Source organism: Artibeus jamaicensis, unplaced genomic scaffold, assembly GCF_021234435.1.
Source record: "Artibeus jamaicensis isolate MK-2021 breed Jamaican fruit bat unplaced genomic scaffold, CSHL_Jam_final contig_432, whole genome shotgun sequence".
In the NCBI taxonomy this organism is placed as follows: Eukaryota; Metazoa; Chordata; class Mammalia; order Chiroptera; family Phyllostomidae; genus Artibeus; species Artibeus jamaicensis.
This window is the reverse complement of record NW_026521828.1, coordinates 7,888,556-9,041,988: the sequence shown is the minus strand read 5'-3', so window position 1 is coordinate 9,041,988 and position 1,153,433 is coordinate 7,888,556. Positions and strand designations below refer to the sequence as shown.

Genomic DNA, 1,153,433 nt, shown 5'->3' with positions numbered 1-1,153,433 from the left:
ACATTAGCTGGCATTTAAAGAAAATTATATAACCATGTAACTTCTATACAATAAATTGGCTTACAGCTGGTGCTGCATGTTTCATATCTTTTTAAAAACTAGAGAAATATGTTGGCAGAGTGAACACAGCTGTGCGTTATCACATGAAGATTGAGACCAGCAGTAAAATGCCTGGTTTCCTGTCGTGTGCACCGGTAGGAGATATTGGGGTCATTGCTACTGGTCACAGCACTACATGTTGCTACCGAAAGAGACAGTCGTGTGTCTTAAAACATCATGTATTTTTAGCTTCTCTGTATGGCAGTAGTTTCTGATACATTTTATTTATCTATAACATTGCAATTTGGTATCCGTAGGCACGTATCTTGCTCACCACCAAAAGTGCAGTTTTTGTATGCCAGCGTAGGTTTCATCCACCTGCCCATTTTACCAGTCTCTTTACCAGCTAAACCTTCCAGGTTCACCAGACACGAAAACATGAAACAAAGAAGCAGAAGAAAGAACGCAAGGGAGAACGGAGACATGACAGAGAACAAAAGACTTAGGCAAACCAAGCCGTAGCTAAAATTCTTAGAGAAGAGATCACAGCCATGAGACAAACAAACAACAACGACAACTAAAGAACATTCAAAACATGAAACACTCTGGTAAACCTAGAATATAATAGTGGAAATTATTGTTTCCATAGAAGATTTTGCAGATCAAACCATGGGATTTTTACATATAACAAAAGAAAAGAGAGAGAAAATATGACAAAGGATTTGCAAGTTGGAGAATTTGTGTAAGAGGACTAGCATCTGACACCAACACACTCAGAATGGGAGGAGAGATAAACCGAAGGAAGGGAATCAGAAAAGAGATATAGGAAGATTCCCAGAAGAGATGTGTGTATGACATTTCATATTAAGAGTTACCCTGAGTGCCAGGCATTACAGTGCAACCTTAGGGTAAAGAGATCTCACAGCTTCCAGAGAGAAGTGGCAACGATTGGTTTAAAGCTGCTTCCTGTCATAATCGATGGATGACAATGGGTTCACACTTCTCAATTTGTCATTAGAAGTAGTTGACAACCTAGGATGATATACCTAATGAGACTATAAATGAAAATGTAAACTAACAATACATTTAGTGAAGCAATGTCTCAAAAAAAATGATCTTCCAAGCATTCTTTGGCAGGAGTCTATTGGAGAGCATGTGCCCCCAACTGAGAGAGTAAACGGAGAGAAAGAAGAACAGAGCAGGGATTCCAACGGGGGAGTGAGGAATTCCTGGGTGATGGAGAAGAAAAAGCTCAGGGCAACTTCTGTGCAGCAGGCTCAGAAAGTAGCCAGAACTGGGTGGTGGAAGGTTTCTGGAAGGATATCTGTGAGAGGAAAAAAAGGAATTGGATAGATCTACTGATGGGTTTGACTGTATTGAGGACCAGAAATTTGGGGGTAAGGTTGTATATACTTACATGGAAAGCTAAGCAGACAAATCAAAGAGTTAATTATTAACTCCTGGAAACATACATATTGTATCAGAAAAGAGTTAGAATGATTAAACACTGTGGGGTGCAGCTGTTCAGAAATAACCAGTCATAACATTGTGAACACTGCAGCGGATACCGAAAAAGTAGGATCCCACTGGGAGGGCGAGAGGAGGGAAGCTGGTGGAAAAAGAAAGGATTTCGAGGGTGAAGTCACCATCTCACCTAGTGGGAAGTCAGTAAGTCATAGTAACCCAGACAATGGCAGGATGAGCGTGTTGTGTAGAAATACAGAAGGTAAGTAACAGAAGAAGCCTCCAAGGGGTTCGGAAGGGGCTGCAGGTAGGGAGCTGATATTGGAGGAGGGCAGGGCCGGAGCAGCAGACGGCCCTTCCCATGTATAAGCCTTGTAGCATTCTGCCCTTTCTAAACTATATTGAAAAATACTTTGATAGAAATTAAAAAAATAAATGTTATAAAAGGCATGGATTAGAATATGGGGAGAGAGATATCCTTCCCTGCCACAAAGGATTTTGGGGGTGAAATTTTTCAACTTCCTCATCCCTTTAATTCATCTTCTGATGTGCTCTGGGGAAGACAGTAAAACAGATGCTTTCAAGATCAAAAGTTCTGAATTTAGCTTCTTTGCTTTGTTTCTAAAACCCATGAAACTTTTGTTCACTGCTTGATTTTTTTTTTTTGAGAAAAATCTTTCAGTTTTTGGTAAAAATCAATGATCACAATCATAAAAATGGAAGTGCTGATTCTTAGTCTTTTCCTTTGTATGCAAATAACCCTCTGGTAATACAATAAAAAGAGATCCAGTAAGTCAATAAAATATGAATGCAGAAAGGCAAGGCTATTAAGGTCTTTCTGTGAAGCAGACACGGAGTCAAATACTTTCCACGCATGGACCCATTTAACCCTTACGACAACTTCAGAAGTAGGCACAGTCATCTTCATTTTCGGGGCTTTGCAGGCCTAGCAGCATCTAATTCCACATCTCCCCTCTTCAAAACGCTCTGTGGCCTCCTGGTTCCTGTGGTAGGCGTGGCCGAAAGAGGCACATCCCCTCGCTTTAATTACATCTCACTATCACATTTGACCCTCACAGCAACTTTGGAATGAATGAATGCAGGGTAGGCATTAGTCACTCCAGTTTACAGACGAGAAAAAGGAAGCTTAGGTAAAGTGGAAGGACTGGTTCACATCTCCAGGGCACTAGGTGACGTTGCTGGAAGAGCCTCAGTCTGTGAGAGCCCAAAGAGAGTTTATCAGTTAAAGAGAGAGACTTCCTACCTTTGTTGTGGTGGGTAGATACATGAGAGAGATGTATTTTTCTCTTGTAACATGGTGTCCAGCTTTATTGAAGTCACAATTATTCCACCCAGCTCGGGCTCATTTCTGGGAATGCATACCCTTCCACATCCAAATGTCACATCTCCAGCAGGAGCCAGGGAATGACAACCTTACCTAGAACCAGGATGCTCTCCAGGCCCTTGTGTGTGACTGGAGAGGAGGGAGCTTCACGTGGGAGCTCTGAACTGCAGAGCAAGACAATCATTAGCTGTAATAGGACCCAGCGCAACTTCATGGCCATAATTCTCAGCAGGAAAAACACTTATGTTGCTGCCATATAACTAGATAGACATGCTGTAAATACAAAACATTCTCTGGAAATGTATGCTCTGTATTTCTAATCCACGGAAAATGAAGTTGGACACTTCTTTGCTAATTGCAATTCAATGCAGTATTTATTACTCTCTATCTTGCCCAGCTTTAGATTTTTCATTTTAATGTATATGTGGTTAAGAAAGGCATAACTCACTTCGGACATATACTAAAATAAACAGTGACGAATTTAAAATAAGGTGTGTTCTAGGAAGGCAGTCTAGGGCAAAAAGGGCCCTGGTCTACAACCTGGGAGATTTTTTTTTTTCATTGAGATGTAATTGACATATAGCATTGTGTTAGTTTTAGGTGTACCTCATAATTACATTATTATGCATATACATTTTGAAATTATTACCATAGCCTAGTTAACCTCTGTCATCTCACATGGTTGGAACTTTTCTTTTCTTGTGAGGAGAGCTTGTCAGATCTACCCTCTCAGCAGCGTGCAGTGTTGTGTGTGGTTACCATGATGCACACTCCGTCCCCGGGCCCATCTGCTCATGGCCGGAATGGCCAGGAGTTTGTGCCTCTGCCCATCGTTGCCCATGTCACCTGCCCCGCCACCGCCTGTTTCTGGCAACCACCAAATCCATTTTGTCTACGAGTTTGTTTGTTTTTAGATTTCACACGTAAGTAAGATCACATGGTATTTGTCTTCCTCTGTCTGACTTATCTCGCTTAGCGTAGTGCCCTCAGGTCCATGCACGTTTCACAAAAGTAGGGTTTCCTTCTTTTTTCTTAGCTGGATAATATTCTGTTATATGTGTATTTTTTATTGTTGTTCAAGTACAGTTGTCTCCGTTGTCACCTCACCATGCCTCCCCACCCCCATTATATATGTAATCATATATATATGTTTTTTGTGCATTCGTCCATGTATGAACTCTTGTTTCCAAGTCTTAGCTACTGTAGACAATACTTCAGTGAACATCTAAGGGTGTAGATAACTTTTTGAATTGGTATTTTTTTTCCTTCAAATACAAATTCCCAGAAGAGGAATTGCTGGGTCATGTGGTAGTTCTGTTTTAAAATTTTTTTGAGGAACCTCCATACTGTTTTCACATAGTGGCAGCTCCAATTTCCATTCCCACCAGCAGGGTACAAGGGTTCCCTTTTCTCCACATCCAACATGTGTTACTTCTTATATTTTTGATAGTAGCCATTCTGACAGGTGTAAGGTGATAGCTGGTTGTGGTTTTGATTTGCATTTGCCTGATGATTAGCCATGTTCAGCATCTTTTCATGAGTGTATTGGCCATTGGAGAGACTGGATTCTTTCTTTACCTCTACTCCTAACTGTGCCCATTGTTTGATCTCAAAGCCATAAAATTGCATGTTACATACCAGGTCTAACAAATAATGAACGGATATTCTTGTTAAAGCCAATGCAGTATTTGTGGGAAAAATTCAATCGGTATTTACAAATCAAAGTATTCATATAAAAATCTGGATTCCTTGCATCTCATAAAAGGATCAGAAAATGTAGCCCCACTGGGTTCCTTCTTGCAACCGTCAGCAGTAGTGGGCAGCTGCTGCTTCCCTTGGTGGGGGCAGGTACTCTCTAGGTTGCCACAGAGTTCACCTGTCCATTTGCTCCTTTAGGATGTCCACTGTGTGATCAGTTTCCTCACCTGTAGAAGAGAGATCTTGGACTGAGTGTTTGCAAGTTGGATGGCCTAAGTATTTGTTCATCTTTTAAGATCTACGATTCTGTAGCATTATTGACTAAAGGACTGATTTAGAATTATATTAAATGATTTAAATGATGTAAGGACCAACAAAGAAAAAAACCTATGTTATTTTTTTCTCCTTTCTGTTTGTTTTCTTTTATGGCTGATAGTCTGTTCTTACCCCTGGGAGGAAATGATAAATCACAGGCATCTGCAGACACTGTAGTCTCCCTTTGCATGGGAGTTTACACCAAGTCAAATGGGTAGTTATTTACACACAAAGCTGTTTAAGCATTTGGAAATCTCTGTGTTTAGTGCGGTTATAGCAGAACCTTGACATCATTTTAACACAATTTTATTTTCCTATGACCTCAATGGCTCCAATATAATCCTACAATCATAGCTGTTCCAAAGGAATCATTTCCTCTTGCGTTCTGCTCTGCAAAGACTGTGCAGCAGAGAGCTAGCTCCACAGGCACCAAAGAGGGAGAGAACAGGTTCCTGAGTTCAGAGGTATGTGATTCTGTCCCACTCACAAAGGCCCAGTGCCCTTGACCCCACCTTGGCCCCACTCATGACTCCATGCAGAGAAAAGGACCAGTGAAAGATGCAATGAGATTTCACTGTCATAAAAGTTACAGTTTCAGGGCTCTGAGAATACCAGTTCCTACCCTGGAGCAGCTTGTCTGCGGAATAGGTAAGGCACAAGGCTTTCACAAATGGCCAGCATTGTGTGGGCATCTTTGGTTTAATTATCAAGTGGGATTCCTGGTGTCCAGAGTTCTTTGCTCGGCTTGTTGAGTGAAAAGTTGGCCTTCCAGGGTAAGATTTGGGTAAAATACATTACTCTAGAATTAATCAGAGTAGTTCACCTGTAGATTATTTGGGGTGTTCTCAATAGACAATAATATTTTGAAGTAACGATTATTTTGTTTTTTTCTTTTTCAATTTTCATACTTTTATATACCTCCTGTGATTCTTTAGCACCTTAGTACAGAGGGTAGAATCTCTAGTACATTTTGAATAGAAGTGGTGTTGCCTAAGATATGGTCTTAAATAAAACACTTTAATGTTTTACCATTACCTTAAATCTTTGTTGTGAGTTGTTTTGCTTTTTTATTTTTTGATATGTATTATTTCTTAGTATGTGGCAATATCTCTAATATACTACCTTTCATCAGTAGTATCTCTAATGTACTACCTATACTAAGTTTTCATCACCTTTTATATCACCTTGGTAGGGGTAGAATCTCTAGTACATTTTAAGTGGAAGTGGTGATGGCTAAGATATATTCTTAAATGAAATACTTTAACATTTTACCATTATCTTAAATCTTTGTTGTGAGTTTTTTTGCTTGCTTGTTTGTTTTTTTGATTTATCGGGCTAAGGAAAGTTCCTTCTATGTATGCTAACAGTGTTTAACATGAGTGAATGTTAAATTTCATTTAATCTTTTTCTCCTGTGTATATTAAGATGAGTCACATGATTTTTCTCTTTGAATTGGTTAATATAATCAAATACATTAGTCAAAGTTCTAATGTTGTTAGCTTTGAGGTCCCAACTTAGTCATGATTTAATTTTCTTAATTAAACTGGGTGTGTTTATTTCTCAAATATGTTTTTATGGCTAGTTTTATATTTCACTATATATGTTGCTCTCACCATGCCCTATAAGTTTTGAAATGTAATATTTTTAAAAATTAAAAACAAGTTTTTTTGTTGTTCTATTACAGTTGTCCCAATTTCCTCCCATTGCTCTCCCCTGACCCATCAATCCCCACCCTCTTGTCCCCTGACTCCCACAGTCAATCCCCGCCCTCTTATCCATGTCCAGGGGTCATTTACACATGTTCTTTGTCTAGTCCCTTCTCCTTTCTGTTGGGAGCTGCTCTGTCAGGTTTCAGAAGCTGTAACCTGCACCACCATTCCCCTCCCCCCATGGCTAAGGCTGAGTGAGGGACCTTCAGACCAAAAGCCACTAAGGAGACAGAGCTTATCTGCCTGGCAGGACTGCCATTTATGCTCCTTTTACTTCACCCTGCCTGGCCCCCAATGCATGATTGGTTTGCCAATGACAGGTAAGATTTCTCAAGGGAGGAATGACCTAAGACCAGTATGAGTACAGGGAGCCCCCAGAGAAGGACTTGGGGGGCTATAGCAAAAGGGGGTGATGGACCCTCACCCCTCGGCTTTGACAAAGCCTGAATCCTCATTCTGTCTGGGAGAAGTCTCCTAATCTCTTGGCTGCTCTACTTCCCCCGCCTGATTTAAGCCTGAAACAATGACAGAGGGTGGTGCAGACCTGTGCTGGAAGGGTGGGTTCCCTGGCTGATCAGGCCTAAAAAAGAATACATAAAATCCTGTGGAACCTGCTCCACTAAGAATGCTCTCAATTAAATGATAAGGGTCTGATCAGGAAATGAGTTTGTTTCTCAAAGTTTTGTAGCCCTTTGGCTGACAGACCCTGACTTAGAATAAGCCCTCTAGTTCTTTGTATACTATCTATTGTTTGATCCTTACTGCCTAACAATGATTAATGAGCTTTACCTGTATTCCTGTGCAAATTGAAAGCCAATAAAAGCTTGTCAAGGCAAGGGTCAGGGAGCTCTCCTCTTGAGAGAGTAGCCATGCCATCCCTTTTCCTCCACAGGACTCCATAGTCCATGTGAATTTATCTCATCTCATCCATAATGCCAGGGACACTGCGGGCCAGTGTCCAGGTCACTTTCCACCATTATCCTCCTCCCTCCTCCCCTCTAGTCACCATCAGTCTGTTCCATGTCTCTGGTTTTATTTTGTTTATTAGTTTATTTTGTTCATTAGGTTTCTCTTATAGATGAGATCACATGGTATTTGTCTTTTACTGCCTGACTTATTTCACTTAGCATAATGCTCTTCAGTTCCATCCATGCTGTCACAAAAGGTAGGAGTTCCTTTTTTCTTTCTGCTGCATAGTGTTCCATTGTGTAAATGTACCACAGGTTTTTGATCCACTCATTTACTGATGGGCACTTAGGCTGTTTCCAGCACTTCAGTATTGTAAATAGTGCTGCTATGAACATTAGGGTGCATATGTTCTTTTGAACTGGCTATTCAGGATTCTTAGGCTATATCCCCAGCAGCAAAATCTCTGGGTCAAAAGACAGTTAAGATTTTTAATTTTATGAGGAAATTCCATGCTGTTTTCCACAGTGAATGCATGAGTCTGCATTCCCACAAACAGTGTAGTAGGGTTCCCTTTTCTCTTCATCCTTGCTAGCACTTGTTGTTTGTAGATTTATTAATGATGGCCCTTCTGACAGGTGTGAGGTGATAATTTCATTGTAGTTTAAATTTGCATCTCTGATAACCAGTGATGTTGAGCATCTTTTCATATGTCTATGGGCCCTCTGTATTTCCTCCTTTGAGAAATGTCTATTCAGGTCCTTTGCCCATTTTTAAATTGGATTGTCTTCCTGGTGTTGAGTTATGTGAGTTCTTTATGTATTTTGGAGATCAAACTTTTGTCCTATGTGTCATTGACAAATATGTTCTCCCATATGGTTGGTTTCCTTTTCATTTTGATGATGGTTTCTTTAGCCATGCAGAAACTTTTTAATTTGATGTAGAACCTTTCATTTATTTTTTTCTTTATTTCCCTTGCCTAGGAGATATATTGGCAAAAATATTGCTATGTGGAACATCTGGAACTTAATGGCCTAGTTTTCCTCTAGGACTTCTATGGTGGCACGACTTATATTTAAGTCTTTTATCCATTTTGAGTTTATTCTGGTATATGGTATAAGCTGGTGGTCTAGTTTCATTTTTTTTGCATGTAGTTGTCCACTTCTCCCAACATCGTTTATTGAGGAGGGTATTTTTTACTCCATTGTATGCTCGTGCCCCCTTTGTTGAATATTAACTGACCACAGTTAATCTCTGGGCCCTCTGTTCTGTCCCGTCCCACTGGTCTATGGGTCTGTTCTTATGCCGGTGCCAGGCTGTCTTGATGACAGTGGCCCTTGTTGTGCAGTTGGACATCAGGTGTTGTGATCCCCCTACTCTGTTCTTCTTTCTCAGGACTGCTGAGGCTTTTTGGGGTCTTTTTTTGTTCCATATAAATTTTTGGAGTATTTGTTCTAGATCTGTGAACTATACCACTGGTATTTTAATAGGAATTGTGTTGAATCTATTGATTGCTTTGGGTGATATGGACATTCTAATGTTAATTCTTTCAATCCATGAACACAGTGTATTCTTCTATTCATTTGTATCTTCCTTAATTTCTTTCTTTATTGTTCTATAATTTTCCAAGTACAGGTCTTTTACCTCCTTGGTTAAATTTATTCCTAGGTACTTTATTATTATTTTTTTGTTGTTGCTGTAGTAAATGGGATTTTTTCCCTAGTTTCTCTTTTTTCTAATTTTGCTTACAATTTTCTAGGTGTCATTAATTCTTTAATGTACTTGTGAATTTTTAAATGTCTGGAAATTTTTAATTTTTCTTTTTTGAGATAGTTGAAATTCTAACTCAGTTGCATTATGGTCAGAGAATTTTTTTTGGTAGCAAAGTAGTCCTTTTAATTTGTTGAGACTTGCTTATTAACTGTGATTATTAAATCTTCCAATTTTTTTGGTGTTCTTGATTTACCAATTACAGAGAATGTTCCTTAGTATCATCATAGATTTATCAAAGTCTGTTTTGCTTTCTACATTTTGAAATTACTAGTTAGGTTCATATCAGTTTACAGTTGTTATCTATCTCTGTTCATTGAACCACTTATCCTTAGTAACCCTTTTATCTTTATTAACACTTTTGGCCAAAAGTCTAATTTGTGTGTTATTAATAGAGGTGTCATAGTTTCCTTTCATTATTCCTTACTGCATACCTTTTTATACCCTTACTTTTTGTATTTAACTTCTTTCATGTTATTAAACATAACTTATGTTAGAAAGAGAGCTGCTACATAGTTGCAAAGAGGTCATATGGCAGGGATAACCCTTCAGAGATGTCCCAAATTGGGATAAACCCATGATTTTGCATCTCCTGGGCCATGGTGCTCACGTTGGGTGTCACATACCTGAGCCAAGGGGGATTCCTGGGAAGGGATACTGCTCTGAGTCGTCAGAAGGATGCTGATGGGTGCTGATGCAATGGCTGGCCTGGTATTAAAGAGCGACTATGTTTGTTGCACCACAGTGCCCACTACAATTAATTGCATGCACTGTTCAGACCTGCTTGGCCTCAGATAATAAGTCCCTCAGATTTGGGGCCAGTGTCTGCAGGATTCTTTGCTCTTTCTCCTGGAGAGATTCACAAGAGCAAGATTAGTAGAGTGGACTATAGCGCCTGATCCTTTATCTGGTCTCCAGGCCACCATGGCTGATTCCCTCCCTCCCTTCACTCTCAGGTTGGACATGTTGTGCTCGTATGTGTACCCAATGACCGACTGAGACTCACTTTGATGAGTTTGAGCCTCTCCTCACCATTTTCAGGCTGTGGCAGCTCTGCTTGTCCATTTGTCTTCATAATTGGCAAGGGAATACAAAGAGATGCCAAATATACCTGGATTCAAAATACCCCTCCTGTGGATGACTACTTCCAAAATGGTGACACTTTCTTGCTTTTTGGTTTATTGGTAGAAGAAGCTTAAAGTGACAGACTTGCAAGGATATAGTCTAATGGAATATTTGTTGAGTTTTCTAGTGAAAGCATTGCACTGTTAGAACCAGGACTCCCAGATCTACAGAGTGCAGTCTTGATCATGGTCCCTCATTGATCATTGGGAGTGATAGCAAGCAGAGCCACTGCTACTTCATTTCTGAGCTCCTAGACCCACATATTCTACCTTGTTAGACACAGCACCATATAATGATCATTGGTTTAGGGTGTATTTCCCATATGCACAGTGTATCATCTCCAAGCCGGTCCTGCGAGCATGCCTTTAAGGGCCATTCTATTACTTCTCAGGCCATCATCTTCTAAGAGTAAGGAGTGTCACAATACCATGGTTATGTGCCCACTGGCTTTCTCTCTTGGTCCAGGGAAATGTTCCATGGGACCCCCTGCCAGGGCATCGCACACTCTGTGAGTCCTCGTGTAGTAGTGGGTCCTCATACAGTGGTGCTGCTTGAGGCCCTATAGGAAGGAAAGGCCAATCCACATGGAGTAATTGTTAGTTAACCCTAAGGCGAACTGCTGCCCCTTCCAGGAAGGGAAGTATCTAATATAATCAACTTGTCACCAAATAGTTGGCTGATGTCCTTAAATGGTAGCTGGATTCAGGGCTCAGTGTGGTCTCTTCTGCTGGGAGGTGGCGCCCTTGTTACTGGAAGTAGCTATCTGCCTTCTCGAGTGGCTGCCCTTACCAGTGGGATTATGCCTACCCTTCATCAAGCCACCATGGCTGCTCCACTTGTGGGCACATGGTGCCAGCTCTGGGTGGCAGAGGTTGTGAGATTGCAATTTGCCAAGTCATTCAGTCCATTTGGTTGGCAGTGCCTCTTCTGTTGTTGATGTTCTCTGGTAGTTATTAACATGCCAGTCAAAGGTCTTTACTGTTTGTTCTCACTCCCGTAGTTTATCCACATACCTCTTCCTCAGACCTCCTTGCTCCTGACCTCCCAGTGTTTCACTTTGCAGGCCACTCTCTTCTCACACAAAGTGATAACTGTAAGTGTCACCTAAAGCTCTGCTCATTGAGGGCATGTCCTCTACTCACTGCCATTCTGGGACATTTCTGAGTGAAATGGTAATACTTTTTCAGTACATTTTCAGCTTCTGTCCACATGGTGAGCTGCTGTCTAGCCTGTCAACCAAGCTTGACGTTTCTCTCCTCTGCTAGCTCATCACAAGGGACTTCCCTGCAATGTAGCATCCATGTGAGTAGATGAAGAAACACCAGTGCAACACATGTGGGTGCCATAGGAGTCTAAGTTACCAGCTCGTGCTTCTTACGCAGGCCCTTTGACCCTCTTATGCTGATCCAGCATGTGTTTGAACTTATGATGCCTTGTTTCAGGACCTTCCTGAACTTGTGACTTGGTGGGTCTGAAGGAACCCAGCTCGAGATGGACAGTTTTGTCCCCACAGTTGCTTGATGTCCCAGCTGGGCTGTCTCCACCAGGTCCAGCTGCATGTCAGGACAAGCTTATCTAATGGTGTGTGGTTCTCTTGGGAAAATGGCCTTGCTGCGTAATCCTATGTTGACAATGTGACTCTTCACTGGGATTTATTATAATTCCATACAGTGTCTTTACCCACTCAAAGGTCTTTAATTCTCTAACACTGCTAGGATACATGGCCTGTGGATCAGTAAGGCTGCTAGCACCACATCCTGGACCAGTGGGAACCCTCCTTGCTCCGAGCCCCACTCAGTGGAAGCAACTTTCACTGAGTTCATTGATAAATGGTTCGAAGCCACATTCCTAAATGTGGCCGTTATCATTGTATTGCCTCCCAGCTCCAAATCTACTCTCATTACCCTGCTTATGGTCCAGGGGCTGTGTGTTATGGAGTTTTTCTTTTGCCAGATTGTGTGTGGCGATGCTTTGGTAGTAGGGGGCACTGGAAGGAGATTTTTCTTCTATTTCTGGTGTGCTTTCCTTGTTTCTTGCTCCTGTGGCTCTCAGAGACTGGTGGGGTGTCCGAGGTATGCGATGATTTCCATGGGGATGATGGTATTCATGACTAGCAGAGGCCAAGTGACAGCAGCTCTAAAACCAAGGTGGTCACACCTTGCTACCATACAGAGCAACGGGGGCATAGTGGTATTAGAATGCCTTGGCCTACGAAGCCCTGTGTCTGTGGTTAGCTGATTGTGTTTTCCCAGTGACAAAATTTATGACAACCTACTAGTTTACTGCTTGATCTAAATACAAGGTCTGGCATAAATAACACCCCTTTTTATTACAAAACCTTTTATTACAAAATCATAAGCATGTAATTTTATAACATAACAATATCATACTCACGTACACCATATGACATTTTAGGTGAAATGTTCAAATTAAAACTATAAATTGTTACACTCATATTATTACCCTACCAACTACACTGAAGCTGGTGTTACTGCTGCTGGGCCCTGTGTATAACCCAGGAGCCCTCCAGCTCTGGGAACAGGAGATCTGACTTGTGTCCCCACAGTGGTCAGTTAGAGCCCTGTTTCTGGACCTGTGCCAATTCACAGGCTCCTGCTCCTGTGAGGGAATTCTGGAGGGAAAGCCCTTGAGGAAGGGCCCTGTAACTTCTCCATAAGCACATGCTATAAATCCTCCTCCAAGCCTTCTGCAAGAGATCAGGGGCAACACTAGAGTGACCAGGCATTGGAAGGAAAGGAAATGCACAGACCTCCCAGAGGTTACTGGACAGTGGACTTGAGTCAGTGCAAATTCCTGGGGACTCAAAGGAAGAGGCTTACCGCAGTTCAGTAATAGATATGGTCTTCATCCTGAGGTCTTGCTCCCCCAGACTGATTCTGGGGTGATTTGCTCCAGTCTGTGAATGAGCAATTTGAAAAGATATACTGGGAAATAGGTGGAAGGTCCACACGTCCCTCTGGCACACTGAATGACAGCTGCTGTGGCTGGAAGGGCCAGGCCAGGTGGAAGCCCTGAGAACTTCTCTTCACTGCCAGGCTGGTTCAGCAGAACCAACAATGCACCCCCAGGGCAGTTTCAGAGACTGGTGACACCATCCAACATTTGAAGGGTGTGTGGTACATATCATACCTCTGCTTAACCCATAGTTTGACCTGTGTGAAAGTTGCGTGGGCCTTAGAGGAAGACTGTGGATTATCATAAATCTCACCCAGGTATTGACTCCAGTTGCAGCTGCTGTTTCAGATAGAGTCTTATTTGCTGCAGCAAAGTGACAGGGCCCTTGCCATTTGGAATGCAGCTGTTGATCTGGGTAATGGTGTTTTCTCTATACCAGTTTTTAACAACCACCAGAAGTGGTGTGTTTCTATTTGGCAGAGCCAGCGGTACACCTTTGCATTTTGCCTCAGGGTTGTGTCACTTCTGCTCTCTGCCATGATACAGTCTGCAGTGATCTTGACCAACTTGACTTTCTATAGGATACCACACTGGCCTACTACATGGATGATGTTATGCTATTTTATCTAATGAGCACAGAGTAGCAAGTATTTTAATGCCTTGGAAAAAACACATGAACTAGAGGGTGGGGAGACAGAACACATACAATTGCAGGGATCCACCCCTTCAGCATGTCAAGATACTCTCTTCAAGGTGAAATGCAAGTTGTTGAACCTTCTGCCACATACCATGAAAAGAGGTATGGTGCTCAGCGAAGCTTTCCAGGCTCAGGAGTCAATATAGACCACATTTAAGTATACTGCTTTGACCCATCTACGAAGTCATCTTGTAAGGTTGCCACTTTCAACTGGGGGACAGAGAGGAAAAGGCTCTGGAGCAATTCCAGGTTGCATTACAAGCTGCTCCATCACTTGGGTCTTATGGTCCTGCAGACGCAATGATATTTGGAGTCTCTGTGGCCAGTAGGAATCCTGTAGAGCCTCTGATAAGCATCAGTAGATGACAGCATAGACCTGTAGGATATTGAAGCAGACCTCTTTGCTGATAACTATTATCATTCTGAGAAACAGCTTCCCTTCTGGTTTGTTGCTGGGCCTTGATGGAGACTTAATGGCTAATTATGGTACATCACATGACCATGTGGCCTGAGCTTCTCAGCATAGACTAGGTGTATCTGACACACTCAGCTGTAAGGTTGGGTGTGCACACCATCAATCTATTATTGGTGGCATGGCATACAGGAGACTGAGCTCAGGCAGGTGCAGAGGGTGCTAGTTAGTTGTGATCAGAAGGCTCTTTCTCCTGCAATAATGATTCCCAGCATATTGCTTCCTCTCCCACAACCCATGTCTGTGGCCTTTAGCGGAGTTCTCTATGGTCAGTTGACTGAGGAATAAAAGAATATATTGAATCTGGCTTACAGATGGGTATCGTGATATGCTCGTGCCATCTGACTTTGGACAGTTATAGTGATACAGATGCACAAAAGGATGGCCCTGAAAGACAGTGGTCAAGGAAAATTCTCCTATTGGGTGAAACTTTGAGTGGTGCATTCAGTTGTCTAGTTTGTCTGGAGTGAGTGGTGGATGAGAAGTATGGATCAACAGTGATTTGTATGCAGCTGGGAACAGTGTGGCGGGGTGGTCAGGTCTTGAAAGGAACAGCAGTAGACAATTGGCAACAAGGTAGACTGGGGGAGAGGTATGTGGATAAACCTTTCAGAATGGGCAAGGGCTTTGAAGATATTCGTGTCTCCTGTGAGTACCCCACAAAGTGTAGTCACTGCAAAAAAGGCTCATGATGACCAGGTGAACAAAATAACATGCTCTGTGGGTGTCAGTTAGTCTTATTCTCCAGCCACTCGAGCGATTGCTCATTGAGCCCATGAACAGAGTAGCATGGATGAAGCTACCTGCAGGCTCAGCAGTGTGGACTTCCCCTAGCAAGCTGACCTGGCTAACACCGCTGCTGAGCGCCCACTGACAGTAGATATCAATACTGACCTGATATGTAGCTGTTCTGTGGAGGGATCAGCCAGACACCAGGTTGATGATAGGTTCTTTTCCATGTGGAAAGGGCAAAGATTTCTCCACATAGACATAGACATAGACATAGACATAGACATAGACATAGACATAGACATAGACATATTCTGCATGTGAATTTGCCTTCCTCATCCATGTTTCCATCATAACCACTGTCTGTGGACATCCCGAACGCCCTGTCCACCCTTATGGCCTCCCACATAGCATTTCTTCTGATAAAGGAACTCATTTTATAGCAAAGGGATTGGATAAATGAGCTGATGCCCCTGGAAGTAATCAGTCTGACCACATGGTTCATAACCTGGAAGTGACTGGCCTAAGTGCAAGGCAAGCTCATTGAAGGCTTAGTTCTAGCAGCAGTTAGGAGGCAGTGCCAGGAAGGATGGGGTTCTGTCTTAGAGGATGTTGCTCTGAATTGGGTTCCGTTGTGGGGTGTCTTGTGCCCCATAGCCAGACCACATAGGTTCCTGAATCAAGGTGAAGGGGTGGGCGTGGCTCCTGTCGTTACAAAACCCAGTAACCCATCTGCAGAATTAAAAAAAATTTTTGTTGCAGTAAAATATACATAATGTAAAATTTACCATATTAAGCATTTTAAGTGTGCTCTTCAGTGGTACTAAGTGCATTCATGTTGTTGCACAGCCGTCACCACCATCCCTCTCCAGAACTCCTTCATCTTGTGAAACTGAAACCCCACGTCCATTAAACAGCAGCTCCCAGGCCCTCCTCCCCTCCGCCCTGGCCACCACCATCCTACTTTCTGTCTCTGTGATTGCGACTCTTCTAAGTGCCTCACAGAAGTGCAATCACACAGTATTGGTCTTCTTCGTGACTGGCCTATTTCACTTAACCCCACCTTCCCAGGGATTCATCCATGCCATAGTGCATTGCAAAAACTGCTGCCTTTTTGAGGCTGAATGGAATTGGAAGATGAGATTGCCCCCCAGCCTTTGGGGCCCCTGATATGGTGGAACCAATGGGAGCTTGGGTGACTGATTCTGGTCACCAAGCAGTAACCAGGCTGCTAGGTAATGGGGGCAAAGAAGTCTGTGTTTACAGGTTTTCTAGGGTTGCTTCTTAATACTCCCCTGCCCCTTTGCAAAGGTTAGTGAAAAACTCGAGAACCAAAGAAAGGCAGGAATACTTAGAGGTTTGTTCACGCCATCAGGCAAAAACTCAGACCAGCCGAGGTTCTAGCTGAGCATCAGCAAATTATCAAATGGGTGGTGGGAGAAGGAAGTCACAGATGTCAAATGCAGCCTGTGGACACTTCCAGAAACAAAGGCCATTTTCTCTCTGTTACATGCATGCGTTTATTTGTGTATGCGAACCACTTTTCTTCTTTCTTCTTTCCGTGTTACTATTGCTCATCTGAGTGTTTGAGGACAACTTTACTGTTTAGCCTCCAGGTAACAGGATCTTCACCAGGACTCAGACTTCGAAGAGTCAGTAATACAGTCTGACATGGACGCAAAGATTATGGGACTTGGTGTTTCTTAGGGAAGAGTGAGAACTTCACATGCACAAAGGATAGCTGTATCTCAGAAGGTAAAACATATGTGGTTCACTGTATGGCAGTTCAAATGTGTTTAGAAAAGTGCATAGAGATGCAGAATATTCAAAGGGGTGGACTGTGCCTGATACCAAGTTACTGCCTCTCAGCTCCAAATCTACTCGTCATCACCCTGCTGGCTTGGATGTCACTGAAGAGCATAATGCTAAACTTTGCCAGTAGAGGGCACTGGAGGGTCACTGCAAGGGAAAGGGGCTTCTTTTCCTGATTCTGGTGTGCTTTCCTTGTTACTACACCTTGTTTCTGGTGTTCAGTAGATTCTGGCGTTCTGAGCACCCAGCCGAGCTTGTGTTTTAGCCAAATCTTAAGAAACTGCTGGGGAATTCCCCAGGCTCCCCCTGACTTCCCAGTGAGTTCAACAGCAACCCTTCCTGGCAGCTTCTCGGGAAGTTTCTTGGTCAGTCTCAGCAGGCAGCATCTCGGAGGGGGATCTCTGCCATCAGTGGGTTACAGCCACTCCTGCTCCGTGGAGGTCAGCAATGCAGCCTTGGGGGAGTGCTCCTCCCAGTCCTCGGGTCCGTGCCTCCGGTCTAGTCGAGCAGTGGCTGCTTCTGTATCCGCGACTCCTGTATTCTTCCAAGTTCCCTTTAGCCAATCCCCTGTTACCAGTTCTTTATATTAAACTTAACCTGAATGTTCCCCGATGTACCAGGTTTAGAACTGATGCCTCCCCACTCTGTTTCCTCTTCAGCAGTAGAAGGTTCACGATGAAAGAATGCATCCCTTACTTTGGAGGGAATGTCTTGAGATGTCCCAGTCCCATGGGCACCTAAAATTTTCACTGATGTAGTGGGGACCTGCATCGTTGTAGGGTTTAATCTTCTACCCTGTGCCTGATATGTGTCTTATCAAGTTCCCAAATATACTCACCACTTCTTGCCAATCTGGTCCAACTGATATGGTGTCATCCATGTAGTGGATCAGTGCAGTAGTCTGCAGAGTGTTCAAATGGTTGAGATGCAGTGGTGGGCAGAAGGGTTAACGTAGCTCTGAGGCGAGGCCACAAGTTTACAGCACTGCTCATCCTGCTGGAGTGTGAAGTCGTGCTGACCTTCCTTCCTGACAGGAACCGGAACGGACGCATGGGCCAGACCACTGGCTCTGGAATGTGTGCCTGAGCCTGTCTTTGTCTGTCCCTTCAAGGTGGACACCTTAGACACAGCAGCCGCCATCCAGGCCAGTGTTTGTTGGAGCTTGTGATGGTCCACTATTATTCTCTAGGATCCATATGGTTTTTGTAGGGGCCAAACTTAAGAATTAAGCAGAGGAAATAATCAGTGTACTATCGCTGCCTACTTAGATCCTAAGTCTGGCACTGATTTTTGCTTTAATGCATAACACACTCTTTGCGGGTTTCAGAAGCTTTCACTTGACTTTGCCTGCTGTGACTGGACAGGAACCGATGTGGGGTTCTCCCAGCTCCCAATTGTGCCCGTGCCAACGATACAGTCAGGGACAAGGAACTGTCTCGGGTAGGTCTGTGGACTGACAGGATCCACTGGCCAGTACTCCTCGCATTGCCTGCCCCCCCACCCAGTGTGCCTTCACGCTGCAAGTGGCCGTGATGACCCCTCAAGTCCCCGGGGAACAGTGCCAGCTCAGTCCCTGAGCACTCACAGACAGTATGCAAATGAGCAAGCATGGCTGTGTTCCAATAAAGCCTTGTTTGTGGACACTGAATTTGAATCATGTAATTTTCACATCATGAAATATTCTTCTGTGGGCTTTTTTCAGCCATTAAAAGGTGTGAAAACTATTCTTACCCCATGAACTGTACAAAAACAGGTGGCAGGCTGGAGTGGACTTGGAGGTCCCTGTTTGCCGACCTCTGTTTCTGGCAGTGCCCTCGTCAGCTGCCCATCAGTCTCGTTCCCAGGGAGGCTGTGCTCTTTTAATTGTTTCTGCAACTCTCTGCAGTCAGGCCTCCTGGCCGCCATGGTAGCTGTAATCACAGTGAGGACGATAGTGACTTGATTCTTATAGTTAAGCACTGGCCCTTGGGTTTTCTCTCAATAATCTGTCATCCTCACTGCTGTTAGGGGGCCTAGTTAGAAACAGCATTTCCTGTTAATTTTGGTCTAAAAAAGGACAGTCACCACTGAGCTTCTTAGTGGTCGCTGCCCTGCTCGCTGGTGTGTTCCCCACTGCGTTGTCCATGCTCGCTCTGTCCTCCCACAGAATGTCGTTGGCTGTTGATTACATCATGGGTATGCCTGAAGCACGTCCACTCTTTTGATTTCTCCTTTGATCATCTGCCATGACAGTGCTTGCCTTTCTACTGTACCTGGTTTTGGGGCCACTGCTTTCTCCAAGCTTCTAGGAGTCCTCCTAGCTCAGGTTATCATCGACTCCTTGCGTCTTTGCCAGCATCCGCAACTGCTCTCATGGGAGAGGGCTTCTGAGACAACACACTCCCCTTTATCTAATTCAGATTCCACCTCCCTCATCAACAGCCACGGGACCCACCTCCCCATATATTCATTCTGGTGCAGGTGAAAGCTGAAATGGTTTCACCAAGCTACTATTACTGGTACAGGCTGTGTCTGGAATCCATATCTTCTCTCAGCCTGATGCATTTTTTCCTACATTTTTTTCTGGAATAAACTATTTGTTTCGTGTAATTGAGCAGAGGTGCAAACTTTTTCCTCCAGGCTTTGCTACACTGAATTGATCAGAACATTCCATAAGTTGGTTCGCCCTTAACAAACTCACATTTATTTATCATTTTGTTTAATTATGGGCAGGCTTTCCTTTTTCATTTCAAATGGATACATACCAGTTATAGACGAATGTGGAGGCTGGGATTTCTGTCTCACTCCTCTTTGGTCCCCTTCAGTGTCCAGTGGAGTGCCTCGTACCTCACTAGGTGACCAGCAGACGTAGCTTCGTTTGACAGCCATGGTTGTGCACCTGGCCTGGCCTTCCAGTGCCTCATCCAGAACCCAGCACATGGCAGTTCTCGATATGTATGTCCTGAGTGAAACGGAAGAGTAGTATGTATTGAGTGGTTACTGTGTGCCGCTCGCACTATTTTCTCACTCACAACTTATAGCAGTCCCCTGATGGAGGTGTAATTATTATCTCTGGTTTTGGGGTGTGGTTTGAAGAGGTTCTATTACTTGTAAGTGTCACGCAGCTAATAAGTGATGGAGCTAACATGTGAACCTGGGCTGCCTGAATGAACAGCTGTTGTACCCTGCGGAGCAGCTTCAGTTGGTCCAGTGACTCTACCAGCGTAGAGATACTTAGCTTTCAAAACTGTGAGTGGTTCCTGGGCCTGGATTTCCTGGTCACCCCGAGTATCATGCCTCAGCAGCAGGACTCGTGTGACTGTGGGGGGATTGGTTCCTGTGATACAGGCCTCCTTGAGAAAACTGAAAATAGTTCTTAAAAACTTTCAGTGAAGGAGAACTTTAGGGCAGAATGTACAGAAATCAAAGTTAACCTTTAATTCTTACTCTGGTTTCCTTGGTCAGGCACCATCTGATCTGGCAGCTGATTCGCACGGCAGTTGGAGTGGCAGGCTTTGGTCATGAGTTAGTTACCTTGGGCGTTGTGGAATACGACTCTGCTACGGTTGAAAGTGAGAGAGGGAATTTCCTCATTCAAAACATTTTTTTGAGGATCTCACTGTGAGAAGATACAGTGTGAGGGTGAGCAACGATTACAAAATGGGATCATGTGTAGTCACTGCCTTCCAAGAGTTTGAGATCTTAGGAAACCACTGACAGGAAAATTCAACGTGATATGCAAGCTGGTATTTTACGGGCACCCTCTGTGTGTCGGACCCACTGTGTGAGGTGGGGACAGAGCCAGGGCGAGGCCAGTTAGGGGCTCACTGAGGGTGCAAAATGTACAGGGGGTGCAGAAAACTCCGTGTTAAAGAGAAATTATATTTTTATGCTGTGTTTAAAAAAAATCAAAATAAATGCCAGCAAATCCACCACAAAAAAGCTGCCAAAGTTAAATAAAGGCAGGACCAGTATTTGGATTTTCCCATCAGCCACAGGCCCAGCGTGGCACTGAGCTAAGCACTTGGCTGGCGGGCATGGCCAATGCTTGGTTTCTGCCGTCCAGACCGCTTGCCTCCAGTTGGTTTCCCGGCTGACGCCTGGACATTTGGAGTGTTTCTGAGTGCTGTAGTTAGTTAAGAGCATAGGTTTCCAGCTCGGGCACACCTGAGTTTCAAACTCATCTCTGAGACTTATCCCTTGTACCAGTGGGTGATGGATTTTATCATCCTGGTGCTAATAGGTCTCAGCTCATAGCAGTGTTATATTAATGACCTAATACATGCAAAATGCATAGCTAATGTATTTGATAAATGCTACCTACTATTATATCATAAACGAGAGCATGTAGTAAGCTACAGAGATACGAGTATTCTGTGTTGAGATTACAATGTTATGAGGCATTTGTACTGTGGTGCAGGGTATTATTAAAGGTATAACAGAGGCAGTTCTCTTTTCCCCCCAGTTTTATTAAAAAATAATGGACATACATCACTGTGTAAGTTTATGGTATACAACATGATTTACATATATTGTGAAATGATTACCATAATAGGTTTAGTTAACAGCCACCATCTCCTATAGATACAATACAAAAAAAAGAAAAAATTCTCCTTGTGATGAGACCTCTGAGGGTCCACTCTCTTAACAATTTTATAAGTCATTCAGTAGTGTCAATGACGGTCACCAAGTTGTACCTTACATCCCTAGTACATATTTATCTTACACCTGGAGGTTTGTACCTTCTAACCACCTTCCTCAAATTCCTTCTCCCTCTGGTAACCACAGATTTGTTCTCCGTTCCTATGATTTAGTGTTTTTGAAAAAAATTAGGTTCTACATACAAGTGATACCATGCAGTGTTTTGTCTTTGTCTGACTTACTTCATTTAGCATAATGGCTTCAAGGTCCATTCATATTATTGCAAATGGTAGGCTTTCCTTTGTATTTATTTTGTGGCTGGTTTTGTGTTGTCTTCACTGGTTAGCTGCTGGGTCTTTCAAAGTTGTTTTGCATGTTTCCTCACAGTCAGACTGGTATTTTTTTAAAGTATATTTTATTGATTATGCTGTTACAGTTGTCCCATTTTCCCCCCTTTACCCCCTGTCTGCCATGCACTGCCCCTCCCACCAGCAATTCCTCCCTCTAGTTGATGTCCATGGGTCGTACATGTAAGTTCCTCGGCTTCTCCATTTTCTATACTATTCTCAACCTCCCCCAGTCATTTTGTACCTACCATTTATGCTTCTTATTCCCTGTACCTTTTACCCCCCCTCCTCCCTCCCCCTCCCCACAGATAACCCTCTATGTGATCTCCATTTCTGTGATTCTGTTCCTGTTCTAGGTTTTGTTTTGTTTTTAGGTTCAGTTGTTGATAGTTGTGAGTTTGTTGTCATTTTACTGTTCATAGTTTTGATCTTCTCCTTTTTCTTGGATAAGTCCCTTTAACATTTCATATAATAAGGGCTTGGTGGTGATGAACTCCTTTAACTTAACTTTATCTGGGAAGCACTTTATCTGCCCTTCCATTCTAAATGATAGCTTTGCTGGATAAAGTAACTAGCATTATAGGTCAAGGGCCCACTGGCTGCACCCCCAAATCCTCCTGCTAATGTAGCCGTTGTTGAAGGTAGCTCCATGATTGCAAGAGGCTTTCAAACACCAGTGGGGTGACCAGCTAGATGTGAGACGTTGAGAGAGTTCTCTGACTTGGCCAAGCCCTGGTTTCCTCAGGTCCTTGTAGAATGGGGATAATGACCACGTTGAGGCTGAATCATGAGTATTATTAAATGAGGTAACCCTGTGATGCTCATAGCTCCAACCTGGCCCATAGTTAGGATTAAGCAAGTGGAAACTGCTTTTATAATCAGTATTGATGTTGTACCTCCATGAATTACCATGGGTTTCACCTCATTCATGCACTTCTCTGACTCATGAAATGCTAGTGCCCTGAGACATAATTATGGATGTTCTACAACTGCCAACTCCCCACCACCACCAACACCAACAACAACAAAAAAGAAACCTGAGGCCAAACGTGTTTGGCAAATGTTACTTTAACTTGACTTCTTTCTGATCTGCTGTTTATACCCTGTGTCCTCTCACATGTTCACATTTCTTTGCCGTTGATCCACCTGTCCACCACCCCCTCCACCCAAGGTTTTGTATGCTTGGGTCTGCTACACAACCCTGTCTAGTGTGTGGCCAGGCCTGCGTTGCCTTTGCAGACCATGCTGGATACTCAGATGCGTTTTTCAGAGGCCACACATGGCGCATGTCCAGTGTTCCACCCACTGTGGCCTCTTTCCTGGCCTGACTGACCATCTCAGTTTCACCTGCTCCTCTGCCCACAGGGAGCTTGTTTTAAAGCTCCTGCTTTTGATGCTTTAGTAGAAAAGAACAGCTGGACAGAGCGTCAGTAGGGAGTTGATAACCCTGGTAATAAGCAGCTTTTTAAAAAAATGTTTTCCTCATTGTTCTTCATCCTTGGAAGTGTCTGCCTGCCCTGTTTGCTTCTCCTCCACTTTGCACATGGACACTCTGTGTGGTTACAGTTAGCCCGGGCTCGGGGCTCACTGTGTAGGTGCTTCCCAACATCTGCCCTCCTGGCTTACATATATATATATTTTTATATGGATATGAAATTCAAATGTAAAGCCAAGATTTCAACCATTTTGGAGTTAATGGCTTTTGGTTTATTCACAATATCAAGCAACCATCCGCATTATCTAGTTCCCCAATATTCTCATCAAACCCCAGGAAGGAGTCACTTCCCATTCCCACATCCACCATTTTTTTCACAGCCTCTAACCTGCCTTTTGTCTCTATGAATTTGCCTATTCTGGATATTGTGTGAATGCAGTCCTACACTGTGCCATGTTTTGTGCCTGCCTTCTTTCACTTAGTATTCTGTTTTCAAGGTCCATCCGTGCTACAGCATCTACCATTCCTCTTTTGGCTGAAAAATATTCCGCATTTTGCTTGTGTATTCATCAGTGAATAGACATCTGGGTTATGTCTACATTTGGGATATTGTGAATAGTTCTGCTGTGAATACTCAAATGAATGGTTTGGTCGTAACATCAGTTTGGGGCATGTATCCAGGAATGGAATTTCTGGGTCATAGTTCATAATAACTTAATTTTGTACTTTCTATCCATTCATTTTGCTACATTCACAAAATTCAAGTCTTGCAGAAGTAGTTTAATCTCATGAGATTCCAGAGTGCTAACAAATGTTTGGTTCCATTGGTGTGTTGACTGTCAAGGTTTTGTTCTGGACGAACGTTCTGGGATAACACATATTTTGCCTTGAAGTAATATTTGTGCAACTGAAAGCTACAACAGCAACAAAAGGAACTCAGGTAAAGCGTGCTCTCCAAAGAAAATAGTGTACTGAGAAAGTATTGGTGGGAAACTTATACAGTTTTAGAAGTCCAGAAGAAGAGTTCTCTTCTGCCCGGTTTGCCAGAGTGTATGTGTGATATAGTGTGTCAGACCCTTTTTGTAGTTCCGAGCTGGCCGGCTGTCCAACAAGCCAGTGGACCCATGAGGGAAGTGGTGGAAATCGGAACTCGACTCACCTCCTAATTGTTTTACTCAGGTCAAATGGCCACAGTGAGCACACACATATTTTTCTGCATTAAGTAATCTCCAGGTCATGAAACCCAGGCACCTTTTTAAAGGATTCCCTCTGTTTTTCCTCCCAGAAATAAGCGGGCACATGATCGCGTACATCCACACTTTCATTGTGCTCTTGGTTCTATACCTAAGCTGGCCTCTCTTCATGAATTATGACTTCATCCGCTTGGTTGGGACTGAATCTAACAGCCACTGAACCCTTGCTGTTGGTGAGACGGCATTAAAGTGCATGGAGGCAGATGTCTGTGCTGAGGGGACATTTGAGCAGTGGCCTGCTGAGTCGTCAATTCCACTTTAAGGCATAGATCAATGTTATCTGTAAGATGTCTAAGTAGCCATTAAATATGAACAGAGCAGGTCTAGCAAGCAGAAAAATGAGGAAGAAGATTGTTCTTGACCACAACATGAAGCTGCTAATGATTTCAAATTTGGAACATTGACCTATCTGGAAAATTGAGTAGTTTTTTTTTTTTGGTCATTGATGAGCCGAAATTAGTTAAGTTTTGTTTTCATTTTTAGTTTAGTTGTTTGTTTTATGTATTTTGTTATTTGAGGGAAATATGATGCATTTCTCTTGGGGTAATTGTTTTATGGGTAATTGCTATTGTTATATTTTTCAAAATAGTGTTTATTTTTGAGTGGTTTTAGATTTACAGAAAATTTACCGAGCTAGTAAAGAGAGTCCCTGTATACCTCACACTCAGTTTCTCCTATTATTAACATCTTAAATTACTGTGGTACATTTGTCAAAATTAATGAACCCAGATTAATACATTATTGTCACTAAAATACATTTTATTCAGATGTATTAGTTTTTAATCAAGTGTCTTTTTTCTATTCTGAGATTCCATGAGGACACCGCATCACATTTAGTCATTATGTCTCCTTAGGTACCTCTTGGCTGTGGTAGCTTCTCAGAAGTTGTTTTTATGATTTTGACAGTGTGGTGGAGTGCTGCTCAGATATTTTGTAGAAAAATCTCTCATCTGGGTTTTTTTTTGATGTTTTCCTCATTGCTGACTATAGTTATGAGTTCCCATGGGTTACGGAGAGGATGACCACAGGGGCAAAATGCTGTTCTCATCACATGTGTGATATCAAGAGTACATGCTACCAACGTGACATCACTGCCGACATTAACCTTGATCACCAGTTGATGTTTTTTTAGCTTTCTTCATTTTGAAGTTCTTCTTTCTTCCCTCTTTACATACTGTGCTCTTTGCAAGGGAGGGACCATGCCCAGCCCACATTTATGGGGTGGAGAGTTTTGCTTTATCTCCTTGAGGGAGAAGTATCTACATACATTATTTGTAATTCTCCTGCTTCAGAAATTTGTCTCTTATTCCCCTATTTGTTTATTTATTCAATCATTTCTGTATATCAGTGTGGACACATGAATATTTATGTTATACTTTGGATTGTAATCCAATTCTACTTTAATTTGTTGTTTAACTTGCTCCTGTTTTGGCCACTGGGAGGGTTTTTAGTTGATTCCTTTGTCTATTTTGACATGCCCCAAATTATGTGTGTGTGTGTGTGCGTGTGTGTGGTATATTTTTAGCACTTACTCACTTTCTAGCAGTACAAGATGCTTCAGAAAAATTTTGTACATTATCCTGCCACCATTCTAGACTCAGCCATTTCTCCCAAGGGGCTCTGGTTCCTTTGCGGGAAAATGGCATTAGAAACGAAGCTCTGGATGCTAGGTGTGCACACTGTTACTGGGCTGGCACTGCTTCCAAGCCTCCTCAGATGACAGAGCAAGGAAGTGTCAGTGTGTATGAGCCTGTGATGTTCACATATTTATAGTTATTTTGACATGTATTTGTCTGTATTGGTATTAGACTAAAGTCATGTTTAATTTCCAGCTCTAATCCACACATGGATCATTCTAGTTTTCTCCCACTTCTCATTTGAAACCTCCCACTCCAAGAGTGAGACACCTGACTCCCAGCATCTACCACTCATTTTGGTTTTGTACATGTTGACTTGTATCCCCCACGAGAAACAACTTCATCAATTAGAGTGCAGTTCTATGTACAGTTTTTTTTGCCTCTGGTCTGATAGACTTCATTCATTGCTAGTTACTTAAGTCAGCACCTTTTCACTCTACTTCCTTCAGTGACGATGCTTCCTCTATTTGTAATGAATTATAGTTAGATTCTCTTCTCACAGTCTTCCTTCCTGGGAGTGCCCAACCTTTTAGATGATTTTTAAATTTGCATACATCATTTCTGTGTTGTAATGATCTATGAGTTTTGACAAATGTGCAGTGCTATTTACCTACCAATAAAGTACCCTGAAGAGTAGTTTCACTGCCCGAAAAATCCCCTACTGAAGCCCCCGGCAACCGCTGATCTGTTTCCCATCTCTATGGCTTTGCTTTTTCCCAAATGTTACTTACATGGACTCACATAGCAGGTAGTCCTTTTAAGTTCACTTTTTTTTCACTTATCAATATGCATTTAAGGTTGATTATGTCTTTACACAGCTTGATAGTTCATTTCTTCTGATCGTTGAAAACTGTTGTATTCTACATATCGTATGAGTTTGCTACAATTTGTTCGTCCATTTACCTATTCGAGGACATCTTGGTGACTTCTAGTTTTGGGCAATGAATAAAGCTGTGGTAAATATTTGCCTGCAGGTTTTTGTGTGGCAATCTCTTTGAATAAATGGGGTAAATAGCTAAAAGAGTGCAGTTTCTCAGTTGCATGGTAAAACTATGTTTAGCTTTTGAGAAACTACCAAACTGCCTTCTAATTGGCTGTGCCATTTGGTATTTCCATTAGCCATGAATGACCATTCTTGTCACTCAGCATCTTCACCAATAATTGGTGTTATCATTCTTCAGGCCATTTTAATAGGTGTGTAGTGATTAAATTCATTTTTTTATTCAGTGATTATATTCAGTGAAAAAAATGATGCATCAAAAATATGTGGATTTATGGCCAAATAGTTTTTATTGCTAGATTCTTTCCTTTACATAACACATTTTTTTCACCACCAAAACTTGGCATCTCTCGCATATTTTTTCTACAGATTATAAATATGGAGTGGTTTATTGGTTGTTTACTTTCGCTTTGGATTGAAGTAAACTGAGGTTTAATCTAGACTCTACCACTTGTCACCTTGAGACGGTGGGCACACTACTAACTTGCCTCCCTGTCGCTTCTTCATCTTTAAAGCAGAGGTGGTGACGGGAGCCAGACGAGAAGGTTTCGAGGACTCCATGGGCAGCTTCCTGGAACATGGCAACCACACGGTGCTGCTGTCGTTGCCCTGTCCCTGCTGCTGCTGCTGCTGCAACTTCCGCTGGGACTCCTGCTGCTGAAGGCTCATGTTACTTCTTGAACACTGTGCACTTTCAGCCCTTCTTGCTGAAGCTGCGCCGATCTTTTTCACCCAAGTTTGCCTCATAAAGATAGATAAACACATTTCAGATTCATTATGTTTCTCGCAACACAGTTTTTTCCCTACTCCAGAGAGCACGGTGGAATAGATATTTGCAAAGGTAGCTGATGTGTTACAACTCATTGGCTTCCTGTTATTTCTTGTATTACTAAGAAGCTCTTCCATTTGCTCAGCGCTTTGGCTTTCACATAGTTCCAGCTTTACAGGTGTTACTGCGTTCGCCTTTTAAAACATCTTTCTGATGCGGGCAGGACATGCTTACTAGCTCCCGATTTGGGGAGGTAAGGAAACTTGCCTGTAGTTGTGTGATGGGTAAAGGCAGAGCCAGGGGCTGTACTGAGTTTTCTGAATCCCAAATGGAGTTCTCTCCAGGAAAGAACATACCGAGGCATACGATGAATGTTCAGATAAACGTGCCTGGGACATTCGTTAGTTCTCACTGTATCTGGCTCATCTGTCTGTGCAGGGATATTTAAAAGGGGCTGTCACACCTCATGTTTTTAAACCAGTTGTGATGTCACGAATCCTCATAGTCCCCCATGACCTCGGTCTCTTCTATGCAAACTACCGTGTGCATACTGAGGGCATCAATACCACTTCCAGAGCATTCAATTGCTCACGTTCAGGAGCATGGTAGCCACATGTCTGCACTCTCTCTGGGACTCACCATCAGCAGCCTCTCCACTTCCTATCTCATTCACAGGGATAAACTCCCAGCAGCTTCACTGGTACTGTGACCACACTGTCCTGGTTGTGTCTGATGGTTCAGGGGTGGACATTTAATCAATATGATACCCTTTCCTGGTAAAAAGACTCGAAGCCAGAGACAGCAAATGAAGTGGATGTGAAATGCATGGGATGGACATTATCTGCCATGGGAGCGAAAGAACAGAGAGGTCTTTTACAGCAAGAAAGGAAAGAAGTGGAAGGGTTGCCAGACAATGAGATGAAAGAGCAGTACAAAGAGACAGAAGGAAAGCATATGAAGTCTAGCACAATTCCATTTCTATCTCCTAGTCTCTTCCAGAGGCCTTGCTGCATTACTCTCCAGGTGTTTGAGTCCCTGGATTATTAAATATCAACTTCCTGCCCAGTCCCCCAAACCAGTTTAGGTTGGTGTCAGTTACTCTGGCAAACAGAGGAACCCTAATTTACATAGGGAGTGAAATTCTTCTGGTGCAGAATTGGCTTGTGAGCTTCAGCCAGTGCAGCTTTCAAGGGCAGCATTAGTGTTCAAGAGTAATGGGCCACCCTTGAGTCCGTCTGCTGATTCTGCGCAGGAAGGGGCACTCAGAGTGCTTAGTATTTCCACCTTGATGTGAACAGCACTTCACAGCATCCCCGATCTCAGCACAAGGACGCACTTGTCAAGTCAGCTATTTCAATCCTCTGCTCCAATCAGGATTCTGTCCTTCTATCTTCCACCCAGTTTTTGCTTGAAATCTTCGATGGCTGGAAGCAAAGCATGATAAGAAGACTATGGAATTAGGAGTAAAACAGGCTTTTGTTGAAAACCTGCTTTGGAACTTTCTAGCCTTACAATCTTGGACAAATTATTAACCTCTTTGTGGGCCTTCCTTTTCTTATTTGCAAAACGGAGATTGACTTCTTTTACTTCATTTTTAAAGTGAGGGTTTTATGAAATAAAGCATACAAAACACCTGCTGTGGGGCCTAGCCCGTAGTAGGTACTCAACAATTTCACCCACTCTCTGCCTTTTCAGGCCATTCGTCAGTCATTCTCTGCAACGAGTAAGGAGTCCTCGCTGAGGCTGTAGCATTCCTAACCTGAAGCGTGCCAGGCGGTCACAGTGACTGAGCCCAAGCGCCTGAGCCCCAGCCCTAGGCCTGCAGCTCTCTTGTTCCTCCTGCAGTAGCTTCCACGGGCTCCTTTAAAATGAGGGTTTGTACCAGTGGACCTTTGAGCTCTCTTGGCAGTATGAAATATTGTGACTCTAGTATTCACACTTCGGGTTTTGACTTTATGTTAAATAAATCATAATGCTTTCCACTCTCGAGTGTTGGTTGGTGAACAACAGCACTTTTGCATTGTTTGTGTTATGTATCTTCTGGCAGGGAAATTATTACCTCCAAAAGGAGTCATTTGGAATTTTGGAGAGATATAATTGCCAAGTATCTCTGTGTATTCAGGAAAAAAACCTGCCTCAAACTAAGTGATCCTCGTCCTTCCCTCCCTTTGGTCAGTGGCCCTAGTGCTGGGAGGGCAAGGCTAAGAGGAGCTGTGTTTTCTTCATCGCAGGGTTAAACAGACTTGTCTTAGTCATTTCGTCACTTCTTTTCCTTTGTCCAAGATTGTAAGGCTAGAAAGTTCCAAAGCAGGTTTTCAACAAAAACCTGTTTTACTCCTAATTCCAGAGTCTCCTACTCATACTTTGCTTCCAGCCATTGAAGATTTCAAGCAAAAACTGGGTGGAAGGTAGAAGAACAGAATCCTGATTGGAGCAGAGGATTGAAATAGCTGACTTGACAAGTGCGTCCTTGTGCTGTAATGACCCATGGTAACTATTCAGCTGCTTTCCTTCACACTCGAGCCCCCAAAGTTTGGATTTGGTGAAATAATAAAGGTGAACTCTGTTGGAAGATAAGATTCTGGCTGATGGTGGAACATTTAGGATGCCTGATCATTTACAAAAAGAAGTTTTCTGCTCATAGTCCATTGATATTGCTTCAGGGGATTGGAGTTTTGGCTACCTATTTTCTTGGCTTATTCTCTTCCTACACTCCAAATTTCTTTTCCTTCTTTCCCAGCCTGCCCTCCATTTATTCATTCATTGATTGATTTGTCCCAGGAATACTTATTGAGTTACTACTATGTACAAAACCCTCTGTTAAATTCTGACCTGTATTTCAATGCTAAGAAAACCTCACGGAATTCACAGTGTAGTACAAGTCGTAAGATACATATATGCAACCAAACCCCCAAACAGAAACACATAACAGCACAACTAACTGAGTAGTTTTTAAACCATAAACCTCAGCCCATTAGCAGGTCATGGAATCAATTAGTAGGTAATGACCAGTACTTTTTTAAAATAAAGTAAATTAAATAGAAAATATTGAAGTCAATCACAGATAAGGGTATGTGTTGTTTTGTGAAACTTAAGTTATAACTAGTGTGTGTGGCAATGATGTAATATATACATTTTTTTGTTTTTTACTGTGTATCATGATACTAAAAAGTTTGATGAACACTAGTTTAGGACAGGAACAGATAGAGAAATGCTTCTGAGTCTTGTTAAGGTGAGAGTTGTGGTTCAGTTGGGGCACGAGGCACCTCCGATTCTGTCTCCAGAGAGCTCCCTGTGATTCTGTTCCTGTAGGTCCACATCGGGAGACAGAGTGTTTCCAGTGGGGGACCCGAGGAATCCCCTGAAGGCATTTATTTGTGACTTCAAGAGTCTTCAGGAACTAAAAAACATTTTTCTTTCCCTTTCTGGTTTTTGCTTTTGGTTGATTGCTAAAAATCCTCACCTACCCCAGCTTTCTCCAGAGGCTGCTGCTGTCCAGCTACCAGGTGCTGAATGTTGAAAGCAAGGGTCCAGACGCGATTCAGAACGGTTACTGGGAAAAGCTCCACCGTCCTTTCTGAGTGTTAGCTTCCAATTTCCCACTGTATCTCAGACACACACACCTTTCCTTAGAGTGCCCCCTGCAATTAATGGCAGAGCACTCCCTATGAAGCAGACTTTTAAGAACAGGGACAGAAGAGTTTAATTTATTTCAGCTTTACCTGCCAGCACACTTCATCAGACTTCCATCACAGGCACCTGGGTAGCTGCCTTGACCTAATGGTTTTTTTCACCTGCACTTTTTGCCCTCCCCTCCCCCCGCCTTTCCTTTTTCTAATCCATCCTGTACTGGTACATAGTGGTCATCCTAAAATGAGCCTTTCATTACTTTTCTTTTACTGCTTAACACACTTTGGTGGCTCCCCAGTGTCCAGGCCAGCCCTCTGCCCCTGCCAGATGTCCGCTGTCCCCTGTAACATGTCCTGCATCTTTCATTTGGACCCCTCTCCTTGGGTCATCAGGCTTTTCCGGGTATCTGTATCTTGCCTCCTTGTTAGCATTTAGCTTAAATCCCACTTACTTCATGAAGCCTTGTGTGGAAATCCCAGAGGGAGGGAGCTTCTCCCCGCCTTTGCCAGTGGCTCACGGCAATAATGCCGAGCATAATTCATGTGCTGGGCTGCGGCAGAAAGGGCACAGCGCAGGCCGTGGGAGGATGGACGGACCCACACTGGGAATGTCTGACCAAACTGGAGGTGCGGCCTTGGCAGCCATTTGTCTCCTTTGGGCCTCAGTTTCCCAATTAAGGCAATGACGAGATTAGAGACAGAATCTCTAAGTGACTGCACAGGGTGCCCATAGTGACTTTTGCTAGCTGACAAGTTTTCTTAGGAATCTCATTTCCTGTTATTAAAATTAAAAAAAAATAATCACATTTTTTGTTAGTATTGCCCTGTTACCCATCTTCTGAAGTGTTTTCTAATTGTAAAATTCTCACGTGTGTTTATTTTGTCTGTCTAATTCCTACCAGGAAGGAGCCCCGGTTTACGGTGGAAGCCAGGAGACCCGGGGAGGGCCTCCGGAGCGCACGCAGAGCGAGCGGAGAGCGCCACTCCTCTCCAGGGAGGGCCGGCCGATCCGGACAGTGCCTGGCAGCCCCCAGAGCGAGCGCTCACTATTTGCTTGCCTAGTGACTGGAGGCTGTCAGGCCTGTCCTGCAAGACAACTAACTCATTTTTCCCTGGAAGGAGGAGCCCCTCGGAGTCTGTCGGTTAACGGGAAAAGTGCTTACTGTGGAGGAAGGCGGGGCAAGCTGGAACCAGCCGTCGCTGGAAATCTGCATATTCCTTCCCCACTGCGCCCTGGGGAGAGGTGAGGGGGTTCAAGGATACTTGGAAGCTGTCCCTTTGGTGGAGACACGTAGCCGCCACGGGGCCGTGCTCTGGACTGATCCTGTGGAGTGGAGTGCCCCCACCCCCATCCCCGCTTCTCTCAGGCTCGCACCTCTCTGCAAAGGGAGGGGAAGCTGGGGGAGCCTTGCACACTCGTCTTCCCGGAGCTGCAGACAGCAACTCTGCGCCCTCCGGAAGCCTCTCCGTGGCTTCCCCTCGGCAGCCCGGGCGTGCGGGTTCTCCCTGCCACCCCCGTCTGCAGCTCGCCCTAGCTCCCTCCCTCAGCCCGGCTGGCCAGAGCGCGCACACAGGGGCTCCGGCACGTGGGCGCGTGGGCGCGCGGGAGGCGGCGGCCGCTCCTGCCGCTGCCGGAGCCCAAGCCCCAGCCAGCAAGATCGCCCTCCATGCTGCGGGCTCTGCAGCCGCCTTCCGCTCAGCTTGTAGCCCAAGCCCAGCCCAGAGAGCCAGCGAAGCAGCGGAGGGGAGGAAGACACTGTCAGGAGGAGGGGCGCGGCAGACAGGGGCGAGCCGGACTCTGAGCAAGGGGCGTCCGCAATCGGGAGGAGGCAGCCCTGCTCTCTCTCGGTCTCTGCTCCAGCCGCTGCCGGAGGTTCCGGCAGCGCGATGCCCCTGCGCTTCTAGGCGGCAGCCAGCGGAGGCTTCCCGCAGCCTCTTGGCCCACACCAGCTTCAATTTCGTGAGCAAGTCCCTTGTCTATCCCAACGCTCCCGGCCACTCGAGCCTGAGCGAGCGCGAAGTCCAAAGTCCGCCCCCAGCGCCTCCAACTTCCCTGGGAGCCCCTCTCCCCGCAGCAGCCTGCGCCAGCCTTGGGAGCAATGCGCCCCCAGCCGGGCGGTACGCCCTCTGCCAACTCGCCACCCATGGGATTGACTGCCCTCGGCTGCCCTGCTTGGAGCGCGTAGCCTTCGCCGCGTGGCCAGGGAGAGGAGCAAGACATCCAAGACGGTTCGAGGATCCCTCGCGGGTCAGTCTGCTGGGGTCCCCTGCGGGGGGCGGGGGCAGCGGCAGCGTCAATACCCAGGGGTGAGTAGCCTGGTTGGAAGAGTCCTTTACCCCGCCCTCTCCCAGGCTAAGAGCTTGCAGAGGTGGCTGGGAAATAGAAAGTTGAGTCTCCTTGCACCTATCCTGGGGTTTGGCAGCTGAACGTAGTATTTGTTCCTCCTAAGCCAGTTGCCTTTGGGGCTTCCCCGAATGCCTCTAATTCCAAACCAGGGAGAGCGATCTCTATTGCTAGGGCAGACCACTGACGGTACCCCACCAACATACCATTTGGGGCTTGTCAGCCACCCCCACGTTAAGCAGGCACCCAGCTTAAGCGCTTGGAGATCCGCAGCCACCTGGGCGCGCACGGAGATCATGGGCAGCCTGGGACCCTAGGGGAGGCCAAGTGCGCTTCATTGAAGATAAGTGACTGGTGAAATATTAAGGAAGCGTGTACGTGTCAGAGTGCGAGCACGAAAGGTAGCCGTAGGAGGAGGCGCGAGTGAAATTTATCTGTTGCTGATGGATCAGGTGCCCCTGGGTGCCCAGCTTCAAGGTGCAGGTTTGGGGACGCATGATCTAGGGCTGCCGGACAGAGTCCAACAGGTGGCCTGCTCTGGCTTCCTGTGGCGGGCATGGGGACAGGAACCACTCTCTCTCCCGGGCCCAGGCTGCTGCTGCCTTCTAGGGGCGTATCTGAACACGGGTAAGAAAATGCGCTCTCTGCTCTCAGGCCTGATTTGGGGTGAGTGTGTGAGGCATCCAAATGCCTCCTGTCGGTAAACAGTGGCCTCATTGTGTATCTGACTAAGGTTTCAACTTGCAGGCAACTGAGGGGCCATTCAGCTGCAGCGACGTGGACTTGGCTGGTCCTCAGATGCAAGCTCTAGCCTTCTTCAAGGTCCCTGGTGGCGGGTATTCCAGCTCCCTGGGCCGGGCTCCTAGCCAGACCTCAGCCTTTTGCCTCTCTGTATTCCACTGAGGGGCGGGGGAGTTGCTGGAGTACCAGGCAGGCACTGTGGCCTGAGTTTATTCTTCTTTACGTGCTGCTTGCACTTTTATCCTGAGACTCAGATGCAGGGGTGAGTGTTCGCATGTGGGAAGCATGTGCACACGTATGTGCTCACGTGAGTGTGGGGACTGGTGGAGTTTGAGAGCTGGGCTGAGAGAGACCAGAGAGACAAAGTTCTGCATCTGCCTGCAGAGATTCGAATTGGGAGAGGGAGTGGCTGCACTCTGAAAAAGTTTTTTCTGAACTCGCCATCCTTAGGTAATTTTGAGTGTGCAGAATCCCCTGGGCCCTGAGTGCAGTGGCACTGCAGAGTGGCACCCTCCAAGGTCTGCTGCATAATGTCCCCATCCCTGGGTTCGCCCACCTGTGGACTTGGGGACAGCCACCCCTGCTCAGGCAGAAGCTCCCGTATCTCTGTAAAGAAGGTGCTGAGAGACGGTGTCAGGTTGGAAGACAGAGCAGCAGCTGGGGGTGTGTGTGTGTGGGGGGAGTTATCTGGAAGCTGCATGCATAGAAGACAGTCTGCCTTTACTTAGATGCCATGTTTCAAGGGCGTTTATGGCTTTGACAAGATAGATGAAGATTTTGAGATACTAAATCTGTCCCAACACCGCCTTGGTGCCGCCACGCCACTGCCTCCCCTTGGTGCAGCGAGCAGTTTGTACTCAGGAAACAAGTGATGGACACTCTGAAATGCAGAAGACCCTCCACTTCCAGGGCTTGGCCCAGCTGCTTCACCCCCACGGGAGGCTCTGGGTGCTAGAGCTGCTTGGCTTTGATCTTTCCAGTGTATAATTTGCTGCTGTGACTTTCCAGCCCTGGTTTAGTTTCCTCCCCACCATGGACCTGCAGCCCTAGGGTCCTCTGGCAGCCGATCACCAAGAAAGTGGGAGTAGTGTGTGGGTCTTGACTTGTAGAGGCCGCTGGCTGATACAGCAGGGGCCACGCACATGCCTGGTTAGAAGCGTGCCCCTTGGAAGCTCCTTGTTGGGAGGAGAGCCAGGAGCTGGGGTTCCAGGGGAGAAATAGGCAGTAAGGTCTTGTGGATGAGAGACAGACAGACAGATGTACAGATTGAGACAAAGAAGCAAAGCAGTGAGGGTGGGGTAAGTTGCAGAGAGACAGACACACAGAGTTGGGGGGGATCAGAGAGACATGCACACAGAAACTAAAGGGGGGAGGGTGAGAGTCAGATAAGACTAGGGAAGCTGTAGGGTGGAGGAGGGAAGAAGGAGAGGAAGAGGCATGGGAGAGAGAAGTGGAAGGGAGGGGACAGAAATCTGGAGAGTGTGAGAGAAGAAAGCAAAGGGAGAGGAGTGGGAACGGGGTGGAGAAGTGCCGGGTGCGGGGGAAGGGGAGGAGAGGCAAGGTGGGAGAAGGAGGAGGCAGAGGAAGCTGAGTGTGTTTAATCTTTATCAACCACATTGTCGTTCTGAGGAAGTTGATAGAATCCACATCCTTTAAGTAGCCAGCCCCTGGATAGTGTGCAGTTTCTCTGAGGAGTCATGAATTATGCAGAAATGGGACACCCGCTTGGAGCCCAGCTGCACTGGAGATGACAAGAATGTAAGAAGTTCGGATTTTTGGTAACTACGCAGATGTATAAGTTTATTGCCATCTCTGTTTCTTTTCGGGTAAACACAGGACCTGGAAATTGTGAGGGAGGTTGTTTTATTAACCATATTTGTCAGCGATTCTCTAAACCCCGTTTCGGGATGTGTCTGCTGGGTAGCTTCTGAGAAAAGCAAATCACTGGACCCACTCCCCTGGGAGTCCGATCCAATCGGGACAGGAAGGTGTTACTTTGGGAATCCCAGTAGATTCTAAAGCAGATAGTCTCTGAACCGCACTTGGATACAACGAAATAGACAGCGTAACACCCTTCTTAATTCGTTCCTGTATTTCCCCCAAGAGATATGGTTTAATGCCTCCTCTGGTATTCCGTCTGCCCCAGAAAAGCTCATTTCTTGCAAATTTCTCTTGATAAAAGCAAAGCCCCAATGACTGCTCAGCTAGGGTTACCTTTTCGTGAACCTCGTTAATCACTGTAGCTCCCAGGGGCAGCAGACAGCTCTCCTGGATGACCTTGTAGGGGTATCCACAACCAACAGGTATTGAGCTCTCGGCAGGGCACTGTCCTGGGCTTTCTTTATTCTTGGGCCTATTTAACACTCACAAAAACTATGCCATAGGCACTATTATTGTCATGTGCATTTTATAATTTAGGAAACTGAGACTTAGAGGAATGATGATTCTTCTCCCAGAGAAATTTTATTAGTTGTCCACGGTCCAGCAAGCAGGGGAGCTGAAATTCGAGCCCAGATTTGGTCGATGACAGGGTCTAAGGCCCTAAGTCCACACCACGCTGGCTCCTAATCCTAACAGTCCTTTCTAGGCTGCTGGAGCCGAAGGTCCTTGGAGATCTTCCCCAGGCACCCTCTCGTCCCACTCTGTCAACGGAGGGAAATGAGAAGCCGCTGAAGAAACTGAGAAGTGACTTGCCAGAGGTCCTTCAGCCAGTAGGTGCCAGAACTGGGACACGCGCCCTGATAGCCCGAGTCTCCGTCCAGCCTTGTCCCCGTCACACCAGTGATTATCATGCCTGGCTGATCATCAAGGTCACATGAGCATCTTACTCAAGTTCTTGGACCCCACTAGAGGCTTACTGAATCTTGGGGCACACAGCCCAGAAGTCCGTATTTTTAGTCCCTGCCCTGAGTCTGCATCTGCACATTATCATTTGCCCCAGTTTTCTGTAGCTCCTGGCATGTGGTGCTGTGGATCCCTTCCCGACCGCCTCGGGAGAGCAGCGCCAAGCCCTCCTGCTTCCAGCAGCATAAACACACACAAGGTAGTGCACTCTGTAGCCTCGGCCCATGCTGATGGAGCACAGGTGAGGGAACAAGATGCTAACCCCGAGGTGGGGGGGGGGGGGTCTGAAGGCTCTCAGAGAGGTGTGTTATCACACTGATGCTCCTTACACTCGGTGTTCCCTGGGCCCAGTCGGAGAGCATCTAAGGCAACACCAAATGCTCCTTCAGTGCGTCCGCATCAGTATTGGTACTGACACTTGACACAGAGTCACACCATGAGGCAGATCGGTGTGCTGCTGCGTCACAAGTGTCAAGCTCCCTCTGCCAATTTAGTGGATCTGGCTGTGGTATAAGAAAGACCCCTGTCCTCCCCTTCATTATCATGCTGTTGACCCCCTCGGACTATGCCAGCGCCTCCTTCTGCAGGTGCGAAGGGGCTGTCCCTCACACTCTGTCTCTCTCTGGCCCACGTAAATGATTTTCCCGGTGGCTTCAACATCTTTTCCCTTCTATTTCCTTGAATACTGGCCAAAGGGGCCAGACATCTTGTCCGGCAGACTGTTTTGTCATCTTCGCCTTTTCAGATCCAAATTTATTTTCTGAATCTGTTGCGTTTAACCCTGACCTCTTTGTCAAAGATGGTAATTGAGCCTTAGGTAGATTTGATAAGCAACTGTGATAGCATGTGTTTTAAATAATGACAGTTGGTGAATAGATTGCCAAATCAAGGACTAACTTACAATGTTTGCATGTTTACTAGGCTGGGGACCTTCTGTCCTTTCAGCTAGTTTTCTGGCATTGGGGTGGGGGCAGGTTAAGACTTGGGCTCTGAGTGCAGACAACTAGGGGTCACTGCCAGCCTCCACCTTGGTAGCTAGTGTAATCTGGTTATTGAATGTCCCCAGGTCTCCCTTTCTTCCCCTGAACACCGAAGAGAGGGCCAGGGTGCCCCTTCTGTGTGTACTGACCGATGGCTGAGCACAGTGTCTGTCTGGTACGTGGTAGGGACCCACCGGTTCACTGGTACAGCATGTTTGTGAAACATTGGCCATGTGCCCTGCTCCATTTGACTCAGGATAAAGCTGACGGCATGAAGTTAGGAGATTATATGCCTTACCCACATCAGCCAGATCCTAAGTAACTGACTGAGACCTGAGATCCAGATCTGCCCTTTTCATGTCTCCCTGACTCTCACTGTGGCGTTTGGTATCACTGTTCCTTCCTTTTACATTAAGACAGTGTTACGTACGATACCTCTTCTGGATTGTATTTTCATTGAATGCATGCATTGCTAGTATGTCAAATAGAATTCTTCTACTGAGGGTCTTTTGAATTTGGAGGGATAGTTTTTAGTTGGCCAAGTCACTGCCAAATACTCACTTGTGCTTGTTCAGCAGCTGGGGAGTTTTCCTGGGTCCATTCCCTGCTGATTTCGCCTGGTTAGCTGTTGCCTGTTTTTAGGGCCCAGTACAGGCATTGCTTCTGGAAGATCCCCCTCGGCCCCTCTGGGGCTGAGTTAGAAGTGTTTAGTGTGTTCCTCCACTGTAGTACACAACTCCGTTTACCTCTCTGTGTTTGCTACTCAGTCTATATATAAAAGCTCCTGGAGTTTCGGAACATGGTCTTAGTCGAGGTCATTTCTGCAGCACTGAGGACAATATGTGACAGACAGGAAACTCACAAAACACTTCCAAGGGACTAGGTAAAACTTGGGGCTCATTCTAGGTGGTTAAGAAGAAGTGGTCATTCAGACATTGGAGTTGAAGACCCTGTGGTGTGATGTGTCCCCAGAGGCACCAGGTCCTCATGGGAGAGGAGCCTCCTGGTATCAGCAGTTGTTGATTAACTACGTGGGTAGCTCTGGGCAAGTCCCACTGTGATGCTGCCTAAGATGTAATTAGAAGGGATGTTCTGATGTTTAAGTTAATGTGATTTTATCTGTACATTTAATTAGTTGCTCAGAAAGACACTTTTGTTTCTCAGCCCACAAGTTTTCAAAATTAATAGGCTTCTGAAGTTAGAACCAAGGTTAGAGATAAACTAGTTCTACCAGCTTGTATGAGAGATGAGAAAACAGGCTCAGAGAAGGAAAGAGACTTACCTGAGGTCACCCAGCAAGTTAATGCCAGAGCCAGTGTGCAGGCCAGAGGTTTCTGGCTGCTAGCCCAGGACTCTTAACGCACAGCTGAGAGTGATTAACACATCCATGGTGAGCTACTTGTTGCTTTGAAGGCATGTTTGCAAGCCTTCTGCATGTGCACAGCCTGCACTCCGCAAAATTCCGAGATAAAACTCATGCTGAAGAGTAGGGAAGCGAGGCTGAAACGCTTTGCTGGTGGGGCAGGCCCACGTGTCAGAGGAGTTGGTGAGAGATCATCCTGGCAGGTCCTGTGCTGGTTGGCAAGGTCTAGCGGGCTTCTGAGGTTCCCAGTCTGCTTTTCAAACAAGGAGACATGGCCAGACAGGTGTCTGCCTTTGATGTTCTTGAGTGAGATTTTTCAAGGAGATTCAGAGATAGATGGAAGTTCATTGCCAAGCCCTTGGCACAGGTTGTTTGGCAGAATAGTGGTTCTGCTAACATTTTCCTTCTTTTAAAATAGAACTTATTTATTTATTTTTAGAGAGACGAGGAGAGGGAGGGAGAAAGGGAGAAAAACTTGATGTTAGAAACATAAATTGGTTGCCTCTCACATGTGCCCCGACTGGGGACCAAACCCCCACCTAGGCCTGTGCCCTGATTGGGAATTGAACCAGGGACTTTTGCTTTGCGGGATGACGCCAAATCTACTGAGCCACACTGGTCAGAGCAACTCCCCCTTCTTCTTAACGCCTTTTTAGATGGAAAGTGGTCTACTTCAGGACCACTTTTTCTGTCTCTGGGTGCGTCAGAGTCTGGCTAAATGGCTCAGCCTAAGTGCCCCTCAGACACAGAAATGTGTGCAGGGTACTCTGATGTCGTTAACACAGATTTTTATCACGTGGTGTCAGTGTTATAGGGACAGCAAGGCACGGGTCATTGGTGTGATATGTTGTGGACGATCCTTTGGGAACACTATAATCAGTGCTGGTGAGGCAGCAGAAGTGTCTCAGCATCCCAGCATCCCAGAAGCCTTGCCAGACCAACCCAGAGTAACAGGACTGTGGTTATTCAAGGCAAGAAGGCACAGATAAGAATGCTCTTTGCTTTTCAACCGTAACCAGTCTGAGATTATTGGTGCTTGCTATTTTTGATTTGGTGTGTAAGAGTACAAGAGAGAGGAACCTGTCTTTTTACCCCAACCACTGGGACAAGTGGCTTGCTTCCCTAGCTTGTCTGTGTGCCCCAAATCCCTGCACTGAAGAGTGAGTCCTTTGGGCTTCACATAATTGGAGGTTTTCTCTAAGTCCTCTATTTAAGATGCAAAACCTCCCAAGTAGGCTATCGTTCAGCTGCTGTAGCTGTCTAGACCTGACACCTCACCTCTTACTTCTCATCTTACAGTGGCGTTTTGATGCACATCCAGGGTAAACATCACCAGCATCAGCACCACACTACCTGCTACTGCTAATACCGCCATTCATGGAGGACGTACTTCCTGTGCAACATCATGGTTCTGAGTTCTCGGTGCATGTTTTCTCATCACACAGGCCCAGTCACCCAGTGTTACAGTGAGGACTTGGGGAATCATGCTGAAAAGTGGAGGCAGGAAAAAACCAGATTAGTAAAAAAAAATGTGGTGGTCTGTGCAGGAAAATAGTGAGAAGCAATGCAGAAAGCCAGGGGGAAAGGTGGCGTCTCCTCCTTTTCTGTTCCTAGACAGCCAGGTCTACAAATAGCATCTTCCAAGAAGGCTAGGGAAACTGAGAAGTGAGAGCTCATTGTACTAAAGCCCCCTGTTGTGCATGGCAGAGCAGGGGTTGGAACAAAGACTGTTCTTAATTGCAAACTTCTCTAGGTAATACCGTCTCCACTTCACTTGTAAACCTCCACGCTGGGCAGGCACTTGGAGAACTCGTCCTGTGGCTTTCACGTCACTGTGGTGTATCTTAAGGAGCATATTTTACCTCCTCATCCAATACATAACCACACACGCAATGGACACAAGGGTTTCTCAAAAACAGCACTTTCACTCTGGGTCATTCATAAATATCTCCTATTTGCTGTACCCTGTTACCCACTGCACCCAGGTCTATGTACAGGCAGAACATATTCACTCGTGTAATTGAAACAAAACTTTCAAAAATAATATTTGCCCTTACTGTGGGTGATGTTCTCTGGTATTTTTCTCACTGGGCCACTTCCCTTTTCCCAACCCAGAGGGCATTACTCTGGGGTTTAAAGGCACTACTATGAGCTCCGAAAAGAGAGCTTGATTTCCCCATACTGGGTGGCCCTTTCTGGGAACTCTGAGGACTGATAGGACGGGGAGGCAGGCACAGGGTTTTTAAAATAAGTTTTCCAACTTACTTAGCATCACATATGAAGGGTAGAAACTAAACAGTACATTGCAAAAAAGCAAGTATTCTTCCATTCCTGACCCCCAAGTCCCCAGTTTGCCCATTTTTCATAAAACTCTGTTGCCAGGGTCTTCTGCATTTCTCCTGCCAGACAGGGGGACAGGAAGCATACTCCCGTATAAATGACAGCATATGAAATGCCTTGTTTCTTAAGATTTAAATGATACATCTTGGGGATAGTTAACACAAGTTTATATTTAGTTGCCTCTATTTTTCTGAGCTGTGTAATGTGCCCTTATGTAGACATGCTGGGGTTTATGTAGCTGTGGAAAAATGCAGGTTCTGAACTCTGGAACTAACCTGCTTGTGTACATGTGTGAGAGAGAGGGAGGAAGAGAGAGAGGGAGAGAGAAAGGGAGAGAGGGGGAGAGAGAAGCTGAAGTTGTGCGAGCTTTCAATAATTCATTGTTTATCATTGCATGAATTTTTTTCACACCAAGAAACTACCCACAATTATTTTTTGAGGATCTTTTGTCTTTGGGATCCTGGGAAGATAAGGGACAAGTTAAGACAATGGTTTTCATTCTTGAGGAATCTAGAGGACACGATTTACTCAGGCTGGGAATGATAAACAGTCAGGTGTTTTTGATACTAAACACCATCATTCCATGCAGAAAAGAGAGCAGGTATGAAGGCCCTCAGGTGGGACTGTGAGTTTCACATTTGAGAACCAGCATGGAAGTCAGTGGTGCTTGACAGAGGGAAATGCAGTAGTGCACACTTCCCAGGAAAGAGCTGCTCGTAATAAAAATAAAATATCCCATCTAAGTTGCCTCGGCTAGGGTTCTGTAGAATATTTAAAGAAGTCTATATGGCTATTTCTAAATTAGGAGAAAATAAATTTCACTTTGCAGAGGTCAGGATTTTCAGTGACCCTGTCTCGCATATAATGCTGGTGAATCGAACAGAAGCAGAGAAGTGTGCCCAGGGTGCAATTGCTCACTTGTTTGAATTGAGCAGTCTTAGCTTCAGTCCCATTGTTGCAGTAGCTTTGGTTCAACAATTGTTCAAGAGCAGATACTTGAGTAGATGAACTGGTTAGGAAGTGAAGTCACTGGTTCAGTTAGTGTAAAACTGAGACGGAGGCGGCTCTGTCCTGACAGTGGACAGAAAACTATGTGACATTTCTCGAAGAAGCAAGTTTTCAGTTATCAGCCAGGAAACTCCATACCAGCCAAAACAAGAGGAAGTTTTACACTGAATGCAAAGATATAGGTTGGCGGTTGTTGTTTGCTTGTTTGTTTGTTTGAAAAGTTCGTTGTTTCGTTGGAAGTAGAATGAAATCACAGCACGCAGAATTACAGGCAGTTGATTCTGCCTCCTCCCCCTACTTACAGAAGCTGTCATGCAGCTGGTGTTCCCTGCACAGGCTCAGAGCGGGAAGGAACGGGAGTCTGGATCCAGATGCTTGAAATGTATTAATGCATTTCCATCGGATGACATGGATTCTTAACAACAAAAGTGTCTCTGAGCTCATCGCAAGATTTTTATTTTCATGCACCATAGTGAAGAGAGACATACAGCTAGGATCACTTGATTTTGAGAAAGTATGTATATTGCCTGTTTTCTGTGCATTAACTTCTGTTAAGAAAAATATATAGCCATGAAAAACATTTTCAGTCTGGGCGGTTCTCTTTCAGATGCAAAATCACACCAACTGGAATCCTTTCTGTGCTCAAATCGGGCCTGCCAGGTTTAAAAGAGGGCAGTTGGGACGATATGATAAACTGGCCCGTGTGTTCAGTCTTAGCTCATCAAAGCTGTGCCAGGATTGACATTTTCGTACAATATGGCTTGATGCTCTGATTACAAATTGGTCGTGAGCAGCTAGACTCTTCATAATGTTATTCACTAAGGGATAGTGCTGGTATCATCAAATCCGTTTGGTTTTGAAACCTGGAGGAGGAAATATATTCTGGTTCTCATCTCTTGTTAAAGAATGTGGTGCAGAGGGAGATTCATACAGAAACAAATACATTTTATTCTAGGCAAAATTAAGAGTTTCATCTTCCTTCAAGTCATCGATGATAGCATTTCTCTCCCACTTAGTCCTGGAAGTTCTGCAGAGAAGCTTAAATTGTAGTTTTAAGAAGGATGTTGAGTATTTATACTTCTCATGGTTGATTTTACTTGTGATAAATGGATGAATTATTTGGAAAAGAGATGATCTATAATTGTATGTCTTTTGGGCTTGTTTTCAAGAATTCTATTTTTAATTCAATTGTTTAAACTTCTTTATGCAATGAAATTACCAACAATTATATCTTGGTCAAGGACCTTTTGTCCTTGGGGTCTTGGGAGAACAAAAGACAAGTAAAGACAATGCTTCTGTCCTTGGAAAACCTAGAGATGGCGTGTACTTACCCAGAGCAGACTGAGAGGGATAAGCTGTTGCATATAATTAAGACTTAAATTGAATGCTGTGGACAATGAATGCACTAGGATTCAGAGAAAGATGTAATCAGCTAGGAGCAACATAATTAGGTGATATTTCCAATGTGTCATAGGTTAGTGAACAGTTTTATATGATCCTGATTATATCAACTGAACACTTATAATAGTGATTAAAAATAATTGTTTTATACTTTCATTTGGTAGACTGCCTCAGAAGGCCCACATGCTAGAAAGCACCAAGGTCATGGATAGACAGACAGGCCTTGGTTTCAGCTCATTGTTAAGCTTGGGGTAAGTAGGGGAAACCTTCAGTACTCCAGGTACCCAACCACTGCCCCCCAAAGAAAACAGAAACAAACCTGAAACCGAAACCTGAGTGAACGCTACTGAGCAAGGCGCAAATGGGAAGGACCAGAATTATTCTGGTGCAAATAGCTCCAAGGCTCTGTACCTGAGGATCAGCCTGGAGTGAGCCAGTTGTGAACTGGGAGGTGAGGAAGCTGAACCTGACTCCGTCCTGCTATCGGAACCCAGAAGGGGGTCCAGGTTGTCCTAGCTTGGTAGCCTCTGGTGGCTTCCAGCAAGAACAACCACAGTTCCTCTTTAGAGGAAAGCTCACCCTAGTTGGGGCCACAGGAATTCTATAGGGGAGGACTTTAAAAAATGGCCCCACAATCAAGGATGACAAAAATATTCAAGAAAACCAGCCATTACCAGTCAGAGATTCCAGGAAGAAAACAGAGCAGAAAGTGGACTTCAGCGCCTGAGGTTGTCAAGTACTGGAATTATCACATATAGAATAGAAAATTATTAGGTATGAATCTTTAAAGGAATAAAAGGCAGTTATTTAAAATCTGAGCATGCTGCGAAAGATTCTAAGAAGTGACTGGGAAATTTTTACCAAGAACTCAATAGAACTTAAAAGAAAAAAGAATTGATAGAATAAACAACTAATGGGCAGATAAAATGGCATCGCAGGCATGGCTGACAGTTAAGGAAGATAGATTTAAAAAATATTACCCCAGATGCAGTACAGAGAGACAAGGAAATGAAAAGCCTGAGAAAGAAGGTAAGAAATATGAAGGATAAATGGAAAAGTTTGTTCTATGTTTAATCAGAGTCCTGGAAAGGGAGCAAATGGAGGAGCATGAGATTTGAGGAGATAATGTCTGAGAATTTTCTAAAACTGATGAATTATGTAAATCACAGGTATAGGAAGGACAAAGATAGCCACACCTCAACACATTGCAGTGAAGTTGCAAATACAAAACATAAAGAGAAGGTCCCAGAAACATCTGGAGAGCGAAGACAGATCACAATTAATACTGACAGCAGGCTGAGAAAATGAGTGAGTTATAACTATATACACTAACTGAGAGATGAATATAAACATGTAGAATACTTATTTATGATACCATATCAACATTTTTGCATTTTGCTGAAAAGATAAGCCACACTAAACTTTTTGTTGTGTGTGTGTGTGTGTGTGTGTGTGTGTGTAATTTTTTTAAAAAGGAAGGAATGTAAACAAAGTTTAAGGTGGTGGGCTATAAGAAGTTTCTTCTTGAGAGCAAGGCAGGGGAGTGGAAAAGGAAAGAGCACAAGAAGTGGGCTTCCGGGGCTGCCTGATTTGAAAGCAGAGGCTTTAGGGACCTGGCTGCCCTTGACCTGGGGAGGTGGGGTTAGTGGAATTGAGTGGGTGGCTTTCAGAAGGAGGGGCTCTCAGTGAGTAGCTGTTCCTGTGCTGGTGCACAGCCCCCATCGATCCATTTGTGTGGGTTTGACACCCATTCCTCCTGACAATGGCTGCGGTCCGTCTTCTCCGTGGAAAGTAAGAAGTTGGGACCTTTCGTTTTCACTTGTGAAGTGAGTCTTATTATTTCTATGGTAAAGATGAGATGGTTAGCTGCTGGTTCAAGCACTGACAGCTACAAAATTGTCGATCTGTGGTTTGAACCTTAGCGTTCTGGCTTCGTATCGACCATTAGCACAGAGTCACCATAGCTGAATTACAGCGCGTATCACATTTCCTGTTGTGAGGTTATAAGATTATAACTCGATAGTTCTTATCAGAAGCCATAGTGTTTTCCCCTGGCTTACTGGTGCTACTCTTGCCACTTCTCTGTCTTGATAGCATGGCACCCAGTGTGCAGACCAGATGCTTGGAATTACCTGTGACATTTCTAAATATTTTGGCTTATCTCTAATCAGAGTCTTCTTTAAAAAGTTTGATCTCTATTGTATTTTTTCCAATTACCATTTAGACTTCTTATACACCCTCCCCCCAGCAGTCACCACCCTGTTGTCCATGAGTCCTTTCTCCTTTTTGCTCAATTCCTCCACCCTCTAAACGCCCCCCCCAACAGTAGTTGTCTTCTGCGAGTCTATTTCTGTTTCTCTGTTAGTTTAGTTTGTTCATTAGATTCCACACATGAGTGAAATCTCTGGTATTTGTCTTTTACCACCTGGCTTACTTCACTTAGCATCATGTTCTTTAGGTCTATCCATACTGTTGCAACGGTAAAATTTTCTTCATTTTTATGGCTGAGGAGTATCCTAGTGTGCACATGTCCCATAGTTATTTTTATCCACTCACCTACTGGTAGACGTCTGGGCTGCTGCCATATCTTGGAATGGGCTTCACAGTTTACTCCTGGACTACTATTATTTTCATCAGGTATGTATGGTTTCATCTGTCCTCTTTCAAAATGTGCAACAAATCTGTTTTTACTTTTAAGAAAATATTTGAAGCCATGTCATTGTATCCTTGCAATGAATAAATAAACCACCTTTTGTTTTTGCTGGTAACATCTTAATTTTGTTGTTTACAGGAATAATTTCACATTGTCCTTCATTGCAACCCTATGGGATGATAGAAAAACCATTGTTTCCTTCTCAGAAAACAGAGAACCAGAGAACTGGGGCGCTTTGCCCAAGGACACAAACTCAAGCAACTGGGACTCATTTCTGGAGCCTCTTCTGCCTCATAACCCAGAATTCTCCCCTTTGGGTTAGAGAATCTTGGTGGTTTGAACAAACTCCTGAGGCTGCTTAACTTGGGAGTCCCAGGGGAGGAGGGAAGCAAATGGTGTCAGCCGTACAAGGTCAGAGGCGTCCAAATCAGGCTCTGGCGGGTGGTCAGCGTACGGCTGTGAGTGTCGCCCTAGGTTCTGATTTTTAAGGGAAACTGAAAATATGGAGATTTAATGATATCTTTCAAATTTGAAAATATTTACAAAACTCGGAGTAGAAGGAAGACACTCTGTCTGCAGGGCCAAGCCGGGCTTATCTGAGTTGTCCGTGGGGCACTAGTTTGAAACCTGCGATCTCAAACTACAGTGCAGGTGGGAGGCATTCCTCCGTAACAATCCCAGAATCTGGTAGTTTGGCCCTTGGTTAACCACTTCTAGCGATGCAGTGTAGAGCTTCCTGTGATGGAATGTGGCTCCACTCTTGGCATCTCAATGCTCTTGGGTTATTTATCCTTAGCACCTTCGTTTTGTTTACATCCTGTAACTATTCATGACTCCACAGGGCATCCTCAAACATTTCAGGAGAGCATCCTTTTTTTTTTTTTTTAAATCATCCTCATTTCTAATCTTCTTTACATGCTACATGTTCATTGTCTTTTGACTATTAACCTTAAAGCGTGGTTTTTACAGCCTTTATAATCCCAACTACCTTCTTCTGGATGTTCTCAAATCTGTTCAGTTTCTCCTAGAATAGTCCACAGCATTCAGTGAAAGCATCTCATTTAACAGGTGTTATAAACATTTTTAAAAAAATGTATTGAGATATAGTTAGCATAATATTATTTTAGTTTCAGGTGTGTGCAACATGATGATTTGATTTGATTTACTGTCACAACATCACTCAAAATCAGGTAGATCGATTTTTAACCCATTTTGAAGATACGTTTGGAGTGTTGCGACACAAAATAGAGCCTGTGTTACAGTTGTTCAACTCATTCTTCAAAGTGGCTCCAGTCAGGAAAGGTCCAGAGGCACAGGTGACCGTCCACTGAGAAAAACTTTCCACACATCTCGAGACCTCCTGAACAGAGAAAAACAGATCGCTATTTTAAAGAGGAGACTTATGTCGAAAATTCGTGAATTACAGACATGACTTGTGGCAGAACTGGTCCTCAAAAGGACAGGTGTCTACATGGCATGCAGCAGGCACTAGAGTCCATAGCAAGGAAGTTTTGATTAAACGTTTGTGAGCGAGCCTTCTAGATAGTGCCAGGAGGTCAGCTAGTTAATGACACACACTGCAGTTTATTAGAAACCTACTATGTGCCAGACACTGTGGTGGAATGCAGAAGGGCATGGTGAATGTAGAATACTCAACACAGTATTAGCAGTTAATGATTCCAATAAGGAATAAATGTTACTATCATTATTAATACTGTTATTATATTTGATATGTACTTAGTCTTGTTACTGTTTAAGAGGTAATTATTACTGTCATTTTTAGGGGCAGTTTCTAGGACTTAGGCTGGGTTACGAGATCACGCAGCTCGCGAACACAGAGCAGTAAACCACTGTCAGGCAGCAAGTCCCTTGCCGTTCCTTCTCCCACGCGCTTCTTCCTCCTTCGCAATCTGAGATGAACTTGGGTTCAGGGTATAACCCTTTATTCCTCCTGAAGATTTGTTGAATTTTCTCTCTATCTTATGATTACGCAGGGGATTTAACTTTAAACTGAGATGTAGAATTACATGTTTATCCTCGTCAAGCAGTATTTATGGTGTTGGCACTGTATTCTAGTCCATGAGTTCATTCTGAAACTCAAGAATTTCAGTCAGTTTATTAAACTTGTGACATATGCATATTTGACAAGCAAGAATGACTTCCAGGACTTTGTACTCGTTTTTCATTACAAGATATTTAAAGGGGACACAGAGAAGGGGGGCAGCAAAACAGAGCCTTGGACATACTCCAGGAGATGTTTTCATTCATTTAACCTAGCAAGTTTAGTATCAACCATGCTTTGAAAGTCTTTGTACATTATATGGTGACCTGACCGGATGCGGATTTACTATCCTATGCATATTGTAGTCCATCTCACATAGTTTCATACACGAGTAAACTCCTGTACATGAGTTTATCAGGAAATACACTGGCAGATTTATTTTTGCCCAAACCAATATATCCCACAATTATGAAATTCTATCTCTCTGCAAGCCTAGTGAGCTTATTTAAAATTCAGATGAGCTTGGTATGAATTATTTTTGTTGAACCTATAATGACTTGAATTATCACTGCTTTCTGATATTGATTCATTCTTGTTGGTATGAACAACATAACATTGATTTCACTTAGAGATTCTAAAATGAGTTTAACTTTTATTAAAGTAATTTTGGGGAGGAGCAGAGTCCTAGGAACCTAAAAAGCAAGTTATGAAGCAAACCAGGATTATTACAATCAGAATCTTGGCACTCATAACAATTCTGTTTAACCAAAACCAATGTATTGATATATCAGAAATGGAAAAGATATTGTACATGATTTAGAAACATAATAGTTTTGGTGTGGGAAGGTTTTTCTAAGAATGTACAGAAAGTTAATGCATTACTTCTTTGCATCTTGCCCCTCACAAGGCCGGGAGTTTATTCAAACAGAGACCAGTAGCATAGTCCACATACGATTTTCCTCTGCCTTATGAGGAGTAAGGGGAAGCCGCCCCGGAGAGATGTGTGAAAGGCTGCATTTAACTGGGAGGGGAACAAATAACCTGTTCCTGTCTTTTTAAATCAGTGTACAAAGAGCCATATTTCTCTCAAGATTCCCTTTCTAGTCTATATTCATAGAGTAGCATCTTAAAAATGGCATTTTTCTTGAAGAATCAGAACTTAGAAAAAAGCCTTTATACTTTCATTATAAAATGGATTTTTAAGAGATACTGCACTTAGTAATTTGAGAACAGTCGGGGATCTTTCTCTATGTGGCAACCAACAGTGAAGGCCTCTCTGGTTGGTTTTGGCCCTTGGCCAAGTGCAGGTGAGTCCCTTCCGCCCTTGGCCATGGCAGCGCATTGTTGAGCCTGTTGAGCGGAGGCGTGCTTGAGTGACACCTGCTTTCCCTGGGGCCCTGCTTGTCGGCCCCGCCTCCTCCAGGCAGCTCTGTGCACCTCTCTCCGAGCCTGGCGTCTGCAGGCATTTGAGGTGAGAGGAGGAGGGTGGTCTTGCAGATGGCGGAAGAGATTTAGGAGAGATGATCATACGTCCTTGAAATAACTGCAAATCCCCTCAGGTTCTATATTCACAATTCACTGTTTGTTTGTTTTTTGTTTTGTTTTTTTGTTTTACAAAAGGTGGTTCTTTGATAATTTCAGATCTGGTTAGCACCTATGTATGTAACTAGAAGTACAAAGTGTTTTTGATTAAATATACATAAACTTCAGGAATAGATACACATATTTGCAATGAAGATGGTGGTAAGAAGAGACTGTCGTAGAGCTTAGCCTTAGGCAAGGGGATGATAAGAATGTTTGCCAACAGGAGTTCTACGTTTTTGAGTTGGACAGATTATCAGCAGATACGAGGGCACAGTTTTTTACGTTCTTTGATCTGTGTATTTCAGCTCCCTGACCGCCTCTTCCTCAAAGTTACCACGTCACTTTGCAGTGACTATATTTGTTTGCAGTATAGATGTAATATCAAGGTTCCAGAATTTTTTTCAAAAGGAAAACATTCTTTTGCTCAAACAAGAGCCAGGGTTTAACCCTTTTATGTGCAATTTTTTTGTAGCTCCCTTGGTGCCCTCTTTGAAAGAATTACTAGCTTTATCGTGGAGCCCGATTGCTCAAAGGCAACGTGGCCTGATGCAAGGTGGGCTGCAGTGAGATGGTGGCCAGCCACCTGACCCAGGGCGGACCGCACGGCTCCTCCAAAGCCGTGTTCTCCGCAGGCGCAAGGAGGCAAGCGGCCGGCCCCACTGAGGTTTTATGAGGATTAAAGGAGGTAAAGGTGTGGTATCTGTGACAGTAATAATAACAACAGTTACTTACCGCACATTTACAAAGCGCCATCCTCCCACTTTCCTGCACCTCAGCTGCCACAACCTTGGCCTCAGTGACCACCTGGGTCTTTTCTGGTGGAACATAACATCCATGTAACTGCCCCTGAGCACTGTCTCGTTCTCCACATGGTGTGCAGCTGGAGTAGTATGTTTGAAAAGCAAATCCGATCTGATCAGTCCACGCTAAAGCCCCTCTAAGGCTCCCCTGCTCGTAGAACACAATATGAAAATTCCTTCCTGGCGTGGCCCCGGTCGCCTGAGCCCCGTCACTGTCATGCTTCCCATAGCCCTCCTCACTGGAGGCGTCCTGCTTTCCTTTTGATTCCTGCACATGTCCCTGTGCCTCACTGTCCCCTTCTTCATGGGACACTTTCTCAGGCCCACTTTTCTGCTCAGGTTTTTCCTCCTGTTCCTTGCATTGCACACATACTTCTTTCTCATTGCAACATGTGCAGAGGAGCCCAGGGAAACTACCAGAAAGACTGCCTTCCTCCGTTCGAGAGCAAGAGTCGGTGGGAGGCTTCACAGTAGACGGTGAGGCCCTCAGGACCACGCTTCCTTTGGGGACATATTTCCCAGTCATGGAAGGATGTGGTTCACAGGTGTGCCCCCCGTGTGTGGGGCTTCTGTTGTTCCTTAGATACACACTGACCAGTGTGTATACTGCTGGGGTTACCACCACCACCCCAGCATCCAAATGTACTGCTTCCCCCAGCCTATTCCCAGATGTTTGGGGTTTTTTGGCCCATGTCACATTTAAAATAATTTTGAATTGACATGGTTTTAGGCAAAGTTTCCCTAACATGCCTGCCACTTTGCCATCCTCCGAATCATTCCCTGTTGTCTTGCCTTGACTCCACTCACTCACGGATTATGCTTACTCACCCCTTCTGAGTTTGCAAACTGGAGTGCAATAGCAGGGAGAAAATCACTTTTGAATTGGGAAGCCAGCCACATAATCTGCAAAGAGAACTGTGCTACCATTTGAAGTCCTGAGCTTGCTCTTGACCCAATGGGGACCTGTGCCCTTGTGTGGTGCTTTGACCCTCTGTTTCCTCATCTGTGCACTAGGAATAGTGATCCCTGCTCTCACTCTCACACAGATACTGTGAGAATCAAATGAGGTAATGGCTGTGGGGATATTTAGTGAATGGAGAGATGTTGAAGTCGAAGGGACTATAATTATGAGTGAGTTTGGCTTCAGAGAGCAAGCTGGCCATGAGCAGCCTGCCCTATGATTTCTGACACCTGCTACCACAGAAAGAGAGAACTAATTGAAAGGGCAAGAGTTGCAGAGTCCCGACACAGAGCCACAGAGGGAGAAGATCCCTGCTTACCATCAGGAGCGTGAGGAAGCAGGAGAACAGAGACACCATCGGTTCGAACGGAGGCCCCGGGAACTCTACGACAACCACACACGTGACTGCGTTACATTGCGTAGCCCTGGGCTGCAGCAGCATTACAGCATCAGTTGTAAAGTGGAACATTACGTATCCTATTTTTAAACTGCTTCGTGGTGTTCAAAACTTCATTCATCAGGAGGGAGGAAATATAGTTTATCCAGCCTTATATATAATTGAAAGTTTATCGATAATACATTTTACTTCATCAGGCTTAATTTCATGCTTAGTAGTTGCAGAGTCGTCTGGTGATGATTTAGTCATCTGTAATTGTTTCTAACCTCTGCCTGTAATTCCTCCTCCACTTTCTGTGTGTGGTGTATTCCCAGATACTGTTTTCAGTTTACAGGCAGTGCTGTGGCCCAGCCACGAACGCTGGGTGGGATCCAGAGCAGCCGGCGACATGCAGCCTCAATCTCTGACCTGCGATGAGAACACACATTAGCCTTTGCCTCATCCTAGTCAAGAGACCGCCAGGGCCCAAGAGGCCCCTGTGGCTGCATTTCCACACAACTTGGTGCCTTTTCTTCTTGATTCACCGTAAGATGTTATCATAGCTCATGGAGAAATGGTATTAACTTTAATTTAACAAAATTGAGTGTTCTATGAGATATTGACTCATGCTGCTTTCTCCTAGTCGGTAAACACATTTATTAAAAGAAGCAGATTACTGACTTGCTGTGTCCTACCTGGGCTGATTCACATAAACCATGACAATAACACTGTTATTACCCGGGACTTGGTGCTGTATTTCCTTCCCATTGTTCTGTACTGCTCTGAGACCTGTGCCGTGTGACTGATAGAACTATCAGACCTCTTGGATCTGGCATCACAGAGCAATTTATTGTGGAGTCTTGTCTTTGTGGGGAAAACACACTTGGCCCTTCACCATAAGTCAGAAGACCAGGAAGCACGTTGTCAGTGCAGGGCTTTCCGTCCTATGCACAGTGAAGGGCAAATTAAAAAGGACTGTTTCTTAGGATTCTCTCCTTTACGGTGAGAACTGCTGCAGTCTCCTTTACCTCACGGGTTTCCGAATGTGGGCGTGGCGTAGGCCAGTCCCTTTCTGTCCTTGTATCCTTGACAGTATTTCTGAGGACACACTTACTTCCATTTTATATCTCTTCTTTTCTTACAGAGATTTCTCTGTCTCTAAATGGTGAGTTACTCAGTTTGTTAATGTTTATGGTCCTACCGTAAGCAGAGTGATGAGTATGTAGTAGATACGCAACTATGGTGGTTAACACATGGGTGGTTTTTGTTTTTTTCCTGTTCAAAGTGGTAGGGGAAAAAAACTGATAGAACTACAGTGTGGAGACTTAAGTTTAGGAACACCTTGCATCACCTGGCAGGTACTGATCTGTCAAGTCACCAAGTGTGTATATCATGGTTAAGAGCTTGAGTTCTGGAGTCTACCACACCTGGGTTCTGGCTTCTTCTGGCACGTAGCTGCTGACTTTGTGAACAAAACCGCCTCAGCTTTTTATCTATAAAGTGGGGCAGCAATAACAGCACTGATCTCATTTTCGTAAACTAACCTCGATCAGTCGTAGGTCAGCAGGCACACGTGTAAGTGGTTTGAGAAATTATGACATGGAACCACGGGGCACGGTTTCCAACACATGGGGAAGTTACTTGGAAGCCCGGAAAGGCGCAGGGGAGGAATGCAGGTTGGACTTGTAACGATACGTATTTTCGTATTAAAAAGCTCTCTGCCTCGTTGCTGAATGAGTCTTTCCTTGCCCAGGTTGATCTTTCCTCCTCTTCCCATGCCCTCCCATTTCCCGCCCCCTCCAAAATGGGCGATGTGTTGGCCAATGAGAGATGTGCTCTGAATGTCCCACGAAGCCTGGTTACCTTCAGCAGCCGCCCTCCAGAGCTGCTGTACGGACGGACTGCTGTACGGACGGTTACAGTTACAAATGTACTCCAGCCACAGTTACAAATGTACATGACTACAGTTGGCATAAAAACACTGCTGCTTCATGAGAAACACAGCGTTTTTTAGCTATGGCTCATGAACATGAACCACTTCCTTGAGCAGCTGATGTCCAAGGAATGGCATTCACCTTTACCTCAAATGGTAACTGGAGGGTTTGCTGAGAGGGGTGTGAACTGCACACACCGTGTGGGGAGATGTCAACCACAGAGATGACACAGGTTTAGCATCACACCAACCCTTTCTCCATGCATCTCAGACCTCGATTATGTCTCAGTTTTCTGGGATAAAAGCCGAAGCTGGATGTGTGTGTCCTTGTCAGTCGCCTGTACAGTAAGTGGTGCTCAATGCCAGGGCTGTCAGCTGTGGACCGCAGGCTGGCACGGAAGGCTGTGTGCCGGGAGAGGCTGGGAGCTGGTGCTGACCTCCTCGCTGGAGCTCCTGTCTGGGGGCTGAGTATTCCGATCCCATTTCTGAGCAGGGTGGTAGCTGACATTGTGGGCTGGGAGACAGGAGACCTGAGTTGAAGTTTGTTACAAGAGAAAGAGGTCATGGAATCATGTACGGCTTAGAGCTGGAGGGGACCTCACTGCTTATCTTGTCTATAATAACAACAAGCTAGTATTTATTGAGTATAAACTGCATGGCAGGCACTGCACTAGGTGATTTTCATATATTATAACTTATTTAATTCTTGCAATAGCCCTGCCAATTAAACAATGTTTTCCCCAATATATACATGCCAGATCCATGCAAAAGGTTTTGCATATGTGACCTTGTTCAAACTTTGTAACTGTCATTGGGGCGGCTGATACCATGCCTGGAAATGGGAAGGCTGAACCTTGGAGAGCTTAAGTGACCTGTTCAGCCACAAATAGTTCCTAAGGAGCAGAGCCAGGTAGCAAGCCCGTGTGTCTGAGAGCAGAACACCAGCAGCCCTGGGCTGCTCTTTCCTGCTTCATCTTCTGCTTCCTGTGGTTGAGGCCAAGAGTTGTAAGGAATGCACCCCACCACGGTGACAAGCACGTTGGAGCCTCTCCTTCAGGACCAGAGCTCTTTCCAGGCTCTTAAGCTGTCTGTGTGGACTCGCGTGACCTCGAGAGTCCCTCCAGCTCTGGGCTGGTGCCATGTGTCTGCTCTCAGTCTAGCCTGTTCAGTCTCCCAAGTGAACACCTGGAAGTGAAGTTCCTCCTAATGTTTAGTTTTGTTCTGAGTTGTGACAGAATGGCCTCCCTGATGGGTGGTCACCTCCATTGTGACCACACCACCTCAGTCCTGCTGTCACTGTTTCCTTGCACTATTGTAGGCAAAGAACAGTTTCCTTATTCAAGTCATTGATGATCGAAGTCATTCAGGATGTTATCATTACAGGAGTGAAATTTGCCAAAAGATAGTCTGCAAGTGTTCAGGGTCTGGCACAAATAACGTCCCCCCCCCCTTTTTTTTTTATTCCAAACTCTTTTATTACAAAATCATAAGCATGTCATTCTGTAACATAACAATATCACACTCAAGCACACCAATTGTTATTTTAGGTGAAATGTTCAAATTAAAATGATAACTTACAACACCCATATTATTGCCCTACCAGACACTCGGCAGGTGTCACTTCTGCCAGACTCGTTTCACGTGACTTAGGTGGATCGTGGCTTTCTCTCTCTTTTGTCATAGACATGATCAATTCTGGAAGATTAACGCTTCTTTGTCTTCGGGGAACTTTGTGGTCCATTTACTGTGGTATTTGATCGTGGAACTGGTCCATTTTCCTTTTGTTGAAAACCTTTTTAAGATCTGATGAAGCTTTTGGTTTGTCCAAAACTGTGTGATACTGAACCTGCCTTGTACTCTTTAGATATTAGCCTTGCTTGAGAAAATACTTTCAGGACCACAGCCAGAAAGCTGCAATGAATATTTTAGCTGCATGTAGTGCAGAACATGACTGTGCTACAAGTGAATCGGATTCTCTCTCGTCTTCCATCTCCTGCCTCTTTTCCTCGCTGTTGATTTTTTATTTTACTTTTCTCATCTTCCTTCCACCATTCAACACATTATTGACAAGTTATAATGAGGCACAATAACCATTTTTATTTATTATTCTTTAGGACTTTCAGAGTATCAGTGCTTACCTAGTACTTACGTACAAGAGGGCTTGTAGACAATGGTGTTATATTCTTTGAATCCACAGGTCAGCAGTGTGCATATTTCACCGACAAGAGTAAATATGGTAAAGCGTGCACCATCAGGAAGTAAATGACCAAATTGATTACTAATTAGGGAAGTGCTATATTTTCACATGCATTCTTTTTTCTCATCTTTCCTAAACCCAAGGGAGAGGTCATCTGGTTTCAGCCCCCTGCCCTCCAACTAGTAGTTACTGGCAGTTGCTCCCTAGCTGCTCAGAGCCACAGGGTCCCAGTGCTTCTACGCCACTGGTTTTGCTGCCAGTACCCGAGAAAACTTTTCCATGATGCAACTCCTGTCCTTTCTCTGCCCGTAAGTTTCATCAGTCTGACTCAAGTGAAAGCCCCTTCTGGGAACTGACCTACCAGAAGTTTCTGTCATCCTCGCCATCATCCTGCCCGTCATCATCACCTTCATCATCATCATCATCATCATGATGTGGCCATTGATTAAACTCTGTGTGCCATACATTGTGCTAAACACCCTCCTACCTATTTCCTATCAACCCAAGCAGCAAGTGTCAGTGTACCCACTTTATAGGTGGAGTGCCAGAATCTCAGGAGAGTGACATTTCTGGGGCGCATTCAAACCCGAACTAAACGGCTGAGCCAGGAGGGTGCATCTCTTGTGTCTGAATCTGAGGCCTTTGTCTGGTAGGTGTTCTAATTGTATCATACTCTTCCTGACAGCCCCCGACCCTTTCCCGGGCACACTTGGGCTTGTGTGGGGAGGGACCGAGCAAATGCAGGGCCTGACAGTTCATGAAAGAATGCTGTCCAGCTAAAGCGCTGACTGGCTGGCGATGGTGCAGGTCACATCTGTAGTTGAGGTTCCCTCTCTGTAACTGAAAGACGTCTGACTGGAATGATACTTCATGTCCCCTCTAGCAAAATTTTCTATTATTTTTTCTGACCACTCTGGTAACTACTGTGAAAACAACAGCATCTTTGACTTTCACAAAATTGCTCTCTGGTAATAGTATGATCTGTGGTGCTTTATAGTTCTCATTGTGCCTTTGCCTATTTTAATCATAGTCATAATCATAGGTATCACTCATTAAATCTTCATGGCAGTTCTAAAGCTTTGCCTTCACCTGCATTACTTTGTTGAAACAAACAATTCACTGTATTACAGTTCATTGTATGACAGCAGTTTCCCCCAATATTAGTTCTTTACTTCCTGTATTTGCAACTTGGCAGCAGCGATGTGTTTTTGCTAAGGCTTGGGAGTATCTTGAGGAGTCAAATTACTGGGAAGCCCCTATTGTCGAGAGCACAGCAAAGTCAGGGTGACATTGCTCATCTGGGGTTTTCCCCTTCTTCACCTTCCTGCAGACACTCTTGGCAGGTAAGCTGAACTGGCCCGGGGCTTGGTCACTGCTGCCGAAGACGCAAAGCTGGCAGGGGAAGTCTCCCGCCTCTGAGAGGTGCCTCATGTTTCTTTCAGAATCATGCAGTTGATTCTTGTTCCTTTCCTCGAGTTGTGTTTTGCGGTCATTTAATTCTTCAATTAGACTCCCTTGTTGTGGGATTAAAAGCATCATATCCTGCTCTAGTGTTTGATCGTCTTGCTCTTTGAAGACATGATAGGACTGAGCCTTCTAATCTCAGGGCTGAAGGAACTGCACTGCAACCTGATGTGTTAGACCAGGGGTTCTCAGTCAGGGATGCTGGCCCCTTACACGGCCTGTTACCAGGACCTGGAAGTGTGAAGTGAGAGGAAAAAGGGGCTGCCAAGTGATGAAACAATCAGCATTTAAAAATAATGTTATAATTAAGAAATGAAAAAAAACCAATGAATATTGTTTTAGTAACAAAGCTATACAGAATTAAGCTTTCTAAAGTCTCCTTGACTGGGAGGGCCTACACATAGGGCACTCCCTGCAAGGTGAGTGTTTCTTTCTCCAGGTTGGAGTGAGTGTTTCAGAGTGGGAATCACAGTGGCTGTGACGTGGGAGGCCGTGTGCCAGGGAAGCATGTGAGGCTGTTCTCAGGAGCGTCATTCGTAATAGCAAAGCCAAACAGAACTGGAAAACAGCTAAAGGCCTGTCGGAGGGAGAGTGGCTGAGTAAGGTCGTATCGCGTAGTGAGGCTTTACTGAGCCGCGATGGGAAGAAACAGATGTGCTGATGCGGGAAGATCTGCATCGCACATTTCAAGTTAAAACCACAACTGGAAAGGAATAATGGGTAGTGCTATCCCTTTAGTAGGACAACAGCCCCCAAACCTACAAAAATTATAAACACCTCTCTCTCTCAGTCATTAACCTCTCTCTCTCTCTCTCTCTACCTTCCCCTCCCTCCCTCTCTTCTGCCACACACCCACCAGATGGGGTGTCCAGCCTTTTGCCATCTTTGGGCCGCGCTGGAAGAAGAGTTGTCTTGAGCCACACATTAACTACACAAACACTAACAAAAACTGATTGTTACCGAACAACAAGAGGTCCGAGGGAGGGGCAATACAATATTTGGCCCACCTAGGGATGCCCCAAACTGCTATACAACAGGGGCCCCTCCCAAAAACAAAATACTAAAATCTACTGGGCCCTTCTGTCCGCCGCCAATTGGAAAGACATCTCTTAATGCCAGAGATTTGTGAAAAGGAAACAAAATGTTTATTTAATGCTACTCAGGCCTAATGCCTCCACTAAAATATCAAAGTCCTTTGGGGTATACACCTACACCCACACAGTGCTCCCTTCTCCCACTGTCCCAACTCCGGGTACCGTAAATCAGGAAAAGAGCACATGTCTGTGTTGCAGGCCGCTGGCACCGTCAGCTGTGTCACTGTGCAGGATCTTGAGTTAATCCAAAGTACTCTGGTACCCTCTCATGGTCCACTGGCAAGAGTCCTTTGTACCCAGTTCCAGTCAAAGTCTCTGTTGCTTTTCAGGCCCTGCGGCCAAAGGGGGCACCCCAAAGCCGTGTGGGCCTCTTCTACCAAAGCTGCAGGAGTCCGCACTCCACCAAAAGCATGTGGCTTTCTTCTTCACCTGGCTGCAGGGATCTCCATTCTGGCAAAGCTGCGTGGTGCTTCCCTTTCACCTGGGAAAGAGGGGGTCCGCACCCTGCCAAAACCACGTGACTCCCTCTTTCACCTCACCAAGAGGGGGTCCTCACTCTGCTGGAACCGCGTGGCTCTCTCCTTCATCTGGCCAAGCGGGGGCCCTTCATGTCTTGGAGCCAGTCTTCTCCAAGCTCTCACCCAGGCCTTCTCACTCAGGAGTCCCTTGTTACCTTCTGAGTCCAAACCCTTCTCACTCAGGAGAGCAGCCCTTAGTTCCCATCTTGAGTCCCTGCCACAACCTTCTCCCTCCTCAGGAGCGTCGACCCTAGTTACATTCTCCTGAGTCCCAGTCCACTCACTCAGGAGAGCAGCCCCTAGTTTCCATCCTGAGTCCCTGCTAGTTCCATCTTGAGTCCCCATCCACTACCTTCTCCTTGGCTCCAAACGTGGCCACTGCTATTTAACATATCTATGAAACCAGTTAAAGGTTATAGATATGTTAAATAATCATTCCTCCCGAGGTTAGCTCCAAAACTGTTGCTATGCAAAATAGCTCTCAATGGCCCTGGCTCCATTCTTTCTTCCCCCTGTGGGGTGGGGGGGGCGGGTGTGAGGACATCTTATATGTCTCTCCAATATTCCTATACACTTTGAATTCTGGACACCATTCCAAATCTTTTTTTGGGGGGCCCCCCTGGCTGCACCCTGTATCATGATGAGCAAAAAAAAAGTTTTTAAGGAAATTTACTATTTTGTGTTGGGCTGCATTCATAGCCATCCTGGGCCACATGCAGCCCGTGAGTCTTGGGTTGGGCACCCCAAAGATATGTAAGAATTATGCTAAGAGGGTTGCTACCTTTGGGGAGCAAGACTATGGGGAGGTAAACTTAAAATTTTCACTCTGTACGTCTTTGCTTTTTAAAATTGATTAACCAGTCACCCAATAATTTACTCAGCATATATTTGTTGAATGGCTACTATGTGCCAGGCAATATAATACTCTCTGTAATAGTGGCAAGATCCCAACATTCAGAAAGCTAAGTCTAGACAGTAATAAGAAAACATAGAAAAGACAGTTCAGCAGAGCTGTAAAAGGTAGGAAGAATAGAAAGCTCATTGAAGATGAACAGTGGAAAGAGGGCTTGAGGTAACATAGCAGTGTTGCTCCTTACATGCTCCATGGGACAAATAAAATGAAACAAAACACCCCCACATGTACCGCCTCACGTCAGGTCTCTGTCCTCTTGCTCAGTCAGCCCTGCGGGTCAGCTGTGGCGCAGCTGATCTTGGCTGGAAAGCGGCAGGTCATCTGGATGTGCAGGCTGCAGGCTGAGCTCATGGCTGCGGTGTATTTGTTCATCCTGGGGCCCAGCGTGAAAACACAGCCCCAACTCAGGGGGCTCTTCTCATGACAGGTCACCAGAGTACGAAAGGGCCAAGCCACCTGTGAAAGCCCTTTGAAGGCCTTTGTTTGCTGATGTCTGATTGGCCAGAGCAAGTCATGTGGCCAAGTCCAGGGACAGCAGGGTAGGGAATTATACTCCACTGATGGGGGCCGTGCATGGAAGTGAATGTTTGCTGCAAAATAATTGACACTGTTAAGGCCTCTCTGATAGTTGAGCTGGAAGCTGAACAGCAGCGGGCCAGTCATGCTAAGACCATCTGACACATGAGGGCCTGTGTCAGGTGAGGGAGTCTTCCCAGGCAGAGAAAACAATAAGTGTATAGAAGAATTATCTACACTGTCAATGAGACTTGGTCGATCAGTTTGTAGACCATTTTTTCTTTAAACTTTTATAATAATTCCTTATAAATGTTCTTTCAAAATAAGTAGAATGTCTTAAAAAAACTCTAGGAAATACTGACTGAATCTGGAGCCCTATGCTAATATAATTTCTGACACAGAAGAACATTTATGATCATCGGTGTAACAGGACATGAGATTCAACAATTCTGAGGCACTAAGAGGCAACAGATGCTGTGTTCTGAAGGAGGCGCTTGGCCAAATGCACTACTTCAAAGTAGATAACCAAAATTCAGTTGGATGGCCATTAAACCCCCACTCATGTGGAGGATTAACTAAAAAACAAAAAGAAAAACAAACAAAAGAAAACAACGGAAGGATGGTTTTGCAAGGATTTTCTTGAAAATTCCGCACTGAGATTCCCAGCTCCGCCCCACTGCCAAGGAGGGCAGGCTATAGAGAATGCTTTCTCCCCATCCCCCCCTCCAGTGGGAAGGTCATCAGTGGTAAGATCTGGGGAGAAGTTGAAGGTCATGGTTGGCTGGGCCTGGACTCACACCTGAGAAAACTCGAGCAGCCTATAAAAGAGGAGGCTTCTCCTGGGTGTGGCTGCATTCCTGTCTCATGGGGCCAAAAACGAGTAAGACCTGGGGTTAGATATTGAACCTGTGCTCTGCCTGTCAGCCAGGAAGGCTGTGTGCCAGGGGGAGGGGACCAAGAGGCTGATGTCCCCCTGGAGGCAGGAGCTGTGGGAGGAGTGCTCAGCTGGCCAAGGGAAGCTATAGTGCAGACGCCTGGCAGGGGAAACCCGCAGCCCTGCCAGTTCCATGGGGGGTTGGGAGGGGGGTGGGCATGGAAACCATCGGAGAGAGGGCAGTACCATCTATACACAAGGTTCGATTTCTCTTCTCCAGCCTCTGTCACATAGACTTGAGGAGGCCACACACATAATAGCCACCGGAAGGACAAGGGGATAAGCCAGAGGGGAAAAGGCAAAGGCATCCACTGCCCTTCCTCAGTGGCGGAAGGCCAGGGACAGCTGTCTGTAGATGGTGGGAAGAGGGAGAGACGCTGTCTTTGACAGGAGATTGAAGTGTGTCTTCACCTACTAGGCTAGACTCTAATTTCTCAGTCAAGATTGATGTGGAGTCAGGGTGTGATAAAGCTTTCTAAGAACCTGGCTGGGTGGCTTGTTTGGTTGGAGTGTTGCCCTGTCAATCAAAAGGTTGTGGGTTTGATTCCAGGTCAGGTCACACACATACCTAGGTCGCAGGTTTGAGCCCCGGTTGGGGAGTGTATGGGAGGCAACTATTCCATGTTTCTCTCTCACATGGGTGTTTTTTTCTCTCTTCCTTCCTCTCTCTAAAATCAATAAAACATATCCTCAGGTGAGGGTTAAAAAAAAAAGCTTTCTTAGAGTGATCAGAAATGTTGGACTGCTTACCTTTCTCTCCAGGGTAACACTTCTGCTGAACCACAGAAGGTAATCAAAAATAAATTTGCTTGTGTGATTACACCCCTTGAATCTTGTCTAACCTACTAGATACATTAAGATTTATTAAAAGACAGTAACTGAAGCATTGCATTGAGGGCTGCATAGATATTATCCCATTCCCAAGAAACTATAAGGTGATTTCTCTTATCCCCATTTTACGGACGAACACATCGAAGCCAAGGGGAGTTAAGTGGGTGTCTAAGTCACAGAAAAGGAATGTCATCGCTGGCTTCCAAAGCATATCCAGTCCATGTGGCCCCAGTCTTAGTCTCTGGCAGATCGGATTTCTTTTCCTCGGGCAGCTCCTGCTGTTTGTGGGGAGTGGCCACGCTCTCCCCCAGCTCCTGCTCCATCCCCCCAGGCCAAGCGCGCCCAGCTGTTTCAGCCGCTCTAGGCATCCCCCTCCTGTTCCATCCCCTGACCTTGTCCTCGCTGCTCCTGGGTGGCTCCTGCGCACTTGTGAGTGTTAAAAATGATGTTTGATCAGGTAAGTGTGTGACTTAGCAGACACTCGGGAACCTCCCTCCCTGACTTAGCAGCCCCGTGGAGGTGGGCTCTTTTCCCTGTGGTGATTTTCACCAGGGCGCTGAGGAGCACCCTCCCTGTGGTCTCCTGGGGGAGGCTTGCCCTTGCCTCTTCCCTCCCCAGGGTCCGTTCTGCTCGTGCACACAGGGAAAAATCATCGCCTCTGCGTCACACCCAGCAGGGCCTGTATTGGCAGTGGCACCTTGTTAAAACGAAGGACTGTCTATTGCATTATAGATAGTGCGTGACAAACTCCATTTCCTGCTTCCTGACAGTACCCTTTACTGAAGATAAGGTCCAGGGAGAGTTCTCGGTAGGTTTACCCTGATTTGAATCCTGTTTTTCAGGAACAGCAGTTGTAAAGATTGCTTCTAGTAAGGGAAGGGGCGGGAGGAGTTGCTTTTTTTTTTTTTAAGCAGGAAGTACCTTGGATCAAGCGCAAACTGTTAGACACATGTGAAGACTGTTGACAGGCTATAAGGTTGTCCTTATAAGTTGTATCCATCTGTAGCTGATGGTCTAGTTACCAACCGTTGTTAGTTTGGTTCATACTTGAAGGTGGTCCTGCTAATCCATGTGGCAGAGTTTCCAAAATGTCAGGCGTTCAAGTCCTACCTTCATAGTTAATGCTGTTCCTTGATATTTTCCTCTAGCTGACTTTTTTACCTACTCTAAGGAAGGATACCTGTGACATTACGGTGGCGATGTGCCTGTCCTGGACGTTGTATATGGAATTATTTGTGTAGGGAGAACTTTGTGTAAGTAGAATAGAATATTTTACACAGTGGGAATGTGGGCCCACGTCCCTAGCAAAACCCTCTGGGGTCCCCCAGGGGTGGCTGCTGTCATCAGGTGATATCCACTGAGTTCCACGTGCAGAAGAAAAGGTAGGTGAAGGTGGCAGAGGAAGGAAAAGGGATGGACGGGGGGGAATGACATTTGTTTTAGGAATCTTTCATAGAGAGCTCCCACTCATTGAATGTTGTGAAATGAAATGAGAATTGATAGTGGCTGAACATTTTAAAAAGTCTCTCAGAAAACTTGCTAGTGAAAGTGGAGATGGTGGTGGTGTCCAGGCCTCCCCTGCATCTGCTCATTTGCATACTCGTCATTCATTGGACATTCATTCAAGTGCTTGCTGGGACGCCCCTTGCAGGAGACACTGACGTCCTATAATGCCTGGGGTGGGGGGAGTTCCCTGTCCGGGGGTGCTCAGAGCCTTGACTGGGAAATGGGCAAGCAAATCCATTGTCGTGCTCTGGTGGGAAGGGTGCTCGACTGAGGTGTGAACCCACGCCGCCAGACCACGCAGAAGCAGGGAACTGCAAGTGTTCAGGAATGTCACACCGTGTTCGTCACGGAGCTGGGACTAAATCGGAAAACCCAGAACTCCCCCAAACCATGGGAATCCTTCATTTCCAGTTCGGCCTTTATTTTACAGAAAGTCATTTATCTCTTGAAGGGCCAGAGGAGATGAATGCTTTCTTTCATGTAGAAAGACATATTTGACCTTGCAGTGAATGACCTTGGAAATTCCTCTATTTGCCTGTTCTTTACATAAAGAGAGACATGAGTGTCTGGGCCAGAGGGCATGCCCCCGGTGCCCCTTCTTAGCCCCGCCCACCCTGCTGCACTGCCCTCGGGAGAGGTCAGCCCATGCACTTGGCCACGTGCTTGAAGAAGTAAACAGCAAGCTGCATGGCGATCTGTATTCAAGGACGTCCATCAAGGTTTTTCGTGCAGCAGTGGAAACTATGTTAAATATCCATCAAAAGGGGACTGATTAATAACACACTGTTGGACACGCCTTAGTGTGATACCAAACTGTCCTTTAAAAAGATAATCAGGATCTCTATATATTAACCAGAAAGAGTTTTCATGATACATAGAGTAAAAGAAAAAAATAAAAAGCAGCTTGTAGAACTGCATGTGTAATATTATGTTGTTTGTTTCTTACAAATGTGAGTCAGGATATGCATAAAAAGTCTGCTGGGATGTTTTCCAGACCGTGAGCTGAGGCTGCTGTGGGGGAGGCGGCGTTCGAAGTGCCTGGAAGGAGTCTCGCTTTCTCCTTAAGCACATCTGCATTTTGTGCATGTTTCATTGTTTTATAAACAGCCCCAAAACGAAAGGCACATTCAATTGTCGGAAAGAAAAAAAAGGAAACCTGGGAAGGGAGGCTTGTGCAGGGGCAGGAGGACGTGACCGCAGGTGACAGGCTCACAGGGTCCCTTCCCTTCGGTTTGGTTTTGAATGGCGGGCTGGCAGCCCGGGCCTCCCTTCCGCAGCCCCAGACCCTGGCGCTCAGCCTGTCCTCCAGTTCTCAGCCTTGCCGTAGCCCCAGGAGGGTCTTGTTTTCTTCAGTCTCTCACCTCCCACCTCCAACCAGTTGCAAAGTCTTCTGTGCATTGTCATTCTCACCCTTGACTCCTACCCCTTTGTGGTTCCGTGGCCTGTCGGCGCCACCGTCTTCCAGTCTCCATCTATGGCATTTTTGTTCTGGCAGCGGAGCAGCCCTCCTGCAGCACAGAGGTCATAACTTTACTCTCTTGACTAGGAAGTTTAAGTGAGTCCCCATGGCTCGTGGTATAAACACACGTTTCATTGTTTAGCTCTCAAGACCCTGCATGGTCGGGACTCGCCCAGTCCTGTCCTTGCATACATGTGACAGGAAGTCCTTCCCTCCTCAGACCTTGCTCTGCACTTTTTCTCTTCCAGGGTTTTGCTTCTTACACTTGCTTCTTATTTCATCCCTACTATGTAAACTCTCAACATACACTGCCTTATGTGATAGCTACAGTAGTTATGGGAATCTCCTTTTTTCATTCATTCGTTCACTCATTCACCTTCATAGCGTGACTTCTGTGTACTTAGCATTGTGCCGGGTGCTGGAGATACAGCAGCAGAGGACACCACAGAGCACCACGTCCCTGTCCCGCTCCAGACCCTAGCAAAGCCCAAGGAGGCAAGCAAGTAACATAGTTACAACCTGGGAGAAGCACTGAGAAGGGAACTGTCAGGGGCTGAGAGAGAGGCTCGTGGTGATGGTGGAGGGGCTGGTGGAGAAAGCAGGATGTGGTTTAGAAAAGTCTGGCTAAGGAGGCTGCATTTAAGGCGGACAGAACAGGAAGGAGCTGGTCGGCGGGTGTGAGTGGGGGTAGGACATGCGGGCAGATGGAATCTCCAGCAGGAGTAAATCACAGACCCTGAAGCAAGAACATGCTCGGCTGAACACGGATGGGAGAGAGGGCTGTGGCTGGAGGAGGGAGCGTGTGGTGGCGAGTCACAGGGGATGTGGGTCTTCAAAGCCATGTGGTGGGTGTGGGTGTCAGTCCGGGAGTCCTGGCACAGCACTGGAGGGTGTGAAGCAGGAGAGAGATGAGAAATCCAGCTTCATCCCTGTGTCCCCCTGAGTGCCTCTCTCAATGGCCCCACGGAGTGGCTGCTCAGGGGGCACTTGTGGCCTCATTGGGTGCTGTGGCTCTGATCGATGTGGACTCAGGCACACTTCAGCAGGGGATGAAGTTAGTCCTCTTTATCAGCTTTTATCCGGCAAGCTAGATAAATTCATAAAAAGGCAACTTTGCTGGTAATCTCCTGTGTTCAGTTCATTAGTTACATACCGAATGACGGCTCTGGTTTTGCTTTAGAAAACTCAGAAATGATCTGCCTCCTGTTCTGGGTATTTGAACTGTAATTTAAACCCCATTGAGAGGTTCTGGATTCTTTCTTTACCAAAAGAAGCTAAAACTTTTCACGTCAGAGATCATGGACGTACTGCTGTAATCCAAACCACAAAACATATGTATTTTAAGTGGCTTAGGACATGGATGGACCCTGGCAACTTGCACGTGAGAAAAACGGGGTGCAGAGAGTCGGCATCCTTTGTCCATACTCCCCAGGCAACGCGCAGGTTCCTTGGTCCGCCGCCCAGCCCTGCTCAGTTCTGCCACATCACTAGTTATTCTGCAGAAGTGTTTCTGTCTCTGGATCCTTCCTTAAGGCAGGGTGATGCTGGTAAACAGAGGGACTGATAAATGTTTGCATTATGCTCTTTCCAAAAAAGTAGCTTATAAAACCTATTCATTTAAAGAAGTAATGGAGAAATTTGCTTATGTTCCCTTTTCGGTTAACAGCATGGATTAGTCAGGAATCTCTCTGTTACAAGGGACAGCAACTGAATCCAAAACGGGAAATATACTGGGGTCCGTAGGAAATCCCTTGGAGGGGGAGACCTGGCTTCAGGTACTACTGCCGCAGGGTCCCAGCAGGCTTTGATGGGCTGTTGCTGCCACCTGGAAAGAGGCCTCCCCTTCTGTTTGCCTGGATCAGTGGATGGGGGAGGGGGGAGCAGTTCACAGCCCCAGAAGAGGGTGTTGCTTCCAGAAGGAAGAGACATGGATGGACAGAACCATACATGTTGCGTATTTCGTACTGCAAATGCTAGTCATTTGGACATGCAATCATAACAGCAAATACAGGGTCTGGCAGAAGTAAGGTCTGCATGAGTGTGGTTGGTAGGGTAATAATATGGGTGTAATAATGTATAGGTTTAATTTGAACATTTCGCCTAACATGTCATATGGTGTGCTTGAGTGTGATATTCTTATGTCATAGAATTACACACTTATGATTTTGCAATAAAAAATTTTATCATCAAAAAGGGGCCTTATTTGTGCCCAACCCTGTATGGGTCCCACTTGCACATTTTCAAATGCTTTCATGTCTGTTGTTTCATTGTATCTTCACAAAACCCACCGAGTTGCCAGGAGGGACAAGAGGGACAACAACTTGGCTGGAAACAAGTGAGTAAAGGAAAGAGTAGTAGGAGATAACACAGGGGGAAGAGCCAGACTGCTGGGCAGCCGTAGAGGTGGACCGAAGCATAGGTCTCACTAAGTCCAGAATGCGTGCCTCTATTCACACACTGCTCTGCAGGTCCTCTGTTGCAGCTACTTTTTCCACCACCACCTCCCAAATGCATATTAGGTTTTAGAAATAAGTGTTTTTTTGGAGTCAGATCTTCAAATACAGCAGAGAACCGAGACAGGTGGCATGCTATTGATGCTGGTTTTCTGAAGTGGTGGCATTTATGCATCAACTTCTTTAACAAGCAGTTTTAATGCTGATTGTGTTCCAGGCATGGTAGCGAGCCTGTGGGATTCAGGAAAGAATAAGGCTCAGTGACGATGCGGGAAAGACCTCCAGGGAGCTAGGGACACAGACATGTAAATAAGTAATTCTAATGATGGGTTAACTGCTAATGAAACTCCATTCCAAGGTGGCACAGGGTGAAGAATCAGGGAGCTTGTCTAGGGTTAGTCGAAGAAAACTTACTGAAGGTTATGGCATTTGAATAGAGTCGTGAAGAATTTAAGATGTAATGTCTTCTTCTGGGCCTTTGCCCTGCCAGATGGAAGAAGCATGCCACAAGCAAGGGACCAGCGCGTGCAACGGTGGGTGGCAGGAGAGGTGCTCCTGCGACCAGAGAATGGGCGGTGGGTGGAGAGGTGGTGGTGGTGTAAGGTGTTGTTATGAAGTGTGTGCGCCTGCCTCTTCACTCCAGTCTACTTCTAAAATCCCACTGCGAGTTTCGATGTTTGAGTTCTAGAATGCTTGATAAAAATTAGACTCTTTTGTAATTATGCCTCACCTCTCCAGTTCTCACCTTATGTTTGGAATGAATCATCCTGTAAAGGTAACAGGTATGGATGAGGACTATTTATTTATTTACTCATTTATCCCCCCACCCTGCCCCCACCACCACTCCCCTCCCACCCCAGCCATTCCCAGAGGAACTCTCTTAAACTTCAGGGTGTCGGGTTTTAACTTGCCTCAGAATCCTGAATCACTTCAAGATATTCTGAGCTTTTGCAAGGTTAGCCTTTTAGCTTCATCTCAGGATTATTAGGATGCACAGCTTTCTTCACAGTTTCAGGCACTTTCCACCCATCTGTGCATGAACTCTCAATTGGGGGTCATCAGGGTGATTTGTCAATCTTTCTCATTAGAAATCACAGCAGAAACCCTTTTCCTCTGTCTCTGTTTTAGTTTCCTCGGGCTATTTAAAAAAGTCACCACAAACTCAGTGGGTTTAACAACACGAATTTATTCTCTACTGTTCTGGAGGGCAGAAGTCCAAAATCAATTTCATGGAGCAAAGTCAGGGTGTCCTTCTTGACTTTGAAGGTGCCCTTTTTGACAGCAGGGCTGGTTCCTTCTGCACACTCAAGAGGGGAGTTCGATTCCATGTGTTTTTCAGCTTCTAGTGCCCACCTAGTTTCCTTGGCTTATGGCCCCTTCCTTCGTTCTCTGCTTCCACCACCGTCTGTCCTTCTCATCTGGCTCCTTCAGTGTGCCTCTCATAAGGGCCCCTTTATTTACATCAGGTCCACCCGGATGATCCAGGATGATCTCCCCCTCTCAAAATCTGTAGCTTTATCACATCTGCAAACTGTCTTTTGCCATACAGGGCGACATGCACAGATTCCAGAGATGTGATGGAGGGTAGTTTGGGCGGCTGTCATTCAGCCTGCCACAGTCTCTTACCAGCTCACGAGCCCTTTGATGGCAGTGGTTTCCCTGATGACACACATCTTTCTGTGGTTGAAGGTTGGCAGACTTTTTTTGTAACTCATCTAAATAAATGCCTTTGAATTTACCCAGAGAATGATGCAAACAAGAGATTCAGCGATCTAAATATCATTATTTGTAAGAGTTTCTTAGGACTTGCTTGACAAGGACAGTGATTCTTGGCATAAAGATATCTTAGTAACATTAGAGAAAGAAAATGTCTTAAAGACCTGGAGTGACTGACCTCAAGTGATCTCTTGTGACGTCTTATGCCACTTCATACCGACGCCGTCTTACATTCAGGCTGCTTATACACATGATTTAGCTTCTTACTGGACTGTAAGCTTCTTGGAGATAGAACCCTTTTCTGATTGATGAGGGTATCTGGTAGAGCACATAGCACACCTGAAATATGAACAGGTGCTTTACATGTATTAACGTTTTGGATGCTCAGAGAAACCTGAGGCAGAGGGTCAGAGAAGATTGCGGATGAGGTCCAGTTGCTGACACTCACACCCCCCGACCCCTGCACCCAGGCTTTTATCCGCTCCCTCATGCCCCTCGTCCCTGCTGCAGGGAAGCACATGCTGAGTGAATAATCATTATCGCTTTGGAGGTAGCACAGCACCTTCACGTACATCATCTCATTAGATCCCCATACAAATGGCAGGCAACTGTCAGCTACCTCTGTGTCTCAGAGATGAGCAAACAGGCTTGGAATGGTTAGCTGGACTCATTTATTCACCCGTTCACCCTTCGGTCATTGTACAGACCTTCTCTGAGCCTCCACGAGCTGTCGAGCCTGGACTGGTACTTGGGAAGCAGCGGTAGGCACAGAGAAAGGTCTGCATCCTTACAGGGCTTAGGGTGCTGTGGGGAACACAGCATGACCTGGGCTGTGACAGCCCCAGGGGAGAGTGTTTTGTAGGAACAGACAACAGGGGACCATTGAAATCTGGGGCATCACCAAACGCTTCTCTGATCTGGGTATATTAATCAATGTACTTTTGGTTCCTAGTCATAGCAACTGTATTCAAAATAGCTAAACCTTTCAGGCATCTGTTGGCTAACATTGCTGTGAAAAGAAATCTGTGCGTGTTAGTTAGCTTCTAGACTAGATGGCCAGAAGTTTATATGATGTTACTAGAACTCTGTACTGGATTCATTCTTCCTAGATTGTTGTCCCTGGTTATAAAGATGGCTACACAAGGCAGTGAGATGTTTTTATTCTTCTTACTGTTAGAGACCCAGGAGAAAAGAGGACAACTCTTTCCTCATAGCTCCAGGGAACATAGTTCCCGGGAGGATGCAGTTTGGCTCTGTTTGGACAATATAACTGTGGCCCATGTTCAGGGTGCTGTGATTGGCTAGATGGGGTCATGTGGCTCCTCTACCCTCAGTAGAGGAAGTAGGCTTCATGTTCAGGGAGGGACAGTTTTCTGAAAGGCAGATTTGCTGAGTAGATCACATTAACAAATATTCCCTGTAGGGTTGTGTAATTACTACACTCAGTTAACGTGTTGGTAAAAGTCACCACTCTCTGCCAAGTCAAGCCATGAAAACACAAGGCTTTTGGGGAAAGCGGGGTTACAGGCATCACAATCAAACTTTGTTTGTGACATATAAATCAAAAGGGAAGAACTTGGTGAATAACAACTTCATCCATAAATAAATGTGGGAATTGACCTTGAGGAAGATCTGAAGTTTGCTCTAGGAGATGACCAAGAACAGGTTTCCTGCTCGCCAGTTACTGTGACATGGTGGAAGGGGGTCATAAAAGTCTGCTATCCTTTGCAGCCTTAAGTTCTGGAGCATGTTTTTCTGCCTTTGAAAATAGGTCCTTTGAGACGTGTGTTTATCATCAATACTTATTTTATCAAAGTTGAAAATTTGATCCGATGTATAGCCTGTTTCAATTACTTTCAATAGCACTGCTGGAAGTTCTTTTTCAGCATTCCCATCTGTATTTGTGGCTTCGCCCCACAGCCAAAGGCTTCGGGAATTTATAGAGATGTCTGAAACGGCCAAGCCTGCCACTGTGAGGACTGAAAGGGCCGCCAACGCAGGGTTTGGCAGGACTTCTGATACAGATCATGCTTCCTCTTTGATCACGAGAAAGGCTGTTCCTGACTTATTTTGCTGTTTGCTATTAAATGTTTGTGCTCAAGATCTCTCCATTTATTCTCTTTCTCTTGAATGCGTTCTTCCTGAATTCACAACAGTTGAAGTTGTTGCAGCCACAGACATTTCTCTCACTCTCTTACCTTGTCTTACCTGACTGTTGGCAGCATTGATGTCTTTTGTCCGTTGTCTCGGAGAGGGTCATGTTCTCTTGTTTCTTTCCAAATGCTCATTTCAGGCTTTTTTGTCAGGACTTAAAATTTTCCTCTTGCATGCACTTCCTGACACTTTAAATAATCTAGGTACTTCAACATAAATAGAATGTTAAATGTTTTCTTTTTCATACAGGCAAGTTCATAAATGTGAAAGAATAGCAAAACACAGCATTGTTGGATAATGTACTTGGGGAACTGCTTGCTGGTGGATGGGTGAGGTGTGTGTGTTTTGTATCTTTCCGCCGTGGCTGGGTTCCCCTGGAGGCAGTGTTTGCCTTTGGTGGTCCAATTGTGCGTTTGCAACTGGTAAGTTTATGTTATAAAATGTTATAATTTGTTTCCTAATATGTCGATTGCATTATAACACCTCTACCTCTTCAACATAAGCATTCTAGAAAAAGTGACTGTAATTGGAAGGGAAGGGAATAAAACCCAGACCCTCTCACTTTGCCACATTTTATCCTACACAGCGGCGCTAACAAGGCTGGCAGTCGTGTGAACACTCAGAGTGTTTAAAATATAAGAAATGTATTTTTAACACCGAAATGCTAGAGCCCAACCATCTAATCTTGTTACCTGGGGAGGTTATAAGGCTATACATTTATTTTAGGCTATTGCAGCCATTGTTTAAAATGTATTTGGAACAGTTTGGTTTGGTTGATAGATCTATTTCATGGCATATTTAAAAATCACTTGCACTGTTTTGTAACCAAGTCTCTAACAGGTTTTCCTCCCTGAGCATTAGTTCTTTAAAAAAAAAAACTCTATTCTGAAACATACTGCCAAGAGAACTAAAATTTATGAACATACTTTATAGCCCCTTAAGAATTACACTAATAGAAGTTGTTAATTCAGACTTTGGCAATAGTCACTCAAAAATGAACTGCATATTTTAAATATAAACTCTGCTGCTATTGAGAATTTCCAAAATAAAGTGCCAAAGAGTTTGAAGGCAGTTCCAAAGGAAGAGCTCTTAAAATGAATTGAACTTTTTATGGGAAAAGTTGTATGGCAAGCTTTGTTGGAACACACTTCTGTGATGTCTTTTGGAATGTATGTTTATTCTCAGCATTTTATTATTTTCATGTGTACTTCTACAACTTTATTCCTGCCTGATAAAACAACCCAAAGTGGTAACACGTGAGTGGTGGTTTCATATTTTAATCTTTTTTTTTGACATTTAGCCATGTCCAGCCTGGTGTTTGGTATGCAATGAGTACTTGACTGATGATTTGGTGATTGGTTGGTGCCTTCCTAGTGGTGTCTTATACTTAGAAGTTGCTCAGTGAAGGTTTGATGCTATGAATCTTTGGTTTTACCCTTATTGTTGAATGTTTACTCATTGTTGAATATGATATTTTGCAAGTAGGTAGAATTCTATTTAAGTGAAGCAATCCTTACTGGGATAAGATAATTTCTTTCTTTTATTCCTTTTTTTCTTTTGAGTCTTGGTTGCAGAAACGTGAGCTTTATCACACACGTCAGTACATAGTAGATTTCCATGACTATTCCTGACACTTCCTGTCTCTCATTTTACTTTATTATTTTCTTTTTATCTCCAAATTCCAGGACATTTCTACTCCCACCAAAGATACTCTACAATGCCTTCTCTGTGCTTTTACATTTGCATGTATTCTTACAAAATATATAGTATTAGTTTTGAGGATATGGGTCTTGATTTATATAAAAGAATTGGCTATTATTTATCCTGTTTTTGTTCTTTTTTAATCAATACTGACTTTGTGACCTACCCACATTATTGTTACAAAGCTGGCATGTGGTTTCTGCACTGTTCTCCATCATAAGCATGCCATGTTTTAGCTTACTCATTTTCTTACTGACGGACATCCAGGTTGTCTCCAAATCACCATTGCCACAAAAGCACTGTGTTTATTGACTGTCCTTGTGCGTGTCCCCTTATGAACTTTCTAGGGACCTATGTGAGAGATTCTATGGGCCATATAATCAAATGTGAGACTTTGGAGTCATAGTGAATATTAATAACCACTTTATAAAATGGCCAGATTGACTCTTGGAATAACTGTACCAGTTTACACTTCCAGTTTTAATGCTGTTCTCTCACACGTTCACCAGCATTTGGTATGATGGGATTTTCCATACTTGCCTTTACAGTGGGTATGAGGGGTTATTATAGTATTATTTTAACTTCTTTTTTTTTCTGATTCAGAGTAAGTCTGAGTACTTTCCCATATTTAATGGGCACACAGGTTTCCCCCTTTGTGAATTACCTATTTGTATACTTATAGTGAATTTTTAAGAATTCCTAAAGGACATGTTAATTCACTGGGGAAAAAAAGCTATTTTTAGACTTGGAGGAATTCAGACACTAAAATAAATGCAGGTAATCTCTTGGGTCATTATGTCTAATTTTCTGTGCAGCAACGATGTAGAAAATATTCTGAGCTCCTGGTCCCTCTATCTGATTATTGCATGGATGGGTACTCATTACACATGCCCACTTATTTCCCCTAAACAACTGGACACTGTCCCTCATTGAAAAGACACTTGGGAAGCTTTGTGGCATTCATAGTCATATGGTGTTGTCTGCATAGCTGAGTAAACTTCATGCATTCTGGCATGATTTGATTTCAAATGCTTGGAAAATGTTCTGTTTGTGGAGCCAATTAAAATAGTGACATGGGTAGTGTGTTATTTTCCTTCCTCTGTACTGGAACCGATGTCAGAGTCTTTGTATCTTAATTGGCTCCATTTGAAAGAAAATTTTGAAATCGCCCACTGCAGACTCAATGTACTTATCTATCTCTTGAATTTCCATCTGGTGCCTTTGCCATGACTGCTGAGAATTACTTGTCCTGCTGCTCTTTGGGAAATGAGGTACAGTGGCATTTGAATTGATGAGAGCAATACCACTTCAGATGAGGTGGCATTTTGTAATGGTAGGAGGTGTAATGTAGCTCCATTGGGTACAAAGGTACAAACATGATTTCTAGAAATGCACAGATCAGTATGAATGGTTTCCTCATTAGCAATGATTTATAGCTGTGATTCCTAAACTTTGTGTTCATGAGACACTTTGCAATATAGAGATTATTTCTTGACCTGTCATTTGAAGGCATTAAAAGACCCCAAATGAGTCTGAGCAAGATAACACTATATGATAGAATCAGCTTGACTTAGTGAAATGTCTCAGAGACTTTATAAAAGCACTTGTAATTATCACACTACTGACTCGGTCATTCTTCAACCCAGTGAGTGCTATAGTTAGAGTGTTAAGGTTCACTATTTTATCTTGTCTTCCTGTCTGTGTATTTCAAATAAAATCATGGAATGACTTTTAGCTTTTGTTTTGTATTCAGCTTCCTTGAGAGGTAAGATGACACTTTCAATTCAATTAAATGATGGAATGTAAGACTTAGAAGTGGACCTAAATATTATCTACCTTGGTCTTTTAGAGATGAGGAAACACTCAGAAAAACTAGGTTTCCTAAAAGTGAAGAATTAGTTTTGGTCAGTTTCTTAAGTTTTAGAAAACTCTCAAGTGAGAATATATCTTCTTGATGTAAACAGGTCATGGCATCATTTGGGTCTTCTTTTTATTTTTTTAATTTTGTATTGAATTTATTGGGGGTGACATTGGTTAATAAATCGAATAGGTTTCAGGTGTACAATTGTGTAATACGTCATCTATAGATTTTATTATGTGTTCACCACTCAAATATGTCTTCTTATATCAGGGTTTTTATTTTTTTATTTTTAATTCCCATCTGTCACACAGCCTAGCAAACCTTCAAATGAAAGGACATGGAAATAAGTGGCTCTTTGGTGTGATTCTTAGTCTTTGTCCAGATAGTTTATAAAATAAATTATAAACTAATAGATATTTTCAATGAATTATTCTAAATCTTTGTATTCCATGGACTACTTGATCATTAAGGTCAGACCAGCATATCATCCTAAATAAAGAAGGACCAAGAGATAATGTAGTTAGTGGCTTACTTTGCATAGCATGATGCCCTGAGATTCCCTAATGGCTCACCTGAAAGGGAGATGCTTTAGAGAGGAAGGGTTCAGTGGATGGACAGGTAGGGGTCTAAGTGTAGTAACTCCAGGTTGTCCACATTCATTTGAATCAGAGCTACGCCTTGTTATCTTTTTCCCAAATATGCATTTAATTTTCACAAAAGATATTGTTTTACAAAGAGCTTGGCTACCAAAGATTTGAAAAACTACTGCTAACACTCATGTAGGGAGAAGGCGAGTTGAACAAGCAGAGACTAGTCATTATTATAAATATTATATTTATATATACATATTATAAATAAGTAGTGGTTTTAGCAACTGCCTCAGAACAGTGAAAGTAGAACTTTACATGGCAACAGCTGTTATATGCAAGAATATCTTAGCCTTCAATGTCCTGAGGGCTAGAAGGAGGCCTTAAGTTTCACCTTTTGGAGAAGTGATGCACAGGGAAATAGATGCCAGCTCCTTGCAAGTAAGAATTGTCTGAAAATGGAGGATTCAGCTCCGAGCAAGAAAAAGAGGTTGGAGAGTGTGAGAGGGAAGAAGATGGACCTTGGCAGCTCTCTGAGCTTAATTTTTGTCATCTGAAAATTGGGATATGTGTATCTGAAGTATCTATTTCTCTGAGGCATTTTGAAGATTAAATGATACAGTACATGTGAGTCATGTATATAACTGCCCCTCGTTGTGAAAAGAAAAGTACCACTCCCCAGTCTATTAAGGTGTGAAGAGGCAAAGTAGGATGAATGAAAAAAGTTTCAACACAACCTAAAGGACTTTTCAAGGTTCGGAGGGACCCGAACCTGAGTTGAAGGGTGGTTGACGTGCCTTCAGAGATGACTCCTTCGTTTGGAGCTGTTACGGAGACGGAGAGCCATTCTCCCCGTCAGGTGGCCTTTGGGGTGGCTCTTGGGGACAGATGATCTAGGTGCTCGGTCACTGATTAGGATTAGTACAGAATTCCTATATTCTTAAAAGTTAGGATCTAGAAAGGAGTTTTCATTGTCTCTGGAAACACAGCCACTGTGAAAATATTCTGTGCTCATTACGGTGGGAATTAGTGGAACGTGATGAAACTAAGCAACCTAGAATAAGATAAATTTTTTTTCAGATTAATAATAGTAATGCTTTCATTATACAATTAATTCATACTGAAAGTAACATTGTGGCCATATCAAATGTTTTCCTCTCAGCTTTCAGGAAAGTAAAAGCTAGACTAAAACGTTCTGTCCCTTGTGTGGAAATGAAAAGTATTAATAACAATATTTTGAACAAAATGTGTGATAGTGACAAAGCTACAGGAAGCATCTAAAGCCATAGATATGACATAGACAGAAGAAACAAGAAAAGTAGAACATGAAAGAGAATCGATGTAGTGTCATCTTTTGGTCTTGCCTCTTCATGATGTTCTGGGGCTGCAGGCTTTGCTACAACATGCTACTGATCTTTGAGATATTTGCTGATCTCAAGTATTGGCCACTGTGCTAGGGGAACCAACCTCATTTCCTGCTCTGGAAAGACCCCCCCAGTCCGGTGGGGGAAACATGACAGTGTGCCATGTAGGGACTAGGCGCTATGCTGGCAGAAATGCAGGGTCCCCTGGGAGCCTTTGACACCCCCAGGGCTTGGGAGTTGCACTTGGTTTCCTGCAGGGAGTCACATCCAAGCTGTTACCTCAGAAAGGAATAGGAGTTAGCCTGGAGCAAGCGGTGGGCTGGAAGTGGACAGGGCAGCATTTCCATGCATGTCCAAACACCTGGGGTAGGAAGAGAGGGGGAAGGACCGGAAGCTGCGGAACAGTGTCGCAGGGCCGGGGCCAGAGAAGTTGCACAGGCGAGCATGGTGGGCTGGCGGTGTTGCTAATGTTGAAGAGTTTTGGAGTCGAGGTGTTTGAGGCATGGAGAGTCACGGTCAGTCTGGACTTTGGAAGGTCCGCTGGGGCTGCAGGTGGGACAGACCAGCCAGAAGGCCGTTGTGGTAGTTGTGACGTGACCGTGTCTCTGTTAGGGCAGTGTTTAGAGTTTTATGTTAAAAGTGGTTTGACAGTTAGAAAGGTATACACGAATATCAGCACTAGCAAGATAGCAGGATGAAATGAGTGAAATTATACCTATTACTTTTTTTAAATGTTTTTTAAAGATTTTATTTATTTATTTTTAGAGAGAGGGGAAGAGAAGGAGAGAGAGGGAGAGAAATATCCCCGTGTGGTTGCCTCTCGTGCATCCCCTGCTGGGAACTGGCCTGCAACCCAGGCGAGTGCCCTGACTGGGAATCGAACCACGGTTGCTTGGTTCACAGGCCCGCGCTCAATCCACTGAGCTATACCAGCTAGGGCTATACCTATTACTTTTAAGTCAGGTATTTTTAGTTCTCTCACTATTGTGATATTTTTCACATGAATTCATTTTTTACTTAATTTAGGAATCCGTTTTTCTCGATAATATTCAAGAGATTTAAGTTGCTGACTGGAATGGGAAAGGGTATATCCACTTTGGAGACTGATTTATTAGGACATAGTGAACTTGACCTTGTGTATACCCCACGTCCCCTGTGTCTACTTCTGGCCACCTCCTCAGAGAAGCTGTCACATGGTTTGCATAAGAGATACAGTACTGGGGCATTCACAGTGACTCTGTTTGTGCTAATGGATGAAAGATTCAGGGTGGGAACCACCTATCAGGCCGTGATGGAGAAATGGGTAAATGTGATTTAGTCCCACTCGAAAATACTGAACAACCTGGAAATGAATGAAACGTAAGTAAAGATATAGATACCTATCCATGTGAACCAATGGAAAAAAACATAAATTTAAACCAAAAAGGGAATTATCAAAAGAATATACTATGATACCAGGAATGTACATCTTCAGCCCCGTATACCAGGATACTCTGTCACTTACAGGCAAGCCTCCGGTAAGTGCACCCACGAGTGGGAATGACTCAGGACAACTTCTTGACCAATCTCTTTAAAAACATATCAACCTGTAAGTGGGAAGATAAATTCTGCCCGAGGATAAATGGAGCTGTAAATTTAGGCCTTTTCAGTGTAAAAAACCTGTATGTTGCAGATATTACCATGTCTGCTGCTAGTTTCCGTTTATTTTGTGCTCGCCATATACTTCCCATTTATGTGCTGGGTGGGTCCTTTGGGAGTTAGCAAATGTCACCTTGGGGTATGTGAGAGCCGTATTCGTCACGGAGGCAACATGTGTTCCAGTGTGTGATCATATCTTCTCTTTGTCTAGAACTGTGCTACTTAGGGCATGTTCAGTAAAGGAGAAGGAGCGTGACTTAGTGTTGCTTTTCTGCACAAAATGCAGTGTTCTGTCTGCAGTATCGTCTCTCCGTGGTCTGGACTCATTCTGTGACAGAAACGGAAGTTTCACTAGTTTAGGACAAAATGAAGATTTAGCAGCTTGGCTCCTGGAACTTGGATGATGTTGTGTTGGGCGTGGCTAGCGCCAACCTCTGATGCTCTGTTTTTAGATCTGTCTCCCTGTTTGGTGTCACTCCCAGGCAGAAGGAGCCCCAGACCAGCTTGGCCACCCAAGCACCCAGAGGCCGCCTCTCTTGCATGAACATCCTGTCCCGTTGGAATTGGCCTTTGAAATTGGGTTGCCGTGGGTCCCAAACCCATTCCTGAAACAGTCCCTATGATGCATAGGTTACTTGGGGTCTTTGCTCAGGAAAAAGAGTGTAAATGAGGGAGGAACATTCTATTACAGCGGAAGTGGAGTGGTGGTAGAAGGGGCCAGGTCGAGGGGCCGCCATGACTTCTGTTGTTGTCTTTCTGCTTCACACACCTAAAGAGAGAGTGTAAGGAGGAGGCGATGCACGCCCTAAGCATCCCTGACTTTTCCCGAAGCATAGTTGACTCCTAGAAACAAATGACCTTTCCCTGCGGGAGACTTTTCTTTCCCACACTAACACTCATCACCAGTAGCGTTTGGCTGAATGAGAATTAGGGACACCCCTCCAAGAAAAGTATCTGAAATTGCCTTATTCAACGACGGGCTGAAAGATGAAACCCCTGCTTTCTCACGTGCTTGGAGAACATGAGCTATCTGAGCTAGTTCAGTAGCTGCCTTCATTTGCACAGATACTGATGGAAGATGGGAGGACCCATTTTCATCAGAAAGCTGCCACCAGTGTGTGGCCCGAGTTTGAGTGGGCTTTGCCGTTCAAATCCTGGAAGTAACTTGTGCCGGTTCATGCAGGTTTGCATTGCTTGGGTATTCTGTGCCCGACTCTTGACAAGGCCTGGATAACATTTAAATCAGGCACTAAGTGTAATTAAGTACTATCCTCAGCACATCTCTCCTTTTAGGACATTTTTATTCACCGTGATTTAGAGCATGACAATTGGGTGCGATTAAAGCAACAAATTGTGCCTATAAAACAAATCCCTGAAAATAGCAAGGGACTATAAAATTTTATAAAGGGAATATTGCACATGCCTCCAGTCCGATAAAACTTTTGTGAGCTGGGAGATGAACTGTGAAATAAAAGGAAGCAGATACTGTATGTGGCACATCCAAACTATAAATTGCATATTATTGTTTAGTATACCCTTTATGTCTCTCCTCCCCAAATGACTCCTTCACACCTTGAGAATACCCCGTGCAGCTTGCAATTAATTACCTGGGGCCACTCTGTCAGTGGAAGGAATTTGGGAGACAGCATTGTCATGCCCTAGTATGAGGTCCTCAGGGGGAGTTCTGTGGTTCTTGCCGTTGCCACTTTGGCTTCCTTATTTACTTGGTTCATGTTTATGTCCTGTCCGTTGTGAAGGATGAAACCGATTTCCAAGGCTCTTGAAAGCTATCTGCTTTTTGCTTCAAGTTTCAGGGTTTTACAGTTACATGGCACTTTAATGCTCCTCTACTCCAGGACTTCCTTTTAAAAATAAGCCAGTGGAGGTTGTGAGTGTTAAGTGGCTTGCTTCGGTTCACTAGTGAAGTCAGGACACACCGGATTCCCCTTCAGGGTTAAGCTTGCCTCATTTATCCCTTTGTCCGAAAATTTTAACGTTCCTTCTCCTGTTAAAACTGAAGTAATATATAGATGTTTCCCCTGATTAAAATAACAAGAGATGCTCTTCTAGAACATTTAGGCAATTCAAAAAGTATTTTGAATTAAATAAAAAATTTTACCTATACTCTCACCAACCAAAGATTACTACTTTTAACATTACATATACACACACACATATCCTTCTAGCCTTTTACCTTCATTTATGAAGAAAGGAATGTAGGTAGAGCTATTTACTCTGAAAATTAAAGAATATTCTGTTTTATTCACTTAATACATTTGTTGGGAAGATTTCTTTACATGATGAAATGCTTTCTCAAAAGCATGATTTTTAATAATTTTGTGTTAGTTCAAAATAATATGACTGCTTAATAACTTGATTATTTCACTATTGTTTTATTACTGGTCCCTTTTTTCCCTGGGTCTGTATACTTAAGACTATTAAAAGTAAAAAATGACTTGGAGAGACATGCAAAGTGACAGAATATTGATAGAACATAAATCTTTTTAATGTTTCATATCTAGGGTTCTTTTATGTGAACAGTTGAATCAAGTTTTATGTGATAATATCCAAGTTTCTCACATTAGATAAGGTTTGATAATATTATTTCTAGGTCAGTATGGATTTATAAGTTAAGTAGATTTTTAAAAATAATTTGAATTTGCTCTCCTGCTACATATATGCTAGCTTATAGATAATCAGCCTGCACAACTTTAAAATACTGTCCATCACTAGGTCTTCTATAGCATCTATTCATTCATTTGTTTATTCTTTCATTCAAATCCTTACCTGCTAAGCATACCCCATGTTCCACAGTGCTGAGAGAATAGCGAGATGAATATGGCATAGTCCTTGTCTTCAAGGGGCTTTCACTGCAGTTGAAGAGGCAGGTAAGTGAGCCATTCACCCACTGGAAGGCAGAGCATCCTGTGGGATAATGAGAAGGCACGGTTTCAGAGCCGGAAGATGAAAGGGCATTTAAAATTCTTCATTAAATTTATTGGGGTGATATTGGTTAGTAAAATTATATAAATTTCAACTGTATAATTTTGTGATACATGATCTGCATATTGTACCGTGTGCACACGATTTCCAACCCGTGAAATCTCCTTTCATCAGCACACATCTAACCTTCCACCCTTACCCTCCGACCACCTCCCATTCCCTCTGATGATTGCCCGATTATTGTCTGTCTGCGAGCTTCTGTTCGTTTGTCTTTGTCTGTTCATCTCTTGCTTTTAGTTTTATATCCCACATATGAGTGAAGTCATATGGTTCTTGATTTTTTCTGTCAGACTTATTTCACTTAGTGTGATATTCTCAGGACCCATCTATGTGGTCACATAATGGCCGTATTTCACCTTTTCTTATGGCCGAGTCACATTGCATTGTATACAATGAGCAGAGAACAGCCCAGGCCAATTGACCAGCACAAACTCCAAGGAGTAGAAATACCTGCAATGCTGGAGGAATGCTGGTGCGATTAGAGAGAGGAGAGTGCAGATAAAGGGAAAAAGAAGAGATGTAGGATTACAAAGGGGGACATGCTACTTTTATTTGCTGTAGCTAAAGAGATAAACATCTTTTTTTTCCTGATTCTGCTGGTGTCAATAATTCGGTTGAGCAACTAGAGATTATCAAGGCTGTAAAATGAGCTGGATAGGAGGGAACATTAAGTTCTGGTCTCTTCATGTTACTTAATGTTATATAATAATGTCTCTGGATCTTCATTTTTTGAATGTAGGCACTATTTCTCAAAGGCGAAATGAAAGTAGCAGAATAAAAGATGGAGCCTGTGCACAGTAGTTAGATATTGCTGCTGAACAGAGTCTTAGCACTGGTTGGAGTTTGTGGACACATGTTGCAATTTTAGGCTTCCTTCTCTCACATTTAGACAGCATAAAAGTTTTCTGTAGTATGCTTAATGTTTTTGATTGCTGTTCAGGTGCAGTTGTCTCCATTTTCCCGCCGCCACATCCCCCCGCCCCACCCCTTCCCCACTCCCACCCGCAATCCTTCCCCCCATTTAGAGTAATACTTAGTTAGATTAATGGAGACTCTCTGAAATTATTATCCATAGAGAAATGCATCTTTATTTACTTTCATATACATAATTTGAATTATGCTAATAAGGGATTGCCTAATAGGCGCCCTCATGAACCTGCTTTAGTAAATACATGAAAGTAATTAGTAATTAGTATAATGATTTTATGCAAATGAAGGCTGACAAAGTTTTCAAGTGCCTGAAGATAGTTTGTTTTCTGGATAAAAATGCCTCTTAAAGTTATTTGTATACATTCTGACCCTTGTATTTGCATAGTGCTTTCTCATTTTTCAAAGTATAATATTTCAGAAAACATCTCATTTGGTCCTCACAATAACCTTATGAAGTATGTTAAGATTTTCTGGTCCTATTTTATATAGACATAACAAATCAGAGCTGCATGGAAGTTACGCGATTTGCCATCGTCGCAAAGTCAGGGCCCTTGGTTACAGTCTGTTGTTCTGTACCCAAGGTTGTGCCATCAGTTCTTCGTATGTCCTCTTTTTCCTGTTCGTTGTCCTGTAGGTGACCTTCAGTATCATGTGTTTTGGACTTTGTGTAAATCTAGGGAACAATAAAAAGCAAGGGAACAATTAGATTTCTGAAACCAGCATTGCATTATGATTGTCACAATAAACCCATAATATGCAAATGCTGAAAATACAGCTTTATTACATTTCTAGGATTATAGTGAAATTGTCCAGTTTTAGAAGGTATCACCAGAGGTAGTTATTAGTAAGATGAGAACTCTTTAATTACAGAAAGAAAATCACATAATTGAAAAATTTTGGAAGTCTTCCAAAATAATTATGTTTGCTAAGAAGGGACCCCAGAAAGAAAGAGACGATTTATATTCTAATTCTTCATTGGCAGCTTTCATATAAATGAATGTGGAAAAGTTCAACTTTCAGTGGATCGCAACAGTTTTTGGCTTTTCAATAGATACTAGCATGGAGGTTATGACCAGATCCATTATTGCAAAGTTAAGCAATTTTGAGAGACTCTTAAAATTACTGTTTTAAAATCATTTTTGTAACTATAATGACACATGTGTATCAAAGCCATTATATATATTCTAGTAAAAATATCTGTCTCATTCTGAATATATAGGCCTGAAAAAAAGAAAAAAATAAAGAAACCCTGAACCCTCAGAACAGGAGCAACTTGGAAGTCCACTGTGTTATTTCCTCATTACATTATGGAATTGGGGTGAAAGTCCGCTGCTCCCACTACTTGCTGGCAATAATCAGTATACCTTCTTGTTTCTCTGTGTCTTTTATATAAAAGCCCAGGACATGCATACTCCATGCAACATTATATTTAGGCTGCAATAGATTGATTTTACAGTATTTTATGTAGTGTTATAAATTCCTTTGCATTGCACGTAGCTCTTCCCAGCACTTAACATAAGACATTTCCATCTATGCGCCTTTCCTGACAACTTTAGAAGGGACTGATGGCACTTACTATGTTTTACAATGAGCAAAAATATAATGAGGGTCCTGGATAGGATGGAGTGACTCGTGGTGGAATAATGCTCCTGAAGAGAACAACTACAACACATGGAGAATCATTTCAAAAGTTCTGTTTAAATGCATGAGGAATTGTTGATGTAATGAGAACTAGACTGGTTAAATTTTTACAGACTGGAAATCCATGGAAAGCCGCACTGAAGATCCATCTCTCTTTTTTTTCCCTGGGACCTTTGCTACTTCTGGGCATGGGTAGAAAGTAGAGAAGGGGGCACTGCCCGGGCAGAGAGTCACTGTTAAGAGAAAGAGAAACCAGCACATTAGGTAGTCTCGTGGAGAGGACTGAAAAAAAATTGTGGTTTGAAGAATGTCAAAACAGGTTGTTCTTTCCTCGAGACATTTGCTGAATTTTAAGTGAATAAAGTGGGAGGGGGGAAAAAGAAAGAAAAAGCTAGATTAAAACTTCCAGAAAGTAGTGTTAAAGAAACTGGTATGAGCATTCAGGAAATGCTAGGATAGTATGCCTGGTGACTGTAGTAGACATTCAGTGGGAAGCAGTGTGAGACAACATCCCCAGGGTAGGGGGAGAGCGGGGTGGGGGGTTGACTTCTAGAGGTAGACTGTACCTCCCTTAGACCACAGTGCAGCTTCCAAGCCCATGAGCATTTGCCCGGGTACAGGGGACCAACTGCGACTCATTCTGCCTGGCAGGAGAAAAGGTTAAAGTGGTTTGGAGGGAGATAATATATTCTGGAACCTCTACAATTTTTTAACACAATACCTGATGTTAAATATTACTGATGGAAGAAACTGTCAGTAGAATATATTCACAGGTGATCTGGAAATTGGAGTTAAAAGACAATGATTTTAAAATGGCTGTGATTAAGAATGTAGAGTTACTGAATAGCCGTGGATAAGACATGGCTATTCCACCACAGAAGCAAAGCCTATAAGAAGAATCAAATAGAAACTGCGGAATCAAACAATACAATATCTTAAGTTAATTACTCCGTAAATACATTTGACAGCAGAAGTCAGGAACAATAAACTGATAGCTTAATAGAACCTATCCAACTGAAGCACAGAGAGGAAATAAAAGAATGCAAAGTAGGTAAAGAAGGATAACCAATTTGGGATATAATGTACATGTCTAACATATAAGTAATTGGAATTTCAGAAGACAAACAGTTCGTAGAAGAGCTGATATTCAAATAAATAATGCCTGTTAATATTCTAAATATGATAAAAGATATTAACCCACAAAGTCCGTAAGCTCTGTGAAAACAAGTAGAATAATTACAAAGAAAGTAAAGTGTAGGCACATAAGAGTAAAACTGATAAGAACCAAATACAAGAACATTTTAAAAGTAGCTGGAGGTAGGACAAAAACCAGACTGAGTAAAATAAGATTTATTTTAAAAGTAGCAACAATAATACAGCTGACTTCTGAACAAGAACAATAGAAGATAATAGAATTACATCTTAAAAGTAATGAAGGAAAGTAACTACCAACCTGGAATTCTGTACCCAGTGCAAATGAGAAGAAAACAAGACATTTTTCCAAAAGGAATAAATAAACCTGTCTTTTTTACAAGTGACACAATGATCTGCATAAAAAAAGGTGGGACATTTTAGACAAAAACTGAAAGAATATATCACTGGCAGACTGTACTAAAAATAATCTCAAGTGTGTGCTCTTCATAATAGACATTTTAAATATTCAGGTATAGAGATATTAAAAGGATGGGAAAAGAACCATGCAAACAGTGAGCAAAGTAAAGCTGCTGGAGTTTTTTACTAACCAGAAACGTAGATTCTAAGGCCACAGGCATAATCAGTTAACGAGGAGTGATACATAAATATAAAGAAGATTTCACAGTCCTAAACTTGAATGCACCAGGTACCATTGTTTTAAAGGATTTAAAGCAATCAATAACAAAAACATAAAGACAAACGTCACTTGGACACATCTTTTCTATAATTGATAGAACAAGCCTACTCAAATCAACACAGATAGGAAAATCTGAACAATGTATTTGACAAATATGACCTAATTAATAGATGTAGGACACTGCAGTCAACCATGGCAGAAATCATACTTTTCCAAGTGCATATGAATCGTTATCAAAACTGACCATAGGGATGTTTATAAAGTCTCATCAAATATCAAAAGATTAAAATCATTTATATTATATTATCTGACTATAAAGAATTAAGGACAAATAAAAGCCCAAAAGATAAATACCAAAACACAAATTGCTTATTATAAATTAATATTAAAAGATCTGTGTGTTAGAGAAGATATCTTATGGGTAATTAAAAAGCCGTTGATCTGAATTTTGGAGAAGCCATGACTTATCAAATGTGTGGGATGCTGTGTCACCGTGATTCTTAAACCATGGCTATGACACATGTGTTACACACATGTTCATTTCAGAGGACTAAGAAGTGTTTTGTAGAGGAAACCTAAGGGAGAAATTTATTCAAGTACTGCATTTAAACATTAGCTTATCTTAGATAGCTAAACAGAGTTAGCTATCTAACTCCGTTTTCTAGGTAGTTTTCTGAATGAATTTTAGATATTGCTTTACTTTTCATAGTTAAGATACTTCTTAATGTTCATTCGGTGGACAAGTTACGAGTTCAGTTTTTTATACTTCATTCAAGGAACTCAGAACTCTTTTTTTTGCCCAAATATCTTTCCACATACTGCCTCTTTTCATATATAAAATGAGCATCAAATGATTCACATATCACTCACTTTGATCCATTTTTACAATAAAAGGTTTAATATTGAGATTTGAACAATTGTCGTAGTATCAATGCTTTGCTTTCCAGTATTGCAGACGAGAAGTCTGATGCCTCCTGGTTTTTATTTCTTTTGTAGTTAAATTTGCTCTTTTGCCTGACTGCTTATAACTTTTTTTTATATCCTAAAATGTCATGAATTTTTTCCCCAATATGCCGGGTACAGTGTCTGTCTCTGTCTGTCTGTCTTCTAGTTAATGTCTATTTTTTTTTAAATCAGGAACTCACAAGTTCTTTCAATATTCAAATTCAGATTTTTTCTCAGCTCAGGGGAGTTTTTTCCCTCTAGTGTTGTTTCCTAGGCAACATATTATTGCCTTTTCTCTGTGTTTCTTTTACTCCTTTTATATTATGTTGAGTCTGTCAGCTTAGTCTCTTAGTGTTTTCCTTCATGATTTCTATGTTTTTCTTTTTGTTTTATGCTTTGAGATACTGACTGTGTTTGATCTTTCATATCACTAACTGCAACCTTAATTGTGAACTCATTCCCATTTTTAATTCACTTACTGAGTTTTATAGTTCAAAAATTATGTCTTTAAGTTCCAGAGTGTTTTGAGAATTGCTTTTTAAATTTTGTCATTCGGTTGCCCACTTCTGTCTTGCAGGAGTGTGGGTGCACCAGGCCCAGTCCTCTGGCTGCTTGGCCTCCCAAGAAAGGAAAGTATTTTTCTCTGTTGACTCACTGAGACTCAAGTTTATTTGTTGAAATATTCTTAAATATAGAAGTCCTGGACTTGGTGAAAGTCAAAGAGATTTCTCACGTTGTGCATTTGGAACTTAGGTCAGGCTGTTAAACCTTTCTTCCCACAATGATGGGAAGCCACTTTCCAATCTATCTGGTCTCCCTCCATGTTCCAAACCATGGGAGTGGAGAGGACATGACATTCATTCAGCTCCCTCCTGGACAGAGCTCCGGGAGACTCAGCATTCTCAAAAAGAATTGAGTTGAATTCCTCTCCACCTGCTCTGCTGGGCTCTGTAGATCTGGAATTACCACACCTTATATAGGGTTCAGACTCTATGGCCCCTGTACAGAATTCATTTCAAGTTCCATCCACATGGACTTGAGTATATTCTGAGTCCTTCTAGACATTACATAGTGGCTGCCAACTTTGGGAAGGCAGATGGCTGAGCTGACGGAAGAGGACAAATATTATAGGTCATGTTTTCAGAAAACTTTCTCAGTTCATTTATAATAATTATAGCAGCAGCAGCAGTAGCAGTGATAATAATAATATTTAATTGGTTCTAAGTTATCACATTTTGCCTGCCACAGATTTCCATTACTTGGGTGATAACTTAGAAATGAGGAGAAAGAATTCTGGAGGCTTGGATTAAGTAGTGACTCTGATATTAATTATCACTGACATAATGGACAGGTGATTTAACCCCTCCATGTCCATTCCTTGTATAGATAATCAGAATAATTGTAATAATGCCCTTTTGCAATCCTTTACCAAGAGGGCTGGTCAAGGCATCCCTGCTTATACTATTTGACCTTGTTTCCCCAGGTACAGGGAACCTGTAGGGCTCAGGGGTAGATAGTTGACCCAGACTGGGTCAAATGCAAGGGCTTTGCTCAGAACTGGGGGTTTAGAGAATCTTTTCAGTCCCAGCAGGCTACATGAACTGAGGGCAGGCTCACAGAGATGCTAAGGATCTATTGTGGGTTGGTTAGCCATGTCAGCCTTATGCAAAGAGAAGCCAGAGTGCCCATTGACATAGAGAAGAGAGCAGCAGGTGAGTCCCAGATGGAGAGAGTGATGGTGGGGGGGGGAGACTCCTTGGGTTTCTGATGGTTTTCCAGTCTTCCTCCATAGATTTGACTGAGTTTTCGCTCCTCTGGATTCAAGAGTTTCCTTCTAGATTAGTAACAAATTTTGCTTATTTCTTCTGTGCTTTAGTTAGTTTGGGTGAGTTTCTGTTGTAAACAACTATAGAGGATTCCTAAAACACTCATCTTCATTGCTGGTTAGGTTAAGTATATATAGAAAATGAGGATGGAAAAATGTATTGGAAAATGAACAGCACCATTCAGACAGAGCTTTGTGTTACTTTACTGGCTGAAGACATACACACATATGTCTTTAATTTAGGTGTGTGCTTTGTGTGTATTTAATTCATTACTAACTAACTAAATTTTCCATGCATGCATTTTAACAGCTTCTGTACTTGAAACCAGGGCTCTTACTCTTGTATCTGAGACAGTCTAGTCAGAAGTTAGAACAATTTTAAGCAAATAACTGAGATGGACTTTGGCTGCATTTTGGAACCAGTCCACTCTTTTTCTTTCCCATGTTTCTCGACTTAGAGCTAAAGTAGGGAAGGAAATAAGCCCACATGTCAGCCCTGCAAAGTCTCGCCTCTGTCTTCTGCTTCTCACAGGTATTTTCTGTCTGAGAAATCTGTTTCCATTAGGGGATCACTGCGTTTTTCCATAAAGACAACATGTCGTAGGGAAATAAGTAGTTACAGCTTTGACAGTTTCTTCTAAACTCATATCTAGGAAAGCAAACATCACAAAATTTGTTTCCTCAAAAGTCGCTACATTAGGGCCCACAGGCAATGAAACAGCCAGAAATAATCCCTTCTTCTTGCTACTCCTTCCAGTCATTCATCCAATATGAAGGCAGGAAAAATCATCATGTCTCAAGTTGAGTCTGTCAGCGTCCAATCAGGAAAACTGAGACTGCTTGATGCATTTCAGCAGAAGGGCTTTAGTGATACAGAGAACTCAGTACGTAGGTGACAGAAAAGCTGACAGAGCAACTGGTGGTGTGAGGCCATCCAGGGATTGATAGGAATTGTGGGGAGACAACAGGAGGGTGTTATCACATCCTGGAGCCATCAGACTCGGTGGGCTGCCCGGCGGGAGTTTGGATTGTGGAGGGGAGGGCTCTCCGGCCTGTGAAGGACGTGCGCCTCTGCCAGCAAAGAGATGCTGCCCAAGGCAGAGTGGGGAAGATATGAGCGCTCTGACTTCTTTCCCTTCTCCCATGCTCCAGTGCCTCTCACTGAATAAGCCTGCCCCAAAGGCAGTCGGCGAAGGAGCCCAGGAGATGTAATTCCCAGAGCAGGGGTGGGAAACAGATCTGACAGCTAGCAGGCCGACTGTCCATATGGCTCATGGAATTTTTGAACTCTCCATCATCTCTGAGCATTCCTATTTACATTTTATCAAGCTCAACTAGGGAGGAGAATTTTAGCTTGGGCAGTGGTTTGTAGCAGGTGATGGGGATACAGAAAATACGAAGGTCTGTCCAAAAAGCATCCGGCCCTGTAATATAAAAAACAGAGGCATTTATTGAAAAATACATGTTTCTTTTTTTTTTTCTGAGACTTAAAAGTTTATTGGAATGGAAAACAGCTTTCCCTGACTTAATTCCTGTCACTTGGCCATTGGTCCTGGTGGTCTAGCTCTTAACTCCATCCTATCTTGTCCATTTAAATCCCTGCAAAAGTAAACCATAGACAGTGTACAGCAGTACACAAAAAACTGCATTTGGGATTATTATAACCTTTAGTTGGTTTTGCTTCCGCAGTAAGACAGTAAGCTCTTTGAAGTCAGGGGCAGTCTCCAGTATGTTCGTGAGCTTTCTAGAAAAATAGTGGGATCCACTCACATTTTAATTCCTCTAATGCTCCAGCTGTGGTTAACATGCTTGAATCTTGGATCGGCCAGTAGGTTTTGTGTGTAAAAACTACAACAAACCCAAATTGCCAGGCTGGCAGTGAATCGTGTTTCTTATAATAGAACCATTATCCAATGCTTGAGATAAATCCATGCATCCCGTAGAACACTCCCTTTGAATTTCTCAGATTATTTTTCCAAGAACAGCCTATAAAATATTTCTTGGTCATTTCAAGCATTTTTTTTCCCAAATGAAAGGTTCCATTATTTTATGATACAAGGCATTTTGGTGTATTCCTAGGAGAGTCAGTTTCTTGTCTATTTGTTGGTGGTGGAAGAGGTTGGTTTAGAGCCTTTGTAATACTATGTGCCACTCAAAAAGACCCTGTGAATGGAAAGAAGATCGTTTTCTCTTCTCCCCCTTTAGGCTTGTGTGGGGGTTGGTGTGGGGAGGGCATCATGTAGCAAAGACAGGTCATTAAGAAAAGAAGCTGCACTTGTTATTAGAGACAAAAACAGTATCTGTGGTAGTGGTAGGCTGGCTCTTAGGAAGTATATGAACTGAACTTGCTGTGTCAGCAACCTGATAACAAATAAACTTCAGATTAAATGAACCTGCCTTTGGCACTTGGGGAGCCCTTAGGGTTGCCAAGGGTTCTGTCCTGCTTTACACTTCTCTTTTCTTGCCTTGTTTAGTCAGACTGAATTACCCGCGGGCTTCATTGTTTCCATTCAGAGAGAGGATTGTTGGCATTTTGGCTTTGTGAATTATCCTCCCCCCGTCTTGTTTTGGCATTTAAATTTTTAAAAAATTCTTATATTTCACAGTTCCAGAGGCTGGGAAACTTAAGATCCAGGTGCTGTGAAAGCTGATGTCTGGTGAGGGCCTGCTCCTGGTTCACACGTGGCAGAGGGGTGAGGAGCTCCCGGGGTCTCTCATACAGGCACTGGCCCCATTCATGACGGCTCCACCTGCATGACCTAGTTATCATCCCCTGGAGGCCTCCACCTCCAAATACTATCCCCATGGGAATTAGGTTTAACATGAATTTTGGGGGAATAGACATTAGTCTACTGTGTACTATTAACTGTAAGAGGGGAAGGTCAGAAACAATCCTGTCTGTGTGTTTAAAATTGTTGTGATGAGCCAAGAGATGATCAGTGTAGTGAGTTAATAAGGAAGCTAGTCTGTTTGGAGATGTCCCTCACTAAGCTGAGGCCACCAGCCTTTTTCAACAGGAGTCTTAGTGTCACTGATTCTTGGCGTAAGTGAACAATCTCACTGACTTCCTCACCTTTCTACCGCCTGCATGGATGATCGTGAGGTCTAGATCGACAGACAGTGAGGAAGAAAGAAAACAGTGAGGAGTGGGAGATAACAGGGGATGGAGGTGAGAGAAGAAAAGTGAAGAGGAAGGAGGAAGGTGCGGGAAAGGACCCACCATTCTTAGGAAGGGTAAGTGTCTTAAAAATGAGCAAGAGATTGGAGAAATGAATGGAAGTCTTGGGCTGAATGACTATCAAGTATGTGTAAACGTGGTAACCAGTATTTATGATCCCTTCATAGAAGCATTGTCTTTAATTCCTGAAGACTTGATAAATGAAAATATAACTCTGTAATAGTCATCTGGTGGAAGGCTTTCTGGAATGTGTGACCCTGTCGAGTCAGAGGACATCTTGGTCCTCAGTTGTCTCTTCTGTAAAGTGAAAGAGGGCAGGAAAATGAATCTCTTTCTTTCTCCAGTGTTGAAATTCTCTTCTCATTTGTTTTCTTCTTATTGGCTTAAAGGTCGCTCATTTATTGCCATAACCATAATTTATTCAGGCTTATTACTTTCACTAGATGTAATTAAGAAAGAATACATAAGCTTTGATGTTTTTATTTTTGCTAAATATAATGGGGATGTTAATTTAGGATTGTACATCTCCAATAGAATAAGCCATTAAAATTTTATTGTTGCTTTAAACTAACTAAACCATGTGTATTTGTACTTTTTTTTGGTCAGATGGTCTTTATTCATGTTCCTTTATTCCTATGAAGAATCCAGTACACCTTTGAATAGTTTGGGCTTTCATTTTGCTCTTTAAAAATAAAACAGAAGCTTTGCAAGATGTTTTACTTTTAAAAGACTGGTTATGTTATTTCAATGTTGTTTTCCCCTTTTTATAAATGTCATGCCTGTTTATTAGAGCAGCTTAAAGGCATATAGATTTTATTTATATTTATTTATTTAATAATAGCACAGGCATCTTCATTTTATTGCATCAATTTGTTAGTTGTTACAATTAATCTTCCTCAGTTAAATAAAGATAAGTTTAAGAACTAAATGTTGATAAATTCCATCAGAAATGTTTTGCGTGAAGACATTTACCTGATAACAGTAGATGTCTAAAAAAATTTGCAGTAAAGAGTAGATAAAACAGATTTGGCTTAAAAAATATCAATCGTGATTTTGTGGGGCAGAGAGGTTTTCTCTGAGTAATTTTCCTTTAATGTCTGCTTTTTACTGATAAACTCCATTCACTTGTAGCTTGCAGTTCTCAGGCAACTACCAATAAATCATTATGTTTTTCAAAAATGCTCTTTCCTGTTTGTCACTTAACTGATGCTGGATATAATCATCGTACGTAAAAGTATGCTTAGCTTAGGGTGTTTAATTTGCAGACCTGAAAAACAGTGCTGGCGTTTGAAACCCAGCACCCAGTTTCATGCCTGGAAATTTGCAGACACTTGGAAGGTATTTGTGGAATACCCCCAGATTCTTATGTAGAAACCTGTTCCTTAGAGAATAAATTAGACCAAGGAAGGAGTACTAACTGATCATGGTCCATCATTCCTAACACTGTACCAGTTTCAGTCTGACCTCACCATAATAATTTCTTAGTGAAGGCATTAAGCTGAGGGTGAGCATCCTCAGGCCATGAAAATCCAAATGAACCACCATATATTTATGCTCTAGTGTTATGGTCATTTCTTAATTTCCTCAGAAAGTTTCCAGTCATCAAAAACAGGTATGCAGCTGAGTTCTGTTTTTAGCATGTTGGTAGGGAAATATGATTAATTAGAAGAGCAGTGTGTTTGAAATATAGAAAGTCCACATCCATACTGCAGACCAGTGTTTCTCAAAGTATCACCTTTGGACCATTTAAATCCGAACTAGGTGTGATGCTGATTATAAATGTAGATGCTTAGGTCCCGCTGACTATTCCAACACATTTGGGAGCACACTCAGAAATGTACATTTTTACCTGGTTCTCCCAGGACTACTGCAGTTGCATGCAGTTAAATAAGCATCCCCATCCAGTACTATCACTGAGGTTTCAGGTATGCAGCTGTCCCAGGAACAAGGGGTATTTGCCTAGATTTTCATGATCTTCAAGCATCTTGAGCTTAGTTGTGGAGGTAGCTGATGGTAGGATGGAAAACAAAAGGAAGAAAAAAGGAATACCTGAGTACACAACCCTGGTTGTCACTGTATCTGAGAAGCAGAACAAGGGCTTGATCACAGTGAAGGTACACGATGAACACAGGGCTGCAGATGTTCTTTCAAAGCACTGTTTTAGGTTTCTTCAGATATATTCCCGGAAGTGGAATGGCTGGGTGTTTGTTACAAAGCAGTTCTCTTGTGAGTTTTTGAGGAAACTCCATATTGTTTTCCATGGTGGCTGCACTAATCTGCACTCCCACCAACAATGCACAAGGAAAGAGTCCCTTTTCTCCACATCCTCACCAGCAATTGTTGTGTGTTCATTTATTGATGGTAGCCGTTCTGACACATGTGAGGTGATATCTCCTCATGGTTTTAATTTGCATTTCTCTGATGATTAATGACTTTGAGCATCTTTTCATATGTCTATTGTCTATCTGTACTCTTTGGAAAAGTGTCCATTAATGTCCATTGCCCGTTTTTTAATTGGATTCTTTGGGCTTTATTTATTTGTTTATTGGTGTTGAGCTTTTACAACTTCTTTATCAATTTTGGGTATTAACCCCTCATTGGAAGTTTGTAGTTCACTCTCAAGGCAGTGGTGAGCCATTAAAGGGGCTCACCACTGCCTGGAGAGTTAGATGATCAGAGCTTGTTTTCAAAAAGTAAAGAAAGAAAGGGATGAAGGACTTCTGCCAAGATGGAGGCATAGGTGGAAACACTGTGCCTTCTTGCACAACCGTGTTTAAAAACAACAAAGTTTTAGCAACAAAAATGCAGCTAAACCACAGAAAATTGAACTATACAGAAGTCTGACAACAACGAACCCTTCAGCCAAACCGGTAAGAGGGGCAGAGCCAGCAGCAGAGCGAGGTCAGGCAGGAAAGATCCACCTGAACGACCCAGGGTATGACCCAGGTGCGCAGGCAGCCATGGGCAGATCCCAGGTGTGGGGTAGCAGTGGGTGGACCCAGTGAGGGCTGACCATAGTCACACATTCGCACACAGATAAACTGGTGAAGGAGTGAGCAGTGAGACTGACCACACAGGCCCCAGTGGTGGGAAGCAGCAGAGGGGACTGCTATTGTCCCTCTCTGACCCCATCCCCACATACAGCGTTACAAACCAGCAACCTGGGTGGCCCCGCCCTGGTGAACATCTAAGGCTCGGCTCCTCATCCGTAACAGGTGTGAACAGAGCAAGAAATTATGGCTCAAGAACTCAAAGCCCCAGAGCCCATAACTGTAAGCAACGAAGAAATAGCCAAACTTTCAGATGCACAGTTCAAAACACTGGTGATCAGGATGCTCACAGAACTGGTTGATTTTAGTTACAAATTAGAGGAACATATGAAGGCTAAACTAATTGAAATGAAGGGAAATACACAGGGAACCAATAGTATTGGAAAGGAAACTGGGACTCAAATCAAAGGAGTGGACCAGAAGGAGGAAAAAAATGACTAAACAGAAAAGGATGAAGAAACAAGAATTCAAAAAAATGAGGAGAGGCTTAGGAACCTCCAGGACATTTTTAAACATTCCAACAGCCAAATTATAGGGGTACCAGAAGGGGAAAAGGAACAGCCACAAGTGGAAAACTCATTTGAAGAAATAATAAAGGAGAACTTCCCCAATCTGGCAAAGGATATAGAATTCCAGGAAGTCCAGGAAGCTCAGAGAGTCCCAAAGAAGTTGGACCCAAGAAGGAACACACCAAGGCACATCATAATTACATTAGCCAAGATGAAAATGAAGGAGAGAATCCTAGAAGCAGCAAGAGCTAAGGGGACAGACACCTACAAAGGAGTTCCCATCAGACTGTCAGCTGATTTCTCAAAAGAGACCTTACAGGCAAGAAGGGGCTGGAAAGAAGTACTCCAGGTCATGAAATCCAAAGACCTACATCCAAGATTGATCTTTCCAGCAAAGTTTTCATTTAGAATGGAAGGACAGATAAAGTGCTTCTCCGATAAGGTCAAATTCAAGGAATTCATCATCACCAAGCCCTTATTATATGAAATGTTAAAGGGACTTATGTAAGAAAAAGAAGATAAAAAACACAAAGAGTTGAAAGGACAGCAAACTCACAGTTATTAACAACCACACCTAAAACAAAAGCAAACTAAGAGGACAGCTAGATCAGGAGCAAACCATAGAAATTGATATCACATGGAGGTTTAGCAACAGGGGAGTGGGAGAAGGAGAAGGGGGGAGAAGGTACAAAAAATAAGTAGCATAGATGGTAGGTAGAAAATAGATAGGGGGGAGGGCAAGAATAGTATGGGAAATATAGAATCTAAAGAACTTGAGACACATGGTCATAAACTAAAGGGGGGGAATGGTGGGCGAGGGGGTGTGCAGGGTAGAGGGGAATGAAGGGGGGAAATAGAACAACTGTAATGGCATAATCAATAAAATATATTTTAAGAAAAAAGAAAGAAAGGGAGAACTACCAAATGAGTTACAAAGGAGAGGGCGATATGTTTGCAACCACACAATATTTTTTTGCAAGCTTCAAAGTAAGAGGCTTGTGCATGCCTGACTTCCACCAAGAGCAAAGGGCTAGCTAGAGAATTAAAAACAAAACACCCCCTGATGAGAAAAGCACCCCATGAGCGCATCTTAATCAAAGCCCTGCATTTGATCCCTTCACATCACACTTCTAGGTCGCTGCTGGAGGACAGCCCTTTCCTCCCAGGTATTTTCTGTGTGGTTGAGCTGGCATGTGGCTGGGGATTCTTTTGAAGCCTTGTTGGTTGACTCTGTCACCTCAGAACATTCTCTTGTGATTTGATAGTTTTCCAGGGAGACTTTGTTGCCATCCTGGCTGGCCAGGCTTCTGCTTTGATTATGGAAAAATTCACTGGTCTGGGAGCCTCTTGATATGTTCCTTTGGGCATCAGTTGCAATATATGTATTTTCAAATGCCATTATAAAAATGGGTAGTAAAGTAGTAGTGTCTGGAATCTTCTTTGTCCTATCCCATTTAATCAGAGTTCAGTAACTCAAAATCTCTTTATTTTTTTGATGGAGTGATGAGGGATAATTTACTCATTCCTGTGCCAGTCACCCAGCAAACACTGAGCCCTCATTATGTGTCAGATGCTCCCCAAGATGTTGGGATTTATGGGGTCATGAAACAAGAATATTCACTCTAAAATGTGGAGGGACAGGCATCTACATGGCTCATTAATGGTTACCTTTTCTCTTAGGACAAAAGCACAATTCTCCCCCTGACCTCTCAGGCTCCGTGTTCTAGCCTCTCCATCATTTCCAGCCTCATCTTCACTCTTTTTATGTTAAACATGCCAGCCACACTGCTCTTGTTTTTGTGCTTACCAAGATCCTCCCCATCTGAAGAGTTTTTTCTGTTTTTTCTTTCTGCTGCTAGGAATATCCTTCTGTCTGCAGTTTGTTTGGCTAGCTTCCAGTGACTGTTTACCATTCACCTTAAATTCACACTTCTTTAGGGATGCCTTCTTTGTCTTCTGGGATTAGATTTTTCCTTCTTGCTGTGTATTCTCATCACTTCTTGTGTTTTTCCCTTCGTAGCACTTATCAGTAGTATAATTGATTATTTTTAATAAATGTTACTTAAAATCTATTTCTAGACCCTAAGCTGCATGGGAATAGGGATAGAGGCTGAGTCATTCATTGTGGTGACCTAAACACACCATCCAGCTCATAAATGGTACTCAGTGTAAATTGTTTGGATTATTGAATAAATGAATATAAGATGGTAAGGGCAGTCACTGAGGGCAGGGAACATAGGAGGGGAATACCAAACTCAGTTTGGAACCATCAGGAAAGGTCCTGACACCAGTCCTTTAAACCTAGTACCTTTTTACTGCACAAAATAATGCCCTGTATCTCTTCATAATCCCAAATCATCAACAGAAACTAAACCCTATTGATTCCATTTATGAAGATGATAAAAGCTACTACTATTTTAGAATGAGTGTCAATGAAAGTTAACAGTTTTGTCCTTAAATCTTAGAAGAAAATAAAATAGCCAAAAGGTTTTCAATGGACATTTTCCTAGAGAGTTCCCAAAAGGGTCAGTGTTTATTTCTTTTGTTTCATCAATTTACATGTAATCCTTTTTTCCTTTTTGATATTAAGTAAACCTTCTACTACCCGATTTAATAGCATTAACACAAATCTTAGGGACCAGTGTTATTATTTGCTTCATTTAGTCTTAGTTGTGTATTACTATACCTGCTGTAAGTTATCTCATTTATTTTTATTTGTTTTGAACATCTCAGTGTTATTGTCTATCAACTCAAATCACATTCTAACCAGGCTATATATTTAAGGCTTTCATATTCTATTAACTTGGATGATGAGGTTTTGCTTGCTTGTTATATATCCTTTAAGATAGTTCACAGAGAAAATTGTTATCCAAATTCAGGAAGTTGAGACATATTTGCTACTTTCAACATAAAGTTAGAATCCAAAAGATATACCTGGAATCTGGGTTGGACCATGTAGACAACTATGTACATGGTGCATAGGAAAAGAAAGTTCATTTGAACATTACTCCAGATTATCAGAGACATGCTAGTAATTAATGAAAAGTTGGTAGTAAATAAAGAATGGGAAGCAAAAGACAAGCCAAATGTAGACAGATGTAGCACATGAGGAACATTATTGGTGACTGCATTTACAAGTAAAGTAATTAGATATTTCGAAGTAAGCAAATTTAGGGTTTAGCCCATTGAGTCAGTTTATGGAGTGTTCCCTGTGTGGAAACCTTTGTGCTTTGGATGAAGACAGGGTCTTTTTTTTGGGGGGGGGGTGGATTTGAAACTTAGAAAGATGAAAACATGCATAATCTAGGAATGAAGAATGCTTATAGTGATGTGGTAACTAATAGACACGATTAGTTATCCAGCAGATGGCGAATGAATGAGCCTGTGAGAATCGCTGAAGGGGAGCTTTCTAGAGGAGATTTTTGAGCAAAATCTTGAAACTGTAAGAAGTTATGGATGTATAGGGACAAGGCAGGGCTGTGACTTACTTCAGCTTAATTTTAATAGAATGAGTCAGTCATACCTAGGTCCCAATAAGCATATTAGGTTAGCTAATAAGGTAATAGTAGAAGTATACTGGGAAATTATGTGGTCTTGTCAGCAAATGGCTGATGTAAAGATAGCATCAGTCCCTTAGTAGCTTGATGCCTGAACACAACTTCTGCCCAGCTGTTTTTGTTTTCATGTATTGCTCCACAAATCTCACTGCATATGTACATTTTACATTGTCTCAATCCTAGAGTATGTAGCATTTTGTGTTTTGCATTTCTCATTTAACTGTACATCATAAACATTTCCTACATTTCTATGTAGTAGTTACAATAATTTTAACAGTATAAAATTCCATCTTGTTGATACATTGCAATTTACTAAATCATTGCCTTATTGCTGCATATTTAGATTACTTCTTGCTTTTATTTTCTTCTTAGTAATGCTGCAATAAATAATGTGTTCATATACTATTTTCCTTCCATTCAATTATTTTTAGAGTACACATTCACAAAATAAATTCATTGAATCTAAGGGTAGGAACATTTTTATAGTTCTTGCCGTTTGCCATTCTCAGTCTAGAAGGAGTCTGCCAATTCAGTCTGCCGGTAGCAAGTTATGTGGTAGTTGCTTTTCTCATAACTGTACCAGTGATAGGTTTAATCATTAGAATTTTTTGTTAATTTTATAGGCTTAGAATGACACTAAGATTGATTTAATTAGGGCTTATTTCTTCCTTGCAAGGATGATAATTTCCTTAATTTGCTTATTATTTGTGTTCTCATTCAAGTAAATTATGTAGCCTTATCATTTGGCTTTATAGCTTAATAATTCTTTTCTTCCCAAATATAGTAATTATTTAAAGGGCACAAAATTTTAGGTAGGGCCAAAGGAAAGTATTAGCTGAGAGCAAAAGAGGAGAACTTTTTTGCCATTCCCAGATGAAACCTGAGTATATTTTAATACATAAAAAATAGATAAGGGTGCTGCTGCCTTGTCTGGTTGAAGGGCAGGCAGTGAGCCCACTTACTTGGACTCCTTGCTCCCTGGGATGCAAATGCCTCTCAGAACATGAGCATTAACATTATTTGGCAGTGGAAGATCCACATACTTGAAAAAATAGCCAATGACTGACATTCAGATCATAAGTTACAGTAAAGCAAAGATGTCGCAGCATGGAGACACTATAAAGAGAGTTTCACTGTAGATTTTCTGAAGGATCAGCCATGCAAAAATATTTTCCTTTATTCAGTTCAGTACACTCTTTATAAAGACAACATGTGGATTACTAAGAAGGATATGAAAATGAACCTGAACAAGCTTTCAATATAGCAGGGGAGATAAGAAAAGTAAACAAATAGCAACAAGATATGGAATTATGAGAAAATTCTCTAACTGGAGAACAAATCATTTTATTGACATATAGAAGAGCAAGAACATTACTTTATTGGGTGTGGGGGCAGAAATCATCATCTCAGAGTATTAATGTGAATCCAACAGATAAAATTTGGAGTTGGGAGAGGGTATTTATTCTGAGAAGAAAGAGGCAAGGGGGGGTCATGGCAGCAGGTATGACAAGGGGAGATGGAAGGACAAGCGGAGTTCAGATCAAGTGAGAAGGACAGGCTGGGGTAGTCACGGGGGGAAGAGGGAGAGGTGTGGCTTGGGAAGGTGATAGCTCCTTGCTTTGGGAATGGAGCCGTTTGAGGAGGATGGTGTCAACATCAAAGCTGTCTTTATACCATTTCCAGCATATTTTTAATTGAATTTATTGGGGCGACATTGGTTAATGAAATGATATAGATCAAGTGTGCAATTCTGTGATACATCATCTAAATATTGCATCGTGTGCTTACCACCCATAGTCAAATCTTCCATTGCCATGTATCTGGCCCCCTTTGCCCTTTTCAATCCCTCTAACTCCTTTTGCCTTTGGTGACCACCACACTCTTGTCTCTGAGTTTTGTTTGTCTTGTTTGTTCATTTGTTGCTTTTTGTTTTATATCTCACATATGAGTGAACTCATATGGTTCTTGACTTTTTCTGTCTGACTTATTTTGCTTAGTGTGATATTCTGAATATCCATCCATGTTGTCACAAATGGCAGTATCATTTTTTTGTGTGTGTGGCTGAGTACTCTTCCATTGTATATATCTACGGCATGTTCTTTAGCCAATCACGTTTTCATGAGGTAGTGAACTTTCCTTTTGCAGCTTCTACCTTTCCATGGTTTTTCAAGAATATTCTGTAAATCGTAGACATGAGAAAGAATAACGTGTTACAGTGGAAAGGGAACTAGACCGAGAGTCATGAAATTGGATTGTAGTCACAACATGCTGCCAATGAAAGGGAAAGGAAAAGACAATGTAAGCCTTTCCCTTACCTGAAGTGTATTTTAAACAAGGAGTTTTGGTCATACACCTGTAGCCTGCACTGATTTCACGTAGAGGAATTTGCGAGTGGGTGGACTTAGTGGTTATTTTGAGTGAGACCAGAATGTCTGAGCATCATGGCTGTATGAGCAACATGATTTGGTTTCCAGAGCCTGGGTCGTGTGTTCAGGAGCCAGTGCTCCTTTCTGCATTTCCCGGGCCTGCTTGGTGGAAGGTCAAAGTGAGTCGTGGTCTTTTCCCATAGAATTCCTTAGGAACACTACTTTGCTTTTGTTTTCTTTGAGTTTGGCTCTTTGACCTATTGCAGACAGGCAATGATGGAAAAATAGAGCTAGTCCCAAATGTAGAGGAGATGTGGTGATCAATGAAAATAATGCAAATGGATGTGCTTTTTTCCCCAAAAAATGTACACAAAAAAGGGTTATAGTCTTAGTGGCCTTAGCATTTTTACTCCAAGTGACCCCGGCTTGAGAGTGGCTGTTTGGGTGGCCTAAATCAGAGCTTTTGACCAAAGCAGACGAGGCTTTAATTACTAGCTTTATTTTTAACATTTGTATGTTGTGGATAAAATGGCATTAACTTCTGCCGACCCCAGAGGCTTGTCGTACAGCTTCCGTGGGACAGTGCACTCAGATCTCCAAGCCCAGCCTCGCAGTGAGTGTGTGATCAACATGAGCTTCAGTGATGGTGGCAGTGATGCTGACATCAATATCATTTTGAAGCAAAAGCCAGAGAAAGCCACAAAACAACCCACTGTTCCTTTGACGATGCACCTCTCTCTGTCATTTTTAGCAGGAAATCTAACCATATCACTCTGAGCAGGAAAAAACATGAAATATAAATTTTCAAACAACAAATGCTGTCCTGAATCTTCAGAAGCTCCTTCTCGTTGACATAGTTTTTTTCACATCTAGGAATCTCTTCTAAGGTAATTACCACAGATTAAGGCAAATGCTTATGTACCAAAAATAGTCATCGGCACTTATTTTTAACAGTGGCAGTTAGTGAGTCCACATGTCCAGCCACAGGAGAACACTTTAATACATTCGATTAACACTTAGATGAGATGGTGTTTACTTTGCAGGAAAATAACAAAGTTATGGTTCAAAAGACTTTTTGGTGATAGACCACATGCCAGGACGATGGAAGTGACCACGTGGAGCCTCTGAGGGTGTCAGGCTCACAGGCCAGTGAGCAGAGAGAGGTGCGTCATTAAAGGAACAGTGGACTTCAATCTAACCGTTTAAACCCAGAGTCAGCTCCTAAAGTGGCCACTCCTCCAGCTGAATCAGCTAAACGGTAGGGAATGGTTTGCGTTTTAGCCTGTGACTCTCTCAGCCTGGCATGTGTGTGCTGGATTCAACCTGGTCGGGTTCACGCAGAGATCTCGAAAATACCCTTGAGATGTCCTGAAATTGACGATGAAGCACACTAAATAAGATTTGTTGTCTGTATGCAGGACAATGATTATTTTGCACACTGAGGTTTGAGAAATACTGAACCAGATTAGATAATGGAACACAAGGAAAATCTATAGGCAGTTGTCAGGATAATCCCCAGCATCGAAGGAGGGATGGGTGGAGAATTCTGAAGTGTCTCTGTTCCACTGCCAGGCTTTCTCCACTGTGTTTTGATATTGTCTCTGTAACTTGGATGTATGTCGATAATTTTATTTGTTCTTGTGAGCGTTGCCTAAGACAATTTATAGGAAAGCATTCAGCCCAGGGCCTGGCATATAGTAGATATTTAATACCTATTAACTGACCCACAGTTCAGCCTTGCTCGGTCCTGTCCACAGAGACATTGTGCTGGGCAGAGGTACAGCCAAGGGCTCCCCTCCTGTGTCCTGTCTTTCCTCACTGAAGTGCTGCTAAGTAACTCAGAAGCTGTTGCTCCCAAGTGCTTGGCCATCTGTCTCCTCTTGGGAATCAGCCCATGAGCTTAATGGCGTATCATGTGGCTTCAGTGGGAGACCGCGAATGTTAGCATTGGGTTCTGGACAAAGCTGTAAGGTGCCCAGAGGAGAGGCAGACTCGTTTCTGGAAGCTAGCAGCACATTTGGGGTTTTTTGCTATAAATTGAAAACTGTGAGCCATGGCCATACACACTGGCTTCAGTACTTAAAGCCAGAGAGAGCCTCCCCTGACCCTTCGTCTCTGAGGTGTCACTGTTTCTAGCTTGCTGGCGCCCCCACGCTGTCCAGGAGCTCAGGACTCTTCAGTGGCAAATCCCTATTTGAGGGTCCTGTTGCAATCCCAGATTACTGACCGAAGGAGGGGAACTGGTGGGGGAAGGAGATCATTAGCCTGTCTTGAGTCACTGGGACCTGATGGAAAGTCAGATTAGGAAGGGCTTAAACCGATTGGAGAGCCGGTGTTAATCTTAAGTATTTCCACTCTGCTGAACTTGCCTGGAAGTGTTTAACATTCTCCAGAGATAGGCATCCCCTCTCCAAGAAATGATACCTTTCTGTAAAAAGAATAATGAATTATGTGAGGATTGATTTTCAGGATGGACTCTGGCCCCGCGTAGTAATTAAATATGCGGAGTGGTGAGCGAGGCTGTCTGGAGTCGCAGCCAAGTGTTTCAGGTAAGTTGCCTCACCTCTGTGCCCCTGTTTCCTCATCTGTAAAAACAGGGACCATGATAACACCACTTCCTGCGTTTTTTGTTTGCTTGTTTCTTTGTTCCGAGAATTAATGAGCTAGTGCTTTAGACAGACTCTGGCAAAGACTAAGCACTGAATCAGCGTGAGATACTATTATTATTGTGATTATTATTATGACAGGTACAAGTTGGTAGATATTGGTTTATGTGATCATTATTCATTCTCTTACGATTAAAATCTTTTTATTATTAAATATTTGAGAAAATACTTATTTTTAAAAGACAAGTTGCTTTATAAGAAAATAAATAAATTTTATCTTTTATGTACCATACTTGCTTGTTGAAATTTGTTTTTTAAATTTTAGCGAGTTATCACAAAATGTGACATTTCATAGAAGGCCTTCACATTCATTGCTCCCTCCAAGCCCCACAAGAAGGGGAGGTGGAGGCCCTGGGAGATTAGGTTATGTACTCCAGCTTCCCTGGTGAGTGGTTGAGTTGAGACTTGAACCTGTATCTTCAGGCTACACGTTCATCATCTAACTGGTACGCTGAGTTAGATGAGCCCAGTATGCTGAGTGAGGGGAGCTCAGTGTTGCACAGGCGTTAGAGTTGCCAGGATCCTGATATGAATGGCAGTACTGCCACTCACTGTATGCCATGGCTGACAAATTGCCTGCCATCCCTAAGCCCGAATTTCCTGATCTGTGAAAGTTAGAAGGGGATGCCTTTTCTAGACTTGCTGTGCAGTCAGAAACCAGCCAGATCACAGGTAGGGAAAATGCTAGTCCAGCTCCAGGTTCATGGCTATTACTCAGCTAAAGATAGTTTCTTCCTTCATTTCTTCAGCATTGATAACATGCCTGGTTCAGTGCCAAATTCATTTTTTCCCCAAACTAGTATTTCTTCACTGAAATCCTATATCAGAGTGTGATTCCAGTTGCACCAAGACCTACTGTAATCCACACGATTCCATTCCCAGCCACCCAGGATGATTCATGTACTTCTGTGAAAAAGGAGAAGAGATGAGGAAGGGAAGGGCAGCAGGGAGAACTCAGAGACAAAGCCAGCCTCCTCCAGACGTGGAGAACTTGCCCACTTCCTCAGCAGCTGAGCGGTGAGGGGAAAGGTTCCCAAACAATGACTTCATCTGTTTGCTCCTGCGAAGTGGGTGTTCCAGACATAAAAATAGAGGGAAGGCGAGAACATGGGCTCTGTGGGTAAATGGTGATGTTTTCTAATTTATTCAGCATTAACATTTTGATTGTGAAACGACTACTTAGTCTAGGGGGTCTTTGCATTAGAATGTGTGTTCCCAGTGCTTCACTAACATATGGTGTTGGGATTTTAAGGTGAAGTGATGGAAAACGCAGGAGAATGTTTAAGTTGCTAGAAACATGTCAGAGAGGTGCAAATATTTCACCCGTTTACACAGTTGGGATTATTTTGTACATTGATGCATTTTGTTGTTGTTCTTTTCGTAAGTCCAGGATCAAAGAATGCAAGTAAGATATTTCTCAGCCCCTTGGCTTTTAAAATAGCATAGTGAGCTTTAGAGGAAGCTTCATGGAAAAGGTGAATCCTATTGCAATCTATTAGGAAGTCAAGTGACTCTTAATGATGAGGTCTGTCTGGAAAAAGTCCAGCCATTGTTAATATAATGAGAACAGTTTGTTAATCATCAATGTAACCTGGCAGCCAAGGAGAGTGGACTGGAATGCACATGTATGAACAATGAGAACTTCACTGTACTAATCAGTAGGCACAGTAGATACCTTTGAGCATGTGTACTGGGTGACTGTACCTTCAAAATGACTGAGTGAACAGAGCAATGAATCTGCATCTAAGTTTCCCTTAAGCTTGAACATTCCTCTGTGGAAACTATTTGGATGATTCAGAAGGTATTGCAATGCATTGAGCCAGTGCATTGAGTGCAACACAAATAGTGTGGTACAAATGCTTCAAAGATGGCTGAGAATCTGTTGAAAGTGGTGCACATTCTGGAAGGCCTGCAACAAGCAGAACACCTGAGAATGCTGGATGTGCACAGGCTGCAGTCAACAAAGATCCGCAACTGACAGTGTGAGAACTAGAAGCTGATCTGAGGATTCCAAAACCTACTGTGTCGGAGATTTTGATGCAGGATCTTGGCATGAAATGTATCGTGGCAAAATTTGTTTTGTGGCTTCTGCTACGAGAGCAGAAGGAATATCATACTGCAGTTGCAAATGACTTGATTCAAACTGCTACCAATGAACCAGATTTTCTCAAGAAGGTTGTAACTGGAGATGAATTGTGAGTCTATGGCCATGATCTGGAAACAAAGGCTCAGTCATCTCAATGGAAGTCTCCAGGGTCTCCACACCTGAAGAAGGCACAGCAAAGTCGCAGCAAGATCAAGCCATGTTGACTGTGTTTTTGGATTGGGAAGGTGCTGTCCATCATGAGCACACCCCTCTAGGCCAAACAGTCAATATCAAAACTACCTCAATGTTCTTCATCTGTTGAGAGATGCAATAGGACGAAATGACTGCAGCTATGGGCAACTGGTGATTGGCAGCTTCATCACAACATCACACCCACTCATGCATTACTGTCTCGTGCAGAATTTTTTGGCAAAACATCAAGTCACCCAGGTGACTCAACCCTTTATAGCCTAGATTTGGTACCCTGCGACTTGTAGCTTTTCATAAAACTACACCTTTGAAAGGGAAGAGATTTCAGACCATCAGTGAGATTCAGGGAAATTCGTTGGGGCACCTGATGGGGATTCCAACAAAGGGTTTGACAGAGTGTTCCGAATGGTGGAAGAGACACTGGGAAAGCTGTGTGAGGCACCAAGGTGCCTACTTTGAAGGGGACTGAGGTACCATTGTCCTATGTAGAATGCCCCTTGTATCTTGTATCTTCTTCAATAAATGTCTCTCTTTTTCATTGTATAGGGCTGGATGCTTTCTAGACACGCCCAGACCTGCCTATTGCTCTGTAGGTGCAAGGCTTCCTCTGCAGGCCAGCCACCTTTGTTCCCTACCAGGACTGCAGCCTTGGGCTCCCAGCTGGGCTCCCCGTGTCCTCTCTTTCCACCTCAGAATTTATTTTCTCCTCTGCAGCTTGCATAATCTTTTAAAAGCACAATCCAGACCTTCTCTGCTTAGAATCTTTCAGTGGCTTCCTATTTTACTCACTGTACTTGCAATAAAATCTAAATATACTGTGATGGTCCATGTGGGGCCTGACCCTTCTGTTCCTCTAATTTCTTTCTTACTGTCCCCACCCTTGACCATATATTCTACTTGCTTTTAGTTTTCTTTCTGATCCTGGAGTTGGCCAGACTTCCTTCCAGTTCACATCTATAGCATTGGCCATTCTCTCTGCCTAACCAAAAACCCACCCTAAATGCAACCTCAGCCCCCAAAACCCAACCCTTAAACTTCTGGCATTGGGAAACTCTCCCAGCTAGGCATTCTCCTGTTAGTTTGACAGTTTTGTCTTCTTTTTTTTGTTCTGTCTCCAGTGAGGAGCTGAAAGACCTGCCTCTGATTTTTGAAATGGCACTTGAAGGTAATGGTCAAATTATTTCTCACACTTTTCTCTGACTAGGTAATTTAGAGGGGAAAAAGTCTCTTTTGAATCATTGAAAGGAAATGCAGATTCCCTCGTACCGAGGAGAGGATGCACTACCCACTGGCCTTGGCATTGGCAATAAACATCTAGGTAACTCATTACGTGGGCATTTGCTCTCTGAGCCTGGAGCGTGGCAAACAGCCCCCACATCGCTCCATGTTCAGGGGGTCAGTTGTTTAGAAAACCCATGAACTTTAAAAATATCTCCTTTCCTGAGACTCTCCTAGGCAGTATTCTCCCTAGTACACATGGTAAGTGGCTGATGTCTGACTCCCATAGTGAGCGATAGACTTTTCTCTTGTCCGGAAGCCTTCGTAAGAGATTAAACTCTCTTTTTTAAAAGAAAGCAGTGGCTGTGTTTGTCAATATTTCCAGGGTAGAAAGAATAAGAAGAAAGCTGGGAGAATATTTATCACATCCTCGGGCCTCGAAGGAGGCTGCTAAGAGCCGAGTTTGGGACACCTGGTTTGTGAATGAGGACTCACAGCCTGTTCCGGGGTCTGTACCTCGAAGGCAATGGAACAGCCAACCAGGAAACCAGTGTAGTCATTTCTTTATCTGTGTGTGGACCATCATGTTCTTTTTTAAAAACGTTTTTGGTTTGGGAAAGCCGTCGATGATATGTAATTTAAAGGATAGCATTTCACACAAGAATATTAGAGGGTTTCCTAAGACGAGCCCCGGGGCGCAGAGCCTCAGGCTGTGGTAAGGATTCAGTGTCATAAAGATCATACTTACAGTTAACACTCACCAAGAGCCTGCAGTGTGCCTGACACTCTGCTAAGATCTTTAAATACAGCCTCTGACTTAAATTCACCGAAAACTCAAAATGGTGATGGTGACATCATCTATTCATAGACAGGGGAACGGAGGCCCAAAGTGGCCTGATATTCTCCCCCAAGTCACTCCACCAGCAAGTGGTTGAGGTCAGATTTACAGCCAGTGTGTCTGCCAGGGAGTCCCAGGGTGTGAATCTGCTGGGACTGTCGTCACAGAAGGTCACGGAAATCAATTTTCTCACAGTTCTGGAGGCTGGGAGTCCAAGATCAAGGTACTGGCAGAGCGGGTTTCTCCTGAGACCTCTTTCCTTGACTTGCACATGGCCACTTTCTCTCTGCCTCCTCCTGTGCTCTTTACTCTGTGCCTGTTACTCCTGGTGTTGGTCTTTTTTAAGAACAGCAGAGCTATTAGATTAGGACATCGCTGTTATGACCTCACATAACCTTAATCACGTCTTTAAAGGCCCTGTCTCCAAACACAGCCGCAGTGCGGGCCTGGGGCTTCAACACATGGATCTGGGTGGGAGACACATGATTCAGTCTGTAACGGGAGCCAGTGCTCTTAACCAGTGTACTCAGCTCTTGCTCCGATATTAAGACTTTGATTAAAATCATTATAACTTCTCTGGCTCTAAGTCTGCCATGGAAAAAAAATTAAATAACTTTATTGATGTATTATTGATAAGCAATAAAAACTACACTGATTAGTTTTAAAGACTTCTCTCACTCTAGAAAACTTACAGTGATGAAATAGAGACTGCATAGTTCACCAGCAAGTGTACTCATTATTGGTCTGTAATTAAAACGGGGTTATTGTAACGCTGCCTCCTATGACGGCATTCCCTCCGGGGCCCCGTCAGAGCTGCACTCTGTGATCGCCAGTCTCCCATGGCTATTGGAAGCTCTGATTTCCAAACACAAGAGAAGGCAGTTCTGTTTCTTGCTTCTTTATGACTTTCCCCAACAATTACTGCTTATTTGATGTATGCCAGGCATTTATTTTTCAAGTTTAAATGCTTGTTATGTACGAGCCATTTTGTGAAGGCCATGTATTCGGTGTATGGTTTAGCCCTTCAGTAAGATACAGGATTGTGCGGAATGGACGGTGTAACTTCTCTGTCGTTACATAATTGGCCAGAGGCCCACCAGCTGGTACTTGACGTCGAGTCTGTCTGACTCCTAAGCCTGGGTCCTTGGTCCTTAAGCCACCGAGATAAACTGTTACTTTTCTCTTGCAGACTCTTGTATGTCATCTTCTGCTCGTGGCGTTTTGATTTTTGCTCCCATTGGCTGCCTCTCCTGGGTGTCTGTGCCTCTCTTTCCCCCCCCTCACTTTCCACTCCAAGTTCATTTCATCTTGTACAATACACACAATACCAAAGAGGGAGGTCTGCCTCTGTTTTTACTTGGAGGTTTAATTGCATTGCCTCCTTGACCCTCTTGCTGATTAAATAGTGGCAAACATAGGAATTATTGTCAGAAGGCTAGGAGTAAACAGGTTGAGAAGGGCGTGTGTGTATTGAAGGATGCTTTCTTTTTCTCACTGACATTACCTGGACTTCTGTATGCCTTGCTTTGTGCTTTTCATTATTTTTAATTCCAGTTTACAATTAGAGCTTGCAAATTGAATTGCTTTCTCTGAGGAGCTACGATTTCTCTATTTGGCAAGTACCACTGCCCTGCTTCCCGCCCTGCTCGGCAGAAATTAACACCGTGGGTTTTGTTCCCTTGTATTGCAAACTCAACTGATCGATAGAATCATGGCCATACTCACTCTAGAAAACTTACAATTATGAAATAGAGACTGCATAGTTCGCCAACAAGTTTATTCATTATTGGCCTGTAATTAAAACAGGGATATTGTAATGCTGCCTCCTGTGAAGGCATTTCTCTAGGGCCCCATCAGAGCTGCACTCTGTGGTCACCAGTTTCCCATGGTGCTATTGGCAGCTCTGTTTTTCAGACACAAAAGAAGGAAGTTCTTCTTGGTGCTTCCACAGAGTCTGTAGGGAGAGTGGCTGTGAGTGGTGCTCTGCTTAGTGAGGAGAATGCAGGTTCTCCAGGGAAGGACACAGGAGCTTAGGCAATGACCTTGGGGATTAAAGAGCCTGCCCTCTTCCCTTGCACTCAGAAGTCTTGGGATGTGCACAGAAGCGTTATGGGCCTCTTTGGAGTCAAGGTAAACTCAAAGATTTGGTTATTTATTTTAGCTCATAGATGCTGCAAAGGGAACCTTACTAACCCTGGATATTCTAGCCCAACACCAGCTCAGTTTTGATTATTTTTACTAGTGAAAAACTTCATAGTCAGTTCTTTAGGACTTCAGTTCCAAGTTACATCTAAAAAAAAAAACAACTGAATGGATTTTAGTTTCATACACAAAAAAGGGATTAGTCTCCTATGGAGAGACCCCAGGGTGCAGGATGAGAGCCAGCGTAGCTGTATGGGTGGTAGGTTCAGGTCCCAGGACATGTTCAGGAATCCAGACTGAGATGGCCTCTGACATCCGTTCTGTTCCTGAGCTCCGTGGCCCTCTGCACTTCCAGCCTCACCCTCTACACTCCCCATATGGGAGTACTCTACCTCTCTGTAATGTTGCCAAACCTGGTGGTCCCTCAACATCCCAGTTGCTTTTATGTATCTCTGTCTTTGTATCTTCTCTGACCTATTCCTGGGAAAGTATCCTCTGGTCTTCTCTCTGATGGTGTCCCTGCTCACCTTCAGGATGCAACCCAAGCATCACTACCTTCCTATATAGCAGTCCCTATCCCGATACTGAGTTAGGGGCTCTACTCTGCTCCCAACACATACCTTTACTATAGTACCTGTCACACTGCATCGTAACTGTTGGCTGCCTTGACCCTTCCTCCTTATGTGAGGTTCCTGCCAATGCCATTTTTATTTTTAAATCACACGTAGAGGTTGTAAGTCCCATATAGAGCATCTGTTATTGAATATATCAAGGTAAGAAAACAGCACAATTCATTTTGTGTTTAGAGCTATAGGTTTTGGAAAAATATTTTGATCAGCATTTAAAACTTTAGTAAGACTATATATTTTTAGCTCTACAGTAAGTACCTAGTTTTCTCTCTTTTTATAAAATTATATTTTATTGATTATGCCATTACAGTTGTCCCATTTCACCCCCTCCTATCCACATTCCCCCCTTTAGTTCATGTTCATGTCCATGTGTCATAAGTTCTTTAGCTTCTACATTTCCCACACTACTCTTGCCCTCCCCTTGTCTACTTTCTCCCCACTGTCTATGCTACTTATTCTCTGTACCTTCTCCCCTCCCCCTCCTCCCACTCCCTTGTTGCTAACCTTCCATGTGATCTCCATTTCTGTGGCTCTGCTCCTGTTTTAGGTGTCCACTTAGTTGGCTTCTGTTTTAGGTGTGGTTGTTAATATCTGCAATTTTGCTGTCTTTTTACTGTTCATATTTTTTATCTTCTTTTTCTTAGATAAGTCCCTCTAACATATCATATAATGAGGGCTTGGTGATGATGAACTCCTTGAATTTGACCTTATCTGAGAAGCACTTTATCTGCCATTCCATTCTAAATGAAAGCTTGGCTGGATAGATCAATCTTGGCATGTGGGTCTTTGGATTTCATGACTTGGAATCCTTCTTTCCAGCCCCTTCTTGCCTGTAAGGTCTCTTTTGAGAAATCCACTGACAGTCTGATGGGAACTCCTTTGTAGGTGACTGTCCCCTTATCTCTTGCTGATTCTAGAATTCCCTCCTTAATTTTAATCTTGGGTAATGTAATTATGATGTGCCTTGGGGTGTTCCTCCTTGGGTCCAACTTTTTTTGGACTCTCTGAGCTTCCTGGACTTCCTGGAAGTCTATTTCCTTTGCCAGATTGGGGAAATTCTCCTTTATTATTTGTTCAAATAAGTTTTCCACTGGTGGCTGTTTGTTTCCCTCTTCTGGTGCCCCTATAATTCGGATGTTGGAACATTTAAAGATGTCCTGGAGGTTTCTAAGCCTCTCCTCAATTTTTTGGATTCTCGTTTCTTCATTCTTTTCTGTTTGTTTGGTTGTTTCTTCCTTTTGGTCCACTCCATTGATTTGAGTCCCAGTTTTCTTTCTATCACTATTGGTTCCCTGTGCATTTTGCTTCATTTCACTTAGTGTAGCCTTCATTTTTTAAAATCTAATTTGCGACCAAAATCAACCAGTTCTGTGAGCATCCTAATCACCAGTGTTTTGAACTGTACATCTGATAGGTTGGCTATCTCTTGGTTGCTTAAAAGTATTGGCTCTGGGGCTTTGATCTGTTCTTCTGTTTGAGCTATTTTTGGTCTGGTTGCACCTGTTATGTATGACGGACAGAGCCTTAGGTGTTCACCAGGGCAGGGCAACCGAATCTCTGGGTTGTGATGCTCTATGTGGGGGCAGGGTCAGAGAGGGAGCAATGGCATTTGTTCTGCTCTCAGATTTCAGTCCCCTCTGCTGCTTCCCACAAGCAAATTGGGCCCTTCTGGTGCTGGTGCCTGGGTGGGTGGGCTTGTGTACATTCTAGGACCCTGTGGGTCTCTCCAACTAACTCTCCTGTGAGGCTGGGAGTCTCCCCTGGCACCCTTTCAATCGATGCTTTTAGGCTTTATTTCCTGGGGTCGCTGGGGCCCCGGGTTGCACAGTCTGTCTCACTGCCCATTTTTGCTTGGTTTATCTATGCATGAATGTGTGACCACGGTCAGCTCTGGGCTGCCTGCGCCCCCAGGTCTGGCAGCCACCACCTTTTCCTGCCAGGATCCCTCTCAGCTGGCCACTGACTCTGCCCCTCTTACCAGTCTGGTTGAATGGTTGTCGGACTTCCATACAGTTCAATTTTCTGTGTGTTCTGGTTGTGTTTTTGTTTCTAAATCTTTGTTGTCCTTAATTTTGGTTGTGCGAGGAGGCACAGTATTTCCACCTATTCCTCCATCTTGGCCAGAAGTGAATTTTCTTTCTTACATAATTTCTCAGCTATGCTTTTTCTAAGAATCATACATACTTTTCATATTACCAATAAACATATTCATTAGTTTTTAAGAAACACAGTATTGCACTAAAGTTTACAGTTAATACACAAAGGAATGATTATACAATGCTTACTTTTGTAAAAAATACAATGGATAGGGAACTCTATTATATAAATGGTTTGTTGAATCCTATAGAGTGACTGTGCCTTTTATTTGTAAATTTAAAGGTTTTTTTCTGGTAGTAATAGCTATTCAAGAAACCTCCTTTCCAATGGAGGGTGCTGCTACTCCACCAGCTGTGATGGACCCCAGCAGATGAAGACATCAAAAGAGTTGTTCTAAATGCATCCCAGCTGGCTACTTGCAATTATGATTTATGTTCAGCTGGAGCTCAATTTGAAGAATCTTAAACCACGGGGGAAAAGGCTGCCAGACTTGTTACATGCTACATTTCAGCACTTTTCAGGCGAGCTGGGTCTCCAGAGCTGTGTTCAGAGAGCCTCCCGAGTTGCCCATGCATGGGGTATGAGTGCCTTCGCCTCCGAGGAAGCCACTTGTGTAAGTGCGTTTCTATTTCACTTCCTCTTCCTAGTAATTTTAGACTAAGTCTACCTACTTGGCCTCTAGCTACATTAGAAAAGTGAATATGGAATGTAAAATAATAGTTTCAGTGAATGGTGTAGAGAATGTGTTTTCTTTGGGACCTGATGCTGAGGTGTGGATGGAGCTCAGCCTTCTTTTCATGCTTCCTTGCTTGTGTTCATGGTCTTTGCTCGGCCTTGACCACCCTTGCCATTTCTCTGCCTGTTTACTCTCATCATTACCTAAAAGTCAGCCCAGATGCCCATGAAGAATTAAATACTCATTTCTATTTGCTCCCCTAGCTACTTTCTTAATTATTAATGGCACTTGCTTTATATTGTATTATATCATTATTAGCTGTTGACATACTTGTCCACCCTCAAAGACTGAAAATACCCCAGGGCAGGAACTGGGTCCTGTTCACCTGTACATTCATGTATGCAGATGAATAGACTGCATATAAAACATGCCCAATAAGCATTGATTGGTTTGGAAGGAGAATTGTACTACAAGTAAATTTTGAGCCTAGAGTAGCTGAACAATTACAGCTGAATGGACCCTGTAGAAATGTAGTTGTCTCTATGTAATTAGAAAGATTAAAAAGGATACAAAATATATGATGGGGGACATCTAACTAATTTTGCGGTGGGCACAGCAGACGTGCTCCAGTTCTGGAGAGGGTGTTTTGCTGACGTTGCCATCCGGTGGCACTCAGAGGTTTTACTGGTTAATGTTTTTTCCTCCTTGCTGAGACGTTCGTGTTTAGATGGTGGCAGACAGGGCAGTGCCTTGTTTCACTCCCTGTCCGGCTTATGGTAGGTGCCTTGGACAGTCCTTTAATGTTTTTTCAGTTACACCTTTTCTTCTTCGTGACGAGGTCCAGCAGGGTTCGGTTTCTGGTGAGAGCTCTTTCTGGCAGGCAGCTGCCTTCTCCCTGTACCCTCTCACGAGGCTTTCCTCCAAGTGCACATAGGGAGGGAACACTGGTGTCTCTTCTTATAAGGATATGAAATATTGAACCCACTGGACCAAGGCCCCACCCTTATAACCACATATAGTATTACCTCCTTGCAGGCCCTATTTTCAAATCCAGTCACACTGTGGTTATATCTTCAACACACGAAGTTTAGGAGGATGCAATTCAGTCCATAGCGCTTAGTTTGGAAAATGATATATGTCTTTTAAAATAGAATATCAACCCTTTATTATAGATGTTTTAATGCTGCTTTTAATATGTCACTGGATGGAAAAATATTTATAGTGCATTTCCTTGCATAGATTTTTAAATATGTAATTTCTGATTTGGCAGGGACATCATAAAATATATGTATAACTCAGTGCTTTCCAAAACTGACACAAAGGGTCATAGGTCACGGCACCCAGCGCCCTACTCTCTGCATGTATCTCTCACACCCACTGCGCCCAAGCCCTCGCCCGTATTGCAAGTGCAGAGCAGAAAAGCTCAGAAGGCCAATTGTCATAAAAACAATCAGAGTAAAAGCTCCTCTAATGTAATTCAGCCTCCTTTCCTCATGTAGGAATCAGCCAAAAGCCTTTGAAGTCATTTCAAGTTGGTGGCTATGCTGTCCAGTGTGGAACTGGCTTCGGCTCCTGTTCAGTGTGCATTTGGGGACTTTAGAAGGGTGTTAGGTCTGTCAAGCTCCAAGTTCTAGGGGACATATCTGGAGACTTCCTCTTGTTTGGTTTTCTACTTCCCTTTTCTTATTATGAAAAATTGAAACATATACACAATTAAAGAAAATAACGTTATGAAATCTGTGAACTCATCCCCCAACCTCACCTCCTACCCACGTTCTCTCCTCCGTTCCAATGGACTGTTTCGAAGTCAGTCCTTTATATTGTACCATTTTATTGGTAATTATTTCCACAACTATCTCTAAAATATAAGCATTTTTGGCTAGTATAACCAGAATATCAATACCCCACTCACAGATTTCAACCATTTTTATATATTATCAAATACATTTACAGTGTTTAAATTTCACCTGTTATCGCATAAATCCCTTTTAAAAAATTGTTCCAATCAGAGAGCTTCACACTGCATTTGGAAGCTATGTCTCTTAAGTTTGTTTTAGTTTATAATTTTTCTGTTTTCTCTTTTATTATAATTTCTTTGTTGAGGAAACGAGGGCATTGTCCTGTATTTCCCCATATTCTGTGTTTTGCGGCTAGTCTCCCTGTGGTGTCAATTAATATGGTTACTCTCTGTGCTATGAAGTTCTGTGGGTTTCAACAAATGGATGCTGTGTGGCCACCATCACGGTGTAATGCAGAACAGCCGTACTACCCGAAAGCCCTGTGCTTCACTTGCTCGGCATTTTCCCTGTTTAATAGATGCATAGTGTTCAAATATTTTCTCCAAGCCTGTGGCCTGACTTTTGATTTTTTAAGTTTCTTTCAAAGGGAAGATTTTAATGTTAATAAACTCTTAAGTTATCAGTTTTTTCTTTCATGAATTATGCTTTTTGATATGTCAAAAAACCTATTGCCAAACCTAAGATTGCATAGAATTCCCCCAATGTTTTCTTTTAGAAGTTTTACACTATTGCATTTATACTTAGGTCTATGATTCATTTTGAGCTAATGACTTGTGAAAGGTATAAGGTCCTAGTATAGATTCCAATCTGCAGGTGTTCACATGTGCACATCCAGTCATTCCGGTGCTGTGGGAAAGACGGTCTGTCCCTGTTATTTCGTCCTTGTTCCTTTGTTGTAGATCAGTTGCCTTTGTGTGTGTCTGTTTCTGGGCTGTCATTTCTGTTCCACTGGTGTGTGTGCCTATCCCTGCACCAATACCATGCTGTCTTGACTACTGCAGTTTTATAGTAAGTTGTGGAGTTGGGTAAGTCAGTCTTCTGACTTTGTGTTATCCATTCTGGGCTTTTGCCTTTCCATATAAACTTCAGAATCAATTTGTTGATATTCACAAAATAGCCTATAATTAAAAAATCATAAATTTGTAAAAACATTTATGTGTTTCAAAAGTCAAATCTATGAAACGCTCCCTTTTGTCTCCTCCATTCTTTCTTCTCTATCCCCTGAGAAGATATATTTAAACACAAACAAACACACATCTGCATACTATTCTGGCGTGGTGGCCCAAACTAAGATGAGTAATACGAGTGTGTTGAACTCTCGGATTCTCTCCTTCAGCCCAGCATGAGGGTAGACTGGAACAGGAGGCATGCTCTCCGATTGTGAGTTAAGAAGATGCTGAGTGGGGTGCTCCAGCTAGGACATGATGTAGCCCGAAGGGTAGGCCTGCACATTGGACTCTCAGTGGCTTTCTAAATCTTGGTCCCTGCCTCTCACAAAGAACAGAAACACTTTCCTTGACTTAGTCCCACTGGACACCTGTAATTCTGGCAAATCGTGCATCCCCCACCTCACCATGCACAGTACATGTCAAGCTAACGTGAAGTGAGTTGCTGGTACATGCAAAAGACCTTGATTAATGTACTGTTTTACTTTGAGCAAACACAACTAACTATTCTTACAGTGATATCATCTAGTAAAACTGATATTTTGAAACCCAAGATTAATTTTCTCTTCCATTTTGAATAAATGTCAAATTTTAAGGGGAAAAAACACACTCAGCTCATGAAGGCTTTGCATTTATCTTGGGTTTGCATTGTTCCTCTTGAGTTTGTATTCCTTCTTTGCACAGAGCCCTGCTATATTTCCCCTCTTCATTGCAGATGCTCCATTTTCCTTAATTAAGTTTCTCTGCTTAGTGAGTAAAAACTAATCTTAAGCAAGTTTGTTAATTGCCAGGGGGTGTTGCTAAGGCTTAATGCGTGGTTTTATTTTTATAGACAAGGCTGTGTATATAACATCTTAGAAGAGTGTTGTGACTGAGGGGTACTGAGAAGAGGTGTAATTCATTAACGAACACCTCTTACTATGACGGAAGGGGAGTAGATTCAGTAGCAGATGGGGGCGAGAGGAGAAAATGGTCTTAGAGCATTGTCATCCTGATTGCTTTCTACCAGGACTTCCATGGGGAAGGGCAGTGCCTTCCTCCTAACCGTGTGGTGCTGGCAAGAACACCAGGAGATGAGGAGCAGTGGGTCACCCCAGTTCACATGTGCAGTTGCGCAATCTGTGCCAGTTAATGTCTGGATGACATTGATTACTTTATTTTTCTGTCTTTTGTTCATCTTTAAAAGGGGACTAATTTGCCTTGGCTTCAGTGAGGTGATGCATGCGAAGTACTTGGCATAGTCTTTTCAATTTATAATAACTTTTATCACATTTTAAGCCACAAATCCCATGCAGCTGCTGTCTTTCACATCATGTTTGTGGCTTAGTAGTTTGGTTGTTATGGTAGAAAAGTAGAAGTCACTTGACATCTTGTCAATGGATTTTGAACAAAAATTAAGGGGTCAAGTTTAAGGCCCATGACTGGTTTTACAAATTACCAATGAACAATTTCATTACTACCCCTTTTCTCCATAAATGTGTAACCTCTTCGGCCACTTACCCATCAGTGGGAACAGAGCTGGGAAGTATTTCATGGTTGTAACCATAGTGGTGACAAGAGGGAACGCTTTTAGGAAGATGTCAAATGGCTTTTTGTGTTTCATATAACCTAATAGTGGGCAAAGGCTAGGAGTACCTGCCAGAGCAAATTCACTACCTCCCAACCCATTTTTCATGCCAGGCAGGGCTCACAGAGCACCAGGAAAGACTCCTGCCTGGATTCTGCCCATTGGGACATGGCACTCTCTTATCTCTGAGGTTCTTTTATCTCACGTGTGCACTTTTCTTGGCCTCTTGCCTGTGTGTTTTGGTCTGAATAGGTTTGCTTTTTTTTTTTTTTTTTTTAAAATTTACATATAATCCTGAGAAGAATGGAATTGGAGTTTTCTTGGTTGGCAAAGTAAATGAACTCTGCTGCTGCCCATGAAAGATAATGTTGGGTGAAACCAGCATGTTCGGGTATCTGCAGTGTGAAGTAATGACTACGACTCCGAAAACTACCTTAAGAAACTTACTGAAAATAACTTGAGGAAAACATATTTAACCATATCATGGCACTTTTCATGAAGACAGCAATTTGATGTTAATTTCATTATCATGTCTAATTCAATTACGTACTAGATAATCTTTTGATGTCTCTTGTCCTATTCTATTGATCTGTGCTGTCCACATACCTCAGGTCAGTCTAGGAATCAAAAATCAGTCAGTTTGTAGTAATTTCCTTTAGATTTTTGATAATAGAGATTTTAAGGAGTTAGGAAACTTTTTTAAATGAAGGACATTCTTTTCTCCCTCTTTGAGTCTGTAGGTTGGGTAGGACTTTTTCTGTTCCACCTTCTCTGTGAGTCATCCATCATCACTTGTGGTGAGTGAAGGGCTTTAATCCATGTTGTCATCTTTTGAGTCCCTGTAAAACTTGAAGGTGATTTTTACAAGCCATTAATCTGGTCCACCAGATGTCTCTTGGTCTAAGAGTTTACACCGATTTTGCCCCTGCCTGCCCTCGCTATCCAATCATGCCATCTCTTTATCTCTAAGAAAATTCACTCAGAATTCTCTGTGTAACACAGAGTAAAGAGATAAGGAAAATAATGCTACTGTCTGCTTACAGATCTGTTTTATTTTTTTAGGACTCTATCTTGTAGGCTACTCATTATTTTATTGTGTCATTTTTTTTTCTTTTCAATTGACCCTGTAACCTCTTTTTCTTGAGGTACTGGTAACTGAGTTTGATTTTTTCCAAAAATAATTTTCATAGTTTACAGTCATCTTTGTAGAGGGGATTACTTATTTGAAAATCTGAAGCATAAAATTATGGAGACATGAAAAGTTGTATTTAGTTTTTTTATACTATTCTTAAAGAGAACAGCAACTAACATTCTGTGAGTGCTTACCATGACCCATTGTTTGGGCCAAGGGTGTGCTGTATGGGTGTGCACACTCCCGTGTGGGTGGCTGTGCATGTATGTTCACAAGTGCATTTCTTTGTGTGTGTGAGGGAAACCTCATGTAATCACAAAACAGCTCCATAAAGTTGGGCATAATTATTATCCCCTTTTACATATGAAAAAATGAAAATCTGGAGTGGTTAAGAAACTTACTCAGTAACACATACCTACTATGCAGCAGAATCAGGGCTCAAAATCATGCCTGTCAGATGCCACCAAATCTTGCTCTTAATAACAATACTGCTCTCTTATTGATTCTTTTTGTTTTGCCTCATGGCAGTTATCTGGGGATGGGTTTAGCTCTCTCTAGTGGATCGAAGACACTGCAAATTCTTTGACACTCTTCCAATTGGAAGATGGGGTCTGTTTCTTCTTTGCTCCCCCAGACTTGCCTGTGACTGCTTCAACAAATGCACTATGATGCAGGGGGTCCTGGGCAAAAGCTCTGGTACTCACTCTGGAAAGGAGTTTCAGCTTCCCCTTTGACCTCCTGGAGCTCTGAGCCTGAGGGGCCCTTGTTGTGTGGAGGCTCCAACTCACCACATGGAAAGGCCGCGTGGAGACAGAGAGAGCTGCCTGACCTGTTCTCGGTTGTTCAGATCCTGGCTGTACAAGCCGTTTCAGCTTTGACCCCAGCCTTCAGGTAATGGCAGTGACCTTGTCCCACCATGGTCTCTTCTGATTTCTGAGCAGTAGACTCATCAAATACAATAATACATTCTTGTATCAGACCACTCAGTTTTGGCATAGATTGTTAGAAAGAAACAGATCACCCAATTTTGTGAATACAATCTCCAAAACCAGGAATTTTTGTTTCTTTCTCATTTGCCTTCATTTTTCTAGCTTCTAGCTCAGTAGCATTCATATAGTTGCAGCACAATTAACTTAGTCAACTGAGCGAGTAAATGAATGAATAGAAGGAATAAAGCTACTGGGAAGACAAGTACACTGGTCTCACAGAGCATCTGTTCCAGATTGTTGTGGGTGAGGCAGACAACAAACACTTCCAGGCAGTGGTGAGGGCTGTGTGGGGCAATAAGACAGGACAGGAAGACGTCTGTGCAGACAGTGAAGGGGGTTAACTGAGTGAGTCATGCAATCTGTACCTGTATGCTACCTGGACTGTGGCTTTGCTGCCTAACAACTAAGCCTTTGCCATCTTTGTCCCCCGTTTCCATACACACCAGATCAACAGCAATAGCACATCTGAGGGGATGAAAAGGGGATGGTGCTCAAGCAAAAAGGAAGTCTGGGTAGAAAAGGCCTTGGTTAAAATATCACTCAACAAAACTGCTCCCTGCATGTGTGTGTTCATTCTCACCCTTTCAGGATCCTGCAGTACTGTCCCCTGTGCATGGAATGTTGTTTGCTCCTGAAAGTCCACTCATCTTTTTCTTGTCAAGCTAAATGCTCTGTTCTCAGACATATAAATCTCTTCCTCTATGGCACTATAGCTCTTTGCTTTAAAAGCACCTTTCTTGAATGCTTGCTCATCCTCTCCAATTACAGCACCGCACCAGCTCTCTGAGAAATCAGTGAGAGTCAGGGATGTGTGTCTTATCATCATTTTCCTGTAGAACTTACTGTAGTATTTGGCAGTAGAAGATGCTCAGTACGTGCTTATTCAAAGGAAGCAGCAGAGGAAGAAGTAAGGAAGGAGAAGACTATGCCTCTTCTACAACTTTATTTATGTAGGTCTGGCACGTAGGACATATTTGATAAATAATTGACGAATGAGTGAATGAGTTAATTAATGCATGGCTAGCATTGCACTATTTTCAGTATTTTTAATCTTGAACAAGTTCATTTTTTATTATAAAGTCTCCCTCATTAAATTCCTAAGGGCAAATATATTTCTGCAAGTAGTGAGTCGACCCCATTAAAAATCTGGGCATCATATTTTTCATAATGTACAAAAATGACCAGATTACCCAGTGTTGTAAAAAATGGTCACCAGAGCGTGTCCACAAGTTCTGTACATTTAATTAATGTTGTAATACAAATCAGATTCTCCCAGTGTGAAAGTTGCTTCTGGGTAGTCATTTAGGGATTATTAGAAGCTAATATTCTCTCTCTCTCTCTAGGTCTGTCTGCCTGCATATCTATGTCTCTGTCTATCTATCCATCCTATTTAGGTATACAAATAAAAATGGCAAAAATACATTTCTATTACATGTGTCTGTAGTCTCTTTACAGTTAACAGCTGTACTTAAAACTTTGCATCCTTACATACATTTCTGGAAAGTTATTCATTAATTAGGACAAGGTAATGATGCTGACTATGCACAATTTTTGTTTGAGGAGCGATTTGGACTACAGAGCATGAGGTGTCAAGTGTGTGAAGATGGCATCAGGTATGACGTCTTCACCCTAAAATGGAAATGGATTCTGTTTCTGTCATACCATTATGTCAGCACTGAGTAGTTTAGATATTAATAGACATCCCAAATGCCACCCTTTCCTTTTAAATATCATAACTGGCAGAAGTACAAATGTTAGTGAAGGTACAAAGCTAATTCTGATTCAGTGGGAGAAAATGACCTTGAATGAATTGACACAGTTAAAAAAATTTAATGATTCTGATTCAGTACATTTGAAGAATTAAGCCAAAAACTTTAAACTGGGACATGAGGGTGAATGACCATATGATTTGCTATATAAATATCAGGAATTGAATGCTTGTTTGTTATTTGCTGTTTTAATTGGTTGGTTTCTGGCTGTAAAGAGAACATTGGGCTCAGCCTAATTGATTAAGTACCTTGTTCCCCCATATTCTTTAATTTTGGATTCAAGGCTTGTATATAATTCGATGGTTTTATTTGCTTTTTTTTTTTTCTGTTGTGCAACTTTGCCGACTAGGAATTGGTTTACTCTTTCATGTCTGGAGGCTCTGATAAATGGAGGAGCTGCAAGGCACTTTTATCCACGGGCCCTTACTGGGCTGGTCATATCACGGAAACCTGCCTAGACTCAGAAAAAAAAGGAGGAGGGCACTCAGGGAGGGATAAGAATCCTGCAGGGAGGAAGAAACTAAGGAAATTTTTTGCAATGACCTCAAGAAAAAAAAGTGAATTCACTCACATAGAAGTCTGTGCCAAAATAAGAGGATGAGAGTAGGCTGGTTCTGCTTCAGCTGATGAAAGGATGGTGAATTGAAGAAATGATCAAAAGTGACATTGTGGGCCAACTAAGAAATATCCAAGGAGACTGTACTGCCAATCAGTCACGGAAGTCAGCGTCCACTGGGGAGCAGCTCCACAAATGTTTGCTGAGTGGCTACGTAGAAACCATAGTAAGTGGTGTGGCAAATGCAGTGACAACACTTGGTAGGTACATCTTCCCCTTGCTGTTCTCTTGCCTTTTCTCTGGACTTTGCCCTTGACCTTGCTCTTCTCCTTTCTTTTACCTGGATGGAGCTATTCAAGCACCTTCTAGGGGATACAAAAACGCATGAGACACAATTCCTGCTTTCAATCTAATGGAATTTTGAGACAAGTGAACTGGAAATGTTTATCTCTATTTCTTATTTTGCCTGAAAACCAATTATTATAAAATTGCAGGAAATAACTGGGGTAGGGAGACCCCATTGCATTAATACATGAGGTGTGACTTTTATTGTTGTCAAAGAATATCTGTTGTATTGCATTTCTTCTATTTTTATATTTCATTTTTAAAAGAAATGCTTATTTTTATTCTTAATTTTTTTATGTTGATGAAATGACTTTTTTTCTTTTTTTTATTGTTGTTCAATTACAGTTGTCCCCATCATTCCCCCATTACTCTCCTCCTCCCTACCCCCCTCCACCTCCCACATTCAGTCCTACCCCTGTGGGTATTTGGGGTAGATACCATCCCCCCCATTGTCTTTGTGCGTGGGTCCTTTATACATGTTCCTTGGGTCCTTTATACATGTTCCTTGACGATCCTTTCTCTTTTTTCTCCTATGATCCCTCTAAAGCCCCAGTTCATTTTAAGCTTTACTAATTACTTTTCCAAGTGGTTGGTATCTTTCTCTTCCTGAGAAACTCATTTTGCTTTGGGTCTTTTGTCTAGTCACACATATGGACTTAAGACTTTGACTTACAAAGCTGACATGGATCTGGAAAGACACAATGTGTTTTTGGGGATTAATCTGCAATATTTTCGAGATCCATATTGGTGGAATGATGTGAGCTTATGAAAAGACTGTATCTTCCAGCTTTCTGTAGGGACAGAAGAGTTCTTGGGAGTTCGTTACATTTTTGGATGAAAGAGAAGAGTTTGTTGTGGGGAAGAGCAAAGGCAGTTTTAATTGTGAATTGACATCTTGCTTTTTCCTTTTTTTCCTGGCCACTTTGAGCAATTCATTATTAAAAGTCCAGCAGTGTTTTTGGTTTTCATGTGTTAAGACATAGACACCAGTGGAGAGATACAAGGTTAATGACCAATGGTGATGGTCAGTGGTGACTCGGGAAGTTGCAGGGTTCTGGTGCCAGCAGCCTACCTGCCTGCCGTGGAGAGAAGCCTGATGCTTGGGTACAGGCAGCAATTCATTTTAAAGTGCTGTCTGTTTGCTCCAAAAGCTCTTCACTACCTTTCCCACCTGAATGAATCGTTGTGACTTCATGTACGTCTGCTGATTTGGCCTGCCTTGAATCCATCCCTCCTTCTTCCTGCACTACCATCCTGATTTTGCTTAGAAGAGCCACTCCTCCCTCAATGTGGATCTATGGGAGACAGTGTCACTCAGTATTGAAGTAGGTGGTGTCCAGAGCCAGACTTCCTGCATTTCAGTCCTAGCCCCACCAATGCTACTTCTGTGGCATCCTGTACACACACCCATCAGCAGTAGTGGTCACAGTCATTTGTTCTTACTTATCTCCCTGTACTGACTCCCAGCTGATGGGGCTTCTTGGGACTTTCCTGAGTTGACATTGCACTTGGGCAGCCACAGCTGCAGCATCGTGGGAGCTGCAGAGCATTGAGTGTGCCCCTGCTCTGACAGTGACACAGCTTGCCACAGAGCAGGTGTGGCATTGTTCATGTTCCCTCGGCACTCCTCACAGTGGACTGAAAAAATATTGTCACTGTAGGGTGTTTTCAGAACTGTCTCCTTCCACCTAAAACTAACCCTATTATTTCTCCAGCTGCTTTTTCCTTGTATGGCATCTCCTTGTAATGCCATACCATATTTTCCCCTCAAATGTGCTATGACATCGTGTTCAGATCACTGAGTGAATGGAGAGTGTTTAAGGTCATTCAGACCTTTGAAAAGTACTAATGGACTTGAAACTGTGCTGATATTGCCTTATTATTAATGATTTATTTTTTATTTGTGTCAATAAAGTCTTTTTGACAAGTTGAAAATTTGGGAACTCATATGCTTCATGTTTTTTTGGCATATGTACTTGTGATGGGACTTTTTGAAGGTAATAGCAGAACTTTTACAATTTCTTCTCTCATGTAAGATTATGGTAAAGAAGAGTTACTTTCTTTTCTCAATAAAGTACTAATGTCAAAAAAAATGGAAGACAAATGGAATGAATTTGGATACGATTTTTTTCCCTTCAGTAGACAAGTTAAAATACAGCTCATTGAAATCTGTCCCAATCAAATGAAATGAATATTGACTTGGAGTAAAAACAAAACAAAACAAAAAAAAGGAGTGAAGAAAAAAGTAATGTAGAAAAATTAAAGTCCACCTCTTTAAGATGGTGGGTTAATAAACTTTCTGCACGCTTCTTTTCATAGTTATAGATCTTGATGTACCAGTGTTTTACATAACAGACACTGAGTCACATCTCAGTGCGTTTTTAAGTGCTGGAGGCTGGGTTGTCCACATAACAGAGCAAGAGTGACCGCTCATAGGGTCTGAATCTCGATTTCAGAATGACAGTTGTCTTCTCACTGTAATTTATATTTTGTATGAATTGACAGATGCACGAATACTTTCTTCTCTGAGTCTGTTGATTTCATTTTGGGTTTTGATATATTAAATGTTCAAGCCTTCAGACTGGAAGGATTCCAGCTATAGTATAATGGATAGAAACATCAGGGAAATGAAAACAATATTAACGCTGTTATTTAAGAGTTGATAATTAGCATGCATTAATAGTATTTAATAAATCAGGAATTCCATGCTTAGATGCTTGGGTCTCATCTTATTTAGCTTGTTTAGAGAAGAAAATGTTTTTTGAGCTCTTCAGTCTTGCTACAACTGGGCTGTAACAAAGCAATTTTAGTAGAAAAAATGGATTTGGATCCCAGTTTCTTGTTGAGTTGTGTAGAATTTGTTGGTTAGAGAAAAACAATGCCTTCCTGAAAATGAGTTTTGCTTCTCTGCTTACAAGTTCTAATCTTGGTTCTGATGTCATTTGAACAATTGTCGACATGCTTCTTTTCTTTCTAATAGTTGGAGTAAAAACGTTCATGCTCAATTTTTATCTTGTGCCTGTGCCTTTAAAACCTGATGAAAAGTCATCTGGCTGCTCAGAGTTCTATGTGTGTAGACATTGTCATTAGTGCTTTGATGATGTTCTCTGTGTTCCATAAACCAAGTAATCAAGTTTAGCTTGTACTTGTTGTATCCAAGTTCCCAGAGGGTTTACTAATGAAAACAAAAAGGCAATATATGTCATTGTAATAAACCAGCATTTTGCTTGAAATAATTTGAAAATGAAAATTTTAGCCCCATGTGCCACAGTTCTGACCTTAGCATCCCTGGGTCCCTCTTTGTCATCATTTCAGCGATTACACGTCAGGGTGAATTAACCAAGGTCATGTCTATACCAAGACTTTAATTACCTGGCTTTGCTGATGGCTTGTTGAAATTGCTTTCATCTGGCAGGTTGGAACACAGATTTGTAGAAGGGGTAGCTGCCCAATATTCAAAGTCTTCCTGATGCACACTTCTTGTAAAATGACTACTTTTTTTCTAACATTTAAAAAAAACTATATTTTGTGATTTAAAGAAAAACTCTTGTACATCAGAAGGTGTTTTTAGAAACTCCAGCAGTTAATGGCACGATAACATGTACAATAAATGAGGGTTCCTCGGTTGTGGGGGCTTTCTGTGCATTGTAGGATGTTTAACAGCAACCGTGGTCTTCACTCACTTCATGCTGGTAACACATGCTCCCCCCACCCAGCGCCCCAATTGCGACAGTCAAAAAGGCCTCCAGACATTGCGAATGTCCCCTGTGCAGAAGGGAGAAGCACCCCACAGTGCTAACCATGGCTCACAGTTATTATTTTATCCAGATTTTATTTCACCTTTTTCTTTCATTTTTGTTTCCTTTGGTATATTTTGATGACTCAGACAGTCATGTTTCCCCCTAAGAAGTCATTCTTTGTCTTGCATACGAAAATAAAGTTTTAATCTGTACTGGTAGTTTGCCTAGTGGCACAGCTTGCTGTATTTTATTTAAGCTGGTTTGATACAGGCGTATTATGCTGATTCAACTTTTGGACAGAATGTTTCAGCTGTTAAGAACAAGGCCATAAATTCTTTCTGCATGCTGAAAATTTCCGTGTAGCACGTTTGGTACTGTCAGAACTGGGACCCAGAACAAAGGTGTCCTGGTGTGAATTGTCCCATATGGATGCATTCCTGTCTCCTGATCTGAATGTCACGCATCACAAAACTCTCACAGTGTTAAATACAGTAATAATATGGATTATTATAATGATGGCTGAGATTCACCAAGGACTGGTTGTCCCAGGCAAAGTAGCAAAGCTTTACTCACATCTAGTCATTTGATGCTTCCGAGTGCCTTGAGGCAAGTGGTGCTGCTGTCATTACTTTTATACAGTGAGAATAAGGAAGCCGTAGTAAAGTTCAGTCCTTTACCCCAGACCCACTGTAGTTTAAGGTCGGCTCCAGGGCCTAAACCAAGGGGTTTGGATTCTTAAAGACACCCAGTATATCCACTGTATGATGTCATTCAGCTTTTTCATGTTTACTGAGAGAACATAAAGACATGTGTTCACAGAAAGGGTTGTACACAGACCTTCATGGCTGCTCTATCATTACAGACAAAAATTGAAAACACCTCCAACGTTGATCAGCAGATGACTAGATTAACAAAGTGTGGTCTGTTTATGCAGTGGAACAGTTATCAGGAATAAAAGGAATGACCTATTAGAAAGCAGATGAATCAAAATAGTTCTGCTAAGTGAAAGAAGTCAGAAAAAAGAATATATAAATAAAATTTTTATTTATTAAAAAAACTTATGCCCTGGTTGGTGTGGCTTAGTGAATTGAGTGCCGGTATGGAAACCACAAGGTTGCCAGTTTGAATCCCAGTCAGGGCACATGCCTGGGTTTTGGGCCAGGTCCCCAGTAGGGGGTGCATGAGAGGCAACCGCACATTGATGTTTCTCTCCCTCCCTTTCTCCCTCTCTCTAAAAATAAATAAATAAAAATCTTTAAAAAAACTAGAAGGTGCAATCTGTAGTGATTGACAGCAACCCTCTGGATTGCTAGGAAGTGGAAGAGGTGAGGACGGGTCCTGGGAGGCGGAGGCAGGAAGGAGGGGGAGTCACAGAAGAACACAGGAAACATTAGAGGGTGATGGATAGATTCATTCTGTGGGTCGTGGTGATGGCTTCATGCACATGTCAGACTTACCAAGTTGTGCTATTTAAATAGCTGTAGTTTATTTTATGTTAATTATACCTCACTAAATCTCCCGTACAATACATTTTGAAGCAATCTCTGTGCAGAAACCTAAATTTACACAATCTTTTCTAGTCGTCTTGTCTGTGTCAAATTCAGTGTGCCAGTTTTATAAAGTCACCTTGCTTGAGTTGTTACAAAATATTCAACTTAGTTTTCAGCAAATCGCCGCCTTTTCACACTCAAAATGCAGTGTTTCATGTAATATTTATTTAAATTATGTAATTAAGATAGCAACACTGGCATAATCTGAGCCGGGAGCCAGCACGATCAATGCATGGCAAGTAGTCAAGCTTCTGATGGAGGGAGGAGCTGAGGGTCTAACAGAGCCTTGCCCCGCATCGCCTGTGGACCAGCCCCATCAGCGTCCCCTGGGTGCTCTTCGGAAATTTAGAGCCTCAGGCCCCGCCCCAGACCCACTGAATCAACCTCCCCAGCCGGTTCCTAGGCACCTGAGAATAACATGCTAGCTTGCAGAAACTGACATGTTAGGGCCCACCAGGCAACACGTTTCTTTTTCTCTTGGAAATGGAGGATTTTAATTCTAAGTCTCAGTTAAATAGGGAGCTCTTCACTCATTTTCTACCGTCACACTTTCTTCAGATCATGCCTTATTGAGGTATGATTTATATTTATTACTGGCCACCAGTTTAATGTGTTCCTGTCGATGAGTTCTGAAAAGTACAGATAGAGTCCTGTAACTGCCATTTTCATAATCAGGATTAGAATATTTCCACTTCCTCAAGATGTTCTCTTGTGACCCTTGAAGTCAATCCCTCTCTCTTAATTTCTGGTGTTTTTTTTTTAAAGTTAAAAAATTTTTTTAAATTATTTTTAGAGAGAGGAGATGGGAAGGAGAAAGAGAGGGAGAGAAACATCATTGAGACAGAGAAACACTGACTGGTTGCCTTCCATGTGCCCCCCATATGAGCCCCCTGTGGGAACGCAACCTGCAACCCCAGCACGTGCCCTGTCAGGAATTGAGCCGGAGACTTTCACTTTGTGGGATGATGTCCAACCAACGGAGCCACAGTGCCTGGGGCTCTTTGGTTTCTTCAATCACTGATCTGCTTTCTACTACCATAGTTTTGCCTTTTCTAGAATTTCATATAGGTGGAATTACCTAATGTATGGTATATATTAACTCAGCCCATGCTTTTTGAGATTCATCTGTGCTGTTGGATCGGTAGTTTGTGTCTTTATGGCTGACCAGTCTTCCACTGGCTCTGTCTGAGAAATGGGAGGGGGGTGGGCAGACCCGAGGCTGGCGTTCAGGGCACCCAGCTACAGCCACGGGACCCTGTGTGGCTGCAGAGACTATCTTCTCTTGGTCATGACCTTAAAATGAACCAAAGTGCTAGAAACATGGATTCTAGTGGTGGATGTAAATATTTGCCCCTATTCCCAAAATCCAGGTGATAGTCACACTTTAGGACAGGAGCTGACCATGTCATTCATTTGTCCCAGGGCCTTGACAATCCAGATGGCCCCTTGAAACTTTCAAAATCTCCTTGTTGCTGGCCATGACGAGGTCACCAGAGGCACAGCTCCTCCTCCCACACACCCAGCTCTGTTGGGGAGGAGGATGGGGAGGGAGAGATGGACGGTTGGCTCGGAATGCTGAGTGTTCACCCAGAGGCCTTTTAATATTATCGCGTGGGGCAAAGCCAGCGGTTCCCCCTTCTCCCTCATGCCTTGTGCATTGAGGTGCATGAGGGAGATAGGCCCATCAGTGGAAATTTTTTAAAAAAGGTGGCATTTTCTAAGGAACCTTGTCACACAAGGTAAATTTTGAACCAACTTGCTTCTAACAGAACTTACCTGAGAAGGTTATCTGAAACCTCCAAATGGCTATTTCCTGCTTTTAACTGACAATGCTGACATTTAAATTTTTTTTAACCCGTTGGTACATTTCATCATTTTAGAAAGGCTGTCTCTTGGTTTTCTCACATTTTCAGTTAAGAACCTGAGCTAAACCTCAATTCAGATTTGACGACAGTCTTACGTATCGTTACTTTCCCTAAATATGCTCTTGCAGTGATGGTAATTAGTCACTGGACAACCGTATCAGAACTAAGACGGGACGAAAATGTCAGAGGATTTGCACATGATTAAGATCCTGAATTTCATAGGTGTCTTTGAAAGGCTCATTCCCTTTCTGCAAGCTGTTAAAATCTCATCTCACTAGATACATTGTAAAGTATTCTTAATGAGATGCAGGCTTCATGGGGATCAATTTTCCTTGTATTTGGGTTTATTTACTTGGAGGCTCTCAGGAGAGTCACTTAAAATTTTTTCAGATTTCTGCATTAGATGTTTTTAAAGAGTAACATAAAACCCAGGGAACATGGCTTTTGAAGTGGAAAGTCTGAAACAAAAACATTTAATGACTGTCACAGACAAAGCAGCCAGAGCCCCGAAGTATGCAATTCAAGGTTTTTATAAACTCCAAGTTGTAGGCTACTTTTCGGCAAATAAAAAATGATTTAAGAGACTAGGAGTGGTTTTATTTGAAAGCTTCAGTTGAGGAAAAGAGCAGAGAATCTGAAGGGGTAGAGCAGCTAATAGAGGTATACCTCTTTCAGTGTGTGTGTGCTCACACACATGCACACACAGCAGTCCACACTTACCTGTCATCTCTTTCAGTGTGTGTGTGCTCACACACATGCACACACAGCAGTCCACACTTACCTGTCATCTCTTTCAGTGTGTGTGTGCTCACACACATGCACACACAGCAGCCCACACTTACCTGTAGTTTAGCTTCCCATGGTTTCAGTCACCTGAGGTCACCTGTGGTCTGCAAATACTCCATGAAAAACTCTCAGAATTAAACAGTTTATGTTTTAACTTGCACGCTGTTTTGAGAAACAGGAGGAAATCTCACAATACTCTGCTGCATCCCCGAGTTTCTCCTTATATAAGCTCCCCGCCCAGCTGGGCACTTAGTAGCCACCTTGGTCATCAGGTGACTATCGTGGTGACTGGTGCTTGTGCTCACACCCCTCTCACAGTCGCCTAGCACAGCATTGCAATGCCGACGCCAGTCACCTCCTTCCAGCTCCTCACTCCAGCTCGTCATGTGGACATTTTATCATCTCACACCGACACGAGGAGAAGGGCGAGTCTCGCACAGTAAGATATCGTGAGAGGAGAGACCACAGTCACATGACTTTTACTACAGTATATCGTTATAATTGCTCCCTTTTATTATTAGTTATTGTTGTTAATGTCTTACTGTGCCTAATTTCCAAGGAAACTTTATCAGAGGTATGTGTATTCAGGAAAAAACAGTGTATGTAGAGTTTGGTACTGTCTGCAGTCTCAGGCATGCTCCAGGGGCCTGGGAATGCATTTCCTGTAGAGAAGGGGGGGGGGATGACTATGTGGAGCCCCTCTGTGAGCACCCACACCCTGGCACGCAGGCCCGAGCACACACGTGGCTGGCCATGTCTGCATGTACTCGGCCACAAACCTTTTTCCGAATAAGTCCTTTTGGTGATGGAAAAAGAGACTACCCATGTATCATTTATCCAACAAATACTTACCCAGTACCTATAATGTGCCAAACCTAGTCCTTGCCCTTATTGAACATACAGGGTAGTGGGGAAGACTTACAATAAACAGGTAATTAAAACAAGCATGATATGTTTCATGATTGGGAGTGGTGCGTGCTGGTACAGGAACAAGCATCAGGAAGAAGTAGCTTTGTTTAGGGGGTCAAAGAAGATCCCCTGAAGAAATGCAGTTTAAATATGTCGTTCCTGCACAACATCTTCCTCTTCTTTAACTTCCAGCCCCTCGGACAGCTGTGGGGAGGGTAATGCAGGACTGTTTTCTGTTCCTGCAGAATCTGTAGGCCACGTGGAAGTCACAAGCCCGCTCTGTGTCCCGGCCTCTGTGGCTTACTTTAAGTTCTGTGCAAAACAGATCTGAGACCCAGAGGATTTCAGCAGCAGGCGGGGGTATATTGTTTACGTTCCCTGACAGAAATCATGATATCCTCCTCTTTCCCGGATGTCTCCTGGTCATTGTTTTCCCACCAGAAAGAGTCGCTTCCAGGCTCCCACAGATTTGGTAAGTCCTCTGGCACCCTTCCCAGCTGCGTGTTACCTGGTTAAAGAACCAGAAGCAATAATTAATAACCATGGCCAACATACATGGCATGTTTGCCATGCATGGCACACTCTGCAGTGTGATTCACAGAGCAGCCCCATCATATATGCCTTTAACTGCAGGTACTTGCTGCCCCGTCCCCTCCCCGTCCCAGAAAGGAGATGAGAGAAATAAAAAGGTAAGTGGCCTGGGTGGTGCTGCTGGCAGGTCCGTGTGTGAACCTTGGCCCAAGACGGGCATGTCTTAAGAGACTCGACACATTTCTTGTGGCACTTGCACAGTCCAAGCATCTTGCTGAGAACTGCGTGTGATGGATTAGTAGGATGCGATATGGTAGTTTGACCTCATGCACGTTCCCGCTTTATCAGCTAATTTCTGAACCCAGCCCTTGATGTTCACATCTTGAGTACTTGACTTATTTCAGTTAATTCTTCCAGCAGTTCTGTACGACAGACCCGTATGACCTTTCTTTTAAGGGCCCAAGAGCTCACATGACTTGCCCATTACCTAGTCCGTGGCAGAGGGAAGATCTGCACTCCCTGGACCCCCGGGGTGCGCGCAGGGCGGTACTGCCTTCTGACTGTGAGCAGCTGGTTGGGCACTGGAGATTTCTGGTTGGAACCCTGATGCTTCTTCTGACACTGGCAGAGAGAGAAAATCCAGAGGGGAGATGCCCACTGGTACATTTCAGAAAATGTTCCAAGAGAAGCAGTGAGCTCAAAGTCTGTGGAAAAGAAGCTTCAAGACCAACTCGGAGCGATCTGACTCAATTTGAAGTGGACAGCTCAGGTACTCTGGCTTGGCGGAACCTGGGAGTTGTCAGCAGAAGCCTGAAGCCAGATGAATTGTGTCAGTTCTGAGCTGGAGTCCTTCCCCAGGGCATGGGGCTGGTCCAGGTGCAGAGCTGGTGTGTGCCTCCCTGCCCCACCCCCCCACCCCCACTCCCGGCCGCCAGCCTGCAGCCCGGCTTCCCACCTGGCTGCAGTTCCAGGCAGCAGGTTCTCATTATGCTTTAGTCTTTTTTTTTATATATAATGTTTTCTTGATACTGAATTAAATTTGCCTCCTTCCTGGCATGTGTTGATTTTTAAATGACTTCCTGGTGGCTTTTCTTCAAGATCTTTAGCCATAGTGCAGTGGTTCTCAGGGTAAAATGAGGGATTCAACCCTACAAGCAAACGATGTATTATTTTCTTACCTTCAGATTTAACTGGAAGATGCTGTGTTTCGACCAATCACGGTCTTTATTTCCCCAAGTGATTTCGTTTTCCCTGCTGGGATGGTCTAAGCCAATTACCCTTCTCTCCCTGGGCAGTTGCTAGTCTTCATTCCCAGACGGAAAAATTTCATACGCTGCTCCAACAGAATTGCCAATTTTCTTCAAACTATTGCGTTTTCCATGGATACTGCAATGCACTCTCCATGGGAGATTTGGAGGTGAGGTGCTCCAAATGTATTCCAGGATGGTGCTCAGAAAAATGCCTTCTTCCCATAAATGCTTGAGAGGGGATCTGGATTGGTAAGGTGTTAGTTCATTAGTTTATTCATTCATGTACATAGCACCTACCATGAAATTACACTTCAGTGTGGGAGAGAGACAACGAAAAATACTCAGGGAGCATGTTAGATAGTGGTAACCCCGAAAGATAATGCGTGGACAGAGATTGGGGATGTGTATGAATGGGGGGTGGGGGTCAGGTGGTACGTGGGTGCTTGGGAAAGTGATACTTTTACGTAGGTCTCCAGGGAATGTTTCCCTCCTGATTCTGAAAGAAGTGAGGGCTTTCTGGTGGGAGGTCTTTCAGAGATTAGAAGAATAAATGCAAAAGGGTCACTGTGTTCTGGAGAATAGCGTGGAGATCAGGTGGCTGGCGAGAGTGGCCCAGGAGGGAGAATAATAAGAGGTGAGTTCAGAGGTGATGGCAGGGCATCGGCTCTGCTGTGAGCTAAGTACCAGGTCCTGGGAAGGTTTCGAGCCAGGTAGAGATATGATGTCCTTTATGTTTCACCAGGATGGCTCTGGCTGCTGTGTTGAGAGCAGGCTGGGGGGCGGTGGCAAGGGTTGAAGCAGGGAGGTGATTCAGGAGACTGCTGACGTAACCCAGGGAACAGATGGTATTGGCTTAGGTTGAAAGTACGAGGAAGCCAGCTCCAGGGAGATCGCTGGAGTGGTTTGAAGTATTACCTTTAAAGTGAAATGACAATGTCTCAGTGTTTGAAATTTACTGTCGCAGTCTTGACATCTGAAGCTTTTAAAAATGGAATTTGTATCTAGATTAAACTACATAAAACATGAATTAGGCACCTACTAAATAAACACCCAGCTAAATGGTGGGGTTTTAGATCTTCTGAATAAGTTATTTTAATCTCATTGGATAAACTACAAAAATAACTATATATGTGCTCATAATACACGCACATTAATTTAGAAAACTTATGAATATGTAGTGGGCTACAGATTAGGCTTAAATACTTGTAAGAAACCTAATATTTACTGAGCAGTGGAACTTGTGCTGGGCATCTTACATACGAAAGCGTGTTTAACCCTCAGAACAACTCTGTGACAGCAGCTTCCATAATTTTTGGTTTTAGGAACCCTTTAGACTTACAAATATCAAAGCACTGTTGGCTATGTGGGTTCTGTATACTAATATTCACTATATTAAGAATTGAAATAAAAACATTGAAAATTTATTAATTAAAGTAATAACCTATCATATGTTAAAAATAACATGTTTCATGAAAATTCTGTAATTAAATTTTTCAGATGCAGTAAGAATAGCACCAATTTACATTTCTGTACTTCTCTTTAATGCCTGGCTTAATGATGAAATCCGGATTCTCATATTTGCTTCTATATTCAATCCATTGAGATGTATTGCTGTAGCTGAAGTAAATGTGGAAAATCTGACCTTGTACAGCTATGTAGTGAAAAGCTAGGAGTATTGTAATGTCCTTTTCAGATCATTGTGGTTATCGTTCTTTGATACTAAACTAAAACCCAAGGAGTGGAAGTTCCTGGAAAGTTAGTTGTAATATGGAATGTGAGATGCATTGATGAACTTTCTACTCTATTAACTTAAAATCCGTCAGTCACATTGCACGCTACCCGTGCCTGATGTGCAGCATCATATGTCGGTCACGAGGACAGCACTGGCCCACTGAATCTTGCAGGCCTCCACATGCTGGAACGTCTCATGAAATAACATTGTAAAAAGTGTTCCTCATGTGGTACCATCGCCACCGGTCTCGTCAGAGTTCCCTTGTGTCGGGAAGCTCACAGGGGCAGACGCCAGTGTTCTAAAACCCTAATTTCCACTCGCTAGATCAATTTTTATCATGGGTAAGGCACGTTGACAATCGTTTTTCTTGAAGGGACAGGCTGGCTTCTTTCATGTCCAAGAGAACGTCTACCAGATGTCCAAGTCCCCATAACCCTGGTTTCCCTCAGTTGCTTTTTCAAGAAGTGACACTCCATGAAAAGACTGCTGGTTCAGTTCACACCTCAGTCGCAGACACGCTTTTCCTGGGGACAGCCGTTGTATCCAGCGAGCAGGAGTGCTTTACGTGTACCGCCCGTGCATGTAAAGGGTCAAAGGCCAAGGTTCACTGTTGATCACGTTTGCTGCTCAAGTCCTTGTGTGATACAGACTTTCCCCTCCCCACCTGCCTGTCTGCACGGAGTAGCAAGGAGCACACTGAGCGCTAGGACGGTTCAGAGCCACCGCCTCGGTTCATGCTGGGGCACCGGCAGTTTTACCCTCTGTCAGTTTGCACCGTTGGTGCCGATGTCAACACAGGGACAGGCAGGTGGCATCTCAGTGATACCATCAAATATTTTTTTCACTGCAGGCTCTCTGATGGCACCTGAGGTTACTGTGCCCACTGCCACCCCCAGCCTCCTGGTCTGTGGACCACTGAGGACTGGTGCTCAGGAAAGTGTGTTTTATAGTGAGGACCCTGAGCCTTGGAGCGGGCAGGCAGCTTGTCTAGGTCACATGGTGCAAGAAGCAAAACCAGGCCGGTCAGGCCCAACGCTAGTCCGGGATGTTGGTCTCTCGTTCCTGCCCCCCTTCACACCTTCGCAGTGGCGGACTTTATGTAGACTCTTGGAGGAAGTGTAGGGTTTATGGTCCAAAAGCGCATGGGGATCTGAGTGAGAAAAGTAAAATAAACTCAACAACCGTGAGGACTAAATGGGTCACAGTTTACATGAGGGATAAAGAAAAGACAGATGAAGCAGAGTAACCTTTCGGCCATTTCTGGAGACAGTGTTGGGTAGGAGCATGAGGTGGTGAGGATTCTGACCTTAATTCAAAAAGGAACTTCTCTGAGTTATTAAATAGAACACAGGTGATAAAAGTAGCATTAAACCGGCATTAGTGGTGGTTGTGTCAACAAAGAGAACGGGATCAGAGACAGGCTCGCAGGGCACTGTGAACATTGTAGTGATTGCTGGGACGTAGAGAAAGGGACAGAAGACTGGGTAAAATAAAGTGACATTGAAGCACCTGGGTAATTGATGGGGCAGTTCAAAGGGAACTACCCTGCAGGACTCCCCACTTCCAAGTGTGAGACTCCAAGGGAGGCTTGATATTTACCAGAGATTGCCGTACCCGGGGGAGGGTGTGATGACGGTTACTGTGAACTGGTGGAAATAGCAACATCAGCAACTGAAGATGAATGTAGCGTTGCATCGAGGTCCTCATAGACGTAAAGGTGGATTTCCATGAGAGAGGGCGGCTGGGGCTTATCACGGGCACTGTCTACTGTCAGGAGGGCGCGAGGAAGCAGCACGGGTTGAGGGGAAAGAGGAGTGATTGAAGAGCCAGTGCGCATCAGCAGCATCGGTACTTGTAGCGCAGTCGTCATGATAGCAGTAGTCATAGTAACAATGATGATGGCCGGTGCCGTTGCGATTGTATCCGCCAAGCTTGACATGCAGTGTGTCACTGGATTCTCAGAACAATGTTATTAATGAGAACAGGTTTCAGTCCCCGTTGTTTGAGATGAAGAAAATACGGTTCAGAAAAATTAAATAGTTGTTCCCAGATCATATAGTTAGGAAATTGCTGGAGTCAGTCCTGGGCCCTCAGCGTGTAGAGTGGTTATAAACCACATAACACAAAACCGGACACAACGTATACACTCAGGGAGAGTGTGCGGACTGGGCAGAGCACAGACTCCAGAACCAGACAGACTGCGTTTGAACCTTAGCTCTTGTACTTGCTTCTGAGTGAACTTGGACAAGCTGCTAACCTTTCTGTGCCTCCGTTTCCTTATCTGTAGAATGTGGGGGATGATAGCATTTACTTACACAGTTGTTAGGAATTAAGTTAGCATCTGTAAAATGTTTATATTGGTGTCTGGTATATGTGAGTGCTGGAGTGTTTGTTCAAAAATGACACCCATTACTTTTATCAGGGCCCACGCTATCAGTGAATGGCCTCCTGCATTTCTTCTTGAACCTCATTCATAAATCACCAGTTAACCAAGCCCCCCTATCTTTCTTACATTATTGCTTGTGCCTCATCCCTCACCAATTGTTTTTATAGGAATCGGTATCTGATAAATGTGACTTGCATGTCCCTTTCTCTCGTTTTGTTTACCAGAAGGAGTCCCTGAATGTTTAGCAATGGGCAGAAATGATTATGTCATCTGTCCGTCCTTATAAAGGATACCTTGAAATAAATACTTCTGATGTATTGGTCTGGATGCATAGCTTAGTGGTTAGAAGATCATGTATTTTATTTTACAGACTGGTCCCCCTGTGTTTCAACACAGAATAGTATTGAATCTAAACTGTTATTGAAAACTAAAAATGTTACATTAGTAAACTGAAAGTAAGAGCCAAGAAATACGAATATTTCCCCTAAAGAGTGCTCCTTCAGACTGCGCCTCCGCCCGTTCTGAATACTAAGAAACCTGCCGCGTGGACATCGCGCTTCCATGTCAGAAATGAAAACACGAAAGTGGTTTTAGGGTGGACATGAAAAGTCCTGTTGAAACGCCCTCAAGATGACGGCTTTTTGCAGCGAACCCTTGTTGCATCTCTGCTGTCGGACTCAGAGGTCACGGCGCTCGATTATTTTGGCCTGTCACTAACAGAATAAACAGCGCCCATTTGCACAATTGTTGCTTTCCGGGCCAGTTATTCAGGACTAAAATCTGTGCAGGGTCAGAAAACAGACAAACCTTCTCAGCAGGGAGTGAAGGTGGGGACGGGTTTCCCGCACTGTTGGTTGGGCCCCGTCTGTACTTCTCTGGAGGAACTTGGAAGGAGAAGGCCTGGAGTCGGGGAGGGGGCCCCACAGGGGCATTTGTTGTGAACTCCCGCTGTGTGGCATGCGGGGCTCTGCGCAGCAACTCCTGTTAGATTGGGGGCCCTTGTTTACAGAATTAAGACATTTTGAAGCAAAAGACGGTGATGAATGAGTCTCCCCGGCGTTGCTGAGATGCCCATTGTTTAAAACCATTGCTGAGACTGCTGGGCTCTACAGGTACTTCCAGAATGTGGCCCAAGAACTCCAGGGCCTGCCTCTGTCTATGACTTTAGGATGCGCTTCCTCTCTACCATAGTCCTTCTTTATTCAGAAAACCTTTTTCGGGTCTGGGATGGGGTAGACATTATACCAGGCCACGACACTATCGGAAATGCCTGATGGGGTTTCCCTGTTTCTGGGGAGTCAGGTGAGTGAACAGCTGTGATTCAGAGGCAGGTCAGTGAAAGGTTTTCTTAGGCTCCTCAGAGGCCTGCTCAGCCACATCAGCCAAAAGAAATGCCAATCAGCCACAAAATTAGGCAGTGTAGAGCTTTATTGGGGTTTGCGCACCTGGGCGAGGTTCCCCAGCCCGCAGAGTGGGGCCAGGGAAGTTGCACTCAAGCAGGGAATGTGGCAGGGTTTTGTTTTGGTTGGCTCTCTTTGTGGGAGCTGGGGATTGGTCCCCTTTGAACAAAGCGGCAATATATTATTGGTGGTTCTCCTCGGGCTCAGGTTGCTATGCGAATAAAGCCCGCCCTTTCGGCTCTCTGGTTTGACATCAGCCGTCTTTTTCGGATTGTAGTTCAGCTGTTGTTTTACCCTACCCCGCCCATTCTAACATTCCGACCCCTTTGATAGGATAAGGGGTGCTGTGTTCCATCAGGCTATTTCCTGCTGTCAGGGGGGCGTAGAAGGGAGGGGCTAGAGGTTGGCTGTTTCTGGTCTAGGAGGCGAGGTGGGTGATGATAGGCTGTAATTCTTTTAAGTTTGTGTGGGAGATAGGAAATTGGGGTCGGGATGGGGAAACATCAGGCTGTTTTAGGTGGATGATGACCAGGGGGTGATGAGAAGCCACGGTTGGGATAGAAGTGTCCCATACTTGTGGGTTGACCAGGGAAGGGGAAGTGGGCAGAGCTGGAGGAGCAATTGGGTTTTCCAACAGTGGGAGGATGTGGGAGGATAAGGGAGGAGGAAGGGGTCGGGTTTTCTGTGATCTGAAGAGTGGCGCTTAATAATTGGAGAACATCCTGTGCTAGAAGCAGAATAGGGCAGGAGGGTATGCCAAGGAATGAATGGGAAAAGGGAAAGCCCTCCAGACTGCAGCTAAGCAGGAGGGTTCACCATGGACGAGACGGGGTCCCATCAAACTTCATGACTGAGATTCAGGAAGGAGTAAGAGGTCCTGAAAAAGATGGTAAAACAGAGTAGGTAGCCCCCGTGTCCACTAGGAAAGAGATGGACTTACCCGCTACCTGCAGCGTTACCCTGGGCTCGGCGAGGGTGATGGGGGTCTTAGAGTCCGGGCCGCTTCAATCGCCTGGGATTCAGAGAAGTTCCGGCGCGGCCAGGAAAGAGTCCACACCTTGATCGGCTGGTCCCCAGAGTGGAGGCGCCGGGGACGAGCCTCTAAGGGGACAGGCATCCCTCGAGTGGCCAAGCTGTCGGCAGTCTGGGCAAGGCTTCATTGGTGGCCAAGGTTGAGGACACTGGCAGGCCCAGTGCCCTTCTTTGCCGTAGTTGAAACAGACCCCTGCTGGGGTGTTCTTTGGCCCAGACTTAAGCTTTGTCCCCATGCCAGTGTTTGCTGCCAGCTGCAGGGCCGCTAGCATGGCTTGAGTTTGCGGGGCTACCATTTTCTGTAGGTGAGCCTGGCGGGCAGCCTCAGCCTCTGCTTCTCGGTTATTGAAAACCTTAAATACCATATTTACCAGATCTCGGATGGGGGTTTGGGGGCCATTCTCAGACTTTTTCAGTTTCCTTCTAATGTCTTTGGCCGAATGGGAGATAAAGTGAGTAAGACAGTGGCCCCAGTGTTAGAAGCCGGGTCAAGGTGGGTATGGAGCACCATTGCCTCGGTTAGTGAGACTAACCAAGGGATTTTCTCAGGGCCTTGGGTGACCTCTGAGCTTATCGTAAGTGACTGCTTTCTGGGCAGATTGCTGCATACCTGCTATCAGGCACTCGACCATTTGGTCACAGTGTCTCCGACCTGCCTGCCCTACCTGGTAGTCCCAGTCTGGTTCTGCCTCTGACAAGGCTTCAGCCCCCGCTGGCATGAGGGGATTGGTGGCATGGGTTTGGTCTGCATGAGCCATAGCTGCAGTCCGGACGCAGTCATGTGTCTGGAGTCATGGTGGAAGTTAAAATGATGTGCAGGTCATGCCATATGAGGTCATAAGCCTGGACTAGGTACTGGAATTCCCTGATAAAATGTGTAGGGTTAGTGGAGAACGAGCCTAGGTGTTTTTCAATGGAAGAGAGGTCGGTTAGTGAAAAAGAGACATAGATCCAAACGACACCTTCTGCTCCTGCCACTTCCTGGAGGGGCAAATACGGGAGTCTAGGGGCTCTAGATTCAGGCGGGAGCAGGTGTCTGCGCTGACCCAGGAAGAAAGGTCTTCAGAGGGAGGGGGAGAATCCAGTTGAGAGGGGAGGGCGGAGGGCTGAGGAGGAGGAGGAGAAGCAAGATCTTCAGGGGAATCAGAGAAGAAGGGAGGTTCTGGGGCAGTAGTAGGCTTAGAAGACTGGATGGGGTCAGGGTTCCCTTGGGCGAGGAGAACTTGGGCTGTGGAGTGTTGGGTGCACAGATCTGGGCAGGAGCGCAAGGCCCAAAAGCCCTGAATGTAGGGGACCTCAGAGCATTTGCCAGTCTGTCTGTAAACACTATCTAGGTCAGTAAGGGTAACGAAATCGAAAGTGCCTTCAGGAGGCCAGGTTTCACGATTATGGAGCTGGTATAATGGCCAGGCCGTAGCGGATAGAAAAATCAGCTGTTTTTGCTTGAGGCCAGGGTCAATTGTTGGCAAACTTTTCAGGAGGCACCCTAGAGGTGACTTAGGGTCTGGTTTGGACTCCTGCCCCCCCATTCCTGGTCCCACGAGGAGCAGCAGATGGGAATCGGCCTCCCTCAACCCTGCTGATCCAGTCGGGTGAAAATGGGGGTCTGGTTCCAGGGACGTCTCCTCCGTTGCCTAGAGCCTCTCAGCGGAGCGAGAGCAGCCTCCCCAGAAGGGTCACCCTGACACAGTGCTGCAATTTGGTGGAGAGCTGCCTCTCCCAGCAGACTGGCGGGGGTGGGGGTGGGGGGCGGAATCAGTATTCTGGGACCAGAAACTTAAGGGCAATGGCACTTACCTGGTTCTTTGTCAGGACTGGTGGGGTGGCCTTGAGGCCTTTTCAGAGAGTAGGGAGAGGAGCGGTCTTTAGCAGACAACAACTCCTCCCAGGTTTCAGCACCAAATGAAAGGTTTTCTTAAGCTCCGCCTAAGAAGAAATGCCAATCAGCCACAAAGTTAGGCAGTATAGAGCTTTATTAAGGTTTGCACGCCTGGGTGAGGTTCCCCAGCCCGCAGAGTGGGGCCCTGGAAGTCACACCCAAGCAGGGAATGTGGCGGGGTTTTATTTTGGTTGCTCTCTTCATGGGAGCTGGGGATTGGTCCCCTTTGAACAAAGCGGCGATACATCATTGGTGGTTCTCCTTGGGCTCAGGTTGTTATGCGGATAAAGCCCGCCCTTTCGGCTCTCTGGTTTGACGTCAGCCGTCTTTTCCGGTTGTAGTTCAGCCGCCATTTTGTCCTACCCTGCCCATCCAAACAGTCAGTGCCATGCACAAAGTGCTGTAGGACCACAGCAAGTCGGGTAAAAAGGAAGAAGAGAACTTGCTGTTTTTGAGCATCTTCTGTGAGCCAGGCACTGTGCTATGAAGCGGGCAGCTGAGAGGAAAGGAAGAAAGAAGAGCATCAAGCATGTGGCAGGTAGTTTGTGATGGAAATGTCACACCTGGAAGTGAACATGTCTAAAGAACGGTCTGAGCAGAGACTGCCCAGGGAGTGGTAGCAGCAAAGGGCTGGAGGTGAAGCTGAAGGGGATTTGGTCATTATTCTGCCCATAAGTGGGACCCACCCAAGTCTCAAATGCAGAACTGCGTCACTAGGTTTGCGATGTTCAGACTCGGAGGCCAGTGTGGAGGATGAACTGCAGGGGGGGGAAGCAGGAAGGTTAGAAAGTCTCATCAGGAGAAAATGACAGTTGCCAAAGCAAGAAGTAATGAGAGCCTGACAGTTGTGTTAGGGGACAGACGGAGTGATGGGCGGACAGCTGATTGAAGCCAGGGGACTGGATAACAGCGTCACGGTAGCCCCGGGGGAGGGTGGAGGGCAGGCTGCCATTTCCATTCAGCACCAGCAGCACTGGGCCTGTGAGGACGCAGCCAGGTAGGAAACATGAGGCCAGGGAAGGAGAGGGGGAGTTAAGGAGCTGTTCTTTCCTGCAGCCCGCCCTTGCGAGAATGAGAACCTCTGCAGCTAGGGCGGTTGGGAGGGTTAAATGAGATAATTTATTTGAAATCCCCAGTATAATACCCAGGACTTAATACCTCAAAATAACATTGTCTTCTCTTCAAATACACACACACACACACACACACACACAGAAAACTCTATAGCCTATTAACATCTTTAAAATCCTGCCCCAATTTTAATCATATTTTTAATGAGTGGAACATAATTGTAAAAGTCTGATAATGCTGCTGTTAAAATAGAGAGGCAGCCAACAGACAAATGAATTTCAATAAAAACCTTTCCCAGAATAGTGGGTGAAAGTTACAGGATGCTATGTCTCTGCAAGGAAGTGGTGTGTACATCATGCACATTTCTTTTGCCACTATCGAGTAGTCTGGCTATGCTCCTGTTCTAAGTTTTTATTAAGTACCTCTCTGAGGGCCGTGTAACTCCAGATGCAGTACCAGGAGAGTGAACTGCTGTGGCTGTGAAATCCTTTTCCTGGTCTGGTAGTGGACCACCGTTAACGTGGAAAACGTGGGAGATTTGTTGTGGGCAGGATTGAGGTTTATGATGTAGCCCAGGAAAATGCTGAGATCCAGCATTTGTGGTTATTTAAAATGTTCTTACAATTGAAGTAACAAATCTGTATCAACATGTTATGGGTAAAAAAAAAAATTGTTGTGAAAAGACCTTGAGCAACTTTTTTTGAAACAAAGTAGCTATCCCGTTCACAGAAGCTAGTCTCTGGGCAGATCTCCATGAGCTTGTAGCTTCATCAGAGCCTGTCTTTACCCTGGACAAGGGGACAGTGTACTGAATGCTTGAGGTGCCTGAGCAAAGGCTGCTGGGCCTCTCGGGCATCTTCTGAGCTTGCGGCCGTTGGAGGGTGCACCCTTTCTCCCCCACAGAATTCTGAGCTTCACTTGGTGGATGTCCAGCCCAGTTACCACCATTCCAGCATGCCTCAGGTAGCCAAGATTTCCATGAGCAATCTTGCGTCTACACTCTTCCCCGGGACTGCTCTCTCAACACCCCATATCCTCTGGGTAATCGGGCTTTTGTGGAGATGAAGCTTGGAGTGCTATCATGGTAAAAAAAATTCTTTAAAAGTCATAAACCTGAATTCTAACGAGATTTACTAGCTCTATGACCTTGGGAAAGGCAGACTCCTCAGAGTTTCAGTTTTTATTATCTCTGCAATGTGGATAATGATGCCTGGTGCTTAAGGCTGTTTGGAGAATTTAAATGAGATACTGTATCTGGGGCTCCTAGAACAATGACTTGCACGTACAGTTGCTGAACAGTGTTGGTTCACAAAGTTTCAAAAATCCCCGTCTGAGGGTTGCGTGTTGGAGAATCGAGGGGAAGACCCTCTCTGAGCCTGCCACGTTACGAGTGTCCTGTTTCTTTGGAAAAAAGCCTGACTTCAGAGTTAACTGATTATTTGAGTCGGAGACTTAGAACTTTTCATTCACTGTTGTCCTTCGGGCTTCAAGAATTTTAGCTTTGCAAAATGCATTGGTAGTGAGGCAGAATACCTTATTATGATAACAAATTCAGTGATGGGAATACCTTGCTGATTTTTGGCAGTTTATCCATCAATAAATGTTCTTAAAAATAACCCGCACAAGAGTTACAGCAGCTGCCAGTTTTGAGAGCTCTTTCTGTGCCAGGTGCAGTGCTGAACTCGTTGTGCACAACTTCTCACTTATCATTCTCTGCACCTCGGGGAGAGGGGTGTTCCTCTCCCAGTTTTACAGATAAGGGCCCTGAGGCTCAGTGAGACTGAGTAAAAGACTCAAGGTCACTTGGATACCCAAAGTAAGACCTGAACATGCAAATGTGTGATTATTTCCTAGCTGTCGACCCTCTGTGTTATCCCCAAAGCTATAGAGAGAGGTACCCACAGGACATGGGGTACTCAGAGTGCAGTTTCAGCCTGGGTAAGGTTGTAGGTGCTGTCGGGGTCAGGGTAATGCCTTCGTGGAAGGGGGTGCTATACGGGGTTTGGGAAGGAGAGCTAAGTGGAAGAACACATCTGGGCAGCTATTACTCCTAAGGCCTCTGTGGAGCCTCGCATTAACTCTGCCCAGGGGCATCTGCTTGGGGGTGGGCTGAGGGTGGGAGGTGTGGGGCCCTGCTCTTACTCTGTGCCCTAGGCCGAGTGCCTTCAGGGCCTCGACTGCCTTCAGGGTGGGCGCCGTTCCCTAGTTTGCACAGAAACACTGTACCAGCTGACAAGAGCTCGGCATTCTGTCTTTCTCAACCACACCAGCCCAGCTCCATCAGCACAGAGAGCCTGCAGTCACGGGGGTGGGAGGGAAGAACCCCCTGGAGGAGAGTCAGACCCATTCCTTAGCAAGTGCAGTTCAAAGGAGGGTCACCATAAAACAAAATATTTGGGAAGAGAGAATTAAAGGCAATTAGGTGCCTTGAAGGACTAAAGATCCACCAAATAGAATATTGATCTTTTTGAAAGGGCCATGACAAAGCTAGGGAAAAGTTGCCCTTACCGTAGAAACATGCTTAGATGCCCAGTAAGCAGCCACCAGCATGAGAGAAACTGTAAATATTAATGAACTGGCAGGGCAAGCACTTTAAAAGGAGCTTTTTTCTCTGAGCATCTTTTGTAGAGGGGAAGAAAATCTTTAAACTTTAAAAAGATGTTTTTTCTCTACTGCATACTGGATTTTTTTTTTTTAAAGCTCTGCCTCCTGCCAGACTCTTTACAATGGACTTTATGTTCTTTTGGGGAGAGAGAGGCACGTGAGTGTCTGTGGAGGCAGGTCAAGTGTACGGTGTTAGGAATGTACGATAATAAAGGAAAGAAAGAGAGGCAGAGACACACTGAGACAATAGGAGGAGATGAATGAAGCCTCCCTAGTTCTGCGACGTGATAGAATTATCAGGGAGATGGAAGAGGAGAGCTGACTGAGCTGTGGGTGCAAAGTGTGAGCTTGTAGATGAGGAGATGCTTAAAACGAAAATGCGAATTATGTTTGGGCTTCTAGTGCTTGTTGAAAATAACCTGCCCATAAGTGATTTTGGTTTTTTAAAAGAATTGTTAAGGAAACATTCTAGATAATAGTGAAGTGAGTATTTATAGCTTCATTTATTTCTGTATCTCTGAAAAATGTTTGTGTTCCTTGACATTTATTTTGACCTCCATGTTACTTATCTGTAATCATAAAATCATCCAGAAATTAACTTGTAGTATAGAAACGCATGATGTCCTTTTATCTGTTGGCTAAATATTGAATATATGGTCCAAGTTTTGGAGCTTCAGAAAAATGTCATTCAAATGAAGACGTTGAACAGCAACAATTGCATAATGGTACATGCCTGCTTTCTCCATCAAACTGTGGTGAGATCAAACAGCACCGTGAACTCGTGGCATTTCAGAGCTGGAACTGACCTTTCTGTTCTGAGTTCTGTTCGTGCAGTGAGCATGCCGCATCTGAGAGGTTGAGCAGGTCCGCAGTTAACTTTGTTTTGTTCAGCGTCGTTTTCTTTTAACGTTGAGGACTTACTGCACTCTTACTTATCTCTATCTCCATGCATGGCCATGCTTTCTACATGTTGGCAAATCAAAATAGTAAGTCATCAGTTGTTTTCAGCCGGGCTCACCAAGCCATGAAGAAATTGGCACTTGTTTCTGAACTCTGTTCTTTGGGCATTTCCTGGTAAGTGGTTCTTTACAAAACTTACCACTTGAAGATGATTGAAAACAGGCAAATCTACCTAATGATATAGGTCCCAGTGGGGGGACTAAAAAACGAACATTTCCTGATAAGAATGTTTGATTACTGTAAAAGATATAGAATGGTTTAAGATAGAATTCATATACCTAGTATAGTTTATTCATTTAAAAAGCATACAATTCACTGATATTTGGTTTCCTTACAGTTGTACAACCATCACAACAATTTTACATTTTCATTACCCCCAAAAGAAACCATATTCATTAAAGATCACACCCCTTGTTTTCCTCTTCCTCTCAGGCCCTGGCAACCAGTAATACACTTTATGTCTCTATAGATTTGCCTATTCTGGACATTTTGTATAAATGGAATCATATAATATGTGGTCTCCTGTGAATAACTTCTTTCACTTAACCTGGTGTTTTCAAGGTTCCTGTGTGTTTTAATAGGTATCACTATTTCACTCACTTTCATAGCCAAATCGTGTTCAATTGTATAGACATGCCACATTTTACTCACCCATCCATGAACTGATTGACATTGGAGTCGTTCCTATTTTTGCCTATTGTAAATAATGCTGTTATGGACATTGATGTATAAGCTTTCGTGTGGACGTAAGTTTTCATTCCTCCTGGATGAACACCTGGCAGTGCAGGTGCGGGATCACATGATAAGTCTGTGCTCCTGCACGTATAGGAATTCCTGTTGTAAGGAACTGCCGTTCTGTGTTACAGAGTGGCCACACACCATGCTGTTTCCTCGACAGCAGTATTGGGCCCCAGTCTCCACATCCCTGCCAATGCTTGTTATGATCACGTGTTGCCTTTGTTTTAACATAACCATCCTAGTGGATGAGAAGTAGTATCTCACTGTAGTTTCCTTGGCATCTCCCTGGTGACTAATGTGGTTGAACGTGTTTTCATGTGCTTATTGGCCATTGGATGGCTTTTAAGTGTTCATAGCTTGGTAAGAGAATATCAGGAGTTTTCAGAAATACATTTATAGTTTGCTAAGACTTGCTGAAAAAAAATGACAAGAAAGATTCGGAAAGAGAAACAGGGAAGTAAAAATCTGGTAGAGTTACAGAAGTGCATCATTAATGCAGTCGTATGTCAAGAAGGATGGAAAAGAGTTATGTTCTTCTCTTTAAAAGTATAGGAAGTATATCTGTAAGGGTTCATTTAGCCGCAAATGCAAGAACGGCTGACTGTCAGTGAAGTAAACATTGGAGTTTCAGTTTTTGTCATATTAGAAACCCAGAGAGGGGTAGGTGGTGGCCGCCATGGGCTTGGGTGCTTGTCAGAGCCCCAAGGTGGCTGCTGGGTCACCACACATTATACATGCTTTCAAAATAGAAGGCAAGGCAAAATGAGGGACTGTCCTAGTTGAATGTATTTTATTTTTGTGTGGGAGGTAAAAGCTTGTCTTGGAACCCTAGCAGAGACTTCTGCTTACATCTCATTAGCTGTAACTGCTTCACATGGTCACATGGATTCTATAGAGGAAAAGGTTTTCTGTGGACTTGATGTTCTAGTTGGAACAAAGGCATGACCTATCCTATAATCCATCTGAGACCTTTATTAGGACACTGATTCTTTTAAAAATCTTTACTGAGGCATAATTGATACACAACCAATTATATGTATTTAAGGTGCATAATGGGTGAGTTCTGATATGTATCTGTATGTGCTCAAGAAACCATCATCACAGTCAAGATGATAAACATAGCCATCATCCCCAAATCCCTTCCTTCCAGACAACTGCTTACCACTTCTGGTAGATTTATTTTTTGTAGATTCCATAGGATTTTCTGTGTAGATGATTATGTCATCTTCACCTAAAGATTACAATTCTTCTTCTTTCTAATGTACATGCTTTCAATTTATTTTTCATGAATTACTGGTGTTGCTGGAATCTCAACGGCAATATTAAATAGACATATTCAATATCTGTAGAATTTGTTGTGATGTCACTTCTCTCAATTGTGAAATTGGTAATTTGTTGCTCTTTTCTTTTTTTCTGATCAATCTGGCTAGAGATTTTTAATTTTAGTAATCTTAATGAGCAGGTTATGATTTTGTTGTTTTTCTCTATTTTCTGCTTTATTAATTTCTGCCCCTTTAAACTCTATTTTTTATCTGCTTCCTTTACATATTATTAATTGTTATTTTTTTAGTTCCTTATGAATGAAGGTGAGGTCATTGACTTGAGAAATTTCTTGTTTTCTAATATGGGGGTTTGGTGCTATGGATTTGTCAGTACTGCTTTATTTTAGATGCTGCCCACAAATTTTGATTCATGTGTTTTCACTTGCATCCAGTTAAAATTACTTAATACATTTTTAAAATTTTTTCTTTTAAGCAAAGGTTACTTAAATGTGTATTATTTAATTTCCAAGTATTTAGGAGAATTTTCAGTTATCCGTCTGTTATTCATTTATAGTTGAATTGTGTATTGGTCAGAAAGTATACTCTGTTTGACTTGAATCCCTTTAAGTTTATCCAGACATTTATGGCTCATACACATATAGTCTATCTTAAAGCATATTTTGTGTGTACTTGAGAATATATATCACCTGGTTTTGGAGGGTGTGCTCTGTAAATACTAGTGAGCTCAGGTCAGACTGGTTGGTAGTGTTATTCATGTCTTCCGTAGCATGACTAATTTTCTGTCTGCCTGTCATTAATAGAGGAGTGTTGAATTCTCTGGCTATGCCTGCTCACTGAACAATAGAGTTCCCAAGGTTCGTATGATGCTCATTTATTTATTCATTACTCCATAGTGCTAATTGCGGGGGTGTGCAGATGAAGAAGGAAAATGCAGCTCCCGTAAGCATGTGGCACAGAGTACATTGTCACAATAACTCTGGCCCACCTTCTAAAAAATTCCCACTGGTCCTCCCTAATCTGGGCTCCCCCCATTCTATACCCAAGTTTCTGCAAATATATTTTTGCTTAATTCCTTTCGCTCACTGAGCTTTTCTTTATACTAGTGTCCGGCCAGTCTTCTAAGGATAATTTTCATTACATTCCTTCACGCTTGGCCATCTAGGCTGTGGTGCATGATTCACGGAGTTGTCATGCGTATTTGTCACTGACGCCTTGCATCTCATGAACCAGAAGAGCTCTTCACTTAGTTTCGTAAGCACTTCCTGTCCACGCTTCTCTTAGTTCCTTTTAGAGATAACAGCCATGTTGTATATTAATCCTGACCTTCCACCCCGTCTGGATGTAAAAGACTCGCCTGTCCCCTCCAGGTTCAGATCATCTCCTCACTTCCTGACCTTTGCATTAGGTACAGTTACGTTGGGTTAAACATGTTTTCGACTCATGGGCCACTTGTAAGAAGTGAGTATTTTGAAGGGCGGAGATAATTTGTTGTTTCTACCTTTTCATCAGCTGGTTATACCCATCATAGGAAACCAGTAACATCTTTCATTGAAGTTAGTTAGTATTCTTATTTTTAAATCGGTAGCCATCATTCCTTTCCGAAAAGGCATTACCAAAAATATACATGTAGTATTTATATTTCAGTAAGAGAATATCTCTTAAAGAGTTTTAGAAAACCCACATTTCTCTGCAGTTATAATTTTATGGCTTGCCAGGGGAAAAGGGACTTCTGAAAGGTAGGAAGGAAGCAACTTATCCTGAGCTTTAAATTATTCAGTGTCCAGAAGCTTTAACATGGCACCTCTTTTTAATCTTTGAAATCTTCCTTCTTTTTAGCCAGGATCAATTTTTATGAAGTCCCAAAACACTACAAAGGAACAGTTCACTATACCCTATACTACAGGTTTTCAACTGGAATTTCCTATGTGACACAGGAATTTTGAAAACAGGTAACACCTGACTGTTTAGTCCGGGGCACTGACCTCCTTCCCCTTAGGTTGTCAACTTGAACATGGACAACAGCCAGCACAATAACAGCCATCCAGTGTGAATGAATCAGACTTAAACCTTTTTGTGTGTGTGTCAGATCGGCAAAAAATATATTTTCAGTGTGCCACAGAATATTAGTAATTAGCGGATGTGTATGACATGAAAGAAAAAATTTTGAAAATCACTGCCTTGCACTTCTCTGAACATTTACACCATTGCTCATATCAGCAGGAGTCTTCTTGGACTTGAACAGCAGTTTTTAGGACCATCTGTGTTTTACACAATGTTGCATGTTGGTTTCTTGTTATTCTGGGTTAGTTTTTCAGAAGAAGGGGATAGGAGCACTCCTCATCTCATAGAGAGTGAACATCACCCTGTGGCCTAACTCAGGTGCAGGAAACAAGTTTTCACAAAGAAATGAAGGACAGTCAAGTGCATTTTTTACAGTTTCCTACAGTGTGAGTGCAGATATATGTTAAAAATAACAGCAGCAACAACAAAGACTGTTTGAGTTTTAGTTGGAAAATAGGAAAAAAAAACCTTAACAATCTGAGTTTGTAAAAGATTTTTTGTATGACACAAAGAACACAAAAGTATAAAAGAAAAATATTTTTGCTCTTTTAAAAGCACAGTGAAGAAAATGAAAGGCCGGGAGAAAATATTTGTAAAACAGATATCAAACAGAGGACTTACATCGGGACCCTAGAAAGAACCTTTATAATTCAGTAATAAGAAGAAAAACAACCCATTGAAAATAGGGCAGAGATTTAAACAAATGTTTCAATAAGAACATACACAACTGGATGATAAGCACAGGAATAAATGCTCAACAGCATTAGTTATTGGGGAGAAGTGCACATTTAAATCACAAGGGGATACCTTGGCAGACCCCTGTTCCAGCTAAAGTTAAATTGAAACACCTGAAAATACCAAGTGTCTGAGCATGCGGAACAACTGGAAGTCTCATACTTAACTGGTGGGAATGCAAAATGGTGCTGCTGCTTTGGAAAGGTTTAGCAGGTGCCTAAGAAGTTAGACATACATTTGCTTAACCTGTGGCCCAGCCAATGCACTCCTAGGTATTTATCCAAGAGTAAAGGAAACATATGTCCACTCAGAAAAATGATACATGAATGTTCACTGGAGCTTTCTTTGTAATAGCCCAAACCTGGAGACAACAAAAATGTCCAGCCACAGATGAATGGCTAGACAAACTGTGATGGAGCCACACAGTGGGAAAGTACTTGGCCGTGAAACAAGCTGCTGATGCATGCAGCGCCCTGGGTGAATCTACAATTTCTGTGCTGAGTGAAAGGAGCCAGGCAAAAAATGAATACATACTGTGTGATTCTCTTTATATAAGATCCCAGCAAACGTGAGCTAACTTATGACAGCCTGTAATCTGTATCAGCGGTTTGCCGGGGTTGGAGGCGGGGGATTGAGGAGGTGTAACAGGGAGAGCGTACAGCGTGATACGGGGAAAACGGTTTGTTCCTCAGCCTCATTGTGGAGATAGTTCCATAGGTGTGAGCATATGTCAAAAATGATCAAAACCTGCCCTTGAATGTATGCAGTTGAGTACATGTCAAGAGAAACTCAATAGATCTTTCAAAATAATAGTCAAAAGGATAGAGAAATAAGCACTTTGCAGAGCACTTCACTCAAGAAACTTACATCAAAGTTAACAACCTGGTACATTTGCTGCGAAAGACTCTTGTGAAACTCGTTGATATTTTCCTGGGTTTCCACTGGTTTCTACCAACCTGGGACAATGTAAAGGCATTTCTAAATCCTCAGGAATCCAGTGTGTTGTCTTTAACCAGAATTCCGATTTTCAAGATGACTTCACTCTTGAAAGAGTTGTTCTGGAAGTTTTAACTTTCTTCCGAAGTCCTGGCAACTGCCCAGCACAAAGGCAAAGACGTCTGGTGGCCCCGTGACAGTTTTGTCCTAGCTGTCAGAGGGTGGGCAGGCTCTCCTAACACCCGCTGCTGTGAGCAGAATTTCTGTTATACACTGAGGACACGTCGTGGGGAGAAGCTTGTTAAGGTTGTAGAAATGTGGCTGGGAAAGGCCCATTGTTACAGTGTTTCCAGGAATGGTGAGCAAGTGTGAAGACGTATGGAACATCATACGCAAATTGGATCTGATACCTCTGCCCCTCCCCCAGCCCCCAGCTTAATTTTGAGAGAAATTTTGTGGCCTGCATAGCTAGGAACATTGTATCTCCCTCTATATTTGGAATGACATCAGCACAAGAACATCTGTATACCTTTCCATTTTAGGAACATCATCATGCTTTCTAAACGTTTAAGAAAACCATTGAAAAGCACCACATGTAAGTGATTGTTATATTTATGTACAATTTACCCCCTACCCTGCCTCTACAGTGCAAAACACAACACTTATGTGGAGAACACTGACTTTAATTTGAAAAGTTGCAACTTTCTCAAGCCAAACCTTTTGATGTGAGAAGCCAATTTATATGCTGGTTTGTAAGAGTTACAGTCATAGTTTCTTCACCTAAAACAGCTGTCTTTCATCGTTAATGACCCGTATTTATGATAACATAAGCGCTTGGGCAAATACCCCTCTGCATCTCGGTGCTTGGCTATGTGGGTTTGCTTCAGATATTAAAGTGACCTTTCACCCCTGACTGCCAGCCGAGTGACAAGAGGCTATTAACACTATTTCAGGGCATTATAAGGACAGAGATATTCTGCATTTATTTGATGACCTTTCTTGTGTTTAAGTAAAATGCACTTCCACACAGCAATTAGGTGAAAATACTAGTGAACGATGCCCTAGTCAGACTGATAAAACCATAGCACAGTAGCAACAACTGATGAATAGTTATTTTTATGCCCACTGTATACTGAGGATTTGGGAATATTTTCCCCATCTTCAAGAAACTGGTGGTTGTACTTAGCTGCTTAGACAATTTTTAAACTTCAATTATCTTTCATTTATGAAAGATCTGCAAAGCAACGTGTTACAGGCTGTAAAAAAAAAAGTGAAAGCCTGAACAGTCCTAAAGGATTTCTACAAATGCAAATGCTGTTTAGAGTAAGGCTGTGGCTGCTTGTGCCACAGTCACACTAAATCCAACCGTGTATATAATGAAAAGTGTCTCCAGACCCTGCCAACCCTGCCACATCCTGAAGCCATCCGCCCCGGTTCTAAGATGCTGCTTGACACTGAGTTCCCATGTGGTACCCTGATAGGGTTTGCCGAGTTACTTACGGTCAGTTTCTATCAAGTGCAAGGAATGCACGTCTAGCAATAGAATTTGGCTCTTAGTTTTAAGGGCAAGATCAAGTTTCCTCCTTTTCAGGCCTCTGAAGACTGTGAGTGATATTAGTCCCAGCATTATAGGTGGGGCCTGTTGTCTTTCTGTTCCTTGTCCCTGTGGGTTAAAGGAGGTCGTAACAGGATCTGCAGGTGGTGAGGTAAAGTGGATCCAACAATCCTCGGTCCAGATTAAGCCTAATTGTTATTCTCATTTTAAAGCATTTTACTATAAATAGGTAGTAAAAAGCTTTAATGGTGATGTTTCTTCAACATGTTTTGTTCCATTGTACGTAACTAAAAATTCTTAGTGTAAGTTAATGCCTTTTACTTTGCGTTTTGAAGGGCATCTGTCCTCTGGATCGATTCATATATATTATGTAAAAAGGGGTTCTGTGATTAAATATGGTTGGGAAACAAACCTCTGATTAACTACAATAAAGTTAATTATGTTTTATTGCTGTAAGACTTCTTAGAACCTTGGATAAAATAATATTCATTATGATTATACAGCAGGGTTATTAAGCAGAACTTATGTGTTAAGGTCAAACTCTTTTTTGATGCCGTTTGTCTTTTCTGATATATTAAGGAGATTTCATCTTTTGTTTCTCAGACAAGGTAAAATTTGTAAAAGCACTGTATTTCCTGTGGCCCAATCCTCCCAACCTTAACCGTCTAACATGAAGGAAGCTATTAGTATGGGTGACTCTGAATTATTTTAAGACTATATATGTCCATCACTGGCTTATGGCAGAACTGAAATTTTTTGCTTAGGGTAGAAGTTCATAATAGTTTAGGTGCTTATGGCTTCAAGTAACAGAAAAAAAATTCAAAAAGGGACAACCGAGAAAATATCTCATTTTATAAGAATTCTAGAGATAGATTCCAAAGTGGGTTTGACCCATCAATTAGGTGACTGGTTGCAGATTCGTGTTCTTTCCACGTTTCCTCTCTGTGAGCCGTCGCATGTTGGCTTGTCCTCTGTGCCAACTATGAAGTTCAAGGCATCACCCCCCCCCCCAAACAGTGAACAGTTAGGAAATTGGAGCACCCAGTATTTTTCCTTTAGTCAGAATAGGAAGATATTTCTAGCATTCCCCACACAAATGTGTTTTTTAATTTTATTAGCCAGATTGGGCCATAAGCCCATGCCTGTACCTGTTCCTTTGCAAAGAGAAAAAGCTCACCCTGATTGGCTTAGAATAATCAAGTCTCCCCCTATCCCACCCCCAGCTGAAGAGTAGTCCAGCCCCCCCTGAAGGATGTCACCCTCTCAGGCAGGGGAAACAAACTGGGGTTCTTTTAGCAAGAAAGAAAGTGAGAAATTGCTATTAAATATTTCAACCAGTGGTGTCTGTTTACAGTGTCACATTGGACTCAGATTTTGTTAACCCACGTAACATTGTGGGTGCTATTTCTGAGTCCCCGTAACATTAAAATTGCCACATGAGTGTAACTAACACCCAATTCTCACCTCCGGGGAAGTAAGAAGCAAGTTCAGCACTGAGCCTCATCTGATACTTGAAACTGAAGAACAGGTTGTTACTTTTAGCAGGTCTGACTTGGTTTTGATTTATTGGTGACCACCAACAACCCTGAGTCTGCATTTCTATAGTTCTGCATTTCACACCACAAAGCCAAACTCAGTCCGTATTTGAAAGGAAATAGCTGTGAGCAGGCATTACATTCATAAAATTGTGCAAAAGTATTTGGGACAGGAGGCCAGACAGATTGGAATTACTAATCTCTCCCCTCCCACTACACAAATTTTCTGGCTTTTAGCTCCTCAAACTGTATATGTTCCATTTTAAGCATCATGTGTCCTATGATGTGTAAACTCCAAACTTAAGACTCATGGGTGCGGCATGTATTTAAGTCAATATATAAAACAGCAAACTGTATTTGTGAAGCTGTAAATGGCTCATTTTGTACACTAGTGGCTTCTCTTGTCCTGTGGTCAGATTCTTCGCGCTTCCCACCAGCTGAGTGGGTGCTAATGCTTGCCGCCTTGTGAATTAGGCACTGCTGGTTGCCAGTGTCAGGGTCAAAATGAAGTCGATGGGAAACATTCTTGACAGCTTCTGCTGATAGTGTTGTTCTCTCCAAATTTACCCCTCAGAGCTCAGTGATTGGAACCATTGGGTAGCCACGGAATTTCCTTTGGATGCAAATGTTCCTCCTTGCAGAAAATAATCCTGCAAGCCCCTTAAGTCTCTTATCAAATGAGATGCAATTTTGAATGAAGGTATTTTTAAAATAAGATATAAGGAGTAAAGGAACTATTCCCCTTCTTAATTACCGGAACTATCTTGTATAATATTATATTCAAGTGATGAAAATAACGAAAACATTATATACAGCTTTTCAATTTTACAGAGAATTTTCACACTTAGAAAAGTTTCATCTTCACCCAAACTTTGTAAAATAAGGTAGTTGTTTTAATGAGTTGATAGATTAGAAAATGCAGGCACGAGAATGGAAACTGGTTAGCCTCTACTTTCATGAGCATTGCGTAGTTTGATTTAACTTAAATGTTTGTATCTTATATTGTCCTTTACAGCAATGAGAACTTTATTCTCATTGTTTCCATTTTCGAGGTGGAAATCCTGGATTTGGGGAATTTTGTAGTAACTCATCCACTTTTGTGTAGTAACTACATAGCACAAGTACAGGGACTCCTAGCAACTCCAGAACTGCAGCTCTGTAGGATTCAAGAGCTTTGAGACTCGCCACGCCTCCATCCCAAAGCCAGCCCTGCTGCTGAAACTCTGTGTGATCCGGAGCAAAGAACTTAACCTCTAGGTTTCATTTTGCTCCCCCTTAAACGTGGGAATAAGGTCGTATCTCTTCTCTCAATGGCTGTGAAGATTGAAGGAGATCCTACGTAAAACGCTCTGTACACGGCATGGCCCACGAAACTCTCTGTCAATGCAGGGGTGCCTCTGATGTTCCCAGTGACAATGACTACTTTAAAAATGTTTAGAAAGATCATCTGGGAAATCAGAGTTGTTTTAGCTACACCTGGTAGTCTAACTGCACTCCTGAATGGAGTTTAGCACAGATGTGAAGAGGGCGGTATGTGCTTAAATCAAATTTGCTGTTTTTAATAGACTTATCTGAAAATTCACTTTGATCCTTGAACACGTATCTCCCTTGGTGTGCATCACTGAGCACTGCCAAAGCCTGTCGGTCAGAGCTGGCTGGGTGAGCGTGAAACACATTAGTGCACACACACACTTCCCAGGCACCATGCTATGGGAGACCAGGTGGTAGAATAAAGAAATGGTGTGGTTTTCATTGTCATCATGCCTGAGTTTGCACCCACGCAGCTCTGACCTTGGGACTCTACACAACTGGACTTCAGCCAGCAAACCCGCATTTGCATTTGTATTTTCACTAGGAATGTTTCAGAAATGTTCTGTGTCTGCTTGTAAAAATCCAGCTCGGGCCTTTCCCTGTGGTGGCCAAGGTCGTAGATTTGTTAGTAGTGTCAGCCCCTGATCTATCCTGCTGTTTTTATTTCAGAATTTTGCTTGCATTTGATTCCTGGGTGAGCAGGAAAGATTCTTTCCTCTTAGAGGCCAAACAATCACCCACTTCGTCTCCTAAAGTTAATATCGTGAGATTAAGGAAATACAGATTCAAAGACCTCTACGGCTAAATGAGGCTCTGGGGACCATTTCATCAAATGTCTTTGTTTTAGAGGCAGGGAAATCAAGGCACAGAGAGGGGAGAGGGGATTTCTCAACTGGGCAGTCCAGACTAGTACCCAGTTCTCCCGACTTTCAATCCTTCACAGTTTCCACAAGTAGCATGCTTCCACTTGTAACTAATACCTATGAAAAAAAAATTAAGAACTAAAGGGCTCATCAGTCAACCACTTATTTGATAAACAGGGAGATGAAGGCTCAGAGTATTTTAGCAAAGTCCTATAAGGACAGATAATGGCAAAAGTAGGATTAGAATTCAGGTTTCTAGGCTCCCCATTCAGTGTTCTGTCCAATCACATCGCTTATGCAAACAGGTCTGTAAAGGGAATTCACTCTCACCGATAGTTTTTGGATGATGTTATTGCCCCATTCTTCTTGGATTCTTCCTTTTGTGTTTCTGACATAAGCCATCTTGCACACAACTTAATGCCTCTGTTATGACCCAGGGGACACCTAAAGATGACAAATCCTTTACCAAGGTGATTCATAGCTCTCTTGTGCAAGAAGAGCGAGCTGGAGAGACTCTGCTTTCGTTTACTTTCAAGCCACTTGTTTGTCTTTCTGTGTATCTAGAAGAGTCAACAGTAATCACCCCGCTGATGCATGATCTGATTAGTGGTGCTGGGGCTGCTGCTTTCCTTGGAACAATAAATCCCACACCGGGCCTGCCCCATCCTCTGCCACAAGGCCTGGGAGCCTGCTGATTTAACCTTCGGCAGTAAATCTGGCTCATCGTCAAGCTTTCAACTACAATAGAAACTCTTCTGTACCGTTACTTAAGGGCTTTTCTTAAGAGGAATTACTTCAAACTGCTGTAATTTCACACTATACGCCTATGTGCGAGTAAGGGTGCTCAGGTTGATACACTCTGAGACGTATCGGGTTTCCCCCGCCCCCACACTGCATTGCTCTTTTTCTTCTCTGTCCTCTTAGTACACTTCTAATTGATACAGCTCTCCCTGACTGACAGTTAAGTGTTAACTCTACACATAGGCAGACTTGAGTTTGAAATTTTGTTCTGCCACTTATTAGCCATGTGATCTGGAGAAAATTACAGAAAACTTTGTGAGCCTCAGTTTCTTAATCTTTAAAGTGGGAATAGGAATAGAGCTTGTTATAAGTAAATGAAGTAATTCATGTAAAGAACTTAACACAATGCCTGTCTATAATAAGTGTTCAATAAATAGGCTAGTGATGATAACGATGATAAAAGTTATAGCATGTTTCTAAGGGTACACACTTTTATTGTAGTGGTGAGATATGGAATAACTTCTGGAGACCTAATGTACAGCATGGTGGCTGTTGAGAATAATAATGAATACTTGAAATTTGCTATTATAGTAGGTGTCAAGTGTTCTCACCACATACACGCACACAAAAAAGAGTAACTGTGAGGTGAGGATATGTTAACTAGATTGATTGTGGTAATCATTTCACTATACATATGTATATCAAAACACTGTTTTATACATTTATATATATACACACAGTCATTTTTGTCAATCATATTTCAATACATCTGGAAAAATCGTTGTAACATTTTTGTGTAAGTACTTCCTCTGTAAGCTTCATCAAAGTGAGAACAATATTTCGCGCTTTCTTTTCCATTCTTCTCCCCATAGCATTTAGTATCAGTGCATATCATGAATGAAAGAGCATGTACTTAGTAAATAAACATGAATTGATATGCACCAAGTGTAAAGTGACAAGTATAGTTTATTTGGGTGAATAAAAATGCCTGCTTTTTTATCATACAGCAAACAGTTATCAATTGCTTATGTACTAGACGTTGTAATAGGTGCTGATAATGCAGAGATAAAAGATATCCTGCCCTCAACAAGTTTCTAGCCTAGTGTAGTTAAAAAGATGTTAATGCAGTATATTTGTTCACATAGAAGCAAGTGTCAAAAACAGGTGTTTTGAAAGCCCAGAGGAGAAAGGTGAGAGATGGGGAGGAGAGGGCGTTTGGTAGGTGGCCAGAAATACCTTAAAAATGATAGATACTGAGTTGGAATGTACAACATTATGTCTAGAAATAATCAAAGTAAAAAAAAGTAGTGATACAAGGATGCATCCATTCTTGTGCTCCCCCAAATATGTAATGAACGGAATGCTTATTTTTCATACTTTCGGGTTTTTACAGCCAGTAATCTTGTATCTTACATTCCAGCTTCGGTGTTTGACAGCATGAACAACTGCTTTCCAAAATGAAAACTGGAATCTATGTTATTTTCACTGTAAGCAGTTTCAGAAGGATTTAGATGTCTTATACTTTCAAAAAAAAAAGATAAAGTGATGATTAACTTTCATAATCAGCGGTCTCCCCATCTCAAATATCTGTCTCAAATAACATCGTACATCTTCAAACCCATTATTCCAAACATGACTAACTACACAGAAGGCCCCAGAAGGCCGCAGAATTGGGATGGATGCGGGCATTTTTCTGTGATGCAGTTTCCTGGTCTCCTAGCAGGGTCCGAAATGCCAACCAACAGCCCTGATTAAATGACCTAAACCAGGAGACACACTTTGAAAAGTAAAAAATATAAACAACTCTATCATCATTATTGTTATTTTTGCCTGAAAAATTATTACAGAGAGAAACTACTCACTCACTTCTGCCTTATCTTGGGCTTCTGGAGAATGAAATTTCCAGCCATATTTGCATTTATATAAAATTCCTTTACTGCATGTCTTAGCGGAGGCTGGTTAGGTTACAAGTGACAGATATTGATTCTATTTAAGCCGAAAAGAGGTAATTTATTGGGAAACAAACAGGGGCATTTCATAGAATGTGCAAGCAGGAAGTTCAGTGAGGCTATGGAAGGGACTGGAGTGGGATCTGGAGCTCTCTGTGTGTCTGCTTTTGTCAGCCACAAGTGGTGTCCTCCGCTCCTGGCTCACGTTAGCTCACACCATCAGAGATGCCAAAGTCCCAGATGAGAGAGTCTGACTGATGGGTCTCGGGTCCTGTGTCTATCCTGGTCCAGTCTGAGCCAGAAAGATGGGTTTATTAGGCACAAACTTGACTACAGAGGGGTGTGCGTTAGAGTATTTGCCCATGTGTGTCCACTGCCTTAGAAAAGGTACATCATGGGCCAGGCAGATGACCCAGAGGTTGTGCGCTCTAGAGGAAAACATTTTAGATACCAGGGGCAGTAATAAAGATGTTCCTGTGCTGAATATGGAAGGAAAATGCTTGGGCGCTAAAGGACAGAGACAGGTTCAGGGTGTGGAGAGGTGTATCAGGTACATCTCCGTGACTAGCTGCTGAGACTCCCACTTGGCTACAGCCCTCTGCCAGTGCTTTGTCAGGGAAGGTGCCCAGGGGCAAAATCGCTGAGTAGGAAGGCTCCCTGATTAGGACGTTCCCCTCAGAAGTGGCTGCCAAGTGAGCTCTGTCATTCAGAATCAGATTAGGCATGCTAGCTACAGATTTCCCAGAAGCCTCTGGTGCAGCCATTGGCAGGGACAGCTCGTGCTTTCTCTGCCATCTGAAATCTCCTGATCGGCAGCCCCGCAGGAGAATTCCTGGTCGCTCCTTTCATTGAGATGGCCCTGCTCAAGAGTAGCGCTGGAGCTCTGGCCAAGCACCTCAGGTTGACGCTGGGGATGGGAATGGTGGGAGAGTGGCATCAGACAGGGGCCTCTTTCCTTCACGTGTGTGTCGCTTCCTCAGGGTGCATGGAAATCAAACTCGTGTTATTTCAGTCACATCTTCTCTCCGCCTTACAAAGTATTTTTTGAGACACTTCTGCATTTCCTGATTAATTGTCTGCTAGCAATAGCTCTTCATGCTTTGCTATCTCAGGTTCTCTGTTCTTTTTTTTTTCTAGTAGAAAAAGGATTTATGAACATACTTGCATTTCCAGCTTTACTGCCACATTACTCCATGCTAGTGTCTCTGACTAGCTAATGATAGCTCCCAACCCTCACCCAGGTCCCTTTCGCTCATTGCAGAACTTCCCTTGCCTTCTCCCTCCGTGCAGAGAGGTGGGGGAGGTGAAGACCTAGTGGATCAAAGTGTCTGTGTTCCTTCACTTATTCGCTGTGTGACTCAAGCTACTAAGGCTCTCTTTGCTTCCATGTTTTCCTCTGTACACGGGATAATACCTGGAATGGTTAATAAGGATTAAAAGGGATCCCGTATGTGAACCTCCTAGAACACTGTCTGGCATGGGGTAAACTTAGTAAGTGCCAGCTGGCTGTGCAGGTCATCACCCATCTCCATTAAGGGCGCCATCGTTTGCTAGATTCCCAAGTCAGACAGCTATTGCTGATTTCCCCCTCTGCTACCTCTCCAGCAGTTACTCAGTGCAATACAGTTAGCTTATTTAATTCTCTCAATAACACTCTCTTCATTTTATTTTTTTTATTTTCATGTCATTTCTTGACCTTCACTGTAGGACACACTTTTACTGAGTTTAGAGAGAGAGGAAGGAGGGCAGTGAGAGAGAGAGAAACATCGATGTGAGAGAGAAACAGTTGGTCACCTCCCATACACACCCCAGCTGGGGCCTGAATGCACAGTGTAGGTACGCGCCCTGACTGGGAACCCACAACCCGTTGGTGTAAGGGTGGCCACTCCAACCAGCCGAGTCACCCAGCCAGGACAATACTCTCTCCATTTTAAAGAAAAGGGAAGCTTGGAGAGGTGAGAGAGAACTTGTGCAACGTTGTACAGTTAGTGAATGGCAGAGTCCCAGTTTGTGTTCAGGTTCCTCTGACTCCAAAGCCCATGCTGTTCACAACTGTGAGATTGTAATCAAATTCAGTCCAGTTAGTCCCTGGACTCCCTCTGGAACAACATTCCCCCCGCATCCCAGCTTCTACAGATCTCTCTTTTGGTCTGAAGGCAATTTTCTATCTGGTGTTCTTCCCAACCCCCACCAGCTTCTCCTTAACCCCTTCTCCAACCTCCTCTTGAAGTTATTTTCCTAAAACATTCAGTAGATCACACGCTTTCACTGGTTTGCCATGAATGAAACATATTGGTTCTTCACAATAAATTTTCCCAATTCCACCCCGTTGTCCAGTCTTACCACATGGTCATTGATTCTTCAATGCCTGAGCTCTCCTGCACCTCTCTGCCTTTGCACAGACTAGTGAGTCTGTCTTAGCCTCTGTTCTTCCAACCTGGTTAACTTGCTGGTCCTCTCAGACCCTGTTCAGACTCCTGCCTGTTTTCTTTCTCAACTCCTCTAGTCTTAGAGTGACTGATTTATTTTCTCGGTTCTCCTTACTCTGCATTCATACACGTGCACATCGATGCACACTTACTCCTTTTCCATATCTGTCTCCACCACTAGACTGTGAGATCTTGAAGGCAAGGAGCATAGCTCAGTCATCTCCTGGCCTGAGCCATGTCCCCAGCCCATAGTAGGCCTCCATTGGCATTGCCAGGAGGAAGAAATGGATGAGTTCTCCTACACAGGACTGTTTAAGTAGCCTCCCAAGATCAATTTGACCTATACTGTGTCCAGACACAAGACCTAATATTTTCCATTAAAACAACAAAACAAAACCCCTTTCACTTATTCTGTGGACTGGTAAATTTGATATTGATTCTTAGGGATTCCAGCCAGGGGTCGCACGCATTTTCCTATTTCTCTTCCTCTTTCTTGCTGTCCATCTCATCCACCTTCTGAAGTCCTTGCTCCGTCCCCTGGGTTCCCCCCAGCATGTGCAGGTGCAGACAAGCAGCGTCCCGACTCCCCTTCTGTTTCCTACCCAGGAGGCGCCTACTGTCAGTCTGCCTTCCTTGGCTCCTCTGAACTCTGGCGGTGACAGTGTTTCTCCATCTGGCCCTCACCAACTTCCCATCTACACGGTCTCCTTGCCCCACATTCCCACGTCTTGGAATTGATGACTAATGGGATCTCTGATGGCTTCCTTTTTCTGAGCCCTGCTGGGTGTTTTGCTCCCTCTCTTAGTGATATCGTCAGTCTTACAGGTCTACATGCCTACAATGCCCTGGTTTGATCTCTAGGCTGTACTCACCTCCTGAACTCCATGGTGCTTGTTCAGCATTTCCCTCTGGATGTTTACTCAGGTACATGTGAAATGTTATATGGCCAAGGTCGAAGTAAACTTGTGATCTTCCCCTTTAGCTCCCTCCCAGTGTTTTCAGTAAGGCAACGTGTCAGTTAGTGTCAAGTGCTATCGATAGCTCAAGTTGTACGATGACTGACAATCCACTGTTGAGTTTCCCATTGCGGGAGGTATTAATCAATGGAGAAAGAATTGAAAGCTTGATTGGATTTAAGAGAAAGTAGTAGGAGAAGAATTGGAGGCAACAGTAAAAACAGCTTTTAAGAGTTTTGCAATAAATGGGTACTTGACTTATGGGGTGATTATTTCGTAAGTTACATCAATGTCTAATCACTGTCGTATACCTGAAACTAATATTGTCAACTATATATACCAACTATAATTGAAAAATTAAAAAAAAATGAGGCAAGTCCTGCAGTGAAGGGAAGTAGTAGCAGGAGAGGGAAGTGGACTCAAGCAATTTTTTTAAAGATTGCTGACACAGCATTTTGTTGGTGTGCTGATAGAACTGACCCAATAGAGAGGCAGGAATTGAAGAGGGCGGAGAGAACAGTTGGAGTCGTCACCTTGAGTAGGTGAGAGGCGATTGGCTCTGGGACACATGTGAGGTGCATTGGCATAGAAGCCAAAGCACTTGATCTGTGGAGACACGAGGGCAGGTGGAGTAAAGGATATGAGTGAGTGAGTGCGGTGTGAGGATAGAGTTAGATGGGAAAGCGAGGTGGCTCTCTGGACATTCTCTTCCAGTTGCCTTAGGTGTTTTTTGTTTTTTGGGTTTTTTTTTTTTTTTTTTTTGTATTTCAGGGTACTAGGAGGCGAGGTCTATTAGCTGAGAGTGAGGATGCAGGGGAGGTGTTGAGGGATTGGAGAGAGAGTGGTGTTGAAAAACAAGTAGTTGTCTGGGAGGGTTAGGAAGTAGTCAAGTAGGGAAATAGAGAGGGCTCGCCTGGCCACGTGGAAGGCCCCTTGAGTCCTCTGCACAGGGATTTAGCAAGACCGTGGTTGTGTGCTTTTCTTCATCCACGAAACCGGGCATATGTGATCACATTGTTTATGGTGATTAGAATGTAGCCCTGGCTGGTGTAGCTCAGTGGATTGAGCGCGGGCCTGTGAACCAGAGGATTGCAGTTCAATTCCCAGTCAGGCCACACGCCTGGGTTGCAGGCCAGTTCCCAGTGGGGGGACACGAGAGGCAACCCTACATTGACATTTTTCTTCCTTTCTCCTTCCCTTCCCTTCTAAAGATAAATAAATAAGAAATAAAAAAAAAAGAATGCAGGAGATTAGCGGAGACCTGGGACTGTAGGACTTCTTGTGGTAACAGATGGGAACAGTGGTGAAAGGCATACTGAGATTCATGCTGCTGGACTTGGGGTGCATGGAGGTAGAGGGAAGTATGTGCGTGGGGAATGGGAAGGTGGAGGCAGGGCAGCCTGGGGAGGCTCCTGGAGTTAAGGGGCTGCTTCATTGCTCCTGCTGAGGGTGTAAAAGGCCTGGGAAGCACGATCTCAGGCACTGAGGTCACCAGATGGAGGCAAGAGTCAGAGTGGTTGAACTGTATCCAGACTCTCGGAGGCCGCCTCACCTCTGCCAGTGGAAGAGTGGAGGGACTCCAAGGCCTTTGGTGCTTTACAGGAAAATGGTCCTCTCACGCCTCCAAAACAAGGCGCCAGAGCCCCGTGTCCACGTGGGTTTGCACTTTCCTCAAGTAGGATTGACGTGTTGTCTTCAGGTCTCAGGTAGGCAGCGCTCTGAGGGAGGGCTTGAGATTTGATTAATTAAGCGCTGCCTGATTGGGTCCTTTGTCTTCACATATATTTCAAAGTGGTTCCTAGCAAAAGTGTCTCTTTCACTCTGTGATTTAATTGCTAAGTAAAATGAAATGGAGCTCTCCGAATAACTGGAGGGAGAGATAGTGGTTGAAAGTTCTCTTTAATCGGTTTGTTATTTGAATTTAAAATACTCGAGTTTGCCTAGTCACTGTCAGGAGTTCATGAACAAACACTAGTGCAGACAGACATCACAATCTGCTGTCATCTTTCCATCCTCACAAATGTCCTGGTGGTAAGTGAAACCTTGCATTTAAATAAATACATTTGGACCTAATTTCTGCCTTTCACGCTGTGAAAGAGCTGTCAGATTTCAAGTGTAATGACTGTATGATTTCTTGTAATGGCACCAAAAAGCCCCCTGAAAAACGGATTTGAATGTCATCTAAGCAAGTTCTCCGTGGGATGCAGACCCATTTAGAGATTACTTTCCCTTTTGGCTTTTGTACAACAAAGCGGGAGCGCAGTGCACGAGCCCAACATGAGGTTTCATCCAAGGGAGTCATGGGCGGACTGATGCCTCACAGAGCCCAGAGAATGAAAAATGTTGACATTATTTTAGCTAAACTTCCTTATTTCTATGAGAGAATTGACCTGCAACCGCTGTCTGAGATGTATGGGCTTTGACTTCAGCACATTCTCTCCCTGAGACTTGGATGTGTCTGGTAAGATGACCAGACAGCCTCGGTTTTGCCAGATGGGTTGGTTTCCTATATTCCACTCCATTTTTTTTCCCTGTGAGATATGAATATGCTCCAGAAATTCTAATATTTTACCATCCATGCAAGATCCTCAGTCCTTCATCAGATCTGTTGATGATCAGTTGGAGTAAGCCAATTGATCATGGAATAAAAGGAAAAGTGTTAGAACGAAGAAGCCAAGAATCTGGGTTCGGGCTTTCGCTCTGCCACCCGTCAGGGTTGGTAACTTGAACACCTTGCACTTCTGGACTTTCCTGTCAGTCCTCTCAAAGTGAAGGAGTTGAAATAAATGAGTCATCTTCCAGCCGTGCCTCCTGGGGTCCCAGGGTTCGGAGAAGCCTTGGGGGCCACTGCAGGGTTTCCCAGCCCAGGAGGCAGGGCCTTTCCCCACCCATCACATATATTTGTGTTTGGGGAAAAATAACCCCAAAAACCAAAGTTCAAAAATCAGTATTCTTGATCATCTAAAGATTTTTTTCTAACTTTAATATCCTGTCATGTTGTGATCCTTTGTCTCTTCATAAAAGCATCAAAAATTTTCAGCAAAGCTGCATATTGATTCATTTATGTATTTGAGGAAAATGCTGGTGATATTGGTGCATATCCTAGAAGTGATCAGATGCTTGTAGTGAATTGTCCCCTCTCCACTGTAAGTTCCTCGGGGGCAGGGATCCCGTCGCTCTGAACCATGCTGAGTCGTTAGCACCTGTCCCATAGTGTGATACACAGAAGATGCTCAACAAATTCTGGATGGAGGAATAGATAGGTGGATAAGTGAGCACATGGAATGCATCCTGCTACTTTAGATTTGAACTCTTAAATGCAGCTCTGAAGCCTCGTCTGTTGATACTTTGTATCAGCCCCCTTTCCTCTGTTCTTGTCTCAGTTGGTAACTTCTATGATGGACATGTTTGAGCAGTTAACGTCTGGGTCATTGTCCTTGATATCCCAGATGACTATCAGAAGGCTCTGGAACCGCTTCAAGCTGTAACTTAGAGAACATTTTTCCTTAATAGCAGACATGGGAACATTGAATGGAGTGGTAAAATGATAGGAGCAGCAACCTGGTACTTCTTTTGTGCCTCTGCATTTGCTTATTAATTCATCGATTCACTTGTCCATTCATTTACTCATTCAACAGACTTCGATTTTCTTCTCTGTGCTTGATCCTATACTAGGGAATGAGTATTCACAGTCTATGTAAATTTAATTCACAGATATATAATTGACATCCATTGTATAAGCTTAAGGTGTGTAACACATTGATTTCATACACGTATATGTGATAATATGATTACCACCGCTGTCCTGTTAGCTGCCACCTCCAACATATCACATAAGTATCATTCATTTCTTTCTTTTTTTTTTTTAAGATTTTATTTATTTATTTATCTTTAGAGGGGAAGGGAAAGAGAGAGGGAGAGAAATATCAATGTATGGTTGCCTCTCATGTATCCCCTGCTGGGAAATGGCCTGCAACCCAGGCATGTGCCCTGACTGGGAATTGAACCGCAATCCTTTGGTTCACAGGCCCGCGCTCAATCCACTGAGCTACGCCAGCCAGGGCTCATTTCTTTCTTATGGTGGGAACAACCAAGCTATGGTCTCTGAGGAACTTTGAAGTTTGCGATACAGTGTTGTTGTCTGCACCCACCATGCTGCGTGAGCTCTCCGCCACTGAGTCACCTACCAGTTGCCAGTGGGCACCCTTAAACAGCCTCTCCCGAATTGCCCCAGCCCCTGCTAACCACCATTCTCCTCCCTACTGCTATAAGTTTGGCTATTTTAGATTCTATATGTAGGTGATATCATACAATATTTTTCATTTTCTACAGTATCTCAGCATAGTGCCCTCAAGGTTCATCTCTGTTGTCACTAGTGGCAGGATTTCCTTTTTTTCCCCTGGGTGAATATATTCCATCGTGGGTGTACGTGTCTGGCAGTGTGATAACCACCATCGTAGTGTTAGCTAACACTGAAACACACACGCACACACATACAACTTCTGTGTCCATTCATCTGTTGACGGACACCTAGGTTGTTTTTAGACCTCGACTATCACGGGTAGCACTGCATAAACGTGGGTGGGCAGCTAGCTTTTCAATGCCCTGTTTTTGTTTTCTTCGGCTATAGACCCACAAGTGGAATTACAGGGTCATATGGTAGTTTTGTTTTTACTGTTTTTGGGAAACTCCATACTGTTTTCCAAAGTGGCTGAACAATTTGCAATCCCACCAATAGTACACAAGGGTTCCCTTATTTCCACATCTTTGCCAACTCTTGTTATCTTTTTACAGTCCTTTCAATGAGGCACACATTGGAAAAGATATTATAACAAAGCAATATACATAGATGCCGTGAGAGAGATGTAAGGATGCTCTGAGAGCCACATCAGTGAGTGTTCCTCCAGCTAAGAGAATCCGTTAGATACACGCTCGCCAGCACAGTTAAACAGTAATGCCTAAACAATTCAGACTAATGGGTGGGTGATCCCAGGGCTGGCGCAGTGTCCCACGGGATGTCGTAAATACACGCCCTCCCCAAACCTCCCCTCTGCCACTGTCACCATTTCAGCAGTCTGTCCTTCCCCGGAGCACAAAAATCACAGGACCACACGGCTGCTTTTGAAGAAGACAGACGTTATCAGCCAGGAGCTTCTCTCAACACCCCTCCCCTGGGAATGGAAATCACTCCTAGATGGCCGGGGCCCTACCTGGCTCCCTCTCACATCTCACTGGCTAGAGCAGGGTTCCATGGCTACCTCAGGCTACAGAGGAAACTGGGAAATAGAGTATTTTGGGATTTTCAGTGGGAGGTCAGCAAGGAAGAGGCAGGTTGGAAATGCCTACTGAGCAGACACCCACTGGAATCTAGCAAATGAGGCAAGTCAGGAAAGGTGGTGTTTGCTCTGTGTTTTGAAGGACTTGCTAGCGTTTGCCCTGGGGGAGAGTTGAAGGAACACTTTGGACAGAGAGACGAGATAGGGGAGATAAGCAGCAACGTGAGGTTATGGAAAGCTCCACGTAGCTGAGGATTGAAAGAAAGTTCAGTGGGCTGTGTGATGAGTTCTAGGGGGAACATGGCGTCAAACAATCCCGAAAAAAGGGAGGGGCGTAGATTTGTGTGCTGTGTTAATGATTCGGTAAGTCATTATGACTTCTGAGTGAAATAGGCTCCTGTTGATAACCCCAGGGAAAATTAGGTGAAAGAGAAAAGCCGTCAGAGCTTGGCCCTTAGAAATTCATTTTCATGGGAAATAAACAATTGAATTAGTTGAAAGGTAAATGATGTGTAAATATCTGGAACAGGTGATTTTTATTAAAGCAATCAATGCATCTTCACACTAATCCTAAAGCTTTGAGAAACTTAAAACATGAAAGAACTTTGTTTCAGAAATCATCTATTTTTAGAAATGCTATTAGTGGAAGCATCAGCTCTAACCTTTTCCTTGTTCTCTCTGTGTCATGCACATTAATTAACACTTCCACCCTGAAAGAATGTGTTTCTTCCCATGAGCTGGGGATGATGTTTTAGAAGCATGCTTTAGATTAGAAATTTTAAGAAGAACAAATCAGGATGATTTAAAAAGGCTCTTTGCGGCACCTAATTTCCAGTTTGGACTTTTTTTCCTCCCTGATCACAACTAGTTAGAATTGATGATGTGCTTTATGAAGGATAATGAGGTTGGAACCTGTGCCGGATCTTGAGAACAAATTTGATAACCAATTAAATGATACACGGAGACTGGAGGGGAACTCTCGTCAGTGCTGAAGAGAATCAAGTTTTAAACTCTGTGGAAATTTCCTTTGCAGGCAGTTGCATGGTATTTGGAAAGAATTCTTAACTATCCATTAAGTTAGGAGTATAAAAACAAAAACAAAACCAAAAAACCCTGACAAGGAAAACTGCTATCCATACTTGGATTGATGAAACTGTCCTTGTTCGTAGCACTTACGATTTACCTGTTAGTAGTTTAGATTGGCTTTGCCTCCTTGTCAAAAAAGGTTCTGTCTCCTCGGTTACCCTCATCACCTACTAGAATTGTGTGTGCGTTGTTCATTTGGAGTGTTCCATGAAAACAGACATTTTTATTTGGTGTTTACATTTCAGGATCATCAATTACTGTTAAGTCTTCCCCAATCTTTGAAAGCCAGTAATTAAACTTTTCTCGAAGATTCTTGTGCTTGGGACTTGTGGACACGCCCTTTTCATACCTATTAATAAAGCATCATAAGATAAAGTTCAGAGAAAGCTGATTAAAACAATAGTAGCAGAAAGATAACTATTGCTTTCCCACCACCACCACAAGCAATTGATTGATTGATTGATTAATTGATTTGCAGTTGCCTTTGATAGAGATGTTGGAACCTGTGTTAGTAATAATTCTAGTCCAAAATGTAGAGATAAGATTTTTAATAGGGCATTGTACATGAGTATACTGAACCCTTGGAAAATAAAGTAAATTATGTTTCACTGTTCAATATAGGGCTTGGGAAAGTATTTTAAATTGTTTTATCACCAAATCCTGTTGTTTTGGGATACATCCCATGCTTTAAAAGTTTGTATAAAGTGTGGTACATTTACACAAGGGAACACTATGCAGCAGAGAGAAAGAAGGAGCTCCTACCCTGCACAACAGCATGGATGGAACCAAAGAACACTGTGCTAAGTGAAATAAGCCAGGAGGTGAAAGACAAATACCATACGATCTCAGCTATGAGTAGAACCTAATCAACAAAACAAACAAGTGAGCAAAATAGAACCAGAGACACGGAAGTAAAGAACAAACTGACTGTGACCAGAGGGGCACGGGGAGAGGGATAATGGGGGAAAATAGGGGAAGGGCCATCAAGGAACCTGTAAAAGGGACACATGGACAAAGTCAAAGGGTGTAGGTTTGAGGGTGGGAAGTGGGGATGGGTGGGATGGGGGCCATGGTTTCGGGGAAATGGAGACAACTGTACTTGAACAGCAATAAAATAACATTATTTAAAAAGTTGGTATAAGATACAAAGGAAACATAAAAATTGAATCATTTCTAAATGGCTAGCTGGACATGACAATCAAAAAGTGGCAATGCAAATTAAAGTGTTAACGTTTGCGGGATGTCTGACGTTAAGACTCAGAAACTGAGTTAGAAAAGGTGGGCGTGAAGGAGACTAGGAGTCAGCTCCAGCCTGGGAGGTGGAGCCTGGGGAAGCTCAGTGATTCGCTGGGGTTCCTCGAATAGTAAGTGGCAAATGCAGATTGTGGACAGAGCACTTCTGAATTCCGTCCAGTGCTCTTTTTATACAGCCACCTGGTAAGGGAATAAACTCACGTTTGGGTTTTGAAACAGGCCTCACCTCACATGTCTGAAAGCTTCAGGAGTCTCTCATTTGTCATCTAGCTGGAAAGGTAAGGCTTGTAAAGTGTTCAAAAGAAACCTTTGCATTGGGATTTCACTCTGCCCCTCAGACGGTTTCCGTGTCTACGTTAGCACTTAACCTTCTTACTTGTGAACCTCGTTACCTACGTGCAAGCTGATGGGCTGTCCCAGCTTTATGGATCAGGGACAGAAATGAGACTGTAATGCTTTTGTGGGGTTTTCCTCCAAGTGACAGGTTTCTCATTTGTAACTATTTGTAGATTTTCTGGAATCTGTCTCACCTCTCTATTTGTCCATGGGTTGCTTGAAAAAATGAAGCACTCCAGTACCAAAGATTTAAGCACCTAGGAGTTGTAGACTCCTGCAGGTTTCTGTCTTTTCCAGGTCTAACGCTTTGATTTGAGACTTCTTATGTTCAAGCTGTTTCCATCAATTGCTGTATGGATTTTACTGATTTTATTTTTTGCTTGTTTTTTAAAGAATATTTTTTAATTTATTGTGGTTATCCTGGTTAATAAAATTATATAGGTTTCAAGAGTACATAACTCAATGATACATCATCTGCATATTACATTGTGTATTCACCACCCACTGTCAAGTCTCCTTTTGTCACCATTTGTCCCCCCCTTTACCAGCTTCTGCCTGCCCCACCCCCTTCCCTCTGGCAATCACTATACTGTTGTCTGTGGATGGACCTAGAGCATACAGAGAAAGACAAGTACCATATGATTTCACTTACATGTGGCATCTAATGAACAAAATAACCAAACTGTGTACATAGTTGCAGAGGACAGACTGACAGCTGTCAGAGGGGAGGGAGGCTGAAGGCTGGGTGAAATACACAAAGGGATTAAACAAAAAAAACCCTCATAGACACTGTGTAAATGTTAAATGAGTCATTTTCCTCTCTAAGGTTCAATTTCTGCATTTGTGCAAAGGGAACAGTAGTGGTAACTAAGTTGTAAGAGCTGTGAATAAGATGATGTGCTTAATAAGGCTAGCCTATTTGTTTTACTTATTCATCTGATATTTATCACCCACTATATGTATGCACAGTGAGGGCTCACATAAATATTAGTTGGTGTTGTTAATAATGTTTTGTCTTCAAACTCAAAAGTTATTTATCCACACTTTGAATGATAGTATTTTTAAACTGGAAGCAATTACAGTCATCATCTTTGCCAATACTCTTACCTTACAGCTCAGAAAGCACAGGTGGGTTAATTTTTTTCTCAGGCTCATACAACCAGTTTATCTGTAATGACCATAACCATTGAATTATGGTCCTTATAGATATAAAAACCAGGTCAGGATCTTCAACTTGGCCCCTTAGTTGCTCTGTGACCTAGACTGTGGACTTGACCTCTTGACCCTTGGTATCTTTATATGCCTTTTGGAGATAATAGTACCCAGTGGGATTATTATTGCAATTAAATTTAGTAATTTAGCGCAGTGCTTGGAATATAGTATTAGCTCAATAAACATTATTATTCTGCTATTCCTTTGTTTTCTCAAAGTTTAAGATATTACAAGTATGCATTCATAAAAAAGTGTAGCATAAGAATTCTCAAAATAGGTGCCAGAGTCTGTTCTCCATGCCCAACCCACAGTGAAGCACTGCTTAATGTGGGGCTAGTAGCCAGCATTTTGTTGAACAGAACCATATACAGACCATCTTATTTCTCCTGAGCTCTGCATCTGCGATCTAAGTGTTTTCAACTGAGACTTTGAGCTATGATTATGTATGTAGTTGAACTAGCTAAGCATTACTGGGCTATGGGAAATGAAGATTAGAATTTTTCTCACAACACAAATTTTTTTTGCTGTGTGAGTTCATGCATTCTTTGTTGCAAGAAACAGAGAAGGGTTTCTGCAAGGGTGTCACTCCGACACTTCCCAAGTGGGCCACGGTCTGTGTTTCCATGTGGTTCCCATGGGCTGTGCTGGGTTCTCAGCCCACATCTCTCTCTCTCTTCCTAATTTATCCAGTTTCTCCTTTCTCTTTTTATTAATGTCTGGCTGGTTTTCCCATATATTCCTGTATATACTTGAAAGAATAGAAATTTTTTGGACCAGCTAATTAATGCTATTCTTATGGGACAGGTTTTTGTTGTTGTTATTTGTTTATTTTGCTTTGTTTTCTTTTTTGACAAGTTCTCTTCATGGGTCTTTAAACTACCTCTCCACTGCTTGACCTTGAGCGAGTGAAGCTCCTCCGGTTCACCCAGGGCCACCCACTGTTCAAGGAGAAGCCTCGCTGCTGCTTTACTAAACGGGAGCCTCTGGGTGAATGAAGCACCTTCCCACTCCAGGGGAAATGGATAAAGTAGGTGCTCAATGGGCATGGATTACACGTTAAAACAAAACTTTTTTGACTAGCCAATCAATCATGAATTAATCCCTAATTGTTGGTAATGGTGGTATGCAATTTAATTAAGAATTAATAAAACACCTACCTACCATGTGAAGTTTGGGACTATAAAGAAGGTATGGAGCTATATAAATCCCAGGCAGAGTGCATTTCTTTCTCTCACTTAATTCAGCTTCAGTCAAATATCCAGTTTGTGTCTGGTTGGAATAGGAAACAGCTTTCAACTCAGGATGGATGTTCTCTTAGGAGCAAAGGCCTTTGGGAGCTCAGAGTCCCGAGCAGGACTTTGGTGCTTCAGATTGGTGTCCGATGCTCTTTTGCAGTTGACTTCATGTCAGCTTTGGCTCATCAGCTGTCAGAGAGATGGCCCGAGTGTTTGTGCTAGCGTGTGACCCGGCATGTGTGGGAAAGGGTGCAAATGTGTAGATGTACGTGCTTTTGGAAAGGATGTCTTTCTTTGTCTCTCATGCCTGACTGAACTCCCGAGAAGAAAATGTTGTGAGACATGCATGATATATTTCTGTAGCAGTTGCACATCTTCTTACAAGAAGGAGGTGGTTTCCCTGGCAACCATGTTGTAAGTCACTCCTCATGGCCTTGCCCAGTCTCCATAGAATAGAACTCACCACTAAGTCGTGCAATAGGTTTCTTGGCAGAATCTCAACCTTCTGTTTTTATTGTGGTAAAATTCACATGACATAAAGTTAGCCATTTTAACCATTTGAAAATGTGCAATTTGCTGACATTTAGTGAATTTGCTATGTTGTACAACCATCATCACTATAACCTCTTCTTAATGGTTACGGCAACCACACTGTATTTTTATTTTTATTAATTTGCTTATGTGGTGTATTTTTATATGTATAATACAGTATTTTAAACAGAGTAATTACCTTCTACATGCTCATGTAGGATGTAGATGAAGCTAATTTCCAGGGAACTTTTTAACAGAAAGGATTATACGCAGGACCCACCAAGCTGAGAGAGTGAGAGAGGGGGGCGCACAAGAGCTGCCGACTCTGGCCTCGCTTTCTGACTTGGGGTTTGTATAATGATCGTCTTTTGACAAAACCATACTCTCAAAGAACTAGGATAAAGTAGCATGTTATCTTTTGACTTAATATGTTCCACTTATGTGTTAAACATCCTCCTGTACTGTAATTAGTGGCCATACCATGTTTATTCTTGTGCAGATAGCACCTGCCAACAGGTCAGGACACGCCACCACTTACTGATCGGACAGCCTTGAGCACGACAATCTCCTTCTCAGGGTCTCAGTTTTTTCATCTGTGAAATGAATGGAATTTACTCTTCAACATAGGTTCAAGTGTGTGCCTGGTACAGCGTCACACAGTGCAGATTCTGTAAAAACAGCAAAAACACGGCATCTTTGCTTTCTTGAAGGGTTGTGGGGAAAATTGTATGTCAATGGTGAAAGAATTTCTTTATGATATAACATTGTGCCAATCAAAAGTATAGTGATGATGATTATTATTCCCTCTGTATGTTTCAAGGTGGAAAAGAAAAAAAATCCTTGTGCCCAGACAGTGGAGATGGCGCTCTTCACTCTGGACACATAGGATCTTTGATAAAGAGGATGGACATGGTTAGATGGCCTTCACACCCACTCGGGTGACTGTATTTGACTTGGGGTGGTGGGGACACAATGCAGTATACAGATGATGTATCATAGAATTATGTAGGTGAGACCTATATAATTTTATTAACTGAAATTGTTACAGAACACGGGGACCAAGGAGGGACAATTATCGGCCCACCCAGGGATGTCAAAACTGTTACAGAACAGACACACACAGGGCCAAGGGGATACAATGTATCATCATTGAAAGGACCCCCCCCCAATAGATTTATTTGTCCGCTGCCTTAGGAAAGATGTCTCTCAATGCCAGAGATTTGTGAAAAGGAAAGGAAATGTTTATTTAAAGCTATACAGACTTAAAGTAGTGGCCTAATGTCTTCATTAAAATATCAAAGTCCTTCAGACACACACAGTCCTTCCTTCTCCCTCTGCCCTAATTTGGGGTACCATAACTCAGGAAGAGGAGTAGGCGTCTATGATTCAGGTTGCCGGCACCATCAGCTGTGTCATCATCCAGGCAGGATCTCTAATTAATCCAAAGCCATGTGGCACCTTCTCATGGCCTACTGCCAAGAGTTCTTTCACCCTTCTTCCAGGCAAAGTCTCTCCTGCTTCCCAGGCCACACAGCCAAAGGGAGCACCCCAAAGCTGCATGGTCCTCTTCTACCAAAGCTGCAGGGGTCCCTACTCTGGCCAAACCTGCATGGTTCTCTTTCCACTAAAGCTGCGGGGAGTGGGGTCGCCACTCTGCCAAAACCAAGTGGTGGTTCTCTGCTAAAACTGCATGGTGATTCTCTCCACCCAAGCTGCAGGAGTCTCCACTCTGGCAAAGCCGCATGGTTTCCTCACATGGCTGTGGGGGTCCCCATTCTGCCAGAAGCCTGTGGCTCTCCCCCTGTACTGCCACAGCTATGTGGTCCTGTCCCCTACCAAAGCTGTGTGTGGCTTTGTGGCTCTCTCCCCAATGGCTGCCGAGTCTGGGTTTAAATCAGCGTGCCCATCCTCCTCTGCACCCCCATTTCTGACTCCTCCCACAATCAGCTACACTTGCCAGCTCTCCTATATCCTTCCAGCTTTACTGGGCTGCCATCGTGGGTCTGGGCAGGTGTGGCCCCATGGTGTGGAGCCAGTCATCTCCAAGCTCTCACACAGGCACTGTAACTTGGGGGAACTGCTCCCCAGTTACATCTTGGGTAGAAGTCACTCCCTTTTACCTGACTCAGAGCCTGGCCACAGCTATTTAACATATCTATGAAACAAGTTAAAGGCTATAGATATGTTAAATGACCAGGCCCTGGATGAGCTGCAAGGCTGTGACTACAAAACAGCCCTGCAAGTTCCTGCTCTGTGTGTCCCTTCCATCAACTCACACCTGTGTGGGGGAAAGGGTGAGGACATCTTATATGTCTTTCTAATATTTCCCAGATACTTTGAGTTCTAGACTCCATTCCAAATCCCTATTTGAAGCCCCCCTCTTGGCTGCACCCTGTTACAATATCACCACAATAAATTTAATAATAAAAGGGGGAAAAGACAGATAACAGAAGATGTGGAGATATTGGAACTCTTAAGTACTGGTGGCAGACACGTAAAATGGTGCAGCCACATTGGGAAATGGTTTGGTAGTCTCTCTGTGTGTGAAGCATCGTGTTACTGTGTTACCAGCAATTTCACTTCTGGGCCTAGGCACTCAAGAGAATTGCAAACATACCTTCTTAGAGACACTGGTACATGAATGCTCATGGCAGCATTATTCACAATGGCCAAGCATCGAAGATAGCCCCATTGACCATCATTTGATGAGTAGCTTAGTAAGAGGTGGTGTGTCCATATGTCGGAACATGATTCAGCAATGAAAACAAGTGAAGCACTGGCACCTGCTATGGCAAGGACGAACCTTGAAGCATTAGGGTGCAAGAAGGCAGACATAGGAGGTCATGTACTATTTCACTTATATAAAATGTTCAGAATAGGCAAATTGATAGAGACAGAAAGCAGGTTGGTGGTAGCCATGGGCTAAGGGGAGGGAGAAATGGGATACAGGGTTTTTGGGGGGTTGATGAAAATATTCTGGATTTAGTGGTGACGGTTGCAGAACTTTGTGAATATACTAAACACCACTGAGTTGTATACTTTAAAAGGATGATTTTGTGGTGTGTGAAGTATATCTCAATTTTTTTTAATTTAAAAAATAACAACACAATAGAGATTCACCACTGTGGCTTTTACTCTTCATCTGTGTTCCTCGGAGCCTGGAAAGGAGGGCAGCTGCCCTAAGAGAAGTCATTGAAATGAACACTTTTCGTCAGGGTTCAGTTAGAAAAGCAGAAACCCGATGTGACATATATAGGATTTAGTGTTTATATAGATTCGACTTGCGCAGAGGCGAGAGCTGGTCAGATAGTAGGTGGGAGGCTCTGGTGTCTTCTGTGAGAGTGTAGAGTTGGCCAAGCAGGCAGTCAGGAATGGAAGGTGGATTTGGAACGTGTGAAGCAAGGACAAACTGGAACCTGGGAGGAAGGACCACAGCCCACGAGGACAGATAGACCCACATAGATCTCCCATTGCTTCCATGCCTACAATTTTGATGTTAGGGGTGACTGGCGGGAGAAGCTGGTACCCTTCATGCAGCAACTAAACGCACACAAGCTGCCACTGGCAGTGCCTCGTGCCCTGCACCTACCTTCCCAGCATGACAAGGTGGCTACTGTTTCACCTTTGTCTTCCAGGTGCCAGGTGACATGTCTGGTGGCCGGTGCAGCAGGGATGGGAATTCTGGGAATCATAGCTTCTGTTTAGCTAACTTGGCACATTAACTAATATGCCATGAACACTAACTGGATCATTAAAAAGATGCAGAAATCATGTTAGAGAGGAACAGATTCCTAGCCAGAGTAAAATATTTTTATGTTGCACATAGTATGTGCTTGGTAGTCATTAGCTAGTATTAGCTTTTTGGATATGTGTGTTGAGTGCAGCTGTCTGTCATAAGGGACATCGTGCAACAAGGAGGCATAGAAGAAGGAGTCACAGAGAGAGCTGTGGCAGGACCCCATCTGTTTTCTTGACAGGTAGTGCTGGCTCGGAGCACAACCGGCTCTGGAAAGCGTGCAGGTGACTCTCCGTGTACCGGTGGAGAGTTGACCTTCTCTTTATTTCACTCAGCTGTTTCTAGAAGCCCTTGGAGATGTTATTTGATTCATTCACTGCTATGTCCCCAGTATTTAGCATGATATTTAGTATATACTGTGTGTTTAATAATATTTATTGAATTAATGAATGACAAACACCATTTAATAGTTACAATTTTTCAGAGTAAGTTCTGATTGCCATTCTACAGAGGGGGACCTTGAGGAGCTAAAGATCTTGCTGGACTTGCAGAGAATCAGACACCAAGTGAGAGATTCTGGACAGTGTTTCTACGGAACTTGAAAGAACATGTTGGTTGGGTCACACTTTGTGAATCCCTGGTCCACACAGTTGTTTTTCTCACCGGTTTATACTCAGGTCCTTGGGAGCCTTGTTTCTGTTACTTAGCATCGGTCAGTGCAGGTGAACCTAGAAATCAGGCAGCAGCATTTCTGAACTCCTTTGGGCCGAGAGCCAGACCCCAGGCTGTGACACATTCACCAGGTTAATTACCATGTGGCTGTCTCTCTGCCCTGTCAGGTGGCAGTTCTCTGTCTTCAGATTTCAAAAGATGCAATTTACCTGCCACCATTGTAGGAACCCAATAAGTGCTTGTGAAGTGAAGGGAGGAATGGATAGGTAACTTACTTCCCAAATGCATTACAATAGAACACATGTCCTACTGGGGCTAAGTCATTAGTAGCGTCTTCATTCATGAAGGACACCGGAAGAACAATTTCATGTTTTAAATCATTGATTAGCTTGAGGCTAATCATCCGGTGACAGTCAGGCTCTGGAAGGTGGAGGATAATCTGTCTTCAGTTCTCCTCCAGATGCTCCGAACAGCTCCCCTGCTGAACCCTTTTAAGGAGCAAAGTGTATCTTTCTTCTCGCCTTCTAAGTGGAAGTCTAGTTTCAGCCTGAGAATCATTACATGCCAATGATGCCCATAGCTATGTTATCCCAACAGAATTTAAAAAGAGCTGGTTTGCTTAGTGTGCACTCAGCAGTTGGTGTGATTTGCCAAGGCAGTCTTCCTTCATGCTTGGTGGTAGGTGGGTTCCCCTGGGACAGCACTGTAAATGCCTCTGTAAATAACCACCCTTTGCTTGTCCTTCATGCCCCGGCCATTCCACAGTGCCTGTGTGCAGTGAATGTCCTCATGTCATCGAAGGAGAGCTTTAGCTGGTGGTTAAATGTCTGTCCGCAGATCAGCAGAATGCTGCTTCTAGAATGGTGTGCATTTGAAAAATAAGATTATAGGAACTAAAGCAGGGAATATGGAGGTTGTAGACTGGGATAAAGAAATAATAGCAGTTGCTTCCAAGGGCAGGAAAGGAGAGTCTCTTTATAGAGTGCTCACAAACTCTTCAGCTTCTGAGAATCACTGCATAGTTCTTCCACGGTTGTCCAGGCTCTTGAAGTGAGAGGCACTTAAATGTCGCCTTACGTTTCTTATAGTAGACCTTAGCCAAAAATATTACACTTTTTACCAGTATTGGGCTTATAAAGTTCTTACACAGCTTCGCAGATGAAGGCAATATTGTTCTAAAATGTAGAATTTTTTTCAGGGAATTCAAGATAAAATCTTATCATTTACGAGTCATTCCTAGAGAATGAACCATGTTGGCATTAAATCATAATAAAATGTTTTAATAGTTTGAGAACAAAAGGCAGATGATAGCCACATTTAGAGCAGGTTGATGATCTTGTATATGCTCATTTTTTTTTCAAATGGGAAATATTTAACTAAATACCTTTAAAACGGGAGATACAATACTATGGATCAGTGGTCTTCAGGTTTCATAGTGTGGAAGGTACAGAGGGTGAGAGTGGTGTGAGGTGGGGAAATGCGATTTATATGTATGTACCAAATGTGGGTGGCATTCTGGCTCCCTCCCCCTGCCTCTCAGCCCTGACCCCAGCACCTGTGGCTGACATGGGGTCTCTTCCCACCCTCTTAGAGATTGGGCTTCTGCCTAACGTGTCACGAAAAAATAAAGTGCTCTCCACTAATAAAGAAGTTCAAAAGTCAGTGATTGAGAGAAAATGCAAAAACACTTAAATCTTTCCTTTTTTAAGAAAATAATTTTCTAGGATTCTAGTGGCAGGTTTTAGTAAAATGAAGCAGTGCAAGAGACTCTGGGATGAGAAGTTAAGATGACTTGACAGGTAGAGTTAGGGAAGAAAGCCTGTCTTGGGCTTTGGTCCCAAGAAGGTCATTAGATCCCTGGGTGCAAGGACTTTTGCCAAGATAGTAGCTTGGTGGTTGTCGATCCTGGTGGTAAAAATATTCACAAAGTGCCACAAAAAAGCACAACACTGAGATGACAAATTTGACTGAGTTTGGCGCAAAAGAACAGACTGAAAAGACTACCAATGGAATTATGTTTCCTCCTTGAGGCTAAAATGAATAATGATCACTAGTCTGTCACTCGGTAATAGTAGGAGATGAGAACGTGACTCATGGACACACCAGGTTCCCACGGTTAGGGGCATGTGGTCCAAGAGGAGGTAGCCTCAGCCCGATGCTTCATTTGTGTTCTGTTTCCTCAATTGCTTTGTAACCTGCTGCATAAATATTTGGGCTTTGTTGCTTAGAAAGGGGAGCTGTGCACCTTCTGCATGAGAATTGCAGGAGGAGGCTGTCAGAGCCTCATTTGGTATTTAGCTCCTTGTTTCACCTGGGCCAGCTTCAGTGGCTCTCCTTTCATAGATGAGTAGGAAGAATGTCGGCTGAATAGCAATGCATTGTAAGTAATTACCTGTATGGTTGCCATCGTGACGTTGCCTCTCTAGAAGGACCATGGCCCATTATCAGTCTATAAAGTCTGGGATTTATAGGCTCTTGAGTTTTGACCACCATCATCAAATATGGCTTATTGCAGGCAAATGTCCAAGTCTTTTCCAACAGCTTCATTTCTGTATTTTATTTTTTTAATTTGCAGAACATAATTGAAGATATATGCATGACAGTTATATTTATATGTATGTACCAAATGTGGCTTCCCAGAAGAATCCTGTACCAGGGCCTACCTAAGATTACCAAATCATATGCAAAGAAAAGTGGAGGGGAATCTGAACATCCTCTTGACTTCAGTCGCTTCTGGGTGCAAAGAAGTTCACAATGGTGTTTCACACTCTGATTCTTGCTCATACCTAGTTGTGTTCATCATCTCCCTGCCCCCACTGCAAAATCCCTGAAAGCACCTGAGGGACCTCCCTGTCATCCACATTCCCAGGCAGTAGCCACCGTGTCCTGCTCCTCTTCCAGTGACAGTGTCCTCTGCTTATGAGTGCATTTGTTGGGGCCTCTGTCCTTCAGGGTACTCAGCACCCAGCACCCGCCATGAAAACTCTAAATGTTACAAAGTGACAGTTTTGATACCCGGGCTACCCAGGTGTGTTGTGCGCCACCTCTCACAGGGTCTCATGCCACAGCATCCTCTTCCACTACTGCCTGCAGCCTGCTCTCTAAGTGGGGCGGCCCCAATTTTGGGGTCCAGACAGCCTTCACCGTGCTGCCCGCTCACCCCTGAGGGTTTTGGGCATAAAACCTTCCTCTTTCCACATGCCTTTCCTATTTGGGAATTAGACTAAGATGTAAAATATGGTCAGTGACTCAACTTACTCACTCTTAGCTTTAATGGAACTCTCTCTTGTTTCTGGAAGTGCACAATGAATGTGTGATCTGGGGGCTCCTGAGGGCTCTCTTCTCAGGGAGATGGTATAACTCCATGCCTGGGTTAAAGCATGTCACCTCTCCAACATGCCTTGGAAAGGAATTGGAAGAGACTTGGGAAGCTTGAGGCCAGGTAGATGCTGTGACAGGTACCATGAGTGTCCGTACCACGTGCACGATGAGCTTCTCACTGCAGAGCGCGCCTCGTGCTGGTAGCACTGAGAAATTACCCATGACACACAAACTACTTTCGGCAATTTCCTTCCTCCTGTTGGGGCATGAACACCTAGGGTTCCGTCAGGACACATTTCTTCGAGCCAGAGAGAGGCAGGGTAGCCTGCTTGAAGGCGGTCACTGCCTGTTCACTTCTTGTGGTTGGGGTGGCAGCACTTTAAGCACAACTTGGAAGCCAGATTTTGGTGTTGAATTGTATCTTTTCCTAATTTTATGGACTGCATTTGTTCACACTCATTGTTTTTCTGTTTATTTATTTTTTTCTGGACGCCTGTGTTCACCTTGACTGGCCTGCTTCCCTCCCTGCCTCCTTTTCTTTCCTTGTTGTCCCTTCTTTCTAATCAGTGTCCTTGTGTCCTGGCTTTTTTCTGTCCCAGTTCCCTTCTAAACATTTTCATTTCTAACACCCTTACTCCCTAATTACTCTCTTTCTTCCTAAAGTCTTCACTTCTTAACTTCATTCCTTCCACCCTCCTTTTGTTCTTGACACTTACGTATGTGAAAGATGATTCACTAACAGTTTCCTTCTCGGGAAGGGCCCTTCCATATCTGAGTCTAGACTTTGAGTCTTGGATTCCTCCCTCATACCATTGTGCTGTTTTTCTGCAGTGACGTGGTAAATGGCTTTCTGAACTTGTCTGTTGAAGAAGATTTCTGGCCATCTTCTGTACTCTTAGATTATTCACCTTTTGGTTACCTGAGCCAAGGAGGCTTAGAAAAGAGGGCTACCTTTTGAGCAGGGACAAGGGTGGGGAGGGGCGTGAGATGGGGGCAGAGCAGACACATTCATGTGAGAGAAATGGTTGAAGGAGCCGGGACTGCTGGGCCCAGTGAAAAGGCAGTTTAGGGATTAGCCCTGTCTGTAAATGACTGAAGAGATGTCATTTGGGAGAGGGATCCCACTCTATCTGCGGGATTCCAGAGAGCAGGCTAGGAAATGGGAGAGCAGAAGAAAACAGAGAACAGGTAACTTCAGTCCACATAACGCAGACTTGGTATTAATAGGGGCAGGTTGAGAAGGAAAGGCACTGTCTAGCGAAATGTCGGCTTCTTCATCATTAACAGCATGAACTAGCAGCTGGGTGATATAGAGCGGTGAAACGCTGTAGGCGGAATGGTTTGTGTTACCTCCGGGGCCCCTGGCTGAACAGGACGCCACCGCCTTCGCTGAACCTTGTGGTGATCCTGCCGACAGTGACCTTGACCCGGCCTGACCACTCTCAGCACTGATGAGCTAACTGCACACTGCATCTTTGCTGTTGAATATACTCAATTAAAACGTTTGATTCCTTTTATTTCTTCTTGTTATTCAGTTGCTTTATATGCCTAGTTTTTGTTTCTTTAATAATTATAAGCACCTTGAGAGTCAAGATGTTGTCATTCCTTTCTTTAGGCAAAGCTTGTACCTGTTATACTGAATTACATTTAAAGTGGGGATGACTTTTATTTTTAAAAACTGATGTAAAACCATGTTACTGTGACACGCAGCTGACTTCAGCAGTCCCAAGCTAATCTGACCGGCGGATTTCTGCAGTCTGAGCTCACGAGGCAGATGCAGAAGCAGAGATCTTAAAGACTCTGGAAAGTTTCTTTGATGTTAACCTGTATTGTGGTGCACAGGCTAGAAATTGAAATCCAGGACTGATTGTGATGAATTGTTGATAAGCGGTTATTTAACATGGAACTCATAAAATGTTACAGTTAAAATGCTGGCCCTTTGGGATCACTTCTCCAAAGCCCTCATTTTATTAGTGAGGAAATGAAGGACCAGAGACATGAGTGATTTGCCTGAAGCCTCAGTGTTAGTGAGTGGAGAAAAGCCCTGACTTTGGGTCTGCTCTTCCTTTCCCGGTGCCATGCCTTGTTATTACTGGTGTGGTTTCAGTGGTTTGCTGGGAGCCCTCCACAGGTTTGCTCTCAGCTTACTTATTTGTAAGTGTTCATGCTATGACCATTGCTCGGGCCTTCTGCCCTTTTCCCACCTCCATCCAGCCCCACCCAGTCAGTGAAGAACAAATGCCACATGATCTCACTTACACGTGGAATCTAATGAACATAGTAAACTGATGAACAAAGCAGAAACAGAAGCACGGATACATGGAGCAGACTGACAGCTGGCATCAGACGCTGATGAAACTGTAAATGTTTGCCTGGAACAAATGGGGGGTATATGGTCTTCACAGGAGGTATCTTGTGCTGCTTCTCAGCATCCAGTGCTACTGCAGCGCTCCGACCAGGGTCTCCCATCCATTTAACAAACAATTCGTTTTCATCCCTCCTTCGGGCCGGGCACTAGGCCAGGTGCTTCAAGCCTAGGGTTCTAGAGGGTGTTAAGGTCTTCTTTTGGCTCTTACTTCTTTTGATTGTTTCCAGTGCTAGATGTCTCATAAAGTCTGTTCAAATCAATATTTCATATGCCAGCCCTGCCACATAATATCATATCTTTAATCACGGGCAGTAAAGAAAAGTGAACATCAACATGCTGTGACCAAAATACATTCTGTTGTATAACTTCATTATGATAGTTAAACAGATGTTTTCAAACATCTCCAAATAGATATAGATATGTTGTATGTATGTATCAACTGTATATATAGTGTGTGTAAATGTCTATATACATGTGTGTGTATATATATATATAGCTAATAGTTCTATATTAAGTTCCTGAAAGTGTGCTTCAAAGACTCTAGTCTAGTGCAGTTTATTTTATTGGAGAGAAGTGTGCCTAGGACTCCGCATAGCTTGTTCCCTATAAAAGATGGAAGGAACTTCTATGCCTGTGATGCTACCAACTGGCAGCAAGTACAATGAACAATTCGGTTGGCTCACCAGCTTTGAAACCAGGCAATTTGTGGCAAATTTTTAGTTTGAAGGAATTTGCACTATTTCCCATTTTGAACCCTGGGTACATATTGTGACATTCTTTCAGGTTTGTGTACTTCAAGGGTCCCTAAAATTAGACCACGGGGTGTTCCCAGGAGGCTGGAAGAGGCAGAAGGTTGGGGTCCATGAGCAGGAGGGGTGGGCATTCAGGAGAAGGAGAAGCTGTAATCCTTGCTCTTAAACAGCTTCGATTCTGTTAAGAAAATTGTATACATGTAAAGCCTATGAAAACTATCTAAGGTGTTTCTCAGCACTGATACCATTACGGCCCCCCCAAGAGCCTTGTAGACAGTTTTTCTAATTGTATGCCCACCCCATGAAAATTTTATACAGAAGTATACTGCATATTGGTTTATATACTGTATGAATATCTGTGTTTCATATACAATTGGAGTAAAAGTTTCCATCCCCTGAGGAGCATTATTTCTTCCATTGAGAAAGCATGATTAAGATAATCCATGATTTAAGATAATAAAATAAAAGACAGATTAACTATGTATAAGGCTCCCACAGATCAGAGTAGTAGACAGAAGGCCTGTAAGAAAACATATAAATCAGTGACTACAGAACCTAAGACAAAAGCTGCAAAATCAAAATTACTAATGTTTGGTTAAATGTCAGCAAAACATAATATTGTATCAGTATCAGTTATTGTTCAGCTTTAAGCACTAAAAAGTGGATGGCACTTGGGAACAATTTCTAGGTTCGATCTTACCACTTGGAATAACCCCTGAGCCCGCATCAACTTCTCAAGCAGTTGTGGGCAGTCGTATGTCAAGTGAGTTACACATCACCAAAAAAGCTCAACAGCTAAATTATTTTAAACATTCCAAATATTTTATAGCCAAAAAATTAGAAGGGTGTATGGGCACATTGAATATGTGTGATGTAATATTGGTGGCTGTTACAAAAATAGGCTTGGGAAGGTTTCCTGATGAGAGTGAAATCTGAGTCCCATCTTGACTGCCCAATGGGTGTGATGTGAGAGAGAGAGAGAGATGAAAAAGCAAAAAGGTGGCAGTCCCCTTTGAGGCTTAAGTTGTTGGAAGCTTTGCATCTATGTAAAAGAGAAGTACTTGGCAGAATTAACCCTCTTCAGCTAAGAAGCCCATTTTATGCACCCCCTAGGACACGTGCTTAGGACTGAATTGTCCAAATTCAGTTCCTGGCAAGTGGGAAGCATATGTGAGGCGCACACAGACCCACCATGTCAGCAAAGGAACTGAGCGATGCCCCTGTTTCACAACAGAATCCTGTTACTTCCTATGAGCCCTGTTTATGGATGTTTTTCATTTGGAGAGTTTGGGGGGATGTGGAAAAATCTAATGATCTATAAGAAAAGATAAAACAGATGTAGGATGCAACATAATTTCTTTCAGAAATAACTCTTGGGTTTATTCTGCTTATATTTTAGTGGGTCAGTTTAGTGTTTCTTTTCAAAGTTTCTAAAAATCGTAAGCTGTTATTTCCAGTACAGTTTGCTCGGAGGCCTTGGGTCCTGAGTTCTCACTCTGGCTTGGCCCCGGCCGGGGTCACCCTGGTCTGTGGTGGCAGTCTCTCTGAGAGACGCGGTGTGGGTGGCATCCCAGATCCAGCCGGGTTTTCGTGTGGACAGCAGGTCGGTATTGATCTCCACTGTGGCCTCATTTCTTGTTTCTTTCAAGGAGGACTGTAACATTGGAACTCAGGTGCCAAGGATGTGTTGTTTATGAGAAAGATCTGCAGAGTTTGCTGTGGTTGTTTTTCAAGGTTATATGCACAGAATTTCACGGAAGTAAAATGGAATTGAATTACAGGGATGGTAGCATTTGAACTTTAAACAGATTCTGTCAGTGTTGTCACTGGGTATGCTTCTTACAATCGTCCACACGAAGGGAAGGGCAGGAGGACTGAGTGTGTTCTAGACCCAGTGACAGGCAAGCCCAGGGGTGCGGGGAGGGGCCCTGAACTACCTTGCAAGGCTATCTCTTGGCTTCTTTCTATTTGTTGTTGCTGAAACTGTCACATTCTTGCTCTCTCAGAATTTCTTTGTCCTGTTTAAATATGTGTGTGTGTGTCCATACACACATTTCTAAGCCCCCTATTATGAACTTGAGCTCAGTCATTATACCTCAAAAGCTGCTTGCATTTGAATTTGACATTTTGGCCCTTTCTCTTCTGACCCTAGACGTGCACTGTTTTCTAGTTTTCAGTGCTCACTGGTTGTACTTCTTACCTTTGAGTCCTTTTTGGTCAGGGCTGAGTGGAGAACTTTTCGAGTGATACTACCTGGGAGGGATTACCTTGACTCCCTGCAGGTGAATAGTCTGTGTATGAGGGTCTGCCCAGACTGTCCCTGGGCTAAGTGAGGTTGATGGTGGTGGACACTGACCTAGTAGGACTGAGGTGAGGAGTAAGTGGAAAGTTGAAACATCTCACATGGGGTAGGTAAGCAATTTAATGCTAGTTATTCTCACTTAGAAATGACGGTTCTTGAACTAGTGTTATGGAGGAAAGTTGAGAACTGAGGATTGAGAATTAAAGAATGAGCTTTTCATGGACACATCACCTACACTCTCACCAACTGGAAGGCAAACTTTTCTAGATAGCATGCAGAATGTCCCTGAAAATACTAAGTGAGCAGACTGAAAGACAGCTGGTTAGGAGAGGACACACTTGCTCTTATGGTGAAGAACCAGCTCCTCTTGAAAGGTGGCCAAGGGGGCATCCTTCTGCAAAGGACAGCTGTGAAAGGTATCAGGGCTGTTCTAATGGGGGCACTGATAGGACTTTTTCAAGGAACCCTAGGCTTCTTTCAGTGGGTCTAGTTGCAGAGAATCCCTTGAAGTAGGAAATAGTTTCATTTACGTCATTAGGAACAGCCTGTTTGTCTTACGGTTTTCAACTACATTTATCTTGTTGTCCAACTCGCACTTTGCCTTGTGACATCGAATGCCTTGGGGAATTTGCTGGATGGCCAAATGTTACAAATGGTTTGATTTTTTATTCACGTGATTCTCTTTTGCCCTCCTCAAAAGAATAGGAAATGTACCAGTCCATGAGATTAAAGTTTTGTTATCCTTTCTGTTCTGTTCTCCTTTAAACAAGAGAAAAAGAAAATGGTAATAACAGTCTTCTGAAAACTATCTGACAAGTGAAGATCGCCAGAGCAGAGTTTATAAGTGGGTAAAGTGATATGTAATACATCCAGGAAATCGTGGAACTGCATATTTTTAGAACACCCAACTTGCCTTTCCTATTCTCAACATATATTTAGTTTTTTTTCCTTCCAACTGGAGCAAGCTGGTGGGAAGGAAAGACAAAACATCGGGTGCCTCCAAGTAGTGTCTGCCAATAGACAGCAGATTTCCATTTCTGATCCGGTTTCTCTGTTAGACTTCTGTGCAGTCCCGAGCAGTCAACAGCTGCCTAAATCCTCGTCTTTTGTGTTCTCCCTCGTGCTACATAGGTCCATTTAGAAATAAGTATGTGTGTCCACTCATCATCTCTTTCCTGGTTGGAGCAGATGCTTTAAGAGTTGAAGAGGGAGGCTAAGAATGGTGGCTTTAAAAAGCTTCTGGTTTTCTGACAGGCATTCCTTCCACAGAGCAGCTTCCAGGTCCTGGTTTTAAAGTGTATTTTTAGCTAACTCTAATAAAACACTAGCCAGTTTGAATTCATTTTCAGTTTGCAGAAAACATGGGATTGACAGGCGTGGAGAAAACTAAAAATAACGCAGGACAGAAGAGAGGAGAATTTCAGAGCCAGAAGTGGGCTGGAACATCAGCTACTCTGATTCTTCTTTCAGGCTGAGACATCCAAGTTCAAAGGAGTTAAGTGCCTCCCCCAGGATCACATTCCTCTTATGTGACTGAGCAGGGGCATGAATATCTTTTTTTCCCCCTACTTATTGACCAGTGTTTTCCACTATCAAAAAGAATTATAATGCAACAAGCAGGGTCAACAATATAGAACTTCCATTCAAGAGAGAGAGATTTGCATCAGTAGGAGCGTACTTAATCATTCTAGTTCTGTCTTCCACCTATGTATTTCTCCTTAATTATTTTCATGAATTAACATTTATTGATTCCTCTCTGTTGGGTAAACTACTGCACAGACTTGTATTAGAAGCCATTTTGGAGATTACAAACTTGAAGAGACAAAAGGAGAAAATGTGGCCGTAATTTAAAACTTTATTCTTCAGAACTGTACCAACACTCCTCTCATCTTTTGAAATAGATTATTCATTGCGGCAATCAATTTAACACCAGGGACAAGACTCTTAGAAGGATGAGAAAGTGGTTTATTATCCTTTCCCTTTCTTCTTTCCATTATTGCTTCCCTTCCTTTCATCCTTTGATTCATTACTTCTTTTGAAGGATTAACTGGGTACTTTACTGATTTATTCAGTAAATATTTGGTGAATGCCTACTATATGCCAGTCATAGGCTAAACACTTGGAATGAGAAAGACAGAAAATGCAGAGTCCTTTTCTTCAAGGGACTTGTCACCTGGGATAAGGAAGGAGCACGCTTGGCAGTGCGACCAATTAGAACCTGGTGACAGCAGCAATGTTTCCAGTCTTTTTTCTAGTATGACATACACAGAAAGTGTTATTATTCTCTACAGTAAGACACATTGCAGGGCTCTGGTGGTGATTTTGAAGTTGAATGTATGAGACTCAGAAAGTGGCAGATATGTAGAGAACTCCAGGATGATTCCTTGGATCGGACCTGAAAAACTGGGTGGGTGGTGATGTCACTGAGTGTGGGGGTGTGCATTAGGGGAGGATGACATTTTTTGGGCATGTGATGAGTTTTCTTTTGGCGTTGACTGTGGTTCCCTGAGAAGGAGACTCCGAGAGGGAGAGCCGAGTGCAGCAGATGTGTGGGAGAGTTCTCAGAGGTGGTGAATCCTGTAGGGAAGTGAGGAAGGGTGGGATGGGTGAAGAGAAAAGCAGATGTGACAAGCAGTTGAAACTGAGATATAAGCCAGTTCTACTAGGAACCCCGAATGGCCTGCAGATGGCTAAACATTGAGGCAAGAGCACCTGGCCTTTTATCAACCCATTAACCCGTCACTTATGTGGGCTCTCTCTGCTGGAAGAGGGTATAGATTCAGACACTGAGGTTCTCAGGAGAGGAGAGCAGTTTCCAGTGAGAGCCTCAGCTTTGAGCATTCCCTTCTGCAGCTGACATTCCAGGCAGCTGGGAAAGAGGCAGATGAGTAGACCAGCCTTGAGGAAGGGATCTGGGTGGAGGGCTGAAGTTCCTGCCACTCGGGTGAGTGCAGATGTCTGGGAGGCAGGCCACTGATGAGTCTGGAGGTAAGAAGAGAAGTCTGGGTGGAAGAGGTGAATTTGGCATTGATGATGGTGTAGAAAATAGTTGAAGTCATGGCTGGGATAACAGTGAAAAAAAAAAAGAAGGAATAGAACAGAATCTTGGGCAATATCACATCTTAATGGTCAAGATGGGGACAAGGAGCCCGGGACATGAAGAATGAGTGTCTAAGGAGGTTGGAAACTCAAGGCAGATACATAACAGGAGCCAGGGAAGGAAAGCATCCAGTCGTACAGGAGAGCCTCGGAAACCTCAGCTGGGTTCAACAACCAAGAGCTTATTGTGATTTGTTGGAGGATAGATTCCGAGGCTCTCTGGAGGCCAAGGCCGGATTGCAGTGGGTGAAGGGAAGAGCTGAAAATAAGAATAGATGACACCATGTGAGGCATACTCTACTGCAAAGTTTAGCTTTTCAATCAAGGAAATGGGATAGAAGTGCACTTCTTCTACTGTAGAGGAAACTAGAAGAAAGGAAGACAGTATGCCTTGTTTAACTTTTTATTAAGAAGGGAAAGACTTAAACATGTGTGAGCAGTGATGGGGGACGGGGGGAGCAGGCAGCAAATCTTAGAAGACGTGCTGGTGAGAGGAGGCTGAGGTGGCAGTTGGGCTCAGATTCAAATCACAGGTGGAATGTGAAGCCTCTGAGGATTTTAGCTGCTTAAAAGTAGAAAGAAATCTGAACTCACATAAGCAGCACTTCTGAGGACTGCATAATAAGCATTGGGCACATCAACAGATGGAGTCTGGTTCAGAATCTCCATAATCAGGCAGTGCTGAAAAATGCCCACGCGTGTGCGTGCGTGCGCACACACACACACACACACACACACACACACACACACACACAGACACTGGGAAATACTTAGAAAATGTATTAATGTATATAAAAATGTATGAGTACAGGCTATAGTGGCTTCTAAAAGTCGTCCTGCAGGTAGAATAATTCAGTTTATCCTAACAAGCATGCTTTAAGCACCTACTATGTGCAAGAACTATAGGTACATACTGTGGAGAGGGCAGTGCACTTGTACTTGGGGCACAAGGTTCAACTCTTGACATATTGAAGACTTTCAAGGAAAAGTAGTTTCTTTGGTGAAGCATTTTTTTCTTCTCAAATCAAAAACCATCATTCCTGGTGCCTGAAAATACTAGCTCTGTGAGTTTGGCAAGCAGTCGACCTTTCTGGCCATCTACTTTCTCATCTTTTAAATGTGTGGTGGTCCCGAGGCCTCCTTTTGGGTTCTCAGGCTCTGGATTTACAGGGTGAGCTCTTCGAGGTGGGGCCTAGAAAAGAGAGTGTGGTTGGTGGACGTTAGTTTCCCCAATTCCCATGATGTGAGTTTCTTTCATTAGATGAGGTTTAGAGAAGTTACGTGACTTCCGAGAGTCCTGTGGGTGGACAGTGAGCAGTATGCAAGGAGGGGGGTGGTGTGTAGCTGTATCCTCACCCCCCCAGCTGAACCCTTATTACCTTCCTGGGTGAGCAACCCACAGTAATGGTGGAAGCATGGGCCATCTCACTGAAGACCCTCAGTTATGTGTTGTTCATGATTTTAAAACATTATTTTTTTATTTTATTTTTCAATTACAGTTTATCTTCAGTATTACTTTTATTTTCAGTTATATAGCATAGTGGTTACAGTTATGTACTCTGCAAAGTGATCCTCTCGATATTTCCAGTACCCACCCGGCACCATGCATAGTTATCACACTATTGACTGTACTTCCTATGCTACACTGTATGTCCCCATGATTATTCCGTAACTACCAATTTGTGCCTCTTAATTTACCTTTTCCACCCAGCCTCCCCACCCCTCTCCATTCTAGCGACCATTGGTGTTAAAACATCATTTTTGTATTGATACTAAAAATGGCTTAATAAAGGACAGAATATAATATTCAAGTAAAAATTAAACTTCGAAGTAATTTTTTAGTTTAAATAATGACGTTTGGTAAGTGTTTTCTAAAGCATTGGAGGTGGTTTGTGTGTGGGGGCATCTTCCATCCCTTTACACTTCCAGCTGCAGGGACATGTGCTTTCCTTCCCCTGCTGGTGCCCATGCTTGTGAGGACTTTCTCTGACCTGCAGTATTTTCAGCCCCCAGAGGAAAGTCGGTTGTAGAGAAAGAGGTTGTGTGACGTCGACTGCATCACATGGGAAGACCAGTCAGTCATCGGCGGCTCCTGCCCAGTCATGCCCACTGGATCATTTGGGCATCAGTGACAGCCCCTTGCTCCAGTGGGGAGTGATCGAATGTGTGCAATAGGGAATATACAGATTTCTTGATGAGACCCACTAGCGTAACCGCACAGCATGAAATATAGTTATTGTTTTGGATAGGACAAGGCACAAGGGGATGGCTCTCGCCACTCTGGATGTGTCTCTCTGATACGACAGGATTGTAGTGTCCAGTGTGGGTGGGGTCCTCATGCGACACAAAGGTCAGTAAGACTGTTCAGTCATTCAGGTGCTGGAGAAAAACATGGAGAGCTTTGTATTGATATATTTTTATTTCATCTTTTTAACTTTTTGTGTGTTTTCCGAAATGTATAACATGTAAATACAATAATGCATGTGTAGTTTATCCCCAAAATTCATACATCTGGGGCATATGCTCAAATTTATTTTATTAATAAAGTAACTTATCCAAAGGTTCAGAGATGAATCTCTGAAATACTTTTCTGGGCTTTGACAAGAAGTGAGTGGAGCCGCAACTGTTTGTCCAAACTAATGGTTAGGATCAAAACTTATCAGACTCTAAACCATGAAAACTGATGTCTTCCTTCAGCAAAAAGAGCTGGAAAGAGGCAAAGATGAACATTCGTAATTACGTATTTCATGCTCTTTACATAATAGGCTCCCTGTGGATGGGCATTTCCACACGAGGCCCTTGGAGAAAACCATCACTTGATCAATATGTTAATGTGACAGACGGTGCAGACTGAGCAGCGTCTTTGCATTTTTGGTTACAATTACGAGAAGCAAGGAAAGGAATCGAGGAAACTGGATAAACAGATTCAGCTAATACAAGCACTACTTTTTTTTATCAGGAGTGCTTAGTGTTTGTTTGGTGCCTTTTATTGTAGCATTTTGCTTTGTTTCTCCCCAGTAGGGAGTTATTTACCTGTTTTAATTACTAAGCAGATGACTTTTTTTTCATATAGCATCTTATCGTCTATAGAACACTTTTGTGATATTTGAACCTCACAAAAACCTTTTTAAGGTAAGTAGAATCAATTTAGAATTCCCACACTGTGAGAGTGAAAACAGTCTCAGAGAAATTAAGGCCCTCATTTAAATTTAAATATGGGTCCTCAGAGCCCTGGACCAGGCTGTCCCCCAGTGTAACATATTTCAGGGAAAACTCAGTCCAGGGTAGGTTAAAAAAGTTGCTCTAGAGTATGCTGGGAAGATGGTGACAGAGTAGGACGGAGCTGATTCTAGCTCCTGTACTCATGGGTGAAAATCCTGGCATATCTATAGAGAAACAGTACAATAAACCATCGGTTACCCAGCATTTATGAAATTAAAAGATCAGAGATTGTGACCGACGCTGAAACACCAGACAGCGGCAGAGTCAGCTACTGGAGCTGGGACACACATGGCCCGTGTGCTGCTGCCATAGCTACAGGCCTGGGCAACAGAAGAGTCAGTTGCAGGAGGTGGGACACTGGAGGCCCTTGTGCTGCCACCATAGAGATGGGCCTGGGGGCCGGGGAGCCAGCTATGGGAGCCGGGACATTCTCAGCCCCTGTGCCACTGCCATAGCGACGGGTATGGGCACTGGGGAGTCAGCTACAGGAGCTGGGACACTAGAGGCCCCTGTGCTGATGCCATAGAGAGGGGCCTGGGTGCCAAGGAGTCAGCTACCGGAGCCAGACACTTCAAACCCTTGTGACAGGCCTGGGCGCCAGAGGAGTTAGCCACCGGAGCCAGGACATTCTTGGCCCCTGTGCTGCTGCCGTAGTAACGGGCCGGGGTGCTGGAGGAGTCGGCTATTAGAGCCGGGACATTCAGCAGTGGTAGGCAACCAGCACGGGGACCAGCACAAGGACCAGCGTGAGAGTAGGTGGAGATGGAGAACATCAAGAAACTTGAAGGAGACTGCACCACTGAACTTCACAGGTATCATACCATAGAACTTCACACCATAAACCCAGGGTGTCAGAACAGATCAATTTTAGAAGCTGAGAGTAACAGGAAGAGTCTCAAACAATGGGAAGACAAAGAAACAATCCCCAAATGAAAGAAAAAGCAGAAACTTCAGAAAGAATGTTAGATGAAATAGAGGCTAATTAACTATCAGATAGTGAATTCAAAGCACTGGTTATTACGACATTCAAAGAGCTCACAGTGAACTACCAGAAACTACAGGGGAACTACAATGATCTCTATGCAAACTACATCAACATGAAAAAGGAAATAGAAAATATCAGCAAGGGACAAGAGGAAATGAAGAATACAATATCCGAATTGAAGAACACAGTAGAAAGTTTCAAAAGTAGGATAGATGAGGCGGAGGATAGGATTAGTGAGTTGGAGGACAAGGTAGAAAGCATTTCACAGAAAGACAAGAAAATGAAAAGAGGCTCAGAAAGAATGAAGAGGGATTAAGAGAAATGCAACACAATATGAAATGTGATAATATCGGAATAATAGGAATACCAGAAGGAGAAGAAGAAGAACAAGGGATAGAAAACGTATTTGAACGAGTAATGAGAGAAAATTTCCCTAATTTGATAAGAGAAAAAGTCACACAAATCCAGGAATCACAGAGAGTCCCAATCAAGAGGAACCCAAGGAGGCCCACTTCAAGACACATCATCATCAAAATGGCAAAATTCCAAGACAAAGAGAGAATCTTAAAGGCAGCAAGGGAGAAAAAAGAAGTAACATACAAGGTAGCCCCAATAAGGTTCTCAATGGAAACACTCCAAGCAAGAAGAGAATGGCAAGAAATATTCCAAGAATGAGAACCAGAGGCCTACAACCGAGGCTACTTTACCCAGCAAGGCTCTCAATCAAGATAGAAAGCCAAATAAAGAGCTTCCAAGACAAAAGAAGCCTGAAAGACTATACCTCCACCAAACCAGCTCTACAAGAAATACTAAAAGGACTGCTTTAAGGGAAGGAAGGAAAAGAGGGAGATGGAGAGGAACACAGGTACAAAAATGGCAATGAATAAGTACCTATCAATAATAACCTTAAAGGTAAATGGATTAAATGCTCCAATCAAAAGACACAGAATAGCTCAATGGATAAGAAAGCATGACCCACACATATGCTGCCTACAAGAGACCCACCTCAGGACAAAAGACCATCACAGACTAAAAGTGAAAGGCTGGAAACAAGTTTTCCAAGCAAACGGACAAGAAAAAAAAGCTGGGATAGCAATTCTCATATCAGACAAAATAGACTTCAAAAAAAGGGCCATAAAGAGAGACCCTTCATTATACTTAAGGGAAGAATCCACCAAGAAGACATTAACATTGTAAACATATATGCACCAAACATAGGGGCAACCCAAATATATCAAGAAAATCTTAGAGGACTTCAAGAAAGATATTGACAGCAACACAATTATAGTAGGGGATTTTAACACCCCACTATCAAAAATGGAAAGATCTTCCAAACAAAATATCAACAAAGATATTGTGGCATTAAACAACACCCTAGATGAAATGGACTTAACTGATATATATATATAGAGTCCTTCATCCCAAAGAAGCTAAATACACATTCTTTTCAAATGCACATGGAACATTTTCAAAGATAGACCACATGATAGGACACAAAAGGAGCCTCAAAGAATTCAAGAATATTGAAATCATACCAATCATCTTCTCTGACCACAAGGGACTGAAATTGGAAACCAATCCCAAAGAAAAAACCCAAAGCACCCAAAATCATGGAGACTGAATGGTATGCTATTAAACAATGAATGGGTCAAGAATGAAATTAGGGAAGAAATCAAAAAGTTTCTGGAAACAAATGAAAATGATCTCACAACAACCCCAAACTTATGGGACACAGCGAAGGCAGTCCTGAGAGGGAAGTTTATAGCAATACAGGCCTACCTAAAGAAACATTTCAAACAAACAACCTAACCCTACACCTGCAAGAACTCGAGGAACAACAACAAAGACAGCTCAGAGCAAGCAGAAGGAAGGAAATAACCAAGATTAGAGCAGAATTAAATGACATAGAAAGTAAAAGCACAATTCTAAGGATCGATGAATCCAGGAGTTGGTTCTTTGAGAAGACAAACAAAATTGACAAGCCTTTAAGTAGGCTCATCAAAAAAAGAAGAGAGAGGACACAAATAAACACAATCAGAAATGAAAGAGGAGAGATTACAACTGATACCACAGAAATAGAAGGGATTGTAAGAAAGTACTATGAAGAACTGTATGCCAAGAAATTTGAGAACCTAGGGAAAATGGACACGTTTCTAGGAAAATATAATCTCCCAAAACTCAATGAAAAAGAAGTAGAAAACCTGAATAGACCAATAACAGCAAAAGAAATTGAAGCAGTGATCAAAAAACACCCATCACACAAAAGCCCTGGACCAGATGGTTTCACAGGAGAATTCTACAAAGCATTTAAGGAAGAGCTAACCCCTATTCTCCACAGACTATTCCAAAAAATCCAGAAGGATGGAAAACTCCCAAATTCTTTTTATGAAGCCAGCATCATCTTAATTCTAAAACCAGATAGAGACACAACAAAGAAAGAAAATTTCAGGCTAATATCGCTGATGAACATAGATGCTAAAATCCTCAACAAAATATTGGCAAATTGCATCCAACAATATATCAAAAAGATCATACACCAAGACCAAGTGGAATTCATCCCAGGTATGCAAGGATGGTTCAATATTCGTAAATCAGTAAATGTAATACATCACATAAACAAAAGCAAAGACAAAAACCACATGATCATATCAATAGATGCGGAAAAAGCTTTCGATAAGGTACAACACCCATTTATGATAAAAACACTCAGCAAAGTGGGAATACAGGGAGCATTTCTCAATATAATAAAGGCCATATATGAGAGACCTACAGCCAGTATCATACTCAATGGGAAAAAACTAAAAGCTTTTCCACTAAGATCAGGAACAAGACAAGGATGTCCACTTTCACCATTTCTATTCAATATAGTATTGGAAGTTTTAGCCACAGCGATCAGGCAAGAAAAGGAAATAAAAGGCATCCAAACTGGAAAGGAGGAAACAAAACTGTCACTGTTTGCAGATGACATGATAGTGTACATGGAAAATCCTATAGACTCTACCCAAAAAACTGCTGGAACTAATTAATGAATTTGGCAAAACAGCTGGTTACAAAGTCAGTATCCAGAAATCAAAGGCATTTTTGTATACCAACAATGAATCAGCAGAAGCAGAAATCAAGGAAAAAATCCCATTTGATATAGCAAAAACAAAAATAAAATATCTGGGAATAAACCTAACTAAGGAGGTAAAAGACCTGTATGCAGAGAACTACACAACCCTGAAGAAAGAAATCAAGGAAGACACAAACAAATGGAAACATATACCTTGTTCATGGATTGGAAGAATTAACATCATCAAAATGTCCATACTACCCAAAGCAATATACACATTCAATGCAATACCTATTAAAGTACCAATGGCATATTTCACAGACATAGAACAAAACACTTCAAAAATTTATATGGAACCATAAACGAGCCCGAATAGCAGCTGCTCTTTTGAGAAAGAAGAACAAAGTAGGAGGGATCTCAATACCTGATATCAAACTGTATTACAAGGCCACTGTAATCAAAGCAGCCTGGTACTGGCATAAAAACAGGCACATAGACCAATGGAACAGAACAGAGAGCCCAGAAATCAAACCACCTCTCTACAGTCAATTAATATTTGACAAAGGGGGCAGTAACATCAAATGCAGTAAAGATAGCCTCTTCAACAAATGGTGCTGAGAGAACTGGACAGCTCCGTGCAAAAAAATGAAACTTGAGCACCAACTTACACCATATACTAAAATAAATTCAAGATGGATAAAAGACTTAAATATAAGCCATGACACCATTAAAGTCCTAGAGGAGAACATTGGCAAGAAAATCTCAGATATTTCACGCAGCAACTTTTTTACTGATATGTCCCCTAGAGCAAGGAATATAAAGGAAAGAATAAACAAATGGGATCTCATCAAAATAAAAAGCTTCTGCATTGCTAAAGAATACAGTGTTGAATTAGCAAGACAACCAACTGTATGGGAAAACATATTTGCCAATGATACCTCAGACAAAGGTTTGATCTCCAAAATATACAAAGAACTTACAGGACTCCACTCTAAGAAGACACCCAACCCAATTAAAAAATGGGAAAAGGACTCGAACAGACACTTCTCCAAGAAGGACATACAGAACATCCAGAGACACATGAAGAGATGCTCACTATCGTTAGCTATCAGAGAGATGCAAATTAAAACCACAATGAGATACCACTTTACACCAGTCAGGATGGCTATCATAAACAAAGCAACAAACAACAAATGTTGGAGAGGTTGTGGGGAAAAGGGGTCCTTAGTTCACTGTTGGTGGGATTGCAGACTGGTACAACCATTATGGAAAACAGTATGGAATTTTCTCAGAAAAATAAAAACTGACCTGCCTTTTGACCCAGCAATTCCACTGCTAGGATTATACCCCAAGAATCCTAAAACATCAATTTCAAAGAACCTATGCACCACAATGTTCATAGCAGCACAATTTACAATAGCCAAGAGTTGGAAGCAACCTAGGTGCCCATCAGTAAACGAATGGATCAAAAAATTGTGGTACATATACACAATGGAATTCTATGCAGCAGAGAGAAAGAAGGAGCTACTACCCTTTGCAACAACATGGATGGAACTGGAAAGCATTATGCTGAATGAAATAGGCCAGATGTTGAAAGACAAATACTATATGATCTCACTTTTAACAGGAAGCTAAACAACAAAACAAACAAGCAAGCAGAAAACAAAAACAAAAACAAAGACACTGAAATAGAGAACAAGGGGACAGCGACCAGAGGGGAGAGGGAAGGGAAGTTAAGGGGAAAAAGGGGGAGGGATTTGGAGGAACAAATAGGAAGGACACAGGGACGAGAACTAAGGGGGGTGGAAATGGGAGGGAGGTGGGGAGCAAGGGGCGGGGGAGGCTGGGATGGGAGAAATAGACAAAAAACTGTACTTGAAAAATAATTAAATAAAATTTTTTAAAAAGTTGCTCTCAGGTGAGACAAAAAATAAATATCTTAACATTTATCTCGTAGCCCATTTCATCTCTTGTCCTCACCCTTCTGGCATCTTGCCTTCCTTTTGGTTATTGAAAGAAAACATTATAGTTTACAGAGATCCAGAACAACCTTAGCCACATGTCAAGCATCACAGCCCTGAGAGGAAATGCTGTCCACTATGCAGAAAGGAAGGTAAAAGGAGAGGGAGGCTGGTGACAGAGGAGAGGGAGGAGAAAGCCTGGGGTTGGGGGCAGGGCCCTGATTTACTTAGACATTACTGGGAAGACGAAGGAAGGGACTTCTGTACTTGCAGCCGAAGAACTTTCATCACGATTGATTATCAGGTTTTTTGTGCTTGTTTCTTCTTTTCTTCATCTGTTAAACAGATAGGCACTGACTAACCAGCTAGCAAAGGCCCCTGGGAAGGGTACTCAGGAAGTGGCCTTGGACCTTAAAGAGCTTAGCATTCATTTGGGAAGATCAAACATGAAAAATGTAAAGCAGGCAGAAAACCAACAAATGCACAGTTGAGTAGTGGAGGAAAGAATGGTAAGATGGGAGTGAAGATGGATGATTTCAAACAGTACCAGCCATGCCACAGACTAGTTGAGTAGCCAGACAAAAGTTCATCTGCTCTCTGGGTCTAAGTATCTCTTTAGGATAAAGGAACAGATTGAACTGGGGTCTCCAGAATGTATATTAGTTACAAATTCTCATAATTTATTCTTTAATAAATCTAACTCAATTTTACAGTGAGAGTATTGAGAAAATGCAAGAGAGTGATTTCTCGGAGAGGGCTTTTGACATGCTGGTGTGTCTCATGTGTCCCCCTCCCCACCCCCCACCCCCCCGCCCCGTGTCCGTGGCAATGACTCCCTGTAGGAAGACGTGGAGGATGGTTGAATTTGTGCATAGGCTGCAGGGAGCAAGGACTTACTGAACCAGGGATAGCATTGTGCTAAATCCTGATTGTTTCTAGTCCTAAAAAAGATGAGGACATTAAGAAATCATGAAAATTATACTTAAATTCTGAGATTATTGCCCACCTACACTGGTGTGAAAATACCCGTTCCTCTATAAAATGATGGTGTCGTAAACACCCACAAACACACACAGGATTATTCTTTCCTAGAAAATAAATAAGACATCCCTTTCTCCTTGTGCCTCGCCTTCAGGTTACTGAGTCCTCTTTTCTTAGACTACTAACAACTTTCTGATGAACTTCCTTTGTTGCTTTTTATTGTTGCTTAATTTTTGTCTCCCGGGACATGTGTGAGGTCTGGAGACACTTCCAGTTATTACAGCTAGGGTTGGGGGCCTGTGCTTCTCTCAGGTGGGGGTAAAGGTCAGGGTGCTGCGGATCAACCTGTGGTGTGCATGACAACTCTCCATAGCTAAATACCATCTAGTCCCCAACGTCAAGATTTCCATGGTGGAGAATCCTTGACTTAGAATATATGACAGCTTTATTTTTACATTTCCGTTTCTCCTCCCTCACACAGAAATAATATCTGCTTCGGGGGGCTGTGGTGAGAATTAAATTAGGTAATATAAGTAAAGCACCCAGAACGGTGATGGGAGCATAACCATTGGATGAGCAGTCGTTATCATGGGCTACGACCTGTCACAGTGCACAGGCGGAGACGGAATACAGAAGAGCATTACAGCGGTAACATTCCAGGGGCTGCCAGGGCCCTTCAGCAAAGACCATTGAGGACACATATGTAGTAAAGTCATAGCCAACAAGGACACCCACCATGGGCAGTTGTGGGTGTGTTGGCTAGAGGGTGTTAGAAGGACCTATAGTAGGGGTTGGGTTTTCATTGGGTGACTCATGAAATGGCCGAAGGAAGTGAGGGATTCACTCTAGGTGGGTTGCTTTCACAGAGTGGGGGAAGCGCTGTGACCGGGCATCTTCCTACGTGTCACCCACGGGGCGGGCACACTGGGGTGAGGAGAGCACTGTGATTGGGGAAGCAGCAGCAGCCACACATTCTGCCTGAGAGAAGGACTGTTTGATATTTAGTGGGAAGCACACTGACCTGTCAACATCTGTGCTTAGACAAGACTCTGAAGTGGCATCGCTTTGTCTCATTTTGTCACAGTCTCAGAGTCACCTCCTCTGAGGCTGGCGTTCTGTAAGATGGTTCGTTTCCAGGGGGAGAAGAGTGTGGCTAGCCGTGAGTGGCAGCAGCTTCCCAGTGGCAGCAGCCGCTGGCCCTCCCTCCCTCCCTCCCTCCCTTTCTCATCACTTTAATTTTTCTCAACAATTAAAACCATTTTCTGGGGTAGGATTGAGGATGGGAGGTGAGGATGGCTGGGGTCGGGGGGAGCAGGGGGGAAATGGAGACAAGTATAAAAAATTAATAAATGAAAGTATTTGCTAATATTTCTACTTTGAACTTGCATTCCTTTTATAATTAGAACAAATACATGCTAAGTAAAAAGCAATAAAAGGCACCGTCGTGGGAAGAGGGGTCAGGGCTACAGGATGATAGAGTGAACTCTCGAACAGTAGCCTTCCCTCCCCCTTGTCCACGGTTTCGCTTTCTGTGGTTTCAGTTACTGGCAGCAACACTCTCCTGAAAATATTACGTAGAATATTCTGGAAGTAAGCAATTCATGAGCTTTAAGTTATGTACCATCTGAGCAGTGTGATGAAGTGTTGCGCCATCGCTGTCCTACAACCGGAGGATGTGGGTCCCCCTTGTTCATTGTGTCTGTGCTGCATGTATAGTATTGGTACGGTAAGATATTTGAGAAAGAGAGACCATATTCATACAGCTTTTATTACAGTATATTGCTATATGTGTCCTATTTTACTGTTAGTTGTTGTTGTTCATCTCTTACTGTGTGTAAAGCACCCACTAAGCACCATCATAGCTATGTACATCTAGAAGGAAGCATGGTACATCCAGGGTTTGTGCTACCTGTGATTTCAGGCTTCTGTTGAGGCTTTGGAACATAGTCCCCTCTGGATAAGAAGGGAACTGCTGTATCTGTAAAGCAGGAATAAGAAGAAAATGTGACTATTTCATGACCCTTGTTATTGAGGGTCCAGGGAAAAAGAAGGCATGGAACTATCTTTCGGTGCCTCATTCCCTAGGTGGCTCCCTTTACGGCATGGACAAGCTACAGGGCAAGGTTCTTCATAGCGATGGCTTTTTAAGTGAACTACACACACAAGGATTGAGTTGCTTCTTCAAAGGAGGCCACCAGATTTGGATAGTGTTATGTATCAATCAATTGAATCTTGATTTATAGAAAGCAAAATGTATTTTGTCTTTGTTCTTTTAAGAAAAAAAAAGCAAAGAGTGCATGTGAAAAAAGAAAATGTGAATGTCTTCAGGGTCTCACACTGCATAAATAACAAACAAAGAAAAAATAAAATAACCAAAAAATTGGATTTTCTCTCTTTCAAATTTTCCAGTAACATTCAGGACAAATAAATTAAATTAAGCATATTTTATGCAACAACTGAGAAGCAAGCATCTTCAAGGACATGTTTAAAATATACATGAATTCTCTTTCTATTCTAAATCCTTTTGAAATTGTGTTTTTTGGGGGGAGAGCGTTGAATTTTGAATATATATTTAGTTATTTTTTAATCCTTATTGAATTTTCAAATGTTAAAAAATAATATCTCCTTACTTTAATAATTTGAAGGCAATACAGAAGGGTATAAAGTAAACAGTAAAATCTTTTTCTTTTCTAATTCTAGGCCCCAAGTCTCAGCCTTCCAATGTAACCTAATTCTAAATTTGTTACAGGTTTTATTTTTATTTTTTTCTGTTTTTAGTCAGTGTGAATGCATTTGCTTTGGGACTTGATGCAACGAACAGTGTGTTCTAGGCGGCTGGGTCTGTGCAGGCTCTCCTCCCCTCTCAGCACCTAATGCTGCACGTGCTCGCCTGCGTGAACAGAAGCAGGGGTTCCTGACCTCAGTGAGTGCTTTTGTGCAACCCAGTGACTCGGAAAAGAGCGCATTTTCATTCTTTCTTTTTACATCTTCCATATCCTTTCACAGAGATTTCACAGCTTAACCTTGTAATTCAAGATTCCCTTCATCACATTTAGTGTCAACTCTCTCTCACTAATCTCTTCTCCCCCACCCACTCCCACTTTTTTTTTTTTTTTACCCTAAGTCATCTTTCTAAAACTTACACTGGGTTTTTCTTTTCTCCAAATGTTCTGAGGACTCCCATTGCTTCCCAAATGGAGGCCTTGCTTTGTAGCACAAACTTGAAAGCTCTTTTCTGTACACTCTCAACCTCTTTTCCTGGTTTTATTGATCATCTGTATACAGTATAGTGTTATGCACCAGAATCAGGAAGCCAGTGAGCACACTGGGAAGCCGAGAGGAAGTGTGCTGCTGAAGGGGGCGTGCAAGGCTGAACCATCGCATGTCGCAGGTTGCAGCTTGGGGAAGTGGGAGGTACAGGAGGCTGGGGTACGTACAGGAGAAGGGAAGAGGGGTCATCTATTAACATGTCATCCTCCTCTGAATCCACTGGCACAGGCAGACCACCAACATCAACCACCCCTGTGTTTGCCTGCCCCGATGCCGAAGGCTGAGGTGCCTTGTGTGATGTGGTGGCTGTGGTTGAGGTGCTGGTCTTGCAATGGGACAGTGTTGTGACTGCTTAGCATCTACAATGAGTTGCTGCCAAATGAACACCAAATGCTCTTTTCACTTTTCCCCTTAGTTTGTCAAATCAAAAATCTTTTTTGGTTTTCTTTGGGTTAGCGGAAACAGGAATTAATGTATGTTTTTAGTAAAAGCAAGTTGACTTAAAGCAAACTTTCAGACAGCAGGGAAAACCTGACCCTGGAAAGTCCTCTTTACAACTCAAGGATTCTTTTGCACAAAAAAGTGGCGAAAATTTTTTGAGTCAGTTGGAAGTGCTTAGAGAATGCACAAGACATGCTGAAGGTCTGGGATGAGTGAACTGAACAGTTCAGCTGAGGTAAAAGTTGTTTGTCTAACCCATTGGGCATATGTGGGGGGAACTTTGCCCACAAGTACCCCCCCCATCCACCACGGATGAAAATAAAAATGCCAAGACATGATCTGCTTTGGGAGGAAAGGTGGTCAATCTCTCACAGGAGAAGGACCAAGAGCTTCTTCCTCAAGGGCTTTTATTAGGTTTGTAACACACAGAAATACAGGTAAAGCTCATCAATCAATGTCAGGTGGCAAGGATTAAACAATAGATAACATTTCAAAGACATCTAAGAGCTTAATCTGAGTCAGTGTTTGTCAGGTAAGGGGGTTGCAAGAACTTTGGGAGACATACTCATTTCCTGCTCGGACCCTTTCATATGAATGAAAGTACTCTTAGCAAAGCAGGCTTCACAGGACTTTAGGAATTCTTTCTTATGCCCAATCACCCTGGAACCTGCCCTAGGAGGCAAAGGGCTGCACTGCCTTTCCAGTCATATGTTTTCAGGCTTAAGTGGATTACAGCCAGGAAGTGCTTCTCCCGAATGGAAATGGGGACTCAGACTATATCAGAATAGCTGGGGGACAAGGGTCCATCACCCCCTCTTTGCTGCAGCCCCCAAGTCCTTCCTTGAGGGCCTCCCAAGTGATCGTGTCTGGCTTAGGTTGTCCCTCCTCTGAGGAGTCTTACCTGTCATTGACTAACTGACCAAGCATTGGGGGCAGAGATGGATGAAGCAGAAGCAGCACTCCTGCCAGGGAGATAAGCTTTGTCTCCTTAGTGGCTCACAGTCCAAAGGTCACTCACTCAGCCTTATCCACGGGGGGCGGTTACTACTCCTGAAACCAGGCAGAGTGGTTCCCAACAAGCATACAGTAGAGTCAGAGGGCACTTTCTATGGCTACAGGACAGAGAGGATGAAGAATGAACACAGAACAGTGAAACACGCAGTAGGTTCTGTGGTGTTGTTGGGCCATGGTGGCCAGTGCAAATGGTCTTTTGAACACTCCCTTCCATGAGTCCATGAGCCTGATTCTTGAAGAATGACATAGATGCAGGTGTTGAGGCATCTGTGGGTGGCTAGAAGCAGTGTGGTCTCACTGGCTACCGTGATTACAGGGGGCGAGGGGAGTGGAAGAGAGTAAGGGGGGGGATAAATGATGACAGAAGGAGGTTAGGCTTTGGGTGGCGAGCACACAGCGCAATACACAGATGACGCATTGCAGAATCGTACACTTAAAACCTGTAAATTTTATTTACCAGTATAACCCCAATAAATTCAATAAAATTTGCTTCAACACCTTAATGGGTTTTTCTACTTTTATTGTAATATTGTAAACACTTATATGTAAATATATTTTAGCCTAAATAGGCTGAGTTTCATATGTACCAAAAATAGTCCAAATCCTTTGTAGTTATCTTCATTTCATGCCATTTATATAATTTTTTATGTGGTATAAAAGTTGTGGGGTGTTTCTCTAATTATGTAGGCACCATTAAAGAGAAAAGCAAGAGGATCCAGTTGTGTAGAGCAGGTTTTTCTGGTATTTAACTAAATAATGCGTTTTCTTAATTAACATAAACAAGTATTGTTAGCATTTTGCCACTGAATAGATTCCAGCTTAATGTTGATCCCCGGGTATGTTAGCTCTTCTCAGTATTTCATCTGACGAGGTGATGCATAGCCCGCAAATCGGAAAACCTGGTTCTGATTTGCTTCCAAGCACGGACTGTCCCCAGGCAGTTTGCTTTCTCCCTGGGTTCCTGCGTGGTGAGGTAGTTCTGTCAGGCTGGCGTGGGCTCCCACAGCGCCACTCTGTTTGATGGTAGCACTTCTCACACTTCTCATTTATATATTTCATCAGGTAACCATTTCCTGATCATTGGTTTCTCTAGAATGTAAGCTTCTTGAGGAAGAGAATAGTTTTTTTTTAATGAAAAAAAATTTCCGTTACAGTTGACATACAATGTTGTTTCAGTTTCAGGTGTACAACACAGTGATAGACCTTTAGGAAATGATTATCCCGATAAGCTTCGTTCCCATCTAGCACTGTGCGTAGTTATTGTGACATTATTGATGATATTCTGTGCTCGGCGACTTTTTTTGTCAAAGTACCATTTTTTAAAGATTTTATTTCATTTATCTTTAGAGGGAAAGGGAAGGAGAGAGGGAGAAAAATACAATGCATGGTTGCCTCTCGTGCATCCCCTGCTGGGAACTGGCCTGCAACCCAGGCATGTGCCCTGACTGGGAATTGAACCATGGTTTTTTGGTTCCCAGGCCCGTGCTCAATCCACTGAGCCACACCAGCCAGGGCTTGGTGACTTTTATATTTGGCAATTTATACTCTTTAATCCCTTCACCCTTTTTCACCCAGCCCACAACCCCTCTCATTTGACAACCATTGCTAAGTGAAGTAAGTCAGACAGAGAAAGGCAAATAACAATATGATTTTTCTTGTACATAGAATCTAAAAAACAAAATAAACAAATAAGAAAAACAGAAGCAAACTCATATACAGGGAACGGAGGAATAGATTTTCTTGAACTTGGGCACACTGTTTAGCAAGCCTCACTTCAGACATGACCTATGTCTTTACTTATCAGGTAGTTGCCACCCAAAGGTATTCTAGGCAAATTTTCTACCACCAGAGATAATTCAAAGAAATAGGTTAGATTTATATTCTGCATGTGACAAAATTTCATGTATTATTTTGACTCATTTTAGTTCAAAGATGTTTTGACCTACTTACCTCCAAAAGAGCTGGTTCTAGGAGCTATATTTTTCTGGGACAATTCAGTACAATAGAAGCGTTCAGTAAATATCTCATAGTGGACCTTCATAAGAACATAATGTGCATTGGAGTAGACAGGCATTTTACTGATTTTCAAAATGTCTTTAATTTTCTTGATTTAAGTATCAGGGCACTTGGCTTATCTCCTTGCATTTAATGAATCATGAAATAAACATGCTTATCAGATGGACCTGCATTATTTGGAAAGAGCAGTTTTATTTATAAACCCTCACATTGACTCATAGGCAAAAAAATAAATAAATAAAGGAGGCATTCAAGGTGACCACTGTGAGAGGTTGGATTCATTATTCAGTGTTTACTTTTCCCCTGTCATCCATCGTATTCTCCTTCCACTACCAAATGTCAAGGCTAGGACGGACCGTTCAGGTCCCTTCTCCTCCTCCTTCTACATTCTCATCTTACAAATGCGGAAGGAGCCCATGGAGGCTGAGTGAGTTTCCTGAGGTCAGGCTACTGATGGAGACAGGTCTACAATGGGAAGCCGGACTCCCAAATCTCCGTATGGTGGGCCCAACTCTGGTTTCCACATTTGTAAATTCTCTTGCGCGCTGGCCACACAGGTCTCCGTGTGTCTCAGACACACCAGGCTCACCCCTGCCCCAGGTATGATAATACCTGACATTCATATGTGTCAAGTGCTCCGTCCCGGATGTGTGCACACCTCCTGACCATTGTACCAAACATCAGTGCCACCCCACCCCACTCTGTTCCTTTAGCTTTTAGTTTCCTGCTTCATACTTGTTATCAGAACCTATGCTGTACATTTATTTGTTGTTTAATTATTATTATTAACCTTTCTTTTGCATGATAAATTGTTTTTTGTTAGAGAAAAATTCTCAGAGGCTGTCTCTTCAAAAATTAGATTTACAAGTTTATTTTTTCCTATTTTATTTCTTCTACAAACTTTTTCTTATTTATTTGTTTATCTTCTTTATTTACTTTCCATCACCATTTATTCCCGCTATACCCTCTTCTACCTCCACCCACCCCTCTCACCACCCACAATTACCACACTGTTGTCCATGTCCATGAGTTCTTTCTCCTTTTTCCCTCTTTGCTAAATAAATTTTCAGTCACCCACATGGAAGAAAATATCTCCCATGTTTTCTATATAATCCCAAGCTCAAACTGTGGTTGCTTTTATCACTGCTGCCAAGTGTTTAAAAGCATCAAATATGTGATTATGTACTACATTTACAATATTATGACAGCTTAATACATACGAGGTTTCAGTCTATACTTAAATTCCTTATGTTGAAAAGAATAGGGCTTCTTTCTGAAACTTTCAAAGACAAGAAAGTTGAGTTCTGAATCCATGTGCTGTAGTTGCTGGGCAGCCTGCCCTTGTCGGAGTCAGAAAGGGGGACGTGTTCTGTGGTGACCAGAATGGACGGTGAAACACACGGTTCCCTCTTTTGTAACAGACCCACCGAGTGTGCGCACTTAAGTCTAGTCATTCAGTACGCCACAGACAAGGAAATGCCCAAATTAAAACTATTTCAGTCAAAGGGGGGAAATAGAACAACTATAATGGCATAATTAATAAAATATATTAAAAAAACATGATGAAAGAGTTTTGTGTATTCAAAAGTCACTTCCTTTGAAGGACCATTAAGCTTAATGGAAATAATACTTTAATATTAAAAAACAATTTGTAAGCTTTTGTGAATATGTCTTTCAAATAAGCTGTGCCCCAAAGGCCTTATTAAATAAAATGAAAAAAATAATTAAATAATATATGGGTAATCATATAAATTATGTGATGTAGTGCATTTATCTTAACCGTGAGAATATAACTCTACAAGCATAGATAACCTTATTTAACTTTCACCCTCGTTTTTAGAACAGAGCCTAGCATATTATACGTCCAGTCAATAATTATGAAATGAATGAATGAGTGAGTGAAAGATACCATCCTTACAATCCAGCGTACTGTGGTCAAGTGCATGGACTTGGGCTTACGATGGAACGGGCAGCTTTGCCACATCCGTGAGTGCATCCCTGGGTGTACAACTGACCATTCTAAGCTTCAACTTCCTCTGCTGAAAAATGGATATAAAATAGGTTTTGATGATTTTTGTGAAGGCTAAAATGATATGATGCCTATAAACCATCTGCCCCCAAGCCTGTGATATAATAAATGCTTAGCAAAAGCAATCCAAGACTGCACACAGTGAAGAGGGTAAGAGGAACAGTTTCACTTTATCCTTGTCTCCCTCAGGGTGGCATGACTCAGTGCCAAGAGACACCTTCTCTCACAGGTTTTCCCATGGGTAGAAGTGAGAGTGTGTGAACGTGTGCCTGGCTCCCAGGCTGTGTGAGATGCTGCCACAGAGGAGTGCTTTATTCTCACCTCATTCAGAATACTGAGGTGTGCTGTGCAATTGGGGAGCAGAGAGGGCCTGAGGCAACAGAAGCTAGGGCTCTCTGAGGGCATGGAAGGAATGTGGGTCCTACTAGAATGCCACACATGAGCCTCTGGGGGTGCCTCGCCTATGGATCACCCCAGATGGTGCACAGGCATGCCCACTCTGCTCTTTATATCTCACCCATACAGGCCTCACCCCCTGGCCAGCTGTCTGTGTGTCCTCAAGGGTGGCAAGTTCTAGTCTTTGCAGACTACTGGTCAACACACAGAAAGATGGCTGGACTCTGTGGGACTGGGAGAAAATGTACCAACCTGAGCATTTGCACCGCCCTAGGGAAAGCAAACAGGAGGTTGTCTGCACCCAGCCCGGTTTTGCAGGCTAGAGAGAAGGCAAAAAAGATCTTAAAAATTATGACCTAAAAGGGAAGAAGAAGTATGGGACAGGTGTGTTCACAAGAAGAGATCTGAGAAATCCTCAGAATTCCTTGCAGGACTGACAGAAGATATTTGTATCCTGAGGCTTACATTAAGAAGAAAAATTTAAAGCTCTTAAATAAGCAACCTAACTTTATACCTTAAGGAGCTCCAAAAAGAACAAACAAACCAAAGTTAGTAGAAGGAAGAAGATAAATAGCACAGTAGAAATATATGAAATAGAGAGTAGGAAAACAATAGAAAAGATCAGTGAAAGTAAGAGTTTGCTTTTAAATGGACAAATCTTTAGTTTTACTAAAAAAACAAAAAACAGAGGGAAGACTTAAATAAAATTATAAATGAAAGAGGAGACATTACAGGTGATGCCATACCAACACAAAGGATTATTAAGAGAGTGCTATGAACAATTATACACCGACAGACTGGATAACCTAAGAGACATGGATAAATTCCTAGAATCATACAACCTCTTGGGACTGATTATGAAGAAATAGAAAATCTGAACAGACCATTAATGACCAGGCAGATTAAATTAGTAATAATAACCTCCCAACACAGAAAAGCCCCAAACCAGATGGCTTTACCAATGAATTCTACCAAACATTTAAAGAAGAATTAACATCAGTCCTCCTCAGACTCTTCCAAAAAATTGAAAACAGGGAATACTTCCAAGCTCATTTTATGAGGCCAACATTACCCTGATACCAAAGCCAGATAAAGGCACTACAAGAAAAACTACAGGCTAATATCCCTGGTGAATACAGATGCAAAAATTCTCAAGAAAATACTAGCACACTGAATTCAAAAACACATTAAACTGATCATGTACTATGGTAAAGTGAGATTTATTCCCAAGGGTAGTTCAGCATCCACAAATCAGTGAATGTGATAAACCATGTTAATAGAATGAAGGATAAAAGTCATATGAGCATCCCAACAGTTGCAGAAAAAGTATTTGAAAAAAATTTAACATTTTTTCACGATAAAAACTCAGCAGGTTGGTGTAGAAGTAACGTGCTGTGATACAAAAAAGGCCATATTTGACAAGCTCACAGCTAACATACTCAGAGGGCAAAGGTTGAAAGCATTCTTGCTAAGGTCAAGAACAAGGTAAAGATGCACCTCACCACTCTTACTCAACACAGTACTAGAATTTCTAGCCAGAGCAAGTAGGCAAGAAAAATAAACAAAAAGCATAAAATTCAGAAAGAAAGCAGTTAAAGTATTTTTATTTGTAGATGATATGATCTTATATATAGAAATTCCTAAGGACTCTACTAAGGCACTGTTAGAACTAATGAAGGAATTAAGTAAAACTGCAGAATATTAAACCAACATACAAAAATCAGTTTAATCTTTACACGTTAACAGTAAATTAGCTGAAAAAAAATCCCACTTACAATAGCATCAAACAAATACTTAGGAACAATTGTTTCATTTGTTTCACCAAGGAGGTCAAAGATCTGTACAATGAAAACTATAAGATTGATGAAAGAAATTGAAGATACAAATAAGTGTAACTTTATCCTCTGTTCACAGACTGGAAAAAATAATATTGTTAAAAATGTTCATAATTCTCAAGGCCATGGATGGATTCAGTGCAATCCCCATCAAAATTCCAGATGCATTTAGCACAGAAGCAGAAAAAGAAGCCTACAATTTGTATGGAACCATGAAAGTCATGGAATAAGCAAGGCACTCCAGAGAAAGAAAACTAAAACTGGAGGTATCACAGGTCCTGATTTCAAAATATATTACAAAGCCACAATAATCAAAACAGTATGGTACTGGCATAAAAACAGACCAGTGGAAGAGAATTGAGAGCCTAGAAATAAACTAAACTTTGATAAGGGAGCCAAAGGTGTGAGAAAAAATAGTCTTTTTAAATAAATGGTGTTGGCAAAACTGACTATTTGTATGTAAATGGATAAAATTAGACTGCTTTCTTAAAACACACACACAAACATCAATCAGAAATGGATTAAAAACTAAAGACTTGAAACCTAAAACTCCTGGAAGAAAACTGGAATAAAGTTCTTGGCATTGGTATTGGCAATAATTTTTTACAATATCACACTAAAAGCATAAGCAACAAATGCAAAATGAACTAATGGAACTATCTCAAAGTTTCTGCACAGTAAAAGAAGCCACCTAAATGAAGACAACTTACAGAATGGGAAAAAATAAAGCTCATTATTTGACAGAGTATGATTCTATGTGAAAAGAATTAAGGAAATAGTAAGAATCAAATTAAAAAAAAAAGAATGGGAATTAGAGTAATAAGTAATACCATGATCTAGGTATCAGCAACTTCAGGGAAAGCATTTTTTTTTCTTTCTTTCTTTGACATCTGTCAAGATTCAAATTCCAGAGAGAGTGGCTGAGACTGATCAAGTTCATAATCACGTCAGGTCTGTATCAGACAGGCCTGGGTGGGTGCCCAACCAAATTGCCAGTCCGTGCCAGGGAATGTTGCAGAGTGCAGAGCCTGTTCTGTCAGCAGCTGTCTCAGTAAAAAGGATTGGACACTGCATTTTCGGAAAGCAGTTGAGGATTTCTTTTCCTTGGTGAGCAGCAAGTTGGGAAGATGGTCTGGCTCCTCTGGCTGCCAGCTTCTGTCCCCAGAGCTGTGTCGGCAAGAAACCTCTTTAACGATCTCTTCTTGTGCAGCTTGGAAGGATGCAGGACAAGAGTTTCCTCAAATCAATACTCAAACGCATTTAATACCCAGCTGGTTGACAAACTGAATAACTCATGGAAAAGTTATAAAATGTGTTTCCCACTTGGTACAGCTTTGAAGGAGTTCATCATCACCAAGCCCTGATTATATAAAATGTTAAAGGGACTTATCTAAGAAATTGAAGAAGATTAAAAACTATGAACAGTAAAATGACAACAAACTCATAGCTGTCCACAGCTGAACCTAAAACAACAACAATGAAAACAAATACTAAGAAAACAACTAGAACAGGAACAGAATCAGAGAAGTTGAGGTCACGTGGAGGGTTTTCAGTGAGGAGGGGGAGGGAAAGACTAGCAGGGGAAAGGTACAGGGAATAAGAAGCATAATTGGTAGGCATTATTTTATGCAGAGAGAGGTTAAGAATGGTATAGGAAACAGAGAAGTCAAAGAACTTACATGTACAACCCATGAACTAAGGGGGGCAATGCTAGAGGATTGGGGGGGCCAGGTGGAGGGGGGATAGAGGAGGAAATTTGGGAAAACTGTAATAGCATAATCACTAAAATGTACTTTAAAAAGAAGCAGTAGCTTTTGTTTGTAACTTCTTTTTTCAAAACGACTGTTGGCTGTTTGGAAAAGAAAGGATCTTGGGACGTAGACTGTTCAGCGGTTGAGCATTGTAGTGGGAATGTGTCATTGTTTCTGGCTCTTCTGCATCTGAGCCTTATTGTCACCTGTGGAAAACTCCTCCCACTGGGAGTCGAGGTAGGCAACACAAACCTTCTTCCATTGCAGAAGCTAAAGCTTTAGCTGCTTGCTTTGTCTATATCCAACAGTGAGGGGGACACCAGGCCCGCAGTCTGCTGGTGGCTTGTGCCTGCCGCAGACTGGGACTGTGAGCGAAGGACGCAATGAAGCTAGGTCCCTGGGAACTGTCTCGGGGCAGGATTCCTGTTATGTTGGTAGGATTCCTGGAACAGCAGCAGCAGCTGCAGCACCCAGAGTTCACTGTTGCCACCAAGTGTCCCAAGCATTAGACATGGTAGTGCAAGTGCCCTATCTAATGCTTGGAGACCCTCCTAGATGTGATATCCTCACCACATTATTCTGTAACTGGATTTGGGTCATTAATATACTGAATCCTAAGCCCCTGGCAGGGTTTGAATCTTCCTAGGAATTCTTTGAGTTACCTGATACCCTTTGATGGTGTTCTCTTTGTGCATAAATCAGCTAGAATTGGTGTCTGTTGCTTGCAACTAAATATTCTGGCTGACATAAGGCATTTTTATATGTTTTTTTCCTATGTAATGTTTACCATACCCTAGTGATTTTGTTGATTGATTCATTTACTCAGTGAATGAGTTTGTTATTTAATTCATTTAGTCTGAGCATACTTGTAGAAAGGACGTCCCTGCCAGGCGCTATCCTCGGGGCCAGGCTGCCGTGGTCAACAAGATGGAAGAGGTGACTGTGCTCAGGGAACTTCCTTGTTGTGGGAGGACACTGGCACCGACTCCGTGAGCAGGTGCAATAATAGCCGGCAGTAAATGCAAAGGAAGTACCTCAAGAGAGTAATGAGATAGAACATGGTGGGTGTGCGCTCAGGGAAAGCCATTTGGAGGAGTGTGTTTGATGGGAATCTCCAGGGGACTGCCGGGAAGGAATTCAGGTGGGGAGCAGCGTTCAGGCCCAGGCACAGCAAGTGCAAACTGGCTCAGCTCCAGGATGAGTGAGAGGTTCCCTATGTCCCTTGCTCAGGTCGAATATCCAGGAAGTGCTGCAGCCCAGGTGTGTATCCAGGTAATCCGCCACCAAGGTCTGTTTTCTCAAAAGCTACAGTTTGGAAAATAAACAGAACGAGGGACATGAAAAGGTTAAACCAATTTACAGAGAAGGGGTGGGGAAAAAGGGGCTGGAGAAGAGCCTGGGTGTGCAGAGAAGGTGAGAGAGAAAGGGAAAGCCCGGGAAGGGGTGAATTTTGCAGACAGGTCTTCAGGGAATCTAAAGCACTTGAAATGAGGTGTTTGGGGGTAAGCACTTGGGGAAGATGCATGTGCAGGGCAGTAGGGATCATCTGTGATGAGAAAGATGTGCTCTCAGCCCTGATGGTGTTTACGGTTTAGTGGGGAAGACGTGAAGTTGATAGGTAACTGATACTTATCTAGTTACAAATACAGTATGAATCGATTGTATTATAGAGGGGTGGAAACTTGTTTGGGGAAAAAGGGCAGTCAGGGAAGGGTTTTCTGAAGAAGTGGCATTTAACTGCTGAGAATGTAGCAAGGAGATGAGAAGGAAGCAAGCGGAGATTCACGAGCTTAATGACCTACCCTTGGCCCGGTGGCCTGTTAATGACCAAGTGGGGATCTGAACTCAGCTGTTCTGTTTGTTCTTCAGATCCAGTGCTCTCTCTGTGAGCCACAGTGATGGAACTGCCTCTGCTCACACACATCTGTGGACACAGACACTCAAGGGCTATGTTTTCCATCCATTGCCTTCGTGGCTTGCCGGGTGCTTTCTGCAGGGAAGCAGTGATTGCTAATGACGTTCTCTGGTGCCTCTGATACTTAGATCACTTTATCAATCAAACGTGGCATTTGGTGGCAGCCCTGCCACCTGTCTCTTTCCATCAGTGTCAGAGTATTTCACTGCAGGCCACAGGTGCCAGCTGTCAGCCTGAAATAAACCGGGGTCTGCCCAGGATAAGTGTGCCTAGGGAACCGCTTCAGTGTGCATTTCTCATCTGACAGCCCCTTCAGAGTTTGGGACTCAAAAAAGAAAAATAAACAAATTATAGATGAGTAAGCAAACATGTGGCTGTTGATGAGGTGTCAGGCTGGCTGTTACTGGGGTTTCATTAATCACTCTGCCTTTTTCTTCTCCTCCATTAGCCAGGGTGTCATGTACTGTCTATTGAAATATGCGTGAATTTAATAGGCATTTACTTAATTGGGCCACTAACCAAAGTGCTGATACCATGGCAGGGACTTTCCCTAAAAGGCAGTGGCTGTTTCCCACAGGGGAAGTTTTGACTTGAGAGTTAGAGGAGGAAGGAAAAGAAGGGCACAGTTTCTGATCCCCCAAATGTGCGATGCTGTGCTAGGTGCTTTCTACATCCACGTAGTCTTCCGGTTCATCCTGCTGCTGCGCCGGTGAGGTGGACATTCTTTCCATTTCACAGACAAGACGCCTGTCACACTGAAAGTTCAAATAATTTGCCTAAGGACCCAGCTAGTGTCAGAGTTGGGATTTAAATGCCAGTGACCGTCATTAGCAGTCTTCCACTCAGCATCACCATTGTCACCCAGCCAAAGCTGCACTGTTTGAGAGCCAAACAACATCAATATTTAGTGAGACAAAAATATCCATGTCCCCATATGGAAAAGCATTAAAATTTGTATCTCAAAAAATAGGAAAATAAACAAAACGAAGCTAACACACACATACACAAAAAAAAAGAAAGAGAGAAAAAAAAAACTATCTCAGGTCTGGAAACATGCCTACAGGGAGAGCTGAGCATGCTGCGCAACAGCATATTCTAAGAGAGGTTTTCCATCCATCTCTCCCAGGTCTGCTCATCCCAAGTTCTCATCTGAAGTTCTCCAGACCACTGGAGATTTTCCCCCCAAATTTAACCCCTTCTGGACTTTCTCCCTCTTCTGCCAGGTTTTTCCCCATCAAGTAGCCCCTTGCCTCTTTTAGTGGCAGTAATGTCAGCCTTTTCCTCTGCCAGCTCTGTTCCTCCAGCTTCTCCATGACCGTGGTCGAGGAGGCAGACCGTGGTAGTGCCGTCCCTGGACTTGACCCAGGGCTCCAGTCCTCCCTGGCTGCACCATCTAGGCCAGTTGCTCCGCCTGTGTGTCTCAGTTTGCTCTGTGGCAAACAAGACAATGATGTCTGTATCTTGGGCTGATTTGGAGATGAAATAAGTTTGTACATATCCAGTGCTTAGAGCAACAGTAGCTGATACAGCAAAGACCTAGGCCGATAACTAGCCTTAGTACCGTTCTCATTGCTGTTACCTCGATTGGTTCCTGAGCACCCAAGTCCAGGCACACTCTCCTTCCAAGGTGGAGGGAGGGGAAACAGTGAATAGTCTCACGTAAATTGGGGTGGGGGCTCCTATCACAGCTATAGTACCTTTAATAATTAATCATTGTTATTATTTAAATTAACATTGACGTGAATAGCTGTTAGTAATTTAAAAATCAACAATATTAGTATAATATTAAGCTTTGTTCTGAGTGCCTTTGGGTTCAGTGTCTCACACACTAGCTGCCTTTTCCTGTTATCCTACTTAATCCTGACAGTAACCCTTTGAGATGGATAACATTATCGCCCCTATTGACTGATAGAATGGGGCTGTGGAAGAGGGGAAGTGGCTTGGTTTAACACAGTGTTTCTCAACATTTTCCACATTATGGCACACTTAGAAAATAAGAATATTGTACTTTGGGGCAACCTGTGGTAGAGAGAACAGGCCTTAGGGGGTAAAATGTCACTCGTAACCATTGTCACCATGATGACTAGAATGCTCTGGTCAGAGGACACTCGGGGCAGGGGCTCAAGTCCACCTTGTTTCAGTTGATGGACAGTGACCCAAAGCAGACAGAAACTGGAGGGGAGCTTATGTTGGAAGGCAGAAAGTGCCACTGGGTGAGTTTTCTGTTGAAAGTTCTGGAAAAGAAAGCACATAAGGGGGACCCCCCCACCCCCGTCTCCATGGGTGAGCTCTTCCCTGTCTCCGTGTGAGCCTGAACTATGCAAATGTAAAGTTGAAAGAGTTGATCTGAGGTTTTGGGTGATGCCCACTGTGGTGGAGGCAGATTTGGAGCCAAGTTAAATAAGCAGATGACAGCAGTGGCAAACACGCCTGTTCAGAGGAACATAACAGAGCCCAGACACACACTATTGCGTACAGTATCTGGGATACTACCCAAAACGACTAGTTTTATACATGTGAGGAAACAGGAAAATGTGCACGCACTCAGGGCACTGGAGAGAGGGGACCCAAATGTTAGAAGTGGCGGACAAGGATGTTAGGATGGGGTTGCAGTTAGGTTCGAACCCGCAGAGTGAAGCATGCCGGGGAGGAAAAGGCGCAGGCCGCACACGTCATCAGGCCGCACACGTCATCAGGCCGCGCGGCCGCCCAGGGTCTCGCAACACCCTTTTCTACACGGTGGAGCTGAGAGGTAGAGGGCAGAGGAGCACCCTGCGTGAATTCTTCACGCAGTCACGGTCACGGTTTGGACCAGACCCCAGCTAACTGTACGCTTTCAGTAGAATGTTCCCCGGAAGTGCCCATAGAGTAGTTGATCCGCCTTGGTTTGAAGCACTTCCTAGGCATGTCACCTGGATGAATTATTTCATCCCCGTTTTTGTTATGTGTGTGCTGTAAGTGTGTCACTCATGCTGTTACAAATGAAGTGTGCAACATAGCGCCTGGCACGTGACATGTGGTAAGTGCTGAATAACATTTTGATTTTTATCCTCACAGCTGTCTTTAGCACGGTGCCACCACCAAGACCTCTGTGAAATTCTGCTCTGCTGGTGTAATTATGACATTGGGCGGGAGGAGGGGGACTCCACCATAGGAGTTTGTCCATTATTGCTGCATGTAGCATTCAACATTGACTAAGCCCCCACTCTGTGCAAGAAGCTGTGTTCGATAGAGAGGACATATAGCCATGCATTGGACATAGTCCTTGCCCTCAACTAACTGTAATAACTAATTTTTTAAATTAAATACTTTGCATAGAGGCAGAACCAAGGAACTCCAGGACTGTATATTTTTCTAATTTTTAATGCTTCGTATTGATGAGATGATTGAAATGTCAAGAGCGTGTAACTCCCCTTGACGTCAGGAATGATAAGCAGTCAGTCAGTCTCTGTTAGTCCCCCTTTATTTGGGGGTCACCGATCCTACGGGAAGGTGAATTGCAGAGCCACTCTTCTGAAAAACATGCATACCAACACAGTTTTAACTGCTTTGTAGGGGCTTACTGACCCCTGAAATCTATTCACAGACTCTCTGAGCCAGAAACCTCTTCTTCTGGTGATGTCAAGTTGTCTACTTCAAAGTGGCCCATTTTACTGTTGAATAATAAATAGCTCAAAAGTGGGTAAGAATATTTAGTTCCTCACTTAGAGCTGAAGGGTGCGTACTTGCGCCTTCCACTGGTTCAGCAGCAGTCCTCATCCTGCCCTGCAGAGGGCAGCCTGCGCCCTTCTGCGTGGCAACCGCCCTGAGCCTTGAAGACACTGCACTGTGTCTGCCTCGGCCCTCTCTAGGCTGCAGGTCTTTATTGTTTGCATGGTTATTCATTTCCCACAGGACCCAGGGCCCTCATTAACCTCGTGTAGTGGCTCTGTAAGTCGTTTCCTTGAGTCACAGAAGTAATGTGTACTTATTAGAAATTAAGATAAAATCAAGTCAGCACTTGAACAAACAGAAAGCTAGTTCTGTGTGAGGTGAAGAGTCGGGGTGACTGTGTGCCCCACTGGGGCAGGCGACCTTTCTGTGAGCTGCTGCTCAGGGTCTGTGGGTGCCTTCGCGTGCGGCAGGTAGAGGTGCTGTGCCACTTACCTGTGTACACTTACAGTTTTTTCCCTATGCAAATGGAATCTCACTCTGTGTACTGGGTTACAACTTTTAAAAACCAAATCTAGTATAGACGTGTTCTGTCTCATACTATTGATTACCTCATTTAACCACATGGCTTCAAAAAGTAGAGTCCAGAATAGAAGACAGCGTTTCCAGTTTACAACGTAGAGTCAGGGCTCCGGTTAACAGTCATCATGGTTTCATTTGTTCAGCGAGTGTGTATTAAAGGCTTACTGTGCTGAGTGCTGGGATGAAGACATAACTATGGCCCTGGCTGGTGTGGCTCCGTGGACTGAGCACTGGACTGTGAAACAAGGGGTCCCAGGTTTGATTCCCAGTCAGTGCACATGCCTGATTTGCAGGCCTGGTCCCTGGTTGTGGGCACCTGAGAGGCAATGACACGTTGATGATTCTCTCCCTCTCTTTCTCCCTTTCTTCCCCTCTCTTTAAAAATGAATAAATAAAATCTTTTTTTTAAAGACATATACTATGAAGATTTGAACTTACCATCAAGAAACTCATGGTCCAGGGGCAAAGAGAGATAATCTGACCCCCCCCCAAAAAAAAAACCTATAAGAGTGGGATGAATGCATGATGGCACTAAAATCTGTTTCTAAATTTCAGTTATATTTTCCTCTTCTTTTCTCCCATCTTTGTAAACTAATACTGAACATATCTTTTTTAAGTTGGGTAAATTTTTAAATAGATTGCCTTTTGTCTGCCCTTGCCATGCTATTGAAGATTCAGGAACCATGTAAACTGAGTACAAATTTTACCAAATACATTGTAGCCCAAGTAACCAAACAGATAACAAGAGTTTTTGTAAATATCAGTGGTTTTGTCCTCTCTGATTTTTAGTGCGGAGCAGAAGGTGCCTATGAGCGGATAGAAGTAACATACAGATAAATTCCATACCCCCCCCCCCCACCAAACCTCTTGTTTTAAAAAAGAACTAATGTCAGAACTTTCTGTGAATGAAGAATTTCAGAAGCGATGAGGTCTGTGTTTCTGAAAATGTTCAAGCAGAGTTTGGAAAAGAATGTTACTGCTATCAAATGCAGTAACTGGTATTAAGTAGACACTTGATAAATTTGTGGAAGGGAGAGAGGGAACACAAAGAACTTTTATTCATTCATTCAAAAACATTCATTGAAGATGTGCTCTGGTCCTAGCTCTTTGTTAGTTCCCGGGAAACAACAGTAAGCGTGACAGAAATGATCCCACCTTCCCATAGAACATACAGTACAGTGAAGGACACAATCATGAAGCAAAGAATCATGCAAACATTAGACTACGGGTGACCATAGGCTCCAAAGGAAAAGCCTAAGAGGCAGTGAAAGCATGTGGAGGGGCGGCACTAGCCCGTGGTGTCAGCAATGACCACTCTTAAGATTTGAGGAATATGTGGGTGCTGCTGAAGTATAGAGTGTGTGGCTGGAGAGGACCAGGGACCCTGAAGGCATGGAAGAACGGCCAGTATTACTGAAACCTGGAGAGCAAAGTGGAGCTGAAGAAATGGCCAGGGGACAGCTTGGGCAAAAGCCTTGAAGGCCAAGTGAGGAATTTAGTCCCGACCTGGGAGGATGAGGGAGCCCAGAAAGGCCTAAAGACAAGGGGCGTGGGGCCACACGGAAGTGTGCTGTGCGGACAGTCTCCTGCAGAAGAGACAGGAGTGGATGTGAAGAGGCCAGTCCTGCTGGGAGGGAACAGTTCAGATCCGAGAGTGTGGGGCATGAAGGGGGATGGTGACATTGGAGGTGAAGTGAGGGGGAGGGATTGATTTCAGAGGAAAACGAGGGTGTCGTGATGGAGTGGATGAGAAGGGGGAGGACGGTGACTCTTAGGTTCTGGTTGGTGCAGCTGGGTGACTGATGGTGTCCACTGAGTCAGGAAACACAGGGTTGCAAGCAGGTTTGTGGGAGAAAAATCCTGATTCCTGTTGAGGATATATTTCTTTTCAGGTGCTTTGGGTCATAGGCACTGTTAGAAGCTCTGCAAATTTTCTTTCATTAATTCTCGCAATCATGTTACAAGTTATTGTAGATAACATTTTACTCATGTTCTAGATGATATCAAAGTACTAAAACTAGACTAATACCCTAAAGTCATATAGCTGGTTAGGGCAGAGCCTGGATTTGAAACTAGATCTAGGCAACTTCTAAGTTGGCTCTAAAGCAATAGGCTTTACTCATTTTCTTTTTTAGCTGAGAGTTTAATCAAATGTCTCCATCACCAAGTAGTTATCCTGTTGATAAATACAAATGCCCTTTTCCTAATGGTGTTTTGAAACCTTAAAAAAAAAAACCCCAGTATTTTAATTCAAATAGGGTCATGCCCTCCCTTCTTTCTTTTTTCTTAATCTCACTAAGATTTAAGTAGTCAGAGATTGATATTCCTAGTTTAATCAAAGCAGGTTTTCATGCCAAAACAACATATTCACAGTAGTTTGAAAGTGACTGTTTATATAACCACAATAAAATCATCTTGTGAAATTCATCAGCCACTGCACAGACTAGTACAGCTTTCTCCAAAATGCAAGGCCAGCCAGACCAGCTGGATCATTAAGACAGAACTGAACATAATTTCATCCTCTTGTTGATTGCTCTGGGAAACTGAGTGTAGTTGTCACACTGGGGGGTGGTGTGCTGTAAAGATGATGAGCCTATAGGGATTCTGAAAATATTGAGTATCTTGGAGGTGGTCCAGCAGAGCCCCTCATTTTATAGATGGGGTCACAGAACCTGGCAGAGAAGAAGGCTAGCACGGTAGAGCTGATAACAGAGTTGGGCCAGGAACCTAGGTTTCTAGACCACCATTCCTTTCTGCCACCAAACATACATGATGGACTGATAGATGGACAGGTAGCTATGTGGAGGGACAGATGGACATAGGTGGAAAGATAGGTAGTAAATGTCTTCCCCTTAATAGTTACTTGTATTTTCTTATTTAATTCTTATAAAAATCTAGTGATATTGGTATTAGCCACATTTAACAGATGAAGAAGAGGCTAAAATTATTAGCCTAATATTAGCATAAATGATATATATGTGTTATATGTGTATAATTTTTAAGGATCTTGGAAATTACTCATTACTTATGTTTGTTGTTAGGAAATTATCTCAAGAAAAGATGGAACTTACTATATAAAAGTGGGTACTGTAGACTTCCAGCCAAGATGGAGGCGTAGGTAGATACACTGTGCCTCTTGGCACAACCAAAATAAGGACAACAAAAAATTAGAAACAAAAACAACCAGGGATGACAGAAAATTGAACTGTATGGAAGTCCAGCAACCAAGGAGTTAAAGAAGACACATTCATCCAGACCGGTAGGAGGGGCGGAGTCAGGCAGCTGGGAGGAGAGGACTTGCAGCAAAACAGTGGTGGCTGGCAGACCCAGCAAGGCGCACAAGGTGGCCAGTGGACTGGGTGGTCCCACATTCACATGCACAGATAAACCAGGCAAAAACTGGGGAGTGAGACAGACTGAGCAACCTAGGGCCCCAGTGCAGGGAAATAAAGCCTCAAAACACCGATTGAAAACACCTTTGGGGGTTGAGGTTCTGGGAGAGACTCCCAGTCTCACAGGAGAGTTTTGTTGGAGAGACCCATGGGGTCCTAGAATGCACATGAGCCCACCCACTTGGGAACCAGCACCAGAAGGGCCCAGCAGAGAGGAGAGCAAGTGCCATTGTTCCCTCTCAGACCCATCCCCCACAAACATTGTCACAATGCAGCTACATGGGTTGCTCCACCCCGGCGAACACCTAAGGCTCCACCCCTCATGCATAACAGGCATGTCAAGACAAAAAAAAAAAAGTGGCCCAATGAAAGAACAGATCAAAGCTCCAGAACAAATACAATTAAGCAACAAAGAGATAGCCAGCCTATCAAGTGCACAGTTCAAAACACTGGTAATCAGGATGCTCGCAGAACTGGTTGAATTTGGTCACAAATTAGATGAACAAATGAAGGCTATGCTAAGTGAAATAAAGGAAAATGTACAGAGAACCAATAGTGATGGGAAGGAAATCAGGCACTCAAATCAATGGAGTTGACCAGAGGGAAGAAAGAAACCAAACAGAACAGAAGGAAGAAACAAGAATTCAGAAAAATGAAGAGAGGCTTAGGAACCTCCAGGACATCTCTAAACATTCCAACATCTGAATTATAGGGGTACCAGAAAGAGAAGAGGAATACCAACAAGTGGAAAACTTATTTGAACAAATACTGAAGGAGAACTTCCCCAATCTGGCAAAGGAAATAGACTTCCAGGAAGTCCAGGAAGCTCAGAGAGTCCCAAAGAAGGTGGGCCCAAGAAGGAACACACCAGGGCACATCATAACTTCATTAGCCAACATTAAAGATAAGGAGAGAATCTTCAAAGCAGCAAGACAAAATGAGAGAGTTACCTCAGAGGAGTGCCCATAAGACTTAGCTGGTTTCTTAAAAGAGACTTTACAGGCAAGAGGGGCTGGAAAAAAATATTCCAAGTCATGAAAGGCAAGGACCTACATCCAAGATTGCTCTATGCAGCCAAGCTTTCATTTAGAATGGAAGGACAGATAAAGTGCTTCTCAGATAAGGTCAAGTTCAAAAAGTTCATCATCACGAAGCCCTTATTATATGAAATGTTAAAGGGACTTTTCTAAGAAAAAAGATAAAAAGCATGCACAGCAAATTCAAAATTATTAAAGCAAAAACCTAAAAAATACAAAAACAAACTAAGCAAACAACTAGTACAGGAACAAAAACACAGAAATGGAGATCACATGGAGGGTTACCAACAGGGAGTGGGAGGGGGAGAGAGGGGGAACAGGTGCAGAGAATAAGTAGTATAGATGGTAGGTAGAAGATAGACAGGGGGAGGGTAAGAATAGTATGGGAAATGTAGAAGCTAAAGAACTTGTAAGTATGACACATGGACATGAACTAAAGTGGGGGAATGTGGGTGGGAGGGGGTGTGCAGGGTGGAGGGGAGTGAAGGGGGGAATGGGACAACTGTAATAGCATAATCAATAAACCATATTAAAAATGTGGGGACTATAGAGGAAGCCTTAATGATTTTGCTCAAAGTCTCGGAAGTACTTAGAAGTACTGTGACCTTTGGACCCAAATTTAGATACAAATAGGCTTATCCATGCCCTCATTTTGGACTCAAAGCAAGTTATTTCACTTCTCCTAGGCTTCATTTCTTCATCTGTAAAATGGGTAGAGTTTTCTCCCAGAGGGAAATACTAATTTTGGAAATTTATGCAGTTGAGATTAAGTTAAAGAACCAGCATGGCGATGACATGTGGGTGCCCAGCCAGGAGTGCCCCACTGCAGAGCCTGCTCAGTGAGTGGCAGTGCCCTTCTCCTGGGGGGAGAGGGAGGCCTGTGTGTGAGGGCTTGCAAGCCCCGTGGACCCAGGTGAGAGCACGATCTCTCTGAGCCTCACCTTTCTCATCCATGCAGCTGGGCAAATGGGACCTGCTTTGTAGGGTCGGTGGAAGGATTTTGTAAGGTGATGCATTTAAAGTTCTTCATGCAGTGCCTGGCACACGGTAGATACCCAGCAAGTACATGTTGTTCGCTGGGCGACTGCTTAAGTCAGAGGCAGTTGTTGGAGAGAAACACACGTCTCCCATTGCCTGTGTTTATTGCTGTTAATGTGAACACCAGTCTCTCACCTTAACAGGTTTAATCAACCAAATTATACTGTTTTGTTATTTGTTTGCGTGATTCAAGAAATATTAAACTTTAATTGGTTTCCCTGCAGCGTGGACCAGAGAAATTAAACTATCTTGGGGCCCTCTTGTACACTGAGCTGCAACCCTCTTCTAAAGCCATCTTGTTAGCGCCCCTGTGATATTTATGAAGGCCGGGATTTGCTTATGATCTTAAATGGGGTTGGGATCTTCAGTGTGGGGCAGTTGGGGGTGGGGAAGAGAATCCGATGACCACCTTAAATACAAGTCTTTCCACACCTTAAATACAAGTCTTTTTTTAAAAATAACTTTTAAAAAATATTTTATTTAGTTAGTTTTAGAGATGGGGGAGGGAAAGAGAAAGAGAGTGAAAGAAACATCAATGTGTGGATTGCCTCTTGCACACCCTGTCTATACAGGGGACCTGCAACCCAGACATGTGCCCTGACTGGAAATCAAACCGGTGACCCTTTGGTTCACAGGCCCACACTCAACCTACTGAGCTATTCCAGCCAGGGCTAAGTACAGGTCTTTACTGAACCATTCTTTGCTTATCAGTTACCCAGTGGGGTGTCTGACAAATACAGTGTGGGGTCTTATTCCCCATTATCTGTGTGATGGGTACCATCTGGGCTCATAGAAAGAGACACAGTCTATCAGGTTTGGCTGAACTAATTAGTCTACGAATACATTATTGAAACTGACAAATGTGATTCAAATCACAAGTGACCGTGGGTTTTTAAAAATCGTTAGATGAGACTGTGAAATATTTTGTTTTTAAAGAAGTGTTACATAAGACTACAAGGATGGTGCCTCCCTGCTCCCTGTCCTCGTGGGGAGCAGGGAGGGAAAAGTAAAATATCGAGACCCAAACGACCCTGACTCCTCTTCCGCTCCTCCTCCTCCTCCCCCACCTCATTCTCTGCCCCTCCCCCTTCTTCTCCTTTAAGGTGAATGCTGCCCTGAAATGAAAAGCAGAGACACTAGTAAACCTCTGAGTTTCCTAAACTAGGTAGATGGCACACATCACGGCAGTTTAAACAGGCATTGCTTTTCCAGTGTGTCCTTCTGACAGACACCTTCGTAAGCTTCTGAAGGCACCGCTCTTCAGAGATTTAAATTTTCTGCTCAAAAGTGTAATTTTTCTGCTCAGAACATATTGATGGCTTTCTATTATTATTAAGATGCATAGCCTGGTGTGAAGGGGCCTTCATAATCAATCATAAGAAAGATGGCCAGTCTTCACTGGGGACCATGTATCAGACACTGTGTTAAACATTTCTTTATGGATTCGATTATTTGATTCTTAGAACGAAATTACAAGTTAGCTGCTATAACAACCCCTATTCTATCAATGATGTTACAGCTTTAAAGAGATTAAGCAATTTGTCCAATGTCACGTAGCTAGAATATGGTGGAAGAAGAACATGAATATAGATATTTTGTGTTCACTCTACCTTAAGGGTCAGCAAGTGATGGCCCACAAACTGAGAATGACTTTTACACTTTTAAATGATTGCAAAAACAAAAATGAGGACACTATTTTGAGGTAAGTGGTAATTTTATGAAATTGAAATCTCAGTGTCCATAAATGAGGCTTTATTGGAACATGATCATTTGTTGATATATCATATATGGCTGATTGCATATTACAGTGGGCAGAGGTGAGTAGTTGGGACAGAAATCATCTACCTAGAAAATTGAAAGTATTTGCTATCTGGTCCTTTACAAAATTAAAAAAGCTTTGCTGACCTCTGATCTGTCCTAACCTGTGTGCAGTACTGCCCCCCTGCTCTGCCGTCATGCTCTTCCCGGCCTGGGGGCTTGTCCACAGACCCCCCTTTTCCATCCTCCACTCCTACCCTGCTTGTTCCCAAAACAAAACTTACATGTCAGTTCTACCTGTCGAATGCCTCACAGATTGAGCATCCCATTTCACTTTCGCAAGTTTTGGTTGGCAGCAAACAGAAAACCCAATTCAATTTGTGTTCTTTAAAAACAGAAGGCATTAACTTGTTGTATAAGAAGTACCCAGAAATTTGTCTCGCATCAGGCGCAGTTTCATCTAGGACAAAAATGATATCATCAGAGCACACTTCATGCCTTTTCTGCCATATCTAGCTTTTCTCACCAAAGCTTCTGTTTCCCATCACCTAGATCGAAATGGACACGTACAGAGCATGTGTGTTTCATCCTTCACGAAGAAGGACTGAGATTGACAGTGACTGAACTGGCTTAGGTCACATGTCTGCATGTCCTCAAGGTAATGCCTGTGATCAAGAGAAGGGATTGTGTACTGATGACTCACCAGTGGATGAAACCCCTCCCCCAAATCAATCGTCATAGCCACAGAGAAGGGATGGGGTAGGCTGGTTGGATTAAGTAAGTCAGTGTGTCCACTCCCACAGCCAGGGGTTGGGTCAGCACCCCACTGCAATTACATACATGGGGGGGATCTGAGGTATGATTAAGAAGGAGGAGCCAAAGAACCATTGCTAGGAAGTCCCCAACAGATGCCCATGATGTCACCCTGACCCAGAGCCCTCCACACTTCTGTCTGCTAGAGTCTCTTCCTGGCAGGCAGTTTATCTTCTCTTCCTCTCTGTGCCTAGAGCTTTTCCCATCTGAAGGCTTAAATTCTAGTGAGTTGTATATAGTCTCTCTTTCAACAATTGCTACCACTTGATACTCTTCAAATAGAGTGTGTTATAATTATTGATTTTTGTGCTGGAGGCAGGAAACCCTCTCCTAGAAATTCTCCTTGAAGGAAGTCTTACGTGGTTGCAAAAGCACAGTTTGTTGTTCCTTTGAGGAGGGTGATTAATACTGCATGTGAGCTGCCAGCCTCCTTTCGTGTCTGTTTATTTCTCCCCCATCTCAGCCTCTTGAGCTACACAGGATGGTAAGGGACAGGGGAGGGGACAGCATGGGAATCAGGAGTGCCTCCCTCATCCATTACTCCAAACCGGCGATGGGATTTCACATGTTCACATGACAGATTTGACACAGCCATGTCAGAATGTTTGACATACCCACATGTACTCTGGCCACAAGTCAGGACAGCCTGTGACCTTGAACTTTGTTGAGACTCTCAACCTGACCATGGATGCTGCTGCTTCAGCTGCTGGTGTTTCTTTCACAGGGTAACAGGGTTTATGGGACATCCTGAAGCTTGCCTTCTTTCCTTGACGGTGAAGAATGAATGAACAGGTGCCCATTTTACATCACTCTCTACCCTTCGGACTATTTGCTTCTCACTGTGGGGTCAGTGAATTCATAAAATTTGCGCTGCAGTTTCATATTTCAAGGTGAAAGCCATTAGTAATTGGGATGCAGTGCTTCCGAGAGTTTCCATGAATCGAGGAGGAAGATGCTGATTTCTATGGTCAAGGTCACTTCCATCCCATTATTGTGAATCCCACCAACATGCATTATGCTGCCTCAGAGTGAATATTTTCTTACTGCTGAGAATTTTTTTTGAATGTTCTTGAGTTTGCCTATTAATGCGTCATGTTTTAGCCTTTAGGCGTCCTAGTTTGAACAGGTCAGTTTGTCCTAGCTTTGCATCCTTTTCTTGGCCACACTATAAATGTCCTCTATTTATCAATGCCTGCTTTGGTCTTGCTGGTCCAAAGGGTGCATCTTGTTTCAAAATGGGGTGTTGATGGTGCTGCAAAAGGAGACAGGGGAGGGTTGTTGGTGCTCTGGTGTTTGCTGTTTTGCTTCCGCTGCACACTGGTGCAGTAATGCATTGCCATGTCGAGTTCCTGTAGAACTGATAGGCCACCCTCAGCCCCCCCAGACAGCTCTGCCCGTGCCTTCCTGCTTTCCAAGAAAATCCCTGTCATTATGCACAATGTGATGCATTTCCTTTCAAACCTAGTCATTTGCATTTTTCGCCTTTGAAAAAACAAATTTGCTTTGAAAAGTGTAATGAAATGTGCCCAAATGAAAAATGGGCCCTGAGGATGGCTGGTGCCAGCAGGGGCTTTAATTAAATGATTAGATGGCAATTTGATATGACTGGCTTTGGAACTGCACTCGTTGTCATTTAGTTTTGGGAGGGGAAACGCAGCTCGACCTTTAGAAATATTGGAAGATAGTATGACCTTTGCTTCCAACCACCACGGAGCTATGTACAGAGAGCTTTTTCAAATTGTCTGTTCACTCTTCTCTGACCCCAGTCTCTCAGTTGTCAGGATGCCTGAGTCTTCTTGAGCAAGCTGTGTTTCAATGCTTTGGTGACGTTGCTCTGTCAGTCCCTGCTGCCCGTCGAACTTTGACTTCGTGACATTTTTTAGGGAGCCAGTTATTTCTTCAAAGCACAGCTCACGTAGCACCACCTTCCTTTTATTCTCTATTCCCCTTGACGGGAATTAGTTGCTTCTTGCACTGTCTCAGATCTGCACACTACACTGGCCTGTCCCTTGCTTCCGAAGGTAAAGTTTACTGGGACACAACCCTGCTCATTCATCGCCGTATTGTCTAGGGCTGCCTTGTGCTACCAGGGCAGGCAGAGACCACTGCCTGTGAAGTCTCCGGTGCTTACTGTCTCGCCCTGTACAGAAAATGTTTGCCCAGATGAGCATTTCTTTCAATCAGTTAATCGCTACCCACTTAGTGACTATAAACTCCATGAGGCGGGGAACTCCCAGTTTTACTCACCACTGACTCCCTGACACCAAAACAAGCCGGACACACAGAAGCCCCTAGAAAATAGCCTCTGTGCACTGCAGCCGTGAGAAGTCACTGAGGTACCTGCCTGAGCTATGCTGTTCTCTCAGTGCGGGGTACAAACTGGGCACCTTGTAAACACTCCCCCGCCGCACCCCTGGGCAGCCAGGTCATCATGGATCTCCCCAGCACATTCATAGTTTCCCTTTTTTCTGTCTGCTAGACTTAATACTAATTTTTCAGTCATGCATTCAAACATGAAATTGATGCTGAAGTTTAACCTAAATATCTCTTTGTGTTATTTTTACCTAATACCAGTGAGTACTTAATCTAGCCCAGGCACTGTGCTCAGAGTGTTAGTCCGCTGCTTCACTGAACAGCTTGTACCGCCCTTTGGAGGCAGATACTTCCAGGTCCACATTTTCCAGGTCAGAAATGGAAGCACAGTGAGGGTCAGCAAGGAAGCCAATTTCACAGGTTCGGTCAAACTATTTCCTGGAACCATGTCTGCTGACTTCTTAACCTCAGCTGTTCCCCTCCATATAGACTAAAGACCTGCATTTTTCTACTAGTGAAAAAACAAAGGATTCCTTCAAAGCGATTTTGGAAGTTCTTCAGCATCTCTCTTGTCAGGAATTGTAGGCGTGCTTTATGGAAATTCATTGCTTCTTAACTTTGACACCTGATGAAAGGCGCACTTCTGCTTCCCACTTCATAGGCCAGCATTCAGCCAAACTAGTTGCAGAAGGATGCACATCTCGCCGACACACATGTGTGCACACATGCACACACATGCAGGGGGCGTGTAGTTGCTAAACTGATGAGCTGTGAATTAATAACATCAACACTGCTGAAGTGTCCTAGACTTATGAGTAGTGACCTCTGAGTAGTCAGTCCCTTTGAGTGATGACCCAGGTCTAGGGTTAAAGAAATTCTTAGTGGCCTATGTGTAAACTAGGGATAAGAAGATATTAGTAGGAGTATTAATGATGGTTTTATTTTCAGATTAAATGACTAGAATTTAAACCTTTGAGACCTGCCTTTTTGGTTCCTTGTGTTTACGAGGTAAGCCCTGGTGGCACCCTCACCAGGTTTGTTCTCTGTGTTAGTGAGGGTTCTCCAGATAATCAGAGCAATGGGATGTGCACATGTATACATACATGTGTGTGTACATATACATATGCATGCACACCGTGGAGGCTGTGTCCCAAGGTCTGTATCAGCAAGCTGAAGACCCAGGGGAGCCCATGTGCGGCTTCGTTCTAGGACTGAAGGCCCGAGAACCTGGAGCCGTGAGCTTCCACGTTCTGGTCTACAAGCCAGCAGGCTCCGTTCCCACTGAGAGCCGGTGCTTCTGTCTGAGTCCAAGGACCGGAAAGGGTCAGCGTCCCAGCTCCAGCAGTCAGGCAGGCGAAGTTACCTCTTACTCAGTTTTTGTCCTAGTCAGGTCTTCAGCTGGTTGGATAAAGCCCACCCACACAAGAGAGGGCACTGTGCTTTACTCAGTCTGCCAATTCAAGCAACGGGATCCAGAAATACCCTCCCAGACACACCAGAGTAATGCTGGACCAGATGTCTGGGCACTCATGGTCCAGCCAAGTTGATGCATAAAAGTAACCCTCACACACATCATAAGTATTTGATGAATAAATAACTAGGTGACTTCAATAAAGCATTTAGAACAGTGGCTTGACCAGAACAAGTACTAAATTAATATCATTATGTATTTTTCCAAGAGTATTGGAGGTATTTTTGAACTAGGGTTGGCTTATAGCTAATCATGTATAACCCAACATGTAACCTTTCAAAGCTGGCCATTTAACAGGAACCTTATAGTCTATATGATGATGTATGCAAACACTACATTGTGGGCTGTATTGAAGATATTTTTGTTGTTTGGTCCTACTTTGTAGAAAATAATAATAATAATAATAGCTATCTGACACATTATTAGAATTCTCACATGTGATGATAGATAGTTGTTGCCAAAATTGATTTAGGGTCGGATATTTCTACTGCGTCACTGTGCACCTGGGCCGTAAGGCCGCACATGAATGAGCACGCTGCCTCTGGATGCCCTACCTCTGTTCGTTCCTCACACCTGTGCTTCGCTGTTCGTTAGTCCAACACAGTCAACATATTAGAGTAGGAGCTTATGAACAGGGATGCAACACTAAGCCAATTATTCATTATCTCTTCATGGTTTACCCTTCACTCAGCCCTGGTAAGAAACTGAAGGTAGAAGAAAAAAATGTGACATAGTCCCTGCCCTCCAATGACTGAGGTAGTTCTCGATAAAGACAGTCACGTAACGATGAACTGGCAGTGCAGGACTGTAGGGAGGTAAGTGTACCACGTGTAAAGTGGATGATGGGCACAAATGAATGCAAAGGAGGACAGGGCATCCATAGTCCTTGTAACAGGTGGAGGAGGCAAACGCTGCAGTAATTGCATTCACATGGTACACATTTAGCGTGCGGTTTTCACATGCCTCCTTGATGTTTTTTCTAACTTTGAAAAAATTTAAATCTATTGGTGTCACCTTGGTTGATAAGATTGTATAGACTTCAAGTGTGCATTTTCATGATACACGATCGGTGTGAAGCGAAGTAACTCCTTGCTACTTTTGCGTCATGTCTTCCACCTTCCACAGACTCAGCATTCCCTGTGGGTCACCCCGGCTGGGCGTGCCGTGGGCCAAAGTATTCCTGCTCGTGATTTAGCGTCCTTGCTGTTTCTTGTAAATCTATCACGATGTTACTGTCTTGCAAGAGGTGGTTTTATTGATGTGGCAGCTGCCTTGTTGGAAATGAGATTATTTTTGGAGTTGGGAGTGTTTATGACCAATACAATACTGAGTTTTTAAAAATTCAGACTAGATTTAATCAATTTTGAGGAGAAGAAATCAGAACTGCAAATGCTGGGAGATTCTTCTCTGACAGTTGGTAACTTGCTCATTCCTTCAGCTAGGACAGAAGATAATGGCGGTGCTGGTGTTTTCTTTTTATCACCCCAGGAACACTTGCAACATTAGTTGGTCTAAGGCTGCCAGAGCAAATCACTGCAAACTGGGTGGTTTAAAACAGCACAAGTTTACCCTTGCATGTTCCGGAGATCAGAAACCCAAAGTCAAGGTGTCCCCAGGGCCACTCTGTGTAACGGCTCTAGAGGAGAACCCCTCCTTGTTTCTTACAACTCCTGCTGGCCCAGACATTTCTGGGCTTGTGGCAGCGTCACTCACATGGCTTTCTCTGTGTGTCAGTGTGCGTCTTTCGCTCTGGGCCTGCTCTACTGTTAAGGACCTTTGTCACTGGATTTAGGTTTCAACTTGTTAATGCTGAGGATGATCTCATCTCAAGGTCTTTCCCTCAGTTATGTCTTTAAAGACCCTTTTTCCAAATTACAGTCACATTCACAGGTACCAGGGGTCAGAATTCGCACACATCTCATGGCAGTGGTGTTGGGGGCGGGGGGAGCTGCAGTCGACCCAGCTCACTCACAGCCTCGTTCGGACTGTGGAAGGTGCTGCGGTGTTGCTGGCACCACACTGTCCAGAGCCTGACATTAAAGGGCATATTTGGGATGAAAGGTGAGTGATTCGACGGAATAATTTTTGAAGTTTGTTTAAAATGTTTTATGTTAGTTGCTTCTTTCTTGCCGGAGAAGCCTCCATGTAATGGCCACATTAAACATGAAAAGCAAAAGCATTTTCTGGTGTTTATAATTAAAATCACTTCTATTGAAGTAATGTTTTATCAAGGTATTAAGTGATTTTGTACTTTTGCAAAAATACCAGGTCTTTTCAGGTACCAGTTGTGAAATATGTACTTTTTTCTTCATTAGTAGGAAGAGGAAGTTTGATTTCTGATGAACTGCGTTTTTTTCCATTTTAGCACACATACGTCCTACTGCCTAAATATGCGTTACAGGATGAGACTTCCAGAAGCACAGGGGTCACAGACATGTCTGCCTTGTTTCAAGAGCTCTATCCCCAGAGTCCAGTGCTGTGCCTGGCATATAATAGATACTGAGTATTTTTGCTGAATGAATAATCTATGAAGATATTTTCAAGTGGATTAAATGATATATTTTGAGTCAGAATATGGCCACTCATTATGGAGTATAATCCACTATTGTCTCCCCCTTCCTGCCTAATTCTCTCTTCCTTGGGAAATCAGCAGTGCCATTTTGATTACTTCCTCCCGCTCCCTCCCTCCCCACCCCCTCTCCCCACCTCCCCCTTGTGGTTCCACTGCAACCTACGGTGACAGCCTCCCTTTTTTTCGCGGCAAGGGCAGCATCTGCCACTCTGTTGACCTGCTTGGCCAAGGGAGGCACACACAGGTGCTGCCGGGATGCCTGCTTGACTCTGAGCTGCCCACTCACATCAGGCGTAGGAGAGACACGGCTGGTACTGGCCCTGGCCCTGGCCCAGCTCCAAGCCCAGACCAGGTGGGTTTTGCGACCTTCCCCTCGTAGCAGGAGGCAAAGGGTGAGTGTACCTGTCTCCTGACATGTTCCAGCCTGTGATCTCCTCTGAGAAGATCCCCTGGCAGAACCAGTGGAAGCTTACACACATCCCCCCCCCCACCATTCTCTACACAATAATTTTCAAGATAGTCCAATGAAAATTCATATTCAGAAAAATTTAAATGCAGCCAAAAGGGGAAATTCCTGATTAACATGAACCCATTTTACCTCGCTAAGCCCAAACCTAACATCTCAAAGCATTTTGGTCGCTGCATAGATTTAAGACTTCTTCCACTAGAACAGTAAGTGGGCATTAGCTTTATATTTGCATATTTAAGTGGATTTATATAAGGCAGTCCCTACAGGAAGCTGGGCTTCTCTCCTAGGATGCTGACATTGAACCACACACCGAGTCGTCCTTTTTACCTTCCGCTCCAGGCCCTGAGGTCCTCACTACTTCCTTTATGGTAAAAGGAAACGCCACATCTCACTTTGAGGAGCTCAAGGACTTTGAGTGTGTGACGATGGCAGAATGATGATGGGGGCCAAGGATGGCTTGGCAGAAAAGCTAAAGATGAATTCGATGAGTTAGAATTTTGAGCCCGGGCTGGGTGGCCCTGACGGTTGGAGCGTTGTCCTGCACACTGAAAGGTGGCGGGTTCAGTCCTCCGTCCAAGCACCAACGGGAGGCAGCCGATGGGTGTTTCTTTCTCTCTGTCTTTAAAATCAATGAACATATGTTTCAGTGAGAATTTTTAAAAATATTTAAAAAACAATTAAAACCTTCAGGAACACAATTATTCATTATAATCTTTACCCATCAGTTTCACGAACTGAAATTCCTGATGTTCTCTCATTGTTTCAGGGCATCAGACATTCAGGGCATCCTGAATGTCTTTCCTTTCACTTCTTTAGATGCCTCCCTCTAGTTGCCGCTGTTGTTCAGTAGGTAACATTTGGACCTTCAGGCCTTACTTAACAGATGCAAGTAAATACACTCCCTTTCATTTGCTTTGAAATTTATCTTCGTTTTAGATTTTATTATTCTGTATACTTTATTTGAATTTTTTAGCAATTACATCTCAATTAGTCTTTAATCTTCCTGGGCTGATGAGTATTTACATTTCTCATTTTAATTCACTGCAGGTCTAATTTGTATACTCTGTATGGAAAATAATTAAAAAATGTTTTCTTGAAAACAGTATGAATCATTATAGATATCCAGGTAACTGGTTGCTGCCATTGGCATTTAATTGGCTGGCAATTTAACATTGTAGCCAAAAAATCATTGGTGAGTATGGGTTGCTACAGAATAGTGAAGATTAAAAATCCAATTAGCTGTGCCCTGTGTTGCTCACCCCACTATGGCCTTCACAAGGCTTAGTCTCCATGGGCCAAAGTTAAGACGGAGAGTTACCAGTTACTTCGGAGTAGAAAAGTGAGGCATTTGTTGCGTTGAACCATTGCAACATCTAATGAGCTGGGAACTAGGAGGATCTTTACACTACTGATGAAAGCAGGCTTCTCGGGGTTGTGTTGTCTGTGCCTGGTCACGGAGCAGTCAGGGGCCGGAGCGAGAGCTTAAACCCAAGTTGAAGACCTTGTTGTCTTAATCAGTACATTTTCCTGACTCCACACCCACGTTGCCTTCCTGAGCTTTAACAAATCATTCTGCCAGGCATGTGCGAGAGCCTTTCAAGTACGTATTTACCCTCGGAAATGGTTCTGAGCCTTGCCCTCCACAGCTCTCACCTTAATTGCTGGTCTAGTGTGTGTTGGGTGTAGGCACTCGGGTGTCACTGACTGGACCGTTCCTGTCCTTCCCCTGAACTGCGCCATGGGGAGGACTCCCAGGGCCCTCAACTAGACACTGTTCTTGTGGTTTCTTTGCAACAACCGAGCTTCCTTGGAGCCCTGCAAGCACCAATGCTCGGAAGCCTGGGGAGGTGGTAGCAAGAATAGCAGGAAATACAATTATAGCAGAAAGCAGTGGGTTCTGCTTCATTTGAGTGTGGCAAGACTGAAATAAGAAAGGGGCCTGAACCACCCGGAGAAATTAGTGGGGCTAAGGCACAGGTCACCACCTGGGAGCATCTGTCACAGTCGGTATAGTAGGTGCTTGCACTGTGTGCAAAACTCTCCTGAGTGGCGTGGGAAGACACAGAGGAACCAGAGGATCCGGGCAGTGCCGTCAGGGGATGCTTTCAGAGACTGGCTCCTGGAACGTTGAAGTCAGTGCTTTTCCAAGGAGTCACTTCAGCGATCCACACACTGTTTTCAACAGCCTGCCAGCTCTCATTTACAAAGGCATTTGAGAATTACTCTCAGAATGATTTTTGAGGCATACAAGGAAATCTGCCTTTATTCAGAGCAGGCCTTAGTTTTATTTTCCAGCGTAGTCAGCTGCCCACGCTTGGCCCTGGACCAGTTTCAACTATTTTCAATAATCAGTGCTAATATTCAAGGTCAGAAGTTTCCTATCATCATAGATATTATTAAAAAGAGGACACCAATAAGGCATTTCCTACACTTGTCTTTGTATCCTACGTGGTAACCGGTTCATCATACATGTTTAACAAAGTCTATTGAGTTTAATTGAAAAAAAAAAAAGGAATTAAAAGAAGTTCCAAACACTGACAGTATCTCTGAATAGTATAGCATCTTAATGCAAATACTTTTCATCAACAAGCTTTGAACTTTGTATTCATAGTTTTATTGGATGAATTATTTGATATCTCTCTGAAACACTTATCCAGTTATAACATTATCTGATTGAAATTATCAAAAAGTCATTAAATACCCCCTACTGTGTATCAGTCTCCCTGAGTCTTCCTGTTTTACTTGAAAGTTGGCTCACTGGGCCACAGAATGATCTAGAACAGTAACAGTGGTGGTGATAATATTTCTTGAGCACTCACTTTGTCGTAGGCATGGCTTTATTTCACGTATTGTCTGAGTTAATCCTCACAACCACCCTGTAAGGGAAAAAAATCATTATTCCCATTAATCTTGGAGATAAGAAAGCTGAGGCTCGGGAGTGGTTTGTATAAAATCCTGTGACTAATACAGTTGATTGAACTTGGGAAGGACACTGCCATCTTTATTCCCCTCTCTGTGGTTACAAGGGTGTATTCATTCAGTGCACTGTTGAAAACATAAAACTTTAGGGTTTTACTGTATTTCACAAAAAAAGTTATCTTCTTCATACTAAGTAAAAATGAGCCTCCAAAAGTCCGGGAAATAAAGCCGCCTGAGATTGAAGCAGAGAAAAGCCGAGTGTTGGTGCTCGTCCTTTCAGATGCTCAGTTCTGTGCATGTTACGTGGCCCCTACTTGAGTGGTGAACCCGATTTCCATGGAAATGGTGAAGATACCTGCAAAAGTGGATTCCTGCTTTTTTTTTGTTTGTTTTTACAGTTACATAGTGCTATATAGTCAGAGAAAACCATCTGTTATACATTCTAGGTCTGCTTTACTTTTCTATGATTTTATAATCAGGGTGATATTTCCCTTAAGACAGATGGGTCCGTCCTTCTGGCCTCAACATGTTTCATTGTCTACTTTTCTGCCATGAAGGTGGGAACAGGAGAAAAGAAGGGAAAACACACTTTCTAGGCTGTCTATGATGGGCTAGCCTTTGTATTCAGCAATGAATATAGATTTGTTAGATCTCTATAAATGTTCTATTAAAGCTCCTCCTTGCATGGCTAAGGGAGAGCGAGCACAGCCACAAGGTGACAGAGGCGGGGACACATGCCAAAGCTGTAACACACCCTGTGGGTGCAACTCCCCTCACCCCGTGGCCAGAACTCCTCTATGTCCACTGAAGGGACAGCAGTTGGGATATTTGCCCAACTCTGTGAAGTAAAGGCCATTCAACCCCTGCCTATATGCTCAGCTTACCCCAGCTACTCATGCAGGTGAATGTCAGTGCCGATTCAGAATTCCTCCTGGGCTCCAGGATACCCTCCCGGTACCCAGGATAACCGTCAGGATACCCAGACGGTTCTGGAATTGTTCATGCCTGCCTCAGTGCAAGGGAGTGAAGGTCCCCACCACCGTCCCTCACAGTGTTCAGTCTCCGCGGCGCATCTCTGTCCTGTGCAGAGGAGAAAGGGGAGTGTGGTAGACCTAAGCATCCTCCCTCATCCCTGCAAACCTGAGGGTAGATCTTGCTTCAGAATCCTCTCGGTCTTCAGTAGACCTCCATGGTACACAATGCTGCCCTCTACTCTCTATCTCAAAGCCCTCTCCTCTGATGTATCCTAGCCCTCAGCCTATTTCACCAGTGTCAGAAACACTTGGTCCCTTCCAAGTAGAAGAGGGGTCACTGTCTTTTTTGTCTTCACCTCTGTGCCTATTCAGATCCACCCGTGGCTAATGCTGCACAATTGAGAATATCCCCAGCCATCTGAACAGGGAAGGCTCTATTAAATGATAGAACTTTAATTCTCTTTCTACATCTCTTAGCTAATTTTAATCAGTGCGGGTAGGACTTGAAGAAAAGGGATTTTCCCTGCCTGGTACTCTCCTCATGAAATGATAGATTTGCTTCTTTGAGGTGACCAGTATTTGAAGTCTTATTTATATGTTTGCAAATCTGATAAACCTTTTAAATGAATATGCATTCCTTTAAGACAAACCTCAAAAAATGTCTCGATGCCCAGAGGAGAATCTGGAAGTCCTGCATTCTGTGTCCTCTTGTCAAATCCAAACAGAATCACCACCCCTTTAAGAAATGTCCACCGAGTTGATGTGAGTCCCCACCAACTTGATTCCAGCATCGTGAATGTCAACGTGCATTTCAATCTCAGGGCGACAGAGAAAGAAATTTTGCTGTAAGGCTCTGTGTTCAAGTCCTGTATGTTACCTTGTCAGTTGTGAAACCTTGGGCAAGGCCCTTCCTTGGCTTATTTGTGTCTCAGCATCCTTGTCCAGGAAATGAAGATAATACTCTTTCCTACTCTTAGGGGTGATACAAGAATAAGTTGGTGTGTGGGATAGCACTTTGTGTTAGGCAGAAGTCAAAAGTTTTCACAACCACATTTTGTAAACATTCCCATGAGCTATATCAACAAGTTGCAGGAGACTGGGATGCAACAAGCTCTGCATCACTCTGCCAGGGTTCGCATTGCCTGCTCAGCCTCCTGCCAGCTGTGTGACTTTGGGTGAGGCCGAAACCTCTCTGAGCCTCCTTTCTCTCATTTCTAAAATGAGAGTGACAATAATGTCCTAAATTCTTGGAGTTGTGGGAATGCACTGAAGTTGGTTAGCACAAGGATAAATCTTCAGAGTTTCTCAGTATTAATATTAATACTGGTGTTTCCCAATGTTAATGTTAACATTAATGTTAATGTTAATACTGGTTTGCATCAGATAGCAGATAGTCACCGGATGTTAATTTACTTGTGTGGTTTCATTTCACCTATCTCAGTTTATGTTTTACTTATTATTTTTTATTCATGTGTTCCAACTCTATTGAGACATGGTTGACAAATAATTGTATATGTTTAAGGGGTACAATGTGATGTTTTAATATACATATGCAGTATGAAATGATTATATTACAATCAAGTTAAATAACCCATCATCACCTTAGAGAACTTAAATATTTATTCAAGTTGCTAGTTACAGCCGTCATGGTAAGTGAGGATGTCGGTGTCTGTGGCTTACGCGTCACTCTCCGTGAATCTGACCGACCAGAGTCAGTGCACTTCGGTCCAGCCCCACATGTGGGTAAGATCGGTGTCCGTGCTTGCCAAGTTAAAGGCCGCAGACCATGACTTTTCACTCTGAGGGGCCTAGACCCTTTCCTTTCTGATGTCTTGCTCTCCACTACCCCCAAGTGCAACTAGATCCAGATTGAGAAGCTTAGCAAATAGCAGGCAATAGAGTGATACATTTTATTAAGCCATTCAGTTATATCTTCTCCAATCATATTTTAGCCAGCTATTGTTATCGGCAGGGGTCTTATACACTCAGTTCTTGTACAAAGAACACTTTAGGTTTTCTAAATATACACACAAACCCCTACATATACACAGATGCACACATGGACACACACATGCATATACATGCATACACATATGTATATGTACAATAGCTCTTCATGGTTTTTCTTCTTTAAGATTTGTGGTGACGGTTAGTTGATGGGCATTTTTTCCAGGTGCATTTCTTTCTTCTCCAGTCCTTCCCTGCTTCCCACTCAGAGCTGAGCGAGGTTAGCAAGTCCTTGCTAGCCTGGGCTCCGAGAGAATGTTGAGCTGCCGGGGAACTGAGGCTGAGTGGTGCCTTGGCTGCGATGATCCTCTCTGTGCTGTTAAGGTCCACTTATCTGGAGCCCTCAGCTTAGCGAGAGAAGAGTCATTACACTTGGAGGGAAGTTTCCCGTGTCATAAATGGAGGTAGAGGAGCATGTTGTGAAAGCAGCTGCCATGAAATTGAATTACGGGTGCCGTATTCTTCCAGCCTTAAATTGCTCCGTTTTACCGTGGGCCTTTCTGTTTGTTTGGAACAAATAACTGCAATTTACTAGGATGCTCAGAGATGAGGGCGTAAGCAGTCAGAGGTGGTTTAAGGTTTCCATAATGATGGAAAATTACTCCTATCCATTTCAGGTGCGCATTCTCTCCTGCGCCTCCACATTTGAATGTGAAGAGAGGAAAGGCCTCACTCTTTAATACTCTTCTCTCGGCACTGCGCTCTTTAAAGGCACTCCAGGCTTCTCTAATGTCCTCGGCCGCACACTCAGTCCGTTTTATTTATGAGCCCGTGGAATGTGTTCAGTAATGACTTCTTAGGCGGCCGGGAGTGAATGGACAATTTGCTGTCAGCGCCTCCACCTCCTCAACCCATTTCCTCTTAATTCGGTGGAGGTGGCGTGAGCTTCTAGAAACAGGAGCCACAGAGACACGTTAGGGAGGAAAGCTCCAAGACATCCTTCCCCTGGGTCTTAATTGAATGTTACTGGAAGCGACTCTTGTACTTCGCTTTCTTCCTTCCATACAGGTCAGCTTTCCAAGGCACCTTATTTTCTTTTCAAGAAGGAACGTCAATGGCTGTTTTTGGTTTTGTTTTTTCCTGGGACTGTCCACACATGAGAAGCTGCCTCAACATTACGGGGTGGTTGGGAGGAGGGGGTGACGGTGATCATTTTTATGTGAAACAGGCATGAAAGTGATCATCTCTTCTTTCTCAGAGCCAAATGAAAGCAGTGGGGGAGGGGGATCAAAACCCAGTATGTGTAGTTTTTGTGGATGATCTCAATTCAAAACCAAAAGGCTGAGTTTCCTAAATGCTAACTGTCTATCCATAGTATTTGAGACATTTCTCATGGAAAGAAACTTGGAAGTAGGTGGGGGGTTTGCTTGAAGCTTATGGCACGTTGGTGCTTTGGACTTTTTCTGAGATGCTTATGGTTTTAACCATTTTTTGACTATGGAAATATAAAGGGGTTCATTCTTTTTGTAAAATTCCCATAATGAAGAACAGAGGGATATTATACTTGCATCCCCACCCTTTGACCTGTTCACGATCCCATTGGTAACAACTGGGTGTGTGCCTGTTTTCCAGATGCTTTTGCGTGAGGTCATATTTTATTTTTTCTGTAGCTTGTTTTTTTTTCACGTAACTCTCACAGTGATATATATAAGTCTAGTTCATTATTTTTAAGAGCTGAATATTATTTCATAATATGGGTGTACCGCAGCTTGTTTAACATAGATGGGCATCTAAATTGCATGGTTTTGCTTTTACAGAAAAAGTGCTGATGTGAACATCTGTGTGTGTGTCTTGTTGTGCGTGAGTGTGGTAGGTCTCCAGGGTAGACATCTCGTTTTTACAGCCACTCTGCATTATGGGAACCCACGGACTGGCATCCTGACTAAAGATGTGCTAACCACATCTTCTGTGCTACAGAAGTGCTAACCAGTACAAATTTGCAAGCTTTTGTGAATTTGGGCCCATGGGATTGTGTCAGGCAAAGGTGTTCAATTGGAATTAAAATATACCAGTGATTTGTAAGTGTTTGCCTGTTAGAAACCCTGTAGAGCTTAACATGCACATTGCAAGGTGTGAGAAAATTGTGAATTTTTTTTTAAAAAAGCAAATAGAATTCATGATAATCAGTGTTTGGATAGTTTTCCATAAAAGTGAAAATGAGTGTGTGTTTGAGTAGGTTGCAAATGTTGAACAGAAGTGTTTCTCCATGTTTGGTGGGGGCCATGTGGCCCGAGGGTCACACACGCACTGCGTGGAACGATGTTTGGAGTCAGGCAGTGGGTCTGAACCCTGTGCCTCCGGTGTGGGGCGTGTCTGGTCTTTGGTAGCTCCTTGTTTCCAAGTTTTCTTACAACAGGGTGAACCACAATGTGCCTCTTGTAACAGTCAAGAGGGTGAAATGGGCTGGTGTGTATGGAGTGCCTAGCACAGTGCCTGCCTCCCCATCTCCGTTGTTCAGAATCATTATCATTCTCCCTCCTTATGACGTTCGCCAAGTGACCTTAACCTCACCGAGTCTTTTTGCTTGATGAAGAGGAAGCCAGATTGGATAATGTCAAAGGTCCTTCACAGTTCTACCATTTTTGACAAGTTGTTCTTCTTTTTGAAAAACAAAGGTTGTGTTCATTGTCTTTGTAAGCCTTTTGGGAACAGAACACACACACACAGGCAGCGCAGGTTAGGTTTGTACCACCAGAGGCTCAGGCCCTTCCGAGGCCGAGGCACAGACAGGTGGGGACGGACGGTCCTAATCTAGCCCCCTGGGGTGTGAGACCCCTGCGGCCTAGAGGGTCCGAGAAACGGCCTCCCCCTCCTCCCCTCCCAGCACGTGCCCCATTCTGCCCATCAGCACCCCTCACCTCTGTCAGAATGACCGCTTTGCTCCTCAGTATGGATGAGCCACACTTTACTTAACTCACCGATAGACATTTTGGTTGCGTTGTTTTGCTCTTCCCAGAAAGGTGCCTGTGGACAGCTGTGTGCATGTGTTCCTCTGCACCCGTGGGCGGGAGGGGGGGCAGGGCAGCTACTGTGACCGCCCCTTCTGGGGCTCCGCCTCTCCCCGTGCTGTGCAGTGGTCTCGTTCCCTGCTTTATTGTAACTGACCCTCTACACTCATGAACATTTTACAGACATTAATTGGTTAATTCGTTGGTTGAGAAGTAGGGATAGAATGTGAGTTATGTGCCAAACACCATTCTAAGTGCTGTAAACACAGCAGTAAACACAAGGAAGTTTCTGGCCTCAGGAAGGAGTCATTTCAGTGGAGTCCCAGGAGACACCCAGGTAGATGACTAACTGACATATGCTAATTACATAGGGGTGTCAGGTAGAACTTCTTTGAGGACTGTCATCTCAGCAAGTGTTTGAATGATATGAAGGTACAGACTTTTATATGTGTATCCAAGTCACGTGTGTGTGTGTGTGTGTACATCACCTGCAAGGTCCTCCTTACTGCCCCCATTTTACACATTGGTGACCTGTTGTTCAGGGAGGTTAGATATGTCCTGACAATGCTTTTTCTGGAGCACGTAATGGAGAGTCCCTTCAACAGTGACCTAAACAGACAGGCATGGCAGGAACTCTGGGAGGCAGCTGCTGGCTCCGATGCAGGCCACCCAGAGGTGTCACGGCCAGCGTGTCTGTGACACTCTCAGCCGTCTGCTCTGGGACGTCACACGGCCTCCGCAGTCGGCATGTCTGCATTCCAGGCCGTGGCGAGGAAGGGAAGAGAACACCTGCTCAGTCTGTCTGTCCCATCGGGAAAGAAAGCAGGCTCAGCAGAGTTCCTCTGTAGAGTTGTGGGCCAGGGCAAGGTCCCCTGGCTGCTCCTTGCTGTGGGGAAGGCAGAGGCAGTGAGTATTTCATTCTTATAATTTCTTTTATTGAAGGAAGGTAAGGGGGGAGGTGGGAGTGAGTACTGGGTTCGTGTTCGCTTTGCCATGAATTACCACCTAGCAGTCCACATCTGGTGAGCCAGGTCTGCCTGGCAGCGAAGCTGCGCTTCTGACCTGTCTTTATCTGACTCATTCGGGGCAGTCACCGTCCCTCACAGGGTCTGGAGGAGGCAACCAATGTCAGTGACAGCTCCTACTAAAATGCTAGCAGCAGGACCAGGTAGGAGGTGACCACACAGTTTTGGTTGCTGTGTGGCTTATACTGGTGACACCACTCTCTCTTCCTTGGTTTCCAGGCATTGAAATTTGTCTGGAGAAAATTTTCCTGGGATTGGTCCATCATTTCATGAGAGTTTGTCTATGATTAATGCAGAACCCTAGGACTGATTTGTTGCTAGTCCTGTTACCACAAACTGGCCTGCAGGTGGGATTTAGATATGGAGTCTCAGGAAGAGTACTGAAATAAACACTGTATCTTCTGAAGAAATGCCAACATAGTATCACTGGGGAGTTGTCCAGAGTCACAGGCTCCTTCATATCTGTTGAGTGTCCTTCTGTTTACAGTTGTTTTTACCTGTGTTGACTCTTTTGCTTTGTGTAGTTGTCCTCGGAAATAACACAGGGATAGCATGGCTGAAGTGATACCTAGAAAAATCTAAGTGACTTAAAGTAGTAAAGCAAATTTAACGTCTTCTGATCCTGTGTTCCTCAGTCTTATTTTTTTAAAAAACCAAACCTGTTAAAGCAGATCCAATTACTCCACTTCAAATTGGTGGCTGTCCCTGATTCCCTCGTAGAAATACTGTTCTGTCATTGGTTAGATACCCAGTGACCATTTCTGGAATGCGGTGTATCAGTCTGCTCACTCTAGCATGTTCGAAAGCCTTTCGAAATATGCCTTTCGAAATGAAATGATTAAATCATCAAGCTTTTGCAAAATGTTTTCTGGACATTTTTTTTTTTTTGGAAGGAAAGAACAATACATGCTAATTGTCAGGCAGACAAACAATACAAAAATGTCACACGGCACGGTGACATTTCTCTGGAGTCCCAGCTGGTAAAGATAACCACCGTTAGCAGATGTTTCATTTTTTGATAACTATTTGCAGTGGTTATTTTTGTAATAATTATTATGTCAACATTATTAATGGATTGTGATACTGGTTTATAACATTTTCTATCTAACCCTGTAGTATGAACAATACGTTGTGATTTCTCTTTGCCAGTGTAACTACCTAATTGTGTTTTAATACATGGTATTATTTTATTTAGGAGTGAATTATAACTCTTATGCCAGTCAGTGCCTGTTGACACTGACAGAGCCTAATGACAATTTAGTTTCTTTCCCCCCAGATGTTTGGTATTGTTATAAGTATTCCTGAATCTTTAAGCAGAGGTTTAGTATTTCTGTAGGAAAAACACCTAGATGTGGTCTTGGTAAGTTAGAACATAGGCGCATTGAAAATTTTACAGATATTACCCTCCATCGGCAGTGTACTGGGCATTGTGTGTTTTTAGTCCCTGCGAGTCCATAAGACAAAACAGTTCTTGGTCCACGTCCATCTGCGTTTCTTAGATTTAACCATGACTTTTAAGCAGCTTTCGCATGCCTGCTGGTCCCCTCTTCTTTAGCCATCTTTGTGTCCTTTGCCCAGTTTTCGATTCAGTTGTTTTTGCTTTTTGATGACACTCTTCAGATGTTAGGGTAACCGCACAAGTGTGGCCTGTCTTGCCAATTTGTCCCCCTTGCTTTGTTTTTTTAACAGTGTTTATGGCATATTTTGCCATATCAATTATAAATTTTTTTATGGTCAGATGTGTCGATTTTTCTCTGTCTTAGTTTCAGGTCTTGTGTCAATAAAAAGTCCGAGCAGTCTGATTATACAGTACCTCAGACTGGAAATCCGCTCTGAGTGGGGCTTGGGCGCCCAAGGAGCTCGTGGGCTGGGGTAATTATCTTCCCGAGGCTGATATTTGCCCACATCCATTTGCAGTGCGGTCCGCACCAGGATTTAATAACCCACAGCATATTTGCACAGACTTTCTCATTTTCTAACCATTTAAAATTAGTTCTGAGAGACGAATGAGTCATTTTTTAATGCGGTCCCCTTTGCATCCAGCTCTATCCTGAGGAGGCTTTTGGAGACAGTCGGCAGCTTGGCTCCAGCACCAGTGACGTGACTTCCTGGGAAGTGTCGTGCTTCCGTTTGGCCCGGACGTCCCCTCTAACGAATCATAAACCAACGCAAACTTGTCAATGGTGATCGGTTTTCTAAAGGAAAGGAACCTCGCCCTGGCTGGTGTAGCTCAGTGGATTGAGCACGGGCCTGTGAACCAAAAGATAGCGGTTTGATTCCCAGTCAGGGCACATGCCTGGGTTGCAGGTCAGTTCCCAGCAGGGGCCAGTTCCCAGCAGGGGATGCACCAGAAGCAACCATACATTGATATTTCTCTCCTCTCCTTCCCTTCCCTTACTAAAGATAAAGAAATAAAATTTAAAAAAATTTGAAAAAAATAAAGGAAGGGAACCGAATAAAAATGATCAGGTGAGAGAGAAAAGAAATGACCATTTAATTAAATCCACAAGTTAGTGAGGTGATATGAATGTAAACGCCATATAGCATGAAACAGAGAGAATCTATACCTGGGTACTCTTTGATTATGAGGGTGGAAATCTTATGGGCCTGGCCCTGAATTCTGGCTTGTCCACTTAATAACCACGTGAAACAAGTTAGTTACCTTTTCAAAGCCTCTGTTTCCTTGTTTTTAAAGCAGGGTAATGGCTGCCATTGCCGAAAGATCCCTTATTTAGTCATTTCTGGCCTCCATGTTAGTGTTGATTGTGAAGGTCTGGGTGATCTCTTTGGTCATGGGCGTGCTCTGGCCTCCAGGGCAGGCACTATTTAAAAATCATGGCAGGTAAGAGTGAAGAAGGTGAATAAAAACGGAGTCAAACTGCCATTAATTTGGCGTCTTATAAGCAAGTTCTCTCTGGCAGTCAATTCATGCTGTCCGTTAAAGTAGCCCAACTTTTCATTTTTATTTTATTTTTTACATCTCAATCTTTCGTGACTTAAAAATGATGACATCTGAATATTTCTCAAGCAGGCACTGCATATTTATGAAGAGCGGTTAATCTGGCAAAGTAGAGAGAGAGCGAAATCATAAAATTTTAGAGCTGAGAGACTTTCAGGCTCATGTGCAGTGGAGGAAATTGAGATGCAGGAGAGTGAGGTTGCTTGCCCAGCATCTGAGAGTAGTAAGAACGATGAGAAGCGGCTGCTGAGGAATTGCAGTGCTTCACGGGGGCCCTGAGCTCGTTTTACCAGGTCTTACCTAAGGGGGAGGAGTAAGTGTAAAGTGACTTTCTCTTCCACACGCTTTCTCTCTTCATGTGGCAAGCGACATCTGGATGTCCAGAGAGGGTGTTCCCTCAGGCCACGATGCACAGGGGACCCAATGATGTCCAGGCTACTGCCCTGCAGCTCCCACTGGACAGCCCGGTCCTGAGTGCAGTGTGCTGGCCGTGGGTATGGCATCCCTGCTGAGCACGTCTGGAAGCTCAGCTACCGGAGGCCGCAGTGAGAGGGTAAGAACAGCTCACCTAAAGGGAGCAGATGGGGTGACTGAGCACGCCTGGTTCCTACAGGGGTGGGGGACAGACAGTGGAGCCCAAGTAGGGTACCCCACAAATGTGATGGGAGGCCTCCAGAGCGGGGCTCGTGTCCCTTTGGCACGGTCCCTCCAGCTCTGGTCTCCTGCAGTCCCTCCGACCTCTGGTCCCCCTAGCAGCACCCCGCCTCTCCTTTGCATCCCAGGACACTTATTTTAGACGAGGGCGGAAAATTTTTCCACATCACTCAGCTCATCCACCCTCTGTCTCAGTGAAACCACTCTTCTCTGGGGCTGGGAATTGGCGCCTCCTTGTGGCCTCCGCGCCTCCCTGCTGCGCCGCCCCTCCTGGAGGACATGGCTGCTGGACAGCTCCGCTGCGTGATGGGGCCCAGAGAGCCGGGAATCCTGGTGACACGGACACATTTGAGTGTATTTCAACAGCAGCATCCTGCCCCATCCACACTGACGTGGCCCTCCTCACCATCACCACAGCCACCAAGTGCGAGTGCATCTGTCCAGGGCTTATTGTGAAATTGTCAGCAATGATCAGAAATACATTATAGCATTTTACTGTACAGACTCCCTGGAGGGTTGGTCCTATAATTTTCTCACTTTTGTGAGTGAGAAAACCAAGTCTTGGAGGAGTAAATAACTTGCCTACACAGAGGTTCTCAATCAAGGGCTCTTTTGTCCCGGGGGACTTTTGGCAGCGTCTGGAAGCACTTTTGGTCATCGTGAGTGGGGGCTGCTGAAGGCTAAACATCCTACAATACACATGAGCCCCCCCACCCCAGTAAATAATTGTTTCAGCCCCAAATGTCAATGATGTCCAGGTTAAGGAACCCTGGGCTGACATGATGCATTAGTAAGCTGAAGAGAGTTCTTTCATGAATGGGGATCGCATGTTTATTAAATGCTCATGCCATAGCCAGTGAATCATGTGTTATTTCCATATTAGTCTGTTTATGTGGCAAATTCTAGCAATGGCTTTTCCAGTGTTAAAACCATTCTTTCATTCCTGGGGTAAAGTCTACTCAGTCCCAGTATGGTGTCATTTATTGGAAAATTTTAAGCATACAAAACTATACCATATATTATTATGGACATTTATATATGCAGTAAAAATATTTTTAAAACCTCTAGGAGACAGTACACACTGACTTCAGAATAATAGTTACTCAAAACAATGGCTACAAAATAATGGAAAAGAGTGAGAATCAGTGGGGAGAGCCCCATTAGCTGGGACTTGACTTCTTTAAAATTGATCCGAAGCACAATGTAGACAATTTGTGAAATCTGGCAGTGTGCTCCTGCTGCCTGATACATTATTTTTTATATTTTCAACGTTTTGAAATACTTTATATTTGGAAAACAGAAATGAATGAACATAGAGCTAAAAAGAAAAAAATTAAAATAAAGCTAAAAGGATATACAAGGCTAAATAATATACAGTGATGCCCTGGCTGGTGTAGCTCAGTGGATTGAGCCCCTGGGAACCAAAGGGTCACTGGTTCAATCCCTAGTCAGGGCATGTGCCTGAGTTGCAGGCCAGGTCCCCAGTGAGGGGCGCGCATGAGGCAACTACACATTGATGTTTCTCTCCCTCTCTTTCTTTCTCCCTTCCCCTCTCCCTAAAAATAAATAAATAAAGCCTTAAAAATAAATGAATAATACACAGTAACTAAATGTTCGATCCGGGGTTGGAGGAGAGGTGTAACTGTCTCCAGAGCCTGTGCCCTTGCCCAGGGACCGCAGGAGCCAGGTGCACTAGGGTTGTTCTCGGTGGCTGGTGTGTATTAACCCACTTAATCTCCCAGTAATCCTAGGTAGTAGGCACTCTTACTTTCTTCACATTGGAGATGTAGACACAGACCCATGGAGAGGGCATATGCCATTTGGAATATGTGCCCTTAGTGTCCTTTGCTCTTCCTCCTCCCCAGAGGAGCGGCCACGAATCAGGATTCAAAGGGACCGAGGGAAGAGCGATGCGTCCATTCTCTAAGCATTGCCCTTGACACTGGCCTGTGCCGCATCCCAAATCCCTATCCATCACCAGATCCTCCTAAATCCTCACATTGCCCTCTTCTCTCAGCCTCCAAGGTCACCGTCATCTCAGTCACCACTGTCTTTCACTTGCAACAGCCTTTTGACAACTCCCTCTGTGGCCTCATCCTCTTTGAGCCCCACACCCAAGTAGGGCCATTGAAATGCAGGTTGGATCCCTCAACTCCCTTCCCCAGGGCTTCCTATGGTTCTTAGATTAAGGAGAAAAAGTCTTTAGTGTAGTTGAAGATTAAGCATAATTTAGGGTATCAGCCTCCTCTCTTGCCAGTCAGTCTCTTAGCTTTTCCCACCACTGGGCCAAGCACCTTTGCACCACAAGATCTTGGAACACGCTGCCTTCTGTGCAAGAAAACACCTTGGCCTGGACCCACGTCCATGGCCAAGTTGTTGATTGCTGCCCAGTGTTCAGTGTTCATGTCGAACATCGTTTCCCCATTCCCTCAGGTGTTTTGCTGGTTCTTCCAAATCCCTCATAGAACTCCGTAAATCACTCTTTATAGTACCAACACATTCAAACAACAGTGTAATTAGTTTGCTCAGTTATAAACATCACGAGTCCCAAGTCTAGTGTCTTTATTGCTGTGTCCTCAGGGCATAGTACAATTCCTGGCATAATGCATGTTCAATTCACACATATTGAATAAGTAAAGGAATAAATAAGTGAATGAATGAATGTATTTTTCTATTGATGTGGTAATTGGTCAAGAAGAGGACTCAGCTCTTTTATCCCCTGTGGCCTAAGTTTGTCTCTTACCTAAGTCTGTCTCTTACCTAAGTCACGGGTGCATGGGTTTTAAAGGTTGAAAAGCTAGCCCAGAGTAGTCATTAATCAGGAAAGGGGCATTAGGTTACTATTAAAAGACAAAGGGTGGGGCCTAGGAAGTGAAAGAGTGGGGAACTGAAGGTCAGAGTGGATGTTTCCATGGGTGGGGGAGCCCTGTATCAGGTGGTGGAGATGTACACATTCGTGAAAAGACCAGAACGTGGTGTAGTTCATGTGTGTTTGGGGGGGGGGTCTGTTTGTGATTTTGCTTGTCAAGATGATTAGGTCCAAACATTATCATACATAACCATCACACTGTGCTTGCTAAAAATGCAGATTCCAGAGCGTCCTTAGAGTGTGATTCTGAATCGGTGGGTTCACAGGAGCCCAAGTGGGCCCAAGGCAAGCATGGGCACTGTCAGAGTGAAGGAGATAGGGGTCGGTGTGGGGCAGTGGAGAAAAGGGAAAACAATTTAAAATACCTGGCCGACTGGAACCTTTTGAACTAATAGAGACACAAGTCATGGTGAACATCTTAATGACATTGTGGTGACTGTGTCTATGGGATCCCTTTAAACAAGAAGGACAAAGCAGAGTTATTACACCATTGAAGTGTGCTGGCTCATCTGTTGTGCATGGTGGCTTCTGCTTTTAACTCATTCATGGTGAAGATTAATGCTGATTTTTCTTCACTTGTCTGGACTCAGCCCTCACCAGGTATAGCTATGAACCCTGGCCTTTCATACTGACTCCTTAATTAAGCTCTAAAACAATGGAACTTGTCAGTCCCTAAATCTATAAATAAAAGCACTTTATGTTATTTTCACGAAATTATTCTTCAGGAGCAGAACTGTTTCTTTGGAGAGAATGTGGAACAAAAATGTTGGAGTTTGAAAAGAAAAAGAGTTTAGGTGGAAAAAATGGAGCTACAAAGATGCCTTAAAAAGACAGTGTATTTTCAGCAAGAAAACCCCTGTTTAAAGAACTGGTTAAAAAAACTGGCTCCTCAAATGACCAGTCAGATCTTAAAGCTGGACTCATCCTGATTCATTAGCATGTGGTACCAGGTATCTCCTAGGGGACTTGTATTTTCTCAGTCTTGAAGCACTTCACAGCTGGGCTGAAAATACCGCTGCTTTATTTTTGAACACAAGGAACTTGCGATTCCAAACTCTCCCAGGGTTTTAACTCTGGCTTGAACAGAATGAACAGCAATAGGCGCTCCACCTTGGGTCATCAGTGTGTTGGATATTAACGATCAGAACTGTTGGAATCGCAGCTGGTGCATTAGGCTTTGTAGACGCCTATGAGAAAGACTCTGCATTCTCCAGCAGGGCTGTGCGACTCTGAAGGGAACACGATACCTGGCACACAGCCGTGCACCTGGCACATAGCTCGGTGTGTGCCTGAGCTATGAGGTGGATTCCTTGAGAGAAGAAGTGACACCGCTGCCCCCCAGTTTCTGGTCGAGGTAGGTCAGGTTCCCCAGGACGGGGCTCCGGGGCAGAGATCCCCATGGAGGGTTTTACTAAGGAGGGCTGTTGGGATGGATCAGTGTCTGTGTAGGGAAAGGGAAGGAAGGATGGAGCAGATGGAGAAGTGGGGGTGCAATGCATTTTGAAAGAAGCCTCTGCCCTACCCATGTAGATAGAAATGGTTCTCTACATTTGTCTCTAGTTGAGGTGAAAAAACTGGGCCTTTATAACCCTGCCTGGACCAGTCGTGGGATGTAGGCTGGCTCACTGGGGCAGTTCTCAGAGAGGATGTGTAGCTGAGGGTTATCTGCTGGCAGCCCTCCTGGCAGCTGAGGGAATAAATCTTTCATTCCTAAAAAGATGTCTGGTCCAGGTAACACATTACTCCATGGTCTGTGCTGGGGCTTGGTTACCCACTGGGACTGGCCCCAAGGAGCACTTAGGAAGAAGAGTGGTCATTTGCAGGGAACCAATGATCAAGGATGGCACCGTGTGGGAAACTAGTTGTCCAAATCACAGCATCCAAAGGGGGATAGCAAACTTAGGCTCAATATGGACTCCCGTCTATCCCCAGAGGGTTTTATCTGGCTCATGAGAGAAGAGTGACAGCAACAGGAGGTGAGCTCAATAGTCTAGGGGATGGGGGAGAGGAAACCCAGCTGGGAAGCCCCAGCCTGCCCAGCTGGAATTATGGACTCTGCTCCAAATTCTTCGTCTCTCACAGAACCTCATTCTTCTCCTTTACAGCACCCACCATAATTTATGAAGATCCATTTTTTGTGGGTGCTTCTGTTTGGTTTCTGTTGCTCTGTAGACTGTTGGTGGCATGAGGGTAGGGTATCATGTCCCATAGGTGTTCATTCTCGATAAATGTTTACATGAATGAATGAAATGCAAACAAACTATAAAGAACTTTCTCTGTTGGTCAGTAAAGCACTAGACAATTCTCAGTTGCTGGTTTTGTAGTATATTTCAGCTTTCTGTGAATGAACCCAGCACAAATCTGTTCGGACCAGGAGACACTCTTCTCCAGTTTCAGCAGACTGGTCTTTACTTGCAGGGCTGGAAGGGTTTTGCATTTGCAGAGCCCAGTCTGAACGCAGCCTCTCACTGCCCTTCCTCTGGCCCCCTTTCCTCAGGTTACCATTTGTCTTCAGGGGTTCTGCTCTGTCATTTTATGTGTCATTAACACTGCCCATGATAAGGATTTTTTTGGACAGGATTCCTCACCACTGGAACAGACGTAGAGACCTAGTTACCGCATGCCTGAACTCTGGGCTTGGCTTGGAGGGCTCTGCTCTGACGCTGCAGATGAGCGACTTGGTCTGCTCTGCGTTCTAGGGGTTAGGCACATCTGACGTCATGATGACTCCCATCTCCAAAGTACTTCAAATGCCAGAGGTTGAGATCGGGCCCTGAAATAAGAATGCACTGTTTTCCGAATGGCACACAACCCAGCGGTTTGCTGTTGAATGCTGCCTTGCACACATAACCCCCAGAGAAGACAAATAGCTCAGCTAGGAAATATTGTGTAGGCAGACTTTAATTTAATTTTTTTCTTATTTAATATTGGGGAGGAAAGAAATAAGCTGCTGAACAATTACTGAGTTATGGCTTATGCTTTCTAAATATTCTTTCTGTCTTAAAGTAATTCAGGCTTTCAGGTTCCCCCAGACAATGGGGATCAATAGTGGTAATAGTATTTCCCAAGTATTTTTTATGCACCCAGTACCACAAAAAGCACAAAGACCGTGTTGGCATGGTCTTCTTATTATTCCTATTTTACTGATGAATAAATGAAGTCTTAGCTACTAAGTAATCTTCCTACGAGTGACTCAAACAGTTTGTTGGACTCCAAAGCTCATGCTTTTAACACTATGCTATTCTCTCTGAGATAGGAAACCACTTAAATTCTTGGCCAGAGTTAAGATCTTAGAAAGAGCCCCCATGGAAACAATTTTCTTTGGTTTTCAAGGGAGGCCTTGGGCTACCATACAAAAACTATGTTTTAAAGAACTTCAAATTTTTACTTATTGCAATTTTTGGCAGGTTTTAACTCTGATGATAATCCTGTGTAGGATTCATAACCCCCTGAATTATTGGGGCTGTTGTATTGTTGTAGTTAGAGCAAGTTTACATAGAAATCCATAGCTCAAGACCCCTTGTCTAGTCTCACTCCTCGTCCTTCTCCTGATGTCACCTAATCCGTCCGTGGTGGGTGGCTGATGTTCCAGGCATAAGCATGTCCATGGGTTCTGAAAGTCCCAGAACCTTCTTCACTGCTCTGTTCACATCCATATAGCAGTATCATTGGCAGGGCTCTTACCTCACTCTGTCCTTAGAATCATTACAGAATCTCGACCTGAATGAAGATATTGTTAGCTTAATAATAGCAATAATTATTCACATTTGTAAAACATTTTCTACTTTGCAAAGCACATCCATATACTTGGTTCTCATCTGATTCTGAATCAAGCAGGGAAGGAATTTATTTACTTATTTACTCAGCAAGTATTTGTTGTGTCTCTTTGTTACATGAAAATATTTCCACTTTGCAGATGTAAACGAAGTCTCAGAGAGAATAAATCACTTCTTTTGACTCTCTAAGTTTTGTAATGATGAGTTTAAGGTTTTTTCTAAACCTGGGAATGATCAGATGTTTGAAGGGCGGGGCTTGTTCATTTCCTGAAGTGACAGGAAATTAGTTAATTAATTAATTAATCCTTTAATTCCATGGATTGAAACTTTGAAAGTCCACAGCCCACAGGGAAAGCCTGCATGTCATTCATGTGCGTAACAGTTTCTGTAATCATTAATCGAAAACCAAGTTATTTGTGTCAATCAACAGCTAATTCCTTTTCTTATGAAGTGTGTTTTTATTTTCTTTGTGAAAACCCCTTCGAATGGTTCACAAAGCCTCATGATCTAGCTGCTGCCTCCCTCTGCAGCCTAACTGGGCTATCCCGGCATCTCACACTCATTATGTGCCCTCTTGCATCAAAGTCTTTGCTGATCTTTCTTCCCCCAAATCTCTGCACCCTCACATCCTTCCCACCTCTATTGCAGCTCTCACCTCATCTGTCAGTACTGAAGGGAAGTCTTGGTCATCATCCCCACACCAGAACCTCTGATACAGACTCTCTGAGCTCCATTCACCTCCCCTCCATTTTATCGATCACAGTCTACTATTCTGTATATTCATGGAAATGTTCTTTTGGGGCATTTCTGTTCCTAATTGTAAGCAGTGCTTTCTAACAGAAAGCCCTGGGGCGGGGTCGGGTAGGGGGCGGTGCTTACTTCTGCTCATCACTATATGCTTTGTTCTTTTAAAGGCTCCCACCAGAGTAGGTAAGGTGTTCCAAAAATACATATTGGATGGATGAATTAAACTAAGGTTAACCAGTGTTGGCACTTGAATGTTCCTGGGTTAATCAAACAAGTCTCATAGTAGTTTTGATTGCTGCAGTAGCAAGTTACAGTAAATTTCATGGCTTAAAACAGCATCCGTTTATTATCTCGCTGTTTCCATGGATCAGAAGTCTGGGCATGGGGAGTCTCAGTTGGGTTCTATGCTTAGGATCTCATAAGGCCAATGTCAAGGTATTGGCAGCCTTGGGCTATTATCTGGGGGAGTATCTGCTTCTTATCTTGTTCAGGTTGTTGGTAGAATTTGGTTCTGTGTGATAGCTGGCTGCCTGTTGGCCAGGGGCCAGACCTAGCTCCTAGAACCATCATTCCTTAGCCCATAGCTGTGAATTCTCTCTGAGTTTATCATCTTTTGCCTCCCTTTTCTACATCATTTCTCTGACTTCATCTTCCTTTCTCTTCTGCTTTTTAGAGTTGATGTGATTGCATTGGGTGTACCAGGGCACTCTAGCTCATCATATCCCACCCATTCCTAGGAAACAGGATATGAACATATGTAGGGGACCGTTTCTCTGCCTGCCATAAACCCCAAGTGCCTATGTATTTGTATGTGATTTACCTTAATCATATATGAAAAGACAATGGCATTTGTAATAGACTGGTATGTGTGTGTATTTCTCCCCACTTCTGCAGATGCCATAGTCTTTGGTAGAAAAGTTTCCCAGAAATGGGGCTGACAAAATTGGGGACTGCACGGACTCAAACAATTGAAAATAATGTCATTCTCCCTTCATTACTTTCCAGTGGTAGCAGTTCTCTCTGACATGCTGGTTCCTTGCAGAGTAGGAGTGCTGATTGAATCAAGTTCACAGAATGGACAGAAGGGAGGAGTGAGTTTCCTAGCAGACAGCTGTCGGCCTGAATTGATGGTTGCATCTTTGGAGTTGTCCCTTATTTACCTGTAAGTGCTTTGTGTCTCTCATAGGAACTCCTCCTCTGGGGTGTTTGCCCAAGGCAATAGTCTTTCTCTGAAAGGGCATCTCCTTACTTTGGACACTTAAGGATTTCTTTCTTGTGTTTTCAAACCTCTGGTGTGTTTCCTCTCCTCTCAATGTAGTCAGGAGTAGAGTGTAACTGCACCTTGGGGTGATACTTATTTCAGAGAAAATGTATGGGTAATTCTGTGTTCATTCCATTGACTTTGTTCATTTCATTTATTCATTGATTCATTCCATGAAGATTTACTCAATCTTTATGATCAAAGATTTGAAAATACCATTCAGCTTACTGTTTTGTTTGACCTTCCTGGAGAGCTACACTCACTTAAAACACCCATTATCAGGCCAGTGTGGGAAGTATTGTGAAGGTTCTTCTGGTGCCGAACATCTTCAGTGCATAGGAAAAGGACCCGTTATTTACCAAATTCCCTTTGCTCTGACCACACTGCTCCCGCCTGTGTGACTTCTGAATAATATGCGTGGACCTAGGGCTGCAAGGGGAGCATGAGAAATGGCGGGTCAGGTTCAGGGTGCTAAAAAGTACAGGAGGGTTCCTGGAGGCTTGAGACTAACATGTCATCGAGACTGGCAGGATTCACGCATGGAGCATGTGCTCTGGACCAGCGTGCATCACACGTGCCCAATTTTGAGGGGTGGGAGGGATGCAAATTGTGAAGAGCATGCAAAGCTGGTTAAAGGTTGTGCACTGGTCATGGGCAAAGGGGGTGGAGAGAGTGCCATACCTCAGGCCACGCACCACCGTATTTTATCTCTACCAAGATGCGGATAAGTCACTGAGGGCCTGGGTTTGTGCAGATAGCTCCCTGCCCTCTCTTCCCAACACCTCCTACCATGATTGTCTCTTCAGAGCTTATACAATGATCATTGGAGACTTTAGAGTTGACCCTTAAGAAAGGTGATTTTTTATCATAGTCACAACCCATTGTGGAGCACTTATCATTTGCAAGGCTGAACATGAGGCATGGTCCAGCAGGATGGATAGTAATCAGGTGAAGCATGTTTTTTTCTTACTGCAAAACCCTTGTACAGCTATTGGTAAAGGGGCGGGAAATCACATTTCTCACTAAGGTGCATTCACAAGTGTTCGTAATCATTTGTTAAGAAAGGTTTGCAGCCAGTCCTGAACTGATGTCTCGGGAGAAAGCAATCTTGGGTGGCGTTCAGGGAGCATCAGGTGAGACTCCAGTCAGGGTTTGTCAGACATAGCTAACTTCAAAAAACGGCTGCATTATTATAATTTGAACTTCTGCTTATTAATACTGTTCTTGAGCTTATCTCTCATAATAGCACTTATGGCCCCTCAACTTCTTCATCAAGACAACTTAGTCTATGTTGAGGCTTCAATTTTCTTAACCTTCCAAAGCCTGCTGGCCTCTAAAGTTGATTTTTCTGCCTCCAAATTATGTCTAAAACCTACCCTTGTCCACCTGCTCCAGTATCACTGTCTTGGTGTGATTGCTAATTACTCTTTGGCTATAGAAATAACCTCCTGAGGGTTTGTTCTTGTTACTCACATTTCCATCCACTCCAACCCATCTCCCATTCTGCTGCTGATTATCCATCTAAAACAGAGACCCGATGATGTCAGTTCTTGCTTACAGTCCTTACAACCATTAGGACTTCTTGTGGGTGGGATGAAGCACCAGGTTCAGCCTGTCTCTGGTAGGCGCTGCACGTCCCAGCCTGGCCTCTGTTTCATTGCCCGCCCCCTCTGACGGCTCGCCCAGTCTCGACCTCGTTTGCCATCTCTGCTGAACACTTGCCACTAAGGCAGTTGTCTGGGCTCACAGTGTTCCACTCTCCCTCTCATTCTCCCTCCAGCAAAGCTTCTATTTGTCTCTCTGTTTCTAGCCCAAACGTTCCTCTCTCCAGACAGCCTTCCCTGATTCTCACCTGCCTTTTCCCACCTCACTCATTTCCTCATTGGTATTTAAATGTATGTTGTTCATATCCTGCTGTGTTGATAAAAATATTAATGGCAACTTCCCTTAACTGACTGAGTCAGGCTCTGCCAGGCACCACAGTTGCACTGTCTCAGTCACTCATCTCCCTTATAAGTAAATATTATAACTTACATATTATAAGTAAATATTCCCAGCTTACAGATGATAAGACAGACTCAGAGGAAGACTCTCATAAATTCCCAAGTTGGTAAGGGGCAGAACATGAGCTCAAACTCGGATCTTTTTTGACTCAAGAGACTTGTATTATTCATAGGACTTTGTATGGACTTCCACAGAATATAATAGTATGATTCCTTGTAATCAGACTTTCTGAGGCAAACACCTCCCTCTCGCTCTCTGAGTTCTAAGGCCTCTTTTCCTCAAATATCTCTAACAGTGCCTGATCTGTAGAAATAGATTCTTAACAGGTAACCTTTGAGTGAGCAAATGAAAGAACAAATGCATGCCTGTTTCATCTTAATAAAGGCTTACCTAGGTTAAGTATAGAGTGTACATATTTATTATTATGAAATATCATAAGAGTTTGAAGCTTTTTATGTCAGGAACAATTGATCCTGGAAATAGGAAGGGTAGAATACAGAGATAAGTTAAGTTTTTTATTGCTTTGTTCTGTTTCTATGTCAGTTATGAATGGTCGCAAGTAACCATCAAAATGAAGAAATTTGAAGAAGACATTTTGTCATTGCTTCAGAAGCAGCATCTTTGCAATTCTTTGTTTTACCCTGTGTGTGTTGCCGCTTGGTCACAAGATGACTGCTGTACCTCCAGACATTACATGCACTTTTAAAGCATAGAGAAGAAAACAGGAATGATTTCAGCTATATCTTTTCCTCTTATTAGGAAAAGAATGTTTTCCAAGGTCCCCCAACAGACCCCACCTGCATCTCCATGGCCAGACCCAAGTCTTAGGATCACTGTAGCTGTCAGGGAGGTCTGGAACGTGTACCTCTCACCGAGGATCTGCTAGTTGCAGATCCTTCTTGAAGACAGCTTCCAGTGCCAGCCACGGCCTGTGTGCTGTTCTTCTTAATTCATCAGCCCGACTTTATGCTTCAGTCTCCATCATGTTTTGCTTCCAAATTTTTTGTTGCCCAACAAGAAAGGTAGATATTCAAAATTATAAGATTACACATTAAGTTAAAAATATAAGAGATGGAGTGAGCAATTGTTCAAGATTAAATGACGTTTGTAGGGAGTTAAAATGAGCCCTAATCATTAACCAGGCAAGTTTTTAAAACTGTTTAAACTTTAGTTTTCTCCTCTGTCAAATGAAAATAATAATAATGTCATCACAAGATGAATGTGAGGATTAGCAAAATAATGCACATTTGCCTAGAACAGCGGAAGCAGTTATTGTTCCTGTACTTATTACAGTTTTTGAAGAGCGCATGTTTCTTTCCACTTGATTGTGGAATTTTAACAATGAAAGATGAATCCAGTAGACCTATCCCCGCCTTCCTGTGACTGAAGATATAAGAATGTTTACCTGTCGATTGTCTGCCATGATGCCCATTCCCTTCTTCCAATGGGATTTGGAACCTGTGTCAGTGCTGTTGGCTCGCAAATCCATGTGGGCACTTGTGGTGTGAGTGAAGCCCACTCACATCCATTGCCATTCATTTCACTCTTGCTGTTCATTTAACTGGGGGTTGGCAAAGGTTTTCTGCAGAGAGCCAAGTAGTGAATATTTGAGACTGTCAGCTATCCCATCTCTCATTGTAATATCAAAGAAAGGAGCCACAGACAATATACATTCATTCCCCAGGAAACCTTATTGACGCTGAAGTGTAAATTTTATGCAATTTTCATGAGTTGTGAAATGTTGTTCTTAGATTTTTTTCAATCACTTAATAATATGAAAACTACTCTTAGCTCATGGGCAATACAAAAATAGGTGGCTGGCTTGATTCAGCCTGTGAGCTCTTGTTTGTCGATTTCTGGTTTGACTTGATGCTTGATGATATTGTTCTATTTTCTATCATACGAGGTTATAGTTAACCATTCACTACCTCACCGTTGGAATCTACTTCCTCATTAAATACGGTAGGTTTTAATATTGCCAAGTGGAAATTATTAAACTCTTACTATTGGAGTGATCACACTGGGTTCAAAAGCAATGAAATTTTTGTTGTATTCTGTAAGTAGATAATGTAGCTTTAAGTAAATATAAGTAAGTAGAATTAGAATGTCCTTAGGTTCTGAAGAAGCAAGAAACAACATCATACCTTCAACAGGTGGTGAGCAAGATTCATCTGATCAGCCAACCCTGCGTGCCCCCTGTCTCTCTCTGTGTTGTTAGGCGGAGACACGTAATACAGGACTAAATTGCCCCTGCATATTTTACCGCATGAAGAGCGATGATTTTACTGTTAGGACCCCTCCAGGAGTAAATAAATTCCAGGGTGATAGCTGGAGAATAAAAAGGAGACCATGTTTTTTCCTCCCTGTTGTTCAGTTTCTTCACTCTTCCAGAGCAGTTCCTCGGGCTCCACCTCCGCTCTGGGCAGCAGGCTTGACGTCTTGAAACTCATTATGTCAGGCTGAAAATGAGAGACAGCAGCTGTCAGGGCCAGCGTTGGGTACCTCTGACTTGTTTCCATGTAGCGAGAAAAGCACGCTCTCAAGCTGTACAGTTGCGAGGACTCATCGTTTCTTAAATGCAGGGTTCTGAGCAGCCCTTAAGGGAGCGTGGCTTGCTCCTACTGGGTTCTGCACAAAAACATGCCTGTTTTATTTGTCCTACAGCCACAGCAGGGTGTTTAATGCCAACAACAGCATCGAGACAGGACAGCTATAGGATTTCTAAGGATAGGGAAACTAGGAAAGTAGCAGTGTTTTATAAAGAGTTATCAATCTTTGCATATTTTCCTCCATCTGTATTACAGAAGGAAAGCACATACGGCATCTTATGTGCTCCCGTTCAGACAGTTTTGGTGTTTCTGCAGCAGAGTGGGGTTTCTGCTAGAGTCAAATATGAAAATGGCTGAGCGTGGCAGTGAAGGTGGGCAATTGTCACTTTATTTGTGTGTTGGCTTCTACCCTCTTTTACTCAGATATAATCTTAGCATTTTTCTAGCCACTTAACTCCAAGGCCTGGTCCTTTCTGGTCTCTGTATTTAGTGGGCATGACCTGTTTAACACTTGCTAACATGTACTGAGTGCTCAATCCAGCACCGCATGCATCTCATCATTTAATTCTTACAGCTGCCCTCTGCGATAAGTGGTATCATTGTCCCCCTGTTGGGGACGGGGAACTGAGACGATGCCAGTGAGCAGCTTCCTGGAGTCAAAGGGGAAGCCAGGTTCCAACCCCAGGACATAGGGGTTGGAGCACATCTACGCTGTTCACCACCACCGTACTCAGTCTGCTCGGCTTCTTTCTCTGAGCCAGCACTACTCAAACTTGAGCACATCTCAGGTGGAAGACTTGTAAACCCATCTCCAAAGTCTGTAATTCAGTAGTTTGGGGGTAGATCCCAGGAATCTGCAGTGGTGACAAGTTCCAAGGTGATGCCAGTGCTCCAAGTTCTGGGCCCACACTTTGAGAAGCACATTTGAAGGCATCTCTCTAGTCAGAGAGATTATACCCTTTGTCTGATTGTTTAATATCTGTGCAAAGGCTTTGCAGGCATACAGTGCTACTTAAATGTAGAGTGCTATACCGCTTCGATGTCCCTCATACTGGTTAGTGTGGACATCATCAGCAAGAGGATAACAGATGGGGGGTGGGCACTGTTGCTGGGGAGTTCAGGTGGTGCATCCCCTATGGAAAACAGTATGGCAGTCCCAGAAAAATGAAAAATGGACCTACCATGTGATCTAGCAGTTCCACTTCTGGGTGTTTATCTGAAAGAGATACAATCACTCTCCTGAAAAGATGTAAGCACCTCCGTATTCATGGCAGCATTATTTATCATAGTCAAGACATGGAAACAATGCAAGTGTCCATCAACAGATTAATGGATAAAGAAAATGAGATATATATGTGTGTATATGTATATGTGTGTGTATATACACACACACACACATACATGCCATTGAATATAATTCAGCCACTAGAAAAAATAGGAAATCCTATGTGAGACACCATGGATGGACCTTGAGGGCATTATACTAAACTAAGCAAAAATGAATTGGGTAGAGAAAGATGAAAAACAATGTGTGATCTCACTGATATGTGAAAACCAAAAGCCAAACAAAAACTGGATTCATAGACACAGAAAATAGGTTGACGGTTGCCAAAGGCAAGTGGGGGTGGAGGGTAAAAGGGATGAATGGGGTCCGAAGGCACAGACCTTCAGGCATAAGACACACCAGCTCTGGGGGTGTAAAATGTATGGCATGGTGACTATAATTAATGATGCCGTACTGGATATTTGTAAGTTTGTAAGAGAGTAAATCTTAAAAGTTCTCATCATGGGAACAAGACTTGTGACTATGCATGGTGGTGGGTGTTAACTAAACTTGTAGTGATGATCATTTCATAGTGGATACATGCCTCAAATCACTGTGCTGTGCATTTAAACTAATCAGTGTGATATGTCAATTATATCTCAGTTTTGAAAATGTGTTGAGCAGTCCCTTCCTGTAGGAAGTGGTCTCTCGCCTCCTTGAAGAGGGTGATGTTTCAGGATTGATTGTCACATTTCTCCTCCACGTTCCTCTGGTCCCAAATACTTTGAACATTTCTACTCGTCATAGCCTGTTTTAATGCATGTATTTAAGATCTGATTAAGTCGTGAGATCATTGACTCTAGGGTCTCACTTCCTGTTTAGTGGCATATGTGGGTTTAAAAGGGCCATAGACTTCATTGTGGCTGTTCGTTTCCCAGCTGTTATATGAACGACAGACACCAAAAGAAAACCTGTCAAAAGCACCTGGAAGCCCCTTGCAAAGCATCCACACGTGCACAGAACCATGTGGAGAGCCGTACAAAGCTGGCTGAAAGCCGAAACCGAAGTGCAGTGACCTGATCCCGTCCCATTCAATTGTGTGAACAGATTTTTTTTACTATCACGATGAAGACAGGCTCAGGTGTTAAAGAATGGTATCTGCTAATTTTCCAGCCAACATCTGGCTTGCAGTGCTTGGCCGGCAGAGGGTACATGGCAGACACCAAAAGTTTTATAATCAAGTGGCATCCATTTATCATCCAGATGATTCGAAATATGGAGGAAAGGCACCTCAGTAATACAAAGCACTTTTCACCAACAGATTTTGGCAACAACTTACAATGTTAGTCCATTACCAGAAAAAAACAAAGCCAATAACAAAAAACACAACAATAAGACAAAAACAACTACTCTCTTTGCAACATTCAAGAGAGTAATCCAGTATTATTAGCTATAATTATCATGTTAGAAAGTTCTGTTTTTTCATCTGGATTTTTGGATGCTATTATTTTTACTATTGCTGCTCTTGTTTTTACTATTACTTCCTCTTTCCAGTGAAGAAAAATGCTTTTGAAAATAACAGTTTGTCTGTCTGCACTGAGGACAACCAGCACCTTTGTACTGACCCCTTTCAGTGGGATGTCCTGATGATCCAGATGATCAAGCAGAGTTTGAGAACTGCTGGATCTGAATAGCTTTGGCACATAGCAGAGCCTCAGTTCAAGTTTATGAAGGAATAAATCCATGGGTTGTTTTGGATTGAGCTGTCCCCACCTTAGTTCAAGGGAGTAGCATGCACTCTGAGAAGATTGTCTACGTTGGTTGAAGTGATCTTCATATCATTGTGCCCTGCACATAGTAGGTGCACAATGAATATCTGCTGAGGGGCTCTTTTATATGAGCAGAGTAACAAATAACAAACACTTAGCAGTCCTGTTTGGCTCATATGTTTTTATTCTGAACCCATAACAACTTAAGCATAAACTAATATATTATTGGGAAAAAAGAGAAATTCTCATTTATTTACATACCTAGTTACTGCTTTCTGACTAGAGCCTTGATAACCTGTGACTGTTATTACTTAGAGTTAAGTTCATAAAGACTTCTTTTTTCCTATTTGGTAAAATTGCCCTCTCAAATGAGAATTGAATTCTGAGCTCTATTTTTTTTTTAAAGGTTGGAGGATAAGAATTCAACATTCTCCCTTACTTTTGTGCTTTTCCCCATATCTTACTATTTATTAGCACAGAGATTGTTGTGGCAATTTTCCACCTCCCTTGTGGTTGAATCTTCAAAGCTCTCAGATTCTCTTTTCAAATTGGCATATGCCTTTGAATTTTAATTTTCATCATTTTCCCACAAAATAAACATTTTTCTTCTTTTTCTGGGTTGGATGCTACTTTCACGTTAAGGCCAGAGTTTTGTCATGAAAAGCAAGCTGAATCAGAGAGAAATTGACCCCTTGAAGCCCTGCTTCCTCCTTTGTTACTGTTCTGGGCAGACTCTGGGGGGTTTGCCCCCTGGTTTGGTACACATACAAATGCCTGCAACTCTGTCCTTTTTGCTGAGGAAAGCTGGGATCCATGTTGTTCAGTAGGTCTGCTTTGGGTAGGGCAGATATAGAAATTGCTGCTGTGTATTCTCTTTTTAATAAGGAAAAATTTTATGAGAATGCCAAAAAATTAGCATCACTATTCTTCGAGAACCTTTCCTGCAGGCAGAGGGAAAAATAAGCTAAACGCATTTTCACATCATTCACAAGCGCTAATTGTTTAAAATGCAAGGCCAAGAAAAAGGGTGTGATCACAAATTCCTCCTTCCATGAGGTTGGACGAACTAGAGCTGATTGGAATTATAGTCACTCCCACCAAAGCTTTAGTGGTTTATCCACCGCCACATAAAAAAGCTCTCCAAAACAGAGCCCCTGAAGCAACCAGCAAACGCATTAGAATAGTGGTTGGTCAGGAATTCAGACCGGGCCCAGCAAGGAGAGATCTTCTTAGCCATAATGCCTCTGGAACCTCAGGTGGGAAGACTGGAAGGGTGGAATTAAGTTGCTGGCTAGGGCTGGAATCATCTGTGGAATTATGCCTTTTGTTATCTTCGGAATTTCTGTGTTATCTGGGACTTTCCTGATATGCAGGGACTGCCCCTCCCAGGGTGAACTAATTCCTAGAGATGGCAGACACTTGCCCTGCTCAAGAGCTTCCCTTTTACATACAAACTAACCCACCGGAGACCATGCTGCAGCCCTTCCTTTGTTGGACCTGCACATCCCTGGCCACTATTTTCCTGCTCTAATTACCCCAGGGGCAGGGACCAGCTAAGTAGAGAGAGCCCCTGTCCTCTAGAGCCTGCAGAAACCTCAATACAGGCTGTTTCTTGCTCACAGTTGCCCCTCCCTCCCTCTGCCTTAGGAGGCACCAGCCCTGGTGCCCCCCCTCATGTGCCCCCCTTGTGCCCTCACTCCTTGTTGTATGGCCATGCCTGGTTCAAGGGGTTTTCTTCCTTTATGACAATCATTTCCACGTTTGCATGTCTCACCACCCCTGATTAAAACACATTCTGCATACATTTAAAAAACTGTATAGCGAAAGAGGTAGCTATTGATCTACCAAATGCTGAGAGTTAGGAATATTCTGGATGTGAGTGTTAAGCTTGGGACTTTGATGTGCTCAGTTTTTTATAATACGCCAGTTTGGGGATACAGGGAGTTAGAACAATGGTCCTGGAAGGAGTTTTTCATTGTGGAGCATACGGTTCAGTCGACTGCACTTGAGTCACAACCAAAAGTACAATGTACGGGAACTTGTTCTCCTCTTTATTTCACATGAGCCCTGGGCTCTCACCAGAGAATTTATTCTTTCTGCCTGAAAGGTGATCGTCTGTATTTCATAAAGAGGTCTTAACATTCCTCGAGCTCGTTTTCACTTACAAGTGTACCGCGGTGCGAAAGATAGAAGGCATTTGCTAGTATCTCAGAAGGCATCTCCCCTTGGGGAGAGCGTTATAGTTTCTAATCGGAGTGTCAAGAATACACCCACCTTCCACAGTGGCATCCACGGACACCAAGGGCAAGTGCTCTTCAAAACTGCCAACCCCGTTGAGTTTTTAAAAAATTAGTTCCTTTTTTGGTGACTATTCTAATTTTGTTTTTAAATTTATTGGGGTGACATTAGTTAGTAAGATTATATAGGTTTCAAGTGTACGTTTATGTGATTCATGATATGTATGTTACACACACAATAAATTTTATTTTTCAGTTACAGTTTATATTCAATATTATTTTTACTAGTTTCAAATGTACAGCATAGTGGTTATATAATCATATACTTTTACAAAGAGTTCCCCTCAATATTTCTAGTACACACCTGGCACCATACATAGTTAGTACAATATTATTGACTGTATTCCTTATGCCGTACTCTATGTCCCTGTGATTGATGGATTTTTTTAAAAAAACTTTATTCATTTATTTTTAGAGAGAGGGGAATGGGGGGGACAAAGAGAGGGAGAGAAACATTGATGAGAGAGAATCACCGATTGGTTGCCTCTCATTTGTGCACCAACCAGGACTGAACTGCAGTCCGGGCTTGTGCTGTGACCAGGAATCAAACTGGTGTCCGTCTGCCTCGTGGCACAGTGCTTAACCAAGGAGCCGCACGAGTCCGGGTGGCGTGTGGATCTTTTTTCGAGTTTTGTTACAAGGAGCCCCCTTTCTTAGGCCGAGCATGGCGTCGCATCTTACACTAAGTTTGAGCTTTCCCATCGTCTACACACAGTGTAGGTTGCAGATTAGTTTACAGTGCAGGGCTTTTGGAAACGAGTCTGGAAGGGAGCTTGCAGGGACTGGGCGTGCGTGTGGCAGGCGCTGCCTCTGGGTGGGACGTGACTGTCTTGTGTATGGCCATGACAGACATCGCCTCAGGCACCGAAGATGCTGGATGGTTTTCATAAATAGGAAGATCTGTGTGGCATAATAATTTTACAAAGTGATGAAGCTGTTGCCGTTAAACAGAATAATCAAACTTCACGAACACAATTTCCTCCATGTTAAAAAAATAAAAGTTTTTTTGGCCCAAGGCAGAATTCAAAGGTTAGCTTATCAGCTATGTGAGCTGGTGTGACAAACCTGGTCGTGTTACCCACATGCAGTGTGGTTTTAAAAATAATTTTTAAAATATCTTTTATCATCAGTCACAGAAGAAAAATTTAGGAAAAGGCAATTTTTAGTTCAATTGAAAGCTTATTTAAACTTCTGCGTGGGTGTTTTTTTTTTTTTTTTTTGAGAAAATTGCTGACTAGTGCAATTTTCCTCTGCTTGCTGGGTTCTTCTATTAGTTACATTGTAATCAGAAAAGTGTGAAGAATTTTCATTGATGACATCGCCATAAAACATGCTCCACTTATTTCATTGTCCATCAGTGGCACAACTTCCTCTGTGGTGTAGATCTGTCTTATCAACCTTAAATTGCAAGTCTGGCCTTTCAAATAGCTGCCCTGTGCAGGGTTTCATGCAGAAAAATAGCTGTGATGTATAAACCAGTGTATATAAAATGTCTTTCTTCCCTAGAAGGCTTGTTAAGTCCTGGAATTTTGCAGAAAGTCTGGTAGAAACACCTGCTGACACTGTTCACACCTTACCTGGTGGGATCCCCCGTGACAGGCCAGACAGAAGAGGTTGTTTAGTGGACAAAGTGCAGGCATTCTTTGTTCGTTTTTCTTTGTGGTCTCATTAGGAGGAACTGTTTGAGCAGTTTGACCGTGTCTTATTTGCAGCCGTGGGCTCACACTGCTGTAAGCACTTCCTAGCTACAGGAGAAGCTGGATAAGTCCTGCACCGGCATGTGGTGTCTCTGCTTTTATGATGCCTTCAGCTGCAGCTCACACCTGCCGCCCTCCTACTCCCAGCCCACGTGCAGAATGAACAAGTGAGCCCAGACTTCTGCTGGATAAAGAGAAATGTTAGGGCCCTTAGACTCTTCTGCCAACTTTTGGGGCCTTCAAAAGGTTACCCCAGGGTTTTGAGTAAATCTTAAAGATGGAGGCTCTGATACACAGTTACCTTGAACAGACAAGATGAATAGCTGTGCTTTCATCAGCTCCTATGGACCACATCGGGGCATGCATCTCTCCCCCACCAAACAGTAAGTGCCTCACATACAGGTTTGCTGTCTGCTCCACCCTGCCCAGCACACAGCAGGAGGTTGATAAATGATTGTTAAGGTGGACGTTATGTGATTTGGGAAATTTGATCCTTTTAAGTTGCTTCCTTCAATTATTTTTCTTTCACTTGTTTAACAAGTATTCATAAAGAAATTCACTAAGTATTGGGTACAAAAACTTGTGTATGCATATTTACACAATGGAGTACTACTTGGCCATAAAAAAGAAGGCAATCTTACCTTTTGCAGCAGCACGGGAGGACCTGGAGAACACTATGCTAAGTGAAATAAGCCAGTCAGAGAAAGACAAATACCATATGATTTCACATACATGTGGAACCCAATGAACAAAATAACCAAACAGGCCAAACAGAAGCAGACTTACAGATAAGGGAACAGACTGACAGCTGTCAGAAGGGATGGAGATTGTGGGACTGGGTATAAAAGGTGAAAGGATTAAGGGGAAAAAAAACCCCTCCTAGACACAGACAACAGTATTGTGATGACCATAGGAAAAGGTGACTAGGGGAAGGTGGAACTGGGTAAAGGGCTAAATGGTGACTGAAGGAGACTTGACTTAGGAGAGTGAATACACCACACAATATACAGATGATGTATTATAGGATTGTACACACGAAACATATAATTTTATTAACCAATGTCTCCCCAATAAGTTAAAAATAAAAAAAATCACTAATTGCAGGGGATTGCAAATCAAAACCACAGTAAGCTATCACCTCATACCTGGTAGGGGAAGTATTAAAAATTAAGAGATAATAAGTGTTGACAAAAGGAGCCCTGGTACAGTGTTGGTAGAATGTGACATGATACCTCCATATGGAAAACAGTGTGGTGGGTCCACGAAAAAATTAAAAACAGAACTGCCACGTGATCCAGCAATGCCGTTTCTGGGAGTATATTCAAAAGAATCGAAACCAGGATCTTGAAGAGATACCATGTTTATTATAGCTTTATTCACATTCTCCAAGATATGGAAACAACCTAAACCTCATTGCTGGATAAAGAGATAAAGAAAAAGTTGGCATACGCATATAATGGAATATTAATAAGCCTTAAACAAGAAGAAATTACTGCCATTTGCAACAACCCAGATGGACCTGGAGAACATTATGCTAAGTGAAGTAAACCAGGGACAGAAAGACAATGCGTATGATTTCATATAAAAAGACTTGAAAGTTGTCAAACTTGCCAGACTTCATAGGAACAAAGAGTAGAAGGGTGGCTGTCGGGACTCGAGTTGCGGGGGGATGTTGGGAGATGATGGCCAGAGTGTACAAAGTTGTGTGTGTACGCAGTACATACATTTTCCAGATCCACTACACAGCATGCCTGTTGCTAACACTATTGTCTTGTGTACTTAAAATCTGCTAAGATGGTAAATCTTATGTCGTGTTCTTGCCATGTGACGTAAATGGTAATAATAATAATTATAGTGTGAGGTGGTAGGAGGAAATTTTGGGACGCGATGGATGTGCTTATGGCCTGGGTGGTAGTATTGGATTTATGGATGTCTGCTTATCTCAAAACTCGTGGAGTCGTATACCTTCAACATTTGCAGCTCATTTACATGTTAATGATATCTGAGTAGTAGTTTAAAAATAATATAAGGGAATAAGCCCTGACTGGTGTGGCTCAGTGGATTGGGTGTTGCTACGCAAAGCCACAGGTTGCTTCTTTGATTCCCGGTCGGGGCACAAGTGAGGGTTGTAGGCCAGGTCCCTGGCTGGGGGCATGTGAAAAGCAATCAGTCGATGTTTCTCTCCCACTCTTTCTTCTTCTCATCCCCTTCCTGTAAAAACTAACTAAATAAAATCTTTAGAAAATAATAATATAAAGTAATAGCAGTAGAAAAGCAAAATAAAACCCCCAAACCAAGAACTTACTCTGCGCCAGGTTCTTGGCGAGGCTCCGAGGGTGTCGTGAGAAGCCAGACAGAGCCCCTGCCTCTGTGCTGGAGGTCCACAGCCCCTCTGCAAGTGAGCACCTCGTCGGAACATGACTTGGAGTCCTCCGTGACACTAAAGTGTTTTTATCCTTCCTAAAAGTCCTTCGGCAGAGGTAGAATGCAGAAATGCTTTTATTTCTTTTAGAAATTCATCCTTCCTGAAGACAGATGGGTGAACTTCTTTTGACTGCATAAAGTAATAAATCAAATTAAATGACACCACACACAACCAACCAAACCTCATTGACTTTTCCTCCCCTGTAACCAGGCTCTCTCCTAGCCTTTGTGCTCCCTGAAGCAAAATGCACAGGATGACTCACCTTCTAGGTGTGTAAAGATTCGAGAGTTATGACAGGTAGTGAACTGTGAGAGTATGTTTGACTCCTACCTTGACAAATGTGCCTTCACAACAACTCGAAGGGCCAGGTGTCAGTGTAGGGCTCTCAGACCCCCTGAGTTTGGAGTCTGGATGTACAGGTGCATGTTTCTGCAGCCCCGGCCACAGCTGCTCTTCCCACCTGGCACATCCCACACTGTGAGGGGCCTTGTGTACCTACGGCAGAAGAAGTTCATATGCTCTCGGGTCCCAGAGAGAGGTCACTGCATGCCTTGCAGCGTCACCAGGCAAAACACCGTGGTGGTCGGGAGGCGGAGGGCAGGAGTGATAACTACAGGCCACAGCCTTTCACAGGGCTTTCCTCCGGAGAGAGGAGGTAGGATGGGGTAACAGTACTGGCTACTCTGAATCGTTTCCCAGGCCTGTGAGGTATGGGAGTGGCCTCAGTTGCCTGGTTGCTGACCCTGCGGCGATTTAGGGCATTGTGCTAAGAGTCAGATGAGGACGTGTTTGGGTTATAAACTCAGGACTGGCTGGTTTGCATGTCGAAAACAGACCCCTGGCTGGCCCTTTGCAATCGATAAGAATTCACTAGCCCCAAGAGAGACAGTCTTTCCAGCCAGAAAGTTTTTTTGAAGAGGTTAAGACTTCGTAATCTATAGAATACTAAAAAAACCAAAATACAGATTGTGTGCATCTTGAGCCTACATTTACACAGGTAGCGTGGTCCACCGCTGAGGAGAGGCCCCTGGACAAGAGGCCAGCAGCAGTGCTGGCCTGGGAGGCGGACATGGGCACGTTTGGTCAGACAGTCCTGGGACCCCAGACCCAGAGCAGAGGCCCAAAGGTGCTGGGCCTCAGGGGGACACGCAAGTCCAGGTCCCTACAGGAAGCGGCGTGGTCAGAAGAGGGCCAAGCAGAGGCACCTCTTGCCCTGCTGTAAGGGAAGTGCTGCGTGTGTACCAGTGGTTTTTAAATTTTAAAACTTGTCATGAAATGATGGTTTTCAATAAAGCCATATATGAAGTCTTACTATATGAGACAGATAAAGTAACGTACTGAGGTTGATGTCTGTACCAGAAGCTTACACTGTGCCCTGATTGGTTTTACTCCCTGGCCCACATTTACCTTCCTCTTCCCTTTCTACATCGCCCCCCGGCCCTTCCTCCCACGCCATCACCCCATCCCATGCTCCAGGCCCACCCACATGCCTCTGAGGCACCTCCAAGCTCTGGCTTTGCTGGAGCAGCCAGCGGTTCTGAAACTTCAGCGGGAGCCAGGATCTGCTGGAGGGCTTCTGAGAGCACAGATGGCTGCCCTCCGCACCACTAGAGTTTCCATTTCAGATGGAGCCTGAGAATTTGCATTTCTAATAAGGTCCCAGGCGCTGCTGCTGCTGCTGCTGCACCAGAGAGCGGGCTTGGAGGACCACTGGGTCCCATGCGATGCCTCCGAATCCAGCCAGTGCCCGCCCCTGCGCAGACTCTTGGAGCTTGTTGACTGCGGGTGGAACCCTCCCAGTGATGCGTCAAACGGAAATGCCACGCAGAAACAGCAAGATAGGAAAGGGCTTGGTTGCTTGGGCTGTAGTTCTACCACCTGCCTGGCATTTGACCCAATCTCCGATTTCCTTCTCATCACCTTGTTTCTGGGTGCCGGTGGCATGCCCTGGAAGCTGATGTGTATGGGTGTTGTGTGTGTATGGGTGATGTGTTGTGCATGGCTGTAGGGGAGACTGCTGTGCTCTCCTGTGTTCTGCATTTAAACCTGAAACAGCTGCTTAAACGAATTATTTTTAAGTTAGGAAAAAAGTCTTCAAGACAAAATGCAGTTGAAGGGGTGGAAAGGTTTCTGTCACTACTTTTTGAGTCTAAAAATAGAGTCTAATTTGTTTATGGGGAACTGGCTGGATTTCAAAGCTTTGTCTATGATTCATTACAATTTTATTTTTAGAAAGAAGGTTTTTATATTCTATTGATTCATTGAAAAACACGAACATACTTTACTCTTGTATTGTTGAGAAAAACTTCGGGTCTGAATCGCGTATCTCTCCTACATAGTCTCAGTTCTGAACTGTTAATGTTTTCCCTTTAGACGATATCCATGTTAATTAACAATCCAATTTCCAAATACTTACATTTTGTAAGGAGTATTACGGAGTCTAATTTGCTTCAGCTGAACATTAGTTTTTGATTAGCAAATGCATTACATTTTAAATGAAATATATTAAGGTGAAGAGTAGATGATTATGACTAAAGAAATAGCTGGTTTAACTGACTTATTTGAACTAAAAAAATACATAAATGTAACATGCCAGGACCCAGGCAGAGCCCACCCTCATGGCTGACCCAGGGGATGTTGGAACTGGCGAAAGAGCACCAGGCCCCCTGCCAGGCTGCCTGTCAGCCCCCTAAAAACGTGTGCTGCTCAGGAACCCGGGAGCGAGGTTAGAAGTGAGGGTGGGTTCACTTGACGGTGAGACCCAGAACTGACAGGGGTGGAGGGTGACTCTCCCGCCCTACTGCGCTGACACAGGTGGGTGTCCCCAGGTTGTGTGGTGAGGATGCTGTGTCCTGGGGCAGGCTCCTTCCAGGCTCCCTGAGGGTGGGCGCACCTTCCCCACGCTGCTCCACTTGTGGGATTTGTCTGCCTACGTCACGTAATCCCTGTGGGGCCAGCCTGCCCTGCTTCCAGGTGACGTTCCTGTGTGTACCCCACAGGACACCTGCTGAGCTGTGCTGTTGACAGCAGGCTGGGGTCACTCTGAGTGCTCCTGCAGAAAGCCGGTCCCCAGACTGTGCCCAGAGGTTCCGATTCAGCAGGTGTGCAGTGGGGGGTCTGCATTTCCGACAACTGCCTCGGCTAGGTCAGTGGCAGGAGACTTAGGGGAACCGCCCTTGATCCAAAAATGCCTTAAACCATCCGGTGAGAAGAAAAGCCACCTAGAGACTGTCCAGGGAAACAGAAGTCAAAGGGAGCCACCTTGTTGTCCCTGTTGGACTTTTGTTGTCTGTGTCCCTCATGCCGCCTCCCTGCTTAAAATCGTGGCTGCTGTGCTTAGAACGAGCTTCACAGGCTGTGCTGCCTCCAAGGATGCTCTGCAGCTGGTTCTGGCCCAGACACCCTCATCCTGGGAAGATGTCATGCAGGGAGTTGCTCCTGCCACCCTCTTCTGACTTCCGGTTTCCCGACACAAGGGTTCCCTCTGCCTGGAGTGCTCCTCCTTTCTGGCCGAGCCCCGCTTACTCTTTCTCTTGTCTTAAATGTTACCTCCTCTGCAGAGCCCAGCCCCACCTCCTCGGTTTTCCCACCCCCGCCTCAGAGCGCCCTGTTATTATTTTCCTCCAGAGTAGGGGTCGTAACTTCATTACACATTCATCTGCGCAATCATTTCCTTTCCCTCTGCCCCCATAGCCCATAAGTGCCTTAAGAGCTTATTTTTATGTGGGTTTATCGCTGTCATCATGGCACGGGGCAGTGTGCCTGGAACAAGAGGAGGACTAGTATTGGTCAAATGAGGAAAGAAGAAGGCATGTGTTGATAAGCCTTGGAAGTGTGAATAAAGATTTTAGAGTTCATCGCATCATTTGCAAGGAATATAATTCCCGTCTCACCCCACCCCCATCTTGAAAGGTCCTTCTCATCAGTTCTAATGATGCGTATTTTCAAATGTTCTTTCTCTTCTCCTCGGAGCTGTCTGACCTGGGCTGAGGCTGCCTCAGAGTTGGTGGGGAGTCAGTTACCCAGTGGAAGTGGGAACCAGAAGTAGCCCTGTTCAGTGTTTGATACTTCTGGGCACATCGCCGAGATTTTTGACAAGACAAATGACTTAATGATTTCTACCAATCCTTATTCCAGGTCGGGAGGACTGATATAGCGGTGTTCAGACCAGCTTTTGAATTGAAATCGACATTATTTAATATCTAAATTTCATTTCTAAATGCGACTAAGGATAAGCGAGTGGAGTTTTGTTCGTGGTAGAATCATTTTTAAAGTGATGGTCCTCAGGGAGCCATAGGTTTTCCCATCACTGTTGTAAGGGGAGCGGGTCCTACTTAATGATCCCACAAGCTTCTGCCTTGATTTGTATATTAAAGATGTGAGATTTTTCAAGTGGCAGATCAAAGTGTTAGGGTTCCATTAGTCACTATATTAGGAACAAAGATGGAAACAGAGATTTTGTTTTAATTTGAAAGCAAGTGGCCTTATCTTATATTTCAAGCTATTAGGGTTTCAGGGAAGTCTGTTTATGTTTTGCATGCTTAAATAGATTAAGAAAGAAGATTAAGCAATTCTCTTGAATTAGTATCTTCAAAGAATAAATAACTAGAGAGCATCTTAATTAGTTATGCCAGTCCTTACTTCAGGGTAAGATGCTATTTGATATTCAAAGCTAGAGGCAAAGCCTATTTTAAAAATACACACATATGTGTGGTTCTTAAACATAATATTTGTGTTTTGGAGGTAACTTATTCAAAATGTGTGCAGCCCTTGGTGTTGCGGTTTCTGCTGGTGATGACGAGTCCTTCAACTTACCGAATGACTGCAGGGTCTGTTTCACGTCAGGTGCCTGTCACAGGTCATCTCCTTGTAATGGCACAAGGACCTGTGTGACACAAGCACTAGTATTGCCCCTGTCGCACACTAGGAAAAGGGCAGAAAGCTCCCCCAGCCAGTTAGCAGCGCAGCCTGATCGCAAGCCCAGGCGGCTTCACCGGCACCCCCGTGCTCTGTGGACTTCTCCTTGTCTTGTCTTGGACGGGACAGAAAAACAGCAGGCAGAGCGAAGGCTGGTGCTGGATCTTCTTCCTTAGTTTCCTGTTGTGCTGTCTTTTCAAATGGTGTGAAACTGCTCTGATGTAGTGCCAATGCTCTCTCAGTCGAGTGAGCCAGCAGACCTCTTACACACATCAGCTCCCCTGAAATCCCGTTAATCCTCGTTTCCCAGATTGTCGCCATTTTCGCGTCTGGTTCTACGAGCACATGGGGCTGGCTGGGAGGACAGTCATGGCACAGACTTAAAGTCGATAAAAACGACTGCTTTCCTGCTGGGGGGTGACTGGGGAGTTGGGGCATCGCACTCGTGGTGGGCACTGAGTGGCCTGGAGCCTGGGGAGCCCGAAGTAGTCTAGGTAGGGACCAGGGCCCTCTGAGCACAGATCAGCAGGGCGGGGGGTCCCAGGTGGATAATGGGAAATGCACCCTGGAGCTGCAGCGTTTCAGGAAGCTGCTGTCACTGAAGACACCTGAAACCCTCGAGAAGCTTCCGGCAGTCTCCGGGCATGGGCCGCATCCCGCACTTCCCCTTCATCCTTCTCTAATAGGCTACTGATTGATCTTGCTTTTCAGCTTCCATTAGGACAGTTTGGGCCAGGTCTGTATTTTACTGAAGGTATTTTAACAGAATTAAGAAAGATCTCAAGGAAGGAAATCAAATCACACTAAAATGAAAATTAGGTAGCTTTCAAGAGTAGTCAAGTAGTCTTTTTGTGTGTGTATGGGGAGGCAGCTTCTCCACCTCTCCACCTCACTGTCTCTTGGACTCACAGTCCAGGATGCACCATTAGGTGGCGCTCGTGCCCCCCACACATTTTTTTCTGGTCTCTTGAGTGATGTGAGGATAGCGTTTAAGATCCTGGGTTCTTAGTATTATCAGATAGGCCTGGGCCTGAACTCCAGCTTCTCCACTTACTAGTGGTAAGTGCTGTGACCTCTGGGAACCTGCACTTCTCTCATCTGTGAAACCAGGGTAAAAGTAAGTCCTTCAGGTCGCTGTTGCCAAGATGGAGTGAGAGGATGCAGACTTGACCCTCAGCACAGTCTGGCGCAGAGCAAACATTCAATCAGTGTGAGCTCCTATTATTGTTACCACTACATTGGTGGTGTTTTATCAGGTGTGGGGCCCCGAGTGCCTGCAGTGACTGCTAATATCTGACCCCGCTTTCTGAAGAAGGTCGCCGACAGCGTCCAGATGCACATTTTCCGTCTTGGCATTGATTTTTAAATTCAGAACCAAAGTCAAAATGACAAATCCCTTTAATTTTTTTTCACTTGAGGTCAAAAGCCTTTCTTTCATTCACTGACTTGTCCAAGCAGGGTGGATAGTTATTGCATTCTCCCAGCGCTTGTAAGCTTGTTACAAATGAGTTGTCTGGTGGATTCAAAGCTCTCTTCCTCCCAGAAAATGAAGCTGCGCCTCTCCACTGAGCCACAGCGTGGATCTATCTAATCATTTACTGTGGCTGAGAGCCAGAAAAATTTGGTTCTGTTTTGACACTAGAAAGGAGAAATCATTCCCCCCAACATCTACCACCTCAAGATAAATATAAATATGTATTCCTACATTTTCTTTTCACCTTTCAGTGTGGGCTGCTTTGCCTGGTTGGGGGGAATTCTGTTTTATTTTAAGCTCTAACGTGAGAATCAGTGCTAGGGTGTCATTTAACATTTTTCCAGCTGAGGGCTTCTCTCACTCATGCTGTCCAACCACTGGAAGATGTGGGTCAAGGGGGTTCCAGCCCCTTCCCCCGAAGAGCCAAGGGTCCTAGTCCACTTCTCTCGTATTTTTGGTTGTCCTGGGGGAACCCAGGATTGCTGCCTTTTTTATGCCTTAGTTTGACTGTATCATTTTCTTTTTTGTTTCTGCTCAGTCTTGGTCTTTGTCAAGGCTGACGCCAGCAGGTGCATGCTGATGCAGCTGGACATGTCAGTCATCTAGTGCAGTATTTTCATAGTGGTTGGGTGATCAGTAGGCTATTCTAGAACCCCTCCCCACCCAGTGCCCATTTAGCTGCCTGCCCTGGCCTATTTTCCAGGAACCCCAGAGTTCCCCCACCCAGTTCTCTAACTGGAGTGGTGACCAGGGCATGGCCGGGGACCTCCAGTCTGCCACCTGGCAGCACCAGCCTCCACACTTCTTGGTTAGCCATCCCACAACCCTGGGTGGTAAATATGGGGAGCATATCCCACCCAATTCTTCTTCTTTCACAACAGACCTTGCTGGCCTGTGGAACCTTGAGTCCAAGTCCTTTGCAAGCTGGGACCTCTGTCTCCTTTCCTGGAAGGCTGGGTGGGTTCAATCTTGAAACCCTCCTGGGAGGCGAGGGCAGATACTTCATTTCTCCTTCCTGGTGCATCAGCAAAAAACAAAGCGGGTGCGTTTTTACATGAGCGTTGTCTGAAATCCCAGCTTCTGTCCCAGGGCCTTGTAGTCTCATGTGGCCTCCAGTCTGGCTGAGTGACGGAGCAGGGTGGTTAAAGAGCTATATGCTTGAAGTGGGAGGAGCGTGATCACAGTGAGGGCTGGGACAAGAGTTCACTTCTGGGGGTGCCGTACAGGGTGATGACATCATTCGCAAACAGCAAGCAGGTGGGGGTGGCTGGGTTAGCATGCTAGATAGCAGAACCCAAATTCAGGTGGGACAGGCATGTGAATACAGGAATTGTTTAAAAAACCCCCACAAAACTTGGTACAAGTTTTGGGAATAAGGCAACAGGCTGTGAGGGAGGAAGTCCTTCTAACGTCATGTTGGAGCATTGCTGAATGGGCTTATCCGTGGTTTTTAATTATCTGAGGGAATGTACTTTTGCTTGGCTTGCCACACACAATTATTAAAGGCTGAGGCTCAGTGAAACCGACCTGTGGACGTGCGGGCATTCATCCAGGAGAGAGCTTCCCGTGCCCGGTGTAACGATGCTGTGCCCTCCAGGACATAAACCAGTTTTGTGTCTTTAACAATGTTATGCCAAGATTCTTTTCCCAAAATGACAGTAAATACCCAGTTTCTCCAATACTTTTTGGGCCAGCTTTACTTAGTGTATTAGTTTCTAAGGGCTGGCATCAATGATCAAAAATCAGGTGTCATAACACAATACTGCCTTATTGTTTCACAGTTCTGGAGCCCAGAATTACATTCTCACAGTCCAGTACCGGGGTCTTGCCTGGACTGTGTGTGCTCTCTCTGAAACCTGGGTGAGGCCCTCCTTAGCTCTGCCCAGCTTCTGCTGGTGGCCTGATGGCAGATCAGTGGCTCACCCTACTCCAGCGTGACCTCACTTTAACCAATTACACCTGCAGTGACCTTCTTTCCAAGTGATGTCACATTCTGGGGGCACTTGGACTTCACCATGTATTGTGGGGGACATAGTTCAACCCATGACAGACCATCTTACCCGTTTGCTCGTTGGTGAGTTCAGTACAATCTTCAGTATATGTTCACTTCATATTTGTGAGTCATGTTTCCAACATTTTGGAAATTATACTGTGTTTAGAGATACCCGACATCAATAAGAAAGTTGGAATGGGGACCAGGTGTGAGCCCAGCCTGTGGCTGTCATGGACATTTGGATCTTCAGACAAAAGAGAGGGGAGCGGCGCCTCTAATCCCACCGACAGGTCAGTGTAGCAGGAGGTGGAAGGTGTGTCCCCTGGGGTCACACGTCCCTCCCCTTCTGTAAAACACTTATGGGCACAGGGGGGGATCTTTAACACTGTCACTAGGTCATTATGTGATATTCTTCATAGGAAATGGATGTTTGGGGACCTTTGCACAGGCAGAATGACCCTGTGGGTTCAGACCAGGGAAGCTAAGTCGTTACGCCTTGCCCGGTGTCCTGCCTGCCACCCCTCCAAACCCACAGCTGGGGAGGCTCGGTCAGCTTGGTCTCTGTCATGCCTGTACCCTGGTGGGGCCTCGGCCTGGTGGTTCAGTTTATTTCCTTGTCCCGGTCTGCACTTCTCATGGCTGTGAGTTCTGCCCTTGGCCTGCTGGCTCTGGTCTTTGGGGGCAGTCACCTGGGTTCTTAGCTCCCATGGCTTGGTCCCCATGTTCCGCCTTCACAGACCCACAGATATTCACTGCTCACCGGTGCTCTGCAAGAGGCAAGTTACGGCTGGTCCAGATGCTGCTAACAATGCATTATCTTTAGAGGGAAAGGGAAGGAGAGAGGGAGAGAAACATCAATGTATGGTTGCCTTTCGTGCATCCCCTGCTGGGAATTGGCCTGCAGGGAACTGGCCTGCAACCCAGGAATGTGCCCTGACCGGGAATCGAACCGCGATTGTCTGGTTCGCAGGCCCGTGCTCAATCCACTGAGCTACACCAGCCAGGGCTTTCTTGTTAATCTACCAACTTTGAAACGAACCTCCTAAGGCTTCTCTACATAGGTATGTATGTTTACAGGAAGCCAAGAATCAGTATGGACAAAAACGCCAGTTTTCCGTATAGATGCAAAGGTTTGACAAATTTTCCTCTATCAAGATCTTTCTTTGCTCAAATTCAAATATTTTACTCTTTGCTCCACTTAGAAGCTTGATGAGTTAGTTAATTAGACCCACATATAATATTATAGACTCTGGGAGATTTAATTAAAATGTGCTTATGTGCAAAATCAAATGTGCATCAATGGTTTCTTAATTTTTCCCAAGTTTAGATGGAGTTAATAAATGGTACTTACAACAACTTTGGGGTTCTTGTAGAGATTCTGCACAAAGTAGCAATTAGATTCTGTTTATTATATATTATCTTAATCTTCAGGTTATGATTTAACAGCTGGAAGTCTAATACCATAATTATTTTATGGCTTTTGACAGAGTAAATATTTACAACATTATCATTTAGTGTGATAGTGCCCAATAGCTGTTGTTAGCACATCCAAGTGCATCAGACAGCTCTGACAACTTGTTCGTTAGTGTCATAACCCAATTAGTGTGTGAATTAACTGTATAAACATGTGTTTTACTCAATGCAGAGTCAAATGTGAAACTGAAATAATTTTTCAGGCAGTTGATGTCTAAGGAATCTGGATGATTATGGTATCAGGTCATCTGTATCCTTAATCTGTGGTAGCAGCAGCTTTGACTGTTACTCCTGTTACTGCGTAGCGATTCGACAGGCATCGTGCTAAGTGCGCTGCACACCTCAGCTCGTCATTGGCACAAATTTACAATGGATGTGTGCTGTTAAATGCCTATTTTATAGTTTGGAAAACTGAGGCTCAGTGAAATTAATTTACTCATCTAAGTAACTTACTAGCTCTCATGCAGATGGTCAGAAGCAAAGGCTGGACTTGAACCTTGAGATGCCTGATGACAAAGCTCATGTTCTCTGCTACTTGTTGCCATTTCCACAAAATGCTGTTAGCAGTAGGTATTGTGATGGCTTGTTTTATGCTTATAGCTCATTCACATAGCTGCATTATTCTCTGTTTCATTTCTTTACCAAACAGAATTTTGATCACCCTGCATATCTCAGAGAAAGACATTAAAAGTTTAATGAGTAAGAGGCTTTTTTCATGTTAAAGTAGAAGATTTAAAGTAGGGGATTAAAAAAAGAGAGGAGGAAATTAATTTACTTTGGGCTTCTACACTATTCTAGACATTGAACTAGACCCTTCACATACTCAATTCTTACAACGGTTTGCAACGTTTCGCTTCCCTGTTGGCTCTTGCTGGCTAAAACCCCCAGGCTGTGTTCAATTCCGTCCACTCCTCCCTGCTGGGTAGAGCAGGCATGTCGCTTGCCGTGTCAGTGTTCATTTCATTGCACATGCGTGTGTTTTCATTTGTTTATGCCCATTTACTTGCACCTGAAATATGTTTTGGTTATTTTCTGAGGTAAGGATATACTTTGATATAAAGGACCTGGCAGAAGTAAGGCTGCTTGAGTGTGGTTGGCAGGGTAATTATATGTTATAGTGTTATAGTTTATAGTTTTAATTTGAATATTTCACCTAACATGTCATATGGTGTGCTTGAGTGTGATATTGTTATGTTACAGAGTTGCATCCTTATGATTTTGTAATGAAAAGGAACCATTATTTGTGCTGGATCCTGTATTTTCTCCAATAGTTATAAAACCATTGAAGTTTTACTTATTGACAGTATGAATTCTATGCCAAGAGACAGAAATTCCAAAATTAACACATGTAATTATGGTGTCTCTTTGGGGGCCTTTCATTCTCTTTCTTTGATCTGTTCATCAGTCCTTGAAGTAGTACAACACTGTGCTTTTTAAAGACTTCCTAATGAGATTCAGTGTCTGGTAGAATATGACTCGACTCTATTCTTTCAGTCTTTCCCTGGATTGTCTTACTGTTTATGTCCTCCATGAAATACAAAATCCTTTTCTCAAACTTCATTTAAAATAATTTGAAATCTACAGAAAGCTGTAAGAATAGAAAGAACTCCTGTATATTCTTTATTAGGACTCAATTTTCTTTAATATTCGCTTTATCACCCACATGTATATATTATTATTTATCTTTTATTTGAGAAAATGTTATGATTTACCTTCATTATTATGTATATTTTTCATTTAAGAGTACATTGCATATATCACATACCTTAATAGATCAACATTTACTTCTAAGAGCAAGAATTGTCTTACATAATCATAGTGTACAGCTTATAACCAGAAAATTCATAGTCAAGACATTTTTATCTAACCAACGATTGTACTTCGGTTCTTTTCCAATGTGTCTACTATTGTCCTGTTGACATTCTTTACAGCATCCAGTGGAGGGTCTGGTCTGAGATCCTGTTTTTGTCCTCTGTAGTCTCTAGTCTGTAACAGCTCCTCCATGTTCCTTTGGTGTTTGTGGTATTGACCTTTTCAACCAGTACAAGCCAGTTATTTTCTACAACATTCTGCATTTGGGGTTTGAAGATGGCTCCTCGTCACAAAGATTCCGGTGTTGCATTTCTGGTGAGAGTACTATGTGATTAACAACTTCTTCAAGTGTGTCCCATGGGTGGGGGGCACACAGCATCTCCCAGCCCTTCATGGGTAACCTGAGCTGCGGCACCAGTCGGGGTGCTGCCCAGTTGCTCCCCAGAGAGTCAGTGTTTCTTCCCTCGCGGTGAGGACACCATTCTCCTGGATGATTCTGGTCTGAACCAGGCTTCACATGGTTGCAAAATGGTGATTTTCTAGCTCTCCCACTCTGTACGTACCAGTTGGTACTCCAAGTTAAAGAAGAGGTGTATTATTTGAGCTACTCATTTTTTACTATGAACCCATGGGTTATTAGTTATTCAGTAGGTTAACCACCTTAGAGATCTTACTCAATGGCAAATTTGTCAGTAGGAGTGAGTTGAAGGTGATTCTTGTGTCCTGTTGATATTTATGCCACCGTCATCCTCTGAGCATGTATTTTCTCCCTGTTTTGGCTATCTCCTTTAAAATGATTATGTTTCAGTTACAGTTTGCACTCAATGTTATTTTGTATTAGTTTCAGGTGTACAGCATAGTCGTCAGACAATTACACACGTTAGAAAGTGTCCCCCTGGTGTGTCCAGTACCCCCCTGGCACCATACATAGTTACTGCAGTATTGCTGAATCTACTTCCCGGGCTGGACTTCACATCCCCAGGACTCTTTTCTGACTCCCGGTTTGTAGTTCTTAAAGAGCATGTGTTTTCTGACTTTCTTGAACAAGATGTTACAGCTCTGGAGACTGACTTCTTTTTTTTTCAAAAAGCCCTGTTTTTTAATAAGTGAGGAATGGTATTTAACAACCACAAGTTGGCTTCCTTATTGATGGGCATTATGGCTTCTAAACCTGTTTAGCAGACAGAAAAAGCAAATATCAATATTTCAAAACTAATTCAGTCCCAAAGATTTGTTACTTTGACAAGTCACCGATGCCTTCTGGTGCAATAACTTGATTTTTGAAACAAAACAGAGAACTCATAACACTTTTATATTTTGTGCATTTCAACCCACCTTCTCGCACAGTGCCAGCCTTGCTCCCAGCGCCCATACATTTCATCATTTGCTCTGTTCTGCAATGCATGTGGAATAGTTTCACAACTGCCCTTCTGTACGTACTGTGTTTAAAAGTTACCTGGATTGTTTTCTTTGTTCCTTTCAGTGTTGTTGTTATTCATTTAAAATGAGGTTGGGTTATTTTTTTTTCTTTCTGTATATATTTTGTTTTATTTTTAATTTAATCTTTACTGTATTTTTCATTACCATTTAATGCCCTTATACCCCCCTCCCCCAGCAGTCGGCGTCCTGCTGTCCACCTCCTTGAGTCTTTTCGAGTTTTTGCTCAATTCTGCCACCCCCTTCACCTGCCCCCGCCAGCTGCCAGCCTGCTCTCTGTCTACGAGCCTGTCTCTATTTTGCTTGTTAGTTCGGTTTGTTCATCAGATTTCACACATGAGTGAAACCATATTGTATTTGTCTTTCTCTGCTGCCTTATTTCATTCAACATAATGTCCTCCAGTTCTATTCATACTGTTGCAGAGGGTAAATTTTTCTTTTTTCATGACCAAGTAGTATTCCATTGTAGAAATGTCTCATGGTTGTTTTATCTACTCATCTACTGATGGACACTTGGGCTATTTCCATATCTTGGTGATTATAAATAAAGCTGCAACAAACATAAAGGTACTTATGTTCTTCCGAATTAGTGTTTTGGGTTCTGTTGGATATATTCCCAGAAGTGGGGTTGCTGGGTCAAAAGGCAGATCCATTTTTAATTTTTTGAAGTCTCTCCATACGGTTTTCCACAGTGGCTGCAGCAGCCTGCATTCCCACCAGCAGTGCCTAAGGGTTCCCCTTTCTCCACATCCTCTCCAGCACTTGTTTGCTGATTTATTGATGATGGCCATTCTGACAAGTGTGAGATGATATCTCATTGTGGTTTTAATTAGCGTTTCTCTGATGATTAGTGATATTGAACATCTTTTCTACTGGCCTCTTTGGAGAAGTGTCTCTTCGGGTCCTTTGCCCATTTTTTAATTGGTGGTTTCTCTTTTTTTGGTGTTCAGATTTGTAAGTTCTTTGTAAATTTTGGATATTAACCTCTTATCAGGTATATCAGTGAATGTGTTCTCCTATTTCTCGGGTTGTGTCTTTATTATTGTTGGTGATTTCTTTTGCTGTGCAAAAACTTTTTAGTTTGATGTAGTCCCATTTGTTTATTTTTTCATTTGTTTCCCTTGTTTATGGAGATACATCCAGTAAAATATTGCCATGAGCAATGTCCAAAATTTTGCTGCCTGTGTTTACTTCTAGGATTTTTATGGTTTGGGATATAACATGAAAGTCTCTGATCCAGTTTGAATTTATTCTTGCGTGTGGTGTAAGAAGGTAATCTAGTTTCTTTTTCTGCATGTATCTGTTCAATTTTCCCAACACCGTTTGTTGAATATACTACCTTTTTTTGTCTGTATGTAATTTTAGGTTTTATGTCCACTCTTGCTGACTTGGATTTATTTTTGCATATATAGAATATTAACATGATTCTAAAAAGGTGTTTGAAGGGTCACTGCATTCCTTACCCATTCTAATGTGCATACCCTCTGCAGCCCTCTCCAAATTCATTAGTTTTTGATTTACTCTTTTTACATTTCTTTTTGCAAAAACAAGCATATATATACATTTAAATTTACGTTTGTTTCTTACAAAAAAGTAAATCATAATCTTTTCCCTTGCCATCCATGTTGATTTTTAAGTTAATGTTAAGATCCTAATTATGACATTGCATTGGAAATTTTCATCTTTTTCCTGACTTTAAAGAGAATGCCTATATTATTCCATCACTAAGAACACCATTATTTGCTAATGTTTATTAAAATTAAAGATAAATATATTCTTAAAACATGATGCCTAATTCAGTTTTTAAAAAGATAAATATAGAAATGGTGATGTCTGAAGGTGTTTTAGTATTTGGTGTATAAAGATAGATGATAGATAGATACATAGGTAATAGATGATAGATGATGATAGATGATAGAGAGATAGATGATAGATGATGATAGATGATAGATAGATGATAGATAGATGATGATAGATGATAGAGAGATAGATGATAGACGATAGAGAGATAGATGATAGATGATAGATAGATGATAGATAGATAGATGATGATAGATGATAGACGATAGAGAGATGATAGACGATAGAGAGATAGATGATGATAGATGATAGATGATAGAGAGATAGATGATAGACGATAGATAGAGAGATAGATGATGATAGATGATAGAGAGATAGATGATAGATAGACGATAGATAGAGAGGTACAAATGTCATGTGGCTCTGACAGACACTGTGTCATAAACATGCTACATTGGTGAATTCTTTTTAATGGGGATTGAGACCACGGAGTGGAGCAGTACGTGTCGCTCCATCTACCCATCCACTCAGCAGTGTCTCCCATTAACCAGTGAGTGTTAGCACTGAGCTAAGTTCTGGGAGGCAAAGATTTTTAAACCGTGACCCCAGAAAGGCTGGAATAGGTGTAATTTTGCCTCTCATCCCAAACCCCTTGTGTGGGCCGACATCCACACTCAACCCCAGACACTGGCGTTTTCCTCACCAGAGCCCTAACAGCAGTTTCTCCAGGTGCAAACAGAAGTAGGAACCTTAAATCTTACTTAAAGATTTAAAGTAAGTGCTGCACCGCTTTTTTCAAGAGCTTCATCAAGTTCCAACCATGTAATTTCATTTACCTATAATTCAGAAGGTTTATTGGCCTTGCGTGTGGAAGAAGGGCCGTCAGACAGGGAAATGCAGAACGTCCGGGCAGAGACATTAAATTTGTCACTGTAAAGACGAAATTGCCACGTGGAAACCCATTATGTATTTCCCTGGCTCACCCTCATTTGGCACATTTAGTGAAATCTATGATGACTCCCCACCATACTGAGCAAATCTCTAAAATAAAACAGGGAAGTTATGATGCTTGCATATTTCACATTGAAAGAGTGATGGAAATGTCAGGAGACACCTGTACGGTCATTTCCAGGAACACAGTAGCCAGTATAGCCAGGGATCAGCACATCACCGTCTGCTCCGTAACTTGCAGGCTTGGACTCACGGCCTGGAGTGTTGATAACAAGCTAATTGGAGCTTTCCCTGGATGTTTCAGTTTAACGATTGATATTTTTTCCCCAAGACTGAAGAACGCTTTTCATTTAAAATGCATTTCTTAGGAAACCATTTTAATGATATCACTCCCTTTCACTTAGCAGGCAAAATAATATTTCTTTGAAAAATGATACTACCAGGAATTTCATTATAGTGGAGATCAGTAACGTTTGGACCTGTGGGATATGTTTCAGGAGTTTGGGAAAGGGATTGCCAGCTCCGTTCATGTGACTCAGTTCATGTGAAAGCGGCAGAGGTCTCCGTCATAAAACGGAAGCAGTGTATCAACATGGTAGTCACAAGATGTGGAGAGAAAACTGGGCAGCCAGCAGGACCATCCTCCCTGCCCTGCACCTGCCTTTGCTCCCTCCACTCCTCTCTGCATACCCTCCACATGACCCACCCTAATGCACAACTCAGATCACGCTATTTCTTTCCTCAGAAATGTTCCCAGTGCCTACCAGGTGCATTGAGTCCGCACAACCAGCCTGACCCTTGACTCGAATCTCAGATCCTGCTGCCTGTGCACCTTCCTTGACCCTTCGCCTCTGGAAGCTGCAGCCTCCTGCCTCTCCCCTGTGCATGTCCACCTCCACACAAGCCCTCGTGCCTGCTCTCTCCTAACCCTGCACCTCCTTTCTCAAGCTTTCCGTCTCCAATTGCCCAGACCCACTGTGAGGCAGTCCCTGATTCTTCCAGCCAGATGTGACCTAATGTCTGTGCTTAGGTGTGTGCATGTGCATGTGTGTATTTCATACACACGAGTGGATTTATGTTGCACATCCTATTTTATTATTTACTTTTCCCACTTAATAATCTATCTGAAAGATCTTTACATATCAGCTGAGCGCATGTACCTCCTCTCTATTTTTAATATAAATGTCTTCATTGAACTGTTTTGAAGAACACATGAGAAATGCTAGTGCTTCTTACATGAATTAGAGGTGAGACTGGAAGCCTCCGACAAAGGTTGAGGGTGCTGAGGACAGGGCTGCACCATCCCACAGCTTTTAAATGGCTCACATCGTGTTTGAACAGCTGTGTTCACACCCCATGAGCACGCCGTGATTTATCACTTAATCAGCCAGTCCTGTCTTGCTGGACATTTCAGCTGCTTCTATTTGTTGATTTAAAAAAAAAATGTTTGTGCTGGAGAACTTGTGCAGGGTTATCGGTATTGTTCATTCTGAGCAATGAGATTGTTTTTGCTCTTAAATTATAATTATAATGGTGCCTCTTCACCACCACCCGCCCCCTCTCCAAAGGCCTGCTGACCCCTTGATAGGTCTGTGAGTCATCCTCTTCCCTGCAGTGGTTGTCCTCACCACCACCACCACCATCATCATCATCTTGTATTGATTGGGCTCTGGGCCACATGCTTACAGATCCATCTCACTGAGTCCTCAGAACAGTCCTGAAGAGTTGGTATCATTATTTTTGTTCTATAAATGAGAAAACGAAAGCTTAAAGAAGTCAAGTAACTTGCAAAAGAAGGAGGTTGTAGTTGCATCTGGTTTGGAGGCTGCATTTGAGCTGAAAGTAAACACGGTGCTCTTCTGTGCACGGCCAGCCCTCTGGAGACACTTACTGAGTGACGATGTCTGGAGCTCAGGAAAGCAAAAGGCAGACTGGCGTAGAAATCAAAGCAAAACAGACATGGTTCCTATATAGAAAAGGCATTTCTTCCCTTAGCTACTAATAGTCCCAGCAATTCTACTGCTTATTTTCCTCAAGGGCAATTATCTTCTGGAAGAAATCATAGAGGGTAAAAAAAATAAAGGAGATCTGTTTCGTGTTTGGTTAACACCCATCATTCCATTAGTACATCTCTGAAGAAGCAGCTCGTTTTCAAGTTTGTAAAAGACATTCTAACTGTCATTTGACAGGTAAACAGACAGGAGGAGAGGGAAGCCTCTTAGCATAAAAAGAAATTAGACTGAGATTTAATTTATTTCTGAAATATTTACTGAGCATATACGTCCAGCGTTGTGCCAGTTGGAGGGACAAGCAAGAACAGAAATACCTTAAGAACAAAAAGCCACATCACACGCGCTGGTGCCCCAGGTGATCTTGGGAGCCCCACAGGGACTCCTGGAAAGGTCTGGAAAGGCTTCCTCTGGTCACAGAAGGGCCGCAGTCTGATGTTTAGGGGTCCGAGTTTGCCCAGGTGTTGGCAGCGTGTGGGGGTTAGAGGCCCAAAGAGGTGGAGGGGTGGCGTCGGAGCCATGGGGACGGCCTGTACGAAACACCTGACGTGAGTGGGCCCTGGCGCCCCTGGGAGCGGAGGGAAGGCTCGTGGTCGCAGTACCAAAGATGAGAATCGAGGAGGGACTGCTGCCGGGTGCTGCTGACAGTGATTTTCACCCTGAAAGCTTTATTGATATGTAATTCACATGCTGTACTGTTCACTTATTTCAAGTATACATTTCATACATTTCAGGGGGTTTTAGTATGTTCACAGAGTCGTGCAACCATCACCCCAATAAACTGCAATATTTTTATTACCCCCAAAGGAAACCCACCACCCACTTCCTGCCATCGCTCAGTCCCAACTGCTCACCGCCCGATTCTTTCTCATCTACTATCATACTTCCTGTCCCTGTGCGTTCGCCCCGCCCAGACAGGTCATGTAAGTGGACTCATGCGAGACGGCCCCTTGTTCTGGCTCCCTTCACGCAGCATAAAGTTATCAGCACCGTCCCTGGGGCGGCTTGCATCAGTACTTCTCTCCTCTTTATTGCCAAGCAATCGCTGAATTTTATTGCCAAGTAAATGCTGTGATATTTTTTATCTTTCTTGTTCTATAGTGATTTCAACAGCTTCCAAAAATACCTCAGAGATGTTAATTCCAAAACAAATTCACCATTAAGACAGTAGAAACATGAAATTTTATCCTGGTTATTGTTATTCTTAAATATTATGCAATAGGATTATTGTAAATAGCCAACTGTGAACTCTAAAATAGGATTTTACACACACACACACACACACTTTTTCCTTGGAAGAAATAATAACTCCAGCATTTTTCAGAGTGTAATTTCTTGCAACATTATCAGAGCACATAAACATGACACATTTTGTAACTTCTAACCAAGGGCCAAGCATGCGTGTTCCCATGGGTACGTCACACTTTTTCCAGTAATGGTTAGAAATTGGTTTGGGGGCAGACGTTTTTGTGGCAAACATCTGACCTGTTTCTACTGAATGAAATACATGAAAAGTACCTTTCAGTAAGTATTTTTAATTGTTTTAAAACCTAGTGTTCAGGGTAATATTGCCTTTTTAATTGTTTTAAAACCTAGTGTTCAGGGTAATATTGCCTTTTTACTTGTTCCTTTTCTTTGTCCTGCCAAAATATAAAGATAGAGGTAGATCAGATAGTAATTTCCTTGTTCTGTGAGAAGCTCATTCTGGAAAATAACCTTCTGCTGTCAACTCACGATGAATTGCATGGTAAAAATGCACAGTGAGCTTTCCAGTCCCGGCTGGCATGTCTGTGTCCCTGGCTAAATGCTCCTCTTCCTCCCTAAGTGTGACGCTGTGGAAGGAGCCCCACCTTAGAATGAGAATGAGCCAGGGAAAAACAGAACTTGAACTGTGGCTCTGTGACCCACACGCCAGGAGGCTTTGGGCAAGTTAGCGAAACTCTTGGAGCCTCCATTCCCTTCCCTAAGAAGTAGGAATGATGACATCTTTATCCTGGGACTCTTGGAAGGATGAAATGGATGAGCACACACCTAGTAGTGTGCCTGACACACAGTAGGAGCTCAGGGCATGGTAGTTATTGGCAAGGAAGGCAGATCTGGCTTCACGTGGCACAAATGATTCTTTAGTTGTTTTACGTTTGGTCTTCCATGTGTAAACAGCGTCCCTGTGTTGCCAAGAACTGTACTTCCTCTTCCTCTCACCCAGCCAATCAAGTGTTCAAGTTAGGATGGGCTATGCTGTGCTGACAGATTAATTCCTGAACATCAGAGGCTGACATGGAAACGGTGTGTTTCTTGCTTGGGCCAAGTGCCAAGGCACCAGGAGCACTCTCCAGGACAGCTGGCTTCCTTGCAGTGGCGTGGAGCTGACCGCCACGGCCACCAGAGGGCCGCACCTCAGGAGCTGCGGGGTGTGTGCGGTCTCCCCACGGGACCCGAGAGAGCTGGAGCTGCACAACGGAGTGTGCTCCTCCTCAGCCCGAAGAGGTGCACGGGCCCGTACTCACATTCATCGGTGGGGGCCAGTCAGGGCCGCTGCCTAAGGGCAAGGGGTGAGGCTCTTGCTACGCCCAGGAGGGACAGGGGAACTCGGATATGAATGGGCACTATCGATTGCCACTGACCTCAGTCAATTTGTGTCATTTTTTTAACTGCAGGAATTTCTTTTGGAGCTTTAATGTGGTAGGGAACATACCATATTTTCCTATGTATAATACACACCCACACTTTTGGCCCAAACTTTCAGGGAAAAAAAGCTCTTGTTTTAATTTTTTAATTCATTCATTCATTCATTTATATTTAGATACTTGTTTTTTTCTGATAAAGAATTTTAACATTTATTTTTGAAAATATTATGGTTCAAGAAATTCTATGTGACAAATAGTTAGAAAACACAAGAACAGAACAAGGTACAAGCAATTTTAGGAACCAGTAACAAATACGTACTACCCACGTATAATGCACATCCTCATTTTCCCCCTCAACAATGTGGGGGAAAAGGTGTCCACTATACGTGACAGAATAGAGTATTTTGCCCATCTTTAAGATGGGCCCATTTTTCGCAGTTATCCCCAAATTCATTGGCTCATACCACTCTCCCGTGGCGGAGCCCCTGGTGGCACTACTGTTCCTTAGAATGAACACATTGTGAAGGACTCCGAGACAGATCATTTCTACATTTTCTTTCTCACTGCTCCTGTAAGCATCAGTTCTCCCCATGCTCACTGTGTTTCTTGTTTGCACACCTTTCTTACCCTGGCAGTTGCAGTAAGTGTGCCACGCCCCCCTACGCTCCCAGCCTCATCTCAGCGTCAGCGGAGATCACGGGCAGAAAGGCGGAGCCGAGCACCACGTGGGGATGTGGCAGAAGCGGTTACCGGGTGACAAGGAACGGATTGCCGTCTGCTGGTCATTTGGTTCGTGCTGTCTTAACAGTCCAGTGGCCCTTTATTTAGAAAGATGGGGGATGGACATCGTATCATTCATGAGGTAGAAGAGCCGTCACCCAGATTTTTTGAACTGCTGGGTGGCATCCTCATCTATAAAGTAAGTAGCCGAGATGGTGACTCCAGTCAGCTGTTGTTAGATCAGGCTTGGTGGGACTTCTCAGTTCCTCCAAGGAACAAGCACTGAATTCCTAATAAACAAAGGCTCCGTTGCTGAGCTCTGAGAAGGTTACAGAGAAATATGCAACTTTGTGAGGTGCCTGGTAAGCAACCAAAAAGTGCTCGTTGCTAGATAGACAGTAAACATCACTCAGCGGATGTTTATTGAGAATCCGCCGTGTGCCCCAGACTATAGTAAGCTCTAGGAGTATGTCACAGAGAAAGAAATGGCCGTGGTGACAGTTCTCAGTAAGGGTTACGGTTTATCAGAGATAACTATTAATCAAATAAGCACAGTTACAAGTGTACAAAAATAACTTGAGATAAATGTTCTGCGTGAAAGGGAGGTATGGAGTCCTAAAACAAGGAGCCCGAGACCCCAGGACGAGGGGGGGCCAGCAGTCTTAGAGGTGGGAGGGGCAGAGCCAGAATTCAAACAGGTGGGGCGAATTACACCAGTGCATCTTTCCATGTGCAAGAGTTCTTGGAGCCAAATTTATTCCAGGACTTTGCTCTTCAGAAGACCTATATGAAGTCAGTTAAGGTCCATCAGCAGCAGCCTTCTGGTGGTATGAAGACCAAATCACAGCGAATCCCAAGGATAACTTAGCACCTGGGCTCTATTCCAGCCCCCAAGGTAACCTGTCCAGGGGCAGTTGAAGACAGTCTGTGCTGGTGAAATGCAAGTCTTTAGGGAGCATCTGACGGACGGCTTAGTCCACGGTTTGGCAACCATTTTTTTAAAGACCAAGTAGTAAATGTTTCAGACTCTGCCTGCCATACGGTCCCTGCCGTGACTCAGCTCTGCCAGTGTAGCGTGGAAACAGTGACAGACACTACGTGAATGAGTTGGTGTGGCTGTGTCCCCGTAATATGTATTTATAAAATCGAGTGGCAGCTGCTTTTGGCCCAGGGGTCAGAGCGAGCAGCTCCTTGGCCCAGTTCTCAGTCCCCGCGTACCTGATTTTCTCCGCACTCAGCGAGCAGGGTTTTCGTCTCAAATCAAGAAAGACATTTTGGTGGCATCCCTTTGGTATTTCAAACCATGTCAGCAAATGCAGTGCAATTTCAGGAATATCAGAAAAAGCTTTTTGGCAACCTTTTCTTTGAAGATAATCCTTTTGGTGAATTGTCTATTTTAAGTATTTAAATCCACATTGGGCAACACGTTTTCTAGAAAGGGAGGTAGTTTAAGATAGTTCACCTTCAGTATGAAGAAACCTTGGTTTGAAGACAAAGGAGAGGACTTGGTGGACATCCCTCCTTTGTAAAGGTCTCCGAGGGTCAGAGTTGATTCAGCAGCACGTGATACACGAAGAAAGGCTTTCTGGGGAGGCTGGAATGTACACAAAGGCTCTCCGAGGGCCTGTCCACCTGGGAGCCAGTGGGTGGAATGGCGCCATCAGGAGCTTGGCTCCTGCTCTGCACCTATTAGGGGCCAGAGAGCGATTCCAGTTTTAGGGAATAATAGGACCACGGCTGAACAGCAAATGTCATGACGGTAGTCGTTTCCCCCTTACACGGGAAGATCACAGTTTAAATGGCATGCATTCCCCGTTAAAAACTCACATGTGGCAGGCACTCAGTATGCTAGATATTTATTTAAAAAATGAATGAATGAATGAACAGTAAGGGTGAAGACTGTGCTACTTCTGGGAGGTCAATATCAGTCACCTGAAAAACACAGGTGAAAAGAAACAGTTATCCTGATGACTAACATTAACATATGGACAACTACTGACTTGACCATGGATGAACTTAGCCGTGCTGGCTAAGCCATGGCTGGCTACGAAGATAATGTATTTTCACTTCAGTTCCTCTGAGTCCTCCATGCTCTGGACTCAGTGGCTGACTGGTGGCTGGGTTGGCAGTGCTGATCATGTGTGCTCAGTCCAGAAATAGCACTCAGCCGCTGCTCTGTGACTGTTTTTTTCAAAATCGGCTGATTTTTATGGTTTATCTTTTTCTCTGTTAAAAAAAAGTGAGTTCAAAATGACTTAGTAAATAGCACATACATTCTAGAGTTAGCCAGAAGTGAATTGCTATCTGATTTTTTTAATTACCAGCTGTTTGACCTTGGACTAGTCACTCATTCTCTAATATCTGTTTCTTCCTTTGTAAAATGATGAGAATCATATTTTTTTTAGCTCATAACATTACGATGATTATTAAATTAGAGAACTTAATGCCTTGCATTAATGAACACTACAAACTCTGCCCACCATGTATGTAGGGTTGGCTCAGCAAATATTCGCTATGATGATAAGGATGGTAAGTTCTAGCAATCAACATATTATTTCTGATTTTCTTAAGCTTCTATATATAATGAAGAAAGTGGTATGAGATGAATCATTCAAATGCAAGCACCACATATTATGAGATCTGAGAAAGTTACAGAGAATGTTTTTCTTTGAAAGATTTAATATTTCATCTGAATCAGTATAAAAATTTAATATCCTCTTTCACAAGGAAGAGAATAAAGCATAATGTTCTTCCACACCTATCATTGCTCATCATGGAAAGGCCATCACGCTTAATGTGACCAATTAGAAGGACATGACCACTCAGCACAAAATCACAAGACATATATACTGCTTGCTTAATGCATGTTAGGTATGTGTCCACTGGGGGGAATTTGGGCAGAAACTATGAAAAAAAATGTTTTCATTTAGCTTTTAGGCTTCTCTGATCTTGTTTGACACTACAATTGAATAATTAATTTTTTAAGATCACCATTTTCCCCTGTTTGAAATTTGAATACAAGCAGATTCTGCATTAGTATTGTTTGGTCTATTTAATGTTGACAGAGCAAAGTGCTATGTTGAACTAAATATAAAACAGAGCAAAGCACAGGTCCCATCTAATAGGCTAATAACACAAACAAGGTTGGGGACCAGACAACAAAAGGTGGAGTCAGATGACCAGTTTCCACTGTGCAGGACCCCAAGGTCAACAGCTGAATGGTTATCTGCAGTGGTCAGGAAGCTAAAGTTCATGGAATGTAGTAACTGCTGATACAGTCATACATACGTGCAGAGGTACATGCATGTTGTCTGTTGCCATTCTTCATCCATTCGCAATATCTTTGTTGAGCCTGTTTTTCATGGCAAACACTGGAGACACTACAGTCACCAAAACAGGTGTGGTCTTCATGCTCACTCTCCAGCTTACTCTCAGGCGTGGGAAGATCACTTGTGCTGGGAGAACAAAGCCCAGGCACTATTGGCACCCTTAGCTGCCCACTCAGTTGTCTTCTCTCAGGAGTGAATTTAGAAGCCAGTGAGGGAATAATAAACGTGCAGGAGAAATAGAGAAGAGACCCAAGAATGCTCACTGGACTAGCAAGAAGACGAGCGATGTATTGTATCCATTTCTGTCTAGTATCTGCTTTCCATTCCGGAACTGCTTCTAGGGCTCTGGTTCTACTCTCACAAATATGTAACCATTTTCCTCTAGTCGAACATGTAGCAGTAAGTCCTGGCACTGAGACTCATCCTGTCTGTGGAGGGGTTCTCAACCTGAAGTGTGCACTTCAAAGTGTAGAACTCTGAACATTGCAGGGAGGGGCGGAAGTCAAGCCCTTACATTCTCTCATTTAATAGACGAGAAACCCAGAGCCTGGAGAGGTATGCAGTAGATGTACCACATCCACAGATGGGACATGAGGACCACTACCTCCTCATCCTTCCATCCATCTGTTCGTCCAGTAAGTGTAAGTGTCTACTGCGTGCTGGGTGCTGTTCTTGGTACAGGGAGCCCAGCAGCGACCAACCGAAACAGACCCAAGGCCCTGCCACCTTGGGACCTATCACGTGCTGGGGGTTTTCTAACCCAGTGTTTTATTGCCCCCTGTTGCCAGTTTTCAAGACTGCTTGGTTTTGTATCTCATATCAAAGAGGCCAGATAAATAAAGCCACTCATTGCAAGACATGGCCCTCCCTCACTGTGTCCATGAAGGGAAACTGCATCTCCCAATCGAAACGAGCTGGTGCCGTGCGCTGGAACGCCCTTCGGGGGCAGTCCTTGTCGGCTGCCAGAAGGGGTTTAGGTGTCCCTGCCAGCGTTTACTGGTCCTCCTCTGCTACCCGACCCCTCACTGATGAAGAAACATCCCCCCCCCCAAAAAAAAAAGACTGCAGTCAAGCTAGAAAATGCTTTCTTTTCTTTGTCCATCAGCCACCCTGTCCGGCAGATGGGGATGGCAGAGGATGTGTGTGTGTGTGTTTGTTTTCATGCATCTCCCGCAGGAATAGAGTTGCACCCAGGATCCGCACCCCAGGAATCTTTCTTTCCTTGTCCCAGTGAACACTCCTCCCCCAAACCTACGGGGAGCGTTTCATCAGTAGATGCAAGTCCAGATTTGTACTCTGACTATAAAGGACCAGAAGACATCTTAGTGACGCATCCCTGGCATCAGGCCGTGTAATTGGAAGTCAGAACAGCTGGCTTCAGACCCCTGCCCGACCACAAGGGAACATCACCTTGTTTAAGGCTCCATTTCTTCTTCCATTAAAAAGGGCTAGTCACACGGAGTTCATATAACGCTGCGCTTCTTTGTAGTAGCACTTCCTACATTTAATTATGTCTTGCGGCATTTTGCCAAGTGTCCAACTGGCTGCCTGTGCCCAGAACTGAGGGGATGTTCCCAGGATGTGAAACTTTCATTGGTGAAACCAGCCAGGTCCCAGCTAAGCCTGGGTAAGTTGGTTTCCCCAAGTTGTACAGGAAACATTAAGAAACTGTTTAAAATATGTCTCCCCAGCTAGACTGCACTCTTCTTGGGCCTGGGGCAGGGTTCTTGTCCATCTTGCTCTAAACATAGTGCCCGTTGTGCTGTAAACACTTGGTAAATATTTGTTAATAAATGTATCATAGATGTATTAGAAATTAAATGAGTTAAAATGTCTAGCTCAGAGCATAGTCCATTGTGAATGCTTAAAATGCACACAGGTTTCCTTATTTTCTGTCTGTGAGCTCTCCTTATTTTCATGTATTTTATTGGCAATTTTTATTTTTTGTGACTGCCTTTTGTAAGCTTCCAGTGTACATTTCATGAGGCAATTAGTAGGACATAATGGATACCATTAGATAATCATTCTGTTATTTTGGGAATTGAGGCACTTCAAAGTAATTTTATCCTAAGGTGTTTATTGTATTTTCCCTTTGTCAGTGTTTCTGTTTGCTTTCCTACTTTGAGATGCTAATATCATAGCTCTCTTCTGTCTGGAGCGCCTTTTAATTTGGGATTCAATTCTCCATCTTCTAGGGCAACCTCCGCCTGCTGCCAAGGCAGGGTGGGGGAGGCAGTCAAGTCCGTGAGCCGAAGGAGTAGAACAGGGTGACTGTTGGGGCAGTTCAGCGAGCGCAGGACAGAAATGCAGCTTGGACCTGCAGTAGTCCCTCAAAGGGAATATAAAATGCTTATTTCTTGCTGATTTCCATTGGACGTGTATTCCCCCAAATATTACAAAACCCATCTTCATTTTTAAAATAACATCATAGAAAGAACCTGAAGTGATTAACCTGAAGCATAGCAGTTTGGTGAGCAAAGTGGCCTGGTGGTGTCTACGAATACTGATAGACCAGGGAGGGAGGGGAACTGCCCGAAGAACTGTTAGACCACTAAGAGATACATTTTTTAAATAGGGAAGCTGCTATTTATTGAGCACTTAATGCATGGTGAGGACGATACTTTCACCTATATTATCTCATTTCATTCCATTTAAGTTTTCTGTGGTGGTGATTTTGTGTGGTAATTCCGTTAAATTAAAATTAAATTTTAATTAAAAACATTAAATGTTTAATATTTAATAAAGTTATTTTTATTAAATAAAAATAAAGATTCATTATTTCAGAAAGATAAGACTTAAAGAAGCGAAATTAGTTGTTTAAGTTAAGAGCTAGCCAGTCACTGAACAGAGATTAGAACCCAGGTGTGTCTGACCCCGAAGTGTGTGTTCCTTCCTGCTACCTAACACCGTAGGCATTTGTTTAGTACGTATGCACCGTACAGCTGCCCGGAGCGCCAGACATTACTCCAGTTGTGCCACAGCCTCCTCAGAGTTCTGTTCTGAGTCAGAGACAGTGCTTGGCATACAGCACGTGGTAATTGTTAGTGGACGTGATTGTTGTCACTTTGTAGCACAAATAGGAAATTTGAAATTTTGTCAAATGCTGTGAAGGGGAATTACATGGAACTGTGAATGTGTATGAAAGAGGACCTGATTTAGCCTGGAAGGTGGGTGAGAAGGTGGGGAGGGGGATCATCTAGGCAGAAGGGGCAGCACGTGCAAAGGCCCCGAGGCAGGAGAAGCACCTTGTGTTCAAGGAAAGGAGAGCCAGTGTGATGGAGCTTGTAAAACAGTAACTGCAATCACTTTCTCCTCAATATCTCCCCCAACACCAGGTTCTTCTCTGTCCCTGAGCTCCCCCAATGGCCCCTTCGTCATCTCGGATCCTAATTCCCTAACTCAGTAAGAAGGCAATTTTTCCCATCACATTTATCTGAAATGAAAGTGGGCTATGCAGACTTTGAGACTTATCTCAGAACAAATCTTGCTTCGAGTGTGTTCTACCTTTGCAGATGCCATTCGGAGATTAGGCAGCATGTTGATGGCTGTGGCTCAACTCAGGGAGGCAGCTCTGTCTTCATGAGAAAAGATAATTGGGGATGAATCTTTGTCTTTTTAAATAGCAAATAGCGAGGTCTAGAAAATTTGCAGACACGGGTCGTGCATGTTCTAATTCTCTGCCAGTGTGGATGGGCTGAGACTGTGTGAAAGAGATTCCCTGGGGGTATTAGAGACCCAAAATAATCATGTTAAAAAAACACGAAACTCTTCTAAGGAACATAATACTTACCTTGTCACCATAGACACATTGCATCTGTGGTGGCTGCAGGGAACAGAGAGAAGGGAAACATCCAGAAAATGAATAGAACACACAATATTTAAGGAGGGATAAAGATTAACGGGGCGCTGAGAAAGACAACTAGGTGGGACATGGGACTCCCTGTGGCTGTCATATCTTAAGCATCTTTCATTCCTGGTGTGCAGATTATACAGGGCCTGGGGGAATGAACAAGAGGAGAGAAACCAGGGAAACCAACTTCCTTATAAAGGTTGGAGCTAGTGGGGGACTCAAAGTCTTAGGGGCAATGCGAGGGCACCTACCCCCTAAATCTATACCCTCAGTCTAACCACACGAAAGTATTCGAAGCCCTGTGTGCAGAGACACTCTACATACTACCTTACTGCTACTGCTCAGAAGTGGTGATGTCACAAAAGACAAAGGCAGAGAAATTGCCATAGATTGGGGCAGACGACAGAGCTAGGACAGTAAAATGCAGGACTCCTGGGTTAGTCTTGATGTAGAGAAGAGGTATCAGTGAAGAAAGCCGATGAGCTCTGAATAAAGTCTGTAGTTTAGTAAATAGTGTTATACCCATGTTGATTTTCCCATTTTTTTACAAATATAACATGGTTACGTTGATGTTCGGGGAAGCAGAGTAAAGTACATAGGGGAACTCTGCACTGTCCTTACAACTTCACTATGAATTGGAAACTAGTTTTTGAAAAAGGGAAAGAGGCAGCACCATGCACAGAAAGCCACAGGGCCAAAGCTCTCACTTCACAGATGAGGAGGTCGGAATGAACAGAGGCAGCCCGCCAACCTGGGGCCAGACGTAGTGACTTAGTTCATAGCTTGGAGCGCATGGAGTTAAGAAACATTTCCAACCTATGGGATCTTTTCTTGGGGTTCCTACAAAGGCTCAGAGGATCCTGAGAAGGGCTCTTTCCACCGTGCCACACATCGAGGCGGTATGAATTTTTACAGATGTGCAAAATGGTGTATGTTCGGGAAAGGCTAAATCCTCAGTGTGGTCTTTGAATGTCTGCACGGTTTGGCCTCCAACCCCCTCTGCAGGCTCCCCTCTCTCTGCAGCACAGCCATCCTCCTCTGCCCCTGAATACCTCATGAGTTTTTTGTTTACTTGCTTTTTTTTTTTGCATTTGAACCCCTTTATCTGCCTAGAGTGTCATCCCTGCCCCATCCACACAGAGACACTGTGGCACCATCTTTAGGTCACACCCTCCCCTAGGAAGTCATCCATCTGGTCTACCCTAGCGCTTACCACCAGGAACCAATCAGCCCACGCATTGTCTTGCTGCAGCGGTACCTTTGCCTTTTCAGTGAAACAGTGTGTGCGCTTGGTCCTGCCTGCTCATTCCCCCCTGTACACAGCCTACTATTAATGTACACTTTTATAACTCACAATCTTTGTTCCAAAGGAGCATCTCAAATACTATTGGTTGTTGTCTTTAATCCCTGAATGCCCTCATCCCTACCCCTCAGCATCCTGACACCGAAAGGAGATGTGGTGTGCCTTTCGATGCGGTCGGTAGTGTGTTTCTTGGGCAGTTTTCTTTTTTGCATGATGACATTTAGGCATGTGCCATCTCTCACGAATTCATGGATACGTTCCCAGGTTTAACAGAACGTAGCCACATAGTAGACAATAAAACCATCCATTGAGTAAGTATTTCACAGGATGAAAACTAGGCCATGGAAATACTTGTCTGAAACCCAACTGGGCAGTTAAGGAAAAGTAACGTTTGGGAATCCAACTTAACTAGACTGAAATAATTGTATCTTTTCTCCTGTCAGCCTTTACACCTTGTAGGGCATCCACCCACGGGACCTCTTTACTGCAGAGAAAATAGTTTCCCTTTTTCTGTTTCACAGCCATGAAAGAAAAAGAGAAGTAACATATCACGGGAGATCTATTGGAAGAAAAGCTTCAGTTGGCTTTTGTCATGACTCCTGTATATATATAAAAAGTTCCCTAAACTACTCTAGAAAGGAAAGAGATTGATGTGCATGCCGTGCCTTCAGATTCTTCTGATGGCGCACAATGAAGACAAGTTACAGTGAGAGTCGGACCGTTTGTCGGAGCAGCAGGTTTCAGACAAGAGAGGTTATATGGGCGAGAGAGAAGCAGAGCAGACGTACGAGAGACGGAGTTAGGAGAGAGCTCTCATCCAGGCTTCTGATCCGGGTTTCCGCTGGCTGGTCGCAACAGTGTGAAGTGATACGGAGGTACGCTCTGGAAACCTCCTCCCTCTTCGCTTTCTTTCCCTTCCTCTTCATCACGGGCTCATCATCATTGTCATGATCATTTCTGTTTCATCGCTTACATAGTCTTTTGGCAAACACTGAACTAGATTTTATTGAGACAAGCACTGCTGTGCTAGAACCAGAGGAGGATTTACTGAAAAGCTGATGAATCTTAATCCTCAGTGCCCCTGGCTTGCAAGAACCCCTTCCAAGAAAATTCAAGAACTTGATTTTGTGTTTATACATTTGTCTCCTTTTTCTGATAGAGCAAACCCCCACATTGTGTAAGCTTCAGGCCCCACAAAATCTCGATCTGCTCCTGACTGTAACTCCCCAGTAGAGGAACACTAACAGAAATATGAGTGTTGACTATACATCAAGCTTGATGACACGCATTTTTATGCCTCTGGAGAGCCTGCTCTGCAGCAAACTGCGCACCAAGTGGGGACTCAGTAGATCCTTGTGGAATCAAAGTCAGTGACTGTGAAAAGCCACCAGTGTGCACTCCTGCATTTGCTATCAGGGTGAACGGATTTGCTGGTCTAGATGGTGTGGTGTTGCCTTCAGGGTCCAGCTGTTTGTGGCCGTCCCTTGAGGGTGATCCATTATTTCCATTTACATGACATTTTTAAAATCTATTATAGTGTGGAGTCTTCTGTTAAGTTTTACCTCAGGTGGTTTTAGAGCTTTTAACATCCTCTGTTAATCGGGCACCATCCTGGCGCAGCTCGTGGCAGTGATGTGTAAGCTCCCAATTTAGGGATGCACTAGCTGGGGTCCTGTTTTGGTTTCTTAGTAGCCTATTAATAAAATAGCATCAGATTCACAGAATCAATTCAAAGAAGGCTTATAGCTTCTTGGGCTTTTTCTCTCATATCTCTGATATAGAAGCTGTAGATTGTTCTGCATTTCCTTTTGAAGTATCGTACTTTAAAGCATTGGTTTCTTCCCTGGTTTTCTTCCCAGCATCAGCTCAACATTAGGACTTGTATAATGTTATGGGATGTGTATATGGGGGCAGGCCACACCCACTATCCCTCTGTACGTATCCACCAATTATAAAGGCTGTTCAGGGAAATCAGGAGAACAGCAGCCTAGACCAACAGTGCCTCTGACTCTGGCTGACTTACCACGTGGAGGTTGGCTCAGCCTCTAGAGCGAGTCGGTCACCTTGTCCTTGGGTCTTGTTCTTACTTACTGGTGAGATTATCCCATCCTCCTTTGGGGCCATGGTGAGTGAGGAGTGTGGGAGAACAGGCAGAAGTTTTCTTACCAGTGTTCCTGAAAGGGTGATGTTGCTGTTTTATGATGCAAGGTAACTACGAGAGAAGAGGGGTGGTGGAAATGAGGGGCAGGAGGAGGGTATTCCGTATGTAGTGTCCATCCAGTTCTTGAACTGATTCAAGGACAGGCTTGAAGCTGTTGGGTTTTTTGTTGTTGTTGGTTTATTATGTATTCATCAACCATTTAATGAGTCCTTGTTGTATAAGATGCGTTAGACCTGTGTATCTTTTCACACTTTCTAGGTGTGAAAGATACACATTTGAAGAAGGTGTTCTCTCTGTAAAAATATATATATATCCTTGAGAAATGAGGTATTTGCTACTGGGGCTGCAGAAGGTTGCCAATAAAACGGATGATCATAATGCACAGTAAACTGAAATAAGCTCAAAAGGGAGGTGATCTCCAGGGACCACAGAGGTTTCGGGGCAGAAGAGGTAGCCTCTGCCTGTGGGTTCTGCACTTCCGGAGACCCAGACCTTCGGAGTAACCCGCGAAGAGCCATGGGATTCACCCGCATTGGGAATGGCAGCCAAGGGCACACTAGGAAGAGGGAATGAACAGGTGATGAGGTGGAAGTAGAAAGGGCTGGATCAAAATGAGGAATAGCAGCCAGTCTGGGGCACTCGGAGAATTGCGCTGAGGCCATGCCAAGAGCCTCGGATGCAACCATACCAATCATTTTAATGTGCCCCAGTCTTTCGAACAGCTGCCCCAAGTGGACCATTTCCTCCAAAGCCAAAAGTGAGATGGGCTCAGAAGTTTGAATTTGTTAAGTAATGAAGAGGTTCCTTGGTGGTAGTAGAAAATAACAATAGAAACTTTGGTTTTTGAGAAGCATGTGCCCTGGAGAAGCAACGTTGCCTGCCTTAGTCCATCATTATGATGTGTGTGTGTGTGTGTGTGTGTGTGTGTGTGTGTGTGCGATGTAACCACTATTACAGTGTCCACGTCACAGATGAAGACACTGAGGACCAGAGAAGAAGCAATGCTCGTCCAAGGCCATGTTGCCAACAAACGCCAACAAATGTTGAATTCCCTCCATGTGAATCCACAGCCCGCGTCCTAACCGACCACTGCTGTGGCACAGTAGCATAGGTCAAAAGTTAACATACTCTAAGCATCTTTCTGGGAGAACAAGAGACAAGACATGAAGCTTCCCGTGTTTCTAATTGCACCCCCAGCCTGTGGAATGGAGCCATCTCGTTGCTAAGATCCATCGCTTTAAGAAAATGAAATTGGATGGCACCCACCTCTAGCTCAGTCACACAAATTGGGGCCCAACTGTTTCACCTTGATTTTTTTTCTTGTCAACCAGATGCAAAATTGGGCAATTCTTCAATTAAATGTCACCAGTCTCCTTGCATCCCCAGCAGCCAATGAGTCATTTCTCAGGGGGTTGGCAAAACTTCACCCTTCCAGTATCTCATTTTCCTGGCTCGGCACTGGAAACGTGGGGACAAAGACGCAACTTTCAGCCTGGCTGTTTTCTTGTTTCCTAAGATGCACTCTGAGCAGAGAAAGAGCAGTTTTACTCCTTTGGAAAAGCTTCTTTCTGTATCATCTGGTGCATGACTGGAAACCTCCAGTTCTCATACAGTATTTCAACCATCTGTCACAGACTGGAAGGGAGAGGCTTCTTCTTTGTATTGTAAGGTAGCAAACCGGCCCTATTCCTTGGAGGGCCAAGGTGAAATCTAAGACTCTTTAGAAAGGGGTCATTACCATGTTTAGGGACCAAGATTTGGCATCCGTTTCACTAAATATTGATTGTACTCTAGCAATTTTGTAGTTTGGTTTTGGACTAAGAGAAAAGCAAACCCCACATCTGTCAGTCAATCAACAAACATGTATTCAGTGTCTTCAGCTCTAAGACACTGTGGAAAATACTGAAGGCTTTTTAAAAAGGCCTTGACCCCCATGGGGCCCTGCAGTTTAGGGAGAGAAGTTCTGCGTGTTTCAGTGACAGGGACACAGTATTCACACGTGCTCAGTCACATTGTGATACTCTGCACCCTGCACATGCAGACAGAGCGGATATTTGCTCTGACTTAGAGAAATCAGGTCAGACTAATTGGAGACATTGAAGTGAAGTTTTTCAGAAAAGGTAAAATTCAAAAAACTGGCTGAGGAAGAAAGAATAGAACGTGTCAGGTGAGATGCTCAGTAAACGCCATTGAATGGAATAAAATTAAAACTTCATGTTTCAGTTATGTCCCTTTATTGCCATGTTGAATGGCTTCCTAAATACTTTCATGTTAGATCAGAAGTTGGTATTATATTCTTTTTAGTATTTAGAGAAATACTTGTGTAAGGAGAATAGATGGATTCACCCCGCAGCTTTATTTGAAGCAGATTGAACCATGAATTCCTTCAACCACAAATGAAAGGACGTTTGGGGCCCGACATACAGGAGCTGCTCGCTGTGTCCCTCTTTCCGGAGGCAGAGCCCCTGTTGGGTCCTGTCCCCACCAACAGCTGTCCTGGCTGAGGTGGGTTCCTGGAGAGGAGGACGGCCATGGAAGTGGCTCCGCATAAGGTATGGCAAAAGAGCAGAGTCACTCCATATATCGACAGGATTTTTCCTAAAGAAGGACTTGGCATTAATTCGTTAAGATGGTGTTTTATTGTTATGGAGCCAGTACATGCATGCAGAAAATTAGTGGATACAGACAAACAAAATTAAAAATGAATCACATTCTCACCACTGAAAGATCCAAATCGGAATAATACTTTACTGTATAGCTTTCCATACACACACACACACACACACACACACACACACTCACACATACATTTACACACACATTTTTGTAGCTTTTCACAAGAGATAATACTGATACCTATTGTTTTATAATCTGTGCATTTTCAGTTCATTGTCTTCACTTTGCCATTTCAATCAATTTTCCTACCATCTCATGCCCGGGTGACTTTCAAACTTCCCCAGTTGACTCAGAACTTTCCTCTAAGGCTGGTCAGCCCTGGTCAGCGTCCAGTACAGGACCGCACATGCATCAGGGCCATCATGGTCCTGTCTTACTCGGCTCAGGCCGGCATTACACAGTATCAGAGATGGGGGTCGGGGGGGCGGTAGCTTAAAGGACAGAACTTCACTTTCTCACAGTTCTGGAGGCTGGAAGCCCCAGGTAAAGGCCTGGCAAGGTCAGTTCCTGGCGATAGTTCTCCCTTCCTGGCTCGCAGACGGTCACCTTCTCGCTGTGCTCTTGTGTAGCCTCTCCGTGTGCTGTGCCCCACTGGGGACTGGGAGATCCATCTCCCTTTCACACAGGCCCACTGCTTCAACAGCCATGGGGAGGCAGCCCCCAGGGTCACTGCAGCCTCTGCACCAGGGCTCACTTAGTTCCTGGGGGGGTCTGGGCAAGAAGCTTCCACTGCCAGGTAGCCCAGGGGTGCATTATGGCACTGCCACCCCAGGGCAGTCACACCACCACCACACACTGCTGAGGCACCACAGGACACGTGCACTCCACCTTCACCCTCCAGGGACCTGCACTCAGGTCTTCACCAAGGGTGAAAGGAGCCTGCCTACCACCACCATGATCTGGTCTCCATTCCAGGCAGGGAGCAGCAGCTGCCACTAGGCAGTGCCAGGGAAGCGTAGGCTGAGGGAGGCTCAAGATGCCAGGAGACAGGAAGGCTGAGGACCTGCCCTGGGAGACAGAGGTGGTGGAAGGCAGGACCGCATTGGAGCTGAAGCAGCAAATCCTAGCTCGCTCCATTGTTCCAGGGGACTTGATTATAAGACACATATGAGAAGGTCACATTGAGAAACTGAAGATGACAACTACAGAGCAGTAAACTCCGAGAGCAGGACCATTCTAAGCATGGGCCTCCGTGTGACCACATCGGTCACACTCCATGAAGCTGACCCTGACACCCGAGTTTCTGACTTAAGCATCAGGGCCATTAGCTATCCGAGTCATTTGCTGAGAGGAGGGGAGAGTGAAAACCATTCAGTTTGCGAGAGGAAATCACATCTCTGGCTTGGTTTTCCCTCACAGGCCTTTGATGTCTTGCAAGTCTATAGACATTCTGGAGGCTTCAGAGTGTTGAAGGCTCTAATCTGATAATCCAATCACTACCTTCTCAGGAACCTAAATGTTACTGCAAACATCTGGGTGTTTGGATTCCAGATAAACACACATTTCCTGTATTTGAATATCTCAAACACCTTCTGACAAACCTTTATATTTATTTGACCACGACATGAACACATTTTCAAAGGTCTCACTCTTTTTTTGCACCTGCCTGTGTTCATTCCTCCATATCTCCTCTCAATTGTCTGATTTCCAAACAGTATTTTGCTCCTCAGGTGAATATTAACTCTTGAATCATTCTGACTTCCGGCGCATGGGATTCTATATTATGTTACGGACATACAAAGAAGAACACTGGACTTTTCCTTTTTCTTAAAATAGAATCCAAATGGGCATCTGGGCCAGATCCTCTTCCTCAAATACAGTTTAAATTAGAAAACACAGGCCAACGTGCCTGTAGTCTCCCCTCCTGCCACACTCCGTTCGTAAGGGCATTTCAGGATGGAGTTGTTGGCACCCCTTCCCCTACCCTGTTGTCCGTGAGAGGGAGTCGAGAATGACTCCCCCAGGGGTTCTGTGCTTGGAGGAGTGACCAGGTGTTCTCCTTCCGGTGACCTGTGAGGGAAACTGCTCCAGCGCTTTGCCCATGGCCCTGCCAGCTTCCAGTGATCTGTTCTCACCATAAAAGGACTCAGTCCCTAGGCTGTTTATTCCTTCTTCTTTCTTTCTTACTGTATGGGAGAATAACAAAAGGTAGAGTCTGCTAGACTGTGCAGAGATGTATTAGAAAGATGACTCCTCATTCAGGTGTGACTTGTATCTGTGACATCTGTCCAGGCCACTTCTAAATTTGGTCTCTTCCAAATGACATTGGAGAAAACTAGAAACAAGTTTATTGAAGGCCCTGGATTATTATTCTGCCTCCCCCTCCAGTTCATGCTGCAGGGAGTCCACCGATAAAAAGGGGCCTCACTTGGAATGAAGTTAAAGATAATCTGTTCGCGTAGACGGATATGAATTTGAAGATTGTTACCTGTGTTCAACCAGTCATGGAGGCCTAGTTTTAAATAAAAGCGCCTCTCCTGTACATCTAGTATTCTTCGATGGTGAAGAAAGAAAGGATGTTTCAGGGCATAATTTCTAGACTTTATATTTTATAGGGAATTTACTGCTGTAACAAACCTAATTTATCAAAAAATTAGATTTGAACCAGCATGATGCTTGTAAATAAGAGGCAGTCAGTAAACATCTGTTGGACTTCAATTGGGCATGGATCTCTTCTGTACTTAGAGCCAGTCTATTCAATAGCCGGGAAGGAGCCTGCAACGTGAACTCAGCATGCAGGCCATAAAGCTCGCCCTGAAAAGCATGACATTAGATGCTTAGTGGAATACAGAAAAGCACAAACAGGTAGAATAGTGTAGCTCCAACTTCTAAGAACTTAGGGGTTGCAAAAGCATGCAAACTCATTAGAATTACATTCCTTTTTGAAGCTGGAAGAAAATCTATAAATCATTTTATCCAAGGCTTCAACTTCTATAAATGACAGTGTGGACTAGACTCATCAGTCAGAATTAGTGACAATGTCAGGGTCAGATGCTGTTTTTCATCCAGTATTTATTTCAAATATATAAACTGGGCTTTCTTTGAAAGTAGGTTGGAGAGTTCTCTTGTTGCAGAATCCATGGAATGTGATGACTGATGCTTACTTAGTGTGGGAGGTTGTTTAAACAGTTTCATTAATTGAGGGTGGAAACTTAGCCCGTAATCAAGTATGTTCAAAACAGGACAAGTGGGTTATCTACCTGGGTAATCATTAGAGTGATTGATACTGTAATCTGTTGAAAACAGGGTGGGTGCCCAGTAGTCAGTGAATGATTGGATGGACTACCTCATAGCCATCAAAAAAGAATATTCAACAGCAACCAAGAAAAATGTTTGTGACTTATTATTACATTGAAGTATATCCTACATTATAATAGCATCCCTTTAATATATGTATTGCTTATCACTTGCTATATCAATTACTTTTTCAAAACTGTCCTAAAGCTAAACTTGCAAAACAAGGAAAAGACACAAACAAAGTGCTGTTTATTGCGACAGAATTTGTAACAGCAAAAGACTGGAAATAAGCACAGAGTTTATCATTAGGGACAAATGAGGAGTTTTGTCAGTGGCATTGAGATTCAGGGCATTTTGTGTACGAGGAGGGGAAAATGGCTATAAGACAGGCAGGTTTCAGTAAAATCACATTGTTCTGAATTTGATTGGTGAGTATCAGTCTGAAGTTAGCATGCCTTTCTCTGGAAACAAACACCGAACATATTTGGTAGGCTTGTCCTCTGGAAAGGGCAGGAAAAAAACGACCAGCACTAAGTGAGTCAGGCTTCTTGAAGATGTGACTGGTCCAGGTTTGAGGCAGAAAGTGTCTGAACTGAAGGGAGCTCTTGTCCCAGCAGAAAACAGGCCGACTCTGTCAGGGCTGCTGAGAATATGTCAGGAAGGCAAGGGAGCAAGTTACATAGGCTCCTGCCAGCCGATGATGGAAGGATTTTAGCTTTAATGGTATAACGGTTGGAGTGATTGGGGTTTTGTTTCTGTTTTGGGGAAGCAGCAAATATTACCCTCAGAGACTGAGTCATCTTTGCTAGCAACCTGTTTAGTACAGGTTTGCTCTGGGAATTATGATTTTATAGGCCGCAAGCGTACAGGATAATATCTCTCAATTAACCAAATAAAGAAATAACACACTCCAAATAAGTGATTAATCACACTTGCTCCAGGCAAGAGGAGGTGAAGGAATAAGGTCCAAATTTAATATGAGCTGTACCTTTGTACAGTAGGAGGCACTGGGGAGAGTCAGTGACCGATCAAGAGCGGATTTCCAGTTGCCAGCACCAGTGTAAAAGTCCCCTCTTGCTAGAGCACAAAGACGCCAGTGTTGATAGGCCTTTTTTCTTTTTTTCTCCTGAGGAGAAGGGGGGAGAAAGAGAAGGAGAGAAACATCAATCAGTGTGTGGTTGTCTTTCGTGTGTTCCCTACTGGGGACCTGGCCCACAACTGCAAGCGTTTCCTGACTGGGAATCAAACCAGCGACCCTGTGGTTCGTAGGCCTGCGCTCAATCCACTGAGCCACCCCAGCCAGCCAGAGCTCTTACTGGTCAAGCTAACACACATGACAGCTCAGAGGAATCAGATAGTTGATATGGAAAAGATGCTCCTATTAGAAACCCCAAAACAATACATGAGGAAGGAAGATAGACTATTACCATTTTATTATGCCTAACAAAATAATAGGTGTACAGAATTATTACTGAGGTTGCTAACAAAAAGGGATACCCAGACTTTTATGTGACTCTTGAGCTATCACCACCCGGGATGTATTCCTGAGCCCCAAATCGAACCTGTTCTGACCCCAGCCTTTAGGTAGAAATCCCTGTGTATTAAATACAGAAAACAGAGGAGCATATTAAGCAAAGCCATGAAGATACAATGAGTGATAGACACACTGTGCAAAACTCCGGGAGAGGAACTACCTACTGCAGTTTACTGTGTGTAATGCACACCCTTTTCTGCAAGCATTACACACGGGCTCATTATATCCATGTATAATGAGCATCCTTAATTTTTTTCTTAAAAATTTGGGCAAAAAGTGTGCAATACACTTGGCAAAATATGGGTAGTTTCTTCTAAGAAGATTTATGAAGGAAAAAGCTGAAGAGAGGGAGAATGGAAACTGTAGATTAGAAGAGACTGAAAGGCAATGAGCCTCAGACTTTAATTAATGTGCATGCAAATCACCTGGGACCTTGTTACAATCCAGATCCTGCTTCTGGGGTTCTGGGTGGGGCGGGGCGAGGTCTGATTCTGTGCTTCCAGCTGGCTCCCAGGTGAGGCCGGTGTGCTGCTGCTCCCTTGGCTGTACTTTGAGGAGGTAACAGTAGGAGACACGTATCCATAGCAATGTGGAGACCTACATTTTATCCTGATTCAAATAATTACCCTAAAAATAGTTCATGAGAAATTGGGAGTAGGAACATTTAATATGAATGAACTATTATTAAATTTATGGGTGAAATAATGGCATTACAGTGCAATTCATGAAAAGCACATTCATTTTATAAAATACACGGTGAAATATTTTTAGTTGTGGTAATAGGATGTCTGGGACAGCTTCACAGGAACCTGTGGGACGGGGGACAGTGGGCGGAAGGGTGGATGAGATGAGGTTGGCCGCGCATCACCCATTGTGCTTAGTGATGGGTGAGCAGAGTTTTTTACACTAGTCGTTCTACTTCTGTGCCTTTTTGAAATTTTCCAGAAGAAAAGTTATTCTATAAATATCTATTGCCTATGCATGGCAAAGAGAAGTACCGGTGCATATATACTGCAAAATGTACAGTGGTTGTAGTTGAGTTTCATTTTCTTTGTGGTGCTCCATGTTTTCCAAATTTCTACAAGTATGTTCACTGTTTTTAAAATCAAGATTTTTTTTGAGGGCGAGTGGACTGATTATTGGCCCAGCTGAAAATGACTACGCTTAACAAAGCGAAGCCAAGCCCTAGCACGTGTTAATTAAATTATGGTCGTTTTCCAGCGGAGAGACAGAGAGCAAGAGTGAAACTGGAAAGGGAAGGCAAAATCATCCAGCTTCTTCTCTGCTCAGGAAATTTGCACTGGGAAAACAGACTTTGAGGTCCAAGGTGAGGATGCGGCCCTTCAAAACTAAAGACTTGAGAGCGGGAGAAAGGTCTGGGGATTCTGAGTCAAGTTATTTGAAACTTTGGCCAGAAAAAGTGCCTTAGAAATCCAAACCTGCAGCCAACACCAGACTGCTAGAGGTGAGCATCACCCAGACTTGGCCGTCTTCGTGTGTGTGTGGGCAGTGGCTCTGGGACCTGGGTGAGGTAAGAGAGGGTGATGTTTTTAAACCCCAAAGCTATGAAGGCAGTGCCCTTTGGGCTCAAATCCTGCAGTGTAACTGCTAAATTGTAGTGACAGTGATTTGCCTTCTTACAGCCTGAACTTCTCCATTGTGAAACACGAATTCCACTTCACAGGCTTAGGAGCGCGGTGTCTGAAAACAGCACACATGCACCAAACAGACGTCGTTTTTGTGGTTACCGTCCCAGAAAATAAAATGTCCACACCAATGTCCACACCAACCTATGAATGCTTCCCGCTTCACTAGCTTTTTGTCTTTATTCATCTTTCTCCTTTTTAGCTGTTAACGGACCTCAGATTTGACTCCTCTCCAAACAAGTGCTGACCTGTTCTCAGAGCATCAGCTACCAGTGTGCATATAGGTGTCACAAAACCGTTTGGGTCATATGTTTGCCCAGGCTGCTCCCAAGTTAGTGTACAAAACTCAATATAAAATAGAAAGTCTGTTACAGAATAATTACCCTGAAATGATAGAGTGGGCTTTATGTTTAAGTGATTTTCAAAGTTAGATTTTTGGAGCATCAAGCAATCTAATTGCCTTCCTAAAGAAACTTCTGGAATGCATATAAAATGGGTAGGAATAGCAGTGGAAAAGGAGGGTTTGTGGGAATCTAGGGTCAAATTCTAGAAATTCATGAATACCATGCTAACTGATGTGGCTTTAAATCACTAGGCAGTGAGGCACCTATTGGAAATATTTTAGTAGGGATATATTTTGATAAAAAACTGAAATCCAGCAAGATTTCCTTAAAAGTTTTTTTTAGGGTGACAGGGTTGTAGAGGTGATTTGAAATGGCTCAAAGCATATTCCTGTTTTTGAGGCCAAAGGACAGTAGACCCACAGTGAGATGGTAGAATAAAAGATTCTTCGGAAGGTCCTTCAAATATTTAGGGTTTTTTAAATGAAGTTTTATGTAAGAGGCTTTCTGGGAGCTGAACTGATAAGGGCTGGATATACAGAGTGCTGGTAAGGAAAATTATAGAGCCTTGTTAGTAAATAGGGAGTAAGACCAAGAAGTTTGTTTGAGGTTGGGGTGATGTGATGAATTTAGGGTGGATTCACGTATAGCCTGAAAGCCCTGTTTGAATCTTAGTAGGTATGATCTGGGCGTTTTAAGTATAAAGACTGGGGTAGGGAACATTTTTTTTGTATTAAAAATAAAAGACTGCCATATAAGAATTTTGTTTATAAAGTGCATTTAATTGAAGTAGTAGACATTAATGTCACTCTGTTTTTCTGAAAGCAAAACTAAGCCCTAAGAAAGGGCCAGTGGGTCGCATGCTTGCTCTGGGCCACTTGGGTGTGGGTACCCAGAGGACGTCATTAAAGCCTGTTCCTTCCAAGCCTTTATTCTCACCCAAATCAAAACACTAGTCTGGTGGATGCATTGTACTTTTTCTGCTTGTTGTCAGTAGAAAATAAAATACCTTATAAATTGTGAATATAAGAATTATAATCACTGCAAAAAAAATTACACCTTTTTTGCTAAAATTTTCTAGGGGTTCACGTATATTTTCCAAACTAGAAAGACCGTGTCTGATCTCTATTATCCTTTAAGGCTAGTGAACACCATTAGCTGAGAACCCTAAAGTTAAAAATCACAAAGCAAAATAAACAAAAAAATTCAACTAGAAAAAGAGAGACACAGATAGGGAATTGTGTTAGTTTCTATGTCTACTTCCTATAAACTTGTTTCCTTATTTCTTTTAATATTTACATTTTTTATGCTTGAACCTAGAAGGTTGAACTTAATCTTTATTCAGAATAGCAGTGCAACAGACATGATTTTCTCACATTCAAACTCAAGTGCTATTATGTGAACTTATTGTTTTCAGCATACGTACAGAAGAAGGAAAAGAGAAAAGGGTCTTATTTTCACGGAAAGTTCTTGAACCTATTAATTGAGGCAAGGTGGAGCCTACACCACTTGTGTTATGTTTGGCAGCTTACGGGAGCTCTACCACTGCATCTTCTTACCCCATACACTGCCCTGCTGCTACTGGGGATCAGCGAGACCCGGCACAGCTGGCCAAGGGATGTACTTGAAATTCATAGAATAGAACTGATATTCTGAGAACCAGGATTCCCCACAGCTTTGATGTCTGCCTGAAAGATTGGGAAGAACAGATCTAGAAATGAACCCATTGCATGAATGTTAATGAATTGAACCCCTGACTAGGAATAAAGGAATTTTCAGCAGGTTGCATTAAAGTGTAGGAGTTAGAGCCACACCATGTGGTTACAACAACATATAACTGAATTGCTGTTAAATGATTGGTTAGAAATAGGAAACTGGGAGCAGGAGAAATTTATTTTAAAGTAAAGGAAAAGTCCAAACCAAAAGCAAGAAATATCTAGTGGTTTATCTGGATCATTTCGTACCCTATCTGATACATTTGGGGGACATGTTTTAGGGTGCTTTTCCAACTTCGGTATAGAATAACTTAATACAGAAATGTGCAGCTGAAAGATATTTGATTAATATCTATGCAGGGGTGTTCAGTTTTTATTAACTCGTGGAACTATTGTAAGTTTTTGTTTATTGATTTTGGAGAGAAAGAGAAAGAGATTGATTTGTTGTTTCTCTTTATGCATTGGTTAGATGATTCTTGTATGTGCCCTGACCGGAAACCAAACCCATAACCTTGGGATATCGGGATGATGCTCTAACCAACTGAGCTACCTGGCCAAGGCTAGAATTCTTTCTGTGGTAATCTCATTGACATGCAGTTATTAAGTCATTATGTTATACATGTGAAACTAATGTGATATATATCAGTTTTGCCTCTATAAAAAGTATTTCATTGTAATTCCAAAAAGTATGGCCATAATGCCCCATGTTCCCCTTTTTTTCTAATCTTGAAATGGAACTCAAGAGCCTGCCTGGTGGAGAATTACAGAAGGGAGTAGATGGCTAAGTCAGGATCAGGGCGCCTGGCTCCCACTTCTCATCACCCGATGTCCCCTCCATTACGTGTTCTCGGTCTGTCTTTTCTGATTTTAGACAGAGTAACTGGGTGGAAGCAGTGGAGACCCAGTTCCTAGTGCTGTGGGAAACACAAGAGAATGAGACGTGTTCTCAGCCCTTGAAGAGCATATTATCTAAATCACTTGGCAAGATAAGATACAGAAACACGAGGAAAGACAGTTTCCTGTGTGCTTTTAGCCACAACTGTTTCCTTCATGTAACTTCTTACCTGAAAATCTCGTATGTTCAGTGAAAAGAGTTGTTCAGAGGGTCTTCAGAGCATGGCTTGAGAAGTCAAATACCTCAGAGGAAAAAGAGAGAAGTTACTAAGGACTGGGGTGGAGAAGGGCAAGATTCCAGGAAACGTTTCATGGAAGAAGAAACTCAGCTCAGGCCGAAGGGTGAGTGGGATTCGGGTGGATGGAGAGGAGGGAGGAGACTGCGTTAACAGAGCCCACGAGGGAAATGAGGAGGGGGGCAGGAGAGCAAACTTGCTGATTTTCTAGATGGCCTTGGCTGTCTGAAATTATCTGATTTATGTAATGATTTACTTATTCTTTGTCTCCTCCAACCACAATGTAAATTGCGTGAGGTGCAGTTACTTAAGTATCTCAAATGTAGCCCAAGCGCCCAGCACTGTGTACACAGGGTATGTGGTAGGATCAAAAGGCTGAATATAGGGAGATGACGGAGTTTAGAATGGACTGGTATCTCGGGGTCAGATTGAGGGACCAGGAACACCAGGACTCAGGGCTTGAAACTGACCTTTCGAAGGGTTCTTGAATGAAGAGATGAACAAATTCTACCGATACTTTACAATTATAATAGGGCAGTGGAATTTCTAATGGATTTTGGTACAGGTAGAAATGATAATCAAGTAAGACTTATTAAGAGCCCTTTGTAATGTTCCAAGTCTGAAGTGATTAAGGTGGGTATTAAGGTGATAGTGTTGAGAACAGTGCAAAACGTTTGATGGAGAAAAATCTCACAGAGCCAGCATCCGAGGGATCTCGTGCTGGCCAGAATAATGTGACCCGGTCATTAGACTGTCTTACTTTTCCTCATTTCAACCCGCAACTCCTCTCCAGAGTTAAACTGCTGGGAGGATGGCAGGCTGAGCAGCAACTCAGAAGCTCTGCAGGCTTTGGGGCTTCCAAACAGAATGAATCCCATACTGATCCGTTTCAGGGTTTCAAACCCTGGGACCTTCTCCAGATTTGTTCATTTGAGGTGCAGAATATCACAGACCAGTAGACTTTAGTTGTGCTGTGGGAGCTTGTTTTAGGTAAACTCCAGGAATAGGCAGGGCTGCGTTTTTAGGTGGTCAGGAATAGGTGGTCAGCACGCTGATGAAGCCGGGAGAGAGTCAGGTCGCTTGGGGAATTGGAGAGGTAATTCTCTCTTGTTTCTGCCTTGTTAGGGTTGCTTCAAACCCCACAGGTTTATCTCGTGTGCTTTCTTCCTTCCTCATGTCTCCTCCTTGACAAAACAGGAGGGTTTTTCCCTCCCTTTCACTGCTATTTTTGTTACTGTTTTCATTTCTCTTTCCAAGAGCTTCTGAGGATAAATCTTCATTTTCACTCTTCCAAATGAGTGCTTTCTTTCCCATAATTTTATGTGATGTAGAGTATAAGACCACACCACTTCGTTCAGTTTGAAATTAAATCTCTCAGTACAGTTGGAGGCTTTAAAAGAAATTTCTAAGAAACATGGGGAGAATGGAAATGAAATAGAAATCATCGTGAAGCGAAGCCAAGCCCCATGCCCAGCCCCCAGTAATTTTCTTAAAATTACTAGCTGGCTCTGTGATAAAGTTTGGTACTTGGCATTTGTCTTTTTCCCCCCCTTTTTTAAAGATTAAACTTGTTGGGGTCACAATGGTTAATAAGATTATATAGGTTTCAAGAGCAGAGCTCTATGATGTACCCTCTGTGTATTGCATTGTGCACCACCACACAAATTCAAATCCTCTGCCACCATGTACTTGACCCCCTTTACCCCCCACCTTTACCCTGCTTCCCTTTGGTAATCACTATAATGTTGTCCTTGTGTGAGTTTTTGTTTTCTTGTGGGTCCATTTGTTGCTTTCAGTTTTATAGCTCTTAATGATTTAATGTAGGCATTGCATGAGCAGTAGATAATCTTAGTCCTCCCCAACTCCTTCTCACCTCCCAGCTATTTTCATTGTCATTTAAATTTTTGTAGGAATGGAGCACAGTGATGGAGCACCTGAACTTGGGCATTATGTTTCCGGGTAGTAAGCAGCAAGAGAGTTAGACAAATGCTTACATTGTGTTGTAGCTCTCATTTGCGTATTTGTGGAGACACCACGATTAAGTTTGGGGCTTCTGTACCAGATGTCCAGTGACTTTGCAGAGAAACTGTAAATAAAATACTGCTATTTATTCCGTGTTCACCATGGGCTCAAGACTGGGCTGGAAGCTTTACATACAATATGTCTTTCAATGTTTTCAAGACTGTGGGGAAAAGTCGTTATTGATACCATTTTGTGTTTGGGGGAAATATGTTCTCGGTGGTGAGGTAAGTTGCTGGAGTCACACAGCTAGTTTGTTGGCCTGGGCTGTCCCACAAGCAGCACCAGAGGCCAGGGCCATTTCCCGGGAAAGGGGTCCCTGGTGCGGGAATGGAGTGGGAATGGGGGAAGAGGAGCATCGGCATGGGCTACGGAGTCGGACGCTTCTGGGAAGTCTGCTGCTTGATCTTCCCGGAAGGAAGGCTGTTTTGAGGAGCTTTTAGGAAATGTATGTTGAAACCATCCACCTTGGGAATGAAAGGAAAGTGTTTGTTTACTGTCTGTTACCTGCACTGACTGACTTCTCTTGACCGTATGTTTCTGAGTGCCCGGCAGTTTCCTGCTGGGGTCTCCCACCTTGGCCTCAGAGAAGTGCTGGGACAGGCACCTGGGAAAGGTGTGTGTCCAGGGCCCCAGGCCACATGCTGTCCGTTCACACCTCTGCAAAGCTGACTGGAGCTGATTGCCATAGCGGCTGCTGGAGGGGAAGGGGTGGGGGTCCCGCGAAGAGGCAGAGTGGGGGCTCGCAGGAGGAGCCCAGTGCAGCTGGTTCCCAAAGGAACCATGTTTTAAACCCAAGCCTGTCTGATTCCCAGCCCTGTTCACTTCACCATCATCCATCATTATCCTCAAAAGCGATAATTAGGTTCAATAGATTTGCTCTTCTTGCATTTGTTTTAAGGATTCGATCATCAGCCTTGACAGAAGGAATGCCTGGCTGAAACATAGCACAGGTGAAGTTCGTCTTCAGCAATGCGCAGTGTCCACCCCCTACTCCCGTCTGCTGCGCTCGGGGCCCTGGTGCTGCGCTGCCTTTCAGCACCCGTGTGGCCCACTCTGGTTGAGTAATGTGCATCCCACGTGGGACCTACACTCCCTGAAATAACTGATCTGTGGCAATCGCAGTACAATATGCGATGATGGCAGAAAAATGTGGAGTCTGACCTGGGTTTCAAATATGTTTGTAACTCAGGTGGCGCAGACTCGGGCAAGCCATTTCCCATTATGCTGAATGAAAGAAGCCAGTCCCAGGGGTGATATATGGTAGAATTCCACTTATATGGGATTCCCAGAGTAGAGTAATCAATCTGTGGACACAGGGAGTTTAGCTGTTGCCTGGGACTTGGGAGAATGGGGATTTGGGGCAATAAGAGCCAGGCGGTCCAGAGTTTTCTTTTAGGGGTAGTGAGTATGGTGATTTTAAAATTGGTTTTCAGATGGCTATACTACTGAGTGTACTAATGTCATGATTGTGTACTTTAAAATGGTAAAATTGAAGGTATGTATATTACATCTTAATAAAGCATATGCATTGAAAAATGTATAGAAACTTTCAAAAACTAGTGCATTAATACTTGTCATTAAGCATTAATGACTTAATGCTTAATGTCATTTTATTACCTGCTTTTCATTTTTCCCTTACGTTTCTTTTTTCTTACCTTCCTACAGCTTAGCCGAACTTCTTTTTTCGATATTTTACCTTGGTTTATTTGTAGTGTGTTTGAGTGCGTGTTTCTGCAGTGGTCGCTCTGTGTGTTGCCACACACAGAGGAAAGGAAGGGTGACAGGCTGCCATTCTCAAAAGTTTACCACTTCAAGTGAAGGGGGGAAATTTCACTGCTATTTTGCTTCTTTTAACTTTCCCACTTTTAACCAGCATTATCCTGGGGCTGTATGTTAAAAGCCAAGGAGAAATGGAGAATTTTGAAAAGATGTGTCCTAGGAAAGTAAATATACAAAGTAAATACATTTTACTTGGCTATGCAAAGGAATAAAGCAGTTCTGTCTAAACCAGAACGGAATGTCGGCCATGATACAGTAAGTGATTGAATCAGAGTCGCCAATGTGTGTATTGAAAGTGGACTTCCATATTTGTTTGCATACCCACCACTAAGATGGCACCTAATGACCCCACCTCCTGCTGTCCCCATCCTGCATGCAGTTCCTTTCCCTCAATTATGGGCTGGCTTGGTGACTTGCTTCTAACCAATAGTATATGTCTAAGGTGGTGGATGCCACTATGGTGATTAAAATATAAGAGATTATAACTTCTATCTTGTGAGCAGACTTACTCTGCCAACTCTGCCTTTGATGGCCTTGCTAAAGCGAGGCTGTAGATGGGCACCTGGCAGGGAGGTCTGATAGCCTGCAAGGAATTGACCCTGCCAATGGCTGTATGACCTTGGAAGTGGATCCTTCCCTAGTTGAGTCTCAGATGGACCCCAACTCTGGGGTGGGGGTTAGCTGTAGCTAACATGGACCCCCACATGTCAGCTACAGCCTTATAAGAGATGCTGATCAGAGGACCCAGTTAAGCTTTGATCCCTAACTCATAAAAATTGTGAGATTTTAAACAAGAAATTCTTTGAATACTTATGTTCTATCAAAGCACCCTGACAATCCCCCTTGATTGTCAGAGGTAAAGCACTGAAAATCCAATTGTATGCAGATGGTGGGCTGACCTGTTGAGGATTCAGTTGAACATTTTTCTGTGACCCAGCATGTCTCATTTCTGGCTGATCAGTTTGGAGTACACCGGATGAAGCCTATATAGGCCCATGTAGTGAAATCTTTGATTTCATGTGGGCTCTTTGTGGGTGTGTCATGAGTGGAATAGGAAAGGTGAGAAGCCAGGGAAAGCCTTTAGCAAGTCTGCAGGTGGGAATCCTGGGTTCAGTGCAGAAATGATGCTCAGAGTGTAAGCATGTACCTCGGGCTTAGCTGGAGAAGCTCTCCTCTGATGAAGCCCATTTCTTCTTTGAGTTACTTATAAATATCCATAGCTTTTGTATTAGAAAATTACAGCTTTTGAAATCTGCCATGGTGCCATTTTGGTAAATGCACTTTAATTTTTAAATTACACAGAAGTACTGTGTATAGGTTTTTAAAAATTCCTCCCTTTGGTATATTTACTCTAAGGCATTGTAGTTTCTGGTTGAAACTCAGAACTGTAGAGAAATCCTTTATTTTAGAGACTTTTTGAAAATGAGATAAAAGTGTTATGGATAAAAAAGATTCAAGGATAATCTCAGAGTAGAAGCATACTTTTTTTTTCATTTTTATTGTTTAGAGAAAGAGGGAGGGAGAAATGTCAACGTGAGAGAGAGAGACATCGATTGGTTGCTTCCCATATGCTCCCTGCACCCAGACCAGGGATCAAACCCACGGCCTTTTGGTCTACAGGACAAGGCTCCAACCAACTGAGCCACAGTGGCCAAACATGAATTTTTGATTTAATTATTATAATTTGTACATGTTTTTCATCCACTTGTGTCTCTAAATTTCTGCGTCTTTCTTTTTCTGTCTCTCTCCCCAATGAATGAAAAACTATATGAGTTAGTGTTGCCTGCAGTGCAAACAGAGTAAGCTTACAGGCTCATAGCATTTTTATTTCTCTTCATCATAGTCATAGGCCTGTTACTACTAAGTATTTGACTAGTCCTAGCCCATGTTCAGTAAATGTTTTTGAAATAAATGTTATGGAAATGGGAGAGTTTATAACCTTTAAAAAAATTTTTATGACCAGAATTAAGAAAAAAGTATTTGGTGACTTTCCTTGGTAGCTTAAGGTAGAAGAAAATTAAAGGGTTCCAACTTCCAGCCAAGATGGAGGCATAAGTGGAAATACTGTACCTCCTTGCACAACCAAATTTAAGAACAACAAAGATTTAGAAACATAAACACAACCAAAACAGACAGAAAGTTGAACTGTACTGAAGTCTGACAACCCATTCATTCAGACTGGTGAGAGGGGCGGAGTCGGCACCCTGCAGAGAGGGGTTTTGGCAGGAAAAGGCAGTGGTTGGAGACCTGGGTGAAGGGAGGAAATGAGCAAACCCAATAAGGTGCACAAGACGGCTGGCTGACTGTGGACACACATTTGCACGCAGATAAACAACGCAGATAAATGGGCAGTGAGACAGATTGTGTAACTCAGGGCCCCAGCGCTGAGAAATAAAGCTAAAAGCATCAATTGAAAAAACTTGCAGGGGTTGAGGTGCCAGGAGTGGCTCCCAGCCTCACAGGAGAGTTCATTGGAGAGACCCACAGGGTCCTAGAATGTACACAAACCCACACACCAGGAACCAGCACTGGAAGGGCCCAATTTGCTTGTGGAAAGCAGCAGAGGGGAACAAAACCCAAGAGAGAGCATGAAGCAAGTGCCATTGCTCCCTCTCTGACCCCACCCCCACATACTGCATCACAACCCAGCCACGTGGGTTGCCCCTGGTGGTGAACACTTAAGGTTCTGCCCCTCATACAAAACAGGTACAACCTGACCAAAAATGGCTCAATCAAAAGAACAAATCAAAGCTCCAGAGCCAATACTTCTAAGTGACCAAGAGATCACTATCAGATGTAAGTATTTGGTGACAATCAACCTATCAGATGTATAGTTCAAAACACTGGTAATCAGGATGCTCACAGAACTGGTTGATTTTGGTTGAAAATTAGATGAACAAATGAAGGCTACACTAAGTGAAATGAAGGAATATGCACAGGGAACCAATAGTGATAGAAAGAAAACTGGGATTCAAATCAATGAAGTGGACCAGAAGGAAGAAAGAAACAACCAAACAGAAAAGAATGAAGAAACAAGAATTCAAAAAAAAAAAAAAGAGGCTTAGGAACCTCCAGGACATCTTTAAACATTCCAACATCCAAATTATAGGGGTACCAGAAGGGGAAGAAGAAGAGCAACAAGTGGAAACTTATTTGAACAAATAATAAAGGAGAATTTCCCCAATCTGGCAAAGGAAATAGACTTCCAGGAAATCCAGGAAGCTCAGAGAGTTCCAAGGAAGTTGGACCCAAGGAAGAACACACCAAGACATATCATAATTATACTACCTAAGATAAAAATGAAGCAGAGAATCCTAGAAGCCACAAGAGATAAGGGGACAGTCACCTACATAGGAGTTCCCATCAGACTGTCAGCAGATTTCTCAAAAGACACCTTATAGGCAAGAAGGGGCTGGAAAGAAGTATTCCAAGTCACGAAAACCAAAGACCTACATCCAAGATTGCTCTATCCAGCAAAGTTTTCATTTAGAATGGAAGGACAGATAAAGTACTTCTCAGATAAGGTCAAGTTCAAGGAGTTCATCATCACCAAGCCCTTACTATATGAAATGTTAAAGGGTCTTATCTAAGAAAAAGAAGATAAAAAAGATGAACAGTGAAAGGACAGCAAACTCACAGTTATTAACAATCACACCTAAAACAAAAGCAAACTAAGCAGATACCTAAAACAGGAGTGAAGCCACAGAAATGGCTATCACATGGAAGGTTAGCAACAGGGGAGTGGGAGGAGAGGGTGAAAGAAGGTACAGAGAATAAGTAGCATAGATGGTGGGGAGAAAATAGACAGGGGGAGGGCAAGAGCAGTGTGGGAAATGCAGAAGCCAGAGAACTTGTGACACATGGACATGAACTAAAGGCAGGGAATGTGGGGGTAGGGAGTATGCAGGGTGGAGGGGAATAAAGGGGGGAAATTGGACAACTGTAATGGCGTAATCAATAAAATATATATATATATATATTTAAATGATTCCTAATATATCAAAATGTTCACCCTACTTTCCATTTTATCCCAGCATTCTTATTTTATAATATTTCATTGAGTAATAATTAAACACTGCTTGGTAATTATCCCTGGTTAAAGTATATTATTAAAATTTTTCTCTGGGCAACATAATGGCTAAACTTAGAGAAATTTTATAAGCCTTTCTGGTTATCTGAGAATATAGCTGAATTGTAGTCTCTGCATCAACTCAGAGTGAATTCTGTGGAAAATATTTAGGTGCAAAACAGTCTTATACTAATTTTACTAATGTAGATTTGCATAATGCTTCATGTTTTTCAAAGCTCTTTCTTGCCCCAGTTTACATTTGCTTTTATACTATGCCCAGGAGGGTGGCTATATAGGTATTATAGTCTTCAATTTGTAAGTCCCCTTGTTGAGTTGCAGTCTGTGAGGAACATGTTTAATATTGAATTTCACTGTACAGGTAAGGTTCAAGTGTGTTCTTTGGACTTCTTACTAGTGTTATTCTGGTTTAGGTCACTGGGGTGTGTGTGTGTGTATGACTTCTGTACTTTTGATTGTGGTCTCTGGTTATTTTTTATGCCAATATCCAAATAGGGTTATGAATACATTTTTCATTAAATAATTTGATTTGGACATTAAAATCCTTAGGGAGTCATATTGTATCAGCAAGCATCCAGTCTGCTGTGATTGGCAGGTATTAAAATAGGATAGCTAAATGGTAAGGTCTTAGTGGTTTCCAGAGCCAGTCCTGGATTTGATTGTGTTGCTTCTGGTCTTGGCAAAATTTTAAAAATCTTTGTGAACCTTTGTTTCTTCATCTTCAAAATGTACATAATGCTTCTTAGTACTTTATTCAGTTCTGGGATTAAATGAGATGATGTATGTAAAGTATGATGTAGAATATGCACTGAATAAATGGTAGTCACCTCTATTACTTCCTTTCTCTTTAAAATGTGTTTTATCCCTGGAAGGAAGAAGAAATGGGGAATATTGTTTAGATAAAGTATTTTACACATATTTTCATGTTAATCCAATAAAACACAAGTAATCTGCTGAGAATATGTGTACCTTTCTCATATAAATCAGTGAATAAACTTGTTTTTAATTTTTTGGCAGACTTATGAAACCAATTAGCTCGGTAATATATATGCAGCTTTAATGGGCAAGTAAATAATTAATGTTATTGCCTTTGTAAATTTAGCTTTTCAGTTAGAAAGTAACGTAATTAAAAGAGTAATGTTTCAGTATGCATTCTACCAGCCAAATTTAAATCAAGCAATTAAACTGTAGGTTTTCCACACCAAATGAGCTCAGCTTATAATGAAACAGAAAACAGACGTAAATTTGTTTTTCCATGATCAGGTTCATTACAAAAACATGAAGGAAAATACTTGCAGTACCTGTAGTCAAATAAATTATTCCAGGCACCACTTATATATTTTAAATTCTTTTTTTCTGGGTCCTCTCCCTTTAATGGAGAGCTCAGACACATTTTGTTTCTATTTCTCCTTGCAAAGGCTCACTTAGAATTTGGTCAGAGGGTTATTGTGTGGGGAGCTATGTGCAGTGAACCAGATCTGCAGATAATCTGCTTATGTGGAGGGACAGGACCTCAAGTCCTGAGTGGAGATCATTTAAAGGAAAGGTTAGCCATTTTTGCATGACATGATTGGGAAGGTTGGCTGTCTGAAGACCGAGCTAGTGTGGGAGCAGTGATGGAGAAAAGGGGCTCTGAGGAAGGTCACGGGTGTGGTCTGGAATATGCACGCACGTAGGAGGAGACACAGCAGTAGGCTGTGCGCTCCCTGCGGGAAGCAGGTGTGGGTTCCCCTTCGAAATCAGCTCCGTGGAGTACTCTCAAACAGATTTTAATCCATGACGATGCATTTTGCTCCTGCATTGTTTCAAGCTGAATGAGGAGAAAAGGGGACCTGCTATGTGGGGATAATTGGATTGCAGACATTTTTAATCTTCAAGCAACACTGGTGTGTGATTAAACATACACTACCTAATGATCTGTATTTAACTGCTCGCCATGTCGAAGCATGCTACTAAAAGGAAAATTCTGGAGCGCGTTAGAACGGGCACGTGGATCACATACATTTTTTGGGAGACAGATGCAACTGCTCCTCTTTCTTGTCCACTGATACGTCCGTGAAGTTAACCGCCCCCCCCTTTAGTGATGCCGAGTATATGAAAACGTGTTTTGACATTTAGCTTTAATTATTTCAGTGTTTATTATGCATTATTTTGGTGTATCCAATATCTTGAGGATAAAAGATATCTTGAGAACTTACATTTGTGGGGATTTTTTTGAAAATGTGTATCCTGCTGCCTGTGCTTCCGTTTGGCTAGGGAATGCATTTCTTCCGTGTGACGTCTGATCTCCCTGTTAAAGGGCCCTTATTAGCTTAGGGACAATGAAGAGTCTTTCTACATGTGTGGTCACTTCACTTCATTTTTCTACACAGCATTATTTTCCTTCTTTCCAAAGTCAGTGCCAAATACTTCGAATGTCTGTTATGAATCCTTAAAAGCAAATACAACTTACTTATAATTCCAATCTAGAAGACAGGCAGTAGCTGCCTCAGTTAGCCCACCAATTTACTTCGGAGTAAGTCTGTAAGTCAGTGGTTCTAAATCTTATTTTCGATCAGAAGCTGTGGGCCCTCTCCTTAGGAAACTGCAAATACCAACACATTTTGCCTAAATTACAGGGATTCATGGAACCCCTAGCAGCTCCTCCACAGCTTCAGGTTAAATTGCCTGTATAATTAGTTGGCAAGACTGGTAACTCCCAATTGTATTTACTTTTAGGATGTTGAGGGCTTTGATATGATCTACAGATGAAATTTCTCTCAAGTCTTTTTGCCTTTTCTAAGCACATGTCTTGCTTTTATCTAACACATTTTGAAGATTGTGTATCTAAAAAAGTGAATAGGAACTCATGAATATGAGGGTTGATAAAGTTCAGCATTAGCTTCACCCTGACTGGGTTAGGCCAACTCAGGGGCGAACAAAGTGTACCGTGTGGTTTATTATTTCAGGTTTGTGTACCATGTGGTTTATTATTTCAGGAGCCTTTCCGATACATAAAGAACCCATAGAGAAATGGGAAGTTTCAATAGTGGCTTCTTTGTATTGTTGTAGCTATTTCCTTTTAACAATGGCAATGACACCAAATCCTACTGGGTGTAGACAGTGGTGTACTGGTCAACCAGCTTTCCCAAAGAAAAGCCTTGTTTTTAGCAATTGCCAGTGTTCAGAGTGTAATACTCCCAGCACAGCTGATTTCAACAACCAGCCCACAACGTTCCTGAAAATTTAACATGCATCCACTAGCTGGCTTCAGTGTCCCATCTTGTGAAACAACCTCCTCTTCTTTTGGACACATTCTTTCTTCCCTCTTCTGCCCTCAGATCTTGGCTGGCCGGCTTCATCCTCCTCCTTTCAGCCCCTGTGCTGCTCCCAGTCATTCAGTTTTGTGTGGTTCTTCTCTGAGTTCTCTCTGGGAGGGGCAGCACGGTGGAGTGGGAGGCAGAAGGTGTGGGGGAGCTATGTCAGCTACAAGTCTTGCTCTTCATTTAACTTCAAAAAATAGCTCAATCTGTTTAAACTCCTTAATGTAGCCTGCATGGTACTGTGTAGTCTCATCCCAGTTTATTTTCCATTCTGATTGGTTGTAATGCTTTACCCTGAAAATGGGTAACTCATCCACCTATGCAGGACTTTTTAAGTTTCTTGAAAGGATTTTTTTTCTTCCAGGCTCTTCTGCATATAGTTTCTTCTGCCTAGAAAGGTCTCCCCATCTCTTTCCCTCTTCTTTTTTTTTCTTAAAGATTTTATTTATTTTCAGAAAGTGGGCAAGGAGGGAAAAAGAGAAGGAAAGAAACATCAGTGTGTGAGAAAAACATCAGTCGGTTGCCTCTTGTGTGCCCCCAACTGGGGACCTGGCCCTCAACCCACACATGTACCCTGACAGGGAATCAAACCAGTGACCTTTCTGTTCACAGGCCGCTTCTCAGTCTACTGAGCCACACAAGCCAGGGCTCTTTCCCTCTCGTATGTTTTTATTCTGATAAGCACTCTTCAGCTTCAGATCTCATGAAAGCTCCTCTCTCTGGGGAGCCCAGGGTGAGGGTTGTCTCTTGGTGACCCCACAAGGCCTTGCACTTCCTCTGCTAAGGCATTTGTTGCCCGCTGTCAACACAGTGACAAGTCTTTCAAAGTCACTCCACATAGATTTGCCAAATGAGAAACCATCAATTTGCGGACACCTAGAGATGAGGGATCAGCAGAGCTTGCATCGTTTGGGACACGTCTGCCAATCCTCAGACTTAGTTTCCTTCACTTATGCAATATTCTGAGTTTCTGTTCCTGCATTATCAGGAGGTACTGCTCATCTATGTTTGGGGATCGATGGCAAAGTGTGGTATTTAACATACATCTTTGTGTCTGACATCACGACCCGAGAAGCAGCGTGGTGCCGTGGTTATGAGTGGGGGGGACTCTGGAGCCAAATGGTGTGGATTCAAATCCCAGCACTGCTGCTTGGGGCCAGCTGCTTGTTTTCCCCATGGTAGGGATTGTAATAGAGGCTGCTTATTAATAAGTTAGTTGGGGGGACAAAATGAGTCAGTATGTATGAATGGGGCTTAGATTTAACTCCTATTACTGATGATTTTTTCTGTTCATTGACATCCTTAAGGTTTTATTTTACTTCGTTTGCACTTGAAATAACCATATTTCTACTTCAGCTTATATGTATTAAGTTTCTCCTCAAATAATTCCCCAATTTCATACCCTAAAATATTAAGAAAATATTTTTTTACTCACCTATGTTTTTTCCTTCCTCTCCTTTCGACACACTTTGTGTGACTCTTGCCAAGCGTTCTGGGAGACAGCGCAGCGCTGGGCTGGTTATTAGCATTAGCATAATGAATGTCAGGAAACATGGAGCAGTTTCTGGTTCTCCTATTTCCTCTCAGAAATGAGCTTTTTCATGTACATTGGCAATTTTGTTCTTCAAATAAGTACTCTCTCCCCCACATCCAAGATAAGTTTTCAAATTAATATAATGATTCGTTCCATTCTAAGGGGTAATTGTCTGTAATGTTTTATTTTTAGAGTAATATCCAGTAATTTTCAGAAGCTGGAGCTTGTCATAAAATCACTGAAATACAAGTAACATTATAACTACTTCAGGAGAGTCGCTCAGTCGGTTCCAGCCTTGCCGGAGAAGCACGTCTGTCACCCAGGTTGCTAGATTATGTACGGCTGTGAGGATAAATACGGCGAGAATGTCCAAGGCTTGGGATGGGGAGGGAATAATGAGAGAAAATATATTTACATGAGAAAACCTACTAAACATATGGTTCCAGCAAATAGGATGTACTCCCACTATTAAAGGAAGGAAGAAAATTACTTAATATCTCTGGAACTTATCTGGGCCAATGACCCAACCTTCTCTGAGTGAGCAGAATGGTTCCGTGTCATGGACAATCATCATCAAATGTTTTCCTCTCTCTCTCTCTCTTTTTAGATGTTATTCATTTAATTTTGGAGGGAAGGGATGGGAGAGAGAGAGGGAGAGAAACATCGATGTGCAAGAGAAATATCAGTTGTTTGCTTCTCGCACCTCCCCAACCAGGCGCCTGGCCTGCAACCAGATTGAACCTGCTGCCATTTGGTTTGCAGGACAACGCCCGGCCCATGGAGCCACACCAGTCAGGGCTGTTTTCATTTCTCTTTTTGAGTGTATTTGGGGCAAAAATTGCACTTTCTATTTCTAAAACCTTAAGGTCCTTGAAGCCAGAAGGGGCATGGCACTTCACCATAATGAAAAGGTGGCCACTACGGCTGGCGCACCTGAAGCAGGTAGAAGTGTAGGGTACAAGGGGAGACCAATGAAGCAGAAGCCAGGTCTCGGAAGATCTTCTAAACCGTGGTACGGATTTGGGATTTTAGAATTCTAAGGGAAATGTGAAGCCATTGAATGGTGCGGGCTGAGGGGTGGAAATGGTTTATTTGTAGAAATTCATCCCTGCTGTAGAATGCAAAATGGGCTGGGTTCAGCCAGCGGTGAGTTGATTAGAGATGGGTTGGAAGGCTAGGTGATGATCCATCCAGCAATGGAAGATTGCTTGTCAGGGCTGGGAGAGGGGAGAGGGGACCCCGGGGAGCAGGGAGAGTGGCCTGCAGTCGAAGGAGAACTCTCGTTCATGAGAGGGCGTTGCAGGTACGGTTTTGGTGTCAGGGTTGCTTGCTTCTTGGCAAGACATGTTTTTGTTCATGTGGAAGAACTTAGGGGGAAGAAAGCAACCACAGTCAGTCCTTTACAGTATGTATTATGTGTGCATACCTGTGTGTGTGCACAAGTGTTGGCCAGGTGAAGTGTGTGTTGGCCAGGTACAGTGTGAAGTTTAATAAGGTAAAATGGGATGCTAGAGGTGGAATTTTCTTTAGGCTTTTTCTATGTGATCGTGAATGAATTCCAGGATTTTCTATTAGTTTTTCTTTCTAATCAACCATTTTCTCCTCTTAGAAAATTTTCAACTCAGAACTTTCAGTAAGTGAGATGTAAAACGAAGCTAGACAGTTTTGGATTCTTACCAAGCGGTTCATGTAAGTTCATAAGCATTACTTGGTGCCAGATGGCTAAGAACAATTATCGGGCCGTTCTTTCAACGTTAATGTTTTCAGAGAACTTTATGATAAGTGACTAATTTAGCTTCACATTTGTCTGGTAGGAAGGGTGAGGGAAAGATAATAGCCGGCCATCTAAGGCACATTTATGTAATTCATAGGGCTCCGTGGATTCTTAATCAACATTAAATGGAAACTTAGCTTGTGCTGTGTGGGAAGCAGACAGTTTGGCTTAGGATAGGAAACCCTGTATTTCCCAGGACTGCACACCTAGGCTTAAGGAGTTGTTCTTATGGTTTAGTTTGGGTTTGTTTGTGTGTTTGTTTTGAAAATCGAAAAGCAGGGTGCTAGACCCGTGGTAAATAGTCTTTCCTCTCAACAACCACAGCTATTCCTGCTTCTTTCCTGACAATGAGAATCTGAGGCCCGAGGAGTTTGCAGAGCAGGGTTGGGTTCAAAGGTTTGAATGACTCCAGTCTGGGAGGTTAAAGGACAGCTCTTCTGTCCTGGTCCAGGTGATGAGGCTGTCCCTTTTCTAGCCAGGCTGTCTGCTGGCCTGCAGTGTGTATCTCTGCTGTTTTACAAACTCTTTGTAATCTACCTCTTAATGGGGCTAAATATGTTTCTAATTTAATCTTTCTGGTTTATAATGTGATTTCAATGAAAGTTTATTTCCAATGCAGTGGTTTCACAATTATAGTGGATTCTCAGTTTATGTGCATTTAATTTATGTAAATTCAACAGTATGTGCATGGTGAATAAAGAGAGAACAATTTAAATGGCTAAGAGGATTCTGTGCCTGCATTCCATGCAGTGAACTCAAGCTCCGGAGTAAGAGAAGAGGCTGGATTCTATTTTTCTGGGTGTCCCAGCCCTTCAGACCTCTTACTGGGTAAAGATTGGGTCCAACTGAGCGATATTCTACTGTTTAGAAACACTTTTTATACCACAAGGCTCATTCGATGAGTCTTCACTTTTTTTTCCTTTTGTGCTATTCCCTAGCAGTTCAGTTGTTTGCTGTACAGATTAAGAATAAGTAGGCAAGCTTGTTCATTAATATTGTGCCAGAGGGTTGTGATTCCAGTTACGGATGAGCACCAGGGTCCCCCTCCCTAGTTCTCATGTCAAGGGCCCAGCATCCTTTCAGTGATGTCACCTGGGAGAAGACGGAATTAGTATTTTACACACCAAGACCCAGCACAACAGCAGTGGAACCTCAGCCACTGTCTCAGCTGCTCAGGAAGCAGCCGCTCTAGTGTTGGGCGTGGTCTCCTCTGGGGCTTTGGAAGAAACATGTCCTCTCCTGTCTGGGTGCTTGTGCTCTTCTTGGCTGAGGCCGCGCTGGGCCAGTTTTCAGTTACATTCTCAGAAGACTGAATTGGGCCTTGGAGTTCAGACTGGGGCATTTCCAAGCTTCAGAACTGCATTCGATCAGAAGCAGAACCCAGGAGAGAGTCTGTGTGGTGTTCAACATGGTCAGGGAGTGTCAATGAGCTCCATGGTCAGTTCTGAGTTTCAATCATGACTCACTTTCCAGTTTTGTGATTTCAAGCAAAGTACTTAATGTCTCCCAACTTCCAGGTCCTCATATGCGAGTGGATATAATATGTGTACTGTAAAGTGTTGCTGGTTCTGTGAATGCCCTGTTAGGTGTATGAGGCACGACCTGTACATGTGGTCTGAGCATACCTGTAATCACAGTGCACCTTGAAATGCACATCCTTGTGGTAGCGTTTCTCCAATTCCCAGTGGGCAACCTGTGGGCACTGTTTGATTTAACTCGCAGTTCACCTGTCCCTTCTGGAATACTTTCAAAATCTTAGTCAAGATCCCTTTAGAGTTCCTAGTTCCTTTATGCCCCTCTCCGATCTTCCCCACCCTGCCCTTTCTGGCCGTGCCTCTCTTGGGAGTGTGTGTGGGTACATTTGTGGGTTGGTGCCTGTGGTCTTGGCACTTGGGAATCATTTTCGGAGCAGCCCAGTCATTAGAGAGGTATGGGCTCACTGTCTGCCATCAGGGCAGCCACTGATTGATACCTCTTGAAAAAATAACATACTCCCTGGTGCACGTGAAGCCACCCAACAGGCAAGACACCACCCTCTTATGGGATCAGCACTCTACTGTGCAGGCACTGGGGTTTAAGACATGCGTTGTCCTTTCTTGACATTATTCCTTTGGACAATGTTTCTAGTATATACTTCCTCAGTTTATTTTGCCACATAACTGCATTCATCGCAATCCAGTTTCCAAAGATTTCAAGATAAGCCAGTTTGTGAAGCTGTGTCCTCTGAATGCAGTGCCCTTTGTGCCCTGCCATTCATGTGGCATCTCATCAATGCATAGAATATTTGTGGGTTTGGTGAATACTTTTCACTTCTTTGCTGAAGGAGGGGAAGAAACCAGGATCATCAACTCAGAAGAGCTGTGTGTGGGGAACACCTCAAGAAAACAAGCATGTCTTCCAAGAAAACCAAGAATTACAGAATTTTTTCTCTAGATGGAACAGAAATTAGGCTATTTATACTGGCATGACCTGTATCGCCAGTCAGCTGAGTGGACAACCTTGTTGGAGTTTGTCATGTCTTCTCATGTCTGGGCAGTGGTTAGGAAATTGCAGAGGACAGAGAAGTGCTGGAATGAGAGCTTCATGCAGGTACAAATAAAGTCCTTAATATTCCCTGCCATATCCTTTTTCTTTAACAAATTCATGGCAAATATGTACTCAATAAACATGTATTAGCAAACGCATTCTGAGCAAGTCCTTTGGTGACTTAATGGATTACAGGTTGTCCCTGATGCATGTTAACTTTTTGTTAGGTTGTACTATAACGAAACCTGAAAGGTAGGTGACATGTTTTTATGTTGCTACTACCACCTTAGACTGTTTATTAGTTAGGGGGAAAAAAAGATGCATTCAGATAGACCGGAGAGCTGAATTCTCAAAGGAGCATACTTTCTTTGACAACTTCGTGCACCATCGCACTGAATTATAGCATTGTTTGCTTCCCAACTTGTATTTCTTGGCCGTGGAATGCAGGAATAATTGTAGACCGTGGCCTGACAATTATAATGTGAAGGCCAAAATCATCCTCAAATTGCCGGGCTTCAGCAAGAGAACAAGGAATGAACCAGAAAGCCTTAGTGTCTCATGTTACAAAGTTCTGCCATCTGCCTCCAGAATGTGGGGGCAGTTGGGGTAATGAGACTTGTCTGAGCCTGGAAATGCTCCACAGAAAGTTGTCCAAAGTCACTGAGCGCTGTCATGCCATGGGGTGCAAGGCAGAGCAGACTCAGATCCTGGCAGGGAGTGAGATGCAGGTAGAATAAATCATGTAATGCCATGAAGAATGTAAGTCTGCAGCAAGACAAATAAAAAAATTAAGAGCAGCAAATGTTTGTTTAGTACTTATAGGTACGCATTGGAATGAAGGATTTCACTATGTTGCCTCATTTCACTTTCATAAGCATCCTAAAGGGATGGGTACGTCTGTCGTCTCATTTTCATAGAGAAATCTGTGGCCTAGGGAGGTAGTGTCTTGGTCAGGGTTTCACAGTGGTGGAACCAGGTGAGAATACTGGGATTTATCCCCAAGCCTTCTTCTGAAACAGTGCCCCCTGTTTCCTAACCCTTGTTCGGTTGTGCAGACCAAGGGAGCCTGTGTCACTGAACAGGTCTCCTTGGAACACAGATTTGAAACAGGAAGGGAAAAAGAATACCCCAGGTAAAGGAAACTGCTAGGGCTCCAGCCTCTGGCAGAGTTAGAGGCACGTCAGAGGAACAGCTGGGTCAGTGCAGCTTGGGAGGAGCAGGCGAGGGGACAGCGGTGGGAGGCGAAGACCGTGGACCAGAGCTGCATTGCTGTGGGTCTATGGGGCCATTACAGTGACTGGGATTTGATTCTGAGTGGCATGGAAGGTTTTGAGGGTCTGGTTAAGAATGCCAGCCATGACCTGAGCATGCCTGCGGCATAGCTATGCAGGTCTGTAATGACATGGGGTAGCAGTAACGGAGGAGGTAAGAGTGACCAGCTGCTGGATGTAGTCTGACAGAAGTGCCACCAGGATTTGCTGGTGTCTTGGAGGTTCTGGGGCGTGTATGAGACAGAGGGGTCAAGGCTGACTGGAAGAGTTTGGGCTGACCCACAGGGTGAACAGAATTGCCCTTGACTAAGAAGGAATAAACCTGGAAGACTAACCGAAGTGGCCAAGACAGAGTGGCCAGTGATAAAAGGCAAGTTTGGTGTCTTAGAAGCCAAGTAAAGGAAATGTTTTGAGATGGAGAAGTGATGCATTGTCCCCTCACCTCATTTTATCACAGGCCATAGTGTTAAGTACCGTGTTTGTGTTTACTGAAGACTTACTCGAAATACACCACAGGTAATGGGTCATCCTGGGGAAGTCGCTTTTCCTCCCCCATCTTCAGTTTCCTTGTAAGTTAAATAAGCAAATTTGGCTATATGTGTCCTAAAAAACCTTGATTTACTATGTTTTTTTCCCCCTGATTTTGTATGATTCCTTGATTCTCAACAAGACTGAATCCATTTAGTTATTACTCATTTTTATGCCAGATTTAATGTATCTTCTGTTTTAGTTTCTTCAAACCAATTCATCTTGAATTGAATATTACAGTCGTTAATTTAGTTTATGTTTTTCTTTATTAATGTCTTCTTTTTGCTATGACTTTGCAGACGTGGAAGAGACCTCCACCCTCTGGTACTAGGAAAGTTGGCGGTGGCCTGGGGAAAGCATCTCAACCCCAATGTTGCCCTGAATTCTGTCTCTAAGATTCAAGAAGATCAAGACTGCTAAGGTATGGACTTGCGATTATGATATCTTATTGGTTTAAGGCAAATACATTTAAAAACATTTATCATTTTCACAGACTTTCCTCCTCCTCCTCCCTTTTTCTTTTCCTCCTTTCTTTCTCCCTTCCTCCCTTTAAGAAATGACATATTTTGTACTTTTGCTACCAGCTTGTGGGCTGTGGTGGGATGAAGGCACAGTGGGAGCAACTGCAGGCTGCATTGTCTCAATTATAAAGAGCTGGCCAGAGGGCAGGGAGAAAAAGCAAGGGGAGCGCCGGGTGGGTGTCTGATCTGAAGGAAAGAGAAATCAAGGTCGGTGCCTATGTGGTAAGACTTCAGGACCAGATACAAGTAAAGAAGTGATGCTGTGTAATACATGACTAATTCCCATATTTAACATCCACAGGAAACTTTGGCTCAGCTTTGTGTTACATCTTAAGGTCTTCTGGAGAGCTGCCTTTATGTTTCTTTTGGATACATACCCATGCTGGCAGACTTGAAGTTCTAGTCCAGAGGTCCCACATTTTTCTGGTTGCAATAAGTGTGTATGTGCACACACACACATATGTATAATTAATATATATATATATATATATATATATATATATATACATAATTTGAATAGCAGCTAATTATTCTCTCAGGCATGTGCACGTGGAAGGAAGGGGTGGAGGCAGGTCATTCCCAGACTTGTTAGAGTATAGTTTCCTGGGTGCTACTATATGGAATACATACATTGGACTGCATACATTGCTGGTTAAAAGCACCAGGGGCATGCAGTTTAACAGCCTGGGACCACAAGGCATGTCCAAGGGAAACTATATAATGTTTCTGTCAATTCCATTGATAAATCATTTGCTATCATTTTAATTTCCTTTAAAAAGAAAAACTCCTTTGTAACCCAAAGGCTTCTGGGAACTGGGAGGACAGTGCAGCCAAGGTTTTAGGTTGGCTTCCTTCTCATGGCACCCAAGCCTCCCTTCTGTCGTTACTTGTACAAGGCCAAAGTCCAGCGCTGATGAAAATCAAATTAGTTCTAGCACAGGCTGGCTTCAATTTTATGTCTCAGTTTCTCACTGCTGGAACAGGGGTGGTGTATACTTCCAGCTGGTCATCAGTAGACCTTCCTTTGAGGAGGAAGCCCGGTATGTAATTTCTGTCTAATTTTTGTCAAATCCTCCTAAGTCCTTGCAGAGTTATTGAGCTCTGGCATTCACATTGCTCATAGTACCTCTGAAAGGGTGCTAAGAGGCTGGTGAAAATGTGAGAGTGGTATTTGAAACATATTCTTCTCTCCTTTTTATTCAGGGGAGTATTTTTCTGTAAAGAAGGTAAATTATTTTCTCCCTTTGAATCATAGTGCATCTGTATTGCAGTTTAAGTATAAATGCTATTTATGAATTCATTTTCCATTAACATGCTTCCAAAGGCTAAATAGATAATTTAATAATCAGAAAGAAGAAAATATACAGGGTACCTTTCGGAGTCCTTGCACAGGTATAAACATTGTACATAATAGATGTCTAGCTGCTGTGTGGTTCTCTGCCCACATCCTTGATCTTTTGGAAAGGAAAGCTGAAAAGCTCTTCTCTGCTCATCCTGAAAACCTGGAGAAGCTTAGGGGTTTGGGTTGGGGTTTTGATGACTGACTTATTTGCTTTGAGAGTGTTGATCTTTAATTCAGAATGCCGGCGTGCTGTCAGGAATATTCACCCAGATGCGAACTACTTAAAACATAAATTCAGCAGAGAAAGTTTTAAAGGAGTTGGCCATAAAAATGTTCCTGGTTTGGAGACCAGTCAGCCTGTTAGGGAAGAATGAAGCTCCCTCTGATCGTTGACGGAGGGTCCAGGGCATGTTCCTAACAGGGCTGGATACAGCCGTAGTGCACGGAGACCTGTACGCATCTCCGCTCACGGGCCAGAACCCAATTTCCAGGAAGGAAGCAGGAAATGAGGCGGTGTCGGTCCATCAATCTACCGTAATGCTTCCTGGCTCCTGTGCCGCAGTGCCCAGAGCAGATATTTCAGATGTCTTTTCAAGTGAAGACAGTCTAAATTAGTGGCTGTGGCTCAGACTTTGGAAAAAGCAAACAAGCTTCTCCATGAACATTAGAAGAGCCATTTAATTTTTCAAAGCCAGTGCTGTTTGAAGGGTGGCTCGTAAGCATCAGCGGCTGTAAGCTTATTAGGCATGCAGATTCTCAGGCCCTGCCCCAGGCAGTGGGAGCCAGGACCCCTTGGAGGGAGGGGCAGGAGTCTGTTTTGAAAATGGCCGTCCAGATAATTCACATGCTTTACTGAAATTCAAGCACTCTGTGAGACCTGTCCCCTGATCTCTGATAAACCAGGGTGGTTTTTTAAAAAAAAAGAAATTGCATGTCTAAGAACCAGGAAGGTTTAAAATATTAATGATTGGTACACTTAAGTATGGGTGAAGTTTCTTCTAGTGGACATGCAAAGCACAAACCATAGAGGGGAAAAAGTAAAGTGAACTTCATGAAAATTAAAAGCGTCTAGTCATCAAAAAATAAGATATTAAATGGCCAATAAACATAAGCGATGGTGTGTAACATAATTTGTCATCAGGGATATGCAACTTAAAAGCACAAAATGATACCACTGTACGCTTATAAGAATGGCTAAAATTTAAAGGACCAAAATTCCAAAAGTTAAGAGGACATGGAGTGACTGGAGCCCTCAGACAGTACTGGCAGGAGTATAAAACGCTCCAACCAATTCAGAAAATGACCTGGCACTTTCCTATAAAATCACACAGCTGTCTGTGCTGAGATCCACAACCCCAGCCCCGGGTATCTGTCCAAGGGGATTGAAAATGCTTACTTACCACTCTATTCATAGTGGTTTTTATCAATACCCAATGCTGAAAACAGCTCAGAAGTCCGAGTCAGGAAAATGGACGAACTCCGGTCCTTCCATAAAGTGGAACACTAGTCAGCAAAAAAAAAAAAAAAAAAAAATTTTTTTTGAGCAACATAACATAGATGAATCTGAAAAAACAGTGTCATGAGTAAAATAAGCCAAACACCAAAAATTTTTTAAGATCTGTTTTCATTTGCAGGGTGGGGATGATTCTCATGACTGCTTGATATACTTCAAGTGAGGTTTACATAAAACCATGCTTGTATACTGCAGTTGTGTGCTGGTCCTTTATAACCCCTGGATCAATACTACGCTGCTGTTTTCGGTTTCAGAGATCACAGGAGTGATGGCACTCCCAAGCAAGAGAAGAACTGCCCTGTTTTATGCAGCCTCTGCCTCACTGTGGATCCCGGGCATTCACTTCAGCTGAAAGTGAAAGGCTGGAGTTTTTTTAAAAAGTGTATCCATTTAATTACAAGAATTTGGAAACCCTGAAAGAGGTTGACCTTGTGGCCAAAAAATAAAAAATAAAAATGCATTTAATTAATATGTTGGAAATTGTGTTGAGGAAAAACTACCATTGAATGTAGATGTTACATTTTATCTGCCCAGAGTTACCCAGAAGGAGCCCGAAACCATTTCACACGTTTAACGGATACCAACAAGGTTAATTGTCTCGGGAAGGAGCGCTGGAGAGCTGAATTCCTTTACACACGTCTCCAATTTGTGATGCTGTCTGTCATATTAATTTCCTGAGACTTGGGCATACGTTTTTATTTTAGCTGTTCTTTTTCAACTTTCATTTTCCGTAGTAAAAGATAAAAACCAGAGATATGGCAGACATGTGCAAGCTAACAGTGCTTTTTCTGTAAAGTCTAAATTAGCAACCTGCTCTGTAAGTAGAGAATCTCTTCTTACCTGCAAGCACTGTTAAGAAAACGAAGCTGCTTTTGAGGATGGTTTTCATCATTGTCTGTGGTTGTGACCACTAAGTGTGAGAAGGCGGGCAGCAGGAGAAGAGCCCTTCAGGCATTGTCAGAGGGGTGTGCGCATGTGTGTGCAGATGTGGTTTATCTGCTTTGGGGTCTTTCTCATCCGTCAAGCCTTAGGCTGGTTTTATGCAAGTGCTAGTGTTGTGCAGATCGCCTTGGTGCTTGTCTCTTTCCTCTGGACTTGGAAAATGATGGTTTTTATATTTTCTGCGCCTCTCAACCCATCAGCAGAACTGTGGCTAACTTATCAAGTCTCATGACAGTCCTTCTTCTGTGGGTTTCTTCATCCTTCACTGAGTTTCCTCTGAAATTCATCATGCATTGAAATTTCATCTCAGATAATAAATATCTAAGTGTCAAACATGAAAACATCAGCAGAACCACTATCTTGTGAAAGGAGAAGCATCTTGCTGGGCAAACCAGAGGGTCACTTTCCATAGCTGGCTCATTTGTGTCTTTATTCAGCCAACACTCGCTGAGCAGCTGCCCCGAGCTGGGGGCTGGGCCAGGTCTGCTGCCCGACCTCTGCCTCACCCCAGTGACTTTTGGGTGTCAACTCCCTGGTATGTAAAATGGGAGTTTGGGTCAGGTAAGCCTGAGAATATCTCAGATTTTACCAAAATACCAAGTTTTATTTAATTTTTAATGAACTAGAGATTAATGGCAATGGAACAATACTCTCTAGGCATGTGTGACCCTGATCTGTAAGCATCAATTCAAATACGGACTACGAAGGTCCAGGCAGATTGAGCTGATGAAATTATAAAACTTCTGTATGACTGCTTATTCGATTTTAATACCTACTCTATACCGCGTGATGGTCAAATATGATTCATTCAGAAAGCTTATTTAAGAGATAGTCTGATTTTCCCATTGATGTAGTCTAGAGGTATTCTTTTTTTTTTTCTACTTAAAATAGTGGCTCTTCCAAGGCTATCTCATTTTACAGGTGGGGAAACTGAGGAAGGGAAAGGTTAAGTAACTTTCTTAAAACCACCTTAGTGGAATAAGAAACCCAGGTTTGGGGATTTGGCCCTTAAAATGAATGTCAAGGGCCCAACTCTATTCACAGAATTTTCCACCCTGTGCTAAAGCATGCCCACTAGGATGCCTGCCTGAGTGTCCTTTGATACTGAGCTGCTTCTAAATGTGGCAGCAACTCTTTTGTCTTTATATTTTCTTTCTGATTCAAATAGCTACCATTTCAAAAATAGTCTCCTTTCCACTGCAACAGAAGAGAAAGTCTGTGTCACTCCCCTCCAGGGCTGTGTTTGCATTCTCTGGGTTTCACCACCTGACGTTTCACCCAACGCCTTTGCAACCGACACAGTCTGAGTTGTGTCCAGAACCTTGTGCACATTTAGCTCTGATGTGCCCAGTTAAAACACACACATGTTTCCCATCACTGCCACTGTCGGTGACGATGACACAATGGCCAGTCTAACTTTTCCTGAAATTTGACATTTGTTGTTTTTGTAACTAGACAAGTATAACATAGCTTAAAATATATCCACTGAGAATTTATATCTACAAGTAACGTAAGACTTTCTCTTCACCTTGCTTATGTGTCTCCTTTGCTGTGAAACACAGCTGCACTTTCTCACTGTGTGTGTGTGTGTGTGTGTGTGTGTGTGTGTGTGTGTGTGTGTGTAACACTCTCAAATGTTCACACCAGCATTTTCCTCATATTTGGCCTGGACTGCAGAGTTGGTCTATGTCTGTGTCATATATTTTGGGAAGTTTTGTGAGCATTAAATAGGAATAGATATGAAAAACACTTTGAAAACTCTAACCCCCCCTTGCTTAAAGAATTGTCCAAACACCTTACTCTACAACACACAATACTGCAGCGTTCAGCAACCTATAAGACAAATAATATAAACCAGTTAACCAAATGTTGTAAACCTTGACAGTGAAAGGGGGGTAGACACATATGGTAAATGCAGAGTTAGAAAGAGAGCTGAAGGGATGGTAGAGGCATGAATATCTTTAAGAAAATGGAAAAATGAGATCCCGCCATACCCCCCACAAGGTTAAGGACACAAAGGTGGAGATGTATTACTTTATCATTACAAAGATAACTGCAGAAGAATAAAATGAAGTTGGAGAAGAGAGGAGTAAGCTAAATCCTTATTCAGAGAAAGAGTTCATGAATATTATCATGAAAAGGCAAATTAGGAGAGTAATATAAGTCTAAAAAGGAGAATTAGTGTGATTACCTCTATAGAGATAAACACAGAGGCAGTTAAACATGATTGGTTGCTTCTGGGAAGCCCAGGTGGGGAGAGTGAGGAAGTGGACAATATTATTTTATTCTTTTGCTCTGCACTTGCGTTTTTTGGAGGAAAACACTTAAAAGAAGCAATCTGCTGTGACTTCCAGGTCAGTGCCCGCTGATCCTGAAAGACTCACTTTGTCAAAGTATAAGGTTAAAAAAGTATAAACATGACTTCTCCAAATGCATGAGGAGTGTATGTCAAAGGTTTTACTCAACTCATTAATGAATAAGAAAAACAGAAAGAGAGAAAAGCCGAATCAAAGAACTTTTAAAGGAACAGAGTATCTCTAGATACCACCGTGAAAGGTGTTTGGAAATGAATTTGAATTAGAGACAAAACCAATTATTCCCATGGAGAAATCAAATTATAACTTCGAGTTGATCTTTCTACAGGCCTCAAGTCTTAGCAAGTACCTTCTCAAAGTGAACTCTGATGAAATAGAAAACAGCAAAGTCAGACACTGGAGAATCCTCCTGGAGGGGTAAGTGATCCTTCAGTGGGCTCGTGTATCAATGTGCAGGTCTATTTTTGGACACCTTTCATTCTCTCGACTGCCAAGTTTTGGATAACTTTTATTTCAAAAAAGAAAGAAAAAGTTCACATATTATCTCATGAAAGTTTTCCATATCCTGCCAACAGGATTTTCTGGCACATCTTGTCTGTTTCCGTAGCGTACATCTGTTAGAGCAGTAACTACAGTTTCCAATGATTTCATTGTTAGTTGATGTCTTTAAATTGTTAATTGCTTGCTGTACTTCCCCACTAGAAAGTGAGCTTTCTGTACACAGGCCTATTACGTAGTACATTCTCAAGGTATTTGTTGAATGAGTGATTTAACTCTCAGAAGTTATTGGTGGCTTTTATAATGCAGAGGCAGGACAGTAGAGATGAGAACACAGGCAGAGAAAGATCAGTAAGAGGATAGCTACAAGGGAAAGACTTAAATCTGCAAAATCTGTTGATGTGGGAGTTTGTAAGTTGTCCAATAAATAGCTGGGTGAAATTCTGCTGTTTGTTAATGCTGCTACGTTCAGATGTTAAAGGAAATAGAATTCCCGTAGAAGTTCGGCCAGGTTAAATGATTTACAGAAGCTTGGTGTCTCAGATCTTTTGTAAATCTTTCTTCTTAATGCCAAACACACTTCTGAATGAAACAAAAGGGAAGCTTTCAAGGAGAAAACACCCTCCTGTTTATTTCACACCCGGGGCTAGGAAATGGTGCCTCTTGCGTTTTGTTAAAAGCTGTAATCATGAACCCCCTTTTTCTGCTGCTCGAAGGGCCCTCTCCCACACACAGACCGTTTGCAAACACAGTACCTGGAAGCTGGGACGGCTTTTGATCTGGCTTCTTTAGAAGAATGCTCATCATTCTGTCCAGCTTTAAACGCCTAAAAGGTTCTGACCAGACAGGAGAAGCTTAGTAGTCCTGACAGCTGTTTGACATCTGCATTTTTATCTGTCCAACTAGTACATGTCGCCCCCACCCACCCACCCAAATCAAAGGTCTTTATTTGAAGCAGTTTAAAATAGACTCCTGTTGATACAACTGGAACACAGTCTTTCAGGTGAAACTTAGAGTACACTCAGATAAACACACTGAGTGATATTTTGGCGGTTACTGTTCGGATGCTTTCAAGATGCCAGAGCCTGTGATGGGCCCCTCTGTGATGTTTCCTTTTCCAGCCTGGGGCAGCCCTCCATCAGTTTCATCCTTGAGTTCAGTCCTTGAAGCACAGGCCCTTGAACTCCTCCCCATCTTGAGTTTAACCACTAAACAGTTCTGCACTAGGGGTCCAAGTACTACAGTTTCTGCAGGAACCAGGAAGGGGCAGGAAACAGAAGGGGCGAGACAGGACAGGGACCTTGAGGCTGGGGAGGACCAAGTGTCCTGCCTGGAAGAGGCTAGCACTACTCAGCTGCTGCCGGTCGTCTTTGGATACTGAAGTGAGCCTGCAGTTCTCAAGGTTGTCTTTTATGAGAGGCCGGAAAGGCAGATTTTCATATACAGTTGCCTGATTTTCAGATTGGCCTGCGGACTGAATGCGATCATCGGCAGGCCCCATTCACATGGGAGCCAGCCTGCCACCCAAGCTGAGGCCTTGAAATCATGGGCCATATTTACAGTTTCCTAATTGGTCTCCCTGCTGCTATCCCTGTGCTTGTCTGTCCACACTGCAGCTGGAGTGATCTTTTTTAAATGCAGAACTAATCACATGTTCTCTCTGTTTAAAACCCTTCAGTAGCTCCCTATTGGAGTTAAAGACCAAAGGCCGTATTAACATTGATGAGGCCCTTCCGGTCTTCAGGGTCATACCCCGGCCACACATTCTTTCTGTGCCATGTCTCTGGGACTCCCTCGGCTCCTCTAAACCCCAGCACTGGTACCTCCAGCCTCTGTGGAGGATGCTAACCCAGCACCAGGGATGCTTTTCAACCCCCCACCCCCACACTTGTTCTTCATTTAGGGAACTTTTGTGTGTCCTCAGGGTTCAGCTGTGCTATGGGAGGACTTCATTAACCCTCTGCTCTGGCCTGGTTTCATCCTATTCACATGCAACCCATGTGCCTCAAACCCTACATTTGGGTCATAATTTTCAATTGGATTACGGTTTTCCTTAATGGACAGTATAATTCATCTCTTTTTTGTTGTTGTTCCAGACAGTGGGTGGTGGATTCTTTTTGCATTGTTGATGGGCTTTGTTTTGTTTTGCTGTGCAGAAGCTTTTTCATTTCATGTAGTCCCTTTGTTTATTTTTCCTTTGTTCTCCTTGCCCTAGGAAACACATCAGCAAAAATACTGCTATGAGAGGTGTCTGGGATTTTACTGCCTAGCTTTTCTTCTTGGTTTGTCCTGGTTTCACAACTTACATTTAAGTCTTTTATCCATTTTGAGTTTATTCTTGTGTATGGTATAAGTTGATGGTGTAGTTTCATTTTTTTTTGCATGTACCAGCCCAGTTTTCCCAACACTGTTTATTAAAGAGACTGTCTTTACTCCTTTGCATGCTCTTGCTCCTTTGGCAAATAGTAACTGATCATATTGGCACTATGGGTTGGTTTCTGGGCTTTCTGTTCTGTTCTCTTATCTATATGTCTGTTCATATGCCAGTACCATGCTATTTTGATTACAGTGGCCCTGTGACATAGTTTGATATCAGGTGTTGTGAATGCCATTTGGCTGGTTGATGCTTTACCTTCAGCACCTGTACAGTGCCGCGTGAGTAGCACAGAGCTTAATCCATAGGCACTGATTTGGCGTTGACCTCTCCTTGCCTGTGGTAAGTGTGGAGCACTGTGAGGGCAGAGACTGCAGAAGGGGGAAATTGTGGCTTCTCTGCGGTGATCTTTGGACTGGTGTTTTCTCTGTCCCAGTCTGTTAAAATCCCAGAATTTGAGAGGAAGCAGTTTCATACAGTGAATTTGCTTTTTCTGTTAATAAGCTTGTTTTGCTTTCTGAAAAATGGGTTATTACTTGTCCTCTATTTTTTCTGAAAAGCACTCACTGGTCTTTTAAGTTTTGTGTATGTGTGTGTGACGTAGTGAAGAAGAACTGAAAAGACTCTCAGAAACACAAATACGTCGTCTAATTTCCTGTAGCCTAGTGTCTGAAACCTGGGTACCTCAAAAGCTCTTAACAGGAATAGAAAATATGATGCCTTCAGTAGGTAAACATTTTTCGAAAAGAAAACCATAAAACATTTCATTACTCTGCACTTAAGCTAAGAACACAGAAGAACATAAATGACTGAGTAACACAATAATATGAATCTAGATACATCGGGGGCAGCCAGTGGGGATGGGTGGTAAAAGAGAAAGCAGGGGACCCTGGGAGGCTGAGAAGTAGATGCAAGAATTCCTATTTTCTTCTTTTTTATTTCCTTCTTTCCACGAGTGACACAGAAGATGGAGAGTAAGTCCTGACAACCTCAAATATTGTTCACTGAGCGTGTCATGGGATAGAGAGGTGAACTAAAGAGGAGGTAGCTCAGGTGCACACGGTGGTCCCCCTGAGTAAATCGTGACTACACACATGAACCAATGAAATCACAGCACAGTAGCCGCTGGCCACAGGTGGCTCTCAGACTCTTGGATGTGACAAGTCCAACTGGAGATGCTAAGTGTGACATACACATGAGATTTTTAAGACTTAGTAAAATATATATATGATAAAATATTTCTAATAATTTTAACAGCTTTCTTGAGATATAATTCAATTGTATAATTCACCTACTTCTAATATGTTAAATATTGGTTATATTTTGAAATGGTAATATTTTTGATATATCAGGTTAAAATGTTTTTAAAACAAGTTTCACTTTTTATTATAATTTAACGTGGCTGCCTGAAAACTTCAGATAAAATATGTCTCATATATATGTTTCTGTTGGACAGCTTAGACTTAGATAATGGCTTCCAAATACCTAATTTCCTGCAGAAAATGCAATCAAAACACCCTTCGACCAGCTGATACATATCCTTTCAAAGTTAGAAATCCTGTAGCTCTGCTTCTCTCATTCTGCGGGCACCTCAAATATGTCAGGATGTAGCCCTCTCTGAGACAGAAGATGACCTTGGTGCATTTTGACTAGCAAAAAGTGTGGAAGGAAGATGGTATAACCTCCATTTTCCAGAGATGAGAGGAGTCTCACTTGGTATAATCACGACTGTTTATATCAGTTAATTATTCCTAGGCGATTGTAGCTAAGTGGCTATACGATCTTGTTCAGATGTTGCAAACTCTGCCCTGGTAGCTCTTGCTGGACTCTGGGAACTGACGTGTTTTATTCTTGCCACAGTCAAACATCAGTAACTTCTCAAAGGAATGGGCACAGTCAAGTGAGTCAAACACAACTATTTTTTTTCTGGCAAAAGCAGGACATCAGTTTCCTTACCAACAAGACTGTGGATGGGAATTGAGTCTTCTCTGTGGACCTAGGTTTGACATAGCTCTTTTAAAACTGCATTTACATTTTCTTTTGCTGTCCCTGCGAAGGAAAGTAATTAGGAACCCAGTCTTCAGGCAAATAAGAAAACACCACTGCGTTTTTTAATGATCTGAACTCTCCTTGTTCAGCTCCTTATGGGTCCGAATTTTTTATTTCCTTATGCTTCATGGTGTCTTTGCATTGAATACGCCAAAGGCAGACTAGTGGATGACCTTGACCTTGTCTTGGCTGATATTTTCAGCAGTCACCTCAAAGGAGGCTGCACCTACGGCCACGTGAACATATTTCTGAGCTAAGCCCCATGCGTCAGCATTTTCTTAGCTCCTTGGAGTGAGTCCAGTGTACAGTCAAGTAGGAGAAACACCACTTCTCAGATTATCCAGCCTCATCGTTTCAAATACTTGGGAAGCAGCAAAACACGTTTTCCATGTGAAGTGTTATGTGAAACTTCAATAAAAGCTGTGCTGCTCTCTAAAGCAAGGCCGGATCTGAGCCACCCATTGGCCTGCCCCTGGGCCCTGCCCCTGAGCGGCCCTTGTGGGGCTTCGCTGAAATCACAGGGCTTCTTGAAGCACTGACAGGAAGCCACTGCCCCGATCTCAAGTCCCCACTTGCTAGGCTCACACCTGTTCAGTGACTTGCCTGAGGACACTTTCTTTTGCCTCCTTATTTTCCCTCTTCCGCCTCCACACTTGTTTTCTTGCCTCTGAGAATCGTGGCTAGTGTAGGTGCCCATATGTCTTGAATTGGAGTAGTTTGCCTCTCCTCACCCTCTTTGCCTTAGATCCCGCCCCCTTCGGAAGCCCTTGGAGGCAGCAAGAACACAGAACTCCCTAAGCACCAAGTATTGTTGGGGACTGAATAAATAATGTCTGACAAATATGTATGTGCTGCTGTTTTTCATAGGCATGCAGATGCCACTGTGATTAATGGGAAATAAATTCAATTCAATGTGGATAATGTATACATACCAGCTTTTTGCTTTTATGCATTTTATCAATCAATAACAGCAATAGTAGCAGCCCTTATTGAGCATTTACTAGGTACCAGATGCTGCATTTAGTGCTTTATGTGAGTATTTTATTCAAGTGTCATAAGCACTCTAAGACGCAAGGATCATTAATCATCTCCATGTGAGAAATAGAAAAGCAAAAGTGTTAAGTAACTGGATCATTTTTACATAACTCAGGCCGTTCTGACTCTAAAACTTTGCCCTGAACCACCCCACATGGCTGCCTCTCAACAGATAACCAACAGAAATATTTTTTTCCAACAATCATGTTTTCTTTGTTAAGGGATCTTCATTTCCTGAGGGCTACACACCACTGCTCCACAACATGCTGCTCCTTAACGCTGTCCCCTGCTCAGCCCATGAGCTCTGGCTCAGCGCAGCCCTCCTGTTAGTGCAGGGGTTACAGATCCAGTGTCTGCAGGGACGGGAGGTGGCGGGGAAGTGACGCTCACGAGTGAAATGGCTCAGTTTGCACTGTCAGCACTTATGAAAGATCTGTATCATCATCTTATCTTTCTGATACCAGCCTGTCATCCTCCAACCCTTTTAGTAGAAATGCAGCTACCAGAGCCCCTCTCTACTATGTAAACACAGCAAAAGAAAGATTCCAAGAGCAAGGTATTAAGTGGTTGCAGGTCATAGACATCAGACTTCATTGTTAGCGGGACTGTAGGGAGCGGTGGGGTCTGGGGTAGCCTGAAGTTTACACATTTCCTCTAAATGGGGTGTCCAATAATTCATCTCCCAAAGATCTTGGTGGTCTTGTGTTTATAGAATTTTCTGTTTTCCAGGAGAATCTATAAAATAGGATTTTATGTGAAATATTGTGATTTTTCCAAGTTGACTTAAATGATATGAAAACACCGTAGAGGCCAAATTATGTTTTCAATCTAGTTCTGGCTTGGGGCCTCCCAGTCACAACCTTTGGGAGAAATGAACAAAAACAAAATTGTGGGAGGTAGGGCAAACCTTAGTAATTTGTAAGCTAGGCCTCAAACCAAAGGCACACAGGTTTTATTCATGAACAATTGCTCTAATTTCTAGTTTATCAGCTTGTCAGCTGCTCTGTGTCAGTGACAACAGGTAGTGATGGAGCCAAGTGGTTGTAGTGCCTTTTTGCAGACTGGCTTGTGCTCTCCTGCCATTGACCAGGAGAGCCGAGGTAGCAGCAGACTTCCTGCCACGGCTCAGTTTCTCATGAACTTGAACTGGATGAGCACTTCCGTATGCAGAGAGAGGTTTGCCACGGAGACAGCACACCTCCCAGATAAGAGGAAACAGGAGGCTGTGGGTAATGTTTGTGCTTCATGTGGCGGGAAAGCCTTCCAAGGAGCTGTCAAAAAAAATTACTTGGCCTGCCAAAATTCCACCTGAATGGCCAAATGCAAACTGATCTTTTCTACATTTGCCAGGATATTTCCTCTTTCTAGCTATTTCAAGTGACTTTTAGCGCTGATTTTAGCAGACTCTAGAAGAGATCTTAAAAGATACTTGTAATGCAACTCTTTTGCCGGAGAGAAAATTTGCAAAGGGCACAGTGCAAAGTTAGCCAGAGGAGAACCGAGTCTTCCTTATTCATATTCATTTTCTAGTGATTCCCACATATGTCTGTGCAACAGAATATCATGAATAGCATTAGATTTCCACGTCTGGCTATGCAGTTCACCCGGACCTACTGAATTGATTCCAGGGATGAGGACAAGGAATGTGTAATTTTTCAGGTCCCTGGATCACTCCAACGTAATCTTTCCAAGGACAGGTACTTGGGAGTCATTGACTTCAACCTGTGAGTCCATACCCAGAGACACCACTGAATTCTAATGTAGACATCTTTAGGAAAATTCCCGTCACATTTCTCAGTAATATTTGAGGATTTGAAGGCAAAATGGTTTACTTTAGCCTTGGAGACAAACTCAAGAAAGTAGAAGTTGTTATACTCTGGGAAGAAATGGTTTGTTGTCATGGCTTTCTGATGCTTGACAAATTTTAGTTAAAGCATCTCAAGGATTCACTGCACTCGACATTCCAAATGTTTATGTGAGTAGTATTCCCAGGATCTCTCTCTGAGGCCAGCAGGATGTGAAATACCCAGACTCACTGGAGAGCTGGGTTTTGATAAAATGCGAAGCTGGAGCCACTGAGGTTTTCAGTGTTTTCTCTGGCCACGAATGAATGGCCATCATCAGCATAGTGTAGGGGAGGAAAACCTCTCTCCCTTCTCCCTTCCAGGATCTTGGGTTTGCCTCATAATGAAATCAGCATGAAATAGATTAATAGAAAAACAAATGTAATTTCACATATATGGGAGCCTGTAAAAATATTAGAATCAAAAGTAGTGACCAAAGCAGGCAGATACTATACCTTTTAGGCATTTTAAATTTGTGAAAAATTAACACTACAAAGGCATTTGGGATGGTAAGTTAGTAAGAAATAACCAAGTTTGTTTATACAGCCTTTTCAGCCCTAAAGTCCCTTTCTCTGGTGATAAAGATGTCTCCTTGCCTCCTGGTGTAGGGAGGGAACCTGTCACATGCAAGATTTATGTCTTGGTGTCTGGGGCACAGAGGAGGTCATAGTGTCCTTCTTGTACTGGCTGTTTTTTAGCTAATTTAATGCAAAATCATCAAAGTAGCATATTTTGATGTGGCATATTCTGTTCCCCTTCAATGATAGTAATTAAATAGCCAATATGTTTGAGTCCATAGTGAACCATATGGACTAAATGCTCTTACAAGTATTATCTCTTTTAGTTCCACATGTACTATGGGGTGTCAGTATTGTTTTCTCCATTTTATAGATGAGAAGACTAAGACTTGGATGATGAAATTTGCTGTGAAACACAGGTCGGAATAAGCAGAGCCAGGAGTGAAAGTCTAAAGTGGGCCCCTCAGTCTTATGTGTAGGTCTGGTGGGTGACTGGCCCATTGAGCTTCCTCTAAAAAGACCTTCAATCTCACCTGCTCAGAAGCTCCATCTATCACTATTCCCTCACCTCTACTTGGCCCTGGACTCTGAAAGTACTAGAACGCAGGGTTGGGTCAGGGGAAAACATTGTCCCATGTGCACAAGATGAGAAAGACAAACTGCTATGTCTTCTCTCGCGGGAGCGGAGCGTTGCTCTGTAGCTCGGTTTTGCCAGCGTAGCCCTAACACTGATCATTCACACTGCAACACAGTGGATTTTGAAAATGGGACTTTTTATTCAGGATGTATTAATAGGAGCCGACTTAGTATTGCCTCAACATACCAATTAAATGCTTTGATGGGTTTGCTTGTGTAACCTCCTATTTGATGGAAATGTGGTCCACACATCATAGGTTTTTGAGCATTTGAATTTGAGGATCTTAAAACAGTGTATAGTCAAAGCATTCACTTCATGAATATATATTCAAATTTTGAGATGATGTGGATCACCAAAATTAATATTCTTCAAGAAGTGGATAATTTCAAAGTTGATTATTCAAATGAACAGGGTTGGGGTATTATTTCTGCATCATGGTGTTGGTTTAACCAGTAAACCAAAAAGAAAAAAAAGTCTTGTCATTATTTGTGATGGTTGGCATTCAGTTACTTGAGTTTGAATTACTTGCATGCTCCAGGTGGGTATTTTTCTTTGAACACTTCATTCTATATAGAAACTCTGAGTTGATTTAGGTTGACTATGCATTGGGTACTAGAGTTTCAGACACTAAAGCTACTGTTTTTTACTGAGTTACACTCTGGCCCACCACTTCCACATCTGTAGAACAAGGGTGTTGTATTTTATTGGGTAGTCTCCAACAGTATTCCCTTCTCTGTCCACCCACAAATCCCCACAGATATTGGGTACTGTTTGGGAATACCCCATTTGGATAAGAATGACATTTTTTTTCCTGTGGAGAAAATTGGCCAGAGAAAGAAGGTTTCTTATTTTTCTCATATTTCCAATCAGGACATAGAAGGAAGCTGCAACTGCTTCCGGTCCTGAAGGAGCAAGGGGAGAAAGCCAGGGGAATCGGTAACCTACCCCCTCTCCTCCAGGCTCCCTGATCTCTGGCCGTGGTCCTTACTGACCAAACCTATCCAGTAGCTTTGGGGACCAGGGAGTGCATGGAAGAAGCCCATGCAGACCAGTTCCCTTGGGCACCAGACCTGGTAGAGAAGGCAAGAGTCCATCTCCAAGGGTAAATGGAAGAAATTCATTATTCTATGTACTTAACATGAATTTGTTTAGCAGGCACTTGGAATCAGGAATCTGGAGGGCATTGCACAAACCTAGGCTTAGAACATTTTAAAAATCACACAGCATGGAATGATGGGAAAGACTTGAAATGAGGTGTCCTAGCTCTGAAAATCACACAGCATGGAATGATGGGAAAGACTTGAAATGAGGTGTCCTAGCTCTGACGGCAGGTCTCAATCTGCACGGCCGCTGCTGTCGCTGAACTCCACGTCATCTTTATTAAATGCGTGGATGTGAGGGACACATTAGCCATTCTTCAATGCTGAATACTTCTCATTAGCATTTCCAGAATCAGCATGCCCTCTCAGAAAGGGAGTGGGAATGGGAGGTTCCATCCCGGTTCTGCAGTTTCTGGTGGCTCAAGCGAGGAGCACTCTTGAGCCTTTTTCCTGCCATCACAGAAGGGCACTGTCTGTCCTCCTGTTTCACCAGATTATTTGGAAGATCAAATGAAATCATCAAAGAGCTGTATAAGACGTCGTACACTACAAAAATTTATGGTTGTTAATCATCAGAATAGAATCCTAAGTAAAGAATAAAAAATCATCTCTGTTAAAGAATAAAATGTGTACATTTCACTCATTTTTGATGCTTTAAATACCTACTCAATACTTGAGTTATTTAACCCTTAAATTTTAAAAAGGTGATTAATTTTTAATGACCAATTCTTAGAGATTAGATTTCAGGCAAATAAAAAAAAATTAGCCACAAAAAATTAGAATCCCAACCACTATATATATATATATACTTCTGTTAATTTCAGATGAAATGAACATTAAATAAATAAAATTTATAAAGTACACAGAGTATAGAAAGGAAAGTAGAAGTCACTAATAGTCTCCAAACTCCAGGAAGAATCACTCGTGTGGTTATGTACAGAAATGTTTTTCTTAAACAAATGGAAATCCATTGTTGTAACATTCTCGTATAATATACTATAAACATATTTTCCATGTCATTTAATATTTAAATATTTGTAATGAGTATATGAGAATAACTTAATTTCACACTAGTTTTATATTGCTAAATATGTAAAGTTTGAAAAGTGTTTTTGATTATCAAAACAGTGACATTTTTCCTTTATTAAGTATCATGGAAGACTGGAGTTTGAGAGACAATAGGCAGTTGTATTTTTTTTGACAAAGAAATGTATTCTTCATCAAATGAATCTTCAGTAAATATTCGAATCAGTGTGATTTATTACATTAAATCAGTTTACACATTTTTAAATCATTAAGTCCAATTTCTCACCATGGCTTCAAAATAAGGTACAACAATTACATAATGTATAAATCTACCTCAAAAAAGGAAATGAATCGTTATCTCAAATAAGTTAAATTTTTTTAAATGAGAAGTTAATAAAATCTCTTTTTAAGCAGTATTGTATTGATGTTCAGATAAAGATTATTCCTGTATCCATCTTCCATCTTCTAACTTGAAATTCTTAAATAATTGATTTATTTATTTTTAGCTAGAAAAGCTTTTCTTCTGGTATTCATTTCTGTCAACCTCTTAATGAACAATAAAGTAAAAATGTAGAATTACATTTATTTGACAGTATTCTTTATAGTCTCAAAGATGTTTGTATAATAATCATATAAATCAACAACCATAACAAATTAAATCCAATTACTGTTGCCTTCAGTTCATACAAGAGGCTCTCTCTTGACTCTGTGTACTTTCTTTAACTATATTTCCTAAGATGACTCACTTTAATTTACATCTTTGGGGAGAAATACATGAGCATTCTTGGTTTCATCATTTAGTGTTAAGTAGCAGGTATGTCCTTCGCCTTAGTTTACCAACACTGAACTTGATTTAAGGTTATTGTTTCTTTGCCTTGTCTCCATTTGTACCCATCCTCATAGAGCAGATAGCGCCTCACCATCGGAAGCCCTCCCACTTGATATTTTCTCAATCTGCCCTTCCATCTGTCTCTCCTAGTCTTGCTTCTTCCCTCAGTTTCTTTTCTGAGACCAGAGGTGAGCAAACTTTTCTTTACAGAGCCAGAGTGTAAATATTTTGGACTTTGTGGACCATAAGCTTTCTTTTCACGTGAGAGAACAGCCATGGAAAATATGTGAACGAATGGGTGTGGCTGTGTTCCAATAAAACTTTATTTGCAAAGACAGACACCCCATCGGATTTACCCAGGGTCTTTGCCTTAGATGTTGGCAAAATACATTTCTTCAACATGTGTACTTTTACTTATGAATATTTATGTCTTTCTTTCTAGATGAATATTTTTGAAACTACAGGGAATCAGTGATCAAACATGTCAAAAATTGGAGTTTCTATTTTATCTTGAAAACATCCTCTTGAGTATTTCACCACAGGGAGGATTGAAAAGCTCGTAAGAAGGATAGAGAATGATACAAACTTGAGTTTTGCTTCTAATTCTCTAATGAATATCCGCCTGCGTATCACTGAGGGTTGTTCTTTTTGATCAGTTAGTTGGTGAATTTCTCAAATTCCACTCAACCAACACCTTGATAATAATAATACCACACTTTTATTAAGTGCTTACTGTTTTCCAGACACAGTGCTAGGAAGGGTAGTTCACACTCCCAGCGATTTCGGAGGCATGACTCTGTCGTTGTTTTATGGGTCAGGAGACTGAGCGAACACTCAGTTGCCCAAGGGCACAAAGCTGATGAATTGAAGAAATGATACTAAAACTCAATATCTTTGACACAAACCCATGCTCTTCCACGTTACCTTGTTAGACACAGATTATTCTTCCCACTCTATTGTAACACAAGGCATGAGTGACGTGGAAAAGGTGGGGAAGCCCCCTTTATACGTGTGTAGCACAGACAGGAATACTTCCCTCTTTTCCTTTTTCCTCAATGCTTTTTAATTTTGAATCACAACTGTGAGTTTCAAGCCCTTAGGCAAAGGATTTTTTCATGAAGTTAGAATTTTTTGGATGTTTCCGAGTATAGCAACTATTTAATTCATAAGCTGTAAAGTCAGAAGTATGAAGCTGTAACTTGTAAAAATTATTATTCCAGTCTAGTACTGCTTGCTAAATTCCTTCAGATCTCCCCATTTGTTGTTAATTTCAGGTTAAGTTTAGTGTTTCCCCCTTTCTTTTATTCCTCCCTGGAATTAGTTTTAAGTGCCAGATGCTTTTGCCTACATCCTCCAGGAAATGTTCCTGATGAGCCCAGTGGGTGGTCTCAGGGTGGTAAAAGTGAGGGGAAAAGAAGAGTGAGCCAAGGAAGGAGGTAAGCGAATAAAAGTTGGTAGAGTACAGAACTGGGTGCAGTCTGGCAAATACACACAGATGGCTCCCTCCCTTATCACAGGTCTGTCCACCCTCCTGTGTGTTGTCAGATAGCCCCTCTGGGCAACTCCGGGGAAGCTACAGTCACGTCCAATGAGCAGTGTTTCACTGGAGTCTGGAAGGGGGGAAGCAGAGCCCCTGTGGTCTAATGGCATTAGGCCTGAGATGCAAGGAAGTGGAGTTGCCTTTAAAGGGGATGTAATGGAGGCTGGACCCTGTGCAGGGGGAGATGGGGAGTCGGCAGAGGAACTGTGAAGCTATCAGCCGCAGCACTCCACTGAGAAAATGGCCAAGGACCAGGGAGGCAGGTGAGGCTGAGTATGTCTTATCAGGAGCATGCATCAAGTTCAACAGATAGGACTTTCGATATATCTTAGCATTTGCAGGGAAGTGGCCAGACTGTTTCTGGATTTGATTCTTTTTTAAATTCTGGTTCCTGCTGAGATGTACCATCATCCTCTCCAGTCCTGTCATGGTCTCTGAAGAATTGCCTGTGACCCATTTCTATTCCCCCTGCATTTTGAGGACCACGTGGCCCTGCAGCTCATTCTCTCAGCCGATGCTCTCTCCCTGCTGAGGGGATGGGATGGTATAGGATGATGTCCTCACTTTCCCTCAAGCTGCCCTGGGTCTCTGGGACGTGACTCAAATGCACACCAAAACACTGACTTGGGCAGATCTAAGCCACTCTGCCTGCCTACTTCCACGCAGGGTGTGGACCAGTTGCCTTCTGTTCTGAAAGCCTTAAAACTAAATTTGGTTCTCTAAGCTCCACACACCAAGTCTGTGGGGAGGAGGCAAGGCAGTTTGTTATCATATCAGCATCTGATTGTCTTAGACTTTTCTCAAACTGCCCTCCTCTCCTCAAGACAGTTCCTCTTCTAGGTTTGGACAGTGGGGTTTGGGGCGGGAGTGTAACTAAGCTTCTCCATATGGTTTTTCTGCCATAAGGTAGATTTCAGAGACTTTTAAACTTAGCCCATCATTTCAATGCCTTGTTTCTCTCTGATTGTGCTACGCTCCCTCTCACCTGGAAAATGCTGGGTTCCACCTTCCTGAATGACAATCGTAAGGAAATGCCAAGGCAGTAGGAGCTAGTAGATGGTTCAGATAATCATATCGTCCCCCAACTTGTGTATGCGAATCGCGTGGTGAGGCAAGTGGGAGTGGAAGGCACTCTTCTGGAGAATCAAGTCTTGGGGAACCAGGCTGGGGCTCATGCTCTTCTTGGGGTCCCTGTCAGACCTCATGGAGGAGTCCGTGACCGTGGCAGTGTTCTTGACTTCCTCTTTCTCAAAGACCATAATGGGCACTGTCATTAACCACAATGATTGTCTCCAAATGGAGCTGTGTTCACTCGTCACCGACACTCACTGTGCTTTCTCCACCCAGCGTACAAGGTCTGTTGGGTCTGAGGCACCATATGGTTCCAGTGTAAAGGCTTTTTTTTTTTTTCTTGTTTTACCTCAGGTCCTACTTTCTATTGGCTCCTTGTGCTGAAATTACTTCTTTAACATCACTCAACAAGCTCTCCAAAGTCAGCAGGAACTGATTTCTGAGTTGGGAATCTACCCATGCAGTTATCAAAAGAAACCATTTACATTTTCTGCACGTATGAACATTTTCTGCCTCGGAGAAAGGCAAGGAAGGAAAGCTAATAGAATTTGATAAAATAGCTAAAATGAGTCTATTTAAAGTCCTGCTGCTTTTAGAGCTGAGATTTAAATATGGCTACACCGTCACCCATAAATGTAAATGTATGTGTATTTGAGCAGAGAATGGGGGCTGAGAGTTGTTTTTGGACTTGAGGTTCAATTTTCCAGTTGGAGTAAATATTGAAGCTCAGGCTGACTGTCTTGACAATTCTTTCCACTGTTGCATTGGCTTCTTATTCTCCTTCTGTTGGATTTTTAATCCACGGGATGTGAATGTCTGGGATGTTTTCCCTTTTGTCGTTTTCCTTCTGCCTTTCCAACATCGTTCCCCACTCCTGCCCCTGCAGCTCCCTCCATGAAATGGTGCTGAACCCCAATGTCAGCGTCACTGTTTCACTGGAGAGGCAGAGGGGTGGGGACTGCTGTTCTGGGGGGTCCCCACCCTGCTGGTGCTGCAAATACCAAAAGACAGGCAGGCACGGAAATGCCTCCCATTTATATTCATTTGGTATTTGGTTCCAGTACCGAATATAAATGGGTCTTGAATTTTATTTCCAAGTCAATATTGAACTCAAATGTCATTTATAGGGGGTACGTTTTTAAGCAAGCATTACCGTCCTGGTCTTTTCAATATCAAACCGGAACACAGTGGCTTATGCCAGAACGAGTGTGTGTTGTGTACAGACAGCGGCTAGGGTTTCTGGGTGACGCAGACCCCCACAGGCCCCAGCTCTCCAGGTTCTCGTAAACTATTTGGAGGGGCAAGACGCGTACAGTCGTCCTTACAAGTTCTTAAAGAACTCAAAGATTGGAATGACTGATAAATTCTTTTCCTCAGTTTTGTTCTCTGGAATATAGATGTGATAATGTTTTCCGTTAGAGTTGCTGTGTTGAGTAAATGAATTAACATAGGTGAGGATATTTGATCATATAGTAATTGCTCAGTATATTTTGTGTGTGTTATATATGTACTTGTGTACATGTATATACACATACATATATAAATATGGTTTATGATGGTAAAATGTAAATTTATAATTTGTATAATTATAATGTATGTATAGCTCTGTGTGTTAACATATATATTTATTTACTTATTTTATTTATTTTTAGAGAGAGGAGAAAGGAGGGGGAAAGAGTGGGAGAGAAACATCAGTGTGAGAGAAAAACTATCAGTTGGTTGCCTCTCACACTTGCCCCAGTCAGGGACCAAACCTGCAACCCAGGCCTGTGCCCTGACCAGGGATCGAACCAGTGACCTTTCGCTTTGCAGGATCACACCCACACATCTGAGCCACAGCGGTCAGGGCTAAACAGATGTTTTTAATTCAAGAGACCTCACTAGACAGGATATGCTGAAGAATCAGACTGTAATGATTGCAAGGGGTTCAGCAGTTCCCAAGGAAAGGAGTCTTGAGGGCTACACTTTCCTGTGTTCATGGCAGTAACAGGAACTGAGTGGGGCCATGGAGGATGATTTGTAACGAGGAGCAGAAGACAGGCTTGCCTGGGACTTCCTAAGTGATACTGCAGCGTCCCTTTGGGTCGTCTCTGCCCTTCTGTCTCGTTTTCAACACAGTGTGAAACAAAAACTCTTTGAAAAGAAAAGGACTAAGATGGAATCTGTTTCAGAGGTACCTGTTTTAGCAAAGGAACAGTTCAGCCTGGATCCTTTAAGAAAGGTAGATGGATCCGATTAGTTGAACACTCCATTTAAACTTTAGGATGCTATTTTTCGTGTCACCATGCACGTAGATGGAGACGTACACCAGGTGCTTCTGCAGCGTGCTGCCTGGAGCCTGCCGGCCTCTCTGGCCGAACACTCAAGCTTGGGGGCCAACACCCTGTGAAGAGCTCCCCGAACATGGGGCACAGTGACAGCTGCGCTTGGCTTGGGCGTGCGGGTTTAGATGCCTCTCACTTACTGGTACCTGAGTGTAAATGCTTCCAACGGGGAGCTGCAGACAGGCTGCTTTCGGCGGTGCCATTATGTTGTCTGGTTTACATACTGTTTTTGTCATAAGTATCTCGTGACTGTGAAAATTTAGAAATAGACATTTTTAATTTTTAAGCTTTTAAAAATTGTATTTTTTTCCATGACCATTTATCCCCCTATAACGTCTTCCACCTTCTCCAGCCCCCTCCCCTTGCAGTCACCACACTGTTGTCCGTGTCCGTGAGTTCAATCCCTGCTTCTTCTTCCCAGGCTCTCCCTGAGCTGTCAGTCTGCTGTCATCCAAGCCAGTCAGAGAAAGACAAGTACCTATGATTTCACTCATGCGGAATCCAGCGAACAAGCCAAACTAACAAGAGAAACATTGAAAAGAAGCAAGAAGTAAAAAATAGTAGCTGTGTCTGAAGAATTTTAGACCAGTGCACCTTGCAAAGATTTTCTAGAAGATTTTAGGAAATAATCAAACATTTTTTAGGGAGATGCTTAAAGTCTGACAAGACAGCGTTTTTGTTCCTCTTGGACTTAGCTTCATGTGAAATACATACATCTTAGCAATCTACCCTCGGCAGTGTCTGAATCTCTGAGATTCTAACTTCTTTCTCTTCCTGTGTCTGTTGTTTGCGTTGCCTTTTTGGGATTATCAGAGGGCTTTTGAGTTTAACTGATGTTTTCTTATTACGTGCCCTTTGTTTCCATGACTATGTCAGTGCGGTGTATCACTTTCATGTGCCATTAAGAACAGTGCTAATTGTTGCTTTATAGGGACGCATCGTAAACCATTCAGGAGAGACCTCAGTGCCTGTAGCTTCCAGGGTGTGGGGATGGGGCTGCGTTCAGCCAAGGCCAGGTTACAGCAGGGCTCTGTCTCACTCACCTGAATGGGCCACGGACCAGTGTGGCTCTGAGTCAGGACACAAGGCCTAGGTGAAGTTTCGGGAACAAATTGTTGGACAGCTTCTGGATTTTCTCTGTACTTAATGCTTCTGTAATCCTTCCCACTGTATCCTTTCCACTTTGCTCAAATCCTTTCCACTGAAAAGCGAACTCAGCGAGACCTGCACAACAGCGTTCCTCCTTGTCTTGGCAGCTGTCTTCCTGACAGGTGAGCTGTTCTCACACCTGCGCAGTGAAGACAACCACACCCCATAGTAGTAATGCAGCAGTGTTTAAGCTTTTCTTTAGCAGTCTCTCTCTCTGCCCCTCTCTCTCTGCCCCTCTCTCTCTCCCCCCCTCTCTCTCTCTCTGCCCCTCTCTCTCTCTGCCCCCCTCTCTCTCTGCCTCTCTCTCTCTGCCTGCCTCTCTCTCTTTCATTCTCAGGCCCAGTTCTTTCCCCCCCCTCGGCATCTCCATAGACACGTGGCTCTAACCAAACACACACCCTTCGCCCCAACAGTCCAGCCACCGTCACTGCTTCGTTTTCTCTGTGTTCTCACCGCAGATTCATTTCAGAGGACCCTTCCTGACCTCCTCTCCCACAGCCGACCACCTGTCTCTGCCCCCTGCCTCTCTCTGTGGTGTTCAGTACTCTTCCTTCCCTGTAGCTTTCCTTCCCATGACTTACAGTAATTTTTATTCTGCGCGTATTTGTTTGATTGCTTGTTTAATGTTGTTATTCTACACTGGACTTCAAGCTCCATGATGGCTGAGCTGTCCATTTTCTCCTTGTCGTATCCCCAGCAACTGCACTAGGCCTTCTCTGCGGCAGGTGCCCGTAAACCTTTGTTGGCTTCATGGATGGACTGATGCATGGATGGGTGGGCACATGGATGGATGGGTGGCTGCGTGGATGGGTAGGTATGGGCAGTGCGTTTTGGTCACTTTTAGGGAGGCGGTGTGGTGACACGCTTGTCACCATGTGGGGGCTTCATTACCAGTTCCATTTCCTACCTGTGTGACCTGGAGCAAGCGGCTTCATCACTGTCTCAGAAAACATACACGATGGGGCGATTTCTGAGGAACAAATGAGATCATCCATATAAAGCATTTAACCAAGTGCATAGCACAAAGTATCAAATGGTAAGTAGGGTAAAATAAAACCATTGATTTGTCCTGATGATCTGGTTAGAACAAGTAAATACTCTTACGTATTAGACTAATGCAGTGCAACTTTATTATTTCAATTTGCAATATAATGGCAGGGGGCTTAGATTGAGCAAATTAGAATATTTATTAACTCCTCAGGTGAATGTTCAACTTAATTTCCTCCCTCATTAAGCTTCGCCACCCAGAATGAATAACGTAGCTCCCGTTCCACCCCGAACTCTTCCCTCACTACAACCGCATCCCATGGCACGTGAGCTGCTGCCATACCTCCTATAGGGCGCACGGCATACTCGTCTCACTGTTTACAGTTAAAACCAATACATGCCATCTGTGTGCTAAGAAAAAAATTCGCTTGATTTTATTTGTTCAACCTAATGGTCCTGGTAGGGAGCTTCAGTCTCCCCATTTGACAGCTAAGAAAACCAGGCCTGAGCTGATTAAATGAACTGCCAATTGACTACAACAAATGCATTGAACACTTGCTCTGTGCCAGGTGCTCTGGGAGCTACAAAGAAAAGCAAGGCTGGGGATGGGCTCTCACAGAGGCAGGTTCAGCAGGAAGAAGGAAATACACATGAGCCCCCAGCAGGCACTGGGAGCCTGTCCCACCAGCTTCTGCAGTTCCAGAGGTTGATGGAGAAAGTGAGGCTAGGACTTCTGTCCTTATAAGTAGGAATCAAAACGGCTGACAGGAGAGACACCTGACCTCGAGGCCCAATAAAGATCTTCCCAAGCATGACAGCCATTCCTGAAATGCTGAGGCTTTCCCACTTGTTCACTGTCACAACAGGAAAACTAATTGCCCCTAGGCTCCTTGATTATCTGCAGCCCAGCTGCTGCTTCAACCACTTGAAAAATGAACAGGCCTCCTCACAGGAGGTTTGTTTGCAGGAATCAGTGGAATTATTGCCGTGTATCTGCTGGCCAACTGCCTGCACTGGGCTGGCCTCCCCTTGGGCCCCTGGTGCTGCGGGGTCGTAGGTATTGCTACTGATCTTCTTGTCTCATATCCCCCTTTATTGTAACCACCATACACTTTGTATACTTTTGTTCTTCACTGGGGTAGAAAGGCAACACTTTTCATTATTTAAGCTTCTGCAGATCAAATCCACTGAACCTAATTTCTTCATCTGCAAAATGGAAGTGAAAGCCATCTTAAAACCTACCTTAAAGGGTTGTTAACAATTAGTTGAAAATGGGGAACTGCTTAACTTTTTTCTCTCAATTTATATTGTAATTGGAGGGGGACAAACTATACACAAGCAAATAACTGTATAAAATGTCAGGTGGCAGAAAGAGCTGTGAAGAGAAACAAAGCACAGGCTGGCAAGAACAGGAGTGGGGAGCTAGCTCCCGGAAAACAGAAGGTTGCCTGACATAGCAAGGAGTCGGCATGTGAGTTCCGGAGGGAAATGTGCAATGTGTACTCAGTGGCATGAGACCTGTGCAAAGGCCCTGAGGCCGGGCCATGTTTGGCTTGTTAGAAGAGTAAAGAGGAAGCCAGTGACCAAAAGGGAGCTGAGTGAGCAAAGGGCAGTTGGTGCGCTAGTCATCAAGGGAGGTCAGGAGGGTGGTGGTGTTTCAGACTTTAGAGAAGCTTCTGGCCACAGTAAGAACTGTGGGATTTCTTCTGAGTGAAGTGGACAGCCACAGAGGTCTGTGGGCAGCAGTCTGACATCGTGACCTGATTGATGCTCAGAAAGAAGCTCTCTGCCTGCTGAGAGGTAAGTGTGCTGAGAGGAGGCAGAAGAGAATCAGGAGAGTGGTTGGGAGCCGTGAGTCTGAGCAGTGGTGGGCGTGCTGTTTCTGAGATGCTAAACTGTGAGGGCTAGTGGGATCTGGAGTTTCCAAGGGTCTCAGAGAGCTGAGGTGGACACGGGGGTTGGCTAGTAAGCTCCCCAAAGGTGGATGGTCAGGACCTTCTCTTCCGGGCCCCAGGCAGCTAGTGCAAATGAGGACCAAAGGGAAGTAGAGTCTCACAGGAGAAGTCGCCAGGCCCTGAGCCTGTGAGTGAGCCATCGTGCATGACCCTGTCAGAGGCACCGGGGGTCCGAGAAGACCCCGAGAGGTGGCAGCCTCCTCTCAGCCACAGTATCAAGTAAGGGTTTCTTTCGGGGTCACTGCGCAAGTAAGGAAAGTCACTGAAATATAGTGTAATTGCTTGCAGAAAACAAAGTTTCAGACCGGAAGAGAGATTCATTTCTCTCACAAAACAAAGATATTACACCATTTTTGGGAGCAGAGACTGAATTCAGGATCATAGAAAATCAAGACTAGAATTTTTCTTTTGCCAACCTGAGCTGTAGTGGGTACATGTTGACCCTCGTGCACATCACAAGCCTTCGGCAGAGTGTCAGAGCACAGTAAGGACTCGGTAGGTGTCACCACGTGGGTTCACGGTGCAGGAGTGACAGAATGGGATGGCAGCGAGATGGCACCACTTCTCAGCACTTCCTCCCAGAGCCAGGGCTTGTTGGAGTCAGAACTTCCAGAATTAGGCCTCATCAGTGTCCTCCCTCTGACAGTCGGGTGGTGCCAGGAAGTCTGTTTGGAAGCCTCCTTGCTTCTCTGTAGCCGCCGTGCCAGGTAAGACAGATTAGGAGGAGGGGTGCTGGGACATCAGTCGCACCAGGAAAGTCATTTGTTAAGACCAGCAGGACCATCACCTCGTCATCCTCCTGCCCCGGCTGAGCTCCAGGCTGTAATCACATTCAATCCCCCCATAAATCCCCACGTGGCTTTTTCAGAAGCAAGTGCTGCTTTTCCATAGTTCTCCACAATAGCTTTTTCTTTGCGGTGCTTGGAATTAGTGTGGGAAGGAAGTGGACATTTGTAAAATGTTGCCAGACATCATCTATTAGGTGTGCTCTTAGGTCGTTTCCAAGCCGGGAATAACCTTCTCCTTCTCTGTGAATGAGAGGCGTGTCTTAGGGCCTGGTTTCTGCCGCTGGGACTTTTTTCTTAACTTAAAGGTTATGTGTTTGTGGCTTGGTCATTAGGGACAGAAATGTGTAGTTCTCCGAGGTGGAAAATAGGAATGCCACAGCATGTTAATCAAAGGTGCCCGTATCTGCTGGTTTTCACTTGTTCCTTCAGGATTTAATTTAAAAAACAGACAGAGCATAACGTCTGTGCCTTGCTAAGTGGGTCCACGAAGAACTACAGGGGCTTCAGTCTCCATGGCTGGTGGGCTGGTGGGTGCAAGGCTGTGGCGCCCACTGTAATGTGCGGAGTGGATCCATCGATTCTGATGAATTGATCTAAACAGTACATTCTTAATCAGATTAAGAGAAGGTGTCATTTAAGGCCCACAATGTACTAAATACAGTGTGCTATCCCGGATTGAATAGTGGAAAAGAGGAAAGATGATAGTAGGTACATTGAGGAAATCCAAATAAATTCTGTAGTTAATGGTAATCTTCCAAATAAGAAGTATTGTGCCAATGTTAATATTGTAGTTTGATTGATTGTCATATGATTATGTATTAGAAAAAGCTGTGTGACAGGTATAGCGAATACACTGTTATCTACACAACTCTACCATAAACATAAAATTATTTCAAAATAACAAGTTACATGAAAGCAGGCATACTGTCGAGGGAGATGATCTGTGGGGGTCTCCTGAGCCTTTGGGGTCCTGCCCTGGAGGCGATGAGCCAGGGCACAGGAGTGCAGCTCAGTGAGGAACGTCCACGGGAGGCCAAGGCCGAGGCCACTGTCTGAGCAGTGAGCAGTCAGCAGCCCACGAGGTGGGTGCAGGACGACCTGCACCGTGCGAGTGAGGGCACAAAGGCCCAGCCTGGGGAGAAAACTCCTCCAAGATCAGCGGTTAGCAAAGGTGTGCTCAGAATGCCTGTGCTTATCCAGGGAGCCGGCTCATTGCTCTCAGTCCGGGTGGGGCGGGTCGTTCGGTCGCTCTGATCTCCGAACATTTCCTGTGCTTCCCTGGTTCCCTGGTTCCCTGGTTCTCTGCTTTCTTGTTTATACAATAAGAAGAAAGTTGGATTTGATGGGTTTGATGACCCTTGAGGCTTCTTCCAGCTCCAAAATACCCTGACTTGCTGCCCTACCTATAAAGTACTTTTTAAAAACTGTTGTTCAAGTACAGTTTTCTGCCCTTTACCCCATACCAGATCACACCCCGCAGCCCCCCCCACCTCCCTCCCATCTCAGCCCCCACCCCTTGTTACTGTCCACGTGTCCTTTATACTAGTTCCTTCAAACCCTTCCCCGCTTCCCCTGAAATTCCCTCCCCTCTCCTCTCTGGTCACTGTCAGTGTATTCTCAATTTCGGTGTCTTTGGTTATATTTTGCTTGTTTTGTTGATTAGATTTGTGTTAAAGGTAAGATCATATAAATACCATGTAAGGTACTTTTTAATGCAAATGTTACCATTCACTTTCTCTATCTGGCGGAATGCTTCCAAGACTTATAGAAATAACCTTTTGATTTTGGGCTTACATGACGTTTGTGTTCTCATCCCCATTCATTTCTTGTCCTGAATAATCCTGCCGACTCCTTGTTTCTGGTGCAACATTTACCAATTCCACAAAGTGTGAGTGGTTGTAAGAGAAATTCTATTATAAACAATTTATTATATGTTTCTCAGGAGTGATTTTAGCGTGTATTTATATATACTTATTTATAAATTTTCATCCTGGTAGTACAGGAGTGAAGAGAGATTGACAAGGACAAGCTCTTCTAGAAGTTGTTACACATCATTGGTTTGTAAGTGAAAAATGGTCTCTTACCAAATTTTCTGTAATCGTCAGAAAAAAATCTTTCTAATTCATGGATGAACATGAATTTGATTCTGTTAAAATTTAAGTATCACTATAATGCCTCATTAGCTACTTTTAAAATATTTTATTTATTTATTTTTAGAGAGAGAGGATGGGAAGGAAAAAGAATGGGAGAGAAACATCAGTGTGTGGTTGTCTCTCCTGTGACCCCTACTGGGGACTTGGCCTGCAACCCAGGCATGTGCCCTGACTGGGAATTGAACTGGCAACCCTTTACTTCACAGGCTCGTGCTCAGTCCCCTGAGCTACACCAACCAGAACTTAATTTTTTTTTAATATTTTTCATTAGCTATTTTTAAAACCGGTGACAGGAAAACATTAGAAAGCTAAATAAAATAGAGGAAAACATATTAGCACACAAAATAGAATAGCCTAGTGATAAAAATTGAAATTTATGAATCCTGGAAGAAATTGAGCTAACATGAATAGATTTTTTAAATGTTGATGCTGTTTGATTATAACCCATTTTATTATATAAAACCAAATAAAGGACAGAAAGATAATTGGACACTTGCCAAAAAGACTTCCCGGTATGGGGTCTAAAATTATTTTTAAGTGGTTTTTGCCAACCTTCTTTACAAGGTCTTGATGATAGCTAATAGTGCGTCCATGCATTGGTGCGTACACACAAATACCCAAATACCCAAATTAATGCCTCTTCATTCTAGACAAAAATAAACCAGAGAGGCAAATGAGCAGTTATTCAGCTGAAAGGAATAAAATTGAAAGGGAAGATAATTGTCAGTGCTGTTATATCCAGAAAAAAGAGGGTGTGTCAACTCAGTAAATACATAGGCATTTGCCTTTGTTTCAGCAAACAGATTAAATTGATGTCTTTATACATTATTGCCTTCATGCATAGAATCATTTTGGTTTCCCCCATTCCAATGCCCTTTTAACTAATCTTGATGCTGAAAAATCTTAGCAAAATCCTAAAATTCCCCAAACCATATTAAATATCTGAATTTATTTCCTTTTCTTTAAAATAATGAAGCAATAACTTTGTTTATAGTTAACTTGACCTTTCATTGTTATTCCTTTGATAGTAAATTGAAAACAACACTAGTTTTTTACTGGTGATCAATCATACAGAAAATTAGGTTCATTTTATTGCACCTGCTATCACTAGTTATATGACTTCACAAAGCCAGAAAGCCTGTTGAGTCCCAGTTTCCTTATGCATACAAGGAGCCTAATTACTCATGTTGAATTTACATCAGGGGTGTAATTGAGTGCTTACTGTAAGCTGGGCACTGCATTCACGGTGCAACTGTGAGCAAGGCAAAAAAAAAAAAAAGATACCTGTAGCCAGAGGTCGAAATTCTAATTATGGGAGACAACCAGTGGGAAATCAATAACATACTTGCAAATAGAGATCCAAATTATAAAATAAATTGTAGAGGGTAATGGGTTGACAGAGGTGAGGCTCGCTTCAGATGAGAGGTTGCAGAAAGCCCTTGAGAAGATAACCTTTGAGTTAAGAGCCAGCGGTAAGGGAATGTAAGGAAAGGGCATTCCAGTGGAGGGACCAGCTGAGGTGAAGGAACCAACAGGAGGTCAGTGCACCTGGACCCTGGGGAGCTATGGGGAAGAGGGACCCAAGACACAGCAGGGGCCGGATATACTGGGACATTTATGCCATGCTCTTCCGGAGTCCTGGATAAGCTTTGTGATTGTTTTAAGAATTAAAGCTATTCCTTACAAGTTTCCAAGAGCCAAGTACAGAGGCAGCTGCTGCTCTTGGTTTGTTCAACAGTTATTATAACACTGTCTTTCACAACAACCCCAAAGTTAGAGAATCTGAAGATGAAAGCAGAATATTGCAAGATAAACATTTGCTCTCTTCCTAGGTTCCTCCTTCATAACTCATCGTCATTCAATGGTCTCAATCATTACTTCTACCTCCTAAATAGCTCTTTCGTCTATTCCATTGTCTTTCTTCCTCCTGCCAGTATTGTGGTTCAGGACATCATCATTTATCTTTTGGACTAGGAGAGAAAACTCCATTGTTGCCCTGTGAAATCTCTTCCAAACGGTTTCTGAAAGTGCTTGGTTCTGGAGTCAAATCCGATCCTGCTTTTGCCTTCCTTTTCATCCATGTCCACCCCATCCCCAGCTGCTGAAACCCTTCTGTGTTTTCCCCTCACGCATCAACATGCGAATGCCTTTGTATGGGACATGAGACGCTTCCCTTTTTTCATCTTAGCTCCTCTTCACCGCTGATTCCTGGGCGTTCCTTGTGCGATCTCCCCATGTGCTTCACTAAGCTTCCTGCCTGCTGTACCTCTGCAAGGGCTCTTCCAGCACATAGAGGCTTTGGGAGGGTGTCTGCTTATCTCTCCACACTTGGCTCCTCTGTGTGTCCATAACATCAGCCATCTCATGTGACAGAAGTCAAAATACTGCCATTACTGGGCTGAATTTCATGTTGCCAACACCATAAACCTCTCAAGGTCAGAGACCATGTCCTACCACTCTCTGTAGCTGCAGTACCTGCACCATGCTGTCATGAAACAGGCTATTTAAAAAAGCTTGGCAATGCCTTTCAGACCATGCTAGTATGTCTTTGGCTCTGGCTAGGCTACAGAACTAAATTTTAAAAGCATGCAAGCACCTGTTCTGTGCACCCCTTTCTCTTTCATGACTCGTTCTGCCTTTGTCTTCTTACCTTTGAAGGGAAAGCATTACCTCCCGTAGTGTTTGCCTGTATAAACGACTGGTAAAATGTATTAAAAACAAGACGCACAGGGCCTAATGTAAACATAGTAGTCATTGAATAAATGGTGAAAGTGTTGTTACTAACAACACTAATAATATAATTATTAGGAGGAAGAACAAAAAATTGAGAATGCAGTTTGTGCCCTTAAAATTTTGATTCTAACTGGCAAAGCAAGATCTGTACACAAAAATTAACTAGCAGCCACCTAATTTTAGATGAATGGATACCATAATATTTTGAAATTTTGACGTATTACGGCAATTCATAGAAGTAAAGTGACAATAGCAACAACAGCACTCAGGGACGGGAGGGGAGCAACAGTGCCAGTGGTAGTGGGTGATGCGTAGGAACTCACATTTTGTGCCAGGCTGAGTGCTCAGCTTGTCACATGGACCATCTCCCTGAATGCCTAGAGTGATCCTATGGGCTGGGTGCTTCTTGGGACTCTCTTTTATAGATGAAGCTCAGAAGCTCAGAGAGGTTCCATAATCTGCCCAACACCACAGTGTAGGACGGAGGGGAGCCAAGTTTGGGACTCAGTCATCTGGCTGCACAGCCCCAGCTTATCACCTTTTTGATACTTTCGTTGCTTTTGAGAAAGTATCCCAGAGGAGGTTAAGGTTTAACAAAGGCCACGAGAAGATGTAAGAATGAAGTTGATTAAATAAACCACCCCCAAAAAAGCTAGAAAAGAGGAAAGGTTTTTCACGTGGGTAGGGGCACCAATAAAGGCGGTGACTGGGCTGGTAGAATCAGACATCCATTTGAGTTGGGAAAAGCAATAAAGAAATAATGAAAACAAGTGTATTGAACACTGTTGCCCGGAATCTTCCCATACTCCACCTAGATTCCTCTAGTAGTCTGGCTTTTCTTTAAACTCAGAAAGCTATATTTTCCAGTGATATCATTCTCAAAATATTGAAGCCTTGCAAAAACCCAAAACCAAACAAAACCCAAAACCTGAAACCTACTGCCACAATGGCTTCCTCCTGCCTTTCTGATCAAATCACAGGCTTTACTCCGTGATTAGACGGATGTACATTTTGATCCACTGATACTTTGCTATTGGTTTTTTTAGGCATGACATTTGTGACAATTTAGGCATGAGATACAAACTGAGACATAGAATGCAAAGTCTGAAATTTCTGAATTTCTAGAGTATTTTTAGTTTCAGAGGGTTGTACAGTATAGCTTATGGTACATAAGGTGGGGGGTGGGGCATGGGAAGAGCAAGATCACACCAGTGTTTGGAAGGACCCACCAAGGGCACTCTGCAGTACAGACCCGAGTAGTTGGGAGAAAATGTGGAAAACCTCATGGTTCCTCCTCTGAAGTTCCAGAAGGACATGGATAAGAGTTGAGGTTGTAAGAACAGAATTGCTTTCATAGAGAGTGAATGTAGACAGAGGGTGAGTCATGGCATAAAATTGACTCTTAGGAGATGCCTATTGTCAGGGGTTTGGAGTAAGGCTTGGAAAGGTCAAAAAGTGATGCAGTGAGCAAGAACAGTAAACCTGCTGGGAAGGATTAATTAGTGAAGGAAAGGAATCAGATTTAGTTATGAGAGGATGTACAATTCAAAGTGAAACAACAATATAAAAACAGTTTAAGAGGGGTTAGTACCTTTCCGTAATACTAACACGATTGGTAGCTTACAAGAACTTCCATGGGTGAGCAGAAGAAAGACACTGTAAAAATAACCAAGAATCCTTAAGGTAAACTGTAATTAGGTCTAATGACTAAGTATTTATTAGGCATATAATTCTAAATTTTCCTAAACTACAGGCACTCTTTTATGGACTTACTATGCGTGTCAGTCACTGTCGAATGTGGAGAAAAACAGTAATACAGTAAGTACGTAGTGTAAAATCAACTGAAGAACAGAAAAATAAGTGCATATGGCTTTACTTTTTGAGGACTTTCTATTCAGAAAAAATATCCTGTGCATATGAATGTCTAGCAAATCACCAACTAGATTTTTACCTCCAAGACAGTCCCATTTCTGTCCTCCACGTAGAGCCAGTGCTCGGTCGCCTCCCTGTCCCCTGCACAGATGGCCCGGAGGTGGAGGAAGTAACCTAGGAAGATGCATCATTCCAGGGGAGGGTGACTCAGGGGAATGTAGGGTGCAACAAGGAGTTTCTGGTTTTGATTTATCTTTCAAAAAAATTAAAAGGGAGTCAAGTAACTACCTACGCGTGGAAGAGAAATGGAAATATGCTCCAGATAAATTCACTAGGAAGTTATGGACTCAGAAAGATACGCTGTTATTTAGGCTTCCTATGAAGATCAATTAATATAATTTTAATGGTACTAATCAATAATGAGGAAGGTAAATTATGTTATAGTTTAAGGATACAAAATTACTGTGCTTTCATTTGGAAGAGTAAAATATATTTTAAGTATATGAAATTACTGTGCTTTCAGTCAAAAGTGTAAAGATTTGTGCTCATCTCAAATGAACACATTCTTACCTAAATAAGCACTCTGTGGCTGTTTTTCAGTGGATCACTTGCATTATTTTTGAAGTAAAAGAACTTACTTGGCTAGAGTCAAATAAATAGAATTACTGTCACATGCCAAATTAACCACTTAGAGAAAGTTGGTCACAGACTTTGATTTCTCTTGGTTTTACTTAGAGGGGTGGACTATGGAATTCATTGGAATTCAGTTAATAACCTTCCTTTTGGAGGCAGTGTGGCCAAATGTACTGAATTTACAGACTTGGAATGTCACCGTGCACGCTCCTGTTTTATTACCTCCAACTAGTACTTCTATTTTAATATGCTAGAGTCAGTGCCAAGGAAAAGGTACACAGAGTTATTTACATAGAGGCTTTGTTCAAGTAGCAATATATATGCTATAGATATGAGGAATAGAAAGAAATACAGGTTAGGAACATTTCTAAGGGAACCTTACGCCATTTTTTTCATACGCCAGGAGAAGGAATCTTGAAAAAAATCTCTATATATTTTTTCCACTCCCTATCAAGCTGTGCTCCAATTTGAAATCCTAAATTCAGTCTAGGCCTAGTGTTTTAGTCATTTGTGAGTACTGTTTAAAGGTACTGACAAATGTACCTTTAAATAGGTATTACGCATTCTATTCTGCTCCCTTTGTGGGAGAGTTGAAGTGCTCCAGGTGATTATTCTTTGAGACTCAGGACGACTTACCTGCAACATAAAGTAATGATTATTCTGACTGATGCACAGGCCTGTAGGAGCCTGAGGGCTGGCTTTATCCTGTGTGGTAGGCCACAGAACATTCTAGCAACATCTTTCCTAACTTTATGTGACAAAATATTTGTTAAGTGTGGTTTTTTTTTTCAGCCTAAATATTTCAGCCTCCAAAAACCACTTTGTCTTTCAATACTCACTCCCTTTTTTCTTTATTTGCCTTTAGCTTGGCATAATTATAAGGTGATAAATAGTCAAGGATGGGGCTTAAAGAAAAAGACACTGGAACTCTTTGTATTTTCTCTACACAATGATATGTACATACTACAAACAGATGTTCGAATGCCAGCTTGAAAACAAGCCAAAATGAGTAAATTCTAGATAATCTTTTATAAATGAAGGAGGCATTTAAAATGGAATACACCTTGAGAGTTTGGAAAGGGGCTTTTGGGCCTGTCTTCCTGGGCCAGAGAAATCGCACATCTCAGCTTCAGAAAACATGGAAAGGGAAAGAGGGTTGCTGCTCGTCATTAAACTCTCCTGAGGACATGATACACCAGTTATGAAGGGAGTTTATTTCATCACCTTTGTTAAGTGCAGTTTAGGTACAATGTCCTGCTTCTCTGTCAGTGTATAAATTCAGATTTGACAGGTATATATATGCAGGAAATCCCCACCACCACCACCATCAAGAGAAGGAATATTTCCATCACCCCAGAAAGAACCCTTTGGCAGTCCAACTGCTCCCCCCTACACTCTTCTAATAGGGTCGCCTTTTTGTCAGAGCACAATCTTTTAAATGCACAATATTTGTTCAGTGCAGGACACTGGCAACTTTGATAAGAGATGGAGAAAAGCTGTGGTGTTAAGGGTGAGGAGGGCTTAATGTGAATCATATTCCCTTGTCTATATAGCGGCTAAAGCAAATGCTATTTCGATAATCTTCCAGGACCAACATGGATAGAGAAGACTTATAATGGGAGTACTGTAATGTGAGTTCATCACTGGCATGTCAAAAGCATAGTTCTTTGAGTATACTTTCAAAACAATACACAAATATGAAGGCAGTCACAGCAACCCCCTTTCACAAATTAGAGAGGTTGGGTCTCTTTATATATACACACTTCAGGTTAATGTTCTTGTACTTGCTATATACATACTACAAATGCTATCAGTGAATTTATTAGTGTAATTTTATCTGTTTGGTAAGTAGTTAATGTTACCCATCAGAATTTTAGTTTTCCTCTTGTACAGAATGCTAAGGGCAGCTGATATGTCCAAATAGTTATCAAATGTCATTACCACGGCAATTTGGTGATATAACAGAAGTCAGAGTCCACACTTACTTGTTGAATGTGTTAACAATTGTCAGCATATGTTTGAGTTTTTAGCAGTGTGTAAAATTTTAAAACTACTAACATTTTCCCAAAGGTCCAATGCCCAGTCACTGTTTTTAAAAAAGGGAAAAGGACTCATGGACATGGACAACAGTGTGGTGACTTCTTGGAGGTGAGGGGTATCAGGGGACTAAATAATAATAGAAAAAATACAATAAAAATTAAATTAAAAAATGAAAACTTTAATCAAGGCCAAAGCTCAACCTTAGGCTAATAAAGGACAATTTTAAAATCAAAGTAGAAAGTCTGTTAAAGTGAATGACCATATTGTTTCTTCCTATCACCGTCATTTCCTGTTGGTGCTATTTTTAACACACGTATAATAACCATATACTATAGTCATTTTGTGCAGTTTATTAACAATTAACTCCTAACACTTTATATATTTTTTACACTTTAAATATACCTATATATACAAATAGGCTTTTTAACAAAAATTATTTTTATACCATATGTGGAGTCTTTTATTTAATATACTAATGCCATATTTGGGGACAAATGCTAGTTATATTTATTCATTCCTCTATTGTTAGGTATTTCAATTATTTCTATTGGTTATAGCCAGTGCAATAAAGCAATAATGCAAAATAGAAAACATAAGAACTAGAAAAAAATGAGTTTGTCACTCTTCATAGGATGATTATATATATTAAAAATAAAAGTAACCCATGGACAAACTCTTATAATTAATAAATGATTTTAGGCTACTAGATTCCTGATCAATATATACTTTATCCATAAACATTTAGAGAATGAATTTTTAAAATGCCATTTACAGTAGTATCAGAAAACATCTCCTAATTAGGGATGCACCTAAGGAAACGGAGGTATGTTCTCAAAGTGGAAAAGTGCCCAACATGTTCATGGACTAGAACACTTGACGCTCTAGGGATACTAATTCTCCTCAGTGCAACCCACAGGTTCATCAAGTAAAAACAAATCCACGTTTAGGTAAGGAGAGACTTTATTCAAAGACTTTATTAAATTAAAAAAGGAAACAATTGCAATAGGGCAAGAGGTACTATTGCAGTGGGTGGTGTCACCTCAAACATACCATCTGCAAGCAGCTCAAAGCTCAGGCAGAAATGCTTTTTCTTTTGTAGTGAGGAGTAAACAAGACAAGAAAGGACCAGATGTGAGGGAGGAGGCCAGGCAGGTAATGTAAACAAGGGTCAGGTAGTTGTTCAGGCAGTGTGTTTCAGTGAGGTCAATTGAATCTTGGGAGGGCTTCTTTGTTCTACATTCAAATGTTTGCTTAAGCTTAGGGGCAAATCAAAGTTCAGGAGCCCCAGGGGGAGGGAGTACAGAGATACCAGGTAGGGAACCGGAGGGTGTGTGTCTCAACTGAGTCCTACCCCGTTTATTATCTGTCTTAAATAAACGGGGTATAGGACTCAGTTCTTTGCCCTTAACTCTTTCCTGGAACAGAAAAGGATGGGGAGATTGCTGCTTTCCAGTAGCACAGTGCTCAGGTCAAGTTCAACATTGCCAGTTCATTTTGCAATCCCAACTAAAATCCCAACAGATTTTTTTTGTGGAAATTGAAAAACTGATTCTAAAATTTATACGGGAATGCAAAAAAGCCAAAAGTATTGAAGGTAATCATGAACAACAATAAACTGCAAGATTTAATGTTATAGAATATCAAGACCAATAGGCTTTGTTCAATAATAATATAATATAGAACTAAGACAGTAGATTATTGGCACAAGAGTAGAACAAAGAAAACAAGCTAAGAGAATCCAGAAGCAGATCCATTCATACTCCTACATGGTAACCTGATTATTGACTGTGATAAACTGATTAAATGAAGGTTCCCGATTCTTCATCCCTTCCTGTTCCTACCTGCAATGTGACTTGGCAGTTTCTTCCCCCATAGGTTAGAGTGTATTTCCTTGTACCTTCGGTTTGGGTTTGGCCATATGACTTGCCTTGGCCAATAAGATGTTAATAAATGTAATATATGCGAGACTAGAAAAATCTCTTGCATGTGTCTGCTTCTGCCTTTTTCTCTGGGCCGGTGCAGTGGGCCTGGGACATACCCAGGCCCGTGGAAGGCAGATGGGGTGCGTGGAGCATGAGGCTTTACTCCTGTTGTCCCAGCTCAGGCCGTCCCCCTGGAGGTGAAGAACTGAAGTGTCTGGAAAGAGCCCAGTTTCAGAAAAGGGAAATATCTAAAGAATAAAAGAGGCAATTAACTCCAGGGAAAAAGGAAAACTTGAAATAGGATGAAATTGCAGTGACTCTTGGCTTAGCAGTGATCCATGTTTAGAGTCAGGAGAGTGATTTTGAACAGCATGTGTGGGTTTCATTAAAATTGTGATGAAATTGTATCAGGGGGAGGAGGAAATAGAAGTGAGTGGGGTGGGGGCGGGGAATGTCAGCGTTAAACCCTCATCTTCTATAGCAGCAAATCACTGGGGGTTGACCAACTATAAAAAAATCAATGCCTGTGGTGTAATCAAGTTAATTGGAAACACGCAGGTGAATTCTAACAGGAACAAGTAAAAGAGTTGAAAATACTGTCTCTGGCATCTGAGAAGCTGGGAAAGCTGATGAGGGGACAGATGTCTTTCATTTTAAGTCATCTTACTGGTTGTTTGATTTTTAAATGACATACAAATAGTACTTTGATAAAATATTCCTTCAGAAGTTTGGATACAAAGCTATTTCAGTCTACCCTCCCCTGAAGCCCCTGGTAATTACCCTGTACCCCTCACATTGTTATTGGTTTCCCTTGCCCTCCCCCACCTAAAATTTATGAGATTTACCTAAAATGTGAAGTGTCTTGTTAATGAGGCTTGAATTGATTCAATTCAAGTAAAAAGAAGATCACACTCCCTCCCCTAATGTCTTGAGTCCCCCTACCCCTGCTGGTTTACTACAGGGGAGCCTTTGTTTGTGATGTCTGCAAAGCAGAGGACAGGGACTGCCAGCAAGGACACAGTTGCCAGAGGACCACAGGCACATAGTGGGGCCACTTGTGTCCAACACAGCAGAGTGATCCAGAGCTGCCTCGGTTGCTCAGAGACTGAGATGGGGTTCTAAATCTTTTTTTTTTTTTTTCCAAAAAGACTAATTATAAAAACAAATTTACAAAGTAAACTGGGTTTTGGATGAATATTCCAGTATTTTTATGTCTTATTACAAACCTTCAAACACCTATCAAGAAACAACTATTCCTCATGGATGCTCACTTTTTTATATCTTATTTTTAAAAATGATTCTCTATGAATTTTTTCAATTGTAAAATAATTGAACTCTAAGTCTCTGGGTTTAAGATGCTTCTGTAGTAGCAGTTTTCAGATAGTAAAATGATCTTCCTTTCACGCAGTCTTCAGCTCTGTATTCCCATTTTTCAAAAAATTGTGCATTGATCTTCTTTTTTGCCCTTGATCAAAAATGAAGGCCTGCAGTTGTCTGATATGTGCAAATTAACTTGAAGTTAAGGATAACCCAGCATCTGAATTTCCCCAAGGAAAACTTGCCGGAAAGAGTGATTCATTTTTTATTCAGTAACAAATTCACAAAGGCCCTCTCTGGCAGGACCTCAACAAATGTCACCTCTTTTGTGAGTCTTTTAAGAGCTCAGTGGACTATGATTTTTACAAACCAAAGTAAAACAGCCATATTTCCCATGTACTTTTTTTATTGTGTTCATTATATTGTGTTCCAGAACTCACTCAGGACTTGGGATTTTTTGATCTGCACCCAGTAATCTGTGATTAGACAGGGAATAATGAGCTATGATAGCAACACCCGCTTCTGAAGTCTTCTAAATTGGCCACTCTGTTGAGTACGAGGGTTAGAAGGTTTTCCTGGCAAAAATATCCATTTCCAGATTTGTGAGATTTACTCTACTTTTTTCATTCATTTACAAATACTTACTGAGCACTTCCTATGCCAGGCCTTGACCTGAGGAGTGGCTCGGAATCAAGGGGAACGTTCTGATGTGGGGTGAAGGGAAGATACATACAGGGGTAACCGAGAGTTCTAAGGTATTGGGATCATGGCTGGTGGGGGGTGAAAATGGACTGGTCATGATGGGTCTGTGCTGATACACGCATGATGCCCTTGAGGCCAGGTGGTCTGTCGTCTATTCAGGACACTGCTGGGTCACACTGGATCCCATCAGTTGCAGTACAACTTTCTCTGAGTTCTTCCAGAACTGCTTTGGGGCATGTGAGATCATCCTGCAGCTCAAATGCAGTATTAGTCTGAGAAAGTAGCGGCGGTGGTCTCTAATATGTTCTCTGGCTTTATGTCATTTTTGGGCAAATTGGTGGTTTTGTTGCCCCAGAGTCATTCTCTGATTGGCTACATGCCTTCTCTGCCTGCATTGTTTTTCTTCTGCAGCCACCAGTTTTTCTTCAGAGTTCTCTTGCTTTCTTGTGGTCTAGCCTGGGATTATTACACACCTACTGTAATCTCTCCTGTGTCTCCCAGAACTAATATGCATTTGTCACATCTGCATTTGTCACATCTGCATTCGTTGCACGGCTCCCCCTTTTACATGAACCTAAAATCTCTGTTCACTCCTTGTCTCCCCTGCGGTCCTCATCCCAGTTGGGGATTTTTATCCAACTTGGTATAAATTGGAATTGGTAGGTGGAATGGGGAGTTAACCAGGTATCTTTGATCTTTAGTCATCTGAAGTTTTCCCAAACCAACAGCCTTTGTCCATGAGTCATCTCTGTTGTCTCCTAGGAGAATGTGCTAGACTTTGGAAACTCGAAAGCCAAAAATTAACTTCTTTTTTCTCTTCTTGATTTTTTTTCTTCTCAGAAGCAATGAGTATAGAATGGCATGGCTATGTCAGTGCTTTAATGAGGGAAAGGGACAATGGGTAAAAGGAAGTAAGGCTTAAAAAGGGTTAGTATTCCAAAATATGCAATCATATCTGCTTAGTTCTCCACCCAAACCCAATGTAGACAGAGCCCTAGAGACACCAAGTTAAATGAACCCAAGGGAGGGCAGGGCGCCCCCCAGTGGGGCATTTGAAGAAGGCTTCATGGGAACTAGAACTCTGCTTGGATACTGGAGTGGGTGTGATTTCAGTATGAAGGTTTTTGGTAGAGAAGTGACTGGAAAAGGTTTCTCAGTAAAGAGAATGGCCAATCAAAGGGAAGGAGAAACCTGGGAGGATCTGGGACTTGGATGGAAAGTTTTCTTTTTTGCTAAAAAGTTGAGAGCATTCTGTTTAGAGCATAAGCTGTGTCGGTTGGAATCCTGAGTCTGCCTTTTACTCGCTTTGTGATCATAGATGAGGCACGGAACCTGTGCCAGTCTCCTCGTTTGTAAATGGAATTAATGAAGGTGCCTGTCACATGGCGATGAAGGGCAATTAGGTGTGTTTCACACAATAAGTGTGAGCAGTGCCTGGAGCCTAGAAAGCAATGTGTATGTGAAATATAATAGTGACCATTAGAATTTTGTTAGGAAAAAGAGGGGACCAATAAGTTCTAGAAAGGCCAGGAAGGGACTTAAATGAGATGAAGAAGGAACTGTCCAGAGATGGAAAAATTTATCTTGGCAATGCTACTTAAGTCAAAGCAATGCTCCTCAAATAAAATTGTGCATTATAATGACCAAATAGCTCATTAGAAACAAAATTCCCAGGCCACTACCCACGCGCCTGCCCCAGTGACTATGCTTCAGTAGGTTATAGGGTGTGATGAGAAACCTGTATTTTTAACAATGATGACACTCAAAGCTGGGATTGGGATGGGCAGATGAGGTGCCCAGGATGCACAGTTTAAAGAGGCCTTCTCACCTCCTTATGGGTGTTCTAGTGCTGTGTTGCCCCTGAGAGTCGGTGCCTCCTTAAACCGTCCATCCTAGTTTCCTGACTTCACCCTGACCTGCCCCCTGAGATTCTGATACTAGTGGAGGCAGAAATCATTCATCCCTTCATTAGACATAGTTTGTGGGCACCTGCCCTGTGCCTGAAATTATTCTGGATGCTTGGCATACATCAGTGAACATGACGGACAAGGATCCCTGCCCTTGTGAAGCTTAAATTTAGCAGAAAAGACAAAAATGAGTAACAGAAGAACCAAGTTATATATTATGTTAGAATGGGGCATGTTCCATAAAGCAGGGTACAGGGCATTGATCACACATGTAGATGGTCTGTGTTAAAGCGGTAGCCAGGCCAGTTCTCAGGTTCCGTTTCCAGTACCCTGCTCAGAGCTATCAGAAAGAAGTTTCCAGAACCTCCTCATGGTAAAAGGATTCTGCAAGAAGCGTGTTCTCCAAGCTACCGGCACTGTCTGCCGTGGGGTCAGGCAGGAAGAAGGGGCTGTCGTTTCCACCCATTTGCCTCCTTTAATACACAACACACCAAAAGCTTGAGCTCTTTCAGCCCCTGCCATTAAGGTGGTTATGCAGTGAACTTGCCAGTGACACAGATGTTCCATTTTAGGGACTAAAAATCCTTCGGTTCTTAGAAATGATTCTGCGAGGAAAATCTAAAGGCAAATTGACTGTAAAATACCACTGAAATGAAAAAGCAGGCTGTAATGCTAAAAAATTTACAGGAGAGTGATGAATTCTATGATCTCCTTAGCATTTGCCATTGCTCAAGTGTCACAGAATTTACGCACTAGAAGGGGACCTAGGCGATCATCTAGTAAAGCAGATATGAAATGAGGAGTTTGGAAATGATGAGTGCAAAGATCACTTAATTAAGAACATCTCCTTTGTAAAAAGAGTGATAAAGGGAAAGAGCTTCTATTACTTAATACGGGAGACCACAACCAAGGGCTTATGCACCAGAACACATGGCAGTTAGATCTTTGAAGACTAAAACAGATGAGACTAAGAGCAACAAGGACAAAAATAAATCAGAAAAGTAAATGAGACCCCGCTCCCAAGACATGAAGCACTGAAGTTTGAAAATGTGTTAGATTCCGTTTTATGCCATTGCCCAATGGACAAACAGGAGAGTGTGGTATTGGGTGCCAGGTTTCTTAAAGCTCCTTATGACAGCAATTTCTTTGAATACTATATTAAGTGAATGAACTATAAGTAAAGGCCACAGAGTCTGTGGTCAGGAGCTTTGGGGAAAAGCATTGGAAGAGGGTTCTCATTTGTACCATGGTTATTCATTAGGCAGTAGCTAGGTTTCCTTTGAAAGACAGTAACAAAAAATAGAACCATCTCTGCAATCTGGGTAAGTCTGGGCAGGGCTGATTGTCACTCTGGTAGTTACGAGAGACCTGCGTGTGGGCATTTCACTGCATTCCATCACCAGGAGTGAAACTGGGCTAGGGCAGCATTATGTGGTCTGACCAATTATCTTATCCAGATGGTCTTGTGGATTTGGGAAGTTTTGTTCAGTAATATAAATCTGTTCCATTAGTAGTAGTAGCCCATGATTCCATAGTTAGACCCAGGCAGAGAGAATACCATCAAGGGAATCCTCTAGAAGTGTGCTTAGTACATAATAGGTGCTTAATAAATATTTGATAAGTAATTAAAGAACTAGTGATCCATATAGTATGTATTTCAGAAAGATCCTTCCCCCCAAATAGTCTGCCTGGAAATAACTTAAAAAATTTTTTTATTTTTAAATATATTTTATTGATTATGCCATTACAGTTCCATTCCCCTCCTTTATTTCCCTCCACCCTGCACACCCCATTCCCCACCATTCCCCCCCTTTAGTTTATGACCACGTGTCTCAAGTTCTTTAGCTTCTATATTTCCCCTACTATTCTTGCCCTCCTCCTATCTATTTTCTACCTACTGTCTATGCTACTTATTTTCTGTACCTTCTCCCCCCTTCTCCTCCTCCCACTCCCTTGTTGCTAACCCTCCATGTGATCTTCATTTCTATGTTTCTGCTCCTGATCTAGCTGTCCTCTTAGTTTGCTTTTGTTTTAGGTGTAGTTGTTAATAACTGTGAGTTTGCTGTCCTTTCACTGTTCATGTTTTTTTAACTTCTTTTTCTGAGATAAGTCCCTTTAACATTTCATAGAATAAGGGCTTGGTGATGATGAACTCCTTGAATTTGGTCTTATCTGAGAAGTGCTTTATCTGTCCTTCCATTCTAAATGACAGCTTTGCTGGATAGAGCAATCTTGGATGTAGGTCTTTGGATTTCATGACTTGGAATCCTTCTTTCCAGCCCCTTCTTGCCTGTAAGGTATCTTTTGAGAAATCTGCTGACAGTCTGATGGGAACTCCTTTGTAGGTGACTGTCCCCTTATCTCTTGCTGCTTCTAGGATTCTCTCCTTCATTTTAATCTTGGCTAATATATTGATGATGTGCTTTGGTGTGTTCCTTCTTGAGTCCAACTTCTTTGGGACTCTCTGAGCTTCCTGGACTTCCAGGAAGTCTATTTCCTTTGCCAGATTGGGGAAATTCTCTTTTATTATTTGTTCAAATAAGTTTTCCACTCGTCTGTTCCTCTTCCCCTTCTGGTACCCCTATAATTCGGATGTTGGAGCATTTAAAGATGTCCTGGAGGTCCCTAAGTCTCTCCTCATTTTTCTGAATTCTTGTTTCTTCGTATTTTTCTGTTTGGTCGTTTTTTTCTTCCTTCTGGTCCACTCCCTTGATTTGATTCCCAGTTTCCTTTCCATCACTATTGGTTTCCTGTGCATTTCCATTTCAATTAGTTTAGCCTTCATTTGTTCCTCTAATTTGTGACTAAAATCAACCAGTTCTGTGAGCATCCTGATCAGCAGTGTTTTGAACTGTGCATCTGAAAGTTTGGCTATTTCTTGGTCACTTAGAGTTATGGACTGTGGGGCTTTGAGTTCTTCTTTAGCCATGTTTTGGTCTGTTCACGCCCGTTACATATGAGGAGCAGAGTTAGGTGTTCACCAGGGCGGGGCTACCTAAGCCGCTGGGTTGTGACGCTATATGTGGGGGCAGGGTCAAAGGGGGGCAATAGCGGTCCCCTCTGCTGCTTCCTGCTGCTGGGGCCTGTACGGTCTGTCTCACTGCTCGCTCCTTCACCGGTTTATCTGCGTGAGAATGTGTGACCGAGATCAATCTGCCTGTTTGCACCCTCTCTGGGTCCGCCCGTTGCTACTCCACACCTGGGATCTGCCCATTGCTGCATGCCTGGGTCGTGTGCCTGGGTTGGTCTGGTGGATTTTTCCTACCCGACCCTGTTCTGCTGCTGGCTTCGCCCCTCTTACCTGTCTGGCTGAAAGGTTTGTTGTCATCAGATTTCCATATAGTTCAATTTTCTGTGTTTTGGCTGCATATTTTGTTACTAAAACTTTGTTGTCTTTAAACTTGGTTGTGCGAGAAGGCACAGTGTTTTCACCTACACCTCCATCTTGGCGGAAGTTGGAAATAACTTTTTAAAAGGAAATAGGATTATGAGGGGCTTGAATGAAGGGGAACGTTCATGTGTTACCTTGTGTAACTTATTGATATATCTACTTGGGGTAGATAAAAATTGTCCAGATCAATAATATCTGCCATTATACCTGTTTTCTGCCTGGCATTATTCCAGGGATTTGGCTTATATCAGTGAACGTAGTGGGTATCTACCCTTGTGCAGCTTACTAAGTAAATTGTATGTGTTAGAAGGCAATACGCATTGTGTGGAGAAAGGTAGCACAGGGTACGGGTGGTAGTTCACACTTCCCTGTTTTAAAGGAGGAGCTGGGCCAGCTCTAAGAATTTACCAAATCAAATTCATCAGGTGCTATCAAATCATGAAAGGTGGATGAATAGGTGTAACAACTTATTAGTTCATAATATTAATATATGTATGCAGTTTCCAAAATGCATGTATTTAAAATGCCAGACATCTTCTTCCTGCGATTCTAAGTTATAATGCACAATATGTTACATATGTTATTGGGTTGGGTCTAACACTCGAAGTTTGCAAGCCATTAATTTCATTGGCTCAGAGCTTTGTTTGGCATGTCTAGTTCCCTTCTTATTGCCAGGGGTTCCCTTGCTCTTTGCACTTATTTCTTTGACAGAACACAGAAGAAACATAACTTGGGGATGTGGCTCATGGCTCTTTCTTTTATTAAGTCTATACAGGTGCATTACTAAAGGCAAGAAATCAAAGGCAGAGCTTAAAGACAGAGGCCGTGAAGGTGTCAGTCAGGACCCTGCTCAGTGGGAAGCAACCAATGGGTCTTGGGGCTTGATGGGAACCAGCCAATCACTTTCACAGCTCAGCAGCAGGAGAGCCTGGCTGGCTCTGTGCAGCCAACAGAAGCGTCTAGGGTTTCCTGGTTAAGTCCCATCTGTCTCTCTCTGAGGAGACTAAAAGTAGACAACATGATAGACGTGAATACAATTCAAAAGTGAATCATGATGATTGAGGAAGTTGTCAGATTACATAAATTATAGAAAGTGACTTGTAAGGTCCAAGAAGGAAGTAACCATTTCCCTTTTCCTTCCTTTCCAGTGGGTTTCTATCTTATTAGAAAGTGTAGTGAGGGTCTGTATTTGATCACCCTGGGCCTGTTCCTGCAAAATGGAGTGACCTTATAATCTGTTGGTGACACATTTGTATGCTGAACAGAAGTCCCAGCAGTGATATATTTGTGAAAGTCTATATTTGTGTTATTTATTTATTAGGAAGTCTATTTATTGGAATTTAAGCTGTTTTACAAAAATGAACTACAGATGGAGTAACTCCAATGACAAAATAAATCATTAGAATTCAAAATAATGTATTACCTTGAAGTGCTTAATATCCTAATAGATTTAGATGTGTTAGTACTGTACCACCTTAAACTGATTAATATTAAATATTATAGTAATGTATTACCCTGAAGAAATTAAGCTCCTCTGGATTCCTGGCTTTGTTTCTACTACCTGCATGATCTTGGGAAAGATCGTTAAAAACATCTGTGGCTCTCCTTCCTGATCTCAAAAGTGAAAATGGCGCACGAAGTGTCATTTTCATTGGCACTACTTCACAGTGCTGCTGGGAGGAGTGGAATTGGGAACCACACAGCAGAGAGCGAGTGTGTAGTAAGTGCTGGATAAACAGTGGCTGTGGTGGTGGTGGTGGGGTGACGGGGGTGATACCAAGCACTGCAATCACCAGTCACAGGGGAAACTGAGCTGTGCTGCCCGGGGAGCCTGAGATAGCGTCCATGATTGTTGAACTTGAATGCTTCGTGGGGAATGCTTATTCCTATAATAATTATGTTACCTTATTTTCATTGTAAATAGTGCTGCCAGAATTATTAACCAGTTGATTAATACTTGGTTTTCATCTAGTAACCTCATTTACACTCTGTGCTAGCCTATTTCAAAAATACCATTACAATGTTTAAACAGAGAAAACTATTCATTACTCTTACTGTACGCTTCCATATGCTTAGCATTAATCATTGTTTAGCTGGGTAAACAGGAGCTTGCATTTTATTCCTGATGCCATTTGGGAAATTAGTCTAAATGAGAAATGTCATTCTAAAAAGCCCCACATATACCAGATACTTCATATCCAAATGTTACATGATAACACTTAATGATCTTTAAGTGTTATCAGAAGTCAGCTTTCTTGTATAATTTTAGAACCTTGTTATGACTTATTTTTTGTAGTAGAATTAGAAAATAAAGCATCAAGAGAATGAAATTATTCATAAATTTTTCACTTTCTCATAACTACGTAACATGTTGATATTTTTTTCTGATTAAAGTACATGTATCTTTGTGTATGCAATGTATGTGTGTGTATGAGCTGAAGTAACAAAGGATTGAAGTTGCAATTATCAAAAATTGTCTCTCTCTATATATAGCTTTTATAAAAAGATTTTATTTATCCTTAGAGGGGAAGGGAAGGAGAGGGGGAGAGAAATATCAATGTATGGTTGCCTCTCATGCGTCCCCTGCTGGGAACTGGCCTGCAACCCAGGCATGTGCCGTGACTGGGAATTGAACTGTGGTTGTTTGGTTCGCAGGCCCATGCTCAATCCACTGAGCTACACCAACCAGGGCTCTCTCTCTATATATATATATATAGCTTTTAATATGTTAGTCTCACCCAACCCCAAACCTCCTCTTCTATGCCTGCTTTGCGATGCTGAGGCTGGGACTAGGTGAGCCATAATCATTCTTTGGTTCCCTGGGAGGTCTTGCCAAGTGGGAGAGGAAAGGGAAACTGGGAAATGGCAGGCCAGCAAAGGGAATCGATTAATCATCTTTTCTTGTCTCGCCCAAGGCTCTAGTAGCAAAGGAAGTAGTAGATTTCTGTCCGTTGGTGTCGGAGCCCATGTTCTTCCCACAATTCGTCCCAGGAAGAAGTTCACATACCCTGTCCTGAGGGCTGTGCGTTTCAGCTCTGTGCACTCTAAGTCCAGATCTCTGGGGCATCCTGGGAGCGTCTCCGTTCTGAAAATTACAGTTTTACTCCTTTGCTACTCCAGCCCTGAGGGCCGCAGCTGCTTGGTGTAGTCGTTAGCATTGTAATGACGGGATGCTGCTTTCAGTCTCTCTGGTGCTCCTGAATTTCCGAACTAGTTCCATGTATTAAATTCTGTCTGTTAAAAACACCGATGGCCACTGACGAGTGTGCTCAATGTAGAGATGACTCTGTGCTTTCTCATTCAACTTGAACTGTCCGTGTGAAGGAGCATCATTCACAAGTCCCCACACCGCCTCTCACACAGCAGGTGCAGACTGGGTGTCTGTGCCGATGGACGGGCCATTGAGACCATGGTTTCAGGATGCCGCCTGCCAGCCCGCCAGTCAGCTCACCAGGGTTGCAGTCTTTGTATGCTATGTACTCTTATAGATACCTGTTCTTCATTCTATAAAAAAGTAGGAAAGAAGGAAAGGTAAAAGTGCAGATGTTGACCATACACCTTGTTGATTATGAATTTAATATAACTTGGAAGAAACTTGAAGCTCTGAAAAATTTAAGGAGTTGTATTAATATATTCACCACTAATGGATGAAAGCCCTAAGCCAGTTGATGCTTGTGTTATATTATGAGGGAAAATAACAAATATTAGTAATGTGTCCCAAATGCCAAAAATACACTTTAAAAGATTTTGTCGAAGGACTAGATGGAGTTAGAAATGGAATACGTATCTCAGCTCTCTGGGAATAGAACCTGCCTTAGCACAGTGAACTGTGGCCACATTGGGCTCTCATGCTAAGACTCACATACATATTGCATTTTCAAAGAAGGAGCCTTCCAGAACTTTTTTGTTAAAACAGCATATGGAGTGTGTGGTGCTTCATAATCTGCCCATGAATCACTCTCCTAATAAATGGTCCTAAGGAATAATCTTTCTTTGTCAGATATTTATTTACGTTGTTTCTAATTTTCCAATATAAAAATAAAAGCCTTTTAAAACCTTCTTGTAGATAAATAATTGCATAAATTCTTAACGATTCCCTTAATAAAATTTACCCTAAAAGGCGAATTGAGGGGTCAAAGGGTAGAGACCTTTGCTGAGCCTTTGGTGCCCTCGGCGGAGTCGCCCTCCCCAGACGGGGCCGCTGGTTCACGCCGGCAGCAGCGAGCGGCTGTACTTCCCAGGCCACACTGAATAGCTTGTCACGGCAACATAAAGGGTTGAAAACATTTTATCACCTAATTTATAGCACTAGCTTGGCTAATATTTTTTTAATCATCTGTTGAATTACTATTTGTTCCCCCATTAAAAATTCTATTCATTATTTAGAATCAAGCTAAGTCATTTTCATTTCCTTTTTTTTTTTTTTTTGTAAATGGCCTGGCTGTTCACTGTGGTAGGGTTGAAGGAGAGCCGAAGGAGTAAGAGTGATTGATTAGAAAGGGAAAGTGGAAAATCAGGGCTGAGTGAAGCATGAAGCACTGTATCGTTCAATGAATTTTGCAACACCTATGAGAAGTTGTGGCTTATATTTTTTCCATTGTTCGCAAATGTTAATCATATGTGATTGTTGTGCCCATTTACTTGTGCATGTTGACTCATCTCTCCTGGGTTCTCTTTCTCTTTGATTTATTCTGAAATAGTCAGCCTAGATTACCTCCAGCCTCAGTCAAGAAAGAAGAAGGAGGGGGTGTCATAGTCCCAGTCCATCTGAACTGCTGTAGTAAGTTACCGTAGGCTGAGTAGCTTACAAACAACAAAAATGTATACCTCACATTTCTGGAAGCTGGAAGTCCAAGATCAGGGCACCAGCATGGTTGTATTCTCTGGCGAGAGCCCTCTTCCTGGTCCACAGCCAAATGGTTTTTGACCAAGGTACTCAGGCTACACATGGGGAAGGGCAGTCTGTTCAACATACGGTGCTGGATAATTGGGGACCCGTATGCAGAAAAATGAAACTGGACCTTTACCTTACAGCACATACAAATATTAAGTCAAGTGTATTCAAGGCCTAGGCATATCACCTAAAACTATAAACTCCTAGAAGAAAACATAGGAAACATTTTCATGACATTGGATTTGGCAGTGATTTCCTGGAGATGATGTCAAAAGCACAGGCAACAAAAGCAGAAATAAACAAATGGAACTGCAGGAAACTTAAAACCTTGGTGCATCAAAGGAAATATCAGGAGAGTAAAAGCAATCTATATAGTGCGATAAAATTGTCAAATTACATATCTCATAGGATTTAACATCCATTATATATAAACAGCATCTACAACTCAACAACAAAAATATGCTGATTAAAAAATGGGCAAAGAACTTAAATAGAAACTTCTTCAAAGAAATACATAAATGACCAAAAAACATGTGAAAAGTTGTTCAACGTATCTAATCATAAGATACATGAAAATCAAAAGCACAGTGAGATAGAACCTCACAGCCATCAGGATGTTCACACTCGAGACCGGAGAATGAGGATGTATAGGTAATGAGTGTACCGTGCACTGTGGGTGGGAGTGTCAAATGAGGCAGTCAGTGTAGAAAACAGTGTGAAGTTTCCTCAAAATCTAAAAACAGAAGTACCACATGATCTAGCAATGTCATGTGTGGGTGTGTCTGTGTGTGTGTGTATCTAGAAGGATCCAAAGTAGGGTCTTGAAGAGATATTTGCACAATTATTTTAATTGAAGCGCTGTTCATAGTAGCTTCAAGGTGGGAACAACTCAGTAGTACATATGTATGTATGTATGTGCATGTGAAAGATTCATGCAAAAGGAAACCATGATATATACGTACAAAAATATTTTGCAGTCTTTAAAAAGAAGGAAATTCTGTCACATTCTACAACAGAGATGAATGTCAAGGACAATATGCCAAGTGAAATAAGGCAGTCACAAAAAGCCAAATACTGTATTATTCCATTCAGATGACATATCTGAAGTCACCCAAGTTATAGAAACAAAAAGTAAAAGGTGGTTGCCAAGGGCTGGGCATGGCAGGAGAGATAATTAGTGATTAATGGGAGTAGATCAAGTTTTTCGAGATTAAAATGTTACAGAGATCTGTCAAACAACAATGTGAAGATGCTATATTACTGAGTCGTGCACGAAAGTGTTTATGTTAAGATGGTAAATTTAATGTGTTTTTTTACCACAGTGGAAGAGCGATATGATGGAGCATGACACACAGGTACACAATACATTTCAGCTGTTAACAGTTATTTTTAAAGTGGCAGGTTTGAAAAGCTGGAAAACCCCAAGTATCATCTTGGTGCCAGCAGTAGCCCAGATCGTGGTTTCTGTGAACATGGTGGTACGCCTTCTCTCACCATGGCAACAGGCAAGGCTTGGTACCAATGCACAATGCCAAGGTGCCTCACGTTGACCTTGCAGTATAAGCACAGGAGGTTTGGGTTGGAGGGCTACTGTTTACCAAGGAAGCCGCTGTCTACTGGCCCATTGGCCAACATCATGGGACCACGGTGATTACAAATGAGTCCAGTTTGGGAGGTAATGCAATGAGCGTTTTCTAAGTGGAAAATCATCAAAATCCCATAAATGCCTTGTGCTCCAGGAGGGGGAAGGATAAACCCGTAATTTCCCCCCCTTTTTTTTACTCTAATGCATGCTTTATCACTTTCAGTTTTCTTAGCTCAAGCCAGGGCTGTTTGGGAGTTATGAGATTTGAAAGAATGTGGAGTTTTTGATCTTGGCAGTGCTGAAAGTGCTTTATAAATGTCAGAGTTGGCGAGTGGGAATCTAGGCCACTGCTCCAGTGTGTGCCTTGTGAGAGTCAGCTAATGAGGCCACAGGAGAGCAGCCATCTGAGCCCATCCTGGAGTGGTCCTGACTTCGAAAACAGCTCTTTGGGTTTGCTCAGGGAAAGAATTTTGCATTCTTGCACTGTTGTTGTGTTGCAAACAAGTATCCAGGTTTAAATTTAATTCATCCTGAGTACCACTCATTTATAACCTTAAACACATCGCTGATACTCTGCCACCTCCTGGCTTCAGGGAAGACATCTCATAGAGCTTTTTTGACCCTTACCTGGCAAATCATCTCTTGATCAAGTGTGACTGCGCTCCATACTGATCTCCTTCTGGATAGTTTCCTTCTACTGGATTATGTATTATTCTGTGACTCCCTGGAATTTAGTACTACTGTTCTCACTTTAATTCACAGCACATAGTAGGGTTAAAATAAACCCTACTATGCCAAGTGAAATAAGGCAGTTACAAAAAGCCAAATACTGTATTATTCCATTCAGATGACATATCTGAAGTCACCCAAGTTATAGAAACAAGAAGTAAAAGGTGGTTGCCAAGGGCTGGGCATGGCAACCTGCCACTTGTTCAGTGGATGAATGAAAGGCAAACTGGCTTGCAGTTTGAGTTTACCACCATTATTCAGTTGTTTATATGCCGTCTGATTTTTAAATGACTCTGAGCTTTATTATGGCCCTTGAGTTAGTTGAAAGAGGCACAAGGCTAATGATAAACTGTTGCAGTTGAGTTTGTCTTCAGTGTTGAGATCCATTGACCCTCGATAACCAAACTAAGACCACAGAGAAGCATTAAAATTGGAAGAGTCCTTCAAAGTCTCTTCTAAAGCATTTCATTGAGAGGAGAGGCTTGTGAATTCAAATAGTAAGGTCACAGCTCCTGGGTTTTGAAGACGCCGATCAACTGGCTGTTTCCCGTAGGGTGTCTCGGGGTGTCAGGATCAAGTCTCGGTGGGGAACGGTGATGCGTCCATGGCTACTTCAGTGGAGTAGCAGGGCTTCTGTTGTTTGTTGCATCACGTGTGGGAACAAACCGAGAGTGAGGTTCTCGTCCTTTGCAGATGAGCTTGGTGAACAAGGGCAGGTGTTTAAACTTCTTTGGACATCTGTCTCCTCATTCATTCTGGGAAGGTGACCTGTCCTGCTCCATTTTCATGAGTTTTTGTGGGTCTCACAAAAGGCAGTGCATGAAACTTTCTCAAAAACCATAAAGACCTGTGTATGTGTGTGTATATACACGTGCGTAAATACAGTGCCAGACAGAGAGTATAATTATAAGGTAATTATGGTAAATGTTTTAGAATTTCTCAGTGTGGTTGAATTATCTTAGAACACTTAATCGTGTGACTCAGAAACTACAGAATGTGCTATGTTATTCAAATACTTAATTCCATTTTTTAACCAGAATAAAACAACATAACAATAGCAACAAAACACCTACCATTCAGTTACTGTTCACAACCTATGAGATGTGTGGTGATTTTTATTTTAAAATTAAATTATGCCTTCTATGTTAGGAATGATGTGTGCATACTTTTTGTCTGAAACATCTTATTTTAGAGTAATTTTAGGTTTACAGCATTTTGAATATAGTACAGAGGATTTCCACATACCCCACATCCGCTTTTTCTTATTTGGTACATGTGTTTTCATGCAATTCTCAGACCAAGTCTGTGAGGTGGGTATTGTGATCTTCTTGTTGAAGATAATGCACTAAGTGATTTGGAAGGTACTGTTGCAGTTCTTTTTGTCTTTCGAATCTTTTTCAGCAGGAGAGTTACTGTGTTATCAATTTGGAACAGCGTTCACTTTCTTTCCTCTTCGTCTTTTATATTAAGTTTGGCTTTTTATCCTTTTTAATTTAACTTTTGGAAAATATAAAATATTTATATGTTTGAAATTAAAACTGTATAAAAAGTTCACTCAGAAAAGTCTCAATTTCATCTTTATTTTTCTACCTTGTTCCTAAATTCCCGTAGGTAACCATTTTATTATTTTCAGATTTACCAGTAGTGTTGATTTTAAAACACACATGCTACACATATACGCACATCATGTACAGGTATTTATGTACATACATACACATGAATACATGTATGTATGTACCTTAATTTGTATATTTACCCTTATCTTTTACTCAGATGATAGACATGGTAGATATTCCTTCACACCTTAATATTTTCACACCTTAGTATTTCTTGGAAATCACTCTATATTTGTGTATAAAGATTTTATTTTGTATAGCTGTATAATACTTCACTGTGTGTAGGTATTACAGTGTATTCAGCTAATCTTCTATGGCTAGACATTTCAATTTTCCTAATACTTTACTGTCACAATTAACATGAATATGGTACAAAGTGTTGTGCATATGTTGCTGAACTCTTGTGGAAGTATGTTCTTCAGATACATTTCTAGACTGTGGGGTCAGAAGGTGAATGAATACACATGCAGTCTGTGAGCCATTCAAAACTCTTCTCCGCAGAGGCTTCATTGTTATGCACTGTAACCGTGCGTGAGACCATCGGGGTCCCTGCAGCCTCGGCAACATAGTTTTGGGGTAGGCTCTTAAATGTAGCCGGTCTGATACGTAAGAAATACAAAATGTGTTTTTAATTAATACCAGGTGAGTGTGGCCAAATGGTTTTATGCAGCATTGTAGAAATTAAGTTTTGCCAAGCCAAATATAGGACAACTTTGCGTTTCACCAGAAGACTGATCGTTATTATGTGCTGTAGCTTTGAAAATGTAAAATACTGTTCACTTCAAGAAAGGCTTTTCCTCTGTGTCTTACTCTTCTCTCTTGGAGTACTTGTATAGCATGTAGCACACAGATAGATGTCCAAAGGGAACAGGTAATTTTTTACATGAAAATGCATCATGGTGTTCAAAGGCGACTCCCCAGGCTCTTGCAAAGACTAATAACTTTCCCACGCACTCAGCCGCACGTTCACAGGTTCCATTATCAGGCTGACTGAATGATAAGACCTAAACTGAAATATCAAAATATTTTAATAAAATACACTTTTCTTGGGGAACATATCCCCTGGAGCTTGCCAGCTGTGTTTCACTTGACATATTTTTAGAAAGGAAGATTTAGATCAGAAAAGCACCTGCCTGCGGATGTCCCTGGGGAGGTTTAGTTCCCGCCATTCTGAAAAAGGCAGAAACCTACTGAGTGGGTGGGTGGGTGTGAGCCCTTGCTCTTCAGAGATCGTTGTACCCACATTCCAGCATTTTAGATGCCTGTGACTCAGTCCATATGTATGCATTTTTAACATATATTTTATATATGTTATGGCAACACATTCTAGTAGGACAAAAGTCAGTAAAATAGCAAGGAAGGTGCATGATTTTTGGTTCTAGCACTGTTCTTAATAACCAAAAGCAAGTCATTTAAGATTTCTGGACCTGTTTTCCCCATTTCTGACATGTGAGCAGTTTGGATGAGTTGCTCTTTAATGTCTTTTATTGTTTAAAAATGTCTCCTTGAGAGACTTCCAGTCGAGATGGCAGCATAGGTAAACATGACTTGCCTCCTTGCACAACCACATCACAATTACAACTAAATTATGGAACAACCGTCACTCAGAAAAGTTGAATGGAAGTCTGGGTGCTATGGAATTAGAGACATCACCTCCATCCCGACTGGTGGGAGGGGCTGTGGGACAGGCTGGTCCCACGTCCACATGTGCTTGATGACACCTTGGGAGGGGTGCCTCGGGAGCAGGGAGTCCCAGCCACACACAGGGAATGTGAGGTGCTGGGTGGAGGTGGGCACAGGAGGAAAAATTGGGACAACTTAATGGCATAATAAAATACATTTAAAAAATGTCTTTTGATTCTACTTATGCTATTAACCTTTCCTGTCTACCTTTAACCCATGGCACTTCCTAGGAAATATATAGGTGTACATTAACATGGGTTATTCTTGAGCTTTTTTCATCTTTCCTAAAATTTTATTTTAATCCCAATGCATATACAAATAAGACCTCACTTAGTGTCATTAATAGGCTTTACAGCTTCAAGTGAAACAATGTGTAATGAAATCAACCATAGGCTAATTGATATAAATAAGAGTCAAGTTCCTACAGTATATTATCAACAGTATAATGGAAGGATGTATCTTTTTTTTAAGTTTTCATTTGTAGAACCATTGTTTTTTTTAAGATTTTATTTATTTATCTTTAGAGGGGAAGGGAAGGAGAGAGGGAGAGAAATATCAATGTATGGTTGCTTCTTGTGGGTCCCCTGATGGGAACTGGCCCACAACCCAGGCATGTGCCCTGACTGGTAATCAAACCACGATCCTGTGGTTCAGAGGCCTGCACTCAATCCCCTGAGCTACACCAGCCAGGGCAGGATGTATCTTTTCTTTAAAAAGATTTTATTCACTTATTTTTAGAGAGAGGGGAAGGGAGGGAGAAAGAGAGGAAGAGAAACATCAGTGTGTGGCTGCCTCTCACACACTCCCTGCTGGGGACCTTGCCCACAACCCAGGTATGTGCCCGGACTGGGAATCAAACCAGTAACCCTGTGGTTTGCAGGCTGGCACTCAACTCACTGAGCCACACCAGCCAGGGAGAATGAAAAGATGTCGAACAAAACATTACTTGAGGACCTATTGATTTTTAGGTACCATAGAAGATTGAAAATTGTGAGTCAGAGAGGCTACCATTTACCTAAAATTATAGACAGAAACCAGATATAGGGACAGAAAAAAAATAAAACAAAACGAACTGTGTGTATTGATCTATTTACATTTGTGATTGTGCTTATCACTATAGCAACTGGTCACCTTGATAGACTTGTTTTTTCAGTTAGAGAAGTCAAAAAGTGAGGTGAGAGGCAGAAGTGACTGAGGGGTTTATGTATGTATGTGTGTATATATATATATATGTATATGTATGATTTTTATATATTAAAGCATTATTTTGAGAATGCTGTATGTAAAGCCATGTTTTTAGATATTAAAAATTAGACACAAATCTTGACAATATCAATAAGCATGGATTTAACTTGGGAGAAATACACTACAAATACATGACAGGAATTACCAGCACAAATTCTAAAAATATGCACTATAATTACTGTGTAAGAGAATATTTAGAATTGATGGAATTAACCTAAGAAGGCTTCTTGCATGAGAACAGCTTTGGTGTGAGAATTGAGGAGAATCAGTCTGCTTTGTGCTGCAGACTGAAGCTCTTTCCTCTCTTCAAGATTCTGTCTGTAATAGAAAGCAAGTGCAATAAACCTCAGGTCTATGCCAGATTTTTGTTATTATGTGTTGACAAGATACTTGAAATAAGGTCATCTGTGTTAGGTGACTCTCAAGGCCCTGTAATTTTCTGTTTTCTGCGTTTAGGAGTTGATTGACAGACATCAATCACTCTGACTAGTTCCTGGGAGTGATTAGGACTTACATTTCCAAACCTTGGAGAGCTACCAGGGGAGGGAGGCTTATCTCTCCACAGGATTTGGGGCTGCTTAGTTTCATTGAGACTGTTCCCCCTACCCACAAATCTGTTTTGGAAAGTTAAAACACTTTTTATTGTTTATGCTATTACCGTTGTCCCAATTTTCCTCCTTTGTCCTTCTTTCCATACTCTGCCCCTCATTCCCACAGTCAATTCCCACACTGTTGTTCATGTCCATGGGTTAAGCACATATGTTCTTTGTTTAATGCCTTCACCTTCTTTCAACCAGTTCACAGCTAACTCCTTTCCTACAACAGCTGTCAGTCTGTTCCACATTTCTGTGTCTCTGGTTCTATTGTGTTCATTAGTTTATTTTGTTTATTACATTCCAGTTATAAGTGAGGTTATATGGTATTTATCTTTCATTGACTGGCTTATTTCACTTAGCACAGTAGTCTCCAGTTCCATCCATGCTGTCTCAAAAAGTAAGAATGCCTTTTTTACTGCTGCATAGTATTCCACTGTGTAAATGTACCACAGCTTTTTAATCCACTCATCTACTTAGGCTGTTCCCAAGTCTTGGCTAATGTAAATAATGCCACTGTGAACATAGAAGTGCGTATATTCTCTTGAATTAGTGTTTCAGAATTCCTTGGATATATTCACAGAAGTGGAATCACTGGGTCAAAAAGAAGTTCCATTTTCCATTTTTCAGGAAACTCCCTATTGTTTTCCAGAGTGGTTGCGTCAATCTGCGTTCCCGCCCACAGTGTACTAGGGTTGACTGGACTATTTAAGAGGGCAGTCTGTTCTGACTCTCTTCCCAACAGCTATAGGTGTGCCTTAGAATATCTAACAGTATCTCCATTGATAAATATTGTGCTGATTGCTTGGGCTCTTACAATTACAGTGCTAGTCATTTTTGTAAAAATAGTCTTCTGTCCTGGTGCTTGTACTTTTGTATAGATAAACTTCTAAGTCTGAAATACTGGATTGGTTTGTTTATGTAAGCCTTTTTATAAAAGAAAGGCAATAGTTAGTTTATTCCCAGCTGTCTCCTGTGCCACCACTCATGAGTCCCCTGTGTCTTATGTAGCACCTCTGAAATGTAATATGAGCTTTTTTGAAAGATGGTGGAGGCATGGATTTAACAGACTTGTGTAATTTGTATTCTGTTTTACTAATCTCAGGCATCTTAAAAACATTTTGTCATGGAGATGAGGTGAAAACATTTTGAGTAATTTCAGGAAAAAATACTTCAATAGCATTTGTTTTGAAAAATACTGAAGTATAAGAAAATGAACAAAATATATTAATATTAAGTGTTCTGTGGCCAAAAAAGCAGTAGCATGTTTGGAAACATGTTGCATGGCTCTTTAAACAATGGCACATATGAAAATAGCATGCTGCTATTAGCATACTTCTGTTAAGTGACTTGATGTCAGCCTTTATTTACCCAATCACAAAAAAATTTAATTTGATTCTCAACACTGGTATGAAGCATATTTTGGTTTTAAGAATTACCTTAAAATCAAAATTTAATAATTTAAAAAACCATAATACTACTATAACATTTTCCAGGATGGATCATATGGTAAACCACAAAACAAATCTCAATATATTTAAGAAGTTTGAAATTATAACAAGTATCTTCTCAGACTACAAAGGTATGAAACTGGTAATCAGCCTCAAAAAGGAAACAGGATAAATCACAAATATGTAAAGACTAAAAAATAACCCATGCTACTCAGCAGCCAATGTGTTGACAAGGAAATCAAGGGGGAAATCAAAACGCACCTCAAGATGATGAAAACGCAGTTATAACATTTCGGGGTTTGTGGGATGAAGCAGACACTGTTATAAGAGGAAGGTCATAGTGATACAGGACTGTCTAGAGAAATGAGAAAAAAATCAAATAAATAATTTAACATTTTTCCTGAAGGAAGTAGAGAAGGAACGAGCAACACCCAGAGACAGTGCAAGAAAGGAAATAATAAAGATTGAGACTGAAAAACAATGAAATCTTTGATCAATGAAACCAAGAGTTGGTTCTTTGAAAAGATAAGCAAAATTGAAAAACTTTCAACTACACTTGCCAAGAAAAAAAAAAAGAGGTCTCCACAAAGAAAATCAGGGATAAAAGTGAACTTAAAACTGATATTACTGAAATACAGATGATTGTAAAGACTACTACTACACTTTAACAAATTGGACAGCCTACAGAAAATGGTTAAATTCCTAGAAACACACAATCTTCTAAGAATGAATCATGATGAACAAAGTAACAATAAATCTCAATACTGTGAAGGAAAATCAATCAGTAATACAAAAAATGCACCCAGCAAACCAAAAGTCTAGGACCACATGGCTTCATGGGGAAATTCTACCAAATATCCACAGAAAATTTAACACCTATCTTTCTCAAACTCTTCCAAAAACTTGAAAAAGAGAGAATTTTTCAAACTCATTTTACAAGGCCAGAGTTACCCTTATACCAAAACCAGACAAGGATACCACATCAAAAGAAAATTATACAGGCCAATGTAGCTGATGAACATAGATGCAAATACCCTGAAAAAGATTAGCAAACCAAATTCAACAATACATTAAAAGATTATACATTGTAATTAAATGGGATTTATTTCAGAACTGCAAGAATGGTTCAGCATTCACAAGTCAGTCAGTGCAGTGACCACATTAGCAGAATGAATGATAAAAATCATATTTTCATCTCATAGATGCAGAAAAAGCAACTTCTGCTTATGATTAGAAACATTCAATGGAGAGTATATCGAAGGAACAGTTCTTAACAAAACAAAGGTCATATGTGACAAACCCTCAGCTAATGTGATATAAAAATAGGGAAATGCTGGAAGCTTTACTTCCAAGATCTGGAATAAGGTGGCCATGCCCACTCTCACCCCTGTGATTCAACATAGTGTTGGAAGTGCTAGCCAGAGTAACTGGGGGAGAAAATGAAACAAAGGGCATCCAAATTGGGAGGGAAGAAGTAAAACTATCACTGTTTGCCGATGATATAGTGATATGAAAAACCCTAAAGATACTATAAAACATTGGGACTAGTAAGTAAATTTAGTTTCAAAGGTCCATATTTTACCCATATTGCCTACACTACTCAGCCATTAAAAAAAAAAAAAAAGAAGAAGTCTTGCTATTAGCAACAGCAGAGATAGACCTTGAGGGTGTTATGCTAAATGAAATAAATCACATATAAAAAGACAACTTCTGGATACAGAAAACAGGGAACCCCCAGGGGGAAGGACTTGGGGGAGGGTGAAAGGGCTGGAGGGGATCAGTTGTGCGGTGAGGAATGGTAACTAGACTTTGAGCAGTGACAGCTGGGGAGGGTACACAAATACCGAGTAACGTTAATTCTTGGAACATCTGAGATGTATGTAACCCCGTGTACCAGTTTCAACACAATGAAATAAAGGGATGCTAGATAAAAACTAAGGCAATGTGAATAAAGTATGGGCTTTAAATAATAAAAATAAAGTGTAATATTACCATACCTTCACAGATCAGCAAGGAATAATGCTAGCCAGGAGTTTTGTAAGCTAACATGAAGTCGTTTTTTTTTTTTTTTCTTAATTTTTTCTTTTGGCTTTCTTATACTACTGAATTTAAATGTAAATTGTATTATTTTTACACAGAAATTAGTGTTTGGTTTTCTTTTTGCTTAGGTAAACAGCTTAGATAAACAGCTAAGAAATCATTAAACCAGAGGTCCTTTACCTTCTGCATTCTACAAAATTTTTTAACAGGCTCAAATTTGTTTTTAATGAGGCAAGATATAAATCAATTAAAAAGTAAAGGTGTTAATTTTTTGGCCCATACATATTAAGCCCCAGAGATAATAGTAGCTACCTTAAGAAAGTAAGAATAATTGAGTATGTATCTCTGTGTATATGTTAGAATTTTAATTAATTATTAAAATATTTTATTAATTTGATTTATTCATCATAAAAATAATGCCTGAAATCTTAATGATTAGCTAAATGAAAGAAAGGATCTGTTTAATAGAGGTTAACATTAATAATTTAGTTATTAAAATGATGTTTTGATGTTGTTTTTGAAGCCAAATGAAAGATATTACATAAATTACTCTCTCAAACATAGAGACAAGATGATTCACATTTAATTAAAGATTGGTCACAAAGAAAATTGTCATAGATTTGCTAGCAACTGACTATTTTATAAGATGGTAACAGCTTATAGAATTAACCTCATCAAACTTAATGTAACCAACTTCAATTCTCTAAATTTTGGTTTTGCTGATAATGGCTGTTGTTTCGTGAACCTTTTCTTTAGGCCCTGGGGAGGTTGGTCTGAATCTTTTGTGAGCAAGGCCAGTCATGGGTTGGATACCATTCTTACTGTATTTCTTGGTCATTTTTGTACAGTCACCCACAACTATTTCTTTGCAATCTTTAAAACTCTAATAGAGGGGGAAATAAGTCTTAGTTTCCCTTCACTGTATGTGTGGTGTGTGTGTCTTCGTCCTGACAATACAAATAATAAGTGCAGCAACATAGTTTACATGGTTTTCATCATATCTGTCAGTAAATTTCCCCCCAAATAGAACTATGCCCTGTTTTTCTCCAGCTCTGTCAAGACTTAATTGACACATAATGTTGTATGAATTTAAGGTGCACAACATGTTGATTTAAATCACATATATTGCAAAACAATTACTACCACAATGTTAGCTTATGCTATAGTCACATCACATCTTCTCCTTTGTGGTGAGAACCATGAAGATCTATTCTCCCAGCAACTTTTCAGGTAGATAATAGAGTATTATTAACTACAACCACCCTGCTGTACATTAGATCCCCAGAAGTCATTTATCTTATACTGAGAGTTGATACCCTTTGACCGAGATCCCCCACTTCCCCATTCCCCAGTCCCTGGTAACTGGCAGTCTACTGTGTTTTATGAATTCAGCCTGTTTTAGCTTTTACATATAAATGATATATACTTTGTCTTTCTCGGACTAATTTCACCTAGCATGGTGCCCTTAAGGAAGGTACATCCATGTTGCCACAATGCTATGCATTCTTTATGTTTAACTGTCTCTGATTTCCATTCTCATTCCACAGAACCTAGCAGGTGTTTTGCATGTGGCCAGTCAGTCCATCTGCTCACTGGTATACTTCCTCACTGCCCTAAACCTGAAATTTAGCCTAATGGTGGATAGTGCGTCAAAATGAATGAGAGGGTCAGAAGGAAAAAATGTACTTTAATCGTGTAAGTTTTTCAAGGTAGTATTTGACTCTATTTTTTTGTAGCACTATGTAGCTGAAATTTCCAAAGCCAAAGGTCAAGAGACCTGCATTTTCCCTTCATAACCTCATGAAATTCATTGATCCTTATTTTCCTCAATTTCTCCATCTTTCCTATAATTTTTACACAGTGAATCTCATACATGTTTAATTTTTCCTATAGGAGCATTGTAAGGCTAAAATTAGGAAACAGTTGTGAAATAATGTGAAAAAAAGATTTTTATAAATGTTTATTTAATTTGATATAATTTAAAAAACACATTGATCACTGACATATAAACAATTATACATGTATATATGTGTTTGTGTACATATGTGTGTATATTAATACAAATGCATACAGCATGTTTTAATTTAAAATTGTTCATTCTTATAATTGCAAGTTATATTAATTCACTGCGCTACAAAAGCATTTGAAATATTTTTTTACATAACTCCTGCATTGAGAAAAAAATATTTTCACTTGCTTTAAGATGCTAAGTCTGTTAAATGAAACCTTGTGGTTTGCATAGCTCAACCTTCACTGAGAAGTTGCTGTAATTCTGTAATACTTTATTGAGGTCAGACTAAAAATAGAAGCCAAAATCTTATTTATGTTGTTACCTCCTAGTGACATAGCTACTAGGAACCGTTTCTGCCTTCTAGGCCCTGGTTGGTTGAGTGACACCAGGGGCCAGCCATACAATGTAGTGATGGTAGAAATAGCTGATAATCTGGTCCACATCTGTAGCTTCCAAAGTTTTAGCCCTATGCAAGAGAAGTGTTTTAGATTAAAGCATACAGAGGTACAATTCACAGAAACACCACGGCAACAAATGCACATTTTGCGGTGGCGGCAACAGTGCCAATTTAGAATGTGATTTGTGTATTGAAATTCCCAAGGGTAGGCTTACCATGTCTGAGGTCTTAGGCTGGTTCAGCCTCTCTCTAGATTTTCATAAATGCTGGAGGCAGAATATAGGGAAAATAAATGTGCATGTATTGCTACTTTCAGTTAAAATCTGGTATCATTTTTGTCAGTATTTGAGAATTCACACATGCTGAAGCCGTCATGGTGATTCAAGGTAGGGGGAAGAAACATTTCCAGTTTTATTTGTTATTTGCTTTGCAAAGCTCGGTCTTTATGAGCACACACTTCTGGAGTTTTATTGCTATAGAACTGCTACTCCTTGGGTTTTCAATTCACACTTCAGAGTCCTGGTAAGGTATGGGGGGTTGTTGCATTTTGATATCGTGTGTGCGTGCATGCACTTAAATCTGAACATGTCCTGATGCTATGAAGAATTCACTCATGTATCCAACAGTCAATTAAGTTGACCAGCTTTTCTAACTTTTACCCCTTTAAATCAACAGCTTCAGGTACAGGCATGAAATATCTATTGAAAATAATGAGAAAACAGAATTTTATCTTCATAAAGCACTAGTAAATGCTGGTGTGAGTGGCAGTTAGGAATGCACCAGTCGTGTGGATGAGCACAGACAGTTAGTGTAGACAGTTAGCATAACCATGACCATGATGATAGTAATCTCCTCATGTTCATTATCTCTTTCTTACCCTTGAAGATTTGTCAGATTATTGGGAATGGCATTCCTAGAGGTAATGGTAAAACACACCTATTGTGGTAACAGCAAATGTTTTAAAAAAAATTTTATGTGCACTTTCAGCAATTTACATACAGTATCTACTGATCCTTAAAACAAAATTGTGAATTAATCAGCATTATTCAGAAGTGAAAAGTTAAGTTTCGTAGAGGTTATGCAGCTTGCCCAAGGACCTGCAGCCTGATGCAGGGCACAGCAGGCACTGTGCGCTAGACCAGTCTGACTCCCAAGTTCAGGAGTTCACCTCCCCTCAGTGGTCTAAAAAGAATGGCCAGAACGACTGGCAGCCTAGAGAATGGAAGACTTGGGAGTCTGGGTGAACTGGAAAGATTCGAGGACCTATCTCATTGAAATGGTTAAGCTTTTTCGGTGTGGCTCCATCTGTCATAAGTAGGACTAATTTGTAGATGTTGCAAGCAGGAAACTTTCAGTTCTGCTCTTTTTATTTAAAAAAAAAATCAGAAGCTTTTTCTAGAAGGAATGAGCTCCCTGTCTCAAGACCACAGATGAAAGTCAAATAGGAAAGGTGCTTGTGGAAATTCAAATATTGGGCTAGAGGACTGCTAAATGTTGTCCACTGCTAAGATTCCACTGGTTAGATTTCAGTTATTTTGCAAGCGTTGATTGGGGGAGGCAAAGTGGAAAACCCTAATAATTCCTACCATTTGGGATTCCTGCGTATGGAAATTCCACTTTATGCTAGTTACTGTATTGAATTTGCTAATATTTTCTTTTGGAGGGAGGGAAGGGCAAGTACTGACAAATTCTTACACTCAACATCTTCCATGAGTTCTTATTGGATGTTACAGTGTGGTTAGAGAGGTTCATTTGCTCTTTTTGGTGATGAAAAATTTTAGATAGAAGTTAATATTTTAAAGAGCCCTTGAATGCAGTAAAGTGGTTAACTTTTGGGATGCAATTCATTCTAGACTTGTTCTTCTGAAAGTTTTACAAGTCCCACATCTTTTTGGGGAGTGTAAAAGTTGAATGCTCTCCTTTTACATGGTTTGAAATTTCAAAGTAAATAACATATTTTTAAATGCATACTAAAATCAAGAAGTAGATATAGATCTTTTACTTTTAAGGATGTGTAATTTAAAAAATTTTTAGATCATTGGAAATTGTTAGGTCCATCTCCTTGCCTAAAATATTTTTTCTACCTAGTATGAATAGTGTGAAATATGAAGTGCCATTCAGGTTATGTTTCTTATGAATCATATTTTGCTTTTTTTAATGGACTTCCTCCACCTTGATGATTCTAATATGTCTCCCTGGTCTACACCCCTCCCCCCAAATACTACTGTTGAGATTCACTGCTCTCAATGTAAATAATCAAATATGTATGATACATACCTTACACTTGGAAGAATGCAAAGGGGAGTGAGTGGTTGGCAATGGGCAGTTTCTCCCCTACCTTGATTGTATTAACTTATCAGATAAGGGAGAACGAGTTGATACATTTCATAATAAGGAACTGTGACTCTTTGAATGAATTGAAAGTAATAGAATTCATGGTACAGGATTGTGAACACTCAGTTGAGTAGATTGACTAAAGAAGTTGAAATCTCTCAAATAATCAGTGGAGACTGGTGGGTAGCCAGAGTGATAAGAGTATCTAGATACTAGGTGCTGTGATAAATCTATGATATAGTGTAGAAAACACCCTCTTCAAATTTAAAAAAAAAAACCTGCTATGATATAAGCAAACTGAGCAACGCCTGGCATGACAAGAAAGCATGGCACAGAGAATTCCAAAACGAGACTGTTAGGGGATGTGAGTGCACATTTTCTATTGCTTGTGGTTTGGGTCAGAGTGCTTGGGGCAGGATTCCAGAAATTGGACATGATATGTGACATTGCTGATTTCTTAAGAAAACAATGGACACTAATGAGGTGGAATGATAGGAAGTAGGCCAGAATGATCTTGGATGTGTGCTGACAAGGGCTGGAATGCCATTTACAGGAGTGGAGAACCTGGGGCTGGCATTGGCGGTGCCATTGAAGAGTAAGCCGCAGGATGTGGTGACAGACTGAATGCAGAGCGGGAACCTAAATGACATGACTGGCTTGTGGGTAATGTGACAACAAAACAGCAGGATGTGGATTGTGTGACAAGTGCTTTCTGTCCAAAGACAAGCACAAATGGAACAGCAGTCGCATCCAGGCGTGTCTCAAAATAAATCAGCAGGTGTTAGAGATAAGGTATGCATCGATGATGGTAAAAGTAAAATTGTCCCATAAATGAAGGAATCCAATTGTGATCTCCATCTTCTTTTACTTATGCATAGCTTTTGTAACAAACATTAGCGTAGAGAAATTCTGCATTTGTGTAACAGGTCTTATTTATTGATGGCTCATTTACTGCCTAACAGGCACTGTGGGGTTTCATATGCATAATTTTATTCACCATACTGGTCCAGTTCTCACCCCTGGTGTATAGGTGGTGACATCAAGGTCTGTAAAGGTGGGGACCCTTGCCCCCAGGCTCAGTCTTCGTCTCTCAGACCCAGGCCCGTTCTCTTCAGAATTTGGCAGGCAACCTCATAGTCAACTTTCTGATCATGACTGACCCTAAAGGCAAAAGCATTGTTCCTCAGTTAGCCTTTTTTAAAAAAATATATTTGATTGATTATGCTATTACAATTGTCCCATTTCCTCCTCTTCATTTCCCTCCACCCTGCACACCTTCTCCCACCCACATTCCCCCCCCTTTAGTTCATGTCCATGTGTCACAAGTTCTTTAGCTTCTACATTTCCCATACTTGCCCTCCCCCTATCTATTTTCTCCCCACCGTCTATGCTACTTATTCTCTGTACCTTTCCCCCCCTCTCTTCTGCCCACTCCTCTGTTGCTAACCCTCCACGTGATCTCCATTTCTGTGGTTCTGTTCCTATTTTAGTTGTTTGCTTAGTATGTTTCTGTTTTTGTTTTAGGTGTGGTTGTTAATAACTGTGATTTTTCTGTCTTTTCACTGTTCATATTGTTCATCTTTTTTAATCTTTTTTTCCTTAAATAAGTCCCTTTAACATTTCATATAATAAGGGCTTGGTGATAATGAACTCCTTGAACTTGACCTTACCTGAGAAGTGCTTTATCTGCCCTTCCATTCTAAATGAAAGCTTTGCTGGATAGAGCAATCTTGGATAGAGGTCCTTGCCTTTCATGACTTGGAATACTTCTTTCCAGCCCCTTCTTGCCTGTAAGGTCTCTTTTGAGAAATCTGCTGACAGTCCGATGGGAACTCCTTTGTAGGTGACTGTCCCCTTATCTCTTGCTGCTTCTAGAATTCTCTTCTTCATTTCAATCTTGGGTAATGTAATTATGATGTGCCTTGGGTAATGTAATTATGATGTGTTCCTCTTTGGGTCTACCTTCTTTGGGACTCTCTGAGCTTCCTGGACTTCCTGGAAGTTTATTTCTTTTGCCAGATTGGGGAAGTTCTCCTCTGTTATTTGTTCAAATAAGTTTTCCACTTGTTGCTCTTCCTCTTCCCCTTCTGGTACCCCTATAATTTGGATGTTGGAACGTTTAAAGATGTCCTGGAGGTTCCTAAGCCTCTCCTCAATTTTTTGAATTCTTGTTTCTTTATTATCTTCTGTTTGTTTGGTTGTTTCTTCCTTCTGGTCCACTCCATTGATTTGAGTCTCAGTTTTCTTTCCATCACTATTGGTTCCCTGTGCATTTTGCTTCATTTCACTTAGTTTAGCCTTCATTTTTTCATCTAATTTGCAACCAAAATCAGCCAGTTTTGTGAGCATCCTGATCACCAGTGCTTTGAACTGTGCATCTGATAGGTTGGCTATCTGTTCATCGCTTAGTTGTATTTGCTATGGAGCTTTGACCTGTTCTTCTGTTTGGGCCATTTTTGTTTTGTCTTGTCATGCCTGTTGTGTATGAGGGGCAGAGCCTTAGGTGTTCACCAGGGTGGGGCAACCCAGTCTCTGTGTTGTGAGGCTGTATGTGGGGGCAGGGTCCAAGAGGGAACAGTGGCACTTGCTCCACATTCTGTCGGATCTCAGTCCCTTATGCCACTTCCCCCAAGCAAATTGGGCCCTTCTTATGCTGGTTCCTGAGTGGGTGGGCTTGTGTACATTTTAGGGCCCTTTGGATCTCTCCGTGAACTCTCCTGTGAGGATGGGAGTCTCTCCCTGTGCATCAACCCCCACAGCTGTTTTCAATTGGTGTTTTGAGGCTTTATTTCCTGTCTCTCAAGCCCTGGGTTGCTTGGTCTGTCTCATTCTCCACTTTCACTTGGTTTATCTGTGTGCAAAGGTGGGAGCACCTGCTCAGGTGCCTTGTGTTCAGTGCCTCACTTCATAATTGATGCCTTGCTGGGTCTGCCCATTGCCACCCTGTGCCTGGAGCCTGCCAGCCACCACCTGTGGGCCCACAGTCCACCTGCTGCCGTCTTGCGTGACCAGGGTGCTTTTTGCATCCGGTGCTTCTGCTTTTTGTGCTGTGACCCCTCTCTGTCCAGCTTCCTGAATCCACCCCACTTACTGGTCTAGATGAATGTGTCTATTTTATTTCCTTGCTTGTCCGACTTCCATATAGTTCAATTATCTGTCAGTTCTGGTTGTTATTTTGTTTCTAAATTTTTGCTGTCCTTATATTAGTTGTGCCATGAGGCACAGTGTGTCTACCTACACCTCCATCTTGTCTGGAAGTCCCTTAGTTAGCCTTTCAAGTGGTCAAAGCATGAAGGCAGATGGACCAGATAAAAGGGGAAGGATGTTTGAACCAAAAAGCAAGCATACAGACAAAGAGAAAGATAGTGTTTTGTGTGTCCAACCTAGCATCATCATAATCACTATTAATAACCACTGTATTCCAATGAGATTTATTTGCAAATTATTTTTTAGTTCTGATTGGCTACACTTTCATTTTATGGAATGGCAGTTTTATAAGTACCAGGAGGTCTTGATATAATTAGTCCATCTCCCATGAACCAGAGAGCTCTGGGGAAAAAGTTATGAAGGAAAAACAAAATGAGGAGCAAAATAGCGTCCTTACTTCAGCCCTTTGCAGAAATCTCTTGATGGATTATCATTCATCGCAGAACAGAAGGATAGTAAGGATCAGGTATATTTTGTGTTAGATGTTTTCATTTATAATGGGAGAGGCACCTCACCTCTTTGCATCCATGTTACCGTCTCTGAGTTAGGAACAAAACATTTTCATCACTGGTCACCTTTGGAGAACCTCCAATGCAAGGCTAGCCACCAGCAACCAGGGTATCCTACCCAGGTGAGAAAAGGGCCTTTAGTCAAAAAATTTTCTTTTTTCCCTTGGTGTTTCAGAGTTCACAGTTAGTAAAACTTCAGTATCCATTACACGACCTGCTTCCTAAGTGTAACTCTTTCTTGGTGGTAAAAAAAAATCTAGCTTTTAGCTACCTTGCTATATTAATTCCTTAATATATATAAAAACAATTGGTGTGCTATGAAGACTAATAGGATATTTGCCAGACACATGAAACTACTTACAGGAAATCTTCTATGAGAACAATCTGTTGAAAAGACTGATTATTATTTTTATTATTATTATAACTCTAATCGTTTATCCCAGTGAGATATGAAAGAATGTACACTGCCATTTGAAGAATATGCAGTACAATGAAATGGCATTTTGCATCTTCCTCAATTCTGTCCTTAGGACACTTATTCACCATTCTGAGTGCTTGCTGCTGTTGCTAGTTCAGAAATAAACAGCTGTTAAGAGAATGAATGCCACATTCTCCCATAATTGTAGAGCCACAATTTGACTTTTGACCCTTACAACAGTATCCTTAAAATGTCTACTGAATTAAGGGGTTGAGTGTAATCAGTATTTATGGAAGTAGTTATTGGAATTGACAGAAGAGAATTTTTTATTGAGGCCCCAAAACAGGGAGATAAGGACACAGGACATAAGGAAAGCCACAAAGCTGGGAGAGACCCCTACCCCTTGTTGTTTTACTCAAGAGTTTGCCTCAGTTTTGCAGAAGAGCAGCAGCATTTATACCACATGATGATTTACACAGTTGCATGATTTCTGTTTTTATAAGAGAAAGAAATGAAAAGCTGTTGAACATACAGAACATTTATTTGAAGTCACTTTGTATACAAGTACTGAAATCAGAGTATAAGCAGTAACATTCACTTTTTTTTTTTTACCCCCACTGCCTTGCATAGTTCTGTGCATGCATTGTGCGCTTAGTAAAGGTTTACTGGTCACACAAATGAGTTCTGTAAGCCCAGCACAGATATTGTCACCTGTGTCATTAGTGTTCCTAATGATCATACAAGATATTTGGATATGCAAACATACGCTAAAGTGTATGTGTCATCTTCTCAGTATCCATTACAGAAAAGTAATCAGTTGTGTACAGTTTTCCCCCTCTCAACAAGGGATGAGAAAAACAAAAGTTAAGCTAAGTTTGAGTTTGAGTGGGATTGAAATAAGAGGGTTGTTTTAATAGGGAAAGCATAATTAAAAATTAAGGGAAGGAAGGAAGATAAATTTGGTGTGGGGCGTAAAGGATTTGAGATGCTACCATGATATCCAAAGAGAAAAATTAAGTAGGTGGTTGTTGATGGTCAGAATTAGCAGTAGCTGCTGTATCCTGACGTCCTTCCATGGCAATGGCCCTCACATGCCTTGCTGAAAGGTGGGTCCTGGCAACCTGTTATTAGAGTTGAACACAAGGTAACCCTGGAAAAGTTTACTGAACCAGAGGGTTTACTCTATGACCCAAGGAAAGCCTCTCAGACTATCTTGATAATTTAGACTAAGTATTAAAAACTGGAGCCATAGGATAGAATATTGGGATTGTAGATTTATAGAATTGGGAAGAAGGTTGGTACCATGATAACCCAAACTAGAGGCTTACTTCTGCTGGGCGGGAACAGGACTCACAAAGCACATAGACATGCCAGTCAGAAGGATGGAAATGTGGCTTTAGAAGTTGACTCTTCTCCTCTTCCCAGTTCTAGTTCTCATGAATTCCCTGCCTCATGCCCCCCCCACAGCGCTCCATCCAACACACGCACTCATCCTGAAGTTTCTGTCCTTGTGGTCTCTAAGGTGTTCCTGTCCTTTCTTGACACAGATTGATTAAGACAGCGTGAGGTATAGCTTCAGTAAGGATTCTCAGAGGCACTATTGGGAGCTTTAAGAATGTTCCTGAGAGGCAATATCAGTAGCCATTAGAGCAATAGATTGGGTAACGGGAAAAGTAAGTCCCCCAATCTTGGCTAATAAAAATGGGCTAAGTAATTCAAGAGATTCTATCAAGGAAAATAAAAACCACCAATGGAGACAATGCAGTCTACATCTAAAGTAGTTGGATGTGCCCAGAAATCTCCTTTAAAACCTCCATAAGCTTCCATTTAACCCACTCTTGCCTTTGCCAGAGTGAGCTTAAGTGTTTATGACATTTTAAAGTGAATAGTAACATGGGTTAGAACTCTCTTGGAAAAAAACACCTATCTAATGAGTGAAAAACTTCACTTAGACACTTCTAATGCCTGCTTCTAACAGCTGTTTTACCCTCGGTGCCAACTCTTGTACAGCTGCCTAATACTGAGGCAAATCCCATCACTGTAAAAATACCCAGGAGTTCTTTCTACCTGTCTCAGGGACACGAGCAGTCTAAAAGCTTGTCTTACATTGGTGAGACTGGTGAGCCTTTCACATTGCGTCTGATGATGTAATGCCATTAACTCTGCTTCCCTGAGAAACCAGTGGCAACAGACTATTTCTTTAATTTGCACAAGCTGTGTTATGACTGACATATACAATATGTATCATTAATACTCTACTTACTTCCAACTTGCAGTGATTTGGCTGACCATGGAGTCTCAGTGGAACTGTGGCCCCTTCCACTGAGGGGGCCACAGTTCCACTGAGCCCGCCTATTACTATGCCCTGTGATGAACACATCACATCTCCTTTCAGGCAGTTCAGGACTCTGCCTGCCCTGATCCACAGTGCGCTCCACGTGTTATTCCCTGAGTAGTATTGTCTGGAGTCCTTCCTGTACATTCCCCTTGCTCTCCCGTGTTTTGCCTCCCATTAAAAGGACCATTTATCCCATCAGAAAAGAATGGAGACAAAGCTACAGAAATTCTGTTTTTCTATAAACAAAACAAATGCCTTTTAACTTATCTCAAATGTATGGTTGCTGGAGATAAAGAGCTGATGTGGGATTGGCTGAAAGGATTTTTTGATGCCTGGTTTTCCCTCTTTGGAGGATAATATGTATATTTTCTTGACAAGAGTAAACTGGAGAAAGCTTGTTAAATTACAATTTATTTTACCTATCCTAATAGAACCATGATAAAATTTGTAGCGAATAGAAACATACAACATGAGAAAAATGAATATAAGCTCTATCTGCTGCCTGTGTAAAATGCCAGATTTTCCCCAGAGAAAGGCAGTGCCTTTGCAGTGAAGTGTAATAAAACTGAGTCATAAATGTGCTGTTTGAAAGCTCCTCTACCTTCCTGTAATTAAACATCACGATGGAGGGGCCCTGACTGCAGCCGCCTCTCTATTATTCTGCATGTGGACTTCCGCTCACCTGGGCTGAGCCAGTTGATGGACAAAGTTGTATTCTAGAGGCCATCACAGACACGGCATCTCAGTCTGTTTGCCTCAGTGAGTGGCCCCCAGATGGATATATGGTGAGTCACAGACAATCACAAGATTCTTGCTAGAGAACTGATAAGAACTCACACTTTCTGCTGCATTTAGATCTGGGCAAATACTACTGTGGTGCTTCTGGAAGCCATGATGCTATCACGTGGAAATGGAGCATCCTGCCATTTGGAAAGAAACAAAGTGCAGAGATGGAGGAACAGATAGGGTTATCATTATATGATCCCCCTGGGTCAACACCTGTCCCTTGGCTTTATGGCACTTGCAACCAAAAGAGCCCTTATACCGGAGTAGATGGGTATGTTCTGCCTGTGTGTAATTCATCTCTGGTAAAGGAGATTTACACATCTGGAGAGATTTTCCTATACTACCAGTGAAAATTACTTGTAAATCGAAGCCTATAACCTGGTAACATAGGGTCTTTCCCCTTCCTTCACTCTCCCTGTTGGGATTTACATAGAGAAGAAAACACAGTGTCGGTAGGAAGAGGAGCTATCCCCAGGAATGAGGACAGCATGGACAAATAATGTAAGCCTGTCACTGCAGGTCAGATTTCGGTGACCGTGCATGACCTCGTTGACCCGGGCTTTGTCATTCCGTTTGGTGCTCAGCTCTGTGCTCGGGCGGGCGATCAGTCACTGCACCACAGGACTTTTAGATAATTTATATCAGCACAACAAAAATGAACAAGCAAGGGAACTTTGTTGTCCATCCTTAGAAAATGTGTTTTAGCCCTTTGGTTTGACTTGTCACCTCTACGAGCTACTTGCCAGCAGGGAAGTAAGGAAAAGGGATCAGGGAAATATGCAGACCTTGGTGTGTTTGCAGAGGCCAAGGGTGAACGTGCATTTGCTGAGCGCCAGTGTAGCTCAGAGCCTTGTCAGAGACAGAGTTGTTCTCCTATTGATTATGAATTAACTTCCTTTCTTAATGAAAAAGGCAGCTCTTTTCTTCTTGTTTCCTCCAAGGGGCAATTTAGGTTAAAAACACAGCATGGTCTGTCTTTCAGTTAAAACCACCATAATTAAATAATTTAGTCTTAAGGATTTTGATTAACATGAATCTATTAAGTAAAAATTCATTAGAAAGCTGGATGTACTTCAAATAACAAGGATGTAATTGAATACTGTTTTATTTTATGCGAGGTATTTTATTTTCCTATTTTTTCCTCAAAATGCACTAGGGAATGAGACAAGATTGCAGTGTGTCCACTATTGTACCCTCAAGACAAACTTTATGTAGTTTGTAATACCATCCCTTTGGGTTCAGTGAAGGCACAGGAATTGTAGCTCTAGTGACTTTTCAGTCTGCGGCTCTTAACTTAGCTACCACCTAAAGTTAGTAAGATCAATTGATTATTTTACACACACACTTCAGTTTCAAGTGTATACTGCAAATTCTACATACATTTGTTTTTAATGCTCCTAGTTTCAACACAGAAAGACAAGGTCAGAACCAGTAGGGCCATGCAAACCTATGCCAGAATTTTAAACACACATTTAAAAAAATCTGGACATTTTCTCTCTGAAGGGAGCACTTGAACTGTTAGAGCAAATGTCAGACATATGAGAAAAGTATGTCTGACATACCAATCGCCTTCGGCTGCCCCATCATATTTTCTTGAATCTCATCTATGGTCTGAAATCTTTTCCCTTTCAAAGATGATTTTAGTTGGGGGGTGGGGAGAAGTCACAGGGTACCAAATCTGGGCTGTAGGGGGTGCTGAGTCACCTGAGTGATTTGATGTTTTGCCGAAAAATTCTGCACTGGACGTGATAGGTTAGTGAGTGTGTTGTGATAAAGCTGCCAGCCACCAGTTGTCCGTGGCTGTGACCTTCTGAATCATCCAAATAGTTTTAATCTTGATGCAGAATTTGATGCAGGTTCATCACTCGCTCAGTCATTTTGAATGCAATGGCCACACAGTGCACATGCTCACTTAATGGCGTCTGCCATCCCCACTGACTAGTACAGTGTAGTTGTCATTGTTCACGCATGTGCATTCCAGTCCACTCTCCTTGGCTGCCAGGGTACATAGATGTAGCGCAAACTGTTCTCGTTATATTAATAATGGTTGGACTTTTGTGGGGATAGGTCTTGTATGCATATGCTGAAGGAGCTCACTGAAGTAGCTATTAAAGTCACTTAACCATTTTTTATTTTTCCCCTGGTACCTTGACTATATACATGTCCTTTAAGCTAGAGTGACCATATCATTTATAAAACAAACTGGGATGCTCCGGCCCTCGGAGCAATCAACTGGGGCTCGACCACCTACCTAGAACAAATGAGTTGGGGGGACAAGAGGCGCAAAGAATGGCAGCAAGACAAAAGATTCTGATCAAGCTGCAAACTTTATTTTTCCGAACTGGGTATATATATAGGGGAGGAGGGAGAGATTAGGTTGCTTGCTATTGGCTAGCTTGAGACAAAGAAGGGCCCGCTTATTGGATACTTGGGTGCAACTGGTACTCATGGACACCTCATGTGCCTGTAGCTGATTGGCTTGTGGAGCGCACAGGTTCCTGCAATCAACGCAATGTTTTTAGCTAGAAGCCAGGTGTAAGGTTCCCAACACTGGGACACTTTTGAAAGGAAGGGAGGATTCTATTAATAAATATGTTAGAGCAACTGGCATAAACTAGAATAAAGGTGGCAAAACAGGATCTGTGTTCACCTTAATTATAACACTTAAAAATAATAGCTACAGTCAACATTCGTTCCATACTCACTGAACACCTAGTACATGCCAGACACTAGAGATTCAATGTACAAAAAGAGTCATAGCTTCTGCCTTGGCCTGGTGGCTCACTTGGTTGGAGCATCGTCCCATGCACCAGAAAACTGCTGGTTAAATTCCCAGTCAAGGCACCTACCTGGGTTGCAAGTCAAGGCACGACTGATGTTTCTCTCTCTTTCTCTTCCTCCTTCTTCATCTCTCTAAAATCAATAAACATATCCTTGTTGAGGATTGTTTTTAAAGTCCTAGCTTCTAATTTCAAGGAGATTATAGGCAGGTGAGAACCAATAAACTTCCCAAAGGGACAAGAAAAGGCTAATAAAGAGTGAGATGAATGGTTTTATCTGCTCAATTTTGTATTTGTCATTTGGGTTTTTTGTTGGGTTTTATTTGGTGAAGTAATACAACCCACAGCCTTCTGAAGTGGATAGTACTGGAGCCTACATTCTCTTCATCGGTTGGGCCATCCATCTCCCAGCCATGCCAGCAGTTCCTGGCTCACAGCTGCCCCAATCTCTGCACAGCTGTTTTTGACCCTTGGACTTGCACTCTACCTCCCCTGGGATTACATATAGCTGGCCTCCGTGACTCAGGCCCTCTTCTGTGGGTCAGGCCAAGCTAGACTTGATGGGATATTACCTGGCAGCTAGTGAGTGTTTGCAATGTGGCTTGGAATTGAATTTTGTAAAGTTGCCTAATTTTAATCAATTTAAACTTAAATAGCCACATGTGGCTACTGTATTGAATGGCACACTTCTATCTTTAAAAAAGAAAAATTGTGTAGAGCCAGGTGTCTCCCCAGCTAGAACGACCGTCAGGGTCACAGAAAGCCAACAGCCCTCATGTGGGTTTGCTCGTCTGTGCATTGTGATCCCAGGGCACAGTTCTGGGATCCTTAAAGGGAGTTTGGACTTGCTTCTTTTGCTGTGACTTCAGGCTTACGGAAGAATTGCTAGTCAGTCTTCTCCTGGCGCTTCTGAGGGAGGTACTGGAGTTCGGCTTGTAAGGAAGCTGACATTTCTGTCCAGCTTCTGAATGGTCTAGAAATGAAAGTGTGAGGCCTCCATTCCTGGAACCATTTCAGTTTGGGTCTTGGCTCATTGGAGTGTCTTTGATTTGGAAATAAAGGATCAGATTTGGTCAGTGCAGAGGGGAACAGCACAGAGCAAACTAGGACATGAGGAAAACAAAAAGACTATTAGTGTGAACCTTAAAAAAAACTCTCCTATCAAAAATGTACTGTGAAGTGTGAGCAAAGGAATATGAAAATATATTTTCTGCATTAGAGAAAATAAATGTTGGTTTTCATTGTCTTGTGTGTAGAAAATGCTTAGGAAAGAAAACCATTGAACTAGTGGGTCGATGTACAGTATCCTGTTGCATAGCGTTGCTGGCTTTGGGTCCAGACTACTGCTTACTTTAGGTGGAGTCTAAAGAAAGCTATGCTGTGAGTTTTCTTGCCTATAAATGGGAATACTGAGATTTACATGGGGTAACAAAATGTCTTGGCTCTAGCCTTGGCAAGGAGCCTCAACTGGTTAGAGCATTGTCCTGTCCACCAAAAGTTTGAAGGTTTGATTCCCAGTTGGGGCTCATACAGGAAGAAGCTGAAACTGCTGGATCTTTTTCTCTCACATTGATGTCTCTGTCTGTCTGTCTCTCTCTCTCCTTTCTTTCTCTCTCCCTCTTCTTCCTCCCTCCCTCCCTCCCTCTCTAAAAAATAAATCAATAAACATTCCTTAAGTGAGGATTTAAAAAAATGTTTTGGACCCGTACATTGTTAGAGAAACATACGCATAAGCTCCCGTGATAGTGTGTTGGGCTCCTTTGTCTTCTGTGGGGTTTATTGACCTTGATCATGTCAATCTAGGTTAGTGCTTGTAATTTTTAAAGTCTAAATGTTCCAAGCAGGTAATTTAAACAGTGAATCAACCAAATAAAGACTGTGGGGAACCGAGAGCTCACCTATCTGGAGGCGCAGCCCTACTCAGTGCTGTGCTGTTGCTGCACATAAATGTGGGCTCAGTGTTGCCACTTCTGTAAAATAAGTGAAAGGCAGACTTTTAATAGAGTCTGTGGAACAAACAAATCTCATTTGTTGTCCACATCCAGCCTGTAGGCCGCTTGTGTGCAACTTGCATCCCCTTCCAAAGAGGATGTAAAATGAATGATGTTCAAATATAGGATTGAGTAGGGGAGAAAAACAGGAAAGAATGAAAGGAATAGAAGAGGCTGTTTTCTGTTGATCAGTAAGAATTTATTATACTCTATCAGGTTGAACGCTGTAGGAAATGCTAACAAAATAGAAAACATTCTTATTGACCTCCAAGAGCATGGAAGATCCCTAGAGAGAGGTGCAAATGTATGGAGTCTTAGGGAACAAGAAAGAGTCAAGACGTGATTTGTGTGAGATCAGTGCAGACCAGTGCCTCTCTGAGTGTAGTCTGTCCACAGGCCAGTACCAGGCTGCACTGCTTGTCAGTCAGCTGTGATGCGCTAAGAACCAAAATGGACAGTTCATGCTTAGGAACTTCCAGATGGGTTGGACAGGGTGCTTTTGTTTGTTTCAATCTACTGAAAAACTGAGGTTTCTATTTTGTAGGTCTTTATTTTGTCTTACTTTAAAATTTTTATTTTTCTAATCATTTATATTTATTATTTCTTACAAAATATTAATCAGCTCAGGTTGGCTACACAAAAACCAAACAAACAATAAATCATGCTTTCTTCGCCACAGATATGTTGAGAAGCACTGGAAGAGTTGGCGAGCAAATAATTTGCTATTAGATGCTGGTTATTAGCTCTAGATTAATTAACTCTGTGATTGATTCTATAAAAACTATCAGGAAGGTCATCTTAAAATGGGTTTATGACAGTTCGCCAAAGCCGTTCTCATTTTTTAATTGAATTTGCTGGGGTGACACTGGTTCACAAAATTATATGGGTCTGAAGTGGACAAGTCAACAAAACATCATCCGAGCTCTGCACTGTGTGCCCACTGCCCCAGGCAAAGCTGTTTTGTTGTGGGAAGCAAGGCAGTTGCGGGGCGGGGCAAAGTAGGTTTATAGCTGTTCGTGTGGAACATAAGACGGTCATTAATCAGTAACAACATAAGGATGAACTCTGTTTTGTATACTCACAACTCTAAACTTACTTCGGCCCCACCCTGTATATAGAAGACAGGCAACTATATTTAAGGGAAAACTTAACCAATTACTTATAAACTATTGGGAAATTGAGATTGGCTGAAATTTGGAAATTTGAAACATGAAAAATTGACATTCAGCTCAGCCACTAATAATTCACAACTAACTGGCCCTTGCAGATTCAGAGTGAAATCAAAGCATTGCGGAGGCAGGGGAGTCCTTAATTATTTAGCTAATAGATTGATTGAAAAGTTAATCACTCAGCAACTTGATATCCACTGATTCAACTTAATTCCAGGATTGGAGAAAACTTTGTTGAGGAGGTAAGGTAGGTAGGTCACACGTTTCTCTCCTTACCGTGTTGGCAGGAAGGGTGGACAACTCCATGAGCTGAGAGGGTTCACGTGGGCGTGCAATGTGAGGTAGACACAGAGGAAGAAGTACTTGGGATAGAACCATGGGTCAGGTCCATGCTGCTGGCCATTCCAACCTTTTCTTCTTTGAGGACTTTGCCGATGTTTTCTTCTGTCCCTTTCTCTTTCATGGCATCATTTTTTTCTTCTAATCTAAGGACTTACCATTTATCAGTTACTAAATTAATAAATAACAGCTTTGTCTGTTGAGGAAGCAAATTCCCAAATGAGCCTTTCCTCTTTCACACACGTTCACTGAGTTACTTGGTACCAGTCACTATACTAGTAGATGCTGGAAATCTGTTCTCTGAAGTCACCTTCCAGGGGTGTCCAGCCCACAGGCTACATGAGGCCCAGGATGGTTAAGAATACGCCCCAACACAAAATCATAAATTTACTTAAAACCTTTTTTGTGTGTATTTAATGTGTGGTCCAAAACAACTAACACTTCTTCCAGTGTGGCGCAGAGATGCCAGAAGTTCAGACACTCCTACAGTTGCCTCATTCAAAATAATTAAGCTCCACACATTGTATTTAGTTAATGTATTACTTAGTTATAATTTAATCTGTAACACTTTCCGGTTTCTTTTTCTATCAAAAAAAATTAGTATTGTGTTCTAGAGTTTCTCACCCCTTGAATTTTTGTGGTTTGCATCCCCATTGTGTTTCTTTTTCTTTTTTAAAAATTTAATTATTTTTCAAGTACAGTTTTCTGCATCCCCATCGTGTTTCCTAATGTGCTCAGTTATCTTCTTTATTTCTCATAAACTGTCATTTCAACTAAAGGCTTTATCAGATTGAGGTTTAGGAATTTGGCTTATTTTGAAGGTGATTCATGTATTTCTTATTGCTCTACATTAGAGAATGCATCATGTCTGGTGTCTGTCTTTTTGTTAAGATTGATCATCATACTTTTATGTTATCAGTTCATCCATTATAAAATGCCCCACGAGGTTTTCTTACCTCACGGTATTATAAGCACTTGATTATTATTGCCTGGATCCATTATTCCAATAGGGAATGCACAATGGTATTATTCATGCTCTTATCATTCTTCATTCATTTATTAGCTGGGTTTTTTTTTTCCTAAAGAATAGCTTTCCCTAAACAAGTATTTGATTACCCTGAGGTGCTATTCAAACAGGAAAGAATACATGTTTGACTTTCCCTTTATGTATCATCACCAAAAATTTTAAAGAGGATGACAGGAAAATTGTTCAGATCAATGAAAATATATGAGAGGAAGCCATGTGAAGTAAATGCCAGACAGAAGACTGTGAAAGGGTGCTTGGTGTCTTTTTGAATGCAGTCCTTATTGTCTCGCTAGCTAGTAAGACATGTCCCTCCCACTGTCCCCACTCCTGATGTCAGCAACTGGCCATCGCTCTCTGTGGGGATATAGTAGTGAACCAGATGTGTATTTCCCATCAGTTTTTAAGAAAAGAGTTCCTACACGTATTCTCTAAGTTAAATGTTTAGAGGTTTTGTTAATATGACACAAAATAGATACTGATCCACTGGGTTTGGGGAAAAATGCAAACCGCCGTGACAGGATTCAGAATTATATTATGTTATGTTATATTATATTATATTATCAATCTAACATTTAAATGGTGGCTGACTTTCCAACATGCCTGATTTCTATGTTTTTATTCTGAACTGTGGTTTATTTCTGTTGCCTGTAAGAGCATTGGAGATTATTAGCTCCCTGCTGTTACATACATGACCCACCCTCTAAACAGAATTTATGCCCATCACCAAAGTTGCTCTTAATGTCCCTGCGATCTAAGTGTTTTATGTTACATTTGTTTGCTCTACTTCTGTGGAACACTCTCCAGTCAGCTTGCATACAATCAGCACTTTTTCATCCCTGCCACACAGATCATGGCAGGAGACTGATGTTTTAGAGTGAAAACAAGTCTTAAGACAGTAAAGTTTTATTTAAAAAAACCATAGCTTGTCTTCTATTTGGAAAAAATAGAATTATAGATCCCCCAACACACAATATTGATGAGTTCCAGTAAAGCCCATGAGAAATTTAATTTTAATGAAGTTGTTCTTTCACGTATGCTGAGCAGATTGATTTAGTAAGCTGTTATTCATGCCACTTGAAGGCAAGTGTAGAAACTACTTCATAGAAACAAAGATAAATGGTGATGAGAAGGGACTTGACTTCTTAGGGCGGTGAACACACAGTGCAGTGTACAGATGCTGTGTTGTGGAATTGTGTACCTGAAACCTGTGTAATTTTGTTAACTAGCATTACCCCAGTAAATCCAATAAAATGCTTTAAATAAATAATAAGGATGTGTTAAAGCTAAGAGGAGTTTCTCAAACCCATGGGCAAAGGATGGAGTTTCACTATATTCCAATACATTGAAATATATACAAATAAATTAAAGAATTTTATTTTAAAAGTGTCCTTTTTATTGCTCAGTTTAAGCCAGTAGGTAGCGAATCATCACAATTTGATTTCCAATTTGATTTGATCACCCATCTTTCCATAAATGGCTTTGCATGTTCCAAGAGTCTTATCACGCCAGACCCCAGAAACACTAATAATAGCCTGCAATCCATGTATATCGTCTGCTCACATCTTCATAATGACCATTTTAGGCCTAAAACATATAATTAAGCTCCCAGCACTGAGCATTTCAATGAAGGATATTGCTAAGTAACCAGTCTGCAACCTACTTAATTAGCATAAACAAAAAACTACCACTTAGACTCGCCGTCCTGGGCACCAGTGGTCTCTTTATGTTCCAAGCATCCAGTGAGTGATTTTGAAAAGAGGAAGAGATAATGAAGATTATTACCCTGTTGCCCTGTTAGCCACACTTGCTGTTAGGACTGGAAAGAGTAAGAAATTAGAGGATCACATTAGGCTTCTTTCATAAGAATTCTCAAAGTCATGAATTGTTAAGTAGATTTTATTCAAGCTATAATAAACATTCTGTGGGGACCTAATCATTAGAAAACATTTCTTGTCTGCTTCTTGTGTTTTCTGGTTTGGAAGTTCAGGGTAAAAGGAGGCCCCGACTTTATTCAACAAGCCAGCTCTTCAAAACGTTTCTGGAAGAGCGCTTTGGCAGAAGAGCCTGCAGTCACCATGCGTTCAGTAATTGCACAGCAGCGTTAGCCCTGACTGCGTGCCCGGTGTGGTGGGTGTGCATAGCCGATGTTCCCTGTGCGTCGTTCTCATCCTCGTCGGTCAGAACTGGGAAGGATCACTCAGACGCTGCCTCGTGATCACGAGAGGAATAAAACGGTGACGCAACGGAGAATAATGGTGTCAAAAGAGATTTTTTTAAATAGTAAAGATTTTTAATCAGCAAATTGATTTGATGTACTCATTTTCCATAATCATTCTAACTTCTGAGTGAAGAAATCATTTTAGGAGAACAGAGAGGGAAAAGTGGAAAGACTGAAGGGCATTGCAATCATCCCAGCAAAACATATAGTACCTTAGAGTGGGCGATTTCAGTGACGCTAGAGAGGAGGGACCCTGGGTGGGGACTGGAGTTAAACGCAGCAGCAGCAGCTGGCACAGAGAAAGAGAGAAATCAAAATGATTTTTAGGCTTCTGACATAGACAACTTAGTAGATACGATACTACTAGTGTGATAAAAATACCCAAAGGGAGGTTAGTTATTTAAAATTATAGTTTTGGAAGCAATTAACCCTTTCATTTTTAGCACTGTATTTTCTTTCAGGTTCTTGTATTAATATCATTTTTTAAAGCAGAAATTGATTCATTCATTTATATTTATGAATACCTACTACGCCATGTGCTTCAGCAGGCCCTGGGGATCACGAAGGGAATGGCTATTAAACAAATAGCCACACTAATGAAACTGTAATTATGAACCGAAGTCTCTGGTAGTAGATAACCAGTGAACCTGCCAGAGGCAAGGATGGGATGGGGGTGTTGAAAAAGGTTTCCCTGAACTCTCTCTTGAGATCAGTTTTAAAGGGTAAGAGTTAAGGAAAATCAAGTGTGTGTAGTTGGTGTGTGTGCATGCATGTGTACGTATCTGTGAGAGAGATGGAGGTTTGGAGGTAGGGAGGAGAGAGAGAAATTAAAACAGGAAGGGGAGGAAGGAGGAAGGGAGGGAGGGAGGAAACGAATTTGAGTGAATGTGGTGTGAAGGAATGGGATATTCCAAGTAGAGGGAACAGAATCTGCTAAAACCCTTTGGCCAAAAAGAAGGAAGCGTGGCTTCTAGACATCAAAACCCAGGTCAGTGGAATACAGAGAGCAAGGGGAGAGAACTGCAAGAGGAACTTCAATAGGCAAGTAGAAGCTAGCTCATGCTGAGCTTTGTAATACGACAATAAGGATTTAGGACCTGAGATAAGTAAGAGCAAGCCACTGGAGTCTGAAAAAACAACTGATTGAGGTGTGAATGATTGGGGATATTGTTGGGAGATCAGTTAGGAGGCAATGGAAGTCCCTGGGCAAGAGATGAGGATAGATTAGATCAGGGAGGTAGCAGTGGGGAGAGCAGCTGTGTTTGATGGTGGTTGGTGTGGGTAGGATATTAGGGCTGGGGGCTTGGCAAGCTGGCATTCAAAGTGATTCCGGGATTCTTGTGTGACCGAGTGGGGTGCAGCTGCTGCTTATCAAATTTGTTAAGCCTGGAAAGAGACTGGTTTTGGAGAGACAGTGACATTTTTGAGACTTCCTGAACTTCGGGGTACCTTTGAGACATCAAATTGAAGATTTAAAGGTGACTTCGAATCTGTATGTTCAAGTATAAGAGCTCCTGGATGTTGACAGACAGAAATCAAAGTTTTTGGTGTGGGTGGTCAGGTATGGAGTGGCAGGCGGAGAGGTACTAGGACTCAGCCTCCAGGGGCCTTCACAGTCAGGACTTGATGAAGAAATGGGAACTGAATGGGAGTGAGATGTCAAGGAGCAGGGAGATGGGTATTTCAATGAGCAGAGGAGGCAGGTGTAGAAGAGAGGCATCAGCACTACTGAGAGGAGGTCAGGTCAGGTGAGGACTGAAAGATATGTTAGACTAGCGACAAATAAATGACAGTTTTGATAGGAGCAGATGCCAAGTTGGAGTGCAGTACTAATCCCACTGAATTTTGTGGTCAGCATTGTGCAAATTTCTAGAACCTTAGATCTTTTAATGTTCTGAGACAAGTTCCAAGATAAGGAGATGATACCAGGCAAAAAAGCTTTGGACCTAAGATTAGAAGACTTAAATTCAAGTCCTGGTGTCTCTGCTCATCAGTCCTGTGACCTTACATAAGTCATTACCCCCTTTCACCTCAGTTCTGCAGTTCTGCAGGAATTCAGTGGGGTTCCTGTGACTAACAAAGTAATGTATGTGTATTACCCAATAATCTGTGCCCGGAACTTACAAAGAACACGTCTCAATTGTGTGTGTTGATACATGTGTGTACACATACATACATATGTACTCCATTTTCCCAAATTTTGTAAAAAGCATATTCTTCTTCTTTAGAGAATAACCAAAATCATAAACTATTTCAAATAAGGAAATGTTTAAAAATATATCTTTGAAAAATCTGACTGTATATTTGGTAAGAAAAATTCCCTGGCCCAGTGTTCACACAGATTTTAAATTACATGTCTGTAGATCTTACATATTAAAAAATGATAAGATTAAGAATTGTTTTTTGTGATGTGGCTGTCTCCAGGCTCTCCTAGAATTTTATAACTGTAATGAATGTTGAAACTTTGATGCATTCTCCTGGTTGGATATTCTTCCTTGTCCATGAAAATCAACACTGTCAATTTTGATTTCCTCCTTTTTGGCATTTACTATAAAGTCAGACATAATTTATAAAGAAACACTGGGCTGCCTTTGTCACCACTGCTATTTCCAGAGATAGTGAGATGCCTTTATAAAACTGAAATTTGATGTTCATACAAAGGAGAAGTGATAGTTACTCTTCACATGATCAATTCGGGAAAGGGGTGAGACCCACAAGGACCTCTGAGAAAATTAATGAGGCTTAAGCTTACAAATGTCAGAATCCAACATATAAAACACCAAGTAATTTTCTTTACCTGGAGGCAGGGCAGCGTAGAAAGAACATTCTAGATTGGGAATTGGTGTCCAGATCCTGCCCTACCGCTAATGTGCTGTGAGACCATGAGCTAGGCCCTTGGTTTCCTCTATAAACAGAGAGATAAATAAAGTAAATGAAAAAGAAGAAGAAAGAGGTTAAACCAGTGTTCATTTTGTCTGTGAAATCCACCAACTCTACGATTGATTCTCCAGCAGAACACAGAAATCCCTCCAAGGAAGACTGGGGTGGTATGTTTTAGTGTTTGTTCAAAGATTATTTACTATTTGACACAAAATTAGAGGTTGGCAGTTAGTGAGCAGAGGACATTAAAACTTTTTTCTTTGGAGTCAGTGCCAATAGAAAATGATTCCAGAATGAAAATAAAGTATATCTGAAATTACCAAGTAAATCAACACGGAAGGAATGGTAATAAAGAGACAACTAAGTATCTTGTTGGTCTTTTTATAGAAATTTAACCAAGAGCTTGAAAACAGGCATTGCTCTGTAGACAGTTTAATGATGTCTTTTCCTTTGGTTTATTGAATTTAGCTCAGTTTTATGGTTTACAAAATTACTCTTATCTTAGGAAACTTAGGCTAAAACATTATTAAAATATAAGCATATTTTACACTAATAAACTTTTAGTGGAAATTGGAAAAGCAGATCATTAAAGGATCTATTCATGTTTGTAAAAAGCAACCAAATAATCACATCTTTTTTGTGTGTGTGTTTTCACGTGTGTGTTATAGGTGGCAACACTAGAGATTTCTCTCTCTCCTTCCCCTCCTCCTTCCCTCCTCTCTGTCTCTTGAGTACCCAAAGCAGACTGAAAACACTGTGACTGAACCAGATTTGCTTTTAGGAGGAAAAACCATGTTTGCATGCAAAAGAATGCGAATACAATGTTAATAGATCCTCTGATTTTCCCCTTGACATGTTCTCTCAAAGATAAGTGCTCTTACTAGTTTGCAGTGGATCTTTCCAGACCTTTTGCTATGGAGTTTACACTCATAAGTAAATACTGGTGGAAACTGTATAGAATCAGTTAGTGTTTTGTGTGCATTTGTTTTGAAATTGATTTTACATGACTTACACTGTGACTTTATTTCTCGATTTTTAAACTCAGTGCTATGTATGGAACCTATACCATTAACATTTACTTTATTTTATTAAACTATAGTTTATTTAACCTCCTGTGCAAGTAAAATCTTCATTAGAAAATTCCTTTAAGTTTAGATATAAAATTAATGACTTTGTTTTTAGACTTCAAAATTCTAGTTCGAATTGTTTACATCCATTAGTGTTATATTCATTTTGATATTAATATCTTGGACCCAGTAATATGGGAAATGGGAGTGGACCAAATAATGCTGAACTTTGCCCAGACACTACCATGGACTTCCAGATAATTTTTCTCTTTTCTTGAATGATAATAGGAAGAAAATGAGAGGTTTGATTGTGTAGACGATCAGAGACTACATTATACATGCTGGCAAATGGAATTAATTGCTCTTTGGGCTGCTCTGACTATTGTTGTTATGGCACATGCGCACTGTTCAAACTTGTCTTCTCAAGAACCCCTAATGGCTGGGCAAAGCAGTGGGGGACCCCAGGAGGCTCCAACTTAGCCTCCAACTTAGCCTCAGGCAGTCTGCCAACAAGCAGGAAACTTCTTTGAAGTCTGATATTTTATCTTAAATATTCATGCAAAGTCTTACTTTAATTTCTTTAAGCACTTTAAATGACATAATACCTAGTAAATCTGAACTTCAGGAAGATGTGGCATGTCTGTCCGCTGGCTTTGCCCATCCTCTGCTGTACTGGTGGACGCCCTTGGAGTCCCCAGGGCCCCAGGCAGACAAAGACACAAAAGGCAGCCTTGCAAGGTGCTGCTGTTGGGAAGTATCTGTCAAAGTCAATAATTTTTAAAATAGAGTATCTCTTTAATGCATCAAGACCTGATTATTCTACCCGTGTCTTTGTCAGACTCTGTGCTTTAAAGTAGAAGCCCACACCACTACTTGAATTGCTAATGCCGTGTGTGCTTCGATGGGGTGTCTGTTTCGTGGAGACAAGGGTTGGTGTCATGTAGCACAAAGAGCTGAAGCTGCGACCAGGAAAGGGGACAGAGCCCAGATGATTGGGTTCTGTGTCCCTCTGGGCCTGATTCCTCTCTTCTCCTGACTCTCCAGTGAGCACCTGAGCCACAGTTTGAAGTCCATGACCCACCTGGTGGGGCTGCCCCACTGCACTGGCAGTAAGGAGCTGTCTGTTCTGATGATGCAAAAGGCAAACTAACTCTTTTCACTTCCAACTCCATGTTCTCAAGGAAGGGACTGTGTGCTCCAGTCAGTCCCCGAACTGGGTATTCTTTAGTCGGGATGAGAATTTAAGACTAAGGAAGAAAATCACCAAGATGAAGAATGTATTAGGAGCATATTCCTGCTTTCCTGTCATTGATCCCCTTGCCTTTAAGTTGTCAGGAGGTGCTTTGAGTTGCTATATGACTTTCACTCAAAACACTTATTTTGAGCACTTTTACAATGTATGACACCCAGTAAATCAGTTCATCAAAAATATGTCTGGTCTGTGTGCTATTTACTCAGGTCCCTCAGGTAACAAAAACTAAAGTTAAAGTCAGGTAACCTCAGTTAAAGAAGGGACAATGGCATAATTTAACTGTTGTCTAGTTGAAAGTCAGGTTCAGGGCGGTACACTAAACACAGTTCTGCAATAATTACCATTTACACTCGAACAGCTTCCTTCAGGGAGACAAGCAATGTTTTCCCTAACTGCAAGAGAATCTAGATTTGCTTTGAGTGGTCAGTCTGAGCGTAGCAGTATCATTGAAGTCATACTCAGTGAGGAAAAGAATAAGCCATCTCACTGAACTCTTCCGTCATTTTTATCGCATTGTTTATGTACTCCAGGGAAGAGAGGTCTGTGTAAACTATTACAATATCTGCAAATAATGCCAGCTTTAATATTCCTTTTCATTCTCTCATATCTACTTCTATTGTGGCTAGAACATTGTTTTATTGAGATATAATCAACCTACAGTAAAATGCACAAACCTTAAGCATTTCATTTATTAAGGCTTGAAAATTGTACATATCCAAAATGAGATGTAGAACATTTCCCCACAAAAAATCTCCCTTCAGGCCCTTTCCAGTCCCCAGACACTGTGGTTTCTACCACAGAGACCAATTTTCCCTGTATTCACATTTTATGTAAATGAAGCCAGGCAGCAGATTTTCATTTGTCTGTTGCTTCTCTCACATAACGCAGTGTTTTAGACAAAAACATTCCATTGTTAGATCAATCGGTTGTTCCTTTCTCTCTATTGTGTAATATTATTCATTTCTAAAGAAATACAACAATTTGTTTATCCTCTTTTGTTGATAGATATTTGGTCTGTTTACAGTTCTGAGTGATTTTGAATGAGGTGGTATAAACTTCCTTGACAGTATTTTGGTCAACATACATTTTCATTTCTTTTGTGTAAATATGTAGGAATGAAGTGACTGGGTCGTAGGGTAAGATATATGTTTAAATTTTAAACAGTGGTTCTCAGAATGTGGTCCATGGACCCGTGGGGATCATAAGACCATTGTAGGGGTTTCACAAGGTCAAAACCAATTTCATCATAATATGAACACGGTATTTCCCTTTTCACTGAGTTGACATTTACAGTAATGGTGCAGAAGCAATGTTGGGTAAAAGAATGAATGAGGCCTTACAAGCAGTGATGGTATTACTTTATTATTCTCCACCACACACCTTCACTGCACCACATTAAATTCAGAGTGTCCTTGATGAAACCAGTAGCAATTATTAATTCTGTTAAATATTGACTCTTGAGTACTCATTTTTCCAGTGATCCGTATGGAGAGATGGGAGGTACACACAGCACTTCTGCTGCACACGGAAGCATGCTGCTTGCCCCCAGGAAAAGCCAGTGTGCAATTGTGTGAGTTACAAGCTGAACTAGCTGATTTTTGCACGGGGCACCAGTCTTTATTGGCAGGCAGAGTGGTTTTTCAGACTTGCGTGTTTCCCAGGCACTTTCCTGTAAGTAAACAAAGTGAGCCTGTCTCTTCCAGGGACGTGACTCACTGTATCTGTTGTCAGTGATCAAATTTGAACTTTGAAGCAAAAGTTAGAATTTCAGCAAACATGCATTAACTACCATGAGCTCAACAGCTTTTGAGTATTGATGCTCTTTTCAGCTGAGATGGTTGATGATATTATTATGTAATGAAATGGGCCGCTATTTGGATGATACACATAACTCAGAGAACCAATATTTCCCAGTGGTCACTGCCTGGCGTAAGGTAAAGGTCAATCGATAGTGCAAGGTGCACTGATGGATTTTGATGTAATTGTGTGCAAAAAGTTTATTGATAGGATTTGATTCTATACTGAAACTAACTTTTGAGAATCTACCACTGAGTTCTGGTTCAGTGTCAACAAAAATACCCATAATTACCAGGAAAAGGCAAGATTTTCTTCATCTACTTCAATGTAAACAATATTAAGAGTGAATGCAATGGAAGGACAGATAACGTGCTTCTCAGATAAGACCAAATTCAAGGAGTTCATCATCACCAAGCCCTTATATAAAATGTTAAAGGGACTTATCTAAGAAAAAGAAGATAAAACATATGAACAGTGAAAGAACAGCAAACTCACAGTTATTAACAACCACACCTAACACAAAAGCAAACTAAGAGGACAGCTAGATCAGGAGCAGAACCATAGAAATGAAGATCACATGGAGGGTTAGCAACAGGGGAGTGGGAGGAGGAGAAGGGGGGAGAAGGTACAGAAAATAAGTAGCATGGATGGTAGGTAGAAAATAGGTAGAGGGGAGGGCAAGAATAGTATGGGAAATACAGAATCTAAAGAACTTGAGACACGTGCTCATAAACTAAAGGGGGGAATGGTGGGGGAGGGGATGTGCAAGGTGGAGGGGACTGAAGGGGGGAAATGGGACAACTGTAATGGCATAATCAATAAAATATATTTTAAAAAAAGAGTGAATGCAGAGAAAGATGTAAGAATCCAGCTGTCTTTTTTAAAGCCAGATTTTAAAGGGATTTATAATAATGACTTTTTTGGTTTTAGAAATGTTTCTCATTACAATATTATAGTGTCATTTTAGAGTGTATTATGAAAATATTTAAAATTTTCTCAATTTCAACCTCAAATATGTTAAATATTGATAAATAATAACCATACAGACAAAAGCTCCTCAGGTTCCTTAATAAGTAAAAGAATTAAAGGTGTTCACTTGAGAGCCACTGTTTTATAAGAAATTGCCAAATAAATCTTCAGTGGAATTGTAGCATTTTGCATTCTTACCACCCATCTATAAGCATTTCAGTTTCTCTACACTTTCTTCAACATTTGCTGTTTTTTTTTAAATGTAACCATTCTAGTGGTATGAAGTCATAGCCAATTGTAGTTTCAGTTTGCTTTTCTCTGATAGCTAATGATGTTGAACATCTTTTCATGCCTCTAATGGCCATGCCTATATCTTTTGTGATTTGTGTGCTTGAGTTTGTGCCCTTGTTTTATTGGATTATGTATTATTTTATTGGTTTGTAGAGTTCTGTGTCTATTCTGTATACAAATTTTTATTATATAGATATCCCACAAATTTTTCCCACTCTGTAGCTTATCTACTTATTTTCTTAATGTTTCTTGTGTGATGAGAACATTTAAATTTGAATGAAATTTTAAATTTGAATGAAAAGTCTACTTTATCATTCTTTCGCTTTATGGTGTACTTGTTTGCCTACACATTGCAAAGGTATTCTTCCTTATTTTTCCTAAAAGCTTTATTGTTCTGAATTTTAACTTTGTATTTCTGATCAATATCAAATTAATTTGGGGGTATGGAATAAAAAAGAATTATTTTTTCATATGGCTGTACAGTTCTAGCAAAAGATTAAAAAAACAACTTTCCTCACTGCATTGACGGCAGTTCGTGTGGCTTCCCTCCATTCTCTGTTGTTCTGTGCATCTCACGCCTCTAACACCTTCAGTCGACTCTGTTTCATTGTTTGTGTTTCTGTGCTTAAATTTCTCCTCTCTTCAGATATTTATCTTTTTCATTATAACTTTTGATGATTTTAACATACTGATTTTAAAGTTCCTGTTTGATAATTTCAACATCTTAGGCCTCAAGGAAAACATCTTTAAAACTACCAGAGAGAAAAGACAGATGACATGGGAATTAAATTGTTGGTTTACTTCAGCAAATTCTCTGGAAAGCATAGAAATTGCCTTTGCTGGGGGGAATATCAACAAAGTTTTCATAGTGGTCTTGGAATACAGCTCTCCTTTTATCAAAGTCTTTGGAATTACACAGGCCCCTGGGTTTAAATTCCAGTGCTGTCTCTCTCTATCTGCTGAGACCTTGAATGAGTTATTTTCTATTTTAAGCATTCCCTTTCCTCTTTGGAAAAAATAGGCAAATTAATAGTGTCCGGCTCAGAGTTTCTGTGAGATTTACTAGATAAGATGTAAAAAGTATAGTGTGTCAACTGGGAGTCATTGAAATGCTTCCACTACAGAGACTAAGCCTTGTAGACCACAAGACCGAGCAGTTATTCAAGCTCAGAGAGCAGCCCAGGCTTCTGAACTCCATAAGGCAGGGAATTTTGTCAGTTTTGTTCATTATTTTCCCTTGCACTTAAAATAGTGGCTGGAATACAGTAGACATCAAGTATACATTTGGTGAATGAATGAATGAATGAATGAATGAGTGAGTGAATATATTCTTTATGTGAGCCTGCAGCTGGAGAGCTGGAGGGGGAACAAAGAAAATTAGAATGGAGATTACTTGCTATTAGTATCTGATCACCATCATCATTTGGGGGATTAGACAAGTGGGGAGAAGTGAGCAACTCAATAACCACAGAGCTAGAGAACCCAAAGAGGATTAGAACCCAAGTGTAGAACCCAGGCTTGGCTGACAAACTTTATACTTTATCACAGAAGGCAAATAGATTAAAAAAAAAACAAAACTTTGCACCAATCTGGGAATTCCAGCCTCAGCCTTCATTCATTGTAATGACTAGGGTTTCTTCTTTTTTTTTTTCTAGTTTTTTTCTTTATTTAATTATTGTTCAAGTACAGTTTTATGTCTTTTGCTCCCATCCCAGCCCACCCCCCCAGTGCTCCCCACCTCCCTCCCATTCCCCACCCCCCGCCTTAGTTTTTGTCTATGTGTCCTTTATACTTGTTCCTGTAAACCCTTCCCCTTTTCCCCTGAAATTCCCTCTCCTCTCCCCGCTGGTCCCTGTCAGCCTGTTCTATATTTCAGTGTCTTTGGTTATATTTTGCTTGCTTGTTTGTTTTGTTGTTTAGGTTCCTGTTAAAGGTGAGATCATATGGTATTTGTCTTTCACCACCTGGTTTATTTCACTCAGCATAATGCTTTCCAGTTCCATCCATGTTTTTGCAAAGGGTAGGAGCTCCTTCTTTCTTTCTTTCTGCTGCATAGAATTTCATTGTGTAAATGTACCATAGGTTTTGGATCCATTTATTTATTGAGGGGTACCTAGGTTGCTTCCAACTCTTGGCTATTATAAATTGTGCTGCTATAAACATTAGGGTGTATAGGTTCTATTAGATTGGTGTTTCAGGGTTCTTAGGACATAATCCTAGCAGTGGAATTGCTGAGTCAAAAGGTATATTCATTTTTAGTGTTCTTAGAAAATTCCATACTGTTTTCCATAGTGGTGGTTGTACCAGTCTGCAATCCCACCAACAGTGAACTAGGGTCCCCTTTTCCCCACAGCCTCTCCAACACTTGTTGTTTGTTGCTTTTTTTATGATGGCCATTCTGACCAGTGTAAAGTGATATCTCATTGTGGTTTTAATTTGCATTCTCTGATAGCTAGCGATATTGAGCGTCTTTTCATGTGTCTCTAAATCCTCTGTACGTCCTCCTTGAAGAGGTGTTTGTTCAAGTCCTTTGCCCACTTTTTAATTGGGTTGCTTGTCTTCTTTACTTATTTTAAATATATGGGTTAATCTGTTTCTAAAGCTCATACTCCATATAGCTAAGCCAGACTCTTAATCTTTGTGGAGGACAAACAACAATAAAAAGGTCCCAAAATGAAATCAATGCATAATATCAGTGATGGGTATGAAGAAGTCGTAAGCAATTTTGCTTCCTAATCACTGAATGAGGAAGGTGTGCAGTTTGTTGAGAAGCTGACTATGTTAAGTATAATTGATTCCGTTCACATGTTCTGCCAGAAACACGCAAATGGTTTACGTAGGCCCTAAATGTGAAGTGTCCAATTGCTTCTTTAGGTTGCCAGCTGACTCTTTGAACCAAAATAAATTGATATTTGAGCTCAATTCCTAATGAAAAAAATTCCAGATAGTTAAATATATTTCTTTCTCCCTTTTATTAAAGTTAAGAAAGCTTATTACTTATTATGTATTTCTCAAAGACAGTGTAAGTGACCTCCGTGTTTTTATCCCAGCATTTTTTCTTTCCTTCACAAATCACCGACTGCGCAGGCAGGATGGTTTCAGAAGTACACAGTAGAGCAGGGTAAGGGACCCAAAAGATTAAGTTTTGACAAGAGCGAAATCCTGGATTGTCCAAGCACAATTGCTCCCAATTCTCTTATAAATCAGCTAGTACATACATATAAGCAAACTCTCAGGCATTTATCTATTAACCAATGAGTATCATTGATAGGTACAATTATCAAGGAGTAGCATTAACCAAGACTCCCTGGCGTGAGATAACATTTAGATCTGCAAAATTTTCACCCAGGAAAATTGTATTTGAGGGAAACATTGGAAATCAAAATAAAACTCAAAGTTAACATTTGCTCTGGTCAAAATGTTTATTAAACTCCTCCATGAAGTTTACACACAAAAGGCTGGATCCTGGTGAAAATGTTTTGACAACAAGAAAAGAAATCATAAAAATAACTATTTTATAGCATTGGGTAGAATATTGCTTGACAAATTAAACTGGCCTAATGTAGTTCACTCCAAGACATTTTCTCAATAGAATATCCATTGCTGTTGGTATGATGCTAATAGTAGTTTCATAAGCGTGGAGTTGGAACATCCTCAGAACCAAATGGCAGGGCCCGAATAGGGGGGTCAAGTTGTCCTGGACTTGTATGGAACATTCTAATAGGCAACACGAACTGTAAAATTACGTTGTCATGAAACACTGCATACCACGTCTCTCTGACATTTTTAAATGTTATTGAAAGTATTAATCCTCTTTGTGTGCCCAGCTGTTCCTTTCAGTGGAACCTTTGCAAATCAGTCATGGGCTCTCTCATGCTCCATTTCCTCCTGAGTAAGATGGGAATATCATATCTCAGTGAGTTATTGTGCAGAGCGAATTTATCAGCAGGTAACTTGGCACTTTAGTCACTTAATAAATGATAATTTCCTTAATAATGGTAACTTCATCCCATGTAAGTATTGAGGTGGTGGCATTCTTATGGTTCCTCCATTTCATACCCTCTTTTAAAAATCCCTTCATCACTTGATTTTATTCCTTATTATGTTTCAAAATTGTTTCTCTGCAGCTTTCATCCCTATTCTAATTATCTGAAGAAATGTATAAAGTCACTCCCAGAAAGGGGCAAACCGAGACGCACAACTCACTACCAGATGGACTGACCTCTGTACTGAGTACTTCTTACCCCCCCGTTGCCAGGTTTTCCAGCAGGTCGGCAGAGGCCTTTGGAGGCAATGCCCTGGTTCCCCTCCCTGGGCACAAAGAGGGCCACCTGCACAGTGAGGCTGGGCCTTTCCATACCTTTTTCCCTCTGCCTTCTCCAGCCCCATTGAAACCGCCAGCTGCAGACACCGTACCTGATACAAACCTGTGCAAGAATAGAACTAAGGTTTAAGTCTACTGACAGATACTGTCTTTACCCAGTAGATTGAGAAACCGTAATGACAAGTGATAAAATTTAGATCTGAAAAATTTGACCAAAGCAAATTTGAAAGTCAGATTAGCATTCCACCCTTCAGTCTGTCTTTTCTTTGTTGTTGGTTTTTACTTGTGAATTATTGAAATAGACAATAATATGAAAAGAAAACTAAGGCAATAGTGCTGTTAAGGTAATCAAAGTTATATTTATGAGTTAGCTGATAAGTACAGTTAAGGTTTTCTACTCCTGACTTTTTTTAATTTAAGTATAGTTGGTATATAGTCTTGTATTGGTTATATTTATTTCAGGTGTACAATAGAGTGATTCGACACATTTGTACCTTACAATGAGATTACCCCACTAATCGTGGTAATCATCCATCTTTGTGTGAATTTATCACAGTATTACTGTATTATTCTCTTTATCTACCTCATCACCTCCTCCCTTCTGGTAACCATCCCTTCGGTCTCTATCTCTATGACTGTTTTTGTTTTGTTTGTTTGTTTGTTTGTTTGTTGAGATTCCACATATAAGTGAAACCACATACTATTTGTCTTTCTCTGACTTAGTTCACTTAGCATAATACCTTCTAGATCCATCCCTATTGTTATAGATGCCCAGGGTGCATTCTTTAGTTATTCTGTTCTGTGTGTGTATGTACCAACTTTTAATTTAAGAGTTGAACCTCCCCAAATGGAGGAACCTGTCCATGGCTACTTAGCATTATGGGCAGGGAGGTAGACTCAGGGTGTGACTTAGAAAGCTCAGGTACATGGGGCTGGCCTTCCCAGGGTGGGAAAAGGACCTGCAGGCTGCCTCCTGCCTGGAGGGATCCTGGAGCTTCTGGGGAAAAGTGGATTAGACTAGACCTTGGCCCTGTTCTTACCTGAGGCTAGGCAAACTCATAATGGCTCTGAGGCAGGAGTTTCTAATCCTGGAATGCAGGAATAGGCCTGTGTGTGTATTTCTGTGTATATGATGGAGTGAGGTATTTTAAGCTTTTTAAAATTATATATAAACATGTATGTATTTGTTTTTCACTGGCATAGCATATAGGTTTCATCAAATACTTGAAGTAATCCCAGATCCCCAAATGTTAAAGACTTTGGAGTACCTTTTAGTTTAAGGATGAAAGAGGGGAATGTGTGACTTTTCTTTTGCCAGGGAGAGCGGTCCTTAGAAGCTATTTCTGTAAAGAGACGTGATCCATGCGGCATGTCCCAGAGAACATGATGGATTCCTGCTCCCCCTTTGCTCACAGTCTAAAGTTAGCTTGCTAAGTGCTGCAGTTGCCCAGGCAAATTTTTGCAACAGGTGCAGTGAGTAAGCCCACGAGTTGCAGTTTTTTCCAGACAGTTGATGCCTAGCAAGAACACCATCACTGTGGTAACAACACATCTGGCAACTTTTGACTTGAAGCTTATGTCTAAAAGAGGAAGAATGAAATCCAGTGTAAAAGGCTTGCTTTCCTTTCTGAGCAGGCGCAAAACTCTACTTGTCTTTGAATTTTTGGTTCAGTCAGAGTCCCATGGAGATCCGAAGATAAATTCCCATTATAACAGCATCTGTAAGAGAAAAGCACATGCAACGTCGTTCCAAAGTTTAGGGATGCATTTTGTTCTTGCCGAGAAATAAGCCTTCTTGCTTTCTGCTAAAGAATGTCTGTTTCTGTTTATTGGCAGCAGGGTGCTTCCTTGTTTGCTTGCTTGTTTGTTTTCAATGTTCAAGGGTCAAGGGGGATTTCATGACAGTTACCATTCGGAACATGGGAAGGCCAGCTATGGCTCACAGTTTTTATACAGTTTTGTTTTAAGCCCAGCCACACACATTGGTTCATGTATTTAGGGTCTCTGGCTGCTTTTGAGTGCTGCATAGCAAACTTCAGTAGTTGCAAAGAGATGATGATATGGTCTGCAAAGCCCAATTTTTAACATGTGACCCTTTAGAGAAAAAGGTCTGCCGGTCTCTGCTTTTAAGAGGGTGAAAATTGCCCTGGAGAAATTTGACTCTTTCTTTCTTTATACCTCTTCTAGGATGAGTTTCTCTCCCTAGAAGAGGGAAAGAGTAGAACCGGGGTCAGTGAGGAGGGTGGGGGTGGGGTTGGGGCAGGAAGCTGCGCAGGACAGCAGGACACATTGAGGATAATTCCCTTCTTTTTACCCACATGCTGCCATCCAGGGTGACAAGTCTCAGACTGCCTTCTTTCCTCAGAATTCTCTTGCAAGAAGCAAATCCAAAATAATTGCTATGCTTGTATTTATTTATAGTATGTCTTTCCTCACATACAGAGGAAAAAAACAGAAGCCCAATGGGCTGATTTGAACTCATTTTCCTTGCAAGTCAGTGAGAAGCAATGCCAAGAGGAGCAAAGGGAAAGGTTTTGACAACACGGGAATCTTGCTCCCAGCACACTGTCAGCCCTGTGCTGATTGGGCGGATTGAGAGAGACGCCCTACCACCCGCACAACCCTTTCACTGGCCCTGGTCTCACTCAGTGATGGGGTCTCTCCGTGCTGCTGCCTGCACTAACTCCACTTCTCCTCGGGCCTTTCAGAGAGTTGACCTTTTTAGCACCCCGTCTGCCATGGGAGAAGGGGAATCATGGTTATTTGCCATGTAGGATACTTGGAAAACTTGGCTTTGGAGTATTTTAAAAATGGGAAAGTAGTCACAGCTGATGAATGGAGATGCGTCCCTTGGGGGTTATCGCTGGATCTCGGAAAAGTGAGAAAAATTGACAAAAACTTAAAAAAAATACCCAAAGGTCCCTGCAGTTATAATTAGTAGCTTGAGCACTGCTGCTGCTGCAGCATTTGTAAGGTTGTCATGTTCTCACTGGGAGCGCAGACAAATGAGGAGACCCAGTTCTGTCCTCAGTGCAGGTGGAACTGAATTCCAAGGCGACCGATGACATGGGCCAGTCCTGTCATGCTGCCCTTCCTTGGGCATCCCTGGGGGGTTTCAAGGGCCTGAGTGTGGGTGGAGGCTGCCGGCCGGCCTTAGGTAAGATGGAAAACCCAGTCTCAGCCCTGGGACCCATAACGTGAGCAGGAGGTGTGGTCCCTGGGCCAGGCTGGGGCCACAGGCAGGGCATGAGACGCTCTATGCAGGCACACCATTTCAGGAATGCCAAAGACCTCAGGAATCCAAAGATATTCTCTCAATGCTATTTTTTAAATCAAAATTAATGCAAGAACTATGATTAAGTGATATATCACCATTTTAAATAACTACAGGTTGCTGCTATTTGCTTTGTGATTTTGCATCACAGGGGAATCAGTCCTTCTATGGTCCTCAGCCTGGGTGGCCGTCATCCCCCAACACACAGGTGCACCAATGGTTGTCACAAGGTCAGGCAGCACCGGGCTTTACATGCAGTCATGTTGTTTGTTTCTTTTGGATTATAGAGCATTTATTAACTTTTTGCACTTGGTTCAAACTATGGGAGGTTAGCAGTTTAGAGAGTTGTTCATGCACCAAAAGGTTGCCAGTTGGGTTCCTGGTCAGGGCACAGGCCTGGGTGGTGAATTTGAGGGTGTGTGCAGGAGGCAGCCAATCACTGTCTCTCTCTCTCCTCCTCCCTCCTCCTCTGTCCACTCCCTCTCTCTCTCCCCCACTTTCTCCCTCCATCCCTCTTTTCCATCCTTCCTCTCTCTCTAAAATGCAGTAGAAACATGTCCTAAGGTGAGAAATATATATATATATATATGAATGACAGAGTCTGTCCAGAAAGTATCCAGCCATGTACTATGAAAAATAGAGACATTTATTGAAGAAGTACAAGAAACATTCCACATAGGACAATGATACACCTCAGTCTCCTTCAAGGTGGGCACCTTAGGACCTCACACATTTCTCCCACTCATCATCAGCTGCTCTGTCATATTTTCCTGTATGTTATCGACATCCTGAAGTCTCATCCCTTTCAAAGGTGATTTTAGTGTTAGGAAAAGCCAGGAGTTGCAGGGCGCCAAATCTGGACTGTAGTTGTAGTGGGGAGGAGGGCTGAGTCCTGGGTGACTTGATGTTTCCCCAAGAAACTCTGCACCAGATGTGATGCATGAGCCGGCGCCTTGTTGTGATGAAGTTGCCAATCAGCAATTGCCCATAGCTGTGGCCTTCTGAATCATTCAAATAGTTTCCATGGAGGAATGTTCAAGCTTAATGCAAAATTTGTTGCGTTTGATGCTCTACTCAATCATTTTGAAAGCAGCAACCATACAGTACACATGCTCACTCAATGGCATCTATGGCCCCCACCGACTTGTACAGTGAAGTCCTCATTGTCCGTGCATGTGCATTCCACTCCACTCTCCTTGGCTGCCAGGTTACATTGATGTTGCACAAACCGCTCTCATTATATTAATAATGGCTCAACTTCTCCTGGACAGACCTCAGTTATATTGGTAAGTGCTTAGAGGAATGCACAATAGCTTCTGAGTACTGTATAATGCTGTTCTAACAAACTGGTCTTGCTCTTAGTTGGACAAACACAAACATTAGATTTAAAAATTTCAAATAGTCTTTTCTTGTGGATTTCAGTGGGAGAGTAAAATTTACAGAAATTGCACAGTTGATGGCCCAGGATAGCTTCTACACTCCGGCTCCGCCGTGTGTCTGCTGCTTCAGCGTGTGCGGGGTCTTGGTGGTCCAGGGATTGCTCCCAGTAGAAACTCATCCATCCAGTTTTCTTGTGTCCCTGGGGCCCTGCAGTCTAGGGGGCATTAAAAACTCAGATAGCCACAGAGTTAGAGTTGGTTTTGCAAAAGAGAGAAGCACGTTTGGGAAGGACTGTTTCTAAGGATAGTGTACGATTGCCTCTAAGGCTCAACAAACTGGAAGTGGACATAGGGACCTGGTATTTTTGAACTTGTTAAACCATTTAGGCAAAAAGAAATGTCCTGAGTAGAATGTTGACACTAAAGCAAACAAACAGAAAAAAACTTAAGCCAAATAAAAACACAGAAGGGGAGACTCAACATCTTGTTCTAACTCCTTGCTCCCCTAGGTCAGCCCCACCCCTAGTTAGGCAAAGATGGGGAAAGAGAGATGCTCTTCATCAAGGTTGGAAGGCCTCAGAGAGGACGACATCAAACTGTTCATTATTGTGATACTCAATAAGCAGATGAGGACTGGGAGGTACAAAATACTCAATCCTAGGTGGCATGCTTTGAATTACTTTTCAGGAATGCAAACCAGTGTGTAAGAATCACTCCAGCCCTCACTCGTGTTAGCCCCTTCTGTGTGAACTATGTCATTACTGAGGTGCCGTGTTGGTTGGGTAGGTGGCTCGAAAATGTAACAATACTAAGTGGACCCTTAGAATGTAAAACTCCTTGTCTAAACCTCAAAGAAAACCACATAACGATCATTTGTTCAACACCGACCATGTGCTGGCTGTCCTAGATTCCTTATGCAGACAGCCATTTCTTAAAATGATTTTGTGTCAGTTTGAGGTATTATGCCCATTCTTCAAGATGGTGGCACTGAGCCTCAGAGGGAATAAGTGATATGCCCAAGGTCCTTGCATTCCAGCAGGTGGTTTCAACCCATGTTGATCAGAATGTCAAACCTACTCTCAGAACCATTTCATTCTGGAGTGTTCTGTGTCCCAACCCCAGCCCAGAGTACCAGACATACTCCCATACTTTCCCTCTCTCTCCCTCCCTCCCTCTCCCCCTCCCCACCCTCCTCCTGCAAGTTTACATGGAGTCTTTCTGTTTATAGGAAGGCTCAACACCTACTAAATTTGTCCATTTAATTCTAAAACATATTGTGTGTCATTACCAGGAAGCAAACAGCTCACTCAGGTGCAAGTCAAAATTATGAAAGGATACTATGACAATATTTACTTGATTTTATAAAAGGCTTTGAATATCAACACTTCCTCCAAGGTTTGTAGCTTTCCATCAGGCTAAATCAGCTTCTGCTTTGAAGGATGTGGTAGCTGGGCACTCGGCCTCAATTTCCCCCCCCTTCCTAGTAGGCCCAACATTGCTGCAGGGGCAGGGGAGTTAAAAATTATAGGTCCCGGATCCTCATGTACAACACATGCCCTGTATTTTTTTAAGCAAATAAAAGCAGTTTTTAAATTGTCTCTGTGTTTGTTCATGTGCATTTACTGTACTCTGTGAATAGTGACATACTTTGTGCATTCAACAAACATTTGTCATGTAACTGTTATGCACCCCATACTGTTTTGGGTACAAGGTCTCTGCCTCATGGGCTTACATTTTGGCATTGAAAATAGAAGATAAGCCCGCTTGAAATGTATAATAGGTATGTATAAATAATGATAAAATGTATGTAATGTCAGGAAGCAATCATTGATGTGTAAAATTAATTTTAGCGAGGTAATATCATTCCAGTGGCTGACTTGCCAAAAATCCACAGGGCGTTCCTCTGCGGTAAGCATTTAGATTGTTTCCAGATTTTATTATTAATCCACAAAGCTGCATATCCTTATGGATGCCTCTCTTCCCCCATTTGCAAATACTTTGTTGTGGGAAAACTTTGTAAAGTTTCAGAATAATGGGTTGTATTATTTTAAAGAAGTAAACCCCTTATAGTTGTTTGGCCTAAAGAAATGTATGGCCCTACCAGGCTGTGAGAATTCTCTAATTTTAAGAGTTACTGTGTTGAAGGTTTTCAGAAGGTAAAGGGATGGAGAGTGAGGTCGGTACCACTGCTGGGTGGGCCAGGTAACCTTATCTGACCAGCTCCCCCAGGACAGTGTTTTGACTGGGTTCCAAGGAGCGTCCGTTCCCTCCTGACACCCTTCCCTGACTCTCCCTTGCTCCCTCTTCCTGCTGTTATTAATGGCAAGCTGGCTGCAGTACAAGCAATGCTATTGTTACCTTGGTTGGCCCTTGTCATATTTTATTCCAAGCCTGAGGTTTTGCCAATTGTTAGCAGCTAACAGGTATAAAAATAGCCCACTTGTTGTAATGAAGGACATAAAAATGCAAAGAGGGTCGTGGGCCTCTCCGAGGGGGCCTGTTTACCTTTGCGGGAGTTGCTGCAGAGTATTGATTGACCACAGCATAATAAAACTTGGGTGAGTAACAGGAGGACAGGAGAGAACGCTTGGGTGACAAATGATAGATCAGTTTCACCCTTTGAAGAGGCGGGGACCGGAGTGGGTTTGCAATCAAGCTCTCCTTTATTCCCCTGCCTCTTCCTTGAGAAATAGCATGCTGGATTTTTTTCTTTCTTTTCTTTGGGGTAATTAGGTTGCTTCATCCTCAGCGAGGGATGTTTAGATTTCTTGGCAAGCCAGCTTTTTTCTATTATGCTGAAGAGATATAAGGATGACTGAGGAGCTGTTGATCATTCATATCCCCAGTCCCCTGCGTCTCACCTGTGCCATGGGAGGGGCACTGTGCCATCAGCAGACACAAGCAAGACCATGTGTCCCCGGCCTCATGGGACTTAGAGTCAGAGCTGAGAACTAGACATTATGTGTGTAATTGTTTAAGCAGTAGATGAAGCATTGGACCGGGGTGTGTGTTCTGAAGGAAGATCGCAGGTTGGTGTAAGAGAGTTGAAAGAAAGCAGGGAAGTATCAGATTAGAATTTCAGGGGAGGTGACGTTGAAGCTGAAACTTGAAGATGAGCAACTAGTCATGTGAAGAGGGGGCATAAAAACATCTGGCAGAAGGAAAAAGCGTATGTCACGGGCCTGTGATGGGAGAGGAACTTAAAGAAGGTCATCATGACCGAGGCTTAGTGAGCAAGAAATGAATGTGGTAGGAAATAACATGGCGGGGTGAGGTGGGTAACTCATTCTGTAGGGGTCTTGGACCTGAGGTAAGAGCCGTGGGCTCATTCGGAAGCACTGGGGGGTTACAGAGGAATTTTAGGCACAAACAGGCCTACTGTGGCTGAAACGACACGATTTCAAGGCTGCTCTTGCTTGTGTTGACCGGAGTGGGACAAGGGCAGGCATGAGGAAGCCACTTTGGAAGCCCCCACCACGCACTAGATGGCCAGGGATCAGTCTGGTAGGATGTTGAAGGGCGTGAGAACACAGACGATCAACATGAGTTCCAACATAAGAATAAACTGTTTCACATACTCACAACTGTAAACCTGTTTTTCCCCAGCCCTGAATAAATAAAAATTACATCTAGGAAATCAAATATAGAGTTGTAGACTCTATTAATGAAAATGTAAATATTCAATGGATAGCTTCTGTTTCAAAATTAGGTCATGTTTTTAGCAGACCTAATGGTTAGAGCGTATGCTCAACATATTTCTTCAAGCTTCTCCCAAGTTAGATCTCTGCTCCTTCCATACTTGTTAACACGACAGAACAAATACTTCCCCAGATAACTCAATGATTAAATGGACAAAATATATAAACAGTTAGTAAAAAAAGAAATGAAAAAACCAACAACATGAAAAATTTATTCAAGAGCTTTAATAATAAATGCAAAATCAACCAGTTTTTGCATGTCAAATTTACCTACATTTTTTAAAATAAAAACAAAAGTATCTGGGGACTTGTGAAGGATGCGGAGGGGGTTGCTTCTTAAAACCACCAAAATTCATCCATCTTTGTTTGAAGAACAGTGGTAGTGAAAAGCGTTGGAAAAGTGCAAGTATCCTTGAGCTTTTTCCATAAAGAAGACTATTCCACGTTATTTCAATTCATCTTCTTACTGGGGAAGTGTAAACAAAAGTGGGGGGAGTGGAGAGGGGCCCTTCCTGTATTACTTCCCCTGCAGGTGGGGATCTCCAAGAAGCTGCAAAGAGGAGGGTGTGGCTACACATTTAGGCAAAAATGATGTCCCCGATGTGACTATGTCATCATGGCCATTCCAGGCTCGATCCACATAGGAACCCGTTGCTCTGTGACATGATCGGAGCCTAGGTTACATACTAACCAACACTACTGAGTAGCGTGCATAGGAAGGATTTCTTCCTCTTTAAAAGAGTATTTTAGCGCTGGAGTATTCTCTAATACATCACTTAGTCTGTCCTTTCTCCCAGAAACCACGAAATGCCACACTGACCAGTACGTACCACCATCAGCACTATGCATTTTTGTTCCTGCTTTAATGAGAAAGGGGAAAAAAAACCACATTGGCTAACAACTGGCGACAGCGTTGTGCCCCCGGTTTGTGATTCTGAGAACTGCTCTTCTAGCAGATTGGTTTTCCCACAGCATTGTATTAATAGGCATCTGATGCCATTATCATGGAAACCCGCAGAGTGTGTTTGATTTGGGAATGAGAGCACACGCATAGCAATGTGCAATTAGAGTGGAAACTCTTAAAACCTTCATTTGCAGGCTCAAGCTGGAAAGTGCTAGGCAGTTTCAGGAGTTCTTCCTGAGCTGCAGGGATTTCTGAATATTTTATATTTCGGAAGACCTCATAATGGCATTTTTTTGTTTCCTGGTTTTCGAGTTGACATTTATTCAATTTAATGGGAAGCCAGATTTGGGGAACTGGTCCTTCTCTCTGGGTTGTGCAGCTTCGTGGGGCAGAGAAGAAACAATTGTGATGCTCCACTGGATATTTACAGTTGGGTGATATTTTTCTTGTTCAGAGGCTGAATATGCCCTGGTGTGCTGTTTTAAAAATCAATCACAGATACATTTACATAGTTAGTACAAGCACAGGCAATCCACAGAAGGGGCACATTTCACCGCTGGGGAAAATGAATTAAGAATACAGGTGCTGCCGGTTGCATTTTTGACTCCATCTGCTCCGCCCTTTTTTCCTTTAACGCAGACAAATTTTTACAGTGGATGTTTCCCTGCTGCATTGTATTAATTGAAATCAAGCGTCATTATTAGAGCAAACCCACAGAGCGAGGTTGTTTAATTAGGAGGCAGTGTCCGGAATTAAAGACATAGGCATTAGTGAAAACTCAATATGGTGTCACACAGTGAAATTTTAACCAATTAACTTACGTCTACTCAACATTCAACAGAAAGATTGTGCGTATATACAGAAGACAGTCCATCTGGATGTAAGGAGCTGCCGATAGCAATACAACTGCAGGGGAGAAGGAGAGCAGCTGACATGTTGGTATTTTGGAAAGTGCTACATTAAGAAGTATAAATGTTGAATTCTAATTCCAGCATATCCATTTAGGGGGTGGTTTATTGTTTAATTTATTTTTAATATTTTTCAATTATAGTTGGTGTCCAATATTATGTTAATTTCAGGTATACAGCATAGTGTACAGTGATCTGATAATTCTAGTACCCACCTGGCACCAAATATAATTGTTACAATTAGGATCACATTGCCTATGCTGTACTTCACATCCTGTGACTATTTTGTATCTACCATTTTGTAATTAATCTCTTCAACTTTTTCACCCAGCCCTCCAGTCCCCTCCCATCTGGAAACCCCAGTTTGTTCTCTGTATGTATAAGTCTGTTTCTATTTTGTTTATTCATTTATTTTGTTCCTTATATTTCATATATAAGTAAGATCACATAGTATTTGTCTTTGCCTGACTTATTTCAGTTAGGATAATAGCCTTAAATCCATCTATGGTGTCACAGATGGTAAGACACGATTCTTTTTCATGGCTGAGTAATATTCCAGTAAATACATGTACCACTTCTTTTTCAATTACTCATCTGTTGATGGCACTTGGGTTGCTCCCATAGCTACTTTTATTGTTGATGACTACTGTAAATAACACTGCAGTGGACATAGGATGCATATTTCTTTTTAAGTAAGTGTTTTAGATTTCTTTGACTATATACCCCAAAGTGGAATTACTGGGTCATGAGGTAGTTCTGTTGTTTTAAATTTTTTTGAGGAGCCTTCATGCTGTCTTCCATAGTGGCTGCACCAATTTGCAGTCCCAACAACAGTGCACACCCTGGCCCACACTTCTTTGTTGATTTATTGATAACAGCCATTCTGACAGGTGTGAGATGATATCTTATTATGGTTTTTTTTTTTAAGATTTTATTTTTATTTATTTATCTTTAGAGAGGAAGGAGAGAGGGAGAGAAACATCAATGTATGGTTGCCTCTAGTGCATCCCCTGCAGGGAACTGGCCTGCAGGGAACCTGCCTGCAACCCAGGCATGTGCCCTGATTGGGAATCGAACCGTGATCTTCTGGTTCACAGGTTCGTGCTCAATCCACTTAGCTACACCAGCCAGGGGATTATTATGGTTTTAATTTGCAGTTCTCTGAGGATTAGTGACACTGAGCATCTTTTCATATGTCTATTGGCCATTTGTATGTCTTTCTTGGAGAATTGTCTTTTCAGGTCCTCTGCCCATTTTTTAATTACACTAAATTTTTCTTATTTAATTATATGAGTTCTTTATAAATTTTGGATATCAACCCCTTATCAGATGTTCCATTGGCCAATATTTTCTTCTGGGAATGGGTTTTTATTATAACTATTATAAGCCTGGTTTTTCTGATACTGTGCCCCCCCCAAAAAAAAAATCTGGCCAATTTTTCATATCTCTTTGTGATAATTAAGGTCAAGAAAAATGTGAAAATTTTATACATTGAGTGCCAGGAAGGATGACCCTGGGATGGTTCAGGGCACTGTTGCGGAGTCAGAGAGTGTGAACCCGCCTGCATGTGTGTGAAGGGGGTGGTGACAGCCGTGAGTGGGGTGGGGACCAAGGGGCTCCCATTTATTCTCTGAGAAGTAAGTACTGAGTGACTGCATACAGAGATGAGAGAGTGAGCAAAACAGACCTTCCCTGGAAAGTAAAAGGTCTCCATGGACCTTATATTTTGTGGGGGTGGAGGAGAAGGGTCCCGACAGGAAATAGATATGTAAAGCATGTAGACAGATAAAAAAACAGTAAGGCAGTAAGAATGATTTGGAATGTGTCTATGTGCCTTCTAATTTAAATCTTGAGGTAAGTTCTAGATGCAGGCATGGCTAGATCCAAGAAAATGATCAAGTGATGTCATCCACACTTTGGATTTTTCTGTCTCATGCTTGAGTTCTTCCTTCCACCATAGACTCTCTCACTATGGTAACTGCAAGGGGTCCAAGCTTGCATCTTCAAAAACCTAGCAATTTCAACAGATAAAGCTTCTGTTTCTCAGTACTTCTAATAAGAATCCTACACATATGTCTTATTAGCACGATTCAGGTCAGATCCCCAGTATGAACCAGTCTTTTAGGAAGAGAACAGGCTGATAGACTCCCTGGGCATGTGACCATTTCTGGAACCAAGGGGTGGAGTCAGCTCCAGGTAAATTGGAAACACAGAAGGGCTGGGTCTGCAAGTACAATGAAGGATTCTCCTCTAAGAGGAAGGCGGAAGGAATGCTTGGAAGGCAAACGCAGCAGGCGTCCAACACACTTTGACTTTTCTGTCATGACTTTGCTTTCTGAACAGTGCAAAACAGAGCAATGGTGGTGTTTGTACTGTCTGTGGGGGAAGGGCTACGCATGTTCTTATAGAAGTTTATATCCCCCGTTGTCCTTGGGTAGGGTGGGACTCAAAACTTTTGCTAAGTGAACAAGTGAAAAAATGAATGGCTTAGATACTCGGTTATGGCTGCCGTAGTTAAGTAAAATCCTCTACCCTTCCGAGCACAAGGCAAATTGTAAAGCAGCTGTGTGTATTTAAGTGACTCAACAGAATGAGCAAAGAAAAGTGACTCAATTAGTTGTAATATGGTTGGGTACTATTAGCTATGTAATTGAATAATTACTGGTTTGGGCCAAGGGATGTTTTTATCCTTTGCTATAATCCTCTATGTCTTGTTCGTATGCACTCTTTAAAAACCCCCTTCTTTTGAAGAGGGAAATAGGTACACTTTGTATCTGTCCACCCTGAGACACTCAGTCGAATGTTTACAATTAAAAATACATACTGTTAATAAAACTATAGTATCCAACTGGTAAATATCTTAAGGGAAATAGATTATTTTTGAAGATTTCTGTACAGGATATTATTGTCTGAAATTCTTAGCCCACTCAGTGCACTTCAAAGATTATTCTGGGTGATTAAATTGATGTTGCTAGAGAAATTAAAAGGAGCACTTTACATTATGCCCAACAGTAGACTCCGCAGACTTATGTTCCTTAAATTATTCCCTAGAGGACGTTGTCTATAACAGGGATATTGTGCTAATTAGGAGCATATTCACACATGGCGGCTGTGTGTGTGTGTGGGGGGGCAGGCACCGTATGTCCTTGATGATGTGACCCATTGGAGAGAAGGTGGTCAGTCTTGCTCCTGAGGAAAGAGCCACACAAGCACTTTATTTCTAAATGGTGTTTGGAATTGAGATACTGAGTCCTATTTCTTGGCCCCAAATTGACCTCTTTCCTGAGGTCAATTATGCAGCATAATGAACAAACAGTTCAATCTCAGCCAGAAGCTTCTCCTGTGCTTTTCTTTAACATTTGTTGATACTTTCTTGTTCTCTTATCCATTCTTCCTAGTTTATTTTTCCATTGCTGTTAGAGAGGAAGGGAGAGAGAGAAACATCAATCTGTTGCCTCCGGTACGTGCCGGCCCCTGGGATTGTTCACACCCAGACCAAGGATGAAGCACGCAGCCTAGGTGTTTGCCCTGACTGGGAATTGAACCCACAGCTTTTGGTTGTGAGATGATGCTCCAACTTACTGGGCCACCCAGCCAGGGCCCTTGTGGGCTTTTTTTTTTAAGCACTTACCATGAAACAGAAATTGTCCAAGTGTTTTAGTACATCATGTCCTACTACTGTGATATCTGCCAATCCTATGAAGTTCTTTTCCTGTGCTGATTATGAATAACAATTGCTCAGTGCATTTTTTCTTAGAAGTGACTTTTCCATTTTAGCAGTGGTTTATTGTCCTAGCTCAGTGATTCTCAAACTTGAGCATGCACCAGAATCATGTGGAGGGTTGGTTAAAACGAGTTGTTGGGTCCCTCCCCAGAGTTTCGGACTCAGTAGGTCTAGGATCCTGTGTAAATATTTAGGTGCCTAACACATTCCTGAGCGATGCTGCTGATGGAGAACCACACTGGAAAAATAGAGCTGAGCCTCAGAGGATTTGGCTGTGGTGAAAATCTGCTTGGGGTTGTGAGGACAGAGTTAGATGTGGAATGAGTTCCACCCCAGTTCTCCCACTTAGGGGAGAGATTGTTAATTTAACTATTATGAGCTTTTGGTTTCCCGAATTGCTAATTTGTGTGTATGCATGCGTAACTTCTTAGGGCGTTTTGCAAGGACGAAAGTCAAGAAAGGGTGTGAAATACTTTTGAGCTGATAGTATTTCAGTTCAAACAATTGAATGAGCATTAGGTTGGTGCCCAGACCGGTCAGTGGGTGTCAGTTAGAGGAGGTTAAACATAGAATGCTCCTCTTTCTTTGATTTACTCATTCAACACATAGTTACTGATCTCCCAATAGGGGCTAGTGGAGAGAGACAGCAGTGAAAAAAGGGATAGAATCCAGGCTTTTGTGGAGTTTGCATTCTAGAAGGAAAATACAGCAGAGAAGGTAAAAACACAGTGCACTTGGTGAGGTAAAAATGAAACATAAGATAGAAGGGGTGTGTGTGGTCATAAGTATATAAAGAAAAGCAATTTTAATTTCTATGTAGTACTTCAGCTCTTGTAACAACCATAATAGCAGCTTTAGAGCTTTGCTGTGCAGAACAGTCTTTTGGGGAGCTTGATCAAAATACAGATGCCGCACTTCACCCCCAGATACTCCTGTTCCACAAGCCTGGGCTGGAGTCCACGTAGCCCCATGTGACCAGAAGGGGGTTCTAATGCAAACGAACTTCCAGGTTTCACTAAGAATCAGTGAACTAGAGGGCAGCAACAAGGTTTAGACATATTGCTAGGAGTTAGAAAGAAGTGTGGGAAAGGGCTGACAAACATAGAAATGGAGAAAGGTGAAGAGGTGGGAGAAAAGTTGAGGCACACTGGCAGGGTGGAAAGACTATAGGTGATGGGGTCCAGGGTTCCCGGGTGTGATTTTGGATTGTGTCTTTCTTACCAGCGAGGTGGCCTTAACATGTTACTTAGCTTCTTGGACCCTTGGTTGCACATTTGGATAATGAATGTACACACCGGGAAAGAGGATCTGTGGATGTGTGCATGTTGTATGTGCACCCTCTTTGGTGGTATTCTTTTAAAGGGTAAAGATTATTTATCTAAGACTATTTATCTATGTATGCTAAGCTCCAAGCACTGCATGCCCTGGACCATATGTGGTGGTGGTAGTCTTGATTTGCAGGCCTATGACATTCAGTTAGAGTAAATTCTCAAAACATTACATGAGGATTAAAAACCCAAAAGCGTAAAGTCTATGCAAGGCGCATCTTGACACTCCGTTGTGTGCCTCGGAACGTCCTTCCAACACAGACATGGAGCAGGGAAGTTGGCACAATAGGAAACAGTTTGGCCACAGTCAGTGGGTTAGAGCTCCGGGGAGTTTTGAGCCCCTCAGTTCCCTTTCTCTGAGTTTTCTGAGTAGCTGTCAAAGACCTAAGGAAACCAATGGTTCTGAGTCCATTACTCAGCCCATAAAATATCTAACACAGTGGAACTAAAAGTTCTTACAGGGTTCCATTTCTACCATCAGGTTTGCTTTCTGTTCCCAACTGAATCCCAGGATGTTAAAGAACCATTTCTTTGCCTGCCTGAAATTAACTTTACTCGGCAGCCTCACTGCTTTCTGTGGCCCATTCTGAGTGTTGATTTTTCACAGGACGTGGTATGTGGTACCCTGAAGACTGTTGTCATGTTCAGTGTTTGTCCAAAGGAGAACCAGCAAGGCCTGCTGTTCCTGAGTCTCACGGCATCTCCAACACAGGAAAAGACAGAGAATGGTCATCTGGGTGTGCTAGTGATTTCATGGGACTGAGGAGCAAAAGAAGCGCTCTTCACTCTTTCCCACAGATAAGGAAAGATACATTTGGGTTTGAAAATAAACATGGCTTTAGCCTCCTTTTTTTTCTTGGCATTTTTCAGATATCTAGCATTTGCTCCAGGAAGTTTGTTTCTTGCTTGGATTCTGACTGTAAGAATGTCACTCCCTGATTGAGTCTGTTAAATCTAGAAACTAGCCCCTTGAATTTCACTTTCTGATTATATACCATACTTCCCTTACATGATGGTTCCTTTTCTTTTTCTTCTGTATTGGAAGCCTTGCTGGAAGGCGTGGCCAACTAGCACAGGATTGGACACAGTATAGGTGTTAGGTAATTACTTCATTAGATTGCACAAATTAAAACAAGGAATTGGAGTTCTCATTGACTCACCTTATTTCCTCTGCAGTAGAAATTTCCAAAATATGTTTTATGGAACATTAGTCCTATTCAGTGATCTATTATGAAAGAGTCTATGGCCATAGAGGCCTAGGAAATGCTGTTTGGTAGTCCCGTTTTAGAGATTTGCAATTCACATTGGATATGAAGCTCAGAAAAATCCAGGATTGAGGGTCCCACTTAACACCTTAGACTTACTTAGCTTCAGAAAAGATTTTGACTAAGGACCCCCTTTCTGTTGCATCATTCTTTTTGCTGTGAGAACTCTTTGGTAAACCCAACTCCACTCACTCCTTCAAAGAGTCTTTGACTGCACTTCAAACTTTTCAACATCAGCTCACATAAATGATTGAAGAACACTGACCCAATCCCACTGTTGGACTCAGCGGTTTGCTAGAATGACCTCGTACTCATCAACACATCTCTTCTCAACTTCATGGTGGCATCACACACAAAGTACCGACCCTTCCTTCCCAGCCAGCTGATCAACCTGTGGCTGCAAATGGATGTCATGTTTCAGTACCATGTCACAGCTGACTAAGGGCATGGTTCAGAGCCCAGGTCTCTGAACTCTGATTCAGGGTGTTTTCCTCCAGTTTTACTGATGCATTATTGACAATGAATTTTGTATCTCTTTAACATGTACAATATGATGATTAGATATGCCTTTACCCAGGGGTTTTGCTGGGGCATCCAGTATTATAGGCAGATAAAGAAAGTTTGTATTTGTTGCGTGCCTGTATTTGTCAAAGGCACTCATGTAGGTTAAATGAGTCCCACCATAAATGTAGGTTAAATACATTTATGGTGGGAAAGACCTGAAAATTCCATCCATATTTTTCAGATGTAGACACTGAAGTCAGAAAGCGTTTACTTGTGCAAAAACTTTCATTTAGAACCTGTAGAGTTCCCAGATAAAGAGATAGAGCCAGCTCTGTCCCTTCGACCACATCAACATTTTCCAGCCCTGTGACCTTGAACAAGTCGCTTCTTTAAATACAAATTTCCTCACTGATATACTTAGAAGATAATCCTAAACTATGATGCAGAGATGATGCGAAACTCCAGTGAAACGTGTGCATGAATGCATTTTATAAATTATAAACTGCTATTAAATTACATTAGTCTATTACTCATATAAAATATTAAATTGTGACACCACTCTAATTTCATATTCATTAATAGGAATGAGAAGCAGTTTAGCATAGCAATTAAGGACACAGTCTTCATCATTAGGCAGGCCTGACTTAATCCTATCCACTACATGATTTTGGAGCAGTTACTAAACTTCTCTGTACCTTAGTTTCCTCATTTCTAAAATGGAGGTAATTCCAGCACCTAACTCATAGAGATTGTCCTGAAGATTACCGTATTTTTCAGCAATATTTTGGGGAGAAAAGTGCATCTTATAGCACCCCCCCCTGAATTTGGGAGGAATAATGGTTGTTAATATTGCTGTTGAGTTCTGTTTACATGTACATTGGTGAAATATTATTATGTCATTAAGTATTTTACCACAATTTTTGCTTCAAATTTTTTTCCCTATTTTCCTCCTCTAATACCTAGGTGCATCTTATGGTCTGAAAAATACAGGTAAATTATGTCAGACAAACACTTGACAAACTACCAAGTGAAGATTTAACTCTTAACGAAAGTAACTGGGATCATCATTATCTTATTTGGCTCCACTGGTCCTGTAAGAGAAATGTCTAAGTTCCCTTTGCCACAGACTCTGGTTAGAGGGCCGCTCTTTCATTGTCTAACCCACTTCAAGCTCGATTACTTTTTTTTGTTAAGTAGAGGTATAACTGACATAATGTTTCATTAGTTTCAGGTATACAACAGAACGATTTGATATTTGTATATCTTCTGAAATTACCACCACAATAAGTGTAGTTAACATCCATTACCATACATAGTTACAAATTTTCTTTCCGAAGCTTTACAAGGTGAGCTACTGTTCAAAGCCCTTGATAGCTCCCCTCTCCCAGCCCAGACTGTTTGCATATTTCTGACTTCCTTTTTCCTCTCACCTCATCAAAGTAGCGTGTTCCCGATCCCCCATCCCCACGTAGCTAAGTTAGCCACTGGTGGCTGAGGCATCCTTTTCTTCTTCTCCTCTTCCTCCTTCACTTTTCCTCTTTTTCTTGTCTCTGAAAACATATTGACTGATTTCATGCCCATTTAACAAATAATGATTAATTATTGATCTCTGATGCTGGAAGCTTCTGATTTAAAAAAACATAGCTTTTATTATGAAAGCTGTAAATACATTGCTCTTCAATTTTTAAAGACCCAAAATTAAAAGTGAATTTTAAAATGGAACATAATTTATAGTTGACTTCTCACGTCTTTTCTTCTTTATTTTCCCCCTCTTTCTCTAGAAGTAGACCTCAACATTTTCTTGAGCTTTTAACCAACAAAAAAGTGGTTTACAATTCTGGAATATATCAATGAAATCTATAGTAATCAGGAAACTAACTTGGTTTTATTGTAAGGACTGATGAGCAAAGGCAAGCATGATTTACCAGTTCTGACTTGCCAGAACCACTCTCTTCCAAATGAGCTCCACTGAAGATGATAGTCATTGGCCGATTTCATCACTCAAAGAAGAAGCATATCAACTCACTTGTCAGTCACTTTAAGAGCTTGCCTAGAGGGAGATTTTAGCCTTTGTATTGCATATACACCATAACATAGACCAGAGAGGCACAGGAATCGAAAGGAGAAGGGCCTTCGAGTTAGAATTGTCTCTGTGTGTGCTTCTTACTAGCAGCTCTGTCTCTCTGAGCGTCAGTTCCCAGCCCCGAAACTTTTAGATAGCAGAGCTTGGCAACCTGTGTCTCCCGGGGCCAGATCTGGCCCACCACCCGTTTTTACAAGGCTCGTGAGTTTAAGAATGGTTTAAATAATCAAAAGAAAAGTAACGTTTCAGGATGTACAAAAAAATGTATGAAGTTGAAATGCCGGTGTTTGTAAAGAGATGAACAAGACATGCCCATTCATTTCTGCATTGTCTGCACTCCTTTCACGCTGTCACCGCTGAGCTGAGAAACTACAACACGGAGAGCAAAGCCTGATGTATTCACCGTCTGGCCCTTTACAGGGAAGGTCTGCCGACACCTGAGACTGTACTGATCATGCAGGGTCTCTGTGCCATAAAGAGAGAAACTAAAGCACCTGGCACATGGTAGACATTCAATGAATTAGCGTTATATTTAAATATTATGTTAATAAAAGAGCCTGTGCATCTTCTCCAATCTTAGTTATAAAACATACTGTCTTGTAAGGTCAAATTTCCTGAAATAAGTCCAAGTACCTCAGAATGGCTGTAAGAAATCAAGTGTGAGTTAGAGAAGTTGAGTCTTTAAGGCTGATGGGTGTTTTTATTTAAATAGTTCATACAACCTTGAAATCTTAGTCAAAGGCTAAGCGTTTCAGGAATGAAACGCTTTGGAGACTGCAGTTGTATAAGCATTGAATTGATGATGAGATGTCTCAAGTGCCTGATAATTGGGTACAACCAAGGGCTCGTAGGGGAAAATCCAGTTTAGTGAAAACTAGGAAAATTAAACATAAACAAAGGCTACATCTAGAAAAGGATCACTGTGTTGGTGAGGAGTTTATTCCAGCTGGACTTCAAGGATGTGGTTTAAGGTGTTAATTAATGTAGCAGTTTAAACGTGTTTGTTCTGTCCTTTGAAACTTAGTCTATGAAGACCACATCAGAGAATAAAGTTTAGAGGGAACTTGCACCAGGTCAGTAAGCACTTTAGGTACACAGGCAGAGCACAGAGTGAATCAGCATTTTAAGATTCACCTTTATGAATAAAAACTAACTGCATTATGACTATCGTTTGGTATTAAGCTCTCCAATTTGTCAGGACTCTTTCTACACTCCACCTTTCTGGGCACAGTTTTCAGCTCCTCTCTGCCCCCCCCCCTTTCTTTCATCCAACAATTACTGTAGCATCTCCTCCAGCCCAGACAGTGTGGTGGCAGCCCTGGTGACAACTGATGAACAAGACAGATATAATGCACGTCCTCATGAGCTGACAATCTAGTTGAAGTTTTAGACAATTAACTGGACAGTAACAGTAAATAAAAATGCTGATAGTATGATAGGAAGAATTCGAGGAATTTTGCGGAACATGTAACTGAGGACTTAAGATATGGTTGGTTGTAGAAAGAGAAGAAGGAAGGGCTTCCCACAAGAAGTGACCTGTCAGCTGTTGTTTACTGGATGTCACACGGGAGGTGCAAGGTCCAGGTCATCCAGTGCCTTGTAATCTATGATAGGACTTTCACACTGTATCCTAAGAGAAACAAAAAGCTTTGAACTGTTGGTGCTCAGAGTGAGACTAGCAATGTCTTAAACGTTAAAGAAGGCATTATTGTCAAAGGGCTAATGAATGCCAGAGACTGAAGACCATGGCCAAAGCCAGATGAGTGATGTTGGAGGTCTGGGTCCAACTGGCACTGAGAGAGGATCTATAGATGAATTGGTATCAAATACTGTCTTCTTAATAAGTAAACTAGTTCTGCTTTATATAGTTAGAACAGTAAGCTTACACCTGAAAAGGTACCTGCTAAATCATGATGGAATGAAAGTATTATAATTAAGTCACTAGGAAATTAGCACACATAATGTTAGACTGGTTCACTTTGAAAGCAGTCTTTTGCTACCAAAGCATACCTATGTTTTGAGTATATTTGAATACCAAATAATGGAGTGGCTAAAAAAATCCTTGTAGAATTTAACCATATCTGCTAATATTGGAGCACTTGCTATGTAAGAGCCCTGTAAGCACTCCATTCGCATTAGTTATTGCTATGCATGTTAAAGCCACTTTCACTGAGATTATTTTGTTAAGTCCTTGTATAGATTTTGAGATAGATGCTATTATTCACACTTCACACACAAGGGCTCAAGGATTAGAGAGTTTAAGTAATTTACCATCTTTTCCTGGCTAAGAGATAACAGCACCAGGATGATAACTGAAGTCTGTCGAATTCCATCCCAGAGCAAAGAAAGTCTAACTCCTGCAAATCACAAACATGACAGCAGGTATGAAAATTTTCCCTCATTCACTATCACATACCTGGTCATAAAGAATACTTTGGGGTTCATGGCATTAAAATTAAAAGGCTCCTATTTCAAAATCAAGTGAAGTACTAATGTGAAGTCTTGAAATGTCACTTTAACATCTTTCCAGAACCCCAAATACATTTACTCGATGTGGAAATATTTTATATTTTGACTTAAACTCCTAAAAAGTGGAGATTTTATTATACTAATTATTTCGCTACAGACTCAAGTTTTACTTCACCCTTTACACTGAGCTATTGCTGTAGTTCATCTAATAATAGAATCTTTAAGTGTTTCTTTAAAATAAAATATTGATATATGGTAATATCTTAGTGAGAGAGAATTAAATGAAGTGGCTCAGCTCCCATGATCTCTTATAAATTTGTTAAATGAAGTGGTTAAAGAATTGACCCACTTCTCTAGCTATAACCCTTGCCAATTCATTATTCTACATCCTCAGTCTGGAAATTAATAGATATTATAGTAACTACTTATGGGCAAGTCTCTTTCCATGGAGTCATCGCAGGATGTCTTTCTTCACTTCCGTCTCAGGAAGCTGATTCTATCAGTGCAGCATTAGTTTTTCTCTCTCCATGGCGGACTCACACCAACCAACCTCATAAGGTTGCTATCTATATTAGCAATATTAGTTTTTTATCTACAATGAAAAATAAGTGTTGCATGGATAGAGATAGCTGCATCTTCTCTCCCTCTAGAAAGATCTACATAAGAAGAAGGAATGTAATATGAAAGATCATTCATGTACTTAAAATTAAAGCAAAGGGACTTAAAGGCGTGTCCAACCTTCGGGCCTCTCTGGGCCACACTGGAAGGAGAAGAGTTGTCTTGGGCTACACATTAAATACATTACGGCATGTAATCACATACACACATAAAAAAAAAAAAACCCTCAGGTTTTGAGTAAATTACGATTTTGTGTGGGGCTGCATTCACACCCATCCTGGGCTGGGTGCAGCACATGGCCGTGGGTTAGACACCCCTGAAAGGATCCCTTAGTTATCATTAAGGTATCATGCTAAGTCAGCCCCACAGGGACAGTCTTGTAGGTGGTCACAAAGGACACTTGAAATTGTCCCAACAAAGACCATAAATGTCTTGAGGTTAAGGACCCCACCTGTCCTATATGTAGCAAATCTCCAGTACCTGGAATAGAACAGCTCGCTACTCGTGAAGTAGGTGTGCAGAGGTCTTTGGCTAAGGCTCTACTTCAGTGTTTGAATGAGCTTTGCCGACTCTTTCCCTTTTGTGGTTCCTCCTCATTCTGTACATCCGTGGATGATCGTTGAAAGCCACAGTCTTTCATTAGATATTCTGGCATAGTATAGTTAGAGGTGAATCTGCTGGTCCGGTAGCCGGTCTGTCTTTTTATGCTGATTTTGCATTTCTGTTCTCATCCTGTTGGTGTCTGTGCTTCTTCCTGCATCCTGCTTTTGGTAGAGGAGCAAGATATGTCACTGCGGCCACTTAGTACCTTGTACAAGAAGCTTATTTTCGTGAGCCAATATCTCACCAGCACTCCATGCGCTTCTCTAAGATGGGATAGTAATGCCGTTCAGCCATATTGGCCCAGTCTGTTGCTCCTAACGGTTTCAGCAATTTATGAGATGTGAGGCTCAGAATATTAAAGGACTGTTGAACTTCATAAAGATGGAAGCCTTGAGGAAAATCACCTTGTCATTGAACTCTGCAGTCCACTCAAGTTACAGAAGTGTCTTATTTTCATCCATTCCACAAGGAATTTAATAAGCCCTTCCCTTTTTTTGGTAGTATGTTTTTATATATGTAAATACAACTGATTTTTGTATATTGAGTTAGAATACCGCAGTTGTTCTGAATTATTAGTTCTAAAATTTTTTGTTGGAATTCTTAGTGTTTACAAGATCATGTCATCTTTACACAGATAACTTCTTCCTTTTCAGTTTGGCTGTGCTTTATTCCACTTTCTTAATTAATTACTCCAGCTAGGGCTTTCAGTAGTATGTTTAATCATACTTAATAGGAGTAGGTATTTAGTAGGAGTGGGCATCCTTGTCTTGTTCCTGATCTTGTTCCTATTCCTTGTTGAGTGTGAGCTTGTCATATATGGCCTTTATTATGTGGGGGCACCTTTCATTTTTTTGTGATTTGTTGAGAATTTTTATTATGAAAACATGTTGAATTTTTATCAAGTGCTTTTCCTACATCTATTGAGATGATCACATGAGTTATGAGATAATCACATAAACTCATACGATATACTACATTCATTTTGTTAATGTAGTATATCACATTCATTTGTTAATGTGTGTTGAACCATCCTTGAATCTCAGGAGTGAATTCCATTCGATTATAGTATATATTTTTAATGTGCTGTTCAGTTCAGTTAGATACTAAATTTTGTTGAGGACTTTTACATATGTATTTATCAGTGATATTGGCTTGTAAATTTCTTTTCATGCCTTATCTGTCCTTCATATGAAGGTAATGTTGGCATTGTAAATGAGCTCAGAAGTGTTTCCTCTTCTTCAATGATTTTGGAAAAGCTTAAAAAGAATTGTCATTAATTCTTCTTTAAATGTTTGGTTCACCTGTGATGCCACCTGGTCCTGGGCTTTTTTGTTGTTAATGGTTTTTGATTGCTGCTTCACTCTCCTTACTAGCAGTTACTCTATTCAGAATCTCTCCTTCATGCTTCAATCTTGGTAGGTTGTATGTTTCTAGAAACTTATCCAGTTCTTCTAGATTGTCCAATTTGTTGGTGCCTAATTGTTCATAATAGTATCTTATATTCCTTCATGTTTCTGTACAACTGATATAGTTGTAATACTTTCTTTTATTATAGTTTTATTTGAGTTCTCTTTATTTTGTTTTTCGGTCCAACTAAAGGTTTGTCAGTTTTTATTAACATTTTCAAAAAACGAACCCTTAGTTTTGTTCTTTTGTATTATTTCTCTGGTCTCTTATTTCTGTTCTAATCTTCATTATTCCTTCCTTCTGCTAACTTTGGGCTAAGTTTGCTCTCTTATCTAGTCTCTTGAGATGTTAAAGTAAGGTTGTTTATTTGAGGTGTTTTTTCTTCTAATATAAACATTTATCGCTATAAACTTCCCTTTTGAAACTGCTTTGCTTCACCTTATAAGTTTCAGTATGCCGGGTTTCCATTTTGGTTTGTCTCAAGATACTTTTTGGTTTCCCTTTTGATTTCTTCTTTGACCTATTGGTTCAGGAGCATACTGTTTAATCTCCACACATTTGTGACTTTTTTAGCTTTTCTCCTATTAATGATTTCTAGTTTAATGCCCTTATGGCCAGAAAAGATACTTGGTATGATTTCAGTTTTCTTAAGTGTATTAAGATTTGTTTGTGGCCCCACATATGATCTGTCCTGGAGAAATGTCCTGTGTGCACTTGAAGAGAATGTTTATTCTGCTGCCGTTGGATGGAATGCTCTGTATACTTATGTTAGGTCCATTTTGTCTATCATGTTTTTCAAAACTGCTGTTTCCTTATTGAGTTTCTGTCTGAATGATTTATCCAGTGTTGAAGGTGAGGTATTGAAGTCCCCTATCATTATTGTATTGCTGTCTTCTTCTCCTTTTGGTTTTGTTAATACTAGCTGTATGTTTTAGGTGCTTCAGTGTTGGGTGCATATGTATTTACAACTATTATATCTGGTTGAAGAATAGGCCTCTTTTTTCATTATATATCAACCTCTTTTGTCTCCTGTGACAGGTTTTGACTGAAGGTCTATTTTGCCTGATATGAGTATAGCTACTCCTTCTGTCTTTGATTATTTTTACATGAAATATCTTTTACCATCCCTTCCTTTCTGGCCAGGGTGTGTCCTTAAGACTAAAATGAGTTTCTTATATGTAGCATATTATTGAATCTTCTTTTCTGTTTAATCGCCGCATGTCTTCTGATTAGAATATTTAATTCATGGGCTTTTCAAGGGATTTTTGATAGGTAATGACTTACTATTACCTTTTTCTTAATTGTTTTCTGTTTATAGTTTTTATGTTATTTTCTTTCTTTTTTGTGATCTGTTGGTTTTTGAGGGTAGTATCAGGCTTTGATTTTTTTTCTCTTCATCTTTTGCATCTGTACTAGAGCTTTTTTCCTATTGTTATCACAAAACGCACATCAAACATTTTATAACAGTCTATCTACTTTAAGCTGATACCTACTTAACTTACATACAAAATCACTCTACATTTTTACATCTGTCACTCCTATTTTATGCTTCTGATGTCACTGTATACTTTGCATTATCCATCGTTTGTTAGCAAATTATTGTAGTTATAGTTATTTGTTTTTAGTTTTTCTTGAATTTATTGAACAAATGGTGATGGAAGGAGATTTGATGTGGGGTAATTGTAGTTTAATATTTGATCATTAATTTTGAAACTAGAGTTAAAAGGTATTTCCATACCACCATTATGATATTACAGTATTCTGAATTTGAGTATTTATTTACTTTACCAATGGTATTGTTTTTAATTTATTAATTCACATGCATTTAATGAACATGGATTTTGGTGTTGGACATAAACTATTGAGCAAGACAGATTAAGTTCCTGTACACAGTTGAACACTGTAAAGTTGCTTAAATTTAAGAATTTTTTAAATTATTTTTTATTTTTTAAATGTATTTAGTTATTTTTCAAGTACAGTTTTTTTTTGTCAATTTCTCCCATCCCAGCCCCCCCCCCGCCCGGTCTCTCCACCTCCCTCCCATTCCCCCCCCCCCCAGTCCTCATCTCTGTGTCTCTCATATTTGTTCCTCAAAATCCCTCCCCGTTTTTCCCCTTAAATTCCCTTCCCTCTCCCCTCTGGTCGCTGCCCACTTGTTCTCTATTTCAGTGTCTTTGTTTTTATTCTGTTTGCTTGTTTGTTTTGTTGTTTAACTTCCTGTTAATGGTGAGATCATATGGTATTTGTCCTTCAATGCCTGGCCTATTTCACTCAGCATAATGCTTTCCAGTTCCATCCATGTTGTTGCAAAGGGTAGTAGCTCCTTCTTTCTCTCTGCAGCATAGAATTCCATTGTGTATATGTACCACAATTTTTTGATCCATTCATTTACTGATGGGCACCTAGGTTGCTTCCAACTCTTGGCTATTGTAAATTGTGCTGCTATGAACATTGTGGTGCATAGGTTCTTTGAAATTGATGTTTTAGGATTCTTAGGATATAATCCTAGCAGTGGAATTGCTGGGTCAAAAGGCAGGTCAATTTTTATTTTTCTGAGAAAATTTCATACTGTTTTCCATAATGGTTGTACCAGTCTGCAATGGTATTTTTTTATACTTTTGTATTTCATGTCATTACTTAGGATCCTTTTGTTTAAACTTGAATCCCTCTGTCATTTGTTATAAGGCAGATCTGGTGGTGATAATTTCCTTCAGCTCTTGTTTGGCCGTGTCAGAATATTTTTATTACTAACAATTTTTATTAAACACTAAGCATTTATGAAGCAACTATTCTGTGTCAGACACAGTTGCTAGTTGTGGATTTGCCCAACTGTATTTCTGTCAAATATATAAATGAATTACATGTCAAGATCAAATAATTTGACGTGTATAACATTAAACGTTCTCTCCTTGACAGCTCTTGCTATGTTTTGGTCTATGATTGCCGGGTGTGGGTGCGGAACGTGCAGCGCTGGCCTTGGTTTCCAGCAGCACTCCTTGCACAGGGCCTTAAATTGTCTGCGAATCCCCGCACCCAGCAGCCAGACTTCATACCACCGAGCACTGAGCATTGCTGTTGCGTTCAAAGCCAGGTCTCATTTATTTCCGCCTGGCGTGGAGTCCCTGTAGTGGAGTCTGGCCCATTTTTATTGATCAATAAATTTTATTTCCAAATAAAAATGTGATATTACAGGAGTTTTACCTTCAGCAAGATCCAATACAATGAGAAATTATGGACAGAAAAAATTTTAAAAGAAGTGTTTTGCGCTGAAAAGAAAAAAAGAATGCATGTAACCATCTGCGTAACTATACCAGTGTTTGCTTTCCATGGTTTAGTTCATCTTTTATAAAAGATACATTTGCAGTGTATTTCATTACCAGTCAGTCACACTGATGATCAAATGTGTCAAAGTCACATTCTTCCTCAAAGTCATGACTTCGTTTGAGAAGCCTTCATTGTGCATCATGCATGTATGTGAATATCCGGAACAGAAAGTGACTTCAGCTGAGACACTGTGTTTGGCCAGTGGAGATAGTCTCAAAACTATGGGTCATCGATTTGTCACTGAGCCACCTTCCTGGTCCAGATTTCCTCCAAAAGGAAAAAAAAGTCTTTTCAAAGTCAAGCAGATAATTTTGCCCTTGGCCATTGAAAAGTGGGCTTGGATTTGCCCCGTCTGTTTTGACGAGCCAGAGCAGGGCGAGTGTCATTTCCCATCAGGTAGTATTTGTGAGATGAAGCCATAAATGAAAGGCTGGCAAAATGTTACTGTTCTAAGTATCTGCCATTAGTTTAACTCTAGCTCAACTCTTTTGGCCATGTATATGGTAAATCCTCTTTCTATCATGTAATTAAATATCACTCCATCATATTCCTTACTGAGGAGCCTTCCCTGGGCAGCATCGGGAGTGTGTCCTGGGAGCCCCGTCATCTGTGGCTCTCGTGGGAGCTCTGTCTGCCCCCGACTTCTCAGTCCCTTCATCAGCCTTGTCAGTCGTGTGGTGCAGGTGGTGCTGGTTGTCTCTTCAGTCTCCGGGGTTGTCATACAAGCCACACGTGGCCAACACAAGGGCCCATCCCTCTGATCGTAGAGATCTGTTAAGGAATAATCATGTGGCTCAATCGGGCGACCCAGAGTCCTTCCCAGAAAAGATTCTTTATTTTCCCTGTGACAGTGAGCTTGGGAACACCTGTGGATGCCTCGCTGCCCAACAGATAGAGAACCGTGGAGAATGAAGCCCAGGGAAACCTAGAGAGGAAGACTGAGCCTTGATTGTGTTTTAACGTCTCACCTTAAAATCTACCACTTGCTTAGAGTTATATGGCTTAGACCTCCCCTCCCTCCCTTTCCTTTTCCTTAGGCTAACTTGAATGCATTCTAACTGCCATTACCAAAAGGGTCATGACAAATGCCTGTTTTCAACTTTGTGCCATAAATACCTCGGCCCCCATGTGAGCCCACAGTATTGTCTCAGCTTAGCCTGCCCACCCAGGTGAGTGGTACAGCGAACATTCTTGTCTAGAACCTACCTACCTTATGTCTCAGGCCTTAAGCACTTTGCCAAGTACCTGACTTGGTAATTTGGTACCAAGTCATTTAAATAAACATGTAAAATGGTTTACTGCTTTTTGGGAATATTTACACCTTATAAGAGAACTCAGTATCTTATATAATACCATATTTTAACATGCAAGAAAGATTAAATCTCAAAGTAAAGAAAGTGGGGTTATTATATTAGTATGTTCCTATAATTAGGTTTAAAAAGATGAGAAAAAGTTCATTTACTCACTTAAAAATACCTAAAGTTGCTTCCTTTGAGCCAGACAAGGAGCGAGCACACAATAGCAAGCAGGCCTGATTTCTGTCCTCAAGGAAAATATTTCTTTCCTATCAGGCAAGAGTGATAGGAATCAAATAAAACTACAATTAAACATAGAGTGAGGGTGAGGAGTTGTCTTTACCCTCACTCTAGGAAGAAGAGAATTCTTTCCAGAAGGAGAGGACGGCTTTTTTGAAAGTTCTCAAGTGGACAGATAGGTGATGTCTTCGAAGGACTAGACAGAAGCAGCGTGGCAGCAGACGAGGCTGCAGAGGTAGACGAGGGACCAGACCAAGCCAGGCCTTCGAAGTCACAGCGAGGGTGATTAAGTGTATGTTCTAAAAGGCCCGGTTATCACTGTGACTTCGAGATTCTTAGGTCTGGCTCTTGTTATAATGAATCACTGAGGCAGCGGGTCTGAAAACGAGATGCAGTTCTCTGGCTCCTACTCGGGTCCAGCGGAGTCATGGCTGCTGGGGTCGGGCCCTGGCTCCCATCATCTTTCGAGCACCCTCCAGGGTCTAACGGAGAGCTAGGCCTGGGAACCCCAGATGTGAACCGTAGAGGAGACGCACCTTAATAAGAGCGCCTGTGACACAGGCACTGGAGCTGGCTTTCCTGTGGGACTCAAGGTCACTGCCCCCAAAGCTAGTATATCAAGAACCACATTAATAGAAGCAAGCAGCCTACATGAGAGAGGGAGGTGTTCCGCTGCCCCCCAGGCAGACCCCGCACACCTGCGGAGTTGATTCACCTCTCAGCACCAAGTTTTATGAGGAAGTTCACAGAACTGAAACATTCCTGGAAGAAAGCAAAGCAGATGACGAAAGGAATCTAAGCCATAATGAGAAGAAATGACCTAATAGTTCCAGACATGTTTAAACTGTAAGACAAAATAATTTTAAACAGACTGTGTTAGACCCCCTGTTTTTAAGTAAATCAAAGGCTGTTACTTATTGAAATGGTAAATATGAAGGCCAACTGCGTACCAGTCCTGGACGGTGGGAATATGGCAGGAGATGAGGCAGACAAACATCCCTGTCCTTGTGGACTTTTGTTCTAGTTTAGAATGATACTTGGTCATCCACGTGCCCCTTAGATCAGAAGTTTTAACTGAACTTTATGATTAGCAGCTATAGAGTCTGTATGTGTTATAGGGAGATCTATTTCAGGGATTAATTTTAGAACATTAAAAGTAGAAATATCTGAAAAGCAAAGTTAACATCTGTGGGAAAATTCCAGTAGGTGTGGTCACCACAGAGGGTGCTCAGAATCCAAGGGCGAGAACTGAAAGGCGTGATAGGAAAGAGACCGATGAGTGATCCAGCCCCGTGAGCTCTAGAGGCCTTTGCAGAAATGAACACCAGATACTAGAGCATTAAATAATGGAAGCATTTCCATAGTTTCAGCATTTGCTATGTGCTATACACTTTGCTAAGTGCTTTATTATGCATTATGTCACATAAGGCTTAAAACACTCAACATCCAGATGTGGAAAATGAAATTGTATCCAGCCATAACTTTTGAAAATTAAAAACATTACTCCTACAAATATGAACTGAAATACATCAAAGATTTGATTTGATGCATTAATTGATGAGGGAGTAGGTATGATAGTAAGGCTGGTGCCTACGTCATTTGAGGAGCTTCTTGTTTTAGGTGCATCAGTAAATGAATGTTAGCACAGGCTGCTAGATTAGATACAAAACTGGTTAGTGTCTTACAGTGCAATACACCATTACATGTGGCATTATGTTTTTTTCTGCTGGAGAGAAATAATTTGTATCTTTAACAGACAGAAGTCTCCAAGGTAACATGTAGCTTTACTAACTTTGGCATCTTTATTCAGTAGTAAATTGAATTTTACTCTGAACAAAAGCACATTTCCCTTAAGTAATTCTTGAAATGGACTGTTAAAGCATTGCCCAGTGTGCCTTTAAATGAACATGCGAACCCTTTGGTATCATTTTCAAGTTTTGGATAATTTTTCTGAACATTAGAAGAGTTAAGTAACTTTTCAGGATTTTTCCAGCTAGTCAGTCATATTGAAGCTGGATCTCAAGCTGGGTCTCAAACATCCACACTGAATGAGCCACGTAGCAAGTATTTGGGGAGCCGCTGGGGCAGCGTCTGATGGATCACATCACCATTGTTCTGCCCTTCTATAAGCCTGGGCTGAGTTTTTCCAGTTGTATGTTTGTTTGCTTGTTTTAATTGATCACAGAGATCATTCTGTAAACCATTCAAAACTAATTGTTCTGCCTCTTTGGTCTCCCCCAAAGTAGCCGGGCACACTAAACATGATTAATAAGAAGTGAGTGGTTCTTTAAGCACTTGCTGGTTTTGACTCTGAGACGAAGGCTCTGGAATCTGGAACCCCAGATGGAAATATGATTCGTTAGAATTGGTAGCAGCTACCTTCTCAGTAAGATTTCTTCCTCTGCTTACAGGATGTTGCATTGTTGTTGTTGTTCATTTAGGACGTTGCAATGACCAAATGTGGGCATTGCAAATTGTTAATGGCCTCCGATTGTTAGAATGGTGACCTTGAGCTCCTAAGGTTTGGAGAGAGAGCTGAGTTCTCTGCAAGTGGCCCTTTGTTCTGCCTCCTGCCCTGGACTGCAGGTCAGATATCACTCTTTTCCCTCCCTGTGAGTTAGTCTTGAGGAAAGGCTTCGGTGTTAGGTTTAGGGAATGAATGAGAAGTGTAGCTGTGTGGTCAGCTCCATGTTCCCCTGAGGCATTAGGGCTCATGCCTGTGTCTAAGGTGATAGGCCCCTGTTATGTTAAGGGGGCAGAAAACCAGCCCATTCAATGGTTTATTCTAGAAGCTCAGACTAGGTGTAAGAGGGCAGCTTAGCTTTTAGGTAAAAGAAAGGGTCTGGTTTTTGCTCCATTAAAAGGAAACTAAACTGAAATTTATTTATAGGCACTTTAATAACTGCTTTATAAATGGATTATCTCTGCATATCCCCAACAATTCCATGAGTTAGATCCTATTATTGTCCCCATTTTGCAGACAAAGATACTAAGTTCAGAAGGCTAAGCAAGCTGACTAGAATTCACAGACGAAGCTAAAATTAAACCTAGGCCAATTATAAGCCTGCTCTTGTGAAGGTGACATGATACCTCCTCTCCCAAATGCTGTCAGGATAATGAAAGCACATAGAAAATTAGCCCCAATCCCATGTTCTGGCCTCAGCTCTGCCAGTAACTGTCTTTGCAACTCCAGGCGAGCCCTCGAATCTGGCAGGGCCTCCGATTTCTTCTGTAACATGAGGGTAGAAACAATTTGGGCTGGACGCTCCCTGGGGTTCCTTCCGGCTCTGAAGTTCTCTGATTCTGTAATTGCATTCTGACCTGAGAGTTGCACACGGTCTCTCTCTCTCTCTCTCTCTCTCTCTCTCTCTCTCTCTCTCTCTCTCTCTCTCTCTGTCTCTGCTTCCCAAGGCAAAAATCTAATCCTGCTGCAAGTGCCCATTGCAACTGGATGCTAGACTCAAGCCCCCACCAAGCCCTATTAACTACAACACCCCCTTGGGAACACACAGCACTGTGACAAGCCAGCAAGCCAGTCCTTTAAAATAAGTTGCTAATGGGGTATAATATTAGGAAGTAAAATGTTAATACCAAAAACCCCCCCTCAAAACAGAGGAGGCTCTCTCTTTAAATCATCTCTTTTCTACAGTGTTACCTTGACAACTTAGCTTTGGCTCTTAAGGTACTGGGTTTCGGTGTGGGAAAAGGAGAGGGGTGTCCTCTTCGTATCTTTATAGCTTTCCTCTTGTTCCACGGAAAAGAGAAATGTCAAAGGTAGACCACAAACCCCAGCAGAATGTACACGGGACATCCCGATGGAGCGTCGTCCAGAAATAATCACAGGTGCACTGAATGAGGGCACGTTCTGATTAAAGGTGCATCGTCTCACCTGTTTCCTATAACCATAACACGCGTTGCCAGAGCCTGTAAAATGTTCCGTGGTTGGACCCGCACAGCTATGGAGCGGAGAGCAACAAAAGTGCCTAAGAGATAATTGCACTACTTTTAGTTGCCGCAGTCATGGATGCACGCACATCAGGACGAAGGCACCGCTCTGAAGTCCTGAACCAGTCTGGAAATGCTAAAAATACTGTTCCCCCTCCAGCAACTGGGATGCTGGGTGAAGACTGAGGCGACGCAGGTAAGGAGATCAAATTAGAATTCACATCCTCAGCTGTAATAGGTTTGTTATCAGGGCAGGGGAGAGCTGGGCTGGGGGGCTCCCAGGAGCCAGCCAGGAATGTGGACCGGAGCAGCAAGTTAAAAGGGGGCAATCTTGAGCAGAAGAAAGAGAAGGCTTATCCCCAGCATCTAGCACCACAGCGCAGAGCCCGTGTGGAGAATGGCTGCGAAATCCGAATTGGTTCTAGAGGCCGTTTCCTTTGTGGTCGTGAATGGGAGCCCGGCAGGCGCCGTGGGTGCTGTGGCAGGGGAGCGGGTCCGTGCTCGCACATGTGTTTCCCATTGATAGCTGGAGACAGCCCAGTAGCTCCGAGCTGGCCTGACAAAGCCGTATTGAAGCACAGAGAGAGTACGGTTTCAAAGCAGTCAGACAGAGAACGGGAATGCTGTTCAGGAAATTCTTCAGGCATGGGCAGGGACTTGGCTGCAGTTCCACTTTTGGAAAATCTGACTGGGGCGGCTTCTGAGCGCAGGCTGGGCCTGCTCACGCTGCTCGGCCCGAGGCCGCCTCCTTCCCGGCCTCTCAGCACACTCCCGGACCGAGGCTGGTTTCATCGGCTGCCTGGGGAAGCGACGAGAGGTAGGGGCTGTGGCGTTCTTCTGTTTCCACGCGTCCCTTCACTTTCTAAGCCGCCGTTTGCTTGCATGAACTCTGAGTTTCCGGGGTGGGGTGCGTGTGCATGTGTGTGTGAGTGTTTATAGGTCAGAACTCCATCACTCAAACATTTGGTGTGTACTTGTAATCTCTCTGTCTCCCATTCCCTTCAAGATCTGACTTTCACAGGGCGGAGATACTTTGGAAAGCTAGGATTTAGCTGGCAGCACAATTTGAAAAAAAGTAGGTGAGTTCATGTGTTGTCACTGGCTCCAACCTTCTGGAACTTTTCTGTGAGGAAGGACAATTCATTGGCAAGAAAGATCATTTTAAGTGAAACTGTCTGTGTTCTTTGCTTCAGGAGAGTTTTGAGAGGAGTGTGTGCAACAGAAAATGGCTCTTGTTTTGGGAGAGAATTAGTTTGAAGTTTCTAGTCTGGACGACACTTTCTACCTGTAGGAGCAGATGTGTGTGTATCAGTTCCTGGCACCTTTTATTGTTCTGTGATATTATGATGGTCCTTCAAGGAGCCCAGTGACATATTTGTATAGAAATATGCTGGATCAACATTTGTAATTCTGTTTCTGTAATTAAAAGTTTTTCTGAGTTGAAGAAATAACTGGCTGCTATACTCTCAAAAACATGAAATATAGATGACTAAAGAGTAATAGAAAACAGTAATTTACTCAAAGTCACTGTTAAAAGATAGAGACATAATGGCGTGAATGTTATTTTATTGATTGATTGATTTGATTTTACACCTTACTGAAGAGTGCATTTTTCAAAAAGCAAATTTTAAATAATCTTTCTCACACATATCAGCTGTAATGCAACATAGATTTTTCCTCCCCATAGGAAAGCTATACCTCTGTTTCTGCTTAGTGATTATAAAATACACAAAATATTGCAATTACATTTAAGAAACCGGGTTAGCTCAGAGAGGGGTGAACTAAATATCACTACAACTTTGTGATTTCTGGCAGAGCAACCGGTGACAGCAATGGTGTTTTCCACGGGGGTTTGGCTAAGAGTCCAGTTGAGGAAATAGATGAATGAGTAGATTCTTGGATACTTCTTGAATAGCAGCAGAGTGGTAGCTAGCCCCGTTAGGGCGGACTGCTATAAAAACAGGTGTGTATTTACTTTGGTTCTAAACTCTCTCAACAAGTAGCTGATGGTGGAGAGTAAGATTAATGGGTGAACGAAGTGTGGGGGCTATACTTTTCCCCATCTGTCTCTGTGTACAGGCTGGGAGGAGTGGACAGACACCGTGTCCTACTGGTGGAATTTGGTTTCTAGCCAGCAGTTCTGTGTTCTCCACAGTTTTGTACTTGGAGTAGGGAATGAGGCAACAGGATTTCTTGTTCTTCGTCACCCTCCTGCTTGTGGTGTTGGGCAGGGATGGGGAGTCTCTGAACCTGGGACACAGGACAAGGAGGGGATGCAGTGGGACGTCAGGGCTGACAGTGACTGCACTGTGTGTGTTTCTCCGGTGCCTCCTGAGTGAGCAAATGCCAAGACAGATTAGGAGGCGACACGCACCGTAGCCCAGCCCACTGCCGGTGAAAAAGGAGCCTCCACTGAGCTCTAATGTCATCCTCTTCTAAATTTAGTCCGCGTCAAGGGCTCAGCAGAACAGGCGTGAAATAGCAACTCCGGGCTGCAGGATTACGAGCAGCAGTGCCTGAAACTTGGAAGAAACTCTGTAGCTTCCCTCTGCTAGAAGTATAGGAGGGAAGGAAATCCAGCTCCCCTGACCTCCGAAAAGAAATAAACAGGGCAGAGGGCAGAGAAGAAATCCAGGGCAGAGGGGCGGGCGACAAGGAGAGAGGAGTGACCACAGCCTGGCCTTGGCCACGAGACAGGCGGAGGCGTCTGTGCCCAGGGACCAAACACATTCGGGAAATGGCGAGAAGCCTCGGGCGCTGATTTGCTTGACTTGAAGTGTGTGAATCAGCCACGGCCCCCATGGGGAAAATTGTTTTGCCCTCTTCACAACAGGAGACCCCATGGGCAGTCTGCCCTGCCTTGCCTTCTGGAAGCAATCAGAGAGCACATTTTGTGAGACTGGCATCGTCCGAGGGTTCAGATTTCCTAAGCAAGGCGGGGCCAGGCTCCCCAGGCCTTATTTTTAACCCATGTGTGTTCTATCAGTGATGTTCCTACTGGGGTGTTGAGTGAAGGGACCAGCTGGAGGCAGGTGAACGGTTGCAGTGGTCAGAGCTCGCTCAGGGAGCCACTCCTGGGGACATTAGTGCCCAGGCTGACTCCCGAAAGGAAATACAGAACGTATGTGCCTTATTGTGGGGGCGACTTTGCCCTCAAGTCCCCCGTCCACAACGGGTGAAAGTAAACACTACCAAGACATGATTTGCTTGGGGAGGAGAGGTGGCCAGTTTCTCAGTGGAAAAAGGCCAGGAGCCCCTTCCTCCAGGAGCTTTTATTGGGTTGTAATACACAGGAATACAAGGTGGCAAGGATCAAACAGGAGAGAACATTTCAAAGAAATCTGAGGGCTTGGTCTGCATCAATGTCTGTCAGGAAAGGGGGTTGCAGAAACTTTGGGAGACATACTCATTTCCTGCTTGGACACTTAACATATGAATGAAAATACTCTGAGCAAAGCAGGTTGCGCAGGACTTTTAGGAATTCTTTCTTATGCCAGATTTACCCCAGATACTACTCTAGCAAGGCAAGGAGCTGCACCGCCTTCCCATCACAGGTTTTCAGGCTTAAGTGGATTAGAGTCAGGAAGCGCTTCTCCCGGAGAACATGGGGACTTGGGCTATGTCACATAGCTGGGGGGCAAGTGTCCATTGCTCCCTCTTGGTCACAGCCCCCCGAGTCCTTCCACAATGGCCTCCCACGTGGTCAAGTCTGGCTTAAGTTGCCCCTCTCTCTGTGAGGGGTCTTACCTGTCATTGACTTCCGACCATGCCTTGGGAGCAGGGAGAGGAAGCTGAGGCAGCGTTTGCTACCAGAGACAAGCCTTGTCTCCTGTGGCTCGCATTCCAGAGGTCGCTCACTCAGCCTTAGCCATGGGGGGCAGTTACAATTCCTGAAACCAGGCAGAGCAGTTCCCAACACCTTATTTTTAATGCATTTCTTTAACCTTAATTTCATTTTCAAAACCACCTCAAAGGGCCTATACAACAGTGTCAGTGAAAGTGTACTGTATTTGTTTCATCAGATAAGGAAGTTCCTGGAGTCATGGATTTCATCATCTGGAAGGGGTTTGGCTACCAAGTGGTTCAGAATTTCTTGAATTTGAGTGATATAGCAACCCCTTTTTAACAGGACTGGAAAAAAGATCTCTTCCTCCATTGTTGATTTAATTTTTTTTCATGATATTGTTATTTAAATATGTACAAACCCCAAATACCCACCTGGATATTATCTCTCGAAATAGAAATATTTACCTGTTTTAATCATTGTTGAACAGCTATAATATGAAAACAAATTTATGAATTAAATACAGAGAAAGCTATGTAATGTAATATTCAGATTATCAAAATGGGTGCCTTTCGCAGAGAATTTTACTGAAATTTAACGAGGCTGGCATCACAAGCAGGAGACCAGCAGCTGTCTAGAGACTGTAGATTTCAGTGCATTCAGGTTTCTGCATCCTGGGCAGATTCTTGATTCCTCCATAACTTTTTCTCTTCACGTCTCCTTTCACGTGCACACCCTGGTGGCCTCTGACCTGCACCTGCAGGGACCGTGCCATGTGGGGTTCTGTCACACTCGGCACCTCCCTCATTGGTCACGGCAGCATGGACCTGCTCGTCACCAACATGATCCTACAGCAAATACAAACTCAGACACCAACCCTGCACAGTGGGAGCCATGGGCTATGAATCAGATTGCCATCTTCTAGATCAGAATTTGCATAAACAAAATAAGCAGGTAAAAAGCAAAGAAAAACAGACACAAGAACAAATGTTGTCGAGAACTCTCAGATCCCTGAGGAGATCTGAGGATCCCTGGTGACTAGAGGTCTCAACCTTAAAAGATGCTGACACGGGCCACTGCCGGGCACTCCAGGGTAGGAGCCGAAGTTAAACAGTTTCTCCAAGGATCGGAACTTCCTTTCTGCTCCACCATCCTCAGCTCTTCATGCTCATCCCTATGTGCCACATTTAAGTCAGGACAATGGTGGCAGGACGTGAAGGTGATAAGTATTTCTCCTCATGAGCTTTTCCCCATTTAGTCACAGAGGGCTCACCACCCCAACCCTGCGTAGACTTTGCCTAGTGTCTCAGGACGCACGGCACAAACTGGTCACAGGCCTGCTGGCCCCGTGGAATGACGTTACCAGGATAGTGCGAGGGAGGTTTCGCCCTCTAGGTGTGAGCAGGAGCCCGCACATTGAGATCAAGGGCTTTCGGCCTCATAATGAGCACAGCAGTGACCAGCAGGGAGGATGTCTGGGGATCGGCAGGATAGCTTTGGCCACAGATGCTTAATGAAAAAAAGTGAATAAGGAAATCCATATTCTCCTGTATGTTTTTCAGCTTTGTTAGGTATTATTGATAAATTGTGGAATTCACCCGTAAGAATATCATGCTTTTTTAGTACGTTTATACAGTGGTGCAGTGGGCAGTTTTAGAACACATGAGCTCAGTGAGTTTCCTGTGCCCACTGAGTCAGCTCTTGGTCACACTCCCAGTCTCAGGTAACCACTGATCTGCCTCCTGACTCCACAGGTTTTCCCATTCTAGCCATTGTGTGAAGGAGACATTACAAGTTCAGAATGTGGTTTGTCGTGAGGGTTCTGAGTACTCTGGAAAACAATATGTCTCTTCCATTTTCAAGTGGACACTGCTCCTCACTGGTGTGGCTCAGTGGATTGACCATTGTCCTGCAAACCGAAAGGTCACCAGTTCAATTCCCATTCAGGGCACATGCTTGGGTTGCAGGCCAGGTCTCCGGTTGGGGGCAGGCAACTGATCGGTGTTTCCCTAGCACATTGATGTTCCCTTCTTCTCTCTCTCTCCCTCCATTCCCTTATCTCTAAAAATAATTAAATAAAATCTTTTAAAAAATCATTAAAGAAAAGAGTGGACACTGAGAGCAGAAAAGACAGAAAAGACACGTCACCTCCCGAGAGCCACGGGCAGTCTGAGGCAGCAGCACCTCCCGGTCCGCGCCTCCGGGTCTGCCGTGGACCAGGCGCCACACGTGCCAGCTCGGTGCTGGCTGGAGCCACGCTAGAGAGAGTAACATGGTGATGGAATCTCACTGTCAGGAGGTCCCTCAGAAGTTACCTGGTTCCAGGGTTCCTCAAAACCCCCTGAATCGGAATTTCTGAGATTGGAATTTCGGAGTTGGGGAATCCCTGTCTTCTTAAGCGCTGCCGAGAGAGTCTTTCGAAGCCAGCCAGGCAGGGTCCACAGAACTGAGTTTGTTTAACACCGTCCCGGCTAACTCGTCACTCACTGCAGGGACGCCATGGGGAGCACTGCTAACAGATGCCAGCCAGATGCGATCACCAGGCCCTCCCTGTACTGTGAGGCAGCTTGGGGCCTTGCTTCTGAAACCAGGCCTCCTGGGATGGAGCCCAATGTGCGTCTCTGTGCTCTCCCCGTAACCCATGGCCATTGTCATAGTCTCTTAAGCCACGTGTGAAGGCAGTAGTGGTCCCTGGTGCAGAAGTGGGGTGAAGAGAAGGGAGTCAAGGTAGAGGGGTCAGAAGCATTGGGGTAGGTCCTGACTCCACAGAAAGCTGGACCTCAGTTTTCTCATCTGTGAAATGGGGTCACGTGCTTCTAATGTCTTTTCTGCTTCTCACAATGCGTGGTTTTTGTAATGCTAAAACTCTTCCATCTCCTTATGTCTCAGTTGCTCTTTCCTGAGGCTGGGCATTTTGAATTATTTTATCCTCTCTCACCTTTTCCCGCACTTTCCTCTTTTCTGAACACATTCCAGTTAACCTCTTCCTGAGAAAAAAGTAGTTTTCTGAACTCAGTTCCAGTCATCTGACAAGCACATATTCTGTGAGGAAGATGCCGGACACCTATTAACCTGAGGCGAAGGGGGTGGTCCTGAGGGAGAGAGCAGAGCGAACACGAAGAGTGGAGTGCTCTTGTTGCGGAAGGCACGGGGTTCCGCTGTGAGCTGAGCCCAAGCTCTGAGGCCGTGATCCCGGCCGTGCGACCCTGGGCAAGTCCCTTCCTCCCGTGAGCCGCGGCATCTTCCTAAAAATGGACACGGCAGTGCCTGCCCCCGAGTGCGCTGTGAGGTAGTGCGTGCAATACTCGTAGCACGGTGCCCTGCGCACGGCAAGAGTTTAAGTGGTTCAACTTTCCGTACTTAAATATTAACAGAGATGGCATGAGACAAACTGGCAAGGAATGAAATAGGCAGGTAAGATCAAATGAAGAGCCGAGACAGTCAGCAGAGGAGGGGAGGTTTAACATGGCATCATCCCGGCTGCTTCTCCTTTCTGTGCTGCCCGGATTTCTCCGCAGCTTCCGCTCTCCTCTGTCTTTCACCTATGCTGCTACACAGAAAGGTGATGCTCTTCATTACTGCTTCAGATTCCTGTGGCCAAGTGTGAGCCGCCTCATATAAAGGAAGCCATGTAAGCGGCGGCCCCTGGCCTGCCTGTCAGACAGGTCTGCAGGTCCGGGGGAGGAATGTGTCACCACGGTTCACTAAGTGCGTAAATCTGGGGAGATTGGTTTGCTTGGAAATCTTCGCTGCTGGCCGTTCTAATGGAGCTCCGGGTGTGTGGGTGGACGTGGAGGCGATGGCTTTATTCTTGTTTTTAACCGATCGTGCAGTGGCACCTATTAAAGCAAGCACAGTTTCCTGATAAGAGACTATATTGTCGGGGTTAGAAACTCTCCCCTTGTTAGAACCACTTTCCCTGGCCAGGGTGATAGGATCAGACTATTTTGCAAGGACCCTGACTTCCAAATAATACATTTCTGATTTCCTGGAAACCCTGCAGTCACTTGCTGGGGTCAAAGTATTCAGCCACCGCAATTGCTCTCATTGAGCTCAAGCAAATAAATACCAGGCTTAGCCCCCTTCTCCAAGCACACCGCTCAGCACCACTCTGCTCCCCCTGCTCAGACTGGGCTCGCGGTCCTGGGTGTGGCCTGGGCAGTGAGGGCCAGCTGCTTACAGCGTACAGACAGCCCAGGAGCAACAAACAGCCCACTGCATTCCTTCCTTTCTTGCCTTCCATCATCCCTCTCATTCTATACTCTTTCTAGCTCTCCTCCTTTTATTTCTTTTTTATTCTGCTTTAGCTTCCTGTTGCCAGCTTTTCTCTCTGGTGTTTGTTTGGTAACTGTATACAGCAGGTGTCTGCTTGTCTCAGTGATCAGGAGTGTTGGTCACAGACCCGAGCCTGGACTGCATAACTTTTGCTATGTAATGACAAACATTGCTCCTAAAGTTGGCCGTGACTGTCAAAGGTTCATGGCTTCACTTCTGTCACTGAAGAAGCCATTCCTGGTGTTTCACAGGCTGAGAGGCCCACAGCTGGTTGGTCACAAACTGTCAATCTGCGGACTGGCCTCTTTGTGTTTATAATGTGTCTTTTTATTGGACTTAGTTACAGAGTATTTAGACCTGCTGAGATATTTTGTCCAAATCTAACTTACGTAGAAAAAGCCGAGGACAAGCATCCCTGGTCCGATTTCTGGCTGCGCAGCAGTCGGCGGGAATGGGCAGCTCCTTTCCCTTTGGCAGTTGCATCCACGGCGCTGACGCCCACCTTCCCTGTCTGTGGGCGTTTACCTTAGTGAGCTCGCAGCAGCGTTCCTCGTCTGAACCACAGAAGGTGCAACGTGATCTCTGGGACTGGTTTTCCATCCTCCGAGGGTGGCGTGTAGAGCACCACTGTCCACGCCTGAGAGAGAAGGCAGGCCATCATGGCCCGCTCCTCTCGGAGGGCCCTGCTGAGGTGAGCTGAGTGTCTGTCCAGAGGAGACGCAGCAGGGCCGCATGGCAGCCAAGAGTGCAGGTGTCGGAGTTAGATATTTATTGCAACAATCCCATCATACAATGGTACACACAGTCCAAAAATTTAAATGTGATAGAATCCAGAACAGTCATTGCCTCTGGGAGAGGGGATTGATTAGGATGGGGCATGAGGGGGCTTTCTGGGGTGATGGAAACGTACCCTGTCTTGACTGGATATTGCTTACCCAGGTGTACCCCTTTGTAAACCTCCAGCAGGGTGGTTCGTGTCTGTGTATGTCACTGGAAGTTCTGCTTCAGGAAGTACAATACGTGTGTGTGTGTGTACATATACACACACACACATATGTATGTGTATAACTACAGATGTATGTGAAGGCATACTAGGTGCTTAGCAAAGTGCATCCTAACTTTTAGGAATCATTATTGTCATGCTTGTTTCCAGACACTTTCATTTAAAGAAAAGACAAATAATGTGACTAAAAATGAGATGAAGAACATTTCCTTTCTGACTGCAGATTTCTTTGCAAGTATTTGAGAGCTTAGATAATAGCTAAAGAGCCTTACCAAACACAGTTGTCACAGCAGAATGTATAGATCGATGCTAATTTTATGGAACTATTGAGTCACTATAAAAGGATGTATCTAATTTGTTGTAGCTGTTTTTCATGAGGTTGTAAAAGCTTATGGGTTTTAGAGACACATCCGGGGTAGTTTATTGGGTGGGGGAAATCGGCCGTGGAGTGATACGCACCCTGGCTGGAATTCAGTGGTCGCTCAATAAGTGTTTGATGAATCTACTGAAAATAAATATTCATGGTGAGAAATTTTAGCCAACAGCGTTACAAAAACATTTTGAAATTAGCAATCGTACTGTTCTGACCACATACATCTATATCTGGAAGCATTTAACAGGAGAATTGAGAGAACGGATTCTTCAGCTAGGCACTCCGGGCTCAACTGCGTTATCAGGCTGAGTTCGTTCAGGCAGATTACTTAACCTCTCTGTTCCTCAGTTCCCTCCCCTGTACAACGCGAATAGTGATAATACCCAGCTCATCACTGTATGTGGGTGAAGGCTAAACAAGTTCAGTGAAGCGTTTAGAACAGTGTCTGGCACACAGCAGAGCTTCCCAAGTGTTTGTCATCGGTGTCACACGCTGTCTTTGTTTTAGGAAACGGATGGTTCTGTTGCGCTTTGCCGCTGGGTATTGTTCAGAAGGCATCTGTGTGGTGGTGGACAACAGCGATGTCTAATAGGAGTAGGAGTTCAAGTTGGAAAGATGGCAGCCTGGAGTTTGTGGGGAACAGGCTGGTTTTAAGTTGAGCTGACGTTGGTCTTGTCGCTGATTTACTCGGTGACTTTGTCACTTCACCTCCCTGAACCTGGCTTTCTCAACTGTTAAATAATGTTTAACAGTTGAAAATGGATTTGAACTTTGTATTGTCCATGCTTCCTTCAAGCTGCGGGTCTCATTCCCTGATCTTAAGTGTTTGAGTCATGCTTGTTATTATTTTATTGCACAGCTTGGTCCCCAGATCACAGAAGAGCTGTGGTGGCTTGTCTGTGATTTTTATTACCTGCTTCTGGACCGAATCATTTGTGGGGATGGAAGCAGCCTGGGCCTTTACAACACAGGGTAGCAGTTAGTTGAAAGGATCCGTCGCTCCTGTTCAGAAAGCTGACCATGGACGAGGCCACGATGGGTGGATGTGGTGTCCTTTGCATGTGAAAATGACACTGTTAACTTTGCAGTTGGGTGTTTGAATTTTTACTTCCTTTTCAGGGGTGTTTAGCTTATACATTCTCTTCTGGTCCTCAGCTTGCAACATCAAGCCCTATGTTTAGAATGATGTATGAGTTTTATGCACAGTGTAATCTTGAACAGCTCTAAGATTCCTTCAAGTCTTGGCTCAGAAATTACTGTCTCTGTGAGCTTGGTCTTTCTCATGCCTTTAAATTTTGATCCTGCTCTGCTCCTTAACCCGCCACACTACTCCGCCTATTTACTCTCCTCCCCCCCCTCCCCCTCCCTCCTCCCCCCTCCCTCCTTCTTGTTTTTGGTCTTTGCCCCACAGCACTCATTCTCTGTGACCTCAGTTCCAAGCATGTTTTTTTCCTTCGTCTATCTCTCCCATTCCTGCCTCCACCACTGCCAGGGGATTGGGGGTCTGTGCTTTTCTCACTGATGCCTCCCAAATGCCCAGGACAGAGCCGCAGGTGGGCCTGAAAGAAAAGGAGGATTTGTCAGGTGGGGGCAGTGCTTACGCATCCCACACTAAATACACATCTGGATGGTAATTCTGCACGCCCGGTGTCTTATCCAGGGGAATCCAAGCAGTCGCCTCATTCTGAGTTCAGACCCTAACCAACTTACTGGTTCAGAGTCCTTCAGAACATTCTTTCATTCCCAAGGACCTCAGTATCTTAATTTATGAGATAATATTAATCATATTCATCTCCTAGAATGTTGTCATAATGTATGAGCTCACATATCTGATAATTCCTAGTACAAATATGTATGCGTGTTTCAGAACTGTATTTCTATCTGAAACTACTTCAGCTGACACCCCAAAGGTCTAAATCTTTAGAACAGTAAGAATTAATAGTCATAATTATACTGAAATAGCTTCTAATTCATCCAAGATAAATACTATAAATTTAAGTGGAAGGGATATTGTACTTTGGAAAGGAACCCTAACAATAGCACGTACAACACAGTACATGTGCACACACACCGCACATACACACACACACACACGGCTAGAAGTTCTCTTTCTCAGAGCATCTCTGAGAGGTTTACGTGGACATTTGTGAAAGATGCATGTTCCATCCCTGCGGCTCTAAATGACACTCCTCCACAGGAGACCTAGGCATTTACCTTCAAGCCCAGTCTTTCTCCTGAATTCCAGCTCATTTGGAAGTGGCACCACCTCATGGACTCTTCTACTCCTTTCAAAGTCCCTGTGTCGAAACCCAGCTCTCTGTCTTCCCTGCGCACACTCTGTTTGCTTCCTGCCCCGCAAGCCCACTGCTGTAATGTTCCCCATCCTGATGAAGGGCCCCATCCTCATGGCAGAGCCTTGGCTTTCTCCTTGACTCCTTTCCTTCGCACGCGTGCGCTATCTCAGAAAGCAGCGATGCCTGTCAGCTCTGCCTTCCAGATAGATTTCAAATACAGCCGCTCAACACCTCACTCACCTCTAATCGGGTCTGGGCTATGCTCTCTGGGCAAGAGTGGTACCCACAGGCCCCTGGGTTCTCCATGTGCCTTCTCGTCTGTGCCTCAGAGCAGTTGGAGTGGCCCCAGAGTGAAAATCCAGGCATCTCCCCCCTGCGCCCAAGTCCTGGGAATGTCTCTGTCACAGTCAGTGCCACCCCCCAGGTTTTCACTGTAGCTTATGAGACCAAATGTGCAGCCCTCCTGCCTGTGCTTCCCAGCCTGTTTGCACACACTGCCCCCCCCCATTCACTCCAATCTGGCCACCCTGCCCTTTAAACCTGCCCTTGAGCCCCCACCCCAGGGCCTTTGCACTTGCTAGTACTGTTTCTTCAGACTGGCGTGCTCTCTCTGGATGCCCTCCTGCTTTTCTCTGTTGTCTGTTTATGTTTTGTTCTGTTTTTCCTCAAATCTCTCCACTGCACAGAGGCCTCCCTGTGGGCGGGAGCCTCTCAGTCACTGTCTGTGTCTCTTTCTGGCTTTACTCCCACACATAAGTATGAAAAGTTACATATGTGCTTGTTTATCTGTTTTTCATCTCCTCTGCTTGAATATAAGGTCCAAGAGTTTTTTACTGCTGCCTTCTTTTACTGTCTTTCATCTGTCTTCTAACTGCTGAACACCAAGTGCCAGCACATGGTGATGCCCTGTAAGTATCAATTTGTTTGGCTAAACATTGGCAACAGAAAATTACTGGAAACAAATCAGTATTCATCACTAAGGGGTTGGTTAGGTTGAATATTGTAGATCCACACAATTTCAATCCAACTTAAAAATATATTTCTGTATGTTTTTATGGGATTACCACTGAACTATGTTATTAAGGGAATCAAGTGTGTATGAATTAAATGCATATATTGAATAAAGCCTGTATATGTATTCAACTTTCTATAAGGATAAGAAAAAATGTGGCAATAGTTCCCTGCAAGGAGGAAGGCTGAATGTGTGAATGGAAAGGAAATGTTCTTAACTGTATGTTCTTTGGTTCTTTTAAATACACACACTTGTCTAATTATTTTTTAGTAAGATTGCTCAACACTTGTAACAAATCTTAGGAAACTAAAATATGGAATACCTAACTTTTAAATCTGAATATTTCTTTAAATATAACATGGCATTTCTGGATTATTTCACACAAACTCGCATTTATTTTTCTGTATGACTTTTACAAGAAAAAAAGGTTGATTATCATATCACAACTGAAAGGGATGAGTCTGTTGCAATTGTATAAATTGGGCCAAACATTAGCAATCCAAGACTAATGGCTTATACCGATGGGAGAGGAAAACGGCCCTGAAAGCAGGTCCTTCTAAATCAAGGACCTTACAGTTAACATGGCTAGTGGAAAACTATTTACATGCCGAGAGAATCCAAAATGACTCAGATTCCACAACCCACTCTAGAAACTGTAATGAGCCAGCGAGGGAACTTATGCCTGCTGTTTATGCGAACTGGTTACAGTCCTAAACAGTGATGTAAATCATGTTTACTCTTAAATGCACTGGAAATTGTAACATACAGCATCGTCATCAACAAACCCTAGCTTACTCGATTGGTATCACATGTCTTATTTCTAAATAAAATCATGTAGTTATTAGTCTGGCTGTACGAATTCTTTACTCCCTCCCGTAACCTACACAGTTGAGTTTGGTGCAGAGCCCGTCTCTGCAGACCCGTCCCCTGCCCTGTCCTCTGAGCTCATGCCAAGTCAGCCCCACCAGCCCTTCTGCTGCACGTCTGTCCTCTGCTGGGAGACTTCTCCCACCTCCAGGCCTCACCTTAATTGTCATTCGGTCAGAATGGCCTTCTGTGACCAGAGCGGGTCACCCTCCGTTCTCTGTCGCAGAGCTTTGTTTCTCTTCTCCCTGACACCTAACTTTGGTTCTGATAGTTTCCTCCATTTATGTGTTTGTGTTCCTGTCCCCCACTAAGCACGGGCTCTAGGACAGTAGAAACGTCACACTCATCCACGAGAAGACCTGTATGTCTCCAGGACTTACTCTGGTACCTACACATGGTAGATGTCAAAAATACCTTCTTTCTGTTGAAAAAATGGGCTTGAAATTTCCTTGAAGGGCAGGCCTGTGCTTGGCCACATTCCTTTCCTCACAATATGTAACTGTGTATGGAATTACACTCATTGGCACTGCTGTTCAGTTCCCTTAAGGAACAAGATTATGATGCCTAGGGGGTAGCAGAGTCCAGCCAAGGTCAGAGAAATGCTCATCAGTGCTTCCTTTTCTCTGCTCTGCCCTATTAGCAGAGCAGACCGTGGCCCCTAAAATGTTACAGGCCCCAAAGAAAAATCATCCGGAAACTTGAGGGCGTTCTTGTGCCCTTAGAAGTTTACTGGTTGTTTTTTAATCGTCCCTCGAAACATAATGCATTCTTGCAGAACAGGTTGGTAAAGCAGGAATGGTAACGTTCTCCAGATATCTCTTATTTAGGAGGAAGGAAAGGAAAGCAGTCGTTCTCCTGGAGAAGAACCCTGCTGAAACGTAAGACTGCATGACGCCCTGGCTTCTAACAGGACTATTCCAGCATGTGTGCCCGGCCCCACAAAGTCTGCCAGCTGCCTCTGTTTCTGGCCCAAGACCTTCCCTCGTTCCATCATTCCATCATTCTGGTACCAGCTGCTGAAACATAGGAAATAAAGCAATGCAAGATTTTCTATTAGCAATTTGGCACTGACCAGATTTAGGAAGGGAAGTCAACACGGTATAAAAATTGATGTGCTTGCTTGAGTATGATCAGGGCAGTTTCTTCATGAAGATTTCAAAGGCTTGTCAGAGGAGTGGTACTGGTCACTTTGGAGCTCGGTGTAGGTGAGCCTCAAGCTAGACATGTAGTGCAGTTTCCTGAATCACACAAGCAGCAGCCACAGAGTCGAGGAACCACTTAGGCTGTCCTGACCCGAGGACGCTTGTGATGACTTCACGTGATGATGAGATTTGTGTGGGTCCCTCCTGGGGCTCCTGTGACTGATGTGGGGCATTTGAGCAGCCACTGGGAAAACCTGCCCTAGTGTCAGAGAGTCACTAGGGGCTTGGCAGGGGCTGCAGGGATAGAAGTGAAACAAAGTCGCACAGCCTAAGGGGAGGTTCTTCACAAGTCCACCACTTAGAAATGGATCTTCTCTTTGAGATTGTCACGTTAAATCAGCACCCAGCCTTGATTCTGTAATGCATTGCAGGCATGAATGTTTGAATGAGTTTACAAGTCTCAAAATCATGTTTTAGTAACACACCACTCTAGAATGGCTTTCTTTGGAAACCCCATGTCTATTCTATTGGCAGTTATTTAACTAGCCCGTTGTTATGAGTGGTTATTATATCATAACATTGCCTTGACTGTTGACAGTTCCTCACTACCTAAGGGCAAAGCAACAGGAAATTTCACTACATTCACTCTTTGGGAAGCATAATCTTATTGCAGTGTGTGTGTGAGAAACAGATTATCTTGAAGTCACCCTTATTTGTTTCTAAACAGGTGAATACTGAAAATAGCCTCGTGAAAGTGTAGAGTAATGCTTTGAATTTAAGGCTACTTAACATCATTACAATTGCAGTGTGCCTTTGCAATTCCAGTGCAGTTGCAATGTGCCTTTGTGGAACTTTTCGTTCCTTTGTTTCTGATTTTACAGCTGTTGACTTGTTGCTGGAGTATATGCATTGCTATTTAGCATTGGCTTGATTTTTATTCATTCATTGGACAAATGTATGCTCAGATAGATAGATAGATAGATAGATAGGATAGATAGATAGGAAGAAGAAGAAAAAGAAAAGGAAGGAAGGATTGCATCAAATACAAATGCATATACACCATTGTTTAGGTGCTCCTGAAGTTCAGACAAGTTTTAAAAACTTAGAGTTTTGAATATATCCAGGGAGCTTACATATGTGACTATAAAACATGTTCTGTAACAATGTAAAATTGTTCCCAGAGTCTGATGGAACACACTTCTCTCCTACAATTCTCAAGAAGAGGGTATATTTAGATAGAAGGGCTCCTATGGAAAATTCACAGGTCTGGTATACTCCCACAGATACAAGTAAGCTTCCTAAGAAGATACGTTATAGTGCTTGAGGTTTATTTTGCTGAAGTTCTCAACTTTTGGGAGTGTTTTGATGTTTGATCAGTGTAGAGGAAGGGAAAAAAGTTTGTTAAACACCATCATTCACATGGAAGTGTCTGCAAACCTTATCTAATAAATATATACCACCGCACCCAAACTATGAACTTCTAATTTAACTTCTAGTAATTTAACTTCCAAAGTTAAAGTAATTTTGCAATTTAACTTCCAAAATGCATGTAATTCGTCCAAAGCCACCAACTTAAAGGGACATTGACTAAGACAGGGTCTTAGCTAGTTGCAATGAAAACGTCTTTCTTAAGCCAATCTTATAAAAATGGATGATGCTGGTAATGCATTGCTGTGGTCCCTCCTGGGACAAAGGGGTGGGCTTGGGCAAGGGAGGACCTGCAACTCCAACTTCATTCCCTGGACAACAAATGTCATTTGGGAAGAATCAAAGAGAAACACAGATTGGAGATTCTTTCCTCTTTTGTTTTCATCATTTCAACATGTTTTGATGTTTTACTAGAAACATTAATGTACTCAGCGTTACCCAAATTTCCCCTTTCCAGGCAGGGTTATTGACCACAGACGTATCCATTCCATTACATCTGGCTGGCAAGACTTCCTATTTCAGTCATCTGGAGAAAATGGCTCACTCCCTTCCCTGTTCCTTACTTATCATCTATGGATCAGCCTGCCGATCTATCAGTGTACCTTTCTTTATGACCAAGTTTCAGATTGACGTATGCTGTTTCCTGTAGCTCATGACATTAGGTGGGGACATAGGAATCCTCATGACATGTAGAAAAGGCCACTACACCAAGCATCTGCACTCTGATCCCTGCTCAGCTTCTAATTCACTATGTGCCTGGAAAGGGAGCTACTCTCCCTTCTGGGCTTTGAGTAACTCACTCAGCTAGTTGGTGCACGTGTCAGGATGAGTCAGTGCTCTCTGGGAGTCCACAGGTTCTGCAGAGGTGCCGCGAGAGTAGTTAATCCCTCCTTCTTGCTTTAAGCAGAGGACCTCTGCTTTCTTGCTGTATTATATGCTAGATTAGAGTCTGTTTCAGGATTGTTGTCTTGACATTGTTATACTGTGAAAAAAAAATGAAGGCAATTTTTAAATAAAAGTTGTCCCAAATCTTTTGGAATCTTTTGCGATGACCTGGGAATTTTTTAAATAGTTCTGTTGTGTTGGCCAAAACGTTCATGACCTTTTTCCCATAAGAAGGCTCTAATAGCACTTAGTTGTCTTTAACTCCATTCAAAACAATTTTGTTGGATCCTATTGTGACAGCTGTCATAGTAGCATGCATTTAAAAAAACATCAAAATTGGTGAATTTGGGGGTAACCATTTCAATATTGAAATGGAAGAAAATATGCAACATTTTTGGTATATGTGTTACTATTTTAAGAAAGGTAAAAACATAATAAAAAAATATTTGGGCAGTGTGTGCAGAAGGCACTGTAACTGATCAAAATTGTCAAAAGTGGATTGTGAAGTTTCTGGTGTTGAAGATTTCCTGCTGGATGATGTTCCACAGTTGGGTAGAACAGTTCGTCGATAGCGTTGAAAGAGAGACCTGAATTGAGAACAATCAATGTTCTACCACTTGGGAGGTAGCTGACATACTCAAAATATTCAAATCAATAAAGATATTGGCAAAAATGAAAAATGTGTCTATTTTATGGATAAAACCTAAACAGACTTTTTGGCCACCCAATAATTCCATCACAGAGCTCAGAACTTGAATTTGTATTTGTTCAAAGTTTGTTTTGAATTTGCTGGGTTGGGAGACATTATTCTACACCAGTGGTAGGCAACCTTGTCTACACTTTAGGGTCATGTGGGGAACTTTAAAAATGCTGATGCCTGGGTGCTAGCCTTGTGACCATTATTTCAGGGACCTGAGCGGAGATGTTTTGCATAGCTCCGCAGGTGCCTCTGAGGGCATCAGGGTTGAGAACTCCCAGCAGAAGTAATCACTGAATTCTGGCCAGTTCTAACAATCTGTGTATGAAAAAAATCACACACGTGATATCCATTTCCCTAGTCCCTTGGTGATGCTGATTGGACCTGGTGTTTCTGTTTTACAGCTGAGATTATAAGTCTCCCATTAGTCGGGATGAATGTCGTAGGAAAGACGGTTGGTATGACGGCCATATCTGTAGCTTTCACACACTCACGTGGGAGGAACACCCTGCAGTTCAACCTACCTGCAAGAGCCAAAGACTTAACGCTTGTCCTTACCCTGCAGCCCTGTAGCCACTCACAAAAGGGTCAAGTTCACTCATCTTAAATCAGGTCATTCATAAAATTCGTTGATCAGAATCAAAGAACATTTCAGATATGATTATAAGACTCTGTGATCATTTCCTTATTTTAGAGAATATGATTTAATAGAAAATTAAGGCCTAATTTCCTTCAGATTTATAAGGCATTTTTTCCCTGCTGATTAATCTTTGTAAAAAGGCCAGTGAGCAATGACTTTGTAATGTTCCCATGTAGTTACAGCTCTGACCTACAGAATTATAAGGAGCTGAGTAATAAAATAGAGATTTTCTTATACCATAAACCTCACTGCTTCATTGAGGACACAGAGCTTTGGGAGCCTCAAAAGGAAATTTGCAAAGATTCAAATAGAACTTCCCATGGTGTTTGGCTTGAACTTTTGTACACCTCCAGACTGCAGCCAATTTCATAGTGGATGGGGAACCACTCATTCATTCATCACTTACACGTGCATTTCTTCACTTACTCATTCCGTACACATGTATTTAAGTATACGCTAGGGCCTGTTGTCAAGGTCAGGGTCAGGGTCGTGTTCAGGATGAGACAGATGTTGTGGAGGCCTCTTACTGAGCATTTCTGTTGACTGTAAATAACAGTTCGCTTGGTTTCTCAAGTGGAATTTCACTGATGCCTAAAAGCCATGAGCTCTCTTGGGGGATCTTTAGAGTTTAGGCATACACTTGAATGATTACCAAAAAGCTATAAAATAATATTCTGAGCTATCTGGAAGATGACCCAATAACCAAGGATGTGATTTGGGGGCCCACATTTTTTCTCACCATGGTCACTTTGGCACCACATGTCACTGATTTAATTGCTACTGAATGAGACGAGGATAAACAGAAGCAGGCGTTGTTCTAAGGGAATGAAGTGTGCCTCCGCGAGGGCCACATGGAGGGGAAGCCTCATGGAAAGGCTCTGCAGCACTTTGAATGGAGCAAGGCAGTCAGGGCCCCGTTGGCCCGTGGCCCGTGGCCCGTGGCCCGTGGCAGAATAGGGATGACATACTCAGGAGAGGCTGCGCCAAAGCCCTGGCTACCACGGTATGCAGTTTGGTTTTAGCAGGTCATCTTCGTTCATACTAGTCAGTGACTTCCCATTTTGAATGATTCATGTGGGTAGCTTTGTTTGCATTTAATTTTTAAATTTGGCATGGTTTTATAATTTTCTGGAAGTGATGAGTTTACTTACCTTTGTGTTGGTGCCTAATTAGTAGTGCTGCTATAAAGATAATTGGTGTCAACAGGAGGGATTTGGGAAAGCAGTCTGACCTTAAAGGGCAGCAGCATATTAGTGAACATTGACAAACATTTTTCTGACATGTCTTACTCTACCGAAATCACTGTCTAACTAGCTCACTCCTCCCCTTAGCCTGCAAGACCCTGAAAGGCCTGTGTATCCCCTACTTGACTTGGGGGCTCCTTTATGTTTATTAAATAAAGGAGCTGACTGATACCAATCAGAATTGTCTCCTACATAAGGAACAACTTTAAGGGTAGTGAGTTCTCTGTCGAGGGAAGCATGTAAGCACAGTCTGTGTGCCCTTCAGCTCCCCTGTGAACTTGGGAATAGAGAGAAGATCAAAATGCTACTTTTGCCATTGGCTTTCTAGCAATTAAGAATGATTGCACTTGAGGTCATTACCCCTCCCTTCCCCCCCCAAAATTGTCTGAATAGTATTAGAACACCAGTGAACTATCGGGCTGATTTTATTTTCCCCCACGAATTCCACATTTTACCCTCAGGACTTTGACAGATCCAAAGTGCCTCCCTCAAACAGGCGTTGGGGTCTGCGAGATGTTTGGAAAGCGGCTTCCTAGGCGTCTCTCTCCTCCTATGACATGTGTGTATGTAGATGTCCTGACACACGTGATGAGACATGGCTGAGTAAACAGATAGGACTAAAGCAGGCGTCAGGAGGAGCCGCTTTGTCCAGAGGAAATGGGTTTTCAGAGGCTTCGGGAGGGTGGGAATGTACAGACAGCAGCCAGCCATGTCTCTTCATCAGCTGAATTGTTTCCTTCCTTTCCTCCCGCCCCTCTCTCAGCAGTTTCATGCGAGTGCCTCTCTCTCGCCTCGTTTATTTCAGATGCCCCAGGAACAGTACGCGCACCACCGGAGCGCCATGCCTGGCTCCGAGGGGCCACAGGTGTACAAAGTGGGGATTTATGGCTGGCGGAAAAGATGCCTGTATTTTTTTGTCCTGCTCCTGATGATTTTAATCCTGGTGAACTTGGCCATGACCATCTGGATTCTCAAAGTCATGAACTTCACAATTGTAAGTAAAACAACCCAAGTTTCTGTAGCTCTTCTTGGGGGAAGGGAACATGTGTGTGGAAAGACCACTGCAAAAAGGAATGTAGAAAAACCGCAGTTGTGCGATTCAAAATATCCTGCAACCTGGTGTTCTGGTTTTAAAAAAAAACAACTATTCACATTACACGTGAGGATGGACTTCTATCTGATCTCAATTCCTCAGAGGCTGGTTACCCAGTTTAGAGCCATTTCTCCCTACACCATCTCGTGCATGCGTCCCCTTCATTGGGACAATGGCGGTCTGTATCCTGTAGTTTACAAGCACTTTGGGTAAATAATGCAGCAGGAAATAGGGGTGAAATCAAAGTATTGAGTGATTTAGCAGTGATTTTAGCAGTGATCATGAAAGGTTTTGTGAAATGTTGGGGATTATCTAAGAATTTTAATTGTCTACTTGTACCTGGTAGCTCTTTGCCATGGTTAATGGGCATCTCCATGATTAGGGGCCGGCGCTGTCTTTGTCACCACCTGGGTGAGATGCAAGTAGCGGGCGTGGAGGTGTGCTTCCTCATTAAAGAATTGGTGTTTGTGCTGCTTTGACAAAATTTTTGCTATTGGTGCCACTATACTGTTTGAATATTTACTTATCGAAGTTCAGATGAAAAGAAAATCTTGGCAAAATGATTTCTGGAGTTACTCTGAGGTTTCTTTCATTTTTTTTTCTCAGAGATTTCTAGCAATTTTAGCAAGATAAGTGATTGTAGCTATTAGTGAGTGCTCAGAGGGCACCAATCGGCTGCCCTTGGAATGCCGTGTGCTCTGGGGATGTCAAAAGTCAGTAGTTACAGTGGCAAAAAACATACCTTGTTTGATAAAGAAAAGTGACCATAACACAGTGAACAGAAAGGTTTTCATGTGACACTCTCAGACAGGGTATGGATATTTACCTTTTCTAAATTATAATGTTCATTTCTTATTCTTAACACTCTGCATCAGCACAGCCCCTTGCTGGGGTAGTATTGTGTGCTTCACCTGCCCTACCTGGCAGAAACTCTCCTGATGCTCCTCTAGCTCCTTTTGTGTAGCTCTTATGATGCTTATCTTTCCCGGCAATAGTTTTTACATGTCTTTTTTCTGTGCACCTTCATGTGTCACTGATGGGAGGTGCTTCATTAGGACTTACCTAGGACTCCAAAGCCCAGGTTAGAGACATTGTCGTAGGTGTCAGAATGGCTCATTTCTTGATGCTTGTAGTTAAAGCTAGGAAACTAATCCAAAAATGACCTTAATTTTACAGATTTTTTTTCTTGAGGAAAAAAAAAGTTCCATTCTTAGGAAAATATAGACAGCCTTTGGAATTACAACATTAAGTTTGGAAGAGGATACAGGTCGATCTCCAGGGGACTGTAGGGGTTCCAGGTGAAATGCTCTCTCCCCACCAGTGACTTTCAACCTCTTTTATCTCGTGGCACACACAAAGTAATTGCTAAAGTTCTGCACTTACCAAAGAATATATTTTTATGGATATGGTAAAAAATATTTCTTACTGATATGATGAAAAATATAATTTTGATTCATGCACACCAGACAGGTACTGTTGTCTGTTGTCATTATTTTCATTTGGCAATCTAAGGGGGAACAGGTCAGTGCCCCTGACTAAAGAGTCGGGGACTGCATGTTTTAAAAAGTTCTTGCAGCAGATAGTTTGGAAATTGTTACTCTAAACTAGTAGAGCACATTAGCTTATTTCTGAGTTGGACTCTAGACTCTTTTTGGACTTGGACTTAACTTTTTTTTTTAAGACAAAATTCAGAGAAGTGTTTGAAGCAGGTGAGAAAGATGTAGTCATATTTGTGGTCTAAATGCTTGCTCAGGTGAGGATGCAGTATAATGGGAAAACTTTCTCAGCGTTTAGGGCTCTAACGGGTGTCCTGGGTCCAAGTGCCTGCCCCTAATCACCATTTGTTAATGTCCATGTTCTGTGATGTTTTGTTTTGTGTTTCACAAACTTGGAAAGTGGAAAACTTCTGCACTGCAATATTTAATAAGGAAAGACTGAAGGTGGGGTGATAGAATAGAGAATAAAGATTCAAAAGACTTTCAAAAGATGGAATGGGCACATCAAACCACCTGCTGGTTGGAGGTGGCAGCTGAGATGTTAGAAGACCCCCTGGAGCTCTGGTGCCCACGTTCTGGATGGCGAGATGGTTGGAGCAGGGGCCAGGAAGCAAGACAGAATTCCTTACTTTCCTACAGGAGCGGCACCAAAACTCCTGTATCCCCTGAACCCCCTGTTGGGGGCATTTTTGTTGCTTTTACCTAGTTGTCATGAAGTTAATTTATGGAACCTGAAAGATGTACGAGTGTGCTGAATATGAACTCAAACATGGATAACTCTGATATTATACAAAGGTGGCTTCTGGAGTGTGTTTAATCTGGCACGCTTAATATTGAGAGGTATATTTAAATGTATACTGAGTGACAGTTCATACTGAGCGTGTGTGAGTTTAGGAAGCAACACGACATTGAAGTAATAATCTATGTGAATTAGGCTATTTCCCATTGTTAACTCAATTGGTTGCCAAAGTTGAAAGTCTTCAAGGCTTTACTGAACCAAGTACTTACTGAGGTGAGAATAATGCCATTATTTGCCATAATTGGTGCTTTATAACAGTAATGCATTTGAGCAAATAGGGCTAAAGTGTCAGAAAATTGGTCTTTCCCTGTAAGTTCAGAGCATATTTTCCCATCAGTCACAGTGTAAAACATATTTTTAAGAATTATAATTCTCTTCCACAAATAATAACTTACTGACAGTGAAGATCTTGAAAATGAGTGCAGTATTAACCAGCATTTTATTGGAGAAAGTTGGGACGAAAGTGCAAAGGAAATCAGCGAGATGCCAGTTGAGCATTTTCTTCAGGGATTCAAAAAGACTGCCAGTAGGAAAGAGGGATTATTTTGTACACCTGGAATATTCAATAATTTTGACATTGGGAGAGCTCACACTATAATCCAACCCTCCGAGTGATCACCAACCAAGAGAACGATGTCATCCGAGAGTGTTTCTGAGGACTTGGCAGTTTATCCAAGATTCCATATCCAGAATCTGCTGCCGTCAGCTTGCATTCTGTGCCCTCCCTGGGAATGGTGCTGGAGGAGTGCTTCCATGACAACTGTCTGCACAAACGTCCAACCAAGTTTTCTGTGTCCCAGATGTAAATCAGAAGGAAAATGACTCTGCTCTCCTTTGCCCCTATCAGAATATTCATGTGTTCGTGACTAGGTGGGGCGGCAAGTTTCCCCCTCTCCCCACAGCTTCCCCCTGAGTGGAGGAGCGTGTGGTTACTTACACTGCAAAGACCCATGAGTCAACCTGCCCTAGTTTATTGCTCGCCGTGCTGTGCAAAGGAACTAATTTTTCTCACACATCCGTGGTGTGCTAGTCCCAGTGCTAGGCACGTAAAACATCTCATTTAATTTTTAAAACAACTCTATTTTAGATAAAGAAAACCCAAGGATCAGAGAAGTGGAGTGACTTCCTGAAAGATGCACAGCTAGTATGTAAAACGGTGCTTACTTTCTAAGCCCAACCCCTTCCACTACACCGTGCCTCCTCCCCTAATTGCCACAATGATCCAGCTCTTCAACAAAACTCTGAGGCTGGCAAAACAGTGCCTTGGCTTTGTTGCTCACCTGAGTCATCTTATCACAAATTTCTCTCCCACCTAAGGTGTCCACTGATATTTTCTGCCTAGAGTACTTTCCTGGTGATGCTGAATGCTCAGCCCTTGTCCGTAGCTGATGCCTCTGCCCCTCCACGCTCTCCATCTTGTGTTTTAGCTCCCTGTTGTGTTCATGGAAACACTAAATATAAACTTATTGATAATATCTGTGTCATAGGCTGGTGTGAAAACTCAGTGTCTCAATTGACATTAAGCATTTGTAGTGGCGTCCAAGCCATATGAAGACTCGACCTTGGCCACGGAAAGTCATGAGCGACCCCACACTGCAGTATAGTAGTTAAGGGCTCAGACTCTGGAGATGGCTGCTCTAGGGACAGATTTGTGTTTTGTTACTTACTTTGGCAAAGTTTCTCAGTCTCTCTGTGCTGCAGTTTCCTGGGGGTAGCCACCTACTCACGGGATGGTTGTGAAGAACAAATGAGGTGATAAATGTAAGGTGCTGAGAATGGAGCTTGGTGGATAGTAGGTGCTTTATGTGAGTGTTTGCTACCACCATCATCGTCATTCACTGGGTTCATTTTGTGCCAGACACTCTGCTGTTGTGATTAGTAAGTGTTACCTAACTGAACCCTTCGGCCGGTGGTCAGTGCTTTGATGAGAGCAACTTCACAAGGGAGGAGGCAGGCTCAGTAACTTGATCTCATGGCTCTACAGTGGGAGAGCAGAACTGGAATCTAACTCTGCAGCCTGGTCTGTCAGCTGGTTCGATGCCATGTAGGCAGAGCAGAAAGCCCCAGTGTAAGGGTCAGGGAACTGGATGCCTGGCCAGCCAGGGACTGCGTCGCCTTGTTCCTGGGGCGCAGCCTAGAGGAGAATGTGCTGACATAGGTGTCCTTGAAGTCTGTAGGGCATCATCCTGTTTGGACACTCGGATTTTGTCTTCCAGGCTTCGCCTTGACTGGGCGAGACCTTGCTCTGTAAAGGGTTTCTGCTTCTGCCAATGCGTTCTAGCAGCCAGTCCAAAGAACTTGGCCTCAAAGACCTCCCAAAATACTTTAGTATTGATCATCTACATGATCATTTAGCACAGGTTGTTAAGAAGTGGCAAAAATTAGAAGGCACATGAATTATCAATAGGTGGCCTGATCTTTTAGCCCGCTGTGACTGTGAAGTCATTCGTTGTTAGATGAAATAGGGACTTGGGTGTCACCTCACTGGATGTGCCCATCTTGCCAACGATTGAACCAAAGCAGACGGCAAGGCTGCCTGACACGGCCTCGGCCCCCCAACCGTGCTGGAACTTCCCAGGGGCAGGGTTTGTGGTCTCTTCACTCGCAGCCTCTGTCTAGTGCCCAGTATACAGTTGGCTTTCAATATGTGTTTGTTCATGGTCAGCTGCCTTGATGCGGACCACTCACATGAAATAATCGGTGTCAAGTTCATGGCCAGTGTCGGGCACACGGTACTACATCTCCTAACTTCTGTTTTTCTTCCTATCATCAAAATTACATAATTCAAACCATTGAATTTGGGATTATGTAAGAAATGAATGTCCCCCCATTTAATAAAAACTTCTACAGAACTTACTTTATAATTTCCCCAGAGAATCCTCATAAAAATCCTACAAGGCAGGCACTCCGGTGACCCACATTTTACAGGTGGGAAGTGGAGGCTCAGAGAAGTGCAGTCACTTACACAGGTTGCTCCATCAGTGAGCGGTGAAGGTGGACTCTGGTCAACAGGAGTCTGACTCACGAGCTCAGGTTCTCGATCGGGACACTGTGCTGCCCACTTTCCAAGGGCTGCTTTTTATGAAGACAAATTGAATTTGTTCAGTGCAATGTCTACAGCATGATTGATTTGCCCTACAGTAAGATAAAGAGCCACAGAGGGTCAGAGGAAGGCTTTCTAATGCTTGTGAATTGGACACCTTGTAACAGAGTAAAAACCAGAGAGAATGTCCAGTGTGTTCCATCACTCAGGACACCAACACACCATCCATTTGGGGGAGATTCCAGGAATTGTGGCCCAGTCCCACTAACTCAAGTGGAGAGGAGCGAGGGCACCCATGCCATGGACAGGGAGAGGGATCCCTTAGGACTGTGAGGACACAGAAGCATGAGTGAGCCCCACAGCAGTGGGACCTGGAGCATGTCAGCAACCAAGGCTCCTCTGGGAATGTCCATCCTCTGGCTTTGCTGGACCACAAGGCATTAATTTTGCCCTGGAATGTTCTCTTGTCTTTGCTGGCCTGGTCCCTATACCCTTACTGTGCTATTGATTAGCTTCCTGTATTTGCTCAGATATTCTTCCTCTCAGCCTGAGTGTGACTGTCTGCGCCTTTGACCTTCCCTGTACCATGGCCTCTCCATTTCAGCTCTTCCCTCTGCCAGGCCCAGTGTCTTATTACCCAGGTGAAAGCCCAGAGAGGGAACCGCCTTAAATCAGCAGACTTTCTACCTCACACTGGCACTCCCTCAATGGCCCGCAGACCCATTGAGATGCCCCAGCAGCTATGGCCATGGCCATGGCCATGGCTGGGAGGACATAGCTGAACACCTCTCAGAGGCCAGCTCCTTGAGCGGCCAGGCCAGGTTCTCCCTCCCATTAACGAGGTCAGGATTAACACGCAAATAGTATCCACATTTGATCTTCTTTGTTCTTAAGCTTTTCTCATTTATTCTCTGAAGTCCTCCAATTTAGCTCACATTTTGTGTTTCATGGTCAGGGGTGGCGGGGTAGAGAGGGGGCATGGGCAGCCAGTACTTTATTTAGTATTTTCCTGGCTGCTTTTAGTCAGCTGTGAGCTCCAGAAGACACTAACCTTATATTACTCATCTTTGTATCTATAGCTTTAAGCACCTTACTTATTAGCACCTATAAGATACTTAGAATATTTATTGAATAAATGAGTGACAAAAATACAAATAGGCAATCAGTTTAAATTAAAATGTATGAAGATGTGTTACTAGAGCCTTATATTGCTTTTAAAATGAAGTATTAGTAGATTTATTAAGGGAAACAGGTTATAAATGAGATGAGTGCTTGAATTTGATGATGAAAAGGTATTTTCAACATAGACACTCCCTCCTTTGTATCAGCTACCAGCTACATTTTAATTACATGGGAAGAAAAAGGTAATAGTAGAGTGTGAAACAGCATAGAAGCAGGAGACATCATCTCAGTTAATGCAGATTTGCTTAGCCAATGAGAGAAAGTGATATGACTGACTGGCTGTAGGATACTTTCCCTTCCACGCTGTTCATGAATGGATCACATGTGAGAGTAGCACCCCCTTCAGTGCAGATGCCAGCTTCACTTGGGAGCTTGCAAAGGCTTTCCATGTGAAGAACATCATGCTTCCATCCCTCCCTGCTTAGACTCCTGTGGTCTCTTCCAACCCATTAGCTCAAATACATCAACCTGAACAATGGCCACAGTGTTATTTTTTGAGGTGGCATGAAAATTGCAGGAAAACAAAAAACAAAAATTGATTCTGTCCCATGAGCAATCCTGGGATATGGCTCCACCATGTACTGTTTTGTTTGAGGCTCACTGTATTTTATACCTTTGCACAAAAGGAAATCATTTTGGTCATTATAATTGCTGCAAAATGCTATAAACCAGGCTTGCTACAAATTTATACAATTTGCTGGACAAATTGGCTTCAGTCCAGTCAGTACTTCTCAAGCACACTATTTGTGCAGGACACTGTTCTGTGTGGAAACTAAAGATTATAATCAAGAAAATCCTGTACTTTAATAGATCATAACTACTGGGAAGAAAAACATGTAAATTTAATGCATTCTAAAAAATGACGTATATTTTAAGGGAGTATGGAGAAGAAATCAGCTAAAGCTAGAAGGCCCTGGAATACTTCTTCAGTGTGGAAGGGTGCTGAGGCCTTTTGCCTGGCGTTCAGTGCAGAGGAAGCACCGTGACTGTGGCCTGAAAGTGGGATTCAAACTTGGTCACAAAGCCTCAGATGCTGTGGTTCCAGGATTGAGAGCTCAGGGCTCTGGGGAGAAAGTGAGGGGGCGGGGGTAGTGACACGGTCAAGTCCAACAGGACGCAGATTATACTCTGGAGAGGTCACACTGAGAAGCTGAAGAGCCAATTATAAATGAATTGCTGTGCAATGCTAGCCTGTTATTTGGATCCTATCCATGACCTCTGCCACTGATAGAGTTTTCATACGCTCAAAATTTGTCTTTATGCATGTAGAACTGAAAAAAATAAAGTCAGAAAATCTCTCTGGAAATACTGCTGTCTTCAGGGTATCACATACAGCCTCTCACCTGTGGAATTGTTGGGTTTACTCAGCTGCGTGGCTGTGAACTCTGAATAACTCTCAGAAGTGGAAGTTGCGACCATGTCTGGTGAATCCCATCCCTCTTACTGAGGCATTAAGCAATTGTAGGAGAGAATGTCCAAATTTCAAGGGTTGTGTTACTGTGAGGGTCAGTCTTTCCACAGCAGACGGGATTTCTTCAGGCTGTAAAAAGAAACCCAGTAACTATGAGGAGGCTTCAGGCCAGTTGGGTTGCATGTGAGTCGTTGGTTAGAATTTCTATGTCAAGGTGGCTCTGCATGAGCATCCAAATACATAAAGAAAATCTTAGAGGACTTCAAGAAACATATTGATGGCAATACAATTATAGTAGGAGATTTTAACACCCCACTGTCAAAAATGGACAGATCTTCCAAACAAAATATCAACAAAGATATTGCGGCATTGAACAAAGCCCTAGATAAAATGGACTTAACTGATATCTATAGAGCCCTTCATCCCAAAGAAGCTAAATACACATTCTTTTCAAATGCATATGGGACATTTGCATGATTGGACATAAAACAAGTCTCAACAAATTCAAGAAAATGGAAATCACATCAAGCATTTTCTCCAACCACAAGGGGCTGAAACTAGAAACCAACCCCAAAAGAAAAAAACCCAAAACACCCAAAATCATGGAGACTGAATGGTATGCTATTAAACAATGAATGGGTCAAGAATGAGATTAGGGAAGAAATAAAGAAGTTTCTGGAAACAAAAGAAAATGACCCCACAACAATCCAAAACTTATGGGACACAGCAAAGGCAGTCCTGAGAGAGAAGTTCATAGCGATACAGGCCTACTTAAAAAGGATAGAAATATTTCAAATAAACAGCCTAACCCTACACCTACAAGAACTCGAGGAACAACAACAAAGACAGCCCAGAGCAAGTAGAAGGAAGGAAATGACACCAAGGTCAGAGCAGAATTAAATGACATAGAGATGAAAAGCACAATTCTAAGAATCAGTGAATCCAGGACTGGTTCTTTGAAAAGATAAAATCAACAAGCCTTTAAGCAGGCTCATAAAGAAAAAAAGAGAGAGGACCCAAATAAACACAAACAGAAATGAAAGAGGAGAGATTACACCTGACACCACAGAAATACAAAGGATTGTTAGAAATTACTATGGAGAACTGTATGCCAAGAAATTTGAAAACCTAGGTGAAATGGACAAATTTCTAGACAAATATAATCTTCCAAAACTCAATGAAGAAGCAGAAAGCCTGAACAGACCAATAACAGCAGATGAAATTGAAGCAGTAATCAAAAAACTCCCATCACACAAAAGCCCCGGACCAGATGGTTTCACAGGAGAATTCTACAATGCATTTAAGGATGAGCTAACCCCTATTCTTCACAGACTATTCCAAAAAATCCAAAATGATGGAAGACTCCCAAACTCTTTTTATGAAGCCAGTATCATCCTAATCCCAAAACCAGATAGAGATACAACAAAAAAAGAAAACTTCAGGCTAATATTGCTGATGAACATAGACACCAAAATCCTCAAAAAATATTGGCAAACTACATCCAACAATACATTAAAAAGATCATACACCATGACCAAGTGGGATTCATCCCAGTGGTGCAAAGATGGTTCAATATTTGCAAATCAGTAAATGTAATAAAACAAAAGCAAAATCACATAAACAAAAGCAAAGAAAAAATCACATGATCATTCAGTAGATACAGAGAAAGCATTTGATAAGGTACAACACCCATTTATGATAAAAACATTCAGCAAAGTGGGAATAGAGGGAGCATTCCTCAACATAATAAAGGCCATATATGAGAGACCTATAGCCAACATCATACTCAATGGGCAAAAACTAAAATCTTTTCCACTAAGATCAGGAACAAGATGAGGTTGTCTAGTTTTCACCACTTCTATTCAATATAATATTAGAAGTTTTAGCCACAGTGATCAGACAAGAAAAGGAAATAAAAGGCATCCAAATCAGGAAGGAGGAAACAAAACTGTCATTGTTTTTCAGATGGCATGATAGTACACATAGAAAATCCTATAGACATGGCAAAAAAACTGTTTGATTTAAGAAATGAATTTGGCAAAACAGCAGGATACAAAGTCAACATCCAGAAATCAAAGGCATTTTTGTCTACCAACAGCGAAACAGCAGAAGCAGTAGTCAAGAAAAAATCCCATTCGATATAGCAAAAAGAAAAATAAAATACCTAGGAATAAACTTAGCCAAAGAGGTAAAAGGCCTATACTCAGAAAAATACACAATACTGAAGAAAGAAATCAAGGAAGACACAAACAAATGGAAACATATACCCTATTCATGGATCAAAGGAATTGACATCATGAAAATGTCCATATTACCCAAAGCAATTTACATATTCAATACAATACCTATTAAAATAGCAATGGCATATTTCACAGATATAGAATAAATACTTCAAAAATTTATATGAAACCATAAACAACCTCGAATAGCAGCTGCAATTTTGAGAAAGAAGAGCAAAGTAGGAGGGATCACAATACCTGATACCAAACTGTATTACAAGGCTACTGTAATCAAAACAGTCTGGTACTGGCATAAAAACAGGCATATGAACCAGTGGAACAGAACAGAAAGCCCAGAAATAAACCCAAGTCTCTGTGGTCAATTAATATTTGACAAAGGGGGCAGCAACATAAAATAGAGTAAAGATAGCCTCTTCAACAAATGGTGTTGGGAGAACTGGACAGCTACATGCAAAAAAAATGAAACTCAAGCACCAACTTACACCATAAAGAAAAATAAATTTGAGGTGGGTAAAATATTTAAATATAAGCCATGATACCATTAAAGTCCTGGAGGAGAACATAGGCAGGAAATCTCAGATATTTTATGCAGCAACATTTTTACTGATATGTCCCCTAAAGCAGGGGACACAAAGTAAAGAATAAACAAATGGGATCTCATCAAAATAAAAAGCTTCTGCATGGCTAAAGAAAACAATATTAAAATAGAAAGAGAACGAACTATATGGGAAAATATATTTGCCAATGATACCTCAGACAAGGGTTTAATCTCCAAAATATATAAAGAACTTACATGACTTCACTTTAAGAAGACAAGCAACTCAATTAAAAAGTGGGCAAATAACTTGAACACACACTTCTCCAACGAGGACATATAGAGGATCCAGAGACACTTGAAAAGATTCTCCATATTGCTAGCTATCAGAAAGATGCAAATTAAAACCACAATGAGATACCACTTTACACTGGTCAGAATGGCCATCATAAACAAAGCAACAAACAACAAGTGTTGGAGAGGTTGTGGGGAAAAGGGGACCCTAGTTCACTGTTGGTGGGATTGTAGACTGGTACAGTCACTATGGAAAGCATAGTGATTTAATTTTCTTAGGAAACTAAAAATAGATCTGCCTTTTGACTCAGCAATTCCACCACTAGAATTATATCCTAAGAGCCCTGAAACACCAATCCAAAAGAACCTATGCACCGCAATGTTCATAGCAGCACAATTTACAATAGCCAAGAGTTGGAGGCAACCTAGGTGCCCATCAGTAAATGAATGGACCCAAAAAAACTATGGTACATTTACACAATAGAATTCTATCCAGCAGAAAGAAAGAAGGAGCTCCTACCCTTTGCAACAGCATGGATGGAACTGGAAAGTATTATGCTGAGTGAAATAAGCCAGGTGGTGAAAGACAAATACCATATGATCTCACCTTTAACAGGAACCTAAACAACGAAACAAACAAGCAAGCAAAATATAACCAAAGACACTGAAATAGAGAATAGGCTGACAGTGACCAGAGGAGAGAGGGGAGGGAATTTTAGGGGGAAAGAGGAAGGGTTTACAGGAACAAGTATAAAGGACACATTGACAAAAACTAGGGGGAGTGGAAATAGGAGGGAGGTGGGGAGGGATGGGTGGGTGGGCTGTGATGGGAGTAAAAGTCAGAAACTGTACTTGAACAACAATTAAAATTAAAAAAACAAAAATAAAAAGGTGGCTCTGCAAATCATTTGTTAGAACTTTGCTGTCCAGTGTGGAGATGAACATAAATAGCACAAAAACACAGCACCTCAGTGTCATCGGGTGCACCACCAACATTCAACAGTTCCCTGGGGTTACTAGTACCATTATTGGCAGAGCAGATATAAAATATTCCCATCACTGCAGACAGTTCTTGGTTATAAAACAGGCCTGCAGTCAACTGGCCTGTCTCTTAGAGAGGCCTTGAAGGGCGAGCTAACACCTTGAACAAGGAAGCTTTCTGTTCCTCTCCTTATAACAGTGTTTGCCTTTCCTCTGTGTGCTCCAGGCACTGTGTAAGACCTGGAGCCATGGGGTTGAGGTAGGAAAGAAAAGGAAGGCAGCTATGCTCACCACTATACCACCAACGCCAACAAAAAAGGTGCAAAATAGCTCAATTTAACAGCAAGAAAAGAAGGTCTCGTAATCTGATGAGCATTTGGCCCAAAATAACTGCGTGAGAATAGGAAAGATTTTTTGTCTTGCCGTGAGGAGGAAGGCGGACCTTTGTTTGGTAAGGACCTGTGTGGAGGGGGAGACTCAGGGGCCATTTCTGAGTCTTACTCTCTGAATATGTAAACTACGCGGTTTGGAACAGGTGGTACATGATGCCCTCCGTAGCTCAAATAGTTTCTATGTCTACTTGTTGTGCCCTTACATCACTCCAATGCCCACTGAGAGAAATCGAATCACTTTTTCATTTAGAAGTATGTTTGTTTGCTTGTACTATATTTAGTTAATCAATCCAAGATGCTAAATGCCAGGAAATACATCTCATGTGCCTTTCTTAATTCCTAATTTTAATCTATTCAATTATTAAATGAGTCATTGGTCTCATTATCTATTGCTACACAACAAAGCACCCTAGAAGTTAGTGGCTTAGCAGAAAAGCGATGCTTTGTCTTGCTCAGGAATCTCCAGTTGGGGCAGAGCTCAGTGGGAATAGCTTCTCTGAGCTCCCTAATATCCATCTAGCACTTGAGCTGGGGAGTCTCCAAGGCTGAGGTTGTCTCAACAGCTGGAGCTGGAGTCATCTGGAGGCCTGTTTACTTACCTGTGTGCGTGGTTGGTGGTGGCCATGAGCTGGGAACCTTAGCAAGCCAGAACACCTGCACATGGCCCCTCCTCTGTGGGCCGACTGGGGCTTCCTGTCCACATGGGAGCCGGGTTCCAGAACATGTTCTTCTTAAATGGTGGGAGTGCATGATGCTGTTAGGGCCCAGACTCCGAAATCAGGTAGCCTTCCTTCTGCTTTACTCTGCTGGTCTAGGCAGACCCAGAATCCTGACAAATTTACGGGGATGACACATAGACTCCCCCTGTACAGGGGACATTGCAAAGTTCTAGAAAAGAATGTGGGATGAGGCATTATAGTGGGTCGAATGGTAGCTGCCCTCCCCGCCCCCCCAAGAAGAAGGTAAGTCCTTGGCTTAATCCCTGGGACCTATGAAAAGTAACCTCATATACATTAAGGATCTTGAAGTGAAGAGCTCATCCTGGATTATCTAGTAGTGACTCCAGTGGCCACCGTTTTTATGAGTCAGGCAGAGGAAGATGTGACACGGCAGGGAGCAGGCAGTATGACCGTAGAGGCAGAGGTTGCAGAAATGCCACCCTAAGGACTGCCGGCTGCCCCTGGAAGGCAGAAGGCAGAGAGTGGACTCTCCTCTAGAGCCTGCAGAGGAGGCGCGGCTCTGCTGACACCTTCGGTTCAGACCTCTGGCTTCCAGAACTGGGAGAGAATAAGATCTGTTGTCTTAAGCCATCAGTTTTGTAGTAATTTGTTATGGAAGCCACAGGGAACTACGACAGAGATGGTGTCAGTAGTCTTTGGAAAGTACAATCTACCCCAACAATCCAACAGCTGCTATCAACCATATAAACACCACACCTTATGTTGAGAACAGTGCCATGTCCCTACCTGTGTTCACTCTCTTGCCCCTCACAATGACACTGTGAGGGGCAGGTTGTCATTGCCCCTTTATTTATGAGGAGACTAATGTACAGAGAATGTGCTCAACCTCCCCGACTGCTTCAGCTAGTAAGCAAAGGGATCAGTATGTAGATCCAGAAATGTCTAACTTGGACGTTCATGCTTTTAACTTCAGAAATGTTTACTCTAAGAAAGTAAAATATGTCATAACTGGTAATAGGCTTATTGCATAACATTTGATGGCAGCGATTGGCAGGCTGCAACTAGGAGTCATAAGGAGTGGGCATTTTAAAATGACTTTTGTACTGGGGACCCTCGAGCCGTTTCAGCCTTACAAACACTTTAAAGGAGCCATAACTACATGACCGGCCCCCGTGTTATCAAAGCCAGGCTTTCGTTGCCTTTCGAATTTCTTTTCTGCCTCTTCCAAACCATGGTAAATGGCCTACTTATTGCTTTGACAGGTGAGTTAAAGAATAGGAAGAAATCTCTAGGCAGGAGCTTAGCCTTCCTATTCAGGAAGAAACTTCCTAACTATAATGCTTGTGTAGATGAAACTATGGATTTTGGTCAGCTTTTAGTTACCAACCCAATTTGTTATGTGGAGAACTTAGCATTTCTGAAAACTTTACTTTCTCACAGTAGATGCTTTGTCAATAAGCGCTTGTTGATAAAGAATGAATAAGAAAGAGCGCAGGTCGATGGGAGCCTCTCCGGTGGGAAATAACACTGTGTCATAGAAGCCAACTCACTTCGTACCACCTGTCAGCTACCTGGAACCACAGGACGCGGCGCTGCAGCCCTGAGGGGCGACTCCCTCCTCAAACACTACAGTGAAAAGCTCCACAAAATCATTATCACCATGTTGACATAACCACTGCAACAGTATTTTTAGGTGCCTACCATGTTCCAAGAAACACCCTTAAACAAACAAACTTCTATTCTACCCTCCTAAAATATCCTTACACTTGTAATGGTTCTTCACACCTTAGAAAGCCTGTGCACATCTATTGCACTATGTGATTCTTCACAAACACCCCAACGGCAGACATAAGACAGGGATAATTTAGTTTTACCCTTTTGATTGAAGGAGCCTCTGAGGCTCAGAAATCAGCTTCAGGTCTCCTGCCTAGTAAGTACTACTGTGGACCTCCCAACTCTAGAATAAACAAAAAGTAGAGCTTGGAAACAATTGTGTTTTGCAGACTCAAGCAAGTTAGGAAGTCAGCGTGTTATCAGGTATAGGGTGACCACAGCACATTCTTGTCCCTTACTTGGCCACTAAATCTGAGTGGACCAGTATCAGGGAGTTTTGACCATAAATACATAAGACTGTTCAGCCAGGTTAATAAGCAAGCATCTTTTCTCTTTGACAAATCTCTTAATTCCAAGATAAGAAAGGAAGTACTATATCTAAATTCCAAAGATAGAGAAAAATGATCATTTGGGACATGCATTCTCTGACTGAATTAAACCATCTCACACCATACATAGTTGCTATTTTGGAAATGAAAGCCTCATAGGTCACGTAAGAAATGTCTGATATTGCTCACTGAAGCCTGCCCTGCATTTCCTCGTGAGGAGGGTGCATGAGAGCAGGGATAACATGTGCCTTGCTCTTTCCTGGTGGACAACGTTGTGCTTCTTTCTGACTTTTGTGGTTTTCTTTGATAAATAATTTTCTGGTCCCAATTAGGTGAATAATTCTTATGTGAAAGTCTCAACTCATCAAATCTTCCATTACTCTCTCCTACTGTCTGGTGGCAACCTAATGAATGAATTACAGCTGTTTGCTCAACACGTTTGTCTCGCGCTCCCCGTGAGCCAAGTACTGCTAGGTGCTGGAGGCACAATAGTGAGCAAAAGTAAATGCACTCCTTACCTGGTGCAGCTTGCTCTACAGGCAGGAAGCAGAAAATATTCATACGATGAAACAAATAAATGTACAAATGCCACTAGGACAAATGGAGGCTGTAAGAAGGTACGAAGGGGCAATTTGGCATGATCAAAATGGAGACTTGCAAGACAAGATGATTGCGTAGTTACAGAAAGTGAAACTGAACAGAGGAAGACAAAGGAAAAAGAGATAATGGCAATCTAGAAAATGTTGTATGTGGATTCCCAGAAAATCTGATAATGATTTCCTCTGGGGGTGCCATTAGATGTTCTGGGAGTGAGGGTGGGGGTGGCAAGTGGAGGGTCACTTTCCCTTGTTACCACATTCTAGACAACATTTTGTGAAGAGGATGTACTCATGTGATACTCGTGGGACTCAAAAATTAAAAATAAAAAAGGTAAGAGGAAAAAGAGAAGGAAAATCACAAGCAGAAAAAAGTAAGGATGTGTCATGATAGTTGGACCATTTGGCTACGTGTGGCTAAGGGACTTCACCTATAATAAGTACAAATTGTAATTCCCCACACTTAACAAAATACGTTCTGCATTAGAAAAGGAAGCTTGTTTATAGTAAGCCTTTTGCATTCTTCATTGGCATGAAACAGTATGTGGCCACTTTCAGGTACATTAACTGCAGGATTTGCCAGGAGATTGTCATTAGTAGGATGATAAGTATCGAGAGCTTATTCTGTGCTGGGCATGGTACTGAACACTTAACATCGGGTATAATATTTAATCCCTATAACCGCCCTAGGGGATGGGTCCTGTAATTATCCCCTTTTTTCAAATGAGGAAATTGAGGCTTAGAAGAGAGCTCAAGTCCCTTTCCCAGGGCTGCAATCAGTGACGGAGCTGGGATGGGATGCCTGTTTGAACCCAGAACTTTTAACAAGTGCGCCATCATCCTCCCATGGTACTCTGCAGGCTGAAATGTCATTGTCTGTATTCCTGAGAGCTCCCAGTCCTCATGCTTATGACATCATTGGGATGGTGCCAATAGTCCACAACAGGGCTCACAAAGAATGCTGAGAGTCTGCAGTGTCCCTACGATGCGGTGATTTCCAGAACTTTTGAAATGCCCACATATTAGGATGAATACTTCTCAACCCCAGCTGGTGGTATGCCTCCCACACAACTTATTGAGAAATTGTCTTTGTGTTTTCTAATGGACCTTATTGAATTGATTCTCTTATAGAGGGCAAAACACTTATTGAACTTATAGAGGTTAAGAGAACGCACAACCAGCAGACTTAATTATGTTGGAGCAGATCCTCTAAGTCCAGGTTTCCCAGCTTCTTGGCTCATTTTTCATCCCACTCTCATTGTCCGGAGTTTGTCTTGCAGCCATGATTCAACTGATGCTTTGGGAGGATTCTGATGTGTGATAGAATGTGATGCTAGAGGGGGGCAGGGTGCTCTAATGGGCTTTATAGATAACAGAACTGGGTTTAGACCTCAGCTCTGCTTATGATGAGCCAGATGATATTGGCAAAGTAGCTTAACTTTCCTGAGCCTTGCTTACTCATTTGTAGTAAAGGGATTCGTAATACCTACTTTGCTGAGTCGTGATGGAGATTAAAGATAACCAGAAAGTACAGCATGGCAGACACCCAGTAAATGCTCGTGATTATTGTTGTCAACTTGAGCTCTTGGAGAGTTGCCTTACAAAGAAGGGAAAGATGATTCACTTGCTAAAATTCAGCATGGAGTCATAAGCTCACTTTTAAAGAATGACTAATGGAGTCTTAAAAGCATATATCATGTGGGTGTGGCTAGAATATCATCCTCATTGCTCACAGGAGTATAGTCACTATGATATTTTATACATGCATGTTATTGCTGATTCAACTTAAAACAGTGTGAAACAGGAAACCATGTATAACCATCCTGGTGAAAGAGATAGCCTATACAGACACAAAGTACTAAATAAACAAAGTAACTCTGTACTGTTTTGTGTCCTCAGAAGGAAACAGAGTGATGTGGCAATGGCTTGCTTTAGACATAGGCCAGCATATGCATCACCGGAGAGGAGAATTCTGTAAAAGCCAGAAGAACGAGACAGAGATAACCAAGCAAAGAGCTGAGGGAGATTCCAGGCAAAGGGAGAGGCAAGTTCAAAGGCCCCACTGGGGAAAAGCATGGAGTAGGCAGTCTTTGTAGAGTGGGAAGAAGAGGGGCTTGCCATTCAGTCTTCACTGCAGGAAGGCACACCCCCACTAAGAGGGAGTGAAGGAACAACATGCTTGCACCAGGTCCCTGCTGTGTTCTGTGTCCTTTATAAGAGGCTATTTGACCTCGATGGCATGTTCCTGATTTGTATCATGTGATGCTTACATAGGTTGTTAGAATATCTTGCCTTCTTGGAAGCCCTGTGCCTGTTGCTGGTCTATTCAAAGTCAATATCCCTATCCATCAAGGGAGACTGATTGTCTAAATGTCCTAGACGTAGTGGTGATGGTGTGATGCCTGCTAATCTCAGGGCTAGCCTCTGAGGTGGCACCATTGTGGAAAGCTTTCAGGAATGAATACATTGCAGAGAAGTTCATGCATATGCGCTCCTTTGGGTTTTTCAGAGTCCATAGCAGCCCGAGGTATCATAAATGGACTCCACTATCTAATCAGGGAATTATAGCAATTTATTAATTGCTATTTCTGATTATTTGCATTTAATTAAGGGACACTCTTGAGGAAATGGAGGACAGCATAACCCCAAAATATGGCTTTACATCTTGGATAATTGACTATCATTTCTTTCTTTGCAGCCTTCCTAAATTGTTTATTTCTCTAGATGGTTCTTGAAAGCTGTCACTTTACCGCTTTCCTTTCAATGGGTGAGCAGGGGTTTCTCATAAAAGCGTGTATGGTTTAGTTTTCTAAATTAAATTAAAGCTTAACTAGTCCAGAATTCAGATCTGTGCTATGTTTATAAACTTTATACAAGCATAATTAATTTTAGTTAATTGCATAAATAGCTTTTTCATGCAAACAGTAACCTTTTCTCTGATGACCTCTAAATGCCCCACTTTATGTTATCTACATTTCTAGCTTTCCCTGGTAATGCTAAATCAACTCACACAATTCTACAAGTATTACTCTTTCCTTTGATTTATGACTTTTATCATGGAAGTCAGTGATTACCTTGGCAACCCATGTTTCATGTTTTGAAAATGCAATGAAAAAGTATCCTAGAATAGCATTGCTTTTGTTTTGATGGAAGCCAACAAAAAAATAGAAATATGATTTTGATATATTCTCCTAAGCCTACTACTTCTCATAAAGTTACCTAGAGTTTTTTAGTCTATTTGAATGACAGTTCAAATTACATTGATCAGCTAAATGTCAAAAAGAATAGCTATTATTTTTTTAAACCTCCTGATAATTCCAGGATTTCTCTTCCTGAGAAGAATGATAACTTTGCTATATGCTGAGCCCAATTCACACGCTGAGGGAGCTATTTCCTTTGCAGAGGTCTTTAGGACACCATATTCAATCCTAAGAAATTATTCTCCAAAAACCTGCCTTCTTACTTGATTGGCAATTAAACTTTATTATTAGTTCCCTCATCATTTCTCTAATAAGTCTTGCATATAAATTAAGGATGGTGAAATCCTCCCTTTTTCTCTCCTCCTTGTTCATTTTCTGGAAGGAGGTGAGTGTTGCTTTTCCCAAGAGCACCCAGCAAAAGTCACCACCTGTCTAGCTGACCTGAAGGGCGCATCATGACCATCTATGGACTAGTCAGTGTGGCCAGGAGTGAGATTATGAACTTTGGCCTGGGCCTGAGGCACAAGTACCCCCCTGGTACCCAAGACCCATGGGCTATGTGGGGGTGGGGGTATGGGAGCAGAATGAAAATGAGGGTCATCCTAAAGGAAGCAGTGGGGATGCTGGGGAGACCATCACAGGTGCATCGCACAGAGCTAATGTGCTGTGCTTTCCCGGGGTCGTAATAGCCAATGCCTCTTGACTTTACAGTGACTTCTGCTCAAGACGGTCAGTGTATGCGAATATTGAATCTGTAGAGTGCTCTTCCTTGTTATATTTCTCCAAGGTTCATTAACAACCAGTATTATAGAATCAATTCAAAAGGAATGTGTTTTCAGTGCCTATCTTTTAGCTTCAGGGCTACATTTTTCAAAATGCATAATGAAATCCATGGAATATTTAGAAAGAATCTGGCGCTTTGCAAAATTGGCTCTGGGGGCTGTGTATGGCTTGCATTTGAAAGGAAAAGTTTCTGGCCGTTGCAGGAATTGAAAAACCTTTGGTCCATCTTTAGGTTGCAGTTAGCCATAAGCAGTTGAAAAAAAGAGAAATCAGCTACGTGTGTGACTTTCAAAGACTCTGTAGAGGTTCAGTACCTTTTTAGTCTTGCACACACATGATAGGAAGGTCGTTTTTCTCTGTGCATATGAAGTCAGCCTCCATGCTTTTGTGGGGTTTTTGCTCATTTCCGAAGATAGGAAATTGGAACTAACTATTGTTAGTGACAGGACAGTGCTTCAAGAATAATGAGAGTGACTCCTCCTCTTTCCCTGGGGATTGGCAAAGCAAAAATGCACACAGACTTGGTAGCTTTTTCTAAATGGCTCTCATTACCATTTTCTCTCCAGGCCCGTGTAGAGTCCTGCCATCATTAAAGTCAGGACACTGAGTTATAGGCTGGGCTTTGTCCCCAGCTCTGGGACCTGGGACGCACCGCTTGTCCCCTCTGGGTACCGTGGTTCTTGTTGATAAACGGAGAGTCAGAGGCATGAAGAACAGAGTTATATCTCAGGCAGCCTTTATCTTTAAAGCTGTAAACACCTGGGACAGGGAGACGTGGAAAAGAGACTCCGGGCTTTAAAATCTTACTTACCTTCTCTTAACCATCTACTGAAATGTCTAAGGTACACAAAGAATGAGGAGTTATTTTATTATCAAAAACTAGGGATGGTAGTCAGTCTCTAAGCAAACTCTTGGGGGAATTTTCATAGACTTTCAAGGTTTATGAAACTGCATTGAAGGACACAATTAAAGCTACTGCACACTATGGCATTGGAGATAGAGAATTCCTCCCCTTACCAGTAGTTCCCTAAGAGGTACTTTATCTTTGGGCCCATATTTATGCACTAGATGCAAAATCCAGCATCAGTAGCAACTGGGAAGACAAACGTGTCCATTTGTTTTTTTCTTCATGGGATCTGTTTTTTGAGTCAATCTGCTCTTCAGTTAACACATGCATATATATACAAACATACAAATGCACACGTGCGCACAAATTCACACATTATAGACACACAGAAACACATGATATATACCTGCACACATGTATGTCCACATACACTCGTGTGCATGCATCTACATATGCATAAATATATGTCCACATGTACATGTACACAAACTAGTGAGAGGCTCCAATATTGTATTTTGGGGGAAATACAATAGCCAGAGATAGAACAGAGCCAAGAAATGTTGTGTCTTGGTAGATGCAGTTCCTATTATGCAAGAGAAACTACAGGGGACCTGAGTAGCCACACAGACTGGAGGATGTGACCCTTCATAATTTCCTGTGCAGACTGGGAGAGACAAGAGCCTCCTGACACCTGGAGGACACCTGGAGCCACAGGTACAAGAAGGGGCTCCAGCCAGGGCCTGGGGGACAGAATGTGCACCCGGCAGCAGGCAGGTCTTCCTCCTCCTGGGAATGGAGACAGCGCAGAGCCTCTGAACAAAACTGTGAGGAACAGGGACGTTATCCTGAAGATGTGGAGGAAAAGCGTGCAGTGAGCATGATTTAATGTACAAACTAGAAGGAAGATTTAGAAAACTACAGAGCACGCAGGGGCAGAAAAGGGAATGGCCGTTACGGTTTCTGTCTGGAAGAAGAGCAGAGCCCTGTAGGGACAGTTTGGGCAGAGACAGAAAGGCCATAGGGTCAGGGGAGGTGACACAGGAAACATCATAAGGCGCTAAAAAGGCAGCAGTGGAATGAAAAGCCGACTTTGGTGTTAGCAAAGAATTCATACTGAGAAAAAAATAAATCAGCTAAGTGAAGAATTAAAATGAAGTGCTTTTCAAGAATGTATAACGAAGAAAAATGAGAAAGCAGAAGAAAATAAAGATTAGATGATAAGAGAATGAGTTACAGAAATTTCTAAAACCTATCGAAATTCTTCAGGAAGAGGCTAGAACTGAGACTATCACTTTGAAGACACCGTCGAACATTTTTCTGAGCTGGACACACACATTGTAAGGTTTTGCTGAGAACCAGATGAAAGAGATGGCAACCACACCCAGATACATCCAAACACAATAGATGTCTCCATGTAAAAACAACAAAGTCATACAAAAGTGGTGCCCATCCGGGGGGCCTTCTTCAGAGGAGAGCGGTGGGGAGTCTAGACGCTTCTGCAGAGAACACCTCGCCCCAAGGATATTGCAGTCGGAGAAGTCGTTTACCTTGAGAGACAGAAGCTGAGATGCTTTTCGTGCATCCCAAACCTCGCAAAGCGTATGTTCCCTGTTTGCTTCAGCCAAGTGAAAACTAAATACAAATTAAAAGTCCCAAAATGAGAGGGTTGTGGTATAAAATGGCTTGTGGGTAAACTTTGGGACCATTTCTATACGAAAGATTTTTAAATGTCTTCTGAAAGTTATGAAATGCAATTATAAATGTGTAAAAAAGATGTACTATGTAAAATATTCTACACACTGCTATCCAAGATGCCAGATTGCATCTATGAAGCCCCAAGAGGGGTCGAGAGGGGATGCGGGGAGGGAAGCGTTAAGACATAAATTTGTGCAAAAGTCTATGTGTGCCACAGGAACCACTTAAAAACTACAATTCTGTCTTCACTTTCGTAGTTAGTGAAATGTGAACTGGGGAACTGAAAACATTAAGACCCTATTTCTTCAAATCCTGGGGGCGAGGAGGAAGAAATTGTAATTCAAAAGCAGCAGAGCAAAAGCACTACACAGACATGCAAGAAGGGTATTCGGATCCATTTCAAAGACTCGATCTAATTCTTTGCTAACTCTGACGTGGAAACAGTCATGTAGCCCCACGGCATCTCTGAAGATGCAGAACCTCCTCTAGTCATCAGTCTTTGAGGAGGAAGGGATACCAGGACATCTCTCACTGCTCCCTCATAACATTGGTGCAGAAGGTCCCCTCCAGACTTGTCCCCGCAGCAGCTGTGGTGACTGGTCCTAACCACAGACAAGCAGGGCGCCGAGGGGCAGGCTCTGCGGTGGTGGAGCCACCCTGGTGTTTTCCACTCCACTGTGGTTGCTGCTGTAAACAAAACAGCTTCTGGCGGTGCCATCTGGGCTCGATGACGCAGCAGGAATGTTGTGCCAGGGATAAATAGCACGACTTATCTGAGCTAAGTTTGACCTTCAGAAATGATGTGGAATCTGTATCCTTCTGTGAAAACCATTGTTCATAGTTCTTTGGCACCTCAGACACTTTCTTCCCCCTCAAGGGAGTGGATTCCCGAGAAGCCTGAAGACCCGTTGCAGCTTTTGCAGACCAGAAACTGGGACGTCTCTTCAATGCGTTCAGTGTGGATGGAGCCTGGACTGCGTGCTTCAGCACATAATCATCTTACTATTATTTTATCTCACAATACAAAATGTCTCCTCCAAAGAAAACCTTTATTCTAAAAAGCAAGAAGACAGGCTTCTTTGCTACTTCGTGAATTTATTTTTTAAATGCTTCATTTTTTTTTTGTAAGTGGCAGTAACATTTTATTTGCCTGCAGGTGGTGGGGTAGACCAAATGACTGCCTGAGATTCCTTCCCGGTCAAAGCTTTTTTTGTGTTAGTGGGTGACTGTGTGTATGAGAGAGGGTTTAGGTTTAATTAAAAGCAGTAACAGAGTATTAACCTCTTCAGGAGAAGTGCTGCCAATAGATGATTTCTTTACCCGCCACAGCACTTAGAACTCAGCTCTGAACATAGTTGATAAAACGTGGAGACTTGGTTTATGGTGCTGCATTTCCTCATGTCCCCTAAGGATGCAGAAGTAAGTTTAAGAGGAAGTTGGGAGTTTTGGATTAGGTGTCAAGCAATCCCACTGGCAGATCTGCACCTAACAGGGCCTGAGATAATCCACTTAGAGTTCTCTGGGTTAAATTTCCATTTCTGAAATGAAAGGTTTGGATTTGATGGGGAATGATGGACTGGTAGTTGGCCAAAACTGGCTAGCAGAGTGTGTCATTGGACCTTCAGGGTGTTGACAATTTTTATTGCAGCTGTTGGTTAATATGGAAAACCTTTAGAGGAAATGCATGTGCCCTCCATTTTACCACAGTCCTTACCACTCTCTATTGCCTGTTCTATCCATACCACTCATTTATGCTTACCTTATTAGCTTTTGTCAGCATTTAATAGAAATCTAAAAGGGGGGAGGGGATTAGATTGTCAGTTTCTAACATTAGCTTTTCTGCTCTGCAAACTCTGGACCGTCAGTGTGCACAGCTATTTTTAAAAAGACTTTGGAGGTTAAAAACTATTTGACTAATTAGAATGAATTGATGTGGAAAAAAAATGTCAGCCTAGGAAGACATACCAGAGAAATTCCAAATGGGTTTGAAAATGGCAATAGAAAAGCTGAATCAGTCTGCTTGTTTTCAGGTGCCTTCTTTTCACAGTCATTAGTTTGGTCTGAACTACACCCAAATGGTCCTCCTGGCCCCGGTCACACAAGCTATTACAGGCTGTCTAACTTGGTTAAATTCTTTTCTGCTTTCCATTGTTAACGATTCAGCCTTTCACAGCTTGAGTCAGGTGTTCTCGGAGGGCGCCCTCCTCAAAGGTCAGTCCCTCTCCAGAAATCATCCAAGATTAAGATTGCAGATTCTGCTCGGTGACCTTGGGGAATAATCATGAGACCAGGATTTTGGAGGCACAGCTGTACAGCAGCAGAGCCCTGCTTGGCCACAAGGAGCCAAGCAGCTGGTGAGACCAGGAGCTCTGGCAGGGTGGGGTCTGTGGGCTGAGGGTGGCTCTCTGGGTGCGTGTGGCTAATGATGGGGGTGGGACATTCCTTCCGAGCCAAAGGCAGTAAGAGCTTCACGTTCTTTACCTCATTCCAGCCTCACAAGAGCCTCAGGAAGGCAACACTGTTATTACAAGGTAACAGATGAGGAAACTGAGGCTTGGAGAGGTGAGGTCACCTGCCTGTGTAACAGTGCTTTCAGAGTTAGCTCAGTATTTCACAAGGGGCGTATAACTCTGCACTTCAGTGCTTGGTGCATGATGTATGCATTTTATTCACTTAGGAAGATGTTATTGTATCTGAAAATAAGTTTCCAATAAATAAATGTCAACATGTGAACCCCTCTGTCACCCGACAGGATTGTCAGTGTGAAATCTATTGTCCAAGGCTGCTGCACACATATTTTCAAGACAGTTCAGATGAACGCATGGTACTTTGGGGGAGATTTTTTTGAAGAGAGATCATTTTATGACATTAGTTGAAACTAAAAAGGGGGGCAGGGATGACGTTGTGAACCAACAGAACGAGAGTGATGAGAAGTGGAATATTAATGTAGTCAGCAAAGCAGTATGCATTTAAAAATAACCGGACCCTAATTACTAACATTCCGTGGGAGGCCAGTAGAGGGTTTATTGTATTTCTCCCCCCACTGGCTAAACAGCAAGTAGATGATTCGTGCACTGGAGGAGGAGGGAAGAAAAAAGAAAAACAGTGATTTTTTTTATAACGATATGCAGTTGCCAGCTTAGGTTTCTATTTTTACCCTACCCTACTCCCTGAGCCTGTTTTTCCCTTATTTAGGAAACCCGCAACTACAAATATGTTAATTCACTTTTTTTACCTTTCTGCTTACTTTTCTAGCTTTCTACAGAGAACATTGCATGTATGGCCACGCCTGGAGATTATTTTCAGCAGGGTTGAGAGCAAGTCAGGCAGGCGGTCTTCTGCCGTTAGCATCATGCAAAAACAGATTTTTTTTACTTGCCCTTGAAGGTGTTTATTTTTAGGAATAATTGTTTATATTGTAAATTGAGGGGTGAAATAATCTTTAGGATTATTCATCCTGAGACCAGTAGTTTTGGGATTGAGGTAGGGAACATTGCTAATTCTTTCAGAAGGCTATAAGGAATGCAACACAAGGAGGAGAGTAGTAAATTAAGAACATGAAGGACAGGAGTTAAGGTTTCCTCTTGGAGGCTGTGTGTAAACGGATGAGAGCCAGGGACAGGAGAGAGGAGGTGGGTGGCATCCCTGATGCTGGGATTGTGCCTTCAGAGAAGTGGGGTGAGGATCCCGGGTCCAAAATGCAAGCCTCCTCCTCGGTCTCTCTCACAAGCTGCCAGGTGAACCCAAGGTTTGCGTCTCCGACTCTGAGTTAGCATTTTGTCTCTCAGAGCCCTGGGGAAGTTCAGCTCCTGGTGAATGTTTCCTGGTCCTCCTTGCCTTCCTCCTCAACGTTCATGGCCTGCTTTATCTCATCTCACTCCTCCTGGCTGCTGCAGGCCTGGCCAAGCTGTGTGTCACTTCCCATCCTCAGAGTGGTTGTCAGCTCCTGGTTGCCCTCTCTGTGATGACGAAATTCCTCTCACTTAGAAGTGCCCCAAGTCAGGCAGCCCCGCTGACTGTCCACTGGACTTTTTGTACGCTTTTCAGGGAATGTCCTCTCATTGTCCTCTCATTGTGCCCAGGCAAAACTGGGCATGTTTGGGGGGGGCTGACACTGGTGAATTTGTAATCTCACCTGGGCTCCTTTGAACAGATGCTCGCTGGGAAATTATAACAGGAAAGAACAAAATTAAAGAATGTGGTGAAATGTAGGAAATGTATCACTGAAGCTCTTCAAAAGGTATACATAATGGGATTTATGTTTTGTAGTATCTTCCTCCTGTGTCAGTCTATTATTTTAATTGCATGATTTACTTTGACACACCTTTCAACAGATATGTGATGCTATAAGAAGAGATGGTTGAAGTGTCAACAATCAATAGCTTTCACTTTTGCTCTCACCTCTAATCTCTCAGCTCCCTTCAACCAGGCTCATTTCATTTACCTTCCCCAAGAAGTTATCTTCGATTGTATTCATTCATTCATTCATTCATTCATTTGTTTTATTTAATTTCTTGGTGGGAATGCACCAATAAATTAGTACAGCCACTATGGAAAACGGTATGAAGGTTCCTCAAAAAATTAGGACTAGAGCTACCATTATGACCCAGCAACCCCTCTTCTCAGTACCCCCAAAGTTGAAAATAATTATTCATGAATGCATGTTACCCCTGTGTTCATTGCAGCATTATTCACAAAAGCCAAGACATAGAAACCACCTAAGTGTTCTTTTTTTAAAATTTATTGTTGTTCAAGTACAGTTGTCTATATTTACCCCCACCTCTCCCTCCAACCCCAGCCATCCCCACATCCCTCCTCTGCTTCCACCCACACCCCTTGGTTTTGTCCTTGTGTCCTTTACAGTTGTTACTGAAAACCCTTCATCCCTTCCTCCTCCCATTATCCCCTCCCACCTCCCTTCTTGTTACTGTCAGATTATTCTTAATTTCAATGTCTCTGGTTATATTTTACTTGCTTGTTTGCTTTGTTGATTAGGTTCCACTCATAGGTGAGATCATGTGGTATTTGTCTTTCACTGCCTGGCTTATTTCACTTAGCATAATGCTCTCCAGTTCCATCCATGCTGTCGCAAAGGGTAAGAGCTCCTTCTTTCTTTCTGCTGCATAGTATTCTATTGTGTAAATGTACCACAGTTTTTTTATCCACTTATTTACTGATGGGCCCTCAACCTAAGTGTTCTTTGACAGATGATTAAATAAAGAAGATGTGGTACATACATACAATAGAATGCTATTTAATTACTTTTAGATTTCACCACCTTTTTTCTTTGGGCTGCTCATAAATTAAAACAATATACATCACCACAATTAATCTTCATTTACTATGTTGTATATATTCTTGGCATCCATGTATACACATCAACCAATATATGATTCCTTGAAGGCAAGAGTGACAGTTTCCCAGGAAAAGATGCGTGCTTTGAGGGAACAAGGGTATTTTAGCTAGTTACCTTAGAACTGTGGGGCTTAACGTTCCCTCCTATGAGTTAATTATTTTGAGGCTTTTAAAACAGTGTTCCATGTTTTGTCAGGGTACTGAATACCTGCAGTTTACTACCCAATGGATATTAAATTTTACTTTCTTCCTTCTAAATGCATCTCTTTTGAGCTTAAAGAGCTTTGAATGGGAATTTTGCATTTCCCTATTCTATTGTCTTTCTAGAATTCAATCATGTATCACTCTTATGCCCTTGTATTTTCAGCCTGAGATGTCCTAGTCCTAATAAAGGTGGCATTTTTTAAAATGCAGAGGAATGTAGTGATTTTCATTTCCTTTTGTACCATCCCACAGGAATGAAATAGAGGCTCTTGATCATTTGATGTATTTGGTGTTTAAATACACAGTAAACAATCATAATTAGCTGTCCAGATCTTCAAGAAGGTTTCATTTATGTTGGTGTTAGTGTTCATAGCCTTTAAATAATTTGCTAGAGAAGAGTATAATTTCCTCTAAAAGACATCTGTAAGGGAAGACACTTGCCAATCCAATTACATTTCCAGTTTTTTATTCCTTTTTCTTTAATCTTCAATAATTTTGCTGGAACTTTAAAGAAAACTTGATCTCATATCTTTTTAATATCTATCCTCCGTCAGTGCTGATTTTAGTATATCTTCTATTGATTTGGTAGAAATAATCTTTAATCACTTAAAAGTAAGTAATGCATTAAGACTGCCCAAGGCTAGCCTATATTTAGAAAATTCACTCCATTTAAGAATTAATTTAACAAGAGCCTATTATACATTTTACTTTGGAAATTCACCAGGATTCTTTCCATCTCTGTGAAAGCATTTATTATCCAAAAGAAATTAGGCCTAATTTTAGAGAATGCCACAGTGAGCAAAACTTAAATTTCTAGAAATCACCATGACTCCAACTATAACGATAATGTTTAATCTCCGCAGAATTTTAGCAGCACGTGAAATTGAACGGATGGCACTTGTAATTGGAATACTTTTGCCTTCAGATACCTTAAAGCCATTTACACAGTAAAATGAGGCATAGCAGTGGGGGTGCTATTGTTAACTCAGACCGAAAGGTGCTGTCACCCGTTTCTGGGTGTTTTCGTTGGGATCTGTGTGACGCTTGTGGGTGGCAGGAGCAGCGTGGCTGCCCGCTGTTCTCATGGGGGGTGGCTGTTGGAAGCCCAGTCAGCCTGTGTTGCATCATTGAAAGGGTAGCAACCAAGACCTTCCCGTCTCTTGAAAGACATTTTGCTGAGAAGGGGACTAGAGAAATTCAGAAGCTGGAGGGGAAGTGAGGCAGGGATTTTATCTTTATCTTTGAGAGGCAGTAACTATGGGGAAAATAGGCAGTGAGAGTGACCATGTGGAAGGAGAGAGAGAGCCATGATGCAGGAGATAGTGGGAACAAATATGGGAGGTGGGAGGAAAGGGTTCAAAATGCAAGTGTGCAATCCGTGTTCTTGGTATTCAGATTATTCATTGAACAACCCAGCCTAAAATGTGTTCTTGACTCAAGGAGGCTTGCTTCCCAGAAACTGCATCACTGATGTCGGTTTAAAAGTCCATCCACGCCTGCCTCGATGGCAGGATCTGGCATTGGGGATCTTCAGAGCTACAGAGAAAGGAACAAAGGACCAACCACAGTGCAACACAGAAATAGTGGGGTAATCACGGCCAATCAGGTTGAGTTGGTGGCAAAATAGCAGTAGTTTTCCTGATCAGCAGCAGCTGAGTTTGTAGTCATTCTCCTCGAAGAACATACCAAACCTGAAGCTCAAAAGGTGTTTCACCAAAATTAACCAGTTATTTACCTTTCACGTTATTCACTTTCCATTCTACCCTTTTTTCTCCTCTCCTCTCTCACCCTTTTAATTTCTCCCTCCTTCTCTCTCCTTTCTTCTCCCTCTGTCTTTGTAGCTCCATATGCGGTTTTATTTTTAAAAATTTTTTGAGAGTTTGTTAGAGATATTACACGTTTCAGCTTTTAAGTACTTTACTATACATTTTCTAAGAAAAAGGGTATTCTCTTACATAAGTGTAGTAAAATAAACAGAACACTTAAGTTTCCTATATTATCCAATCCACAGTCTGTGTTCAAACTTCACCCCTTGCCCCAGTAATATCCTTCATATTTTTTGAGCACTTCTTAAAACATTGGAATGTTACCTGCGGTCCCCCAGTCTGGCTTCTTGTGACGTCGCAGAAACACTGAGTGAGAGCAGGTGGCCGCTCTTCTCTAACAGTCACTGCCAGCCTCGTGGCGTACCGTGCCAGTATTCTCCAAAGTGTGTTCCATACGGTGCTCATTCCCGCAAGTGCTATGGAAAAAGATTTTGAGTTCAAATGGGAAAAAGCTTAAACGGTACTCAGCCCACGCCCATCTTGTTCACTCCCTGGAGACTTACAGCACGCATTGGCTTCTATGAGGCTGAGTACTTACGTATTCGTGCTATCAGGAGACCTCATTATTTGTTGAACCCAGAATTTCTCCAACTTAGTGATCATAGCCCATCCAACTTTCTACACTGTTCAGTTTGGAAAATGCTGTTTCTATGTTTTCACAATATCAATTTCACTCTAAAAATTCACTCCTCTTTTACTTTTTCTAGTTGTAAGCAACCAATCTTCTTTTGAACACTGAAAAGGATTATAATATTTTATAACAAAAAGATCTGTGTCTAAAATATCCCTGATTTCCCCTGTATATGCAGAAGTAGTTATCAGATCCATGACCTCACGGAAGCGCCTTACTGCTTGAGGCAAAATCTAGAATCCCCGCCAGGTAAACCCTGTACCACTGTCTTAACAGAGTGTGTGTTTCCCACTCAGCTGGAATCCCGTGGTGGGCTGTTTTCTTTGCAGTCATTCAAGACCCCAGGCTACAGGAGGTTTTGCCATTTTTATTGTACTGGCTCCCCGAATCACCTTGGGTGTCATCATCCAGCCAGCAAAAGAGGAGCAAGAGAACACAGAGAATTTGAGGGACATGTGTATGGGCCTGGTCTCTCGCATCTCCACGCACATCCACTCTGTTGGCAAGAGTTCAGCCCCACGGCCATGACCGGGGGGCGAGGGCTGAGGTCGGCTGTTTGTGTGGGCAGCTGTTTCTGAGACGTAAGTTCAGAATATGAGAGGAGAACGTACGTCTTCGGTGAGTGGCCAGCGTCTCTAGAAGTCTGTATTTGTGCATATGCAATGTACAGGTTTGATTTCGTCATTTATTAATTAGACTTTTATTTGATTCTACTGTTTGGGTCAGAATGGCAGGCAGGCTCCCTTTTATAAATGGAGCAACTGGGTCCCCACTGATGGGACTGGAGTTGTATTAAATAGTTTATGTCAGATTTGTTCTGGGCAGTTTCTGATTGAATATTTTTGAATTTTTACCCCCAATTATGCTTTGTAGGAGAAATTAATACTTTTAGAAAAGTGGTTGTTGAACTTACTACTCTATCCTTTGATTTACTGAGGAATTATCATCAAAGGTGCCCCAAGGGGCTCTTGGTTGAAATAGTTGAATAAAAAAAAAAATAGAAGTTTTGTCTTTAATGTTTAAGTAATTTCCATGTGTCGTCAGAGGGTGGTGAAAGTAGAAAATGTGCGGCCTTTGAATCTCCAGTTTCAGTTTGGCCACATGTTGACCGGGCAGCAGATGAACACTGAAGCCCAGAAACGAAGGACCAAGGGATGACAAGGTGGAGACACCTCTCCAACAGCTTCTCAGAGGACGCACATCTCTTTCAGCCTCTGAAATAGAAAATAAGACATTACAGATGGAAATCATTATGTGTAAAATCTCAAACTATTCTTTTTACACCTCACGCTGTAAAAAATAAATCAGTGGTGTAGGGATAATGAACTTAATACCTACTAATTAATTAAACTTTAAACTAATTAGTCTAAATAATTCATCTGATGAGCATCTGAATATTGCCAACCCTATTCTGAATCTTTGGAGTATGCTTTTGAAATTTGAAGAGAGTAATCTAACGAGGCTCAAATTGGTTGTTTACACTGCAAAACAAATTTGATGTTTTAATGGGTGCCTAATTCCTGTTTACACTCTGAAACATCCTGATTCTTGCCGAGGGCCCCTAGGCCCTGACTCCTGGGGGGCAGGCCTCTTCAGTGTTCTCCTAGCCCACTGGGTTTCCTCACAGTTACAAAGTAATGATTTATTCTGATGTCTGCACTACGGGTCTGTCTTTGCTAAGTGATGGCGAGCTCTGTGAAAGTAAGCAGTATTTCTGTCTTGGTCACTATCCCCCAATCTACAGCACAGGTGGCCACCACAAGGCCCGCGGGCCGAATCCAGCCCTCCACCTGGTTTTATCCAGCCCGGCACCTTGTTTCTACCTGGTGGCAGTGCCAAGCTCTGGCTTAACTGTTGAGGCGTAGTTACATTTACACAGTCCCAAAATTACGTTTGGCCCTTTGAAGGAAACCATGAGGTTGATGTGGCCCCCAGTGAAAATGAGTTCGACACCCCTGTTCTACAGCATGGAAAGTATTCAGGAAACGATGGAATACATGAATGGATATTCTCACTGAAAATAAAGCCTGAAATACATTTTGGGATGGGAATGGTGTGTATTGGTGTGTTCTTGTGTTCAAGCCAAGTAAAGTGTGGGCTTAAGTACCTGTTCTCTACCAATCATGTGTTTTAGGTGCCCCCGTTTGTTATAAAAATTAGTTTGAATTACCATACGATCCATCAAGCTCACCTCTGGGTATATACCCAGAAGAAGTGCCAGCCAGCACTCCAGCAGATACTTGTATACCAGTGTTCATGGCAGCATTATTCACAATGGCCAAAAGGTGGAAGGAGCCCAAGTGTCCATCCACAGGTAAACAGATTAACAAAATGTTGTCTGCACATATCCAGGTATACAGTGGGATATTACTCAGCCTTCAAAGGGAGGAAATTCTGGCCCATGCTGAAACGTGGATGAACCTTGAAGACATTATATACCGAGTGAAATAAGTCAGTTGCAAAAGGACAAATATGTGTGATGCTACTTTTATACAAGATACCTAGTGTGGTTGAATTTAAGAAGACAAGCAGAACGGTGGTGGCGAAAGTAGGCAACAGGGAGTTAGTGTTTCCTGGAAACAGAGTCTCAGTTCTGCGTGATGAAGAGGAGAACTGCAGAGAGAGGTGGTGGTGACGACCACACAGCAGTGTGAATGTGCTCAGTCCAACTGGACTGTCTCCGTAGAGAGATTAGGGTGGTGTGTTTCATGTCCTGTGTGTTTCTACCCCCTTTTAAGGGTTTTTTTTTTTTTTTCGGTTTTATGTGCAGCATATATAAATCCGAACCCTGACCTCATCACCATCAGTGAGCTCCTAGTGTGCAGAAATCCTGATAGGAGCCTACCCTTGTTTATTTTTTAAAAAAAGAAAGACTCTTTCTTTTAGTTTTCTATCACTTTACACAAACAAAGGAATCAATCCCATCTCGTTTTTTCCATCTTCGTCACTTCCTACCTGTGAGCTCTTGGATAATCAGTTTATTTTCTCTTTTCCTTAGTTCCTCACATGTAAAAAGGGAATATAATCTTATTCAGTGCACCACCCGGAGGACAAAATAAGATGTGATATGTGGGAAGTTTATAAACTAAAGTTCTATACAGATGGTAAAATAATTTAAAAACTTGTGTCTCATATATACATGATAAAATATAGATAAGCCTAAAGAATAAAGTAAAATCACCTATAATGTCACTAGCCCTGATAAGTACCATTTTATGATTCACTTATTTTTTTATCCACAAAGCCACTGTCAACTTTGTGCCAAGTATTTGTATCTACTTCTGTGCCCACAAACCTATGCATTATTTTATTCCGTTATTCTTTTAATAATTAATTATGAAGAGTACCTATAATGTGCCAGGCACTACTTTAGGTTCTGAAGATGAGAAAAGAACATCCCCCCAAAGCCAGCCCTAAATAGTTAGTTTGCATTCTAATGTGGAATCTGACATTAAGCAAGATAAAAACAAGGGCATAGTACTTTAGATACTGGTAATTGCTAAGAAGGAAAAATAAATCATAAATGAAGGTTAGGCACTCTCATTGGAGGGATGGAGTTAAAAGTTTAGATAGTTCAGGAAAAGCCTTATTTGGGTGACTTTTAGTGAAGACCTGTAAGAACTAGAGGAATTGTGCGTGCAGACGTCTGGACAAGCAGCGTTACGTCAGAAGGACCAGCACGTGCCAAGGCCCTGAGGTGGAGTGTGGGCAGCATGTGTAAGAAACAGAAAAGAGTGTCCCTCCGCATGGCCAAAGCAGGTGATCTCAGATGGAACAGTGTGGACAAGGTCCGAGGGTGAGCGGGGGCCAAGTCTTGGAAATCAGAACAAGCTCTGAACTTTTCTCCTGAGTGACAAAGAAAGCGACTTCTTAAGCAAGAGAGAAGTGACCAAGATTCTTCTTTAATTTTAATACAGTTTATTGATTATGCTATTACAGTCATCCCATTTCCCCCCTTCACTCCTCTCCTCCCTGCACACCACCTCCACCCACATTCCCCCCCTTTAGTTCATGTCCGTGTGTCCCAAGTTCTTTAGCGTCTACATGTCCTATACTAATCTTGCCCTCCCCCCGTCTATTTTCTACCTACCGTCTATGCTACTTATTCTCAGGCGTTTTATTTACACGCACGGCTGAGGCTGCAGTGATGAGAATGAGCTACAGGAGGGCAGGGAAGAAATGGATGAAGCGGGAGGCCAGTACAGTTGTCCACATGTGAGTCGGCAGTGATGCGGACCGAAGTGATGGCGGGGTGGGGGTGGGGTTTAGTGGAGTCGGCAGGGTTTGCTGCTGGATAGTGTGCTGTTGGTGAGAAAAAAGGGCAATGCAGAATGACACATTATTGTTTTACTTCGACAGTTTCTTCAGAATAGTCGAGAACATTCTCTTAGGTTGAAGATAAAGGCACAGTCTGAGTGTGACTGATGAAGGGCCCACTGTAAGAGCTTGTTTGAGATGTGCTTCCCTGTGTCTGGGCAAAAGCAAAGGGCTCTAAGGCAGGGCTCTCCCAGGTCTAGAGCCCATTCCAGGAGCCACATTTGTGGCCACATGGTGGCTGCAGCTCTTGGTTCCTGGGCGATGAACTCTTCCCTTTAACTTTCCATTCTCCATGGAAATCACCAGGGCAAACATCCACTTTAGACTGTGTTTCTAGGGCCCTGTGGGCTCATCAGTGCTCCCTCTGGCTCTCCAAGAGGATTTCTGCGATAATGAAGAAGTTGATGCACTGCAGAAACTTCAGACGTCAAATCCAGACATCGAAAGAGCTGTCCTGCTTACCTGAATCTTAGAGAACTCTAAATTGGCCAGTGCATACTTTGTATTTTATATTTATTTGTCTTACTAAAAACATATTACATGGCTTTAACCAGGTAGTTCACTTGGTTGGAGCATCATCCAGGTTTGATCCCTGATGCATCCCTGGTCAGGGCACATGCAGGGGTCAACCAATGAATGCACAAATAGATGGAACAATGGGACGATCTCTGTCTCTTCTCTCTCTCTTCCCCCCTCCCTCTCTCTCTCCCTCTCCCCCATCCCTTCATCCCCTATTTCCCCCACCTTCTTTCTCCCTCCCCACCCCTCCCTCTCTTCCCTTTCTCTGCCTCTCTCAGATCAATACAGTTTTTAAAACATGTGCCACAACCTTCTTCTTTCGGCCTACAGCGGAAGGGGTTGACCAGGCTGTGTCAGCAACAGCTGGAAGAGCGTGCTTTTCAGCCATTCAGTCATTCTTTCAGAGAAAAATCTTACCGAGCAACTTCTCTGAAACACTGTGAATTTTAAGACTAGAAGGTTAATTTTTTTAAGTTTGTGTTTAGTAGTGGTGGTACCCAAGGAGCAGACTTTTGGAATATGGCTGAGAGATTAAGACTGATGTGGGTTCGACACTCACTCAGTTTTTCATAGCCTTGTAAATTTTTAAAAAATGTCTCAACTTCTCTGAACTTCAGTTTCCTCAACTATAAAATGACAATAGTGACGCTAATGTCACAAGATTTTTGTGCAAAGCAAAGGGATTAATTATTATGAAGAAAGTATGTAGTACAGCTCCTGGAATTGTTTGTAGAGAGGTTTTGGTCTTTGTTCCCATCTTCAATTTTGAGCAAGCCTCTGAGGGCAAAGGGTAGGGAAGTCACGCTTTTCCGGAGTCACTGCAGGAGCTCCGGCGTCAGCCTCGCTGGTGATAGCGTGTTAAGCAGCTTAGGTAACAGAACGCTTTGAGAGTAAATAATAACATTTTGCAGTCTCTCTGCTTCCATTCCCATGACATCAGCTGAACAGTCATGGCAATCGAAAAACCACAGACCCGGACATCTCAGGAAGAATTGAGGGGGAGATACCCAAAAAGGCGGGTGGCTGGTGGGAGGAGGCCAAGGGAGTTGGGCTTGCAGTGAGGGTCTCTGCAGAAAAGCTGCCAAGCAGAGCTGGCTTGAGTATGCCTCCTCCTTAAGTGGCTCCGAAAAGAAGGTAAAGAAAAGCGCACACACACATCCCCACAAGGATAAAAAGAAACTTGAGTCGCCTGGTCAAGATGGAGTCTCATTTTTCACGTGTGGGGCAAGGAAAATAAAATCTGTGTTCAGCTGTCACACAGAATGCAAGTATCCATGTCTACCCCAGGGTGGTAGTTTGGGGGGCTGGGCACTGGGGCGTGGCACAAATGTTTCATTACAACTCACCCACAGGCATCAGGTTCCGATAGGAGTGTAGTTCCTTGCTCAGACTGGTATATACCTTCTTGTAAACATGCATGTGTACATTTATGATCACTGCATATGTTTAACATACTGTACTGCTATATGTCGCAACTGGTGAAGTTGCCAGTGTCTGTGTCCAAAGTGTGCCTTTGCACACAGAGAGAAGTCGGACAGTCGCAGCATTTTGCAAATGAAGGGGACCTGTGAAGAGTTTGGTGCTGAACAGCGAGAACGTGCAGTTAGCCGTTTTCATTGTGACTCTAGAGTCAGTCTGCTCAGGAGGGCGCCCCAGCTGCCGCATCGAAGCCTCTGTGACCTTGGCTAAGTCACTGGCATCCTCCATGTCTTGGTTTTCTCATCCATAAAGCAGGATAACAAGAGATTGTAAACATTATTTTTACATTGTCTCCTTTAGCTCTTACCACTTGTTAAAGTATCCACCTTTTTTTATCCTTACCGCACAACTGCTAACCAGAAGGCTCAGAGATGTTAAAGTTTGTAAGTAAATAGCAGTGCAGGCAGGAGTCAAGCCCAGATTCCAGAACCTATGCTCTTCAGCAACCCGGTGCTCATCTGTGGGTGTTTAAATCGGTGCTTCTTAGGTATTCATCTGGCACACATCCGCGCCCTTCTCTGTCCTCAACTTTCTCTGCCAAAAGAAACTGGCAAAACGGCTTTGCAGGCTTTGGAGACTCCCCGGAGCCCACTCATGTTGCTATACATCAGAAACAGAGTATAAACCTCTCAAGGTATGCAAACCTGAGGATGGAGAAAAGGCTGAGGACCAGGTTGCACGCAGTAACGGAAGGGTCACTTTTGGGCCCTAATTCACTTGCACATCAAGGCTAAATTTTACTAAGTGTTTCTATCTCATTTTCACTCAGATGCCAATAGGTTGTTACTCGGAACCTAAAAATTGTGGGTTTTCAGAGCTGCAGTTGGACTTTAAAACAAAAAAAATAATGAAAACCAGGAACACCAGCTTGACTTGTAACACCGTAATCGGAGGAGTAGAGCATTTTCTAAATCCCGTTGAGGATGTATTGGCATGGGCATTTAGCTTGTCAGTCTTCGGAATTTGGTTCGCTGAAACATGTCAGCAAAGCAAATTTTTCTCCTCTAATTTGAGGTTGCCAGAACTGGTGATTCACATAGGAAATTTTATGGACTTTCAAAGGTTATAGGACAATTTTAAGAGGAAAAAACATCTATTAGATTTTAATCTAGTTGATAAGGACCTTCAGTAACTAAAACTAAGGTGCTACATTCTTGGCAAGCAGCTATCTTGAGTATAATGGATTGTATTCATAGTGATGGCCAAGTTCATTGCTGTTAGTGAGAAGCCCACCGGCCATTTTTATTAGGGTTGTTACAGAATAAGCGTTCTGAGTGACACCTGGCTCGAAGACTGATGCCGTTGTGAAAGGAAGACATGCAGTCTGCAAGACCGAAAGGTTGACTACAATACGACCTCAAAACCTGACCCAGGACTTGGAGAGAGGGACAGGATTCCTGAGACCATGGCGTCTGCCCTGCTGTGGCGCTCGGGCAAGTCCCTGATCCTCTGGGCAACCTCAGTTCTCATGTCTCAAGAAGGAGAACCTTCACTGGAGTCTGAAGTGAAGTTAACCCAGGGCCCGTGAAGCAAAACACGGATGTGCTCACAATGGCCCTTGGATTATCCTTCACATTAGAAACTTTCATGCCACTTCTCCTGAAGCCTGAGACACCTGGTTTACTTCTCCAGCATTGGGACGGATCACGGTTTATTGGATTAAGCATCCGATGCCAGAGCCAGTAACTGGCTTGCATTTGGGGGCGATCATATGAAAAAATAAAATGTATCATTAAATGCCAGAGTCGTACAAATGCAGCAGGAGACTCAGTGTGTCGGAAAGGTATGGGACTGTGATCAAATCTCCTGTCTCGTGCTCATTCCACAGTGCATGCCGTTGGGGGCATGCGTGTGTAAACAGTTATATGCCTGTCTGTGTGTGCGTATGTGGTGCTGAGGGTGTGTTATTTGGGTCACATACATGCTGTTAAATATGTCCATCTGCAGAGACCTCCGAAAGAGGCAAAGAAGAGAGACCAAAGGAGTGGAGTAGATGCTTCCAGTGCCCAAAAGGGCCATGCTCTTCCTTCCCTCGAAGTCTTTGAGCACGTGTTCTGTCTTCTGGGAACACTGGCTGTCTTGACTCTTTACTTCCTTTGCTCCTATTCTTCCACTAGCTGTTAGCATAGGGGTCCCTTCTTCCAGGAAGCCTTCCTTGACTTCTTACGTGTAAGTTAGATGCCCCTCCTAAATGCTTCTATATCATCATAGAGGTTTCCTATCCTGGCTGTTCTCACACTCTAGTGTGATTCCTCGGGGAACTGGTCCTTTGCCACTAGGATAGGAATTCCCCAAGAAAAGAACCCTATCTGTCTCATTTATAAAGCTTTTCTTGTCATGCCAGATGCTGTTCTGGGCAGTGAGGATGGAACAGTAAATTTTTGTTTAGTAACTACACAAATAGATTTTTTTTTAAAGTTAAATGCCAGGAGACAATGAAATCTTTTAGTTTTAATTACAGAGAACACTTACAGGGATTGCTTAATAAAGGCAATTTTTTAAACATCACCTCTTGAAAAACTGTCCGGGGTTTTGTTTGCTCTAGGGTCAGTGGCATTCGATGCACTTTGGGGAGAAGAATGTAAGAATTCTAGATTTCAGGCTAAAGTTCTCTAACCTAAGACTATAAAGACAAGTGCTGTGTTGATGTGCACACCACGATCGTCACTTCAAGCCTTGGGTAGCTAGAGAAGGGACCTGGCCTGGACAACAAGTCAGCCTGGAGTAAACAAGTGTGTAGGTGTTGAGACCCAGTGACCCAGGGGTGGCCCTGGGGTCGTCCGGTGAGAGAGGGGGGGACTCGGGGTGTGGCTCCAGGCGGGGGAGAACCAGGTCAGGGTGGCTGGGAGAGAAAGCGCACGGTGACCCTGGGGTCAGCAGAGTGCGTTAGGCTACATGTGGAAGGATGTGGAATCCAGCCAGAAGTGCAGCCTGTCGAAGGACTGGGAGCCCGCCCCACAGTCTGGGTCACCAGGGATCGGCGCTCAGGCAGTGACGTGCAGTGGAAAGAGCAACAGCCCAGGAGTTTGAGGACAGTGTTCTAGTTCCACCATGGCTAGTTTCCTGTCCTTTCTAGCTCCAGTTCTTCACTTGTAAAATAAAGGGATCGGACCTCCTGGTCAATTTGAAGTCTCGGTTTCTGTCTGGGCAACAGGCCGTGGGAGTCTGTGGGAGCTCCTTGGGCAGTGGAGGCTTTGAAGCAGGGATTCCCTGCGTACCCATTGTTTGCTTACCGCCCACGCCGGTCTCAGGTGTGGGGAGCGTGGAGCCTAGGGAAGGGGAGGACGCACCAAAGGGAGCGGGGAAAGGGGGGGCCGTACAGTAACGGTTCCTCTGAGGGATGTGCCATGTTGAAGTCAAAATTAAAACCAGTGGGAGGAAAGGCTACTGTAAATTGAACAATCACTATTGCTGTCTCCTTTTGACAGTATATTTGGGCCAGAACCTGGAAGGGTGTTGAGAAAGCAAGTGGGAATATCAGTGGGAGAAATGGGCCGACTCGGCTGTCTGAGGACCACCTCCAGGGGAGGTCAGGTCTTACCCGGTCTGCACAGATAGGGACTTTGACCAGCCAGGTGGGAATACAAGTAGACTGGGTCTCCCTGTCTGAGGGCACGCCTTGAGCAGAGAATCGGAGTGATGGGTTTATTTTATTTTATTTATTTTTTATTTTATTTTTATTTTTTTAATATTAAATTTTATTTAGTTACTTTTCAAGTACATTGTTTTTCATCTATTTCTCCCATCCCACCCCACCCCCCCGCCCGGTCTCCCCCCTCCCTTCCATTCCCCCCCCCCCCAGTCCTCATCCCTGTGTCTTTCATACTTGTTCCTCAAAATCCCTCCCCCCTTTTTCCCCTTAAGTTCCCTTCCCTCTCCCCTCTGGTCGCTGCCCACTTGTTCTCTATTTCAGTGTCTTTGTTTTTATTCTGTTTGCTTGTTTGTTTTATTCTTTAGCTTCCTGTCAAAGGTGAGATCATATGGTATTTGTCCTTCAATGCCTGGCCTATTTCACTCAGCATGCTTTCCAGTTCCATCCATGTTGTTGCAAAAGGTAGTAGCTCCTTCTTTCTCTCTGCTACATAGAATTCCATGGTGTATATGTACCACAATTTTTTGATCCATTCGTTTACTGATGGGCACCTAGGTTGCTTCCAACTCTTGGCTATTGTAAATTGTGCTGCTATGAACATTGTGGTGCATAGGTTCTTTGAAATTGATGTTTTAGGATTCTTGGGGTATAATCCTAGCAGTGGAATTGCTGGGTCAAAAGGCAGGTCAATTTTTATTTTTCTGAGAAAGTTCCATACTGTTTTCCATAATGGTTGTACCAGTCTGCAATCCCACCAACAGTGAACTAAGGTCCCCTTTTCCCCACACCCTCTCCAACATTTGTTGTTTGTTGCTTTGTCTATTATAGCCATCCTATGGGTTTAAATAAACCATTGAACTTAAGAATTAGAGATGTTCCCGCGTGTGTAGCACCTGACAGTTGCCAGGCACTGCACTGAGTGGTTTGCCCGTATGATCTGACACCGTGTCCAAACTGGGCTCCGGGTCTTTTCCTTTACTGCCTGCCTTGCATGGATGAGGGGAAATGGAGATTTGGGGAGAATAAGTGATTTGCCCAAGAGCATGCAGCTAATTTCAGTCAAGAGTGTGAGCTCTGAATCCTTAAATCCATTGGGTGAGGGTGACTAAAATGTTTCTTCCTCCATTAGGTATAAAATTGAGCTCTCTGACCCGTGTTAGTGATACTACAGTTACTTGACCCTCCTCAGGTTACACATTCTTGAGTATTTCACTAAAGGCCCCGAGCGAAATCCGGTCGTCTAGGGGGCTCTGTGGTGTGTTCTGGTGAAGAGGGTGGGCTCTACTGCCCGGCTGATGGGGGCCTAGCTCCTGGCTTCTGACCGTGAGCCTCAGAGAAAGTGCTCTGTCCTCTTGTCTAGATTTTCCCATCCATAACCTGGAGTGGTGAGGATTTAAATGAGTTACTGTGTTTAAGAGTTGAATAGAGATGTTACACAGAACATAGTAAAAATACAATCCACGTGACCAGTTGTCATAATCATCATCCACATTGTCGTATTGGTGGACTTAAGTCTAAATCTCTGAGTTTGACTCAACTTTCTAAATGTGCATTGTTTAAAAGGTCAGATGAAGTTCAGGAAATTAAGGGTCTCATCTATAAATGAGGGTCATCGTAACCCCTTACAATGTTGTCGTGTGCCTAAATGAAATGAAGAACGTGGAAGTGTTTTCTGAAACACAGAGTCGACCCAGTGCTGGTGGTATGTCACTGATGATAAACTGCTGAAGACACCATCACTGTCCATAACCTGGGGGTTCTCTGGACAGCGGAAGGGGAGGGGCACTCAGTGTGGGGTGGACATTACTTTGGGATCAGCCAAAACATCTCAGGGCTTCCTAATATTTAAAAAAATTTAGTACTCCCCCAAAGTATTCCAGAATGGTTGACCAAGTTAAATGCATATGTTTATCCATGGTGGTTTCTTTTTTTTTTAAATTAAGATTTTATTTATTTTTAGAGAGAGGGGAAGGGAGGGAGAAAGAGGGAGAAAGAAACATCAGTGTGTGAGAAAAACATTTATTGGTTGCCTCTCACACCCACCCCAACTGGGTACTAGGCCCACAACCCAGGCATGTGTCTTCGCCAGGAATAGAACCAGTGATCTTTTGCTTTGCGGGATGATGCCCAACCAACTGAGCCATACCAGCCAGGGCTGTTGTTTCTTGTTTTATTATGTTGGTCTAGAAAATTACACAGCAGTTAAAAGTTCAAAGAATGCTATTTATAAGCAATCATAAGAGGAATGAACATTCCAGAATGTCTGATTCTGGGATCATATAGCCGTGGAGAACTGTCTATCGTAAACTTTCAACTCCAGCAGGACTTTGGGAATGAGCTTGCCTCTCCCTTTCCCCTTGTTGCTGCTCAGTAGTGAATGGTCTTCCTGTGTAAGTGGGAAAGCATGTGAGCCTCATGCGTTTGGGGATGTGACAACTCCAAGTGGTGGCGTTTGAAAAAAGAGCATGTCGTGTAAGTCTAATCAGTGGGTGGAAATTCCAATTCCATTTCTGTGTTCCTTATTAAACACTGGGCACAGAAACAACTGCTGTCTCCACTGGACTCCACCCTGCCGGATGATGAATGCGCTTCTAGCTTTAGTAATTGGGAGGGGCGGCGCCTGAGGGAATGCTAAACATATTTTTAATTGCTATATAAACATGTCATTTCCTTGCTAATTCAAGTTATGCATGGGAGGTTATATAATAGCCAGAAGGCCTCCAGGTATGATGTATTGTCCCTCTGAGCTGCGTTGAAGGACTAACAGGGCCCAGCAGAAGATAAAATATTCCTTGCTAGTTCTGTCTTAGAAGATGAAGAATTAATGTTGAAGCATGACATTGCTTTATAAAAGCAGAATTATTGTTTGGCATCAAGTACGGTCTCTAAATAACTTTCTGAGATGTTGGAAAGAAAATGCATTTTCGATAAGAAAAAAGTTCACCAAAACAATCCCAAGAAAATGTTCCTTATGTAGGAGAATGGACATTCTGAAGTAGAAATGAATATTGTCTTTGGCATGTGCAAAATATAAAGATGGTGGAGGACATTAGTTCCCCATTGCCCATTCACATTCTGAAACTGACCTCATCAATTCTGATATCTCTGAAAGCAAAGATTCCTTTAACTCCAGTTCTTGTGCTCAGTCCTTTCCATTCTAACTCTCCCTCTTACAAGAGAGAGGGAGAAGGCAGAGAAATTCTAAGACTCAGTGGGCACAAACTCATGTTAAGTCATCACTTCAGGATCAGTGGGTACCAATGGATTGTCTACCAGAGCAGCCGCACAAGTTGGATTTCACATTCTGAGTCTGCAGAGAAGTCATATGGAAATTTTGCAGTGAATTTATTCATTTTCTTGGTTGACAGCACCACCAATCTGTGATTCTGAATTACCATCAGAATCAATTGTGCCATAGAAGGGTGAGGTGGCTATTGAGAAATTCAAGATGTGAATACAGAAACTGTTTGCTCTTTGAAAAGGCCCCCTGGCATTTCCTTGCACCTCCATTTGTGCCAGGAACCCTTGCTCATCAACAAAAGTACAGTTGTCATATTAAATTCGGAAGGCAGATGTGTTCACTGACCAGGTGCCAAGCAAATGGCAGTCTTTGGCACACCCAGTAGTCCGATGTGGACAGCAATCAGCTTGCTACCCGATATGCCCAATCATGGATCGTTTTTGTATTTGCAAAGTCCAGGGGGTGTCCTTGAATTTAAAGTTGAATGGAATCAGAAATCAGTTAATGACTGATTGCTGTTTCTCCCTCAAATTGATTTTGAATCTGGCAGCCTGAAGACCTGCTGTCCCAGAACCCACTCATGGGCTGCCTCAAAACACAGCTGGGCACTTGGGTCGGGTAATCAGGTTGGTTCCTCCAACTTCTTCAGAAAAGCTCTACTTTTTTTCTTAATGAAATAAGTTTAACTTCTAAATTTTCCTTCTTCCCACTCTTGCTAAACTTCCATGATCATAGTAACCTATATTTTTACCAACGGGAAAGGAATAATGAGAACTTATTTTTATTTTAAACAGTGTCTTAAACACTTCTGGGGGTGAAAAGCTAATACAGATATTATTTTGAAATAGAAAATATAGAAGCCCGAAGGTCCTCATGCCAGTCTCCTAAAAGTCAGCTATCTGTACAGCCTACGCAAATCTCATCCCTCATACATACCTGGTGTTGATTTTCCTTTGTAATGGGCATGGAAGAGGAAAGGAGATAATATTCTTTATCTAGAAGGTAGTAAGATCCGTACCTGGACCAAACGTGTCACAATACTGTTAAGTTTCCTCCATTACTCTCCCCTAGGTGCATGCATACAAACACTCAAATATTGGAAGAGGCGCACATATCTGAAGTTTTCTCTCCCCAGGATTCTTTGGAGATGAGCTTCCCTATGTCTTATTTCCTAGGCCCTTCTGTTGGCTGTCTCAGCTGAGCAAGCGAATAGAGGCTTAGCAGATTCTTCCTCCTGCAAGACGCATCTGCATTTGAAACGATGTCCTGAAGGGCTTGCCCCAAGGTGGGAAGATGGTAGGAATTCCTGGTCCTTGTGCCATTGATTAGGAGAGATGTCCATATGTCCCCAAACTAGGCTGATCCTCATCTCCTCCAGAGATGGGATGCCTGCCCCGGAGATCTCCGACAAAGAGTAAAACTCTTGCTGTGACAGCTCAGACTAACTCTAGAGGAACAAAGCTCCAGGAACATTCTGGACATTGTTTTTGTCACCTGAGTGTAGAATACGGATTAAGACCAGACTCTGGAAGCAGACTGCCGTTACTTTCTAACTGTGTGTCCCTGGGCAAGTTATTTAATGTCCTTGTGCCTCAGTTTCCTCATGACAAGAGCAGTCCACACAGCAGAGGGCTGATGTCGGACTGAACTGATGAACAGAGCCTGGCAGATAATAGTACTAAACATACCCTTACCACTATTGCCGTAGTTCTGAAATTGCACAGGGCAAAAAATATCCAAGTTTGTGATGTTCTCTCTTGTCGACACTTTCCTAGATTATAAATAAGAATGAGGCAGTGATTTGTGTAATACTTCCATATCAGCTTATTAGGTTACTGGCCAAGTTGCCTTTCAACTCACAGCTAATGGCTAGTGCTTTGTGGAAACTGTTAGAAAAGGTATGGCAGCTGGGCCACTGGCAGCCTTGCGGTCACAGCACTCATCTGCCACGCACATTCTCAGGCACTTCTCACGTGCCAGCAACGTTAGGTCACCTGGGTGAAAACTCCCCCTCTTCTGGTTCCTGTTTCAAACCCTTTGTCATTTGATATCTCTCTTGCAGAATAAAAGTAGTAGAGTGGCAACAAGACACTCACATATCTACTCGATCTACTTCTTCAACAAACATTTATTGAGGTCCTGACACCAGAGATGCAGCGATGAGGAATAGACAGGGTCTGGCACTGTGCACAGCCTGTGGTCTGGAGAGACAGGTGGGGCCTGAGCACAGACGGTGAAAGGGAAGCACGTCGTAGAGAAGCAGAGGACAGGCAAAGCCTGCCTGTGCCTTCCCTGTGGTGTTGATCTCAACCCTCAAGTGTCCTGTAAGCTACATGCGAGCAAGCTTCATGCTGGGATGACTTGTGCTGGGTCGAGAGAGCCAATAGCTAAGCTTTCAGGAATTTTTCCAATTGAGTCAGTTACTAAACTCATTTCATTTTGAAAATTAAAATTTGTATATATGTATGCTTGGCTAAATCAATTAAAGATAACAAATTCTAAAAAAATCATCATTGCTTATTTTACTACTTTTCATAGTTATTTATGACCTTGAGGTTATTTAGACTATGGCATCTGGGTGGTGGAAATAATAATACCTACTGGGGTGGCCTGTGTATCATTTCTCACCTCTGTGTTCAATAAGCCATGTCATAGTCGATAGCTTGAAATTGGCTGTGGTGGGATTATTTACATCACAGCAGTTGGCAAACTCTATACATTGGGGGTGCGGGGTGTTTTTGTTTTGTTTTCTCTTGGAAATCCTGTTGTAAAGTCTCCACTAGCCCTGCATCGTTTTACCTCAATGCTTGATACCCAGCGCATCCGCCTGCCTCCCTGGTCCAACTGACTACTATTACAAAGATGCTGTGCGTTGAGTTAGAAAGAGGCAAAACCAGGAGCCTGGTGAGTTAACTTCTAGCACCAACTTTGCTGCTGGTAAGACTTGCATTCTGGGCAGGTCACCGAATAAATGTCAGTTTTTGGCAATCCAAAAAAAGATGGATAAGATCTGATCCCTGCCCTCAGAGAGGCTGTATTCTAAGTGCTGTAGAAGACAGACATATCTAACTAATTACTGTCACCTCACATCTGGTGGTGCTTTAAGAGTAAGATGTGGAAACAGCCCTGCATCTTACTCCTGGGAGGAGTTTATTGAGAACGTGGCATGTGAAGCAGCTCCTGAGCAGAACGCAGTGGCTCCTGGAAGGTGGAGGAGTGCCAGGAGATGTAATGTAGTCTGCCTGGACTGGGGGTGGGGACTTCAGGGGAGAGGTGTGATGTGGTCTGTCTGGACTGGGGGTGGGGACTTCAGGGGAGAGGTGTGATGTGGTCTGTCTGGACTGGGGGTGGGGACTTCAGGGGAGAGGTGTGATGTGGTCTGTCTGGACTGGGGGTGGGGACTTCAGGGGAGAGGTGTGATGTGGTCTGCCTGGACTGGGGGTGGGGACTTCAGGGGAGAGGTGTGATGTGGTCTGTCTGGACTGGGGGTGGGGACTTCAGGGGAGAGGTGTGATGTGGTCTGTCTGGACCGGGGTGGGGATTAGGGAGAGGTGGTGTGGTCTGGGAGGGGTGGGGACTTCAGGGGAGAGGTGTGATGTGCGGGGTGGGGCTTAGGGGAGAGGTGTGATGTGGTCTGTCTGGACTGGGGGTGGGGACTCGGGAGGGTGTGATGTGGTCTGCCTGGACTGGGGGTGGGGACTTCAGGGGAGAGGTGTGATGTGGTCTGCCTGGACTGGGGGTGGGGACTTCAGGGGAGAGGTGTGATGTAGTCTGTCTGGACTGGGGCTAGGGGACTTCAGGGGTGGCAGTGGTGAGTAAAGCAAGGTTTTAAGTTAGGATCAGATTATAATCCTACTAGTAGTAGGTGCCAGCCAAGCTTCTGAATGATTAACGGGTTGGCTAATGATATCTTCTGTATTTTGAACATGCCATTTCCAATAACTGCAGAAGGGTTGAATTGAAAACCAGTGGAAGAGCATTTGAGAGTCACCAGAACATAGAAGAGAAAGTATGGGTGGGCCGAAAGCCTGATAAATAGATAAGCGATAGTGGCCCTTACTTTACTCACCCACAAAAAAGACAAATATGATGTCCTCGGACGAAAGCCATACTATAACTTCAAGAAGACCCTATGCAGCTTTACTTTTGTGGTCTACTCCCCCACAAAAATTATTAACATAAAAATTTACAACTGTGTAGATTTCAGAACCAATATGCTATTAGTATATACAAATTATTTTCTTCAGTATAAAAGTTTATTTCTTTTTTTCTGATTTAAAAAAAATTCAGTAAGTTTTTGGGCCCCTAAATGTGTCGTGGGCTCTTGACTTCACACCTACTGTACTTATTAGAGAAGCCAGCTCGGCCTCTGCCCTGTTCATGAAGTTGATGAGAAAATGAGGGAACCATTGAGTAAGCTCTTAGAAGATCAAACACCATACAAAATTACAGTGTTTTTAGAATTTTGGGTGGCTAAAACAAGCTTGAGTATTATACCATGGTGATTACTTCCCTTCTTAACTAGCTTTTACCAGTGGATTGAGAATTTATGTCACTGGCTCTCAAGAGGTGTATCTGTTCTGTATTGTCTGTATGACACTGTGTGTGTCAGTGTGCAGGCAAAGTGCAAGCTCGGTGTGCACTGTGGAGGGAGGCCACCTGAGGGGGAGTGAGCAAAGGCCACTGGGTCAGCCGCCAGCACAACTGGTGTTTGGGCCGAGACTGGGCATCAGGCAGAAAAGTAGGGGAGCTTTATAGTGGGAAGGGGGCAGGGGTGGGGGAAGCTTCAGGCACACCCTGAACAGGGGCTGTTGGCTTAGGGAGGTTGTAGGCAGGCTAACTAGGAGCAGGGCATCGGCATGATTGGTTAGAGAGCATATTTGCTTGTCACCGGTTTGTTCTTAGAGTCGGGGACATATTTAGGGAAGCTGTCAGTTAAACATCCAAGTTCTGGCCATTTGGGGCTGATCATTACAGAGGCTATTGTTTAGCCTCCTGGATTGTCACTGGAAATAGCAATTCGGACTTGCTGCAAATCTGGCACAGCCAGCTGGCTTTCTGATTTGTTTATTGTAAATAAGAGGCTGGTTTCCTGAGCAGGTTGCTGCAGATGGTGGGTCCAAGTTGCAATTTTATATGGAGTGGCGATTGTCTGCTCGTTTGTATATTTGCTCTCTCTCTACGCACCAAGCCCTGGGCCCTGCTGTATCTTCGATCCTCCTAAGAACTCTGTGAAGAGGGCATGCGGGCGTTTGTGGAGAGGAGCTGGGTCATCGAGAGGTTAGGTGATTTGTTCCAAGAGGCAGAGTATGCGTGTCTGTGTACCTCCAAAGCCTGTGGGTTTACAGGTTCCTCACTTACAAAATTAGGAGTGTCGGATAACCTCTAGAGTCTCTTCTAGGTCAGATTTTCAGATTCAAACACTGATCATGAGAGTCTCTCTTCTTAGCCATGACCTTAGTCAGTCCCCCAAAGCAACCATTTCCTCCTGTCAACCCCATGGCACCATGAGTTTCATTTAGGCGTATGCACAAGACCTGGGTAGGGTCAGACTCTTCACTTAGAATCTGGGAAACTCAGAAGCACTGAGGCCAATTGAACCCTTTCCACAAGGCAGGAGTGAGCGCTGGAGGAAGTGGGCCCCCACACCTTCCCCACCACAGCAAGCCACGCTCCCCCGGAACGATTTAATTTCATGCACAGAGAGAGCTTCGGCGTGGGCGAAGAGAATGCTCTGTCATGTCATTCAGTCTCGTCTGCGATTTCTCAGCTGCTCCCCAGTGCTGTAGAAATGACTAAGTCCTTGGGAAGGAAGCCAAGAAAATCATAAAAAATAGCAGAAATATTTCGACTGCAATGGTAGAGCACATAAACTTGTCACTGGAGTGATGAGAAAACTGCTGGGTTGCCTCTCATTAGCAGCCAAATATTTTATTTATATATGTGGTGTTGTGTGCATTTTTATTATTATAATGCAAGATGGTATCTGGAGGGCTTTGGGATTAGGTAAGAAGGGTTTTGGGGAGAGATTCCGGGAAAACAGTTCATGTCTTTGCTGGGCTTCTCAGCTCAGGAATGCCACGCCCTTTGCCAGCAGTATTGATCGGTTAGTGTGAGTGTCTGCGGGCTGGAGTGTGGTGGAGTACTTCACAATGACGACAATGTGACGTGGCCCTTGTTGACCTTTGGATGGTATTGTTGAAGCTTTTCCAAGAGGCAGGCATGTGTGAGAGACAGAAAAAGAGCGTGTTCTCACAATAATAATGATAGCTTCCACTAATTGATCTCTTAACATGTCGCCAGGCCTTCTGCGAAATGCTGTTCCTGTGTCATTCCATTTAACCTTTGCTGCAACCCTAGGACTAGGTTACTATTGTGCTTTCTACTTTTTTGATAATTGAGGTTTGGAGAGGTTAAGTAATGTATCAACACCAAAAGTAGTCAGATAAAACTAGGACTCGGCCTAAACACCCCTGACTCCCAAACTTAAGCAAGCACTAACCACAAAGATTTATTGCCTCTCTAAAACAAATGTCAGGGCCAAAAAGAAAAAAAAAGCTGTACTGATCATTTTGTCCAAGGCTTTCAAACTGCACTGCAGGAGCCTGGGTGGGCTTGCCCGGCAGGAAAGGGACTCCTCAGTTCCCACCCCTGCGTCTGCTGCCCCCTCGTCAGCCGGAGCAGCTGACAATAGCTGGGCACAGGAGCTGCACGTTCACTCCCTGGACTCCACGTTCTGTACAGAGACGGTTCCGTCTGAGCTCGAGGAAAGGATGAAGTTTAAAAGAAGAAAAACATATTTTCTAGTTTATTGTCTTCATTTCAGAGCAGAACTTTTGGCTCTGAAAAGTTTTGGCAAACTTTTTCTGCGAAGGGCCAATAAAATGTTCAGGCTCTGAAACCCACACAAAGTTTTAGTTGCAGATTCTTCTCTTTTTTTTAAATGCCTTTAAAAATATATTTTAAAAAACATTCTTAGCTCATAAACTGTACAAAAACAGACCGCAAACTGGATTTGGCCTACAGACAGTAGTTGGTTAAGCTCTATTTTAGATGTTAACTCCGAAGTTCAGAGAGGGAAAGTGATTTGCCTGAGGCCACACAGCCAGGACAGGAACTCTGGCTGTGTAGCATGGCTTTATGGGCCCCGCGGACCAGACTGAGCAGGCGTATGTTCACTGTGTGATGTGGCTCACCAGGCACAGTGTTTAGGGGATTCATGTATATAGAACGAGGCCCTTGCTTCTCCAAGAAGCATGGAGTCTATGGAGAGGCAAGACTCAAATGCACAGTGGGTTAAGCAGCAAGACAAACCCTCCCCAGAGCAGTGCAGGAGTCGTGGCCAGGAAAGAGAGTGATGCTGTAATGCAGCAGGGCAGAGCGATTGCCAAGGGCTCCCCACCAGAGTCAGGCACCCCGCTGAAAAGTTTCTGTGTGGAAGGATCTGGTATTCTCCTTCCCTCCTGCCTTTTGCAAAATGGTTCTGAATCTCTCCTGAGGCTGGCAGAGGAAGGATTTATTAACAAAGGGCCCTGTGCTTTTGGGTGCCCATCCAGACCTTTTTAACCCCCTTTTATGGGTGTTCCAGGAAACTCTCGGGCTAACTCTACTGATTGGATAAGCCTCTCCCCAGCACCCAGCCTGGCATTCCCGATGGTCATTCCTTCTCCTTGGGCAGTGAAGTCCTTAGTTCAGTGTGCAGCTGAGTCATCTGGAGACTGGACAGTATCCAGTGACAGGATTGTGGGGGGTTCTGCTTCCCAGGCGAGTGTTAATCAGATTAGTACCGTCATCCAGGCTGATTCTGAGAGACGGTGCAGTTGAGTCTGACTTGAAGGGAAGGGGGCATAGAAAAGCTGGAATGCACAGTGTGATGTGGAGAGCAGACCTCCTGCCTGTCACAGAGAATGTTCTAGGATGGACCGCCTGGACACCTGATGGACAGCTGAATGAAGTGATGTATGAGTTTGTCTCTAACTCTAATATTCACTGGCTGGGGTTGATAGGAGAGGAGCAGATCATAGAGGGTCCTAGAAATTCTTTCCTCATAGTCACTGTGTGGTAGAGTCACAGTTGTCCTATCGGACAACACAAATAGAGGACTTTTCCTTTATCGCAGTAAGTTCTGTTGGGTAGTCATCCTCTGTCATCGCTGACCTTCTGTATATGTCAGCATTTACTCTTCTAACAAGGGCTCTTCTAGCCCATTCTTGCCAATGCACAAGTCAAAACAAGATTGATAGATGGTCTGCCAACTTATAAAAAGCAAATATTTGAAGTGCCTGCCATGTGTCATGCACCGTCCCATAGTCTAGGAGTATATTATTCAACCTAAAAGACAAAATGCCCTGCCTTAAAGGAGATCATTGTCGTAGGGTGGTGTGACTTGGCCATAGATCCCTTTAGGCGCAAGTGCAGCCTCTGGTTGTCTCTGTAGCAGCAGTATCACCCTCTCTCACCAGTCTCCCGAACCTCAGCTGCACGCTAGGCAGCAGGCCTGCCTTCGGAGGCTCAGGAGATCCGATGGGGAAGAGCCACCAGACCTATGTGTGAGTGAGAGTGGCCCCTTCACTGGCCAGCAGTCCCAGCCTGTTCCGGCTGCTGTAACAAAACACCACAGAGAGGGCAGCTGATGAACAACAGACATTTACTTCTCACAGTTCTAGAGGCTGGCAAGCCCAAGATCAAGGTGCTGGCAGATTTAGCATCTGGTGGAGGCCTTCTTCCAGGGTGCACACTGGAACTTCTCACTGTGTCCTCACGTGGCAGAAGAGACGAGGGATCTCTGCGGAGTGTCTTTCATAGGGCACTAAGTCCACTCATGAGGGTTTCACGCCTCCTGACTACAGTACCCCCCCAAAGCCCCACATACTAATACCATCACTTTGGGGGGTTAGGATTGTAACATATGAATGGCAGTGGGGAGACCACATTCAAACCACATCACCAGGCTTCTTGGCGACCTTGTCCTAACAAAAGCCCTTCTCCTTGGGACTTCCTAAAAATGCATCCGGAGAAGTAGTCCGATTCTATCTGCTAGAGGCAGGTGCTTGAGCTGCCTGGGCCAAAGCTCTGAAGACAAGAGAAGGATGAGAATGGCTCACAAAGGAAACTCACAACCCAAGCAACGTTGAACTGTCCAGGGTTCCTTCAGTGTGCCCTCACACCTTCCTACACTACGTGCACTGCATACCTTACATCTTCCCCATGTTCCCTGTTCATCCGTCCTACTACTAGGTATGCCTTACTCCCTACTGTGTGTCCTGGACAGGAGGGGATTATGTCTGTTAGCTCTACCACAGTATTTCCAGGGTCCGCCACCAGTGCAATGCAATAAATATTTGTTCTTCTCATTAGATGTCTCCAATGGTGCAATGAATGCATTTTGCTTTGTCATCACTGATGCAGTGCTATTTCTCATATGTATCTCATCAACCACCAAGTCCATGGAAGTCAACAGAGGTTACATGAAAAGGGGGTGTGGAGGCAAAGGCACTTGAATAACGCTGTTCCAGATGAGCCTGCTTCATTACCGCAAGCCTTCTCACACCGTAAACATGCCGGCACAGTGGTTCTCAGACATGAGTAAACATCGGGCTCACCTGGAGGACTTTAGACCCCAGATCACTGGGCTCCACACCCAGAGTTTCTGACTCAGGAGGCCTGACAACCTGCATCGTGAACACATTCTTACGTCGTGCCGATGTGACTGGTTTAGTGGCCAAACTCTGCAAACCACCGCAGAGGTGTGTTTTGGGCTCTCAGAGAAAAGACATTTTTACCATTTCCCAAAAGTGTTTAGCTAAAGATCTCCTCAAAGCTAGAGTTCTGTCTGGCTTCAGGAGATGCTGACCTAATTCACAACGGCGAATTATAAATTCATTATAAGTGAATTATAAATTAATGCCTCCACATTGTAAAAGGGACACCTGGGCAGAGAACTATTTGAAGCACAGATAACCTGTTGCTGCTGGGAGAATTTAGACTTCATTCTAAGATAATATGGACAAAATTTTGCCATGGAGTATCAAAACAACAAACAATCACCAACTCCTCCTAGTTATAAAATGGGGTTGATCAAAACCTGCATTGCTTGGGAAAGAACTGTTTATAACTCAAATCACTGACATTGTTATTGTTTAAAGTTACGCCGATACGTTACAGCTGCAGCTGTTCTAGTTTAAACACACATTGCCTGGCCCTGACAACATGCAGCTTCTTGCCTCTCGGACTCTCCTGTGGTTTGCAATGTGCTACTCATCATTCTGCCGAATTCCAAGTGTCTGAGAGAACAGATGTGGACCTAAAGGAATAATCAGCTCTCACAGATACTGCTTCCAAAGGAAACGTATTTGCATGTATTTCTACTTAGATATTTTGGCACATCAGAAGGAAATGCCGCATTTGGGTCTTTCGGGCTGAGACGCTGGAGTGGCAGCCTGGGCCCCGGGAGAGCCTCGTGCTGTCTGTGCTTACCGGGTTTTAACCGTGCAGCGCAGTGCGGCTCCGGCTCATCTCCTAGACCATACAGAACGTAGGGGACACATTTCTTGCCCTCCCAGAGCTTATAATCTGGGAAGCAAGGCATACTCGTAAAATGCCTAGAGCAGAAGTTTCCAAACTTATTTGCACTGCAGCTTGAGCAAACATGCAAACAAATGTTCAGGTCCCCAGTGCCTGTCCTAGACCAATTGCTGAGATAGCAAGAGGATGACACCTGAGAATATGTGTTTTTAACAAGTCCCCTGGTCGAAGCTGGTAACCAGGCAGAACTGGACTCCACTGGATATCTTTAAAATTCTTAAACATTAAGAGATGCCCTGTGGTACACACTGTGGTAAGTTCTTAATCCAGGCAACATGTTCTATGTTCATTCAGTGATGCAGAGTCTGTACTGTCCAATCTTGTTCTTTTATTATTGTTGATAGGGCTGAACCGTGGGAGAGCTGGACAGGGCTGTTCTGAGCCCAGCCGCACAGGGCTGCCCTAGCTGAGGAGGGCCGTCTGCAGATGGCCAGGACATGGACCGAAGCATCTTTTAGAAGCAAGGCCCTGAGACAGAGGAAGTCCCGGGTGCTGTCACTCCACACCAGTGGGCCAGGGTGGCTTCCACTTATCTAAACGATTGTTGTCTAGAACTTCCTGTGTGCCGGGCATCGTGCAGGACACTGGGGACACAGAGAATAAGCAAATCACGCGGCTGCTGCCTTCAGAAGACCGCGTCTGGTGGAGGGTCACAGAGGGAATAAGTTGTCAGGGTCTTTATTTCTCCTTTAAACAATGGGCTACAGTGTGCCTCACATAAAGTTTGCCATTTTAGCCATTTCCAAGTATACGGTTCAGCGGTATTGAGTAAATTCACCATCATCAGCACCCGTCTCTAGAACTTTTCATCGTCTCGAACTGAAACGCTGCACCTTATGAAATAACAGCTCCCTACTGCCCCTCCCCCCAGCCCCGGACACCCAGCATGCTGCTGCTGTCTCTCTAAATTTGACTGCTCTCAGAACTGCATGGAAGTGAAATCATGTAGTATTTACCCTTCTGTGTCTGGCTTATTTCACATAGCATAGTGTCTTCAACGTTTATTCATGTTGTAGCATATCAGAGTTTCATCCGTTTTTAAGGCTGAATAATATTCCAATGGGTGGCCCTGGCTGGTGTGGCTCAGTGGGCTGAGCACAGGCCTGTGAACCAAAGGGTCGTCAGTTCCAATCCCAGTCAGGGCGCATGGCCAGGTTGTAGGCCAGGTCCCCAGTAGGGGATGTGTGACAGGCAACCACACAGTGATGTTTCTCTTCATCTCTTTCTCCCTCCCTTCCCCTCTCTAAACACTGAATAAATGAAATCTTTAAAAAGAAACTCCACTGTGTGTATATACCACATTTTGCTTATCCATTCATCCACCAGTGGGCCCTGGGGTTACCCCCCTTGTTTGTCACTGCACATAAGGCCACTATGAACATTTGTGTGAAGTACCTGCTTGAACCCGGTTTTCCGTTCTTTTGAGTCTATCTCTAGACGCGGAACGGCTGGGTCATAAGGTGATTCTGTGTTTAATTGAGGACATTTGCCCCCCTTTCCCCAGCTCACTGCCCACTGACCCCAGTGAAGAAAAGCCTCATCGCCACACCTCAGCTTTCAGAGTAAGAAATGGAGGCAAGAGGCTGTGTGCCTGGGCTCAGGTGGCCTCTAAGTGTGTCCCTTCGATCACAGATCGCCCATCCCTGGTACAAGCTTCCGCAATCCTGCCGCTATGGCGCAGAGGAAAAGCTGCTGGTTTGAGAGAGCTGCTCCGGGTGAGCCAAAGCCTGGGGCTGAGGCTCGGGGTGCGGGGTGGGGGGGGGAGTTCTGTTCTCAGCTTCCCCCCATAGTGTGCGCGAGCTCCAGGCAGGTCCTTTAGCCTCCACAAGGCCCCGTGTTTTCTGACTCACTGACTTGACCGTGACGACCTCAGTTTGCAAAGCCCTTTGTTGGATATTCACGTAGCTGTGAAAGAGGGGCTTTCTTGCTCCCCTGCCTTTGAGTCCAGATCCAGAACTGCAGTCCCCAAATGCATAGATCTCAGCTGAATTCCTCCCTGCTTCCGTGAGATTGATCTAGCCCTTGATGTTCACTACAGCCCTTGTACTTGCCTAGTCTTGGCTGGTTTTTCCTTCCAGATCTTTGGGGAGCAGATGGAAGGGCACCGGGAGGAGAAGGGCTTAAGGTTTCCTGCCATGTCTTATTTTCCCAGAATATTCAAAATGAAAGCACAAATAGTATCGACCATGTCCCTTCCGTTCTCCCCACCTTACCTGTGTGTGCAGTTTGCTGCCTTCATGTGCAATCTCTCTGTTTGTCCCGCTCCATCTTGGATGCAGCACTTAGCACTTTGTGCTTTGTCAGTGGGACTGCACAACACAGAGAGCATTAGAGGGGAATGTAGGTTCTGCTGAAGACTTCACAGGGCAGCCAGAGCAAGGAGCATCTTCTGTAGCAAAGACAGTGACGTTTTCATCAGCTGCATCTTCCCTCCTAAGTCTGTTCATCCCTCCAGATCACATCAGGGCTTCCCTCCCCCTCTGCCTTTGTCCCTTGGTGCTTTTGGGATCTCTCTTCTAATTTCCTACCTCCTGCATTTCATCTCTTTAATCTCAAACCCCGCCTTGGCCCCAGTCCCCACAGCTCAGTCGTGCCTGCTCCTGTCTCAAAAGGCTTTTCCACCTATATCCTCTCAAACAGGCGGTCCTTTTTGTTTTACTCACGTTTAAAAAAAGAAAACATTTTATACACCAATTGGGATGATTGCTCTGTGTGCAAGAATTTTTAGAGATCTCCCCTATAACATCTTGATAGAAGTTTGTTGCTTCCTTGGGAAGAAATATACAGAGACAAATCGAAGGCACCCCTAAGATCCTCTCCCCTCTGGCATGCCTGCCTCACATGATTTTCTCCCTTTCGGGGAATCGGGTGGGGGTGAGACTAGTAAATGTGATGAGATAGCATCCCTGCAACTGTGTCATATTATGTTATATGACCTAAGGAAACTTGCAGATGTAATTCAGGTTAATAAGTGGTTAGCTCCAAGTTCATCAAAAGGGCGATGATTTGGGTTGGCCTGACCTAACCACACGGGGCCTTTAAAGCAGGTGTGGAAGTCGAGACTGAGGAAGGCAGAGACTGGGAGCCTGAAAGGCGTTGGAGGGGTTGCTCTGAAAAGGAACCGAGGGAGTTTCGAGGGCCTGAGAGTGGCCCCCAGCCAACGAGAGTGCAGGAGCCTCAGCCCTACAGTTCCGAAGGCCTGAATTCTGCCCACAACGGTGCAAACTTGAAAATGATCTGAGTTCCAGCAAAGGAGGCCACCCAGCCGAAACTTGGACTTCACCCTGGGCAGTGAACCCAATTCTGGACCTGGATTTCTGACCTCCACGAACCGTGAGATAATAAATGGGTCCTGATACAGGCCACTAAATGTGGGGGAATCCACCACTCAGCCCCGAGAAGTGCGGTGTGCACGTCCGTCATTCTGGGCTCTTTTCCCTTCATTGTGCGTGTCACGGCAGTGGTGCGTTTTGGAAAGGATGGCACTTCGTAGAGGATATGTTTTTCTACTTTTAATAAAATGGTCTTGCTTTGGAAAAACAGAAGATTTACAAATCCATGCCAGCTCTCACTGCCATATGTAGTTTGGGAATTTTCGTAAACAATGAAATTGTCAAGTCCAGAAATCCCAGATGGAAACCGACCCATCTCCCCTCACCTCTAGTCAACTTCTTCACAAGGGCTTCTAGGTATTTCCTGCCCCTGAGGAATCTCCTTCCTCTTGACAGCGACTTCTTAAAACTTGTGCCTGAGTAACAACGTTCATTTTGTTGTCAGGGTGGTTTTACATCCTCTGTAAAACAGAGGCCCACGCTCCTCACTTTTTGTCTCGTCTCCCCAGCTAGAGGCCTGGAGGCAGGGCCCCGAGGTCCGGCTTCTGCGCCCCCACTGAGCCCAGCCGGGTGTGTGGAGCCCGGGGGCTGCTCCCACGTGCTCTCGGACTTAATGATCATGCAAGTCAGGGACCAACACTCCCTACTAAGTCAGGTCGATCAGCTCACCTTTTGATTCTTCATCCACCTTTGTGTTCAGATATCACCTGCTGTGTTTGGGGCTCCATCTTTACTTCTGGGGGAAAAAAGGAAAGAAAAGAAAGACCTCTGGGCATAAATCCCTCTTCAGAAAGAGAAATCATTTGAGCAGCAGCTTGTTCGTGGCATTAAAGATTGAAAGACTGTAATGTGTCCAGACTGTGGTCGGCTTGTTAAGAGTTCTTTGTACGGCAGGAAAGAAGCTGAGTGCCGGAGACCTGGCAGATGGTGGGGAAGAGGATTGGCAGGGCCGTGTCCTTCCTTGAGGTGTCCTGTTATGATTCCTGGCCATTAGCACAGACAGCCTTCAGTGGCTTCTCACAGAGCACAGGAAAGCATGAGACCCACTATGGCACACTGGGACCTCCGCCCCCTGCAGCCTCACCCCTGCCTCGTCCCCCTGTGCAGGCTTCTGATCTGGCTGTACTCGCCTACTCGCATGTCTGGCCCCATGGTTCTCGTCTCCTTCAAGTTCAGTGTGTGATGTTGCCTGTTCTGGAGTGAATGTTCCTAAAGCCTCTTCCTCAACCCTATTCGTCCCATGATTTGTACACTTATACTTCAAAACTTCATTCAAATATCACCTGCAAGCAGCCTTCCCTGACCTGCCAGGCACCGGACTCTTTCGCAGATGTTTATTGGCTACTCTCCCTGTGCTGAGCCCTCTACCTGCGTTCATGCACCTAGTGCTTGAAGCAGCGGGAGGAGGTGGGTGTTATCCCTGTTTTTACAGAGGATGCAGCCAAGGCTTAAGGGGGTTAAGTTACCTGCCCAAGTTTTTATAGCTCTTGAGCCAGGACTTGAGCTTGGGACTCTTTTACTCCAAAGCCTGTATTCACAACGTTAAGACCTTTCTCTTTGTCTCCATGCTCTGCTGCTGCCTGGCCCCCGTCCTGATGCATGGACTTTGGCCACTCTCCTTCCTTCTTGCCACCGCTGCTCAAGTCTGTCTCCCTCGTTGGTCTGCAAACCTCAGTTGGGTAAAGACTGTGGTCTCTTCATCTTAACACATATCCCCACCACTTCATAAAACGTTTGACACGCCTGAACTTATTAAATGAGCAATAAAGTGAAAATAGCAAAGGGAGACAAGGATCAAAGGAAAGAAACATCTAAGGGAAATTCTAATCTACTCAGAATTAAATTAAATGTGGTAAAGCCAGGGAAGGCCTCTCTCCGGAGGCCTGATTTTGGCTTTTGCTCATTCACGGGAGACGGAGAATGGCAAGAAGGAAAAAAGAGAGAAGGGAAGAAGTAAGGAGGGAGGAGAGCAAGCTGCAAGCTCATTTCCTTCTCAGGCACATGGTTTTCTTGTATCACCGATGTTCAATTCCACTTGCAGAATGAAGGACAGATGAAGACTGCCACATGCCATTGGCCAGAGAAATGGTCTTAGGATGTTCCATTCCCAAAGTTCATTTCACACGCTTTGCACCTTGAGGCATTGTATCTAACACATGTGGAGGACAGAGACCTTTTCCTCAAAGCCAAGGATAATGATATTTTTGTAAATTTTTTTATTTAGTTATTTTTCAAGTACAGTTTTCTGTCTGTTTCTTTTATCCCAGCCCCCCCTGCCCCGTGCTCCCCATCTCCCTCCCATTCCCACCCCCCCAGTCCTCATCCCTGTGTCTTTCATACTTGTTCCTCAAAATCCCTCCCCATTTTTCCCCTTAAATTCCCTTCCCTCTCCCCTCTGGTCACTGCCCACTTGTTCTCTATTTCAGTGTCTTTATTTTTATTCTGTTTGCTTGTTTGTTTTGTTGTTTAGCTTCCTGTTAAAGGTGAGATCATATGGTATTTGTCTTTCAATGCCTGGCCTATTTCACTCAGTGTAATGCTTTCCAGTTCCATCCATGTTGTTGCAAAGGGTAGTAGCTCCTTCTTTCTCTCTGCTGCATAGAATTCCATTGTGTATATGTACCACAATTTTTTGATCCATTCATTTACTGATGGGCACCTAGGTTGCTTCCAACTCTTGGCTATTGTAAATTGTCCTGCTATGAACGTTGTGGTGCATAGGTTCTTTGAAATTGATGTTTTAGGATTCTTGGGATATAATCCTAGCAGTGGAATTGCTGGGTCAAAAGGCAGGTCAATTTTTATTTTTCTGAGAAAATTCCATACTGTTTTCCATAATGGTTGTACCAGTCTGCAATCCCACCAACAGTGAACTAAGGTCCCCTTTTCCCCACAACCTCTCCAACATTTGTTGTTTGTTGCTTTGTCTATTATAGCCATCCTGACTGGTGTAAAGTGGTATCTCATTGTGGTTTTAATTTGCATCTCTCTGATAGCTAACGATATTGAGCATCTCTTCATGTGTCTCTGGATATTCTGTATGTCCTCCTTGGAGAAGTGTCTGTTCAAGTCCTTTTCCCATTTTTTTATTGGGTTAGATGTCTTCTTAGAGTGGAGTCTCGTAAGTTCTTTGTATATTTTGGAGATTAAACCTTTGTCTGAGGTATCATTGGCAAATATGTTTTCCCATACAGTTGGTTGTCTTTTTAATTTAGTACTGTTTTCTTTAGCCATGCAGAAGCTTTTTATTTTGATGAGATCCCATTTGTTTGTTCTTTCCTTTATATTTCTTGCTCTAGGGGACATATCGGTAAAAATGTTGAAATATCTGAGATTTTCTTGCCAATGTTCTCCTCTAGGACTTTAATGGTGTCATGGCTTATATTTAAGTCTTTTATCCACCTTGAATTTATTTTGGTGTATGGTGTAAGTTGGTGCTCAAGTTTCATTTTTTTGCACGTAGCTGTCCAGTTCTCCCAACACCATTTGTTGAAGAGGCTATTTTACTCCATTTTATGTTACTGCCCCCTTTGTAGAATATCAATTGACTGTAGAGAGTTGGGTTGATTTCTGGGCTCTCTGTTCTGTTCCATTGGTCTGTGTGCCTGTTTTTATGCCAGTACCAGGCTGTTTTGATTACAGTGGCCTTGTAATACAGTTTGATATCAGGTATTGTGATCCCTCCTACTTTGTTCTTCTTTCTCAAAAGTGCAGCTGCAATTCGGGCTCATTTATGGTTCCATATAAATTTTTGAAGTGTTTGTTCTATGTCTGTGAAATATGGCATTGGTACTTTAATAGGTATTGCATTGAATCTGTATATTGCTTTGGGTAGTATGGACATTTTGATGATGTTAATTCTTCCAATCCATGAACAAGGTATATGTTTCCATTTGTTTGTGTCTTCCCTGATTTCTTTCTTCAGGGCTGTGTAGTTTTCTGCATACAGGTCTTTTACCTCCTTGGTTAGGTTTATTCCCAGAGATTTTATTTTTCTTTTTGCTATATCAAATGGAATTTTTTCCTTGATTTCTGCTTCTGCTGATTCATTGTTAGTATACAAAAATGCCTTTGATTTCTGGATATTGACTTTGTATCCTGCTGTTTTGCCAAATTCATTAATTAGTTCCAGCAGTTTCTTGGTAGAGTCTATAAGATTTTCCATGTACACTATCATGTCATCTGCAAACAGTGACAGTTTTGTTTCCTCCTTTCCTATTTGGATGCCTTTTATTTCCTTTTCCTGCCTGATCGCTGTGACCAAAATTTCCAAAATTATATTGAATAGAAGTGGTGAAAGTGGACATCCTTGTCTTGTTCCTGATTTTAGTGGAAAAGCTTTTAGTTTTTTCCCATTGGGTATGATATTGGCTGTAGATCTCTCATATATGGCCTTTATTATATTGAGGAATGCTCCCTCTATTCCTACTTTGCTGAGTGTTTTTATCATAAATGGGTGTTGTACCTTATCGAAAGCTTTTTCCGCGTCTATTGATATGATCATGTGGTTTTTGTCTTTGCTTTTGTTTATGTGATGAATTACATTTACTGATTTGCGAATGTTGAACCATCTTTGCACCCCTGGGATGAATCCCACTTGGTCATGGTGTCTAATCTTTTGGATATATTGTTGGATGTGATTTGCCAATATTTTGTTGAGGATAAGGGTATTTAATACTTGGTTTGGGGAACATGCTTGTCCACCACAGGAATGGTAGTGCAGGGCAAGTGGGCTGTGCAAGGTAGTATTTACACATCCACTTTATGTTACCATGGCCTCTGCAGGGTGAGACTGTGAAGTCACACCACAACCTGATGTAAATTCACCACTGCCCCTTAATATCCTTTCATCTTTGCATGTGAACGTTTCTCAGTGACTTAAGCATTGTACAAGGCATAAGAGGCATCCACTAAAAAATGAAAGGCTACAACCACCCCTGTGTTCTCTGGCCTTGTCTGTGCAGGACTTACAGTGGACACACCTGGGAAGCTGCATCCCTCCTCCACATCCTGGTCAGGAGTCCTTGTTGGTTTTCATTTGTTCAGCATCCTCTCGGTTCCCTTTCTTCCTCCATCATCTCTGTCTCTTGACATCCTCAGAGCGTCTCTCTGTTTTTAGTTAGTCTTTCCCTCTTTCTCCAGTTCAGAGGAGGCTGAGCCCTTCGTTTCTGAGGCCAACAGCTCTGAGTCAGGGAAGAAGTACAGGATGAAGACTGAGAGCCCCAAGGTCAGATTCACTACCTGCAAATGGTGATTTCAGGTGCGTCCCTGTGCCTGTGCTTCTCTAGTCCCAGTGTCCACATCCATGGAAAAGAAACAATGGCCTCTGTGGCTTACATCTCCAGTCTCTGCAGTTGTACATGTTTCCCCAACAAATGGAACTTGTGTCCTCTTGGCAGTGGGATGACATACACTAAACAGCACCATAATAACAAAGTACCTAAAATGTATATGTAGGATTTCTTTGTCCTTTAGAAAGAAAAGGACTCTCTGACACTGTTCTAAAGCCATGCTCACTTTCTCTTTCTGCTTCGTCTACCTGGCAACAGAACACCCTGTTCTCTGTCTCCACCGCCTCACCACCTTGATTCAACCCGTAACCAATTTCAAACTCCCTTCTTTCTACTTCTTTCAAAATCCCTCTCTTGAGGGTAACCGTGACCCAATATCCAAATCATTTTTTCTTCTCATTGATGTCTCACTAGTATTTTACACTTCAGTGCTTAAATTCTTCTCTTTTGAAGCGACTCAAAACATTTTTCTTCCTGTTCTGTTCAGTTGAGGGTCTCCTCCCTGTTTTTGTGAAGGATAACACACTTCTGGTCTCCCAAGCCTCAGACCACAGAAACTTTGAGTCACTGTCATTTTTATCTGCTCACTCCCAGCCAGTCACCAGGCCCTGCTGAGTCTTCATCTGCAGTGTTTTCCTGGCCTCATCCTCCTCCTTTCCTTCTCCTTCTGTACACGGATCAGTTGGGTTGGTCTAATGCCCAGCTCTTAATAGTTTTATGGACTGTAACAAACTACCGAACTTGTCTTAGCCTTGGTTTAATCTCTTATCAATCCATGCGACTCTAACCTCAGGTTAGGCTTTGTTTGTTTAACTGGAACAAGAGGGAGTCATCTCCTTTTTTACACTATCGGTAAGCCTTCCTCCATCTAATACTCTAGAGCCCATTCACACATACTAGCTCAGTGTTACTCTTGTGCAGTTGTGAGGGTTTAGGGAGCAACGTGTTAGAACAAAAGCATAGGCTTTCAAGTTGGCAGAACTTAGCTTGAATCCTTATTCTGCTACTTATTAGCTAGGTAACTTTGGTCTGACTTGTAAACCTCTCTTGAGTTTCAGTTGCCTCAGTTTAAAAATCAAACTAGTCATAGCGATCATTCAGGCCTGGAGCAGGAGTTAGAAACGTCAAGCTCCTAGCATAGTACCTACTGCACAGTTCAGACTCACTAAGGGTAGCAGCACCCTGTGCTACTTAACCCAAAGAATGAACCCCTAAGTGCTTTGATGGACAGTCAACCTCATCCACAGTTTAGTTTCAGCCCCCTTCCAGCTGCCATTGCTGTCTTAGTCCCTGAAGTCCCCTCCCCTTCATAAGCTTTTTGACCCATGTAAGGGGCTTCATTTTCTTAGCCTCTGTCCTAGTGTTTTTCCAACTCCTCCTTTCTGGAATCCCATTTTTCTCTCTCTCCATGTTTTCCAAACCATCTTGTTCACCCAGTACCATATCAAGTCTAACTTCATGAAATAAAAATGTAGGGATTTTCAGATTGTTACACATCTAGAATCTTACTATGCCAGTTTTTAATGGGAACTCTGCCACATTCACTGTATAAGCACATCATATTAGCAAATGATGTTACAGTCTTTAGCATCATTTTTAAATGCTATTTTGAGTGTGTATTTTTTTGCAGGGGAGATGACTTCTTTACTGCCCATGTTTCATTTCTAATGCTGAGACAGGATGGGTTTTGAATAGTTATACAATGAGAGCTCACTAAACTCTCACCGATGACCTTCTATGTTAATTTTCATGGAATCTGCAGCTCATGCACCTTCTGATCCTTAGATGGCACTCCATTTCTTGGCCCCTATCCAGAACCTTTTTTTTCCCAACAAGTTCCATCTGCTTTTAAGAAATTTGCTCATGAGTCATTTCCTTCCCCACCCACCTTGTAAACTGCAAATGGGGAAGGGCAGCCCCTCCGGGGAGAGGGGAAGTAGGGGTCACATGGGACACCAGGGGGTTGAAAGTAGGTTCGAGGCTGCCAAACCCCAGTTCAGGTTATTACTCTCCAAGGCCGGTCATTCAGTGGAAAGAACAAGGTGCTTTGGGGCCAGAGGTGACAGGGCTCAGGTCCTGGCTCTGCCTGTTGTGTGTTTTGAGACCTGTGGTAAATCAGTTCACCTCTCCTGATCTTTTCTTCATCCACAATGTGGGAATTACAGCACATGCCTGCCAGGGCCCTTGCAAGATCAGAAAGACTGGTCTGTATGAACAGATGGTGTGGACCCCTAGCTCTGTTCCTGGCACAGAGTTGACATTTAATTCTGTCACCCTGCTGCCCCAGAGGTGGCTGGATATCTTTCAGAGAGGACACTGAAGAAATTATCAATTCATGTGCCAGAAAATATGCAAATAACTTCTCAACCACACTCAGGCCTGTTGTAAAACCCTTCTTTAAAGGTGATTATTTGCTCTTCTTGCTTAACAGGAGGAAAAGGTGGTAAAATACACCCGTGAGTTAGGGCTGTTGTTGTTATTACCTACCTGACAGCCAGGAAGAAGAGTCTGAAAATTTACCTTTCTCTCTTTCCTTTGAATTTTCAAGCTCTGATCAATTTTTATGTTCCCTAAAGAGGAGAATTCAGTAAGGCAGCGTGGCATTTGGCTAATATTTTTTAGTCGTGATTCAAGGGTAGACCTTGATCAAATGTTTATTTCACCTTTGTGTTTTGCATGACTTAGGAAATCAGAACGTTGAGCAGTTGGACTGGATGGGGTCAGTAGCCGGCAACTTGGCAACACCTTACCTGGGTGAGACACACCTATGTGGAAGCCTTTTGTTTCCTCCTTATTTCCACTCAGAATGATTGGCAGGACCCTTAAAATTTACAAGAATTCCTTAAGTATAAGATGAGTCTAGGTATGCCCTAACTGGTGTGGCTTTGTTGGTTGGCGCGTTGTCTTGTTCACCAAGAGGTTGTGGGTTCGATCCTCAACCAGAGCACGTACAAAGGCAACCAATCGATGCTCCTCTCTCCCACCAATGTTTCTCATTCTCTTCCTCTCTCTCTCAAAAATCAATAAATGTGTTTTAAATTTTTAAAAAATTAGTCTAGGTATATAAAAGTGCTTTAAAAAACTATGCATGTCCATGAATACAAACAATATGATAGCTGTTTTTTCTACCCATGTTTATAAGTTGGGAAATAACACAGTACTGGATTAGGAGCTAAGAACAGACATAAAATATTTGGGTAACCATTTAAGGGTTTCCTTTGAGTGTTTGGAAACTGTTTAATACTGAGGATTACTTTAAGTATTTTAAATATTCTCCCAGAAAATCCTGGGAGCAGAGATGAACACAGCTCAGTAGATGCTGTGGCTAGAACCAGTAGATGCTGATTCAGAGACTGAAGGGTTGGGGAGGCCCATCTTAGAATGGGCAGATCTAGGAAGGCTTGTTGGAAGGAGTGACAGTTAAGCAGATACCCAAGAGATGAGAAGCAGATAAACTGACACATCTGTGACACCAGCTTAGCTATTGGTTAGGGACACAGAACAGGGGAGACAAACCTAACACATTACTTTAGACTAAGGAGGCATTTCACACATGAAACCCAACAAGGCATGCAGGGCACTGGGCAGAGGCGGAGGGTTCTTTCTCGCAGCTGAAACCTTGAACTTCTTACAGCAGCTGCTCAGTCATATTGCTCTCATTTACCTCCTTCTTGAGCCTTCTCAGCATGTAAAGCAAACTGTCTTAGCTGGAACATTCAAATGGATGTCTTATCCATTAACCTTCTAGAATGAAGGCTAGACTATTGGGGAACAAAAGGATATTTTTCAGGTGACACTGGCAGAGAATAAAGGTTATACTGAGGGAGTTGGCACACTTTTTCTGTAAAAAAACAGAGAGTAAATACTTCAGTTTTTGCAGGCCATATGGTTTCTGTCACAACTCCCATCTGTCCTGTTTTGGTGTGAAAGCAGCCCCAGACAATGCGTGAACAAATGAGGGTGGCTGTGTCCCAACGCAGTATTTGTTTACATAAGCAGGCAGTGGTGCTGCAGGCTGTAGTTTGCAGACCTTCTTATAAACCATGTGGAGTCTGTTATGCAACAGTTAAATAAGGCTGTACATCAAACTGTTTAATGCTGATTATATTTTAGAAATGGAATAATGGAGTGTTTTTACTAACATTTATATGGTAAAATACACAGTGATTGCCTTATTATCAGTGAAAACAATGAAGATACTTCCATTTTAAAAAATTAGACTTTGAACTAATTCTGGGTGTCTGAGTCCAAATAAATAATGTTTAACTATTTTTATAGCTGCTGGTACTGTATTCTTTAGAGGAAGCAACCGGAAGTATAGGATCGAACTAACTCCATTTACACAAGAACAGAGTATAAGCACTCTCCTGACCAGCTCCTAGATAGAGGGGGGAGATCTGGCTTTAGTCACTCTGATCTCACATGCTAGAAGGAGCTGAACCTTGATGTAAACCCTTAGCAAATGCCAATTTTAAAACTTATTAAAACCTCAGGACCGGAGCATGAATTTTGTGTTATCAGAGCTTGGCCTTCTTTTGCATGATGTTGCCCTAGATTAGAAGGTGTCCTTCCTTTTTTCTCTTCTGTGGCATTAATCAACACAACTGAAAGGAGAAAGTGGCAATCTGAGTGTGGATTCCACATGGTTCTCTCTCCTGCCTGCTGCCCATGCTGAAGGCCGGGTTTGCACATGGCATCAGTGGTTGGAACAGATAGGCTGGGGGTCTCTGTGATCCTGACGTTCTCTGATTTCAGGATTCGACTGTTGATCGCACTGAGTGCTTCATACGCGTTAAATGCTTGACTGGCCTTAAGATGAAATGAATGAACATAATCCACGTTTGAGACTCAATGTCCAGGTTCAGTTCACGGATCAAGAAAATTAATGTGTAGCCCAGGTCAAGCTTTATTTTAATGAAAATGAGAGCAGAAACTCAACTATGAGGTGTCTACTTGACTCTAGAATACCAAGCCAAACACTTCTCTCACCTCGTAATATTTCTGTATCAGTGAAGTCTGCTGTCAGTGGATTTCAAAAAGCAGTTAAATGAAGTGAAGTTATGGTTTCTAACTTACTCCTAACTGGAGAAAAGTCTCTTTAAGTTTCAACTAAAATAGGCTTTGCATTTTCAAGTACAGAGGCATGGGTTGGCAGATATATATTTAGTGAGCATATGTCCAATGGTTCATCAGGTTGCTAGGAAAAATTTATTAAACCATTTTTCTACTTTGGAGAAATTAGAATTATTCCATTGTATCTTCACAGTTAGGATGAACTCCCCAGTAAACATCACTGGGCATGCAAAGTGTTTCCTCCTCTTAACTAATCTGGAGAAATGTCTAGGAAGGAAATAATGTACTTTAGCACCTACATTAACTTACTCATTTATTCACACATTTAATAGGGTCCCACAATATTGTGAGCCCTGTGCTATGTGCTGGGAATATAAAAGTCACCAACTTGTCGTGTGATCTTGGGCAAGCTGCTTCATGTCTCTGGTCTCCCTTGTCCAGTTCGCCTCAAGAGAAATCATTTAAAGGACATTCTGAGCCTCTGGCAGGTCCTAGAAATCCATATTGTCAAGTTGCTTTCCAAAAGCCGTAAGCCAATTTGCAAGGCTCTTTGCAGTCTTAGGTAGCATCACTGATGGCACCACTGTCTCCCCAGCCAGAGCTTTGGGTCTCTTTTAAAATTGTAGTCACTTCAGTGAGTAAAAAAAACAAAACAAAAAAAAAAAACAAAGCATGTTGTTTGTTTTTTTTTCTTCTTAATAGTACCAGTGAGTTTGAAGAATGCACAGTTTTGGCTCTAAGTCAAATGCACTTTCAATTCCATCTCATGTTCTCAGATTTTCTTTGCTAAGAAAATTATTTTGTAGTGGCAGGAAGTAGAAGAAAGGGCAGGAGAGAACAATGCTTTTTTAGAAACTCATTTTAGGGGAGAAAACTATTTGAGAAAACTGCTTGTACAACACATCGCACATTGATAGTGCAGCAAACACTTGAAATGTCTCAATTGAGTTACTGCATCTCATTCCCCAAGGAGAACCCTCAATTTCTCTGTTTCTACCCTTGTTCCAAATGGCCCGTGTTTACTTCTATCCCTGTTTCACTCTTGGAGCTATTATGCCAAGCCACAATTCTCTAACATACCTCTTCTAGTCATTAGCAAATGATCATAAGCACTTCAAAATGCAGAACACTATATAAATACATTGGGATAATGGCGACGAGAATACCTCACAGGGAAATGGGGAAAGCCAATGAATTATTTGAAGTTTGCTTAATATTGCAAACAATTTTCAGAGAACGCCTGGAGTACTGTCTTCCTCCATTTGGGTGCCATGACAAAACATTACTTATGGGGTGACTGAAGCAACAGAAATTTATTTCCCATAGTTCTGGAAGCTGGAAGTCCAAGATCAAGGTCCAGCAGGATTTGGTTTCTTGTGAGGACTCAGTTCCCAGCTTGTAGACGGCAGGCAGCCTTCTCACTTTCTCCTCACATCCTGGGGGAGGGGCAGAGAGCCCTGGTCCTTTTTTTAACTTCTCCCCATGGGTACCAGTTTATAGGATCAGAGCTTCATGCTTATGACCTCATATAATCTTCGTCACCTTTTCCAATACCCTCTCTCCAATGCAGTCACATGGCAGTGGGGGGGAGAGCTGGGCTACAGCACGTAAATTTGGGAGGGACATGATTGGTTTCATGGCACTGTATACTCAGAAACTGAACGATTGCTGGTCCAGGGCTCCCTTGTCGCTTTCACAATATACTTACTTGCTCTCACCTTTTGTCACAGTTGTCCCACAAGCATCAGAAGTGCTACTGACTTTCTTTCTTCTGTGAAGCATGAGATGGAAGGAAAAATACAAGCCAGGATTTGGGAGACTTCCTTCTATTGACGCGTCAACATAATAAAACTCAGTTACGAGGGTCAAACAAGATGGTATACTCACACATCTCAGAAACCAGCCAGACCAAACCTTAAACCTGGGTTTTCAGGTGGAGAAACTCAGATTCAAACAGATAAAAAGTGTTCTGGTAATCAGTCACTGGTGTGATCCTGGAGGTCTTCTGACACCCATCATGGTGCTCAGTGTGGTCGTGGATGTGACTGTACCTTCAAATGAGTTGCAACTTCATGGGATACATCTATTCCAGTTAGGATATTTGCAGTTGCAAAATACATAAATTTGACTCTGATCCTAATCAAAAGAATATCAGGTGTTCACAGGATCAGCGAGAGTGTTGGAGTTGGTTTAGTGACTGGACAGAGTCCTACATGACATTAACAGCCACAGAGTGGGAAGTGATGGGGTCATTTACAGGACACCATCACTGCTGCTGGGGCATGGCCTCTCCCACCACCACCTGGAGTGAATTAGAACAAGTGTGTTGTCTGTGGGGACTGCACAACACATCAGGGTGCCAGGAGGGAGGTCTCCAGTCATCCTGCTGTAGACCACGCCCTTATGCCTCTCCTACCTGGGACTGAAAAGGCAGGCTCTGGCCTCCACGTCTTCCACAAGGGAACATGAGCCCCACCTCTACATATAGAATAGATGGTAAAGACTCCAAAATAGAAAGTGCTTAGGTGCAGGGTGGTCAAGAAAACAAAGCAAAGCAAAAACTGCTATCTGCTGGAGCCCAAGACCTCCTACCATTGAACACAGTTTGTGCTGGGGGGGGAGGGGGGCGGTTCATGTTTCAGCTTTCCAGGGACCCCTCCAGTCTACTGCTACAATAATGTGTGCTTAGCATTGCCATTTAGGTTGCATTCATCTCCATTCAGAATGAAACCTAGTACTGAATTCTCATTTTTTATATAGGCTGATACCAGCTTTCTGTTCTCATTGTGGTTGCAGAGATGCATAGCAACTTGGGTGTCTCTGTGAACTTCCTCATCCTACTTCATTAGCTTCCTACAAGGAAGTGGCCTAGCTCAGTGCATTCTCGGGAGTGTTTTCCAAACCATCTACAGAATTCAAGCCAATTTATCATGCAGGATCTGACTACCAAGAAATGATGAACCCATCTGAGTATTTCACCACTTTGGCTCACTTGTGGATTTGACTAAAATAGAACTAACAGTCTCAGCTACTTGCCACTTAAACAGCAAGAGATGTATTTATCATGACAAAAGAAATGAGGGTTTATTAACAGCAACATTATAGTCCCAGATTGTGTGTCTGCAGAGAATTCACAGCATCATTCCTCTGCTGTGTAGCCTGCGGCTATCGTCTGTCCCCCAGAACATGGTCACAAAGGGAGGTTCAGCAACTGATGTTCTGTTGGTGAGAAAACATGTGGCTCTTTATTGAGTCCCTGATACCAGCACCTCCATCTCTTTCTTTTTTTAGGATCAGAAATACCATTTTTGTGAGACAGCAATGCTGCCACTCAGAATGGCATCTGACCACTATCCACCCATAAGTCTGTGATAAAAACTCTCCTTTGAAGTCACTGGCAAGCACTGAGGGCGATGTAGGGGTAGTCAGCACCTGGCTGGTCCTCGATAGGCAAGGGGAGGTGGGGATTTGTGGCTGTTGTTTGCAATATTTATTCATTTTATAAGAGGACAAGAGAAAACAGAGGACTGTCATGGTCTGTGTTCTTGATATTTTACTGAAACATTGTTTGAACATGTTTCTGGAAAACACCTAGACCCGTTTCCATGGGCACACACAGAATAGTATCCAGCCATGTAATATGAAAAATAGAGATATTTATTGAGAAGATACAAGAAACACTGTACATAGGACAGTGATGCCTCAGTCCTCTTCAAAGTAGGCACCTTGGGACCTCACACAGTTCTCCCAGTCACCATCAGCTGCCCTGTCATATTTTCCTGAATCTTATCAATGATCTGAAATCTTTTCCCTTTCTATGGTGATTTCAGTTTCGGGAAAAGGCAGAAATCACAAGGCACCAAACCTAGGCTCTAGAGAGGGGCTTAGTCACCTGGGTGATTTGATGTTTTGCAAAAAAAAAAACAAAAAAAAACTCTGCATGAGACATGATGCATGAGCAGGCGTGTTGTTCTGATGAAGCAGCCAATCACCAGTTGCCCGTAGCTGTGGCCATTTTCATCGTATAGCATCTCTATGCAGAGGGATGTTCAAGCTTCACATAAAATTTGATGCAGATTTGTCACTCTACCCACTCAGTCATTTAGAATGCAGTGGCCACACAGTGCACATGCTCACTCAATGGCATCTACCACCCCCACTGACAAGAGCAGTGAAGTCGTCACTGTTCACACATGATCATTCTGGTCCACCCTCCTTGGTTGCCAGGTTGCATTGATGTGACATAAACTGTTCTCATTGTTTTAACAATGACTCGACTTATTCTAGACAGACCTTGTAAATGATAGTTACCCAAGTGAGTGTATGTTTGTTGAGTGTGCACTAAGCAATGACAATAAACTTGTATGTTAATACAGTGAGATGTTTTTCTTTATTCTTGCCCAGAGCAACTTCGTACCAGTGGAGAGCAGAACTCTGGGTTCTATCAAGATAGTAGAACTCTTAGGACTTGTCTTTACCCCTATCCTCTACCTCACTCTGCACCTACCGAAAACTTGCCTACAACCCATTGGCCCTGGTGTATCTTGCTTTGGCTTTCTCAACCTTCTCCCACAGTAACCTTGCAAAAATATTTACTTTGACTTTGCCCTCAACTTTACCATCTTTGTTCTTCACAACACCCATGTCTTTCTTCTGTAAGTGTTCTTATACACTATTTCAGTTTGAGTCCAGGGTACTAATGGACCAATCATTATGGTTTGAATACAGTCTGATTAAAAATGCCCGTTTGATTCATACTGTGTGATTTTGCACATGAAAATGCTTTAGTGTGTCATGAATGCAACAGAAGCTGTTTCAGAGATGAAGCATGTAATCCATATGCACAAAGCATGAGGGAATTACCAAATGAATTTTTTCCTGGGCATTTTCACTAAGCTCATACTGTTAGAAGCTTAGAGAACATTGGGAGAATGCTCTATAATGCACCAAAGAACTCAAGTTACTAACTTTGGGTGAATTTCACAAGGCTGTGAATTTCTTGGCCTGATATTTCTCTACAATTTACATAAAAATCCATCAACACTAAAACCAGTTTCTAATTTTTAATTTCTTACAAAGGAATGTACCCTGCCTCTTCTCACTGTGTTCAGGTTTTTGCAGAGATGAGAGATCAGCGTGGTATTTTCATCATGGCTTTTTACAAAGGCGTTCTTTGCTGTGTAATTGCTAAGACAATTAGCTGCAAGCTATAGTAACTATCTCTTAGAGACGACTGCTCCTTCCCACGTAAGAATGATGTCACTCCTCAGTAGTGTTGACAAGATGAAGAGCTATTTTGGATGTTATGATTCCGAAATGGCCATCTGTTGGTGATCCATGCTTCAAAGTGGCTCTGCTTTGATGCTAGTCAACTGACATTTGGGGCTTTTTAGAAACTAGACCGAGGCTTTCAATTCAGCTCAATCAGGTGTCTGTAAACAAGCATCTGTTATGTTTAAGTTTCCAGACATCTTTCTTTCAAACCTGTTATTTCCCCTAAATCAAATGCTTAGGTCAGCAGAGCCCCCCCCAAAAAAAAGGAAAAAGAAAAAAAAACCCTTAACTCCAAATGGTCCCAATGAGACACATAACAGAAAACTGTTATAAAAGGCACAAAGACAGTACATACGCAGGGGATGGGGGTTACAAGGGAAATGGCCTAACTTCTCTTATGCCTTCTAAACTGTTACTAACAAAGAGGGTACTCGTGCAGAGTAAATTACATAGCTTATTCAAGAGATTTCTACTGGATCCGCTCATTAAAGCATCCTACCCATCAGGTTGCACATCTTTTGGTTGTTTGGCAGAAAGGGCAACACTATGACCGCATGGATCTGCATCCTGACTCCGAAATGATAAATTCTGTGACACAGCTAAGTTGCTGATCTCATATTAGCATTGTGGGTGTTTTTGTTTTATTTATTAATTTTTCTGGTCTGTAAACTGGGGGCAGTGCTGTTAGATTAAGGAAGGTTTTCATCTCTTTTTACTGAGTCTCCGCTTTGTGTCCGACACTGCATAAATCATTGGGGATTCAGGTGAAAAAAACGAAACAACTAAATCAGGCCATGTCCTTGCCCTGGTGAAACGTATATTCTAATGAGACTTAACCACAGTCTGATGTTGTATCCCAGGTGTCTGTCTGCTGAGGCCAACTGCTGGTTAACTCATTTACATAAGTTAAGTAAATGTAAACCTCTTAGGACGTATTCATGGAGTAATTCAGCATTTCTCTTGGTATCTTCAGGAGTTTTGGAGGAAAGGGACTTTATTTTTTTCCACTTCTGGCTCTGAATTCTAGCTTTTGCTATATCAGTGTGATTTATAGATCTTCTTTCTCACTAATAAACCCGCCCAGTCCTTGTCCTGTATACTAGGTACATTTCAGACCATAAGTCCCCAAGTTTTTACCAACACAAGGCTATGGGTTGAGCAAACCGTTTTGTGTGACTTGGGATAGCAGAAGTAGTTTACAGCATGAATTGTTTAAAATTTACACGTCTATCTTTTCTTGTGAGAAGCCCTTTGGCTGTAGCCCACCAGAAATTTCTGTCTGGCTTTGTTTCTCTGCAGGGTCCGCCCAAGTGGTTGAGCCCTTCTCTCTCTCAGCCCAAGTGCAGGGGCCCTTACCTACCACCCCCAGCAGCCTGCCGAGCGTGTACTACAGCCATCTGTCTTGTTGAGAGGCATTCTGGTACCTGTTGTTAGAGCAATATTTCACTCCCTTCCCCGTTTATTGCTCTGAGTGTCTGGCACTCTGGACCATTGAGTTATCTCTGTTTTACACCACCAGCGCTGACGGCTTTCTTCACAGCAGCCAGCACATTTCACGAACACGGGCCAGCAGGACGGTCCCCGCAACAAAGGAAACAGCTGCATGTGCCATGTTGTAGTCCCTGCACATCATCTTCCCGCCGCTATAATAGCCTCTTAAGTGTAGAGGTAGTAGAAAGGACGTAACTTGAAACGGGAGAATTGGTGACGACAAGAGTAGGCAGATAGGTCACATCTGGATAGCCATCGAGTTTGAATCACTACAGTGGCGCTTGAGTAAATGAGGGCCTTCAGTAGTCCTCGAGCTTCTCAGCTGTGGCCTGCGGAGACCCCTCGCAGGACCACAGACGCTATTCATAAAGCCTGGGAAACTGCTTTACCTACTCCTTTCAGCCTTTGGAAAGTTTTCTTTCCAAAGAAAACTGATTCAGGGCCCTGATTTCAGGGCAACTCCTAATACCCAATAAGTGAGCCTTCACAGGCCCCACACTCGGGATAAATGTGAAATGACAGCACGTGCCCTCTGGAAATGAAAGATAACTGCAGCCTCATATTATGCTGGGCCAGGGAGTCCACGAAGTGCTTTTGGAAACATCCACCTTCCACCCACCAGCTCAAAGTGTGTTGTCAGCACTTCCCCAGTGTGGTGTCTGATGAAGGTCAGAGAGTTAAACTTATCAGCCGGTAGCGGGGGTTGATAGTTCATATGTTGATTGTATCACTCAGCCTGTTTTTCCCATTCTGAATGCTTTCGCAGGACTTAGAACTGCTCACTTGAGGGGACACTTTGCCGGGAGCAGGAACCTAAGTGAAAGTGAAAATCCAGCTGTGGAACGAAGGCAGACATAAATGTTCCAGAACAACATCGCAGTTTGCCCCCCGAGTGTGGAACCCGACCCTCCATTTCGGTTACAACAATGTGGTGCAACAACAAAGCGCATATTTTCTCCTTCTGTCTTTGATTCCTCTTTCTTAGGCATCAAAGGAAAGCCTGTTTTTGAACGAGCATCCGCCAAGCATATTCTCTTTCGCTTTGCCCGCCTCCCACTCAAATGTAACAGGTGACAGCAGCCTTCTGGAGGACTCTACACTTGAAATAGAAAGGGGTCACTGAGTGAACATGCAGCTCAGTCCCCGGTACTCATGAGCAAGACAGCCTGATAACATTCTCAACTCCCAAATTCACGAATACCGTAGTACACAATGTCTTCAATTTTTCTCGTGCGGAAAGCAGAGTATGTCCACAGCAGTGTTCCTGACGCTTGGGGCCGGGTAATTCTTTCCTGTAAGGACTGACCTGGGCCTCGCAGGATGTGAGCAGCACCCTGAGCTTCCACCCAGTTTAAAGTCAGGAACACACCACCTACCCAACTCTGGTAACCAAAATTATGTTCAGACTCTGCCAGATGTCCCCAAATGACACACTCCTCCCTCACCCAGCTTGAGAACAAGTGATGTGAAGTGAGGCTTATATGTCCCTCTGTAGGTTGCTGGGAGGATTAAAGGAGAGTGTGTGCAAGGTGAGACCAAGAAACCTGCAGGCTGTGAGTGCTGGGAGGCCGGCAGTGTTTGCTCACAAACTGATTGATTTATTCAGACACCAAGCTCACAACGTGGGATTAGTCTTAACAGAAGTACACAAGTCCATTTCACAAGGGTCCTTAGAAACAGTTGAACCAGAAAGTATTAAATTGGTAGAGTACAGGTTTGTTAGAGTCCCAGGCACCTTGAATGTGAAGTTGTACATAGTCTTACATCATTTTTTTAATGTAACAATTTGGATTATGATAATTTTATCTCCGTCTTTGTGGAATAATGCCTGGCACTTAGTATGTGCTAAAAAAAATGTTACTAGGAAGGAAATGGAGGAAGGACAATCTCTCAAAACTAGCTCCAAGGCCAGCGGTCACATAGGCGCAGGCTGCATCTCAGCATCCTTGTGTGAACTCCTTGGCTCTGCTCCGGGCTTGGTGCGTGTCTACCAGCTGTGTAGCGTGGCGAGTTGCTTTACTGTTCTGGGCCTCAGCTTCCTCATCTGTAAAGTGGGGCCATGAACAGTACATGCATCAGAGAATTTTGTTGAGGAATAAATATTATATGAGAAATAGGTACATGGTACCTGATGTTCAGTTACTGTTAGTTAATAGGATTATAGTTGTCATCCTTATCACTGTCATTACAGTTGAAGTGTGAAATAGGTGTATTTTGGATCCCAAGTTGAATTGATCATGCTCTTCTGGTCATAACACATTTTTATTAAGAATTGTGGCAAGGTACTGCTCTTCAGCTTTTACGTATTTGCTTCTTTGCTTTTTCATACTCCACATTCATCCCTTCCTCCCCTCAGCCCCCGTTATGGGAGGTCATTCCAATGCAGTCCAATATATTAATTTTTGCATGTGTTCTTACATAATGCATATTGTTTTGCACGCACTGGTAATTTCCATAAGTGATATTGTGCTGTACTATGTGAGTTTTTCTTCCTCCTGTTCACTCAGCCCATCGCTGCTCCTTCCTGTCCTGCTTTGCAGGCATGTGATGGTGGATGATACACATCAACACATTCCCCCTTCATACCCTCACGGTGATGAGAACCCAGTGACCTCCAAGTCTCCATAGTAACACAGCCATGACTGTCCTTAAGATGTGTGAGGATGCACTGGGCATATACACTGTTCACACATGTCTGTCAGACGGAAGCAGAAATAGGAGAGTGCTCGCTCCAGACTTCAGTCTTGCGCCCTGGGCATCACTGCAACCTGTGGTTTCAGTCACAGCAGTGGCGTCAACATAGGGAGAGGATACAGTGGTTAAAGATGCATCTGTTCACCACATGGTTTTCATGCCCTAGATACTACACTAGATGTTTTATGTGGTGGTGTCCCCAGGACCACCCCCAGGTTTTGTAGGAGATCTCACAGGACTCAGTATGTCCTCACAGTGACAGCTGTTTTACCTCCGTAAAAGGCTGAGCGCAATCAGCAGAGGAGAATGTGCAAGGGGGCCACGTCCGGAGGGAACCAGAACAAGTGCCCAGTGCCCCGGGTCCTCTCTGTGCGGTGGGACCAAGCACACTTCCTTCTCCCAGCAGTGAGCCATGACTCCTGTCTGCTGTTGCCAAGCAGGGACACTTATTAGAGGTTAAGGGTCCAGGGCTTTTACTGGGGCTGGTCATGAGGGCAGCCTGTGCCTGGGTCGAACCACAACTGCAGGAGGAAAGCAGACGTTCAGCGTAAACCATAACGTCTGTGCAAACAGGGAAGAAGCAGTGTGCCATGGGCATGGTTGGGGACACTGCCCATATTCGGGTCCCCAGATGCCAACCAAGGGCCACCTTATCAGCTGTCCTTTCAGAGGGCGGCAGTCGGGACCACGGTACGGTGTTCCTTTGTTCCTGCACGTTCGTTTTCATTGTCTCAGAGCACACAGTAGCAGGAAAGTGGACGATACTATTCTGTCTTTACAGTGAGGACATGGGGGCTTAGAGAAGTTAAGGAGTTTGCCCAGGTTGCAGAACTCGAAGGAGAAAGAGCCAGGATGCCCCCCTCATGCTTCCTAGAAAGTGGTCTCTTTCTTAAAAGCGCCTTCTAAAATTGACATTCTCTCTGCTGGCAATTTAGGCTCACCCTCCAGTAATTAGCCACACAAAATTTAATCATCGTCTTTTTCTTTGCCGAAAATAATCTGACCTGTTACTTTCTTATTTGGAAGCAGTTTCTGGAAATAACCTTGGGTAATTAAACTCACATAAATAGAAGGTGTAGCCATGGCTACCATCCTGAGCAAGTGACATATTTTCTTAAACTGCTTGGGTGATGGGCGATTCAAAGCACAGAGAGGAAAAGCTAAAATTTTTATGACAACAAATATCAAGTTAGGTTAATTCCTACATTGCAGTCAGTTTAGAAAATAAAAGATGTCTCTTTTCTGATGTTTCTCTCTGGTTGAGAAAGAAGACCTACTCACAATGTGCTAAGTACTCTGCATGCGTTATTCACCCTAACACTGCAGATGTTGGACTTGCCAAATGTCACGTGACCAGTAAATGGCGCAACTGGGATTTGAACCAAGCAGGTGCCAGGGCCATCCATAGCTCTTCCATGTGTTCTGCTCCCATTCCCCAAGACACTCTTCTAAGGGTGACCCGGGGAGAACCAGGTTCTGGAAACAAGTCACCACGAACCAGACGGGAGAACAAAGGGTCTGGTTGGTGGACTGAGCTCAACACCCGCATGGTGAGCCTTTGCAAGCTCCCATCTCTTTGAGCCTCAGCCCCTTTGATTCTGAAGCGAAGCTCATGATTTCTGCCCTACCCACTTAGGCAGTATTATTGTGGAGGTCATATAGGCTAGCAAATGTAAAAGTATTTTCAATAGTTCATAGGGCTTATGTGAGATACTGCTCCCTTATTTGCATGTGTCTTTTGACGTAGAAGGTTTTTTATCAAGGCACAAAACTGAGAACTCGAGGATTGGTCTGTTAACGTAGCAGCTGGATGATAGGCCCGAAACCATGTCTCCGCCACTTGTGTTCTCCCTGGCCAGGTTCCAGGCTCCATCTTCCTTGTAAGCCCCTTTCTCGAAGGGTCCCCTCTTGTGGACATAAAATGGCTGTCTTGACCTTGCTGTCCCTGAGTGTCACACACGTCAGGAAAGACAGGGGCAGCATTTTACCTAGCTCAAACCAAGAGCCCCAGGATTCAGTCTCATTGCCTGGAATGGGCCTCAGTTAGGTAACACACCTGGCCACAAACCAACCACTGTTACCAGGAGGCGCCGGATGCTCATTGGCTATGCCCAGACCACACGCCACACATGTAGGTGACGGTGGAATCACTACCATCTGAACCACTTAGACAGGCAGTAATCACCTCCAAGCGGCTCACACCAGAAGAAGGGTGATAACATCGGTAATGAAAATTCAGTGCCATCCTCTCAACGCTGCACGTGCATAAAGTAATCTCATTAAAACATCCTAGGTTTGAGGAAGCAGTGTGTTCCACCACCTGGCTGGTGTGGAGCAGGTGGAACTGGTGCAGACTTCTCTCCGCATTGCGTTTAGCGGGGAGGGACAGCTCCCCACAGACTCACACCGTTTACTGAACATTAGACAAGAGTGCGGTTCAGCACTGTAGGCACTGCCCCCTCCAACCCCAGTTAGAGCTTTATTTTTCAGCTCTTGTCATACTGGCCCGCTTAGGGAAAGGTAACTATAGAAGGTAATTACACAGATAACATTTAATTGGTTTTGGTTTCAAATCAAGGTATTTGTGCAAGTCGGGCCAGCAGTGCTGATGGACACTAATGAATGGAAACCCTGTGATTAAAACATCTGTCACTGTCAAGCAGGGTCGACTCCGGGTGGGGATTGGCTCATCACTGGGAACGTGGTGATGGCCGCAGAAAGCCAAATTAGCCAAACTTAATGTTCCCCTAATCATCAGGCGATTGAGCTGACAGTGATTGGTCGCACACACACGCCGATGAGCGGTAATGAAGTTGCTACACTGATCGGTTCAGCATAGGTTTTTCAGGCTAATTAGCTAGACAAAAATGTTAATTTAATCAAAGAAACATGTATTCATTAAAGGTGTGTAAGAGAGCTGGAGGAGAAAATTGGCTCCATCATTGAGGAGGTAAAATTGTAGCTGCCAAGCAAGTCATCGCCGCTCAATTTACTGTATCTCTTAGAAAACGGTCCGGTTGCACTTAAACATGTCACGTGGTCCTTGTTTCTTCAGATCTGATTATTGTAAAGGAGAGATCATCTGCAGAGCAATGTTGAATAAAAGCAAAAGCTTATCTCATTTTATCCCCAGAGGATTAATTAATTCCTCTAGAAATGTTCTTTTACTTTGATGCATGGCCTGCCAGAGAAGAATCAGTTCTCGGGGATTATCTAAGGCTTGCTATTCTGTTTACAGGAGGAAAAACGAGGCACAGAGAGGCTCTATCACTTGTTCGAGTCTGCACAGCTTAGCCGTGTGCCTTCGACACACGACTCCTGAGTAGTCAGCAGAGCGTAACTTATGAAAATTGTAACAGATATTTCCCACTTGTGTCCCTAAGCTAAGGACACTCTCAGACTTCTTTTTCACAGAGAAACATTTATCTGGAGAGATTATGATCAGCCGTACTTGTAACTGTGAGGAAAATGAAAAATCCATATGATGAACAAATACAATTTGACTGTTTATTTCTTGCATGAGATGGTACATGTGAGAGTGTGGGAAGTGAGGGGGCCATTTAGTTATCAGCTTTTGCTACATCAAGTACTAAAACTATTTTCTGTGGAGATACAGGCATTCCTTTTCAAGTTGTGAATCTTGTTATTGGCATCTGTCACCCAAGTCCAAGTATGCTAACATCCATGGGCTATTCAGCACTTAATAAATTAGTTTATCCTTTCAGCCACCCAAATCTATTAACCCTGCAAATCCTTCTGCAGAAGAGTCTGAAGTGAGAAACATTGTTCAGTGTAGGCTCTTGGAGGATTCTCTTGGGTTTGGGAGGGAGACTTGACTCCCAACATTAGCCTAAGCCATTTTCCATCCAAAATGCCTTTATCCACATCTCAAGCTGGTAGAATTCTCATCTTCCAGTGCTTGTTTGAATATTCTTTCCTCTGAATAGCCATCCCTGCCTTCCACAGCTGCCAAGGACCCCCTCCGCGTGCTCACCCCAGCTCCGTCAGCCGACATTCTCGTGGCACCTGTCACATGCGTGTAAAGTAGCTTGATCGCCTGCCTCTCTCATTCTGTTTCCCAAAACGTGGTCCAGGGGCTACCAACGTTAAAATCACCTGGTTGTTTATTAAAAATTCAAATTTGTTGACTGTTCCCAGACTTACTCAAGGGGAAGACATATAAAGTGAATTTTATGAATTTCACAGGTGATTTTTATATGCTGTAAAGTCTGGAAACATTCTTTTATCCTCTCAGCTCCCTGAAGAGTTGGACAAGCACACAGACTACTCAGTAGGCACTCATGGAATGAATGAGTGCATGAGGAAATGAATTCCAATCATGAGAGATAAGTACTAAGACCATGTAGCAAGAACGTTCCTAAACACCTTGACTTACTGCTTTGCTGGTATAGGATCCCATTTCCCATCTCTGATGCTGCACAGGTTTAAAGAAAAATTGGAGGTCAGAGAGTCCTCGTGGCTGAGATGGCCAAACGGCAAGAGACGTGCCTGGGTCACGGGCACTTTAATGGCAGAGACTGAATCGGAACCCACGCATCCACACGAGCCTTCGCCTTTCTGTCCCACGGGGCTCCCACTGCTGCAGTGCACCTGGTAGAGGACAAAAGCCATTCTTGCTGTAGAACCTCTTAAGGAAAGGTCCACACTCTTTCCTATTTTATTTAGCAAAGAGGAAAAAGGACTCATGGACATGGACAACAGTGTGGGGATTGTGGGGGTGTGGGGAAGGGGGCATAAGGGGACTAAATAATAATCGGAAAAATATAATAAAAATAAAGTAAAAAAAAGAATTAGAAATGAATCTAATTTTTGATAGTTTCCGGATAATTACAGTCCACCCCTCTTAGGCACTCCTCCCTGTACCTGAGCAACTCAGCCAAATCTAATTCATGGGGAGGTTCTCACCAAAGTGTCAGGGTGCCGATGATTTCAGGTTGCAGCAAGCAATGAAGATGTCCAGCCTCAAAGAGTCAGAACACCTCATGGCTTGAGAGATTCTCCTACCACGTGGTCTATTGTGTTTTATCTTTTAGTCATCTGCATTCAGTCCTCGGAATTTCTGCTGTATTAGGATACCAAACATTGTCCGTCTGATGAACTTTAAAAAAAAAAACACTGATTCGTCTTGAAGAGTAATAACATGGAATCTGATGGGGTCTGATGTGTCACTCATTTTCTAATATGTTGAAAATATTGTTTTAAATGCAATTTTCATACCATTAAGTCATCTTATATACAAGGTCTGTCCAAGAGGTATCTAGCCATGTAATGTGAAAAGTAGAGACATTTATTGAAGAAAATACAAGATACAAGAAACATCATACATGGGATAATGATGCCTCAGTCCCCTTCAAGGTCCTCAACCAGGACCTCAACCTGCCTGACCTTGGGACCTCAACCAGGTCTCCCAGTTGTCATCAGCTGTCCCGTCATATTTTCCTGAATCTCATCAATGGTCTGAAATCCCCCTTTCAAAAGTGATTTTAGTTTGGGGAAAAGCCAGAAGTCACAGAGCATCAAATCTCTGCTGTAGGGGGACTAAATTCCCTGGATGATTTGATGGTTTGCCAAAAAACTCTCCATGAGATGTGATGCACGAGTGGGCTCATTGTCGTGATGAAGCTGCCAATCACCATTTGCCCATGGCTGTGGCCTCCCGAATCATCTGCATAGTTCTGTGGAGGAATGTTCAAGCTTAATGCAAAATTTGATGCAGATTCCTTGCTCTACTTGCTCAGTCATTTTGAATGCAACAGACACACAGTACACATGCTCACTCAATGGCGTCTACTGCCTCCACTGACTAGTACAGTGAAGTCATCATTGTTCACCCATGCTCATTTCAGTCCATTCTCCTTGGCTGCCAGGTTACATCGATGTCACACAAACTGTTCTAGTTATATTAACAGTGGCTGAATGTTTTCCAGACAGACTTCATATCATCAGTGCTGTGTACATCATGGTGTTACAACTTCCTCATTATTTTAGTTAGATTCTATGATCTTTCCATTCATTACACCCCAAAGGAGGGTATTCATAAACTTTTGAAAAATGTGTTTATGTTCTAATTGGAGTGAAAATGACAATTTTATCATAGCATTCTCTTAAGTCCTGTACAGCAGGGGTCCCCAAACCCTGGGGCCATGGACCAATACTGGTCCGTGGCCTGTTAGGAACCAAGCCACACAGCAGGAGGTGAGCAGTGGGCTGGCTAGAGAAGCTTTGCTGGCATTACCAGCTCTGCCTCCTATCTCCATCTTTCTTCCCCACCCTTTGGCTCCTCCCCCCACTCCCCACCCCACTGCCCCTCCAGCTGTGGAAAAGTTGTGTTCCAGGAAACCAGTCCCTGGGGCCAAAAATATTGGGGGCAACTGCTCCACAGTATTGTCTCTGGTAAGGCACTTTGGATCATCTTCTATAGGAATACGTCTGGAGCTATTTAGTTATTTTTAGGGAATTAAGATGTCATAAAGATTACTAAGGCAGAAATTAAAGTTCCTTTGTATGTCTGGAAAGTTTTATAGCATATAAAGTCTGTTTCATTACTGTGATTAAACAATGAAAATGGTATTGCATTAGCATCTGAATTTGACATAATTTTCAAGAAAACAGGGTCTTGGTAACACATGGAAATTATTGATATTTATCTAGCAACCAAAGAGAATCCCAAATTGACTGCCTTTATTTAAATCTGGACCAGAGCGGAAGATGCCAATTCAGGGGGAAAAAAAAGAGATAGGTAGCTAATGTTACTCTTTTGGAAATATACATATATCTTTTATTTTTAATCTTCGCCCAAGGATCTGTTTATTGATTTTAGAGAGGAGTGGAGAGAGAAAGGGAGGGAGATGCCAGATAGAAACATTGATTGGTTGCCTCCCGCATAGCCCTGATCAAGGATCAAACCCATGAACATAACCTAGGTATGTGCCCCAACTGAGAATGGAACCTATGATCTTTCAGGGCACAGATGACGCTCAGGGCTATCTTTGTTTAACTTTTGGAAATTATACTCAAGTTCAAGTTTTGCAATTACCACTTTGGACTGGTTACAAGGGGGTGTTTGAATGACCACCGAGGCAGAGAAGCTACGAGAATCCTGGCAGCCTAAGGAAAATTGCATTTAGAGGGACAGAGGCTTACACGTGAGCCTGATACCCAAAGGGTGCTTTGCCAAGGCTGGATGTGCAACCTCAAAACGGCGCCACACCCGACTGGGAGTTTAAGGATCTCCTGACGGGGGTTTTAAATTAGGAAAGCATATTTGTCAGATTTAGGGACAGTGGGAAATCGAGCATTTTTGGAAAACCATAAATGAGTTAATGTAGTGTTCAGGACAAGCTGCGAATTGGCCTCTCAAAGGAGGTTCGTTGTAATAACCTGCTGTAAAAATTACCACGGCCTTTCCGGCAGTTTTCGCCATATGCTCCCGCTCGGAGAGCTGGCATTTTCTGGCAGTCGCTGCAGCTCAAGGACCTGTTGTTCTGCGAGGTGGACTCTGGCTTCGTTTTCTTTGCCCTTTCAGGTGGGCAATTTGCTGCAAGAAAGGAAGCCTGTGGGAGGCGAGGTATAAAGATGGAAAGATCTTTTTCAGAAGATTGTTTCGCATGCAGCGGCACGGAGACCACAGCTCGAGAGAGGCATTTATGTTCTAAATGACAGGAAGGAGCGTTCACCCCAACCCCACTGCCCCCAGGAAGCCTGCTTCTGTGATTGTGGAGGACCTACAATCTCCACTGCAGCGCTTAGCAATTAGTCATCTCCACCGTCTCTCTTCTTCCCTGTTTCCCAGTCCAAATGGTGTTCTGTCTTCTGCATTGTTAAAAGGCTTCTGCACCCTTTTTAACCCCTGGTTTAATGATGACAGCCAGAGAGGCTAATGATAGCTGCAGTAGTAATTATACTAATAACACCAGTCGTAACAACTTACATTTATTGAATGTGTTTTAGGTGGCACACACTGTTTAACTTTTCCAGTAATGGACTCCCTGTTTAATCTCTGAACAGGGATTACTAGCAGGGTTACTTTCATTTCCCTCATTTGAGGGGCATTGAAGACGGAAATGTTAAATAAGTTGCCCAAAGTGAGAGAGATTACTCAAACCCAGGCCATCTGTGTGCACAGCACTCCCCCACTTCTTACCCTTGGGCCATCTGTCCTCAGGTAGTGAAAACTAAGAAATGGCAGCTAGCCTTGACCGAGAGGTTGAACTGCCCCAGACAGTGTTCCAAGTACCTGAAGGTATAGTTTCTTTGAATGTGGGAACCTAATTGGGGGCGAGTGCTCTTTCAAGCCTCCTTGTCTGTTTGAGGAAACCCGGTTTCACAGAGATTATTGGTTGTTTAATGTGCAGCTGGGGACACTGTTTTCTTAACCCCTGTCAACACTGTGACTGCAGGACATACTTGATACCTACCTGGGTGGTGAACAAGTATTACTCACTTGAGGATCCCTCCTTAGGGAAACTTGTTCCTCAAGAGAAGTTGACGTTCCTCATTTCCTTATTTCTCTAATGAAGTGGTTCTTGGTCCTTTGTTCATGGCCACTCCCCTCCAGAGCCTGTTTGGTATGTTTCTTTATAATCACCCCCCAACACGCCCCAGGAAGTGTTGATGCCACAGGTATATACTATATCTGTTCATGTGCTACATGTCCAACTTTGCTTTATGCATGAGAAAAGGAAATTTTAGCTACCAAGAACCAGTTTTCATCCTGTTGGGGGTGATATTCTATATTGCCCCAATGAGAATACATGAGTGAGTCTTTCTAGGCCCCCATTTTTCAGCTGTTTGGCATGAGCTCTGAAAAAGCAATGCAGAGTAGAAGTTTGAGTAAACCAAAAGCTCCCTGTGCAGGATGCCCTGCTTATTGAGCTCGGAGTCTTTGCTGCTTGTGCCCTCACTGAACGCACTGCCAGGTTGTATCAAATGACTCTGAAGGGAGTGGATGTGAGCAAGATGTACCTTCTGTGCCTTCCATGCGATCTTTTGAGGCCCAGAATCATAGGAGGTCCATCCTACAGGTCAGTTGCTTTTCTCAAAAGACAAAATTCCTGGAATCTAAAATAGCCCTTTTCAAGGGAACAATTCAGTGGCATTTAGTATATTCAAAATATTATGCAACTGTCATTTCTGTCTAGTTCCAAAACATTTCATCACCCCCAAAGGAAACCTTGTACCTGTTAAACAACCAGTCCCCATTCCCCCAGCCCTTGGAAACACAAATCTGCATCCATATCTATGGACTTATTTACCTTTTATAAATAGTTCATATACATGGAATCATACAGTAAGTAGCCTGTTGTGTCTGCCTTTTAATGTAGCATGGTGTTTGATCCATGTGGTAGGGCACATCAGTACTGCACTCTTTTTTGCAACTAGATAACATTACTTCTCATGGCTCACGCCACATTTCATCTTTTAATTGGCTGATGGACATATGGGTTGTTTCCAGTTTTTGGCTATTAGGTAGAATGCAGTTATGAATGATTTGTTTACAAATTTTTCTGTGGCCATATGTTTTTGGTTCTCTTGGGTAACGGGTGGAATTGCTAGATCATCTGGTCATTTTAGGTTTAACGTTTTGGGGAACTGCCAAATTCTCATCCGCAGAGACTGTGCTGTCTTGGTTCCTCACTATCACTGTGAGCAGGGTAGAGTTTTCCTACAACCTCACCAACACCCATCATTCATCCTTTTTATTATTGTCATCCTTCCAGGTGTGAACTGATACTTCACTGTCGTTTTTATTTCCATTTACCTCATGAGTAGTGATACTGAGCAGCATTTCCTGTGCTTATTGGCCATTTGATGATCCTCTTCAGAGAAATGTCTGTTCAAATCTCACCACTACCACCACCATCCCCTTTTTCAAAAATCATGTTATTTGTATTTTTATTATCATAGGGTTCTTTTTAAATATTCTGGATACCTTTATCAGGTATATTATTTATAAATATTTTCTCCCCTTCTGTGAGTTGCTGTTTCACTTTCTTGATAGTGTGCTTTGATGCACAATAACTTTTCATGTTGCTGAAATCCAACTCATTGAGTTTTTGGTGGTTATTGCTTGCACGTTTGGTTTTATATCTAAGATGCACTGGCCTTTTCATGGACTTCTCCCAATTATTAAACCCTTAACTAAAGCATTGCAGCTTTAATCTCGTGGCTCCAGGCCCTGTGGCAGGATGGCTCAGGAATAGCTTTGGTAGGAGTCACCCGTAGCAGCATGTTCAGGCTGACCTAGCGGCCACCCCCTGGGACGACCACGAAGCCACTCTGAGCACACAGAAGGTGAATGTCCCCCACGTGGAGCACAATGGTCTCGGGCACAGAGGCCTGAATTTGAATCCACTACTTACTGGCTAGCCGTGTGTCCTTGAGCAAATTCGTGAACCCTCTCTTACTTTTCTTATTCTGTAAAGGGAGGCTGGTCATTCTCCTTCATGAGAACATTTTATAAATAGCTTAATCCAGTATGTGGCACACAGTACATGCTTGATAAATTTTATCATTAACTATATTAGTAACAGTTATTATTTTATTCTTTACTAATCACTGCATGTGGTACAAATGATCCTTCCCACATTCAGTGGTTCTGTATTATCTATGCAACAGTTCTTCTCTTAGTATGACTAACAGAGAGATGACTGCACAGATAAACCTTTTTTTTTTTGCATTTGCAGTCAAAATGAGCCATTGCCACGTAGCTCAGTTGTGTCTTCCCCATTGGGTTTAAACGTGAAAGGCCTGGTAGTCAGTGTATAAGTGCAAGGAAATGTCACCTGGGAACTTGTGTGGAATCCAGCTGAGGTGGTTTCCTCTCCTCGGCTCCCTGCAGTTTACCTTATGACGTCATCAGACCTGGGGGTTAGTTTCCTGCAGTCCCTGAGTGCTCTACGTGGGTACACAGCTCACAGTCACCCCCAGTACAAGGGGCTGATTTGGGTGGGAAGAGTGAATGATGCATGACTCAGTGCACTGTCATAGGAGTGCTCTGGTAACTGGAGTTTCTTATCCAGAGACGAAGAGGAGCAGCTTGTGTTTGAGAGTTGGAAGCTTTTAATGCTGACATTCCACGTTGGTCCCAAATAATGGTGCACTTTCTTGAGTCACAGGAACAACCAAACAGGATTCAGTGGGAGGAGACAATAGATTTCGCTCTGAAAGCGGCAGCTGGGTGATTTTTCAGGGGGCAGGGGGTGGTTGCATGTAGTTATGCTATGTAGTTGTGCCTTGTTATTGTCTGTCCTCTGAGCTAATGAAATGCGACCCGATCGGCTGAGGGTGTTGGGTAGGCGTGGCTGAGTTAAGAAGTCAGGACTCTCAAGATACTGTTCACCCCGGGAGGCAGGCCCACAGAGCAAAAAGCATGGAAATGGAATCAGGAGACCCTCACCGTACCGTTCCCCACCTCTGGGCCTTTCGGTTGCCCCCTTGTTTCCGGAAGTCAATTTGTTTTATTGACTACAGTGGGAAGATTGGAGTGAAAAAAATATGCTGGCGGTTAAATTATTTTACTTTTCAAAAGCAATGAATGTACACCCCAGGATAAAATTGAAAGGTACAAGAATATATTTCAACCACAGTATACAGGCAGTTTTGTAATCTGCTGCTTTCTCTTCCCATGACTTATCATGAATGGTGGCCTCAGTTTTCAGGTCATCTTTGTAACTATCATTTATAATCTTGCCTAATAAGCCCTCATTCCCTAGCCGTTCATCTAGGTAAAAGCCCTTTGTCTTCTATTATTAATGTTCTGAATTTTATTCATTACTTAAATTAATAAACAGTTTGAGCATTACCTTATGGCAGGTATGCTAGAGAATAAGAAAATGTTTCTACCCTTGTGTGGCTTGTAGTCTTATGTAGGAAACAGCACACAAGAAAGCAAAGTAAATTCAGCGTTGCTGGTGTTTAACAGCTGTGACGGGTCGGCAGGGGAGCAGACCGACGCTACAGAGGCCGTGTTTCCTTGCATGCAGCCTTCTCTCCACCTGCACGTGGACAACTTGCTTTCAACATCTGCTCAGATTTGAGGCTAATATTGCAAAGGATAGTAAGAATTTATAAGATGTTGGTAAAAATGCTTGTCTAAACTCTTTTTTAAAAAATAGATTTTATTTATTTATCTTTAGAAGGGAAGGGAAGGGGAGAGGGAGAGAAATATCAGTGTGTGGTTGCTTCTCATGCATCCCCTGCTGGGAACTGGCCTGCAACCCAGGCATGTGCCCTGACTGGGAATCGAGCCATAGTCCTTTGGTTTGCAGGCCCGTGCTCAATCCACTGAGCTACACCAGCCAGGGCCTTGTCTAAACTTTTGTTGGAAAGAGTTTTGCCAATGCGAGTCAGCCACAGCAGTGTGCGGCTCTTGGTCCCATGCCAGGAGTTGTTAGATGGTCTCCGTGCCCATCGTCTGGGACCGTGAGCGTTAGAAGCTGGGTTGGGCTGGTTGAAGGCTTCACATGAGATCGTTTTTTTCAGTTTGATTCGTAGGTTCATATTTTGCTACATCCTGAGTGACTGCTGATTCTGTGTACATGACAGTATTGTGACATGTAAAGATTTCAAGACCAGGAAGGAGGGACACTTGGGATCCATTCCAGTCTCTGGCACTAACCTGCTGTGAGTCATTGAGAGGAAGAGAACAACTCTGAGATTCAGTTCATCAGCTTTGAAAATGAGGGGATGACTTGGCATCCAGTGGTGTCTAAATTTCATCCCCCGTGACAGCGGTGGTGTGGTGCAATGGGTTGGGGCCCGGTGACAAAGAATGCCATAGCTGATTATTTCTGCCATGGGCAAGGGAGGGGGGAAGTTGTGGCACCCTTCACTGGTATTCACTGACCCCAAATTATATTATCTCTCTAGTTCACCTAGCTTCAAAGTTCTCCTGCCATTCTAGAGGAATCTCAGTTAATTGGGATTTTTTACATTCTAAAGATCAGTCTGAACAAAGCAGGTACTTGCTCATTTTGGACTTCCCACCAGGTTTTCAAAATGTTTTGTTTGTGTGTGTGTGCACACATGTGAGTGTGTGCTTCCTTCCAGCCATCAACTAATTGTCATTAAAGGTAGCACTGTAACTGTGAGCCCCTCAAGAGCCTGGAAACCCCACTCAGAGAATAACATTTCTGTCCTTTGAGATAGATAGGCTTCCTCCGCTGAAGTGCTTAACTTAAAAGCTGGTCAGGCTTACGGGTATGTTTGGATGCAGGAGACAGTTTGCACTTTGAAAGCTGAGACTCCAGCAAGGCCAGCTGAAGTGCACAGAGCCTCGCTTCCTCCCTCCTGACAGATTGAGTTGAAAAGGACAGCTGTCCTGAGCACGGGAGCCTCTCTGTGCCTCCCTCCCCTTCTGCACTCTCACCTTCCAACATACCTGCACCCAAAGGCTTCTCTTACAGCAGGGAAATGGTCCTCATCTTCAGCTATCGGAAACCCCTTTTCATTTCCTCAGATTGTGGCTAATTTCATTACAGTATATAATGGATGAAGAACATGCGGCACAAGAATGTATCCATCCCCTGCAATTACAGCAACTTTTTTAAGGTTAAAAGAGTGTTACAGAAAGAGCTCATTTTGCATCTATAACTAAGAATGCTCCATGTGTTTTTATAAGAAGATAATGAAAACATAAATGGGATAGATGGGGCTAAGTAGTTTTACAGATGGTAGTTGCATATTAAAGATTAAATTGCTGTCTATAAATAAAACCACTTTTATAGTAACTAGGTTACTGCTTTATCTTAATTTAGGTATAATTGAGAGCATTAGCATTCTTTATAATAGCCCAATGGATGCTCCTGCAGACCATAAGCAGGGCTCCGTGGAATGCCACGGGCTGGGCTTCCTGTGCCTCCGACAGGTCTGAGCAAGTTGCTGTAGAAAGTCTGCCCGGTGCCCAGGCCCTGCCCTGGACTTCTCGGATCCAGAGGGTTGGGGGAAGACCCTGTGGGGCTTCAAAGAGAGGCAGCAGACATCTCCATTTCATTGTGTCACGTGTATAAGTGGGTGTGTATTATGCATGGATTGGATGTATTTGAATCTCCAGTGTGGTCATTTCTTTTGTGTTTTTATCAGTACCACTGTATTTGGCCCAAATTGCACATGTATAGATCTTGACCTTACATCTTGCCAGTAAAAGAAGAACCATAGTTCTGGCTGGTGTAGCTCAGTGGATTGAGCGTGGGCCTGCGAACCAAAGGATCGCAGTTCGATTCCCAGTCAGGGAACATGCCTGGGTTGCAGACCAGTTCCCTGCGGGCTATTTCCCAGCAGGGGAAGTACTAGAAGCAACCATACATTGATGTTTCTCTCCCTCTGTCCTTCCCATCTAAAGATAAATAAATAAAATCTTTAAATATATGTGTGTGTGTGTGTGTGTGTGTGTGTGTGTGTGTATAAAAAAGAAGAACCATAAAGTCAAAATGATTACAAAATAGGGATTTTTGAAAGCGTACTTTGTCGAGTTGAGGGTGAGAAAACTATGTAAAATATAAAATACCACCTTTCAGATGGGAAGGAAGAATCAGTGTAATGCCCTGCCTCTCCAGTATTGCCACCGCCCTCCGGCCAGTGTCTCGGGCTGAGAAGGAGACAGCATCACAGCAGAATTTGAACGTGGTCTAAGGACCTGGGCTGCAGGGTTTCAACCCTCTGTCCTGTCCACTGCTCCTATGACCTTGGGCAAGGCCCTTAATCTCTCTGTGTTCTGGTTTCCTTCTCTGCAAACTGATATCATCACAGTATGGATCACACAGGATTGCTGTAAGGGGTAAATAAATTTAGCCATGTGAAACTGTGGGAGCAAGGATTGATAACTCCATAATGTCACATGTGCGCGTGCGCACACGCGCACACACACACACTGTTTTTTACCATCGAGTGCTCTTGAGATCATTTTATTCACTAATTCCTTAACCGAATTTTTTGGGGGTGGGTTAGGTACTGTGTGCCATTATGCTATCTCTAAGGATGGAAAAATGTAAAAACAGTCTTCAATCTCTGGAAGTTCTTCTACCAATATAAGTTCCCCAAAGCCTTGTCGTTCTAGCTCAGTATCCACAGTGCCTGTCACATAGTTGGTGCTGAAAGACTTACTGAATGGCAGAGCTGGGTCCGCCAGGGCCCTGAGCTTCAGTCCCAGGGCCCCAGGAAACACGGAAACAGGAGACATTCTCCACAAACCAAAAAAAAAAAGAAAAGGCAGAATAGGTGTTTGGATGCAAAAATCAGTGTCCTCTACAGACACAGGAAGAGTTAAAGGGTCTGGGAATGGTCACTGTCTTGGGACAGTGGCAAAGGCGGTAGCCATGGGGTGGGGGCCAGGAAAACTCATGGAAGGGAAACTGCTGATGGACCTTAAGGTGTGGGGAGCAATTTGATGGCTGAAGACAACTGGGACAAGGCAGTTATTATCGTAAAGTGAAAAAGAAGGAAAAGCCCTGACATTTCACCAATCAGGATTGTAGAAGAAAACAAATCTTATTCAAAAGTCCCTTTTATTTTCTGGTATGGCCATGTATTTGTGATTTCTCCCGACAGGGTTACTTTCCTAATTAAATTTATCTTAGGCTACCGTTCAGAAACACAGCCTGTAGTAGAAAGGGACAGATGGCCAGCATTCTACCTCCTCCCTTTGGTCCAAAGAGCTGGCCCAGGAAAAAGCTGGCTGGGTAGGAATAATTGTTGTGCAGATTAACCCTCGGTAAAACTCCTGGAACGAATTGTGTGAGAGCCAGACAAGGTGGGAAAGAATGTGAATTTTGGGTGGCTCACACTTAGAGCCCCGCTATAGAATCATGGAATTCTTGAGTTGGGAAAGATCGAGAAAACTTCCAGCTCTACTCCTTTATTTCATAGGTGGGGAAACTGAGGCCCAAGTCGAGTAAGCACGCGGCCTAAGGTTACGCATCAAATAGTGGCAGACTTAAGATTTCAGCCAAGGTCTCCCCACCTGCAAGGTGGAGACCCTATGTACTGTACCCAGAATTGGGCCCAGAGCACAAGAGGGGGACTGAACAGGTATAGATAGTACTCTTGAGCTGGCATAAGTAACTTTTTAAAAAGTCCACAGAGAATTTCACGCTTCCTTGGGAATCCTGTAGAATTACAAAGATAAATACAGAGATTAGTGAGGTTAATGTGTACTACTTCTACCCGTCTTCAAATGTTTCCTTAAGGCATAGAGTGGGAGGGTATGATTTGGGTGTCCTGTCCCCAGGGAGATACGACCATATAAAATCATAAGTACCCGACCGTTTTGGACACACTGCCATGGAAATTTCTGTAGTGTTCAACTTAATGCAATATAACAAACAAATGAGCACTTATTTAATATTCTGAGAACACAGCCATGTGGCCAGGAGTAATTCACGCTTCCTGATTTCCCTAACCAAATTTGCCAGTCCTGCTGTGATCAGGTTGCCTTAACTGAAATTCATCTTTCCTATAATCTTGGCATGCCCCTTAGATTGCAGGCACCCTAACAGGCAACCTAGATGTTATAAAAAAGTAAACATATTTTTTTTTAAAGATTTTATTTATTTATCTTTTAGAGGGAAAGGGAAGGGGGGAAATTTTTTGGGGGGGGGTAAACATATTTTAAATTTTCAAGTAATATAGAATCTGTATTTGTCACTGAATACTTACCGTATGTCAGTTACCATGCAGAATGCTTGATCTACACTGTCGTATTTAATTTGCATTAATGCCCTAGTAGGTGCAAATGTTGATTTTTTTAAGACTTGATTTGTCCAGAGACATAGGTTAACTGCAAAAATGAAGGGAAGGCACAGATATATCACATTAACTCCCTGCCTCCCCCCGTGAATAGCCTTCCCCACTATCAACACCCTCCACCTGGTGTATTTGTTATGATTGATGAACCTACATCGATACATCGCAATCACCTGCAGCCCCTAGTTCTGTTGGGTTCATTCTTGCTGTACTACAACTCTGTGGGTTTGGATGAACATATAACACATGTGCCCATAACTGTGGTATCTGACAAAGTATTTTCACTGCCCTAAAAATCCCGTGTTCCTCTTAGTCATCCCTTTCCTCTTCCCACCCCCAAACCCTAGCAACCATACTTTTACTGTCATCTTAGTTTTGCCTTTTCCAAAATATCAGATGGGTTGGAATCATACCTTATACAGCATTTTCTGCTGAGGCTCCTTCACTTAGCAATATACATGTAAGGTTCCTCCATGTTTTTCTCAGTTGATTACCAGTTTTGACAATTATGAATACAGCTGCTCTAAACATCCATGAGCAGGGTTGTGTGTGTGTGTGTGTACATAAAGTTGCAACTCCTTTGGGTAAATACTATGAATCCCCATTGCTGCATCATATAGTAAGAGTATGTTTAGATTGGCAAGAAACCACCACGCTGCTTTCCAAAGCGGCTGTACCAGTGCACGCCCACCAGCAATGACTGAGAGTTCCTGTTGCTCCACATCCTCACCAGCATTTGGTGTTGTCTGTGTTCTGGGTCTGGGCCATTCTGGTTGGTGTACAGTAGCATCTCATTGTTCTAATTGCACGTCCCTGATGACATATGATGTGGACACCACCTTTTCATATGGTTATTTACCATCTGTATATCTCTTTGGTGAGGTGTCTGTTAAGGTCTTTGGTTCATTTCAAAATCTGGTGGTTTTCTTAGACCTGGTTTTTAATCTCCATTTTGGCAGAAAGGAAAATGAGAACCAGTGAGATTAGGAAATTTTGCTCAAGGTCAAACCAGATTTCAAACCCAGGCGTTAGAATCCAAACCTAGGTTTGTCTGAATTGAAGTGCATGCTTCCAACGCCCACTCTATTCAACTTTTATAAAATCCCAGCCGACAGTATCTTCAGCGTTAGTCCTCTCCCCCTGTTCCAAGTCCCCCCGATGACTGGAACTCAGGACTCTCTGCAGCACAGCTGTCATTGAATGGTTCCAGCTGTTCAAAAGTTGGCCCTAATTTTGGACCAGCAAGTGCCTCTCGTGCACGTTCCATCTCTGTGTGCTGACTAAGCCCAGGGCCAGACTCGTCACACAAGCCGTCAACTTCAGTTTGACCACCTGCCTGAGTCTGTACAAAGGCAAATGAGATCATGTTGATTACAGTGCTCTATCGGGGATGAATTATATTGATCCTTCAATCAGAGCATGACAGCAGGAAGTAGTTATTTAATTTCTTTATTAGTGTGGTCTACGGCACAGCACTAAGCAGCAGCAAGCTCTCCATGGGACACCGTTGGCAATCCCTTCTCTTCACAGAGTTCAGCAGTGTGAGCTGGAAAGACATCCTTAAAATAGCCTTGCAGCACCTGGGAAGTAGTTTTCAGGACATTTCTGCACAAACACAAAGTCCATCTTGATAGTTGCCCATTCTGGGACAGGCAACTGCCCCTGGCAATGTGATTAGGTGAGAACGGGCTACTTTGCAGGAATGCGTGAAGGGTGCAGAAGGGTGTCAAGTCCTTAAGGCCTTACTTGGCTTTTCCGTAAGGACCTTATCAAAACACTCAAAATATCTGCCACATCCCTTATTCATAATCATCCTCACTTCCTAGTAGTGTGTCCAAAAGATCAGTGCAATAGTATTGAGTAGGTTGTACTCAAAAATGGGTTCGGTGATTAGATGAGTTTATTTTCTAAATGAAACTGCTTGCTCTATTTCTTCTCAGTTTCTGATTCATTTTTCAGATAATTTGGATCATGTTTACTTTACACTAGACCATAGGCTTTGTAAGGGCAGAACTAAGACTGAACTTCCTCACCACTGAGTCTCCAGTCACTAGTTAGTATAACACCTGGCACATTCAATGTAAGTTTGAAGATGGAAGGAGGGAAAGAAGGAGGGAAGGAGGGAAAGAAGGGAGACTTAGGCCAGAGAAGTCAAAGGAAATGGTCTGAGAATTCACCAAGAAGAGGGAAATAAGATGAAGGGAATAAAAGAAACGTGACTAACTTCAAAACTCCTCCAAAGATGGACCTGCTCTGAACCCTATATGCAAAGCTGGGGTTGTTTAGATTTGGCAAGTTGGATGGTTATATTTATTTTTAGGTTCTGAAAGCATGTGTCCTCCAGATGGGGGGGAGGGTGAAAGCACCTGGAACAAACGTACAGTGAGCACCTCTTTCCATGCCCCTGCACACCCTGGCAGCTGGTCGGACGAGCCCCACTAACGGTTGCTCTTGTATTTCAGCATTGATGTGTCTTCTCCCTCCTCTCTGAATGCGTCTGTGGGCTGCAAGTTGGATTGCCATTTTTCCTGGGGCTTGGATTTGCCACCTTTGCTGGCAGCTTGCTGCTGTGACCACCCAACGGAGTCCATTTTTCATGTCCCCACCGTCACTGGGAGCCAGCTGCAGAGCCAGGAGGTGTGGACAGGTGTTCAAAGCCTGCCGGGCTTTTGCACACCACTCTCTGCACACTGGATAGGAAGGCTTGACAGGAAAACAGTGGCAGAGGCAGGACATTTCATTGAGAAAGAGAGTTCTTAAACCAGTGTTGAAAAGCCACCCAGAACCCACTCCATTTTTCCTGCGAATGTACATAAGTTATATAGTAAGGGTAATATACAGAAGCCAGACATTGACCAAAAGATGATTTGGATCAACCGTGAATCATCTTTGGAAAGAATTCTTGTATTCCAGATTAAGAGATTAGTAAAAATCAGTATACTGGTTGTTTTCTGTTATTATTTGAAGAGATAAGGGAATCCCACTGTTCACAAAGCATTGGCATTTGTTTTCAAATCATATAATTTTAATACTGTATAGAATTTCAATTACCTTTTAAATTAAGGCTAATTAAGAAAAGTGTAGCTGGAACTGAAATCAATGGTAGAAACTAATTAATGCTATCTATTTAGGATTCGGAGGGAAACTTCTTTTCTTACTATTAAGGTAGCAAGAAAATATTGTAGAAAGTATGACAAGCAGAAGCTAAATAAATAAAAAATTACTCAGAATTCCACTCATGAAATTAACCTTTTATTTTCCATCTTCCCAGACATAGGCAGTTTGATATAATCCAGTTTCTTTCTTTTTCTTTCCTTTTTTTAAAATTTAAATTCATTTTTTTAAGTGTGATCATACTAGTTCTCAATACATTTTTTTCAGCTAAGAATTGATGGGTTTGGTTAGTTGCACATCAGCTTAATGCCATGGACGGTTCCAGTCTAGGCTCAGTGAGGCATGTGACAAAGCTTCTTATACGGACTTGTGGACAAGATGGAGAAATATGGCCTGGCTGTTGGGGCAATTAGGTGAGTTCACAGTTGGCTGAACAGTTCCTTCTGCCCAGAGGACTTTGATTAATGCATAGATGTCAACCAGCAGGGAGGTAGGTCCCAGTGGTGTTAGGAGAAGTATGCTTAGCAGATATTATGTTGAGAGACTACCTGGAAATACACTTTATTAAGGAATTTTTTTAAGAACTGCTAATCTGCTCACTCTGAATACCAAAATCTTGACGGCAGTTTTTAATCAGAGTCCATTAACCAATGATGGAGTGGTCTTCTAAGAATGGAATCATAGAAGTGGAGCCAGTGGGCTCAAAACTGCTGGGGATGTAATCACAGCCACAGTTGCTGTGGGGGTTGCTGTGATTTGGCACAAAATGTGAAGGGGTTTATATCACTCAAGATTTTATCAAGAAGACAAGCAGTGGAAAAATTAGCTGAATTCCTTCTGAGTGAAGTACCAAGTTAACTAAATGGTTAACCCAACAGTAAAGTAGAAGTATATCAAACTGCAACATGAGACATGGTGATTATTTGTATCCCATTTTATCTGCACAGATCAGTCATTGACACATTCGGCTAGGTGTGGCTAATGGGGATGTCCCTCCCTGGTTACTTGGTGGATAATAAAACAGTTGACCTTTATTGAGCTTTTAATCTGTACCAGGCACTGCTAAAGGCTTTACGCGACTTATTTATTCTTCTTGCAACCTCATGGTGTAGTTATTCTGGACTTAGAGATTGCTAAAGTAAGCAGAGAAAGGCTACTTATCTTGCCAGAGGTCACACAGCTGGTACAAGGTACAGCAGGGATTTGAAACCAGGCAGTGTGACTTCAGAATGCCTTTCCTTACCTGCCATACCCTGCCTTACCCACTGTTGTTCACCTGGGTTTCCAGGGCTGGAGTCTAGTCTCATGATCCTCTGAGTTCCAGGGTCTGCTTTTTTCTATCAGTGTTTCATCTTCCTGGCTGAAAGCGTATGCTCCCTGCAGGTCTTCACAAGTCACACTGTAGGTACAGTCTCTCATCAAGTTTTTCTATGGAGTTTTGTGCTCATCCAGTGCGGCTGTCTGCATAGTGCAAGTTGCAGCTCTGAGCTCTTCTTTCTCTGACCACATTCTCCACTCACCTTCTGCCAGTTGCTCAGGTTGTGCTATCATGGTAAGCATGCTTCTCAGGCCAATAACTTTTTGGCAGGAAGAAACAAAGGTACTTCTTTGGGTTTTACATGAAGAAAAGCTCCCCAATTCTGTAGAAACTGAAGGTTCTGCGGTACTTCCTAGGTGACCCCGATAACAGCTTTTTTCTACAGCCACCGGAGTTTTTAGAAAACATGCCAGATCATCAAAAGCCAGCAGGGCCTCTGGCTTTTCATCTTCAGCATTCAGTTCTACACATACATAAGAGTTAGAAATTATTTGAAATAAATTTCTGGATGCTACAAGGCTAAGCCTTTGCATTGAATGGCAATTGAGAGTCACGTGAGCTCTGACTTGTTGAAATGTTGGTTCATATCATCAGGTGACAGTAACAGAGACATGTGAAATCTTATACTTGTGCTGAGTCCAAAATAGTTGTACAAGAATAGGGTAAGGGGGACCCTAATTAACCACAGTTTATTTGAAAAAGATTGAAGATAGACTGACTTAACCATAAAATACTATGAACCAACTCAATCCTAATCTACATGCAGTAGAACAGTTTTGGTTAATGGCTACAAAAATTTATCTTTTCATTTGTACTAGTAAGTAGTATTTAGAGCTCTTTAAAAAATAATAATATATTTTAAATTACCTATTTAATTTTAAATTTATTGGTTCGAGAGAGAGAGCAAAACACTGATTTCTTGTTCCACTTATTGTTGATTCTTATATGTGCCTTGACCGGAGATCAAACCCACAACCTTGGTATATCTGGATGACACTCTAACCAACTGGGCTACCTGGCCAGGGTATATTTGAAGCTTTTGATTCCATTTTGAATATCACACTCTGAAAGTATCATCACCAAATTAAAGTGTGACCTGGAGAAGGCAAGCAAAATGGCATAATTGTAAACCCTCTGGCACGTGATGGGGAGCTGAGGGGACCAAACTGTTCTCATGGAGGGGAAGCATCAGAGAAATGAGGCCGTCTGCTACTCGAGCACTGCCACTCAGAAGAGGAACCTGTGGCGCAAATGGATGGACTCCCCCTTCCTGCAGAGAACGTGACGGGAGCCACATTGCAGTGTCTGGTCACAGAACTCGTTGTTTTGCAAAGTAGTGAGTACCCCATCATCAAAATTGTTCAGAGACTGGAAAATTGGATCTCATGGATGCTATAAAAGGAAATTTCGTCTTGAACAGAAAATGTTCACAATAGCTTCGTCCAGTGTAGCTGAAAACTGCCAACATCCTAAATGTCCATCAATGAGTGGTCCTCAAGCAGAGGTGGTTTTGCTCTCCAGCGCACATTTGGCAATGTCTGGAGAAATGTTCTTGTTTGTCACACGGAGAAATGAAGTGCTTTGGGCATCCATTGGTTTGAGACTAGGGATGCTGCTAAACATCCTACAGTTCAGAGGCCCCAACGGCAGTAGTGCCAAGGGTGAGAAGCCCTGGGATAACCAAAGGGTGGTACTACCACACAATGGTGTTTCTCAGCGATACAAAGTAATGAACTGCTGGTGCACGTTTGCAGCAACATGGATGAATCTCAGAACCATTACACTGTGTGAGAGAAGACAGACACACGACAATACATGTTGCTCTATTCCATTCCCACAAAATTCTAGAAAATGAAAACTAATCTACAGTGACTAGAAGCAGATCACTGGTTGCCCGGGATCCAGGGCGATGGGAGGGAATGGACCACAAAGGGTCACAAAAAGTGTGTTGAGGACAGAGCTGTGTCTTGACTGTGGTTTCTTCCAGAGATTCTGCTCAGTCTCAGAGGCAGCCTGGCCCTGCTGACCCTGAGTGTGGATTTCTGGACTCCAGAGCTGTGAAAATAAACCTCTGTTGTTTTGAACCACCTGGTCCATATTAGTTGTCGTGGCCGCCCTAGGAAACTACTGTAATAAGTGCTGCCATAACAAATATCTCTATCAGCTGTCAAAACTCATTGCGTTGCATTTTTTTAAAAATGCACTTGACTGTATATAAGTCATACCTCAATAAAATTGTTTTTAAAATGGGACATAGCACCTTGAGAGCAACTGCGCTCAAGATGATCTACTTCACTTCCCAACTCCAAAATGCTGTTGTTTTATTCTTTAGGCCCCTTGTATTGCCAGTCTAGTGGATGGTGTGAAAGCTTGCCATATCAGTATGGATCCAATTATGTGATGGGGACCACACAGGAAGCTGAAAAGGGGAAGTTTCAGGTAGAGTTTCTAAATTCTGATGGAAACCCTGGCTGGTGTGGCTCAGTTGGTTGGAGCATCGTCCCATAAACCAAAAGGATGAGGGTTCAATTCTGATTAGGGCACATTCCTAGGCTGTGGTTTGATTCCAGTCAGGGCACTTAGGCAACCAATTGATGTCTGTCTGTCTATCTGTATCTCTCTCTCTTCCTTCCTCTCTTTCTCTCTAAAATTCATAAACATATTTTTTAAAAATAAATTCTAATGGGAGAGTAATTCTAAGACATGGAAACTCTATATGGTGTACACCAGGGTTGAGGGTCGAGGGAGAGACTCAGGAAGGCCAGGTTGGGAAGGGGACCCTGTCCCCAAAGTTACGCTTCAGACATGGTCAGAGAAGGTGTGGCTCAGCCCTCTGGATAGCGGAGAAGTCTGCTTGGTGGTCCAGACCAGAGCGGGTCTGCAGTCACTGCCCAGAGGCCAGCAACCTTTTTGGATACAGAGTGTGGCAGATGAGCAGCTGGTGGTGCGAGTAGGCAGGGAGAGGGGGTTCCAGACAGGACACCTGTGAGCCATGCCTGCACCTGCCAAGGGAGTGAGGACAAGATCGGGGACCTGCCTAGTGGCAAGAGAGCTGAGTGTGAGCCTACAGAGAGAATCAACCTCTGTGAGGGTGGGCGGCCTGGAGTATATGGTGTCCCTGTCTGGAGAGCCACTGCTGATGGGTCATTGTCAGGCCAGGCGGGGGCTGCAGAGTGGCCAAGGGACGAGGCGCTCTGGGCATGTGGCTGGCTCAGAGCTGCCCTGGAAGTCTTCCAACCACAGTAATAGCCCCTATTCAGGGGGCAGAAAGGGCAGAGGGTCCTCCTCCTGCTGTGTCCCTCCAGGGAAAAGTGCAGCAGCATCTGCACTGTGAGGGAAGGATGCTTAAAGAAATTCCAGCCGTTATTAAAGAGCATGTATTGAAGGCTGATTAAGGAGTTGAGAGACTATTCATTGATACTTGACACACTTATTATTATGGATTTAATTGTGCACAGCCTCCCCCTGCAAAGGTGTGTTGAACTCCTAACTGCTGGTACCTGTGGCTGGAACCTTGTTTGGAATTGGGTCTTTGTGGATATAATGAAACTCAGATGAGGTCGTTAGGGTGGGCCCTAACCCAATATGACTAGTGTCCTTATAAGAAGCAAAAATTGCTGCATGAGGACGGACATGCAGGAAGGACAGACAGCATGTGACAACAGAGGCAGGGGTCAGACAGATGCAGACCAGGGAACGCCCAGGACTGACGCCTCACCGGGGGCCTGGGAGGGTTCTATTGGGAGCCCAGAGGGAGCCTGGCCCTGCTGGCACTTCAATTTTCCATTCCAGTCTCCAGGACTGCGAAAATAAACCGTTGTTTTGAACCACCCGGTTCGCATGCACTTGTTGTGGCTGCCCTAGGAAAGTAATAAGTGTTGCCGTAACAAATATCTAAAACTGCGGAAGTGGCTTTGGGATTGGGAAGTGAGTAGGAGGTGGGACGGGTTTTGAGGCACCAGATAGAAAAAGCCTAGACTGGTTTGAAGAACCTCTTGGTAGGCACAGGGACGTCGAACGTGACTCCGGCGAGGGCCCAGAAAGGAGGGAGAAGAGCTGTAGAGAACGTTCGAGTTGTCTTAAGGGAGCGCCTACGGTGTCACGAGCAGAGTGCTGCTAGGCATGTGAACTTCTGGTGAGGCCTCAGAAATAAGGGACGTGTTACCTGACATTGGAGGAAAGAAGACCCTTGTTAAAAAGTGGTAGAGAACTTGACTGAGTTACACTCTGCCGTTAGCAGGAAAGTGGAACCTAAAAGCAATGAACTTGAATACCTTATCAGGTGAAAAAATGTCCAAACAAAGCATAGAAGGAGCAGCCAGGCTCCATTTTGCAGTTTAGTGTGAAATGCAAAAGGAACTAAAGTGAGAAAAGAATTGTTAAGAAAAAGAAGGCTGCTGGGATGGCTGGAAGCTGGGAGAGGCAAGAGAGGGTTCTCTCCCAGAGGTTGCAGAGGGAAGTGGTCCTGCTGACACCTTGCTCTTGGACTTGAAGCCTCCACGACGGTGAGACAATGCCTTTCTCTTGTTTTGAGGCTCCCAGTTTGCAGTTCCTTTGTGACGGCAGCCCTGGGAAACGAAGACACTTGGCAAGTTTTATTCATTATTTCAAATTTTGAACTGGAACACATTTAGTAATTATATTTGCTTTGGTGGTTAGGATATATAGAGACACAATTTTGCTTTATATATTACAACAAAAATTGCACTAATGCAGAAGTAATTGGGTCTCAGCGAATGTGTCTTTATCGGAGCCTCTGCCTGCGGAAATAGCTTCAGTTTCCGGGTTCGTCCATTGTTCGGTCATCTGTTTAACTGGAGCACAGAGCACAGTCACGTGTGTTCTGTGTTCTTATTTGCTTCCCCGTGTGTGAAAATCTGTGTTTAACTGTTGCACCCCCTTCAGAAGTGGTATTTATTCAAAATAGTCTAGATTATAATATGAACACCTCATGTTTCTTTAATCACACAATGGTTTTGAAAACAGCCTTCTTTCTAACCTGCTCTGTCCCTTCAAGCTGGTCACTGTGGCTGTCAGTACCTTTGGTTCCCTGAAGTGAGTTCAGTGTACGCAAAGGCTGGCTTCATGTTCACTGATTAAAAATGTAGCAGTTATTCAAAGGAATTTTCATTTCTTTTACTACTTAAACATTTTTTAAAGAAATCATTTAAATAAAAACACAAAACAGTAAATATTTGACACAGTCATCCCAAAATACATCAAATACATCACATTGCTGACAGGGGCTGCAGGTATTCTTGGGTATTCACCAAGGCCCCAAATTTACACCCTTGTTTTGGCTCCTACTCAGGGAAACACAGTAGCAAAATAATTTTTTTAACCTTAATCCGTCCGTCATGTCAAAGCCCCCTGCCCAGTGGCTTCTGGGCCTGCAGCCCACACAGTCGTCTCCAAAGGTGTCAAAGCAGAACCCTTTCCCGGGGCTCCTGCTTTAGGACAGGGAGGGGTACGTGGCCTGTGTGCGTCATGGCCGCTTGGGAGGCTTGCGTTCCCTGTTTGGGAGCTGGAAGGTCGTCGGCTGCCTTCAGCCTGTCTCCTCCTTCAGGGAATGTATGCAGGTGATGGAGAGGGAGCCGGGGTCCAGGCCGGGCTGCTCCACAGCCCGGGTGGGTGGCTTTTGGTGCCTTGAATGGGTATCTGAATAAACATTTTACAGTTTAAAGTGTTTGTAAAAATGTTTATATACAAATGTACAAGTGAAAATACACAGGTAGGACAAAGGCAGGTTTACCATTGTGAGTATGTGAAAAAGTGTGTTCTTGTACTGTTAGTTGTTAATTACTGCATAATTTTCCACGTGAACAACCGTAAACCTACTTGTGCCCCACCCTGGATTCTGTATATGTGATTTGTATAATAGGATGGTGCTCATTTAACCTCCAGGATGTATTACGAGGATCCCATGGTCAAGCCTTTGTGAAGTGTTTTACCCTGTGAGTGGCGTGTAGTATGTTAATAAATTTTAATTTCTTCCTTTCCCTCAAAAATTGAAACCATTTAGGAAGATGCCCATTTTAGCAGGAGGTTCTTAGCGGCTAAAGATAGTGGAATGTTTTTAAAGACATGAAACCTGAATAATGAAGAAATAGAGTAATTTCAAAAATGTTGAGATTACCTTATTTTTCCTTCAAAAGAGCATATCATAGTGAGGGACCCCAGGGGGAAAAACCAGCCCTAAGACCTTGAATGAGATACTCTGCTCTGCCCTTTCTTTCACTCTCCTGTCTTCCCTCCTGCCACTTTATAAGCATATAATTGTGTGCACAGGATGGGGCTCACACTGTTCCGAATGGGCAGACATCCAGTCATAAGACAGGTTCCCTGCACTCAAGTGTTCCACCCATTGTACTTCCTTAAAATAATGCTTCTCAAACGCTGGTGCGCATGAGGGTCCCGTGGAGGCCTTGTTTAAAGATACAGTCTCTTAATTTAGGAAGCATTAGACTAAGGGAGTCAAGAGATGGGGCAGCTCTTTCTTATCTGTGTGGCCTTGGAGGAATGATCTTGCTTCTCTGGGCCTCAGGAACCCTCCGCTCAGTGGCCCGATTTTATGCGGAAAGAAACTAAAAGTTCTTATTAGTACACCATGTCTTCTTTCAGTGGCATCTGTTCTAAAGCACGGTTAGTAGATATTCATTGGCCAATTGATGAGTACTCGGTGATTTAAAGAAGCAGACACAATGCAGACACAATGCATTAATACTCTGTCACTGCACTGGAAAATGTAAAAGGCCAGTTGACACCTTGACAGTTTTTTCAGTGAGGCGGTTTTTTAAGGATTAACCAAACTGATTTGGAAAGGCCCGGCTTCACCTGGACAGCATTCATTTACCTACTCTGTTTCCCTTTGTAAGTCAGCTTGGATTTCCTGTGTTCCCCGGAGGGTTGAAGTCGACCATGAGAAAAGTATTGGCCTGCAAGGTTTTCTGCTCTTTTATAGGGAAAATTTTTTGGAGCTCCCCTCCTCCCAGGCTTCTGAGTAGCACCATTACAATGAAACCAAAGGTTCCACTAATGGATTGATAATCATCAGTAACACTTCTTGTTTGGCTGAGGTCTTTCCTTTGAAACCCAAGCTGGAGGTCAGTGAGGACAATGGTGGAAGACAGTTAGTTTCCTGTTTATAAATATAGGCTAGGAAATGCAGTGTTGATCACTACATTCCAGGGAGGGGACAACCCGCTCTCCGTGCAGGGGGGTCTGGGATGACGTAATGTGTAAGGCCAGAGGCATTGCCGCCTGTTTAAAAAAACACCGATTTACTGGACGAAGACCGCGTTAGGTCTGGGAGCCTAAAATAGAGGAAATATTACAAACCCTGCCTTTTAAGAGCTTAGAAATTTTAGACATCAAGTCAAGACCTAGAAATAGGAGGTTTAGAAAGCATTGTCATCACTGTGGCTGTGGTAAATGCTTTTGGAGTTCAAAGAAGGGACCGAGCCACTTGATCACAGGCATTGCCATGGAATTCATGAGCAAATGAGATTTGATCTGGGCTCTGAAGAACGGGAAAGCTAAGGGGAGTCTTGACAGAGTGTGTGGCGACAGTGCTGCTGAGTGCGTGAGGGACGGACAGCTTGTTCTGAGTGTCACGACTGGGTGTGAGCCTATTCACTCCGTAGCCCGAAACGGTTGAGCTAAGGCCAGGGTGTGCAACCTTTTGGTGCCTCTGGGCAACACTGGCAGAAGAGTTGTCTTGGGCCACACATTAAATACATTGCAACACCTAATCACAAAAAAATCATAATATTTTAAGTAAATTTATAAGTGCGTGTTGGATCACATTTATTGCCATCCTTGGTTGCAGGTAGCCCTCAGGACGCAGGTTGGACACCCTGAAGGGATTGCTCAGTCTAGGGCATTATAACCCAAATTTCCAAATTATGAGGTCTGTCCTAGAACCGTTTTCTGTGGTATGCAGTATAGGATAATAAAAGACAGTTCGTTAAAAGGAGTTCTGTACACAAGTAAGTTGCAAAACACTGGGATGAATGAAGTTAACCAGGTCACACTTTTATAGCAGGCTTCTCAGAATGCTGAGCATACTGCTATACATTGTCATTCTTTAAGGAGTTAATAGAGTATATAGCATTTCCCAAGATTATTTGGGCCAATACAGAAATAATTTTAGTTAAATGCATATACTGAAAGGTTAGATATATTAGATAGATAGATAGATAGATAGATAGATAGATAGATAGATAGATACTTTATTTTTCTAAGGCCTTTTATAGAGAAAATATTTCCAGGGCATACTCAGGGAAGTGCTCACAAAAACAAACAAAAACAAAATACAGGTTTTTTTCTCCGAGGCTTTTACCGAATCTTACAAGTACCTTTCAGCGTGAGATTCTACTTATGTTCAGATTATCCATTGCTTATAATAACTTGTCCCCTTCATATTGTCAACGCTAAGTAGCCTGTGCAAATGTCAGAATATGTGGCATAAGACACACATTGCATTCTCAAAAATGTATTTTTTCCTAATGGTAAAAAAAAATTACATTGTTAACCTGATGCATCTGATCTTTCTAGTTAACTCAACAAATGTCAAAATAAACATCCTGTTCTCATGTTTTCTGTAACAGCACAGCATTACCAGGAGTGTTAGAAGGAAAAAGTGAGGAGAAATTTCTATTACTATTAAATGAGAGGAAACTTTAATAGGACAACAATTGACTGAAATAAAACAATTTTATTTCTTGACTTAAGGCAGTACTAAAATCCAGCTTTCTCTGGGGAAAAAAAAAGCCTCCATCCTTACAAATTACATAAGATAGTATAAGGAAATTCATGGTTTCCATGATTTTTCACTCCTTTTTTTCTTGGTCTTTTGCCCACTTACTTCCTAGAAAAGATAGGGATTCTACTCTGCAGTTAATTTTCACAATTTCATTTTAAATAATTAAATCTGAAGGCACCTTTATTATAATATGCTCAAGGAGCAATAAACCTTTGGGTTTCAATTAAGAGGGAGGTAATTTCAGAGTGAGACTCCCACACTTCCTCATTCCAATTTCTTCTCCTTAATATCCTTTGTGATTGACCAAGTAAGTGCACTCTTATGTCCTTCCTTCCCAGACAAATCAATTTCACATCGTCCTTCAAGCTCTATGGTAACTCAAGGAAGTGCGGGTCCTAATCGTACCTGAGACTTTGAGCTTCCCGCCCATTTCATTCTTAACAATATTACATATTCAGGCCATATTTAGAACTTTGAGTGAAGTGAAAAATAGGTGAAAAGTGGCCTATATTAAAACAGCATCATAATGAATTTTTTATAGTCAAGTTTCAGCTACATAAAGCCAACACAGAGTGAGGGGTGGGGGGAGAACAGGGAAGTGAACAGGTACGCTGCATTCTTCCCGCTGTTCAGATGAGACCCGGGCCTTTGGAGCCCCATCAACTAGAAAGGCACAGCCCAAATGCAAGTACGATGCGCATTTGAAAAAGCTCATTATGAACGTTCATGTGTGAAGAGTCTAGCTCTTAACTTGAAAGGGCAATTTAAAAAAATTTCAGAGTTACCTTAGACTGTATGTGGGTGTATGTTTTATTTTCACCTTATCTGCTCACTTCCAATGCCTATTTCTTAAGGTGCCCTCTACTGAAATCTCCAGGATTACTAGTTAGAACTTTACAACTAAGGGAAACCAAAGAGATTAACCATCCTTATGTGCCGTTGAGAAAATGCAGACCCAAAGCCAGGAAATGATTGAACACATTTACTGAATTGGGGGAGGGTAGGTAGAATTTTTGTCTCCTCAGTTCTCATGCAATGTCTTTTCCACTGTGTTTAGAAAGCAGATACCAGGCTTATTAGACTTCTGTGTAAAGTCGGACTCAGTGGGCTTGGGGTGACTGGGAGTAGGGATGACTGCAGAGACAGTGATGAGGAATGTGTTCTCCTATAAATGAAACACAGGGGTTTAGAATATAGACATGTTTCTTTATTTTCACAGCATTGTCCCAAAGAGAAGAAGGTTCTAATGTAACTTTTTGGCTTACGAGTGTATTCAGGATAGTGACAAATAGTTATGACTAATAAAAATTCATATTAGTTATATTTTGGTCCACTGAGTTTACTGTGTTTTGAGAAGAGTGAGCCCTGAAGTGAGCTCATCTCTCTTCTGTCAAATGCATCCTGGCACTTGGAAAGATTGGTGTGGCACTTTGGAAGGAAGTGACCAGCCCTGGGGAACATCTGGGTAAAATGTGTACTAATAGCAGCAAAGAAAAGATGTCAACTTTTCCCCAAAAATACCGTCTTTAGGGAGCAGATGTACAATTCTTGGTTTCTCAGGCAAATGATGAATTTGTAGCAGAGTTCCATGGCAGTGAGTCTCGGAGGCACCGTTGTAGCCCGCACTGGGCATTCACTCGGATGAGTGTGCCTGGAGATGTCGTGGCGTGCACTGCCATCCGCGTGGGGACAAAACGGAAGAAATGAGCAGTTTTTGTTTTCCTCATCCCAGAAGCATTTGGCCTTGCATGAGCCACTCAAATTCTCTGTGTTTTACTTTTTCCACTCAAAAGGAGGGTAATAAAACTGTCTAGATAATGATACACAGACAGACAGACAGACAGATAAATTTTAACTCCATTTACTATGTGCCAGGTACTGTACTAAACACTTTATATGCACTATTTTATTTAAAACTTCCAACATTCTATGAAATAGTTACCACAGTGACACTTCACAGATAAGGAAGCAGGCTAAGAAAATTTATATCATTTGCCCCCAAATCATAGCATGAGTAAGTGGAAGAACTAGATTCGAATCTGTGCTCCTAACCACCATGTTATATATGAAAGCATTTTGGGCACAGATGTACAGAAATACTGGAACTTTTTTCTCTTTCTTTGTAGCACTCTTAAATACTCTTACTGAAGTCAGAGCAGTGGCCAGAAAGAGTGCTTGATTTGCCAGATTTCTTTTTTGGAAGCTAACTGGAAATAATGCTTTAACTTCCTCCTCCAGCGATGTTTTCCCCGCTGAGCAAATAGGGCTTGTCCAACACACCACAGTTCATGAATGTTCCATATTATGTTTGTCAAATAATGTAATGACATTTAGGAGTGGGCAGAGTGTAGCAGAAGTGTTTTGGCCCCCAAATAATTGAAAGGCTTTTGGAGAACTATTGATTTTTTTTTTAAGTCAAAACTCCAGTTCTCTGGCACTAGCATTAATTACAGCATTGTTCTGCAGCTGAACTGAAATGCTACATAGAATAAGGTCATTCTGCACATTTTAGATTTGTTGAGGACCGTGTTTGACGAGAAGTCCCCAGTGTCGCAGCTGCCACTTGTCCTAGCTGCCCGTGGAGGAGTATGTGTACCTGATCCCCTCAGGTACACGTACTCCTCCAGGCTCTCCTCCCAGAAATGGCCCACTTACCTCTTAAGAGGTCAGTGCTTCACGTGTGTCCTCAGACAGCGTCCCTGAAACTATTGTGTGTATCAGCCACTTGCAAGCCAGTGACAATGCAAATTCAAACTCAGTAGGCCCAGGGCCGGGGATGCTGATGGTCTACCCACTGTGTTTTGAGGACCAAGACAGTAAAGGACACTTCTGAGTCCTGGTGGAAGGAAATGATACAGCATGTCAACTTAGGGAAAGGAAAACTCTTGGGCAAGTTGCTATAATTCTTTGTAGTAAGGTTCACGGGAACACTGTGAAAGGTGATGCCACACCGACGTTGGTTGCAGCTTGCAGCTCTTGGTTTCTGGGAGCAGTTGTGCACTCTACTTTGAAGACCATCCCTTGTCCCTGCTGCTCTGGACCCTCCAGGCTCCCATGCCAACCGATATCGGCTTTTCTTCTCAGAAGTTCTTAGTTGGTATGTGTTTATAAAGAACAAGAAAGCAATACACTTATTCTTTCCCCTTCAGGACAATAGCTGCCAAATGTCTCATTTCTGTGTAGCCTCCCGAGCTTTCTCTCCAGCCACCAGTGTCCTGGACAAGTTGTAGATAACACCGAAAGGTCGCTTACATGACTTTTCAATGTACCGTGAGAGTGACAACGCCAAGTCATATATGTTAGTAACTAGATGCCACTGTAAAAATTCACTGTTTCCTTAACTGGGGAACTGGAGGGAAGGACTAGGTGATGAGAAGTAATCTCACCTCCACTCTTGGTAAAGACTCTAGGGAGAAAAGGCATCCTAAGAAATGAATGTGTTTAACCCTTGTCCCCAACTGTTTATTTCCAGAACCACTTCACAAACACTAATGAAGCTGACTACTAGCTTTAAGAATAATGAGGAGCAAAAGGCACTCGGTTAGCCTGAGTGCTGTAATGGAAGGGCTTCCCTTCGGCTTCTGCTGGGTCCTGAGTTGTTTACTGACTCTCCCCACAGTCACGTCAGCACAGGGCAAGGCAGGCAGTTCATACTCAGGGTCAAACGAGACCAAGTCTAACTTCTTACAGCTGCTGGCCTTGCACAGAGGACTTCTGATGTCCTGACTTGGTTTCCCGACCTCTGTGATGGGGGTGCTGACAAGTCCTCCAGCTTCTACAAGAACATAGGCAGGGCCGACTAGCGGGTACAGTGCCCACAATACTTTTGGAGCAACAAAACAAAAATAATTAATTTCATTTAAAATTAGATGAAAAATGAGCTTTAAAGTCAAAGAAAATGTTTTAGTATGTAATACATCTGTGTTTATACAAATGCAATCATAAAATTTTGAATAATTGATAATGGAGAAAGAGGGCACAAAGGCAAAAGTGCCTAGGACCACCCAAAAGTCACGGTGGGTCCTGCATGTGTACAAATCACTTATGACAATGACTGGCACATCCCAACAAGCTTTTGAGGAAAGCACATTGCAGGTGGCAAACGTTCTCTGCAAAGGGCCAGATTGGAAGCATTTCCGCCTCCGCAGGCCAGATGGTCTCAGTTGTGTTGTGACTGCACAGCTCTGCCATGGTAGCTAAAGCACCCAAAGATAAAATGTAAACAAAGGGACATGGCTATGTTCTAATAAAACTTTATTTACGACAACAGACAGCAGGCTGAATTTTGTTCACAGACCTTAGTTTGCTGACTCCTGACTTAAACTAGTGCTTTTATTATTGATACTAATGAAAAGAATTATAATTTTTTCATCCACTTTTCTATGAGACATGCCTAGGCAAATGCAAGCAGGTGGGGGACGATGGGTGATATATTGGGAGTATTCGAGATAGCCAGATGAAAGGGCCCCACTAAGGTCTCAGTTATTCAAGATTCACGTAACTTGGACAAGACATCACAGTTTTCTTCACTGCACTAAAGAAAAAAAGTTGAGCATGAGATAGCAAAACAGTGTGGCCATGCCACGATGTCCCCAGAGACCCCCTTGTATGGAAAACTAAAACACTCATAAAAGCAGGCAGTCTCTATTAAGGAGTTGCGTCCACATTTACACACGTGCAGGAACAGCGCCTGCCCCTGCCAGCATACCTGGGTGTGCTCCACAGCTCTCCTTTGTAGTTTAAAGCAGGTGCAAGTTTTCTCCATGTGTTGCTTTGGCAGACTAGGCAATTTCTATGAGAGGGGGAATATTTAATAATTATGTAGGAGGGACAGGAAGATCTTCCCAAAGATTAAGCCTCAGGTTATAACGAGGAACTCTGAGCCCCTAGAGAGGTGAGCATGAGCCCGTGCATGGAAGAAGGGTCCCTGGCTGGAGAGGGAAGGCCCCTGTTCACCTGCAGCCTGCACTTTAGTTCTCATTGGTTTTGGCCTAGAAAAAAATGGCTCAATTGGTTGAGAGCTCATATAAAATAGTGGTAGCTGAAAGAAATAGAAGGAAAGGAAAAGTCCATAGCCTTTTGGAGCAAACTTAGACTCAAATCTAGGTCTGCTACTCATTCACTTTATGGTGTGACATGGGTTTAATTTACGTCTCAGTTTTGTGATGATCAAGTGAGATCAAGAAAACTTATTAATCCATCGTACATGGCAACCAAGAGGGTTAAGTAACATTTTACATGTAGAGGCCCTGTATCATTGACGAATAAGTAAGTGCCCAGTAAATGTTTACATTTTAACTCCTATTAAGAGGTAGGAATGATTACTGTTGGGAAAAACAAGAGAGAAGGGAGGACCCAAACGATGTTAGGGTTGTTGTAGCTGCACACGTTTCTGATCTTGAGTCACCACATCTGGAAAATGGGTCAAAGTGGGTATAAACTGAATATACCTCATGAGGCAGTTGGGAATATTAAATATGAAAATGCATATAAAGCCTGGTGTAGTCCCTGCAGTAGTAGAAATGCAGTGTATTTTAAAGGCTTATTGTCCTTCCTCATCCTGATGATCATTGCTTAGTGTGAGGCATGAGGTTTTGGAGTCCTCTTAGAGACACATGAATTCTCTTAAAACTGTGTATACAAGAGCTTTAAATTTTTTTTGTCCATATGTGCATTTTTTCTGGAGGTTCATGGCTTTCATCCAATCCTCAGATCTACAACCCAAAAGGCTGTACAAAGCAGGTCATGAGACAAACAGTGCATATACTTTCAGGGCACCTGTTGCAGCCTGTGTTATGATTGCTTTTGTTGGTAATCCAAGCTATCGAGAACTTGTTCCCTTAAATTAGTAACTGTATTTAATGAGATACCCAAGGATGTATAGTAATATATTTTAGTGAGATCTCCAGATATCAAACAACCAATTTTCATGTAAAGGATTAAATTAATCTAAAGGTATGAATTTCAGTGCTTTGGAAAATCAATATAAGCGAACCACCTCATTTCTTAATGATTCTGGGAAATGATTACCATGGTAAAATAAAATGAAATAGCTAATATACATTTACCATTTTTCAGGTACTTTTCTAAAGAGTAATTTGCATGTATTGTGGCACTTAATTCTTGCCATAATTCCAGGATAATTTACAATTATGCCTGGTCTCTTGATTGAAATCATTCCTGCATGGGTTGATATCAAGTGACACCTATACCTCCATTTGACGGGGACTGAACACAGCTGCAAAAAAACAAGTGATTTTGAGGAGCGATAATGTGAGGGCAGGAGCTGTGAAAATGCACACTCAGAGAATCACAGACGAGGCAGGTCAAGCAGAAGACTGATGCTGCCAGTCCCAGAGTCTCCCAAGTTCATATTGGTTTAACAAACTCATACAGTATGGTGGTCATTGAGAGAGGCACATTTTCTGAAGCAATTAGCTTCTACCAGGCAGTTACCTAGAAATTACACATAATTCTTCCAAACCACACTAGGGAGCCAAGAGCCTTGGGGCAAGAAGCTGGCTTCTGTCGCAAAGTAGCCCCTTTCTGGAGGTGAACACACTACACTCTCTCCAAGTTCAAATTCATTTTTCTTGAGTACATTGGAAGAAAGAGAAAATATGAAAAGACTTTCTCAGCTCACTCCTGGTATATTATTGCAGAAGAATATTAAAAGAATTATTACATAGGCTGTGCTTCTAATTAACAGTAAATGATTACTATATAACTCATGAAGTGGCTGATGTTTTGAAATTTTTCTCTATCATTTATTTTGCTCTGAATTTTCTCAAAAAGGCATGTTTGTCAAGTTAAAAATTTGTATTATATCAAAACATGTCAATATGAATCAACACAGAGTATCTCAAAAGTAATCGTAATAAGAGTTAATTTGATTTGAATTGTTCATCTGTAATACTGTTAAATGCTGCATAATAGTTTCTGGGTCGTAAGCAACAGTTTAACTTGTTTAAGAAAATGTTTGAAAAGATATTGGGTAACTCACTAAATTAGAGGAAAAGCTTAACAAGTACAGTCTAGAGAAATATAGGAGCCGGAGCACTGCTGGGGAGATTAGCCAAAAGCCATGTGTTGTTGGTACTAAATCTGAAGAGTTCAACTTCTCAAATTTAAATTTCTAAAATAGGGAATTAATTGGGTGCTATTAACTGCATAATAGGTCACCCATTGCTAATGAATGAGTACTAGTGTGCTAGACAATCACAACAGACCCTGCACAGGATCGAGGAGAGGTGATTCTTTAGAAGAGAAATTTAAAAATATGTCATTAACTAGACAGATATAACATAGTCGTGGACTGGAAATCTCAGTATTATTGTGATGCCATTTCTTCATGTCTCCTCAAATTGGTCTATAGTTCTAATACAATCACACAAAAAATGTAAAGGAGTAAGAATAGCCAAGATAATCTTGAGAATAAAAAGGGTTGAAGAGCTTATACTACCAAATTTAGCCTGAAGTTACAGAATCAAGATAGTATGATATTGACAAATGAATTGACATATTGAATGATAGAACAGAATAGAGTATCCAGAGATTGACTCTCTCTCTCTCTCTCTCTCTCTCTCTCTCTCTATATATATATATATATATATATATATATATATATATATACATATATATATTCAATGCTTATATAGTCCACTGATTTTTTGTAAGAGTACCAAGGCAATTTGGGAAACAGAGTATTTTTTTACAAATGGTGCTGGAAAAAAAGCAAATAAATGTATTTTTTAAAAAGAGGAATTTCAACACCTACCTCACAATACTCAACAAAATTAATTTGAAATGGATCACAGGCTAAACTTAAAATCTAAAACTATTACACTTATATCAGAAAATGTGTAAGATTATCTTCATGAGTTTGGGATAGAGAAGGATTCCTTAGAACATAGGAAGCACTGAACATAAAAGAATAAATTATTAACTAGATTTCATCAAAATAAAAACTTTTACCTATCAAAAGGCACCATCAAGAAAATGAAAGAGCAAGCAAGAAACTTAAAATTTGCAATATATTTATTTGACAAAAAACTTACACCAGTAACATAAAGTTCCTACAATCAACGATTTAAAAAATGGGCAAAAGACTTAAGCAATACACAAAAGATTTATGAGTGGCCAATAAGCATATGAAAAGGTCCTCAAAAGTCATTGGGGATTTCTAGATTAAAATGCCAATGACACCCTGGCTGGCATAGCTCAGTGGATTGAGCGTGGGCTCAATGTGTCGACCAAAGTGTCACCAGTTTGATTCCCAGTCAGGGCACATGCCTAGATTGCAGGCCAGGTCCCCAATAGGGGATACATGAGAGGCAACCACACATTGATGTTTCTCTCTCTTTCTCCCTCCCTCCCCTTCTCTCTAAAAATAAATAAATAAAACCTAAAAAAAAAAAAAAAAAACAATGAGACAGTATTCCACACATCCTAGAATGATTCAAAATAGAAGATTGACTACACCAAATATTATGGATGTGGAGTGACTGGAACTCACCCGCAATGCTGCTGAGAATATAAGCATTACAAGCACACAGCAGAATTGCTTTCTATTTATTTTCCTATAAAGTTAAGCATACCTACTTTCTGACCCAGCAATTTTACTCCTAACTAGCTAAGAGAAACAAAAATATATGCCCAGGAGGAGACTTTCTAAAAGATGTTTATAGAAGCCCTTTCATAATCACTAAAAAAAATTGGAACTAATCAAATATTCATCAACAGTAGGGGTGGGGAAGTTCAAGTATATTTATACTCAGCTATAAAAAATACAGAACTACTAACACATGACAATGTAAATGAACCTAAAAAATACTATGTTGAATGACAGAAACCAGATACAAAATAGTACATACCGTGTGATTCCATTTATATGAGTTTTTTTAAAAGGCAAGACTAATTTATGTGATAGACATCAAACAATGTTTATCTGCGGAATGCAGAAACCGACTAAAAGGGCAATTAGGGGACTGTGGGGAGGGAGAGTATTAATTGAGATGATGGTTTCATGAGTGGGCCTGTTCACTGAAATGCATTAAATCACAAACTTACAATGTGTGCATTTGATGGTATATAAATGTTCTGGTAAGAAAAAACAAAGAGTAAAATGCCTGGTAGGATTCAAATAACGTCATCTAACCTTATACACTGTACTTACTCAGTGCCTAAATTAGAGCATTCCAACTAGGAAGGTCCCACTAAAGTCTCACGGAAGATTTGGCTGTGAGTCTTTCAGCCATTTCCTGTCCTTTGGCAACTTTGCAGCTGTTACCACCTTTATTTAAAGGTGTGTGATTTTTCCCATCCTTAAAATTGTTGACTGTGCCTTCAAAGAACTGTAAACTCCTTGGAGGCACCATCTACATCAGTGGCTCTCAAACTACTCTACACACAGAAAGTACCCAGGGAGCTTCTCAAAGTCCAGATTGTCAGGCTTCCTCCTGCAGATCTAACAGTTGCTTAGCTTTGGCACTGAGCCAAGCAGTCTGTGTTTCTGAGGTGGATTCCAGGTGATTCCCTACTGCCCACCTTCCAGGAAACACTGACCTACATCATACTTGAATCATTTCTGTATACCCACAAGGCTCGAGTGCCATATGCCAAGAAAGAAACCCCTTTCTCAATAGACGAGATGTGTGTGAATTACTCAGATACCAGTTTTTCCTGTGTGTGATGCTGTTAGAAACTTCAAAACCTTTGCAGGAAGGGGTCCTAAATGCAAAGATTGTTTTTCTCAGCCCCTTTGTTTTGTGGACATAGAAACAGGCTCAGAGAACAACGGGGGCTTTCCCAAGATCCTGGAGCTGGAGAGAGCTGTGTGGAGCCTGGAACGCCCATCTTCTGACTCCTAACCTAACCCGGTTCTTCCTATCACACCATGGATTTACCAAGATGGGAAAGTGCCACGGTTCTCGAATGAGGGTGATCTTGTCCCTCAAGAGACCTTGAGCAACATCAGGAAATAATTCAGGGCACCATTCAGAGAGGCCAAGCAGCCTCTGTACAGGGCACACACAGGACAACCCTCGCAGTAAAGAAAGCTCGGGCCCCAACCGTCAGCAGCACCAGGTGGAGAAACCGTGGGGTAGTCATGGCGGAAATCAGTGAACCCAGGTCCTCTTAGAAATGATTCAGCCTTGTGTAAGCAGCATGTGTCAGGAGCTCCCTAAACACTCGGGCAGCTGCATTGTGCACTTGTGCACACCCATCCTGGCTCTAAGCCCCAGGCCCGGCTGCACTGGTCCCATTTCTTCAATGCTGCAGCAGCCAGTAGCGGGCCAGGGAGCCCAAGCAGGGGCCACCCCAGCCTTACTGACAGCGCTCCTTGGTGAGGTGGGAGAGGCTCCTGCTGGTGATGGAAAGAGCAGCCAGCTGGGTTTGAAGGGAAACAGATATAATTCGGGTTCTGATTGAAGCACAAACCAGTTGAGAGATGTGCCGTCTCTGATTTGGGGTTTTTTAAAGGGTAATTGGGGTAACACGGAGAAAGGAAACCTCATAAGTCAGAATAGAAGGTAGGCAACTACTACCCTCATGCTCCATGTGCGCCCAGGGTCTGTTTGGCCTCATTTTCTGTGCTGTTAAGGGTGACTCTGACTTGATGTATATGCTTTGGGTCTCAGTGGCTGAATGTTTTGGCTGTGTGATCCCAGGAATTTAACACTGTGCTCTCAGCCTTAGTTTCCCTGACGAAAATGGTGATAATTTCAGTTTCACAAAATGGTGATAATTATGCCAATGCTATAGTGTTGTTATAAAAATTAAAAGAACTAATGCATGTAAAGAGAGATTGCAGTGTAGTGATTGGCGTGCAGTAAGTGCTAAATAAATGATAGCTCTTGGCCATTATTTTCATGCACCATTAACTTGTGAATATGCCAGGCTATAAAATATGCCAGGCTCCACCAACCTCTGATGATATAGTAAGCCCTCTCTGCTATAATTACTGCAAGTTAGCTTCTCTTCCAGGTAGCCGCATCCATTATTTTGGCCATCCGCCAAGGGGTCCCTCTCTTCTCCAATAAGTCAGTCTTTTAGTTGTGGTTACCCTTGCCCCCAACTCCATTCCTTCTCACCTGAACTGACTTCCCCAACCCCTCTCTGCCATAATGTCTTCTGAAAGGGCAACCTCATGGTGGGGGTTTAGGCTGCAGGTTCTCCTGAGACTGGTGGGATTGGGGGAGGTCAGAGCACATCATCCAAGCAGAAGAGGAAGAAGACTCTTCTTGCATTTCTGTGCCCTTTTTGTCTTGTGGGCCACACAGCAAGCCCATCTCGTATTTAGGAACTTGTGCTGACTAGTCCTATCAGCTTCTGTTTCCCCAGAGGGACTTCAATCCACCCAAAACGCAGGAGGAGACAAGATAGTCTATGATCCCCATTTTCTTCCAGTTCCTCCCTCCAGCCAACACTTTTAGCAGGTCCCCCTGCGACAAGGCAACACTCCCGAACAGCACAGCTGCATGTAACTCCTGGAGGGCCCTGCGGAAGTGAGTGTTTCTCCGGCAGCCTCAGGCATCCAACCGAGCCTGTTACAGTTATGAGGAAGTCTGTTAGAGCCCTAGGGGGTTGGGGCAGGGCCCCAGAAAGAGCAGCAATGAAGCCACTGGGGCCAAACCTGAGGAAAGGCAGGGAGAAGGAGAAAAGAAAGACATCCAGGAGAGGCAGCACAATTTTTTTTGTAATAAGATGCGTGAGGGCTTGACAATGAAGTTCCCCAGGGCCCCAGAGTGAGGAATCAGAGAGAGGGGAAACCCATTTGCATGTGAGTCACCCTGGCTGAAGGCCACAGTCCGCTGTCAGCTCGTCCTCATCACTAAAGCCCCAACAGGCCTGGTTGGCCCAGGCCTGCATGTGCCTTGTCAGCAAACCAAGCCAAGAACTTGATGACTTTTGAGTAGTCACCTATGTGGTTGCTACTTGAACTTGGGGTGTGAGAGGAGGGCATGGGGATTTGCAGGATCTTCAGCCCTGTCTGTTGGTGCCTTTTAGTTCAAGTCTAGGGGCTTGCATTTTAACCCAGCAAAGAAAAAAAGTGTGTTTTCAGTTCATCTTTGAAATGTTAGTAAAAATCCTTAGGTAAGTAATAAAGAAAGCATTCCAGATACAAATTGAGTGTGCAGAGGTGGGAGTAGCCACAGTGGGGGCAAAGTTAATTTGATAGATGAACTGAGGAGAAGAATGGATTAGATGAGGTTGAAAAGGGAAAAACAAAAAACATCAGTCATCATTTTTCACCCCTAACATCCAGAAAGACTAAATTCTAGTATGATTGTTGTGTTCAAACACAGCCATAAGCAGACTTAAAAGGTTAAAACTTTTAAAGGGAGGGAGGCATTTGAAATTAATTTTGAGATCAGGACACCGAAGAAACATATCTGAGACTGGAGGGAAAAATGTGACACCTGCAAGAAAACAAGGCACAGGGTAATGCTTTCGTAGCTACACGATGCACCCAGAGGAATCAACTTGCAGAGGATGGTAAATCCCAAACTTCCTTAGCAGGGTCCTCATAGAAGGAAATGATCGCCCATGGGAGGAACCCACCCAGGCTGCACTAGTTATAAATGTGACTCTGGGAATCCTAATCAAGTAAAACCGAATCCTTTCCTTTTGAAAATACACACCCAAACCTGCTGGTGTCACCTACCTGAGTAACAGGATTGTCCCAAAATAGATCTCAGCAGGGGTTTTTTTTTTAAGAAAGATATTTTATGAGCCTACAAGAAGCTTTGTTGGAACTCACAATATCCTTGAACTGCAAGCAACAGTGACTTTAGATGTGTTAATGCAGTGAACTTAAGTAGAAAAAAAAAAGAAAGGAAAACCCATACAATTGTCAGTGCTAAATGAACTGAGAAGTAGTTTGAAAGAACACTTTAGTCTCAGTTCTTTGTATATTCTGTTTTTACTTTTGGAATCCTTTAGGATTGTTGAGCCCCATTGAGTACAATGGCACCAACATAATAAGGCATTTGCTTAGTATGTATGTGTTTTTATGCAACACTGCGGTGGAACCGGTACACTAAGCAAGTGAGACTTGTAAGATGCATTCAGACAACAAGGTCGTTCTCCCAAACACAGTGTAACCCATTAATTAGCCCCCAATCCGTGCACCCCACATCACCCTGTTCTTGGATGAATGTGCAGCAGACCCCATGACTTCTCCGGTCACTCCCAGATAACAAAGGGTCATCTGCACAGTCAGAGTCAGGGGAACAGCTCATTTCAGTGCTTCCAGGGGGAAGTGGAAAAGGGGCAGAGACACCTTCCTTGACTGGTGGTGATATAGCTGGTGCCAGGCTTCTCGGCACTCGCCCCGTGTTAAGGGGACGTGCTCCCACGAGGGCTTTGTGGGGCTCTCCTGACACTGATGCTGCATCTTGGGAATTGCTGTGGTTTTTAGGGATGTATTTTTATAGATTTTGTATTTGTCTATTTGACATCCATTTATCACAGGACCAGTTGCATTATAATTATATACTCTTATTTTCTCTAGTCTTTTTATTTTATTTTTCAATTACTGTTTACATTCAGTGTTACTCTATATTAGTTTCAGATGTACACCATAATGGTTAGAAAACATGCATGTTAGGTACCCACCCACCCCGCCACTATGTTTCGAATACCCGCCTGGCCCCATTCACAGTCATTATGACTCTGTCGACGGCGTCCCCTGTGCTGTAATCCACGTCTGTGTGACTGATCTGTAACCACCAATGTGTACTTCTCAGGACCCTCACCTTTTCACCCCGTCCCCCAACATCCCTCCCCTCTGTCAACTGCCTGTCTGCTGTCTGTATCTGGGAATCTGTTTGTGTTTTACTTGTTTGTTCATTTTATTTAGACTGCACATAAAAGTGCAATTGTATGGTGTTTGTCTGGCTTATTTCACTTAGCATATTACCCTCTAGATCCATCCATGCTGTTATAAAAAGTAAGATTTCATCTTTTAATGGCCAAATAATATTCCAGTGTCTGAATGTATCATACCTTTTTTAACCACTCGTCTTTTGATGGGCTAGGGCTGCTTTCATAGCTTGGCTTTTGTAAATAATACTGCAGTGAACATAGCGGGGTGCATATATTCTCTCAAGTCAGTGTTTGGGGTTTTTTGGATACATGCCCAGAAGTGGAACCACTGGGTGAAAAGGCATTTCCATTTTTAATTTTTTGAAGAACCTCCACACTGTTTTCCACAGTGGCCGCATCAGTCTGCATTCCCACCAACAGTGCACGTGAGTTCCCTTTTCTCCGCATCCTCGCCAACTCACGTTGTTTGTTATTCTCTCTGTCCCTGATGCTCTGGCATGTGGAGGCATTACAGACCTGGAGAGACTGTGCCTTCTAATTTTAAAAGATAATAACAACTTGCCTAGTACACCCTTCATATGCAGATCAATCCCTGTCAGGTCTAAAGTCTCCAGTCTCCTTTTCTAGCCCTCACATACCAGCCCCATTTCCCTTCCCACGCTACCTCTCACCCTGGTCTTAAATCATCCCAAGACCGCTTACCAGACAACTGGAGACTACGCTGTAGCCCCAAGTCCACCAGAATCATTCAAACCAGCCAATCCTAAACTGTTCACTCTGACCTCGCCTTTCCTGGGGAGAATCCAACGATCTCTGCTCTAGGCCCCGCCCCCTTTACTCCCTCTGCGTGGCCAAGCCCAGTGCTTCTCCACGCGGCCCTGTCTTCTGTTGGGAGAAGTAAATACTAATTTCTTCCTTCAGCGGCACTGGCCTCTCCGTAGCACCCCATCTCTATAAATTAAAACCCCATTGGCACACATTTCAGAACCTGTGGTATCTCACAATTTGAAAAGCATTTGCTAGAAAGTGTCTCTGATTATATAGTAACTGGCCCCAGAATCTCACAGCCAAGAGCTTAAAATTATTTAAGGCCAACCAAAAAATGTGTTATCCGAGCCGTAGACACTGCATCTAAATTTTGTTCTAATGAACTGAACTAACAGTAATGGAGGTAAAATGGGCAGTAAAAACTTACCTTTAAATCACTTATTTTCTATCTCATTAGGTACATAATGCAGCATTTCTCTCCAGAATACTCAACCCATAGACAGCAAACAGATAGTAGGGAAAAAAGAATATTTTATTCTGATACTTTTAGAATATGGTAACAAAATTCCAGAAGTTGATATCAAAATACCACCACCATCCAGGTAATGTAAAAAATAATAAAAGGTAGGAACGAAGGAGGAGCTACAGGAAGAACAATTGAAGAGGCAGCGTGGATCCCTGGGGACTTGAAACTAGAACCTAGAGTTCAAGTTCCAATGTTGTCTTTTACCAGCTCTGTGAACTTTGAGTGTTGTGTAGCTTCTGATTCTTACCCCATCTGTCAAGTGGAAATAACAGTTCCCACTGCAACCGTGATGACTCCTCCACAGCAGGCCATCTGTCCTTGTTTTCCTTATTTAGCAGTCTTTAATTTGGTGGGTAGATGAGGAGCCTGCATCAGGAATTTGAGTGGGCTCCCTTCCCCACACTGGAGACTGCGATGGTGGTCACAGACAATGCCAGCCCCCTCCCAGCAAGGCCCTTCTGAGAGTCGGTTGCTATGGGGGCAGCTCTGATTCCTCCCGGCCTCTCTCAGCCACAGGAATCTTTGTGGATGCCGCTGAGACCACTGAGTGCCCTTTCAGCCCTGACAGGAGTCTGTGTAGCCCTCACCGTGGGAAGCTCTGTGCCCAGAGGCACCTTGTTCAAGCCTCTCAGGGAGCCACAGCCTTCCCTCGCCTTCCCCATCCCCCTCAGTCACTCTCCACTTACAATACTGGGAGCCAAAAAGCTACCACCTCTTACTGCTTTACGGTAAGTCCGCCAGACCCCTCTATTGTCTCTAGCCTCAGCCAAATCCACCCACTCAGGTGTTTCATTTGATCTTTTCTTTGTGGAGAGGGAAAAATAAAGTTTGAAAATTAAGGCAATTTTACATTTAAAAAAAACAGATTTCAATGTTTTTGTCAAAAAACAAAGTTTGGCTGGAGCTGAGCAGCCACACCCTACCAGGGCCTGCACTCAGCAGGCCTCTCCCTGGGTGTGCACTTCACTCACTAATGCCACTGATTCGGCCTCTGTGGGCTCCAGTGTGCAACTCTTGCCTTCAATCTCTGAGACCCGAGGAGGATCCCTCCTTTCGCTCATATCCACTGTGGTGTTTTCCCAAGCTCACAACTCCAAGAGCACCTGCAGCTCCCTTTTCACCCCAATACAGTGTCATAGAGTAGAGAAGATAGAAAAGGGTGCCATTGACACAAGCCGCCCACTCCTAGGTCACTCACTAAAATGGCAAGTGCCAGAATCTGGTCTCCAGGTTGTCTCAACACTTTCCGTGAAGAAGTAACCCGTTTTGACCCAAATATATGAAGTTGCACAAGTTCAGACGAAAGCAGACACCACTAGTAGTGCCTCGGCACAGGGTGGTGTCCCGGAGCAGCCCCTGTGGGTGGAAGGAGCCCCAGTGGGTGGTAGTCTCGTGGCTCAAGCAGCAGCAAGACGTGAGACTAGCGCAAATACTCTAGGAGCCTAGGAGGCAAGTACATTGGTGAGCATGCTTCCTTGTCCTGAGGGTTGTCTGACAATCATTCTTTTGGACTTACCTGTGAAGTGCTTTCAGGTGTCCCTGCTTTAGAGAGAATGTATCTTGCTTCCTCAAATGGTTTTATTCGGGAGAGCAAAATGGCAGCAGCTGCCCCAGGCATCACATTTGCATACCAGAGCGTATCCTGAGCATGAAAGAGCTCCTCTTCTTCCCTCCACCTTGAATATAGTCCTTGGCCTTCACCCTGATTAAACCAACTAATTTCTCATGCTCAGCCCAAGGCAATCACTATGTAAGGGGAATCAGATTGCCCCAGGGGCTTTGTGTCATTCAGGGTCTTCCCTGGGAGCAAGGAGAGGAGTCAGTGCTATCCAAATTCTGTGGCTGCTACCACACATGGTAGGTGGGCAATTGTAGTACCTGTTCTAATGGCTGGGTTAGTTAACCAGATTTGGACGAGGGCAGGGAGGGGTCCACATTTTCTGATACCCTGTTCTCCCCCAGGAATCATGTCGGATACTCTACTTGCAGTCTCCACTACTGAAAACCAGTTGTACTTTTTAGAAAATCGTGAAAGCTATTTAACTCTCGGAAGATTAAAGAACTTGATCAAGTTTTTAAGAGGCCCATTAGGTATTAACACTTAGACTGTATTGCTTTCCAAAGCCGTACCTACAGAACACTGTGTATGTGAAAGAGCACAATATTCCCTGAGAACCGGTCAACAGGAACACCATAATGTAACACAGAGAGGACTCAGGAAGCTATTTGCAGCCCGTCCACTAACAGTTTTCCAGGAGCACCGTTTGAACACATCTCTGAATCTCTCCGATCATTGGTTTTGTCACCTGACAAATCGAGAGCATAATAATGGGGTGGATTCTATAATGTTGGCAGAAGATTTGGATACTGAATGTGGCATGGAAGCATAGAGAAGTTCCATTAAAAAATACAAGTATTTTTCTCTTACCTAGACTATTGGTGTTTGAAATTCCACCGTGCACCTGTAGCCTACAGTTTTCTCCATTTAGAATGTTTACCTATCTTTACAGTCTAATACAGCTAAGGCTTTCACCTCAGAAACCTCTGAGGACTGGCCAGCAGCAAACGCATAAAGAGAAACAGAGAGAGAGGCCGTTGGGGGTAGGAGGGCTGTGATGTTCTGAGTCCCTGACCATGGACAGGGAAGTGGCTACTCAGTCTGAGCCGATTTTAATCCTGTAAGAATTCAGGCCTCTTGCTAAGTCTTAGGATATTTTCAGAGAAATCCCCAATTCAAATGCCTTAGTTTCATTTCGTTTTATTTATTTTTTATTTAAAACACGAGGTCCGCCCACCCCCCACCAAAAAAGAAAACAAAAACCACCCCACATGGGCTGGTTCAAAAGAGCCCACAGGCACCTAGTTTGAAACTTCCGCCAGGGTGTCTCTTCATCTGCACAAGCCTGGGGTTTTCTTATCCAAATCTATCAGGAAAGGGAGGTAATAATAGTACCTGCCCCCACAGGAAGTTGAGGAAGAAGAAAAAAGTAGGAATTTGTCTATCCCGATTTTCGCATTCAGTTCAAAGGCAAATTATAAAAAGAGAATGTTGAAGAGGTGTATATCATAACCCACCCCCCCAGGCAAGGGGCATAACTACCCGGGAACAGAAGCAATGGTGGGGGGTGCAGGATCAGCTTTCTCCCCTCCCCTTTCTCTCCTCTCTCTACCAGTGAGTCTGAGAAGAGGCCGAGGCTTCCTTTTGCCTCATTAACCCTGATTTATCACACATTGCCTGCTGGGGCCACTGGAACCAGCACAACCCCCGGAGAGGCCGACTAGTGCCCAGCCCCTCCAAGGAGAAGCTCGTCCTCTCCCTTCCCGCTTCCACACCTGGCTGCCTCAGTCTGACTATTGAGGTTTTAAAGAGATGTCGGGTTGGCGGAATCAAGGCAGCAGCTGGGACTCAAATAGCAGTCCTTGAGCCAAGGCCAAGGCCAAATCCAAGGGATCAAGTGTGAGATTCCAGTGCCATCGGTGAAGGAGACTGTGCAGGTCACTGCAGTCTGGATGATCAAAGTGTTTGGGGGTCTTGCTGGAAGTTTTCAAAAATGTAAATTCTGGGGGAAAAAAAAGGGCAAAGGGTAGAAAAGGCTTAAATCTGTGCTGTTCCAGTATGGTAGCCAGAGGCCACATATAAAGCAGTAGAGAGCTTGAGATGTGGCTTGTCTACCTCAAGATGTGCTATAAATGTAGAATATATTTCCTTTCCTTTTAATGTCTACCATAAGCCTTTTATTTACACTGTTCACCCACTTACCCTTCAGTTCATCCAACAAAAACTTATTAAGTTGTCCACTCAAGGTCAAGCCATGGGCAAGTTCACCCAGTTCTTTGAGCCCCACTGGCTTGGAGAATTGCATTGGACCTAGGTGCGTTTCACATGTTGGATAAAAAATAGAATTGTTCTTTAGTTGTTACAGAGAAAATGGCATCACTTCTACAGTGTTTTTCCTAGATGCTAGATGCCCTCGGCTTCCGTGGTATCATTTTTTCCCCTAGAAGGTCCGTTTGGTTTGGTTAGAATGAAAAGGAATTTTTTCAAAGCATCTCCATAACTCTTATACCCAGACAGCTGTATATGGTAGTGCAGAAGTAATTTGATTTGATTGATGGGTCTCCATTCTAACCAGCTGTATGGTACTGGGAGAGTTACCTCTCAGAATTCCATTCCATCATCTGTAACATTAGGGAGTTGTATTTAATGATTGCTAAGGGTTCTTCTGGCTCTAAAATAAATTCTAAAGAACTGACGGAATGTTGCTAGTTTTGTATATCTGGGACATTCTTCCTGATGACTTAAAGTTCTTGGATTCTACAAACAACTCTGAAGTAAGGTCAGGGCCCTGTTTTAATTCCTCACCTGACATTTTCAATTGTCCTGTTTCATGGTCACTTTCAGAAGGTCTGATTGATTTGGGCATCATTCAGTAGGAACGAAAGGTAAAGTAGAGAGAACTCTGGGTGAGTTAGGAGACCGAAATCTGTCTTCAGTCCTGCTACTGCTTACCTGTGAGGTTGTGGGCAAGTTACCCCAGAGCCCTGAGCCCCAGTTTCTTTTCTGTTAAATGGCAAGATTGGATTATACAATCTCCAAGGTTTCTTCTTGCTCTAAAATTCTTTAGTGTTGTATCTTAACACATTCAGTTAACTCTGATCTCATCTGTTTTCATGAAGCAGAACCACAGACAATAAATTGCTAGCATGAGTGGATCTCCTGCATTTACTGTGGATCTGATAAAATGTAAGAAGTAAACGTGATTAGAGAGAACGTTGTTTTATCGAACGGGATCGCCAGTTCCCAGACCCACCCAGGACGGAATCCATTGTCATTTCTGACCACACATTGGTAAACCAGTCACATTAGCTTCTTTCTTTCTCCTCCAACGAACTGCCCCTGCCGTTGCTTTCAGGCCTCAGGCTGGCCATGCCCTTAGGTACAGAAATTCCTGTCTCTCTCAAGGGCCTTGTATCCATTGTCATTTAACAGAGTGGATTCAAGACTCATGCATGACCTGTAGTTGATGAGTATTTGATTAATCATAACACCTCTGTTGATATTTTTGACCAGTGGTTCAGCTTGGGCCTCTGGACTGGAGCCAGTCCAGATACTTTCTGGAGTGCCTGGTTTGGGCGTTCCCGGGTCTGTTACCGTGTCTAGTGTTTTGTCTTAATTCCCAGCTTCCGGAGTCAGGACTGTACACGTGGCCCCATTTCCATTCCTTCTACATCTCTGCCGAGGCATCTTGTTTACACCCTCCATCCATTTATCCATCCACCATTCACGGAGAATTTACTGTATCTACTTTAAGTCAGGCCTAAAGACAAATAACATAAAATATGGTTACTGCTTTCAAGCAGTTCACCCACTCTTTGTCAAGTTTATAAATCAAAGCAAAGCTTCAGAATCCATTGCTACCCGACACTCTGATAGAAGAGCAAGTTAACAAGAAAAATGACAAAAGCAATTACTGATTGTGAATTTTAAGGTTTATCAAGAAGTTTTTCAAAGTAGTTTAATTTCCATGCCAACCTTAAGGGTGTTAGATATCATTATTTCAATTTATTGATGAGGAAAAAACAACTTGGCTTTAGTGACTTACCAAAGATAATGCATTTATTTTTAAATATTAGGTATAGACCTCCTCTATAAGTCAGGCATTGTCCCAGCAATAAACAGAGCAATGTCCCTCTTTCCACAGAGGCGTGTTCCACTGGGGTACCAGCCATCCTCAAGTGCTTGAGAGTGGGATGTTCCACAGTGAGCAGGGCACCAGCAAAGACGGAGAGAGGCTGCTGCCTCAAATAGTGGGGTCAGAGGCAGGCTTCATGCAGGAGATACTATCTTAGCAAAGACTTGGATTAAGCGACAAAACCAGGTGTGCAGAGAGCTTGGGGAAGAGCGTTCCAGCCAGAGGAAACAGCAAAGGCGAAGGCCCGGAGGCTGGACCTGTTTGCTGCGCTCGGAGGACCAAGGAGAAGGCCGGAGTGGCTGGAACGGAGTCGTGCTCCTCCTCCGAGCCCCTGCGATCACCGACTTGGCTTAGACAGAAACTTTCCTTTGCTTATGCACATGCTTGATATTTAACAGGAGTCAGACTGACATTTTGAGAAGACAACAAATATTAGATGTCTGACTCTGAGGGAAGGCGTTCACCCTGAGGTCGAAGAAAAGAGAATTGATACAGATTGCAGTTAACACAGTGTGTTGTCTTAAATGCCTCCTGACTCCGGCTGTACTCACCGTTTTTCACACGTTACCTCTTTTCAGTCTTTGTTCATGAACAACCAAAAGGAGAAGGAAGGCTGGGGTCTCCCAGCTTCCTTTGTGGGTGGAGTCACCCTCGGGGGAAATTCACATTCCTCCTTTCCCCGCTTGTCCTGTAACCCCTCACTGAGGGCAGTAGCTGCCCAGCTCATCTGGTGTCTTGTATATGCCATGTGGAGAGCAAAGGATGTTGTCGTGACCCTTAAAATGAGCTGTATGCCACCATATCCATCTAGCTTTTTGTTTTTATTTTTTTAATCCTGACCCAAGAATATGTTAATTGATTTGAGAGAGAGAGAGAGATTGATTGGTTGCAAACCTGACCAGGGATGGAACCCTCAATATTTTGTTGTATGGGACGAGGCTCCAACCGACTGAGCCATCCAGCCAGGGTGCTCTTGTCTACCTGCCAGGCCAGCCAGTTTGTTTAAAATGTCTGGTTTTGATGTGACTTTTGTTTCTTGAATAGTTGACACAGCAAGCACATTTTTAGGTATTGAATTCCAATAAAACCCTGCTACTCGTTATAGTCTCCCTTTTTCAAGTTTGCAAAGTTGGCATCATCCAGGAGATTAGAGACAGCTTCGAGGCGTCTCTACTAACAGTCTTAATGTGGGGACAGAGCTTAGAGTGAGTCTCACTGTACTGTAACCTAGACTTGGGAGCTAAATCTCCGTGAGAGAGGGAGGCAGTAGCCTGATACCAGTTAGAATGGGTTTCTCAGCCTGGATGTGATGTGCTTCAGGGTTTGAAGTTTAAATCTACAGCAACAGAAGGAAACTTTGCGACTACTCACACTAGTCTGAAATTGAGATCCCAGAAATCTGGCCTTTCCAATATACAGAAATGAACTCGGGTGAGTCCCCGGCGTCAGGCCTGGACCTCAGGGAAATAACTTCATGGGCTTCAGTCAGGACCCACTGAAGAACTCGTTCTCTAGTACCTGACGTTATTAGGCAAGAAAGAGTCACCCCAAAATCGTCCTAGCCTCAGGGATCTCTGCCTTTAACAGAAGCCTTCCCCCTCCCCACTAAAACGACAGAGCAGGTTAAGGCTAAATCTCTTTCTACTTTTAACTGAAAAAAAAGAAAATACTTACATAGTACCCACAGTTTGCCACTTTCTGTGTTAGGTGACTGACATGTTAAATACCCCCATGCACCTAGATAGATTGTTTGTATTTTATAGAAGAGGAAACTGAGGTGCGAAATATCAAGTGACTTGCCCAAAGTCACACAGGGAATAAAGAAAGAATGGACACAGGAGAATGGGTCTTTTGATAATAAAGCTGCTATTTCACTGCTCTGTATTTAAAAAAAAAAGTTTGAAATCTGAAAGTATTGAGTTATTCCCTAAGCTAATGTCTTCATTGTATAATCACTTGTTAAGCTGTGCGTTTTTTAAAGCTATTCCTGCTCCCCTCTTACTCAGTCGCTCTGAAATAGCTTTTTTGTGTTTCCCAGACCTGGTCTCATCCTCACACGTATATCAGTGATGGCGACATGTGGTTCTTTTTACAGCTTGCCCTTTACAAAGCATTGTGTGATGAGAAAGGCAGCTTAGATTATAAAAAACGATTGGACACTTTTCCCAGCACACTCTGGATGGAATGAATAACACGTGGCCGTTTATGTTAAAGAGTTCCCTTTTATCTGAGCTCGGTAATTTCCCGGGGTCATCCTGGTTAAATTAGATTTTAATTCTGAAATTTTGTAGCTGGAAATGTTCCCACTGGCCAATTCATATCTCCTGAATAACAGGATTTGAACCCAAATTGAAAGTGCTAGTAAAGTGAATGAGGGAGACGTGCCATGCAACCTTTGGGGATGAGTTTGTCTTGTTTTAAATACGAAGAGTTTTACAAGTGTGAGAAGTTGTTACTGTGATGCATATACCTGACATTCCTGCAGAGCAGAGGTGCTCCTTGGATGAACATTTTCTCATTAACTTGACGTCTCCTTGGCCATACTTCTTAGTGGCCTGAGGGACTGTATTCTCTCTTCTCCTTTTATGCGCCTTTTTCTCTTACATTGTTTGATCCCAAGAGAGGGAACTTGCTTGTTTGTTTGCCTCTTTGACATATGTGTGTTGTAGAGAAGGTAACAGGAAGGGCATCTTAATCACTAGATCTTCCTTATACACAAGTTATACAGAAAGAGTCATTAATAAAATAGAGGTAAGGCTCTCAAAACCCTTCTATAAGCACATGGAATACACACCTCACAAGAAGAAGCACCCTACCTCCAAGTTCTAGTTGCCTTGCTTACCAAATCTCCCAGCAAGGTCAAGGTGACCCTAAGCTCTTAGTAGTCATGACATAGCTCATTCTTACATGGTCACACTGTAAACTTCAGCCTGATGTCCTATTCTGGCAGAGACCCAAGGAGAAGTTCTAACTCGGTGCTTGTGAGAACCCTGCTACTGTCCCATTAATGGGGTTTTTGTCATGGGAAGAAGTGACTAACAGGCTATGACAGTGGTGGCCACAGTTCCAATACAAAGGCTGAGGAAATCTTATGTCCTCTACCAAAGAGTGGTTGGTTCACATCTTTAAGGGGTGAGTTGTGGTTGTGATTGTATAACATGGGTACATCCTTTATGAATGTTTCTTTTGATTCAAAGTCAGGCTCTCTTGCTTTTTTGATATACGTCTCTTCCTGTAAACTGAAGGAGGGAATAAACTACCACAGTGGCAGAGACGACCACTGTATCAGTCCATGTCCCCCGAGAGACAGAACCAGCAGGATGTCACACGCGGGCATGTGTGTGTGTGTAGACACATTCATTACAAGGCATTGGCTCACATGGTTGTGGAGGCTGACCAGTACAGATCTACAGTCAGCAAGGCAGAGACTCGGGAGAGCTGGCAATGTAGTTCTAGTCCGAGTGCTAGGGCTTGGGAACCAAGAGCACTGATGTTTAGGTTGTAGTACAAAGGCCAGCAGGCTGGCAAATCAGAAAGAGCCGACGTTTCAGTTCGAATCTGGAAAAATCTCTCACTCAATAGGGTCAGCCTTTTAATGCTGGTCAGGCCTTCAGCTGATTGGATGAGGCCTGCCCACATTACGGAGGGCATCTGCTGTACTGGGTCCACCAGCTCAAACGTCAGTCTTACCGAGAAATACTCACCAACACACCCAGAATAGTGTTTGTCCAAATTGGGTCACTGCATGGCCCAGTCATATTGACACATAAAATTAACCAATTACGATCTCAGAGTTCAAAAAATGGTCATGATTCAACTTGGTTTACTATGTATTCTTAATCTCCTATTCTGTCTGACCTCCTTGCTCAGAGAATTACTCAGTTCTGGGTCTCTTAAACTGTTCAGACTGTTCAAGATTCCCTTTTTTAATTGAGTTTTATTTATTGATTTTAGAGAGGGAAAGGAAAAGAGAGAAAAGGAAAGGAAGAGGAAGAGGAAGGGAAGAGGAAGGGAAAAGAAAGGAAAGGGAAAGGGAAAGGAGACAGACAGACATGTTGTTCCACTTAGTTACACACTCACCAGTTGGCTCTTGTATGTGCCCTGTCCAGAGATCAAACCCACAATCTTGGTGAGTCGGGACAATGCCCCAACCAACTGGGCTACTGGGCTACTGGGCCAGGGCAAGATTCCCTTTTTAAGGGGTGGGTAGAGGGGTGTGGGTACCATCTGACACAGTGATTGAACATGCATAAAAGGTCAATGGAATCCTGTTCACCAGTTTCAGTCTCTTAATAGTTGATGCTTTGATTCTATGCAATTTAAAATAAATTACTCTCCTGTCCAGAGAGGAAGACAGCCTCAACTTTGGCAAACCCTAAAACAGCCCTTCTCCTTTCCTGTCCTCCTGAATTGCAAGCTTTTAGACACTGAGTGAGTCCTCATCCCTCCACTTTCTCTTAGAAATTGTCTGAGGCAAATTTAGTGGCCAACTCCATTCTGCTCCCTCGTACCTGCCTCTTCTCTCCCTCCTTCGTCCTCTTGTCATCGGCAGCTCCGTGATCCACTTCCTCTTACTCAGGCCTCTCAGAGCACATCAAATCAAGTAAGCGCCCAACTGAGTGTGGCAGAGTGACTGCTGGAGAGGAGAGAAGGTAATCATAAAGGGAAGGAAGAAGGTGATGGGCGTGGGAGTTGGGGGAGCGGGTGACGGACGGTTCGGTATAGGGTGCTGTTGGGTATTTAGGTGCACCAGGCACCCTGCTAAGCAGGTCAAGTGTGCACATGACTGACACTCATGCACTCCTCAGAGAAGGACATCACAATCCCTGTTTGATGGATATTGAAGGTGCAAGGAAGGTTCAGTGACTAATGAGTGAGGGCACCTGGACCCCCAAATGGGTCTTTCCGATTTCACAACTCATGGTCCTGATCATTGTTCTCTATGAGTTTGGCTGGGCAAAGGAAGTGGGGAACACAGTCCAATAAACTATTTAAGTTGAACAAAATTGTAGAAGCTGTTATCACCAACTTTTTACTAGAAAATTACTTCTGGAATTAAATCTAAGGTAGTCAGTTCATCAGAGTTTTGTTCAGTACTTTCATGGAAGTCTTGTTGGAATTTATCTAAATTAAAATGTAGACCAGTTTTCATCATTCCATCCTTAGCATGTTCCAGTTGTGTCAATCACATGTAGAATACAAATCCAGCCTCTTCTCCAGGATGCTCTGTCGACCTGGTCCTTTCCATTCTTAACTCACCTACTGTTCTCCGTCTTCCATAGGGGTAAGTGTGGCTTCACTGTAGTCACAGGGTCTTCCCGGGGTTCCTCAAAGACGCCGGACTCATTCCCCCTTTCCCAAGATCTTCCCATGGCTGACTCCTCCCTTCTTTTGGGTTTCTGCCCAGAGACACCTTCTTGGACCTTGAGGTGGACCCTGCCCTCCCTCCTCATGCCTGCCCCTCTGCGCTGCCTCACTCTCCTTCACAGAGCTCCATGGCTCTGGCTGTGTAATGCTGCATTAAGAAGACAGTGCGTGCCTGTGTGCACCATGCAGAGGGTTTAACGATGCCCTGTGATGCACCCCACTGCTCCAAGAACATGCGCATGTAACCTGGGACGAATGTTAGGCCTCAGGGGTATATGCCAGGGAAGCAGCGATAGATACCACCTATGGACCACTGCTTCTTCTTGTTCCTTTAGGTTAAAGGTAATTGTGGAAACTGGCCCACATCTGCAGGACTGAGATATAAGTGATACCAACCTGTGGCAGGCCAATTCGGATATCAAAACTTGAACAGCAGGGCCAAATGAATATCTAAGACGGCTCTACTGCCAGGAGTCCACATACTGGCCTTCCTGTTTCTGAACTGATCTCTCGAAATGTTTCTTGCCAGCATCAAAAAGGCCCTTTGAAGCTATAACTTCAAGTCTCATAAAAGATACTGTCATGCACAACTGACAACTTTTCCTAATGAAAATAGAAGACAGGACAGGTAGCTCCTCGGCGTGTATACCCCAGAGAAAGAATCTATTTTAAGGGCGGCGGATTTTCACAGCATGCATTTTTAATATCACTGAGGCCAGTGTGTTAATTAGGCCTTGTACTGATAGAAAAATGCTCACCAAGCAACAGAATGGCACCATAGGAATTTAATCTGAACACTTGGCATAGGCCTAATCGTATTTCAGTTATTTTCTTTTGTGTTGGCTTAGTATAAACGAGTCCCCACCTTTATCAACAATAGCTCAGGATTCATAAGATCACATTTTTCACCTGGGACAGGGGACGCAACCAGTTGCACTTTGTTACACATCTTTCGTTGTCTTCCCTTCCCACGATCAGTACAGAATCCGCTGATGTATCTTTTTAAAGGTTGCTTGCAAGTTTCTCTTTCAGAACAAGGTGCTGAAATTTTAATGCCTAAATCCTCGCTGGATCTGCGTGTGCATTTGCAGTGGCTTTTAGAGTTGGTGTGTTTTTTGTTGGGTTGGCTGGTTGGTGGGGGTGTTTTTGTTTCTGTGGGGTTGTTTGTCTCTTGTTTGTTTTGCAAAACTGTCTCATCGCAGTGTTTCTGATCTGTGGGCACCGGCACCCCGTGGCAGCCATGATTCATTGCTGTCCAGGGGCCGTCTCGTTCCTTTGCATCACAGGACCTTACTTGAGTGGAAAAGCCCCTAATGTTTCTACTGTGCAACTGCACTAATGGGGCGAGAGGAAGCAGACGCAGAGCAGCTGGGCTTGTCCAGCTTTGCCCTGGGAGCTGGCGGAAGGCTGGAGGCAGCCGCCGAGTGCACACTTTCCTCATGATTCCGTGGGCTGTGCTCACATTTCCTCACAAACATTCTTTAAGGGTAATCTCTCACTGATGTCTACAGGTGCACATCCATCCCCAGGTCGAGCTGACTGTTTTTCCAAATGGCCAGCAAGCACAGTGCTGGTTTGGGTAAGTGGTACCCAGGGAGTGCTGACTTTTCAGGCAGACTCAGCTGCCTTTGGGCGCTGCACTCACAGCTCTTTGTGGCTGACAGAAGACTTTTCAGGCAGGCAGTCAAAATTTACTGTCTCTCCACCCTGTGTCAGGGATTATGAGAGGCGATTGGGATAAAAAGACGTGGAAGATATCACCTTTGTCCGTAGAAGCTTTCAATCTAGACAGACGGAGAGAGAGAGAGGCGAGTGTGGTCCGGCACGGCCTGGCTTCTACAGCATCTGCTCTGAACTGATTGATGCCCCATCCCACAAGCCGCAGCATACCGCATGGCCAGAGTCTTCGTAAGTGGGTGGGGAAGTACATCCCGCTTGTCCCCTAAAGACAGAGAGAAAAGCAAAGTGTTCGAAGTGGTGGCTGCTGTGCCATGCTGCAGGCTGACTCCTCCATACACATGAACTTGAGTGAGAACTAAATGTTTGTTGTTGGAAGCCATTGGGAATTTTGTTGTTGTCACTGCGGTGTATAATAACCTAACCTCTTTTGACTGATACACATGGATTTTCTAATTTATTCCTTTAATTTATCTCCCTTTTGAACGTGTCATTACCTTGATTATTTAAGGTAAAGTTAGATAATCAACAAGTGGTTGCGCCAGCGTGTAGCCCATGTAGCCCACGTAGCCCATGATTTCAGAACTCTTATTCTTAGCCAATATCCCAGAATCCTCTGTGTGCGTGCCAGTGAGTGAGGAAGGCACTGAGCAGAATCAAGGAAGGCTTTCCAAAGAAACTGGTAGGTGTGCCCTAAGGGACGAGGAGGAACGAAGCAATTTGGAAATAAAGAGAATTACACTTACTGCCTGTGTGTATGTGTGTGGGAGGGATCCTCCTCTTTGGCCAGTTGGCTCACCCCCAGGAAACGTAGAGCAAGGAATGCCCACCCGTATATTGCTACTGGCAACAAGGAAGTACAGAAAGCTTCCAGTCCTGTGGCCTTGGGCCTATAAATCATTAAAGACAACTTTACGAGATGTTATAAAACGTAAGTGAGAAATCACAAGGCCGACTTACCAAGGCATCAAAGCAATTGGACAATAATCTATGTCTTACATCCACACCTCCACATAATTACTCACTCACACACACAGTCCTAACCAGTGTCTGAGCTTTAGCTTCATGGTAACTGGGAATAAGGAGAAAGAAATGTGATAAATTGGCATCAGCAGTAAAAGAAAGAAAATATGAATGAGGTGGAGATTGTATAACAAGTGGCACAGAGCATCAGGAGCTGTGCCCCGGACACTGAGGACTCAGGTGCTCATCTCTCCTGCTGTGTGTTCATCATCAGCACTGGTGGTCCCAGGTTTAATGCTCCCTGCAAAGGAAGATCACTAGCTGTCTTTGCAGACTGTCCCACACTTTAACTGCCTTGATCACAAAACACTGCGTAATTGAGCTCTTTCTCCCATTCACCCTCCTCCTCCTTCCCCAAGCCCGGTCCTAGATGGGAACAGAACACTGGCCAGCAGATTCCTTTAATAACTCCTCACCAGGTCCAGGCAAGCAGTAGAGTTCTCCCACCAGCCCCTCCGTAACCTGCTACCTCTCCTATGCCCCCCCCCCAGCCCCGGCAGCACACATGTCTAAACTAGTTCTCTGTACTGATTTGGGGAATTCCAAAGCACATGTCCCCTGAACTGGATTCCTTTTTTCTATAAACTTCATCCCATGTATGTTACCCTTTTTTTAAAGTAACCTTGTTAAAGTTAAATTTACATGCTATGAGCTTTATCCTTTCAAATGTAGATTTCCATGGTTTTTAGAAATTTATTGAGTTAGGCAACTATCACCACAATCGGATGTCACCTCAGTGAAATGCCTTGAGCCACTTAACAGTCAGTCCTCTTTCTCGGTACCGGATGGCCACTACTCGACTTTCGGTCTATATAAATTGGCCTCACGGGACATTACATATAAACCAAATCACACAGCCTGTAGTCTCCTTTGTCTGGATTCTTCCACTTAGTATAATGTTTTTGAGGTTTGTCTATGTTGTAGCATGTATCAGCATTTCATTTCCTTTTTGTTCTTAGTGGTGTTCCATTGCACAAATACAGACTGTTTTAGATAATCTGTTGTTGGGGGAAATTTGGGTTGTTTCTACATTTTTATTGAAGTATAATTGACATACAATATTATATTTGTTTCAGGTGTAAAACACAGTGATTCAACATGTGTAAATATTGCTAAGTGATTACCAAAATAAGTCTTACTTCCCGTCACCACACGGAGTTGACACACTTTATTAACCACATTCTTCATGTCATATGTAATATTCCCATGAGTTGCTAATTTTACATCTAGAAGTTTGTACCTCTGGTCCCCTTTTGTTCTGGCAACCATCAGTCTGTTCTCTGCATCTTTGAGTCTTGTTTGTTTTGTTTGTTAGATTCTGCACAGAAGCGAATTTATGTGGCACTTGTCTTTCTCTGACTTATTTCACTTAGCACAGTATCGTCCGGGTCCATCCACATATTCAAAACCGCAAGATGTCCTTCTTTTCTATGGCCGGTAGTACACCACATGCGTGTACCACGTGGTGTTTATTTGTTCATTCATTGGGAGACAGGTGCCATGTCTTGGTTATTTTAAATAATGCTGCAGCGGACATAGGGGTGCATAGATCCTTTTGATTTGTGTTTCCATTTCCTTTGGGCATCCAGAAGTAGGGTTGCTGGATCATGTGGTGGTTTTATTTTTAATTTTTTTAATGAATCTCCATACTGTTTTCCATAGTGGCTATACCAGTTTGCATTCCCACCCACAGTTCCTTTTCTGTGCATCCTTGCCAACACTTATTATTTATTGTCTTTTTTCCTAATAGCCATTCTGATGGATGTGAGGTGATATCTTATTGCTGTTTTGATTTATGTTTCCGTGATGATTAGTGATGTTGAGCCCTTTTTCACATACTTGTTGACCATGGGTATATCTTCTTTGGAAAAATGTCTATTCAGACCCTCTGCTCATTTTTCAATTGAATTGTTTATTTTTGTTATTGAATCGTATGGCTCCTTTATATATTTGGATAGTAACACCTTATCAGCTATCTGATTTGCAGATATCTTCTCCCATTTAAAATGTTGTGATTTTGGAGACTTCCGCCAAGATGGAGGTTTAGCTGGATGTGCCTGCCTCCTCACACAACCAAGTTTAGGGACAACTAAATATTAGCATCACAAAACACAACCAGAACATGGAAAACTGAACTTTTCGGAAGTCCGCTAACAACAAATTCTTCAGCCTGACCGGTAAGGTGCGAAACCAGTGTCCGGTGAGGACTTACAAAGGAGGGCTCGGTTGGACCGGCGCGGAATCTGCGCGCGAATCCAGTTACGCGGGTTCCAAACCCAGGATTGGACCTGGTGCGCCGCCGAGCAGCCCACCGGGGGAGCGACACAGTGGGGAGGCGGTGGCAACGAATTGACTCTGGCTGCGCGCGAGTGAGGGAGTAAGCGGTTGGACCAGCCCGGCGGCGGCAGCGGCCATTTCCCGCTCTGACCACACCCCCACATACAGCGTCACAACCCAGCGACCTGGGACTCCAAGGCGCCGCTTGTCCCACTTAAAGGGCCAGAACAGACCAAAAATGTCGCAGGCAGAACTCAAAGCCCCAGAGATAAATCTAAATGACGAAGAAATAGCAAAACTCTCAGATGCACAGTTTAAAACACTGGTCATCACCTTTCTCACAGATTTGGTGGATTACAGCCACAAATTAGAGAAACATATGGAGGCTAAATTAAGGGAAATGAATGGAATTCCACAGGAATCCCATAGAGATGAAAAGGAAACTGGGACTCAAATCAATGCAAGGGTCCAGAAGAAAGCAAATAATGGACAAGCAGAAAAGAGTCAAGGAGCAAGAATTCAAAGAAATGAGGAGAGTCTTAGGAACCTCCAGGACATCTTTAAACGCTCCAATATCCGAATTATAGGGGTACCAGAAGGGGGAAAGACACAACCACCAGTGGAAAAACTATTTGAACAAATAATAAAAGAAAATTTCCCCAATCTGGCAAAGGAAATAGACTTCCAAGAAATCCAAGAAGCCCAGAGAGTACCAAAAAAGTTGGACTCAAGAAGAAACACACCAAGGCATATTATAATTACATTAGCCAAAATTAAAATGAAGGAAAGAATCCTGGAAGCAGCAAGAGCTAAGGGGACAGTCACCTACAAAGGAGTCCCCATCAGGCTGTCAGCAGATTTCTCAAAAGAGACCTTACAGGCAAGAAGGGGCTGGAAAGAAATATTCCAAGTCATGAAATCTAAAAACCTACAACCAAGATTGCTCTACCCAGCAAAACTTTCATTTAGAACGGAAGGACAGATAAGGTGCTTCTCAGATAAGACCAAATTCAAGGAGTTCATCATCACCAAGCCCTTATTATATGAAATGTTAAAGGGACTTATCTAAGAAAAAGAAGATAAAGAAACATGAACAGTGAAAGGACAACAAACCCACAGTTATTAACAACCACACCTAAAACGAAAGCAAACTAAAAGGACAGCTAGAGCAGGAGTGGAAACAGAAATGAAGATCTCAAGGAGGGTTAGCAACAGGGGAATGGGAGGAGGAGAGGGGGGGGAGAAGGTACAGAAAACAGGTAGCATAGACAGTAGATAGAAAATAGATGGGGGGGGGGCAAGAATAGTTTGGGAAATATAGAACCTAAAGGACTTGAGACACATGGACATAAACTAAAGGGGGGTAATGGTGGGGTTGGGGGGGCAGGGTGGAGGGAAATGGAGGGGGAATAGAACAACTGTAACAGCATAATCAATTCAAAAAAATAAATAAATTTAATTAATAAAAAAATAAAATAAAATAAAATAAAATAAAATGTTGTGATTTTATTTTGTTGATGGTTTCCTTTGCCATACAGAAGCTTTTTAGTTAGACATAGTCCTGTTTGCTTGTTTTTGCTTTTGTCACCTTTACCTTTGGAGTCAAGTCCAAGAAAACGTTGCTAAGACGGATATCAAGGAGCTTACTGCCTATGTTTTATTTTAGCAGTTTTGTGGTTTTGGGTCTTTCACTCGTGTCCTCAGTCCATTCGTGTGTCGCATGAGGTAGTGCTCCAGTTTCACTATTTTAACACACAGCTTTCCAGTTTCTCAAGCACCATTTATTGAAGAGACTGCCCTCTTCCCATTGTATATCCTTTGATCCTTTGTTACACATTACTTAACCACGTATGTGTGGGTTACTTTCTAGGCTCTCTATCCTGTGCCATTGGTCTGTGTGTCTGTCTTTGTACCAACACCACACTTTGGGTTACTACCTCCTTGTGGTATATTTTGAAATCAGAGAGAACAATACTTCCATTTTGTTTTTCTTTCTCAAGATTGCTTTGGCTCTTTGTGGTCTCGTGTTTCCATACAAATTTGGAAATTATTTGCTCTGCTTCTGGGAAAAATGCCTGTAAATTTTGATGGGGACTGTGTTGAATCTGCAGCAGCCCTTTCCTCTGAGATTCCTACCCTGTGTTACTCCACTGGGGGTGGGGGCAGGGCATTTTTGGTGAGAGTGTACACTGTCTCTCTTCCCCATCTCAAAGCGTTGCTTTTATCTTTCGTCACAAAGGAGAAGTGCATCTAGTTTTCAGAACTTTTCCAGTGGGAAGTAATCTGTATGTGGCCATAGATTCTGTGTGTGGGGGGGAGCAGGTGAGTTCAGGGTCTTCTCCAGGGAGTGTCCAACATTTTGGCATCTCTGGGCCACACTGGATGAAGAAGAGTTGCCTTGAGCCAGACATTAAATACACAAACACTGAGAAAAACTGATGAGCAAAAAAAGGTTTTAAGTAAATTTACAATTTTGCTTTGGGCCTCATTCATAGCCATCCTAGGCCATATGCATCCTATGGGCCATGGGTTCAACACCCTGTGCCTACACCATCTCGGGCTGCCCTCCATTTCTGCTTTCTGGCTGTTGTGAACTTTATTGCTATGGACATTTGTGTTACAGACTTTATGTAAACATAGGTTTTTATTTCTCTTGGATAGATATCTAAGAGTGAACTGCTAGGTTATGGGAATTTGGGGGAAAGAGTTTGTGATAGATAGGTATTACATCTTCTTTGAATGTTTAGTATTTAAATTTTAACAAACATTTTTCCAAAGTGCCTGTGCCATGTTGAATACCCACATGTTACATAACCACCCATGCTGTACCATGTTGCACACCTACATGCTGTATACCCCCATGTTATTCTATGTTGCACACCTACATGTTGCATGCCCACCCATGTTGTGCCATGTTGTGTGTCTACCCATGCCATGCCATGTTGTGCGCCCACATGTTGTACCATGTTGCATACCCATGTGTCATGTGCCCACGTGTTATATACCCACATGTTGTGCCATGTTGTTCACCCACCCACGAGGAGGTTCCTGTGTCTTCACCTTCTGGGCATCATGTGTGTTTCCCGTGTCCTTCTTCCTTTAGACTAGCAGCTCCTAGAAGGTAGGGACTCTGTCTTCAGGCCGCCTCATTCAGCACTCCTTACGGGGCTGAGCACGCAGTTAGAGCTTAACCGTGCAGCATAGGTTGTGGCAATGAAGGACTTTGGTTTTGGAGTTAAACTCTCAGGGTGTCTGAGCATCAGTTATTTTTTTTTTCAAGTATGGAATGGAGCTAACGGCACCTACCCTCTCTGTATAATGAGGATTAATGAGGGTAATGTTGATAAAGTGCTCTCTTAATGCATGTGGAAACGGTAGCTTTGATTATTATTGTTTTAAATTTGCATTGATGTACACTTTCTGAACAATCTCTAGTTTAGCTTATTCCCTTTTTTGCTCTTACAGTCACAAACTTAGACATGGAGACAGGGTGCTGGGTCCAAAGGTCGAATAATGGGTGACACAGTAGCTTTCATTTCCAGGAATTTGAAGTGTGATGAGGAAGGGTGGAGATGTAAATGGATCATCCCAGTGCCGTGTGACAAGTGCTATAACAACGATATACACAGACTATGAGGGGACCTCAGAGTAGGACCGCAGATGCAGAAAAGAATATACCAGTAACCAGAACCAGAGGACTGGAGAGAGGCATGTAAGGGTTGGGGGGAGCATCACTGGCTGAAGGAGAGACATTTACACAGACCTGAAAAGACAAAAAGTTTGGGGAAATTGCGAGCGTACTTTGTGACGGAGGGAAGGGAGACTGGCAAGAGCCAAGGCCGGGGACACAGGCAGGGGCCAGATGAGAAGGTGTTAAACACTGTACTACGGAGTTTGCAATTTCTCTGTGCTGCTGCCATTCCATTCCGTGAGCTGAGGAGCTACAAAGGTGGCTCAACTCATGACCAGCAGAACTGACCACTCATTTATGCATTAAAGGGAGGAAAGTTGGAGCCAGGTCAAAATCTCTAACACTCTGATGCAGAATTTTTCAACTTTTTAAAGTGATTGCCTCCCCCTCTCCTGAGAGCATTTTTCAACATTTTTATTATAATGTTCCATCTCCTGAAGTTTTAATGCTATCCATATACTTTCTAAGTGCTTTCTACATAAGTACACTTGTACTTCAGACATAACATGAGTTCAGTTGTTGGGTTTTTCCCCACCCCCACCCCCCAGTCACCAGTGTTTGCCTATGGGGGCTGTGTCACACTTGTTGGGAATGGATGCTCTGCTATATTGGAATCTGCCTGAGAGATAGGCCCAGGTTGTATCATTTCTGTAATCCTCACAGCACCTTTCAAAATGCAGCCACTCAGAATGAAGAAGTTCTGTCACTTAACCAGTATCTGCTATTTGCACACCAGGAGCCAAGCGATGTTTTAGGAAGTGAAATGCCAGCAAACAAAAACCCTACCCGTCATGAAGCCTACCTGCTCCAGCAGCCTGTGTGTAAACAAAATTGTTTCCCTCTTTAATCAGAACTGAGCAATGCCTGCCATTAAAACTCTCCAATAAGAGAGAGCTCACTAAAATAGGGCTTGGCATTCCTTCAAGCTTGCAAATGTGCTGACGGAATTAAAAAAAACCTGTTTCATGCTGATGCAGCAGGAAAATCAAAGGAGCAAGAAATAATGCTTTCTTTAAATCAGTGTAAAACTAACTCCCGGCCCACAGCCCCAGACCCCAGCAGGGCACTCCACATCCCTCGGGGTTTCAGGGTGTCCCAGTGTTTTGCCCAATACCAGTGGGAAGGCTCCTGGGGACCAGTCACGCCTTTCATTGTCAGCGGCTGAGAGCCCATGTGGTCCCAGTGTCTGGGAAGAGACCTCTCTGCCATTCCTGGGGAAGGGAAACACTTCCCTCTGAGGCCCTCACCCCTCCTGGGGACAATGGTGGGGCGGTTGTCCCTAGAACCCATGGGAATCACAGATCCCTTGTCCAACCCTCCATTGGAAAATGCCCTTTCCTCTCTTGCCTCCCTTCCCAGCACACCTGGCACAATCCATTCAATGAGAGTCGCCTTTACTACAAGAAAGAACCCCCCTATTTTCAGGCTCCTTCTGCCGCTTTGTTCTCGAAAGCTCTAAGCCACATCATTATAAAGCCTAGGAAGCTGTTTGAAATGGTATGAAAAGAGCCAGGAGCTGGCATGAGTGATATGAAGAAGGGAACAGTATTTCAGTCTATTGTCCTGCCACTCTGAAATTGCTTCATTTATTCTAGACTCACCTTATAGAAAACTGTCCATTCGAAACACTCAAACAGCCCACCTGCACAAAACAAAGAATAAAGAGCAAATGTTGTAATTCCCAGTCTAGACCAGAGAGAGAGTCTCCACTTTTTACTCTTCTGCCCTTGCTCCCCAGCCCCATCTTCCCCAAAAGATGTCACAGGGGGCCACCCTAAATTGGACTGGGAAAATAATGTGGGCCGCCCATGTGTTTGTGAGAACTCCACGTGCCAAGCGTGGGGGCAGGCGCTGGTGACATTACAATGTACAGGACAGCAGAGTCCCTGCCCTCACCGGATGGCAGCGGGACCCTGGCCTCCCACTTCTGTTGCAAGTGCCCTTTATAGACTCAGGGGCCATTCACAGGCCAGTGCTGGCTGAGTCCGCCTGCACCCAGCTCTCCCGCTGCTGGAATTGCCATGCCTGCCTTTACTACTGTTGAAGTTTTAGCATCAGTAGAAGGGGAAATGGCCTATTTTTTTCAAATTACCTTAGAAATAGCTGTGAATCTTCTAAATGCATCTTATGAGGAGGGAAGTTTTGCTTCAAAACTGACCTAAAGCCCCTACCTGAGTGATATCCATAACTTCTTATCCAGTTAAAGGTCAAATGGTTTAAATGAAGCTGTTCTCAAGCTGTTCCGATGCATATCAAATCCAGTCTGCCTATTATAAATCCACAAAGGAGACTCTGTAGTGTGGGAATGTGTCCCTTAGCTTCTAATCTGCTCTGTATTATATTTTGGAAATGGAGGCCCTTGATGAAAATTCACAGTGATGGGCCTTCTCCACCGCACACCTCTGGGCAAAATGAAGGACTGGGGAGGAGACTGGCAAAAACGAGGTGACGATGCCCGAGAACAGGAAGGAAGTTCAGATGGAAGAAATGACAGAGCTTTCTCAGGTATGCGGTGACTTTTGAGCAAAGGTTAAGTTCCTACTGCGAAGGAGCTCACTGACTGTGGATTAGGCGAGCGTTTCTCAAACGTCAACCGTTCCGATGCCTCCCTTTCCTGTTCTTCTTTGGCTCTGTGCCACCTGTGATAGAAGCTTTCTCAGCGGCAGAACCAGAGGCACTTTCTGTGACTCCGTGGCTCACAGCACACCCTGCCAGTCGGGCTTCCACATCCACGCGTGGGTCCTGCCTCTGCAGGCCAACAACCCGTGGGTTGAAAATAGGCGGAAAAAATGTTATGCTGTTGCTGACACGCGCTACGTAGTTAGGCTTGCCATGTTTACATCTGACCGAACACGTGCAGACTTTTTCCTGTCAGTATTCCCAGAGCAATGGAGTACAACAACTATTTACATGGCATTTACGTTGTATCAGGCGCCGTAAGAAATCTAGAGGTGATTGAAAGTACACGGGAGGGTTAGCGTGGGTTGTATGCAAATACTACATTTTATAGAAGGAACTTGGGCATGGTTTTGGTACCCACGGGGCACGGGGGCCTGTGACCAACACCCCACAGATGCCAAGGCACAGAGTAGGCTTCCCAGAAACAGCAGAGGATTCCTTCTGCTCTCGTTCCTGGGCGTGGGAGGCAGGTGGTTTGTTTTAAGGAGCCTCTGCCCAGTGCATCCAAACTTTTGGTATCTCTGCGCCATGCTGGAAGAACAAGAGTTGTCTTGGGCCGCACAGTAAATAACATTTCGACACACAATAACAAAAAATCTCTAATGTTTTAAGCAAATTGACAATGTCGAGTGGGGCCGCACTCACAGCCGTCCTGGGCTGCGTGCCGCCCGTGGGCTGCAGGTTGGACACCCCTGCTCCTGGGAAGGTGGAATAAAGGTGTCCCATTGCGAGAGTGGATGGCGTTAGTCTTGAGGTTGAAGATGACCCTCTCTGCTATTGCTGAGCACACTCACCAAATAAGCGATGATCAGAGAGGCAGTAGGAAGTCTGGCAGACCACTGAACGGCCTGGTTTTTGCACACATTCAGGCAGCTGAGAATAGCAACTGAGAGTATGTAGTCTGGGAGGACAGTGAACAGACTCGGGTTCAAATGCCCGATTCTGTCACTAATCAGCTATGTGATTTCACACGTAAAACAAGAAAATCAGTGCCTCTCTCACAGGGTCTCGAGAAGATGGCGTGAGACTGTGTGTGTGGCACTTCATGTAAGACAGAGAAGATTCTCGGTAAATGTTGGCTTTTAAAGTAAATCAGTGATGAGAACTTTAATTTTTATAACTTGAGGATTTTAAAAATTACAATGGGTAATTACAGGAAATTAGAAATTGCAGAGAAGCAAAATTTGAAAGCACTCATATCCTGGGCACACAGATATTCAATATCAATATTTACGTATATTTTCTTCTGCATTTTTCCTGCTATATGCACATGTAGTTATATGTATATGTGTGTATATATATGTGAATGTGTGTATATAGTTATATAAATGTGGCATAAAACATACCTGTATTTAGTTGATTGATTATTTTCCTTAATGATTGATTATAAATATTTTCCCATGTTCTCAAATATTTCTCTATAACAGCTACATAGTGTTCTATTATAGCATATTCAATTGCCCTTTTAACATGAAACTTTAAGACAGTGTCTGAGTTTTTATGTTTTTATAACTGACAGCTCTATAGCCAAATATTTTAACATTTATGTAATGTTTTGCTGTGATTAAAGTCAAGAAGCAACATGGTAGTTTTCAGTGATAATAAAGAAGATGAGATGAAGTGTGAGAAGCATCGGTACTTACGCATCAGCAGATGTGAAGGGTGGGGGATCTACGCATGTACTGGAAGATGGGAGGGAGAAGTACTTGGGCGGGTATTTGCTTTTCATGTTTTTGTTTGGGGGGATTCTACCTGCTGCTAGAGTGAAGCAAAGGTGCCCTCCAGCCTGTTGACTGTCACACGGGATTTGATGCCCGGCTGGGGGCCCGCCTGGCAGAGCTGTGCCCACAAATACCAGAAATCGCAGTGTACAGGCTGAGTGAAGAAATCTCACCCGCGGGCTGAGTGAAGCGCCCATTCTCTACCTGGCTCTTCACCTCCACCCCACTCCCCAGGGTGTCTGTACTGAGTGTACTGTGGTCCGCACCCCACGGCAGTGGTGGGTGCATCAAGTGAGAGACTCGGAGCTGAGTGAGTGAGAAGGTCCAGGCGGAAGCCGTGGCGGCCTGCGGGGCAGGGTTCAGACCGCGTGGCTGCCGCCTGCCTCCTGCTGAGGGTGGACGGCAGGCTCAGGCCTGCCAGAGATTCCCATCTTCCTGAGAAGCTGAAAACCTGGTGCTTTTATTCAAATTAGTCAATTTCCTAATAGTATTGGGGAAATGGAGGAGTAGATTTTTTTAAGTATATATGTGATTTATTTTCTTAGGATGAGTCTCCAGACTGCTGCCTGCAGACCTTGGGGCTTGTCAGCCTTTGTAATTGCATAAGCCAATCAGCCAATCCCGGGAAATAAATCAGAAAGAGAGAGAGAGAGAGAGAGAGTGTGTGTGTGTGTGTGTGTGTGCGCGCGTGTACATCCACACACACACATCCATCCTACTGGTGCATCTTCTCCAGAGAACCAGGATACAGAGAAGAGACGTGTGTGGGGACAAGCAAAGACGCTAGACTTGTCTGAATATATTCTGTTTTGTAGACTTGACTTTGCCGCTGTATAAATAATTTAGAACTCCATAAAGCCAAACTAGACTTTTAAAAAGCAGTCATGAAAAATTGAAAGGGGAGAAATGGAAACAAGTGAGCCTCCCTGGGCCTCAGGCTGATGGGACGGCCGCACGGGCAGAGCTCTCGCCAGTGACTCCGAGGCCCGGGGTTCGGACTCGGCTTTCCCAGTAGAATGCACCTTAAGTATTTTAAAAGACAAGTTGTAAATTATTTTTCTTAATCTCAGTGTTGCTATGGTGGTGGCGTTTGTGCTCTGAAACTGTTCTGAGCGTGTTGTGGGCGAAATCGAGCCAGTGATTGTGGTGGGGTCACCGAGAACCTAGATCGTCAGTGTGAAACCCTGGAAATAATGGCACTGTGAGATCCACGAGGCTCCCAGCTTCAAGTGCTGAGTCTGACCTGAAGTTCCGTGTGAACTCCTGGTGTTTCCATCTGAAAACATAACTTATTTTCTGGCTCTGTCCACTGAAACAGGGGCCGATTCCGTAGCAGCGAACACCCACGGCTTTCCATCTCTTAACACCAGTCCCAGCAAAATGAATCAGCGCTTTTCACCAGAAGTGGCTGCTTCCAGCTGGGGCGCTGTGTGTGTGAGGTGGCTCTGGGACTCCTCACCGTGCCTGCAGCTGTGATCCGCTGAGGACTGCGGGGCACATGGAAGGACTTAGTCAACTTGAAGAGACCCCCACTGAGCAAGGACAGACCGGCAAGACCATCACAGGGATAAAAACTGTCCTGGAGTGAAACAAATCAAAATGTTCAGGGTGATATTTATTTACTTGTCTGTTTGGTTTTTTATAAGCAAAAGTTTACTTAGAAAGTCCCAGAGGTAGAAAGGATCAAGTTCCAGAGGCGAAAAAAGGACCCTTGGAGCTTAGGAGGAAGAAAATGAAAATCACAGTGGTGTTCAAACATCACCGTGTGAGATTAAAACAGAAGACTCACCCTGGCTGGGGAGCTCGGTTGGTTAGAGCGTCATCCCAAAGGGCCAAGGTTGCGGGTCCAGCTCCAGGCAGGATCTCCCAGTGAGTGCATCAGTAAGGGGAACAAGAAATCGATGTCTGTCTGTCTGTCTCTCTCTCTCTTGTCAATAATAAAATAAAAATATCATTAGTCGTCTTTGGAGGATGTTCAGAAACCAAGCCAATGTTTTGAAGATCAAAAATTAAAGGAGGAAAAATCAAGCGTCTATCAAGTTCCTATCTAAATTATAATTTAGGGTAAACATGTAGCTGATGATATGCAATTTCTCTTGATAGAACATCCCAGCTACCAAATTCAGATAACAATTATTTTATCACCAACTTTAACTCTATAGTGCAGCAATAGATCCTCTAGGCAAAGATCACCAACGAATGATGACAATATGGCAGAAGACACTGCGCCTCCGAGGAGAGCAGTGCCACCTGCAGCAGGCAGAAAAACGCCTTCCACTTCGGTGACGTCGCTGTTCTCTCAGAACACGGGAACATGGTACATAACATGCCAAGGCGGGATTTAGTTACAGGTGAAATTGTTCATAAGGCGATCTTAAAACAGGAAGGTCATGCTGGGTTATCCAGGTGTGGATGAGAGACGCAGGAGGCTCATCAGTGCCTGCACATGAGAAAGACTCAACCAGCTGATGCCAACTTTGAAGGTGGAGGGGCCGCAAGCCCAAGGATATGGGCAGGCTTGAGAAGCTAGAAAACGTCCCAAAATGAAGTCTCCCTTAGAGCCTCCAGAGAGAAATGCCGCAGCCGACACCTCAGTGTTAGTCTTCCGAGTGCTGGGTCAGGCGTCTGACACACGGAACTGTAAGGTGGTACTTTGGCGTTGTCTCAAGCCACTGAGATTGTGGTTCTTTGTAATGGCAGCGATAGAAAACGGATACATTCCATTTCCTAGGGTATGTTCTTTCCAGAAAACTGAGTCTGAACCTGATTAAGCCTCTTACTTCCACTGCTAATTTACAGGAAATATGGGACACAGAGGAACACGTTAGATAAAATTCTGGCAGTGCTCAGCAATATCTAACAACTTTGGGCAATGCTGTTAGAAAAATGGCATGTTTTGTTTATCAAATCAAATGTGTGTTTGTGTGTGTGTTTATTTATGAGAGAGAAACAGACTAACTTATGAGATGTCAGGAAATGACCTAGTATGTTATGCATCAACCAATTGTAGTGTAGAACTTGATTCAAATAAATAAAATGAGATAAATATTAACGAAATCTGAACAGTGACGCTGAGTATTTGATGCTAGTAAGGAGTTACTACTTTTTTCAATGTGGCAGTGCAGTTATGGTTAACTTCAAACAAAGGAGGGGCAGCGCAGTGGGGGGAATAAACCGCAGCAGCCATAAATCGATACTTGTTGAAGATTAAATAACAGGTGCACAAATGTTTGCTTCTTATTCTTTCTACTTTTGTATATACTTTAATATTTCTATAGTAAGCTATTAGTAAAGTTGTAAGCAATTCCTTTGACTTCTTAAATATGTTGTGAGCCAAACACACTGTGTCCAAATGTCCGAAGGCTTGTCCAACAGACTGCCAGTTTGGGAAAAGGGGATCTGTCCCTTTAATTTGGGGAGCCATCCTTTTATCTGTGCCTGCTCAGCTCCTGTCCCCACTCTCTCTACGGAAGGGCCTCCTCCTTCTGGGCAAGGGGACGACTGGAGGTCAGTACGGATGGCTTGGAATAGAATTTTCTTAGAATAAGTGAGGAAGAGGGCGGTACACATAATTGCACTGAGCAGTCCTCCTAGTATTTCACGCATTTGCTTGAACCCATACCCCCTTATTCTACTCTCTGAATAAAGAGGTCAGTATCTTCATTTCAGTATTTGAAAACCTGTTCTGAAATTTCGACTAATTGCACTTTTTGTGCTATTTCTGTGCCTCTGTTTCAGGATGGAATGGGAAACCTGAGAATCACAGAAAAAGGTCTAAAGCTGGAAGGAGACTCAGAATTCTTGCAACCTCTCTACGCCAAAGAAATCCAGTCCCGACCGGTGAGTCTCTGCTAAGAGAAGGAATGATTGCCCCTCTGGAATCTGAATCAGGGGAAATCTGTCTTGCCATCCTCTGAGTTTAAAGGTGTGGGAAGAACTCCCGCTGGCAGAATCCTCCTGTCTGCCGCAGATGGTAAATAAGTCGTCCCAGGCACAGTCTTGCTGTTCTGGCAGGAAAGGGCGGGGCAATTCCTTCCAGCGGAGAGCGCCCCAAGCCCTTCTCCCAAATGACTTTTATTGGGAGTGGTGTGTGTAGGTGTACACAGCATACATGCATAGCTTATCAATCAATGTCAAAAGGCTATAGTCATACGAACACAGGTATTATCTATAGATAACAATTGAAGGAACACAGAGATCTGTCATAGTTGAGAGTCTGTTAGTCGTGCTGATGCCAGAGGGTCTTTAAGATGTGTTTCATGAGATAAGGAGTTTACTCCTTGTGCTTGAATGTAAACATCCAGTTTATATCACCAGGGCTACACCAAACAAAGCAGAGCAGGCTTCAAAGGATACAATGTATTTATCGGGGCTGATTCCCAGGGAGCCTGCGTTGTTAGAGTCAGGTGAGGTCTGCCACTGGTGTTTTCACTTGTTTTTCCAGAGGGACTTACTAGTCCCTTTCAGGCTTGTTCTTATAGGGCTACAGTCTCAGAAACCACACAGAGTGGTCCCCAACATAAAGGAGGGAGGGCATAGGGGCATAGTACAGGTAATGAGATGCATTCAGACCTGAAGTCTTGAGTGTAACTGCAGCTCCATTAAAGAATGGAGGCTCGGAAAGGAAGCGTGGGCAGAGCCACATGGTTACAGAGTAGCAGGACCAGGGTTTGCACTCAGGAATGCAACTCTGGAGCTTTTCTGTTAACCACAGTCTCCTTCCTAAGCTTTTTCTCTCGTTCCTTCTCTTTGCCATGGTAGTGATTCCTAGATACCTTGCTTTTATTAACCAATATTATCAAAATTAATTATTGTTTATGAGTGAGTTTTTGTTTCTTTAGTTTTTATTTTTGCTTTTTGGTGGGTGGTGGACTTCACTGGTTGGAGGGGGTTATTAATACATTTGTTTTGCCTGGGCCGATTTGTGTCCACCCGGAAGCAAAGAGCCACAGGAAACTTCCCAAAGTGGCATTTGCATCGTGCACGTTGATTAGGGTAGTGAATGAAATTCAGCAACTTGATGTGGTGGGTAATTTAAACTGAATACCGTCTAAACAACCGAGTTGTATTAAACTGAGTGCAGCTGCTGAATTGCCAATAAATGTATTTCCCTGTGTGCCTAGTAAAAGAGAGGAAGCCATGATGTTAACCTCATCAAAAAGCGAGAATCAGTGTATCCCCACAATGATGATAAAATCTAACCGAAACTCACAGCATCCTGGCTTGTGCCCTTAAAGTACCAAGAGTAAACGTAACCGTTGTCTTTGAGGAAGCTGTGTCCTGGAAGGAGGAATAGGTTGAAACCGTACCACGGAGGTTTGGGTGATGATTCTGCCTTGGAGTGAGTGGAGACGGTTGATTGTAAGCATTTTTGAAATCCCTGTGATATGCATTGCTCTTTGTTGATATTGTTGAGTTTTAATTTTTTTTAATATTTTTTTCTTGCCCTGGCTGGTGTAGCTTAGTGGATTGATTGCAGGCCTGCGAAACAGGATCGCGGTTGGATTCCCAGTCAGGGCACATGCCTGTGTTGCAGGCCAGTTCCCAGCAGGGGACACATGAGAGACAACCATACATTGATACTTCTCTCCCTCTCTCCTTCCCTACCTCTGAAGATAAATAAATAAAATCTTTTAAAAATAATAAATAAATATTGTTTCTTGTTATGCTATCACAGTTGTCCCTATTTTTCTCCCCTTGCCCTCCTCCACCCACCCCACCCCCACTCCCACAGTCCCCACACTGCTGTCCATGTCCATGGGTCATTCATGCATGCTCTTTAACTAGTCTCTTCCCCTTCTTTCCACCATTATTCCCCTCCCCACCCCGGTCACCGTCAGTCTGTTCCATGTTTCCATGCATGTGGTTCTGTTTTGATAATTAGCTTTGTTCATTAGCTTCCTCTTACAGGTGAGATCTATGGTGTTTTTCTTTCGCCATCTGGCTTACTTCACTTAGCCTAATATTCTCCAGTTCCATCCATGCTGTTGTAAAAGGCAGAAGTTCCTTCTTTCTGCTTCACGGTGCTCCATCATGTAAATGTACCACAGTTTTTGATCCACTCATTCAGTGATGGGCACTTAGGCTGTTTCCAGTACTTGGCTATTGTAAATTGTGCTGCTGTGAACATGGGGGTGCATAGGTTCTTTTGAATTGGTGATTGGGGATTCTTAGGATATATTCCCAGCAGCAAAATCTCTGGGTCAAAGGGCAGTTTCAGTTTTGATTTTCTGAGGAAATTTCACACTGTTTTCCACAGTGGCTACGACAGTCTGCATTCCCACCAGCAGTACAGTAGGTTTCCCTGTTCTCCGCACCCTTACCAGTATTTGTTTGTAAATTTAGTAATGATGGCCATTCTGACCAGTGTGAGGTGGTATCTCATTGTGGTTTTAATTTGCATCTCTCTGACGATCAGTGATGCTGAGCATCTTTTCATAAGTCTATGGGCCCTCTGTATGTTCTCCTTGGATAAGTGTCTATTCAGGTCTTTTGCCCATTTTTAATTGGATTGTTTGTCTTCCTGGTGTTGAGTTACATGAGTACTTTATATGTTTGGGGGATCAAACTTTTATCTGATGTGTCATTGACAAATATGTTCACCCACATAGTCAGTTTCCTTTTCATGTTGATAATGGTTTCTTTAGCCATGCAGAAGCCATTTAATTTGATGTAGGACCATTTGTTTATTTGTTCCTTTATTTCCCTAGCCCTGGGAGATATATCAGCACCACTGTTGCTACATAGGATATCCGAAATTTTACTGCCGGTGTTTTCCTCTTCATCTTTTATGGTGTCGCAACTTATATTTAAGTCGGTTATCCATTTTGGTTCATTCTGGTGTGCGGTATAAGTTGGTGGTCTAGCACTTGATCTGTCTGTGCTTCTCCCATCCTGGCAAGCTGGTTAGTGAAACCATTGGTTACAGTTACGAGTTGCACTTTAGATGAACACTTTTATCTGTATGAAACTTGTTTAACTCACTAGTTTGAACTGGCCATTTTTCTCTAATGGTGTTATCCAGAAGTAAATATTTTAGGTTTTTCTCCCCATTTTACAACTCTGTAAAAATGGGAAAAAAATCCATTGTCTCAAGAGACACAAAAGTTGGCCGCGGACTGCAGTTCACCGACCTCACTGGCCTGTGCTAGTGACGTTCCTGTGCAACTGTGTAAGTGGTCTGGCTAGCTCACAGGTGTGCACACTAGCAGATTCTAAGATCACAGGTAGAATAGTTGATATGCATTAAGTAAACGATCCTCAAATAAGTTTTCTTGGTGTAGAATTAGATTCCTATAGAGATATTAGGAAATGTGTTTTAGAAGACTTGCGAAAGCGCACCTGGTATATCTCAGACTCGTGTAGGACTTGAACTCTCAGCAGGTGTTCCAGCCAGCCCTTCAGAAAATGGAGAGTCATTTGACCGCAACTCAAGGATACTTGATTAGAAGATTAAAAAGTAACAGTAATTTCAAAAACATCCCCTTCATATTGAAAAATCTGTGAGTTAAATTCAGTGTTTTCAAATAACCATTTAAAGAAAATACAGTGTTAAAATTCACTGTTGTTCCATTTTTCTTAGGAATTTTTCATTTTGAAAATATAGTAAATAAATTCAGCTTTGTAGCCTTCTGTCTTTCTTATAACAACAAAATAAATATCTCCCAACTGAAGAAAATGCTAAATTTGTATACAGAAATTCACATACAGTGAAATCTATCAGTAAGTTACGTGAGCTCTACCTGAACACACTCTCCATTCTACACCACTCCCAGTCCAGGCCGCCGACTCTCCCCTGGTAACACCCCATCACCGGTATCGGTGTGAGAACCTCCTCCCTCTGCTGCCTGTCACTCTCAGCATCTCAATCGAAACTGCAGCAAAGCAGCCTTTGCTGCTTTCACCCCTTTGCAAAGGGCTCTTCATTGGCTTCCCGTGGCACCTGGCATGAGAGCAAAGGCTCCCACTAGAGAATTTCCATGCAAGGCTCCTTCTGTCAGCCTGGCCTCAGTCCAAGTATCGCCATTGTATAAAGACCCTCTCAATCAACCCACTGAACAGAGCAGCCACGTATAAAACTCTGCCCTGGCTTGTCCCCTGGTCATTGTCATCATTCACCATTCTTGTTTGCTTAGCAATATATTTGGAAGAGCAAGGGATTGTCTGGATTTTCCCAACTACATTCCCGAACCCTATTGCTAAGTCTTTACACATAGTATGTGCTCAGTACATATCTGTGAAATTGAGTCATGAATTATTAAAAACAAAAGTGTCCCTGAAATTTATCTTGCAGTTGCAAGCACTGCCAATAATTTATTGTACTTCTCCAGCCATCTACCATGAGTATATTTTTCAACAGAACCATACTTTGCATTCTATTCTGTACATATTTTCCTCCAAATAATATATTAACAGTAAGTTTTTACATCTATTTAAAAGTTTAAGAGTTTTTTTGAGGTATAACTGATATAGAATAAGCTGCACATATTTAAAAGCGTGCAATTTTACAGGCATCTACATACAGACATGCTTGTGACACCGCCACCAGAATTGCAGAGATGAATGCGTCACCACTAAGAGTCCCTCCACGCCTTTGCTGTGGTGCCCACCCTGTTTCTCTGACCCTGTCCCCAAGCAACCACTGCTCCGGTGTGAAGATGTTTTCTTGCATTTCCTAGAACTTCATATACATGGAATCAGGCAATTTGCTCATCTAAATAATTTTAAAAATAAACCGCATGTCATTCTATTGAGATCTTTTTTTAACCATCTATTTAATATCCAAGTTAAAGAAGAATAAGACAGTTTTTGCCACAGTCAGGCTGTGTCTTGGTTTGGCTGGTGGGAGATATTACTGGTAGAAGCGGCTCAGGGCACAGACCTTGACTATATTTCTTTGGGATGACATCAGGCCACAGAGGAAGGAATATGGAATAACGTATTAGGCGTGACAACTGTTAGGTCGTAGTCATTCAAGTACCCAGACGGACTCAGTGAGCTAAGGAGCAGGGTTTAATAGCAGGAATAAGAGTGATAGTAGAGCCAACCAGGGAGGCTAAGACTCACTAGGTCGTTGTTAGGGCAGGGTTTTTAGGTGCACAACTCCTCAAAGGGTAACTGGTTGGGGTGTCAGAGTCTGATTGGCTAGAGCTGCCTGCTGGGTGCCGTTTCTGCTGACCATTGTTCTTTATATAGCTTGTCAGGCTCAAGTTAAGGCTGCATCCTGCTTTGCCAGATCGGCCGACCCCAGACCCCAGTCTCAGCCGGGCATCTGTTTGTCCTGAGTAGGGTCGGCAGGCAGTTTTCCAGGTAGGTATCTTCCCAGGCTACAGTTTCCTCCAGTACAGTTTTTCCGCCTGGAGATTTTCCATTCCTCCTGGGCCTGCCTAGGTCTGTCAACAACCTAGTGTCTCTCTTTGAATTGTCGCATAAAGTGAAAATATATGTCGGATCAAAAAAGCAGAAGAACAGTCAGAGCCGGTGACACAGTATATAGGGCTCCCCTTCCCTCAGGCACAGAGATAATTGCCATCTGGACAAAACCTGGGCTCTGGTAGCAAAGAAGGTCTTGGGAGTGACCGTTGGACAGGCAGCCCCTATCGCCACACTTCCTGGTCAAACCTCACGTGATGCTCACATGAGCTTCACCTGTAGCGACTTTCCACCCCCCCACCTGGCATCTTCAGCTTAGTGGTTTTCTCTGATGCACCTGACCATGGCTTACAGAATGCCCCTGGAAGACCTTTATAGAATTATCTGCAGTATCGTTTCTCCAGAGGTCATGGCCGCTTCTGTTTTAGGGGACAGCTCCCGGTTTTCCCAGTGTCCAGCTGAGCAAGATCACTCAGCCCTCTAAGTGAGGGTGACTAATGATGCAGGACCTGACTTCATTTTGGTTTGTGTTTCATTGATCGGAGAGGAACTGAGGTTGGGTAAGCAGTCCACACAATGTTCGATACTGTATCCAATTTCATTTTGAAGGTTGCAACCCTGGTAAAGTCACTACAAATTGATTAGTGTAATAGTAACTACTTTGGAAGATAAATTGGTAAGAAAATGCCCATCTCTATAAAAACTTCCTTCTGGGACTAAGAAGAGGAGGAAGGCTCCAGGACTTTCTGGCTTTAGCCACATGGATGCACAGCTTTCAAGTGGTAAAGTGTCATGCTGCTCAGAAGATAGATTGAAAAAGACACACAAAATTAACCATTGTGTCACCTAATCTGAAGAACAGCCTGTCCCTAGAACTACCTCCTGAATGCATTAGTACAGGAATTGGTAAAGGTGAGGGAGTGATGCCAAAAAACGACATGTTTAAATCCCCATTTTAGTGTGGTAGGCACTTTTTAATTGCCACATACAACTACCCATTTTTGGCAGGAGCTCCAAAGGAATACTAAGGAGAAGTTCAATCACAAAGTATCATTTGGGACAAAAGTGGCAGACTCCTACTTATTCAGGGAGGCTTCTTACCTTGCTTCCCATGATGCTGGAACTAGACGGTACTTTTGCATAACTTGGGGGAAAGCAACCAGGGAAAGGAAAGGAGCGTTTATTGCACGTGGTGTGCTGGGCCCACATCCGTGGAGGACTTGCACAGTGGATCTGCACCTGCGCTCACTGCAAACTGCACTTGGGGTGAGCACAGGCTCCCATCCCATTGTCAGGTTGAATCTAAAACTTCAGGAGAGGGGAGGGCAGAAAAAGAAGTTAGAGGAGGGATCTAAAAATTAATTTATGAGAAAAAGTGGAAAATTATTGTCAAAGGTTTAAGGGTATTTATCTCATCAAAAGTTTTTACCCTATATCCCTCACCTCTTTTAAGAATTTCTAGCTACCAAAAGCTGTTTGTGGAATTAGGAAATCATGTCAGAATGGGCTTCCGAGAAGTCGCCTCCACCCAGGTGAGTCCCTGGTGAGGCTTGTGTGCTGTGCTGCTGGTCTCGGGGGGACAGTGCTGCTGGGAGACAGACGGGTGATCTCTGAGCTGTTTCATCGTGTGGCACACCCTTGATTTTATACCCAGGCAATTGAGGCGATATTAATACCTGCATCATGGGTGGTGGTAAATCAGGAAGATAATGTTCGTTAAGTGCTTAATACAGAACTTGAGATGAAGCGAGTGCTCCAGAGATGCTAAGTCCCGCTGTCTGCCCCTTCTGACGATGGTGCTGCTGCTGTTGCTAATGATGATGATGATGTCGACGTCATCGGCATCATGTATTACAAACCCCATCTGATGTTTGACCTTCCTTAGAACCAGGAGGCCTTGCCTCCTCTTTTCAATGTCGTCTTTATCGCTAACTCAGGGCCCACTAAAGAAACCCACTTCATACTCATAGCTTTTAGTTTTCAATTTTTCTTTCACTTAATTACACTCTGTCTATGTTTCCCTCACTTTTTTCTCATTTTTCTGCATAAAAATGTTTGCTAGCTCTGGCACTTACAGATTATTGGCACAGTTTACCTGAAAAACAGACAAACAAACAGCTTTATGGTATATGCCAAGTACCTTAAAAAATCTTTATATACTTTGGCTCAGCTATGACATTTCCACTTATTTTATGGGATAGGAAAAGCAAAATATATGGAATAATGAAAGATTAAAACAAGCACCCATGACACTGCTTGATAAAAACCAGTCTAAATGCTGGTTCCTGTAGGAGTTGAATTCCATATATAAAGTGGAATTTGAGCTCTGGCTGGTGTGGCTCAGTGGACTGAGCACCAGACCAGCCTGCAAACCAAAAGGTCTCTGGTTCAATCCCCAGTCAGGGCACATGCCTGGGTTGCAGGCCAGTTCCCAGTTGCAGACTTGTAAAAAGTAACCAATAAATGTTTCTCTCACACATCAGTATTTCTCCCCCTGTCTTTCTCCCTCCCTTCCCCTCTCTAAAAATAAATAAATAAAATCTGTAAAAATGTATTTTTAAGAAAATGGGGTTTGAGGGCCTCCCAGTTTGTCCATATTTTTGAAAGCCGAGGAACCGCCATGTGCCCCTCGACACTCTGAGTAGGTCATCCTCACCGTGAAGTTTTAGGTTTGCATCTGTTAACTCTCTGTTTCATGTGAAAGGCTGAGTTTTCTAATTCCATTTCAACTCTGGTCTGCTGTGAGCGGAGACTTACTCCATCAGCCTGAATCACCAAGACATATGCAGGGTGGAGTGCAAAGCCCCTAAGAATTCAGGTAGAGACGTCACTTCATTTACCACGTGGGGCCCAACCGCCCAGGAGGCAGGTAGGACTTACGGAAGTTATACCCGCCAAAGTCAGAACTAGAACCCGGGGTTTCAGTGCTCCCCCACATCAACACCCCAGCCACGTGGTGATTAAGTGTCTCGTGACGCTGCGTTTAGTACAGGAAGTTGAGTTACGGTACATGGCGTTTCCCTCTCGTGAGGAAAGCATGTTAGTTCTCTGAAAGAATTCAGAAGCGCTAAGAAAACTGGGAACAGCAATGGATAATAACACATGGCTGAGCTTAACAGGGTCTGACTTAGTCACTGACATGATTCTCTACTTCACAAGTGTATCGGGAGGGGTAAATGAGTAATTTAACTGCCCCCCCCCCATGTACACCATTAAGTGACCTATTAACATGAAGGCTTATGGCTGAGTTACAAGCTGAATCCACTTGACAGGTACAGTTTGTTCACACAGTGTTCCTCTTTAAATATGAATTTGTTTCTGATATTTAAATACCTGCAGATTTGACACTTTTAAGAATCTACACTTTGTGAGTCTCATAACAAACCAGAAAATCTGGGGAAGTGGTCCGATACTGCTAAGGACCGGAGTTGAGTCGCAGCTGCCTCCTTTGGCCGGGCGTTGGCCCGCCACAGTCTCCACCCATCACTGTTGCCTCCCACCCAACCTCTTCACACGTTTCTGCAACGAGGCCCTGACGTTCCTGAGGATGCAACTCCTGGTTTATGAGCATGAGAATGTGTGTATGTGTATCTCATCGTGCAGAGGTCCAGAAACCAGCTTGGCTTCCTAGGGTTCTAGTCACTCACGACTCCCTGTCCCTCCCTTCTTGCTGCTCTCTCCTTCACCTTAGTTGCAGCTACGGGTCTGGTGGCTGTGGGTTCAGAAGTACGCAAGCTCAGTCATGGCTGGTGTAGCTCAATAGGTTGAGTGCGGGCCTGCGAACCAGAGGATCGTGGTTTGATTCCCAGTCAGGGCACATACCTGGGTTGCAGGCCAGTTCCCAGCAGGGGACGCATGAGAGGCAACCATACATTGATGTTTCTCTCCCTCTCTCCTTCCCTTCCCCTCTAAAGATAAATAAATAAAATCTTAAAAAAAAAAAAAAAAGAAGTATGCAAGCTCAATGCCAAGGGGTGGCAGTCCCAGGGCTTTTGGAGGCTGAGGACCTGGCCCCCCACAGCCACTGCCCACCCCAAGCCCCTGAGAACACGCCTGGTTTGGCCTTTCCCTTCTCACCAGAATAGACCATGAATGGGGAGGAGGCCGACTAGGAGAAGAAGGGTGAAAATTTGGACTCGGCACGCTCTGCCTGAGGCAAGGGAAAAAGAATAACGGATGGCAGGCACGCACTGCCTGTGTCCGAAGAGGCTCCCCCAACATGGCTCAGTCGTGGTGAGAAGAGCAGCATCTCGGGTTGGTTTTGAAACCAAGAGAAAACTACGGCGGCTCCTCCTCGGCGAGCAAAACATCTTCAACTCCCTGCTGAACATATTGCGCACAAAACAGTATTTTCCGTGCCGCTTGCATGGAACACGAGCATCTTGCTGTCTTTAATTAAGAAGTTAACTGGACCATGAAGTATTGCCCGAGTAAATCAAAGTGATTTGTACTGAGTCAGAGGAGAGGGGTGCATTAGGCATCTTTGCCTTTCATTGCTCACACATAAATTATGGAGATTATTAAAAATTGGAAGGGCCATCTATAAGCCCATCTGTACTGTGAAGCTGATTGCCATTCCTGAAAATGTATCTCTCTTTTCACTTGTAATTTATTGTGGAAAATAGTGTGAACCAGCTGCTTACTCTTCCTTTGTAAACAGATCCACCAAGTTTGAACAGATTGACGCAATACTAAGTTCAGTTGGTTGGTTTATTCTGGGGAACAGAAGCAGTTACTCAGAGACTTTGGGTTGCAGTAGAATTAAAGTTGGCTGGTGGAGATTTTGTTCTTTTATGAATTTGGAAGAAACAGACTGGCTATGCTCTTCTTAAATGAAGATCGTGCTGGAAACGCACAGGTTCCCAAGGGCTCCCGTCAGATCTCAGTGACAACTGCGGCACCCAGCGTCCCCGTAGCAGGAGGTGGTCCAAACTGCAGATGAGGCTGACAGTGTTTCCTTGCGTGGTGTGGGGGCCCGTGGACAGGAGACGACCCCAAATTCATTCTTGCTGCCGGCCATGTCATCAAAGGTTCATTATCAGTATCTCATTTCTTTGAGGACGCAGAAATGTGCATTTATGCCAAACCCACACGACAAGTGTTCCTTTTCCCGTGCACACACACATTTAGACAAAGTCACTTACAAGGGATTTGTGCAGCAATGTAATAGGCAAAGTTACACTGGGTTAAGAGAAGGAAAACTATACATTTGAGTAAGAGGCAGGGGCAGTTTTAATAGAAACAAGGGACCGGACAGAGCATGTGTGTGTTTCCTCTCGCTAAGCCTGGAGTCAGGATAATGCTTCCAAACACAGAAACAGAGTCGCTGGGATGAAACCTTCTCTCGATACCCTCTGAAGATGAGCGCGATGTCCTAGACAGGGAGCAGAGTTGGGGCTGGCGGACTGGTGGTCCAGAAAGCGCACCGGGTTCAAAGTGAGGGGATCTGGGTTCTCTTCTGTTGTCAGTGCTGGTACAGGCAGCAGGGAGCCCTGAGCAAATCGTGGCTCTCCTCAATCTGTTTCTTTATCTGTGAAGTAAAGAGGTGGGACGTGACCACTGCTTCTCTACAACTTTTGTTGTTAAAGGCATGGAATCTTTTTTTGTTAAGTCAAATTTTACTTGGACCCCCAAACCAGGACCAGATGGAAGCCGAGCTGCTGAGGTTGGGGACAGGGACACTTCAGCCTGAGGCCCTGCCCACCCCAGCTCCCTGTCAGCAGCCCCAGTGCCAGGGCCCCCGGGGGCCCACTCACCGCAGTCTGAGAACTGCCCGGTGTGTGAAGGCCCGGCCTCGCTTCATCTAAGTTCTGTTCAAATGGCAGTTCCTCTTGGGAACCTTCCCTGACCACCCATCAAAAATTTATCCCTTTCGTTTTTTTACTGCTTTCGTTTTTGTCATGATATTATTATATTATACATGAATGACTCAGTTATATTAATTTCTATCTCTATATTGTATGTATGCATAGAGTATACAATTAAATACTGACATACATATCTGTTTTGCTTATGCCATTACGGTCTAATCTCTGTGATGTCAGAGACAGAGAAAGACAGTTATGGACTGATTGCAGGCTCTGGAATGTCAACTTTCTGGTAACATCCTGGCTCCACCACTTCCCAGCTGAGTTACCTCCAGCAAATTCCTCGACCTTTTCTGTGCCTCGCTTTTCTGAGCCTCACTTCTCTGATCTGGAAAATGGGCATAATGATAGCCCTATCTCACAAACTTATTACAGGATCACATAGTTCATTTATTTTATATAATTATATTAAATTTATGCAAATGTTACTTTTTTAATTATATTTTATTGACTATGCTATTACAGTTGTCCCATATTTTTCTTCCTTTTATTTCTCTCTGCCCTAAACCCCCTTCCCACTACTATCCCCCCACCTTAGTTCATGTCCATGGGTCGTACATGTAAGCTCTTTGGCTTCTCCATTTCCTATACTATTCTTAACCTCTCCTGTCTATTTTGTACCTACCGTTTATGCTTCTTATTCCCTGTACCTTTTCCCTCATTCTCCCTTCTCTTGTCCCTACTGATAACCCTCCATGTGATCTCCAATTCCGTGATTCTCTTCCTGTTCTAGTTGTTTGCTTAGTTCTATGCTTAATTTGTTTTTGTATTTGTTTTTGTTTTAGGTTCAGTTGTTCATAGCTGTAAGTTTGTTGTCATTTTACTCTTCATAGTTGTAATCTTCTTCTTTTTCTTAGATAAGACCCTTCAACATATCATGTAATAAGGTGATGATGAACTCCTTGAATTTGATCTTATCTGAGAAGCACTTAAACTGCCCTTCCATTCTAAATGAAAGCTTGGCTGGATAGAGCAATCTTGGATGTAGGTCCTTGCCTTTCATGACTTGGAATACTTCTTTCCAGCCCCTTCTTACCTGCAAGGTTTCTTCTGAGAGATCAGCCGAGAGTCTTATCAAAACTACTTTATAGGTAAATTTTACTTTCTATAGAGCAGTGTTTTGAGTACAAAGCACTAGATAAAATTCCAATGTAATAATTTATTACTGTTAACATTTGTTGTATTGTTTTACCACTATATCCCCAGCTCCTAGACCATTGCCTGTCATAAGGAAGAAAAGTATTATTTTTAATGAATGGATGAATGTTCTCCTAGGATTCTTCTTACACAGAGGTTCTCTCAGAGCCTCTCAAGACAGGGAGATAAATTTCTCTCTTTATTGATGTTTATATATTGACTTCTGTATCAGCCATATATTAAGTATTCTATTGTGTGAAGATAGCTTGAGCGGCTGTGTGATTCGAGGCTATGGGGGGAACAGGCCAGACCAGGTAGAGGGGACGGAAGTGGTATTGAAGGCACTAAATGCCCTTCTCTCCCCACTTCATGCTTTGGCCCTGCTATAAAGCCTAGATTTATGCCATCCACAGGCTAATGGAAGCTCCCCAGTGAAGGTTTGTGTGTTCTAGGCAGGAAAGTTTAAGAGAACAGAATTGGCGTGCAACCCTTCAAACCTTTGAGCTTCTCTTCCTCATCCCTACAGTCCATCAGCATCACTTGTAACTCTTTTCATTTCCGGAACGTCCCGGCCCTCTGTAATGACTACTTGGTATAAGACTGCTTCTCCCTTATTTCATAAATAACCTTAAGAGAGGAAGCACACACCAGAGTCTACTGTGATTTGGTTTTTGTTCTTTTGATGGTAGGAAGAGCCCTGCATTTAGGGGGCATCTCACCGCCAATAATATCTACTGAGTATTTGGGGAGAAATATGGAGAGAGATGTAATCTTTACCCCAAAAAAAGATGTTTTAGTACATCCTTAAAAGTTTTGTTGTTCTTCACTCCCAAAGTATTGGCAAAAAAAAAAAAGTCACTTAAAAATTATTTTCTTAATGCTGCAATCAAAACATACTCCTGCAGGCAACTCTGGTCACGCCCGCACTGTACAATTGCTTGGGTGTGCACACTCTTAGCCTTTATTTTTACAAACCGTTCCTTGTCAACAGCACTGATGATGTCTCAGGAGAGGTCATTTCGGAGGCTGAGGAAACACACCCCTTTGCCATCTGAAATTATAAACGAATACTTAAGGCTTACTTTGATGTGGGGGCCGCCAGTGGCAGAGGAGCGTCCTCTTCCGACGCATGCGCGGTCGATCATTGCTGGTGTGCTACTTTAAATGGCACTTCCGAAATGCTGAGGGTGGGCCTTTCTCTATCTCTCCATGAAGGATCCTTTTGTTATCAGCAGCAATTCCTCCTCTGGGCTAATACAAAGTCAACAAAGCTTTTAAGGCTGATAAATATTTTGCAGCTGTGTTTGTTGCATTTTGGAGGGAGTGAGAGGTAGGCTGTGGTAAAAATTGCCCTGTTGAAAGACTAAGAGGAGCAGACTTCCCTGGTTTTTTCCTTGCTTGCTGCACTAGGGTAGATTTCTCCCCCCAGGAAGCCACTGCTACCATTGCATAGCACCAGAGTCCTGGAAATAAAAAGTGTCGTCTCCCTACAGTAAAAGACAAGTACAGATGGTACGATAATTGCAGTTTTCCACTATCAAGCTGTGTATATTGGTTTTAGGGCTCAGTTAAGGCTCAGGCAGTTATAGTAAGAAAATGTTAGAGGAATGTAACGGAAAATGAATTATCCCCAGGTCATAACTCATTAACAGATGAAAAATGGAGCTGGCTTTATTTTTGAATTATTAATGTGTGAACATTTGTATCACTGGATGGATGTATGGTTCCCATATTTGTTCTGACTTCAGTTGTTAACAGACTCCGCTTTTCATTTACTTTGTAGCATTCTTGATAAATATCCGATTGGTCTGACCATGTCAGTTTCTGAGATGGGAAATTCGCTGGCCCGTGCGCTTTCTGTAGCTGCCACAGGAGTCCACTAAATCACAGGCTCTCTCGCATCCTCTCTGAGCAGCCATCTGGTTAGGAAGGTACAGGAGGAAGTTTAACAAAACCAAAGCAGGGTTTGGCAACACAACAACAGAGTTAGTATGGAAGTATGGCCAACGCAGACACTGCCGTGGATTGTGAGAGACAATCGCCCACTCTCACTGGGTCCAGGGGCCAGGGGAGGGAACCGGGCTCACGAACCTGCAGGATTCAACAACTTCGACTGTATGATAAAGGTACCTGATTTCAATATTTCTACTTGTCCCATTTGGCCAAAAGTGCTGCTACCATTTTAAAAGTTATCCTTGAAAAGTCTTACATCACCGCAAAATACAGTATCCGTGGCTCTGTGTGCCCAACCTTGTAGAGTAAATCTAATGGCCGGGAGCCGCTGGGCTCAGCGGAGAGGCAGGAGGCGCTGCAGGTGCCTGGGCCCTGTGTTCTCGGGACGACTAGCAGATCACTACCAGGAAATGCGGGATGTTTAGAAATTTTTTAAATGTTGCCATGTGCCTACAGGGTTCTTGCTGCTCTTGTTTTAATGTTAAATATCTATGACTTTAATACATATTAAACAACTTACTATTATGGAGATTAAGTGAACTAATTCTAAGTGAAAGGTCACCTAGTGAAGAGCCAGCCCACAGTAATTGCTCGTAAGTGTCTGTCCATTTTGAATGTAAATAATGTGTGAGGGGGCTCTCATGTTGTCATAGCTAACAGCCCCGGTACTAATGTGAGGTCATCTCAGGTCATCTCATTATTCCTCATCGTGACCCCGGGAAGGATCTCTCATTCTGATCTTTCGTCAGAGGCTTCGAACCCGCACCTAATTCCCCAGCCCCTGCTGACCCTAACACGGTGGGGTTAACCGAAGTGCTGTGTTATCTTGGGATAGTACACAGTAGTCGGATGTTGGCCTGTGCTGTGGGCCCCACCTACTGTCCCCACAACTCAAGGCAGCCTGCTGGTGTCGGTTTCACAACCGTGGGAGCATCGTATGTCCTTCCCCTGCTGGTCGCTATTTCTCTGGCCACTTCCTTCTGATGGCCTCTGTCTTATAGTTTTCCCTTACGCAGTCACCTTTGGTTTGTCCATTCAGACCACAGATCTCCCAAATTGTGCCATCTGCCACTACACTGTTACTGCTCTCGGGTCACTCCTTCTGTGAGAATTGTGTTACAGTGTCTATTTGGAAGCAGTCAAGGATCCATGTGCTAAGTGAATCTGACTTAGGAAGAATGCCTTGGCATTCTAGAGATCTTAGGTTCTATAGAAATGATTTTGCCCAGAATGTCAGACTACAAGTTACCGGTTTTGCTCATCCTGATCTCATCGAAAAGAAACAAATATGAAATTATAAAAACCTGTAGAAATTCCAAACTTTTAATGACCTGACCTTTCTTAACTCTGGATCCTAATTTGAAACTACAGAACACATGCAACAACAACAAAATATGAATGACTGTTTCCTCAAGTCTTCTGATTCTCCAACGATCTAGTGCAGTCCTGGATTCACAGGAGAGAAGTTCATTCATTCTATGTAATGGATACTTTAGAGCACTTGGGCTTAGTTACTTCTGGGAATCCCTCTGGAGAAAGAGTTCTTCCTTCTTCGTTCTAAATGCAGCTTCTCTTAAAGTTCTTCAGATACATAAGTGCAACACCCCACTACCATCCTCATTCCTTGAACTGCTCCTTCGTTTTCTATCAACCCCAACTGACATACTTGCTGTGTGGCTCCATGGATTGTGTCTCCACAGTGTGGTAAGTGTTCCTACATCAACTTTTCTCCCATCTCTTTTAGATCTTATGGAGATGTGTGTGTCAGTAAGTGTGACACAATAAATTTGTACACTTTCTTGGCTCAGTCATCATGGCAGTGCAGGAAATAACTGAATGTTTTCTTGATTGTTTGTACAATTTGTAACTGAATGCAGACACTGCATTTGGACACCGTCTCTGTGCCCATTAGCCTGGTGTTTTGGGGTGAAGGTTGACAGGGTGAACTGTGTGGTCCCGCCCACCCCCAAGGCCATCGGATGAGCCCCACACTATACAGCCAGCAGCACACAGAGTGGAACTGGAACCCCTCCACCTGTTCACACGTCCATGGTCTCCCACCGCTCTCCCTAGCCCATGCTCCACTCCATTCTCTGACCTCTTCTCAGCCTCCCTCACTTCTCAACCATCCTTCTGCTTGCAGCCTTGCCCTAAGCTGGCTTGTGACACTCAGCTCTGCTTCCCCAAGCGTGAAGTGTACACTTCCTGCCTCGACTATGGGATGAGTTCTGCCCGTTTGACTCTGTGGCCTTCAGCCATTTTCAGCGATCACCTCACCTGTGGAAATGCCATCCCTGGATACCTCCACTGCCGTGGGAAGATGTGCAGTGGGGTGATCGTGGAGTTAGTATAGCACAGTAGCAAAGAACACGTCGTTTAAAGACAGACTGAAACTGGGTTCAAAGATCAGCTTTGCTAGAAGCTTTGTAACTGGGGCCATATTACTTTGACATCTCAAACTAATAGTTTCTAGTTTCTCTTTCCATAATATGAGGTAACAGATAGCATCATAGAGTCATTTGAAAATTAAATGAGAAAAAGTAGCAGGATGCCTAGACAAGTCCCTGGCACTGAGCCCCACAAATGGCCACTATCGCAATGAAGGGGTTCATGGTAGAAGAAAACCTGGAGAGACATCTTGAAGGATCAGTGATCAGTGATAGTTTGAAACCTCAGTGTCACTGAAAATATAAATAAGGTTCCTTATATTGATCTGCATGTATTAATGGCACTTACATTGGTCAGTTAGCTGATTTTGAATTCTACCAAAATTGCACCTCCCGAGTTGAGGCAAATGGAAAGAGAAGTCCCTCTTTCTCCTTTCAGAAGGTGAAAGACATTTCCCACAAGGCGTCTGTTCATCCCTCACAGGCCAATGCTGCTGTGATGGCTTCTTCGTAGGTTGTTCAGAGCATCATCCACCAGCCTTAGCCTTGAAGAACGATACTGGGGAAGTTGCCTCTCGGTTCCCAGGGTGTACCCACGAGGAGACTAGAAACAAAAGCGAAGGTAGGGAGCCCCACTTGGCACAGTTGATTGACTTTAATAGGTCCTGATTATGCTGCTCATATTGCATGAAATTAAAAAGCTTACAAATGTTATGAGCCATTACCCTTCCATTTAAGGGAGCTTATGACATGTTAGCAACATTTAATGAAATTCTTTTCAAAATGCCATCGGCAGACTCAATGAGATTCCATGTTGAAATTCAACTTAAAGAATGGGTTGAGAAAGTTTGTTCTCCTCCTGCCTGTCTTTGTAATGTGTGGAAGCCACCTCAAGGCCAAAAGCAGTTTCTCATCAGTTGGAGGTGATTTGCAGGTATTGGTAAGTGTTTCTGCTGTGACGAAGAGAGTGTTTTCCAGTTTAGGAAGAGGCTACAAAGAGTCCATGTTTGTGTTTGTGGTTAGAGTGAGGGCTTAGAATAGCCTACCTTTATTTCATTGACGTGTTTGACAACTTCAGCCCTTCTTACTGAATTCTGTCTACATTTGTTGAAGATCTAAAACATTCTAGCAAATATTCCAAAATGTTATTGCTTGTCCTGAATTCGGCGAGCTCTTATAGTTTGGAAGATAAGATTTTGTGCAAAAAGACAAAGCATAGGAAATGAGATGATTAAATCCTAGATTCTTTGGTACTGATTTTTTATACAGTAAAAACTTAAGAAATAAAAGTATCACAGTCAGGAAGGAATTTTTAAGCAACATAAGCTATTGAGGAAGAACTCTGTTAAATATTTCGTTTTGACTTTTATGGTGGACATATTTAATGGTATCCATTTATTTTGTCTGTCTGATTCTGAAGGATTGTGGGCCACATCATCCTCTTATTGAGGACATCCCTTACTATTTGAAATTTCATTGGTCAATAAGTATACTGTGTCCTTTCTATATATTTCCCTTAATTTTTTTGTGGTAGTCTTAAAAGATCAGATTATCTCCATTTCATAAGGAGAACTAAAGAGCAAAATAGTTAGGTAATTTCCTCCATCTGCTGCATGGAGTAGTTGAAATTCAAATCTAGGGATGAATTACCCCAAAGCATATGCTTTCTGTCTCGATGTCAGTCTGCTTCGGCAGCCCCCATCCGGCCCCATGGCCCCATGAGCTCCTTGCAGGCAGGAGTTCTGGTGCAGGACACACTCACCATTGCATGCACTTGTCCATCACAGCGCTTGACACTCAACAAATATGTGTTGAATAAATACGTAATTTGTAGGTTAAATAAGCACAGCTCACAATATAATTAAAATGAAATTCCGTTTCTTCTTTGCTATTTCTTGGAAATTTGAGCTAGTGGTGGTCTTCCCCTCTACCACCCTCCTGAAAACTTAGATAGTTCCTTGTGGGGTTTCTGCCAGTTAGAAGTGGTCAACAGCGTGGTGCTATTCTAAGGAACAGAATATAAGGTCAGTTTTTAGAAATGCTCCCTGTCCCAGCTAAGATATGTATTGATTCAAACCTCATTCAGAGTTGGGTGTGTTTCTTTTCCCGGAGACGGCCTTTCGTTGGTGGCTCCCTCCCTTTGGGAGGCGTAAGGTTCATTTCAGCTGTCTGCACTTCCATCTTCTCCCAGTTTGCTAGCTGCTGGCTCTAGTTTCAGACCCTAGCAGGGTGGTGGTGGTAGCAGAGAGTGGGACAGTCATTACTTGCCTGGGTGACTTTGTGCCCCCGTGACCGGTAGCGGACTTACTCCCACAGGAAGCATTTTCTGGATTCTTCGGAGATTCCCAGCTGTGAGGGTGTGAGACGTCTCCTGCAACTCCTGTGGGAGAAGCAGGAAAGCATGCCATCCCTGCACGGAACGCCTCATCCCTCCTTTCATTCTACATGAGAACTTCTTGTCTCCCAAGTCGTCCCCTCAGGAGGACTCCCAATGACCCTGGGACAGCTTTCTCTCCTGCTCAGTCCATGTCTGACTTGTGAAAAACAAGCACACATCCTTTCCGTGTCAAATTCTGAGAGTACAGGCTCTTTCTGAATGAGCAGCCCTTTCCTGCCTCTAGTGCCCTCCAGATTTTCTGGGGAAAAGGGTGAAGGGATTAAGAAACAAAAAACCCTGGTAGACACAGGCACAACAGGGTGGTGATTAACAGAGGGAAAGTGGGTGGAGACAGGTAGATGAGGGTAAAGTGGGGACAAATGGTGATGGTGAAGGAGAGAGACTTGACTTTGGGTGATAAACAACCAATACAATATACAGATGATGTATTGTAGAATTGTAACCTATAAAATTTTAACCTATAAAACTTGAAACCTATAAAATTTTATTAACCATTGTCACCCCAATAAACTCAATAAAATAAAAAGAAGTCTGATGACTTCAGTGACAGGGAACAAATGGCAAGATTTGATTGGATTCAGTAAAGGTTTCTTTTCATTAGGCTTGAGAATAGAAAGTACATCCTCCCCATACAACATATATTCACAAATCCCTCCCCCCCATGTCCTTTGACCCTTGCAACACCTTGAAACCAGTGAAGATGTTCTCAGGTATTTCCTTTGTCAATTCTGTGTGTCTTACTTTGGACTTTCACATCAATCACATCTTGGTGACTGATTGAAACCTTATTTTTAATATTCTTCTAAATATTTTCAATGGTGGGCTGACATTCAGGGTAAAAGGGTTAGGGCACCACTCTCACTAATGCTACCCAATCCTGTATATAAGGTTCTTGACACTGTGATGGAAGGAGGAAAATGTGGGTACCCACTCAGGAGGCCCAAGAGAGTTGGAAAAAAATCAAAGATGCCAGTGGCTGGACAAGAGATGTTTCTGCTTTCATGCATTTGCTGATGCCTGTCCACTCTAGGCCAGGAGAAGTACACTGACCTTTCCTCTTGTAAGAGCTAAGCAACGGAAAGATGCTGTAGTTTTCTTTGCTGCCGAGCCGCTCAGGGTCTGTGCTGGTGTGTCTTCAGAAGGTACCTTGGTTAATGAATCTTTCTTGGCTTTCTCAGAGCCCCTGGAATCTTTAGAATACTGCATTTCATAAAAACTGCTGTTGGGTAAGGTAAGTTAAGAAGCCGGCTGAAGCTGGTTCCATTGGATGCCATGGTTGCGTCATTTGGAGCAATTTATTTTTAAAAGGAAGAAAGCAAGTATTTGAAGATCAGATGAGAAGACTGCAGTAAAGGATGTTGTTTCCATTGGAACTGACCAGAATGTGGAGTAAATATGTTCTGCTTTTGTGTTTGTTGCTTTCTCTGGATATCTTTGTTGGCTGACTCTGTAATCTTGGAGTTTCCAAAGGGTGAAGGACCAGAAGGACTTTTACTTCCTGTACCTGGAGACTTCCCTTGCGTAATTGACTGGAGACTCCATATGTGAGTTTGCCGCCATTCCAACTTCTCCTCTCTGTTCTCAGGGCGTTATGATCGCTCTGCTCCCCATATCTTATACAGAGCAGGCCCGTAGTGAGTGTGTGTGAAGTACTGTGAAGTAAACCACCTTCATTCTTCTTGCCTTACATTGCCTGCTGTGTAATGCTTTAAGAAAACATCTCCGTGCTGCTTATCTTTCTGTTTAGCATTGTGTTGAGTGTTTGGATACATATTAATGACCCAAAGAAGGTGTCCCATGAATTATTATGGAGCCAGTGGAAAGAGGGAAGGAGAAAGAGAGAGAAGGAATGGAGTGAGGAGAGTGAAGGAAGGAACTTAGGGAGAGAGACATGCTCTGTAGTGAGACATCTTGCCCAATTTTTTGAGGTTTGCACTATCTCTTCATCTTTTCAAATTCCTCTGTTCTATTCTTAATTCTTTTCTAAATAACTCCTAATTGAAATTCAACTCTAATCAAACCATAAATAACAGCTGACAGTCTCATATAGAAACCCAACACGTGAGTACATTATGGCAAAAGACTATAGGGCACACAAACATTAAAAGAGTACTTTTCGCCTTTCACGGAGCCTTTAGGGGGATGCCTGATGGAAGGTGCCCTGCGGTCCTCCTAAACCATGGAGAGGACACCTCTTACTCTGCCCATGTCTGCATCTGACCTCGGCGTGGAGTGCTGCTTCTGAGAGCCGTAGGGGGACGAGGAGCGTGCCTGCCCCACTGGACAGACTGGTGTCTCTTTACATGAGTTCCAGTTCTGACACATTTCCAAACGTGGAGTTCACCTGAAAGGCAACAAGGGATGTTGGAGAAACCACAGTCTTTGTGACCACATAGGTCCAGACAAATTGCTGAACTTCTGTGAAGCTTTATTTTCTTCAATTGTGCAATTAAAGGTGCATATGAGCTCATGGAGTCTAGAAACTTATAAGCACTAGGCAGAACATTAGGTGAATAATGCATTTTCTCTTTTATATAAACTCATCCTTTCAAAATATGAATGGTTGCCAATTCTATCTTTAGAAAAGGAAATAGGTTCTGAGAGGTTTTTAATTTGTCCCAAGCTTTACAGGCTGTTAGGTCTTTAACCCAAGACTTTCTGGCTCCAGAGTCCATATTCCTGACCGAGATGTCATGTGACAGCTAATTATCCCGGAGCTGGTATGGCTGGGAATAAGGTCGGAATGATGTATGTAAAACACTTAGCAGAATGTCTAGTGCATAATAGGAACTCATGTGGTAGGAAGCTATTATTATTCATTATTTATTTGACTTGTGATTTTTCTCTGTATTTAATGGGGAGTTACTTAAAGGAAAGGTGAGAATTACAATGTTCTTTCTCGTGTTCCAGATTGTTTTGTTTCGTTTTTCCATGCTGATATCTGAGGCAGGGCTTGTGTATCTTCCAGGAGATGTCTTCCCTTTCGTATGTCTAACTCTAGCCAAGCCACATTGTTTAAATGAACATTTCCCTCCTATTCCTCTGTGAATATTTACATGAGAATCCTGGACCTCAATGCTTTGGTGCCTTGGTGGACCTTAAACTTGTGATTAATTTAACAGTTGTGATTGAGTCTTACTTTGCATCATCGTTGGCTGTTTTGTCTCACCACCTACCAAAGAGCTGATCAAATCCTGATGGGCCATTTTCTCCATGGTAGAAGCAGTGTGGTAGCCACCCAGTTGCCCGATTTTGATGGCAGTCGGTCGTCCACATTGTCCACAAAGAAGTATGGCTTTGCCCCCCGGTGCTGGGCAGGAGGCTATGCCCCAAAGACACAGTTTGTCAGTAGGTAAACATTTACCTTCTTCCGTGGAGTTAATAATCTAGTGAAAGAAATAAAGAACAATAAACAGGTAACTGTCCATTGTTTTAAAAGCTATGAGAAGAAAAATGTGATAAGAAGATGATGGAGTGCAGAGGAGGCTCTGCTTGAGGTATTGTGGTTACAGCAGGTATTTCTGCAACCCGAAGAAGCTAGCCATGGCGAGAGCAGAGGGGGAGGATGCTTCAGACTAAAGGGATGTGAAGGCAAAGGCTCTGAGGCTAGAAGTTTGATATGCGCAAGGAGCAGAAAAACAGGCTTCCCAGGCAGAGGACTCCGGAAAGGAAAAGGCTGTTCGAGCTCAGTGTAACTTGTGTTGGACTTGCGTGCAGTTCGTTGAGTGCGTGCGATTACTACAAGCCAGGCTGTGCGGGTGGTGCTGATGGCCTGCAGTTTCATCCTAGATGAGCTAGGAAGTCGGGGAAAGATTTTAAGCTGAGAAAAGATCAATATTGTTTTTTGGTGACTGATGTATTAAAAAATGGGCTGTAGGAGGGCAAACCGTGGGAGCAGGAAGATTGAGAAGGAACCTGCTCAGTGATTCTGGTGAGAGATGATGAGAACTCCAAATGGAATAGGGGCACGGAAGACAGGGAGCTGAAATTTGATAAATACATTGGTGGTACAGTTGACAGGAGCTGCTGAGACCCCACCAGGAGCAGGGATAGGAAGAGAAAGAGGGGGATCAATTGTGCTCTTGCATTTCTGTTTGCATGCTTTTTTGAAAAAAAAAAAAAAAAAGTGTGTTAGTCTTGCCAGGATCATAAATTAAGCTGTTAGTGTGCAGGGACAGCCAGGGAGGATGGCATCGTGAGAAGGAAAGAGGCAGGAAATCTGACATTTTGGGGGCCCCTCAAGGGTGTCAGGAGCTCTGCTAAGCTTGCAGATGCTATTTAGTCTTCTACTTTATAGCAATCCTATCAAGTAAAAACTATCACCTACACATTTTACATACAAAGAAGTGAAGCCTTGGAGAAGTTAAATAACTTGCCAAAGGTCATAGAGTTGGCAAATAAGGGAACCAGAGATTGAAACCAGAGCTATCTATTTCTAAAGTCTCATTTCTTTCCACAATATTGTGCTATTTCCGAGGACTGAGATAATGCCATATAGCTTGATATTTCATTCCTTGAAAAGTGACTAGCATTATGCTCGGCATCTGTTGAATATTCATTATATACCAGCTAAGGAATAGATTTTAATCATCAGTGCAAACATTTGCCTTTATCAAAATGTCAAAGGTTTCAAAGGCTAGTGAGCCTAAAAAATACAGTGTATTTCAAGATGGGTTGATCAGAACAGTAGAGAGAATATTAATGGCAAAGTTAGAAAAAAACAAGTTCATTTGTATGCCTGCTGTGTGCAAGTACCTCCCTCCACTCCCCAAAAATGTGCAGCTGGATTGGTGATATAAAACATACATTCTCCCAATCCGTCGAATGTCTAAAACTTTAAATTCAAGTCATATTAAAGCATGCTAACAGAAGTTCAGGTTGATTGCCAAATAGTTGGTGTTGGAAGAGTTGTCAGAAAGGGAGAGAATTCACTGTCTGTCTACCAAGCTGGTTGGAGGCTTACATCCTGTGTTCAGCAAAATGACTTCTGTTAAACTTGGCTTTGTATATGTTTGTCTGTAATAGGCACTTGGGGTCAGACTACTCTGGGCCTATCCACTTGGAGTTAGAGCGTCCTTACCTTGGGCAGATGAGTTTGTGCAGTGTATGGGGAACAGAGGACACCTCTATAGACTCAACTTTGTTAAAACTCAGGGGAGTGGTTTGCAAATTATGAGACAACAGGTCCAATTTCAGGGGGGTGAGTGTCTCTGTGTTTAGAGGGAGCAGAGGATATTAATGCTCTGTGATGCCTTTGGGCAGGGTGCCCCTCCCCAGCCTGACACAGCCCCCACCACTGCGTTCTGTGTTCATCCACGCATTGTACCTATTTACAGTAACCGTCTTGCCTTTCAAGGTAGTTGGGTTTGCCATGGACGTATTACACATTGTCATCTTTGAATTCTGTGTCTAAACACAAGGATTCATCAGAATGATTTATCTGCATTCTCTGAGTGCAACCTGACTTTCTGGAACCAGCTCATATGAGTGCGACCAGCTTTCTGGAAAAAATTAAGTTAAGCGGTCTTTCATATACTGTCAGGTAATATGCATTACACATATTAATTCATGCGACGCTCCTAGCAACCCAGTGAAGTAGGTCTTATTATTTATTATCCCTACAGTACATGTAAGAAAACAGAAAAGCCTCGGAGAGATGGAGTAACTTGTCTTGAGCTAAGAAGCCACACAATCAGCATTCCCACTTAGTCTCTCGCCTTTGCTTTCTCCCCTTAACAACGATCGACCTCACGACTTCTGCTTGGCTGCCTTGTTGCACACTGGCCCCAATAAAGGATTGTCCAGAGTATCACAGCAAATGAGGGACAACTACAGAGCAAGAATGCTGAAAAGGAGAGCCCGGCACTAGTCCCAGTCTTTTGAGATTGGAACCTGCAGACCACGTAAGCAGGTGTGTGAATTTAAGAAGACAGGTAGATATCCAAGGTATAGACAAAAGACTAAAATCCAGATGAAATCAGGGCTAGGTCATGCAACTAGAAACCAAGGCAGATTTTGATTCTAAGAAACTCGTCCAGGCAGAAGCTTCCGTATGATCTATACTAGGGACTTTCAAACTTCTAGCCACAAGAATCTTTAAAACATGCAATGCCTGACTATCCAGTCAGGTCACTGACCTCTTTTCCCTTAGATTGTCAAGTAAAAAATGACAACAACCAACCCAACAGTAGCTGTCCAGTGTGAGTGAATCAAAATTACACCTATTTTTTGTCAGATCAGCAAAAAAATAACATATTTGGTGTGCCACAGAATTTTAGTGATCAATTTTTATGTGCCATGAGATGGAAAAGATTGCAATCACTGATCTATAGATGTCAGCAGGACCTTGGCTGGCTTCGTCTAGACCAGGTTTGTCGCCCTCGGCACTGCTGACATTTTGGGCCGGAAAACTCTTCATTGTACGAGGTTGTCCAATGCCCTGTAAGATCACGGGCCTTTGCTCGGTAGATGTGAGGAGCAGCCCACATGCTCACCAGTTGTGACAGTCCGAGAACATTGCCCAGTGCCTCCCTCGAACTCCACTGATCTGGATGAAGGAAAATGCAAGAGGGCCCAGTTAGTCGTTCGGTGGTCCTTGCTGAGCACTACTCAGTGTCCGTACCATGTGACAACAGGTTCTTTCTGTGAAGAAGTTCAGTATTCAGAACTCTGGGAGTGCACGGCTGGTCCGGCAACTTCAGCAATAGGGCCCTGCTGTGGGTGGGTTCTCTGGGTTTGTGCCTGTGCCCGGAGCAAGTCACTCATTCTTTTTGAGTTATCGTGTCCCTCCCTGCAAACCAGAGATAACAATACCTAAAACCTGGGCTTACTGTGAGGATTAAGTGGGATGAAAACTAAGAGGCTGGGTCAAGTGCCAGACACAGAAAGTGCTCAAGGGGACCTTCTAGATGGTGGCTAGCCTATCCCGGAGGGGCTCAGGGGTATTTTCTGGTGCCTGGAGCCAGCAGTTGCTATATCCATTTCTATGGCTTTACTTTCAGGACAAGTGTCCAGTAAGGGGCCAGTGAAGTGGTTGTGCTCCTGTGATTTTAGGGTAACTTCCACAGACCCTGCTAGACCCTGTGGAGTCAGTGCCAAAGGTGGGCTGGCTCTGTTTCCAAGCAATTTTCTGATTAATGCATCTCTTCAAGAGGCAACTTGGAAAGCCCAGCTGGGTGTATCCCAGTGGAGAGGGATTTTCTGAATTAAATCTCTTCTCTGAGGAGCAAGATGTGTGTGTGTAGAAGTCATGGGGGAACCTTAGTGTCAAGTTAACAAAGAGTTGGCTGCTTAGTCTGAGTGATATCCCCTGGGCCAGCTGATATTAGCAAGAACACCAAAGAAGGGCCACAGGCAAGCTGCACCATGCTCTCTCCTTTCCCTGCACAGAGGAGAAACCCAAATATCATGCAGTAAAGAGCTAGATAGCTAGGAAAGACCTGCCTTCTCATCTTCGGCTCTGTGAGTAATTTCCTGTAGGAACCTGGGTGCTCACTCAACCTTTGTATACATCCGTTATCTCGCGATTACATGAGAATTCTTTGAGACCTGCCAATTGTGAAATATGAAAATTGCTGAGTCAGAAAATCTGGAATGTGTAACTTGGCCAAGTTTAGAAAGTGCTGCCGGGCTCAGCAGCCCAGCACCCAGCCCAGTACCAGCCCTGCGTCCGCACCCTGGAAACCCCGTGCCTGGACAGAAATGAACTACCGAGTAGTAACACACAGAGTGATGGACTGGGGAAGCACCTGGCCGTAAGAACAGGTTTGGGTCAAGGTTACAGATTCCCTGGGATTTCAGTTTTCCAAGAGACATCCTCCAGGCAGTGTACATGCTTCTGGTTCCGCCTCCAGCTGCTGCTTTCCCAGCAAGTCGGGGGCAGCTGGGCATAGAGGGCAGTCTCCCTCCAACCCATGTTTCTCAGGCTGCTCTTTTCAAATAATCCGACATGAGGGCTTCCCAGGGTTCCAGAGCAAGGCACAGTCTGGGGATGACCTGGGGGGGGGGCATTTTCATCATTTTCTGAGTTATAACCACCTACAACAGATTGGGGACAGGACAGTATTGTAGTAACAGTTGTGCAGGGACTGGAGCCGGCACCTAGCAGGGCATCCAGAAAAAGGGAAGGGACCTTTATGAAGGCGGCAAGGGAAGATGACTTGTGCTGCATTGCTGAGCGTCTCAGGTTCGGCCCTGCACGAGGCCCTCGCGTGCATGTGTTTGCCATCCTGGTGCCTTCATACTGGAGTTAGAAGGTTTGGGGGGAACGTGAACACACCCACCCGTCCTGGGCAGCACCATTCACCGAGGTTCTGCCCACAAAGGCATTTGAATGAAGTTTGATGTAAACACAGTGCCAGCAGACCAGCAGCAGCAAACTGACTCACAAAACAAAAACAAAGGTCTGGCCAACAGGGTAAAAGGTGGGTTTTTCAAAAATCCAAAGAAGTAGCTATGCTTGACAGGGACAGCCGTCCCCCCATAAGTTTGGGCATTGGCTGTTTTATCAGGAGGTAATGGTGGTAATGATAATTGTTGACACTATTCTGAGTTATGAACTTCAACGTGTGCAGGTATAAAGGGGATAATGGCAGTGATAACACTAACAGCTACTACTATCATTGACCACGTTAACCTGCCTTTATTATGTCTCCCTTGGTCTTCACGCTCAGAGCCAGGTATGAATCACAGCCAGGTGTGAATCACAGCCAGGTGTGAACAGCCTCTCTTTTCGGGCAAGGAAGCAGCATGTTAGGAAGGTGAAGGCATTTGCCTAAGGCAGTGATTTTTAACCTTTTTCATCTCATGGCACCCGAAAACTAATCACGAAAATCCTGCGGCACACCAAATAGTTTATTTTCTGCCGATCTGACAAAAATATAGGTATACTCTTTATTCATTCGCTCCAGATGGCTATTGTTGTGTTGGCTGTTGTCATTTTTCATTTGACAGTCTAAGGGAAAAGAGGTCATTGCCCCTGACTAAACAGTCAGGTACTGCGTGTTTTATAAATTCTTGTGGCGCATGGGATGAAATCCACTGACCTGAGGTCGCACAGCAGGTAAAGGGGCGGGGGTTGGGGAGTTCTACAGGGTCTTCTAACTGGGAGACCTGTTCAAATGCTGGCTCTGCCGACTGTGTAAGTTTTATTTCCTTTTATTGTATCAGCTATTTGTGAAAGAAAGAGGTCAGTCCAGATAGTTCTTCAAATCTCTTCTTGCTTTACTATCCCATTATTCCAGGTGGTAAGTTTTTTATTTAAGTCTGTATTTCATGAAATGAAATAATAATATAATGAGTCCTCTGCGTGCTTTAATTTAATGCCATGGGGCAGCGGATTATGCCTTCCTATGCCCAAACTTGGCCAAAGTCACTTCTGTTGCTACAGTGGAAAGAAAGCAAAGCATGCCCAGAGCAGCGGGTTCACAGGGAGTTGGGAGCCTCTGGTTTCTAGTCCCGGCGTGGCCACAGCAGCCAAGGCTGTGACCCAGACGCCAAGCCTCTCTGAGGCCTCATTCTGTCATCTAGCGAAGGGGAAGCGCGCACACCCAGCTCGTCCCTCAGTTCAACACCGAGGGATGCTGAAAAAACGTTGAGGTTGTGAAATAAGTGGAATGCGGAAGGAGGCCGTGGCAGGCAACCAGCTCCAGCTCCTGGTTCTGTAACTGACCGGCCCCTGTGTCATGTGGGTGTCAGCTTCTTCACTTGAAAACGGAAGGTTTAGTCCAGATCAGCATTTCTAAAACTATTTGTCAAGGATGAGTATCCTTCAAAAGTGTCTGAGAGATACACGTTTGGAAAACATCAATGACCCCTCTTAGATAATAGTATTAGCATATTCTGAAATGCTCTGCAGGAAAGAAACATACTTAATTTTTTAAAGTTATTTGCCAAGGTACAGTAAGTTGGCAGTGGCATTTTTCTCTGGAATACTTTTTTATTATTATTTTTAATTAACTATCATTTTTAAATTTATTTTATTTTATTGATTGATATGAAAGAGGGAGGGCAGGGAGAGAGAGAGACATCACTTTGTTGTTGACCAGGGATCGAACCAGCAACCTTGGCATATTGCTCTAACCAACTGAGCTATGTGGCCAGGGCCCTGGACTCACTGTTAACAACCCATGAAATACAATTGGGAAATTCAGGATTAGATGGTGTAGTTCTCTGAGAAATTATAATCTATTTTATTTAGATTACATCTACAAATGTTATGGATAATTTTTCTTTCTTCTCTTTTTCCTTTCTCTGTCACATAAAACTAATTTTGCCTTCTTAGCTGGAGCTCCTGCAGGCATATGTTGGCTTGTGTGTGCATGTATTTTATTAGCAAGTATTTGGAACCTTTGAGTCTGCCTCTGTGGTAGATTCTATGGGTGATGGAAGAACAATATAAAATACTGTTTTTTTAACTTCCATTATGGACTTTAGTCTCTATTAAATTTGTCCTAATGTTGAGTGATTCCCAGATTCATTTAGTTCATGGAAAGCTGTGGCAGTAAGTGGCATAAAAGGCAGAGAGAGAAAAGGAGAAAGGGAGGAAGGGAGGGAAGTAGGGAGGGATTATCATGGGCTGAAGTGGTTAGAGAAAGCTTTACAGAATAAATGAAATTTTGTCTAGACCTTGAAACTTCTGAAATATGGTGTTGGCAGATAGGAACAGAGCCAGGATTTGAAAGGCAGGAAATGGATTTGGACCTGTTACCATGGAGCCAAGCAGCCATCCCAAGTCATTGGGCAGTGAAACAGCAGAAGGGGGATGAGTTTTAGAGGGGAGAGATCTGGGAGGTGAGATCAGCAGGAAGCCTCAGGTGCAGTCCCAGGACAGGTGTCTGCGCATAGAAGGCGCTGTTCATACCGGAAGAAATAACTGGGTTTCAAAGAGGAAAAAGTGCATTTGTGTGTCAACTCTTTTAGTTAAAAAAGCCCCCACCTTTGTAAGTGTGATCAGTTTAAAGATTTGTTTTAAAGTTTTTGCATTCGTTTTTGGTGCCTTTTTGCTTCAGCTGCCCACTCCCCTCCACAGAGGCAGCTGCGCCTGGTGCGTGTGTCCAGAACACATTCTCCACCCCAGCACTGTTGACACTGGGGGTGGATGAGGCATTGTTGTGGCATCCTTAGCCTCTGCCCGCTGGATCCCAGTAGCAACCCCTCTTCCTCATTTGTGACTGCCAAAAAATAACTGCTGACAATGACATGTGTCCCTTTGGGGGGCAGAATCACCCCAGCTGAGAACCACCACTCCACAGAGGTTTCGTAAAGAGGAACCACTGTACTAAAGATGGCGGCAGCGGGGATAGTCCGCATGAACACAAGCCTGGGCAGACTGGAGTCAGTGAAAATGCCAAACTGACTATGAGTTGGTTTATGAAAACACCCAAAGGAAGAATTTGCCACGCGAGCAAAAGAGAAAAAAAGCATCGAGGGCCAAAGACCAAAATCCTGGGTGAAAGTGGATGTTGGTAATTCAGTCAATGATTTGAGAGCTTTGGTCTGGGTTGTAAACAGAGTTGATGCAGCCTCCTGCTTGGTGTGTGATTTCGGCCAAGTCACTCTTCCTCTGCTGTGTTTTCTTTATAAGGTTTGGAGAATAAGACCCTCCTCTTCACGGTGGTGGGAAGACTGAGTGAGACAGTGCACACAGAGCGCTGAACTGAGTGATGGGTGTTGGCAGACCTAAGTGAAGTCACTGGGAGGTTGGGTGAGGTGCTGTGACAGGAAGAGTGAACAGAGTGGGCAAAGGGGCATGAAGAGAGGCCGGCGGAAGAGCAGGACAATGCCTGCGACTTACAGAGGGGGCAAGGGCTGCTCCACGCCTCCTGAGGGAACTTTCAGTTATGGCCTGAAATACCCCATCTCTGGGTGAGCATCCCAGTGCTCACAGTTTAGTTCAGCCCAGAGCTGTTCTAGGTCCTGTCCAGTTACGAAATCGGTCAGCTCAGACAGGAAGTTATCTAGGCGCTCCCTCCCTTCACAATACCTCATTCCCTTCTCTATGTCAAAAGATAAAAGTATTTAAACCTCAAAAAAAAAAAAACCACTCAGCCTACATCTGGGAAATATGCTTATTGTTTTTAGGAATCTTTAATATTCCACAAGCAGTTAAATATGATGTTATCTTGCTTGACATACAATATCATCTTTGATTACAGATTGGTTCTACAGGAAAACATCTGTTCCATGATGTTGTGGTTTTTCTTCCCCCAATAAAACAGAGTGTAGAATCCATCCATCATCATAGCAGGAGACACCCAGTTGTCAGCCTAGATGTAAACATGGTGGTATTTTACAGCCCTGGATTTTATAAACCTACTAACAGAATTCTGTTGTTTAACAGACTTGGCTACAAATACTCATCTATTGCATCACAGATTGTCAAAGGCATGCACTTGGCTTGGGGCCTCTACAGAGATTCCTAGCTGAGGTAGAGGACAGAGACCTAGGAAGACAGCATTTCCTAGGCATGCGTTCTACTCAAGTGGATGAGGTAGAGATAATATGCCACACAGAAATGTGTTATTTTGTCGGCCCCAAGTAGCCACCTCATTGCACTGTGCCATGTTGACTGTGCCTGCTGTTAATGGGGCCTTTGGTTTTCCATGGCTTACATGATATTTCAGTGCTTCGTTCAATCTGGAACATTTGTTAAAAGCCTCTCAAACTCTTGGCTTTCCATGTCATTGCCTAAACTCAGAGCTAACAGGTAGTTGAACTGAAATCCTGATGTCTGATTCTAACTGTGGTGCCCAGATGCTTTCTGCTAAATAACTATGATTCAGAGATGACCAAGCAGCAACTACTGCCAGCGAGAAACTTACTGTCCCCTAGGCAAGTGAAAACTGAGCACGGGTGACCTTCATCGTCGTCGTTGTTGTCATCATCATCACCGTCGTCATCATCAAAGGCCCTCCCCTTGCCAACAGAAATGGAAGAGCTGGGGCACAGAACTCTGTGAGGGGTGCTTTGAAGGGTCTGGGAATTAGCAGGCTGCATGAAGATCTCAGTTGGCCTTTCCCCATTTTTCTGCATTCATAGGTCCTTTTCTTTTAAGGAAATCATTGTGAAATAAGGAGGCAATTTTCAAGAGAGCTGTCTCACGCAGTACACATGTGAAGTGACCATTGCCTCTAAGTATGCCTGCTTGGACTCAGCTGCTAGTGTGCTCCCCATACCTGAACACAATCCTGCCCCCAGCTCTTTTCTGACCTTGACCCCACACTCATCTCATCAGTCCTTAACCCTCACCTCTCTGGTAACACAAGCATCCCCCACCTCAGCACCTCTGTGCTTGCTTTCCACGCTGCCTGGGGAGTTTTTAGCTGTCTCATCCCCTCCTTCCATTGGAGTGTCCTTCTGAGGAAAATTTCACCATTCCCAACACCAGCCTTGTGTTTTTCTTCTTAGCACTTCCCACTACTAGATATATTAGTTATTCATTTTCCTTCTGTCAGTCTCACCACAACCCTTTCCTATATGTACACACACACGTGGACACACGTGCACACACCCTAGATCTCTGACCTGCTATGCTGCTGCCTGCACAGTGTCACAGTTGAGTCTTCCTGTTCTTGCTCTGCTCCTCAGATGTGCGTGTCCATGGTGGAGAGTTCAGGGATTTCCCCATTTGGTGTCCTGTGTCCTTAGTGCCTAGAACAGCGCCTGACACCTATTGGTCATTGAATGAATGGAAGTGTGAAGTGAAAAGAGAGAGATGGAGGAAGAAAAGAAAGGAAGAGAAAGGGAGAAACAAAGAATTGGTCATAGTTTTCTGTTTCCATGTTTGCCAGTTCAGTCCTGTCTCGGTGATCTCATCCCGAGAGATGCCTCCCAGGCCTAGTGACCTGGCCATCTGCACTTGCGCATGGGCCCGTGCTGCCCTTGACAACAGGGACCACGTTTCCTCACTTTCCCATCCCATGCCTTCTCGCAGTTCCTATACTGCGTTTCTCTATGGTTTCTACAAATTTTCCCCATTCGACAAAAATGTCCTGTTGCCATGAAGCCTTTCCTGACTAACAGGAGTGACCGTGGTTCTTCATTTCTCCCTTCACTTGAACTGACCATCCCCACTGAGACATCGGATTCGGCCTGTTTATTCTGAGGGGTGGCATCCGCGATGCCCCGCCCCAGCCTTTGTTCACAGCATGGACGTCTATGAGCAGGTCTTGCCCTCTACGAATTTGCCATACAAACGTTGAGAGTAAACTAGAACTCATGCCACAGACACACGAGTGAGTGTTCGCTCCAGGACTCCCCTCTCCGTTTTCCCTGATGGCATCAGGGTGGGAGCCGTAGAACAAATGGGCCAATGTGTTTCCGTTGGTTACCACCTCCAGTGCCTTGGCTCTGGCTGCCTGGAGTGCTGTGCTGAGAGCAACTGCAAAACTGAAGCCAAGCCCAGTGGAGCAAGTGGGCAGTTATTGGTCAGCGGTGCCTGCCCTGGACACCAGGCGGGGACCTGGTGGTGCCACAGTTCCACGTTTGCCATCCTGACCCAGGGAGGACCTAACACTCTATATTGGTGTGTCTGATTAACTCAAGGGAAGTGTGCTTCTATTGATCATTCAGCTTTTATTAGAACCAAGTTCAAATGGGAGACTTTTCTGTTTATCCACTATATATACGATTCAAGTACAAATGGAATTGGAGGCCCTGTGAATGGGGAAAAAAGCTCCTAACCTACTTAAAAATAAAGACTGGCTCATTGGGAAATAAGAATTTTCTCCTGCAGTCACTCTGGAGTGTTTCCATCTCCTCTTCCTTTCAGATAAAGCGGTAATATTACTAACGCTAATGTCAGCAATATGCTGTGGGGCATTTTACAGTAGAGCACTGTGCCCTCCGTCATCTGCCTGCGATACTTACAGATGTTTTCCCAGAATCCCCTTTCACCTATTAGTGTCACTAAACCCTTACCAAACCTAACTGCTTACTTAGCGCATCCTACCTTAAAGGATACCAAGCTATATGAGTTTACCTCTTCTTTCAGGGGCCCTAAAATCACTTACTAACGCACTTTGAACAAGGGCCCCTGTTTTATCCATTTAAGGACCAGCCCATGATCACCTCATTCATACTTTCATAATCTTGCTTTTTGTACAACTATAATTAACATAACGTGATATTTTCCATTTGTAAGTCCACATGCCAGTGTTCTTAGTGTATACACTGAAGTGTTAACTGTCACCACTATCTAATTCCAGAACATTTCAAACACCCCAAAAATAATCCCATACCTGTGAGCACTCACTCTGTTCTCTCCTCGCCCAGCCCTCGGCCACCACCAGTCTGCTTTCTGTCTTTACAGATGTGCCTGATCTGGACATTTCATATATGTGGGATCATACAGTATATGGCTTTCTCTGTGTGGCTTCTTACACTTAGCATGATGTTTTCAAGGTTCACTCATGTTGTAGCATGCGGTAGTACCTTACTCCTTTTCATGGCTGAATTAAATATTCCACTGTTTGAGTGGACCTCATTCTGTTTGTATACTCACAGGTGATGGATGGTGAGACTTGTCTCCACTTTTCAGTTACGAATAATATTCTGAATATTCATGTATGAGTTTTTGTGTGAACATGTTTTCAGTTCTATTGGGGTTCAGGCCTAGGAGTGGATCTCTTGGGCCATATTTATATTTGACTTATTAAGGGGCCACCTGCCAAGCTGTTCTTGACCATTTTAGGTTCCACCAGCAACGAATGAGGTGTCCAATGTCTCCTCATCCTCACTGCCATTTAATGCTTTCTGGGTTTTCAGTCCAGCCCCCCTGATAAGTAGGAAGTATCTCATTGAAGTTTTTAGTGCATTTCCCTAATGACTAATGACGTTGTTCATTTTTTCATGCACTTACTAGCTATTTGCCTACATTGTTTGGAGAAATGTGTATTCAAATCCTTTGTCCCCTTTTTACTTGTTGTTTTACTGTTCAATTGTAAAAGTTTTATACATATTCTGGATGTAGACCCTTTTAAGATGTGACTTGCAAACATTTAATCTCATTCTGTGACTTATCCTCTTACTTTCTTGATCATGTCCTATGGCTCAAAAAAGTTTTTTTTTATTTTTGATGAAGTCCAATGTATCTGTTTTTTCTTGCTTTTTTTTTTTTGGTGGGGGGTGCCATATCTAAGAAGCCTAATCCTATATCATTCATTTTACACCTATATTTTTTGTTACAGTTTATAGTTTTAACTTTTACATTTAGGTCTTTAACCCATTTTGTGTTCATTTTTGTACATGGAATGAGGCAGGGGTTGGCAAATCCATTTGTCTGCATGTGAATATCCAGTTGTCCAGGCACAGTGTGTTTCGGGTACCCTCAATGAAAGTCAGCCATGAATGTCTGGGTTTATTTCTGGGCTCCTTGGTTTCTATGTTTGTTCTTATACCAGCATCACACTTTGTTACTTGAATACACATTTGAAATCAGAAAGTAAGAGGCCTCCAAACTTGTTCTTTTTTAAGACTGTTTTGGCTGGTTGGGATCCTTTGCTTTCCCATATACATTTTCAGATCAACATGTCTGTTTATTTCTGATTTTTCCTTTAAAGCAGTTAAAATTCCAATAGGGATTACACTGAATCTGTAAATCAGTTTGGGAAGCGCTGTCAAGTTACTCATATCACATCTTCCAATCCACAAACATGAGATGTTTTGTTTTTCCATTTATTTAGATTTTAATTTTGTTCAGCAGTGTTTGTAGCTTTCATTGATGTATCTTGCACTTCTTTGGTTAAATTTTTTCCTAAGGTTTTTTAAAAATTCTGTTATCATTGGAATTGGTTTCCATAATCTCATAAATTTTAACTATTTGTGTTTTTGAAGATCCTTCTTTTTTGCCTGAAAATTACTATTTCTGAAGCCAATCATCACATCTTACATGTTTGCTTAATTATCCAGAGAATTGACCATCTGACATCTAAAACACTTTCCATTATAAATGATGAGGGGGAAATGCTGAGAATGAGCCCACAGTCAGGCTCCATAAACTCGGTTGCCTCCCTCCCAATAAACTAATCCCTGCCAAGCCTACTCTGCTCCCTAACGGAGCAGAGAACACCTGAGGAAGATTAAATTACTTATGCTTATTTGTCACCTAAAAGCTTCCTTATCATTGTTGACACTGCCTCTCCTTCAAAAGGCCCTTCTCCGAAATGTATCCTTTCCTGTGGTCCTCCTGACTTCTGCTATCCCAACGCGTGATGCAGGGCTACCTTTTCTTGCTACTCGTTTACCGCCATGGCCCTGAGTTTTTCTTCCTTCACTGCATCCCTCTGTTGAGTATGGATACCCAGTGCTGATCTGTGTGCACCAGGGAAATTATCCGTGGTTAGCAGTGGCTTATAATGGCGTCTAGCTGATGCTAAGGACTTCATGGGTCGTAACTTTAGTTACTTTTTACATCTCTCCATCTCTGTTTTGTTGGATTCTGTGCTAAATAAGTAAATATTTATGAAATAAACAAGACAATAATGTGGAGTCAAATTATGTATATTTTATTCTTGGCTTGACTGAGAAATATGTTAGACTTTTTAAAAATGTTTTCTTGTTGTTGATGGACAGCTATATTAATCACAACATAACGTGAGAGTTTCTGCAGACTCAGAGGAAATATCTGCTTTTCTAGGCGGGTCATATTTACAAATACCGAGTCATGTGATTTACTACAGAATAATGGCTGTATTTTAGATAGCCAATGCCACAGGGCCTAGAATTAGGAGGACATTGTTAGTGGTGATGTGGTCTGGGTCTTTCTACTTTTAATCGTCAGGGCTTTCCCAGTTTTAATTATTTTTCTGTCTGTGAAAGATGAGCACCTTTGATTTCTCTGTCTCTTTCTTTTTGCACTAGCAGGTACTCTTTATTTGAGAAAATCGACCAGGCTCTCAATTTCCCATCTGCAGAATATTTCTGTCTTTTAAATATTTTCCCAGGAAGCCATCAGTGGGTTGATCATTTTCAGCCTGCAACCGGCACAGTTACATCTGCAGTTGGGGAGGATGTTGAAGACTCCATAGCAACACCATCTGTTGTTCACAGAATGTTTTCTCTCAGAGAAAGTTGGGCGGTGTTAGTCATAATTAAGCAGGTTGCACGCTGGGATCTGAAGCTGATTGATGTAGCAGGATTTCTGCACCAGTAAGAACTGCTGGCCATGTGGGTATTCATGAATTCAAGGGAAGTAAAAACTAACAGAGCTATTGCGGGTTCCAGTTTTTCAGGTCAGAACAGGAGTCAGCAAACCACAGACCACAGGCCAAGTCCAGCCCACGCCCTGTTTTATCAATAAAGTTGTATTGGCACACACTCATGCCCATTCATTTATGTGTTATCTGTGACTACTTTCACTATGTAACAGATTTAAATAAATAGTCGAGCTAAAGACTGTATGGCTGGCAGAGCCTAGAATATGGGCTGTGTGACTGTTTACAGACAAAGTTTTCCTAGAAGACTATCAAAAGATTTGTATTGTCACCAGATCTGTGTGACCTTCAGGTGAAGCTCAATCAATTTAATATTTGGAAGTGAAAACAACAGAGTACCACCACCTCCGTGACACACCCCCCCCCCCGTGCTTTCCTGATATCAGGCTAGATACCACACTCTTCCCCTGTCCTTCTCTAATACTATGAGTAGATTTCAACTACTGCATATATTGTATTAATTTATTGTAAATAAATAATCTCTGTGTCTACTGTTTCCTCCAAGTCTATGAAAACTCTCATATTATGTCCTGGTTTAGATAGTTGTCCATCCAAAAAAGGAAACAGTACTATTCTTGGGGAAGGACTTTGCCTTAGTTATCCTGTTAGCACCTAGTATTAGTACCCAGGGCAAAGAAGGCACTCACTGACTTTTGAGGGAGTGAATAAATAGGCTGAGTGAATTATGAATAGAGAAAAAAAAGAACAGGAGGTTCTCTTTGCAAGGCTGTTTGAGGTGGCAGGTAAATGCGTGGTCTCTGGACTCTTAATTTCTCAACACAAAACTTCATTTCCACCATGTAAGAGCTCCAAGTCTTTGGTTAAGTTCCTCACTCTCTCCCACTTCAGCCTCCTCCCATGTAAGGTGGAGATGGCAATATCCTCTCCCTCCTACATCCTTGCAGGGGCCAAAGTTACTGACGTGACATGTTAGCACCACCCCCGACACATATTAAGTATTCAACTCATGCTGTCCATTACTGGTGACTCTCACTGTCACTTTCATCGCAAGTCAACTCCCCATCTCGTCACTGCAAGTTGTGTCATGCTTCTGAGTCACTATTCACAAGTACATGTGGAGATACCCAACATACGAACAACCAGTTTTTCCACTCTTACTCCGTTTCAGACACTGCACCAATTAGTGGGGCTAGAAAGAGGACGCGATGTCATTAAGATCCTTGAGTACTTACTTCACGGTCTAGCATGCTGAGCCTGTGTGCCACCGAGGCGAGGATGTGTACAGCTCAGGCACAAGGCGGGGTCAGAGATCAACAGTCACTGAGGATGGGGAGAGAACAGCCCCCTAGGCAAATGAACCGATGCCGTGTCTAAGGGCTTCCAGATGTGAGCCAAGGAGTCTAGTTTTATAAGCAAAAAAGACCCCTGGAGACACTGTTTCTGTTTGTACTTGCAGCCGACTTTTTAAAAAACAGAAACAAAGAGAACCCAAAAAACAAAACAAAAGGAAACCTCTTGGGTGTTCTGACTTGAGCAAAGGTTCCATAGTCATTGGTCTTCAGCCCAGTGAGGTGAGCGATGATCCTAGAGAAGGCAGAGGTGGGTGGGTGTTCAGTGCATGCATAACCAGTGCCGTTTGTTAGACAAAGAACGGAGCTAAGAACCTCTGTTCTGGAATCTGACAGACACGGTTTTAATCCAACTCTACTGTTCACCAGCTGGGTGACCACCGGCAGCCCCTGCTCACTTCAGTTTTACTCTCTGCAAAATGCAAGCGGTCATATCGTCAGCTTCCTCAGGCAGTCATGGGATTAAGTGGGGTAACACGAAGTGTTTAATAGTGCCCGGTGTACAGAAAGAACTCGCTACACATTAGCTTTGAAGTGGGGGTAGAAGTTACTTGTGGAGGAGGGCAGAGGCTGTCTAGTTTGTTCAGTCACCCAGACTGGGGGCCTGGTACGGTGGGACTGTTTCTAGTGGAAGGAACATGAGGGTTGGTCTTGGTTTGAGCCACTGATGTAGTTTCAAAAATGCTGCTGAATCTGTCAAGCCAGGAGGTTTCCGCTGTGCACTCTGAGCTGGGATGCACCCCCGCCCCCACCTGGTATCCCCCCCCTCCCCCTTCCTGGGGTCATCCTCTGCATGGCTGCTTTCAGCTGAGCTGTGAGAATAGTGTGGGCGGGTCAGGCAGCAACATCTCATTGGTACTATTTGGTTAAGCTTGCAAAGTGGAACTTGGGTTTAGTACATGTTGGATCATTAAAAACAAAAAATATGTGCTGTCTAGATAGATACTGAAGCTACTGCTGCATAATAAAAATCTATGACGGCCCAGAGATTTCCACAAAAGGCAGAAGAGAACAATAATTAAAACTACAGACTCAAGAATAAGCTTCGGATCTGCCACTTTCTGGCTGTGAAACATGGAGCCAGTTAGCTAACTTCTCCTCCGTGCCCTCATCTGTGAGGTGGGAGTAATGATGCCCATCTCCGGGGAGCACTGTGAGAACGACAGGGCTCTGTAAAGTTGTCAGCAACAGTGGTCTCTTGCAAAACAAAAGACCCGAGTCCCCGTAGGAGACACACACATGTGCTCTCTGATCTAGTCTGCTGGAGACCTGCGCCTATCCAAGGGAATCACCTTCCCAAACAGGTCCGTCTCAGGAAGACTTGGCTCTAGATTCTGAAGGTAGTGAGAACTCTGCATTGTTGTAAAGTTGCATCGTTTTCTACCTAATGATATTTGTCAACGCTAGGGCACAAAAATTATGGATCCCTTTATATTTTCCCCTCCAATGGGGGAGTAAAAAGAGTCAGTATCAGAAGTTTTCATTAAAAGCCTTCAGTGGTGATAGGGGGTCAGAGGTTAGAAATATAAATATGCATTATCATAGCAATGAAGTTAGGATTCTATCTTGAGCTTGTTTTGTTTAAGGTTAGTTATTTCTATCAGTTTCCTTTCAGCACCTTGGTTTTTTCTCAAACTACACAGCAATGAAAGAATCTGGCAAGTCAATGACCCAGTTGTAACAGTTTCCTTTTACATCTCTTCATAGAAGCAAACATGTAGGAATGTAATTTTTCTTCCCTCCGCCAGAACTATGCCTGCCCCCAGTTTCTCAGCTTCAGAGCAGCAGCAAAACCTCTTTGGAAAAAAATGCTTATTTTCAATGGAAAGTAAGTAAATTTACATGATGTTGCATCAGCCAGTTCAAGAGGGAAATCAGGAGAGAAGTCCCCCAGTCTCTCCAAGTCCCGTGGGCCACACCCGAAACCCTGCTACATGGTGAGACAGCTTCCCCAGGGTGGCAGCATTAATGCAGGTGTGAGCTGAGTTAGGCCGTGATGAGCGAGGTTCGTGGAACCTGCAAAACTGTAACAGAAAATAAAGTTTAAAATTCAGAGACGGGAGGAATTTACAATCCATTAGTAAGTTAATACCAGAAAATTGTCGGTTTTGTATAATACTTTGTATTTTCCCCCCATTCTCTGTGTTTTAAACAAATGAAATGAACCAAAGATCATTTAAATTACAAACAGCAGGGTGTAATAAAGTGATTGTGAACACTGGCTTTGCAGTTACACAAACTCCTGACCAGTTCAAATCTGTCTTCGGGATGAACTTAGATGAGTCCGTTTACATCTTGATCTTTAGTTTTCTCATCTGAAAAAAGTATGAGGGATAATAGTGTTTATAATTAATGAGGTTATTAGGTTGAAATGGTCTGACGCATGTAAAGCTCTTACTCTGGCACATAGTATATACTCAGTAATAATTGCTCCTGTTGCAATTATTTATTAGCCATTGAGTTTCAAGAACAACCTCATTAATTAGAATTTACTCCAGGGGGAGAGAGAAACACACAGGGAAGGCCAGTCTTAATGAAGGGTGAGACTAAATTAAAGAAAATGTGGAGAGTCATTCCGCTCTGTAACTCCCACCTGCATACGGAACCCGAAGTCCTTCTGTGGACGAGATGAGATTCTTCCCCATTCTGGTTCTTCGTGGCAGTCGTGGGCCAGCTCTTGCCCTCACCTTCCCCTCTGCAGATTGAGAAGTTCCAGTGAATAGCCACTGAAGACCCTTCTGAGCTGGACTTCTGGACATTCTCCCAGGATTATTTCAGGCCCTTTTTTTTTTTTTTTTTTGCAGCCATTGTGGAAACATTCATCCCTGTCTTAATATGTATTAAATATAAAGAATAGTTCTTCATTTGAATGGAACTAACCATCGCAGTAGCAAGAGACTAGCTGAAATTTAGGCAGCCTTATGTTAGTCCAATAAACAAAGCAGAAAAGCTCTTAGGAAGGTTTTCTCACTCCTCAGGCTTGGATAACTTAATTTTGATGAGCACGAAGCATAGATCAGAGCTCTTCCGATTAGGTAGGAGTCAGAACCATCTGTTTCTCTGAAGGTAGAGACCATCCATCTACTGGTACCGAATGGACTGAAGTAGTTTCCCGGTGTCTGAGCAGGTTCCTCATGTCATTCCTTCCAGCTGGGGTGCAATCTGCAAGTGGACCAATTTGTACATATAATGTTGCGTGTTTCTTTTTTTTTTAACAGTGTTGTAAAGTTTCTTTCTTTTTAAAAGATGTTATTTATTTATTTTTAGACAGGTAGGGTGGGGGAGAAAAAGAGGGAGAAAAATCAATGTGTGGTTGCTTCTAGTGTGTCCCCCTACTGGGGACCTGGCCCACAACCCAGGCATGAGCCCTGACTGGGAACCGAGCCAGCAACCCTTTGTGTCACAGTCCAGCACTCAGTCCACTGAGCCACACCAGCCAGGCCATGGCATACTTTTTGCCATTGGCATATTTCCATTGGTCTTTATGGAAATTTAAGGTCAAGAACCTAGGTCTAAATCTCACCTCCCATGTCCGTGATCTTGGATAAATTACTTTAATTCTTTCATTGAACTTCCACTACTTTCTTTTTAAAATGGAGGTAGTGTTGTTCATATGAAAGGATCGACATGAAGGTTCAATAGAAGAACTCACGCAGAGCTCCAGGCCTGTGTGTCGGACATGGGAGGCGCACAGTGGGCAGAGAGTGGGCAGGTACTCGTGCATCTCTCTCATTCAGCAAATATCCCCTGAGCATTTACCATGTGCCAGGCTCTGTTTTAGTCAATTGGGATGTAGTAGAGACCAAAACATACCAATATCCTCTACCTATAGAGCTTAATTTCTAGTGGGGGGTAGGGGAAGAGACAATAAACAAGCACAATTTAGTAAATTTCTTTAGTATACTAAAGAAATTGTATACTATGAGAAGGTAATAGTGGCTGTGTGGAGAAAAGACAAACATAGCACAGGACAGAGGCCATGAAGGGCCCCAGTGATGGGACAGGGGGGTAGGCACGGTGGTGGGATTAAGCAGGGCATTCCGGGGGGGGCCTCTCAAGAAGATGCCATCTGAGTGGTGACGTGAGGGAGTCGCCATGAGACTATTCACTGGAACAGGGTCCCTGGCTGCGGTGCAGAGGCCCCGAGGCAGGGTCATGCCTGTCATGTGGAAGAGCAAGAAGGAGGCCAGTGTGGCTGAAGCATCGTAATCAGAGGGACAGAAGGAGTGGATGAGGTCAGACAGACAATAGGGACCAAACCCACGTAGAACCTCACAGGCCATTGTAAAGGTGGAGGCATTAAAAGATTCTGAGCAAAGGAAGCACATTATCTGAGTTTCAGAAGAACCACTCAGATCGCCACTTTGGTGGTACAGAGGGTGGGGAGGGGGCGCCGAGGATGAGGGCAGGGAGACCAGACAGAGGCTGTTCAGACACCCAGGTCAGAGGTGATAGTGGTCTGAGCCATGGGGTGTGAGAATGATCAGTTCCTGCACATTCTGGAAAGGTCTCTCTTTCCCCTCACCTTTAATTTCTTGAATTGTAATAACAATATTCACCTAATTAACTTGATAGAGTTATTAACAAAAGGGAGATGGCGATTATAGGCAGTTATTAACACTTACTCTGAAATAGGCTCTGTGCAAAGGACCCATCAGCCCTGCGAGGTAGGCTTAATTATTAACGCTTTTCGGCAGGTGAATCTGAGGCATAGGGAGCTCCAGCTCCGTACCCAGGGGCTCATGTCTCCTGAGCGTGCAGCAGCGGGGCGGGGATGGGCAGAGTGGGGCGGTCTGACTCTGGAGCCTCCTGTGAGGGTGGCCTGTGCAGAGTGAAGAGTTGTCTAAACACCACTATCTCCTCACTCCCTCGACTTTTCCAGACTCGGCGAAAGAGAGATTTGCCACATGCGGTATCTTTGCTGTCTGGAATCATTATCAGAAAGTGAAGAAGTTAAATGTGGTGCTTAATGGTAGAAGAAATTTGTCCTTTAAGATGCTAGTTTGTTGGTTGGCTAGAGAATTAATTCATTGAAAAGAAAAAGTAAGGAGCAAGGGATTATATAAAAACGTCTTTCTTGTACTCTCTAAAGGTCACAGTGCATTTTTTATAACTTTAATTGCAGTGAAATAGGCATAAAGCATTTCTAAGTGCACAGCTCAGGGGCATTAAGAGCACCCACACTGTCCTGCAGCCATTGCCCTTCTTCCAGCTCCCCTCAGTCTGCAGAGCAGAAACTCTGTCGCCACTGACGCCAGCTCCCCGTCCTCACTCCCCCACCCCGCCCCTGGCACCCCCTGTTCTGTCGATTCTGTCCCTGTGAATTTGACTTCTCTTAGGTATCTAAGTGGAATCCATAGCATTTTTCCCTGTGTGACCGGCTTATCTCATTGACCATGACATTCTCAAGGCCCATCCCTTTCGTAGCACATGTCAGGATTTACTTTCTTTTGCAGGTGAGATGATATTTCATTGTTTATACATACACCACATTTCATTTAGCCATTCATCTTATTGAATCAGAACACATTTTAAGAATCTCTTAGCACATTGACTTAATTGCTTGAATTTTAGAAATGGTATCATTTTATAAACAAGCAGCAGCTTAAAAGTGAAGCGTTTTCTTTCATGCTCCCAGACTATAAAACGAGAGATCAGAAGGTTCCGTGACTCAGCAGCTGGTTTTGCGAGTTAACAAGACAGTCTCTCAATGTCCAGAACAGGAAGTTCTGTTGACTTCTCTTCCCCAGAATCACACATGTGAAGTGTTTGTGCATTTTTTACCTCATTTGTTATGTCTCAATTGTCCTAAGTTAATCCTTTTGTTTGCACAACCATTCACTTTTAGGGTTGCCTTTAGGTTTTGTGAAAATTTTACTTTCCACAGTAAGTAATAGACTTGTTTAAATATTAATCTAGGGAAATGCAATTTGACAGTTCTTCAAAGAATGTATAAAATTAATTGTAAGTTTCCATTTCAGTAATGTAAGAAAAACCCCGCCAGCCTTGAATTACTCTCTTTCATCTCATATCATACACCTGTTGCCCACCATTGTGGTCCCACGCTCACTTGTTGACCAAATGACATAGATCAAAGCATTATTTTTGGCTATTTTATTCACACTTCATCTTAAAATAAAATGTGTATAAACTCAGTTTTAAAAAACAAATCAATTCCTACTGAAATAAAGATATTCCAAAGTTCACAGCTGAAAGTTACTTATATGGCTTGTTTTACCTGTTTTAGATGCTGTGACACTTTATTTGAATAGGGTCGTTAAAAACACATATTTTGCCCTGGCTGGCGTAGCTCAGTGGATTGAGTGCGGGCCTGTGAACCAAAGGATCTCAGTTCGATTCCCAGTCAGGGCACATGCCTGGGTTGCAGACCAGTTCCCAGCAGGGGACCCATGAGAGGCAGCCATACATTGATATTTCTCTCCCTTTCTCCTTCCCTTCCCCTCTAAAGATAAATAAAATCTTAAAAAAAAGAACACATATCTTAAAACATATCTAGTCCCCCACTTCGTCTGGGCCGAATCTACTTGTGGTCTGTGGTCTTCTAACCTTCGCCAGAACATCCGCTGCCCCGTAGTACTCAAACTGTAGACAGAGCCCTGTTGTGATTGGGGGTGTAACTATGTGCCCACCTTACTAGCTTTACTTAATATTTTTTCCTGTAGAAGTCCTATTTTGCATTGATGCAAAAGAGAAATTTAATGTGACTCTAAGTGACAACCAGAATGATGCCCATGAATAGAAGGCAGGTGTAAAAATAAGCATAAATAGCAGGAAGGTAAGTGTGATGCCAGCTCTGTCTCTGATAAAATGGAGCTGCGAGAGGGCTGCAGAAGTAGTCACTGCGGGGCCCAGGAGATTCGTTATCTTTAACATCGTGAAAGGTAGAAGAGGGTTGAAAGGCAGTGACTCTGCTGTGTCACACAGAGCTCTGTGACACCTGACATCATTTCACACACCCCTGAGTCCCAGACTCTGAGAGAGAATGCCCCTTTCCCTCGTTTCATCCTTAGGAACGGCTTGCCTGTTAGAAAGCTCTCCTTTAATTAAGAGGACAGCTCTGTGTATTCATGGTTCATGCACAAATTATCCCACTCTGCAGAGCCACCCCATCCGACTCAGTCCATGCTCCCCAGGACAGACCTTTGGATATCTGAAGGTAGCTCTTCTGGCTAAGCTGGCCTCCTCTTCCTCCTTCTCCTTCTCTTCCTCTTTTCCTTCTCCTTCTTGTCCTTCTCCTCCTCCTCCTCCTCTTCCTCTTCCTCCTCCTCCTTTTCCTCCTCCTCCTCCTTGTCTTCCTTCTTCTCCTTCTCTTTTCTTCTCTTGGCTGGATTCCCTCAGTTCTTCCCATCTTTTTCTCAGATGCAATAATTCTCATCTTTTCCTCAGATGCAGTAGTATTTACCCACTTCCTACTGTTTTAGTGTTCTTACTGCCTGAATTAGAATTCTCCAAAGAAATAGAACCAATCTAGGGTGTATGTGTGTGGGTAGATAGATAGATAGATCAATTGACCACTAAACAGATAATTTTAATGAATTTGGGCCAGGAGATTACAGAGGTTGGAAAATTCAAGATATGGAGCATGGGCTGGCAAGCTGGAGGCCTCAGAAAGAGCCACTGTGCCACTTGAGTCCAGAGGTCACTTGCCGCAGAATTCACTCCGGCTTAAGGAAGGCCCGCCTTCTGTTCTATTCAGGGCTTCAGCTGGCTGAATGAGGCCTACACTGTGAGGGGCAATATGCTTTACTCAAAATCTACCAACTTAAATATAAATCTCATTCAAAAACACCCTCTGAGTTGATACGTAAAACTAACCATAACACTGCCATTGTTATGACATCATGCACTAAGTATCGTAATTAACAAAGTAAGCTCAGAATAGGTAAGCAAGTTGTCCAAAGTATGATTCATATACAGCTTATTGGAATATGTAGACCCCTGCATATGAAATATTCAGTCTTTTCCTGAAATTTTGAACTAATTAGCCAAGGGATGGTGATCAGTCATTGATAAGTGTTGGATGATGATAACGATATCATAGATATTACTATTAGCCATGTCAGAACAATAGCTAATATGGGTTTGGAGTATGCTGTCTGCTAGGCACAGTTCTTGTTGCATTTCTGACATTATCTAATCCTCGTAATAACCTATAAAGGTAGGATCACTTCTATTTCTATTGTGTGGATGCAAAAGCTGAGCAAGAGAGGAGTTAAGTAATGTGTTCAGGTTTATGTGGACCTTCTAAGAAGCAGGGGATAGAATTCATACTCAGGCAGTCTGATCCCAGAGTTTATATTATAACCACTGTGTGGCCCAAATCCCTACTCCTCCCCCAATGAACCATTGAAAAGCATTGCAGAACCTATAGGGTGACCATGAAGCCTGGAAACTTAGGTGACTGATCGACACTTTTGGATATGTAAGTAACCAGTGAGCTCCCATACTTGACTGGAGAGTGGGGTGCACTGAGTGGTCACAGCAGGATGGGCCACCCCTCCACACCAGAGTGGTCAGGGACTGTGTGGCCGATCACCCCTCAACCTGAATCAGATGTGTGAACACAGGCAGTGGGCTCCCCGTGTGCCAGAGGTGAACCCTTCTGACTTACAGCACATGTAGGTTTCTTCAGTAAAACCAGAGACGAGAATCCTCTGAGGCAGTACAGCACAGATACAAGGGCAGAGCTCGGGAAAAATATGTTCAGACCCTATGTTTATTGCAGTTTTTCAGTTTATTGGACTCTGAGTTGCTCATGAGGAGCTACAAATCGAACACGTCAGTCACATAATGTCATTGAGCATATCATGTATTGTAATGTAATACCCTGAAGCCATCCTTAAATGTGTCACTCCCATGTAGACAGACTTTCTGGTCGTCTTGGTTGTTCACCTTTGTCTCCTTTAAAGTACAGGGTTTGGAGCTGAGCTCAGTATTTCAGATGTGCTCTGACTATACATGGCAAAGTGGGACCACCTCCCCATTCTTCATCATTTTGGGTACTGCAGTCTCTTCAAAGACAATCAGTAAACTCAGTGAACTCATGTTGACTTTGATAGTCATTCACTTGACAAATATTTTTCTTGCCTACCTTGTACAAACATAGTTTTAGACACTGGGGATGCAGTAGTGAACAAAACAATGGAGAAAGAGAAAGCTTCTCTCCTCTTTCTCCAAAGGGTAAAGAGTGAAGAGGTTACTGTCAACCAGGTGGACATCTGAGGGGACATCATTCCAGGCACCAGGAATGGGAAGTGCAGGTGCCCCAAGGAAAGGAAGGCACCTGCTTTGTTTGAAGAGCAGAAGGAAGTCAATGTCCCTGGAATAGAAATAACACGGGGTCAGGTGGGGAGAATCTGATAGGGAACGGAGCTTAAAGAGTTAGTAGCAGACCCGGTCATATAGTCTTGCAGTAAGGAAGGAGTTTGAATTTGAGCCTGGTGGTGATAAAAAAGCCAGTGGAAAAATTTTGTTTTCAATGGGAGTGACATAGTCTGTTCTAAATTTGAAAAGCATTACTCTGCCTATTCCCAGAACAATGGACTTTAGGAGGGCATGCGTGGGGGCAGGAAAATCAATGTGGACCACAGCAGCTATTTTTAAATGTCCAAGATGGGTTGTTTTTTAATTATCTGTTTTATTTGATTTATCATTTAATTGTACTGTGTTCAGAAGATGTGTTCTCTTTGACCCTGGTTGTTTGAAATTACTTTGTGAACTAGCATGATGTCAATTTTTGCAAATGCTTTTGTGTATTTGAAAATAATGCAGATCCTCAATTTGCTGGGTGCAGAGTTCTACAGAGCCATCAGTTCAAACTAGTTAAATATTGTTATTCAGATTATTCACATGCCTGCTATTATTTAGCCAGCAGAGTCTATCATTTTATAGTATATTTTGTTAAAAATCTCACACTAGGGTTTGCCAAGTTTGTCTCATCTTTCTGACTTTTTCCCCTCACCCAGGGACATATTTTTTCATTGCTTTTAGAAAGAGAGGGATGGAGAGAGAGAAACATCGATGTGAGAGAGAAGCGTCCATTGGTCACCTCCCCATACTCACCCAGACTGGGGATCATAAGTGCCCGGACCAGGGATCAAACCCCCACACTAGGCATGTGCCCTGATCGGGAACCAAACATCCAACCTTTCTGTTATGGGCTGATGCTCCAACCAACCAAGCCACACTGGCAAGGGCCCAACAGCTTTTAATGTTTTAAAGCTACATTGATAGTTAGGTATCTAATTGTGATTTGTGTAGTTAGGTATCTAATTGTGATTTGTATAACTTCTTGTTAGATTTTTAATTTTATATGCAGTTTTACTCACATATTAGTGCTTTTTTGCCATAAATACTTTTTTCTGATACTAATATCAATATACCAGCTCTCTCATCTGTGTGGAATGAGAAATTCCACATAATTTTTGTGGAATACTTTTATGCCATATCATTATTTTCAGCCTTTTCATATGGTTTTGTTTGAAATATTTATTTTTCACACAGCACTAAACTTGATTTTTTTTTACCTTGATGTTTTTCAAATATATTATTAATATATTTTTTCTTCTACCATCTTGGTTTGTGTTTCTTTTCTTCTCTTTACTTCTTTTTATTTTCAAGTACTATTTTTTCTTTCCTCATGATGGATTAATTTTTTTCTACCCCTTCTCTCTTCTGCTTTCAGGACTGCAGATTGTATTTCAATTAGTTTAATGAGCACTTGAATTTTTAATATGCGTACTTACTCAGTAATTATCCCTTCCCCCTCAACTGTGACAGGGGCATCAGTCACTCTGTCCACTAACACACTTCCCCGCCCAAACACCCAGACCTCTTAGCAGGGAGTTTGGCTCTGCGGTCCCATCTCACGGAGGAATGGTAAGGTTCCCTCTGCTTTGCCTGAGCTCAGTACCCAGTCACCATGGTCTGCTTCTCAACCTTTGTGCCAACAGGCCAGTGTCTGAGGTCACAACCCACTTAGTGTCTCAGCTTCTGGTTGTGAAGATGATCATACACTTTTTTCAAATCATAGTCAAATATACATAACAGAATTTACCATTTCAGCCTATTTAAAGCACATAATTCAGTGGCAGTAAGTATATTTCCAATGCTGTGCAACTGTCGGAACCAGGTCCTTCTGCGACTTTTTTATCACTGCAGGTAGGAGTGAACAGAGACAAGAGAAACCCTATCTCCTTACAGCAGCCGCCGCCCCGTCCCCTCTCCTCCAAGCCCCTGGCAGCCTCTGATTGGCCTTTCGTTTCTATGGGTTTGCCTCCTCTACATATTTTGTATAGATGGAATCATACAATATATGGCGTTTTGTGCCTGGCTTTTTTCCATGCAGCATGATGTTTTCAGAGTTCATCCATGCTGTAGCATGCGTCAGCCCTTCGTGTTGATGGCTGAATACTGTTTTTTGTATGAATACACCACATTTTTCTTCCTCTGTGAATCTATCCACAGGCATTTGGGTTGTTTCCACCCTTTGGTTATCCGGGATGGTGCCGCCAGGAACACTACTGTCCAAGTTTTTCTTGGCAATCCTGTCTTCAGTTCTTTGGGATGTGGGCCTGAGAGCGGGATTCCCAGGTCATTCTGGTTGACTTTCTGAGGAACGACAGACTGTTTTCAGTAGTGGCTGCAGCACTGTTTGAGGATCCTAATTTCTCCACATCCTCACCAGCGCTTGTTATTTTCTGATGATGAGGAGGAGGAAGAGGTGGAGAAGGAAGAGGATTGTTATTATTGCCGTTCTCATAGATCTAAAGAGTTAGCCGATTTTTGAGTCCAACTCTGACTTGCTGGTTTTCCATTTGTCATCGCTGTTATGGTTATGACTTTATGCGAGGCTGTGATTTATAATAAGAGACATGTATTTGATCTTCATCACAGTTTCTGGCACAGAGCTCCTAAAACCCTTAGGATTCCCTAAGTAAAGGAAGTCACAAAGGTGTCCCTTGTTATGTGCACAAGGTGACTGTGAACCTCTCCTAAGGAGGGGAGCTGAGTGCCAGGAGAACAGACCATGTGATTAGAGAGCTGGAGCTTTCAGCCCCACCCTCAGACCTCTCTGGGGAGGGGAGAGGGGTGGAGTCCAAATTAGTCTTCAAGGGCCAAAGACTCAGTCAGTCACGACTGTGCAGCGAAGCCTCCATAAAACCTGAAAGGATGGGGTTTGGAGACCCTCTCTCTGGGTTGGGGGGACCCATGGAGGTGACGGGTGAATGGGGCCCCTGAGGAGAACATGGGACCTCGCCCTGTGCATCCCTTTCTTCCCCCTGGCTGATCCTGCGTTGTATGCCTTTATAATAAATTGGTGGTCTAGTAAGTTAGAGGGTTTCCTGAGTTCTGTGAGCTGGCCTAGCAGAGGGGGTCGAGGGGACCTCTGGGTCACAGCCTCAAGGTCAGCGTACAGGTAAGTCTGGAACTACAACTGGTGTCTGAAGTTCAGTGAATGCTCCTGAGAACCTCCAGTCTGTAGATGGTTGGTAAGAAGCACAGGTAACAACCTGTGCTTGTGACTGGTGTCTGAAGTGTGTGTGTGGCAGGGAGGGGGACAGCCTGGTAGAACCGAACCCTTAACCTGTGGCACCCGATGCTGTATCCAGGCAGTGAGTGTGAGAATTGAGTCAAATTCTCAGACACGCTGCTGGTGCGAGAAGCTGTCTGTCCCACACAGAACACCACAGGACTCTACCGGGGCTACAGGCTTGGAGCACAGGGTGCACCACACCATGACCTGACCCTGGCATTGTGACCGGGGCCTCACATCCATCTGGGCCATATTTTTTAAGTGAACAATTGGATTAAGCCCCCAAAGTACCCAACCACGTGATATTATTACTGTTCTACAGAATGAGGAAGGAGATAGTTCTGTGGGCCAGGATAGACTTATACCAATTTAATGAAAGGTTACTTCACCTGACTTCCTCCTGGGACAGCCCTCCTTTTCAATCAAACAAACATAATGCGCACATTGCTTAGTTAAATGAGGGGAGTGGAGAACACGTACTTTTTCTACCAGAACTGAGCTTTCTCTCCAGAGGATTGATGACAACTACAGTGTTACTCCCCTTCTCTCCCTTTTGACCTGCCCAAGAAATTATAGCTTTTCAACCTGCCAAGAAGGAAATTAGGAACACACAAAAATAATTAAGAAATGTGCACATTGCCTGTATTTTTTCATACTTTTAATATATAATATGTCATGTTCTTCTGAATAATTTTTTTATTTTAGATTCAGGATATTGATGGTTATGAATATATTGTATATGCAGGATTTTTATGGTTGTGAAAATAACCCATGCTCATTGTTTTAGCAAGAAAATTAAAAGCACACATTTCTGCCAGTTTCTAGGAGCTATAAGGACTCGTGGCATGAAGGTCCTAGTGATAGATTTGCATTCGAGCCTGGGTTTGAGGTCAGATTCTGTGTGACCTAGGGAATATTACCACTTAATTTTTCTATAAATCTGATCATCGCAGGGACAGACAGTGCAGACACTGCACCTCGAGCATGAAGTGTTTTGTTTAAATGCTCCCTTTTGTGAATCTGCCCTTTGAGAATTCACAGCCCAGGTGGACCCGTCCTTAGGACCCAACAGAAATTAGTGTTTTGTGCCCTCACTTTAAATCAACAGTTACCTGCCTGGCCTCCTTTTGTCTACAAGCCAGGTTTTCACGGCAGCTGGTGAGGAAGGCTTCCAGTAAGGAACAGCCTTGACCGTGGGATCTTCAGATACCTCCTTAATCACACCAGGGGGCCGCCTGCCGTGCCTAGACACAAACGCTGTGCAGGACACTCTTCTTGCTCTTTGATATCAGTGACGGTTGTTCCGTGTTGAATTCTTACCCCTTACTAGGCACTAGGCTGTATGTCTTGCATTAAGGATCTTACTACTCATAGCAACCAGTGAGGTGGGTGCTATTCTACCCCTGCTTTACAGGGGATGAGACCGAGACACAGGTTAGGGGACCCACCTGCATTCACACCGATTGCATGTGGAAGAGCCAGGTTCCATGCCCAGCTCAGTCTGCCTGAAATCAGGCCCTTAATCAGCACGGACAGCGCAGAACCATTTCACATCCTGCTCTTTCTCAGCCAATTCGTTGGGGCTGAAGGAGCTTATCAGCCATCAGCATCAGTGCTCTAATGCTCTTTTAAAATACATGTTTGAAGGTGCAAACATGATGCTAAATTCCTTACTTGTACTATTTTAGTTCATCCTGTTAGCTCTGTAGGGAGACACTGTTAGCATCCCCATTTTGCACATTACTGTGCCCACTTTCCAGCTGAGGAAACTGGGGCCCTGTGATCTCGGGATTCTGGCTCAGAAAAGGCATCACTGCAGCCTCAGCCGAGGGCTGGGTGCCCCAACGCCCAGCATAACTGTGACAGCTCACCTTGAAAAAAGGCTGGAGGCACCCTGGGGTCAGTAGTTTAAGGCCGTGTCACTCAGATGATTTTTTCAGAGGAAAGCCTCCGTCAAATGAGTCAGCATTAGGCATCTACCTTCAAAAACAAATCACATTGTGCCTCTCCCGTGACATAAGCCAACCCTGTGCAGCAACTGTCTTTGTCTCCACGTTTGGAATTCCAGCCTCCACTTGGCCCTGCTTCTGTCCGAAAGGCTCCCCTCCCCTTTACCCAGACAGCTCCGAGAGATGCTCTCTTACCCCCAGCATCCATTCTGTCAGAGGTCGAGGCCCAGCACAGGCCCTCGCTGATGAGGGGGGGCAAAATCTGCACATGGAGCTGCGGAATGTGTGGGGGCACCACAAAGGCCCAGCCTGTGCTCCTAGGTCCGGGGGTGCTCTTGGGCCACTGGAAGAACACCATGCATTCAAGAGCCCTGTTGTTAATGTGGCCAAAAGCCAGACGAGTCTGCCCTACAGAGTTTCTGTAGCAAAGAACAGGGTGGAACTCTGTCTGCATTGCTTTCTGTATTGGGGGTGGGGTGGGGAATCCTTCATGACAAAAGCCTATCTTGATCTTGCCGTCTGGAGAGTTTCAATGCTGTGATACTGGGACCAGCCCGAAGCCGGGAGTGACTGTGCTGCCTCCTTGTGCTCCAAACTTTCAGTTCACTGGCTTTCTCAGAAACCCTGGTCATGCCTCTCTCCCCAGTGTAAAGATTTCCCTACCTGTGATGACCAGTACCAAAGGCTTTTCTTCATCGTAGCAATTAGACTTACAGCCTAGAGTACACAGTCCATAGTGGTGCAACCGAAGGAAAGGACTCAAGTGCAGATTCCTGAGTTCTCTCGCGCAACTCACCAGCACGTGAGTCTGGGCAAGTCACGCCCCGCCACCAGGCCTCGGTCTCCCCACCAACACAGTGGCAGTAACACCTGCTCGCTAGGATAGCAGACATTAGTCCAGTAGGTGTTACTGAGAGCCCGGCATGTCAGATTCTCTGCAAAGCCCTTTCGTGATTTTTAGAGATTCAGAGATATCTTAGTCATAGCATCTGTATTTAGAGCCATCGGTCAACTTTTGGTACTCAGAGCTAACCAAACTACGTTGATGTAGGACTTCTCAGAGCTGGTAATACACTACCAGGCCCTGTGCCCCTAGAAGGGTCAGGAATGTGCATTGAGTTTCCTGAACTTTTTGCCCACCAAATCTCTGGGGAGACACATTTTTATTTTTTATCTTTTTAAGAATGACTATTCACATATAGAAATGTTTTCTACCAGACACTGGGAAGTACAGTAAGAGGCTCAGGCAGCTACAAGAGCTGGTATCACTTTATAGGCTGTGACAATGACATGGTCACTTAAGACAATGTGTAGGAGAGTGCATTGACACGGTCACGTGCTACCTTCTGCATCTGTCTCTGACTCGTATCGGTTTTGGATTGTTACTTGAACGCTAATGTTTTCTTTCCAGATGCAGCAGCTCTAGACTGGCTCTTACACAGCTGTTACCATGCCTCACTCTGCCTGGGCACCTAAAAGGTTGACCCGTGGAGCTCTGGCCTTGGCTTCCTCAGGCAGGTGAGGCTGACGCAACTCTTCCCACATCTCAGAAACAATCTCTGCCCTAGCTGCTCACCTTCAGAACTGAGTCCAGGGTACAATGTGTCACTGTGGGCTTCAGTCTTGGGATGCGGAGGAAGTCACTCCCAGCCGAGTTGTCTCATCGAACCCTCCAGACTGCCCTTGCCCACAGAGAGAAACAGACCAGCATTTCCTTTTCTCCTATCGAGTAAGCTGCATCTCAGGAACACTGACTGGCAAATTAAAATTAATTTGTAATGTTATAGCTCCTGCTGACTTCCTTATTGGGTTTGCAAGCAGAACCCCTCCCCTCCACCAGCCTTTGGAGACACTCGTGCACACCAGAGGAATCACTGGTTTTTGTACTCCCTGAGAAGTCTCTTTCAATTATTTGTAACCTTGAAACCATGGGAAATCCAACTTGAGATGTTACCTTTAAGTTAACAATGGTTAACAATGGCATTTTAATGTATCTGCTCTCTCACAAGTCCCCCTGATGAATTCTTGGGAAAGCAGAAAGCAACATGTAAGCTGCCAGGAAGAAGCAGCGTGGAAATGCAGATCGTTGTGCGACAGTGGTCAGCTGAGCTGTTTAACTGTCAAACTTTTTTTCTAAAGGGGCTTTTCATGTTTATTGTGGAACCAAAAAGATAGGATGTAGGATTGAAAGAAATGCCCACTCTGTACCCCAATATGTCAGACTCTGGGGAAACTTACACTTACCATTTCCCAAGCTTCGTTCTTAAGTCCCCAACCTCCCACCTACCAAACTCTCCCCCTCAAGGCTCTCTCTCTCACCCCCTATTGTCTGTCTCAATAAATAGCCCACTGCCTCCTCAGCTGCCAAGAATCCTGGGTCCTTGGCTCTGCCCCTTCCTGGTTCCCAAGGCCAATCACTTTTCAAAACTTATCAGTTCTTCCCTACACACACACACACACACACACACACACACACGAATATATATATATATTCTCCTGCCCTCACTCACCTCAAGCGGCCATTGTTCCTCACCTGGATGACCGTAGTAGTGTCCCACCTGGACTTTCACATCAAATGTTGCCTCTTTCTTACCAGTCCTCACCAGGTAGTCAGAGTGGTTCTGTTTAAATGCAAGTCAGCTCACATCTGTCCCTGTTGAAAACCTTTCAATGACTAACCAGTTTTGATGAAAGTTCAGTATCATTTAAATGGCCTGGAAGACCAAAGACAGTGGACAGATCTCCTGGATACTTAGACATACTGCAAACCACAGCAGTTAAACAGCATGGTGTTGATGCAGGGACAGACACGGGTGCAGACTAGAAGGCTCTGAGACAGACCCATGTCTATTTGGGAATTAATATGTGTGATAAAGGTGGCACCCATGTCACCACTGTCACTTCAGGAAGTGACAGTCCTTCAGTAGATAATGTTGAGGACAATGGCTTCTATTTGGATTCCCACCTAAAGCATACGCAACAGTTGAATCCAGAAGCAGTAAAGACTGAGTGTGAGAAGTAAAATTCAAATGTTAACAGAAGAGAATATAAAGAATGAACTAAGACAAGGAAGGATTTCATTATGAAACCCCAAGAAACCATCTGTAAGAAGAAACAAACGTGTTTTCTCACATCAAAATCAAATGTTTCCATTCATTACAGGACAGGGTAGGCAGTGTTCACAAAACTGATAGCAAGATGGGGGCGGAGGTGGTTGCTTCCCTGTGTCTCTTGATTAACCAGCTATAACCGTTGGCCTCTCCCTCTGTGCCTAAAACATACGAAGCTCCCTCCTGCCTCAGGCCCAGTACAGGTATTGCTGCTCTGTCTGAGAAGCCATTTCTCCCCTGGTTCAGCTAATCCCCACTCATCCTCCCTGTGATTTGCAGCAGCAATGTCTCCCCTGAGAGAGGCCTTCCCTCACTGCCCAAATTAGGGCGGGTTTCCCTGCGTGCGCTCTTCCTGCAACTTCTACTTTGCGTTCACTGAACTCATTGCAATTATAGACTCATTTAGGGAACTCCATCTAGTGTCCGTCTCCCATACTAGGCATCCGCTCAGAGGGGCAGAGGCAACCTGCCCAGGACTTGGCACACTGCTTTCTGCCTGGAAGGTCACTTTAAGGTGTTGGCAGAATACACTGATCAGGGGCAATTGGAGGAAGGCATATTCCATAGTACCTGCCGGATGGGTGCCACAAGCCCAGGGAAGTTTCCAGGGCGTAATTGAGCCTGAATGTCAGGAAGAATTTGGGGTAATGGTTTGTGCTCCTGCTTCTCCCTGTCACCTGCAGACTCAACATCTCAGCTCCCACTTGTAGCTTTCACCTCCATTCCCTGCACCCTGTTGATGTTACACAAATGTTTGTGGATTTGGTACCCCTGCAGCCTCCCGCCACCACACTCAGTGTTCTATATTTAGATGATTCCACCAGCCATCCTTAGTGGTTCGCCTCTTGAAAGCTCTCTTTGACAGGGGATGTCAACCTTCATTTAATTACTTCTTTTCTCGACAGCTCTCTCTGTTGACTCTTAATGTGATCTGAGCATTTGGTTATTCAGCAAATATTTATCGAAAGCCAAGTGGGTGCCAGAAAGGTGCCAGGAACTAGCAAAGCTGGCAGTCCCCTTCCAGTGTTGACAGGCTAACATGACAACTCCAATGGATCATTAAACAGAGCAGCTCAACGTAGTTAAATATTGAGAGGGACCTAAATGCACCCAAATTTGGGCACAGCGCAGGCTCGCCAAACAGGAATGCTGTGATGGAAAGTCTGGACCTGCTCCCAGCTTATTCTGAGCGAGTGCTTCCCAGTGCGGCTTCCTTCTTTGGGGCTGGGAAACCTCAAAAAACACTAGTCCCCCCAAGCATCGTGCTGTGAAGGTACCCCAAAGTAAAACAGAAATAACCATTCTATAAGTATTGTTTTTACATACTTGTTATGCTTTTGAAAAAGGTCAGTTCAAAGACAACGAAAGCATCCTATTGTACTAAATGGTAGTGATTCTAACAGACCCATTTGATGCTTGCTGAAGATAAACTTACAAACTCCCCTTCGGGATGATTTCAGTGATAAATCTAAGTTTGCATCAGTTATTTTTTTCTATTATATCAAGAGTTAGTGTCATTCAGTGAACAATGGTCACCGTAGCCAATGCATCACGGCACCCACTGCAGAGAAGCTGGTGACTGCTGATGACCATTTTCTGGAAGCCGATCAGGATGAAGGAGAGTGCATAGCGATCCCTGGGTGGCCCCTACTCTGTTGTCTATCTTGGTTTTCCTAAAGACAAAGCCCCAGGGAACTAGATTCATTTAAGGGAAAATTTTCTGATACCAAAGGCGCAGTCACATGTCCATGATGTGTTATGCTTCCTGACTGTCGTAGACGCGTGTCTTTCCACTATCTCTTCCCGGAGTTCTAGGTCTTAGAATTTGGCAGCTAATGTAGCCGAAAAAACCTTTAAAAATTTTTCATATTTATAGAAAAGTTGTAAAGATAGTGCAGTGTTCTTACATACCTCACCCCCAATCTCCCCTATCAGGAATCTCTAACATTAGTATGATATCATACCTTTTTTGCCACATTTTTGTCACGACCAATATGTACATTATTACCAACAAAAGTTCATCCTTTCTTTATTCAGACTTCCTTGGTTTTTACCCAGTGTCCTTTATATGTCTAAGGATCTCATCCAAGATACTACATTATATGCAACTGTTGTGTTTGGGGGTTTTTAGGTTCTTTTTGGTTGTGACAGTATCTCAGATTTCCCTTAGTTTTGATGACCTTACCAACTTTGAGGAGTCTTGGTCAGGTATTTTGCAAAATGGCCCTCAATTAAGACTTGCATAATTTTTTCCATATTATTAGAAGGGGGTCCTGGGTCTTGCAGAGTAGGGTCACAGAGGTCAGGTGCCACTTTCTGCACATATATCAAGGGTGTAGATGGTTAACATGACTCACCACTGTTGACATCGACCTTGATCACCTGGCTGAGCCAGTATTTGTCAGATTCCTTCACAGTGAAATCACTGCACCGGCCCCCGCCCCCTGTTCCAGGCTGGACCCCTGGGAAGAAAGTCACTGTGTGCAACCCACCTTTAGGGAGTAGGGAGTTAAATATGAAAGTGTTTGGAATTCTTTTCCATGGGAGATGTATTTATTTTTAGCAGTATAGGTTCATGGATATTTATTTAATGATTTGGGTTATAATTCAGTGCTACATTACTTATTTTGGCATTCAAATTGTTCCAGCTTGGGGAGCGCCTTCATTTGTCTCCTGTGTCCCTTTGACATCCCCCCCCCAATTGTGGGACGTTTTTCTGTGTATTTATTTTCTAAGCACTTTCCTCCTTTCTGACACTAAAAGGTGCTCCAGGCTCATATTTTACATATCCTGCCCCAGTCATAGAATCAGCTACTTTCTAAGGAGCCCTCCAAGTGTGTTTTACTTGTTTTTTGTTAGAGTTTATAAAGTGTCAGTGTTTTGGTAGCCCCCGGGCCTGGCACTTGACACAGTGCTTTTTTCAGTCCTCATAGCAACACCATAGATCTCAAATGAAGGGTGTCATATTGTCGTTATGGTAATTTTGTGTTGACTCAGTCTCCCCCTGGGCAAGGAGCTTCTCAAAGATGAAGGTCTCATCCTTTCCGTTCTGCAGGGCCTAGGACAACATGTAACAGTTCCAGGTACTCGGCGAGTGTATCTAAAATGCTTAACAGAAGCTCTTGGGTTCTGGGCTGGAAACTCTTCCTATTCTTGACTTACCGTCTTAGCCTGCTTTCCTCTTAAGAAGGCAGTGGTATGAAGTTGCTGTAGAGGCAGACAGACTGATCACACTGAGAAATGATAGGTCCCTGCCCCATGTAAAAACCCCTGAAAAGACAGAAAATGGATAACAAAGTTGAAAAGAAATAAATTTACTTGGTCATAGAGAAAGGGAGAGAAAGTGATGGAGAGAAAATGATGGGAAATGGGTAGACAACAACCAGATGTCCCTGTTGGACCAAGAGCCATTGTATGTAGTGAGTACACCAGGGTCACTTATCCATGAGACATTTTAGGTAAAGTGCCCAGGCTCTACAAAAGTCATAATGCAACCTGGAATGGGACTGAGAAAGAGGACGTAGAAAATCTGCGTAAAGACCAATTAGACTCTCATTCTGCCCTCGGGTCCACAGATAAGCAAGTACCTCTTCCTGGCCTAGAATAAAACAGGAAGATGTTTTCTAGGTTTCACCCAAGGACCTCTGGGCTCTCGACATTAGACACAGATGAAGTTAGAAATGAGTCAGTGCAACAGGTTTAACTGAGTCTGTCCCTGAACTGCAAAAGGCCCAGTCCCCTTCCCCTCTGACCCTCAGAAGTCTTTTATCAAAAGTTGCACCATCACCTTCTGTCTGGAGTTAGAGAATCCCTCTCTGATGAAACCCACCATCAAGGACTGTCTGCCCGCAGATTTGGGGGTTCTCCATTGAATTAGCTGAATCCCTACCACTGAACCCTCTGGTGAGCTTCACTGCCCTAGAAATACAGAGGTTCCAGCCAGCTTTTTCATTCCTGTTTAAGAGATGAGAGTGCATTAGTCAACCAAGGAAAGGGCAGTATAGAAAGGAACATTCAAAGAATATGAAGCTCTTGAAAATTAAAAGTATGATAGTGGAAGTTAAAAGAAAATTAACAGAGAGATTAGAACTTAAAGTTGAGAGTGTTTCCCAGAAAGCAGAACCTAAAGAAACAGGATTGAATATTAGGAGAACAAAAACATCTAGGAAATAAAAGCATTTTTTTAATGAAACATTTGTCGACTTTAGGAACAGAAAAAACATTCAAGAAAGAAAAAGAATGTGTAAAGAATACACTTGACACAGCTGTGGACAATGTAACGGTCAGTCATGTACATTCAGAGTATGGATTTAACCAAAGTTGCAAGGAGGAGTCCACACCATGGCAGAAACTCAGTGGACAATGTCTAAAGTTGATAACTCGAGAGAGCACAGAGAAGGAGTGCTCTTGGTGTTGACATAAGAAATGTGCCAACATGTGGAGAATTTTTAGAAGAGTTTATTTGAGCCAAAAGCAACAACATTTCTGGGAAGCAAGATCTCCAGTGCTCCAGAGAATGACGGTTTTGCAGCTTCTTTATACCTTTGGCGTTAAGGGGGAAATGAAAGATCACAGGAAGGGGGGAGAAAGCAGGGCCCAGGATAGTTAACAAGATTCACGCTCTCTGGAGGGCGGTTATGCCCCTGAGAAGTATGGAAAAGAGGATTACCTCTGGTGTTTCAAGGTGTGTTGACCTAGAGGTATAAGGTCAATGGACAGGGCTTGCTTAAATCTTTTACTGAGGTCACAGGCCTGGGACCTGACCACCCACTTTGACCCGCCCAATTAGGAATTAATGATCAGATCACCCTGTGAGGTTATTTTTGGTTAGACTTATCACAGCGCCCCCTTCTGGTCCACACCAGCAAGCTGAAAGGTCTTACAGTGGCCAGAGGTAGGAACTGCTGCCCTTTGATAGAAGTTTTGTAGTATTTGATGTTTACAAGTACTGTTTTGATATAAGAGTAAAAAATGCATTTTAAAAAACTCAGATGTAATAATTTTAAAATGTGGGCCAGGCAGAGCCATTTAGCATTCAAACCACCACAAGCGGGAGGAACAACTTCCACCTCAGTGAGTGCTCTAGGGAGCAGCGCAGCACAGTCCCCACCCTTTCTGGTACCAGGGGCTGGTTTCCTGGGAGATGATTTTTCCGTGGACTGAGGGTGGGGAGTGGGTCAGGGAGGGTTTCAGGATGATTCGAGCACATTACGTACGTTCAAGCTCACCTCCTGCTGTGTGGCCCAGGTTCCTAATAGGCCCAGACCAGAGCCAATCTGTGACCTGGAGGTGGGGACCCCTGGTCTAGGGTCATCATGAAAAGGTTTGACTATTCTGCCTTAGAGAAGCAGGTGTGATGGGGATTCTTCTCCACCCAGACACTGTGTGCTGGGTGCTGGGTGCTGTGGCTGTTTGGGGACAGTGCAGATGTGGACTGTCCCCCTCTCCCTCTGTGGGAGAGATGGTGCAGTGCCTCTGTTCTGAGCCTCTCGGGCAGCCTCCCCCAAGGCCCAGGAGAATCGAGGGCCGACTCTGATCTTCCTCGCCAGCCGCAGGTCTGCCAGACCCCTTTCTGCCTGGCAGCTCCCCCCAGGCCCCTGTCTGTGGTTGCTTGAGGTGAGAAGTGAAAGTCGCTGACCACAGAGGAGGATGTCCTGCGGCAGAAATTACCCCCCAGACCCAGAGGCTGCCTTGGTGAGCCATTGGGGCACAGGAGAAGGAGAGGAAGCTGAAAGGGCAGATTCGGCTTCTGCGCAGACAGGGAAAGGGGTGTGTCCTCGACTTCTCCTAGCACCTGGAGACCCCAGGGATGCTTGGCTTGGCTTGTGCTTTCCCGGTCTTGTCTCACAGGAAACAAGACCTTGTCTCACAGGTCTTGTTCTGTTTACACAGAACCGGAGAGCCCAGTAGAGTCACACTACCTGGATGCTGTGCTGGGTTCTTCACATTTGTTCCCTGGTTGAGCCTTGTTTCCCTGGTCATCTTCCTGTTACCCGGTATTTTAGAAGATTACAGTACTGGGTCCCAGCCTGGCACAAGGTTCTTTCTTTAAACCCTGAGGAAGCACAGACTCTTTCCCGGGAAGTTAGCATATCAGAACAATTATGTTTGACATGGTAATCAAAAGGAGTGGTGGCTTTTTTTTTATGTCTCTTGGTATAAAACTTGATCAGAGATGTTAGTTTTACTTTGTCTTTTTTCCACAGTAGAATCATTTGAATAATATTAAACGATTGTAATCAGGGCATTTGAAGATACTGGAATTTGAAAGATGGTGGTGAGGCAGCCACATGTAGGGAGAGCCTTTGAAATAGAAACAGAGGGGCTGGGACCGGAAGAAGCCCCTGACTCACCACGCACATGGGTTGTGAGGGCAGGTATGCGAAGGAGGGTCTCCCTCATTTCTCCCCCCTGTCCTTCCCCTCCCCCAAGCTCTGTCTCTACACCCCCTTTCCTCCTGTCCCCTTACCATCACACCTTCAGAGGCCTTACCATGTGCCTGGCACTCACTGAACCATGGGTGTTATTATACACAGAATGTAATCATTGCAATCTTATGTATATGTTGATAATTTAATCATAATTACTGGTTGCACCATCCTACATATCAAGAAACTGAAGCTTGGAACGATTAAGTAACATGCCCAAAGTTACCCAGCTGGGAAGTGGTAGCGACTGGAGACAGGCTGGGCGGAGTCCGGGTTTCTCCTGCACATGTGGGACACAGTGCGTGCTCAGCTGCGTGAGCCGTGAGCGTGTTGACAGTGGCAAGTGCATAGACGAGCCTCAAAACAGTGAAGCGGTTTTCTCAAGGCCACACACTGGTCAGTGGCCATGCTGTTGACCCAGGTCTCTGATTCCAGGTTGCTCTTCTCTCTGCAGCGTCAGCTTGCCGAATCTGCAAAGAGAAATGTTAGAACCTTCACTACTAGAAACATATAACCTCCTGTCCAGGTGCCAAGCCCTGGATTTTCACGTTTCTTCAGTTGTTTTTGAGTTGTGAGTACATCTGTTAAGCACGGCCAGAAGCAATGCCAGAGGAACGATATCTGGCTCACTTTTGTTTCCTAACGGACAGAAAAAATCCTAAGTCAATCTTAGATTTAATGCATTTTTTCTTCTCTGACCCAATTTAAAAAAAAAACAGACAAACTGTTTTCATCAGGAAGAATGTCCCCTTGAAGCCGTCAAGGGGAATTAGTGAAGCCGTGAATTGGTGGGTACATTACCATTGTGGCCGAGCTCATCGTCTTCCCCCAGCACTGGGTCAGCAGCTCTCACCCAAGGTCAGCTGGTGACTCAGGGCCTGAGTGCATCTCAGGCATTGGTTATAATACAAACGTTGGTTGCTTTGTAGCAGTCGACCTTGGGTGAGAGAGATCATAACTCCAGACCATTTGCCTATGGAAAATGCCTCGGCACTGGCCACCCATCCCCTCACTTGCCAGTGGAAAGCACCCTGGGGCGGTGATACTGGCTGCCCATCCTGACAGCCCCGCCACATGCAGGCACGAGGCTGGGCTCACCAATTCGGTCCTACACCTGCCAGTTCTAGAAGGAAAAGAGATTAGACAGTCAGCCCACAGCTACCCTATCTCCACAACCTCCTTTTTTCACTGCATCATGTTAAAGCTGTATCTGTGTTGTTTTCAAAGCTTGGCTCAAGTATTAACATCTCCTTTGCCATGCACCCCACAGCTCTGTGCTGGGAACCATCACACCGTTCAGGGAAGTCCCCCACACTGTGTCTGCAGCTCTCTAATCACCCTGCCGTTCCCTGCCTGGTGCTAAGTGTGCCCCTCTCATTGTCCTCATCAGGATGTAAGACTTCACAAGTAAAGATGAGTCTTAGGATGATTGATGGCTCTTCTGTGTTTGGGACTCAGTGAACATGGGGTTACTGAATCTGCAGGCAGATATGCCACGTGGCGACAAAGGTTTGGGGAGATGGGAATGACTGCCCACATTCCTGTTGCTCATCCTTTAGCTTTTGGCTTTCGTGTACTCAGGAAAGGGAGAACTCTAAGCTGGAGGGTGGCGGACTGCACCCTGTGGGCTCATGCCAACCTCTGTCCATTCTCATGTGGAATCATTTTTACATTTTGAAATGACTGGGTTGGGGGGGAATACTGTATGACATGGAAGAGTACATTAAATTTCAATTTTTAATGCTCTTGTTTACGAATAAAGTGTCATGGGAATGCAGCCATACTCGTTTGTCTGTGTACTGTCTGTGGCCATCAGCAGCGGAGTAGTTTTTACCATGGAGACTGCACCTCCCACAGAGCCCAGACTGCTTACCGTCGGACCCAGTGCAGAAGTATGCCAGCCCCTGCTCTGAGTCCTTCTCAGAAAGGGCTGCCACCATAGGGAGAAGGGATCAGATGGCCTTTTTGATACAGGGGATGTGGAGTGAAGGCACAGAATACCTGAAGGAAAAGAGATCTGGAAACCAGAACAGGGAGGAAGGGGAGGAAGAAGCTTGTGGGAAGACACCAGGTCTTCTGGGCGTCGTCCACCTGGGGGGGCGAACAGTTGCACCAGGAGAGTCCCGTCTCACTCAGGGGCACTGGGCCCTTGAAGCCGGTGGACGTGGCACAGGGCAGGCACCGGCTACTTTACACAAGCTTTCTGCCCTCTGTCGAGGGCTCTGCGTGGCCGGACAAATTATAAACTAGGAAAGGTGAGAGTAGGAGGTTATCCATCACACCTGATCGTTCCATGCAGTGCTAACTAGTATTAAAGGGCTCTGTGCAGCCCAGGTATCTCCGATTCAGCTGTGTGTGTGTTCATGTTTGTGTGTGTGTGAGAGAGAGAGAATCTGAATCTGTGTTAAGTATATATCTATCTGTGTATTTCTTTGGAGGAAATCCATTTTGGATGAATGCCAATTAATTATCCCATCTGTGGGGACCGTGAAATACTTGCAGTTTTTAAATAAAGACATCAATTAGAACTTGCCTAACATCCGTTTTTCATTTCCAAATCTGCTGTCATTTTCATGTGTTTCTCTCATTCTCTTGTTACAGGGAAACGCCCTGTACTTCAAATCAGCCAGAAATGTGACCGTGAACATTCTCAATGACCAGACTAAAGTGCTAACTCAGCTGATAACAGGTAAGAGAAAAAAAACTTAGCACTGCCTGGTCCATGCTAAGCACCCAGAAAATGTAGAACCAAAACTCGAATGTAACACCACATGAACTCAAGAAAGAAATGTCTGCCAGCACATTGTACAGTGGGGAGAAGGGGAAGGAAGCCCGATTTCACGATCCCACCCGAGTGCAGAGTGTCTTCATAGACACACGTTTAACTTATGCAAGCCCAGTGATACGTGTTTAAGAAGGAATAAACTAGTTTTCACGCGGCACTGCCCCTCAACACAAGCCAGCTGCTTCCGCTGGTGCTCAGCCACAGAGAAGCTCTCTGCTCCGAGGCCGAAGGAAAAGCTGACTGTGTTGGATTAACCGAGAGGGAGCAAAATGCCCACAAAACCACGTGCACCACACTTTATGGGGTGTCAAGGGGATTTTCAATGGTAGTGTGCATCCAGCCATGTTTGTGCACAAGCCGACTGTGAGCCTAAGTCAACTGCAAGATGCAGATGTCCCCCCACTGAATATGTTTGCCTGGTTTCTGTTAATACAGCAGGTTGGCTCCTGGCAGCTGTGGAAAGCACCCACTGGGTTTCAAGCTGCATATTCCTGAAGTTTAAACAAGGGTTGGTTGGTTGTGGCAATGCTTATTACGATGATAAACAAGGGCCTCATGGCTGTGGTACGACCGGCACCCCCTCTGTGTGTTATGAGCACCAGTAAACAGGAGCCAGCATGCACCCCACAGTGGAAAGGACAAGGGGTGTGTGTCCAATGGTACTGCTATACTTCCAGACAGAAAAAGCCATTTGTTTGGCTTCCGGGCTGAGGGAAAAGTATGCAGATGGATGTTTTGAGAAGCCAGTTGCCCAAATGCCCTGAAACGTTACTGTGACTGAAACATCTGCAGCCCCACTCATGCGCGCGTCCCGGGGAAACAGGTGCCTTGGTGCTCAGGCCTGCCGTCCACCCCGCAGGAGCCGTGCACATGGGTGTCTGGGGGCCCACGGCACTGGGGTGACTTGGACCATCTACCACCAGTGCAGAGTTCAGGGCTGGGAGGAGCAGCCATAAACATGCTGCTCTGGAGTGCCAGTGCATTGTCAGCGGTGCTTATAGCACATCTGGCCCGCAGTCACCATGCTAAATAATTAAATAAACGGCTTCAGTAAGCAGTGATTTAAGTGGCGTGTGGGAAAACTGCCTCCAGGAGGGGAATAAATCCAACCTCCCGCTTCTCGAGTTCCACATTCAGAAGGAACTTATTTAGCCTGTTGATCATTTGCCATTTATTCGCAGGGGGAGATTTGGTTTACTTGAGAGATCTTGTTTTGGTAAAGCCTGAACTGTCCAAATGACTGTTCTTCAGCAGGGAGTCAGTCTATCCCCGTCTCTCTCCCGCTCCCCACTCTTCCCATTTCCCCACCCACCACAACCCCTTTCTTTCTCCTTCCTCTTCTCTCCTTCTTCCCTTTCTCTTCCCCCTCCTCTCTCTCTGTCCACCATTTTTTAATTTTTAAATCCTTACCCAAGGATATGTTTATTGATATCAGAGAGAGAAGAAAAGGAGACATTGATTGGTTGCCTCCTGTATATTCCCTGACTGGGGATCAAACCCACAATCTAGGGATGTGCCCTGACCGGGGATGGAACCCATAACATTTTGGTGCGTGGGCTGATGCTCCAACCAACTCAACCACCTGGCAGGGGCTCTCTGCCCCGTCTTTCTTCCTCCTAATCTCCCCATTCTTTCTCTTTTCTCTCTCTCTCCTTCCTCTTTCCCTGTCTTCTGCTTTGCTGTCTCCTCTGCCCAAGTCAGACCCTTTTGGGAACTGAGAAACCTGTACATAACTCAAGGCAAGGTACAAGGTAGCGAATACTAACCTGAGAAGCCATTCTGATACTGGTCTGCAAGAGTCTTTCAAGAGGACTTCTAGAGAGGAGAGCAAATGTGTTCAAAATATAACTCCGAGCATTCTCCTGCACACACACAAGCTACCCCTAAAGTTTGCCTTCAGGGTGCTCTATGTCCATGCATGTGCGTGAGGGACGCACAGAGCAGTTCCAGGAGGCAGTTTCTTGTGAGTGAACTTACTCGTGAGCAAATGACTCCCGTCGTCCCAGAGGCCAGGTGTACTGAGGCAATCCAGAGGATTCGAGAATTTTTGGTTTACCTACAGAACGTCTCCAAAGGCCAGAAGAAATTCCACTGTTAGCAATCCAGGTGACCTTGTCACATGAAACAGCGTTTTAAATGGCAGCTAAGCTCCCAGACTAGACTGCAGGTGCACATTTGACTCAGACCACTGCCGATTCAGTATCAGCCCCAGAGTGGGTCCAACAGGAAACCTTCTGCCCCCCAAGAATGAAATGGTGGTGGAATCTTGCAGAGGATCCTGCCAGAGCGGGGAAGGCACCTAGTATCCAAGGAGCTGGGGAAGGGATGAGGCTGGGTCCATGGCAGCGTCCTGACTGGGACACTGCCGAGCCTCCGGTTGGGTTCCAGGTCTCCCTGTTGAGATTAATGGATGAGGTGCTTCATGCACAGACTATGGGGCACAGAGGGGAGTTAACTGGAGAGTACAGGGTGCAAGTAGGGATTTCTTTTTTTCTCTCCCAGAGAGGGAACAGTGGGTTCACCAAGGAGCCTCCTGAGCAGTCCAGAGTTCCATTTATATTCCTCTCTAGAATTGTTTTGTGTTTGTTGTTTTCTTAAGGTCTCACCATGTGCTCGGAAGTTGGACAGCCCCAGGTCAGACTGACAAAAGCACAAGCCCGTCTGCACCAGGGAGCCAGCAGCCTCTAGCAGGGGTTTGGCTAAAGCTCCCAATTAATGAGCTGTATGCACCCAATAGTTCTAGCCCTTGGTGAATTCCACTCTGTGTTCTGAGCTGCCCCAGAAAGCAAGAGAAGTTCATTGTGTTTAGTGTTCTACAATGACTATCATCTGTTCAGTACACCCTCCTGTATGTCTTGCCCACCGCCATTCATGAGTCCAGAGTAAACAGGGTTTACACAGAGGCAGGCGCTCTGACTCCTCAGGGTCCTGTCTCATGTTACCACCTTAGTTTGTGAAGGCAAAGTTCAAGAATGTGGGTTCCCCGGTCCTGTCACCACTCTGCTGCCTGACTGAATCCAGAGTGGGCAGACTGTGGTCACCTGTGCCCATTCCAAGGTCATTCATTCATTCATTCATTCAGTAGCCCTGCTTTATCTCCTGATCCCAAATCACCACCCTGAAAAAGAGGCAACAACCCCAAGCACTGACAAGTAACACAGATTTCCCGGAAGGTTGGGTGTTACCAGGGCACTGCTAAGACAGCGTATCTTAGCCCTTCCCAGACAACTAACCCCAAGTTCGCATTCACATCTCTGTCCTTCCGGGATCTCTCTCTCGTCCTTCTCTCCAGCTTTCCACTGCCCTTCGCCCTCCCCAGAGCTCCTCACGTCGACTCCAGCCCCCTTCTCCTTCCTAGACAAATACTCGTCTCTTTGCTTCTGTGGAACAGTTAGGAAAGCTCAGCTCCAGACCCAGATCTGCCATTAGCTCACCTGAGGACTGGACCTTGAGGGAGCTCTCAACCTTTGCCACGTGCTCTTCTCACCTACGGCATGAAGGCGGTGGGGAAAGATAAGCCCAGGTCCCATGCCACTGGGAAATTCTGTGCTACATCTGCTGTTTCTATTGCCCATGAAGAAGCCTTTCCCATGCCCTTCATTTTATCGGAGGGCTAGTGCAGACATTCTGGTGGGAGATCAGGGCTCCAAGCTGACACGGTTATGTGAAGGAGGCAGGTGCCCTAAGAGGTTCTCATCGTTAATTCTTTTCACTTAGTTTCAAAGGTCAATAGGTGTTTCTTTCTCACATTGATGTCTGTCTATCTGTCTGTCTCTCTGTCTCTCTCAAATTAATACACATATCCTCAGGTGAGGATTAAAAAGAAAAGAAGAAGAAAGATCAAATGACTTGCACAGAGTCACATTACCAGGAAATGAGTTGGGACGTGATTCTTGTCCTCTAATGCTTAGACTGATGGCTGTGACGAAAGGGAAAACAGCCCCAGGCACCCAGGGGTTGGCGGGGACTGTCAGCCAAGCCTTGGAGTTCTGCTGTTGGACCATAAATAATTTCACAGAACATCAACACTGGACAAGGCCACTTGGTGGCCATGAAGGGTAAAGACAGAGCAAAAACAAAAACAAAAACAGCTCAGACAGAATGAAAACATTTATCCAAACCACAGAAACAACCAAACATTCCTCTATCCTAGCTAATAGGACTTGTTTCTTTATTCGTTACAGTTTTAACATTGTTCTGGTGTTCGCTACTTCTAGAAAAAGATTTATTAAGGTTCCAAGCATAAAATTACTTCTACCTCCTGAAAGCATCTAATCCAAAGCAAAGTCTTACTTCCTTGAATCATGCCCAAAATAACCTAATGTAAGGCAGAAATATACTGTCAGAAATCCTTCCTTAATGCCAAGATGCCTCTCGTGGCTCCCTGTGGTGTGTCCGCCCTCCTCGCAATGACCACTGAACCCAGCCTGTTCAACTGCAGGGATGTTCCTGGTCATTTCTGCCTGGAAGACAGGAGGACTCTTTTATTACTACTTTTTATTAATAACTAGAAGGAAATGAAAATTCTATATCAGAATCTTATAAAATTTCTGCATCCTAACCCCAAAGTTTCTTCTATGTGAATCTCCAGGCCAAAAGATAAATCCCTTTGCATCTGAGATGGTCCTTTGTGGGGGACTGATGCTCCCAGGCTATTCTGATGAACGTCCTGCATTCAGCTGGCTCCAGCACAGACAGACTGACCTGTCTCCTTTTTTTTTTTTTTTTAGGAATTCTAACACATTAATTTGTTTTATTTTTTCCAGACTGCCCCAAACTTTCTGCAGTTATGTATTTATTTATACATGTTCACACTCACCTCCGTCTGTCTCCATCAGAAGACAAGTGCTATGGGGTCAGTGCTGTAGCCTCATCTTCATTACATGTCTATAGTCCCACCTTCAAAAGTAGTATCTATTGTCATGTGACAAATGCTGTAAAATGTATTTTTTTGTGAAATGAAATTCTAGCATAAAAAAGTCATTGACTTTCTTAGGCAAGTAATTGCAAGATGCTATAACCTTTCCTGCCCAGAAATGATCTCTGTACTGAGGAAATATAACTTGTCTGGTGTCAAGAGCAGCTGGTGGGTCAAGGATACAGAGCGAGACAGATTCTGGGTCAATTTAAAGGCCCCCTGTACAATAGTTGGGGCTGGGCCAAAATATGCTGGTTACTTCAACAGGCGGTGAGCCTTCCATGCCTTGATATGTTCAAGCCAAAATCTACAAGTATCTGATGGTAATTTGGTGGTTAGCTCAAATGCCACGTTAGGGAATGTCATTCAAGCATTAGTTCAGAGGAAGGATGTGACAATCTTGAAAATCCTAGCCCAAGAGCATATGATAAAAGGTAACTGACAAGACGCAGCTCAAGTCCTGAGACTGATTTTCATGGTTGGCCTCTGAAAACCAATCCACTTACACTGAAGTCCAGTACAAACTTGTCAGATGCCTAAGCTGTATGACAAGCTCTTCGTAATTGAATGCAATGAGACTAATGTACCCTCCTTCTCTTCCTTCCAGGTCCAAAAGCTGTAGAAGCTTATGGCCAAAAGTTTGAAGTAAAGACACTTTCTGGGAAGTTGCTCTTCTCTGCTGACAACAAGGAGGTGGTAGTCGGAGCTGAGCGATTACGAGTCTTAGGTAAGGAGACTTCGATTGGCCTGATGCTACTGTGTCCCTCTGAGAGGAAGAGTGAAATGGTGTCTACAAAAGTGATTTAGGCCAATTACCTGGATTCTCTTAAATCAAGGTAGTTGAGCCACCCACCTTGGAACCTGGTCCTTGGTGAAAATTTCTCATCTCGATGTCTTTGTAACACATCTGCCAACACTGCGCTTTGGATGGGCCGTGCACTCAAACCGAGAAGTGCAGTAGAGGGTGTCCTGTCCTCACAGCTGGTGGTCTTGGCAGAAGCAGTCCAGGCCCATGTATGTGTCAAGCAATCACCAAACCTGGTCATAACTTAAGAATCCCTTTTGTGTCACATAACAGGTGACTCCACTGAAAATCTGCATGAACTGGGTTTAGCTGATTAGCTCAGTTGGCTTTTATGAAACTTTTATCTGTATAGAGTGTGTGTTTGACTTACTTTCACCTGTTAGGATTTGGGGTTTCCTTTTTTCCCCCCCACTCAATACTGAAGTAAAATTCTACTAAAGAAAAGAGGCCTGGGTTAAGGTTCAGTGGGTTGGTTTGGGTTCTGAACACTCGAGATGTTAGGTGACAAATCCCAAGCATAGAGCCTTTCAATTCTAAAATCTTTATGCAAAGCCTCTTACTAGAACCCACACTGATGTACTCTCATTAACTCTTTTCTGAAAGTTCAGGAAGAATGTATTACCTGTTTAGACTTTTCATATTGAAGGGGGATCATTTGCCTACCTTATAATAACATAACTCCGTGCTTATTTTTAACACTAGGTTTTAAAAATTGGATTCTATAAGTAACAATAAAGAATGAGCCACTTCTTCTGGACACCCTATAGTTTTGTACTTCTTAGTCTGAACTTACAATTTTATATTTCTTGCTTTTGGAAAGAGACTACAACCCACCATAGGCAGACTATCCAGTGAGTGGGGGCAGCTGTCCCACAGTCTTTCGGGAGTGTTACCGGGGTCCCCACCATCACCGTCTTCCTCCTGAGTTACTTGGAGATGGTGCCTTTCTTCTGAACCTTCTGGCTGCAGTGTTGGTGGTAGAATATACTGTAAAATGGGTCGTCTCCACTCTGTATTTATTTACACATCACTAGACTTCTTTTTCCATCCCACCTCTTTGCCTATAGGATATACTACATGTCATCATTGTATTCATATATTAGAAATCTACTAGTTTTGTTTTGCACTTTTTTTACTAGTGAATATTTATCATCAAAACTTTTACCAGGCCCCTGAATAAATTTAGTCTTATTAGAAATTTAAAAAAAAATAATCACCGAGGGGACTTCTGAAGAGTTTAGGTTTCTAGATCCAGCCATGACTTGCTGAGTTAGAAGCTCTGATGGAGGAGCCCAAGAAGTTTCTGTGGTCCCACTGTCAGAGCCACTGAATCTGAGAACACAGGAAATTAGTGCTTTGCAGCTGTATATGATCACACTCCAGAACAGTGGATTTATTGAGAGCTCTGATGCCACAGCTGACCTGGATCTTAATCTCTGCTCTGTCATTTGTCAGTTGTATGACTTTGGGCAAGTTACCAACATCTGACCCTGTTTTCTTTCCTGTTAACATGGACCAAGAACATCTAGCATCTCAAGTTGCCCCTCCAGTTAAATGAGATCACGTCATATGTACTTACCACAGTGCCTGGCACAAAGCAGTACTCAGTCAATACTAGCTGTTGGCTGCTGTTAATACTCATACTACTGCTTCTACACTAATACGAATACCGCTTTTCCTTCTACTGATCCCTAAGTGTACCCACTTTGACTTCAACCCCTCTTCCTCTCGAGCTATGTGCCCTTAAGCAAGTTGTCCAACCTTTCAGTGCCTATGTCTGCTCATCTATAAAATGTGGGGAGAAGGGATGGTGGGTAATAGAAGTATCTACCTTCTAAAGTTCTTGGAAGGATCAAATGAAATAATCTATGTAAACTGACTAGCAAGTAAGTATTCACTAAGTGCTGGTGGAAATTACTATTTGTCCCCTGTATTATTAGTTTCACAAAACATCTTCTTTCTTCATTACTGCTGTTCTCCTTCAGGTCATTGCCTCTGCCCTCAGCCAGTTGGCTTGTCTTGTCAGCCTGTCTGTCTCCTCCTCTCCTTCTCCTTTCCTACCAATCACCCCACCCTCCACTTTTGACCTGTACTTGGTCCTGACTTCACTATCACTGATACTGGCCCCATCTTGCTCCCCTGTCAGTCCCAAAACTTGGGCACCATCCTGAGCGATACCGGGCTCAGCAGAGTTCTAAAGCAGAAGTGACCGGCTTGAGGGAGCTCCAAGGAAGTAAGAAGTCAGGGTGCAGAGGCAGGAGATGAGGGACAACCAATGCCTGGTCAGGCGCCCTGTGGCATGAACAGGAATGACACCCTTTGTCACCTTGTTATTTCCTATCTATATCATGAGAGTTGTTTAGAGAAGAAGTCTGCAAATTCTTTTTAATTCAGCCACAAAAACTTAAAACAATAAAATAGAATACCAAACCCCCATAAATAAAATACGTGTATATAAAATACCAGGACTGCTCTGGGTTGTAACCACTCATTGTGCCCCAAGCACATGCTTTCTGTGCATTCTTACATTTACACCTCCCCACACCAGGTGAAGGAGGTAGGCACCGTGGTAAGTATCATCCCCACTTTGCAGGTGACAGGGCTGGGCCACACCTAGTAAAGGGAGCGAGCCAGAACTCCCAGCCAGGTATCTTGAATGCAGACTACTTTCCTTTAAAGTGCTATACTTCATTGCCTCCTCAAGTGTATCCCATTTTCAGATCAATAAACTAAGGCTTGAAAAAGCTAGGAAACTTACCCAAGATCAAGTTCAAATCCTTGCCTATGGACTCCAGCATCAGTGCATTTAACTGCATGTAAATATGTTAGTTATAAGACCCTTTTCCAACTCTCACAATTAATATTTTTCCCTGTTATTTGTAGAAGCAGCACTTTCCATGTTAGTTCTTGGTTTGGGGGAAGTTAATGGAACACACACACACACACACACGCACACACACACTTCAGGCCATTCTCTTGTTCAAGGCTGCCTTGCTATACCAGCTCTAAAATAATGACCCAGGGGAAAACGTAATGGTATCTCATGCCAAGATCCTTTCGTACAAATGGTGTTTGGCACTTCCCATTAGGTTCTTAGTGCTTCATGAATCAACTTGATGCTTTAAAATCTGACTTTGCAAAGATACAGGGTAATTTTAGATGTCCAAACACTTTGGTTGAATCTTGTACAAAATTCTATAATGGCGTCATTTAAGAACTTTCCTCCACCCTACCCCAGCCCACCCCTATGCAGACTAAGGGCAGAGAGATTATTATAGTCTTTGGTTACTTCAACGCAGGTGGACGTTTTTGTTCTTGTTGCTTATGCTTGCAATGTGTCTCTTAGAGATGATTTAGCATAAAACCATTAGACACATTTGCTTTTTTATGTAAAAGTATAGAAAGAAAGCATCATGATAAAGACCGCTGCTGCTCCAAGTGCTGAGAAGATTAGGAAATGACCACCCTACAAATCTTGCATCAGCCCACTCAGTGAAATGAGCCCAGTGTGTTGCAGAAATGAGCTTCCTGTCAGCTGGGATTCAGCCATATGGTGTAGAAGCAAAAATTTAGGCAATTTCATTTTCGGCTTAATGAGAAGTTTGTCTTTTGGAGTGGTCAGACTGCACAGGCTCTTGGGAGTTTTGAATCGGGATGTGTATTTCACAGCAGAGTCCATCACACCTGGGCAACCTAGGATGGAAGTGACCCTACCCAAGTCCATTTTTATCTCTGAGCTTTAGTTTCTACAAGTATCAAACAAAGAGAGGTGAACAAAATAAAGAATGGAAGTAAGGATGAATTAATAGAATAAGAAACAAATGTAAATAAATCAATTATTTTAGTTGAGTAGGAAGAGTCGGTAGACCATAAGGAAAAAACCCTAGGAAGATAATACCCCTTGGGTTTAGTAGCTTAACTCTTGAGCTCAGAGTAATTACTTAAGTTCTTCCCTGGATAATCCTACCCACTCATTATGCTGAGCACACTCACAGGACCTAGAATAGTATGGTCCTTGAATAGCATGGTGAAAGGACTGGGAGTCATGCCTCATGAAGAATGGTTCAGTTATCTGGAAACTTTATCCTGGGAGAGAGACGGGGGAATCAGTATAGGCAGACCGTAGTTACGCACCTCCCAAATATGCACGGTTTCTCTGGAGAAAGGAAAGCATATAGCTGAGTGGTTGTGAGCACAGGTCTAACGTGGTCTTTATCATTGGTCAGCTGGTGCCCGAGGTCATCTTGCTTCACCTTTCTAAGTAGCCTTATACTCTGGGACATAGTGTGATAATGCCTGGCTCTCACAGTAATGGGGGCAACTGGGTGGTACAACATGTGCAGAGTGAATAGCACGGCGTGTGGTATCCAGGGAGCACTTCACACATGCTACCTGTTGTTGTGTTGCTGATGGTTTCTGTTTGGGCTTTGTGGGACTCAGCCCTAAAATCTTGTGCAGCCCTTCTGTCTTCATGAAAGAAGATCCTCGTAGAGAAACCAGCTTAGGACCTGCAGGAGTATTCATATGTCAGCTAAGTCTGGACAAGGGGACTTCCCAGATACTGCCAGGGCCAGAACAGAACACAACCACACAGGCTAAGAAGCACTACCCTGCCCACTTCGCCCTGCTGCACATGATGCTGGTCTTCCTAACACGTGTGTTCTCAAGTTGAACTCAGGTAATACAGGCATTGGAGGATCAGGCTGAATTCTCAAAACCGTAGAGTCCCTCCCTGCACTCATGAAGAGAGTGGTTCTCAAAGTGTGGACCAGTGAGTTAGCATGACGGTTTTCTCATTAATTGTGTAGACCCCTGCTGTGGGTACACAAGCCCCTGGGTGCCTCTGATGTGTGTTGAGTTTGTGGCCCCTGAACTAGGACAGTCATGACTTGGCCGCAGCATTGCTGGTGGCTTTCCATTGAGTTCAGGCCAAGCTTTTACAGCTGTGTTCAAGAAAACTACAAAACAAGTCTGGCTGACATATGTTGAGGACTTAATTCTGTGCAAGGTTCCAAAGTGACCTTATAAAAGGGCCCTGGTTTATCACCTTGAGCTACAGAGGAGCACACGGAAGCACAACTTGCTCTACATTCCACAGGAAGAAACCGGTGAAGTTGGGCCCTGGATCCAGTCTGTCTTGCCCACTACACTCAGTGGCCTCTTTGACGGTAACCTTCAGCTTCTCCAAATTCCACAGCAAGTTGGCATCGCAGTGAGAGGAAAAGAACTGGGCAGTCTAGCTATTCTCCTTTCTGCCTTCTGAATCCTCCACTGTTCCCACAGTTCCCCCACCTCGGACAGTTTCTCTGCTTCCTTCATGGACCCTTCTTCCACTGAGTAAATGACGTGGGATTCATACTTGGCCTCCGGCGGGGTTTAGTCCGTGGTTCTCCTCTTTTCCCATTTTTATGGGAAATCCCACAGTTCCATATGTTTCAACATTTGCTGTTTTCAGGTGCCCCCAAAATCTGTATTTGCCTTGAACTGCCTTCTCAGTTCTCGTGTTCCAAATTCCCAAACGGCCCGGACCTTTCTGCATTGCTATATTTCCCTCACTTTCTAAACTTATGTCTCCCTGCCCACACCCTGCCTCTCCAGAATCCACTTCCCTAATCCTCCAGTGGGACCCCCATTCTGCCAGTCTTCGAGGCCTCGCTTTCACTCAGGTCCCAGACCCTGTCTTTCTCCACGTGGGCTGGAATGTCTGTTCCAGTTGTGGGTTGTCCACCCCACAGCGACAGCTCTCAGGTCTGACATGAGAAAATGCAGGTTTGCAGTCAGGACCGTCCAGTTAATTACCAAAAGAGGTACAAAATCAATGTGCAGGATGAGTTGTGATACAGTTTAGCTTTAATTCCAGAACAAAATTATCAAACACTGTACAAGAATGGTCTTTTAAAAAGCAGCAAGAGAATAGGCAACACGGATGCCCGTGAGTCTAAGAGGCATCACGGCGGAGACAGCAGGGGAAACATAATTTTTGGTTTTCATTAATGGCCAATTGCATTGAACGATGAATCGAACATTCATAGCGTTTATAAACAAAGGATAATTATTAGGTGTTGTTCTGATTGTTAATTAGGTCTATTTATGCTCGAGATTCATTTTTTAAATATGTGATCTAGATGCCACTTGGTGCTAATTATCCGAGTTACATTATTATCAACTGGAAAACATTTTTAATTAAGTCTGAAGCTATTTAAATTGGCATAAGATTTGTAGAAATTTAAACATGGTCTGATGCTATATTTTGTTTTGTTTTGTCTTGTGTTTTGTTTAGAAAGACATCAGATGATACATTTAGCCTTTTGAATTAGTTTTTGATGAAACATTGTACTGCAACCTGGCAATTGATAATTATGATGGATGTTCTTAGTAGTGTTCATTAAATGAGTAATTTTATATATATATATGTGTGTGTGTGTGTGTGTGTGTGATACATATATATGTGCAATATATATTATATATACCATGCATAATATATAATTCTATTATGTATAATATTAATAATGTGTATATAATATATATATTACACACACACATATATAATATCTCTCCAAATCACTACAGCTGGCAGCACGGACACACAGAGGTGCCAGTCACTGCCCCACCAGGGAGCTGTCTGCCTAATCAGGAAGGTAACAAACACCACTACGGACATCTGAGAGCCCCAGCAGAAACTTTGCACAGTGGGGTAAAACAAAGTGAGTGTAGAATTATAGAATCCAGCTGTGGTGTGGGCGTGTTCGAGAGAGAGTTTAGAAGCTTCTTAAACGAAGGCTGCATTTGAACTAGGTTTGAGTATAGATTACGGGGAAAACAGAGACAGTGCCTGCTTGGTGAATGAAATCGCTCGTGTTTATCTGTCAGGATTCAGTTGATTTAAATGCTGCAAGTCCAACTAAAGCCACAGGAGGAGAGATTGATTGTCTCGTGTGATAGAAAAATTCTGCAGGCTTCAAGCTGGATTCAGCAGCTCAAATAACGTGACCGAAATTCAGTCTCTCTCTCTCACGCCATCTCTCAGCTCTGTTTTCCAGTGTTGCTGCTGAGCAGATAGAGTGCTTTTCTTCCCAAAGTAAGTCCAGCGAAGTCCTGGGCTTTCCTCTGACTGGACTGACCTGGGCCACATGCCCACCTCTGAACAGGTTGGGACCAGGACTGTGGAATATGGTCATCAGCAAGGTGACCAGGGTCATATCCCCACTGCTAGAGCCTGAAACATCGCTGGGGGTGAAAGGGACAGAACTGCAGCTGTCTTCCTTCAGGTGCATCGTGAGAAGGCAGGTTCTTCAGGAAAGACCTTAGTGCTGGGAAAACAGAAGGCAGCAGGAAGAGAGGGTGACCGAGGATGAGATGGGTGACTTTATCAAAGAAGCCCTCGGCCCGAGTCTACAGGAGCTGAGCAGGGCTGCTGAGGACAGGACGGGGGGACATCACACACTCACAGGGTCACCGGGACTCAGAGCCGACTCCACGGCACGTAACACACACGGAGCTAGGGCAGGAAAGAACCGAGAGTGAGGTAGAAGGGTGGTTTTCCAAAGGAAGATTGGGGTGTTCTTACCAGCAGAGCGAATGGGCGCAGGGCAAAGACACACAGAAAGTATACGTTATGTTAATCCAGGTTAAGGTCCCGGAAAATCATGACCACGTACATGAGACGGTGGAACCCACAATGGCAAAGGCCGTTGGTGGAAGACACATTCTGAGTTCCCTCCTCCTCGCTTGCTCAGCTCCAGATACACTGGCCCTCTTTCTTCATCACCAAGAAGGTTTCACTTCCAGCATTTTCTACTTACTCTCCCCTCTGCATAGAATCCTCTTTCATAGTCAGTGCATAAAAGATCTCCTTCCTTATGGCCCAAATGTCACTTCATCCAAGAGACCCTTGACTGCCTTATAAAGAGAGCGTGTTCCCACTAGCAATGTCTATACAGAATCAGCAAGCCATGGCCTGTCGGCCAGATCAGGCCAAGGCCAGTGACTGCCCGGTTTGTCAGTAACACAGCCGTGCTCGCTGGCACCACCTGTGGTTGCTTCCGCACACTGCAGCGGCAGAGGTGAGGGGCTGAGACAATCCCATGATTTGTTATCTGACATATTTGTTATTTGGCGCCTTTTAGGAGAAGTCTGTTGCATCGTGGTCTGTACCTTCACTCCTCTTCAGAGCGGTCACCACAACATGACACGGTGTGTGTGCAGACGTATGTTTATTTTCACCCTCTCCTCACAGAAGGGAAGCCTCACGACAATAGCGACTTACGTTTTTCAGAGTCTAGAACAGTGTCTGGTGCACAGCAAGTGCTCGGTGATATTTGTTGAGTGAGAGGATTGAACAGCTTTAGACACTGGAATGTTTTATAGCCAATCTCACGGTACAGAGAAAAGGAGGAGGGCAGGAGAGTGGGCACCTGACTTAAGAGAACAGGAGAACACCTTTGCTGAGGACTCCTCAGGACCTAAACAAGGCTAGAGGAGAAGAGAAAGCAAACAGAGAAGATCGTCTTACAGCAGAACTCATGGGACCTGGGGATTCACCGGGGACATGGAGGGTCAGCGAGGAAAGTGGGGGTGTCGCTGGTGTTGTGTGCCTTGTCATTCAAGTAGTTATGGTGCCACGGGTAGAAATTTCTAGGGGCAATGGTAGGTTTGGAGTTGGAGGTAAATGGTTCAGCTTGAGATGCCCTGGTCCTCCCATCTTAACGGGAGAGGCTGAGGGTCCAGTGGGCAACTCCGGCAGAAAAGCCCGTAAGAGATGCCCGGCTGAGCAGAGGGGGCCCAGAGGCGCCCACGCAGAGTGAGCGATTAGACTCCAGAGAGGAGACGCATGGAGGGGCCCCGCCAGCTGAGCATTCCCGGCAGCCTCCAGCCCACCTCTTTCTCAGAAGGAGGCTCCCGGGAAGCCTTGCTGGGGCCGTGACCGCCCTCCGGGAGGCACCCTCAGAAGTGGAGGCTTTACCCTGCTCCCAGGCTTTTCCCAACCCACTCTGCCTTTCCCCAGGGGGAAACTCAGAGACTTTAGAGTGGGACAAAAATGGGCTCTGTCATCCTACCGGCCAGGTGACGTGGGCTGTGGTACTCACGTCACTTAGGCAGCACGTGTAGGTTCTAAATAAACAACTTCTCCCCCTCTCCTTTTTCCTTGCCTTCATCTTCTTCTCTGCTTTCTCTTCCCTTGTTTGTGTAATCCTCACCCGAGGATATGTTTACCGATGTTAGAAAGAGAAGGGGGCCGGGGGGATGGGAGGGAGAGACAGCGATTGGTTGGCTCCTATATGTGCCCTGACTGGGGATGGAAACTGCAGCCTTTTGGTGCAGGAGGCGATGCTCCAACCGACTGAGCCACCCAGCCAGGGCTTCTCTTTCTTTCTCTAGTAGCTCATCAGTGAGTAGCAGGGAGCACATGAGAGGTTGAAGGATGATAGTACGAGGTGAACACAGTACCTCTTACGTGGTGGCAAAAACTGGGTACTGGAGCCATTGATCCTTGGGGGCTGGGAGCCTGCCGATCTGATAGCAACATTTGGGTAAGAAGTCAGCGGAGCCCAAACGGGGCCAAGGACCCCCTCCTGCTCTCTGTTATCGTTAGGAGAGGCAATCTGCTGGGAATTCAACTATTTAAAAAGAACTGCTGGTCGCAGAGTTCTTCTCTGGCACCTCATGCCCGAGTTGGTTAATTATTTACTGGAACAGCACATTAGATCATAAAGATACATTTCCCATAAATAATGTAGCAAGAAAGCCAAATATAAGAGTCTCAGATTAACAACCCCAACCTTAACAAACCAGAGATGTGTGCTGAGGAAAAGCACAACTCTACAACAGAGAAATAATAATGGGGTTTTATCTGAAATGTTTTGGGGAGTACAACTCCCATAATTCTCAAATAAATAAATAAATAAAGGCAAGCCAGTCCAAAAGCATAAGTGATTCCACTGCCTAGTTTTATCACTCATCCGCCCATGTGCACTGAACCTGCCGCGGTCGATTCCTGATGCAGGAGGAAAAGGCAGTTGCTGGGCCCCACACACTTTTCCCTTTGGCAAGAGGGGGATGTGTTTGGAGATCAGCACGATAGATTCCTCAGTCTCTGTAAACATCCCCAGCTGTCCCTGCAGCCTTACCTTAGCAGACCTCTCAGTTGCTGAGCCCTGGTCTCCCCCGGTCACAGGTGGGGGAGAGGGGGAAGAAAAGTCAGCCAGGGACACTTGTCAGCTTGCTTGATTGATTAAAGAGTTGATGAGGTTCACGATTTGGCTGCTTTGAAGAGAACCAATTCCAGCACTTCCCAAGGAAGGGATATGTTTTTTTCTCTGTGGAACCGACAGGACTTTAATTTCTCTATCAAGCTCCAGCTAATGTGCTATCTGGCATCTGTTGGTTTGTTTTTTTTATCACCAAAGTTTTCTTCTTGCCAGTTAATACCAAGAGCAGAGTATTTTCAGATGTGGAGATAAACTTCTGCCAAGCCATCTTCAATGTCAAGAGGCTACATTGTTGCCTTTCTTCTTAATTATTTTCACTGTTGCAAAATACTCTTAGGAAGGGAAAAAGTCACCTGAGTTGACTCTTTTCTTTCTTCCCAGCAGAGGCCAAGGGGAACGTTGCTATTCCACAGTGACACTAGGAATTTAATGAGATGACAACATGAATAAGAAACTCTTAGTGTGCAGACTAGGGAAGGAAATTAACTTTATTCTCCTTTATTGGAGAGAATAGAATTTAATTCTGCTTAGTTGAGTGGGAGAAAAGAGCACTAAAAAGACTTTCTTTGGCTCCATGTATGTTCCCTCCCACCTTGCTCTGCGCTGTGCCATGCACTTCACTTCTGATCTTACATCCTTCTGCACCCCGGCTTCCCTAGAAATAGTGGGGGAGGTGGAGAGTGTGCATCCAAACAGGACAATTGGGGAGAAGTAGAGGAGAAAACATTCAGAACCCCTCCGGTCACAGGACAGGAGCAAACGCCCACGCATCTCTCGGCTGGGACCCTCGTGGAGAATGAGGGGTAGTCCAGTGGGTCTGGAGCTTGGAGGCCGACCACCTGGATTCCACTCCAGGCCTGGTGACACAGCCTTGGTGTGTTTCTAAGTCACTGCACATCAGTAGATGGGGGTGCCAAGAGAGTGTATATTTCAGGTCCTTGGCACCAACTAAGCACATAGTGAGGGCTCAACGTACTGAGGCCCATTGCTATCGTCCTTTCTCTAAATGCCTGCTGAGAGCCACTTGTGCACTGTCGCCAATTGAAGTTCAGTGCCCAGATGGAAGGACACAGCATAAGAGCTTCCTTGTTCTCAAATAGGTATTAGGTATTAGGGTGTCGAGTAGGTAAAAGGGTATCAATGCACATGCCCAGTGGAATATTAAATAGCAGTGGAAATATTCTCTGTAAAGATAAACAAAAACCGTAGGATGGTATCTGACTGCAGTTTGTGCTGAGAGGACTTGATGGTAAGTGGGAGATGGGAATAGGAGACCCATTCTATTCTAAATAGGAGGTGGCCCCAAGGAAACTTCCTGGGGGCAGAGGATGACTCCGCAGGTGGCAACAGCCGCCCCGTCACAGCAGGATCCGCAGAGCCAGTGATGGGGAAGTGGGATGAGCAGCTGCCGCTTCTCCAACAAGTAAGCGAATGTGAATTTGGTTTTGGGGACGAGATGGTCATCAGCAGTGTAGAGTAGACAGGAACTGCTTACTTCCCCCAAAGCCTATGTTAAAGAGAGTCCTCATGATTCGGCTGGACCCTGCCGGGGGCTTCTGCCTGTTGGGAGTGTACCATGTGGGTGCGGCTGAAACATTCATGGGAGTAGTTGATGTGGTCTGGATGCTGTAAGCCAGAGAGAAACCCAGTGAAGTTAGGCGCTTAGAAGAAATTCATGACACGGGAACTTTCCCAGGGCAGAAGACGAAGGGAGTGAGTCGCCACGGCAGGCAGGCTCTTAGCGGTACCGAGGCCACAGTGTAGGCTGTTCTCACTTGGAAGCAAATTCAGCACGTTCAACAAATATTAACCGAGCACCAAATATGGCCAACTGCTGTGCTGACCAGAGGGAAAACAGGGTCCTGTCTTCCTAGAATCCACAGCCAAGCCAGAAAGACAGATGCTGTAAACAGTCACATGAGAAAAAAAAAATGTGTCTTATCATGGGGGAAGTACAAGATGTCATGGAAACATAAAATTAGGAGATTTTAACCTAATTTCTTAAGTAAGGAAAGTCTTCCCCCAAGGAAATGGGGATTAAGTTGAGGCTGGAAGGATAAATAGGAGTCCGAGAAGGGAGAGGGAGCTGGAGGGGCCCGGCGTGGACTCGCAAATGGGGTCCTGGGTGAGCACCATCTTTCGGAACATCATGGAGTCCGACACAGCCGCAGTGTGCAGGTCAAGGAACCAAGCGCCCAGGCGTGGAAAGACAGGCTGCAATTATAGTGGTGGACACTCATTAGACACTTAGCCTATACTGGGTACCGTTCAACTCTCTTTACATGTGTTAATTCAGTTCTCACAGCAACCCTCTGAGATCAGTTTGATTATTATGCTTCTTTTCCATCTGAGCAAACTGACAGGTGGACAGCCAAGTTCCCCAAAGTCGGGCAGCAAGGCAAACAGCAGAAGTGAGATGCCCCCAATGATGAGACTCTAGAGCCTGTGTTTTGTTTCTTCCTATAACACCTTTGTTGAGATATAACGCACATATCAAATGGTTTGCCCAAGTTTGAAATTTGGTTTTTTAGTATAAAAAGCCTATGCTCTCATCATATACACATAGCTGCTAATACACATACACCCCTGGCTACCAATATACACGCACACGTAGCTACTACTGTGCATTCACAGTTCTATATAGTACACATTTCAGATATAAGTGTAGTGTGTGTGTTTGTTCTCTATGTCATACATATGTGTATGCTATACGACACCTATCACATGTTATACCAATATGTAGGTTATATACACACGTACAGACATGCATCATTATGGAGGTGTATACACGGATCTATTATAAAATCATATTGTCGTGGGCACCGTGTGCCATGTTAATGTGCTTGGATTTAAGGGTAACAGGGAGACACTGAAGGGCATCAGACTCGGGAGTGACACGATCTGATCTGTGAGGAGGATCAGCCAAGGGAGTCAGTTGAGCACAGTCACTAATCACGGGACCAAATGCGCCCATGGGGGCTATGCTTGGGGGTTTACTTTGAAAAGACGTTCCAAAAAGAAAGTTGGGCAGCTGCCCTACAAGCGTGGCAGTGCTCACAGGCAGCTGCCCTTGGCCTCTGGTACTCTCAGCCCAGAGCAGCAGGCTGAGCCCATGAGGAAGGGCAGACTGTCCAGGTCAGCCAGTGAGTTCCAAATGCAGGACACCATTCTTTCCACCGAGGGGAGCCGATCAGATGTCAAAGCACATTTAAAGTGCTAGTATTATAGGCTTGGGAGACAAGAGGTTGCATTGAACCAAACATAGAGAGCTGATATGAAATCAATATGCAGGTGCCTGTGAGTTGGGGGGGAAGGGCGTGTGTTTCTCTTCTTTGGCTGTTAAATGCACCTCAGCTGCCAAGGAAAATGACTTTCCCTGTCTGCCTCCCGCCTGTCCAGCTGACCAGGCACTGGGGAGTGTGCACGCTCTGTTGCTCAGCTGTGTGTTGAATGAGGGCATCCCTGCAGGAGAACCTCGGCGAGTTCCGCTGGCCTAGTTCTCCCTCCCAGGACTCCGAAAATATGTCTCTCCGTGGCAAATTCCAGAGACTTTTGGTGGAACACGGGAAGGTGCCAAGGCCTTGGACTTACAAGGCGTGGTCTCCCCCTGCCTTCGGGAATGTAAGCTAGAGTATGAGATATGAGAAACGTGCAGGAGGAACTCACGTACAGGGCTGTGCACCCTAAAAGAGGCTCAGAGCTTGGGGGCCACAGTGGAAGGGTTTCACTGGGTGAGGATAGGAAAGCCGTCCCTTTGGAAGGAGGTCACCTCGAAAACCACTCTAACTGTTGCGCTTTCGTCTGGTCTCTGAACTTCAACTTAGAACCTTAGTCCTGTCACCTGAGTAGTTGAAAGGCGAAAAGTCAATTATGGGATTGGAATGAAACTGACTGGTTCTTAAAATGATCGCTTTCCTCTTTCCCTCTCTATCTCCCTCCTGCCTCCTTTCCTCCTTGTCTTCCACGGTTCTAAGTCTGAACCACCCTAAAGCATGAGGAGGTTTGGGGGAATGTCTGTGCTCCTCCAAACCACAAGTGGGCTAACGCACAGGAACGGATGAAATCCTAGGAAACTGTGTGTCATCACCTTCTGCACAGTAGCATTTAATTAGCTCAGAATACTTGCACATTTTATTGCCGTCATCTTATTTAACTCTCAAAATCATCCTTAAAGGCACTCAGGATGGGGAGAGAAAAAAGGAAACAAGTGTCCCAGCTCCACCTTAGAGATGAAGAGGCCAAAGCGTGTGGAGGTGGAACGGCTCGCACAGGTGGTCTGTGCTTCTGCCTTGCATCCTGACTGGCTGCACCGCCCCCTTCACGAACAGTGGTCAGGCCCCTGCTGTGAGTGTGCTCTACCCCCCACCCAAGAACGGCTGGGAATGATGCAGACAGGTCTAAGGGAGTGGCTGTGACCTCCGACCGCTTGCCTGGCATGTATGCAGGTGGTTGATCTAAAGCAGGGTTCTCCTTTTCTGCCACGGGCCCTTTTATCAGGCTGATGAAGACTGGGGACCCCCTCCTCAGAATTATATTTTAACCCATTATACTAAGTGCCCAAGATTACCAAAGAAAACCAATGACATACAGTTATCAACATATGAAAAAGAAACAACTTTGTGATATAATGTCTTTCTCTGTTACAGACATCTAAATGTATCTAGCTGTAGTTGAGTGTGAACGATATTTTGAGATGTGTGCAACAACTCAGCTCCAATAGGAAATCATCTAGGATTTCCTTGAGTGACAGAGTCCTAGGGTGGCAATTACTGCAAGTCATGTTCTACCTCTAATCACAGGACAGACTAGATTTCAGAGGGTGAGTGAAAATAGTGATGTGAAATCTGACCTACGGAATTCTCTCCATGAAGCCCTGGTGTCTGTTGTTCCCCAGTGAGGTCCTCTGTTTTCATAGAACCGATCAGGGAGCACTTACTACGCGCAGTCTCTGTGATAACCTGCAGATTTGTGTAGAATATAAGAACAGGAAACGAATCCAAACCCTGACATATGTCTACATCACTTCACATTTAATACCACGGGTCACGTAAAAGGACCTCGTGTTTCATATGGAGCTCTATCAACGAATTCTGAGGGCGGGGCTAGTCTGGAGCTGGTGGGGGGAGGATACGACACAGCAGGACCAGATGATGCTTCTTAACATGGGCAGTTTTGTCCCTCGGGGGATACTTGGCAACATCTAAGGTTCTCTTTGATTGTCGCAAACTAGGAGGAACGGGGTTGCTCGTGGCATCTGCTAGGTAGAGGCTATGGATGCTGCTCAACATCCTACAATGCACAAGACAGCCCTCACAGCAAAGAATTATTTGGCGTCAAATGGCAATAATACTGAGTTCGAGAAGCCCTGGACCAGAGGGAAGACATACAGAACACTGACTGAAATCCCACGGTCGCGAAACTGGTGTGTGCCTAGTTCTCTGCCTTCCACCCACTGGGAAGGCTGCGTGTCCTTTCTGATTCCTTCAGGTTGAAGATTTCATTCTTCCCCACTTCATGGTACACAGTGTCAGGCCATATACATAGCAGGTACATAATTAATTGTAGCCACTGGTCAGGGGTGACCCTGCTATTTCTCTAGCTTGGGACTTGGCCCCAAAGAACTCAAGACAGGAGTTCTGCAGGAGACAGCTGTTTGGAGCAGAGCAAACAGAAGAGACTCAGGTACAGGTTCGAACCTCATTTCCCATTCAGAGCAGTTTGATGGCCTAGTTTTGTCTGTACTATAAACACTGTAGCATCCTGGGCAAGGCATTCCTAATGGGAAGTTCCCTTCCTTGGTACAGCAAAGGTTATGCCTTCCATACAGGCTGCCTATGCATTCCCTTGTTTATGTAATCCTGCAGTTGAAGTAGACCTTAAAGGGCATTGATGACATTGCTGACATTTGTTCAACACCTAATATGTCTTTAGCTCTGCTTTGTACCCTTCACTTTATTACATGCTTTGTTTTCCATGTTTCCCCCAGGCCCCTTTCCACTGGGAACATACATCGCTTCCTCAGTTACAAAAACCTCCTCTTACTGGGGCAAAGCATAGGCTGCACCTGTCATCCCCAGCATTAAAATGGCAGGTGCGAGGTGTGTGTTAGGGTTGGAAGCACTTCCTGTAGACCACTGCAGTGGCCCAGAAGTAACCTCACAGTTGAATCTATTTCTTTAAAATTCTGAGTTCTGCCAAAATCAGTGGCATTTCTTTTACCTCCTTTAAGGCTGGTTTGGCCCAGTCCTGAAGTGATTCCACAAGTTATGATCACTTGCCCAGTGAGAGCATGGTTTCCATGGGGTCCCTGGGTCTCCAAAAGTCCTTTCCTCTAGTGGATTTGGTTGGGGAGGGGCGGTGTCAACTTCCATCAAGTTAGTGGACCTTCTCCTTGAGCTGTTTCTATTTGTCATGAAAAACTAGAAGAAATTTTTGCATTGCCCAAGTAAAAGACTCAGAACAAAATGAAACTGGGTTTATTGATTTATTAGTGTCCAGTGTTCCTTGGAGTGGGAGTTCTAGGGTGCCATGAGAACATGTATGGGAGCAGTCTAGCAGACCTGGATGGAAGTCTTGCCTTTCATTTTAATCATATTTAGTTTATGAACCTGTCTTTAAAGGGACCTGCTTCTAGAGGGGACAGTTCTTAAAGAAATGGAGACAGTGTTTATTTGATCCAGAGAGATTTCCAGAGCAGCACCATTTGTCACCCGCATTTGCATTTTGCCGTGCAGGTTCAAAAGCTCATTCACCTCTAATTGGGTCTTCATGATAAACCTGAGCTGTATGTTGGCCAGTGGATTGAGCCCATTTTATAGACAGAGAAACTAAGCCCAGAACAGTAAGTTTGGTGGGAAGTCCAAGATAAAAGCCCCAATGCTCGAACATATTAACAACATTAATGTATTCTGCAGTGTGTAATAGGAAAAACTAGGCAGTGAGGGGAAAGACCCAGGTTCTAGCAGGTATGGTACTTAAAATTGAAGCTGTGCCACTGCTTGGTAAAGTGCAGAACCAAAATTTGCACTGTGTGTTTCATCACCTGTACAGATAAAGTGGCAAGAGTCCCAGGTGGCTTGTTCAGTTAACAGAATGCAGAGTATGGAGGTACTTTACAAGGTTAGGGTGAAGGGTATCTCTTGGGAATGTCTTTAGCCAACTTTAGCAACCCATTGGTAACTTTTCAGAGTAGCTGTCCCCAACATTTTTGGCACCAGGGACTGGTTTTGTGGAAGACAATTTTTCCACAGACCAGGGTTGGGGGATGTTTTGGGATGATTCAAGTGCATTACATTCAAGCTCACCTCCTGCTGTACAGCCTGGTTCTGAACAGGCCCAGGCCAGTACCAGTATGCAACCCAGAGGTTGGGGACCCCTGATTTAGAGAATACATTTCTTCATGTGTAGGAGTTCCAATAGTTATCTCTCATGACTGATTACAACTTGGACTAGAGCTCATTTTACAAATAAAAGATAGTAAAGAAACAGTTGGGATCAAGCATCCTTGAGAGCTCAGAGCTGATCACTTTGAGCAGAAGGCACCATCATGACAGCTTTGTCTTCTCCTTGCACCATTCTAGTCATCAAACCACAGAGCAGAGTCAACTGGAGTGTTCCCCAGTTGCTTACATACTCAGTGAGGAAGCTGCATTCAGATGCCACCTTGATTCCTGGGGAGACAGAGTGGGGGGTAGATGTCCTTGGGCAAGAACCACAGGACAGGCTTCAGTAGGAATCACCTTCTACACCTCAGGATTCAGGACCAAGGCCTGGTGTCCCTGCATACTTGGCACGGGGTTGTGAGCAAGGCAGCAGCCTTGCTGAGCCGTTGGTGCCCATGGTGGGTGAGGAGTGAGAGCTCTGCTTCCTGGGTAGTCGCTGTGGGAATTAAGTGAGACAGCCCATGCAAAACTTACCACAGTTCCTGAGATATACTCAATTCTCGATGAATAAATTGTTATCATTTAAAAGATTAGTTACCTCTCATAGAACCTTGGCTTTCTCATCTGCACACAGAGATGCTAGCAGTGTCTAACTTGAACATCGCCACACTGAGTAATGTAATGCAGGAAGGTGCCTATATTAAGGTTAGAGTTGATCTTGGATCTTGATGGAATCTTGAACATTCCTATAAGCCAACAGTTCAAGGCATTTTCATTTAAAATTGTCATGCCAATAATATTTAAAAAAGAAAAAAGTCTTAACTGCCCATAGGGGCAAACCATCACCTTCCATTTTCAAAATTACAAGGGATTAGATGAGGTAGAACAGCTAAGAGAACACAAAGCTGTAACAATCCAGGCCAGGGCTCTTTGTTGGGTAAAGAGCCAGAGAGTAAGTGTTTTGGGTTTGTGAATGGCAGGATCTCCGTCACAACTGTCAACTCTGGTAACATTGTAGTGGGAAAGCAGCCACAGACATTATGTAATCAGACTGTGTGGCTGTATTCTAATAAAACTTTATTTACAAAAACAGGTGGTGGCATAGATTTGCCACACCGGCTGTAGTGTGCCAATCCCTGGTCTGGGCTACGGTTCTGCTACTTTTTCATCATCTGGTCTGTGAAGTCTGATGCCAAATACAAGTTCCAAAGACTGAAAATCTTTCCCTAGACTGTGAGAAGTATGAAGGCCCTGAGCTCACTCCACACTGAATCTTTAGCATCGTTTGTAGTTGCCCAACCAACAAGGGATAGATGGGTGGGAAAGGCACGGATCGGTGGGTGGGCCCACACATGGATGGACAGAAAGATTGACAGTGGATTATGTCTGTTTCTAAACAAAACTGTCCTCATCACAGGTGACATTTAGTGCACTCTTTCTGTGTGCCAGGCTCTGTCCTGAGTGCCTGTGTTCACTCGCTGAAGCTTCACAACAACTTGGGAGGCAGACACCATCATAGCCCATCGGGTCTGGTATGTAGGGCATAGTCCTGCACTTGTGAGGTGCTCAACCTTGAATGAGTCACCTACGTACTTCTCCCCTGCACCCTTCATATAGGTATGTATGAGAATTAAAAAGTATGTAGGAAAATTCCCGTAAACTGGAAAGTAATGTTCACAGATTTTCATTGTTGCTTCAGCCCGGGTCTGTGTGTATGAGCAGGCTGAGAGGGTCTGAGACAGGAAGGCTTGGCCCGAGGTGTGTATTGGCCCAGGCAGCTGTGGACCAATTGGAAAATATTAAGGCAAATTGCGGGTCTGTTGATGTTACACTGTGGTTCACCACCATATCTGTGGTACCTAAGGCACTTCCTAATTCATAGCAGGCACTAAAGAAATATTGTCTGAAGGGGAAAAAAGGTATAAACAACCTAATAGGAAAAATATCAACAAAAAATCCACCTGCTCCAGCCCAAGAATGGCAGTATGTTCATAAGATACTCTGAGCATTAACTTAATAGGTCCCCCCAGAGAGCAAGATATAAATCAAATTTTAAATAATGGAAGATAGTTGATCTACTCACTACTGCCTTGAAAGCTGCAACATTTTTGTAATGGATTAGGAAGACATTTTTCAGAACAACCTGGTAATTCATCTTTATTTCCTTGTATACACAGTGTATTCCATTTTAAAAAAGAGATGCTAATGCATTTATATTAAAGCCTATGGATTTACAGCCTTGGATAAAATATATTCATAGCTAGTATACCTTAATCCTGTTTAGGGAAAGGGAAGAATCAACTGGCATCAAATTAGTATTGATTAACTGTCACTCGGATTGACAAAGCAGCGCCCGATACACTTAGTACTAATACCCAAATCGAGCTATAAAGCTTGGCAGATTTGGGTTTTGACAGTTGCCTTGTTTTTTTCTTTGAAAGATGATCAGTGTAATATCTAAGAACATATTCTTTGGCCCTGAGTAATTCAGACCTCATAGCCACTGTTTCTCCTTACTGGGTGACTTTGGTACCAGGTATAGGAAAAAGCTCTAAAAAGCTCCCAAACTGTGCTTGGCTCTGGCTTGTTAAATAGGGGGAGAGGGGCGATGAGAGAGAGAGAGATGCTAAATGCCCTCAACAGCATGTTACAGATATTCAGACCAGAAGGATGCTTCTGAGCACACTCCCTCTTCACCACTCATGGTGAAGAACACAACTGAAGGTAAACCTTTTTTTGGTCTTGTCTTTTCTCTGTAGCTGGAGTCTCTGACCCTAGTTGAGTATCAAACCAGGGTTTGATGCCTGTTAGGAAATGTCAGAGGCCCAGGACAGCAGGAGGTCAGGACTGTGACAGTCACCACAGCTTGGGCTGAATGTAGTGAAGTAAGGGGACTTAAAAGCTTCCTTCTCCGTGCACAAAGGCCTGCCAACCAAGCCATCTCTCTTCAAAGCAACCAAGCTCACAGAGGCTGCTAACCTGCATTCAGCCTGGTATGATGGGATCTGCGGAGGGAAACTCCTAGAACACAGGTGCTTTCCCTCTGCTGCTCAGGGGCCACGTGACCTCTTTTTTCCTCTGCCTTTTCTCGTTGAGGTGCTACTTCAATTTGACTGCCACCCAGACCCTCCTTTATGTTGGAAGGTTAAAGCTGGGACCCGGGGAACTGCTTTGTCTGGGTTCTTATCCCAGGTCTGTGACCAGCAAGCTCTGTAAGAGCAGTTATTTCTTCTCCTGTCCAAGCCTCGTATTTCTCAACTCACAGGGTTTTCGTGAAGAGGAAGGGACTGACTGGGTCTGTAAAAGCACCGAGCGTGATTCTCAGTACATGTCCGTTCTTATTGTCTCGTTCCTGTGGCTCATTGACACCGCCCTCTGTGCCGCGTAGTTTCAATTCAATTCTCAAGTTAGAGTCTGACTGTCCAGGTGGCGCTTGACGCACGCAGCCCGCGCCGCCAGCCCTTGGCGGGGAAGCTAGTAGCACGTGGGCAGCCCGACATCAGTGCTCCTGGGGGTCTTCTCCTGGAGGAGGAGGTCTTCTGACATAGCTCCTGCTCCTAGACTTGCAGTAGGAGGAATAGCGCCTTGCTCAGCCGGCGGTTAGAAGCCTGAGCTCTGCAGCCGGATTGGCCTGGGTCCAGATCCTGGCACCGACACGCACTCTCTGAAAGCTTTCTGGGCTTCAGTTTTGTCATCTCAAAACTGGGAGGTAATCATGCCCTACAGAGGTGTGGTGAGAATTAAATGAGTTAGTCCATGTGAAATGCTTAGAAAAATGCCTGACAAACAGTAAGCAGTTAATAGAAGTCCACTATTCATATGACTTTCATTCCCCAAATGTGACTCTGAGGGGGCACATTAGTCTGGCAGGGGATTCTGTCCCTGTCATCAGCGGATTGCTTAAGGATCAAGGAAGCGTTTGTGCTGTCAAGATCATATGGACGAGGCTGCTGGTCCTTGTCCATAAGGATCCCTTCCTGGACCTCCGTTTCCCAGCCTGTGTGGTTGTTAAGGTACGTTGACTCTCAAACTCCGTGTTACAGAGAGGATCTGGGAATATTTGCCATGATTGGGGGCCCCTGTGACAAGGGTCCTTCCTTCTAGGGCATGACACAGCTGTGTTCTCTGTGAGTGCAGCACCTCTTAGGGAGGGCTCTGGTCCTCAAAGGACCTTAGCTCTCTCAATTCTTCTAATTAGGGACGAAAGTCTGCCCCTCTCCTGGGCTTCCTTCCAAGGCACTCCTCTCTTTCCCGCCCCTGGAGGAGAGCCGACACACCCTCCACTATGGTTAGGGCTTTACGGAGGGCAGCGGCAGCTGCTGACTTCGGGCCGCTCTGCGTCTGATCCACTGGAACCCTTCCATCACGAGACTCAGGTGCATGTTGCTCAGTGAAAGAAACCAAGCCCAGAGCTCTGCCCCGAGGGATTCCGTTCATATGGCCTTCTAGGGAAGGCCGTCGTGCAGACGGGGCCTGGAGCAGTGGGAGCAGGGCTTGGAGGACAGAAGGACTACTCGGAATTTTCAGGGGCAATGAAACTGTGCTGTTTGTTCATGGTGGTAGATGCATGACTCTATGTATTTGCCAAAACCCATAAAATTATACCCCACAAAGAACGTGTGTTACTTTATGGAAACAAAAAAATGTCAAGAATATGCAAGGGCCTGTCTTTTTGCTTGATGTGGAGGAGAGACAAAAATAAGGAGGGATGGAGGGAACAAAGATAAGTCAATACCATAAAAAATTAGCAAGCCACAGGCAATGCTGGAGAGCTGGGTTAAGCCTGATCATATCATGTTAAAAACTTGGGCTTTCTGGTGCAGGCAACAGAATTCACCGAAGGTTGTAAACCAGTCGAGAACCTGCTCCCACATGAGCTCCGGGGCGTTTGTGCTGACTGTGGTAAACTGGAGAGGTTATGGGAGAGCTTGCAGTTGGTAGGCTGTCCTGCCGAGACCACAGACCACGGCGCTGTAGCTGAACCATTTGCTGTCCTGGACAAAGCAATTATACAGCTATCACAGTGGGTGCAGCTGATGCTGACCAGCTCACACCTCTCCCCTCCAGAAGCTTCTTTTTCATTCTGAAGCTTTTCCTGCTTATGCAAAATTAAATTGAAAACATCTAAGTTTGGGTCTAGCCCCTTGCCTAGGAAAGCACAAACATGTCCACAACGCGGCCCTTGACTTGAAGGCACTCACGTGATGGCGAACGGGGAGCACGCTCGATGACCATCTCACAGGACAGAAGGAAACAAGCTCTTGCCCAGGGGAGCAGTGAAGTGTCGCGGAAGCGCACAGGAAGCAGCGGTTAGGGGTCCCCGAGAGGGGGCCTCACTGTGCAGGTGGCGTTTGAGCTGGGCCTTCAAGGGTTTGATGCACTGGAAAGGACAGAAAATAACTTTCTGACTGAAAACATCATGAGTGAAGTCCAGGAAGTAGGAAAACCCAACCCTACTCAGCAACCAATAGAAAGACACTTCGGTGTAGTGTGAAGGGACAGGAAGAGTGATTTGTAACTTGCAGTCGTTTGGCATATGGTAGAAAAGTTCTAGGTGATGGGTATGACGCTCTCAAAGAGCCCATGTGCTCCTTTCTTCTTGGCCTTGGGGAGAATGGTAGAGAATCTTAGGCTAAGGAACAAAATTACCACAAGCCTGGCTTAAGCAAATTATGTGGAGGAACTTGTTTGCCTCCCATGAGAAGTCACTTGAAAGATGGTTGCTAGCGGCTCAGTGGTGTACGGTTGCATACCTGAATTTTTGTGGGCCTTTGTCTCATGGTCAGTAGATGGCTGTTACAGCTCCGTGTACTAGGTGGATACTCAGGCAGGAAGAAAGAAGAGGAGTGGACCAGGCGCACGTGCACCTTCCTACTAGGATGTAAAAGCTTGCCCAGCGCCCCTCCCCATAGACTTCTACCTACATCTCATTAGCCACAATTGTGTCGTATGGTCAGGCCCAGCTTCCATACAGTCTGGAAAAGTGACTGTAGTTGGCTACTGGGCTCTCATGAGCAATACTGAGGTTTGTTGGCAAGGAAGATGAATGTTGATAAGTAACTTACTGGCCGTACCAGGGATGGGATAACGTCAGTCGATGAGGTAAAAATCATGCCATTGAAAGGACCTGTTCAGTCGCCTGTGAAGCATTCATTTTGAGGCTTGCTTCCATAATAAGGTTGTATTCTGAAATTAAACCATTTAAGTGGTTTAATGATTTGAGACATTCAGCACTTTTATTAAGATTTCCACTTGCTGGCTCTCACTGTTCAAGTCATCGTCACCTACGTCTCCTGTGAATGACTCTGTAAGTTCCTCCAATTATTTTTTTAGACAGTGCTTCTCCATGGTCCTCAATTAATGTTTCAATTTCCTTCTCCATAGAAAGACATCACCCCCCCACCTGCTTAGCCACAGGAACAAAGTGTTCTGCTCCTTTTTCAATGACCAGAAACCCTGAAAATCACGCACGTGTTGTCTGCGGTCTTACCCGTGTAGTCCACGGACTCTCTGAGTCTGGATTGCTCTTACACTGAGAGAGACCCTTGAGAGCTGAGATCCTGGCTAAGGAAGTGGTGTGTTCAGGGCTCCATGTAGCCCTCGCTCCCTCGCAGACGGCCAGGCAGAACCCGTGCTCTCCTTAACCTGCTTTCATTTTCTGTGTTCACTCCCTCCCCGGTCTGTCTGATTCTGGCCCCCTGTTAGTTCCCCAGAGACCTGGAGGGGGTGTGGGCAGAGGACCAGTTTCATCTCCTTCATGGGACACGCTGTGCCTTCGTCATCTTTGAGAACCGAGGAGTCTCCCTGGTGTGCAGATCAGCTGTTGAGGTTCAGAAGCCTTCTCGGCTTGTTGCTGATGCTCATATTAGGATGGTTGTTCATAGACCATCCTAACTCCGGGCCGCCTTGTCTTATTAATGTTATACATGACCAATGAGCTGAAATTATTTGTGTTGCTGTGTGCTTTTATTTACTCTCAGAAATAATGTAGTCATAAGAAACTGAAATGAGGTTGCTTGCTGCTTGGTCGATTCCTTTTATTTCTTCCTGTTTGGGCTTAATGATACAGCGAGCATGAGTTCTGGTCTGTTGGTTCCTGGAGTAGAGTTTGTTTAATTAAACTACTTGTCTCTTCATGTCTTGCCAGGATATTCTTATGTGTGAATCTTAAATTGCTGTGCAGTTTCCCATGCTACACAAGTATTTAAAATGTGCACCTTGATGGTATGGCTATCTCAGCTAAATTAAAAGGAAACACATTTTATTTTATTCTTCTTTGTTGTTAACATTCAGATAGTCAATGATATTCTTTTGTCTTTCTGGCCTTCTATCATTATAATCAACCCCATCGATTTAATTGTAGTAAATAATATCTATCGTTTGTTGAGTAGTTTGATGTACCAAGCACACATATTACTACGTATATGTATACCCATACACATATACTACATATATGTGTATATATACACACATATATAAAATATAAATTCTCTAATCCTCACAATAGTTTTATGAGAAAAGTGTTACTATCCCCATTCCATAAAGCTGGAAACTAAGTCCAGAAGACCCTAAATAACTTGTCTAATATTTCACACTCTTTTTTAAAAAGATTTTATTTATTTATATTTAGAGAGAGGAAAGGGAGGGAGAAAGAGAGGGAAAGAAACATTGACATGCAAGAGAAACAATCAGTTGCCTCTCATACCCCCTACTGGGAACCTGGCCCACAACCCAGGCATGTGGCCCTGACCGGGAATCAAACCAGCAACCTTTTGGTTTGAAGGCTAGCACTCAATCCACTGAGCCATACCAGCCAGGGCTGACTTTTTTTTTTTTTAATTACTGCCCTCCAGTGAAATTTTAGTATCACAGAGATATGTATGTCTGTTTATGTACTACCTGTGTATCTGTGCTTTAGACATTAATAGAGCAAGATTTCTTCTGCTGCCTCCTAACAACCAATGTTGCAGCCTTCGCCACACCACCCCCATCGAGAATGGATACTTTGTAATAATTGTCATTAAAAATCCATTGAAACATGTTCTCTAAATCAGTCTGGCTGTGGTAAAACTCGCTAAGGGCACAGCCCTTCACACTGAACACCAGTGTAGCACAGTGCTGCGCACATAGTAGGCAATTATGAACGTCACAATACTTGAAGCTGCTACAGACTTTATAACTTTTTCAATCTTTTAATGAACTTGTGATCCTATCAAGAGAAAAGTCCTGTTTTCCCCACAAACCCATTTATGGAGTCGGCCCTCCCTAAATATTCGTCCAATGAGTTAGCTTTACTTTTAGATTAGGAGAATCTGTCCTAATTCCTAAAAAGAAAATATTTGGTACATGTCCTGGAAACAACTTGTAATGACTACAGATGTTTTGCATTAGCAAATTGTTCCGCACCACCAGCAGGCGCAGAGACAGAATGGGATTAAACGACTTCACGAGACCTTTTCCACTGGACGTGGCTGGCTCGCGTGTGTCTGCCGCTTCAGTTCGGGGAAGCTTTCCGCAGGCTGACAGTGCTTCATCCTGGGATGGGTGGAAACTCTGCAAACTTCCCCACTACGTGGCATGTCATTTCAAATCCTTGCTAAGCGTGACCCAACTTACGTCCTTGAAAAGAATTTTTTTACTGCATGATACTATTAGGAGAAAGTCAGAAGTTCATGTTAGAACTAAATATAAAAACCCCTTTTTCTGAGGAATTTCCTGTGAGCAGGTCTTCCACAGTTCACTCTTGTGTACCTACCATGGAGAGCAAGATATGGAGGAGACTGGCTTTCAGGAGAATAATCTTAGATATTGAATAATATTTAAATATCAAAATGTAACCATGTTCTCTAGCCGGGGTTCACAGAGGCAAAAACAGTATCTCATGTTTCTTAGAAAGATTTTTAAACAATGGGAGATATATGAACGTGTATTTAGCTAAATCTTTGGAGTAACCAGAAAACTATCTTGCACAGCAATGATGTTTATTATTTAAGGGATTACTACATTATTCATAGTTTTAAAAATATATATTGTTTATATGTACTACAGAAGACTTAATTTAAATTTACTTGGTCATGTCGCCTCCACCTTCATAAGAAAAATATAGGTGGCTTCAGAACACCTTCTTTTATTAAGGGCAGTTTCAATTGCAAGTAAAATACCAAATATCAAAAAAAAAGCAGGATTTTATTGAAGTATGAGGTTGCCATGGGCACGGCTGGCTTTGAGCATTAATCGTTTGGCTTTGACACCAATCCCAGCTCTTCCCTTGGGCCCTGTGGTCATCCTTCAGTCTCCCTCTTGCCCAGCACATCACTGGGTCCCATTGGTTGTCCTCTTAAGTATCTTCTAAACCAACCACACTTCTCCGTCCTCACTGCCGGTGCTCTTGTACAACCCCTCACCATCTCCCCCCCAAGCACACCTCATTTACCCACACTCTCCATTTTCTTTTCCACGCCGCAGTGACTCAGCTCAGGCTGCTGTTACAGTATACCGTTCTCTGGGTGGTTTAAACACCAGAAATTTATTTCTCACAGCCAGGAGGCTGGAAGCAGGGTGCCGGCATGTTTGGGTTTTGTTGAAGGTCAGAGTTTCAACATATGAATTTTAAGGGGGCACACACATGCAGACCATAACATGCAACACCAGTGATCTTTGAAAAATGCCAATTTGCTTAAGTCAGATCCCTGCTTAAAATCTGTGCCATGGCCTACAAGCCTTCGTATGGTCTGGGCCAACTTCATCAGTGCGGTTCCATTAGCTAGCTCTCTGCCCAGTAACTTAACTCCACACAGTCAATCAGAAACTTATAAAGCCTGTGATAGGATCTGGCTAAATGGTCTCACCATGCCCTCGGGAAACTTGTTCTGGCCACCCCAATCTCTATTAACTTTCGCTTCCCATCTCTGTCACCTCTGCCTGGTTTTCTCCGGATGCTCCCTGCTCTCGGCTCCTGTGTCCCTAATTACTGAACAAGCCACAGCGACACTTCACTTTTTCTGGGAAACTTACGGGCCAGACCTGGTTATGGCCCCAAGTTCTATGCTTTCAAAGACATCTTTGATTTTCCTTTCAAGTTTTAATCACCATTTGTGACTAATGGATATTTTTACTCATGAGATTATTACTCATTATTTAAACCGGCTGTGTACACTATCAGAGTATACTACAGTGTGCTGGACTGGGAGCTCCATATCCCTCTGGCTCCCCTCTAGAGCCCCCTGCTGGACACATGTTTGTTACGTAAATTAGATGTTGGCTTTAACAATGCTACCCTGCTCCTCTCCTGACCACCCGGCCAGTGCAAGAGTAGGGCTGGAGGCCTTACAGAGTATCTGGTTCCCACCCTGACTTTGTATAAAGAGTGGACAAGTGGGAATGGAAGGCAAACTGCCATAATGAGCTCACACAAAATCAGCACTAAAAACCGGACCTTTGGTCTCTCAGTTCCCTGATATTTCAGGAAATCACATCACTCCCTCTCCCATTTTCTTATCACCGTGTTTTAGACTGACATCTTTCCTCTATCTATAATTTAATATCGGTATAGAAATACATGCTTATCTTACTAAATAAAATGTGGTTGTTATTGAGGGTCGTCGTGTTGGTTATATCTACCCAAACAACATGAATTAGAAAACTTCTGACATTCTGACTTCAAACATTGGTCTTCGGATATTTTAACTCTGTGCTTGAAGCCTGTCGAACATTTTGGCCCCCACCACTGAAACAGACAGATGATTTTTAGTCTGTGTTCATTCATACAAAAGCATTGATCATAAATAATTATACCAATATTAATGAATGTACATCAAGAAAGAATTTACCAGAGAAAACTCCATTAAGCTAGTTTAATCCTTTAACTTTCTAAACAGCACACTTAAAGGCATTTCTGAACTTTTTAGAAGTTTCTCTTTAAATTATCGTTCTTCTGCACATCCAGCAAAGGTTTGATTCATTATAAATTTTTCTGTCTCCAGTTTTTACTGATTGTAACTTCTACCATTGTAACTTTTTCTTTCGTGTCCAATTTCTCTGAAGTCCAATTTTCCTGTACCAAACTCTACAGATGTAAATTTTTCTTTCAGTATTTAGTTCATGGCTATTTTTAACACACACAAGTTCAGGCCCTTCAGTGTTTACCATTTTTTATGAAATTGAATTTCCCACATCAGTATTTGAAGTTCTGAGTAATTACTAACATTTTTTTTTGTGGTTCTTGTTTTTATAGTTAGTTTCATCTACACTCTCTGCCATTGCATCTCTTATGAAGTTTATTTTCTGGTAACTGTGTCCACCAATTAAATGAAGTTCAAAGTGGACCAAAACCTGTTTGCTTGTACTTGCCTGTACTTCCTAAAACACTGGGAAAGTTTTTAGTGCTTTCCTTAGATATTCCCAGGTTCCTCTGTTTTCCTGGTAGGGAATGAAGATGGCTAAAGACAGTCATCTGTTTTGATTAGCTTGTTACCTTATGACATTTTACATCTGGGATAAAAAGCAATGTAGCTCTGATACCTCCCATCCCAACCATCATTTTATACGAAATCAGGAAAATGAAGGACCAGAGAGGTTGTCTGACATGCCAAGCACCACAGAGAAAACTGGCTTTCAGGTCTCCTGGCATCCAGGACACTTCAAGGGGCAAGATGACCAAACTGAGCTTCAAACTTGAGTACACTTTCCAGAGAGGAGAGGCTGGCTTTTGTGTTATTATGGCAATGAAGTGCATTTAAGACTTTTTTTGTTTTTCAAGAGTTTACCCCCTGCCTATGGGACCAGGGGAAGCAAAGCCACTGAACTGATCTTTGTGGTGATTCAAAACACTTTAGATAGATCCTGTCATGGGCTTTATAAGTTCCTGATTGATTGTGTGGAATTAAGTTATTGGGCAGAGAACTAGCTAATGGAAACACATTGATGAAATCACTTTTGAGGGACATTAAATGGAACTTAAAATAAAACTGAAATGGCTTTATGGATTTTTCACTCAAACTGTTTATGAACATTTATTGCTAGTAAATTATATTGTGTCAAAAGAAGGAATCGGTAGGTATGGCTTTGATAGAAACCTTTTGAAATAATAAAATTGAGAATAATTTATTATCCAAGAATGGCCAGAAGATGGGATAGGGGAATTCATTCTGATGGATAGTTAACTTCGCAGCTTCTGGGAAAGTGAAAAATGGTGTAAGAATCAGGAACCAGATAGTGCTTGGAAAGAAATGGGCTCTCGGAAAAGTATCATTAACTCGTCTCGTTGTACATGGAGATTGTTTTTAGAAGGGCAGTGATGGGGGGGGTAGTAAATATTACTGGAGGGCGTAAACATTTTGGTAGGTGTCCATATCTCATAAAAAGACGAGCAAGTAGAGAGTAACTTAATCTGCTGAAAAACACAGTGTGGCAAAGTGGTCAAGGGCACCCATTCCAGAGCTGAAATATCCTGGTCCAGGATCCTCAAGTCCTGGATCCCCCTCTTTGCTCTGTGACCATAGGAAATTTCCTGACTGCTCTGAGTCACAGATACTGATGGCCCCTATCTCACAGGGTTATTCCAATGATCAAATGAAAACAGTTTCAGTACTTTCTACTTCATAGTAAGTGCTTTAAAAATGTTATTTATTTTTTTTAATATTTTCTTTATTTTTCGAGAGAGGGGAAGGGAAGGAGAGAGGGAGAGAAACATCAATGTGTGGTTGCCTCTCATGTGTCCCCTGCCGGGAACTGGCCTGCAACCCAGGCATGTGCCCTGACTGGGAACCGAACCGCGATACTCTGGTTCGCAGGCCCACGCTCAATCCACTGAGCTACGCCAGCCAGGGTAAAAAATGTTATTTTTTAAAGAGTCGTGTAGTACCTGGAAAGAGAAGGAATGATTAGCGTTCATAAACATTTTGGTACTTGTAATATTATTCTATTAACTTATCATCTGCTGATTGCTACATGCCACAGATCTCATTATTCCGGACCCCTAGAGATGAGGGTGCTATCAATCTCTCTTGTTTTAGGGAAGGAAACTGACCATCAGAGAGATTGGGTTTTATGCTCAAGGTCACTTGTCTCATGAGAGATTCTGCCACCTTCCCCTGAGAAGACATCCGTGTACCTGTCCTTCAGTATGTATGGGACATGTCTTCCCCTGTCCAAAGTCCAGCAAAGACAAAACGAAAGGGCATGAGGTTGGATGATGGGCACTATGACTGCGTGAGCCTCTCACCCTTCATTTCCATTTCATATACAGAGCCTGTCAATCACCCACCTCCTCTACCTGTCAGAACCCTGTCCTTCTGGTTTCTGCTGGTTGGCCATTTAGCAAGTACCTCAGTGGCCTGGATTTGAGAAAGCAGGGCGCTAGGGTTCGGTGGCTAACAGTGGGTTCATCAGCTGGATGACTCTCAGCTCTAGCACTCACTGGCCGTGCAACCTGGGGCCCCACATGGTTTTATCCCCAATCTCCTTACTATAAGATAAGCAGGTTCTTTGGTCTAAGAAAGAGACCATAAGCCTTTTGATGGCATTCTACTTTAGAGCGATAAGTATTTAGCTCCATAATTTTTTATTAGCATGTTTTTTTTATTTTAAAGATACAGTTAAAACATGTTAGATTGTGATTTTGGACATTTATTTAAAATGTAATGCATTTATTTATTTATTTATTTATAACAGTAACTTAGTACTCTTATAGAAATAGTGGTAACAACTGGAAATGAGTCCATTAGAAGCCTTGAGAACCTGTAGTTGAATCTGACTGTATTCTTCCTTGACCTTGTCCCTGGCTGCACAGAGCTTAAGATCTAGTTGAAGAAATTAAATGAGTGTCTGCAAGGAAAATAAAAGCCCCAGGTAGTGTATGTTCAGTACCAAATGAGTTGTGTGGTCACTTTACAGACATCTGTTGAGTGCTACACTGTGCTAGACAATGGGGACATGACAGAGAACAGGGCACGTTCTCAGCGGGGAGCACAGCAGACGTGGTCACGGAAACCTGGGCACCCAAGGCTGGATGTTCAGAGGAGACCACGCTCTTTCCACAGACGTGGAGTGAGCAGCTGTAATGTGCAGGGCTGCTTTATTATATCTTTATTCTCTTCTTGACATTGCTTCCGAGGGGTGGCAGAGCTGAGGGCCCCCTGCTGCAGTGGAGTCACTCCTTCAGGAGCGTGGTATGACCCGCTGTAAGAAGGAAGGTCGCAGATGAGGCTTTGTCGTCAGATCTGACAAATGTAGAAACACACTGGGTGGTACAAAGTCTGGGTTGGATAAAGAAAACGCCCCGGGCTTTTGAGATTCCTTTCACATAAGAACATGTCATCCCTCATTTTTGAGTAATTGGTCAGAATAAATGTGATATGTACTCCGTGGCATGCATATACTTGGCATAGTCAAGAGTTGCCAAATAAGTATTCTTCAGCCACAAAGGCCTTGTGAAAGGATGATAGGGTGGGGATGAGACAGGTGAAACATTAAGCCTGACAGCATTCCAGTAACAGTTTAAATAACAGAGGTGTCCCTGGACGGGACCAGTTGCCACACAGATAAGTCAGACCATTGTGGCCGCTTTGAAAAGCAGCAGTGCTCTTTATAGGGACATTTTCATAGAATTCTGGGTAAAGCGCAGGGAGATTTGAGTTGGGACTAAAGAGGACAGACAATATAAATTAACAGAAATAACTGTCCTTGCCTTAGTGAGATAGATAATTGCTCCTTTTAATTATATTTTTAAAATAGGGTTCAAATGACTAACAGCCAAGCATCTCCAAGGATGTCAAAGGGAAAGCCATCTGGTAAACTGCAATAGTGACAGTAACAGATTGGAGTTGGGACTGAGGGGTGGCTGAGGGCATGCTCTTGGGTGCCACGCAGTCTAGAGCCACCTCCCAGTGTGTCACTCATTGTCCCATGACTTCTGCAGGCCCCTTCTCATCCAGGGGGTAGCTGCTACAGTGCCTTTGGCCTCAGGTGGTTCAAAGGATCACAAAAATGTAGGCAATGGGGAATATATACTATGCACACCCGAATTCCACGCACACGTAACAAAAACTACCCTGTCATCTATAATGCAGCCGTTCTTACTCAGTAATTGTGTTAGTCAGCGTTCTCCAGAGGAACAGAACCAATGAGATCTATACAGAGGAAGAATCAGTGGGCGAAGTTGGCTCACACAGTTACCGAGGTTGAGAGGCCCCATGGTCTGCTGCCTGTAGTCTGAGAGCTAGAAGGGTTGGTGGCGTAGTGAAGGCTGACTCCAAATGCCTGAGAACGGGGGAGCTGCTGATGGAGAGTCCAGCCCAGGCCTGGCGCCTGACACCCAGGAGCGGTGAGAGCAGGGGACAGATGTCGCAGCTCAAGCAGTCACGCAGGAAGGGCTAAGCTCTTCCTTCCTGCACCTTATGCCATTCAAACCACCAACAGGGAGGATGGTGCTACTCACATTGGAGGGGCGAACAGCTTCTCGGGGTCTAGCAGTTCCCATGCTAATCCCATCTGGAAACCAGAAGTAGCGATCGGCCAGATATCTGGGCAGCCTCTGGTCCAGTCGAGTAGACTCATTAGATGATCTGCCACATTATAAAGAACACCATTAAGTTCAAACCACAAGAGCAAAATAAACTGTGTATGCATAATAAAACAATGAACATCCATAAAACCTTACATAAAAAAGGTTATATTTTAATGGGGTTGTGGGTACATTCAGATAAGTTTGAAATGATGTGGTTTGGGGCCCTGAAAAGTGGAACTGCCTGCAAGTAGAGAAAGGTGTCCGAGGTCCTCACCCTAAATGTTTCTGTACCTCCTGCAACTGTCAATATTATGGGGCACCGAAGGGAACAAAATAAGCCACTGTGTCTGAAATATATATTATGCTGTCTAGCATGTAGTAGTCCTGCAAAATGTTCACTTAGAATAACAGTTATTGTTCACCAGGGTATTCTTCCAATGATTATATATAATGTTAAATCAAGGCATCATTTTTTATGTTACTTGTAATAATCTTTGACTCATATCAGAAAGATTAGATATTTCTACAGATGCTACAAAAGTAAAGAAACCAATTCATCTTCCTAGACTCATCAGTGTGTCAGAATAAATCTAGATTTAGAATAACAATGGTTAATGGAGATTTTTAGACATTATAACAAGGCAAGAAGATTCTAGAAATTCACCCGTGAATGCAAGGTATTATTATTCTGCCCCTTCTCACAGCATCAAAGAACTGTACCCAATGTATAAAAATAAACACCTTTACATCAAAGTACAGGATATTGCCTAGCTACATTTAATTGAAAAGCTAATATCCAGTGCAATTGTCTGTGATAAACTGAGGCTTAAATGAATTGAAAACACTTTGGGAGCAGACAAATCAAATAATCACAATCTTTATAGTGAGAAAGGTTTAGCTGGAGTTGACAAGTTGTGAAGATAAAAGCTTATAGCAAAGTCAACCGCTAAATGTCTGGACTGGGTTGAATCAATGTTAATACTCCAAGTGTAAAAGCACCGAACTTCAAATGATCTCGCACACTGTTTTGTTTAACTTTTCAAGGAAATAGTGTCAAACTTTATTTACTTCTGCTTAGTTGTCACCAGACACAGAGCTTCCAGCCTTAACAGTGTTTTCTACCATCTACCATTTCCACCTCTGCCTAGTTTTCGAGATGTTGCTGCATAGGAGCCGCCCCCAGATGCAGTCAGAGGGCTCAGCTGCTGTGTCTTCATACATTTCCAGTTGGGAGACTGTTACAAGTTTATGAGAAACCAAAGTCATTTCTAGGCATCTTTTTTTTTTTTTAAGCCAACATGGAATTTGCCTCCTGGCCTCACTCTGATCTCAGCAGGAACATTTTCAAAAGAAGTTCCTTATTTTTTCAAAGGCTGTGTGCATGAGTCGATTCAATGCTTTCCTATTACAGAGCCCTAGAGCCAGTGACAAAACATGTGTGGACTGGTTTGCATAAAGGATTCGCTGCATTTAGCTGATTGTGCCCCCAGGTGTCACATCCGACATTCTCCAACCTCTGTTGCTTCTTTCTTTTGTTTGCAGGAGCAGAGGGCACCGTGTTCCCTAAATCCATAGAGACCCCTAACGTCAGGGCAGACCCCTTCAAGGAGCTAAGGTAAGCCTTTGACTCTGTGTTACTAGTGGCTGTTTGTTTTTTTCTGTGCAACTGACTGACGATCCATTCTGAATCCGTGTAATGAACAGTACATGCATATGTAAACGGGGAGAGGTTAGAAAGGATGTGAAGATAAGCTGCCACCAAGAGAAAATTTTCTCTGAGGACTTAAAATCAACGGTTTGGAGCAAGAGGTTGTCTGCCTTGGAACTGCGAGATCTAGGCTTTGTGGTGTTGCAGTGTTTGTTTCTTGCCGTATGTTGTGGTACCAAAAACCTATCCAGTTAGAGAACTAGTCAGCAACTGGAGTTGATCAGCCCAAAGAAAACTGGTATCTAAGAGAGGCTGAATTCTAAATGCAATGCAGATTTATTTTTTTCTATGTAACAAGCTCCCCCATTCCCTGGGATGACACGGTGTTCAAACACCCTTGGGAGGTATTCTGCGTGCTGGTGGAAATCTTCAGGTCCCCATGCGTGTGCTGCCCTTGGCAGAAAAGGGCTGAGATGCTGTGCACTCACCACCAGCAGCTGTAGAGAACAAAAAAGAACAATAGACAGACAGACCAATTGACAGGGACAGAGATAAGACCTAAAAACCAATCCTGCCACCAAAGGACCATCCCCAGCTCCCAGGAAGAAACATAAAAAATGGTATGATGATACCAATATAACTTTTAATGTTGACCGTACATGTGTAGCCATGAAGAATTCAGTGAATGCTGGCTTTCCTCATTTCTCATAGTTTTTTTAGCTAACACCAATCCCAGATCATCATAGCTAGCATGGAATAAGCATTGTGTAAAGATGTCAACCATGAGCAAATGTACTTGTATTACACAACTCATACCTGCTCTTTCACAGTGTCATCCTAAGAACTCTTTTATCTTAAAGCAGCAATGGCCACGTGGCAGCTTGTGTTTCCTTAAACAAAAACACATTCTCACCTCATTACAAAACCCAGAGCATTCTTGCAAAGCCTGTCAGTCTTTATGAATATAGAGAAATAAATCGGGCCAAAGGAAGAAGCTAGTTGGTGGGGAATGAGAACCTGTTCTTAGCAAAATCCCATGTACAGTGGGCTGTGTCTTGAAGATTATACACCACCCTGCAAGGTTTTACATTCTACTGGAGTAACTGTTTGGTCAGTGCTTCCAGGTGTGCAGAAGGCACCTGTGTACCCATGTCAGTGGGGTGCAACGTTCCATATCCGGCACTAAAGGTGGAATCGTCCCAGCAAATCCACCCAAGGAGAGCCCCGTTTCAGGGCTTGGAATTTGCTCTCGGGGAGCACAGTGACTCCTCATGCTCTGATGCCATAGCTCTTCCCAAACAAGTCACGGTGGCCTGTGTCCCTTGCTTTTCAGTCTTCCTTAGGAGCAGCATTACTTTATTTTATTTTATTTTACTTTATTTTTACAGAACTAGTCAGTAATTAGTGCTGATCATCCCAAAGATGAGGGCTGACTAGAAGAAGCTGAACTCTAAATATGAGACAGAATGTTTTGGGGGGGGGAGGGGAAGGGGGTTAGGTAACAAGCTCTCCATTAACTGGAAGACTTGAGAAATATAAGCGTAATGAATGTAGGCTAACTTGACTTTAGACAGAAAACGTAATCTTCTGTAGTGGAAAACAAACCCAGCCCACATCAAACACAGAGAAACTCTTCAAGAAACTGCCCACTTTAGAACCCAGACTCGGAAGGACACAGAGCAGAGTCCTTGCCCACATAGCGCCATAGACACACCGCCACCCTCTGCGTGCAACCTACTCGAAACCCAGTCACAGGTAAATCTTCTCAGTCAGTGCAACAATGTAAGGACTTCAGGCATTTGCTACATTTTCATTGCTTATTCTAAAACTGCATAGAAATAAAATGTTCTGCTAGGGAGCATAAAAAGATTTTAATATGTGATTTTAAAACTGGCCTTTTGTTTGCACCCATACAAATCGTAGTGATTCTTGATAACCTGAACTGAGTCAGGAGCCTAGGATGTGATCATTAGCTTCTTCATCCTTTTGGAGTTTTTTTGTTAATGGTATGTTGTGGGAGAATCTCTGACCAGCTGAAAGGATAATGAAATGTGGTTGATTGATTCGTCTAGATCAGTGCGTCTGTGAATGTTTCACATCTGTCATTTCATGATGCCACACCATACTCTCTGCTATTGATTGGAATTGACCTTGGCTATTGAGTAAATAGGTAATGAACTTGGTGACTGACTCTTATGGCCTCTGGCTTTACGGTTGGATTGGTTTTACTAACCCAGGTCATTCATGTTTAGTGTGTCTTCTGGTCTTAGGGAAGTAGAGTCTCCTAAGGGAGCTTCCTGAAGTTGTACCAGCAGTAGCACTGAGGGAACTGTCCAGGTGAAGAGGAGGCAGGTGCTCCTCGGTGGCAGCCTGGTGGAGGGGAGAGGCACTGAAGCTGCATGTCAGGGACCTACTGCAAACCCACCCTGTGGCCTTGAGCCTGACATCTGTGAACAGCCAGGTCACCTCCAGCTCCGAACAGCTAATTCCTTTATATTAGTTCACTCTTGATTTTTAAATAAATTTAGATTTAAAGAAGAGATATTCTTTAAATACCTCTTATGAAGAGATGTATTTTTGGAGCAAAATTTATAAAGGTTATTCCCATGCACCTTTCAATTGGTATTCTCTGTTAATATCTTACATATCGATTATATGTTGATAAAACTAAGAAATTAATGTTGAAGTCCTAAAAGATCTTATTATATATAAGATTTGTCTAAAAAGATGCACTCACCTGAATGTCTTATTGATTAAAAAATATACAAAAAGGAGATGAATGGACAAGTCATTTATTGAGATGTGAATTAATGGATCTTTAAAGCTCCCAGCACAGTTAAGTGGGAATGTTTTTAATGCTTTAATATGATTTGCTTGATCTTACTTATTAATGAGAAACAAATTGAATTAACAGACCACAGCTTATGTATACATAGGCTGTCTTCTAAAATGAACAAGCAAAACTTAAATATTTAATATGTCCCTCACTTACCCCCGTCAGTCAAACGTGAGAAAATAGTGTCCGTTTCAGAGACCTCTGTTGGGATAACTTTTGTTTCCTCGAACCTCTATCTTGGCTGCTGGAGTGATTGTTGTTGTTGTTGTTTGCTTACTTGTTAATGAGAAGCAAATTTTAAGCCTCTGGCGTTTCTTCCTAAAAGATCTCAGTTTTGGGGGAATAGACTCGAGTTCTGTTTTATTGCCATTATTTTCAGAGTTACTGCACTTATCTCAGCTGCCGCGTTTGTAAATAATGCCGGGTTGAGCTGAAAATCACAAAAGACAGTTGCTTCTCTTCAGACAAATAGAATGTGAGTGAGGCCTACGCCCAGCAGCTGTCCAGGACAGCGTGTGTTGACCGTTCGGCCAGGCTATTCTGAACCAAGGATGTGTCACGCTGGAGGCAGTACACCTACCACATACCGGCCTCTACGCCTGTATCTTGCAGGGGGGAAACTCATTTTTAATAGAAACCAGATTTTAATAAATTCATGATTTTAAAATGTGAATTTTTTTTATTGATCATGCTGTTACACTTGTTCTATTCCCCCTTACATTCCCCTCCACCCTACCCCCCCATCCCCACCATTACCCCCCCTTTAGTTTATGACCATGTGTCTCAAGTCCTTTAGATTCTATATTTCCCATGCTATTCTTGCCCCCCCCTTCTATTTTCTATCTACTGTCTATGCTACTTATTTTCTGTACCTTCTCCCCCTTCTCCTCCTCCCACTCCCCTGTTGCTAACCCTCCTTGAGGTCTTCATTTCTATGTTTCCACTCCTGATCTAGCTGTCCTTTTAGTTTGCTTTTGTTTTAGGTGTGGTTGTTAATAACTGTGAGTTTGTTGTCCTTTCACTGTTCATGTTTCTTTAACTTCTTTTTCTTAGATAAGTCCCTTTAACATTTCATAGAATAAGGGCTTGGTGATGATGAACTCCTTGAATTTGATCTTATCTGAGAAGCACCTTATCTGTCCTTCCATTCTAAATGAAAGTTTTGCTGGATAGAGCAATCTTGGTTGTAGGTCTTTGGTTTTCATGACTTGGAATACCTCTTTCCAGCCCCTTCTTGCCTGTAAGGTCTCTTTTGAGAAATCTGCTGACAGTCTGATGGGGACTCCTTTGTAGGTGACTGTCCCCTCAGCTCTTGCTGCTTCTAGGATTCTCTCCTTCATTTTAATTTTTGGCTAATGTAATTATGATGTGCCTTGGTGTGTTCCTTCTTGGGTCCAACTTCTTTGGGACTCTCTGAGCTTCCTGGATTTCCTGGAAGTCTATTTTCTTTGCCAGATTGGGGAAATTCTCCTTTATTATTTGTTCAAATAAGTTTTCCACTGGTGGCTGTGCCTTTCCCCCTTCTGGTACCCCTATAATTTGGATGTTGGAGCGTTTAAAGATGTCCTGGAGGTTCCTAAGACTCTCCTCATTTCTTTGAATTCTTGTTTCTTCATCCTTTTCTGTTTGGTCATTTTTTTCTTCCTTCCGGTCCACTCCTTTGATTTGAGTCCCAGTTTCCTTTCATTGCTATTGGTGTCCTGTGCAATTCCATTCATTTCAATTAGTTTCGCCTTCATATATTTGTCTAATTTGTGGCTATAATCAACCAGTTCTGTGAGGATCCTGATAACCAGTGTTTTAAACTGTGCGTCTGAGAGTTTTGCTATTTCTTCATAACTTAGATTTATAGGCTCTGGGGCTTTGAGGTCTTCTTGAGCCATTTTTGGTCTGTTCGAGCCCTTTAAGTGTGAGGAGCGGAGCCTTGGACTCCCAGGTCACGGGGTTGTGACGCTGTATGTGGGGGCATGGTCAGTGCGGGGAAATGGCGGTACCCTCTGCTGTTTCCTGCCGCTGGGTGAGGAGCAGAGCTTTACGTGGTTCACCAGGGCCGGGCCACTCAGAGTGGCTGGGTTATGACGCTGTATGTGGAGGTGGGGTCAGAGCAGGGAAATGGCGGCGCCCTCCACTGCAGCTTGCCTCGGGGACCTGCCGGGCCCTGGTCCAACCGCCCACTCCCTCGCCTGTCCACCTGCGCACAAATGCCCGACCACAGTCAACACACAGTCCCGCTCCCCCACTGTCTTCCCCGCGGTCGCTATCCTGGTCGCTTGCTCGCTCACTAGGTCCAACCCTGCGCCTGGATTCCGCACGCCTGAGTCCGTCCAACTGAGTTTTCCTGTGCAACCCTGCTTTACCAGCTGCTGGTTTCGCCCCTTACCGGTCAGGCTGAAGAATTTGTTGTTAACAGACTTCCGAAAAGTTCAATTTTCTGTGTTCTGGCTGTGTTTTCTGTTGCTAATATTTAGTTGTCTCTAAACTTGGTTGTGTGAGAAGGCACGGCACATCCACCTATGCCTCCATCTTGGCGGAAGTCCCTAAAATGTGAATGTTTTAGATGTTCTCTTGTTCACTATTTTCCTTCCTGGAGTCTATAAAAAGACATATAAAAAACTCCCTGATTGCAGGCTGTGCAAGATCTGAGTCAGGAAATGGGCCATTCCGTTCTGCATGTGTATTTTCTGTAAGAACAGAGGCTACTTTTGAATGCCTACCTTGTTGTAAAGATTCTTTTCAAGCATGAGGTTTCCTTGTAGGATTCTGATCCTAAAGGAACAGGAACTAGATTGTGAAATCCTGTTTCCCGGACATATGCTGGGGAAAACATAAAGAAAGAGAGGACTGCATAGACCTCTCTCCCTGTAGAGCCACCTCTGTTCCTCTAACTGTAACTAATAGCTCGGAAGAAACCATAACAGGGCAAGAAGCCAGAAGGTCTTTATAAAACAATGTGTCACCAGCCGATGTGACAATGTGTTCTTATGCACACTATGTACACAGGGGTGGTGACCAGACTTTAAATTCAATGTCAGAGCAGCTACTGTTTACCAAGCACTTTTTGATGCATATGAGGAGTCAAGGCATCTGCTAAATACCTGGGATGTAGAGATAAGTTAGTATTCAGCTAATTTATAGTTAAGGAGAGTAAGGCAGATGTGAACCTCACTGCATAAGGAAATCTGATAAGGACTGAGATAGATGCATGAACCCAAGCCAGGGGAACACAGAAAATGGCAGAATCTGCCTCAGAGATTTAAGTAAGGCCACCCAAAGGAAGTGGCATTTCACTTGTAAGAACAAAGAAAAGACAAAACCCAAGAAGTGGGCTTCAGAATCACAAGGCGTGGTTCTGCAGAGCCATTTGATGTAGGGGTGAGTACCCTGAAATAATCCTGTAGCTGCCAAGAATGTTACTGTATTATTTACAAACTCATTTCCTTATGACAGTTGTATTCTTGAATAGATTGTGTGGAGGCAATTTCAAACACGGTCACAAAAGACTCTAAAGAGTGTGACAAGTTTCACAACGTAATACATAATGTAATGAAGGGCTGAAAGGTTCACAGGGATCAAACCCATTCTGTAGCCCCAAATAAATAAAGCATTTTTTTGCTAATGTTTACTTTTCCTCTATACTATTACTAAGGTTTTAATGATAAGACTGAAGAATTCTAAGCTATATCTGTTACTCTCAGTAGGCACTTGAATATGCTGTAGGGTGTTTTTCAATGGATATAAAATAAATTTGAATTCCTTAGGGAATGTATGAGATTTAATCTATGTCTATCATGGGGAAATGAAGATTAGACAAGGTTCCCACAAGCTGACAAAAATGAATTTCTTTCCTTAATTTTATTTTAAAATGTCTGTAACCAAGTAAATATTTATCAACTCCCTGTGATTTGCTAGTTTATGTGACCAGAAAAGTCTGTCAACCCTTCGGGGCACAGCAAATGAGAGGCTTGGTGACAGTGCTCCTCCTGCTTGGCCTCCCTGGAACTTGAGATCCTGAAACTACCAGATGACCTGTTCAATAAAAAAAAAAATTACACACACACAAATGCACACACCACACACACATAGGGAAAGAGAGCAAGAGACACAGACAGAGAGAAACAGTCAGAAAGAGAGAAATGGGGAAGAGAAGCTGTGTGTTGAGCTTCTTACATGGCATTAGGCCAATACAACTGTAAAAGAATTTTTTGAATTTTCTCCCTTTTAAACATTTAGCAGACATGTTCTGTTCTGTCATTTTCTTGAACCTCTTTCCTCTCTCCCCCTCCCTTTAAAGCACTTAGACTAAGTGTTTTAGTTTCGTGTTGTATGTATAGGATTCAGAATTATTAGATCACATGGCGTGAATATGGGAGCAATTCAAAGGACAAATGGAAATATATAGTGAACTAAAGAATAGCATAGTTACTTAAGGGAATCACCGAGTAGAAGGGTTGCTTTGAAGGTGTCCTGCGCTGGGTTTGAACTTGGCCCCAGTGCCTATCTGCTTTGTGAACTTGGGCACGTCTCTAAGCTGCCCTCGCCCTAGTGTCCAGAACATGGAAAGAGCCCAGTGAGTAGTAATTCCACAAATGTCAGCTTTTGGAAGGAGGGGCCAGCAGCTCTTCATGGGGACTCAAAGGCTCAGACAGGCATTTCCAGAATTTTTTTCAACCCATAAAAAATTCCCACGAAATCATGGAAACTAACAATTGTTTTTCAATTAAAGACAAAACAATAAAGTATCATGTACTTTCATCTACTATTAACAGCATTGTGTATGAAAGAAAATATATTTCAACTAACAGAGTAGAGGAGACATAACCTTAGAATAAACACAGCCCATAAATTAAATACATTTAACTACATTAACATATCATCTTGCCTCCATTTTGCCAAAGATGCCACTGCGGCACTCAACCCCGCACTCTGCAATGCCTGCCGGGAAAAGAAGAATGCAGAGCTGAAAGCCACAGGCCAGGGCCCAATGAGGCCTGCTGCATTTGAAGCTTGTCCTGTTGGAAAGCCCATTTTCCGAGAGAGTCATGTATATGCCCCTATTCTTCCTCTTTCCCTTCCTCCTGTATTCCAAAATGCTATCATTCTTCCCTTTTTTCCTGTTAGTATCCGCACTGTAGTTAGAATTTATCTTCATGGGTTTTTTTCCCTTTATCTCCAAACTTTCCCTAGGGTGCCCTTTTCCATGGTTCTTATTCTTAGTAGTAGATACATGGTATTTCTACCTATCCCTTTGCTTTATTTATCAGTGTTTTTTTTTTTCTCGGAAATGTGGTAGAGATTACATTTTTAAACATTATACTTGCATGTTCTGTATGCACATTCTCTCCATGTTATAGTTCTGCCGTTAGAGGCCTGGGAGGGAGTGACAGCAGGCAGCAGATGGGGATAGGAAGCTAGGATTCAGGGAAGTCCCATTCAGATAGGAAGAGGACGTTGAAAACCCAACTACGTGGTCTCTAGTGAACTGTGGGAAGAAGAATATGGGAAATACAGGGAAAGCAGGTTATGAAATATATCCTAATGACCTTTTTTCTCAGAGTTATGGGGGAAAGAAATGAATTAGATAGGTTTTAAGGAAAGTCAAAAGCAAAGAGGCATCATGCATCTTCACTGGGGACTCTAGGAAGCCAGCCTGTAGGGTGGACCCATAACCCCTGGCTTGTCATGTGGCTGGAGAGAGAGAAGGACCTGGGTCATCACTCTTGAATCTCCTTCAAGTCCTGGAGAATGCAGGGGAAGGAGGGGTTTGAGAAGCATCTCGTGGTGTTGCGTTGAGCAACTAATGTACAGACGGGCAGGCTCCTGGGCAGGTTCCCTGCAGCGAGCTGAGGGCCCCGCTACAGACAGCGCCGTTGAGGATGGAGTGGGGGGCGTGCCCAGAGCTCCGTGCCCACCAGCACCTCTGAGACCTGACTCGGTGGTACCGAGTGAGCACAGAGAGAACCAGCCAGAACTCATTCCCCTAGGACTTGAGCGTGGGTTGCTAGCTGGATGTCCACTTGAACAGCATGTATGGAATCTGAACTTTCTTTGTTTCTGTCACCACAAAGTCACAGAAGTCCCCTTCCTCCATGTCCAGCATGATATCCTAAAGAGGGAGAGGAAAACGGAGACTCATTATCCTAGAGAAAGCTGAAATTTCAGTCACAGAGAAGATAGCAGACTAGAATAAATTTAATTTTCCCCAACAATCCATAAGGGTAAGTTTGAGAGAAAAACTACATTAGGTAATAACCATAAGAAAGCCATTTGTTTTCATGGATGAGCATGGATTATAAGTTGGCCAGCCTGAAAAACAGGGTAGATTGCCAGTCACAAAGTATCTCGGTGACTTTGCCGAGCTTCCAAGGCTATGAGTCTTTCTCTCTGCATCTTGTAAGGGCCACTGAGTATGATCAAAGGGAAAAGGCACTTTCAGAATCCATCACCAGGCATCTGCCATTAGCGATGTTCATTTCTCGTCACGTCTTGGGCCAGCACTGGTTGGAGTGCAGTCCAGATCAGACGCTCTAGAAATACTCCCCAAAAGTGGTTCTGGATTTCTAATCTTTCAAGACAGCGAGGTAGTGGGGGAAATGACTGAATAATCAAAACACTCCATAAGCCTCCATCAAAAACATACCAGATTTCAAAACTTGGTAGGAAAAACTGTTAATTATTTTCTTGGCTTTCATATTGATCATAGGTTTTGATCATATTTTTAGATACATTGGGATAAATAAAATGTTATTAAAATTTAAAAAGCTATGCCTACACTCTCTGTGGAAGCTACTACAGTCTTCAGCATGAGCAGGAGGCACCTGACCGTCGCCTAATGGCCAACCATTTCCATCTGCATTTGAGAGGGGCCATAGGACAAGTATCATTGTTATCTAAGACAAGTGGCTTTTATTCAAAAATTAAAATTACATACTTTAAGTCGTTAACAGAAGGGTCTAAAATGTGAAAGAAGTCATTCGAGAGACAAAGCCATAAAGAGGTGTGGTGGTAATGACACTGCACCTTTATTCACATTGTCAGAGCAGATGTGACGTCAGAAATAAGTGCTAACCTCCCAGCCATTCGAAGCAGAAGGGACAAGTGTGTCTATTTGTTGAAATTCCCAAGTCGGGTCTACCTTCTGCCTCCAAACAGAGCACTGTAACTTTATTATTGTCTCTATCTTCATTAAAATGTCAGCAGCTGCCATTTATTATGTAAAATGTGTGTCAGATTATTCTTGAAAAAAACACACAATTGCTTTTAAATCTCCTTTCCCCACCTCAGTGGGATGGCCCTGCTGGGAGTCTAGATGGAAAATCTCCCTTAATTACAGCCTTCACGATCCTGGCTCCAAGCCAGACTTGTTTAATTCCAATTATAAAACCTTTTCAAAACAAAGAGTAATGGGAGTTTATAGAGGAACAAGATGACAATGGTTTTTACCTGAAATACGTTGAGAACTGGAAGTGATCCCTTTTTAAAACTCAGCTACTGGATATCTTTTTTTCCTTGATCCAGAATTCTCCATGGTGTGTTGGGATATAATAAATGAGAGTTGACCGTCAGACTTCAGAGAGAACTAAATGGCCTTCCCTGACTTCCCGGCCAAGTTGGGCTAACCGTCACTCCCTGTTCGCTGTTCTTCAGTGGCTTCCCCTGGCTTAAAGATAAACCTTCCAAACAAAAGCACTCGCCTAAAACTTACAAGTGGCATCTGGTGCTGCCCGGGGGCCCCAGCCTCCCATCGCCCATCACCCTTTCCACTCCTTCCGACCTTCCCTTGTTTGTGTTTCTGTGCTCTCCTCTCTACTTTCCATTCCTTCCATTAAACTTTTCATTCCTACTCTCATATTTCAGTGTCCAAATGTTCTTTATTCTGTGATGCTTCCCTTCTCTAACACCCTGGATTTAAGTTCACAGATGTACTATCCTCTCTTTACTTTTTGGTCCTTTCAGGCTTCTTCTGTTCTCTACTTTTCTTTAAAGTCAGATCTCAGGCTTTTTGACTGGGATTTTTCCACACGGTGGGTGATTCAAGGAGGTCTAGTTCACTTTTAAGAGCTGAGCACTAAGCATCTGTCAGCAAGTTTTGTTTACATGAATGCCATTTGTTGGGGAGTGGGCTTCCAGGTAGGACTAGCAGGCTGGGATTTTTAGGTGGGTGGCCCCAAAAGTCTGAATCTGTAGGTCTTTTCTCTTGGGCTGGTCAATTTCCCCAGAGAGGAGTCCTGATCCCTTGTTTGGGAAGAATGTTTGTGGCTAGTACATTCAGGTGGGGCCTAGGAGTTCTCACTCTCAATATGCAGGTTTTCATTTCATTCCCTGTTTTCGATATAGTACTGCTGATCCCAGCTGTCCTATCACAAAGCCTAAAGTTCAAGTCTTCCGTAGTGTATCTTAGTCCATTTGAGCTTCTGTCATGGCATACCATAGACTGGGTGGCTTATAAACCATAGGAATTTTTTTTCCCCAGTTCTGGAGGCTGGGAACTCTAAGGTACCGGCAGATTCAGTGTCTGGTGAGAGCATACTTCCTGGTTCATAGGCAGCTTTCTCCTTGTGTCCTGATGTGATAGAAGGAACAAGGGAGTTCTCTGGGGTCTCTTTGATAAGGGCACTAATCCCGTTCATGAGGGTCCCACCCTTGTGAACTAATCATCCTTTAAAGGCCTGCTTCCTAATACCACCACTTTGGTGATTAGGATTTCAATATATGAATTGGGTGACACAATATTTAGTTTGTATCAGTGAGGGTGGCGATCACCTGGGAATGTACAGTGAAGAAACCATCTAGGGGTCCAGCAATGTCCCATGGAAACCTCAACCAATCTTCTTAGTTTCAGCCCCACCAGACTCTCCCAGACACATAGGTGCCTGGTGGCCCCACTCCTGTATTAGACCAGGATTCTGCAGCTTGAATTAACTTTTGGCTTGATGTCCACCAAACCCATAGACTCTTAGCATTTGGTTTTATGTCATCTGCTAATGAAGTTAATTTTTGTTGTCTTTTTTTAATTTCCAAAGCTCTGTCAACATCTTTCTTCTACTCTTGCTGCCTCTTTTTTTCTTTTATTCTTGTGGGTTTGTGTCCTTTCTTGTTCATTTAGTGTCATTGCATTGGAGCTTCAGAAGGGAGCAGAGGTGGGTGTGTGTGTGGAGTTGGCTATTGAATCAGAAGTCCTCTCTCCTTGACTGGTAGGCTTCAGCCCTCCTATCATTTCTTTGTTTCCTCTAGAATGCCTTAGAGTCTTCACTTAGATCCTTGCCTTGAAACATTCTCCTCTGCTCTCTTTCTGGATAACCCTATTTATTTTCACCTCTCAGCTTGAACTTTACTTCCTAAGAAAACCCTTTTTGGCATATCCCTGTACTCATTATGGTCTGCCTGCTACAGACACACACAACCCCATACACATCATTTTTGGATTCACTGGCTAGATGTCTTCTACGCTTAGCATTGCCCACAGAGGGGTTTGGGATCATTACAAATTTCGTTCCCCCCAAAAATGAGGGGAAGAAGATAAGTAACTACCTTCTTCACATTTGTTTGTAAAGGAGGGCTATCAGAGTCTCCTGGGTCCCTAATTTTGTCTAAGCACTTATAATCTCATGTCTTTTATTTTGTATCCATACTAAGTCATTTGCAAAAAGAGAATCACTCATTATTCTTTCTTTTACAAGCAATCTCAGAACCTTAGGTTTCTGTCTCCTTCATCTGTGGGTGTTCACTAGTACTCTTAAGCAGAACTGTGCCTGACTTGGAACCTCTAGCCTCTGGTCCCCATTCATTTTCTCCACCATGGTAATTCACAGATGAATGCCAAGTCCCCTTTCCCCTATTACACATTTCATCACCGTATCCAACTCATAAATGAAGATGAGTTTTCAGTTTTTTTGGACTTCTTTCAAAAACACCCCCTGACTCATTAACGACAATTTTCCTTGCTTGGCACCGGGGCTCCAGCCACTCAGCCTGGAATAACAGAGACCAGCGAAATCTGAACCCTTTAACAACCAAGTACCATGTCCCTAACCTTGAATAGAAAATAGATGCTAATAAGTTCAAGGTCTTAAAAATATGAATTATAGCCATTTCACGCTTAGTGGCAGCTTCATGCTGAAGAAATAGCTTAAAACTTAATTACAATGCTTGTCCCTTCATTAAGTACAGATGACATTCCTTCAATAGATTTTTGCAATGACATTTGAGGAGAGGTGTTGAGAAACTCATTAGTTTTTTCTGGTGGGGAATATCGACTGTGTACTGATTAAAGAAAAATGTTGACACCCTTTTTAACATGATGCATCCATCTATTAGTTTGTGGTTCTCCCTCTGGTCCTCATGGAAAGTACTTTGGGAAATGAAGAAAATGCCTTTTGGTCTTTGAATGCAGATGCATTGTAGGATGCGTGTGTGCTGAGTGGGGTGAAAATGGAGAGCAGGAGGCACTGGACTTGTGATCGCCTGTCCCTGCCAATGGCAGAGCTGCACTTTGAGGACCATTCGTGAGACACACAACCATCAATTACGGTTGTGTGTCTCACATCCTCACACAACCGTGAGGACACGCCCCCCTCTCTGTGCCCTAGGAGCTATTACAATAGGACACTTCGGTAGCTCCTTCTAAAGCTAGATGTCAGTTCTTAGGGAATGACATATGGAGGATTTTGCTTCCTGCCACATAACAATTCCATAGCTTGAGCCATGCAGTGACTAAGTTAAGTGAACGTGTAAATGTACAACACCCTCTCTCTGTGCAACTTGTGATATTCTTACAAAAGGAGATTTTTTTCTCTTTATCCTCCTTTGCCTTTATCCTCTTGGTGTAGAATGGCAAAGGAGTGAGGGTGGAGAACCAAAAGTGAGACAGAGTGACAGAAGAGAGCTGTTTCTAATCACCGGAAGTGGTGAATTATTGCCCTGGGCAGTCATGAGCTTCCTGTCACTGAAACTCATTGTAAAGGGCACTGTCATTTCAAAACTATTGTAGAAGTGTGCCAAGCATCAGAAAGAGGAAAGGTTTTAACAGAATGACTTTCAGATTTGCTCTAATCTGAAGATTCTGAGCTCAGACTTCAAAGGACTACTCACAGATACAGTCCTACCCGGGACCCCTCATTAAGTTTAAATCCCTTGAGAAGCTCTGTTCACTGAGTAGTTGAAGAACAGATCTGTGGCCAGCATTGAATGATTCTTTTTCATTTGTCTTTGTACTGTGGGTGTTAGGGGAATAATTCAAATTCTTGTAGTGCTTTATAGATTTCAAAGTGTTTTTATCAATACTCCCTCAAAACTCCCTCAGGTGGGATGAGAGGGTTTGACTTCATTGCCGTGTACAGATGGGGAGACTGAGAGCTGTTATGGGACACCTCCCTGTGTGGCTGAAGAAAAAGACCCTGTCCTTGCAGAAAGCTCAGTAAGATCCTGAGGCTTCGGTACATGAGGCAGAGTCTCTGACCTTGACTGCAGTCAGAGTGAAGGGTAGAAGCAGAGCTCTTGGTCTGACTGCCAAACCCAGGATCCACGTTTCACCACCTGCTAGGATGGGACTCAGGCAAGGTTTTGAAAAACTTCTTTATGTCTCCCTTTCTCATATGGGAAGAGGGTGGCAAGCATAGTACCGGTCTCAAAAGGACTTGTGAGAACTAAAGGATGTGACGTACAGGAACTATTATACCTCAAATATAACCTAGAACTTAGGGCTTCCACACGCATTCGAGGGCTTTGCTGTTGAAACAGAAGGTTATTACTCATTCTTGATTATGACCAAAGATCCTGTCCTGGTGACTGGGTAGTCCTGCTGTATCATTTTTCTCATAGGCAACAGTCAGCAACAGGTTAATGGCCTATTTTGCACAAGTCAGTATAATCAAGACAAAATAATGTGAACCAATGAATTGGTCCAATATTAAAAGTGAGCTTTATCCCAGCTTTCAAGATGTTCTTACAGCAAAGGCCTTGGCCATCTATAGGAAGGCACGAGAGAGTCATGGCTTGTTCTAAGGGGAGAAAAACAGGGAGACTTAAACACTACACAGAAAATATGAAGCAGTGATCATTGTGGTTATGAATGAGAAGATTGGTGTTTTAAGTGCTCCTGCCATAAAGAGCTTTTGAACTTTTTATGAATTGCAATATCATGAAGGATTAAGGTGGAAGTTTTATTTAAAAAAGGAAAGGTATAGCATGTAAGTATTAAATGCTTAAAAACCCACTAGTTCTAACATTATAGTGACCAGAATAGTCTCCCTCCCTGCTCTTTCTGCCATTCGCAGGAAGGAGACGGGGGCTCCACGAGCCTTCCTGGAAACTCCCAAACTCAGCAGCAAACCCCAGAAACTGGAAGTCTTGTCTGGGTACCTTACATCCCAGTTGCTGGCTTCTGTGGAGAGTCCATGGATCTGTCTCAACTCTTGCAGGAAAATGGAGTCCTACTTTAAACTCAGATGAGGCTATATTTTAAAAATATTTCACATTGGCATTTTTGTCTCACCCTAGAGATGCCTCCCCCACTTTTTTTTCACATGTATCTACCAAGTTTCTGATCTTCAGTTAGAGGCACCCTTATGAGTTCTGGTATTTCCTTCCCCCTGAAGGCCACAGTGGGTACCTGTTTTTCAGGTGGCATGGAGTGATTTTTATCTGATAACTATGGGTTGCTGCCATTAAACTCTTGCTTCCTGCCTGAAGCCTATTGCTGGGCCAAATTAACCTGCACACTGTAGTGGCTACTGTGGCTTTTCTCGTACAATTCATTGCCTTTGGTAAAAACAGGTAGTTAGATACCCCTAGGGCCCTGAGGAAGCAACCCCAGCAGGATTTTTTAAAGGGCTGCTGTCACTGGACCTGGCACCACTAAGCAGGTCTAGTGGATGGATAGCGCACAGGTCCAAACACTGTTTCCATGGATTCTCCGGGAAGCAGATAAAGCAGGGTTGACGGCTGCAGCCTGGGACCTTGAGACAAGCTAAGCAGTGCTGACCCTCTGGTTTCCTAACACTCCCAGGCTCCAGCTAAAAAACGTAGTAAGATCTGAGGACACTGCCTATAAGGTAGGGCAATGCAAGGCAGCCTTGGAGCACTGCTTCGCAAGTGGAGCCCATCTGGAAGTCTTTGGGATGACATTTGCCACCAGCATCTGGACATTTCAGCCGACTAGGGTTCTAGTTGGACCTTCCAGGCTAGACAGAGAAATATAAACCAATGAATTCATTCCTTCCACCGATATTTGCATGCCTGCTATGTGTCCGACATATGTGCTGGGGACACAATGACAAACAGGTCAGATGTCACGCTTCTCCTCATGGAGTTTCTTCTCTGGCAGAGAGACTTGGGCTCCTCAGGTAGACTGACCAGAGTCCAGGAGCACACACCTGTACCCGGCACCAGCCCCTCTGCTCTATGTTCATCATCTCATGCACTCCCCACATCAGGAGCAGCCCCCAGGAGAAAGCCCAGAATCATTCCCATTTTGCAGATGAGGAACCAGAGACTCGGGGAGATTCAAGGACTTGCAGCGAGATGGAGAAGTAGCCATAGGGAATACTCACTTTGCCTGACTTCAGTTTACAGTCTTCCAGCTAACCCATCCTACCCCGCGAAAGGAACCATCCCACCTCCTCTCATCTGGAGGAGGAAAGGAATTTCCGTGTTCATATCCTATTTCCTGTCCTTCTGTTGCATTGATTTAGAAAGGCTTTCAGGGATTCTTCTCTGGAAAAGTAACTTGAGGACATAGCAAGAACACCCCGAAGTTCAGGTCTCTGGCCACAGCCTCACAGCCTCACCTCCCTCAAAATTGGGAACTGTATTGCTACAAATACACCTCGGGAAAAATGCAGGGAAACACAGATCAGTAAAATTTACTTTTCCATCACAGCCTACTAATCCTTAGACCATATCTCAGAAAAAGGATTTGTTAGAGTTACCCAAAAAGCATGAAACACCAGTCTTCATGGCCCTTTGTATCAAGTAATTACTATTCATTCATTAACTTGTTTATTGTTTATCTCCCTTAAGGGGTTGTAAACTCTAAGCCAGTGACTCTTAACCTGAGAGTTTATAAATAATCTCACTCCCCGTCCTCATCCCAGAACAATTAAATCAGATTCTCCAGAGGTGTGACCTAGACATTGGTATTGTTTAAACTCTTCAGAGCATGCGTGGTGACTCCAGGGGGCAACCAAGGTGGAAAATAGGGTTCTTAGAATAACTTTTATTAGATAATTGTTTACAGTCGACCTTATAATAGCTCAACTTCTATAACCTACAGTGCTGTACCCAAACAAAGAGTCAGCAGAGGTTTCAGATAGGTACGTGAAAGAGCAAACAGCAAGCTGCGAGGTGCTCACATCCTCTAGAAGTGGAACTGACTTTGCCTTCCTTAATGCCGCACCAAAGCTCTGCCTTGGCACCCACCCGCCACCACGGTGCAGGCAGCCAGTCCCTCAGAGGGAGTGGTTCATTGTCATTTCTTCAGTGAATCGGCTTTGTCTGAAGGAAGCAAAGGAAACAGGGGAAAGTGTGTGTGGAGTGACACGATTGCTTGTAAACCAAGCGGTACAAGGGAAGTGTATACAGCCAATTGGGAAGTCTGTCCTCCCAGTGCTGAAGACCCACAGAGCGAGCGCTGTGTGCCCTGCTCACCCTGGGGTTAGGGGAGGGGGCGAGAAAGACAGTGGGGTATCTTCCACAGCTGGGCAACCCACATTCTCCTTGTTATAGCATTGATGACGCCCCCGGAGAAGTCTGTGGCATGCCAGTGCTACCTTGGGCGCACCAATTTTTATTCTGGCTCCTGCTCACATGCAAGTTCGAGCAGGTACATGTATTAGGGAGCAGTGGGAAGACAGCAGAGAAAGTAGCATTGTGTGGATTTCCGTCGATGTATCTCGTACTGCTTTGTCGATATGTTACTTGGGTGTCAGCTGAGGTTATGCTGTCCCCTGATACCTTCCTGAGCATGATTTGGCAGATGGAGCACAATGTAATATCCTTAGATGCTCCCTCTAGTTTCATGATCACCTCTAATTTGGGGCATCTGTTCTGTGGACATATTCATTGTGAGCCTGAGCACCACTGCCAGACTGTATACCACTTTTGTGCACATCTCATATATGGAATCTGGTGAACAAAATAAACTGACAAAAAATAGAAAGAGAGACATGGATACATGAAGCAGCCTGGCAGCTGTCAGAGGGGAGGAGGGTTGGGGGCTGGGTGGGAGAAGGTGAGGGGATTAAGCAAAAAACATCATGTGTGTATGTGTGTGTGTGTGTACCACAGACAACAGTGTGGTAACAGCCAGAGGGAAAGAGGTGCAGGTACATGGAAGTAGGCAAAGGGGGGATAAATGGACACAGAGAGAGACTTCGCTTGGGGTGATGGGCACACTGTGCAGGGCGCAGGTGTTTTATTGAGTTGCACACTGTGTGGTCTTGCAAACCAATGTCACTCCAATAAATTCAATTAAGAAGAAGAAGACTTCCCTTCCTCAGGTTGCTTAACTTCCATTTATCAGGAAATTGGCATACTATGATGATATTTTTAGAGCAAGATAGTTATTGCTATGAACAGGAGAATTATAAATGCACAAATCCGTGATGTTTAGGGTTTGAATCACCCCCTCACACACGCGCACGTGCATGCATGCATGCACACGTCACTCCTGAGCAAGCCATGAGCTCTTTCACCTGTGTAAGGGCACAGTGGTTACAGTTTGGATCTCATACAGTGGACGACTCATGCAAGGCTCTGAAAAGATTTTACTGCAGTTGTGAGAAAGAAAGGCAGCTCTCATTCAATAACAAATGTTTTTGTTTCAGTAAGTCTCCAGGCCATGTTACCCAGTCCTTCTGTCTTCTCTCGCAGTCTTTCCATCTTTCTTCTCTCTTCACTTTCTACTCCCAACCCTCAGATATCTGGATTCTTTCCAAGGCATTTTAGTTTCATTATCTGCTCAGTAACGGAGGTTCCTGCAGATCCATGCATGCCCGAAGGGTTTTCTCTTTCCCTGGGGCTACATATCAAAGTATTTTCCTAAACAAAGAGAACTCCATTCCAAAGATAAATTCTGGGGCAAAAATTAAGAGTTTTTCTTTAAATCTTGGTATAAATATTTAAACTGGCTTTAGGAACCGTTCAGTCTGGCAGCTGGTTTCTACCTAGTGAACATTCTATAGGCTGCACAGAGGGAGCAGCCAATTGGGGGGGGGGGGGGGGCGCGTTCATTGGCCATGAAGATGCTAATGGTCCCTGGATGTGACCTGGTCCAGTCCCGTCATGTTGGAACAGGGGACTCCAGGCCCAGAAAGAAAGAGTGACCTGCCTCAGTCACACAGCTCAGTAAGGTGGTCAGCACTTTGACCCCTGATTCCTAGGCCTGTGATCTTTTTGATACTAGATGGCCCCTTACAACATTAATTAGTAATTTCTATTCCATTCACATGCCAGCCTGGTATCATGACTACAAGAAGCTTGACATGAGAGTCAGACAGTCCAGTCCTAAATCTGCCACTTAGCACCACAGACTTAACCCCTCTGCCATTTTGTTCTTTTTTTTTTTAAGATTTTATTTATTTATCTTTTTTAGAGAGGCAGGGAAGGAGAGAAGGAGAGAAATATCATTGTGTGGTTGCCTCTTGTGAGTCCCCTGCTGGGAACTGGCCTGCAACCCAGGCATGTGCCCTGACTGGGAATCAAACCGCGACCGTGTGGTTCGCAGGCCCGCGCTCAATCCACTGAGCTACAGCAGCCAGGGCCTGTTTTGTTCTTTAAATTGCAAAATGGGGAGGCTAATCCTGCTTTAAAAATCAAGGGTGAAATATACTCTCTGGGTTCCACAAGGTTTCTAGTAGTTTAGTGTCTTGTTCTTTATTCACTCAGCTAGGAAGCATATCTTTGGAAAGCTGAGATATTTGAATGCAGGGATAAGTACATCCTGCTCCCCACCTCAATGAATACCTCACCCAGTAAACACTGCACAGGCCTGGGTAGAAGGTACCAAGACAACACAGTTGAAAAGGCGTGTGCTGGCGGCACTGGCACAGCATGAACATGCATGCGTGATGGGTTAGACGTGTGGTGACAATGCGGTGCCCCATGTCTCATTGCAAAAATGTCACCATCAGCTTCCTCGAGGTGAAATAACAACTGTGATGCTGGTGCCCACAGAGCATTTGGGACAGAGAGTGGGAAGAGAGCGTGCTGGAGAAGTACGCTAGGAGTGGATAGCGGAAAGCCTTGAATGCCGCCATGCCAATAAACGGGGATTTTCACCTGTATGACGGGGAGAGCAAGCACAAAGTACAGGAAACACTATCACACTGATCATCACGGTGATTGTTTAACATTGGTTTCCCAGTTACCCATGTTCTTGATATAGTCTCAATTTGGTGTTACTGATGAAAAACATTCTGGTTCTAAGCTGTCCACCTGAAAATGGATTGCCTCAAATAAAGGAGCCAAGGCTAATGCTGTCATGAAGGTGAAAATATAATCCCAGCAGGCTTCTATTTAATTGACGGTTTACGTAATGAAGGAGTTCACTGTAGCTAAAATAACATGTTCCCTGCCACTGGATTTAATGAAAACCTGCTTAAAGTACATATAAAAAGAGTGAAAAGCTAAGTGCATTTTCTGTCTGGTACATTTCCCAGGACTTTAGTTGCGAGGGATTAAATATGACACATGTTGCTGACTCATTCAAAGATATATAATTTTAAAAAGAGAAAGGGTAATGTAGATTATCAACTTGACTTTAAAAAAGGATGGATAACATGGTCTATCCTTTGTGGCCATGGCCATACTGGCATAAAAACAAGAGTAGTAAGTCTGTAGAGTCCCTCTCGTAGGACGTGACAGGCACTTGGAAATTTCTAAAATAAATAAAATGCATATTTAGACGGCCTCAGAAGTGTACATGTCAAATAGATTCTAACATGGGCAGGTAGCAAGAAAGGGATTCTTTAGAAAACATTCCTGCTTAAGGAGTAAAAAATGAACAAACAGAATCATGGGCTCTTGCTTTACTCCTCTTCTCCCAAATCAAGCTGCATATGTGCAAAAATCTTTTTGGCTTCTGCAAAAAAGGACAGCATCTTCAGGCTATCCCATGGCTAACTTAAAATTTAATACAGTGACCACAATAAAGACAAACAATGCAGTGTGGACAACAAATATTAAAGCACAAAACAAATTGGAAATGTGGAAAGAAATTCAAATTGTCCAACTGCAAAGAGACACGGGGGACATCCTGTGGTCAGTAGGGACTGGGTTCTCTGCAGCTCCAAGGTACTAGGGGTCAGGACTGGGGGAAGCTTAATTTTATACTTAAAAGCCCTTAGAAGTGGCTTTGGGCACAGTATCAGCACTGAGGTTCTTTATATACACACCCAATGTACACACACACAGCAGGTGAATGGGGTATTTAGCAAAGCTGATGCCGGCCTCTCCCTTCCCCATAGGTCTTTCTTCCAGCACACATTTTCATGGGAAGTTTAACTTAGAATCCCCAAGAAGGCAAAAGATATTAAAACAACACATTTCAGTGCAGAAGGTATGTGCTGAAGCCTGTGTTAAAATATGGAAGAGAAAGTCATGTGTCTGTGGCAGCAGCGAGTGGGGACAGCTGAGTGACAGCCAGGGACACATCTTAAAGGAACTGATGTTCAGCTCTAATGAGGGAACTGCACTAGATTGTGGAAATAGCTGAATGTGGGATCGTTCATTCTGTAAGGTTGCATTGAGTTGATAAGCTAGGTGGGCTTGTGAAACACAGACCTTTCCATCAAAGACTTCATAGTTTCCCTCCCCTTTGCCTAATTAAACTCTACACTGAGCTGAAGCCTCATTTTCTCAGGCCCCACCCCGTGTCCTAAGCTCTTCCAGCCCCCCCCCATTTCTCTTCCATAACATTTACTTCCATTTTCCATTGTACATTCACTTTTAGGCATATTTTATTCATGTTTGTATCCCCAATAAGCCAAAATCATCATAAAGGTAGTACAACTTTTTTTATCTTCAGTGACTAACAGTGCATAACACAAGTAGTTACTCAATAAATACTTGTTGACTGGCAGGTAAACTGCAAATGAATCAGCCAGCTGGCATGGTTAACCCTAAGAGAGAAGATGGGTAACCCTGTACACACAATTATATTTTGCTGGACTGTAGAACTTCATACCCTTCATTGTGCCTGGTATAGGTCTAAATGTCTTCGTTCAACAACAACAACAAAAAACCCAACCGCCTGAGAATTTCGTTAACAAGAAGGGCAAGCCAGCACTATGAAGCACCTGAGCAGCTACACAGCCCCCTGACCTTTGGACTCACAGAGACCTGAGTTAAGAGGCTCTGCCTCTCCTAGTCATGTGATCTTCAACAAATCACCTAGCCTCTTGGTGCTCACTTGCCTTATCTGCAAAAGAAAAATCATAATAGATTCATCTCAGAAGGTCTCTTAACAAGTTTGGTAAACCGAAGTACCAATGCAAAGACACATTTAACATCATAAAATAATTATTCTAATTCAAGGAGAACTTTGAAGAGTTTATGATTGATTATGAGACCAAACAGAAAGATGAGACTAAACTAGAAAAACAGCAACACAACAAATTGTAACTTGCTTGTTTACTAGTTGGTTGTTTCCTGTAAGAAACTGTAAGATTCATAACCTGGGGACAAAGTCTGTTTTGTCTACTTCCGTGTGCTCCTAAGCACAGGACATGCAGTGGGTCATTAATACACATTGGAGAGATGGATGGATGAGTAATCTCCCAGGTAAAGCATTGTGAATTGCCAAACTATGGACTACTTTAGAGTTCTTTATGGGAAACACTAGAATTCAGACCATAATAGGTTAGCACAAAAAAAGGGATGATGGCATTTTGTGGGGAAAGATGGGTAAGGATGATGAAGTAAGAACATGATAATAAGAAAGTAAGCCTAACACTGTGGACCTCCATGTGGTCATGGTCATAGACACTTGTTAGGGACTAAATAGTCTTTTATGCCCTGACCTCTGTCTTGCTCTCCTGCACTATGGACTCCAGGAATGGTAACTTACTTCCAGACTCTCAAATTCTTTCTCTCCCCACTTGATCTTTGAATAGTCCTCTGCCTGGAACACTTCCATAACCTTTTGTCATAACTGCTCCTCATTTGGGGGGGTTTCAGTTTAGACATCATTTCCTCCTGTAAAGTGCCTCTAAATCCTTAAACTGGTTTCAGTCTTCAACACAATCATAGCAATTATGCCTCTGTATTGTGTTTCTATGTTTAGATGTTCCTTTCCCCTAGTAGTTGGGAGAGAAGGGACCATTCACATTTAGTAGCCTCTAGCCCATCAGTCAGTATTTATTGAGTGGATTACACCAATCTAAGATGTAAAGAATCATAGGAATGTGGCTAGAGAAATAGGAAGGTTAGGGCTTAAAGCTGAATAATTTCAGCTGTTTGTTTTCTTTGAAGTAACAGGGCGCCAGATGAATAAAAGTACCCAGTTAAGCAATAGAACAGGAGCGCGGGGCTGCAGTGGATGACATCTTCAGAGACAAGCAAAGAACAAAGAGCAAAAAGATATCCATTTAGGGACTAGAAGGAAGAAAAGAAGCTGACAAAGGAGTTAAGTTACAAAAGCCAAGAGGGAGAAAAAAATATTTCTCAATGGAGTAGACATGGCCAAACCTGACAAGTGGGATTTTAAAGAGCCGTTGTATCAAAGGGTGGATGCTGAAGGAAATGAGCGATAGGACGGAGGTGACTGCTCTAGCATATCAGAGTGGAGAAAGTTGGCTGAATGGGAACTCAAATGGGCCGCTTGGCCAAGGGCAACTCTTACCAGAACAAGTTAGACTCACACCTGTGAAAGGCCATGAAAATGGAAAGATGGAAGACAGTAGGGAAAAAAATGAGACAGATGGTTATGAGCTGGAAAGTTATTGGTGTTATTCAATTTTGTCCCAGAATCCTCTTTGTTCCTTATGCTTTTCTCCTGGAGGGAACTGGAATTAGGCATATTGTCAGAGAGAACGCCTTAGCAGTTTCCCAGACGTCTGAGGAAGCATGATGTGGAATGGTGGGAGACGAGTGGGGAGGGCATCAGTACTCCTCACGAATAGCTTTTTGCTTTATAGCTCCTAGGAATTTTGGTATTTTGGCATCCACAGAGCCTCCAGCTTGCTTCTGCTCTGCCTTGGAACCCTTCCTAAGTTTTCTTCATGCACGCTTGCCTTGTCAAGAAGTTTATTGTACAGTTGGGAAGACAACAGGGATATTGTCATTTACTGTAGTGTCTTGGCAGAAAGCAGTTCCCATAGAAGCTACTTAACAAACATTTACTGAATTGAAGTCAAGCTGGGCTGATGTTCTTTTATGCCATGAGGATTGACTTTCATGCTCTGTCTTCTAAGTGGGTGAAAAATACTTTAGGGAGAATATTACTCTTCCATGTATTACTAAAAGTAGTGGCTATTATGTACTGAGCACTGTGCAAAAATACTTTACATACATTTAATCTTCAATACAATCCTATGAGGTAGGTATTATTTTTATCCCCATTTCATTGATAAGGAAGCCAAAGCCTAGAGAGGATAAGGAATGTATTAATCCAAGGTCATGCTACAAGTCAATGTCTCAGCTGCTGTTTAAACTTAGATTTGTCTAAATCTGAAGACCTCTAGGCTAGACTGCCCTTCATGGGGTCAGTTCTTCTTTCAGAATCTCTATAAGGCATATACGCCAAGAGTGTCTGGACTGTGATCATCTGCAAGGCACTGTTCTCCTGCCGCTTTCCCCGATTGCCCTCCAGTCCCGATAGAAGCCAAGGTTGCTGTATAATTAGCACAGACACTGCCTCGTTTAGCAGTGGAAACCTGATGGATAGTCTCTCTAGGCAGGTTAGTATCTTATACATCACGGGCCCCTACCTGTCTTCATCCTAGAGCAGGGTCTCTGCAGAGCACGGGACAGCCACAACTCTTGGTAGAAGGCTCACCTAGCTGCTAACAGGTTTATAAGTGTCCAAGGAACAAAGCTGTTGCTGATTATTAAATTCATTTTAGGACCATCAAGTGATTTGATCTCAATGCTTTGGGGTAACCAGTTTGAGTAACTCCTTTGAGCAATTGGGCATGTTTTGCTTGAATCGCTGATTCACACTGCTTTAGGGAATTCTATGATCAAAGCTGAAGCCACTGGAGAATTGGATCTTGAGGACTTCCCAGACCACTTTTTAAATCTGACCATGTCTTCTTCTCATTGTGAGCCTCGGTCAGGATTTAACAGCCGTGGCTGTGATTTATTAATGTGTCTGATCCCCTCTGGGGCAGTCTATTTTTCAGAGATATCCCATTCTCCTAATAGCTCACTGCACAGAGACTGTCCATCAGAGGCACCTGGGTTGCAATCAGCAGCTCCAGATATACTCAGGCCTCAGCAGACAATGTGTGTCGCCGGGAACCTGCCTGGCACACAGAAAAGGAATGGATTTAGAGGAATACACCACTGTGACAAAGTGAGAAAGTTGGACAGAAAAGGCAGGGCAGGCCAGAGACTGAGGAACACAGAAACCAAATTCTGGAAACTAAGCTGGGCAGTAAGCACTTGACAAAACTCTAGCCCCTTGACAAGCCCCTCCCACCCAGCAGGAGGGGTCTGGAGCACCACGACAGGGTCTCCGATCTGGGTTGAAGCCATCTGTTAGTCAGCAGAATTTAAAAGACAAGCTTTACAGTGGAGCAAACTTTCCTTGCTCCCCATCTTTTCCTTCCATGTTTTCTTTTCCTTTTCAAAAACCATTTAGCAAGAATCATGACACAGAACAAAGAGAAAGGGGGAGGGAGCTGTTTATTGGTGGTAGAAAAGCCAATTTGTGCTCACGGTATGTCGCAGCACTACGTAGCTATGGGAGACTCTTTTTCTCAACTGTGAATGGACCCAAAATGTCACTGTTACCAAAGCTGCTCATTGAAGAAGACAGCCGATAATGTGTCTGGTGAAATAGGCAGCTGCGTCCAGGAAAATGTGTCACACGGCCATTCCCTGACCCCTGCTTTCCCTCAGCATCAACCTGTGTCATAAATTGGTATTTGCTGACAAGTTGTGTGGACAGGAACTCCAGGCCAGTGGCAGCACGACAGAGATGTGCCGTCCACTCAGTGCTGATGACTGCCGGCCCTGTTCACCTCATGCTGACCACCAGGTCGCTGGCTGGTGGAGGGAGAAGAGATGATGACCACCATCATTACAGAGCCATGTGGGCCACATATGCCCTGCAGCACATTAGTGAGCAAAAGAGAGAGATTTAAACACTACAGGGAGCAGGAGAAATTCTGCTGGCACTCCTCCCAGCCCTTCCCAGTTCTCCCACACACACACACACACACACACACACACACTCACCACCATCTCTCTGCAGAACATTTCAGCCTTGAATTAATTGCCTTGGTAATTGTTTTGAAATATTTGCTATTTTTAGCATTGTGGCTGGTGCATATAAATATTTGGGATTTAAATCATTGTTGAATTGTAAGAGTGGTGTAATGGATTTAGTCTAAGTGGATTTATCAACTAGGACATTCATGGTAGTTACTGTTTATAATGGATTTTCATAGATATTAGTTTATTTGATCTTTACATCAAAAGCAGCAGCTACTCTAACTGTCCTTGAACTTAGAGTTTTTTGATGGTGAACAATTAGAAACACATTTGGACTTAATTACCTAGAAGAAGATTTTCTTTAAAAGGATGTTGGGAAGCTTCCAAAACAATAGGAAGCTGGAACATGAGGTGTGGAGATAGGAACCAAGATGGCTTCAGAAGTCCAGGAAATAAAAATGCTGGGAACCAGAAGAGTGTGACCGGGAAGCCACCACTGGGATGGACCCCCGGTTTCCATCTCCTTGTCCTTCTGCTCATGAGTCGGACTCCAGGCGGAGGGACCGGGTTGCCCTAGCCTGGCTTCCAAGCCCACCCCTTGACTCAAGGATGATAGGCCCCAGGTTACAGCTCCATTGGGCTGTACTTAGAGGAAGACCCCAGAAGGAAATTAGGGTGCTTGTGAGGACAGGGAAGTGGATGCTAGGCAGCCAAACCACCCATCGGGGTCTGCTGTATCTCTTTTATGGACAGAAACACTGAAGCTCAGAGTCTGCCTTTTCTCAAAATCACCACCACGGTGCTTCAAAAAGTGACTCGAACCTGTATTTTCTATCCCCAAATTCCACATGCTTTCCTTTATAGCATGTTCATGTAGCATGTTCATTTATACCTCAAAACAAGCCACTGAATGCAATGTACACTTGATCCTGAATAAAAAAGGATACAGGAGGGAATTGGCGAAATCCAAATAAAATCCATGGTTGGTTAACTATATTGTCCCAATGTTGATTTCTTACTCTTGACAGATGTACCATGATTATGTGAGATGTGGGTATTAGGGGAAGCTGGGTGGGAAATATACAGTTGTTTCTGCTATCTTTATTTTTTCTATAAATCTAAATTACCACAAGTATAAAACGTTTTAAAATGTCAGCTGGCTAGCTCTCCTTCAGCTTCCTTGGGACAGAGTGACACACATTTATCAATAGCCTTCTAGGTGCAAAGCATTACAGAATTCCCAAAACTTTTGAAGTTTCAGCATCTGCACTAAACGAAGAAGCTGTCTGGAAAGAGCTGTAACCATACCAGAAAGAAATACGGACAAACAACACATTCCACAAGCTCAGAAGAGGCAAGGACATTTGAGCACAAGGTTGCAGGGAAGGTGGGGTTGAGCTGGTCGTGAGCGATGGTGACACTGGGATCTCCAAGGAGAGGGTGGTATGAAGCAGCATCCCTGGGTCATAGAGACAAGAGTGACCTTGGAATGGTGCATGAGTCAGGCATGCGGTAGGCCCCACCGTCCAGACCGGAAAGGTGGGATTTACTCCTCCTCTCTGTGGTCAGTTGGTAGAAGTTCTCAGAGCTGTTTTTAGAAAGGATACTCTTGCATGATGCATAGGGGAGATTCTGGATAGAAAAGCAGGAGTCAGGGACTGTGGTGGGAAGATGATTCAAAAATTAAGATTAGAGATAATTCCAGTCAATTCTGCGTCTTAGGCGTTGGAAATAGTCGCCAGTGAAAGTCGTGGTTTGTCCAAATACCCGGACCTATTCCACAGGGGCACCAAACACTCGCTGTTACTTATGAGAACCCAGAGAAGCAAGCTGGACGTGGGATTGGGCTCCTTGCTCGGAGTTCTTCCTGATTCTGAGTAGAAGGTTATCATCCCTTTCCTTGTGTATAGCAGCTGTTACCATGTTCAAAACATAATTTTTATGTTTATGAAAAGACAGTTTTGACTAAACACACATTAAATACTTACTGTCTGCCAGGCACTGGCTTAAGGGTCTTACACATTTCAATTCATTTAATCCTCACCTTGTGCCCTCTGGGGTGAGGACTACGTTAGATGAGGGACCGAGGAACCGGGAGGTTAGGCAACTTGGTTAAAGCCCCGGGGCAGAGGGAGAGCTGAGACCCAAACTCTGGCAGCCTGGCTTGAGTGTGCACTCTTAATCAGCACACTGTTTTGTTTAGTGTTATTATTTAAAATTTTTCATTAAAACAGATAATGGGCCTTGGCTGGTGTAGCTATGATAGGGGGGGGGAAAGGAATAATTGGTGTTTCTCTCCCTCTCTCCTTCCCTTCCCCTCCCCTCTAAAGATAAATAAATAAAATATTTTAAAAAAAAACAGATGATGGGAAGACAGCAGTGGGACTAGAGGCAGGAAGAGGGATGAATGAGAAGGACTGTCTGCGTATGAGTGTATAGAATAGGGCACCTCCATGAATGCAGCTGCAGATAAAGGAGGGAAAACTAAAAGGTAACACCAAGCATATGAGCCTCAAAACTCAAACTTTTTCAAGAAAATTAAGACAAAAAAAGAGATTACTCAGGGGCAAAAGATGAGCTTGAGGTTATGTGCGGGCAAGTCATTTCAATGGAGACACAGAGCAAGCAGTTAAACTCGGGGAGTGCGGCTCAGATACCAAAGCCATCTGCTTAGTTGTGACAGTTGGTGCACAAGACTAAACGTTATTGTCAGGAAAACAATTACAAATAGAAAACATAGCCAAGTGATTAGTAAAGGCCTAGAGTTCAGAGAAAGAAGAGCTTGCAAAAAAAGAGAGATGGGAAGAAATTTCAGAAGCAAGGGAAGGAGAAATCATGGGTTTAATGTGGAAGAAATGCCAGGGAAAGTGAGTATCTGGAAGAGTAGGATACTGCACTTGGTGACCTGAAGTTCAGCTGTAGGGGAGAAACAGGACAAATGACAAGGTCAGAAGGTGAAGGAGATGGCAGGGCGAGGTAGTCTTTGAAGGTCAAAATAGGTCCCAAGCTGCCGTTATAGACAGATGAAGACTATACAGCCCACCAGGCACATGCGCCTATTTAAACTCAAATTAATGCAAATTAAATAAAAGTAAAACTTCAGTTCCTCAGTCCCACTAGATTCATTTCATGTGCTCAGTAGCTACATATAGCTGGTATTCTATAGGGCCACACAGACACAGAGTTTAGAGTCGAACTAAGATGAGGGTCAGGACAGTTTTTCTGTAAAGGGTCAGACAGAAAATATTTCAGACTCTAGGCCACATGGTCTCTGTCCCAGTTACTCAACTCTGCCGTTGTGGCTTGAAAACAGCCGTAGGAAACACGTGAACAAATGGGTGTGGCTGTGTACCAATAAAGCTTTAAATATGTTTTGACAGTGCTATCAAAATGTATGACTTTTGCATGTCACAGAATATTATCCTTTTGATTTCATTTTAATCATTTTCAAACGTAAAACTTGTTCTCATCTTATGTGCCACATACACGCCGATCTCAGGCCAGACCTGACCGGTAGACCGCGGTCTCCCAAACCCTAGCCCAGAACGCTGTGGATCTCCCCAGAAGAAGCCTCTGTGTGCTGCATTGGCTGAATAAGGAAAAAGGATCAAATGAATAGCTAGCAGCATTGCATTTCATCTGCTCTCCCTCATCCGAGGAGATAATGCAGGTCGGATAAAAATACACATCAAAATTACATGAGCTGTCTTAGAATGTAAAAAAGGGAGCTGTTAATATGTAATGATGAAAAGGAAATTTTTACGTGTGGATTTGATATGACTAGATAACTAGGTGTGTTGCCATATAGAAATCTAATTAGATCTTTGCTGTAAAAAAAAAAAGTTCCCGTATTCAGCCCAATTTCCTGAAATACCACCATTTGCCATCTTAAACACTCATCATCTCAAGACACCACAAGGTCCTCAGAGATGACGTAGTTAAGGACCATAATGGCCTTCCCTGTTTATCAGGCACGGAAGGGAAAGAGTTTTCCTCTCATCTACCACTAGCTGACAGTGGCTGTCTGGAGCCCTGAGTGAGCAATGTCGTCCCTGACTGTGAGTGTCTGCCAGGGCCCTCCCTGTGTGAGCGGTGTGGCAGTTTGTTATGGAAAAATCTGAACATATACAGAAGAGAGAATGGTATAATGAGCCCCGGATTCAACACCGATCAGTTCATAGTGAACCTTCTTCACTTCACCTTCTCACCCCCATGGTATTTAGAAGCAAATCACAGATATCAGCCTTCATGAGCTATTTTTTAACCAGTTTCTCACCCTGCCTAGCAGGCCTTCATTGTTATACAATAAATGCTTTGAAACTATTCAGTGTTTTCCAGTGGGAAAAATTAAGGCACAATCAGACTTCTTCGGAAACCGTCTCATAAGCCTATGTGTGATATTTGTAGGGATGAGTTTAAAGATGTAATTTATGATGTATGCACTCGGGTGCACCTCACAATGACCACGTGCTGACCACAGGAAACGCCATGCTCAGCATGGCCACCTCCTCTCGTCCAGAGCCTGTGAGGCATGTTATCCCAGACAAGCTGAGGCACAAGGATGCTAAGGGATGGACCTGAGACCAGTCAGACAGCAGGGAAGGCAATAAAGGAAATGATTTACCTTTTTAACGAATATGGCTTCCAATATACCCTAAGCTTCCTTTACCTCACTGAACATAACTCTGATGCTCCCTCCGGTAGATTTTACTTATTCTGCTAAGTTGTCTTTGAAACCTGAGTCCAACAGCCACTCAAAGTTCAGATATGTCTCACAAAAAGCCATGGAGAAAGAAAAAAACAAGTGAGTTTAGAGCCAATATTTATGCCCATGAAAATAAGGAAGGCAAGAGATCTTATTACATGCTCAGACTACCCAGAGAAGGAGACCAGTGCATCTCACATCCCCAGACTTCAGAAAAGAACTGTGGGATCTGACCTCAAAACTGCTGTTAGGCTCTTGTGCAATGGTTTACTGTCTACCTGGGGGAATGGTGGTGAAGAGGGAAATGAAGATGAGAAAATATTCTCAAGGTGAGGAATGTTTAGGGACAATTACACATTTATGTGGGTAATCAAAATGCTAAGGACAGCAGTGTGTCTGCCAGCATAGTGCAATAATGAAAAAGATATAGAGGCAGGAGGACTTAGCTGGCTGGTTGCCCCTGCCTAGTGACTTCTCTCTGGTCTTGTTTCTTCATCAGTGAAATCAGAAGGGTAGAGTCAGAAATTTTCATTGTTAGCCCATTGATGTTTATATTAGCATATGGATTGTGTGTATGTGCTTTTTTCAAAAAAAAAAATTGAATTAGCTCCCAATGTTCAAAAACTGAGACATCTTTTCTGGACCCCTACTGTTACATAGCAAGACTTAGGAATCTCCAAATAGAGCTGTTACCTTCAGAAAGAATGGATAGATGTTCCCTTGTGCTCCTGGCACTTCTTCATGTCTCCCTGACAAGAAGTCTGAGGGCCAGTTGTCATTTGTCACTTTATTTGCAATGACTTCTGACATATATTATGGTTACATTCCCTGCCCGATCCCTGGAGACATTTGCAATTACAACCTGGACTCTATGAACTCAAAGGTCTCAGAGGTTCTGTGGTTGTCCGGTAAAATATAACATCTCCACTGGCTGAGGTTGCAATATGTTGTCTAATTAAAGTGTTCCAGCAGTGGGAGCTTTGGAGTCCCAACCACAGGGCCCACCCTTTCACCCAGGTCACTGTAATTTTCAGGGGAACTGCTGAGTCCAGGATCTGGGAGTTGAGGTGAGCATGTTGGAGTCCTGCCTTCCGTTTAATTACATCTCCCCTGCCTTTGCTCTCCCTTGGTGTTCCGCCCTTCACTAAGGATTTTTTTTAAACCTTTGGGTAATGATATTCAAATTTGAAATATAGCCAACTAGATTATTTTGGCTACTTTATCATCTTCTACTTGCATAGTTTTTCGTAATTTTCAGAATTGTCTCCTAAGCCCTGACCTATGTGGCTCTGTTTGTTGGAGCATCGTGCTGTAGACCGAAAGTTTGCAGATTTGATTCCCTATCCAGGCACATGCCTAGGTTGCAGGTTTGGTCCCTGGTTAGCGTACGTACAAGGGACAACCAATCAGTGTTTCTCTCTCACATCCATCTTTCTGTCCCTCACTCTTTCCTCCCTTCACACTCTCTCTAAAATCAATAAGCATGTCCTTGAGTGAGGATAAAAAAAATTCCTAAATACTTTTTGCTTTTCACACCGACCCTATGAGAGAGATGTGGCATGTACTGCTTATACCTGTTTTTAAAAAGGAAAATAGGATGTTATTAACAAAGGTCCTTACATTTCAGCCTTGTCCCTTAAAATCAGATAGTTTGTTTTTAAAGCTGTTTCTGAAAAACAAAAATGAAAATGTGTTTATTTAATTAAAACATCATTCTCCAAGGCTTTAAGGCTTCCAGACTGCATTATTCTCCCTCCCCACTGAGGCATAATTGAAGATTGATATGATACATTTTATTAATTAGGCCCGTCTGGTGTTCCCACAGAGAAAAAAAGGAATGTGTCATCTTTTACGCCAGCTCATTTAAATAGAAATCCACTTGAATTTGGCCTTTTCATGCTGGAGCTTCACCAAAATGATCAGGATGGAAAATGTAAAATATTTACCTTTATTTTATTCTCTGGGAGAAAATGTGAATTTTTGTAGAAAAATATATTATTTCTTGGAGCACTGAAGAACTGAGTATTATGGAGGATGTGTGTATTCTGATTGACCGATTTGACTACAGATCAATCAGTCAAACTGAGTTGAGTGAAATCTTTTGAAGGAAAACAGTGGGGAGAGTGACTTTCCCTGGTTTCAGAGGACATTGGGGGGAGTGTGCATTAGTGTGTTTGTGTATCCTAAAACTATTAAGCCTCTAAACCAGAAGTTAGGCAACATTTTCTATCAAGAGCAAGAGGGTAAATATCTTAAGTTCCACCAGCCTCATTATCTCTGTCGCCACTATTCAGCTTGGCTGCACAGCTTAAAGGCAGCCATAGACCACGTGAAAACAAATGGCCATGACTGTGTCCCAATAAAACTTTATTTATAAAAACAGGGAGTGAGTCAGATTTGGCCCAGAGGCTGTTGTTTGCAGACCTCTGCTCTATACAAAAAAGGTGTTGTGTATCATAGTCCCCGTAGCAGTCACTGGTTGACAGGTCAAATATTGTGCATTTGCCATATGTCAATGCATTTTACAGCAGGTAATGTGTACATGTGTCAATCACAACTCAAATGTACAAGATGTAGAACCTTTATTTTTCTGTTGCAACTTAATGCCTAACTTTAGCTTATATTCCACTAGTGTAACCCACATAAACTACCAGTTGGGACACACAATAACTTCCCCAGGGCTTGCCTTGTACAAAGGAGCATGCTCGTATGAGTCTTGAAATATCTTCTGTCCCTGCTGATTTGCAGTGAGATGTTCATTGTCTCCTCTGGTCCCTCGTCATCACAGGTGACCACTGAGCTGCCACTAGATCTTGTCTTCCCAGGCCCTTCACATCCAAAGAGCCTCCGTGCTCTCGGCGTGGCCCCCTCGATAATTTTTCTGCTCTGACACCACACAGACAATGCGTAGCCTTCTGCCTGAATACCCAAATGAGTCAGTCTTACCCTGGCTCTCACCCCTCCTGTGCTCTTTCCAATATTGGGATAAATTCAACACTGTAAACTTCTTTTTCTACTTTTTCCCCTTCTCCAGGCTCAGCCAGTGGAGCAGGTATCTGGCCAGTGCCAGTTGTTACCCCCGCCTCTGTCTTTCTCACCCCTCCCAAAGTGCAGTCAGCATTTTCTGGTCCAGGAGGGAGGAAACCTTGCACTCACTCAACATGTCATGCGTCATTTCCAATCCCCTCATCTGCTAAGCCTTTCAAACCCCAAAGACACCACAGACTCTGGTTTTCTCTGCTTTCATTCACCATATTTCTTCTCTGAGACAGTGAGCCAAACATGCCTGGCCCTTCGATGGGAGGAATGGCCAAAGTGAAAAAGAAAATACCATTCCAGTGCCTGTCACAGAACTACAAACTAGCATTTAGAGAAACTGAACGCCTTGCCCACAAAGAAAGACCTAGGATTTCTCACTGACACCTCTAGTTTCCTGTGGGGATATCTTTAAAGCTAAGAAATGATCCGTTTTGTTCTGGGAACTATCCCAAAACCTATCTGCAGTTCCAGTTAGCTGGCCCTGTACTCCTTGGCCCAGCGTCTTTGAGCCCTAGGCCATAGGCAAGATCAAAATTTTGAATATGCCCCCCCTTGAGATCTTGTTCTGACGGCTATTTGTTGAACTCTTTTGAGTAGAAAAACCGTTCTCATGCATGCTTGGTGTTTCTACCCCCTTTTCCCCTTACCATTTTATTTTTGTGGCTTAACAAATAGACCAACACACAGAAAACAGAACCTTCTCTCAAAAGATCAGCTCTTGTAGTTAAAGACCTCTGCTTTCAGGAGCCTATTTTAGAGCTAAAAGTGAGGAATCTGACTGATTATTTAGGGTTTCTTAAGCCCCCATCCTCTCCCCTGGCTCCCATGCTCCACTCACAACCACATACACAGGCTTGACCACCACAGCAGACGTGGAAAGCCATCCTCGACCCAGCACTGTAGGTCTCCGGACTTAGTAGGTGGCCAAGAACCATTATGCCTTTTTCACTTCTGCAGGCCACTTGATTGCCTTGGGCTGAAGGAGCATGGGGTCTCTTTCTGAGGTGAAATGTACTTATATAATGGTTGTACAACTCTGTAAATATAATTAAAGTCATTAAATTTTATATTTTAAATCAGTAAATTATATGGTAGGCGAGTTATATTTAGATAAAGCCATTTTAAAAAGCTATTTGTATTCATAGAATAGAAAGAGAAATGGCAAAACTGTCAGAGATCCTTGAATGTGTGTCTGAGGAGGTGGGTGGAAGCCCCTTGGAGGTGTTCTTTTCCCCCAGCCCTGTACTTGGTTGTCTCCCTCATTTATTTCCTATACACACTATGAAACTCTGCTTGCTCCTCATCCTACCCACCGGCCTCTGCCAAATCTCATACATATGTACTCGGCCTAGAGAATTCCATCTCATCCTTTGGGAGACTGTTCAGACATTACCCATTTCCATGAAGTTTTCCTTGAACAACCACATGTGAGTTAACAGCCCCTGTTATGAGCTCAGATTATGTCATGAAATTTCCCTACCACCGCCTGTTTTACACTCTGTCATAATCACAGATTCCTCCCCAGGAATCACTTCCATCAGGCCCCACTCTTATAGCCCCAGGGCCCAGCACAGTGCCTGGAAGACATAGTACAGGGCAGGAGGGTGGACCGGTAGATGGGTGGGCGGATGAATGGATGGATGGATTGATGGATGGATGGATGTACTTTCACTGTGTAAAAACCGATGGATCCCTGCCTGGTGGCTCAGTTGTTTGGAGTATCACCCTGTACACCAAAAAAGTGGCTGGTTTGATTCCTGGTCAGGGCACATACCTAGGTTGCAGATTTGATCCCCAGTCAGGGAGCATCTGAAAGGCAACCTATCAATGTTTTTTAGCTCTCTCCCTGCCCCCCTTCCTCCCTCTCTAAAATTAATAAAAGGTATCCTTGGGCGAGGATAAAAAAAAAACTTATGGGAGCTACAAAGAACTAATTTTTCCACCTAGGTCAGGAGGAACAAAGAGGTGAGGATGTTACCATTGAGCCTGGCCATCTGTTTTTCAGAATCTTAATTTTTTGACTGGGGTGTAAGGAAGACTTTCTCTGGGGATGGTGGCTCATCTTATATCTGCTATTATAATTGACCTAGCTGTGCTGTCCCGCTGTTCTCCCTGCTTGTTTATAAATTAGAGAACATCTTTCAGCTTGGTGGGGGAGCCGTATTCTCATACAGCAACAGTAAGATGGAAGTAAGTGTAGGACAATTCAGAGACATCTCACTGCAGCTCAAATGGGGGGTCCACACTTCCTTTCAAGGCATGAAATCATTCGCCAGGACGAGACCAAGTAGAATAAGAGTTTATTTGCAGGGCTGACCATTTTCAGTAGGCTAGGAGCAGGGAGAACATGCTGAAAAATGAAGAATTCCCTGTGTGAGCACTTCTTTTCCTTCCATCTGTGCCCTTCCTAATGGCTCCCACAGTGGTCTAATGTAGCCACCAACTCAGTGTCCCAAAGCTCAGCTTTAAAAATCTGCCACCTCTTTACTAAAATGGAACAATCAGTTGGGAGGTGCCCCAGAGGCCACCTGGTCCAACCTGCTACTAATGCAGAAGTCCCTGCCATGGTGTTCTGAACAGATGGCATTTAGCTTGCTCTCTATGCGTTTCTACGGACAATCACTCATGACCGCAGGAGACAAATGATTTCCCTGTTGGAGAATAGTATGGAAAGTTTGTTTCAGAGGAACAGAGTCTGAAAGTGCTCAGGTCTGGAAACACACCAGTCTTGGAGTCGTGGCTCTGCTCCTGACTGGCTGGGTGCCCTTGGGCAAGTTATTTAACCTCTAAGCTCTATTTCCCTCTATACAAAAGGCAGAGCAACAATACCTGGCCTATTATATTATTAGGGCTAAATGAAAAAATATCATATGCGGAGCATTCAGGCTGTTGCCTGGCACATAGAAAATATGCAATAAGTAGCAGCTTTAACATCAAACTGACAAAACATTCTTAAAAGGCTCTAAGACTGATATTTGCATATCAAGGTCAGGAATAGAATGATCTATAGCTACCATGACCATCAAAGTCATGCCAGTATCCCACTATAACATACATGTACGGCACCCTATGACACTGCCTGGATTTGAAATGACGGACTCTGAGCTTCTTCTGTGGAATGAGTCGATACTTGTCTGGATACAGAGAGTTGGGTGTGTGTGTGTGAATCATGACACAGACTGGGCTACTCCACTTTCTTGGGGAAGAAAAGTGGGGTAGAAGAAGGTGGAAACACCTTAAAGGTCCTGTCTGTGCCCCTTGGTCATTTTGCTGTGCCAAGTTCTCTGTTCCTACTGCACCAGTGAGTGGAAACCACACAACAACACAAACTCAAACAAATCAATTAGGTTGGAAGGAAAAGCTATTTCTTTTCTATCAATACCTGCATGTGGGGTCTGATGACTCCAATTGTGATTTTGGTTAATTTTTTTCTATTTCTAAAACTTGAAATTACCGAACTCATCAAGGTGCTAATTGGAATCTCTGTCTGATCTCTAAAAGTAATTGGCTGCTGCTTCTCCAGTGAAAAACCATTGTCCCTGATTTTTCTGAGTTACCTTGTATTATAAGCAGGAGGTATCCTCACAAGTAAGAGAGCTGTGATTTAGAACCTAGGTCTTCAGTTCAGCCAGCCAAAAAAGGAATAAGGTTTTGATGACTCCCCAAGTTCTGTAATCACCTACTCTTACTTCTTGAAAGATCAGTCAGCACCAGAACCAGTTTCTTCAAAGTGGCCGTATGGGGTGGCCAAAGAGTCACAGGGGACAGAGCTCTTGAGAAACACGTGAGAGTACTTCTCGGGCAGCTAAGGACTTTTCATGGCACGAACCCACATCTCAGTCAGAGTCACCTGCCTAATTCAAAGCACACCTTGTATATGTATGTGGGCTGAACATAAGGTTGATGTGAAAAGGGCTTCCCACTAACCAAGCACGAGAGCCCCAGATTTCTTCCAGGACAATGAGGTTATTGCTTTCTGGTCATGAACTTTCATCTTGTTACGCCACTGCCTACAAATGCCTAGCACCATTAGGGCTCATTCTCCTGGCTGAAGTCATCTTTAAGCTCAGGAAGAACATAGGGAAACCCAGGTTTAATTCTTTCAATAAATTTGGCCAGTTCTTAGAGCAGTTGTAATGACTGTTTTTTTTTGTCCTTAACCCTGTGCAGTTGTGATGACTGATTTTTTTTTTGTCCTTAATCTGTTATTCCCTTATCCAGCATCCCTGTAGTCACACCCTGTGATTCTCTTTATCGGGACCATTCCCGGACTTCTCCCAGCATCTCAGTGTCTGTACCTTTTTGTATGTAGCCTGAACCGTTGTCTTATAATTTACCTGCTCTCTGATGTGTCCCCAGGAGACTGTGTTCCACCTGTGTATTTTGAAATTCATGGCACATGTAAGTTCCCAGTAATAGTTTTATTGAGTACCTATGACAGAAAGCAAATGACTCTAATTGAGGTATTTATTTTTCACTCAACACATATTTATTGAGTTATTATACATAAGGCATAGCAAATTATAAGAGAATGAGGTTTCAAAGTCAGCAGGATCAAGAGAACAAATTATAGTAAAAAAATTACCTTTGCCAATCTCTGAAATTGTTCCTATAGTGCATGGTTTTTAAGGTTCAACCCTGTTCAATAATTGTAATGTGCTTTAAGGTTTCATAGTCACTGAGTTAAGAGAAGGGGCAAAGGCCATCTGTATGCACATATCTGGGCAGCCATATTATTCTGCAGCAAAATAACTATTAAAATTTTTTCTTTTCTTAATTTTATTATGTCATTACAGTTGTTCTATTTCCCCCTTCATTCTCCTCCACCCTGCACACCCCCTCCCCCACCATTCCCCCCCTTTAGTTTATGACCACATGTCTCAAGTTCTTTAGATTCTATATTTCCCATACTATTCTTGCCCTCCCCCCTATCTATTTTCTACCTACCATCTATGCCACTTATTTTCTATACCTTCTCCCCCCTTCTCCTCCTCCCACTCCCCTGTTGCTAATCCTCCATGTGATCTTCATTTCTATGGTTCTGCTCCTGATCTAGCTGTCCTCTTAGTTTGCTTTTGTTTTAGGTGTGGTTGTTAGTAACTGTGAGTTTGCTGTCCTTTCACTGTTCATGTTTTTTTATCTTCTTTTTCTTAGATAAGTCCCTTTAACATTTCATATAATAAGGGCTTGATGATGATGAACTCCTTGAATTTGATCTTATCTGAGAAGCACTTTGTCTGTCCTTCCATTCTAAATGAAAACTTTGCTGGATAGAGCAATCTCGGATGTAGGTCTCTGGATTTCATGACTTGGAATACTTCTTTCTAGCCCCTTCTTGCCTGTAAGGTCTCCTTTGAGAAATCCGCTGACAGTCTGATGGGAACTCCTTTGTAGGTGACTCCTTTGTAGGTCCCCTTATCTCTTGCTGCTTCTAGGATTCTCTCCTTCATTTTAATCTTGGCTAATGTAATGATGATGTGCCTTTGTGTATTCCTTCTTGGGTCCAACTTTTTTGGGACTCTCTGAGCTTCCTGGAATTCCTGGAAGTCCATTTTGTTTGCCAGATTGTGGAAGTTCTCCTTTATTATTTGTTCAAATAAGCTTTCCACTGGTGGCTGTTCCTCTTCCCTTTCTGATACCCCTATAATTCAGATGTTGGAGCGTTTAAAGATGTCCTGGAGGTTCCTAAGCCTGTCCTCATTTTTTTGAATTCTTGTTTCTTCATATTTTTCTGTTTGGTCATTTTTTTCTTCCTTCTGGTCCACTCCCTTGATTTGATTCCCAGTTTCCTTTCCATCACTATTGGTTCCCTGTGCATTTCCCTTCATTTCAATTAGTTTAACCTTCATATGTTCCTCTAATTTGTGACCAAAATCAACCAGTTCTGTGAGCATCCTGATCGCCATTGTTTTGAACTGTGCATCTGAAAGTTTGGCTATTTCTTGGTCACTTAGATTTATGGGCTCTGGGGCTTTGAGTTCTTCTTTAGCCATGTTTTGATCCGTTGATGCCCGTTACGTATGAGGAGCGGAGCCTTAGGTGTTCACCAGGGCGGGGCCACGCAGGTTGCTGGGTTGTGACGCTGTATGTAGGGTCAGTCATTAGTCATCACTGAAGTACACGTGTCATTCGCTAACTGGTCATCTGCTCCAGGCCAAGCAGGGTGAAGTAAAGGGGCAGAAGCGGTGCTCCTGCCAGGGAGATAAGCTCATAACTATTAAATTTCTTAATGTGAATCAGGGAGTGAGTGTGATGTTCCTATTCACCTGAGGGTTTCTTTAAAAATTAAGTCCCTGTAGCCTTAACATATATAAAGATATCTGTTTTCAGAATTAAATGAAATAATAATTATAAAAACACACAGAATAGATAGGTCCTAGCACTTCATGAATGCTCGATAAATGTCTGCTTCATTGAAGTTTATTTGATTGGAACTATGTACACATTTGTCTTTGAAACTTCTAGAAAAGAAACTAGCCACTGGTTCAGCTGTTCTGTTTGTTGGTTTGTTTGTTTGTTATTTTAAAGGTTTTATTTTTAAAAACAGGAGAAGGGAAGGAGAAAGAGGGAAATATCAATATGTAGTTGCCTCTTTCACGCCCCCTGCTGGGGACCTAGTCCACCACCCAGGCATGTGCCCTGACTGGGAATCAAACCAGCAACACTTTGACTCACAGGCTGGCCCTCAGTCCACGGAACTACACCAGCCAGGTCTTCTTGGCTGTTCTTGCCGGCTTCACAGACTGGCTGCTACTGTGGGTCCTAGGCCTTGGCTTCCGGGAGCCTAAGAAGCAAAGATTAGTTCTAATGATTAGTGTTGGCACTGGATATGTGTCATGTAGCTTCTCCATGTGTGACCTTGTTCCGCCAGCCACAGGAGGCAAGACAGGTAGATGAGACAGACATGTGTCTAGCCTTGGGGACTCCAGGTCACGCATGAAAGGCACAGACTGAATAAATAATGACCAAGGGCTGTGTGCTGTGGAAGAGGGCAGTCAGGGTGGCCAAGAAGCCCATCAGAGTCTAGCCTGTGAGTCAGTGAAGACTTCCCGGGAAAGTGGTATTTAAGACAAGCAGTAATTAGGGAAATGAACACTGTTTACTGGGGGAACAGAAGGAGATCCAGAGTGAAGAGAGATGATGAAGGAGCAAGTCCAATTGGATGGAATGTGGAGGGTGGACTTGACCATTGTCCCCCTATCCCCTCAGGTGTGCCTGACTGAGCCCCACCCTTGCCTCATTTAATTCTCTACCTTACTTCTTTCTTCTCCAAGGCAGCACATAATGGCCACAAAAAAAATATGAACAGTCCCATTAACCAGTCTCTCTCAGGTCATTAGCCCTAAACTCAAGTGGGTTCTAAGTTCAGTGCAGAAAGCATCCTCCGAGCCTTCCGTGCATTCCCTGTCATCGTCCCCTAGAGAGTCACTTCCTATGTCTCCTTTGACTCCAGACCTTCAATGCCCCCCTCGCTATGCCCTTCTCTCTTCTCATAGCTTTGTTTCCTTTTTCATGAGAAAGAAAAGTTACAATCAAAACAGAACTTCTACTCATTCCCATCACAACCTTTGCCTGTGTTTTTGTTCCCCGCCTTCCTCCAGTCACCGGGATAAGTGTCCCTGCTTCTAGAGCATCCTCTCCCTCCTCTGCGGCCGTGGACCCTGATCCCTTGCACCTGTTCACGGACATTAGTCCAACAGTTGGCCACCATCCTCTCACCTGTATCTTCAACTGTTCATTCTGGATCATTCCAATCAGTGGTCATATATATTCTCATCTCCCAGCAACAACAAAACAAAGAAAAAGGAAAAAGGAACTACCTTGAAATTAATAAAGCTTGTACGTCAGAGATCCTCACTGGCACAAGCCTTTCAGGGCCCTATACCTGAACCAGATTCTCTCTCTGAAAGACAGTCCCCAAATTATGCCAACTTTGGACCCCACAAAACCTGGATCCACCCCTTGCATCCACACTGCCCTGTTCAATGCTCAGTTTCTTTTTGCCCTTTCCTTACGGCAGCGTTTGACCTTGTAGATCACTCCCTCATTCTTCAAAAAGTTCCGCTGCTTCAGATGCTCTTTCTCTAGAATCCCCTCCTTCTCCCCTGGCCTCTCCTGTCTGCCATTTGGCTGGTTTTCCCCACCTCCCTGCCCTCTAATCATTGTGAAGACCCAGCACTCAACCCAGGGGCCTTTCCCGCACTCAGTCCCTTGCTAATTTTGTCCAGTCTCGTGGTTTTAAATACCATCTCTATGCTTCCGACTCTTAATTATTTACCTCTAGCTCAGGACTTTCCCCCGAACTCCATGAGTCTAAGTAGTTACTAATGTCTAGTAAGTGTCTCAAATACTAACTTTGAACTGGTTTTTTTCCAAGCCCGACTGCCTATAGTTTTACCTGTTTCACTAAGTGTCAATTTTATTCTTCCAATTTGTCAGAAAAGGAAAAAAAACCTTTCTTTCATGTTGTACATCCAGTATGTCAGAAAACCCTGTTGCTTCTACCTTAAAAACAATGCCCAGCTTCTGACCGCCTCCCATCATTATAAGCACGGCTCCCATACCCCTCTGCCATTAACTCTCTCTGCTTCCTCAACTGACTGCTTATATTTTCTGTCTTTCAGCCCAAGTTAAATCGTGTCACTTCTTTACTCAGGATCATCTAAGTGGGGGCGGGGCTAGAGGTGGGGAAGGGGAAGCAGGTGTACCCAAGGGAGGCTAGATGGTAAAAGGCCCCTAAGTGCTTTTCAGGAGCTGGGCCATCATCCTTGGTGAAGTGGGAAGCCTTTGCAAAAATTTAAAAGGGGACTTACCCACATTTTCATTTTAAAGTAATGTTTTCATAATTTATTGAGACCTGAAAGAAGAGTCACAGGATTTCTAGGACTCTCTAGAATTCAAGAACTTGGAGATGTGGAATAACCAACATTGTCATTTACATTTACAAAGAAAGCAAGAAATGATGGTGTCTTTATGCACTTAGTAGGTCTGTTAGGTTTTTTTTTATGAAGGCATTAGATTCCGTCTTTTCTGATTCTTCCTACTTTTACAAAAAGGGTAAAATTTAAAAAATTCGATAGGTACACAGAAAACCCATAGAACCAATTCAGCCTTATTCTCGACATTATGTTAGAGTTGATTCTGTGATTTAATTCTGCAAGACTTAAGTGATTGTTCTCTCTTTAGTTGCTTCATGTATGAACGAGGCATGAGCAGGTGAACTTGCCAGTCAGTTGGAGCTACCTGATCCTTCCCTGGCTCTAAATGCATTTGTGCTGGGTGCTTCAGGAGGCCCTTAGAAATGAAGTGTTGACTTGGCACTTCAACTGTTTGTCTGAAACAGTGTTTAAGGTCCACTGGACTAAAACTTGCTTCATTTATGCCACTGAGCTTCGGGTTAACTTTCTACTCCCAAAGGTGCAGACCTGCATTTCCAGCCCTCTCAACAACTCGGTTCTCAGCTCCACACCCTTCTCTCCATGAACTCTTTTACCCTTTTATCATACATTGTACCAGAGCATCAAGGTAATGGTCCAGCAAAAAGGTGGATATTTTTCCTCCTTAAGTCATCTCCAAACAAACTCAGGGGAAAATGTATCAAAACCCAACCTAGTGAAACTAAAGCCAAAAACATCTAACTCTCTTTGGAAAATAATTCTCAAAATTAGAAAAAAAAACCACAATATGGGTGTTGCTTTTTATTCTTCAGAAAGCTCCAAAGTCAAACAGACTTTATATAGCTTCTTTTTTTTTCTGATATGGTAGGAGTTCTGGTTAAGGGGAAATTACATACCCAAAGTTTAATCAAGTCAGATTTGACTATTTTAATTTAGGTTTTCTGTCAGTTAGTGGGAGACCATTTGCACGGGTCTCTTGTGTTTCTGCATGTCTCATGAGTGAGGCACTAGGCTGCCTTTTGTTCCGAACTCTAGCCTCAAGGATGATTACATGGTGAACTGATTTAGGAGATAGTGTCTCCCTCCAGCGGGCAGCTGGGCTCCCCAACTGGAATAATAACAGAATCTCTTTCCAGAGCAAGTTACCCTAAAGGAGATTAGACTGCCCTGCCTGTGTCAGGAATCATGTGATTGGCTTTGACCAATGAAGTGTGACAAGTGCCCCTTCTGAGCAGAAACTTTGAGATCCCTCAGTTCTGCCACTTTCTCTTTTCCCTTCCTCCATGACACTAGCAAATTGTTTTTGTAAGGCACTGAAAGTCTGGGTCCTTGTTACTGCTTCACAACTGAGCCTGAACTGACTGATACAAATCCAAAGGTTTAAAAGGATCTTGTAGCAGCTTAAACGTGATTACCCTTTTGATCCAGAAACTAACAGAGCTTTGTTAGTCCCTCCCACTGAAGGTCAGAGGGATAAAGCCCGTAGTAATTACAAACAACTCCATATGTGGGGTATTGGCAATGAGCTGTGCATGACTAGCTTGCATCGATTCTGCCTAGACATTGCATAGCTCTCAAAAACAATGGGTTTCTTTGTCGTGACTCTGCGATCACAGGTATAGAAGAGTCCTTCATTATTGTAGTTTACATTACTCCAGTATTTGATTTTGTATCTTGGACAGTCCTCTCATACTGATGTGGCTTAGCTCTTGCCCTCCACCATTATTTTGTAGTATCTCGTTTTTTATTCACGGTGAGTTCAGATACATTGACTAAAAAACTCCAATCAACCCGGTGCAGTCATATTAATTTTGTCAGAAATTCTAAAGTAGAGGTCACTTCAAGGATATATTTTAGATCCTTTTTCCTTCCATTTCTGTGAAGGACACAGTAGTATGGTGTATAATCTATCTTCTGGGTGCATAATCTCAATTTATGTGTATAGCAGGTACAATTCCCAAACTGGATTAGAGAAACAAATGAATTTATTTTCACTTATGTGAAGCACCTACTTTTCTAGGTGACATAAATCTCTAATTTAGGGTATCCCCATCCCCCGCCACCCTCAGTCAGTTTATGTGTCTGTTGTGACGAGAGTACTGCTATCAGGACAACACTTCTCAGTAGTGGCCGTTGGATCCTTGTCATTTTTCACCTTTATTTCTGCTGGACTTTCAGTCTTTGGCTGCGGCAGAATATCACTGCATCCCCCTAACCCTGACAGTGAGACCCTGCACGCCACCCATTCTCTGCCACCTCCCCTCTGCCCCTCGGTGGTGGGAGACCTTTTGCTCCTTCCTGTGCCGCATGCGGGGATGTGCTGAAATGCCCTCCGTCTGTCTGTTGGACTCCTCAGGTAACTGCTTCTTCTTGGACTCTTGGCACTTTGCCAGCCTTTCCTGGGAAAGGTATGAGGTACACATTCTCTCTACTCTCAGATTCTCCCAGACTTACCAAAGGTTTCAAACATCCGCCCCTCCCTGCACTGGGACTTCCTGGAGGCATAAAATCGGCACTTGGGCTCATTTTTAGGAATTCCTCATCGTCTCAACTTTCTTCTTCTGTTACTTACTCCTTTCTTCCTTCATCCAGGAGATTGTTGATTCAGTCTGGTGACATACTATTGCTTTGACCCTTCAACTGGACTTTAAGAATTCATTGTTTATACCCTGACCCAGCCCTTTTAAGACCCAGAATCCAAGAACTTGATGGTCTATGGCCTGTGTACTGCTGTGGCATTTCTTACTTGCGGTGGTTTCTAAAGAATACGACGACACCTATTGCCCGAATAGGAAGGAGGGTTACTGAGTAATAGGAAGTAGCGTGTGTCCAGAAAAGCACAATCATATTATTTCAAGATATTATTCTATCACATATACATTTGTAAAAACATACATGTAGTCACAGCTTAAACAAAACACAGACTTTGAGTTCTGAGTACGGCATCTTTTGATCACATTTGTATATGGAAATTCATACTTGTTTTCCACTGGTCTTTTCCTCTCTTGCCGTCTGCAGACCAGGGCGGTATTTAAGAGTGTATTAGAAATCTGGGCCAACCACCATGTCATAGGACACGCTGCCTGCTTTCATGCCCATTCTGTTCAATAAAATTACTTCTTTGGACTCCATCCTCTTTGGTTATTACACTTATTACTCTCAGGAAAAGAGTGCTTTAGTGTCCTCAAATCATGCATACTTTGGTGCTGTATTAGATCTTACAGCAAGATCCTATCTTCTTGCTTTCAACAAGAAAAGCTTCGTGGTTGTCCCAGAAGACAGGCTCTTGAACTCACACTGAAGAACACAACCCAAAAGAACACCATCAGGTGGAGGATCCAAAAGAACACAGCCAATTATATGGGACTACTTGTTCCATATTTATGAGTATTGGCTAGTGTTTATCGTTTATAATAAGCCATCATACTTTTCCTCGTAGAGATATCCTAACACGAGAGGACTCCCTTGCGAGATTATGATCACACAGGCGGTTAGTGACGTAACTGGATCGATAATGGTAAACAGGGCGGGAGACTAAAAGATACCCTTTAAATGTAATCTTCTTTTCTTCTAAATTAGAATTGTCTAGTACTTGAAAACACACTTAGTTAAGGGACCAAAAAGTATTCTTAGTTTGGCTGTGTCATTAATAAGCAGTTCACTTCATTTCTCCGAGCCGTATTTTCTGTAACATAGAAGAAGGGGTATTGGACTATGTCCATGTTCCCTGAAGTGGAGAAATGCTGCCCCTGGTGTCACCAGAGACAATTACAGGCAGCATATGGAACCACAGAGCAGCAGAGCCGGTCCCTTTCACTCCGCTGTCCTGGTTAAGGCAAGGACACAGGCTTGTCCATGCTGGCTTGGTGTTACTTCAGTGTTACTTCTGCTTCTTAAACCAACATTGACCTTGAATTCAGAGCTTTTCAGTATGTAATAGTTACTGGGTAAAACTGTTGAGTTATATAAATTCTTTGGTTATCTTCTTGGAGTCAAGAAATGCTGCCTTTTCCATCAAGGTAGTAGAGTAGAATTGCCTCTTAAAATATAGGAAAAGTACTGATTATAAAAGATAGTAAGAAAATCTTAGGGCAGGTGGGAAGTCCATGACTGAGTTGTTGGCAGCACTGGACAGGTGACCTAAAAGGACTTTCAGAGAGTCCAGTTTAATGTGTCGTTTTGTGCTGGTTTTGGTCAGGGTGAAAGGCAGCTGGGTACTCTCACCTTGTGGCTGACGATGCACAGTACAAAGTGGTAAAATAAGCTTCAGGATATAAACAGGACACAGCTCTGGGCATCGGCTCTGCTTGATTTCAGCAGCTGGGTATACACACGCACACAAACGCCAAATATATAAATAAATGTATTCAGGAATGGATGCCAGACTTGCATGGACTTACAGGATAACACATTGATCTTCAACACAGTTATTGCCTGGCTTTGAATGGGTGGAACTGAGCAGACCACGAAGTCAGGAGAGTGGGTTAGTAGATACGGAATCCGGGATGTGCCTGAATCCAGGGCCGTATGCGGAGCCCTCCAAGACTATGTGGTGACAAAAACAATAGGAAATGTTTGACATGGCAGAGTATTTCCACAGGGAGCGCAGAAGTGAGCTGACCACAAATACACTTTGCAACGTGATCAGAATGAACAGGGGGTTTCAGCGAGGCTGCGTCCTTCCTACCTCTCCCCTCCGAGGTTCGCCTGGTAACGGACATCCTCTCATGTGAACAGCATTGGGTGGGAGACCTCTGTGCACATGAACTACGTAGCAATTACAGTCAGAGTGACTTGAAGCCTCACCAGGTTCAATAGAAGAGTTTGGGAAGCAGGAGAAGGGATCTGGACTTCGCAGCGGTAAAGCCCTGGAGTAGTGTCGCGGCTGTGGGATTCCAGTTTCTTATCGGTCTTGTCCACAGAGCATTAGAGAGGGTGGCCTCGGCCTGATGGATGGGAAGTGCGTGGGATACGGACAGCCTTCTCTCCAGCTCTCTCCCACTGACTGCAAGGGTAGTGACAAACAGAGCCAGGAGAATTTTTTTTAATTTTCAAAAGACGTACATGGTTCTATGTAGACCAAGTCCCGATGGCAATGCACGCTCTATAAAAAGTCAATGAACGATGGGCTACTGTTGCCAATTTGAACACCCTTAGAAAAACAAGCCCACTATGCCTCTGAGAAAACTATTTATTTTTGGCCTGGGGGCAATATCTCTTGGCTACACCACGCACTTCAAAAGGGACCTGCAATAGCAAGACCCAGAGCAATATTCCGGGATGCCTCACAGAGTGTGTCCCATAGGACTCTTAGTTCTGGAATGTCCTACTTTCGTAAAGGCGGCGGAGGCCATGGAGATGGCTTCCTGCCAGGTTAATGTTAAGTTCCTACAAATGTATCTTTTAATATCTCCCTCACAGAGCAGAGAGAGATGAGAGGGAAAAGGTCTCTGGGGGAGTAGGGGGCAGATAACTTTCTGATGCAAGCAGCTCTGGCCTCCGTGGGCACATCAGCATAAGTGGTTTTTAAACCTCGGTGTTTTGCCAGAGGATGACCCTCCCTGTCAGGAGTGGTAATTGCTGTGCTTTGCTTCTTGCTGTGATTTCAGGCAAAGGTTGTCCCCAGGCCCTGACTTGGCTTTACTTAGAGAGAGATCCCTGGGAGGTACTGTTTTAGCTTTAATCCAGTACATGCATTTTTTAAAAATCGGGTTTTATATTTTAATGATTTCCTTGAAACTCCCCAAAGTGAAATACATTATAAGTATAAATCTCTGCAGAGGTGTGGTAGCTTCATAATCTGGTCGGTTGTTGCTGGAGAGGGTCACGCCACAGGCCTCACAGATCTTTAAGAAATATTTAAAATGAGCTGCTGGTATGGAAGAGGGTTATGGGAGCTAGATAAGATAGCCATTATTTTAGCAACTTGTATCAGATACATTAAAGTTATTTTTCCAGGCAAAATAATGTCCCCACTTACCTATTTCAAGCAACTTTGCAATTAAGTAGAAAGCATTGGATGCAATTATTAGAGACTATACAGACTCAGGTGAAAGAAAAAATTTTTAATTGAAAATTATATATACATACCATATTTTGCTATGTATAATGCACATCCACGTTTTTGGCCCAAACTTTCAGGAAAGATGTCTTTAATTTTAATTTTTAATTCAATTTTTTACTTGTTTATATTGAGATACTTGTTTTTTGGGTATTATAAAGGAATTTTAGCACTTATATTTTAACGTATGGTACAAGAAAATTTATGTAACAAATACTTCCAGAGTTACACTTTTAACGCATAAGCATAAGTAAATAATTAAAAACATTTATATAAGTATGAATTTAGTACTACCCATGTCTAATCCTCATCCTTATTTTTCCCTCAAAAATGTGGGCAAACAAAGCATGCATTATACATGGCAAAACACTGTGTGTGTGTGAAATAGAAGGCTAGTGGGTTTCTCACAGAACCCACGGAGTAAGCAGCACCCAGTTTCTGAGGAAGCACCAGGGCCGAGGTCTGGCCTCTGTTCCAACGCTCTCCCTGCCCCGGTTCACCTGGCAGAATGAGCCCCGGTCCACGGTGCCCACCAAGCCCTTTGCTCTCCTCTGGGCTTCTGCACATGCTCTCTCCTTGGGCTGCCATTGCCCTTTCATGGACTTCATAGGAGATGTCTTCCCCACTCTTTCTCCAAGACAGCCACGTTTTCCACTCAGGTGCTCTATGTCCCCTTACCATTTCCTTTGTCCTCCTTAAAACAATAGGTAACTATCTGACCTGTTTATGATCATTCACCAGACTTGAATGTGAGTTTCATGAGGAGCATGTTTACCTCTAAATTTCCATCACCTGGACGTGGCCCTGCACACTCAGTAAATGTTGACTGAGTGAATCTGTGAGTGCAGATTAAGCGTGACCAGGCAGTTGTAGGGGACTGTCGTGAGCTAGCATATACTCCCCAGAATGTCTGCTTCCAACTGGCTACCTTAATCAAGTTCTAGGATTTTCTCAACAAAATGGGGGGGGGGGGGTGTCACACCTGACCCTGTCCCCAGGCGGCTCGATCCTGACCAGTCCACCAATCTAACAGCGGCTCACGGAGCTGACTAGTTGTACCACGCTGAGGGGCAGGGCTTGGTCCACGGTCATGTCCAGTCAGCACTCCAGGTGCCCACCTGCTCACTCTGGCACAGATGAGAGGAACCTCCAGCTGAAAGCTTGGGGTGAACATGTGCAGTTGTTTCTCATCATTCACAGATTCCCGCACTTATGAACACGCCTACCCACTAACATGGATCTGTCACCCAAGACTCAGTGCTTGCTGTTGTGTTCACAGTCACTTGTGGACATGGGCAGAGCAGTGAAAAATTCAAGGCACTCAGAGCTTGTGTTAAACAAGGCTGATGGAGGACAAGGTGACTCTCCACCTCACTGTTTCAGCTCCTGCTATAAACCAGCATCCCTTTTGTGGTTGATCTTCCACTGCACTTTTTCTTTTCTTTATTTTTTAGTAATTTTGCTCTTTAAAACAGCCCCTGAGCCTAGTGCCAGAGTGCTGTTTAGTGTTGCTAAGCGTAAGAAGGCCGTCATGTGCTTTGCAGAGAAAATACATGTGTTGGGTAAACTTTATCAGACGGGAGTTACAGCGCCGACCTCGAGTTCCCTGTTCGTGAATCAACAGCCTGTTAACTACGGCATCTGTAAACACAAAACAAGGTTAGGCATTGATCCGCTGACAAAAGTGTATGACCAGAGGCTTTCAGGAACTGAGCCTGCCCCTCCCCTGGGAGCGACAGTTCAGTGTTTGCTAGTTCAGTGTCTACAGTGACTTTATAGAACGTAACTATCATGAATAATGTGAATCGACTGCATGTATAAATCTAGCGAGACTTACTTAAGGGATTTTCATACCTGTTTTTATCGACATCAAGTAGACCTTCTGGATGTTTCCTTAAAGCATATGCTTATTTTTCAAAACAAACTATTCAGATCACAAATACTTGAAGAATATGCATTCTTTCGGTAAATCGTTTTTTCCTTCACCATTTGTTTAAATTCATCGCAGCTCCTTGGTGTCAAGCTTGTGAGAACTATAGACCCGTCCATGAATGTCTGGGGCTGCCTGAGCCATTCTCCTGCTGACCAGAGAGAGAGAGAGAGAGAGAGAGAGAGAGATTGCGTTTCTCACAGGCCCAGGAAAGGGCTCACTGAGCTGTGACAGCTGGCATTTCCTTCACAGCCACTGAACCTGCGTGGCAGTGATGCCTCAGAAAAGCGTGTTACAGTCTTTGTAATGTGTCTAGTTAGTCATCATATTGCCTGTCACTTGTCTTGGACTTAAAAATTAATTAAGAATTACTCATTGGAATAAGGAGGTAGGGATTAGATAAGATGCATAATGGAGATTAAATTCAGTGAAACTATTAATAAATTGACTGACCCGAGGGTAAATGGAAAGGACAGGAGATTACAGCCTTTAAGGCTGGTAGAAGTAAAGGGTAATTTGCTGGGTGAAGTTGAACTTGAAACTCCATGAGGATTTTGCAGGGCACGGCTGGAAAGAGAGGTGGGCTTGTCACACTCACACATTTAGGGTTTGCAGATTGTCTCTTTTGGGAACAAAAGTTGGTTCACTCATCATGCTGGCTCTCTCTGATCCTGAATGGCTAATCCACACTGGGCCATCATCAGTCTGGCTTCATTCAGTCACTCGGAGTAGCTACGAGAGCCGGGTGAGGTCAGACTTGGGGGATGGTACAGCTCTGTGTTTGGACCATGGTACATGAGTACGTGGTTTGAATCACAGCTCTGCCACTTATGAACTCTGTGTGTGATGCCAGTTGAACCCATCAGGATCTCCACTGTAAGGACAGATAACACTGGTGCCCACCTCCCGGGCTGTGGTGCAGATCGAGTGAGACAGCCGTGTATCGGTGCTCGGCACAGCGCCTGGTCAGGCCTGAGTCCTCGTCTGAGACACAGAAGGGGGGCCGTGTGACGAGATGTCTTTAGCAGAGAATCACACAAGAGGAGGCCGGCCAATCGCTACAGGGCCTCATGGGTAGCCACAGTCGGGATTATAAAACTGACTGTAAAGTGCATTTAGGAAACCAATGCATGGTTCTAAGCAGGGCACCGACAACCCCGTGTAGAAGAAAACAACGTTTATTGTAAACAATTTCTGCACTATGCTGTCCTTTTTTTACTGGAAAAAACTGCAACATCGCCTCAACGCTTTCATTCCCTTTCATTCTGATTGGCCTCTGAGCGACCCCATAGTGCCCCTGCGTGCCCTGGCCTAAAGTTCTGCTGGGACCCACTCATCGAGGCGGGTGATGGCGGCACTAGTAGCAGAAGTATTTGCAACAAAGGCCGTCTTCGGTGTGCTTACCTGTGTCGGGCTCATGTGCATTATGTTATTCAAACCTCACGACTGTCTTTCAGGGTCTTAGATCTGCTTTTCATGGAAGAGGAACTGGCACTTGAAACCGCATAGCCAGGATCCAAACGCAGGTGTTCTGCCCCAGGGCTCACTGGCTTCTCAGAGCGGGTCCCAGAGGGACCTTCAATGTGATGGAGAGAGGGCCCCGGAGTCAGACGGGCTGCCTTAGCCCTGCCTGGCGCCTCTGTTTCCCTACTTGAAAAATGGGGAGAATAGCTATTTCACGGAGTGGTTGTGAGGAATGGTCGCTGTACTGATGCAAAGTGCTGGACGTAGAGTAAGCACGCCACACGCATTCCACTGTTACCTTCATTTTCCTGCGTGGCCGGTCCACCAGTGTGTTCTCTGCATCTTGTACTCTGAGGTCGAATGTTAGTTGTTTTCTTAAAAGGCTGTTCCTTGCCATTATCCAGCTCCCTGTGGTCTCTGTGTCATGCATGAGGGAGGCCCCCCCCCGCCCCCTGCAAAGGGCTGTTCCCGTTGTTCATACGTCAGCCTCTCAGGGGGAGGCGGAGCAGGGGGGCCCTGTGCACGCACATTCAGGAAGCCGAGCCCCGGTTCCCCCTAAACTAGATTTCTCCAAATGATGCTTCATAATTAAACCTCGCAAGGTTTAATTAGGAAACAACATGAATCATCGTTGTTTCTGAAACCGTTTTTGTGGTTTGGCTAATTAGGTAGTGAGATTTAATAATACGATTTTTCCTCATGCATAAAATTAATACATTAAATGTTTTTTAAAAGGAACACAGCTAAAGCATTTTACCTTGGCATCAAGTGGAGAGCCAATAGTTCAGAGGAGGTCCACCTACGGCAGTGCTTGGGAACGCGGGGCTGGCTTTCGGCAGGGCGCTGAGTGTGAGGAGCCTCGAAGACACACACACTGACCGCCCGTGCAGCCAGTCCTGCAGCCTTTGCGGAGCCTCTTCGCTTGGAGACAAAAATCCAGGCCCTGTGCTCCAGGTCCAACTTCTGCCCCATCTCGGGGGTGCTGTTCTCCAGCTGCATTGAGCTCCGTCATGCCCCCGGACCCCCAGGTCTGTTGTGCCTCAGTGGCTGTGTACATGAGGTGGCCCTCCCCACACGGACTCGTCCTGTCTCTTCTGAACATATCCCTCTGCATCGCCATTAACCTCGTCTGCACCATTCTGTGTCCTGATGCTTGGACATTGGGGAGCCTGTCTGGGGGGGCTCACCTTGCCCAGAGTTAGCTACCTCCAAGGGGTAGCACACGGCTCACCTGCTTGCAAGCACACCTGTTGCTTGCACACAGACCGATCCTGAGTCCCTGCACCTACTGCACACCTCCTCTGTCAGGCCCTCACAGTCTGGCTCGCTATTTCCCTGTTCTAATCACCCCACAGCCCACCAGAGAGACAACGGGACACAGGCCCTGCCGCCCAGAGCCTGCTGACATTCGTCATGCTAGCCAATGGCCTGCTCATTCCTTCCTGCGGAAACCCAGTAAAGGCTCTTGTCCATGTTTTCCCCTCACTCCTTCCGCCTCCTGACCCACCCTCGTGTGGCCTCCCTGCGTGGCATGTCACGCCTTATGTTTCTAGGGAGCTGGGTGCAACAAAATCCTCATTCGTGACCGTCACTTCCGTGCCTCTTGGCCTTGCCACACCTGATGAAGACAGACCTCACGCACAGGTGAAACATCTTTCAAAGTGCAGGCGCTGAAAGGCACTTGCTCTGTGGCGCCTTCCCCTGCAAAGGCAGTTTCCATCTGTGCAGCTTGTGATACAGCCACGTGTGTCCCCTTGCTTAGACTGAGCTCTTCTAGAGTCTGTCTGTGTCATGTTCATCTCTGAAGTCCCAACACTCATCCCAGTGCATTTGTGTCTGTGGTAGGCGTGGGTGAATTGAAAATAACTCAGCCTTCCAATCTGAGTCCATTAGTAGCACATGAGTCAGAACACGGTATAGGGTGAGTGTTTGCCTAATTCTCCAGAATCTGCAGGGGGCGCTATAGCTTGCTGGCTGCTGGCACAGGCATGGAGCCCAGTGTCAGTCCCCCAACCCCAACTCTGACACACTGCGGCTGCTGTGGCTTTGGACAAGGCACTTCACCGCAGTGAGCTCTGGTTTTCTCATGAACAAAATAGGGGTAATAGGAGTCGTCCTCTGCCTCAGCCCGCGAGGCAGTCAACGGGGTCCGCCGATATACCTGTAACGGATGAAGGGGGATGGGACAGGAGGCGCGAAGAATGGCGGCAAGACAAAGGATTCTGATCAAGCTGCAAATTTTATTTCAAAATGGAGGGAGTTATATAGAGGAGGGCAGTGGAGGAAGTGCAGTGGATAGGTGGCTTCAAAGCGTGCTCTAGCCTGCGATTGGCCGGGGGGTGCATGGCGGGCGCGTGATCAAGGCACTGATTGGTGTGCCACCCGCATGTCCAGGAGGGGGAGTTCTATGGCTCCTAACCGCAGCGTCCTGTTATTCAGGCGCAACCTTCAGGTCTGATTGTATCAGCCTGTTTCAGGCTTATCCCAGCCCCCAACATCTCCTCCCTTATTTTTATTTTTAAGGTGAGGAGTGGACATTAACCGGCTAGGGGAGGCAGAGGTCTGGCTCCTCCTGAGCTCCTCCCGAGCTCTGAAGCACCCTTTTCGGAGGAGAGGGTTGGGGCGCTGACCTCTATGCAAGCCGACTTGCCTCTCAGGAGACATGGCAGGGCCACCTTCGGGGTAGCTTCTCCTTGCGATGCTTTGCTCTGCACCTAGCGGTATCCATTACAATTCATATGTAAAGTATAATGCCAAGAGTTATACTGTTCCCGTAGGAGGTGGGGGTGTAAAAGGGAGTTTATGCACGGGGACATTCTCGGAGAAAACGCTGCGAGTCAGCGCCAGGTTCATTCATTTCTAGCTGGTGATAATGTATCTGGATAGGCTTGCCAAGAAGGGAGTTAAGTTGGTCTCGGATGAGGTTTGTGGTGCGCCTGAGAACCCAGGGAGCAAAGGTCAGGAAAAGAATGATAGCTATTAAAGGCCCGAGGAGAGGGAGAAGAAAGGGGAGCAGTCCGTTGAAGGCTGTAAGGAAAGGGCTCTCAGTCAGAGCTTTTCGTCGTCTTTCCACATCTTCTTTAAGGGTCTTGATCTTGTCCCGGACGATGCCCGACTTGTTGGCATAAAAGCAGCATCGTTCCTGTAAAGCTAAACAGATACCTCCCTGCTCTGCTGTGAGTAAGTCTAGACCTCGTCTATTCTGTAGGACTACTTCTGCTAGGGAATCTAATTGGTCTTGAATGTCAGTAATAGTATTTGATAAGGCTTGTACATCATCGACAAGTTGTTTGGAAAGTTTTGTATAGGAGTGAATTGCGACTCCTAATCCTGCAGTTCCGGTAGCTACTGCTCCAGAGACTCCTAGACCAACAAGCAGGGGAATAACAGCTAAGGCTCTTTTGTGTCGTCCTGCGAAGTGGTCAAAAGCAGGGACGGGGACAGGTTCATCTCCTGGGATGATGTCTATGTCAGGTAATAAGGCAGCTAGGGCACATAGCCCTGTCCAATTGGCGGGCAAGGCGGTGAAAGCTAGATTATTACCACAAACGAATGCTCATCCTGGGCCAGGGCAGAGGGATGTGCAGTAATTAAGCGTGTGGCTACAATTGGTAAAACTAGCAAAACCAACAGAAATATCAAAAGAATTATTTTGTGAACCTTTATAGATACAAGGGGTGGAGTAAAAGAGCATAGGCTGAACTCTAAAGGGTATGCTGAGGGTGCAGTTTTGTTCGGTGGTATTCAGGGCTGATATGTTGGTGGAGACAGCTAGAGGCATGGGGGTGCCTTGCACGCCGCGGGCAGAATGGCGGACGCGCCATGCGCTGAAGGCAAAATGGCTGCGGCGGGTGCGTGAGAGGTACTATAAGGAGGCGGTTTGAATGGAGGAAGGACTGCCGCCACGAGTGGTGGCCAGTCAGGGTTATTGTAGCGAGCGGCCTCGTACTCTAACTCTGCCTGTTCAGAGGGGTCTAACTGGTCGCCGGGGTCCTGGGAATTGGGGGTGGAGCAGAGGAATAGAACTCCTGAAGGGGAGGGTACAGAGAAGGGACTTGAGGGTCTGTATCTATTCGGATGGAAACAGAAGGACAGTTTGAAGGCGCTCGTGAGGGAGGTCTCGAAAGCGAGTCAGCACGATCGGGAAGGCCGTGGACTGAGGGGGCTTTGGAGGGGGCCGGGGAGTGACTGCGGAGAATTTCTTGCCCTTCTTTGCAAAGGCGCTGTATGTCAGGGGAATTATTGTGGTTTTTAAGGATGTCTGTTATGAGGTTATAATAGTTAAAGGCAGTTATAGGGATAGTCTCGGGGCCAAAAACCTTATAATAGTCATTTAGACAGTCGCCTACACGGTGCCAGACGCGGGAGTCAATGCTACCCTCCTGAGGAAACCATGGGCAGATTTTAAAAACGAAAGTGAAAAAGGAATTCAAATCTTTTTTACGAACTCTTATCTTGCGCACCTTGAGAGACTCTTTTAATTGAGCAACGAACAAATCATGTTGTGAGCATGCCTGTCCCATGGCTGGGTCTTACCTTTGAAATGCCGCTGTCGGGGAACGGGGGTCCTCTGGGAATGCCGGCGCGCGGCCGAGTAGTCGCGTGAGCCGGGCGAAACGCTGGGCGAAACGCTGCGATCGAAGGGGACAGCGGTCCGCACAGGGGATCAGCGGGGCCGCACGTTGGGCGCCAGTTGCCTCGGCCCGCGAGGCAGTCAATGGGGTCCACCGATATACCTGTAACGGATGAAGGGGGATGGGACAGGAGGCGCGAAGAATGGCGGCAAGACAAAGGATTCTGATCAAGCTGCAAATTTATTTCAAAATGGAGGGAGTTATATAGAGGAGGGCAGTGGAGGAAGTGCAGTGGATAGGGGGCTTCAAGGCGTGCTCTAGCCCACGATTGGGTGGGGGGTGCATGGCGGGCGCGTGATCAAGGCACTGATTGGTGTGCCACCCGCATGTCCAGGAGGGGGAGTTCTATGGCTCCTAACCGCAGCATCCTGTCATTCAAGGCGTATCTCTCAGGTCTGATTGTATCAGCCTGTTTCAGGCTTATCCCAGCCCCCAACAGTCCTCTCCAAGTGCTATAAAGATGAAAAGGCAGCTAGTCTTCTCACAGACTATTTCCTCTGCTCGTGACGTTCTTTTCTACCTCTCCTTACCCTTGACCTCACAACTCAAGGGCTATTCCTTTCAGGAAGCCGTGTGTGACTTCCCCAATTAGGGCAAATGTCCCTGATTCAGACCTTGGAACCCCATGTTGTGCTCCTTAGTAGCATTTACTATTGTGATTTCGCACGGATGGTTTTGAGTCACGTGTATCTTTTCATTGGACTGTGTATGAGTTGGGTTTTTCAGAGACATAGAACAGGATGTAGATACAGAAAAATGTATTTTAGGTTTGGTTCACACAGTTGTGGAGAGATGGCAAATCCAAAACCTGCCGGACAAGTGGGGAACTGTGGAGATGTGGCCATTCGAGTCTAAAGGCCGCCTGTTGGCAGAATCTGTTCTTGCAGGGAGATTCATCTTTTTCTACCAAGGCCTTTGACTGACTGGATGATATCCACCCATGTTAGACAGGTCACCTACTTTACTTACAGTCTACTGGTACGTTAACCTCATCTAAATGATACCTTTATAGGAAAATGAAGTCACGTTTGACCACATGTTTGGATGCCATGGCCTAACCTAGTTGACACACAAAATTAATCATCAGGGACTGTGCCCTGCGTGAGGGTAAGATTTAGTCTAAGATTAGGAGCATCTAGCACATTGCATTCCCGTTAATTATAAGGGAACATAAAGCACCGCAGAGGGTAGTACCCAAATGCACAATCGGTGCTAGATGATGCTTTCTTTACAAGAAAATGCTAAGGAGGCCCTTTATTATAGGCTATAGGCACAGAGGACAAAGGGCAGTCAAAGGAACACTTATTAGTTTACTGCAAAACTTGTTCCCAGTCCCCTTAGGTGTTAATAAGGAGACATGGATGATTGTTGTGTCACAAAGGTCCTTTACTGGCCTGTAAAGTACAAGGTTCCAGGTCGTACCTTTTCTCCACAGCCCTGCCCAGAGAAAAAAGACCTTCCTGGGATGGTAAGAGGAGGAAGATGTGTTAATGCTGCAGCCAAAGGTCCTCTTCTGAGGGTACTGGGGGGAGAAGGGAGTATAAGGAGCAGCGAGAGAGCATCTGGGGGAAGACAGACAGTGAAAGTGAGGAGAGAGAGGAAAAGAGACAGGGAAAAAATTGGAGGGAAAGAGAGTAAAAGAAATTAGAGACAGCTGTGGCTGGTATGGCTCAGTGGATTGAGCACCAGCCCGCAAACCAGAGGGTTCACTAGTTCAATTCCTAGTCAGGGCACATGCCTGGGTTGTGGGCCAGGTCCTCAGTGGGGACATGTGAGAGGCAACCACACAAGGATGTTTCCCTCACTTTCTCCCTCCCTTCCCCTCTCTAAAAAGAAATGTCTTTAAGAAATTAGAGAGAGAAAGAGAAAGGGAGAGTAAAAGAGAAAGCAGAACGGGAGACAGGAAGGAGACAATAATAGAGGGAGGAAGAGAAATGAGGAGGAGCCGTTGGAGGGAAAGAGAAGCAAGTAAAAACCTCAGAGAAAGGAGGCAGAAAAAGCAGGGCAAGAGGGAGAGGAAGGACAGAGAGGCAGAATGAGGAAGAAGATGAGAGAGGGAGAGAGAGAGAAGAAATGGGAGATAAAGAGGAGAGTGAAAAGGGAGAAATCAGAGACAGAAAGTATAGGGACAAAGGAGAGGAGAGATGGAGAGAAGGAAACAGAGGGGTGAGAAAAAAGGAAGAGTGGGTGTAAAGACACAGGAGGGAAAGAAATACAAAACAGAAGGAGAGAGAAGTGTTAGAGACAGAGGAAGGGGACATGGAGAGAGAAAAAAGACAGAAAGGAAGAGGGAAATGAGAGCAAAAGGACAAACGGGAGGGAGGCTTTACCTTGTTGTACTCCTCCACGCCCAGCTGTGCAGCACCTACCTAGGGCTCCAAATTTAAAACCGGACCTTCACGGCTACGATCCCACTCTTTCTACTACCTAAGTTCATAAACACGTCCTTGTCCCCTGTCTTTTCTCTCTGGGCCAGTTTCTCCCTTGGCAGAACAGGATGGTCATCCCTTCTTACACTCCCAGCACTGACTGCAATGCCTGCTACAGAGCTGCCCCTCAGGAAAGCTCCGTACAAGGCACAATCAGTATTCAATACTTCATTAATACAGGTGAGGGCAGATGTGATAATACACATAAATCGAGAGTATTTTCTCGGTGATTCTGTAAAACACAATTCAGTAAAACCCAAGTTCATACAGTGCTTCAAAAGGTTACTGAACTCTCAACAGAAGTTGACCAAACAAGGTCCTAATGTTAATATTTATAGGCACATGCTAGAAAATCAACTCTTAATCACATTGCAAAAAATACAAACTATTGAGTTATACCTAGTAGTGAATCTTACCTCTGCTACTTACTTGTCAGTTGCATAAGATAAATCCTTTTTCCCTTCCCAGTTTCTTTATATATAAACTGAGAATAATATGACTATTATATTTTTTTGCATAAATTATCCATCACACTGGCAAACAGAGAAGGTAATCAGTGTATCTCCCTTAGTAAATTACCTTTTGTCTTTTACAGAAGTTTCCTTTCAACGTAAAATATAAAAAAGTAGTTTGAGAGAGAAAAGAACACTTAAAAACTTTCTCTTTAGCTCATGAAAATTACATTTCTTGACTCATCACTGATAATGTAGCCAACATCGTGGAACTTTCAAAGTGTGCCAGGTACAGCCTTACACTCAGTATCTTATTTAATCTTCCCCGAATCCGATGAGGTCAGGACTACTATTAACCTCATAGAGCACTTGAGTAAATCAAAGCTTGGTGAAGTTTTTAAAGGCCAAAACAGAAAGAAGGAAGGCTACTTCATTGCAAGTACCACAGTCTTCTCTGAAACCCAGGGTGGCTTGGTAGCACAGAATGGGGAAGAAAGTGGTCGCAGTGCCAAGGTCAGTAGATTTTCCTGTGTTCAGAAACATAGTCATAGTCTCTCTTTCTGTTTCCCCTCCCAATTCCGTACCAAAATCATATCCCACTCAGGGCCAACTTTTTCCAGGACGCGATAGCCTACTAATGTTCCATGAATAGACTCCAGTAAGACCCTATGACACCGTGCTTGACAGTTTCTTGTCAAAGTTATTCATTGGCCAGCCAACAGGTAGCCCACTAGTTGCCTAGGAGCATTATTTTTTTAACTACAATGTGCACAATAAACTGACTTTTACCCCAGGATTCAGCCCCCTTGATAAATGGGCTCTGATGTCAGCTGGCTTGCAGAAACTTCCCTTTTACAATAGATTTGCACCGTAACTGTTGGAAATTACCTGATGATTAATGTCATCTGACCCAGAGAACAATATTGCAGTGAGGTTCAGGATTTATCTATAAATGTGATCATAATCTTCTATCTTTGTTTATATCAGTAATTAATGTGGTGCAGGAGGGAGCCCTTGAAACCTTGTATAAACAAGATTTATCCCCACTGGAATAGATTCCAGCCATATGTCACCATTCAAAAGGTAATTGGTGCATTCCATTAGAGAGTAATTGAGAAACAGATTTATTTTAATGCCTTGTAATAAATAATCTTGATAAACACTATTGTTAGCAGAGATAGCTGCACCATGTAAACAATTTGCTTTACATCAAAATGAAGTCTATACCATCTATCATTCTTGGATGTTTCTGACAGGTTTTTACCTACCTTACTGTGACTCTGAGTAAAGATTAGCACATCACTATGCACTATGATTATTCCTTTGAGAGCAAGTCCTTTTCCTTGTGGCTTTATCGTTCTCACGGTTTGCTTTGCTACAAGACCCAGGTTCATTCCCTGTCACTCAGCTGCAACTCTACCCCATGTATGAACAGAAATGTTTCTAACAGTGGGTTAGAGCCAAGGCCTCAGGGACAGTGAGACTGAGCGGTGAGGTCTGTCACTTTTGGCTGAATGGAGCTGATGACCGGACATACCTCCAAGGACCGCAGCAAGTGCTAACTGGGATGGTAAATGGAGACTTCAGGTGAAGTCTTGTAATGCAGGAGGAAGTCAATGGATATTATAAATAGTCCTATCATCATCATTACCACCTCTGTCTTTCTAACCTGATCTTCTAAGGAGACATCCTAAGTCTTAGGGTGAGCTTTTATTTACATCCCATTGGAAAAGCAGGGGTAGTATGTATAAGCTTTTCTTCCTTTTCCACTTGCTATGTGATAAAATTAACAAATATCAAAAACAGAAATGAGCAATATTCTCAACACCAGTCATAGGCATGTCTCAAATGGACCGCCCATCCCCTAAAGGATTTGAAGTAAAAACAGAATAACAATTATTTTCAGAGTCTGGCGACTCTGTGAGCTGCAGTAGATAATAAAACTATTCTACTTTGTTCTGCAAACTAAGATGAAGAACCAAATATTCCAAAAGGCTGTCTACAGATTGAAATGAAGTCATGCTTTTAAGGGGGACCATGAATCAAAACGACAACAGCAAAGATGTGAGTCAAATGACTTTTTTCTACGTCTCTAAAAAATCAGGCCACGTTTGACACCTTTTCTCCTCCTACATTCTCCACTGTATTGTGATAGAGTAGCCCAGACCTGGTTGGAGCATCACACAGCTTTATAAGGCACCTATTAGAAGCATCATCGCCTTTGTTTTGTGGATGAGGGAGTGGAGGCTCAGACAAGGTGAGCATCTGCGATCACACGGCTGCTGAGTGGGATGTCAGACCCCAGAGTCTGTGCTGACTCGCTCTGCCTTATGCCTGCGCTGCCTCTTGAGTGAGGAAACACGAGACCAGAGGACAGTCCTGACGCATCTTCCCGGAGAGGATATTTGCCTACAGACCTTAAGGTGGAAATCAAATAATTGAGCCAAAGATAATCACTATTTTTCCACTAAATAGGGAACACTCAATCACATAACTTTAAGCTGAGTACAGGAAACTCCAAAGAAACACTGGCATCTCAGTGGGCCCTCTGTTCTTCCTCTGTGATAGTCGGTGATCCAATGAGGAGTTTTGAGGGGGCCACGTTGAAGCCAGAGTCCCAGTCACCTGTGTCCCAGCCCTGGTGGTCAGTGACTGGGTGGCCTCAGGCAAATCACTTCACCTTACTGGGCCTCATCTGTTCAGTAGGGGTTCTGCCACATTCTGTGGAAGCTCCGTAACGATTCCCTGGGTCATGTGACTGTCCAAAAACATAGGTGCTCAGTGCATAGTGGTTATTATTGGTTAAATTCACAAATCACACTCTCCGCTTACCAGACTGAGCCCAAGATGAAGCCTGAGCCTCTCTCCAGAGTACTTTTAATGCTCCTTTCAGGCTTCCTATGTTATTCTTTAAACTGAGAGGATCCTGAAATGGGTTGTGAATAAATGCAAAATATGTGCTAACCAAATGTTTTACAAAATAGGTATTGGCTGATTATTTATGTCATGGCTAGACAAAAAAAATTCCCTGACTGGTGTAGCTCAGTGGACTGAGTGCGGGCCTATGAATGAAAGGGTTGCTGGTTCAATTCCCAGTCATGGCACATGCCTGGGTTGCAGGCCAGGTCCCCAGTAGGGGACATGTGAGAAGCAATCACCCACTGATGTTTCTCTCCTTCTCTTCCTCTCTCTTTAAAAACAAATAAAAATCTGGGGAAAAAATGTTTCAAACATTTAGTTAATATCAAACAGAAATCATTTACATTCTTTTTTAAATGGATACATTCACCTTATCCAAAATGTCTTTCAACACAAATAAGGTACTCCCTGAATTTTTAAAAATAATTTACTCTTCCCCTAGAACCCTAAACCTTAGTTGTACTACCCTAACATTTGCTCTTGCTCAGTAAACGGAGGTGGGTTGCGGGCAGCCTTTCAAAGTGTGGGTGCTGGTGCCAGAGCTGTGGCTGGAACAGGCGCCGTGAGGCCCCCTCCCAACCGTGACGTCAGGCTTAGCAGCCCCACGTCCCCTTCTTGTCAAACGGGGATCATTAACAGTGAGACCGAGAACAGTGTAATGACTAGAATTGTGTTACTAGCACAGTGCGCAGTAAAGTATGCAGTGGTTTTTAATAGCTTTTATAAAATTAAACTTGAATGAAGTATTATTACTCACATACAAGATAATTGGTTTCCACTTTTCGGTCTCCTTAGAGCTGTGGAACTTACCTGTTTTGGTCGCCGCAGACAGGGGTTCCCCTACAACATATGAACATACGGCAGGCAGTACACGGACTTGCTATTCATCTTCCAAAATCTGTCAGGAAGTCTCCACCCCTCTCACTGACTAAAGGACAGCATGTCCCCAAGACCGCGTGACAACTAGGTGGCAAACCTGGCAATAAAAATCCACTCCTAGTCGGTGCCCCTTCCTCTCTGCTGTCCCAGGGGGCTGAGTTGACTTCCAATCCAGATCAAAGCCAGTGATTTCCTTTCGAGGAAAGAAAGTCTAAATAACATTTGTGCATTTCTTAATTTAAAATAACCGACAGCCTCAAGCGCTGTTACACGTAGAGTCCGGTTTGCTGCAGGGTCATTAAACATCTAAGAGCATTAGACCTCACCGGGAAGACGTGAGAGTTATTACTGTCATTAGCGAGTGCTGGGAGTGTGGGAGCACACATCATCTCTTTGATATTCAAATCAGTTACTGAGCTCCTTTCTCACTTGAGAGAGGACCTCTCGGTGTAAAGAATGTCATGGTCTGGAGATGACAGGGTACAGGACGGGGTGGAGAGGGAGGTCCGCCGGAAACTGCAGTTAGCACACCTGTAGTTTCGTAGCCAGTCCGTCACCTGGGAAACCTCAAGTTCTGAGAAACATGATTTGCTACAAAATCCAAGTTTCTGATCACTGTTCAGAAGCCCATTAGACTCCAAAGGCACAATAGCCGTGATCAGTGTTTAACTCTGAGTGCAGAGAGACTGTGTTGGGATTTTCCCCTCTTGAAGTCACTGATATTTTAGTAAATCTTGTAACAGTCAACACACACTTTTTTTTTTGGAGGAGGAATAGACTTCTTTGGCTACTAACTAGCATTTGAACATTTTGCAATGAAATTACTCTTGGCATTCCAGCTATTTGCAAAGTCTGTCCCCTGGCTAGTACATTAACCAGGATGCTTCTTGTGGATGATAAAATGTTGAGGAAGTCAGAGGGAATTAGAGATCAGGGAAAAGAACTCATTCAGCCTAACCCCATTTGAAGAGGTGGGATGAATAGGTGGGACAGCTTCTATCTGGATGAATAGTGTCATAAAACTGTCACTTGCCCCCACAGTTTGTGGCCTCCACTGAGGCTTCGCCTACGTTTCTACATCCCAGTTTCGGGACAGTCCTATACGGGAGGTCTTGTTGTCCCTACAGAACATGACAAACAGCTGAGCCTCAGAAAGGCTTGTCCACTTTTCCAAGGTCAAATATCCAGCAGACAGAAGTGCCTGAACTCAAAATCCTGATTCTTAAGTTCAAGTTTTAAATCATTCTCCTATATTTCCTCAAAAAAACTTCAGATGAAAATTTTTAGGCCAGGGGCAGGGAACTATAGCCCTAGCAGCAGAAATATAGAATGAGGTAATTACTAGCAAAATGGGCCCCAAAATGAGGGACATATTTTACCATTTTGTTCTAAACTCAATATGAAATAACACTAATGTGACTGCCAATTCTAATGTAATTAGACTACAATAATAAATTGTCCAGAATCCTACCCAGAAGGTAAGGGGAGGTGGGGAAAGAGTGTGTCACAGTCCCAGACTGTCCTCAGAAGAGACCAAGGACGCTGTATTCTGTGCTAGGTAGCAGAACTAAGCAGCACTTGATTCAACAAACACTCAGTGATTAGCCAGGCAACATCCTTACTGTTGGGCATAAATCTAGTGGGATTCCTGCCCTTGCAAACCTTACTCAAGAAGAAGGAAGAGATTATAACAAGCAAACAAGAATGATTACAGACTGTGTTCGGCAGCCTGAAGGAATGTCGCTGAGTGATAGAAGAGGTGGCCAGGGAAGGCGTCTCTAAAGAGGTAGCATTTAAGTGACACTTGAAGGGAACAGACAGAGAGGATGGGGACCTCCCATTTGTTGGAACAAGATGACTGAGAAGGTCACTCGAGTTGTCTCACTGAAGGCTCTGTTGCAGATCCTCTGTCCCCTGGATGAAAGAAACTTTGGGGTAACCAAACTGCCTGCTAAAACAAATGCTTGTCTTTGTAAACACGAAGTGCTGACCTCTGGCAGCTGTGGATGCCAGAGCACAATGAGATTTCCACCCAACGTGTTGAACTAGTTTTCAACCATCAGAACCAGGGAACATGATAAAACATATTAGCTAGGAAATTAGGGGGCCATGGTTTGATCTACGCTCTCTAGGCACGTGGTCTGCACCATGACATTTAACCTCTCAAAACCTCCACTGCCCTGCCTCACACATGGGGCTGGTGGTGAATGTCAGATGGGTCAGTACACATGAAAAGCACCTGCCGTGCACAGCCTGTCACATAAACTCACCGATGAGGTGTGAAGCTAAATCTGCCACTGGAACTTGACACAGTGCTTCTGCGGGAGGCCTCTGAGGTTCCTTTGAATCGGACCATGTGGAAGGAAGCCTAACTCAGAAATACAGGATGAGTCACGAAGGTGGCAAGAACACGTGGTCAGAGGGAGCACTGTGAATCTGAAGGCTGAAGACTACACTGCCACAGTGTTTGGCGTGATGGCACCCAGTACCGCGTCTGAAGGCCGTCCGGCACCTTGCCCTGACTTCAGGGTAGCCCACTGCACTGAAGCAGACCGGCTTCTTCAGTGGTAGACACTAATGTTGGCTCATTTGTGTTTATCAAAGAGCACAATTAAACTATGCTCCTGGAGCTCTTGAAGATTCTATGAGAGCCAATGAACTTCAGATCAATGAAGAAACTGAGAAATAAACACACTCTCTGAGTCAAGTCCTGCTGATAGACCAAGGGGTTGTGTATACACAGCATCAAAAGATCAACAACCCAGAATGCAAGTGGCCCAAGGAGTAGAGTGAGCCTACAGCGCAGGCAGAGCAGGTCTCCGTTGGATCAAGTACATTAACCCAGCCCCTGAGGCCACAGCCGGGGTCACTCTTTCCCCAGAAACAGTGGCATAACCACCCTGTCCCCACAGTGGGATGGCAGGGCCCTGTGTTTAAACATGGAGAATCTGCAACACACCCGGATCCACCACGTCAGCCTAGGTCAGTGCTTGTCAATTGTCCTCACCATATAGACGAGTTTTTAAAAACTCAGATGCCCCGGAATGCTGATTTCATTGGTGTGGGGCATGATCCAAGCTTTGAAAGTGCCCCAGGTGATTCTGAGTGAAGGGACGTTTCCTGGGCGAGGGCCTCAGCCAAGGACACCCCCCACCCAGCAGCTGCGTCAGCTGGACCAAAGCACCACCGACTTTGCAACCCCTCCCACCAGGTGCTTTTCCTAAATGGTTTCCCTCTCCATCATAACTTTACCTAATTCATTATTGTTCCTCAAACGTAGAACACACAGAATAATCCAGGTGTTGGTGTTACTCTGAATTCGCCCTTTTCCTAGGGAAGATGGGCTAACCTCTGCTATTTCAGTTACCACATATATTACTTGTTTCCTGTGGTGTTTTGAAGGTCGCTCCCCAAAGTAATAAAAGCTATTGTCTCCATTCTCCGAGGACGGGAGCAAAATATGATCTAAAAGCTTGTCTAGGTTTGGAAGTGATTAATGTAGATTCATATGATGAAGGAAATGAAAATGAGAAATCTGGGTAAGTAATCACTGTTTCAACAAAAACAATTTCAGCAAAAAATGAGCTTGAAACAGAGAGAACAAACCGATAGTGCCGACAGCAAGTAAATTATTCTCTGAGTTCTAGAGACAGACCTTGTGATAGCATTTTAGGTTTTGTCGATTTGTTGGATTTATGACACTTCCGAGAGCAGCTGAAGAGGGAAGGGACACCGTGGCTGCCCCACGTTTTGTGGGTGCCTGAAACATGGCAGCTCGAGCAGAGCAGCAGAGATTTCGGAGGGACGCAGAAAGGGGCCGGACGTGATGGTGCCACAGGGGAAACATCAGCCCAGGGCTTCCTATAAACCTGGAGACACAAGGAAGTTCTCCTCATCATAGTCCCTGAGCCGCACAGGTGCAGTGAAACCCCTTCGGGGCACGACAGAGTCGGGGCACTTTGGAATCTGGTCAGTATTTTGCTCTGTCTGTAGCTAGAGAGAACATTTCAAGAGCCACCTATTTTGGGACTTGGCTAAGACAACCATTTCTCAGAGCACCTGCCTCCTCTCCGCAGCCCAACGAGGCAGCTGATGTCCAGCCACAATCAGACACTCCTCCCACTGTCTGTCTCCAGCCCTGCATACCCGAATTTCTCCTTGACATTCTAACACCTCCAATTCAACACACCTGAAACTCCACTCACAGTTTTCTACCCTTCCACTCTGAGTATTCCACACACACTCTCCCTGTCTCAGTGGCTGGCCCACACAGTGCCCCACTTATAAAACGCTGGAAACCATTTCTGACTAATTCCATCACCATCTGACTAATTCTTTTTTTTAATTTTTATTTATTTATCTTTAGAGGGGAAGGGAAGGAGAGAGGGAGAGAAACATCAATGTACGGTTGCCTTTCGTGTGTCCCCTGCTGGGAACTGGCCTGCAAGGAACCGGCCTGCAACCCCAGTATGTGCCCTGACTGGGAATCGAACCGCGATTGTCTGGTTCACAGGCCCGAGTTCAATCCACTGAGCTACACCAGCCAGAGCACCATCTGACTAATTCTAAGTCACCCTCTTCTCCCATGTGGATAACCACAGACTGCTTGCTCCTCTCCGGCAATCCTTATGTTTGTCCCTTCTTTTCCACTCTCTACCCTGTACCCAGACACATATGTATATAAGGTTAATTGTATACACACGTATCCATGCATCCTGTTGGTTTTGTATATCTGGAGAACCCTAATACCATACACACACACATTCACACATGGGGGGTGCGTAATTCATCATGAGGAATTTGGTTCGCCTGATGATGGAAGCTGAAAAGTCCTCACATCTGCACTCGGCAAGCCGGGGACCCAGGACAGCCGGTGGTGTAAGTTCTAGTCCAAGAGTGGAAGACGACCAGTGTCCCCATCTCAGTAGGCAGGCAGGCCAAGTCCCCTCCTACTCAGCCCTTTGTTTTAGGCAGGTCATCAGCTGGCTGGATGGGGCTACCCACGTTAGGGAGGGCGATGTGCTTTACTGCGTCCGCTGATGTAAATGTTTCTCTCACCCAGAGCCGCTCACAGAGACATGCAGGGTGATGTTTGACCACATGCCTGGGCACCCTGTGTCCCGTCGTGCTGATGCATAGAAGTAACTATCACAGTCACCTTTGCAACACAGACGTCAGATAGGCTGTCCGTTGTCTTTTTATGTCCCTATTCCCGATTCCACTTAAAATCTTTCATTGTCTCTCCATATTCTGCAAGGCCAGGCCTAACTTACTTCTGACCCCCTTATTAATACCACAGTTGCTCTGGACCTTCTTTCCATTTTTTAAGCCACAAAATGATTTTTCTCCTAAAAGTCTTCATCTGTGCCCCTCCATCTAATTGGGATGGTTACCTTTCACCAGGCTAACTCCCTTTTACCATCCAGGCAGCATCGTAAGCCTTCCCAGAGCTCCTTTCATAAGCTAGTCCGCAGCTATTCCTCTTCACCGTGAACCAACAGCTGCCTAATGTACCCCATGCACAAGAGCACATTCACTCAGTAGGGTGGGGAGAAGGTCTATACTGTTGACAACTATAACCCCGGCATTTTGCATACAATAGGAATTCAATAAATGTTGTGCAAAGAAATGAGCCGCTTCCTAATGACTCTTCCAGACTGGCACGGAGGCCACTTCTCCATCCCCTAAGGTCTAGTATAATACATGTTTATGAAATAAACCAATAAGCTCAACACTGGGAAAGGAGGGTTGATTCAGAAGAGTGTTCTGTGATGGCCTGGCTCGCCTGCCATAAAAGCAGACTTCAAAGTGGCTCTGCGCCAGAGGACAGAGCATCACTGTACCCCTGAATGCAATGGCCTCCGAGTGCCAATAACCAGCCCCGGGCTTAAATCTTTAGAGCAGAACCTTAGAGTGCTCTGCTTAGATTTTCAACTCAGTGTTTAAAGACAGATCTTTCTACAATTCCATTCATGAAATTTAAATAGCTATCACATATGAGGAGCATGAATTTCAAAGTAACTTTTGCTTGACTTAAAAGCAGATCCCATATAATCAGAAAAGCCCATTTCTCTTTACTTTCTGTGGGTGCTTATTTTCTTTTAATCAGTTTCTATGTTGGAAGCTGAAATGTATTCCACTGAGTGCAGTGTGTTTAAGCCAAAGCAGCCATCTGAAGCAGGATGGCACAGTGGTGTGGATTTGCACTGGGTCGATGTAGCTAAGCTGGCACCGTGTTCCCTGGAACGCTCTTCTCTGAGTTACCGTAGCTGCATGAGGGTTAGACAGCGGGAGTGAAACCACAGCCATTTTCCTTTCACACTGAAAGGTGGGCACAGGGCAGCAGGCACCGTTAAAGTCTCCTGCCGGCTCACCTGGTCAGGGTGGGGAAGCCCCCGTCTTTAGGTCGTCCAGCTCCGCTTGGATCCTTCTTCAGCTTCCCCAGCGCCTGGGCAGGAAGCATCCTTAGTTCCAGGAGGAAGGGCGTCCGTTGTCCCTCCAGTGAATCAGAGACCTGGAAGTGGTAAGAGACGGGGACCAGCTCATCATGGGCTGTTCCATCCCACTCTCGCTCTTCCCACTGCACATGCACCTTCCCTGCCTGAGCGCCTGTCTGGCTGACTTCAGGCTCCAGCATCAGATGCAAAGACGACATCCTTTATAGGCTTTGTACCTGGTTCCCACTCTGGAGAAGGTTAAATTCCTGTCATGAACCTACATATACGTTACTCATACAGGCTCTACCTCAAATTGTGCCCTGATGGATAAACTTCTAGACAGTTTTTGATAGCTTGTTGGCAGCCCTTATACCACATCTGGGTCTCAGACAGTTGTTAACATCCTTGGTTTAAAAAAATAATAAATAATAACACTGTTGCCCACCTTTAAATATGAGTTGATTTTACTATACAATTTCAAAATCAATTTTTTGAAAAATCAGAAATGTAGGCCTCCAGTTCAGCAATATGGTAGACTAAATACCCCAACCAGTTGTTTTAGTTGAAAACTAAAATTATTATTATTGGGTAAAAATATCTTTAAAGCATTTTAAGTGGGATCATTCAGAGTCCAAACCCTGAAACAGCATGGAAACCCAGAGACGTAATCTGGGCATTGAGGTCAGCTGTAACTGAACGGATTTTGCTAACCTGATGCAATTCAGCTTCAGCATCCAGAGCCTTGCTGCAGGGTGTCCACCCTGCTGCCCACGGGCCACGTGTGCTTCAGGGTGGCCATGAACGTGGCCCAACGCAAAGCTGTAAATTTACTTAAATACATTGTCACACAATCACAAAGAAATGTGATTGTGTGACAATGTATTTAATATGTGGCCCAGAGATGCCAAAAGGTTGGACACCCCTGAAGAGGGTCATGGGAAAAAAGCCAAACCTCAGGCCCCACTTGAAGCGGACGGTCTGATGAAAATGGGACCCCAGTGTACCAAACCATCAGTGTTAGCAGGAAATACAATGCAGTGACCTGGTCTTCCTCACCTCTGACCTTTCCACCCAGAGGGCTGCAAGGGAATTGCCTGTCTTGAACCTCAACACTGAATGGAAGGAAAAGCAAAACCTCTTCCCAAGGCTTGGTGTCTCCAAACTGGCTGTCCCTCTGCTTTGTAGCCTGAATTCACATAACCTGGGTGGTCCCGAAGCCTCAAGCAAAGAAATTAGTTTGCAGTTTAAGCTGAGTGTGGCACCAGAGATTAATGGAAACAAATGCAAATCTTCTAGAGAAAAATCACTTCAAATGCACACGGGCCTGCATTTATCTCTAAATACGACGTGTCTGCAGATAAGATTAAAGGAACACTAACCCACAGTCAGGAAGTAGGAAGTGCACTCAGAAACAAGGCGCCAGGAACAGGAGCACAAAGAGACCAGGTAGCCGGTTCAGACCCACGGAGGCTTCAGCTGTGGCCATTACCAGAGAAACACATAAAGGAAGGAAGGAAACCAAACAAGGAATTTAAAGAGTAAAAAACATAAAAATGGCTCACAAATTCAAAAATAAGCCAAACAGAATTTCTAGAAATGAAAATGTTATCTCGAAAACTAAAACCTCAGTGTATGTGGTAAGAAATAGACAAAAAGAAACATACATGAACGTGAAAAGATATCTGAAGAATCATGCAGACAGCAGGGAGGCAGGATAATAGCAATGCTACTGTAATGAGGAGAGAGAGAGAATAAAGGCAAAACAATTTTCAAAGACCCCTCAGGTGAGTGTTACCCAAAAGTGATGAAAGACACAAAACTACAAACTTAGAGAAAAAAAAAACCCGAGTAATAAAATTAAATCCAGATCCAGGCATATAAACAACACTGCAAAATACCAAAGATAAAACGCAGCAGGAGAGTGAAGAACCAAATACGAGTTCTAGAACTGAACTTAAACTGACAGTTGACTTCTTAACCAGAACAGTAAGAACCAGAATACAGAGGAATAATATCTTCAGTTCCTCAGACACAGTAACTGTCAGCATAGCTGTGCTTCCAGCCATGATCCCTTCCACCAGGAAGGGACATTAAAGATTTATTCCAGGAAAACAAAACTTAGAATTTTCCCCAGCAAACCTCACTAAAAGGAAATATCAACTTCATTTTCTTGGTGTTAAAAGGAAGGTAAGTTTAAGATAACCGAAGGAATAAGTAAAGAAAGGGGGAAATACATGAATATATGTAAATTAACATTGATTATATAAATGTTATATAATCTTGCTTGATTAAAGAGTATAGTACCAAAATATATATAACAACAGTAGCTCATATATCAAGAATCGTGAATTTGGACTGTTAGATTTTTTTTAAACCCATTAAAGACTTAATAGTGTTAGGATATCCACTCTTCCCAAAATTTATCTAAAGGTCCAATAAAAATCCCAACAGGCTTTTAAGATAGACATGGGAAAGAATCTTGAATAGCCAAAACAATCTGTTTTCTGCTTGCAAAAGTTAAAGGATGGAAGTCTATAGATTTTTCTTTCTATCTATGTATGTATAAAATAATTTTACTAAAAATATATAGAAAATCAATACCAAAAACACAAACAACTAAATTGCAGAAAGTTGGGCATAACATTTAAGTCTATTTCTCCCAAAAGGAAATCTTTGAATAGCCAGTAAGAACATGAAATTTGGTCATTATCTTTAGCCATGATTAAAATGAATGCTGCTTTGTCCTCACAGTGACTTTTAGACTTACAGTAAGAGTTGCAGTATTACCCTGAGGCTGGACAAATAGAACAGCACAGACAGAAACAGACCCACAAACATGTGGCCACTTCGTCTTCAACAAAAGCAGCAGTGCTATTTGATAGGGAAAGGATTTTTTTCCTTCCATAAATTATGCTGCAAGAACCGGATAAACCTATTGGGGAAAAAAATTAACCTTCACGCTGTTCTTCAAAGCCAATTGAACATGGATCATAAATCTAAGCCTAAAAGCTAAAACTATAAAGATTCTAGAAGAAAACGCAGGAGACCATTTTTCTGACCTTGGCGTAGACACTGTTTTTTAGAGAAGACACAAAAGCACTAAACATAAAATGAGTTACAAACTAAAATCTATCACGATACGCTGTTAAAAAATAAAATGGCAAGTCATGGAATAGAGACAAAATACTGGATATACATAAATAGTTGATGGGTAAATTGATAAAGCAAGTCAATAACAAAAACACAAACAACAGAACTGCAGAAAAGTTGGACATTATCTTCAAGCCGATATCTGCCCCCAAAAAACCTTTGAATAGGCAATAAGCACATGAAAATCTGCGCAATATCATTAATCATCAGGGAAATGAAAACCATAATAAAAAGCTATTTTGTGGCCTCTAGAATGGCTTTCATTACACCAGTATTGGTGGTAGGGATGTAAAATTGGGCAATTATCTTGGAAAATGGTTTGGCAGTTTCTTATTGTATTAATCTATTGCTGTGCCACATATTCTAAAACTTAGCAGCAGCCTAAAACAATGGATAGTCACTACCTCCCAGTGGGTCAGAAGTCTGGGTGCGGCCTAGTGACAATGCCTCTGCCTCGGAGCAGTGCTGAGCTTTGGAGTTCAGCTGTCGGGCAGGGCTGTGGTCCCTTCAAACGCTTGATTTGGGGAGGGGCCATGGGCTCCCTCAGTTCTGAGATACCTCTGCAGGGCAGCTCTCAACATGGCATCTGACTTCCTTCAGAGTGAGGGGATGGGAGCAAAACCCAAGAGGGAATCTCTGTGTAACCCAGTCTCCTAAGTGACACCCCATCACTTTTTCCATATTCTCCTCATGCAGAAGCGAGGCCCCACCTCCAGCCCACATGGAGGGGAGAGAGCCACATGAGGGCATGAGTCCCAGGAGGCAAGAACCAGTGGGGACCATCTCATATGCTGCCTACCCACACTTTTTAAAGAGACACCTATTCTTTAACCTAGAAATTTCCTTCATGGCCACTTAGTCAAGAGAAATGAAAACTTTGTCCTCAGAGAAACTTCTGTAAGAATGTTCACAGCACTTTGTACAAAAGAGCCCCTAACTCTGGAAACCACCAAATGTCTCCTACAAGGATACTGGGTAGAAGACATAGATCCCAGTTATATGAGAAATGAGTTCTGCAGCCGGGTGACTGTAGTTAACAACAATATTATCTACTTGAAATATGCTGAGAGTAGATACTAAGTTTTCTTACCGTGCTTGTGGGGTGGGGGAATGGGTAAGGTGATGGACAGGTGAACTAGCTTAACTGGAGGGATGACCTCACAATGCATACACATGCATCAACCCATGGCGTGGGCAGCAAAGTGGTCACAGAGGGAGGGGAGGGAATAGAGGGGACAAATGGGGATGGACGGACACCTGACTTTGGGTGGTGAACACACAGCACAGTGCACAGATGGGCAGTCCCAGAACTGTGACACACGTGAAACCTGTGTCGTTTGGTGACTCTGTGCCGCCCCAAAAATTCATTAAAAAGTGGAAAATGCAAAAAACTTTGTTATATACCTTAAACATGTACAATATGTATTTGTCAGTAAAATAAAAATATCTGTGCATTTCACTGTCTATAAATTTTACCTCCATATAAAGTCATCTCAACTAAAAATCCAGTTATATGAGAGACACATCTAAAACATAACACACAGAATGGTTGATATTTAAAACTATGGAAAAAATGTCTGCAAGGGAAATAGTGACAGAAACAGAGTGAGAACAACTACAGTAAGATGCAAAATGGATTTTAAGAACAAACCATTATAAAAAATAAGGAGGATCACTGTAGATAGATGAGTAAGATGGAATAGCTCTAAGCCGGTATGCACTTAACATACCCCTTGTAGTAACTGATAGATCAAACAGATAACATAGATATATATTTGAAGAGAACAATTAAATAATTTCAATAGACGTATATGGAATATAGCACTTCCTGCAGAACATTCTTTTCAAAAGTGCATGGATATTTATAAAAATGGAAACATACTGGCCCCAAAAGCTAGTTTTGATTTTTAAAGAATTGATTTTATACAGAAAACAGTCTCTTATTATAAGATTATCAGTTGAAAATCAATGTTCAAAAGTTTAAAATCACTGAAGAAAATATATACCAGAAATATGTCCAAGAAAATCTCAAATATTTAGAAACTGAGGAAACGCCATCTATAAAACTCACAGACCCCAAGAGAATCCATACTAACATTAGAAAATATTTATACCTACACTAGAAATACTCCTTTAGGATGCTTCCAAAGGAAAATGCATAACTTTAAAGGCATACATTAAATATTAGGAAAGGCAAAAATTAACTAAGAAGGCAACACATTGTAGAACCTCAAACAACTGGAATATTCCTAATTTATCTAGAAGATAAATTTATTTTTCCTCATATTTATGAGGAAAAATCCAAGAACTAGAAGTACGTGTAACACAGATAAGATCAACAAAACAGAAAGCTGGCCCTTTAAAAGGAGTGCAGTCAGTGGTATGGCTTAGAGGGAAAGACACAACTACCAACCCACGGGCACTTGAAAATTGGAGATATGATAAAAGTTGCCAAAAATCTACACCTTCACATGAAATCGGAAGATTCTAACAAAAAGATAACTTACCAGAACCAATCTGAGAAGAAGCACAAAAGCTGTATAGTCCTGTAATAGCTTCAAAAATGGAAACACAATGTTTTCCCATGCACAGAGGGTTTATCCATGAGTTTAAACATATAAGGGACAAACAATTCTAACCTTGCACATAAAATTCTAGAATATAGAAAAGTAATAAAATATGGCAAAGATCTCACAAGGAAGGGAAATCACAGGATAAACTAACTTACGAACACAGGTGCAAAAATCCCTTAAAAATAACATACTTTCAGAAACATATGGAAAAGATCATACATAATGACTGCGGGTTAATGCCAAAAACACGGAAGTGCATTAGTATTGGTAAATTAATGTAGCTCACCCATTAAAGAGAACTGTATGAAGAAAAAATAGTTCTTGATAAAATTTATGTTAATCAGTGATGGAATCTTTTAGCAAAATAAGAATAAAAGGTAACTGTCTTACACTAATAAAAAGCATTTGAGGAAAGAAACCTAGACCAAAAAAATCATTCTTTTTTTTTTTTTTTGCTAGATTTGATTTATTTATCTTTAGAGGGGAAGCGAAGTAGAGAGGGAGAGACATATCAATGTATGGTTGCTTCTCGTGCGTCCCCTGCTGGGAACTGGCCTGCAACCCAGGCATGTGCCCTGACTGGGAATCGAACCGCGATCCTTTGGTTCACAGGCCCACACGCAATCCACTGAGCTACACCAGGCAGGAAAAAATTCATTCTTAATGGTCCATTGCTCAGTGTTTTCCCTTTAAAGTCAGGAAACAGCAGAGGGCCACTTTATTCCCTGTAGTCAGCTCAGCATTGGGCAGTCAGCCCGAAGCAATACCGTGTAGAAAGAAGAAGAAACAAAAGGTATAAGAAATAAAAAGATACAAAACTGTCATAAATTAATTAATGCCTACAAACAACACTGAAAATAACTTTTAAACCCATTATGAAAAGTAGATAATTTACCTAGATGTCAAGTAAAAGATCAACATACAAAATAATTGGACATCAATACAAAAGGAGAAAGAAATAGGGGTAAGAAACATACTTTTTTATAGAAAAATATCATTTCCAATAGCCACAAAAGATATACTAAATCCATAGAGAGAGAATTGTTAAAGCTGTACCAAAATACATCAAAGGAAACTCAACTAAGTAGAGACAGATGGAATGAATGTAAGTCAAAATGCCAAAAGGGCATTTTGCTAAAACTTAGGTGCATTCTGAAATGCATGTGGGAGACCAAGGCAAGCTAGAACAAGGTAAGAGGGAGGTGCCTTGTGAAATAGAAATCATTTTAAAACTGTAATAAATAAGCTAAAATAATTAACTTGTGTCACAGGGGTCGACAAATAGAATAATGAAACAGACTAGAACTCCCTGAGAAAAACTCACAGGTGTATGCCTACATCACCTGAGACAGAGCAGAACGTGGGCTTCTCACTACATGTCGTCAGGATCATGCATCTGCATCTGTTCTTACCCCGACTCTTCTGACCAGACACAAAAATTAATACCTGGTGAATTCGAGACTTAATTGAAAAAGCAAAAAAAAAATTTTTAAGCGGTGTAGAAGAACTTGATGACATCATTGTAGGGAAGGATTGTTTAGATAGAACACATAATGCATGAACTCTAGAAGAAAAGACCATAAATTTGTGGACACCGTAATGTAAAACCCCGTCCCTTCAAAGATGCTAACCATAAAGTGAAAAGAGAAATCACAGACTCAAAGGAAACTGTCAGAACTACTAAATAATTAGTTTTCAGAATACAGTATTGCTGTAATTTTCATGCACAAAATAACAACAAAAGCAATTAAAACAGACAAAAGACATTTCACTGAAGAAGAACCCCAAATGGCTTGCAAACAAAGGAAGAGATGCTAAACTCCATTGCCAATCTGGAAATGTACATTTAAAAGACAACAGCCTCCCATTTCACACTCATTTCATAGTTAAAAATATCAAAAGCGAGCAAGAAAGTGGAAGCTGCAGAACCCTTTACACTTCTAGTGGGAAAGTACCTAAGAAAGCTGTACATGTGCATATCCTAGAAGCTAGGGACCCCACTCCTCACACGTGTGTCCTAAAGAGAATTTACAAACGTGCACCGGGGTCTGTGTACAAGATGCAGTTTGCAGAAACAGAAACCTGGAACCGACCCGCTTGTCCAACAGAAGGATGGACAAATACCTCACAATGGAAGACAGCACCAGGGAAACTGTACACACGGATGCATTTCAGGAACAGGACGTTGAGAGGGAAAAAACGTGTATGTCACTAAAGAACACTTAAGTGGGATTATTTTGTGTGTAAAGTCAAAAACAGGCGACAGCAGACAATGGAGTGTTCAAGGAGGCAAATGCAGTGTGGTCATCTGCTACAGAAAGGCAAGGGAACGGTAGCCCCAGGTCCACTAGTGATTACCCTGGAGAGGAGGAGACGGGTGGGGTTGGGAAGAGGAGCTCAGCGCAATCCCAGAGCTGACAAACTTTCTTAAAAAGGATGGCTCCTCTACAAGACTCATTGCATTGTCGGTCTTTATACCATATTAATATTTTTAGAAATCTTGATTTTTGCATCAGTTCTAAAAATGGAATGATTTAGGATAAAATTTTTTAAAAAATATTTAATCAGAAGTTCTGGCAGCAGTGGGACAGATTAGGACAGCAGCCGCTCCTGCAGACAGGGCCTCCACCACTTGCCCTGCGTTACTGTCTGGAGACTCTGGCCCTCCTCACAGCTCTCTCAGCTTTATTTAGGTCACCTGCCTAACCCTAGTGTGTGCCAGAGATTATGACAGCTGCTTTAGAGCAGTAGCTCTCAAAGGGTGGTCCCCAAACCAGCAGCAGCTTCAGCATCACCTGGGAACCCATCACAAGTGCCAGTGTTCAGGCACCGCCCTAGCCCCAGGCATCAGAGCTGGGCCCAAGCCCAGAAATCTGCTTCAGCAGGCCCCCCAGGGGGTTCTGATGCCGCTGAGAACCATTGTTCCTGAGGCCCAGCCCTGGGAACCTCCCTAGCTGCCCGTTCTCCCATTCTGAGTCACATCAGCCCTCCCTCGGGAGAGCTGCACTTTCTCCTAAGGGAAGCAGTGCTCTTCCCAGAGCCAGCAGGAGGAGGCCGCCTTCCATTGTTCCTTGCTCCAGGCCAATGCCAAGTAAGGCACTGTGTTGTGTGACTGGTAATTGGTCAGAAATTGATTGGCCTGCTCCTGGAGTGCTTTGTCTGCTCTCTGCTGACCCCACGGGGCTCCAGCAAGACCTTTTGTCCCAAAGAAATGATTAGCATGTGAGTCACCTGTCAATGATGCCTGACAGCAAAGGAAGTTAAGATGGGCTGTAAATCGGAAAGCCAGTTACCTTTGGTCTCTGCTTCCTCAAAATAGTGGTGTCTACCTTTTTGTAGCCTTTTACTGTAGGAGACAGTTTCAGAGTAGTTCCCTGGCTCAGCACCCTCGCACTCCCAGGGCTGAGAGGGGGCAAAGGTAGGATTTGGTTGGCATCCACTCTGGCCTTGCAGGGGGGTCTCCTGCTGATCTCCGAGCGGCATTGAGCAGGAGTGAAGGGAATTCCAGGGCTGGTTTGAAATGCCAACACCACCTGATAAACTTCTTCAAGCTGCAGATTTTTTTCTATTAAATTCTTTCTCCCCACCGCAACTGTTTTATATATATATATAATACTCTTAAGGACATTAGCCTCTGTTGTGTGTGTGTGTGTGTGTGTGTGTGTGTGTGTGTGTGTGTGTGTATGAATCATTCACTTTGAATACTGCCTACCGAATGTGGGCAAACCCACCATATTCTGAATTTGATATCATTGCTGCCAAATGTTTAAATAAGTTACAGGAAATGTGGCGCCTGGGGAAGCGTGCGGAGTACATCACCTGACCCTCGCATACAGAGACTGGTTTGGGACTACAAGGGCCAAGTCCATGAAGAAAGAGGCAGCGTTCATGACAAAGAGCAGCATGAAGATATGATGGACAGGAAAGAAGTTCAGTTGTTTTGGAAGTGGTATGGTAGTGTGGTCAGTGCACTGGCTTTGGTGTCCACTAAACTTGAACTTGAGTCTGGGCTCTGCCCTTTTACTAGACGTTTAACCCTGAGTAAGTTGCTTACCATGGTTTCCTTGCTTGTACGGTCAGGATCCCAGGAACAGCTAAGTCGTAGGATTTGTGTCAGGATGACATGATATAACATGGTTGGCACGGGATCCATTACCTAGTATGTTCTCAGTAAAACATAGCTGATGTTTGTGGTGAGAAATAAAACTAACAAAATATATCAGACCAAGTTCTCAATGGCTAAGTCAACTCAGAAGATCAGACCTTTTCTAAGGAACTTGTGGAGGTTTTGGTAAGAAAAGTGATGTACTCAAAACTCACTTTCGGAAGGCATACTTGCGTGTGAAGTACAGGAGAGAAAAGGAAAAGTGAGAGAATGAATTGTGAGGCGGTTGGAACAGTATACTGACCGTGGAGAAGTTGTGAGTTAACGGACCAGATGAGGGAGGGCGAAGGGGACGAAGATGACATGGGGCCTGTCGCCTGGGCGAGGTGGGCGGCAGCCGTACCATTGAGCAGAGTGTGGACACAGCTGGGGGTGAGCAGGCAGTATTACCAGAAGGGAAAATTAGGTCAGAGGGGAGAACCTTAGTGAAAACAGAAGACATTAGAAAAGGTAGGATAAACTGGGTTCAGTCAGCAGACCTTATACAACAGAAAACACCAAGATGCAAAACCATCTTCTAATTTCAAAAGTGAGAGCAGTCGGGAGCACAGGAGGAGCTCGGGTGAGCGGGACTCAGTGGGTGGGCAAGGCCGCCCTGCACAGCGGCCCTCCCTGCTGCTCGGGTAACGAGACCCCTCCTGGTACTGAGGTTACACTGGGGAAAACCACGTGCAGAGGAGGTGAACCCTAGTTCCAAGCAGAGCCACACCTGAACCAGCAGCACCTGCTGGAGGTCTTGCCAGGAGGAGAAAGAAGGGCTCGGGGGATTTTTGCTGCACACAAAAGGGGACGGCAGAAGGGAAAGAACGAACTTTAGAGAACCCAAGCCTGCCCATCTACAAGTTCTGGACCTGTGGTTTCTCTCTGATTCTGGCTGAGGCACTGTAGGGCAAATACAAAAATCAGTGGAGGAGACTGCTGCCCAGATGCAGACCTCAGGAGCCCAGCCTGGCAGTGTGGAGGAGCCCTCTCGTGGCACCTGTGGCAGGTGGCGTCCATCTCAGTGGTGACGTCCCACTGGTCAGCTTGCTCCCTCTGCCACCTGCGAAGCCCAAGGCGGTTTGTCTGAGGCATAGGGCGGGTGGGAGGCAGAGAAGGGAGTCAGCAGTTGGCAGACAGGGTGATGTTCCTTTTGAACACGTTCAGAGTGTCTGCACGTGCCCTGGCCAGTGGCTCAGTTGGTTGGAACATCATCCTGTCCACCAAAAGGTTGTGGGTTTGAACAGGAGGCAACCAGCCAATTTCTCTCTCACATCAATGTTTCTCTCTCTCTCTCTCTCAAATAAATAATCATATCCTCAGGTGAGAATTTTTTTAAGTGTCTGAAAATTAGGAACACAGGAAATTGGTCTGAATCAGAGCAGTCAGAGAGCCATGCTGAGGCCCTTGCTTCCTTAGCTGGGACACTTTCTCTCTCTGCGACAGAGAGGAGGACCTTCATTCATGTGTGTTTGGTAACAACCTCAAACGGAGGACTATTCAGTGGGTGGGTAACATTTTCCCATGAAGTGAATTAGGCAAAAATCTTTCTAAGGAGTATTAGCCCCTGTTTTTAATTTAACGCACAGTAATTAACTAACATACTCTAAGGATATTAGCCTCTGTTTTGTGAGAATAATGAACACGATAATTAAGTTACGTGCAATAAAATGCACGCACCCATTCGGGGCTGTAGTTAGGTGAGCGCCCGCAAACGCACAGACATGCAACCCCCACTGCGGTCAAGGAGCAGAGCAGTTGTGTGACTGGAACCCGCCTCCTGGTGCTGTGGCTCTGCAGTGAACTCCCTCCCCCTCTCCAAACCCCTCCGGCCACTGAGCTGTCCCGAATTTCCTTCTGACAAATCTATTCGAGCAAGGCCTGAAATTGCTTTGTGATTTGCTGGTATTGTAACAGTATTAACAGCAGTGAACATCAGTTAACACGTATTATGCATTCCAACATGCCAGCCACTGTTTGAAGTACTTTACAGGTGAGGAAAAGGAGGCTTTGAGAACTTTTGGCAAAGAGAAAGAACAAGGCTTGCCCAAGGTCGGTGGTGGCAGCCCCAGGGCTTCAGTCCAGGGCTGTCTCTCTGCCTCCGTGGAAGACACAGGAAGTAGGACAGAGTACAAGGAATACCTACCAGGTCTAGGAAACTCAGTTTAGGCCTGGGGTTGCCTTAGTCTAAAAATAAAAAAAACTTACATAGGAACTTGGTTAGTTTTGCCAGTGAAGCAGTGACTGACAGGGGGTAAGATAAGAGGCAGTCAGGACCCTCGAACTCTCTCTGTACAACCTTTGTGATACGTACTGAAAGTAAAGCCCAGAGCTGTGCTCCCTTATCTGCTTCACCGGGTTTGTTCATCAAAGCTGGAAACATTTGCTGATCAAATACTGAAGTGCTGTTTCGGTGCTCTGGACATCAAACTTCCTCTTAAATTCTACAAAGAGCCGAAATGGGATCTTTAATCTTAGCCTTGTGTATATTTCAGGTTGGAGTCCCCAACCCGCTCTCTGGTGATGGAGGCCCCAAAGGGAGTAGAAATAAATGCGGAAGCTGGCAACCTGGAAGCCACCTGCAGAACAGAGCTGAGACTGGAGTCCAAAGATGGAGAGGTAAGGGAGAGGGGGGCGTGGCCCCAGAGACACTTGGCCACAACCAGCCAGCCTTCCCCGGAACTGCGTTGTTCTCCCCTCACGGCTGCCGTTGGCCCTACACTGCACCCACAGGAGGGACCCACCAGAAGGTTCTATTCTGAAACAGATATGTCAGGAAGGACCACGATAAGCCAAACCCCAAACACGTAAAAATTATGAGTCACTATTTGTAAGATGCTGAGAAAACAGCATGTATAGCAAGTAGAGGATAATATATATGGCTGTAAAGATGATTGCTATTTCCAAATTCTATCTCCTGTCACCTTAAAATAAGATTTAGGTAGCTAGCAAATTAAGGTATGTGTCCTACATGCATCTGGCTAAAGAAGAACTTAATGTACTTGCAGTCATTTGTAAAGTTTATGTTGCATGTCTCTGCTTTCACTGAGCATGGAGAGTCGGATCCTACAGCTACCCCAGCTCAGACAAGCTGAAAGTTCAACAGACTAGGTGACAGGAGGGTGACAGATGGTGAACATTCACTCTCTTACCCCAACACAACCCCACTTTGATGAGCAGAATGGCTGCTTGTGTTTTCACAGGCAACGTAAAGAAAACCTGGTTCAGCTGCAGACTTTTTAAATGCCTTCCTTGTGTTCATAAGCAAAGTTTTCTATTTAAGAATCTTAAAAAGAGAAAAAAATGTGTTTTCCTTTTTTAAAGCAAAACTTGATTCTACTGGTCACAGCTACTGAGAGTTGATCAGCTTTGAGCTGCCTCTGTACGCCAAGCCCGCCTTTTCACTGGTTCGAAACCTGCTGCACCTGATTTAAAAAGAGCTGGTCAGATTTCAGTTATTAAACTGTCTCTTCAAACAGCAGCAAACTCCAAGCCACACACATTTAACACAGTGACTACATCAGGTACAGTCAAAGCTATCAGGGTCCAGATTCTGCAGGAATCGGTCATCTTGTAACAGTCACTTACACCCACAGAGTGTTGTGTATTCTTTTTTTTTTTAAACATTTTATTTATCTTTAGAGGGGAAGGGAAGGAGAGAGGGGGAAAAAGTGTTGGTATTGAAGACGCACCATGCACACCGACATACTTAGGGTCTGAGAAAGCCTCCAATAAAGGAAATTGCTAAGCTGGCATTTCCAACCTTGTTTCACTCTGGGACCCTGCTCACCTTCTACATGATACACTTTTGCAAAATGCTAATCTATACAACGTTGTCAGGGCAGTGTTGTCCTGCTCCAATAGAAGCTTCTGTGAGGGTAGAGGCTTTTGCTCTTGTTATCTCCACGTGCCCAGGGCCTACAACACTCAACGCGTAGTATGTGCTCATTCGATTTAAGTTGAATAAAACTTTCATCCACTATGCACATCAGGAGAATACATACCAGCCTCTAACTCTCCCTTCCTATTTACTCTCTCTAGATTAAGTTAGATGCTGCGAAAATCAAACTACCTAGACTGCCTCACGGATCCTACACGCCCACAGGAGCGAGGCAGAAGGTCTTTGAGATCTGCGTCTGCGCCAACGGGAGATTATTCCTGTCCCAGGCAGGGACCGGGTCCACTTGTCAGATAAACACAAGTGTCTGCCTTTGAGAGACTCTCTACAGAGGACATCGTTGGCAGCAGAAGGCCTCTCTCTGGCTTTAGATGCTGGCTGCCGGCTATTTTTACTAGAACACAGAAAGCCTATCAAAGACTTTGTGCGTGCGTGTGCGTGCGTGCGTTTACGTGTGAGCGTGTTTGCGTGTGTGGGTGGATATAAATATATATAAATATATATAAATAAATATATATATCCTCTGTATAAAATGAGGTTTCAGTACAAAAGGAACCACGGGTGACCCTGGATATCTGGTCATTTCCATCCCCACCCACCACCTACATGATACAAATCAAAACACTAATTCAGACTCAGCATTCCCCAGACCCTTCAAAAATCACTCAGTGTCTTGGACACTTACCAAATATTCATCTACGCCTTTGAGTAGCAGCATGTCTTCTCCTTTAGTGTCATTACAGGGCAGTGATGGCGGGAATCTCCAAGTCATGCTCGAGTGCTGCGACCTTGGAGTTAAAAACAGACCATTCGGTTTTCCCTTTGCAGCTTTGGTGAGGCCGCCAACTTCTCCCTCTTCACGTTTAGGGACCAGGCCGTTCGGCCGCAGGCGCTCGAAATGGCTGTTCTTCCTCGGCATTCAAATGTTTGGGGGCTTTTGTAGCTGGATGAGTGAAGAGGGTGAATTTTAGCAAAGTGTGAACGGCTCACCCAATTCCTGCTGTCTTACTTCCTTCAAACTCACACGTTATCCCCCAGTCAAAACCGGAGTTATAAATCAGCACAAAGTAGGGTAACAGCTGCTCCTCAGTCAGCTGGAAGCTACTCAGTGGCCTTACAGGCAGAGTAAATGGGTAATGTATCTCTGTTTAAAGGGGGAAAAGGCTCAAAATCTGTTCTGGCCTCACTTCTGACTTATTCAATAGACTCCAACTCAGAAAATAATTGGATCAATCGAAATTAACAAGAGGGGGACCCCTACCCCAAGAGGGGCCATTTGGAGATAGTCTAAGAGTAGCATTGGGAACCTAATTGCTTTTACATGTTTCCTGGGATTGGCAGGTGGTTTAGAGACATGCCTCTTATTTTTAAAGGCATGCACACACTGACGCGATCTTTTATATATTAGGGATATTCATATTCCTACTCCACCATTATGTTTTCTGCAAGACAAACAGACCTAAAATACTGCATGCCTCCCCCAGACACGCTCACTGAAACGTAAGGCAAACTGAGTCAAGCGTCTTTATCAGAATCACTGTGTCCCCGGGGCCCCGCAGCACCCACCCCACCCCCACGTGTGGAGGCAGCTCTCTAATTCCCGCCATCAGCTACCACCCATCACTCGTCTTCATTGTCATGCTCCAGGGTCACCCTGGCCAGCTCTTGTGCTGGGACAGGGGATTACACCATCTCTGTTCAAAGAGGGGGAAACTGTGCCTATGCCTTAAGTCAATGCACTCAGCAAGGAGAAGCACATCCTATTTATCATGTCGTTTCCTGTAGTTTGTTTTGGGCCCCTGGAGGGGAATGGCTCAGTGATGACTGGGCGTCTCAACAGCAGGTGGACAAGCCAAGCGGCAGATGTGGAGTCCGAGGAGTGCGGACTGGAGCCACGCCTGGCGGAGACAGTCCGGATGCCACTCGGCCAGCGTTGGCCCCACGATCCGCAATGAAGTCGTGTTTATAGCCCTGGATGGCTTTCGTTTCTTGTTTTTTTTCCTTCAACAAGGTTCTAATTTGTTCTTACTTCACAAGCAGGGTAAGATTTGTCATAGGAGATTAAAAAAGAAGAGGTTGGATATGTAGGAGCTGCCACTCGAGCCCCGGGCTACGGTTTGTACACATGGATGTAAAAGCAAGCTATGTGTGCTCAGTCCCTTGGAAGTACGGTGGGGGGGGGGGAGGGCGGCGCTGGTCAGACCATGGCCCTGCCGGCTTCCAGACCCCAGGCTCCCTCCAGTCCCTCCTGCTCAGCGTCCCATAGAGAAGAGTTGGGTTGTTCAAGGGCAAGATCATGAGATTGCTTAGTTTATAGCAGTAGGATGTAAACAAGAAAACTCCAAAAAGCTATCAGGTTGCTGTGGGTCCATATTCCATATATCCTGTAAGGTCCTGCAGCCAGAATCTGCATTTACCACACATAGGGCTCTGCCAAGCCAGCAAAGGCCCTCCCTGGCGGCTGAGAGCATTTCCCCGACATCGTTCAGATAAATGGGAGTAGCTGCAAGGTCCTTTGTGGCTGAATGCTATAATACAAAGTTTTTGCAAGCAGACACACCACCCTTCCACACAGTCGACACAATCCACAGGTGACAAGAACACGAAAGCTTCCTGATCCTCTTTCTTCTGATGTTGGCCTAATCACTACCTGGAAGCTGGAGATCAGCACCTTGGGAATTTTATACCAGTAAAAAGACTGCTGTGATCCCACTTAGAAAAGTTTATCCTAAAGGTATTCAGATCACAAACAAAACAGAAATTATAATAGCAGCCAAGAATAGAAATCAAGCACTTATGGGGGACAGACAGGATAAAAAATCCCAATTTTCATTTGTGCTAAGTGGACACAATATACCAGGTAACAAATGAGCAGGCAATCTGGTGCAGATTAAATTATGTATTTTGGTTTAGACTTTAGAATTTGATAAAATGCATTGTAAGTTCTTCAATGTACTTTTTTTTCTCCCTACTTTCTTCAACTAGAATATGCATCCATGGTCATGAGAGACAGTTTTACTGGAATTCTGGGGGGAGAAAAATATATCTTTTACATTAAAATCTGAGAACCTTTAATTTTAAAAAATGAGATTCTAATTTTTATAATGTATTCTGGACAATCATGCTTGTCAGTGCAGTGGGTGGCATAAATACATCAAATGAAGTTTTAATATTCTTGAAGTGCTAGTAGGTCCATATTCTTCAGAGAAGTTATAAAAAATGAAAAGTTGATCTCTAGATAGGTTTAGCACTATGTCTATTTAGCACCAAGTCATAAAGGCCCAATCTTGGGAAACTGGGAGCGTGTGAGCAAGGTTTTCAAACACCCTATGGTGGCATCTGTATAGATGGCAACTTGATAGGAGGTGTTTTAATTTTGTCAACCAAGGAACGGCTCTTACCAACTTGAATTGGTTTTCGTTTCTTTTACATCAGTCTTCCTCTGGCTCGTTTTCATTGCCTGTCCAGCAACTGCAGACCAAAGATTGCTTGAGGTTTGATTCCAGAGCAGGGGTCAGCAAACTGTGGCCCCTCAACCAAATCTGGCTCATCAGCTGTTTTTATCAATAAAGTTTTATTGTAACACAGCCACATCCGTTGATTCCCATGTTGTCTATGGCCGATTTCCTACTGTAACAGCAGGGCTGAGTAGTTGTGCCAGAGATCTCGTGTCCCAGAACACATTAAACAGTTACCAGTTGGCCTTTACAGAAAAAGTTTGCTGACCCCTGATGTAGAGGTCATTTATGGTATGTGTTGGACACAGCAGCAAAGGAAGCAGACTTCATAACACCATGGAGTAAGCCTACATGTCCACGTGTTCTTGGGAGCATAAACACTTGGCTATAGACAAAAGGTTAGCCTTGTATTGTGTAAAAAAAAAAAAAAGTGATTCACTTGTCTGAGAAATGCAGCTTCACAGGGAGGCTGGGATTAGGGGAAGATGGAAAAGGAAAGTTGTGATCCCCTAAGAGTTCCTTTCCTTGGACCCTTTATAAATAGGAGGCACCTCCCATCTGAAGCTCGTGTGATAATGTGAAGCGGGGTCATGTGATTTAAACTTAGAATCTCCTCCCTAAGGAGACTACTTCTGCAATCTCTACCAAGAAGCTTTGCCTCACCTTCCCATCTTCCCAACAGATGCCCGTCCCTTGGTTCCAGAGAATGGTTTTGACTTGGCGTCACCACCTCAGTTACTCACCTCTGGCCTGCTTACTCTCCTCTGACCACCCCGGGCCCGAAGGACTGGTGAGGCCAATCAATAACTAGAAATATTGAAAGATGCATCTTAAAATACACAGGAAGGAAAAAATGGAGTGCCGTTCTTTCATAAAGCTGTTGCTGGAGAGTAATTCCAGTTTGATTTCTGCGTCCAAGGACCTGGGCCTTTGTGCTTCGGTGTAGCAGGAGCACAAAAAAAGACCATGCTGAACTCTGCATCAGGCCTGTGCCGTGAGGCAGGCTCCCACCAGAGGCTTGTCCCTCCTGTTAACACCCCTGCTGCTAACCCAGGGTTTATAGTCCTATCCAGTGTTGTTGAAATAGCATCGGTATGATGAGGCTCTGTAAACTGAGTGTCATGCCAGAGAGGAAAGGTTTTTTTTTTCCCCTCAGTGAAAACCACCACCACTTACCAGACCTTAATCAATGCCACTTAAAGGGATCCCTGAGCATTTTATCTGGATTAAACCAAAAGAGAATTCAGTTGGCAGCCCTGCCTGTCACAGGAGGAACTAGACGAGAATGTCTTGCTTTTGTTTACTTTAGGTAAAAGGTAGCATGATACTTGGACAAAAGAGATAAATATATTCACGTGAGCACCTGAACCTTATTCCTAAGGCCCTGTGAAAGGTAGAAATCTGATTTGAGTAAGTTGTAAACAAGACCCATTTTCTAGCCTTCCCAGCACCAGGAAACCTGAGGCACAAAAAGGATAACAAAGCAGTTCCTGCGATGACACATTTGCATGGTGCCCCAGTAGCAGGTGGGAGGGGGAGTTTAAAAAAATGACCTTAGAAAACAGGCCTTTTATCTCCAATATAAAATGTCTCTCTTTCGGTCTTTCATCACTTTCTCTTCGGTGGAAGGTTCCCCCGTTTCCAGCATATTTCCATTAAAACAGTCAAAGCTACTGCATTGGGATGTCAGATGCATTTCTTTCTTTGTGGTAATCGGACTTTAAAATTATACAGTTGCCTCTGAATTTCTCCTTCACAAAGAGAAACCGCTGATAAGGGAGAAAGCAGCCTGAAGCCTGCTGCTTCAGCCCGCACAGCCCACCACCCGCACGGGCACTTTCAAAAGCAATGTGATTTCTATGGTTCTTAGAAGCTGTCTTCATAATGGAGTCCTTGAAATTTCTGGAGGCAGATCTGAATGGCAGAGGGAAAATAATCATCAGTGGGAGGTCCTTGTTTTGAGTATTGTCAGAGCACAAGTGTAAAAGAAAATAGCCCATTTGGGGTGACCCCTGCTCACATACACTATTTTCTTTTGTTTTTGCCTCGCTTCCTTTTATAGATACTGACAGGGTAGGAAATTAGCATCTTCCTTTGAGAAAAGAAAGCAATTCGAGAATACTGTGAGCCCTTGCTGCCACAGGAAGCCTGATGTCTTAACATATTAGTGATGTTATCAAATCCATCACAAAAGTCTCAAACACACTGCCAACGATGCTAATTCAACTCCAGCCCAGAAGGTAGTAATACCAGTCCCACTTGCATGAGGTTTGCAGGTGAAATACAACAAAGGTTGCGTAGGCAAGAACTATGTATAGAGTCCAAATGCACCCATTATGATAGGAAGCCAGAGAGGTGTCCCCAAAATGCCTCATCAGCCACACAGCCAGCCAGCCTCACTGGAGAGGGAGGGGATTGTGTGTCTGCTCAGAGCATCAGCTGAAGTCAGGTAACTGAGACCAACGTGAGGCTGCCCACTTTGGGAGAAGAGAGAAGGAACCATCAGTCTTCCCTAAACTAGATTCTGCATTCCTACTCCTCTACTTGTCTCGTGGTCCCTTTTATTCCAATGTCCTGGCAGCCTATTTCTGCATTTAGGTCATTTTGGTGAAATGAGAGATAACCCAGATTTCACAACAATTGTGAGGAATTCCAAGTGAATCACTGAGGTTATGTAAAAGCAGAATAGCAAAGCATTGTCTTGGGGCAGGAAGATGATATTTGTTGGCAAGGAAGCTGTTGGTATTTCTTTAGTCCCCATTTCATCAAATCCACAGGGTTCTAGCATTTTGAGGGCCATACATTCTTTTGAGAATCAGAATGAAGTTCTGCACCTCCTCCCTAAAGAAAATCATGCCCTACAAGTTTTGCATGAAATCAAATAGGTCTTCTTGGACCCAAGGCCAAATCTAAGATGTGACAAGAGTTGGATTCTATTCTTCAATTACAATACTAATTTTTATTAATGTTCATTGAGCACTTACCGAGTGTTTTACATGCATTCACTATTTCATCCTCAAAATAATCCTTTGAGGTAAGGTCTACTATTGTTCCAATATACAGAGATGGAAACAGGCTTAGGAAGGTTAAGAAACTTGCCCAAAGCCACTAACTAGAAAATGGCAGAGCTGGAATGTGAACCTGACTCCTGACCACTACACTATGAAGTTACCAACATGTCCAACTATTTTTCAGACCATCGAAAAATGTCTCCTACCCATTCTTAGACTAGACCATTTGGGGTAGATGAAGCTATACATCTTATGTAGCCCATCTGTCTGTAATCCCTCATCCATGACAGCATCCGGTACAGAGGTGTAGATGTGGGAGGTAAAAATATAGGTCAGTCTGAATGGATTCTGGGACCAAAAAAAACTAGTTTGCTCTGTATGTGGTCCTTATTAAGTCAAGCTTCTTGTCCTTACAAATTGGAAGACCCCTGGGCGTCAGCTTTACATCTAACAGAAAATGTTAATGCTTCGTGATTTATGGGTGTGACTAGCCAAGTCAGCATTTCCTCACACGTACATCATCTTCCCCGGTTCCTCAGTTCAAAAGACAAGTGTCTTATTTTAGGTGAGGTCTTTGACACCATTTTGTTATCATGCTTCTGTACTTTTACTTGTAGCAAAACCCAAAAAAGAGAATCAAATAGAAGGGAGCTCAATCTCTATTATTGTGCCTGTTTCTCTGCAAGAATATAGGACTAGCAAGGACTGGATCAGCAGCAGCCATTCAATGCCCCATCCGGCCACCTTGGCTCTGCCAATGGCTTTCACCCCATACCTCATCAGTCCTCATGAACGGGCCGTGCCCCTCCCCACATGCAGGAACTCACCAAAGCACTCAGGCTGTCACTTCTAACTGATCTGGGTTGGAAAAGGGACCATTTGTCAATCCTTGTTTAAACAGGGGCACCTTTGGACCCTGAACCTGTGCATTGTACATGGGATGCCCTGAACTCAGCAATGAACTTGAGGGCATTCCAACTACTAAAGGAGATGAGTACATCTGAAGTTCTTTATGACTTGGTGGCTTTGGGTCACTTTCAACTTCTAAGCAAAAAGATTGGGGTTTGATCTGTAAGAATTAAAAGACCTGAAAGCATTTGGAAGCATTAACCCAGCCAGCGACCATCCAAACAGGTTATCAGCCCGCTTGCCCGTGGTGAGGTCCAGCTGTGGACCTGCCCTCACCCAGAGCTGATAGACCAAACGGGAAAGAGACTGGGGCTCATCCTGCTTTTCTGTGCTTTCTCAACAGCACATGTCTGGCCCACTGGGCGGTGTGCACGGAGCTTGTCACTGCTTCTGACAGACCTAGTCCCAGTGCCAGCCAGGGTCCTGTAGAACCCACTTGGCTCAATCGCCTCATAAAACCTCAGTAAAGGGATGAGCACAAAAACATCAGAGACCCTGTTTTAGGGTAAGTCATTCAGGTGTTTTCTTTTAATGGTGTGTGCATCCCAGTGGCCTATCAGGAATGGGTACCTCTAAGGGGTCTCATGGAACTACCACCTCCAAAGCCGGAGATCAGGTTCCTTGGTAGAGATGGCACCTAGCAAAGCAGAGGAAAGGATCCACAAACCTAAATGAACCTCATTTGTGTCCAGTGTTTGGCTGAGGGGGTAACGGAGTTTTCCTTGTTAACTCCCTCCCCAGTCAACAGTCTCTTTCTCTAAGGCCACAAAGCAGCAGACGCAGGCCTCTCAAGGAGGTCAGACTGCAGAAGGAAAGGTAGAGGCCGCACATCATTGTGCGGGTGAGATGCACTCCTGGAGAAGCCAGATTCTGGTGCTCTTACCAGAGAAGATGAGGTCCTAGAAGTCCAAGTTGCTTGGAGATTTTGGAAAAGGCACCCCACTCCCATGATGCAATCAATTAATTCAGCCTTCGGGTTATTTTTGGTTTGGTTTTTCTCTGGATTTGGGTGTGGTGTAAGAAAGAGCTTAGTTTTGTTTTTATTTTGAATAACATCAATCCTTGCACACTCTATGCAAAAATTTTGTAAGCATTGCAATAATGCTATGAATTACAAGGAACTATTTTAACTTTATTACGCTTTCTGTATAAAAGAATTTGTATTTAATATTATTTCAACTGCAGTCTTGTAAAATATATTAATAAAAATAATGATTGGTAAGAAGGAAAGCACCCTTGTCCACTTCTTCAGGGAATCCCTCTTTGACAGTTGAGAAACCAGTCCCTCCTACTTGACTTGACCTCATAATTTATGTTCAGAGTCACCTCTCCTCTGCATCTCTTTGATCTGTGGCCTGACATGGTGATTAAGCCATTCTGACTCTCAGGAAGAGACTTGCACAGGCTGCCTCACGGAGATGTTAGTCTAGACTTGGGAGTCCCCAGGACTGGAACAGCAGGTCAAGGTCACAGCCATGCTCTCCTGCTCTCCTAGTAAACAAATAGGCTCTCTTTGCTACAGTTCACCACACCCTCCTAAATCAGTGGGGAAACCAGTATAGTCCCTAGGGTGTGCAACCATTTTTATCGGCCCACCTTAGCATTCTCGGTCAACCAACGGACGAGCCACTTTTGAGCTAGGTGTCCATCCCTGGTTCAGTCCATTTTCATCCACTTCCAAAGAATACCCTAACACTGCTCTCTCACATGGGGCCAAGGATGAAATCACTTACAACAGAGTTGTCATGCAGAACCACTCTGATCGAGCCACCACAACCAGCCCTCCATTCTGAGCATCTCCCCTCTCCGGCCTTCAGCTGCGCCAAGGGTTTGCACATACTCTTCCACCCGCCCTGAATGCCCGTTTGCCCAGCACCACCTCACCACAAGGTATCATCCTCAGGCCACCTTCCCATATCATCTGATCTTTGTGGCCTTCATCACTCTTCCTTGACTCCCCTGTTAATTTTTTCTAATTTCTCTCATAATTCTACATTGTACTATGACTTACATTTGCCTATCAACCTAGAACCCTGCAATGCTTATATTCGTTCTGAAAAGGGTAATGAATGCCCCATCTAAATTGGTCCCCATAATATGCTGTAAGGAAGTCAAGGCTTTTCCTCATCTAGAAATTCTGAGGCAGATTTTATGTATTTGAGGCATGAGAACTAGTGCCCGTTCCCAACCGCATTTGCACCGCAGGCTACGTCTCGTCACGTTGGCCTTCTGACTACAAGTGACACTGGAGCAATATTACGTAATCCTCAAGGTCAAAGGTTATAACAAAAATTTTATTCCCAACCAGGGTGTAACTTATCTCCAAAGATAGAGTCATTTGATTACCTGGTCTCTTTAGGGGTGAAGGAGTTTACAAAAGAAATTTGAATCAAATTTAAGAGAAGTGATTAACTGATGGAAAATGTTGAAAGGAAGCTAAAATAATAAATACTAAGGAGAGGAAAGGGCTGTTACTGCTGAGTCATACTAATTGACATAATTGTGGATTCAAAATTAGAGAACAGTTGAAATAGTAAGCAGCGAAAAGTAGCTCCATTTTTTTCTTCAATAGAAGGAAAAAGTTTTAAGTGGAGAATATGTATGAATCAGCAACTTTTCTATTTCTTCCCATCTTGAACCTTTCATAAAAAGATGTAAGATTCTGTAGTCCATTTAATAATCCAGCCTCACTTTATCTGATGAAAAGAACCCAGGATAGGAAGGTGGGGAATGGGAATCAGAGAGCAGAGAAATAAACGTGTTTCAGAAAAACTTGTGAGCAACGTGGATGAATCAGCTTCTCCAGTAAAGGCCAATGTCAGATTAATACTATTCTGTGAATGCCAAATTTCAGGTGCCCTCGAGAACCCCAAACCCCTGCCCCAAGGATCAGTGTCAAGCCCTCAGGGAAGGCCTTCATGACAATGGCCAGACAGCAGCGCAGCCGCTGCGTCTCCCTGGCACAAATAATGAACAGGACAGAATCCTTGCAGGCTGTTCCAAGATAACTCCTATTAGAATTTAGAATGGGTTTATATAATGTGAGAACCGAATCTTCTAAATTATAGTACATTTTAATAGGAAGTAAGCATTTGGAAAAGGCAACGTTTAGGATATTAGATGTTAAATCAAAGGTAGAAACTATTACACTAAAAACTCTGTGTTAATTAAGAGACCAAGAGTTTCATTTAAACACATGTGGGGCAAAAGTTAACCTATAAAATTTAAGCAAAGGCAAAATCAATATTTTAAACTAGACTTTATGGTAAAAATTATTAGGAGTGATTCAAGTTAAAAATATATAATGATAAAATCCTCATCTTATTGATTGTACGTGATTAAACCATTGTACTGAGCATGCAAGTAAGAAGCACCAAAAACCCAAAACTTGAAAAGAAATTTTCAGACATAAATATGAGACCAACTCATCTGTACAGACAAAAATTAATAAATATTTTCTCATTGTCCTTCAAATCAATTTGCTCATGTGGCAAAATGCCAATAAAAGCGTCGAAAGAAATTTTGAGGAAAATAAGATAATTCTATAATTTATCAGGCAAAATACAACAGAAAAAAAGAAAGTAAGGTATATTTTCTGCCAGAATACACTACTGTGACATAAACCTCACAAACTGCCCCAAAACACCGAAGAGCGGTCATGGAGATGGTAGTGTTTCGGGAACATGAACCCCAATCAACTGCCCTTGGTCGCACTTCCCCGCCAGGCAAGCGCCCTTCTCCTTTCTCCATCTTACTGACCACCCCCACCCCTTCACCCTCTAAGATGTGACTCAGGCAGCTCCCCTCCATCAAGGATTCTGACTTGCCCCCTTGACGAACCCAGCAGTCCTGTCTCTACTCTCAGGGAAACCTGGCCGACCTTGTCATGGCTCATGTCATGAAAACAACCTACAGTACTCACTCTGCTGCTTGCCCCACCAGAACAGGGGTGCGAGAAGGCGGACACTGCTTTCATTTTTATCATTCAGCCTAGCAGAGTGCCGGGTGCCTAAAAAGAACAGGCCAGGAGACCAAGAAACAGGCTCAAATGAACTGAAGAATTCACCTTGTGCCAAGTGATCAGTTCATTCTACCATCTATGCTTAAGCGTCTCAAACAGAGAACAAGTCGTGATGTCTGCACTCAGGCATCCAATGAAATGAGTAGCCAGAGACATGAAAATAGCAGCGATGGGGTGTCCATGGTGCCTGGGCAGCAGGTCGCGGGAATGCCATCACACACTCATGGCAATGGTACTGGTGACTTGATGGTTATTAGGAAAATTAATCAGTTATTTTTTTTGGTGAGAGTAGGAAGGAGGAGCTTCAGAGACTCACCTTAAATTGCCCCCAGTGGCCCTGGCTGCTGTGGCTCAGTGGACTGAGCGCTGGCCTGCAAACCAAGAGGTCACTGATTTGATTCCTGGTCAGGGCGCATGCCTGGGTTGCGGGCCAGGTCCCTGGTTGGGAACCTGAGAGGCAACTGTTTCAGTCTTTCACAATAATGTTTCTCTCCCTCAGTCTCCTTCCCTTCCTTTCTAAGTAAATAAATTTTTTTTAAAAAACTGCCTCCAGTGGACCAGATTTAAATATATTTCTTCATTTAGCATCTACTGAATGCTTGTTGCTTTGTAAGTAAATAACACCCACTCCTTGCCCTTGAACCTCTGAGCCCAGAGGGGTGGGCAGAGACCTAAAAAAGGTCGATTCCAACATCATTTGGAAAAACTGTGAAAACGCTAAGAAAAAAATAGGAAATCAAGTAACAGACAACCTATGATCTAAGGAGGAATGATAAAAGAAATCACAAGGAGAAAAAACTGGCAGATTTAAGCACATTCAGTTCAGTAAGTTCTTGCTTATCCCACCTCACATATAGGCCATATTTTTTAGAATAAAATAATAGCAGTAAGTAGGAGAAACTAATGCTCTTTTCAGAACTCATGCAGAGTAATAAGAAAATCCATCAAGACATCCCTAAATAAATAAACAAAAGAGATAAAAAGCACGTAATTCACACAAGCAAAAATGTACATTTTCCCCCACTCTAAGGCACTGAAAGATAGAACAAAGAATAACTTTTCAAGGAAAACAAAGGAATGCCACCACAGTTAACATCTATCTGAACTTTATCATGCAATCTGATTCCAGAAATGCTAAAAAGTACGACTTGGAATCTACTAAATAAAATGTGGGTAATCTATCAAATAAATGTGATTAAACATGTTCCTATGCCTGCAAAGAAATCTGAATCAAATCAATGAGTGTTTTTAAAACAATTAAATAGTGACTGTACTGAGGTCCTATGAGAAGGCTCTATTTCATACTATGCTTGATCCTGAAAAGAATCTCGTAAGAGGTAGGTATAATTATCCCCATTTTACAGAAATAATGTTTTTAAAAAGTTAAGGAATTGCTGGGGTAATTCTCCTAGCAAATGGAGGAGCTGAGTATTTATTTCAGTGACCTTTTTCTGTTTTATGAGGTCGCCTGCCTTTCCTTGCCCTTGCATTTCCTAGTCCAGTGCGGTTCAAGGGCAAGGACAATGGGTGAGAGGAATACACATCTGAATACTGGTGCACCAGACACTGGTGTATGATTTCAGAAGGTAAATGGTCAGGGGTTGTTTTTCTGGTTTTGTTTTTTTTAGATTTTATTTATTTTTAGAGAGGGGGAAGGGAGGGAGAAAGAGAGGAAGAGAAACAGCAATGTGTGGTTGCCTCTCATACGCCCCCTACTGGGCACCTGGGTGGCAACCAGGCACGTGCTTTAATTGGGAATCCAACTGGTGACCCTTCTGCTCAGAGGCCAGAACTCAATCCACTGAGCCAACCAGCCAGGGTGGTCGGTATCATTAAAGAGTCATAGGAAGGTTCATACCCTTTGGCCCTCGTAATCCCATTTTCAAAACTCATCCAAGCAACAATATTCAAACAGGAAAAGTTGTTAGCAAGAGTGACGCTCATTGCAGTAGAATTCAAGGATGGGAGAAATTAGCAAGGTTACCTAACTGGATGGAAGGGAAGGCTATCTCTGTGATGGTCACTTCAACTTTATGGAACACCACGCTGTCTTTACAAAGGGCTGGGAGGATTTGGTTTCAGTATGGAAAAATATAATGTTAAATATGTAAAAGTGATGTATACATATGAATCAAGACTTCTAGGGACACTAAAAATGAAGCAAGCCTATCTATTCGGATGGTGGTATTGTAGGTATAATTTTCTCATCATTCTTGTGTTTATAATATTTATATAATAAACTTTTTAGAAAAAAACTAGTATCTGCTCTTTTTCTATAAAACAGAATTCTGACATATACTTTTATCCCACAAATAACCTTCTAGAAGGAAAAAGTGTAGACTCAAAATTGTTTACTGCAGTTTTATTTATAAAGAAAAAAAATACCTGGACTGTGCCTTTTCCCCAACAACAGAGTAAACAGATAAATAAATTATTGCACATCCAATCAATGAAGTATTGTCAGTATTAAAATAATTTTGAACAGGCTTGGTGTCACATGTTTAAAGTAAGTTAAAAAAAAAAACCTAGAATTACATGAAAGCTAACTGCAGCTATGTGGTTGGAAAAAGGAATTGGTAAGAATGAAAAGGAACCACTGATTAATTTTAAGCCACAATGTTAAGGTAATATGAATATAGCTGTTTATTTCTATTTTCCCAAACTTTCTTAAGGGTAGTTACTTTATAGCCATTAATTTTATACAATGGCTGAACAAAAATCACTTTAGAGCTCAGTCAAAAAAAAGTATTTAATTTTCAATTTTCAGTCCATTTATCAAGTGTACCCCTGGGTCAAATCAGAAAAGACGTCTGATCATAGAGGATACATGGGGATTCCATGTGGCCTCTCCTTCCATCTCACAGAAGAATGAACTCTGGAAATGTTCTCTTGATCCCTGGGATGGTCACAAAGCTCCACTGCAGATTTGACATCGGAGGACAAGCCACACATCTCAGCTGTAGTTGAGCACCAAGGTTGTAGGAATGTAGCTTCCCTCCTGGAGTTCAAGCAGCTACCAAGTGGGAAGGGCCCAACCCTTTCCTGCTGAAGGGGAACCAAGGGAAACTTTGACCACAGCTGGCAATGGACAGCTGCCACAAATGTGACAGCAATCAGTCATATAGTCAGGTCTCAGTCGTGCTCCCCGATTCCTGACTTCACTCACTCTCATCCCCCAGACTCCACAGCTCCCTCCTGCCTGCACGTTCCAGGTTTGTGTTGTCCTCTAGCCCTCATATTCTCATTTCATTCAGTGTCATACAGATTTGGTACATCCTAAATCCATCCTGCCCGTGATTTCTGGGAGGCATGACCTACCTCCCTTAGTTCACGTGATACTGCAATTCCTGAGTCCCCTCCAACATCTGACTAATCCCTATCCTCTCTACAAAGGACTGCATAACAGATAATTCACCGAGGCCCCCGGAACCCAGGGATGAACCCCTTTCTCCAGTGCTAGAGGTAGTTACCACCAGGGTTCCTCTCTACTCTTTAACAGGTAAATATCTGTGAACCTAATCTGGCCCTACTCAGTTATCTCACTTAATCCTTCCCCCTCCAACAAAATTGTGTTTCTTAACAGGAAAGGGTTTAACACAGTCATGCGGACAGATGTTCTGGGAGGGCATTGGTTTTGGCATCAACTAGACCTGTGTCTGTGCCAGACCAGTGTCTAAGACCAGGTTCCCTCACAAAGAATGCCAGTAAATTCTGGCAATCTGAGTTCCCGAAACCTTCAACCATGCCTACGCAATTCTTTTCTGTAGTCTTCCTTAGCATTATCTCTATAGTTACTCTCTTCCTGGAAGAAGTATTCCTTCTCTTGAGGCTCTTCTTTTTTTATTTCTCAAATCTTTCTATATTTTGCCTACCAACGCAGTCCATACACAGGCCCAAAATTGTTCTCTCAACCCTGCCCACTATAAACATTATCTCCCAAATTCTTAAAAACTCTATTCCTACTTCACTGTTCACCCTTATAAATATCCTTCAATCTACTTTTTGTCCTTATCTCTACTAGGAGACTACTCTCTAAACAAAGTTCACCATTGACCTCCTAATGGTCAAATCAGAAGGTTTTTCAAAGGCTCTCCATTTTAATCCAATCCAGCCCTGAGCCCACGCCGGGGCAGAAAGAGGCAGGGGCCTCCTCAGTGTCCACACGCCAGTCCCCTTTCCTTCCAGGCTCCCATTTGGGTCAGGCATGCACCCTGCCCCCATGACACCAGGAAGCACGAAAGGTTATCAGTGAATAACCTTTAATAAATCAGTGATTTATTAAACCAAAGCACTCAGAATGCCTTAGTTTTTGTTTCCCATTTTGGTGAAAATCTGGTGATTTTCAGACAGCTCTGACATATGTTTTTAAGTGGGCGTTGCTTATTTCAATCCCTGGACAGCTCTGTCATGATTCTGATGGTTACAATAGTATTCCACAAATAAACATAAAGGGGCTCGCTCCCCGACTCCTTCTGCCATGATGATAAGGTTCTGACAACAGCGTTTTCTCATTCTTTCTCCGTGCCTTTAACTTTTCCTTTAGGGCACTGCCTCCCCTCCCCCAGGCCACCAATCATTCTTTGAACAGTAAGTACTGTTGGCACAAAAAGAGTGAGTGATCTTCCTTTTATGTTTCCCTTTTTCTTCCTCTGCCAATAGGGTCTTTCTTGGGATCCAAAGAACCCTTTAAAATTATTCCACCTAGTTCTCCAAGTGGACAGTGACCAGAGGGGAGAGGGAAGGGAATTTAAGGAGGAAAAAGGGGAGGGATTTTGAGGAACAAGTATGAAAGACACAGGGATGAGGACTAGGGGTGGGGAGGAAATGGGAGGGAGGTGGGGAGCACGGGGCGGGGGGGGGGGCTGGGATGGGAGAAATAGACAAAAAACTGTATTTGAAAAATAACTAAATAAAATTTTTTAAAAAGAGAAAAAAATTATTCCACCTAGTTCTCATAGTACCTTATAAAATGACAGTAAGACACATCACCTTGCAAATGGGGAGACAGGGTCCGAGAGACTTAGTGACTATCCCTGTTTGCATGTGTACAAGCAGCAGAGGCAGATCTCGAATCTGTCCAGTGTGACTTCATTTACTGAGTACCAGCCACGTGTCAGGAAGTCCAGCCCAGGTGGTAGTATTCATTCCCCTCAAAGTCTGCTGATGTAGTGGGAATAAGAGAAAGTCAACTTGGTTTCCTGTCTGGCCACTAATTATTTGACTGTGAGAAGCTTTGAGCCTCAGCTCCTTCCTTTGTAAACTAATGGTGTCTGATGAGTGATGTCCACCAGCTCTCACATGTGTTGATTTCCCACAGTGCTCTGTGATCTGCTGATCATCAGTAACCAGTCATGAATTACAGGCAGGACAAGCCCAGTTCATGACCAAGTACTTGATAAACATGTACTAAGTGTTGGCCGTGCTTCTGAGTGTCAAGGGATTATAAGAAACAATGAGTCAAGCATGGCCTCCACCATCATAGAATTTACAATCTAACACATACACAAGTATACGAAAAAGCCAAGATAATTTCCAGGCACCAAAAAAGGGTGCAATTAAAGGCCTCCCTAAGGAGGGGACTCCTGAGTGGAGACTGATGTAAAGAAATCAGGCACATAAAAAGCTAGAAGAGAAGAGTTCCAAGAGGGGAAACACAGCACTGAGAGAAGCGTGGCAAGTCATCAGTTTCATTACTTAGAAAGACTGAACATTCCACTGTTTTTCTCTTCTTCATTTTCTTACGTGAATTAGACATATGGAATGTAATTATTGCCTTTCACCTGCTGGGAGAGTATGAATATTAATCTGTCCTCCAGGAAATGAGAACACTTTTCTTAGGTAGTAAGGATGGCTTCTTTAATTGACCATCAAGGACGATAATGAAAGAACCAAAGATACGGAGAATGCCTTTGAGGCTAACAAGAAGGGAGAGTACAGAGATCCTTTGAGGTTAATAAGGATAGGACAGAAGTCAGAAGTCACTAGTAGAAGACACTTCACACTGTACCATACCAGGGAGGGGTTGAAATTTCAGAAGCCCCACTATGGGCTTGTCCTGTCCATGATTCAGGACTGGTCACAGATGACAAGGGGGTGGACAAAAGTAATTCACTGAAGAGGAAACTATAATGACCAGTGCATATGGGTCAAGAAGCTCCATCACACCTGTAATATCAGTCATAAGGGAAAGGCAAGTTCAACCCACAAACAAATAGCACTATATACTCCTCAGATTTGTGGAAATAGGAAATCTGATAATGATGAATGTGAACAAGGGGGAGCGAAAGCAGCAGCTCCAATACAAGAGCAGTAGGAGTCATGTGTGCGATCACTTGGGGAAGCAATCACTGTTGGTAGCAAGGTTGCACCTCAACATGGCAAACCCACTTCTGGGTATGCACCCACAAGAGAACTACACATACAATGAGAGGCACACAAAGATGGTTATCACACATTGGTTTGTTATATGAAAACAAAAGGGGGGAAAATCAGCCCCGGGTGGTGTAGCTTAGTGGATTGAGTGCTGGCCTGCAAACCAAAGGGTGAGTGGTTCAATTCCCAGTCAGGGCACATGCCTGAGTTGTGGGCCAGGTCCCTAGTGGGGGCCATGTGAGATGCAACCACACACTTGTGTTTCTTTCCCTGTCTTACTCCCTCCCTTCCCTTATCTCTAAAAATAAATAGTTTTTTTTAAAGAGGAGAAAATCAAACTCACAGTTATTAACAACCACACCTAAAACAAAAGCAAACTAAGCAAACAACTAGAACAGGAACAGAACCACAGAAATGGAGAGCACATGGAGGGTTAGCAACAGGGGAGTGGGAGGAGGAAAGAGGGGGAAAAGATACAGAGAATAAGTAGCATAGACAGGGGGAGGGTAAGAGTAGTGGGAAATGCAGAAGCTAAAGAACTTATGACACATGGACATGAACTAAAGGGAGGGTATGTGGGTGGGAGAGGGTGTGCAGGGTGGAGGGGAATGAAGGGGGGAAATGGGACAACTGTAATGGCATAGTCAATAAAATATATTTAAAAAGAAAAAAAAGAAGACAATGGGTAAATAATGTAGCAACATTATACAATGAGGATATTACACAGCAGTTTAAATGACAGACCCTAAGTTAAACATTGCAAAACATGATGTTGAGTAAAAAAAAATAAGGATGATATATACAACATGACAATACTGAAATAAGAAATTGAAGCACATGGGAGTGCTCTTTATCACTTTTAAATATCTGCATACTGATGCAGATATGAATGGCTGGGTAGGAAGGACTGTCTCCAGTTCTGGGGTGGGGGTTGCGGAAACCAGAGCTCCACCTGTGTTTGCGTGGCTGGGTTTCTCACACGATGAAACCAAGCAGCTAAAACAAATACAACGAAATGTTACAGTTTGGCAAATCTCGGTGTGTTTTTGCTACATAAACCTCTGACCTCCAGAGAAAAGTTTGAAATGTTTCATAATAGTTTTTTGAAAGTTCCCCTGCATCAGGAATACCTCAGACCTCATGCGCCCCTGTTCCTGTTGGCACTGAGGAGCCCAGCCTCGGACTTGGAACTAGATTGGTATGAACAACATTTTTCAAGTATTCCTTACAGAATGTCATGATTGACGCTGTGCCTTGTAAACACGCATATCACAGACGTGAGAGAACACACAGTACCTTACAGAGAAAATGCACCAGAGCGAGTCCTAAAGATGTTTGTGCCAGCTTCTCATTGAGCAAACGCGAGAGACCACATCATGGTTCAACATCAGGGAAATGATAAATTACCACGATATAATCATGCTACAGTTTTCTAAACAGTGATTAAAAATCATGTTTTCTAAGAATATAAATGACATTAAACAGCAGCAAATCTTACAATCTTATGTATAAAATTAACTGAGTACATATGATGCAAAAAGAAAAGCCGTGGCCTATTTCGAGCCATGTGAACACATTATCAGGGGAAAATAAAAAGGCCTGGGAAATCTCTCAAGCTCTAGCTCTTCCTGTTTTCTCCTAATGCTCGTGATAGACTCTCCTAAACTTTTTAAAATGCTTATTTATTCCTTTTATGCTTAGAAATAAATCCATTCAAGGCATGTTAAAATGGAGCAGGGCAAAATACCTCTTCTCTAATGTAAAAGCATTTATAGCTTACCAAAAGTGCTTTCACTGTGGCTTATACATTAACTGGTATTTTCTTCTGTTTTTGACATACGCTGCATCTGTTTAAAGTTTTAATCTTGATCAAAAATATGATACGCTGCTTATTTAGACACTAGAATGCCCGGCCAGTGGGATTATTCTCTATCCGTTAAAGAGAACAACTCTCTTGTCCGATCTTCATGGAATCTCTCACCAATCTTCCCAGCTAGACTCTTGCATCCTAGCAGAAGTAGACTTCAGTGTTCAGAAACTGGCCACTTAGAAATGTTAAAATGTTATCCTTTAAAAACAAGAAAAAAAGCATGCCCTGGCTGGTATAGCTCAGTGGATTGAGCATGGGCCTGTGAAGCAAAGAGTTGCCGGTTCAATTCCCAGTCAGGGCACATGCCTGTGTTGCAGGCCAGGTCCCCAGTAGGGGCACATGGGAGGCAACCACACATTGACATTTGTCTCCCACTCTCCTTCCCTTCCCCTCTCTCTAAAAACAAATAAAAATATTTGCAGGATCTAGCTAAGAGCTTAGGTAAGAGCTGTGTTCCCTCTCCTCAGCTCTATGGGAAAATAGAAAGGTGATGGGAAAAAATAGAAAGGTGTAGAAGTAGGGAAGAGGGCAGACCAGCTCAATTATCAACATTCAAATGCTCTCCAAAGCCACTGGTTACATCTGCAACGTAGAGGCTGCTGCAGCAGACATTTCGTTTACAATGAGTAAGAGAATGGGGGCATCACACAGAGATTCAGAAATGGGTTAAAAGTCAGTTCAGACTGGGGTGCTTGTGACCAGGGTCTCAGTTAATATCCTTGGTCTGTTGTAAAATGGAGCTATTGTAATCGCGAAGTGAACATCAGTTGCTTTTGGTCTGCCCAGCTTCGGTGCCTTGGGTAGCCATCTCTTCCCTAGTCTCTGTAGGTCTGGAAAGGCTGCCATCCCCAGGATTCCGCATGGGAAGAAGCTTTTCTACTATCAGTACCATTCCCTTGGCCACTGTGATCCATCCAGAGTTATACCCACAAACCAAGTTTAATAAACCAGAGCCCTGGCATGGGACTATCCAATTTGAAACTGCAGTTAAAAATGAGGTCGTGCCTTTGGATTCATCACATGTCTAGAAATAAGGTGCCATTTTCCTAGCACAGAGAAGAATACTAGGTAAAGTAGGAAAGAATGAAGACAATATGCATACAGAAGGGGAATGACTGAGAGAGATTGTGAATGAGAACAAGAGGCAGGGGCCATGGGGTAAGACCAAGAGTCTCAGGTAAGAATCAAAGAGACAAGGACGATGGGAAGTAAAACATCTAACAGCAGTGGGATAACCAGCAAGTAAGATGAGCAGGAAAAGCTAGAACAAGAGAAAGATATGCAAAAATATGAGATCAAGATAGAGAGGAGAGAATGAAGATGAATGCTAAGGACCACAAAGAGGACAAGAGATTATGAGCCAAAGAATGAAGTGATAAGATTAGATTAAGGGAAAAGGAGGGATCAGATGGAGAAGGTGTGGTAGGTAGTGGGGAGAAAGGGAAGAAAGGAGAGACAACAAGAAACAGGCGGATAACCTAAGAGACAGACACGGAGAGAGAAAGGCTGGGGAGAGAGAAAGGAGACTGACCTCAAAAATCTCCTATGCACTCACTGTCTGCAGAATAAACTCTGGAATTCTTTTCGGACATTCCGGCACCCAATGCTTGATCTGAGTCCAATGTTCTAGCCTCATTTCTCACTATTCATATCAGCCCCTAGGCCTACTTGACTTTGGGGGACACAATCTGACCTTTCCCACCTCTGTGCCCTTGGTTCATGGTATTTCCTCAGTCTACAATGCTGTCCCCCACTCCCATCCCCTTTCGACATGTTAGTCTTGTTTCAATGCAAAGTGCAAACACACCTCCTCTCAGAAGCCTTCGGATATATGCCATTTGGAATTCATTCTCTCTCTCAAAACCACCCGATATTATTACTTCAGTATGGCACTGACATTGTATGCCTCCATTAGTTGGTGTGTATTTAGAGAACAAGAGATGTCCTTTAAAGGGGCTCAATCTCTGAGCCCCTTGCACTGAGTGCTTTACACATAGAAGAGTCCCCAAAACTGCTGCTTGTATTTACCCAAACTCCAATTTATAACTCAGTAGCTGTTGACACAAAAAAAATCATCCAAACAACCCTATAAGACAAAATTGAGTTCCTTCTCATTGTAAAAAGGGAGAGCACTGCCTTGAAAGAGCCTCTGGATTCTCACAAATGGAGAAGGGCAAAGTGGGGACATTCGTGAGCTTTGAAGTCTACTTTTAAGCAGGTCTCTCAATGTGGGAAGCTTGGTTAGCGTAAGAATGACATAGAAATCTGGGATTGGTGGACACAGTACAGCAAGAATTTTGAAGACATGTCCAAAGGGTCTTAGGGCATAAAGTTTTTTTTTTTTCTATTGGAGAGTTAATGGGGCTCCAGAATGAACAGTGAAATTATTTGCAATATTTACCTTCTTGGGAAAGCATTTTCTGAAAGTGTAAAGTTATACTGATGAAGACAGTGTAATATGGAGTCATATTAGTGTGGACAGGTGGAATATTTCTTTCTTAACATCAGTAAGCATTTGTCAAGCATCTAATAATGACTTTGTAAGAATGGGTGTTAGAAAAAGTGTGAGAAGAAAACCAAAACAAGTGAAACACTCCCAAAACTTATTTATTGTCTTGGGGACTTCCTCCAAGATGGAGGCATAGGTGGAGATGCGGTGCTTCCTCACACAACCAAGTTTAGAGACAACTAAATATTAGCAATAGAAAACACAGCCAGAACACAGAAAATTAAACTTTTCGGAAGTCTGATAACAACAAATTCTTCAGCCTGACCAGTAAGAGGGGTGAAACCAACAGCTGGAGGAGCGGAGTTGCACGGGAAAACTCCATCAGAAGGACTCAGGCGCGCGGAATCCATGCGCAGGGTTGGACCTGGTGGGCAACTCAGCAAGCCACCGCGGGGAAACAGCAAGGGAGCAAGGGAGCAGGGCTGCGGGTTGACTTTGGTCTCGCATCAGTGCGTGGATAGACAAGCGAGGGAGTGGGCGATTGGACGGGACCCAGCAGGCCCCAGTGGCCAGCAGCAGCAGAGGGCGCTGCCATTTCCCCACTCTGACCCCGCCCCCACATACAGCGTCACAACCCAGCGACCTGGGAGTCCAAGGCTCCCCTCCTCGTACTTCATGGGCATGAACAGAACAAAAATGGCTCAAGAAGATCTCAAAGCCTCAGAGCCTATAAATCTAAGCGATGAAGAAAGAGCAAGAAAGACACACAGTTTAAAACACTGGTGATCAGGATCCTCACAGAACTGGTTGATTATAGCCACAAATTAGATATATATATGAAGACGAAACTAATTGAAATGAATGGAATTACACAAGAAATCAATAGCGATGAAAAGGAAACTGGGTCTCAAATCAAGGGAGTGGACCAGAAGAAAGCAAATAATGGCCAAACAGAAAAGAGTCAAGAAGCAAGAATTTTAAAAATGAGGAGAGGCTTAGGAACCTCCAGGACATCTTTAAACGTTCCAATATCCGAATTATAGGGGTACCAGAAGGGGAAGAGGAACAGCCACCAATGGAAAACTTATTTGAACAAATAATAAAAGAGAACTTCCCCATTCTGGCAGAGGAAATAGACTTCCAGGAAATCCAGGAAGCTCAGAGAGTCCCAAAGAAGTTGGACCCAAGAAGAAACACACCAAGGCACATCATCATTACATTAGCCAAAATTAAAATGAAGGACAGAATCCTAGAAGCAGCAAGAGCTAAGGGGACAGTCACATACAAAGGAGTCCCCATCAGACTGTCAGCAGATTTCTCAAAAGAGACCTTACAGGCAAGAAGGGGCTGGAAAGAGCTATTCCAAGTCATGAAATCCAAAGACCTACAACCAAGATTGCTCTATTCAGCAAAACTTTCATTTCGAATGAAAGGGCAGATAAAGTGCTTCTCAGATAAGATCAAATTCAAGTTCATCATCACCAAGCCCTTATTATATGAAATGCTAAAGGGACTTATCTAAGAAAAAGAAGTTAAAAAAACATGAACAGTGAAATGACAGCAAACTCACAGTTATTAACAACCACACCTAAAACAAAAGCAAACTAAAAGGACAGCTAGATCAGGAGTGGAAACAGAAATGAAGATCTCAAGGAGGGTTAGCAACAGGGAAGTGGGAGGAGGAGAAGGCGGGAGAAGGTACAGAAAATAAGTAGCATAGACAGTAGATAGAAAATAGATGGGGGGGGCAAGAATAGTATGGGAAATACAGAATCTAAAGAACTTGAGACACATGGTCATAAACTGAAGGAGGGTAATGGTGGGGATGGGGGGGTAGGGTGGAGGGGAATGAAGGGGGGAATAGAACAACAGTAATGGCATAATCAATAAAAATAAATAAATAATTTAAAAAACTTATTTATTATCTCATCATCCTAAGTCTTTTCTATTAGTCAATTGCATCTTTCTTTAAAATGAAACCCTCCCCCCCCAAAAAAAAATGAATAAAGCAGTAACCTGTAGTTCTAACATACAGGCCCTACAAGGAAATTTAAATTCACATATTTTTAAAACTTTAAAGATGCCCCTAAACTCCTGAATGTTGGAGGAGAACAAGAGAGAATAGTTAAGCACTGAGACTTTTGGGTTGTACCTCAGATGCTAACCAGCTTATTTTGCATATCGTCATAGAGTTCCTAGAGGGCTCTTTAGAAAAGATTCCAAGGCCATGTCTGGGCTTAGGAGAAACAGCAAATTGATTGATTAGTGATGTCTACCATGACACCCATTGTCCCACCCCACTCAGACTTTCTCATTCGGTTTTGCTTTGATTTTTGCTTCTCATTCTTCCTGGTGGAACCACACTGCCCCCAGGTAGCCACTTTGTCTTTATTGCCAAAATATTTGGGTGAAGACTCTGGAAGGGTCCGTGAAAATATAAATATCATTTCTGAAGAATAACATACTAAAGAATCATTCTTAAATGACAGCCAGAATAGACTTAATGGACCAGAATCATGAGAGAATGAGGTAAATGTCTAGAATATTCTATAAAGATACAGGACTAAAACCAAAAATAACATCCTTGAGTTCCCTGACCACCGACTGGCCTCCAAATAGAAATGCGACCCAAACTGGCTAAGAAAATATTCTATAGGATTTTGCAACATGATACTAGGGAAACGAAAACTGCCTCTCTTACTTCTGGACCTGCTAAGGTGGGTGGTGTAAGCCTGAACCTGTTGCAGCATTGCCGAGGCCCCGTACCTTGTCCTACACCTGACACTGGAGGAATCCAACCTGAAGAGAAAACACTAGCTCTGGCTAGCTCAGTAAAGACACATATGCAAGAGTGACAGAGACTGGATGACACCATGTCAACTCCTGGACAGTTTAGTTATGTCGGCCAATTAAATTCTTTCTGCTGAAGACAGTGTCAGAGTTTGAGTTACTTCAAACTCAAAAATTCCTGATTAGGACTTATTAAGCCCACATCACATGATCAGTCTTAAATTCTGGAAACATGCATAATTGTGTGCTTCTTCAAGGACGCGCATCTCTCCTGCAGCCCCCTACTCATACGCCACAGATTTCGTATGTTGGGGACAAACTTTGCCCCTTGACTTGGTAACCACAGATTTCATACCAAGTGCCTATGTCCTTTGCCCTGCATGGAGCCCAGATTAAAATCCACAGAAATTCACAAGAGGCCAAATATGCCCTTGACTGATACCTGTCTATAGGTGGATGGAATTAAGAGATAAATCGGTTTAAGCCATTTTGAAAGATGAAAAATAGGAAAAAAATTTTTATACGTTCCCTATCAACCTCTTTCAAACTCTGAAAAGGATCTGAGGCCATATCATAATGGAAATAATAAAATTCAAAACTATCAAATCTTTCTGAAAAGAGTTAATTTTGTAAAATGAACGATGGAAGGAAAAGCAAGTTCTCCCAGTGGTGGTGGTACCTCTTTTGGCCTCTGGAGGTCATTTTGCCAATACAATCTGCAGCCAATGATGTGGGTTTCCTTGGCCCCCGTAGACTAGGGTTTTGTGAACTCTGCTTCCTGGAGCCCATGGGACACTGCTCAGATGCACCAAGGTGACAAGAAACTGGAATAGCGCCCTGCACCAACCAGAATATGGCTTCTTAAAAATCATCTTTTATGTATTGGGCTCCCAAGGAACACTAAATTGAAAAAAGTTTTGAGAAAGTTAAAAGCTAACTGTTTTAACTCCATAACTGGTTTTTTTTAAACTGCTTTAACTCTATAAACTGCATTAATCCAGGTATTGACTTCTTAGATATCTCAGGTATTGGGAGTCTAAAATATTAGAAGAAGGTCCCAATGGCTTCATGTAAATCAAGGGAACCTCTGGTACTGAAAATTGTGTGTAATGTACTGATCGAAAAGGATCACCCTTCTCTGTCAAGTTTTTATTACAAGTTTCTGCTTATTTTGCTCTCTGGAGCACAAACCGATGGCTGAGCATTTATCAGGAAGAGGAATAGGGTGGTGGCCAAGGCATCAGGGCTGGCTCTGGAAGTTAATCACGTGGGCTTATCACAGTCTCCATGAAATTCTACCCATTAAGATCAGAAGCTTGTTATGCAAATAAACCTCTATGGTCCAACACAGAGACCCCCATACCTAAGTAACACTTCTCTAAGGCATTCCCCCTACATGTGATCAATCGGGCAAAACACCTGTGAGAGCACTCCTGGGGGCAAAGGACAGGGGCTATTAGGAAGCAAGCCTACAGATGCATTATGGTGTTACAGAACTATTCCCTAGCACATCAGGAACTCAAGTTATTGTGGCCCTGTTAATTTTACAACTTTGTCCTTTTCCTTACCAGAACAAAAAATGCCTTAAAAGAGAGAGATGAACCTCTAATTTCTTATCCTACTCTCCATCTTCAAAGCAGGCTCTCTTTTCTCCCTAATTTTTAGATTTCATTCTTCTGTTTGAGGTAGTAAATACAGGCAATTTTCAGAAAGACAAAAGCTACGCCAAAGAATATAAATGTCAAACACATGTAAATGTCTCGTGCTCCATTTTCCCCGAGTTAGGAATGTCCTTTGTTTTCTCCTGGTAGATTTCAGCCAGCTGAGCTGACATCGCAGGTTGAGGAGCAATCATCCAGCCAGCGTCCTTACAATGCAATGACAATCAGTTACCGAAAATGTGCAGGCACCGATACCGGGATTTAGGAGGGTCAGGAATAAGAGGAAGAAAATAGCCCTTTCAAACATGCACAACCGCTGCTGCTGACCTTGGCTGAAGACGGCATCCGAAAACATTTATTAATGTTCTGTTGTGAAATACAGGAAAGCCAAGTGAAAGCCTGATAAAAGATCGGGCTGGAAAAAGGGGAGGCACACATTACTGTTTAAATAGTATTCTAGCAGTTAAATTAATTTTTTGTCAGAAGCATCCTTTCTCCCACCTGTGTTTGTTCAGCCACAGTGAAGGAGGTGCTGTGAGGATGCAAAATATAACTGCAGATTTATGCCTTCTTGGAGGATGACTCCATCATTTCTATGGAATTGGATAACTAACCAGGTACATGTAAAGAACAGGCACAAAGGATTTCAGCACACCTGTAACAGCAACATGAAAAATTCATCCCCAATATACACCCTCTCATACTTGAGATAGCAAGTATGGAAATGGAAAGGTCAGTGTGGCGGCTAACTTTTATTGAGTGACTACTATAAACCAGGGGCTCTTTTAATTCAAAAGGACTCTTTCAGTGGGTCATATCCTCAGCCTTGCAGAGATGACAAGTTAGAGGCTTAAATAAATTGACTTGCTCATGGTCAAGCAGTTAATATAAAACAGATCTAGGATTTAAAAGTAACCCTTTTCAACACTAAAATCAGGAGTCATAATCTTTCTGCTCTCCATTTAAAAGACAAATTGGGCATCCAGAATGGTGAGGGGGGAGGGAGTCAGGACATTATGTCACATGAACTGATGAATTTTAGCCATTTAATCTAGAGAAAAGTGACTCAACAGCTCCATACAGGAGCTGTGGGACAGTATCACAAAGGTCACCATATGGATGATTAACATGTTAATCCATATGTTTTATTAAAAATAAACAGGACTTCATGGATTCTACTTCTAGCTATGATGGAAGAGCTTAGTTCAGACTAATTGTCCCATCAATGACAACTATAAAAAGCTAATTGTAGTTGTATACAAAATATAAAAGGAAAAATGGTTCTTTATTTCCAAGAAAGAGCTGTTAAGGTTGCCAGGATTCAGTAGGTCAAGTTCTTGAAGAACACTATGTTGAGAAATACGTGTTTGTTGTTTTTTCCCTCCATGGCACCAATGCTAATCTTTAGAGGAAAGGGTGCAGTGGGGGCGGGACAACCAAGAGGTTCTGTCAATCTCATGAGGTTTGGAAAATAAAGTACCTTAGGATCCCAAGGAAGCCAGGGCTTAAGAAAAAATAAACGTGTTTCTAGATAATCCCCTCCAAAAGTGAGATCATTTGCTGCCAGCAAGGTGGCATTAAAGAAATACTGAAGGAAGTTCTTGAGGCAGAAGGAAGATGACCCCTGGTGGGGGAACATTAATGCAGAAACAAGTCGAGAGCTCCAGAAATAGTAAGTATGTGGATAAATCTGAATAAATATTAACAATTTAATAAAACATATTGTGGGTATATATTTTATATATACACATGCTGCATATGACAGTATATTTTATATGTGATTTTAACATGGGGCAATAATACACAAAAGGTGGGAGAATGGAGAACAGAGTAAAGGTTTTTAAGGTTTAATGTACCCTGTAAGTGGCCAAAGGAAAATCTAAGTTAGAATAAATCAAAAATTTATTGTGTGATTTTTAGGATAAAATTCTAAAATAAAACGAAAGAATGTGCAGTTAATAAGACAATAGAGGGAAAAGATAATAGTATAAACATATCAGTTCAAAAGACAAAAATAGCAGGAAATAATAGGTATGACAAATAGAAAACCCAGTAAAATAATATATTCAAACCCAAATACATTACAATTACATTAAATGTAAGTGGACTAAATATTCTGTAAGAACATAAGCATGGCCAAATTAGGAAATAAACACAAAACTCTACCATATGTTGCTTCCAAGAGACACACCTAAAATGGAAAACCAAAGTGAGTGCAAATAAAAGGATGTGTATCTTGCAAATGCTAGTCAAAATAAAGCTGGTATAGGCAGATTAATATAAAACTAAGAAGAGTTCAAGACTACAAGTATTATTAGTGAGTAAGAGGCATGTGTTCTCTGCCCCTAATAGACTTAAACCAGAAATCAATGATAAAGACTATTACAAATCTCCACTTTTCAAAATCAAAGATTTTTAAAGAACCCATGAGTTAAAGAAGTAATATTTAAAATTTAAAAATAATTTGAAGGAGAAACTAAGAAAATTCAGCATATCAAATCTTCAGAATAGAACTAAATCAGAGGTTAGAGGAAATTTTATAGTTTTAAATACATATGTTAGAAACACATTTAAAATCAATTATTTAAGCTTCTTCCTCTCATAAAACTAAGGGGAAAAAAGAAAGGTGAAAACAAAAAGCAAAATCAACAAAGAAAAAAAAAACTGGTTCTTTGAAAAGATTATTCAAATTGATAACTTTGTTACAAGACTGATCAAGAAAATACAAATCACAATGACCAGGAATGAAAAAGGAACACCAACCACTACAGATGTTAAAACATTGCACGAGAATGTTATGAACAACTTTATACCAGTAAATTTGTCCAGTTAGATGAGATAAACAAACTACCTAAAGAGACATCTTACCAAAACTGACCCAAGAAAATAAAGAAAAACCAAGTATTTATATTGGGTTGGACAAAAAGTTCATTTGCTTTTTCCATAAGATGGCTCCAGTAGCACTTAGTTATCTTTAACTTCATTCAAAACTATTTTGTTAGATTTTACTCTGACAGCTGTCATAACAGTGTGCATTTTAAAAAAAAGTATCAAAATTCATGAATTTTTGTGTAAGTCACTTTAATATTGAAGATAGAAGAAAATATACAACATTTTCAGCATATTATACTTTATTATTTTAAGAAAGGTAAAAATGAAACTGAAACTCTAAAACCAGAATATGTGTACAGTCCATGGAGAAGGTGCTATGACTGATTTCATGTGTCAAAAGTGGTTTATGAAGTTTCATGCTGGAGGTTTCCTGCTAGACAATGGTCCACAGTCAGGTAGACCAGTTGAGGTTAATAGCAATCAAATTGAGACACTAACTGAGATCAACACTATACCATGCAGGAGATAGCCAACATACTCAAAATATCCAAACCAATAAACATATTGGTGAAAATGAAAAATATGTATTTTACTTTATGGAAAAATCTAAATGGACTCTTTGGCCAGCCCAATACTTTAGCCAGCCCAAGATAGCCAAACTCTTAACTAGATTGACTTCAGTAATGAATTCAACTAAATGCTCAAGTATATAAATACTACAGATATTACACAGAGCCTTTCAGAAACAAGAGATAAAAAGAACACTTCGCAGCTCATTTTATGAGGCCAGTATTATCTGGATAACAACATTCAACAAAGTTTTTATAAGAAAAGAAATAAATAGACATATAAAATATCTAAACAACATATCAGTAAATAGAATATAGCAATATTTGAAAAAGTGTATTATATCATGACCAATGGGCTTTATGATAGAAATGCAAGGTTGGTTTAACCTTGACAAATCCTTTGAATAAAGATATATTCTATATTAATGAATTGGAAGACTCATTAAAGATATTAATTACCCTGTTTCCCAAAATTAATCTATAACTTCAGTGGAATGCTTACCAAAATTCCAACAGAGATTTTTTTTTTGCAGAAATTGACAAGCTGGTACTAAAATTTGTATAAAATATAAAAGATCTAGCCTATCTATGAAAATCTTGAATAAAAATAAATTTAGATAGCTTACACTACTAAATTTCAAGACCTTCTATAATGCTACAGCAATTAAGACAGTGTGTTGTTAGGAACAAGACTAGACACCTAGATGAATGGAATAGACTAGGAAGTCTGGAAGTAGATCTATACACATATGGTTGCTACATTTTGTCAAAGTATTTCAGTAGGAAATATACGTTCTATTCAATAAAAGGTATTAGAGGAAATGAGAAAGAAATGAACCTTAACCCCTACTTCACACTACACAGAAAAATTAAAGTTGACTGTGAATTTAAAGATGAAAACTATAAAGCTCTAGAATAAAACTTTTCTGAATGTCTTAGTTTTACTGAAATAGGCAAAATTTCTTAAACAAGACCCAAAGAACAAAATGATAAAATTGGCCTAATCAAAATTAAAACTTGCTGTTGAAGGTATCAAAAGACACCTTCAACAAAGTGGAAAGGCAGGCCACAGAGTAGGAGAAAATATTTATTCACTTGTGACAGCAGACTCATATCTCCAATGTGCCAACAATTCTTATAAATCAATAAGAAAATAAGTAAACAGCCCAATTATTTTAAATGAGCAAATGACTTGAAAAATTGTCCTCTAAGAGAAGATATTCATTAGGCCAATAGCTCATGAAAGGATTCTCAACTGTGTAACTCAAGAAGGAAATGCAAATGGACACATTACACATTCATTAGGCAAGGCCAAAATTTAAAAGGTTGACAAAACCAAACACTGGAGAGAGTGTGGAGCAGCTGAAAGCAGAGTACATGACTGGTCCAGAGAAAAATGTTCGACCACTTTTAACAGCTGCGCTAGTTTCTCATAATGTGACATGTACACCTTCTCTATGACCCACCGATTCCATGCCTACATCGGTATTAAAGGCTAAAAGTGCATTTGTCTACAAAAACACTTATATGAGAATGTTCATGGAAACCTTATTCATAATAGCTTAAGACAAGAAACTATCTGTCCATCCACAGTGAAAGATGGATTTACATTCATATTATAGAATACCATAAAGCAGTACAAAATAAACTATTACAAACATAACGGCACAGGTGAATCTCAAAAACATTTCAATCAGCAAAAGGAGGCAAACACAGAATGCATATGATATGGTTCTATTTGTATGAAGTCCAAGAGCAGGTACAACTAATCTATTGTGATATTTGCCAGAACAGTGGTTGCCTTGGGTGGAGGGGTACGAATGATCACTGGGAAGGAGAAGCAGGAAACTCTTGGGAGTCATCTGCATCTTTATCTGGGTGATTTATAAAAACTTATTCAGATGCACACACACTTAAGACTTGCTCATTTTACTTTAGGTAAGTTCTATTCAATTTCGAAAGAGATGAGAGAATAGTATGAACAACTTTGTGCCAATATATTTGAAAAGTTAGTGGAAGTGGGATAAATTCCTTAAAATCACACTTAATAGACAAAAGATGTATCATAATAGATGCAGTCTTATAGCCATTAAAGAAATTTAATCCACAGTCATATCTCTTCTGACAAACAGAACTCCAAGCCACTGGCTTCACCAATGGTTTTCTTCTCAGTGATTGAAGAACAACAAACATATCACACAAATAGCCCCAGAAAATGAAAAAAGTGGGGAGAGGAATACTTTTTAACTGGTTTTATAAAGTCAGCAAAACTTTGATGATAAAACTTGATCAGGACATTACTAGAAAGCAAAACATGAGGCCTAGCTCTCTGATGTTTAGATTTTAGGCACAGAAATGTTAAAATATTAGCAAAATATTGCTAATAGAATAAATATTCTATATTGCTAATATAGAATATTAGCAAAATTCTATATATTTATAGCAAACTACCTATAAATACATAGAATAGAAGAAAGTACATCAAAACTAAGTTGGATTTATTCTAAGAATACAAGGCTGCCTTAACTTTTGAAGATCCATCAGTGGCATTTGCCACATTAACAGAAAAAGTATCCGATCAACTGAACAGATGGGCAAAAGCCTTTGATGCAATACAAGACCCATTTATCATTTTCTTAAAAATCTTTAGCAAACTAGAAATAAAAGGAAACTCCCTTGACCTGACATTACATCTAGTAACTTGATTACTGGTAAAATGCTGAAAGATTCCCTCTGCTGTCTAGAAAAGATACAAGGATGTCAGTGATCAGCACTTCTTTCAGCTTTCTACAGGGGAGCTGACGAACAAAGTAAGTCATAAAAAAGAAATTAACAGCATCAGATTGGGAAGGAGAACTAAAATTATGCCAAATACTATAATTATATATACAGAAAATTTTAAAGGAATCTATAAACTAATAGAATTAATTAATGGATTTAGCAACATCACTGACTACAAGGTCAATATACAAAATTCAGTTGTATTTTCCACATGAGCAAAAAACAAGTTGAAATGTAAATATATATGCATGCATACTATTTATAACATCACAAACATCATCATAATAAAAAAAATTTAAACCATCATTATCTAGGACTAAATTTTAACAAATATGCAAGCCTTTTCTACACAGAAAGCCATAAATATCAATAAGAGAAATTAAAGAAGAAATACATAAATGAGAGGACATAGCATGTTCATGGACTGGAAACTTAAATGTTATAATGATGTCACTTCATCCCAAATTCAGCTATAGATTCAGTGCATGACTATCAAAACACCAGTGAGTTTTTGGAAGGACTTCCACCAAGATGTAGGTGTAGGTGGAAGCACTGCGCCTTCTCACACAACTAAGTTTAAAAACAACAAAGTTTTAGCAACAAAAACACAGCCAAACCACAGAAAATTGAACTACATGGAAGTCTGACAACAACAAACCCTGCAGCCAAACCGGTAAGAGGGGCAGAGCCAGCAGCAGAGCGGGGTCAGGCAGAAAAGATCCACCAGACCAACCCAGGTGCATGACCCAGGTGTGCGACCCAGGTGTGCCAGCAGCCGTGGGTGGATCCCAGGTATGGAGAAGCTGGTGGACTCACTGAGGGTGCAAGGCAGTGGACCCACTAAGGGCTTATCCCAGTCACACATTTGAGCACAGATAAACCAGTGAAGGAGCTAGCAGTGAGACAGACCACGTAGGGCCCAGCAGCAGGAAGCAGCAGAGGGAACTGCCATTGTCCCTCTCTGACCCTGCCCCCACATACAGCATCACAAACCAGCAACCTGGGTGGCCCCACCCTGGTGAACAACTAAGGCTCCCTCCTCATACATAACAGGCACGAACAGATCAAAACATGGCTCAAGAACAACTCAGAGTCCCAGAGCCCATAACCCTAAGTGACCAAGAAATAGCCAAACTTTCAGATGCACAGTTCAAAACACTGGTGATCAGGATGCTCACAGAATTGGTTGATTTTAGTCACAAATTAGAGGAACAAATGAAGGCTAAACTAATTGAAATGAAGGGAAATGCACAGGAAACCAATAGTAATGGAAAGGAAACTGAGACTCAAATCAAAGGAGTGGACTGGAAGGAAGAAAAAAATGACCAAACAGAAAAGGACGAAGAAACAAGAATTCAAAAAAATGATGAGAGCCTTAGGAACCTCCAGGTTAAACATTCCAACATCCAAATTATAGGGGTTCCAGAAGGGGAAAAGGAACAGCCACCAGTGGAAAATTTATTTGAAGAAATAATAAAGGAGAACTTCCCCAATCTGGCAAAGGAAATAGACTTCCAGGAAATCCAGGAAGCTCAGAGAGTACCAAAGAAGTTGGACCCAAGAAGGAACACACCAAGGCACATCATCATTACATTAACCAAGATTAAAATGAAGGACAGAATCCTAGAAGCAGCAAGAGATAAGGGGACAGTCACATACAAAGAACTTCCCATCAGACTTTCAGCAGATTTCTCAAAAGAGACCTTACAGGCAAGAAGGGGTTGGAAAGTATTCCAAGTCATGAAATCCAAAGACCTACAACCAAGATTGATCTATCCAGCAAAGCTTTCATTTAGAATGGAAGGACAGATAAAGTGCTTCTCAGATAAGATCAAATTCAAGGAGTTCATCATCACCAAGCCCTTATTATATGAAATGTTAAAGGGACATACCTAAGAAAAAGAAGCTAAAAAATATGAACAGTGAAAGGACAGCAAACTCACAGTTATTAAGAACCACACCTAAAACAAAAGCAAACTAAGAGGACAGCTAGATCAGGAGTAGAACCATAGAAATGAAGATCACATGGAGGGTTAGCAACAGGGGAGTGGGAGAAGGAGAAGGGGGGAGAAGGTACAGAAAATAAGTAGCATAAATGGTAGGTAGAAAATAGATAGGGGGGAGGGAAAGAATAGTATGGGAAATATAGAATCTAAAGAACTTGAGACACATGGTCATAAACTAAAGGGGGGGGAATGGTGGGGGAGGGGTGTGCAGGGTAGAGGGGAATGAAGGGGGGAAATAGAACAACTGTAATGGCATAGTTAATAAAATATATTTGTAAAAAACCAGTGAGTTTTTGAGGAAATCGACAAACTAAATCTAATATACATATATACATAGCATATATATGATAAAATTCCAAAAGACTCCCTCTGCTGTCTAGAAAGATATATATATGTAATATATAAAATATATATAATCTTTATATATATATATATATTTATAGATATATGAAAAGGAAAAAGAGCCAAGATCACCTCAGAGAAAAAGAAAATTGGAGGATTTACACTACTAGATATCAAGATTTTTTGTAAAGTTTTAGTAACTAAGACAATGTGGAATTGCAGGATTGGCACAATATACACATAGAACAGAGGAAACAATTCTTAATCACACCCACACATGTGTTGGGCACTTGATTCATGACAAAGAACAAAGGTATGTATTACTTGCAATCAGTAAAAAGGGATAGTCCTTTACTAAAGTGTGCTATATTAAATGGATATTTGTGGAAATAAAACTTGCTGGGTGATATTCTTTTCCCCATTTTTATTTTTTTAAATTCTCACTTGAGGATATACTTATTAATTTGAGGGGGAGAGGAAGGGGAGGAAGAGAGAGAGAGAGAGAGAAACATCGATGTGAAAGAGAACAACATCAATGAGTTGTTTCCCTCAAGGGGAACCTGCACAAACCCAGGCATGTGTCCCCACTGGGGATCAAACCCAAAACCTTTCAGTTATGTGATGATGCTCCAGTTAACTTGAGAGTCATCTGCATCTTCATCTGGGTGATTTATAAAACACACTTGCCAATACACTTGAGAATTTAGTGGAAGTGGGATAAATCCCTTAAAATCACATTTAATAGATATAAGATGTGTCATAATAGATGCAGTCTTGTAGCCATTAAAGAAGTTTAATCCACAGTCAAATCTCTTCTGACAAACAGAACTCCAAGGACTGAAAACTTAAATGTTATAATGATATCACTTCATCCCAAGAACTGGCCAGGGTTCTTTCCACCATTTTATAGAGAAGGACACTGGGATTCCAAGAGCTAAAGATGGAACTGAAATCACATAGCTGATAAACCAGAGCTTCCTAAGATGCTGCTTGTCCTGGTTATGGGCCAAGAGCTTTACACACATTATTTCATTTCATTAGCCTTGTCTTAAACTTTTGTACATAGAAAACAAATTCCTGGACATTAAATAACTTTAACTCTACCTGTGTTGAGGAGAATAGTGACACCCCCTCCCCCCTCCCCCACCCAAACGACTTGCATGTGCAAAGCCCCAGAACCTTCAGATGTATTACCTTACATGACTAAAAGGACTTTGCAGATGTGTTAAGAGTCTGGAGATAGGGAGATGATCCTGGATTATATGGATGGGCCAAATGCCATCCAATGGTCCTTTTATAAAGGGATGTAGAACGGTCAGAACCAAAGAGGTCATTTGACCATGAAAAAAAGAGGAAAGAGATTGATTTGAAGATGCTACCTTGCTGTCTTTGAAGAAGGAAGAAGAGGCCCCTAGTCAAGGAATACAGATGACCCCTAGAAGCTGGAAAAGGCTGGGAAATGTGTTTTGCCCTAGAGCCTCTGGAAGTAGCACAGCTTGCTAAGGCCTTGATGTCAGCTCACTGCAAGCTACTCAGACTCCTGCCCCCCAGAATTGTAATGCAGTAAACCTACTGATTTAAGTCATTAAGTTTGTGGTGACTTATTACAGCAACAATAGAAAACTAATACACACACGTAACTAGAATTTGCTTCCAGGTTTTCCTGTTTCCACAGTTTTACTGTCTCCTTGCATTTAATCAGTCATAAGGTAGGCATAGTTACCAGAATTGGAAAGCAAAGCTAAAGCATTTATCAGAATGGTTTGGCCTGCAGAGATCCTTGGTATTGCTTAATTGATTATGGTGTCTCTAAAATTGAACTAGACAGGCAAACTACTAAAGCCTTATTTGATTTGCGTAAGCATTACAGACATCCTTAGCACCTGACAGAATTCTCAAAGTGAGAGCTCCCTGAATAATCTTGAGCTTTTCTTTCAAATCTATATATATGAATATACAGATATACATGTGTATATATATATACACATAAACTATAGCTACATGTTTATGAATATCTATATAGATATACAATCAGATATATGTGTGTACATATGAATATATTTGCATGCATATTCATGAAATGCCCTTGAAAGAACACATAAACTCTTCAGAAAGATTGTTTCCAAGAAGAAGAACTGAGTTACTAGGAGATAAGGAGAGCAGAATTTTAATTTTAAAATTAGATATCCTTTTGTACTCACTAAATGTTGATCCATGTGAGTATTTTGCCTGTTAAAAATATATATATAAAATTATAAATCAAGAGAATTCTCCTATTTATATCTCCATCAGCAGAAATCAAGAGTGATTCCATGTGTTTTTTTATCCCCAGGACCTTCAACTATTTCTTACACCCAACACTCATTGCCTTCTCTTCACTCCCTGCCTTGACACCAGAGGTGTCCTCTTACTGTGCCCTTTGTCCCTGTTTACCAGAGGAAGCCCAGGCCCTCCAGGTCAGCCCCAGCCCTCAGCCACTCATTGCTACAGCTCTCTGCCTAAGTGGTTGCTCCTCCTGCGCTCCCCACCTCCCTTCCCTGCTTTACTCTCCTCCGAGCATTTATCACTGTCTGGTGCACTTCATGTGCTACTTCCTTATCTTCATCATTGCCTGTCTCCTTGCTCTGGGAAGTAGCTCCCTTAGGGCCAGGAATCCTGTCTGCCTTGTTCATTCCTGTGGCCCGCCACATATAAGAGTACCTGGACCTAGTGGGCTCCCAGGAAATATTCAACAAGGGAAAAGAGAGAGAAAGAGAGGAAGGAAAGGAGAAAGTGAGGGATCTGTCAGGGGCATGCTGGGAACCCCAGTTTGCCAGCACCAGTGAAGAAGTGGATGAGTGAGGGAGGTCTGGTCCTTGCAGCCACCTACCCACAGGTCTGGCAAGGCCAGGTAGAAAGAAAACATTGATATTGAGGCATGCTCCCTCAGTGATGTAGCACCCATTTCTGCCCATAGCACCTGTGGTAGCAGAACCTCAGTGAGAGGAATGCTAACAGCCAACTCACAGGACCAGGGGCTGGTTGCAGGGGGAGGGGCCCCATGGCTGGGAAATCACACTGATATGAGAAAGAGTCACACTTGCCACAGGTGGCCCAGCGCAAACAGCCTGCTATTGAATTTTACCATTTCCTAAAGGAAGGGGAAAAAAACATAGAAAGAATAACTAACGACTACTTGGAACTTGCTGCATGATTTGTGTGAATCATAGAAAATGTTCAAGGGGTGAGGTCCTAACCTTTTTTATATACATATAGATCCCTAAAATGTATTTGTTTATGAGAATATGATCTCTGGAAAAATTACTGAATCATTCAATAAATATTTACTGAGCTCGCATCTATGCCCAGGGCACTGTGCTAATCCAAGGAACCCAAAGGATCCTGGTCAAGAGAGGAAACATTCAAGGTTTAGTTCAAAGATCATAGCTTGTTAATCTGGAAGCCCCATATCTAGTCCTAAGATTTTTGTTTTAAGTTGAGCCAACTTCCATTCAAGATGGAGGTATAGGTAGACATGCTTCGTCTCCTTGTACAACCATAAAATTACAACTAGATCTCAAAACAAATAACACCCAGAACTGTCAAAAATTGGACTGTATGGAAATATGATAACCAAGATTTAAAGAAGCCACATTCATCTAGACAGATAGGAAAGGCAGAGTTACAGAGATGGGCAGAGAGACACAGATAGGTGGTGGCAGCAGTGGAACCAACAGACTCACATTCACATGTGGTGGATAAAAATCAGGAGGTATACCTTGGGAGTGAGTGATCCCAGCCCCAGGCAAGACCACACATACCAAGTTTCTAGCACCAGGAAGATAAATCCCCATAACTTCTGGCTATAAAAAAACAGTGAGGGGCAGAGCAGTGGAAGAAACTGCCAGACTTTCAGGAGATTGTTGAAAGGGCCCATGTGGACATAGAACATATGCAAACCCACTCTGGGATTCACCACCATGGCAACAGCTGGAAGGGTACCAGTCCCATATGGGCAGTGGGTAAGGTGACTGGAAATGGGGTGAGTGCTGGGCAAACTTTCAGCAGCCAGGCACAGCAATGTCCCCTTTCTGAGCCCTCCCTCCACACAGAGCCACAAAGCAATGAAGTGGGTTGCTTCACCATGGAGATTACCTAAGGCTCTACCACACAATTTACAGGTGACTTTTCCACAATAGTTCACACTACTAAGACAGAGAGTCAAAGCAACTCTACTTAATACACATAAACTAACATAGGGAGGCTGCCAAGTTGAGGAAACAAAGAAATGTGGCCCAAATGAAAGAAGAAAACAAAACCCCATAAAAAGAGCTAAATGAAATGGAGATAACCAACCTATCAGATGCAGAGTTCAAAACACTGGTGAGGATGTTCAAAGAACTCATTTAGTACAGCAACAACATAAAGGAATAAATGAAGTTTACATGAAGTGAAATAAAGAAAAATCTATGAGGAACCATCAATGGAGGGAAGGAAGCTGGGATTCAAATCAACTATTTGGAACACAAGGAAGAAATAAGCATTCAACCAGAACAGCAAGAAGAAAACAAAATTCAAAAAAACAAGGATAGTATAAGGGCCCTCTGGGACATCTCCAAATGTACCACTATCCAAATTATAGGAGTACAAGAAGAAGAAGAGGAAGAGCAAAAAATAGAAAACTTATTTGAAAAAAATAATGAAAGGAAACTTCCATAATTTGGTGAAGGAAATAGACATACAAGCTCAGGAAGCACAGAGAATCCCAAACAAGTTGGACCCAAAGAGGACCACACCAAGACACATCATAATTAAAATGCCAAAGGCTAAACATGAAGAAAGAATCTTAAAAGCAGCAAGAGAAAAGCAGAGAGTTATCTACAAAGGAGTTCTCATAAGACTATCAGCTGAGGACCTACAACCTAGGTTATTCTATCCAGCAAAGCTATCATGTAGAATGAAAGGGCAGATAAAGTGCTTCCCAGACAAGGTAAAGCTAAAGGAGTTCATCATCACCAAGCCATCATTATATGAAATGTTAAAGGGGCTTATTTAAGAAAAAGGAGATCAGAACTATGAACATTAAAATGGCAACAAATTCACAACTATCAACAACTAAATCTAAGAAGCCAAACTAAGCAAACAACCAGAAGAGGAACAGAATCATAGATATAGAGGGTTATCAACTGGGAGGGGGGAAGGGGAATGAGGGAAAAGATGCAGGGGTTAAGAATCATAATCGATAGATACAAAATAGACAGGAAGAGATGTTAAGAATAGTATAGGAAATGGAGAACCCAAAGAACTTCTATGAACAACCCATGGATATGAACTAAGGCAGGGGATTGCTGGAGGAATGGGGGTACCAGGTAGAGGGGGCAAAGGGGGAATAACTGGAGCAACTATAATAGCATAATCATTAATAAAGTTTGAGCCAGCTTTTTAAATGAGAAGAATTGATGTCAAAATCCAGACTTGCCATTTTTCTTAGAAACACTGAGAAGGCACCTGTGCTAGAACCCCATCACCTTGCTAGCAGGTGGCACAGCTGCCCCTCATCCATTCCCCAGCACTTCTCTAGGTGGGGCCAGGGCCTTCACCATGCTTTTCTGGTCACGTTGTTGTTTAAAAACAAGATATTTTCTTGGTATTAACATTGGGGAAACAAGAAGTACACCAAGTGGACTGATCAAGAAAAGTGGAAAATAGCATCCTTCTGTAGAGAAGAGAGCACCACTTCTTATTTAGGCAAAGGTGAGCCCGCCTGACTCTTTATCAACCTGGCCCAAAGGACAGTTACATTTGGAACAGTTTGGGAAACATGGGCAGCGGGGGGCTGAGGTGGGGAGTGGGGGACCCATCCTGAATGGGAATCGGCTCTCCCTTCTCCATGACTCATAATGTCTCCCTGTGAAGTAAGCTGACTTGGACAGAAAGGCAAAGATTCTGTATTCCAGCAAAACTAAAAAAAAACCCTCTGACAAGGACAAGACAACCCTATTTGGGTCCTGCTAAGGTAAGAAAAGACAATACTGACACCCAGTGGTCCATTAACCAGCACTCAAGTGATGTCCTGAAATCCCTGTGCTTAGATAGAACTTCTTCATGTTGTGGACACATCAGAGACAAAAATGCCAGCGAAAGCCAATCGTGGTAAAATAAATAAATAAACTATAGCAATAACAGTAAAGCAAGCAGTGGTTTGTTTTCTAAACCTTTCTAATCTGGCTAAATCTCAGTTGGGCTTAAATGTACCAATTATATCAAAAGAACTTGTATTCAAATTGTTATTTCCATTACATAATGGAAAATAATACAGGGTATGCTTTGGAAAATGTAAGGCTTATTTTTCAGAAGGTAAAAACCCAAACAATCCAAAACTATTCTATCATGATTTTTTTTTTTGGTTTATTAATTAGTCTTCGAAGCCCTGAGAAGTAAATAATAAATATCTGTGGTTGTGAAGACAACCACAGGGACACTGACTAGCTTGTGACCCCCACAACACAGCCTCAAACCCTGCAATTTGAAGTAATAAGGAGGTTACTGCAGGAGTGAGGGCTGGGGCAGAATGTGCAGGAGAAACACACTCAGGAGAGACTCTCACTTCCAAGTGGCTAGTAATTACTAGAGTTTTAAAATCAGCAAGATAAAAAAAAATGTAACTCTTTGATGACATTTAGTCTGACTGCTGAATGAAAGAAAATAAGTGAGAAATGTATTTCAACAATTATTATTTCACAGCTAGAGGCTCTGATTTTGACAAAAAGGACCGGCGACCTGGCCTTGCGATCATAATGTAAGCTGACATCTCGATGTAATTCGCAAAATCCGACTTCAGTGTAATGGCCTTGATGAGAACTGTGGGAGACCTAGTGCTAGTTACAAAGCCATTGGAGGATCTCGCCTTTTTTTATTAGAGGAAAAACAGCCAGCTGGCATCATAGCATCGCTGACAGAATCCTGGTGCACATCCAGGTCCAGCTCCAGTGGACTGACTCAAAGACCTTTCCTCCTCTTGTAAACAACAAAATCAAGAAAAATAAAATTTATTTAAAAGATTTTATTTATTTATCTTCAGAGGGGAAGGGAAGGAGAGAGGGAGAGAAATATCAATGTATGGCTGCCTCTTGTGCGTCCCCTGCTGGGAACTGGCCTGCAACCCAGGCATGTGCCCTGACTGGGAATCGAACCACGATATTCTGGTTCGCAGGCCCGCACTCAATCCACTAGAAAAATTAAAATTTTTAAAAAACCAGCAACAACCAAAAAAGGAGATCAAATGCCATAATTTCCAAAAGGTAGAAGAGAAAAGACCCAGCTCCAATTTCCAGGAGGTACTAATGATCCTGAGAGGGTCCCTCAACACTCCCAAGCTGGACAAGAAATGCAAAAATAGTATTCTTTTTTTAAAAAAAAAATTGTTTATCTTCACCCGAGGACATTTTTTTCATTGCTTTTTAGAGAGAGAGGAAGGGAGAAGGAAAGGGAGAGACAGAATCATCAATGTGAGAAAGAAATGACATGGAAGACACACATCAATGAGAGAGAAATATCAACTGGCTGGCTGCTGTATGCGCCCAGACCAGGGACCAAACCCATAATCTAGGTGTGTGTGTGTCCAGACTTTCAGTTACAGAATGATGCTCCAACCAACCGAGCCACACTGGCCAGGGCAAGAATAGTATTCTCTACGACTCTCTCTCATCTCTTTTAGTCATTTATTTTATTTTATTTAACAACATGATATTTTCAAAGTAAATTGGAAAGTCGTTTTCATCTTATATAAAAAGAGAGCTCTATCTTTCAATATTCAGGACTTTCTTTCTTCTATGTTGTTAGGTCCACAATGCAGCTATTCTCCAATCACCTTCAACCAACACTCTGCTTTCTCACTCTAGGATTTTATAATTGTGGCTATTTTCTGTAATAGAATCATACAGTCCGTTGCTTTTGTTTTCAAGACTTGTGGGTAAGTCTTCATGTCTCTTTTGACCTCAAGGGAGGACTTAGAAATGGCCTGGGTTCGGGGAGAAATAAAGAGGGAAGTGGACGGTCATTTCGATCCACTTGAGCAGAAGCATAGGCTACTGAACCCCATGCCGAATGGAGGGGACCACCTAGAGGACATGACCCGTGTTTCAGGAGCAATCCCAGGCACAGGACAGAAAGCAAAATAGTTTCTGCAAGAACAATGGCACCCAACCCCAGGTGAACGAACTCCCCCTTCCCCACAGCCTAAAGACAGGGGAATGGAGCCCAGAATCTGAGCCTTCTGGCGAAGATGGAGGATGAGACAGTATCCGGTCCTGGCAGACAGTCAGCAGGGAGCATTCCCTCACACTGTCAGGGTAGCCAGGGAGTCTACAGAGCAGCTCTTTTAAGCAGGAGTAATGCAGAAAGGAGGAAGGGGTTAACCTGAAAATGCCCAAGAAAGCCCAGCATAAATTTGGGCGCAGCCCCATTCACCTCAAGCCTCCACAACAGCAACAACCCACCAGCCTACAATTCTCAGCCCCTTTTGGTTCCACATGCCACACAGGGTCTGGGATTCTCATGGGAACTGGGCAAAAACTGGCATTTCACTCCCAACTCAAACACCCAGTACAAATTGCAGCAAATATGTGAAAAAAACACTCGGCCTTACTGGCAACCAAAATAAGTATAGAAAATAACAAAGTTTTTTCTTCTTAACCCTTGAAAGGTTAAAGAGATTGGCACCTGTTGCCAAAGGTGTAAGGAAATGGGCACATAGGCATTGCTCTGGGCGTGTGAATTCATACAAATACTGTGGAGAACAGTTAGCAAGGAGTACTAGCATCCTTAAAAACGCGCATGCCCTTTCTCAGTAATGCCATTAGAACTGATTATATCATAGCAACGAGAGTCACATTGATCCACATGAATTTTTCCATGAACGTTGGATTACTGATCCAGCCACGAATGTGGCTGTGACATTGCGGAGTGAAAAAAAGAAAAATGCCAACAATGTCCTCAAGCTATTTTGGGGAGGAGGTGGGTATAAGTTGTAGAAGATAGAATAACTGTGCCGAGATGACCAAGAAGAGATTCCTGAAAAGTCATACAGTCTTTTTATGGGAAATATTCAATTAGGAAAAAATATATCCATTTCCATTGGAAATTGACAGAGGGGAAGACCTGAGGTACTGGATTTCTTTGTCGCTTTCATGTACAGGGTTCTGTGATTCATTAACAGTTGTAAATAAAACAGTTTAAAGTTTATAAAAATGGAAATAATCAAACCTGATTCTCAACAAGTACAACATATAAGATGACAATCATATCATAATCCAAAACTGAAAACTACGTATCGATTATTAGTTGATTTTTAAAATCTATGGGATATATTTATTAGAAATATAGTCCAACAAATAAAGATGGTAACATAGTTATGCATTTATTGACATGGAAAAGTGTCAATATAAATAAATATTTATATAGACACATATGCATACATATATGCATATATAAAGTGAAAACCCTAGGTAATGAAAAACCATGTGTAATAGGGTCCCATTTTTATAAATATCAGAGACCCAAGTATATTCCACAGCCAAATCTTGCCACATATCTTAACCAAATAACATAAAAAAGAAAGGAAAAAGCTGAAATCAAAGAAACAGTGCCCGAACTAGGAGTCAGCTCTTACCTGGATCAAACATCACTCCTTAAGCTGTTTCCCCCTTTTCTCTCTGGGCTCCTATCTCACAACCTGATGGCACACAGAGCCCTTCATCTCCCCTCGCTAATCACTCTCTACTACCTAGGAAAATATTCCTGGGCTGTAATACTGTGATTTATAATATTTTTATTCTTATCCCCAATTCTGGGGCAGTTCCTAAAACCCTTGGAATTTCCCAAGTGATGGGAGGAACAATGTGTCTTTTGTTAAGTTAATTGGTGACTTTTAGAGCTCACCTCAGGATGGGGGCTGGTTGCGAGAAGAACCAACCAAGTGAGGTTAGAGTGTGGGAACTTCCAGTGCCACCCATAGCCCTCTGGGGAAGGAATGGGGGGATGCAGGGACAGGGGCTCATAGCAGTTCCCTACTTAACTGTCCTCTCTCTACCTCCTCTTGGCAACCCTTCAACCCCACTTCTCCCAGAAAAGACCTCACCACAGTCCAGCATGAAGTCCCAACCCCATTTGTATCCCATTTACCCTCAGTATCCAGCCCCTTGGCACATCTTATAAGGTTGACTTTTGTCCTCCCAAAGACCTCCTCCGGCCATGATGCTTGTCCCACCCTCCTGCAGGCCACACTCAGCTCTCACCCGAAGGATCCCAACAGCCTCCAGCTGGCCTCTTAATTCCATTGATGCCTCCTTCCCTCCAATTTCTAGCACAGCTGCCAGAATTATCTTTTTAAAAATGTAAGTCGGGCCCTGGCCACATAGCTCAGTTGGTTAGAACATCAACCAGATGGGCCAAGGTTGCAGGTTCAGTCCCTGGTCAAGGTACGTACAAGTATGAACCAATGAATGCATCAATCAGTGGAGCAGCAAATCAGTTTCTTTCTCTCTCTTCCCTCCCTTCCTCTCTCTCTCTCAAGTCAATATGTAAAATAATAATAATAATAGTGTAAATTGGATCCTGTTATCCCCCCGCCCAAACCCTACAGAAGGCTTCCTAAAATATTACAATAAAATCCAATACCTTTTCTTGCTTGGCCTGCTAGTCTACCTATGATCTAGACCCTGTTGGCTCCTTTGAACTCAATTTTTACCCCTTTCCACTCTTTGCTCTAGCTATGCTGGGCTTCTTCTGGTCCTGGACTATGCCTGCCTTAAGACACTTGCACTTGCTGTTCCCTCTGCCTGGAATGATCTCCCCAGTCTACCTGCAGCTGGCTCCCTGATCACTAAGAAACCTCTACTCAAATGTATCACCCCAGAGAAGCCTGCCCTGACCATCTAAAACAAACACCCCCAGCACCCCTCTCTAAACTGTATGCTTTGTTTTTCTTCATAGCAAGCACTTCTCCCCACTGAGCTTAAGTCTATTTTCTTTTTCCTGTTTATGAGAGGCCTCCCACTAACATGTCAGCTCAGCAGGGCAGGAGCTGTGTTTGTTCACACCTGTATCTCCAGCATCTACCACAGCACCGGGCAGGTAGTAGATACTCAAACTTGTCCAGCTTGTGGGCAAGTGGGCAATCTGTGTACCTGCTTCATTGTTACCACTAGGTGGATTCGCACAATCCCAAACCACATTCAGTGTTTTCTCCAACTCAGCCTCTTCCTCCCCGCAATCTACCACCCATGCTCTGTGCCTATTACAAAGTTCGGAACACCCAACTACGGGTACAAGGAATGAACATTTCAGTTTCTGGTTTTATGTTAAGTCTGTCAGGAACCTCTTGCTTAATCTGTGATTCTTACTTAATCTAATAAAAATCACCCTTCACCAAATTGGTTAACTGCTAGGAAATAATTCTGATGCTAATGATTAAATTGTTTTAGCTTTCTTTTTTTATTTCATTAGAAAAAGTAAAGTTACTTTGAACCCTTCTTGCAAAGAGGTATAAATACATTTTAAAGTACAAAAGATGAAATAAAGTTTAAAACCTAAGTAAGTAGAACAACTAGGGTATGCTATTTCAAAAATAGGACTGCTGGTAACCATGAGCCTCTGCACATAAATGTTAGTTAGCTACTCTTCCTATTTATTTTTGCTCTCTATCACTCAGCTCAATAACCACTGAAGTCTACATTTCCTAGTTTCTTGAGAATAGCTTCCAAAGTTAGCCTCGCTCCAGACAGCAAATCTCATGGAACTGTGTCTGTGATGAAAGTTCTGATGACTAAGACCTTCAGTGGCAATACTCCTTCAGATAGAATTGTTGGAACCGTCTCCTCCCTTAAATACACATTTGTTAGTGAAAGCAGCCAATCTAAAAAGGCTATACACACTATAGGATTCCAACTATGTGGTATTCTACAAAAGGCGAAAGTACAGAGACAGTAAAAAGTGAATGTCATTATGCACCTAAATTGTACTCAGAGACAATTAAGCTGTTAAGTTTTATGTTATATATATAATTTTTTAAAAAGGAAAAATAGATTAGTGGTTGCCAAAGGTTCAGTAGGAGAGGCAGGGAGGAACAAATAGGTGAAGTTCAAGGTATTTTTAGAGCAGTGGATCTATTCTAGATGATGCTGCAACCGTGGGTGCATGTCATTACATGTTTGTCAAAACCCAAAAAACGTACAACCTCAAGAGCAAACCCTAATATAGACTATGGACTTTAATTAATAGTAATGTATCAATGTTGGCTCATCGATTGTAAAAAATGTACCCCACTAATGCAAGATGTTGATCACAGATGATGAGGGGAGGGGAGAAAGGGGTTAATGGGAACTCTGTACTTTCTGCTCAATTTTCTGTACACCTAAAGCTGTTCTGAAACAATCTATCAACTTTTCTAAAAGTTTTTTCCAATCCTTGGTGTCTACTCAAATAGAAGTGTTTTTTTTAAAAATTATAGACTTAGGTTCACATTACCTTAAGGGCATGTTCCTATTTCTTCTCAATTACTGAGTGAGTTTTCTGTTTAATATGTATTCTTAAATGTCAAATACCTCCTTTGGGCAGGTATTTATTAAGTGCCTACTGCTTACAAGGCTCTGCAATGGACACTCATATCCTTTTAACTAAATAAACCCAACTATTTATTCAAAGTCACCCTGGAGGAAGGAAGAGAAAGATTTCCCTGGGATTCCCACAGCCAGAAGACAGCCCTCTATGGACCAGCAAGCAGGCTCTCACCAAACACTGAAATGGCTTGTGCCTTCATCTTGGACTTCCCAGACCCCAGAATAGTTTCCAGTCACCATGGCCACCATGGAGACAAAAGGCACATGGTTTCACTAGTGATCCCACAACCAGCAACCAGCAGCCCCACGTGGTCTCTTCCACACACCATACAGCACTTGAAACACAACCCAGAAGGAGTGAAAGAAGTAGTGCGTGTGCCAGTGTGGGAGTTCACAACTGTTGCAAAGCTTGCAGACACATCCGTTGTAGCTGTTCCCAAAGAGCTGCATGCCGACCATGGCAAAAATGAGGGTGTTCATGGCCAACAGCAAGACCCATAGCTCTCTGTGAAGACAAGGGAAAACCCCACAACTCCAAGGATCTCAACCCAAATGTGAACTTTGAAAGTGGTGAGGGAAATTCTAAACAGGCTTCACAGCCATGTCTGAAATGAATGATCTTTACGGTAAATTACCTAGGACCCTGCTTTCCGTAACTGTCTACAACCTCTGTTACTTGACAGTAAATCACACAAAACTAGAGCTAACTCAAAGTCACTGCACAAGAAAACACATCAAACTTAAAAAAAAAAAAAAAGAAAGAAGTTTTTTTCTGGGTGCACAGGTCACCTTGCTCCTTAGTCATTCTGCCCAGCAGTTCCAAAGAACTGGGACTGTCTCTATTTTCTTGCACATTTTTATGGATTCCTCAGCTCCTCTCAACAGAAAGAAGATAATTTCTCAGAGCAAACAGCCACATTGATATTCATGGGATAAACGGTTTGTAACTGAGCAGCAACACCCCGCTAATGCAAATTTCATACACAGCTTCCAAAAGGTTAAACAATGCCACTCAGCTCTACTGTGCCCGGAAAGCAAATGAAAGCCAGAGCCTCAGCCTTGGCGGCAGGCTGCATCCTGATGCAGGCGGCTCGCTCAGGAGCAAGGTCTTCCTGCTCTCTGCCTGGGAGAGGTGTTAGACCCCTTTCATCAGCAGAGTCCCCTGGAAACCAATGGCTCAGCACATGCACAGACAAGAACCTCTACTTCCTCAGCCCACACGAGAAAGAGCACAGGTGAAGGATGGAAAAAGAGCAAAGATGGAATGATTTTTGAGTTTGCTCTATGAATAAGTATTTTCAACCAACTTTCCCAAATCTGCTGAATGAATATTATTATCCTCTCCCACTGGTCCTTAACTTCACACTCTGACTCCATCCTCTCTCACCCAATCAATGTTTGTTGAGTGCCTACTCTGTGCCAAATACCCTTTCAGATGCTTGGAGGCATAACAATGAGGAATTCAGACAAATTCTTTGCCCCAAGGAGATTATATTCTGGAAGAAGCAAACAGTAAACAAGCTAATCTCACAGTGTGTTACATGCTATGGAAGCACGTAAAACTGGGTGACGCTATAATAAGGAGAGAGATGGTGGGGGCGTTTGGTGTGTGAACTTTAGATATGCCACTCATCAAAGACCTCCAGAAAGAAGTGGCATTTAAACTGAGAATAAGAAGATGAGGTGGCTCAGTGGATTGAGTGCCAGACTATAAACCAAATGTCGCCAGTTCAATTCCCAGTCAGGACACATGCCTGGGTTGTGGGCCAGGTCCCCAGTATTGGGCATGTGCTAGGCAACCACACATCGATGTTTCTCTCCCTTTCTTTGTCCTTCCATTCCCCTCTCTACAAATAAGTAAATAAAATACTCTTAAAAAAAAAAAAAAGATGAAGCCCTGGCTGGTGTAGCTCAGTGGATTGAGCACGGGCCTGTGAAGCAAAGGGTCGCTGGTTCGATTCGCAGTCAGGGCACATGCCTGGGTTGCAAGCCACGTCTGCAGTAGGGGACACAGGACAGGCACCCACACACTGATGTTTCTCTCCCGCTCTTTCTCCTTCCCGTCCCCTCTCTCTAAAAATAAATAAATAAAATATTAAAAATTTAAAAAAAGATGAAAAGAGCCAACCATGTAAAGATGTGTGAAGGCTCCCAGGCAGAGGTAACTTTGCATGTTTAAGAGGAGAAAAGAAGCCTAGTGCCTGGAGCAGACTGTTGAAGGAAAAACAAGATGGTTGGGGGTTGGGTCATGGAGAGCCTGGGACCATTTGGGTGTCATGTACATATGCCAGGAAGGAGGCGAGGATTCTAATTAGGAACACAAATGATCTGATACATGTTTTGAAAAGATCGATTTTCCCATGGTGTCTAAAACGAATTGCAGAGGAACCAGACTGGAAACAGGGAGGTGCATTGGAAAAGGACTGAAGTAGACGAGAGAGGAGGGAGTGCTGGCCTGGACCACAGACTCCACTACAAGTGTGTCCAACCCAGGGGACAAATGGGGGGCAAAATCTAGCCTTCACCCATTTTCCCAAGCCCTGTGACCCAGCTAGGCAAGGGCTGATTCCCCTGCAAAGGGGAGACATTGGGCGATTTGTCCACTCCAAGGGGACACCTCTTTTCCTAACCATGAAGTTGATTTAACCATCTAGAACCAGGATAGCCTCAGCAAATAGAAGAACCTCCATGGAGGAAACACCATAGAAGTGACCTGAATAGGATTTGCTGATAGGTTCCACTGGGGATGAGTAGAAGAACTATGGACAACACATAAATTTTTGGCTTGAGTATCATGCCAAAAATGGTCTCATCTCCCAAGCTGGGGGAGACTGGAGAGGAAGAACTTTGTGTGCTGGAAAACCTGCACAGACATTAATGAAACTGTCAGACATCAGATGGGCAAGTGGGGAGGGAGAGAGTTTGGAAAGGGGAGGTGAGAGGAGAGACTGAACCGTATTGGGCAGGAGCAACAGTTAGAGGGCAGGCAGAGGAGAAGGAGACAGCAAATTCCACTCTTGGCTCATTAAGTGCTTACATGCATTCATGCAACGAAACAGGACATGATGAGCATTTGTTCCAGAAACAGCTGCCTGGCGAGTGGCAGCTGAGTGGTGCTCACTCAACATGTGTTTTATAGCTCGTTTTCAATCAAGGGATCCTATGTACATCCCAACTGTAGATCATCTACAAATTTAATTAACTCTATTTGTGCAGAATCTCAATTTGACCATAAAAACTTAATGTTTAATATAGTTTAAGGTTCAATGGCCTTCCTTGGAAAAAGGAGACAGATGAAATGTCCACAAATTAATTTTTCCGTTCATCCCCAGTATATCAGATTTAGGAAGACAACTAGAAGAGTGGATATTTTAAGTCTGAATATGAGATAAAATATAGGATTTAAATACCTTCTCCCAAGCTCTTCTCAAACAAGAATTATTTTCTCTAATGAACTGACTGTTGGCTCTGAGTAACATCTAACTAGTGCCTCCTACGGTGGACAGTACCTCACTTCCAGGCAGAACAACCACATCACCTTCCAATACCCTTTGTGTTAGCATACAGACAGGTACTGTGTACATTTGCCAATAATAATGGAAGCAAAACACCCTGCAATAATTTTGGTCAGATCCATAAATATTTATAAGGCCTCACGTGAACTCATTCACATCTTTAGGTGTAATTTGAGAAGGGTTGTTATAAAGAGCACTACACCTGGATTTCAGTCTTGGCTCTGTCATTTTTTTTATTGACTTTAGAGAGGGAGAGGAATGGAAAGAGAGAGATTGATTGATTTGTTGTTCTATTTTTCCATGCATTCATTAGTTGTTTCTTGTATGTGCCTTGACTGAGGATAGAACCCCCAACCTTGATGTATCAGGATGACACTTTAAGCAACTGAGGTATGGCATACTTTAAATTCTGAAGGTGAAGACTATGAGATAAGCATCTGCATACACTACTTGATGCCAGATATACGCAAAATCTGTACAACTAGCACTTAACACTCTGACTGTGAGAAGAAAACCAATAGGGAAAGAAAGATTGTAGGTAGAAAGAGCAAGCTGGGTATGAGGGAGTAATTCATATTTGTTAGGCATCAAATGGACAGGTCAAGTTGACAATTGTTAAGACCAGCCTACAGTACAGAGCAAAGACTGGGCTGGGAATATAAGTTTGGAGTTGCCAACATGTGCATAGTAACTAGGGCTTTGGATGAGAACCAAGGAAATGAATACATACAGAGAAAAAGAGAGATCTAAGGACTGGGGCCTGGGGTGCATCAACATTTAGAAGTAGGAGAAACCAGCAAGTGAAAATGAGAACTAACCCTTTCTTTGTTTCCAGAAAGCAGAGAAAAATCATATTTCAGATACCAAAGGAAGGATTTCAAGAAGGTAGTGGTGGTCAGTTGTGTCAAATGCTGCTAATAGGTAGAAAACAGGGATTCAGAAGTGAACGTTTGATTTAACAAGGGAAGTCATCAGTCACTGGTCACTGCTTCAGCAGAATGTCACAAGCAAAAGCTTGATTGGAACAGGCTCAGGAAAGAACAGAAGGAGAATGGAGATAGCAAGTGTAGGTGATTCTTCCAGGGAGTTTACTATGAAGGGGAGCAAATATGGAGTGTAGCTGACAGGGAAATTGGGGGACAAGGAGCATCATGAAAAGATGTGAGAAAAATAGCCTATTCCACTGCAAATAGAAATGATCTATTAGGCAAAAAAAATCAATGAAGGAGGCAAAGGGAATAATGGCAGCAATATCCTTGATTTAGGCAGGAGGTGATTGGGTCTAATGTAGAAGTGGAAGAACTGAGGATCGACGGGAGCATGGACAAGTCATCCTTGTTTGTAGCAGGGAAGGCAGAGTATATGGATGTCAATGCTGGCGAATGGGTAGATGTAATGGAGGGATGAGTGGAAGATCTTTTCAATATTTTCCAGTGGAAGAGGAACATCATCATCATTGAGAATGAGGATGAAAGAGGAGGTATTAGAGTTTTTAAAGATGATAGTGAAATATAAAATGATTATTTAGAAATGAGGGGCCTGGCCAGATAGCTCAGTTGATTAGAGTATGATCCAGATATGCCAAGGTTGTGGGTTCAATCCCAAGTCATGGCACATACAAGAATCAACCAATGAGTGCATAAATAAGTGGAATAACAAATCAATGTCTGTCTGTTTATCTGTCTTTCTCTCTCTAAAATCAATAAATTTTTTAAAAGAGAGAGAAATGAGATGGGGAATGGATTAAGATCCTCCATTCCTAATGCTTCCCTGGCAGCATCAAGAATCCCCTGGAGATTTATGGTTATGAATTTAAAGTGAGACCGAGTCAGACCAAGTAAATATTTTATTCCTATCATGTGTAGCTGCACAGATTCAAGCTCGAAGTAATAAAAGTGACCCAAGGATATATGAAGGTAATGATTAGAATGACTGATCCTAGAATTTAGGAAGGAAAGTGAGGTCATTATGGAGATAAGATGTAGAGAAAAGGCAACAAAATTAATAAATTGAATGTCCAAGTGGGTTTGAAGGACTTCTGGAGTTGAAAGAGAGAGGGAGTAAGAAGAAAGATAGAGGTATTGGTCAAAGACTGGGTTGTAGAAAATTCCAATTATGAAAGTAGTACAGCCAGAGTAAGACCATGTAAGTGGCTGATAAACAGAGAAGAGGGAAGCCCGGTGACTAGGACGGAGATCACACCTCGGCTGTGTCTTCTATTCCCATTACCAAGGCTGAGGGCAAACTTCTGTTCTTGGAATAACACCTAGCTTCTCCACAAGTCAATCATTAAGGTCAGGATGAGTATGCACACTCAACATTTACCCTTCTCCTAGCAGGTTTAAGAAGGAACCAATGCATGAGGATTAAGACCACCTTAGATCATCTACCCCTTGGTATAAAGATTAAGAGGAAGCTCCAAACCCTCCAATACACACAGACTTGCCATATGCTTTGAATTTGTCAAGTTGAATCTCACTGTGCTGTTTAGTGAATCGTCCTACACAGAGCCCCAACTTATTAACCCCATCTCCACATGGCTGTCCACATGCCCTTTTTTGTCCTCAATGTCCCATTTACCTTATATCACTCTATTATGAGACTCTGTCTCCTAAGGACACAGAGTCCCTTGCAGACCTCTCAAATGATGACTTTTTTCCCTCCCATATCTCTTTGCTTCTCATTGCAGCTTCCAGATAATTTCCCTTCCCCCTTAGCTTAAAAAATAAAAAAAGAACCAATGAGGTTTTTTAAAAGATTTTATTTACTTACTTTTTTTTTTTTTTAGCAAGAGAGGAAGGGAGGAAGAAAGGGAAACACTGATGTGAGAGAGAAACATCAATCAGTTGCCTCTCACATGTGCCCCAAACAGAAACAGAACCCACACCCCAGGCACATGCCCTCACTGGCAATCAAACCGATGACCCTTCACTTTGCAGACCACCACCCAACCAGCTGAGCCACACTGGTCAGGGCAGGGCAACAAATGACTTTTGAACCTCATGTCATCATAAATGATCCCTTCTCGACGCTGTCATCAGCCAAACCCTAGGTCACTCCCTAAATGCTCTAACACTTTCCACTCATGTCACTTTCCGGCCCATGTCACTTTCTTCATTACTATTCCTCCTGTGGTTCTTGCAATTTTAATATAAATGCGAACGAATTATACAGCACACTGTCTCCTTAGTTTTATGGTCTACTCCTCTCCATCTCTTATATCCATCTCCCTGCTTTGGACAGTCACTCCCATGAGTACACCTATGTCTGGTCATTACCTCCATTAGATGAGAGAAGTGAAGTCTATAAAGGTTCTTCATCAGTATGCTCTACTGCCTTCCCCCTTGACATTCATGAAGGAGATGTAGACCTAGGTGAATCTGACTCAAGTTCTGACTTAGACTCCACTACTTACTAGCTGTCTGACCTCAAGCAAGCTCCTTAAACTTTGCTTCAATTTCTTCACTGGAGAGGGGAAAATAATACCGCCCACTTCCTAGGGTGGTTGTGTAAGGATTAAATGAGATTACATGTGGTAAAGGACAGTATCATACCTGATACTGTCCTAGAATAGGACAGTTAAAATAGAATAAAATAGGATACTTAAAGTATGACTTTTTGCTACCTTCTCTACTGAAGATACAATATAGTATATTGGCTAAGAATACAGTTCTGCAGGTTGACTTCCAGCGTTCAAATCCCTATGCCACTATTTTAGTCATGTGATCTTGAGCCAGTGTGTTAGCTGTTCTGTGCCCCAGTATTCATACCTGTAAAATGTGGATAATAATAATATGTGTCTTGTTAAGTTGTTATGAGAATTAAATAAAAGTATATATGTGCCAAGGGGTGACAAACCACAGCCCACAGGTTAAATTGCCCATTGCCTGCTTTTGTAAAAAAAAGTTTTATTGGAACACAGTCACACCCATTTGTTTAAGCATTGTTTACTGCTTTCCCCATTATAATTAGTTGAATAGTTACACCAAATACCACATGGAATGCCAATCTTCAAATATTGATTATCTGGCCCTTTATGGGAAAGGTTGGTAGACCGCTGGTATATGCAATCATTTAAAACAGAACTGGGTACAGTGCAAGCTCTCAATAGCAATAATATATTCTTCTCTCTGTAAAAGCCTACTTCAACTTGCTCAAGATAGTATGGGAAGAAGCTGGGTGTGGGAGGGTGGGTAGAAATAGGTCACTTGGATTGTGCAGTCCAATAGCAAAATTCTATAGCACGTAGCCCTACGCAGAAGCTCAGATTTCCCTGGGGGTGACGGCAGACTTCTGACATGGGGCATAGGGCTGAGTTGGGCTTTTACTGGATTTTCATTTCACTGCTGATGCTGTGACAAGTATGTCTCACATGTGGATTACACTTCCAAGGCTATTCCCTACGGAGATACCTACTGAATCCAAGGTTCTCACAGTGAGGCCCAGGGGAAAAGCTTGCGAGTGAAGCTAAAGCGTTTGCACAGAATAGATCAATAAAAGTGGAGTTTTATTTTATTATACATCTATAGTGGCTTTAGAAACTGAGAGTAATAGGTTAGAAGAATGATAAAGAATGTCTGAAAGCCATTGGCATCTTATACGTTATTGGGTAAAATATATAAAAATAGACTTTTGTCACAAGTTCAGTGGTAGAGGGAAATAGAAGCACCTAATAAAAATGTGCTCGCATACCACATATCGAAACACTATAAAAATAGATCAGCCTTTAATATTCCTCTAATTGCTTCAATGCTTTTATCCCAGCACTGGTTGTAACGCATGGCAGAAACTAGTAGTACTCGCACAAAATGTATTCCCATATTCTGTGAACTGCCCATTCATGGCGAAAGTCCAAAGGCTCTTTAACCGACTAAAGTTGGAAAACTAGAATTCTGTGTTAACTGCAGAGATATAATGGTGTCTACCATCCAGGCTCATCCAAACATCTCAGACTCAAACCTGGAGTTTGCCACCTACTAGCCTAGAAAGATAGCAAGGTTACTTCAGTATTGTTGCCCTCCATCTGTGAAGTCATCATGAGGATGCAAAGAAATGATCCATCTGAAGACTTAAAGCACATATCAACCTGGCTGGTGTAGCTCAGTGGATTGAGCGCAGGTCTGTGAACCAGAGGATCGCAGTTCAATTCCCAGTCAGGGCACATGCCTGGGTTGCAAGCCAGTTCCCTGCAGGCCAATTCCCAGCAGGGGACGCACTAGAGGCAACCATACATTGATGTTTCTCTCCCCCTCTCCTTCCCCTCTAAAGATAAATAAATAAATAAATAAATATATTTTTTTTAAAAAGCACATATCAGAGTGCCTGACACAGAGTAGGGGAATCATACAGAGTGACTGATTCTTAGTCTGTTTTGACTGGAAATGACTTCATTTCTACCAAGGCTGAGGAGTTGAAAATCCATAGGGTTAGTCCAATAGCTGTATTGTTTGATAAACTGGAAAATAAAAGGATGCCCAATAGGTCTTAGCATTCCTAAAAAGTGGTTTTACATCAAAGTTTAGTTGTTTTACGTTGAAGTTCATTTAGTAAAAAGTTTTTAATCTATTTATAGACATTTCTCCAAAAAAGATGTACACCCCTGGTCGGTGTGGGTTTTGGTTGGAGCGTCATCCCTAACTGAAGGGTGGCAGGTTCCACACCCAGTCACGGTGCAGGCCTCGATTGTGGGTTTGGTCCCCAGTGCGGGCGCCTGCGCTCCCCAGTCCACACGTAAACAAGAGGCAGCCGACTGGTGTCTCTCTCTCTCATTAATATTTCTCTCTCTCCCTTCCTCTCTAACAGCAATGAAAAAATATGCTCTTGACAGAGAATTAAAAATAAAAGATGTGCAGATAGCCAACAGACACATGAAAAGCAGTTCAACACCACTAATCATCAGGGAAATGTAAATTAAAAGCCACAGTGAGATATCACCTCACACCCTCTGAATAGCTATTATCAAAAAGGCAACAAAGAATGTGTGTTGTCGCCCTGGCTGGTGTGGCTCAGTGGATTGAGCGCTGGCCTGTGAACCAAAAGGTCACCAGTTTGATTCCAAGTCAGGGCACATGTCTGGACTACAGGTCAGGTCCCCAGTTGGGGGTGAGGGAGCGGCAACTGATTGATATTTCTCTCACACATTGATGTTTCTCTCCCTCTCCTTCTCCCTCCCTTCCCCTCTGTCTAAAAATAAATAAATAAAATCTTTTAAAAAAAAGAAATCTTGCCATTTGTGACAACACGCATTGGTCCAGAGGGTGTTATGCTAAGTGAAATAAGACAGAGAAGGACAAATACCATATGATCTCTCTTATATGTAGAATTTTTTAAAAGCCCACAAACAAAACAGAAATAGACTTACAGATGCAGAGATACACTGTACACTGCCAGATGGAAGGGGGTTAGGAAGGAAGGAGACTAAGTACAAACTGCCAGTCATCAAATGAGTCACAGGGATATAATGTACAGCACAGGAAATACAGTCAATAATATAATAGCTAGGGATGGTGCCAGATGGTTACTAGACTAATCATGGTGACACTTCGTAGAACATAGAAATGTCTAATCACTATATTTTATAGCTGAAACTAATGCAGGAGGGGGCAAAAGTCAGTTTACAGTGGCTCATATGGAAAAAGGCATGCGGGTTATGATTACTACAACAGTTTTACTAACTGTGTTTTACATACTCACAGCTGTACACTTGCTTTTGCCCCCTCCCTCCCACCCCGTATATATAATAGTGTGTGTACAACTGTAAAGAATTCAATGAATACTAATAGGGGTTGGCACCACTACTTTAATTTGTTCCAAGTTACCAGAACTTCCATACTGTTACTTTTGCAGGATGACTACAGATGTCAAGCACTGTAGAAAATAACACCTTAGTGTTATTATGAAAATCTGAGATATCCCCCAGGAGTTAAAAGTTTTCATTACCAAACAGATTTAAAATATTAATTTCTGCCTTGAAATACATCTGCATTTCCCAGGTACTATATGTATAAATTTTACTGGTGTAACTTTTTTAAAAAATTGTTCAAGTACAATTTTCTGCCTTTTACTCCCATCCCAGCCCACCCCCTCAACCCTCCCTACCTCCCTCCTATTTCCACCCCTTCTCCTAGTTTTTGTCCATGTGTCCTTCATACTTATTCCTGTAAACCCTTCTTCTTTTTCCCTGAAATTCCCCCCTCTCCCCTCTGGTCACTGTCAGCCTGTTCTCTATTTCAGTGTCTTTGGTTATATTTTGCTTGTTCTGTTTTGTTGATTAGGTTACTTTTTATACATTCATGAAGATAGTGTTTCCAAGTGTTTTTAAGATTACTGTGAATTCCTCAGAAAGGTAGCAAGTCTTGACAACCAACATTTACATTTAAACAGAACTAAAATGCATGCCTTTGGCTGTTTTTTATTTTAATTTGTTAGTGAACATTTTTTGTTTTATTTTGCTTTGCTAATTTTTTAAAATATAATTAATTGTTCCTGTGGTGTCCCTAAATTACATCTGTTATTAGATATATTAAATAGTTATGTAGATTATCACCTACTTGCAGATTTTAAGGTAGATGGTCCAATGCAGAGCATGGCTTGAGGGAGTTATAAATGAAAGAAATAAACTTGGTTTGAGGTGATGGCAAAATAAAATTATTAAAGGAAATAGAGACATTTGTATTTTTAAATTACAGATATTATTGCCCAAAGGGATGAATATATAAATAGATCACTTATATTGCCTTCACATCTAAAATGTAATTTGATAAGAGGAAAAAGAGAAAGGATTATGATTGAGAACGCAAGGGACAGAAGAGGTAATATGAGCGGATAAAAGAGGAGATAAATTAGAGCTGATTAAAAGTGAAGACAGACTGAGACCATATTAATAACAGACACGTATTTAGAAGGGAATATGTAGAGGAGACTATCTATCATTCAGCAGATCATCTCACTGCAGCCTGAGGGAGCCTCTGCTCTCACCTTTGGCACCCACAAGCGATGCTGCATGTAAGGGTCTTAAAGGCGAGGTTTGGGTCTTTGAAGACAGGCGGCCACAAAACTGAACTGAGTATACTGCTCTCCGGGGCCTGCAGAGAGCTCTTTCAGACCGAATGACTCTGCTGTGGGAAGTTACTTACCCTTGGCGGGAATGAGTGTTGACTCTGTCATTTCTCCTGTAAAAATACTAATTACCGGGCAGGAAGTAAGAAAATTTCCTCTCTTCTCTTTGGGGCACAGAGGGAGAAAAGAAGAAAGGAACAGTGGGGTATGATTTTGGCCTTGACTCTGAATTACAGAGTTGCAGCGTGTGTGGGAGGAGGGGCAGTGTTTAATCACGGGAAAGAAACGGGTCCTGACCACATGGACGCGAGCCAGCAGTAACTGAAGGAGCCAAACTACCTGAAGCACTTGTCATCTCGGAGTGTTTTCCAAAGCCCTTCAGTGGAAACTTGCCTCGCTATATGCAGCTGCAGAGTGGGGTGGGAAGCTAGCAGGGTCTACGCTGCCCCCCACCCCTGCCACCTCCCCACCCCGCTGAGTAGCAGGTGGAGGCAGGTAGACCCAGTGGAACTGCGATGCCTTGAGGGTCACCTGCAGCTGAGCCAGCAATATGGCTGCTGGGAGAGGAGGCTGGCAGGGCAAAACCTGAAGATGTATTCCTGAGCAAACAAACAAACAAACAAACAAAAAGATGCTTTTCAAGGAGAACTTAGTTTTAGCAACAAAGCAAGAGAGGATCATGTCACCTATGAGCTGTTACCTTCCCTGGAAGCTCCAAGGTCAGCAGGTCATAAGACTACCTTGGGCTAAGTTTTGATGTTTGGGTTTCTTGTATATTATCTTTTTAAAATATTTTTATTGATTGATTTGAGAGAGAGAGAGATCACTTTGTCGTTCCACTTATTTTTGTAGTCATTGGTTGTTACTTGTTCGAGTGTGTGCTCTGACCAGGGATTAAAGCCCACAAAGTTGGTGTATTTGGAATGACGCTGTGTAACCAGCTCAGCCACCCAGCCAGGGCCCTTACAAATTATCTTTTTATTGAGGTTTTGGAGCCTTTCCTGTAGAATCAGGAAAGGATGCCAGAAAGTCCAGTCATTCATCGTTACTCCTCCCACTGCTTAGTTCCCCAGTCTGCGCCTCTGCAGAACTGCCAGAGGGGTGTCTCCCTTTCAGAGCTCACCCTCATCCTCTTCCACTGGTTCTACGGAGACAGCATCCATTTAGCCCAGCATGGTAACACATGGCCTTGTGTGGAGTGGTAACTTTATTTCTCCGACTTTGAAACTAGTTAACATCGCTTATCAGCAAATAAAAGCCTCCTACAGCAGACAAGTGAAGTGACCGAGAAACCTATTAAAAGCCAAAGAACGCTGGCTGAAGGCAAAAGGAGTTTCAGCTCTAGGTCTCCATCGATCTCCACGGTAAACATAAAACAACTGATGAGTTTATCAGCCTCCTTCTGATTATAAGGCACCGTGACCACCCTGCTCTCACAGCTGTCTGTGCCTTCTTACTTGGGCCCTTCCAGTAAAATTGTCACAATGGGCATTTTAAAGATGGAAAGACAACCATTCAAACTCCAAACTTGTTAAGTTGTGGGTTTTAATTTCAAAGGCTCACTTGGACTGATACCATAAACGTAAACAAACAGAGCCCTAAAAACTACGCTCTGGTCTTTATAAATCATGTATTTCAATTTTGTTCAGGAAATAGGCATGTCTAAATCAAGAAAACCAGACTAAATAGAATGCTCTCTCAGGAGATAACCGTCAAGATAAATGTAAGTACAGCTAATGAAGTAAACACAAAGCCTCACTCCTGTATCATGACCGCACATTACAGTGCATTTCTAGTCCTAGCAGCCACAGAGGTTGAAGTAATGAAGTCATTTTCTGGGGGCAAAAAAAGAGAGCACTTCTAATCACAATTTTTAATCATCAAATACTTTGAAACCCCCTAGCTAGAAAAACAGTTTACATTTGTTGTATGTATCCCCAAAGGTCTGAATTTAGGTGCTATCAAAGAGAACTACCTTGTCTAAGGAAAAGTAAGAGCATTATTTCTAAAAAAGAAAAGAAAAAAAGTTTCCAATGTTGGAATGAGTTATAATGGGAGTTAGTGAGCTTCCTGGCACTGGAGATATTCAAATATATGCCACTGAAATATTCCAGTAGTTCCTGAAACACAGACTGTTAAAGTAAGTATTTTGAAGCTTACTGGTATGTCTTAGCAAGAGAAGCTTCAATAAAAATGAAATTTGGGTTGCTAGGTTTCCCACATACATGATGGCAACTACAGAAGCCAGAATCCTTTCACCCATCCTCTGAAAGACATTCTAATAACAAGCACAAATATTGGGTTGGCCAAAAATTCCATTATGTATTTTTCTGTAAAATAAAAGTCACGCTTTTTATCTTCATCAATGACTTTATTGATTTGGATATTTTGAGTGTGTCGGCTATCTCCCATTATTGGCTTCTAGTGGGTACAGGTCGTGACTGGGGCTAAACATCTTCCAATGCATAAGACAGCCCCACAGCAAAGAATTATTTAGCAAACATGTCAATAGTTCTGGAAACTTCGCAAAGTACTTTTGACACATTTGATCAATCACAGCACTTTCTCCATACACTGCACAAAACTTTTTTTTGCATTTCAGTTGCATTTTTTCATTTCTTGAAATAAAAAAGCATAATGTGCTAAAATGTTGCATTGTTTCTTCCATCTTCAGTATTACAATGGCTGCACAAAAATTCACCAATTCTGGTAAATTTTTTAAAAATGCATGATGGCCCTTTGCAACAGCATGGATGGAACTGGAAAGCATTACGCTGAGTGAAATAAGCCAGGTGTTGAAAGACAAATACCATATGATCTCACCTCTAACAGGAAGCTAAACAACAAAACAAGCAAGCAAGAAAAATAAAAAGAAAGAGACTGAAATAGAGAACAAGGGGACAGTGACCAGAGGGGAGGGGGGAGGGAATTTCAGGGGAAAAAGGGGGAGGGATTTAAAGGAACTAGTATAAAGGACACATGGACAACAGCTAAGGGGGGTGGAAATGGGAGGGAGGTGGGGAGCATGGGTGCGGATGGGCTGGGATGGGAGTAAAAGACAGAAAACTGTACTTAAAAAATAATTAAATAATTTTTTAAAGAACCCACCAAAAAATAAATAAATAAATTGTAATTCTTTATCTACAAAAAAAAAAAATGCATGATGAGTCCTGGCTGGTGTGGCTCAGTAGATTGAGTGCTGGCCTGCAAACCAAAAGGTCGCTGCTTGGATTCCCAGTGAGGGCACATGCCTGAGTTGTGGGCTATGTCCCTATTTGAGGGTGAGCAACTGGCAACCAGTTGATGTATCTCTCATACATCAATGTTTCTCTCCCTCCCTTCCTTTCCCTCTAAAAATATAATAACTAAAATCTTTTTAAAAAATCTATCAAAAAACTGCATGCTGATATGACAGTTGTCACAATACAATCTAACAAAATATTTTTGAATGAAGTTAAAGGTAACTAAGCCCTACTAGAGACATCATTCAGAAAAAGTGCAACATGTTTTTGGCTAACCCAATAAATACCTGTGATTTTTTTACTGGGAAACAGGTAATGCTTCAAACTCCAAATTCTGTGTATGTAGAAAAATAAACATGCTGAAGCCAGTAGGGCCAAGTCAGAGTCTATGTCAGACCCGAGTGGAAAACGAGAGAGCACAGCAGGTACAAATGCTGGTGGAACCCAGACAAAATCACTTCTGTAGAAACAGGGTCTCATCCTGAGTGACAAAGCTCTTAAAACAGGGGCATCACAGCACTGGCTACTGGGGAGTAAAAAGGAGAGGGTCTGAAACCACTTAGGACCACAGGTGGCTGGTCTGGAAGCAGATACCTGTGGTGGGGGAATGGCGTAGGGGGCAGGTGGGTACGTGAGGAGTGGCGGTGACTTGGTGGGTAAGGAAAGACTAGAAAGAATTTGAGACTCCCAGCCAAGATGGAGGCATAGGTAGACACATTGTGCCTCCTCACACAGCCAAAATTAAGGACGACAACAACAAATTTAGAAACAAAAGAGCACCCAGAACTGACAGAAAATTGAACTGTGCAGAAGTCCGACAACCATTCATCCTGACAGGTAAGGGGGTGGAGTCAGCAGCCAGTGGAGAGGGGTTGTGGCAGGAAAAAGCAGTGGCTGGTGGACCCAGGCTTGCAGGTGGTGGCTGGCAAACCCCGGACTCGGGTGGCAATGAGCAGACCCAATGAGGCACACTGGCGGCTGGCTGACCACGGTCACACATTCGCATGCAGATAAACCAGGAGAGACTCCCAGCCTCAAAGGAGAGTTCACTGGAGAGACCCACAGGGTCCTAGAATGTATACAAGCCCACCCACCTGGGAACCAGCACCAGAAGGGCCCAGTTTGCTTGTGGGAAGCAGCAGGAGGGACTGAAATCCAAGAGAGAATGGAGCAAGCACCATTGTTCCCTTTCTGACCCCACCTCTACATATAGCATGACAACCCAGCAACTGGGTTGCCTCACCCTGGTTAACACCTAAGGCTCGACCCCTCATACATAACAGGTGCAACCTGACCAAAAAATTATGGCTCAAATGGAAGAACAAATCAAAGCCCCAGACCCAATACTTTTAAGCAACTGAGATAGCCAACCTATCGGATGCACAGTTCAAAACACTGGTGATCAGGATACTCACAGAATTGGTTGATTTTGGTCGCAAATTAGAGGAACAAATGAAGGCTACGCTAAGTGAAATGAAGAAAAATGCACTGGAAACCAATAGTGATGGAAAGGAAACTGGGACTCAAATCAAGGGAGTGGAATAAAAGGAAGGAAGAAACAACCAAACAGAAAAGGATGAAGAAACAAGAATTCGAAAAAATGAGGAGAGGCTTAGGAACCTCCAGGGCATCTCTAAACATTCCAACACCTGAATTATAGGGGTACCAGAGGGGAAGAGGAAGAGCAAGTGGAAAACTTATTTTAACAAATAATAAAGGAGAACTTCCCCAATCTGGCAAAGGAAATAGACTTCCAGGAAATCCAGGAAGCTCAGAGAGTCCCCCAAAAAACTGGACCCAAGAAGGAGCACACCAAGGCACATCATCATTACATTAGCCAAGATTAAAATGGAGAGAATTCTAGAAGCAACAACAGATAAGGGGTCAGTCACCTACAAAGGAGTTTGCATCAGACTGTCAGCTGATTTCTCAGAAGAGACCTTACAGGCAAGAAGGGGCTGGAAAGAAGTATTCCAACTCATGAAAGGCAAGGACCTCTATCCATGATTGCTCTACCAGCAAAGCTTTCATTTAGAATGAAAGGGCAGATAAAGTGCTTCTCAGATAAGGTCAAGTTCAAGGAGTTCATCATCACCAAGTTCTTATTGTATCAAATGTTAAAGAGACTTATCTAAGAAGAAGACAAAAAATATGAACAGTAAAAAGACAGCAAACTCACAGTTATTAACAACCACACCTAAAACAAAAGCAAACTAAGCAAACAACTAGAACAGGAACAGAACTACAGAAATGGAGATCACATGGAGGGTTAGCAACAGGGGAGTGGGAGGAGCAGAGAGGGGGAAAAGGTACAGAGAATGAGTAGCATACACAGTAGGTAGAAAATAGACAGGGGGAGGGCAAGAATAGTGTGGGAAATGTAGAAGCTAAAGAACTTATGACACATGGACATGAACTAAAGGGGGAATATGGGTGGGAGGGGGTGTGCAGGGTGAAGGGGAATGAAGGGAGGGACATGGGACAACTGTAATAGCATAATCGATAAAATATATTTTTAAAAGATGAGGAAGCAAGCCTGCGAACCAGAGGATCGCGGTTCGATTCCCAGTCAGGGCATATGTCTGGGTTGCAGTCCGGTTCCCTGCAGGCCAGTACCCAGCAGGGGACAAAAGAAAGGCAACCATACATTGATATTTCTCTCCCTCTCTCCTTCCCTTCCCCTCTAAGATAAATAAATAAAATCTTAAAAAAAAAAAAAAGATGAGGAAGAAACTGATCACTAAAAATAAAAAGAATTTGAAACATAAAAGAGAAGGTAAAATGAATAAGAAAATGATAGGCATGGAAGACAAGCAAAGACCAAAAAAATAAAAACATGTAGTTGGACTCCCTATGGATAAAAAATAAATTGGGTTTTACATGTGAAATAAAGTATTTGAAGTTATAAGCTAAACAAAAAATATCCAGACATTAGGCCACACTTTAATCTACATATTTAAGGGGCCCCTTCTGTATATGAAAAAATTAACAGCAAATGACCAGCTCCATAACATATCCTAGGAAAACGACTACTGTATAGAAAGAAGGAATTTATCTGACACTGCATTCACCATCAGTTGGCATTAAAAGTCTCAACAGCAATTTGTGGAGCAAGAAACAATGGAACAATGTTTTCAAGAAGGAAAGAAAATGTGAGCCAATGATTTTATATCTAGTTCGACTACCCTTCAAGCATCAAGGCTGTAGAGAAACAATTTAAACACATAGGAACTGGGGAATACCGAACTCAAAAACACTTCCTGAGGAATCTATGCAAGACCTCTACTCCAAATGAGGTCTGCACCAGCAGCGGCTGCATCACCTAGAAGCTGGAAATGCAGGTCCTGCTCTAGACCTTCCAAATCAGACCCTGGTTCCCAAGGGGCCCACATGCACATTCAGGCCTGACAAGCCCTCTGCTACACACCAGGCTTCATTCAAGCAGAAGATGTTCATGAAAACTTTGGTAAAGGACTAATGATCCCTCGACTTACATATGAAAATTTACTTATCTATAGATTTGAGACTAAAACAAGGGAGATAAGGATGGAAGGAAAATATATAAATGTTAAATGTTCTGTCAAAGCATAAATATCACAGTTGTTTAAATTGGAGAAAATAAAAAGAGAAGTAAAATAATGAATGCCTCATAGGTGTTAGTATAAATATCACCACTAATATAAAAATGAATACCTACCAAAATAAAAAATAATAATAATCTGAGAGAAAATAAGCCACATAGCTCTAAGACATTAAAGAAAGAAATTGAAGAAGATACAAATAAATGGAAGGATATACCATGCTCACAGGTAGGAAAAATTAATGTCATCAAAATGTCCACACTACCTAAGGCAATCTATAGATTCAACACAATTCCTATCAAGATTCCAATGATGTATTTCACAGTACTAGAACGAATAGTTCTAAAATGTGGAACCACAAAAGTCTGCAAATAGTCAAAGCAATCTTGAGAAAGAAGAACAAAATTGGTGGTATCATGCTACCTGATACCAAACTATACTACAAGGCTAGAGTATTCAAAGAAGCATGGGACTAGCATAAAAACATACACATATATCAATGGAATGGAGTAGAGAAGCCAGAAATAAATGCATGCCTATATGGCCTATTAATATATGACAAAGAAAACAAGAACATATAATGGGGTAAAGACAGACTCTTCAATAAATGGTGTTGGGAAATTTGGGCATATGCAAGCAAGAGAATGAAACTGGATTACTTTCTTATACTATATACAAAATTAAACTAAAAAATGAATTAAAGACTTAAATGTAAGACCTGAAACCATAAAACTCCTAGATGAAAACATAGGCGATAAACTCTGACATGACTCTTACTAGTGGTCTTTTTTTTTTGGGGGGGGGAGGGGATATATATCCAAAGGCAAGGGAAACATAAAAAATAAACATTACAAGACTACATTAAACAAAAGAGTTTTGCACAGCAATGGAAACCATCAACAAAATGAAAGACAGCCTACTGAGTGAAAGAAGATATTTGCCAATGATCCATCCAATGAGGGGTTGATATCATAAATATATAAGAAACTCATATAACTTAACACCAAAAACATTTTCTTGGACCTAAAAAAGGGGCAACAGTAGGTTTACAGTTGTTTGCATTGAAAATTATCCAGTGATTAATAGTAATAATAAGAATAAATTCTGTGATTCACACATGTGCAACTGTACATTTGCTTTTGTCCCATCCTGTATGTCCAGAAATAATGTTTTTTTTTTTTAAGAACATGTGGCATGAATATAGTTTAGGGAATTTGGCCAGGAAAGCCCTATGTGACAGAGGATATTTGGACAGAAGCCTAAAGAATCTGAGGGTGCAGCTAGGTCAGAAAAAAGCATTATAAGCAGAGGTACACCATGTGTGCAAAGGCCCTGAGTCATGACAATGCCAAAAACACGGTCTCCAAGGAGAGAAGACAATGTCGCAAGGAGTGAAAACAGGCCTTGGTCTGTGTAAGCAAAGCACACTGTGAATGATGAACTGCCTTGTGTCCTTAACACTTTCCCAGTCTTCATATATCCCTCCTGTCTATGAACCACACCATTTGTCATCAAAGCTCTATGGCAATTTATTATGAGGAAAGAGTTCATGGTTATTTTGGAGTAAAAACAATTTTTCCTGATTTTACCCCACTCTTATTTCATTGGCCAGGTCAAATGTTAAATCTGTCTTGTAAGCATATTACTTACTGATTTAAAACATAACCACCAGAGGATAGCAGAAAGTCATAAAATAGAGCAGCCTCATTGTCTTTTATTTGATTTAGATGGTCAAGAAAATTTTAAAACGTACACTTGGGATCAAGATTAGCTGGTACATGTAACTTTCCACCTGTATTTTTTTGCAGGAAAAGACAGGTCTATGAAACAGAACTGAAGGTCCAACCCCATTTCACCCGTAAAGAATTTCTTACATGATAAGAAGTAGCATTTAAAAGCAGTGGGACAATGTGGATTATTCAATGAATGGTTGTGGGACAATTGGCCGGGCACTGGTGCAGGAGGGCTGGGGGAGGGGCATGGGCAGAGGGATACAGAGATACAGAGCTATCATCACCACTTACAGCAAAACAGATCCCTGTGGATCTAAAGGTAAAAAAATAAATTTGTCAATGTTGTCAAAGAAAACACTGCAATTTAAAAAATAATGTTGGAGCAGGGAAAGGGAAAGCAAGATATGTGACCCAAAACCCTAAAAAAAAAAAAAGATTATTATCTATGACTATGTAAAACTTTCAAACCAGTAAAAAGACAAATATGGTAGGAAAATGCAACATGATACAACAGGTAAACTCCTCAAATTATAAAAACTTCTGGCATCAGTGTCAGAACAAACCCTCTCACACCCCCAAAAATGCAAATAATAGGACTAGACACTTGGCAGAAAAAAAATGCAATTGCTTTTAAAAGTATGTGCAAATGCACATTCAAAGTTAAAGAGATTTAATTTAAAACCATGAAAAAACACTTTATCATATTAACAAATGCAAAAGTGTTTGAGAACAAAGTGTTGGTGCGAGTGTCAGAAACAGGCTTTCCTATGCAATTCTTGGTAGAGTGTAAAGAATCCATTTGGAGGACAATTTGTCTACATCTGTAACGTTTTAAAATTCACATTCTCCTTGACTTAGTAATTATATTCCGGGCACTATTTCCCAATAGGTATGTTCTCATACATGGGTAAAGCAAATAGCAAAGGCCGCAGTAAAAATTTGGAAACAACTTCAACATCCCCTGGTGAGGAACGAGCTAAGTAAAGGACATCACAATCGTACATTGTAATACTATGCAGCCATTAAAAAGATTGAGGTTGACTTCTATGGGCTGATAAGAAAGGACTTCCAAGATATAATGGTAAATAATAAAAGTGGGACAAAGGTATTATAGATATTATATGTACATAGCCACACACACAAGAAAAATATACTAGCGAGGACCAACCCTGGAAAACATCTATCATACCCAATGTGGCCAGAACTCTCTGGCTTTATGAGCCCATGGTCATTGCCAGTGAGGAGCGAAGCGAGGACCCAAACCCAGATCTGTCAGGCTCCCAAGCTCACGCTGTTAATCATGATGCTGTTTGCCATTTGATGATGCTGAAAGGACAAAAGCAGCAAGAAAACAAATGGCCAGATATTTCGTACTTTCTATTTCCAAACAACCAGGTGTAAAAATGAATAGACCCATAATAGAGGAAATAATGGAATTTTACAAAAGAAAGGCATATTCATCTTTTAGTCCTTGAAAGGAAAAGCCTGCTACTGTAGAAAAGTGTTGAGCCCTGTCTCCCCTTCTCAGGGATAATCCAAAAAGACAACCAGAATCTGTCAACATTAAGAATGTTTTGTCGCTCATATGAGTTTTAGGTGCAAAGCCCATCAGACTGGAATGCTTATCATTTGGCCATCCATGAGACTTGGTGCTTTCCTTACTGGCTTTGACGAGAATCTTTCCAATTTAAAGATTAGACAAGCCCTCTGCTTATTTGACAGCATTGTGTGTCGAATAAACCTACTTGTCTGTAACTAGACATATCAGCATCCTTGCAGTATTCCTCCAGCTCCTTGGAAAGGGGCGAGAATTCCCAGGTGAGTTCTGACATTCACAGCCCTACAACCTGGCAAATCTGTATCCTGTTCCTCACGTTAAAGTTTTCTATGCCCAGACCAATCATGAGAGCTGCCCAGCCCTCAAGAATTCTTTTTTCTTTGGGAACAAAATCTAATACTCAGGGGTAGGCTAGAGCCCAAAGGCCACCTCTGTGTCTCATGATCCTGTCACCCAGCTGAGTCAAAGTGAGCCCAGGAAACCAGAAGCCTCGTCTGGACCAATCAAATTCTCTCCCCTAGGAATTGGCAGTTTAGATCCTAGTGGCCAGGATCCTGTTTGATTACTGAGTGGGATGCATGGCAGTGCCCTAGAGAGCTGCTGATGTTCCCAGAGCTGCCCCGGTGTCCACCCTTCTCTGCTTCCATGGTGATCCTTCTGCTGTGAGCCACAGCCTCTACCCTCAGGCTGTCCAGAGACAGAGTCTGTTGTTTTCAGCAACAGAACAGTATAAATGAATAAAAAACAACATTGTTCACAACTTAAAACCATGCTTGAGCCCTCAAACATCATTTATCAGTCAGGAAAAGAGCTGAGCCAGCTACCCAGTAAGGCATGTGGTCCTAAGCTCACAATACTGGTGGACTAAGGAGAGTAATGTGAACAGAAGACCATCCCACAAAGCAGAGCAGTGGGCCAGGAAGATCAATTTCCGGTGGAAATAGTCTCGGGGGCAGAATGGAAGGCTCACAAAGGAACAAGCTAGAAGGTCCTGATGCTGTGAGCCCAGGGGCATCAGAATTGATCCACACCAGTGACTACTGGGGATGCCCCATCCCCCCATTCTAAGGGGGCTCGGTTATTACAGTCATCCTGATACTGCCTCATTCATCCTTGTCTACTTCAGGCTTAGATAAAAGGGAAGTATTTGTTTTTTAAGAAAGTCACCACAACAGAATCAAGCATGATAACCTTTGGTTTCTAGCAGTATTATAGGTAGACCCGGAAAGGCCCACCCCCTCAAAATGACTCAGTCCCACACAAGGCAGGCATGTTGTCATCTTATTGCCAAGCTCACAGGAAGCAAGGGGAAGTCACAAAGAGAAGAGAACACCCATGGGCCCACAGAACAAGAGCTGTGAGCAGGAAGCGCATGGGAACAGTAGGGTCACACAGAGGGGGAAGTGTTTCACATACACAGCGTTTCCATCGTAAGGCTGGACCTCAAGCTAAGGGCAAGCCGGGAGTGAGGGCTAAATCTAAATGGTGCCAAACAAATGCAGGGACGCTAAATGAACTAAAGTGACCCCAACATGGGCAGCACTCCATTTCATAGCAGAAGCAAAACAGCGGCAAGTCCTTTATGGGAGAGACCATCCTCTGTTTAAAATCACCTGCACAGGACTTCTGCCAAGATGGAGGTATAGGTGGAAGCACTGCACCATCCTGCACAACTAAGTTTAAAAACAACAAAGTTTTAGCAACAAAAATGCAGCCAAACCACAGAAAATTGAACTACACGGAAGTTTGACAACAAACCCTTGAGTCAAACCCGTAAGAGGGGCAGAGCCAGCAGCAGAACAGTCGGGCAGGAAAGATCCACCGGACCAACCTGAGTGTGCAACCCAGGTGCGCCAGCAGCCGTGGGCGGATCCCAGGTGTGGAGAAGCAGGCGAACCCACTGAGGGCACAAGGCGGTGTACCCACTGAGGGCTTATTGCAGTCACACATTCGCGCACGGATAAACCAGTGAAGGAGCTAGCAGTGAGACAGACCACGCAGGGCCCAGCAGCAGGAAGCAGCAGAGGGGACCGCTATTGCCCCCCTTTGAGCCTGCCCCCACATACAGCGTCACAAACCAGTGACCTGGGTAGCCCCGCGCTGGTAAACAACTAAGGCTCCGCTCCTCATACATAACAGGCACAAACAGATCAAAACATGGCTCAAGAACAACTCAGAGCCCCAGAGCCAATAAATCTAAGCAATGAAGAAATAGCCAAACTTTCAGATGCACAGTTCAAAACACTGGTGATCAGGATGCTCACAGAACTGGATGATTTTAGTCACAAATTAGAGAAACATATGAAGGCTAAACTAATTGAAATGAATGGAAATACACAGGAAACCAACAGTAATGGAAAGGAAACTGGGACTCAAATCAAAGGGGTGGACCAAAAGGAGGAAAAAAAATGACCAAACAGAAAAGGATGAAGAAACAAGAATTCAAAAAAAATGAGGAGAGGCTTAGGAACCTTCAGGACATCTTTAAACATTCCAACATCCGAATTATAGGGGTACCAGAAGGGGAAGAGGAACAGCCACCAGTGGAAAACTTATTTGAAGAAATAATAAAGGAGAACTTCCCCAATCTGGCAAAGGAAATAGACTTCCAGGAAATCCAGGAAGCTCAGAAAGTCCCAAAGAAGTTGGACCCAAGAAGGAACACACCAAGGCACATCATAATTATATTAGCCAAGATTAAAATGAAGGACAGAATCCTAGAAGCAGCAAGAGATAAGAGGACAGTCACCTACAAAGGACTTCCCATCAGACTGTCAGCAGATTTCTCAAAAGAGACCTTACAGACAAGAAGGAGCTGGAGAGAAGTATTCCAAGTCATGAAATCCAAATACCCACATCCAAGATTGATCTATCCAGCAAAGCTTTCATTTAGAATGGAAGGGCAGATAAAGTGCTTCTCAGATAAGATCAAATTCAAGGAGTTCATCATCACCGAGCCCTTATTATATGAAATGTTAAAGGGACTTACCTAAGAAAAAGAATATAAAAAAGATGAACAGTGAAAGGACAGCTAACTCACAGTTACTAAGAACCACACCTAAAACAAAAGCAAACTAAGAGTACAGCTAGATCAGGAGCAGAACCATAGAAATGAAGATCACGTGGAGGGTTAGCAACAGGGGAGTGGGAGAAGGAGAAGGGGGGAGAAGGTACAGAAAATAAGTAGCATAGATGGTAGATAGAAAATAGATAGAAATAGAAAATAGGGAGGAGGGCAAGAATAGTATGGTAAATATAGAATCTAAAGAACTTGAGACACATGGTCATAAACTAAAGGGGGGGAATGGTGGGGGAGGGGTATGCAGGGTGGAGGGGAATGAAGGGGGGAAATAGGACAACTGTAATGGCATAATAAAATATATTTTAAAAAATAAATAAGTCAAAAAATAAATAAAATAAAATCACCTGCACATATTCTTACAGCCACTGATCACTACAGATGCAAGGAAAGGGACCACCAGGAAGGGGAGTCGGCAGAAAGAGGGACAGAGTTAGATTCCTCTTCCCCTCCAAGGATGGGAGATACTGCATCAGACTGACACTTAAAAATGACAGTGTGTGCCCTGGCTGGTGTAGCTCAGTGGATGAGTGCGGGCCTGAAAACCAATCTATCATGGTTTGATTCCCAGTCAGGGCTCATGCCTGGGTTTCAGGCCAGTTCCTGGTAAGGAAGGGGGGTGGGGGTGAGGGGGGGACACACATGAGAGGCAACCATTTATATTTCTATCCTTCTCTCCTTTTCTTCCCCTCTAAAGATAAGTAAAATAAAATCTTTAAAAAATTTATAGTGTATGAAACGATGTTTAAAATAAGATATAAGATCCGAAGACCATCCAAGAGGAACTGATAGGCCCTAACCCCTGTGGTTCAGTTGGATGGGCATCATCCTGCAAAGTGGAAGGTTGGCAGTTTGATCCCTGGTCAGGGCACATGCCTGGGAGGTGGGTTCGGTCCCCAGTTGAGACAGAGGCAAGAGGCAACTGACCAGTGTTCCCCTCTCATATCGATGTTTTTCTCCCTCTCTTTCTCCCTCCCTTCCCCGCTCTCTAAAACAAATAAATAAATAAAATCTTTTTAAAAAATGAACTGGTAGTTTTAAAAATGAACCAAATAATTTAGAAGTATTTTCATTCTTTTATATTATGTGTATTACGCACAATAGTAAATATTTCCTATATAGTATTATCAATGTCTGGGACAAGTAGAGATTAAACATATTTAATGAGAAAATCTGTGAGCTGAAATATAGAGCTGAAGAAATTACTCAAAATGTAGCATGGGAAAAAATCAAATTTCTAAAACAGGGATTTCAGGATAAAATTTTTAAAAGGACACAAAAATCCTAAATAAAATATTAGCAAGACAATTTTATCCCGCAGTCGACCATGCCTGCATGCCTACAAGAGTTATTTAATAGAACAATGAAAGGAAAAAATAAACGCTTACAGAAAAATTGATAAAAACATTTATGATAAAACAATCAGCAAAATAGGAATACAAATTCCTTAATCTGTTTAAAAACACATCCAAAACTAACAAACAGTACACTTAGTAGTGAAATGATAGAGGCACTCACTCTAAAGTTAGGAATAAAAATTTATCACTGCTTCTGTTCTCCACTGAACTGGAAATTCTAGCTGGAAGAGAGAACGGGATTCAGAGGCCACTCCGTCCACTGAAAGGATTAAAACCCACCGACTTCCCGCCTGCAGTTAGCATCCTGACGCTCAGATGTTGGTCTCCCACACCCTTCTGCACTGAAAGAAACCAGGGCTCCTCAGAGAAATGACTGGCCCTTGAGTTTGGGCAAGGTAGGCACGAGGTGAGTCTAGAATATCCTAGAATATGCCAGGAAGTAGGGAGCAGCTCAGGAATGAAGAGGGCATGTCCCAAAGACACTGGAGCCAGCCTTGGACACTAAAATAATTGAGGACGGTAATGAATGATAAACCACTGGGAGGAAATATGGGGATTCGTGAGTCCCCCATAGTTCATTCCAATAAAAAGTAGGTAGGTAAATAAAGTAAAATAATTCTAGTAAAATGCTCAGGGCTGACTAATGAGTATGGAAGGTGTGGTGGAGTTGGAAAATTAGCGTTTTGCAAACATCTTAATAAAGACTGGGTCAAGCAGAAAGTATCAAAGAATGTTAAGTCAATAGGGAAATTGCGAGAGGGAGCAGGCTCTTTTCACGGTCTTGCTGATTAGGTGCATGGGAGAACTGTAATTAATTGTACAGTGGAAAAAACAGACAACCAACCTCACTGGGCAACCAAAATTAGTATCACCAAGAAAGGACAGATGAATATCAGGTGCTACCAGATGTGAGGCCCCAAGAATGATATTTTGCTGGTGCAGGGTTCTGGCCAAGCATGAGTAATCCAAACACAATCAAGAGAAACCACCGGGCAAACCTAAACTGAGAAACACCGTATGATGAAGGATACAGGTGAACAGCCACATGAAGAGAGAAGGCAAGGCCCAGAAGGGTCCCAAGTACAGAAGCTTCTGTCCCTGTAGAGTTGAGTGTAGCACCCTTCCAGCATCTGGATGGTTCACCAACCCAGAAACTTCCCGAATCTCACAGTATTGAATTTTATAGATGCTCCATCATAGAAGTATGATCAATTATTAACTCCATTCCCAGTTATTCCCCCTCCCTGGAAAATGGGGGATGGAGCTGGTCTTTCTGGTGACCAGCCCCCATCCAGAAGCCCATGAAGAGTCACAGACTGACAGAGAACAGAGTGACGGCTGTCACAGAGGAGAGGGGTGGGGAGCTGGGTGGAAAAGTTGAAGTTAAACATACAAAACAACAAAAAAAAACCATCGACACAGACAACAGTATGGTAATGACCAGAGGGAAAGGGGGTTGGGGGAAGGTGGAAGAAGGTAACAGGGGGCGGGGATAAATGGTGTCCAGGTGGTGAACACACAATACAATGTACTGATGCTGTATTATAGGATTGTACCCCTGAAGCCCATATAATTTTATTAGCCAATGTCACCCCAATAGATTCAATAAAAATTATATCACATCATTAGAACAAAGGCATTGCTATCACCCCAGAAATCCCAAGGGTTTCAGGAGCCCTATGTCCAGAAATGGGTGAAGTGTTAGACTAAATGTAGGCACAAAGATTCTCCTGGTACCCTGTACACAAGGGTTTGGGGAGCTCTGTGTCAGGAACCCAGGACAGAGACCAACACGTATGTCTGATTACTTCCCAGTCCTGCATTGCTAATGTGCCCATTCATGCCAATCAGCTTTGATAAATACTGGGACACCTTGGCTTCCCCAAAACGTAGCTTCATCAGGGATGTCAACAACCCAAGGTGACTGATGGTCAGATAATTAAGGGAGTAGCATCGGCGTGACCAAGGAAGACTTGGAGGTAAAAATGATGAAGCCAGCCAGTCAGACGGAAACTAGACAGCCCAGAGCTGCGGAGCATCGCCGGGCCAGAGGTGCCCGGCGTGATGGATAGGCCCCTTCCAGACTGCCTGTGATTGAAGCCACGTTGTCAAAAACAGACAGCAGGCCACGTAGAGAAGCATGAAGTTAGTTGGTGCTGTCAGCTTGCCAGGGGGTATGCATCAGAGAACTGGACTTGCACCAAGGCTGAGGAGCAAAAAGCGAGGGCGGCGGTGAATGGGTTTCTGAAACAGCCTCCCAGGACACCAGTGAGGAAATCTGGGGCTGCTGATGTCATGCCTGTGATGAGGGGAGGATCTCATCACGTTCCAGGAGATGAAGCCCTCTGCGGGCACCAGGTCTGCCAGCCGAAGGGAGCCGGCTGAGGGTCCCCACCTCCCAGCAAATCTCTGAAACTGAAGGAAGACAAGGACATCTGGAAGACGAGGAACACCTGGCACTGTCGCGTTAGGTGCTGATGCTGACCAACGGTGGGTGAGCCAGAGGTGTGGGCCACCTTTCCCGTTCCCCCCTGGAAGCCTGCAGGGCCCTTAGCAAGGCCCAGCTGGTTCCGTTCTTGGGCCATTACTGGTCACTCCCGGTAACTCAACTGGGGAAGTTGCTTCACTGACTTCATCTTCAAGTTTGTTATAGAAGGAAAACCCTGTTAGTCTGCAGCAGACCAAGGAATTCAAACCCTTCCCATGCCCCACCCCACACCGGGAAAGTCCGGCAAGTCCAGTGTGTTTGCACTGAGCTCTACAGAGTCCTCGGGGACCTGTGAAAATGTCCCAGGGACATGACTCAGGAGCAGTGAGGAGACACAGCAGGCAGGGCTCCCAACAGCAGCTCTTTTCCTGTGGGTGTCAGGTTAGAGCTGACATTTACCAGGGACTTCCAGTATGGCGGGCGCTGTGCTAAGTATTTCCCGTGTCCTCTCACTCAGGTCTCATGGCAACCAAATGAGGTGATGCTATTCATATTCCTATTACACAGGTGAGGAAACTGAAGCATAGAGAGGTTAAGAAACTGGCCCGGAGTCACACAGTAATTGGCAGCGGTGGGATTTGAACCTAGCTCTTTGCCACTGGGTTATACTGGGGTCCTCACTAAGGTTTCCTGTGATGAAGGGACATTTGTCTCCCAACCCAGGAGAGGGTTTATCTAAGGTGCCTCATAGGCAGCAACTTAAGACTGAGAGCCAGGGGCTTTTCTACAACCCTGGTGGAAGTTTCTGGGTAGTGAGGGGCACAGCTGCCCTGCAGCTGAGGCTACCCTCTGTTACAATGAGGAGAATATTAAATACTGACCTCCTGTGGCTTGGGCAGGCTGTGTGGGTTCTAAGGATTTTAATACCTGAAAGTCCCCTGGTGCAAGCACATTGGGAACGTCACCGCGCCCCAACTGCAGACATCCCTTTTCCTCTTTCTCAGTCCCACAGCTAATGAAGGCATCAGGGCCAGTCTGAGAGCTCTGTCCAGACCACCACCATGTAGGTCGGCATCAGAAAAAGACAAGGGGGTGAGTAGTGAAACGGAAAAGAGAGGAGGTGATGGAGAAAATGCTGATGAAGTAAGGGAGACAGGCAAACACACGTTATCTTTTCTTATGGCAGGAGGGAATGGCTGATCCTCGGAGGGACCGCTGTGTGTTTATGAGACCGTGAACGACAGCTGAGTTGTTGCTCGCGTGACCGAACTCGGTTACACATTATGCTCCGTGTTTGTCGATTTCCATAGCTTGGGTTTCCAGCACCAGCTTCTTCCTGATGATAAAACTGAAAACTATCGGAAAGGAGTTAACTGCGCATTATAATGATCTGGCTTCCTACTCTTTTGGGGAAGTGAGTAGAAGATTACTTCTAAATTATCATGCTGTGAACAGCCCAGGAAACGTGTGCTCAAAGATGACATGGTCCTTTCTCACCCAGGCTGTTTTGAGAAACAACTTCCACTGCAGGAAACAAAGTCTGAGAAAAAAATAAATTGCCATTTAAAAAATTTTTTCTATTTAATTCATAAATGTTTTTAAAATGTTTACTTACACTGTTTGTACTATAGAAAGAATCTAAAATAAAAATAGGACTGTTCACATCTGGTGGAAGGCACACAGTTGTTTGTCTTTGTGCTTTCAAAATATATCAAACTTTTTAAAATAAACTCAACTTGCTGAGAGAGACCAGCTGGTACAAAAATGAGAAGCCCTGGACAGCCTGACTTTTGTGATGTATACAGCTTGTATTTCGTGATGAAGTCAGGTAAGATTAAGGTAAGGAAATGAAATGTGATCTCCAGTCTTCTGATTGCTCAAACATTCAAGGGCATTTATAGAGCTCCACTGCATACCTGGCACTGTTCCAGGCCTTCAGGACTAAGGGTGAGAGCAGTAGGAATGGGCCGTACCTCCCCTGAGCTTTCAGTCTGGTGGAAGAAACCGACCGGAAGCAAACAAGCAAATGAGTCAATAACTACACATGTATTAGTGCTCTGAAAAACACACAAACAAAGAAACGAATAGTGCTGAGATAGAAAACACTGTTCAGGGGTGTTTTCTATCTCACATCAGACAGGGTGATTACAGGTGGCCTCTCTGAGGAAGTTCTGTTGAGCTAAACTGAAGGAAAAGGAACAAGAGGGGAACAGCCCATGGTGAGGTCACGGGGTGTGTTCAGCCCTGAGGCAGCACAGAGCTGTGGGAGTCCCAAGGAGAGAAGATGTCCAGATCAGCTGGTTCAACACCTTCGAGGAGGACAAGGAGTTGAGAGGAGGTTCAGAACCAGTCAGGGGCCAGAGCAGGCATGGCTTTGGACATGTGGCAAAGAGTTGGCCCTTTGTCCAGAACAAATACAGCCACCATTGCTTAGCTGCAAGGGGGTAACATGTTCTAAATATACCTTGAAAATGATCACTCTGGCAACTGGGTAAAGAATTGGCTTACAGGTACATCAGAGTGGACACAGGAGATGAATGAGAACAGGATCAGCCAACTGCAGCCTGTGAGCCAAATACGTGGCACCATTTGCTTTGCAAATAAAGTTTTATTGCAACACTGTACGTTTCCCATTTGGCTCAGGTCCCACGTCCTCCGTCAGGTTTTCCTCACTTACTTACACCTTTCTCTGCATTTATGAACTCCAGCTGCATCTTCTGTGTTAAATACTTTGGCTTTGATTGGACTGGGTATTTGCGGTTGGGGATGACCAAAGCATTTAACCCCATGGTTATGAAAACAGCCTTCCCCACCTTGTCCCCTAAGCTCTGAGGTGCCAATCAAGCCTCTCACCCAATGGCAGAACCCTGGATCGAAGCCTAGTGCAGTTGGTTCGGGGTTAGAATATGACAGAACTTTCTATTCCCTCAAGGACATCTGCTGGAACCAGTGAGAATGACTGTCTCTTGTCTTTGCCAATGGTACTAGAAGGCTCTAAGTCTGGGATTGCCAACGCCCCCTCAAATGTCATTCAGAGGCACTGAGCCAGCCCTCAGGACGGTGAGGAACAATGGAGAGAGATGTGAACACAGCCCTGCCTCTCACACCTCCTCTCACCCTTACAGATTACAGAAGACAATGAACCAGCTTAAGCTCGTTGAGTTTCTGCCCTTTACAACAGGAATTCTGACTCATAACAACCTTCCTCAAGTGGGCAGCTACCCCCACCAGAAAGCCACGTTGGAGCCATATGGTGTCTCTACAGGGAGTTTGAAGTTGCTGGCACACTAGACTCTGGCTGGTTGGAGGGCACCTGGGCCCGTTATCCTCTGATTTGGGCTTTGGGGCTTCACCTACAATCAGACTTTGCCAAAAAGAAACAGGGAGGGTCTGACGCAAAACCGAAATCCTCACCTTCCGCTGCCCGTGGGGCCGGCTGGGCCGCAGGTTTGCTGTGTGATGGAGGCAAGCCCTTCCCACCATTCCCTTAAGTCCCCCACCTGCAAAATGAGGAAATGGGCCTTTCTGAATGGGCTTCTCCCTGCTCTGATCCCCATATGTAGGTCTGTCCAATTTCTTGAATGAGCGTGTTAGCCTATCACGCCGGGGCCAACGTGACAATTTTCACAGACCGTTACTGGATTTTATTCTGAAAAATGTAATCTCTGAGCCACACATGGGCAGTCGTCTGCTGTTCACACTGGGCTTCTCGGTCCACCAGCGTGGGCTGCCTCCACGCACCGGGCAGGCGTGGGCTACGGGGAATGAGGGCGCTGTTTTAATTACATCCATCTCATAAAATATTTCAGGTGCTTCTTGAAAAACATGATAAGGAAACAGGAAAAGAAGATTTGCAAATGTCGTGGAGGCCAGCGTGACCTAGGAGGCATTCTAAGGCTGGCTGAGAATGTTACTTCCTTGTTTTCTGTATAAACACCTTTAAAAAAATAGATCAAGAAGTTCTCTGGCAACACCTCCTCAGTAACTCTGTGTCCCACCTTAGCCCCATTCCTCATTAGCTCCGTTATTCAAAGACGATCCCAATGGATCAAAATCATCATGGTGTTTTTTAGCTGAGGCACTATCAGCATGTTAAATGAGATGATTTTTCTTTGTGTTTCAATGTCCTTTGCATTGCAAGACGTTTAACAGCTAAACAGCAGCCCTCCATTATTATGACAAAAAGAAAACAAATACCTAAGGTCCAGCAATCTCTCTTCTGAGTATCTACTTACAAAATGTGAAAAGAGTTATTCATAAAGATACATATATTCCTATGTTCACCGCAGCATTACTGACAACAGCCGAGACGTGAAAACAACCCAGTGCCCTCTGACAGGTGACTGGATGAAGACGTAGGGAGAACACAATGGAATACTACTCAGCCACAAAAAAGGATGATATACTGTCATTTGCAACAATATGGATGAATCTTGAGAGTATTAAGCTAAGTGAAATAAGTAGGAAAAGAATAAGAACTGGATGATTTCTCTCCTATGTGGGATTATAAAACAAGAAACAAACAAAACAAAAAAAACCCAAACTCATAAATATGATGGGTAGAGGAAGACAGAGTAAAGGGGGTTGAATATATGGTGAAGGAAGGATACTAGGCTCTGGGTGGTGAGGGGGCAAACAACAGAGTACACAGCCGTCATGTTAAGAAGTTGTACTTCTGAAACTTACATGATCTTATTAACCAATATTATCCCACTAAATTTAAATTTTGTATCTGTACACAAGGATATATTTTATTGATTTTTTAGAGAGAGGTGAAGGGAGAGGGAGAGAGAGATCAATATGAGAGAGAGAGAGACATTGATATGAGAGAGAAATATCGATCAGTTGCCTCTCATACGTACTCTGACCAGGGATCGAACCTGCAACCCTCTGGTGTACAGGATGATGTTCTAACCAACTGAGCTACCCAGCCAGGGCTAAGTTTAAATTTTTAAAAAAATTATCTCACAAAAAAACACCTTATGTATTTCTAATAACCAAAGAAGGGCCAGCACTACTTCCTATCACACTGTCACTTCACAGTGAGTCCAGGCATGTGATGTGATTCCCCATGCAAATGAGATGAGGCTGTGGGTTGGATTTTAAGTAATAAATTTTGACATTCAAATCCAAATAATCTTTAGACTATCTTAACTCATCTCTGATAGCTGTAAGTTTCAATCCCACAACTGATGTGGTTATAAAACTTAGACCCAAATTTTAATGCTAGTACCAATATTGGCCACTACCTCCCAACCCTACTTTGATTGCACTTGATACACTCGTACACTGTAGCTGGCATGCTTATTTCACATTGATTTCTTCACTACCATAAGTAGCGCATCATATTTGCATTTGTCAGTGATCCGGGGGTAACCTATCAGAATCTAAAAACAGCATTTCAATTCCTGTCCACTGGCTTCAGAGAGCAGAGGAGAGCTGCGGGGAGGAGATCCAGAGGCACAGATCAAAGACACTCGGCAACTCAGAAATCTATCTTGCCCACGATGACAGCATTTCAGACCTCAGGAGCCTGTCTGGTCAACTTTATGTCATCTGGAGTTTCTCCCACTGAGCGACTCTGCAATACTTAGAGGGGGGACAGGTCTAAGTTTCCAGCAGGAAGAAGATATTGGGGAGAAATCTGCTCCTCCCCTGCTTAGGACAGCTCCCCAAATCACATCTCATTACTAACTTCTGGAGGAGATGAGCAGACAGGAAAAGAACGGTGTGACATTAGTCAGTGGCATTTGGACCGCACTGGCGTGCTACAGCGGAGTCGCTGGCAACTGGGACAGAAAAATCGGCCTGCACATCACCTGTCGGGGACCCCTCTCCACTCTCACGTACCCTGTCTGTCAATATTGTATGAAGGGGACAAAGGACAGAGCCTTCAGGACTCTGTGTTCTCACGGTATTTTCAGAGCAACTCATGAGCCTCTCTGAAGGCATCTGCCTCCTCCGAGATGTGCTTCAGACAAGCCCCCACGATCGATGATCAAGCGACACCGGGTTACTTTTTCAGAGTGTTTGTAGACAAGCAGGCCCAGAGTCACTTTTTAATAGCAATGCTCTCTTCTATTCCAGGGACTTTTGTCCTGAGCAAGAGTCGCAAAGACAAAGAAAACAGATGGATTCGAAGTTGAACACGATGTGAAAAGAACAAAATTAAGTTGCCACATTTGAGCCCTGACTGGTGTAGCTCAGTGGATTGAGCGCGGGCCTGCCAACCAGACAGTTGCGGTTCGATTCCCAGTCAGGGCACATGCCTGGGTTGCAGGCCAGTTCCCTGCAGGCCAGTTCCCAGCAGGGGATGCACAAAAGGCAACCATACATTGATGTTTCTCTCCGTCTCTCCTTCCCTTCCTCTCTAAAGATAAATAAATAAAATATTTTAAAAAAAAAAAAGATGCCACATTTGGATGCTTTTTTAGGCAAAAGCATTTAAAGCAGTAAACACAATTTTTTGAAGATGCCAATTTATAGCTAATCGCCATTAGAGGAAATGAAACTAAATACATATATAATACACATATGTATCATATGCATAGGCATGTGCCTGACACAAAGAGAAATGTAATCGTGGCAGAGTCTTCTTTTTCATATTTTCAGCAACGTTATCAGGAACTCATGAGGAGTGAATTACCATCTAATTTCTCTAAAATATCCAATCATGGTTTTGCTATCCAGGGGTGTAGTTTTTTTCTAAATGTTTCTTTATATGATATAAACCATATAAAACTAAAATGTTGCCCTTTTTCCCCACACCAGAATAGGGGCAATTTTGAGCCACAAGTTCCAATAACCCCTTTTCTATTTTGGACAATAATCTCCTGGGGGAACCAGGGAGACTAGCCCGACTCTGTAAAAATGCTGATAGCTAAGCACAATGATGCCCTCTTAATCTCCCCTCCTTTTGTAAAGCTGAGAGCTAGTGTTTATCCAAATCTATTCTTCAACAAATATTTGTCACAAACAAGGAAAAGGCATACAGAAATGTACTGCTAGCAAAGATAGTAAAAAAAAAAATCATTTGTGAAAGAGACAAAAAAAGACACTAAAAATGCAATTATCTGGCATGCCTTAAAGCTTGTGCTATTTTAAATTACTTTGCATATAAATATCAGCTATCCCAATGGGGAAAATGTAAAACCCAAAGAGAAATGCCTAGAAATAACTAGGTTATAAATCCAGTATGATAGTTGCTAGAGTTATGCAGAAAGTAATGCCTAACTCCTTTCCCCTCGCCCCCAACTTTTCTTCAGTTCTTTGTTGTGAAGCATACTGGCAAAGCAAAACTTTGTGGTAGTAAAACAAACAAACAAACAAACTTGGAAGTGAATCAAAATAACTGCATCAGGCAAAAGTCAGTAAGACTGATCTTCAACTCAATTATCTCCCCTCTGAGCGTGAGGCACTCTCATGACGAGGAGTTTTTGCACACGCAGTGGGTGGACTCAGTTTCCTTGAACACAGAGTCACCTCTCGGTCCACGCCACTGTTTCATTCTTCTTCTCCCAAGGCCTCACCTCCATCCTCCGGAGGCGGTAACCAGTAAATTATCAGGAGGAAGGTTGTTCATTGGCTATAAACTGCAGATGGTAAAGGTGTAGGTAATCGTGTTTGGAAACACTCTCCAGAATATGGACAGAAGCACTTTCCAGGCATAAGTGAATAAACTTCAGTGTAACTCCAATATTCTTTGGCTAATAAAAGAGAATTTCAAGTCCTTGCCCCCAAATCAAAACCCTCAAGAGTAGAAAATCCTTTCTGTGTTTCCTCAAGACCAATGTGAGCACATTACGAGGCCCACGCAAAGCGTGCCTTGTGCCCTGGGACACCCAGCAACTTTTTTAGACCAGTGCAGCCATCGTCTGAACAAACAGCAAGGGCAGAACAGCAGCTCTTCCGGAAGAGCAGTCATCAGAGAATAACACTAACCAAGACTCTCCCCTAGTCACCCTGCAGTCGGGCCTCCTAAGGCCTTTCCATTCTTGGGCCTGGTTTTCCAGAGGAAGAGCCTTGCTAAGTTAGTATCTGATCATCTTCCATATCTAATCAAATTTCTAATTTCCACCATCCCCAAGGTACCATCGAATCAGCCTGGCCTGCCTTGAGCCAACAATCTTGTTGATTTATCCAGAAATTGCCCTTTATCCTTGATGTTTTCCAGTTAGTCATTTCCCATTCACTGACCACTCCACTCTTCCCTGTTGCACTTGAAATGGAGCCCAGTTCTACTCTGAGCTCTCTATCCCCCTACTGCAATAGTTCCCGAGTAAATGTTTTTGCCACCTTCACTGCTGTCTGGCTCTGGTTTGCTTTGAAAAAAATAAATAAAATCACCTACGCGCAGCAAATAAGAAAAGGTGTTCCTTGGGTAGATTGCATGTATGTGAGCACCTCCTGTCTTTTATTTCGTTTTAAAATATTAACTCAAAAATTGTTTTGCTTCCAACTTTCTTCCACAGACATGTGCGATAGCTACAGGAATTCAGGGTTCCCTACGGCTCCCACGAACCATGCCTTAAAGGTGGCTGCTCCATGTCTACACAGTGGGACACATTATAAGACAATATGAATCAGTGTGGCCAGGTCACCTTGAGCCTAATGGCTTCATCTCTTCCCAACTCTGAGTCTTCCTCAATGATCAATAAGGTTCAGAATGTTGTTCTCGTAACATTTCCTTGGTCATCTTAGCAAGTGCTGAGAGAGTAGAAAGAAGCATTTGGACAGATTTTTAACAACAAAATCCAGAAGAGATATGTGTGAGGAAGGAAGAAAATTCTAATGATATAAGAAATGCGATGGGCCCAGAAAGGCCAATCCCCATACATTCTGGTTTACTAAAGTTGTAGAGCGTGTTTTTGAAATTGTCTGGCAGGGTGAAAAGCAGGGAAATAAACCAGTAAGGCAGTGATGAGGATCTGGATGCTGGCCTCTATTCCGGCCATTCTGGAAGAGCAGTGGCACTCGTGGGAAATGGTAAGAGCTATGCCTGAAGAGAAAGGGGTGGGGTGTAGGATGGATGTACAGCCCACAGAACCTATTAAACGTCCAGGGAAGGAATAGTGATGGCATCTCCCGGGCAAGGGGAGCCATCAAAGCTTGTGGAGAAAGTGAGGGCCTTGATTGCAGTTGTGATTTAGAAAGTTCCCTGGAAGCACCCCTTGACAGTTGGACGGGGGGGGGCGGGGGGGGGACACCATAGGCAGGAAGCGCCTGGGAGGCGAGTGTGAGAGTACAGATGGGAGATAATGAGGTTCTGAAGCAGACAAGGCAGGAGGATGTGAGATGATGGATACGAGGTCCTGTTTGGAACATGCCGGCTTCCAGGAATGGCATTTGGAAGGGAGCTGACTGGAACAGCAAGACATGAGAGCGAAAATGGGTAGCAATTTCGGAACTGCAGAGAATCAGAACCAGCTAAAACACAGAGCCCCTGCTCTGTGTCCCGTTAGCGACAGGCTCCAAGTCCCGTTAGTGACATACGAGGTGTTGAAGCAGAGCAAATTCATCCACATGAGCAAACATATGCAACCTGCTACAAAACAGACCAAAAGGCACAGATGGCTCTCCTGAGCAGCCCTGCTCAGCCGGCCAGTTCTGGAAGAGGCTTCACCTAATTCTCAGCCTCCCTCACTTAGCAAACTCTTCCACCTTGTACTTGGGTTGCTTGGTGACAGTTGCTAGGTGAATCAGCAACCTCCAACCTCTCTCCCTGGTGAAGGTATCCTTAGCTCATGGATGCTCTTACTGAGCCAGGAGTGAGTCCTTGCCGCCCCCAAGGACGTCTGTGTTCTGCCGCTCCCGCCCCTTCAGCCCTGCTCTGAGGACTCTGGTACTAGTGACATTTTGGTCAAATAATTCTTTGCTGTGGGGCTGCCTTATGCATTGGAAGATGTTTAGCAGTGCCCCTGGCCTGCTAGGGGCCATCGCAACACACAGGAACAGGGGTTGCAATGAAGAACCCACAGGATTCTTTATAGAGTCAACATCATTCACGACTTAAAAATTAATGCAGCTCAAGTCCTAATACTGAAATAGAGCCATCTCTACACTCTAAGACACAGGTGGCAAACTTAAGGCCCTTGGCCTGAATCCCACCCTCCACCTTGTTTCTACCTGGCAGCAGCACCGAGCTCCTTGCCCCTAGTTAAGGAGGAGTTACATTTACACAGTCCTAAAGTTACATTCGGCCCTTTTAAGGCAACCACGAGGCTGATGTGGCCCCCAGTGAAAATGAGTTCGACACCCCTGCTCTAAGGGGAGAAGAAAAACGAACTAGCGTGCACAGCCACTATTTGAGCCAGCAAAGGGAATCTTAAAGCCAGTATTTGTACCAAATAGCTCTGGGTGGACACTAAATTACAAGCAGTTGGTCTCAGAGCTCAGTGCTCACGGGTGTGCCTCCCCTGGGCATTAATCAGAGGGGATGGAACTTATACTGAAATTATTCTAGTCACTACTTAACTTTCATTCCATGGAAATTGGTGCAAACTAGTTTTCTGCTAATGTCTTGTTACCAGGATACCACTTTTCCAATTACTCACAAAGAGCAGAGATTATTAACCCTGTGATTTTATTCGGTGGGACTGTTCAGAACCGCACTGCCATCCACACAGGACAAGTAATGAATATGAATGGCACCATGATAACGAAATCTCAGAATGAACCTCTGTTAGCTCCAAGTAGGTTTTCTTGGTGGGGGGAGGGGCCAAAGAGCGGTATTAATAGTGAGAAGGTCTGATGTACTCAGCTGTATTTATGGAGCAGTGAGGAAGCCCCTAGACCCTCTGAAAATTTCCCCCACTTCCTTTCAACAAACATCAGTAAGACAGCGTTTGGGAGATATTAGAATTAAATGTGAGAAGAACCAATAGCCTTGGTGCGTTCTGCCCAATCCCCTTACCTGGAGCCTCTTCGGAAGTTCTACCAAAATGAGACTTGTTACCAAACTCTGACGCAGAGAACTTTCTCTTTGCAGAAAGGGGATCGCACTGGAAATGGCTGCCTGGGTTCATTCTCCTTATAAAGTGTTCACGGGGACCCGTGAGGCCCTGACCCAGGTGTGTCCACCAGGTGCAGATCATTGAGAGGCAGAAGGTGGTGCAGCCAATCCTGGGAGTCGCCGAAGGCTCGGCTCGGGCTGCAGCACCCCATACACCTGTCAGCTGTGTGAAACCTATAGCAGTACCTGGGGGGAAGGGGGCCGAAATGCAGAATCACGGGCACCGGCCCAGACCCCCAGACTCTGCATCTCAGCAGTATTCCCAGGCAATTCATACACACGTGCGATTTGAATAACATGAATGCTGAGTCGTGCTAATGAGAAATGTTTGCTGTTGATTACAAAGAGGTAGAAGAGAGCAGCCCCTGCCTTTTCAAAGTGCAAAGTGTTCCCAGCTTCACATCTTCTGAAATCTTGGTCCGACACTGAGGCTTTGGGAAGACACTCCTGTGGAGAAGCGGGCCATGGCCAGCTCGCCCTGCGCCGGGTGGAGGGGGGCTGCAACGAGGGCTCTGCTCCCTGTCAGGCACGTGCTCTGCCCTCTCCGCATCTCCTTTCCCCACATGGGAGATGAAGACTTTAGAAGGAGACTATCTCCTAAGTCCCCTCCCGGGCAGGGACAGCCTACAGTTCTATCAATGAGGACAGTAGCGGCTAAGAAGCTTCCAGATCACTGATAAAAATACCCTAGAACTTCTCCCCTTCACTGACCTCTGGATTAGACAAGGCCCTCTTGTCCGGGTCTCTTTGACCTTTGCGGCTTTCATTGTTCTGTTGCCAGTCCTGGCTGTGCTGGGGGACTTCACACTCAAGAAGAGGCCTCTGGCCCGCACTCCCTGCCCCCACCTCAGGGAGTCTTCCTGGTTAACTCGAAAGCCACCGTGTCTGGGAGCCTAGGCTTCCGTCAGGAGACCCAGCTCCTTCCCAGAGACAAGGACAACACACGCACACTCAATGAAGATGAACAGTTTGGCTTCCTTGGTGTTTATGAGTCAGTAAAAACCACCTTAGTTTTCCACAAGCCACGTGGCTCTGAGCACAGCTGATTAGCCTTAACATAGACTCCGAGGGTAAAATCTCCTTAAAGATCATTATCCCTAATCATATTTAAATATCACCTTTGCAATAATGCCCTGAAACATATTCTTTTAGTCTCTGAGTATCCCTATTATCAAAAAAACCAATGGCAATTCTCACCATTCCACCTGCTCAGTTTATGGATCACAGATCTGCCTTCCAGTAACTTAGCTGCTGGGACTGGTTCTTCCCTGTAAAGTCCCCGCCTTCTTCCAGGCAGCCTTCCAGCTGTCCCCAGTTCCTCCTAAGAGACCAGCTCAGACCTCATTAACACAGTGACATCTCTTTAAGGGGCAATACCCGGACTGGAAATCAGCACAAACCCTGGACCTGCAAGAAAGCAGGACTCAATTATGGCCATTTTGCTGCTTTTCTTCTTCAACAAGGGCAAGAAAGGAAAGCATTGGGGGGGGGGGGGGGGGGGAGGATGATTTACTGAGTTATCAGTTGTGTTTTCTTCTTCCTGTGTGTCTCACCATGCTACCCAGACCAAGCAGTGAGACTTCTGTGGCCCATACTTCTGAGAGGTTTTGTGTTGCAAAGTTAAGAGTAGAAGTTGTCCCCCAGGACATCCTCAACTTTTGTTTTTTAGACTCTTGTACTGCCTGGAAAACTTAGGGGCTGGGGGCGGGGGGCAGGAGAGTAACAGGAAGCACAGAGAGTGGGATGCCTTGGAAGCAGAAAGGTGGATGCAAGAGAAAAAAGAGGAGGTGCCACAACAATAAGTTGTGGGGGACCTTTGCCTGTGTGGTACCCAAGACATGTGGCCAGATCTTAGAGAGGGGACCGGCTGCCTGGGAGCTTAGTGGGGCTAGACTCCACTCATTGGGGATTATACCCAAGTTGACACAAAAACAACTGAGACCTTTGTCTTCAAAGAACCCACGCTGCCTACCTCAGGCTTGGTAATGGAGATTCCAGTGCAGGCCATGAAGAACTGAAAATGAAGGAATCCTTCCCCACTTTCGGGCGACAACTCATGTCTCCAAACCTGGGATGTGAGCCCTGGGAAAGAGAGGGGAGCCTCCAAACGTGACTGGAAGTCACCTTCCTTCCAGCCCACCAGGTTCTAAGTTTAGAGTCTGATTTACAGACGGTGAAATACTTTATTTTTGCACTTGTACTTCTTAAATTTTATTTCCAGTATAGCTTTATAAAGTATTGTGAAGGGACTCAAAAGATAGATTTCTTGCCTCAAATGAAAGTGCTCTCTAACAAGTGGGCAGCAACCAGAGGGGAGAGGGAAGGGAATTTAAGGGGAAAAATGGGGAGGGATTTTGAGGAACAAGTATGAAAGACACAGGGGTGAGGACTGGGGGGGAGGAAATGGGAGGGAGGTGGGGAGACGGGGCGGGGGGTGGGTTGGGATGGGAGAAATAGACAAAAAACTGTACTTGAAAAATAACTAAATAAAATTTAAAAAAAAAGAAAGTGCTCTCTAATCTACAGATAATACTTTGATTTTTTGTTTTTTTGTAATGAAAGAAATTGTAGCCCAACATAAAGCGACATGACCCCTGATCACGTTATTTTATCTGTGGCCTATTTCCCTCCTCTGATAACTGGGATGATAATGCACAACTTCATGGAGATTACTGATAGAATTCTAGATTCCCATGTGGATGGGCATATTAAACTTTATTTTATTATTTTATGCATGCACCTAAGGACATGTTTTCATTGTTTTTGAGAGAGGCAGAGGGAGCGAGAGAGAGAAACATCAGAGTAGGACGGAAACATCAATTGGCTGCCTGCTCGTATGTGCCTGGATCAGGAATCACACCTGCAACCTGGGTATGTGCCCTGACCAGGAATCAAACCCACAACCTTTGGTCCACACCACAGGACCATGCTCTCACCCACTGAGCCACACCTCTAGCGCCGTATGGAATTTCTAATAACCATAGGATTTGTAGCAACTGTTTAGGGCTTGAGTTAGAAGCTTGGGCTCCATCCAGGGTTAGGACATTTGGGTTTAAACCCTGGCTCTTTGTGGCTCTGGGTGGCTCTGGGCAAGGGAGTCACCCTCCCAACACTTCTGCTTCTTCATCTACAAAATGGGGATAAAATAGTAGCGAGTTTGTTGGGCTTGGTGAAAATTAAATAACATAACACATGTAATGTTCCCAGAACACTGTGTGCAACATGCTAAATGCTAATGAACTACTATCCATTGAGGAAATGGAGATGAAAACACGTGACAAAATTAAATTGAACACATCTTACAAATGTAAGGCATCATTACTCAGTGCTTGGTATTTCCCTTGATTTGAAAAGAAATTTTCCAATTTTTAAAAATACACTAAGCATCTGGACCTAAACCAAACATAATGATGACAACAAAGGGAGAGAAAATGTTTACATCCACAGATGTGGATTGTTACTTATTTAGACCTAAAAATAACCAGGACTGTGAAGTAACTCAGCTCCAGTTTCCACAAATATTCATGAAGTGATTCAGTGATGGAGTGTTAAACACGATACCCACAAGTTCTTTTTGCATGTGTGTCTGAATACGAATGTCTTTAAACTTAAACGGCTCTTCTTCATCTGTGAGGCAGATGATACCAAGGTCTAACCAATAATTCATCCTGGCAAAGAAACTCATTACTCAGCCAAGGCCATGATGAAAATCTGTCAGGAAGCCTTGTTTTGACTAAACAAGACAACTTAATTTCACGCAAAGTGAATAATCTAACTTTCTATAAATCACTCTTCCCAGCATCCGACATCATAGACTTCTCTATTAAACATGCATCCCACGTCTGGACATGTATGAACTACAGAGCCCGGCCCTGAGGGATGATCAGCCCAGTGATTCTGGAGTCTCTTTGAAGCTACCAAGTCCACTGAGCAGAAGAAAAATAAAGAATAGTTTTGGAGAAGCCAAAATTTAGAGTTGGAAGTCCTCCGAGCCAGCCTTTCACGTAACCTAGGCATCCCCTTCATTTCTGTGCTGAAGGCTGGCCATTCTCTTCTGTGTGACTGGTGCTGTGAGTGGGGAGTTGGCTACCTGTTTTGGTTCCATTGCAAATGACAGAAAACCCAACTCAAAGTAGCTTAAATAAAATGGGAATTCATGTCTTCATATCACAGAGCATGAAATCTAGGATCATCCCTTCAGTCCTGGCATGACCAAGCGTCAACCAATGTCCCCAGGGCTGGTTTTTTTATTCCCACACCTGATGTCCACTCTCTAACACACAACCCTCATGGGGCACAATAGGGGCTACAGCCTCCAGCGTCCTGGATAATTCAGAAGTCTTGGGATGGTGTCTTTTTTGCTAATTGGCCTAACTTGGGTTTTGTGCCCATCCCTGACTCACGGGGAGGGGTGTGGGAGTGGAATGAGACAGTGGGCTCTGACTCCTCAGATTCAGTTTGCATGCCATCGCTAAATGGGCTATGAGTCAGCTGCAAGGGCCGAAGAGAGGTATGAGAGCAATCAGTCCCAATGGAAAAGCAGAACATGCTACGTGGTCAAAATTTTACTCTCCAGCCCTGGCCAGGTGGCTTAGTTGGTGGGGGCATCATCCCATACACCAAAAGGTGGCAGGTTCAGTTCCTGGTCAGGGCACATACAGGAGGCAACCGATCAATGCTCCTCTCTCTCTCTCTTCCCCTTTCTCTCTCTCTAAAATCAATAACAATTCCCTCCTTTTTAATGAGAATTAAAAAAACAATCTTATTCTCCAACATATTCACCACCGATGAGCATTCCATTATTCTAACAAAGCATTTCTTTGGATAGATAGAAATTAATTTTTGGCATTTCCATTCCCAGTCCTCAGTTGGCCTTCTGGAATCATATAAAATAAAACAACTTCTCTTGCTGACAGCAGTCCTTCAACTCTGTGCAGACATCAGACCTTCCTGGGTCTACTCTCCTCCGGGTTAAATGTATCAACATAAAAGGAAGTCAACTTTTTGAATGGAAATAAATCAATGCCGTAAAGCAGCCACCAGAGTCTTTCTGTAAAACTAAATGTTACTTTATGTTCCCTTTGTTTCAAAGAAAATGGTTTTGTGATTCAATTTGATCATGATTAACCACCATGGTTTGAGATTCCTCCTAAAGTCAGAGGAAAAAGTGTCAAAGTCTAGAACCCACCAAAGTTAGGAACTTTGATTAAGCAGACTTTGGTAGGAAAAGTGGAGGCCATGATGAACTGGAAATGAAGGAATCCGTCCCCACTTTCTGTGATGTGACCCCTGGGAAGCGGGGGAGCCTCCAAACATGACTGCAAGTCACTATCCTTACAGCCCAAGAGGTTCTAAGTTTGGAGTCTGATTTAGAGACAATGAAATACTTTGATTATATTTGCCCTTGCACTTATTGCTTAAATTTTATTTCTAGTATATCTGTACAAAGTATTGTGAAAGGCCTTGGCTGGTGTGCCTTTGTGGATTGAGCGCCAGCCTACAAATCAAAGAGTTGCTGCTTCAATCCCCAGTCAGGCCACATGCCTGGGGTGCGGGACAGGTCCTCAGTTGGGGATGCACAAGAGGCAACTACACATTCCTGTTTCTCTCCTTCTCTTTCTCCCACCCTGTCCCTCTGTCTAAAAATAAATAAAATCTAAAAAAAAAAAAGTATTGTGAAGGGACTCAAAAGACAGAGCTCTTGCCTCAAATGAAAGTGCTCTCTAATCTAGAGATAATACTTGGCTTTTTCTTGGTAATGAAAGAAATTGTACCCAACATAAAGCAATGGGACTCCTGCTCACGTTATTTTTATCTGCGTCTTACTGTTATTGGAGAACCTTCTCACTCATGAGCGAACTGTAGAGGGAACTACCTGGTCACTGGCTCAGACTTTAGATAAAACTTAAAAACACTTTGCTTTTGTGTCCTGAGCCAGTCAAAGGAATGAGGACAAACTGATCATCAGTCAATTACCGAGCAGAAAGCACTGTGTAAAGTCCGTCGGAGATGCTATTCTTAAAGGTGCTTTTTCGGTAAAGAAATCTGACTCCATGAGATGGAATAAGTCACTCAACTATTTCCCTTTCACTTCCTCGGGGTGGTTTTCTCACTCCTGTCTCACGTCTGCGCATTTGGCAAATGATGTTGCGTTGTCTGGAGGCTTTAGAAATGTCCTGTTTACTAACAGGAGCTCATTAAAGAAAAACCTAATTAAGGGAAGTTGCTCACACACATTATCTAGTGGTTTGGCTAGGAAAAAAGCACCTAATCGTTCACACTCACCCATCATGATAGATACTTTATAGTAGCAATGAGATCCCGAAGTCTTCCTATCAGGCAGCACTTAAATACTGACTGCAGTGTTTATTGAATCTGTGACAACTGAGAAGGTACTGGGCCTTGATTCAGTTTGGTGGCTGGGGAAGAACGTGGTCTTTGGAGCACCCCTTGTCATCTTTGCCCCTGGGGGAATGAGCATGTCCTGGTCCACTGTTCCTGCAGCAGCTGCTGCAGCTCCTGCTTCTCAATTTGCCACCAGCTCTGGGGAGTCTTTTCCTGGCTGCTGCGCAGGGCCGGTTGCACTAACTCCGGGTGGGACTCCAGGCTGTCCCTGCGTGTAGAGTTGGCACAACTGAGAAGCATGCCTCTCTGCTGCCGCCTGCAAGGCCTGGGCCCTTCTCCTCAGCTCCCTTTCTTCCCTCTTGCTCACACCAGGCTCACCCAGGCGCTTCTCCAACAATGACATTTCCTGGAGGTACCTGGCCTGGGCCTTTGCGGCTGTCTCAGCGCGGGCTTTCTTTAGCACCTCCTGTAAGGCCTGCAATTCCTGCAATTCTCTGAGCTGTTTCTCCTTCACCTGTGAAATGTCCCTCCCCACCTCCAGCTGCTGCTCCAAATCCAGCCTGCCATTCTCCAAGAGCAGTGATGTCTTAAGCTCAGAAGTTTTCTTCGCATATTGGGAGGCTAAGTCTGATTCTGGTCTCGTTTGTGGGATCTCGCCACTTTCCTGTGCATCGCTGTTGCACTCATTTTCCATTTCCCTTATGTACTCCTCAGCTTTCATGGTCAGGTTTACCAGCATGACCTTGGTCTCGGCCTGGACAGGTAACTTTTCACTGAGTAGCAGCTCCATCTCCTCCTTGACCACCTTTTGCTGGATTTGAGTTTCTTTTATTTGGTGATCCAGCTTCATCATTTCCATGGTCTTTTCTATAAGCCCCACCACTGCCTTCGCTGGCTTCTCTGGCTTCAAAAAATTACTTATTAAATGAAAATATGATATAGGGGGACCACTGGTGTCCTCCCTTGTGGCAAGTGTTTCTGGTTCCTGGGGGTCTGAGCTCAGCCCTGGACTCCACCGTCCAGAACCTCCATTGGTCTCGTTCCACTGGGTAGTGGACTCCGTGGCCTTAAATGGCAAGGGCCTGAGTGACACTTCAGAACCCCACAGCCCCGGGGGCCTGGGGGCTTTGGTTTTCTCTCTGGGGGTACTGTAATTGAACTGCATGGCCTGTTCCCTGTGGCAGGAGTCCTGCCCCAGTGCTCTCAAGTCCCCAGGCTGTCCCAGGAATTGGTCCTGGAGTCCCCAGGTCCATTTCCTTCACATTAAGCATGCCCTCCTCCAGCCATTGGCAGCCCTGCTCTTAGCCCTGCCAGGTCCCCACCACCTTCTCCCAGGGGGTCTCCCAGGTGGGCTCCCGAGTGAGGTCAGAGCCAGGCGGGCACAGGAAGACACTCTGGCAACTCTCCACTCTCCCCTGGTCACCTGGTAGCGCCTTAGAGCCGGTGCTACTCTCTTTCACAGCCTGCAGTGCAGACCTGTGGACCTTGGAATGTAGGCATCTCCCTAGCCAAGTCTCCATGGCGATGCAGTGGTGAGGGTGGAGCCAGCTGAGCTCATAAAAGGTCCTTCCACCCCAGCATGACTGTTGGTTTTCAGATCATTTTTCTTAAAACAAAAAAAAATACTTTGAAGTTCCCATAGTGGGCTGATAGGATAAATCATGAGATGGTTCAGCCAGGCCACTTCTAGAAATGAGCAAAATGTAATAAAACAAAAAATTATCAAATATGTATGGAACCACAGAAAAGACCCCAAATAGCCAAACAAATCCTGGTGGAAGGTAGGGGGAAGCCAGAGGTATCATATTGCTTCACTTCAAATTATACTACAAACCTACCCTGATCAAAACAGCATTGTTTTGGCAGAAAAACACACCAACAGAACACAAATAGAGGGCCCAGAAATAAACTCACAAGCATATGGGCAACTAATTTTCAACAAAGGGGCAAAAGTCATACAATGTTGAAAAGAAAATCTTTTCAATAATGTTGCCGGAAAAGTTTAGAAAGCCACAGAAAGTAATTAGAGTGCTGTGTAGCTTAACTATAAGACCCGAAACAATAAAATACACAGAAGAAAACATAGGTATTAAAAGTGGTAAAACTAAGTAAATGGTGAGTGTGTACAACAACAACAATGTCACGTCGAATTAATAAAATTTCATATAGTTTAAATGTATGATAATAACATATGTTGGAAGAGGATTAAAGGGGTTTAGTTTTAAGGTCTTGGAAGGTCCAGGAGAAAAATAACAATATTGACAAATCTTGAAAGGATAAAGATGCATGTTATCACTTCTGTAGGAAACACTAAAATTAGAATCAGTGTATGATTTTCAACCTAATAGAGAAAAAAATGAGTTTAAAAGAAAAAACTATCCAAAAGAAATCAAGAAAAGAAAAAGAAACACAGAACATGCAGAAATAGAAAAGCTCCAGATAAGACCAGCTTTAAACTGAAATCATATCAGTAATTCATGGAAATATAAAGAAACTGCTCTAGTTAAAAGTTAAAGGTTGTTGGGCTGGACAACAAATCTAATTAAATGTTATTTACAAGGAAAACAGGCATTTTCACAAGAAAATGAATGGAAGTGTAAATTGATAAAACACTTTGGAGGGGGCTTTGACAACAGCTGATCTACCAAGATTTTATTAACTTCAGTTCTTTTTTTTCCAATTTTATTTATTTATCTTTAGAAGAGAAAGGAAAGAGAGAGGGAGAGAAATATCAATGTATGGTTGCTTCTTGTGTGTCCCCTGCTGGGAAGTGGCCTGCAACCCAGGCATGTGTCCTGACTGGGAATTGAACCACGACCCTTTGGTTCACAGAGCCTGTGCTTAATCCACTGAGCTACACCAACCAGGGTGACCTACCAAGATCTTAATTAAATATGGCCTTTGAAGCAGCGATCCAACTTAGAGGAACTGACTATGCAGTTCTGCTCCCATTCACGCACAGAGACACACACATGCGGCTGCTCCCCGCCTGTGGTCTTCAACAGCAGGGGGCTAGCTGGCTGCAGTCTGACTCTTCACCAACAGGAGTCTGGTTAAACAATGATGACCCATTCATAATAAGCTTTAGTATAGTATGCAACAACTAGATATAAATTAAATAGCTTTTTCTGTGCTGACAGGGAAAGGTATCCACTAAATGTTATGAAGTAGAAAAGAGGGTGCCAAGCAGTTGTACATGCCATCCTTTTTGTATAATAGAATATGTGTGAATCTGTGCATTATGCTGGCTCATGAATAACATGTTTAGGAAAAATGCACACACATACACTAAACAGGCAATGGTGATTTTCCCCAGGGAAACAGACTGGGGATGGCAGGAGGAAGAGAAAGAGATGAAATATTTAAATTGCAGGTACAATTTTTACCTAATAAAATAACTAGAGCAAAAATCATTTAAATTTTTTCTTTGGGCGTAGTAAGAAGTTTTGTAATGCAGAGCTTTTTGTTGGGCGAGAGCATTGCCTTTCCCCTCTCAAGTTCCCTGCCTGCCCACAACACACACACACACACACACACACACACACACACACTCTCTCTTCACACAGATCATCTACAGAAGTCCCCGGTCTCCTGGCAGCATCAGAACCCTCTCCTGTAGTGTTCACACGTAAAACAATATACCAGCCAGCAGAACAGACTAGGGAAATTTTAATTACCACCAGCTCAGTATGAAGAAATGGGGTGAGGTATTGCTGTTCAGGAAATGAGCGTGGCCTTAGGTTGCACTGTAGAAAAATGTGATGGCCTCTTTCTGTTCTTTGGTGGTTGGACCCTGCGTTCATTTTGAGCAGCAGCCCTATTTTTAACAGCTCTCCTGAGATGTAAGTTACATGCCATAAATTCACCTATTTTAAGTGTATAATTCAATGGCTTTTAGTATGTTTGCTGAGTTGTGCAACCATAACTATCATCTACCTTGAGAATATGTTCTAGACCCCAAAAAGTAACCTTGTGCCCATCAGTAGTCACGCCTTATCCCTAAGTAGCCTGTACCCACAGTCTAAAGTAATCACTAATCCTTTTTGTCTCCTTAAATTCACCAAGTCTATGCATTTCATGTAAGTGCAATCATACACTACAGTAAGCAGGGACCTAAAAAGAACCGGAATTATCTATACCACAAGCCTATACCCTTGCGGTATAGGCTTCCCCTGATAGATGAGAATTCTAGGAACCCATCTGTATCAGTGTACCAGCTGGTGTTGTTATGAGAAGCTGCATTTGGTTTCAGTGAACTTTTTTGGAGACTCTTTCAATGCCTTTGTCCATTTTTTGGTGGGTGATTTATGAGCACATCTGCCCACACCACACTGAGGGTTCAGCAGTTTTTGACCAAAAATGGCATGACCCCAGTGCCCCACCCTCCCTATTCACCTATCTCAGCCACAAACAACACTTTCTATTTTCCCAGATGACAAAGTCCTCAAAGAGAAACATTTTGCTGAGATGGAAGACATGAAACAAAAAACAGCAAAAGCATTAAAAGGCATCAAAATCTACAAGCTCAAAACTTGTTTTGAGCAGTGGAAAAAAACATCTCAATAAATGTATTGCATCAAATTTCTTCTTCATCACTGAGTAAGTGTGGAAAGACAATAAACCAAGATCTAATGAGATAGTTTTAAAATTGAAATAAAAAAATAACTCAGCATATGTCAGGAGCAATAACCATTCAGTGCATTGTCTATACACCAGAGCCCTGGTGTTTTTCAATCATGATTCAAGTTCAAAATGGTGCCCTTGCTGTCTTCCAAGATCTTCTATCATACTGGGGGTCCAGAGGGTGGCCATAATCAATGGCATAATTGAGAGGCAGAAAAGGATCGCCAATGACAGCTGTACCAGGTGTACAGAGGCTCCAGGAGTGCCGGTGTCACCTGGGAAGAATGTGATGGAATGCAGTATGGAATGCAGTATGGAATGCAGAATAAGCCAGAGCCAAATCTCAGGCAGGTAAGAGTGTTCAAGGCAATGAACTGTGACCCAGGAACGGCAGCTGTAAGAACCAGAGATGACCCTGGCAGGCCAAGCAAGAGCAAAACCAGAGCTGAGTACAGGTTCCAGAGACAAAGGTAAAGCAGTCAGAGGTCAGAAAGGCTGGCAAGGCAGAGTGTTTAGGGACCGGGGAGGCTCACACGAGCACTGTCTGGATGCGAGCCTGCAAGTCACTCTCCCGGACTGCAGAATTGCATGGGGTGAGCATATGACAATGCAGGTAGTAGGCCCCAGTCCCAGACTCGCTGAGTCAGCTCTATACAGTGTAATGGGTCCAACAGGTCCCATGATGATTCTTAAACTCTCCAAAGATGAGAGCAAATCAAGGGATGCAGCCGTAGCTTCGGAGACAGAGCGGAAGCCTGCAGGTTCATGGTTCCAAGTGCACTGGAGGCATCCTCACTGGAGCATACACCAGACCTGCCCACAGGTTTCAGTAAACATGTACTTCCAACGCCCAGCCTGCCGGGGCTAGAGGGTCAGTTAACAACAGTGCCTGCCAGTCACGGAGCACCTACCTGTGCCAAGCACTGTGCCGAGTGTGCTTTACTGTCATTGCTGTATTTAACGCTTATTTATGAGAAGGGTCCAGTGATTATTCCCAATTTCTAGATGATGAAGCAGAGACTAAGAGAAGCTACGCAACTCGTCCTGGGCCACCGAGCCAGACAAGAGCAGCTTCAGGTTGTGGGCCAATCTGATTCCAAGGACTGTGCCCTTTCCATATGCCATGTTGCAAAAATTTTTAACAATGGTTAAAAAAAGGCAGGGGTGAGGGGAGGCTGTAGCATCCCCTGATGGTGAGTCTCTGATTAATTATAAAGTGTTTTCGCCACTGCACGCCCAGGGTATCAGGGTGCAGCTAGACTGCTGTCTCCTCTAATTGTCCTGATCCTGAGCTGGAAGGCATTGTCAGGTTCATCTCTTTTGGGCCTTCTGGTTTTTTCTCTCATCTTAGTGAAGAAGAGTTTCTGAGATTAAGTCTGAGAAGAGATTGCAATCCGAAACTCAGAGGAACAGATTAAAATGATGCAGAGCCATTCTGAAGCAGGAGGGAAAAGTGACAGGACTTAGTGGTTGGAGCAGCTGAAGGGAGATAAGACCCCATGGGGGTCTCTGAGGGAGCTGGGAGGGGAAGGGAAGGAACAGATGGAAGGGAACAGAGACATCTCAGAGGGGAATGGAGGTGGCGGTCAGCGTGAGGGCAAAGCCAGGGGGCGGAGGTGGGACAGGGTTCTCTGCAGGAGGTGGGGCCCAGCCACTTCTTTTCACTTTGACTTCTTTAAAGTCTCTCAAGGCATATTTTAAAAGAGGAGAGGAAGCCAAATTTGTGATATACTTTAAATAGTCGTCACTGATCATTCAGTCTCTGTGCCTGAATATATGGCCTCAAAGGCTATTAGATTTACCTAATCTTGAGGGTCTTCAAGGATGTGAAACCCAGGCCCAAAGTCTCTTCTGGCTTCATGTCCTTCACAATCCCCCACCTCTGTCCAGCTTTGTCGTATTCAGACGGACAGGGGACTGAGAATGCCTAAACTCCCAGTCCACTAGTCCTTCCCACCTACATAGGAGTTTGATCATAAAGAGGTCACTGGAGAGGCCAGAACATAGGGGTTACGTACAGCCCAAGGTCTGGAAACTGCTCCAGGGTTTGAACCCCAGCTCCACCGCAGACAAGCTACTTTACCCATGAAAGCTTGCATTTCAAATAATGCAGGTGAGGTGCTTGGGGTAGTACTTGGGGCACAGTAGTGCTCAAAGCATATTAATGATGACTACCAGCCCTGTTACTAGGTCCAAGTGCAAAGCTAAGTGTGCATGGTGGGTGCACCGTAAAGATGACATTGACCCATGGGATTGAGGAGTCGGGACACTCAATTCCAGGCTGCCTCCCTCCCTCTGGCAGGAACCAGGACAGCCACCTTCCCCCTTTTTGTTTGCATTTTTCTCGATAACATGGAGATAGGCCCTCCCTCTGACACAGAGTAGTACTATGTGTTTGAAAATGGCTTAGAAAAGTATGAAGCAGCATAGAAATGTTGAAGTGGCTATTTCCACTACTCTAACGTTGCACTTTTACCAAGCTGACCACTTTCTGCCAACCTTCTACAGCTCCGCGGCAGCTAAGGGTTTTTGCTATAATTTGCCTTCATCTCCCAGGGCTGTTTCTGCCTCGTTCTTCCACTGACTCCTGACACGTGCATCAAAGGTGCCATTTCCCAGCTGCAAGAGTGTGTGTGTGTGGAATTTCTATCCCTTTTATTTATCCCTTCATTCTTTTGGCTTCGCAGGTACATTAGAAATGATCCAAATATTTGGAATCGTGTAGTGCATAATAAAGATAGGAATGGCTTTGCAGTCTGTGAGCTGCCCAGGAACGGAGTTGGGCTGTCTCGTTCACAGCTATGCCTCGGCTCACAGCAGAGCATCTTGGGCACAGAGGAGGCACGAAGCTTTTGTGGGATGAGTGAAGATGGCAGATACCCATGTCGTCTCCCCAACACCCATTCCCACTTTCTTTCAGGCTCACTGATTCTACATTTTGACTGCACGGCAGTGTACACAGCCTGGAGCTGAGTAATGATGGCTCCTAGACATTAGTCCTAGAAATCTCTTTTCTCTTTCCCAAAGGTAGGTGTGGGACCCAGTGATGTCTGTGGCCAGTGAAATATATGGGCCATACCTCTGGTAACTTCACGAAAGAGTTTGCATTTTGATAAGGGTTTAGAATCCCATGGGGGGAAGTCCCATTTCTGTCCTCCTCCTTCTGTCCTACTTTGGATGCTTTTGTGGAGGGCATAGTAAAGCTGTGGCAGCCCTTTTGCAACTGATATGGGAAACTTTGAAAAACCTCTGTTTAACCTTTATTTGCCCAGGCCCCAGGCGCCCTAGGGAGAATGATGGGGCCGTCTGGGAGGGCGGGTGGCCGGATAGTCAGTAGGACTGGAACTAGCACCCCCGCTGATAGAACAATGATCACATTCTGTTTCTGTATCCCACGTTTGTCACGTAGACAGGAAGACCCCTAAGCTATATAACCCCCCAAGAATCCTTTGTTCGGGGCTCAGAATTTGGATACTGACTCCTCTGGGCCCGTGCACGTTAAGAAATAAACCTCGTACTCCAGAATCCCTCCGTGTCTGGTCGCTTCATTTTCCTGCAACACAACCATGAGGGAGAAGCCAAGAAAGTCATAGATTACTACCTTAGCAAAGCTGCTGAGCCAACCCTGAAACAGACTAAGTCCAGATTCCTAATTATGAGAAATAATTCTTCAATTAAGTCACTACTTCCTTGCAGCTGAACACAACCTCACCAAGACAAGGAACAACCGTGCTCTGAGGAGGGTTTCACCGTATTAAGGTATAAGAGAGCAGATAGTTGCCTTTTTACCAAGTTCCTTCTCCTTCAACAAAGCTTTCCACTTTATTTTCATATTTCCTCTTCAAAGACCACTCACCACAGTTCTACTTTAACATGGAAATCCTCCATGTGTCTTTTAAACTCTGGGCACCATCTCAGCATCCCTCTGAGGTCTCTCAACAGACTCACAGCGCCACCTTGCCCCCTAGACATGTTTATCTTTTCTTTTTTAAATAAATATTTTATTTATTTTTATAAAGGGGAAGAGAGGGAGAGAGAGGGAAAGAAACATCCATGTGAGGTTGCCTCTTGTGCATCCCCAGTTGGGGACCTGGCCAGCAACCCAGGCCTGTGCCCTGACTGGGAATCAAACCTGTAATCTTGTTACCGAACAAGAGGTCCAAGGGGGGGCAATACAATATTTGGCCCACCTAGGGATGCCAAATATTGCTACATAACAGGGGCCCCTCCCAAGGACAGAATACTAACATCTACTGGGCTCTTCTGTCCACTGCCAATTGGAAAGACGTCTCTCAATGCCAGAGACTTGTGAAAAGGAAATAAAATGTTTATTTAATGCTATTTAGGCTTAATGCCTCCACTAAAATAGCAAAGGCCTTTAGGGTATACACCTACACCCACACAGCGCTCCCTTCTCCCACTGTCCCAACTCCGGGTACCGTAAATCAGGAAAAGAACACACGTCTGTGTTTCATGCCGCTGGCACTGTCAACTGTGTCGCTGTGCAGGCAGGATCTCTCTCTAGTTAATCCAAAGTACTGTGGTACCCTCTCACAGTCCACTGGCAAGAGTCCTTTGTACCTAGTTCCAGTCAAAGTCTCTCCTGCTTTCCAGGCCACGCAGCCAAAGGGGGCACCCCAAAGCCGTGTGGGCCTCTTCTACCAAAGCTACAGGGGTTCACACTCCACCAAAAGCATGTGGCTTTCTTCTTCACCTGGCTGCAGGGATCTCCATTCTGGCAAAGCTGCGTGGTTTTCCCTTTCACCTGGGCAGTTATCGCCTCATGTCCTGGAGCCAGTCTTTTCCAAGCTCTCACACCAGTGCTTCTCACTCAGGAGCGCAGCCCCTCTCCTTACATCCTGGGTACCAGCTACTCCCTTCTTCCTGGCTCCAAACTTGGCCACAGCTATTTAACATATCTATGAAACCAGTTAAAGGTTATAGATATGTTAAATAATCATTCCAGAGGTTAGCTGCAACTGTTGCTATGCAAAACAGCTCTCAATGGCCTGGCTCCATTTGTCTCTCCCCCCTGGGGGTGAGGACATCTTATATGTCTCTCCAATATTCCTATACACTTTGAATTCCGAACACCATTCCAAATCTTTTTTTGGGCCCTTCCCCCCCCCCATATCAACCTTCTGGTTTGCAGGCCAGCTCTCAACCCACTGAGCCACACCAAGCAGGACTATCTTTTCTGTCTTCTCATTACCACTTTCTGCAGATGAAATCCAGGCACACCTTGGAGATATTGCAGACTGTGTTCCAGATCACCATGATAAAGCAACTGTCAAAATAAGCCAAGTCATAATCTTTTTGCTGGTGGAGGGTCTTGCCTCCGATGTGCAAAAAACAGATCTGCGAAGCACCATACGGTGAGAGGCAATACAAGGTACGCCAGCATTCTAGCTTGGTTTTAATTACTTCAATGAGCCTTATCCATAGTCATCAGGACATTGAGGTCATTACCTAGTGTCCTCAGATCTTCTTGAGCAAATTTACTGATCACTTCTTTGAGCAAAATCATGTGGGGCGACTAGACCCACATAAACTTGTAACCTAGGCCAAGAGGTATCCTGATTAATTAGTGACAGTGCTTCCTGCTGCAAAGCTACCCTCCCTCAAGAAGTGGTTTACAACCACTGCTGTATATTAGAATCCCATGAGATGCATTTAAAATGCCTGATGCCCAGGTCTCCCCCGACCCATTAAATCAGACCCTCTGAGAGGAGTCAGGCGTGTTTTCTCAGTTGCCCACAGGGCTTGGCCAGTTTACACACCAGTGCTTTAGACCAGTGCTTCTCACTCTTTCCTATGCATGTGGATCCCAGAGCGACCATGTCCAAATGCAGGCACTGAGAGTCTAGGGTGCAGACTGATCTGCATTTCTAACAGGCTCCCCCTCGATGACAATACTGTGGGTCGGAGCCCCACTCTGAGAACAGCCAGGTGTCTAGAACCTAGATTCAATACTCTCTTCTGACGCTGGGTCTGAACAAACTGACCTCAACTGGAGTCCGGTCGCAAACAGAGCCACGGCCGTGGACTCCAGAGCTGGGGCTGTGAATAAAAGAATTCACAGGGGGGGGGGGGTTACTGCTTCTGATGGAGGTTAGTTACGGATTTACGTGGACCCACCACCCTCCCAGAACTTAGGGAGTTCCCAGCACATGGGAGGGACTTGGTGTTTTAAAACTGGATCCACTGGTCACCCTAGTTATGATGGTGTCTTTCTTTTCTTTTCTTTTCTTTTCTTTTCTTTTCTTTTCTTTTCTTTCTTTCTCTCCCTCTCTCTCTCTCTCTCCCTCTCTCTCTCTCCTTCCTTCCTCCTCCCTTCCTTCCTTCCTCCCTCCCTTCCTTCCTTCCTTCCTTCCTTCCTTCCTCCTTCCTTCCTTCCTCCCTTCCTTCCTTCCTTCCTTCCTTCCTTCCTCCCTACTTCAGATTTTACTTATTTTTAGAGAGGGGAAGGAGAGAGCAAGAAACATCAATGTGTGCTTGCCTCATGTGCGCCCCCTGCTGGGGACCTGGCTCCCAACCCAGGCATGTGCCCTGACTGGGAATCCAACAAGCAGCCCTTAAGTTTGCAGGTGGCACTCAATCCATTGAGCCACGCCAGCCGAGGCAGTGGTATCTTTTTAAAAAGCAACATAACAGCCAAAGTTTGCACTTCCTCGTTCTAATTCCTCTTCCTGGGAGTGACAGTCCACCCTGGGGTCACGGATGTGCTGGAAAAGACGACTCACGGGGAAAAAAATGCTGGGTTGCATGTACCCACAAGAACCTACTGGATGTGACTTCAGGAGGGTAATCAGGTGTGACCGGGACATGGAAACATTCACCCGGCCGCAGGGTTCAGTGTAAGGCACGAGGATTGGGTCTCTGCTCTGGCAATAGCTTCCTGTGTAGCCTGGGCTACCTCATTCCCCCGGCCTGGGCCTGAGATTCATTAGCTAAAAAAAAGGGGGAAAGAGTTGAACCGAAGGATGTGTACGGGTCTTTCCTACTCCCGCCTCCATATGCAATGCAGGTAAAGCCTACAACCGCGGAACACCCTTTTTCCAGCCGGGCTGGAAAGTCAACCCACCTTGTTTTATGAGCAGGCGTCCCCAGGGCTCCCCCCGCTGGTCCCTAACAGCATTACCATTCATCTAACCTGGGAACAGGTCCCCTCCCGGTCGATGCTCTGGGAGCTGAGAACTCACTGCGTTTCTTCCTTTTTTTTTTTTTTTTTTAAGACTCTAACTTGTTTACAAATCTAACTGAAACTCTGTTTCAGACCCAGTCTTTCGGTTACAAGTGGCTTCCTCCTCCTGCCTGCATCTGGGGAACCCACTTCTCAACTTTTTGTTTTCTTTAGAGACAAAGAGCCTCCCCAGCCGCCCATTGCCGCATTCCTGTTAACCTTTCATTAAGCCTGCTGACAGCTGGCGTCGGCTCTCCCGTGAGTTAGTTCAACACATTCGCATTTCAATGTGTCCCACCTGGCTTCATTAAGGCTCCTGCCAGGTTCTCCACTTGCCACTTCCTCCACAAATGCAAATACGATTCTGAGTAAATAATTTGCAGATGAGGGAAGATTGAACTCTAAAGGGGTGGGAATGGAAAACCATCAGAACACTCGGCCTGCTGAGCATCTGGGTGAACTCAAATCCAGGTGGGACCGATGCAGGTCGAGCTTGCTCATCTGCGGGCGTTGAAGTCTTTCACTGGGGCCCTTCAGACTGTGGGGTCCTTCCTGCTCTGTCACAGGGGGCTGGACTTATGTGACCCCAAATTCCTTCATCTATCTCTGCTTCCGTTTTCTCAGCTCTGAAAGCAGGAATATGCCTGGTCCACTGGGCTGATGTGTGGATTCAATGAGAAATTGCCTCGAAACACGTACCCAGAACTCAGGGCTTGTTCCTTGAGGATTGGATGCTAATTTTCATTTAGCATAGAAAGGTTAAGGTCAAGGTTGTAGAATCAGGTTGATTCTACCAGAGCCCTGATGTAAATCCTCAAGGCGTGTAGGCCTACCGTGTAAACAGGAGCTGTTTAAGCCATTCAGTTGCATTTCGCAAGTGTGTTTTGTCTCATTTAGATGTTTAAACTCCTTAAGCAAAGCAAGTCTCTCTCCTGGGACCCCTCCCCTCCCCACTCCCCCACACACTAGATCCTAGAAGCTGTTGGCAGAGGGGCTACCAATTCACCCCGATAGCACAGACGGAAGGGGGAACAACTGCCTCCACTGACCAAGGGGTCTTGTTATAAGACTCAGATATTCATTAATTCATCACTTAAACCCACCCCCTAGACCTTGAGCCTCAGGCTGGCTGCCTTGTCCTAGACCACGTGTTGCTTGTCTAGGGCATTATTTTAACTATGAACGGTAATGCCTTTGAGAAGTGGACACACATTCCACTTGGTCATCAGCCACACTGCTTCCCATCACCTCGCTCATCTGTATCAGCTGCCTGGCCCCTGAGGTCATCGTCATTTGACCCCCCCCAGCCTGCTTCTGGGGTGCTTCTCTGCCCCCCCACGGTGGAAGTCAGGAGACAGGAACCTCAGATCTGAGTTTAGGAAAACGCCAGGGCCCCATTGTGGAGAACCAGGAGGAGAGGGGCACAGTGGGCCGGCCCAGCCAGGAAGCTGGCTGCGGGAGTCCCCGAAGGAAGGCCGGCCAGCTGCCCCGAGGTCTCTCTCCACCAGCACCCAACCCCAGGCCCTGCTGGCTGCTGCGGGACACACACCCATCCAGGTGGCTGCAGCCACCAGCCCTGGGGAGGGAGTCCCTTCCTGAAACCTCCCTCCCTGCCAGGGATCAGTGCACCGCAGTCATCCTTTAACTTGAACGTGCATCGGTCACCTGCAGGGCTTGTTAAAACACAGAGCACTGGGCTCCCCAACCCGCAAGAGTTTCCGACTCAGCAGGTCTGGGGTGGGGACAAGAATCGGTCTAACAAGTTCCAGGCAATGTGGAGCCTGCCGCTCTGAAGTGCATAGTTTGATAACCACTGAGCCAGACAGAGCTATGGTCCCCAGCCCTGGCTGCACCGTGAAACCACTCGGAGACTTTTTTTTTTTTTAATTCAGATGCTCAGGCCATATCCCAGACCATTGCAAAAGAACCTCTTAAAGAAGGGGACTCCGGAATTGACATTGAGAAAACTGTCCAGTTAATTGTAATGTTCAGCTAAGACTTATACCTACTAGGTGAGAGTCCCCTGGAGGGCATTGCCAGTTCTAAAACACCACGACTACCCACTGCCAAAACAGAAAGACACTTAGGGAGCTTAAACGTCCTGTTCAGGAAGTATGTGCCGTCTTTTGCTAGTGAGACCTGAGACAATGGCAGCGTGGGCCTTGGTGGCTGTTTTCGAAGGTGACTAGGGAGCGTGAGCTAAGTTAGGATGGGCTGTATCATAGACTCACAAAATATTAGAACCCGACAGGGTCATAGACTCCCTCCAGTTTCCAGATGGGGAAACTGAGGCTGTGAGCCTGACTCTAGATCCCCTTCCCCCCTCAGCTGCTAAATGTGAGTCATTCCCAGTATCTCAGGTTAACCCAGAGGAGAGCAAGTCCAGCCAAGGAAAAGAACTACCCGCATGCTGCCAGTTGCTTCCGTCACTTAGGCCAAGTCTGACACTCCACTAAGCACCGAAAGAATGAGCCAGAAGGCACACTCCTCTGGGCAGGCTGTTTTCCAAGTGCTCAGGGGAGAGGGAGGGGCTTTATGAGCTGCTGAATCTGTGCAAGGAGTCTATAAGCTGTACCAGTGAAGCCATGAGATGGATTTTTTCCTCTCCTAAAAGCCATGTGAAGAGAGTAGAAACAGAAAAGGTGGTTTCCTTGGAAGATTGTGTGCTTGTTGTATTGTGTCTGCTATGGCCCTAAACGTAGCTTGGAAGCATTATCAGGGGAATCCCTTCCAGATCTGGTGACTTATCACATTTCTGCTTGACTGAGGCCAATCTCACTCAGCTACACACACATACATACATTCATTCATTCATTCATTCATTCATTCAACAACCAGTTGCTTTCCTCTCTCCCCCTGGGTTTTTCATGCTGCTAGCTATGAACGTTTTAAAATCAATCTGGCCTGATTGAGGAGCAAATTTCCCTGAGTTACACTGAGAGGAGCTAATCTGGATGGACCACCTTCCTCTTGGATCCATGCACCGACCACGCCACTCTCCTCCACACCGTGCTCTCTCCGATGGACTCCTGGCTGTTTCCAACATTAAAGTCCCCAAGCAAGAAAAAAGATGGGATACCATGGTCACCTCTAAAGAAACTCAGATGTGAACAGAAAGCAATAGAAAACCAAGGAGTTTTCGAGGTAAGTCAAAGTCGTGGTGCGATTCCACACCATGTCCTGCCTTAACGATGAATTGCAGATCCAGGGCTGCTCCCGGCTACCTGGGGGGCTGGGGGACGGGGGGAGCACTCAACTCTGACAGGTGGGCACAAAAGGAGAGACGCAGGTGCAGACAAGGCAAAGGCAACTGTGGGAGGGAAGGGCCCAGGCTCCGTGCCCCAGAGGCGAGGTCAGGGACAGAGACATGGAGCACGACCAGGTAGAAGAGAGATTAGACATGTTCTGTGTGAGCCCCACGAGTTCAGCTGGGACCGAAGGGCACATGCTAGCTGCAGGCAGACTTCGCTTTACATATTTCTAAGTCTCAGCACTGCTCTGAGATGGAACGGACTCCCCTAGGTGTGGCAGTGAGCTCCTCATCACTGGAAGTATTCAAGCATAGTGTGGAAGATCACTGAGCAGTGATGATACTGAGGAGATTAAAGCCCTGGGCAGAGAAGGTGTGGCCTCTGAAGTACCTCTGACCTGGGGAACTAAGCCAGACTGGCTCAGTGACACCAGTGGAATTGATGGGCCTTGAACAACAGAAACAGATATTCGAAGACTTATTTTGACAATTCACACGTCCTGCCCCTGTCCTCCGTTTTAAGCAAAAGTGGCACATTATAGTGTGAAAAGACCATCTTCGTCTTCTCTTCCAGGCTGTATGTCATCATCGAGGACACTCCTCTTACTTCCTCCAGCATGGTCTAGCCTACAGAGAGAGAAGAGGCTGGTCAGGGGAACCACCGTGACCGGGACTAAACGGCGCTGCTGAATTGCAGCACAACTAACCAAGGCTGGGAGAGCTGAGGCCACAGGGGAGGGAAGGCTTTTGTCAATCTATTCTAACAGGGGATTTAGAAGTTTCTATATTAGAAAACATAACATCACAACCTAAAGGTGTTTATTTACAAAAAAGAAGAAAAAAAATCTCCATCCTGGTCAGGTAGTTCAGTTGGTTGAAGTGTCAGCCTGTGCACTAAAAGGTTGCAGGTTTGATTCCTGGTCAGGGCACATACATAGGTTGTGGGTTTGATCCCCATCTGGGACGTGTATGGGAGGCAACCAACTAATGTTTCCCTTTCTCTCCCTCTCTCACTCCCTCCCTCCCTCCCTTCTCTTTAAAATATTGTGGTATTGATGCAGTTATATAGTGAAGACAAGGTCTTCATCACAGTTTACATCAAACCTTTTTATTTCTTTCCAAAAAGTTACGGAACAGGACGAATATCCAAAATCCTTTTCTAGAGACTTGTCAGACTATTTTTTAAAATGCTCCTATGATCTAATTTGGCAGAGGAAACCATATATTCCAGGAATGATATTCTATGTGCTTTTTTCATTTTTCATACTGCCGACTCTCCTTTCTATGAACTCTAGTGTAACAATGTCCTTTTAAAGTAAGTTGCCCAGAGCTGAATGAAGAACTTCTAGCACGGAGTGATGCATCACCTTCTTTCTTTTGCACGTCATACTTCTATTAATGCAACCTGTCTTTGCATGTGCCTTTTGAATGTGAGCTGAATCCCCACCTCTTTTTCACCTCTAACGTCACATCTCTCCAACCCTGTGTTTAATCAGAACACAAGCACAAGTCATTAAACCACTGAGTAGTATCTAATCACTTGTAACACCTTGTACTATCATTACAACGATCAGTCATGCAAGATGAATTACCTGGTGTGTTTGTGGAAGCAATTGGTTTTCATGACTTTCTCTGAAAAGACAAGGCCACAGTATAAGCAGAGTGCTGTGCTAGAACGTTTGAAATGCTGGGAGAAGCCCCACTACTACCTTAGGAAAAGCTGAGGTAGTCTAAAGGTGAGACTTAGGGACTGGCTTTAGCAGGAGAAGCCATTCCTTTTCCTGGGTCAGATGACCCCTTCTTTAGCCCCTGAGGCAGTGTCCATCAGCTCTGAAATTGTTCCCCTGTCGTGGGCACGGCTCTGAAGCTGCTTCGTACCTGAGTCATTTGCCCACCCACAATTCAAGTATTCATTTGGGTTTTAAAATATGTCCTTATGAAACTTCCCCAGAACACCCCAAACCGTAACTTGCCTTTATAAACTCCCTTTTGTAGTGTTTTCTTTAGGGGCAGGTTTCAAAATATGCAGTTTCCCTGTTGCTCCAACAGGCCGAGATGATTACTAGTCTTGTCTCCTCACTTCCTATCTTGAAACAGTTTCCATTGCTGACTACAGAACAATCCCCCCCCCCATTTAAAAACAGGACCAGGTACCACATGCCTATGCTTTGCATGAAAACTATAAGTTCTATTTCACGACTCCTTTTTGTGGTGGTGGTCAGGGTGAAGGTGTCATGGGCCAGCTGGAGAATTTAATGCAACTACGGACCCTGCCCTTTGAAAAATGCAGATAAGAACATACAAGTACTGACTTTCTCCCTGGGACAAGCCCAGCCAGGGGAGGCAGCTGGGCCAGGGTTTCCTTGACCCCAAGACACTGATGATAATTGCACTGTCCATATAAGGCAGCAATGAGAATGGAATGAGTTAGGCACATCACGGCCCCACACGGCTAGCTCAGTTGGTTAGAGGATCTTCCCAATGCCAAGGTTGTGGGTTCAATCCTGAGTCAAGGCACATAAAAAAATCAACCAATGAGTGCATATATAAGTGGGACAACAAACTGATGTCTCTTTCCCTCCTTCCCTCCATCTCTTCCCACCCCATTTCCTCTCTCTCTCTCTCTCTGTCAGATCAATAAATAAAAGAGTCTAGTATCAGGACTTACACAGAGTAAATGTGCAGTATATGAAGGTGCTCTTATTTTTATTCTCTTTTCCAAAATATAACTCTATCAGGAGGATGCTACATGAAGCTATTAGCGTGTTAGGGAGAATGAGTTTACCCATCACCTCCTCCACCCGGATGGAGATAGAAATGGGAGTGTGGGGGATGGAGAAAAGGAGCAGGAAGCAGCAGCAACCTACTCCCAGGTCCTCCTGGAGTCTCCATAGCTCTGAAGGGCTTCACCCCACCTTACCTCGATGGTAAAACACCACAATCAATGTGCATGCACACAGCACAAAGGCCAGGGAGGAACCAATGATCTTCAGCAGAAGGGAGCTGCCCAGCTGGTGTATCTGGTGAGAACGGGGAAGATGATTGGGCTGTTCGTTTCTGACGTCATCCTCACCCGTCCCAACCACTAACCACACCCTCTAAGGGCCGGAAGCTTCACTGCATCTCACCACATTTTTGCCCAGTGTGCCTCAAGACCAAAACAAAGCCAACCTTACAAATCATGAAAAAAACATGTTTAAGTTTCTGAAAACCTGAAACATTTACCCAGACCCTAGGTGACAGGCCTCAGGTTTCAGGCCTCAGGCGTACAGGCCCTGGGGCTCAGGGGTCTGAAGGGGGAAATAAGGGCGCTGGGAGCTGTGCTCACTATCGCGTCACTCTGCTGGCCCCACCCAATGCCGGGAGCTCTCCCCAGCCCTGTGCTGGCCTCCCACCTGGGGAGGGGCGGGGGGGGGGGGCGAGGGGGGCGTGGCTCGGGCTGCAAGAGGCAACAAGACCAAAGAGAAAATGCAACTCAATTTCACATTTGCGCAGCAGTGCTTCTCAAAGTGTGGCCAGGGGACTCTTGAGATTAAAATGATTTTCAAAAGACATTACTTCTTGACTGTCATTTTTCCCCAAGATGTACGATTCCCCAGAGGTTGTGTGACCTGTGGAGTGACGATCTCATCTCTCTGATGATGGAACACGTAAGCCAGTGCGAGAATCTGTCTGCTCTCACGCCGAACGCTGAGGTTTGGGAATGTAAAACCCTGCCACTTTTCTCGGTAAAATTTTCTCATTTGGCAAAATGTAGTTATTTTTCCATAAAATGCATGTTATTTATGTTAATGTGTAGTGGGTTTGTTAGCCTTATTTTTAAACGAGTAAAGACTGTTTTTGACTTCTCATATTAATTTTTGCGAGTAAGAAAGGGTCCCGACGCCACACTGTTTGAGAAGAACTGCTTGGCAGGCACCGTCTAGCTGTCGCGGGGCGAGGCCACACCCTACTTCCCCGCTATGCCCCGGGCCCTGCCCCATTCCCCAACACAGTGGCACAGTCTGGACACCCCTCTCTCTCTCACAGGAGAAAGAAGAGGAGGAAAGAAAGAAGGGGGGTGCCACTCTTCTTTTTAGATGTCTACCCAGCCTAAAGTTTCCCCTAACGCAGCCTGAATCACTTTTGCAACAATAAACATTAATGAAGGCTCCTCTCAGAGACAAAAGGACCACCTTGGGCAGGCGTTGATTCTGCAACATGTCCCTAATCCTGGGCCACACAGAAGGAACACAGTGATTTTTCATGTTTCTGTCTTTTTTTCCCTTGGCTTCTCAGAGCATCTGTGTATATGAAAGTAATAATATTGATGTTATTTCTGCCAAGAATCCAAGTCCACAGATTCCTTAGCTATGCCAGAATAGTTGTGATGCCTTTCACACTTTTCCTAGGTGTGTCTGGTCTCCCCAGGCCATTTCCGCAACCTCTACCGTAGCTTTTTACAATCTTAGTCGTGCACGTCAAATGCGTCACAAAAAATGTTTACCGGGTTTTTTTCAACTTTAATTTGCCCAAGGGTTGTCGTCTCAGAGCCTGGGAAGGAAAAAAGGAAAGAAATGTTTATATTTCCTGGAGGAAGAATGAAATATCACATTTTAAAACAGGCATTTCAAAGCTTATCTGGAATTTCCGTTGCTGTGTGCAATCTTTCCATATCAGTGTATCGGTGAACATTTGTTTGGTGAGGTTTTACCTAAGGCTCCTCCTCTGCTATCCAAAATTATCCCACGGGGGCACCTTCATTTTACAGACATGTGGAGGGAGGCATTAAGCCAGCGGACAGTCAGGTCTAAGTTTTCTATAGGTTCCACCAGTACATTCAGGATTTTTTTCCATCATGAAAACTTGTCACTCTATCAATTAGCAAGTATTTATTGAATATTTATAATAGGCCAAGCACTTATGGTGATTGTACCATTAACCTCATCGATGGAATTTACAATTTAGTGCTGAAGACCAAATTTAAACATACAATGTGGACAGTTGAAAAATACTTATAGCCCTGGCTAGTGTGGCTCAGCAGATTGAGCGCTGACCTGTGAACTGAAAAGTCATGGATTGATTCCAGGCCAGGGCACATGCCTGGGTTGCGGGCAAGTCCCCAGTTGGGGCTGCATGAGAGGCAACCAGTCAGTGTATCTCTCACACATTGATGTTTCTCTCCTTCTTTTTCTCCCTCCCTTCTCCTCTCTCTACAAGTAAATAAATAAAATCTTTTCTTAGAAAAAGTTAGAGTTATGTGAAATTCTGGGAAGCAACACTTTAAGATATCATAGACCATATCGTGGGGATGGCTCTCTCTACGGGGTCAAGAAATGTGTCCTTGAGAAGGTGAAATTTAGGCTGAGACATGGAGTCATGTACACATAGCTGATAGTTGAGTTCGACGAGGAAAACACGCTGAGAACCTACCAAGTGCTAAGCACTGCTCTGGGCACAAAACACTGAGATGAAATGGCATGGCCCCACTTCACAAAACATATTAGATAAGGGAGACCAGAGGGTTACTGAAGCCTAAGAGCCCAAGGGTAAGAATAGGGTCAGGCCACTGGAGTAGGGACAGGTGGCTGGAGAGGATGGGCAGAGGGAAAGGCACATCGGCCAACTTCGTAGCTCAGCCAGAGCTGTTAGAATCAAGCTCCATGAGGACAGGGTCCATCTCTGCCTGTTCAAAAAGGGACCAACACTTCCTGACACATTTACTGAGTACATACGTGGTACTCAGTAAATGAATGTGACTATGAATCAAGGTTGAGCTGTAGATACTGATGTCAGAGTCATCAGTATCCAGGGACCCGTTAAAATGCTCCGTGTGGCCCTGCTGGTGTAGCTCAGTGGATTGAGCGCGGGCCTGAGAACCAGACAATCACAGTTCGATTCCCAGTCAGGGCACATGCCTGGGTTGCAGGCTGGTTCCCTGCAGGCCAGTTCCCAGCAGGGGAGACACACAAGGCAACCATACATTGATGTTTCTCTCCCTCTCTCCTTCCCTTCCCCTCTAAAGATAAATAAAATCTTTAAAAAAAATGCTCCATGTGTATAAGAAATCCAAGGGCTGGGTAGCACAGTTGGGTAGCACAGTTGGTTGGCGCATCATCCCAATATGCCAGGGCTTTGGGTTCGATCCCCGGTCAGGGCACGTACAAGAATCAACCAATGAGTGCATAAATAAGTGGAACAACAAATCGATGTCTCTCCGATCGCCTTCCTCTTTCTCTAAAGTCAATACATTTTTTGGAAAGGAGAAATCCAAGGGCTGCATGTCCGGACAGAGACAAACAGGCATCCTGGGAAACCCAGCCCTTAAAAAGGTACGCAGAGGCAGCAAAGAAGGAAGCAGAAGAAATGGGCGAGAACAGTGTCACAGCGGCCAGTGCAGGAGAAAATGTCCGGGAAAGCTGCAAACCACACGTGCAATACAACCTTCTGATAGACACGGAATGCAATGTACACGTGAATATCTAGGCTGACAATTACTGAAACAGCATTATTGCCCCCGAACTTCCTCGCTTGCCAGGCAAAAGGAGAAGTGCCATCAGTTTTGTAAGGCTCGTGAAGTGATATGAGAGCTTATGGACAGGGAAAGTGACGTGTGCAATGCCCAGCAGCATAAAACTCCAATGGGGAAAGTCGGCGTTTCATACCCTACAACTCGGTTTTTGTTGTATTTCTCTCCATTATCATCCCCTAGAGCTGCAAATTGCAGGTAAGAACTCAACACTCCTTCCTGTCAAACTCCTGTGGTACTACAGTCACGGGTGATGGAGACGCCTGGTGGAAACCACTGAAGAGGAAAGGCAGCTGGGTCAGGTCCGTCCGTGCGAATCTGTGCTTTAAATGGGAATCGTCCGATGGGGGAGACAACTTGCAAACACAAACAGTGCTGAATGGTATCAAACGGTGCTTTTTCTTGTTTTTATTCATCTTCAGAAAATGCCAAGCGCCCCAGTGGGAAGCACCACAAGTACCACAGGGCTGCACATCAAACAGCAAGCAGACACACAAAACTGGTGGTTCTTCCCCGGGAAGAACAGTGGCGCTAAGGGCCAGGGGATGCCGGCTCGACAAGGCAAGACGATTGGTTTTCGTGTCTGCCATCTGTGCGCTCCTGGCCCTGACATCGCCAAGGCCTAAACTCTGACACAAACAGTTTCGGGCAAAGGCAGCAGCCTCCCAAAACGTGCACCCCCCCCAAAAAAAAAATGTGTTCTGTGTCAGAGAATTGTAGTGGTTGGACTAGTGTTCCCTCGGATCATGTCCCCTAGGACCTCAGATTGTGACCCTATTTACAAATAGGGTCTTTGCCCATGTAGTTAGTTAACAATCTTGAGATGAAATCATCCTAGATGTCCAGAGGCCCTGAATCCAATGGCTGGTGTCCTTATAAGAAAAGAAGAGGATACAGGGAAGCCATGTAAAGACAGAGGCAGAGACTGGAGTGATGCTGCCGTAAACCAGGGAATGCCAGGTACACCGGAAGCTGGGAGCATCAAGGAAAGGTGCTCCCAGAGCACTCAGAGAGCACAGCCCTGCTGACTCCTTGATTTCAGGCTTCTAGACTCAGACCTGGGAGGGAATGCATTCCTGCTGTTTTAAAGCCACCTGGTTTGTGGTCCTTTGTTACCGCAGCTCTGGGAAACTAATAGAGGACTTAGAGGGAATTGACATACGAGGGATGACAGTGACCTTCAAGTGGGTGTAGTCAACCTAATAAAAAGTCAGGAAACATGTGCCGAGCACAGATGGGTAAGAAGACTAAACTCAACCGAAGGGCCTAGCATTAACCTCAAAAGAGTGTTCTTCTACTGGCATATTATTACTGACAATCCAATGACCATTCACTCCTCAGCAGCAGCCCTGGGGGTAGGCACTATCCCTTACCACCAATGAAAACACCGAGGCTCAGAGGGCAGAGCAATGTGATCAAGGTCAGGCAGGTTGTAGGTGAAGGAGCTGGGACTTGAACATGGTACGACTGCCATCAATACCTATGTTCTTGAGGACGTCATCATACAGGAGCTGAAGCACAACTGTACCATGCACGAAGCATGGTACACAACAAAGATGCAAGAAGTGTTCAGTATAACAATTTACAATGGATCTAGAAAAAGGATGGTCCAGAATAGTGGTCTCCAAGAAGGGCTTGGGCTTGCTACAAAGGCTCAAGGCCACCCACTGGGTATAGGGGAACATGAGAGTGTCCGTTTACATTTATTTAAATTTCATCCTTTAAACATTTATTTGGGAGGGCTATATTTTAAAGTGTATATATTAATATGGAGGTGTATGTAAATAAATGATCAATAAATATTTTTACCGATGAGAATACATTAATCAATCTAGTCTAGAGAGAGAGAATGAGTCATTTGTTTCTCAAACAGTTGGGAGACTATAGTAGGCAGAATAATGATACCCGAATGTGTACACAATCTAATCTTCAGAATTTGTGACTATGTTCTCTTACGTGGTGAGACTTTGCAAAGTGATTTCCTAAGTCAAAGATCTGGAGATGGGGGACTTTCGGCCAAGATGTAGGCATAGGTAGACACACTGTGCCTCTTCACACAACCAAAAGAAGGACAACAACAATTTAAAAGCAAAAAAACAACCAGAGTTGACTGATAATTGAACTGTATGGAAGTCCAAAAACCAAGGAGTTAAAGAAGATACATTCATACAGACCAGTAGGAGGGGTACAGTCAGGCAGCCAGGCCAAGAGGACTTGAGGCAAGGTGGTGGATGGAGGATGGGGGTGGGCAACACAGTAGCTGGCGGACCTGGTGAAGTGGCGGCTGGTGGAGCAGGCTGTACCACATTAAACCAGGAGAAACAGTTGGGGAGCGGGATGGAGTGCACAACCCAGGGCCCCAGAGCAGGAAAATAAAGCCTCAAACCACTGATTGAAAACACCAGTGGGGGTTGAGGCAGCAGAGGGAGAGACTCCCAGACTCACAGAAAAGTTCCTTGGAGAAACCCACAGGATCCTAGAATGTACACAGACCCACCCACACAGGAATCAGCACCAGAAAGACCCAGTTTGCTTGGGGGAAATGGCAAAGACACTGAAATCCAACAGAGAGAAGAGCAAGCATCATTGTTCCCCCTCAGACCCTACCCCTACATACGGCATCACACCCTAGAAACTGGGTTGCCCTGCCCTGGTGAACACTAAGGCTCTGCTCCTCACTAGGAAACAAGCATATCAAGACAAAAAAAAGTAGCCCAAACAAACCAACAGGTCAAAGCTCCAGAAAAAATACAACTAAGGAATGAAGAGATAGCCAACCTATCAGATGCACAGTTCAAAACACTGGTAATCAGGATGTTCACAGGATTGGTTGAATTTGGTCACAAATTAGAGGAACAAATGAAGGTTACACTAAGTGAAATAAAGGAAAATGTACAGGGAACCAATAGTGATAGGAAGAAAACTGGGACTGAAGTCAAGAGTGTGGACCAGAAGGAAGAAAGAAACATCCAATCAGAAAAGAATGAAGAAACAAGAATTCAAAAAATGAGGAGAGGCTTAGGAACCTCCAAGACACCTTTAAACGTTTCAACATCCAAATTATCAGGGTACCAGTAGGAGAAGAGAAAAAGCAACAAGTGGAAAACTTATTTGAACAAATAATAGAGGAGAACTTCTCCAATCTGGCAAAGGCCAAAATATACTTCCAGGAAGTCCAGGAAGCTCAGAGAGTCCCAAAGAAGGTGGACCCAAGGAGGAACACACTAAGGCACATCATCATTATATTAGCCAAGATTAAATGAAGGAGAGAATCCTAGAAGCAGCAAGAGATAAGGGAATAGTCACCTACCTACAAAGGAGTTCCCATCAGACTGTCAGCTGATTTCTCAAGAGACCTTATAGGCAAGAAGGGGCTGGAAAGAAGTATTCCAAGTCATGAAAGGCAAGGACCTCCATCCAAGGTTGCTCTATCCAGCAAAGCTTTCATTTAGAATGGAAGGGCAGATAAAGTGCTTCTCAGATAAGGTCAAGTTCAAGGAGTTCATCATCACCAAGCCCTTATTATATCAAATATTAAAGGGATTTATCTAACAAAAAGATTAAAAATATGCACAGTAAAATGACAGCAAACTCACAATCATTAACAATCACACCTAAAACAAAAACAAAAGCAAACTAAAAAAACAACTAGAACAGGAACAGAACCATAGAAATAAAGATCACATGGAGGGTTATGAACAGGGGAATGGGAGGGAGAGAGAAGGGGAAAAGGTACAGAGAATAATTAGCATAGATGGTAGATAGAAAATAGAAGGGAGAGGGCAAGAATAGCATGAGAAATGTAGAAGCCAAAAAATTTATATGTGTGATACATGGACATGAACTAAAGTGGGGGAATGTGGGTGGGAGGGGATGTGCAGGGTGGAGGGGATGTGCAGGGTGGAGGGGAGTGAAGGGGGGGAATGGGACAACTCTAATGGCATAATCAATAAAACATATATTTTTTAAATATCTTGAGATGGAAAGACCATACTGGGTTAACCACTGAGCCCAGTGCAATCACAAAGATCCTTCTAAGAGATAGGCAAAAATGTCAAAGCCAGGGTGTGTGACGATGGTAGAAATCAGAAAGAGAGAGATTTGAAGATGCTGCTTTTCTGGCTTTAGAGATGGCAGGAGGGACCTCAAGCCAAGGAATGCATGTGGCCACTGGAAGCTGGAAAAGGCAAGGAAATAGTTCTACAGAATCAGGAAGGCATTCAGCCCCACTCACAACTTGATTTTAGGACCTCTGACCTCCGGCACTGAAAGATAATAACTGTGTAGTTTTAATCTGCTATCTGGTCATTTGTTGCAGCAACAACAGGAAACCAATATAGACACTGTGGTCACTAACATCTTCCAAGAGAACAGTGGCTCTGGGGGGTGGGCATAATAACGAAAGGAAGGTTGACTTTTCACTTAAAAATTTTTGTAGGCTTTGTGCCTTTGCCATGTATATGCATTATCTACCTTAAAATAAATAACATCAAAAGAATCTTAAAATTCGCCACACTTTCCTGGCCATGAACTCAACCAATACTTCTGATTAATAGATTTTCCTACAGAGTGAAAATGCATTTACATTAAAAAATACCAAAATATGGACCACTTGGCATCTACAGTCCTCATTATAAATTAGAAAATTAGTTGCTGGTTTAATTTTAGGCTCTTAGGTTTTTGGTATTATCAACTGATGGTCATTGGAGCCAATTTGATACCAACAGAAATCCCCAATTTGGGGTTGGGTGAAGAAGGAAGCTTTGTCCAATGCAAACAGCTCAACAGTGCTGCAATGCAGCAGTGGAAATAGCATGGCTGTGAGGCTGCCCCAGGGCCATACAGCCCAGAGGCCACTCTTCAGCTTGTGGCTCTGCTTGTTCCACCCTGCTCTAGGAAGGTATCTTCAGTGTTTCAGCTCCAGCTGGGGACAGGTGCTCTTCAGTAAAAAGCAAGTTCTCAGAGCCAGAGGGGAACTGGATTACATGGAGAGAAAAAGAACCCTGCCTCTGGTTTCTGATTGGTCCATCCTCATGCAAATAAGGACTCTGAATCCTCACAGTTTGATTTGTCCAAAGGCACTGTTCTGATTGGTCACTCTGATTGGTCTGAAATGCATAGCTCTGGTTGGATGGGGAAAAATCTCAATCCTGTTGGTTGAAACGGACTCCAGGAGCTCCTTTATATGGACTGGCTCAGATGGTAGAAACGCAGTTGTGGCAGGCAGTTCAGCACAGAGGCCTCTCCATGAAGTGCAGTTTGCATGAGAGGCCCCTGTGCAGAAATGCCTGTTAGGCCCTGCTTTTTACTTTGAGCCCAGTTAGCCAGCAGGAGCCCTTCTTAGTAGGGTCTGCCCCTTCCCTTGTCTCCCTACCCCCACAGGGTTCACAGTATGCATGCATACTCAGGCAAATTGAAATTTCTGTGAAATTTGACCCCAGACCTTAGAACATTATGTGGCTACCACTCAGCCTCCCTTACACTTTAGCATGACTAAGTGTTTATCTTTATTAAAGTTTCTTGGCTGTGTGGCCTTAGGCAAGACATTTCCTCTCTCTGAGCCACAAAATTCAGTCATCTGAAAAATGCTCTTATGTCCTTTTTAACCTTATTTCTAGATGACTTCTCACAGAGAATTTGACTAACCTGAGAAAAATCATTACATTGTAGTTTTTGTAAAAAGATATAAAGCCCTGTTTAGAATACAAAATGAGTATATAAATAGTTTAGAAATATAGATATACAAATACATGCATACCTCTTGCTCCCCCAAAGAAAACCAAAAAAGAAATACTCAAAGGCTGAATCCACATGACATGGCATGGAAATGTTATTGGCAATTACATGTTTTCCTTTCAGCACTTTTGTTTTAATTTCTAAACTTTTTCAAATGTAAAACTCTTAACTGTAAAATATCCTATGAGTCAAGGGTTAAGTACTGCAAACTCTCTAAGACGCCTGAGCCCGTGTGCTAACACTTAGGTAAGTGTCATTTCTCCAAAGCAGTAACCACGATGACCTTCTACATGAAACGTTGAAGACAGGTGTTAGAAACCCATTAACCCACAGCCAAAGACGGTTTGGGTGGGTGGTGCTCTTAGACAAAACGAAGTATGTCACATTACGCACTTTAAAAAAATTAAGTGTGTTACATATTAGCCTCCAAGAGCACTGCCATGAAAAGATGTAAAGGACATACATCTATCTCTAAGAGATAGGTGTGTTGTTGGGTTTTTTTAAAGTCAAAATGGCTTGTTTATTTAAAACAATGAGTACGTGTAAAAATCGGTGAAGTTCAAGTAGGGACTGTAGACTAGTCAGCTGTGCTGCACCAACGTCCATTCTTGGTGTTGACCGTGTACTGGAGTGACGTACGAGGTCACCGCTGGGAAGCCAGAGGAAGGTGCGGACCTTCCTGCACTATTTTTGCAAGTCGGTGTGAGTCTAAAATTATTTCAAAATTAAAAGTTTTTAAAAACTGATTTAAGTGATTTAAACCTCAGCCATTTCAAATCGTTTGATCCAACATACGTGGGAAGCATAATGGCTTTGCCGTAAAAAGTTTTTGAACAAAATTATTGAATTTTAATGCAAGTTTAAAACAATAGAGTGGTTTTGTAAAAAAAAATTGAGAATTTTGTAAGAAATGATAGATGTTACTACGTCGGTAGAGAAAAATGATCTGAGAGAATCTAGCTCAAACTCTTAGAGTAATTAATCTCTTTATCTCAGTCATTTGGGACAGGGTAGGGGTGGAGTGGGAGGGCTACTAATGTTTGGAATATAAGGAACTCTCACTTTATACCGTTTTAACTTTTTTCTTAACAAGAGACTATCATTATTTTATAACATAAAGAATAAAGTTTAAATGTTAAAACTATAGCATAAAAACACCATTTTTACCTTCAAAGGACTTATCATCTAGTAGGCAGGCAACAGTCAGTGAATGTTCTAGAAGAGCCCCATTGAACCAGGATTCTCCTGTATCAGGATGGTACAGCCCCACTGAACCAGGATTCTCCTATATCAGGATGGTACGGGTCAAAGGAGGGCCAACTATAGCCTATAGCCTGGTTCTGTTCCGCCTGGGAGCTAAGAATCATTTCTATATCTTTTTAATAGTTGGGGAAAACTCAGAAGAAGAATAATGACACATAACACCTGAAAAGTACAGGCAATTCAAATTTCGGCATCCATCAATAAAGTTTTATTGAAGCACAGTGACACCCATTCGTTTGTGTGGGTGCCTGGCTGCTTTTGCACTGAAAAGGTAGAATTGAGGAATTGAGACAGAGACAGTATGGCTTGCAAGGCCTAAAATATGTACTAGGAGTTTGCCGGCTCCTAGTCCACTGTTGCAAAACTAATACCCGTGGAGTCAGGGAATTAAGTGTGTTAGATATGGGCACAATTTTACTCTTAAAACTTTCAGGCCCTGGAGTGATGGGAGACTTGCCCTTCAAGAGGGTTACGCCTGAGGTTGTAGACTAGAACCCACTGCCTCGCTGACTCAGATAAAATTGTGTGCTGTGTGCAGTTCTGGAGAGACACTGCAGTTTTAGAAATTCTTTTAAGAATCCATCTTAAACGTCATTCCTGTGCCCATCCCATGGCCAGAAATTTGCTTCACAAGTACTAGAAACTCCTTCCTGCATGCCCGGCAGAATGACAAGCACTCCGAGTAAAGTCTCATTTGATGCTTGCAAAACCCATTTACAGGTGTGTAAACTGAGGCTGAAAGAAAAAGAGTTTAAAACATTCACCTGAAGGAACACAAACCATAAAAGGAAATTTGAACCCAACTCTGAGCCACTCAAAAAATCAGAATCATTAACCACTCTGAGAGAAAAGAAAGACAGCATGCTAAAACCCTATTTAAAAACACAAACTTGATAACCAGTGGGCTTCATGCCAGAAATCTATTGGAAATAAAAGATATCTCCTCAGTGGATATATTTTAAAACTCTGTTACCTATGTTGACTCATCATTGAATTCATAGACATGGGACCTCATCGGTCTCTACTTTTAAATCAAATTTAGTTCTAAAATAAGTTAATTCAGTGATACAACCTTAACACAATCCTAGAAATTTGATAAGTGACAACTTCAAGCCTTCAGTGAAGTTTCTTTCCTTTTGTAAGGTAGCATTGGCCTATGCTGCCCCCTTCTGGAGCACTGGTGGTATGGCCTCAAAGATCCAAGGGATAGCTGAAGGATCCCAGAATCACAGTGTGAATATTTTAGAGCTGAGGAGAATTACACATTATTTTCTCTGAATCCTCTTTCTAATTAATAGAAAAATATATAAGTTGAGAATTTCACTCACTCCAGATTCCAGAGGAATGAGTTCCAAACAAGACCCCATATTTTCTGACTTTGCCTGACTTTGCCTAGTAGCATTAAGATAGAACTGGAATTTCAAAATGACTTTTGAAAGTAGAAACACGCATTTAACTGAATTCGCATACTTCCTTCACCTTTGGGAGACCTCCATGTGCTTTTAATATGTACAATGACCAAAAAGAGCGCTCTAGCCCGGCCAGCTGGCTCAGTGGGTTGGCACATCCCCCCCTCCCCCACCGAGCACCAAAAGACTATGGGTTCAACCCTGTTGGGGACGTGGGGACATGCACAGTAGGCAACCAATCTGCTTCTCTCTCGCATCGATTCTTCTCTTTCCCTCTCTCTCTCTCAAATTAATTAAAAACATGTCCTTAGGTGAGGATTAAAAAAAAGAGCGCACTCCACACTTAATGAATCAACAGAGCATTATATACGTGAGTCAGATGTTCCTTAGCTCCAAGGGCAAAATTGGGTGGGGCCTGTTTTTTACATTTGAAAGGAACAGAGAGCACATTGTGTTAGCACCCAACAGGATTCATAAAGAGGAAGGAATGATGGATGACTTCACAGTTCACGCAGTTGCGGTGACAGAGGGCGGCCAGAGACTGGAGGACACCACTGTCTGAGTCACTCCAGTTCTGATCCAGGTCTCCACCTCCCACTGTCCCCGAGGTGCCCCAGCAACAAAAATGTCATCATCCCTGTGAGAGCCTGGGGCCACCGCCCCAGGCTACTGTTCTTACACACCGACATCAGAGGGTCTTGTTGAAGCACAAACAAGACCTCACTCCAAGCCTTCCACACAGGACTCCTCTCCAGAGCACAATGTCCATACTACTCTGCCCGCACCAGCTCATCAATAGATCTTGATTGAGGGAGATGGCAAGGGGCATGTTTTACCAAGAAACCTCAGAATTACCAATAACAACAATACACAGGTACCCTACACAGAGTACTTACTACAGGCCGAGCACAGGGCAAGTACTTCCCATGTTTGACCTCAGAAAATCACTGTCTTCATCTCACAGTGGGAACCGTGTGGCGCAGAGATGGCAGGCTCAAGTCACATTACAAGCAGGGCAGTGAGCAAACCTCAGAGCCATGGTTAGGTATCTGAGAGCCCAAGCTCTTGTCCTCTGGGCTCGGTGGCTTTTGGACAACCTGGCAACAGCTCACATGCAGTTCCTCTGGAAAGATTGGTGCTGGACAGCAGATGGCCATGCTCTGCCACAGCGCGATGGTGAAGACAGCCATCTGGAACAGACCCCAGCCCTCCGCTGCCTAGCTGGACCCATTTCTGAAAAACAGGTCCTGATCATTATTATTGCTCGAATACAATGATGAGCACAATGTAAGCGGCTGAAAGTATATAAAGCTCTGACGTTTATTATCGCATTTGAACGTCAGGGTGAATCTATGAGGTAAGTAAACTTATGTTGAATTAAGCTGGCTTGGGCAGAATTATGGAAGGAGGAAGACCCTGACACTCAGCACCTTGCCCGGTGCTGCCGACTATAATGGTAGGAGATGGTAGGGCAAGGACACCTGAGTTCAGAGTCCCGTCTATTCCCCTCCACCAGGTCGCAAAGCATCGCAGGGTCCCTAAGTGCAGGCAGGCTCTTGCCAAAGAGCGTTGGGACCTTGACTCACTGACTTCCTCACATGGTGGCAAGCAGATGCCTCACCACAGAACTTGCTGAGTTTCCTCCCTTTCCCCCGCCCCACCCTGGGAAACCAGAGATCCTTGCCGCCGCCGTGTCTGGCTGGGCGTCAGAGGGCCCCTGTAGTCTGTGGAGTGAGTCACCCAGAGCCCTTGGTTAACCACTAATGAGAACCCATTCTGGGGCTGGCTCCGTGTACTGGTAGGTGGCTGGTACCTTCTTTTTTGCACTCTGCCCCACCATGGGCATGACTCTCTTAAAGCTTGGCAGCGCTCTTTGATCTTACCAGGTTGACCTTTCTGAAGGTGAGCTGTTAGAAGCAAGAATTACAGATTCCATTCTAGCTTCATTAATGAAAAAAAAAAAAGTCACTGGTACAATTGGTAGACTGCAATGCTGTTGTGAGGAAAATGGTGAGATCCACTTTTTTTGTTGCTGTTCCTTCCTTTTATCTCCAGACTACAATCCTATCAACTGATCTGAGCTCGTGAAAAGCACTGGGCATGAGAGAGAAAAACAAACAGGCTAATGCCTCAAGAAAGATGTTGACTTTGAAATCAACTGCATCCAATTTCTTTCCTCCTAAGAACAGCGTTTTGAAAGTGAAATTGAGCTTTGCTTCATTCCCCTGCCTGCCTCTATTCCTCCCGCTGAACCTGGACTGAGAGTGGCAATTTCCCCTGCAACTTCCTTATGTCCTTGATCAACTGAGGACCCAGGAAAGTGTCAGGTTCTGACAGGGCTTGATTTTTGTCTTTAATAAAATAGTGCAGCGTTGGGGAAAGAGCTGTGATGTGGGAACTAGAAGAAGGACCTGCCTACGGCCTCGTTCCCAGTTCTCTTCAAACTTTTTTAATGCCTCTCTGCCTCAGTTTTTTACAGAGGTGTCCAACCTTTTGGCATCTCTGGGCCACACATTAAATACACTGCAACACATAATCACACACACACAAAACTCATAAGGTTTTAAGTAAATTTATGATTTTGTGTTGAGTCACCTTCACAGTCACCCTGAGCCACGTGTGGCCTGAGGACCACAGGCTGGACACCTCTGACTGTTGAATAAGAAGAGTGTATTATACCAGCAATTCCTAAATGCCTCCTTGGGGCCAGGATGGGCTGGCCTCAAAAGAATTTCCTGAGGAAGTTTGTTAAACAAGTAATTTCTTAGGCTCACCCCAGAGGCTCCATTTCTGCAAGTCTGGAGTGAAGTAGAACAACCTCTATCTTTGCTAAGCTTCCCTGTGAGCCCATTCCATGAACAGGGCTGGTGTTCACAGACCGGATGATCTCCAAGTTCAAGGACTGGGTTCTCCAGTCTCCTCCTACTTCCCTGGGAGGCCGGCATGAGATGTGGTCAGTCTCACACCTTCATTTACTCTGCCCTCACCCCCTTCTCTCTTGCCTCTTTCCAGACCAAACCCCACCTCCCCCGTTCTTGACTGCATTCGCTCCTTCTACACCAGGACCAGCCTTGCTCCATTCACCATTCCCTTCTCTACCTTGTCTCCCCTTTAAATATTTCTGGAAGAATACCTAAAGTTGGTTCTCTCACAATGTTCCCTGGAGGCTGGAGTGTGTGTTGGGGGGGGGGGGGCGTCTTCCTCTGCGCCCTTCATCCCTCCCTTATTCTCGTACAATCGCTTCAGTTAGAGCTTAGGCCACCTAGGAGACAATATAATAAAGTGTTTAAGAGCTCAGTTTCAAGAGCCAAGAGACCTGGGGTTCCAACTCTGGCAAATTTTTCAACCTATTTAAGCTGCAGTTCCTTCCCCTTTGGAATGTGTGTAATCATTGAGTCCTCCTCATAGATCTGAACCATATCTCACAACAAGATAACATGTTAAAAGCATCAAGCCGAACTTCTGGCCAAGATGGAGGCATAGGTAGACACATAGTGCCTCCTCACACAATCAAAAGAAGGACAACTATTTAAAAACAAAAAACAACCAGAACTGACAGAAAATCAAACTACATGGAAGTCCGACAACCAAGGAGTTAAAGAAGAAACATCCATCCAGACCAGTAAGAGGGACGGAGTCAGGCAGCCGGGGCAGAGAGGGCTCTTGGCAGGGTGGTGGATTGTGGATTGGGGCACTCGAGGCTGCAGCTGGCCGGCAAGGCAGTGGCTGGTGGACTGGGTGGCCCCACATTCACATGAGCAGATAGAGCAGGCAAAACAAAGGGGGAGTGGGATGGACTGCACAACCTAGGGTCTCAAACCACTGATTGAAAACACCTGTGGGGAGACCCACAGGATCCTAGAACATACACAAACCCACTCACATGGGAATCAGCACCAAAAGGGCCCAATTTGCTTGTGGGAAGTGTGGAAGTGACTGAAATCCTGCAGAGAGCAGAGCAGGCGCCATTGTTCCCTCTCGGACCCCTTCCCCACAGACAGCGTCACTACCCAGCCACATGGGTTACCCCACTCTGATGAACACCTAAGGCTCCTCCCCTCACTATGTAACAGGCACATCAAGACAAAAAAAAAAAAAGGCCCAAATGAAAGAACAGATCAAACCTCCAGAAAAAATACAACTAAGCAACAAAGAGACAGCCAACCTATCAGATGCACAGTTCAAAACACTGGTAATCAGGATGCTCACAGGATTGGTTGAATTTGGTCACAAATTAGATGAAAAAATGAAGATTACACTAAGTGAAATAAAGGAACAGGTACAGGGAATCAGTAGTGATGGGAAGGAAACTGGGTCTCTAATCAATGGTGTAGACCAGAAGAAAGAAAGAAACATCCAATCAGAAAATAATGAAGAGAAAAATGCATTCTAGGAGTTGGAAGATGGCAACAAGGTAGGAAGGAGCAGAGTCCACTTCCCCCTACACACAGGAGAAAAACCTGGCTGACCTACAGAGGAACAGAGCAAACAGCCAACAGTACCCCAGCATATATGAAAGTAAGAAACCAGAAATTGTAGTGGACACTGTAAAACCAGAAGGTAAGGAGACTACTGCAGGACAGTAAGGTCCCAGGGACCAGCCCAGGGACTTAGCTGTAGCCCCAGGTCCAGCGCCAGGCGCTGAGTCTACCACAGACTCTTTGGGAGCCATGGACCTGCCACAGGGTCCTTGGGAGAGAACCCAGTCAACTGCTCCTGCCCTCCCTGGCCAAGCAGGGTTTGAGCAGCACCAGGAGAGACCTGGTTGCTTGAAGTTGCAGAGAGGGGAATAAGGACAAAGAGGCAAAAAGACAAGGGCCGTGATCACCTGGGGAGTCTGTGGTCACTGGCTTGGGAGAGTTGAAAGCCCCGCAGTGACGTGCACTGACCCTAATAGTCACCGGTCTGGCTGGAGCACTGGGAGGTACTAAGCAGCAGGCTCGAGTAGGTTGAATTTCTCAAAAAGTAAAACTATTTGGGGGATTCTCCTGAAACAGCCACTCGGCTTACTCCCCACCCAGTTGGGCAGCAATCCCGAGGTTGCGCCGAAGTCTCTGTGTTTCCCCCATAGCACTGGGAAGGGTTCTTGCCCAATCCGCTGGACCCAGGTGTGTGTGCCCACCTGCACCCCAGCCCATGGCGATCACCCCCTGGGAAAGAGCGCTCTAAAGAAGACCTAGATCCCCTACCTGGGGCACTGAGGAGAGGCGCCAGACTAGCTCTTTGGGAGAGTGCTCGCAAGGCTGTCTAAATGCACAAGAAAGGCCACACCAATCACCCCTCAGCCTGCTGCAGCCAGCAAGACCAGAAAAACCAGCCTGGCCAGTTTGAAACCATCAAGAGGTGTGTTTTTTTTTTTAAGTAATCTTTTATTTTTTAATTTTATTATTGTTTTATCTTTCAATACCTCATTCCTCTCTTTCCTTCTTTCTTATTTTATTCCTCCTTCCTTTCTTTCCAATTTTATCTCTTCTTCACTTCTCCTGCCTTTTTTTAAAAATACCCACATTAGAGACAAAAAACTTGGAACTGTGAAAGGACCAGAGTTGGACCCAAAGAGGGGGCATCCCAACAGCTAAGACAGTGAGACAAATTTCACTTTGCTATATTGCAGAGAAACTACAAGTTACTGCATATTTGTATTATTTTTCATTATTCTTACATCTTTTATTTTAATAGTATCTTTATATTGCTCTTCTTTCTGTATAGTCTTCTTTGCCTTGGCTGGTTATATTGTGTCATTTGACAGATTTCCCCTGTTCTCTCCTCCACAGTGCATTGCTAATTTACTGTCCTTTGTGTCACTTGTGTTCCTTTAGCACACTACTCACAGTTCTATACCCCCTATTTATGTTATCCAGATCACACAGATTCTGTCATATGATTGTTGCTCTAATATTATTGTAAATGATAGCTGTTCCACACAATACTTCACATCACCCCTCCCAGATCTTAGCTCACTCCACAGTTTCCTGAACTCTATTACTGTAGTGGTTAACTCTATTTGCTCAAACACTACACCTATTTACTATCCTCTACTCTCACCTTACTCCAGAATCTGACCTCCCACAATCTCACTGCTTTCTAGATCCAACTCACAATCCTTTGCTCCCCAACAAGAGTCTTATCTTCTCTCCATTCTTTCTTAAAAGAGGCTAGTTGGGTTGAAAATCACAGTTACTATACATAGCCAAAGGATCTCCTATCTCTTCTCTACTGGTTGATACTGTAAATATCATAGAATACTCTCCTGCTGTCATAAACCATTTTGCCTTCCCTTCCAACTGATCACACAAAAAAAAAGAGTAGGTGGATGTGGTAAACACCAAGACACCCAACTAGAAGAGAAAATCCAACAACAAAAGAACCACCAACAGATAACAACAGAAGAAGGTGAAGGAGGGAGTGGAAACCACACGAACCTCAATCCAGGACCTATCTGGAAATACAACTAAACAGTGGAGAAACTACCCAGTACAAACAACTGAATAAGAGCAAAAGAGAATCCTCAAAACCTTGTACACATGAAAGAACTAGCTTCAACACAACCTGCCCTCACCAGCACAACAAATTACAATAGGTGGTAGATAGAGTGACCATCCGTTAACCAGCAGGTTGGAAGGACCCACAAAAGAAAGACCCCAAAACAATGAAAGCCCAAAGACAAACACAGAGCCAACTTAAAGGACAGCCCAAGACCAGTGAGCTGGGGAGATCGAGGAGACTACACCACTTCACCTCACAGGTATTATACCACAGAAATTCACATCATAAGTCCAGGAAGCCAGAACAAATCAATTGAAGAAGCTGAAGCTAACAAGAAGAGTCTCATAAACAATGGGAAGACAAAAGAACCAATCTCCAAATGAAATGAAAGAAGGAAGCTTCAGAAAGAATGTTAGATGACATAGAGGCAAGTCAACTATCAGATACTGAATTCAAAGCCTGGTTATCAGGAAGTTCAAAGAGCTCACAATGAGCTACCAGAAACTATAGGGGAACTACAATGAACTCACTGCAAACTATATCAACATGAAAAAAAAAATAGAAACTATCAGCAAGGGCCAAGAGGAAATGAAGAATACAATTTCTGAACTGAAGAACACAGTGGAAGGAATCAAAAGCAGAATTGATGAAGCAGATCAGATCAGCGAGTTGGAGGACAAAGAAGAAAAAAAATACCGAGAAAGAGCAAGAAAAGGAAAAGAGGCTCAGAAAGAATTAAGAAGGATTAAGAGAAATGCAATACAATATGAAATGTAATAATATCCAAATAATAGGGATACCAGAAGGAGAAGAAGAAGAACAAGGGATAGAAAATCTATTTGAAAAAGTAATGATGAAAAACTTCCCTAATTTGATGAGAGAAAAAGTCACACAAATCCAGGAATCAAAGAGAGTCCCAATCAAGAGGAGTCCAAAGAGGCCCACTTCAAGACACATCATCATTAAAATGGCAAAATTCCAAGACAAAGAGAGAATCTTAAAGGCAGCAATGGAGAAAAGGGAAATAACATACAAGGGAGCTCCAATAAGGTTTTAACTACTGATTTCTCCATGGAAACACTCCAAGCAAGAAGAGAATGGCAAGAAATATTCCAAGTAATGAGAAACAGAGGCCGGCAACCAAGGCTACTTTACCCAGCAAGGCTCTCAATCAAGATAGAAGGCCAAATCAAGAGCTTCCAAAACTAAAGAAGTCTAAAAGAATATGCCTCCACCAAACCAGCTCTGCATGAGATGCTAAAGGGACACATTTAAGAAAAAGAAAAGACAGAGACAGAGAGGAACACAGGTACAAAAATGGCAGTGAATAAGTACCTATCAATAATAACCTTAAATGTAAATGGATTAAATGCCCCAATCAAAAGACATAGAATAGCTGAATGGATAAGAAAGCATGACCCACACATATGCTGCCTACAAGAGACCCACCTCAGGACAAAAGACAAACACAGACTGATAGTGAAGGGCTGGAAACAAATTTTTCAAGCAAACAGACTGGGGGAAAAAAGCAGGGTAGCAATACTCATATCAGACAAAATAGACTTCAAAAAAGGGGCCATAAAGAGAAACCCAGAAGGTCACTTCATAATACTCAAGGGAAGAATCCACCAAGAAGACATTAACATTGTAAATATTTATGCACCAAACACAGGAGCACCCAAATATATAAAGAAAATCTTAGAGGACTTCAAGAAAGATATTGACAGCAACACAATTATAGCAGGGGATTTTAACACCCCACTGTCAAAAATGGACAGATCTTCCAAACAAAATATCAACAAAGATATTGTGGCATTGAACAATGCCCTAGACAAAATGGACTTAACTGATATATATAGAGCCCTTCATCTCAAAGAAGCTAAATACACATTCTTTTCAAATGCACATGGAACATTTTCAAAAATAGACCATATGATAGGACACAAAACAAGCCTCAACAAATTCAAGAAAATTGAAATCATCCCAAGCATTTTCTCCAACCACAAGGGACTGGAACTGGAAACCAACCCCAAGGGAAAAAACCCAAACCACTCAAAATTATGGAGATTGAATAGCATGTTATTAAACAATGAATGAGTCAAGAATGAAATTACGGAAGAAATCAAAAGGTTTCTGGAAACAAATGAAAATGAACTCACAACAACCCAAAACTTATGAGACACAGCAAAGTCAGTCCTGAGAGGGAAGTTCATAGCAATACAGGCCTACCTAAAAAAGATAGAAACCTTTCAAACAAACAACCTAACCCTATGCCTATAAAAACTCAGAGAACAACAACACAGACAGCCCAGAGCAAGTAGAAGGAAGGAAATAATCAAGATCAGAGCAGAATTAAATGGCATAGAGACTAAAAGCACAATTCTAAGGATCAATGAATCCAGGAACTGGTTTTTTGAAAAGATAAACAAAATTGACAAGCCTTTAAGCAGGCTCATCAAGGAAAAAAGAGAAAGGACCCAAATAAACACAATCAGAAATGAAAGAGGAGAGATTATACCTGACACCACATAAATACAAAGGATTGTAAGAAATTACTATGAAGAACTGTATGCCAAGAAATTTGAAAACCTACCTGAAATGGACAAATTTTTAGAAAAATATAATCTTCCAAAGCTCAATAAAGAAGAAGCAGAAAGCCTGAACAGACCAATAACAGCAGATGAAATTGAAGCAGTAATCAAAAAACTCCCAACACACAAAAGCCCTGGACCAGATGGTCTCATGGGAGAATTCTACAAAGCACTTAAGGAGGTGCTAACCCCTATCCTTCACAGACTATTCCAAAAAATCCAAAAGGATAGAAAACTCCCAAATTCTTTTTATGAAGCCGGCGTCATCCTAATTCCAACACCAGATAAAGACACAACAAAGAAAGAAAACTTCAGGCCAATATCACTGATGAACATAGACACTAAAATCCTCAACAAAAGGTTGGCAAACCACATCCAACAATACATTAAAAAATCATACACCATGACCAAGTGGGATTTATCCCAGGGATGCAAGGATGGTTCAACATTAGCAAGTCAATAAATGTAATACATCACATAAACAGAAGCAAAGACAAAAATCACATGATCATATCAATAGATGCGGAAAAAGCATTTGATAAAGTATAGCACCCATTTATGATAAAAACACTCAGCAAAGTGGAAACAGAGGGAGTATTCCTCAAGATAATAAAGGCCACATATGAGAAACCTACAGTCAACATCATACTCAATGGGAAAAAACTAAAATCTTTTCCACTAAGATCAGGAACAAGACAAGGTTGTCTATTTTCACCACTTCTATTCATTATAGTATTGGAAGTTTTAGTCACAGCAATCAGACAAAAAAAGGAAATAAAAGGCATCCAAATAGGAAAGGAGGAAACAAAACTGTCACTGTTTGCAGATGATGTGATGGTATACATGGGAAATCCTATAAATTCCCCCCCAAAACTGCTTAACCTAATAAATGAATTTGGCAAAACAGTGGGATACAAAGTCAATATCCAGAAATCAAAGACGTTTTTTGTATACCAACAATGAAACATCAGAAGCAGAAATCAAGAAAAAAATCCCATTCGATATAGCAAAAAGAAAAATAAAATACCAAGGAGGTAAAAGACCTGTATGCAGAAAATTGCACAACACTGAAGAAAGAAATCAAGGAAGACACAAATGAAAACATATACTGTGTTCATGCATTGGAAGAATTAACATCATCAGAATGTCCATATTACCCAAATCAATTTACAGGTTCAATGCAATACCTATTAAAGTACCAATGGCATATTTCACAGACATAGAACAAACACTTCAAAAATTTATATGGAACCATAAACAATCCCGAATAGCAGCTGCAATTTTGAGAAAGAAGAGCAAAGTAGGAGGGATCACAATACCTGATACCAAACTGTATTACAAGGCCACTGTAATCAAAACAGCCTGGTACTGGCATAAAAACAGGCACATAGACCAATGGAACAGAACAAAGAGCCCAGAAATAAACCCAAGTCTCTATGGTCAATTAATATTTGACAAAGGGGGCAGCAACATAAAATAGAGTAAAGATAGCAAACTTGCAATCATTAACAACCACATCTAAAACAAAAACAAAAGCAAACTAAAACAATTTAGAACAGGAACAGAAACACAGAAATAAAGATCACATGGAGGGTTATGAACAGGGGAGTAGGAGGGGAAGAGAGGGGGGAAGGTACAGAGAATAAGTAGCATAGATGGTAGATAGAAAATAGACAGGGGGAGGGCAAGAATAGTATGAGAAATGTAGAAGCCAAAGAACTTATATGTATGACCCATGGACATGAACTAAAGGGGGGATTGTGGATGGGAGTGGGGGTGCAAGGTGGATGGGAGTGAAGGGGGGAAAATGGGACAACTTGTAATAGCATAATCAATAAAATATATCTAAAAAATAAAAATAAAAATAAAACCGCAACCTGCTTTCTAAGCCTAAATGTGCCATTCCTGGCATGTCAGAAGACCAGTGCCATTTATTATCAGTGACTCCCAAAATTATATCAATAGCCCTGAACTGCAGCTTCTGAGATCATATGTATGAAACTATTGGCACAGGGGCAAGCCCTTATTTACCACATGCCCTGTGAATCATCATAGTAATTACTATTTGATCTGAGGTAGGTGCCAACCATCAAAGACACCCATCCCACCCAGACATCCCTAAATGAGCCCAGCCCCCACATTCCCAACTGCCTGTGAGACATTCCTGAGACACATCCAATTCAAGATCTCCCAAATAAATGCCATTCTTCCTCCCGGGGTGCCTTTACCAGATAACCTATCACATCGATCCAGTCTCCCAAGTACGGAGAATTAATCACCTTGTGCTCTTCCTTCCATCACCAAGTCCTCTTGATTCTAACTCCTAAAGGGCTCTGACCCTGCCCCTCTCTGTTGTTACTGCTGCCATTGTTCTAGACACTCAGCTCCAGCCTCAGCCCAAATTACTGCAGGGACCCCCTGGGAAGCTAGCTCTCGGCCTCCAGGCCCGCTCCCCTCTGACACCTTCCACACTCCTGCCAGAGCAATCTTTCCTACAACAGAACTGCAAATGTCATGCCCTACTTGAAAAACCAAGACTGGTTCTTTATGACCCTGGAATGAAGTCTAAATTCTTCATCCCATCAATCCAGTCCTTTAAGAAGCTTGACCACACTTCCACCAAGATGGAGGCTTAAGTGGAAGCACTTCACCTTCTCACGCAACCAAATTTAAAAACAACAAAGTTTTAGCAACAAAAATGCAGCCAAACCACAGAAAATTGAACTACACGGAAGTCTGACAACAACAAACCCTTCAGCCAAACTGGTAAGAGGGGCAGAGCCAGCAGCAGAGCGGGGTTGGCCAGGAAAGATCCACCGAACAAACCCAGGCACATGACTCAGGCACGTGACCCAGGCACGTGACCCAGGTGCGCCAGCAGCCTTGGGCAGAACAAGTGTGGAGAAGCAGGCAGACCCACTGAGGTGGCAAGTGGTGGACCCACAGAGGGCGGATCGCGGTCACACATTCACGTACAGATAAACCGATGAAGGAACGAGCAGTGAGACGGACCGCGCAGGCCCCAGTGACAGGAAGTGGCAGAGGGGACCGCCATTGTCCCTCTCTGACCCCACCCCCCACATATGGCATCACAAACCAGTGACCTGGGTGGCCCCGCCCTGGTGAACAATTAAGGCTCCGCTCCTCATACATAATAGGCAGGAACAGATCAAAACATTATGGCTCAAGAAGAACTCAAAGCCCCAGAGCCCATAACTCTAAGAGAACAAGAAATTGCCAACCTATTGGATGCACAGTTCAAAACACTGGTGATCAGGATGCTCACAGAACTGGTTGATTTTAGTCACAAATTAGAGGAACATATGAAGGCTAAACTAATTGAAATGAAGGGAAATACACAGGAATGTGTATTGTATATACACAATAGTAATGGAAAGGCAACTGGGACTCAAATCAAAGGAGTGGACCAGAAGGAGGGAAAAAAATGACCAAACAGAAAAGGATGAAGAAACAAGAATTCAAAAAAAATGAGGAGAGGCTCAGGAACCTTCAGGACATCTTTAAACGTTCCAATATCCAAATTATAGGGGTTCCAGAAGAAGAAGAGGAACAGCCACCAGTGGAAAACTTATTTGAACAAATAATAAGGGAGAACTTCCCCAATCTGGCAAAGGAAATGGAATTCTAGGAAGTCCAGGAAGCTCAGAGTCCCAAAGAAGTTGGACCCAAGAAGGAACACACCAAGGCACGTCATCATTATATTAGCCAAGATTAAAATGAAGGACAGAATCCTAGAAGCAGCAAGAGATAAGGGGACAGTCACCTACAAAGGAGTTCCCATCAGACTGTCAGCAGATTTCTCAAAAGACACCTTACAGGCAAGAAGGGGCTGGAAAAAAGTATTCTGACTCATGAAATCTAAAGACCTACATCCAAGATTGCTCTATCCAGCAAAGCTTTCATCTAGAATGGAAGGGCAGATAAAGTGCTTCTCAGATAAGATCAAATTCAAGGAGTTCATCATCACCAAGCCCTTATTATATGAAGTGTTAAAGGGACTTATCTAAGAAAAAGAAGATAAAAAAGATGAACAGTGAAAGGACAGCAATCTCACAGTTATTAACAACCACACCTAAAACAAAAGCAAACTAAGAGGACAGCTAGATCAGGAGCAGAACCATGGAAATGAAAATCACATGGAGGTTTAGCAACAGGCGAGTGGGAGAACGGGGGAGAAGGTACAGAAAATAAGTAGCATAGATGGTAGGTATAAAATAGATGGGGGGGGCAAGAATAGTATGGGAAATATAGAATCTAAAGAACTTGAGACGTGGTCATAAACTAAAGAGGGGGGAATGGTGGGGGAGGGAGTGTGCAGGGTGGAGGGGAATGAAGGGGGGAAATAGAACATCTATAATGGCATAATTAATAAAATATTTTTTTTTAAAAAAAGAAGCTTGAGCACGACCAACTTCTCGTCTCCATGAAATTTAGCTGGATTACTAAACACTGTCCAAAGATTTCATGCTCTTGCCAAGTCCCCCTGTCTCTGCTCATGCTGGACTTCCTCCCAATTCCTTCTTCAATGAAATGGTCTTGTCCTTGAAGAACCAATTTCAAGATCACACTGAAATTGTTCTGGCCCTCCTTTCCAAGACAGAATCTGTCTTTTCCTCCTTGGGGCCCCAGCATACTTTTTCATACTTCTATTCAAAACAAAGCACATTGGACAACTAGTCGTTATGTCCAGGCCTGCCTGTACTATTAAAGTGTGACCTTTCTAAGAACAGAGGTCACGGCTAACTTATGTTTCTATGTCCTGTGCTGTGTACAGAGAAATGACCAGATAAGCCATGGTTAATGAATGGCAGATTTGAAAGGCCTTCCCAAGTATCCACATATGCAATCAAAAGGCCAGAATAAAGATAGCAAACCCATTTCCTCTGAGAATCCTCTGATTTCATGGAATGCCAGCTTGCTCTGGACCATGGCACATGGGCTGGTTTTATATAACCGGCCCCCTGTCCAAAAAAACAGTGATAGAACAAACGTTCCTAAGAGCATCTTTTCCCCCCTTCTTCACCATCCTAACCCTGGGACCGAGAAAAAGGTACTATAAAAATCTCAAGGAAAGAAAAATGTTATTACCAGAACAACGTTCATCTTTTCCAATTTTACTGGATTGACAGCCAAGCCCTCATGCATATTCAGGTGCATTCAATTTGAAATTTGTACAGGTTTGACTTCATGTGGGTGATGGGTATAATGACCCGTCTCGGGGCTGGGAAAAAGTGAATCCTGATGCTTTAGGATCAAATATGAAAATCTGCCCTTGGGGAAGCTCTGTGGGGAGACAGTGGCTGCCAGTCCTGAGACAAGGGCCAACTGTCCCTGACGTCAGGAGAACTGGCCTGTGGTCTCAGCTGTCTTCCTCACTCACCAAAAGGCCTCTTAACTTGTAGCCTTTTCCGGCCTCAGTTTCCCAGTTTTTCATACACAACAACCTTTCTGTGCCCCAGAGTTCACAGACACAATTTAAAATCCCTAAGAGCAAGGTGTGAGTCCCCCCCCACCACCACTCTGTCTAGCTGTGTGATCTTAGGAAAATTGCCCCACATCTCTGAGCTCTATTCCAGGCAACAGTAGAGAGGTGAAGGTTTGTCCCCCTGGGTGGGGCTTCTTCAGATGGTGGAAATAGAAGCTATATACTTAGAAGTGTCTTATAAAATAAGAAACAGAAATCTGGAAGTCCTTGCAAAGCAAACTCCACCATAGCTCTTTTTCAGCCACAATTTGCTTTCTAAGCCTAAATTATAGAGTGTCGCTTCCAGAGATGGAGCAACGTGAGGACAAAGCAAGCAAGAGGCAGCGGGAGATTGAGGGTGTCCACCCACAGAAATCACTGAGAGTTCTGCAGAGCCATAGCCACAGGAGTCTGTGGAAAACTTTCAGAACCTCGGCTTTATTCAAATTGTAAGCAGAGAATTTTGACCTTACAATTTTAACGCTTTCGTAACTTCCCCAAGTTTGTAATTTTGTCACTCATCAGCTGTTTCCCTAGTGTGATCAGCAGTTAAAAAAACAAAATAAATAAAACCGAAAAGTGTCTATGTGCTTACAAGGAATGGCGAGTCAGCTGGGAGCCTTTGGAAGTGGCCTCCAGTTACCTTGCGGGTCTGAACTAAAAGTGAGCGCATGAGCAGGACCAGCAGCCGAGGACGTAAGAGAAGACGTAGAAATCCATCCCGGTGACTATCATTGACTAGCCAGTAATTGTGGGCATTTTTCTCATGTATCCCCTCACTTAATAGCCCTGTGAAATAAGGACTGCTACTATTTCAATTTTATAAATTGAGGAAACTAAGATTTAGAAAAGGATAGAACAAGTCACTTACCTAAAAATCAAAAAGGGGGAAAAAAACCAGCAGGAAATGGCAGAGCTGGGGTAACATGAGCCTTTGAGCCTTTCCCACACTTACAGGGGTACAGTTCCTTTAACCCTGGCCCTGGGCTACCTGGGGGACTGTGGGCAGAAAAGACTGGAAAGAAAGAACTTGGGATGTCACCGAGCTGGTCAAAGGGAGCCCAGGGGGGCCAATCAAAAGAGAACTTAATCCCAGGCCACCGACCTTATTGAGGAAACAACAGCCCTGTGGCTCTCCTCACCCTGCCTTCAGAGTCCCTACCCTAGAGTCTTCAGGGAACAATCTGGAACCATGTCACATGCACTCTCGCTGCCGAGCAAACGTGAATCACTCCTCAGGCTAGAAGGAATGATTTAAATTCCTGTAACAGGCTTCCTTTAGCTGCAGAGAGAACCTATGAAGGTTTTATTGTTATTATTGTTGTTGATGTTGCTAGCTGTGAGATCTTGGGCGAGTCACTCTCCTCACACCCCACCCCATCCCTGAACTCCACAAAGAGCGGAGGTGAGAGACTGCCTTTCTGGGTAAGGCCCGTTTTAGGGAATAGTAGTTTTGACAAGATCCTCTCTAAGGATTTAAACCAGGCCTCAATCATGAAAGAAGCTTTACCGTCCAAAAAAAATTACATGGAGAAATGAGGAGGGAATGGAGGATATTTAGCCAAGGAAAGAAAACTCCCCAGAGACTCGCAGGCCCTCTGATAGTGGGTGAAAGCGCTTTCGTGGGAGTGAAGAAGTGACCTCATTATTCCAGCGAAGCCTCCGAGGGGACATGGGGGAGGGCAGCACAGCACGGCCTTAGAGTGGCATCAGAGTGGCGCAGACATGGGCTACACAGCCAGGCCTGCCCCTCCCCAGACATGTGATAACCTTCACGAACTTCTGAATAAGCGTGATGATGATGGTGTATATCTTGTAGACTTTTGAGAAAAATTTAATGAGGTTATGCATGTAAATGAATGGTGTTAAAACAAAGACCTGAATAGGTGTAAACTTCTCTAATAAGCTCTCTAACCTCCTGTTGTTTTTTTTCTAATGTGTAAAGGGGGGGGGTGGTATCTGTGCCTGACTAGAAGGTCATTGTGAGATTTGAGTAAGAAAATGCATGTTATAAACCCTTAGCACAGCACCTAACAAGTAGCTAAGTCCTGAGCTGATGGCAGTTATCATTATAGGTGTTCTGTTACCAAAACCAGTGGAGGAGAGAATGGTCAATGGAAGAACAGGATCTTCCATTCCAGGCAGGAAAACGAGGTAAGATGAAATAATATCTAAGAGCACGGAGCTTAGGCTGGACCTTCCCGGGCTGGTGCCCGGGAGCCGCGTGGCCTCGGGAGAGTCCGTCAAACAGAGAACGTGCCTGCTGTGGAGGGACTGGAGGAAGTGGCCCGTGGCAAGAGCTTGGCCAGCACGTGGTGCGTGCTCAACAAACCCTGGTTCGTTCCCTAACAAGTAGAGGTTAACACAGAGACGAACACACCCTCTTACAACAAGTTCCTCCGCTGCAGTGCAGCCTCTGGGTGTGGGAGCGGGTGTTCCCTCTTCCAGAATTTAACGTGAAGGAGTGAACTGAAAATGATCAGGAACATCATAAAAGAGAGTAAACCAATAGACGCCTTATTCCCAATTCAACGTAAAATAGTCCAAGACTTAAATGGAATAAAAGATGGCGTTTTGAAAACTCCTTGCCCACCCTCCATCGCTTTTCTGGTTGCCACCTTCTCTCCCGATAGAAAACAGCCCCCACCCTAACCCTGCACTGCGGACAAAGAAGGTTTGAATCTCCAGGACGTAGTTTCCCTCACGTTAGGAACATGGAGCCCAGATCGAGTCTTCCCACCGTGTGAGTCAGCACAGGCCAGAGCTGCTCCACGGCACTCGCTCACCCTCGCATTCCATCTGGACTCCTAGACTTCCTTCAGCACGGCGCCCCTTCCACGCACTCCTGTCTGCCCTCCAATCCCACCTTCTGAGCCTTTGTGAGTGATGTGGCAGTGCCTTCTTCCCAGGGGTAAAGGATGGCCGTCTTCCGGCGAATAAACTCATGGAATGACACCCAGACCCTCTGCTAACCAGAACAGCAAAAGAACAAGATGACATTTTTCTTCTCAGGAAGATTGAAAAGAGTTACACAAACGGTCATGTCAAGTGCAGGGAGGATCTGGGAAAGCAGATATTCTGAGGGCAGGAAAACAAGTTGGCACAGCCTTTCCGGGGGACAGTGTTGTAATAGCTATTCAACTTAAAATTGCACATGCCTTTCAGCCTAGCCTTCCCCTGGCTGGGCACCGCCCTGGCTAGAGAGACACTCAGATAAATGCTTAAGGGGACACACACGCAAGGTTGTCCACTGCGGACTCTTCACAATGATGAAACATTAGAACAACTGAAATGCCCTCACGGGACAATGGGTTTTATAAGTATCCACAGTATGAACTACCATACAGCAGTTTAGTGTAATGACGTACATCTGCACAGACTGAGGCAGAAGGCAGTCTGATATATATATATATATATATATATATATATATATATATATATATATATATAATTATTGTATTATATATACACACACACACACACACACACATATATATATAATGTGAGGTGAATGAAACAAAATGCAGAAGGCTGCCCACAGAATGACAGCATTTTTAAAAAATCCACATACAAAACAAACTGTATGTTTCCATCTCTATACATATATGTAAGGGACTAGAAAGAGATCTAGAATGCTCATCTTCAAGATAGCCATGGTGACCTCAGAGGAAAGGGTGGGATTAAAGAGAGGCAGCTAAAGAGAACTGTTTAACTGTGTTTTTAACTTTTTTTATGTCACTCACAAGAATGTGTTAGTGTCGTATTTGTATAATTTAAAATAAGTTAGCAGGCCCTGGCTGACGTGGCTCGGTTGGTTGAAGCGTTGTCCCACAGACCCAAAGGTTGCGGGTTTGTTCCCTGGTCTGGGCATGTGCAAGAGAGAACCGATCAGTGTTAATTTCACATCGATGTCTCTGTCTGTCTGTCTGTCTCTCTCTCTCTCCCCCAACTCCTCTCCCTCTCTCTCTGTCTCCCCCCTTTTCCTCTCTCTCTCTCTCTCTCAGAGCAGTGAAAACTGTCCTTGGGTAAGGATTAAAAAATAGTATGTTCATTGTATTTTGAGAAATGAATGGATGATGATTCTCCTACTGGCATTCCTAGCTTCAAGTTAGAAGCGGCTGGGGAAGGGGTTCAGAAATGAGGGGGGAAGGGAAGAAACCAGCACTGATACTTTTAGCATGTTTCACTTTCATCCCAGATGCAGGAGGATGTAGGATGTGACCACAGTGGAACCAAAATAGCTTGGTCCCGAGACAAGCTGGCAGACGCCAGACTGTTCCCACGGCCAAAGAGGATTCTGCTCACAGGTGCACGGCTCCTTACCCTTTGGCTGAGAAGAAAACCCTGGGTCTGTCCTTTTTGATGTCAATGCCTGTGATGTTGACCGGAGAACCCAGCCTTTGGACTCTGGAAAAAAAAAAAAAAGGAAAGGAGAAAACAAACTTGTATAAATACTTACCTTTTTATTTTGGGTGTCCCTCTGTCCCCAAAACTGACTGCTGTCATTAAAAAAACACGGCTAATGTTTACTGAGCATTTAGTACATGCCAGACACTGTTCTAAGTGATCTACAAGCATTTCTCATTTAATCCTCAGAAAAAGACACATATGTAGGAAAGCTGTTATTATTATTCCCATTTTATCAGTGAGAAAACCAAGGCCCAGACAGAGTTAGTAACTTTCCCACAGGGGCACAGCAAGTAAAAGACAGGTTTTGAACCCAGGCAGGGAGGCACCACAGTGCGCACAGGAACCACGATACCACCCTGCTCCCCATACTGTGCCATCACAAGCATCAGCTCATTTACCCTCCGGGTGTCTGTTGGGTTCTGCCTGATTGTAAGTCCTGTTAAGGTAACAGCCATCATTTCAGTGCTTTACTAATGTGCCAGGCACTCATATAAGTCCTTGAAGTGCATGAAGTTACACAGCTCCGCCAACAAACCTGGGAATAAACCAAGGCCAGAGACCCCCAGCAAAGAGTAGTAGAACTGGGATGTTGTAAACCACTCTACCTGGTTCTAGGAATTATATCTCGACCCCTTGTGGCTAAGGGCGAGGGATGACCTTTGAAAAGTGAGCCACATGAGACAAAGGTTGTCTCTGGTAGCAAACGCTGCCTCAGTTCCTCTCCCTGCTCCCAGAGCTTGGTTGGAAGTCAATGGTGGGTAAGACCCCTCACAGCAGGGGGCAACCTAAGCCAGACGATCACTTGGGAGGACTTCATGGAAGGACTTGGGGGGCTGCAACAAAGAGCAATGGACTCTCACCCCCTGGCTTTGACATAGCCCAAGTCTGCATATTCTCTGGGAAAAGCCCTTCCTGGCTCTAATCCCCTTAAGCCTGAATACTTGATGGGGAGTGGTTCAGCTCCTTGCCTTGCTAGAGCGTGTCCTGGGGAAAAATCTGGCATAAACCTGTGAAATCTGCTCTGCTAAGAATGCTTTCATTCATATGTTAAGGATTCGAGCAAGAAACCCTAAAACTCTGTTCCTGACAGACTGACTCAGACTAAGCCCTCAGATTTCTTTGAAATGTTATCTACTGTTTGATCCTTGCTGCCCTGTATTCCTGTGTATTACAACCCAACAAAAGGCCCTGGAAGAGGGGACTCAAGGCCTTTTTCTTCTCAGAGAAACTGGCTGTTGCTGGCCTTTGTCTCCCCTGAGAAACTGGCCACAGCCCACTCCTCCTCCCCCAGCAGATCACATCATGTCTTGGTCATATTCATTCTCATCCATGGCATACGGGGGGACTCGAGAGGAAGTTGCCCCCACACTGGGAGTCAAGCCCAGGCCCTTCTCTCTGGCAGCCTCATGGATGTGAGTCCCATGTTATCTGGAGGGAGTTCTCTGCCCCTGGGCCCTAGTAAATACCTGAAGAAGGCTTGATGGATGTAAGGACAAATGAATAAAGGAGTTCTCCCTCCACTATAAAAAGGCAACCAGTCACGTGAGTGCACCCCTTGGGTGTTTCACCCTGGAAGACTGGTGGGCTTGGGATCAGAGTGAGACAGCTGGGCACCACATAACCTGGAGTGGAGATGCCAATTTCTAGACATGTGCTGCCATGAAGGACCACGTGAATGAATCCAAATCAATCAGTCAATCAATACACGCCCCTCCCTCCTTCCCTTCTCTACCCTCTCCCTCTCCCTTTCATCCCTTATCCACAGGAACTAATGCACCAGAAATGCTTCCTTGACACCAGTTTGTCCCAAGTTGACTTCACGGCTCACGGGGTCCACAAGTCCTCTCTGCTCATCTGCTCCAAGGACGCCCCACTCACTGTTTCCTTCCCCTCAGTCTAAGAGGTAAGGAAAGGAGGAGGAGCAAGTGTCCACATACCTCCGGCTGTGTCTCCAGAAGTCACCTTAGGGAGAAAGGAAGTTTCTGATTCTGGAAGAGAAAACAGTTGGATGAAAGGCACCTAAAAAAGTAAGTGTGTATACTGAGTGGGCCTATTTTTATAGTTGTTTTTGTGCTTTTTCTGTGTATTTCAGGTTTTCTTCAAGGATTGCAAGTAATTTTTAGAATGTAGGGGGGAAAAGGCAACAGTATTTTAAGATGATTAGTTTCGAGGCCAATTAAGTAAAAAACATGTAAGACAGTGGATTGGTTTAGGGTTCATGGACTTTAGGTGATGACTATTCAGAGCATGATAGAATTAGCCAGTTGAATATTGTAAAGCTATCTAAATGATTCAAGCCTCGCCCTGGCTGGTGTAGCTCAGTGGATTGAGCGTGGGCCTGCAAACCAGAGTATCGCGGTTCGATTCCCAGTCAGGGCACATGCCTGGGTTGCAGGCCAGTTCCCAGCAGGGGACGCACGAGAGGCAACCATACATTGATATTTCTCTCCCACTCTTTCCCTTCCCCTCTAAAGATAAATAAATAAATAAAAATATTTAAATGATTCAAGCCTCATTAAGGCAGCTGAAATGCTTAAGAAGTTTTTCCAACTATCTCACGATTGTTTTATAATAATCTTTAAAAAAAAGATTTTATCTATTTATTTTTAGAGAGAGGGGAAGAAGGGAGAAAGAAAGGAGGAGAAACACTGATGTGAGAGAGAAACATCAATCGGTTGCCTCTCATATGCATCCTGACAGGGGACCAAACCCGCAACCCTGGCATGTACCCTGACTGGGAATCGAACCAGCAAACTTAAGCTTTGCAGGATGATGCCCAACAAACTGGAACCTCACCGGGCTGTTTTCTAATAATCTCATCCTTTAGAAGCAGAGGTGGAAACATGGTGGGAGCATTGATAAGCCCCTGTCAGTCAGTAACTCAGTTGAGAGGTCCAAGATGCAGGATCAAGAAAGATTCAGGAGAAACAAAACAAGAAAGAAATACAGTAGAACCATTTCACCATCAAAAAATATCTTAGAGCATCCAAGGAGGCTTTTTCTCATCCAGTCTCTAAGGCCCAGCCAGAGACTCAACCCTGGGCAGGATGGAACTGGAGTCTGACATTGCCTGGTTCTTCAGTGACCATCTGCAAGATTCGTGGGAGGTCAACTGGAGAATCCCCGCCCCCTGCCCTCCAAAAATTATCCGGCTTTTCAAAAACAGGAAACCATAAAACAAAGAGAAGAAACAGTTTAGTGAATACACGCACATGCCATTATGGGCTCAATCATGCCCCACCCCCCAAATTTATGTGTTGAAGCCCTAACTCCTAGTAGTTGAGAATATGGGAGATAGAGCCTTTAAAAGGTAATTAAGGTGAAGTGAGGTCATTGGGATGGGTCATAATGCAATGTGACTGGCGTCTTGGTAAAAGGGAGGGATGAGGACAGCAACACAGACAGGGGAAAGACCTTGTGAACACAGGGTGAGAGGATGACCACCTATAAGCCGAGGAGAATGACCTCGGAAGAAATCAACCCTGCTGACACCTTGGTCTCGGACTTCTAGCCGCCAGAATAGTAAGAAAATTAGTAATAAACTTCTGTTATTTAAGCCAGCCAGTCTGTGGTTTATGTTGGGAGAGTCCCAGAAAACTAACACACCATCCCCCTTACCCCCAACACACACAAGCAAAGCTCTGGGCCGCTCTTTCAGCAGAAGAACCCTGTTCCGAGGGACGCACTATACATCCAGTCAGCAGGAGGGACAGGAGGGCCAGCTGTGCCACGCACCTGCAGTGAGCGAGGGCTCTTCTGTGCCAGGCTCAGTGGTCGGGAGACTTTTGGTTGCCTCAGGAAGGGTGCTTGGCACCGCCAGGGGGCATGTGGTCGTCGCCACTGTGAGGGCGGTGGTGGGTTTTGTCTGAAGCAATGTTGTGGCTGGGAGGTCAGGGGTAGTCAGGACTGTTGTTGAAGGCATGGCTGTGGTGGTTGTCATGGCAGCGGTGGTGGTGGTGGTGGTGGTGGTGGTGGTGGTGATGGTGGTGGTGGTAGTCGGGCGACTGGTGGTCGTTGAGGCTGTAACCAACAGAAGACATATGTGGTACTGAGTAGAGATGGAGGAAAAGGGAAACAATGTGAATATATCTGGGATCCTTCCACTTCTGTTTCTGCTGCCTTTACCCGGTCCACTGTCCTAGACCATCGCAATGCCCTAGAAAACTGGCATTTCTGCTCTGTTCTTCACACATTGGTTAGAGTAATGTTTTAACATGACAAATCTAATCATGTCAGCCCCCGATTAAAACTTTTTACTGGGTCCTCCTTGCCCTTAAGACAAAAGGCCAAGGCCCCGACCTTGGCCACAGCCTCCACCAATCCGGCCCTGTCTTCCTTCCCGATCTCAGGTCTCTGCTGGACTGTCCATCTTTCCCCAGCGTTCGGGCCTTTCTTCGGTTCTTTGAACATGTCAGTGACCTTCCAGCTGGAGGAACTTTGTGCTCACTCCATCCAAGTGTCTCTCGTCCTCAATCTCACTCCTGCTTAACCCTCATGCCTCGGCCAATAGGGCAGTTCTGCATGGAGGGCATCTGCTTTCTGTAATAACAGGGTTTTTGGCTCTCTTACACTTCACCGTCACAGCATGTGCACATTTCATAACTACACATTCATTTGATGATTATTGTTTAATGTCTGCTTCTCCCACCACACGGTAAGCTCCACATGGGAAAATCCTGTATTTATTTTGTTCTCTGGTACAAATCTAATACCTGCCATGGTGTCCTGTGCATAGTAAATGTTCCAAAAACATCCATGAGTAAGTAAATGACTGCATCAAAAATGAGCCCAAATATAAAATTTCAGTCTAGGACACTTTCAGAATTGAAACCGGGCGAAAGTGAGTGTAAATTCATTGTTCTCCCTTTTCCTGTGGGTAATAATATCAAATGTGCTATGTAGCCAGGTAACATTTTAGATAAATGTTACCGACTTTTAATATAAACCATTACAATGAACACTGTCTATAAAAACCTTATATATGACAAATTAAATTTGAGAGATAAAAAAATAAGTAAAATAGAATTTTAGTCAAACGAGGTGAATAAACTCAGAGATCCACTGTATGACATTGTGTCTGTAGTTGACAATAACATATTGTACACTTGAAAAATTGGCTAAGGGGGTAGAACTCACTTAGGCATTCTTTCCACAATAAAATTTAATTAAATTAAAATGTATAAAAACTGAGCCTAAAGTATGCAACATAGGATGAGGATGTAGTGTTTTTCAGATGCTAAAGATTGGTTCACGCCAGTTCCACTCACCCCCTAAACATTTGAAATTGGGTTCATTAGATACAGTTCTCCTACAGATACGGCCCTAGGAAATATGCCAAACTTCCATAAATGCTAATGGACCGGAAAGATACCAATAGTTTTGATTGAACTTAGAAATGACCCCACAGAGCAGGGGAGTCAACAAGTATCTTATAAAATAATAACTTGTCATACCAGGCTTGAAAAGAGCAGACTTGGATTGGCATCATTTCATTGAATAAATCAAAATAATGGTGACTGCTATCACCCAAAGTTGTTTTGAAAGAAAAATATGCCAAAGTGCATGAAAGTCCTCTAATTAGAAGCTTCCACATCAGCTGTAAAATTTTAAAGTGCATTAGGATAAACTAACAAACAAAATAGAAACAGACTCATACAGACAGAGAACAGACTGACGGCTGTCAGAGGGGAAGGTGTGAGGGGGTTAGGAGAAAAAGGGGAAGGGATTAAGCAAAGAAAAAAAAAAAAAAACCTGTATCTGTCAGCAGTGTGGTGATGACCAGAGGGAGAGGGGGTGGCGGAAGCAGAAGAGGGTGAAGGGGGATGTCAGTGGAAGACTGGATTTGGGATGGGACACAATACACCATACAGACGATGTATTATAGAAGTGTACACCTGAAACCTATCTAATTTTACTAACCAATGTCACCCCAATTAATTCCATTAGAAAAAGAAGCATAGTAATTGAGGTTTGACAATTCCGGGTAAGGGGTCGTTGCTTAAACTTTGGGTGTTCCACCATATTCCAAATCTCACTGAAAGGAATGGATAGTAACAGAGTAACAAAAGACCTGAAAATGACCACCAGTGTCAAAAAATCCCACCTGCTTTGTCCTCTGCCAAGAGCTGCAAAGTACCAGTCTATGGGCTGAAGCTGACCCATAGACACACTTTATTTCGTATACATAGTATATGCTTGAAATCTTTGCCAGCATGCAAAAATCCGCACAGCTCACATAAAAATTGAGAGGTCTGGAAACACTGGGCCCCAGTTCCTGCAAGGCGACAGTCTCCTCGATGAAAAGCAGCTGCCTTCCTCACATGGACCCTGCAATTTCCTTCCCCACCCACCACCCTCCATTCACTCATTTCTGCCCCCTTCTCGCCCCTGAGGGCCGTTGCCCCATGCTGTGGATCCTCTGGTCATAGGAACGCATCTCAGATTCAATCTCTCCACTGGATGCTTAAGGAGCTAAAGCCCTCCCTGCGCCACCTAGTCTATTACCCATCAACCACTGCGTCTCTCCCTCCAGCAGCACCCGCCCCTTCACGTGCTCACCTTTCTGTAGCTGCAGGCGAATGTTCCTCTTGATGTCATTAAACCAGCCAGGCACCTCTATGCGGCAGCAGTACACAGCGCTGTCACCTTCCTTAGTATTGAAGATGGTCAAGGAGACATCGCCTCTGCTGATGTCCCCCCAAATGTCATACTTCATTGACCTCCTTGAGAGCACCCGTGCCCCGTCAGTGTGGAGGAGCTCCTCGGTGCATCTGGAGTTGGGACACGGGCCTTTGCCCCAGCACATGCTGTTGCTGTTGACGGACCACGATGGGTAAATACAGGGCAGAGTGGCCGGCTGACCCAGAAGTGCTGTCACGACAGTCTCTGCTGCAGCGGGAGCTGTGAGGAAGGACGAGAAGACCAGGCTGTATGGCACTAAAATACCGCAGGGATGCTACTCAGAGATCATGCAAATAGATGCTTCCAGGAAGATGAAGAGGGTTCTGATATACGGGTGTCTTTGGTCTAATTTTGACAGGCCCTTCGCCGCAGCTGAGCTCCCAGCTCCACATCCTTCCATCCCCCAAGTGGAGACAGATGACCCACCTGAGTGTCTAAACCCATTTGCACAGCAAGACCTTGATGCTGATTAAACAACTCTGACCTTGAGTACCATTACATAAACCAACACACTTGCCACTGAAAACTCCTGACCCTTGAACTCGATTCCACTAACTCTCAGAAACAGGTCCCAAAGCAGTACCCTACCCTCTGTATCCCACTGAGCAGTGATTATGTGCTACCGACTGGAGAGCTTCAAATGGGCCTCCCTCCATCCGCCTGCCCAGACAGGGCTAAGGCAGGTAGACAGGCTGTTGAACTGTATCTCATTATCCTCTCCATTCAGTGTGGGAAATAGAGATTTTCATACAAGTAACTGTAAACCTACATTTGCTCCATCCTGTATTTCTAAAATAAAGTATCCATGCTTCCCAACTTGGGCTACTTACCAGCATGACCTGGGCAGTGTGCTGAAAAAATACATATTTTATTGACCAACCCTGAGTCGGAACCTCTGGACCAAAACCCGTGGAAATGGACACCAATCTCTTCTGGTCACTCTGACATCACTGCTCTCACCGGTGTTTGAGGACCACTGGACAAGCTCTTCTAAGATTACATCCATTTCTGAGAGACTGAAATATTTTTTCTGCGAGTGTTAAGCCCACTGGTCTAACTGAGCATCAGTGATTGTTCTAAATCCCTCCCCCCCAAAAAAGAAAAAAATACTATTGAAGTGAGAGCCAGGCAGGCTGAAGGTCCATACCATAGGGACAGCATCCTAGGTGCCTAGGTTCCTACACACTGTTTTCCTCAAGGAACCCCCTGCCCCGTGAGACTGTCCATTCGTTAGCTTTGTTGACCCACTGCACTAAGTTGTAGAAGGCATGGCCCATAGTCCCCTGCTCCTCCCTGACTCAGGTGTCAGGAATGTCCAGATATCCCTCTCTAGAAGGTGAGCATAAAAGGCACCCAGAGAGACAGCAAAAGGATATGCTTCCTGGGTTTTTCACAGCTGGCTCTCCCATGAAGGTCACTCCGAATTGAGACCAGCCCGGAGCCTTCCCGGAACTCACAGTCTCTTCACTTTGCCACAGTGAAAATGTTTCAAAGAGCATAGATGCTGTGGACATCCAGTTTATCCACCATAAAACCAGGGGGAAAAGCTAGGAAATTCATTGCCACCGCTCTCGGCTGTGTTAGCAAGACAGAACACATGCACCTGAAAAGGGAAACTTCAAAAACATAAGCTCATAGCACTTCTTGGCCCTTTGGCTAAGGTCAAGTCTAGAATCTGTTCTTATCAGTTTAAAACATTAGCTTATAATGTTTGGGAGACTCATTTTGAAATATATACAAGAGTTATTTCTTCTGGAGAGTCATTAGTTATGTTCCCAAGTACTAAAGCATCAAAGGATGCATCCCATTTCTTAAGAAAAATTTAAAAAACCCAATAGAAAAACTGAAAAAGGATATAACAGGAAATTCACAGATGAGGCAACACAAGTGGCTAGTAAATTTCACCTATCTGGCAAAGATTTAGAATGCTGATAATATTTAGTGTTGGCTAGTAGGGACCTAGGAAGAGACAGCCTAGGGAGCCACCTGCAATGAGGTGGGGTAAGAAGTGGTACAGCTACACTGGGGGCCGATCTCACAGTTTCTCTTAATAGTCAACATGCACATATACTATCTAAGCCTCAGCAATTTCATGTTTTATTTTCCATAGAAAAACACATGTATCAGAAAACCTAATTGTGCGTATTTACTGCGGCCCTCATGCATATGCAAACAGAGTGAACATGCGTACATGGGAATGGCCAAACTGGCATGTGCACTCCATGGAGACACATATAGAAGATTATTGGAATTAGATAGACCCATGTCAACTGGCATGAAAAGTCCAAGTCTTAGGAAAGTAAGAAAAGGGCAAATTTTGCCCTGGCCAGGTAGCTCAGTTGGTTAGAGCGTCATCCTGATATCCCAGGGTTGTGGGTTTGATCCCTGGTCAGGGCACATACAAGAATCAACCAATGAATGCAGGAATAAGTGGAACAACAAATCAATGTTTCTGTCTGTCTGTCTTTCTCTCACAAATAAGTAAATTTTAAAAAGAAAAAAGTGCCAATTTTAATGCAACACATAAAATATAAAACCATTTGATAAATAACTAAAATAGTTTGCACTGTGTGTGTGTCTGTATGTACAGATATAAAGCTATATGTGTGGAAAAGTGTCTGGTGGGATACACACCCAACTCATGTCGGTCACCTCCGTGCTCCCTGGAAAGGGACAAGACCTGGGAGTGGTCATCAAAAGCAATTTTAGCTTTGGAACATTTTTATATTTTTTTCACCAAGGCTTTTTCTGTATTACTCATCTGATTAATTATTAATATTAAAAAAAAAAGGAAGCAGGCAATTTGGTGTGGCAGAAAAATACCCACGAGACTGACATTGTAGACCTCGCCACCAGTTACAGCTTTTGAGTTCTTGGAGAAAAGCCACAAGAATCCGAACCTCGTGGAAAGGACAAAGCCAGCCCCATATGCTATTGTGGACCCATTTGCCAAGCAGGCCTATGATCTTATTTAACATGATGCCATTTTACAGTTCTGAGCTGGAACTCTGAGCTGTCCCCAGAACTGGAAATCACTGGGGGCAAGAACAGAACCGCTCCCCACAGCCCCAGCAGAGGTGACATTGGAACAAACCACAGCTTTGGGTTACAATGCCCCCACCACCCAGGGGCCGCCCAATAGCAGCACCCCCCGCCCTTACTTCATCCAATTATAATCCAGTAAAAGCTCAAAGCCCCCACCCCTCAATGCTGGTCTACCCACACCATGCCCCTCTCCTTTCTTGGAGAGTGAATAAAACCTTTACTCTCTACACTTTCTTCTCTCTGTGAATTCTCGGCAGCCCATGTCACCGACCACCCTAACCCTCACTATCATTATAAAATAAAGGTGATGGGTAACAGTCCCCCTCAGAAAGAGTTTCCAAGGCTCCCCGAAGAGGAAGGATCAAATGCTGCATGGAATTAATAAAGTAACCAAGCACATTAGAATTTACAAAAAGAACCTGCCTGGTATAGCTCAGTGGATTGAGCGTGGGCCTATGAACCACGGCATTGCCAGTTTGATTCCCAGTGAGGGCACATGCCTGCAGTGCAGGCCAGGAGTGGGGGACCCCCAAGAGGCAACCATTCATTGATATTTCTCTCCCCCTGTTTTTCCCTTCCTTCCCCTCTCTCTAAAAATAAATAAAATCTTTTTTTAAAAAAGAATTTACAAAGAGGATACACACACACACACACACAAAAATGTTTCTTCCAGTTACAAAGGTATTCTGGAACGAAGGGATTGTTTGTATCCAGGTACAAAGGAATCGTTAGTATCAAATCCACCCTCCCCCTTTCAGGAATCACCCAGGATGGTGGGTACTACATGTGTTCCCATGCCAGCTTCCTTTCTGCTCCAGCAGGTGACCTTGAGAGAAGCCCTTCCCCAGTCCAGGTCTCAGGGTCACCATCTACAGACTCAAGCGCCTGATTTGGCACCTTTGAAGAGCGTATGCAATTTTGATTGATTCTTGGTGATTCTGAACAGTCACTGTCTTCTAAATGGGTCATTTTAGGAAAGACATGAATGAAAAAACAAATGCACAGACAGTTCACCATGCCACCACCTTCCAATGGAGTTAGACAGGCTGCGTGAGCTGCGTCAAAGCCCGGCCAGTGTCCAGCCAGCAGCTGCAGATGTGGACTTAAACCCTAGTGACTTTCACATCTCCAGTTCCCAGAGACACAGAGAGAGACTGTGGAAAACACTGATAAAGAAAGCAGACAGTGGGGGACGGATGGTGATGGAAGGAGACTTGACTTGGGTGGTGAATACATAATACAGCATACAGATGATGTACTACAGAATTATACACCTAAAACCTATATGATTTTATTAACCAATGTCACCTCAATAAATTCCATTAAAAAAGAGAGAGAGAAACTGCTATTAAGTATCTGGGCAGAGAAGTAATTTAGTGAGCAATTACTAGAAGGCGACAAGTTCTCTGATGTGGGCAGCCCCGGGAGGGCAGGAGCTCACAGCGGAAACACCTAAATGGGTCCTGAGTGCTGAGGAAAAGCCTGACTTCCGTGGAGACCTGAGGACCCTTGAGTGGTGGAGGGAAGAAGGGCAGAGAGAACAGCTTGGAAAAGGCTTGAGAGGTAAAGGAAACACCTTGGTTTTCCCTGGAATGTAGCTGTTTTGTCATGTAATGTGCTTGAAAGATTCACACACAAGTACCTACCAAACTTAACACTGCACAAGACGTGAGAGATTGTCTAGCGCTCAAATCACAGATTGTTATTAAACTGGTCTAATCTGGATCCCTCGTTTCACATAGGGAAGGACCAGAGCAGTTCAGACACATTCTGGCGTCAATGGTTAGTGACCAGGCAGGACAACAGCTCGGCCGGGAGCCTTTTGCCCACCATCACCGGGATGCAGAGGTGTAAATGGCTGGCACCCACTGTCCAGAACCTGGAAATGACGTGCAGAACGAAACCTCAACTTGAAGCCTGATCCCCAGCAAAATAAAACAAAAAAAGCAAGCAAACACTCCTGACACTAAAGAGAAAAATAAGAATTGTTATGAGAGCTCTAACCAGAACAACCCCCCTGGCTCTGCCTACACTGGTAAGACTGCAGAGGGCATATCTGTCCCTCATTTCATCTGTCCCCTTCTTTCTGTGTTTCCCTCCAAATGCTATTTCTGAGATGAACACAAATGACCCCACCTGAAAACCCCCAAACAGGTCTCCAGATAAAACCTTGTGCAACAGGAAGGAGAGAGACCCCCCCCCAAAGAAGAAACCCTGGGGAGATGCATAGATGAAGTGGGCTTCTGCTGGTGGAGGCGAGGAATTCCATTGCAGGCGTCTGAGCCCCCCGGGAGCCCCTGTCTGGCAGGGTCAGGCACTTACTCAGATAAAGCCTCCACAGCGTAGTCAGCAGCCAGAGAAAGAGAGGCCCTCTGGACATTGTGACTGCCGGCAGACCCCAGGAGTCCGTCTGTCTGTCTGCCCCAGCTTCATTTCTTATACTCCAGATAATGCTGACAGGGCGGGACCGTTTTGTTTTCATTTCTCTTTTTTTTTTTGTCTCAAAATCTTCCCTTTCCCCTATCCTGAATGACCTTGCTGAATCTGGGATGCATGGTAAAATGTCTCCTGGACACTCTGTCTGTGTGTGTGTGCAAATAAGGGGGTACAGTAGTGTGGGAATATGTGTACCCCTTTGTCCATGCATTTGGAAAGTTTCCTACTATGTGCATGAGCATCCATCCATGTGTGTGCCTGTGTGTGGGTGCATGTGTAGACTGCACATGAACCGTGGTTCTTCTGGCTGCTGGGCTGCTGGTAATGAAATTCAGTGAGCTCTCCCCCATTGGTGGTTGGTAAGCTGGAATTTGGCTCTTTTCCCATTCTGGGTTCTCCCTCACCCAGAGCCTTGGCCCTGCCTTGTTCTGATAACGAAGGAAGAAAAGCAGGGCTGCAGTCAATCATCACGTATAAGCCAAAAACACCATTAGAGTTACTGGGCAAGGGGAAAAACAGATTCAGTAGAGGAACCATATGATGGTCATCACAAACAAGCCCAAGGTCTGGGCCCAAGTCCACCACTTGTTTGTGAAGCCTCTTGATGGAGAAGAGCACAAAAGATGACTTATGGACCAGACTGTTGGGCTTGAATGAGATGATGTGCACAGCCATTATGGACTCTATAGATATGCAGGAACATGGAACCACTTAGAGGGGGAATCAAATCAATGCTCACCAACCAGATGCCTTTTCTAAAGAGATTTATACCACCATCATTAGTTATTGAATGCTTAATTATATGTCAAGAACTCTACTAAATGATGCAGATGTATTATTTAATTCTCACAATCCTAATAGATAGATAATATTATTCTTCCCATTTAACCGATGTGGAAACTGAGGGTTAAGAGAGTTACATAAATGGTATTCACAGCTAATAAGTAGTAGAAATAGGACTGGCACTCAAAACTTCCTGATCGTAAAGCCCGTGTTCTTAACCACTGCACTCTCCTTTGACTTGTGCCCCTCAGGGTAATGCAGTCATGGGGCCAACCATACCATTGGCCAGTTCCTGCCCAGTCCCAGACAGGGAATTTAAGGATGCATGAGTGTTATAATTTTTTTAAAAATTGTCACCCTGGCTGGTGTGGCTCGGTGAATTCAGTGCCGACCTGCAAACCCAAAGGGGACCTGTTCAATTCTGAGTCGAGGCACATGCCTGGGTTGTTGGCCAGGTCTCCAGTTGGGGACATGTGAAAGGCAACCACATGTTGATGTTTCTCTCCTTCTCTTTCTCCTTCCCTTCCCCTTTCCCTAAAAAATAAATACACAAACTTTTTGTAAAATTTCTCATTTGGTTGTAAACAGCCAAAGGAGCCTCAAACTTTGAACATCACTCACACTTAAGGACATGGTGAAAATACAGACACTGGGTGAGGCTCTGAATTCAGAGAAGCCATAAAACATGAGGAAGACATAATAATAGAGGGATTCAGAGAAAAATCTTCCCACAGAAAGCCCACTGACTTACTGAAGTCTATTTCCAGGAAAGTAGGGGGTTTAATCTCTGGATAAACTGAATGTCCCTAGTAAAACAGTTATAGATACTGATATGTGGGTGTTCCCCAACAATACCATCTAACCCCTTCAGTAAACTCACCAGTGCATGATCCCCAGTCATACATGCAGCATTCCTAACTAGGTTTTAGTGTGTCACTTTAAATATAGGCAACCAAAGATCACCTGACCTTTGGGGAAAGTCTTCAACATGAAATAGATACAAAGACAACATCCAAAATGCCTTTTCGGTCACATATCTAGCAAATTGACAGGATGAAGAGCTAGGGGGCTGGACAGACAACTCTCTCTCTCCACACTGTTTGTCTACACAGCACCTTGGGCTTCCTGCTGGTATGGCAGTCTCAGAGTAGATGGATTCCTACACAGCATTGGCTTTCTCAAAAACGAGCATTCCAACAGGCTCAGGAAGAGTCTTCGAAAGGGAAGCAGCTTTGGGAACTACTTACCAGAGCAAGCAAACCATGATGGAGCAGAAGGACAGAGGCAGAGGTGGTTTGGGGTGGTGGTGGTGATTATAACTAATACATTATCTCACACATTTAGCATGTTTGAAATAGATTTGATAGGGTTTTGACAGATAGGTTGGAACATTTGGGATAAATTGAATGGATACTTGGGGAATTAAGAAAGGAAAAAAATGAGGCAATTATTATGATCAGGAAAGATAAAATATAGAAGAAAGAATATGTAATATAGTACCTTTGCTCAGTATGAAAGATATTTATATGGTGATAGTAATGTAACTCTGACCACTGGTTTAACACAAAATCATCATATGACTACACTGGAAAGATAGGCAAAGAGGAAGTGGGGTGAGGATGTAAGAACACCAAACCCTATTCACCCTTACAGGAGGTCAATAAATAATGTCTCAGACTGATCAATCAAAAAAATATAGTATAACCACATTTTGAGTAATATAGAGAGAATAAAAAGAAAAAAACTCAAAAGAGTTTAAATTTTATAAAAAGGAATGAAAAAGTAATTGATTTGTTTTTACTTACATATAAACCTTTTAAAATAATTTTGCTTTAAAAATCTACATATTGAGCACACCCACCACCCAGATCTTCATTTCCAAATACCACTCTCTGGTACAAAGAACCAGGGCTCCTTGGAGAAATGGCTGAGTCTAGGGCTAGGCAGGGGATATCTTAAGTAAGTCTGGAGTAATTTCTCATGCTAGAAAGTATGGAAGTGTTTGGAAAACGAAACAAAACAACTAAACACAATGATGGGATTGTTGCAGGGGCAGCAGAGACAACTCCCAGTGACCAAACTTGAAACAATCTGATCAATAAAATAAACCAAGTAGTACTGAATTATAACCCAAAGTATAAATGTAATAGCTATAATGATATAAATACATAAATAACTGAATCAGTAAATAAGTGAGGGGGCAGAAGTGTGGAATTCTTCTGGATCTTCTGTCCAGAAGAATTCCACATAATTTATGTAGATACTTTCTTCTTAAAGAGGTGAAGCATAACTCCTCCTTCTTAAGTGTGGTCTTGACATACTGACTTTCTTCCAAAAAATATAGTGTGGAGGGAGAGGAAAGAAGGCTAACTTTACAGTGAAGAGACCTGGCAAGCACTACCTCAGGCCACCAACCAAGGTCATTCTCAACAGAGATATGTCATGTTGATCGTTTTCACATTGGACATAACATAAGTGGTACTTTTCCTCTGTGCTCTCTTTTCAAGAAGCATAATCCCAGTAGAAGCATGAGAAAAACATCAAACACAACGAAACTGAGGGACATTCTACAAAATATCTTCTCAAAACTTCTCAAAAGTTTGAGTATTGACAAATACTTCTCAAAACTGTCAAGGTCATCAAAAATAAGGAAAATCTGAAAAAAAAAAAAAACTGTTGTAGCCAAGAGAAACTTAAGTAGACATGACAACTGTATTGAATAGGACCCTGGAAGAGAAAAAGGCCATTTGGTAAAAACTAAGAAAATCTTTGGACTTTTGTTGATAACACTGTGTTAATATTGGCTCATCAATTGTACCAAATATGCCACACTGCTGTCAGATGTTAACAACTGGGAAAACTAGGTGTGGGTTGGGTGAAAACTCTCTGTACTATTTTCATATTCTTTCTGTAAATCTAAAATAAAGTTTATCTATCTATCTATCTATCTATCTATCTATCTATCTATCCATCCTCACCCAAGGACATGCTTATTGATTTTAGAGAGAAGGGAAAAGAAGGGGAGAGGGAAAGAAAAACACTGATGTGAGAGAGAAACACAGATCAGTTGCTTCTCGTACAGTCCCTGACCAATGACCAAACCCACAAACTACACATGCGCCCTGGCCAGGAATTGAACCCACATCTTTAGGGTGCAGGAATCTTCTCCAACCAACTGAGCCACCAACCACGGCAATAAAGCTTATTTTCTTAAGTGCATGTATTCTTTTATTTTAGAAATGCAACTGTTAATAATTTTGTATCTGCAAAGGGCTACACACTAGAAAAAGAGACCAAGCTCAGTTTTCTTCTATTCCTAAGTTAGGGTCCTTGGACAGGCTTCACGGAATTCACAAACATCCTAAGAGTGGATGCTCAATTTGCATTACTGTATTAAATCGTAGTATTCTTGAACACATAGACAAAGCCAAAGGGGGGTAGGACTAATGGTGGGAGGTGGGGTTGGGTGGGGTGAGGGGGGAGTGATGGGGGGAAAATGGAAACAATTATACTTGAACAACAATAAAGGAAAAAAATTTTAAAGAGAAAGACAAATACCATGATCTCACTCATGTGGAATCTAATGAATAAACTGAACGAACAAGGAAAATGGGGACGGGCTCATACTGGAGAGCAGGATGACAGCTAGTGGCAGGGAAGGTCAGAGGACTGAGGGATGGAGCTAAATGGAAAAAGGACTCATGGACATGAACAACTGTGTGATTTCTGGGAGAGGGGTATAAGGGGACTAAAAGGTAATGTAAAAAATACAATAAATATTAAATTTTAAAAAATCAGTGGATTGAGCACCAGCATGTGAACCAAAGGGTCACTGGTTCAATTCCCAGTCAGGGCACATGCCTGGGTTGTGGGCCAGCTGGGGGCACACAGGAGGCAACCACACATTGATGTTTCTCTCCCTCTCTTTCTCTCTCCCTTCCCCTCTCTATAAAAATAAATAAATAAAATATTTTCCAAATAATCATAGTATTCTTGGGGGAGGGTCCATAACAGTTCTAGGTATTTCACGTCTTTGCCACCTCCTTTTTTGCACATGGGGGTTTGTCTTTGGATAGCCAGTCCTCCCTCGTTCTCTGTCAGTGCAGTTCAGGTGGTGCGGTTCCATTCACGGCCATGGCGTCTGGCTCAAAGATGGACAGGTGACCTAAACAAGAATACACTATCTGGGCCCATTTATCAGGACCTCTGAGAGACAGACGCCCTCCCAGTTCTCCAATGGTCTTTGAGCTGTGAGGATAGGAGCCTGAATCCAGTGTTAGCCATCCTGCCATGGATAGGTGAAACCTGTCTAGTAAGAGAGCCTATCAGGCAGAAGCCAAATGAAGAAATAGAGAAGCCTGGGTCTTTGACATGGTTTGAGCCCCTGAAACAAGGCACTTATCAATATACCAATAAATTCTCTCTGGGGATTAAGCCAATTTTTGTTGGGTTTTCTGCCATTTGGAATCAAAATACCCTAAGTTCTTAAACCTAGAAGGACCTCCACATAGTAGTAATCTAGCTGATGACTAAAATTTTTCCAATTCTAAGAGTTGAAACTACTATCTGGTCCAAATACCTGCTTCATTAAACACAGGGTTCACCTTGACCTCTCAATTATTTGGCAAGTGCTTGGCTACCTATTATATTCTAGGCATGTGGGAATTCTGCTAGGCTCTGGAATAAAGGCAAATAAGGCACAGATTCTACCCTTAAGAATCTGACAGTTTCAAATCTTCAAGCAGAGGAAGTATCATCACAGCTGATCTTAAAGATAAGGCCACTGAAGGCCTGAGATAAAAGACTATTAAGTAATAGGAAGAAAACAGAACTTAGGTTTTCTGATAAAGTATTCCTTGTAGTAACCAGTACTTCCTTTCTGGTAAATGGTGTTAATGTAATTCCACTTATTCATTTTTTATTTGTTAACAGTCTTCACTAATTGTAGCACAGGTTCACAAACTATGGCCCATGGACCAAATCTATCTCTATAAATAAAGTTTTATTGCAACACAGACATGGCATGTTTTTACATATTTTCTCTTCATCCTTTTCTGTTTGGTCATTTTTTTCCTTCTTCTGGTCCACTCCTTTGATTTAAGTCCCAGTTTCCTTTCCATTACTGTTGGTTTCCTGTATATTTCCCTTCATTTCAATTAGTTGAGCTTCCCTATGTTCCTCTAATTTGTGACTAAAATCAACCAGTTCTGTGAGCATCCTGATCACCAGTGTTTTGAACTGTGCATCTGAAAGTTTGGCTATTTCTTCATTGCTTAAATTTATCAGCTCTGGGGCTCTGAGTTGTTCTTGAGCCATGTTTTGATCTGTTCGTACCTGTTATGTAAGAGGAGCGGAGCCTTAGTTGTTCACCAGGGTGGGGCCACCCAGGTCACTGTTTTGTGATGCTGTATGTGGGGGCAGGGTCAGAGAGGGACAATGGCGGTTCTCTCTGCCAATTTCCGCTGCTGGGGCCTGCACGATCCGTCTCACCATCACTAGCTCCTTCACTGGTTTATCTGAGCTCGAATGTGTGACCACGGTCCACCCTCAGTGGGTCCGCCGCCTTGCACCATCAGTGGGTCCACCCACTTCTCCTCACCTGGGATTCGCCCAAGGCTGCCGGCTTGCCTGGGTCATGGGCCCCAGTAGGTCCGGTGGACTTTTTCTGCCCGACCCCGCTCTGCTGCTGGCTCTGCCCCTCTTACCAGTTTGGCTGAAGGGTTCGTTGTTGTCAGACTTCCATGTAGTTCAATTTTCTGTGGTTTGGCTGCGTTTTTGTTGCTAAAACTTTGTTGTTTTTAAACTTGGTCTTGTGAAAAGGTGAAGTGCTTCCACTTAAGCCTCCATCTTGGTGGAAGTCCTTGCATGTTTTTACATATTGTCTATGGCTGCTTTCTCACTACAGTGATAGAGTTGCATAAATACCAAGATACTCTATGGTTTTAACAGAGAAACTTCACCAACCCCCGAACTGCATATTGAGTTCATGCTGTGTGACAGACACTGTGCTATGGACTGAAACTGCAATATTACACCAGCCATTCTTGTCCTAAATAAGCTCACGGGCTGTGCCTCCTGGTGGTAGAAAAGGAAGTGAACAGACAATACAGACATTGGGATAAGATGAGACAGGGAAAGGATGGAGCACTGCGGGAGTGTTGGGAAAAGGTTCCTAGCCCAGTACGGAAGGTGGAAGAAGAGAGTCGAGGACATTTTATAAGTATAGACCTAAAGGACATTGGAGAAGGTTGGAGTGGGGTGGAAAGAATTAACCAGCCTCCTTATTTTTTGTGATTTCCTGTGGGATGGAAAATGAGACTGCCTGGGTTTCACCTTGACTGCATAACAGCTGTGTGGCTCTGAGCAATTTACTCAACCTCTGTGTTCAATTTTCCCTCTCTGAACTTGAGATAATAGCACCTACATCTTGAATTGCTGTGAGCACTAAATGAGACAGCCTATAGAAAGCATTTAGCAGAGTACCAGGCAAGTAGTAAATACCAAACTTATGCTCATTATTATTCAAGTAGTTGTTATTTGGGTTAGGGTTAGAGCAGCAGAAAAGACAGAATGATCTGTTTTAGTGGATATATCTCATTGCCTGTCAACATCCCATCCTTTGTGGAACCAACCCTTCCTCAAACTCTGTGGCTCCACTCCAGCATCTGAGTGAGGTGGGCATATGCTTTAAGTATAATTGTTCATTTTCATTTATTTTCTTGTGGGGATTGATACAAGGCAAAGAAAACAGACTGGTTTACTTGGATAAATTGGTTCAATCAGAGACATGAAGACTCGTGAATCTTGAAAAAGAAAGGCAAGTAAAAGATCACAGATTTACCCATCCATCCAAAGCTTTATATATGTGGCCAAGCTTCTGCTGGCACACTCCCTTCCAAGTAGACCAATCTACCTCCATACAACCCTGTTTCTTAGGAAACAGAAAGGGGTTAGCAGTCGCTAAGCTGGGGCTCTGTGTTGGGCACTGTGGTAAGTGATTTTCACATAGAATCCCAACAACAAACCTGTTAAGGAAGTATTACTTTTTACCTATACATACAAGGAAATCGGGCTTGGAAGGTGTTAAAAAAGAAAAGACAAAGTCTTTACCCAGACTCTTCTCTTGTTGTTCCTTCATGTTGGTTTGTCACAACATGGTCACAGGAGAGCTGGTATGCTTCTGAACATCAAAGTCATCTTTGGGAAGGGGAATGGAGAGTCATGAGGGCTTTTGCATTATTAGTCCTCGACTTTACTTGGGAAGACAAGTCCTTCTAAGCAGACTTTACCTTACAATTTATTATCCAGAATGAGTTCACCAGCCCTATGAGATGTCTATGACTGGGTTCAGACAAACTGGGATGTGCCTTGAGTCTGAGGTAGGGACCTAAAGTTTCTGAGAGCAAGGGATGAAATATGATGGTCCCCTGGAAAGAAAGTAGAGTTCTATTAGGACATGGGAAAAGCTATTGGTGGAATGATGGACAGCATCTCCTTTATTGAAACACTCCTCCGAGACAAAGGAGCGTGTAAATACACCCCCTGTGGCTGGCCTAATGCCAGGCTTCCAATAGATAACAAGTTCTTCTTGAATGAATGAATGAATGAATGAATGAATGAATGAATATGAACAAATATTTTGACTCATTAAAGGAGAAACTGATACAAAAGAAGACTAAAGTGGCTGTAAGAGATGCAAATATTTCAGAAATCCCTATGAGACCTTGTCTCTGAACCTCATTTTCCTCATCTGTAAAATGAGATTGAATCCTCCATTCACCATAAAGTTGATTTGGGGATTGAGTGAGACTACTTATGGGTAAGTTCTCTGAAATCATAAAGAATTAGGAAAATATTGTTTTGATTTATAAGCAATAGAAACAAAGATAGGAGGAAGCTGGCATGAGTCAATTGGACTTTGAACTCATGCGCACAGGGGGACTCCGCAAATAGAAAAGGAGAAATGACCCCTGGGTGGATACATGTCCTGATTGGTTCAAGAAGTCATTGCTGCATTGAGTTTACCCTCTGGAGATGAGTTTCCATCTGATGAATGGAAAGTGCTGAAATCTTAGAAACGCAACTCTTACTTTTCTTGGAAGGTCAGGACTTGGGTTAAAAAATTGAAAGTTAGTGAATTAGATGTAAGAGTGGCAAAATACAGCATTCAGCAACCCTAGGGATATCCTAGTTGACCCAAATACAGTAAAATTACTACTTCCAGGTCACATTATATTAAGGAATCTCAGATAAATATAACTGGCTGTCTTTGGGCATTGAGTTCAATTTGATTTCATACAGCTTAGTGACAGTTCTTTTTACAAATATTCCAGTCATCTTCCAGACACATAGTGGAGTAGCACGTCCCACCCCCACAATGTTAGATATAGCCACGTGACTCGACTTAGCCAGTACGTGTGGGCAGAAGTGCCATGGGTCACCACCAGGGGGGAGCCTGTAAGAACTGGTGTACAATTCATTAGTTCCCTTCCCCTGACAGAGCAACTAGCTCCAAATAGGCCAGGAGATAGGATATATATATTCTGTAAATGCTTAGTTATTTAAATATGGAAAATACCACTTGTTTAAAATTAAGAAACCATTGGTGGCTTTTGAGAACACAGCTTTAAGGGAAGAATGGAAGAAATGACCATCGTTTCTACATTGAAAAGTGAATATGGAAGTACATCTGCTTAACTATTTCCAGATGTTGCCTTGACACAAGAAACAGAAATCTTGATCATGATGGTCAAGAGAATAAGTTATTTTCGAGATGGGAAAAAAGCAGGTTTTGTAGCATTAGGAAAGACATCATTCCAAAAGGAAGTGTGTTTCAGCAGAAAAGTATAATTTCCATTAGTCAAGGATTCAGGAATAGGTGAAGGAAGTGGAGAGAAGAGCACTGGCATACGAAATGTCCAAAGTGGTTATTTCTTTGTAGTGTGATTTGCATGGTATTTTCTTCACTTTCAGCAGCTGTTCAATGAGTATTTGTTGAATGAATAATTTTTGTGTGTGTGAGTGAGTGTGTGTATTTTTTCACAGGTGCAGAACACAGTTTATCATATGGTTTAGGGCACAATATCATCACCGGTCTGCTAACACCCTCTATTGCTTTCCCTGGTATCTCCATACCTATCTCAATTTTTCTCTCATGTATCGAGTAAACAACATTAGATATGGAAGTATCCTTGAAATAGTACATTATATTTTTAAAATATATTTTGATTATGCACACCCCTCCCCCACCATTCCCCCCTTCAGTTTATGACCACGTGTCTCAAGTTCTTTAGATTCTATATTTCCCATACTATTCTTGCCCTCCCCCCTCTATTTTCTACCTACCATCTATGCTACTTATTTTCTGTACCTTCTCCCCCCTTCTCCTTCTCCCACTCCCCTGTTGCTAACCCTCCATGTGATCTTCATTTCTATGGTTCTGCTCCTGATCTAGCTGTCCTCTTAGTTTGCTTTTGTTTTAGGTGTGATTCTTAGTAACTGTGAGTTTGCTGTCCTTTCACTGTTCATCTTTTTTATCTTCTTTTTCTTAGATAAGTCCCTTTAACATTTCGTATAATAAGGGCTTGGTGATGATGAACTCCTTGAATTTGATCTTATCTGAGAAGCACTTCATCTGTCCTTCCATTCTAAATGAAAGCTTTGCTGGATAGATCAATCTTGGATGTAGGTCTTTAGATTTCATGACTTGGAATACTTTTTTCCAGCCCCTTCTTGCCTGTAAGGTCTCTTTTGAGAAATCTGCTGACAGTCTGATGGGAACTCCTTTGTAGGTGACTGTCCCCTTAGCTCTTGCTGCTTCTAGGATTCTCTCCTCCATTTTAATCTTGGCTAATGTAATGATGATGTGCCTTAGTGTGTTCCTTCTTGGGTCCAACTTCCTTGGGACTCTCTGAGCTTCCTGGATTTCCTGGAAGTCTATTTCCTTTGCCAGATTGGGGAAGTTCTCCTTTATTATTTGTTCAAATAAGTTTCCACTCATGGCTGTTCCTCTCTCCTTCTGGTACCCCTATAATTCGGATGTTGGAATGTTTAAAGATGTCCTGAAGGTTCCTAAGCCTCTCCTCATTTTTTTGAATTCTTGTTTCTTCATCCTTTTCTGTTTGGTCATTTTTTTCCTTCTTCTGGTCCACTCCTTTGATTTGAGTCCCAGTTTCCTTTCCATTACTATTGGTTTCCTGTGCATTACCATTCATTTCAATTAGTTTAGCTTTCATATGTTTCTCTAATTTGTGACTAAAATCAACCAGTTCTGTGAGCATCCTGATCACCAGTGTTTTGAACTGTGCATCTGAAAGTTTGGCTATATCTTCTTGGCTTAGATTTATGGGCTCTGGGGCTCTGAGTTGTTCTTGAGCCATGTTTTGATCTGTTTATGCCTGTTACATATGAGGAGGTGTTCACCAGGGTGGGGCCACCCAGGTCGCTGTTTTGTGATGCTGTATGTGGGGGCGGAGTCAGAGAGGGACAATGGCGGTCCCCTCTGCCACTTTCTGCCACTGGGGCCTGCGCGGTCTGTCTCACCGCTTTGCTCCTTCACCAGTTTATCTGTGCTCGATTGTGTGACTGTGGTCAGCCCTCAGTGAGTCCACCCGCTACTCCACACCTGGGATCCGCCTATGGCTGCTGGCACGCCTGGGTTGTGGGCCCGGTTTGGTCCAGTGGATCTTTCCTGCCCGACCCCACTCTGCTGCTGGCTCTGCCCCTCTTACTGGTTTGGCTGAAGGGTTCATTGTTGTCAGACTTCCGTGTAGTTCAATTTTCTGTGGTTTGGCTGCATTTTTGTTGCTAAAACTTTGTTGTTTTTAAACTTGGTTGCGTGAGAAGATGCAGTGCTTCCACCTATGCCTCCATCTTGGTGGAAGTCCTCTGAATAGTGCATTATATTTTAAGCTGACAAAACATTTTGCTGTAGATCTTACTCTGCTCCCCTTTTTACTCAACCCTATGTTTTTAAGATCTGTGTTACCATTTATCTTATAGCTTCTAATTGCTGCACAATATACCATTATAGGCATGTTGCTTATTATATTTATTCATTCTTTTAATGATGGACACCTAGTTTACAATCCCCCCTAACACAAAAGAAAGATTTCCATAAACAATATCATGCATGTCCCTACATGGACCTGAGAAAGAGTTTCTCAAGGGTAGGTAACCAGGAAAGGGATTATTAAATCATAGGCTAGTCACACACTTAACTTCAATAAGCACTGTTGAATCTCTCTCCAGAACCACTGGCCACTTTTACTCCTCCCAGCTGTGTCTGGGAGTTCTGTTTCTCTACGTCCTTCCTATCAATATTATCCCTCTTTAGATATTATCCCTCTTTTCAAGCTAATGGATGTAATATGTTGTTTTGTTATCTTTGGATCTCTTTGATTACTGGTGAGTTTAATCATCTCTTCACACACTGGTTATCTGTTTATGTTTCCCTTCAGTGAGTTGACTTATCTTTGCTCACTTTTCTATTGGTTGTGTGTGTGTATGTGTGTGATGTCTTCTCTGAACATTAATTCCTCCTGCATCATCATCCCTCTCCCCACTCTGCCCATCAAATACCCTATTAAACAGACATTCATAAAAATAATATTTTACAATCCAACCAGCTTTATCATATGGCTTCTGCTTTGGGAATCTTGTTTAAGAAGAGTTTCCTTTCTACCCAAGATCACTACATTTGCTTACATTTTTCTCTATTAACTTTTTCATTTTACTTTTGGTCTCTAATCCCTTTGGAGTTTGCTGTAATAGCAAACTCAATATGACATGAGGTAAAGATCCCACTTAATTTTTTTATATACTAAGATAGTTTTCTCACTAATTTCTGCTAAAACTCCATCCTTTCTTCGTTGATTGGTAATGCCATCTCTCTCATAGGCTATGTGGACTATTGGACAGGTAGCTAAGTCAGTGAGTGTGTGTGTTCTGTGCTGTTTATTCTGTTGTATCTGGGTTTGCTGTTTTTGTGCCACTGTCACATTACTTATTATGATGGCTTGGTAACAGGCTTTAATATTAAGAAGGGTGAAGCCACACTCTCCCACTGCCTTTGGTCTTTTCCTGAAGCTATCTTCTACTTCCATGAAAACTCTAGAATCAATTGCCGAGTACTGAAAAAGGTCCTGTCATGAGGATGGGAAATGGACAAGATGAGCGAAGGTGGTCAGAAGGGACAAACTGCATTATAAGATAAATTAGTCCTCGGATGTCATGGACAGCATGGTGACTACAGCTAACGACACTGTGCTTTGTATTTGAAAATTGCTAAGTGAGTAGATTTTAACAGTTCTCACCACAAGAAAAAAAATTATAACTATGTGAGGTGAAGGATGCTAACATGTGATGACCATTTCACAACATATACATATACCAAATCATCATATTGTACCATAATATACTGTATGTCAATTATAGCTCAATAAAACTGGGGAATGCTGTTAGATTTTTTTGGAATTGGCTTGAATGGCCTTGTTGATTGAAGAATTGTTATGCTTATGTATATTAAGTCATTCTATCCACAAAGTTGCTTTATCAGATTTTCTTGTGTTCCTTAACTGAGTTTAAATTTTTTTCATGAATGTTTAGTGAACCTTGACTCAGTTAACTGCTACAGAATATTGGTTCCTATTTCTATTTTCTATTTATGCTTTCTATTGCTATTTTGATTTATACCTATTTTATATTTTCTAGACAATTATTGCTGAGATAAAGATTGCTATTGACTTCTTAGCTACTTTCTATTTTCTATTCAATTAACGTAAGTTACTTTTCAAAAAATTTTTTACAGAACAGAAGAAGGAAAAAAGAACACATAGAAAGTTTACCCTTGTAGGAACAAGGCTCTCTCCTCCTTTATAATAGGAAGAAGAGAAATAAGAAAGGTTAAAGACAGAGAAAAACTTAGTAGACTAAGTAAGGGAAGTTGAACAATTCATTCATGAAACTGAAATAGTCCTGAGGGGTTAAACCTCATCCCTTGAAGAAAGAAAATACTCTTCTGTTAGGAAACCCAATGTAATCATGTGAATGAAGGAGTTACTAGAGAAATAACCCCTTTCAAAATAAGTTACATAAACCAAAAATTGCAAAACTAACCCCTCACAGCAAAAAGAAAACAATGATCAGAATGAAACCTAAATATATTCTCCACCTACTTTCTTATCTATAGAATGAGGAAACTGTACTAAATCATCTAAACTTCCTTCTGCCTCAAGTCTCTGAACACATTCTTTTGAGCAAATTAGTGGGAGTGGGAAAAAGAATTTTGAGTGTGAATGAATCTCCTCCACCAACTTACCTATTCTATTGCTTTCTCAGGCAACAAGACTTTGAGAACAGCTATTTTGTGTGGGAACTCAAGGGCTGTAAGTTTAGTCCACGTAAATGTACAGGGACAATCTGAGATTGGACACGTTGGGAGAAGGACCTAAGTTATGGGTTGTTTTCATCACTGTCACTTCGGCTGGCTCCTGACCCAGCTCTTTCCCCTGCCATCAGCTCTACCCGCACTCTAACATGGAAGCTCTTTTCAACAGGGTCGCTGGGTTTTAGACTTTTCTACTTTGGGAAGAGAAGAGGAAAAGAGAGAAGTGAAAATTCTGGAGTTGCACTGTTAAAGGAAACTTGTTTTTTCAGACATTTTGCTGCCAGATTTTTACTCAAAGTTCCTCTTTTGTGAGGTAGCAGAGGTTTTTTTCCCATATCCAAAGTGAAAAAAAAATCTGAGACAAAGTACAAAACCCAGTACCTGAGTGTCTTACATAACAGACATATTTCTTCACGTAGATGAGTTCCATTTCTCCATCTATACAGCTGATCCAATGCCCTTCCCAACATCTCTAGGGTAACTTGGAAAGAAATTAAAGTGATGCTTTTGAAAAACAGCAAATCTTAAAATCAAATGACCACACAAAAATACTGCAAATGATCACTGCAAATATGTGGTTTAGAAATAGATGAAGATACAAATAAATTCTTGAAAATGGATACACGACTGTTGATAATAATAATACAAAATTGAAAATAACCTCATCTCCATGTGCTATCAATATGAAGATTCATACTGAGTCATCAATATAAAGATTTGGTGACCATTTGAAAGAATATTGTAGGTGTATATTTACTGATGTGAACCAGACACAAAAGATTATGCGCGGTCTCAGCCTATCTTGTAAGAAGAAACACACACATACAACAGACAAACCTGCGATATTAAAAATGTTAACAGTGGTCTCCTCTAAGCAGAGGAAACAGGTGATTTTAGGCACGCTTTTCCTTGACCACTCTGTAATTTTTAATTTTGTGTACAAAGTAACTTACATTCTTATGTTAAGGCAAAAGTTAAAAAAAAAAAACCACAAAAAACCTAAACCAAAACAGCAGGTAAGCACTAGGAAGGTATGCCCTAATCCTAGCATGTTCAAACCTAACAGTAGAAAAATCCAAGTAAATCACCAAGTGTTCTTCCTGCCTCAGTTTCTTTATATCTAAAGTAGGAAGAGCAGCCTTCATCCTGCATGGAGTTTTTGTGATGAGTAAAAACATTCTCCCTCAAACAGTTAGCAATTAAATTAAACATATGCTTGCTAGGAGGCCCAGCAATTCTGATGGGGGACTCAAATGTTGGAAAAATTTTAGTTTCAGGTAATAGCTAATAAGCTTAGTAATTAATGGATATAAAAAGCCACTGTTTCAGGAAACTGAAGGTATGATCCACCTTGACCCCAGGAAACTATAAAGAGTTCCACCTTTGTGCTGGGAGGACTGACTGCAGGCCATCAAGATGGCATCTGAACAGTTGTGCTCCAGGGTGAGATGCCCACCACCCAGGGCACGAAGACCACTGCCCAGGGCACAGATGAAAGGATGTTGCAACTTTTATCTGATTAACTTTTCCCCTGAATTCCAAACCCCTTATCTACACTTTAATTCTCCTTATAAAAAAGGTCAGTTTAAAATGGAATTTAAGATGGTACATTAGAGTACAAGCCTGCCATCTTCTCAGATCACTGACTATCTGAGTGAGACACCCATAAAGATTCAATCCCTGTCTCTGCTTATTGGATCTGGTAGGTGACAGGCAGCAGGAACACTGGCTCTTCTGGTTTCATTTCCACTCTTAGGTATTTACCCAAGAGAAATGAAAGTGTATCCCCACACAGACTTATACATAAATATCCTCAGCATCATGGGCAGTAGCCAAAAACTGAATGACCACACAACAAAACGCTAGTCAGCAATAAGAAAAACTACTAATTTTTGCAAAGACATTAATGAAACCTCAAAAACATTACTCAAGGTGGAAAATCTAGACATAGAAGATTATGTACTATAATATTCCATTTTAAAGAAGCAAAATCAACAGCTCTGGATGGTGTAGTTCAGTGGATTGAGTGCTGGCCTGTGAACCAAAGGGTTGTCAGTTTGATTCCCAGTCAGGGCACATGCCTGGGTTGCAGGCCAGGTCCCCAGCAGGGGGCGAGTGAGAGGCAACCACACATTGATGTTTCTCTCCCTCTCTCTCTCCCTCCCTTCCCCCTCTCTCTAAAAATAAATAAAGTCTTTAAAAAATAAAAATAAAAGAAGCAAAATCATAGTGACAGCAAGCAGATCAGTAGCTGGCCAGGTAAGGCTGGCAGTGAGGGCAGAAGACTGCCTGCAGAGAGGCAGGCACATGGGAACATGGTGAAGCGATGGAAACATCTGTCTGTGGTAGAACGTGACGGTGGTTACATAACTATGCATTTGCCACTGTGATGTGAGCTTAAAATGGGCGGATTTTATTTTGTGTAAATTGTACCTCAGTAGAGCTGTTCTTAGAAGCACACAAAAGAACTTAAAACACACTCACACACATCCAATAAAGTATGTGAGTTATACTGTAAAATGTAAAGCTCCATAGAATGTAAGGAATTTTTCTTAAGTGTATTTCTTTTAACAATAAACTACGTATGCAGAAGCAACCTTGTCATGTACTCAGCTAATGGCAATTTCCCTTTGCTAAATGGGAGAGTGGGTGTAAGCAAAGAGAAAGAGGAATAAACGTTATCTACTCCTTTGATTTCTTTTAGCTGCATTACATTTTACATAACAGTCCAGGAGAAAATACATATCTCCTCTAAATTAACACTGCTGTCTGCTAAATAAATACTTGGAAAGTAGAGAGAGGAAAGCATAGGAGAAAAAACTTGCTCAGCTTCAGCCTCAAATCTCACCATTGGAAACCTTGCAAAACTAACATTGGACATTAAATATTTGGAAAACCTCCAAGTTCACTTGGGGGTTTTCTGACACTCTGCACAACCTGAGTCTGAGCGTTGTTAATGACTTACTTGAGGATGCATACTAATAAATGGAAGGGCCAGACTCTTCCCTCTGATTACAGCTTGGACAGCCTGCCTCAAAGAGGAGTTCTCTGCAGAATAAATACACAGTGCGAAGCAACAAGGGGATGGTGAGGAGTCTGGGAGGAGGAAGTCCTTTGGAAAAAAAGAAGTGGGAAAGGTGGGGTAGCCATGCAAGAAGGAACCCAAAGGAGAAAAGGCAAGGTGCCAGCAGTCAGGTTCTCCTTTCACATCTGTGGCCTGCTGGCCTCTGGTGCCCCTCACCATGGGCACAGGGGAGGGGTGCCCGCATGACAGCCCGGACTGTGCCAAGGGTGACGGCCCACTGTGTCTCAGTCATGGGGCAGTGTTTCTGTGCTAAAGGCTCCCTGGACCTCCGGGTTGAAAAGAAGCAGCTAACAACCCTGCCTTTTAAACTACGGGGCGTTTCCATTTTGTTTCCAGTTTCTGGGCTCCTGATGGAAGAGAGCCATGACGGCGGTGGGCAGGTGTGGCTTGGCTTCACCCCGCCTCGTCTCTTTAAGAAGGTGGTCCGGCAAACTTGAGGAACCTGCGGAAGCCACAGCGGCTTATATCCTCTTTACACCACCTCATTTCTGGGGGAAGCTTTTGCAAAATGACTTTCGTTGGTTTTATGTTAATATGATTACAAAACAATGCAGGATCATTACGTATCTGTCTTTCCTTGATTTCATCAAAGGAAAAACAGGGGAATGACACTAGGCTCCAACACTCATCAACAGTGTTATGATCCAGATCCTGCCAGTCAGAATCGCCTAGGAGGCAACTATGTTTGTGACCAGCTTTTAAAATGCACTGTGACATGTTTTAGGCTCTCAAATTTTAATTTAAATTGTCTTTTCCTGCACACATGTAATGTCCTCAGAATTGGTTGCACACTGCCTGGATACGTCATCATTTATTTAAACAAGTCCCCTTTATTAGGCAGTCAGGTCCTCCCCCAATTTTTTACTATATAAAAAGAGCACTTTAACAATACCACTATGAAGTATTCTTTTCATAAAAATATTGAGTTTGGATCTAATGAAAATTTTGAGCTCTTTTAATTTATAGAAAATGATCCAATCGGAAACATCCAGTGTGGGACATGATAAGAATGGCTCATCTAGTCTTTCAACAGGCCAATGGCATGAAAGAAAGGGAGGAGTCACAGTTCTAAGTGAGAAGAAACTTAAAAGACATAACAACCAAATGCGATCTATGAGCTTTGTTTGGAGACTGACTTGGACGAACCAGTTATAAACAGACAATGGAGAGGGGGCAAATGAGAAAAATTCAAGTATGTTCTAGTATTAAAGAGTTATCGCAGATTTTGTTAGGTGCAATAATGGTGATTACATACAAATTTCTTTTTATATTTCACAATTTTATTTTATTTTAAATGGACCTCACTTTAAGAAGTATTCTTGTCTATAAAAATGTCTAGGACTATAAAAAAGAAACAAAGGTTATGAATATGTACCAAATGGAAACCATGAAAATGAAAAACACAACAAATAAAATACCATATTTTGCCAAGTATAATGCACACTTTTTGCCCAAATTTTTGAGGGAAAAATAAAGGTACACATTATACATGTGTAGTCCCTGAAATATCTTGTATCTGTTCTTGTGTTTTATAATTATTTGCTACATAAAATTTCTTGTACCATAATATGTTATAAAATAAATGCTAAATTTCTTCTTAATATAAGAAACAGGTATCTAAACATAAATAAATAATTGAATTAAATAATTAAAATAAAAGGGTTTTTTTTTTCCCTGAAAGTTTGGGCCCAAAACATGGGTGGGTGTGCTTTAAACACAGAAAAATACCAAAACTGAGATAAAAGCTGCTGGATGGGCTCCACACTAGAGAGGAGATGATAGAGGATAGAGGAGATGATAGAGGATAGAGGAGGTGATAGAGGAGGAGATGATAGAGGATAGAGAGTGATAGAGGATAGAGGGTGATAGAGGATAGAGGAAGTGATAGAAGATAGAGGAGGTGATAGAGGATAGAGGAGATGATAGAGGATAGAGGAGGTGATAGAGGAGGAGATGATAGAGGATAGAGAGTGATAGAGGGGAGAAGCAGAGAACTTGAGGACAGATTCACAGAATTTACCCGATCTGTGTAACAGACAGAAAATAGACCAGAGGAGGGGGGACCACATCTCAGTGACCTGAACGATTATAATAAAAGCACTAATATCCACATCACTGGAGGTCTAATAGGAGAGAGGAGAAAGAGTGGAACTGAAATAAAAGGAAGAAATTATAGGTGAAAACTTCCAATTAGGCAAAGACATAAACATACAGTTCACAACTGGGTCTGCAGCTCAGGAGAGAGACCGCGATGTGACTGTAATAGAGATTTGGGTCTCCAGTTAACAGGGAGAAGATGGCAAGAAAGAAGCAAGTAGTAAAGTGAGTCTTGGAGGACGTGAGTGCTTAGGGAGACAGAGAAAAAGGGTCCAGCCACAAATGCAGGGTGGTAGGAAGAAAACCTGGGCAAAGGCACCACTTCCTGAGAGCAAAGAGGAAGAGAGAGTTCTAAGGAGAATGGTTTGGTCACTGGGGTCAAATGCTCTAAAAAGGTCTGGTATGATAAGGATTGAGAAATAGCCAAAGTTCCTTACATGAAACTTTGTCTGACAGATTCATTGGATGGGTGGAGCCAGAAGGCAGCCTGCATTGGCTTATGGAGTAAATGGAAGACAGGGAAATGGAACAGAACAGTTTGAGAAGTAAAGGAAAGGGAAAGGGGAGTAACTGGAGGTTGTTAAAGGGTCAGGGAAAGTTGGCAGGGGCTTTTGAGCCTCACGCTCACTGGCAGAGAGGTAGGGCCCAGGAGAAAGCAGAGGTTGCAGTTATAGACAAGAATAGAGTGTGCACATGTCAAGGTTTCTTACGCAGTTCTCGAAGCCATGCTCCTTGTTCAAAGCCCACATACCCTTAAACCAAGGTTTTCTTTTCCTGAGTTTGGAGCCCATAAAAAATTCTTTCTCCCATCATCCCCAAATCACACATGTTGCTCTATCAATCAATACAGGCCCTTTCCCTACTCTTACTTATTTTTTATTCTGGCGCAATGTAGTCACAATAAATTTTACCATTTTCAAGTGGTTTTTATCCACAAAGTTGTACAACCATCACCACTATTTAATTTTAGAATGTTTTCATTACCCCTCCCACCAAAAAAACCCTATATCCATTAGTAGTTACTCTCGATTCTTCCCTCCCAGCCTCTGGCAGCCAATGCTCTACTCTCTTTCCCTATGTATTTGCCTGGTCATTTTATAGAAGGAAATCATATACAATATGGCCTTTCACATATGACTTCTCTCACTCACCCTAATGTTTTTGAGGTTCATCTATACTGTAGCATAAATAAGTACCGCATTTCCATTTTATGGCTAATATTCCATTATATTGATATATTACATGTTATTTATTTATCAGTATGGACATTTGGATTGCTGCTATGAAGATTTGTATATAATTTTTTATGTTATTGTTATACCTTCCTGCCTTTAAGAAACTTATTTCTTTCAATTTATTGATGAGAGACACAGAGAGAGAGGAAGAGGAGGAGGAGAGGGGAGGAAGAGAGACATTGCTCCACCCATCCATGCATTCACTGGCCGATTCCTGCATGTGCCCCTACTGGAGATGGAACCCAAAACCTGGGTGCACTAGGACCACACTCCAACCAACTGAACTACCCGCCCAGGGCACACTCTTTTTTTATGCACATATGTTTTCCATTCTTGTGGGCCTATTGGTAGGGATGGAACTGCTGGATCATATGAAGATGTTATTGTATATTTAACTTCCTGAGCAACAGCCACAATGTTTTCCAGGATGGCTATAACATTTTATACTCACAAGTGCACTGTATAGGGTTCCAATTTTCCACAGCCTCATGAATACTTGTTATTTTATGGAACTTTAAAAATTATTTGCATAGTTATCCTAATGAGTGTGGAATGGTATCTCGTTGTGTTTTGGTTTCCATTTTCTTAATTACTAAGGATGTTAAGAACCTTTTATGTGCTTATTGGCCATTTGTGTATCTTCTTTAAAGAAGTGTCCATCAAAGTCCTTTGCACATTTGAACTGGTTATTTGCATTTTTGTTGTTGAGTTGTAAGAGTTCTTTATGTATTCTAAATGCTAGACTCTTATCCAAAATGTGATCTGCAAATATATTCTCCCAGGATGTGGGTTAACTTTTCACTTTCTTGATAGTATCCTTTGAGTAGAAGTTTTGAATTTTGATAAAGTTTAACATCTGCTTTTCCTTTGCTTACTCACTCTTTTTGTGTTATAGCTAAGAATCATTGCCTAATCCAAGGTTATAAAGATTTACACTTATATTTTTGCCTACTCTTAATTTTAAAAGCAACACTGTCTAGCAAGGATGTAGAGAAAAGGGAAATCCTGTACACTGTTGGTTGGGTTGTAAATCAGTACAGCCACTATAGAAGACAGTATAGAAGTTCATTAACAAATTAAAAATAGCACTACCTATGATCTAGCAATTTCACTTCTGGGTATACATTCAAAGGAAACAAAAACACTATGTAGAAGAGATACTTGCACCCAATATTTATAGCAGTATTATTTATAATACCCAAGACATGGAAACAACCTAAGTGTGCACAGATGGATGAATGGACAAAGATGTGGAATCTTTATTATTCAGCCATAAAAAGGAATAAAGTCCCACTATTTGCAACAACATGGGTGGACCTTGACAGCATTATACCAAATGAAATAAGTCACACATAGAAAGACAAATACTGTATGACCTCACTTATATCAGATTTGTGGTTCCCAGGGGTGAGGGGTGAGGGTGGGGGAGAATTGGATAAAGCAGTTAAAAAGCACAAAGTTCTAGGAAGAAGATAAGAAGACACTGAAGATTCAATTTGCAACCTAATGACTATAGTCAACACTGATGACATATGGCATATTTGAAAGCTGTTAAGAGAGTTAATCCTAAGAATTCTCATCACATTGGAAGAAAACATTTTCTCTCTTTTTTGTATCTATAGGAGATAATGAATTATTGTTATAATCACTTCACAATATACGTGAAGTAGAGTCATTATGGTTTACACCTTAAAGTGACACAGTGCTATAAGCAAATGAATCTCAATAAAACTGAACAAAAATAAAACTGCTCTGAAAATAAAGTTTATTCATTAATAAAAAGACATAAAATCTTTAATCTGTCTTGTGCTACAAGTACACAATAAAGATTTGTTAAATCTGAATGGAAGACCAGTTATGGGTAGAAAAATCAATGTAAATTTTCTTTCTTATAAAAATGTGAGTTAATAGAGGGGAAAGCAACTTGATTTGTTAAAATCTATAAGAAAACTACAGTTGACACCACAGTTGTGACAAACTAAATGCTTTTCCACTAAGATCAGGAACAGGGCCAGGAGACCAGGAGACCCCCCTCTCACCATTCCTTCTCAACACCGTACTGGAAATTCTAACTGATGCAATAAAACAAAAAAGTAAAGAGAAGGTGCACAGATGGGGAAGGAAGAAATAGAGCTCTCTTTGTGGGGGTAACTTTGCCTGAAAGTCCCCCCATCCACCACGGATGAAAATGAAACTACCAAGACATGATCTGCTTGGAGAGGAGAGGTGGTCAATCTCTCACAGGAAACAGACCAAGAACCTCTTCTTCAATGGCTTTTATTAGGTTTGGAACACATAGGAATACAGGTAAAGCTCATCAATCAATGTCGGATGGCAAGGATCAAACAATAGATAACATTTCAAAGAAATCTGAAGGTTTAATCTGAGTCAGTGTCTGTCAGGTAAGGGGGTTGCAAAAACTTTGGGAGTTTCCTGCTCGGACCCTTTCATATGAATGAAAGTACTCTTAGCAAAGCAGGCTTCACAGGACTTTAGGAATTCTTTCTTATGCCCAATCACCCTGGAACCTGCCCTAGGAGGCAAAGGGCTGCACTGCCTTTCCAGTCATAGGTTTTCAGGCTTAAATCGATTAGAGCCAGGAAACGCTTCTCCCAGACAGAAACGGGGACTCAGACTATGTCACAATAGCTGGGGGACAAGGGTCCATCACCCCCTCTTTGCTGCAGCCCCCCGAGTCCTTCCTTGAGGGCCTCTCAAGTGATCATGTCTGGCTTCAGTTGCCCCCCCTCTGAGGGGTCTTACCCACCACTGACTAACCGACCAAGCGTTGGGGACAGAGATGGATGAAGCAGAAGCAGCGCTCCTGCCAGGGAGATAAGCTTTGTCTCCTTAGTGGCTCACAGTCCGGAGGTTGCTCACTCGGCCTTATCCACGGGGGGCGGTTACAACTCCTGAAACCAGGCAGAGCGGTTCCCAACAGCACATGATGTGACTGTCCACAAAGAAAATCTCAAAGAGTCGACAAAAATAATTTTGGAACTAGTAAGCAATTCCAACAAAGTTGCAGGTTATAAAATTAATATTAAAGTCTATTACTGTCTTTTATGCTTGTGATAAAAAAATTAAAACTTGAAATAAAATATATAAAAGCATTTCCATTAGCATATATAAGTAAAATATTTAGGTATAAATCTAACAAAATATGTTTAATATCTATACAAGGAGAACTACAAAGAATTTGATGACAGAAATAAAATAAATAAATAAATATAGGGAGAGGCAGTCCATTGTTCACAAACTGGAAGACTCGAAATTGCTGTGATGTCAGTTCCTCCCAATGTGACCTACAGACTCTATGAACCCCCGATTATAATTCCAGCAAGTTATTCTGTGGATAAAGACAAAATGATTCTAAAGGGTGGAGAGCCAAAATACCCAAAATAGTCAACACAGTACTGAAGAACAAAGTTTTCAAATCGACACTTCTCAACTTCAAGATGTATTACAAAGTCAACCATAATCAAGACCGTGTGCTAGCAGCCAGAGAACAGAAAAATAAATCAATGGAACAGAATAAAGAGCCATAAAGGAGACCCACACAAAAAGAGTCCATTGCTCTTTGGTAAAAGAATAAATCTAATTCAATGGGGAAAGGATTATTTTTTCAACATAAGGGACTGGATATATACACGCAAAAAAAAACAAACAAATGAAAAAAACAAAAACCTAGCTGCAGACCTATACCTTTCAAAAAATTAACTTAGAATGAATCATAGCCCTTAATGTAAAACACCAAACTATAACATTCCTAGAAGATAACACAGGAGAAAATCTAGATGTCCTTGGTTATGGCAATAACTTTTAAGATATAACACCAAACACATGACCCATTAAAAAACAGTGGTAAGTTGAATTTCATTAAAATTAAAAATGCTCTATGAGAGACGCTGTCAAGAAAATGAGACAATAAGCCAATAAGATTGGGAAAAAAATATTTGCAAAAGATATATCTGATAAAGGACTGTTAAGCAAAATACATAAAAACCTCTTAAAACTCAACAATAAGAAAATGAATAACCTGATTTAAAAAAATGGTCAAAATATCTGAATAGACACACCTTCAAAGAAGATATACAGGTGGCAAATAAGCATATGACAACATATTCAACATGTTATCAGAAAATTACATGCAAATTTTAAAAAATGAGATACCATCATGTATGTAGTAGAATGGTTAAAATTCAACACCAAATGTGAACTGATGTGAAGCCACAGGAACTAATTCATTGCTGACGGCGTATAAAATGGACCTCCACATTGAAAGATTTCAGTAGTTTCCCACAAAACTAAACATACTCTCATCCTACAATTCATCAGCCACACTTCTTAACCTACATGGGATTGGTTATAGCAACTTTATTCAAATGGCCAACACTTGGAAGCAGCCAAATGTCCTTCAATAGGTCAATGAATAAACAAATTTATGGTACACCCAAACAATTAACTAGCATTCCACAATAAAAGGAAACGCGTTATAAAGCCATGAGAAGGAAGAGAGAAAATGTAAATTCACATTGCTAAGTGAAAGAAATCAGTGTGAGAAGGCCCCGTACACACCGCATGAGTCCAGCACTCCGACATACTAGAAAGGGTAACACTATGAAAATAACAAAAAGGTTAGTGGTTGTCACAGGTTTGGGGGAAGAGGGACACAGATGGAGTATAAGGGGGATAAACAGATGATGGTTTATCAACTGCACCAAACGTACCTCACTTAGAGAAGAGGTAAATGGTAAGGATCCTGAGTGCTTTGGGGAGAAGACGGTAGTTACATGCGAACTCTCTGTACTTTCTACAATTTGGCTGTGAACCTAAAACTCCTCTAAAAAATGAAGTCCAACTATGAAATACTACCAGGCCATACAAAGAAGATTTTACCCTTTGCAACAGAATGAATGGACCTAGGAAGCATTATGCTAAGTGAAATAAACCAGTCGGAGAAAGACAATTAGCTTTCATCCATATGTGGAATTGACTGAACAAACCAAACTAATAAGCAAACGAGAGACAGACTCATGGATGGAGAGAGGGGCGGGGGAGGGGGGATCAAGCAAAAAAGGAAAAGAACTCATGGATATGGACACCAGTGTGGTCATTGTTGGGGGGCCAGTGGAGGTGGAAAAGGGTATAAGAGGGATACGTGGTGATGGGGAAAACAACACAATACAAAATAAACTATTAAAGAAATGAACTCTATTGAGAAATGTGTGAATCAGTCATCACCCAAGCACTCTTTAGCCTCAGGCCAGTTCAGCATTCACCAGACAAACAGAGCCCATCCCAGTGGCCCACAGTGTGGAACAAAGAAGGTTACCTTAGAGCAACTCCCCGGAGGCCAGAGGGACTTTCCTCTTTGCTTATTTTTACAGCTTGTGGAAGAAAACATCTAGTTCTTAGGAGGCCCAGGGACAGTCAGCTAGCATCTGGGCCAGTTTCCTGAGAAGCTTTCAGAAGTGTGGCGGGGCCAACTTCTTATTCCCAGGGCTGCCACCAATATAGTCCTGTCGCCATGGGAGCCAGACACAGAGAGTGATCTGCTGTCGCCCAGGGTCACACCCCACCTTGTTGTTTACCTGTCCCGGCCCACTGTTGATGGTTTTCTATTTCCATTTGTATCTCTTAGGCTTTTCCAGAGCGCCCATCGCACAGAACAAGAAAACAAGCGCTAGCTTTCCCTCATCAAAATCCCTCTAAATCAGTGGTTCTCAGCCCCGCCTACACATTGAAATCACCTGGGAAGAATGAAAAAAACAATGCTATCTGGGCCCCACCTGCTGAGATCCTGGTTCGGTTCATCTGAGCATGCGCAGTTGGCCAAGCTTCCCAGGTGATTCTAAGGCCAATGTTGCAAAGCACCGGCCTCGGAGACTCTGAGGCGCCCGGGCTCCAGCCACTCATATGAAGGATGTTGATTCTATATCGTAAAAGAGGGTTTTCGACTCACTTCTCTCTCCCCCACCGCAACCTCGGCACACAGGAAGGTTCTAGGAAACATTCTCTGATTTTTTAAAATTTATTTATTTGCATTGTTGTTCAAGTACAGCTTTCTGTCTTTTACTCCCATCCCAGCCCACCCCGCAAGTGCTCCCCGCCCATTCTTCGATTTTCATAGAAACGTATGGAGCACCTACTCTGTGCAAGCCTCGTGCTGAGAAACTGCAGACCCCTCCCTGGAAGTCTCAGTGCACAAAGCGTTGTCCACCCACACACCTCGAACACAGAGGCCTGAGCCATAGCATCAGCAGAGTCACCATGCGTGTTTTGTGGGTTGGACAGACTCCGTTTGACAAGCCTCTGCCCTGGCTCAGGGGCTGTGTCAGCCAGAACGGGAGGGCGGAGGCATCTCTGTAATTCTCCCAAACGTGCAGCACGTGCCTGAGCTCCTGCAGAACGACTTAAGGAAGGTGGACACAGCGCCATGCCCAGCATATTTGTCTAGTGATAAAAAGGGCTGCACAGGAACGCCCGTAACAGGGGGTTGATTCTGGCGAGGGCGAGGAGGTCCAGCACAACTAGAGAGGTGACAGGTGAGCTGAGCCTGGAGGAATGGCGTGCCCAGAGAAAATACAGGAGACGAGATTCCCGAAAAGCGGGTTGACCTATGGAGTGCAGAGTGGGTGTCTGAGGCATTTATCAGCACCAGCACGCATCTCTCCGCCCCTTCAAGCCGCAAGTTCGGGAAGACTGTACTCAGCTGCTGCCGGGCCGGTGGCTCTGACTCCAGGACCCCTCTCCCGAAGCCCTCACACAGCCTTGTGAGCAGTCGCTCACTGCCAGAATGCACCCGTCTCCCATGTCGTTACCCTGCCTACTCTCTTCCCGCAGCCCAATCAAGCTGGCTCTGTATGTGTGAACTTAGGACAGATCACTGATGCATGTTCATAAATGTTGGTAGAATACGCAGGTTTAGCCCTTAACATGTAAATGTTTCTAAGGGTGAGACTCTTCTCCAACAGATGTGTTCACAGAGCCTTCTGCAGCCAGCACCCATAGGACAGTGCTCATGTTTCCAGCCTCATCTTTCAAACCTCCTCCCCCACTTCGCTGCAGCCGCACTGGCTTTTTTTTTTTCTTTTTTAAGATTTTATTTATTTATTTTTAGAGACAGGGAAGAGAGTGTGAAGAGCAACATGGATGTGAGAGAGATACGTCGATCACTTGCACCCAGGAATGTGCTCTGACCAGGAACTTTCACTTTGCAGGAAGATGCCCCACCAACTGAGTCCTGCGGGTCAGGGGCTTTTTTTGTCCTTGGAACACACCTTCCTCTCTCCCTCTTAATGCACCCGCTTCTTCCTGCCCCAAGGCCATTGGATTCCTCCTAGAAGCTGCCTTGTTCGGTTTAACTCAAATGTCACCTCTTTCTCAGAAGCTGTCCCTGACCAACTTCACATTACTCCCCATGCTCTCCCACACACACACCTCACCCCCCAACCCCAACATCCTGTATCATGGTGATTTTCAACCAGGGATGACATTGCCTCTCAGAAGACAACTGCAGTTGTCACCACTGGAGAAGCACAACTGTCCCCTCGTTGTGTCCCCCCACGGTAGAGGTCAGGGATGCTGCTAAACATCCTACGATGCACAGACAGCCCCAACAACAAATTATCTGGCTCCAAATGCCACAGCTGAGAAACCCAGCTGTCACTATACTCTCATGCCCTGCAGCATTAACTGGTACTGAAATTGCTGGTTTGGGGGTGGGGGTCCCCTACTAAACTGCACCTCCTCAAGAACTGAAGTTCCCCCGCACCTACAGGAGTGCCAGGCACACTCGGCTCCCCAAACTTGTCCCACCTGCTCTTGTCCTGGGGAGCCACGGCACGTGGGAGATGCCGGGCAGAGACTACTGACGAGCCTGAGAAAAACAAGAAGTCAGCTTTCAAAACGAGAACGAAAATCTCTTTGTCAGTGTGAATAGAGTGAAACTAATAAAAGACCCTCACGCTTTCATGTGCTCACAATTACCTTCACCACCATCAGCAAAAGATTGGTTCTGCCACTTCTTAAAGATGTGCCAAATTACCCAAGTTTAAAATATGGTCTTAATTACACTGATATCCTCATGTCCCAAGAAAGATTTTAGAAAATGAAAACTCAACAGTTTTAAAGGATCAAAACCAAAACTCTATACATTCTACAAGGTTAATACATTTATAGAAAAAATGTAATATTAATTAAATACCTTCCCTTCTTACCCTTCCTCTGTTATTGGCAATTATTTTCTAGTTTTAAATCATGGCCAAATTAACTTTTGAAAAAACATTATTTAAAATATATAAAAGGTACTATACAGCAAGAGACTTATGAATGTAACACTATTGAAATTATTTACTAAGTACTAATTCTAGACCTACTCTTACTAAAAGCTCGAACAAAATAAAAACCCTTTGCATTTCTGCAGTGGTGTTCACTTTTCAGACTTCTCACAATTGCCTCTGTGCTCTGACCTAGGTCTGGGAATAATAATCTCTAGTGGATGTGAAAACGAAGGCATTAGGAACAACTTGACCCAGCGTCATCCAGTGTCACTGGTAAGAGGCTGGGACTCAAGTCCTAGTTCTCACTCTGTGTACCACCTGCTGCCCCCACACCCACGTATTGTTTTGCAGGTACTGGCGGGCAGGCCAGCAGCTCACACTGTGCTCATGACCTTCAAACAAGTACTGCAAATGCTGGAATAAACAAAGCTTGCCAGAACCCTGGAGCCTTCGATGTGCCATCAGTAAGGTCATGGAGAATGGAACTGCATCATAATTCAAAGCCCTACAAGTCACAAAGCAGGAAACCAGTGTGACCTGCAGGTTAGGGCAAGGACTAGGGGGTGAGAGGATGGAATGCCACCTACGAGGTCCTGATGGCACAGGAATGACATCCAATGCCACGGGTCTTTCCAGAGAAGCTACAGACCCGGGCTTTAAACTGGAATCTCAGTGTTCCTGCATGTTGTCTTCAATTTAAAAGAAAAACACTGTAGTTTGAACAAACTTTTTCAGACCAGTTTAGGCTGGCCCAATTTGGCAACCCTGATGGACAATGTTTAACAATCTTATTTACCCATATAACCTTCATCCGCAGGTACTTGCTATTAATTTTCTAGAATTCTGCAGAATTGTGTCAAAAACATTGCCTTCAAGTAAAGCATCCTGCCCTCCTGGACCACCCTGGTGTGATTAGCACTGAACCCCAAGGGAGAATTATTTCAGGATTAACTCAAATTGAAATCAATACCCAGCCATGTGAACTATTAATGTAGAAATGTTTCTGGTGATGAAAAATATCCTTATTTTTTGCTTGTTTAACTCTAGCCAAACTCGGAAATTTAATTCAGTTGTGAAAAAAGAAGAGCATTGAAATTGATTTGACATGAAATAAAACCTTCATTTTTCTAAAATAATTTTAATAATCAAAGGGGTTGGGGATGATTTAGAATTTCAGATGAAACTAGTAATATCTCAAACAACACTAGTATACTTTTCTAAGGCAGCAAGCCTTCTTCCCTAATCTCTCCCTTTCTTTTTTCTTTGTAAAAAAAATCTCAGCCCTGCGTCATTCTAAAAATTAGTTCAGATTCCCTGACAGTGGTCAACATAAGTGCCGGAAGCTATGGCACACATATAGCAGAAACAGTGCTCGCATGTTAAGTCAGATGGCAACTGATCTTCCCCTGATATACTTGGTCCATTCGCCACCCTAGCTTCTAACTGCTAGAAACCCCATCCTGGTCCGAGAAAGTACTTAAAACGTTACATTTTCAGCCCTGGCTGGTGTGGTTCAGTGGATTGAGTGCCCACCTGCAAACCAAAGGACCGATTCCCAGTCAGGGCACATGCCTGCTATGCAGGCCAGGTCGCCAGCAGGGGGTGCACAAGAGGCAACCACACACTGATGTTTCTCTCCCTCTCTTTCTCCCTTTTCTCTCTCTCTAAAGTTAAATAAAATCTTTTTAAAAAATGGATGAAATATTTTTTAAAAACTTTACATATTCAGAACCATGAAAAAAAGATCTAAGGTGAAATCACACTGCATTTATTTCCCCATTGAAGAAATAAAAACCTATGCCCCTCCATGATTTGCAGCCCTTGGGTGACTTAAGAAATGCGACATTTGGAGTTAAGAAGATAAAAGAGAAGAGATCATCATGGATGCTTCCAAGTGCGTCATTTAAGTACCAAGTCCTATGTGACCAAGGAGGCAGCTCTTTCCCTGTCTCCCCAGTGAGGATTCTCACAGGACACGGCTTCATAAGGTCTACAGTGTCATTTCATACCTGGGAGAGGGCTCAGCTATGATCAGAAAGACTGAGCCAGTTTCTCATAAAAAATTAGGACCCATCACCACTAAGGTCGACTACACACAGATGAGCTAGACACACTCGAACCAACATCACTGACAGGTTAGAATATGGTGGGAAACTGATAAAGTCATTCTGGATCCTAATAGGATTCTGGCATGGTGAGATCTGGTCCTTGTCTTCTGTGATCAAGGACATAAAGCCTTGGACGGTCTCTGGGTCTTAATTCACATGTGAAGATTGTTCTCAAAGTGGACATTCTCCTCTGCTCGGTAGTGCACTGCAGTGTCATTTGGCGAAGTTCCTCTCAGAAGCTCTATGGATGAAGGCTTACTACAAAAAGAATAACACGAGTAAGTGAAAAGCAGGTACCTTCTACACAATGAGCGGCACGACTGTTCATTTGCAACGCCAGCACCCCACTCACACAAACTATTACATGAGTAGAGAGGCTTCCAGGGCTGTGAATATTAAGTCTTAATAAGCAAGATTAAAAAAAAAAAACCTAGGACATATTCAGACTACCCTCTCTGAAGAGATTCATGTAATAGAATAGAAAAATTGATAATCTAACACAATTACCAGCAATCAGATTGAAGTACTAAAAAATCAAGAGGAGTATTCTCAAGCGTCTAGCAAATGCTTTGGCTGGTGCTTTCCCAACTGTGGGTTGTGTCATTTCGGGGCGAGTTTTTAAATCTGGGGAGTGATGTACATCTTGTGTTTAAGATAAACCAAGAATGATATAAAATACCAGGGCATACCCAACGCACTGAAACAGCAGTTTCACACAAGTGTGCACTGGACGATGGTGTCAAAATCTTCCTGACTTTATGGTCACAACTGCAAAGCCATGAGCTAGATGACTTTTATGACACATGCAAATGTCAGGTGGACTAAGAGGTATGAATAAAGTTTTGGCACAGCTGCTATTTCATAATTCATGTATAGTGATTTTTTAAATTATCTGAGCCTACCCAGAAATGATATGAAATGTACTGAGTCTTCCCTCAGCTCACCTCTAACTGAACCAGTCATACAAGTGTGAGACCGTTTAGGTGTCACTAGCTCGAGATGAGTCAGTGTGGTGGAGCTGCCAAAAAGTGTCATAAGGCTCTTTTTTTTAAGCTTTTTAATATTTTACAACATTGTCTACAACATGTTTTCATTTATAATTAAGTGATAAGAGGTAAACGTAAAGAAAACATTGACACTGAAAGGACAGACACCAACTAAAGGGATGCTATAGTCCATGCTTCTGGCTGTAAGAAGTATTTTCCCTTCTATGGATGGAAGCAGGAGCTCAAAGCTTCCATTAGTATAGGTTTTAAACTCTGAAAGACCTGAGTCTTTTAGCTGCTGTGTGTTGTGAACTTGGACATCACTTAACATTTCAAAACTCGTTCTCTAATGTGTGCAGTGAGAACAGTAGGGCCTATGTCACAGGTGTGGTGATAGGAAGTGAATGACGGCAACAACTGGAGCCCACACTTATGGGCACTTGCAGGGTGGTTGGTGATGCCCAAGGCAAACTCAGTGGATTGGCCCATGTGATGAAGACACAGGGAAGACTGACACCCACCAGTAATGAATGGCAGCCTAATAGGATGGCTTCTGAGTCAAAGGAAGACCTTGCTTAAAGCCCAAACTGGACTGAATGAAGCAGGTGACCTGGAACTGGGAGCAAGTAGTGGTTTCACACCAGTACAGATGTTTGCTCAGATGAACCCAGGGCATGGATGGAAGTAAAGGAGATTTAAGCTTTGAGTGGGCAGCAGAACACATTTACAAAAATTGTCAATCAAATGGCTATGAGGCCAGATAACCAACATGAAGGAGCAGAGCAGGATGAGGATGGAACCGCTGGGTGGGGGGGCTGCAGAGCCCTGGAGGCCCCCGCCCCACCTCAGAGCTTGTGCTCTGCTTGAGCCAGGCATCCTCTCCCTCCAGGTCTCTGCAAGTGGCCTCCTGGTCCATCAGGGCCCCTCACACATCCCCCTACCCGGGTCTGCATTCCCCATGGCATTTGCCTGGAAGCACTTGCAGGACCCTGTCTATTTGCTTTTGTGTTTTGTCTGTTTTGCTCATCTCCTTGGAATATAATAGGCTTTTAGTCAACAAAGCAGTGAATGAAATCCAGGAGAAACCAAACAACTCACTCCAATGTAGTTTCATCAGACACAGTTTGTGACTTAGTTCCATTACTCTGAGAGGGGAGGACGGGGCACTGCTTCTGTAGGAGTTCCTGGCACAATGCCAGGGGAATGGAGACAGCTCAAACTATCACTGGATGCCTTGGGCAGTAATGCAGGCACTCACTACACTGAATTTTTCAGGATCTGGGGGGCAAAATGGGGAGTTCAGGAGAAGGAGGAGAGGGACAGACAGAAATTTTTGTTTATTTTTACTGGGATAGGAGCATCAAAACACAGCGACACAAACCTTTCGAGCTTACCTTATATGCAACACCTTTCCATACATACACAAGTATCCTAAATTGGGGAGCAGTGAAGAGAAAATTAAACAGGTCAGCAAAGAGTTTCATGAGATCTTTTTCCAAACATGTATATTGTTTCTGTTATTATTTAAACTAGACAAAATCTGAACAAAGCCAGAGGCCAAAAAACAAATTAAATTTAGAAGAATGTTTTTTGAAAGGAGGAAATAAACACACTTGGGTTAGTGTATTCACACACATGCCCGGACTTACTTGATGCAATTATAATAATTACACTTCACTTGTAAGAAATGGAATGTATGGTTCTTCACAGAGGCCAGTTACACACACACACACACACACACACACACACACACACACACACACAGCTGGTGGATGGCTACTGAAATCTGTCTCCCTTCCACCGTCTCATTGGCCTCCTCAGTTAAGTGAGTGTCATAGGACATACATTGGGTCTTGAGGGAAGGAGAGGAAGAAGAGTAAACAAATCTTACACAATAAGGTTTGTTGCCTTCCAATCCCAACTTTACCCAAAAAGCTCTTATGTCTTAGTATTTAATTTCTCTATGGAAAATTTAAATTTCATTTTTCTCTTTACAGACAAACATTTTAAAGAAAAAGGACAAGGCTATGAGACAGGGAACTTATGTGAAATCAGAATTATGTGGTGTGTGGAGCTACTTGAAACCGTCTGTCTGTACTAGAAGTACTGTCTGGCTCTAGGACCCTCGTCCTGTCCCCTTCGGCACAATCCTGCGATGACTTACATACTTTTGGCAATTACAGCTGCCAAAACACTGAGCAGTATCAGTGCGGCGGCAGCGAGTCCAATGTAGAGAGCCTTATTGGTGCCCTTCCATGCGTTTTGTTCCACATTCACGTGCTGAGAAAAGATCAACATTGAAAAGGCATCTTGTTAGAATTATGGGCAGAAAACTTTTCCTAAAGTAATGTACTCAGACACATTTATCTTTACTGACCCTTGTCTACTTCTGGGTCATGAGGGGTAAGACCAAAGGATCTGAGGTTGCAACCAGGGTGAAATGATAAAAGACCTTGAAATTCAGTGTGTATTTGGGAATGTGGAAATATTTTATATCATGTTTGGAGTGGGACTTCCATGGGTACATACATTTGTCACAGATCAAACTGTACACTTCATAGGGTGCTATTATAAGTAAATTACCCATATTTTGAAAAAAAATCATGAAGCTATGTCCATAAATATATCCTATGATGATATTAAACAATACAAACAATTTCTTCATATATAAGTGGACTTTGTAAGGCCACGATGATATGTAAGAATTGGTGATGCTATATGATATCATCTGGATATATTTAATTAATGACTTTGGTCATTGATATAGTCCTTATTTTTTAACTATACAAGTAATTCAAGACTCTATCTATGTCTATGTAATGGGCCCGAAAGCAACTGCTCACAGACATGGTGCTGATTAATAGTTAACCTAAAACACTGTGCAATGGGGCAAAAATGCAGAATTTGGTTTGAATCTCCTGGTGCAGTTCATAAGGATCGCCCTCCTAGAATAAGCCTGAAGTATGCCAGGCTCCTTTATAGCTTAGCTCCCATCCTAAACAGATCCCACAGGGTAGACATTTTAACAGAAAGGAAGTGGAAGATCAGAGAGAAGCATCAAACCCTTTGCTGCATAAAAGTTTAATTTCTGGAGTCAGAATCCTGGCCCTTTTAACGGCTTTGGGACCCTCCACAAGTTCGTTCAGCTTCTCTGAGCCTCTGTTTCTGTGTCTGTCAACTACAGATTAAATAGAGTGCTTGGGAAAGGTACACTTAGATATCTCCTGAGAGCACTAAGAGGAATGTGAGGAGGGTAATTCAGCCCTTGAGCCATCCATGTTTAAAGGGGAAGCAGCCACTGTTCCGGAGGGAAAGCTGGGTTGGGATTCCCTGACCTGTCGGGGCTAAAGTGCTAGACGGTACACAAGGCTGCCAAAGGAGACTTTGCATTCCATGTCAAAACGATCATATTACATAAAAGGCGCACATTCTTCTTAAAATGTGCAGCTAAGCATGAAGGGAGGAAAACTAAAATCAACCGTAATCCTAATATCCCAAAACAACCTCGGCTACCATTTTTTATTACACACTCTTAGAATTTTTGTTTCTATTTTTTCTTACCATAAATAATCAGTACATTCAATACGTAATGAGGAATATATATTATTTTAAAAGTCAGTTTTCCATCTAACAATCAGTGGTAACTGCCACCCCAAGGCAGAAACGCAGTGCTGACATGCATAATGGAAACCCATGGGGGTGCTTAGTGAATCGGCCCCTTCCTATTGAGCCTGGCGGTTGTTTATAACATTTTCATGATTATAAACAGCAGCAATGAACATCTTTTCTCATATATCTTCATGTACTTGTGCAATTCTCTGCTTCACATAGTATCCAGGAGATCCACCTGCTGGGTCAAATTATATGCTGCATGTTTTCAAGATACGAGGGAGACATCTTGATATCCTCAGAATCAAGGTACGGAAAGCCCACAGCTTTGCTACTACCTGTCATGAACTTGCTTCTGAACTGCTTCTCCTTGCTGATAAACCTACATGCCCTATAGGGTACTGAGGTCAAGAACAATCTCACCATTCAGAGCATGAGTGTGTGTGAGGGTGTTTTTAATTCAGCATAAATCCAGCCATGTAGCAATACAATAATCGTTTCCATGGTGGCAGTTCTGATATTTAGGAGGTATCTACACATTAAGCCCACATCCATCACATCAATCATGCTGTATAAATTGTTAAAGTAGTTCATGTCACTCCTAACGTAGTATTCTCTTTGTAACTAAGGTTAACAATATAAAGTAATCTGACTCGACACTAAACCTCCCCACTTTGTCTCAGCCTGATCATTCTTACTATTGTGGGTTGTCATTTCTCACCAATTCTGACAGTTAATGCCTTAGTAAGTCATCCCATGGGGAGGTTCGGGTGTAGAAAGACTCCGCAGTGCCCTCAGATTTCCACATAGGAAGATGATAGGGTTGGAAAGGACACTAGGGAGCCCGTGTTGACGCAGTGCCCTTCCTTTCACGGTATTTGCGTTGGGGCGGCCTCCACGCCACCACGGAGACTCCAAGCACGTTACTCCCCTGATGGGGAGGTTGTGTTACCTCACTCTCCTGAAATTAGTTCAGTATTTTTTGTCCAGTTTTTGGCCAGGAGAAAGTCTGTAGTCTGTGAGGATATTGTGTGCATTTGTGAGAGAAAAATATCACTTATTGGGCATCTCTAAAAAGCTGGCCTACCAATATCTATCTGAACTTCACAAATTGATTACATCATCCTTATTTAAGAAACAAATTACTTTCTTCTTTGTCTCTTCACTAGAAAGAATCAACCTGGGAGCAAGCCTTACAACTTGCTTCCAGAGGGACATATAAGGGAAGGTGAATAACATGGGGGATTTGCTTACAGTTCCACAGTCTTGCCAATCACCCTGTGTAGGCAGCATCACAGTGGTGTTACCATCTGCTCAACAAAGAGAAAATTATTTAGAGTGAGGAAAAGTACTGAATTTTCACTACAAACACCAAATATATTCACATTGCTTTCTGATGATGAATAATATGCCCAAAGCAGCAGGCATTGGAGGAATTATACCAAGTTACTAGTGTTTATGAATTTATCCCGTAAGATTGTGTTTCTTAACATATTTGGTTATGGACACTGTGAAAATGGGACCCCATTTTTCTTTTTATATGGAAAAAATACATCGCATAAAGAGTTTTGCCTACAATTTTAGGAGCACAGAGGCCATTCTGGCAACTGGGTTAAGAATGCCACTTATACATAGGTAACACACATAGTGATATGACTTTCCAAACGTCTTGCCTTCTTCAGTCAGCATAAGCATCCAGGGAGGGGTGCAACCCTTCCCCTTGGACCTGCAGCTAGTCCCCAGCAGTGGAATTGGGAGCTGACTCCAAAACACAGCCATAGGGGCCCCCCAGTCTGACAATGGCAACTAGTAAGGCCTGCACTGAAAAAATTAAATGCGAAAGTATGGAGTTTCCTGGCACAGACAACTGGCAAAGGTGGGTGGTGGGCCCTATGACAACCCATATCCCTTCTAGACCTAACATACTTTGCTTCTGTGAAGCCTCTGGCAGCCATGGAAGGCTGACTTGGGCACAGTGAGGGTTTGGCTCTAGAGCCTCAGACACCCGCCAAGATGGAGACACAGCTGCTCCGACGTCTGTGCCACCATGGAAAGCTCTGCCTTCCCCAGGTTAGAGTGACCCGATATTTACAAAATCATTCCCCACTGCTACCTTCTTCCCCCTCACACCCTAAAATGTGGGTGCAGCTGCCTCTACTGCTGTCCCCTTGTGTTCTTATCCACTCTCACTGTGCTCATGTGTCTGGAAAACACCTCGCATGTCAGGGTTCTGCATTCAAAAACAAATGTCACCATTCTGTCACCCCAATGGAGTGGGTCCCTCTGTGACTCTCACTGCAGGCCCATTTTCAATGAACCATCGAATGATTGGCTTCCAGGAATGACTGGCAACAGGCAGGCCATAGGGGGCCCTACAGATTGGCAGCTCCTGAGTCATGCACAGGAGGAGTTTGCAAGGTTTGTCCCTGTTTGGATGCAGCAGAAGCACAGGGCATACAGCCAGCTCTGCATTACCAAGGGGTTCAGCATGTGGCTGAACCACTCTGGGTGGCTCACCACTCTGGGTGACAGAGTTAGCTGGGAAAGATGACCAGCTTCAGGATCACCTTTCTCCACTGTGGGAAAGACAGCTCAGTCTTCCACTGCAAAAGAGGAGAGAGTACGTGGGACCAGCCCAGAAAGGGGATCTGGGGGAGGCTTTCAGAAAGGCAGTAGCAGATTCTCTGTGGGGCAGGCCTCTCTCTTTGGTGCCAGTGCTGGTGGCCTCGAACCCTCTCTAGGACCCCTCTAGGTCCACCTGCAGGCCTCACAAGGCAGCAGGACAGCCTCCTTGATGTACTGAGGCTCTGGTGCTTAGCAAAAGGTCAGCACACGTGGCCAGTTTGGTCTGGATTTAACTAGTTTACAACTCTGGCCCAAGGTAGCAAGCCCAGTAATAAATACATGTGGAGTCGGGACTGGTTCACATGATTTAGAAAAATAAAGAAATGCATGCGGATGTTCCCAAATCATACAAATTCCCTGTGCCAGTCAGGTTTATGTGCCTGGACAGCTAAGTAGTAATCACAGTGGCTACTGTAACTGTGTCCCAAGCTGTTCTTCTCATTTAATCCTCACAAGGGTTCTACATGGTCAGTGATGTTCCATCCATTATACAAATGAAGAAAACAGATTCAGGAAGGGTGAGACGTTTGTTCCAGTCTCACTGCTGATTGGAGGGGCCAGTGTCGACATTCACGTCAGAGCATGTGCTCTTAACAACACGTCAGTGATTGTCAAATTTGAATGCTCTCAGTCTTCAGGGAAGAAAATGAGGTTACCTGTTGAACAAGGGTCCGATGGTGAGCTGGTCGTATTTGTTTCCTGTGTTGTGATAGGTTGGGTGTCTGTCGTCTGCATTGGAGAAGATGATGTGGCTTCTGAAATGGAAAGGATGAAAGAGCTCTGTTCTATTTGTGGAGAATACTTCCCAACCACCTCCAACAACACTAAAATCAGTAAGTACCCTCAACTCTTTCCTAAAAATTTAATCAAAGATAACATTGAGGCTTTGTGCTGCCATCTCAGCTTTTTATTAGTAGTAATAAACCTGGTATTGACAGTGCTCTAGGTTGTTCACCATAGATGGAAACTTTTCACACTCTTCATACCTCTAGGATCCCCTGAGTGCATAATGCCCACAACCGTGCATCTTATGCAGGACACCATTTGTGTGAAGCTTTATTCGTACAAATGACATTCCCTTTGCACGGAACAGGGCCTGGCAGTGTGCACTGATCTGTCCTCCCGTCCTCACCCCAACCCCAATCTGGGTTTTCTGACCTCACTGAAGCTCCCACTTACCCGACCACACACCTTTCCAGGGAGATGCACGTAAGGACCAGCACAGGACACACACTCACAGTACCTAATTTCTGGACGTCTCCTCAAGCTGACTAACCTGCCCCAAGTCCCCATGTGGTAATCATTCACAACCCTCAAAGCAAAGTGGACTCCAAAGAAGGACCTTGGCCCCAGTCCCTCCTTCAGTGGCATTCCAGGCACTACTTTTGTGAGGCACATTTCCTGTACTGTCTGACTCATCCTCCATGTCCCACCGACATGCTTTACTAGTTTCCCCGACGCTCAGCTATGCATCACTTGCCTCTTTACCAGGCCTTTGTATTCCTGCCCCTGAGAGCTCCAGACTCCTAGAGCAAGTGAGTGGTGCTGGCCAAGTAAGGAGTCTCAGACCCGGGCTTTCCCTCATGCCTCTCACTGGTCTTTCTGTTTCCCCTTTGCCACCATCATCTTCATGTCTCAACATCACCCTGCTTTATGTTCTGAACCCATTTCATGTTTTCCTCCAACACTGAACCTGGTATCAGGATGTGGCTCTCTTCAGGACAAAGAACAGGACAGCACAAGAAAGTCAGATGATCAGACTCTGTCCACCTTAGACCTGTGTACACCTCCCGACCTTAACTTCATTCCCCAGTTTGGTTCTTTGTGGGCCTCTTTCTTTCTGATCTGCTCCTATAACCTTACACCCAACCACTGCATGAGTCTCTCAGGAAACCAGCATGTGCAGAGGCACTGGGGACAGGCAGGGGGTGGGTGTAAAGGAAAATGTCTCCGCATTGAATTAGCTCCAGTGTTCACCTCCTTCCTGTCCTGTAAAGCTCACCTCTAAACTCCAACTCCTACAAAACTATCAGGATAAGGAAAAGGTTCAATTCAGTTAACAATACAATTACTATTCCCCAGGAGGTCACTAGTATTTTTTGTCTTCTGACCGTCTGCTTTAAATTAAGTAAAAAAACCCATGTATGTTCTCTAAACCTTGTCCACTAATCTTTACATTTTTCAGGCACACACTAAGTCAAACTAAGTACAAAGAAGCCAAATCAATATTGAGAAAGTCAACAGATTCTCTAGTATGTTCAGCTGCCTTTGTATATACAAAGCTGTTTTCTACAAACTTTTATGACTCTAAAATCCCAGTTTAACCCTAAAGCCCTCTCTTCCAAAGTTAGCTCATAGCCCAATACCTCAGGGTCCTTCCTGGTAAACGTACACATGGTTCAATGGGAGTCAATATGTCCCATCAGAACTCCCCAGAATCTAAACCACCTCAAGGAGTCAGAGAGTTGTGAAGGCTTTGAGACTCTTCACTGAAAGTTATCTTTCTAATCCTACAAATAGAAGGTTTGAAACTAAACTGGCCCAAGTGTGAACCATGTAGTCTAAATTGGAAAAAAGCAATACATTCCAAATTCCTGAAATCCTTAAATCTCATGTCATTATACAAATAGCATTTTTTTCTATTTCTATGCTACATAATAGTAAAGAGTGCTTGAAGCAAAACTGTGTAAGTTCCTGACTGACATGAAAAAACAGGGTAAATTATACAAAGGTTTTTTCAGCAAGGGTGTCAGATCAAGGCAAATTCATCCTAATATAACCTTAGTCAGTGCTCATGTTAGAAGGCATAATGCAGTGGTTATAACTTCAGCCCCAAATTCGAATTAATAGTGACAGAATCCTGACTCAACCACTTTCATGCGTTTAATCAATGAACTTAGACCTTGTGTCCAGGATCCAACCCCTATAACAGAGGATTGAATCACAACTACAATGAATGGGGTTGTCATAAGAATTGAGTAATGTAACACTTGTAAAAAAAAAAAAAACAACCCAAAAACTTAGCAGATGGGGTGGGTGAAGAAGTTGAAGGAATTTAGAATCTCAAATTATTAGTTACAAGAACAGTTATGTGGATGTGAAATACAGAATAGGGAATATAGTCAGTAATGTTGTGATAACTTTACATGGTGTCACATGGGTACTTGATTTATCAGGGTGATCACTTCTTAAGTTATATAAATGTCTAATCATAGGGGTATACAGCTGAAAAACAATGCTATACATTAAGTGTATTTTTAAAAATAAGTAAAGACTTGTAAAGTGAAAAAAGAGAGAGAACTTAGCATGACTCCTGTGGCATAGGAGAGAGAGGCCATTATGACCTCAGTGAAATTTTCTCCTCCAGATGAGACTCCAAGGTCAGAGTGGACTAAAAGATCTCCACACAGAGCTCCATCTGAAGACTGAGCTCATTACTCTGCCCCTTATGTTCTGGCAGTTCCTGAATTCCCTGATAAGCCTGTGCTCCCCTGAGCCAAATCCCCGGGCTGCTTGTTAGATATCAAAGATAAGTGGCCTGGGGATTATTTGGGGGGGGGGGGCAGAAGCAGTGCTACTAATGACTGCCCTTGAAAATCTGATTTTTAAACATGATGAGTCTTCTTACTCTGAAAATACTTATAGGTATAAAAGGTACATGTAATCTGGAATGGAGACTGTCAGGATCTGTGAAACTCACCAATGGAACCCAGGGGAAGAGTGTTAATCCTGGATTGTACTTCTGCCTTAAGATAATACCCTGGGTCATCGGCCTCCTTTTGGTAGAAGGCCTCTGAACTCAAAAGTATATCACTTTACCTCTCAGAATGTCCTGTGTGTGTGCTGGTGCCAAAGCAGCAGAGGTAGAGACATTAGGTGATGTTGGGACACTGGTGACCTTAGGTGGAGCTAGAAACAAATGCGAAAGCAAAGATTAATCAAGCAGCAGGAAGCTAAGAGCCCTGGGCTGCACCTGTACATCGACTCACCCCATGAGACCCACCCCGAGCAGCACTGGGCAGTAATCTCCCTGAGGCACTAGTCTCTCTGAATTTAGAATTCTTCATCCTTGGTCCACTAGAATTGAGAACATGCTCATAGAAAGGAAACAACTGCATTAAAAAGTATTTATTTCAGGATGCTCAGAATATAAAAGTGTTCCCTGGGTTTAGAACTGAAACACTTTGAAAAGACGGGCCATGCATATCAGATTTATATTATCTTTATATACATTGGTGAGGTGGGGAAAATGTATTCAAAAAATAATTTTAAAAAATGTATACTTTTTTCTCCCCAGGTACCATTTTTTCCTTACAAGAAGCTTTCTTTTATCTAAGCCAACTAAGTATAAAAGAGGACACTGGTATAGGAGCCCACTGATTTAAAAGCTCTTTTTTTTGAGAGATCCAGTATCATTTGGAATCAAGCCAATGTTTGCCTTGAGCGGAAAAAAACTTTTTTCAACAAATATCTGTGAGTGCCCATTACATGCCAGGCATTAGTATAAAGCAAGTATCAGCAAACCTTGTGTAACAGGCCAGACAATAAATGTTAGGGTTTGAGGGTCCATGGCCTCAGTGGCTCTCGTTGAACTCTATTGGCGTGAAAGCAGCCACAGACAGGAGAGTGTAATGATGGGATATGGCTGCTCCAGTAAAACCCTCATATAAAACCAGCAGTGGGCTTGTCATCCTTGAGTGGAAGATCTGAGGACAGAGAGGACCAGAGGAACTCCACCAAGATGCACTTGTGAAGACAGCAGCTCATTAGCCTGTCCCTTCTTCTCTGGCACTACCTAGATTTTCCTCATAAACCTGTGCTCAACTGGGCCAAATCCACGCCGTCCTCATTAGATGTCCAATATTAGTGGTCTGGGGTCATTTAGCTAATGACGAATCCCTCTGAGAACCTGATCTGAAACACAGTGGGTCCTCTCACTCTGAAGATACATGTAGGCACAGTAGATGCTACGTAATGTGGGACAAAGTTTCACAAAACACATGACGCCAGATGGAACACAAGGAAAGGACCTTTAGTACAGATTGTAACTCTGACTTAACAGATGCCCTGGGTGGTCTATGTCTTCTCATTTGAAGACCTCTAGCCTCAGAAACACATCAGTTTACCTGTCATGAGGTTCCCTGTGGGTGCCGCAGTTGTAGGAGCAGAAGTGGAGACCTTAGGTGATGTGGGAGCATCGGTGGCCTTAGGTGGAGCTAGAAACCAACAGGAAAGCAAGGATTAATCAAGCAGCACGCAGAAGAGCTCTGTACTGGGCCTGTGCATCAACATAACCAATGAGAGACAGTCCCGGGACAAAACCGGACACTAACTTCTCTCTCCTGAACTCAGAGTTCCTGTCCTGGCTCTACTACCATTGGACAGGGGAGGGGGGGAGGACAAGCCCACAAAAAGGAAACAGCTGCATTGAAAAGTATATATTCCAGGACGTTCAGAGGGGAGAAAGGTTACCCAGGTAATGCACTGAAGCACTTTGAAACACCAAGCGTGCACATTAGATCTACATACCTTTACGCACACTGGGGAGGCGGGGAAATGTCTACAGCCAGGACCTGTGTTTTCCCCCTCTATGGTGAGCGACTAAGATTTAAACAGTAGTTGCCAGACAAAGAATGTTTGCCAAATGCATAGCAGTCATTTCAGTCCGTCCTGAGGACACCCCCCCACAAGGGTCCTGCACCCTCAATGAGGATTAACTCACACCACTTATATGCCAGATCCCAGAGACGATTATATATATACATTTGGCTGAAAGGTGAATGATTCTAACTAAAAGATGATAACAGGTAATAACTTTGACTCTTTCCATGACAGAGCAGATTTAGGATTTCAAAGCATTTACGGAAGCTCTCAGAGCTACCCAGAGAAAGAGCTGACACTGGAATTAAGTCCGAACAGAGTGCTTTGCACAAAAGCTGATCAATGAAGGCCTGATCAAACTTGTACATTTCTTTCTCACCAGACACCTTTTATCCTGTGAGACACTTCGAAAAATCTGAAGTCTACTAACTAGAAACAGGAGACCACCTGGCACAGGAGACCACTGATCTGCAAGATCTTTGAGGGATCCAGTGTATTTAGAATCCAGCCAATGTTTGCCTCGAGAGGAAAAACTTTTTTTCTAGAAACATTTGTGCGTGTCTAATATATGTGTGGCACTAATCTAGATCACAGGTCAGCGAACTTTCTGTAAAGGGCCTGATGGTGCATGTTTAGGATCTGGTGGCCCTGTGGTCCCAGGAGCAGTTGGCTCAACTCTGTCGGTGGGAAAGTAGTCATAGACAAGACAGTGTAGTGAATGGGTATGTCCATTCCAACAAGTCTTTATTCATAGAACAGTTGGTGAGGTTGTTTTGCACATGATCGGGCTCTGGGATATAATTTGTTGACTCTGATCTAGGGAGCAGTCAGAGTCTTCTAAGGAGAGTATAAGTTGATTCCCTCCCTCTAGTTCAAAGTCTACTCTAGAGAAAAAAACAAGCGTGCAAAAAATATGATCAAATGAGTATAAGAAACAATAAAAAGGAGAAAAACCAATCAGAATTGTGTAATGAAATTAACTTCATCAGTGGAAAATGTCTTTCCCAGGAAAAAGCTAGGAAGATACAGAAATAGATGCAGGTGAGGAAAAGCCCTAACAGAAGCTTGAAGAGTTAACATCAGCCTGTGAAAAAGTGCAAGAAAACTTAAGCAAAGACTTAGTTATTGGAAGCTGAAAGTCGCTTGTCTCAGCTTCCCACTGGACCCATTTCACACTGGATAAAGCAGCAGACTTATCTATTAAAGAACTGAGAGACGTCCTGGCTGGTGTGGCTCAGTGGACTGAGCTCAGGCCTGTGAACTGAAGAGTTACTGGTTTGATTCCCAGCTAGGGCACATGCCTGGGTTGTGGGCCAGGTCCCCATCTGGGAACATGTGAGAGTAAAACAATTGATGTATCTCTTGCACACCAATGTTTCTCTCCCTTTCTTTCTCCCTCCCTCCCCTCTCTCTAAAAATAAAGTAAAATTTAAAAAAATAATTGGGAGGCAATTTCAAATCCTCCTACTAATTCCTTTCCATGTTATTTTTAAAAATGCAAGCAGATACAAATTTTACAACTCCACAAAATTGAAACTGTAATTTCTCCTCCAATTTCAGCCACTTCACACCTGTCTCCAATCCACTATCTCACCAGCTTCTTTGGCTTCCCTGAATCACGTTCCAGATATAGTTTTCCCAGATCAGCTGTTTCCCCCATCTCGGTTGACCTTATCTTACCTCTCCTCGGGGGGAAACAAGCCAAGGCCAAGCATGGGAGGTTAAAAAATAAAGTTTCACTCAATTAAAAAAAAAAAAGAGAGAACATAGATTATTATTAAGGCAACCATTATTGGGTTCTACCATCAATTAAAAAAAAAAAACTGGCAGAGATTCATTTAGAAGGAGCATCAGAAACCAGAAAATGCATAGAACCTACTTCTTTAACCAAATAATAAGGCTATTAGGATGTACACATCAAGATGGAATATAAATGTCCCAGATTTTTTGATTCCATAAAATTCTTTTTTTTAAAAAAGATTGTATTTCGGGCAGGGTGGGCTGGGATGGGAGTAATAGAAAACTGTACTTGAAAAATAATTAAATAAAAATGGGGAAAAATATTGTATTTATTTTTAGTGAGAGGAGAAGGAAGGGAGAAAAAGAGGGAAACATCTACATAACAGAGAAATATAGATTGGTTGCCTCTTGCATACCCCCAACTGGGGACCTGGCCGTCAACCCAGGCATGTGCCCTAGCTGGGAATCGAACCAGCAACCCTTCAGTCTGCAGGCTGGTGCTCAATCCACTGAGCCATACCAGCCAGGGCACAGATTTTATGAAATTCTTAAACCAAATGTGAATAGTTATTAGGTTGTGAGTGTTTTCATATTGCAATAATATTTTAAGCATTAAAGTGTTAGTGTTTAAACCAACAACATTGGGATTTGATACGAGATAATACTACAAAAATCCATGGTATTGGGGAGTATAGGTAGAACTATACAGGCTAATATAATGTGTATGCAATAATGTTGAATTTACAATTGTTAATGATGGTGACCCATCTGTCAGTACCCACAACTACGAAATAGGATTGAACTACATCTACAGTGCATAAGGGTGTCATGTGAATTGGGTGAAATAATAAAGGTAAATTAGAATAGCTCCTGGCACATAAAAGACTGAAAAAAAATGTTAACTTCACTAAGTCTTATCCTTATGTGCACGGTCTGAACTCAGAGAAGACTAAAGGATGGACATCCTGAACTCCTTGTCAGCTCAGACTCTCGTTAAACTGACCCTTCTCTAACATTCCTTGTATTTTCCTCAAAAATCTGTGCTCAACTGGGCTAAATCCACACAATCCTCATTAGGTGTCAAAGATCAGGGATCCGCGGTTGGTTGGCTAATAAAGAACAAATTTGACAATTGCTTTAAAGCCTGTGATTGTAACCCTGGGAATAATTCATACCCTAGATTGTCCTTCTGAATTAACACATGTCTGGGAGGTCTCCATTCTCTCCTTAGAAGGCCTCTGGCCTCAGAGACACATCAGTTTACCTGTGTTAAGTTTCAGTGTTGGTGCTGGAGTTGCAGGAGCAGAGGTAGAGACCCCAGGTGATGTTTGAACACTGGTGACTTTGGGTGGATCTAGAAACCAACAGGAAAGCAAGGATTAATCAAGCAGCAGGAGACAAGAGCTTTGTGCTGGGCCTGGGCTTCAACATAACCAGTGAGAGACAGTCCCCAGGCAGATTGGATATGAACCTCCCTTGAAGTCAGAGTTCCTGCCTGGTTCTACTACAGGCTGACAGGGGAGGGCACGAGGACAAGCCCACAAAAAGGAAACAGCTGCACTGAAAAGTATATATTCCGGGAGGTTCAGAGGTGAAAAAGGTTACCCAGAATAAATGTGGAAATACTTTATTATCCATGCCTTCTGATATGTGTGTCTTCATAAATATCTGTGAGGTACAGAATATGTCTCAAACCTGGATGTGTCTTAAGTTTTCTCAATGGCTCATGAGGAAGACTTACTTAAATAGTAGCTCCCAGACCCAAAATGTTTAACAAATAAGTAGCATTAAATTGAGTCAGTCCTGAGGGTACCCTCTTGAGGAAGCTGTACTCTAAAAGAGGATTAACTCATGCCCACTAGCTTGATCACAGGAAGGATTTATACAAGGTAGATTTGAATAGCAGGGGAGTAGACCACAGGTGATGACTTCGACTTTTTCCAGAGTCAGAGGAGGTGTAGGATTTGCAAGTCAATTGCAGAAGGTCCCAGAGACATCTGGAGAGAGCTGAAACTAAAATTAACCCAAATCACAATGCCTGGCTCAGGAGCCTATCAATGAAGGCCTGGTTCAAGAACGTGTAACTTTTTCTCACTGTGTACCTTTTTTTTTTACAAGGAGCTTTCCTAAATCCAAACTCCACTAAGTATAAAAGATAACCCTTGTATAGGAGACCACAGACTTGAAAATTCTTCTTTTGAGAGATCTAGTTTAATTTGGAATTGAGCCAATTGTTTCCTTGAAGAAGAAAAAAATTGCCTTTCAACAAATATTTGTGTCTATGACATGCAGGCATTAATGTAAACCTGAGGTCAACAGACTGGATGGAAAGGGCCAGACAGTAAATGTTCGAGCTGGGTGGTCTCAGTGGCAATTGCTCAGCTATGTCAGTGTGAAAGTTGCCATACAAGAGATAGTATAAATGGGTATGACTGTTGAGATAAAGCTTTATTTATAAAAACAGGGGGTGGGCCTACTTTGAATCTGATCTGGCCCTGGAGCTATTGTTAGCTGACCCTGATCTAAGATGTAGTTAGATACAATCCAGTTTCCTTTCTCTAGTTTTAAATCTAACACAAAGGAAAAGAGCAAGCATGCATAAAACCTATTTAAAGAAACATAGGAAAAATAAAGAGGAGAATAACTAACCAGATTGTCTAGTGACCTTGTCTTCTTTAGGGCTTATGCAAGGTATATGCAACAAGATTGAGTGGACAGTTATTGAAGCTGGTGGTTTGTCTACTTGCCAGTAACTTACAGAATAGATTTGAATCATACCTACAATGCATAGGGTTGTCATAAGAATTAAATGATAATGTCTCCTGCCATAAGAGACAGAGTAAATACTAACCTTGCTACAGTCTTATTCTGTGGAATAGAGTCAAGGAAAGGATTTTTACTCAGAACTCCTTTGGATAACAGAATCCCATTAACATGACCATTTTCCTCTGGCATTTTCTGTATTTGCTTCTTAAACTCATGCTCATTGTGGAAAATCCATGCCATCCTCACTAGATATCAAAGATCAGTATTCTGGGGGTGTTTGGCTAATAATGAATCTTACTATAACAACAAATGGGTCTCCTTATTCTGCAAGTCCTTGAAGTTACAAAAGCTGCATGTGGTATTGATATCACGGACTCTGTGATACCTTCATTTGGAGCCCCTAAGAACCCTTAACCTGGATTGCACATCTGACCTAACAATGCCATGGACGGTCTACATCCTCAGACACACATTGCTTACCGGTCTTGAGGTTCATTGTGTGTGCTGCAGTTGTAGGAGCAGAGGTGGAGACCCTAGGTGATGTCGGAGCACTGGTGGCCTTAGGTGGAGCTAGAAACAAAGTTGAAAACAAGGATTAATCAAGCAGCAGGACACTAAGAGCCTTGTGTTGGGCCTATAACACACAACCAACAGTGACTGCCCGTCCCCAGGCAGAAATCTCCCCTGGACCCAGAGTTCCGATCTTGGTCAATGAAATTCTTGCAGAAGAGGCCTAGAAGAAAAGCCAAACGAACAAACAAAAAACACGGCTGTATTGAAAAGTACATATTTCGGGAAGTTCTGAGGTAGAAAGGATAGAAAGGTAAGAGGTAGAAAAGGATACCTGGGATGAACACTGAAGCACTTTGAGAAGACCAGCCTTGCCTATCAGATTTATGCATCTTCATAAAATCAGTGAGGTGAGGAAAATGTCTAGAACCTGAATCGTCATTGTCCTTTCAGTGGTAAATGACTAACTTAAAAAGTAGTTTCTAGGCCCAGGAAGGTAAAAATAAATAAATCAATAGCATTGAACTTAGTTAGTCTTGAGGATACCCACCCTCCCAAGAGACCTGCACCCTAAATGAGGATTAGCTCACACTCGCTAGCCTATGTTAAATCACACAGATGATGTATACATTTGGCTAGAAGGTGGACTAGACCGTAGGGGCAGAGAGGTGTGGGATTTAAAACCACTTAGGGAAGGTCTCAGAGCTACCCAGACTGAGAGCTGAAACTAGAAGCAAGCTTAAACACAGTGCCTGGCACAAATGTAGATCAAGGAAGGCCTAGCCGGGTTGCTCAGTCGTTTGAGTCTTGTCTTGATGCACCAAGGTTATAGGTTCAAACCCATTAGGGTACATATGTGAAGCAATCAATGAATTCATAAAGAAGTGAATTCATTAATCTCTCTCTCTGTTTCAATAAATTTAAAGAAAGAATATATACATTTTTCTCAATAGGCACTTTTTTTTTTTACAAGAAGATTCTTTAAAACTCAGCTCTATGAACTATAAAAGACACCCCTGGAGAGCAGACAATTGGTTTGAATGCTCTTCTTTTTAGAAAATCAGCTTAATTTGGAATTAAGACAATCTGTGCCTTAGAGAGGAAAAACCTTTTTTCCACATACATTTGTGAGTTTCTATTACTTGCAAGACCTTAGTCCAAAGCAGAGGTCAGCAAACTTTCTGGAAAGGGGCAGACAGTAAATGTGTTAGGCTTTGGGGGTCCTATGAGCTCAGTGGCAGTTGCCCAACTCTGTCAGTGTGAAAGCAGCCACAGACTGGATGGTATAATGAATGGGTCTGGCTGTTCCAATAAAACCCATTTGTAAAACACTCGGGAGGCCTGTTCTGGATTGGATCTGGCCCTGGGCTGTATAGTTGGCTGACCCTCATCTAAGCTGTAGTAGGAGGCTTTTAAGAAGTGTACAATCTAGTCCTTTCCCTCCAGTTTAAAACCTAATCTAGAGGGAAAAGCGAGCGTGAAAAAAATCTCATCAAAGGACCATAAGGAAGAAATAAAGTGCAGGAAACCAAGACAGATGTAGTCATGGAGTTGCCTTTGCCAAAGGGAAATGTCTTCCCCAGGAAGAAGCAAGGAAGATATTTAAGTATAGATGCAGGTGAGGGAAAGCTGTAACAGAAACTTGAAGACCAAGCTGAGCCTGTGAGAAATGCAAGGGAACTTCAGCACAAAATTGGTTACTGGAGCCAGAGAGTCACTATGTCTCAATTATGGACCTACTTCCCACCGGATAGAGCAGTGGCCTCATAAAACCTGCCTATTGAAGATCTGGTAAGCACTGTAAAGGCCTCTTACTAGTTCTTTTCCATGACATTTTCAAAAATTTAACCGGGTCAAAATAATTCACAACTCTCAAAGGTTTGTACTTAGGATCTCTTCTCCACATACTGCCTCCTCACATCTGTCCCTAGAGCTCCATCTCATCAGCTCTCTGGCTTCCCTGAGTTGCCCTCCAGCTGCATGTCCCCCGGAATCAGCTCTTTTTCCATGGGAACTGGCTTTATCTTACTTGCCACTGTAAGAGAAATAACCTAGTCCAAAAGCCAGGAGTATGCAAGTTTTCCCAATTTAATAAAAAAGAAATAGAGATACAGCTTATTAAGGTCACAAATATTGCATTCTATTGTCAATATAAGACTTTACTAGAAGGATATTAAGAGAAAAAAAGGCTTAAGAAGGCTTTTAAGATGCCCACCTCAGGAGAAAAGAAATGTAAACTTGCAGATTGTTGCATTTCAGGAAAATCTTAAAAGCAACTGGTGAACAGTTACTAGGATGCAAATATTTTTATATTGCAGTAAAGTCATTTTCATTTTTAAACATGCAATGTGATAAGATATGAATTATGCTTCATGAAATCCAACGTAGGGCAGAGGTTGGGGCTGAACTACACACAGTTAGACAACACATATGCAACACAACTGAGTTGATATATATATATCATTGTTTTCATATATATATATATGAAAACTAGGTGACAGATCTCCTTGATAGTATTATATAAAATATTGCTTATTTATATTTTTGAAATTTTCCATAATTTTAGAATACTGAGAAGATATTTCATTATTTTTCTAAGACATCAATTCAGAGAAAAAAATAGATGTTTTTAAACTGAATAAATTCAGCTTCATAAACATATTCACTGTATTTCAGAGGAGCAGGGAATGCTTTTTCATGAAGTAACTAACATTTTGGAAGCACTGCTTTAAGAGACTGTGTACTGACCGCAAAGATCCCCTAGCCTATGTTCTTTAATTGAAGTTGTTTTTAACACTTCATTTTACACAATTAAGCAATTCTGTTTCCCAGGAGTTATTAAAACATAGGATTGTAGGAACCTCCTCTTTCTTTAGTAAAGGGAGAGAAAATGACGTCTGCGCAGTAAACACCTCAGTTCACCCACATGCAGTGATCAAAGGAAGAAGCAGACAAGCTCACCTGGCTTTACCTCCAATAATATGTTGACTTTCAAATCATTAAACCACCCTGAGTGTTCAACCCGGCAACAATACGTGCCACTGTCAGACTGGGCTGCATCCTCAATGGTTAAAGACACGTTGCCTTGTGAAATTGCTCCCTGGAGGTTGTAACGCCTGCTTTTCTGAAAGGTGATGTGGTGGCCATCCGTCCAGATGAGCTGATTGGGGCACTGAGAAAGAGCACACGCCCCTCGGCCCCAGCACATGGAGGTGGTCCCGCGAGCTGTGGAGTAGGTGCAGGGGAGCGTGACCGCCTGACCCACCACTCCGTCCACACGTGGCTGAGAAACCGCGGCGTCTGTAGATAAAAAGAACACAGAGCATGAGGCCTCCATATTCGAACTTTGCGTTTATTTCCACCTTTTTCTCTTTACATAGTTTATTTCATTTGTAATCATGTAACTTTACATCTTGAATCGGAAACTTTGTTATAAACATTTTTCTGTTTACATCTTTATCAGCATTTTGTTTTTTTTTATGTTTGTAAATAAAACATAGTTTAAACTTTTTTCTATATTTAGGATTCTTTCCTAATAGGATACATTTCTAAAAAGAGAAATCATCAGAATAAAGACCAGAAATATTTTACATCTTGTTTTCAAATTTCTTTCCAAACTGTTCAAACCAAATGACACTCTAGCAACACAAGGCCATGACTTTCTCTGGGTTTGACAGGATCTGCTTATTAAACAGGAAACACAAGCATGTCACTGTTCCCGTCCCCAAGAGCCAATCACTGCCTCAGTTGACTATGTTTGCAAATTCAATTGCCATTGAAGTTTTAGCTTTTATTGCAATTTTTAAAATATCTATCGCAAATGAGGTCACCTCACTACCCCTCTCTCATAAAAATAAGCAGGGCTAATGTTTTGTTTAAAGTATTGTTGGTTCCAATTCTTTTGTAGTTCATTAGTGTGATGATTGGGTGATCCTACTTTTGTGTGACATGTGTCTCCCACAAACCTTGCTAGGACATCAGCACATTACCCATCTGGCATAAAAAATAAATTAAAAAATGAAAAATAAAGTATTGTTGGCACCCTGGCTGGTGTGGCTCAGTGGATTGAGCACCAGCCTAAGAACCAAAGCATAGCGGGTTCGATTCCGTCAGGGCACATGCCTGGGTTGCAGGCCAGGTCCCCAGTTGGGGGTGCATGAGAGGCAACCACACATTGATGGTTCTCTCCTTCTCTTTCTCCTTGCCTTCCCCTCTTTCGAAAAATAAATAAATAAAAAATTTAAAAGAAGTATTGTTGGCTTAAGAGCAGAAGTCTATTAAACTCTTTAGAAATCAATTTTTGAAAAATGGGTTTCTAATACTTCCAGGAAGAGGGAAGGCTTATCATGTGCTTTAGGATTGTTCTAAAAAATGCAGATAGGTCCCTGTTCTCATGAGTGGATGACAGCCAGCACCAGAGCACAGCCCACCTCCCCTGGTGAAGCCAGAGGACTGGGGAATGTTCAATCACGTGCTGAATTACGCCATGAGGAACAAAAACTCTCTCCTGTGCTAGTGGTACTAAAACCCCTTATCGTCTTCATAAGAATCAAACTGCACAGTGTGCAGTGAAAGACTGGTCGCTTTCCCATCCCACCCCCATTTCTTCTTTCCATCCCCTCCCACCCCATGATAACACTGATACTATTTCTCACATACATACACATGCATGCATACCCAACTATCCACCCATCGCCTCTTTTGTTAAAACACAAATGGCAGCATATGACAGTTATACTTAGCCACAGATTTGGATATTCAGAGCATTTAAACAATTTCTTTGGAGGAAAATTGCAGCCTGGTTCTTTGCTCGCTAGTTGACCCATTACCTTCCAACAGAGCCCAAGAACACCCATCTTCCTCCACCACACCCACACACTCAGGGCTTCCAGACCCCAGCCCCTCTGTTCACTTACCTGTCCAAAGTAATACGAGGCCTGTGAAGGCTACCCAAGAATGCATGATGGTATCAACCTAAAGGGGAGAAAAAAACAGACTGTTTGGTGTGCCCCCCACCAGATGGAATGGGGACAAGTCTTAATTCTCAGATGGCAACTTTTGCTTTCACCCTGACTGGGTGAATCACAGGAGCCTGCCCTGTTACGGATTGGTGACCACGTACAATGGCTTCAGGTCTCTGTTTGCTCAGTGTGGCTGAGGGCTCTGCACCTCCAACAGACAGGCAAAGCTGTCCTTGGAAGCAGACCCTTATTTCTCAGCTCCTTTGTTCTTGTATACAGTGTGAGAAGGTAACCTCGTTTCATTATTTTCCATATGCCCATCCAGTTTTCCCAACATCATTTACTGAAGAGACTGCCTTTAACCTTTTCTATATTTTGTTTATTTTTCATAGATTAATTAACTGTAATAGGTGTGAGATTATTTCTGGCTTTTCTATTCTGTTCCACTGAACTGGCTTTATGCCAGTACCATGCTGTTTTTATTAGTATAGCCTTTTGGTATAGTTTGACATCAGAGAGCATGGTACCTCCAACTCAAGATTGGTTTGGCTCTTCAGGCTCTTTTGCAGTTCCATACACATTTTGAGGATTATTTGTTTTTTTCAGTGAAAAATGGCATCGGTGTTTTAATAGGGATTTCACTGAATCTGTAGATTGCTTTGGGTAGTACAGACATTTTAACAACCTTATTTTTTCCTGTCGGTGAGCATGGTATATCCTTCCATTCATTTGTATCATCCTCAGTTTCTTTTCTCAATGTCTTATAGCTATGTGGCTTATTTCCTCCCACATTATTTTTTTTTTGGAAGGTATGCATTTCTGTGCTAGCGGAAATATTTATATTAACACCTTTTGACACCCACCTATATCCTATGAGGCATTCATTATTTTAGCTGCCCACCAGGTGTGTCAGTTTTAGAGCTGCTTAGGTGGGATTCTTGTGGCAGCTGAGGCCATTTGCTACTTGGGCTGGTCCCGGAGCCACTTGGTCGGAACTATTTTGAAGGAAGCCCAGGCCAGTCACTACTTGTACCAGGCTGGGGGCACTTGCAAAAGGCTACAATACGAGCTGAGGCTGGCGCCATTTGTGCTAAGACAGGGGCTACACTGGTAGCTGAGGCTAGCCGCTACTTATGAGGTTAAGGGCTTTTAGGAGAGTCTAGGGGAGGGTGAGGGTGGGGGAGTGGCTTGCAGAGCACAGCCATTGCTCATCCAGAGCTTGAGGACATTTGGGAGGGCCAGTAGAGTGTGTCCAGCCCAGCTGCTGCTCTTACAGAGCTGGAGGGTATTTGGAAGAGATTGTAAGGAAAGCCAGAAGCAACCCAGTACTCCTATAGTGCTAGAGGGCATCTAGAAGAGATAACAAGGGCCCCAAGGCTCTGGGGAAGGGTCTGGAGCTGCTGGAACTGGCCCCGTAGGCTGAGTGGGTTGGGAGTAAGGGGGGCCGGGTCTCAGGGGAAAGCCAGAGCGGGGCAGTGTTAGCCCGGTTGATGGAAAGAGAAATTTCACGCCTGCCGGCTCAGGGAAAGCTAGACGGGAGGAGAGCGCAGCAAAGGATCAATAACACCCACCAGAGCTTCTGTGCCCTGAAATAGCTCCGACCAACAACCCTTGTCCCCCCAGTCTTTGCCCTCAGGTTAGTCAATTTAGTTCCTCCCCTACGTCCCAGGCAATTCTGGCACTGCCGCCTCTGTGCTGGAGCCGAGAGTGAGTGAATTTGTGCTGAACCCTCTAAGCACAGAGCCTTGGTCTTCCGCAAACCTCCTCCTATCTCACACATAATCCCCACTGGTGTTCCAAGCTGATCGTTACAGGGACTCACCTTCCCGGCATAGGTGCCCCATGCAAGGGAGGCTGGTGTGGTGCTCGGACCTCTGGCTCATCAGTGGGGACCTCTGCGGCCCAGCTGTCCCTCCCATTCATTAACCACCACAGGGGGGTGTGGGAATTGCCCCGACCGCATATCCATCCTTCCTACCTGTCTCTCTGGAGCTGCTTCTTTATAATCGTAGAGGACCTTCTGTTCAGTTAGTCTTCAGGTGGTTACCAGCGATGGCTATGCTACAATTTAGAATTAATTCTGATGTGCTTCCGGGAAGAAGTTAGTTCAAGATTTACCAGCTCAGCTACAGAGACTCCGCCCCCTCCAGATTTCCCCTAATTCCTATTGGCTCAGTCATCACTGTCTTTTTTTAAAGATTTAATTTAATTATGTTTAGAGGGAGGGGAAGGGGAGAGAAAGTGAGAGGGCAAGGAACATCAATGTGTGGTTGCTTCTCATGCACCCCCAAATGGGGATCTGGCCTGCAACCCAGGCATATGCCCTGACTGGGAATCGAACCAGTGACCCCTTGGTTCCCAGGCCAGTGTTCGATCCACTGAACCACACCAGCCAGGGCATCATTGTCTTAATATGCCCTATAATACTCAGAAAGTTCAAGCAACAAAGTTCTGATTTTTTCCTTGGCATAAATTTCTAGAAGGTTCTACTTACCAGTGAGTCAGGAGGCTTCCAGCTCCTCTGGTGGTTGTCGCTGACCTTCCCCCAAAGGTTTTATGGGTAAAGACAACTATCTCCCAGAATTCCACTCCTTATCTCTTCACCACGCCCTTGCATAGGAACCTTTGGAAGTATCTTTGAAATCAAACTTCTCCAGTCTGCCACAGTGTTCCTGCTGAATTTATCCCCACTTACTCACTTAAACAGATTACAAGGAGGTATCAGTGGGCTGGAACTGTATTTGTTCTCTGCTAGGTTGTCTTTAAAAGATTTGGCACAGAGTTTGATTTTAGGTCAGACTCTAAGCCTGAAAAGTCATGTAGATTTTGAGAATGTTTATATACAGTAGTTTAAAGAGACCTTAAACTACTTGGGGCAGCTGTTCAACTTATAGTGACTACACTGAGGACCAAAAGGAGGCCTAGCAGATGGGGCCCATAGAAGACATTCTGTGGGGCAGATGCGGACATGAAAGCCTGGTCTGCCCACTCCCACTACTTGTTCTTATCACTCAGTGAACACTATTTCACCAACTACTCGCTGAGCAACCCATGCTAAGCAAGGGAACATCCTATCCCAAAACAAGAAAAAGAGGAAAGCAAACCTATAGTCTCTACCCTAAAAAAGTTTAGGAAAACAAGTTGCTACCATTACTAAAAATGAACTAGACCCCAATATAATTGATACCCATCTTTCAGGTGTTAATAGCATGTCCCCTGACACTCAGGGCATTGAACTTGTGTATGACAGAGGTGTCAGAAAGCTGAGTGAGCTGAACTCCTGCCCACACAGCGAGAGGCAACTGTAACAAGGGAATATTATAATAGGGAATTTTAACCTACCCCCCTATTCTTTTTACATTCTATCTGTAAGTGCTGACTCTGATTAATATGTAGCTTGTAGATAAATAGCATGTTTGTGTAAGAATCCTAGGAACCAACTTCAAAAGATACAATCTCCAACCTTCAGGTATCCCAGCTCCAGGGGATTTGAGACCTCCATCCATGGAGCCAGGATGACTCAAACCAGGATGACACACACCGGACCCGAAATGAAAGCAATGGTGTCATCCACTTGGAAACATGGACAAAGTCACAGATTTGCCTTTGGATCCACACTTTCACTGGTAACCAGTGTGCCTTGCTGCATTGTCACGTGAGTGTAAGACATTTCCTTCGCATCAGCTTTAGGGAAGATGGCTGGGTCAGAGAGACTTAGTAGCATTGGGCTTTTCCAAGATTTGTTATTTATTACTATGTACAATATTATAAAATATATTCTAAAGGTGATACACCCCCAAAACAACTATATTAAAATAATATGCATAGTTGAAAAAATAGCCCACCATCACCACCACCCATGAATATCTTAAATAATCATTAAAAAAATCTTGCCCTGGCTGGTGCAGCTCAGTGGATTGAATGCCAGCCTGAGAACTGAAAGATGCCTGCGTCCCGGGCCAAGTCCCCAGCTGGAGGCGCGCAAGAGGCAATAGTTGATCGATGTATTTCTTGCTGAGCAATGTTTCTCTCCCTTTTTTTCTCCCTCCTTCACCTCTCTAAAAGTAAATAAAGTTTTTTTTTTTAATCTCACTGTTTTCTCTGGGAAAAGAGATTCACAAGAAGCAAAAGGAATTTGAACAAGAAATCAGAAAAAGAAATCACCACTATGAGGAAATGAGTCACTTGGAATGTCCTTTATAATTGTAGTCAGCTTAACTAAGAAAAGGTACAAAGGAGCTTAAAGCCGGAAAGTAACATTTCTGACTCATACTGATCTTTGCACAGATTTCCAGTGAAAACCAGCCAAAATCTGAGCCCAGCTTAAGCTCGAGAACCTTTCACTCAAATGGTCCCCCAGCTGCCCCACTCCTTTCCCCCTCTTTCCAACTGAGTCCCAGAAAACACTGATGGAAATCTTGAAAATTACAGCTCTAGGGCATCTCTACTTATCTCTGGAAGGACCCACACTTTCTCACTAGAAAGCTGGAGACAAACTAATGTGGTTTAGTTTAAGTTTTTTATAATGTAAATTTATTAAACTTAAATTTAAATAAGAATAAGCTCAAGGGATGCCCCAAAATTAATTGCAGTAACAACTTGGAGATTTTGTGAGTTCAGTCCCAGATCACCCACAATAAACCCAGTAGGAGTCTTTTTGCTGGTAAAGGACCCTGCCTTCCATATGTAAAAATAACTCCAAACCGGTGCAGCACGATAAAGGGAAGTACAAATGAGGAACCACCTGGAATTTCTGCTTCAGGAATGTTAAGCCTAGAAAAAGTAACAGACAGATAAAACATAGTAAGCCCTTACTTTTTCATTCTGAAAAGAAAATGTGAGTCTCTTAAGGCAAAGCTCTATGAGCAAACCATATATCCAATACTGTTGCACTGTTTTTAAGTTACCTCTTGTCACCTCCAGGGCATTTGAAGCAGCTTTTTGGTCCCCTTTCTGCTACCTTTCCATTCCAAATAATTGATGGAATGTGTGTCCTACTCTGAAAACCAGGGTTACAGTCCTAAATTGCTGCCACACTCTACTGCCAGCCTTGACCTCTAACTTAGTTAACTTGTCTTACTCTTTTCTCTTTTTTTCTTCTCTTCTTTTCTCTTCCTCTCCTTTCCTTCTATTTTTTTATTAGTGTAAGAGAGTTTATTAATGAAGCAGTGAGAGAGAGGGAAGGGCTACTCCTCGGACAGAGCAGCCTTCATTTCTTACGAGGAAGAGGAGGGCAAACAAGACAAATTGCTATAATGCTTCAAACTTCTCTTTTGATTACAAAGAAAATGAAGATCATCAAACAGTTACAGAGCATGTGAAAAAAAGTGGAAGTCTATATTTTGACCATTTCCCCCTGTGGGGTAAACATATTAATTTGTTTATGTCTTCCAGATTTTTTTTTTTTTTTTACCAGTTTCCCAGCCCCGGAGGATAGAACCGGCAGACTGGTAGAAGGTGCCAGAGACATTATTCTCTGCCTCCATATATTACAGACACCAGGACCGCAGGCCTTACTGCTGCCAAGAAGAGAAGGGTCTTCCAGACTTTTTCAAGGCAAAGAGAAAATTTTACATTAACTATATATATCTATTCTGAAGGTTTTCATTTTTTTGGACGCGGCAATATAGCATTCTCCCTGACAAGTAACATGAGCTTGGTCAGAGGAGGGGTTTTATCTGCTCCCTCACTGTTCTGCTCCTGGGACTAACCCAGTGCCTGACAGATCAGACCACAGTGAACGTTCACAGCCTGAGTGGATGGAGCCGGGACTCCTGCCAGTCAGACTGGGAGCTCTGGGGGTCGGGGACACGTCTGTTCGGTCTGTCTCTCTGGTCTCGGCACCAGAGACCTGGCACAGAGTAAGTATTAATAAACTTCTGTTCAATTAGCAAAACAGCTCAGTGATGAAGACCACCTAGTTCTGCCTGTACCCGTGTGCTCATGGATCACACTGATCAGCTAGCTACTCCCCTGTTGAGGGAAGAGGTCTCTTGCAAACGTCTTTGCCATGGTAAGTCGTGTGCACACACACTTGTCTGCAGATTTTGTAGGGTGCGCACCTCCTTCGGAGGGGCCACTGAGCTGCTCCAGTGTGTGCTGAAGTCCCTTCCCTCCACAACTTCATAACATTCACGATTAACTTTTCAACCTGTGTGAGAGCCACTGCCTGGGACTTTGCAAAACTATCTCCTTCCCGTAGCTCCCTAGAAAGAGCCACTGCTTCCCCAAACTGCAGAGATGCAGCCAGAACAGAAAATTCATACAAGAGTTCAGACTGCCAGGAAGCCTCCTAGCAACAACCCAACAGGCTGCCTGTGCCTTTGGGGACAAGCGTCCATGGCCTGAGGCACAGCAGCAGTTTAGTCACCACCTGGGAGGGGCAGTCCTCAGGCAGTGGCAGGTGTGAGTTGTTGATTAGGTCCTGGGGTGCTGAGGAGGGCCCAGCAGGAAGGGGGAAACAGATGGGGGGTAACAGACTTCCAAGCACCTGACATAGGAGATGACGCTGAGAGACAGCAGCCACTTTGCCTGCATAAGAGCACACGTGGAGCTTGTGGGTATTCGTGAGTTCTCCAAGAAGTGAGGTCACAGAGCTGTGTCTGTGAACTTCTATGACGTGTGAGAGCAGTGACAGGCACTGGGGAGACAATAAGTAAGGCAGACCTAGTGTCCACAATCCTGGGAGGGAAGCTTGGGGACCACTGTCTTTCCACCAAGGGGCTTAGTGCTGACAAGTCTGGACTGCTGGAGCCCTTCGCCTTCTTTCCACCAAGAAACAGACACTGCATCCCAGGCACTGCTTCTTCTTCTGTGAACAATACAGCTCCAGTTCCCCCCGTGAATGGAGAAGTTGGTCAGAGACATTTCCCTTTGCATGCACCCCGAGCAGAACTTGACAACATACACCGAGCACGCTTCCCTTTTCCCCAGGTGCTCCTGCCCCAACACCGGCTCGCTGGGCTGTCTCCTTGACTGGGGCAGGAGAGCTGTGCAGGGGCAGCTGCTGCTGGAGCCTTCACTCAAAGCAGCACAAACCCTGAGTCTCAAGGGAGACCTTCAAGACCACCTAGTCCTGCTCCAGTAGGTTCTTGACCTTCTATGAGTCACCATGCTCCTTGAAAATCAGTGGCCCTTAGACTTTCTGGACCAAACAGACACGCACACATCCCAGCACACAACTTTCCCTACAGTTTCAGGAGCTTCCTGGACACATCATGGGACTGAAATCCCTGGAACTCTAGGACCCCACAGTAAGAATTCCCACTTCACACAGAAGCTCACGTGAGTTCTGATGCCCCAGTGAGCAGTCTCCGGGCTGAGTAGCCTTGTTGGTGGGAGGCAGAGGCAATGCTGTGACAGGCCTGAGTGTTGCGCAGGTCCGGGTCCAGTCCTCGGTGAGCTCACTGTCTTGGACAATGGAAGAGGGTGCTCGGTAGCCGTGGCAAGCACTGAACGCCACTCAGCTGACACACTTCAGAGTTTCCAGAGAGGACAACCTAAGCCCCAACCCAGACGTTGTCAGGATCGCTACCGGCAGCTGACGTAGCTGTGGTACTCTGATGGGTCTTCTATCTCGTAGACGTTCTCCTCTATCGTATAGATGTTTTCCTTTGAGCGCATTCCCTCTGATACTGTGTTTTCTAACCCTACGGGAGGGAGGTTGGCCAACGTGAGGAGCCTGTGGAAATAAAATGTTGCAGTTGAGGGAGGCATTTCCCGGGCATCACAGACTAAGGAGAACAGGCTTTGCTGAACAGACACCGACCAAACGCAGTACATGATGCTCAACTGGGTCCTGAGTGGAGGGGAAAACATAAAACAGAACAAAATAATGTGAGGAACACTGAGAAAATTTGTATCACTCTCCATTTACTTAGGTATAAAAATGGCCTTGTGTGATCTCAGAGAATATCCTTTTCTTAGGAGGTACAGGTGGAAGTTGAGTGATGTGTGAAGATATCTGAAACATCCTTAAAATGATTCAGAAGAAAAAAGTGTGTAAAAATAGAAAAATATATAAGGTAAATGTATCAAAATGTTATCGGATTTAGGTAAATGATTGTATTGTTTATTGTCCTACTATTTCAATTGTCTAATGCACTGGAATAATTTTACAAAACAGTAAAAGAGCCCTGGCTAGGTAGCTCAGTTGACTAGAGTATCACCCCCTGGGTAGCAGGTTTGATTCCTGGTCAGGGCACATGTAAGAATCAATCAATGAATGCATAAATAGTGGAACAATAAAGTGTTGTTTCAATCTGTTTTTCTTTTCCATCCTCTCTCTCTAGAAATCTACAATAAATAAGAACAGACTCACAGATACAGAGAACAGACTGACAATTGCGAGAGGGAAGGTGGCTTAGGGGACTAAGTGACAAGGTGAAGGGACGAAGCATGAAACAAAATATAAAGAAACAAATTATTTTATGTGCCAAGCAAATGTGAGTTTGAATTCTGTCTCTGCTATATGACCTTAGGGAAGCTGGATTTTGCTTTTTCATTCATTTACTCAGGAAATATTTAGTGTGCTACACACTGCTCTGGGCAGCAAGAGATACAGCAGCAAATAAAACACACAAATCTCACAAAGGCTTCATATCAGTAAACTTTGTGTCTCAGGGTCCTCATCTGCAAAATGGGAATAATTAGCACTCCACCTCACCAGGTTGCTGTAAGGAGCATTCAGGTATCAAATATTTATCAAATATTTAATAAATATCAGCCTGCTAAATATCAGTCACTGTGCTAGGGGATCCAGTTGTTAACATGGCAGACAAGTTCCTCCTTTTCTGTGCAGTTTGCCTTTATAGGTAGAGATGAACATTGACCAAATTATACCACAAATAATGATTTAATGCATGTCACTGACATTTATGAATGTTATCACACTTCAGGTTTCAGCCCTAAGAAAGAATAGTGACACAGATCATTTAAAACTACTCTAGTACTACCGGCCCCTTTTTCGGACGGGGGTGGCTTCTGATAATGAAATACTTTACTTGACCTTTTAGCCTTCTTTACTGCAGACTATTTTGTCATCATGAATATATTGTCTCTACTTGGTCTAAAATTATTAGTGGTTTAGATAGCACCCAGTAGACAGAGTTTTGTTTTGTTTTTCTTGAAACAGACCGTGTTGAACCCACATACCAGATGCCACTGAAATCTAGTCAAAGGTAAGTGAGCTGCATGCATTTGGAACTGGGGTGTCTGCATGTGTGTGTACGAATAGGTGTGAATATAGTCAGGAATGGAGACTAAGGCTGCAATGTAATGAACCCTGTCTGCACATCGGAATCACTCAGAAAGCTTTGAAAATAATACCTGTGCTCAGGCCTCATCCCGAAAGAGTCTGTAGTATTTGCTCTGGGGTTGACAACACATCTTGTAAGTGCCATAAGGGATCCCAGGAGGTTATCTGAGTTTAGGACACTGGACGGGGCTACAACAGCCCTGAGAGAGGATTCTGGGTTTCTCGTTCACTTCTGCAACCCAGTGCCTACCCAAAGCCTGGATATAGTAAATGCTCAACCAGTTGAAGGGGCAGTTCAAGAAAATAATCTGTTGTTACAGAAATAAGTATTTCCTATCAATGCGGAGATAATTCTGTTCCTTAACTTTAGGACTAAAGAAGCTACAATGATCAGAAAGTAAACAGAGCAGTGTGTTTGCATTTCATAAATTCAGGCCTAAAGCAAAAGGCAATTATAAGATTAGATCCCCAAGTCCCAGGGCAAGACTTCTGAGAGCAAGATCAAAGCTGTATTAATGTAGTGACCGCCAAGATTCCTGCTTCCCCCTGCCTCACCCCTTATTCTTACCTTGAATTCTGTAACTTCTGTTTCCTATGAGAATACCCTGGGTAAAAAAGGCAAGAAAAGTTTATTAAAATTACTTTCATAAATAAATAGAGTGGACCCACTGGGAGAAATGAGGGAGGTTTGAATGGCAGTGAGGTCCGGAGGCTCATCTAAGAGAGGGCACTAGAAACACTCAGGAGAGCTGCTGAGCACTGCAGAGTGCCGGTGTATGGATCTGATGTCGCAACTTGAACGCTTGTCTCTGTGGTTGTAAGATTTCCTTGAGCAACTTCTAGGGAAAAGTTTGCACTTTTCACAGGACTTCCCCATCTGTTCTTCTAAGTAGTTGTGATTTTGAAGAAATATATACAGTGTGTGTGTGCAAAATGTCAGACTCTTTCCAGTCCTCATTAACCTCCCTTCAAACCATAGGAAGGGTCCTTAATATCCAGGCCTTTGCAAAACTCAAACAGGTAGTGAGTGACATCATTTGTTCTAATCCACCCATCAGCCACATTCCTGTGATCAGGTCACAAACTCCACTGCTATCACTAGTGTTGGCCCCGAGTCAAGCTGTGACTAATCCAGAATCCTAGCCTGGAGCTTTTTTTCCCCTAGCACAGGTTTATCTCAACAACTTTCTTCTCCTCAAATACTATTTTAGGCATACAGAAAGATTTATACCTTAGTTCTTAAACCGTTTCCTCATTTTTCTTTCTTTTTTTAATTTCTTGCACAAGTATATGTTTTGATTTTTAGAGACAGAGGGAGGGAGAGAGGGACAGAGAAAGGGAGGGGGATGGGGAGAGTGAAAGGGGGAGGGAAAGAAAGAGACATCCCTGTGATAGAGAAATATGCTCCCTGACCAGGAATAGAACTAGGAACCTTTTGGTACACAGGGCAGTGCTCCAACCAACTGAGCCACACCAGCCAGGACCTCATTTTCCCCCATATTCAAAATCCTTTGAACTCAAAACCACCCAAAGGCTTCCTCCTAGGTTCCAGACATAATCACCTGAGCTGTGTCCCTCGGTGGTGGGCATCCTTGGAAAGGCTGTGGTGATGTCTCTCCACTGGGTCCAGGCAGGGGTGACCTCGGCTAAAGTGAGAAAGCAATGCAAGGATGGGTCTTCTCTGAGAGTGGGAAGCTCGTGTCAGGACTCAAAGGGGCAGCAGACAAAACAAGAAACACACAAATAAAGAGGAACACATGCTCAACTCTCAAACCTGGACACCTTCCTTGAGAGGATGTCGCATATCTAAAATGTTTGTCATGCACCTGAAGAGCTGTGTTACCGTCATCATTGTCACAGTCTAATTGTTAAGAACAGAACTAATAGCCACACAAACAGCCACACTGATGCTCTTCATAAAACATCTCCTAAAACGTTCCAGTGGCCTATATGGTAGGGATCACCATATTTCACAGAGGAGAAAGTCACCAAGTTTAAGTAACTTGTCCCAGGATCACACAGCTAGGAAGAGGCCCAGTTGGAGCAGAACTCAGCTTCAGCAGCCACGAAGCACATGCTCTGTAAACCCCAAACCTCCAAGCACATGCACCTCCCCGCACACGCACAGCTCAGAGGGGCTCAATTATGGCTGCACCAGGGGGAGAACCACCCAGGGAAGACTTTGAAAAATCCCAGGGTTTAGGTTCTACCTCCAGAGACACTGCTTTCTCTGGCTTGTGGGTGGGGCTCAAGCATCCTTAGGTGTTAAAAGGTCCGCAGGTAAATCGAGTGGGCAGTCAGGCTCCCAACCCCTGATCTGGGCCTTTCCTCCCATAGTCGTGAGGATGAAAAGTACAGCATAGGAAATACAGTCAATAACACAGCAATAGCCATGCATGGTGCCAGGAAATGTCGAGGGAACACTTTTTAAAGTGTATGATTGTCTAACCACTGTGCTGTATACCCAATACCAATACAAAATTATATTGAAAGTAAAGTGTAATTGAAAAATAGAAGGTAAACCAAAACAGAATAAAGTGGCTCTTAATCCTAAAAAAAGATAAAATGAGAAATGTTCTCTTAGGTTTGTTTAAGTCCAGACCCAAATAGGTTCCTACTTTGCATTTTCACTGATATGTCCCCTAGAGCAAGGGACATAAATAAAAGAATAAACAAATGGGATTGCATCAAAATAAAAAGATTCTGCACAGTTAAAGAAAACAACATTAAAATGAAAAGAGAGCAAACCGCATGGGAAAACATATTTGCCAATGATACCTCAGACAAGGGTTTGATCTCCAAAATATATAAAGAACTCACAGGACTCCACTCTACGGAGACAAGCAACCCAATTAAAAAATGGACAAAGGACTTGAACAGACACTTCTCCAAGAAGGACATAGAAATGATCTAGAGACATAAGAAAAGATGCTCAGTATTGCTAGCCATCAGAGAGGTGCAAATTAAAACCACAATGATATACCACTTCGTACCAGGGAGAATGGCCATCATAAACAAATCAACAAACAAGTGTTGGAGAGGATGTGATGAAAAGGGAACCCTAGTGCACTGTGGTGGGAATGCAGACTGGTACAGGCACTATGGAAAATAGTGTGGAATTTCCTCAGAAAACAAACAATGGACCTGCCTTTTGACCCTGAAATTCCACTGCTGGGATTATATACTAAGAACCCTGAAACACCAATCCAAAAGAACCTATGCACCCCAATGTTCATAGCAGCACAATTTACAATAGCCAAGTGCCGGAAGCAACTTAAATGCCCATCAGTCAATGAATGGATCAAAAAACTATGGTACATTTACACGATGGAATACTATGCAGCAGAAAGAAAGAAGGAGCTCCTACTATTTTCGACAGCATGGGTGGAACTAGAGAGCATTATGCCAAGGGAAATAAGCCAGGTGGTGCAGGACAAATACCATACGATCTCACCTTTAAGTAGAACCTAGTCAACAAAACAAATAAGCAAGCAAAATATAACCAGAGACACTGAAATTAAGAACAATCTGACAGTAACAAGAAAGGAGGTGGGAAAGGATAATGGGGGGAAGAGAAGGGTTTTCAGGAACAACTGTAAAGGACACATGGACAAAAACGAGGAGGTGTGAAATCAGGGGAGGGAGCTGGGGACGGCTGGGATTGGAGGGAGAAGGCAGACAACTTTAGTTGAACAGCAATTAAAAAATAAAGAAACAGCACTTTAATGACGACACTTACATTTTTTACAAAAATATTGAAATTGGGTCTAGTCAAACATACAGCTCTTTCACCTCATAAGAAATCAAACACACTGAGAATCCATATACAAGACATTTTACAGAATAACTGATCTAGCTTTTCAAGAAGTCAGTGGCATGAAAACAAAAAGGAAGGAGTCACTGTTCTTGATGAAAAGAAACTTAACAGACATACCAACCAAATGTAATCTATGAGTTTGCTTAAATACCGATTTGGATTGATGAATTATAAACAGAGATTTTTGGGGAGAAATCAGAAAAAATTGAATATGAATTGGTACGAGAGGTATCACTAGTTTTGTTAGAATATGGGTCATTACATATAAATTTTATTTTATATTTCACAGATTTCATTTGTTTACTGTTAGAGGGGAAGGGAAGGAGAAAGAGAAGGAGAGAAACATCAGTTTGCGTGAGACAGGGAATCCCTAAGGGAACTTGATGATTAGATCCCCAGGCATCCTAAGGTTCCAAGGTCCCCAGGTGAGTAGTCAAGGCTGATAAGGTCCCACCTTACTTTTCAATGGCTATCACCACCTTTTCACTGGGCGGAGCAATGCTTTTTGTTTCTTCTTTCTCTGATAATCTGATGTGATCAAGAGTCAAAGAACAGTCTTGGGAGGTCGGTTTTCTCCACAACTCACTGAAAAAACAGCTTGGTCAGGGGGAGAACAAAAGACAAATTATTCCTTTCCCCCCAGAGAGCACTCTGAACTTGGAAGAAACATTTCTCAACAACTAGGCTATGAGATTCAGAGTGTAAGTATGCTTCCCCTGCAATCCTTAGGGTTTTCCTATATTTGGGGAACTCTGAATAATTTTGCTTAGCCTCCAGAAAGGTATTACAATTCTCACACAGTCTAAATATAAGTTTTTGTGTTCATTTCATGCAATTTGTTTCTGAAATAAGTAGGAATGCAGAATTATGACATGTTCTTTTTTGCGCATGTTCTTTCATGAAGTCTGTTTTTGTTAAAGTGTAAAATAGTTTGTAATAGACCTTCACCTGTACTTTGAACAAACAAAAAGGTAAAGTCTTGGCTCCCATCTCAACCAGAATGCCCAGAAGTATATGGCCCAGGAATCTGTATTCGGACAAGCTCCCAGCTGATCTAATCTATTGCCTCCACTACTTTAAGCATCTACATAAGCTTTGCCATTCCCACAATGCTTTTTGCTACTATTCACTCAAGTTGCTTTAATTAGCTTTAACATGGTATCCTAAACAATATCCACTAAGTTATGGTGTTTGAAAAAAAATTTTTTTAAGATTTTATTTTTTAGAGAGAGGTGAGGGAGGGGGAAAGAGAGGGAAGAAACCTCAATCAGTTGCTTCCCACGTGCCCCTCAACTGGGGACCGGGCCCACAGCCCAGGCACGTGCCCTGACCAGGAATCATCAACCAGCAACCTTTTGTTTCACAGGCTGACGCTCAGTCCACAAACCCACACCTGCCAGGGCTAAATTATGTTTTTGATGCACTGTTTTCTAAAAATATACAGCAAGTTATATATGTATTTCTTAAGTCCACTGTGGACTAACCTGAAGCAGCCCATGCATCACACCACTGCCCCAAGCTGCAGGTTTGGGAAGACTGGGCTCAGCAGCTGCCACCCCCAACAGATCGAAGACAGACCGTCACCCTCCCCTTCTTCTTCCAGGGCCCCTCTCCCGAAGCCCTCACTGCCTTGTGAAACCCCCCCTCTGTCAATATGTGCCCCACGCCCACTATCCTTCCCTATATACCCTCTTCCGTCACCCCCACCTAACCGACCTTTTCCGTATGAACTTAGCACAGGGTCACTGAAGCACGTTAACAAATGTGAGCATAATTCTCCAACAGATGTGTTCACGTAGCCCTTTACAGCCAGCACCCCTGAGGCAGTGCCCATGTCTCCAGCCTCATCTCGTTTCCACCCACATCATTCACTTTGCTGCAGCCGCGTTGGCTTCTTTAGTCTTTAGAACACACCTTACTCTCTCCCTCTTAAAGCACAAGCTTCTTCCTGCCCCAAATCCACGCATGTGGTGGATTCCACCAAGTGGCTGCCTCGTTTGGTTTCAACTGCAATGTCACCTCTTTCTCAGAAGCAGTCCCTGACCAATGCTGCACCACTCCCCACCCACATACCTCACCTTCCCCACCCCCATCCAGTGATTTTCAACCAGGGATGATACTGCCTCTCAGAAGACATCTGCAGTTGTCACTACTGGAGGAACTCAACTGTCCCCTCATTGGCAGAGGTCAGGGATGCTGCTAAACATCCTACAACAAAGAATTATCTGGCTCCAAATGCCACAGCTGAGAAACCCAGCTGTCACTATACTCTCATGCCCTGCAGCATTAACTGGTACCGAAATTGCTGGTTTGGGGGTGGGGGTCCCCTACTAAACTGCACCTCCTCAAGAACTGAAGTTCCCCCGCACCTACAGGAGTGCCAGGCACACTTGGCTCCCCAAACTTGTCCCACCTGCCCTTGTCCTGGGGAGCCACGGCATGTGGGAGATGCCGGGCAGAGACTACTGACGAGCCTGAGAAAAACAAGAAGTCAGCTTTCAAAACGAGAACGAAAATCTCTTTGTCAGTGTGAATAGAGTGAAACTAATAAAAGACCCTCACGCTTTCATGTACTCACAATTATCTTCACCACCATCAGCAAAAGATTGGTTTTGCCACTTCTTAAAGATGTGCCCAATTACCTAAGTTTAAAATATGGTCCTAATTACAATTGTGTCCTAATGTTCCAGGACAGATTGTAGATAATAAAATCTCAATACATTCTACAATATTAATATATTTACAGGAAAAAATTTAATATTTTTTAAAAGATTGTATTTATTTAATTTTTGAGAGAGAGAGAGAGGAAGAGAAAGGGAAGCCTGTGAGAGGAACATCGGTTGGTTCCTCACATGTCCCCAACTGGGGACCTGGCCCTAGGCATGTGCCCTGAGAGGGAATCAAAACGCTGACCTTTCAGCTTGCAGGCTGGCACTCAGTCTGCTGAGCCACACCAACCAGGGCAAAAAATAATTTAGTATTAAGTAAATACTTTCCCTTCCTTCCTTCTAACCAGTTCCTCTTCTCAATGTGGATAATTATTTTCTATGGTATAAAATGATAGCCTAATTATTCGATATCTACTTTTCCAAAAAAGAAAATTATTTTTAAGAATAAGAAGGCACTGCTCTAACCCGGTGGCTCAGCTGTTCAGAGCATTGTCTTGTACACCAAAAAGTTGCGGGTTCAATCCCCAGTCAGGGCACATACGTAGGTTACGAATTTGATCTCCTGTAGACGTGCATATGGGAAGCTACCAATTGATGTTTCTCTCTCTCTCCCTTCCTTTCTCTCTAAAATCAATAAACATATGCTCAGATAAAGATTTAAATAAATAAGAAGGCAGGTCCTATATAGCAAGAAACTCACAAATGCAGTATCATAGAAATAATTTATTAAGCACTAGTGCTAGGTCAGCTATTACTAAAAATCAAACAAAATAAAAACCCTTTGCATTTCTGCAGTGGTGTTCACTTTTCAGACTTCTCACAATTGCCACTGTGCTCTGACCTAGGTCTGGGAATAATAATCTCTAATGGATGTGAAAACGAAGGCATTAGGAACAACTTGACCCAGCGTCATCCAGTGTCACTGGTAAGAGGCTGGGACTCAAGTCCTAGTTCTCACTCTGTGTACCACCTGCTACCCCCACACCCACATATTATTTCGCAGGTACTGGCGGGCAGGCCAGCGGCTTACACTGTGCTCATGACCTTCAAACAAGTACTGGAAATGCTGGAATAAACAAAGCTTGCCAGAACCCTGGAGCCTTCGATGTGCCATCAGTAAGGTCATGGAGAATGGAACTGCATCATAATTCAAAGCCATACAAGTCACAAAGCAGGAAACCAGTGTGACCTGCAGGTTAGGGCAAGGACTAGGGGGTGAGAGGATGGGATGCCACCTACAAAATCCTGATGGTGCAGGAATGCCATCCAATGTCACAGGTCTTTCCAGAGAAGCTACAGACCCGGGCTTTAAACTGGAATCTCAGTGTTCCTGCATGTTGTCTTCAATTTAAAAGAAAAACACTGTAGTTTGAACAAACTTTTTTAGACTAGATTAGGCTGGCCCAATTTGGCAACCCTGATGGACAATGTTTAACAATCTTATTTACCCATATAACCTTCATCCACAGGTACCTGCTATTAATTTTCTAGAATTCTGCAGAACTGTGTCAAAAGTGTTGCCTTCAAGTACAAGCATCCTGCCCTCCTGGACCACCCTGGTGTGATTAGCACTGAACCCCAAGGGAGAATTATTTCAGGATTAACTCAGATTGAAATCAATACCCAGCCTTGTGAACTATTAGTGTTGAAATGTTTCTGGTGGCAAAAAAATTTCTTATTTTTTGCTTATTTAACTCTCTTGGCAAACTTGGAAATTTAATTCAGTTGTGAAAAAGGAAGAGCATTGAAATTGATTTGATATAAAATAAAGCCTTATTCTTCTAAAATAACTTTATGAAAGGCTGCTCAGCATTACTGGCCATCAGAGAGATGCAAAATAAAACCACAATAATTTTAATAATCAAAGTGGTTGGGGACAATTTAGAATCTCATTTGAACTAGTAATGCTCTCAAATAATGCTATTATGCTATTCTAAGGCAGCAAGCCATCTTCTCTAATCAATCCCTTTCTCTCTGCCTTTTATTTTTTAAATCTCTACCCTGCATCATTCTAAAAATTTGTTCAGATTCTCTGACAGTGGTCAACATAAGGGCCGGATGCTATGGCCCAGATGTAGCAGAAATAGAGTGTGTGTGTTAAATCAGATGGCGACTGATCTTCTTCCCCAGTCTGCTTGGTCCGCTCCCCACCCTAACTTCTTCTAACTACTAGAAACCCCATGCTGGTCCAAGGCAAAGCACTTAAAACCTTCTATTTTCAGAGCAAAAAAAAAAATCGAATGGTGAAATAACACTGACTTTATTTCATAGTGAAGAAAATAAAAACCTATGAACTTCCATGATTTGTAGCCCTTGGGTGACTTAAGAAATGCAACATTTGGAGTTAAGAAGATAAAAGAGAAGAGATCATCATGGATGCTTCCAAGTGCGTCACTTAAGTACCAAGTCCTATGTGACCAAGGAGGCAGCTCTTTCCCTGTCTCCCCAGTGAGGATTCTCACAGGACACAGGCTTCATAAGGTCTACAGTGTTCATTTCATACCTGGGAGAGGGCTCGGCTATGATCAGAAAGACTGAGCCAGTTTCTCATAAAAAAGTAGGACCCATCACCACTAAGGTCGACTACACACAGATGACCTAGACACACTCGAACCAATATCACTGACAGGTTAGAATATGGTGGGAAACTGATAAAGTCATTCTGGATCTTAATAGGATTCTGGCATGGTGAGATCTGGTCCTTGTCTTCTGTGATCAAGGACATAAAGCCTTGGATGGTCTCTGGGTCTTAATTCACACGTGAAGATTGTTCTCAAAGTGGACATTCTCCTCTGCTCGGTAGTGCACTGCAGTTTCATTTGGTGAAGTTCCATCCTTAATGTCATTTGATGACAGTTTGCTGTATAAAAGAATCACATGGTAAGAGAAAAGCAGATCCCTTCTAAAGTACATGCAGCACGTTTGTTTACCATCAGGGAAGACTGAGAATCTGCAACTCCCAGAGCCCACTCACACTTAACCTATGGAATGAGTCGAACCCTCCAGAGCTATTAGTGTTAAGTTGCAGGAAAGTCTGTTTAATAAGCAGGTAGAAAACCTAAGTGGTATTAAATAAATTAGACCAGTCTCCCTCAAGGAGCTCACGGAATAGAGCACAAAAATTGACAATCTAAGGCAGATACATGATGTCAAATTGAAGTACTAGATCAAGGTGCATATTCTCCAAGTCAGCTGAGAAACTGGCTGCTGTTTTTCCAGCGTGGATTGTGACCTTTCAGAAAAGGTATTAAACCCATGGTGTGGTCTGCGTTCTGTATTTACGATAAAATAGGGAATACAAGATGTCAGGATGTATTGGATATAGCATTTAAAACAGGGCTGTTTCACACAAGTGTGTGGTGGATGATGATGCCAAAAATCATCCTGTGTGTTTATGGTATTTGAAAAGAGTTAGATGGGTTTTATAATACACATCCTCACATGGCAAGTGCACAAAAACTCTATGTGTAGTGTTTTCATATAGTTGCTGTTTTTTAATTTGCACATAGTGACGATGTTTAATCCCGGAGCCTCTCCAGAAATGATATGAAATGTATTGAATCTTCACTCAACCCAGATCTTTAACTGAACCAGTCATACAAGTGTGAAACCCTTTAGGGGTCAATGGCAGGAAATGAGTCACAGAGCTGCCAACAAACATGTCCCAAGGAAATACTCCTTTGGGTTTTTTTTTTGTCCTTTTTTATATTTTACAACATTGTCTACAACATGTTTTCATTCACAATTAAGTGATAAGAGGTAAACGTAAAGAAAACATTGACACTGAAAGGACAGACACCAACTAAAGGGATGCTATAGTCCATGCTTCTGGCTGTAAGAAGTATTTTCCCTTCTATGGATGGAAGCAGGAGCTCAAAGCTTCCATTAGTATGGGTTTTAAACTCTGAAAGACCTGAGTCTTTTAGCTGCTGTGTGTTGTGAACTTGGACATCACTTAACATTTCAAAACTCGTTCTCTAATGTGTGCAGTGAGAACAGTAGGGCCTATGTCACAGGTGTGGTGATAGGAAATGAATGACGGCAACAACTGGAGCCCACACTTATGGGCACTTGCAGGGTGGTTGGTGATGCCCAAGGCAAACTCAGTGGATTGGCCCATGTGATGAAGACACAGGGAAGACTGACACCCACCAGTAATGAATGGCAGCCTAATAGGATGGCTTCTGAGTCAAAGGAAGACCTTGCTTAAAGCCCAAACTGGACTGAATGAAGCAGGCGACCTGGAACTGGGAGCAAGTAGTGGTTTCACACCAGTACAGGTGTTTGCTCAGATGAACCCAGGGCATGGATGGAAGTAAAGGAAATTTAAGCTTTGAGTGGGCAGCAGAACACATTTACAAAAATTGTCAATCAAATGGCTATGAGGCCAGATAACCAACATGAAGGAGCAGAGCAGGCTGAGGATGGAACCGCTGGGTGGGGGTGCTGCAGAGCCCTGGAGGCCCCTGCCCCACCTCAGAGCTTGTGCTCTGCTTGAGCCAGGCATCCTCTCCCTCCAGGTCTCTGCAAGTGGCCTCCTGGTCCATCAGGGCCCCTCACACATCCCCCCACCCGGGTCTGCATTCCCCATGGCATTTGCCTGGAAGCACTTGCAGGACCCTGTCTATTTGCTTTTGTGTTTTGTCTGTTTTGCTCATCTCTTTGGAATATAATAGGCTTTCAGTCAACAAAGCAGTGAATGAAATCCAGGAGAAACCAAACAACTCACTCCAATGTAGTTTCATCAGACACAGTTTGTGACTTAGTGCCATTACTCTGAGAGGGGAGGACGGGGCACTGCTTCTGTAGGAGTTCCTGGCACAATGCCAGGGGAATGGAGACAGCTCAAACTATCACTGGATGCCTCGGGCAGTAATGCAGGCACTCACTACACTGAATTTTTCAGGATCTGGGGGGCAAAATGGGGAGTTCAGGAGAAGGAGGAGAGGGACAGACAGAAATTTTTGTTTATTTTTACTGGGATAGGAGCATCAAAACACAGCGACACAAACCTTTCGAGCTTACCTTATATGCAACACCTTTCCGTACACACATAAATACCCTAAATTGGGGAACAGTGAAAATTAAACAGGTCAGCCAAGAGTTTCATGAGATCTTTTCCCAATCATGTATATTGTTTCTGTTATTATTTTAACTAGACAAAATCTGAACAAAGCCAGAGGCCAAAAAGAAATTTAAATTTAGAAGAATGTTTTTTGAAAGGAGGAAATCAAAGCAAAAAACAGATTAGACTCCTCCCTGATAACTTCAGGTAACTCCTTTCAAATATGTATGACCCAAACGAACCCCTTCATGCAAACTATCTCAGGTTCATTGTTGGGTTAGTGTATTCACACACATGCCCGGACTTACTTGATGCAATTATAATAATTATACTTCACTTGTAAGAAATGGAATGTATGGTTCTTCACAGAGGCCGGTTACACACACACACACACACACACACACACACACACAGAGCTGGTGGATGGCTACTGAAATCTGTCTCCCTTCCATTGTCTCATTGGCCTCCTCAGTTAAGGGAGTGTCATAAGACTCTCAAGGATGTTATCCTTCATAGGACATACATTGGGTCTTGAGGGAAGGAGAGGAAGAAGAGTAAACAAATCTTACACAATAAGGTTTGTTGCCTTCCAATCCCGACTCTACCCAAAAAGCTTGTCTTAGTATTTAATTTCTCTATAGAAAATTTAAATTTCATTTTTCTTTACAGACCAACATTTTAAAGAAAAAGGACAAGGTTATGAGACAGGGAACTTATGTGAAATCAGAATTATGTGGTGTGTGGAGCAACTTGAAACCAGGCTGTCTTGCTCTAGGACCCTCGTCCTGTCCCCTTCGGCACAATCCTGCAATGACTTACATACTTTTGGCAATTACAGCTGCCAAAACACTGAGCAGTATCAGTGCGGCGGCAGCGAGTCCAATGTAGAGAGCCTTATTGGTGCCCTTCCATGGGTTTTGTTCCACATTCACGTGCTGAGGGAAGATCAACATTGAAAAGGCATCTTGTTAGAATTATGGGCAGAAAACTTTTCCTAAAGTAATGTACTCAGACACATTTATCTTTACTGACCTTTGTCTACTTCTGGATCATGAGGGGTAAGACCAAAGGATCTGAGGTTGTGACCACAGTGAAATCCTAACACAACTTGAAATGTAATATGCACTTGGGAATGTGGAAATCTTTCATACCATGCTTGAAGTGGTATTTATGGAGATGCACAGATCTGTTAAAGCTCAAACTGGATACTTCAAAGGGTATATGTAAATCCCCCATATTATTTTTTTAAAATCTGTAAGCTACATTCTCTTATTATACTAAAAAAGAAAAAACAATTTTTCATCTTCAAGTTGACTTGGTGATTCTATATGATGTCATCTGTGCACAAATATTGAATTTGGTCATTAATACAGTCCTTATTTTTTAACTATAATTCAAGGTTCTATTAATGTCTATGTAAATGGGCTCAAAAGCAGCTGTTCACAGACATGGCTGTGATAAAATTAACTTAAAATGCTGTGCAATTGGGTAGAAGTGCAGAATTTTGTTAAGCCTCCTGGTGCAGTTCATAAGGATCACCCTTCTAGAATAAGCCCAAAATATGCTTGGCATTGTGCCAGGCCCCCTTATATAGGTTAGCTTCCATTCTGAAAAGATCCCACAGGGTAGATATTTTAACGGAAAGGAGGTGGAAGATCAGAGAGAAGCATCAAGCCTCTTGCTGCAAGGAAGTTTAATCTCTGTAATCAGAATTCTGGCTCTTTTAATCACTGTGTGACCCTCAACAAGTTATTCGGCTTCTCTGAACCTCTGTTTCTGTGTCTGTCAACTACAGATTAAATAATGTCCTTGACCTTGGCTGGGCAGCGCTGTTAGTTAGAACACCATCCCCTTATGCCAAGGTTAGGCACTCTATCTCCAGTCAGGGCACAATACCAGAAGCAACCAATGAGTACATAAATTAGTGGAATAACAAATTGATGTTTTTTTCTCTCTCCCCTCCTTCTTCTCTCTCTTCAAAATCAATGAAAATTAATAAATATGCTCCTTGGGAAAGGTACACTTAGATACCCCCTGAGAAGCACTAAGAGAAATGTGAGGAGGATAATTCAGCTAAAGTGCTAGACGGTACACAGGGCTGCCAAAGGAGACTTTGCATTCCATCTCAAAACTATTATATTACATAAAAAGTGCACATTATTTTTAAAATGTGCAGCTAAGCAGGAAGGTAGGAAAACTAAAATCAGCGATAATCGTAACATCCAGAAACAACCATTGTTACCATTTTTTATTACATACTCAATAATATTTAGCACTTGATTGGAATACTACTGCTCAAAAAGCCTTGGCAAAATAACTCCCAAACACAGCACTGAGCCCCAGGGTGTGTTGGGGCCTCTGTTGATGGAGCTGTGCATAGAATGCCAGGCCTCTGGCAGAAAACAAAGTCAGGGAGGGCCAGGACCACTGGAAGTATGCGCAGCCTCACAAACGTGCTTCTAAACTGTTTCTACTTTTTTCTAAACATACCTGTCCTACAGGCAACTGAGGTCAAGAACAATCTCACCAGTTAGAATATTAGTTGTTTCTTTTTAATTTAACCTAAGTCTGGCCATGGAGCAATGTAACAATCATTTCCATAGTGATAGTTCTGATATTTAGGAGGTACAGTCCATACAAATTCAGCCCAGGTCCATCAGATCAATCTGTGTCTGTGCGTAGAAGTTGTTAAAATCTTCAGTGTAACTCTGATGCAGTGTTCTCATTGTCACTGAGATATACAACATCAAGTCATTTGACCCTACACTAAATTATCCCCCTTTGCCTGAGCTTGAATGTCTTTTACTACAGCCAGGTTGTCATTTCTCACCACTTGGACCAGGATTGTTCTCAAACTCTTTTGTCAGTTGCTTCTAAGAGTTGTTTGAACATACAAAGGGAAAGCGTGATCTACCTGGGAGCCAAAAGAAAAGTTTCCTGTGAATAACTTTGCCTTGCTTATCTGCAAAGAGGAGACTCTTGTGAGCATCATGACAGCACCACCCCTAATGTTGTTCTCCAGCCCAATGGTGCAAGAAAATCTTTCAAATCACCAAGTTGTTGAAGACACTGAAACCTTAGTAAGTCATCCTGTGGGGAGGTTCCGGTGTAAAAAAACTCTGCAATGCCCTCAGATTTTCACATAGGAAGACGATAAGGTTGGAAAGGACACTAGGGAGTGCGTGTTGACGCAGTGCCCTCCCTTTCACAGTATTTGGGTTGGGGCAGCCTCCACGCCACTGCAGAGATTCCAAGCACATTACTCCCCTGATGGGGAGGTTGTGTTACCTCACTCTCCTGAAATTAGTTCAGTATTTTTTGTCCAATTTTTGGCCAGGAGACAGTCGGTAGTCTGTGAGGATTGTGTGTGTGTTTGTGTGAGCAAAATATCACTTATTGGGCATCTTTAAAAAGCTGGCCTACCAATATCTATTGAACTTTACAAATTAATTAAATCACCCTTATTTTTAAAAAACAAATTATTTTCATCTTTGTCTCTTCACTAGAAAGAATCAGCCTGGGGGCAAGCCTTACAACTTACTTCTGGAGGGACATACAAGGGAAGGTGAATAACATGGGGGATTTGCTTACATTTCCACAGTCTTGCCAACCACCCTCTGAAGGCAGCATCACAGTGGTGTTCCCATCTGCTCAACAGAGAGAAAATGATTTAGTGAGAAAAAATACTGAGTTTTCACTACAAACACCAAATACATTCACATTGCTTTCTGGTGACAAATAAAATGCCCCAATGCAGCAGGCATTGCAAGAATTATACCAAGTTACTAGTGTTTATGAATTTATCCTATAAGGTTGTGTTTCTTAACATTTTTGTCATGGACCCTGTGAAAATGGACCCCCCCCCCTTTTTGTATATAATAAATGCATCACATACAAAGTTTTACCTGCAATTTGAGGAGCACAGAGGCCATTCTGGGAACCAGGTTAAGAATGCCACTTATACATAGGTAAGCAATATTTTTGTACCAGCTAAGAACCTGTCAATGAGTGCCCAGAGTAAACATCAGACTACTCTATTCAGGATGGACGTTACATTGATTTTACATTCACATTATAAGGAAAATACACTAAGACATATAAAGCAGGTTGCATGTAACTCCTACATTATATGCCAATGTCTATTTTGTCTGGTATAAGTATTGCTACTCCACCTTACTTTCTGTTTCTGTTACATGAAATATCTCTTCCCATGCCTTTAAAGTTTTAAGTGTTCAAATTATAATAGTGCTTTGAAATATCTATTTTGCAATAGAGAACATATGGCTGGCTTCCCCAGATAATTATAGGTCAAACACAGAATTCTTTTTTAACTGAGAATCTATGATGTATGAAGCACTTCACATCTGAACAATTTTTTAATCCCATTTTATAGATAAAGGAACAGATCTGGAATAGTTATACACGTTTCCTACTCTATCAATGACGAAACTCAGGAGTAATTCCTGGGTTTCCGTTTCACTCATTCTGAGACCACTTTAACCTAAGGCAGTATCTAGGATGAGGCAATGTCTGCAGTCTAGGCTGTGTTTGACCTTAAGTAAGTCCTTCACACACAGGACTGGTTGATGCAGTAAAAATAGTGGGACTTCAGTCACAGGAGATTGAGTTCAAATCTGCAAATGTCCCTTAGAAGTGTGACCTTGACCATGCATATATATATTTGTGCATCTGTATATAGATATACACACACAGATGTACATACACATACATATATACATGTACATTTTATATATATATACACACATATATTTCTAGCTAGGGCAACCTTGAACTACAACATTAATATCACCCACCTCAAAATGTTGCTAATTTAGATGATGTATGTAAAGTATTTAACGTCATATCAGATAACTATCAGATGTTAGTATTATGTCCTTATAAAGAAAGGAGCAGTGGGCAGCACACGGTGCCATGACTTACTAAACGTCTTGCTTCTTCAGTCAGCATAAGCATCCAGTGAGGGGTGCAACCCTTCCCCTTGGACCCGCAGCTAGTCCCCAGCAGTAGAATTGAGAGCTGACTCCAAAACACAGCCATAGGGGCCCCCCAGTCTGACAATGGCAACTAGTAAGGCCTACACTGAAAAAATTAAATGTGAAAGTATGAAGTTTCCTGGCACAGACAACTGGCAAAGGTGGGTGGTGGGCCCTATGACAACCCAAATCCCTTCTAGACCTAACATGCTTTGCTTCTGTGAAGATTCTGGCAGCCACGGAAGGCAGACTTGGGCACAGTGAGGGTTTGGCTCTAGAGCCTCAGACACCCGCCAAGATGGAGACACAGCTGCTCCGACGTCTGTGCCACCATGGAAAGCTCTGCCTTCCCCAGGTTAGAGTGACCCAATATTTACAAAATCATTCCCCACTGCTACCTTCTTCCCCCTCACACACTAAAATGTGGGTGCAGCTGCCTCTACTGCTGTCCCCTTGTGTTCTTATCCACTCTCATTGTGCTCATGTGTCTGGAAAACACCTCGCATGTCAGGGTTCTGCATTCAAAAACAAACGTCACCATTCTGTCACCCCAACAGAGTGGGTCCCTCTGTGACTCTCACTGCAGGCCCATTTTCAATGAACCATCGAATGATTGGCTTCCAGGAATGACTGGCAACAGGCAGGCCATAGGGGGCCCTACAGATTGGCAGCTCCTGAGTCATGCACAGGAGGAGTTTGCAAGGTTTGTCTCTGTTTGGATGCAGCACAAGCACAGGACACACAGCCAGCTCTGCATTACCAAGGGGTTCAGCATGTGGCTGAACCACTCTGGGTGGCTCACCACTCTGGGTCACAGAGTTAGCTGGGAAAGATGACCAGCTTCAGGATCACCTTTCTCCACTGTGGGAAAGACAGCTCAGTCTTCCACTGCAGAAGAGGAGAGAGTATGTGGGACCAGCCCAGAAAGGGGATCTGGGGGAGGCTTTCAGAAAGGCAGTAGCAGATTCTCTGTGGGGCAGGCCTCTCTCTTTGGTGCCAGTGCTGGTGGCCTCGAACCCTCTCTAGGACCCCTCTATGTCCACCTGCAGGCCTCACAAGGCAGCAGGACAGCCTCCTCGATGTACTGAGGCTCTGGTGCTTAGCAAAAGGTCAGCACAGGTGGCCAGTTTGGTCTGGATTTAACTAGTTTACAACTCTGGCCCAAGGTAGCAAGCCCAGTAATAAATACATGTGGAGTCAGGACTGGTTCACATGATTTAGAAAAATAGAGAATTGCATGCAGATGTTCCCAAATCATACAAGTTCCCTGTGCTAGTCAGGTTTATGTGCCTGGACAGCTAAGTAATAATCACAGTGGCTACTGTAACTGTGTCCCAAGCTGTTCTTCTCATTTAATCCTCACAAGGGTTCTACATGGTCAGTGATGTTCCATCCATTATACAAATGAAGAAAACAGATTCAGGAAGGGTGAGATGTTTGTTCCAGTCTCAGCTGATTGCAGGGGCCAGTGTCGGGATTCACGTCAGAGCATGTGCTCTTAACAACACGTCAGTGATTGTCAAATTTGAATGCTCTCAGTCTTCAGGGAAGAAAATGAGGTTACCTGTTGAACAAGGGTCCGATGGTGAGCTGGTCGTATTTGTTTCCTGTGTTGTGATAGGCTGGGTGTCTGTTGTCTGCATTGGAGAAGATGATGTGGCTTCTGAAATGGAAAGGATGAAAGAGCTCTGTTCTATTTGTGGAGAATACTTCCCAACCACCTCCAACAACACTAAAATCAGGAAGTACCCTCAACTCTTTCCTAAAAATTTAATCAAAGATAACATTGAGGCCTTGTGCTGCCATCTCAGCTTTTTATTAGTAGTAATAAACCTGGTATTGACAGTGCTCTAGGTTGTTCACCATAGATGGAAACTTTTCACACTCTTCATACCTCTAGGATCCCCTGAGTGCATAATGCCCACAACCGTGCATCTTATGCTGGACACCATTTGTGTGAAGCTTTATTCGTACAAATGACATTCCCTTTGCATGGAACAGGGCCTGGCAGTGTGCACTGATCTGTCCTCCCGTCCTCACCCCAACCCCAATCTGGGTTTTCTGACCTCACTGAAGCTCCCACTTACCCAACCACAGACTTTTCCAGGGAGATGCACATAAGGACCAGCACAGGACACACACTCACAGTACCTAATTTCTGGACGTCTCCTCAAGCTGACTAACCTGCCCCAAGTCCCCATGTGGTAATCATTCACAACCCTCAAAGCAAAGTGGACTCCAAAGAAGGACCTTGGCCCCAGTCCCTCCTTCAGTGGCATTCCAGGCACTACTTTTGTGAGACACATTTCCTGTACTGTCTGACTCATCCTCCATGTCCCACCGACATGCTTCACTAGTTTCCCCGAAGCTCAGCTATGCATCACTTGCCTCTTCACCAGGCCTTTGTATTCCTGCCCCTGAGAGCACCAGACTCCTAGAGCAAGTGAGTGGTGCTGGCCAAGTAAGGAGTCTCAGACCCGGGCTTTCCCTCATGCCTCTCACTGGTCTTTCTGTTTCCCCTTTGCCATTGTCATCTTCGAGTTTCAACACCACCCTGCTTTATGTTCTGAACCCGTTTCATGTTTTCCTCCAACACTGAACCTCTACCAGGACATGGCTCTCTTCAGGACAAAGAACAGAACAGCACAAGAAAGTCAGACGATCAGACTCTGTCCACCTTAGACCTGTGTACACCTCTCGACCTTAACTTCATCCCCCAGTTTGGTTCTTTGTGGGCCTCTTTCTTTCTGATCTGCTCCTATAACCTTACACCCAACCACTGCATGAGTCTCTCAGGAAACCAGCATGTGCAGAGGCACTGGGGACAGGCAGGGGGTGGGTGTAAAGGAAAATGTCTCCGCATTGAATTAGCTCCAGTGTTCACCTCCTTCCTGTCCTGTAAAGCTCACCTCTAGACTCCAACTCCTATGAAACTATCAGGATAAGAAAAAGGTTCAATTCAGTTAACAATACAATTAATTTTCCTTAGGAGGTCACACAGACATGTAAAGCCACACTCTTCTTCTGACTCTCTGCTTTAAATGAAGTAAAAAACTCATGTGTGTTCACTAAACCATGTCCACTGATCCTCACACCTTGTAGGCACACACTAAGACAAACCAAGAAGCCAAATCAATATTGAGAAAGTCAACAGATTCTTTGGTATATTCAGCTACTTGCAACAAAGCTGTTTTTCTTATAAATTTTTATGTCTTTAAATCCCAGTTTTACCCTAAAGCCCTCTCTTCCAAACTTAGCTCATAGCCCAATGCTTCAGGTCCTTCCTGGTAAACATACACTGGTTCAATGGGAATCAAGGAAAATCAATTGTTCCATCAGAAATTTCTCACTAAGAGGTTGTGACCTCTCTGTTACTCCTCAGAATCCAGACCACTTTAAGTTGTCAGAGAGTGATAAAGGCTTTGAGACTTTTCACTAAAATTATGGTTCTTAAATAAGATTTCATTTATTTATTTTTAGAAAGGTGGAAAGGGAGGGAAAGAGAGAGGGAGAGAAACACTGACATGAGAGAGATATACCAATCAATTGCCTCTCGCACACCCCCAACTGGAGACCTGGCCTGCAAATCTGTCATGTACCCTGACTGGGAATTGAATCAATCAATTCCCAGACCAAATCTTGGCTCAACCAGTTTCTATCCATATGCCTTTCAACAATAAACATAGACACTTTGTAGGTTCCCACAAATATAAAATAGGTTTGAACTGCACTGCCATTGTACAGTGATCTATTGGTTTGCAGGCCAGCCCTTAACCCACTGAGCCACACCAGCCAGGGCTAAAAGTTATCTTTTTAATCCTATAAATAGAAGGTTTAAACCTACACTGGTCCTTAGGAAGCCACTTATTTCCCCTACCCACATGTGAAATTATTCTCCATTTGTTTTTTATCTGAACTCTTCAGTATTGGAAATTTGAAGTGTGAAGCATGTAGCCTGAATTGAAAAAGGAACCATATATTCTAATTCTAAATCCCTGGACCTTAAATCCAACATTTACTTTGTCATTAGTATAAACAGCACTTTCCCCCCTACTTTGTGCTACATATTAAAGAATACTAGAAGCAAAACTGTGCAAGGCACTAAATGATGTAAAAACCAGGACGTCAGTGTGGATGTCAGATCAGGACTAATTCATCCTAATATAACCTCAGTCGGTGCTCAGGGTGAAAGGCACGATCTAATCGTTATAACTACAGACCCAAATTCAAATTAATGGAGACCAAATCTTGGCTCAACCACTTTCTATCCATATGCCTTTCAACAATAAACATAGACACTTTGTCTAGGTTCCCACAAATATAAAATAGGTTTGAACTGCACTGCCATTGTACAGGGTTGTCTTAAGAATCAAGTGATATGATAACTGTGAAAAATTTAGCATGATTGTTGTGACATAGGAGATGAATAAATGTTAACGTCACTGAAATCTGATCCTTGAGTTGAGTGCCTGTCTTCAGAGCCAACCTAAGCTTCCCTCAGAGCTACATGTGAGGACAGAATCTCATTAACCTGACCTCTGTTCTCAGACATTCCCCATAGTTTCCTTATAAATCTTCTTTCAGCTAAGTCAAATCCACATTATCCTCATTAGGTGTAAAAAGACCAGTGGTCTGAAGTTTGTTGGCTAACAGTGAATTCCTTTGAGAATCCAATTTAAAAAACAATGGGTCCCTTGATCCTGAAAATACTTATAGGTATGAAAGGTGCGTACAATATACACAGGGGTTCACAGACCCTGTGAAGCCGTGTGTGGAACCGGAGCAGTAGCCTTGCACTAAATTGTACTTCCGCATTAACACAGTTTCTGGGATGGTCTACAACACCCTCTCATTAGAGAGCCTCTGGCCTCAGAAACACATCAGTTTACCTGTCTTGAGGTTCAGTGTGGATGACGGCGTTGTAGGAGCAGAGGTGGAGACCCCAGGTGAGGCTGGAACACTGGTGACCTTAGGTGGAGCTAGAAACCAACAGGAAAGCAAGGAGGATTAAAAGCAGCAGGAGACAAAAGCTTTCGGCTGGGCCTGTGCATCAACTCAACCAATGAGAGACCAACCCCAGGCTCCTCTCAGCTCTGCATTCTTATCATTACTCAATTTGAATACGAAATACGAAATACGTATTCAAATACAAAGGCTGGAAAAAGTCTGGTAAAAAGGAATTCCTGCATTGAAAGGTTTAGATTCCAGATGGTACAGAGGTGAAAAGGTTACCCTGGATTTGCACTGAAGCACTTTATAAAGAATAGGCATACTTGGGGTGGTGAACACATAATTCAATATACAGATGATGTATCACAGATTGAATACCTAAAACCTCTATAATTTTATTAATCCATGTCACCTCAATAAATTCAATAAATAAATTATAAAATTAATTTAATATAAAAAAGGAAGAATAGCTATACCTGTCAGATTTATATATCCTCATGAACATCTGTGGAGGAAAAATGTCTAGAACCCGGACCTATTTTTGTCTTCTCAGTAGTGAATGACGAAGACTTAAACAGTAGTTCTCAGGCCCAGAATGTTTACAAAACAAATAATATTCAGCTCAATCAGTTCTGAGGTTACCCTCCCCAAAAACCAGCACCTTAAATTGGAATGAACTCACTCATACCCACTAGCATATGCTACATTGTAGGGAGAATCTATACAACATATATTTGGGTAGAAAGTGAACTAGACCACAGTGACTTTGACTCTTCAGTCAGAGGTGGTGTAGGATTTCAAACCACATACGCAAGGTCTCAGAACTACCCAAAGAGAGAGCTGAAGTTAGAATTAAGCCCTAACACAGTGCCTGGCACAAAAGCAGATCAATGAAGGTCTGATTAAAGAATGTGTACATCTTTTTCCCCAATAAGTTTTTTATAGCTCAACTCAATGATTAAAAACAAACAAACAAACAAAAAAAAAAACCTTGGATAGGAGACCATTGGTTGAGAAGCTCTTCTTTGTGAAGAGATTCCATTCACTTTAGAATAGAGACAATATTTGCCTTAGGGGGAAAAAAGCCTTTGAACAAATATTTTGAGTGCTCATTACATGCAAACCATTACTATAAAGCAAAGGTTAGCAATCTTTCTGCAAAAGGCCTGAAAGTAAATTATTTAGGCTATGGGGCTCTCTGAGTCACTCCAGTCTCAGGGTGAATACATCCACTGACAAGATAGTATAATGATTGGGTGTGGCTTTTCCAATAAAAATTTATTTATACAACAGGTGAGGAGCCAGTTTTCCAATCTTATCTGTCCCTGGGGCTACACTTTGCTGATCTTGATAGAAGGTGTTGTCAGAAGCTTTTAAGAGGAGTGCATTCCAATTTCCTCCCTACATTTTAAAAATGTAATCTAGAGAGGAAAAGCAAGCATGCAAAATTTCTGATCAAAGGAGCATAAGAAACAATACAGAGGAGAAAACCTAATCAGGTTGTTTAGTGAACTTGATTTCTTTCATGGTACGTAGTTTACCCAGAGAGCAACCACAATAAGGAAGATGCTGATGAGGAAAAGCTCTAGCAGTAGGTTAAAGAATGAACAAAGCCTGCAAATAAAATTTTTTTTTAAAGATTTATACTGTCTGAAGAGAAACCAGAGTATAAACACCAATCCAAAAGAATCTATGTACCTCAATGTTCATAGCAGCACAATTTACAATAGCCAAGTGTTGGAAGCAACCCAGGTGCCCATCAAAATGAGTGGATCAAAAAACTATGATACAGCCCTGGCTGGTGTGGCTCAGTGGATTGAGCACAGGCCTGCAAACCACATAATCTCGGTTTGATTCCCAGTCAGGGCACATGCCTGGGCTGCAGGCCAGCTCCCAGCAGGGGACTCATGAGGGGCAACCATACATTGATATTTCTCTCCTTCTCTTCCCCTCTAAAAGATAAATAAATAAATAAATAAAATCTATAAAAAGAATGGTTTTAAAAAAATTTTTTAAAAAACAACTATGGTACATTTACAACTATGGTACAACTATGGTACAAAAACAACTATGGTACAACTATGGTACAATGGAATTCTATGCAGCAGAAAGAAAGAAGGAGCTCCTACCCTTTGCAACAGCATGGATGGAACTGGAAAGCATTATGCCAAGTGAAATAAGCCAGGAGGTGAAAGACAAATACCACATGATCTCACCTTTAACAGGAGCCTAAACAGCATAACAAACAAACAAGTAAAATATAACCAAAGACACTGAAATAAAGAACAGGCTGACAGTAACCAGAGGGGAGAGAGGAGGGAATTTCAGGGGAAAAAGGGAAGGGTTTACAGGAACAAGTATAAAGGACACATAGACAAAAATAAGGGAGGGGCGCATGGAAAGGGGAGAAAGGTGGGGAAGGCTTGGGAGGTGGGCTGGGATGGGACTAAAAGGCAGAAAACTGTACTTGAACAACAATTAAAATTTAAAAAAACAAGACAACAAAAGCAAAGAATTGGATATTGGAGGTAGAGAATGACTTTAGCTCAATTACGGACCCACTTACCCACTAAGAGAAAGCACTGGCCTTGTAATTACCTGCTTACTACATAAATGGGAGTCACACTATAAAAATCCCCTACTGACTCCTTTCTATAACATTTTTTTAATTCAGCCAGACGAAAATAATTTCACAACCCCAGAGAAGCTGTAACGTAAGTTCTTCTTCACGTGCTAACCCTCACATCTCTCTATGGCCCACTGTGATCTTGTTAGCTTCAGACTTCCAGAAGAGTGTCCCAGAGTCAGCTGTTTTCCTCATCTAAACTGAGCTTATTGTGTTTGCCTACATAAGAGAGATAAGCCAATTCCAAAAGCTGGGAGATCACAAAATAAAGTCTCTCTTAATTAAGAGAGAAATGGAGACATAAGTTATCAAGGACACAGGTAGTGGGTCCCATGGTCAACATAGACCTTAGTGGATAGATATTCACTAAGAGGAGCCAAAACCAGCAAATCCCTAAGAACCTAAGTTTTTTTATCAAATGATAAGGATTATTTGTATCATAAGTATTAGTATGTCCACATCGCCATGGAAAAGACAAACTTCCCAGATGTTTGGATTTCATGAAAATCTTCACAGCAACTGGGGAACAGTTATTGGGATGTAAATGTTTTCATGATATAATAAGGTCACTTCAATGTATATGCAAAAAGATTGAACTGACAATTTTTACTGTTGGCAATGTTGCTACTTGTCAGTACAAGAATAAAATAAGATAGAATCACACTAAAAATGTACAGGGTTGTCACAAGAATTTTTGACATAATACTTGTAAAGGACGTAGCATGGTTCCTAACATAGGGGACAGAGCAAATATTGCCTTCACTGAAAGCTAACCCTCGAGTGAAGGGTCTGATGACTTCAGAGTGGACCAAAGGATCTCCACTCAGAGCTGCTTGCGAGAACTGAAATCCACATATAACCTGACCCTCCTTCTATGGCATCCCTAGAATTTCCTCATAAACCTGTGCTCATTTGGGCTGAATCCATAACACCCTTGTTAGATGTCCAAGATCCGTGGTCCAGGGTAACTTGGCTGATAGTGAACACCTATGAGAATATGATTTAAAAAGAACTATGGGTCCCTTCACTCTAAAAGAATGTGGATCATAAATACTGTGAGGCCATGTATTTAATCCAGGGCAGATCTTATCTGAGATTGTCCCTCTAACACATGACCTGGGTGGTCTACATTCTCTCATTTGAAGACCTCTGGCCTCAGAAACACATCAGTTTACCTGTCACGAGGTTCACTGTGGGTGCTGCAGTTGTAGGAGCAGAGGTGGAGACTTTAGGTGATGTTGGAGCACTGGTGGCCATAGGTGGAGCTAGAAACGAACAAGAAAGTCAGGATTAATCAAGCAGCAGATAAAACTGGGCACTAGTCTGTTCTGAACTCAGAGTTCTTGTTATTGACCAACTAGAATCTGATAGGGGAGGCAAAAAAGGGAAACAGCTGTATTGAAAGGTATGAATTTCCATGGGTTCAGAGGCAAACAGGACATCTTGGCTTTGCAAGGAAGCACTCTGAAAAGACTAGCCATGTCTGCCTGATTTAGGTATCTTCATAAACATATGTGAGGTGGGGAAAATGTTTAGGGCCTAGACCTGCCTTTGCCCTTTCAGAGGTGAATGACTAAGACTTAAAATGTAGCTCCCCATCCTGGCTGGTGTGGTTCAGTGGGTTTAGCACCAGCCTGTGAACCAAAAGGTTGGCCGTTTGAGTTCAATTCCCAGTGAGGGCACACGCCTGGCTTGCAGACCAGGTCCCCAGTTGAGGCTACACAAGAGACAACCAATCGATGTTTCTCTCCCCCTTGCCATTCCTTCCCGTCTCACTAAAATAAAAAAAAATAATAAGAAGAAAATAAAACTGTAGTGCCCGGGCCCAGAATGTTTACCAAATACGTAGTATTCAGGTCAGCCAGGTCTGAGGGTACCCTCCCAAAGGACCTGCACCCTAAATGAGCATTATCACCTATTAACATAGATATTTTAGATCACACAGACAATTTTTATATTTGGTTGAAGGTGGACTAGACCACGGGAAATAAATTTGACTCTTTCCCGAGTCAGAGGGTCTAGGGTCCCAAACTACTAATTCAGAAAGAGAGCCGAACTCAGAATCAACCGTAAGCATAAGAGTAGACTGATAAAGGCCTGATCCAAGAATATGTGCTTTTGCTCAGTTGGTTAGAGAGTGGTTCTCATTAACAAATGTGGGGGGGTTCTATTGTTCCTGGGTCAGGGCACATACAGGAATCAACCAATGAACACATAAGTACAAAAAACAATGATGTCTCTCTTTCTTTCCCACTTCCTCTCTGTAAATAAATACATTTGAAAAAATTTTTAAATGTGTCCCTTTTTTCTCACCAAATACCATTTTATCCTTCAAGAAGTTTTTTAAAATCTCAACTCTGGGGCATTCTTGTATTGCCTCCCAGGTATTGCTTTCCCAGAGTCAGCTTCTTTCCTTGTCTGAATTGGCTTTATCTTACTTGCCTTCAGTAGAGAAACAAGTAAAAGCCAAAAATTAAGAGATGTCAAAAAGTCTCTTTTCATTAAAAAAGTAAATAGAGACACAGCTTATTAAGATGATAGGTATTGAATTCTACTGTTAATATGAAACCTTAGTTGAGGAAGAAATACGTTTAAAAAAAAAATATATATATATATATATGATGAAAAAAATACCCTAGTTAAGGGAGATTCCTTAAAAGAACACCAGAAACCATGAAATACTCCAGAACTTACTTCTCTCAGGGAAATGTTAAGGCTATTAGCATGTGCATATAAAGAGGCGTAAACTTCTGAGATTCCTGGATTTCATGAAAATCTTAAAAGCAACTGGTGAGTGTATTGGGAATGAAAATGTTTTCATATTGCAAGAAGGTCATTTTAATGCTTAAACAAGTACTGTTGTGATACAAGGCGACACTGACTTAAAAAACCCAAGATAGGGCAGAGCATGAGGGTGGAATTACATAGGCTTACACAGTGTATATGTACCAAGATTGAGCTGATAAGTGTCAAAGCTGGTGATGTATCTATCTACTTGACAATATCTTATACAATATTATTTAAATTATCCACTTGAAATTCTCTGCAGTACTTTTACCATGTTACTATAGGTCATGTTATAAAATGAAGTGATCAAAGGAAGAAGAAGACAAGCTCACCTGGTTTTACATCCAATAATATGTTGACTTTCAAATAAGTAAACCACCCCCAGTGCTCAACCCGGCAACAATACGTGCCACTGTCAGACTGGGCTGCGTCCTCAATGGTTAAAGACACGTTGCCTTGTGAAATCGCTCCCTTGAGGTTGTAACGCCTGCTCTTCTGAAAGGTGATGTGGTGGCCATCTGTCAAGATGAGCTGATTGGGGCACTGAGAAGGAGCACACGCCCCTCGGCCCCAGCACGTGGAGGTGGTCCCGCGAGCTGTGGAGTAGGTGCAGGGGAGCGTGACTGCCTGACCCACCACTCCGTCCACACGTGGCTGCGAAACCGCAGTGTCTGCAAATAAAGAGAACACAGAGCATGAGGCCTCCATATTCGAACTTTGCATTTATTTCCACCGTTTTCTCTTTACATAGTTTATTTCATTTGTAATCATGTGACTTTACATCTTGAATCGGAAACTTTGTTATAAACATTTTTCTGTTTACATCTTTATCAGCATTTTGTTTTTTTTATGTTTGTAAATAAAACATAGTTTAAACTTTTTTCTATATTTAGGATTCTTTCCTAATAGGATACATTTCTAAAAAGAGAAATCATCAGAATAAAGACCAGAAATATTTTACATCTTGTTTTCAAATTTCTTTCCAAACTGTTCAAACCAAATGACACTCTAGCAACACAAGGCCATGACTTTCTCTGGGTTTGACAGGATCTGCTTATTAAACAGGAAACACAAGCATGTCACTGTTCCCGTCCCCAAGAGCCAATCACTGCCTCAGTTGACTATGTTAGCAAATTCAATTGCCATTAAAGCTTTTATTGCAATTCTTAAAATGTCTATTGCAAGTGAAGTCACCCTACTACCCCTCTCTTATAAAAATAAGCAGAGCTATTGTTTTGTCTAAAGTATTGTTGGCTTAAGGGCAGAAGTCTATTAAACTCTTTAGAAATCAATTTTTGAAAAATGGGTTTCTAATACTTCCAGGAAGAGGAAAGGCTTATCATATGCTTTAGGATTGTTCTAAAAAACACAGATAGGTCCCTGTTCTTGTAGCCAGCACCAGAGCACAGCCCATCTCCCCTGGTGAAGCCAGAGGATTGGGGAATGTTCAATCAAGTGCTGAATTATGCCAATGAGAAACAAAAACTCTCTCCTGTGCTAGTGGCACTAAAACCCCTTATCGTCTTCATAAGAATCAAACTGCACAGTGTGCAGTGAAAGACTGGTCGCTTTCCCATCACACCCCCATTTCTTCTTTCCATCCCCTCCCACCCCATGATAACACTGATACTATTTCTCACATACATACACATACATGCATACCCAACTATCCACCCATCACCTTTTTTGTTAAAACACAAATGGCAGCATATGACAGTTATACTTAGCCACAGATTTGGATATTCAGAGCATTTAAACAATTTCTTTGGAGGATAATTGCAGCCTGGTTCTTTGCTTGCTAGTTGACCCATTACCTTCCAACAGAGCCCAAGAACACCCATCTTCCTCCACCACACCCACACACTCAGGGCTTCCAGACCCCAGCCCCCCTGTTCACTTACCTGTCCAAAGTAGTACGAGGCCTGTGAAGGCTACCCAAGAATGCATGATGTCAGCCTAAAGGAAAGAAAAAAAACAGACTGTTTGGTGTGCCCCCACCAGATGGAATGGGGACAAGTCTTAATTCTCAGATGGCAACTTTTGCTTTCACCCTGACTGGGTAAATCACAGAAGCCTGCTCTGTTAGGGATTGGTGACCATGTACAATGGCTTCAGGTCTCTGTTAGCTCAGTGTGGCTGAGGGCTCTGCACCTCCAACAGACAGGCAAAGCTGTCCTTGGAAGCAGACCCTTATTTCTCAGTCCTTCCCCACACATAGAGTACCAACTGATTCCTGATGCTCCTACCAGAGATTAGGGAGCAAACAGGAAGGAAGCCAGGGGTAGGCTCCATACAGGAGAACACGAGAGCAAAGACCAGTCTCCCAATGGTGGTAGTACACTTACCTTTGGCTTCCGAGATGATAGTCAACTGGCCCTTTGTGAGTTGAGGGTGCTTTCTGCCCTGTGGCCCCAATGGTTAGTCCCCAGTCTCAGTTATATTGCCAAGTTCATATTAACAAGAATTAAGCCAGACTGTGTGAAACACTGTGCTTCACCATTCATGCTACAAGAGGCAACCACTTATGCATTTTACTGAATGATGTCAGAATCTGAACCACACTTGGTGTTCATACACACAGACACAGGCAAAAGCCCCAAGACGGAAAATCTTAACTGGAGGGCAGGGAGAGACTGACAAAAGAATTAGGCCACACCAGTCCAGCAACTAACACTTTAGTAAGAAAAACTTAGATACAAACCTTCTCTCAAGTGATTGCTAGATAAAATGGATCTCCATGCCTCTTGGCAGGTACTGAAGAATTATGTAGAATATAGGGTGGGGACAGTCATAGGTACTAGTTCATGAGTGCTACCAGGTATTAGAATTACTTTACATACTTGGACTTCTGCCAAGATGGAGGCGTAGGTGGAAGCACTGTATCTTCTCACACAACCAAGTTTAAAAACAACAAAGTTTTAGCAACAAAAATGCAGCCAACCACAGGAAATTGAACTACATGGAAGTCTGACAACAACGAACCCTTCAGCCAAACCAGTAAGAGGGGCAGAGCCAGCAGCAGAGCAGGGTCAGGCAGGAAAGATCCACCAGACCAACCCAGGCGTGCTGGCAGCCATAGGCAGATTCCAGGTGTGGAGTAGCAGGCGGACCCACAGAGAGCTGATTGCAGTCACATAGTCGAGCGCAGATAAACCAGTGAAGGAGCGAAGTGGTGAGACAGACCATGTAGGCCCCAGTGGCAGAAAGTGGCAGAGGGGACCGCCATTGTCCCTCTCTGACCCTGCCCCCACATACAGCGTCACAAACCAGTGACCTGGGTGGCCCCGCCCTGGTGAACACTTAAGGCTCCATTCCTCATATGTGACAGGCACGAAAACAGATCAAAACATGGCTCAAGAACAATTCAGAGCCCCAGAGCCCATAAATCTAAGCAATGAAGAAATAGCCAAACTTTCAGATGCACAGTTCAAAACACTGGTGATCAGAATGCTCACAGAACTGGTTGATTTTAGTCACAAATTAGAGGAACATATGAAGGCTAAACTAATTGAAATGAATGGAAATACACAGGAAACCAATAGTAATGGAAAGGAAACTGGGACTCAAATCAAAGGAGTGGACCAGAAGAAGGAAAAAAATGACCAAACAGAAAAGGATGAAGAAACAAGAATTCAAAAAATGAGGAGAGGCTTAGGAACCTTCAGGACATCTTTAAACGTTCCAATATCCAAATTATAGGGGTACCAGAAGGGGAAGAGGAACAGCCGTGAGTGGGAAACTTATTTGAACAAATAATAAAGGAGAATTTCCCCAATCTGGCAAAGGAAATAGACTTCCAGGAAATCCAGGAAGCTCACAGAGTCCCAAAGAAGTTGGACCCAAGAAGAAACACACCAAGGCACATCATCATTACATTAGCCAAGATTAAAATGAAGGAGAGAATCCTAGAAGCAGCAAGAGATAAGGGGACAGTCACATACAAAGGAGTTCCCATCAGACTGTCAGCAGATTTCTCAAAAGACACCTTACAGGCAAGAAGGGGTTAGAAAGAAATATTCCAACTCATGAAATCCAAAGACCTACATCCAAGATTGATCTATCCAGCAAAGCTTTCATTTAGAATGGAAGGGCAGATAAAGTGCTTCTCAGATAAGACCAAATTCAAGGAGTTCATCATCACCAAGCCCTTATTATATGAAATGTTAAAGGGACTTACCAAGAAAAAGAGGATAAAGAAAGATGAACAGTGAAAGGACAGCAAACTCACAGTTATTAAGAACCACACCTAAAACAAAAGCAAACTAAGAGGACAGCTAGATCAGGAGCAGAACCATAGAAATGAAGATCACATGGAGGGTTAGCAACAGGGGAGTGGGAGAAGGAGAAGGGGGGAGAAGGTACAGAAAATAAGTGGCATAGATGGTAGGTAGAAAATAGATATGGGGGAGGGCAAGAATAGTATGGGAAATGTAGAATCTAAAGAACTTGAGACACGTGGTCATAAACTAAAGGGGGGATGGTGGGGGAAGGGGTGTGCAGGGTGGAGAGGAATGAAGGGGGGAAATAGAACAACTGTAATGGCATAATAAATAAAATATTTTTTTTAAAAAAAGAATTACTTTACATACTTGACCAGGTCAGGACAATGGCCTGTTCCAAGAACTGGCACGCAGCAGGAGACAAGGCAGGGGTACTGATTAATGCCAGAATAAACATCAGTTATGACTGGGTAGTCTCAAAGGGGGGTCAGTGGAAAGCAACCTCCACTCTGGCCTGGAACCTGCTTGTGGGATAAACAGCAGTCACGTCATGAGACTGTTTCTCCTCCACATTCCACCCCTTATGACTGGCTCTTCCAGTCTCAGGCTTCCTCTCTTCTGAGAGGTGGCCTGAGTGGTCAGCAAGGGGCTTTGGCAGTAAGAAAGTTGCTCACTCACGGCTAATTGACTGCACTGAAGACACAGTTTTTGGCGATAGTACAGACACATACAAGAAAAGAGGGAAATTGAGGGTAGTCCAAATTTAAATACATATATACATAAATAAATCAATCCAAATAATAGTAACAATTTTTTCCATCATGTTCCCCCAGGACCCAAACCAGTGGCTTAGTAGGTTACCAAGTAGGCTTGGGGCCAGATCATTTAAGGCATTTACGGTGCCCTTGATTTTTTATATGTGTTAACAAAAAATGTTAGCAGGTGCATCTGGCATAAAAACACAACATTTCGTATGGATAATGGCACAGGTGGGTCCTATCCCCATAACTAGTTGCCACAAGATCAGCAGAATTCTAAGGTCAGACAGGCAAATATTCAGCAGGGACTTGAATTAAGAGATCTCCTCCCAGTATGAGAATTATACTTGCAGCCTGTCCAGGCTGTGTAAGACACACATGTTGGCTGGGAGGAAGTTGTGTTCTCTGGCATGAGAAGGACAATAGGAGGGGAAATGTGCCAGACTAGGACCCATTCAATAGGACCCATTCACTATTGTCATTCAATATGACAATAGTGCTTGGTGCCCTCATTATTATAACTCCTTCGTCCATGACAAGCTTAGGGGCCTATTGCTGTATCTTTTGTTCTCCACACTTTTACTGTAATTTAACACAAAGAAAGAACCAAATTTTGATTATGTGCCAGTTTACTTTTGACACTTAAATGCACTTAACTAAATGTATTCTAATCTTAGAATGCTTAACCAGATCAGGACAATGGGCCTATCCCAGGAACCAGCACAAAGCAGCAAGTAAGGAAGAGGTGCTGATTTTTCTCAGAATAAACATCAGTTATCGTCAGAGAGTTTCTAATGGGGGATTGCGGAGAGCAACCTCTCGTCTGGCCCAAACCCAGCTCATGGGACAGACAGATCAGGTCAAGAAACAATATCCTCCCCAGTTGGGTTCGGATCCCAGCTCTCCTACTTAGGGGGCTGGGTATCTCTATGAGTTACTAAGTTGGTCCAAGCCTGGATTTCCTCATTCATAAAACAGCACTAAAAATACTCGTTCCATCTCTCTTAAAGGACTGTTATAAAAGGCCGCGTGTGAACTCTGAAAACTAAGCCTAAACGTGTGTGAAAACTGCAGCCAGGCTGTGTGGAGAATGCACTGTGTCGCAGGCTCTGTGCACAATGCTCTACAAAACCCCTGGGCAGGCGCTGCTGTTGGTCCCACTCCTGGAGGAGGAAGCTGGGGCCTGGAAAAGTTAAGTGCACCTAGCTTCCAGACAAGGTCTTCTTACTTTTGCTCTTAACCATTAAACCATACAAAAAAACGTATGTAAGCCTGCCTAGAACTTCATTAACTCCCCTTCTAGTTTAAAGATGCAGTAACTTCCTCCAGGCAGGCACTGGTCCCCCATTTCTAGTAGCCCATGAGAAGCTTGGTGGAGACCTCAACCACCACTAAAGGTTGGGGGACAAATTCTGAAGTGCCTCCTCTAGAAGTAGGTCGGGTCTTATTTATTGGGGAGGCAAAAGATTTAGTGACTCATCCTATTAAACTCTGAGACTCTGCCCAAAAGCCCAATAGGTTACTGAAGGATTTTCTAATTTAGGCCTGGCTGGTGTAGCTCAGTGGATTGAGCTCGGGCCTGTGAAATAAGGATTTTCTAATTTAATCCAATTCTTCCACGGTTTTTACTATTACATTAAGGCTAATAGGATATGATTTAAGATACTAAGGATGGAAACCTTCAGGACTGTTCAACTGGGCAGACACACAGGTAAGTAAGCATTTAACTAATACAATTGGGCAGAATAATAGAAACAGTAAATATATCATCAGATGTGTCACTCCCCCACTTATAACCCTCCCAAGGCTCTTTCGGAAAAAGAGATCCTAACTCCTAACCCAGATACAAAAGCCCCGTGATCTGGCCCCTGCCTACCTCTCAGGTTTTTCTACTGCTCTCTCCCCACCCACAGGGCTCTAGCCAAACCTGTTCTTTCAGATGCATCCCTGCCTTAGGACCCTTTCCCTGGCCATACTCTCTGCCTACCTCCCCGCCTACCTCCCCATCCCTTTACTCCACCCAGATTTCTCCTTTTCATTCTGACCTCTGCTGAAATGTCACCTTCTCAGACAGGCCTCTGTTGCCCCTCTACCTAAAGTAGCCAACCACTCTCTGCGTTCCTGTATTTCAGTTTTCTATGCTGTTTGTTAATCTTGCTTCCCGTGATGTGTATGTGTGAGCACTGTCCATTTCTCTTGGAATTTTCTGTGATGATGGAGTTATTGTATATGGGGGCAGGGCAAGCCCTTAACATGTGGCTAACACAGATGAGGAAGTTAATGGTTTTTATTTGATTTTATTTTCATTAAATTAAATTCAGGGAGCATGGGAGACCTTTCTCCTGGCTCATATTATCAATTTGGCTGAAATAAACACCTACAGGAATGTAAATAAATTAATTTAAAGTTAAATAGCCACCCGTGGCTATTATGTTGCAGAGTACTCAACACTGACCCATAAACACTTTAAAGCAGAACTCCCCCTTTCCTTTCTGCTTTATCCCTGGAACTTTGCAATGGGCCTAAAAGCACTGATTGAGTAACCAAATGGAAGCGCAAAGGCATGGGGAGAGATTCTTTGCTGACCAAGGAGGCTTTTGAGGGGGATTGAGAAGACATCTCTAAAAAACGTGAAGTTCATAGTTGGAGCAGAAAGAAGGGTATTTTAAGGGGAGGGAGTAATGAGCGAGAACCAAGACTGGGACACAGAAGCAAGGCCCTGAGTTGCTAAGTAATGGAACATGTCATAGGATTGCATTTTCTGACAAGCCCCTCTCCCGTGAGAGCCACCACTGTGTCCTAAAGGCTCCCAAACGACTCAATGGATTTTTTTTTAAACTGAAGCTATACAACCTTTATAAATTGTTATTCTTTAGAGTCGACTTTGTGACTGATCCCAGTTGAGGGATAGGCCCAGGCCCGGAATATGAATTTCCAGACACTCGCTGCACATAAAAAGTCACATGCTTGCAGGCCGAGAGGTGACAGGAGCAGACGTACCCGTCTGAAGGAACACTGCTAGGCCGAGAGCATGAAAAGCCGTCGGGAGACTATTGCAGTACTTTGGGGCAGAGGAAGGGATAGCAGTGGAGATGATCCGTGAACACCCAGAGCTAAGCCTCTGGAGGTTTAGAGAGTACAGCAAACAGGGTTCCTGAAGACTGTGAAGAGTAGGAGCCTAAAGATGAGTCCAAGGAATTTGGGCCCAAACAGCAGAAACTGGAGGTGCCACTAACTTAGGGAAAGTTGCATGTAACAGGTTTGGGAGGAAATGCTCTGATTTCAACCAAATGAGTTGGAGATATCTTAGACACCCAAGTGGGGACTGTTCAAGTTCAGAAGATAGGTCTAGAGGGACTGAAGGAACATATTTGGTAGTCATTGGCCTGGAAATGGTATTTTTTTAAGGTTTAATTTACTTTTAGAGAGACGGGAAGGGGAAGAGAAAGAAAGGGAGAAAAACATCAGTGCCTCTCCTGTGCTCCTTACTGGGGACCTGGCCTGCAACCTGGGTATGTGCCCTGCCTGGGAATCAAACAAGTAACTTTTTGGTTCTCAGGCCCACACTCAATCCACTGAGCTACACGAGCCAGGGCTAGAAATGGTATTTTCAACTTACAAACCTTGACAGTATGCTGAAGGCAATGCCTGTGACAAAGGACTAGGTCCTGGAACCTTTCATAAGAGGTTGAGATGGCAGAAGCAATGATACACGTATGGAAACAAACCAAGGAAATAGTAAGAACAGAAAAAAATAAGTGGCCTGTGTTCCCTATGCTGTCCTTTACATCCCTGTAAGGAATTTTAGGGCTGGCGGTTTGTACTTTTTTTATTCCTCTTGTCTTTTTCACCCATCCCCTCCCCCACCCCAGTCAGGTAACTATCAGTTTGATCCCTGTATCTATGAGCTGCTTTCCATTTCGTTTTGTTTGCCCTTGTTTGTACAGCCCACATGTAACTGAGAATTGGTGGTATTTTTCTTTCTCTGGCTGCCTTATTTTACTTAGCATACTACCTACCCCCTTGGTCCAGTGTGTCACAAAAGGCAGGATTTCATTCTCTTTATGGCTGAGTGATATTCTGTTGTGCATTTCTACCACGTGTTCTCTATTCATTCATCTATTGAAAGGTGCCCAGGTTGCTGTTTGTGCTGAATTTAAGGGTATTTGGGAGAGATTGCAGGGCATGCCAGAAGCAGGCCATTATTCCTGAAGAGTTTAAGGGCATTTCGGAGACTGTGAGGGCTCCAGTGAAGGGTCTGGAGCTGCTGGAATGGGCTCCAGCAGGGTGATTGGGTTGGGGGGGTGGAGAGGCAGGGTCTCAGGGGAAAGCCAGAGCAGGGCAGACAGTGTTAGCCCAGTTGATGGAAGGAGAAATTTCATGCCTGCCCACTCAGGGCCACCTGGAGAGCACAACAAAGGATCAATAACACCCACCAGAGCTTCTGTGCCCTGAAATAGCTCCGACCAACCCTTGTCCCCCCAGTCTTTGCCCTCAGGTTAGTCAATTTAGTTCCTCCCCTACGTCCCAGGCAATTCTGGCACTGCCGCCTCTGTGCTGGAGCCGAGAGTGAGTGAATTTGTGCTGAACCCTCTAAGCACAGAGCCTTGGTCTTCCGCAACCCTCCTTCTATCTCACACATAATCCCCACTGGTGTTCAAAGTTAGATGTAATAGAGACTCATCTTCCCCAATACAGTGGCCCAATGCTAGGGAGCCTGGTGTGGCACTCAGCCCGCTGGCTCTTCGAGGGGTACCTCTGCAGCCCAGCTGTCCCTCCCATTCATTAACCACCACAGGGGGGTGTGGGAATTGCCACGACCACATATGCACCCCTCCTACCTGTCTCAACATGGCTCCTTTATAACTTTAGAGGACCTTTTCTGTTCAGCTAATCTTCAGGTGGTTCTCAATGACCTTTGCACTACAATTTCCACATGTTCCTAAGAAGAGGTGAGTTGAGGATTTACCTTCTTGGCCACCTCAAGTCCATGCCCCACCCCCCAAATTTTCCTTTATTACTATTGGCTCAACTGTTGTTGTCTTAATATGCCCAATAATACTCAGAAAGTTCAAGCAACAAAGTTCTGATTTTCTGCTTGGCATAAATTTTCAGAGGGTTCTACTTACCGGTGAGTCAAGAAGGAGGCTTCCAGCTTCTCTGGTGGTTGTTGCTGACCTTCCCCCAAAGGTTTTATGGGTAAAGACAACTATCTCCCAGAATTCCATTCTTTATCTCTTCAACACGCCCTTGCATAGAATCATTGGGAAGTATCTTTGAAATCAAACTTCTCCAGTTGAATCACAGTCCTCCTGATGAATTTATCCACTTAATCACTTAAACAGATTACAAGGAGATATCAGTGGGCTGGAATAGTATTTGTTCTCTGCTAGACAAAAAGTATTTGTCTTTAAAAGATTTGGCACAGAGTTTGTTATAGGTCAGACCCTAGGCCTGAAAAGTCATGCAGATTTTGAGAATGTTTATACACAAAGGGACTTGAAACTACTTGGGGCAGCTGTTAAACTTATAGTGACTGAACCAAGGACCAAAAGGAGGCCCAGTGGATGGGGCCCATAGAAGACATACTATGGGGCAGACGTGGACATGAAAGCCTGGTCTGCCCGCTCCTACTACCTTTTCTTGCCACTCAATGAACATTGTTTCAAATATTCATTGAGCAACCCATTACTAGCAAGTGAACATCTTATTTAAGAAAACAAGGGGCCACCTTTAATAAAAATGAACTAGACCCACACTCTTCCCCAATATAATTGATATACATCTTTTCTTATTGATTTGAGATAGAGAGAAACATTGATTTATTGTTCCACTTATTTATGCATTCATTGGTTGCTTCTTCTATGTGCCCTGACTGGGAATTGAACCCAAAATCTTGGCCTATCTAACAATGCTCTTACCAGCTGAGCTACCTGGCTAGGGCCTGATATATATCTTTCAGATGTTAATAGCATGTCCACTGACACTTGGGGTTCTGCACTTACGTATGACAGAAATGTCAGAAAACTGGATGTGAGATGGGCTCCTGCTCGTACCATCAGAGGGTACTACTTGTGCACAGCACAGTGTTTCCCTGAGAAATTGTGCTATTGTGGTGAGTTAACCCCACCCCAAAATGAAAACAATGGTGTCATCTACTTGGAAACACGAACAAAATCACAGATTTGCTTTTGGATCCACACTTTCACTGGTAACCAGTGTGCCTTGCTGCATTGTCACGTGATTGTAAGACATTTCCTTCACATCGGTTTTAGGGAAGATGGCTGGGTCAGAGAGACTTAGTAGCATTGGGCTCTTAGCAGACAGGGTTAGGGGAGTTACCTGAAAAATTCTGAAACTCCCCAAACCGAAACCTCTGCAGGCCTTGGGCACCACGCTGAAATGCCTACGCTGATAGCGAATACTTAATTAAGTACATGCTGGGCTCTGTCTAAATCCTTGTAGGCACTGTGTTGGTGATAGGCACTGGGACTTTCAATAATGTCCACAAATCCCTCTGCTTATTAATAGTATACACTGACAAAGAATATCAACATTTTATGGCAACACTCACATGGAAATGTGAGGAAAATAAGTGAGAAAAACAATTCACAAGATGATCTACTTCATAAGAACCTATTTTTGTAAAATCATTGCAACCAAATGACAACATACATATGTGCAAATGTATCTATATGAAAATGGAACTGGGAAAGCATGTGTGGACGCCCCTCAGACTGTCCCTGTCCTCTCTGGTAGGTCAGCTAAGACAAAGGGGTCTTTCGGTTTAAGGCTATTTGAGTATTTTTACAACAAGAATGTACCAGTGTACTACTCATCTAATAATGTACATAAAATGTTTTAACTAATGAAAAACACCCCCCAAAAAAAGCAAGCCCCCAAATTGTGTATTCCTACAAAAGTGGAAATCTTTTAAATTTATAATCATGTAACATATTTTTGCACTTTAGTTACATACATATTTTTCTTTACCTCAGATGTAGGGAAAAGAAAGCAACTAAAACTATATTTAAAAATCATCAAGACTCTAGCAAGATGGAGGATTATGAAATAATGCTTGAGTGAACATATAAGCGCTTATGCTACAAAACATGTTTTTCTATAAAGGAGAAAATGCATCAGATTGCTATACATTTATTTAGGTGTCAGCTGTTAGAACCTGGGTATCACGTTAGCCATTCACCCAATTAATATGTATCAAGCACCTGCTGTGTGATCAGATAGTCAATTCCAAGCAACTCTCTTATTCTATGAGAGTCACTTGGAATTTTAGAGCTATAAATTAAGGGAGGGGTAAAGCCAAGGATTAACATTTCCTGATTAAAAAAAAAAGACATCAACAGAAAATGCTTTTCTGCATCATTCAGAATCTAGTATGCAGGTCTGCTAATGCTTTTTGCCTTTTATTGTAGTCATTTGTGTGGCTATCAGGCTGCCCTGATGGACTGTGACTTCCTTGAAGGAAAAACACGCATCTTGTGTCGGTGGCATGTGCATCATGGCTTGAGTCTGCAATAAACCAGGCCTATATTCCAGATTCAATCAGTCTACAAATGATTATCTAGCACCCACTATGAGTAAGACCCCTGGGATATGAGGTGAATGACAGGGTTTCCTTTCTAGTTGAGCATCAAGGGACACAAATCATGAAAACTGTAAACAAACTAGAGAATTTCAGATTCAAATAAACTATACAGGAAATAAACTGAACTAAGGATGGGCAGCTTGGCACTTTAGTGAGAGTGGCTGGGGAAAGCTCTTGCATGACGTGTAAGCTGGAAATTCAAAGATGAGAGAGAGGCAGTTCTGCAAACAGCGTGAGGAAAGTATTCCAAACAGAGGAAAATTAGTGCATTGAAAAGGCTCTAAAACCAGAAAGAACCTGGTCTGCTCTAGAAGCAGAAAGGAGAGACTGATGAGGTCAGTGGAAATCAAGTCCCTTGCAAGGTTTTGCATGGGTTTAAATAACAGAGTAGTTGAATCTAGTTGGCAATTTAAAAACAAAAGAGGGACTTCCGGCCAAGATGGAGGCATAGGTAGGCACACTGTGCCTCCTCACACAACCAAAAGATGGACAACAACAACTTAAAAACAAAAACAACCAGAACTGTATGGAAGTTGAACAACCAAGGAATTAAAGAAGACACATTCATCCAGACCGGTAGGAGGGGCAAAGACAGGCGGCCGGGCAGAGAGGACTCACAGCAAGGCACTGGCTGGAGGACTGGGGCAGACAATGCAGTGGCTGAGGCACTCAGCAAAGTGGTGGATTATGCAGCGGGTGGGCAAGGCTGCAGTTGGCTGGTAAAACAGCAGCAGGCGGAACTGGTGAGGCAGCGGATTACAGAGCTGGCAGTCCCACATTTGTGCACAGATAAACTGGGAGTTACAACTGGGGACCAGGATGGACTGCACAACCCAGGGTTCCGGGTGGAGAATAAAGCCTCAAACCACTGATTGAAAACACCTGCGGGGGTTGAGGCAGTGGGAGAAACTCCCAGCCTCAGGATAGTTTGTTGGAAAGACCCACAGGGTCCTAGAACATACACAGACTCACCCACAGGGGAATCAGCACCAGAAGGGCCCAATTTGCTTGTAGGAAGCAGGGGAAGTGACTGAAATCCAGCAGAGAGCAAAGCAAGTGCCATTGTTCCATCTTGAGCCCCTTCCCCACACACACGGTCACAAACCAACCACGCAGGTTACCCCACCCTGGTAAACACCTAAGGCTCCACCCCTTACTACATAACAGGTGTGTCAAACAACAACAAAAAAAAATATATATATATATATAGCCCAAACAAAAGAACAGATCAAAGCTCCAGAAAAAAAATACAACAAAGTGGTGTATAGATAGCTAACCTATCAGATGCACAGTTCAAAACACTGGTAATCAGGAAGCTCACAGAATTGGTCGAACTTGATCACAAATTAGATGAAAAAATGAAGGCAATGCTAAGTGAAATAAAGGAAAATGTACAGGGAACCAATATGGTGGGAAGGAAACTGGGACTCACATCAACAGTGTGACCAGAAGGAAGAAAGAAACATCCAATCAGAAAAGAAGGAAGAAACAAGAATTCAAAAACATGAGGAGAGGCTTAGGAACCTCCAGGACATCTTTAAACTTTCCAACATCCAAATTATAGGGGTACCGGAAGGAGAAGAGAAAGAGCAAGTGGAAAACTTATTTGAACAAATAATAAAACAGAACTTCCCCAATCTGGCAAAGGAAATAGACTTCCAGGAAATCCAGGAAGCTCAGAGAGTCCCAAAGCAGGTGGACCCAAGGAGGAACACACCAAGGCACATCATAATTACATTACCCAAGATTAAAATTAAGGAGAGAATCCTAGAAGAAGCAAGAGAAAAGGAGACAGTTACCTACAAAGCAGTTTCCATCAGACTGTCAGCTGATTTCTCGGAGATCTTACAGGTAAGAAGGGGCTGGAAAGAAGTATTCCAACTCATGAAATTCAAAGACTTCCATCCAAGATTGCTCTATCCAGCAAAGCTTTCATTTAAAATGGAAGGGCAGATAAAGTGCTTCTCAGAAAAGGTCAAGTTAAAGGAGTTCATCATCACCAAGCCCTTATTATGAAATGTTAAAGGGATTTATCTAAGAAAAATAAGATTAAAAATATGAACAGTAAAATGAGAGCAAACTCACAATCATGAACAACCACACCTAAAATAAAAACAAAAGCAAACTATAGAAACAACTAGAACAGGAACAGAACCACAGAAATGGAGATCACGTAGAGGGTTATCAACAGGGGAGAGGGAGGGGGAGGGGGAAAGAGGGGGAAAAGGTACAGAGAATAAGTAGCATAGATGGTAGGTAGAAAATAGAAAGGGGGAAGGTAAGAATAGTGTGAGAAATGTAGAAGCCAAAGAACTTATACGTGTGACACATGGACATGAACTAAAGGGGGTGAATGTGCATGGGAGGGCATGTGAAGGGTGGAGGGGAAAGGAAAAAAAAGAACTGACAAGTTCTTTAAATGTAAAACACTCACTGAATTTTGAAGACTTGCAATAAAAAATAATTAAAATCATTAATGATGTTTATATTTATTCCACATTGAAATAATACTGTAGATAGATTGAATTAAGTAAAATATATTCCTAAAGTTAATTTCGGCTATTTCATTTTTACTCTTTTGAATACGACTAATAGAAAATTTTAAATTACCTATATAGCTCCCATTGAAATTTTACTGGACAGTGCTGGTCTAGAAAAATAAAGCACTAACCCTGCTTATTCCTGGGGAGTGGGAGTGGGGAGAAGGCTTGATGAGGAGGACAGGGAATAAGGAGTTTCACCTTCGCCTAAAATCTACTGTGTTTTTCACAGAGCATTTAACTGAAAATTTAAAAAGCCAATAGTGGGAATCCAAGCAATGTTCGTAGTAGTTTAGATGGCAGTATTGTACCAATGCTAATGTCTCGGTTTTGACAAGTGTGCCCTGGTTATGCTAGCTGTTGACATCAGAGGAAACAAGGGAATCATTGCAAATTTCTGCAAATCTCGAATTATTTCAAAGTAAAATAGTAAAAAAAAAAAACCCAATAAAATAAACAAGCAACTTAACAAGGTGTGTGTTCTCTGCTTAAGAAGAGATTCTTACTCAGAGTCACAACACACTGCAGGCAGGTGGCTCCAACCCAGCTGCCCCTCCCAGGTCCCTCGTGGGCGCATTTGCTTGAAATGACGTAGCAAGGATGACTAAACATCACACTGTTTTGTTTCTATCTGAAATTCCACCCAATCAGATAACCCTTTTCTCCCAGGGTGACTAGAAACTATTTGGCTGCTGCTTGAATAGTAGGAATTTATATTGCAGTAGGAGGGTTGCTGGAGAGAACCAAGACAGTACAGCTTTTCTGAGAACTTCAATGAGGCCTGGGCTGGGCAGATTTGAAAGCCCCTCACACTGGATCCTCCCTCCAGCTCTCAGATTTAGCCAGTACTCCAATCAAGAGATTTTTGCTAAGATTTTGTGGCAAATTTGGGAATAAACAAATGAATTAAAATAGCTATAATATTAGTAAAACAAAACCTTGTGAAACAACCTGAACCTACAAATATATAGCTGTTATATTTTCCTTGAGTGTTTTATGAACAAGAATTAAATTCACCACACAATTGAGAAGTAACAGCAAGTAAAACTGTGGATAATAAAATTTAAAACATCTTAGATGTCTAGACATATGGATATTTCAGAGCCGACCAAATGAAAATGAACATTACATTGGCATGTAAAATATTCCCGTTTTAAATGAACTAGGGTTAAAATTAATGCAAAAGTAGAAATACAAAAAGGGGAAATTATAAAAGACAGCATATCAATTGATCGTGAAGCATGAAGCCAGTATGGACTGTAAGTTATAATAAAACATTTTCCAATGGTGACATCCACACAAAACAACTAATTAAAATAATATGCATATTTAAACAGGTGGCCCACCTCCACCACCACCACACATAAATAGTTTAAATGAAAATCTTTTAAAAATCTCATGCCCTGGCCAGTGGCTCAGGTAGTGGGAACGCTGTCCCACACACAAAAATATGTGGGTTCATTCCTGGTCAGGGCACATACGTAGGTTGTAGGTTTGATCCCCAGTTGGGGTGCATACAGAAGGCAACTGATCTATGTTTCTCTTTCACATCAATGTTTCTCTCTCTCTAAAAGCAATAAACATGCCTTGTCTAGTATGGCTTAGTGGACTGAGTGCCAGCCTGCGAATCAAACAGTCACCAGTTTGATTCCCAGTCAGGGCACATGCCTGGGTTGCCAGCCAGGTCCCTGCTTGGGGACAACCAGTCAATGTATCTCTCATACACTGATGTTTCCTCCCTCAATTTCTCCCTCCATTCCCCTCTCTCTGAAAAAAATAAAATAAAAATAAATAAATCAATAAACATATTCTCAGGTGAGGATTAAAAAAAAACAAACTTCACTGCTTCTTCTGGAAGAAGAGGGTCACACCAAAAGCAGAAGGAATTTGAACAAGCATTCAGAAAGAAATCACCACTATGAGGAACTGAGTCACTTGGAATGTCCTTTATAAATGTTGTCAATATAACTGAAAGTAAGACACAGAAGAGCTTGAAGGCTGAAAATAACAGTCCTGACTCATACTGCTCTTTGCACAGGTTTCTAGTTTAAAACAGTCAAAATCTGAGCCCTGCTTAAGCTCGAGAACCTTTCACTCAAATGGTCCCCCAGCTGCCCCACTCCTTTCCCCCTCTTTCCAACTGAGTCCCAGAAAACACTGATGGAAATCGTGAAAGTCACAGCTCTAGAGCATCTCTACTTATCTCCGGAAGGATTCACACTTTCTCAGTAGAAATCTGGAGACAAATTAATGTTCTTGTTTAATTTTTTTAAATTTAACTTTAAATGAGAATAAAATTAAAATTTAAGTGGGATTTAAAATAGGCACCTTGGGATGACCCAAAAACCAACTGCAGGCACACCTTGGAGATAATGTGGCTTCGGTCCCAGACCACCCACCATAAAGCAGCCGGAAATTTTTGTTGGTGAAGGGCCCTGCCTTTGCTTTGTGAAAAACTCACACGTGAAGGACAGTAAGGTAAATTACAATAAAACAAAGAACCACTTGGAATTTCTGTTTTGGAAATTTCAAATGGAGAAAAAGTAACAGACCAGGTAGGCACAGCAAGGCTTGCCCTGGCCTGGTAGCTCAGCTGGTCAGAGTGTCACTCAGTCAGGCCAAGGTTGCAGGTCCCACCCGCTGTCTGGACACAGACAAGAATCAACCCATGAATGCATAAATAAGTGGAACAACAAATTGATGTCTCTCTTTCTCAAATCAATACATTAAAAAAATAATAAGGCCTTACTTTTTGTCGGGGGCCGGCCAGCAACCGTCCCTTGACAAGGTCAGAACGGTTGAGATGCATCTGCAAGGCAGAGGCATCTGTGGCTGGATTTCCTGTCTATCTCTCATTACAAGTTTGTTTTGGTGATATAAAGGTGGTAGGATTGTTAGACACCTGTATTTCAGGTTCATTGATTCGCATAATTCCAATGAAGTTGTACAAAATAATTTCTTGACCAGAGAACAAAGTTCCTCTAATGAAATAGCGCCTGAATGTCTAAAAGTTGTTGGAGTAACAGCCCCTCCTTTACCGTGAACAGGAATATACATTAATTAGAATTTAGTAGGCAAAGATACAGGAGAAGCTTGTTAGATACTATAAACTAAGCACATAGATACAATTACCAAGGAGTTAGAGTCCATAGTACATAGAAAAACATTTTGGACAGAAAGATAGTTAAGTTAGACATCACAAAGGCTTATAATGAATTTCCTAATCTCTGCTCAGTCTAGCGTACCTTTTTGCCCCATGCCAAATTCTAAGACCTTTAATAAACAATAAGACATTCAAACTCTGTACATAGAGCTATTTCAAATTGTCTGATTAATGGTTCTCCTGGTCAAAACAACTTTTGTTTAACATAACTGAAACTATGGAAATTCTTGTAGTTTTCCTAGTTACCTCTATATTTGTTTTTTCTGCTTAACTGATCATGCTATGCACCTGTTCCTTTAATGTTATACAACACTCTCTATAAAAATAAAGCCTAAATCAAACTCTATGAGTTCAGTCAGTCCCACAGAGGCTGGCTGTTCTCCAGCAACTAGTCAGGTGTCTGACTCTTCATTCGCCTGCGCCATCCATCCTTCAAGGACCCTGAACCCTGCCGAGGCTGGACCCCAGCAACTTTTTCAGTCTTAAAAGATGAGGAGCTCCTCTTTTCATGGCCTGTGAGAGCTTCAGCAGAGCTCTGGGGAGGACAAAAAAAGCAAACGAACAAAATCTCTACGCACTGCTATGAACAAAACACATATTCAAACTAATTACACTTTTTAATAACATTTTCACTCGCCATTTCCAGGGCACTTGGAGCAGCTTTGCATTCGCTTTCTGCCACCTTCCGCAACCAAATAACTGATGGAGTGGGGTTCCTTTTCTTCAGGCCCCGGGTCCAGCCCCAGCTTGCAGCCACGCCCTCCCCCTGGCCCTGCTCTGTAAGTAAACCAGTCCTCCATTCCTTTCTATGAAGAGGAAGGCAGACAGAAAAACATGCTGTCACATTTACATCTAATCTTTTTATTACCAAAGAACCTGGAGATCATCAAACAATTACGGAAGCATGTGACAGAAAAAAGTGAAAGCTTGTCTCTTGACCATTTGCCCCTGTGGGGCAGCCATATCAACTTGGGTATGTTCTTCCAGATGTTTTAAAGTACAGAAGAAATTTGCAACCAACTATATATACTATTCGAGAACATTTTTCTTTTCCTTGGACATAACGATACAGCATTATCCCTGACAAGTAACATGAGCTTGGTCAGAGGAGGGGTTTTATCTGCTCCCTCACTGTTCTGCTCCTGGGACTAACCCAGTGCCTGACAGATCAGACCACCGTGAACATTCACAGCCCAAGTGGATGGAGCCGGGACTCCTGCCAGTCAGACTGGGAGCTCTGGGGGTTGGGGACGCGTCTGTTCGGTCTGTCTCTCTGGTCTCGGCATCAGAGACCTGGCACAGAGTAAGTATTAATAAACTTTTGTTCAATTAGCAAAACAGCTCAGTGATGAAGACCACCTAGTTCTGCCTGCACCCGTGTGCTCATGGATCACACTGATCAGCTAACTACTCCCCTGTTGAGGGAAGAGGTCTCTCGCAAACGTCTTTGCCATGGTAAGTCGTGTGCACACACACTTGTCTGCAGGTTTTGTAGGGTGAGCACCTCCTTCGGAGGGGCCACTGAGCTGCTCCAGTGTGTGCTGAAGTCCCTTCCCTCCACAACTTCATAACTTCATAACATTCACGATTAACTTTTCAACCTGTGTGAGAGCCACTGCCTGGGACTTTGCAAAAATGATCTCCTTCCCGTAGCTCCCTAGAAAAAGCCGCTGCATTTTCCCCAAACTGCCTAGATGCAACCAGAACAGAAAATTCATACAAGAGTTCAGACTGACACTTTGCCTGCATAAGAGCACAGGTGGAGTTTGCGGGTATTCGTGAGTTCTCCAAGAAGTGAGGTCACAGAGCTGTGTCTGTGAACTTCTATGACGTGTGAGAGCAGTGACAGGCACTGGGGAGACAATAAGTAAGGCAGACCTAGTGTCCACAATCCTGGGATGGAAGCTTGGGGACCACTGTCTTTCCACCAAGGGGCTTAGCACTGATAAGTCCGGACTGCTGGAGCCCTTTGCCTTCTTTCCACCAAGAAACAGACACTGCTTCTTCTTCTGTGAACAATACAGCTCCAGTTCCCCCCGTGAATGGAGAAGTTGGTCAGAGACATTTCCCTTTGCATGCACCCCGAGCAGAACTTGACAACATACACCGAGCACGCTTCCCTTTTCCCCAGGTGCTCCTGCCCCAACACCGGCTCGCTGGGCTGTCTCCTTGACTGGGGCAGGAGAGCTGTGCAGGGGCAGCTGCTGCTGGAGCCTTCACTCAAAGCAGCACAAACCCTGAGTCTCAAGGGAGACCTTCAAGACCACCTAGTCCTGCTCCAGTAGGTTCTTAACCTTCTATGAGTCACCATGCTCCTTGAAAATCAGTGGCCCTTAGACTTTCTGGACCAAACAGACACGCACACATCCCAGCACACAACTTTCCCTACAGTTTCAGGAGCTTCCTGGACACATCCTGGGACTGAAATCCCTGGAACTCTAGGACCCCACAGTAAGCATTCCCACTTCACACAGAAGCTCACGTGAGTTCTGATGCCCCAGTGAGCAGTCTCCGGGCTGAGTAGCCTTGTTGGCGGGAGGCAGAGGCAATGCTGTGACAGGCTTGAGTATTGCGCAGGTCCGGGCCCAGTCCTCGGTGAGCTCACTGTCTTGGACAATGGAAGAGGGTGCTCGGTAGCCGTGGCAGGCACTGAACGCCACTCAGCTGACACACTTCAGAGTTTCCAGAGAGGACAACCCAAGCCCCAACCCAGACGTTGTCAGGATGGCTACCGACAGCTGACGTAGCTGTGGTACTCTGATGGGTCTTCTATCTCGTAGACGTTCTCCTCGATCGTATAGATGTTTTCCTTTGAGCGCATCCCCTCTGCTACTGTGTTTTCTAACCCTAAGGGAGGGAGGTTGGCCAACGTGACGAGCCTGTGGAAATAAAATGTTGCGGTTGAGGGAGGCATTTCCCGGGCATCATAGAATAACAAGAACAGGCTTTGCTGAAGAGACAATGACCCAACACAGTACATGATGCTCTATTGGGTCGTGAGTGGGGGCAGGGGGAGGAGAAACCATAAAATAAAATAATTTGATGAATATGAAGATAATTTGAAGTAATCTTAATTGTCTTCAGTATAGACAAATGGTATTGTGTGATCTAAGAGAATACTCTTATTCTTAGGAGGTATGGACTAAAATTTTGGTGAACTATCAAGATGTCTGAAACATCCTTAAAATGGTTCAGAAGCAAATTGCATATATTAATAAAGAGACAGATAAAGCAAACATCAAAATTTTCACACGTTTATGTAAAAGATTTATTGATCCTTGCACTATTATTCCCATTAATCTGTGGACAGAACAATTTCAAAAATCAAAAACAAAATGAATATGGTGGGTATCTAATCAGATTTGAGTTTGAATTCTGTCATGTCAGTTACCAGCCACATAACCATGGGAAAGCTGGATTTTTCTTTTTCATTCATTTACTCAAGAAATATTTAGTGTGTTACACACTGCTCTGGGCAGCAAGAGATACAGCAGCAAATAAAACACACAAATCCCATGAAGCCTTCATATTAGTAAACTTTGCGTCTCAGGGTCCTCATCTGCAAAATGGGAATAATTAGCACTCCACCTCACCAGGCTGCTGTAAGGAGCATTCAGGAATCAAATATTTGATAAATATCAGCCTGCTAAATATCAGTCACTGTGCTGGGGGATCCAGTTGTTAATGTGGCAGACAAGTTCCTCCTTTTCTATGCAGTTTGCCTTTATAGGTAGAGATGAACATTGACCAAATTATGCCACAAATAATGATTTAATGCATATCACCGATATTTATGAATGTTATCACACTTCGGGTTTCAGCCCTAAGAAAGAATAGTGACACAGATCATTTAAAACTACTGATAATGAAATACTTTACTTGACCTTTTAGCCTTCTTTACTGCAGACTATTTTGTCTTCATGAATATATTGTCTCTACTTAGTTTAAAATTACCAGTGGTTTAGATAGCACCCAGTAGACAGAGTCATTTTTTTTCTTGAAATAGACCACGTTGAACCCACATACCAGATGTCACTGAAATCTAGTCAAAGGTAAGTGAGCTGCATGCATTTGGAACTGGGGTGTCTGCATGTGTGTGTACGAATAGGTGTGAATATAGTCAGGAATGGAGACTAAGACTGCAATGTAATGAACCCTGTTTGCACATCTGAATCACTTGAAAAGCTTTGAGAAAAATACCTGTGCTTAGGCCTCATCCCTAAAGATTCTGCAGTATTTTCTCTGGGGTTGACAACACATCGTGTAAGTGCCATAAGGGATTCCAGGAGGTTATCTGAGTTAAGGACACCTGGACGGGGCTACAACAGCCCTGAGAGAGGATTCTGGGTTTCTCGTTCACTTCTGCAACCCAGTGCCTACCCAAAGCCTGGATACAGTAAATGCTCAACCAGTTGAAGGGTCAATTCATGGAAATAATCTGTTGAAATAGAAATAAGTATTTCCTATCAATGCGGAGATAATTCTGTTCCTTAACTTTAGGACTAAAGAAGCTACAATGATCAGAACGTACACAAACCAGTATGTTTGCATTTCATAAATTCAGGCCTAAAGCAAAAGGCAATTATAAGATTAGATCCCCAAGTCCCAGGGCAGGACTTCTGAGAGCAAGATCAAAGCTGTATTAGTGTAGTGACCACCAAGATTCCTGCTTCCCCCTGCCTCGCCCCTTATTCTTACCTTGAATTCTGTAACTTCTGTTTCCTATGAAAATACCCTAGGTAAAAAAGGGAAGGAAAGTTTATTAAAATTGCTTTCATAAATAAATAAAATGGACCCACTAAAGGCAAGGATTGTTTAAAGAAATTTGATTTCTCCTTTGATTGAACTAAATCAAATTAGTACTGTGTGTCTTTGTTTATTACATGAACTATGCTAGAAAATGATAAAAATGCATTTTCCATATTTAACAAATAGCTGGAGCAACTACTATGCATCTGGCATTATGCTGGGCATCAAGGACACAAAGGTAAATGATGAGCCCTGACTTTATGAAACTTGTATTCCAGTGAGGATGTATTTAAAACAATAATAACTATAATAATAATATGTCATTGTGCTATAAGGGAAATCAACAATGCATTGGAACTGACCCTAGAGAGGGTGCTCTGGAAAGCATGCTCAGAAAGAGGACCTTTAACATCAGCTCTGAGAGAACTCCGCCACGTGAAGAGCCAGCTGGCTCATTCTAGGCAGAGAAAACCCTTGATAAAGGTCACAGTGAGTGCCTGAAACCAAACGCATGGCTGGAATGAGAGGGCGACTCAAGATAAGGTCTGAGAGGTAGGCTAGAGCTAGATCCTAGAGAACCTTTTACATCACAATCAAGGGTTTACATTTTTATACTGAGACCTGTAAGAAATAACAGAGGATGCAAATAAGATGTGGTTGGGTTCAAGAAGATCTCGCAAGCTGCTGTGTGGAAGGTGGACTGAAAGGAGGTAGAAAGAAGTGAGGAGGCAATGACAGTCCATCAGAAGGTGGTGACCAAGAGAGACAGAGAGTAATGAATAGATTTTAGATATATTTTGGAGAATAGCTGTAGGAATTGAACTTGGATTATGTGTTAGGAGTGAGGAAAGAGGATTCAAGGATGGCTTCTGGCTTTCTGGCCTTCAAAACCAGTTAAAAGGCAATGTAACAAGGCAATGGGAGGGTCAGGGAGGGAGAGGTTGCATGCTGGGAAGGTGCAATACAGCCTGTTGAGTTCCAAAGGACATGTTAGATGTGTGAGACATCTACGTGGAACTATCAACTGGACAGACTCTCTGAGAATTGGAGAGACATACTAAGGACAACATTTAAGTCTATGGACATTTGAGTCTATAGGCCATCACACAGAGGTGTAGAGAGAGGGAGATGGCCAGGGCTGAGGGATCTCAACACCTAGAAGTCAAGCAGAAGACGAAGTCTAAATGAATGAGAAGAAATGGTCAATGAAGTAGGAGAGCAGTGTTCAGAAGCCAAGAAAAAAAAGACTTTCAATGATGAGTGAGAGTCAACTTAAATATTGCTGCTTTGGCTCACTTGGAAGTCAGAGAAAAAGATGGCCTTGGACACAGGTGCAGGGAGTTAGCCTGGGACAAAGAAGCCACTTCCCACTGTTCCCCTCATTGCAAGTCTTCTGGGGTCCCTTAAAGTTTAGAATATGCACATCTGAGAGGGAAGTAAGGTGTGGACGTGCTCCCAAGAGAGAGCCTGCCTTATTTACTCTTTTTTCAAAAAATTATTTACTTGATTTGAGAGTAAGGGGAAAGGAGGGAGAAAGGGAGGAAGAGAAACATCAATGTGTGGTTGCCTCTCATGCCCCCCCCCCCGGGTACCCGCCCCACAACCCAGGCATGTGCCCTGACTGGGAATCAAACTGGCAACTCTTTGTTTCATAGGCCAGCACTCAATCCACTGAACCACACCAGCCATGGCTCTTTATTCTTGTACTATATACTTTTCCATAGTAAAAACTGTAAACCTTCTTTTGTCCAGCCCTGTATGTGTGTGTGTGTGTATGAAAACAAAACATCAGACTTCCTACTCCTCATTACCCTCCTTTCACCCCCTTGTACACATACTAGAATGGTCCCTAATATTCAGGCCTTGGAAGAGCTCAGAAAGGTAGTGAGTGTTATCATTGCCCCTTATTAACCCACAGACTTCATATATATGGGGTCCACTCACAAACCCAGAGAGTGATACCTTTGGTAAACCCTGGTAAGTGTGTAGGTGGAATAGTTTCTTTTTCCACACAATCCATTTGGCAATAATGGCAGAATAACATAATAATAGTAAGGGGCAGGAGAGCCTTGGTTTCAAATCCTCTGCCTAGCACACCTGTGTGACTTTGGGCATGTTGCTTTACTTTTCAGCACACTGGTTCTGCACTTGATAAATTAGAATAATATTAGTGCCTTTCTCCATAGAGTAGTTGCAAAGATTTAATGTACATAAAGTACTTGACAGCTTCTAACCACACAGTTAGGGAGACCAGTTCATCCCGGCTTTCCCTGGACCATCTGGTTTCAGCAATGCAGTCCTACACCTTAGGAACTCCCTTCAGTCCTGGGTGGATCTGGGGCGGTTGGTCACCCCACGTACAGTCCGTGTTTGTACATCAGTAAGAAAGGCTGCTGTAATGCCTGAGTCCTGGGGTATACGGCCTTGGCCTCTGCTGTCTAAGAGAAGAGGCTATACCACAATTTAAAAAGTTCATGAGGCCTTTGGGCTCTTGGAAGTGTTTGGGCCTTAACATGGTCATAGTTTCCTATGTAATTATCCACTAAAATTCACCAAGTTGAATATACTTCAAATAAGAGGTTTATTGTATATAAATCATCCTTTACTAACACTGTAAAAATAAAGACAAGTAGCTTAGAGTAAAATGCGTGTGCTAAGTGTGTGATGGAGGAAAAGACTAATGCTGCAGTCCTGGCCACACCAATATTCAAGGACTTGATACCTCAACTCTAAAGCTCCGTGCCTGGGAAACAAAGAAGATAGGAAAATTCACAGAAGGAAAGGATTTTCATTGTTGGGCTTCCTAATAAACCTAGACACGTCCACGAATTAAAAAGGTTCATTTTCTTAACAAAAGATAAGAGAACAGGTCCTGGAATCAGCCTGCCTGAATTGGAATTCCAGCTCCACCACTTACTGATTCTGAAACCTTGGGAAAGCGGGTTCCTTTCTCTGAGCTCTACTCTCCTCTACTGTAAAATGAGGATAATAATCCTACCTTATAAGACAGTGACAGGGATAAAATCTATGTAAAACATTTAGTACAATGCTTGCTTGTTTCATGGTAACCACTGAATAAAAATCAGCTATTATTATTATTGCTAGGATTTGAAAAGACTAGAGTTTTAGTCTAACCAGATTTAGCTATAATCATAAACTTATATTTCTATCTAGGTTTAGTTGGCTCCTATATTAGCAGTTTCTTATCAGAGGGAGAGACATACAATATCAATTGACTTACATTTGAGAATTAAAGCACCAAAGATAAGAACCAGAGCCAGCCCAGCAGAAATCCCTGCTCCAATGTACATGCTTATTCTGGTGGTCACGCCAGAGTCTTGTAACTCATTAGCTGATGTGGAAATTTGCTGTAGAAACACAAACAGAATTGTAGCATCTGGCCAGAAATTGGTTGTATGCTCAGCCACATCCTGGCTTGTGCATTGGAGCATCCTTTTTACAGCCTCATGGGAGTATAGGGACCTGAAAACCACCCCGATCTGTTCCCTTCTAGACAAGCCTCAAAACACCTGGAGAAAGGGAGCAGCGTAACCTTTGGAGTTCACAAGAGAACAAAATGTGCCCTTCTGTGCTGTGGGTAAAGGAGGAGCTCTTAGTAAATGGACTTCCCTCTTCCAGAAACAAAACTGGGCTTTAGAAAAATAACTAAATAAAAATTTTTTTAAAAAAGGGCTTTAGAGTGGAATCTTCATTCAAGATCCCCTGGTGTTCCAGAAAGTTTCAGAGTAGTTGGAGTTTGGTGTCTTGAAGTGACACCTCTCACAGAAAGACAGTGACTTAAAAGCCAGAGCTTTGCAGCCAGACAGTCTCGGTTTCAAACCCAAGCTCTATCACCAAGAGCTGAGTTGTCTTGTAGAGTTATTGGGAAAATGAAGTCACAAAAATATAAAATACTTGGCACAGACCCTGATATTGACTACATGATAAATGTCTAATTAATAACAGCTATTGCCATTGCTGCCATTTTTCTGATTTTTTTTTTTTTGATAACTGAAGGTCACACAGAAAAATCCTCTCCTAAAATTCCAGTCAATGTTCCCTCTTTAAAACCAACAATAGTCAACACTTTTAAAACAAAGAAGTAAAGAGAATAAGCCTCCTATCTGTTCAATAAACATTTACTGCAGGAGTGCCCGTGCAGGGTGTGTGAGGAGGGACTTAGGAGGCGGTGCTGATCATGAAGAGTGGAGAACACATACAAAACGCTGAGCCTCGGTGGTGATCCCTCGAGCAGCAGGCTGAGTCAGATGGATGATGACCCCTGGATAAGTTCCCAAAGCATCTTTAAGTCATTGGTGTAAGTATGTTTTCTAGAGGTTTTCCCTTTTACTCTAAGAAGGTGGTAGACACCAGAAGCGTCATTAATTATAACATTGCCTTATTTATAGTTAGATATATAAATTCTTGTCTTAGAATGACCCTGACTGGTATCTTGTCATACATAAATAAATAAGTTTAAACAAAAAATAATAATCTTTTTCAATTGGATTACAATGGAAGGAAGAAAAAAAACATTTTGGGGGAGCTGGAGGGTCTCCAGATTCTCCACAGTGGTACGCAGCTGTGAACTTTGTGAAGAAGGACAAAATGCTAATGCTTCTTGTTTTTTGTTTTCCAGCACTTACCATGTGCCAGGCACTTCACATGCCTCCCTGTACTCCATGCTGACACCAGGCCTATGTGACAGCAGCTAGAACTGCTATCGTCAACATGTTACAGTCAAGGAATATGAAACTAAGGAGGATAAAGGTGGTTTTCCCCGAGGGAAGAGTGGTCAGGAAGGAAGGCTGAAGTCATGCTCTATTTTCTCTGGGTGCAACACAACGCTTGTTTACACACACGCAAATAGTTACTTACTGTTTGATTTTTATCATCGAGGGTCTCCAGTGTCTGTGCTTCTGCTACAGAGAAGAAGAATAAAGGTTAAAAATGTTTTTCTTTTTAAAAAAATTTTTTAATTTATTTATCTTTAGAGGGGAAGGAGAGAGGGAGAGAAACATCAATGTATGGTTGCCTTTTGTGCGTCCCCTGCTGGGAACTGGCCTGCAGGGAACTGGTCTGCAACCAAGGCATGTGCCCTGATAGGGAATCAAACCACAATCCTCTTGTTCACAGGCCTGTGCTCAATCCACTGAGCTACACCAGCCAGGGCTAAAAGTGTTTTTCTTTTATCTGAGTTTTTAAAAGTCTTAAAGATGCCTAACAATCCTGTCTGGAATTTATTCCACTCCACACTTCACAGCAATGAATTGGGAGACCAGAACACTTTACTAAACACTTAGGAATCAACTTTAGATTTTTTTCATCCAGGTAATGAACCCAGTGCTACACATGTTCTATGAAGTGGAAATTTCGGCCAGGAAGACCGATGTTGAGTATGTAGTGTTTGTTGTGTCCACAGGCCCTCACGGGGTCTGTGAAATTCCAGCAACACTGATAATACTCCGGCAGGCATTGTATTATAATTAGACTTCAACAGATAACAGGAGTTAATTTTCTCGAAAAAATTTGGCATTTTCTCAGAGGGAGACAGGGTATTTGCTTGCCTAAAAATGGAAATAAAAACAACTATAGCTACGATCTACTAGGAGCAGGCATCATGCTAAACTCTTGAAATATCTCATTTGGCATTCAAAACAACTGTCCGAAGGAGGGACAATTAGCTCCGCTACAGGTGAAGAGGCCAAGAATCAGGAAATGACTTAAGCAGATCACACAGCTTAGGGAAGGGCAGAAATGGCCTTCCGATTTCAGTCTGCAAGCCTTCAGCACTCCTTTAAAAAAAAATTAAGTATAGTTGGTATACAATATTATATTAATTTCCGGTGTATAATACAGTGATTCAACATTTACATACCTTACAATGTAATCACCACAATAAGTCTAGTGATCATTCATCACGGTGGAATTTATCACAGTATTATTGACTATATTCCCATTCGCCTTCTTAACCTTCTCCTTCTCCTGGCTACCATTAGTTTGATCTTGGTTACCATGAGTCTATTTTTGTTTTGTTTGTTCATTTGTTTTGGTTTTTTTAGATTCTTCATACAAGTAAAACCATAAGGTAATTGTCTTTCTCTGCCTGAATTATTTCACTTAGCATAACACCATTTAGGTCCAACCACGGATGTTGCAAATGGCAAGATTTCATTCTTTTTTGTGACTGAGCAATATTCCATTGTGTGTGTGTGTGTGTGTGTGTGTCTTCTTTATCCACTCATCTCTCAATAGACAAGTTGCTTGTCCAGGCTTGTCTAGGAAGCCTAGGTTGCTTCCACATCTAGGCTATTGTAAATATAAGCATACCCTAAACTCTGCCGCCTTCGACAACCTTCACATTGGCATTGTCACTACCATTAAGTGCATCACATTACCCAGCTGCCAGCTCACCTTCTTCCCTTTCTGTTATTCGTCTGCCTACCGATTCGATGAACATGTACTACACATCTTCTCTGTCAGGCCCAGTGGACAGAGCAATGGACAAGAGGGCACAGGCCTGCTTGACCTCGTAGATACGGCTTTGGGACAACACAATGAGTAGAGTGTGCCTATTCCTTCTTTGGACTCAGAGGCTCTGAAACTTCCTAAGTACCATTGTCACTTTCTGGAGGCCTAAAAGCCTAAACCCTTTAACACAGAACCCCTGGCTTAACAGACTACGATTTTAATGTCATATGAGCATAGTCTCAGCCTAAAGTTGTTTCTCTAAAAAACAGAAAGGAAAAAGATTACCTTCTAGTCACCTTTGTTTTTATTTCCCAAAAGGCACTTAAAGTCTAAAAACCACATTGGTGGAACTGCTGAGCAAACACGCATCTTAACCACACATGATACTTTCTCCCGTAAACCCAGTGTCTGCTTCCTATATTTATTTGGCCTAAAACTATCTGACTTCTCTCTCTCCTTTTTTACTTTATTTTACAGTGAAAATGATCAATAAACTAGAGCCTTTTTAGGCCATCATGGTTTATTTTCACATAGATGCTTGTCAACCAAGATGGTGGAACAGTTGGAAGAAGTTACAATGTTTCTCCCAGGAAAACCAAGACTTGGCTCTGGTGGAGGCAGCAGTGGGGGTGGGATGCAATGGCGTTTGTTTGTTTGTTTTTAGAGAGAGGGCAAGGGAAGGAGAAAGAGAGGGAGAGAAACATCGATGTGTGAGAGATATCCATTGCCTCTCGCATGTCTCCAACTGCGGACCTGGTCTGCAACTGAGGCATGTACTCTGAGTGGGAATCGAACCAGCAACCTTTCAGTTTGCAGGCCAGTGCTCATTCCACTGAGCCACACCAGCCAGGGCCCAATGGTCTTAAAACAATGTAAATTTAATAGTTACCACCTCGTATGTATTATGTGCCAGATACGGTGCTTAGCACCTTACATGCAAAATTTCTTTTAGTCTTCACCACAACAGGTAGGCACTATTCTTTTCTTATTTTTCAGATGGAAAATCTGAGTCTCAGAAAGGCACTTTGCCCCGAGCACGCAACTATCAATTGGCAAACCTGAGATTCAGAGTCCTCCAGAGTGGAGGACTTACCCATGACCCAGTCCTACCTCCTTCAGGTGGAAGAGAGGTTGCATTTATTTTGTATTCAAGGTAGATTCAGAAGCTTCTGGGATCCTTGGAACCCTCATTAAGGCTCTATTCCACTTTGCAGCAAACATATTAAATGCATCCACATTCTACATTAAGAAGAGGTACATATGACTACATATGAGTTGACTTGAGGGTAACTGTCATAATGTTACCTATTATAGCTATGCGATTTAATAACATTAATTTGTAATTTTCATGTATTTTCCTATTTTTGAGTACACTTCCTTTTTTTGTTTGTTTAAATATGTTGGGGGTGTTTGAAAAGCTGAGATTAGAGATATTATGCCTGTGTTCCCTGGTGCAAGAAATGGTCCCATATTTTTTTTTCCCTAGAAGTAGGGAACAAACAAGGAAGAACTGAAAAGAAGGTGACTTCTGTTTATGGTACAGACAACTCTAAGGAAATGCACTGCCCCTTGAGAAAGTGAACTCCCTGTTCAGGAATGCATGTGGGCATAGAGTGAGTGCCTACTTGGTAGTACTATGATAAAGAAAACTGGAGCACAGGATGGAACAGTGGGCTGAAATGACCCCTGAAGCCCCTTCTAGGTCTGTGGCTACAGGGTTTTTAAAATATCATAATAGTGCCCTGGCTAGGTAGCTCAGTTGGTCCGAGTACCGTCTAGATACCGCCAAGGTTGTGGGTTCCATCCCTGGTGACAGCATATACAAGAATCAACCAATGAATGCATAAATAAGTGAAACAACAAATCAGTGTTTCTCTCTCTCTCTCTAAATCAATAAAAATAAAAATATAATAACAGCATACAATAAATATCTGATATTACTTGATTAGCTCACAACATAGATGATCATCTATCTGTTCCCACCATATTTCATCTTCTTACTAATTGTATACATGATGGTGGCTAACAATCACTAAAGAACCAACAAAGATCAAACCTTTAGAGAGCTGCAGTTAACATCGATACTAATAACTAATTGTGAAGGCTTTCTGTAGGCCAGGTACTATGCTGCACTTTACATACATCATCACATTCGATCTTTATAACAGTCCTATGAAGCAGGCACTGGAGAGGTGGGGAAATTGGGCCTTCCAGAGTTTGAGCAACTTCACTGAGTTCATAAATCTAGCATGAAGAAAAGACATTAGAACCCATTCTACCAGCCACTGCAGCCCTTACCCACAATCTCAGTCTACCTCTGGTGTTTACTGATAACGTCAACAAACTAACACGTATTGAGTATGCTATGATCAGAAGCTGGGCCAAGCACTTTAATCACATTTCTTATTTAAATCTCATGAAGTACAGTTCATGACATTTATGAGATTAGGAAATGGGATTTACCTATGTTTGACTTTGCTTGACGGGATGAAAATGGAGCTCCACAGATTTCCTGAGAGACTGGGTCTCTGGGAAAGTGTTTAAAGTTAACCTTCCCCATCAATGTGACCTGAAGTCTGCCGTTCTGATCCTATCTTCTCTACCAGAGCAGCATGTAAAGGTCCTTTCTTAATTACTTAGAGAATTCGAAGGATGCTGGGCTTTATTCCAGTTAGAATAAAGGACATCACCTAATCCAATCCCAAACATGGCCTGGGGCCAAGTCAAGGCAAAACATCACCAAGCTAGGAATCACAAAATAATAGTGCAATGTAAAGAGTCTTTCGTTACACTAAATTTACTTAATTTAAAAGTAATGGCAATGTTAGACAAAAATTTTGCTTTCCTTACTTGGCAAAATATGTAGATCAAAATTCTTTTAGGTGGGAGTCAGGAATTTTAATGGGTCATTAAATCCAAAATTTTCCAGGCAGAAGAGAAAGCTGAGATCCAAAGAAGTGAAACGCATTGGACCCAGGCCAAGTCTGGCTCACCTAATCCACAGATCCTAGCCTGGGCTCATTTTTCCCAGCACAGGTTTATCTCCATCATCTCCCTCACCTGAAACACTACCTGTGTGTACAAAAACATTTGCACGCACCTCCACTCTTAAACTGTTTCCTTATTTTTCCCCATATTCAAAATCCTCTGAACTCAGATACCACCCAAAGGCTTCCTTCTAGGCCCCAGACATAATCACCTGAGCTGTGTCCCTCGGTGGTGGGCATCCTTGGAAAGGCTGTGGTGATGTCTCTCCACCGGGTCCAGGCAGGGGTGACCTCGGCTAAAGTGAGAAAGCAATGCAAGGATGAGGCTTCTCTGAGAGTGGGAAGCTCGTGTCAGGACTCAAAGGGGCAGCAGACAAAACAAGAAACACACAAATAAAGAGGAACACATGCTCAACTCTCAAACCTGGACACCTTCCTTGAGAGGATGTCGCATATCTAAAATGTTCGTCGTGCACCTGAAGAGCTGTGTTACCGTCATCATTGTCACAGTCTAATTGTTAAGAACAGAACCAATAGCCACACAAACAGCCACACTGATGCTCTTCATAAAACATCTCCTAAAACATTCCAGTGGCCTGTATGGTAGGGATTATCATATTTCACAGAGGAGAAAGTCACAGAGTCTAAGTAACTTATCCCAGGATCACACAGCTAGGAAGAGGCCCAGCTGGAGCAGAACTCAGCTTCAGCAGCCACGAAGCACATGCTCTGTAAACCCCAAGCCTCCAAGCACACGCACCTCCCCGCACACGCACAGCTCAGAGGGGCTCAATCCTGGCTGCACTGGGGGGAGAACCACCCAGGGAAGACTTTGAAAAATCCCAGGGTTTAGGTTCTACCTCCAGAGACACTGCTTTCTCTGGCTTGTGGGTGGGGCTCAAGCATCCTTAGGTGTTAAAAGCTGCGCAGGTAAATCAAGTGGGCAGTTAGGCTCCCAACCCCTGATCTGGGCCTTTCCTCCCACTTTATAGATCCCATCCATGAGCTGCAATACAGACAGAGGAATTACACATGGCTGGGCATTGCTGAAGGGCCTGTAGGTCTCAGGGGGTCACCACCATGGCTGTAACTGGGGAGGCCAGAAGTGAGACCGATCAGTATGTTTAACATAATCTACAGATGAATTTCATTCATAAAGAAAGCACACAAAAGTCCACTCACCTTGTTTGATGTCCAACTGCAGGTCTAATTTTTTATCATTCATTGGGCCTATAAATTGGATGCGGCAGCAGTAGGTCCCACTGTCAGCTAAAGTCACATTCTCTATGGTCAAGGACACGTCTCCATTTTGTAAATACCCCTTTAGCTGATATCTGCTGGATATGCTATAAGTCACGTGCCTTCCATCAGTGTGGAGCACTTCACCCTGACACTGAAACATAGGACAGGGTCCTCTGCCCCAGCACACAGGCACGAGGTCCTCAGGGGTGGATGGAGAGTAGTTGCAGGGTAGGAAAGCATTCTGGCCCACTTTGGCTGTGCGTGATCCTTCCAAAGATCCTGAAGAAAGAGAAAAGAAGAGCAAGATGCAGGCAATTGTTGTAGACCACTCTGCCTGGTTCTAGGAATTGTATCTCGATCCCTTGTGGCTAAGGGCAAGGGACAACCTTTGGAGTGCCAGACACAGGAGACAAAGCTTGTCTCTGGTAGCAAACGCTGCCTCAATTCCTCTCCCCACCTCCAAAGCTTGGTTGGAAGTCAATGACGGGTAAGACCCCTCACAGCGGGGGGCAATATAAGCCAGACTCGATCACTTGGGAGGCCTTCATAGAAGGACTCAGGGGGCTGCAGCAAAGAGCAATGGACTCTCACCCCCTGGCTTTGACATAGCCAGAGTCCTCATATTCTCTGGGAAAAGCCCTTCCTGGCTCTAATCCCCTTAAGCCTGAATACATGATGGGGAGTGGTTCAGCTCCTTGCCTTGCTAGAGCGTGTCCTGGGGAAAAATCTGGCATAAACCTGTGAAATCTGCTCTGCTAAGAATGCTTTCATTCATATGTTAAGGGTTCAAGCAGAAAACCCTAAAACTCTGTTCCTGACAGACTCTGACTCATACTAAGCCCTCAGATTTCTTTGAAATATTATCTACTGTTTGATCCTTGCTGCCCTGTATTCCTGTGTATTACAACCCAATAAAAGGCCCTAGAGGAGGGGGCTCAAGGCCTTTTCCTCCTTGGAGAAACTGGCCGCTGCTGGCCTTTTTCCCTTGTGAAACTGGCCACTGCTCACTTCTCTTTCCTAAGCAGATCATGTCATGTCTCAGTCATATTCACTTTCATCCGTGGCACTCGGGGGGAACTTGTGAGGAAAGTCGCCCCCGCAGGCAATGAATGAATTGGTCCACTACAGGTAAAGTGCAAGTAATGCCTCGTATTCATAGAATAAAGAAGAAACCACTGCTGCTACCCTACTTGAAGGAAGAGCCACTGAGACAGTGCCTCTCAGATTTGAGGGGCATCGGAATCACTGGGAAGTCTGGTTAAAATAGAGATGCCCGGGCTCAGTTCCTAGAATTACTGATTTCATAGTCCTGGGGTGGGGCATGAAATTTGGTGCATCTAACAAGTTCCCCAGAATTGCTGACATGGCTGCTCTTAGAACCTCACTTTGAAGACCAGTGCTCTAGGAGAGAACTGTGGCCCAGGCCTGTGAACCCTGGAGGGCAGGGCTGATGGAAAGAGATAGTCATTGTTGGCCAGGAAAACAGCTCACCCATTCGGGCTAGTTGTCAGTTCATCAACAAAGGCACTTACCCTATCACAGTTCTCTCTTCTCTCTCTTTCTTTAAGCACCAGGCACATAATGAATAAAAACCCTTGCTTGAGTAAGAAACTAACGTATAGCTGTTTTAGGCTTAAAATTAATTGCCTTTAAAAAATATAAACACACATTGTAAGATGGTCAAACAACATTAAAAGGTATATGAAAAGGGCAGACTCCCTCTGCTCTTTCCCATTCCCCGGCCCCCTTTCCAGAGTCTCTACATTAAGAGGCATCCTTGTATTCCCACACCCTGCAACACACACACACAAATAGATGGCTACTACATGTACTATTCTGCTCCTTGCTTTTTTCAATTAACATTATGAATTAGATACATTTCATGCCATTATGTTTAGTCAGTTTCACTGTTTACAGCATGGATATTTCACAATTTATTTATTTTTCCACTCCCCTGTACCCAGATATTTAGATTGCTTCCAAACTTTCACACCTGCGAATATTACGACAGCCATCCTTGTATCTTTATCCTGCACCACACCCCATCGGGAAGGTCCATGCCCAGACTTACTTGTAAGCAGTAGTAGCCACAGAAGGACACAGTCAAAGGGAAGATGTGAAAACATGAGTTCTGCAGAAGAAAAGTCCAGGAATGGCTCTGTCGATGTGCCGTTGTAACTCTCCAGCTGAACTGGATACTTCCTTCACCTGGTCTCTACTCCACAATCACGAGAGGGGCGGCCACTGCCCTGAGGACTAGCCCAGCAAACCAGTACGTCAGCCTACTGATCACTCCTCTATTAATGTGGCTGAGTGTACGGTCACATCAAAGGAAACTCCAGTTCTCTGCTACACCATACCACACACATCCTGTGGGGGCTCTGATATTTATTCTGTTAGTGCCAACAAAGAGGAAGCGACACCCAGAGTCAAAAAAAGTGTCTCTCAGCAAGTATAGGAAGCCTTCTGATACCTTCAAAGAAATGGTCCTCTGCCTGAAATAGACCGTGTCTGGGTCCCGCTCGTTACCAGGGAACAAAGATAAAAACACAGGCACTCATTCGGAAAGCCAGTCAGTTGGCCGGTGGTGTGACCGCTGCTGTGTCAGGCAGTGGACTGGGAGCTGGAGACCACCACAGTGAAGGGCGTGTTCCTTATTCTCCCATTTATGGGCCCCTCCCACTCACTCCAGCACAAGCCTCTTTCTAACACAGACTGGCTTGCATTATAGAAACTTGCTGGATCTCAGTTTCCTCATGTATACAACTTGTAAAGTGAGGAATTTGTGCTAATATTCTTACTTTCACTTGAACTTTCAAACTCTTCTACGTAGAAAAGACACAGTCCTGTCAGCAGTGATTCTTTGCCCCACCTGTGGGCAAAATTAAGGAGACCTCAATGTTCTATTTCACCTTGTATACACAGATGTCTCCTCCCCTCCCACTCCAGGGGCTTCAGGTATCAGTTGTCAGTAATCACTGAGGTAACATCTCAGACCCAAACAGTCCCAGCCCTGGGAGACTGACTTTTATCTGGAAAATTGAAAAGCCAAGGGTTCTTTAGAAGAGACAAGGGAGATCACAGACTAAATAATTTTTCAAAACTCGTGCTCTTTCTCTGTCTTTCCTTCCTGATTTCCTCGTCACTCGCCTTTATGCCATTCAATGCATTTAACATAAATCTCCAGTTAGTTCTATGTGCGCACAAATAGTGTCACAGAGCAAGCAGTTACTCAAGAGATCGAGTCAACTTCTTCATTTTACAGACAGGGAAACAGACACGAGAAGACTGATTTCCCCAAAGGCACATGATGGGTAATTTCAAATGAGAACATAAGTCCTTAAACTCCATATTTTTCCACTATAAACTATGTTTCAAGAGTTTGATATTTGCCCTTAATATGTCTGCCCCCATAACTAATAACAACCAGCAAATGCTCACATTCAAGTGTAAGGTAGAATGAATTAACCATGGGACCAGGAGTCATACTAACTAACAGCATGTGGTATGTGAATTCTTTCTCAATAAAGCTGTTAAAAAAAAATTCACTTTAACATTCTGGCCAGGCCTCCCCTACTGGGTATCTGCTAAGGTCACTCTGCCAACTTCTTCTCTAAGAGGTCCCTTCACACTGCCAGGAAGAGTTCTGGAGATGTTCTCTGGCATGTGGTGGTTTTCTAGCCTTAAAAAAAATTATTGCAAACATTGAAATGCCCATCCTTGTATCTTTATCTTGTGCTTTCCAATGGCACCTAAGTTTTTACTTCATATCAAACTCCCCTGATTATCCAAAAAATGTTCGCCAAAATATACAAACAAACAAAATTGAAACAGACTCACAGACACAGAGAGGGGACCTAATTATTGCCCAAGGGAGCAGGAGGATAAGGAACTGGGTCAAAAAGGTGAAGAGATTAAGAAGTACAAAATTTTTAAAAATATATATTGTATTGTTATTCTATTACGATCGTCCCATTTTTCTCTCCCCTTTATTCCCCTCTCCCCTGCACCCCCACTTTAACCAGCATTACCTGGTTAGGTGGCTCAGTTAGTTGAGCATCATCCTGTGCACCACAGGGTCACAGGTTCAATTCCTGGTCAGGGCCTGAATTGTGAGTTCAATCCCCAATCAGGATGTGTGCAAGAAACAACTGATTAATGTTTCTCTCATATCAATGTTTCTCCCTCTCTCTCTCTCTCCCTTCCTCTCTCTCTAAAAATCAATAAACATATTCACAGGTGAAGATTTAAAAAATAAATAAAATAAAATAAAGTAAAATAAATACATTAAGTACCATATTGAAAATACACTCAATAACACTGTGATAGCTATGCATTGTGCAGGTAGATAGGTGTGTATGGAAATATAGAGGCAAGGGAACAATTTTCAAAGTGTATGAATGTCTAACAACTGTGCTGTATATGTGATACCAAAAAAATTATTTTGAAAGTAAACTATAATTAAAAAATAAAAAATAAACCAAAAAAAAAGTGGCTCTTAATCCTAAAAAAAAAAAAAGATGAAATAAGAAATGTTCTCTTAGGTTTGTTTAAGTCCAGACCCAAGTAGGTTCCTACTTTGTCTTTGGCTCTCATCTGCCTGGTAATCTGGGGCAGATTCCCTGCCCTGCCCCCCCCCCCAGACTGGTTGTGCAACTCAGCTGCCCTGTGGAATGTCCCATGTTCTGGCTTTCTCTCTTCCCTTGTGGTGTCATACTCTTTTCTATTTCTTATAAATAAAACTTAGCACTAGAGGTTTGGCTGGATTCAGGTTTGACTTTTTGGCTAGAGTACTTCAGAGCTAGTGCCAGGGGCTTTAGATTCCATCACAATTGTCTGATTGCTCCATATTTAGAAATGCTAAGATTGATCAGCTTGCACTTTTCTCTTTTGAATGAACGTTATAATCTGAAGATCTCTTCATTTCAGCTTATATAGAATGTCCTCATTCTTCCTTACAGCTACACATGTATATTCCACTTAACAAAACATTGGGTGGTGATGGACAGCTTCAGACCAACCCCATCACCTCCATGAGCAACACACTCAAGGGGTGGGCTCGGTGAGCACTAAAGCCCCACTGAAGCATTTCCTGCTCTGGAGGGTTGGCTCCTGTGGAGCAGCTCCTCTGCGGGTCCTCGCAGCCAAATGGCCTGGAGCTCAATCCTACAGGGAAACCAACAGCAATCAAGCCTCAGCCACAACAGGACAGTGCACCCAGCCCACACAGAAGCACTCCCGGAGCACCCAGCTTCGGTGACTGGGGAGGCTGCACCACTGGGCCCCACAGGACACCTGCTACAGAAGGCTACTGACTTCTGTACACCTAACACAGAAACAAATGTAGGAAAGCAGCCAAAATGTGGAGATGAAGGAACAGGTCCCAAATGAAAGAACAGGAGAAATCTCCAGAAAAAGAACTAAATAAAATGGAAGCAAGCAAACTACCAGATACTTCAGAACAATGGTTATAAGGATGCTCAAGAAACTTAATGAGAACTTCAACAGCATGAAAAAGGACATGGAGACCATAAAAAAGAACCAGTCAGGAATGAAGGATACACTAATGGAAATGAAAAGTAATTTATAGGGAATCAACAGTAGAGTTGATGAAGCCAAGAATCAAATCAGTGATTTGGAATATAAGGAACCAAAAAATTCCCCATCAAAACAGCAAAAAGAAAAAGAAATTTAAAAAAATGAAGATAGTATAAGAAGCCTCTGAGACAACTTCAAGTGTACCAATATTCACACCATGGGGGTGCTGGAAGGAGAAGAGAGAGAGCAAAACATTGAAAATCTATTTGAAAAAAAATGATGACAGAAAAATTCCCTAACATGGCAGAGAAAATAGATATACAAGTCCAAGAAGCACAGAGTCCCAAACAAGATGAATCCAAAAGAGGTCCACACCAAAACACATCATAATTAACATGCAAAAGGTTAAAGACAAAGAGAGAATCTTAAAAGCAGCAAGAGAAAAGCAGAGGGAAGCTCCCATAAAAAAAGCGAGGGAGGCGGCTCCCATAAGACTGCAGGGTAATTTCTCAACAGAAACTTTGCAGGCCAGAAGCGAATGTCAAGAAATAGTCAAAGTGATGAAAAGCAGGGTCCTACAACCAAGATTACTCTACCCAGCAAAGCTATCATTTAGAATTGAAGGGCAGATAAAAAGCTTCCCAGACAAGAAAAAGCTAAAGGAGTTCATCACGACCAAACCAGTATTATGTGAAGTGTCAAAGGGTCTTCTTTAAGAAGAAGAAGGAAAAAAAAGATAAAAAATATGAACAACAAAATGGAAATAATACATATCTATTAACAACTGAATCTAAAAATATTGAAATAAATGAATAAGCAGAACAGAAACAGACTCATAGAGAACATTTTGACAGTTGCCAATTGCAGGTGGGTTAGGGGCATGGGTAAAAAAGGTGAAAGGATTAAGAAGTGCAGATTGGTTGTTACAGAACAGTCATGGGGATGTAAAGTACAGCATGTGGAAATAGCCAATAATATTCTAATAATAATTGTGTATGGTGTCAGATGGGTACAAGATTTATTGGAATGATCACTTAGTAAGTTATGTCTAATCACTGGGGTACACATCTCAAATTAATATAATACTGTATGTTAAGTATAACTGAAAAATAAAAAATAATTAAATGGAAAATAAATTTTTTAAAGAAAAAATGAAGTATAAATATAATATTCAGTATTAAGAAGGTAACAATCACAAGATCTTGAAACAAAAACAGTTAAATGTGGTCATCTTTGCCAAACAGAACTGGGAATAAAAAATGAGAGAGACTTTTATTTAGTGCTTTATACTCTTGTTCTGTTGGATTTTTATTACCATGTTTATCTTATCTTTATAATTTAAAAAAGTGGTGAACTTAGTTTATATTATTTGGATGCTTACAATTGAGTTATGCAGCACAGAAGAATTAAAGTAGCACAGATGGCAGTACCCTTCAGCAGTATACTTATCTCTTTTGAAACATATTTGTCATAAAGTGTAATCATTTTTCTTTAAGAAGTGAAGTTTAGCAGCAGCATTAATGAGGAGACAGGAGGCACTACATTTAAAACTTCTGTGATCAGTATGCAGACAGTAATATCTAACACCATAAAATACTCAGATGGATTAAGGTAAGTAGCAGGACAGCAGTAAGAACATTAACCTAAAATTTGAAAGCAATTTCAATGTTCTGTGGTCAGCTATATTATATAATGGAAAATTATGTCAGTTTCTTCCTCAAGTGGATCAAGGCACTTTAGCATTACTAGTATTAGGCAGATGTAATAGAAAAAATGGATCCTGATTAAGATTTTCTAGAATATGTTTGAGGTTGAGTGATTTTTTTTTGTATCCTCACAAGAGGACACTTTTTTTCATTGCTTTTAAAGAGAGAGAAAGGGAGAGAGAGAGAGACTGTGATGCAAAAAGAATCATCAATTTGTTGTCTCCCAAATGCATGTAAGCATCCAGACCAGGTGCGGAACACACAACCTAAATATGTGACATGACTGTGACTGACTTACAGTCGAATAAGTAAGACTGTGACTTACAGAATTGTACCTGTAACCTTTTGGTTATGGAACGATGCTCCAACCAAGTGAGCCATGCTGCCCAGGGAAATGTTGAGTAATTTTAGTAGAAGTCATTCATTTCTTTCAAAACTAGTCATATTTAAATTGTGGTTTTAAATACAATTGTGGGCAAATTTCCTGACGCCTAGTGATTGTGTGAATGTACTTGAGTATGGGAAGGGGAAGTGACCGATTTTGCCAGAATTTGTGAGTAAAGATCATATGACTCTCTTCTAGATGTTAAATACCTTAAAGAGCGTGAGTGTGGTAGCAGCTGTGTTTGTTTTCCTGCTGCTCTCGTTAGACGAATGCATTTGGGTATGTTCTGAAGGACTCATGTAAATGGCCAGAAAGAATAAAATCAATTAGCAAGCCACATGTAAGAGAACATCTGTTTTTCCACCTTATAAATGGTGATCAAGGTAAATAAACTATTTGTGTGGTCCCAGGTAAAAACAAAACAAAATAAAACAAAACTTTGGGTGGTATACTTGAAACCTACATAACTGTATTAACTAATGTCACTCTAACAAACTTTACAAATGTTTTTAAAACATTCTCTTTTCCAATCTCTAAAAAAAAATAAATTTTTGAGTGAAAATATCTAAATTGTTAACTCCTTGAAATGGAGACTTTATGCCACAGTTTATGTGTAATGATGACCATAAAAGAGTCACCAAGGCCTGTGATTCTTTAATTATGTGCATGGAAGTTTGCTTTCTAAAAGAAGCCCTGCAATGTGTTTTTTGCAAAGGAGTCTTGTATCAAAATAAATTAGCTTCTAAATTGTGTTTAGAAAGTTGCATTGTGAATTTTCTTCAGGGACAGTTGTTGAGTGTTGGTTACAATTATGTAGAAAAGGCTCTACCTAGAAACTTCCAGGTTAAAATACTACTATAGAGATGAAGTCAATGTTTTGCTTTCTCCCTTCATCTGCAGGAAAAGTGGCAGAAAATCTGACTCCTTAAATGGTCTCCAAGCACCAAATGAAAACATTAGAATTATATGTATTATCATTCAAATTACAACATAAAGGTAACTAAAGGTCCACTTGACAAAATTCATAAAATCAAGTTAGAGAAATTTACACAGGTTGGATGACAGAAAAAAAAAAAGGGGGAACATGCCTCCAGCCTGGCCCTGCCTGGAGGAAGGCCACCACTCTGCAGTCCTCGGCCAGCCATGTGGCCGGCCATGTGGGAGGGCGAGCTTGCCACCAGTGTCTTTGAGAGAGACAGGGAGCTTCTCCTCACCCCAGGCTAAGGCTTGAGAGCAATGAAACCGTCCAGTGGCGTGACTGTCGGCACAGCTTTTAGAGGATGGGCTCCCCTTGCCGACCTCATATAACTAACTCATTCACTGAAGCAGTTTGTCCTTCTTCTTCCTCTTTTTACTGTCTCCAAATTGCTTCCCCTCCTGTGTGTTTCCCTACTTTGTTCTGTTCATCCTGTCATCTTTCCTTAACGAACCAGAACAGAATGAGTTCACTATATATTATGCTGCAATTCTGTGGCGGCAACTTAGTTTATTTTTAATTTTGTAAGAGTGATATTTTCTAATAAAATAATTCATGTTTATTGTATCTGGTTATATTCATTTAAATTGTTTTCTTACTTTAATTTTTTAAAAAGGTGCTTAGAGATCTTTTTACTTATTTATCTAAACTACAAAAGGTAAATTAAATTGCTTTATGAATTTTTTTAAAGTGATATTAATGGGATTATCTGGGAAATGGCAGTCTAGTAAGAATCCACCCTACACAATGGGGGAGCTACAGTGGAATGGTTACTGGGGAGGTCACCACAATACCCACCAAGGAATCCTCTATGCACTTGATTTGAATAAAAAAAATCCTCTTATCTAAACTAAAAATGGACCTGCCTTTTGACCCAGCAATTCCACTGCTAGGAGTATATCCTAAGAACCCTAAAACACCAATCCAAAAGAACCTATGCACCCCAATGTTCATAGCAGAACAATTTACAATAGCCAAGAGTTGGAAGCAACCTAGGTGCCCATTAGTAAATGAATGGATCCAAAAGCTATGGTACATTTACACAATGGAATTCTATGCAGCAGAAAGAAAGAAGGAGCTCCTAACCTTTGCAACAGCATGGATAGAACTAGAAAGCATTATGCTGAGTGAAATAAGCCAGGCGTTGAAAGACAAATACTATATGATCCCACCTTTAACAGGAAGCTAAATAAAACAAACAAGCAAACAAAATATAACCAAAAACTCTGAAATAGAGAACAGGCTGACAGGAACCAGAGGGGAAAAGGGAGGGGATTTCAGGGGAAAAGGGGAAGGATTTACAGGAACTAGTATAAAGGACACATGGACAACAACTAAGGGGGTTGGAAATGGGAGGGAGGTGGGGAGCACTGGGGGGTGGGCTGGGATGGGAGTAAAAGACAGAAAACTGTACTTGAACAACAATGAAATTTTTAAAAACTCCTTTTATCTACATCTCAACATCTTATTTAGGTTCCATGTAGCTTTAGTCCCAAATTTTAGTAAAGGGAAACACTGTGGTTGGATTTTTAAGAGTAAGAGGTTAAATTAAGCAATTATGAGACAGATATTCTGACTTCCAGATTGCAGCTAGCCACGTGACTTCCCTTTCAGAGTACATGTAATAACTCAAGTCTATACTTGAAAAAACAAAACCAGTTTTTCAAATTCTATGTTATATTCACTGCAGAAAATTCTGAAAATGGAAATAAGAATAAAAATAAATAACTGAAAGGCCATCATCCCAGGACCATGAAATACCCACTATCAACATAATGGACCTCCTTTCAGATATTTTTGTGCACACCTCTCTCTATACACAAACATGTTAATGTCAGAATATCTTGGAGAGTTGTGAACAGCATGAACGTGATGGAATCCAGGAGAAGGTGCGCCACATTTCTTTATACTCCCTATTAAAACTCCTGTCAGTTGGCAGGCTGCCCCTCGGATGGAAGTCTTTCCATTTTCATTTCACTTTATGTTTGTGGTCTCTCGCCCTCATTTGCATCCAGTGCTTCCTGTCTTGCTCCAACCAGATATCGGTGCTGAGGGGGCTACTCCAGACCAGAGAGAGAGCCTGGCCACACCTGGATGGAAAACTCCAGGTCTTCCATTCTTCAGGATGACACATTGACAAGACAAATTTCTCCCTTACTACTGACCACTTTCATGGAACAATCTTATGCCAACCAACTCTTCTTTACTCACCAAAAGCTTGATGTTGCAAATGACAGATACCCCAACTCACAGTAGCTTAAACTATAAGGTGAATTTTTTGACTGACATGAGTGAGATAAGTCCAGCTTCAGGCAAGACTTTAGTTCAATGGCCCCAGTGAATTCAACAGAGACCTCATGTCTGGCTGTCCCAGTGCTGGCTCCTCCCTCCAATTCCATGGTGCCCCTCTCCTGCCCTGCAGAGCACACACATCCACACACCAAGAACACATCTTGACCGCTCTTACGCAAGCCCAGAGATTCACGTTCCCTCAGAGGCCCAAATTGGGTTACAGGCACATCCCGAAACATTCTGTGTTCACAGGGCCAGTCAGGCCCAGGTCACGCCCTCAAAACTCATGCTCTGAGAGGGAGAGGTGGGTCCCTCTAAGAAAGCGCAGTGCATTTCAGGGGGAGAACTGGATGCTGGACAGCAAAAACCAATGTCCACTACAGACCCCTTCCCAGAAAGGGATGGGGCAGGCAGATGGAGAAAAGAAAACCTGCCCCCTCCAAATATGTGTCATTCTTTTTCTTACAAAAATGGTATTTTAAAAATGTTGTGCTTGTTTAACTTACAAAGACATGCCCCCCACAATCCTGGGGCATTGACAAAGAGCTCTTGTGTTTGTAGAGTTTGTATATTTAGTGACTATGGATGAGTGCCAGAGAGACAAGCTTGAGGTTACACACAAACCAGCGCAAGAGCCAGCTTTGTGCACACCAGGGCTCTCGGCCCCACAGTACAGAGCGGCTCAGCACAGGTCCACATTCCGAGCTACCACATTTACTTCTCTTAGAAGTTACTTGCTTCTCTTAGAAGCAAGTGTTGTGATACTGCTCCTGCCCACATAATCAAACCTTTTCAGAGTAGAGGAAATAGGGAGGGGTGTGAAAATTTACCCTTAATAGCCCAGTGAGTCCCCAGTAATGAGACTGAAAAGGATGAGAAGTGGTCTACTGGGGAGAAGAGTCTGTTGGGCTATGTATGAGTCACTGTGGGAAGTCCTATCTGCAGTCTCATCTTGAAAAGGCAGGTCCCAGGACTTCGTCCAGAGGCCATGCTGGTGGGAGAGGTGTTAAGCATGTTCTCCAATGTGGCACCTTTTCTTTCTTTTTATTTGCTTATTAGTGTTTTAATTCAGGTTTAGAGTAAAGTTAACCATGATGTACTTCTTAGCAATTCTGATGAGTACTTTGTCTTGTTTTATTTCATTTTACCATTTTCCCTCTTTTGGCCCTGAATCACAATGTCATTTTTTAAGGCATCATCAGCCTTTTTACATTTTTAAAAAATTTATTGTTTTCAGAGAGAGAGAAAAACATCGATTTGTTGTTCTACTTATTTATGGATTTCTGACTGGGGATCAAATCTGCAATCTTGACATATCAGAATGATGCTCTAACCAACTGAGCTATTGGGCCAGGGTTGCATATTGTCATTTTTCACTTCTTATAGGAATCCACTTTATAAGAGAATGATAAGCAGTCTTGCTTATTCTAGCTTACATTCTCACCGGTGGTAACAAGAACTCCACATCTTTGCCAGTATCAGTACTGTCAGACTTTAATTTTTTCCAATATAATGAGTGTATGATGTCACAACATGGCTGTAAGGTTCCACTATCATTTAATGGAAAATATAACAGATGTACAGAACATTGCATAAACTTAAATTTACGGGCACTGTAACCAACTAAGCTTCCTGGATCTATATGTGTGTATGCGTGTATGTGTATGTACATATATATAATTGTGGGGTTTTTTTCTTTGCCAAACTGGTAAGGATACAATGGCATCTTACTGTGGCCTTTCTCAGCATTTCTCTCATTACTTCAAGGCTAAATAAGCACCTTTTCTTTTTTTTATGAACCATTAAGATTGGGGCAATCAAGACCCTGAGGGCTCCTAAGGAATTTTTACCTCTCTCTTAAAGAATTTAAATGAGGGGACTTGCCCACAATAAAGAGTTATTATCAAAAAAACTTATTGACCTATCTATAGGGGCAGGGCAGACAACTAATTACTGAATATCTTGCTCCTTGTCCACTAAATGACCTCCTCCTCACTGAGGCCCCAGGCATCTGACATCATCCTTAGCTTATAATGTCCTTTATTCCTTATTTTCTCTTTCCATCTCTGAAGCTCTCCTGTACGTGTGTTCCTATACATAGGGTCCGGCAGAAGTAACACCTGCTTGAGTGTGGTTGCTAAGGTAATAATGTGGGTGTAATAATTTAGTTTTAATTTGAACATTTCATCTAAAATGCCATATGGTATGCTTGAGTATGATAGTGTTATTTTACAGAATTACATGCTTATGATTTTGTAATAAAAAGGGTGTTATTTGTGCTGGACCCTGTATATCACACAAATCCTCCTCTTAGTCTTCTTAACAAGGTCACCTTGGTTAGCTGGGGCCTTTGAACCTCCTATACATTTTTAAGTAAACTTACCAAATGAAAATAAAAAATAACCTGGTAAAAATTTGATTGGCTTGCATTGAATTCACAGATCAATGTGGGGTAAATTTGACTTCTTTACAATATTGACTGTTCCAATCCATAAACATACTGTCTCCTTGATTTATATTTTCTTTAAAATCTTAATAAAATTTTAAAAGTTTCTCCATAGAGGTCTTCAACTTACTCTGTGATTTTTTGCCCTGGGTATTTCATATTATTCATGCTATCTTACACAGTATCTTATTTAAAGTTTTTTGTTTGTTGCTGATATTCTGAAATGCATTTTTGAATGTTTTTTCTCTAACCAGTAAACTCTCTGTTAATAAATTATTGGTAGATTGAATTTTCTCTGTAGAAAAACATTTTCTGCAAATAATGACAATTTAGTTTCTTCCTTTTCAATATATTTTCTAAAGAGATTTTATTTATTTACTTTTACAAAGAGGGAAAGGGAGGGAGAAAGAGAGGGTAAGGAACATCAATGTGTGAGAGATACACCAATCAGTTGCTTCTTGAATATACCCAACTGGGGACCTGGCCCACAACCCAGGCCTGTGCCCCAACTGGGAATTGAACCAGTGACCTTTTGTTTCACAGGCTGGCACTCAATTCACAGAGCCACACCAGCCAGGGCTCAATACATTTTTTATTTTACCATGCTGGTTAAGAAATCTGGTACGGGCTTGAGCTAGAAGCAGGTTACTCCAGGCATCATACAAATTAGTGACAAAGCCATTCATGGGTGCAGGCCCCTAACCTCCCAGCTCTTGACTTGTTAACTCTGCCTGCCCTCTCATTAGACCCTCTTCACATGAACCTGCTGTTGGCCTTCTAAGTGTTGATGGGACCAGTGCTAGACACCCGGCCTGAGAGGTGGCCCATCCATTCTTGCTGCCAGGAATTTGCCTGAAAAATTCCATTTCAAAAGAAAAAATCTAGTACATATTTCATGCTTTTGATAGTAGGCATCATAGTTCCATTCCATCCCTTAAGGGAAAGATTTGAACTTTCCACCTTGGGTATAATACATGCTGTAGGTTTTATGGGGCTACCATTTATTGGATTAAGGAAGTTCTCTTGCATTCCTAAATATTGTAAGAGGTTTTCTTTTTTTCTTTTTCATGAGTGGATTCTAAATTTTACAAAATGCCTTTTGTGCATCTCGTTGAGATGATCAAGTGATTTTTCTCCTTTAATCTATTGTGACAGATTACATTAATTAATTTTCTATTTTATATTTCTCAACTAACCATAGTTTAGCCATAAAACATTATCTTTTATTTTTATGTATTATTAGGTTAATGTGTGTGTTTTTAATGCTAGTCTCATAAAAAGAGCTGAAGAATGTTTCTTTTTTTCCTATTCTCTAAGAGAGTCTGCATAAGATTGGATTTTTTTTTCTTTCTAGCAATCTTTGGTAGAACTTGCCAGCAAAGCCATTTTAAACAACTTGAAGCTTCTTTGTGATATTTCAATTGCTAATTTTTTTTATCATTAGCTATTTAAGTTCCCTATTTGTCTACAACATTTTCATCTTATTCCTTACTGTCTAGTCTATATAATCTATAGTAACTTCCTTTTTTATTTCTATTTTTCATGCTTCCTCCTTTTTTATATCCCTCTCCCTCCGAGCCAGCAAGAACTCAGAGCCCCAGGCTCCTGTACCACCTAAGCCTCCGGGCCTCACATCAGCCCTTTTGGATCAGATGTTTCCACACAGATAATTAGCAAGCCTGACACCTGAGTATGTTGCTTGGGGACAATTAGAATGGGTCTGTTTTTTTCATCCTCTACATTAGATGGTACCTAGCCTATGAGATAGGTTCCATAATTACCATAGTTAATAGTAAAGCCCAAATTCTACTATGCCTGTTCTTTTCCTTTCTTTCTTTTTTAGACCTGTTTCAACTCTGACATTTACTTGCTGAAGTGCCATGTGCGGCAAGTTACATTTGAGTCTCAATTTCCTCACATGAAGTGGTTTTTATGTAATTTTCCAGTTTGACTATGCATACACAAATATGGGCTCAGATTATACCCAACAACTTGCTTTTATCGTATCTTAATCTTTCCACATCCGTGCTCTCATTCTTAATGGCTCTTAATTGGCTGCATGGTATTTATAGTAGATCCCTTTTATTTGTTGAATGTATGTGAAAATAAGCAAAGACCCACAAAGCATCTTTCCTTGTAGAACTGATACAATGCCTTCCTAGCCAACCACACCTCCACTGGACTCCCATCTTCTGAATGTCTTTTCTTATTCCAAACCTTGAGTGGGGAGCAAGGGAGCAGGGAACCAGCAGCTTCACAGGATTTGGTCACATATTAAGCAAACCTGAGAAGCCTCTTACTGTCTCACTACTAAGCAGGAATGCCTGAGGTCTTCCCCGAGTCTTGTCTAGGCAGCCCTGGGAGAAAGGCTATGATCAAAAGATTCTAATTCACAACACAATACTGATTATTTTGAAGAATTCACACCCCGTTCTCTCCACTAGAAAAGGCCACAGTCAGACACAGGCAGCAAGCCTCACTTGTTGAATGAAGTAAAGCTCAGAATCAGAAACAGAACCTCTGAGTTACATCATCTTATTCCCCTGCCACCTGGCTGCAGCTACTAAACTCGAGGTAAGAGTGCCACTTAGTGTCACATTCATTACATTGCAATTTGAAACCACTTCTTCGGTCTTTAATTCTAAGTGTCACATGCAAAAAACTAAAGACTCAGCAGGAAGAATAGTTGAACTTTGATGGTTTACTAAGTACCAGAGATTATGCTAAGTGCTTGGTAGCCACAAAACCACAAAACTGACCCTCAGTTTCATAAAGTGATGATATGTAGTTTTCTCCTTAAAATACTAAGTCTAAGATGTGCATGCCTTAACATGTCCAAAGAGAGTTCATAATTTCCATTTACAAATCCCTGCCTCCCTCAGCCCAGTATCATGTAGTATCCAAGAGCATGGACTTCACAGGGTCAAAATACTGGATTCCAGTCTTGGCTACAATACTTACTGTGACCTATTAACTATATGATGCAGTAAAGAGGTGATAAAGTATGGAAGTTGAGTGTGTTGGCTTTGAAACTAGAATTTTCCAATCCTGGCTCTGCCACTCAATGTCTTGTGACCTTGGGTAAGTTATATAACTTCTCAGAGACATCCATCAGTGTAGTACTGATCTAAAAATTATACTGATTTCATTGCGTTGTTGTAAGTGATACAGGGTGCAGCGGGGGGGGGGGGGGGGGAGGAGAGATTTGGAATGGTGTCCAGAACTCAAGGTGTATAGGAATATTGGAGAGACATATAAGATGTCCTCACCCCTTCCCCCCCACAGGTGTGAGTTGGGGGAAGGGACACATGGAGCAGGAACATGCAGCGCTGTTTTGTACAGCCACAGCTTTGCAGCTAATCCATGGCATTGTCATTTAACATATCTCTAGCCTTAGGTGCGTCACTTGGTTATGTTAAATGGTTGTGGCCAGGCTTGGAGCCAGGGGGATGAAGTCACTTCCCCCCAAGATGTAACTGGGGGTCTGGTCCCCTGAGTTACAGCACCTGTGTGGGAGCTTGGAGAAGATTGGCTCTAGGACATGGGGCCATACCTGCCCAGACTAATGATGGCAGCCCAGTAAACTTGTAATAATAGAAATACTGGCAGGTGTAACTGATCTTGGGAGGAGTCGGAAATAGGGGTACAGAGGAAGATTGGTGAGGGGATTTAAACCCAGACAGGGCAGCCATTGGGGAGAGCCACACAATTTTAGCAGAGTGAGGACCCTCTCTTGGCAAGGTGAAAGGGGAGAGACATGCAGCTTTGCCAGAGTGGGGACCCCTGCAGCCAGGTGAAGAAGAAATCCACATGCTTCTGGTGGAGTGCAGACCCCTGCACCTTTGGTAGAAGAGGCCCAAATGGCTTTTGGGTGCTCCCCTTGGCCGCATGGCCTGGAAAGTAGGAGAGACTTTGACTGGAAAAATGGGTAGAAAGAACTCTTGCCAGTGGACTATGAGAAGGTGCCACATGACTTTGGATTAATTGGAGATCCTGCCTGGACAGCAACACAGCTGACGGTACCAGTGGCCTGGAAAAACCGGACGTGTGCTCTTTTCCTGATTTACGGTACCCGAAGTTAGGACGGGGGAGAAGGGAGCGCTGTGTGCGTAGGTGTATACCCTAAAGGACTTTGATATTTTAATGAAGATGTTAGGTCTGAATAGCATTAAACATTTTGTTTCCTTTTCACAAATCTCTGGCCTTGAGAGATGTCTTTCCAATTGGCGAGGGACAGCCCAGTAGGGGGTCTGGACCGTATTGGTATACCTCCCCTGGAGTCTGGGACCTGGTATATCTGTTCTGTAACAGTTTTTCTGGCATCCCTGAGTGTGCCAAATATTGCCCCCCCTTGGACCTCTGTTTTGTAACATGAGGACAAAATGACTTCCTGCATGAAGTGATTAGAACAGTGTCGACAAAGCTCTTTACAAGTTTGCTACTGATTTCCCATCAGATTTAGTATAAAACAAGCTCCTTCTTTTGTTGGGGACTGCTCTGTCTGGTTTCAGGAATTGTAACCCCAACACCCACCTCCCTCCCCCCCCACATGGCTAGGGATGAATGAGTGACCTCCGGAATGCGAGCCACAGGAGACAAAGCTTGTCTCTGGTAGCAAACACTGCCTCAGTTTCCTCTCCCTGCCCCCAAAGCATGGTCGGAAGTCAATGGCAGGTAAGTCTCCTCACAGCAAGGAGCAACCTAAACCAGAGTCCACCACTTGGGAGGCCATCATGGAAGGACTGTGGGGTGGGGTTGCAACAGAGAGTAAGCAATAGACCCTTGCCCCCTGGCTATGTGACATAGCCCAAGTCCCCATGTCCTCTGGGAGAAGGGCTTCCTGGCTCTAATCCCCTTAAGCCTGAATACCTGATGGGGAGAGGTGCAGCTCCTTGCTTTACTAGAGTGTGTGTGTGTGGGGGGGGGGGGGGGGGCAAATCTGGCATCACAAAGAATTCCTGAAAAACCTGTGACATCTGCTCTGCTGAGTGTTTTCATTCATACAAAGGTCCCAGAGGAAATGATTATGTCTCCCAAAGTTTCTGCAACCCCCTTTCCCGACAGACACTGACTCAGACTAAGCCCTCAGATCTCTTTGAAATGTTATCTACTGTTTGATCCTTGCCACCTGTATTCCTCTGTATTACAACCCAATAAAAGCCCTTGGAGGAAGGGGCTCAAAGCCTTTTCCCCCTGAGAAACTGGCCACCGCTCAAGGCCTTTTTCCTTGGAGAAACTGACCACCTCTCATCCCCAAGCAGATCATGTCAGGTCTTCTTTATTTTCATCAGTGGCAGACAGACGGGGGGACTTGCAGGAAAAGTCACCCCCACATTCTTTGGCCTTTTAAATCCTGTAATCTGCTCTCCATCTGCTTCTCTAAGTCTAACCTCCTCCCTAGGTTGTGGACACAAAGGCCTTTCTCATCCAAATCATGTCAACTTTTTATTTCCTCATGACACCCTTGAACTTGCTGTTTCCAGTGACCTCAAGACCTAGCACAGGCCTTTTCTGAAGTACCACACAGCACAGTTGAAGTCGCCTTCCAAAGCCCTTAACAAATGTGAACAGGTAAACATGGCTTAAAAAGTGAACAAGGCATTTTGAGCAGGCAATAAGGATATAATAGAAATAGTCTTTGGAATGTTACTCATGTGAGAGTTAGATGGTTAAGGTGTGAACTTAACACCTTCAAAAATTAACTCATCTTTCTTGTTCATCTTTTTCCCATTTTCCTCCCCATTCTCCAAACCCCCAGCTACTAAACAAGTATCAAGCATAGAAAGACAATACTAACTACATGAATATATGAAAGAATGGGGAAATGGGGAGTGACCACCATCATACATAATAAATTAATTTTTGATGTTTATATCAAAAATCTACTTAATGTGCTTGATTTGTAGTAGGTATCTGCAGTACGGTCAGCTCAGCATCTCCTTCCCCCTGTGAGGTGGACACCTACTCCCACACAATTTGGGGACTGTCAAATTCTTACAGGACTCACCTGATCGGTCCAGTTGGAATCAGGAATGCTACTCCTAATTCCTCCATCCAGGCTGGTTAATTAGCCTTTCACTTTTTTTTCTTAATTTGAAAGACAAGGCCCACAGAGCAGTGCAGAAAGACTTAACACTTGGGAATGATCAGCAGCCATGTTCTCCAGCCATACCATGAAAGAAGCTGGGCTGTAAAGGGAATGAAACAGAATAAAGCTAACGGAAATGACAGGAGAGACTGAGGGAGTCTGGGTGGAGTTTGAGTTCCAGTTGCCATGGAGACCCTCCCAATCCTCTTCATAGTCTGGATGTTCTACTTACCGTTCAATCATATAACACAGTATTCTTTCCATGATTCATCCTTTTGCTTAAACTAGTTCAAGTAGAGAGGACTGACTAATGCAATATTCCTTTAACCCACTGCACAGTAAAGTAATTAAGAGATTCTTAAAGTCAATGCCAGGGCTACCCCAGAACAAAAAGAATCTCTGTGGTTTGGGTCCTGGAATAGTAATTTCAAGAGGTACCCAGGCTAGTCTTCCAGATATTTCACTTTGAGGAATCAATTTATCAGCAATATCCATTATAACTAGGTGTGCAGATAATCTTCACAAGATTGAAAGATTTTTATATAAACTTTAAAACTTATAAAGTGCCACTTTGTAACAGTGCAATAGTTCACATCAAAACTCTTTAAAAAGACCTACAAGATACTATCCTCTCAAAGTCAGATTTTAAGATTCCTAGTGGAATTTAAATCCCTTAATCCTCTCCCCAACATGTACAAGTTCATATACAAATTATGTTGTAAATCTTGTAACATTACAGATTCAATTAGGTTTTTTTTTCCCCACTGCAAGGATTTGCAAAGCAGCCAAAAATTGGTTTGTACCTTTTAGCCCAAGGCCCTCAAAATTATAAAAGGGTTGAGGGCAAAGAAGACAATTCTTTTGAGAGTTGCTGAAGTGTTAATACAATGTCTAGCTTGATTCCCCTCCCCCTTCAATTTAACCTTAGAAGAGACTGGACTGTGTACTCTAGTCTCTGGAGCCGAAATCTACACCGAACACATGCCAGAAAAAAAACACAAAAATAAATGTGACCAGGGTATACTTGGGAATAGCCTGCACCCTAAGATTCCTAAAGAGGATGAATGTTTCACATAGATAATTGACCTATGGCCACTTTAAACCGGTCTTTGCCAGCTCCAGAGCTGAAGCCCTTAATCGAGTACATATTCCTTAAGGACAGTATACCGGAAACCAGACTGAGAAAAAAAATCAGAAGTGGACATCTGGGAAAAGATATTACCTTTATTAGTGGTCCTTGAATCTTAATTATTTGCACCAGAATCATCTGCAGCTTGCTACACCACAGCTTGATGGACACCACCCCTAGAGTTTGATTTAGTAGGTCTAGAGTGAGGCCTGAACTTTGTATTTTTAACAAAAATCCAAGTGATGCTAATGCTGCAGACCCAAAACTACACTTTGAGAACCACTGGCCTGTATTAAGAGAAATACCAACAAAGATAACTCAGACACAAGGCAGACTCTCCACTCAGACTTTGGTGGATGCGAGGTTAGAGGGAGAAGAGAAATACAGAAATAAAATGTGATCAAAATAAGACAACTTCTTACTCATATAGTCAAATCAGCTGGGGTTGGGGGTAAAGTTAATGAAAGGAAGGCCTAGTCCTCAGTCATTCAAGGGCCCTCAGGGAACCATCTTCAAAATGAAGTTATCCTGGGTGTGGCCATCCAGCCAGCAGATGAAAATGGAAGATTAAGCAAGAAATTTTTATAGGACAGGACTGAATTATTACCCTCATATCCTGCTGCTAAGAATTTAGTCATGTGACCTTGCACAGCTGCAAGGGGAACAGGGAAATGTAATCCCCTGCAGGGTAGCCTTATCTAAGCAACGTATCTCAGGGGATATATACTCTCCAGTGAACACCTAACAGTCTCTGCCACGAAACTACGTTCCTATTGCAGACTTCCAGCTTTAAGCAAGTATAAATTTGATTTTAAAAAAATGTACAGCTAATCACATAAACATTTTTATTACTAAAAGGAATGGTTGCAACCAAAAGTGATCAAAAGACATATTATATAAATGACTAAAGAAAGTTAGGGGACCCATTCAGGATAGGGACAAGAAGCCAAGATAGTGTGTTCACAGGAGGAGTCAAGAGGACAAATTGCTGTTTTTTAACTCTGTGGGGTTCCTCTTTAACATATTAAAATGATGTTTTAGAGATTAAGCAAATTTTAAGTAAAATATAAAGATTTCATAATATATTTATGCAGCTTGATATCATTTATTTATCATTCTCATTCTTAAAGCAAACAACCAGTCTACTTTTCCAGAGTGAAAGTTTGCTATTACTAAATATTATCTTCAACATTTACTGCAACGGGAATGTTCCACACAACAGCAGTACTTTGCTTTTTAGGTTGATTAAGCTTTTTAAAAAATATATTTTATTTATTTACTTTTTAGAGGGTAAATGAGGGAGAAGGAAAGGTAGAGAAACATTGCTGTTCAAGAGAAACATCAGTCAGTAGTCTCTTGCACAAACTGGGGACTGGCCCACAATCCAGGCAAGTGCCGTGACTGGGAATCAAACCAGTGACCTCTCAGTCCACAGGCCAGTGCTCAACCCACTAAGCCACACTAGCCAGAGCTAAATTGATTACTCTTAATGTAGTCATATTCATTTGCCTATGTTTGCTGTAAAGTGATATTACTGCCCGTGACATCTCATAATTAATCAAGTTGGAGAGTTAGGCTCTTCACATAACTCTTAGTTAAATCTCTTTTAAGACTCCCTAAGAGCAAAGTAACAAACATATGATGCTATTTACTGAAAGGAAAAAAGAAAAACAACAAAAAAACATCCTTCACGGTCTTTCATTCATTTCATCAATTAGAACACATAAGGCAGCGTCTTTCTCTATAATCTGGTCTTTCCGATGACCTGAATTTTCTCTTTGTTGTTCATTCTGTCCAGTACAATTGTTGCTATCATCAGCATCCATTAGTTCAGCTTTTACTCTCATTCCTGCTTCTGAATGGGGTAAATCATCAGGTAAGGAAGCCAAGCAATTTTGAATCATCTCAATGACTCTTTCCAGATGCTTCTGAAATCTCTCAGCTGTTTCAAGGCGTTGACGTTTCTGTACCTCCATCATGACCCTCAGGGTCTCTCTTGCTTGGTGGGGTCGGTATTCATTTATGAGATGATGTACATGTACAAAAAGCAGCTTAAGATCTTCTAGCTTCTCTTCTCGTTTTATACTCCCAGGGCTCCTTATCAAAATATCTAAGAGGTCTAAGAAATTAATAAGGATAGACATATTGAGTTTTCTCAGTTCTTTCTTGTGATCAAACTGCATAGGATGAAGCCGTTCAATGCCCTGACTTTCTAAAGGGCGGATGATAAGATCATCACATTGGAATTGGTTGCCAAACATCATGTAACTGTCTTTTATTGGAGGTGGAGGCTTGGGAGCTAAGCCTTCCTGAATATTTTCATCCGTATACTCCTTGATATACTGCATTGGAGGCGGCGGAAGGGCACTCACTTGCTGTGGCTCACCCATTGTGGAAGACCAAGAACCTATAGAAACAGACCAAAGATTTAGAGTGCCTCTACAAAACAAACCTGTCACACTGCATGCCTAGAGACAGAATATTTTCCTTTTCTCACCCTAGCAGTTTGGGCCCAGCACAAAATGATCTCCTTAGTTTCGAAAACTAACATGTACAACAGGGAAAGGCTGCCATCCTACTCTAATTGTCCAAATACCTTCCTTCTATACTAGATTCTTTTGCTAACATAAAAAAATACGCTGTAGCATGTTTTCACCTATAAAGAAAATCTAGATTCCACACCTCATCAGTTATGTCCTGTTTCTCTACTCCTTTCTATATCCAAACTATCCATGCTGTCTCCCTATCGCATGTACTTTTGTTTTGTATTATAGATTGATTTCCAAAAGCAAACACTTAAAATAAACACTATGACAAAATTAACATTGTTATATTCCAGACAGCTGGTATCATCTGAGCTGCTTTGATAAAATGATGATCCAATTTCACACCATTTTTTCCTGCAAGGTACTCTACAAGTTTTCTACTTCTGCTACAGAAATTCCAAACACAACCATTATCTTCTATGGCCTCAATAACATCTATTTCATCATAAAATGATAAGATTCCCTTCCGAATGCTCGTTTAGACTGATCTTACTAGATTTTCAAGATATAAACCACCATCCAACATCAAAGATGGCAAATAATATACTGGAGGCAGTTTTATACTTGAAATTTGTGAAGTTCTAGGAACAGCTCTTGGATATCCCTGTTTCCACCAAGCCACAGTGATAGGGAATCAATGAGGCAGTGGACATAGGCACCATGAGTTACTATGGTATAACGATACCAGCCCCCAATTCATTGCTTTGCTAGCTTTCTGCATATTCATTTTTGTTATTATCCAACCTGGCTCCAACCTCCTAACCCCACAAAAACTGCTCACCAAGGTCATCAGCAATCACCACATGATCACCCATTGGATATTTTTCTATGATGTTGTTTACTCAGCCTATCAGCAGCATTTTCTTCCTTTTCAACATATTTCCCCTCCCCACCCAGGTTTTGCGAGCCCACATTTACATTTTCCTCCTTCCTCACTAACCACTCCCTCAGTCTCCACTACTGCCCTTCTCCTTTATCCAAAGTTTAATGTCGGTGTGGATGGGAACATGTTATTGAGATAAAGAAGATCAGAAACAGGGAGGAACAAGCTCCCTGTTTATATAAGGGTATATAAAGGAGATGAAATCAAATCAATTTTTTTAAGTTTGAACACCCTGTGAGACATAGGGTGTGCCAGAGGACAGCCCTAGAACCTCTTGTTTCTAAATTAGGGATTTACAAACTGGAAAAGGTAAGCAACATAAAGAATGAAGCACTATGGGGCAGGGATTAGAATGAAAGCACACACATGCCAGATCTCAAAATCTCTAGACATAACATTCTTGTAGGAATGAAGATGAACTGTTTCTCAGTTTCTCTAATTTTTCAAGCGAGAGCACAAACCCAGATTTTTATGTGACATCTCTCAATTTTTAAACACTGAATTCATTCCAGAAATTGTCAAGTACTGTGAGGTCAAAAAGAACTTATCTGCAAGAATCTTGCTGGCCACTCCTTTTAGACTTCTGCTTTAAATTCTTCTTTAGGTGATTGCAGACAATTCCATAGCTCTTAATATCATTTCTATCAGTGGTTTTCAACCAGGGTCAATTTTACCCACCAAGGAGACACATGGCAAGTTCTGGAGACATTTTTAATTGTCACAATCAAAGGGGTGCTAGTGGCATCTAATGGGTAGACACTGGGGACGCTGCTGAACACTTAGAGTGCACAGGACAGCCCTCCACAACAAAGAATTATCCATCTCAAAATTCCAAAATATTCTGTCAAAGTAGAAAAACCCTGGTCTATGTTTATGACTCTTTACATCTCCAGCCCAGGCCTCTGAGCCCCTTCTGGATGTCTCATAAAGTGATCAAAGTTTTTAAAAAAAAATTTATTTCATCCCCTATATACATGTAACAGCCTAAACCTATTCCTCCAAGTTTCTAATCTTTCCTATCTCAATAATATGTCGCCATTACCTACCTAGGATTTCAAGCCAGAAACCTAAAGCTTATCTTAACCAACCTCCTCTCCTCCCTATCACTGTCAAATTTATGAAGTCCTATGATTCCACACCTTCACTATCTCAAATTCATCAAGGGTGACCAAGTCACTATTCCTTCTTGCTGATATACAATTGCTTCTCCAGAAATCTTTTTGCTTTCACTACCATTCTATATAATGGCCAGCATAACTCTTCTTACACCACATCCCTTCTCCCTTATAAATCCTAGCAATATTGCCTTCAATCTAGTATTCTTACTCAATTCCTTAACAGCTTCTTCTGCCTTTGGGTCTTCCTGCTTCAGGCACTAGCTTAAAATGTCACCTCTAAAGAAAGAAAGTCTCTGATTATGCATCAAAAGCAGATTCTGCCTTCGGGCATTTATTGTCTGCACCAGTATTTGTTCTGCCTCCTTACCCAGACAAGCTGAATGAGAGAAAAATTTTGACTATATAGTTCTCACTGTGTCCACAACCATGCACACAGGAACTTCATAAATATTTGTTGAGCTCCAAATCAATGAGAATCTGGAAGTAGGTACAAACATCCTTAATGTTTGTTCACTCCTCCATAAATCTACTGTTTGTTAATATATGACAATGAGTATCCAGGGATGATCATGATGATGGATAATATTTGAGGATATACTATAATGCCAGACACTGTTCTAAATACTCTTCTCATGGTTGTGAGAAATCTGAGAAAAGAAAGTGCTCTTTCATTTTAGAGATGAGACAACTCAGGCTCAGGAAGGTTGAGCTGCTTGTGTGCAAGTTATAAAGGAAGGATCCAGAGTGGGAACATCTCAAACCCTACACTATACTACCTTCCGAGAGTAAACTAGGAACACTGCCTCCATCCTAGTGCTGCTTACAATCTACTAAGGAAATAACTACAAATTGTAAGACTACTGCAAAAAAAAACCCAATAGATCTAACTACCAAAAATAAATTTAACAAGTATATCCCCAAAACAAGAATATTCTCTGATTAAAGACGTAATTACAAAAATCAGAGAGTGGGCACTGATCTGGTACTTCAGAATAACACGGACAGCCTAGGTTTCACCCACTCAAGCCTTTTTTGGTTCCGAGTCCTGTTCTGCGCTTCTCCGCACCACGCCCCTTCCTCCATTGAAGACGCCCTTTTCCAAAGGCCAACCAGGTAACAGGTACCATTGTTTTATGCCCTCTCTTAATCTCCGTAACAATTCTGAGTTAAGCACTGTCCCGGATTCCACCTTAGAGATAAGGATCCCAGGTCTCAGCGAGGGCAAGTTCTGGCCCCAGATCAAAAGGTTAGCGAACGGTCCGGGGCAGGAATTCCCAGCCTCGGTCCTTTCGGCGGCACGGGGCCAGCTCCCTCCCTGAAATCCGGACACTGCGAAGCGTCCAACTGTAGGAAAGGAACCCGACACGGCAGAGAAGTCATGTGTACTCCTCTGTCACTTCTCCAGACTGAACTTTCCAAGGCTGTGTCGGTCTTCGGTAAAACCAACGCCAGGTGTCGCAGCGCGTGGTCCGGGCCTCACCCCAGACACTTCGCTCTCTTTGTCCGCTGTCAACGAGGCCGCTACGACGTGGTTTTACAGCCTCTCCGGAGGAATCTGGGTCGATTAGGCTTGGGGTCCACCTCCCTCCCCCGGCCCCATCAACCAGCGATTTCGGGGCTGCTCCCTGAGGAGGGCGGGCTGGGACGGTGACTCCCAAGGCCACGCGGCTCGGGAAACCAGGTGCCCCAACCTCCAGTCCGGCTCGGCCTCCGCACCGGAGGCCGTCCTGAGCCCGCAGGCTGTCCAGCCGGGGCTCCACGGCCGGCGGGCGGGCCGCGCGCAGGGGCACGGGAACGGGAGGCGAGCGAGCGGACTCGGCGCCAGGGCTCCCTCTTTCCCATTGCGCCCTGAAGACACAGCGGGGTCCGGAAAGGGAAAACCTCGCGGAACGGAGCCCCAAAATGTCGCCGCCCACTCACCTCAGCCCTGGGTTTACTGTGGTAGCCGCCTTCCCTACCTCAGGCGAATCCGACTTCCGGCGTCCTGCTTCGGAAGAAAGCCTATGATGCTGTGTCTTTATTGGCTGGAAGAGCTGTCATTTAACTGAGACTTAATCCCTCCCGCGACCGCTGGCTCGCTATTACGCCTGCGCATACTTTCCTGCCCCGCCTACCCCAGGTCACCAGTAGCAGCGCAGGGCCAGGAGGTGCTGGTTGAGTTAAAGTGGGGGTGTAATTCAACATTCTGTTTATAAAAGTACAAGCGCTGCTGTTAGCTCCGTCTTCTTTTTTATCACTTAAAATTAAACAAGGCATCTATCTATATGCCATACATAAAAGTTAGAAAATAAAGATAAGCAGACATTTTTAAAATCAGGTCGACTAACCCTACTGTCAAAAAGTTTTTAAAAATGAGATTGGATTCCACATACCATTTAAATATTTTTTAATCCGGAAATATTCGTGACCGCTATTGGGAATGAATAATATATTCTCAATTTCCATTTCTTCACCATCTATTTACTTTTATTTTTGTTTAGAAATTCAGAGATGTCTGTTCTGTTTCCAGGAAACAAACAAATTAAAAAATAAATTAGACTTAGAGTTTTCTTTTGAAGGCTGTTTCATTAGAAGTGTCATAAACTTGTAAATTCATGGAGAACTTACAAGAGCATGTTGCAAAAGATTGTTATTCTGATTACAGTTTCAACTTTACCTCTTTAAAACAAGATTCTTTGATTTCATAGTTTATAAACTTCAAGTTTATAAACTTCTTAGGGAGCATTCCAAATGTCAGCAAAAGTTTCTGCCACTAGTTTAATGCCAACAGGAGTGCCCAGTATGGGATGCAATAAAAGGAGAAAGGATTGGGGTTAACAGATTACAAAAGTGGGAGACACAGCCCCCACTGGAAAGAAAGTGTACTCCCCCGATTCAAAGGGCAATTTACTTTTTTTAGAGAAAGTTCCCACCTTAGTCTCTGATTGGTCCATATCTATGCAAATGAGGAACCCAAATTTGCACAGTCTGATTGGTTCAAGTAGCACTGTCCTGATTGGTCAGAGTTGTGTGTTCTGATTGGTTGTTATGTCTGGTCACTAAAGATGCAAATAAAGATATAGCTGTGCCATTCCCATTGGACAGGGCAGGCCTCAGAAGGTTGGTGTAAAGACTACACCTGGAACTCCTTTGTAAGAGTTGACTGACAGGAACACAGTACTAGACAGGATTAGCTCAGTATGTGGCTTGTTTTGAAACACAGAGTACCATGAGAGGACTTTGTCAGCAATGACTGCTAGACTCTGGTTATGAATTTGTGTCCAGTTAACCATGAGGATCCTTCTGAGCAGGTATTTCCTTCTGGGAGGGCGGGTGTTCACATAAACATATAAAAAAACTAGAGAGAGTAGTGTACTCATCACCCATCTTCAACAGTTGTCTACCTGTAGATATTATTTCATTTCAAGATGCATCTCTAAAAGATAAGGACTTTTATTTTTCATATATCCACAGAACTCGTTTTAAAATAAATTTTAAATTATTTAATATCATCAAAATCAAGTCAGTATTTGGATACTAATCACCTCAGGATCCAGTAAATTCCTTCCCTTTGTGACTGGCTGATGTGTCCTTTTTTAAAAAGATTTTACTGATTTATTTTTAAAGAGAGAGGAAGGGGAGAGGGAGAGAAACATCAATGTGTGGTTGTCTCTCACATGCACCTCACTGGGGACCTGGCCCGCAACCCAGACATGTGCCCTGACTGCAAACCCTTTGGTTGCAGGCCTGCACTCAGTCCACTGAGCTATAGCAGCCTGAGCTGATATGTCCTTTAATTATGTTTTAATCTATAGGTTGCTTCCCCCATCTGAATTCCCCCCCCACATCAACTTATTTGTTGAAGAAATCCATTCACTTTTGAGCATATTCAATCAGGCTTTTCTCCCTGCACTGAGACCAAGATGACCCACACGTGTGACCTCAAATGGTCATTTTTAGTCCTCATTTTACTCCACTCTCAGCAGCATTTGGCACATGTGATTATTTCTTTTGCCTAAGTTCTCACTTCTTAGAATATCATCCAGGTGATAATGGCCAGGTGGTATCCAGGCCCTGGCAACACCCACTTTGTACTCAGACTGTTACAGAAAACAACTCAGCCGCTTTCGGGTGTACGGAGTGGAAGTTTATTTTACCAGGCAGAGCCAGAGGAGTCAGTTTCCAAATTCTGGGCACTCAGCAGCCGGGGAGCAGTTATTTTTATAGAGCAAGGGAGGGCCTGTCTTCGGACCCTTACCTCTGGCGTGAAAGCAGGAAGCACTTACAGAAGCAGAAAGTAGAGCTTTTTCTTTGGCATGTAGATGATAAGTAGTCCAGAGACTCCAAAAGAGGCTTTTGGCCTCTTTGAGCCAAAACAAGCCACCAGGCTGCAAAAACAACTGGGCTGCAAAAACAAATCACTCTCTAGTCACTGTGTTGTGTCTTAAAATAACTATCAATTTCCCACAACAAGACCTCCTACCCAACAGCAGTATTACACATCTTTCCTCAATTGCAAAGTCTCAGATCTAAAGATTCCTCTTTTATTCCTCTTTCTCCCATATGCCACCAAAGCTACCATATTGGCTTTTTGTATTAGTTCTATTTAGAGGTAAGTAAAAGTACCACATACAGTATAACTAATTCTTACCATCCCCACCGCGATGATCCTAGCCCATGCTATTACTATCTGCCCTGGACTTCTGAAATAGCATCCTCAATGTCTCTTTGCTTCCAGTTTTGTCCTTGGCTTACTTATCACACTGTCTTAAAATATAAGACAGATCTGACCACTCCTGTACTCAAATTTCTTCAAGGTATTCATTCTATCACGTTTACACAAAAGTCAAATGTTCTTATGATGGCCCAATATAAAGCTCTACAAAATTTAGTCCTGGGCTTTTTCTCCAACCATATTTCCTGCCATATTTTTCCCTTACTCACTCTTCTCCAGCTATTTTTCCCCCCTCAAAATTGCCAAGCATACTCCTACCTCAGACCTGCATTCTCCTACTGCATTTGCCTGCACTCTCCACAGATCTCACATGCCTCACTTCTCACCTCATTCAGGTATGCGGTCAAATGCAGCCTTTTCAAAGACATCTTCCCTGAATGCTCTCCATATAAGATAGCACATCCCCAATCATTTTCTTGGGGGATGCCCCAACCCCCTTATTATACATTATCCTTCTTTCACAGAACTTATTGTCCTTTGATGCCATGTCATGTAGCACATTTATTTATTTATTTATTTTTAGTCTTTCTTCCCCATGAAAATATTGTTCATGAGGGTAGGGCCTTTCTCTCATTCACTGCTACAAGCTTAGCATCTAGAACAGTGCCTGAAATTAGCAAGTACTGAATGCACATTTATGGAATAAGTTAAAGTGAATATAAATCATTATTTTCAAATTAATTCACAGTGTGACATTGATGGATACATCAGTCTAGCCAGAGCCCCATTGCGTGCAACTGTTTTCCTTTTAATTTTAATTATTATTAATACACTGAATAAGCATCCTGGTACATACAGAATGGGGCAAAAGTAGGTTTACAGTTGTTCATATGGAAAATAATACAATAATTAATAAACAATGCAAGAGTCAATTCTGTTTCACGTACTCAAAACTGCACACCTGCGTTTGCGCCACCTTGTATGTGTTTGTGCACATGTCTATCTTTTTTCCTTGAGGTAAATTTCTGGAAATGGAAGTACTGGACCCAGAGCAATAGTGTCTTACAGTTAGTGGGCAGATCAAGGCTTCAGTCTAGGACTCTTACCTTTCAGCCTAGTGTTCTTCACAGTGAACCACAAATGGATAATGGTATGAAATTCCTAGCATGAGAGGGACTGGTGAAAACATGGCATGTAATAACGTTTATTTGCATAACTATTACAAGAATCTGAATGGAAGGTTTATTCCTTAAAGGTGCCTTGCATAGCTTAACAAGGAATACACCCATTCAATGAATCTTAATCATGAGTCTGCTGTGCCAGGCACTGTTCTAGAAGGTAAAAAAGACAGACAAAGCCTTGCATTCTAATGCAGATACACAGACAACATGCAAACAAATAAGAATTTCAGATAGTCATAAGGGGCTCTGGGGCGGAAATAAAAAATAATTCGACAGTTACAGGGGGTGAGGATAGCTGCTTTATAAAGCATGAACAGGATAGTCTGTTCACAGAAGGTGAGTTTGGAGCTAAGACATGAGTACAAAAAGGAGTCAACTGTGCAAAGACCTGGGAGACAGCAAAGAGCCCCAGGCAAAGAGCCCCAGGCTCCCTGATCTTCCAGAGTTAGAGGCAGGAAGGGTGCCTGTGTGCAAAGGGAAAGTGGGAGGAGGTGAGAGAAAGGAAACAGGCAGGGAGGGGCACGTGGTGACTGGCATCTCGCCTGTTTTAGGAGCTTGACACAGTATAAGAGGCATCATTATTTATCATTTGAGCCTAGGTGGCAAGCAGAAATAGTCACACTTTTCCTCCACCCTCTTGATTTATTTTAAGTTTAGGTTTATTGTGGTATAATTTATACATGGTAAAATTAACTTCAGGTGTACAGTTCTATGGATTTTGATGAACATGTACTGCCATAGAACCAACACCACCAGACTTAAGATACAGAATATCTCCATCACCCCCAAGCAATTCCTTTTCTGTTTCCTCTACATTCCTTTTCCTCCTTTAGACCCCGGTCCCTAGTAACCACTGACCTGATTGCTGTTTATATGGCTTTGCCTTTTCCAGAATGTCATGTAAATAAAATCAGACAGTATGCAGACGTTCTTGTCTGGCTTCTTTCCTTCACTTAGCATAAAACTTTTGAGGTCCATCCGTGTTGTTGCATGTATCAATGATTTGTTCCTATTTATACGTGAGGAATACTCTATTGTATGCAATTCCATTCATTCACTCACCAGCTGGCGGACATTTGGGCTATTGTCAGTCCTATAAACATCCTCAGAGGAATGGGATTGCTGGGCTTTGTAATAGTTACATGTTTAACCATACAGGAAAGCATCAAGAGTCTTTCTAAAGAGGCTGTATCATGTTTTATTGCTACCAGTACACTGTGAGAGTTGGCAGTTGCTCTGAATCCTCGTCTGCACTTAGTATTTTCCTTTTTATTTTTACTTGTTGCAATTCTAATAGTTGTATAGTTGTTTTCATTTACATTTCCCCAGTATTGAGTATCTTTTGTATACTTAGTTGCCATGTGTACCTTTTCTCTGGTGAACTTTCTGTTCAAATTTTTTGCCCATTTGTATTTGGCTTGTTTGTTTTCTTACTATTGAGTTGTAAAAGGGCATGCCTGTGAACACACACGCGCACACACACACACACACAATAGATATGTCCTAAATCAGACACATATTTTGTAAGTATTTTCTCCCAATCTGTGGCTAATCTTTTCACTTTTAAAAAGATTTTATTTATTTATCTTTAGAGGGGAGGGGAAGGAGAGAGGGAGATAAATATCAATGTATGGTTGCCTCTCGTGTGTCCCCTGCTGGGAACTGGCCTGCAACCCAGGCATGTGCCCTGACTGGGAATCAAACCACGATCCTTTGGTTCACAGACCTGCGCTCAATCCACTGAGCTACACCATCCAGGGCTCTTTCCATTTTCTTAACAGCAATGTTCAAACAGCAGAAGTTTTTAATTTGGATAAAGTCCTATTTACTTTTATGGCATTTACATTTTTGTGCCCTAGCCAAAAAAATATTTGCCTAACACAGGGTCACAAAGATTTCCCCTTGTGTTTCTCCTAGAAGTTTTATAATTTTGCATTTTACATTGGGATTAATTTTTATACATCTTGTATAAGATGAGTTGAGATTGCTCTTCTTCTTTTTATTTTTTTCATGTGGGAGTCCAATTATTCCAGCACCATTTACATAGATTTTGATTTTGTTGGTCTTATCACCTCTGTCATTCATAAATAGGTTCATAAATGACATCTCTGAGCTCTTATTAGTCAATGGCATCATATTGCTACTTGTTTGTCAGCCCAGGCAGAAAAACTGAAAATGAGCAAATTAATTTTTTCATCACCAATTCCTGCTTCTTTCTATCATAATAATTTCTATCGGCTCATGTATATGGTCTAAACAATGCACTTTAGGTGGGAGTCATCACTAACGCATTGTTCCCTGCCGTACAGTTTCAGCTCCCAATCTCCTGGTTACTAACAACCTCATCACTAACAGTGTTAGCAACCCAGATCCCTCTGCAGCAGAGAGGATTGAAGGATGCGTTCCTTGTGCCTGCTATACCTTTTCTTAACAGCAGGGGACAGCAGTAGCCCTGGTATTTGGGAATTATCCTCCATTTACACTTTCTTTATATTTGTGTCCCCAGGTAGGAGGTCCCACTGAGGGCCACTTATCTCTTCCTGCAGGCTGAAGAACTTAAAATGGACTTAAACACTACAAAAAGGCAGATAATCCCTTTTGAATTACTCGTTATAGCTGTTACTGTGGTTAAAGTTTACATTTATATCATTATGTGAAATTTCACCAAAGAAAAATGAACTATACCACTATCATAACCGTTTTTGAATCTTTCCATTTTATCGGTTGCTTGAATGGGGCATTGGAAGCACTGTTTCTTCTGTGATGTTTGGCTGGGGTGGAGCAGTTACTATCTAAAGGATTTCTGTTGTTTGGGGCTGCTCATTTCCTGGTCCTTTAACTAGATAGATAGGGTTTTGTTTGTGTCTTTTTTCAGAATTGCCAAGTCTGGAATGCAGGTGACAGAAAAAAAAACTCAGGGAACTCACCTCCATGTTGTTCCTCATTTTCTGTGGCCCCTGGCTGGTCTCTCTGCAGCTCTCCACGTTTCATGTAATGTCTTGTAATGTTTATTTTATATACGATGTCCTGGGTCTTTAGTTATGAATGAGAGGAATAGGGAAAAATATGCCTACTCTATCCTTCTGGAAGCATAAATCTAACCAGTCCATTTCTGAAAAATAGTGAATTATCAAAGGGGGTATTTGTTTCCTTTATTTTCATATCTACATGTTCTGAACTTTCTATGGTAGACACAATTTTACGATAAGAAAATGTACATTATTTTTAAATTATTTAAATTCAAAACCATATATAGTACATTATACCCTTCCTGGTTATCGCCAACTCTGTCTCTCTTTCTCTCTCTCTCTCTTTCAAATACAAGCAAAGGTTTATTTAGAAAGACACAGAGGTAAAAGAAGTGAGCCAAGGACGAGGGAGCCAGCTGGGCCTCATGGGCTCAGAAAACAAGTGAGCCCAAGAGGCCAAAGAAGGGCCCTTGGAGCTTAGGAGAAAGAGAGCAAGGATATATACACCAGGGGGAATTAGAGGGGGAAAGGTACATGAAAGAGAGGAAGAGAGAGGGGAGGGAGGGAGAGAGAGAGAGAGAGAGAGAGAGAATGCGACTATCACCGAGTCTTTTCACATTAGTGGTGTCAGAGAAGGTAGCCACAGCACATTGCACTAACACAGTGTTGCAGATTATGTTCTCCCCAAATAGATTTTTTTGCTTGTTTACTTTGTTTAATCCTCACCTGAGGATATGTTTATGCATTTTAGAGAGGGGGGGGAGACATTGTTGTGAGAGAGAAATATCGACTGGTTGTCTCCCATATGCACCCCAACCAGAGGTCAAACCTACAGCCTAGGTATATGCCCTGACCAGGGATCGAACCCTCAACCTTTTGGCAAACAGCACAGTACTCCAACCTACTGAGCCACCCAGCCAGAGCTACTTTTTTATTTTTTAAATATCATTTTGTATTTGTTGCAGGTGCACAGCATAGTGGTTAGGTAATACTTTACAAAGTGTTCCCCCAATAATTCAAGCACTGACCTGATACCATCTGTAGTTTTTACTGTACTATTGACTATACTCCCTATACTGTACTTTACATCCCTGTGACTGTTTTGTAGTTATCAATTTGTGCTTCTTAATCCCTTCACCTTTTCCACCCAGTTCCCCTGAACCCTGTGGCAACCATCAGTATGTTTTCTGTATCTATGGGTCTGTCTCAGTTTTAATTGCTCATTCATTTTGTTCTTTGGATTCCACATATGAGTGAAACCATATGGCATTTGTCTTTCTCTGACTGACTTATTTCATTTAACATATCTTCTAGGTCCAAACCATGCCATTGCAAATGGTTCGATTCTTTTTTTTATGGCTAATATTCCATGGTCTATGTGTAGCACAGCTTTTTTTATCCACTCATCTATTGATGGGTACTTGTGTTTCTTCCATATTTTGACTATTATAAATTACACTGCAAAAGAAAAAAGGATTTTGAGATAGAGTTTTGTGAGAAGGATGTTTATTAAGGTGTGCCCTCAGGACCAGCACCTGTGGAAGGGAGGGGATGGAGAGAAAGCAGGAGCACAAAGAGGGAGAAGTCTAGCTGTGAGGCAGGCCCCACGGGGCATTCTCAAACTTGAATGGCCTTGAAAGTTGGTCTGTGTTGGACTGAGATGGCCAGACCATCACATTCCACATCAATCGGTTCTTGTTGTGCCCTCTGGGAAGAGCCATACCTTGGGTAGGAGAGTTCTCTGAAGCCAAGACAATGTCCAGATTCACCCCCAATAGCCTAGGCCACAAGTCCAAGGCCACCCCACAGTGATATTTCAAGTGGAAAGTTGTCTTTCAAAACATCCCTTCCAATCTCATTTTATGGATCCTGTGGCAAAAGATAGGAAGGAACATAAGGTCACATATTAATAATGCCCCCCCCCAAATATTTCTCTTCTCAGCAAAGAGTGCCCTTTACAAAGTCCAGACTTGATCAAGTCACTCCTCTATTTAAAACACTTCAGTGGCTTTTCATTACTCTAAGGTCGGATGCCAACATCCTTTACACGGACCTCAGTGCTGGCCTGACTGGTCCCCCTGCAGTGCTGTTCCTTGGCATCTCTCATCCTCTGGCTGGGCCAGCCCCGACCCTGCCTTCAGTGGTTTCAGACACCTTGCTCCTTCCCCCCACAGTACATCTTCCTTGTCTGAAAGACTCCACCTGATCACAACAACTCCATGAATTACCATATTTTGCTATTGACAAAAGATTCCCTTCTCATCTTTCGTACGTAGGTGTGGGACACGGCTTAGTAAGCAGCCATCCATCTTCTCGTTACACGTGCTGCAGCAGGGTTGCTACCATAATGATGCATATTGCTGTCAAAAATACTGGCATTTATCTGATGGGGTGTGTTGACTTGATGCCCAAATTGATATCTCCCCCCAAGAGGAAGAGGCCTGTTGCTCTGAAATAGGTAGGTATTTATGCTTGTGTCTCTTGATGAACTGTCAAGATAGAAAAGGAAATACAGAGAAAGTGCCCGGCAGAGCTTGTTCAGGTGGGCAAATCCCCACCTCCACTTTACTTCAGTGGCATTTGTGTAGAACTGTGGGTCTGCTCAGCTAACGCCCTGCATGGTAGACAAATTAGGTTTGTGTTAAGGAAGCACTTCGGGATGCAGGAGTGGAAATGCATAAAATAAGGCTAAAAGAAGGACAAAAGATAAAGCTGTGATCTACAGAAACATGAGACTGAAACATTTGTACCTAGTGTATCAGACTCTGGCATAGTGTACGTTTGATGGCTTTGGGAAGAGCTCCCCTTCTCCCTCTACTCGACCCATAACCCCTTTTATTCCCAGCAGGTTTACCCAGTAGGTCTTTGAGAACATGCCTCTTTCTCTGCTCCTACCTTCTACCTTCACTCCTTCAAAAGTCACCCCTGATTGCCAGCATCTATTGGTCTTTGTATATCGGAAGTCGCGAGGTGGGATTTTCCAGCCACTCATCAGAGCAACAGAGAAGGGCTTCCCCCGATATTCCTAAGCTTCCACACCACCCGGAATATCTTGTTTCTCACCTCCTCAACTTCTGCCACACACGTTCAGTCTCCGGAGAAAGTCCCTAAGTTTTACCGCTCTATTAGACACTGCCGTCACCGGGAGAATGAATGAAGAATTGCACGGCCAGGTAGGTCACTCCGAGGCTCACCACAAATACACATAATTCTCAGAATCATTTTTCACAAATCCAACTTTTATCATCTATTGTTAAAACAACTTAATGATTTTCATAGACTCATGAAAAGATATTGATAACTTTTTAAAATGGAAAAGACAATGTAATTTCTTTAAAAAATAGGCATTTTAAAAATTTGTTTTCTCATTTCTAATGTAGAATGATTTTTTTTGGAGCTACCTTTTATATGCATACGTAGTTTACAGAGTTCCTTAGCACCCTGCATTTTGGATTTTTCTACAAGATATCTGACCCTTTTCTATGTTCCTTTTCCATGAATTCAAAGGACTTATGTTACTTAGAATTTTTATTTTTTATTTATTGAAAGGTATCTTTTCGACTTAGGTACTGTTCTCCGCCTCTCTTGCACAAAGGAAAACATAAGTGAACTAAATTGGTTGGTATTTCTAAGACACTAACTGCCAGCTGATAGCAATTTAAAACCATGCTGATTTCAGAGATGTCAAAATAAAAAAAGACACAACAATAAATTACCATGGACATGTTCCTTTGGTTAAAACAATCCCCACTCTATTGAAGCTTTTTGTGTGTACCTCTCAGGTCATCCCTCGTCCCTTTTCACCCTGTAGATATCCACCTTTCTGAATTTTGTGTTGATCCTTTCCCCACTTTTCTCTACACATTTAGAAAATAGCCCTAAACATATTGTTTGACCTTGTATCTGAACTATTCTACAAATAGAACTATATCATATGTATTTTTCTGACTTGCTTCTATTTTTCACTAGAATTCTTTTAGATTCATCCATGCTCACTTGTGTAGCTATTAGTTATACTTTTGCTGATGTATTCTATGCACTGTAGGCAAATACCACAATTTATCACTTTTTCTGTTTGATGAACATTTGGGCGTTTGCTATAACAGATTGTTTTATAATAAGAAAAATCTTCTGGTTGTTGCCTAGGAGGCATATGTGAGAGTTTCTCCATAGTATATACCCAAAAGGAAGAAGAATTGTTAAGATTGCATCTGTGGTGGGCAAACCTTTTCTGGCAAGTGGTAGATAGTCAATATATTACACTTCGCAGACAATACAGTCTATGTTGCAACAACTCAAATCTGTTGTTTCAGTGTGAAAGAAGCCATAGAGCATATATAAGTAATGTCTGTGGCTATGTTTCAATAAAACTTTATTTTCAAAATCAGGCAATTAGCAAGATTTGGCCCTCAGGCTATCAATTCCTGACCTAGATGATAAACTTCACTATTCTGATTGCCTACAAATGCTGCTGCACCTCTAATTATTCCCCGAGGTGAAATGAGGCCTGTCTTCAGTTAGTCTATGAACCGGACTGAATGTCCATGTTCAGGGAACTCTGGGGAGAAGAGGAAGAAGGGCAGGGGACTTGGGGGTGGGGGTGCTTCCCAGTCCATAGTCTGTGACCTGGGGCCATAGTCCTGGGAAAACCAAAGGCAGAAGAGGGTTGAGGCAAGGCAGGATGCTCACATTGGGCATGGGTGGGAGGTGGGGTTCTGTATGATTGGAGGTTGGGGTCTCAGGGTTGAGGCAAGGCAGGATGCTCACATTGGGCATGGGTGGGAGGTGGGGTTCTGTATGATTGGAGGTTGGGGTCTCAGGTTTGAGCACAGTTCACATCACAGAAGCCACTGTGAAGTCACCACCAGGATAGGGGACACAGGAAGTCAAATAAAAGAAGCATTTCTTTGGGAGTCGTATGGTGTCCTTTATTAAAGAAAGTGGGCATTGTCTCTAGGAATACTTCTGTGAGGCTGGGTCTCCATTGCAGTGTCCTGCCCAGGCTCCTACTTAAACGGGTTTGTTTTCTATGAAGATTGTCTCCATCATCTCTGACGTCACGGTCTCACAGATCTCCAGATCCTGGCCACCCGGGACTTTCTCTACCTTGGCCTCTATGTTGCGCTTCCCTACCTTCTTAGCCACAAAGTCCATCTCTTTGCTGTGTGATGAGACCTCTGTTTTTGAACCACGAGTGACTCTGAAGCTCCTGAAGAAAGAGCCAATCCTACTGGATTGCTTACTTAAATTACCTGAACTGCCAGATCTGCTCTTCCCCGGTTTGTGGGATGTCCTCGACTCCTTTGCAGTGAAGCTGTGGCTGGTACTCTTGTGAGAGCTGTGTCTGCCCTTTACGCTGCTCTGCCCTTTTTCCTTTTTGTCATCTCTTGGGCTTTTATGGCCAGATGATGTCCTGTGGGAGGATGATTTCCGGGATGACTTGCCCCCTCCTGTCCTGTGGCGATGGGAGCTCTTCCTCCTGGAACCCCTGTCCTTTTCTCTCTTTTCTTTTTTTTCCTTCTGAGCCTCAGCTCCAGGCTGGGAGACCTTCTGGCTTCCGTCCCGTTCACTCATGTAGCCTTCACTCTTTAGGGTTGAGACGAGGGGTCCTGTTACTGGGCCTTTAGCTCTTTCTGTGGCAGGACTTTTGGCTGTCACCGTGCCTGCGAACACAATGCTGCTCGCTGGGGAGACACTGGCAGCCCCAGCCGTCGCGATGGAACTACCCAAGGAGGATGAGCTGGCAACACCCACCAAGACCATGTTTGTACCCTCTGAGGATAGGTTGGCAGCACCTGCTATGGCCTTGCCAGATCCACTTTCTTCTGCACCCTTGGTGGTGGCTCCAACCAGGGCCGAGCCTACCTGGCCTGTGCCCACATTCTTGGTTGCTGCTATGCTCAGAGCACCTGCTTTAGGACTTGTTCCTGCTCCTGCTACTGCCAGGTTTGCTGTAGGGCTTGTTCCCACTCCTGCTACTGCCATGTTTGCTGTAGGTTTTGTTCCTGCTCCTGCTACCGCCATGTTTCCTGTAGGTTTTGTTCCTGCTCCTGCTACCGCCATGTTTCCTGTAGGTTTTGTTCCTGCTCCTGCCAGCGCCATGTTTCCCATAGGGCTTGTAGCTGTTCCTGCTACTGCCAGGCTTGTGGCTGGCCTCCTTGCTGCTCCTTCAGCAATCCCTGGAGTTTTGCTGATGCAAGTTGAACCAGGCATTCTCTCTCCCCCAGCATAACCAGAAGAAGTGGCTCTGGAGACATCACGAAGCTTGTGAAGGCTCGCATTATTCTTATCCCCTTCTCCTTGGAGTTCTGACATCTGTGCCAAGGGGAGGAGGAACAGGTGAGGCAGAGATGACAAACCTATACCACGACGGTCTGCTCTCTCTCATCCTGGAGCTGAGCCAGGCCAGTGCTCCTAACTAGAAGAACCTCTGAAATCTTTACCTCTAAGCTAAATGGTGCCATGGATGCAACGTCCCATCTGTAGCACCGCAGTCAAACAGTCACTCAGTTGTCTTGAACAATGCCCGTGCCGGGGAAAGCACTGATAAAATTCCCAATCTTTATACACTTTTATTTTGCACACTTGTGTTTATTTCTCTGCAAAAGAGATTCTTACAAGTGGGACTGTGGGATCAGGGGCTTCACATGTTTTATATTTCAGTGCCTGCTAAAATAAATTGTGCATGTGTGCAGATGCACAGGGGGGTTATGCTGATTTTAATCAGCAATAGTAGTGACAGGCAGACAGAAGGAGGAAGAGACCCCTTGGGTTGGGGTGAGTGTTCAGGGAGGGATTAGGCAATCAGGATGCTGTAGAAAGGATTACAACCCTGGATCTGAGACCAGAGCAGGTGATACCTAAGGTCTCTTTGAAATTTGGCCTGGAGAGACAATTGGGAGAAATACTTGGAATCTCCCCAGTGTGGTAAGTGCCATGATGGTGGCCCTGAGCCTTTTAAAAGTGGAATGCATTTCCCAGGTGAGCTTCAGCAAGCACCAAAGCCTTTGTAGGACCAGCTTAGATCTACTCTCCCAAAGCCCCCTGCCCCATTATCTTGAGTCACTGTAGATGCTTACCACCAAGCTTTTGTCATCCTCTGTGGTCATCGTGTCCCCAGTTCGTTGTGTTGGGGTACTGCTGCAACTCTCCACTGGTGGTCTCAGGAGATAGACCAGTTTTTCCCAATAGCAAAATAGGTCTTCTCGTGCATCTGAAGAGGGACAGAGCTGCAGATAAAACGTACGGCCGGTAGCCAGCTTCAGGCGCAGCTGCTGTTTCTCACGATTGTGGATGGAGATCTTGACGAACTTCAAGGGCAGCAGCCTGGTGAGCTCCAGGACCTTCGCAGGCTTGCGACCTCTCCCCTTGGTGGGCCGGGTGTGTCTGGCATGCTCATCACAGACTTTAGTTGGTCGGGCCAGCAGCATGACGTCAGGTAGTGGGAGGATGGGGCTGGTGGATGCGATGCCCACCGTCACCATTCGGACACGGTTGTGTACATCAATCATCTCTCCCTTCTTGCTAATCTGGATAAAGTCACTCTCAAACATTGGTGCATACTTGAAAATGTCATACTCTCCTCCCTTGTACAGTTGTCGCTGCAGGTCCCCCATGGAGGTATTGAACACACCCATTGAACGGTAGCTGCGGGCCGTGTAATAAGGTAACAAACATTCACTGCTCATGTTCTCTAGATTTAAGTCAGCGCCACCAGCCACTACTCAAGTCTCCAAGAGAGAGGGAGTGAAGGCAACTGCCCATCTCCCTGCAGGGGTCTGCCTAGGCCTCCTTACACCACTGCATTTACCCTTCACACCCCTTTGTGACCTGTCACCATTACACACCCCTTTGTCCAGCCTCCAAGCAGCCACCCCCTTGGGGCAGAGTCACCCGCCTCCCCCCAAACAAACTACCACTTCCAAGGTGACAGGCTGACCTTGCCAGGGTGGAGGTGTAGGTAGCCTGCGTATCCTTTCTAATCGAAATGTTGGGATGCATAATTGATGAAATCATCCTGCTTTTATAGTATCTTTGGGTTGTTTCCAGGTTTTCTTGTTTTTGTTGTTATTGATATCCCTGCAATGATCATCTTCCTGCAAATATAGTTTTGCTTTTGCTGAAACACTGCCTGGAAGTGAGCCGTGTTGCAGGCGGTTATTGTTCTCCATGCGCCAGGTGAGCACACGAGGTCAGCAGGCACTCAGAGGGTGAATGAAGTTGAGGTTGAATGAATGGACTGAAGGGTCTTCTGAAACTTATCAAGACTAGAGTCCCACTGGTATAGAAGTTTCCAGGCTGTGAAGAATTTCTCACCATTTCCTCATTAGAAGGAGGCTAATTTTGAAAACCATTTTATGGTTAGGGACGGAGGTTCAGAATTGTCTTGCTCAAGGTCAGAATGCAGAGCCAGATTCTATCCCAGGACTCGGGACTCAGGTCAGAGATTTTTCTCTGCCTCAAGCTGCATGGCTCATCGTTAGATTCTCGTTTTGCTCCAAATATAGAATTGTTTGTGGTTAGTCATACACATGGGGACTTACTGGGAACCACAGGAATTCAAAGAGGTCTTGAATCACCATAGGATTTCCCACACTGGTATGCTTGCTGCTTCACTCTTGATGTCTGTTTGATAAACCATTGATGTCTGGTTTCTTTGAAAAGCTCTTCAGAGAAATTATGGCAAAGACGTCTTTCTGGAGTTTTTCTTTTTCACTTGCTCGAGGTGAAAAATCCAAATTCCCCCTCCCTCAGTTAGAAAACTACTTCTGAGGTAAAATACATCCCCCAAAGTCTGATTACTCTGTGAAGGTCTTGAAATAAACTCCAGCCCCCAAATGTTCTTTATATCCTTAGAGCCTCCTACAGTACCTGGCACAGGACATCTTTTCAATAAATGTGAACTTGCTTGTGCCGGTTGCAATTCCTTCCTTCATTTGTTTACTCAACAAAATGTATTGAGCGAGTTCTGTTTTCAGGACCAGTCAGAAAGTGGACGTGCAAAGACAGTCTTTACCTCTGATGCACTGAAATGCCTTTTCTAAAGATATTAAATGACTGCTCCAAACAAAAAGTGTCTTATATTTTATCGTAAGGAGATAATCACACAAAGTTAACACTGTTAGGTTTAAAAATAAGAAGTGAGGTTCTTCTATATTATACTTGGTCATGTATTCTCATGAGTCTATTTCTGATGGATGATTGATAATGAGAGAAGTCAATCATATTACTGAGAACTTAAGTATAAATCAGGCATGGTTCTACCCACTTTACATTATTTAAAAAATTTAATGTTCACAACAGCCCCGTAAAATGTAGGTTACAACTATCATCACTGATTCATAGAGGAGAAAATAAAGGCTCAGAGAAGTTAAGCAACTTCATGAAGGTCACAAGAGACCAAAAGCATACGTAAGTCCCCAAATGGTAAAACTACACTGGTCCAGGTCACATAAATAGCAGACAAATGTACAAGTACCATGCACATACATTCATCCGTTCAATTAATATTAAGTGCCTACTTTGGGCCAGGCCCTGTTCTGGGTGCTAAGACTATAACAATGGACAAAAACAGACAAATATCCTTGCTGTCATGAAGTTTGTGTCTAGACAACAAAAGAGTAAACTGTATGGTATGTGCAAAGCTGGTAAGCACTGGGGAGGAAGATAAAGTGGGCAAGTGGGGTCGGGTACGTGCAGGGGATGGGGAACTAGAGGTTGATCAAGGAATGCTCAATGAGGAGCCACCTCTGAGCAAAGACCCTAAAGGGAGACCCCTAAAGGGAGGAAGCCATGCCGATTTTCGGGGATAAGCATCTCAGTCAGAGGGAATAGCAAGAGCCAAGAATCTGAGATGGGAGCATGCTTGTTGTGTTAGAGGATACCAAGGGAGCTACAGTGACCAGAGTGAACTTAGGGAAAGTGAGAAGTTTGGAGATGAGGCCAAGAGACAACTGTGGGGCTGATCAGGAGCAGACCACATGGGACAGACCTTGTGAGACATTATGAAGCCTTTGGCTATACTCTAAGTGGGAGATAGTCTGACCTGTATATACAGAGGACTGTTTGGCCATCATGATGAACTGAGGTTGTAGAGGAAGAAGAGGAACAGCAGACTGATGGGAGGACACAGGTCTCAGCAGTGAAAGAAGTGAGGAGTGATCAGCCACTGAACTTGTTCTGACTGGGATGACCACCAAGAATACTGATGTTGAACAATTTTCAATAAATATTAGTAAGTAAAGAAAGCAACTTGAAAATAGCATATATGGTATGCCATACATTTTGAATAAAGAATTCTTAATTGTGTGTGTGTGTGTGTGTGTGGGTGTGTGTAAAAGGATGCAGAGAAACCAGCAATAGGAGTGACCTTGGGGCAGCTTTTGGTGGAGGGAAATGGTGGAAAGGAGACTTAGATTTCCAGGGCATTCTCTTCTATACGTTTCAGGTTTTGTTCCATTAAATATACTACTTACACAAAAATAAATAATGCTTTTAGTTTATATGTTTATAAAAAAAAGGCATGCCAGTAAAATTATATTCCTAGAATATACATTGACTTAAGCCTGGAGATAGAAAATATATGTATTTTATTTTTTAAGATTTTATTTATTTATCTTTAGAGGGGAAGGGAAGGAGAGAAGGAGAGAAATATCAATGTATGGCTGCCTCTCATGGGTCCACTGCAGGGAACTGGTCTGCAACCCAGGCATGTGCCCTGACTGGGAATCGAACCTCAATCCTTTGGTTCACAGGCCCGCGCTCAATCCACTAAGCTACACAAGCCAGGGTGAGATAGAAAATAAATAGCTTCATTCACATTTAACTCTCCCTGACACTAAACTTTAGAATTTGAGAACCAAAACCACAAACTGTTATTCAAAATTGATTATCTGATTTTTTCTTTAAGACTTTTCAAAAATTTATTTCTTTCTCCCAAAGTTTAAAGCTCTGACACATCCCTTATAAAAAAAAAAAAAACAAAAAACTGACATCAGTCTATCAGGATATATTTATTGGTGGCCCGCTAGGTGCCTATTGCTGGACTGAGAGTATTCAGGTTATCAAAATATAAGTTTCAAATGTTTGTAGACATGACCCTCAAACAAATTATAGAATGAAAACATGTCAGAGCTTTAACTGATTCACCAATGAGCAACCGGCAGGTTGGCGAAGCTGCTTCACAGGGAATTAGAAATACACATGCGCACTGGAGGAAGGATGCGGGACTAGCATTGCCAGACTGGATTTAAACAACTGGTTAAATGTCTACAGGACAACGAAGGCATAACCTCCGGGGTTCTCTTTTCTACCACACAAAAACCTGTAAGGAATGACGCAATGTCACAGAGCCTGAGACTTTAACCAATATTAGCTTTCTTGGGGGGCTGAGAATGTTCTAAATGTACATGATGATAGGCACACAACTCTGAATATGCTAAAAACTGCCGCACTGTACACGTCTAGTCGGTAAATCTTGTGGTATGTGAAATGCGTCTCAATAAAGCTGTTAAAAATAATAGATAGCAATACTTCAGTCTTGATTGATTGATCCGACCTCTCTTACTTTCTTCTCTTAAATAATTGAATAATCCTCGGGCAGGCATGTTAAACAAGCTTTAATATGACATTGAAAGTAGAGGTTGCCTGCTTTGCGATTTTTTAATTTACCAGTTTTGGGTAATTTTTTCCCAACAAGAATAGAGTGAAGCATGTATAAGCCATGACCCTAAATCCAGAAAGCTTACAATCCCACAAAGAACACAATGCAGAAACAGAACAAAACAGGAGGGCAATGAAATACATGATAGAGGAATAGTGATTAAGTTGAAGGAATGGTGGGACTAATGACATTTATCTTTATGTTTAAAACCAACAATAGTTGTTTTGGAAGAAGAAAAACTGCCCAACAATTCTGAGGATAGTTTTCTGTCCATTTTAAATTGGCCTAAGACTGAATCGATGTGAAGAGTGAAAACACTATAGAATGTACTGAGTATACGCAGACATGCAAAATTATAGATGGTTGAAGTCTACATAGTTATCATGGGATGAGATTTCAAGTCACCGTTGTGCCCCCATCTATTATTTTGAAAAGCAAGGCAAGCAGACAGCTATAAATAGCCTTTTCAATGAACATGCCTCCTAGGGGGGGACTGTGAGCTAGGCAGGATGTGAGGGTGGGGAGATTTCCATACTGTATATAATATGTACATGCTGGGTAAATCCCCTGGCCTAAAATACAATCCACAGTCCTTTCATGTTGATGCTGCTAAGCTGAGGTGGCGTGGGATGAGCTGCGGTTAGCCTTGGGCACCTAGGACTTGAGGAAGCCAGCCAGATTTCTGCCTTAGCTCTGGCTGTCAGAAACAGACCACAGTCACCTAGACTCTTCCCCTGAGGGTCATTATGCAAACTAGCTTGCTTCTGCATTGGGTCTGAAAAGACAATGGGGGGGAAAAAGCCAGGAAAAAAATGGGCTGGTATACATAAAAGAAGCGAGGCAGGTGATCAAAATAATCGCATTTTTCAACTTGCTGATCCAACTAGAGACACCTCTCCTACCTCCCACTCTCTTTCTGGTCCCTGCTGGCTTCTGACCTGCTCAGCCATGTTTAGCCCGACTCACAGCTGAAATTCTGCCCTTGCTTATCACTCGTATGACTGTTTCCCTCTCTCAGTTTCCAATTTTGCTGTGTTTATGTGCCATGAGAAGTCCCACCTCAGCTTATATATTTATTCTATTGCTGCTGTACTGAAGAACCTTGCAATTAAGTAGGCACCCAAATATTCAAACAGTTAACATTAAAGTTAAAAATAAAGATGAAAACCTCTATATGTAGAGGGAAGTAAATAATTCAGAAGCTGGGATTAGATGATAACTGCAGTTAAATTTAACTCTGGAAAAGTATTGGAAGAGTGTAAAATAAATGTTACTGTAACAGGGTGCAGCCAAGAGGGGGGCCCCAAAAAGGGATTTGAAATGGGGTCCAGAACTCAAGGTGTCTAGGATATATTAAGATGTCCTCCCCCTTCCCCCCCAACAGGTGTGAGTTGGGGAAGGGAGAAATGGAACAGCCATTGAGAGCTGTTTTGCATAGCAACAGTTTCTCAGCTAACATCTGACATGGTCATTTAACATGTCTATAACCTTTAACTGGCTGCATAGATATGTTAAATAGCTGTGGCCTTGCTCTGAGCCAGGGGGATGGAAGTGACTTCCACCCGAGAGGTAACTGGGGGGCAGGTCCCCTGAGTTACAGTGCCTGCGTGAGAGCTTGGAAATGATTGGCTCCATGACATGGGGCCACACCTGCCTAGGCTCACAATGGTAGCCCAGTGAACTTGGAATAATACAGGAATGCTGGCGAGTGTAGCTGACTGTAGGAGGAGTCGGAAATGGGGCTGCAAAGGAGGACTGGCGCGGGGATTTAAAACCGAGGCATGGCAGCCATTGAAGGAGTACTACGTGGCTTTGCCAGAGTGGGGATCTGCGCAGCCATGTGAAGAGGAGTACCACGTGGCTTTTGGACAGAGTGGGGACCCCCGCAGCTGGGGATAGAGAGAATCACCATGCGGCTTTAGCAGAGAACCGCCACTCAGCTTTGCCAGAGTGGGACCCTACCCTCTCCACAGCTCTGGTGGAGAGAAAAACCATGCAGTTTTGGCCAGAGTACAGACCTCTGAAGCTCTGATAGAAGTGGACCACACAGCTTTGGGGTGCTTCCTTTGGCCATGTGCCCTGGGAAGCAGGAGAGACTTTGCCTGGAAAAAGGGTGAAAGAACTCCTGCCAGTAGGCCACGAGAAGGTGCCACATGCCTTTGGAGTAATTAGAGATCTTGCCTGGACGGCTGCATAGCTGCCGATGCCAGTGGTCTGAAACACGGACGTGTGCTTCTTTTCTTGAGATATAGTACCCGAATTACAGCAGGGGGAGAAGGAAGAGCTATGGGTATCTGTGGTTATCCTAAAAAACTTTGATATTTTAATGAGGACATTGGGTGACTACTTTAAGTCTGTATAGCTTTAAATAAACCTTTCCTTTCCTTTTCACAAATCTCTGGCATTGAGAGGTCTTTCCAATTGGCGGCAGACAATTGAGCCCAGTAGGTGGTCAGGATGGTATTAGTATACCATCCTAGGGAGGGGCCCCTGTTGTTCCAGTTTTTGGCATCCCTGAGTGGGCCAAATATTGTCCCCCTGCTTGGGCCTCTGTTCTGCAACATTACTATTGATTATTTCTGAGGAGTGAGACTAGAAGTGACTATTATTTTTGTCTATTTGTTGCTCTGCTTTTTCCAGGAAGAATATCTTCACTTTTTTAAAAAAATATATTTTATTGATTATGCCATTACAGTTGTTCTATTTCCCCACTTCATTCCCCTTCACCCTGCACACCCCTTCCCCACCATTCCCCCCTTTAGTTTATGACCACGTGTCTCAAGTTCTTTAGATTCTATATTTCCCATACTATTCTTGCCCTCCCCCCTATCTATTTTCTACCTACCGTCTATGCTACTTACTTTCTGTACCTTCTCCCCCCTTCTCCTCCTCCCACTCCCCTGTCGCTAACCCTCCATGTGATCTTCATTTCTATGGTTCACTCCTGATCTAGCT

At 43.2% G+C, this 1,153,433-nt stretch overlaps 7 protein-coding genes, 1 long non-coding RNA gene, 1 other non-coding gene and 2 pseudogenes across 15 annotated transcripts; 3 read left to right on the top strand and 8 right to left on the bottom strand.

The window, feature by feature from the left end:
• The first annotated feature begins 336,006 nt into the window (after positions 1 to 336,006).
• SGCD (sarcoglycan delta) lies at positions 336,007 to 828,707 on the top strand. 3 transcript variants are annotated; one of them, XM_037152272.2, is made up of 9 exons: positions 336,007 to 336,097; positions 342,638 to 342,726; positions 486,061 to 486,249; positions 636,535 to 636,636; positions 702,077 to 702,164; positions 707,786 to 707,905; positions 742,621 to 742,693; positions 825,144 to 825,267; positions 826,690 to 828,707. In XM_037152272.2, exons 3-9 carry the CDS (start codon positions 486,061 to 486,063, stop codon positions 826,861 to 826,863), a joined length of 870 nt encoding a protein of 289 aa, XP_037008167.2. In that variant the 5' UTR covers positions 336,007 to 336,097; positions 342,638 to 342,726; the 3' UTR covers positions 826,864 to 828,707. The 3 variants fall into 3 exon arrangements, with proteins under 3 accessions (XP_037008167.2, XP_037008166.2, XP_053521922.1); XM_037152271.2 differs by lacking the exons at positions 336,007 to 336,097; positions 342,638 to 342,726 and adding an exon at positions 466,124 to 466,428; XM_053665947.1 differs by lacking the exons at positions 336,007 to 336,097; positions 342,638 to 342,726 and adding an exon at positions 466,670 to 466,690.
• Positions 828,708 to 935,640: 106,933 nt separating this feature from the next.
• TIMD4 (T cell immunoglobulin and mucin domain containing 4) lies at positions 935,641 to 981,214 on the bottom strand. Of its 3 annotated transcripts, none has more exons than XM_037152239.2 (9): positions 981,114 to 981,214; positions 975,624 to 975,965; positions 972,801 to 973,085; positions 971,003 to 971,053; positions 968,979 to 969,062; positions 939,664 to 939,710; positions 938,098 to 938,197; positions 936,770 to 936,809; positions 935,641 to 935,804 (listed from the first exon to the last, which is right to left on the bottom strand). In XM_037152239.2, the coding sequence occupies exons 1-9, from the start codon at positions 981,169 to 981,171 to the stop codon at positions 935,714 to 935,716; spliced, it is 1,098 nt and encodes a 365-aa protein (XP_037008134.2). In that variant the 5' UTR covers positions 981,172 to 981,214; the 3' UTR covers positions 935,641 to 935,713. The 3 variants fall into 3 exon arrangements, with proteins under 3 accessions (XP_037008134.2, XP_037008135.2, XP_053521888.1); XM_053665913.1 differs by lacking the exon at positions 935,641 to 935,804 and adding an exon at positions 936,323 to 936,659; XM_037152240.2 differs by lacking the exon at positions 936,770 to 936,809.
• LOC119054390 (uncharacterized) lies at positions 977,383 to 977,554 on the top strand (annotated as a pseudogene).
• A 30,114-nt stretch (positions 981,215 to 1,011,328) lies between the features above and the next one.
• Positions 1,011,329 to 1,037,062, bottom strand: LOC119054361 (hepatitis A virus cellular receptor 1-like). The gene is made up of 12 exons (XM_037152241.2): positions 1,036,984 to 1,037,062; positions 1,034,961 to 1,035,018; positions 1,033,006 to 1,033,344; positions 1,030,015 to 1,030,104; positions 1,028,033 to 1,028,122; positions 1,024,554 to 1,024,643; positions 1,023,247 to 1,023,336; positions 1,020,084 to 1,020,182; positions 1,018,057 to 1,018,112; positions 1,015,362 to 1,015,473; positions 1,014,588 to 1,014,624; positions 1,011,329 to 1,012,465 (listed from the first exon to the last, which is right to left on the bottom strand). The coding sequence occupies exons 2-12, from the start codon at positions 1,035,004 to 1,035,006 to the stop codon at positions 1,012,360 to 1,012,362; spliced, it is 1,155 nt and encodes a 384-aa protein (XP_037008136.2). The 5' UTR covers positions 1,035,007 to 1,035,018; positions 1,036,984 to 1,037,062; the 3' UTR covers positions 1,011,329 to 1,012,359.
• On the top strand, positions 1,033,940 to 1,034,043 carry LOC119054393 (small nucleolar RNA U13). The gene has a single exon (XR_005083509.2). It is a non-coding gene; the product is annotated as a small nucleolar RNA U13 (small nucleolar RNA).
• A 3,039-nt stretch (positions 1,037,063 to 1,040,101) lies between the features above and the next one.
• Positions 1,040,102 to 1,045,913, bottom strand: LOC128627539 (uncharacterized). The gene is made up of 3 exons (XR_008391765.1): positions 1,045,824 to 1,045,913; positions 1,044,830 to 1,044,866; positions 1,040,102 to 1,042,686 (listed from the first exon to the last, which is right to left on the bottom strand). It is a non-coding gene; the product is annotated as an uncharacterized LOC128627539 (long non-coding RNA).
• LOC119054392 (uncharacterized) lies at positions 1,040,419 to 1,040,541 on the bottom strand (annotated as a pseudogene).
• A 7,130-nt stretch (positions 1,045,914 to 1,053,043) lies between the features above and the next one.
• On the bottom strand, positions 1,053,044 to 1,082,972 carry LOC119054356 (hepatitis A virus cellular receptor 1 homolog). The gene is made up of 10 exons (XM_053665922.1): positions 1,081,277 to 1,082,972; positions 1,073,071 to 1,073,125; positions 1,071,502 to 1,071,840; positions 1,069,558 to 1,069,647; positions 1,065,696 to 1,065,785; positions 1,062,371 to 1,062,469; positions 1,059,404 to 1,059,459; positions 1,056,636 to 1,056,747; positions 1,055,773 to 1,055,809; positions 1,053,044 to 1,053,607 (listed from the first exon to the last, which is right to left on the bottom strand). Exons 1-10 carry the CDS (start codon positions 1,081,373 to 1,081,375, stop codon positions 1,053,502 to 1,053,504), a joined length of 1,083 nt encoding a protein of 360 aa, XP_053521897.1. The 5' UTR covers positions 1,081,376 to 1,082,972; the 3' UTR covers positions 1,053,044 to 1,053,501.
• A 3,362-nt stretch (positions 1,082,973 to 1,086,334) lies between these two features.
• Positions 1,086,335 to 1,107,593, bottom strand: HAVCR2 (hepatitis A virus cellular receptor 2). The gene is made up of 7 exons (XM_037152242.2): positions 1,106,977 to 1,107,593; positions 1,104,846 to 1,105,184; positions 1,103,876 to 1,103,959; positions 1,099,084 to 1,099,127; positions 1,097,447 to 1,097,573; positions 1,094,155 to 1,094,191; positions 1,086,335 to 1,092,335 (listed from the first exon to the last, which is right to left on the bottom strand). Exons 1-7 carry the CDS (start codon positions 1,107,029 to 1,107,031, stop codon positions 1,092,185 to 1,092,187), a joined length of 837 nt encoding a protein of 278 aa, XP_037008137.2. The 5' UTR covers positions 1,107,032 to 1,107,593; the 3' UTR covers positions 1,086,335 to 1,092,184.
• Positions 1,107,594 to 1,126,296: 18,703 nt separating this feature from the next.
• MED7 (mediator complex subunit 7) lies at positions 1,126,297 to 1,132,011 on the bottom strand. Of its 3 annotated transcripts, none has more exons than XM_053665939.1 (2): positions 1,131,933 to 1,132,011; positions 1,126,297 to 1,127,872 (listed from the first exon to the last, which is right to left on the bottom strand). In XM_053665939.1, the coding sequence occupies exon 2, from the start codon at positions 1,127,853 to 1,127,855 to the stop codon at positions 1,127,154 to 1,127,156; it is 702 nt and encodes a 233-aa protein (XP_053521914.1). In that variant the 5' UTR covers positions 1,127,856 to 1,127,872; positions 1,131,933 to 1,132,011; the 3' UTR covers positions 1,126,297 to 1,127,153. The 3 variants fall into 3 exon arrangements, with proteins under 3 accessions (XP_053521914.1, XP_037008156.1, XP_037008157.1); XM_037152261.2 differs by lacking the exon at positions 1,131,933 to 1,132,011 and adding an exon at positions 1,131,493 to 1,131,898; XM_037152262.2 differs by lacking the exon at positions 1,131,933 to 1,132,011 and adding an exon at positions 1,131,202 to 1,131,473.
• Positions 1,132,012 to 1,143,803: 11,792 nt separating this feature from the next.
• Positions 1,143,804 to 1,146,504, bottom strand: GARIN3 (golgi associated RAB2B interactor family member 3). Its single transcript, XM_037152278.2, has 3 exons — positions 1,145,896 to 1,146,504; positions 1,144,919 to 1,145,131; positions 1,143,804 to 1,144,762 (listed from the first exon to the last, which is right to left on the bottom strand). The coding sequence occupies exons 1-3, from the start codon at positions 1,146,502 to 1,146,504 to the stop codon at positions 1,143,827 to 1,143,829; spliced, it is 1,758 nt and encodes a 585-aa protein (XP_037008173.2). The 3' UTR covers positions 1,143,804 to 1,143,826.
• Positions 1,146,505 to 1,153,433: the final 6,929 nt, after the last annotated feature.

Bases quoted from the DNA above. Each gene is read 5' to 3' on its own strand.
- SGCD (XM_037152272.2), top strand. From the start codon at position 486,061: ATGCCCCAGGAACAGTACGCGCACCACCGGAGCGCCATGCCTGGCTCC. The intron at 486,250-636,534 runs GTAAGTAAAACA...CCTCTGTTTCAG, and splicing joins AAGTCATGAACTTCACAATT to GATGGAATGGGAAACCTGAG. The intron at 707,906-742,620 runs GTAAGGAGACTT...TTTTGTTTGCAG, and splicing joins TGAGCGATTACGAGTCTTAG to GAGCAGAGGGCACCGTGTTC.
- GARIN3 (XM_037152278.2), bottom strand. From the start codon at position 1,146,504: ATGAGCAGTGAATGTTTGTTACCTTATTACACGGCCCGCAGCTACCGT. The intron at 1,145,132-1,145,895 runs GTAAGCATCTAC...CCCTTGGCACAG, and splicing joins AGGATGACAAAAGCTTGGTG to ATGTCAGAACTCCAAGGAGA. The intron at 1,144,763-1,144,918 runs ATGGCGCTGGCA...CCTACAGCAAAC, and splicing joins CTACAAGCCCTATGGGAAAC to CTGGCAGTAGCAGGAGCAGG.
- TIMD4 (XM_037152239.2), bottom strand. From the start codon at position 981,171: ATGTCCAGAGGGCCTCTCTTTCTCTGGCTGCTGACTACGCTGTGGAGG. The intron at 939,711-968,978 runs GTAAGGAGCCGT...TTTCCTTCCCAG, and splicing joins GTTTTCTTCTCAGCCAAAGG to GCTCTGAGACGACAACCCTT. The intron at 936,810-938,097 runs GTAAGGTGGGGT...TTGTCTTTTCAG, and splicing joins TGTGGTGTTTTACCATCGAG to AGAAAGTCATGAAAACCAAT.
- LOC119054361 (XM_037152241.2), bottom strand. From the start codon at position 1,035,006: ATGCATTCTTGGGTAGCCTTCACAGGCCTCGTATTACTTTGGACAG. The intron at 1,020,183-1,023,246 runs GTAAAGTGATAT...TTTCCATTTCAG, and splicing joins CACACAGGACATTCTGAGAG to AAGCCACATCATCTTCTCCA. The intron at 1,018,113-1,020,083 runs GTAACCTCATTT...TTTGTTGAGCAG, and splicing joins ATCGGACCCTTGTTCAACAG to ATGGTAACACCACTGTGATG.
- LOC119054356 (XM_053665922.1), bottom strand. From the start codon at position 1,081,375: ATGGAATTCTGGGAGATAGTTGTCTTTACCCATAAAACCTTTGGGGGA. The intron at 1,065,786-1,069,557 runs GTAAACTGATGT...GTTGGTTTCTAG, and splicing joins CACAGTGAACCTCGTGACAG to CTCCACCTAAGGTCACCAGT. The intron at 1,055,810-1,056,635 runs GTATGTAAGTCA...TCCCCAATTTAG, and splicing joins GGCAGCTGTAATTGCCAAAA to GGTATTTATGTGTGTACGGA.
- HAVCR2 (XM_037152242.2), bottom strand. From the start codon at position 1,107,031: ATGTTTTCACATCTTCCCTTTGACTGTGTCCTTCTGTGGCTACTACTG. The intron at 1,103,960-1,104,845 runs GTGAGTGGACTT...TTCTCACTTTAG, and splicing joins GCAGTTGGACATCAAACAAG to CCGAGGTCACCCCTGCCTGG. The intron at 1,099,128-1,103,875 runs GTGATTATGTCT...TCTTCTCTGTAG, and splicing joins CACCGAGGGACACAGCTCAG to CAGAAGCACAGACACTGGAG.
- MED7 (XM_053665939.1), bottom strand. From the start codon at position 1,127,855: ATGGGTGAGCCACAGCAAGTGAGTGCCCTTCCGCCGCCTCCAATGCAG.